The 927841-nt window shown below is 50.9% G+C and overlaps 264 protein-coding genes across 264 annotated transcripts; 126 read left to right on the forward strand and 138 right to left on the reverse strand.

Annotated features, from left to right (window-relative positions):
- Nucleotides 1–7342: 7342 nt before the first annotated feature.
- Nucleotides 7343–7784, forward strand: ACET3X_004717 (uncharacterized protein; the record flags this gene model as incomplete). The annotated part of the gene is made up of 2 exons (XM_069451161.1): nt 7343–7455; nt 7511–7784. The coding sequence occupies 2 exons, from the start codon at nt 7343–7345 to the stop codon at nt 7782–7784; spliced, it is 387 nt and encodes a 128-aa protein (XP_069306761.1).
- A 1808-nt stretch (nt 7785–9592) lies between these two features.
- Nucleotides 9593–10556, forward strand: ACET3X_004718 (uncharacterized protein; the record flags this gene model as incomplete). Its single annotated transcript, XM_069451172.1, has 3 exons — nt 9593–10289; nt 10338–10453; nt 10506–10556. The coding sequence occupies 3 exons, from the start codon at nt 9593–9595 to the stop codon at nt 10554–10556; spliced, it is 864 nt and encodes a 287-aa protein (XP_069306762.1).
- A 5415-nt stretch (nt 10557–15971) lies between these two features.
- ACET3X_004719 (uncharacterized protein) lies at nt 15972–21870 on the reverse strand. The gene is made up of 4 exons (XM_069451183.1): nt 20938–21870; nt 19049–20870; nt 18231–18974; nt 15972–18177 (listed from the first exon to the last, which is right to left on the reverse strand). The coding sequence occupies exons 3-4, from the start codon at nt 18334–18336 to the stop codon at nt 16136–16138; spliced, it is 2148 nt and encodes a 715-aa protein (XP_069306763.1). The 5' UTR covers nt 18337–18974; nt 19049–20870; nt 20938–21870; the 3' UTR covers nt 15972–16135.
- Nucleotides 21871–23661: 1791 nt separating this feature from the next.
- ACET3X_004720 (uncharacterized protein) lies at nt 23662–25216 on the reverse strand (the record flags this gene model as incomplete). The annotated part of the gene is made up of 2 exons (XM_069451194.1): nt 23662–24587; nt 24637–25216. The coding sequence occupies 2 exons, from the start codon at nt 25214–25216 to the stop codon at nt 23662–23664; spliced, it is 1506 nt and encodes a 501-aa protein (XP_069306764.1).
- A 1280-nt stretch (nt 25217–26496) lies between these two features.
- ACET3X_004721 (uncharacterized protein) lies at nt 26497–28030 on the reverse strand (the record flags this gene model as incomplete). The annotated part of the gene is made up of 5 exons (XM_069451205.1): nt 26497–27003; nt 27051–27233; nt 27286–27511; nt 27568–27714; nt 27768–28030. The coding sequence occupies 5 exons, from the start codon at nt 28028–28030 to the stop codon at nt 26497–26499; spliced, it is 1326 nt and encodes a 441-aa protein (XP_069306765.1).
- Nucleotides 28031–30854: 2824 nt separating this feature from the next.
- On the reverse strand, nt 30855–32624 carry ACET3X_004722 (uncharacterized protein; the record flags this gene model as incomplete). The annotated part of the gene is made up of 1 exon (XM_069451216.1): nt 30855–32624. The coding sequence occupies one exon, from the start codon at nt 32622–32624 to the stop codon at nt 30855–30857; it is 1770 nt and encodes a 589-aa protein (XP_069306766.1).
- A 1179-nt stretch (nt 32625–33803) lies between these two features.
- On the reverse strand, nt 33804–35258 carry ACET3X_004723 (uncharacterized protein). Its single transcript, XM_069451227.1, has 5 exons — nt 35051–35258; nt 34981–35000; nt 34902–34928; nt 34630–34821; nt 33804–34570 (listed from the first exon to the last, which is right to left on the reverse strand). Exons 1-5 carry the CDS (start codon nt 35121–35123, stop codon nt 34214–34216), a joined length of 669 nt encoding a protein of 222 aa, XP_069306767.1. The 5' UTR covers nt 35124–35258; the 3' UTR covers nt 33804–34213.
- Nucleotides 35259–35405: 147 nt separating this feature from the next.
- On the forward strand, nt 35406–37826 carry ACET3X_004724 (uncharacterized protein). The gene is made up of 3 exons (XM_069451238.1): nt 35406–35678; nt 35730–37468; nt 37546–37826. The coding sequence occupies exons 1-3, from the start codon at nt 35474–35476 to the stop codon at nt 37723–37725; spliced, it is 2124 nt and encodes a 707-aa protein (XP_069306768.1). The 5' UTR covers nt 35406–35473; the 3' UTR covers nt 37726–37826.
- Nucleotides 37827–38281: 455 nt separating this feature from the next.
- On the reverse strand, nt 38282–40121 carry ACET3X_004725 (uncharacterized protein; the record flags this gene model as incomplete). The annotated part of the gene is made up of 6 exons (XM_069451250.1): nt 38282–38553; nt 38811–39288; nt 39363–39487; nt 39538–39606; nt 39659–39761; nt 39813–40121. 6 exons carry the CDS (start codon nt 40119–40121, stop codon nt 38282–38284), a joined length of 1356 nt encoding a protein of 451 aa, XP_069306769.1.
- A 2443-nt stretch (nt 40122–42564) lies between these two features.
- ACET3X_004726 (uncharacterized protein) lies at nt 42565–45341 on the forward strand. The gene is made up of 3 exons (XM_069451261.1): nt 42565–44907; nt 44980–45055; nt 45116–45341. The coding sequence occupies exon 1, from the start codon at nt 42626–42628 to the stop codon at nt 44564–44566; it is 1941 nt and encodes a 646-aa protein (XP_069306770.1). The 5' UTR covers nt 42565–42625; the 3' UTR covers nt 44567–44907; nt 44980–45055; nt 45116–45341.
- Nucleotides 45342–46241: 900 nt separating this feature from the next.
- ACET3X_004727 (uncharacterized protein) lies at nt 46242–48035 on the forward strand (the record flags this gene model as incomplete). Its single annotated transcript, XM_069451272.1, has 3 exons — nt 46242–46458; nt 46511–47872; nt 48016–48035. 3 exons carry the CDS (start codon nt 46242–46244, stop codon nt 48033–48035), a joined length of 1599 nt encoding a protein of 532 aa, XP_069306771.1.
- Nucleotides 48036–48259: 224 nt separating this feature from the next.
- Nucleotides 48260–50133, reverse strand: ACET3X_004728 (uncharacterized protein). Its single transcript, XM_069451283.1, has 2 exons — nt 49349–50133; nt 48260–49289 (listed from the first exon to the last, which is right to left on the reverse strand). The coding sequence occupies exons 1-2, from the start codon at nt 49918–49920 to the stop codon at nt 48446–48448; spliced, it is 1416 nt and encodes a 471-aa protein (XP_069306772.1). The 5' UTR covers nt 49921–50133; the 3' UTR covers nt 48260–48445.
- Nucleotides 50134–51108: 975 nt separating this feature from the next.
- ACET3X_004729 (uncharacterized protein) lies at nt 51109–52299 on the forward strand (the record flags this gene model as incomplete). Its single annotated transcript, XM_069451294.1, has 1 exon — nt 51109–52299. One exon carries the CDS (start codon nt 51109–51111, stop codon nt 52297–52299), a length of 1191 nt encoding a protein of 396 aa, XP_069306773.1.
- A 4132-nt stretch (nt 52300–56431) lies between these two features.
- Nucleotides 56432–57453, reverse strand: ACET3X_004730 (uncharacterized protein; the record flags this gene model as incomplete). Its single annotated transcript, XM_069451305.1, has 2 exons — nt 56432–57078; nt 57156–57453. 2 exons carry the CDS (start codon nt 57451–57453, stop codon nt 56432–56434), a joined length of 945 nt encoding a protein of 314 aa, XP_069306774.1.
- Nucleotides 57454–58663: 1210 nt separating this feature from the next.
- On the reverse strand, nt 58664–59687 carry ACET3X_004731 (uncharacterized protein; the record flags this gene model as incomplete). The annotated part of the gene is made up of 2 exons (XM_069451316.1): nt 58664–59052; nt 59135–59687. The coding sequence occupies 2 exons, from the start codon at nt 59685–59687 to the stop codon at nt 58664–58666; spliced, it is 942 nt and encodes a 313-aa protein (XP_069306775.1).
- A 1176-nt stretch (nt 59688–60863) lies between these two features.
- ACET3X_004732 (uncharacterized protein) lies at nt 60864–62699 on the forward strand (the record flags this gene model as incomplete). Its single annotated transcript, XM_069451327.1, has 1 exon — nt 60864–62699. One exon carries the CDS (start codon nt 60864–60866, stop codon nt 62697–62699), a length of 1836 nt encoding a protein of 611 aa, XP_069306776.1.
- Nucleotides 62700–63261: 562 nt separating this feature from the next.
- ACET3X_004733 (uncharacterized protein) lies at nt 63262–64614 on the forward strand (the record flags this gene model as incomplete). The annotated part of the gene is made up of 1 exon (XM_069451338.1): nt 63262–64614. One exon carries the CDS (start codon nt 63262–63264, stop codon nt 64612–64614), a length of 1353 nt encoding a protein of 450 aa, XP_069306777.1.
- Nucleotides 64615–65395: 781 nt separating this feature from the next.
- ACET3X_004734 (uncharacterized protein) lies at nt 65396–67155 on the forward strand. Its single transcript, XM_069451349.1, has 2 exons — nt 65396–65663; nt 65740–67155. The coding sequence occupies exons 1-2, from the start codon at nt 65423–65425 to the stop codon at nt 67029–67031; spliced, it is 1533 nt and encodes a 510-aa protein (XP_069306778.1). The 5' UTR covers nt 65396–65422; the 3' UTR covers nt 67032–67155.
- Nucleotides 67156–72001: 4846 nt separating this feature from the next.
- On the reverse strand, nt 72002–73206 carry ACET3X_004735 (uncharacterized protein). The gene is made up of 4 exons (XM_069451361.1): nt 72953–73206; nt 72834–72902; nt 72593–72782; nt 72002–72540 (listed from the first exon to the last, which is right to left on the reverse strand). The coding sequence occupies exons 1-4, from the start codon at nt 73024–73026 to the stop codon at nt 72175–72177; spliced, it is 699 nt and encodes a 232-aa protein (XP_069306779.1). The 5' UTR covers nt 73027–73206; the 3' UTR covers nt 72002–72174.
- Nucleotides 73207–77351: 4145 nt separating this feature from the next.
- On the reverse strand, nt 77352–78601 carry ACET3X_004736 (uncharacterized protein; the record flags this gene model as incomplete). Its single annotated transcript, XM_069451372.1, has 3 exons — nt 78413–78601; nt 77874–78350; nt 77352–77818 (listed from the first exon to the last, which is right to left on the reverse strand). The coding sequence occupies exons 1-3, from the start codon at nt 78549–78551 to the stop codon at nt 77352–77354; spliced, it is 1083 nt and encodes a 360-aa protein (XP_069306780.1). The 5' UTR covers nt 78552–78601.
- Nucleotides 78602–85727: 7126 nt separating this feature from the next.
- On the forward strand, nt 85728–86347 carry ACET3X_004737 (uncharacterized protein; the record flags this gene model as incomplete). Its single annotated transcript, XM_069451383.1, has 2 exons — nt 85728–86256; nt 86307–86347. The coding sequence occupies 2 exons, from the start codon at nt 85728–85730 to the stop codon at nt 86345–86347; spliced, it is 570 nt and encodes a 189-aa protein (XP_069306781.1).
- Nucleotides 86348–87352: 1005 nt separating this feature from the next.
- ACET3X_004738 (uncharacterized protein) lies at nt 87353–87897 on the reverse strand (the record flags this gene model as incomplete). The annotated part of the gene is made up of 2 exons (XM_069451394.1): nt 87353–87788; nt 87839–87897. 2 exons carry the CDS (start codon nt 87895–87897, stop codon nt 87353–87355), a joined length of 495 nt encoding a protein of 164 aa, XP_069306782.1.
- Nucleotides 87898–88510: 613 nt separating this feature from the next.
- On the forward strand, nt 88511–91186 carry ACET3X_004739 (uncharacterized protein). The gene has a single exon (XM_069451405.1). The coding sequence runs from the start codon at nt 89243–89245 to the stop codon at nt 90656–90658; it is 1416 nt and encodes a 471-aa protein (XP_069306783.1). The 5' UTR covers nt 88511–89242; the 3' UTR covers nt 90659–91186.
- A 26-nt stretch (nt 91187–91212) lies between these two features.
- ACET3X_004740 (uncharacterized protein) lies at nt 91213–98178 on the forward strand. Its single transcript, XM_069451416.1, has 3 exons — nt 91213–91348; nt 91404–93081; nt 93143–98178. Exons 2-3 carry the CDS (start codon nt 92948–92950, stop codon nt 97626–97628), a joined length of 4620 nt encoding a protein of 1539 aa, XP_069306784.1. The 5' UTR covers nt 91213–91348; nt 91404–92947; the 3' UTR covers nt 97629–98178.
- A 3187-nt stretch (nt 98179–101365) lies between these two features.
- ACET3X_004741 (uncharacterized protein) lies at nt 101366–103295 on the forward strand. The gene is made up of 2 exons (XM_069451427.1): nt 101366–102479; nt 102526–103295. Exons 1-2 carry the CDS (start codon nt 101864–101866, stop codon nt 102984–102986), a joined length of 1077 nt encoding a protein of 358 aa, XP_069306785.1. The 5' UTR covers nt 101366–101863; the 3' UTR covers nt 102987–103295.
- Nucleotides 103296–110627: 7332 nt separating this feature from the next.
- ACET3X_004742 (uncharacterized protein) lies at nt 110628–114194 on the reverse strand. The gene is made up of 4 exons (XM_069451438.1): nt 113942–114194; nt 113800–113884; nt 113455–113735; nt 110628–113409 (listed from the first exon to the last, which is right to left on the reverse strand). Exons 1-4 carry the CDS (start codon nt 114122–114124, stop codon nt 110881–110883), a joined length of 3078 nt encoding a protein of 1025 aa, XP_069306786.1. The 5' UTR covers nt 114125–114194; the 3' UTR covers nt 110628–110880.
- Nucleotides 114195–114357: 163 nt separating this feature from the next.
- Nucleotides 114358–115952, forward strand: ACET3X_004743 (uncharacterized protein). The gene is made up of 2 exons (XM_069451449.1): nt 114358–114903; nt 114952–115952. Exons 1-2 carry the CDS (start codon nt 114542–114544, stop codon nt 115814–115816), a joined length of 1227 nt encoding a protein of 408 aa, XP_069306787.1. The 5' UTR covers nt 114358–114541; the 3' UTR covers nt 115817–115952.
- A 513-nt stretch (nt 115953–116465) lies between these two features.
- Nucleotides 116466–118683, reverse strand: ACET3X_004744 (uncharacterized protein; the record flags this gene model as incomplete). The annotated part of the gene is made up of 3 exons (XM_069451460.1): nt 116466–116545; nt 116682–118030; nt 118439–118683. The coding sequence occupies 3 exons, from the start codon at nt 118681–118683 to the stop codon at nt 116466–116468; spliced, it is 1674 nt and encodes a 557-aa protein (XP_069306788.1).
- Nucleotides 118684–121407: 2724 nt separating this feature from the next.
- ACET3X_004745 (uncharacterized protein) lies at nt 121408–122556 on the forward strand (the record flags this gene model as incomplete). The annotated part of the gene is made up of 1 exon (XM_069451472.1): nt 121408–122556. One exon carries the CDS (start codon nt 121408–121410, stop codon nt 122554–122556), a length of 1149 nt encoding a protein of 382 aa, XP_069306789.1.
- Nucleotides 122557–124438: 1882 nt separating this feature from the next.
- ACET3X_004746 (uncharacterized protein) lies at nt 124439–125518 on the reverse strand (the record flags this gene model as incomplete). The annotated part of the gene is made up of 3 exons (XM_069451483.1): nt 124439–124612; nt 124703–125194; nt 125255–125518. The coding sequence occupies 3 exons, from the start codon at nt 125516–125518 to the stop codon at nt 124439–124441; spliced, it is 930 nt and encodes a 309-aa protein (XP_069306790.1).
- A 470-nt stretch (nt 125519–125988) lies between these two features.
- On the reverse strand, nt 125989–127400 carry ACET3X_004747 (uncharacterized protein; the record flags this gene model as incomplete). Its single annotated transcript, XM_069451494.1, has 2 exons — nt 125989–127304; nt 127361–127400. The coding sequence occupies 2 exons, from the start codon at nt 127398–127400 to the stop codon at nt 125989–125991; spliced, it is 1356 nt and encodes a 451-aa protein (XP_069306791.1).
- A 6196-nt stretch (nt 127401–133596) lies between these two features.
- Nucleotides 133597–134299, forward strand: ACET3X_004748 (uncharacterized protein). The gene is made up of 2 exons (XM_069451505.1): nt 133597–133864; nt 133926–134299. The coding sequence occupies exons 1-2, from the start codon at nt 133741–133743 to the stop codon at nt 134216–134218; spliced, it is 417 nt and encodes a 138-aa protein (XP_069306792.1). The 5' UTR covers nt 133597–133740; the 3' UTR covers nt 134219–134299.
- A 3101-nt stretch (nt 134300–137400) lies between these two features.
- ACET3X_004749 (uncharacterized protein) lies at nt 137401–138011 on the reverse strand (the record flags this gene model as incomplete). The annotated part of the gene is made up of 3 exons (XM_069451516.1): nt 137401–137405; nt 137492–137831; nt 137889–138011. The coding sequence occupies 3 exons, from the start codon at nt 138009–138011 to the stop codon at nt 137401–137403; spliced, it is 468 nt and encodes a 155-aa protein (XP_069306793.1).
- Nucleotides 138012–138604: 593 nt separating this feature from the next.
- ACET3X_004750 (uncharacterized protein) lies at nt 138605–140858 on the reverse strand (the record flags this gene model as incomplete). Its single annotated transcript, XM_069451527.1, has 2 exons — nt 138605–140724; nt 140786–140858. 2 exons carry the CDS (start codon nt 140856–140858, stop codon nt 138605–138607), a joined length of 2193 nt encoding a protein of 730 aa, XP_069306794.1.
- A 174-nt stretch (nt 140859–141032) lies between these two features.
- Nucleotides 141033–142348, reverse strand: ACET3X_004751 (uncharacterized protein; the record flags this gene model as incomplete). Its single annotated transcript, XM_069451538.1, has 2 exons — nt 141033–141948; nt 141999–142348. The coding sequence occupies 2 exons, from the start codon at nt 142346–142348 to the stop codon at nt 141033–141035; spliced, it is 1266 nt and encodes a 421-aa protein (XP_069306795.1).
- A 757-nt stretch (nt 142349–143105) lies between these two features.
- On the forward strand, nt 143106–144295 carry ACET3X_004752 (uncharacterized protein). The gene is made up of 2 exons (XM_069451549.1): nt 143106–144009; nt 144065–144295. Exons 1-2 carry the CDS (start codon nt 143142–143144, stop codon nt 144244–144246), a joined length of 1050 nt encoding a protein of 349 aa, XP_069306796.1. The 5' UTR covers nt 143106–143141; the 3' UTR covers nt 144247–144295.
- A 1385-nt stretch (nt 144296–145680) lies between these two features.
- ACET3X_004753 (uncharacterized protein) lies at nt 145681–148233 on the reverse strand. Its single transcript, XM_069451560.1, has 4 exons — nt 147534–148233; nt 147276–147484; nt 146877–147223; nt 145681–146828 (listed from the first exon to the last, which is right to left on the reverse strand). The coding sequence occupies exons 1-4, from the start codon at nt 147681–147683 to the stop codon at nt 146326–146328; spliced, it is 1209 nt and encodes a 402-aa protein (XP_069306797.1). The 5' UTR covers nt 147684–148233; the 3' UTR covers nt 145681–146325.
- A 3303-nt stretch (nt 148234–151536) lies between these two features.
- On the reverse strand, nt 151537–152451 carry ACET3X_004754 (uncharacterized protein; the record flags this gene model as incomplete). The annotated part of the gene is made up of 1 exon (XM_069451571.1): nt 151537–152451. One exon carries the CDS (start codon nt 152449–152451, stop codon nt 151537–151539), a length of 915 nt encoding a protein of 304 aa, XP_069306798.1.
- A 567-nt stretch (nt 152452–153018) lies between these two features.
- Nucleotides 153019–154236, forward strand: ACET3X_004755 (uncharacterized protein; the record flags this gene model as incomplete). The annotated part of the gene is made up of 1 exon (XM_069451583.1): nt 153019–154236. The coding sequence occupies one exon, from the start codon at nt 153019–153021 to the stop codon at nt 154234–154236; it is 1218 nt and encodes a 405-aa protein (XP_069306799.1).
- A 219-nt stretch (nt 154237–154455) lies between these two features.
- Nucleotides 154456–154754, reverse strand: ACET3X_004756 (uncharacterized protein; the record flags this gene model as incomplete). Its single annotated transcript, XM_069451594.1, has 3 exons — nt 154456–154485; nt 154532–154639; nt 154692–154754. The coding sequence occupies 3 exons, from the start codon at nt 154752–154754 to the stop codon at nt 154456–154458; spliced, it is 201 nt and encodes a 66-aa protein (XP_069306800.1).
- Nucleotides 154755–156413: 1659 nt separating this feature from the next.
- On the reverse strand, nt 156414–157241 carry ACET3X_004757 (uncharacterized protein; the record flags this gene model as incomplete). The annotated part of the gene is made up of 1 exon (XM_069451605.1): nt 156414–157241. The coding sequence occupies one exon, from the start codon at nt 157239–157241 to the stop codon at nt 156414–156416; it is 828 nt and encodes a 275-aa protein (XP_069306801.1).
- A 3347-nt stretch (nt 157242–160588) lies between these two features.
- On the forward strand, nt 160589–161261 carry ACET3X_004758 (uncharacterized protein; the record flags this gene model as incomplete). Its single annotated transcript, XM_069451616.1, has 3 exons — nt 160589–160625; nt 160717–160905; nt 160987–161261. The coding sequence occupies 3 exons, from the start codon at nt 160589–160591 to the stop codon at nt 161259–161261; spliced, it is 501 nt and encodes a 166-aa protein (XP_069306802.1).
- A 2582-nt stretch (nt 161262–163843) lies between these two features.
- On the forward strand, nt 163844–168747 carry ACET3X_004759 (uncharacterized protein). The gene is made up of 3 exons (XM_069451627.1): nt 163844–164025; nt 164080–164145; nt 164199–168747. The coding sequence occupies exons 1-3, from the start codon at nt 163874–163876 to the stop codon at nt 168700–168702; spliced, it is 4722 nt and encodes a 1573-aa protein (XP_069306803.1). The 5' UTR covers nt 163844–163873; the 3' UTR covers nt 168703–168747.
- A 1197-nt stretch (nt 168748–169944) lies between these two features.
- On the forward strand, nt 169945–170805 carry ACET3X_004760 (uncharacterized protein; the record flags this gene model as incomplete). The annotated part of the gene is made up of 3 exons (XM_069451638.1): nt 169945–169982; nt 170072–170120; nt 170191–170805. The coding sequence occupies 3 exons, from the start codon at nt 169945–169947 to the stop codon at nt 170803–170805; spliced, it is 702 nt and encodes a 233-aa protein (XP_069306804.1).
- Nucleotides 170806–170988: 183 nt separating this feature from the next.
- Nucleotides 170989–171320, reverse strand: ACET3X_004761 (uncharacterized protein; the record flags this gene model as incomplete). The annotated part of the gene is made up of 3 exons (XM_069451649.1): nt 170989–171031; nt 171084–171127; nt 171198–171320. The coding sequence occupies 3 exons, from the start codon at nt 171318–171320 to the stop codon at nt 170989–170991; spliced, it is 210 nt and encodes a 69-aa protein (XP_069306805.1).
- A 5040-nt stretch (nt 171321–176360) lies between these two features.
- On the reverse strand, nt 176361–178940 carry ACET3X_004762 (uncharacterized protein; the record flags this gene model as incomplete). The annotated part of the gene is made up of 3 exons (XM_069451660.1): nt 176361–176618; nt 176670–177675; nt 177823–178940. 3 exons carry the CDS (start codon nt 178938–178940, stop codon nt 176361–176363), a joined length of 2382 nt encoding a protein of 793 aa, XP_069306806.1.
- Nucleotides 178941–179272: 332 nt separating this feature from the next.
- On the reverse strand, nt 179273–180540 carry ACET3X_004763 (uncharacterized protein; the record flags this gene model as incomplete). The annotated part of the gene is made up of 3 exons (XM_069451671.1): nt 179273–179285; nt 179335–179889; nt 179939–180540. 3 exons carry the CDS (start codon nt 180538–180540, stop codon nt 179273–179275), a joined length of 1170 nt encoding a protein of 389 aa, XP_069306807.1.
- Nucleotides 180541–180927: 387 nt separating this feature from the next.
- On the forward strand, nt 180928–182227 carry ACET3X_004764 (uncharacterized protein; the record flags this gene model as incomplete). The annotated part of the gene is made up of 3 exons (XM_069451682.1): nt 180928–181126; nt 181201–181377; nt 181647–182227. 3 exons carry the CDS (start codon nt 180928–180930, stop codon nt 182225–182227), a joined length of 957 nt encoding a protein of 318 aa, XP_069306808.1.
- A 190-nt stretch (nt 182228–182417) lies between these two features.
- ACET3X_004765 (uncharacterized protein) lies at nt 182418–184337 on the reverse strand (the record flags this gene model as incomplete). Its single annotated transcript, XM_069451694.1, has 4 exons — nt 182418–182612; nt 182669–183096; nt 183156–184076; nt 184130–184337. The coding sequence occupies 4 exons, from the start codon at nt 184335–184337 to the stop codon at nt 182418–182420; spliced, it is 1752 nt and encodes a 583-aa protein (XP_069306809.1).
- Nucleotides 184338–186752: 2415 nt separating this feature from the next.
- ACET3X_004766 (uncharacterized protein) lies at nt 186753–190568 on the forward strand (the record flags this gene model as incomplete). Its single annotated transcript, XM_069451705.1, has 10 exons — nt 186753–186834; nt 186885–186938; nt 187494–188974; nt 189032–189171; nt 189230–189456; nt 189515–189870; nt 189922–190196; nt 190257–190264; nt 190335–190386; nt 190439–190568. 10 exons carry the CDS (start codon nt 186753–186755, stop codon nt 190566–190568), a joined length of 2805 nt encoding a protein of 934 aa, XP_069306810.1.
- Nucleotides 190569–191065: 497 nt separating this feature from the next.
- On the reverse strand, nt 191066–191452 carry ACET3X_004767 (uncharacterized protein; the record flags this gene model as incomplete). The annotated part of the gene is made up of 2 exons (XM_069451716.1): nt 191066–191282; nt 191349–191452. The coding sequence occupies 2 exons, from the start codon at nt 191450–191452 to the stop codon at nt 191066–191068; spliced, it is 321 nt and encodes a 106-aa protein (XP_069306811.1).
- Nucleotides 191453–191956: 504 nt separating this feature from the next.
- On the reverse strand, nt 191957–192823 carry ACET3X_004768 (uncharacterized protein; the record flags this gene model as incomplete). The annotated part of the gene is made up of 3 exons (XM_069451727.1): nt 191957–192103; nt 192162–192620; nt 192680–192823. 3 exons carry the CDS (start codon nt 192821–192823, stop codon nt 191957–191959), a joined length of 750 nt encoding a protein of 249 aa, XP_069306812.1.
- Nucleotides 192824–193434: 611 nt separating this feature from the next.
- On the reverse strand, nt 193435–195815 carry ACET3X_004769 (uncharacterized protein). Its single transcript, XM_069451738.1, has 6 exons — nt 195618–195815; nt 195463–195555; nt 195344–195413; nt 194895–195290; nt 194548–194839; nt 193435–194496 (listed from the first exon to the last, which is right to left on the reverse strand). Exons 1-6 carry the CDS (start codon nt 195675–195677, stop codon nt 193896–193898), a joined length of 1512 nt encoding a protein of 503 aa, XP_069306813.1. The 5' UTR covers nt 195678–195815; the 3' UTR covers nt 193435–193895.
- Nucleotides 195816–197124: 1309 nt separating this feature from the next.
- Nucleotides 197125–199181, forward strand: ACET3X_004770 (uncharacterized protein; the record flags this gene model as incomplete). Its single annotated transcript, XM_069451749.1, has 4 exons — nt 197125–197263; nt 197313–197604; nt 197654–198364; nt 198488–199181. 4 exons carry the CDS (start codon nt 197125–197127, stop codon nt 199179–199181), a joined length of 1836 nt encoding a protein of 611 aa, XP_069306814.1.
- Nucleotides 199182–199661: 480 nt separating this feature from the next.
- On the forward strand, nt 199662–201374 carry ACET3X_004771 (uncharacterized protein; the record flags this gene model as incomplete). The annotated part of the gene is made up of 4 exons (XM_069451760.1): nt 199662–199760; nt 199814–200323; nt 200372–201050; nt 201106–201374. The coding sequence occupies 4 exons, from the start codon at nt 199662–199664 to the stop codon at nt 201372–201374; spliced, it is 1557 nt and encodes a 518-aa protein (XP_069306815.1).
- A 1769-nt stretch (nt 201375–203143) lies between these two features.
- Nucleotides 203144–204831, forward strand: ACET3X_004772 (uncharacterized protein; the record flags this gene model as incomplete). The annotated part of the gene is made up of 3 exons (XM_069451771.1): nt 203144–203381; nt 203435–203641; nt 203822–204831. 3 exons carry the CDS (start codon nt 203144–203146, stop codon nt 204829–204831), a joined length of 1455 nt encoding a protein of 484 aa, XP_069306816.1.
- Nucleotides 204832–205614: 783 nt separating this feature from the next.
- On the forward strand, nt 205615–207540 carry ACET3X_004773 (uncharacterized protein; the record flags this gene model as incomplete). Its single annotated transcript, XM_069451782.1, has 4 exons — nt 205615–205835; nt 205892–205981; nt 206051–206359; nt 206427–207540. 4 exons carry the CDS (start codon nt 205615–205617, stop codon nt 207325–207327), a joined length of 1521 nt encoding a protein of 506 aa, XP_069306817.1. The 3' UTR covers nt 207328–207540.
- Nucleotides 207541–207691: 151 nt separating this feature from the next.
- On the forward strand, nt 207692–209402 carry ACET3X_004774 (uncharacterized protein). Its single transcript, XM_069451793.1, has 2 exons — nt 207692–208272; nt 208319–209402. Exons 1-2 carry the CDS (start codon nt 208121–208123, stop codon nt 209343–209345), a joined length of 1179 nt encoding a protein of 392 aa, XP_069306818.1. The 5' UTR covers nt 207692–208120; the 3' UTR covers nt 209346–209402.
- Nucleotides 209403–209490: 88 nt separating this feature from the next.
- Nucleotides 209491–210615, reverse strand: ACET3X_004775 (uncharacterized protein; the record flags this gene model as incomplete). Its single annotated transcript, XM_069451805.1, has 3 exons — nt 209491–209833; nt 209925–210137; nt 210218–210615. The coding sequence occupies 3 exons, from the start codon at nt 210613–210615 to the stop codon at nt 209491–209493; spliced, it is 954 nt and encodes a 317-aa protein (XP_069306819.1).
- A 583-nt stretch (nt 210616–211198) lies between these two features.
- ACET3X_004776 (uncharacterized protein) lies at nt 211199–212128 on the reverse strand (the record flags this gene model as incomplete). Its single annotated transcript, XM_069451816.1, has 1 exon — nt 211199–212128. One exon carries the CDS (start codon nt 212126–212128, stop codon nt 211199–211201), a length of 930 nt encoding a protein of 309 aa, XP_069306820.1.
- A 177-nt stretch (nt 212129–212305) lies between these two features.
- Nucleotides 212306–214708, forward strand: ACET3X_004777 (uncharacterized protein). The gene is made up of 4 exons (XM_069451827.1): nt 212306–212431; nt 212501–213092; nt 213143–213301; nt 213647–214708. The coding sequence occupies exons 1-4, from the start codon at nt 212334–212336 to the stop codon at nt 214625–214627; spliced, it is 1830 nt and encodes a 609-aa protein (XP_069306821.1). The 5' UTR covers nt 212306–212333; the 3' UTR covers nt 214628–214708.
- A 2494-nt stretch (nt 214709–217202) lies between these two features.
- Nucleotides 217203–218537, reverse strand: ACET3X_004778 (uncharacterized protein). Its single transcript, XM_069451838.1, has 2 exons — nt 217431–218537; nt 217203–217383 (listed from the first exon to the last, which is right to left on the reverse strand). Exons 1-2 carry the CDS (start codon nt 218485–218487, stop codon nt 217229–217231), a joined length of 1212 nt encoding a protein of 403 aa, XP_069306822.1. The 5' UTR covers nt 218488–218537; the 3' UTR covers nt 217203–217228.
- A 169-nt stretch (nt 218538–218706) lies between these two features.
- ACET3X_004779 (uncharacterized protein) lies at nt 218707–219977 on the forward strand (the record flags this gene model as incomplete). The annotated part of the gene is made up of 2 exons (XM_069451849.1): nt 218707–218990; nt 219038–219977. The coding sequence occupies exons 1-2, from the start codon at nt 218818–218820 to the stop codon at nt 219975–219977; spliced, it is 1113 nt and encodes a 370-aa protein (XP_069306823.1). The 5' UTR covers nt 218707–218817.
- Nucleotides 219978–220690: 713 nt separating this feature from the next.
- On the reverse strand, nt 220691–222287 carry ACET3X_004780 (uncharacterized protein; the record flags this gene model as incomplete). Its single annotated transcript, XM_069451856.1, has 2 exons — nt 222173–222287; nt 220691–222119 (listed from the first exon to the last, which is right to left on the reverse strand). The coding sequence occupies exons 1-2, from the start codon at nt 222235–222237 to the stop codon at nt 220691–220693; spliced, it is 1494 nt and encodes a 497-aa protein (XP_069306824.1). The 5' UTR covers nt 222238–222287.
- Nucleotides 222288–222663: 376 nt separating this feature from the next.
- On the forward strand, nt 222664–225052 carry ACET3X_004781 (uncharacterized protein). Its single transcript, XM_069451857.1, has 4 exons — nt 222664–222778; nt 222834–223116; nt 223162–223383; nt 223433–225052. The coding sequence occupies exons 1-4, from the start codon at nt 222724–222726 to the stop codon at nt 224670–224672; spliced, it is 1800 nt and encodes a 599-aa protein (XP_069306825.1). The 5' UTR covers nt 222664–222723; the 3' UTR covers nt 224673–225052.
- Nucleotides 225053–225744: 692 nt separating this feature from the next.
- Nucleotides 225745–227394, forward strand: ACET3X_004782 (uncharacterized protein; the record flags this gene model as incomplete). Its single annotated transcript, XM_069451858.1, has 1 exon — nt 225745–227394. One exon carries the CDS (start codon nt 225745–225747, stop codon nt 227392–227394), a length of 1650 nt encoding a protein of 549 aa, XP_069306826.1.
- Nucleotides 227395–231595: 4201 nt separating this feature from the next.
- ACET3X_004783 (uncharacterized protein) lies at nt 231596–232639 on the forward strand (the record flags this gene model as incomplete). Its single annotated transcript, XM_069451859.1, has 1 exon — nt 231596–232639. One exon carries the CDS (start codon nt 231596–231598, stop codon nt 232637–232639), a length of 1044 nt encoding a protein of 347 aa, XP_069306827.1.
- Nucleotides 232640–232985: 346 nt separating this feature from the next.
- ACET3X_004784 (uncharacterized protein) lies at nt 232986–234666 on the forward strand (the record flags this gene model as incomplete). The annotated part of the gene is made up of 3 exons (XM_069451860.1): nt 232986–233218; nt 233271–233803; nt 233869–234666. The coding sequence occupies exons 1-3, from the start codon at nt 233029–233031 to the stop codon at nt 234664–234666; spliced, it is 1521 nt and encodes a 506-aa protein (XP_069306828.1). The 5' UTR covers nt 232986–233028.
- A 297-nt stretch (nt 234667–234963) lies between these two features.
- On the reverse strand, nt 234964–238154 carry ACET3X_004785 (uncharacterized protein). The gene is made up of 4 exons (XM_069450919.1): nt 237231–238154; nt 237054–237178; nt 236448–237007; nt 234964–236400 (listed from the first exon to the last, which is right to left on the reverse strand). Exons 1-4 carry the CDS (start codon nt 237563–237565, stop codon nt 235549–235551), a joined length of 1872 nt encoding a protein of 623 aa, XP_069306829.1. The 5' UTR covers nt 237566–238154; the 3' UTR covers nt 234964–235548.
- A 305-nt stretch (nt 238155–238459) lies between these two features.
- On the forward strand, nt 238460–240074 carry ACET3X_004786 (uncharacterized protein; the record flags this gene model as incomplete). The annotated part of the gene is made up of 3 exons (XM_069450920.1): nt 238460–238526; nt 238574–238635; nt 238689–240074. 3 exons carry the CDS (start codon nt 238460–238462, stop codon nt 240072–240074), a joined length of 1515 nt encoding a protein of 504 aa, XP_069306830.1.
- A 331-nt stretch (nt 240075–240405) lies between these two features.
- Nucleotides 240406–241569, forward strand: ACET3X_004787 (uncharacterized protein; the record flags this gene model as incomplete). Its single annotated transcript, XM_069450921.1, has 5 exons — nt 240406–240468; nt 240522–240543; nt 240645–240713; nt 240763–240854; nt 240904–241569. The coding sequence occupies 5 exons, from the start codon at nt 240406–240408 to the stop codon at nt 241567–241569; spliced, it is 912 nt and encodes a 303-aa protein (XP_069306831.1).
- A 603-nt stretch (nt 241570–242172) lies between these two features.
- Nucleotides 242173–243063, forward strand: ACET3X_004788 (uncharacterized protein; the record flags this gene model as incomplete). Its single annotated transcript, XM_069450922.1, has 1 exon — nt 242173–243063. One exon carries the CDS (start codon nt 242173–242175, stop codon nt 243061–243063), a length of 891 nt encoding a protein of 296 aa, XP_069306832.1.
- A 503-nt stretch (nt 243064–243566) lies between these two features.
- ACET3X_004789 (uncharacterized protein) lies at nt 243567–245222 on the reverse strand (the record flags this gene model as incomplete). The annotated part of the gene is made up of 5 exons (XM_069450923.1): nt 243567–243611; nt 243664–243882; nt 243937–244920; nt 244971–245045; nt 245100–245222. The coding sequence occupies 5 exons, from the start codon at nt 245220–245222 to the stop codon at nt 243567–243569; spliced, it is 1446 nt and encodes a 481-aa protein (XP_069306833.1).
- Nucleotides 245223–247131: 1909 nt separating this feature from the next.
- Nucleotides 247132–249188, reverse strand: ACET3X_004790 (uncharacterized protein; the record flags this gene model as incomplete). The annotated part of the gene is made up of 3 exons (XM_069450924.1): nt 247132–247199; nt 247249–247255; nt 247302–249188. The coding sequence occupies 3 exons, from the start codon at nt 249186–249188 to the stop codon at nt 247132–247134; spliced, it is 1962 nt and encodes a 653-aa protein (XP_069306834.1).
- A 566-nt stretch (nt 249189–249754) lies between these two features.
- ACET3X_004791 (uncharacterized protein) lies at nt 249755–252005 on the forward strand. Its single transcript, XM_069450925.1, has 5 exons — nt 249755–250370; nt 250446–250773; nt 250825–251125; nt 251176–251430; nt 251477–252005. The coding sequence occupies exons 2-5, from the start codon at nt 250471–250473 to the stop codon at nt 251842–251844; spliced, it is 1227 nt and encodes a 408-aa protein (XP_069306835.1). The 5' UTR covers nt 249755–250370; nt 250446–250470; the 3' UTR covers nt 251845–252005.
- A 1083-nt stretch (nt 252006–253088) lies between these two features.
- Nucleotides 253089–255419, forward strand: ACET3X_004792 (uncharacterized protein). Its single transcript, XM_069450926.1, has 4 exons — nt 253089–253348; nt 253396–254138; nt 254187–254369; nt 254421–255419. Exons 1-4 carry the CDS (start codon nt 253129–253131, stop codon nt 255351–255353), a joined length of 2079 nt encoding a protein of 692 aa, XP_069306836.1. The 5' UTR covers nt 253089–253128; the 3' UTR covers nt 255354–255419.
- Nucleotides 255420–255982: 563 nt separating this feature from the next.
- Nucleotides 255983–257236, forward strand: ACET3X_004793 (uncharacterized protein; the record flags this gene model as incomplete). Its single annotated transcript, XM_069450927.1, has 2 exons — nt 255983–256548; nt 256603–257236. 2 exons carry the CDS (start codon nt 255983–255985, stop codon nt 257234–257236), a joined length of 1200 nt encoding a protein of 399 aa, XP_069306837.1.
- Nucleotides 257237–258349: 1113 nt separating this feature from the next.
- Nucleotides 258350–262689, forward strand: ACET3X_004794 (uncharacterized protein). The gene is made up of 3 exons (XM_069450928.1): nt 258350–260474; nt 260523–261641; nt 261692–262689. Exons 1-3 carry the CDS (start codon nt 258999–259001, stop codon nt 262502–262504), a joined length of 3408 nt encoding a protein of 1135 aa, XP_069306838.1. The 5' UTR covers nt 258350–258998; the 3' UTR covers nt 262505–262689.
- A 718-nt stretch (nt 262690–263407) lies between these two features.
- ACET3X_004795 (uncharacterized protein) lies at nt 263408–265555 on the forward strand (the record flags this gene model as incomplete). The annotated part of the gene is made up of 3 exons (XM_069450930.1): nt 263408–263492; nt 263543–263675; nt 263725–265555. The coding sequence occupies 3 exons, from the start codon at nt 263408–263410 to the stop codon at nt 265553–265555; spliced, it is 2049 nt and encodes a 682-aa protein (XP_069306839.1).
- A 349-nt stretch (nt 265556–265904) lies between these two features.
- On the reverse strand, nt 265905–267665 carry ACET3X_004796 (uncharacterized protein; the record flags this gene model as incomplete). Its single annotated transcript, XM_069450931.1, has 3 exons — nt 265905–266702; nt 266755–267600; nt 267651–267665. 3 exons carry the CDS (start codon nt 267663–267665, stop codon nt 265905–265907), a joined length of 1659 nt encoding a protein of 552 aa, XP_069306840.1.
- A 223-nt stretch (nt 267666–267888) lies between these two features.
- On the forward strand, nt 267889–269219 carry ACET3X_004797 (uncharacterized protein; the record flags this gene model as incomplete). Its single annotated transcript, XM_069450932.1, has 2 exons — nt 267889–267985; nt 268039–269219. 2 exons carry the CDS (start codon nt 267889–267891, stop codon nt 269217–269219), a joined length of 1278 nt encoding a protein of 425 aa, XP_069306841.1.
- Nucleotides 269220–270858: 1639 nt separating this feature from the next.
- Nucleotides 270859–271252, forward strand: ACET3X_004798 (uncharacterized protein; the record flags this gene model as incomplete). The annotated part of the gene is made up of 2 exons (XM_069450933.1): nt 270859–270891; nt 271073–271252. The coding sequence occupies 2 exons, from the start codon at nt 270859–270861 to the stop codon at nt 271250–271252; spliced, it is 213 nt and encodes a 70-aa protein (XP_069306842.1).
- Nucleotides 271253–271270: 18 nt separating this feature from the next.
- Nucleotides 271271–273625, reverse strand: ACET3X_004799 (uncharacterized protein; the record flags this gene model as incomplete). Its single annotated transcript, XM_069450934.1, has 2 exons — nt 271271–273176; nt 273225–273625. The coding sequence occupies 2 exons, from the start codon at nt 273623–273625 to the stop codon at nt 271271–271273; spliced, it is 2307 nt and encodes a 768-aa protein (XP_069306843.1).
- An 11913-nt stretch (nt 273626–285538) lies between these two features.
- ACET3X_004800 (uncharacterized protein) lies at nt 285539–287860 on the reverse strand (the record flags this gene model as incomplete). Its single annotated transcript, XM_069450935.1, has 3 exons — nt 285539–287496; nt 287552–287781; nt 287841–287860. 3 exons carry the CDS (start codon nt 287858–287860, stop codon nt 285539–285541), a joined length of 2208 nt encoding a protein of 735 aa, XP_069306844.1.
- An 854-nt stretch (nt 287861–288714) lies between these two features.
- On the reverse strand, nt 288715–290830 carry ACET3X_004801 (uncharacterized protein; the record flags this gene model as incomplete). The annotated part of the gene is made up of 6 exons (XM_069450936.1): nt 288715–289002; nt 289053–289125; nt 289177–289782; nt 289833–290564; nt 290619–290717; nt 290763–290830. 6 exons carry the CDS (start codon nt 290828–290830, stop codon nt 288715–288717), a joined length of 1866 nt encoding a protein of 621 aa, XP_069306845.1.
- Nucleotides 290831–292524: 1694 nt separating this feature from the next.
- On the forward strand, nt 292525–293670 carry ACET3X_004802 (uncharacterized protein; the record flags this gene model as incomplete). The annotated part of the gene is made up of 1 exon (XM_069450937.1): nt 292525–293670. The coding sequence occupies one exon, from the start codon at nt 292525–292527 to the stop codon at nt 293668–293670; it is 1146 nt and encodes a 381-aa protein (XP_069306846.1).
- Nucleotides 293671–293810: 140 nt separating this feature from the next.
- Nucleotides 293811–295542, reverse strand: ACET3X_004803 (uncharacterized protein; the record flags this gene model as incomplete). Its single annotated transcript, XM_069450938.1, has 4 exons — nt 293811–294283; nt 294333–294529; nt 294579–295416; nt 295473–295542. The coding sequence occupies 4 exons, from the start codon at nt 295540–295542 to the stop codon at nt 293811–293813; spliced, it is 1578 nt and encodes a 525-aa protein (XP_069306847.1).
- Nucleotides 295543–302270: 6728 nt separating this feature from the next.
- On the forward strand, nt 302271–306424 carry ACET3X_004804 (uncharacterized protein). Its single transcript, XM_069450939.1, has 3 exons — nt 302271–302364; nt 302534–302896; nt 303217–306424. Exon 3 carries the CDS (start codon nt 303230–303232, stop codon nt 305696–305698), a length of 2469 nt encoding a protein of 822 aa, XP_069306848.1. The 5' UTR covers nt 302271–302364; nt 302534–302896; nt 303217–303229; the 3' UTR covers nt 305699–306424.
- A 1408-nt stretch (nt 306425–307832) lies between these two features.
- ACET3X_004805 (uncharacterized protein) lies at nt 307833–310213 on the reverse strand (the record flags this gene model as incomplete). The annotated part of the gene is made up of 2 exons (XM_069450941.1): nt 307833–308210; nt 308261–310213. The coding sequence occupies 2 exons, from the start codon at nt 310211–310213 to the stop codon at nt 307833–307835; spliced, it is 2331 nt and encodes a 776-aa protein (XP_069306849.1).
- Nucleotides 310214–310455: 242 nt separating this feature from the next.
- Nucleotides 310456–310821, forward strand: ACET3X_004806 (uncharacterized protein; the record flags this gene model as incomplete). Its single annotated transcript, XM_069450942.1, has 3 exons — nt 310456–310458; nt 310509–310589; nt 310642–310821. 3 exons carry the CDS (start codon nt 310456–310458, stop codon nt 310819–310821), a joined length of 264 nt encoding a protein of 87 aa, XP_069306850.1.
- An 89-nt stretch (nt 310822–310910) lies between these two features.
- On the reverse strand, nt 310911–314508 carry ACET3X_004807 (uncharacterized protein; the record flags this gene model as incomplete). The annotated part of the gene is made up of 4 exons (XM_069450943.1): nt 310911–311056; nt 311414–311611; nt 311671–314297; nt 314348–314508. The coding sequence occupies 4 exons, from the start codon at nt 314506–314508 to the stop codon at nt 310911–310913; spliced, it is 3132 nt and encodes a 1043-aa protein (XP_069306851.1).
- Nucleotides 314509–315112: 604 nt separating this feature from the next.
- On the reverse strand, nt 315113–318269 carry ACET3X_004808 (uncharacterized protein; the record flags this gene model as incomplete). The annotated part of the gene is made up of 3 exons (XM_069450944.1): nt 315113–315930; nt 315984–318008; nt 318089–318269. 3 exons carry the CDS (start codon nt 318267–318269, stop codon nt 315113–315115), a joined length of 3024 nt encoding a protein of 1007 aa, XP_069306852.1.
- Nucleotides 318270–320198: 1929 nt separating this feature from the next.
- Nucleotides 320199–321908, reverse strand: ACET3X_004809 (uncharacterized protein; the record flags this gene model as incomplete). Its single annotated transcript, XM_069450945.1, has 3 exons — nt 320199–320765; nt 320821–321281; nt 321344–321908. The coding sequence occupies 3 exons, from the start codon at nt 321906–321908 to the stop codon at nt 320199–320201; spliced, it is 1593 nt and encodes a 530-aa protein (XP_069306853.1).
- Nucleotides 321909–324668: 2760 nt separating this feature from the next.
- ACET3X_004810 (uncharacterized protein) lies at nt 324669–328538 on the forward strand (the record flags this gene model as incomplete). Its single annotated transcript, XM_069450946.1, has 2 exons — nt 324669–327508; nt 327564–328538. The coding sequence occupies exons 1-2, from the start codon at nt 324908–324910 to the stop codon at nt 328536–328538; spliced, it is 3576 nt and encodes a 1191-aa protein (XP_069306854.1). The 5' UTR covers nt 324669–324907.
- A 69-nt stretch (nt 328539–328607) lies between these two features.
- Nucleotides 328608–330147, reverse strand: ACET3X_004811 (uncharacterized protein). The gene is made up of 3 exons (XM_069450947.1): nt 329750–330147; nt 329248–329697; nt 328608–329194 (listed from the first exon to the last, which is right to left on the reverse strand). The coding sequence occupies exons 1-3, from the start codon at nt 329903–329905 to the stop codon at nt 328817–328819; spliced, it is 984 nt and encodes a 327-aa protein (XP_069306855.1). The 5' UTR covers nt 329906–330147; the 3' UTR covers nt 328608–328816.
- Nucleotides 330148–332228: 2081 nt separating this feature from the next.
- Nucleotides 332229–333612, reverse strand: ACET3X_004812 (uncharacterized protein; the record flags this gene model as incomplete). Its single annotated transcript, XM_069450948.1, has 2 exons — nt 332229–332665; nt 332718–333612. The coding sequence occupies 2 exons, from the start codon at nt 333610–333612 to the stop codon at nt 332229–332231; spliced, it is 1332 nt and encodes a 443-aa protein (XP_069306856.1).
- Nucleotides 333613–336284: 2672 nt separating this feature from the next.
- On the reverse strand, nt 336285–339550 carry ACET3X_004813 (uncharacterized protein). Its single transcript, XM_069450949.1, has 5 exons — nt 339288–339550; nt 338658–339074; nt 338512–338611; nt 337898–338460; nt 336285–337848 (listed from the first exon to the last, which is right to left on the reverse strand). Exons 1-5 carry the CDS (start codon nt 339420–339422, stop codon nt 336388–336390), a joined length of 2676 nt encoding a protein of 891 aa, XP_069306857.1. The 5' UTR covers nt 339423–339550; the 3' UTR covers nt 336285–336387.
- Nucleotides 339551–341995: 2445 nt separating this feature from the next.
- Nucleotides 341996–343802, reverse strand: ACET3X_004814 (uncharacterized protein). The gene is made up of 4 exons (XM_069450950.1): nt 343604–343802; nt 343371–343479; nt 342863–343320; nt 341996–342811 (listed from the first exon to the last, which is right to left on the reverse strand). The coding sequence occupies exons 1-4, from the start codon at nt 343607–343609 to the stop codon at nt 342446–342448; spliced, it is 939 nt and encodes a 312-aa protein (XP_069306858.1). The 5' UTR covers nt 343610–343802; the 3' UTR covers nt 341996–342445.
- A 389-nt stretch (nt 343803–344191) lies between these two features.
- Nucleotides 344192–345959, reverse strand: ACET3X_004815 (uncharacterized protein; the record flags this gene model as incomplete). Its single annotated transcript, XM_069450952.1, has 3 exons — nt 345574–345959; nt 344477–345526; nt 344192–344427 (listed from the first exon to the last, which is right to left on the reverse strand). The coding sequence occupies exons 1-3, from the start codon at nt 345764–345766 to the stop codon at nt 344192–344194; spliced, it is 1479 nt and encodes a 492-aa protein (XP_069306859.1). The 5' UTR covers nt 345767–345959.
- Nucleotides 345960–346163: 204 nt separating this feature from the next.
- ACET3X_004816 (uncharacterized protein) lies at nt 346164–347198 on the forward strand (the record flags this gene model as incomplete). Its single annotated transcript, XM_069450953.1, has 1 exon — nt 346164–347198. The coding sequence occupies one exon, from the start codon at nt 346164–346166 to the stop codon at nt 347196–347198; it is 1035 nt and encodes a 344-aa protein (XP_069306860.1).
- Nucleotides 347199–347744: 546 nt separating this feature from the next.
- On the reverse strand, nt 347745–349288 carry ACET3X_004817 (uncharacterized protein; the record flags this gene model as incomplete). The annotated part of the gene is made up of 6 exons (XM_069450954.1): nt 347745–347792; nt 347846–348069; nt 348141–348823; nt 348883–349015; nt 349082–349195; nt 349264–349288. 6 exons carry the CDS (start codon nt 349286–349288, stop codon nt 347745–347747), a joined length of 1227 nt encoding a protein of 408 aa, XP_069306861.1.
- A 2428-nt stretch (nt 349289–351716) lies between these two features.
- Nucleotides 351717–352952, reverse strand: ACET3X_004818 (uncharacterized protein; the record flags this gene model as incomplete). The annotated part of the gene is made up of 1 exon (XM_069450955.1): nt 351717–352952. One exon carries the CDS (start codon nt 352950–352952, stop codon nt 351717–351719), a length of 1236 nt encoding a protein of 411 aa, XP_069306862.1.
- Nucleotides 352953–353045: 93 nt separating this feature from the next.
- Nucleotides 353046–354699, reverse strand: ACET3X_004819 (uncharacterized protein; the record flags this gene model as incomplete). The annotated part of the gene is made up of 6 exons (XM_069450956.1): nt 353046–353166; nt 353222–353386; nt 353448–353460; nt 353513–353565; nt 354246–354323; nt 354695–354699. 6 exons carry the CDS (start codon nt 354697–354699, stop codon nt 353046–353048), a joined length of 435 nt encoding a protein of 144 aa, XP_069306863.1.
- A 4068-nt stretch (nt 354700–358767) lies between these two features.
- Nucleotides 358768–361720, forward strand: ACET3X_004820 (uncharacterized protein). Its single transcript, XM_069450957.1, has 2 exons — nt 358768–359889; nt 359942–361720. Exons 1-2 carry the CDS (start codon nt 358878–358880, stop codon nt 361642–361644), a joined length of 2715 nt encoding a protein of 904 aa, XP_069306864.1. The 5' UTR covers nt 358768–358877; the 3' UTR covers nt 361645–361720.
- A 193-nt stretch (nt 361721–361913) lies between these two features.
- ACET3X_004821 (uncharacterized protein) lies at nt 361914–364084 on the reverse strand. The gene is made up of 3 exons (XM_069450958.1): nt 363803–364084; nt 362442–363755; nt 361914–362365 (listed from the first exon to the last, which is right to left on the reverse strand). Exons 1-3 carry the CDS (start codon nt 363944–363946, stop codon nt 361919–361921), a joined length of 1905 nt encoding a protein of 634 aa, XP_069306865.1. The 5' UTR covers nt 363947–364084; the 3' UTR covers nt 361914–361918.
- A 1177-nt stretch (nt 364085–365261) lies between these two features.
- Nucleotides 365262–368997, reverse strand: ACET3X_004822 (uncharacterized protein; the record flags this gene model as incomplete). Its single annotated transcript, XM_069450959.1, has 4 exons — nt 365262–365733; nt 365785–368525; nt 368607–368776; nt 368858–368997. 4 exons carry the CDS (start codon nt 368995–368997, stop codon nt 365473–365475), a joined length of 3312 nt encoding a protein of 1103 aa, XP_069306866.1. The 3' UTR covers nt 365262–365472.
- A 690-nt stretch (nt 368998–369687) lies between these two features.
- ACET3X_004823 (uncharacterized protein) lies at nt 369688–371007 on the reverse strand (the record flags this gene model as incomplete). The annotated part of the gene is made up of 1 exon (XM_069450960.1): nt 369688–371007. One exon carries the CDS (start codon nt 371005–371007, stop codon nt 369688–369690), a length of 1320 nt encoding a protein of 439 aa, XP_069306867.1.
- A 192-nt stretch (nt 371008–371199) lies between these two features.
- ACET3X_004824 (uncharacterized protein) lies at nt 371200–373212 on the reverse strand. The gene is made up of 4 exons (XM_069450961.1): nt 373173–373212; nt 371788–373026; nt 371652–371733; nt 371200–371600 (listed from the first exon to the last, which is right to left on the reverse strand). Exons 1-4 carry the CDS (start codon nt 373181–373183, stop codon nt 371349–371351), a joined length of 1584 nt encoding a protein of 527 aa, XP_069306868.1. The 5' UTR covers nt 373184–373212; the 3' UTR covers nt 371200–371348.
- A 1078-nt stretch (nt 373213–374290) lies between these two features.
- ACET3X_004825 (uncharacterized protein) lies at nt 374291–375171 on the forward strand. The gene is made up of 4 exons (XM_069450963.1): nt 374291–374453; nt 374539–374578; nt 374630–374672; nt 374772–375171. The coding sequence occupies exons 1-4, from the start codon at nt 374448–374450 to the stop codon at nt 374911–374913; spliced, it is 231 nt and encodes a 76-aa protein (XP_069306869.1). The 5' UTR covers nt 374291–374447; the 3' UTR covers nt 374914–375171.
- Nucleotides 375172–375367: 196 nt separating this feature from the next.
- On the reverse strand, nt 375368–377788 carry ACET3X_004826 (uncharacterized protein; the record flags this gene model as incomplete). The annotated part of the gene is made up of 1 exon (XM_069450964.1): nt 375368–377788. The coding sequence occupies one exon, from the start codon at nt 377786–377788 to the stop codon at nt 375368–375370; it is 2421 nt and encodes an 806-aa protein (XP_069306870.1).
- A 679-nt stretch (nt 377789–378467) lies between these two features.
- ACET3X_004827 (uncharacterized protein) lies at nt 378468–380048 on the reverse strand (the record flags this gene model as incomplete). The annotated part of the gene is made up of 1 exon (XM_069450965.1): nt 378468–380048. One exon carries the CDS (start codon nt 380046–380048, stop codon nt 378468–378470), a length of 1581 nt encoding a protein of 526 aa, XP_069306871.1.
- Nucleotides 380049–381629: 1581 nt separating this feature from the next.
- ACET3X_004828 (uncharacterized protein) lies at nt 381630–383745 on the reverse strand. Its single transcript, XM_069450966.1, has 4 exons — nt 383074–383745; nt 382941–383003; nt 382119–382882; nt 381630–382070 (listed from the first exon to the last, which is right to left on the reverse strand). The coding sequence occupies exons 1-4, from the start codon at nt 383099–383101 to the stop codon at nt 381792–381794; spliced, it is 1134 nt and encodes a 377-aa protein (XP_069306872.1). The 5' UTR covers nt 383102–383745; the 3' UTR covers nt 381630–381791.
- Nucleotides 383746–384464: 719 nt separating this feature from the next.
- On the forward strand, nt 384465–385542 carry ACET3X_004829 (uncharacterized protein; the record flags this gene model as incomplete). The annotated part of the gene is made up of 2 exons (XM_069450967.1): nt 384465–384916; nt 384966–385542. 2 exons carry the CDS (start codon nt 384465–384467, stop codon nt 385540–385542), a joined length of 1029 nt encoding a protein of 342 aa, XP_069306873.1.
- A 1458-nt stretch (nt 385543–387000) lies between these two features.
- On the forward strand, nt 387001–389359 carry ACET3X_004830 (uncharacterized protein; the record flags this gene model as incomplete). Its single annotated transcript, XM_069450968.1, has 3 exons — nt 387001–387009; nt 387067–387914; nt 387964–389359. 3 exons carry the CDS (start codon nt 387001–387003, stop codon nt 389357–389359), a joined length of 2253 nt encoding a protein of 750 aa, XP_069306874.1.
- Nucleotides 389360–390931: 1572 nt separating this feature from the next.
- Nucleotides 390932–393475, reverse strand: ACET3X_004831 (uncharacterized protein; the record flags this gene model as incomplete). The annotated part of the gene is made up of 2 exons (XM_069450969.1): nt 390932–392723; nt 392772–393475. The coding sequence occupies 2 exons, from the start codon at nt 393473–393475 to the stop codon at nt 391013–391015; spliced, it is 2415 nt and encodes an 804-aa protein (XP_069306875.1). The 3' UTR covers nt 390932–391012.
- A 333-nt stretch (nt 393476–393808) lies between these two features.
- Nucleotides 393809–395188, forward strand: ACET3X_004832 (uncharacterized protein). The gene is made up of 2 exons (XM_069450970.1): nt 393809–393860; nt 393910–395188. The coding sequence occupies exons 1-2, from the start codon at nt 393858–393860 to the stop codon at nt 395089–395091; spliced, it is 1185 nt and encodes a 394-aa protein (XP_069306876.1). The 5' UTR covers nt 393809–393857; the 3' UTR covers nt 395092–395188.
- Nucleotides 395189–398231: 3043 nt separating this feature from the next.
- ACET3X_004833 (uncharacterized protein) lies at nt 398232–398896 on the forward strand (the record flags this gene model as incomplete). Its single annotated transcript, XM_069450971.1, has 5 exons — nt 398232–398254; nt 398318–398547; nt 398602–398622; nt 398675–398749; nt 398802–398896. 5 exons carry the CDS (start codon nt 398232–398234, stop codon nt 398894–398896), a joined length of 444 nt encoding a protein of 147 aa, XP_069306877.1.
- Nucleotides 398897–399829: 933 nt separating this feature from the next.
- Nucleotides 399830–401331, forward strand: ACET3X_004834 (uncharacterized protein; the record flags this gene model as incomplete). The annotated part of the gene is made up of 3 exons (XM_069450972.1): nt 399830–400509; nt 400561–401060; nt 401147–401331. The coding sequence occupies 3 exons, from the start codon at nt 399830–399832 to the stop codon at nt 401329–401331; spliced, it is 1365 nt and encodes a 454-aa protein (XP_069306878.1).
- Nucleotides 401332–401663: 332 nt separating this feature from the next.
- On the reverse strand, nt 401664–403892 carry ACET3X_004835 (uncharacterized protein; the record flags this gene model as incomplete). The annotated part of the gene is made up of 1 exon (XM_069450974.1): nt 401664–403892. One exon carries the CDS (start codon nt 403890–403892, stop codon nt 401664–401666), a length of 2229 nt encoding a protein of 742 aa, XP_069306879.1.
- Nucleotides 403893–405282: 1390 nt separating this feature from the next.
- ACET3X_004836 (uncharacterized protein) lies at nt 405283–406831 on the forward strand (the record flags this gene model as incomplete). The annotated part of the gene is made up of 2 exons (XM_069450975.1): nt 405283–405699; nt 405749–406831. The coding sequence occupies 2 exons, from the start codon at nt 405283–405285 to the stop codon at nt 406829–406831; spliced, it is 1500 nt and encodes a 499-aa protein (XP_069306880.1).
- A 386-nt stretch (nt 406832–407217) lies between these two features.
- ACET3X_004837 (uncharacterized protein) lies at nt 407218–411695 on the reverse strand (the record flags this gene model as incomplete). Its single annotated transcript, XM_069450976.1, has 5 exons — nt 407218–407712; nt 407761–408279; nt 408336–408841; nt 409955–411282; nt 411337–411695. 5 exons carry the CDS (start codon nt 411693–411695, stop codon nt 407218–407220), a joined length of 3207 nt encoding a protein of 1068 aa, XP_069306881.1.
- A 1439-nt stretch (nt 411696–413134) lies between these two features.
- Nucleotides 413135–413995, forward strand: ACET3X_004838 (uncharacterized protein; the record flags this gene model as incomplete). Its single annotated transcript, XM_069450977.1, has 1 exon — nt 413135–413995. One exon carries the CDS (start codon nt 413135–413137, stop codon nt 413993–413995), a length of 861 nt encoding a protein of 286 aa, XP_069306882.1.
- A 311-nt stretch (nt 413996–414306) lies between these two features.
- Nucleotides 414307–416204, reverse strand: ACET3X_004839 (uncharacterized protein; the record flags this gene model as incomplete). The annotated part of the gene is made up of 3 exons (XM_069450978.1): nt 414307–415495; nt 415548–415946; nt 415993–416204. The coding sequence occupies 3 exons, from the start codon at nt 416202–416204 to the stop codon at nt 414307–414309; spliced, it is 1800 nt and encodes a 599-aa protein (XP_069306883.1).
- A 377-nt stretch (nt 416205–416581) lies between these two features.
- ACET3X_004840 (uncharacterized protein) lies at nt 416582–419482 on the forward strand. Its single transcript, XM_069450979.1, has one exon. The coding sequence runs from the start codon at nt 417978–417980 to the stop codon at nt 419211–419213; it is 1236 nt and encodes a 411-aa protein (XP_069306884.1). The 5' UTR covers nt 416582–417977; the 3' UTR covers nt 419214–419482.
- A 2789-nt stretch (nt 419483–422271) lies between these two features.
- Nucleotides 422272–424445, forward strand: ACET3X_004841 (uncharacterized protein). Its single transcript, XM_069450980.1, has 3 exons — nt 422272–422494; nt 422566–424210; nt 424263–424445. The coding sequence occupies exons 1-3, from the start codon at nt 422451–422453 to the stop codon at nt 424272–424274; spliced, it is 1701 nt and encodes a 566-aa protein (XP_069306885.1). The 5' UTR covers nt 422272–422450; the 3' UTR covers nt 424275–424445.
- A 220-nt stretch (nt 424446–424665) lies between these two features.
- Nucleotides 424666–425617, forward strand: ACET3X_004842 (uncharacterized protein; the record flags this gene model as incomplete). Its single annotated transcript, XM_069450981.1, has 2 exons — nt 424666–425262; nt 425330–425617. The coding sequence occupies 2 exons, from the start codon at nt 424666–424668 to the stop codon at nt 425615–425617; spliced, it is 885 nt and encodes a 294-aa protein (XP_069306886.1).
- A 212-nt stretch (nt 425618–425829) lies between these two features.
- ACET3X_004843 (uncharacterized protein) lies at nt 425830–427530 on the reverse strand (the record flags this gene model as incomplete). The annotated part of the gene is made up of 4 exons (XM_069450982.1): nt 425830–426755; nt 426803–427314; nt 427374–427400; nt 427451–427530. The coding sequence occupies 4 exons, from the start codon at nt 427528–427530 to the stop codon at nt 425830–425832; spliced, it is 1545 nt and encodes a 514-aa protein (XP_069306887.1).
- Nucleotides 427531–428233: 703 nt separating this feature from the next.
- Nucleotides 428234–430091, forward strand: ACET3X_004844 (uncharacterized protein). Its single transcript, XM_069450983.1, has 2 exons — nt 428234–428702; nt 429036–430091. Exons 1-2 carry the CDS (start codon nt 428243–428245, stop codon nt 430007–430009), a joined length of 1434 nt encoding a protein of 477 aa, XP_069306888.1. The 5' UTR covers nt 428234–428242; the 3' UTR covers nt 430010–430091.
- Nucleotides 430092–430188: 97 nt separating this feature from the next.
- ACET3X_004845 (uncharacterized protein) lies at nt 430189–431036 on the reverse strand (the record flags this gene model as incomplete). The annotated part of the gene is made up of 2 exons (XM_069450985.1): nt 430189–430472; nt 430628–431036. 2 exons carry the CDS (start codon nt 431034–431036, stop codon nt 430189–430191), a joined length of 693 nt encoding a protein of 230 aa, XP_069306889.1.
- A 2494-nt stretch (nt 431037–433530) lies between these two features.
- Nucleotides 433531–434112, reverse strand: ACET3X_004846 (uncharacterized protein; the record flags this gene model as incomplete). Its single annotated transcript, XM_069450986.1, has 3 exons — nt 433531–433793; nt 433872–433903; nt 433952–434112. The coding sequence occupies 3 exons, from the start codon at nt 434110–434112 to the stop codon at nt 433531–433533; spliced, it is 456 nt and encodes a 151-aa protein (XP_069306890.1).
- Nucleotides 434113–437504: 3392 nt separating this feature from the next.
- Nucleotides 437505–438598, forward strand: ACET3X_004847 (uncharacterized protein; the record flags this gene model as incomplete). Its single annotated transcript, XM_069450987.1, has 3 exons — nt 437505–437546; nt 437608–438223; nt 438270–438598. 3 exons carry the CDS (start codon nt 437505–437507, stop codon nt 438596–438598), a joined length of 987 nt encoding a protein of 328 aa, XP_069306891.1.
- A 1313-nt stretch (nt 438599–439911) lies between these two features.
- On the forward strand, nt 439912–441484 carry ACET3X_004848 (uncharacterized protein; the record flags this gene model as incomplete). The annotated part of the gene is made up of 3 exons (XM_069450988.1): nt 439912–440431; nt 440480–440948; nt 440998–441484. 3 exons carry the CDS (start codon nt 439912–439914, stop codon nt 441482–441484), a joined length of 1476 nt encoding a protein of 491 aa, XP_069306892.1.
- Nucleotides 441485–441586: 102 nt separating this feature from the next.
- ACET3X_004849 (uncharacterized protein) lies at nt 441587–443531 on the reverse strand (the record flags this gene model as incomplete). The annotated part of the gene is made up of 4 exons (XM_069450989.1): nt 441587–442767; nt 442817–443135; nt 443190–443392; nt 443441–443531. The coding sequence occupies 4 exons, from the start codon at nt 443529–443531 to the stop codon at nt 441587–441589; spliced, it is 1794 nt and encodes a 597-aa protein (XP_069306893.1).
- Nucleotides 443532–446645: 3114 nt separating this feature from the next.
- Nucleotides 446646–449109, forward strand: ACET3X_004850 (uncharacterized protein). The gene is made up of 2 exons (XM_069450990.1): nt 446646–446988; nt 447058–449109. Exons 1-2 carry the CDS (start codon nt 446950–446952, stop codon nt 448828–448830), a joined length of 1812 nt encoding a protein of 603 aa, XP_069306894.1. The 5' UTR covers nt 446646–446949; the 3' UTR covers nt 448831–449109.
- Nucleotides 449110–449920: 811 nt separating this feature from the next.
- Nucleotides 449921–450931, forward strand: ACET3X_004851 (uncharacterized protein; the record flags this gene model as incomplete). Its single annotated transcript, XM_069450991.1, has 1 exon — nt 449921–450931. One exon carries the CDS (start codon nt 449921–449923, stop codon nt 450929–450931), a length of 1011 nt encoding a protein of 336 aa, XP_069306895.1.
- Nucleotides 450932–451511: 580 nt separating this feature from the next.
- ACET3X_004852 (uncharacterized protein) lies at nt 451512–452756 on the reverse strand (the record flags this gene model as incomplete). The annotated part of the gene is made up of 3 exons (XM_069450992.1): nt 451512–452005; nt 452061–452603; nt 452666–452756. 3 exons carry the CDS (start codon nt 452754–452756, stop codon nt 451512–451514), a joined length of 1128 nt encoding a protein of 375 aa, XP_069306896.1.
- A 773-nt stretch (nt 452757–453529) lies between these two features.
- Nucleotides 453530–454425, reverse strand: ACET3X_004853 (uncharacterized protein; the record flags this gene model as incomplete). Its single annotated transcript, XM_069450993.1, has 3 exons — nt 453530–453820; nt 453870–454281; nt 454337–454425. The coding sequence occupies 3 exons, from the start codon at nt 454423–454425 to the stop codon at nt 453530–453532; spliced, it is 792 nt and encodes a 263-aa protein (XP_069306897.1).
- A 3876-nt stretch (nt 454426–458301) lies between these two features.
- Nucleotides 458302–459740, reverse strand: ACET3X_004854 (uncharacterized protein; the record flags this gene model as incomplete). The annotated part of the gene is made up of 6 exons (XM_069450994.1): nt 458302–458588; nt 458685–458736; nt 459060–459357; nt 459422–459454; nt 459512–459633; nt 459693–459740. 6 exons carry the CDS (start codon nt 459738–459740, stop codon nt 458302–458304), a joined length of 840 nt encoding a protein of 279 aa, XP_069306898.1.
- Nucleotides 459741–460861: 1121 nt separating this feature from the next.
- ACET3X_004855 (uncharacterized protein) lies at nt 460862–461926 on the reverse strand (the record flags this gene model as incomplete). Its single annotated transcript, XM_069450996.1, has 3 exons — nt 460862–461326; nt 461378–461446; nt 461501–461926. The coding sequence occupies 3 exons, from the start codon at nt 461924–461926 to the stop codon at nt 460862–460864; spliced, it is 960 nt and encodes a 319-aa protein (XP_069306899.1).
- Nucleotides 461927–462147: 221 nt separating this feature from the next.
- On the forward strand, nt 462148–464387 carry ACET3X_004856 (uncharacterized protein). The gene is made up of 3 exons (XM_069450997.1): nt 462148–462286; nt 462339–464018; nt 464086–464387. The coding sequence occupies exons 1-2, from the start codon at nt 462270–462272 to the stop codon at nt 462646–462648; spliced, it is 327 nt and encodes a 108-aa protein (XP_069306900.1). The 5' UTR covers nt 462148–462269; the 3' UTR covers nt 462649–464018; nt 464086–464387.
- A 4328-nt stretch (nt 464388–468715) lies between these two features.
- ACET3X_004857 (uncharacterized protein) lies at nt 468716–470176 on the forward strand. Its single transcript, XM_069450998.1, has 3 exons — nt 468716–469335; nt 469394–469882; nt 469933–470176. Exons 1-3 carry the CDS (start codon nt 468812–468814, stop codon nt 469973–469975), a joined length of 1056 nt encoding a protein of 351 aa, XP_069306901.1. The 5' UTR covers nt 468716–468811; the 3' UTR covers nt 469976–470176.
- A 10-nt stretch (nt 470177–470186) lies between these two features.
- Nucleotides 470187–471579, reverse strand: ACET3X_004858 (uncharacterized protein; the record flags this gene model as incomplete). The annotated part of the gene is made up of 2 exons (XM_069450999.1): nt 470596–471579; nt 470187–470537 (listed from the first exon to the last, which is right to left on the reverse strand). Exons 1-2 carry the CDS (start codon nt 470719–470721, stop codon nt 470187–470189), a joined length of 477 nt encoding a protein of 158 aa, XP_069306902.1. The 5' UTR covers nt 470722–471579.
- Nucleotides 471580–471960: 381 nt separating this feature from the next.
- On the forward strand, nt 471961–474096 carry ACET3X_004859 (uncharacterized protein; the record flags this gene model as incomplete). The annotated part of the gene is made up of 1 exon (XM_069451000.1): nt 471961–474096. The coding sequence occupies one exon, from the start codon at nt 471961–471963 to the stop codon at nt 474094–474096; it is 2136 nt and encodes a 711-aa protein (XP_069306903.1).
- Nucleotides 474097–474286: 190 nt separating this feature from the next.
- ACET3X_004860 (uncharacterized protein) lies at nt 474287–475408 on the forward strand (the record flags this gene model as incomplete). Its single annotated transcript, XM_069451001.1, has 1 exon — nt 474287–475408. The coding sequence occupies one exon, from the start codon at nt 474287–474289 to the stop codon at nt 475406–475408; it is 1122 nt and encodes a 373-aa protein (XP_069306904.1).
- Nucleotides 475409–475495: 87 nt separating this feature from the next.
- Nucleotides 475496–476810, reverse strand: ACET3X_004861 (uncharacterized protein). The gene is made up of 3 exons (XM_069451002.1): nt 476415–476810; nt 476246–476361; nt 475496–476190 (listed from the first exon to the last, which is right to left on the reverse strand). Exons 1-3 carry the CDS (start codon nt 476548–476550, stop codon nt 475618–475620), a joined length of 825 nt encoding a protein of 274 aa, XP_069306905.1. The 5' UTR covers nt 476551–476810; the 3' UTR covers nt 475496–475617.
- A 242-nt stretch (nt 476811–477052) lies between these two features.
- On the reverse strand, nt 477053–478371 carry ACET3X_004862 (uncharacterized protein). Its single transcript, XM_069451003.1, has 3 exons — nt 478199–478371; nt 478032–478151; nt 477053–477977 (listed from the first exon to the last, which is right to left on the reverse strand). Exons 1-3 carry the CDS (start codon nt 478360–478362, stop codon nt 477386–477388), a joined length of 876 nt encoding a protein of 291 aa, XP_069306906.1. The 5' UTR covers nt 478363–478371; the 3' UTR covers nt 477053–477385.
- A 145-nt stretch (nt 478372–478516) lies between these two features.
- On the forward strand, nt 478517–481081 carry ACET3X_004863 (uncharacterized protein). Its single transcript, XM_069451004.1, has 5 exons — nt 478517–478985; nt 479036–479330; nt 479384–480395; nt 480519–480719; nt 480830–481081. Exons 1-3 carry the CDS (start codon nt 478594–478596, stop codon nt 479399–479401), a joined length of 705 nt encoding a protein of 234 aa, XP_069306907.1. The 5' UTR covers nt 478517–478593; the 3' UTR covers nt 479402–480395; nt 480519–480719; nt 480830–481081.
- Nucleotides 481082–481339: 258 nt separating this feature from the next.
- On the reverse strand, nt 481340–484798 carry ACET3X_004864 (uncharacterized protein; the record flags this gene model as incomplete). The annotated part of the gene is made up of 5 exons (XM_069451005.1): nt 481340–481379; nt 481453–484109; nt 484170–484266; nt 484337–484426; nt 484560–484798. The coding sequence occupies 5 exons, from the start codon at nt 484796–484798 to the stop codon at nt 481340–481342; spliced, it is 3123 nt and encodes a 1040-aa protein (XP_069306908.1).
- A 236-nt stretch (nt 484799–485034) lies between these two features.
- Nucleotides 485035–486631, reverse strand: ACET3X_004865 (uncharacterized protein; the record flags this gene model as incomplete). The annotated part of the gene is made up of 2 exons (XM_069451007.1): nt 485035–485130; nt 485180–486631. 2 exons carry the CDS (start codon nt 486629–486631, stop codon nt 485035–485037), a joined length of 1548 nt encoding a protein of 515 aa, XP_069306909.1.
- Nucleotides 486632–487113: 482 nt separating this feature from the next.
- On the reverse strand, nt 487114–488784 carry ACET3X_004866 (uncharacterized protein; the record flags this gene model as incomplete). The annotated part of the gene is made up of 1 exon (XM_069451008.1): nt 487114–488784. One exon carries the CDS (start codon nt 488782–488784, stop codon nt 487114–487116), a length of 1671 nt encoding a protein of 556 aa, XP_069306910.1.
- Nucleotides 488785–489383: 599 nt separating this feature from the next.
- On the forward strand, nt 489384–493791 carry ACET3X_004867 (uncharacterized protein; the record flags this gene model as incomplete). Its single annotated transcript, XM_069451009.1, has 3 exons — nt 489384–489771; nt 489836–491170; nt 491219–493791. 3 exons carry the CDS (start codon nt 489384–489386, stop codon nt 493789–493791), a joined length of 4296 nt encoding a protein of 1431 aa, XP_069306911.1.
- Nucleotides 493792–494981: 1190 nt separating this feature from the next.
- On the forward strand, nt 494982–495566 carry ACET3X_004868 (uncharacterized protein; the record flags this gene model as incomplete). The annotated part of the gene is made up of 1 exon (XM_069451010.1): nt 494982–495566. The coding sequence occupies one exon, from the start codon at nt 494982–494984 to the stop codon at nt 495564–495566; it is 585 nt and encodes a 194-aa protein (XP_069306912.1).
- A 124-nt stretch (nt 495567–495690) lies between these two features.
- Nucleotides 495691–496648, reverse strand: ACET3X_004869 (uncharacterized protein; the record flags this gene model as incomplete). Its single annotated transcript, XM_069451011.1, has 2 exons — nt 495691–496019; nt 496087–496648. The coding sequence occupies 2 exons, from the start codon at nt 496646–496648 to the stop codon at nt 495691–495693; spliced, it is 891 nt and encodes a 296-aa protein (XP_069306913.1).
- A 321-nt stretch (nt 496649–496969) lies between these two features.
- On the reverse strand, nt 496970–498250 carry ACET3X_004870 (uncharacterized protein; the record flags this gene model as incomplete). Its single annotated transcript, XM_069451012.1, has 2 exons — nt 496970–497729; nt 497784–498250. 2 exons carry the CDS (start codon nt 498248–498250, stop codon nt 496970–496972), a joined length of 1227 nt encoding a protein of 408 aa, XP_069306914.1.
- A 5283-nt stretch (nt 498251–503533) lies between these two features.
- Nucleotides 503534–504829, forward strand: ACET3X_004871 (uncharacterized protein; the record flags this gene model as incomplete). Its single annotated transcript, XM_069451013.1, has 1 exon — nt 503534–504829. The coding sequence occupies one exon, from the start codon at nt 503534–503536 to the stop codon at nt 504827–504829; it is 1296 nt and encodes a 431-aa protein (XP_069306915.1).
- Nucleotides 504830–504977: 148 nt separating this feature from the next.
- ACET3X_004872 (uncharacterized protein) lies at nt 504978–506777 on the reverse strand. Its single transcript, XM_069451014.1, has 2 exons — nt 506377–506777; nt 504978–506317 (listed from the first exon to the last, which is right to left on the reverse strand). The coding sequence occupies exons 1-2, from the start codon at nt 506411–506413 to the stop codon at nt 505020–505022; spliced, it is 1335 nt and encodes a 444-aa protein (XP_069306916.1). The 5' UTR covers nt 506414–506777; the 3' UTR covers nt 504978–505019.
- A 1526-nt stretch (nt 506778–508303) lies between these two features.
- On the forward strand, nt 508304–509670 carry ACET3X_004873 (uncharacterized protein; the record flags this gene model as incomplete). Its single annotated transcript, XM_069451015.1, has 2 exons — nt 508304–508718; nt 508766–509670. The coding sequence occupies 2 exons, from the start codon at nt 508304–508306 to the stop codon at nt 509668–509670; spliced, it is 1320 nt and encodes a 439-aa protein (XP_069306917.1).
- An 838-nt stretch (nt 509671–510508) lies between these two features.
- On the reverse strand, nt 510509–513451 carry ACET3X_004874 (uncharacterized protein). Its single transcript, XM_069451016.1, has 4 exons — nt 512581–513451; nt 511745–512533; nt 511430–511696; nt 510509–511361 (listed from the first exon to the last, which is right to left on the reverse strand). Exons 1-4 carry the CDS (start codon nt 513261–513263, stop codon nt 511325–511327), a joined length of 1776 nt encoding a protein of 591 aa, XP_069306918.1. The 5' UTR covers nt 513264–513451; the 3' UTR covers nt 510509–511324.
- A 555-nt stretch (nt 513452–514006) lies between these two features.
- ACET3X_004875 (uncharacterized protein) lies at nt 514007–514969 on the forward strand (the record flags this gene model as incomplete). Its single annotated transcript, XM_069451018.1, has 1 exon — nt 514007–514969. The coding sequence occupies one exon, from the start codon at nt 514007–514009 to the stop codon at nt 514967–514969; it is 963 nt and encodes a 320-aa protein (XP_069306919.1).
- A 2638-nt stretch (nt 514970–517607) lies between these two features.
- ACET3X_004876 (uncharacterized protein) lies at nt 517608–518617 on the forward strand (the record flags this gene model as incomplete). Its single annotated transcript, XM_069451019.1, has 2 exons — nt 517608–517871; nt 517922–518617. The coding sequence occupies 2 exons, from the start codon at nt 517608–517610 to the stop codon at nt 518615–518617; spliced, it is 960 nt and encodes a 319-aa protein (XP_069306920.1).
- Nucleotides 518618–524025: 5408 nt separating this feature from the next.
- Nucleotides 524026–525426, forward strand: ACET3X_004877 (uncharacterized protein; the record flags this gene model as incomplete). Its single annotated transcript, XM_069451020.1, has 2 exons — nt 524026–524427; nt 524482–525426. 2 exons carry the CDS (start codon nt 524026–524028, stop codon nt 525424–525426), a joined length of 1347 nt encoding a protein of 448 aa, XP_069306921.1.
- A 383-nt stretch (nt 525427–525809) lies between these two features.
- ACET3X_004878 (uncharacterized protein) lies at nt 525810–527499 on the forward strand (the record flags this gene model as incomplete). Its single annotated transcript, XM_069451021.1, has 5 exons — nt 525810–525896; nt 525947–526003; nt 526054–526290; nt 526341–526829; nt 526882–527499. The coding sequence occupies 5 exons, from the start codon at nt 525810–525812 to the stop codon at nt 527497–527499; spliced, it is 1488 nt and encodes a 495-aa protein (XP_069306922.1).
- A 526-nt stretch (nt 527500–528025) lies between these two features.
- Nucleotides 528026–531774, forward strand: ACET3X_004879 (uncharacterized protein; the record flags this gene model as incomplete). Its single annotated transcript, XM_069451022.1, has 3 exons — nt 528026–528347; nt 528402–528439; nt 528496–531774. The coding sequence occupies 3 exons, from the start codon at nt 528026–528028 to the stop codon at nt 531772–531774; spliced, it is 3639 nt and encodes a 1212-aa protein (XP_069306923.1).
- Nucleotides 531775–532267: 493 nt separating this feature from the next.
- Nucleotides 532268–533003, reverse strand: ACET3X_004880 (uncharacterized protein; the record flags this gene model as incomplete). Its single annotated transcript, XM_069451023.1, has 2 exons — nt 532268–532789; nt 532917–533003. The coding sequence occupies 2 exons, from the start codon at nt 533001–533003 to the stop codon at nt 532268–532270; spliced, it is 609 nt and encodes a 202-aa protein (XP_069306924.1).
- Nucleotides 533004–533387: 384 nt separating this feature from the next.
- ACET3X_004881 (uncharacterized protein) lies at nt 533388–534819 on the reverse strand (the record flags this gene model as incomplete). The annotated part of the gene is made up of 4 exons (XM_069451024.1): nt 533388–533626; nt 533678–534297; nt 534345–534612; nt 534663–534819. The coding sequence occupies 4 exons, from the start codon at nt 534817–534819 to the stop codon at nt 533388–533390; spliced, it is 1284 nt and encodes a 427-aa protein (XP_069306925.1).
- A 204-nt stretch (nt 534820–535023) lies between these two features.
- Nucleotides 535024–537095, forward strand: ACET3X_004882 (uncharacterized protein; the record flags this gene model as incomplete). The annotated part of the gene is made up of 2 exons (XM_069451025.1): nt 535024–535048; nt 535102–537095. The coding sequence occupies 2 exons, from the start codon at nt 535024–535026 to the stop codon at nt 537093–537095; spliced, it is 2019 nt and encodes a 672-aa protein (XP_069306926.1).
- A 289-nt stretch (nt 537096–537384) lies between these two features.
- Nucleotides 537385–541459, reverse strand: ACET3X_004883 (uncharacterized protein). Its single transcript, XM_069451026.1, has 3 exons — nt 541067–541459; nt 540846–541007; nt 537385–540789 (listed from the first exon to the last, which is right to left on the reverse strand). Exons 1-3 carry the CDS (start codon nt 541323–541325, stop codon nt 539567–539569), a joined length of 1644 nt encoding a protein of 547 aa, XP_069306927.1. The 5' UTR covers nt 541326–541459; the 3' UTR covers nt 537385–539566.
- A 686-nt stretch (nt 541460–542145) lies between these two features.
- On the reverse strand, nt 542146–543944 carry ACET3X_004884 (uncharacterized protein). Its single transcript, XM_069451027.1, has 3 exons — nt 543840–543944; nt 543662–543793; nt 542146–543602 (listed from the first exon to the last, which is right to left on the reverse strand). The coding sequence occupies exons 1-3, from the start codon at nt 543933–543935 to the stop codon at nt 542214–542216; spliced, it is 1617 nt and encodes a 538-aa protein (XP_069306928.1). The 5' UTR covers nt 543936–543944; the 3' UTR covers nt 542146–542213.
- Nucleotides 543945–545809: 1865 nt separating this feature from the next.
- Nucleotides 545810–548033, reverse strand: ACET3X_004885 (uncharacterized protein; the record flags this gene model as incomplete). Its single annotated transcript, XM_069451030.1, has 5 exons — nt 545810–546281; nt 546329–547259; nt 547307–547522; nt 547585–547896; nt 547961–548033. 5 exons carry the CDS (start codon nt 548031–548033, stop codon nt 545810–545812), a joined length of 2004 nt encoding a protein of 667 aa, XP_069306929.1.
- A 316-nt stretch (nt 548034–548349) lies between these two features.
- On the forward strand, nt 548350–552744 carry ACET3X_004886 (uncharacterized protein; the record flags this gene model as incomplete). The annotated part of the gene is made up of 2 exons (XM_069451031.1): nt 548350–549177; nt 549232–552744. 2 exons carry the CDS (start codon nt 548350–548352, stop codon nt 552742–552744), a joined length of 4341 nt encoding a protein of 1446 aa, XP_069306930.1.
- Nucleotides 552745–553226: 482 nt separating this feature from the next.
- On the forward strand, nt 553227–554090 carry ACET3X_004887 (uncharacterized protein; the record flags this gene model as incomplete). The annotated part of the gene is made up of 1 exon (XM_069451032.1): nt 553227–554090. One exon carries the CDS (start codon nt 553227–553229, stop codon nt 554088–554090), a length of 864 nt encoding a protein of 287 aa, XP_069306931.1.
- A 1258-nt stretch (nt 554091–555348) lies between these two features.
- On the forward strand, nt 555349–557032 carry ACET3X_004888 (uncharacterized protein; the record flags this gene model as incomplete). The annotated part of the gene is made up of 4 exons (XM_069451033.1): nt 555349–555617; nt 555715–556088; nt 556178–556669; nt 556746–557032. 4 exons carry the CDS (start codon nt 555349–555351, stop codon nt 557030–557032), a joined length of 1422 nt encoding a protein of 473 aa, XP_069306932.1.
- A 2029-nt stretch (nt 557033–559061) lies between these two features.
- Nucleotides 559062–560092, reverse strand: ACET3X_004889 (uncharacterized protein; the record flags this gene model as incomplete). Its single annotated transcript, XM_069451034.1, has 3 exons — nt 559062–559067; nt 559117–559805; nt 559858–560092. 3 exons carry the CDS (start codon nt 560090–560092, stop codon nt 559062–559064), a joined length of 930 nt encoding a protein of 309 aa, XP_069306933.1.
- A 2018-nt stretch (nt 560093–562110) lies between these two features.
- On the reverse strand, nt 562111–562623 carry ACET3X_004890 (uncharacterized protein; the record flags this gene model as incomplete). The annotated part of the gene is made up of 3 exons (XM_069451035.1): nt 562111–562132; nt 562243–562514; nt 562564–562623. The coding sequence occupies 3 exons, from the start codon at nt 562621–562623 to the stop codon at nt 562111–562113; spliced, it is 354 nt and encodes a 117-aa protein (XP_069306934.1).
- Nucleotides 562624–562857: 234 nt separating this feature from the next.
- Nucleotides 562858–564637, forward strand: ACET3X_004891 (uncharacterized protein; the record flags this gene model as incomplete). Its single annotated transcript, XM_069451036.1, has 3 exons — nt 562858–562863; nt 562910–563250; nt 563308–564637. 3 exons carry the CDS (start codon nt 562858–562860, stop codon nt 564635–564637), a joined length of 1677 nt encoding a protein of 558 aa, XP_069306935.1.
- A 2515-nt stretch (nt 564638–567152) lies between these two features.
- ACET3X_004892 (uncharacterized protein) lies at nt 567153–570157 on the reverse strand. Its single transcript, XM_069451037.1, has 4 exons — nt 569158–570157; nt 568631–569092; nt 568012–568581; nt 567153–567963 (listed from the first exon to the last, which is right to left on the reverse strand). Exons 1-4 carry the CDS (start codon nt 569882–569884, stop codon nt 567320–567322), a joined length of 2403 nt encoding a protein of 800 aa, XP_069306936.1. The 5' UTR covers nt 569885–570157; the 3' UTR covers nt 567153–567319.
- Nucleotides 570158–570777: 620 nt separating this feature from the next.
- On the reverse strand, nt 570778–572532 carry ACET3X_004893 (uncharacterized protein; the record flags this gene model as incomplete). Its single annotated transcript, XM_069451038.1, has 4 exons — nt 570778–571047; nt 571096–572118; nt 572169–572243; nt 572308–572532. The coding sequence occupies 4 exons, from the start codon at nt 572530–572532 to the stop codon at nt 570778–570780; spliced, it is 1593 nt and encodes a 530-aa protein (XP_069306937.1).
- Nucleotides 572533–573812: 1280 nt separating this feature from the next.
- Nucleotides 573813–579417, forward strand: ACET3X_004894 (uncharacterized protein; the record flags this gene model as incomplete). The annotated part of the gene is made up of 8 exons (XM_069451039.1): nt 573813–574644; nt 574702–575215; nt 576193–576545; nt 576671–576944; nt 576993–577109; nt 577168–577553; nt 577618–578472; nt 578519–579417. 7 exons carry the CDS (start codon nt 573813–573815, stop codon nt 578241–578243), a joined length of 3102 nt encoding a protein of 1033 aa, XP_069306938.1. The 3' UTR covers nt 578244–578472; nt 578519–579417.
- A 1383-nt stretch (nt 579418–580800) lies between these two features.
- On the forward strand, nt 580801–584494 carry ACET3X_004895 (uncharacterized protein). Its single transcript, XM_069451041.1, has 3 exons — nt 580801–581251; nt 581306–582780; nt 582829–584494. The coding sequence occupies exons 1-3, from the start codon at nt 580991–580993 to the stop codon at nt 584138–584140; spliced, it is 3048 nt and encodes a 1015-aa protein (XP_069306939.1). The 5' UTR covers nt 580801–580990; the 3' UTR covers nt 584141–584494.
- A 670-nt stretch (nt 584495–585164) lies between these two features.
- On the reverse strand, nt 585165–586193 carry ACET3X_004896 (uncharacterized protein; the record flags this gene model as incomplete). Its single annotated transcript, XM_069451042.1, has 2 exons — nt 585165–585543; nt 586132–586193. The coding sequence occupies 2 exons, from the start codon at nt 586191–586193 to the stop codon at nt 585165–585167; spliced, it is 441 nt and encodes a 146-aa protein (XP_069306940.1).
- Nucleotides 586194–588155: 1962 nt separating this feature from the next.
- Nucleotides 588156–591328, reverse strand: ACET3X_004897 (uncharacterized protein; the record flags this gene model as incomplete). Its single annotated transcript, XM_069451043.1, has 4 exons — nt 588156–589787; nt 589850–590584; nt 590631–591185; nt 591248–591328. 4 exons carry the CDS (start codon nt 591326–591328, stop codon nt 588156–588158), a joined length of 3003 nt encoding a protein of 1000 aa, XP_069306941.1.
- Nucleotides 591329–592254: 926 nt separating this feature from the next.
- Nucleotides 592255–594491, reverse strand: ACET3X_004898 (uncharacterized protein). The gene is made up of 6 exons (XM_069451044.1): nt 594335–594491; nt 594239–594282; nt 594064–594157; nt 593955–594009; nt 592793–593888; nt 592255–592742 (listed from the first exon to the last, which is right to left on the reverse strand). The coding sequence occupies exons 1-6, from the start codon at nt 594438–594440 to the stop codon at nt 592596–592598; spliced, it is 1542 nt and encodes a 513-aa protein (XP_069306942.1). The 5' UTR covers nt 594441–594491; the 3' UTR covers nt 592255–592595.
- Nucleotides 594492–594661: 170 nt separating this feature from the next.
- ACET3X_004899 (uncharacterized protein) lies at nt 594662–596161 on the reverse strand. The gene is made up of 3 exons (XM_069451045.1): nt 595657–596161; nt 595532–595603; nt 594662–595481 (listed from the first exon to the last, which is right to left on the reverse strand). Exons 1-3 carry the CDS (start codon nt 595882–595884, stop codon nt 595011–595013), a joined length of 771 nt encoding a protein of 256 aa, XP_069306943.1. The 5' UTR covers nt 595885–596161; the 3' UTR covers nt 594662–595010.
- Nucleotides 596162–596485: 324 nt separating this feature from the next.
- ACET3X_004900 (uncharacterized protein) lies at nt 596486–598396 on the reverse strand. The gene is made up of 4 exons (XM_069451046.1): nt 598138–598396; nt 597002–598058; nt 596777–596953; nt 596486–596728 (listed from the first exon to the last, which is right to left on the reverse strand). The coding sequence occupies exons 1-4, from the start codon at nt 598203–598205 to the stop codon at nt 596576–596578; spliced, it is 1455 nt and encodes a 484-aa protein (XP_069306944.1). The 5' UTR covers nt 598206–598396; the 3' UTR covers nt 596486–596575.
- An 829-nt stretch (nt 598397–599225) lies between these two features.
- ACET3X_004901 (uncharacterized protein) lies at nt 599226–599834 on the forward strand (the record flags this gene model as incomplete). The annotated part of the gene is made up of 4 exons (XM_069451047.1): nt 599226–599315; nt 599368–599457; nt 599505–599592; nt 599647–599834. 4 exons carry the CDS (start codon nt 599226–599228, stop codon nt 599832–599834), a joined length of 456 nt encoding a protein of 151 aa, XP_069306945.1.
- Nucleotides 599835–600015: 181 nt separating this feature from the next.
- On the reverse strand, nt 600016–601387 carry ACET3X_004902 (uncharacterized protein; the record flags this gene model as incomplete). Its single annotated transcript, XM_069451048.1, has 2 exons — nt 600016–601056; nt 601106–601387. 2 exons carry the CDS (start codon nt 601385–601387, stop codon nt 600016–600018), a joined length of 1323 nt encoding a protein of 440 aa, XP_069306946.1.
- A 2340-nt stretch (nt 601388–603727) lies between these two features.
- On the forward strand, nt 603728–607206 carry ACET3X_004903 (uncharacterized protein). Its single transcript, XM_069451049.1, has 3 exons — nt 603728–604213; nt 604261–604851; nt 604903–607206. Exons 1-3 carry the CDS (start codon nt 603815–603817, stop codon nt 607036–607038), a joined length of 3126 nt encoding a protein of 1041 aa, XP_069306947.1. The 5' UTR covers nt 603728–603814; the 3' UTR covers nt 607039–607206.
- A 1678-nt stretch (nt 607207–608884) lies between these two features.
- On the forward strand, nt 608885–609577 carry ACET3X_004904 (uncharacterized protein). Its single transcript, XM_069451050.1, has 2 exons — nt 608885–609289; nt 609344–609577. The coding sequence occupies exons 1-2, from the start codon at nt 608934–608936 to the stop codon at nt 609462–609464; spliced, it is 477 nt and encodes a 158-aa protein (XP_069306948.1). The 5' UTR covers nt 608885–608933; the 3' UTR covers nt 609465–609577.
- Nucleotides 609578–615073: 5496 nt separating this feature from the next.
- ACET3X_004905 (uncharacterized protein) lies at nt 615074–618414 on the reverse strand. The gene is made up of 3 exons (XM_069451052.1): nt 617564–618414; nt 616901–617512; nt 615074–616844 (listed from the first exon to the last, which is right to left on the reverse strand). Exons 1-3 carry the CDS (start codon nt 617916–617918, stop codon nt 616246–616248), a joined length of 1566 nt encoding a protein of 521 aa, XP_069306949.1. The 5' UTR covers nt 617919–618414; the 3' UTR covers nt 615074–616245.
- A 660-nt stretch (nt 618415–619074) lies between these two features.
- Nucleotides 619075–620313, reverse strand: ACET3X_004906 (uncharacterized protein; the record flags this gene model as incomplete). Its single annotated transcript, XM_069451053.1, has 1 exon — nt 619075–620313. One exon carries the CDS (start codon nt 620311–620313, stop codon nt 619075–619077), a length of 1239 nt encoding a protein of 412 aa, XP_069306950.1.
- A 262-nt stretch (nt 620314–620575) lies between these two features.
- On the forward strand, nt 620576–622952 carry ACET3X_004907 (uncharacterized protein; the record flags this gene model as incomplete). Its single annotated transcript, XM_069451054.1, has 4 exons — nt 620576–620654; nt 620726–621696; nt 621746–622358; nt 622408–622952. 4 exons carry the CDS (start codon nt 620576–620578, stop codon nt 622950–622952), a joined length of 2208 nt encoding a protein of 735 aa, XP_069306951.1.
- A 326-nt stretch (nt 622953–623278) lies between these two features.
- ACET3X_004908 (uncharacterized protein) lies at nt 623279–626154 on the reverse strand (the record flags this gene model as incomplete). Its single annotated transcript, XM_069451055.1, has 4 exons — nt 623279–623484; nt 623590–625669; nt 625786–625902; nt 625954–626154. The coding sequence occupies 4 exons, from the start codon at nt 626152–626154 to the stop codon at nt 623279–623281; spliced, it is 2604 nt and encodes an 867-aa protein (XP_069306952.1).
- A 335-nt stretch (nt 626155–626489) lies between these two features.
- Nucleotides 626490–628452, forward strand: ACET3X_004909 (uncharacterized protein; the record flags this gene model as incomplete). Its single annotated transcript, XM_069451056.1, has 5 exons — nt 626490–626725; nt 626778–626931; nt 626981–627267; nt 627315–627663; nt 627712–628452. 5 exons carry the CDS (start codon nt 626490–626492, stop codon nt 628450–628452), a joined length of 1767 nt encoding a protein of 588 aa, XP_069306953.1.
- Nucleotides 628453–632780: 4328 nt separating this feature from the next.
- Nucleotides 632781–635357, forward strand: ACET3X_004910 (uncharacterized protein; the record flags this gene model as incomplete). The annotated part of the gene is made up of 1 exon (XM_069451057.1): nt 632781–635357. One exon carries the CDS (start codon nt 632781–632783, stop codon nt 635355–635357), a length of 2577 nt encoding a protein of 858 aa, XP_069306954.1.
- A 1069-nt stretch (nt 635358–636426) lies between these two features.
- Nucleotides 636427–638163, forward strand: ACET3X_004911 (uncharacterized protein; the record flags this gene model as incomplete). The annotated part of the gene is made up of 1 exon (XM_069451058.1): nt 636427–638163. The coding sequence occupies one exon, from the start codon at nt 636427–636429 to the stop codon at nt 638161–638163; it is 1737 nt and encodes a 578-aa protein (XP_069306955.1).
- Nucleotides 638164–639129: 966 nt separating this feature from the next.
- ACET3X_004912 (uncharacterized protein) lies at nt 639130–640922 on the forward strand (the record flags this gene model as incomplete). The annotated part of the gene is made up of 3 exons (XM_069451059.1): nt 639130–639821; nt 639869–640658; nt 640725–640922. 3 exons carry the CDS (start codon nt 639130–639132, stop codon nt 640920–640922), a joined length of 1680 nt encoding a protein of 559 aa, XP_069306956.1.
- A 301-nt stretch (nt 640923–641223) lies between these two features.
- On the reverse strand, nt 641224–643680 carry ACET3X_004913 (uncharacterized protein; the record flags this gene model as incomplete). The annotated part of the gene is made up of 1 exon (XM_069451060.1): nt 641224–643680. The coding sequence occupies one exon, from the start codon at nt 643678–643680 to the stop codon at nt 641224–641226; it is 2457 nt and encodes an 818-aa protein (XP_069306957.1).
- Nucleotides 643681–645076: 1396 nt separating this feature from the next.
- On the forward strand, nt 645077–647030 carry ACET3X_004914 (uncharacterized protein; the record flags this gene model as incomplete). Its single annotated transcript, XM_069451061.1, has 2 exons — nt 645077–645119; nt 645205–647030. The coding sequence occupies 2 exons, from the start codon at nt 645077–645079 to the stop codon at nt 647028–647030; spliced, it is 1869 nt and encodes a 622-aa protein (XP_069306958.1).
- A 259-nt stretch (nt 647031–647289) lies between these two features.
- On the reverse strand, nt 647290–649840 carry ACET3X_004915 (uncharacterized protein; the record flags this gene model as incomplete). Its single annotated transcript, XM_069451063.1, has 6 exons — nt 647290–647299; nt 647367–647718; nt 648183–648225; nt 648290–648627; nt 648678–648841; nt 648894–649840. The coding sequence occupies 6 exons, from the start codon at nt 649838–649840 to the stop codon at nt 647290–647292; spliced, it is 1854 nt and encodes a 617-aa protein (XP_069306959.1).
- A 608-nt stretch (nt 649841–650448) lies between these two features.
- Nucleotides 650449–656215, forward strand: ACET3X_004916 (uncharacterized protein). Its single transcript, XM_069451064.1, has one exon. The coding sequence runs from the start codon at nt 653915–653917 to the stop codon at nt 655049–655051; it is 1137 nt and encodes a 378-aa protein (XP_069306960.1). The 5' UTR covers nt 650449–653914; the 3' UTR covers nt 655052–656215.
- Nucleotides 656216–657838: 1623 nt separating this feature from the next.
- ACET3X_004917 (uncharacterized protein) lies at nt 657839–658914 on the reverse strand. The gene is made up of 3 exons (XM_069451065.1): nt 658491–658914; nt 658141–658416; nt 657839–658088 (listed from the first exon to the last, which is right to left on the reverse strand). The coding sequence occupies exons 1-2, from the start codon at nt 658758–658760 to the stop codon at nt 658159–658161; spliced, it is 528 nt and encodes a 175-aa protein (XP_069306961.1). The 5' UTR covers nt 658761–658914; the 3' UTR covers nt 657839–658088; nt 658141–658158.
- A 962-nt stretch (nt 658915–659876) lies between these two features.
- On the reverse strand, nt 659877–661580 carry ACET3X_004918 (uncharacterized protein; the record flags this gene model as incomplete). The annotated part of the gene is made up of 1 exon (XM_069451066.1): nt 659877–661580. The coding sequence occupies one exon, from the start codon at nt 661578–661580 to the stop codon at nt 659877–659879; it is 1704 nt and encodes a 567-aa protein (XP_069306962.1).
- An 891-nt stretch (nt 661581–662471) lies between these two features.
- Nucleotides 662472–663203, reverse strand: ACET3X_004919 (uncharacterized protein; the record flags this gene model as incomplete). The annotated part of the gene is made up of 1 exon (XM_069451067.1): nt 662472–663203. One exon carries the CDS (start codon nt 663201–663203, stop codon nt 662472–662474), a length of 732 nt encoding a protein of 243 aa, XP_069306963.1.
- A 226-nt stretch (nt 663204–663429) lies between these two features.
- ACET3X_004920 (uncharacterized protein) lies at nt 663430–664907 on the reverse strand. Its single transcript, XM_069451068.1, has 3 exons — nt 664755–664907; nt 663923–664702; nt 663430–663867 (listed from the first exon to the last, which is right to left on the reverse strand). The coding sequence occupies exons 1-3, from the start codon at nt 664824–664826 to the stop codon at nt 663706–663708; spliced, it is 1014 nt and encodes a 337-aa protein (XP_069306964.1). The 5' UTR covers nt 664827–664907; the 3' UTR covers nt 663430–663705.
- Nucleotides 664908–667717: 2810 nt separating this feature from the next.
- On the forward strand, nt 667718–671837 carry ACET3X_004921 (uncharacterized protein; the record flags this gene model as incomplete). Its single annotated transcript, XM_069451069.1, has 2 exons — nt 667718–671610; nt 671666–671837. 2 exons carry the CDS (start codon nt 667718–667720, stop codon nt 671835–671837), a joined length of 4065 nt encoding a protein of 1354 aa, XP_069306965.1.
- A 957-nt stretch (nt 671838–672794) lies between these two features.
- On the forward strand, nt 672795–674381 carry ACET3X_004922 (uncharacterized protein). The gene is made up of 3 exons (XM_069451070.1): nt 672795–673142; nt 673389–674179; nt 674236–674381. The coding sequence occupies exons 1-3, from the start codon at nt 672803–672805 to the stop codon at nt 674263–674265; spliced, it is 1161 nt and encodes a 386-aa protein (XP_069306966.1). The 5' UTR covers nt 672795–672802; the 3' UTR covers nt 674266–674381.
- Nucleotides 674382–708009: 33628 nt separating this feature from the next.
- On the forward strand, nt 708010–710857 carry ACET3X_004923 (uncharacterized protein; the record flags this gene model as incomplete). The annotated part of the gene is made up of 4 exons (XM_069451071.1): nt 708010–708512; nt 708568–708708; nt 708763–709258; nt 709307–710857. The coding sequence occupies 4 exons, from the start codon at nt 708010–708012 to the stop codon at nt 710855–710857; spliced, it is 2691 nt and encodes an 896-aa protein (XP_069306967.1).
- Nucleotides 710858–713662: 2805 nt separating this feature from the next.
- Nucleotides 713663–714460, forward strand: ACET3X_004924 (uncharacterized protein; the record flags this gene model as incomplete). The annotated part of the gene is made up of 3 exons (XM_069451072.1): nt 713663–713694; nt 713753–713915; nt 714053–714460. The coding sequence occupies 3 exons, from the start codon at nt 713663–713665 to the stop codon at nt 714458–714460; spliced, it is 603 nt and encodes a 200-aa protein (XP_069306968.1).
- A 3049-nt stretch (nt 714461–717509) lies between these two features.
- On the forward strand, nt 717510–720539 carry ACET3X_004925 (uncharacterized protein; the record flags this gene model as incomplete). Its single annotated transcript, XM_069451074.1, has 8 exons — nt 717510–717597; nt 717652–717708; nt 717829–717966; nt 718022–718240; nt 718303–718988; nt 720015–720216; nt 720360–720455; nt 720505–720539. The coding sequence occupies 8 exons, from the start codon at nt 717510–717512 to the stop codon at nt 720537–720539; spliced, it is 1521 nt and encodes a 506-aa protein (XP_069306969.1).
- Nucleotides 720540–721039: 500 nt separating this feature from the next.
- On the reverse strand, nt 721040–722868 carry ACET3X_004926 (uncharacterized protein). Its single transcript, XM_069451075.1, has 4 exons — nt 722642–722868; nt 722449–722576; nt 722078–722299; nt 721040–722022 (listed from the first exon to the last, which is right to left on the reverse strand). The coding sequence occupies exons 1-4, from the start codon at nt 722796–722798 to the stop codon at nt 721189–721191; spliced, it is 1341 nt and encodes a 446-aa protein (XP_069306970.1). The 5' UTR covers nt 722799–722868; the 3' UTR covers nt 721040–721188.
- Nucleotides 722869–724039: 1171 nt separating this feature from the next.
- Nucleotides 724040–725816, forward strand: ACET3X_004927 (uncharacterized protein; the record flags this gene model as incomplete). The annotated part of the gene is made up of 4 exons (XM_069451076.1): nt 724040–724293; nt 724345–724919; nt 724978–725424; nt 725479–725816. The coding sequence occupies 4 exons, from the start codon at nt 724040–724042 to the stop codon at nt 725814–725816; spliced, it is 1614 nt and encodes a 537-aa protein (XP_069306971.1).
- Nucleotides 725817–726506: 690 nt separating this feature from the next.
- ACET3X_004928 (uncharacterized protein) lies at nt 726507–728025 on the forward strand (the record flags this gene model as incomplete). Its single annotated transcript, XM_069451077.1, has 2 exons — nt 726507–726790; nt 726890–728025. The coding sequence occupies exons 1-2, from the start codon at nt 726565–726567 to the stop codon at nt 728023–728025; spliced, it is 1362 nt and encodes a 453-aa protein (XP_069306972.1). The 5' UTR covers nt 726507–726564.
- A 1379-nt stretch (nt 728026–729404) lies between these two features.
- Nucleotides 729405–731506, forward strand: ACET3X_004929 (uncharacterized protein). Its single transcript, XM_069451078.1, has one exon. The coding sequence runs from the start codon at nt 730118–730120 to the stop codon at nt 731108–731110; it is 993 nt and encodes a 330-aa protein (XP_069306973.1). The 5' UTR covers nt 729405–730117; the 3' UTR covers nt 731111–731506.
- A 91-nt stretch (nt 731507–731597) lies between these two features.
- Nucleotides 731598–732782, reverse strand: ACET3X_004930 (uncharacterized protein; the record flags this gene model as incomplete). Its single annotated transcript, XM_069451079.1, has 2 exons — nt 731598–732548; nt 732600–732782. The coding sequence occupies 2 exons, from the start codon at nt 732780–732782 to the stop codon at nt 731598–731600; spliced, it is 1134 nt and encodes a 377-aa protein (XP_069306974.1).
- Nucleotides 732783–734367: 1585 nt separating this feature from the next.
- On the forward strand, nt 734368–735877 carry ACET3X_004931 (uncharacterized protein). The gene has a single exon (XM_069451080.1). It carries the CDS (start codon nt 734447–734449, stop codon nt 735725–735727), a length of 1281 nt encoding a protein of 426 aa, XP_069306975.1. The 5' UTR covers nt 734368–734446; the 3' UTR covers nt 735728–735877.
- Nucleotides 735878–736234: 357 nt separating this feature from the next.
- Nucleotides 736235–740850, reverse strand: ACET3X_004932 (uncharacterized protein). The gene is made up of 3 exons (XM_069451081.1): nt 739981–740850; nt 736844–739931; nt 736235–736790 (listed from the first exon to the last, which is right to left on the reverse strand). Exons 1-3 carry the CDS (start codon nt 740214–740216, stop codon nt 736785–736787), a joined length of 3330 nt encoding a protein of 1109 aa, XP_069306976.1. The 5' UTR covers nt 740217–740850; the 3' UTR covers nt 736235–736784.
- Nucleotides 740851–741525: 675 nt separating this feature from the next.
- ACET3X_004933 (uncharacterized protein) lies at nt 741526–744121 on the forward strand. The gene has a single exon (XM_069451082.1). The coding sequence runs from the start codon at nt 741828–741830 to the stop codon at nt 744033–744035; it is 2208 nt and encodes a 735-aa protein (XP_069306977.1). The 5' UTR covers nt 741526–741827; the 3' UTR covers nt 744036–744121.
- Nucleotides 744122–748083: 3962 nt separating this feature from the next.
- ACET3X_004934 (uncharacterized protein) lies at nt 748084–749746 on the forward strand (the record flags this gene model as incomplete). The annotated part of the gene is made up of 2 exons (XM_069451083.1): nt 748084–748654; nt 748713–749746. 2 exons carry the CDS (start codon nt 748084–748086, stop codon nt 749744–749746), a joined length of 1605 nt encoding a protein of 534 aa, XP_069306978.1.
- Nucleotides 749747–750616: 870 nt separating this feature from the next.
- ACET3X_004935 (uncharacterized protein) lies at nt 750617–752307 on the forward strand (the record flags this gene model as incomplete). Its single annotated transcript, XM_069451085.1, has 5 exons — nt 750617–750671; nt 750734–750748; nt 750831–750946; nt 751000–751057; nt 751520–752307. The coding sequence occupies 5 exons, from the start codon at nt 750617–750619 to the stop codon at nt 752305–752307; spliced, it is 1032 nt and encodes a 343-aa protein (XP_069306979.1).
- Nucleotides 752308–752459: 152 nt separating this feature from the next.
- ACET3X_004936 (uncharacterized protein) lies at nt 752460–755006 on the reverse strand (the record flags this gene model as incomplete). Its single annotated transcript, XM_069451086.1, has 1 exon — nt 752460–755006. One exon carries the CDS (start codon nt 755004–755006, stop codon nt 752460–752462), a length of 2547 nt encoding a protein of 848 aa, XP_069306980.1.
- Nucleotides 755007–755314: 308 nt separating this feature from the next.
- On the forward strand, nt 755315–757486 carry ACET3X_004937 (uncharacterized protein). Its single transcript, XM_069451087.1, has 3 exons — nt 755315–755790; nt 755974–756427; nt 756478–757486. Exons 1-3 carry the CDS (start codon nt 755374–755376, stop codon nt 757344–757346), a joined length of 1740 nt encoding a protein of 579 aa, XP_069306981.1. The 5' UTR covers nt 755315–755373; the 3' UTR covers nt 757347–757486.
- A 1914-nt stretch (nt 757487–759400) lies between these two features.
- On the forward strand, nt 759401–761776 carry ACET3X_004938 (uncharacterized protein; the record flags this gene model as incomplete). The annotated part of the gene is made up of 6 exons (XM_069451088.1): nt 759401–759836; nt 759890–760311; nt 760367–760567; nt 760666–760792; nt 760844–760963; nt 761014–761776. 6 exons carry the CDS (start codon nt 759401–759403, stop codon nt 761613–761615), a joined length of 1908 nt encoding a protein of 635 aa, XP_069306982.1. The 3' UTR covers nt 761616–761776.
- Nucleotides 761777–762761: 985 nt separating this feature from the next.
- ACET3X_004939 (uncharacterized protein) lies at nt 762762–764529 on the reverse strand (the record flags this gene model as incomplete). Its single annotated transcript, XM_069451089.1, has 2 exons — nt 762762–764058; nt 764111–764529. 2 exons carry the CDS (start codon nt 764527–764529, stop codon nt 762762–762764), a joined length of 1716 nt encoding a protein of 571 aa, XP_069306983.1.
- Nucleotides 764530–765571: 1042 nt separating this feature from the next.
- On the reverse strand, nt 765572–767472 carry ACET3X_004940 (uncharacterized protein). The gene is made up of 4 exons (XM_069451090.1): nt 767326–767472; nt 767127–767195; nt 766292–767056; nt 765572–766233 (listed from the first exon to the last, which is right to left on the reverse strand). The coding sequence occupies exons 1-4, from the start codon at nt 767365–767367 to the stop codon at nt 765850–765852; spliced, it is 1260 nt and encodes a 419-aa protein (XP_069306984.1). The 5' UTR covers nt 767368–767472; the 3' UTR covers nt 765572–765849.
- A 2742-nt stretch (nt 767473–770214) lies between these two features.
- On the reverse strand, nt 770215–771617 carry ACET3X_004941 (uncharacterized protein; the record flags this gene model as incomplete). Its single annotated transcript, XM_069451091.1, has 3 exons — nt 770215–770847; nt 771120–771421; nt 771479–771617. The coding sequence occupies 3 exons, from the start codon at nt 771615–771617 to the stop codon at nt 770215–770217; spliced, it is 1074 nt and encodes a 357-aa protein (XP_069306985.1).
- Nucleotides 771618–774552: 2935 nt separating this feature from the next.
- On the reverse strand, nt 774553–775598 carry ACET3X_004942 (uncharacterized protein; the record flags this gene model as incomplete). Its single annotated transcript, XM_069451092.1, has 2 exons — nt 774553–775436; nt 775544–775598. The coding sequence occupies 2 exons, from the start codon at nt 775596–775598 to the stop codon at nt 774553–774555; spliced, it is 939 nt and encodes a 312-aa protein (XP_069306986.1).
- A 549-nt stretch (nt 775599–776147) lies between these two features.
- Nucleotides 776148–777114, forward strand: ACET3X_004943 (uncharacterized protein). The gene is made up of 2 exons (XM_069451093.1): nt 776148–776319; nt 776450–777114. The coding sequence occupies exons 1-2, from the start codon at nt 776257–776259 to the stop codon at nt 776882–776884; spliced, it is 498 nt and encodes a 165-aa protein (XP_069306987.1). The 5' UTR covers nt 776148–776256; the 3' UTR covers nt 776885–777114.
- Nucleotides 777115–778113: 999 nt separating this feature from the next.
- On the reverse strand, nt 778114–780936 carry ACET3X_004944 (uncharacterized protein; the record flags this gene model as incomplete). The annotated part of the gene is made up of 4 exons (XM_069451094.1): nt 778114–778494; nt 778588–779745; nt 779796–779980; nt 780036–780936. The coding sequence occupies 4 exons, from the start codon at nt 780934–780936 to the stop codon at nt 778114–778116; spliced, it is 2625 nt and encodes an 874-aa protein (XP_069306988.1).
- A 1075-nt stretch (nt 780937–782011) lies between these two features.
- ACET3X_004945 (uncharacterized protein) lies at nt 782012–783974 on the reverse strand (the record flags this gene model as incomplete). Its single annotated transcript, XM_069451096.1, has 2 exons — nt 782012–782963; nt 783025–783974. 2 exons carry the CDS (start codon nt 783972–783974, stop codon nt 782012–782014), a joined length of 1902 nt encoding a protein of 633 aa, XP_069306989.1.
- Nucleotides 783975–784789: 815 nt separating this feature from the next.
- ACET3X_004946 (uncharacterized protein) lies at nt 784790–785875 on the forward strand (the record flags this gene model as incomplete). Its single annotated transcript, XM_069451097.1, has 1 exon — nt 784790–785875. One exon carries the CDS (start codon nt 784790–784792, stop codon nt 785873–785875), a length of 1086 nt encoding a protein of 361 aa, XP_069306990.1.
- Nucleotides 785876–786646: 771 nt separating this feature from the next.
- On the reverse strand, nt 786647–788089 carry ACET3X_004947 (uncharacterized protein; the record flags this gene model as incomplete). The annotated part of the gene is made up of 1 exon (XM_069451098.1): nt 786647–788089. The coding sequence occupies one exon, from the start codon at nt 788087–788089 to the stop codon at nt 786647–786649; it is 1443 nt and encodes a 480-aa protein (XP_069306991.1).
- Nucleotides 788090–788577: 488 nt separating this feature from the next.
- Nucleotides 788578–789594, forward strand: ACET3X_004948 (uncharacterized protein; the record flags this gene model as incomplete). The annotated part of the gene is made up of 3 exons (XM_069451099.1): nt 788578–788646; nt 788693–789038; nt 789089–789594. The coding sequence occupies 3 exons, from the start codon at nt 788578–788580 to the stop codon at nt 789592–789594; spliced, it is 921 nt and encodes a 306-aa protein (XP_069306992.1).
- A 179-nt stretch (nt 789595–789773) lies between these two features.
- Nucleotides 789774–793413, reverse strand: ACET3X_004949 (uncharacterized protein; the record flags this gene model as incomplete). The annotated part of the gene is made up of 3 exons (XM_069451100.1): nt 789774–791872; nt 791925–791951; nt 792015–793413. 3 exons carry the CDS (start codon nt 793411–793413, stop codon nt 789774–789776), a joined length of 3525 nt encoding a protein of 1174 aa, XP_069306993.1.
- A 757-nt stretch (nt 793414–794170) lies between these two features.
- ACET3X_004950 (uncharacterized protein) lies at nt 794171–794893 on the reverse strand (the record flags this gene model as incomplete). The annotated part of the gene is made up of 1 exon (XM_069451101.1): nt 794171–794893. The coding sequence occupies one exon, from the start codon at nt 794891–794893 to the stop codon at nt 794171–794173; it is 723 nt and encodes a 240-aa protein (XP_069306994.1).
- Nucleotides 794894–795567: 674 nt separating this feature from the next.
- On the reverse strand, nt 795568–797482 carry ACET3X_004951 (uncharacterized protein; the record flags this gene model as incomplete). Its single annotated transcript, XM_069451102.1, has 5 exons — nt 795568–795733; nt 795786–796424; nt 796483–796664; nt 796716–796958; nt 797015–797482. The coding sequence occupies 5 exons, from the start codon at nt 797480–797482 to the stop codon at nt 795568–795570; spliced, it is 1698 nt and encodes a 565-aa protein (XP_069306995.1).
- Nucleotides 797483–798174: 692 nt separating this feature from the next.
- On the reverse strand, nt 798175–799029 carry ACET3X_004952 (uncharacterized protein; the record flags this gene model as incomplete). The annotated part of the gene is made up of 1 exon (XM_069451103.1): nt 798175–799029. The coding sequence occupies one exon, from the start codon at nt 799027–799029 to the stop codon at nt 798175–798177; it is 855 nt and encodes a 284-aa protein (XP_069306996.1).
- Nucleotides 799030–800419: 1390 nt separating this feature from the next.
- ACET3X_004953 (uncharacterized protein) lies at nt 800420–804215 on the forward strand. Its single transcript, XM_069451104.1, has 5 exons — nt 800420–800567; nt 800618–800921; nt 800982–803371; nt 803421–803638; nt 803690–804215. Exons 1-5 carry the CDS (start codon nt 800441–800443, stop codon nt 804137–804139), a joined length of 3489 nt encoding a protein of 1162 aa, XP_069306997.1. The 5' UTR covers nt 800420–800440; the 3' UTR covers nt 804140–804215.
- Nucleotides 804216–804569: 354 nt separating this feature from the next.
- On the forward strand, nt 804570–805436 carry ACET3X_004954 (uncharacterized protein; the record flags this gene model as incomplete). Its single annotated transcript, XM_069451105.1, has 1 exon — nt 804570–805436. The coding sequence occupies one exon, from the start codon at nt 804570–804572 to the stop codon at nt 805434–805436; it is 867 nt and encodes a 288-aa protein (XP_069306998.1).
- A 247-nt stretch (nt 805437–805683) lies between these two features.
- On the forward strand, nt 805684–809760 carry ACET3X_004955 (uncharacterized protein). The gene is made up of 4 exons (XM_069451107.1): nt 805684–805912; nt 805962–806049; nt 806105–808912; nt 808960–809760. The coding sequence occupies exons 1-4, from the start codon at nt 805721–805723 to the stop codon at nt 809631–809633; spliced, it is 3762 nt and encodes a 1253-aa protein (XP_069306999.1). The 5' UTR covers nt 805684–805720; the 3' UTR covers nt 809634–809760.
- A 158-nt stretch (nt 809761–809918) lies between these two features.
- On the forward strand, nt 809919–811893 carry ACET3X_004956 (uncharacterized protein). The gene is made up of 2 exons (XM_069451108.1): nt 809919–811554; nt 811612–811893. The coding sequence occupies exons 1-2, from the start codon at nt 810184–810186 to the stop codon at nt 811864–811866; spliced, it is 1626 nt and encodes a 541-aa protein (XP_069307000.1). The 5' UTR covers nt 809919–810183; the 3' UTR covers nt 811867–811893.
- A 172-nt stretch (nt 811894–812065) lies between these two features.
- On the reverse strand, nt 812066–813121 carry ACET3X_004957 (uncharacterized protein; the record flags this gene model as incomplete). The annotated part of the gene is made up of 1 exon (XM_069451109.1): nt 812066–813121. The coding sequence occupies one exon, from the start codon at nt 813119–813121 to the stop codon at nt 812066–812068; it is 1056 nt and encodes a 351-aa protein (XP_069307001.1).
- Nucleotides 813122–820680: 7559 nt separating this feature from the next.
- Nucleotides 820681–822314, reverse strand: ACET3X_004958 (uncharacterized protein). Its single transcript, XM_069451110.1, has 3 exons — nt 822094–822314; nt 821146–821930; nt 820681–821096 (listed from the first exon to the last, which is right to left on the reverse strand). Coding segments are annotated over exons 1-3 (1200 nt in total). The 5' UTR covers nt 822096–822314; the 3' UTR covers nt 820681–820683.
- A 4121-nt stretch (nt 822315–826435) lies between these two features.
- Nucleotides 826436–828124, reverse strand: ACET3X_004959 (uncharacterized protein; the record flags this gene model as incomplete). Its single annotated transcript, XM_069451111.1, has 4 exons — nt 826436–826980; nt 827542–827625; nt 827766–828048; nt 828113–828124. 4 exons carry the CDS (start codon nt 828122–828124, stop codon nt 826436–826438), a joined length of 924 nt encoding a protein of 307 aa, XP_069307003.1.
- A 1029-nt stretch (nt 828125–829153) lies between these two features.
- ACET3X_004960 (uncharacterized protein) lies at nt 829154–831456 on the reverse strand. Its single transcript, XM_069451112.1, has 2 exons — nt 831100–831456; nt 829154–831034 (listed from the first exon to the last, which is right to left on the reverse strand). The coding sequence occupies exons 1-2, from the start codon at nt 831346–831348 to the stop codon at nt 829547–829549; spliced, it is 1737 nt and encodes a 578-aa protein (XP_069307004.1). The 5' UTR covers nt 831349–831456; the 3' UTR covers nt 829154–829546.
- Nucleotides 831457–831635: 179 nt separating this feature from the next.
- ACET3X_004961 (uncharacterized protein) lies at nt 831636–835907 on the reverse strand. The gene is made up of 4 exons (XM_069451113.1): nt 835784–835907; nt 832616–835734; nt 831866–832567; nt 831636–831813 (listed from the first exon to the last, which is right to left on the reverse strand). Exons 1-4 carry the CDS (start codon nt 835812–835814, stop codon nt 831790–831792), a joined length of 3876 nt encoding a protein of 1291 aa, XP_069307005.1. The 5' UTR covers nt 835815–835907; the 3' UTR covers nt 831636–831789.
- A 552-nt stretch (nt 835908–836459) lies between these two features.
- On the forward strand, nt 836460–838063 carry ACET3X_004962 (uncharacterized protein; the record flags this gene model as incomplete). The annotated part of the gene is made up of 2 exons (XM_069451114.1): nt 836460–837343; nt 837391–838063. 2 exons carry the CDS (start codon nt 836460–836462, stop codon nt 838061–838063), a joined length of 1557 nt encoding a protein of 518 aa, XP_069307006.1.
- Nucleotides 838064–838343: 280 nt separating this feature from the next.
- Nucleotides 838344–840255, reverse strand: ACET3X_004963 (uncharacterized protein; the record flags this gene model as incomplete). The annotated part of the gene is made up of 4 exons (XM_069451115.1): nt 838344–838942; nt 839172–839675; nt 839742–840048; nt 840094–840255. The coding sequence occupies 4 exons, from the start codon at nt 840253–840255 to the stop codon at nt 838344–838346; spliced, it is 1572 nt and encodes a 523-aa protein (XP_069307007.1).
- Nucleotides 840256–840629: 374 nt separating this feature from the next.
- ACET3X_004964 (uncharacterized protein) lies at nt 840630–842435 on the reverse strand (the record flags this gene model as incomplete). The annotated part of the gene is made up of 2 exons (XM_069451116.1): nt 840630–842323; nt 842372–842435. 2 exons carry the CDS (start codon nt 842433–842435, stop codon nt 840630–840632), a joined length of 1758 nt encoding a protein of 585 aa, XP_069307008.1.
- Nucleotides 842436–842776: 341 nt separating this feature from the next.
- ACET3X_004965 (uncharacterized protein) lies at nt 842777–844061 on the reverse strand (the record flags this gene model as incomplete). Its single annotated transcript, XM_069451118.1, has 2 exons — nt 842777–843943; nt 843996–844061. 2 exons carry the CDS (start codon nt 844059–844061, stop codon nt 842777–842779), a joined length of 1233 nt encoding a protein of 410 aa, XP_069307009.1.
- A 1544-nt stretch (nt 844062–845605) lies between these two features.
- On the reverse strand, nt 845606–852160 carry ACET3X_004966 (uncharacterized protein; the record flags this gene model as incomplete). The annotated part of the gene is made up of 2 exons (XM_069451119.1): nt 845606–848888; nt 848940–852160. The coding sequence occupies 2 exons, from the start codon at nt 852158–852160 to the stop codon at nt 845606–845608; spliced, it is 6504 nt and encodes a 2167-aa protein (XP_069307010.1).
- A 4567-nt stretch (nt 852161–856727) lies between these two features.
- Nucleotides 856728–858038, forward strand: ACET3X_004967 (uncharacterized protein; the record flags this gene model as incomplete). The annotated part of the gene is made up of 3 exons (XM_069451120.1): nt 856728–856966; nt 857028–857217; nt 857265–858038. The coding sequence occupies 3 exons, from the start codon at nt 856728–856730 to the stop codon at nt 858036–858038; spliced, it is 1203 nt and encodes a 400-aa protein (XP_069307011.1).
- A 1272-nt stretch (nt 858039–859310) lies between these two features.
- On the reverse strand, nt 859311–860480 carry ACET3X_004968 (uncharacterized protein; the record flags this gene model as incomplete). Its single annotated transcript, XM_069451121.1, has 2 exons — nt 859311–860376; nt 860428–860480. The coding sequence occupies 2 exons, from the start codon at nt 860478–860480 to the stop codon at nt 859311–859313; spliced, it is 1119 nt and encodes a 372-aa protein (XP_069307012.1).
- Nucleotides 860481–865672: 5192 nt separating this feature from the next.
- On the forward strand, nt 865673–869254 carry ACET3X_004969 (uncharacterized protein; the record flags this gene model as incomplete). The annotated part of the gene is made up of 1 exon (XM_069451122.1): nt 865673–869254. The coding sequence occupies one exon, from the start codon at nt 865673–865675 to the stop codon at nt 869252–869254; it is 3582 nt and encodes a 1193-aa protein (XP_069307013.1).
- A 582-nt stretch (nt 869255–869836) lies between these two features.
- ACET3X_004970 (uncharacterized protein) lies at nt 869837–872595 on the forward strand (the record flags this gene model as incomplete). The annotated part of the gene is made up of 4 exons (XM_069451123.1): nt 869837–869893; nt 869961–871299; nt 871352–871750; nt 871799–872595. The coding sequence occupies 4 exons, from the start codon at nt 869837–869839 to the stop codon at nt 872593–872595; spliced, it is 2592 nt and encodes an 863-aa protein (XP_069307014.1).
- Nucleotides 872596–872736: 141 nt separating this feature from the next.
- ACET3X_004971 (uncharacterized protein) lies at nt 872737–873903 on the reverse strand (the record flags this gene model as incomplete). Its single annotated transcript, XM_069451124.1, has 1 exon — nt 872737–873903. The coding sequence occupies one exon, from the start codon at nt 873901–873903 to the stop codon at nt 872737–872739; it is 1167 nt and encodes a 388-aa protein (XP_069307015.1).
- Nucleotides 873904–874448: 545 nt separating this feature from the next.
- ACET3X_004972 (uncharacterized protein) lies at nt 874449–877635 on the reverse strand. Its single transcript, XM_069451125.1, has 7 exons — nt 876734–877635; nt 876468–876661; nt 876336–876418; nt 876094–876277; nt 875557–876045; nt 875435–875505; nt 874449–875370 (listed from the first exon to the last, which is right to left on the reverse strand). Exons 1-7 carry the CDS (start codon nt 876765–876767, stop codon nt 874524–874526), a joined length of 1902 nt encoding a protein of 633 aa, XP_069307016.1. The 5' UTR covers nt 876768–877635; the 3' UTR covers nt 874449–874523.
- A 176-nt stretch (nt 877636–877811) lies between these two features.
- On the forward strand, nt 877812–879532 carry ACET3X_004973 (uncharacterized protein; the record flags this gene model as incomplete). The annotated part of the gene is made up of 2 exons (XM_069451126.1): nt 877812–878150; nt 878210–879532. The coding sequence occupies 2 exons, from the start codon at nt 877812–877814 to the stop codon at nt 879530–879532; spliced, it is 1662 nt and encodes a 553-aa protein (XP_069307017.1).
- Nucleotides 879533–882288: 2756 nt separating this feature from the next.
- Nucleotides 882289–884004, reverse strand: ACET3X_004974 (uncharacterized protein; the record flags this gene model as incomplete). Its single annotated transcript, XM_069451127.1, has 6 exons — nt 882289–882403; nt 882452–883009; nt 883060–883355; nt 883404–883672; nt 883731–883881; nt 883930–884004. 6 exons carry the CDS (start codon nt 884002–884004, stop codon nt 882289–882291), a joined length of 1464 nt encoding a protein of 487 aa, XP_069307018.1.
- A 1514-nt stretch (nt 884005–885518) lies between these two features.
- On the reverse strand, nt 885519–887729 carry ACET3X_004975 (uncharacterized protein). Its single transcript, XM_069451129.1, has 5 exons — nt 887571–887729; nt 887359–887517; nt 887247–887307; nt 886805–887200; nt 885519–886751 (listed from the first exon to the last, which is right to left on the reverse strand). The coding sequence occupies exons 1-5, from the start codon at nt 887612–887614 to the stop codon at nt 885921–885923; spliced, it is 1491 nt and encodes a 496-aa protein (XP_069307019.1). The 5' UTR covers nt 887615–887729; the 3' UTR covers nt 885519–885920.
- Nucleotides 887730–888848: 1119 nt separating this feature from the next.
- ACET3X_004976 (uncharacterized protein) lies at nt 888849–889840 on the forward strand (the record flags this gene model as incomplete). Its single annotated transcript, XM_069451130.1, has 7 exons — nt 888849–888898; nt 888983–889033; nt 889084–889101; nt 889156–889172; nt 889290–889411; nt 889462–889678; nt 889728–889840. The coding sequence occupies 7 exons, from the start codon at nt 888849–888851 to the stop codon at nt 889838–889840; spliced, it is 588 nt and encodes a 195-aa protein (XP_069307020.1).
- A 591-nt stretch (nt 889841–890431) lies between these two features.
- On the reverse strand, nt 890432–891233 carry ACET3X_004977 (uncharacterized protein; the record flags this gene model as incomplete). Its single annotated transcript, XM_069451131.1, has 2 exons — nt 890432–891017; nt 891133–891233. The coding sequence occupies 2 exons, from the start codon at nt 891231–891233 to the stop codon at nt 890432–890434; spliced, it is 687 nt and encodes a 228-aa protein (XP_069307021.1).
- A 935-nt stretch (nt 891234–892168) lies between these two features.
- On the forward strand, nt 892169–892691 carry ACET3X_004978 (40S ribosomal protein eS27; the record flags this gene model as incomplete). The annotated part of the gene is made up of 4 exons (XM_069451132.1): nt 892169–892171; nt 892337–892374; nt 892430–892576; nt 892631–892691. 4 exons carry the CDS (start codon nt 892169–892171, stop codon nt 892689–892691), a joined length of 249 nt encoding a protein of 82 aa, XP_069307022.1.
- A 982-nt stretch (nt 892692–893673) lies between these two features.
- ACET3X_004979 (uncharacterized protein) lies at nt 893674–895010 on the forward strand (the record flags this gene model as incomplete). Its single annotated transcript, XM_069451133.1, has 2 exons — nt 893674–894063; nt 894195–895010. 2 exons carry the CDS (start codon nt 893674–893676, stop codon nt 895008–895010), a joined length of 1206 nt encoding a protein of 401 aa, XP_069307023.1.
- A 309-nt stretch (nt 895011–895319) lies between these two features.
- Nucleotides 895320–896293, reverse strand: ACET3X_004980 (40S ribosomal protein uS4). Its single transcript, XM_069451134.1, has 4 exons — nt 896205–896293; nt 896031–896129; nt 895721–895954; nt 895320–895668 (listed from the first exon to the last, which is right to left on the reverse strand). Exons 1-4 carry the CDS (start codon nt 896270–896272, stop codon nt 895488–895490), a joined length of 582 nt encoding a protein of 193 aa, XP_069307024.1. The 5' UTR covers nt 896273–896293; the 3' UTR covers nt 895320–895487.
- Between the last annotated feature and the right edge of the window lie 31548 nt (nt 896294–927841).

Raw genomic sequence — 927841 nt, forward strand, 5'->3', positions numbered from 1 at the left:
TTGCTATATCAAGACGTTGTCAGTATTGGTCATCAGGGGCAGACATCAACAGTCCCATTCACACATAGCTGCAACCAGCGCGACGGCGGCCCGTGTCTTCTGGTGCAAATCGATCTACTCGTCACGCTTGGTTTGTCCCACCCGACAGCGACATGTGCCAAACCAGAAGAGTTGGATGTACGGGCAAAGGTCAAAGCGTGCTGGGAGCCATCCCTTCCCAGACCGGTTTTCCTTCTCGCTCTGGAAGTTATCAAAAGCGACCAGCGGGAAATATCGTCCAGGGAGCTTGACAAGCCTGAGGCGAATGCAATTATAGGCATCGAAACGCTTCACATCAGAAACCACACTCGTCGAGACATGTGCTCAAACTGAATCCCTTCTGAAATATTTTATGCAATTGGATCTTCAACGAACGACCGGGCTCAGGAAGAGCCGGCAAACAGTCGGAGTGGACCTTGAAGCGGCACTGACATCCAACGGGTGAGTGGGCCAAGACGTGGCACGTGGGACATGAAAAAGACTATTTCACAACGTCCAATACGAACTCCACGCTGTGAAGGCGGTCCCATACCCTTAGTATGAAGAGAATCCCCTCAACTATGGTTTGACGATGACCCATAACCAACGAACCACCCACGATTTCCAAAACCTATATGTTCCATACGCAAAGAGGCTATCATCAAGAGACGTACCGGACATTGGAGAAGTCGTATGGCGAGAATTACAACGCGAGAGTTCCACGATAGTGACAGAGAGATACACCCTATTCTATAGCTGTACTTCAAGACGCGGGATATCCTCTACTGGTGTCAAGACTGGCCATAGATTGAGAACGCATTGTCCAGCACGAGAAGGGCGTACGCTTCATGACAGCTACAAACGTCGCTATCGCTGCAACTAAATACAGACTTGTCAACAATCAAGCCAGCTTGATCGCTATCAAGCTAGCGCATCAAGCTAGCTATTTAATCAAGCTAAGCTAGCGTAGAGGTGTAAATTAATTAAGCTAAGCTACTATAAGCTAGCTTAATTGTTTAGCTTAGTTAGCTTAATTAGCTAAGGCCTATACGTAAGGTTATTAGGTTTACTATAGTAGTAATCTTATAATACTTTTTTAGTATTAAGGTTAGTAACTAATAAATAAAAAAAATCCCTAATAATACTATATATATATAAGTATATATAAAAAGATCCTATAATAAAGATATTACTACTATAATTTAAGTTTTATAAAAAAAAAACTAACTCCTATTAGACTAGCTTAATAGGGGGAAAGCTTATATAGCTATATAATATATTACTAGATAAGTCTTCTCTCTTATTAGGTAGGTGTACTAAGAGCTAGCTATAGCTATTATATACCTCTACTAAGCTTACTATACTTAATAGAGTTAAGTATATAAGTAATATTACTATATATATATATATAGTATTAATGTTATTATAAGTAAAAGTAAATATATATAATAAAAAATATATTATTTAGCTACGTAATTATATAACTATAATATAATATTTATAGTATCTTATATTACGTTTCTTACTAATAGATTATAGTAAGTTAATTATTACTATTAAATTTATTTAATTATTACATTATAGTAGTTACTTTAAGTAGTTATAATAGAGGTTACTAAGTAATATATTTTATACTACTTAGGTTCCTATCTTATATTATAATTATTAACTCTATATATATAATACTACCTATATACTACTATATTACTATTAGCTTTCTATAGTTATTACTATATCCTTATTATAGTTATACTATAGAAGAGATATACTAAAAACGCTATTATAGTATTAATAATAAAGTATCCTAAACTTATACCTAGTAGTACTTATAGCTAAGCTATACTTATTAAAAGCCCTTTATTATTACTTTATCTATTACCTTATAAAGCCTTAGTTAAAGTATCTTAAGTATTAAGTTTTAAAGTATAGTTATATAAGTTATAATTAAAGGAGTCTATTAATCTACCTACTAAAGGTAGTAAGGAGGTAATAATAATAACTAGTAAGTCTAATAATATAGCCTTTAATAAGGAGTTAGAAGATAACTTTAATAGTATTAATTAAAATTATCTCTATTAGTTTATAAAGCCTATAGCGTTATAGTATTATAAGAAAAGCTAGATCTATAACTATAGCTAGTGTATTATACTATAAAGTAATCCTTAATATATATATTTTATATACTACTATTAATATAAGTATAAGCTTATTAACCTTAGTATTATAAAAGTATATAAGATAATAAACTTAATATCTTCTACCTATTAATACTTTAGAGAGAAGAGATATAGCTATAGCTACCTACTACCTTATATAATAGCTTATTTTATAATAATAAGTATCCTCTAATAAGTACTTACTAGTAATTAGGTTAGCTAAAGTATTATAAATAAGCTCTCTAGCTTTAACTCCTAGCGCTTTTAGCTTAATATAGTTAACTAGCTTATTAAAGCTAACCTCCTACTATCTATATTTAAATTACTAGCTTTTTAATAATTAATATTATTAGCTAATATTTAAGTAGAAGTAGTACTATAAACGTCTTATAATAGTATCTCTTATTATATTATACGCCTATATAACTACTTATAGCTATAGGTTATTATAGAACTATTATAAGTATAAAGTAAGATATATATAAGTTTTAATAGCTAAATAATAAAAAGTAGTAAGTATAAGTTCTTAGGTATTATTACTTACTATATTAATAAGTAAGATAATATTATAGACCTACCTATTATACTACTATAGTTAATAGGCGCCTATAATAGATATAGGATAGTAAAAGTTATTATCTAAATATTAATAGAGTTTAATATAATAGCTTAATATATTAGCTACTTTATACTTAATAATATAAGTAATAATAATACTATAATAAATATAATTACGTAGATAATAGGCTTTAACCTATACTATTACTACCTTTATTATAGTCCTTATATAATTAACCTTATTAGTTAAATACTCTTTTAAGGAGAAAATAGTACTTTATATAATAATAATCCTACTAAGACTACTACTAAAAGTAAGTATATAAGTAAGTAGAAGTATAATAAGCCTTTAGGTATACTCCTAAATATTATTAACTATATTAAAATACTATAGTAATATACTCTTTTTACTAACTTTTAGTACCTTACCTATTATAAGCTACTAGCTAATATACCTCCTAATAAATATAGGATCCTTAAGCCTATTAAACTTATTATTATATACTAGAACTCTTTCTACTTATACTTTAAGCGCGCTATATAGCTTTAACTAGTAATTAATATATATATTAACTACTATATAAAGTATATATAAGATAAGGATACTTATACTAAGTTATAGTATAATAAACTACTTTATATACTATACTAGATAAGATTAGATAGCCTTATAATATATAATTAGGTAGTAGTTATAAAGTATATAAATACTTTAAAGCTATTAAAAGCTACTATAAAATACCTTAAGGGGTGTAGTAATAGTAAGAGGTTTAGCTATATTACTAAAGTTATCTTAGTATTTAAGTATATACTTAACTACTATAAATTACGTATACTAGCTTATAAGGCTATTAAGTATAATATTTATAATAAGGTACCTAAGGACTACCTTATAATTAATATACGTATAGCGTAGGTAAAAGCTAGTAAGTATTATACTAAATTAGACCTATTACCTACCTACTATATAGCTATAATACTCTACTTATATTACTAATTATATTATAATAAATCCTAGGCTACTAAGAAACCTACCTAGCTTAAGTCTAATAACTTTAGTTTCTATAGCTTATAAGCTTAATATAATACTAGTTAACTAGCTATATAATACTAAAAGGTACTATTAAATAATATAGATAATATAATTAATAGTATTATTAATCCTATAACTATTAGTAATAGTAATAAAGTAGCTAATACTAAGTATACCTAGTAGAAGCTATATAAGTAGTAGGTAGAGAAGGGTAGTAAGTTTACTAATAACCTAATAAAATACTAGTTATTAATATAGGATTACTATCCTTAACTTAGTAAGCTTATACTTAATATACTATCTATCCTAGTATTAAACTATAAGTATAAGTATATATTTAGTAAGTTAGGTAATCTCTTAGAGCCTTACTAATAAGGTATATAACTATAGCTTCTAGTAGTAATATAGTATATATAATAGTAGTATATAGCTAGTCTACGTAATAATAAACTTAATAATAGAAACTCTATAATAGATAATAAGATAGAGGCGTTATATAGTATAAGCGCGTAGGACGTTAGAGATAGTAGTACTAATAGCAATTTAGAAACTTAACTCTAAAAAAAGCTATAATATAGCTAATACTACGTATTTATATAGCCTTAAAAACACTTTAACTATTAAGCTAATTAAGCTAATTAATTAAGCTTATTAATTTTAACCTACTAAGCTAATTAAGCTAACCTAGTGTATAGGTACGATACAATCAAGCTAAGCTAGGGCACCTAGCTTGCTTAGCTTGATTGTTGACAACTCTGCTAAATACAGACTGCAAACTGAGACTATCGCACGGCAAACTTCTACCCGCAGCAAAATAGACCACGTGCGGGATCCTAAACACCTGCGTTAGCTGAGTGTTTTCAGACGAGTCCAATGGTCGTATCAACTTCCTACAAACCCGCTTCTCCCAAGTTTCGCATCCTTCTCCCTGTCGGGACGGAACTGGTTACATGCGTCCGATGCTTCAAACGCCTCACCAGTCTCCTATCCTTGACATAAGTCGAGAACGAGGCCGGCGTTCCTGGATAGCGAAAGAGGGATACATGCTAGTTTACAAGCATACTTCGATATGTAGTGGATTATCCAATTCACTTGCAACAGAGTAAGGGAAGGGAAAGAGCTGCCACGCACGAGAGAGGAAGAAGGGGTACGGCCAGACGCCTATGACAGCTGCAGATGTCGCTGTAACGAGAGACCAACTGCGAAAACCAATCCTTGCAGAGCGAGCTTGTACTAACATTAGGGATCTAGGATGGACCACATGTGCATCAAAAGCACACGTGGTAGTTGGATAATTTGATGGAAGACGAACGACGATATCGCTTTCCTACCACTCAACCTCTGCCACGTCCACATCCTGCACAATATCAGCATGCGACAGTGTAAATGCTACCTACACTGCGTGTATAGCTTTCGTCAAGTTTCGCCATAGCCAGTATCTTTCCAGGCGCGCATTCAGACTTAGGGGAAGAGCATGACCAGCCATCAAGCCGCCGCTGCCAACAACGGTAGTCGATAAGCAGCGATGGGCTTACAGCTTAGCGGGAACGGTTACCCATGGCCTGCTGCGTCGGTTCATTGTTGAACGGAAAAGCCGAAAACCAGCGACAGTGATACAATTGAGCCTGAACATGCTCTAATCCCGTCGGCCAGATGTTTATACAATCAGACATGGAGGCGAGAGAACATGATTATAAGAAGGCTCGAGCAGTGTGCGCGTGCGTGCTCGGGTTGTACCGCGCTGCCTGGCTTTTTCATTTGTCGATCATCAGACAAGGGCCGATGCTGAAGCGGGCGGAGGAATGTCAGGCATCATGCTTGAGACGAAACTACACGCCAGTCCATTTTCCTAATACTCCTCGGTCTCTCGTCAGCATTCCCTTACCATCCTCAATCGCTCGTTCATCATGCGATGCCATGCAAACCCCAGACCACTCACCAGGTCGACCTGCCGATCACACCCTCAGCTGCACCCTCGAGTGAACAAGCGCTCTCGTTGCATGCTGCGTAATCCACGCCGACATGCATACGTCACTACCTTGCTGGTACAGCCTGTGTGGAATTCTCAAATTTCGACAACAACAAGGCCAAGGCGGAAACGACAATAGATATCTTTTGCTCCATGGCAGACGAAGGAACTTCACTGCCAAGGATGGTAGTAAGATCTGTAGGTGATTCGGTCCCCAACGGCATTGTGGAGTTCGATCCTGGTACGAAAGCTCCAGTGGGATAGCATTATGTCTTCACTTCTTCTACACCTCGAGTGCTGATCCAATCTTACTAGACAACCGCCCCAATTGGCAGCAGGCGATAGTAGCGATCTCTTCTGCCGCATCGTGTGATTCCCGAAACCATTGAGCATGAGTTTGGCGAGCGAGTTCACGCCTCTGCTCTTGCTCCTTGACAACAACATGCACCCCAGACAGTGTGGAGACTTGCTTTGAACGAATCTTGACATCACCTACAACTAGAGGCTAGAAGAGTTATCTGTGAAGGACTATACCAACACCGTCGCCCGTATCCAGACACTAAACGAGCGAGACGATAAAGCAACAAAGATTGCGACACGAGACACAAAACGCGCTGGAACGAGCTCTGCACACCATGCAGTGATGTATTGGCGAGCAGAACAGTCGGCAAGCAGGGTGCCTTTGGACCCCAGCCTGACCACAGACTTATTGTCCAAGTTGATGCAGCTAGACCAGACGGATACCCTAAGGATACCTCAAGCCTACGGTAGAGGCTCGCCACAGGTCGATGTCAACTGAAGTCAGTCAGAGCCATCATCCGCTGCCGCTGGCTGGTGTCTTCAAAGATGCGGTGCAGACAGGGATTAATCAAGTTAACAGGGCCGCGATTCCATGCCTCCGTGTTAGCTCTGACCGGCTACTCGATGATTTGCGACAGAGCTTGCTCAGCTTAACAATCGATACTCTGAACAGAGGAGGGCGAAGGAGGTGCTGTAATGAAGCAGATGCGATCCGACGGCGCAATGCGCTGTATTGCTATTGGTGGGGCGAGGAATACGGTTCATACGGTGCATACGGTGAATACGGTACATACGGCGGATACGGCGCACACCGCGCATACAGTGGACCCGGTGCACACGGTACATACGCTGAACACGTGGATATAGTAAACTGCAAAAACGGCCGAAATACGGACGTTCGTCAGATGAGCTCAGGTACTCGCCGAACGACTTGGCAAATTTACCGGATAATGCTTGTGTACATGTGCGTCGTGGTAGGACGGCTAGCGTGATTATCTGTGGCGTCAGAGCCCCACGGCTACCAGGAGTGCTGGCAAACTCCCGGACCTACCGTCGACTAGGTCGCGAGAGGCACGTTTCCGTTACAGGTGCAGACACGGAACACCTCAGGTTCCGGCGGCTCGCTGGCCTTCTCAGGGCGTTGCTTGGACCGAGATGTCGTTGTGGTGCACGAATGAGCCAGCACTGCGGCGACACTATGGCACATGAAGGGGCTGTTCGATTCGCTAATAAACCACGCTGTTGCAGCACTGGATTCGCCACCTAGCAAACCTTCCCTGCTGTTTGAGTCTTGCTTTGTTATCAGGCATGCCTTCTGGACCGCTTGTCTCGAGACGATGCGCGGATGACAACGACCCCAAGTGCCACAAACTTGTTGACGATCACCTCAAGACAGCTGTACCAGCCGCTATTCTTGGAAGGTAATGTTGCACTAGCATACGTTTTTCTCCACCTTCACCTTCTGACGGTTATCAGTGTCCTTCCTGTTGGTGCTATCGTTATCCTATGCTTCCTTAGAAGACACCAGAGACAGGCCAAAGCTGAGGGGAATAAGGCGCGAGAGTCACTAGAGATTGAGATTGACGATCTTGAGCACATTCCTAAGGTGCTACGCGTCACCCATGAGGATGGTTTTGGCAGGGAGTCGATACACAAACCCGGCCGCCCAGGAGCTGCAGGCCCACGAAAGAAGCACGATAACCCAGCTTCTGAAGACTTGGGACGGCGTACATCGCTTGTGAACAGATGAGATGAGGTAGCCATTTTCGTGATAAACGCTCTCCTGTAGCCGAATACAGCACTTTTACCAACTCTATCGGACTCTAAAAAATTGAAATGTAATGTAGTGAAGCGGTGCATTCCCGTGACTAGTAGTGTTCCTCCGCATCTCTGGAGCTGATTGCGGTAGGACCGGAAAAATATTCAAGAGGTGTAGACGTTTGGGTATTCGATTGGAAACGTGATATGATTAAAGTGGGTCCCCGGGCAAATTTATAATACTAAGTCGCGGCACTTATTCGTCCGTTGTAGGCCCAGCCTTGCAGCCGCACAAAACGAGCGGCTTCGCAAAGTCGGACTAATCGAGCCCGGATCGTCCTTCTAACTAAGCAGTACTGTGCTTTGTTCAGACTGGTTTTGATCATAGAAGTCCACTGCTCTTCTAATAGCGCAGTTTACTAGCGCTATCCTGTTTTAACAACCCACGATAGATAATAAGTCTTATTCGCAGGCCATCAATGCAACTCAGTACGATCGTCATCCCTACACAAGGAGAAAGCACACAAGGGTGCATTAATCCGAAACAACTGCTAAAGGATTTTCGCAGCGCAAGCTGCACCTACAAAGAAAAATACGAAGGTGCTTATGTAAAGGCCCGCAATGCTTTCTAGTGCGGCTGAAGTTTGGCCGATTCACGCAAATTGAATAGCCCTTGCACGGCGTCTCGGATCTTTGCCAACATGCAGGTGTTGACCGGACTCTTCTGTAACCGCCTCGAAGTCTTAGCACTGCAGAACATTGCAACGGGCCGAAGCAATCCCGCCTTGGTAGTGTGCTTGGAGCATGCCTCCACGAGAGCGTAGAGTCACTTTCCGGTCTCAGTGAAGGTCTGATGTATCGCGATAATAATTGGATCATGCTTCTACTGACCGAACCTCTGGCCAGGGAAGATGAGCTCCACCTCCCATGTCTCACTATATTGTGGAGCCAACCCCTGTCGCGGACTGAACTGTTTCTCTATAAAGCACTCTTATGTGTGCTCCATCTGTAAGTACACACAAGTGCTACAACGGCCTGGCAAACCAAGGCTTTACTCATTCCTACATTTTCAACTCTTGTGTCTGGCACACGATTGGCTTCAAACCATAGTTCCAATCTCCCAATATCATGTCTGGACTACCTGCCTTCGTCAGCGATGCTCGAATTTCTCTGAATCCATGGGCGTTCGTGGCAATCGGGGTTATCTCCGTTTTGTTAGCAGTCTCATGTATCCGCTACTTGCCCCCGCGCCCTCGCATCGATGCACCAACAGTATTTCCTGAACTCGACACCAAATCCCAAGCAAAAAGCTACTCGAAAGACAGCAAAGCAGCCGTCCAAGCGGCCTATCGACTCTTGCAGCAAGGGCAGGCCATGGTCCGACTCATCGTGGCAGATGGTAGTGAAGTCGTCATGATGAACCATTGCTACTTGAAAGAGCTTCGATCCCTGCCTGATACTGCAATCAGCGCAGAGACAGCAGTGAACAATAGCTTGGTATCGGGGTACTCTCACATCAAGGTGGTCGACGCTGTTGGACAGAACGCGATCCGCTCCGATCTCACACCCGGTCTTCCCCGCCTGATGCCTGTTATTGCATCTGAGGCCCACTCTGCGCTGAGAAGTTTCTTCCCCTGCGAATCTGAGGATTGGGTCCGGATTACGGCCTTTCAAAGCGTCCTGAGGTCCATTACTCAGGTTTCTGCTCGCCTCTTTGTTGGAGGAGACCTGTGTCGAGATGAGGCTTGGTTAAGCGTTGCATCCAAAGCAACTATATCAGCATTCGACACAGCTTACGCAATGAAACAATGGCCAGCTTGGTTGCGACCCATTACTTGCCATTACACGCCAGAGTACAGGGCCCTTATGCAGGCTCGCAAGGAAGGAATTGAGATCTTGAAGAAGCACACAGCCACCGCCTCACAGAAGAATGGGGAGAGAAAGGAGAAAGAGGATTATATCGTGACTTGGATATCCAACAAGAGGCCGCAATGGACCGAAAACTTTGCTGCGCAAGCTGACTTACAACTTGAACTCTCTGTCGCAGCCATTCATACGACAACAATGGCCATGACGCACCTGCTCTACGACTTGGCTGCGAATCCGAAGTATATATCCATCCTTCGAGCGGAGATCAAAGAAGCTCTAGCAGCATCCAACAATCAGTACAACAAGGACTGCATCGTCAGGATGAGCAAGGTTGACAGCTTCATGATGGAATCACAAAGACTCCATCCCCCTGGTCTGACTACCTTCCAACGGTATGTCCTAGAAGATGTTATTCTGGCAGATGGCACGAGACTCCCAAAAGGCGCGACTATGGCTATCGACTCTTCAGCTCGGAATTTCGATCCCGCAATATGGGAGAACCCTGATCAGTTTGATGGCCTGCGCTTCTTCAAATTACGCAAGCAGTCCCAGAATAAAGCGAATCATCAGTTTGTGGCATCCAACCCTGACAATCTCGTTTGGGGTCAAGGAAGACATGCGTGTCCAGGTCAGTGCATCTTTTCTCATCCGTCTATGAGATGCTAACAGGCCATAGGGAGATTCTTTGCTGCGAACGAAATCAAGACCATCTTCGCCATGTTCATACTGGACTTCGATGTATCTTTTCCGGAGGGTGCGACGCGCCCAGACGATGTGGTAAACGGGAACTTTGTACGTCACTCAGCCTCCGCACGAACCGATCAATCACGCTTACCATGTACAGATCACTCCAAGCAACACAGCTGAGATATTGATCAGGAGGGCTCAGGTGTAGCGCCTACGTGTCATTGAAGCCTCTCCTGCATTCCGGGCAGATTAGCATGCACCGAGAGGCGGGCAGAGCGGTGTTAGACTAGAACAGAGTAGTATCTAACAATAGATTCCATAGTCTTCTTCTCTTACGTACTTGTTCTCGCTCGCTTCGTAGGACGCGGAAAGTTCCTTACTCTCTTTGCGCGATCTGGTCGATGTCTACTCTTCTTGCAACCAGGTGCATCCCCTTGCTTGTTGCAGCAATCCCACAAAAAGCCTTCCGGACACTCGTCTCGCACCTCTTCCGTATCGATTGTACCATGAATTTCCTCTTCGTGATCGGCCCAGAAGTCACTGTCCCAATCTACGTCCAGAGAGCCTGAACAAGCTCAGTCAATTGCTACCTCTTCACAAAGGTCCTCTCTCAAGAAGAATATACAACTCACCGCTATACCATACGCAGCTGCTCTTGTGGTTGAGAAGAACGTCGTATTCCTTTTCGCATTGCACACGGATCTCGAAACGCTGCCTGCTTGCTAGTACATCGGATTGGGGTTGGAGTAGTCAGAGTCGTCCTCGGGTCCTGGATCCTCTGGGCTCTCATCGTCGGGATTCTCGCCGTTTCCGCTCGGTAGAAAGCGGATTTTGGTCAAGTGATTGGACACTGCGTCACATATCTTGCTGAATGTAGTATTCTTCCACGATCACGATTTGCTTCTTCTGAGCACGGTTGTAAATACAGCCATCATTTTCGTCTCGAAGCCTGGCTAAACACATGAACCTGATCCAATATGCACGAAACTGTTGATTTTGTTCCAGCCTGGTAGACCCCGACCTGCGCTGAGGATTGTCTGTATGCAATGCTTTGTGTGATCCCAACTCTTGGCATTCTCCTCCACCATGACTCCGAAATCTAGCGTAGCAGCTGACTGAGCCAGGAGATAAACGCAATGAGCAAAATGATGGCGCTCCGTTGTCCACACGACTGTTCCCATCTTGATATCCTTCCAATCTTCGTCTGTGATCTCGCTTTTGCCAGCAGGGTCGTGCCAGAATTGGAACGCCTCGTGGTTGAAAACCTCCATGACAGCTTCCCTGGCCAAGCTTACGTCGCAACGTCCGGGAAGCCAGCGATTACTCAACTCGTTGTATTGGCATTCGCGACTCGTGGCCTCTTCGGTAGAATTTCCACAGGACATGGGCAGGTTCTGAGTTGCAGTCCACGTTGAGCGCTGTATTACTCCGAACGTAGGAAGAATAGTTGCTGCTCCGATAATAGCAATTGTAACCACGAGCAAGCCCGCAGTGAATCGCCAACGCCATATGGATAATTTCTGTTTCGCGAGCTGATGCAGAAGAGACTGTTCGAATGGCTCTTCTGTTTCGTTACTTTCGTCGTTGCTTAACCCAGCATAACGATGCGACGTTCGGAAACGGCCTAATAATAACGAGAAGAAGCCGCCAGAGCTTGTCCTTGTGCTATGGGTGGGCACTTCTCCATCCTTGAACTTGGTTGATGTCATGGAGCTTCCAGAGAGTGAATTTCGCTGCATACTGTTTTGCATTCTCGCACCTGCCAAATGGAGTAAACAAAAGCGTGATCTCGTAGAAGGAAGATATGTTGCAGGAAATCAGGCTGGTCAAAAGCGCTTGTTTCCCTTCATGGCTTTTCCTGACAAACATAACAATTTTAACACAGAGCCGAGGAATTACTTTACGGATAGCTGTGGCTCGATAAGTCCGCTCAGATGAATTCCGGGAGGAGCTGCACTCGATCGGAAATTGTAATGTCGGAATTGGCCATCGGAATGCGAGCCTTTCCCACTTGGTCCGCTCGGAAACAGAAACCCGAATGGCGTAGTCACGCATGTCTTGGAAGACAAACAAAAATCCTGGATAAATTATGATCGAGCAAAATAGTGATGATCAAGATTTCGAATAAATCTGCACATTGCGTGATCTTGGCACACATATTCGACAACTGACGATCTTGGCAACAAGATGCGCTTGTGAGTGACGATTCGGCATACACGGACCTTAACAGGCAAATCTAACGCTTCTAACAGACCATCATTTCTAAAAGATTTGTTTGGGGAGGACCGAACGTATCAGGTTGTTCCCGAAGAAGAATCAAGGATCGCCGAAGATGAAACTCTAATGGAGGTGCCCAAAATGGACGTTCAAAACAGTCGAAAAGAATACCTGGACGGTATTCGAGGTCTCGCGTGCTTCATCGTATACGTTTGGCACTTTTCCTGGCCATATCAGCCCCAGACTTTCTACTCTTACGGATTGGATGACAACAATCGTGGTTTACTCCAGCTACCACTCTTCTCTCTTCTGTACGCCGGGGATGAAATAGTTCGCGTCTTTTTTGTGCTCTCTGGCTTTATCTTGTCGGAACGGCTGATGAACTGTCATCAGAATGGCGATAGTGCCAAGCTTGCTGACCTGGTTTCTTCGATGGCCATTCGTCGTGGCTTCCGGCTCTTCTTACCGCCACTCTTCAGCAGTATCATGACTCTGCTCTGCACCCTGTCCGGGCTCCTGCCAAGTCCAGGCGATGATTCGGTTGCAGACGGACATATCAGGACACCTGTTCGTAGGGCTACATGGTCTGAACAGATCACTGACTGGTTGGAATGGGTTTTCCATCGGCTGCTGAATCCATGGCCTCCGACTCTCTCGCCTGTATCATCGCAATACGGGCCTCAATTTTGGACAATTCCACACGAGTATCGCTGCTCAATGACCGTTTTCCTGATGGTTGTGGCCCTCGCACCGGTCAGACGTCGCCTACGAATTCCGATCCTGTCGTCTCTTTCCATCTATTGTATGTTTCTCAGGCGCCGACAAGAAGAGCTTTCGTTGTTCCTGTTTGGCATGGTGCTCGTCGATCTTGAACATCGTCGTCAAACCCAACCACACCTTTCGGAACTTAGGCGCCTCCGGGGGATTGTAACGGTCTCAGCAATAGTTTCAAGGTGGCTGATTTTTCTATTCGGGCTATATCTTCTGTCCTGGCCTCCCAACCTTGGCTATAAGTCCTCTGCATACAGACTGTTAGGTCGTATTGACAAACAGCATAATCACTGGCATAACGTCGGTGCTTGTCTGACACTTTACGCTGTGCTTCGCATAGAAAGTCTCAAGCGTTTTCTTTCAAAGAGTGTGGTTTTGTACCTTGGGCGCATCTCGTTTGCCCTTTATTGTGTCCACTATATCGTCAACATGGTCTTCGGGCGGATGATGCTCGATCTTGCGTGGAATTTGATCGGAAAGGAGACGGAGCGAAGATATCAGTTGGGATTCTTCATCGCATTTGCATTGACAACGCCGCTAGTCATCTTTGCATCTCATGTCTTCTGCGCTGCTATTGACACGACATCCATTCGCTTCTCGAAGTTTGTCCATCGAAGATTAACTTGTAGGTAGAATGGGTGAGTACAATGGTAAAAGAGGATGTTTCTGCTCTTCACTTCCTAATACGTGATTTTGGTCGTTTAGTGTATCTGGCACGATAGCAGTCTATTGCCCTACCATCGCGATCGATCTTGCTCGAACATGAAACTCTACATCTACTTTGTGTGTTCTGCATCCAAACTTCGTAACGCATGTCACAAACACGGTTCGTTCGAGACTAGGCGATGTGGCAAAGTTTCCGGTCTTTGCTTTAACCTTTGGAGTTTAGGGTGGGCAGGATTGTTCCCACAGCGATTTGCATCTACCAGTAATACCGGCATCTTCGGATAAAACCCTTCATACACGGAAATGGATCCGGTCGGTTTCGCATAGCCGTAGGTAAACTCCAACCTATTATCTCGAGTTCCAATAATGCGAGAGAGCATTTTAGGGAAAGAACCTACATTGATATATACGATTTAGCCTTGTGTTGCCAGAAGCACTCATTCTTCGTAAACATGCCTATCCACGAAGAGAAATTCCGCGACGACAGATCATCACAGACATCGCTTCACGACTTGCAGCATGAATATCTCAAAGAAGCACACTTGTTGCGGTCAGAACCACTCAACTTCAGGAAACACTTTACCTCACAAAAGTCTCCAACCCGAAGGTCACGATGGCAGTCCTTGTTCCATATCCTGCAGGCTGCATTCTTTCTCAGTGCTATAGTTTGCATGTGGATCATAGCTTTACAATCCCTCCGAGCTACATCAGTCTCAAGACCAATCCATGGTTCTTCAAAAGGCGAAGCTAAAGACTCGATCAGTTCAGGCTTCGGAGAAGGAGGCTATACGTTAGCCGAAGACATTTCTGGCCAGGTGCCTAGATGTACGTACATAAGGCTTGACTCTATAGAAACGCAATAAATCGGAACTGACGTCTTCCAGTCGACACCCAGCTTTGGATGTTTTGGAATGACTCCAAGCTCCAGATCGAAGATCCGCGAAAGGCAACCCATGAAGATGAGGTGTCTCTCCGCAAAGCATGGGAAAGCATTGTACCTGGTATGCACACATCCGAGCAATGTCGCCGAAGGATAGAGACTGACAATGTTGTTCAAGAGGGCAACGGATTCATCACCGTAAAAGATCCTGCGTCTCCAGTTTTGCCCCCGCCTATCAATCGACCGGCTGGCTCTGACATGGACCGCTTTTGCCTTACTGTTTTTCATCAACTACATTGTTTGGTAGGTTTCCTATCATCAAAACACGTATATCCCTGTGGAAAAGGTACTGATTTGTCATGCTAGCGTGGGATCCAAGAAGCATTTTACAAATTCGTCAAGGATCCCAACACAGAACCGGAGTTGGGCCACTTCAATCATTGCGTCGACTACCTACGTGAAGGCATCATGTGCTATGGCGACACGGCACTCGAAGGCCAAAGTACCTACACCTCTAAGGAGAGAGCGAATGGCAACGGCTCGAATCATGTTTGTAAGAACTTCAGGACAGTTCTGGATTGGGCAAACATGCGAAGCTCGAAGAGATTGTCCAGACTGCACAATGAGCACACATCCAACGCATAAGCTGCGGATGATACGGATGAGTCGACCAAGAGGACGCTGTGGGTTGCATGTCCCAGCGCTAACGAACAGCCGATTTGAAAGCTCAGGCTGGGGATAGGTTCAGAATACTATCTTGCATATCTTTTGTACGACTCTTGCTTTGATTGAGACGTGTGAAGTCTTCTATCTCCAAATCGGGTCCTTCGCGTTCGCGTCATACACGTTAAAATCATGTAAAGACGGATCGACAGCGTAACCTGGAATGCGCTAAGTAACAAAGTTGAAAATTTCCTTGTGAAGTATATGCTGCGAGTTTTGCGGGCTTCCACGCGCGGATGGAGTTTCTACTTGGACTAAAAGACGCTTTACACTCCAAAATCTAATGTCACGTGTTGAACAAAGACGGAATGCGACAGCCATCAAAACACGGTTACACAAGAGTAGATGATTGTCTATCATATAAGTGTTGGAACAAACAGACTTGATCAAAAGGTTGATTTGACTGTATTGTTGATATAGTGCTGCTCGGCTAAGAGGCCAGAATCAGGAGTATATATATCCGCCTGCTTGATCACGTGATTGATCCATCTCCTCTACCACAACCTACCTGCTCCAACAATGATTTAACCCTAAACCAGCTCGATAATACCTTCTAGGCATGGAGAATTTGGGTCGTAGCCTAGATCAAGAGAAACAGAGTCAGGCTCAGAGCTTGCATAATCTACGAAGAAGGTATCAGTGATTACTATATCTCGATAGTCGCTGATACTGTCGGCATCACCATATAGGCGTAATGGTGAAATCCGAATGCGATACTCCCCAGGAGATGCCCAAGTTCCGTTTGGTAAGATGCCTGTCCAGTGGAAGAAATGTGTCTCGACTCGGCCATACCCGCCTTTCCGATGCGTTACATCAGTGGTGAAGAGTGGCGTTGATTGGTACTCATCTGTTGCAGAGATGAGATCCAATCTGATGACGCGAGAATACATGGACATATCGACCTGGATTGTTGGCAGCACAAGTGAGGGATCTACTTTCCAGTCACTCTGATGCTGAAGTCGAGGCAGTGTGAATATGGTTCCTGTGGGCGCTTTCGCCAGCTGACGACCTTCAAATTTGGCCATGTAGGCATCTTCCCGAGTGACAGCGGCTAGGAAAGTTGTACCTTGATCAGGCAGGGTATGTAGGGATCTGACTTGGCAAGCAATACCTGCGTATGAAACGCTTTGCAACAGGCCGGACGTACTCTGTATGTCGATAAAGCCGCTGTACAGGGGACAGCGGTCTCGAGATGCTTCTAAGGGGGAGGTATCTGGGGTGATGGTAACAGTCACAGACTGGCCCACTGCCAAGGACAGGCCATTCGTATACTCAGAGGCTTCTGAAGTACTTGTTTCCGTGCCACTTCCCGCAACCGAGATAGTAATTCCAGCATGGTCCAATGGCTTCAATGTTTCCAAGAAGTCGGTGGTAGCTTCTGCAATCTTGAGTGCCGGGGTCATTGGTACTGGCCGGCGATGGGTGCTTGGAAATGACAGGACTGTCACAGCGGGCCGGGAGGATATGCTGCACCTAAAAGCTTCCTGCCCATCATTCGTGATCATAAACGACAGTTTCTTGTTCGAAAACTCCGTATCGTTGAAGTGAAGACTGGTCTCGGAAACGTGGACCTTGGTTTGTAAAGCCTTGAACGCATTGTATGCTTGTACGCGACCCGCACCTTGCTGCCATACCGAAGCTAGAAAGTTGTAGGTAGCATTCGTGCCGTCGTTGAAGTTAACTGGCTCTGCTGTACGAACAAGAGTTTCCGCTATTGTCCGAGAGTCGACGTCAGGGAAAGCTTCTTTAAGGAGGGCGATACAACCAATAAAGTATGGAACAGCCATTGAGGTGCCAGATTGGAGACCCCAACTACCTAATTTTCGTGGAATGGTCGATAACACTCGACCACCTGGGCCTAGAAGCGAAGCGACGGTGTAACCCTCACCTGAAGGGCCCCATTCACTGAACGTGCTGACTTCACCAGCGGTTTGTAGGTTAGTCTGCCATGTAATGACCGGTGGCAGGGTCAGATTGGCATCCAGTCGTAGTCGAACCTCGCTGTTTTCCTTGAGCAAGGAAAGCAGCATATTGCCAGTCTCAGAGCTGACACTTCCGCCACCAGTGATGCCGTCGAGCCGGATTTCTAGATCAAAGACGGGGCCAGGTTGATTGTCATAGACCAGGACAAATTGCCCGCCAGCCTGTGCAAGGTTATGCATCTTATTCTTCAAAGAACAGCCTCCACGTCGGATAAGAACCATCTTGTCCCGGTAAAGAGTAGGGTTGGGAGTGATTTCTCCACATCCATCTTGGGAAACGTCCCGGTTCTCGCTCAGCGCCACAATCTCAATGGACTCTGGAATGGAGTTGTTGAACCAGGCCGTCCAGGTCGGTGCGTTCCATGTTAGGTCGACTATTTCAGAGTTCTTGTTGCCGACCACGGCCTGCCCAGGCCGAAGGATCGAGAATGAATATTCGGGTTCAAAGGATCCCACAGCGTAGGTATCAGGCCCACCGCCATCCGGAGCCGCGGCTGACCAAGTGCCGTTTCTTCCGTTGTTTCCAGCCGCGACAGCAATAAAGGTGTGGCGTTGCCTGTTGATTCTCGAAGTCAAGGCTGATAGTGGGTCTTGATTCATGGTCATTATGACAAGGTTCACCAGGTAGTGGGTGAATACTAACCATCAGAGAACGGCCGGGAACCACTGCCGAGGGACAAGTTGATTAGATCGACGTTCCTCTCAACAGCTCTCAACACAGCGTGGAGAACCACGTCCGAGGTGCTCATGCCGTTGCAGTCAAAGACACGATAATGCTCGACAGAGATTCCAGGAGCTACTCCTCGAAAGCCTATCGAGATGTCGTCGCCAAACAAGATGCCCGCAGTGTGGGTTGCGTGGTTGGAACAATCCCCGTATGGGTCGTCATCTGGGGCCTCCACGTTGGGCGGCTTTACGTTGTCTCCTACGAAGTCGTAGCCGTACTGGACTTTGTAGCCTTGCCCGTAGCCTGCCCCTAGGGCTGGATGGAGATAATCCAGGCCGCCATCGATGACTGCAACTGTCACCCCTTTCCACTCAGCGACATGAGCTGTAGGTCTGCGACTTGCGTCAGGTTGTGTACACTGTTGATCATTGTCTTTGCATCCTCCGAAAAAGCAGGATGGGTAGACGAGTCAGGCGCGAGCTCGGGGCTGCCGATGCTTCTCTCGCGGTATGTCAGGGAATCCCAAACGTGAGCGACACCAAGTATGTGATTGAGAGCTTTCTTGACGTTTTCCTGATGGGGAACTGCCCTGACGAACTCGCATTGGATGGAGAAGCCATAGAAGCCGTCGCTCGTATACTCATGAGGCGTAAATATTGCATGAATATCCGGAACACGAGACGCAATGCTAGTGGCGGCGGCCTTGATAGTTGCAAGATCCTGTTCGTTCTTGATTAGCATCCAACCGATGACATCAAAGCGAAAGAAGTGTATCAGATGCTCTTGTTACTCACGTAATTATCATCGACTTCAACAATCAATCTGGACGTAAACAAGTGGGGCTTTGCTGCTACGCTGAGCTGTGCCGACCCCCTGCCTATCGCACCAACAGCCAACAGTTGGAGCATTAGCGCATGCATGCTTGTACTTCTTCGAGACTCCAGGAGTGTTGATGGTCAACCTTTCTTCTGCAACTGTTTTCAAGCAAAGTTCTGGAGCACTCTCGTGTCCTCCATAGCTCTGCAACCCAACACGCTCGAATCGAATGACACTCACTGCAATGATTATTCCCGGACACTCGCCTCTACCACTCGGATGCATGATACCACATGTAGACCCGCGGAGGATGCATCTCGGATAGGTCCGATCACCCATGCTGTTTTCGGCTAGCCCGCCTATAGCGACCGGAAAACAGTACAATGCCATAGGCCCGGAAAAGCCGGATCTGATGGATAGTTGACTGCGTAGGTGCAGGCAGATCACAGACAATTCCACATCTCCCGAAATGGGGTCTCTGCTAGCCTCGCGAACGGCAAGCTGACCGAGAGCCTTACCCCAAAGAAGCGAGTCGATAAGTGTGTAGTAGCCGCCCCCTCCGTGGAACGGCATCATAGCATAAGACTACCGATCAAACTATGATGCAATCGACTGAGAGTATCGCATACTCTCAAGATGATGGCGCTTCGGTCTTCAGAAATATTTCTGCTGGCAATGTAAAGTCCTAGGTAGTGAAGCTCGGTGGACTCCATTACAGCCTTGCCAACATCGAGCGCAACCTCTTCGTCATCTCTGACATCGTGCCGAAAACATCAAATATCAGACAGCCTCAGAGCTCGTTTGGCGATGTGGACGTCATGTTGCGTACGGGTGCTTATTGGTCGTCCTAGGATGATCACCCCGCTTTCCGCTTCGGCGATGTTCACTCGGCCAGAGTGCTGATGAAGCTCGGTGCGCCGAACCACATTCCCATCCACTTTGTGTCTACTCCATGAAGTTTGCACTCGGATGTCTTCGTATCGGCTACAAGTCGAGATTCCCGCCTCGCTGCGGCGTATAAGAATCATTCGATGACTCCGACAACGTTGCATCCAAGTGGGCGGGTGGAGAGCAGGAAAGATGACTTGGGAAGGACACGCAATCAAGACTTCTATGTTGACCACCAGCTGGCAGATTGTGGCTGCGCCATCAAGCCAGTCGACGTAGTGTGTGTGGCTGTTGAAGCTGTAAACCCGTGGCTTTGACTGCCCATAGTAAGCGGACCCGGTTTCGCAACATCTGGTATTTTTCCACATCAGCGACTGGCTTCTTGTGGAATGTGATGACCAGTGTCCTCCTAAATACATCCAAGATCAGTGTCTGAGCCAAGCATGAGACATCCGTTTCATGCTTGGCCCATGACCCTCGCCGCAGAGACATGTATAGGCGACGCGGAGGGTATAAGACGGCATTGGTAACAATGCGCCATCCGCTGCTGCTGCGTCTTGTCCACCATGTATCGTCTGCCAACGGAGTCAACCTCGTCTACGGACCTGGCCGCTGCTCCTCACGCAGATGCAGCGTTCAGTCCGCTAGCCGTCATCCAGGGTATACACAGCGCGCTTATTGAGAAAAGCTACCCGGCGAGGCCAAATGTGTCTCCATCGGTTCTAGAGGGACTTGGAGAGAGGATACTAGAACATGTCCAGCGCCAGGTCACCGCAGTCCCCGTAGAAACCGGTCGCAACCATGGGACAGATTGGGATAGATGTGTTCTTAGACCAATGATCGCCACGTTCGATATCGTCGAGGAGCTCGGGGTTTGTAGAGGGGATTCAGAGTATATACTCTTGCTTGTCACTGTGCTCTCGTTAGCATTTGAACTCTTGCTCTTGGCAGGCAATGATCGAGCAGAAAGGACGCGTACCTTTCTTAGAAGAACGTTTCGTTTCGTCTTTGTAGAGCCGGAGATATGCTGCAAGGTTGTCGATATCCTTGGTGCTGAGCGTGCTCGACTGATACGGCGACATGCCGGGATGGACGTGCTAAAGGCGATACAAGGAATCCGAATGCTGATCCCGGACGCCATAACATGTAACGCAACATGGGATGGATGGATGTTCAACAACCTGCAAGGCAGTGAAGCCACCTATTATTTCCAACAAACAATACTCAGACGCACTCCACCAGAGCAGGAAGGACGTCTCCCCATGTACGGCGAGGACGCGGCCGATAAGTTCCTGCAGGAAGCTGAGACATTTGCGCCTCTACGGCGTCTTGCATCAAGCCTACATGACGTAAAAGTAAAGGTCTTCTTGAAGTATGGACGTCACTGGGAGCTGAACTTTGTGACTTCCATAGACCAGGATGGAAACCGTTCAACGATAAAAACAGCTCAGGGCCTCAAGATAGAGCTAGAGCCTGGTTGTTCAGCCACTCCAACTGCAGTCCCGCAGAGAATGTCGGTAGAGATGCCCGCAGGCTCAGCCGATGGTTTCACTGCTACAATATATATTGCCCCAGGTTATGCGCTGCGCGTGGATGACGTGGAGACAGTCATGGAGAGGACAAGCGAGGTGAATCGGTCGGTCATCGAGAGTGCAATTGGGGTATTCGAGGTTGGTAGAGGCGATTATTGTATCAGACGGGTGAATTGTGGTAGTCGTGTCATCGTCCATAATGGTAGGCGATAGAGCACGCGGCCGTTCTCAGATGTTGCGCGTCCGGCTCATGATCACATTCACGTCGACAGACTGGATACGGAGAGGCATAATAGAACAAATATACTAATGGAATTTATCGCATGATCGATACAGAGATGTGGAGGTAGATGACACCGCTGTCCTTTCGCGGAGTGGTGATGGTTTGGTGGTGTTCGCGACTGACGCGATGACGCGGATGACTGCGCACGGCCCAAGATGACTAACACACATTAGCCTGTTTAGAGACGGTGCACTTATCAAACTCCGCGTCCATCAGCTGCGAGCCCATTTCAACCAAATCGTCGATATCAGAAGCTATGCATATCATGCGCATTTATAGAGGCTGTATGTTTGACCGTCCGAATCTACTGGTGATGAACAATGTGGACCCTCTTTTCACAGTGAGCTTGGGTAGGCACTTCCGGAAGACCCTCAAGCTTCTAGATGGAACAGCAGCGCCGCTGTCCGCTCACCGCGTAGCCATGACCTCAGCTCTGTAGAGTCACGCAGCCAGAAGTCCATTTGTATCGTGACTACTAAAGCCTTTCCCCTAGATGCCAACATTCTACTACAGCCTGGAGTTCTAACCACAACACTACACCGTACCGAACATGTCCACCACTCCAGCCGCAACAACCTCACAAACTGCATGCTGCGACTTGTGCTCTACTTCTCGAACCACCAAAGAGTTCCTAAGGAACCATGTCAAAACCCACGTCACCACTGAACCAGGCCAGCTCTGCTACATCTGCTTGGACGAGTTCGGCAGCATAAAACCCGAGTCAGGCACACATGATGTCGCCTGCCAAATCAATCTACCTAGGTGCTCTCACATCTTTGGCCACGCCTGCTTGCGCAGAATACTCTCGACAGGGGGAAACTGTTGCCCGCTTTGTCGCACACAGTGGTGCCATGCATTCAGGCCAGCAGAACGTAATGTCTATGGTAGATGGATGATCCATCCGGACATGGTGACTGAGTGGGCAGGCATTTTATGTACGCCAATGTCCGCCGCTCGTCTTATCTTGTGCATGAAATGGCATGTTCACATGTGTATGGTTGAAGGAGCGCCAGAAGAACTCTATGCCAGCGACCGGTTGTTTTACATGAACGCACGGGGCCACCACCGTTTCGAGGAGATACTCCATGTCATTTCGCATTCAGAAGATATTCAGACTCATATCAAACATCTGCAAGACACCCAGCCTGATCCTATCGACGCCCGATTGTACGACCCGTATACGAATACCCAGGGACAATTCGATGGTGGTGATATATGGCGATTCCGGAACTGGTTTACACCAGAAAGACCACTCGCGATTATTGTTTTTCGCGCATTGTTATCATACAATGGTCAACGCCTGTTAGAGCGGCTCTTCTTAGTAACCAAACATAATAACCTCAAAAAGGGGATGCAGGAAGGAGTCACGCAACCGAACACCCTGGGACAAGAGCCGACGACTAGTGATATAATTGCGACTCAAGACCCCGAGGCGTCTGCTGAGGGAACAGAGATGAACTTTGCAGAGCAGATTCTCCAGAAACTGGAAGACGACTGGGTGCAGTGGTACGGAGAGGAGGGAGTCAGGGTCTTTTCGAGATTCTTGATCAATGTTGTGATTGCAAGGTTCAAAGAGAGCACGAAGCACCCTACGGGTGCTCCTATGATCGATTAAGCAAGGAGGGAAAGGAAAAGACGTTGAGTTACATATTGCGTATTACATGATACGGAAATAGCATGTAAGCCGTACTTCCCATGAGTGCATAGGTTTTACATCCATGCACGTTCATGCCAAATTCAAGAAAGTATACGTGATAACAGAGAATATCTCATACGAATCCAGCCGTGAAATAGGAGATCGCATGAAGCCTCTCTGGCATTATTCATAACTACGTCAACTACGCCAACACCCATCCTCAAGCGCCCATCCATCCCCGTCATCACACCCCTACGCCAACCCCTTCTCAAGTGTCCAAGTAGCATCAGCAGTAAACGACGCCTGCGCATCAAAATCATGCACACCGCCATTACTCGCAATATCCCCGATATTGTTATAATGCCTGATATACCGCGTCGGATAACCCCAAGCGCGAATCGAACTCCCAGACCCAGTAAACCCCGTCTGAGGACAAAACGTCGCATCCTCTTTGAACGCCTTACTTCCATCATTCGCCTGCAGTTGCAACACAAAATTGTAGTGACGAATATAACTCCCAGCCGTGTCTTTTGATTCGAATGAGAAACAAGCACTATTCGCAAGACCAGCGCGCACCGTCCAGCTAGCCTGTCGCTTCAGCAATGCAGTGCTACTCGAAGACACCACCTGCGTGTTCACTGTCGCGCCAGTATGCGCAAGATACCGGTCCGTGTACCCAGCCGTTGTCGCACGCAGCGAGATGGAAGAACCGACTGTGTATGCCGGACCACTGGTCAAGGACGTTGTCGCATACTTTGCTGCGACAATGTTGGCTTGAACCGCATTCTCCGTTGCATCGGTCGGGTACCCGGATGTCATGACGCCTTCGTAAAAGGTTCCTTGAGCACCGTTGCTGTTGTCGCCGCCGATACCGAGGATGATGGCGCCTTCTTTGCTCATGGGGTTGTAGCCTGAAGCACTGGGGCGCGCGCCGTCGTAGTATGTTGATAGTGCACCAGAGGCAGCATTGCCGCCCTTGATAGCCCACTTATTTGCCCCGCCCTTGAGGATGGTGGTCAAGAAGCGGTAAGATACTGAAGGGTCGGCAGGATTGTTCTTCGGGTTTGCGCCGGAGAAGAGACCGTTTTCGAGATCGGCCATGACCCAAGGTCCGCTGCCAGCACCGGAACCCCAGACGGTGTTGTCGCCAAAGTAGATGGCTTCCATATGTCCGTTTCCTGCGATATTTGTTAGTTGGTGTTGGAGATCTCCTTCTGGGCCATTTACCTGTGTCGAGGTTGTTGGTTTCTGCGTTCCCATAGTCGAAACAACATGCGCCGTTGTAATGCGTGCCATCGAGCACCGCGTACATGCCCTCTGCTGCATCACCAGTCGCTGATCCGCTTACTTTGTTGTTGCGATACCCAGTACCCGGGCTGACAAAGACGCCATACGCCTTTTGACCGTTTAGCGTGACAGGTGCACCAATAGCTCCAGCCAAGTTGTCATAGCCATTAGCTTCGGGGCCATTGAAGCCCCCTGGTGGAGCTTGTGTGAGGTGGTTGCCACGACCAGACTGATCATAAATGATGGTGATAAGGCAAGTAGTGTTAGCGCAAAACTTGTCTTGCGTTGCTGCATTGGCAACACCACCGGCAGACAGAGGTGAGACGTTGGTGGTGGCGCCGTCAGAGTTGCGCTTGACTTGGTAGAGGGAGCCGCTGAAGGAGTTGTACAAGGCGCGAGTGGTGCTGTGAGCAGCAATGCAAGGGGTATTGCCGGTAGCGTAAAGATCGCAGGGTCCAGCGGTAACAACCGAAGCCGAAGCCACAAGGCCTAGAACCAGGGTATTTCTTTGGGAGGGCATGCCGGATTTCTGTTGCGATTGGCAGAAGAGAAGCGATCGTCTGAATCAACCAAAAAGTTTGATCGTAGGAGATATTTAAACAGTTTGCACTGCATCTTTTTGGACATGGTCGTTTAAACCGTCGTAATTCTCCGTCAGTACATTAGGTAAAAATAGAAGCTCAATATCCATGATGTGAAGTTTTCCCTCCAACAGCGACGAAGAATGTGCCTTTACGAGCGCTAACAGGCCACGGGGCTGCGACTCCAGGTTTTCCGCCGTGTGCCTCTCCAAGTTTTCGGTGTATATACTGCGGGGATGACAGGGGTTACGGTCGCAGTACGGGTGTAGTGCCGGAAGAAATAAGCTTTTGCCGAGGAACATTGGTCGAAAGACAAGACCGGAGCTAGCGCTCGTGAACAAGCGGTCCAAGTCCAGGGTAGACTCCGATGCGCTCGACCGCTTGCACGTAACTTCCCAAAAGTAATCGCTCGGTACTTGTTATAGTTCATGGCGCTCACAGTCTAGACTTTGTGCAACTGGCCATTACGCCGATGTGTCGATCGCAACCGTGTCGCCCTATTCCGAGCTTCCTAGCCTGCTCCTATATGTGCAAGTATACGCGAGTGGTGTGATAGGTGGTTTCGAAACGCGACTCCAGTGGGCACTGGACGACATCCCTGTCGCTCCCACGATAGAAGAAGCCCGAGGAGCCAAGAATCGATCGCTTACGTTCTGCTTATTCCTGGCGCCTTCCTGTTTCGAATGATCGATTTTCCCTCGTTGGCGTGGCCGATGTTCGCCGGGGAAAGGCAAAGACAGCATGTCAGTGATTTTGGTACCAGATAAAGACTGCAGAGACCAGAGCTACACTGGTATGGAGATCAGGCGCTTTTAGCATAGATGATGGTATTTGCGAGCGCTTGGGAGACGCCCGCTCCCCTGAAGACGAGTTAGAAATCCAGCATCGGCACCCAACGGAACCCGAACTGACTGCAGGCACGCGCGATCATGGCAACGCATTTCAAGACGCGTACTGGAAGCTTATCGGCGGTGCGCGACCAACCAGACTCGATTTTATTCCTCCAAAGTCTAACGCCGATTCCTCTCAAGGTAGCCGAACATGGTATCATACGCTAAAACGATGCAAAGATCTACCGGAACATGGCGCGCCAGGTATTCCACTCGTGATTTTGCGTATGAGCAAGGTATATGTGCTCTCCATGCGTATCATAACCGATCTATTCCGATCCGAAGCGCCGGCCGCGATCATAAATTCGTCCTGTGTATCCGGTCGCGTATCACCGATCGTGTCCGAAAGATCTTGGCGCTAGCGGAGGTAACGGCATGTGGTTCTCGTGGAGGTCTCCATAAATGGCGTATCGTGAGGAACGCCTTTGCCCAGTCTCAACCTGTAGTTCCACCTCGTTTGTCTTAGTGATTGTCATATCCGAATCCAACTCTTCTGCGGACTCCTTTCTGATCTTGCCCCAAAGACGTGACATGCCCATTTTTGGCGCTTCCTCCTCTTCCCATATCACTCCTTGACTACCTTGCTCCAGATCCCCTTCCATATCAGCCCAATGCCTCATCTCATAGCTCTGGCCTTTGTCGTTTGCGAGCTCTGGAACACCACGGGGTGCTGCGGACCGTCGCTTGGAGCTACGCGTCGCTGACGGATTGGCGGTCAGCGTAGTCGAAGAGTGGCCGGTCGATCGTTTCAAGGATATGCCACCTGCGAGTGATTTGGAAAGACTGAATGGTATTTTTGCGAAGAGTGTTTTGAGCACAGGGACCGAGGCGCATATCTATTCTTTGTGAGTTTCGTTGCAGACTTTTGACGTCACGAACATACCACTCCCAGATCAATCTCCACGGTAGCTGCCAGCCAAAGTAGATATGCGTACCAGGTCTGGTCGTACTCATTGAAGAGGCTTCGGTAGATGTACCATGTACGTACGATTCCGGCACCGGTAACGATCAATCCCATACCAAATAGCGATGCTACAGCTACACGGTCACGGAGCCGCATATTAAGCTGGATACGATTAGCTGAGATTTTTTTGTTTTGGGTGGTCCTGTCAACTAACACCAAGAACCAAGGGTATCGGTGTTATCGTGGTAAGAAGATCTGCGACACAGCTGAGGATGCCGCAAATGAGGGTCATGACTCCTTCGTCCATGCACGTATTCGGGGGTGCGCCGATGGTCCAGTAGTCCTTGACAGGGTTGCACAAGAAAATGCCGATGAACGTGAAAGAAATAAAGAGGCCTATGGTATAGGCCACGTTGACATGGATCGCCCATTTGAACCATCTAAGCGCACGATTGTCAGTATGTCAAGTTTGAAGTTCATTTCAACGGCTACTTACGACTTCCCAGTGTCTGTGATCAGCCGGTAATAGAAACAATGTAAAGAAAGTCTCGTAAAGGTCGCTGCCGTCAAGAAAATGAGCTTGGCCGCCATCGCGATCTTTGCGGTTGGCACGAATACGGAAAAGGGTATGTCCCATACATGTCTGTTGTGTCAAGTCAGCGGTGTCGTACGCAAAGGTAGGATCGTGATGCCTACCTATTCCACGCAAATTTTTGATTCGCAAGGATGACGGTAACAGTGAGACCGATCGTGAAGAGCAGCGCAATCAAGATGAAAACGTCATCAATACCAAACCACCTCTTGATTACTATACGCGTATATATACGAGCAGCCACGGTGAGAATGGCCAGAGACACGAAGACGGAGTTGACGATCACAAGCGCAGGGCCACGCGTAACCGGGTTGTCGTAATTTGGAGTAGGCCAGGCCAAGACGACATCTACAGGCGGCAGCTGCATACTGGATTATCTTGGGCCTGCCCGGGGAGTATGCCAGACATACGGGCGTGAACGATTGACGAGCTGCAGGGCGGCGGGCAAGATCGAAGAGACAAGATCAATGACGAAGATCGAGACTTGCACAGGGCGTCGATGTTATGACCGGCAAGAGCGGGGCTTTGCAGCACATGGCCGTTAGCTCCATCGATGCTGCGAGGCACGCGAAAGAGCTTTGTCTACCGTTACGACGCTGGTGTCGCACTGGCTTAAAAGCTTGGCCAGTACACGGACCGTACGTTAGACTCGATAACCTGGCGTATCAGCGGGGCCCTGCATATAGCGCACAAACTCTTCATGAGGTGCGGAACTGAAAGTCGCAACGAAAGGTTCCGCGCAACCGGATAATTCAGGTATCATCAACGATGATTGGACGCGCTCTTTCCATCAAACTCTGCCCAGGCATTCAGGTCGAATGTGCAAAACCTCGTGGAGCAGTGCTTTGCGATTGTTAGCAAAAGACTCCCGTCGCCATCGCTGGATGACCGGAGGCCAATTTCCGCTTCGCCGCACTATGAGAAATGCGCTACAGCAGCGAAGATGGACATTCCTTGCCTGAGGACGCGGTCACGCCTCAGCGTTTTCGTCCAAGTCGTGCAACATGTCGTGACGGGAACTAGGTCTTGGCCGCGTTGGGAGCGTTCGGCAGGCAGCTACCATGCCAGCCCGGCAGTATCAGGCTCGAGGTGTGTCATCGAGAGTTTCGGGACCCTGGAACCCTGTGATGAATATGGCAATCGGTGCGAAACATGGTGGTTTTCAGAGGTTTGTGAGCGTGAAGGGAAGGTGAGCCACAGACTGCGACTAGATTCCATTAGGCCTCCAGCGCTAGAGGATGCCGTATCGGGCTTAGCGCAGGGTCGTTGCTCACCCTGCAGCGATCCATCGATATCCACCACCCACACTAATCCGCCATCGTGAAACCCAAAACTGCGGAGACACGCCGATGTAATTGCGGTCCGCTAGGTTCGCAGTGACTGTGCGACCGGCACTGCGCTGTTCCAGCAGCTCTTTGTGCGATCGATTCCGGAGACACCGCTACAACGGGTGCCAGGGATCCGTGACAGCGGACGGGCTTTCGTATTGACTTCTGTCATTATCCAACGCTATCGATCGGACGTCCTGGTTTGGTGTCACCAGGTGTTGTGCGTAATACGCCGATACCAGGGCACTGCAGCTGACGCGTGCTGGTGCAGCCCACAGAACTCATGAGCAACTCACCTTTGGGCGGCTGAGCGTGGTATATAACCAGGATATTGACTGGAACTTCTACCTATGACGCCTACATGCGAGTAGGAGGAATCCCTCGCTATATGTCGGTCCCGAAAGCCGTACCGCTGGATCCACAAGCAAAATCCTCCGCATCGGTGAGACATTCGCAATCAGGTCCCTGACTCGACATGAGGTTGACGCTCTCTCTGTGCGCTCCCGAAACCAGGGTGGGCCTGGGAGGCAGCCAGCTGGTCGTGAACCCTGAGCAGCGCGGCGTGGTCTCGAGGCGGGGTACAGCATGGCGCAGTCATCAATTCTCATCAGGTATGCTCGTTTCAACATCGGCTTCCAACTCCCTCGGGTTCAATGCGCTACCATAGCAGATGCGCGCAACGGATCCGCGGAAATGTATTGCAGCGAAAGCACGGTACGCAACGTATCATCGTTGATTGGGATATCTCGTTTATCTCATCTGCAGCAATGATTCAAGCCAGAAACATGATTCGGCCCCGGCTCCCTCGATTCTCGTTGGCCATGTAGATCCTATCGACAAGGCACGCTCGGCAAGATGAAGCAAGAAGACGCCCAACGTACAGGTGACCAAGAAACATCTACATTGAGTTGAAACAATAATGATATTCCCTGATTGGTGCTGACTGTTACACATTTGCGTCTTCGACCACGTGTGGGCTTTCGCCATGGCGCAGCCCTTCTATCTGACGCGCTGCATCGGTCCTTCCGATATATCCATCTTGCAAGGTTACTCCTGGCATGTACACAGACTAAAGAGCCTGAGCGTCAGGCACAATACTCGCCCATGTATTTTGCCGTCCCCATTGCCGGTTGCAGACTACGGGTAATGGAATGCGACCCGCATGTGGTTAGCATATGCAGCCAGCGTATGCAGCCAGCATGTCTTCTTCCGCGTCGCCAATCTTTTCAGCGACAGTGGACGAAACCAGGCTTCTGATAAGTACTAGCAGCACGCTGGTCTTGAAACGAGTCGGGGATGGCCCGTCGCAAGGCGCTTTGGATGCGCAAAGTCAATCGAGGGTGTTCGCGCAACAAGGCATAGCTTCATGGGTAGGTGTCGCGAGGCGCTATTGTAATTCTACACTTTACATCTCCTGCGCTGACATCACCCAGATAGTAATCGCTGAGTATGCTAGATCATATATCAACCTGTCATGAGGGCATTCAGCAATCGGACCGCGTCCCAAATACCAAGAGAAATGTAGACGAACACGATATCTTGCACGAAGAAACACGAGTAACGCAAAGTCTTGCTCGTCTGCAGAAATGCTAGACATTAACCGCGGCGTCTTCATAAAACCACTTCAGATGGCGGCCGCCGCCTCAAGGCTCCACCTGGTGCCCGCGCTGATCTCCCGACAAATCTCCCTTCTCGTGACACCACTGCTAGGAAAAGAAGGCTCTTGCGCAAAAGACTAGGGGTATAATATTATCGCTTACATCAAACCATCATCATGTATCCAGGGCCATACAATGGCTCCACTTCCTCTCCACCATGTCCCATTCGCCCATCACCAACCACCACAAATCGTCCCATCGCCCCTCAAATCGGCGGCCTGCTATCATAATCATGCTCCGGCTTCCCCGGCCCATGTTTTGTGTCCTGCTCACACTTCCAAAACAGATGCTTCAAGCGCTTCGGAATCTCCGGATCCCCGACCTTCCTCCTCGCCTCCAACTTGGCATGCAAATCAACATAATCCGCACCTTTACACTCGCCGTTGCGATGGCAGAAGCGCTCCCAGTCCTCAGAGAACATGAGACCAGTGTGGTATAAAAAATCTTCGGTTTCGTCGGCTGCGAGCGTCCAGGACCCGTCGTTCCAGCCGAACTCGCCGCTCATGCAGGCATAGTTGCGGCCGTGCTTGGTCCACACGCTGGATATGGCTTCACCGCCGGGGTTGCGTGAGATTGGGAGGTAGAAGGTGCCAGGAACTTTGCCGTAGTCTTTGCCCATCGCTTTACCGCGTTCGAGAGCCGCGGAGATGGTGTGATGGTCCAGGTTGCGAAGGGCGCCTTGCAGTTTGTTCTCGTGGACGAAGATGGAGGAGCGGATGACGTCTTCCTTGGTGATGCCGTACGGCGTGGGGTTCCGTCCTTGAATGAAATTCCGATACCCCGTGGGGCTGTGGATGAGCGCCATGTCGTTTTTTCCGTGATCGTACTCGCGCGAGACGTCCAGGGCGTACATGTAGTACACGGAGCTTGGACGGTCGTACAAGCACACTCTGCTCTCCTGGGGACCGCGCGCATCGTACTCACAGGACCCGGTTGGTACATCCGCCCAGACAATGTACGACCGCTCCTGTGCCCAGGCGCCGTTGATAACGGTGGAGAACACCATCTTCTCAAAGGACTCGTGGACGACTTGTTGTATGTTCTCGTCTCGCCTGAAGAAGTAGTCTCCCCGCAAGATGTCCATCAGGTCCTGGCCAGGCTTGCTCGGGCCATGTCCCATAATTGCATCCATGCCATACGTGACATTGCCAATCATCGCATGACGAAACTCATTGAGCGAGGACCGCAGATTCTCTTCGACATCCGAACTAATCTTCCCTGGATCGCGACGAACAGCGTTGAACGCCCCGATGACAGATATGTAGGTGCTTGCCATTAGATTTGTCACAGGAAGCACAACCGACGTCGTGAGCCCGAATGCAGGAAGCGCCATTGCGCCGCCGGCCATCAATCCGACTGCTGTGATGAGGGACATGGCCAGCTTCTCATATCGTCTTCGGTCGTTCAGTCGCTCTTGGAGTTGGCTCGCGATGCGCGGCCCAGCGCTATATGTCCGGACAATCTCTGGTATCTTGCCGTCGATATACGATGCAGCTTCGCGCATGGCTTCGCGCTGGCTCTTGAAGAGATGGTCGACTCCGGATATCTGCTCGAAGACAAAGTATGCCATTTGCTTGTCGTGTTGCGCCAGTTCGGGGTTCAGCATTTGACACGATGTGAGCCCGCAATCTCCAACGCTGTCGCAGGATAGTGAGCTTGGCAAGAGATCGCGGGCAAATTGGTCGCGGAGGTACAGGGGGAACGTCGTGTAAGAAGGGTCGCGGCGGAAGCGTTCGACGTGCGTTTGTGAAAATTCGATGATGTCGTCTTTGTAGTCCATCCAGCTTTGGGCTGTGGGGACTACGAGGTTGCAGCTCGGCTCTAACATTGTGGCGGCGAGCGAGGCCGAGGGGATCTCGCTCCGTGGTGGTCGCCGGGGAGGCGGGGGAGAGAAGTCGGGGAGGGCGAGCGGAGTGCTCGCGACGAGGTTGGTGAGTACCAGCCATAGGTACAGGGTGAACTTGATGAATTCCATTGTGCTGTCTTCGTTGTTGTAACGTGCCTTGACGTTGTAGCTGTCTGGAGTATAAGTAAGCTTTGGATGTTTGATAGACTTATTGTGCAGAGCAAGGAAGGCTTTTATACTCTGGAGAGATATTTTTGCGGAAGACGAGGCTTTCGTAACGTATTTCTTGTTCAATCTGTCCTCGAACTCCAGCAATAATTTTGGTTATTCTTGACAAACTGTAGCTTTTTTTCGGATGACCCAGACGTTCAAGGTTGGAACGCGGCCCCGCAGCCCATGATTGTGTGGCATTGCTTTCAACTCTTCCTCGGAAGGCCTAATGTGTGTGGCAGCGGTTCATGTGGTTGGTCTTCAGGAAGGTTTCGATGCCGTAAAGACTTGGTCTTGTTTCGCTGGAGTATGTTGTCCGTGTCACTGATGTGCTGTGCCCAGGTTGTTCTCGGTGTGGTACCATGGTGCTGTTAGAGTGTGAGAGCAATCGATTGGTGAAGGAGGACGCGCTATATAGTCGAGACACTAGAGGTAGGAAAGCACCAATGACAATACGTGGGATAGCTCCTTCATACTGGTTCTATAGTAAAGAACAACTTGGTCGTGTATTCTGGCTTCGCTGGAAAGACACATCGTCTCAAGAAGGGCAAGCAAAGTCGGTAGACGTTTTCGCTTCCAAATTATGGCTTCCACCTACTTCATACCTACTTAGAGTCACTGCGTCTCGTGTTCTCTTCGCCCCGTATCGCGATAATTTACGGTGGTCTCTAACGGTAAAAAAACTACCATGTCGTAGAAACCTGCCAAATTTTTAACCACCAACAACACCGTATTCGTAAGATCTCTACGCCAGCACAAGAAAACCAACTAGTCCACACATTGGCACGCGTATCCGACGACATCCCCGTTATCGGCCCTAGCCCACTTCCCCCCTTCCATCACATCCAGCATCCACCACTTCCTCTCCACACCACTCTTTTTCGCAACAACGCACCAGCACACAGCATCGCTGGAATACGTCACTTCCAACATGACACGTTATGCGCACGACCTAGGTGCTAGCAATATTCAGGAAAGCGCTCGAGGCCTCGCTGATCGATGTGCCAGACGGACTTGTCGACTTGAGGGACGTCGTGCCTGCGAGTATACCGAACTTTGATCATCAGCACAACTAAGCATCAATATTATCGTAGCCATGAATAAGTCAAGAGATATCAAGCCCTTCTATACCTCAAACCTTGTTCCTTCCAGCCGTCAAGTCTAAACATCTAGTTTGTTTCCAAACGAAACACCACACATCTTCTCTGTACATCATCGCCATTCTCATACCATGAACAAAAAGAACACCACAAGATCTTGTCAAAATCATTAATTAAAAAAAAAGCTCAGGTGGCCCCAGTATCTTCTCTTCTCTTCTCATCTTGTAGCAACCAAAAAAGAAAAAAAACATATCCTTACTCCGAATCCCCCCACAAACCAAAAAGGAGCCAATATGTTCCAGAATGAACATGTTGGAAGACACAAGACACTCTCTCTCCAGTAACAGCATACACATGTCGCCACCCCTGTGACACAATCTACACCATCCCACGCATATCGTGATCCCTCTAACAGTTACATCCCCCCGGCCCCTGCGTGCTCCCCGCCTCAGGCCTCAAATTAACCCCCTGCCTCTGCTGTTGGCCGGCCCTCAACCCCCTAGGTCCACTCGCCTGTTCAATCGGCAACTTCTTCGCAATGGCCGTAAACAATTCTTTGACATTCTCCGCCGTCTTGGCCGACGTTTCAAAAAAGAGTAAGCCCGCTTCTTTGGCATATTGCTCTGCGTCGGCCGTGGGGATGGCGCGTTTATCCGGGGATTCGGTGACGAGATCGAGTTTGTTGCCGGCGAGGGCGATGATGATGTTTTCGTTGGCTTGGCGTTGGAGTTCTTTGACCCAGGCTTTTGCCTTGTCGAGGGAGGCCTAACACGTCCTGTTAGCTTTTCATTATTGTTGGCGTGGTGCAAGAGCAGAGGACGCACAGCCTGTGTAATGTCGTAGACGACTACCGCGCAGTTTGCGTTGCGGTAGTACATGGGGGCGAGCGACTTGTAGCGTTCCTGGCCGGCCGTGTCCCAGATTTCAAACTTGACGGTCGTGTTCTCGTCGAGGGCGATGGTCTGGGTGAGGAAGGCGGCGCCGATGGTGGATTCCCGGTAGTCGTCGAATTGGTCCTGGGCGGGTCAGTCTTGGCGTTCTGATGGCAGATATCTCCTCTATGGGATATCTCGTCTTTGCACGAGGAATGCCGTACCTTGACGAAGCGCAACACGAGCGACGACTGCGATGCGGTTAGCGTATGTCATGGCTGCCTTGGTCTGCGGCCTGCGCACCTTTCCGACGGCGGATTCTCCTGCGGTGTGTTAGTCGCATGTTTTTATATATAAAACAGCCGCATCGTACCCAGCAACACGAGCTTGAACTGCGCGAATCGAGAGCCGCCAGGCCGTTGGCCCTGCTGCATCCTGGCCGACATGACGGGGTGACGCGGCGCTACCGGGTCTGCAGTCGGTGTGGTGACGGTGAAGGTGTGAAGGATATTGGTGGAGGCGGTCGTGATATCAAGTCGTGGTGGGATATCAGCTGGCGGTAGGAGGGATATGCGGTCGTGTTGGGGTGAAGGTGAGGTGGTGCTGTGACGAGGTGCAGCGTCCCGGTCGGTGCTTGCTTGCCTGGCCCGAGCGCCTCGTCGGCGGACCCTTTGCCGCCCATGACGAAACGCTCCAACTCGGCCGTTTGAGAAAACACGACGTATCAACTCACCACCACTACCGAATTAATCACCCACCTTAGACGTACATACGCGGATAGAGCCCGCTCCCAGCCATGAGCGTCGCTCTCCCGTACCGCGACATCAACGTCCACTCGTCGCCCTCGCACTACGCCTTCTCGTCGCCCTCGTCGCCCACGGCCCCTACCCTCGTCGTCGACCGCCCGTCAGGTGACATTCGCCTTCACGATGGCAAGCTGCTGGGCTCCAAGCGCGTGTCGAGCATCGCCGGCATCCTCGGCATCATCAAGCTGCGCCTGGGTATGCTCTGCCCTGCCTCTCGTTCGAATACGCCCAGCTGACATGTGAAAGACAAGTACATTATAGTCATTACCAAGGCGCAGCCCATGGGCCGCATCAAGGGCCACATGATGTACAAAGTCGTCACCACCGAGTTCCTGTCTCTGCGCGAAAAGCCGCTGCACGACGCCGACGAAGACAACTACCTCGCCCTCCTCAAGACGCTCATCAAGACCAGCCCCCTCTTCTTCTCCTACTCGTTCGACATTACCAATACGTTCCAGCGGCAGGCGCACCTCGATCCGGCCACGCCCCTGTGGAAGCGCGCAGACGACCGCTTCTTCTGGAACCGCTTCGTCTCAAGCGACCTCATCGATTTCCGCGGCGGCCTCGGCGCTGGCTATGGACGGCACTCGAGCGCACACCAGCCCGGCGCTGATCCGTACATTCTCCCCGTCATGTACGGCATGTTGGAGATCAAGAATACGGCCATCAAGGGCACGCCGCTGACGTTTGTCCTCATCACGCGCCGCTCGCGTCTCAAGGCGGGTACACGCTACTTCTCGCGCGGCATCGACGAGAACGGGAATGTATCCAACTTCAACGAGACGGAGCAGGCCATCATCCTCAACGACAATGCATCAGGCGGCCCCGGCGGCTTCGGGTCAAAGACCGGTCTGAACCAGGCAAACGTGACGGGCAAGGAGACACAGGTGCTCTCGTACGTGCAGACCAGAGGCAGCGTGCCCGTCTACTGGGCCGAAATCAACACACTCAAGTACACGCCCAAACTCCAGATCCGCGGCATCGACAACGCGCTGCCGGCCGCCAAGAAGCATTTCTCGGAGCAAATCCGTTTATATGGCGATAACTGGATGGTCAACCTCGTCAACCAAAAGGGCCGCGAGCAGCGCGTCAAAGAGGCGTACGAACAAATGGTGCAATTACTGCAATCTGCGCCTACCGAAAACGTATCCTCTGACCGTCTCACGAGCGAAAAATTTCATATCATCGACACGCAGAGTGCACAGACGGTGTTCGATCGCCTGCATTACGTATACTTTGACTTTCACAACGAAACAAAGGGCCTCCGGTGGGACCGCGCGAAACTCTTACTGAACCAGCTGGAACCGCATATCCTGCGCCACGGATACTTTTGCGCCATCGACATGCCGGGTGACGCGTCGTCGGGCGTAGAGGTCCGACGCCACCAGACGGCGGTTGTGCGCACGAATTGTATGGATTGTCTGGACCGGACGAACGTTGTGCAGAGTATGTTGGGTCGCTTCGTGCTCTCGCGTATGCTCATTGATCTTGGTCTCTTGCGCGACGGCGAGTTGGTTGAAGAGGACGCCGAGTTTGAGTTCTTGTTCCGAAACGTATGGGCAGATAACGCGGATGTAGTGTCGAAATCGTATTCTGGTACGGGTGCGCTCAAGACTGATTTCACGAGGTTGGGGGTCCGCACGAAAGCTGGTGCGGCGCAGGATTTGAGGAATAGTGTGACGAGGTATTGGCGCAACAATTTTGCGGATGGTCCCAGGCAGGATGCGTTTGATTTGTTTTTGGGCACGTATTTGCCGAGTGATGGTGGTACTGGGGGTGGACAGTTGTTGTTTGTGGATCGACGGCCGTTGTTTGTCCAGTCTGTGCCGTATCTTTTTGCGGCGGCGATATTTTTTATTCTCGTGGGTAGTCTGACGAGGAGGGCGGATGATGCGGCCGTTTGGCCGTTGAGACTGTTACTTCTCTTGTCGTTGTTGATGGCGGCGGCGTGTGGGAACTTTATGTGGGGGTATGGGACGTTATATGTAAGTTTCTTTCTTTTCATCTACACCACCGCATGGGAAGGTTTTACAAAGATGGTCTGGCTAACGTTTCTTGATAGGTCAACTGGCCCAAACTCAATCGCCAACCACCGCAGATCGAAGCATTTCAGGACACGCTGCAGAAAGTACGGAGTCATCCTGTTGTTGGCCCGTTGGTTGGGGGTGCGGCGAAGCATGAGAGGGGCAAGAGTGACGCGAGGTTGTTGGGGCTCGAGGAGGGGAAGAAGAGGATTGAGTAGGTGGTTGTATTGTGTGAGTGTGGAGATTAGGAGAGGGGAAGAGAAGGAGTGAGGGGATAATGGTTCTTTCGGATGTACAAATAGTTTTTTTGTTCTTTTCTTTCTTGTTATTGGTAGAGAGGGTGGGCAGAGGGAGGGCGGATGGGACAATGGTGGATGGATAGAGGTAGTAGACTTTTTAATAGATGTCGTGGGGACAAGCAATCTTTGTTCCTTTCTAAGGTTCGTCTTTTGGTATTTTCAAGAGTCGTAGAACGCGTCCAAGCCTTCTCCGGATACTTGAGGAGGCGAGCCACGGAGTCGTCCAACAGACATAGATTCGCAGAAACGCGGCTACCCCAACCCTCCACAGAAAGCGCACCAAGCACCTACCCATCCCAACCTCACACATACGCCACCCCCTCCAAATCAACTTCCTCCTTCCTCCGCCTAAACCTCACCCGATTCCCTTTACTCAACGCCTCCGTCTCCCCAAACAGTATCTTCGCATCTAATTCCGTCTGCCCCTGCACAGCCTCCCAATCGTATTTCATCAGCAAATGACACAACGCAATCTTCATCTCGTTGGACGCAAAGAAGCGTCCGGGACAGCTCTGGATGCCGTGCCCGAAAGATAGGTTCTCGGGCCCGTGGACACGAGGTGTGCTTGGCTGGCGCGTGTGGGGTCCGAGCGGAGACGTTGGTACCGGTAGATGTCGAATTTTTTGGGGGAAGAGTAGAGGGTGGGGGAGGACATGAGGTGTCCGTCGACGGCGATGTGGGTGTGTTTTGGGATGAGGGTGCCGTTGGGGATGAGGACGGTGTGTTTGGCTTTGCGGCGCATGGTTACTGTGTTTGTTATGTTAGTTCACTTCTCATTTCCTCTTTGACCCTTTTTTCTTTCTTTCTTTCTTTCTCTCTTTCTTTCTTTCTTTCTTTCTTTCTTTCTTTCTTTCTTTCTTTCTTTCTTTCTTTCTTTCTTTCTTTCTTTCTTTCTTTCTTTCTTTCTTTCTTTCTTTCTTTCTTTCTTTCTTTCTTTCTCTCTCTCTCACGACCCGCTGCCATCGCCGTTATAGAAAGGTGTAAACGGAAGGAAGGAGACTTACAAAACGCAGCAGGTCGAAACCTCTGCACCTCCTTCAAACAACTATCCATCAACGTCAAATTCATCAATCCCGTCTTGGTCAGCCCATCTCTCCCCACCACCCTCACAATCTCTTCCCGCAACGCATCCACATACCCCTTCTCACTCGCCAACAACGTAATCGCATGCGTCAACAGCTCGCTCGTCGTGTGAATCGCGACGAAACTCAACGCCGTCTGGAACAGCGCTGGATCGTAATTTGTGCCCCCGCTCTCTTGCTCGTACCAGTCTATCATGTCGTTGAATACAGGTTCTGGTTTGCCGGCCTTGCGGGCCTCGGCTTTGAGCGCTTGTCGGGAAGTGAACAAGGGGGTTAAGATGTCGCGACATTTTTGGCCATGCTCTCGGACGGTTTTGGCGTCGGACAGGAGGTATGGGACGAGGGGTTTGAGGAGCGGGGGTAGTGCGGCCATCTTGAGGGACATGACGAAACAGGTGGCCTATGAGGGGTTGATGTCAGTGTACTTTGGTTGGGTCTGCGGTCTGCGGTCTGCTGGAAGAGAGAGGGACTGACGGTGTAGGCTTTGGAAGCGGACAGCCAGGCTTCGTTGCGGCACATGGTGTCGCCGAGGAAGATTTTGGTGGAGAGACGGGCGGTGAGTTGGAGGATTGAGTCTGCGATGACGGTTTCTTTCCATTCTGATGGTGTGGTTAGTGGGTGGGTGGGAGTATGGGGGGATAAATCGTACCAGGATCACTGCCAAAGATCACGTCGCAGGCATAAGTGGCTTCCTCTGAGAGGGGCTTTGTCAGTGTGTCTTGAGCGCCCCGTTAGCATCTGTCCTACAATTGGCTACTTGGTCTGCTTACACAAGTACTTTGTGAGTCGTTTCGTAACAACCGTCTGCACAAGTCTCTTCTCATGCAGCAGCACAGCAAACATTTCGAAGCCGTGTACATTTCCAGAAAACATCTAACACCACAATAAGCTCAGGATCATGATCCCCTGCACCAATCAACATACATCCACGACTGCTTCCGCAAAGCTAAGATCCATCGAGTTGCGAATCATGCCCGCATACTCGGGCGGCAGAATAAGACACTCGCCTGTATCAGTAATCAGCCTGTAAAGCTGCTTGCCATAGCGCTTCCTAGCTTCGTTCAGGATAGCCCTTCCGTTTCGTTGGAACTCCAGGCGCTTGAATAGCGCGGGCTGGTACCAGCGTGGGGGGTTGGCTAGCGGTGGTTTCGATCTACTGCTGGTCGTGACCACAAACGAGAGGACGATCATGACGCCCAGCGAGATTGTCAACACCGCTGGGAGAGACTGCATGATTGCATCGAGAGACGGCTCCGATGGAACGAGGGGGATTCGCGATGGTCCGGGAAGCGACATGCTGAGGAAGTTGTTGGACAGATGAGTGATGCCGCGATATCCAATGCGTACAACAAGACCAATTCTTATACCACCATGTTGATTATATGAACACCAACATCGCATTCCTATCTAGGCTCCTCTTCCGTGCTAAGCGCATCGATATTCCTTCTGCAGTCTGTATCCAGTCGTGCGACTGCAGTCGACGTTGTACCGACCCACTCCTTGCATCCTCCACGGATAGCAAAAGTTCCTCCCACCCGACGCAACCCCCTGTCTTGAGACTCTCGTGAAACCCTAGCACCGTATACAAGGCGGACGCAATACCCATCTTTTCTCACGCAGAAGCCGGATATCCAAGCTCGAGCCACCACAGTCCTCACAGTCCCCGACATCCTAACCAACAGGCCCTTCTCGAATAATAGAAGAATCCCAAGCACAAGAATAAGCATTCCCAGATACCCGTAGCCTCTAGGACCTCCCTTGCAACAAAGTTCTTCCTACTACCCACATCCCACTATTCCTCGTGCGAGCGGGCCATTCTTTTTCTCCTGATCCCTCATCAAAAAAACCGCCGAGTACCACTTTGCCATCTCTCAAAAACTCCCCGGGGTGACGACAGAAGACCCATAATCTTGTCATCTACAACATTCCTGATTCGCAAGGAAGACACAAGGCCCGGAGAGCCGACAGCTTGGGGAGATGCTTGATCAAGGCCAAGTCTAGCTATACCTTTGAGTACATTAGTAGAAGGGTTTCCATCAACCTCGTCGTTTCTCATCTAGAATCTCATCACTCTACCACTATTGCATGACCGTTGTTCGTACCAGAGACTCGTGATACATTCATCCATTCATTAGCCCCTTTTCCTGCCATCGCAACCATCTAATACCATGTAGCAAAGGAGAAACCGCCCAGGGGGTATCGTGTGTGCAAAACAACCTCGCTTTTGTGTAAAAACCCGGAAAGAAATTCTCGTCGTTGTAGCCGTGTCGAAAAAAGAATGGTCATCAAAATCGGACTTGGTCCATCCGCGCCTCGGGGTGCTTTTTTTCACCATCGGTACTCGGATTCCCCATCCCATGTACTCCTCTTTCACCACCAACATCCCATTACATCCCACATCCCACATCCCATCTACGCCCCACTCACATCCCCCACAACAACCACATCAAACTCCTCATCATCCACACTCTCCTCGCCCTCACCCCCCCTCTTCCCCTCGCCCCCCAAAAACTCCCACCCCTCGCCCTCCATCCTCATCCTCAACCTCTCTAGATTACTCTTGGCCGCGCGGCGAAACAGGACGCCAGCCCACTTATTCTGGTTCCGGGCTTGGCCCGTGACTGCCACTTCCATGATGCTCTCGTTGGTCGAAACAGATGACTGCGACGACGACGGTGATAGCGTGGCTTGAGAACTACTGCTCTCTTCAGTCTCGTCGCCTTCTTCCCAGTCGTCGAGTTCGGGGAGGATCCAGAGATCTGATTCCGAGGGCTGGCCACCGGCGGATGTCGAGGCCGACATGTTGAGGTTGAGGCAGGTGCTTTGGTGGATGGACATGGTGTGTTTTCTCTGTGGGAAGTGCTGGTGCTGGTGTGGAAGCCAGGACGCAGGTGTATTTTGGTGCGCGGCAGTGGTGGTATTAGATTTCCGATTCTTGTTAGAGCTCGGAGAAGTGGCGCGTGAGCGGCGGGGTGAGACGGGGAAGTGACCGTATATAGCGTTGCTAAGATCATAAGTATATTCTTCCTCTTCATCGTGGTCATGCGCCGCGGGGATTCGTCGCGCGTTCATGTCCATTTTCTCGTTTTTGTTGAGAGGGTGGGGACAGGTGTTCAGATTTGTGCTCAGCTGACAGCCGCGCAGACTTGGTGTTGGCGTTGGGAGATGGCCACTTTGTAGCCGAGGACGAAAGCCACAGTGGAAATTTTTTCTCGCTGCAGACGGATGTGGTCGGATGACGTTGCAAGCTGGTGACGCCGAGGGCTGTGCTGGCTCGTCTGTTTCAGTGGTGTCTGTTCTGGGCTTGTGAGGAGCAGCAGAGAGAGACGGAAATGGGTCGAGACAGACGGAAATGTGGGGAAGCGAGAAAGGGCAGAGTGTGAAATATTATATAGTACGAAATCACGAGAGAGAGGAAAAACGTGGGAGATGAGTAAGGCGAGCGAGTGCTCCACAGCTGGATGAAAGGGACGCTGCAGTTAGTACCTATGGAACCGCCGTAAGCGACCAAGCAGCGAGATCAAATATAGCCTCGACACGCATTCTCAGTGTCGTGTCAACTATGGGTGGTGATGGCGGAGCCGTGGTTGAGTGTGGGCGGTGCCGAGAAAGCGAGGTAGGCCCCTGGTCCGTGCACCCTGACGTGTGTGTGTCGGTTGAGCTCCAAATCTTCAAGGCCCATCTCACCACCAAACAATCCGCCCGTCGTCCATCACCATCGCCCGGCCCAGCCCACCATGCTGCGTGCCTCGATCCTCAGGGCCCGTCCCGCTGCCCGGCCATTGGCCCGCGCCGCCGCCCGCCCGCAGTGGCACGCCGCCCAGCGCTTCTACGCCGACGACAAGAAGAGCCTGGGCGAGACGGCCGTCCCCAACCCGGCGCCCACGACTTCGCCCTCGTCCAGCCCTGCACCCGTCGGCGAGGGCACCATCCCCGCTTCAGACGTGCCCAGAGCACCGCCTGCCCCTGATAGTTCGGTGCTGGCGGCAGTGTCCCGCGATGCGCCCGCCATCTCGCCCACGACGACACCACCGACCGGCCCCGGGTCAGCGAGCATCGCCCCGGACCCCGTGCAGCCCAAGCCCAAGAAGAAGAGGCGCATCCTCCGCAAGCTGCTGCTGTGGCTGACGGTGCTGTCGGGCCTGGGCTATGCCGGCGGCGTGTGGTACTCGCTCGTGTCGGACAACTTCCACGACTTCTTCACCGAGTACATTCCGTACGGCGAGGATGCGGTTGCGTACTTTGAGGAGCGCGAGTTTAGGCGACGCTTCCCCGGCCGCGCGGGCGACGCGAGACTGCACCCCCAGATCTCGGGCGAGAACAAGGTCACGATTCCCGGCCGCAGCGGCTTGACGGCGCGCCCCGTGCAGGAGAACAAGAGCGACCTCGGCTCCAAGGGGCCCCATCTGAGCGCCGTCGACGCAAACACGAAGCCGGATAGCACCGAGTCGAGCGGCCAGCAGCCCAAGGTGTCGTCCGGCACACCAGCCCAGGCCGAGGAGAAGAAGACGGCCGCCGTCAACGAGGTCGTCAAGGAGAAGCCAGCCACGCCCATTGCCCAGCTCGACCACCTCAGCGTCCCCTCCGCCACGGAGCCCGTCGTCCAGGACGTCGTCAAGATTGTCAACGACATCATCACTGTCATCAACGCCGACAACGCCCACGACGGCCGCTACAACTCGGCCCTCGACAAGGCCAAGAGCGAGCTCGCAAAGGTCGTGTCCGACATCAACCTGATGAAGGAGACGCTGCACAAGCAGACGGAAGACAAGGTCGCCGCCGCCCACGCCGAGTTCGACCAAGCGGCCAAGGAACTTATCACGCGTCTCGACCACCAGATGCAGGCCCAGGAAGCGCAGTTCAAGGAAGAATTCGAGAATGAGCGCGAACGCCTCTCGCAGTCATACAAGCAGCGTCTGCAGTCTGAACTCGACGCCGCACAAAAGGTCTACGAACAGAAACTCAAGAACCAGCTCCTAGAACAGAGCATCGCCATGCAAAAATCCTTCACCGCAAACGTCCGCGAGCGCGTCGAAGCAGAACGCGACGGCCGCCTCGGCAAACTCAACAAACTATCCTCGTCCGTCCACGAACTCGAAAAGCTGACCGCGGAATGGAACGCTGTCGTCGACGCAAACCTGCAAACACAACACCTCGTCGTCGCCGTCGAAGCAGTCAAATCCGCACTCGAAACACAAGCCATCCCCAAGCCCTTTGTCACCGAACTCGCGGCCCTGAAAGAGATTGCGAATGATGATCCCGTTGTTGCGGCCGCGATTGCGTCCATCAACCCCGTCGCGTACCAGCGCGGTATCCCCAGTTCCGCACTGCTAATCGATCGCTTCCGCCGCGTTGCGGCCGAAGTACGCAAAGCTGCTTTACTCCCGGAAGACGCGGGCGTGGCGTCGCATCTCGCGTCGCTGGCCATGTCCAAGGTGCTGTTTAAGAAGTCGGGGCTAGCGGTCGGTGGCGATGTAGAAGCTGTGCTGGCGAGAACAGAGGTTTTGCTGGAAGAAGGGGATTTGGATGCTGCGGCCAGGGAAATGAATGGCTTGCAGGGGTGGGCTAAGGTGTTGAGTCGGGATTGGTTGGCGGAAGCGAGGAGGGTGTTGGAGGTCAGGCAGGCGTTGGATGTCGTGGCGACGGAGGCGAGGTTGAATAGTCTGCTTGTTGAGTAGACGAGGTTTGAGAGGAAGGAGGGTGGTGGACATGGCTTTTTTTATCAAGTGTGTATTTTCTGTAGGTGGTACTGCGGTAGGGTTTGTAACAATACGAGTATTGGTCTATAGAAGGCTTGTTTTCTTCTTTTCTGATTGTTCGCTGTCTTGCTGCGCCTCGTTGGGAATGATGGGGATCCAGTAGGATAGAGCGAGTCTAATGAATAGGACAGTTCTGCAGTCTAGTAGATCCTGCAACCCTGCGCTTTTTCATGTACACTTGTTCTTTCATCCGGAGCCATCAGTCTCATAGTATTCACGGCATTTGCTCGGGGGAGAAGTTGTTTCACTCTGACTGCTAGGTATGTACAACTCAGCTCGACACAAGAACCCAACACTAAACAGCCTCTTAACACCAATCGTTGATGAAACAGAATCAAGACTCGGCTTTTGCAAGAGCGTAATACACGACTACGAGTCTAGGTAGCAAATGATCAGAGAGCGTTGCGTGTAAGTACAAAATGTAACAGAAATGCGAATCTATATGTAGATTAATATACTGGCGAGAAGACTGCGCGGAACGGGGTGCGCGATATGAGCGGGATGGGTGGTAGAGTGAGCAACGACGTTGGTGATGGCAGGTCCTGCTATTGGCATCTGTGGACACGGTTTTGGGATGCTACAGTAGTCGGGCTTCTACCGACTATTAACGGGTATCGCATCGCTAGCACGTGGATAATTTTATATTTCGCAACGGGCGTGTAATAGTGAGGTTGAGATGAGGGTATTGGTAGACAGCGGTCGGAGGAATTACTCTGAACACGATGCTTGTTAGGTGTCTCTTCACTAGTATCTCGGTTGCGTCAGACAGCCTAATGAGCATCATGTCTAGCAGTTGTCTTGGCACTCGTTGTGGAATATCAGATGTGAGAAAAGCGAAAGAGGAATTTAGGTAAGAACTACCGCACTGCAACACCTCTCCCTCCCAAGTCCCGCTAACCTACCACGCTGCACCAAAGTCTACTGCTAATCTACACATGGCAAAACACGGCTTGATATGAGCACCTTAATGTCCGACCTACTAACGCAACGCTCAAAACACGCTCTTGCATCGTTAAGCCGCCAACCAGGTCAGCGGCGGCGTCATGACCAGTCGTCCATCGAGCCCGCAACACGCTCCACTTAATCACCTTCCAAGACCGACACAAGCTCTACCAAGACCAGCTTAACTGTCGTTAGACCCACCGCCTAGCGGCTTGACTTTGCTTGTTTATCGGGCAAAAACGTTATGTAGCTTCCTAATCTGTGTTAGCGTGGTTGCGTCCGAAGACATCCCGTTGCGCAACATAGCATCTTACAAGCCTTGCACTAGGCCGGCCACTGCGGACATCGTCATCGTGTCGCTACACCACGAATGCAGCACGCGATTCGTACGCCGAATGTCGTGTGTGCTGTCTTGGTAATATGACGCCTGCCGCGATACAGGGTGCGCACGCTCAGACGACAGGAACGCAATCGCGTTTGCGCCGATGATACAACGATCGACATGCAAGCACTATGCACGTTACTATCAACCTTCCACATGCGGCAGCACGCCCTGGCATGCGCCAAGCACACCAGAGAGCTTAAGTAGCGATCAAGACTGCTTGGTGCGACTGGGCGCGTCTGCCATCTGCTCTCGAGACCAGTATCCATTATGCACATCCTCGCGACGGTGGTGTTGGCTGCTGTTGCCGCGCAAGAAGCGCTGGCATCTCCTATCCAGGCCCGCAGCCCATATGTTATCAAGGAAACGCATCATGTGCCGCGGGAGTGGACGAAGCTCGAGCGGGCACACGGTAGCAAGACGATTCAGTTACAGATTGGGCTCAAGCAAGGACGTTTCGAGGAGCTTGATCGCCATCTGCGTGAAGGTATGTTGTTGCATATCAGACTTGCGATATCGCAGATAGCTAACGGGCGTAGTCTCTGACCCAGACCACATGCGCTACGGCCAGCATCTGAGCGCCGACGAGGTCGACGAGCTCGTTGCGCCTAGCTCCGAGACGCACGACCTAGTCCACGAATGGCTCCGCGAGAGCGGCATCGATAGTGATGCCGTAGGCTACAGCTCGGCCAAGGACTGGGTCATTGTGCATCTCCCGATTGAAACGGTCGAGAGCCTGCTCGACACAGAGTACCACACGTACAAGCACAGAGATGGCTCCATCGTTGCGCGTACAACCGCCTGGTCGCTGCCCCGCCACCTGCATGCGCACATCGACACCATCCAGCCCACGACCTCCTTCTTCCACATTGCGACCAACGAGGCCACGTTTGTCGACGACGCTGTCGAGGTCCCCGCGAGCTACCGCGCACCACAGAATTCCTCCATCGCCGCTGTCTGCAACGTGACGTCCGTGACACCAGAATGCTTCCAGACGCTGTACAAGACGAAATGGTACCACACCAAAGCCAGCCGCAAGAACAGTGTCGCCTTTACAAACTACCTCGGCGAGATCCCCATCCGCCCAGACACTAAGCTCTTCCTAGAGAAATACCGCCCGGAAGCTGTATCGCAAGCATACGCATTCAAACAAATCTCCATCGCCAACGGACCAACCCAGGACGGTCCGCTGACATACAATCAATCCACCGTTGAAGGCATCAGCCGCGAAGCGAATCTCGACGTGCAAGCCATCTCCGGCATAAGCTGGAAAACACCCATTACCTCTTTTTCCACCGCGGGTTCTCCCCCGTTCACCCCGGACGTATCGACGCCGACAAACACCAATGAACCGTACCTTGTGTGGGTAAACTGGCTGCTGTCACAACGCGCGATTCCACGCATCATTTCCACCTCGTACGGCGACTCTGAGCAAACGGTTCCAAAGAGCTACGCGGAGCGCGTGTGTCGCCAGTTCGCGCAGGTCGGTGCGCGAGGCACCTCTCTCTTCTTTTCGTCGGGTGACCGCGGGCTCGGCGGGACGAATACGTGCTATACCAACGACGGGGCCAATAAATACCAATTCAATCCTAATTTCCCGGCATCGTGTCCGTACGTCACGACCGTGGGCGCGACCATGAACTTTGAACCCGAAGAAGCAGCGTACAGACCGAGTTCCAACACGTCAACCGGATTCCGGGATCTGTATGCCAGCGGGAGTGGTTTCAGTAACTACTTCTCACGGCCCTGGTACCAAGACGCTGTCGTGCCCGCCTACATCGACGCCCTGAACAACACCTACGCAGGCCTATACAACGCGTCTGGCCGCGGGTACCCCGATCTTGCAGCCCAAGGTCTATATTTCGCGTATTTCTGGAACGGCACAGAGGGTGTCATCTCCGGTACATCGGCGTCGTGTCCGCTCACAGCGGGTATCTTTGCGCTGGTGAATGATGCATTGTTGGCGGCTGGGAAACCCGCGTTGGGATTCGTGAATCCGTGGTTGTATAAGAAGGGATTTAGGGGCTTGACGGATGTTACAAAGGGGTACAGTCGGGGGTGTAATGTGCAAGGGTTTCCGGTGACGGAGGGGTGGGATCCGGTGACTGGGTTTGGGACGCCGGATTTCTTGAAGCTGGTGGAGTTGGCGGGGGCGAGGGGGCATTGAGTGATGGGTGGGAGGTGAGAGGGCGGCGGGTGATGGTAGATGGCAGGGGTTATTGTTGAGAATAGGTTCATGTAATGTTGTAATGATCATGACTCGTTGCAACATGCATTGAAAGAATACCCGAGTCGTCATCGTATAGTTCCCCTTCTCGTTTGCCAACATGCAGGTCACCAGCGGCATCCAGCATATCCAAGCCATACCACGTTAGCGCTAGATGACTCGGCCGCCAACTTGACAAAGTCAACGTCCCTCGTCACAACTCCGCGAGACCACCTCCACCTCCACACATCCCACCCTGTCTCCTCCGCTACTCCGCGCCGTTCGACGTAGCAACATCCGGGTTAGGATAATACCACGCCGCCACCGCCACGATAACATAAACAATAATGAGCATCGCACCCTCGAGGTAATTCGACTCGCCATCCCTCAAAAAGTTACCCACCACCACAATCGCCAGCACCAACAACACAATCATAAAGATCTCAAAGTTAAGATCCATATCCTTGCCCATGACCCACCCCACAACCACCACCAACGGCGCATTAAACAACGCCGTCTGAATCGAGGGCCCAATGCAGTGGAAAAGCGCAAAATTGATCTGGCCATCCCACGCCTCGTCAATCGCGGTAAGATGCTCTGCCGCTTTCTCAACAAGCGGCAGCATAATGAGACCAAGGAACTGATCTGGGATCCCAGACTCGACTACGTCCTCGATGCGCTCAACCAGGAACACAGCGAGCATCGTCACAATAGCAAGCGACAGCACCAGCGCAACCATGCACTCTGTAAACGTAAACTTTGGCTTCGCCAGATCCTCGTGGTGGTCCAGATCAGCGTGTTCATCCGCCTCCAGCACCTCGTCGAACAGCGAGTGCTGCGAGCGCGCATTGTACCAGATGAATATAACAAACGCGATGATGAGGAGGATAGACGTGACCTGGCTGATGCGCAGGACATTGTGCTGCAGGATCTTTTCCGTAAACTCGTGGTGCTTGGAGGCGTGGGCGACGGCGGAGCCTTTGAGCGCCGAGTAGTACGCGGAGGGGATGAGGAGGCCGAAACCGGCGACGAGGAGCAGGCCGGAGCCGACTTCGCTGACGGAGGCGTGGAACTTTTGGCTCATTTGGCGGAGGCCGCCGACGAAGAAACAGCTAAAGCATCGAGTCAGTGTCATGTGCATATATAGAGATGTTTAGCGGGGCTAACTCACAGTCCCAGACAGAGCAGCAAGTTTGTCAGAATGGAGCCCAGAATCGCGGCCTGGATAACCGGAATCAGGTTCCCATGCTCACTCGACCCATCCCTTGAATGATGCTTCGCAATCAGAATCATAAACAGAATAATCTCCACAATGCTCCCAAACGCAGTCTCAATCAGTATCCCGCTAACCTTGGGCATCTTGCGCGCAAACTCCTGGCCCGCGAACCCAAGCAAATTGGCCACCGGCACCATGGCAATATAGCTCGTCGCGAAGATAGCAATCGGCAGCGACGGCGCAGCAAAGTGTAGCACAATGGCTACAATGACAAAGGGCCAGAGGAGGTTCGTGTACTTTGCCGCATTGCTGCCGGAGCGCCAGGCGACGTTGAGGAAGTGCGCGGCGTGGAAGCCTTTGCGGCCGGACTCGCCATCGGGGTGGATGTGCGAGGGGATGATGTTGTGGAGGAGGGGTGTAGATTCATTGTTGTTGTTGTTGTTGTTGTTTTGCCCGTTCACGTGCTCGTACAGGACGCGCGAGACGTTGTGGGAATTGTCGTGGCCGTGGCGGTTGTTGGACGACATGGTGTATGGATGGACTCCTCCGGGTAATCGGGAGTGAAGAGCGCTGTGGTTGGTGGGGGACGATGGGGAGCTACCCTGGAAAGACGCGGATACCTCTCACGCGGCCCGCTGCAGCACTAAAAGGGAAGCAAGGCTTGTTCTTGCTGGGTTAAATTGACGCTCAGAGACGCTGCGAGATGCGATTCGGCTCTGGTTCTGCGCGGAGCAGTTGGGATGGGAGAGCTGAGGTGGGAGCTCGAGGTTTTTGCGGAGGGCGGTGACGCGCTGCGCGACTGCCCAGACGCGGCTGGGGCTGGGCATGGCTGGAAAACAGGGCAGGATCGTCGGGGTGCCAACGAAGCAGTTTTATCGCCGAACACTGTCAGACATCGAAAGAGATGGTCTTGTACGTTGCGATATTGCTGTGCGCTGGGACTTGGATTCTCGCTGATGCTCGCGGTGCATGGTAGAGGGTGTTGGTGATGAATCGCGATGGTCTGGATAGCTCCAGCCGCTGACTTGCCAGCCTTTCATCCCCCCTCCCCAGGCAATGGAATCATCAATGCTAATCTTCGCAAGATTCAGTCTCATTGAGTTACCATTATTCCGGGTGCTTTTGGCCCATCAGAGTTGGTACCGTCGATGAAATGGCGATGGTTCTGGACACGTACGGCTGGCGAAAGAGCTGTGCGCGAGTCCAACCACCATCAGCGACTTTACCTTGGTTACCTGAGCTCGCTCCCCGATTCTCCATGAGTGGCATGTTGTGAGATGTACCAAATATTCGAGAACGGTGGTTTGAACGAGGTCCACCACGGAGCCGAACAGAAGGCGTCTCCACACGAACCAAGCCCACAAAAGACCATATCTCTCAAGGTCGACGCATTCATCTGACCATCAAGAGACGATGGTTTTCGTCTCAAAACTCGCTGGCTCTGCCTTTGCCAGAACTGAGTGACTCTGGTTGGATGCGAGGTGCAAACGAGAACCTCAACCGTAGGACTCTGGTGGGTCGTGCCGCATTTCGATTCAACGTCCAATGGGGGAGATACCTAGACGAAGGACAAAACTTGGTAAAATTGAGGAGTCTATGTTTTTTCACAAGTCTCAAATTTCCTTTAGATTTTCCTCATCGCATCGAAAGATTCAATAAGAACCCGAGTGCTCTTCACAACGTCTCAACGACCTTGCACGAACAATCTAACCATCATGGCCATGTCAGCAGCTCCAACGCTGAGCGCAAGTTACACAGAATTCCTCGAATGCACACTGCTGCCAGTGGAGACACCCCCAGCCGATGCAAATTGCGGCATATGCCGAGAGCACTTCATCAAGAATGAAGAGAAAGACTCCCTGGACTACCTAAACTACTGCACCACGACGCAGTCCAGACTCCTTGCCGCTGCGCTCGCCGCAGCCATGGAGGAAGAAGAAGTCATTCATGGCGAACCTGTGCAGATACGAAACTGTGGCCATCTCTTCCACAAAGACTGCATCTCCCAGTGGGTCACCGGCGACGTTCTTGCCGCCCACAACCTCCGCTCCTGTCCGCTATGTAAGACCGAACTAGTCCGGTACGGCCTGCCCGCTCGCGTCGAATATTTTCTTCTCGAGACCACCAAAGCTCAGGACGAAGTCAACGCTCTAGAAACACAATACATACTCGCATACACCCCGGTGCAACGACTCGAAGAGCTCGCAGAAGACGTAGCCAACATCATGGAAGAATTCAAATACGACACGAACAACTTGTCTCAACCAACCAGGAACTTGTTATTCACGCACGTCCACGAAGTACTCAATAAGCAAAAGATTTGGGGCAGAGACATGGACTACCTCGCACAGCTCCTCCTCGACGGGCACAGCATCCCCGACGCCATAGATATATGGTACACATTTAAACTCGATTTCGCCCGAGAAGACTTTAACACCCAGAGCAAGATGCTCGGCGAGCAAATGAACCCGCTCATCACCCGGCTGCACGACCTCGAATACGCGCTCCGCGACCTATCCGCTGACGTCGTCGGAGCTGGTGGCTTTACCATGACCGCGTTTGAAGTACAATACAACTCTGAGATCAGTGGATGGTACGAGGAGGTTCTAATAGGGATGCAGCAATGGAGATGTTTTTACGATGATACGGCGATGAAGATTGAGTATGCTGTGATGTTTGCAGAATGGATGCTGGCGATTATTGGGCAGGTTCGGAATCAGCTGAGTTGGCTGGATGCGATTGCGCGTGTGGAGCGGGAAGATGGTGCGGAGGAGGCGTGGGGTGCGGTTACGGTTGAGACGCTGGAGGTGGATCTTGATGGAATGGAGGTGGAGGATGCGACATATAGCCAGGAGATGCTGCTTAGCGATGATCGGGAGCCGGATGCGAGGGTGTGGATGTACTAGATACGGCTTGGGGCTGCGGATGTTCTCGGGTATGAGCAAGGTACGGTCGTTGAACGCACCGACATTCTCAAGCTGTGATTGTTATAGGGTTATGTATAGATGGAGTTTATCGAAAGTGACGATGGTAATGCAGTAGAGGTTCCTAGCATTCGCGATTCGGAGGAGAATCTCAAACCAATAACCCTTGTCATAGAATAGACTATCTCCAAGAGAACCAAAAGCTATTTCACACACCCGTGCAAGGAAAACCTTAGTATCACCGACGCTTAGGGATAACCGAACTTGCGATGGCGATACTAGCAGTTAGCCTGCGACAAGGCTGAAAGAAGGCAGATTCATTTCTTTTCCCAAGAATGCCTTACAGTTCAGCGCACGTAACTAGTTGTCGACTAGCGACTTTTTTTGGTGTAGCTGAGCATGTCGTCTAGCAGCTAGCAGAGGGGTAGCTATATGGGGGCTAACAGTGGCCTACCAAGAAGTGGTGCGATTGGGCTAGCGGTGACCGGTGGTGCTCAGCCGCGAACCAGACTTCCTAGGTCGCGCATCGAAAGAAGATAAGTATCATCTTCTATTCGTATTACCAGCCCCTCGATATCGTGGTCCACTGGCAAAATTACACCCTCATCAGCGAAATATTCTATACCATTGCATCATGTGCTTTTTCGATCAGCAGCGGTTCACATGCGGAGACTGTGTATGGGGAGAATTCCAACAGCATTGCGAGAAAGAGTGGAGGGTGGGAGAGACGTGTGGGATAAGATTAACAAAGGATATCATCCAAGTGGATACGCGTTGCGAACCGTGTGAAGAGGTCGATACGAAGACGCAACGTCGTGCTGCTGAAGCTGATAAATTACAACGACGGGTGGAAGAATGGGCTGAGCCTCAGGCACGGGCTGCGCTTGAGGCATCGTCTGAGCTTGTGACAATGGATGTGATTTGGAAATGCGATGGATTCGTTGAATCGGTTCACCCCAAGGCATCGAAAATACCCGACACATGCGAAATTGGAAAATTGGCCGACTCCATCCAAACCCTTGATGATGAGATTTCACATCTCAACCGCGAACGCAAGTTGATATCTGATGGTCATACTCCTGAATCTCCCGTGCAATGGCCTGGAAAGATCACAGAACCTCTGGATTCTTTAGGAACGACTTCACATTTGGCAGTAGCTACTGACAGCTTTGTCAGACCTATCGAACGATTCGCGGTTATCCTGTATGAGCAATCTGGCATGCAACACTGGAGCGATTATACAGAGGGAAACAAGTCTCTAGAATGGGTCAGGAACTACTTTGAGAGCTCTCTTGTGGTCTTCGCAACTCAAATGCTGTCCGTATCAGCAGCCGTGGTCAGCTCTCCAAAACATGCTGGCGAGAAAGATGTCGGCCTCACTTTGTTGGGAGCGGCTCTGATACAACACTACAAGGCTCCGATCGCGGAACACCTTTCTGCGCGTATATTCCGGCAGATCTTCGCGACTGTGCCCTCTGTACGCGTCTTACTGCAACAGATGGGTCCAAAGTACTTTTCTACCGAGCGATTTGATCTGGACACAGAGACCATGATTGCTCTTGAAGAAGCATTGAAATGGAGAACGACAAATGCAGAACTCGAAAACATTCCACATTTGCTAGCCTCAACCAACGAGATGCAGCACTTGGCACTCGGTGTACGACGTGACCTATACCGCGATGACAGTTCGGCAATGCGCACTATCGAGACAACAATGTCAGAGAAAAACGTCGATCGCCTCGCAGACGGGCACTATATGGCCACATTCCAGGCTTACTGGCCAGTCGCAGGATTCATGACTACGGAGTATGGAGAGTACAAACCTCGATTCGGGTCAGTCCTGACTCTTACTGGCTCCAGTCTATATGCGCAAGCCTTGACATGTGCCGACTATATCAAAACGACATGGCCTCATACTGGATCATTCTTCCTAGAGCTTCTCGATCGCCTTTACAATTATCTGGTACTATCGAGTGCATTTAAAACAAGGCAGGTTTCTCTGACGAGTGGTCAGGGCCTCTCAGTCCAGGCAAATGTCTCCAGCAGCTACGCTCTCGCTACCTTCGTCAATTTTGCGGCCTCTGCCGCCGACAAAGATTTGCTCGTACAACTCGCTCAGCAGTTGTGTTGGTTTAGTGCTGCATTCACAACATCACCTCTTATGGGGCTAATGGCTTATTCTAGCCCGTTGTTCGTTCAAAAGAAGCCAGGTGTTTTTGTCATCATTGTCAGACACAAGCCGATTAATGAACGGGAAAAAGCATGCTGGCTGCCTCTATTCGACGGTGCCTGCATTGTAGCTGGGTTCCCTATATCCCAGAGAGGGCAGGAGATCGGTCTTGAAGTGTCTTTGAACCTTCTAGCTGGACTATCGGGCGCTCGACACGTTGTGGAGTATAAAGGCGGCTTGGTGATGAAAGGATTCTCACACTTTTTCGTCCCCGTTCGGCGTGAACACGATCGTGTCCAGTGGCACGGCTTCTCTAGCCGTGATGAAGAGACACCGTTGTCATATAACGAAGGTATTTCGTGTTGCATTTCGCGTGCCATGCTCCACGAAGTCGGTCTACAGGACCTCGCTTCACTACGAGCTATTGTTGGATGGTGCTCAGCAGCAACTATCTGCCTCGGCTCTAGCCAAGCCGATTACGAGAACATTGAATACACGAAATCTAAGGGAGCCAACTCGGGACCTAGATGTACGGGCACATCTTTTGGCTTCCAGCATATTGGAGTGGCTGCGTTGGATGTCAAGTTCGGGTCGAAAGATGGGAAGTGCCACTTCCAACGAGATGGTCCATATAAAAAGATCCTCCAATTCGCGGAAAATACTCCTATAGTACTGCACGACGTAGAAGGAAAGCTTACATGGCTCGTTCCCGCAACTAACGTCATGTTGCACATAGTCCAGCATCGCCATCACTCGATACCCTTCGAGGTGGACGGGAGGCCAATCACACTCATTACAGACATTCGAAAAGGCTCTTCAGCTAAAGATGTCTTGTTGGGCAACCGAATTCGAGTCCTAGACGAACAAGATAATCATACCTTCGAGGACGAAATCCTGAACATTTGGTCGATCCTAGAGTTTCTCCACGACGAGAACATCAGTCGTCAACGTAATACGTCAGGTTTTTCTGTTTCAATGCGATTCGGTGAGAGTTTACACGGCTTCGAGTTCAAGGATGTGGTTCACCAAAATACGCCATTCAAGCTTAAGGAAGCATCTATCAGCGACGACCACGGTGGATGGTTGAGGCTCATCGAGGATATCGACGCCTTGGTTCTGTTCGCTAATGGCTTTGGAGATGTCATCCTACCAGCGGACGAATCTCACAACGTGTTGTGTCATAATTGGAGAAGAGTACCACGTGGAAAGGACTATCTGACAACAACCACAAAGATGCTGCAGATATTATTTGACAAGGCTGGCTGTCGGCGGGATCAGAAATACCTCACCACCAAAACCAAACTCCGGTGGCATCAGGGAAGCATCGAATTGTTCAATACATGCCAGGACGAAGCTCATTGCGATCATACACACCTGCAACAACTCGTTCCAAAATCGAAAATCAAGGACGTTCGACCCCCGAGCTTTATAGGTAGCGAGGGAGCTGTGATCTTCGGACGTCGTTGACACAGCCCACAAGATTCTAGATTTGCAGTGGCCTGTATAGCTAGCTACACTTGCCTATCGCACGAAGCAACATTTGTGTGCACGGCAGCAAGATTGAGGAAGCAGTATAAGAGAATTGAGCTGCGAGTGCTACCTTCGGCTACAAGTCATCCCATCATTCAGCCTTCAAAAGTCTAAGATGTAGTCTTGATAAGTGGTGTATAGGACGGGTCTTAGTGAACTTTGTGTAAGATCGAGAGTGAGATAGAATGCATTCAGATAGAGCATGATACACGATTAGGCGGTCTGTAAGGCTGTTAAATTTGATTTTTAGCCGCATATCAAGACTCTGGTCAGGTACACACAATTGACTCACAGGGAATGTTCATTCCCCACCTTCATTAACGTCCGAATGAACTGGACGTTCAAGCTCACTCGCCCAGCTACCTCACAGAACTTCATCCCAACCATTCGCTCAATAACACCCTCGCCCCACTCCTAGAAGCCTCTCACTGCGTCGTAACTCGCAAACCTCTCCCTCAACTGAGCCTCCCGCTCGTCCTGCGATACCCACTTTGTGTCCTGTGGAAAAACATTCTCAACGCCGTTCAAAGGAACTACCCGGCTCCAAATCTGGATCTCCGAATCCTGAGTACTCCCCGCAGTAAACCCCTGGAAACGAGACATGACCGTGCCAACGCCACCCTCAGACGCCATGACCCAATTCCATACTCCGGGGTCCGAATGACTTAGAACAATCGTATACGTTCCGTTGGCGTTAGGGATGGCTTGGGCGTTGTTGAGAGATTCTACTCGTTCCCCAGGCCTGTCGGTGATCATCCACAAAGATGTAGTGGGAACGACCCAGTACACTGAGTTTCCGGGGTTGAACGTAATGACAATGGCATCTGTTTCGCTGAGATTGTAGTGCGAAAACGAGTTTGCTTGCGTGGCAAGTGTGCCGAAGGATTGCTGCACTGGAGCGTTGATAATGTTCTGAGGTTGCGACAACGTTTGCTGGCCCAACAAGAACTGTCCATAGACTGGAAAAGATTCCTCGAAATTGGTTCTAACCTTCCGGACAATCTCCTCTTCTGATATCGGCTCCGGTAACTCATCGCTCGAGCGGATCTCAACCTCGAGAGCTGAACAGCGGCATCCACACTCTGGATGTGGTTCGGAGAAGAAGAGTTGGTCGAGTTGACGATTATAATAAACGAACCATCCTCCTCCACGACAAGATCTTGTCCTGCCAGTACCGCCAAATTCGTAGGAACATTGACATTCGAGCGCAGAGAAAAGCTGACATCTGCCGGGCCAGCGCCAACCCGGTTCCCGCGAATCTCATAGTCGTACATGCTGCTGATCGGAATGGTGCGATACAGTGCATCGGGGTTGTCGTACGCGTAGCGACCTCCAGGCACCGATCCTCGTGGTGGGTTGAGTAGAGAGTATATCTTTGGATGTGCTGGATCGTCGTTGACGGCCTTTTGCATGCTGCTGAATGCTAGTTCTTCCATGGCTTGGGCAAGGGTGCGCTGTAGAATGGGGGAAGATACGTCGTATCCGTTTTCGGCTGCAATGGACGCGAACAATTGGGAGCCTTCAGAGATGAGATCGTCATACGGATTTTGCTGATGGAGTTTGATCGCAAGCTCGTCCAGAAAGATTTGATCTGCCGTACCCAGTGGGTTGGACGAATGTTGACTGGATGCAACTTCAAACAACAGTATCGTTCCCACAGCAAAGGTTCCTGAGAGATAACGAATTGTGGTGGCTGATAGAGTTGGTATACGCAGAGAATATGTGGTGCAGAACTGATAGACAAAGTAGTTTGCTCTCAACGTAGGACCTACTGCCTTTACATAGTAAATCCAATGATCTGAGCAGTCGGAGGGTCGAACATACAGCCGTGCTATTGGACACACTTTTATGACAAAGTAACGAAAGGGTTCTGCTCCGTTTTGGACCGAATTTTGACGAGACCGCGCACGCTGAATACACTCTCTTAGTTCGTCTGAGCATTCTTGGCACAGGTTACCATGTCCATGACCGTATCGAGCGTATCGGGGATTAGCGCGATACGTCAGCTACAACGAAATGCCTAATTCGGAGACTGAAACACCCCTTCGACTTGACGCTTCAAAGCCTTACACAGTAGCTGTTATCAATATCTTCGAGGTAGAGGATAAGGGGTTAAAGGCTCTTCCCAGGTATAACCGCGAATACAGCCTTGGTCAAGCTCAGTATGGTACAGACATGTAGTGTTGGAGTCGAGGTGCTGCATACACGGATCGGGCGTTCCACGGTATGTGGCGGGCGTTTTGCGGTGATTTCCAGTGTCCAACGCGCGAATCAAGGAAAGTCCTAGTCACTTTCATCGACAAGAGATTGGCAAGCTGGTCGCAACTCTACACCGCTGACGCGAAGTATCTCAACCGGATTTCCAGGCTTGCCTGTTCCGAAGAGGCCTTCACCTGATTGATAAGTCAATTCACCAACGTCTGCTCATTTGCAATTTGTTCCGCCTTTTTTTGTCCGCCGGACCAATACCGATGCAATCACTCAGTGCAACAGACTCTTGCGACTAAGAAATGTCTGGGTTGTTGGACCTGTGTTCGTTGCCTACCAGATTTTGGAAGAGTAAACATTACCGACTCCCTTGGTATATGTATCCATCATACCTATGCATTCCGCAGCCTCCACTCAAGACTAAGCCCATATGTCCATCTACACAAGGACAAAAGACATGACCACTATCCCCGCCAGCAATGTAGCCACTCCCGCCTTCTTGCCCCACTGCATAGCCGCTGCCGCATTCTCATTGTTCACAGACTCGGGCGGCACACGACTTCCCTCCCTCACATCATCCGGCGCAATACAAACGAGCTTCGTGACCCCGCCCATAGGTCCGTCGTCAGATGCGGCAGCAACAAGAACTGGGACAGGCCTTGTCATGTATTCATCGTACCAAGTAAAGTTGTCGACATTGGTATCGTAATCCCAGGGCTGTTGTGTAGGACCAACACCGAAGAGTCCGCGCGTGCTGAAGCCAGCTGGTACGTCGATGCCTGGGGGAGCGGCGTTGCAGGTAGTGTTTGTTAGATTTGCCGTACCGGCTAGAGTTTGCGTTAGTGAATCCACGGTGCATGTGATGTCGTCGTGGATGAGTTAGTAGGGAGAACGAAATGTTGCACTTACTCGTGCTAATTCCGCCCCAGAATCCTTCACCACAAGCCTCGTTCACCTCATCTTTGTCAAGCGACGAGGTAGGGCATCCATAACCGTCCGACGAGCGGTCGACGAGTTCAAGAATATTGAGAGGAAATGCATATGTCTTCTCCAACAGATCCTGGCATTTCTGTGATATTATGCCGTCACAGCCATTCTCACCGCCGCCTTGCCTGTGGTTCTCAACTGCATCGAACATATATACACATGCTTGGGTCGTAGTGTTTTCGAGAGCACTCAGGTACGCGTATGTCCATGGAGAGAAGATGCGACTGTCGGTGCTATTGTGGGGATTGCTGCGGGACTCGCCGAATGTAATGGAGACATAGAGGTCGATTGCACTGTCGCCCGTCGAGACGTTCCACGTTCCCGTGCCATTTACAGGCTGCTCGTAAAATGGAGTACTGCCGCGTGGGTTGCAACTCTCTGGTTGAGTGGCGTTTGTAGAGTTTTGCGCGGTAGACAGGCTTAGGAGGGATACAGCGAAAAGGAAATGCGCGAGAAGGTATGATTGCGGTGCCATGCCAAGGGAATGTGTCTCGATTGTTTGCTGCTAAGGTTTACGGTGTTAAGGGCCGTAAGGACGACGATGGAGGTGATGATTGTACATGCAACGTGCATACCAAGTGATTATGTACGCCGTTAGGCCTACCATAATCACGCCTAGATTACAGTCGACGTACATCGCGCTGCCGGATTGACGTCAGTTGTGACTTGCCCCGTTTCTTTCATGATACAGAATGCACGCGATGGGGCGCCTAGCTAAGTATCGTCGTTTTGCCGGTTTATCCATGCGACTGTAACAGTACACGTCGAGTTTCGACGTGTCTGGGTACCGTTGGGATGCCTGCAAGAATGGCTGGACACAAGGCGTACTTAACAAGGCGAAGTAAGGGTTATGGGCCTATTGGAAAAGAGGTGATCTCGCCAAAGTAGGATATGGGGCGTTGATATGCGCCAAGTCGGCTGTGGTGGGTGGCTCGGCGACACTCACCAGGTACGCCTTGAATACTAAAATAGAAGATTTTGGTTGTTCCTGCTACGTCATGGCACATGCAAATTTGTATTGGACGGTTGCGAGGGCAGGCGGCCTTTTGACGTTGCTGTGGTTCTCAGCGTGCGGCAATCTGATCACCAGGTAGGTACCTTTGATCAACATCTCAATTGCAGCAGAGCGGCCGGTCAGCCAGAACGTAGCCAGATAGTGCAACAATGGACACGATTGGGAATATAATCCTCATCGCATGGAGAGTAAGCATCTGAACATTGTGCGACTACTGTCCTGGTGGAATGGCCCGGTGAGGAGATGACGTCATTCGAGGTAGCAGAAGATGCCTTCTCATGCTTGTAAACGAGCGACGAAGATTGCGAATGAGAGGATTTATGCGCATGCGTACTGACCGCGAGCAGAGTATGTGTGGTGTTGAGGAGCCTGGGTTTGAGGCAGGCAACAGAAGACGGGTAAAGGCTGGGGGGCCAAGGGGGCTAAAAATGCGAGGAACGCTGCAGCCGCTGCCTCACAGAAATTGCCCCTATCGCCTGGAACATAACACTATCCACTCATATCACCTTCGATAAGCTCCACGATGGCCGTATCACGTTTTACTCTTATCATTCTGACGCATGAGATGGAGAGCTTTATCAACCCACGGAATGCCTCTTGCGTTACTTTCGGGTCTCCAAAGCCCGGCTGCACAACATGCCCCGCACCATTCGCGTAGCCGCCGCCCAAGTCGGTGCAGTGCATCGCGATGCCAATCGCGAAGCTACATTGGATCGACTCGTTGATCTTCTTTGCGAAGCTGTCACTCAAGGCGCACAGGTTGTGCTGTTTCCTGAGTGCACGTTCACCACCTTCTTCCCTCGTCACTTCTTCGCCGATGAAGCGGAGCTCGAGTCGTTCTTTGAGCATGGCGAAGTCACCATAGCGAAGGAAACAAGAGCGATATTCGACAAAGCCAGGGATTTGGAGGTAGATATCTGTATCGGATTCGCAGAGGCCACGGATGCCGGCAATCACTACAATACGTGCATCTATTACCACGCCAAGTCCGGATCTATCCTGTCGAAGTATCGGAAAGTCCATCTGCCTGGAGATTTCGACCCTTTCCCAGAACCTGATGCAGTCAATCAGCTCGAGAAGCGATACTTCAAGCCTGGTAATCTGGGCTTTAGGGCTTTTCGCGTACCGGACTTGACAGAGAGCACATCTGAGGACGGCGAACCCATCTTCGGCATGATGATCTGCAACGACCGGCGCTGGGCTGAAGCATGGAGATGCTTGGGTCTTCAAGGCGTCGAAGTCGTCCTCGTCGGTTTCAATACACCAGGCTTTGCTCCACAGATGTGGGGTGCTTCACCCCATGTGAGTCCAAAGGAGGCGCATGCTGAAGCTATATTCCATCACAAGCTTGTCATGCAAGCACACTCGTATACGAACGCTTGTTTTTCTATCAGCGCAGCGAGATGCGGGCTAGATGATGGAAAGTACGATTTGGTTGGTGGCTCGACTATCATCGGTCCTGATGGAAAAATCATGGCCGAGAGCAAAACGGAGGACGACGAGGTTATCGTGGCGGATTGCGATCTCGGTCGATGCATACCAGGAAAATCACGAACGTTCGATTTCGCGAGACACCGACGGACGGAACATTACGGTGTCTTGACTTCGCAAACAGGCGTCATCGAACCTCCGAGACTATCAACGCCGACGCCCACTCGTGATGGCGATGAGAGTCTTCCGGGTGACCCTCAACATCAATCCTTACAGTCAGTGAGTGGTACAACCAGCACCAAGCAGATCCGCATCCTCCTCTGCAACCCCAATGCCACACCCTCAATGACGCATGCTTGCCTCGAGATGGTCAAATCCACACTCGCACCTGATGTTACAGTCACTGGTTTCACAGCGCCCAAGCCTGCACCTTCGGTCGTCGAAGGGAGTTTCGATGACGTCATGTCTGCCGCTGCCGCCGCTCGAGCCATCATCCCGATTGCACATCACTACGACGCTTTTCTCGTCGCCTGCTACAGCAACCATGCGCTTATAAGAGTCCTCAGAGAAGAGCTATCGCAGCCGGTCGTTGGCATCATGGAGGCTTCGTTGTTTGCTGCGCGAACGTTGGGTGGGCGGTTTGGTGTTCTTGCGACGTCACGGCGATCTAAGTATACCCTAGAAGACTCCGTTAAGCATTATGGGTTGGATTCATTCTGTGCGGGTGTGCGAAGCTGTGATCTGGGTGTTTTGGAGCTGAAGTCCAAGCCTGAGGAAGAAGTGCTGAGTGTTATGTGCGCGGTGGGTAAGAAGCTCGTTGATGAGGGTGCGGATGTCCTGACACTTGGGTGTGCTGGCATGACGAATATGAAAGCTGCTGTCGAGGACGCGGTTGGCACCGATGTACAGGTGGTTGATGGCGTACTGGCAGGTGTGCAGCACTTGGTTGGTCTTTGTAAACTTGGTATGCGAACAGCTAAGAGGGGGATGTACGCTAGTTCTGCGGCCGATAGGGAGATGAGAGGTCAGGATTGGTACTGAGGATGTCTGCAGTATCGGTATTCATCTGCTGCTGACGTCGCTGTCCCTACCAAGCCAATTCCGTCACCATTCGGGGACACAATTCGTCCTTTGCCCACAAGTACGACTCTGTACGAGGCGATCTGTGTTGCCAAGCTTCGTCGTACATCTAAGGCCTCAAAGTCTCGGCCCTCCGGACCGCCGATGTCCGACATCGCGCAGCGAATCTACGGCCACCAGCCCTGATCCCAGCTCTCTGTAGCGTCGCGGTGCGCAATGGTCTCGTAAAATGCGAAGATATCAGTGGTCTGGAATCAAATTCGCTCGGCGCGGGCTACAGGTCAATGCCAACCGGACGAGTTTCTTCTAAATGGCGAATATTCTCTACGCTCAGCCTCATCTTCTTACTGGGTACTACAAGATGATATATGGGGCCTGCCTTCACGTTTTCTGTACAACAGCTTTACTTCAGGCACCCGACCCCTATCTGCACACGTTGATATCTTGAGGCTTCCTCTACACGTCTCCACGCTATAATTTTCTCTGTCAAAATCGTCCTTTCGCGACACAACATACACAAACGATGGCAACTGCGATGCAGGGCCCTTACGTAGGCACTGGCCCTTCGAACGACGACCAAGAACCCGCTATAGAAATGATGAGGACATTTACTGGCAACAAGCGGCACTCAGGGCCCAATGTCTCTCCCGTGGAGATGTTGAAATCTTTACTGCCAGCAGCGCTTATGATACTGGCCGTCCTCTGGATTAACGCGTCCCACATTTACGGTATATTCCACAATCAAGGTGCTTATGCTCACAGAGCGAAAGTCGCTCTGGCAGATTTTGATGGAAGCGACTTTGGCGAGGCTCTGCGTTTAGCTGCAGCGTCGGACAACGGCACTTACGGGTACCCTACCTTTGTCAATGTCAACACCACAGGATCGTCCCCGGAGCAGATCAGACATGAGATCTTCAAGGGGAAATATTGGGCAGCGATCGTTGTGCAACCCGGGGCAACCACTCGATTTGAGGATGTCGTAAACGGCACTGCTGCACAATACGACCCCAGTAATGTCTATACCTACTACACGCTATCGGCGCGATACTACACTCTCTATGTCTCGACAATACTCTCACCGACTGTCACCACCGCATCACTCGCCTCCAGCATCTTCAACGCTCAGTTCACAACAACCCGCCTCGCTAGCGGCTCATTTGCCAACAGCTCCACTGCACTATCTGCTCTTGCCAATCCGGCACGCGCTGTTGAAGTCCAAGCAGGGTCCCAAGACTTCGCCAACCTAGACGACAAAGCCTTCATGAATACCCTTGGCACCGTCCTACCCATCCTCATGCAATTCTTCTTCATCATGGCATGGAATGGTGTATGTAACGGCATGCACTTGTACGCTGCTTACGATTTGCGTACACACATCCTTGCCCGCCTATTTTGGAGCACCGTTTGGCCCATATTCACCAGTCTATCTACTGCAGGATGGACTTTTGTCTTTCGCGGCTCTTACCATATCGATGCGAAAATGTTCTTTGCGTTCTGGGCTGTGACGTGGGTATCCAGTATGATCCATTTTGATGTGCTGGATATCATTACCGGATTTATACCTATGGCGTTTGTACCATTCCTTTTTCTCACTTGGGTCATCTTCAATGTTGCGGCATCGCTTGGGCCGGAAGAAATCCTCCATCACTGGTACAGGATCAGCTACTTCTTTCCATCGCTACACTGGTACCAAACATTCATTACCATCATCACACAGGGCGGCGTCAACAGGCTGTACTACACGCTACCTGTGCTCGCTGCTTGGCTGGTCCTGATGAAGCTTTTGAGTCCGCTGGCTACGCGGAATCGTGTGAGGAGGGCGCAGGAAGTGTACAAGTGGTATAATGAAAGACACGCCATTGGTGGTCCTCACTAAAGGGTAGATAGAAACTTTTTACTGTATCGCGTATATTATTCGTCTGTCTCGATTGGTTCAGCGTAGCATGATTAGAGGTTCTATTCCTCTGAGCGTTTCCTTTTGTAATTTCTCTATACTTCACTTTACAGCATGCTCTTTTGAGCCTTCTCTCTTCTTACAAAACATTAAACTATTTTGTATTTGCCAATGTAGTGAATTTTATAGCAGTATACAAAGAGGTATGATGTAGAGATAAAAGAGTCTGTAATGGGCTCTGAGAAGCAAGTGTTAGCATCGTACAACAATTACGCTACGCCAATCGGACCGACTTGTGGAGCCGCATTTCTCGTCCGTAGCAATTACTCCTGCGTTTCTTGTCCTGCTTCTACAGTGTAACGGACATGAAAAAATACTTAATGAAAGCTCTTTGGATATACAGGCTGTAAGGGTCCTGAAACGGAAGCAGGCGGTAAGGGTTCTGAAGTGGACGTAGGAAACGCGTCTACCGCTCTGCGCACCCCCAACTGCCGAGTACGCTCCATTTCGAAGAGCCGTTCTTACTTTGCCTACAAACTCAGCCGAAACTTAGAATGAAACTACTCGCATTTACGGGGAACCAAGGCTAATCGCTGCAGGCTGGTACCCGGGCGCATTTTTCTGATTATCATATATGACGTTTATTAGCCCTACCCCTCACGTTGTACGACCCGTGTTCGTGCCCACCATTTGCCGATCAAACCGCGTATGTCAGTGGTATATAAGATGCTGTTAAACCGAGTTGATACCATCACGAGAGTGCTTAAGTGGCTCCAAGTCAAAAACCATTATGGCGTATCTTCCGTACACGCAGAATTCAGCCGAAGAGAACTCGCATGGGCGATACTACGTCTACGGTCTCATTTCATTGCTGATTCTTATCATCTTCAAGTATGCCTATCACATCCTGGCCTCGCCCCTTCGAAGTGTGCCCGGACCCATCCTCGCTCGCTTCACACGACTTTGGGAAATGTATTCTGTGTGCAAGCACGATAACCCAACCCACAACATCGCACTACATGAGAAGTATGGTAAGATCACACCACGATCAATGCCGATATGGTTTTGAGCCAAAGGACCGCAGAAAAACACGATTAACATATACAGGTCCCATCGTACGTCTTGCACCGAATCGGTACAGCATAAATGATAGCGAAGCCGCAAAGGTGATTCTCGGACATCACAATGCCATGGACAAATCAAAATACTACCATCCCTTCGGCGCACCGAACGAATACAATCTCTTCTCTGAGCCAAGCATATCTAGCCATGCCAAAGCCAGACGTCCACTTGCGCAGCTATATTCGCAAACCAGCCTCCTCTCGTATGAGCCTTTCGTTGATACCTGCAACAAGATCCTGCTGCAGAGATTAGAGGAGTATGCTCGAGATGGCAAAGCCCTCAATGTGAGAGAGCTCATGCAATACTATGCTTTCGATGTCATTGGCGAAATCACAGTTGGAGTACGATTTGGTTTGATGGAAGATGGCGGCGACAAGTCTGGAGTAGTCGAGGCTATCGATGATGGTATGACGTGGGGAGCAATCATTGGCTTGATCCCCGAATGGCACTGGCGGATTGGTATGACAATGGATAAACTTGGACTAAAGCCAAGCTTCAGGAAGATCTTCGACTTTGTGGACTTTCATCTCAATAATCGCGTTTCAGGACACACCAAATCGCCAGAAGACCGCAGCGACTTCCTCGACAAGATGCTGCCCATGGAACAGGAGGGCAAAGCGACACGCTATCATACAAGGCAAGCGACCTCTCAAAACATCGCAGCGGGATCAGACACAACCGCCATCTCACTATCTGCTGTCATCGCATACCTAGCCATGCACCCGAATGTGCTCGTCACTCTCCGCCACGAACTTGACGAAGCCACAGCAGCCGGCACCCTGTCTGACCCAGCAACCTTCCAACAAGCCCATAAACTTCCCTACCTCCAAGCCGTCATCATGGAAGCTTTGCGTGTGCATCCCGCCGTCGGTGCACCCATGACTCGAGTCGTCGGTCCCCAGGGTCTCGTAATCGCAGATCAATTCTTCCCACCTGGCACCGAAGTCGGCGTCAACGCATGGGTCATTCATAACAACAAGTCAATCTTTGGGCCTGACGCACACGTCTTCCGTCCTGAGCGATGGATGACAAAGGACAAAGAGGAGCGCGCGGTGCTAGACCGCAACTTCTTGAGTTTTGGCGCGGGGCCACGGACGTGTCTCGGCAAGAACATCAGTCTGTTGGAGATGAACAAGGTGATTCCTCAGATCGTCAGAAAGTACGATTTCGAGATCCTGCCGCATGCGAACGGCGAGAAGTATACGTGGACGACGAGGTGGTTTTCGAAGCCCAGTTTCATTGCTATAGTCAGGAGTCGGGTGCAGAAAACTGCGTGAGTAAGCCAGCGTAGAACCATAGCAATATAGGGGGAGATAAAAGTAGCACTCACATGTACATCCTGTTAAAAGACCTATAAAAATCAACCAGACAGACTGGAAACGCGTATCAGGCGAACCTAGCGAGTCAAAACCAAAGCCATACATACAATCAACCGTTCCCCAAAGCACAACCTGATAATTGTCGCGATACAGTAGACCTCCTCGGACACTAAAAAGCGGCTCCACATTCTCGCGGCTCCACTTCTCACCGGAATCGCGCTCCGGGTTTGTTCCGGCATTGGCGTTTGGACGGAAGTCTCGGAACGAAATGAGAGCGATATGCTGCGTGTGCAGAGCGATTAACTCCTGACTTCACGTACGTGTGCGCTCTACATTGACCTGCTTAGCTTTCCTGTTTGTGGTTTGAGGCAATATCTGCGATTGCAGCAGCTGCAGGTGCTTGTTGCGGGTGGTGGAGGTGGCGTTCCGATGGTGGGGCTCGTCTGTGACTCGTGCAGCTTAGCTTCCGCATGCAGCCTGCTGGTCCAGCGTCACAGATATGCCTTTCCTCACGTGGATTTTGCATCACAATTAAGGGTTCATGTAGAGGAGAGAAGTAACAAACTCATCTTTGATTCCATGCACTGTTTTTGTCTCCTTGGTTCGATAGGCATGTTTCACGAACTCCTGCGCTAGATACACACATTCGGGGTCTGCGGTTGGGATGACTTGGGCAGCAAAGAACCCTGCAGTACCATGTTCGCGGGAAACAAACCAGAAGAGGTTGGGCAGGCCTCCCCATACCAAGGTGTGTTTTTTGTAGTTTCCTACGTCCTCTTGCATGTACATACCGCCGAGCCCGAAATTGATCCCGTAACTGGGCTCCGCAACGGCGGTCATCGCCTGGGGCATCCTATGGTTGTGAAGATCTCGAAGCGCAAGTGAACCTGGTTCGAGCTGCGGCGTAAACATGAGATTGACTGTCTCCGGTTTCAGTATGCTTGGTTTGTCCCGAAGCAGGTCGCCTAGGACTTTGGTATAATCGTTGTTGGTGGAGTGCAATCCCGCTCCACCACACTCTTCCGGGACGATATCTGGCCATATTCTGGCTGATTCTGTGAGTTGTCCACTCTCTGATCTCTTTGTTGTCTTCACCAGCCGTTGTTTGAGCTCTGGGTAGTGCTCCAGGCGGAAAGTAGTAGAGCTCATACCCAAAGGTTCGAAGATGTTTTGACGCATGTATTGTTCAAGTGAGACATTGTTCAGGCGTGTTACGATTTCGCCAGCGAGCTACTCAAATAAAGTCGTTAGCATGCCACTATTCCGCAGACATCTTCCCATATCCAGTGCGTACTAAGCTCGGCCTCAAGACTAGAAAAGCCTCTTGGGGTCCTCCTAGATATGTTCTGACGTACTAAGGTGATGGGCTTCAGTACTTACATCTATGCCACCAGAGTATTCCCAACCCTCTCCAGGCTCAAATAACAACGGTACCACATAAGCTTCTTTCACCTTTGCTGACATTGCTAGCAATGGCATGTGGCGTGACGCACGCCACGCAGCTATTAATGGGTTTTGTGTATCGATGGAGAGTCCGCTAGTGTGGGACAGTAAGTGGCGTAGCGTGATCTTCTTCGTTGATGGTTCCAAAGTAAACTGAGGATTTCCTGAAGCATCGGAAGATCCAGACGGCCTGATAATTTCTAGATTCGCTAGTTCAGGGAAAATCCGCTCGACAGGCTCGTCTAGAGAGATCTGTCCTCGCTCTACGCATTGTAATGCGGCGATAGTACAAACCAACTTCGTGCAGGATGCTATCCAAAAAACGGTACTTGAATCGATCTCAGAAGCATCTGGTGCTACGGAGTCGTGACCAGCAGATTTACTGTAGAGTATGTTCCCTATGAATGTGCATTAGCGTGTCCATCCCAATCGAACACTTCATTTGGTCTAAGCAGGATTCAAGTAGAGAGACTTCACTCACCATCCTTATCTACTGCAGAAACTGCACATCCTGGGACTTTATTCGAGTTCCACGCCGTACCTGTTGCCAACACGTCGTTGAAGCTGTCAGTCATCACGCTTTGATGAACGCTTGATCTCAGGTTCTAATTCCAATCTAAAAGTTGACGCTCTGGGTACACAACTTATGCACATGGATGAACAGGGATAACCGAGATTGAACAACTGCCAAGAGAAGATGACGCGGGGAAATCGGAGTCAAGATTCGGCCAATGCAACGGAACCAGGTTCCGGACTTCGGAGGGCACTTATCGGTGTGAGACCTACCATCGGAAGGCACATGAGACTGGAACCAGCTCATGATGATCATGAACCAAAGCGTCGTTTAGTCCAGCCGATGTTTCTCTGGGCGCGGAAGAGATGGGTGCTCCTTCCGCCTTTCCCACGCCTGCTCAAGATTTCGGGACGGCTAGAAAGTGCCGGGGTAACAGCCATTACCAGATATCATACAATACGATGCACTTTGCATAATAAAGATAAGAATTTGACTTGATCACATTCACTCAACAACCAACTCTGCAAACTACATCCATCATGACTTCATCTTCAGACAGCAAGCAAACTGCCACCAATGCATCCAAACCTGGAAATGCACCTATGCATACCCCGCCTATTCTAGAGGCAAGTCCTATCAGAGAGTCACCAGTGGAAAACTTCCGTCCTCTGAGGGTAGTCGTGATAGGAGCGGGGTTTTCAGGAATATATTTGAATATTCGAATACCGGAGTTGCTCCGCAACATTGACCTCGTTACTTACGAGAGAGAGGCTGGTCTTGGAGGAACTTGGTGGATCAACCGTTACCCTGGTTGTGGTTGCGACATTCCTGGTACGCCTGTTTGACTTAGCAAGCCGACTGTAAATGATGGTTGATCGCGTTACTAAGTCTTCTACAGCGCACTCTTATGTGTATAGTCTCGAACCAAACCCGAACTGGTCGAAGTTTTACGCTTCCTCTACTGAGATCCGAGGATATCTACAAGGCGTAGTGGACAAATACTCTGCTGCTCGACGTATCAAACTCAAGCATGAAGTCCGTGGTTTGCACTGGGACGCCAAAAGGTTCAAATGGTACGACATCTCACCTTATTTACACTGATCCTGTCTAACTTGACTTCTCCAGGGATATCAAAGTAGAAAACCTCGAGACAGGGGAGATGTTTGCAGACGAAGCAGATATCGTTGTTGGAGCCCGAGGTGGACTCTCCAAAATTAGCTGGCCTGACCTTGATGGCCTGTGGGATTTCAAGGGGAAAGTTGTGCATTCAGCGAGATGGGATGAGAAGTGAGTTTTGTTACCCCTTCGCCGTCTTTTTTTCATCGAAGTATTAACAACGCTTAGCTTCGATTACTCCAACAAGAAAATCGGAGTGATTGGAGTTGGGAGTAGTGCTATCCAAATAATCCCAAACCTCCGGAAATTACCAGGTACTCAACTAAATTGTTTCATCCGAAGTAAGACTTGGATCGCTACGCCGTTTGGGGACAGTGCTGCTGCGAAGTTGAAAACGAAAGAAATTAATCGTGAGTACCTCCCTCAGCGACACATGTGCTGCTACGGTATGATGTGACTCGGCTGAGCAATGAATAGCAACAGTGGAGCAACGAAACCGTTTTATGGAGAACAAAGACGAATATCACGCCTTTCGCAAAGTCATTGAGACCGAAGGAAATGCAATGTTCCCTGTTATGATTGAGGGATCGGAAATGTCCTTGGGCGCAAAAGAGCACTTCAAGGAACTCATGCGGACTCGTCTTGCGAAGAGACCAGATTTGGCAGAGTTTCTTATTCCAGATTTCCCCCCAGGTTGTCGTCGACTGACACCAGAACCCGGTTTTCTCGAATCCTTAGTAGAGGATAACGTTGACGTAATCACGACAAATATCCGTAAAGTCTTACCATCCGGAGTGGAACTTGAGGATGGACGCACCGTGGATCTAGACGTGCTCGTCTGTGCCACCGGATTCGCCTTCGCAGCTGCACCAGATTATCCTTTCGTGGGGTCAAATGGTATGGATCTGAAAGAGCGATACAAGGATTAACCTGAAGCATATATGGGTATGTTAGTCGACGGTTTTCCAAACTTCTTCACGATGTTAGGACCCAACACTGCTGTTGGTGTTGGTAGCGCAACCAGGATCCTAGAAAGCCAGGGTGACTATATCATCAAGTGCATTCGCAAATTTCAGAAAGAAGACATCGGGTCAATGGAATTGTCACCGCGTGCGATGCGCGATTGGATACGGCACCTCAATGGCTATTTCAGGCGGACAGTTTTCCTCGCTGATTGCAAGTCTTGGTATCGAAAGAACGATCGCATCATTGGAATCTGGCCTGGTAGTACTTGCCATGCTATCGAGACCATGCGATCACCAAGATGGGAAGACTTTGAGTACAAATTTGCCGGTGAGTCTCCAGACCACAATCGTCTTGGATGGCTTGGCAATGGACTCACGGATCTCGAGCAAAGTGGTGGTGACAACTCTTGGTACATTGAGCCGGAAAACATAGATTTTCCAGCGGCTCCGTTCTCTGAGGAGACAGAGAAGTGGAAGAAGGTGCCTTTCACATATTAAGTAGTCTGATCTGGAGTTCTGAGCAACGATTGCACAAGCTTCTGCTACACGGCTCTACTTGTCCAAATACATAATTTCATTTTAAAATCAAAGCATCGCATGCATCATACTCACGCCACTTCTACTTGCAAGTAAATCAAACTCTAGTCGATCCTGATCAGTCAAGACCAGGCTTACTTTGTCAGCAACACGTTTTACTAGTATCTGCTTTGTGTACCTGTATACTATGTACTGCGCAGAGTACAAGTAGCTCGCCATTTGCTGTTGCTTTATCACAGCAGTATGAGACAAAGTAGATGGCGTCGATAGCATTACTATATAACTTCCTAACTACGCATACACAATAATGGGTGTATAAGTGAGAGAAGTCGTAAAGCACAACGCTATATTTCCGTTGCTTGCGCGACTCAAGCTAGTCTAAATTAGTCCTGAACATACACTTATCGCCGATGACGATATTCAAGACATGTAGCGTCGCAGTATAATACAAGGAACTCGATATAGGCATTCATTCTCCGTAATAATGGAACAGGAAACTCGGTATGCGCTGCACTTTCTGTAGAGTTCACTCCTTACTTAGGTGAAGGTCAAGCCACTGAAGCGCTTGAAGCATCGCCGACTCTTTTGCAAACTTCTGAAACCTTTGCTTCAGGTCACATCTGACTGCAAAGCCATGCTCAAATCCCCCATAAAGGTTGATCTGGTAATCAACTCCCGTCTTTTTGATCGAATCTTCAGATTCGTGTCGCAGATTGGTCGGAAATACGTAGTCTATTCCTGCAGCCGCAAGGGACAGAGGTTTCTTGATACTCTCCAATTCCTCTTTCTGGATATCGGCTGGGTGTGCAATGAAGGCGACAGTGACTCGGTTGTCCGCCAAAAACCTCACAGCATACTTTGCTCCGAAACAATAACCAACTAGGGCGATTTTCTGTGTAGTCCGTAAGCATGAAATTCGTGAAGTATTCTTGTGGGCTACTCACCTTGCACTGATATCTCGTTCGGAGGCTCTCGATACACGCATCAACGATTGAATCTATCACCTCGGGAATATGAGGGGTCTTGTTTGCCCCGAATTCTCCTTGACGCCATTTGTCAAAGTCGAAAGTTCCTGAATCGTGGTTGATAGGTACACCATCACCGTCGAAAAGGTCTGGCATAAGAACGACGTATCTGGGGCATTTTAGCACTGTTGAAACAATGTGGAGAAGTCAAGTTGCATACCCGTTGTCGGCATATTCATCTGCAAGCAAATGAGCATTTACCAATTTGTGGCCAATGACGTCGGTCAGGCTGAATCTCTTGTCAATCGTGGATAGAAATCACGGGATCGCAATGCCTACTTTACAACGCCATAGCCATTGAACGCTTTTTGGGGTTCAACAATATACGCTTCAACGTCTCCCACGTGACCCATTTGTCCTCGAGCCTAACCTTCGTGCTTGAATCCTCTTGTACAACAGGCCGCTGGTGGATTGGAAGTCATGTTTGCAGTTCGATTAGAGTAACTCAGAAGTTGCAGCGGGGAAATTTGGACTCGATTCGTTGTTCCAAAACAGGAGCGACCAAGATGAGATGTTTCGTCTCGCAGTAAGAGAGTGACGGCTATCGAAGGGCACGCGCATGGTTTAGTCCATTTTATATCTAGCAGCATATACTACGAACTTACAGATTCACAAGCGCCTAGTCAGTGAGACGTTTCTACTATGCTACTACTCATACCGTGCCTTGTCAGCCCCGGCAGTTCCGAGCCGGCCGGCCTCGCCTTGTTGATCGGCATGATTCGGCAAGCAACCGGAAAGGGCTCCGACGTTGTGCCCATGGCCGCCGCATCATGATCAGCCTCATCAAAACATCCGAGCGTCCTTTTACTTGCGAATTCTTTTATTTGAAAGACCTTACTTCAAGAACTTCGGGTCTATCGTCCAAGACTGTTTTGATGGCGGATATGTCGGTGTTGTCACAGCAGACATGGCAGGAAACCCCGCAGTCGAATGCTCGGAAGGAGCTTCCGGGCCGCTCCGGCAACTTATCTCGCTCCGGCGTTGCGGCTAGTTAGATTCTCCACAACGCTGTTTGACTGCGGAGATCATGTCTCAGTATAGCGGGAACAAAAGGCTCAACTGTGGAAACCCTGGTCGTCGTAAGCCCTGTTGAGCATATATACCCCGCCTCCGAGGCGTTTGGTATAAGATCCCTTCACCGCATGGCAAGACACTCTCTTGTGTGCAGCCATTAAGCATTTTAGACGTTGATTGTTTCTCTCACTTCAGGAACTTCCTTATATCGCTCAGTCAACGAAACAAGAGCCAAGTCGTAAACACCTTCATAGCAATCTCCGGCCATTGCCATCGCGCCACCACTACCAGTTTGAGCAAGGCATGTTGATGCCGCATCACTGTACTCAGCTGTGAACAAGTCTGTCCGTGTTATATGATAGCCGACATTCCAGCTGTCACAAAGTCATGTCATATGTCTGTTGATCTTAGTTACCTATGATCAACACTGCAGCACCAAGCTCTACTGCTTTGGTCCAATTACTCGTCAACAAGCTACGAGAACCAACACCCATATACGGCTACCAGATATAGACCAGTGCAACAGCGACAGCTTGACAACTCAACGACTCGATGGATCGAAAAACCTAACAATTATCGCGATACAGTAAGCCTCCACCAGGAGACTGGAAAGCGGCTCTACACTCTCATGTATGGATCGAAAAGCACGGTCTCTGCAAATAAGTGTTCAGCAAGGGTCGTCGGCTACTCGCGCGGGGAATCGGGTACTAAAGAATAATGCGGAGAAGCTCACTTGATCGCATAAAAAAGGGTCTGAGGATGCAGCATCCCTGTAAGGCCGGAGAAGGTCCGAAGATCTGTACAAATATCTAGCTGCCCCTTCCGTGTTCCATTCCACTACTCGGAACAATCGGCAATCCTCCTGCTTCGCATTTTGCCCCCCTGTTATGACCAATATGACCGGAGATAGCGACACAGTGGATGTGCAGCCGGCAAAGCGGCAGAAGGTCGATGTCGCATGTGACTTGTGCCGCGCCAAGAAGGTACGGTGTGTAGTTCCCTAGAAACGACATTGCCTTACCCTTTTCACAGATCAAATGCGACAGCATCAGACCAGGTATGTTGACGACCGTCTTTCAACCCATCCCATGACCTGTATTGCTGAGGCGCTCTGTGATACATCATGCATTACGCTGTTCCCCTGTACGGAGTCAAAGATATCCATTGCTCGTCCATCATTGGCTGACACTCATCTGTGAAGTGTGCGGTCCCTGTGCGAAGAAAAAAGCAATTCCACGCTTTGCTCATGGGAGAGTAGCGTAGTCCGCGGCGGCCAGCCCTCACGAGCTGAAGTATTGAAGCTCAGAAGGCGTATCAAAGAGTTAGAGGAACAAGCCGTCAATCGAAGTGACTCGACCGACAACAGAAACAATAACACCCAGGATGATACGAGCGAGACAAACAATACCAACGAACCAAGCAAAGGCAACGATAATAACAACAACGTCAATGTCAACAGCGAGAATAACAACACTAACACTAACACTAACACCAACGGAGACGTCACAGAGGCTTCAAGGATAACCCCGGCTGCACAAAGTGTTCAACAAGATGATGTCTGCTCCATCATTTCGGACTGGGCCAAATCAGGGAGCCGTATCCAGCTTACCCCGCAAGACCAACATTCTGCGTCGCCAAACATATGTGGACAAACGCAGAATCCAACGAGAAACCCTAGAATCCCGAACAGTGTATCTTCCGAACCAACCATCGGGTCAGTAGGATCGACTTCTGTCGACAGCGATTTCTATGGGCGCGCAAGCGCACTAGACTTCCTCACCCAGATGCGCAACGCTGTGCACCAAAAGCTAGGCATCACCAATCCAACAACATCTCCCGCTCCAGACGATATTCAAACGCGCATACTGGGAGCGTCAGTGACGCAAAGATACAAATCGATTCACTATGTGCTGCCAGGAAGGAGGCAAGCCGACAAACTGCTGTCAGTGTATTGGAACACACTATATACACTCTATCCCTTCCTCGACAAACAAGACTTCATCGCCCGGTACGAGACGCTATGGGTGCAGCGAGACAGCGACGAGGAAGATCCTGTCTTCCTCTGCGCACTCAACCTTGTCTTTGCGCTTTCGGCACACCTCGACGAGGATATCACGCCTGATGAGAGACACGCGTCAGCGACCACTTTCTTTGAGCGAGCAGAGGAGTCGATGGATCTCTGGCACCTAAACACTCTACAGTCTGTACAGATGTTGCTTTTGCTAAGCCTCTATTTCCAGAGCATATGCGCACTAAGTCAGAGCTGGTTGACGATAGGAGTGGCGATACGTACAGCGCAGAGCCTCGGACTGCACCTCTCCGGAACCGGTAGGAAACAAGTCCCGCAAGAACAACAGGAGGTTGTACAACGCGTATGGCAGACATGCGTCCTTTTAGATCGGATGACGGCTATGACGCACGGGCGACCGTCAATGACTTCTGCCAGCATGAATACAAAAGGTTGTATGTCACGATTCGATGGGTATGACTTCTTTTCACAATCATGGCGACTCTTTGAGATCTCCCATGAGACTCTGGGGGGTTTGTATTCAGACAATCTCGAACTGAGGTGTCCGAACAGAGAGCTGCTAGAAACACTGATTGGGCGGACTACAATGGATAACAAATGGTTCATTTTGGATACCGAGAGGCGGCTACTAGATTGGTACAACAACCTTCCACCTTACTTGAAGTTCAAGCGGGGATCCCTTGGCTCGGGCTCGTTAGGCACTTTTGCTCGCCAGGCAACAATTCTACGTCAACAGTTAGTCTTCTCCTTTATGCAGCTGCGGATTACCATTTACTAACAGCGCCTAGATATCTCCACATAAAGCTGCTCTCACTCAGGCCCATACTATCAGCCTATCTCAGCTCAGAGGGCGACAATTGCTTTAGCAGAGCGTTCACCGGGTCCTCGCTATCAGAAAAGATAGCGCTACAATGCTCAACCACATGCGTCAATCTTGCACGCGAGCTGATCGAAGTCAGCTACAACACGTGTCCAAGTAACCCACATCTAGTCGGCATGACAGAGGCGTGGTGGCACAACGTGCTGTTCATTTACAGTGCGGCTACTGTGCTTATCGCTGCAAGACTGAGCCCTTCAATCTTGGCCGACGTACCAGAAGACCGCATCTTGACATCATATCACCGCGCAAATAAAGTGCTCAAATCCTTTCAGGTTTTCACGCCGACTATCCAGCGGATGGTAGTGGCCCTCGACCAGGTGTACCAAATCATACCGGGCAACTATTCTCGATCGAGACAACAGACGCAGCAGAGCGAGATGCATGCGGGCGGATATCAGGATCTGTCGATGCAGGCAGAGGCGCGGGAACAGGACTTGCTGGCTCAGGATTTACTGTTTGCTGCCCAGCCTGCGGATAAGCACAGGACGGACAGTCTCATCGATGGTATAAGTGATGAGGCGATTGGACATGACATTAATTTTGATGTCACTGATTTCTCGTGGCTCACGGCTATGCCATTCGAGTTTTGAACCAGCGCACTGCATTTGGCGTTGCATGTATATATTATCTCAAGGCCACAGAGGCAAAGCATCTGTAGACAAAAGCATTTGTCAAATCAGAGAAGTTCACATGGGGTACGCTATTATGGACACATTGATCAGATTCAGTTATCATACCATGCTAAATCCCATCACCTAACGAAAGTACGTCGGTGCCGTAGCCTTAGCCGCCATCCACGCCTCATCCAGCTTCTCCACCACCTCCTCAGGCAACGGCCCCTTCTCCAAATCCTTCAAATTCCCCTCCAACTGCTCCAAGCTACTCACTCCAATAATCACACCATCATTCCCCCCCTTGGCCCTCGTTTTCAAACCAGAATGGTGCACACACCACCGCAACGCAATCTCCAGCAACGTCAGCCCATGCTTCTGCGCCGCCTCCTCCGCAATTCTGAGCGCCTGGAACGTCCCGTCTTTGAAGTAGCGGTCGCGGTACATGCTTCCCACACGATCTGCTTTGGTCCCGAAGCGGCCGTCGTCGGGCTTGATGTCTTTGGATTTGATTTTGCCGGAAAAAAGACCGCCGGCTAGGGGGTTGTAGATGACGATGTCGATGCCGTATTTGCGGCAGGCGGGGATGAGCTCGGGTTCAATGGCACGGGCTGGGAGCTGTTAGTTAGACTGGGGTGGCAATGAGAGACAGGGTGTCATGCTTACTGATGGCATTGTACATGGCCTGGTAGATGGTGGGCTTCACCCATCCCCGCTCTTTGCAAATGTTGTATACTTCGGCGACTTCCCAGGCCGCAAAGTTGGATAGGCCGAGATTGACAAACTTGCCCTGCTTGTGCAGCTCGTTTACAGCACCAAGGGTCTCCTCGAATGGCACGGAATGGTCTGGTGCATGCAGGTAAAAGATATCCACACAATCTGCACCCAGCTCCTTGAGGCTAGTTTCAAAGTGCTCCTTCAGCCTATCGGGCTTGTGCACACCAGCCTCGTACGGGTAGACCTTTGTTGCGAGGGTGAAGCCGCGGTCTTTCCACCCCGCCTGGCGCGTCCATGCCTCTTGCTTTCCGCCAACGTACATGCGCGCTGTGTCGACTTCATCATAGCCCTGGGATTGGAAGTAATCTAGGTGCTTGGTGAACTCGTCAAACTCTGTGATACGTGCGCCGCTAGTCTCGTCGGGGCCTGGCGTGACATTAGTAATGGCGTAGGAGACGGACTGGGGCCAGTCTATTGGTCAAGCGTACCAAAGGTCATCAGGCCGAGGATGACACGGTCCTTGGGGTTCTGCGCGAGGAGAGGCATCTTGGCTGTCTGTCTGTATGGGTTGTGTAACAGTGAGGGGCAGAGGCTATGGAGCGGGAGATTCGTGTCTGCTATCGCCATCACGACATGACGACAGCGGGGTGCCCCACCCGGACATAAACGCCTATTTCCGACACGTCTGCTCTGAGCGCGTTCATCCCGCGATAGCTGCCAGTCCCCTTTTCATTTTCACTGATGCACGGCGAAGCGCATCATCTGTGCGCGTTCCTGCCAAGTCGCAGTATTTCAAATAACCCGAAAACCGAGCCAGCCTGACAAGTGCGATCGGACACAGGTTGCAGCACTGATCTCGGGCTATACCGCATTCTCCGCCTCAGACCTCCTGATGCGCGATCACCTCCAGCCGTCCATTGGATGACTCATCGTATAGCATGCACTATGCTCTAATTCAGACTCGTCCTCAATACTCCGGCGCTGCCGATGTCGTTCCTTGCGGTGTGTTGCGGCAGTTGCGGTATAGGATGACCATTGCTAGCTTCCGAATGGTTCCTCGATTCATTGGAAACGCCACGATTTGGCTGCAAAGCCGCATCTCGGCGCAGCTATTGGCCAGCAACCTCGGGCCTACCCAGGTCGCACGAACTGCTTGCAGCGCGGCGTCGAGGCGGAGCACATGTCTCACGAACGCCGTCTGTGCTAAGGAATCGCAAAAGCAGGAACAGCGCGCTCCCGCGGCCGTGCAATCCATGGGCATGGGGGCGCAATGATGAGAAGAAGGCTGAAACCTTGCTGGGCATCGCGGCCAACATTCACAGCTCGCTTGGGGCAGTGGGGCCGTCGACGGCCAATGACGTCGCGCATGGGCCGATAAGGATAAGGAACCCAACATGTCGCAGCGCCGGGCTGGTCAGGCGGTCATCATCATGCAGCTAAGCAGCACCATCCTGCAGCTAGCCATGCCCATCACTCTCGCAACATGGCCGAACTCTGCACCCAGGATCGTCCCGCAACCGTCCCGCCGCTCTTCTGTACAGCACAGGTGCCACGTAGCAGCGACGCAGGTACGCACAGAAGCCGCACACAAAGAAGCATAAACCGTTGCGGGCAGATCGCTGCGCCATATAAGACTGGCAGCCGGCCCTGCGCTGCCAGGTACCACTGTTCTACACTCCATTTCACTGCAGACCGACATCTGCAGTGCGCCAGAGGATGAGTCGATCAGCTGGAGCCCGAGGTGTCATGTGGCCCAGTAAGCCACTGGGTGCAAACTTACGAATCAGTCGCTTTCTCGCACACCATCAAGTGGGCTCCCCGCTGATTGGAGCGCAAACCTGCGATACAAGGTACTTTGACTGCATCCTGTCTTGATTTAGCTTCTGGCCATGCGTCTATTGGAATTTGGCCTCCACGCCGCGACTGCGGTGCACTTGCTCCCTTGCCAGGCCCGAACACTCTTTGTCTTTCCATGATATCATAATAGTACCGCCGCTTCTCCTCACGTCTCTTCTGCCCTGAAACGCTAGATCGTTCCTGTCTTTTGGTTTGTGTCGCGCGTCTTAAGTAGCACCTTGCGTCCCTCATCGTGCATCTTAGCATCCGAACATCGGCATTCACATGCATGCAGTCATCACCACGCCTGAACCTGGATACTGGACTCGAACCTTGGGCGCATAGCGATCCGAGCCTTGGATCTTGGACGCTATGTGCTGGTCTTTCAACTTTGGCCTTCCCAACAAGAAGCGCAAGAGCTCGTCGTCGTCGTCGGACGAGAAGAAGAGACGGGACCGGCCGGCGGATAACGCGCTTCACGGCCAAGGAAGGCACGTCACTGCCGAATACTCTGAGAAGCGCAGCTCAAAGGACTCGAGCAGAAAGAGAAGGTCTGGAGACTCTACCCCGCGCTCGCCGCGCCGCGAAAGAGAGAGGGAGGAGCATCGTCCGCGCTCGCAACACCACTACGAAGATGCGTACCGCGACCGCGAGAGGTACCGTCCCGCACTGGACGTCGAGGTCCCACACACACATCGCCGTGCACCCGAGCCCAGCAGCGTGAACTCATCGCAAGAAGCTCTGCTAAACCCGCGTCCCCATCGCAGCCAACACCACCAACGCCGGCGTCACCCAAAACAGTCGTCCCAAGGCACTCTCCGCGGGCGCGGCGCAAAGCGCGACCCCGTACGCCACTCGAAATCGAAAAAGAATATCCGCCCCGAGCCGTCACGCGGATGGTCGCTGTTCGCGCCGTCGCCGCCAAAGACGCCCAAACGCGAATCTCGCAGCTACCAGACGCTCGAGTCTTCGCCCCGCAGCCAGCGCTCCTCGCGTCCGCATCGCTCGCCGCAGACTTCTACCTCGTATACAACGAGCCCAGAGTCTCTCCGATCATCGACGCACCGCCAATCCCAACACCGTTCCCGTCCACACTCACACTCGCACTCCACAGCTCCCTCGTCATCCTCCACGTCCCGCCACGCCGCCCGCTCACGCACCCCCAACACGACTGCGCGTCGCGTCCCCGACAGACGTTTCGCGGTGCTAGCTGCGACGAACCAGGCGCTCGAGGAGGTCCGGCAAGAAGCTTTTGCGCAGTCACCGACGCCGCCGTTGCCGCCGCTTAGAAGGGAGAGGCTGAGGCGGTATGAGGGGGTTAGTATTCCGACGTCGAGGATTCCGTTTAATTGGGATTGTGTGAGTAGTTCGCAGACTTCGGGGGGCAGGGATGGGGGTGAGGCGAGGGCAGGGGAGGCGAGTGGGAGTGCGAGGAGGAGACGAGAGAGGAGGTAGGTGGGAGGAGAGGGTCGAGCGGGTTATGTGAGGTGGGTTGTTGGTGGTCTTGTGGCGCATCGTAGCACGTCTTGTGGCGCTGTTGCTGTTGTTTCTTTCCTTTGTTTTCCTGTCTTCTCCTGCATACTCTCTGGTTGGACATATAGTTGGATACCCCCCTTCCCCCTTGACATGTAATTGGTTGTTTGGGCGTTCGCACCATCGCGTTTTATTCGGCTCTGGAGCCAAGCACATCTCACTTTGTTTGGCGTTTTCGATCAGCACAATACCCCTGTATCACTGTTTTTGCTTTCCATCGCATGTAGCTCGTTTCTCTTGGTGCTGGTGGGACATATAATGTTACGTTTGAACAGTTTCATGGACTATTGTCGCGCGTTGTGTTTAATTTTCTCTTCTTTTGTTGACGCACAATGGAGGATGGGGACCCATGTATGAACACATATAGTCATTGGCTATGGTGGCGATCTTTCCTTGACTCCAGTATAGGACATGTGCTAAAGACTGATTAGGTCGTCATTCCTGTATGGATTGCGCTGGCTGCAATGTATACAATAGTATTACTACTCTAAGAGCTCTGCGACTGGTTCCTCCTGCTCGCTTGTTTCTTCTATCACGACTATTTCCTCCTTTACAACTATCTCTTCCTTTACAACTATCTCTTCCTTTACAACTATCTCTTCCTTTACAACTATCTCTTCCTTTACAACTATCTCTTCCTTTGCAGCTGTCTTCTCTATCGCTGTCTCCTCTACAACTAACTCCTCCTCCACAACTGTCTCTTTCTTGACAATCGTCTCCTCTTCCACAAATACAGCCTTTCTAACTTGTGGTGAACGTTTTGCGACGTCGGCCTTATAGTACCTTAACAGGCTCGTCGAAGTAACAGCCTCGCCCTTTACTTTCATTTTCTTCACAACCTTCCTCCAACCAGGCGTCAGCGAGCCGTTCAGGTCATACAGATTAGCTTTCCTGAAAAGCTCCACCCACGTGCTCAAAACCTGTATCGCCCTGTCCGGACTGACCTCGAACCATTCCTGATGACGTATTCCCTCCCCTTTCTTCTCCAAACAGGCTTTGCAAGTCCGTTCTCGACGCCACTCTTTGATCAACTCGTAGTGCGTAAGCGTCTCGACACGTTGCGCATACGGAACACCGCTTGCTCTGAACAATTCGATCGGGGTGTATCCACATTCCGACCATCTTGCCAGCCGGTCGTCGACTGATCTGGCCGTCCAGCCGATTTTGACATAGCCGGGCGAGGAGTCGCGGCTGTATATGTAGACCGATCCTTTTTTGACGTCCCGCCTATACAAGTCTTCAGGGAATTTGAATGCGACGGTATCTTCGAGTGTGGGGTCGTGTATATGAGGCGTGAATTCGGCCAATATGGAACGCTCGACTTGCTTCTCCAATTGTATAAGGGAATCGTCGATGGCGCGGGAACGGAGATCGTATTGAGGGGATACTGGGCTTGTATCTAGGTGCAACGCAATTGGACTAACAGTACAATCTTTCGATCGATTAGGATGACTGTACGATGGAGTGGATAAGGGCGTTTCAATCGTGGAGGCGCGACTGGTAGCCGATGAAGCAGGTGTATTGCATGAACTCGAGACTGAGCTACTAGCCTGCGATGTTCGTTCGGGCGTTGTAGGGGCAGAGTACTGTGCAGAATGCCTTTGATGCACATCTCGTATCTCACCTCTCCAGCGTCTGATCAATGGTACCAAGAGTGGACTGGATAAGATACGATCGCGATGCCCTGCTTTGGCACAGCAATTGGCTCTGATATACTCTTGGATATTCTTTACATGATCGCCTTCCGGTTCCCTCTTCGTGATAATCTTGTAGAGTTCAGTCGCCCTCTTATTATCGGAACAGTCGTACATGCATCGTCGGTCTGGCCGGAGTTTCTTCACAAAGTATATGCATTGTTTCTGCGCATACGGATTAAGGTCGTGAAAACTGACAAAGAAATCTACACCTGGATCTGGTACAGCCATCTCGAAGTATAAGCAGTATAATTCATGATGCGAGCGTGGAGAACCGCGAGCTATATGAACACCAGTAGCTCAGCCTGCGTTGGCGGTAACACAAAACCGCTGCACCGCCTACTACCTTCAAGCTGAGTGGGCGAAAAAAGAACCGGTGACCGATTCTCGGGAGAAGGCTATGCTGTAGGCGCCAGCAACTTTTGGCCAGCCATTGACATCCTGCCTCAGGACAGGGCTTAGCGATTGCCTCGCTAGCCCTTGCGCTGTCGACTTGCATTTTTCAGCTGATTGGTCAATCCATGAATATGATCAGTCTGATTAGTCTGGGTGATACATGCGAATGCAGGAGGTTAAGGATTATTAAAGCTTGCAGATTGTGCGAGGTTTGATCTTTACCAAGCACCAACTGAACGTCGTGCGAAACGAGTCTGGTCACAGCCTTGTTAATACTACGCATCAAATTTGGCCGAGCTCCTTCGAATCGCTTCTGTAGTCGAAATGTTCGAGCCTCTCTTCGTTTAGATGTAGTACATGGAGGATATCGTCATCTCCACGAACAGCCCTATAATCGTGCAATGCGAATTAGGAGTCATAAAAGCTCAACAGCAGGTGAAACGACCGCCGTAGGATCAGCTACTAGCGGCTTTAAGCAATAATATGCCACTCATCATCTAGATGAGAGAATGTACCACCCTCCGCTTCGACAATCCGCTTCAAAGCTTTCTGAAGTACCTCCCAAGGATCTTTGCTATACTCCAACTCGACCGGTCGCTTCAGAACTTGCGACACAGCCTTATCATATACCTCACATCCATCCTGTTCTCGAATCTCCACATCATGTTCAGCCTTGTGTCTGCCGTCGGCATAGGTGTCATCCCGTTCATTTTCGACTAGTGGCGGCCGCACTATGTGATAAACCGCAGTTTGGATATATTCTCTTGCGGAGTCGCCTTGAAGATCGCCGCTGAGAGCTGGTTTTGAGATCGACTCGCATCGAAGAAATCGTATCGTGAGGCCTAAGCCGCTGCGTTTGACTTGGATGCTTGCTTCTAGAGGTTAGCTATGACAGAATAGAATGGTACAAATGATTACAATTCTCAGTGAAGCGCAAGTAGCTCCTCGGAAAAGCGTTGGATGATATTTCAGCACCGGAAATGCGGTGAAGCATGACATCGTCTCCGTCAATTGTCAGCTCCGAGGTCATGACTTCGACTTGACGTGCTGTAGCACATATTCTTCCTGCAACTGTGAGCCATCATCCTCGTCAGAATCACGTTGGAATTGAACATACTACCTGCATGTCTAGTTTCTAGTACTGACAGATCCGGTTGGGCACTGGCTCTACTATCGTCCAGCCTGAGTTGTTCCGGTTGTTCGTAAAGATGCGAAGCATGCGTCTCTCGAGCTTGGCGTTCCATTACCATGGGCGGAATCATATGTTGCTCGAGATCTAATGCCGTTACTGTTTCCTCCCCATCCGGTTGCCTCCAGAAGACGGTGAGTCTCGCTTTTGTCTGACTTGGAACGATGAAGATACCCGGAAGGCACATTCCATGTTTACCGGCCATGTCTACTGGACGTAGGTTCTCATGCAGCCTACCTGACGCCCACTCTAACACCGTCGTCTCGCCCTCTTTACGGAAGATGACAATCTCGCCTTGGATTTCGCTTGGTCTGACATAGATACTTGATCTTCCAGTAGCAAAGTACTCAAAGGAAATTTGTTCACCTGCTGTCGTCAAGGATTCATCGCTTATTGTAGACATTCCAGTCAAGTCAGCTAGGTCTTGCTTTTGTATCGTCATTGCCGATCATGTATTCAAATATACATTCCTACCGAATGTCGTGGTTTGCTTCTCAACTGCACTTATCATGAGGATAAGGCACGAAACAAATGCGCGTGATACCGCACCTGGACAAACTTGCTGTGACCTCCACAGTCGTCGAGACGAGCACGATATAAGTGTGAGTTCGGAGACAACCTTCTCCGCACGGCATGGTCCTTGTCCCAAAACGGGTAGAATCTTTATCGCTGACATCACTTTGTGTAGGTTGAGGGCATCAGTCTCAGTCTTGCGAATTACACGTAGAGTGCGCTCTTGTCGAAAGACATTCCGAGAGAAATGGTGGGAGAGGTGGCACGAAAGACACGACGTGAGCAGAGTTCAGGTGTAACTTTCCATTCCGATTCCGAACGGAGTGTTGACCCGCGATGAGCTAGGACGCTTCAGGAAAGGCGTAGTACGCCTTATTGCCACTCTGCTCCTTGTGGCCAACATCAACTCCGTAGGATGACTCTTTGTGACGAAGGAGTCCAGGCTTCAAGCCGAGTGGAACAGCGTGTATTGCGGGCGTAAGCGCTAGTCCAGAGCGACTTAATGCGACGCCCGTCATCGCGCAAGGCTGCATGCTACATAAGTTCACGCAAAGAAGACAGCATGGGCCCGCAAACATTATAACACTTAATTACTCAACGCACCAATCAATACCCAGAGCTTCAGAAACAGTAATCGCAACCATGACAGAACAAAAAGCCGCCTTCATCAAAGTCCCCACGGACCTCACCAATGGCTTCCAAACCATGCCCGTCGAGCCCTCAAGACGGGTGCCTGATTCCGACATACGCATCGAACTCTGCACCGAACACGACGCAAGAAAGATCGCAGAAGGCCTCTATCTCTGCTTCCCCGACGACTGGTGGGCAAAGAAAGAACCCTTGGACCAACGTCCCGCCGAGAACAGCAACGAGATCCGCATCCAGCGCATGGCCGCGCGCCTCACCCCAGCCCTCACGGACCCACACCACAACTTCATCAAAGCCATCTACGTCCCCACGGGTGAAACGGTCGGGATAGCGGGCTGGACACTTCCTTCTAACCCAGGCGTGCACAACATGTTCCGTCGCTCCGCCATCGAGCACTATGGCTGGAAAGAGAAGATGGGCTGGAGCGACGCCGACATCGAAGAGATTTGGTCGCATGTCAGCGACGAGAACTGGAATTTGCAGTTTGGTAAGGACGATGAGACGAGGATGCAGGTCACGGCGGGTGAGCGGCATTGGTATCTTGCGCCGTTGCTGACGTGGCCGGAATGGCAGGGGCGTGGGGTGGGGAAGAGGTTGATGGATTGGGCGATTAGGCAGGCGGATGGTGAGAGTCCGCCGACGCCGATGTATTTGGAGAGTAGGCCGAGTGCTAGGGCTGTCTACATGCATTTGGGGTTTGTGCCGTGTGGGGAGTATAATATGTTGAGGAGGGGGCCGGCGGTGGTAAAAGGGTTGGAAGCGGAAGAGGACTGCAAGACTGCGGAGGTCAAGGTGGATGTTGTGGCCAAGGAGACGGAGGCTGATGCTGTAGGGTAGGCCCTTTGTCGCGTCGTGTGAGCAAAGCAATGTTTCCACCACGGTATCTTGAGGAAGCGAGGGCTCGAGATGCATACCTACATTGGACTTGCCAAGTACTGATACCAAAGTGTTATCCAAAACAATCAAAACTTTAAAACTACATGCCAACCAACTAGTACAAGATCCTACCAGTGTTAAGGTTTCCTCTGCAAGAAGCTCAACGTTCATGACGCTCATTCAACTCCAACGCCATATCCTCTCCGTCTGAAAGCCCGAACGAACTACTCTCCAAGGTAGTTCTCGCGCGCATTGTCCATCTGATCATAACCAGCTCGAGAATGCCCGGCGACGAGGAACAACAGATCAACCGACAGCTGTGGCTGCTCAAGCAACAGTTGATGGAAAACCGGCTCCCTCTTGAAGTTGTCAATGTGAACGTAAGCGTAGCCCAGCACCTCCTGCCTCAATGCATCATGCGTCCCATTGTCATTTCCAGCATTAGTATCCTCGCGAGAATACGTATAGACTGCTAAATCGACAAAGTCTTGAACGTGGTCAGTAGTCTGGACAAACTCTTTACCAATGCACCGCTTGAGTGCCTCGTGAAGCTTGTATAAGGCCAGATTCTCCAATGCTGGAATCATGAAGTACTCGGCGAGATGATACATCTGCACGTGAAGCAAGAAGAGCTTTTTGAGTAGCCGGCTGCTATGTCCCACTTGGTGTACTTCGTAGTCTCCAATGAGATCTTGCCCGGCCACCTTTTGGGAAGGAGTCACAAATGTCGTCTCGACAAAGCGTTAGTAACCAGTGCCTGGCCTGTAATCTTTGCGGGCTCTGAGGAGTTGATCCATTGGTATTTCAGCGTCGGCTGCAAGCTCCGAAGCAGTGTCTCCTTCTTCCATGGCAGCGTCGCCCTCATCGACTTCGTAATCACTGTCATCTGATTCGTCTTCGCGCTCTGGATCCTGCACCGGCTCGACGTCACCCCAGACCTGCGGGTCATCCAGGAACCGGCTCACTGTATAGTCGCCATGGTATGCAAACTCGACAAGGCGGAGGAAGAACTCCTTCTCGATGGCGGGTAAAGCGAGGCGATTTTCTCGTGCTTCGGCCATGGAGCCTTCAATACGGAAGGCGAATCGCGGAGACAGGTCTAACATGAAGGCCACGGGGGCGACAACCGGTTCGAGGGCTTGTCCAACCAGAAAGGTGACGGGCGGGGAGGAGAGCGCCCTGATAGTGTTAGTGACGGCCTGGAATGGAAACGATCGCTCTACGCTTACTCTAGGAACGCACACCCTATCCAGTCTGTCAAGGGCACACGGGCCGACTGCGACTGCATGCTGCAAGGTAGCTGTATGTATACGCAAAGATTGCGATGGTAGTTTTGTGAATATAGACACGATAGATCTCAACAATAGTGACGCGATGGACGCTATGGACGCGAGTAAAAGGAAGGAGGAATTGAATTGAAGAGATGAAGTGAAGACTTTTGAGTTGTTGTTGTTTTGTTCCATCTCAGCCAAGAAACGACGAGTCGTTTTGAGCACAGACTGTCGAGGGACGATGCTGATTGGTTCAAACGTCGCACTAGGCGGGCGCAAGTGAAGGGGCATACACTAGGCACATCAAATCACACATGCAGTTATCGTACATTACGAAAAGGGAATGAAACATGGCTGCAGATGAGCGAGCCAAAGACCATAACAAGAAACAACCTTTCGAAACCATACTTTGCTGAAGCTAGCACGCCCATTGCCAAAGACAACGAACACCTCCCGCAAATTGATCCAAGACCAACTCAGAAACCTAGCCAAACGACTTTTCTCCTCGCAACAGCCAAAACAAGGACAGCGCATGCCCTAAGCCACAACAACCCCAACTTTCCACCACCTGCCACCCCCACCCCCACCCCCACCCCCACCAACTTCAACCGGCACGTTGCCAACCCTCCTGTCATCCTCAACCCTTACCTCCATTCCCTACACTAACCCCAGCACCCTCGCCTTCCTCCCCACCCCCACAAACTCCAACACCCAATCCGTCCGATGAAAAGCCCAAAACATCTCATCCCCCACCAATCTCCCAGACCCCTTTTTCAACGCCCCTATCCGCGGCCTCAACGTAATCGCAGTAAACTCCTGCAGACTGGTTCGCCAACACTCAGTAGACGTGATACAAGTCAGCAGCGCACTCAGATCCACCGCGTTTCTATAAAACTCTTCGTTATCGAGTGGAAACGCGATGGAGAGGTCTGGGCGTTGATAGAGGATCGTTGCGAGGCTTTTGATATAGAGGCTAGGAATGTATTAGTTCTTGATGTCTACTGTCTTCATTAGGTTCCAAGAGGGGAAGGGGTAACATCTATATGGAGAGGGGCGGGCGTGGTCTGCGAGGATGGTGCATGCGGGGAGGGGAGGGAAGGGCGATGTGGGGGTGTAAATGGCGGATAGGAAGCGGGATGTTGGTTCATAGACGGGCTCAGGTCTATGTCGCAGGATACCAGCATCGGAGCTGTAACGTCAACGAACCTCTCCGCACTATCCAGAAATCTCGCAAATCTCGAGTGACATGAAGACGAGTGTGTTGGTTGGGTTGTCCATGTCTCCGGTGATGACGTAATCAGGCGCATTCAACGGCCGGCTAGCCGGATTGATGCTCCACCGAGCAGCCTAGCGCCTTCGCACATGGCGCGCGGGCGGCCCATGCAAACATGGCTCGCAGCGGCCGCACCTCTCACCACCACCATGAGGGTGCGACTGACGCCGTTGCGCCTCGCATGCGCCCTCGCCGCCTTTGTCGTCGTGTCGCTGACCACGCTCGTCGTGCGCGTCTGGCGCGGCGAGCGCGGCTACGATGTGCTTCCGCCCTCGCCCGCGGCACCGCCCGGCCACGGCAGCCCAGCCTCGCACGTCGTCCCCTATGGCACCGAATGCTCGCCCTTCACCGCCGGCGTCATGGACCGCGTGACCGTCGTGCTCAAGATTGGCGCGGGCGAAGTCGCGACCCAGCTGCCGCTTTACCTCAACCGGCTCGGCCGCTGCAAACAGGATCTGCTCATCTTCTCCGACCGCAAGGACTCGTACGGCGGCTTCGAGATATCGGATGCGCTGGCCCACCTGCGCCCGGAATACAAGTTTAATAACCCCGACTTCGACGTGTACGACCGCATACAGAGCGCAAATGGCACGGCGGCGTCGGGCGGGGACAAGAGCGAGGAGGGCTGGCGGCTGGATAAATACAAGTTCCTGCCCATGGTCGAGTGGACGAGCTACCACCGCCCAGAGTCGGAGTGGTATGTCTTTCTGGAGCTGGATACCTATGTCAACTGGGACAACATGTACCGCTTCCTGTCCACGTTCAATCCTAGGTCGGCCTACTACTTCGGCTCCCCGGTCTGGCCCAAGAAGAAGACCGTCTTCGCACACGGCGGCACAGGCTTCGTCCTGTCGCGCGGCGCGCTCGATAAGATGATGGCGCTGGGCCGCATGTTTGGTGAGAATAAGCACTTTCCCGGCACCCATTTCTTCGGCGTCGACGTCAAGAAGCAGTGCTGCGGCGACGAAATGCTGGCGCAGGTGCTGAAGAAGAGCGGAGTCTCACTCCGAGGATACTGGCCCATGTTCAACGGCGAGAAGCCGACGACTATGCGCTTCGACAACGAGCAGTGGTGCGAGGCCGTCTTGACGATGCATCATCTCGGCGAAGAGGACTTTACACGACTGGCACAGTGGGAAGAGGCGCGGAGCCATCCCGAGAGGCCGCTCATGTTCGAAGAGCTGTTTACAATGATCGAACCGAATTTGCAGGAGAAGGCGGAAGACTGGTCGAACATGTCCGGGGATGTCATATACAGAAAGGGCAAGGCAGTGGCCAAGTCGTTTGACAAGTGCCAGAAGGCTTGTGCGGGTGATGGCAGATGTCTGCAGTTTGAACACGACGGGATCGAGTGCCGCCTTGGCTATTCCATTCGGCTGGGTCACCACCAGAGCAGCGAGGGCGAGCGGAGGTGGACGAGTGGGTGGATGTTGCCAAGGATCAAGGCGTTTAAGCAAGCCCGCTCGCCGTGCCAGGGCGCGCGCTTTGTTCATTCTAATCCCTGAGTGCAGCTCTCCGGACGCACCGACGACGATATGATATGTTTACGGCATTGTATGGCGTTTGATACCCCACGGCGTTTTTGGATAGCACCTTGTTGTGTGTATTGTGTGGGTTGTGGACGTGGGATGATGAGGGTTTTTAGGGGGGTCTGGCTTGCGACAGGACAGCGCGGATCAGAAGAAGGAAATCTGTGTAACGATTCGGGAGCGCCACCACCGGGTCGGAACGAGGGGCACCGAGAAGTCGAGATCGCAATGCAATATTAGCCGCGTCTTGCGAGGGCTTGCACGCGTCAGCCATACCTCGCACAGGTGCCGGGCCACTCGGACACATGCATGGATTTTCGGGGTCTTCGGACCCGAGAGAGACTCAAGTGCCGCAGGGTCTGGCTAAGGTATTCACACTTCTGTGTCAGCTGAAGCACTATAATGGGAAATGGGTTGGCGAAGATGCTCACAGATAATACACATTACACCTCATTGCAGCGCGTAGCACCGGGTGCGCTATAATAGAACTCACCAACTCGTACGAGCTTCGTCGCCACCATTGTTTTTCTTATTGCTGGTGATGGTTGTGGAAGCGTTCAGCTGGCACTAATGCTGTTGGCGTCGCTGCCTTCCGAGGTGGAAAGGAAGGAGCCCCTTCCTTTGTTGGGCGTGTCTTGCTATGATCTTCATCAATGACGATACTAGGTGGCTATCAGAATTGATCTACCGCCTCGAAGACCTGGATTCTGATTGCGTGCAGCATCCTGTCATTGGACACTGGAAGTTTGATCAACTGTGAAATCATGTGACCGTAGCGATCGCCGGCCCTTGGGCCTGCTGCGCACCGGGCCGGATCTAGTCTCCTCGTCACCCAGATGTCACTCTCCGCCTAATCTTTCCCGCGCCCATCTCATCAATGCACCACCATTTCATCCGACCGTTCAGCTGCAATAGCATACGCCGTACGAAGGCGCGCGGAACGATAGAATTGTCGAGTGCAGCGGATGTATCCCGCCACGCTTATGGCTTCTCCCCTCTTGTGCATCTGGTTCAGCCACCGCTTGGTATGATGGCGGGCGTGCCGATCGGGTCGGGATGCCTGACAGCTGAGTATGGGAACGCCATGTGGACACTAATGTAGGTACCGCACGAGCCGAGCTAGGCCAAAGTGCCCTTCGGGGTTATCCTTAGACACGGCGGCGTTGGGAATGGTGGCATACAACATCCCTGGTGTGCGCGACTCTCGCCCATGGGGGCCTATACGTTTCCGAATCGGCCACACCATCAGCGCTTTGGTGTGCTTCATACAGAACATCCCCTCCAATGTAACAAACAGCCCCTCGAAGCGCCTTACCTCGTAGCAGACGCGCGAACAAGGGATAGCAGAACACAATCTAGATTGCATAAGCCGGACCATCATCTCGCGCAGAAGTAATTCCCACGCAGCGGAACCGGGTACACCAGGACCCAATAGCTCGGACGTTGCGTCCAGGAACCCACGCCACGTGCGCCGCAGAGCAGACCACGGTGTCCTAGCGAGCCAGAACTCCAGCCAGCCGCATCACGCCAAACGGGTGTCAAGTTCTTAGCTCGGGGCGGGAAATTGCTTGTTTTCACGTCTTGGCTCGCCTAACTGTCCGTTCTTGTATTGCTTACCCTCGGTGCTAGTAGCGTCAAGCCTCAAACAGCAAGGGGGGACTAACAGCCTAACAACCCGCTGCCCCATTCCAAACACATGGTCCCCACATCTCGGCAGCCCCGTCCAGCCTTTTCTGCAGGTACCAGAGCCTAGATTGTTATTATCGATTGGAATAGCTATGCGCGAGGGATATTGTCGGACCATGTGGCGTACTTACTCCCGTTCACTGCTCAGCTAAGGGAAAATCGTATCTCGCTTATCGCGTGTGGATCTTCCTAAACGCTGTGCAGGTCTGCGCATCACTTACCGGGGCTTATTTGGGCGTCATTCCTGTACGATACCTGCATGGCGATGCCAAGGCTGTGGCTCAGGTGTGTCGCGAAAATAACTTCCACCACGAACTTTTGTTTTCGGCATCAGTGACGCCTGGGATGGGCGGGAGATGGAATGGCCTCGATGCCACAACGCCGCTTTCGCCGTGGACATGTAGAGGACTATATATGATTGTGTCTCTGGCACTGAATAGAAGGCCACAGCAGACATCGCTCGCTCATCGTCTCTTGTGCTTTCTCTCTCCGCCTCTCTCTACTTGGTTCACTTTCTAGTGTCATCACTCGTTTCTGACACGAACTTTTACCTTCGTTTCAATCTCTTCATTGCCAACCATGCGTTCCGCAATCCTCTGGGCTCTGACGGCCCTCACGGCCCTCTCATCCGCTGCCATCACCACCACCGGCGAGTGCGGCGGCACCTCTGGACTTACGTGCGAGGGCTCGCGCTTCGGCAACTGCTGCTCCCAGTACGTACACAACATCCCCTCTCTCTCTCTCTCTTCGAACCACTCACTAACCATACCACAGGTACGGCTGGTGCGGGTCTTCGCGCGCTCATTGCGAAACGTCCCAGGGCTGTAAACCTCAATTCGGTACATGTGAAAATAAACCGGATAACAAGGTTTCTCCTGATGGTACTTGCGGCGGGCCTAATGGCTACGTCTGTGCTGGATCTGGCTTTGGAGACTGTTGCTCGGAGTATGGGTGGTGTGGTTCTGGGACTGCGCATTGTGGCGCGGGTTGCAAGGCGCAGTTTGGGACTTGTGGGAATGCAAGGTCGTCGTCTACGCTAAGGACTTCCGCTCGCACCTCTTCTGCTCGGACTTCCTCTGCTCGAACGTCTTCTGCTAGGACTTCTTCCACCCGCACCTCCTCTGCTAGGACCTCCTCCGCCAGGACCTCCTCCGCCAGGACCTCCTCCGCCAGGACGTCTTCGACACCCACACGCTCAGCTACCATCCGGACATCTTCTTCCACTCGCTTGACGTCTTCCATCCGACCGGCGTCCAGCTCCGTGAGGCCATCCGCATCCTCTTCTGTTGCACCTCCGAGGTCGAGCAGCGCTTCTTTGTCTTCGTCATCCAGCGCTGCTCCGTCGCCTGCTGTTTCTTCTTCTTCTCTGGTTATCGTGTTTCCTACGCCCGTTACATCGTCCGAGGAAGTGGTTTCGTCGGCTGTTGTGTCATCCGAGGCTGTGTCTTCATCGGTCGTTGCTTCGTCGGAGGTTGTTTCGTCTTCGGTCGAGGTTTCGTCTGAGGTTGTTGCGTCTTCTTCAGCTGCGGTCGTTACTCCGGATGTGACTTCTTCTGCTGTCGCTACTCCGGATGTCGCTTCATCCTCGGTCGAGATTTCATCTGAGAATGTCAGCTCTTTATCGGCCGAGGTTTCTTCTGAGATCGTCACCTCTTCTTCGGCTGCAATTGTTACCCCGGATGTTACTTCTTCTGCCGTTGCTACCCCAGATGTTTCTTCATCTTCGGTCGAAGTCTCGTCCGAGATCGTCAGCTCGTCTTCGGTCGAGACGGTCACCCCAGAAGTCACTCCCTCGTCTGCTGTTGCTACTCCAGATGTCTCTTCGTCGCCTTTCCCCGAGCTCTCCACCGTGTCGGAGGTTACTGTGACAGAGACGCCATCATCCACCATTACCGCAACCCCGGATTCAGTTTCTTCGACCGAGACTATCACCATCACGTTGCCTGAAGCTTCTACTCCTGTTGCCGAAAGCTCTTCTATCGCCAGCGAGGTTTCTGACTTTCTCTCTTCCTCCGTCGAAGTTTCTCCCACTCCTACACCAAGTGTGGAAGTTACTCCCTCATCAAGCGACGTGGTCGTTACCCCTACTCCTATCAGTTCTGATGTCATTACATCCTCAGTCGACACTACGACCTCCTCCGAGACAACACCGTCTGCCAGCGAAGAGACACTTGCCAGCACGGAGTCTTTGCCAGTTGTGACGCCTATTTCCAGCGACATTGAGTCACTGAGCACCATCAGCTTGGAGGTAACTCCGACTAGCACCGAACAGCCAGCAATCTCTTCAGACATCTCGAGCTCGGTTGTCACTGAGGACATCACATCCACTGTCGGTGTTTCTGCATCATCCACTCTTAGCTTGGAGTCTTCGTCGACAATTGAGACCAGCGAGTCTGTGGCTGCCTCTTCCACCCCCATTGATGCCGTCTCTTCGACTGTCAGCGAAGTCGCTACTTCTTCTTCCAGCGAATTTGTCCTCCCGACTGTCAGCCTGATCCTGCCTTCCATCGCTAGCGAGACCCCAGCTAGCTCCAGTGTTGTGTCATCTTCTGTCATCGTAGAGTCCTCCAGCTCTTTGTCATCGTCTGCGACGCTTTCCTCGACATCTTCTGCCGTGTCATCTATTCTGGTCTCCCCTACGCCCGTCGCGACTCCGGTGCCTTCGTCTGCCGGACCATCCCCAGCTCAGTCTTGCATTGCACGGTCCGCAAACTACGTTTCCAACGGCGACTTCGAGAATGGAGCTCTCAGCGGCTACACTGTCGAAACAAGTCGCTCAACCGTTGGCATCGTCAAGGACGCGTCATCCGCTCACTCTGGCAGCTACTTCATCCGCGGAACAAGTACCGAGAACAACAGCAAGGACAACAACAAGGCCATCTTCACCCGCTACAACATCAACATTCCCACCGGCACCAAGGTCGTGGTATCCGCATGGTTCAAGTCACTGAGGTCTGAGACTGAGCGGATCCAGCGTTTCAGGATCTACCTCGACGGCACTGAGCTTGGCAACGTCGTCCCTGTCAACGGTGATAAGCAGTGGGTTAGGGTTGGCAACGCTGAGTCGAAGCCTCACACTGTCTCAGCGGCCAAGACGCATACTCTCCAGTTCCGTGTTGACAACAACCCGTCTGATGGACCCTACTTTGACATCGATGATGTTTCCATTGTGGCCATTGACTGCAGCACTGCGTCGGTTTCGTCGTCGAGCTCGGTTATCGTATCTTCCAGTTCTAGCGTGGTTGTGGTGTCGTCGAGCTCTTCTGCACTCGAGTCTATCACCCCCTCCGCTGTCTCTACGCCTGCCCCTTCGTCGAGCGCTGTTGTCTCGATTGCTTCAAGCACACCTGCAGCAGAGTCGTCTTCTGTCTTCTCAAGCGAGGTCGTCTCCAGCTCGGCTGTGATTGAGACGCCAGTAAGCTCATCGGTAGTTGATATCGCTTCGTCTACTCCCGAGCCTACTCCCGAGTCAACTCCTGCCACTTCTTCCATGGAGTCGTCGGCAGTTGTCACTTCAAGCACCCCGGAAGCTACCCCTGAGACTACCCCCACCCCTACTGACAGCACTGTCAGCTCTTCAGACGTCGTTTCCAGCACCCCTGAGTCAACTCCCGAGCTCACCCCAAGCGCTACTCCTGAGGTCAGCACTCCCGTCGACGTCGCTTCCAGCACCCCCGAGCCCACCCCCAGTGCGTCCTCTGAAATTGTATCTGCGACTCCTGAATCTACCCCAATCTCCTCCGATGTAGTTTTGCCCACGCCTGAAGCCAGCTCGGAATCTTCTCTTGAAGTCACTCCCACACCATCGTCTTCCGAAATCATCTCGAGCACCCCCGAGCCTAGCCCGACCTCTTCGGAAGTCGTCTCCCAGACACCTGAGACAACGCCCAGTGTTTCTCTACCCGAGATCGAGAGCTCCACTGTTGTCGATATCAGCTCGTCTTCTTCCGAGGTGATCTCCAGTACTGTTGAGATTTCGATTAGCTCTTCTGATGTTGCGAGCTCGACGCCGGAGCATGTTCTTACTCCTACCCCTACGCCAGAAGTTTCGACTAGCTCTGATTTGGAGAGCGCAACGCCTGAAGTTACACATACGCCTTCTCCTGAAGTTTCGTCTAGCTTCAGCAGCGTTGAGGTTACACCTAGCTCTTCTGAAGTCGCGAGCGAAACACCTGAGACTACTCCCACTCCTTCGCCAGAAGTCTCGGTGAGCTCTAGCAGCATCGAGGTCTCATCCAGCTCATCCGATATTGAAAGTGCGACGCCTGAGATCACTCCTACCCCTTCGCCAGAAGTTTCGCCTAGCTTCAGCAGCATTGAGATTACACCCAGCTCATCTGACATTGTTTCTGTGACGCCTCCGGCCACCCCCACACCTACACCGGAGGTAACACCTTCTGAGATCGTTTCTGAGATCGTGTCCAGCACCCCTGAAGTCTCGCCTAGCTCATCTGATGTCGTTTCTGCTACACCAGAGGTGACGCCGAGCCCATCATCGGTGGTGGAATCCAGTTCGGAAGTGATTGAGTCTACGCCCACTCCTACTGATGCTGCTTCTAGCACTCCTGAGGTCACGCCCAGCTCTTCCGAGATCGTTTCTAGCACTCCCGAGCCGATACTGAGCTCCACACCTGCTCCCGTCACTCCTACCCCCACCCCAACAACTCTCGTGACTCGCACATCAAGCTCAGCTACCGCATCATCGTCAACATGCTTCCCCAAGCCAACCGCGACCAACTACGTCAAGAACCCTGGATTCGACCACGATTCCAACTTTGGCACCGCCATGGCCTTTTGGAAAGTCAGCCAGACTGGCGGCGCTTACTCCGACAAGTCCTGGGTCTGGGCCAACGTAGGCCAGACACGGACTTCCAACGGCTTCAAGGGTGTCACTCAGACTGGTTCCTCTGGCAGGCTCGACAGCACACTCAACCTCTCGCAGAGTGACATTTCCATTCCTGCCGGTGCGGTGGTCGAGGTCAGCGCATGGGTTGATCCGATCCGCGAGAAGAATGCCAGCAACAAGGCTTTCTCTTTCGCATTGATGCTCGATGGGGAGGTCGTCCAGGAATTTGTCCCCACCAATGCGAACGCCAAGATGATGACTGGTCGCGTTGCTGTCAAGAGCGATATCGAGGCGCACACTTTGGCGCTGTTGGTGCGCACACAAGGTGTAGCGGGCCAGGATATCTTTGCTGCTGATAACTTTGCTATCAAGGTTGTTTCTGGACCTAATAATCTCAAGCTGTGCACGAGATAGTAGGGGTTTTTCTCTTTTGTAACGATGTAACTGCGTACACGCTAGTATTTCCTTTGTTCTGAAGAATGGTATGATGAGAGCGTAATTTTACCGGAAAAACGTTGGAGAAAATACGCAAGTAGACACATTCCTTTCAAGTACATCTTACATTCCTTCGCTGTATATTTAGTCAATAAGACCAATTCTTTCTCCCAAGTCATTCGACCTCGCCCTCTCCGCGCATCTTTACACATCTACAGCCCTTTCGTCATATCGGCATCGGGCCGTAGATCCGCGTCGCCCGATTACCGACGAGCTCGTCATAACGGCCCCGGTCCATCCCGCCCCAGACATACGGAAGCTTTGTCGGCTGACTACGCGAGTGCCGGCGGCATTAGAGAACCGGGCGAGCTTGGCGTCGCAGGATATTAGCATAATGAAGACTGCATCTGTAAGGGGGTATGATCGCCTGGCGTTACGCTCATTACTATAGGTGTGAATGCAACAGGAAAAACTACTACAAATAAAGGTTCTGCGTGTTTGGTTGCGATGGCGTCTTTATCGAGATGGGAGACGGTAGGAGAAATGAAAAGGCGGAGAGGTGGGGGCGGCAGGAGGATAGCAGCGGGCGGCTGTCAGCGGACATTGGGGCGGAGAACTCAGCGGAAAGAACAGGCCGGGGCGGATGCTTGAGATCGACGACAGGGGACACCTGCTGACACTAGGTCGAATCGGGAACAGCGACGGCGCGCGCGCTTGTGTCGAAACGACCCGAAAGACCCGTCGTTCCTGCGTCAGCGCCTGATTGCGACGTTAGCTCGCCGACGTGCTGAGACATTCGCCGAGTATCATGACGACTGAGACTTGGGTAGAGGCGGTCACGTAGACTGGACAGCTCGGCGTGCGGAGAAGAGCGGAAATGAGGTGTTTGCGAGTGGTCAACGAGCGTCTTCGCTTGGGGCGAGACAGTGGGTCAAGAAGCCTAAGATGAGACGACGGTGCACACAACGCGGACGGCCTCAACGCAAGGGCGGACAGGAAGTGGAAATGACGATGGACTACTGTAGGTACTAAGACTGATTGGTTGGATTTCTCTTACGCAACAAAGGTGAGCAGCAAAGCGACATTGGTAAGATCTAGCCGGAGCTTGAGCCGGTACACAAGGCGACTTGGGTCAGGCCGCTGTACAGTAGCGGTTGTCTTGGCTGACTCGCTTACCGACAGCTCACCGAACCAGCCCCTGCCATGAACAAAGCGTGTGGTGGGCGTTCCACCGAAACTCCGATTGCTTCTTTCCACCCTGTGCGGCTTACAGAAACCTGCGGAACAGAGCTATCCGACTTTTCTGATGAAAAATTTTCGCACTGAAATGAGGAGTTGAGTAAATGCAGAGCTTTAGCGGCCTAGAAGCCGAGCGGGTGAGAAGCATGCAATCAAGGTAGACCTACTATTCTACTTGCCGAATGTTCTCTCTAACGATGAACTATGAGCATGCGAAGGACGGTGGAAGCATGGCTAGGTATGCTTTCTACACTGGACTTCACCATGTCGGACAAATCAACAAACCTTGTTGGGCCGACACGGAACTGGAACGACATCTGCGCACGCTGCAAAGACGCCACATTATATTGTACACAAAAGTGCCTTAGTGCGTTTCCTAATGCGGATTACAGCGTGTTGATCGCTGGGGCTAAGCCACTATCAAGCGGGGCTACAGCTGTAACAACCAAGCCCTCCAAACTCGACGAAAACGATTCTCGCAAGGGTGCTATGGCACTGCGGGAAGTGGTTATTATTGCAAGGGGTTTCATGGAGAAACTTTTCCCACTTGCGCGCAACAAGCATGCTTGAGTCTACGCCCAGATGGCTCCCAAGAATGACCTGCGACTGGAAACGTGACCGGATTGCACTAAGCTCTACCGGCGACGGCCCAATGCAACGAGGATCCAGTTCAAGAGCTCCACCAGCCACCGTCCGAAAGCAGGGCTGACACGCCGTTTTTATGGTCTCGGCAAAGTATCCCCAGGGATCAAAATAGCGACTGATCGTAGCAATGACGTACCTAGCGTCCGCGCCGAAGACTTGCCAACTTGGTCTAGGCTCTGGGAGCAGACCCCGGGAGAGCCGGCTGTTGCTTGTCGCCAGTCGTGTTGAGATGGAAATGATTGGTGCGAGACCAAACAACCGCGAGGCTGTGAGGCAGCCAGCGGAGAGTCTTCTGTGCAATGCAAGGGATCTTGGCGATCTGCCACCCAACAGCCTCGTTGCTCTGGCCCTTGTTCATGCGCAGGACGTGCCGGTCTATGAACTTGGCTGTTGGAACGGAGGAAGACGCAATGGAGGTGACACAACCCGTCTTCGACACACCACCTGGGCATGATCGAAGGCGATATCAATTCAGTCCTGGAATCGAGTGCCCTGATCAGCAAAGAATGCAATATCTTTATTAGGACCCAGATACCGTAAGGGAAAGGGAAAAAAGATGTTCTTCACTTTCCGGGCAACGACTCAGCACGCGGGCAGCAGGGCGGTGTGATATTCTGCCACGAACAGCAAGGCGGTGTAGTATTCTGCCAGAAGCAAGTGGGGCAAACGTGGCCAGCTCAGGATTTAGAGATGACGCGTGGATCTCTCGACTCCGCGCCGGCTGGTGTTTTTCTCCCTTGGCAGCTTGTCAATGGGTGTCGGGGCGTTTGCAATGCTAACAGATAGACAGGAATATCACATGTCCAAAGGCCGGTGTGCACATCGTCAAAGAGAGCTTGCATTCTATCTGGGAGTTATTTCTGGTCATGCACTTTGTCCCCGTTCCATGCCGGTAGCGCGACGCGAAGGGAAGCTTGTCCCCGGCCCCCAGGCTCGCTAAAACATCGTGCGCTTGCGTCAAATGCCATGCTAAGCTCCTACACTCCATCGGCTTCGACTAGTTGCATTTCCTCGGCGGCGTGTCTGGCATGAAGACCTAGGGGAAGATGAGCTCAAGTGTGTGCAGCAATATACGCTCACATACGAGTAATAATGTTGGCAATTCTGTTCCCAAGCACGAGTTGTAAGATAGCTACTATCACCGCCGCAGCTCCTATCGCAATGTTGGTCCATGCTTCTGCGGTAGGCCATTCGGCTGCAGTGGAGCTGCAATTGGCGGTTACTGAGAAGTGAATCATCTCCTGAGAGATGAGACAGGCGATATTCCGTTGGAGTGTCGTGCAGTTCATGATGCGCGATTGGGGTCCGCGTCAAGTATGCGCGGTGCTGAGAAGGAGGTGATGCTGAATGACAGCTTGGGAAAGCGGTGACAACAACAAAATCTGGTGGAGAAGTAGTAGACTAAATATACATGGTTGCTGTGGTCCCGGGTGCAGTTGCGGCCACCATGGAGGATACTGATCGTTGCGGCCACCATGGAGGATACTGATCATTGCGGCCGCCATGGAGGCTACTGATGATTTCGCCCACTTGACTTGATTGCGCCGTTGTGGAAGTACTGGTTCGCCGACAATAATGTGTTCAGTTTGCGCGGTAATGATGCGAGAGTGGCCTTTCTGGTCAAATCATTCAAACCGCGTGGTTAGAGTTCGCACGCGACAGCCAAATGTGTCACACACGTCAAATCAGCGTGAGTGGACTTTTGATTTTGCTGCTGACTACCCAAACCTCCGGTTTGGTCCGCCAAGAAAATGGCATGGGCCGATAGCCAAGGTTTGGCCACCGGGATCCAGCAACGCCGTCTCTCTACCATCTCGTCCTCTTCGTCCCAAACAGGCATACTATGCCCACCTGCGCAGTCTTCGCATCTTCCGTTATTCACTACCGTATACGCGCGGTGCGCCGCAGTGAAGGCTGCGTTGAAGATGGCCTCTCCACATGGTTTTTGCCGTCCGAAAACAACAGGCGGGTGTCCTCATGACGCAGCACCCGTCCTTTGCTCAAGTACAGAATCAACCATTTCGACGCGAGCTAGCCCGGCTTAGCGCAAGCTAATACCCACCTGGACACAGTCCGATGGTGTTTTGGTACCTGCATGCGAGGAATGCAGTCGCTACGGGTTCCTCCAACGTGCCATATAACAAGGCAGCTGTTCCTTGGTGTTTTGCCGTCCTCTCCATTCAATCGTTGATACCCAAAGCTGCTAACAACCACTCTCACGCTCGTTCTTCGTACGTTTTATTTCCAGCACTATTATAATCATCTTTACGCTCCTTCGCGCCTTCCGCACCTCAACAACCCACTAATCCCTTGTCAACACTGCCGCTACCATGTGGCCATCCCCCTCCTTCTACTCGCCTCTCTCAGGCTCGATCAACCGGCCACTCTCGCAAAATGATGGCGGTCGTATCCTTCATTACGACGACCCAATGCCTCAGGCTGGCCCGACCCAACAACCGGGCGCATGGGACTCCCCGGCGGAGTTTCCCTTCCACGAGCCGCAGGCTCCTTCTGGTCCGTCGGCTCTACAGCCTGCTTGGATCTACGGCCCTATGCATGGAGGCATGGGCATGGGCAACCCATGCTCTCCTGGGGAACCTACTATGGGCGTTACCCAAGCTTCAGCGCTCTCCATGCCCAATTCTTCTTACGGCATCTCACCTTCCTTCGAGGCCTTGCCCTTTCAGATGGGTGCGCCTTACTCCCAAGCTGCAGCACCTTTCCTGGCTTCACCATTCTCTCCGGTTTCACAGTCTGCAGAGCACCCCGACACCGTGGAGCTCGACGCCGCTATACAACACGTATTGCAATGGGGTACGAGTGAGGCGGACCTTCGTTGCTGTGTGGAGAGGCATAGAAGCTTGAAGGATGCCGGCATCTTTCAAAACTATGAGACCATGTCCAAGGCCTCACCAGAGCTCCTTGAAGAGAGGCTTCGTGCCATCGGTCAGTACATACCACTACACTGTCTTGCTCTGCTAACATGGACTAGAAGCCGCTCTACCTCCGAACGCAGAAGCACCCGTGCGCGCGCCGTCCGATCCATCCGAGACCCCCAACCACGAGCCTGGTTCCCTTCCGCGAAACAAAAAGCTTGGACGCAGGACTTCACAAACCAACGCACGCAAGGAGGGGAGGCCCAAGACCCCACGAGGCGTCACGCCAAAGAGCATCGCAAAGCCCAAGACATCTCAAGGCAAAACGTCGAAGCCTAAGCTCTGCCCGCACAACAACTGGACTTGCGAGCAGAGGACGGGGCAGGCACAATGGAGGTCAAGGGGGCAATTATTTACGCACTACAAGGAGCATCACTTAGCCGAGCTTCGGTGCAAGGGCGGTGATGGCAAGATCAGATGCACATTTCCTTTCTGCCAACACGGTCCGTTTCCAGGAGGAGGCGACCAGTTTATCGACCACTTGTGGTACGATCACATGGAGGTACCGCGCACCTAAGCCATCGTTATCTTCATCCCGCTGTCTTTACCGTCACGACATATTTTCTTTCTATGGGCCCTGCGGTCGCTACCGTACCGCTGGCCGCGCCTCTTCCGAGATTGCGCATTGCTCTTCATCGTTGTGATGGATGTGCCAGGGCAACTATGCGGGCACGACGCTGTTGACTCAGTGTTGAGCTTCTCTACATCGACATATCTATCTCTTCGTGGGTCACAGAGCTTAGAATTTTCTCTTCACTTCATCTCCTGCTGCTTTCCACTTATTGGGAAGCTTCAGAGACTTTATATAAAGTATACTATCCTTACAACCACAACGCTCGCCTTATTTCATCGTGCATGTGTAGCGCCTGTCAAGCGAGAAACATTGCTGCTGCCTGCATCACTTCATGTGGTACATTTCACGTGCTGCGGCGGTGTACGGCCTAGGTTGGTCATCCTGACATGCGACAGCCTACGCACGCCATAGAAGGGAAACATCGAACGCCACCCCTGTAGTCGCCTAGGTAGAGTATTGCTCTACAAAGGAAGATGGATTACTCTCCTGTAGTTGCCTAGTAAGCTATTCGATTTTTCCCTTCTATGGCGTGTACGTAGCTGTTCTCCACGTTCGTGGGGGAAGAGGGTCCACTGATCGCTAGTTCGGCGCTGATCATTTCGCCTAGCATGCGTACTAACGCTGGGAGCGTTTGTCTCCGATTCCAGCGTCGCCGCGATGAGGTTTACCGTGAAATGCATAGGTATAGTTTCTGCACGGGTGATGATCTCATGGTAACGACCTGGTAGCCTTGTGCGTGTGCGCTTTGACTTGTGCCGTCCGAGATGACAGAAATTCCCTGCACACGACTAGCTCGGGGCCTTTCGGAGCGATGGAGCTTCTTCTCCAGAGCAAAAAATTAGCAAGATACGAACAGTGACGATTCGGGTGATGTGCAGCGCTGGATGGAAAATGATGTTGATGCGATAGGTCGGCAGTGCGGAAATTGCAGGGCGTTCCTGTCCCGGGGTTTTAGAATGGCGGCGGCGGCGGGGTGTGACGCAACGAACGGCGCGAAAAGCAGCGGCCTTGCATGTTTTATGGTAGGCGACAGAATGTTTCGAAAACTGCGGGGGTTGGGTTCCACATTCACGAGTCATTTGTTGATATCTGCAACCTGGCCGCCGCTGTCCGCAGGAGCCGGGGCAGCAAAGATCGTGAGTCAGCTACTACGATTCGGTAGGTGTGCGCTTGCAGATTTCCATGGGCACGCGAACAACAAATAGCAAAACCGCGTACACAATGTGGCTCAACTTCAACGGAAATGCATGGTGGGTCCGCAATTCTTCGTGCCGCCCTAGGTCCACGAGTGTGTAGAGCTCGCTTTTCAGTCTTCGGAGAGGCCTACTATATCGCGATAATCATTGGGTTGCCGCCCTAGGTCGGCTGTATGCAACCTGATTTTATGACTTTTTTTGGCGCAACGGATAATCCAGAACAGGGCGACTTCTAATGCATGCGCTAAGCACATACCTTTAGTCTTCTAGAATCGCGGCGGGAGATTCGACCTCGCTACCAACTTCCCGCGGTAGCGGGACGCGCTAACGCTCCCGAGATGACAGGGCAAGTCGCAACGTCTGCCGGTTTCAACCTGCCATCGTGCTGCGGACGCACCGACCGCGTACGCCATCTCGAGTCAGCACACCGGCGATCGTCATGATTTCATGCAAGGAATCATGAGCGAAGAGACTAAGTGGCCGCCACGGCATAAACCACGATCAGTAGGGCCGGGTTCAGGCAGGCCACGAGGTCTCCACAAGAGTACTAGCAACAGCACGAGGAAACTTTCCAGATCATCAGCATGGTTGATCAGAAGGGAGCCAGATCGACCTTGCCAGTACATCTTGTGCCGGGGATGACAATGATCAACATCATGATAAAAGCGTGCGGTAGAGCGTGCCATTCCGCGGCTTCCACAAGTTGTCCCTCATCATGTCAAGCCTATGTTCCTCGCTCGAAATGTACATCTCATTTCGGCACAGGAGCCTACAATCTGGCGCACTGACGTCAGAATCGGCCAAGGGCAATCAATCCTTGTAGCGGATCGCCGAATTCAATTAATCGCATCAGCATTTCCATCCTCATGAAGGAGTTGCAGGATCGCAACACCCATACGACCCCTATAACGATACCTGTAAGTAATCTAACTTTGGACCGCGTATTGTCCAGGGTCGCCATCCAGAAAAGTGGTAAGTTTCGGCGCACGGCAAACAACAATTGTTCTGCGACGTAATGTGACTCATCCCGTGTAGGAAGCGTGGCAAGAAATGCGCCTGTGTACGTGTTGGCTGATTGACGGTGGGATTAGAATGCCAGACGGTTGCCTTTGCACCTATATCCTGTAGTAGTGAATGTAACCGAAGCCGCTTGCAGCAAGACCAGCTTCTAATCGACCTGCCAACATTGCGAGGCGATTGCAACGTCCGCATGCCGAGAACAAAGTCGTCGCGCTGGGACAGTATTGCTGCTAAGACATCGGCATTGTCAACTTTGTGTGTTTGCCTGGGTTGTTAAATTACCTGAATATGCCGTGCGTAGTGGGCACAGACACACTGGACGAGTCTGCTGAACCTTCTCACCGCTTCAGGTTCCGTGGTTTCGTGAATCGTGCTCTTGTTTGGTGGCCCTGGCGCACGTTATGCCAGAGCCGGGACGTTGTTAAAGTCTAAGCCACCATCAGACTGAAAGCGATCATCTGAAACTCCCGTGGTTCCCGTGCCTGTTCCGGGAAGACAACCATTGGCGCACAAGACACAAGACATCCCAGCAGCCGTGCGCCAAGCCCGCCACCTGCTAGCGTCGGCGTTGTCGTAGTCGGCCGCAGAATTCGATGGTGTTGCACCGATCAGACTAGGCTCGAAGGGTGCTTCCGGTAGGGCACACAGTCTAACGGGCTTGTCGGATGATTTGTACCGAGCTCGCAAAACCAACATCTAACCATTACCACACGCACCCCCGACAGACGATGTGCGCAGCGCGTATGGCTCCTTCATGAAGTTAATCTCATCTGCATTCCTTGCAGCTTTGGGGATATAATGCCGTCCTTCCGTGCCTTTTACAACTTATCCAACACTCACTCATTACAATCATTTTGGGACTTTCGCTCGCTATTGTCAATACTTCTACTTGCATACTCTCCCCCGACGGCTCTTCATGTACTGGACTTATTATTATAACCTACGACGGCCCTTCTTCACAAAAACTAATCAGTATCCTTTCGGCACGATCATTATACCATGTTGGCTGACGAAAATATTCTCTCGCGCTCGCCATCCCCCACCTTGTACGACTTTCTTAGCATACCAAACGAGGAGATATTCAGCATCCCGGACGACATAGACTCCACTCATGAGCGGGGTATCACAACGCCTGATTCGAATACCCACCAAGAGGCTCCGAAACCGACCCAGAGTCTCTGCACCGCGGATGAAGATGAAGCTATACGATTCATGCTCCAGGCTGGAATAAGTCCTGAGCAAATTGTTCGATTTGCCGATATTCACAAGAAATCGAAGGAGGCTGGCAACCACGCCGCTCTCGATATCATTTCAGGTGTTCAAATAGATGAACTACTGGGAAGGATCCATACCGTCGGTCAGTAGGACTGGCTAAGCGACCTTGCCAGGCTGACCTGAATTAGAAGCCCGTCTGATTTTGACTGGACCTTCACTTCAAACTGTACCCCCACCCACAACGATACCAGTATCTACCAAGCTCAAGCGCGAGCCGTCTGAAGACTTCGATGAAAAGCTGGATTTTTCCTCCAAACGCGCGCGCACCACAATCCTGGACGAAGAGCCAGACCTCTCTGCCAGACCGAAACCGAAACACTTATCCGAGCCGAAAAAGATCACTCGACGAGGCTGTCCAGGTGAGCACTGGAAGTGCAAGCCAGACGAACTGACCAAGAGAACATACTGGACATCCTTTTCGAAGTTCCGCAAGCACTTTGAGACTCATCACTTGGGACACAATCGTACGAACGACTACCGTTGGGAATGTCATTTATGCGTCCAAGGTCCATTTGGGGGAAACGGTCATGGCCTCATACAACACTTATGGGATCATCACTTCTAGCGAGGCTGTCATCCTAGCATCATTGGGTTTATATCGACGACACGACATTATGACCTCGATGGTGTGCACATTACTTTTAATCTACGATGAAGATTTTCTTTCTTTAATAGACTTTGGGGAGGCATGGCTTAGTTGCGGCCGCAACGACATACTCGTTAGACGATGGCGATGATTTGCTTTACACTTATCGATGGAACAAACAGCAATTCACTCCAGTGAGAAGCATGGTAGCCTTTCATTCTATCCTAGTTGAAGCTAGTTTTTACCAGTACGGCTTAAGTCCTGGGACAGCGTATAGAAGGTGGTGGTCAATAATCCTCAAAAGAAAAGTTCCGCACATGAGTTGTCAAAGGATATTGAGGGCCTCTTTGTTGCTTGTAGCATCATCAAGCATTGCCATTGTAAGTACAAGCTCAATGTCATCGTCGCGAACAATTTTAATCTCCTAAGATCGCGCAGATCGTCCGTGCATTGGCGACTTCCATGGCCATGCAAGGGAACAAAGGCAACATCCTGGAGCGTTACCAGATCTATGATTCTGTAGCGGCCAACGCGACGGTCAAAAAGATGCGCAAGAGCGTTACGGCCATGCCCAGGGCCAAGTCGATTATCGCATGCGATGAGATCCTTCGCGCGAGGTAGGCCGCTGTCGACGATGACCACACTGAGGTATGTCTCCTGATGGCGCCTAGTGAGTAGGCTGACTTGACTTGGAGGAGCTTTCGCTGTCAGGAAGTGACTTGTCTATGGGCAAACTCGCACCAGGGGAGACGAAGAAGCCGCCTGATGGCAAGGAGACTGGCGGAAGCGGGTGCCGTAACATCTGGGCATAGTCTAGCTATCGAGGCAACGAGCGAATTTGTATATGTTAGTTGCGATATCATGGGCTCTTAGTCTATTTCTAATCAGTTCAGAGACTGGAAGTTTATTCCTGGCTGCTCCCATGTCGCTCCTCTGACTACACGCAGACGTCTTTGGAACTGCGGCATCGCGAAGAGAGCAGAGATGTAGTAGTGCTATACAACTACGTTACCGCCACTTAGTTTTGTTGCTTCAATTCTACTTTCTACCATGTCTTGATCCTGAAATCTTACACGTACTTCCTCCCCTTTCGCAATGGCGTGATAACCTTTCCCACTTGTTGAATCGCCAACTTCCCAGTCTCGCTATCCTTCTCCACGTCTCGAAATGCTACGCGCACATCTTTCAAACAGCGCGATCGATCCGATGCACTGAGGTAAGTCCCCGTTGTCGGCAGCTCTAGGTACGTACTCTCTCTTGTTGCCAGACTAGAAATGTTCATGAGTATATCCGGGCCGCGTAAGAAAAATGTCCGGAGATAGAAAGGGATCAAGCTCGCCGTGATCAGTACAGTGGATGAGATCATGAGGGCAACAACCCAGCCCCAATGGGCTTGAAACACTTCCGTACTGCTGCGTTTTGTGCCACTACTTTCCCATGCTCTTGCTAGATAAGCTGAATCGGCATTGTAAGACACTTTGTAGATTGGCTTTGTGCCATTGGTGCCAGGAATCTCTGTCATGTCCTGGCTCGTATCCTGGTATTCCCAGGATACCTTGTCGTCTGGCCATATGGTGACTTCATTCATACCGCTTGTGAATACGTTTTTGCCATTCATTGCAGCCCAATATGTGTTCAGCATCTGGCCTAGTCGTGTCGCAGTTTTGTTGTTAGGGCGTTGAAATGACCGTGCAAAGCCACCCCTTGGGTCCTTTGGGTCATTGACGTAACCTCTCGAGAAAAGCTCTGATGACGAGTTGATGGTTTGCTCCCACATCGTCCCGTTCAGACGGTAATCAAGACCCAATAGTGTGTACGCCAGTGGGGGATGCTCGAGAGGAGAACGTCGGATACGCGGGACAAAACAAGTACGATATGTCTCGCATGAGACTGCAACTTCGAAGTACGACGTCTCGATGGTGCAATTTAAAGCTTCAGGATAATCCCATGTCCATGTAAATGCAAAAGGTTCCAGATCTTTGGCAGACATCCTAGCCCGCTCCGTAGTGTTTTCATTCCAGGATAGATTTCCAAACCAACTTTCATTGTTATTGAACGGGAAGCGAAAGCCAGGCGGTATGGCGTAAGGATCGCAGTTCAGATGGAAATACATGGCTTCTATCGTGGCTGCGTAGTCAATGTAGTCCGTCGAGTCTATGCCACTCATTGGTATTCCAATGAGCGAACTATACGTGTCTTCAGTAGCATTACTCGTTTGGTACCAGCCTGGATCGTCCGCAGGCGACATTTTCTCATAGTATTGAACCCGAGGAACTTTGACATGCCCCCAGGCGTCGCGTGGTGAGCTTTCGTGCGTTGCTGAGCTAAGAAGCGCAGCAGTGAAAATGCTATTCAGGTTCGACTCGGTGGTTCCGCCATCAGGCACCCACATTTGCGGCCCCGGGGCAACATAGAGATACGTTGTGTTTTCGAGTGCGTTTCTTGGGCCAAATGTGATCTGGCGAAAGGAGGATTGACCGCCCACAGGAGATGGTATCCAGATGGCGATTAGGCCGAGGCCAACGTAGCTGACGCTCCGTAATTGGAATTGTGAGACGACGGTACTGGTAAGTGATGTACTACCAGCCAGTGTGTTCAAAAGAGCGATACGCTGGCCTGTCTCCAGTCCCCAGAGCATGATCGCATGTGTGGCTCGTCCAACGATAGAGGCAAAGACTACGGGATATACGGTCGGGCCCTAGATCTGATTAAATCGTTGAGGTTGGAGTTCAACCGTATGTAGACTTACCCATGTTGAAGCTCGTTTGAACCTTTTAGCTGCTTCCAGGTGAGCATTTGTGGGCTTCTGATCGTACAACACGACAGACCAAGCGAAAGCGAGGAAGGCAACTGCGACAGCTAACAGAACCACGTCGATGATGATGGAGCCGGACGGGGTCGAGTTTTAGCCGCATCTGCAAGTCCATCTAGCAGCGATGCAACACCCTCTTGTTGCGATCAAACACAGTCGTGCTATACTCATGCGAATATCTTTTATACCGAGTCTAGAGCAATAATGCCCGCGGATATGCGGTCAACCATCGTTTGAACCAGAAAAACGAGTACCAGCATACCGGTTTGCCCATCGTGCCTATCCAGCACGAAGCTTCATCCAGCGAGCTAAGCACGCGCAGCGATTGTGGCGTTCAAAACTACCACCTATCGCAGCCTGCCGCCCCCATACACTCGCGGCTCAGCCCCGTTCATATATCCAGACGAGCCTCGCTGCCTAGCACATGTCAGGTAAGCAACGAGGCTGCGTACTCGTAAGCACTCTCCATTCCAGTGTCGCCGCAGCAGTACACTTTACCGGCGTAAAAACGGGCGAATAGATTTTCAAGTACTGTAGATTTTGTGTTTCTGTGTTGGCCGAAGTATGAGGGTGGTGTGTGAGAGGGGATGTAGCGATATCTGCAAGGCTGCAAAGCGTGTGAACGTGGTTATGCATGACGTCAGCCACGTGCAAGACATATCCGTCACGAACAGACAACTCCAACACTTTTGAATCGAGAATCAAGCATCGCCATTACTATGTCCTATTTTTCATCCCCTTCCACCCGGAAACGGAAGTAAAAGGGAAAGGGGGGGGGGGGGGGGGGGGGAAGAAGAGAAGAAAGAACCCTTCCACTAATCTCCCGGTATCAAAATCGCCGCAATCCAAACCCTCACTGCGGCTCTCTCGCGCAGTGCCCGTAAACCCTCACCCAAAGCCCATAAACCCCTAATCTTACATACCCAAACCCCTTCGGTAAGCATCAATCTACCTCTTCCTCTTCCTCGCCTTCCCCTCATCCTCACTCCCACCACCCCCATTCGCCCTATCCTCCTTGTCCTTCTTCGCCGCCTTCTTATCCAATTCATCCCAGCTCTCGCCCTCACTAAACTCGTCCTCACTCCCCTCGTCGCTCATCTCCTCACTCGCATTCTCATCAAAGTCGCTCTCCTCACTACTCTCATCGCTAATCGCCAACTCGCTCTCACTAACCTCAAACGCGCTCTCTTCCTCTTCCTCGCCATCACCCTCGTCATCCGTTTCGTTGGACAAGAAACTCCATCCACCATCCGCAAAGAACTGGTGCGGATCGGATGTGACAGTTTTCATAATGGTGGCCCAGTTGAGGTTGAGCGGACCCTCTGTGAATGGGATATCGACTGAGTCCAACCAATCCTTGACCGGGTCCAGAGACTCCACAGGAATAGTGTTGATATGCACTGGGGGCCGATTGTAGTCCTTGAAGACGACCACCATGTCAAAGTTCCTCAGTCCAAACTGCACACGCTCAAGATGCACAATCTCAATCTCGCTCAGCGTCAGACAAGTAAACGGCGGCTCCGTGAGCTGCACCAGACAATCTGTCGTAGGCTGAACCAGCACACTGGACCGACTCGGCACACCGTTGAAGCCCAACTCGCGATACGGAATATCCACACTAACATTTTCGTTGCGCGCCGCATCCGCAATCTTTTCCGCAAAATTCTTGAATTCCTTGTCGAGAGCCGCGCGGCGCCTTCGCTCTTCTTGTTCCTGCTCAAACTCTTCCTCGTCGCCGAATTTGTGGCGGCGCTTGCGGTTGCCTGTCTCGTCGAATTGCATCTCGGTTGCTTCGCGGACAAACTGGACGTCCTTGGTCTTCTTCTTGCCCAGCATAATCGGGTTCTTGAGGTGGACGTGGATAATGACAATCAGCTCGTGTTGCGAGGGCTGGAAAAAGAGATGCTTCATGTTGCTGAACAAGACGTCAATCTTGGCGGTGCCATTGCCGTGCACGTAGCGCAGACCGTTCTGGTGGATCTCGACGCTACCGGGGATGCGCTTGCCGTCGAGTGCCGGGCGAATGAAGATGAGGTCGAGCATGTGCGGCTTGCGCGTCTTGAGCGGGATGAGCTTGTCTTGTTCGACAACATCCTCCATCTGCTTCTTCTCCGTCTCCCGTCGTACGACGTCCTTTTTCAGCTCTGTAATGTCCTTGGTGATCTGGTCGATGCGGTCAACGTCGTGCGACTTGAAGGTCAGACTGCGAATAAAGTGTGCGTTGGGGTCTTCAAAAGGCTGGTCGTCTTTTCGGCCCACACCTTGACCTGGCGACAGGAAGTTGATGCGGAGCGATGTGAAGTCGGCTTCGGGGGTGTGCGAAGCGTTCTTGATGGTATGGATGTGGAAAGGAACCGGTCGGCCCATGATCGGCAGAAGAACGGTGAGGTTCTTCTTGTCGACGACAATCTCGAGGTTGGCGACGGAACTGGGGAACTGGTTGTCGCGCTTGTACGACTCGAACTTTTTGAACTTCTTCTCCTCGGTGCCGTTGAGCGACTTTGCGCCTTCGCTGTACTCTGCAAGGCCCTGCTCCTGCTTCTTGGCGTGCAGCTCTCTCTGATGCTGTCGCCGTTGCTCCTCCTTCTCGGCATCTTGGTTGGTTGTTCGCTCGTGACGGGTGCGCGTCTTGGTGATGTTGGTCTGGGCGATGGCGGGGCGCTCCTTCTTCACCTTGGGCTTCGCCTCCTCTTCCTCGTCGTCGAAGAAGAAGGAGACGGCGTCCAGGTCGGAGGTGGTGTCCTTTGTGAATACCGCGCAGTCAGCCGAGCTAACACGGACGGTGTCTACCAAGACGAGCGAGTAGGTCTTGCTCTTCTTGTCCTGCGGCTTGCTGTTCTCCAGGTCCGACAGGCCAGTCTGAACGACCAGAGTCATGCCATCTTTCAGAACACGAGTGTTCTTGCCGCTCAGGAGGAGCGAAGAGTCCTTGTTCTCGGTGCCGATGCCGTAACCGACGTTCTTGGGAAAGTGCTTCTCCCACTCTGGCTTTTTGGATTTGAGATGTGCGAGGGCCTTGTTGTACACGTCCTTGGCCACGACGCCGTCCTTGATCGACTTGATGACCAGGTCGTGAATCGCCAGAAGCAGCTTGTAGGCCGTCTCCTGCTCCTTGTTGGGGCCGACCATGAATGTGCGACCGATCATGGCACCGTATGTTTGGTAGCGCAGACCGAGGACCGAGATGATGACGCCAGCGTGCAGGTTGTTCTCGTCGGGCTCAGCCGCGAACTTGAGATCGTACGAGCCACCGCTCTGGATTGTGGGCTGCAGACACCAGTCGAGCTGCATCGAGTCGAATGTCTTGGAGAGCTTCTGCTTCTCGAAGAACTTGGCGTCGTCGATCTTGTTGGAGACCTTGTCGGCGAGGGCGCGGTGCGAGATTTTCTTCTCGGAGTCGAGGATGTCGGACATTTCCTCAACAAAGTAGTTGGACATGAGGGCGCTCGAGGCTCGGGCAGCATCGCGGATGGTTCGCTGGAGGGTTAGCTAGGCACTATTATAGTTTACGACTCAACTCACCAGCTCCTTCTCGTCCTTGACGGACAGGGCGGCGTTGGACAGGATGGCGGCCAGATCGACCTGGTCCTCCTCCTTGAAGCCAGCCTCGTCAAAGGCCGCCTTCCACTCGCTGGCAAAGGCGTTGTTGGCGTTGTCCTTTTTCAGCACTGCCACCTTCTTGCCGGCCTTTTTCATTGTCTCGAGACATGTCTGGAACTGCTTCTTGTTCTCCTCGGCGTCCTTGCCGCGCACGAGAATCTCGACGGGCACCTTGCCACCCTTGAGCGGCTCCAGGTACGAGGCTGCGTGGTGTTAGCAAACATGTCCATGTCCATGTCCAATGCCAAGCAATCGTGTCGCACTCACCCTTTTTCTTGGTGGTGACAATCTGGAGCAGGTCGGGCGTCAGGACGAAGAGCGTGGCCGGGAACTCGTAGCCTAGCAGCCACAGCTATGGGATGTCGTCAGCTCGCTGTCGCCCATCACAGTCGCACATGCGCAATCTCACCTGGAATGCCGCGGGCTTGAGATAGATGCCGGGCTCGCTCGCCTTGCCGACGAGCGTGGCGATTGAGCCTGCGCCCTGGAAGACCTGGTCGCCCGAGCGCTTGTCGGCCTTCCATTTGGTGACGAGGTTGTTGAGGCGCTCGTGGAAGAGCGCCTTGTCGATGACAATGTCGTTGTCCGCCATGTCTGAAGGTGCGCGCAAGGGAACCTCCAAACGAGTTGGCTGGGCTGCGAGGGGAGAGGTGGAGGAGAGAAGGCGACGATGGGAAAGTCGCGAAAGGTTGATGCGACGCGAGGTACGCGCTCGGGGGCCGTGCGCTCTTAACTCCACAACGGGCTAGTGTCCCAATTACGTTGCGTAGGTAGCAGTCGGGGAGCATCTAAATCTACTTTTGGAAATCATTTCGACGACTGTTTACGCCTTCTCTCTCTCTGTTTCTCGTCATCTTATTTGTTCTTGTATACCCAGAGTTAGTCCAAATCACTCCCACCCACCCTGTGACCATCCCACGCGGCTGCCTCACCCCCGTCGGCCCTCAACCTTCACCCTCAACACCCCGCCCATGCGCCCGCAATCCTCACTCCCCTCCCATGCTCTGCAATGACGGCCGGCTCCAGTCTCCGCGCTGGAGTCTCTCTCCGCAGCGATGCCCCCAATGACGCCTCTCCCCCCGACGCCCCGCAGGCACCCAACAAGGCACCAGCGACGGGCGTGCAGGCGGCCGGCATGCGCGCCGTGGCAGCGCGAATGGTCGCCTTTTACTTCCGCGCACCCGTCAAGGCCTTCTTTCGCGGCAGGATCGACTACATGGGGTACGCGAGGGCCATCAATCCGCACGTCATGGCAGATGCAAAGTGGTCGTGGAGAATGACGACGCCGGCCGTGTTGGCGCATGCCATTCGCACAGAGGGATGGGGCTTCATTCCGAAACAGGTGCTGCCGCCTCTGATGGCGAATACATGGTATGTGTGGGGAGATGCCTGGCCTTAGCATATGCTGACACGGCATAGTATCGGCGCAGTCCTGTATACAGCATACCTCCACAGTCTCTCCGCACTCCATGAACCCTCGTCATACCAGACTAAACGCGTGTACCCCCCACCGCCCCCCTCTGTGACCTTCACAGCAGGATTCATCGGCGGCGGCATCCAATCCGTCATCGCCGCCCCCTTTGACGCCCTGCAAACCCGTTTCCGCACCGCCGACATCCTCGACGGCAAGCACAAGACCATGTGGCACTACGCCGGCCACAAGCTGCGCTCCATCGGCGTCCAGGGCATCTTCGCCGGCTGGTCTCTGTCCTTTGTCAAAGACGCATTCGGCGCCGCCGTCTTCTTCGGCACCTTTGAAACCGTCAAGAGCCAGGCGTACCTCGAGTTTGTCTCGCGGTACTACGGGAGCCGCACACGCGACACGCTGCTCGAGAAGTCGATTCCGTACCTGCAAGAAGACCACGACGACCGCCCCGTCATCCGACCGCATTACATGCTCGAACCCATGTTTCTCCTCTTGGCGGGCGTCTCGGCATCGGTCACTTCACAGCTCATACAGCACCCGCTCACAGAGATCCAGGACGTCCACTACCGCCGCCTCGAAGCACTGGATTTCCAGGCCCACCAGGATAACAAGCCCAGTCACATTGTGCGCCGCTACTACCACGCCTACGAGGAGACGTTTGCGCAGTGCAAGATACTCGCCAAGCGCGCCGGGGGATGGAGAAGCTATCTGTATCGGGATTTCTTTATGAGCACGATTAAGCAGGTACCGAGTACGGCGGCGGGGCTGATTGTGTTTGAGATTGTGAGGCGCAAGTATTCGTTTGAGAATGAGGAAGTGATGATTATGCATGAGGATGCGAGGATATTGTTGACATGAGGGGATTGAAGGCGAGTTGTGCCGATACTTTGCATATGATACCCGGATATAGACTGTCAAGACTCATAGATTTTGAATGTCGTTGTACCATATACTAGAAACTTGTATATACAAAACATAGCAAATCGCATTGCACTACCTTAGCACTTCCTTTGCTGTCGCCCTCGTACAGCCTCAGTCAAAGCATACTTGGCTCAACGGGTATGCACACTCGACTCTCCGCCCATCTCCATCATACTCCTCCTTACCCGTTCCCGTTGCCCTCTCTCCCACTGCTTCTCCGCTTCCTCCATCTTCTCCTTGATTTTCGCACCCAGTCCCCACATCTCAAGTCCCAACATCGACCACACAAAGTTCCGTCCCAGATGCCACGACCCGCGAACAAACTGATACTGTGACGTCCTAAATACCTATTAACCATCTCCCTAGACATCCAGTACGCGTCCAACCCTGTAAGCGAACAAAGAAAAAGGAGGGAAGGAGGAGGGAAGAACATCTTACAACTCACACAAACCCCAATATCATCCCACCAACAACCATCCAACACAGTACTCCCAACCCTCGCGCTTGAGAATCAGAAAGGATGGTAAATGCACTGCTCTTATATCCCTCAGTCCCGTTCCTGTCTCCATCCCCAGAAGGCATAACACTACGCCAACAACCCAGCCCAACCGTCACCGGGACTAGACTCGTAATCCCATTGTCTGCCGTCGAGGTCGAAGTATGTATCTGTGGACACGACGGGTCCCAGGTTATGAGTGTGTTTTGCTGTGCGCCTAAGAGTTGGGTATACGGGGTTAGTATACATCTCATAGACAGAAAGATGGTGGAGAGGGGAGGGGAAGGGGGGAGGGGAGATACGTACCTGGGCCTGTAGGGGCGGGAGGAGGAGTGGGGAGAAGTGAGGGCGTGGCTTGGGGGAAGATGAAGGATATGCTCGGTGCTAGGGATGGGATATGTGGTTTTGGTTTTGGCTTCGCGGAAGGGGACGGGGACGAGGTCTCGTGTGTGTTGGAGGGGGTGGGCTTGTGGTGCTTGGAGGAGCGGGTGGGTGTTTCTTTCTCGGGCTTCTCGGTATCGTCATCGTCGGCTGGAGTGTTGTCGTCGGCATCATGAGTCTGTGTGGGTTCCTTGTCTTTGGCGGGTTTCTTCTTTGTGGACGGAGGGTTGTCGTTGGCATCTGTAGATGTTTCTCCAGTTGGTGTGGCATCGTCTTCCTCATCTTTAAATGCAGATTCCTTGTTCCCATCGCCGTCTTCTTTTGCCGCCTTGTCGGGAACAGTGTCTTCGTCTCCAGTCGCCTCCTTGTCAGCCAATGTCTCTTCTTTGAGCCCAAATTGTTTTCCCTCTTCTATACTTCCATTCTCGTCATCATCGTCACCGTTGTGATGTTTAATCGCCAACTTTGTCGCAATAACCACCTCTTCCGTTCCACTTGCTTCCGCACCAACCCCCGTAGTCTCCGCAACAACCTCATCCACCTCCTCATCCACAAAAATATTAAAAAACTCATCCTTCTCTTGCCCAGCCTCTTCCACAACCCCACCTCTTCCCATCCTCGCACCAACAACGTCCGTGGCTCTCCCCTCATCGCCCCGCCGCCACCACGCAAAAGGCGATCTAACCCGCTTCCCCGCCGCGTTCCTCGTCGCCGTCACGACAACACCACTAGACCCTGAAACCCGTGGCGCAGAAACAGTACCAGTTCCCAACCAGCTATAATCAGACGTATACTGCATCGTCTCGCTCTCAGATGTAGTCGTACGTTTAGTGCTAGCAGACTTCTCAGTCACCGTCGATGTGCCCCGTCGTCCTAGTCGCGCAGCGCCGTTTACAGACGCGATAGTCGTGATGGAATCTTGGTTCGTATTATCTGCTGTTGGAACGGAGCCTTCAGCGGTTTTGAGGTATTGGCTGATGTAGGGGTACCATGTGTTCATGCTGGAAATGGTGAAGATGTCTTCTTCGGTGCTGTCTTGTGTTGTGCTGGCGGTAAGGGCGAGTGGTGTAGCTTTGGGCGTTGGAGAGAGTTCCGGGTCGGCTATGGCATCTTGTGGGTTCTCGACTGAGAAGGTTTTAGATTTGGGTTTCGGGGTGTGGGAGGTGCTCACGTCTAAGTTGGAAGACTCGGTATCTGTGGGAGAAATCACTGATGAAGTAATCTCTTGTGTGTCTTCTTCGGGTTCCCTTGTGGAGGACTTGTTCTTGGACTTGCTGGACACGTCAGTTGCTGAGACTGGGGTGATTGAATCAGTGTCTGAAGCCGTTGACCATGAAGATGTTCTCTTTTTGGATTTGGACGCCTCTGAGCTATCGCTAGTCTCATCAGTATACGAGCTCCGAGTCTTCGTCTTGGATATCTCAGAACCGGTCTCTAAAACTGATGCCTGGGATGTCGTGTGTCTGGACAAAGATGATGTGCTTTCCAATGTATCCTCAGTAGTCGATACCTTTTTCGTCTTTTCTTTCGACGACACTGTCGCCGTTGAATCTCCAGCCACCTTACTGCTTTTCGCGTCATTTATATCCTCTGCCTTTCTAAACTCAAGGCAAAAGCTCGCAGCTGCTTCTCCATGAACCGGTATAACGACCGTTTTCGTAGCATCCAGAACATTCAGATACAGTTCACGTGCCTTTGGTGAACCGTCCAAGTCTTGCTTCATCTCGCTTTCGCAGAACGTAGCCGCTGTACTGTTGGACATGTACACTGAGATGTAGCCTTCAGGCGCGAGGCCAGCTCTGAGATTGTAAAGCTGGGTTTTTCGTTTCTTGAGTTCGTAGTCCGGGGTATCATTGCGCTTGGTGGTATTGTTCGAAGATGCGGATCCGACCGTCCTCGTATTGGATACGACAGAATTGTCGTTCATAGGCGATCGGGAACTCGTTGAATCTCCTCCGCTTGGCTTCCTCGGACTGAAGTATACCGCTGTTATAGACGAGGCTACACGATAGTGCTCCGCTTCAGAAGCTTCCTTGGGAAACGACCTTGTGGATTCGTTGGAGATTGCGCCTCCGCTGCTACCCTCACTTCCGGGGTAGTTATCTTGCAGCCTTCTTACTTCCGTATGATAGATGGTCTTTGTTATGGTCGGCGTCATGCGACCTTTGCGCTCGATGGCGGCTGCCAGAGCTAGGTCAAAAGCAAGAGCACGTGTGCTTAGCGACAAGGTTAGTATACCCGTAAGTAGTTTCATATCGATGCCGCGCTGCGGTGGTACAAAGAAAGAGCCGCAGATTATGGAAGAAAATGATTTGAGTACTCCTAGTGTTGTGACGATGTGTGCTCATCGATCAAAGGAATCCGAGTGACATGTAACTACCTGGAAGGGTACAATCATGGAAAGGAACGACAGATATTGATCAACTCTAGAAGTTTAGCTGTGAATATGGGATGCGCTTTGCAGATTGTTGGCGATGATGCCATCGCTTCCCGTTCTCGCATGCGTTTGTCGCATCTTGCAGTCGGTAATTGTCGCGCTTCTTCACAGTACCCGTCACGCGGTCTGCGGTGGCTGCCGAGGTTATTCACATTTTGTTCTCAGGCTTCGACTTAAATACACGGGTTTGCATCGGTTTTCATGATGTAAGTCGAGTGCTTTGCAACAGGGAGAGATGACGGTAGAGTCGAGGTTGAATTGAAGCGCGGTCCGAAACTAGGAACGCTTATTCAGCTAGCTCACCGAGTCGGCCATACGTCATGCACTACATCCCCAGCTTCCTCTCCACACACCCATCAATCCAGCACCTCCATAGCCCCAACCACCAGCCGCCAAACCAGTTCTCCCGCACGCTAAGTCGGAACGCAATGAGCGCCACTGCTTCTCCCACCAGGAACCACCCTCCTCCTACAGCAAGCACCGAGTATGCGTTCAACTTCATTCCTTGACTCTGCTTTCGAATGAAACACGCAGTTTCCGCCATTCAACTGGCCGACAGCGAATGAGCCATCGGAGAGAGCTACGGCGCCGCAGCACTCGTTCATGGCTGCGATACCAGTTGAGCCTGTGCTCACGCATTCGCAGCTGAAGTTGGCCTACGTGTCGCGTTAGCTTTCTATGGTGGAAAAGGCGCAAGGGAGAAGAGAGAGGGAAGTTGGTTAGAGAAGAGATGTGAATGTAGACGTACCTGCGCGAGGATCGCCAGGAGGCTGTAGGTAAGAACTGAGAGGAGCTTCATTGTCACGATGGATAGGCGTACTGAGGTTGGGTTTGGCTGAAGAGTTGGAAGGCGAGGTCGAGTGCTCACCGGTTACATAGTATACGGACTGCACTTCTTTGCCAGTCTCTATGAAAACCGCGATCGCTCGTCCTTCCTTTTCGCTTTCTGGCTCGGCCTTGGTTTTCCTGGTACACTGATAGTAAGGACAGTATGTACACGGCAGGTCCTGTGATTACCTTGGCCTGCTTATGTTTAGTAAACACTGTCAGCTTGGGAATCCTATCTTCTCCTTTCTCGTTGGTAGTCGCTCCTTTTCCCTATTACTGCTTACTTTGCCTTTGCAGATCTGGTGAGTACAGAGGTGTTAGTTGTGTCTAGACAGGAGCTTGTTCAGAAGTGCTGATGAATATAAAAGGCCTTGGACATTTTGTTAATCCTGCTTTCATGAGTGTAGACTTCCGCATGAACGCTGTAGTCTTCATAAAAACTGGTCGCACATGTATAGCAGTTGCGACCCACTCGTCCTCTGTGCCTACTCATAACCGTAGTCGCTGGCCATCGATCTGTACATGGTTTGACAACCAGTCTGTGCTGGCGAGATACAGCCGATTGACTTGAAGAGACCCGCATGATGTTCTTCGGTCGTACTGGGCTTGATAAAATGGTCATTGATCGCTTCGACGACCGTGTACCTGGCGCTCTTCCAATCAAGCTGGCGACGATCTGCGGTGTGCTGTACTATTATATCGGCTCTAGAGGCCACACCAACCTATCGCCCATAGCTTAAGTTAGGACTGCTTATCCGCCCAGTCTCTTTACGGTCAATTCAGCCTTCTCGTGCTCTCCACGTTCTCGGCGGTACACCTTCTCCGAGCCTTCTAGACGGCATCAAGTGGACCTTCGAGCCGCATCGGGTCTGAGATATGACTGGGGTACAGACGGCGCGGGGCTGCGCATATCAATGTCGCGTCGTGCTCCTATATGGCCGTCGAGGCATGGGACAAAAAGACGCCAGGCCGTGTTGTCGGCAAATTGCAAAAGCCACTGCTTAGTCAGCTAGCTCGGTGTGTTTCGCAGCGGAACCCAACCGTGCCGAGGTGGGCAGCCATCTGCTCTCGAGCGCTTACAAGACAGCAGCGCCCGCAACCACACCCGCTATGCGCAGCGATACGGGATGGGATATCTTGCGCATCTGCGCGACAGGTCGCCTGTTCGAATAGCTTGTTGCATTCTACTAGTGCCGCGCGTGTGACGACTTCACAAACGCCATGGTTCACCCCTCATCTCTTTCCGATGCAAGTGCCGAGACTGCTACCTGCTGCGATACACGGTAATATACGATAATCGACATGGTTATGTTTCCACATGTCTTATCTTCACACCGTCGTCTCCTTTCCTTCATATCACAATCATCCTTCATCTCTACACGCACAATGGCCTCCCAACCCATCAAGCTCGGCGTCCTCGACGACTACCACAACCTAGCATCCTCCCACTTCTCCCACCTCGACCCCTCCAAAGTCTCCATAACCATCTTCAACGACACCCTCCCCTCCTATTCCCACCCGCGAACCACCGACACCGACCGCAACGCCCTCGTCATCCGCCTCAAGCCCTTCTCCGCCCTTTCAACCATCCGCGAACGCACTCCCTTCCCCACCGACCTACTCCGCCAACTACCGAACCTCAGAGTCATATTCGCTACGGGCGGCAAGTTCGAAAGCTGGGATCTAGGTACCATGAAGGATATGGGTATCGTGGTGTGCGCCGCGCCCGGCAAGGGCAGAACGGATGGAAGAGGCAGCGGCACATCTCCACGCTCGTTGCCGATCAAGCAGGGCGGCGGACAACCGACAACACAGCATGTGTGGGCGCTGGTACTGGGTCTTGCGCGGAATATTGCTGCGGATGACGCCGTGGTCAAGGGGAAGGGTGGGCCAGCGGGGTGGCAAACTGAACTCGCAATTGGCTTGCAGGGGAAGACGTTGGGGTTGGTGGGCCTGGGGAGGATCGGTGCGCATGTTGCGAGAGTGGGGGTGCTTGCTTTTGGCATGAAGGTTGTGTGTTGGAGCGCGAACTTGACGCAGGAGAAGGCTGATGGGCTGGCGCAGGAATGCGGGTTACCGGTTACGGGTGGGGGTATGGCGGGTGAGAATGAGAAGACGTTTAGGGTTGTGGGGAAAGAGGAGGTGTTTAGGCAGGCGGACGTGGTTAGTGTACACTACGTTCTCAGCGAGCGCTCAAGGGGTATTGTTGGCGCACAGGAGCTAGAATGGATGAAACCAACGGGACTCTTGATCAATACGTCTCGCGGTCCGCTTGTGGATGAGGCTGCATTGCTGGACACGCTGCGACACGGACGTATACGTGGCGCCGCTCTCGATGTGTTCGATATCGAGCCTCTTCCTGCAGATAGCCCATGGCGTAACGAGGACTGGGATGCTAAGGGCAAGAGCAGGGTGTTACTGACGCCGCACATGGGGTACGTTGAAGAAGGTACACTAGCGATGTGGTATGAAGAGACGGCAGAGAACCTGGAGAGGTTGATTGAGGGCAAAGATCTGTTGCATCGAATCCTGTAATGCTTGTGCTACAAGGCTAATATTTAGCCCGTATCCACTCCCCATTCTCACTCCTCCTCGTAATCGTCGTCATCCTCTCCATCATCATCGCCATCGCCCTCGCCTTCATTCTCCTCCATTCCCTCCGTCGGGACTTCCAGCTGCAGCCCTAGCAGCCTTGCTTCGATAAAATAACAGTCTATAGATAGGAAAATGCTTGTATGTTTTGAATAAGAGTCGGCAGGTTGCCCAATATGTATCCCTAGAGGGATTAAAGCCGAATTTTCCGTCGTGTACACGAGGGCTCCCGAATCGCTAGATACCGCGAACGGGAATGTGTCGTCGAACCAATCGACTATTCCAACCCATCGATTCATCTCAGGCTGCGTAAGCTTATGGTATTCTTCGTAGAGGTACTGAGCGTCTTCATCGTCAGGATCTGCCATGCGAAGCGGCGCCCTTTCGGCGCGTAGCTTTTTCTTACACCCTGGAAAATTCCATTCCAGATGTGCCAATTTTCCCATGGTTAGGCCACTACTGGCCCCGTCTTTGTGTACGTAGACGATGCCCTCGCGGCCAAGCGATTCTGTTATAGTTTTATATTTTGTTGCTTCGGGCCGAAAAAGTAACTGCATTGCAGCATCGTCTTCCTGAAACTCTCCGCAGTAATCCAACGATAGTCAAGTTATGACATCAGTGAACTTCTCTTTCTCGCTTTCTGGGAACTTTATAATTCCTACTTCCCTTGACATTGCATCTTTTCCATTGACAGTTCTTAGGGGAACTATGTCACCTTCAATGCTTTGGCCAGTCACGCGATGCGTGACAACAGACGTCCTGCCGGGGACTAGGACATGACCGGCAGTTATTGCGTACCAATCGTCGCCATCGCAGGTCTGGTCGACGAGAAAGGCACCCAGAGTGCCATAGCTCGACTGTGACCCTTCTTTTTCTGTGATTGAATCACCGAGACGAATCTTGTCCGTGATTGGTATAGTATGTGGAATATACGTAAAGTCTTTCGCTGTTTCGATATTGAGGTATGGTATATTTAACCATTCCGGTAAGAGAGGAATAGTATCTCCTATCTGAGGAGATATGTGAAGCAGTGTACGTCCCGGTCTGGTGGGCATAGAGATCCGTGAGAAACTACACCGAGCATGTTAACAACCAGGTATAACACCAAAGCGATATCTTCCAGAGCATACCCAAAGTAAAGTAAAGGAATGTTTGTAGCAGGCGATAGAAAAGTACGTGTGACGCCTGATTCATTGACTTCCTAGCTGGATACGTGTCAGCGCGAGTTTCCCGACGGACAGCAGATATGGATGCGAGATATATTACCTTGCCAGTCCAGCATCGCGCGACAGGCTGTGTGTGACCGTTGTATCTGCCAGGAGGGTACCTGGCAGGCCCGAGGGAAGGGGAGCTCCAGGTGTCGCTGCCTGAGAGAGCTTTTGGATCTCCCCATGTGAAGACCCAGAAGAATCTGTATCTTCGCTCAGTGGGGAAAGAAGCGTGTTCTTTCCTGTAATACAGACGGCAACGAATTTCCTGGAACTTTCTGTTAGTGATCTCATGTCAACCATGGTATGGGGATGGCCCACGTCCAAGAGCTACTCACAACGTCCGGATATCTGTATGCTCCATACGCAAGAGAGGCTCTCAAATGAGGAGCACTGGGAACAAGAGAAGTAATGGTTGTGACATTGATTGATGATGTTGTGTTGCGGGATTGTTTATGAAGGTTGCGGGAAAGCCAGGATTCCAAGTGAGGGACCCGCGTTACTGGATGGGAGAAAGCACGCCTAATGTCATGGTAAGGACGCACTTACGCCTTCTATTTCAGACCCTTACTAGGTAATAACTACGTAGACCATCTTCACAAAGGCTCCTTGCTTTTTCAAGACTCGGATGTGTCTGAAAGACCAGCGCATTCGCTGCCGTCGAGAATACTGCCATTGCTCTCCTTGCTCCTACTATTCGGTGGAGTCTTTGCAACTGGCAGGTTCGCATAGTCGACCATAACATCGGCGAGTTTATGGCAGAAGCTCCGCCACGCGGCATAACAACGTTCCTGATCACGTTAGTCTGGTAAACACAGTATGCAGTACTGACATCCCTCGAATGTCATAGTACTGGATATACGACTACGCGGGAGACTCACCTCTCTAGTCTTGTGAGAACCCCCTTCCTCGACGTCTACCATTGTAGCAGGATCGGAGTAACGCCACTTGAATGTCTGCTCGCACGCGAAGACGTACTTGGCGCGCATCATCCCCCTCGTAGCCTTTAGCCTCGCCCTCGTTTCCGCATCACCCAGTTCAAGATCAAAGATCTGGTCCCAGGCGACCATCTTACCAATAGATCCCCACATCTTAGTCGCCATAACCTCCGGTGCCTCGTCAAAGTCCCTTTCCCAGAGCACCTTCAGCTCGGCAGGTGTAAAATCTCCAAACTTCTTGTCCTTGTTTTCAGCCTTGGCCTCCCACTCGCCAATTATTATAGCCACCCTGGGATAGAAGAAATCCTTCATGATCTCGCCTTGCCACTTGGTCTGGTTCGCCCGCAACTTCTTGACTTCCAGAAGGTAATCAGCGGACTTCGGATTGCTATAGCCGGAGCCTTTGAGCAGAGCGTGGATATAATCGTTGGTGAGCTAGTTTTTCATGATGTAGACAATTCTGGCTGTTGCCAGTAGACCTGAAGTCACCATCACCTTCGAATCATCAGCCGGGGCGAGACCGAGCATTGGCTTCATCCAACCAGCTTCATTGGCCCAGAGGATGGGGCTTGGGTATAGCGTGCTCTTTGGCGCACGATTCATTTTCGATTTGTCGCTGCTAATGCGGTCGCGGTTTCGCGCAATGGTCTTGATGACGCGGCCGCTCTTGACTTTGTCTGGAGTTTCAGTTCCAGGCCCGGCGTGTAAGTGACGAGCTCGTACGGTTTTGGCGATTTTGAGGACATCGTGTGCGTCCATGTTAATGTGATGGGTGAGGCAGTGAGATTGATTCGGGGTAACGCGCGTAGTTAGGGAGTAGAAGAAGGTTTGGGTCAAGTAGTGTTATGTTGTGGCACCACTAGCGGCATCTTGTGTGGGCGCCCAAGGTGAGGGAGACTTGCAGTGACGCGCTTTTCCACCTTCACTTTGGAGTACGGGCATGGCCCAACACCACAAATGCTTTCTTGAGACATTTAAAGTCCTCTGAAACTCTTTGTCAGCCACACTTCAAACCTTTGCAAGTGACTCTTCTACTTTAGAGATTAGGCAACAATCATGCGTGCAGATCATACATGGCAACAGCAACCTAGTAAAAAATGCGTATGTATCTGCCTGCAGATTATTCATAAAATACTATAGTGTACATCCAATGCGCTCCAATCAACATGTGACCGTGATATTCGTGTCCTTTGACGACCAGTTCCCAACAACTGACTCCATTCCACACCCTACATCGTTCGTCGAGAGCCCTTCTTCTTCTGTGGTGTGCGATGTAGACCCACGCTCTTCCTCCTAGGGTTCTGGACACTCCGTTCATGGGGTATCGGCTCACACATCCCTTCGAGCGTGTCGAGCATCTCAGACTTGATCACCCACTGACACAACGTCTCATCGTACACATACGGCTTCTGCAGCATCCAATCCCGCCACTTCTTCATTACCTTGACGGCGTGCACCTGATTCACCTCGAACCATTCCTTGTGCAACTTATCGCATCCATCACACTTCCTTCGCAGTCTGTACTCCTTGAGCTCGGTATGTATAAGTTGCTCGACGCGAAATACATGTGGCATTTCCACCTGACTTTCGGCACCTGAGTGGTAAGCGTTCTCAGGATTGCATTTCCGCTTCCACGTTTTGAGCCTCTCTGCGAGATTATTTGTATAACCAATCTTGATCTTTCCGAAAAATGCCCTGTCCCAATACATGTATATGAAACCCGGATCACGAGCCCTGGGTGTCAATGGAGAAGCGGCTTGCTCGTAGAGGGCGTCAAAAACGGAACAACCTCTCGTCTTTTTGGGTTCATAATGCGAGAAGCCTGATGAGAGGGCGAATCGCACGACGGCCTTGTTGGCAGGCGCCTTAATTTGGAGCTTCACAATCGGCTTGATCTTTACGACTTGCTTGGCATGCTTCGAAATGAGCAGAGGCTCGGAAACGCGGTCTCCAGGTGCTTCGAGATCACAGATTGCACTGGCCCATCGATTGAAGGCTGCTCGATCCACTGCCGTCATACTTGTCATGTCCTCAACTCGGCTACGCAGTTGCGCCATTCTGGATCCAGCTTCGAGTTGTTTGAACACCGTGCCCCAATGTATGTTGCACATGAGTGAGTCAACAAGGTCCTCGATATTGTTGAGTATGCCAAAGTAGTTGTTCATACTCTTGCATCTTGCCAGCTTCTTCAGAATGCCACCAATGTCACAAAATGACCTCTTAGACTTGGCGCACCGTCTGGAAGAATCCGTTACAAGTGACGCAACACAACATGTCGGTTCGCTGGCGATTCTTGCATGAAAATCATGTGGCATGATCTGTTCCAGCAGCCTTCCGAATGCGCTTCGCACGAGTGGTGTGGTTTGATAGTGGGGAGTTTCGACGTCACTACTCCCTCCATTGAGCGCACCATGTACGGCCGATGCTACGAGCGCTTTACTGCTAGTCTTGGAGCGTGTGCGCGTACTAATAGGATCGTCGGAGAACTCGAATGAAGGATTAATGTCGTATTTCACCGAAAGAGATGCGACGTTCTTCTGAGAAACTGAGGTATTTTCGTCAGATGTGATCTTGTCAAACTCATAGTTGATGTATACGTACTCTCTTGAAGTTCGGATGTGAGGTTTCGGAAAATCTTCATTGGTCGGAACTGGTCGTCCTGCAGTGTGACGTCCTTCGTTTCCGAGATTTGCTGCTTGGCTACCGGACTGACTCCAATACCGAACGAAAACTTGGAAATCGGAGTAAATACCAACTTTCTCGAAGACTCGAGCGGTGTAGGTGGTGTCAAAGGCGTTGAAATGCAACGTGAGCCTGTACCTGACTTGCCACAAGGTGTTTCGGGAGCATCCCAAATGTCATTTAAACGGGCTGCAGGGGACACAGTAGACACTGTCGATGTTGGAGATAGCGATGAGAAGTTACTCGAATTCAGTAGACAATGGGTAGTGTCGGCATCTTTGTTCGAGATGGATGCCGAAAGACTTGTTCTGCCAAAGCTAAGATGACTACGCTTAGGTGTCTGAACAGCGTGCTCTTGCGCACGGCGGTCTTGAAAAACGAAAACCATGATAGAGATTTCAAAGAGAAGGTCAGAGATGTGATGGATGGATTGATCTGAAGGACACAAGTCGAGGTGAAGAAGATGGGTGTACTGTCGATGCCAACATAAGCGGTTTGTGTGCCATCTTATATCATCAGCCTTGCCGGAAAAGATGGCTCACCTGAAGCTACACCATGTGTTGATCGCGCCGAAACCCCAGGACCACTGCAATGTCGGCCTCAGACATTGCGATCGCATGATACTGTAAGCACAAAGGCTCTACAGTTGTCTAATCACGCAGCCACACTCCCACTATAGGCAGGTGAGCCCGTCTCCCAAACATGTAGGAATAGACTAAAGCTAAGATGGATGCCTACCCTTGAGATTGAAGGGTTTTGGATCGGTGGTAGGTGCATAACCCGTGCCGCAGAGCCGCAGGTGGTTGCCTTGCTCAGCCTGATTCAAGCCCTGAACGCAGCGGCTTAGCATCGATGTCCATAAATCAGATTGGATCACCAGTACGCTCTGTTGGCGGTCTGACACTTGATAGGAAAGAGTCTGAAACCCACAACTGCAATGACGGAATATGAATCCAACACGCTCCTGAACTGCAGCCATTCATGATGGCTAAGGATTTGGCCCCATGAGGAAACAAAACTTCGAAACGTTTGGCGTAGTACTTTGTCGTGTAAACTGTAATTCCAGAAGCACGCACGCGCCATCTCAGCCTCGTCGTGTGTTGGATGCCTTCCTACCATTTGCCATTTCCCACCCAGAACGTGGGGTATGAAACATATGTCGTGATCTTGTAGCGGGCCGTGCTGTAATCCGCGCCGTCGGCAATGTACGCGTGGGAGTGGGTCAATCCGCCCCGTGCGGATGAGCGGCCCAGCGAGCGCCGCTGCGCATCGGCTCCATACCCCCGAAACGCTAGCCACCACGCGGTCGGTCAGCGCAACTCCTTCCACATGTATCTTCTTCTGTTTGCACCCGGTTCCTGGGAAATGGGACTGCCTGCATCTCAAGTTGAGTGGATCTTGACTACCTGCAATTATTCTAGTATTGGAAGCCCCTAGCCCACATGAAGGTACTTCGCTTAAACAGCGTAAAGTCAAAAGTCGGGTTTACCAAGGCAGCGATCTAAATAACCGGACGTGAAGACGTTGACAAGATCATTCAGGGTATTTGTTATCAGATACACACTCTCTACCTCCTTGATCATGCAGCGACGGCCAGTACCCTGTCCATGGTTGCAAGACTCAGGCTGATGCACCAAACTCATCGCTCCTGAGCTCTTTCGGTCGCATGGCCGTTCGTGCAGGAGATCCGTGTACTGCGTTGCGGCGCAGCAGCATTACTGTGACAGGGCAACTCTACCCCCTCACGAATCCTGTCGCAATACCATAAAACTTCTAGAGTCTATCTTGTTCTTGATCTGAACACATCAACTTATTTTCTTCCCAAAGTCCACTATCACAAGCACTCCGTTACCAATGGCTCGTCAAGGCTTGTTTGCCGCAAGTTTGACCGATAGAACGGACACTCCTGCACGCATGCGACGTGCAAGTGAAAGGCTCGATGAACCCTTTCGAACACCAGAGACGTCATCAACTACGAGCTTGGAATCATCTTCAACGCCGGGTTCCTCGATCGGAACCCCAATCTGGATAGATTCAGATGATGAGAAGGACGGTACACCTACCAAGCAAAAGAGGTCTGATATTCGCCGTTCACAAGACAGCTCAGCAACGAGCTTGAGATCGAGGCTCCTGGACATTCCACTTCGCGCTAAGCATACGACAAAGGTCAGCGAGAAGGAAGAGATCCTGGATGTCAAAAGCAACGATAATACAACGGGCGACGCACAAGCAAACAAAGAAGACGCCGGTAACTCCACACACCTGATACATGCTAGACTGGGCGCAATCGTTTGTGCAAAACTTCCAAATTCCGAAGAGGAGGGATTCATATACGTCTTCCGGGATTCAAAGCATACGGGTGCAGTGAAGATCGGATACACAAAGGATGTCAATAGACGGACAAAAGAACATGAAAGATGCGGGTTGAAGCTGAGCTTTGTTCATATCTCAGGGCGGGTTAAAGAGATGAAACGTGCCGAGCAGCTTATCAAAGCCGACTTGAGGCACTTGCGTACGCCGTGGAAGTGCTCTGCTTGCAAGCGTACCCATGACGAATGGTTCGAGATCGACGAAGAGACGGCGAAAGCAAGAGTGACGCTATGGGTCGAGTGGATCAATGATCGAGATCCCTACGATTCGAATGGAAACATCAAACCACTCTGGAGATACCTAGTAGAGTATGGGAGAAACCCTCGAGAAGAGTTCGACAGCAAGAACCACGAAGCTCGATGGAGGCATTGGGACTGGGTCCTGTCAAAGCCTCTACCCAGCGAGATACCAATGTTCGAGAAACACGAGAGGAAGTCCAGCAGTATGAGGCGGCGAACGATGCCGTCACGATTTAATGATAGCGAGCAAACTGCCCCTACGCATCAGCAAATCATCACACACGTTGACGCAACCTCAATCGAAGCACTGCAGACATTAGGGATTGGCCAATTCCTTCATGCGGCAACACAAACAGCGACGAACAACAGCATCAACTGGACGCTGAACATCAATCTCCAATGTGATGGTCGTGATCGCCAGGAGATACCCTCGGTGAGCAAGTCCTCAAGGAACTGATCCGGTAGTCCAAAGACTATATGCATTTTCTTCGCTTTCACTGTCGCACTGTGGTTTGTCAGGTCTCCAGTCGTGTAGATTATGAATCTCTTTACGTTAATTAGATTGGGTTTTATTGTACTGTTCATCTCGTATCGATAATATGCATGAAAATCAATATCTTCAGCATACTTGCCCAGTTGACTGCACAGAGGCCGCGCCATTCACGAACGAAATGCGGACGGATGACTGTAACTTGGACCGTAGCTGGAATTGTTCAAGAGTGGACATCAGAGACGTTCTTGAAGATCTTCCAAAAGCCACGTGGTTGCGATACGGTTGAAGAGTTGATAACAGATGTCATCATCCGGCTCTGGGCGTGTTGCGGTACGCGCTGTCGGCCGTCGTGGCGTAGTACATCTTGAACCGCGATGAAATGGCGGACAGAGGATCGTAAAGTCCGTGAAAGCGCATTGTTGGTGTCGTACGACCGGAGTTTCATACAATCATTGTCGGGACGTAGTGTTGTTGAGTGAAAGCGATGGAGCTTCAGAGACACGTGCTGTGTGGGTGCGGCGAAAGTGGGGCCGCCGCCACACGGACAGGGGAAGCCGCCGTGGACCCCACTCTCTACCACCTACCACCAAAACGCCAGCCGACGCAATTTACCACTGCACCGACTACAGCACTAGCAGTTCATGCGAAGAAAAAAACCCCCGTTCTCCCTCCAAAATCGATTGTTCAAACCAGCCTAATGAGCGACTTTTCCGGTGCAGATATCAAAGACCGGGCAGTCCAAGCGAGTCCAATTCTTTTCCAGCATTCTTCTCCATGTACACTGGGAGCGGGTACGACGAGAAGCAGATACGTCATGTAGGGCAGTGGCTGATACCTGCATCTACGGCCTGTCTGCAGCTTTCGGCTGATAACGATCGCCGCGCATGATCTCGGTGTGATGGATAGCCCACCTGCCACATCCAGAACTCCTCTGCCGAGCTTCTCACAACCCGTGCCATCGAGTAGGACGCAGCTCCTAGAATTACGTGGGATCTGGAGAGATATCCGGTAGAAGTAAGCTCGAATCATGAGTATACAGGGGACATCGTCGTCTGCGGCTCCATCGGTCCCAGTCAGTTGAATGAGTTCAAAGTCTGTCGACCATGTTCCGGTGATATTGCCTAGCGCTTTGAATCGAACAGCGAGATCTGTAGAGATCCAAGACCAGGAAGGTTCCGAGCATGGACTATTCCTAGCTTCAATGCTCTGGGGCTGGTAGTCTTGTTCGAGAGGGCAAAACCACAGAAGCTCATCTGCCAAGTTTTCCATCCACATACCGGCCACGTAGGTATAGCCCGTGTTCCTTCGGTACATGGATGCCAATCCGGACAAAGCAGGTAACTTGTCCGAACGATAAGTCAGACGACAGCGCGAATATTCCGAGACTATGATCTGCCAGTCGGACGGTATGGAGACTGGGAACGAGGGGTCGTCTTCCAATGGCCTGACGAGTTGAATCCTTACTTGAGGGCATTCATAGCTTTCGTAGCGATATGGAGTCGGTTTGTGCGGGACAATGCGATAGTTCCCTTCCCTAGCTGTGTGCGCAAGACATTCCCAGAACGTTTCTCTGTCGCTGTAAGACAAGAGTCTGGGCGATAAAAGCCGTTCTTGAAGCGCCCAAGCTCTCTGGCAAAGCGGTGCATTCCTGAAGACATGTGCTCTTGTCTTCTCGAGATTACTGGTGTTGTTCAGCGATGACGTTTCTGCTGATGCTAGGCCAAGTCGTTGACCCAACATTCCATGACCACAGTCAGGAGAACTGAGAGCATATAGTGTCAGGTACGACAACCGATATATGTCGCCCATCCTTGCTGCTTCTCTTGACCAATCGTCTTTGCAATCTTGAAGTATGCAAAGGCTATCTATCCAGAGATACTGTATGCCCAACTTCCGAGTTATGGTTACTGCGTCACGGTAGAGTTGAGGGAAAGAATCTATAGATATACCCCTACACCTCTCTTCGAGTGTGGCAGTAGTTGTAGTGAGTGGCTGCTTGCCTCCCCAGCAGTGACTGAGTGTCATGTACGGGGCATGATGACCAGTTGAGATGTACAAATATGGCGTTTCTGCGCCGACGTCGATGACTCGTGACGGAAGCGGCGACTGGTTGCCTTGGTAACAACTATGTTGTTCATCACACCTCCCAACCCACTCCTTCACCAAGTCGAAACTAGTTTCGGAAGATGGATCTAGAGCTATGTCACGAGTATGTTGCCCATAGATGTACGCGATGTAGCCTACCGAAGAAAGTCAATATCCATGGATATACAGGTTTGCATGGCCGACATACTCTTGCCTCTGAGGTGATTGAGGAACCCACTACTTGTCTCGGTTCGCTCAGCAAACCATAGCAAAAGGTGGTGTGTGCGAAGATCGTCGGGCCGGTGATGTTTGGGCGGGTTTTCGAAGTCAGCTTGGGATTGCAGAAGCTGCTGGTTTACTGCATGACAGAGCCAACAGCCTTTCGAGCCAGACGCTTTGAGTTGAGCTGCATTGTCAAAGTGTCGCGTTCTGCGACCTTGGGGACTGTATTTCAAGGACCTGCATCGCCAGCACAAGCGCAATCCAATAATGGGCCGAATATAACCGTTTATCAAAGCTATTCCAAAGTCGGGTGTGAAGTATTGGTATAAAATTTGGACGAGATTCCAGACAGATACGAAAACCAACGAACAGCATGCGTGCGGAAATAGTATAGCCCCTAATTGAACAGTCAAGACAACCGTCAAAGCGGTTCGGACGTGTTTGAAGAGGCCATCACGCGTTGCAAGAAGGCCAGCGTCCATGGTGGTCGGAATTGACGGAAAAGGTGGAAAAGGTATCGAAAGACATGGCTTGCTGTCCTCAGTTCGACTGGGTTTGCGGATGTGCGATGGTATTCGCTCGTCATTCAGCTCGCAAGGCAGCCTCCGCTAGGTTGGAAAAGGCTAAAACGCCCTGTCTCAAACTAACGATTGTGGCTGCGCCTTACCGGAAAAGTTACTGAGCCTTGCCAGCGCGCATCAGCTGAGCCACCTCCCCCATCTGTCAATTGAATTCGTGCGCAGGAGGCCAGTTGGAACTCTTTGTTCACGTTTCGAGTAGCTTTTTCCGCACAACGCGAATTCTGTGCTGAGGTACGATCATACTGCGTCGAAACACGTCGATTAGCACATGCTCTGCGAAGACAACGTTCTCCTAACGTCGCACCATCCATGAACGTTATTTTGAAAGAGGTCGTGCGGTATGTGCGCAGCCTCGGAGTACAATGGCGCCACTATCTGCACGCTCAAGGCCTCATGGTTGTGGTTCTTGCTTCTATGTTCTTATTCATTCCCGGTAGGAAGCATCTCTCAAGACTCCATGGCCAGCCATCCTTCAGTATACTGACATCAAGCAGCCCCAGAGCGGTCTACGTCTCTTGGCAAGAGAAGCTGGGGTGGATGGGACGAGCGCGCAGACTCGGAGATATGCTACAAGCAGGAACGCACAGCAACTCTACTATCTTTCTGGCTCGGTGTCTTAGGTGCAGACCACTGGTATGCGCGACACTGGATTTTGGCTGTTTTCAAGACGGCTACTCTTGGTGGCTTGGGTGTTTGGGCTGTAGTTGATGTGAATTTGTGGATTGTTGGCGGATACTATGGTACTCCTGGGTGCCCTGGTGGTAGCAAGAACGGGTGGATTTATTGAAAGGAGATATTAGATTGATCAACAGCAAAAACAACGTTACAGGATCTTTGGTGATCATTTGCGCGAGGGTAGTGGGTTGAGGAACTTAGCTTGAAATTTACTCTGTCCCCGCCATCCGCTAAGCATTCACAGCTATTGGGTATTCTCCTTGCTTTGACCCGTCGCACTGTTCGCAGGACATCATTGGATAGCGCCACGCCACCTAATGGCCAGTCCCACATGTCGCATAGCGTCAGGCGTATCTGGGAGTAGCGCGATGGCTGAGGATGAATAGGGGATGGGATGTTTCAGCGGGTGCAATCGCGCCAAGTGGGGGCTACGGACGAGCCGTGACAGGCACCCTCATTTTCGACCCAATAGGTCTGAGTCGGTTGCTGAATGGCATGTTCTCTATAACACAACCTTCAAGACATCAGCACCGCACTTCCAGAGTGATATTGCTATGCGATCCTTCTTAAAGGTGGCCGCTCCCGATCCCAGCCCGCAGACGTTAGGTGGCCTAGCCGCAGGGTACTGACATGACGTACCTAACTTACCGTGCCACAATTCTACCTGGTGACCCTATCGCACCTCTTCTGAAGGACTCGAGTTCGTTCCGATATACCCTCGCATTAGAAAGTCTCGCTTTTGTTGCGGGCAAACTTTTGTGTTGTTTCCGATGCTTTTGGTCGCCCTTGATACCTACTTCCAAACTGTCAGCCTTGTGAAGTCATAGGGTATTTGGTAGCCGCTGATGAGGTATCACAGCACACTAGGAGTTGTCCTTCTCTCCTTCGCCCTTCCTGATACCGGCGGAACTTACTCGGTGAACGAACATGGATCTATGCAGCATCTGCTCGCAACTCGACGTATCCTCCCTCCATCATTATAAATTACGAGTTCTTGGTCCTTACGGGGAGCTACTTCTCAAGTCTCAGAGTCTCGGGCCTGGCCGGGTTGGCTGCGGTGGTTGCGCGTTCTTTTGTGCGCTCGTCCAAAGGTCAGATTATTGGTGTTGTCGCATGCCGGAATTATCAGACCACACTCTTGTCATAAAATACTCTCGTTTGATCGTGAGTTCATCCGGACATATTGATGTCCATCAGGTCCCAGGTAACGACCTACGCCTCGATCTCTGTACCGATGAAGAAGGGCTAGGAGGTGTGTTGCAAGGCGACTGTGAATGATTCAGTTGTTGATGTGTAATCATCTAGATTTTGAGTCGAATACCTGTCTCAAACGAGCGGTGTGTCCTGATCCACGCGAAAGCCGCTGCTTCGATTTGATTAGTTGGTGGATTGCGCAGTGTACGATGCATGATTGCTGCTCTCCGTCGGTCCAAGTTGCACTCCCGAAGAGGGTTATCGAAATTCCAGTCAATCCTTCTGTACCGCCTAAACTGCAGATAACTAATGATGCGTTGGGCCAGTACGTAATCTTATCCCACTGCTGGGGTACCAAAGCAATGACGACACTTCCGAACGCACGATCACCTCAATTTCAGAAAGCCATCAGGTTTGAGCTGCTCCCAAAAAGCTTCAGGGACGCAATCGAACTCACGCGGAAGATAGGCTTTCGCTACCTTTGGATAGACGCACTATGTATAATCCAGAACGATACTGAGGACTGGGCCCAAGAAGCTGCAAAAATGGCTTCTTACTATGGGCTGTCAGCTCTCATAGTTTCCGCAAATGCTGCCAAGGATAGCAGTGAAGGAATTTTGACACCTCGGAACACACTCCGCTCACCTAAACTGTGTTCAGAGAACAAGCACTTGCTATGCCAACGGCCGCCCAACCCAGAAGTCGATATCAGGTCGTCCGTCTTGGCTACACGTGGGTGGGCTGCGCAAGAAAGAATGCTGGTACCCCGTATATTAAACTACACAGAATGTCAGATGATCTGGGAATGCGCATAGGTGCTTGAGTCTGAGTCACGAGTGCGTGGGGGCGGTCGACTGCCTGTTGGTGGAAATTATGAGAAGTTTGCATGCCAACGTTTCGTCACGGAGGCTTTGAGTCAAAGGGTCACCATACCTCGCTACTATGATCATAGTACCGACATGGTGCTGGGAAACAAATCCGAGGACGTAGCGTCACATGTAATCACCACATGGAGTCAATGTGTCAATGATTACGCATACCGTTGTTTGACAGTTTCGACCGATAAACTCCACGCTATTGCTGGTGTTGCAAGAATACTCAATCACAGTGGTGAGCTTGGAACGTACTTGGCCGGAATTTGGAGTGTGCACCTAGCGGTCGGTTTTGGCTGGCGGAAAGGTTCGACGAAGGTTTCTTCGCAGCCTGAATATACAGCTCCGACCCGGAGCTGGGCCAGGGTGGTAGGTGGAGTGGTTTGCGACAGCTGGACATCACCACTATATATTGACGATATAGAGAAGACCTGGCTTGAGATATTTGACCTCAAGTTGATCGAGCAGCATATGATATTGCCGGATGAGCGCAATATCTACGGCGCTGTCTTAGAAGGTTTTTACATCACGTTGGAGGGTATATGTTTTATGTATGCCGATCTTGGTACGTTCTTGGAAGAGGTCTGTGGGATTGATTGTAGAATAATCGGTCGTTTTGAGATCAGTATCGACAAGGAGGACAGACTGAACATGTCGACGCCCTACGATTGCTTTCTACTCTTGCAATCGGAGATTATTTCTTGGCAAGAGGGATACAACCGCGAAGGGCGTGCATCTATGGATATACTACTGCTCAGCTAGGTCGACTGGGAGGCAAGCGTTGCGCAGCGGGCTAGGACGGCGCGTATATGGCTTTTTAACGGCGAATTTATAGAGCAATTCAGGCGTATAGTCGAGCCCGCCAATTGGGAAAGACGAACACTGAAGTTGATATGAGATATCGAATTCCAGATATCAAGAGCTATCTACATCGTCAACGTTTCCTTCCCAGACTTCCCAACAATCTTGACAATCAATATGCGCAAGCTAGATTGACCTGGCGTGAACTTCTATAGGAATCTATCCTGCTGGCTGAGCTCGATTTGTATTAATCAACAAGTCTGCGTCGTCCCGCCCCCTCATCTAACACTTAAACACTGCCGGCCCAGGACTCGTATACGTCTTACTCCCCGTATATAAATTATACAAAATCCCCGCATCATTCTGCTTATACGCCCCGGGAAACGCCACCGTCGCCGGCGTCCTACTCGCCTCCCCACCCACAACATTAATCTGCGCACACTCCATATAAAACTGCGCGCCCATACTCGAACTTGCCGAATGTAACGCAATCAGCTCTCCACGCAGCAAATACTGACCCGGCGCGATACATTTGGGGATCGTAACAGTCTGTTTGCCCTGATTCGCAATCAGCCGGTCAACACCCCATTTCGACCCGTCGAACGCGTCCTCGCTGATCTTGAACCAGCCGCCGCCGATACCGGAGTCGGTCTTTGCATCGCTGACTTTCTTCATGTAGGCCATTACGGGGCCCTTGTGGCTTGCGTCGATGACATCGCTAGGGCCGGAGGTCAGGGTGTGGCGCCAGGTTAGTGTCGCGGTGCTGCCGGCTTGCAGGGTGATGACGGTGGAGGTTTTGGCCGTAGGGTTGGGACCGCCGTTGCAGACGATGTCGTTTGAAGAGACGTCGTTTATGGGCTGTGACAAGGGGGTTAGGTGGAGAGTAATCGGATTTGAAAAGGGCAAGAGACTTACACCGTCGTACGAGGGGACGCGGACACCGTCGCCGACTGCGCCGCCGTTGACACTGACGAAGATTGTGTGTGCGGATGCTGAGGTAGCTGCCGCAGCGAGGACGAGCGATGTAGAGAGTTTCATTTCGAGGGTTGATACGGTTTCAATCGGAGTGCTAGGGTTGAGCTCGATGCTGTTATGTTGATGTTATTCGCGTTGCTTATAACCACCTTCTCCACGCCACAGCCCAAGCCTCGAACTCAAACCTAGGGTTTGCAGATATATTACATGCCCGATGATGTCGCATCTGCATTCCCAAATGTGTACGGGTGCAAACTCACTATCCTAGGCGAGCGGAGCATTTCCTTCGTATCCACCAACGGCATAGCGTGCCACCTCTTCACAACCCCAACTACGTGCTACCGCCCCTCGCTATGCTTGCCAAAACCCGGATCAACGAGGCCGCAATGCTCTAGTTGTAACGCGGTTAGATTAAATCATGTATGAAAATGTGTCCAATGTTGTTTGCCAGGCTTAAGCGAGCTTGACTTTAGCGAATGGCTTAGCCGTGTGTAAATTGCAGGGTGGAAAGATGCCAAGATACCCGGGGATAAAGTGCCGCCTCGTATAAAGAGGCTTGCTTGTGACTTGATTGCCGTGTTGCCACTAGTGAGTAAATGCCGACCGGATCGCGATGTGCGGGCGTCTATCAAGAAGGCAGAACGTACGTGATGGGCTCAGAGAAGCGTGATATCCTCGAGTTTGACATCCTCCATAGCCATGACTTCTCCTTTCATGATACCATGAACATATCCTTCACCCAGGAGCTCAAACTTCTCTCCGTTTCCTTCAACTTTCACCTGTCTCACCACGAAAGGCACACATGCCCGGTCGAATACAGCAACCTTATCACCGACTCGCGCACCTCTCGGCGCTAACGCAAAGTAGCCCTTTTCGGTTACAACAAATCGGCGCATCTTCAGTGCGGCCCGGAGCGCCGTATTCAAGTCTTCCAAGGTCTTGGCTGGCTTTCTCGTCTTGAGACTGTCAAGGTTAAAGTGACCTTTCTGCCGCCGGATACTCATCGTCTGGCCGGGAAGGGAAAGAGATTTTCCTGTCGTGGCATCGAGGATTAAGCCAAAGACTTCGCTGTGATCCGTGGAAGGGGCTGCGACGCCTGAGCCGTCGCGTCCTGCTAGTAGTGTGTGTAGAAAGGCTTCGTAGGTTGACGTGCCTAGCAAGAGGTAGGTTTGCGTTCGACCCTCAGCCATGACCAGCTCCGCGTAGGATTTTAGATCATTGTTATTCCGCGGTGGATCCGTAATATCGAGAAAGGGGTCATTGCTGACATTGGCTACGATAGCAATCGTATCGAAGACCTTACCACATAGCCTGATCTCGCTTTTGTCATCGCTCAGCACCACGCTAGGTAGCTGCGCGCCTGTGACAGGTCTACCGCCTGCGCAATACAGAGCCCAGGCTTTTGTCAAGTAGCCCAAGGCATTCGTTACGCGAGGTGTGCTCCAGTCTGGTACCCATGATGGTCGAAGCGGCTCCTCGTGGTCGACGCAGCTCAGCAGCTCGTATACACGTAACGGAATCTCCGTCAGGCAGGCATTGTGATAGACCTCTCTGGTAGATCCTTTGTAATCCGGCACGACAGTCGATTCTGCTATACCCAGTACGCCGTAAATCTTGTCTTTCGGCTCGGTCGCCTGAGCATACCGCGTAGACACCAGGATGGTCAGCAAGTTTTCTTGTTGGACAAGTGTCAAGCCTTGCAGACGATCGGCTTGTATTGAGTTAGTCACAGTTGCGCCCTGTGGTGGCAGCGTCCATGCGTTGGTGATCTCGCCGTACTTTTCCTTGAGCACGACGTCTGCCGTTAGCCAGCTGAGAATATGGGTTTCTCTCAAATCGTGACACCAGGCCGCAAAGTCGTCCCAGCAGACCTCTGCCTTACCGCATTTGAGGAACAGATTCCTTGAAAGAACGGCCTCTTGGATGGTCCAGAGTCTGCCAAACCAGGGTCGCCGGAGGAACTGTCGGACGGCCCACCATGCTCGATCGTCGCTGGGTGGAAAGTCCAGCCTTGGAAAGTCAGCGGGTGTTACTTGCGCATCCGTTCCTTGCAGGCGGACGTAGACAGTTTCCATCAATTCCAACGCAAGAGCCGCGTCCTCTCCGTTATCGTCGCCGAGCCATATGAGGGTACTGGTTGCATGCGTGTAAATCATTCCCATGAGCGGAATCTGTTGAACCTTCTCTGCCATGTCTTCCTGGTTGATGCAGATCTGATCTGCCCACATGACAACACTATGTTGAGTGGAGCGCATGTGTTCCAAGGCCCCTGCGAGGGTTGCTGTGATATTCAGCTGAGCATGTTCAAACGCTACTGTGCGGTCAAAAACGGGTGCACCCCAGACATAGCTCAGCGCGGTAAACCACACTGGCCCCTCCGTGGCAAGCGAAACAGCGTGGTTGGTGTGTCTGGTAAAGGTCAAAGTTCTTCTACTCGTGTTCGCTGGGTTGTCGAAAGGCAGCGTATACTGCTCCTCTCTCGCAGGATGTGAGAAGTTGATGCTGACAGTGTGTAGAGTTCCTCGCAGTGGACTTCCGGGTTCTCCTGCATGCAGCTCCAAGACCCGGATTTCGCCGTCCATGAGCGGTTGGTAGAGCTTCGATGGAGGCACATTGGGTCGTTCGGCCGCCTGAGACCTCTTCTGCGCCACAAAATCTCGGACATGAGTCTGTGCAATCTCATCTAGCCCGCCGTCAACACCACCGGGGCCCTTAAATGTAGCAGGCTGGAACACAGCTGTCTTGGACAGAGCAGAGTAGAAGCAGTTGCAGTCATCTGACGCGTCACCAGTTAGTAAGCGATATCGGCGGACTCAGCTGGGGCGGAAGCACTGCACCTTGCGCATCCGTTGCGCACGGACATGTCGAGGCATGCTCGATATGTGAATACGACTTTTTGTAACTAGCCATGTTGTTGCAATGGTGATGCTGGACGCGGGGTGAGAAGTGAGGTCGCGGTTTCAGCAGGTACGACGGTCAGGCCTAGGCCGGATTCGGAGTGGGGGCCAGTATGAGTAGGCCTGATGTTTGGGAATGATTTATACATTACTCAGCTGTCTTTTAGCGATACCCAACATGGCTGCCTCAGTCTGCAAGTCCGAGGAACTGCGTGATGCCATGACCCGGGGCCTGCCCGCCCTTGTTCTTCTTTCTCTTCTTGCGCTTCTGCTTTGGCTCGTCTTCGTCGCTACTATCGTCCATGTCCTCGTCGCTATCGTCATCATCCTCGCTCTCGTGATCCCGCTTGCCATTAGCAGACTCCTCGTCGTCTTCATCCACATCCTGCCAGGTTTGCTCGCCCCATACCTTGACCGTCTTTCCACCGCTGCTGATCATGCGACCAGTGACATCGAAACCGAGACCGATGACGCTCTCCTTGGCCAGCTCGTCGTGCTTGAGCTCCGCGATAATCTTGTTCGGGCCGAGCTTGGCGAATCGAATATCTCCGTTGCCCAGGCCGACTGCAATGTGCTTGCCGCCGGGTCCAACGCCATCTGGTACGACAGTGATGGAGTCCAGACTCTCGCCGCCTCCCTTGGAGCGGTCAACGATGATGCGCTCGTCTTGGTCGTCCCAAACTCCACGCTCCCATAGTGTAAGCACACCGTCGCCGGCACCGACTATGACCTTTTCACCCACACTCGAGCCCTTCTTTGGCAGCCCGGTGACAATGGTAGAGCAGAGCAGCTCCTCCTCTTGGTCCTCGCTGCGGACCATGACGCCTCTCCGCAGATCGGTGACTGCCAATGTGCTGCCGCCTGTCGTGACCCATTGCTTGCTGAAGCCGCTGGTACTCGCTTGCGTGGGCGGTATGGGTGTGAGGGAGGAGACGTAGTCGTCGTGCGGGCGGTGTGTGTTTTCGGGCTTCAGCGAGACCTTTTCGCCGCCCTTGAGGTTCCTAATGTCGTAGATGTGCAGTGCGCCGGAGTCGGTGGTGAGGATGAGCGATTGCGGCGAGAGGGCGTAGACGAGCGTCGGCGCATCGATGCCGCCATTTGCGCTGTGAAGTGTCAATGCTACTCACGTGATTCCCGTGATACCGTTACTCACGGGTCTAGTGGTACAGCAATCTTTGCAGTGACGTGGCCCGTCATGCAGTCTGCGACCTTGACGATGCCGTCGGTTCCTGCCGAGTACAGTGATGCACCATCGACGCTGTATCCGAGTGTACGACAGCTTCCCTTGTGTCGCCGTGTGCGCCACACATTGTCTATGGTGCCGAAGCCTTTCTCCGCGGCTGGCGTCGTGCCATCATCGTCGTCGTCGCTCGCGCCAGACGGCAGCCTGAAAGTCTGCACATGGCCGCTAGCCAAGCCTACAGATATAATCGGCTCTTCAGGATGGATGGCTTGCACAAAGATGTCGTGCTCCACGGGGAGCGCGCACAAGTTCTCAAACATGTTTGGGCTGAGGATGCTGTGCAGTTGAGAATGCATTTCGCGACAGCTTCAGCATTTTTTGTGGAGACGCGGCTGGGACCAGGGCAGCTGTAGCCGACCACGGGCCTTGGCAGGCACGTCTCGCACGTGGGAGCTCAGCTGTCACGTCCAACACCAACACCGCGGCCGTCCACTGCGCATGCTCACTCCGTCTTCCAGGGGTGACCATGTTCGACGGCGAGATGCCATTTCTTGCGGCAATTTGACATAAGCGCCGAGGGGGTCAAATACCAAGTATTCAATTTCCCACCGTGCTTCTTCGCAGTCACGCTCCTCCACATGGCTTCCGTGCATGTCGGAGCGGACGTCACTTCTTCCAGTCAGTATGTTCCTCAAGAAGTTCGACAATACCGAAAACCGGGTCCAAGGACCAGAAGCTCTCCATGTGCAGGATCGCGAGCACCTCGAATGCGTTTTTCCCTCCCAATCACGGCCATACCATGCACCACGCTCCGTCTCCACCACGGTTTTTGATCTTCATTGATCCATCGCAAAATGTCCTTGCCACCGACGCGACAGGAAGGTCGACTTCTTCCGTGATGCGCCAAACCGCGTCGAGCAATGCAGCCGAATCACGTTTGCTAATGATTGGTTACCAGCGCCGTCAACGGCTCTTCCCCATGTCCGCCGTTGTGCAGCCGGTGCAGAGACGTCCGACAACACGCATGTATTAAATAAACGCCTTGAACCATTGTCCTTGCATTTGGCAGGCCGTGGATTCCTCTGCAGTAATCTAATATCTAATCTGCACATCATGCTTGCTTCGTCGCTTCTTTACGGTCTTTTGGCCGCAGCCTCTTCGGTCAGCGCCTACCACCACGCAAAGGCCATCAACCACACCGTCGTGACTGGTATCTTCCAACAGGACGAAAACACCACCGATCCATCCACCTTCAATTTCCTGACCACCAACTTTGGTCTCATCAACCGTACCTATCCCAGCGACTCTTCCTACCCAGGTCGCAAGACCGCAACCCAATGGCAGCGTCTCGCCCACTACATCTCCACGCTGAACAAGAAGGCACCGCGCAATGAACGCTACACCCTCTTCTTCATGGGCCGCCACGGCGAAGGCTTCCACAACGCTGCCGAGTCCTACTTTGGCACCCCGGCGTGGAACTGCTACTGGTCCGAGTTGGACGGCAACGGCACCGTCACGTGGGCTGATGCGAAGCTCACCGAAGCCGGCATCGAGCAAGCCAAGGTCGTAAACACCTTCTGGAAACACCTCATCAAGGACGAAAAGATCTCTCCGCCCGAGACTTTCTACACTAGTCCTTTGTACCGCTGCCTCGACACTGCTAGGCTCAACTTCGAGGGTGTGCCTCTTCCACGCAAGAACCCCTTTGTGCCTATCGTCAAGGAGTTTCTGAGAGAAGGAATTAGTGCGCATACTTGCGATCGCCGTAATAGCAAGTCGTACATCAGGAAGAATTTCCCCGGCTACAAATTTGAAAAAGGGTTTGCCGAGGAAGATCCATACTGGACTGAGCTTTTCGTTGAGCCGCGCGCAAACCAGGATGCGAGGTCCAAGGCTGTGCTCGACGACATCATCAGCAATGATGACAGCACGTACATCTCCATTAGCTCGCACTCTGGTGAGATTAGCAGTCTGCTACGAGGTAAGTTCCTTCTCTTTCGCTTTGTTGATAGTTGCGTTAACTAATAACGACGCAGTTCTCGGTCACCGTGAGTTCCGTCTTCCGACTGGATCTGCCATTCCGGTCCTGGTCAAGTCGACGACGATTAATGCACCAGCGCCACCTACGACTACGCTGCCGTACACACCTCAGAAGACGTGTGCTGTGCCCCCTACCATCCGTGACTCAAGCTGCAATGACTGCTCGTGCTGTACTTGAACGGGTGTTGTTCGCGCGGGACGGATCATTCATGTCTATAATTGAGATCAGATATAGAATGCGATGTACGCAATAAGGTTTACCTACTTGCCTCAGACTCTTGGACGCCGAGGTCCAGATCCGTCATTCATAGTTTTGATTACTCCAACCTCGCTTGCCACCTCGGCTACCCCATCATACTGCGTCACTTGCAGACTTGTACCGGCCAAGCCATCCATGCCATTCATTACATTTTCCATCATCGACAAGGGCAACATGTCCATATCAACCATGATTCCAGAGCCATGCTAACCCTTAAGGTCGTTTCTCCGATTTTCTAGCCTCGAAACATGTCACCAGGCTAAATCCACGCCAACCACCAACCAATATTCTCCAAATCTCCACAAAAAAGGACCCCGTTCGATGCTTCCCAACCCCCAATATCCCATTTATAGAAGAATCGCGGTACCCAGACATATGTAATCTGAAACCCATGGTCATGTCCATTGTAAATCTTCCCCACCACCACCGCCACCGCGCGCGCGCCAGAGAGGCTGAAAAGCAGATCGTCGACACCTTAGCTCGTTGCTGCTCACTCGAACAATCGGGTGTAGACATACCACACCCCCTCTCCCCTTAGCATAATCGACCGAACCCCGTACCCGGGAATGAAATGCAGCGGGAAGGGAGGGATAAACCTGGCTTGGGCGTTGAAGTGGGCGATGCTAGCGTACCAAGATCGATCATGTTTGAATCGGGCCTTTTGCGCCTCGCCCCGGGTCCATACAATGTCGTATGGATCACGATTGGCGGAAGATAGTTTTGTGCAATCGGAGGGTGAGATTAATATGGATGAGCAGTGGTGGTGGCGCATTGTAAGCCGAAACCAGGGTACATATAGAGACTGAGTAGATGGACGGAGTGGGATGGACGATGCTTGGAGGTGAAGAATGGAGGCGTACCAAGTCAAACGGCATAGCGCGCTAATTCGTCTTTCGTCGATATGACGGAGCGAGGCAGTGATACCACCAATCGGTGGAATGGGTTGTGTGGTTGCGGTGCGCAAAGAAGGTTTGCGTAGTTTGGTACGGTAGTCATAACGGTTGATCGCTTGATTGGTGCAAGGATGTAGTCGGCGATCTAGCGGATGGACGGAGGATAGATGCGACGTTGACCGGTCGGGATTATTCGGCGGGTGCTCTTGGCTGGAAGTACTGGATGTTGGGGCTTTCGCAGAGCGCGATGGTATCTAGTTGTGAAAGGGGCAGTTGAGATGATTGGGAAAGCAGATGCGGTGAATGGTAGCTTCGGCACCTGCATGTCGGTACAAGGCGCCGAGAATCTGCGGCTGCTTGTGTTTAAATTCGAGTATTTTTGTCAATAAGTTTGTGGCATCATAGACTTTGGTGTCACTGAGATGTCACTCGGAGTAGCACAAAGCAATGTATTCGCCCTGACGGTAGTCGCCCTCTAGCAAGTCCTGACGTGCCAGGGATCACCTGTCACGTCATGTCTATAAGCGTGCTAAGATCTTTGTGTTTTTCATTAGGTACAGTATGCTCATATATGCGGGGGTATAGAAAACTGTCATCTCGCTTTTGTAATGTACAAGGATGGGTATAACATAAAATGATAGTGCTCATATGGCCGTGCTTCGTGCCTCAATGCTGATGAATTCCAAAATCAATCAAGCGAGTCAAGTATGACTTGCGATTCGAGCCGCTGTGGGGCGGAGTAGTTCCAGATCGTTTGCGATAGCCGAGACGAGTCTTCGGTATCCATTTTCGGCCCGGAGAGATTGGTATGTCGCCTTGCCGTCCAGATCTTGCTTCTTTTCGCACATCCAGAGCCATGGCGCTGGTGGTAGGCATATTCCTTCGCAGCCAAAAGTGCAAGTGATCATGCGGGGTATTGCACCGTGCTGTGTAGGCGAAGACGGTGCCAAAGCTGCTTCCTTGAAGGGCCTTCCATCTTTGTGGCAATCCAGATCAAAGCTCAGACGCGTCGACGTAATATCCGTCTTCCAGGATTATGCGCAGCCACAGGCGGCTTAGTTGAGATGATTCGAGGAAAGATACATGGATAGATTGCTGGGACCCGTCATCTGTATGGTGCAGACAGCACCGATCCTCGCTCTTCATCCGTAATGTAAAACGATTTCGACACCAGGATGCCGTTCTGAAAGTTGTCTTCCTCGCTGCTCCTTGCGCTCTTGATCCTCAAACTCCTCTGGCTATCGTTGTCCGAATTATCCACACGCGTGCTCTTCTTCGAGTTCGGAGGAGCGCTGGTGCCAAACCAGTTGGGTGATTTCGGGAAAGATCCGGCTTGCGTTGGTTCGTCGTCCGAAGTGCGCGTTTGCACAGTGGCTGAGAGTTTGTACATGTCTGGCCGGAGTTTGTCGGCCTTGGAACCGGGAGCGGCATTAGCGGGTAAGGGGGCGGACATGCCGTATGCGGAAGGTCGATACGCAGATGGGCGGGTGGAGAGTCCAAGTTTGTGCATGGCGATGAAGAAGAGAGGGCGGAGCGTGGCAAGGCTACCAGCAGTGATGGCGAGGCCTTGTTCGACCGATGACCAGATGGCGATGTCAGTCGTCGACCCTAGCAGAGTTAGTCCTTGGTCACGAAAGCACTCATGAGCAAACGTACAAAGGAAGTCAGGAGAGTTGAAGTAGTGGATGAATGGCAGCCGTGCGATGACCGCGGCACTCGCAATGCAGCCCATGGTGATCAAAGGGATCAAAGCGACCTTGGTCCTCCTCTTCAACTGCAAGTGCCACACCAAGAAGCCAGGGATGATAGCAAAGGTGAAGTCGGTTATGATGCTGAAAACGCTGTAGATGTAGCCCAGCGCGGAAATGACAGTGTTGTCGACGCACTTTCCCTGCTGCGAAGTGCGGTCCCACATGTAAGAGATGGGGTAGCACTGGAAAAGACAAACGAAGAAGAAAGCGCCTCCAGCGATGACCGAAACACACATTGCACTGTAGATGATCCTGCTGTCCTTAGTTCATGTCGCAAACATGGCTCGCATTCGTGTTTGCTTACCATGTGTGCACTCTTCGAATGCTGATCCGTAGGAGAAGGAACCCAATCGAAAGCTTTGCGCATATCATGGATACCGAGTAGAATAGGTAGCAGAAATACCAGGCATGCCTTCCATTCTGTACGCCCTCAACAGACAGATCGTGGTGGTGGCGTCCAGTTCCATAATGTACTCCGATGCAAGACGATGTTATGTAAGAAATGAAGAAGAGCTAGGCATTCAGTTAGGCGGTGACCTGCTTTTGATAAAACACCACTTACTGTTGCAAGAACCATTAACCAGTCGTCCAGACCAAAGGCCTTGACCATTCGGACACGAACGAAAATCCTCAATGCACAAGCGAAGGTGGCAGCGGTGACGAAGGCGATATTGACTGCAAGCAGCTCGGGGCCTCTGTTTGGGATGGCCATGACGAAATCGGTATGTTGTCGAAGCAGTTGACGCTCACACGGCGAGGAGGAGCCCTAGTAGACCACGCCCAACCAGTACGGGGGGCTCTGGATCTTTTACGTAGTTGCGTCTTTACCGAACAAGCACGGTGGAGCTATAGAGGGCACCGCATAATGGGTGCCGCCACGAGAGATGTGGGTCTACGGGCGGGCTCCCAGCACTTGTTCCAGGGTCTGGTCCGTTTCAAGGAGACACCATCACCAACAGAGTCGCTGTCCCGCGGAGCTAGGACCTCGTACTGTGGATTTGGCGAAGTCGTTCATGCGTTGACAGGGCTAACTGTATACGTGTAGAGGCTGGCGGCAGTAGTAACGATTGCCGTAAACGAGATTGACCATTGGCAGCGAGCGGACATGACGGAAGCAGGAGTAAGAAGACAATTCGCACCGGCGTCTCGCAGGCTGCTGAGTAGGGATGGCATTGCTATGTTGCATAGAGGTGCGACAGCGCCACTGGCCGAAGGGAGCTTGCAGTAGCAAAACTCAAAAGAGCGGCTTGAGGAACGGCAGTGTGCTCCATGTCGTGCTTTTGTGGTGCCTAGACGCGTGCCGCTCGATGGAGTTTCGCGATGTTTGCCGGCCACGTGAGCGCTAACCATGTCGGGAACTAGCCACCGAAAATCCTGTAGGGGGGATGCATCTTCCGTGCCTTCCGCTTCGTAGCTAGTTTCTATGTACATGCTGCACCCACAACAAACGCTACCAACCTCCAATCCAGACTCCTCGGAGCTGCCAGCTGTCGCCGCTGATCGGCTGCATCATCGCGCAGTACGTATTTAGCCGTTGGTTTCGACTATTCTACGACTCACTGCCGGTCTGCTCGATGAGGAAGTGCTCTGCAGTGCTAGGAGCGGGAACTTGATCCACATGCCGGGCGGTTCCTGAACCTGCATTGATCCTCGCTGCTAGATGTACAGAGGACGGCTTTTCCTTGGTCTTGCCAACAATTTTACTATGGCATACCATCGCTAATGGCGTTCAATGCCATGGCGAAAGAATGTCGCTAGACTACTTACTCATCGGCCTCGGCTTGAGCACATGTAGTCCACAGGGTTTCACGAGTACCTAGCGCACTGACTGACTCGTTATCGTGGCCGTCGGCACTTGACGGGGCACTGTACAACCTGGATTTGGCTCTAAACTTGCGTCGTCCGCAGCGCTATTATCGCGCCTTGGAGGCAAAGTCCGTCGCACGAACAACCATGGTCTGCAAAACTGAAACCGATGTTAGAATACAGTTGCACGGCAACCGTCAATCGTCCGAAGACATGTCCATGGCTCACCTGACAACTGTGCCTCGGTATCCTAACAACAAGAAAAGGGCAAGATGCTCGACAAGGGTATCGCAGGTTAACGTATCGTTGCATTCTGCCTTCAAGACCTAGACGGGTCATATTCCAAAAGGCGGAGCCTTAAGTCCCAAAGGACGATGGCGACATGACTGTCACGGCAATAGGGTTGCACAGCATTTCCGAGTTCCTGGAAACAACTCCGCACCCATTATCTCCCGGTTGGACGCCTGTCCGGCCCTCTCAAAGTCAGTTGGCCTCAGCTCAACGTTCTTCCCGTTTGGTAGCTCTGTGCCAAAATGCTGGGGAACGCTTACCAGGCCTCTGAACAAAGGTTCGACTGCGGGCCGGAGAGAACTCCTGGAGTAAGGTTCCGCTCTCATGATGGCGAAACCGCATTTAAAGTCGGAGAGCAGGCCGATCTCCGTTTAAAGATGTGCAGCACACAGTTTTCCGGACTGGCACTCGTCGCACCCCTTTCAAGCCGGGGCTGACGCATCTGTCGCACAATTCATGCCGTCGGTTGCATTACTCCTACGATATACTGGGTTGGTGCTGATCTTGAGTCTTTCCGGATGACGCCCGCAACACTACACCTCATCTCTGGCAAAATGGAAGCAGATGTCTACGAATAGCAACCGCCTACGGTTATATTCTTTTGCTTGCGCTGACTTCCGAAGTACTCGCACGGCAATTGAGACGACAAACGCTCCTCATCTAGAAGATGCTCACTCTGGCAAGAATGTCGATCAGGTCTCAAGCGGTCAACGCTTGCAGTAGGTATGCGACATACAGTAACAAAGTTTTCACGTTGTGTGATGTACTTCCGTACCCTACAACAAAGCGACGTGTCGGAGGACCATCCGCAACCTCCAGTCCAAATGAGATTCTTGATGCAGCTGAAACAAGTACCAAAATAGCTACGAACACCAAAACCAGAACAGGACGAGACTGCTTGCCTCGATTGAGCTGACAATCGCTTGGGTCACCGACTAGGTGCATGTATTTGATAAAGTGTGGCGCACACAAGAAGGATAGCAGCGACATCGCCTTGTACAAGATCCAGCAGGCTAGCCTTGCGCTTTGTTGTTGCTAAGGTAACTTTCGCTACACTGATCTTTTCTTAGCAGTTCACCATCATGTGTTTGTTGGCACACATCAGTGTTTTTCACCAACACTAGCATTTCTTATTTCCTTATCTTGACAACACAACATTATCGCTGTCGTCGGAGGCGGAAGGATCCCTACGACTTCGTTTCTTCTCCCGAGCGATCTATTTTCTTTTCGCGCATGCATATTGCTTATTCTAGTCATGCATGCACACATCTGCGCCTATGCGGCGCAGTCAAATCCGGCGCATCCACTGCACGCACAATCCACGAACATGAGCGCCGCCCCCAGGAATCCTAGCGGTTAACCAACCCCCGCAGCCGCCCAACCAACACATTGGAAAAGTCTCCGCATTCCTGTGAAAATATGGCCGAGTGACTGCCGCCTGGGCAAAGCGGGTGTGGCGTAGATTGTTTTCGATTGGAGAGATTCTGATAATCTAAGCGCCGCAGTTCGCTGTGCCACTCGTAGTACGTTTCGCGAGTGGGGAGGCAGGAATGCGGCGTGGTTGGGGAACGCGTGGTGTATATACCTGACGAGGAAGCGAGGTCAATGTACCAGAGACGTGATACAGCGCCATCGTGCCACAGTACCAAGACAGTTGAAAGGCATCATCATCGGACCGATATTTACTCCCAAGGTTCTAGACGATCTCGTATCGCGACTTCGTCTTACAGCGACATCCAACGTCGATATGCAGAATCCGCGTGCATCGACTCACGGCAAAATGAAATCCATCATCGCACTTGCCACGCTCATCGCTCTCGCGTCCTCTGCACCACTCCCCGCATCCCAAGCACCCGAGCCCCTCCCCCTCATAACCCTCGCTCTCATCGGCTCACCATCACATTACACGATCGGCTCGTCGCAAAGCCCGCAACTCTCCACATTTACGTCTGCATCCAGCAACGCGTGGTCAATACATATACCCATCGATATATCGCTCGATCTAAGCACACGGCCGGAACATGTCCAGGCCATCGAGGTCACTGGGGTGGAAGCAGGGACGGATCTAGCTGGGGAGGAGGTAGAGAAGGGGGATGGGGGTGTGTTGTGTAGGGCGAGTTTGGACTCGGGGAGTGAGGATGTGGTTGTGGCGATGGGCAAGGGGAGGATTGTTGTGGATGGGGGGAAGGTGGGTAGGGTGACTGGGGTGCAGTGCTGGAAAGAAGGCGTGTAGGGTGTGTGAGCATGGCTGAAGGAATATTACTAGAACAAGCTGTTTCGCAAGGATTCTTGGAAAATGCTTTATTGCATGCGGGTTTGAGGTGTACACAAACTGGTTTCTAATCTTTAATTCTCCACGACGACATATGCTCGTCGTGGATGCACCTTGCAAGTTAATATCTTGTCGTGTTTCACAAACAAAACTTACCTATATTGCATCTACGTCGGTGGCTACGGGAGCAACGTCCTCAGGCACGGTAACCTTGCATCAGCTTCTCTACAATGCTGATGCCCATCTGCTCCTCTGCAGACGGCGGCTTCTCCGGCTTCTCCTCCTTTTCAGAAGTAAAGCCCTCTCGCTGCATAATCTGCTCCATCATGCGAATGCCTCTGAGCTCTTGCAGCGGAGGAATGTTCTGTACGCCCTCGGGATCTACGGTGTCGAAGTCCAGGGCCCCGGTCGGTTTCACCGCGCCGGCCACCTCGTAAAGTGCATCTGGCGTAACAACAAAGTCGCTCTGTACCTCTCCCGATTTCGTCGGTGTTACCTTATCCACGCCCAGTTGTGCCTCGTCGACCACCTGGCACGCATGTGCGACTGCAACAATAAGAGTATCGGGCTGCAGTACCTTCAAGTCCTGCAGCATGGCCCACTGCACCTCGAACAGATTATGGCCCTCCCATATCGTCACCCCCTGCGCGTTGAAGACGAGACCCCCGATAGCGCACATGTCTACCTTGAGGCAGTCGTCTCGCATCTGCGAAAGCGATACCGCTTGCCCTATCCCCGGCTTCTCCATGCCGTCTAGACACGCAGCCATTTCGTACTTGGTCTCGCTAATGCGCCCGGGATGCAACAACACGAAACCTCTGCGTAGCCTATATGTAGCTACCAAGACCTTCTTCCCGTCTCTCAGGGCTCTGTAGCGCAGTTGTTCGAGGCTATTGTCGGGCGTAACGAGGATGACGTTGGCGGACTGGTAGCACGGTAGGGAAACTACGCGATCGATGGCGGAGGCCGAGCCTTGGAAGTCGGGGGTGAAGGACATGAAGTCATAGTTGAAGCGCGCGTCGGGGATGGCATGGTGGATGAGGTCTTGGTATACGCGTGCCCAGATGAGCTTTCTGCGGGCGTCGGCATCGGAAGAGGTAGGGGCCGTCATTGGGAGAGACGGGAAGCGAGTGATGTGCGGCTACAAGCCTGGATATGCGTGCTGGGTGATGCTGGGGAAGCGAACGACGATGTGTGGAGGCGGCGCCGTGTTGCGTGACAGAGGGCGGGGGCATATCGGCGCTGACTAACCGGACCGCCTCGTTGCGTATTGTTCACCTCTTTCCATGTCAACTTCACAAGAAACTTTGTGGGCTGCTTCTCCAAGACTGTCTTTTCGCGATGCACGACAGTTGCTTGCTTCATCAGAGCATTGGTACGTAGCCGGGTTCACCCGTCCCCGCGCCATTGGGGTGAAGTTTCCGCGGCGGGCTACGTCAAATCGGCTATACGATTCCGTCCGTCGTATTGCCGAAGAGTCACATATCTCAAAGCCAAGACGCATTGCAGAGCATGCTGTGAGTATCGGGAGTAATCTTTCAAGCAAGCACGACCAGCATCCATGATGGGGAAGCATAGCGACATCGAACTACAAACAGCGGCAACACCTTCAAACCGGTCGTCGGTGCAAGGCAGCGGAGGAATAACACCAGAACAACGCATCGCAGAAGCATCGAATATGGATTCCATCAATACCAGCCCACCAATGGTCGAACCTCGACATCCCGTTGAGCCTCTCGAGAATGCACAAGCAAACGCCGAAGAAAGAAACGAGCCGGTCATTCAGAAAAAGACACCCAAGCGCGCAAAAGCCCTCGAGATCCTAAAATGGTTCGTCAAAGACCAATGGTTTCTCCTCGCCATGGGCGCCGTAGTCCTCATCTCGTCCCAGGTCCAAGTCCCAGCTTCACAGCAGCGCACAAAACGCACAGTAATCACATACCTTGCCGTCTCCGTCATCTTCTTCATCAACGGCTGCACACTCGACACCCGCCTCATGCTCGCAAACTACATGCGCTGGAAACTGCACATCTTTGTCCAACTACAATGCTACCTCGTCTGTTCGGCAGCCACGTTTGCCATTGTTAGTCTGTGTGCGACGAATCCCAAGTTCATGGACCCGTGGCTGTTGATCGGCTTCCTGTTCGTCGGCAGCGCGCCTACGACAATGTCCAGTAATGTTGTCATGACGAGACAAGCTCATGGAAATGCGGCGCTCACGGTGGTCCAGTCAGTCATCGGCCAGTTCCTCTGTCCCTTTTTGACACCCATCATCCTGCAAATGTATCTTTCCACGGGGTCGTGGTATAGCAAGGTTCTCCAGCGGGGCTCTGGCTACGCCGGCATCTACCAGCGTGTCTTTATGCAGCTCGGCCTGTCGCTCTTCGTTCCAATGTTAGCTGGACAGATCGTACAACGCCTGTTCCCGAAGATGACGAAGAAAGTCTTCTTTGACTGGAAACTGCTCAAGCTCTCGTCAATCGCGCTTCTCACAATGGTGTGGCAGACGTTCGATCAAGCGTTCTCTTCAGGTGCATTTGAAGCTGTCAAGCCGTCCAACATCATCTTCATCGTCTTCATCACCATTGCGCTGTACTTTATATGGCTCGCCATATGCTTCGCGGCTGCTACTTTGTGGTTGCCGAAGAAGGACGTCATTGCATGTTGCTATTGCTGTCCAGCAAAAGCTCTTGCGATGGTAGTCCCGCTCACGTCAGTCATGTACATCAACATCGACCCGGTTGATCAGTCCAAGATGCAGATACCTGCCATCATCTTCCAGGCTTTTCAGGTCGCTATTGGTGGCATCATGACCATTGGTTTCCGCAAGTGGATCCGGCCAGAAGAAGAAAAAGAAGAAGCGGAGAAGAACGTCGAAGCAGGTGCAGCCAAGTAAGGTCGGAAAAAGACGCAATAATGCCAGTAACTATTACGTTTCAAGAGGTCTATACTATGCGCGAGCATCCGACTCTTTCGCGGTAGCTACTGAGGGTGTTTCTCCGCTCAACCACTTTTTCGTTTCTTCGGGTTGCAAAGATCTTCCGACATGTAGTGTATAGTAGTAAAAAACGCCAAGTATGCCAGAGAAAAACTGTCTCATCACGCCGTGTCATGCTCAAGTAATGCAGCAGCATCCGTTGGGAATCTGGATCCATTAGTTGGATGGTCAGTCAATGGAAAGGAGTACATACGCATTTGCATGTCCCAGAAAAGCCATCACAAGGGCACTCGACGCATGTTGCCGCGGTGGCAGTACCATCCGCATTCCTGACCTCTTTGACGGATCGTTCAAGCCTGACCTGCGTCATCGATTAGTTGCAGGGACCGTGAAACAAAAGCCAGACTCCTCACTGCTGCGGGCGACGCAAGCGCAACCGATGCGATGACGAGCGCGATAATACCCGAAAGCTTCATAATGTCGAAAGAGGAAACCGAATCGCTGCAAAATGCCGAACAACTGGATGCAAGATTGAATCCCAGATGTGACGAAAGGATTCAATGGAGGGGTTTTCTGGTTTCGATCGACACAACAGCACAAAAGAAGAAAGGAAGGTGCACTTGAAGTCAACAGACGATCCCGCCAGTACTTAACCAGCAATACTTTTTGCCCATCAATCTGCTAAATCTGGCGTCTGTCCTAGCTCGCGTCCAAACTTTCTTGCCCTTTTCACCACCCTGCTCCCTCATCAATTCGCATATTGTGTACGATGCGCGCACCGGTTCCCCGCCCCTCGTGGCAGCAATATGTTTTCGTTGGGTGGGACTAATCTATATCACGCCTGGCCTCGCTTTCGTCTAAACCAACTACTGGTAGGGATGTTTTCACACGTTGCCGGAACATCGGAGTTTAACCTCGCACCTCGTGAGCCGCGCGATCAAGACCTTTCCTGCATCCCGGGTAAATGGTTCCATGGAGCCTGGGGTGCGCATAATATGACAAAAAGAGCAGCAGCAGGGACCGGAGAGTTTGGGCCAGATTTTGTCACAGCGTTTGCAATTTATTTATTTTCTTCTACTGCCGAAGCAGAATGGGTCGTTGGTCATTGGATGCAAGGGGAAAAATACCCGGTCGATAAGAATCATACATAGTGAATGCCAGGGCAAGGCATGGCATGCAGCGGACGGACAGGCCTGGATCGAGAGTACATCCGTCCACGTCCACGTGTATCGCATCGCCTAGGGGCAGCTACCGACAGCAAAAAAGGAGTGCGCCCCTTTATGTTCTTTTGCGGCGTAAATACGCCCGCTCGGACTGTCGTGGCACGATCGACACGACCCGAAGACCAGATTTTGGCACGTCGCGAGACGATGCCTTTAACGCACGTCATCCTGCGACACCTTGGTGCGTCGCCATTCCCACGCGCACCTCGTGTCTTGGGAGCAGTTGATCCGGCACATACCGAATCGCATCTCGCTGTTCTAGACTTTTGGATATCTTTCCCCCCCCCCCGAATCCGGCACTAGTGTTGAGTACATATACGAGCATGCAGTTGCTTTAGCTATGGACTACTGCACGCTTGGCAGCACGTTCACCGACAAAGTTTCAGGCTAGCAGCGTCGCGTACAAGGCTTCGCGACTCTGGACAGTGCTGCGACGCACCGGCCGTGTGTTGTGATCGCTAGAAATCTCGACGCAGATTAGAGCGAAAGCAACGGTACCTGGGGCTCCGTTGCTTTACGCAGACGACTGCTTTGGTTGAAGCGACTTTCGGCTAAAGCGGCGCATACACGAGGCCCTCGTGATGCTATGGATCTGGATATGCGCAGTCTGGATGCCGTTTAAATAATCACGTGCAAAACGTGTCTTTGGTATTATGCGTATCTCCTACAAGATAGCCGCCGCACATGTCTCCAGGCACCTCCCTCGTTGAGCGCAGATACCCCATTTCAAAACATCTGCTGCGTACATGTCCAAAGTCCCACCATCATCGCTAGTAAACCGCTCAGACATATTCCAAACCCCCCTCAGCCAACCCATCTCACCACTCAACCATATCTTCGTCATCAAAAATGCTTTGCAATGCCAACTCAAAGTACCCAAGTACACCCCTGCACCATAAATCTCCACCCCGCTTACCACCACCGTCTCCTCCCAGCATTGTAAATAATCTTCTTCGCCTCCTCATTCCACCTCTTGCTTGCCGTAGCCCGCAACTTAGGCCGTTGCTTATACCCTCCATTCGTATACGTCCCATCATTACCATACTCAAACTCAATCTCTTTGCCCCTCTTGCCCGGGTGATCGAAACGATCCAACCAGCGATTCAGATGCGCACGACTATCTTGTGCTTTTGCAGTGTAGCTTAGGATAATTCTGATCTTGCGCTTCGGACTCCCGTCATCATCATCATCATCGTCGTCGTCTGTCCCTGCAGCCTCAGATTTGGGGTAAGCGCTCAGCCGATTTAGCTGGGCTTGGGATAAACGATTTAGGAAAGTGACGACAGGCGCGAAGTTGTGGTTGCGGACGACTGTCGTGATGACGGGCGCGTGGAAGAGCACTGCATCGAGGAATTCGGCGGAGATTTGGTTGTTTACTCCGACGAGGCCGCAGCGAGTGGCAATGTTGCCGCGAGAGCTGGATTTTATTTTCGAGCTCTTGTCGGAGTTTAGAATGTGTTTGTAGATTTCGTCGCGCAACTCTCGTGGGAGAGCGAGGAATGGGGGCAAGGTGTAGTTGTCCTGCTGTGACTGTATGGGTTCGCTGTCCGTGTTGGGTTCATTGAATCCTTCATCGGCATTTTTGATGGTATGTGGTTCTGTTGCAGATGCGACGGCCTTACGTGCACGTTTCCTAGGCGCTGGCGCATCGTCGTTGGTGGTGTCAGGCACCGGTGTGGTGGCTTGCTCGGCCTGTTTGCGCTTCGAACGTCGAAGTTGTGGTGCTGCTGTGCTAGTCATGGTTGAGTATCCCTTTCTGGTGTTCTCAAAGTATCAAATGAGTGCGAATCGTGAACATATACCCGTTGCGCGCCCAGCCGATATGATGAACCATTCAGGCAGCAGCCAGGCAACGCTGGGAGGCCTAAGATGAACTAGCTGTTTCTGGTTAGCGCCAGGTGAAGCAGAGGCTCCATCAGAAAGGCCATGCAGCTTCATGTCCTTCATTGACAGCCAGTTGTGTTGTCACATATCGAGAGAGAAGCCATGCGCTGGATCTTGGGAATCACGCGTCTACACGATGAATCAAGATACTCCCAATCATGACGCTGATTCGGGAGATCGACTTCAAAAGCGGATTACCAGCGACAAGCCGCTTGAGCATGTATAGCTCTGCATGCGACAGTAAGAGCTCACTGTCAGCCAGTCCAACCTTCCTTTCACGTCATGCATTTGGAACTGGAAAAGCCGTTGCTCAGCTTATCAACGTATAACATGCATTGGGTATCTCAGGTTTCTTCCTTCTCCACGATGAGCTCTGGATGAAATCGTCGCCTGTGTCGGATCATACCATCCTTTCTCGAAAAGCCCTGTTTTCCCGGGCCGTAATCACACGAAGCAACTTCACAATGGAACGACGGTTTCGCATCATCCTCGTTGTCCAGATGGGTCGCTCGGTGACGCTTGAGGTCCTTGGGATACAAGAACGACTGCGCGCATTGCGCACATTTGTGCGGTCGCTCGGCCTTGTCTGTATGGGTTCGTTTATGACGTAGCAGGTCTGCGTTTTGATCGAACTCCCGTTCGCAACCCGGATAGTCACATGGATACGTGGCCGGTAAAGCGTCGTCGCTTTGTTCGAGTGCTCCTGGCGCGGATGGCTTGTCGTGTACTCTTGCCGTGTGATCCGCCAGCTTATCTTTGCGGGGAAAAGGCCTCGAGGCCCTATCGCACCCCGGCACTTCGCAGAAATATTGTGGCGGGTTCAGGTTATGAACCGAATCCTTGTGCCTACGCAGTTCGGCGGCTCTGTTGAACTCTTTCTGACAGATATCACATCGAATGCCTGCCCCATCTTTACGAAGTACCTCTGTGCTTAGTCTTCTCGTCACCATTGTAGGTGTAGATGATGCTGTATCCGTGAAGACGGTTTCTGAGTCTCCACTTGTCTGCTTGAGCGAATTCGTCAACAAGAGAGGAGCATACTTTGAACTTCGAGTTTCATCACTGGTATTGATACGATAGCGGACCGGATCCGAGCCTTTTCTGGGCTCTGTTATATTTACGAGTTGAGGATGATGTCGACGGTAGTGCACGAGACGAGCGTCCTGACGTACGAAAACTCTTGAGCAGGAGGGTATCTCACACACCAACTCAAATCGATGAGTAGTGTGCTTTTGTTGTCGATGCCGTTTGTAGTTTCGTTTTCCATACGCTCCTCGAAACTCCGCCAGATAAACTGGACATTTCATAATGTCGGATATCGTGCTGCTAGCAGCCCCATGTGCTCCCGGGCTACATGTATCGGAAACAGCTTCAGTATAAGGGTCCAGACCATCGTCAAGCCCATCAATCCACTCATAGTATTCGTTGTTGAGAGGCTGCTGAGCGAGTTCCGGCGTCATCAAGACACTGGGCGTGTTCATCGACTCCGGGTAGAATTGGCTAAACTGCACTCCGAGGTGTGACAACTCCAGGTGCTGTTGAGGCTGAGTCGGAGCTGGACGTTGATCCAAGCCCGGCCAAAGTGCCCATCCCGCACGACTCGTCCATTCTGCAGACTCGTAGAGGTTCGACGTCGAAAAGTCTGGTGACATCGCCTGCAATGCAGGCCCCGACCAACTTTCCGCATCCAGATCGTTGAGAGAGTATAGATCTGACGGATCGAGGCAATCAACATGGCTCGTGAAATGTTGGGCAAAACTGGAAGTCTGTCCCTTGGCCATTGCTGCAAAGTGATTGATACGACCCGTGAGACTCCGGGTGTTATTGTCCAAAACGTGAGTCGATGCATCATTCACCGCAGACCAAGGTGTATCCGCATGACCAGGGGGTATTTCAGGGAATGCGACGCCGCCGCTGGGGCGCGAATACCCCGTGGGGCCCTCTTTTGCGCGTGTGGTACATGTCGAATGGGTGGTATCATCTGCCGAACGCGAGTGTTGATGAGTAGCAGGACCCGGGGGTCTATCGTGGCTCATCGCAGGTGCGTGTCGCACTTTCAGTCTGTCAGCGAGGCGCACGCGATATCGGGGCGCGTGAAATACCCATGAAGACGGATTGAGATATCTTACATCGCACATACGTATGCGCTGGATCGCCATAGGGCTACTATAGGGGCGGTGGTGGTGTCACATCTCTGTCGGAGTCGTTGTGGTGTCAGCGTGAGGGTGTTGTTACAGTAGGTAAAGTGGGGGCTTGGCATTTGCCGAGGAATGCCCTTGTGTCAAGTAATACATCAAACACATCAGACGTACATCGGCTCTTTTAGCAAAGTACAAGCATCTTCGTGGAATTTAAAGTAATTTATTCAAACTGCAATAGGGTGGTTTGCTGTTCTGTTGAGAGCGAGCCTCGCGATGGTGAAAACCGATGTATGCCGGAACCTGCCCGCTCTGGCTGCCCAAGTGGCGCCTCCCGATTTCACATGTTTGGTGCAATCGAAGAGCATACGGGCATGTAGCGCGACAGTATGACAACGAAAACTCAATGGACATGGTGCGCATTTGTACATAAGCACAGATATGCCGAATAAGAAACTATTCATGCGCTCTGAAGCTCTACAGTGGTTAACAGCAGTCAATCATACGCACCAGCGCATGGGGTCTCGAAAGAGCCGGCTGAGGCATGTGCGCCTCACTTTTGGAGTCGCGCCTGGACTTTTACCCGGATTGTTGTGTGTCCGCAGCTCACAGCCTGGTCATGTTTGAGTACGAACAGAGCCATGCAGTCAATAGTGGAATATGCCCACAGTCGTCCCTTTCTTCGCAATACGATACAGGCGTGTAAATGGACATGATGGCAATTCATGAAAACCGACCATGTGTGTTTTCGTAGATGTGCGATGTGTTGTCGAAGCAGGTTGGCATGGTGAGGAGTTCTGGCGAATGAAATGTGTCCCGCCTGACGGAGGCTAAGCTCTCTACACCGCCGCATCTCCTGGTGGTGGGCAACTCGTCCATCCCAGTGTTGCGGCAGAACGGATCCAGCGTAAGGTGCACTGATCTACATCGCACTCTTCATTTAATCCAAAGTTAAGAAAGACCTCGCAGGAAAGTTGGATCTCCTTCGAGTCCAGGTGGGTGGTGGGCTTCTCTTGTTGAGACTCGACGAAGACGGCAACTGCTGACATCAGGTTAGACAGCAACATGCCTATCGTCACTCGATATCCGGTTGCTCTAAACGGTAAGTGTAACGAAGCAAACTCAGCGAAGTTAGCGGACGCGCATCAAGCATAACATACAAGCCCTCTAGCATGGCTGACCACCATTGCTAGGCAACTACCCCTATCCGGGCAACGCAACCGTCCAACCGCCGGGCTCGTACATCCAACCGACTGAAGGCGAAGCTCTGTGGTGGAAATATACTGCTGGGGGCGTAGGACTAGTGGTTGGAACTGGAGCCTTCGTTACCGGCATATACCTGTGTTGGGTAAAATGGCAGGAACGGGCTTCAGGGCGAGCCGGTAGGTGGCTGACGATTGGTTTTGTTGCTTTCCTGTCGTAGAGTCTTTGCTATCCAAGCGCTAGAGCTGACTTTGCGCCAGCTCGCACCACGCCGGTTGAGGACTCTCTCGTCGATGCGCTCGAGGCCCCCGACGCGGTGGGGAACGTGTTCGAGATGGAAGCGATCAACGATGACCCACCACCTCCGTACGACACTCCAGCTGCTGTCATCGGGTTACAGCAGGGGCGTTACATCCCGGATGAGGATGGGATCAGGACTCTAGAGAGACCTGATCCTCGCGTCGCTGGACGGGATGACGCTTCTGCAGCTGTTCTGGCCGATCCAGGCGTGAATGTCGCCAGTGGACATGCCTGATAAGAATAAGGGCAGTCTTTGGTCGGTAATGGATCATTACCTCTGCATGGAGGTGGTTGTGCAGAGCGTTCGAGCTAGAGGTTGGCGTTTTGGCGAATGGACACTATCGTGTAATTTGAGGGAAAACCTGCCAGCATGTGACGGTGTCGGCGTGGCACAACGAAACTTGGAAAACGTTCGTCGAGGTTGTTGCTGCAAAAACCGGTCCAAGACATGTTTAAGCGATCAAGACTTTGCATCGCGACGGAGCGATGTGCCAGATCCGGTTGGTCCCGTAGCTATTCATTATTGCTGGAATCATCTTGCTCTACGAAGCAGTCCGTGAAGTCGACAGAATCCGTCGCCGTGTTGTGTACGAACTGGGGTTCGTTGTCTGGAGACAGTTCGGGTTGTACGCGTAAGAAGGGTCGCCGAGCGAAAGCAAGCAACCCAAAGGGGCAGGTTGAAGAGCTTGGGAAGCCAAATTTGAGGAGAAGGCCTCGCAACGGCTACCAGAAAGGACATATAAGTAGGAGGACTCCAAAGGGCACAAAGGGCACGGAGGGCACGGAGGGCACGGAGGGCACGAAGGATGAAGGGCACAGAGGAGGACTGTGGTGGAGTACCCTTGCCAAGAACACCTCAGGACACCTCCAATGAAGCACAGTTGCCCTATTGCTGTTGCGGCCACCGCAAGCTGGTGGCCTTTTGCTGTTGCCCTACTGCCGGTGCGGCCACCGACCGTGCGTGACCCAATCAAATCGTGTGCTGCGTAGGGGAGGGTCCTGCCTCAACTAGGTAGTGCCTCCACCAACGTGACCAACACCACAGCCACAACAGAAATGTGTTTTACAATCAAGTCCCTTCCAAGATACTGAAATTCTCTCGATCAAACGACTTGATCAGCGCTATCACAGGAATTAAGAGTCGCTCATCATTTACCGATACTTTGATGGACCAGCGGCCTCCACCACTCGGCCATTACTGGTAATCAACCAAACACCAAATATCCTAACATCACTTTATTGCAATTCGGCACCGAACACATTAGTATTCAGTGTTCCTATTGTCATATTGGCCAGCGTTACAATCCTGCACCTTGTGTTCTGCAGAGGATACTACCTTCCTAGGTATCACTCGTCAGCTGCTAATTGCCCTTCACGGCCTTGAGGTCTACATGATATCACCAAAGGACAGATGCGAACCGTTTTGCGGTAGTTGACAATAAAAACAGCTGCAGGGTAATTACTCCCACGCTCCACGTAGACGCAATAGCTAACCGTGCATGTCCTTGCGACTCCCGAGGTCTCCTGGCTCCTGAGGTCTGCTACTAACTCGCCTAATCGTTTCAAGAGACCTATCCAGGGCTTTCAAATCCTACAGTAGCCTAAGGCCCATACCGGAGATTCCATCAAGTTATGACGTAGTCAGCCTAACGTCGTAGCGCTGATTGCGCATCAGCATAGCATGCCTAGCATTGCGCGCCCAGCAAGTACCTAGGTACCCATGCGATATCAAAGACGTGGAAAACTCCAACCTGCTCTTCCGAAACGTTCATCCGTCATCATGCTCGCATATCTACAGAATTTGAGAACCCGAGCAGAAGAAAGCAAAAGGTCCGCTTCAAACACCTATTCCCTGCTCATGTTCCTTCGCTGTGAGAAGTGTGCGAAAGAGCCGCCGTCACGCTCAGGGACAAAAAGGAAATACCTACAGAGTTTCCCGATAAAATTTCAGCGTCCAACATCTAAGAGGGCTAGAACGCCCGGGAAAGCAGAAGAATGCGACGCGAAATCATTCATCAGGCTCGAGCGCGAAGACTCGAACAGGAGGGTTTGTTTTGCTTCTTTTCGTCAAGCTGCTACTTCTTCAGTGTGGCTGGTGTCCCGGCTGTTCCGCCGTCGCGTGGCAATAATGGGAACCACGGGGCTGACGTCGGCCCGATCTCATCGGACTTTGACAGCCCAACCCCTCCTGCGCTCAACTGCTTGAAGAATCTCATGATATCTTCACCATTCGATATCAACAACACACCCGTCAGCAGCACTCCGTCAACACGTCCGCTGCATGAATACCATACGAAATGAAGTGCTGCACTGGGTTCGAGCTTTGGACGCGCAGCTAAACGAGAATGACGTACTGATGCCCAGGGGTCTAGAAGCACTACTCGCGCACTCGATACTTCTCTACCAAAGTCCCTACGTCCCTCCAGTTGACGGGTCTAATCGAGGCCGATCAAGTCGACTCTTGCACCCTGAATATGACGTTTGAACGCATCATAGTAGCTCCCGCTGCCACAGCTGAGACACCCGAAGAAGCTTCGAAGCCTAAGTATATGCAGGTAGCTCAGGTACCAGCGAGCATAGCACCGTATTCGCGGTCTAGGGCTTACTAGATTTCCCCAAATGGACAAGTTACGAACTGTTTCCAGACTCTGCCCCATCAAGTTTGCGCGTTAGTGTAGTCTAGCCTGCGATCTTGCAGTCGCTCCCGGGCCGTCTGGCGAGTTCACCCGTATCCCTGGTTGAGTTTTCCCAGTCGTAGACTGACCATAAGATCGGGTCCTGCACTCTTTATCCTTCGATATATTTCCCTGCGAAAAACACGTCTCTCTTTCAAGGGCAGCACCAAGTATGCGCTCATTAATTCTTCTTCTTCTATTTGGTTTGCTGCAAGTATGCCAGGCCTTCACCTCGCCTGACATATACTCCCTTACGCAGCCAGCGGATGCAAGTCCAGATCTGGGGCAGAGCAGTCGGTCGCCTACGGTACCATCTCAGTCGAGGTAAGAAGAGTGATTCTATGTCTTGATGCTCTTTAATTGACAGCGCTGTACCAGGCATGCAGCCGGACCGAACTCTGGATTGAACATCTTCCTACCAGACTACAAGGCAGATCCTAATTGGTGAGTTATCTCATGGAAGCTAAGGACCAGCTCGACTAACAACCTCATCTCAGGCTCCCACTTACGCTATCTCTCAAGACAGTCGGTTTACAAGTGAAGGTCATCCAATCACTGAACATTTCTTCGCAATGCCGAGATTTACTCATCTACACGCCTCCAAATGTGGAATACAGCCCAAGCGCTGCCGACGTTACAATCTTGACCTCATTTGTGACTAAAGGTGGTAAATTGATCTTCATGAACCAGGTCCCTAAGGTTCTTCAAGCTCTTGCCGGTATATCTGCCTCTACAATAGACTCGAGCGGTTCGCGAGCCGTCATCCAGCTATCAAACACCGAGACACCCGTACAGGCTCTCCAGGGCTTCGACTTCTTGGAGTATTACGACGTGAACATGCCGTTTTATGACAACTACACCAAAAGCGGCCTGGTCAACGTCGGTTACACGCCTGCCAACGGTTCACAGACACTCGGTAAATATATGGTTCGAAGCGATGGCGTCGACAAAGCGGATTCATCGGTTACAAGCGCAGCAATAGTGAAGCACCAACCTCCGGGCTCGAGTGGATACGTCTACAGTTTCGGAATGGACCTTGGGTACCTCTTCATCCAGGCTCAGAACGAGGCCGGCGGCTACTCACTATGGTACAATGGACACTATTACCCTGGGTATGATATCGGCACACGCATCATCAAGAATATTGTCACTACTGGTCCCCATTTCGTCAGCCTGTGGTCAGTTCCGTACAACAAAGGCCTCGCTTTCACTACAACCTGGGACATCGACACCTACGTCTCGTATCCGCACGGCCAGGGCATCGCAGCCGCCGCACAGGATAGAGGCGCCGCCGGCAATCTGAACTTTCACACCAAGTACGTCTCCGATGCCTACGAGAATGCATACTTTCAGTATGGCGTTCCGTACATCTACCAAATCAGCGGATTCCGCACGGCTCCCGATGGCAATCCATATATCGACTTTGGCAGTCACAGCGTTAGTCACTCGCCAAATGCGGCTAGTTTTGGTTATGGTACTCTCAACGAGCAATTCCTCCAAGGGACCGACTCAGGCTACTACCCGGTCATACACCAGTGCGGCCCCAATGCTGATGGTACGCCACCTAACGGAGAGACATGCATCAAGGGAGGTACCAGCGGGCTCGCCTTCTACACGTCGGGTGGTACCGCGTCAGGAGAGGTCCGCATAAGTGCCTACTTGATTCGACACATACTCCGCGATGAGTTCAAGACCAACTACAGCATGACTACCTACCGTCCGGGTCATCTCTCATGGAACAAGTACCAAGCCACGCATTGTGTAGCAAACGGAATCATCGGTGGCTCTTCGTGCGCAGGCAATTCGCATCTCACGCATCTTCCTTTCCAAGTCACGCATAACCGCGAGTCGTTCCAGGAGCTTCCATACTTCGAGTTCCCACTTCAATGGTCGGATGGTGATGGAAACATGAGCAGTGCCGACTTTCCAGGATCTGACTTCTCCAATCAGATTAAGTACATCAAGAAAATGGCACGTTATGGAGGTCATTACAACATCTTGATTCATCCTTCAGATGCTTTGTTCGACAAGATCCAGATTCAGCGCGCTCTTCACGACAGGGTGCGTCCTTTCGCCGTCTTCTTCAACCAGACAGGAATCGCCAACTGGTGGACGAATCGAGACCGTGCCGTCGTGGATATCATAGCAGCAGACAACTCATCTGCTGTCATGACGGTGCGTCTGGATGGCGTTACAGAAGGCCTCACACTACAAGTGCCTCGGAACTATGCAATCCAATCAGCGACGGGGTCTCTCTCAGTCTGCCAACAGCCCTCCTACGACGGGACGACGAGTGCAGTGGTATTGCGAAACACGGCAAAGGGTCTTTATACGCTTTACTTCGGCGTCGGTGCAAGCAACGCAACCACCTCTACGTGCCCTGACTTCACCCCCAAAGCGCCCGGAGACACGGAATGCATAGCATGGGACGTTATGATTGACGATTTTCTAGAGCTCTACTTTGGCAGCAACAACGTCAACTTGCTCTTGTTGCAGACGACTGCAACAGGGCTGTCGACAAACAACGTAGACGGCACATTGCAGCTCACCGCAACTACCAATAGTGGCGTCAACGCGTACTACACGGAGGTGTCTCGCTTTTGCTTCGACGCCTCCATTTACACACATCTGTACTTCGACATGATTGCTCCTACTGGTTCCACCTTTTACGTGCAACTGGTCTCATACGATTCTGGGTGCAATTTCGAACAACCAAGCGCATCGTACCTGGACGTGACCAAGTACGCACCCGCCGATGGCTCGAATCGTACTGTCACCATACCATTGGCGGATTTCGTAGGCCAAGACATGCTCCATGTTCGCGGAATACGTATCGGCAACATCTCACCAGCACAGACGCCTGTCTACATTGACAACATCAAGATTCAGAAGCGATGTGTGACGGCACCAGGAGAAGACCATACCCCAGGTCTTGCGGTGGAGTCATTCCAGAATGTTGATCGGTGGATCACTGGTATTAACAACATCTTCGGTCAGACCGACTACAACAATTCGATGGCGTTTGCAAAGCTTTCAGAGCTGGGCAGAATGCAGCTGCTGCCGTCGAGCGCAAATTCATTCTTCTACACCGACACTAATGTTGATGGAATCAATTTGAACGCAACGGCATACACCGGACTTTCTCTTAACGCTCGTGGACCATCTGGTGGCTCGTTCGACGTTGTTCTGACCTCGGGTACGGGTAGCACTTCCACTGTAAACACCAGGTCCTATGCTGCACTAAGCCAGGGCGACTTCGCCAACATCACAATCCCTCTTTCCGCTTTCTCAGGATTCAACACCGACTCCCTCAGCCGTATCACGCTACGTAACTTCACACCCAATGGTGGTTCCGCTGCGAGCAACTTTACGATGCGATGGATCTCTCTTCTGGGCGGACCTTCCACAATTGGCGCCGGTCCACGTTGCCCGAATCCATCTGGGTTGGTGGTGCTGAACTTCTGCGATCCGAATGAGTTCAAGTCGCAAACCAACGCCCTCGGTGCTCCATTCTCAGACGACAGGACGATGACATCGTACAAGCAGCCTTCCCGTGGGTCTGTCGAACTCGTACCCCGCGACGCTTCCTCTTACTTTTACACGTTGCTTGCCCAGCCATCCAACTGTAAAGCGGTTAATAGTTCCTACGACTCCATCATACTCACGGTCTCAGGCCCACAAGACGCCACTGCAGATATTGGGTTCAAGTATGGCACTGATAACTGTAACACCAACGTGGTCACGTCTTACATTCCAATCACCTTCAACGCCGCGTTCACACAGCTCACGATACCGCTCTCTCGCTTCCCCAGCACCTTCAACAAAAACTACCTCCAGTCGTTTGTTATGACCAACTTCAATTCTCCCGGCCAAACCTATCGTATCCGCTCCTTGGCCTTCACAGGACCGGCTAATAGCCCTGGTTGCGCTCTCTGCTCGGGTACCATACTGAACACCTGCACATTCGTGTCCGAGCTTCCGCGAAACAACCGACTGCTCGGCGTGATGACCGACGAAGGCTCACTTTCCTCATACTCTGTTGACAGTGACGGCTCACTCAGCATGGGCGCTACCGGCGACTCATACTGGTACTCTCAGTTCGAGACTGGATGCTACAACGCGAAATCGGTAAATGCGACCGGCATACAGCTCTCCGTTGCAGCACCAGCAGGCACCACTTTCCAGGTTACGATGCGCTGGAAGACTGACGAGGAATGCACGACCACATCGCCCCCATCCTCGGTACCCATCACTTCGTTTGTGACTTTTACTGGCGCCGATCAGTATCAACTCGCACAGATCCCCTTCTCCGACTTTGGCGGAATGAATGCAAGCAGGCTAGACAGCGTCGCAATTTCAGCTTTCAACCCCTCTGGCGTGAACATTAAGGTTGGCTGCGTCAGTCTGACATCGGTCAAAGAACCCCTTCCAGGCTCGACAGGGTTCAAGACATGCACATGCCCTGACTCCGCGTGGTTGAACTACTGTACGCCGGGAGTCGCAAACCGCAATGCGAAAGGTCTTGTGCAGAGCGACGACGGAACGATGGAGGTTGCGCCGACCGTTACCGACGGCGCTTTGGTGCTGCAACCCAGTATCTCTGGATCTTACTGGTACTCGCTACAGAACTGTGCGGATATTTCTGCGTCCAAGTATCTCATTCTGAACGTCACGGCGAACGCGGGTGCCGGTTTCAACGTGCAGCTGCAGAGTGGTGGGTATGGGTGTGATGGTCAGACACCGATCCAGCGACTCAGTATAGCGAGCAGCGCGTATGGCAGCATGAACGGCAGTCCTGTTGTTCTGAGGATTCCGCTGTCGGCTTACGCTGCGATGGGGAATAGTCAATTCACTTTGACGAAGATTGATGCGGTTGCGCTGGAAGGTTTTAGTGGAGAGACTTCGGAGTATTTCATTCATTGCGCGTATTTTGATAATGGGGCGACGAATGGCACAGCGGCGGTAAATGGCACCGTCACGGTAAATGGTACCGCGTCGTAGATGTATAGAGGCAGTTATAGCGATACTTAATTTGATGGTTTCCTAGTTGCACCATTGTACTACAATTGATCAGTGAGGACACATCCAATCCATCCTAGCGTGTCTCGGCTCGACTGGCGCGATCTTGCTAGCCTCTCATATCGTGACGATGACGAACGCCAACGAAACTCCAAACCACCTCACCTACACCGACACGAGCATCGCGTCGCATACACCAAGACCCGAAAACGAGTCCGATCTCTGAGAAGCCTTCCGCGAGCAACTTCACAACAGCTAGTCTGACTCGCACATTCGCGATGCTAGAGCAACCCACGCGTCCCATGCCGACAAGGGTCAAACCGCGATAGGCGTGTTCACCGACGTCGTCTTCGAAGAAATCTCTACGCCTTCACGGGTCGATCGGTCTAGCAGATATACTACGAATCCAAGACATAACGATGTGGTACGACACAACGATCCGCAAGACGTGCAACCCGACGCGACGTCGCATATACATCACATGAAGCGAGGTATTGATCCTGCCACACAAGTAGATCCGGCATGGGGTAGGAAAGACGGCTTCCGTCCTGGTAGAGACTGTCCGACGCGACGCGAGTTCTGTAGTCCTCGATTGACATGGCTCAATGGTACCATCGTCTTCGCTTGCAGCCTTTCGACTGCTCTGTCGGCTGTCTTTGTTCTTTTGGCAATGAAGGGTCAGCGCTATGGAAGCTATATGGCAACGGCTCGGAAGCAAGATTGAGCATCTCTGCAGCTATCCCCTGGACTGCCGTTGTGGCAAAGATCATCGAGCTATCATTTGTGACTGGTTTCGTGGCTTTTCTGGGCCAGGTCCTAAGTCGGAGAGCTTTCTTCAACAAAGAGGGCCGTGGAGTGACCCTCTCAGAACTAACTATGTGGCGTTTGGTTGTGCAGCCCGGCACCCTTGTCTCACAGTTTGAGATTGCGAGATATGCCGGACTTTCATTTCTTGGTATGCTTGCGTTGCTCAGCACTGTTTTGTCTACATTATATGTGACAGCTGCGACTGCACTTGTACAGCCGATACCAAGACAAGGCAACTGGCATGACAAAGTCATGTCTGGTCAAGTGAAGACCGACTTTGCTAATCTCAATCACATACAAAGTCGTTGCCAGCTTCCGGTAAACGACACGGTCGATGGGCCTGACTCTTGTTTGCAAATCGAGTACGCTGGGAAAAGTTTTTACAGTCTTGCGAAATTTCTCGCCAACTGGGACGACATGGTCAAAGGCAGTGACATTGTTCCGATGGACCAAAGGTACTGGCCCGCATTGATTGGGCTACCGTACGGCAACACGACAATCCTTCCTCAGTGGATTGATATTAGCGACACTAAGTTACCGCCAGTGATCTTTTGCTCACGTCCTTGCAGGACGCACCGTTCGTAGATGACTGGGTATGTTCCACGGGTTAGCCATGCGCTTGTTATTGATCTTGCAGGAGCGACTAGTGCTGACTGACGGCAGAACTACACTTCCCCTTCGCCCGATACTTGGAAAACGCAACTGTTCAAAGCCAAGATTCAGTCACGAGAATATGCATCTGGTGGAGTCGACGATGCATCAAAGGGATGGCTAGTGACTCTTATCTCTACTTTGCTTGTCAATATCCTGATGCTTGTCTATTTTGTTCTACAACCAGGGCTTGTCACAGACTTTTCTCAGTCCCCACAGCTGTTTGCGCTAGCTGTGAACTCGCCACCCACACCAGCCTTTGCAGGGAGCTGCGGGGGCGGACCTGAGGGCAAGGAATACAAACTGGCCTGGTCCATTAGCCACGAAGGTGGTCACGTTTTCATTGAGCCGGAGTCACAAAGAAAACCAGCGTCATTCGCTGATGACTTTGATGCCAGTTGCAATCCAGCTCATCATCAGACCGCAGCTACGAGGGGTAGTGGCTTGCCGTCCACTATGTCAGCAGCGTGGGACTACATCAAGTTCAACCCGAACCCACGCTCCAAAGAATTGAGAAGAGGAGGTTTAGCATCCGGTACCGAGCCGTTGCGGCCTTCACACACGACGCAACGCGTATCGTCTTTGCATTCGCAGTACGAACTTGGAGACGTTGAGCCGCGAAAATAGTCGTTCATAGCGCACCGAATGCATCAGGCGAAACTGAAGATCTGTGTGGTATTTGTCGGATGATCCGACTAAAACTGTATGTATTTTCGAGGTAAGGACAGTAGCTTTCCCAAACACAATCATCATGACAAGGCACCCTGGCAGCATGGAACCCGTCCATCCATCATTCTACAAGAATCTCGCCTATTCGTGTTTCCCTTGACACACTGACATGTGTACTTGCGGTCTATCGAATCATTAGCTTCGATCTCTCGGTATGAACCATTTGAACTTCTTACCGACACCAGGAGTGCTTCTTAGGAAGAGTTACCCCCACGGCCACCTGGGTCTTTGCCGCGAACGATCGGTTCGGGATCAGCGTCACGAGCCATAGGGCAGTTTGGACGAGTAACCTGAGGGTCGGCGTCACGAGCAAGGCGGCAGTTTGGGCGAGTGATCTGAGGATCTGGGTTTGCAACTGGAGCGGCAACAGCCATGGTGACGAGCAAAGAGACGAAGAGGGCTGTAAGCTGCATAGTGATTGATGACAAGGTCAGGTCAAGATTGTTGAGGCGATGGTTGCTGTTTGTCTACTAAATGAGCTGGTTTTGCGATGCTCTTTATATCTTTCTTCGTCTAGTCGTCTCCGGGCATCCTTTTACTAGCGAATTCTCTCATTTGAGGGAACTAGTCGTCTCCGGTGACTCGCGTTGTCAAGTCTGACGTGAGATGTTCGTTGTAGCTTGTTGGTGGATTTGAAGGATTTTGAAATGACCATATGCGTGATGTTTACGATACTAATGTGGCTGCTTGTTGCGAAGTTCCCCACCCGGGCGTACAAGAGCGTGAGCATGCACTGACATTCCGCGGACTTCGACCTGATGCGGATGCAAAGCCCCACCGCTTTACATCAATAGTTGTTATTCAAGCACAAGAGCATAAATGTTCGTAGGATATAGCTTAGATTAATGTAGATCGAATTATCAAGACGGGTCAATGATGTACGATAGCATAATACTTTGCCAAAGTATTTGTCACAGCCCTGGAGAATCCTAATGCCATCGAGACGAAATTGACAGTCTGAGTTGCCAGGCTTCAATGAGTATACTCCGTCGAAGTGGCCCTACTCAAAGATCGAGATTCCACAGCAACGGGCGTTCAATGTCACACAAGGAATCGGACCTCATCCAGAAGATCCAAAGGCATTCTTGCACACTCGTAGACACATAATAAAGTAGGTATTCGGTCTGAATGTACATCTTTGCGCCTTTCATGACTCGGGATGCTGGACGTGCAATTGAAATGAGTAAAACGTTGCTCATGAAATGGAGTGATGTATGGCGCAATCTAGACAAGTCGCGTAGCTACTCTAAGAAAGAAAATGAATCAACTGCCCTGGTAGGAAGATTATTGGGTCGTAAAGGACGTGCATAGTATCATAAGCTCTAAACTGGTACTTCTTGCCTGACCGGCTGCTATGGTTGTGACATACCCTATGGTATGGGAAGTTTTGATTCTTGGCAACATGACTGTGCGTCGGTCCCCCAACATAATCACTTAGGTCACTCGATCATATGATGCCAAATCACGTGGCTGTGGATGCCTGGGGCTGTACCTACCCGAATACTCCACCATGACGTCTACTTCTCCCAGATAAAGACATGACTCTGGAATCAAGCCACGTAAAAGACGGTCGAACTCCCGAAGCACGTCTTATTGCAGATTAACACTGGTTGCTTGAGATCGCAATCCCCCTTCCAACGATATGACCACCATTCTCAACACCCCAGGTGTCTATCCGCCAAATAACGTCTTGCCGCATATAAGTGCTACTCTCACGTCAAGCAACTACGCTTGTCTAGTAGTCGAAACAGCGAAAAACCTCATCGAAACCGTCACCACCTCTTCCGACCGCAACTCGGCACTCTGGGAACTGTGGACGGCCTTCTTCGAAGCCGTTGTATCTTCATCTTCACCTGATCCCCACATCGCTCTCCTCGACGCCATCCGCGCGCATCCACCTACCCTGCCCAGTAACCCATCAAGAACAAGATACGATGTAGGGAAGTCAGATCGCAGCCATACTGAAGCCGACGGCAAACTACATTGGTCGAAACTCCCGCAATTTGGTTGGGAGTGGTACGACACTTACGCTACCCTTCACCAATGGCGTGATTGGACCAGCATACACGATCCAGATGCTCAAGGCCGTTCGCCTGATTTCAAGTCGAGTAGTACTGGCGATCAACTATGGCTTCGCTTTGTCAACTTCTCAGCCATGCTGCTGAAATGCAGCAAGGAACAGCTTGCAGATGACACTATATGGGTCTTTTACACCTGTAAGGAGGTGCTCGAGCATGAGAAGCCTCTATCCCGTGAGCCTCAAACGCACAGGATGTCGACTGAGCAGTTGTGGGCGCTGGATGTTCGCGTCGCAGCGATCTGGGTGCGAGATGGAGCATTGGCACTATGGAACACAGACTATGAAGACCTGAGAAAAGGTTGGGAGGCGGCCTTAGACGAACCGACAGACTTGTGGCCAAGAGAGGACGGACTGAACAGGGAACGGTGGCAGCTATGGGAGGAACGGCTTTTGGATTTGAGTACAGATGAGGTTCATCTCGACGAGGAGACCAGGAGCGTGGCCAAAAAGGCGTATGAAGTGGTCGAGGACCTTTTGTCGAATTTCTGATCCTAATTCCGGCCACCAGCCGCAAACCACGTGCCCGCATGTAACATACCTGATAGCATAGCTACTTCCGAACTTACATGACAAAAAATGAACACCCATCTCCATCAATCGTATTCATAATCGTCTTTCTTTTGAGGAACACAGTTCTCGATCCTGTGGACCTTATCCGCATCTTGGGTTTCGGATGGAACGCAGTCGATACACAGGCCATGTTTGCCACGGGATTTGCGTAGTCTCTCAGCACGCCCTGCTCTAAATCCAGGCTCCACATGCCTTGCATCTGAACAGGTTGCAAATTCCTTGGGAAAGACTGGATCTGTCATTTCTTCCATGTTTTGAATCACCTCCGATATAGTACCAGTGAGTATTTCCAGGGGCGAGAGGGTATTCATTCGAAGAAGTTCGATGTACCTGAGAGCATGACGAGTTCCCCATGCGCATTTACAGCAAGGGTTTTCTACTGTGTAGGCATCCATCGATCCAAAGAACACAATTTGCTGTAATTCTGTGTGCAGCCGGTTTCTTCGCTCTTCTAGTTGATCTGCCACCAGAGTGTTAACAAAAATCTCGAGGTGCTCGGCAAACTTGAGACTTACAAAGAACTTGCCGTGGAAGCCACTCAGTCAGATCGTCCATTTGATCAGCGAGCTGGAAAAAGGAATCTGCATGATGATATATCATCTTTAGTGTGATCTCACTGAAAGCTTGTGCATCGTTGAAAATATACGCGGCAGCCATAAGATAAGCCAACTCTGAGATATCCGTGATATCCTTGGGGCTCAGCCATAGTTTGCTGGCGTGTTGTAGAGCAACGTCCAAATCCAATTTGTTGGCAGCGACAGCAACTTCCAAGATATCCGGAGGACACAGAGACTGTGGTATTGCATCGTTCCGGAAATGTATAACGTTACAGATAATCTCTAAAGGTTCTGCATCATCCTCTGGCATAGAAATCTCCTTGGGATTGTTGCTGTCCAAATCCTGCCCTTCAGCAAAGTGTGGTCCAAACAACGCCCTGAAATATGGCGATGCATTTTTGAGAATAAAGGAAAAGAGATCAAGATCTCCTTTTTATTCGAACCAACCACGAGGACAACGTCTCCGTTTGTAGCAATCCCTGTCCGCGTGATCATTGTGTCATCGTTGTTGTTGTCGGCGGCTTCCATCTTCCGTCCAGGATGCGCGAAAAGGATGAAAAATGTTTGTACTTCGAACGACGACGAGCTTGCGAAAGCGTAGGTGTGAGTAGACTAAACCCTACGACGTATCACGTTGAGCTGCCCATGGGATGTATGAACTCGCCATAGAACTTCTACGAGTTCGAGGGCTGTATCCCAGTACCTCGCCCTTGCGAAGGGTGATTACGTCATGCAAAGTAAAACTACCCGCGCCACATCATCAATTCTCCGCCTACCAAACATTCGATGAGATATGGAAGGCATGAGCACGCGGAGTAAGGGTTTTCGCTCCGTTGCATCCCTCCTAATCGATTTCAGTATTGGTCCAGGCGCGTCTGGCTGGTCGTCGTGCATTAACTAGGTGCACACGCATTTGACACTGCTGGTGCTAAATACATGATGTCAAAAGCTTTCGTTCCAGATGAAGAACTGTTAAGGTTTTGTTCGACATCTACGATTGTTTGAATGCGCTACTCGCGCGATTTCGCGGAGCGTTGCGGAGTTTCAGGGCGTCCAACTGATGAGGAGCTCACAATGACGACCACCACATCTCGAAAGGTGTTAAGAAGCCTGGCTGTATGCTTCAAAAGCCACTTGTTCTTGTCTCCTGGTGATAGCGCACGAGTTATCAGGTAAGAAGCGGAACAATTGTAGTGTATGGGACGAGTATCTTGCGGCGCTTTCCTAGTCTCGTGCTCAAAAACTTTAGACATCCAGTAAACTTCACATCGCTCTCAGCACCACACATACAGCAGACTGGGGTGCTCCCAGTAGATGAAGAAAGCTTCCAGCAAGGATGTTTTATAACCCACTTCGCTCTAGATCCTGAGCTGCGGCGTCCTCTCGCAGATTGGTTCCTCCTGAATGATATATCCCGAACCATGATCCGACCTTCCTAACACAATATATATCTTTGTTCTACCCCTGTAAAATACGCGGTCTCCTCGCACGAACTGCTATCGAGGTTAGTAAGTGGTAAGATCTATAATTGTTGCAGTACAAGTCAGGACTTCTCTAGGAGACCCAAAGACAAGAACACATGCAGGCATGCTACATGTTCTGCCCACACAAAAAAAACGTTGTCGAGACCTACAATCGGTAGTTTGACTTCTCCACACATCGAGCGTAGCGATTCACTATTGGGCAAAAGGACGCCTTGAAGGTTCTCCAAAGCTTGTAGGTGTGCGAGGATGGGTATAGTTATGAGCGGCCAAAACCTCCTCCTCTTGCATGCGACAAGCTCCCGGATTTATACCCTTGCTTCCTGTTCACAGATCTGGTTGCCAAGAGATACGTGGCATGACGAAACGACCGCAATATGCAGTCATCAGCGGATGCGGGCTTTTGGCTTACGGTGTACTCGCTAGTTTGTCATTGGAATACTATACACACATGGTATAGCGAGAAACGCTAACAGTCGTTGATGTTTCTCCTATAAGGCAGAATCTAGCTACAAGTCTTCCGGTGAGCTGCAAACGGCTGCATGCATCAGGTATCGAGTATCACGTCATCTGAGTTTGAAGTGATAGGCTCTTGGAATAGCAAGGCTGAAGCGTTTGCTGCCATGCATATCTAGTGAAGCAATACGACAGAGTGACCCATTTCCTGCTTCCGAAAAAATGGCGACTGCTTTCCAGGGTCGATCCATAAACCGCTCTCAGAGAAGGTGCGGCTTTGGATCTCGCCGAACCGCCGCTGGAAAAAAACTACTTGATGTGAGCGAATGTCTGAGGTTTAACAATTTTGATGTACGGGATGACAGCCTTGCGTTGCTTTGCTAGTTTCGTACTGCAGGTGCTCGGAAATTCCAGACCACTGTCATCCCCAATACTCCGTTTCCGCGGGTTGGGTCGCTGCTCGGAATGCACATTGGGATGCCTGCTCAATGTCCCGACGCGCGGAGATTTATGTCGGCGCTCCACAGGCCTCGCAGTATCATGCGATAGCATATGCCTCGCTCGTTCCTATCACCCAGTTAGTGTTCTGGTTCTCCTCTTCCTAGGCGTATCACATACCTCAGCCATCAGATGGCCCCACAGCTTACAGCAGAATGGACACGCCTCGCTTTCCTCAGCCTCACAGTCCTGTAGATACTTCTCTTCCCACTCATCTAATCCCATCTCGACGTCTAGCACCCTCGACGCCTTCGGCACATTCATTGGCGTGATCGACGGAGCAAGTCTCGGACTGATCATGTCTAACCATGCTACCACTGGATCAGCAGCCGTCTTACCCTCTGGAATGACGATACTGCTACGTCGATACAACGCTTCATCATCCGACTCATAGCCAATCTCTTCAAGCGCACCATACTTCCGGCCTTCATCCGCTTCACCCGACCCCTCATCTTCACCGTTTTCGTGTACCTCATCCTCGCCCCCATCTTTCCCATCCTCATCACCCCCCACAGACCCCTCACTACCCTCGCTACCCCCCTCCTCAACTTCCACAACCCCCCACACCCCATCATCATCTTCCGTCCACCTCTCTCCACCCATCAACGGGCTACGTATGGTCTTCTCATCCACATCCAACATATCAATCGCAGCAATCTTCAGCGCCAAAGATACTCCAGGTCTACTTTCCGCAGGCGGCGCAACAGGTATGTTACCGCTCGGCCACAGTTTGGGTAAGTTTACGGCGAACGTTCTCCACTGGGTTGACTTACCGTTGGCGAGCCACTTGGAGCGGTAGATGGAAAGTGTGGAGGAGAGGCCGCGTGTGGAAAGATGGTGTTCTGCTTGTGCTACTGCGCGGGCGAAGGTGACAGGGGAGGATGGGGAGAGAGGCGGTGATGAGGTTAAAACGGAGGGTCGGCGGATACGTGTTAATCGTGTTTTGGTCGGATTGGGACTTTTGATGCGACTTTTCGATCCGGGCTGATCCGTGCTCTCTCCAACCTTGACCTCTTCCTGAATTTTCGTAGCCTCTTCCTCATACTCTTCCTCTTCCTCTTCCCCATCCACCTCTTCTTCGTCCCACGCCGGATTCGGGGACCGCGGATCCCCCCACTCCCCCTCTCTCGTCCAAAAATAATAATGCGGAACCTCACAGCTAGGAAACCTAACAAAAAACAACCTCTCCAACACCCTTTCCTCCTCCATCCCACACCTCCTTAAAGTTCCTCCCTTCCCAACATCCTCCCAATCTAAATACGCACCCACATACCCCATCGCACCCGGCCTCCACGCCGAAGTCTCATACACATCCTGCGCCAACCTCCTCTTATTCCTCTTCCTCTGCGCATGTCTCGCCGCTCTCTCTTCCCTCATGGCTTGCGCTCTGCCCTTGACCCGTAACAACTTCCTATTCTCTAGATGCCACTTCTGATACGTGTCCGCTAACACTTTGCTCTCGTTGCGAGATCCGAGTTGGAAATACATGTGTGCATTCCATCCTTGGACGAGGGTACGTTCCGCCCAGTCTGTACCGGCTTCGATGATGGCCTTGCGGAGAGGGCCGGTTAGGTGGCCGTTGCGTGCTGCGGAGCGGGCGGTTGGGGAGAGGATGGGACAGAAGTCTGGGTCGATGCCGGCGGGATATTTGGAGCCTGGTAAGACGATTTTTTCTCTGGTGTAGGTCGTGATGAGCTTGAGTGGTGCGTAAGGTACAGTTCGTGGTTTTGGCTCGAAGAAGGAAAAGAATTGTGGTGGGTTAGCATCAGGTAGTTTTTCGTATGGCCACTCGAGAAGGCGGAGGCGGCAATCTGGTTTGATGTCGCGATCAACTGATTCCGGACTTGATTCTGTGGACGTCGAGTTCCAAGATTCGTCGCTGAGAACTTGGCCAAATTCCTCGTGCGTATACTCGTTTCGACTGTTTTCTTGGGCTTCAAAGTCGGCGTCGCTGACAGTGTCATCGCTAACGCTTTCGTCGCGCTCTCTCCTCTTTTCCTTTTCGATTCTCCGCTTGTGCTTTTCTTCAATCTGTCTTTGTCTTTCGGCGGCAATTCTCTCTTCCTCTTCCTTTGCTTCTTGTCGCTTTCGCTCAAGTGCCTGTACGGCATCTCGCTCCGCACGTTTCCGCTCTTCATCGTTATGTTTTAGAGCCAATGCCATCTCAGCCTTCTTCATATCCTTGCGATAGATCCCGCGCTCTTTTGCTTGATCGACAAGCTCCTTGTAGTTATAATTGTCGTATTCAGAGTTTGTCTTGTTCTCATCACGCACTTTGTGTGTGCCGCCACGTCTGTGCGCGGCAGCTTGACGGGCCATGCTGGGTTCCGGAGGCTCCGGTGAGCCTTCATAAAGCGCGGGATTATCCTTTTTTGGTTTGCCTTTGGGCATGATGAGTATGAAGATGGTGTTGAAAGTCTTGCTATTAGCAATTGAACATCAGACAAAGGTCAGCTTGTTAGTGGAGAGCAAAACTTCGAGAAAATATTCGGGTAGCATTCGAGCTGTGCTGCAATTCTGTATGTGTAAGCCATTTGTACCTGCTGGGTACACGTCTTTCACGAGGCATCTGTCAAAGACATGCGCACAACCTGCTTTGTGCCTATGTCTACTCTTTGTCTGTGTCAGCATCCAGTCAGCATTGCCTCGAGGTCAAAGTAAACACAATGCACACGGCATTATATCACGTTGAAGGTGCACTGGAAGAGTTGATTCGTAAGGGTCTAGGGTATCTCACTATAGCGCGTTAACTTACATGCAATCGTATTGATAGGAAGTAGCTTACAGTTCCGATTTCTCGGCACCCACCTCCCGCTTCTTTGCACCCAAGTCGAAAAAGCCCTCTAGCTCCATCCACTCTGCCGTGAATGCCATGACCAGTTTCGTCCAGTCTTCAACCGTGTCCATGTCTAGATGCTCTCCGTCGTCTTCCATTGTGTGCCACACTCTTGGAAAGGGCGTTGGTATCATGTGCAGAATCTCCACGCCGCGCGCCATGAAGGGAACGTGGTCGTCCTCCACAAAGCCGCCCATGAATGCACCATTTTGTTTGTTGGCGTCGGGCAGGAAGGGGCGTTCGGCGCGGGGCTTCTTGTCCTTGCGCTTGGACATTTTGGACTCGTGGTTGGGAGAAGACTTCATCAAGCCCAGCTTCTGCAGGCGTGCCTCTGCAGTTGCCATGTGCTTATACGCCCAGTGTGTGGTCTTGAAGTAGGACGGGACTTTTGGGCCCTTTGAGCCGAGGAGGTCGAGCAAGAGGAACAAGTCGATGGAATCGAGCGGTGTGCGGTATATTGAGGATGCGGCGTGGAAAGTCGACTCCCAGTCTTCGGCGAGAGCTCTGTGCACGTGTCAGCTATAAACTGTAGGAGAGTGGATTTGATTCATACCGCGCGCCGTACAGACTGTCCGTGTCGGTCCACGTCTTGAACGCCTCCTCGCCGTCCAGTAACAGTATCTGCACGCCCTTGTGCTCCACGTCAAAGTCGTCCGGGTCTGCCGCAGCCCATTTCTTTGTCAGCGCCGCGTCGATGCTGCGGGCGACGTGCAAGATCATGGCGCATGGGGCCGCGCTGTCGATGGCTCCAATGAAGCCTGTGGGTGTGTACTTGCTGTCGTAGTGTGCCACCAAAGCCAGGCGCGAAACATCGCCCTCTGAGCTGCCCGGCGGATCGCGCGTCGCAATAATATTGACAAACGGCACTTCCTTGCCTTTGCTTACCGGCGTCGTCGACGTCGAGTTGTGCATTTCTACCCGCCATTCCGGCAACTGCGACTTGAAGAAGTTCAGAAAATGCTGGCGTACAAGGGCATTGCCGTCCGTTCCAGAGACTCTGGGGATCAAAATGGGCGCCAGTATCGAGCCTTTCTTTATATCAAAGTCTTCGCCCGGCCCGGGCAGGTGTTTGAGCGTCTCATCGCTGAGGCCCTGGTAGGCGTATCCGAGGGATAGGAATGAAATGAGCGACAGCAGCGCAAGTCCAAACAACATCGTTCCGACGTGTCACATGAAGAGCGCGTGACGGATCCAAAACGCGGCGAAGAAACAGCTCAGGGTCGCGAAAGGAGCATACCAATGCTTGACCGCCGAGTGGGTGGAGGTAATCGTGGCATCTCACTCAACAAGACCAGCCTTACCCGCATCGGCTAAAGTTCCCGCGCCGTGCCGATCACCACACACGTGACAGCGCGACAATCTCAAAGTCTGTTTGCGGCCTACCTCGACCCTTAACACGTCCACGCAACGCCATTGCTGAGTAAGCGCGCTGCTAAGGCATTCACCAGGCGAGGTCTGTAGTCACGCAACAGAGACGTCGTCCACACACAGGCTGGAGTCAACGCGGAGAGGTGCAATTTTTTCACACGTCCCTCAGCTGGTATGCAGCCACGACTTCTCGCCTTTGCGGCCGCGTTCCGAAGCTCAGCACCGGCGAATAGAGGCATGCGACCAATCATCAATGCTCGCATCAATGCCTTTGTATGCCGAAGCTGTCAGCGGAAGTTCTCCACCTCGCCAAGGTTACAGTGGTTCGGAAAGTCATCCAAGTCAGCAGCCAAGACTGTGGAGAAAGAGCGAAGTACGTTGCGCAACAACCTGAACCACAGAAGGGGACGAACAAACACGAAGAACGCGGTTGACGAGAAACTTCAGAATACCAGTCGAGATTGTTGATCTACGATGCGGGCGATGCACGCACCACGTGGGTATCCTTTTGGAAAGCAATGGCTCTGCTGCAGTTTGGAACCACACTCGTCTTCGGTGTACCTCCGCTTTGGAACAATACAAATCAACCCGATGAACGAGTGAGGAAGATGCAGGCTATCATGGGTAAGTGCCTTTGTGTTCATGTCAGAAACTCTAAGTCCTCTATATTTCTACTCGTAGCCACGCATTCCCCTTCAAACTGTTGCCATGCACGGCAGTTCCAGCCCTACAGCAACAGAGCAAATACTCGTTTTCTGTCCATCTATTCCTGTTACATGTCATACAAGTTTCACTTCGCCGCTATCCATTCCTGCCAAGTCCAATCTACCCACGACCCCAATCACGCATCCGTAGTATTAACACCCAAATCCCCAAGACTAACACCTCCCCAGTCGGCGTCCTCGGCACAATCCCCACCCTAACTCTCGCGTACCTCACCGCGCCCTTCGTTCACCAAGTGTTCCTCCAAATCCCCGAACACGCCCGCCGCTCCCGCCACGATCTAATGCGCTTCGCCACCTCTCTCCGCACCAACCCCACCCAAACCGCAAACACAAAACTCGAATTCGTAACCCTCCGCATTTTCCCCTTCCGCAAACACACTACCGCTTTCCTCCACGAACTACGTGCTCTACCGGCAAAACGTTTCCGGCTGGCAAACATCGAGTTACCAAAGAGCGACGCGTGGGTGCAGCGGCAGAGGGAGAAGGGGATTGTGAGGCGTGCGTTGGAGGTGTTGAGGGAGCCGAGATTCAAGTTTTATGTTAAAGAGGGGAGGCTGTATACGATGAAGACAAGGGCGCCGGGAGTGTGGGAAGAGGTGGCGAAGAGGATTCAGGAACAGACTGTTGAAGAAGAGCAGACTGCCAAGGGACTTGCGGGGAAGAGACCGGTTGTGCAGTTGGGGGCGAGGAAGCTGATTAGGCCTGTTGTTAGGGTTGGGGATAAGGTCAAGAGGCAGACTACCCGGTAAGTAGAGAAGTGAGGAGTGTGGGTGAGGGACGACAAGATGTTGGTGCAAGAAAATTGTATAGTAGTATGTTGCATTGTACTGTCCTGAGGCGGATGGTCATAGCCCGATCGCTCAGATGAACATGACATGCTAAGCGAGAGGATACGTCTACATGCCGTCCACCCGTCTTGTCAAACCCAATCGCTCACAGCTAAGCGTGTTCCATGACCTGAGGCTTCTCCTTCTCCAGACTGCTCTTCTCGTGGTAGTCCGCCGCACGACTATCATGGTACACACCAGAACGCTCAAGGATATCAGTAAGACCAACCTCCCTGTGAACCTCGGCCCAACGCTCCTTCTCGCGCTCAGCAGTACCGACAGAACCGAAGAGGGTGTCCATTTCCTCCTATCACAGTTGTTAGCTCGGCCCACACACAGGTATTGCAAAGAAGCATAACTCACAAGAGAAAGACCCTTTGTCTCCGGAAAGAAGAAATAGATAAACGCCGCGCCCATGGCCGTAAAAAGACCAAAGAAGATGTACGTCCCATAGCGCAGATGCTGCAACATATCCGGCGTGACTTGCCCAACAATAAAGTTGTTCATCCAGTTCGATGACGCACCAAGAGCGATACCGTATGGTCGATTGGACATGGGCCAGATCTCTGCGATGACGATCCACGCACACGGGCCCCAGGAGTAGCCGAAGAAGATGACAAAGAGCCAGACCATGACACAGGCGGCCCAGCCGGCACCTTGGTGGCTCGGCCAGTCGTCTTCGTAGGACGCGACGATACCGGAGATGATGAAGTGGCACGCGGCCATGCCAATGGCGCCGGAGACGAGGACTGGCTTGCGGCCGAGTTTGTCGACGTACATTACTGCAGGAACTGGGGTTGGTGTTAGTCTGGTTGTATAGCTCGAAGGGATGTGTGGGTATGAGACTTACTAGTTGCGAGGAACATGACGATGCCGACGACGCCAGTGGCCAACAAACTAATCGAGTTTCCTGACAAACCTAATCCTTGAAAAATCGTCGGAGCGTAGTACAAAATCGCATTGATTCCAGTCCATTGTTGGAAGAACATGGTGAGTGTTGAGATAGCTACACGTCTGAACATGCCCCTCGTGGTGAACAAACTGCCAATAGCGACGAATTGCAGCTTGAAGATTGAAAGCGCGCTCATGTCCTGAAGATGAGGGAACCGCTCAGCCAGTGACTTCTTCTCGAACAGACTCTGAGCGCGAATCTCGGCGTACTCGAGTTCAATGAGTTCATGGTCCTGGTTCAAACCACGAAGGCGCGCGAGAACACGACGAGCCTCGTCCTCTTTGCCGTGATGAACGAGCCAACGAGGCGAGAAAGGCATGAATATCATACCGACACCAAGGAGAACGGCAGGCGCAAGTTGTAGAGCAAGAGGAAGAAGCCACGCTGCCTCTTTCTGTCCGTTTCCAGTGCCACCGATGTAATTGGTACCGTAGTCGATCCAGAAACTGATCATGATACCAAGGGTAATGCTCAGTTGCTGCAGACCAACAAGGGCGCCGCGGACTTCAGGAGGCGCAATCTCGGCATTGTACATGGGTACGATCATGGAGAGCGAACCTACACCCATACCCGTTACGAAGCGGCCACCGAGGATGGCATTGTGGCCCTGGCCTGCAGAAGCGGTGCATTGAACGACAACACCGACGATGAAAATGGCGACATTGACGAGAATGGCGTATTTGCGGGAGAGGATCTCGGCGAGGAACCCAGAATACATTGTTCCAAACCAGGCGCCGAGTTCGAGAATGGAGACGAGCCACCCTTGCTTGGACGAGTTCCACTCGAGGGTCTCTTGGTTCTGGATGTAGTCACCCATGTCTGTTTGTTTGTCAGTAATGTTCCCTTGGTCGTAGTGGTAAGGTACTACTTACGCTGTTTGAAGGACGGCATAGTCAGTACACCAGAGAAGACACCTTGGTTGTATCCATAGAGGAGACCACCCAAGCATGCAAAACATGCGATACCAAAGACTCTGGCATTCTTGACCAAGGCCATGGGTCCCGAGGCACCAGCAAGTGCCTTGCGGCGAGCCAGAGCGGCCACCTCAAAGTCACCAGCACCACCACCGACAGGAGCCATGACGGTTCGAATACGTTCTTGTATGATAAGCCAAAGTAAAGATCGTCGACAAAAGGCACGAATGCGCAGGGTCAAGTCAAACAGCTCTTTCGTACAAGTCCTCGACCGTTGAATCCCAATACCAAGGAAACATGGGGCAAGCAGGCCCTACATATGCATTTCCAGATCGCTTGTACGGCACCCCAGGTCAGCATACCACTACGCCGGGTAACAGGACCGCATGCTAGGTGGTTGCGCGTGCGAAGCTTTCTCGTGGCGGGTAAATTAGCGGTTAAGCTCAGTGGCACCGACGCTTGTTTTGGCGTTGCGGCAGCGAGTCAAGCATCGGTGGCTGTCGTGGCATTGGCGCGCCATTGCTTGTAACGTGCGGGAAGGAAGTAAGCTAGAAGCCACTGACGGCTGGGCGTATCATTGACCAGACGTGTGGATGGCTAAGGCAACGCGAGGAGTGTTGGGTGGGTACATTGTTGCTGAGCAATCACGGCTGATGCAACGAGTCTGTGAAGTCGTTACGTGTTAGAGCTCGCATGAGACCGACCGGCTTCTGAAGCAGACACGACTGGTTTGTGAAGACTTCTTGGAGATGATGAGGGTGTATATCCCACTATCTGCTAGAATAACAAGCTTTATCGTCAAGCTTGTACATCAGGAGGCATACGAAGCAGCCGTTGCGCGTCTCACGAATTGGCAACGTGCATTTGCCGGTCCGCGGGCATTCATGCCGCCACCCCGCCTCTTCGAGTCGGTACATCCATGAGTGTGGAGACTCCACAGTGGGATGTTAGCGTGTTTTTTCCATTCTGCCTAAATGTCTCTCGCCGTCGGCGTTCACATGGTGCGAAGGTCTGCGGCGCTGCGGTGATGTCGGAGCGTTCGTTGGTATTGTGCTCACAGGCACTGGTGGGCAGCTCCCTTGCGACCTTGTTTCCGTTGCTGGCTGTCGTTTGCGCGTCGAGTGGATGATGAATGGGTGAGCGTGGAGTTTGCCGCACGGAGATGAACGTTGAATCTTGGGGGTGGAGATGTCAGTCTCCCTCTGCTAGCCATTGTAGCCAATCAGAATACAGTGAGCGGCGACGTCATGCGCTCGCCCATCTTCGCCATGTCTGACCAGCTTTGTCCAGATGGCCGGCGTCTCTTTTTACAACAATGTCTCATCAACGAAAAGCTCAAACGAGCCTAGAGGCACGTCTTGACCTGAACATCACTATCCTCGTAGAATGTGTCGTACAATGTGATGGACTGATTGCGACACGGCGCGATTCTAACCTCATGCACCTCCAGGGCTCAGTTCCGACATTCCGACCCCAGGTACATGCGACGGCCTGTTTCGCCTTTCTCAACTTTCCTGTCACTTCGTCAGAACCCCTTCCGTCTTCTTGGCTCATGCCATGAGATCCGTCTGATCACGTCTACGAGCAGAGTGCTGTATGGCGAGGTTGTTACGCATGGCCTGGCCACGTTTAGTCGGCTTTAGCAAGTGGGGTCCGGCAGCCCGAACCTATGCTTCAGGACCACGACATGCGGTAAATCGAAAGGAATACATTGCTTTCACCACAATCGAGCCCGCGCAAGGTCACGCGACCTGGTGAGGCGGGATTCACTGCGGCGCAGTATCGGTGAGATGCGCCAATGCGGCTCAGTAGCTCTCAAGGTCTGTCCAGTGTCATTCAGCATTGCTCGCCGCATCTTTATCACGCCACAACAACAGGACCTATTTTGCCTTCTCCAGGCCGTTCACTGTCATATCGCAAAACCAGAAATGCCGCATGCGGCTTTTGCAGATTCGCGGCGGTAACTTACCTTGTTCATGACGCGACTTCGTTTCTAGGCGCCCCCAAATATTATCAAACGACTAGCCTCGCCGTACATACACATCGACTCAATTACCAGCTCGTACATGAGGAGGCGGCGAAGCTCTTGTCAGTTACTTGAGCGATAGAATCGAACAGCTTTTTCGACCCATTCTGACACCGCCGGCCGTTTCGCATCAGCGCATACCCATCGTTGTTGAAGAAAGCTAAGAGGTGGCGAGGGTCTTCGCGTCTGATTTTCCGCCGTACTAGAGACTTTCAAGTCGTTCCGGGGACGAATCGGGTAGTCTGTCTTCATCAGACGTTGATGTCCTGACGCAGTGCCTCCGTTCGACATATGCATCTGGCTCACAACAGTTACCCGACGGCGTCAGCCATGGTTTCTGAATGAGACTCGTATGATGTATGACGTGGAAGCTATCACAATCACCAAATCAAGCTTGCGTAACGTGTTGGTTAGATACAACTGCCTGGTAAGCAAACTCCCGACTGGAACATAAGTATGGCGTCGAGCAGTTCATTCATGGCCATCTCAATTCACATCAGCATTTCACAATTGAGTTCGCGATAAGACCACAAAGATTAGAGAATTGTTCACGAAATGGAGCTTTTTCGTTTGCTTCTTCTCCTACTGATTTTTGGCAGTGTTCACGCTTCCCTGCCCTACCGCCTTCCCGATACTGGTTGGTTGAGCATGAGTTTAGAACCGGATCAGTGACTGACTTTTAGCCAGACGACGATCCGTTCATACCCAAGGACGTTTCACCGACAGACTCCTTTCCTTTAGGTACAGGTCTCACTCCTTTTGGGATACTCTCCTCCTCGCCGGCGCCTGTTCCTCCGACTACATCTATTTCCATCGTAAACCCGTCCCGTGGTACAGCATCGATTTCCGTGACCTCTCTCGTTACTTCCTTGCCGCCAGGCTCTTCCGGGTCGCTTCTCACGTCTAGCACATCGGTATCGAACGGATCAAGCGTGGCTTTTGCCAGCACTATCAGCCTGACTTCAACGAGAAAGTCCTCTATTGCGATATCTTCAGGTGGAACGACTTCATTATCTGCCTCCACACAGTCAATATCTTCCTCTGGAAGTTTGAACAGTTCGCAGGTGCCACTCTCCTCAACATCAACTCTCTCTTCATCGGTATCAGCAGGATTATCATCCAGCTCCGCTTATAGTACACCTGATACCTCTGTTTTGGCCACCGCAAGTCTTGTGACAACTACCGTCACTGCGCCGAATGGTGCGCCAACTACTGTTATTCTCACCACCACCCAGTCACTAGATACTAGCAACGTGGGGACCATGTCTTCAAGCCAGCCTTCACAAGCTTCCACAGCCCCTGCAGCAATTCCGACTGCACCCAGTCTCGAAGCTGTGATCGGTGGTGTGGGTTACCAGCTGCCCTCTTCAGAACAAGACGCGATTGATGTCATGTTACATGACGGCTCCGTCGCTCAGCTTTTCCCGGATAAGATCATCGTTGGCGGCCAGACTGTAACCGTACCATCGGATTTGACCAGCGAAACAGTCCTTGCAGACGGTATCACGGCAAAGCCTGGCGAAGCTGCAGCACCGGAAGAAGACGACGACAATAATGGCGGCGATGGAGGAGGACTTTTCGGAGCCCTTGGCGGCATCGCAAAGGGTGCCACCTCAGCCATTGGAGATGCCATCGACGGGGTTGGGTCCGTCACTACGGGTGCCCTTGGCTTCGCTGGGGGGACAGTAGGTGCAGCAGCCGGTCTTTCTGAGCCACTTTCCGGTGCCGTTAGCCACATGGGAAAGTTTGTATCCTCGCTTAACGGTATTCAGAAGTCTTTCCCCGGCAACGAACTCACCAAGGGTGCTCTGGATACGTTCACTGGTGCCCAATCACTCGCCCGACAGTCTCTAAACTGGATGAAGTCAACAGCGAGTCTCGCTCAAGACTTCCCCAACCTACCGGTCGACGTTCAGTCCAAAGTCAAGTCAACGGCAGCTGACTTCGCCAAAGATGACGGTCCTTTGGCTCAGTGCAAAGCGGCTATGGAAGCTTTCCGGGACTTTCCCTGGGAAGAAGCCGAAGTACCGAGCCAGACAGCGGATCCAAGTGCGACAGGCAAAACTTCAAACACGGCCTCGATGCAAAGTACTCAACGTACTTCGACTGCGCAGACTACGTCGATGGGGTCATCAACGGCTGTGTCGTCCATGGCGATGAGCTCAAGTTCTACAGTCACGTCAAGCCAAACGTCTTCGTCTAGTAGTGAAACACCTACACCTACCTCAGACACTAAGAAGGAGTACACGATCATCAGCGAGTACGGAACACCATGGGACACGTTCAAGCAATTCATCACTGAGCTTGATGGCGGCAACGGATATCTTGCCAAGTGGGACAGTGAAGCAGTTCGGCAACAGATGTATATCACCCAGTTGAACAGCTCGCAGGTCTCCGAGATAAAACAGCGATACAGCTTCATCGGCAGTATTCTTACAAATGAATTCGACGAAACCATAGACCACAGCGTCGATGAGTTTCGCGCGATTGGCGGGTTTCGCCCTACATACGATGGTCCAAGAAGAGACCCGTCGCCAAAGAGCCCTATCCACTGGTCTGCGGCTTTTTCAGCCCCAATATTTCATTTGGAACCACGAACGTTGCTAGCGCCAGACTCTGATGCACCTTGGTGGAAAAAAATGCTCTCTGCCCCGCCGCGCGATATCAATGCAGCAAACTCCGGGCCTGAATTTGATCCACCATATCTGGCAGATGACTCGCTAGGTAAAGGAGTTACAATCTATATCCTGGACGATGGCTTTGATACAGATAACATTGTATGTTTGCTTTCGCATGGATCATGTGTGATGATGCATGGAAGTTGACTTGACTAGGATCTTCAAGCTGGAACACGTTCCATCAATACGATAGTCACTCCCAATGAGTTTACGTCTCTACCGGTTATACCTTACGATCCAGCACACCCTGACAGAACCATGCCTGAACTGATCCAAGGTGGCGATCATGGCACGATGTAAGTCTCGTCTCACAGTACATGAACGGGAATACGACAAGACTGACAAAGAGGAAAGGATGGCTACAATTGCTGCTGGTATTGAACGGGGAATCGCGCCCAAAGCAGATTTATGCTTAGTGAAAACCAAGAACACGATGAGACACAAGTACAATCCCAGTCTCTCGCACATTTTACCCATCACGACACAGGCTTTGGTATGGTTTGTTCATGCAGTGCTAGAAGATATAGTGGAAAGGACGAGCCAAGACCCAGGTGCGAGGTCGGTCATCAATATGTCATGGGGTAAGTGCTCAACTATCAAACTTTGAAAGCACCGGTCTATAACTCATCATTCTGGCAGGGATGCAAGAACCTGGCAAATCAGCGGAAGATTTGGAAAGAATAACCAAAACATTCAAACATCTTCTGGATTTCTGCAAGGCGCGGAGTATACCTGTCGTGGTTGCTGCGGGAAATACACCATCTGTTGGCTTCGTTTCCGACAGCTACCCACAGAAGCTTTCGACAGCCGATGATACAATGATTATAGTCGGAGGTGTCATCGAAACTGGTGCCGTGTACGAAACTACGGTCAAAGACCCCAACAACCAGATCACCGTTTACGCGCCCGCTAAACCCGTGACCGTTCCTAAGTCCGGTGGTAAAACTCCACCTGAAGTAGAAAGGGAGGGAACAAGTCACGCTGCTGCAATCACGGTAAGAAGGCATGCAGCAGTTCATGTATGCGGATGCTAAATTGCACTATAGTCGGGACTCATTGCCTACCTGTACAGTCTGCCGAACTGGCAACAGAATCTATACGTGCAAAAAACCCCAATGAAGAGGATATTAAAGGACCATGCATGGCTGAGGAATAATATGATCGAGAACAAAGGACGACCACCAGCAAATGTCGTGTATAATCTTGCTAGAGGCGATCCTTTTCATGACTCGCATTCTTGTGTGGAACGTCGCGACAACTTCGGAAAGCGACAGGAGGAAGGGCTATGCTCCCTTTCATCCGCATCAACTACATCTATGAGGTTAGTTCTCGCATGACATGGACCTCAGTTCCTCTTGGTGTCTTGGCTAATGCTCCATAGCTCCTCTGGTACGACCTCTGCTGTTTCCACAAGTGCCAGCATGTTTTCCATGACCTCTCCCATTTCCGCACGTGTCAGCGCCTCTTCCACGACTACCAATTCCACCTCCACGCCAGAGAGCAGTCCTCCGGTCAGCTCTACTCAGTCGCCCCTCTCATCGGCTAAATCGGTTGCTTCATCAGCCACTTCGTCATCTCGAACCTCAAAGGCGTCATCAGAGTCCCCTCAGCCGTCTCTGTCTCCTACACCTACGCCCACCCCAACACCTACCGAGACAACGGAACAATCGGAGCCACCAGCAACTACCTCTGATGGATGGGCAGCAGCCTGTGAAAGATGCAGAGACGCCGTACAAGCGTGTTTGTCAGGATGCGGAACTCATGTCAATCGTTTCTGCGCAACCGCTTGCACATGTGAAAAAGCCCAGGTCAACCCAGACTGCATGGGATGCAGTATTCCCTGCAATGACTAGATTGCTTGGAAATCACATGACAAGGAATGTAGTTTCCATACTGCACTTGGTGTGAGGAAGCTTTGAGCTACGTCCGTGGAAGGTTGCACGGAGGCGAATGTCATCGTCCCGTTAATGGCCTCGGGTTCAGCTCGGGTACACCTCTCTTATTGTATTGCTCCAGTTCTGGGAGATTCTTTTGTTTTTCTTGTTTCCTACGGTGTTGTTCTCACAGTCTTTACTATCAGCAAATCTTCTTGGACCCCACATTTGGGTTTTTTCCTCCTGGTCTTTCGTTTACACGTCATCATTATTGAGAAATACTGATACAAACAACATGTTATGAACAGAATATTCATTAGTTCCATCCTACGACACCTTCCGCTAGAGTCAGTGGTCGCTGCGTTGACCCTGTCATGACCGAGACTCTTCTCCCAATGATGCCCTTATCACCAACACCCAAGTGCAACTTCTCTGGCAATTGCATCATTCCGCTAGGCGAGTCTCCAATCTCAAAAGAATACAGAGAGTCTGATATACATTGTGGTGGTGGCGCGGAAAGATCTCCGTCACGACTATTACGCGTGGTTAGTCACATGAGTCTACTTCGTAACGCGACAACAGAAGAGAATAACACATACTGTATGACCAGCCAATGGCTGTTTTGTTGGAAGACGTCGTCAAGACCTTGGCACTCGACACTGGTACCAGATTTCGAGAGTGGGTTGGTGAAAAGTAGGAACATTTCTTGTTCTGAGTGTGTTCGTGTGAGGTGGGACGTTGGGCGCATGACTGCTATCGAACCACCCTGGCTGACGCGGTTTGAGCTGCCGTTGCACATTGTAGAGGTGATATTGATTTTACAGGATATTCTCGTCGACGGACTAAGTGCGCTCGGACAGTATGTCAAGATAGATGCGAGGATAACGTTAGATAAGACCGGAAAGTTATACGAGAGAGGAGAACGTGAGACCAAGAGAGTTGGTAATAGTAACAGGGATCGGACAGAATATGTAGTACCCACAGCATTCACACCGTTTCGCAAGTTGATTGTCGGGTGTTTGAAGTTTGAGAGTGAATGCGTGTCTTTGAGCAAGTTTCAGGAGAGTACCCGATTGGTCAATGCATACGCGCTAAGGCCCACCACGGTGCTCTCAAGATGTTTGTATGTACATCAAGTGAAAACAGCATACATGAAGTCTATACCATCCGTGCCATTCTTTGTCATTTCCAGATTCTTTTCCATGGCTTAGATGGATGCCTTGAGCACGCTAAACGCGTCTGCGCGCGATCCTAGGTAACGCTCTTCCGCGGTCTTCCAGTTGATGACACTCCAGATATTCTTCACGTACGCAGCCTTGCCGTTCTGGTATTGGAGGTAGTACGCATGCTCCCACTGAAACTTGAGTTAGCTACATGCGACTACAACTGGCACAAAAATGAGAGCGACTTACCATGTCCACACCAAAGATGGGAACCTCGCCTTTGCCAACAACGGGATCTTGGTCCTTGGTCGTCACAATGGACAACCTCTGCTCCTTACCCATATCGGTCTTGATCAACCAGCCCCAGCCACTTCCTTGGATGCCTAGCAAAGCGGCGTTGAAGGCTTCCTTGAACTTGTCCTCATCACCCCAAGTAGCCTTGATCTGCTTGACTAGCTCAGGAGCAGCGGAGCTCTTGGCCTCATCCGAGCTAGCAGGAGCGAGGTTTTGCCAGAAGAGTGAGTGGTTGATGTGACCACCAGCGTTGAACTTGATACCTTGCTGTATGGAGACCTGTGAGGTGATGTCGGAGGTAGAAACAGCCTCGGCCTGGGTCTTGAGAAGCCCGTTCAAGTTGGTGATGTATGTCTGGTGGTGCTTGCTGTGGTGCAGCTCCATGATTTGGGCGGAGATGTGCGGCTCCAACGCCTGTAATTCGTGAGCATGATGTATCCCGAAGCACTTTGATCACCAAAATTTCTACTTACATCGTACGCATATGGAAGCGGAGGAAGAGTGTACTGTGGTGCAGACATGGCGCCGTATTCGAAGGATTGTTGTTCTGAAGCAAAGACGGTAGGTGCGGAGAGGAGAGGAAAGAGGACGGTTGACAACATCGATATGCCCCGCATCTTGCCTGCCCCTCAAAGCAATCGATACGTGTGGAATTCCGGGTACGTTCGTCAGAATGCTAGGTCGTCACCAACAGGGTGCTCTAGATGTATGTTGCCCAATCGGGTTTAGGCTTTGTGAAACTGCCTCAATTGCGCGCGATGCCGCTCAATGTTTCGAAACACTCTCCTGACAAGACGTAATCAAAAGCAAGTAGATGAGAGAGAAAGTACCCCCCGATTAAATATCTGTTATGATACTTGCTGCTGTGATGAAAGAGGAGAGATTCGACTGCTAGCTACAGTCCGCTTGGAGATCTCCAGCCGTAATGGAACAACGCGGGATCCGGAACAATATCCGGAGCAACACAAGACGGCGATAACCGTACCCTTCACGTGATTTGGACTCGATGACGATCTTTGCGCAGCGTAGTAGAGATGCAGTGCTTTGCAGATGCGATGTTGAATGGAGATGAGACTCTCACGCCTCTACGTGTTGTTCTGATCGGACTTCGGCGTCTCGAATTTGCCGACACATGATAAGACATGACCTAACCCAACTGGGTCTAGTCTCGAATGTCGCGATCCTCACACATCTTCGCCCCTGAACACATCTCCTACGCATCATCGATTTTGGGAAACACGATTCTCAACATATCTCAACGCACAGATTTGTGAAATTTCACTGCGACTCCAACTCATCGACACATGCCCCCTTTTTCTTTGTTTTGCAGCTTCAAATGCTCTTTCGCTCTCGGGCCGTATTTGCCATTCTCCCTATACGCTTTGACGTTTTTTGGCTTTTAGGAGACCTCGGCCTACGAGAACCGAACAGCATCCTCATTATCATCATCATCATCATTTTCTATACTCACACCTTTATGCTCTTGAAAGCAAACATCTGCGCATATTTGTCCATACTGATCGCAATTGAGACCCTGCGCATCGCCGCTCTCGTTGACCAATCAATGGTACCTGGGCACAATCATTTGCTTTGCATCAGCAAATCCCAACGTCTACGTCGAAGACTCTAACCTCTACATAAACAGCTTTGATACCTCGGTCAGACATCTCTGAATGGTGGTCTGTCGCCTCAAATCCTCTTTACCTGCACTAACAGTTTGTAGTCCGTGTAGATGAGGCTGCTTCCGGCATCCCGCTCCCAGATGAACCCATCTCGATCCAGCAGCGCAAAGTCGTACCTCCACAGCAGTTTGGCCATAATCAGCCTTATACTTTGCTGCGCCATGTGTCGTCCGATACATGCCCTACTACCAATCAAGAAGGGGCGACTGGCAGACCTATTGTCTCTATCGAATCCGTTCTCCTCCGCACCCTCCAGCCATCTCTCCGGTCGAAAGTTAGCAGGGTCAACAAAGTACTGGGGCGACCTCTGAATCGTGTACAAGTCAGCCGAGACAATGGTACCTGCCGGTATATATGTTCCTGCTATAGTGCAGGAGGGTGCGGTGCGTTGCGCTGTTTTCCCGTTCGCTGGTGGTAGCAAGCGCAAAGTCTCGCGAATGCAAGCGTTCAAAAAGGGTAATCGTGCCAGTCGTTCGCCTGTGATATCGGCTTCGCTGGTGAACGCAGAGCGTATCTCCGCACATAAACTGTCATAAGTGTCTGCATATCGCAGGACATGGTAGAACGTGGACGCTAACGTCGTAGCTGTGGTCTGATACCCAGCGAGTCTTGCAGCTGTCAGTAATGATACAACCAGGTAGAAGAGGGATTGCACTCACGTTAGGCCCATTGCGTTGCTGAAGAAAGCATCCGCGTCTAGCGTCAAGCCTTGTTTTTCGCTGCTCATGATGGCTGTGATGAAATCTTCTCTGCCATCCTGCCTGTCGATGCAATCGCGTAGTTTCTTTGATGGCACAAGCTTCGAAAGCTGGGAGGGTATCGGCATTGCTGAGATAATGCGTCTGGCTGTCTCAAGCGCAGGAGCTACACCAGGCATGACAAGCATGAAGCTCAAGGCTTCCACCATAGGCATCGATCCTTTACCCAAGTTCTTCAGGGATTCATATGTTGCTTTGCACAACTTCAGCTCACTATCAACTTTCCGTGATATCGGTCTGCAACTTACGTCGTTTTCCAGCCATCAGTGGCTCCCCAAAGGCAAGGTCACCAATGATTTCCCAGAACATTGTCTCTAGTTTGTCGGCAAGATCGATCTCGAAACCCTTCATGGCTATCTCATCAAATTCGGGAATCGCTCGCTCAATGTGCAGATTCTGGATGGGCTCCTGGCTCGCGAGTGCTTGAGGTGTGAAAGCTTGTTGAATTACTTTGTGCAGTCTCTTATGAAGTGCTGGATCCGGGATAGTGATAAGAGTAGGAGCATTCAAGACCAGATCCGAGAAAAGAGTCAAGAAGGTTCCAGCCTTGGAGAAGCGACCGTCTTCCTGCTTCGCGTATATTGTAGTTTCTGCCTCCAATGTCGCAAAGGAGACTTCATTGGGTGCAACTCGTACGACAGGCCCTATCGGTGATCAGCGGAACAGCTCCAAGATTACAAGCCTTGGTGATTCTCACCATATTTTTGATGGAGAGCTTGAAGTTCTGAATTGAACTTCATGCGGTAGAGAGCTCTCATACCCCATATCTTTTACTCGTCAGGACAATAGTATCACGTCTGGACTGGAAGAACGCACTGGAGAGAACTTTGCCAAGAATGGGCCTGGGACATGAGCAAGTGGATGGAGATAGCATCCATAGATTACAATTGATGCCAACAAGAAGAGGGGCTGTAGAGGTAGGGTTGTCAGCACGCAGTGATCAGCGAAAACATGAGGGTGTTAGAACATACAATTGCTACTATTGCAACAACCTGCGGGACGTTGTCCAATTGCTGCACAAAAGACGTCATTGCTATAGTGGCTATCGCGGTGTGCAGTTTGAGTTTCAACTTCGATATTGAAGGGGAGGTAGTTCACTGTGTCATAGGAGACACGAAAAGCCGCAACGCATGCTACACGGTTGGTCAAGATTATTGCGTGCAAGCCAGATAGATTCCCGCCCGTGAGTGATTCAGTCACTTCCTTCCTGACCCTAGGCATAGGAACCACCTGTGAGTGGCGCAGACTAGGAGGATTTCCAGGATGAGATTACTCACCAATCTTGGCGTGCCGTTATCTGGTCAACGACACCAGAACGGTCTGCTCCTTCCACAAAACAGTAGCTTGGCATTAGCGTAGGATTCATTGGAAGCCGGATTTCTCGACACGCGTCGCAACATGCTCCCACATCCAGAAAGTCGCTCTGACATGCAGGATGCCTTGATATGCACCAGGGGTCACTAGCGGGTGGGGCATATGCATGTAATCTGGACCCTGAACGGCTCGCTCCGCAGGCTAGCCTCTTCCGTCTGTCCAGAGTGGCTGACCACCTAACAGCACAAATTCGTAAAGAAAATATCACATGTACGGCATTTCGCATCAGCTGACGCGGAAGCTGGTCGGTACATGAAATTAGAATATCTGTCTAGCGCTCAGGGAACTTGAGGTTGTAGGCACAACTGGTATCTCTCGATAGGAGAATTCATCGGCTGGCAAACATCATGAACTTGTACATAGCGCACGGCTGACACCTATCCGCAGTAAGCCTAGAAGATCCTAGTCTTACAGCTGTTCAAATGGGCTTACGAAGCAGCGGAAGGCATCTCGGGTTAGTGGCCGCGAACGCACGCACTGCAGAAGAAAGCGCCCGTTGGGCGGCTGGTCCCGGCGGCAGAGGCGTTATCAGCGATAAGTACCGCTCGGGACCTCAATCCCCGCGGCATTTGCGGTCGAGTTCTACCCTAATCCAGTCAGATACGTATGCGTCGCATCAGAGCAAGGATGACACTGTCGAGCTAGAATGAGTGGGGCGAATAGCCGTTGGCTAGGTTGTCAATAGAGTTCCCACAGTTATCATGACAAAAGAGGGATTTTTCCCGGTTCACGTAGCTCTTTGCAGAACTGGTAGTCAGCGCTAGATCGTGGAAACGGTAGCCGATCAGATGGCAGTGAAGCGAGAATCACGTGCCCTGTCCGTCAGAAGACAACATGTACAAATGCTGTTATCAGTTTCTTTGTACAGGATGAAGTGCAGGAACCTACCTGGGAATCGAATTTGTATACTTTGTTGCGATACTCTTGCGGTACAGACGACCTGCATATCGTACAATGGAGCCGCTCTCATATCAGTCTGAATTAATTCCTTTTGATGAATCCCGACGGACCGGATGCTTCACAACACTTCCCATCCGGATTCATTCTCGAAATGATCTAGCCGATGCAGCAAGCCGTCAGTTCGTGAAAGATTGGGCCAGAGAAATGGGAGACGGCCGTGAACTACACACCCATTTCTCGTTCTCGCCCGTGGGGAATTGGTCATCTTTGATCTATCCCGAAGCTATTCCGGAGAGATTGGGTGTCTTGGCATATCTCTCCGACTTGGGACTGATTCACGATGGTACGTCTGTCCGCTCTCTGCCTGGCTGACAATCTTAACCATGATTTAGACGGTGGCGAAGGCCTGAGCATTGAGGATGCGCAAGTCAAGAACGATGATCTCTATGCTGCTTTAAATCCCGACGACACCAGCAGCATTGCTCCAGGTTCAAAGGCGACGAAGACCAAGAAGCTTGTTTCGAAGTGCATTCTCGAATGCATCAGTCTTGACCGTGAACTGGGTCTCAAGATGCTTGCTGCGTTCCGCGACGTCTGGCTGGCGATTAGCGAAAGGAACAGCGACAAAGAAGCTCAAAGTATGGAAGAATACTTGAAATATCGCAGTGAAAATGGCGGAATGCTGTAAGTGACCCAATCATCTGTCTCACATACCCTTGCTTATTCTTACCAGTGTGTTCTGGCCAATGCTCCAATTCAGTCTTGGAATGTCCATCTCAGAAGAGGAGGAGGCACTTGTGCAGCCCATTATCGATGCAGCCACCGAGGGACTTCTTCTAGCCAATGACTTTTTCAGTTGGGAACGAGAGTATAGAGAACTCCAGTCCGGCAAGTCAAAGAGGATAGTAAGTGCTGTCGACCTGTTCGTCAGAACGAAAGGACTATCCATCGACGACGCGAAAGATGAGGTCAAACGCCAGATCATCAAAGCTGAGCGCGACTTTTGTGAGCGCCGAGATCAGCTCTACAAGGCTTGTCCTGGTATATCCTTGAAATTGAAACGTTGGATTGACTGCGCTGGCTTAGCCGTCTCAGGGAATCATTACTGGTGCTCGGCTTGTCCAAGACAGAACGCCTGGAAGGATGTTGATTCAACCAATTGCAACAGCATCAAGAGAAAGCTTTCGCATATCACCGTGGTCAGCAAGCAGGAAGCCCCAGTGAAGAAGAGGAAAGACTCACCCGTCTTTGACTCGGAGCCCAGCGACAATGAGTCTGGCCTCTCCGAGGTGTCCAATTATCCTTTTTATAAGCCGTCAGCACTGGCCCTCGAGGCACCAGCAAAGTACATCTCGAGCATGCCTTCAAAAGGCGTCCGCAGCACACTTATCGAAGCTCTCAACACATGGCTTCACGTGCCATATGAGCGGATCAAGGCGATTATGTCAGTGATAAACTCACTGCATAACGCATCTCTCATTCTTGACGACCTCGAGGATAATTCACCGCTTCGACGAGGACTTCCATCCGCACACATCCTGTTTGGGCAGGCTCAGTCAATTAATAGCGCGAACTACATGTTCGTTCGCGCTGTGCAAGACGTCGCCCAGAACCTAAGCCCAGCCGCGCTTCCTGCGGTCCTTGAAGAACTCGAGGGCCTATATCTAGGCCAGAGTTGGGACCTGTACTGGAAACACAACCTTGCGTGCCCAACTGAGGCCGAATACGTCAACATGGTCGATCACAAAACCGGTGGCATGTTTCGCATGCTGATGCGACTCATGCAAGCGGAAAGCGAAGTGACACCACATCTGAACTTCGACAGATTGACACTGCTGTTCGGTCGCTTTTTCCAGATCCGTGACGACTACATGAACTTCCAGGATTACACGGCACAAAAAGGTCTCTGCGAAGATCTAGACGAAGGAAAATTCTCGTATCCAGTGGTATACTGCTTGGAAAATTATCCGGAATACCGTGGGCACTTCCTAGGCGTATTCCGGCAACGCCCTACGGTTGCCACCGTTGACGCACACCCCTTGTCAAGAGAGAGTAAGCAGCATCTGACGGCATGCCTGAAGAAAAGCGGAGCATTTGAGAAGACGATAGCTTGCCTGACGGACATGGAACGCGATCTGGAAACGGAAATGGACCGGCTCGAGCAGCAGACGGGCGAGGCGAACCCAATGCTCCGCTTGTGTCTCGCAAAGCTCAGCGTCAAAGGCATTGCGAGGATTGGTGAAGTGGGCGCTAGTAAATGATCGCCCGGGGGCCTTGCTTTCCCGCTAGCCACAGCCGTCTTATGCCGCTGTGGGCCGCTTAGCCGCAAGGACATTACCGTAGCCGCTAGCACAAATTGGAGACTGATCCTACATCTTTTATCGCGTCTTGATGCATTCGCACCTCAACCTAACGGGCTTATGCCATCGTGCAAAGTGTTACGTGTCCCGCTCATGTATCCTTGCTCCCACACGGAGGATTGCCGTGCGTGCGTTTTGTGGCGTTAGGAGTGGGGCCTAGATATGTCATATGCGGAACTGAGTAATCGCGCAGCGATGGTCATGCTTTCGTATCAACAGTCGAACGGTATGGCTGAGGCATGTCGCATCTAGCCTTACAGCTCGGGTTTTACCAGCCGATGGGTGGCCTGACATGTTCCGACGTCGACAGTGTCCTACACCTAGCAATAATCCATACTTGTTGACCCAGGAAGTCCTTTTTTCATCATACGATTTATGAATATGCGGCAGTCAGCAACTCTCCCTTGGCTGTATGCCATCTTCGCCTCCATTGGCAACGGCAAAGTCATAACAGCAGACCACGAATCTTGCTGTGATGCCGTACGTCCAAGAAAAATGTGAACCAATAAGAGGCCATGATCTAACGTATGCAGTGCGTTCTGCTTTCCGAATCACTCTCAGTTGAGATAACCGGCACCAATGTGTCTGATATCGGACACGATCCCATTGTTGCGAATCAGACTTCCGTACAGTCCCTCTTTTGGGCACAGCAACAGCAGTCTGCTCGGCCAGCGTGTCTCGTTCATATCCGCTCTACCGAAGATGTCGCAGCCGTCGTATCAGTCTCGCGTGCAACTAGCTGCCCTTTTGCCGTTCGCGGTGGAGGTCACTCGGATATTCCGGGCGCGAGCAACATTGAGGGCGGCATCACGGTCAACATGGCGGGCCTAAGCAATGTAACATTGGATGAGACCGAAGGCTTAGTCCGGGTCGGTGCAGGCGCAAAGTGGGGAGATGTGTACAAAGAACTAGACAAAGTCAACAAGACCGTCGTGGGCGGTCGGCTTACTGGGGTTGGTGTTGGCGGACTGCTGCTGGGTGGTGGGCTGAGCCACTTCTCCGGCATGCACGGCTGGGCATGTGACAATGTTCGCAATTTCGAGGTAAAGAATTCGAAGCTGATTGGCACGCGCAAACTAATGACTGTTCAGTTGGTTCTTGCAAATGGCAGCCTAGCAATTGCTTCCGAATCGTCTAACCCGGACCTATACCGCGCTCTGCGCGGTGGTGGAAATAGCTTTGGCGTCGTCACTCGTTTCGATCTTGATGTATTCCAGCAAGGTCCAATGTGGGGAGGATTGCACGTGTGGCCATTGCTGCCATCAGTAACTTCGGCTGTCACCCGCGGCTTTGTTCAATTTGCACACGACGCTCCGACCGATCCACATGTATCCCTATTCGCTGGCCTGGGTTACAAGCAAGGCAGCTTTGCTTGGGCAGTGGGGCAGTACGACGCATTAGGAAGGGTTGAGCCTCCTATCTTCACTCAGTTCAAAGACAACATAGACGTATATGGTTCAGCAAAGATTGTGAGCACGGCGAGAGTGACTTCATTGTCAGACCTCGCGGACGAGCTCAACCAATCGGAACCTGCCGGTATCCGGAGTCGGTTTACAACAGCGACCTTTACTGCCGATGTAGAACTGTTAGCGCATATGGTCGACGTATTTGTAGAGCAAGTACAGAAGGCACTGGACAGCGGGTTGCAAGAGGACCAGCGGTTTGCACCGATGCTGGGGATACAACCGCTAACACAGAACCTGTTGAAGGCCCAAGCGACACGTGGAGGCAACGTGATGGGTCTCCATGATGACCAGGCTCCGTTGATTGGTGAGTGTCCCCATGGAATCTTCTAGAAATGACGCTAACCTCCCGTGCTTGATAGTTTGTTCCTTTGGATGGGAATGGTCTCACGAATCTGATGATACAACGGTCATCGCTGGTATCGAGTCTGTACTTGAGCAGTCCGTCTCCGCTGCTAAGAAGAGAGACTTGTATCACCCTTTCAAGTACATGAACTACGCCGCCAAAGATCAGGATCCTATCAGAAGCTATGGGGATGACAACATTGAGTTCTTGAGGAGAGTTCGAGATGTCTATGATGCGGACGGAGTTTTCACCACACTGGTACCCGGAGGGCACAAGATGAATTAAGAATCGTTCGATACATAATGCCAATCATCTCGTCAAAGCAGGCAGAATGAGAAGATCTTCACCAATTCCCTCTCTTAACATAATATTCCATGCTCTTTGGAAGAATTCAGTTCTTTTCACGGCCCCATAGATCCAATATGGCATGTGTCGGGGAAAATGGAAGAGCTGGAAACGAGGTCACAAGACCATGCCTGACGCAATCGTCCACGAAACCCGCACTTAGCGAAGTCAAAACGAAAAAGGTCCATATATACCCGACGACACGCCATCGTGGATTCCGCCAGCCAAACTGTTCTTGAGCAACGGAGATAGCCAGGTCTTCTAACAGCATAACAGTCGGCATAATCGCAAAGAAAATGAGTGTCTTGGAGAAACTCTCGGATGGGATGGTGATCTTTGCGGCTGCCCAGTGGTAGAGCCCAGAGATAGCAAAAGCGACGTGGTACTGGACCTGACGACTAGCCCATGATCCTTTTGGAGCACGTGCTACGTGTCTCGCGATATAGCGGCTCGGGGTTTGTAATGCTCTGCGGAAGTTTTGGTGCCATGTACGGTTCCAAAAGTTGTTCAGAGTGTAGTACATGGCCCATGCCCCTTTGAGCGGATGTACCTCTTCGACAACATTCCAGAAAAGGCCGGATATGACGCCAAACAGACAGATGAAATGATACACGATATCCATGGGCGGAATAGTTGATGCCCACCAGCATCCGGTTGCCAAAGTTCGCATCACCAAGTTCAAGTCGAGTATACTCGTTCGTCCACCGTCTGTCAGCCACAAAAGAAACGCACCTGCCATGTCATGAACGATATATTGCTGTAGAATTCTCCGGAGTGATAGGGCCAAGAAAGACAACTGGGATAACCCTGCCGGAGGGGCCGGTGGAAGATGCGCAGTACCCTAGGTCCAGCCAATCCCTCGGGTCGAATAGGCATTACTAAAACACCATTCAACCTGACGTAGTGGAGGAAGCGAGTGAAACTGTGAGAGGATCTTCTCTCCCTTGCTATTCTTAACGATCAGTATATGCTCTACATACGGATCTTCCAGAACAAGCAGGTTGAAGTTCGTCAAGCCAACGTAGAGGACTGGACAATGGTATCGTTAGTGACTAGAACGAAGAGGAATTGATCATGCATTCTGACCTGTACCGAATGGGTAGTCTTTCGCTGCATCGGTCCCAGAAGGAACAGATAGGGTAATTGCAACGCAAATAACCAGGAAAGGAAGCAAGAGGATCCATCGGAACTGCCGACGTATGCGAGAGCCCAACAACAGGAGAAAGGGAGTTGAAAGCCAGATAAGACCCACAAAATCTGCGCGTTCCAGAGGCATTAGGCCTAGATGTATATCCGGGCGTAATATCTTTCGAGAGGCAGGGCTGAGTCGATGCTTGATGCAAGAAAACACTTGTGGGGACCATAGCATACCCACTTATGTACTGGGTATGAAGTCTATGGACCTTCTCATCAGCGTTAGATAAGATGGAATAGGCCGTCTTACCCCATTCGTCTCAGTAGACCGTAGCACGCAATCGTTTTCTGCATGAGCGGGTCAGCGGTTCCCTAACCCCTGCAACCACGTAAGCAGTCTTACATGCAGCATGCATTGCTGCATCAATGAATCCGTCTCGGACGCAGGCACTATGGCAGATACTGTATCGATCCCCGACTGAGCTGGAATCTTATCGCAGCACTATATTTTGATTGCAGCCTTCTTTTATCATGATCTTGCCCATCCCTGCCCAACATCCCAAAGCCTTTCAAAAATGACGGTTTTGAGTTCCACGCTTGCGAGTATAGATATACCCGTTACCGTGGTATCTCTATTCGTGGTTTCTGTCCTCTACTTCGGCTACGTTACTGTGTATCGTCTTTTCCTGAGCCCAATCTCACACTTCCCCGGGCCAAGACTTGCGGCATGGACCTATTGGTACGAGTTCTGGTACGATGTCGTTGCTGAACCCGAGTATACGTTCAAGATAGGCCGGCTCCACAAGGAATATGGTAGGCGTTTGCTCTGGTGCGAGTTTTGATGAACTGAACTGACTGGCGTCAAGGCCCGATCGTCCGCATCAATCCGGACGAGATACACATCGCAGATCCCGACTTCTACGACACAATTTATGCTGGTAGTGGGCGCAAGCGTGACAAGTGGGATTGGATTACCCGGTCTTTTGGCGTTGATGAGAGCCTGATTGGCACACTCAAACACGATGAGCACCGCATACGCAGAGCTTCTCTTTCCCCTTATTTCTCCAAGCAGAGTGTACGAGCGCTGCAGCCACTGGTTGACCGAAATATGAGTATTCTGCTGGAGCGACTACGTCAGTTTGCCGATTCTGGTTTACCTCTAAAACTGGATGATGCTTACGCAGCACTAACCAATGGTGAGATATCTTCTTGGCCTTTGAAGATCGTTTACTGATTGCCATCTTCTCATACAGATATTGTCGAAGACTATGCCTTTGGGAGAAGCGAACACCGTCTAGAGGCCCCAGACTTTGACCCATCATTCCGGGACGCAATGCTGCAGGGCGGGAAAGCTGGGCATGTACTGAAGCACTTCACATGGCTGATGGATCTGCTGAGGAAGCTCCCTGACTCACTGCTGCTCAAGCTGAGCCCGGCAATGGGCGCGTATTCTCAGCTTCAGACCAGCGTAAAGCGTCAGGTGGCCGAGATCCAGCACGCACACCAAACGCACACCTACGACAAGACACGCCGCACCATCTTCCACGAGATCCTCAACAGCAAGCTGTCAGACTACGACAAGTCGACGGATCGTCTCTGGCAAGAGGGCGAGGTCGTCGTCGCTGCGGGAACCATCACTACTGCCTGGGCCCTGGGCGTGTCAACGTACTTTGTGCTCGCCACTCCGGACATTCTGCGCAAGCTCAAGGCTGAGCTAGAGGCGGCCATTCCCGATCCTTCGCAGCCACTCAACCTCGTTGCACTTGAGTCTCTGCCCTTCCTCACTGGTGTGGTCCAGGAAGGCGTGCGCCTAAGCCACGCCATCTCGCACCGCTTGCATCGCATCTGCCCTGATGAAACCCTTGTTTACCGCGACGCCGGCAACCAACGCGAATGGCATATTCCGCCTGGAACTCCTCTCAGTATGACCAGTAACCTGGTACACCACGACGAACGTGTCTTTCCAAACTCGCACGACTTCCAGCCCGAACGCTGGCTTGATAACCCGCGCCTCGACCACTATCTAGTATCATTCGGAAAGGGCGGCAGAGCGTGTCTCGGTATCAATCTCGCTTATGCAGAGCTTTATCTCACTTTGGCTGCGCTGTTTAGGGTGTATGGTACTGAGGAGATCCAGGGGAAGGATGATGTTGGCAAACTACAGTTGTTTGAGACCAGTGCCGCTGACCTTGTCATTACAAGCGATACTGTTGTTCCTGTAATGCCTGAAGACTCGAAGGGATTGAGAGTAAAAGTATACTAGAATAAGTCCGCGATACTAGTGGAAAGCCGACGCATCAACTCTTGAAGATACTTTCATTCTTCCTCCATGCACGTGCGTGGTTCGTGGTGACCAGTGATGGGATATTCGTGTTGCTATTGGTGTGAATGATGGTTTTGGTTGCTTCTGCTCTTCTAACTTCACCCAGACGTCTAGGTATTGGGGATGATGACCTGAATTTGGTAGACGTGAAGCTCCGTCGCTTCCGACAAGTCGACCTTAACCTCGTCAGATGCTTCGTACATCTACTGTATATGTTATTGTACGACGACGTTGCTCTTGACCTCTGCTGAACTAGCTTCGTCAGCGACAAGCCCCCACTCTCGCCTTGCGACTGGGTCAAGAGTGGGGAAAAGCCTGTCTCTATCGATATCCACACCCATTGGCCAGCGCATGTTCAAAGCTACTTCCCCGCAACGTAGCGCTGCGCCGGCATCTTAATCCCCGTTACGTGGTCTGCAATCGTCCGTGGCTTGACTCGTTCGTAGTAGGACACACCTTGTTGACCCCAGATTATGGACCCACAATTGCAGATAGTGAAGATAGCATTCGTCTCACCCAGATAGGGTGTCGATCCGGAAGTCCTAGATCAACTCTGCTGCCCCACTCTCGGGGTAACCACAACAGATTGAGTAGTATGGAGCTGGAACGGGATAATCATTATAAGATGGCGGACTCAAAGCGCAGACTGATACCGACTTCACCGACAGCTACAGCTGTCAAGGCTCTTTCACTGTGTCGCATTCCCCTTCACCGAAAGAGACAATGTCCGACGAAAAGAAGTCCCTTGAGAAGGGCGACGCATCATCCACAATCCACGACGTCGAGCCCGAACTCGGCATCAGCGAGCCCGTCAATGCTCTCCAGAGATTTGCGAACAAGCTCGATGCCGTCTGCGGTGTCGAAGCCCGCGGTATCGAGCGGATACCAGAGGAACTGCGCGAACGAGCCATGACGTACCGCGACTACATTCACATGTTTACCATGTAAGAGTCTCATACTGGATGCTTCATACCATCACGGCGACTGACCTTGTCCTTAGCTGGTTCTCCATGAACTGCACTGCAAATCAGCTCACATTGGGCGTCCTCGGGCCCGTGAGTTACAACCTCGGTCTCACAGATTCCCTCCTGTACGTCCAGCGACTCGCTCAAGTTCGCTCTTGCAAACATGACGCGACAAGCAGCTAACGATGCCAAAGTCTTTGTCTCTTCGGCACTGTTTTCGGATCCGTGTGCACAGGCTACATTTCGACATTCGGGCCCCGCTCCGGCCTCCGGACCTTGAACGTAGCCAAGTACACAATGGGCTGGTGGCCATCAAAACTCTGCGTCATACTCAATCTGTGTATCGAGATTGGATATGGTCTTATTGACTGCTTGGTCGGTGGTCTGCTCTTATCCGCCGTAAATGGCGGAGGCATGTCAGTCATTGTCGGTATCGTTATCGTTGCGCTCATAACCTGGGTCGTGGTGACTTTTGGTATCAAGTGGTTCTACAAGTTTGAGCAGTACGTTCGTTTCTATCGCATTCTTCTTGCAGTCGACGAGGAAAGTTCTTGCTGACATCGCGGAAAGGTTCGTTTGGGCGCCGACCGTCCTCGTCCTCTTCATCCTCATCGGCGTCGCGGGCCCACACTTCGACACCTCCCTCGCCTCATCCGGATCAGGCGCTGTTCTCCACGGAAATCGGCTGTCTTACTTCTTTCTCGTCGCGTCTGGTCCTTTGAGCTGGTCCTCCGCATCAGCTGACTACGTCGTATACTATCCCAAGACGACGAACCGGTGGTGCACATTCGCTGCCACAGCCTGCGGTATCACGTGCGGGAAGCTGCTCATCGAGTTTCTGGGTATAGGTCTCGGCTCTGGGTTGTTGAAGAATCCCACATGGCAAGAAGCCTTCGACTCGGATGGCATCGGCGCGCTGGTAGTAGAGGCGTATCGTCCGCTGAATGCTTTCGGCAGTTTTTGCTGTGTGATTCTGGCTGTGTGTATCGCTGCGAATAATATCCCGGGTACGTACGCTGCAGCACTCAACTGGCAGCAACTTGGGGCGCCGTTCGCAAAGATTCCCAGACCTATCTGGAGTACGTTCTCTTGCATAGTTTTCACCATCATCGCTATTGCAGGCCGCGACTCACTCTTTGATATCTTTATCAACTGGCTGAGTTTGATTGGGTATTGGACCATCATCTGGATCACCATGACGGTCCAAGATGAGTACATCTTCCGCAAAGGCGTATTCGACTGGGAGATTTGGAATCGCAAAGATTTGTTACCGCACGGATTTGCGGCCCTATTCGCCATGATAGTGGGATGGGTAGGCGCTGTGTTGTGTATGTATCAGACATACTTTACGGGCCCTATTGCGGCGCTCGTCGGGAACGGAGCAGACTTGGGGCTTCCTGTAGCCATGGGACTGACCCTTGTGTGCTACCCGCCGGCTAGGTGGCTGGAGCTGAAGTACGTCGGGCGATAGATGAGTTTTAAACGCGCAAAACTTTGCGCTGAAAATAGAGAAATCGACCTTTGTATGATCGCGAGAAGCGTGTTTGGAGCTCTGCGTCGCGTCATCAGATTGCTCCATCATGCGCATCCCTCAACATCGTCGGCCGTGATGACGGAGCCATAGCTCATCGAGACGTAATATGCATTAGATTTCCATAAGCTGTTGAACAAGGGCGACGTTCAAGCATCGATGGCTGAACAACGGAACAAGGCAAGAAGTGGATGGACACCTCACGGTCTCCCTGTTTCGGAAGTGGCGGCTTATCGATAAGCGTCACATCGATGTCGTCATCATCTCCCCTCCCCTAACCATCAACTTAACTATCTTCCAAAGCGCAAATCTTCTTACGAGACCGCAATGACACCGCACCGCATTATCGACGTGCTATATCACGGCGGAAGTTAGTTTCCGACAATCTGGTTAGAGTTATTATCCCCGCTCTTGGCAAGCGTGGGGCATCGCAGCTTAGCTTCGTACATGCTTCGACGACAACGCAGGAACGATAACAACTTCATCGTTACTCGCAGCTTTGGCTCAACACCTTCCTCATGCAAGCTGACGCCAAGAAAGTGGTATGTACGATGTCGTGATGGCAGATGCGACATGACGGTTCCGAACCGGTGAGACGATAGAATCATGGCCGCGGATGTAGGCGGAGGAGTTGAGCGCCGGTAAGTGGGATGATGGGACAGTGTATAAGACTTGATGCCCGGCCGGAGATTTCAGCGCATCGGACCTGTTGACTCTTGATCACTCAAGCATCATGCGCTTCTCCAACGTCGTGGTCGCTACTCTGGGTGCTGTCACGAGTGCTGCACCGACCGCTTCGCAGTCCCAAGCACGTCAAGCGACGACTGCTAGTGAGCGGCTTGGTCTAACATGGCTGGGCGGTAACAGTAGTTTGCCCAAAGTCCTGTACGTATCACGAATGAATGTAGCATACACACCTAACGCATTCCAGCGTCCTCTTCACCGGGGGCACCATCGCAGGAGGCTCCATATACGGCGCTCTGGACGACACGCAATACGGCCAGCTCAGCCAAACCGGCGAAGACATCATCGCGCGCAACCCCTACCTCCTCAACAACACCCAACTCGCCGTCTCAAACTGGACCACAAAAGACGACGGCTCGACAGGGACAAATGACGCGCTAGTCATGAACATGACGCGTTTCGCACATGACGCGCTCTGTTCAGAGGACAGTGACATCGTCGGCGCAGTATACACCCACGGCACCAATTCTCTCGAGGAAACAGCCTTCCTCATGGACTCGCTCGTCAACTGCGGAAAGCCCATTGTCGGCACCGGAAGCATGCGTCCCTTTACCCATCTCTCCTGGGACGGAGAAGCAAACTTCTTTGACGCCGTGATGCTAGCCGCGAGCCCGGAGTCGCGGAACCGAGGTCTCATGGTGGCGTTCAACGCGCGTATTATACCGGGTTATTGGGTGTCGAAGCTGCATTCGACGAACCCGGATGCGTTTGGTCCTACGTCCGGTGGGGATCTCGGCATATTTATCAATAGCCTGCCGGTCTTTTTCAATACGCCAAGCCAACCGTTGTACAAGTATTACTTCGATATCGGCACAGTGTCTGCTTATCCTACGTACCCGGCGCTTCCCAAGGTCGATATTCTCTACGCGGCCCGCGAGTTCGATGGCAAGTTGGTGTTGGACGCGCAAGCCAATGGCGCTGAGGGTGTCGTTATTGCTGGAACTGGTAACGGCGGTGTACCAACTGGCCAGGAAGAAATTGCTGAAGCGTTGGAAAGCGGACTTCAGGTCGTTGTTGGAACTCGTAGTCCGTTTGGACCGTCTAGTCCGGCTCGAACACCTACGTATGCGAAGTCGGGATTCGTGCATCCTATCCAAGCGAGGATTATGCTTCAGCTGGCGATTGCAAGTGGGATGAATATGAATCAAACGATCGATGTGTTTGAAGGTGGATTCAGAGAGGCGATTGGACAGCCCTGGAGTCCAAGCAGCTGAGAGATGAGATATGTGTTTATTGACCTACGCTAATGAGAATACGAGTTTTGACCACCACACAATATCCATATTCATTTTCTAACTCTGGGTACATTGACAAACCCCTTTTGTCTAGACCCATGCTACTCCAGCACCCTCCATACCCTCAACCCGTCTGACCATCTTCCCACCACCTCTCCCCATTCGCGCCCTTGTCATCCGAACCAGGATGCAGATGGTAAAGATTATATTCCTTTCCGATATTACTTAGCCCATCCCCCGCCTCATTAATCAACATACCCGGACCAGGCCGAGCCATGAAATAACAATACCGATGGATATCCTGCGAACTGTCCATCCAAGGCATTACCTCGTCGAGGAATTTCCTTACCTCGTCGTCCGTACCGTCGGCGCGGAACTCGGTGATCCAGATAGGCAAGCCGTTGGCGAATTTGCGTGCGTTGTTGATGTGGTCTTTGAAGTTTTGGGAATTGCTGGCTAGGCCGTACCTGAGAATTGTTTTTATCAGTATTATGATACGATACCGGGCAGATTTTTGAGAAAGGAGTTGAATGTAGCGCGCAATGTAGAGGGGCTTACCAGTGTAAGTTGATAAAGTCAACGGTACATCCATCGCACTTCTCCAAGAACTTCTTGAGCCAGCCCAGACCTTGGGTGTCGGATGCCGCCGCGTTCGTGACACCTGGTGAACCGAGGTAGATGTTTTTGTTGAAGGTGGAGAGAGGCTGCATGTATTTCTTCCAACCGGCAACAGCGGTGGCCACGTCGATACAGGAGCCGCCTGCATGAGGACTGATTGGATATTAGTATCGCAGCCGCCAACTGCCACCATACCAAGAATCTGGGCAACACAATGGACGTGGTACACTCACATGCAATTATCCGGCTCATTGAACCCCAAAAACCACGTCGCCGTCTCAAAGTTCTCCCAGTTCAATTTCGCCTGCGCCTCCGCATTATCCTTCCACTTGCTCGTATGGTCGTCCCTCATGCTATGCAGCATAGGCACATATCGGAACCACGCATCAGAGGGCGGACTCGAGGAATCCCAGTTGTATCGCCATGTCACGTGGTCATAGTGGTCCCACTCGAACAACTTGGCGTACTTGACGTCGTTGTAGGCGATGCCGCGGCGTTCGTGCGTGGGCTTCTGGTTCAGTGGGTCGTGGTTTGGTTTGGAGCCTGCGGAGGTGGCGTTGGAGTTGTCTAGAAGAGGGTTGGCGATGGCGAGAATGGATAGGAGGAGTGGGAAGAAGAAGGAGAGTTTCATGGTGATTGAGAGTCTTGCTAGTGGAGTAAGAAGGTAGAGAGTAGTTGAGGATGGAGGGTAAACGGTCGTGGAGCATGTGAAGTGGCAATTGAGGTAGTGAGTAAATCTTGTCAAAGCAGCAACTGAGAGAAGGAAATTGGAAGAAGAGTAGAAGCGTGATCAATTACCGCAGTGAAGCTAGTGCTGATTAGGTCGTGGCAAAGGTAAGAGTCCTGCAAACTCTTGAATCAGGAGCCAGATTGTGCACCAGGTAAGGACTCGAACGGACCCCTTTCAGTTGAGCAAGTTGAGCTCCATGGCGGCTAGCGAGCAAGAGAAGCTCTCAGAAGACCGTCAAATACTAAGACCCAGTGTTAAAGGCAGAATTGAGGCGTTTGACGTAAAGTGGGAATGACCTTTCCACCTGGGTCCACAAACGAAGGCCTCCATAGATTTCTTGACCAACCTCGAGGCAATTTCGCACTACAAGCGGTCAGTGAAGAAGCCATTCACTTCAAGCGCAAGCAAATCGCACACGCAATCTCGTTGATCGTTCAAGTCTTCCAAACATTGGTATACACATGAGTATTTGATACATGCGGCCCTACATCTTGCCGCCAGTGAGCTCTTCGGCCACCTTCTTGACCCGCTCCTTGGCAAGGCCAACACCCTCGCCGCCCCTGAGCTTGTTGAGCATGTCGCCCACGCCCTCGGGCAGGGGTCCGGTCCACGGGCTGAGTCCCTCGTGGCCCTCTGCCCGCGGGCCCATGGTGCCCTTGTGGTTCCAGCCCACAGGCTCGTCTTCGGTACCAAAGGCCGCCTCTATGGCCTCGTCCAGCTGTTGCTCGTCCACGATGAACTCGCGCGCGTTGGTATATAGGTCGTGGAGGCGGGATGCGCGAACTTGATGTACCCTGGCGATCCGGCGTTTATACGCTGCTCTGCGGGCTTCGGTAATGTCTGGCCGGGGCGGGAGGCTGTCGGTGAGGTAGTCGCGGATGCCCTTGGCGACGGATGTCTCTGTCAAGATGTCGACCTGGCGACGCGGTGCCGTGGCCAGCTCCCGCCTCTTTGCACCAATGGCCTGGATCTTGGCCAGGTACTGTGCCTCTGATGTGACCTTGCGCTCGTGCAGCTCCTTGACACCCTCTTTGAGGTTCTCTCTCCTCTTCTCCGCCAGTCTCTGCTTGTATAGCCGGTAGTCGGCATCCCGGCTGTATGGCCCGGGGACCTTGACTTGCTTGGGCGCCTTTGTGCTCCTGCCGAGGAAGACGTCCGACTCCTTTGGGTGCTTGTTGCGCGTCTTGAAGATGTCTCGTGGGATAGGGAGATGGCCCTTTACCGCTGGCTTGGCCGGGTACGTGGGCTGCAGCGGCTTCGGGACCTCGATGTAGTTTGGGGACTGCGGGCCGAGGGCGAGAGATGTGGGTGTCGAGGAGAAGGCGCGCACACACAGGCTGCCACTCCAGCCATTGGCGGGCGTCGAGGGCGAGGGCGACGCCCACGGGAAGCGGACGGGTATCCTTGGCGGCATTGCAGCGGTGGTGCGTCGTGCACTGGGATGCGGAGGTGCTGCGGTGCTGTCGTCGCGCGTGCTTCGAAATTGTCGGTGCCAAGGCCCTTGTGCCCCACTCAGCCTAGCGCCCTAGCGCCCGCCTCTCAGAAAAAGTTGCCAGAGGCTCGCCAACTCGTACCCTTTACTCTTCCCCCAGCTCGACAAACGCCAGGAAGCAGTCGCAATGGGTGTCCAGAAGAAAGAAAAGGTCCGCAAGGAGCGCGAGGGCAAGACGGGCGATGGCATGGGCAACGTCAAGGTCAAGGGCACAAACTTCTACCGGTATGTTCCTGCGCGTCCCTATGCGCCAGCAAACTTCTTCTCGAAAAATGCCCACTAACAGTTTCTTAGTGATGCAAAGAAGGTCAAGGTCCTCAAGCGCCTCACAGACGGCAAAGCTCAGCGCAACGCCAAGGGAGACATCACCAAGGCTGCCGTCTACCAGAACCGCGATGCGCCTGTCGCCCGTGTCGAGCCCAACAGGAAGTGGTTCAACAACACGCGAGTAATATCGCAGGATGCTCTGGACAGCTTCCGCTCGGCCGTACAGGCGCAGGCCTCGGATCCCACCACCTTCCTGATGAAGCGCAACAAGCTCCCCATGAGCTTGATCGAGACACCAGGCCAAATCCCCGGCCTGAAGCAGCATGCGGCCAAGATTGCCGTCGGCAGCCAGCCTTTCGCCGAGACCTTTGGCCCCAAGGCTCAGCGGAAACGGCCCAAGCTCGACTTCAGCTCTATTGAAGATCTTGCTGGTCGCACCGGAAGCATGCACGAGACATACGTGGAGCGCCTCGAGCAGGCCAAGCTACTGTCGGGCACATCTGGCGAGGCAGAGACCAATGAGTCTTTCGCCGATAACCCCAACGGCGAACTCACGTCCGCGCGCGAGTTCATCTTCATGAAAGGTACTTCCAAGCGTATCTGGAACGAACTGTACAAGGTAGGAACCACCCCATCTGTCTCTCAAGCCACGTCTAATCAGTCTTCCAGGTCATCGATTCCTCCGATGTCATTCTCCACGTTCTAGATGCTCGTGATCCCGACGGAACTCGCTGCCGCTCCGTCGAAAAGTACATTCGTACCGAGGCGCCTCACAAACACTTGGTTTTCGTCCTGAACAAGGTCGATCTTGTTCCTTCCAAGGTTGCTGTAAGTCTACTTCCCCTACGCACTCATGCCTCTCTCCCTACACACTCCCCCCTCCACCATCACACCCTCCTTAAGTCAAGGACCTACTCCTATTCCATGAATACGGTTCTGTTACAAGTTGGGAAGATCAAAAGTGGCTCGCTGTCCCAAAATCGTCTTGATTGCGGGTCGATTGCAACCGTCTTGGTTGTCGATCAATAGAGTCACGCGTGATTTGTTTGAGTTGAGGACCGTCTCTGCACCTGCAGGCACTTTCGTGGCGGTACTCTTAGTAATATTTCGCACATTCCACCACCGATGCACATTATCATGTCAAGTCGATGGCCAAGCACTGACACTTGACAGGCCGCCTGGGTACGCCACCTCAGCAAGGAGTTCCCGACACTCGCTTTCCACGCTTCCATCAACAACAGCTTCGGTAAAGGTTCCTTGATCGCCCTTCTTCGACAGTTCAGTTCTCTGCACAGCGATCGCAAACAAGTCTCCGTGGGCATGGTCGGTTACCCCAACACTGGTAAATCGTCCATCATCAACACTCTGCGGAAAAAGAAGGTGTGCGTTGTCGCACCCATCGCCGGTGAGACCAAGGTCTGGCAATACATCACTCTGATGAAGCGCATTTACATGATTGACTGTCCTGGTATCGTGCCACCAAACCAGAACGATACCGACCAGGACCTCCTGCTCCGCGGTAGTGTTCGTGTCGAGAACGTCGAGTACCCAGCACAGTACATCGAAGAGGTTTTGAAACGGGTACAACCGCGTCATCTCCAGCGGACGTATGACATCAAGGCATCGGACTACAACAACAACGCCGTCGCGTTCTTGGAACTCATATGCAGGAAGAGCGGTCGTCTGCTCAAGGGTGGTGAAGCTGATATCGACGGTGCTGCCAAGATGGTCCTGAACGACTGGATAAGAGGAAAGCTTCCTTGGTTCACTCCACCACCGTACAAGGAGGGTGACGATGTGAGCGGTCCCATCAACCCTAAGCGCGAAGGCTTGATGGGCGAGATGAGCAAGAAGAGGAAGCGCGGTGGCGAGAGCGAGGCTACTGGAAGCGTAGCTGCCAAGACAGATGCTACCGGTGCGACGCAAGACGAGAGCGACGAGGATGACGATGACTTTAGTGGCTTCAGTGATGAGGATGGCCCGGAACTGGATGATGACGATGACGAGGAGGAGTCTGACGACGAAGAGGGCGGCACGCTTCTTGAAGCTGGGGATGATGACGAAGAGAGCGAAGATGATGCACAGGTCGAGGAGGAACTTGCGGCGATAACGCAGGCGCTGGCTAAAGCGAAGAAACGGCAAAAGACCACGTAAGGTCGGAAAAGGATTAGTTGGTTTATGATTTCAATGATACCCCGATATTACGATGTCTTACAATGGTTGCTCAGGTTTTTGTTCTTGGTGGGTGGTGGTTGAGTGTCTGTGATTATTAACATCCTATTTGGTCTTCGCCGACTTGTCCTCTTGCGAGTGGTCTGGTCCTCTCTTATTGTTTTGTGTGTACAGTGACATTAGTCGTTGCTGCGGACGCCTTGGAGTTGCCACAGAAGCTTGCTCCTTCCACATCTTTGAGCTGCGCGTCCGAATGCAGAATGGGCCCCGCTTTTGTCGGGTCAGCCTGATTCCTTGTACCTTGCACTGCGGTCAACACCATCATTGTTACCCTCTTACATCCCCCAACCTCTACCTTCTCAGATTTGATTATCTCCAATACACACGATGCCGATTGGCATCGAAGAGCCCGCTAGACCTTTCTGGCTGTGCCAATATTGCGATAACATCACCAGGCAATTACGAGCGGTTCTTCAGACAGGCGAGGATCACGACTTCCGGGCCGAACATTACCCAAACTTGCAGGCTTTCATCGATGGTATACTCGGACGACGATGTCATCTCTGTTCAGTCTTTGTTGGAAACATTGCTACTGGACATAGACTGGGCACAGTCGAAACTGTTCTGCAGAAGTTAGATGAGTACCGCAACAAGGCCGACCGCCCGCTTCTTATCGATGTGCCGATAAAGCACTCGAGGTTTTCCAGATTCGGTGAACCGGAAAATGAGAACGAAGGCCACCTGGATCTTTGCTCCATTTTCCTCGGATACGATATAGGTCGTCGTCCATTGCAAAACGTTGCCTCTGCGGCCCTGACGTACCATAGTAGAGGTATGGGCAAGAAGAATGTAACACTAGAGTTGCTATCAACCTTCACAGGATCGGATCAAACCTGTGCATTGATCAGAAGATGGCTACACATATGTTCAACGGAACACAAGGATTGCCACAATGATTCTATGCAACGTACGCCAACAAGACTGCTAGATCTTGGAATGTCGAATACAGAAGACGTTAAATTGGTTGATGGGAGCAGTATCGGTCATGCACCATACGCAGCACTAAGCTACTGTTGGGGATCTGTACCTCAGCTAGTACTTTTACCAGAAAACCAATCGGAATTCAAGAGACGGATTGAATATCAGTCTCTTTCCAAGGTCGCGCAAGATGCTGCTACATTCTGTCGCTCCATGTCTGTGCGTTACCTGTGGATAGATGCAATGTGCATCATACAAGGGCCTAAAGGTGATTTTCAGCAGGAAGCGGCACGTATGGAAGACGTGTATGCTGGTGCATTATTCATAATATGTGCTGCAGAGTCTACAGATACCACGCAGCCATTTTTAGTCCATCGCGATCCGCTATGGTGGACTCAATGCCACCTCTTCGATGAGGAAAGCGGACGATCTCGAGGTTATATCAGTGCGGACTATTGCGAGAGCGGTTATCACGCGCCTGGCAGTTTCAGTCTTGACCGTCGAGGTTGGTGCTTCCAAGAACAGTTTCTGTCACCACGATCAATCTACTTTGGTAGCAAGAATCTCCACTGGGTATGTCGCAAGGCAACCGTATGTGAGCGCTATCCGAATTTTGAAGGCTTTCGAGGGATCCAATGTCACGACGGATCTGACTGGGAATCTCCCAAGCAACTGTACAAGGAACTCGTATCTTTAGGCGATGATATATCAGAGCCTGGAACAAACGTGCCACTGCGTAGGGTTTGGGACGAGATAAGACAGATATATTCTTCGACAAAGGTGACGTATCCGTCGGATAAATTGATAGCACTAGCTGGTGTAGCCTCGGTTATCGAAAGAAAGTTCAACGCGAGAGCCTCGTTCGGATTATGGCTGGATTTCCTGCTTCATGACCTTTTGTGGGTCCACTTCACTTCCTATTCGACGGAAAGTGAGAAAAGGGTCCGACTTGACATTGCGCCATCATGGTCATGGGCGAATTTGGGAGGTTGTATCATCTCGGGGACTTTTCATTTGGAGACACCGAATGCAGGCGGCATGTGGCCTACAAGACGGGTGCTCAACTCTGTTTCAGCATCTGTTGTCTCTTTACCAGACGTCACTGGATTCGCGATTCCTCTGCCGAGCGTCAGTACCAGAACACAATCACCTATTCGACTCCGAGGTCGCTTGACAGCGTGTGTGCAATCTCGTGAGTCGAATCGCCGACTTAATCCGGTGGACTTCCCATCAGAACCTACCCAGCGGGGTATGTACTATCCAGACATAGACTCGCAAGAGACAGAGTTTCACTGCTTTCTTGTGATGAGAGAGTATCGCGTGTTCCTTGATTCCTCTACTAGGGAAGATAGCGACGTGGGTGATATCAGAGATTCTTGTCTGGTTTTGACGCCAGTTTCAGGAGCGAAGAATCGTTTTCGAAGGATCGGCACTTATTTCGATTATAGTCAACGGTACGAGGCTCGCGAATTGGCACAGCTTCCAGTGGCCAACATGCATATATTTCGCGGTGTAGGAGAAGAGCAAGAGATCGAGATCATCTGAGAAGTGCGCGATGGCGACAAAGGCAAAAAGGCGGGATAGTGCTGGTATTCCAGAAGTAGGCTATATCAACTCGAGCTCAATGAGAGAGTCAAGACTATGTGGGTGCCGCCAGATACCCGTCATCTTCAAACCCGCACCTTCGTACATTTTCCGATGCTCCTCTTCCGTTCGGTGTCGCGCTCCAAGACTGGCCATGAGCTCCCAGTCGAGACAAGCTATGAAACGTCAGCCGCAGATCGCATCGTAGAAACAGAAAACTTACTCTGCGCCCAATGCGCGCCTTGATTTGGGACTACAAAGTCGTTTACAAGTACCTTGGAGTATCCCTTCCTCATAGCTGGCACGATTGCCTTGAGAATCTCGGTATTCACTTCATCATTCCAATCTTGGATGATGGAATGCAGATAATACGCCCGCGCACCTTTTACGGGTTGCTCAGTCATGAAGTCGTGTGCCATCGCCTCCGCGCCAGGACCGAGTTTCGCGAGCTTAACAATCTCCGGCCGATCCTGTAGCACCAGCGTACCTGGTATCTGACCTTCAAAGGCCTCCCTCAGACCTTCAACATCGTGTCCAGAGCCGCCACCGACATCAACGAGAAACGGTGCATCCTTCTCAGCACCACTGATCAGCCGATCCTCGACAGGGTAGTAATCCTCTGAGAACCACCGCGGCCGCCCCTTGCTCCAGGAGTCCATCATACTAGCGAAGCGCCGTCCGACTTCAGGGTTTTGCTGGAAGTATTCAAAGTAATGAATTCCCTTGCAGTTGTAGGCATGTTGGAACGGCGCATCGAGACCAGAGTCGGGGCATTTCCAGTCACGCTGCTCAAAGTACGACTTCATGGCTTGGTGCGCCGGCGCAAAGTCTTCAGCGATGTACATGATCGAATCTTGATACGCTTGCTCGGCGAATGCGGAAGAAGTGGGTGTATTTGCAAAGGTACCGGGTCCAGTCTCGCGCACCGTGCCCATGGCAGCGAGATGTCGAAGCATGCGCCCAACGATAATTGGGTCAACGTTCTTTTCGCACTTCTTTGCAATCTCTTCAACAGTGACTCCAGATTCCGGAACATCTTTCATAGCCTGGAAGAGTTTCACTTCCGCACCCATCCAAAGTGTGCTCAGATGCGCGGGCTGTGCCCATAACAACTGCAACATGTTCTCGGATGGATGGCTGACTTCTGCGATGAGACTCCTACACGCGTCCAACAACCCTTCCCTCGCGCCAGGACTCCCACTCTTGAAGCCATCGCTCAGTTGCGCAATGTTGTCGAGGAGAGAAAGAGCAGCCTTGCTCGGAGTAGGATCGGCCGCCATGTAAGGGGGTTGAAAACGATTGTGATGATTGGGAGGGGGGGAACGCCAGTCCTGGATCGTGAATCCTGAATTCTAAATCCTGAATCTTGATCATGGCACCGGTCCCATGCCCCTCGTTGGCCCAATCTCTGCGGAGCGGCAGCGGCAGCCGAAAGCGGTGGCAATTAATTAGCTTACTGGGACGGCCGAGGCCCAGAACCCTCAATCCTTGACATTTCACGTTGCGCCCACATCGTACAACCCCCTACGATCAGCCACTCCACCTGCTTATCATCAGTGGACCCATTGTGTGACAAAGGGATTGCCTTTTCCCAATTAGATCAGTTGGAAATGTCTCATCAAGAAGACATCGAAGCACAAAACCGCCTGCCACACGCGGCGCACAATTCCGCGATCGACTCTGGGATTGACGCCGGCTCTTCGTCAGAATTTGACCAGGACAACAGCGCGCATCATGCACTTGAAGCTCAGGATGATACCAGCGAGGCTTCAACCGATGAAGGGTGAGCTGGGCGGACTAGTGACCAAACATCCTGTTGACGCTGTGCAGCTACGCCGACTCCGACGCGTCTTCTTTTCTCTCATCCATCTTATCAGAAGTCAGACGCGGCGTAGAGATAGAAGGCCGTTTGTACCCGTCGTACGGCAAACACGACTATGGCATGCCAATAGATGAGAAGGAGTTGGATCGCAACGACCTCCAGCACCACAAATACACTCTCCTACTCAAGGACCGATTATATGTTGCACCCGTCCCGGAAGAAACCCTTGCCGACGCGAACAGCCGAGTCCTGGATCTGGGGACCGGCACCGGGATATGGGCCATAGACATGGCGGACAAGTACCCCAACGCGGAAATCATCGGCGTAGACATCGCAGCCACACAACCACCTTTCGTCCCGCCAAACTGCGTTTTCGAAATCGATGATGTGGAAGAAGACTGGCCGTATCGGCCAAACCACTTTGATTTCATCCATGGCCGCGATCTCATGACTGCCGTGCGCGACTGGCCCCGCTTGATAAGTCAGGCACATACGCACCTCAAACCAGGTGGCTGGATCCAACTAGCCAGCACAATCCCTGGTGCCTTAACCGACGACGACACCATACCGCCCAACAGCGGCTACGTCGAATCCGGACGTCTGTATTTTGAGATTGCGGAGAAAATGGGTGCGCCGCTCGATGCACCGCGGTCCTGGGCTACGCAGATGAAAGACGCGGGCTTCGTCAATGTGCAAGATGAGGTGTACAAGTTGCCCATGGGCCCGTGGCCGCGGTCAAAGAGGTTGCGCACGGTTGGCAAGTTGGAACAGATTATGATATTGGAAGGAGGCTTTGAAGCGTATATGCTGAGGGGTTATACGCAGGTGCTAGGTGGTAATGCGGATGATTTGCAGATTATTCTTGCGCTTGCGAAGAGGGAGGTTAGGGATCCGAATATTCATACTTATGTGCAGTTTCATATTACGTATGGGCAGAAACCGATGTAATAGGAATGGAATCAAGAAGAAGATTGCATCCGGTTTGCATCTCATACAACACTGAACTTCTATTCATGCTAGGTACTGAGGTTTCCTTGATGTCCTGGCTCTGTGAAATTCGATATGCAGTAGGACATGCCGTGTTGAAAGTGAATCTGTTCAGCTTTCGTTACTATATAGCGTTCGTCGCGTTGATTCGTGTTACTGCAGAGCGTCCAAGCAGAAGTATTGATAGTTGTTGTTGTGCTTGACAGTCGAGTATTTGAGGTTGGGTGAACAATGAGCGAAACGCAGCGTGATCGCCACCACTGCTTTACTCGTGTTTTCAATTCGATTGAATCCATCCTTCGCCCGAATTATGATGATTGAAAAGTAGTTTACCCGTGAGAATATATGTACTATGCTTCTTGGATTTACGGCGGAAGTGGGCAGCGCGCACCACTGCCTCGGAACGTCAACCGGGGCATGTAGTATGAGGGTGGCTGGAAATGACGGCCACGACGAGGAAGAGTCAGAAGCGTGCGCGACAAGGCGGGAAAATACCGCGCATGGCTGCTGTGTCAGATATGAGGGCCAAAAAGGTAGGATATGTTCTTCTGGACTGCTGGTCAAAGGAAGTGTGATGCGGAGTCGAAACACAAAGACGGGAGCGCAACAAGCTCGTCGCTTGCGTCATTAGTCATCATCGCGCTCTCATCTGGCGCATCATCCGTCCTCCAGCTTCATCGGACACAATCTGAAGGCATCTCGTGAACAATCTCTTCACTTCCCAGCTCAGGCACCATTTTCACCTCGTCAAGTTCGTGATGGCCGTGCTTTGCTGGCATCTCGTGGACGGCGGCACCCGTCAGTTCCGAAGCTGAATGCAGCGCGTCGCGATCAAACTTCTCGTCTGCCTCACCCAGCGGTGTGTTTTGCCTTCGCGCTCGCCTGGGTTTCAGCACGAAGAACCACGTGCATAAAATGCACAGCAGAATCGCTGTTACGCAGCCGATGGCAATACCGGCGATTGCGCCACCCGACAAGCCTTTCCGGACCGCGCCCGCACCACGATCCGCGTTTGCAATCGTTATGATATCTGGCTCCAGGTTGTCCCACCTAGCAGCGCTAACGTTAAAGATACCAGATTCGTAATCGACGCCAATGTAGGCTTCTTGCAAGAATGCTCTGCCGATCGCGTACTGGCTCTCGTTATCCGCTCTTCTAATCGGAAAATAGTTCGTTGCGTTTGCGAAGACGGGATATCCTATCTGCAAATCGAAAGCCTCATATGGGATTTGGATCACTGTCGTATTACCCCCCGTCACTGCATTGGTGCCAATGGTAAAAGTCAAGGTGGGACTGAGCTCACGAAGGCGATCCCTGGCCGGATCCGTGAGGACGTATCTCCCAGTGCCATCGTGGTACTCCAAACCAAAAGCGGACTCGAAACGATCACATACCGACTTGGGAAGCCAGATCTCTGGAATTGACGAGTCGATCGGAGCGAGTATCCGTTCATTTTCGACCATTGAGAGCGTGCCATTGAGTGTATTGGTCACGACAATATCCTGGAGCCCAACCGTAAGAGCTTTGGCCATATCGGCGAGGTTGATATCTATTGTGAGAGGCTCTGAAGACCGCGAAAGGTCATATCCTCCAAGGATGAGGCTTGCTGGTACTTTCGTCCCGCGGTATGGCGCACCGGCCTGATACCCGTACGCAAGACTTGGTATTTGGCCCTCATCTTTAAGAGCTGAGATCAATGCTGGGGAACTGATAGTCTCTGAGAAGTTCAGCGGCAACGGTAGCAGCCCCATTTGACCTATCCAGAGGCCTGGCGAAGCATATGCGGTTACTGCCAGCTTTTCCATCGTTAGATTGTCTATCCCGACATGGTCAAATCCGTGAAGGCCACTTCCAGTAATTCCATAATCCCTTCCTAGGCCGAGTTCGTAAAGACCGATAGCATTCCAGGTTGATGACATATTTGTCTGGAACCCAGGACTGAGGCGTTGTTGGAATGGAGCCGCACCGCGAGAGCCGCCACAGGAGCTCGCGGCGCCTTGCCACTGGATACACTCATCGGCGATCGGAAGCCAAACATTCTGAGCTTGTATTGCAGGTAATACCGCGAAAGTCTGCGCTGGTGTACCTACTTCAATCAAGAATCTATCTTAGTCAGCATAAGCCTGGAGTTTCATCGCAGTATACGGGGCGTGTACGTTGACCAACTTCCATCGTTACCGAGCCAACCTCCGGATGCAGCGAGCGACAGCGCTTTTGCCATAATCTCAAGACCTTTAGGCTGGTGTCACTGTGTTTGCCTACAAGTAGTAGGATCGTAGGGTAAGGAAGGAAAGAAGGTTCCTCGCATGCGTTGATGCGCCCGCGCACAATCTCTACCATGCTTTTGTGGCTGCTCCTAACAACCCCTACAACCAAACATACAAGAGTATGGTTGGTGGCCTGAGTAGGCCTCCACACCGTTCATGCTGCCAAGCGGCCAACGTTTATTGCGTGTTTCCGGATCGAGCGAAGGGGGCTGACACTGACCAACCACGACCCGAGTGCCGAGACTGTAGTTGGGGGCCAACAGTGAGGCTGGAGAATGTTGGATAGTGGGAATGTTGTCGAGATAGAAGTTGGGCATTATCATAGTCGGCATTCTCCCTCCCAGTACTCCTCTTTCGACTGCAGCATTGACTTCCTCCGTACTAAGAACCACGATCGCGGCGCTTTCATACTCTCTGACACCTTGTTTATCCGAGAAAATATGTACTTACAGTGCGGGGTCAGAGTGGTCATGTTCTTCGCTTTGCTCTTCGCAGGTACCTGTCTAAAATACGAAATAGGCCGTTGAACCAACAGACTGATGAGATTTAGGTCCCAGCGTTGCGGCAAATGTCGCTCTTTCTTCGACCACAACATCCGAGTGTACTGATATCGAAACAAGTTACACCTACTCGAGAATTACCTCCACAGTAGCGGGCCCGGAAATAACAACCACCATGACAGGAGCTATGGTGATTGAGTATTCTACTATAGTCACTGTCCACATCACTCCTTTGAGCAACGGGACAGTATTGACGAGTACTGAGGGTCTGGATGCCACAATGAGTGTTCCTCTCAAGAAGAGAGCGATAACTACTACCACAGTGCCCATCATGTATGTTCATGTAGGCTAGACCCATCACTCGCTAATCACGTGAAGAACTTTCCGGTATATGAACAGTTCTCTGGCTGCAATACCAGCGCCTACGCAGTCACAGACGGGCTGCTCAACTACGATAAAAACCCTGACTGAGACTTTGTCCATTACATTGCCAGGATCGACAGCTGTCATCACGATTACTGAAACGATGCTAACGGCTTCGACGTTGAGTATCTTTCATCCCGATCCAGCTACTTTTCAGCCTACGATCGCAGAGTCTAGGTATGAAACAAGTTCTGATAAGTGGAGTTCAGAGCTGACCAGAGCGAAGTACATCTAGTGCGGTTATGCTAAGCCCCCAGCCTGTACTCACTGAAACAAGCACTGCGAGTACCGTCTCCAACAGGCCCACTGATGAGCCAGATAATCCAAGCGGCCCCACTAGGAAACCGACGACGTTCACCTTACCTCAATTTACTTTTCCTAGTCAACCAAGACCTACACTCAGCAATCCAATGCAACGATCATCGATTATTCCTGGTTCATCTGCGAACGCACTGCCTACGTCACCAGTCGACTCTCCAACTACCACAACGACCTCAATACCAGGGGTAATCCGAACGACGACTCTGCCAGGCATCGGCCCTATTGTGATCGATCCTTCACGCTCAGCCATCTTCGTTAGTGGCGTAGAAAGCGCGATTACCCCGGGACAACAGACAACTATCAACAACGTTCCAATTTCATTCGATGTTTCCGCCACATTCGTTGTTGTAGATGGTACCCGGACAGTCGGTATTCCCCCATCGACTCTAGCACCTCAACCGGCGCCAGTGGTAATTGGCGGCACGACCATCGACATTGCAGAGATTGCTACCCAACTTGATCCAGGCGAGGTAACTACCGTGAATGGTATTCCTATCGCACTGGACGTTGCGTCTTCTAATGTGGTCATTGGAGAGACCCAAACTATTCCGCTGTTTGAAATCACGCAGGCGCCTAGTGCATCTATGGTAATCGTAGACGGAGCGACGGTAGATGCAGGAGAGCTTGCGACAGAACTAGAGCCAGGCGAGGTAACTGTCATTGGCACTATGACGATCTCACGTGATAGTTCGGCCCTTATCGCCGGCACTACGACTATATCGCTCGCTTCATCACCAAGCGATGTCGTGCTTGGAGGTATGACAATTACAGCGGGCGCCCTTCCTTCTGGATTCTCTCTTGTTCCTAGCAGTGCTGGAGGAGGCTTGCTGCTTCCAAATGGTCAGACACTGATGCCTGGTGCAGTAACGACGATTAGTGGTGTTGAAGTCTCGCTCACTCCGGGGGCGACGCCTGTCGTTGTAGTTGAGGGCTCCATATCCATCACCTCAACCAGTAGCCCGGGGAGCACCTCTAGAACATCCAATGGCGGTACATTGGAAACTGGACAACCTACGAGCACGTTCACCGGCGACTTGACGCAATTCACTGGTGGTGCAGTTGTGACTACGAAGGAGAGTCGCAATTTGCCATGGGTATCAGCTATCGCAAGCATATTATTTGGCTTTGCTTGCTTGTTAATCTAATTTGAAGCGCTTCGCGTGTACTTCAGCGCGATGCTTTCATTGCCACGATATATAACGTTACTTTCAATCGTGTTCGCTGCTTCATTCAAGTCACTTATATTGGCTTTGATGATGCTAGATAGAGAGCCATGGGTTTTCTGGTGTTAACCAAAAGAGAGGGAATGAACACGAAGACGAAAGATTTCCGCAACTATAAGTATGCAGGCGGCTGTACGAACGCCATCGCTACCAACAATCCCCATGGTACCTTTTTGATGAAGCGGACGATCCTAATTTCATGGCGGAGCAATCATGGGAAGTGAAAGTGAAAGCGAGTTCGTGGGCGAGCGCGAATCCACTATAATGTCACCGCGGCATGAGTGGAACAATAACGACTGAATGGGATCATAGAAGCTTAAGTTCATGAGTATCTCAACTCTTCCTTGTAGTGCCAACTCTCGGTCTCTCAACCACAACCTGCCACTGAAACGCTTCCGCCCTCAAACTCGACAGCTTCTAGGAGACATTTAAAGGGCACAGCCCCTCGAAATACATCCGCTGCTAATCACACGTCTCTACAATATCATCGCTACCTTCAATGTTCCCAGCCACGTCCCGCATCCCGAAACGCTGCCAGGAGGAAGAAACAGTGGACTTCCCGAAGCGACAACACCAAGGCGAACTCCAGACGCTATCACAAGCTTCCAGAGACTTCTCCGGTAGCTACAATGGAGTAAACTTGGAATACACTCCAGAATCATTGTCTTCTTCGCCTTCAGTCCATCTCACGTATCAGGCTACACCCAACACACAGCTGCAGAATACCGGGGCCGCCGCTGGGGGGTATCAAGCTTCACACAATGAGATGTATGCTTCAGTCCCCATCTATGGCGATTTTAATACACAGTCTCTTCCCGCAGTAGCACACCAGCCTCGGCCAGTTCCCCCAGTGAGCTACGGCTATCCAGGCTATCCATATCAACACTATCTGAACGGGCTGCCTAGTTCTCCGATACGGGCTCTGAACGTGCCAGGAGTACCTGCATTTCAGGTGTCACACAAAAACGGACCGCATTACGCATTTCAACCTTCCATGACTGCAAGCTCTCTGCCACAGCAACAGTCAGTAGAAGAAAGGCTTTTCTCGGCCCTCACTGCAGCCGGCTATGGTCAAAAAATTTCTTCTTCCACAACAGTTGAACTATCAGCACAGGAGAAACTTTACGCTGAGCAAAATCAATGGCTTGCCAAAGCAGAAGCAGACCTCCAAGGCCATGCCATCAACGTCGTCCCTGGCATCCACATCCAGCAAGGCGCTTTGGGGACTGCTACAGGTATCATTAATGATCTGATTCCGAGCGAAGTATGGTCCTTACGATCTCTTTCACCCTCGCTCCGTTATTGCGCGTACCGCATGATGACTGAAGAGGCGCGCGAGATGATCAGGTACGATCAAGCTAGCGAGGAGTTTCAAAGACGTTGGGCATGTATCGTAAACCTCCGAGCATTTTTTATGCAGAAGGAGAAGGAGTGGGTGGAATCTTTCCAGCAGATCATCAATACGCACAGGCGGGCGTTTTGGGATCAGAAAGTGGAAGTGCAAGCCGTCGAGACCCCTGTCACCCAGGCGATGATTGACGCTTTCGAGACCTCGAAGATGAAGGCTCGCGGGTTATCCCCTGTTGGTGTAACTGTAGAAAATGAAACACTACAGACAGCACCTTCCGAGCCAGCGCCATCGACGAAGAAGGCCGTCCAAAAGCATCGGAGCTCCACATGCAAGCCTGATGCAGCTTCCGTAGCGTCGGTGAAGCCTCCGAAACCAGATACGATCAAGCATCCTTTGGACAAGGTCGCGGTTCCAAAATACCCTTTCGACGATATCAGCGACTTCACTCCAAACGAGGATGGCATGTACCAGTGCATGCATGAATTTGGGAGGAATTGGTCCTGCTGCATAAGCGGGCTGGACGAAGATCGAATGAAACAAGCGATCTACAGAAGTATCAGCACGTGGAAGTCACAAGTCGAACGCTTGATCGGAAGGGGGTATCTGCATCCAAGCCACATGACCTGGCGAACGCATCAGAACCAGGCGCTGAGACGCAATCGTATCGGTGCGGAAAGAAAGCGTGCAGAACTGCAATTGCGGTCCGAAGGGAGAGAAGTAGCGCAAAGCGGCAAGGAAGAGAAGAAAGGGCAGGAGCAGAGATCGACGGCGGAGGATATGACCAAGGCAAGTCAGGGAAAGAAGAAACGACAAGGCTTGCAACGGAGACCACGCGAGGATGATGCATCTAGGAGGTCTTCGTCTGTTCCGGCGCCAGACTCACCTCAGCAGCATGCAATAGCGCCCAAAGCATTGCCGAATGGAGTCGCTACGCGGCTCACATCTGACTGGGATATTGCAAGAGTCAACATGCGGGACAAGCAAGAATTTGAAGATTGTCGGCGTGCGGAGCAGCAAAAGAAGTCGCCCAACTGGCCACGTTTCGAGGAGTGGTGGGCGGCACGTCTCCTTCAAGTTCAATGTTTGCAGCTCTCAAAAGACCAGAAGATGGTCCTGAAGCGTCCAGAGCCGTCTAGCATCGAGGACAATGATCCAGTGTTCGTGGAGAAGACTAAGGACCTATTGCCAGCTCATGTGCAAAAATCGGTTGATGCGAAAGAAAACGTCGTGTCAGATGATTCAGATCTCGATGACCTGTTTAATGATGATGCTTCAAGTCGTGAAGAAACCTAGAGAGCAGGAAATCCGGGGTGATGCTACGATCCGGCAATACTATAACAGTAGTCTTGACGTTGTCGTCTTTGCAACCATTACATCTTATAATCTAAATCATCATTTGCAGATGACATCGAGCGGAAAGCGAAAGTCGTGGATGTGAAGCGCCAACATCGTGAAGTCGTGAACGGCGCATCATTCGAGCTCGTTATTCATTTCTTGCACAACGCGATTGAACAGTCGTTGCGATGAAATGCATTGTTCAGGCCTAGCTCGATATCGAATTTGAGATCGTCATCCAGTGAGTACGTCTTCCGTTGTTTTCTCCGTGAACAAGGTCGCGAAACGAGTGCCTAAATTTTCTCTTTCAGCCTGGAGAGGTTACACAGACGTTAGGGTCTCGGAGCAGCACGATGGGTGATCAGACTCTCTTCTCCCTATATCTCTGGTCGTTACCAACCCAGAAGACTGTTCGAGCAACCTGCCCGCACACACACACCCAGGTCCTTCAACTTGAGATGCCATCCCTTTTGAGCAATGCGCTTGGCCACGTCTTCGTGCGTGGTAACCGCGCTGGGGATGCCAACATCCGGAAAGCGGAAGGGTCCCCTCATCGATCACCCACCTCTTTGGAACCACACGAACTTATCTTGCACTACCTTGGCAAGGAACGTACACACGTCTGCCAATGTACCAATTCAACACGGCATTCCGAGGGAACGTCCTGCGTGGCTCTCGAATCCAGACATCTCGGCGCAGATCTCACGCTGTATCTCGAACGTCATAATCTCCAATCATGCGCCATTAAAGATTTGTGGGACTATGAAGATTGGCAAAATGAGAAGTGGGCGGCTGAAGACGTATACGCTGGCGACTTCCATTATACCAACCGAGATAAGGATGTTGTCTGTCGCTGTCTACGACCATGGAACCATTACCATGGCATGACTCGAAGTTTCGAGATCATCGAGCAATGCGCGGAGTTCTTCTGTGTATACAAAGGTGAGCTGATTGTTACCAAGGAGCAGTGGACATCCTTCGAGCACAATCCACCTCCCCGGTACTCATCCACTGTACAAGATCGGTCCGATCACTCGAGGACGTCTCAAGACAACAAGAAGAAGCATAGATCAACCGTATCGCCGGAGATGGAAGTGCGGAGCACAGCCGAGCGTACTACTCCAGTCCTGCCGAACCATAGTCGACATGCGTCAGCACGAGAAGCAGAACCAGATCGTCAGCCAGAGATGCCTCCCAAAGTGTGGCAGCGCGGTCGTCCATCGCTTTCGAAGGCTCAAACTGGTGCTGAATCGGCTTTCAGTACGCCCATGGGTACTGTTCCACCTTCCCGGTCGGCGAGTCCATCAGTGACACCAAACACGACACAGCGTACTTCTACGTTCACCTCCCGGCCCCAATTTCGATGCGAGGTGTGTCAATCAGATGACAAGGACTCGTCTGAGAAGTCAGATGCACGAGAATGGCTTACCGGTTTAGCTTACACTAGGGCTTCGATTCGTTCAGCCTGGGAAGATAAAGCGATTCGTGCGTTAATCAAACGGTTTCCAGATTTAGAGGTCTCGGAAGCTGCAAACGTCCCGAAATCCTCAAAAGCTCAAGCAACGGGTAGTCACGGTGCCAAGGCAGACCTTCTGATTTCCAAAGCTGTACCTGCTAGACGTGTTTTTGTCCCTATAGACCCTCCCAGAGTTAACGGAGAGTATGATCATAGGCTTATAAGCAGGTGTAGGCCTGCTCTAGCCGACAATGGTCTATGGTACCGAGATCGTTTCCACTATCAGAAGTATGGAGACCTGGCGAGTCAACTTACGGTCGAAGAACTTCCCCCCTGTGGACGGCCCGTCAGACTTCCAGATGCCAACCCTGATATGGCAGTACCATATGGTTCTGACGACCGCCATGTGGCAAAGCAAACTCCGATTGCAGAGCTCTCTGATCGTAGATCACCGGTGGAGCTTCCGGCCACACCTATACCCCAACAGCATACTGCGACGTTGGAAATGCTCGAGGGACAAGGTCGTGATGCGGCGTCAAAGGAGAAAGCTAGAAACCCCATGATTCAGTGTGAACAGGCTGTCAGTGGTATGTTCAACCAAGCACGTAAGACTGCAGGATTGAGCTCACACTTCGAACAGATTCTCCATACAGCAACACACACACTGCCTTGCCAGGGAGATATTCTTCTTCACCACGCTATGATGTGCCTCACAAGTGCTGAGGTGTACCAGATCTGCTGCCGGCGTCATCGACATACGCGAAAAACGAACCGTCATGTTGACGGATTGTGTTTACGATATCCATAAGGAGTATTTCCTGCCCGTTTCACGCAATCTTGACCAGCAGTCCGGCAAATGTTGATTTTGTAGCATAATTGCGTGCGAGCGCACTTTGACCGATCACATCGGCACCAATAATGAAGCCATCTTTGGGTCGCAACTTACTTTGTCAAAACTGGATGTGAGCATGAAAGTTCCTCGGTGAAACCAACTCACCACTTGTCATTCGTAAAAGAGTATTGTGGTTGCGCAGATTCGTCTGGCCAAGGACGATGTTGACATCATGCTGAATAGGTCTTTCGTCCATGAGAATAGAATCCCGCAGAGCCCGATTGGTATATGGAAGTAGTATGTCCGATCCGTGAGCTCTCTCAGGTGTGGTACTTTTACACCACATATGCACAACGGAAAGAACCGAGGGTGTTATTAGAAGAGCTGCATGGTCAATCTTCGTGGGCGAGAGATCGATGAGACCAAAAGAATAGAGCCTGTCGGGCAAATTGTGGTGGTGGTGTGAAACGTGACAAAATTATGATGCGCACTCATGCAAAATGATTGATTAGCTGCTGAGTGTACGATTAGCATAGGTCCAGGTAGTGATGCACACTCCCTTTTGAAAATACTTACGCAATGTCCTTGGGCTGGACCCGTTGCGACTACCTAGCCTCACAACGTAAGACTCGCACCATAACAGGTACGCAAGAGACATGAACCGAAGATGTTGTAGAGGTTAAGCCGAGGTCATCCTCGCGCCTAGGTACAATCCAGAGGTTTGGTAGATGAAGAGTGTAAGGCGGCGAGATGACGACGACAATTCCAGGCACGGTGGAACGTGCGCGTCTAAACCTCAAACGGTCAGCTACGATGAATCCTCAACGTTTTCGACTCATCTTCGTCTAGTTGTCTTCCCATATTCTACGTTGCTCACGAAAGGTTGTCTTCAACTCAAGGGTATTGTACTAGATCACCAACCAGCTTCCAAGGACACATGTATATATGACGTCATCACCTCCATCATCCCGAGCGGACATTGTGTGTCACCTACAACACCACAATGGACATGGACGCGTCGCTATCACGCCAGCCCTCTGATATCAGTGCTTTACTACGGCTCAGAAGCTGAAACATTCATCGAAGGCGGCACATAAAAGCGCGCAATGTAGGACCAACGCGTTCGGTACCAAGCTTCGCCCGCCTCCATTATCTACCCTCCAGAAAGGCGCTATATTATGCGCTTTGGAAACATAGAAATCATCATGAACACTTTGGTTGCTCAAAAGCATCTCCAGAAACCTGCATTTACTCATTCGTGGAGCACCGCTTGATGCGACCGCAAGTCGGCCTAAGCCTCCGGCTATTCTCCAAGGACAAAAGGCAGTGGCTATAGGATAATCACACTATACGCTGTGGAATTAATTACTTTCAAACACCTGGTCGCTCGAAAGGTACCTCCCCACATCATTTGCGCTCGATGCATTGACGAAGCAGCCGCATCTACTGAGATTGGAAATAAATTGCAGTACGCAATGTGACCAAGCAAAAGCTTATTTCGAAATGCCATATGGAATAGTCAAATACGGGTCGAATGCCGCGATATTTATTTATTCTGCAGGTTGCTAGCGAGTTCTTCTCTTATCACGATGTTCTTTACGTCGCTGCTTTCCGTCGCGTGTGCGACGCTTTCTTTGGTGACGCCAATTGTTCATGGGCGTGCGATTGAAGCTGTCGAGAAGCGACAGGATGCATCGCATTGGATCAACACGTGGACCAGCATGCCGCAACAAGTAGAAGCGAGCAACATGCCGCCCGCGCAATTTGTATGAATCCTCTCGCATGATTCAAACCTCAATTTCGAGACTCTAACTTGATCATAGAGTTCTGGAGGTGTTCTCCGAGACGCAACGCTCCGCCAAACCCTTCACATGTCTGTCGGTGCCCCGAAGATCAAGATCACAATCTCCAACACCTTTGGTGGCTCTGATCTTCCCATCACCGCAGGTTCCGTTGGACTTCCAGCAGGTGGCGCGGCAGGTGTTAGTGGCATCCAGGCCTCACCACTGGCAGCCATCACCGTTGGTGGAAAAAGCAGCTTCACCGTACCCAAGGGCCAAGTCATCATCAGCGATGAAATTGCTTTCGAAATCAAGCCGCAGAGCATGCTCACGGTGAGCTTGTACAGTCAGCAAGGGCAGAGTGGAAGCAGTATCACCGGCCATCCAGGCAGTAGGACAACGAGCTGGTTTGTGAGCGGAAACAAGGTCAATGCTACGACCTTCTCCGGAACGTCAAGTGTGCATTGGTACTTTGTCAGTGCTGTTCAAGCCTACGTACCACTCGACACGCACTCTTTGATGATCCTCGGTGACAGCATCACCGACGGACGTGGTTCAGATGACAACAAGAACAACCGCTGGCCCGACCTCGTACTCGCCCGCTTGCAATCCTCAAACCACACCAACGTCGCCGTCTGCAACCAAGCCGCTGGCGGCAACACAGTTCTAAGCGGCGGTCTCGGCCCAACGCTCCTAACCCGCTACAAGCGCGACGCCATCGACCAACCCGGCGTAAAATGGGTCATGGTATTTGAAGGCGTCAACGACATCGGCAGCGGCGCCAATAACGCCGGCACGCAAACTTTGATCGGTGACCGCCTCATCGCAGCGTTCAAGCAGATCGCGGCTGATGCGAAGAAAGCTGGTTACACGACGATCGGAGGGACGATTACGCCGTTTGCAGGGAACAGCTACCAGGGTGCTGAAAGGGAGAAGACGAGGAAGAGGGTGAACAAGTGGATTCTGGAGAGTGGGAATTATGATTTCGCGGTTGATATTGCGGGCATGGTGGCGAACAAGGCGAATGCTGAGCAGTTGGATCCAAGGTACAATGGGGGTGATGGGTTGCATCCGAATGTGGCGGGTTACCAGGCGATTGCTGATGCGTTTCCTGTTGATATATTCAAGACGTGAGGGAGAAATGTGGTTTAAAGCGATCTGATCCATTAGTATGGCTCATTGTCCATACTAGACCTTGGCCGTCAAAGGTTGATATGAGATCAGGATGTAGCACTGCCTTGTAGCCGAGATTCACTGTCGCTGAACCACCGTCTGTACGGTGTAGGACATCTCCCATACAGTTATCAAGATTGCTTATTCCAATTCCTCCATATGAGCATCTGCTAGAGGCGCCCTGATATGCAGACATGACGTTGATGATGGACCAATAAACACGCGAGTCGCGCGTGCGCTCAATGTGGCTAGCGTGTTTGTCGCGTGCACGCGAACGCGCCTGCCACTTTAACATCATCAACCGAAACGTCAACGCCGGCCGCAGAACAAGACAGCACATCGACAACACCATGATCCGCCACGACTACTCCCGTGTTGACCCAAAGCGCCGTGCGCAACTCGACTACAAGAAACGCCAATTCGCCAAAGCCGAGTTTGAACAGCAGAAATATGAACACAGACTCAACTTCTACGTGTTGCCGCCCACGGCAGAAATCACGCTCGAGGAGTTTGAGACGTGGGCTATCAACAGGTTAAAGGGTAAGCCTTTGGCTATGTGGATGCGAGACATTGCTAATACTTCTCGATACAGTCCTCTCAGAACTCGAAGCCTGCAGTTTCCGGAACAAGAGCCCAGAAGAGACAGCCGAATACATGAAGAGCATACTAGAAAAGTACCTCCCACTACGATCAGACTCATCGCGGAGTCAGAAACTACAGGAGGAGAGGCGGCGAGACCACTATTCACACTTTATCCTGCGCCTAGCCTTTTCCTCAACCGAGGACCTGCGACGGCGCTTCTCGAGACTGGAGACGATGCTGTTTACGCTGCGGTTCAAGGACGATGACTTGCGAGAGAGACAGGAGTTTGTACGGAGTCTGAATCTCGAGTGGGAAGAGGTCAGGGAGGATGAGAAGCGGGAGCTGAGAGACGAGTTGCATGCTGCGAGCGGCATCAAAAAGGGCGAGGACCAGGAATGGTTCAAGGTGGACTGGGAGCGCGTCCCGGAACTCGTGTCGCAGCGAAAAGTGCTGTTGAAGCGGGGCATGGCATATGTCCCGCAGCGTGAACAGATGAGTCTTGTCGTTGCAGAGTTTACCAAGAAACTCGACGAAGCACTCGAGGTACGTACTCCACCATCCCCCATCCCCTTCACACAAAAAAAAAACGCTACTAACAACCCTTCTAGCTAACAGCACGCGCCCTCCCCCGCCTCGACGAAGATGACCGCCTCGCCCCCATCCTCACCCACCTCTCGCAATCCTTCACCGCCCCCGACGCCGCATACACAACCGCCGACGCAAACATCTCCGGCCTCAGCACCATAACCGCATCCTCCATCGACTCGCTCTCGCAAAGCTTCCCGCTGTGCATGCGCAACCTGCACATGGCGCTGCGCGACAACTCGCACCTGAAGCACTACGGCCGTCTGCAATACACACTCTTCCTCAAAGGCATTGGGCTGAGCCTCGACGAGTCGCTAGTCTTCTGGCGCCGCATGTTCAAACTCATTACCGATGAGAAGTTTCAAAAAGAGTACAAGTACAACATCAGACACGCGTATGGAGATGTGGGCGGCGACGCGAATCGGCGTGGCCGCGGCTACACGCCGTATTCCTGCCAGAAAATACTCACGGAGCCGTTGCCTGGTCCGGGACAGACACACGGGTGTCCGTACCGCACATTTACACCCGATAATCTGTTATCGATGCTGCAGCGCGTCGGCGTGAATGATCGCGATGTGCTCAAGGTGGTCAAGGAGGATGTGGGCAAGCAGAGGTATCATGTGGCGTGTAACCGCGTGTTTGAATGGAGCCATAAAAGGGAGATTGCGAAAGTTAAGCAGGATGGGAGTTGGAGTGGGAGTGATTTGGATACGATTGTGCATCCGAATACGTATTTTAAGAGGAGTTGGTTGTTGAAGCATTTGGGTGAGGGGAATGCGGGGGTCGTGGGTGGGGGTGGGGGAGAGAAGATGGAGGAGTAGGGGGGGTGTGGGCGTCAGTGATGGACAGGGGTTTGGGTGCATTGGATAACGCATGGTCGCCAAGGTCGGGTCTGGTGTCACTGGCGTGTGGAGTGTGGCTTCTGTTAGCGGTGGATGGTTTGATGGCTTTTGCCTTGTTCTAGGAACAGTTTTTTTGATGTCCATATATTATTTTGATACTCCAGTAAAGGTTGTATTGGCTGGCTGCCTGTGTCGCCACTGAAATTTCCGAGAGCACTCCTCATTGCGAACACATTCTTTCACTGAGAAGAACAAGAAAGATGTCTGAAAGAGTCACGCTTGATTGACGTGATATGTAAGCTGATAATGTACAGATGTAGTCGTAAATGACCCCAACCTATCCCAGAATAACCCAAGACAGATGATATCCAACTGACCGGCCTTCACATAAACCTTTTCAAACTCCAGCTTGCAGCCCGTAAAATATGGTTGGCAGAAGCATATGCATAGAAGAACCGCGTCCCTAGAGCAGTTCTTCGAAAGTAGAAGAAAAACAGATGAGACTAGTAGTCAGCCGTAGGCCTCTTTAGATCATTTCGTTTCCAGGCTCATACCCAGAGGCGTGTGTACCACATGCTCAAGACGAAGCATGTTTGGCCGAATATTCAGCGCACCCACAACGCCATCCATAAGAGTATCCCGTGGTATCTGACCCGCTCAAAAACGCCCATAACACCACCCATGCCCATGCCCATGATGTGATAAAATAAAGATCCCCGATATCCATCATAAACCATGCCATAAAGAATGCCGCTGAAAAACCGTTGCAAGAAACGAGGCAAGTAGGATGGACCGAAATGTGCGAATACACCGCAAATCAGTCCTATAGTACACTACTTTCGTAGAAAGTCGTTGTTGTCATCAGCGAATCACGCCCCAGCTGTCCATACTACTCAGACCCCCAGTACGCTCCTTCTTCTTGAACGCATTCCAGAACCGCAGCGTCTCGTCGCCCGCACCTGTGACAATGACCTGGCCATCTGGGCTCATGGCCAAGTACAGGACACGGTAGGTATGCCCCGTCAGCGAGACGACTTGCTGCATGCTTGGGTACTTCCAGACGATGATCTGGTTCTGGCTGTAGCCGTGCGTCGAGACGATTTCGTTGCTGTTTTTGGACCATGCGAGGTTGCAGACTTGGCTTCCAGTGTCGAGGCTGTTGATGAGGTTGGCGGGTGCGGTGGGCGACAAGGGGACGTTTGCTGTTGCTGCGGCTGAGGCGGCGGCCGAGGCGGATGCGAGGGCTGATGCTGAGGGGCCGTTGGAGTTGACAAGGGTGTTCCAGAACTTGATGGTGCGGTCTGCAGTACCACCGCCGCTGGCAAGGAGACCACGCTGGTGTGGGCTCCAGGCAATGGCTTTGACGGCGGCTTGGTGCTCACTCCACTTAAAAGTGGGCTCGGCGTTGAGCTTCTCCCACACCATCAGCTTGTTGTCGTTGCCTCCAGAGGCGAGCTGTCCGTCTTCTTGGTTCCACTTGAGACCACAGACTTCTTGCTTGTGGCCGACAAGCTTGCGAAGCCATTGCTCTGGTTGTCGGACGTCGCGGTGGTAGATGGTACGGTCTCTTGATCCAGAAGTAAGAATGTGTTCGTTCCAGGCAAGTGCGCCGACCCTAGCAGTATGGCCTGTCATGGTACGAAGACGTCGCTGCGTCTGTGCGTCCCAGATTTGTACTTGACCTCGGTTTGTGCCGACCGCAATGTGTGAGCCCTAAAGGACATTAGCATGGACGAGGTACGGAAAACGGCGAAACTTACACGCTGTATCCAGTTGACACTTGTAACCGAATCATCTTGTAGCTCGCAGAGCTTGGTGACGCGGCCACTACTCGAGTTCCACATGTAGACACACGAGCCGAGTCCTACTCCAAGGGTATTTTGACTACCCCAGTCGACGAGGTTGAGGTAGAAGTCATCGGCGAGATCCGGTGCATCCAAAACCTTGTATGGCACCTTGGAGACGGCACGGGCTTGGCGTTGCGGACTGAGAAGCATGCGCTGACTGCTGTATTTGATTGGAGATAAGCTGTACAGGTCTGAGCGGGCATTGAGATTCAGAATGCCGTGCCGACTTGAAGGCGTCCGTGAGGGAGTTGGCTGGCCAGAGTATGAGAAGAGGTTCTTGTGCGGGGTCGACGGCGTCCCTGAAGGCGGGGGTAATGTAGCTGCAGTCCTGGCTGGGGGAGTGTGTGAGCGTCCTGCACCGCGCATGTTGGCACTGTCGGTCGGAGACAAACTTTGAGGAAAGGCTTGAGGCACAGAGCCCTCGAACATCTCTTGGCGGAGCACGGCGGAGTATGTGCGGTTGGCTTCTTCAGCTGCAGCAGGTCAGTGGCTGTACAGTGGACGGCTGTGGGTGCTTACTCTTCTGGAAATGCAGCTCATGGTGGGGAGTGCGCCTGGCCTTGGACGGCGTTGCTGGCGAGGCCTCGTCATGAAGGAGGTTGAAGCTTGCCTGGAGATCTTGACCTGCGCGATTTGGGATGAATCTGGGGACGAGTCAGCACGGTCATGTCGATGCGACTGAGTTGGCCATCTCACCTGTCGCCATATATGCGCGGTCGCTTTCGGCTTGGGCTTGCTGTGGGCGTCCGCTCCCTAACTCGGCCGGCCTGCTCAATGTGACCAAGCGCTTTTGACAGTGCGGCCGCGTCTATAGGTTCTGAGCCGCGATCGAGCGGGTTCGGGGGAAAGAGCTGGTTGCGCTTGTGGGAGGCGGTTGGAGGCGTCTTTGACTCGGGTGGTGATATCAGCGTTGGGGTTGCCACGTCGTCTTCGACTTGCGCATGCGCAGCAGCAGTCTTGCCTGGATCGTCGGGCAGCGCAGAGAAGAATGCGCCGGGCTGTGCCCTGCTGTTGCTGCGTGTATGAACCATGGTACCAAGGAAAGTGATGTCGCCGTGGCGGGGTGTAGGCGATGAAAGATGGCAGGGCGCAGTAATATTCTAGGCGGCGGGACAATGGTCACCTGAAACGAAGGTAAAGTTGGGAACAATGAGCTGAATGGCGCGGTGACGTCGAGTCGTGGTATTGTGATGATTGATAGCCCCTAAGTCGTTTGCCCTCCTCTTAACCAATGACGGGTCGTCGCGGCGCACAACAGTGCAAACAATAAACGTGCTTTTATTCAATTTCAGTGCGCATCGGGTCGCGATAGCGGTGGGTGTGGTGCTGTGGGTGTTGGTGGTGGGCGCGCAACGGGCGGGGTGGGCGGCGGTGACCTTGTTGTGGTTGCGGGTCGGAGCTTGTATGCTAGACAGCCGCAGGGTGCTGGGGGAGCAACGAGAGACGGGCGGGCGCGCACACGTAGCGAGAGACGGTAGCAATGGGCCGGACTGGGGCCAGGTTAACGCTGTATGAGCTGTATGTAATGGATGAAGGTGAAAGTGAAAGCGACTGTTGCATCTCTCGTCTAGACCAGGGCGCGAGGGAAGTGAGAGCAGTCGCCGCGACGCGCGAGGCAGGTGCCCGTCACGGTCGTGGCTGCCATGTCGCCGTGTTTTGATGTTCCCTCTCCTCTCGACGCGTTGGAGACGCCTCGTCCAATCAGCGCCGCGCATGGCCGCCCGTTGGAGGCTAGCGCCCTGTCCCGCCAGGCGCTCAACCGCCTCTCAATCGCTACCCCACACCGCCCGCGCCCAGCTGGTCGACGGCGCATCCAATCCTTAATGCTGCCCTCATCCAAGCTGCGGGTTACACTACTGCACTGCGCACCGACCCGGCCCCTTGTTGTATCACGTTCGAGCTTCCTCTCATCCCACTTCAGCGCCATGTCGACCAAACCCTCTCTCAAAGCTGCCGAGGACTTCCTCTCCTTTGTCAATGCCTCACCCACACGTACGTCGCGTGCTGTCGTCATTCACGTGCATACTGACATCCAAAAGCATTCCACGCGGTCAAGTCAGCAAAGGAAAGGCTAGAGAAGGCTGGCTTCAAGCAGATCAAGGTGCGCCTCCCCTTCCACTGCCATCACTTTCGCCAGCAACCAACCCCAACTAGGAGCGCGACTCGTGGGCACCCACCCTCCAGCCCGGAGGCAAGTACTACCTCACCCGCAACACATCCTCCATCGTCGCCTTCGCCATCGGCCACAAATGGAAGGCCGGCAACCCCATCGCCATGATTGGCGCCCACACCGACTCTCCCTGCCTGCGCATCAAGCCCGTATCTAAGCGTACCGGCGACGGCTTCATTCAAGTAGCCTGCGAGACGTATGGCGGTGGACTCTGGCATACCTGGTTCGACCGCGACCTCAGCATCGCAGGCCGTGCCATGGTACGGACAAAGGACGGCAACATCGAGCAGCGCCTAGTCAAGGTGGAGAGGCCCATCTTGCGGATACCCACTCTGGCCATCCATCTGGATCGCCAGGAGAACTTCCAGTTCAACAAGGAGACGCAGCTGTTCCCTGTTGCCGGCCTCGTCGCTGCAGAGCTAAACCGCCAGGGCAAGACCGAAGAGACCAAGGAGGATACCAAGGACACCGAGACCGAGGGCCCTCTCGCTGCCCCAACCGCAAGGCACCATCCCTACATCATCGACATCATCGCCGAGGAGGCCGGTGCTGAGCCCACCGACATTGTAGACTTCGAGATGGTGCTGTATGATACACAGAAGTCGGTCATTGGTGGCCTGAACAATGAGCTCATCTTCTCTCCGCGGCTGGACAACCTCATGATGACCTACTGCAGCGTCGAGGGTATCATCAAGAGTCTTTCTGCGTCGTCTGCACTGGAGAACGACTCGACCATCCGATTGATCGCATGCTTCGACCATGAAGAGATTGGCTCCCAGACCGCACAGGGAGCAGACTCAAACCTGCTGCCTGCTGTGATCCGCCGCCTGTCGGTCCTGCCCGCCTCGGACAGCAACTCGGACAAGTCTTTTGAAAAGGTCGAAGCGGATACGGCTACCGCTTATGAGCAGACGCTCGCCACATCCTTCTTGATCTCCGCCGACATGGCTCACTCGGTGCACCCCAACTACCCGGCCAAGTACGAATCTCAGCACAGGCCTGAGATGAACAAGGGCACTGTTATCAAGATCAATGCCAACGCCCGGTACGCCACCAACTCACCAGGTATAGTCCTGCTTCAGGAGGCAGCCCGTCGCGCCAAGCCTGCCTCTTACAGCCCCAAGTCGGGCAAGGAAGGTGTCCCGCTTCAGCTCTTTGTCGTCCGCAACGACTCTTCGTGTGGCAGCACCATCGGTCCCATGCTGTCAGCGGCCATGGGCGCCCGCACTCTTGATCTAGGCAACCCGCAGCTCAGCATGCACAGCATTCGCGAGACTGGCGGTGCACACGACGTTGAACATGCCGTCAATCTGTTCGATAGCTTCTTTGAGAACTTTGAGGAGCTGGAGAAGAAGATTATTGTGGATTGACTAGATCGCTCGCGATTGTGATGATTGAGGAAGTTGGATGTAGATGAATGAATGCGGCACGAACGAATGAAATACTCAGTGTAAATGCAAGAATGTATGAAACATCAGTGTAGAATGCGAGAATGGGTGGAACATCAGCGCAGAATGCAGGCATGCATGAGAGTGTCTGTGAGTACCTTGTGGCCTCCGGATCCCAGGAACAATTGTAGGATGAACCCGGACTCTCTCGATATGGTTCCGCTGCTGATCTCAGGGTCCACGCCAAGCACCCCACCATGTCATCTTGTGCATCTGTCCTCTGACGCGAACCACTGTGTCCACAATTGACATCATGGCACCTCAATTTCTTTCTGGCGACAAAAGCGCCATAGACGAGTTCTTGGACAGATTCGATGTATGCGCCGAGAAAGAACTGATGCTAAACATTGTGCTCACCACGTGTTCTAGGTCTTCCTGTTCGACTGCGATGGTATGCGCTCGCCTTCCTCCCATGCGGCATGTCGGTTGCACTCGCAATACAGATAGCATACGCTTCAAATGTAGCCGTCTACTGATCCTGACGAAGGATAGGCGTCCTCTGGTCTGGCGATCACCTGTTGGAAAAGGTCTCCGAGACGCTGGAGATGCTGAGGAGCAAAGGTAAGACGCTTGCCTTTGCAAAAAGCATACTTGAGCTAATCCGTTGCAGGCAAGCAACTCGTCTTCGTCACCAACAACAGCACAAAGTCCCGAGCCGACTACAAGAAGAAGTTTGAAAAGCTCGGTATTCCTGCCGAGGTGGTATGTAACGCGAAACCCTCCAACGCGACACTATCTGACAAAATATTAGGAAGAAGTCTTTGGATCCTCCTACAGCGCCGCCGTCTACATCGCCCGCATCCTCAAGCTCCCCGCGCCAAAGAACAAAGTCTTCGTCCTCGGCGAAAGCGGCGTAGAACAAGAACTCGACGCCGAAGGCGTCCCATACATCGGCGGCACCGACCCCAAGTACAACCGCGAGTTCCGGGAGCCAGAAGACTTTGAGGCCATCGCAAACGGCAGCCTGCTCGACCCGGATGTTGGCGTTGTGCTGAGCGGTCTGGACTTTCACTCCAATTACCTCAAGACGTCAATCGCGTTTCAGTACCTGCAGCGCGGTGCCATCTATCTTGCTACGAATATCGATTCTACGCTTCCAAATGCGCATACGCTGTTTCCTGGCGCCGGTGCATCGGGTGCTTCACTTGAGAGGGCTATTGGCAGGTCGCCATTGTCTCTGGGCAAGCCGAGTCAGGCTATGATGGATGCGGTAGAGGGCAAGTTCAAGTTTGATCGTAGTAGGACATGCATGGTCGGAGATAGATTGAACACGGATGTCCAGTTTGGCATTGATGGAAAACTGGGCGGCACGCTGGCTGTGCTCACGGGTGTTAGTAAGAAGGAGGACTTTTTGGCGGAGGATGCGAAGACTGTTCCTACGGCTTATGTTAATGCGCTGGGTGATTTACTGGGCTAGAGATGGTGCTGGTAGCGCAAGACTTGGGCGGAGTTGAGATCACGAGGATATAGACAGGACTGTCATAGAACTGATAGAATTGACATTATGATTAGATAGCAAACCGAAGCACTGGGGATATGCTGGCAGTGTCGTTCAGTGGAAGCAGAGTGGAGTACCGTGTGACAGCGAGACGCTGATCCTACTAGCACGATGAATGCGCGTGGGTCTCTTTTCATCAATGGGCTTTTCCATCCATGTTACCCCAGGCTTTTTCCACTCGGTCATGGGCGGCCGCATCTGGGGTAGGGCAAAGACCGCGGTAATCCACGCTCGACTAGGTATCCCGCGGGGAGTTGCCCACAATCTCTGTCCCTGCAATTAGCCGGCAAATGACCCGAACGTCGGTGGTTCCGCCGCTCAAACTCGTAGAGCAGTTGCCGACAGCCCCACCATAAGAGAGGAAGGACATCGGAATCTCGGAAATGCAACCGGAACGACGAGGGGAAGTTGTTGCATCACCGCTCATATCACGTTGCTGTCTTCCATCTCATTTCTTACTTTGCAAAACTGCTCCCCTAAAACAGATCTCATCTCGAGGAATCTTGAGACCAAACACAAAACATGGCACCACCCGACCTATCCCAAAACCGAGCCGTCAAGCTCGTCGCCCACGCCGCCGCAAACAACTACGCCATCTGCGCCACATGCTGCTACAACGTCGAAGGCATCCTCGCCTCTGTGCGCGCCGCAGAAGCCAAACGCGCACCGTTAATCATCCAGATCTTTCCGTGGGCCCTCACATACGCCGACGGCATCTTGCTGCACGCCGCCCGCGAAGCTGCGGACCATGCTAGCGTGCCGATAGCATTGCACATGGACCACGCGCAGACGCCGGAGATTGTGAAGAAAGCTGCGGATTTTGAGCGGGGGTTCGATGGGATTATGGTGGATATGAGTCATTTTGATGATAATTTGGAGAAGACGGCGGAGCTGGTGCGGTATTGTAATGAGCGGGGGATCATCACGGAGGCGGAGCCGGGGAGGATTGATGGTGGAGAGGATGGGGTAGGCGATTTGAGTGAGATGGGGCTTGAAGCTATTCTTACCACGCCGGAGCAGGCAGAGGAGTTTGTTGCGACGGGGATTAATTGGCTTGCTCCGGCGTTTGGAAACGTGCATGGCAAGTATGGACCGAGGGGTCCGCAATTGGATTATCCGCGGTTGCGCAATGTGCATGCCAAGGTGGGGGATCGCGTTGCGTTGGTGTTGCATGGCGCGGGCAAGGAATGGTTTGAGGAGAAGTTGCTCAAGGAGTGCATTGAGTGTGGTGTTGCGAAGGTGAATATCAACGATGGGTTTAATGATGATTTCATCAGGATTATGAAGGAGCAGGCGGGTCTGACGCCGCTGACGGGGTTGATTGAGAGGGCGACGGATGCGATGCAGAAGAGTATCGAGACTTATATCGAGTGGATGGGTGGCGCGGGGATGGCGGAGAAGATTCAGTTGTAGATGCAATAGATGGGGTTGGAGATGCAGATTCATACATATGGCTAGGATGTGTAACGGTAGTTAAGACATCTCTCAAGTTACTCAGAAGGGACTCACAGCGTACCCAAGTTGCGGTGCAAAAGGACAATTATGCGGCATCTCGTTATCGCGGCCGAGTGGTTACATTCTTGCGACAGATAAAGAGGGTAGAAGCTAACTAAGATGCTACAGTGGCTATGAGCACCTTGACAGGAGCTTGAATTGGTCTTATTGAAGGAAAGGTTCCAAGAAGAGTTACCAAAAGCGGCGTACAGAACTAAAGCTATGATACCAGGATCAGAAACATAATACCAGTCTTTGCCAAGAAACATATACTCGCCCGTCATAAAATGAATGTCCCAAAGAATGATAATACCAAACACATCTACATCCCCCACTCGCCGTCTCTTGTCAAGTCAAGTGTTCCTCAAATCCATCAACTCACTGCGGCCAAGCACACAAACCCGCACAATCGCTCCATCCATTCAGCGGATCACAGTCATCTCTCGGATCATCAACGCAAACCTGACCTGGGATATCACACTCGAATCCCGCAAACCCACCACACATTTTCTCACCAACGCAAACACCCAGCTGGTCACAAGCAGGACCGCAGGCACCCGGTGTGAACGGATCGGTAATACAGACTTGGCCAGCGGGACAATCGAGTACTTGACCTGCACGGCCGCCACCGCAGATTGGGTTGGTGGGAGCGGGCGGGTGGGGCTCGATGGGCGAGGGAAGCGGGACGGGCGTGGCCGTGATGGTCCAGAGGGTGGAGCTAGGGTAAGGTGGACAGACCTGGTCTATCTGTTAATATATTCTAACCATCGTAAAGGTCAAATAATTTCATACCTGGAGAACAGGCTTCTCGCCACCACACATCTCGTAGCATCTCTCCTTGGCAGCATTCTGACAGTAACAACTTTCAGGCCAGGTCGAGATGCAGCTTACCAGAGGACATTCGCAAGCTGGGGGAGGTGGGACCGGGGCAGGTACAGGCTCTGGGTCTGCCACACGAGCCTCGACTGAAGGAGGACCGAGAGGAGGGCAGTGCGTTGGAAACGGTGGTGCGGGACCGCCGCACTTGTCCGAACATGCCTTTGCTGCATTGTAGTCGCAGTAGCAAGAGTCAGGCCAAACCTGAAGGCAGGAATGGGGGCCAGGTGCGCATACGCAAGCCTGAGCTTCTGGCTCTGGTACGGGTGCTGGCGCTGGCGCACGAGCGACCACATTGTCGAGTGGAGCGCAGTCTTGGTAAATTGGCTCTACACCACCGCACTTCTCGTAGCATGCCTTGTCGGCGTCGTTGCGGCAGTAACAGCTGTCCGGCCAGGATTGGATGCACATAATGTCTTCGCATACACAAGTATCGGCATGTGGGTCCGGTGACGGGAGCGGCTCCGGTAGAGGCACTGGAGTACCAGCTTCGACGTCAGGGAGACTGCAATCCTGGTACATTGGCTCTTCGCCACCACACTTTTCAAAACAAGCTCTGGTTGCGTTATTGCGGCAGTAGCAGCCTTCTGGGAAAGACAAGATGCAAATAACATCTTCGCACACACAGGTCTCTTCGTAGGGTGCCGGGATAGGGGCTGCAGCTGGAACTGGGACTGGCTCAGGTTCTGGAGCACGAGCTTCCACTTCGTCAATGGGAAGAGTGCAGTCCTGGTACGTGGGCTCTTCTCCACCACACTTTTCGAAGCACGCTTGCGTAGCGTTATTGCGACAGTAGCAGCCCTCAGGATAGGAAAGAACGCAGAAGACTTCTTCACAGACGCACGTTGCGGGTGCAGGCTCTGGTGTGCTGACTGGTGCTACCGGTAGGCGAGGGCAATGCTGCCATCGTCATGAGCTATTTATTTCGCATATATGCTGCATTGACTTACCAGAATGTGTGGAGCGTAGTCAGGGCATTTGGCCTTGCACGCGTATTCTCGCTCGTTGAGGCACTGACATGATTCCTGTGACGATCTTAGCTATAGCGCGAGGGTCAGCAAGAAACATGATATACATACCAGTGCACCACTAGCAGCTGAGCAATCCGGTGGTGGACATGTTGCTACACAACTATCGGGCTGCAAGTCGTGCGCCAACCCAAGTGCACAGCCAAGAAGCGGAAGAAAAGCAAGGAGCTTCATCGTTGACAGAAAGATGACCGACAAGCAATAGGGATATGTTAATGTTGTAGTAAGCCCGGATTTTAGTCTAATGAGGTTCAAGTCGGCCCTGATATATACTTGGAAACCACGTGGGAAGCCCCGAACCGGAAACTTAATCTGACAAGAGTTCCAACATCATACTCATCTTAGAGCCTTCGGCCAAGAAAAGCCTCTGAGACATGCCAGAGTGTTGGAAGAGACCTAGACTGCGCTTTCGCAGCCACCAAAGTTTGCAGTCTGGCGAACACGAGTAGCCGGCTGCACAATAGATTGCTTGGCGGGTGTCTTGCAACGGGCGCCTTCCAGTGAGTGATGACGATGCATTGCTCGGATGGGGAAGTACGGCTCAAGACTACATGAGAAAGCCAACAGTGTAGTCAGACGGGCCTGTGTAGACGTTGGTCATTGATCCGGCCGTTGTCTTGTAGTGTAAGAGTTTCCAAGACCAGTAATGAAGCGGAAGACGACATCACACAAGGATCCGTACTAGACAAGCTTTCAACAGAGCACAAATCCTGCTCTCGGTTGCGGGGTAAAGGTAATCTCGACTAGACCTTTGGATTCCGGCGCCATCGCATGTTGTACTGCAAGCCAGCTGTCATTTTCTTCGTGTTGGAGGCAACGGCCTGTAGATTGGACAAAGGCTCTTGCGGCTGAGATACACAACAGATTCGTTTGTATATATTACGCGCTGCAAACTCAAACCGGGTAATAGATCGAGGGCTCCCGGTTCTTCAATCTCTCAACCGGGACGTTGCGCGCCTTCCCGCTCATTTTACCTTGTCTCACGATGATCTGACGTGGCCTGGCGGCGAATTAGGTTTGTACGTTCTGCTGATGGTGAGAACTTCGCAGCAGGCGACGAGTTGGGATGAATAGACTCCAAGGCTCATTCGTGGGGGAGTCGGCCGTACGAACTGATGTAGTGAATGCGACGAACCGGTGCGCGAGGACAGAGGGTATGGGGCTGCGGGTTGACTTACGCGGAACGCTGACGCCAAGACACTAGGCCATTGTTCGTGCCAACCAGACTATTGATCCCAAGGCCGGACCTCCCGTGAGACGTGAGACTACTATTGCGATCGTCCTCATGGACAGGTGTGTATCGAGTACTGGCACCTGGAATCTGTCTGAACACGGTTGAATGTTCTCATCAGAAGTAGAGAGTAAATCAGGTGATTATTGAGAACAGCATTTACCTATAGTAGTTTCCGCATACCGCTCATCGGAGCACAACTCCAATCAGGATTGCGATCACGCTTGGGCAACAGTAAGTCGTCAAGCGGACATTGTTCAGCTTGCCATAGCGGGTTTCAGGACCGGTAGAAAGGGGTGACTGATTGATTGAGTAGAGTGCGCAAAGACTGTCTACCATTATGCCACGCCATTCCCGAATAGGCCATTCGCTGACGTATAATCACATCCAAATGCAACGCCATTGTGCCTCCCAAGGGTATATCCCATCTATGTAACCAAAACCGATCATGTTGAAACGTAACTCATGAATGGTGAAATCACCGATTCCGATCCACATCTTCAGGCGGAGAGCGTCGCTGAAGACCGGTGTTCAATCGAACAGCATCAAGTCCTCGCCACACTACCGTAGAAACAGAAGAAGCTAGCTCTCGCAATGAGGTTCCGCCTTCTGCTGCTCGTGGAATCTCTCCGGAGGCACGCCTGGAAGTGGCTGCGGACCAACCAGGCTCGACGTCGTCATCAAGCAGGGATGGATCGGTAGGTGCAGATCTGGACATGGGCACGGGTCGCGATGCAGAAGGCGACTCGTTGCGAGTCTCAGCGGCTTCGGTCTGCACGTCGTCTTCGCCAACGGAGGGTCGAGGTGAGCGTGTCGGCGATGCTGACTGTAGCCGATCATGCCAGCTGCGACTCAACGAGCGTACAACATCGCCTTTACAGATGGGGCATGTTCGCCGGCGTGTGACGAGCCAGGGGGTGCTACTCACGTCAGATCGGATGGCTCAGTAGTCGGGGGGTGAATACTTACATGCAGTCTGCATGGAACTCGTGACCACACGGTAGGCTCATGACTTGACTTACTCCGTCGACGTACTCTTCTAAGCAGACGACGCATTCCCTTTGGCGGCCGCCGTAGCGTCGTCTCCATGCCGCCAGCCCTGATTCTCTCTTTTCTTCTTCACGGTCACGAGACGCATGCTGTACAGATGTTGAAGTGGCCGGTGTCTCTGATACCGTAGTTGAGCGCGACCGAGGCCCCGGTGACCTTGACCGGGTAGAAGAATGCTGCAGTAAGGGCGTGGTCGGAGAAGCTGCACTAGGCGTGGCCGAGGACGATGAATCACTGATGGTCTGATAGGTTCTGACCGGCAGGCGTTCCACAACAGACTTGGGTGCTCTCCAACGACGACGTCGTATGCGAGATCGGAGAAGGAGAAGGGCGTATACGACAGTCAGGGTGACCAATGGACTGACAACGAGTACGAGTAAAGTATCGAAGAAAGGACTGCTTGAAACGGTTGTGGGTGTAAGTGTGACCCAGAGGCCTTTGTGGGCAGTAGCAGCTGGGGACGTCTTGATGATACCAGAGTTGGCGTCGATGATTGAAGTGATGCTTCTAGTGCGCACGCGGCTGGACGATGCTGGGGACACAGCGTCGTGCCTAGAGCCTGACCACCAGGTCCAGAGCTTCTTCCTGCCACTCTCTACATTGGCTGGAGTATATTCGCCACTGCCGGGCACGACGTTACTGTCGGTTTTGATACTTGATGGAGTTGCGCTGGCTGCCGATGGAGCCTCACTTGTCGATGAGGAAAGAGGCAAAAGGTCAGGATCCCGCCAGTCGTGTTCTCCGATGACAAAGCCATCTGCTGCACTGGTAGGTGTGGGTGTGGATGCTGGTGTTTTGGTCTTGATGGGCGTTTGGTCGTCTTCCCAATCGCTGACGTCGACCCAGCCAAGATCTCCGCTATTTGGTAGTCTTCGACTGCCAGCCTTTGGAGGACTATCGCTCGTATCGAGGCCAAACATAGACAGGAGCGAATGTAGCCAGCCAGCATGCTCACCAGCTGTAGTCTTCTTGCCAGATATTGGTGGGTACTGTTTGCCCTGAGCCGCTGTTGGTGTAGTTCGTAGCGTCCCGGAAGGCGTTGGACGGCCCTCGGCAGTCTTGTCAGATGCGTGCACAGAGTTGGAGAGTATGCCGTCGGCCGAGAGGAGCGAAGACAAAAGATGGGCGGTTGTGTGCGAAGTGAATAGTGATGGAATCGTGATATTAGAGGTATCTCCTTTGGCGTACATCCGAACGAGGGCACCGCCGCGCACGTCGTCGCCCACTATGACAGCTGCTCCACCGCGTGACTGTGCCCATTGCACTTTGGCCAAGAAACCACAGCCGCCTCGCTTGAGTAGGACAACCTTGCCAGCGATTTCAGCGCTCTCCTGGAGCGACTGGATATCGGCGTGTTTGGATCCTGATGACGCGCGCATGCTAGAGAAGCCTGATTGCAGGTGATCGTCTGTACCATCGTCCACAGCAGCGGTCTCGGTGTTGTCGTCTGTGGCTTCGCGGTTCGCGTCTTTTGAAGGCAAGTTCCTGTTGGGCAAGGTACCCTTTGCTTTACCTTGGACACGACTAGATGACCGTGAGGCACTGCCAAGGTCATCATTGCCGTCTTGCCAGCCTGGAACGTCGCTGCATCCCAACTCGCCCCCGGCACCCAATGTATCGTCTCCAAAGCCGCTACCAATCCATAGCGGGCCACTCAAGCCCTCTTTAGGTAGTGCTGGGCCAAACGCGGCAGGTCTGGCCAGAAAGAAAGTCGAGTTATCGTCGGTGAGACTAATGATGGCGGATGGCGGAAACAAAGAGCTGGGCGACGTGAAAGAAAACAAGGCTTTGAAACCGCCCTGGCTCGATGCAACGGATGTTTGCTCCTGCGCTTCATTCTGTGATTTGCCTACTATCATGTATAGAAGTAGCGTGACAGCCAGTAGGCTCGTCGATAGCGACAACAGCAGACGGAGTGGACGCATGCTTGCGGAAGCAGCCGGCGGCGGCGGGAGAGGTTGAAAAGCGAGAAAAGCAGCAGAATGTGCTGGTTATTTAGTCGGGTCGCTGCATCGACCGAGGTCAGGAGACGGACGCGACGTGGTCCCGTTTGAGGTGGGTCACGCGGGGTGGATCGAGAGTGAAGGGTAGGAAGCGATGGATGATGATGCGGTAATAACAAATCCAGCCGGTCGTCACTACCTGTGTGGCGCAAGGCAATAAATGGCGCACATGGGCAGAAAGACTTATCGCGCGAGTGAAAGTATGCAGGAAGCGGGCCTAGGGAAAGCAACTGGACAAGGACGTGACGGAGAGGGAACGACTGCAGGTGGTCGGAGCCCGATGATGTCGTGATGGTTCCAGGACCCTGGTGGAAAGGGCACGGGCAGCTGCTGCACACGCGCGCGATGGACGCCAAGTGTGCGACTCCCCGCAATCGACTATGCTGGAACCGTCCAAAACATCGCGTCAGCCTTATCAAATCTTCCTTATCAAGTCTCTCTTATCCGCAGACGAAGATGGCCTTTCGCGCGACTTCATGACAAGGTGAAACGCGACGTGCACAGTCCGGACGCGTCTGTGACACCCATGTGGCTGATGTGGCGCGCATCTCTTCAATCACGAACAGAAACACGCAATATCCTAAAATGACCGACTGTAGAAAACAACAAAGTAAAAAGCGACGGCCCAGACAAAGGCCGTCGAGGTGAGATTGCTGAACATGTCGCCGTCACCAAGACTCAGTCATGGTCACACCTTCCTCGTCAGTTTCCTCGGTCGTTTGTGGCTTCTGCTTTCTTCATAGCTCTGTAGCAACTGGCAAGCACGTCCGCCACACCCCGACGTACCTTCGTCTTTTGCTCCTTCCTTCTCCCATCATGTCATCATGTTGCTCCCATCATCTCCCTCGTTCAACCTTCGACTCTGCATCACATCTCTCATACCTTCAGCTCCTCATACACCTAGTCCTACCATCAGCTTTCATACCTCTCTACAGTCCTTCTCCTAGTTGCTTCATTCCTAAGCTTTACCTATTCTTCGGCTGCCGATCCCAGCCCGCATCTCTCTGACCTACCCGACCTAGACAAACATCTCCCGTCGTACGTAATCCACTTCAGTCTCTCACAGATGCCAGCATACAATGCTATCTTCCACTCGTACTGATGAACCACCAGCGCCCCCCCGGAGAGCTTCATAGTCATGCCAGGCATGAGAACCAGATACACCGAAGACCCCAACCGCCCCGGAGAGCCACGCCTAACCGGTTTCTCATGGCTACCCAACAGAGCTCGCCACCTCTTCATCTCCTTCCTCGGTGAATTTGTTGGCACTTTTCTCTTTCTTTTCTTCGCCTTCGCCGCTACACAGGTCGCAAACAATCTTCGCGGCACCAGGCCCATGGACATCGGTTCACTGTTGTACATCTCGGTAGCCTTCGGTTTCTCCCTGGCAGTCACCGTCTGGGTCTTCTTCCGCATCAGTGGAGGCTTGTTCAATCCTGCTGTATATGCAACCAAGCAAGCTAGTCTGGAAGCAATCGCTGACATAACCCAGGTCACCATCGCCTTGGGTCTTATGGGAGCACTTGGCTGGATGAAGGCCTTGCTACTAATCATTGCGCAACTACTCGGTGCCATCGCTGCCGCCGCAGTTGTATCCGGCCTGTTTCCAGGACCACTGTCCGTCAACACCACTCTCAGCAGTGAAACATCTGTTACGCGAGGCCTGTTCATTGAGATGTTTTTGACCTTCATGCTCCTCCTTACCATTTTCATGTTGGCGGCAGAGAAGCACAAGGCGACCTTTGTTGCCCCGATTGGCATCGGATTGGCTCTGTTCATTGCTGAACTCGCGGGTATGCGCCTGCCTGCCCTGCCACAAACACCCTCATGCTAATACATACAGGTGTATATTTCACCGGAGGCTCTCTGAACCCAGCTCGCTCTTTCGGACCTGCTGTCGTCACCGGCGTGTGGCCTGGACACCACTGGATCTACTGGCTTGGCCCTCTTCTCGGCGCCATTCTCGCATTCGTCTTCTACCGCCTGTTGAAGACGCTCGAGTACGAAACTGCCAACCCCGGTGCAGACCACGATGGCCGTGAAAGATATTCTGAGCACGAAATTGGTAGGAGCTCCACTCATTTTGAGGAAGCTCATAGTGAGTTATCAGCGCTTCCGTCGAAACAAAACTGACCCCTCTACAGCCCACCGCGCGACTGACGGAGCCGACGAGCGTGAACAAGCAAGGCAGTTGCGGTCCAGCATTGTACTGCCAACCACGGTTCAGCGTCAACAAATGCCGTTCTGGAACACAATGTCGACGTCTACGAGCCAGAAGCCTGCGGCACCTATGCCAGCACACATACAGACGTTCGACGGCCACCGATCCGACAGTGTCAACCATCCCGATGACCGCCCACGTGCCCACCACAAGCGCGGTTCGTTGCAATACGAGATGTCGTCTGAATCCAGCTACCGCAACGGGCCGAGTGCAGAGTCGGGCAGCTCAGAGTCTTGGACCGGCTCTTCGACAAGCTCGAGCTCACGGTCTCGCCGCTCGCCAAGCGCATAGGATGACAAGCCGCCGAAGAAGGGCATCTTCAACGGCATATTCTATTGGCCTTGCTGCTTCTTGCCATACTTTGTACTGCAGGTCTGTTTCTGTCCTCACACGTAGATAGCCTTTGGTGTGTGTCGCCGTCTTGGGTGTTTGATGGATGGGGCTGGGTATTGCGGTGTTTCGCTACATAGAGTATCTCTTCTGTTTGCCTATGGATCAATACATCTCGTTTCAGCGCACGTTGAAGGTCTACACTTCTTGATCTGAATCATTTGACCGGGATAAGATGTCAAAAGAATTCGAAGTTTTGATCTGCGCAGCTTTTTCGGTGGCTGAGACCACTATATGGGCGCATTCGCGTGACTTTGCAAGCCAAGAACGGGATTGACGACGTGGATTCGATGCGCAAGCGCCCTGAAGGACTGCTCTCACTCACAGTAGTCCTGATCAGAGTTGTATGTTGCAAGTGTTGTTACGCCCCTCTTTCCAATGAATTTAGTGGAGGGGTAATTGACAAAGCGTTCTTCTTTCGCCAACTGAGGAGAGATGGTAGAAGATGGCCAACTTCTCCACTCGCAGTAAATGTGGCGATGAGGGGTGCAGGACCTTGCGATTTGCCAAAGTCCTAGCAACCCGTTCCAGGATTCAACCTCACCCGTCACGTCTTCACATAACATGCGAAACATGCGAAACTCTTTCATTGTATTACTATCCACTTTAGTATACACAGTCCGGTCCACGCAGTATACCATTCCAGCACCGCTCGCCTCCATCGAGAGGAAAATCGTCGTTCCGTCGTCGTCGCAGGTGGGTCTGGGTGCGCGGTTTTCTCGAGACACCGACCAGTTTATTGAATCAGAGATGCCGTCAAAGCGTCCGTTATGTAACAAGGTGTGTGTGCCGGACGCGGAAGTCATGCGACCACATCCACATCTACCAGCGAACCACTTGAGCCTCCCGAAAGAGGAGAGTTCAAAGGCGGATGGGGAGAGCCGCTCAGCTGATACACGCTAGGCTTTCATCATCTGGTGATTTTGTTAGTATGCGCGCGACCGTCGGGATCGGGTAAGGAGGGTGGCTTACATGTTATAAACTGGAGGGATGGCGAGAGGAACTGGGTGTGGGTGCCGGAAAGCTTTTGAAGCTTCTGCAGTGTGGTCTGGGCGGACACTAGTCCTGTTTGGGCACAGTGTCTGTCATGGCTTGGCGCGTCCTACAGACATGGCTGTGAGCTTCTCATGGACGTCAGAGACATTGTCACGATTTTGAAGGCTTGATCTATCGTCGTGACTCACTATGAGTCTCTTGCGCGCTTCCCGGTATGCAGTGACTCGAGAGAGTAGCCTTCGCAGCTCCTATGCAGAGATTTCGAAATTTTGTCGAACATCCCATCACGGGACCACGCCAAACCGTGTAGGGCCATGTTCACGACATACATATCGGAATTTCGCAAGCTCGCATGCTCCTACGCCCAATGACCATATACAAAAGACTCTCGATGAATTCAAGGCTACCAGTAGGTTTGCAACACCAGTTCAGAGCCAAGCGCTTATCAGATTTCAGTTCGTCCATCCGCCTGGGAGTCACTGAGCTCAGCATGGTCTGATACCACCCAGTCTGACAAACCTCCTGGCGAGACAATTGAACTCGTTGGCTACATCGGTACAAGACGAGATGTTAGCAACAAGCTCTCTTTCACTATGCTTCGCAGTAAGAACCAAACGCGGGTCATCCAACTCGTCTCGGGTCCCCAAGACGACGGAGCAGGCGGAACAGATGCACACACCTGCTTACGGTCGTTGAAAGAATGGACTCCTGTTCTCGTAAGAGGAACGCTCAAGGAGCGTCAACCACCCAAGCAACAGTGGGTAGACGGCATCAAGTTGGTCCAGACTCGCGAGATTGCTGTGCAGCACGTCCAGCCTCTCAACGAAATAGCAGACGACATCATCATCAAGAACGACACGGTTTTCGGTCCAGATCAAAGACATTTGCAGCTGCGTACAGACGCAAAATTGCGTTCGGATATCGTCACACGGGCGAGAGCCATGGCGCGGGCAAGGTTGCACCTGAATTCGGTGTCATGGAAAGAGATAGAGACGCCCATACTTTTCAAGTCGACACCTGAGGGTGCGAGAGAGTTCCTCGTGCCGACGCGGCAGAAGGGGCTAGCATACGCATTACCGCAAAGTCCGCAGCAGTACAAGCAAATACTAATGGCGTCTGGTATCACCAAGTACTATCAATTTGCGCGATGTTTTCGAGATGAGGACCTAAGGGCCGACCGGCAGCCAGAGTTCACTCAGGTAAGTCCTACGTGACACACAATGAAGCCGTCGCTAATTGTGGAACAGCTTGATATGGAAATGTCCTTTGCTGGCGAAGAAGATGTCATGAACGAAACCGAGAGTCTTCTCAGAGAGCTCTGGTACAAGGTTTTGAAGCAGAAGACACCGGAAGAGTTCCAGCGAATGAAATACCAGACTGCAATGGCTCGCTACGGATCTGATAAACCGGATCTGCGCTTCGAAGCACAGGTGTGTTGAGATGCTGTAACGTAGTTACTATTCTAAACTGACGATACGCAGATTCACACCATTACCGAGCATCTGACACCAGATCTGATAGGCAAGATCACCTCTCTACAGGACCCGGCAGTTGATGCCATCAAGATTTCGATATCTGAGGACCCCAAGGTTACGCGCAAATTTGTCTCCAGCTTCCTTGACAGCCCGGACGGGAAAGTCTTCCTGGATAATCCGGACGGCCAGCCCGGTATCTTCATTGGGGATCTCTCACAGCCCATGCAGGGCCTTGGACCATTAGGCCGCCAGTACGAGATGGAAGGTCCCGAAGCTCTGAAGCCAGAGAACGGAGACCTTCTTGTTCTCCAAGCACGTCCAAACGTACCATTCTCTGGTGGCTCAACCATGCTAGGAAACCTGCGCCTTGCTCTCCACAAGGCAGCTGTAGCGCAAGGCCTAATGGAAGCGCCCGCGAAGGACGACTTCAAATTTGTTTGGATCACAGACTTCCCACTGTTCACGCCATCGAGCGATAGCGAACCAGGACAAGGCGGCTCAGCAGGCTTCTCAGCCACTCACCACCCTTTCACTGCGCCAAAGACACCAGCAGACGTGGACAAGCTCCTCACAGATCCTTCTTCCGCAGTAGCAGCACACTACGACATTGTCGTCAACGGTATCGAGCTTGGTGGTGGTAGTCGTCGTATCCATTCCGCCGCCATGCAAGAGTTTATATTCAAGGACATTTTAAAGATGAAGCCTGAGCGCGTGGAAGACTTTAGGCATCTTCTCGACGTACTGAGGAGCGGATGTCCGCCCCACGCGGGTATCGCGTTGGGATGGGACAGGCTGATGGCCGTCATGTGTGGACGGGAAAGCGTAAGGGATGTTATTGCTTTCCCGAAAAGTGGACGGGGCGAGGATTTGTTGGTGAAGAGCCCGAATCGGATGACGGAGGAGCAGTTGGCTACGTATCATATGAACTTGAGAGACTAGGTCGGGAGGCGGACTATTTGAATGTACGATAAAGTCGTTGAACGTGTATTAGTACTGGCAGATGAGCAAGATAGATATCGACTTCAAGTATCATGTCCATCATGCGATTCGTGACGCTTCATGTGCTATCTGTGGTACCTCAACAGGCTCTGTGGTAGGGCACGCAGATAATGCGTAAGGCAAAAGTGATGCTGAATGACAGGCGGGAAGTCGGGCGAAGTCGGGCGAAGCTTACTGCAACGCAGTAATGCTTCAAACGAGTTTGATAGGCTGACAATCCTAGGTAGCAACAACGTCGGCTCGTAACACGACAGGCTGACTAGCGCTTACCTCGGGGTAAATGTCCTTGTATGGAAAACTGTTCAACCGCATCGATAGTGCGATGCTCCTCCAACGCAAACAACAGACATGGTCATATTGCACCAAGGTTAATGTCGCGCAACGCATGTAAGAGACCATGAGGTATCACAGTACAGCGGAGTCTAATTTCCGACGCAAGGCTCTCAGATCCTTATCATGAAACGATATAAAGCTACATGCAGCCTCTGTCAGTCGTCAGCAGATTATTTTCAGTCTTCAGTGAGCCATTTGTCGTCCCGAAATAACCAACCACCTTTCTTCATTCCAACATGGCAGACTCGAAGTTTCAGATCCCAGAAGAATATGCATCGCAAGTGACTTATGTCGAAGCGAAGGACAAGCGCACCGATGCTGAAATCCTGAACTCATTGATGACGCATACGCCTATCACGTCTGAGAAAAACATCTGGACCTACTGGCATGCCGGCATCCAGAACATGCCAAAGTGGACACAACGCAACATCATCAACTGGGTGCGCCTGCATGGCCCCGAATGGACTGTCCGCGTGCTCGATACGGTACCAAACTCGCCAAACCACGCGTTGACTTGGATTGCGAAGGAAGATCTCCCGGAAGCATTTGTAGAGGGCAAGATGACGGGTCCATACGTAGGGCCTCATAGCGCCGACTTTCTGCGTGGCGCAGCACTGTATACGTACGGCGGAGTATGGATGGACGTTGGAACTGTCCTTTTCCGCCACCTCGATCGAGTATGCTGGGCTCAGCTTGCGGACGACACGAGTCCTTTTAGCGTTGCTGCGCCACTGATATACGGACAATTCATTGCGAATCACATCGTGGCGTCTCGCAAAGGCGATGAATTCATCAAGAACTGGTGTGTTGTTTGAGCGCGCGGCCAAGTGTGATCCACTATACTGACTTTGGACAGGCATCTGATCTTCTTGGAATTATGGAAAGGACGCCAGGACTACTCTGGCGTATGCCAATCGCCCCTCATCAACTTCATTCAGAAGTTGAATTTCGAAGAGCTTGCCCAGGCGGGCTATAAGTGGGATTGGAAAGTGGACGAGCAGACTATCATTGGATACATCGGACAGTGCTTCGCTTGGATGCGCTTAACGTGGCTGCAAGAGCCCAACGGCGGCTTCGATGGCGTCAACTACTGGGCTAAGAAAGTCCTGTTGTGGGATTCGCTTGAAGACTTTCCTGCTGAGACAACCATTGGATTCGACAGCGCAGATATTCTCAAGTTCCTTGCAACGAGGCTAGACGCTGATGGAGATGACACAGGATATGAGGCGGCGAAGAACGCGGCGTGGAAGCTGATAACGAAGAGTGTGATGCAGAAAATCACTCATGGTAAAGAGCTGTGCCATAAGCCCCATTGTGGTACGTTGCTTGACCTTCCGGAGAATGAAGGCAAAGATACGGCGCCGGGCACTGTTGGAGAGCTGCTGCGATACGCCAGCGTGCACCTGGAGCAGACGAGAGAGATGCAGTACATCGAGGCAGCTGTTGTTGAACCCGAACTCATTCTCCACAAAGGACTCCTGGAACCGTGATCAGGAAACCACGCATCTTGGTAATCTAGGCAGCGATAGGATACCTAGGTAGCTCATTTCAATGTTCTCCTGTAATCGGTAGTCGACGTATAGGACCTGAGTATTGATAAGTGCCGAGATTGAGGCAGTGCAAACAATAATTTTATAGGCTTCATAACAAGACCTGCGTTCAGATGAGCAAATGATCCAGGCCATCAGCTCGGCGGCGACACGAGGTCTGTGCGCGGGATGACATCACACCTTCCTTGTATGGCTTCACCGAAATCAGGCCAAGAGACATGTGCTGGTCAATGGCGCTTCCACCGCGCCGCCAGCAAGCTTGGGAGTCCGCTGTCATCTGGGACAGTCATCTCTGAGTCTCGACAGAGGTCGGCGGCCCCGACTTCGAGAATGATGCGCCACAGCTGCTGCGCCACGACTCCAGCCACATTGATGGCGAAGGCAGTACAGGGCCGCCCTAGTGCCTGTCGATGACGCTTCACCGGGTCGTATACGCCCGTATCGTCCTTTATCGCAGAGTTGCTGAGGTTTCAGTCTCGGTATGGGTCTGGCGACGGTAGAAATCCGGGGTAGAGAGCGGAGGATGCGACAGGTGGCAGTCGGAATAAGACCGGTTAGGCTGCCACCAAGACAAGGCAGATTCGGTCCAGCGCGTAAACAGATGTCACTGATAGATTCCTATTGGAGCGATCCAAGATGGGCCTCAGGCTCACTTCCGCATCTGGTTGTTGTTTTCATCCAAGACGACAAAGAGACATGAGCAGTTTGGTGTCTTGTCTTCTGGATGCAAATGGCATAACATGATGCAGAGTTATGGAGGCTGTGTATGTAAGAAGTTTTCCACGTTTCAACGACTCAAACCTGGGCAGGGGACATCGCCACTGCTTCCCCCTTCACATTTTCAGAGAATGGCAAAATCGGTAGGCATAGATCAATCAACATCTGAGCAGAAAGACGTCCTCAGGCAAACATATTATGTAGATACCGACACAGCTGGACTGCGGATAGAGCTAGGCCCGACGCGGCTTAGAGCACGGCAAAGCCTCAGTGGCGCCCGAGTGGCGCAGTTTAAGCCCTGCTAGCCTCATTTTCATCTGCACCGTAGGCAGCGAAGCGGCACTCAATCGTGACTTCAATCTACAGCTCGTCTTCTCTTGCCATCCTGTTTCTCTTGCAGTGTTTGCAGCGATTGTCCTTAGCGACGCGATGACAGCGGAGGATGAGGGTCTCCGCGCATCATTGCGCTCGGATGGGGTCTGCACTGCCCCCTTTCCAAGACCGCCGGACTCTTGACTCCGCTCATCTCGCTATCAACAACGTTAGTCCCCCAAAAGCATCAAATCTCGCCTCGCTTGGCGACGAGTCGACAGCTGGACTATCGACGCGACGCACACAGAAGGCTATGCTCTCATAGATTTCACCAAGGTTCCAACGTTCAGATGACATCTACGCTGAGAAGGCGAAAAAGCGCCGCGGCGTCATCTTTCCATACCGAACCTTTAGTTGCCAAGGGAGGCTCTGGCACAAGACGAATCACACCGAGTGGACTAATATCGCGCACCAAGCGCCTGGCAGTCTTGGGTGAGGTCCACACTTTACACAGCCCGCCTCTTGAGTATAGGTACGGTGACTAGGAATGTGTCCTTCAGCTTATTAGAATCCAACCTTTACCCTACCATCACGTAAACACACCCTCTCGTGCAGCACAACTCGTGGCTACACATCTCGAGTTTTTCCATAGTCACATAGTCTTTTCATCAACATGGAGTCCGGCAAACTTGCCCCTCCGACACTCCAAATCAACACGAGACAGCGTGCGCTGAGTCAGGCTGACACTGTCACCTCACAAACATCAGATCCATTCCGCACACCGATATCGCCGAGTAATGCGTCCACAAGCGGTGTATCCACTGTAGTGGGAGACTACGATGCAGCGTTGCAACAGGAGTTGCGCGCTGAAGCGGCTGCGGACACCAACAACCCGTTCGCGTTCACCCCATCACAACTCAGCAAGCTTCTGAATCCCAAGTCACTTCCTGTTTACCAAGCCCTCGGCGGCATCCACGGCATCGCCGCTGGTCTACAAACAAACATCCACACTGGTCTTAGTACCGACGAGTCGACTGTTCCCCGCCACATCTCCTTCGACGAAGCAACGAATCCCCAGACACCTACCAAAGAGAAAGACTCAAGTCGACCGCCCAGCAGTGGAACGCCATTCGAGGACCGAATTCGCATCCACGGACGAAATGTGCTACCACCGAAGAAAGTCACTCCCCTTTGGAGACTTATTTGGAATGCTTACAACGATACCGTCCTGATCGTTCTTACTGTCGCAGCGGCGATTTCTTTGGCCCTTGGACTATACGAGACTTTCGGTGCAGAGCACGAGCCGGGCTCCCCAACACCCGTTGACTGGGTTGAAGGCTGCGCGATTGTCGTGGCGATTGTTATTGTCGTGCTCGTCACAGCCGTCAATGACTGGCAGAAGGAAGCAGCCTTTGCGAGGCTTAATGCAAAGAAGGAACAACGCGACATCAAAGTCACACGCTCTGGACGGACGGAAATGATCAGCATCTATGATGTTTTGGCTGGAGATGTCATTCACATGGAGCCTGGAGATGTTATCCCCGTTGATGGAATCTTCATAGACGGCTCTGACGTCAAGTGCGACGAGTCTTCTGCTACGGGAGAATCCGATGCCATGCGCAAGACTCCAGGGGCTGCCGTCATGAAGGCGCTGGAATCTGGACAGCCCATGAAGAACCTCGATCCTTTTGTGATCTCTGGCGCCAAGGTGCTCGAAGGCGTCGGTACCTTTCTGGCAACTTCAGTCGGAGAGCACAGCAGTTTTGGCCAGATTATGATGTCCGTTCGCGTTGAGATTGAGGCTACACCACTCCAAGAGAAGCTTGGTAAGCTCGCTATGGCTATTGCCTATCTCGGAACCACAGCTGCAACTCTCCTGTTCTTCATCCTCCTGTTTCGCTTTGTTGGCGGACTTGATGGCGACACTCGTAGTGCGTCAGATAAGGGTTCCGCCTTCATGGACATCCTTATTGTTGCTGTTACCATCATTGTGGTAGCGGTACCAGAAGGCCTTCCATTAGCTGTAACATTGGCGCTAGCTTTTGCTACAACCAAGATGTTGAAGGAGAACAATCTTGTCAGGATTCTCAGGGCGTGTGAGACTATGGGAAATGCCACAGCCATCTGCTCTGACAAGACTGGTACTTTGGTAAGTGGTAAATTACAGTTCGGTATGAACGCAGACTAACTTCTCCAGACCACCAACCGCATGACTGTCGTCGCAGGCACATTTGGCACGACCAGCTTCGTACATGCCGACTCCGCCACCTCAGACAAGGACCAGACCATTTCAGCATGGGCATCGCAAGTCTCATCGGCTGCGAAGCAGCTTCTCATCCAATCCATCGCGATCAACTCAACTGCATTCGAAGGCCAGGAGGATGGCAAGCCAGTCTTTGTCGGTTCCAAGACTGAAACTGCGCTGCTTGAGCTCGCCAAAGACCACCTTGGACTCGTCTCTCTGTCGGAAACTCGGGATAACGAGAAGGTCACACACATGTTCCCTTTCGACTCTGCTAAAAAGTGCATGGGCGCTGTTGTCAAGCTTCCGAACGGCCAGTACCGTCTTGTTGTCAAGGGCGCATCTGAAATTCTTCTCAGCTTTTCATCTGAGTTTGCGCATTTCGAAACCCTCGAGTCGGAGCCGCTCTCCGAGGAACACCGCCAGGTTCTGACCGATGCGATCAACACGTACGCAAACAGATCTCTGAGGACCATCGGCTTAGTCTACCGCGACTTCCCACAATGGCCACCGGCCAACGCCACGCTTACTGAGGGTGGCAGTGTTGACTTCGCCTCCCTGCTGCGCGATCTTACGTTTTTCGGCCTTGTCGGAATTCAGGACCCTGTACGCCCCGGTGTGCCTGATGCAGTGCGCAAGGCACAGAAGGCTGGTGTTACGGTGCGCATGGTTACCGGTGACAACGTGCAGACCGCACGTGCGATTGCAACTGAATGTCAGATCTATACCGAAGGTGGCTTGGTGATGGAGGGACCCGACTTCCGCCGCCTTACCAATGAACAGCTAGACGAGATGCTACCACGCCTACAGGTATTGGCCCGTTCTTCGCCCGAAGACAAGCGCATCCTGGTCACCCGACTGAAGGCTCTCGGCGAGATTGTTGCTGTTACCGGCGATGGTACCAATGATGCCCCGGCACTCAAGGCCGCCAACGTTGGATTCGCCATGGTTTCTGGCACTGAGGTCGCCAAGGAAGCGTCTTCGATCATTCTCATGGACGACAACTTTACCTCGATCATCACTGCTCTGATGTGGGGACGAGCTGTCAACGACGCCGTGCAAAAGTTTCTTCAAGTAAGTTGCATCAAACACGCCTCCTCAAGTTCCCTTGCTAACAAGAGCAGTTCCAAATCACAGTCAACATCACCGCAGTTGTTCTTGCGTTTGTGACAGCGGTATACGATGACGAGATGAAGCCCGCACTCCGAGCTGTCCAGCTCCTCTGGGTCAACCTGATCATGGATACCTTCGCTGCGCTCGCGCTCGCTACTGACCCGCCGACTGAGAAGATTCTTGATCGTCCACCACAGGGAAACGGCCCTCTCATCACGACAACCATGTGGAAGCAGATCACCGGTCAGAACATCTACAAGATCACAGTCATCTTTGTGCTATACTTTGCCGGTGGCGACCTCCTCAATTACGATCTTTCCAACCCTGACAAGCAACTCGAGCTCGACACTGTCATCTTCAACAGCTTCGTTTGGATGCAGATCTTCAACATCTTCAACAACAGGCGTCTCGACAACAAGCTCAACGTGCTTGAGGGCATTCTCAAGAACTGGTTCTTCATTGGCATTGTTGTCATGATCATTGGCCTCCAGGTTCTCATTGTGTTCGTTGGTGGCCGCGCGTTCCAGATCAAGCCCGGAGGCATTGACGGCACGCAATGGGCTATCAGCATCATCACCGGTTTCGTTTGTATCCCGTGGGCAGTTGTGATCAGGTACTTCCCTGATGAGTGGTTCGCTGCTATCGCCCGCGTCGTTGGCAAGCCCGTCGTCGTGGTCTACAGGTGGTGCTGCAAGGGCTGCCGCAAGATCAAGGGCGTGTTCACCAGGAACAAGAAGACCAAGGACGTTGATGCTGAGGCTGGTCCTGCACCCGCAATCGTCGTGGTTGGTGACGACTCTAGCGTAGCGGAGAACAGGAAGTGAATGTCGCATTCACAAGGTAGCGCAGATTGAGTAATTGTATTATATTAGATTAGATGAGTCACGATACCCCCATGTCCTATAATAGCATCGTACACAACCGTAATAGCACGCCATTGAGGTCATGAAGACGTTGCATGTACTCTGAGATAAATCCAAAGGTATGTAAGCAAGAAGGCGATAGTAGTGAAATACATACATGTGCATCTTCGAACATTCTATGGAACTATCCAGATGAACTAGATGAATGCTCGCACAGTCAAGGACTACTTCTTTGGTGTGTTGCAACATAAGTTACAACTCTTCGCCCTGAGATTGAAGTCCTGTAAATATGTTGAGATACTCCCTTTGAGCATACCGTCTGAATCAAATTACTGCCAGAATCTAGCGGACTTTGTAGAGAAGATGCCCTATATTTCTTATCAAGATTAGTAGTAGTAGCTATAGCTCAACTACTATTTGTCTAACTGATAGAAAATAAGTAGACAACCTTGGAAACTTCGGTCTACAGCTGAATAGATGCAGCAGGTGGTTGTTTCCAGATCCTGCGATTCATGGGTCTGCGCGCGCACCCCAGTGATCAAACCGTGCCACTCATCGCAGCATGGAGATTTTCCGCAATTTTGCCTTTCGTCCTCGAGCTAGGAGAGCAGGACCCTGAATTGGGAACGAGGATGTTGGTGTGGCACGTTAGCTCATCAACGGCTCAACGTGCATGAACCACCCCACCTCTCCGCTTATTCTGGTCAAGCGCCGGTATCCCGCAATAGCTGGCCTAGCCTCCTCACAATCTCATCAAGTCACGAGCGCTCTGTGCGAGCACGGTGTCTCGAGCCCGAATGTCGTGTCGCGACGATCACTGACGGTTCCATCCTCTGGAAGATCCGATGGCATGGAATCTTGGAAATGTCTCCACTGAAGCGTCCAAGTGAGGATGCGGAGCACGAAGATGGACGCCGACCTGCACCGCGTACGCCGAGGATCAGAGCCTGTAAGTCGACGCGCCCCACTCCATCACGACTCCGTGCCCATGCCGTACAGGTGCAGAGTGCAAACGGCACAAGATCAAGTGTGAACCCGTCGACAATGAAGCAAAGTGCGCAAAGTGCCTGCGGAGTGGAACGGAATGCGTCCCCTATAACCTGAACCAACGCCTGCTCGACGAAGATGCCGCGTAAGTGCCCTGGATACGTGTCTTTGAAAGGCATCACTAACGAGGCCAGTTGGAAATCCAATGCGACGGCGGAATTGGGCCAGCTGCGCTCGGCGGTGCAGCGTCTTCTCCAGCACAACAAACTTCCGAGCTTGGACAGTCCGGTCAGTCAAGGCTCACCCCAACTGCCGTCAGGACGCACGCATAGTATGACCATCAGCCCGACCAACGTGATGTCTGAAAATGGACACTCTACGTTTGTCGTCCCACCACCCATGGACATGACGAGAGACACCTCTGTAGAGCGTGAGTCGGGCGAAGAATCCGGCTTGGTAACAGCGCCCATGAGGAGTCTCTACGACCTTACGCGGATTCGCAATCTCGGGAGCAGCGTACGGTGGAAGCCAAATTCCAGCTCTGTCGAGGAGGACTTTATAGCTCAAGGTATCGTGTCTTTGGCTGAAGCCGAAGACCTTTTCCGAAGGTACATGCAAGACATTCGTCTTTACCTTTGGGCGGGTGTGCTTTTCCCTTATGACTCTCTGGAAGCAGCACGCCGCGAGTCGACGCTTCTCACTGCGGCTGTGCTCACCATTTCAGCATTGCACACGCCTGGTCGAGACGAAGCATTACAAAAATGCTACAACATCTTTGTCTCGTTGGTGTACAGTGCCGTTCTCGCTCGACCCCAGAACCTCGATGATATCCGTGCATTAGCTCTTGCAGCCTTTTATCTGTCCAATCTGAGCTGGAAGTTGGCAGGACTTGCTGTGAGGAATGCCGTCGAGATGAACTTGCACATGTCTTACCAGCGACTTATGCGAGGGCACGAAGAGCAGCGCGACAACGTCCGACTATGGTACGCGCTGTATGTGTGCGACAAGCAGTTCAGCATCGCGTACGGCCGTCCATCCGTCGTCCACGAGGACATTGCTATCAAGAACGTCGAACACTTCCTCGACAGTCCAAAGACGACGCCAGGCGACATCAGACTGGGCGCCCAGGTCACTCTCTTCAAGATCCTGACCGAAGCATACGTCGCGTACGGCAGCGACCCAGAACAGCCCCTCACGGAGCCCGACTTCCAGCAACTCCGCCTCTTCAACTTTGCAATCGAGCAATGGCGACTCGCATGGCAAGCCAGATCCGCCGATAGCCCATCCATCGGATCATACCCGTCGAAAGGTGTCGTGCTGTACTACCACTTCGCCCGGTTCCAACTCAACTCCCTCGCGCTCCGCGCCTTACCCCCACCGAGCGCCGCAACCTCCGAATCGCTCTCGTACGACCGCCGCGAAGCAGCGAATATCGCCATCACCGCTGCCACGAGTACGCTTACCCTCATCTTCGAAGAGCCAGATCTGCGCAAAGCCATGACCGCAGTTCCCATCTTCACTCACACCATGGTCGCCTTCTGCGCTACGTTTCTGTTGAAAATGGCAAAAACGTGGGGAGGCATGGCACAAGTACAGTCGCCAGAGTGGGCAACAGAGCCAGTGGGACTCGGCCTCAATTTCAACATCAACCAAGTCCTCTCGCTCTCGCGGCGCTCATCCTCGTTTTTGGCAAAAGTGGCAGAGAACCTGAATGAAAAACACATCACTACGCACATTGTGCAGGGCATCAACGATCTGCTCAAACGCCTCGATGTTGCTGGCACGCCGTCTGGCTCTACGGTAACGCAAGGCGGGTTTCCGACGACCGCGTCGCCGGCGACTGCTGCTGCGCACGTCTTTGACCCGGTCAAGGCTGCGACGGCGAGTAACGATGAGAGCGTGGACGCGGCAAACGAGTACAACATGTATGATTTGATTGGATCCTATGGCTTTGGCTTTGACGAGACGTTTGTGGGCCAAGTGGCTCCTACCAATCTGGATTTCTGGCAAACGGAGCCTTTCTGATAAAGGTAAAAGAAAATATATAATTCATAATTTTTTTTTGCACGTGTCGCTTGCTGCTTTTGTCTCTTCTTCTAGAGATGAGTACTGCATAACCTTTCTAGGAACATTTCCAAACATATCAATTGGTTCGCGCAGAGGCTGCAGCCAAAAAGACGTCCAAGTCGAGTTTTGCGTTTTGCTAATTTCAGAGCTGATATTCCCACGTCGCATAGCACAAAGTCGAACACATATTCCAACAACAACAACAACATCTCCCAAAGCGGTGACTTTCCTTCAACGCCCATGATGATAACTCCCAGACGCCTTGACGTGCGATTGTTTCTCCAAACCAGACATGTATGTTATGTCTTCACGCCTCATTCGCGCTCTGTTTCGCTATGACTCTTCCCGAATCAACAATAATCTGGGTATCAAGTCTCTTGCCCGTGTCACCATATTCCAAGCGCTTCCACGTAACGATGCGCGCCTGATTCGTATCGATTTCAAAAACGCGTAAGCGGCGGTGATAATTGTTGTAACCGCCATAGCCACCAAAGCCACTGCCACCGGCATAGCACATCCACAGTTCCGGATCGCCCGTGTCTCGATTCTTGGCCAGCGCACAGTAGTCGTTGACGTGGTCGTGGCCACACGAGACGGCGCTGATGTCGTATTCGACCAGGGCGTCTTTGAAGTGGGTATTGAAAGCCGGGGCGGTGATGGGCTCGGTCCAGTTTCCTACGCGCTCGTTTTCAGGGTCGCCGTATTCGGGAAGGGGGATGTGGATAAAGGCCATGTTGAGATGCTTGTGGGTGTAGTGGCTATGCGCTTCCTTTAAGCCCTCGGCGGTGGTCTTGAACCAGTCGATTTGGTTTGGCTTGAGCCAGTCGTAGCCGCGGTAGTGGGTCTCGTCTGGCGAGTACGAGTGTGTGTCGAGAAAGTACAGGGTCAGGGCTGAGTGTTTGGTGCTGTGGGCTTGGATCTCGACAAAGTAGTTTCCGACGCCATCTATGGTGTTGGGGCCGGGCTCGCTGACGGAGTAGGGGAGCGAGTCGTAGAGGTCCATTTGGGCGTGGCGGGATAGTGTGCCTTCGTCGTCGTGGTTGCCGAAGATGGCCGCGTATGGGATCTTGCGCTCTGCGAGGGGGTCGACTATCTTGAACAGGGCCTGGAGGTGGTTGTTAGCTACCGTGTCGCTCTGGAAACAGGAGGCGTCGTACACTTTGGACATCAGGTGCGGTGTCGCCGTTGACCTGGTCGCCAGACAAGACGACAAAGTCTGGCTTTTCGTCGTCGAGCACTCTCTCGACAAACTCCATGGTCCTGGGGTCGGCATCGCAGTGTCCGCCGTTGTGGTCCTTGGGCTCCGGGTCTCTGCAGTGGCCCAGGCCGGTGCTGAGGTGCAGGTCGGATATCTGCATAATCTTGAACTTGCCATCCTTTCTGATTTTGGGCACAGGCTTCTCGACCTTGGCTGCGGGGCCTCTCCGTATGCTGAGGCGAGGTTCGGTGCTCGCTTTGCCCGTCTCGAGATGCAAGGCGCCGTTCTTGACGAGTTCCCAGCCAGGACGCGGCTCCACCGCATCGGCGCCAAACAAAATGTCGACGGCCGTTACGGCCTTTTTGGAGTCGCTCGCGTGACGCTTCAGGGAGCGCTTGATCCAGATGCCGGCGGGGCGCGACTCCCATTTCTCCGAGGCCTGCGTCTTCTCACCCACAGAGGGGTCGAGCTTGCCTGTGCGGACGTCGACGATGACCTTGTCTTCGGTCTTGAGCTCCTCCTCGCGCTTGCGCTTGACGTGGACGTAGGCCTTGGACACCCATCCCGAGCCGAGGTAGAGGTCCTTCTCGATGCGGTGCCACTTCTTCTGGTCGAGCATGCACTTGGAGAGGGGGTTGATGGTCGAGCATGTCTGCACGGTCATGTCGGTGATGATGAGGCCGTCGTGGTGCAGTGGCATGTGACTGTGGACAGAGTGCGGGAGGACCCGGTAGCGGTTATCGAGGAAGAATATGGTGACGGAGACGACGATGCTCAGGGCGATGAGCTGTATGCCCGTCCGGACCTGTCGACGACTGTCAGTGCCGAGGGGGAGAATGGCGACGGTGTGCTCACGATGCGGCGCGTCATGGTCGAGGCTCTCGGGGGCGTGAGTGGTGGCGCATAGAGCCAAGGGGCGGGTTCAGGATGTGTGAGTGTCACGGCAGCGCGAGCTCAAGTCCATGGCATGGGGGCGTTTTGCTGGTGAAATGGCGTCAGGCGTGTTGCGAGGTCCATACAGTAGTGTGTTGCTTGGCTGGGGTGCGGAGAAGGCGTCACCTCCGCATCCCACGTCTTTTGCCTCTACAACGCCATGCGCTTTTCCTCGCTCGGCCAGCTACGCCGTGCTGCACTGGACCCGCGTGCGCGACCCTTTACGAGTAGCTCCTGCCTGTGTCGCGCGTTCCAAGGCAAGACCTCTGCTTCCTCCACCACCGCCCCGACTCCGCTCACAGGCGCATAGAAGGCGATGTTGTGCTCCTGCGCGAGAGCAAAGAGACACACGATGGCCGCCTCGTGAAGCTGCAGGCGTCCAAGTCGACGGGCACACACCGGGGCGTCATCAAGCACCAGGATGTCATAGGCAAAGAGCCGCGGCAAATGGTCAACTCCCACAAGGGCGCCCCGTTCCGCGTCCACGAGCCTACGCTGGCCGAGTACGTCAGACTGACTCCACGCCTGGTTACGCCAATCTACCCTTCAGACACGAATCTCATCGTGTCCCTGCTCGACATCCACGTCGACACTCCCTCGCCAAGCCCAAGCACCGAGCCACCGTTTGAGATACTCGAAGCTGGCACAGGTCACGGGGCCCTGACGCTGCATCTCTCGCGCGCCATACACGCCGCCAACCCGCCCGTCCCGAGGACACCGACGTACGCTACCGGCGAAGAAGAACCCGAAGATGCGGTATATCTCGGCGAGTCGCTAGCAGACCTGCAAGAGGCAGGCCTCGAGTCATGGAAACAGGGCCGTCGCGCCCTCGTACACACGCTGGACATCTCCAGCAAGCATTCCAAGCACGCACAGAAGATTGTCCAAGGCTTCCGCCATGGCATGTACGCTGCCAACGTCGACTTCCACGTCGGAGACGTATCCGAGTGGATAGCCAAACAACGAGCGTCGAGGAAGACGGAAGAGCCATTCCTGAGCCATGTCTTCTTGGACCTGCCCAACGCCACTAGTCACCTGGCCAATGTCGCTCCCGCCTTGCACGTCAATGGTTTGCTCGCCGTCTTCAACCCGAGCATCACCCAGATTGCCGAATGTGTCGAGACGATTCGCAGACATAAACTGCCCTATCTGCTCGACCAGGTCGTTGAGCTCGGCGCAGGCACAATTCGCGAGTGGGACGTCCGCGCCGTCAAACCGAGAGCACCCAAACAGGATGCTCATACGAAGCAACCTTCCGAACCTCCGGCCGACGAGAGCACGGATTCCGAGTCTGGCCAAATAGCACGCGATACTGAGCTGGGAGAAGAGCTCAACAAGGAAGACGACAAATGGGTCATGGTGTGCAGACCAAAGGTCGGTCACCAAGTTGTCGGAGGTGGCTTCCTGGCTCTATGGAGGCGTATGGAAAGGGTTGGAAACAAAGAACCAGCCGAGAAGCCTGAAGATACAGAGTCGGTAGAAGAAAGCTGAATACGAGGCTGACATTGAATCCTGTCTCATCCCATCACTGACGTTTGATCTTCTCTACTTCTGTACCTATCGTGTACACCTATGCGGAATCCATGAGTCTACAACTACTCTCAGGCCTCAAGGCGTTACTTGCCGAAGTAAACACCACCAACACAGCAGCATAGCTAGAACCCGTCCCAACAAATGGTCAGCAGTCCATACTCCTTGATAAAAAAAAGACACTCCACGGCGCAACACGTACCTCGCCCCAGCAGTAAACGTCTCGATCGTCCTCGCCTTTGTTCACGTCGACAGCGCCGAAAGAAAGAACAATACAGCCACCGTAATCGTAACAAGCCGCCACAACGCATCCTGAATGCAAAACAACACAATGACAGGCGCCAGCAGTATCCCGCCCGCAACCCACGCCGTCACTGCCCGACTAAACGACCGCAGACGCGGGCCCGCGAAGAAGATGCTGGGCTCTTGCGTTAGATCGGCACGCCCTGGTTTGAGCGCCTCAGGAAGAAACGTTAGTTTGCGAATGGGACGTGCCAGTCTGAATGCTGCTCGTTCGATCAAGGACTCCATTGACGTTGCTGCGCTGTCTAGGGCGCCGGTTAGATTGGCTAGGTCGTGTGTGTGAGAGAGAAATTCTCGCTCTGCTCGAGCAATGTTGCCGGGACCGTTGAGCCAGTTCTCTACGCTGGATAGGTCGCGGGCTGAGGCGGTGGGGAGGCGCATTGCGTGGTGGTAGTCGCGCATCATTGTGTCTGTTTTCTCTTGTCAGTTTTGACGTTTGTCGATTGAAAGAGCTGGCTGATACAAGAATAAACATGACGTTCCTGTGCAGATTACACAGGTCCGTTACATCTTCTCACCATATTCGGACAACGAAACCTGCAGTCTCTTCAACACATCAAGTCGTTCGGCATTCTCGTCTTGCCTCGCGCACCCTAGAAAAAGCTTTCGAGGCTCTTGCTCATCGATAGAGCAGAGTCTCGTCTCTAGCTCTGCAATGCCATCTTGCTTGAGTAGCAGCAAGCGTAGCCTTGTCCTAGTAAAGCGTCGGAAGTTTTGTAATGCAGGGTGCATGTCCAGAAGCGCAGCGAACTTGGGATACCCGTTCGGAACGTCATCGACTGTTTCGAAACTAATGTCTTAGACTAATTTCGGCTGCATAGCTGGCTTGTTAACTCACAAGAAAACTGGCCCTTGTGGGTGGGAAGTGTTGACATGGCGCTTGGAGAATGAGCAGCAACTTGTTTGGATATTGCGACGAACCAATCCTAATGGTAGATCATACAACAAGCGAAATGCAGCTCTGCCCGCCTTTGTGGCCTTTTAGTCCGGGTCGATGGATGCCTGCAGACGTTGGATATCCAATGATTACACTGCCGGGATGCACAGCATGCCTCTGTCGTTCTTATCGTGTACAGGCTGACATTCACCACCTACCTGCATGCAAGGCGTCCAATTGAATTTCTACACGACACGAATATATATACCAAAGGCTGATTCTAGAGAGGCACAGGGTTCACCTGCCGTGGCGACAAGGATGACTCTGCCGGGCTATATCAGAGTTGCCTAGGCCCTAGAATGCACAGCCTACGCTACACTACTTCTACTGTAATTACAAACAACTCAGCTTCCCTTTGCCATGGATGACCCAAACGACAAAGATGTACCCGTGGTGAGTTGCACGGCGTATTACCGCTGAGACTCGCTAACGCTGTAGTCATCGCGACACAATGGGCCTCTGAAAGACGGAGAGGGGAGACCAGTTAAGAAGACATATGTTCTGCCAACCCCTTTCTTGCATTCTCTACATCCACTAATTGGTAAATAATTCCCTTTTACTGACTGTCCCCCAGCAAGCCAAATTTGCACCAGGCGACCAGGTCCGAATCAAGGCTACCAGTGCCCAAGGACTCCGCGGACCGTACAAGGTTACCGAAAAGTTGTCAGGCCCGAGGTACACGCTTGAAGGATCTGACGGCAGCTCCGTCGACAACGGAAAGCAGTTTGAGGAAGCGGAATTGGATCATGCGTAAATAAAAACAAGCGTATTTCTAGGCATTGGGTCTCCTCCGTTCAAGCTTCCGCAATACCGTTCTGTCCATTGCATCAAGAAGCTTGCTTTTCCGTTCGTCGTCTTGCGTGACGCCAAAATCCGATTCGAGACAGGTCAGCACTGCATCTCTGTAATCTGAGCCAACATAGTGTGCCAGACTCTCTCGTGCCGTATCTTTCAGCCACTTGACCATATCTTCCTGTGCCACTTGCTCATGCCTGTCTTTCACCGTGGCATGCTTGTGGTACCCTTTCTGCTGATGCTTGGCCCGTTTCTCAATCGTATCGCGACAAGATTTCCAGAGTCCGATTTCCAGCAGCACAACACCCAACGAGTACAGATCGTGTTCCTTCTTGTGACCGTCTCGCACCTCGCCCTGTCGGTCTGGATGCCGATATATATCAAGCTCGATATTCTCCACGTACCGGCCGACCGACGCTTTCGCATTGGGACGCGCAAAGTCGAAGCCGTGCAGATACGGCGAGTCGAAAGCCCATCTGTCGCTCGTGTCTCCCGAGACAGGCTTCAGGAACACAATGTTGTGAGACGAGATGGACTGGTGTACCCAGTCGACGCGATGCCATTGTTCGACTGCTTTTGCGATGTCGTAGGCCATAGTCAGGCGCTCTTCGAGGGTAGGTCGCAAGTGGCGGTTGAGATTCATCACTGCGTCGTACAAGGTGATGGACTTCTTCTTGTAGTCGTTGGGTATGAGAAAGTGATACACGAACCGACGATCATGTTCCTCATGCTTCCAGTCATGGAGTTGAAGACATCGAAACGACTCTGGCTTCTCCACTTCCAAGAGGTTTGCGAGAAGGGCTATGCGTGCCTTCATATCTTTGATATCTCCAGGGCTCCGGTGTTCATCATACTTTTTGTACTCTTCCATTACTCGATCTGGAGCTACCCGTGTAACGGACCTGGTTGCAGCAACCTTCCCCTTGAGCTCGGGTTCTTGTTGCCGACAGATGATTTTACGTAGAACCAAGTGGCTCTTCAATTCGAATAGCTCCGATGCAGGATCATCGAGTACTCGATCGATCATAGCGGGGTTTGAAGATGCATCAGAGAACATCACTACCTTTTGCAGGAGTTGTGTGATTTCCATGTTGCAAGCATTCATTGTCTTGATCAGGTCATCGTCAAATTGCCGTTTTCGATCTTCGAGTTCTGCGAATGCTGATGTATCAAGCCGTGACTTGTAACGGGTTACGTGCTGTTCCAGTGAGTTCCAAACCTCGCTGATCTGCTTCAATACCGGAATGTCCACATATTGCGCAACGGCGCCAGATTTCATTGGAAGCGAGTTTCCAATAAAGTCGTTGATGTTTGCAGTTTGAGTCAGTACTCTCTCAACCTTCAATCCTGCGACAAGTTCATTTGGTGCTTCGTCGAAGAGCCACCGGCCGATGTTCTTTAGGATAGCGTGAGTCAAAGGTTCCCGCATGCCAATAGTAACGCTCACAGCTGCCCTCCAAGCCACCATGCTCTCTGTTTGTTCTCCTGGTTCCGGAAGTTTCTCAAGGACAACACTTCGCTCTGAAGGACCGGCGCGAAGATGCACGTGGAAGGGGGTGGTATATAAATCGGCCTTTCGGTGGACCAGAGCAGCATGTAGCTCCGATATTTTCACTTGCTTCTTCTCCTTGATCCACTCTTTCATAAGCTTGATCATTCCGTTTGTGAAAGAGAGGTCTCCTGGATGAGGTGTTTCAGCCTTGTCGCCTGCAGCCGCAAGTAGCTCCACTCCACTGGGTGGCTTGTCAAGTGCTTCGTCCCCAGTGTCTCTCCCCGCTTGCGCAGCATGACAACAGTCTAAGAGGAGGAGTACATCGAATGGAACGTCAATGAAGAGTTGTTGTACCTCGTACCATCTTACGGATGGTCCACCTTCGCGTTGGCTGTCTGTTGTCAGATAACAAAACCTTAAAGGGTGAGGTTGTAATTACGCTCGCCATACTGCCCTTCGTTGTTGAGGGCCCCCAGGCCCAGTGTAGTGGATGTCGTCATCCTTATCCCCATGGCCACCGTAATGGATGATCAGCAGGCAAGGTGCGTCAAGCAAAGCCATTCGGCGTACGAGTAATGCTTGCTGATCCATGACGAATTTACGCATCTCGATCTGACTATGATTACTAGGAATAGCCCAGACCTGCGTGTCGAATTTGAGTCCCTCCTTGAAGAACGACTCTACCATCTCGGCTTCTCTCACGTAGTCCTCCAATCTATCCGAGTCCTCCCAATGTAAGATCACGGCTCGAACAGCGGCATATCGTACTAGAGGCACTGGTTTCTCGACTAGATGTTTGAGACGCCTTTCGTAGTCATTGTCGGTGGCACCAGAATCCATGGTGGTGATAGGTAGCAACGATACTGTCAGCAGAGGAGATAGACCCAACAGGTCAATCGATAAGCAAGATTTCAGAAGATTACTTTTTGAGGATGCTGAACAGTGGATGGGGCTTCGACCGGTTGTCGTGTTTGGTGGGCTGATGAAATTGATGGTGAGAGACCGATGTCTAGATATTTGGGGCGTTACATGGTATACCTTGGCGAAAAGTGGCCCGAAAGCACACTTCCTAGTAATTGATTATCCTTGTATCGTCATGATCTCCCCGCTTGTCCTACGGCAGGGGCAATGGGTCGGCAAGAAGGCATGTCAAGACAGCCATAACGACGGGGCGTTTGGCGCAAGGCTGAGGCAGTATGTGATGCAATTTCCACTATGTGAAGACGAACGCAGCTTCTCAGAACCCACTTGGTCGTGTAAGTCGCTCATTGGGGCATGATAAGCTCGCATCGATGCCTTGAGCCTATAAACACAGAGCTGGATAAATGACGCATATAATGGAGGGCGCTCTACAGAAGGCTGAAGATGGGCGTTTTACCCCTCCTTCGCCACATGCAAAGCCATGCGTGTGCAGTGCACGAGTTCTCGCATGGAATAAACGCGTAGTTGGAAGCGTCTTAGCCGAGACGAAACGGAGTTGATCTTGGTGGTCTCTTGTACAGCTGGACTGCGGCCTTCTATACCATTCCCCAATTCACGGGCTTAGAATTCAACGCCGAATATGGTACACGAACGGTCAGATAGACGGGTTAAGGGAAGTGGGCCCGCGCGACAAGAGTCAGTTGACAATTCGACCAGGCTGGCAGAACCCGAGCAAGAAAGCCGAAGCAGATCCTATCCGGTAAACCCGAGCGACAGTAGACCTTACATCTCTGAACGCAACTCCGTTGGGTATTCCGGAGACAATCGAGATAAATCGGGTTCAAGCGTTGTCAACCCCCAATCACCCGGTTCCCTTGCCGCACGCACGACATTGGAGTACCTGTTTGAAGAGCTGCGACCCAAAACCTTGGCTGGTCCTGTCTCGCTGATAGGCCTACCCATCAACATCGGTGAGGGTGGTCAATTTGTTGTCTACAAGCAGGAAGTAGGATTCTTAGATCGGCAAACTTCTGATGGATCAGTTGTGGCGGTCAAGCGGCCAAAGACAAATTCCAACTCTGGCGGCCCTATGGATCTAGCGGACCCGAAGATGAAGGGAGATTTGAGCTATATCCGTAACGAGATACAGGCCCTGACACACCCAGTATTGCGACATCATCCGAATATCGTCAGATTGCTGTCATGGGCTTTCGGAAACGAATGGGACCGCCCCTTTTTCCTGGTGCTCGAACTTGCACATGAGGATCTGGCAAGCGCCTTGAAACAGCATGTTGCTCCCCCAGATCCGATGAAAGTGCAATTCTGTAGCGACATCGCTAATGGACTGGTGGCCATCCACGAAGCGCGGTTTGTGCACGGCGATTTGAAGCCGGCGAACGTCCTTTTATTCCGCGCAGGGGCAGGATTTGTTGCGAAATTAGCGGATTTCGGCTACTCCGCTAACGAAACTGACCAAGCTGTTGGTCGCACACCTGGTTGGCAACCACCAGAACTCAAGCCATCTCGTTTAGGGGACTGTTTTTCCTTCGGGTTGCTCGTCTGGAGCGTACTCTTCCTCATGGGTGAAGCGCCTCCGCATCCCCCAGGTCAGTCGAGGAAGGAGCTCGCATTAGCGCACGTTATGGCTCATCGCAATCAATATGCTGAGCCCGTGACTAAGAGGATAGAGACTGCCCTGAGTGGCTTACTCGAAGAGGACATGGCCCAAAGATCTTGTCAAGTAGATGGCTTCTTCATCCATGAGACGTCACCAGACCATGTAGGCCTGTAAGTAGCACGCGGCTTGTACAGGACTGCACTAACATCCGCTAGTCGAGATTCCGTGAAAAGATACGATCCACATATCCTGTACAACTTCATCTCCAACAGCTACAGATGGGAAATTCAGCCTCGAGCAGCGACCCTGCTCAACGGTCTCTACCGAACGACTCAAGAGAACCCCAAGGCTCTCGAATCGCTCACACCAGGAGATGCACTAACCATAGGATTGTGTCTTGCGGTGCAGATACCTGCGGAAGATACGAGCCGCAACCACCTTGTCCGGAAGTTCCTTGAGATCTCAGCGAGACAACGTGACAGTATTGGTTGTGAAGACGACCCTGTTGCTTATCAAGTCGAACGTACCACTGAGCGAGAGGTCTACCATAGCATTATTGCTGGTGATCTTCTATCCAGATTCTGCAAAACACTCGGTGAGCCAATCAGTCGCGAGGATGCTACCGAATGGTTGGAGGTGGCGGTGGACACTGGTTCCGTACATGCAAGAGCTGATCTGTATGAACTCGATCCCGAACGAATGAGCAGAATGTTGGAGTCCTTTTGCACTCGCGGCGGCTACAACGTGCTTTACCGTAATATGGCCTACTCACCGAACGAACTTACTCCGCCAGCTGTAACTGAGGTTACGGATCAGAATATACTCCACAGGCTGGCCGCTTTCGGAAGTTGCGAGGAGCTAAAGGAATGCCTCGAGGAGCATCGCGATCTCCCGCTGAACGCGTTCTCAGAGGAGGAAGAGACCGCCCTATATATTGCGTGTGCCCGGGGCTCTTGGAAGCATGCCGAACTATTGCTTGATAAAGGCGCCGATCCTACAATCAAGTGTACTGCGTCCAGAATCACGAGTCTGCACTGGGTTTTTGCCTTCGACGGAAAGATGTGTGAGACAGCTGTCAGAAGAATGCTTCAAGCTGGAGCTGATATCAACGCTTCGATCCCCCCGAATGTCGAGCTACCTTTTCCCCACTATCCGTTCGTGTTACCGGCTGGGACTCCCCTTCATTGGGCAGTTGCTACCTCGAGCCATGACGCAACTAAAGCCTTGCTCGAAGCAGGCGCCGACGCCCTTTTGCGAAACGGCAGTGATCCGTACATGTACGATGACAGGATTCGCCATCTATACGCCATTGGAGGCCCGGATGCCGAAGGATGCACTTTTGCGGAGCCTGGATGTCTCGGTCTTTCTGCTGTGGATCTGGCTGCAGTTCATAGAGATCCATTCCTCTTGCAAATAATGGCTGAGCGAGGAGACCGTATAGACATCAATTCCGCTGATGAAGAAGGGTTGACTGTCTTTCACAGGCTGGCCACAAGCCAGGTGTTCCGTACGAGCTGTAGAGTAAGATATTCCGCACGGATGTTTCGTGGATTAAACGAAGCCGAGGCCTTGCCATCCTTGATCGCGGCAATCAAAAGTCTGGGTGGCGATATCGAGCGGTTGACGAGTACTGCTGAAACTGCAGTTCAAAAGAAACTGAGGCCTACTGACCTCTCTAAGTCCAGCTATACCCCTCTGATGCTGGCAATATTAGAGGGAGACCATAGTCTTGTCCATGCCCTGTTGAACTGTGGTGCGAGCGCCAACACAGAAAACGCGTCGCGAGCGACTGCGTTGTTCCACGTATCGCACAAAGCGAACGCGGAGCAACCTCAACTTTTGCAGTGCTTCCAGACACTGTTCACCCATAGCGCGAATATTAATCATCACTCCTTGACTGGAAACACTCCTCTACTCGCGGCGGCGCAGGGACGTGTCCTCGGTGTATTCGATTTTCTCCTCTCTCAAGGCGCCCATATCGACGAGAGGGACAGGACAGAACGTTCGGTTTTTCCAGGGAAGAGCGTGTTTGCCTTCTTCGCTTCTTACGACAACAATAGCGATGATGTTCTTTTGCAACTCCTCACCAAATACGTCTTCCATTCGTCCAAGCCTGAGAGAAAGCGGCGAGTCGTACAGGACGGGTCCGATAGTGGCAGTACTCTTCTTCACGAATGCGCAGGATTCGCCATGCCGAATTGCACGAAAGCCCTCCTCCAGAATGGTGCTCACGTCAATGCACTCGAATGTAAGACCCGGTTTGGCAAACCAGATGGGCGGAGCATATTGTATGAAACTCCTTTAGATCGACTGAAGAGCAGCAGAGACTTTACTCTGAAGATGATGTTACAGCGTAGGAATTTATCTACCGATCAAGCGAACATACTTCGGGCCCGGTGGAACGAGGTAGAGGAGCATATCAAGAGCGAACGCGGAAAAAATTGGACATCGGACATGACCCGCGAGTAGTGGCCATGGCGAATTCGGGTTGATTGAGATTCAGCACTATGACGAGACGTGCAGTTGAGGCTGTTAGGGTTCTCTGATTATCGTAATATTGCTGAGATGTCGTTCGGCGTTTCGCAAATGGTGCGTTGCGTGCTATGATCTTGTCGTGTAAGCTCTCAGTCATATTGAGATGACGTCATGATCTTGACGCGTCCCAACTGAGCGCAGGATACACCCATCAGCGCGACATGGCATATTTCTCGCGCTTGGGCTCCCATATGGGTCTTGTTGTTGATGAAACTGTGGTGCGTGTTGAGATTGCGAGTGTCTCCGATGACGTAATTGCCGCTGTTGTACGGTGGAGCTTGTTGGGGGTCATTGCCATTATCGCATCACGGCGTTTTGAAGCCTACGTCGTCTGATCGCTGCTCAGAGACGACTAATTTTTTTTCAGTCGATGCATTGGCGCAATAGCATCCCGAAGAGGATGGCTGGCGGGGAGCGGTGTGGAAGAGAGTGAGAGGTGCTGTTTGTGGAAGCGAGAAAGGGGACTGCCGAGCAGGGATCATCGATAGCGAGGGTGTGTGGCAACAACAATATGGTTGTTGCCAGGAAACAACTCAATCATACGCCTTCAGTCCTGTCATCTATGCATTTTCTTTCACATCTCGTGGTTCGACTTTTCCACTCATAGGATACGACACATGTTTACAAGAGCGTCATAAGCTGGTGCACTGTCGTTGGAGTCGCGGCAGCTTCACAGTCGCGTCTTTGTCCCTCCATCATTCGCAATCACCCTGTATTGACCATCCCCACTACCCGAATACACACCCATCTGTGCCCCTCTGCATACATGATTCGCATATAATTGTGCAGGGGCGCATTACTCATCGCTTTCGGAAAAGCCACGTCCACCAATTTTCGATCCAACACCCTCACCTCGTCAACACAATTACGTTCGCAGTCAAACACCAACTGAATGGCCGCCAAATACGAGTCTGTAAAGTGCAAATCATGTGCTAGAGTTCTCGCCGTGGTGTCCGCAACGGGACTGACACCGACAACATTGCCTGATACGCCACACGCAGGATGCAGCACATGTCAGCAATTTGGCTCCCTCTACGACGCGATACGAGCTGCAGATACTGATTGGGCTGCGCTGGAAAACAAGCGCGATTCGATCACCAAGTCTTTCGCGCGAGAGAATCACATGAGAGCCCACATGGAGTTTGACAACTGGTTGATGACTGTTGAGGCGCCCGGATCACCAAGAGACGGGCAGGATAAACAAGCTGAAGACAAGGGCCCGAACGACGGAGACAGTACCAACGACAACAAAGAGCAGATGCCCGGAACTAAGCGACGACGATCTCATTCCCCTACTACCCAGCGATCTGGCGACACATCCAATTCAGCACCGCATGAACAACAAGGCATATCGCTCTCTCTCCGGCCATCGCCCAAACGATCACACAGTGTAGCAGCATCAACAGGACGCAAAAGACTAAAGTTTTCTGATACGGTTCAATTTCACGATGATTACAGGAGCAGTGAGCAGTTTCATCGGCCGAGCGAAACGTACGTGCGGGGGAGGAATGCGCCACCTGAAGGATCCGAGTACATGGATACTAGCGGATCTGGCCTGACCTTTCTTAGGTTCACCGGTATGAGGAAAGTGGGCGCCAAGTGGGTTGAGCTGAGCGAAGACGAGCTTGCAAAACAGAGCGAAAAAGCAAAATCATGTGCGGAATTGAAAAGTCTCGCGACTGCAGGAAACTCAACCACCGAGACGGAAGATGCTGTAGCAGTAGATGAGTTGAGCCAGAATGAGCTCGCTCCCACAGACGCTCGTGCTGCCAGACTCGCGCGCAGAGCCAAGGGAGCTTCGAGCGCAGAGCCAGCGCAAACTACAAGTCTGAAAAGCAGATGGAGCCGGGATAAGTCACGAAAGGGGAAACAACTACAGCTTGATGGTGCGCGGGATGATGTTGAAGAGACGGCAAATAGCTCAACCTTCGTCTCGTCAACAACAACCACACATGGCGATCATCATCAATTTGACGGATTTCTAGACCGAGTGGAGAGCATTAGAGACGATGGTCTGGAGCGAAGAATTGACGCTGTTCCAGAAACAGCAATCACAGCGGCGATGTGCGCCGATCAGGTGCAAGACGCGACCAAACCCCATGATGAGCCCCACATGGATACGCAAGTGACCAGTGAGGCAGAAGATCAAGGCAATGCAGCTCAATTAAACACGAGTAGTGTGGAGCCGCAGCCGGTCGTCTTGTTTGAATACGAATTACCACAAACCGGATCAACGGAAAATATTTCTCGCAAAGCTCAGGATGCACCTGAGGGCGGCACACAGGGACTGCTGCCTGATTCGCTAGGCTTGCAGCTGACCTCGAACAGCCATGAGGGTTCCAAGACGGCAAGCACAGAAAGCCCAAGTCAGCCTCCAGGCGCTTGTCGCGATGATGCTTGTGAGGCCCCAATGCAAAAAGGGGATATTCCACGAAACGATACAGGACTGGCTGATCAAACGAAGCTGACACCCTTGAAGGAAGCGCTGGCGATGGAAGCTGCTATGCGAGAGCCATCCGCGGAACAGGAGCATTCAGTCAAGCATTTGAACACGCTCCCATCACCCGATAACGAGCCCCAGGTGCAGCGCCATTCCAATGCGGCTACCGCTAGCGTGGCCAAACCGCAAGACCCTGATCGCCCTTCTGCAGCCAGAAGTTCTACAGAAGAGACGCAGATCCTAGCAGTGGCGTGATCGACGGAGCTGAAGATGCTGTGAGTCAGTGTCACGCCTGAGCATGTGGCTGCGGTTGGAAACGACAGATTTTAGAATCCATGTGGATTAATGATTAGGGATACATGAGGTGGCCTTGATGCAGCCGGGTTACTATGTGGGTACCCTTCTGTACAGCTGTTCTAGCGGCAAGCCTACGCCGGACACTTGCCGTTGCTCCACGTTGCGGCATCGACACCGTGCCGCACCCGCCGTAGCCTCTTACATGATAGTAGTAACAATGATCGATTTGTAACATTGTTCTGTCTATGCGACTGTGCTAACGGTATACAGTAGTTGATATGAATGTCTGTGCGTTCTGGTTGCGAAAGTAATGTTGGTACTGCCACACAATCTTTACCATGGAACGAATGAGGGGAAGTGGTACCATAACTCCCCGTTAGAAGGCAGCATCTTCAATGCAGACTCTGCTGCGCGTCGAATGGAGATTGATTGCGGGGTCAAGCCACGATAGAGAGGTGGGCCAGCCCTCTGCCATTTCCTTGGGACGACTGCGTCACATTCGTCTCGAACTACGCGTTCAGGAATAAGAAGTATCCAGGGTCGAAATACTAAACATGCTTTCAGCTACAATCATCAAAACCAGGCTTTCCTCAAACAGTACACATGCTCCTCAACGGACGGGATACGCTATACCTGAATCGCGGATCGTGGCGACTACAAATTTCTTCACCGATCAATGCGTAAGCGGAGCGATGCATGCCCAAAGAAGCAGTGTTGATTACGGCGGAAGGGCTCTTCCAGCTTAGTGGGCAAGTGTGCCTGGATATACAACGTACGATTTTCTAATCTCTTCTTGCTGCCAGATTGCCGATACCCGTGCGGGATGGCCTGAGTCTGAGGTACGGTGTTGATCAATGCGTGATGCTTGCGGCGGCCTCTAGCCCCATTTGGTATTACACAGGCAGGGACTACAGTATGTTGAGGCTCGTTGGTATGTATCGGGCTTTGCAAGATGTACAGCACGGAAAGAAAGACGGGAAGATTCCATACAAACGGTGTGCGCATTCTATCGCTACCTGGGCATACCTAGGTAGTCACTCTCGACTCATGTGCACCCTACTGGACTACTGCGCACATAGCACTGAACACGGGATTGAAGCTTGTTTCTTTTCCTGTTCAGTCTGAACGACTCCTACGTCGAGGTGACGTCCAGCATCTGGCTTGGCGGGATGGCTCAGGGACAGATATAGTCTGAAGCTAGAAGCGTTTGGGCAACGCTTAGGTCTCTCCTTGCGTCAAGAACTAGATCTTCGCTCCAGAATCGCTATCGCTTCTCATGAGTGTAGGGCTGAGAATCCATTTCCCTTCACCATCTCACCATTACTATCCTTCGTAAAGCCACGAAACAACTACCGGCTACCTGTCCGTCGGCGCTAAAGCTTCAGTTGCTCAAACATACCTAGGTAAGAGTCGTTCATGTCCGTCTCAAGACACAGCGCGCGCCCATAGAGTCAGGTTCACCAACATGGCTGAACGAGTTGACCGAGGTCTGGCAGCGTCCCGAAGTTTTAAAAACGCTGCCCAGGTGCACTCTCGCAGCGCCTCGTGCGCTCTAAAGACTGACGTAATAGCCACGCAGTCATGGTTACCAATCAAAGATCAAGTGCTATGTTACTACAATGTCGCAGCGGGACGATGAGACATGTGACTGAGGAAGTACAACGATCTTCCCGGTGACGTCATAGACGCGTCGCTATCTCATGATCAACCCAGAGATAGTGTCGTCGCGTCACACAGGGCCATCCCACGATTGCGTAAGGACAAAGCACCGCTAGGTAGTTACCAGTGAGCTTACCTCGCGTACACTGAAAGCCGCCGAAGAAGGGACTGCTTTTCCCACAACGGTGGTGATTGTCCTTCCCAACGTTCGGTCTTGTGTCATGCATACTCACGCCACGGTTGATTCCGCAGCGACGGCGAAACGTCTCAAGCCCGCGACATTCCGCTCTTCCACCCCGGCCCCAAGCACATGTCAGGAAGACGGAAAATTGGGTGACGTATGCACGGGCCTCCGGTTCAATCGTTCCGCCGGATAGATCTATCCAGCTGACTGGGTTCCAGGGACCCGCCAAGTATTATCCCGCGACCCCAAGATCAGCTTCCCCTCTATCAAATCACCGGTTGGCGATGACATCGCTTACCCATGTCTGACTGACACCAACTTTCGCCGTCTTGACTGTGTATTTCTGACGAGTTCGGCGATAACACGTTGCGCATGATAGGATTGACGCCTGAAAACGAACATGTAAGAGATATTGGCAGGCGGCTAGATCGGCACCTCCTGCATTTAGCGCGACAACGTGTTTCTCTCAACACCAAGCGAGATGTGGAGGGTTGGCTGGTAACGGCGAGTTCGGCTATGGTGTCCATCGTATCGGCCTTTGTCACCGCCCACTGTTGCGGCAGTAAGCAAGGGCGACACACAGAGAGCGTCGCCGTAGATGAGCGGCTCAGCACGCACACTCGCATTGCGCGACTTCAGCCTCTTTTGCCTCTGGCCTCACGTATGCATCTCCCCTTCCTCCAGACTGTGCTCGTGGACACCGAGACAACACATGGCTTTCGGCAATGCCTGTATAGGCAGTCGAGATGCCGTCCTTGCTGGTCTCGGGGGTGGATCGGCAGCAAGCATAGTCTGTATTCTGGAGTACGTGTGAGCCTAAACGTCCTCGATAACATGTTAGCCCGAGCCCAACCACGAGGGCATGCACATTACCAGCCTACCATGCAGCAAACTAACTCGTGCGTTGTGCCGCACGGCGCATTAGGATGGAGAGTAGCGCTGTAACATAGCGCGTGAGCGTTCTGACCTACTGTTCCGTTGGCTGGGACTAGAGCTCCGCTAGCGAATTGAAACTTCTGTCACACACTCGAGCGAAGTTTACGCAAGACTCATTCCGGCTGAGACATATCTTGGGACAAGGGTAACAAGGACTATTTCGGCTATCCAGATGTCCATAAACAAACATCTCAGGTTACTTAGAGCAGATCCATACGTCATTCTCAGACCACAATTTCCCACACCTACTTTACGCGGCCTGCGTCTCATCTCTCAGCACACGGCTAAACCACGGAGCCGCAACGAACGGCGCCCAAAGAGGGAATCCGATGGCCCCTACACCATCAGCTCATCCGCGCACTAGTGAAATGCATGAAAACCTGCAGTAGTGTACGCTAGGCGCCGTTAAGCCTCACTAACCTGCAGCAGGAAATCTTCGAGAAGCCCTTGTATCCTATCGCTCGCTTATCCCAGCATCTAAGGGCTACGCCATCGTGCATACGTGGAAGCGGTGTCTTGCTTGCATGTGCATAAGCACCGCGCTGCAGCTCCCAGATTGCAAGCCTTTGAGGCAGCCACCATCCGGTCAGGTCAAACATCTATATCCTCTAGCGTAATTCGCGGCGCGTTGCGGTGTAGGAGCAATGCATAATGTCCATACGCTGTAAACGCCCAATTGGACATGGACAGCACTCGTCGGCCATACTCTACATACGAAGGATTCAGGGTGCATGATTATGATGTCATCAAAGGCAGCTTCCGACTCTTTCGCCAGCAAACACGTGCATATTTCAAGGTAGGAGAGCAATTGTGCATCATCGAACTACCAAGCATCCTCCACAAAGCGACCGCCAAGACACCGAGCCAGGATACCCCAATGGAAATATCCCGACTCGTTACGAGGCACGCACCTCGTTTCTTCCCGTCCCAGGCGTTGCCTCTAGGACTAAACTCTAAACCACGTTTCTCTTTTCTTTTTGCCAAGCTTCCTTTTTACCAAAAACGTGGCCGAAATGATCAGCGAATTTCCTACACACACCTCGATGATTTACACTGGTCTTGTGACTACAACTTTTGCATAGCGTGCGCAATCCCGCTTGCATGTATGGTGATTGTGATATAATGATCTTCGTAACGCCGAAGCACCGCCACATTGCACCCGGGGGAAAAGTCCCCGAGTAACGAACCGCCTGCTGCGTCCCAGGGTGTCTCAGACACTCCTGTTTCCAAGGTATACCACGCAATATCGGGCCTGCATCATGTATCGCTAATCCCAGCTCACGGATTGGGCCGTGATTGCAAGGCAATATACGCAGGGCACTCAAATGTTGTCTCGCGCGGCACTATGGATACTTCCATCCGGTCGCGAACCGGATCCGCACTGGCGGCGAAGATGGAAAAGTGGGGGTTCCAGCTGGTTTGCCCGTTGGTCAAACGCCGACCGGTGCATGTTGCACTTGCTAGCGACGCAAAAGTCGCCCTTCCAGAAGGAACAGTCAGACCTAGTTTGCAAGTAGAGTATCTAGAACGCCTTGGTTTTTCAAGTGGATATGGGGTAGGTCAGAAGCCGATCGGATAAGACGGCATCAAGCCGTAGCGGTCAAGGAGTCCATGTTTGAAGTCATGTTGTCATGTTGTCATGTTGTGACGATGCAGCGTGCGTGGGCTGAGAAAATTAGCAGGTCACGTATGCACATTCGTAAGTTGGCAGAAAAAAAATTGTTCTGTAAAGCGCGATAAGCTTCTATTTGATTTCTATGTTTATTTGTTATCTATGCCGCATGCAGGCTAATACTGCAGCCCTAATCTTTCCAGCTAATCTGATCCTTCTACAATACTCTCTCTTCCACAATCTGAAGCTGCAGCCCGTGCGGTCGCATTGCAGCAGACCGTCCGACCATCGGCGTTTGCGCTCGATGAGACCTTGCATCTTGTGTCGGATTCGGGATTGACAGTTCGTGTTGCTCTAGTTTTCCGATAGTTCCCGCACTATGGACAAGGGCCGGGCGCACGCTAGTAGTGGCTTGTACGGGACCTCTGAATCCTAGACTAAGCTGTCGGTAGTACCTAGACTCATCATGGCTGAGGCTGACAGCAGCCTAGCGGCGGGCTTGCTAAGGGGCAAAAGTTTGTGTGGCTGTTGAACCCTCCAAGTGGAGTGCCTCATGGTACCAGACCCTCTGATTCTTCTCCTTGCCACTGCTCAAACAGCTGGCGCACGCGGTAGTCCGTGGCCCAACCAACATCGGACTCGATATCTCTTAGAAGATGTAAAACGACTTGGCGTTCTCGTGCATCACTGAGGCACTGGCCAGCAGTAAACAGGGGTTGTACCGAGTGAATCCGGACCGCTTCGTCTGACCGAGCAAGCGAAATGCCAACAATTTCGCGACTGTGCTTCTGGCAGGTGACCAGAACCGATTGGTAAGAGTTCATCCGGGCGACGACAGTGCTGCGCCCCTGCGTGGACTCGTGTGGCTTATTCATGAACAAGAGAATTTGTGACATGTGGTATGTCTGCATGGTCGAGGCACACATGGGTATCGAGTACCAGACCTCGGTGAACATGGACGCGTTATCGTTGTTGGACATCGGCCCGGATGCTTGCGATGGTACCCTGGCCGAAGGTTTGAATGTGACCGGGAGGCCATCGTGCCAAACCTGGAACTGCTTTCGTAGACTAAACCAGTAGTCCAGCAGAGTTCGCTGAGGGACGCCTGCCCATGTCATGCCCGCCTCATTGGAAACTTCATCTCCTGCAGCCATGAAGTTGACTAGCTTGGCCATGAGCCAGACAAGGGCATTGCAAATGAGGTCTTCCCTCATCACAATGTCGCTGTCTTCCTGGAAACCACATACTGTCGTGTTGCTGGGCAAGATGAAGCCTTGATCGTCGATCTTGAGGCCAGCCTCTCTCCACAATGAGAGGTCCTCGGTATCCAGTCGTGTGTTGGTCTTGTTGATGAAGGCTGCGAGCATATCTTGTCTAGCGATGTTCCAGAAGGTTGCTCGCCGAGCCTTGGAGGTAAAGTTGAAGCTTGCGGATGGTACCGAAGATGTGGGTGTTGGTAGTTGTAGCGGCATCACATGCTCTTGTGAAAGCACGAGCAAAGACTTGGCACCATTCAGATGCTTTGCCCAGTCTGTGACGGAAGTGTCCAGGAACTCGTAAACACAAAGAATGGCGGATGCTGCTAGCAGTTCGTCGGTGTTGGATGAGAACGAGGTGTTGCTTGACGTCCGTCGTCGCTTGGGTGCTGGTCCATCGTAGGCCGAGTGGGGGTTTCTTAGCTCGCATTCTGACTCGTCGGGAGAGGAGGCAACATCCATCTTGAGAGCATGAAGCAGCAGTGATACAGCTGTGTCGTAATATACTGCTGCTTTGTGCTTCCAATCAACCATTGATGCTTCGGGGTACTGTTCCATGCGCGCTTGACGCGTTACGCTGCCTCCCATGACGGGCTTGCGGCCTTGAACACGTGCAAGAGACTTTGCTGCGCAAGCAACAGCTGCGTACTTGAGTAGTGGGTTCTCGCGCGCCTGCACAGGAACATAAGACGCAAAGTAAGTGCCGAGGTCGTACAGATCCATCCAGTAACCAGGACCTTCTGAAAACCATCGGAGCAGGAAGGCGATCTCGTGATCGTCTTGAACAATGGAGATGCCGCTGTCCGAGCGAGGTGGTGAGCGTCTTGAACTTGCTATTGACACAGAGCGGTGCATGTGCACGTGGTCGCCGGAGTCGTATGGTGAGTTGAGACGGGGATCTATTGGCGGTGAGGCTGACGAGGAAGTAAAGTCCATCACGGGATGTATGCGTCGGTTGCATAATGAAAGAGGTGGCGAAAGAGGCGTCCCTACGACCGAGGCTGGTGGCGACTGCATCAGTGGTGGTAGCGCCTCGAGATCAGGTGTGTAGCAGAAAGAAACGCTTGTCGGAGCCAGATCTGGCACCATGCTCGCTGGAGTGCTGGTGACTGACGGGAAGTTGCTGTGAGTACGCCATGAAGGCAAAGAGCGAGTTTCGAATGGTCCTGGCGACTCCATCGAGGCTGTCGACATGTTGTCAAAGTCGGGTGTACCAGGATCCAGATATGGGTTGGTGGTGTTAATGAAGGTTACTGCAAAGCATTAGCCGAGCTGCATGGGTGACGTGCGAACCTCTGACGGTCTTACCATGCTTGGGAATGTCCATCCAGATGGCATCATCGTCGAAGGTGTTCTTGTACGCATAGAAGCCTTTGAGGGAGTTCTCGTCTCCCGAGTCCTCTCCGTTCATGGAGGCATTGTGCTGGTGGCGAAAGACGATACCTGAGCTGGGAATGCATTCTCTTGAGGCTTTGGTGCACTGCCCACACACAGGTTTCTTTTCATCACACTTCAGCTTCCGCTGACGGCAAGTGAGACTATGGGGCAAGGTCAGTAGGAGGCGACGACGAAGAGGCAAAGGCACAACACCACGTACCATCCGGTTCGTGATCGCATTGCAAGTGGTTCTATCGTGTGGGTCTTGTTGCGAAAAATAAAAAGCTTAAGATCTCATAGCCTCGTGCCGAGGGATGTGGGTAAGAAAAAGCATCCACATGAGTCGGAGAGAGCTGGCCTATATCTATACCAGTATGTCGAGGGCGATAAAGCGTTTGATACTCGATGGTTAGATGCGGGGTCTAGCATGGGTTCGCGCCAGTTGCGGATCCACCGTCACCATGAGCAAGGTTACGAAAATTGACGAAAGGATTGCTCCTGGGCTAGTGCACAAATCTGAATCGCGTCCGTGTTGCTCAAATTAGCTGGTGTGTGAGAAGCCAGACTTCAGTGTAAGGAACTAAACATTGGGCCCGCCGCGCCCACGCCAGGTCGCGTCAAGCGCCGCAGTCAGCCGAGCCAGCGCCGAGTTGCACTGCAGACACTACTTGTAGAACGCTGCAAGCATGGCTGGGGGAAGACTAGCCGGATTATGGACGCTAACTTGCCACTGAATTTAAACTTTTCTCCTGGTCGCTGCGCGTTCGGCTAGGGATGCACGTCGGCCCTACTACCTGGCCTACCTACGCATTAGGAGCGCTTTTCCCTGTCTCCACGACCGGAACTTCACTTCCTGCCTTGCTGCCAAGTTTCACAATAACCTATGAGAGACATCGGACCGTCCTCCACGCCCTCAGCGAGCATGGACGATAACGCGCTCGAAGCGTTAACAGCGGCAGCGCAACGAACGTCCATCATCATCGCATTTCCCAATCTTCGATGAGCATGCAAGCATCGGAACATGATGCGGCGCCCCCTTCACCGCCGTCCTCCCGCGCCCCCGTGCCCGCTTACGGCCATGGCAAGGCCTGTCACTATTGCGACACCTTCTGCTTCTTCTTGGGACGTTCTGGTACCGCCTCCGCGGCGTCACCGTCGCCATCGCCGTCACTCTCCGCATCTTCCATTTCAGCGTCGCTGTCGGAACCGCTGCTCTGATGGTCGGAGTCGAATTCCTCCCCAACCTCCGACTCCGAGTCTGCTTGGAAGTCTTCATCTACACTTTCGTCATCCTCGTCGGCACTACCGCGGTTTGCTGGTGCTCCATCGTCGCTCGAGGCAAGATCTTCGTCTTGGAGAGCAGCTGCCAGAATGGCTCCGGACTGTATCACTATGTCAGCCAAGCTTGCGCAAGAGATATGATATCACTAACATCGTCTGCCATTTCGTTCTTTGTCTTGATGCCTTTGGCGCGGAAGAAATTCTCGAGCGGTTGTTGCTCCTCACTGCGTATTGTCAGTTTCAGCGTCTCTGGCCTGAAATTGGTGTCAACCTACCGGTTAATATTGGAGAACTGATGCTCGGCCTGGCCGTTCTTCATGCTGAAGGTGATGTCAAACGTACGGCTTGCAGCCATAGCTCCACCAACACGCGACATGGTTACAGAGGCGATGTTGTCCATGCTGATGTAGGTTGCCGGCTTGGGAATGAACATGAAAGCCTTGTCAAGGCAGAACAAGTGACCTTCGTTGGCCTTGATCGAACACTTGACGCCCGACTGCTCGTGATGGCTGATGAAGTCACGAGACGGTCTAGTGATGCGCTTTCCACTGAGACCACGGAAGATGTCTGCAACGACTGTAGCGATGGGGGCTTCGTAGTGCGACTGCAGCTTGTCCTTGTACTTGTCCTCCAACAGATCTCCCTTCATGTTGAGATCGAGATTGACCTCTTCATCGCGCTTGAACTGCATAACGAGGAAGGGGTACCGCGTCTGACCCTGACGGAGGGGAGGGTCGAGGCCAACGGTGATGAGCGTGTGCATGTCGTCGGGTTTTGGCAAGACCATGAACTTCTTGACCGAGTCGAACTGGATCTTGTAGTCGTATGTTTTACCGCGTAACCGGAACGAGCTTTCGTACATGTCAATGTCGAATCGACCTCTGTCGTTGTGTTAGCGTGTCGTAGGATATGGCAGATACGGGCAGCGTACCTGGGCGTGAGATGGAGGATATCCAAGAAGGTAGCAAATGTGTCACCAGCGACTTCGCCAATCTCGGCCTTCTCCATCAGGGTCTCGTAGAACAGGTTGGCGGCATTTGTCTCTTCGACATCCTCGGCACCAGAGACATCTTCGCCGTCCTCCGTCTTCTCCTTCTTCGAGGCTGTGCCGGGGATGTAGAAGCGCATCTCGACCAGCTGGTCGCGAGCGCCTGCGGACTTCTTGCCTCTGAAGCGGGCGCCTCCCAGGTTTCCATTTGCGCCCGCGTCGCCTTCGGCCGGCAGTGAGAAATCGACAGCCACTTCGTTCTTGCCTGCCAGATTTGTGTTTGAGACTTCGGTGTATGGCACTTCAAAGGCAGGGCGGTTGGCGACGTTGAAGGTGAGTTCGGCCTTGCCAAAGTCGGCCTTTCCCCAGTTCCAGCCGCGCAGGGCATGCTCGCGGTTGTCGAGGCCGATGCCATACCACGACTTGAAGACTTTGGAGACGCGGTCGAAATCCTCGTGCTTGAATCCATCGAGTTGTATGACGCCGTCGTTGCGCGACAGAATCTTGATTTCGTAGCCGCGCGCGGCTCGGCTCCACTGCGCTTGCTGGATCTGTGACTGGTCGCAAGTGTACGTTTCGCCGCCGTTTGCGGGCTTCCAGCCAAAGCCCGAGTCTGAGAATCGAGCCGCGCCAGGCTTGCGCGAAAGATTGAGATAGATGTCGTTGAACGCCTCCCTGCGCCACGTTAGCTGTGCTCTTCACGCCCTGCCAAGAAGCTCGTCTCGTTACATTTTTGCGATCGCGGCGGAGTAGACGATGTGGACAAAGGCCGAGAGGTGCGACAACGGAGAGATGCGGCGGTGACGGTCGAGAGTCGTTGTCGGATAGCTGTTGCTCTCTGTCTCTCACTTGGCAAACGCGCTGTTTGCTTACGTAAAGACGCTAGCTGCAGATCTCACGTGACAGCGCGTCAACACTTTCGCGTCGTCTGCACGCAGCATGGTCCACCCCGTCGACGTCCCACCTCCACTTGCTCCCTACAAACGCCAGACCCTGAGAACGGTCTCGGTCAGGTATGCCGTCTTGTGTACATGTCACCCTGAGAAGGCGAGACCCCCATCTTTCGACTAGTGCTCACAGTTCCCAGACCTAAACTTAACACTCCAGCTACGTTTCTGATAGACGAAACCTTGGTCTCATGACTAGCACCCAACGTCCATCCATGATCCAGCCACAAATGCTAAGCTGCCGGCAGACTGTGCTCGGCCTAATGACATGACGCCTTCGATTCTCCAACGGTTTTAGCACCCACAGCCTCGCTTTGCTCCAAACACTAGGCTCGTTAAGTTCGCATACGGTGCCAAGGTGGACGCAAAGTTCGTCCGTTCGTCCGTTCGTCTGCCCTGCATCTTCTTGTCAGAACACCTCAGTTAGCTTTGGCTGTCACTCGTCTCGGGAGCCCGTGATGCTGCCATGATCGACACGGCGTGAACCTACTCCAGAGAGGTCGTCTAGCTCATGAACTCAACAACCAACAATAGACCCTGATGCACTCGCTGCCTGTGGCGAAAACTCAATGTAGGTATGGCCCTTTCATGCGACCCTGTAGTAGTTTCCAGACTACTGTGCTCCACTGTCGTACGGCACCCTGATCATCATTTATAGTTCGGACGGCATATCTTCCTGTCTTCCCCGCCCCGCCCTCCGCAATCTGGCTTGTTCTACAAGAACAACGTCAGCTTGGCCTGCATACTGAACCAAAGCACTACAGTCTCGGACAGCAGTGTCTGAATAAGAAGAAGCATTTGGAATACGCTATACGCCCAAATTATCCACAGAGAACCAGAGTTTGATACACCACTTTCAACGTGCTTCAAAAGTGTCATCATCTAGACCCAGCGCCATTACACGCGTGGTGGACCAGATGGTTTGAGCTAAAATCAAACGTTATATGTTGCGATTACGAGCATGGCACACATTTAGCTTGAATCGCTTGTGTATCACGCACTACGTCCTACTACTGGTAATCAATAGGACTGCTTGTGGAACCCCTCATCCAGCTATGACGTTAGAATCAATACTTGTCAATCAGGCGAGTTAGAATTTGTGTATTCCAAGGTTGTACACTCCTCATGGTACAAGCCGTGAAACTATCTGCACCACTATATTGTGTAGACGAATCGATCTTTGCTTAGCTTGTGAGGCAGTTGAAATCGAAGTCAAATATACTTTCCAGGTGCCAAGTTAATTTGGCGACGCTACGATGGTAGCATGGAATACGATCTTGGATATCTCGGATACTCCGACACGGACGAGATCCAGCTATCCTAGGGGTACGGATAAGAGATTATCCCGTTGTCCAGCGGAACTCGAAGCCGTCAGGCACTCCATCTCCGTTTTGAAACGAACTCGGCGTCGTGGTTCCTCAATTCGGGGGCTCTCGTACGAGGGCGCTCCGCGGAAGACTTCTCAAAGATGGTCTCTCCTAATAGCTATGCACCTTGATCGTAGACTTGAAGCCGTTGTGATGCGAAGTGAAGGCTGATAAGCTGTATATGTCGCCTGAAGTTGGTATGTACCATGCATGCCTTACTCAGCAAGAGAGGTAGGGGGGAGGTGGAGGTCCGCCCGGAGCTACCCCGCCAGACAATGGCTCAGCTCCTTTGCAGCCGGCGGACAACTCCATCATGCCATCATGACGGATTCGAGCGCACAACAGGCAGAGAGCGACTACTTCGCCAACGAGCCGCCGCCCAAAGACCTCAAGGCGAACACGACTCTTGCGCGCGAATTCATCGCGCGCCATGCCGATGAGGGTCGCCGCGTCGTCCTCGTCACTTCGGGTGGCACCACAGTACCGCTAGAACAGCAGACAGTCCGCTACATCGACAACTTCTCTGCCGGTACGCGGGGAGCCACGAGCGCCGAATACTTCCTCCAGAATGGCTATGCCGTCATCTTCCTGCACCGCCAGTTCTCGCTCCTGCCCTTCTCGCGGCACTACTCGCACAACACACGCTCCTTCCTCGACTACATGAAGGAGGAGAATGGACAAGTAGTGGTGAATCAAGAACACCAGGATCAGATGCTGCGCGTGCTGCGGCAGTACACCGATGTCAAGCGAGAGAACAAGCTATTGATCTTGTCCTACGTGACCATCACCGAGTACCTATGGAATCTGCGCGAGGTTGCGCAGCTTATGCGTCCGCTTGGGCCGAGAGCCATGTTCTACTTGGCTGCCGCCGTGTCCGACTTTTTCGTGCCACAGGACCGCATGGTCGAGCACAAGATACAGTCAAATGAAGAGTTTCACCAGACCGCAGATGGTACTCGTGGAGGCCATGCAAAGCCACCAGCCGCGCGTACCGAGGGCAAGAGCTTGATTATCGATCTGGAACCTGTCCCCAAGTTCCTCAAACAGCTCGTAGATGGCTGGGCGCCCGACGCCATGATCGTAAGTTTCAAGCTCGAGACTGATCCTTCCCTGTTGGTCACCAAGGCCAAATACGCGCTGAACAAATACTCGCATCACCTTGTCATCGGAAATTTACTGCTTACTCGAAAATGGGAAGTTGTATTTGTCTCAGTTCTCGATGGCGAGAAATGGATACGCGTACCTACTAGCCGCAGGACGAAGAGTTTGTCGGGCATGCCTTCACTCGTCGGGTCAGCCGATCCCATGACAAAAAAGGACGCTCAGGCGAGCGAGTCCATCGCAACAGAGAAAGGGGTACCGCAGGGTGAGCCGTCGTTGGAAATCGAATCTCTCATCATCCCCGAGATCGAGAAGATGCACACCAAACTCATAGAGCGATCCCAAGCAAAATCTCAAGCTACGTAGCAATCTCACATGCACAGCGAGTAAGCTTTGTGCTGCATCTACTACAGCATGTATTCCAAAACGGTTCGATGCATTGCACGGCTTCTTACACGTGCTTACTAGGCTTTCTACTACACATTACATTGGTGTCTACGCGTAGCTCATTCCAGGATGACCTTCCATTGTGCCGAAGTGTGGCGTACAGCAGCGCCATAGATGACCAGCACTACAGCACCAATGCCAACTATGCTAGCAAAGACACCGGCCATGGTACCAAAACTGTTCACATAGCCCGCCTCCTCAACCCATGGTACCACACCATAGAGAAAGCCAAAAGCCACAATGTTCTTCAGTCCGTTTACTAGTAGTAGAACGTCCGAGTTGACCGGCAATGCGCAGTCGCTGACATACGCCATTGTGATTGTTGGTACGGCAGTCAAGGCGATCGAAATCATGCCGTAACCGAAGAAGAGCGATAGCCATGATAGGTGGTTCTGCACACCGTAGCCGAATACGAGACAGCCTGCTGTCGTGACCACGAGCGGAATAGCAATCAGATAGAGCCTGCTTTCTGGCTCGTAGATGCCGAGCAGTTTTCGTGTCCGTCGCTTGCACCAAATGTCCACGAGATTTCCTAGCTTCAGTCAGCACACGTTTCATCGTAGTTCAGCTGAGCTGCTCACCTCCTGCCCAGGCACCAATCAAGTTGCCCAGAATACCCGGTATGTTGATGAGACCATTGATCTGCGGGCTCCAACTGTATGGCTGTGCTTGCAGCACAAATGGGTTGAGGATATTGACCGCGACAGTGAGTACTAAAGAGATGGAGTAGCAGAGAAACGCGTATATGACCGCAGGATATACGATCATCGGGAACGGCCTACTCGACGTCAGTACTATATTTTCAAACAGAATCAACCTATCAGTACCTTAGAAACATTTTCGGTAGACTCGTATCCGAAACTCCGCTCCATAGACTCAATTCCCGTGCCCAAGTGTTCTTCGCATGTTGGTGCAGGATCCGGTTGCTGGACTTTGGCCGGAGGTATTGCTCGTCTGCCATGACGATCTTGTCGCTCGATGGGCAGATTGCTACACCGACGCCTTTAATCTCTTCGCGCGTGTAACGCGTTTCAGGGACAAAGAATAGGATTGCGAGAAAATTCAGCGCAGTCAGAACGACGGCAATCCACTTGTGCCAGCGCCAGCTGAGGTTCGTTACGATGAAGCCGCAGATCAACGGTCCCAACGTGTTGCCTCCTGCAATCGCGTTCATGTAAATGCCCATCTTACTGCCTCGTTCATGCAAGAAGTAAAGGTCGTTGACAATTGCTGCGCCCAAAGCTTCTGTGGAAGACCCTGCAAATGCCGCGATGATGTTGCTCCACAAGAGGCTCTTGAAGGAATTTGCCATGGCACCCCACACGTAGCATGCGCATAGCAGGGCACTGGCAAATACGAAGACTGGCCTCTTCCCGACGTAGTTGGCGACCGGCACCCAGAAAAAGTTGAACGCGCCCAATACCAGAATGGGGTACAGGAGCAGATGCGAGGTCTCGTCCATTGACTTGTCAAACTCGATCGAGAGGATGTAGAACGCTGGTGCTAAGCCTCCGAGAGCGAAGTTGGTCAAAAACGTGAAGGCGCAAACTGAAGCGAACGCGACGTGCTTCTTCCATCGGGGCCAGCGAAGAGGGTCATTGGGATCGACCGGCGAGGGTTGAGGATAGAGAATAATGTCTGCTGGCGCGCTCTCATCATATCCAGCTAGATGCGCACAATCAGCCTCGCAAACAACTTAACGAGCATCGCCAAAACCGTACCTTGCTGTAGCACCACCGTACCATCCGTCCGATCCAGATCTCGCAGGCAAACGAAGTTAAATCCCATCATGATTACTCAAAGTCCCTGCGAAACCAGCAGCGAACGCGATCCTTTAGTTCGGGTAGGAGACAGACACCCAGGACCAAAACCAAGCAGTTGCGTCGCGATCGCTTTTGGGCTTGTTGCTCATCGGCGACATGGAGTATGCACTGGAGCAGATGATGAACATTGTTGACATTGTGGTCGGACTCAAAGCTATGTATGTGGAGTTCCGTGCGTGCAAGACAAGATTATGGTCCGAGTCGACTGCTAACTTCTCACGCGCTGCAGGAGCCTAACTGTGTTGATATACAATTGCTGCAGTGTTGGTGTGTTTGCTTCTTTGGTTGGCCGGATGGACATGGTTAGTATGGGGTCGAGGACACTATCCGATGCTGACATGATGAACGTTCATGCAGTGTCGGGACGTGCGGGGCCGGTTGCAATCCTGCGCCCTTATGTGATCGACGGCTAGAGTCGATGCTGAATGCGCTCGAGTGGACAAAAGGAACGAACAAGTGCAATAGCAGGTGCCGGAGTGCGTCGCAGTAGCGCAGATTTGTGCTGAGATTGCCTGGTGTCTTGGTCCGGATGAACTGATCAGTCGATGGTAGTGCAGATATCGATGTCGGGGTCAATAACCACACTGGAAGCCCATGCGGGTCCCTGTCGCACACATACACGATCCGTAGTCATCGCAATGCTGCAAGATTGCGTCGCCATGCGTTGACCCTTTGCTTTCTCAAGCCCGTGAACGCCCGCAACCCCTTGGGCCTGCCTAGCGATGAAAGACGAGTAGACCGTGCCCAGGTGCAATATGCTATCGCGATCCCCCAAGTGCTCGAGAGCTGAGCTGAGGTTCTCCGACAGCGCGACGAGAAACAGCTTGCGTCGTGTCGGAGAGTTATCGATTGCTAAGGCGACGAGCCCGGACGAGCCGTGCAGCTTGTTGTTGGTTGCGGCGCCATCCCGTCCCGCTTCGCTAATCTGCGCCAAGACCAGCAGCGTGAGAGCCGCGGGGAATGCAAAACTTGGAACCACAACCTCATCCTTCTCCCACGCGCCGTAACTAGTCCAAGACGTTATACAGTAGACTGATCCGGACTTCTCCGCCCACGTTCTCAACCCCTGCTGCTGAGGCGGTCGTCGTGTGGCTGGTGCTGAGACGCTCGATGACACGAATGTGAACGGGACTCGAAGCTGTGCTTCCGCAACGTAACGTTGAACGCCGACCTCAGCATGACACTGACAGTGCAGTATAGACAGATCGAATGGTCAATATTCAATAGGCACATCGATGCAGATGTTGTCCTTTTCCCAAGCCTCGATATTCCAGCCATCGCTCTACTGCTCACGACAGCTCCTTTTTTCCTTCGAGGGTTGCGTCTCGTCTCGAATTATGCGACTGTTCGTCATGAGGCCGTAAACGCCTCTTCGTCATATCCTCCTTCCCATTAACATGCGAAACAACTCATGCGCAATCCTTTTTTCCCTTCCCTAGGACAACGAAGGAACCTCGGAACGCACCTAGGTATATCGAGTTACATCCCAGTCATGCTGTACGACAACAATGAAATCCAATACAATGCCCACAACATCCTCTACAGCCCCAAAAATAATCTCGAGTGCTGCGGCCTCTCTGCTGAATGATAAGAGCGAATCTAATGCCCATGGTCCGATTTGCCGTGGCGTCCGGCAGGGAGATCACCCGTATCATTAACGCGCGCACGGCAAATCATCCTGCATACGCAGGCATATCGTCAGTGATTTGGAGCGTTTCTCGACAGACGCCAATGGCGCCAGTAGCATGCTGACAAGACAATGCTCCCTTGTTTCTTTTCTTTTCGCCCAAGACCCCTACCACATCGGGATCACAGTGACGCCTTGCGTTGCACTGCGTGGCGCCTATTGGGCCAGGCACACATCGCACGTCCGCTACGTAACCAAAGAGACGTGGAGATCTGCTTGCTACTGCACGCTCATCGAGTGACGATCAATAGTGTACAGCGCTGTCTAATCCGAGGATGCGGCGCAACGTAACGTTTAATCCTAGCCTACACCAAAGTATCTTTATCCCCGCCACCGCCAGATCTTGGTGTCTTGTTTGGGACGGACCTATAACCTGATAAACACAGTGTCTCACCGCCTAGGCCCCGATACACTGGACTTGTACAAGTATATATCGTATGCGAAACCCAAGCTTTTGTCAGGGTTTCCTCGTATACATAGGCTTCACAAATCCCTTTCCTCACGCTTGTAGTCATCTCCAATACATTACACAGTCACGATATGGCCACCTCCACCATGACCACACTCGCGCCAAACGAAGCTGCACCACCCGCAAGAAGCGAGTCCCCTTTCAAACATCCTCGACCACCACCAGGTACACCAGCGAAGACAGCGAAGCTCTGGGACAAGTACGAGCGACAAGCCGTAGAGACAGCGAAGATGAGAGAAAGGAATACAAAGCCTTCACAACCTCCACCTTTAACAATACCAAGTAACAGCAGAGCATATCGACCAGAGGAAGGGTCACCGTCGCGGCCCAGTTTCGACTTCAAATTCAAACGTGGCCGTGCCGCAATGACTTCAACGACAGTGGATATCTGCAAGACGTGTACGCTCCCCATTACCTACACCTCGGGGGTATGCGAAGTCTGTACAAGAACCATCTTCCTACCGTCCGCGAATGGCGAAACAACGCCGCCTCTCAGCCCTGCCGCGCGTAACTTTGCCTCTACTGACCTCCAAAAACTCCGCAAGAACTCACTGAACGATGATGTCATCACTCCGACATCAGCATCATCACGACGAACTTCATATTGCCCACTGCCAGCGCACATCTCAGATCCATCATTCCGGCTCTCCGCACTCCAGCCACCACCCGACCTCGAGTCGCTCTCAGACCTCGGGCGCAGGAGGAAGACGTCCCTTGTTGACCCCAATGAGCCTCTGCTTCGTCTACAGATTGTACAACAACCACATGTACCGCGCTCGGCCATGAACTCACCCCCCATAACCCCCACATCACCACCCCCATGGACCGCGCAGTCTCGCTGCTCCACGCGCCGCTCTAGTCTCGCAAACCCTCTCTTATCAACACCATCAGGTCCAAACGCGCGCACAGATAGCGTCGCGTTATCAGAATACAGCACCCTCTGCCCCTTCCCATCCACCATGACCACATCCCGCCCCAGCCTGAGCCAGACCGACACCGCACGCGAGAACCCGACGAGCGCGTGGGACGACTGGGATAGCGACGGCGAAGACAGACTCGGACTCGCGGGATGGATGGGGCGGCGCAGAGTCAAGAGTCGGGCTGGTGGTGGCGGTGCCAGGGAAGGGGGGAAAGGTAGCATGGATAGTACGGAGAGTGATTGTGAACCGACGAGACCGGGTACTAGTCCTGTGAAGACGCCGAGACAGGGGAGGAAGAGTACGAGTAAGGAGGATCAGCGGCTGGAGAGGGCGAGGGTCGAGGTGGTGGCGGAGAGTGCGAGGACGGTGAAGAGGGATGTGGAGCGGCAGGCTGCGAAGAAGAAACCGAGTGGCTTCATTAGGGTGATTAGTTGTGGGCGGAGCGACAATGATGGTTGAGTTTGTACAGGCTGCGATTTTTTTTCCTTTGTTGTATGTTCGAGCATGGCGTTTGGGGTTGCGTGGGAGATGAGGGATGATACCAGGTGTGTTGGCATAACGGTTGGATTTGTGGTGATTGTGGTACACGACACTACTACAGTGGTTTCTTTCTCTACATATCTTTGAGTTAACAAAGGCCGTAAATTGCGAAGCCGATATAAATAATCAAGCATAATTCATAATGAGCTATAACGTAAAGATCCAGATAGATGCGCAGATAGTGAGTTTGAGTCTCGCAAACTACCACCCAACAACACATCGCTCTCCCCCACAACCGCGCAACAAAAACGTCGAGTAAACTCACCCACGGTCGCGCATCACTCAATCCTCACTCTCCGAGCCATTTTCATCCGTCACTACCAGCTTCCCAATTCTTTCCTGGTATCACATCCCTCTCCCACCGCCAAACGCCCTCGCTGCACGTTCCCACACCGACATCGCCATCTGACGAATGACCCTGTGATGACGAAGCGCTTGGTCACCGCCGGGCTACCCGCATATTTTACCAGCTACCGGGTGATCAGGCGGGAGCGCGCGGCTGGATGTGCTTGGCTTGGATGTGTAGGCGCTTAGCTAGGTAGGGGTAGGTGAGGATGTTGTGGAAGGCGCTGATGTGGGTATGTGACTGGCGTTACCAGGCGGGGGTATTGCGCTGGGGGTGTTATGCAATAAGGCAGTGAGTGCGCAGTGGAATGGGAAAGAATGTGATGAGGTAGGTTTGCGGTTGAATGGAAGCAGTGAGATGTCGATATCGCAGTACCTCAATGATGCAAACCAACATCATCATCGGAGCAATCCTTGATCAAAACACGTACCTAGCATACAACCAACGACCGTTTCGTGTAGATTCAGACGCAGGACCCGTGTACCCGTCACGGTTCCACCATCTACGCGTCTCACCAGCAGACCCTCCCAAGTAGGAGCCGAAGCCGTGGGCATCTGATCAATCTTGTGTTCTCCGAGATGCGGATGCTGTGGCTCCAATTGTGCGGCGGTCTGCTCGCAATCATGTCTGCAATCAATCTTTGCTTAGACGCGACGCTCAGTGTGTAACGTCTCGCAGCACTGAGCAGTTGTAGGCGAGTGTTACACAGGCTTCGGTTGGGCGGTCTTGCCCATTCCAGCCTGATCACTTCGAGGGTGTTTGGGGAGTACGATGGCGGTAAGATAATGGACCTGATGGATACTCGAGTAGTTGGCTGTACACTGTCGTTGGGTTTAGTAATCTGTTAAACGCAGGATGGGTACTGGGATGGGCTAGAGGAACGCGACGATACGACTTCGAAATGGCTGGTATGCGCTCTTACATCTTAAGCGGCGGTGTGGAGGGCGGCGAGCGAAGTCGACGTCGAAGGTGTGTGGTACAGGTGGCGGACGCGTCTACAATCGTTTTGAGTGTGGCAGTGTGCCTGTCAGCTACCAGTTATCAGGGGCAGGATGTCAGGGTTGATATGTTGTGTTCGGCCGAGTGCACCTTGGTGAGTAAAGGTTAAATGTTATCCCTGTTTCTTGATGGCCCAACAGGTGAACATACTCTGGTACGAATGCTTACGGTACTGATGCACTGCGCGCCAGGTATACACAGGAGCTGTAAGCTAGGAAATGAATTGGTCAAAGTCATGTCAGCTTCGCATAAGATGGTGCAAACTTTGGACTGCTTCGATGCCGCTTCATCCGGAGTTACAATATTGGTATCGGCAGCAGACACGTACAGACCTTGTTGGTGGAGGACTCGTCTTGGGTGAATGGCACTGCAGACCCTACTTGTTTGCCAACTACTGCACCATCTGTTCATCGTTTTTGCAGAACTGACAGAAAAATTACGTCACAATCCACAATCGATACGAGGCGGCTATCACGATCTTGTAGACCAGAAGCCCAATTGATGGTTGTTGGTTGCATGGTTATGCAAGCTCAAGGCTAGTCGCAAGCCATTCAATAGCTCGAGGTCCAGCGTCGACGGACTGAAACTATCGCAACGGATGCTTCGACGGGCAGATGGGCAGTCAAACTACCGAAAACCATACGGCATGCGGGAATAAAAAGGCGCGGGGACGCGACAGCCCGAGGTGTAAAAACGAGATAAGATGATCGTGTTTGGGCCGTTGTACGAAACGGGTTAAGCTGGGTGGTTTGGCGAGTTGGATATGCAGCGTCGTGAATGTGATACATACCAAGGGGAAACAAGACAAAAAACAAGCGGTACATGGCAAACGTGGCAGCCAAGCTCGGATGTCGGCAAATGTCTTGAGAGTTTTTGCATCCGCCTTGGGGGTGTTGGCGATGAGTGCAAAGGTGGTGGCGGTGTTGGAAGGAGGGCGGCACGGCGTGGCTGCTAGGCCTTGGTGGGGGAGGGTCAGCACAGCAGGAGCGGCCAACTGTCCCAACTCTCGGTGTTGCTCCGGGCGTTGACAGCAGGCATAGGGGTGCGAGAGGTGAAGCACGGTGGGTGAGATGAAATTGGCAGGTGGCGTGAGCGTCTGCCGTGATGTGCTCGCAGGCAATTTCCTTACGAAGAGCTCATATGGCGATACGCGGACGGGGAGAGATGAACTTGATCTGCTTGCATCATAGTTGCCTGTAACCGACGGTACGGATGCTACCAAAGCTTGTCACGTTGTGCCGTCTCTGGGTCTCGCGGCAGGGTCGTGATGGAGATGGTCCACTTGTTGAGCTAGAAGGATGGCCGGTGTGTGTGGGAATACGGGAGTGTCGAGGGTTTCCAGAAGGCCCGCCGGAAGGCGTGGACGCCGGCGTCTTTGAGGGGCGTCAGCAGACTCAGACTCTGAGCGTGTGTATATCCAACGTTTGAGGGTTTGCTCGGCGAAGAGTTTCTTTGACGTAACCCGCAGCACAAGTCTTGGACCAGTCTTGGTACTGGAGGACGCGTTGGTCGTGCCTTCCCCTGACGCAGGATGAGGCGCTGCCACGCTAGCCCAATGTGACCGATCTGTGGGGTTGGAAGCGTGGCTTGTTCCCGTTTCGGGCAAGAGCATTTCTAGGCGTGCCGTGAATGCAATCTCCTCGACGCCGTGCGGCCGACTCGCAAAGGCTTATCTAGCGTTAGCAAAGGCTTGAGTATCGCCGTCGGCTTGGTGACAGCGCTTCAACGGTGGCAGGACGATCCTTTGCTGGCGTCCGGCGTGGTCCCCGAGCCTCGTGTGCCTTTCAGTAGCCTCGCTGCTGCGGCCCACCTTTACGAGGGCATGTACTGTAAGCAAGTGTCGAGCGCTGTTCCTTCCCTCTCCACTACACGGTCGTATCAGGCCCAGCGCAGAGCCGATTACCGTCTTCCCCTTCTGAGAGTGCATTGAGAGCCAGTCGCTGCGCCCAGAAATAGCAGCTGGCCGGGGCCTATCCCCGCGCTGATCTTACCGCACAGGGCTGGCATTGGCTGCTAGGGTGGAGATTTGGCGCTCGTGCCTCGTTAGGGCTGCCCTGGAGCAATACCGTTACTGGTCGATTCGCCCATTGTGTGCCTGAATTTTCCTTTTCCAGTCGCAAAATGGCCGAGCCGATGACTAGCATAGCTGAACGGCCCTCGTATACGCCTTCTCAACTCAAGTACTTGAGTCTGCGCGCGCCCACTTCTCCTCTACCCACCCACATCGCTGTAGGCGCATCTCAAGCACCTTGCCCTCAGCACTTTCGCTCTTTACCAACCTCGAGACAGCTGTCACTCGTTTCCAGCTGCCTTGACTCCAACCAACCATCTCTCTAGTAATACTTAATTTGTTTTCGCTAGGTACGTACTTTCCTTCTGAGTGGTCGGTACCACGCGGAGCTTGCAGCCGCTTCCCAAAATACGTCGTTGTGCATGCTGTTGTTAGCCTCTTTTTTGCAACACCAACCTCGCGCGACACAACGACCGTCTGCCCGCCCTCAAAAACAACTACATAACCGTCCTTGCGTCGCCCCCCTTATCATCAATGCCTTTCACCACCTCCACCTACATATACCCTTGCCCTCATCATTCCAGAACGGCATCTCGAATGATCGCCAGCTCCCGTCGTTGGCTTACATACTCTCTTTCATTACCACGCTCGTTTCTAATCCCTTTGACAGGTGAAACCTCACAATGAAGGCATCACTCTTCGGCCTCGGCGCCCTCGCCGGTTTGGCCAGCGCAAACATCAACTTCGAATGGGTTAACCCCAACTGCACCCTCGAAGACACCTTCAACCGCTGCCTGACTGGCCAGCACTGCGGTGAGCAGCTAATGTGCGTACCGGACCTCAAGAGCCAGTACTCCAAGCTCGTCTCTCGCTCCCAGCTACGCGTCATTCCCACCAAGAGGCAGGATGCCAAGTACTCTACAGACGGAAAGTGCGGTCCCGCCAACGGCAACCTACTTTGCGACCCCAACAGCACAGTCTACTCCGGCACATGCTGCTCCGAGTACGGATGGTGTGGAAGCACACCTGCCCACTGCGGAACTGGCTGCTTGTCTGGCTGCAACAACGGTGCTCCCAAGCCTTCACCCGAACCCACCAAGGCCGCTGCTCCTGGCGCTGCCAAGCCCAGGGACGACGGCCGCTGCGGAAAGGACTTTGGTGGTGCTACATGCGACCCCAACGGTGCCTTTGGTGGATGCTGCTCATCTTACGGCTACTGCGGTACCACTGATGGCCACTGCCTTGTTGCCAACGGTTGCCAGAACGGTTGCAAGGACACTGCTCCTACAAAGGGCGACCCCGCCAAGGGCGACCCTGCCCCTGTCTCTAGCCGTCCTCCTTCTACCACTACTTCTGGCGAGCCAGTTCTTGGTAAGCCGACGACTACTGCCGCCACCAAGCCTACCGGCGTCGTCACTACCGATGGCAGCTGTGGTGCCAAGTTCGGAAACACTGTCTGCGGTAACTGGGCCCAGGGTAGCTGCTGCTCCATGTACGGCTACTGTGGTAACACCACCTCGCACTGCGGCGAGGGTTGCCAGAACGGTCCCTGCCTCAACGCTCCCAGCGTTCCTGCTCCTGCTGCCAGCCCTGCTCCTCGCGCCGCCAAGCCAGGCAGCATTGCGCTCAAGGGTCGCTCCGGTGTCCCTGCTATGCACGCTGGTCTGATGCCCAACGGCAAGGTCGTCTTCCTTGACAAGGTCGAGAACTACACTGAACTCAAGCTCCCCAACGGCCAGTACGCCTACTCTTCCGAGTGGGACCCCAACACTGGCAAGCTCGCCCCCTTGGCCTACAAGACCAACGCTTTCTGCTCCGGTGGCATCTTCCTTGCTGATGGTCGTTTCGCTTCTCTCGGTGGTAACGCTCCTCTTGATTTCATTGACCCCACTGTTGGCGATGGTTTCCGCGGTATCCGTTTCCTCGAGCGCTCCTCTTCCGACGCTTCCCTCGACGGAAAGGCCTGGGTTGAGCCCGGTACCCAGCTTGACACTCCCCGCTGGTACGCGTCCGTCCAGATCATGCCCAACGACCAGATCTTTGTCGCATCTGGATCCAAGAACGGCCTTGACCCCTCAAAGCCCGAGAACAACAACCCTACCTACGAGATCCTCAACGCCAACGGTACTCCCCAGGGAACCAGCTTCAACATGGAGATCCTCAGCAAGAACCAGCCCTACTACATGTACCCCTTCATGCACTTGATGAAGGATGGCAACCTCTTCGTTCAGGTTTCCAAGTCTGCTGAGATCTTCAAGGTCGAGACTGGCACTGTTGTCCGCATGCTTCCTGACCTTCCCGGTACTTACCGTACCTACCCCAACACCGGTGGATCCGTCATGCTTGCTCTGTCCTCTGCCAACGACTACAACCCCGATATTGTCATCTGCGGTGGTGGCCCTTACCAAGACATCACTGCCCCTGCTGACCCATCTTGCGGTCGCATCAGGCCTCTTGATGCCGACCCTGAGTGGGAGATGGACTCTATGCCCGAAGGCCGTGGTATGGTCGAGGGAACTCTCCTCCCCGACGGTACCGTCGTCTGGGTCAACGGTGCTCAAGAAGGTGCCCAAGGTTTTGGTGTTGCCCAGGACCCCGCCCTCGAGGTCCTTCTCTACGACCCTGAGCAGCCCAAGGGCAAGCGCTTCACCACCGGCCCTGCCTCCACCATCGCCCGTCTTTACCACAGTGTAGCTCTCCTCCTCCTCGACGGTACCCTCCTGATCTCCGGATCCAACCCCGTCGAGCAGCCCATCCTCAACCCTGACGCCAAGAACCCCTACGTCACTGAGTTCCGCAACGAGATCTACACACCCCCTTACCTCCAGGGCAACCCCACCCGTCCCACTGGTGTCCAGATCTCGTCCAAGAACCTCAAGGTCGCCCAGACCTTCAACATCAAGTTCACTGCTCCCGCCAACGCCAAGAACGTCAAGATCTCGCTCTACTACGGTGGATTCGTCACTCACTCGGTCCACATGGGTCACCGCGCCGTCTTCCTTGACAGCACCGGCTTCAAGGCTGGTGCCACTGCCCAGAGCTTGACCGTCACCATGCCCCCTAACAAGGCTATTGCGCCTGCCGGTCCCTACGTCATCTACGTCCTCGTCGATGGTGTTCCGGCCATTGGTCAGTTCGTTCGCGTTTCATAGACGATGAGCTGGGAAATGAAATGGGTTCGAGGGAAGTGTTCCTGATGCGATTAGATTTCTGGTATCATCATTCATGTGTGTAGTCTCGCATCTGTGCCGTGGGGTGTGCATGGAAAGACTATTGATAATTAGCGATTGCATTCTTCTCTTCTAGAATTAAGGATTTTCATGTTTATAATTGTGTCTGCTTTTGGTGATGTGCGGCTTTTCTTGTGATGTTTATTAATATAGCCTGCACTACTTGGTGTTACAAGGACTATCTACAATTCATGTTTACTAGTTGTATGCCACATGGTCTTGATTCAAAGCTAAACACTCTAACCACATCCTTACTTGACAAATTCAACACCTCAGACATTCCCCTCGTCAATCTCGACCTTCTTAGTGTCGTTGGCAGGAGACGCAACGACCTTGTCAGCAGCAAGTGGCCTCTCCCTTCCCAACCTCTCCTCCCTCTTCACTCTTGGTATTCTTCAAATCATCCTTACCCCCCTACTGTTCACCTGCCAATCCACCAAGTCTGCCATCGTCGTCTTATGAGACATATTTTTCAACTGCTTCGGGATGTGATGCATGCACTCCTTGCTAATAATCTCCTACATACATGCCATGGACGTGCGCATTTTGAGCGTTTCGTTGCGCATTTCGGCGAGAGTATTTTCTGTTACGGCGGTCTCATTCTTCAGCGCCTTGATCGTCCGAGTTTGGCTTTGGGGAAGGATGACGAGGATAGTGTGGGTGGGAACAACAGTTTTATTCTTGATGATGCGGAATCAGCACTATCACATGTAGATACAGCCGTCTTAGTCGCAGTTGCAGTCGCACCAGCCTTCTTGACCTCGTCCAACGATGGCGTTGGAGGCAAGATGTCAGTGCGGGCCTCACGCATCCCGTACAGTCACGACATACCTATCTCAACATGCTGATCAACATTGGTGTGACAAACGCGAAAACCTTCTTTAGCAATCTCTTAAGGGGTACCGTAGTTAGCAAGGCGGGCGCGGATGCGCTGGGTGTTGGTATCGTTATCCATAGGTGCTGAGAAGCGTAGTTTGTGGGTGTATGGAGGCGAGACATTGCCCAGATGATGACGCGCTTGAATACTCTGAATGTGAGGCTGGTGCAACTCTTCCTAGGCATTTGCGAGCAAAAAATCTGTCGAGAAATTTGTTAGAACTGTAAACTTGCACACACAAAAGCAGGTTCGTTCGAGGTTCGGTGTCGACAGAGGACGTGGTAGAAGAAGCGCGAAGGATACGACCGGTGTACGCTCTCAGCGACGGTAGTGGACATTGAATTCGGAGAAAAGGGGCTTTTACTTTCGCTCATATGATGAGTCGATGGGAGTTTCACTGTTAACCTCAGATTGCAAAGATGCGCAGTGTGGATGCGAAGCAAGTCGGACATGAGGTGAAAGGTACGAACATTAATCTCTACCCTGAGCGTCTTCTTGAAACCAAAACGATACTCACGGCGACCAAAGGTAGAGCACAGATAGTATCGCCCATACAACTACCACCGCAATCCCACTTAGTCTAGTACTGTTCGCACAGACACAGCGAAGCGTCACAACGATACCCAAAATCGGTAAGGAAACAAGATGAACATGTATCCGCACATGTGAAAAGACTGTGAAGACGAGGCTGCCGATGCAATAACATCTCCCTTCTGGTAGCTAAATCATTCGATAAACCTAACCTGATGCCACAATTTTACAGCACCTTGCTTCCTTTGCTCAATCTCGCCACTATGCTTCCAGTAAAATATACAATACAAACGCTACCATTCCATACACTCTTTCTCCCCAACAAAAAAACCACAACAACGCTCATTTCCATAAAACCCCATGATCTCCCCTTCCACCTCATCACCACATCAAAGTCACAAACCTACCCAGCCCCAGAACTCAAACTACGAGTCCCTCCTTCTCCTGGGCGGCGGACTACTATCATCCCTCTTTATCGCTTTCCCCTTTCCATCCCCACCTCTATCAGGCGGCGGGCTACTAGAATCCCTCCTGCGACGCGGCGGCGGCGGCGGACTATCGCTAACATCCCTCGCTCTCCCCTTCCCCTTGGATGGCGGCGGGGGGCTGCTCGACGCGCGTCTGCGCCTGGGAGGCGGACTACTAGAATCACGTCTGCGACGCGGTGGAGGAGATGGCGAGCGAGACGGAGACGTCGAGTACTTTCGGCTGCGGCGCGGAGGTGGAGAGCGGGATATGGAGGCAGACGGGCTGCGTCCGCGGCGTGTTGATTTGCCCTTTGGCGGCGGGGAGCGGGATCGGGAGCGGGATACTGAGGATGAAGGGCTGCGACCGCGTCTTTTGGGTGCCGGAGAGCGTGATCGGGATAGGGAGGACGAGTAGGAGCGTCTGCTCTTGAGTTTGCGGGGTGCTGGGGAACGGGATCGTGATCGAGAGCGGGATGGGGAGCTGTAAGAATCGCTTCTGCCACGACCTCCGCGTTTGCGGGCTGGCGAAGGGCTGCGTGTGTACGAACGGCCCCTTGAACTAGATCTAGATCTGGATCTAGACCTCGAGTCGTCGCGCCTTCTGCGTACCGGACTGCGGGATCGTGAGTAGCTGCTCGAAGTGTAGCTTGATCTCGATGAAACACTACGATCGTCTGATTCGCTCTCTGGCTCGGGAAGTGGCTTCGGCTTCGGCGCACTGTTCTTGAGCCAGTCGCGCATACCTTCGGTAAGCACACCCATACCGATGGCGGTGAAGAAGTTGATTGAGAAGCGCGTCTTGCTCTGGTCGTCTGCATCGGTAGGGAAGATACCAGTAAGACTGTCCTGTAGCATGGGGTCCTTGAAGCGCTCTACAACCACCTTCTGACCAAGTGAGGCTAGGAGCTCCTCAAACAGGATCTTGACGAAGATACGGGAGCTGGATGTGGTGTCCTCTTCCGTCATCTTGACCACCTGGAAGACATGCCAACCGATACCATCAGACGCCAGCAAATGGGCGAAGAACTGTGCGATGATGCGAAGGCGATTCGTTTCAAAGCGGTGGATAGTCTCGTAGTAGTGCGCGAATCCTTCCTCAAAAAGATCGGTCCACATCCTGTTCAGCTTGCAGAAGCGCTCTCCGATCATGCCGTAGAACTTTTCGTATGTGCGCTCCTGGCTTGCACACTCGACGATCATCGTTGTGAGCTCGTTTTCCAGGCCATGCGGTAGATTGATGCGCATGAGCTTGTGCACACACTCTTCGAAACCACCACTACTCTTGATGGTCAGGTAGATAGTTCGGCGCAGGTTGACGAGATCGGCGTTGGTCTGATCCTTGACGTCCATGGCCTTCACTTCCTCGTCTTCCTCATCCTCGGACGATGCGTCGGTGTATTCGTCCTCATCGCTACCCTCCTCTTCGCCCAAAATCTCAGCCTTGATCTTCGCGTACTCTTCCTCGTGCGCTTCATAGTCTGGATCGACCTTGAAGATGTTCAGACCGTCCTCGACCTTCAAATCGCCCTCGAGCGTGTGGTTGTGGGTAATCTGATCCTCCTCCTCGACCAGATCTAGGTCTTCCCTTACGACAGGGTTGTCCTTGTACTTGGTGCGCCGAACCTCGAAAAGCACCTCAATCATGTATTGTGTTCGCTTGTCGATGTCGGCTTCGTGGAGAATGTTGCGCATCTGGTCGAAGATGGCATTGGCGATCGCAGGCTTCATCTCGTCGAGGAAAGCACCGACCTCCTTCATAATACCGACTGCGATCTCAACGGAGTCATCGGAGGGCTTGTTGAGCAGGAGAAGCAGGATCTCTGCGATCAGGATCTCGTGGACGACTTGTGTGTTGACGAGGTGCGAAAGGAACATGGTACTGGACAGCGCGACAGCCTTGTCATTCCTCCTGAAGCCCTTTCTGAACTGCACAATCAGACGTCGAACCAGCAGGTCGCCAACTTGAGGCAGTTTTGTGTTGACAATAGCGACCATAGCCGCGTAGATGGGCGTAAAGGGCAGACTGGCTGCTTGCGCCTTCATGATAGCTCTGCAGAACAGCCCGCGCCCGCGCACCAGATTCTCCGAGAACAGCTCCGGCACTATCATCTTGATGTTTGCCGTATTCGTCTTGTTGATGAGACCCTGGATCGACTTCTTGAGCGCCTCCCAAGCCATGCGCTGGAACTCTGGACTCTTCTTATCGGTAATCGACTTTTGCATCTCGCGCAGTCGCGCAGGAGGGATGTACGCGCCTCCCGCACGTGTCTTTGAATCGTCAACGGGCAGCTTTCGGTTCGCGCTAAAGGCATTCTTGAAGAGGTTCAATCGCGAGTCATCCTCGGGCAGGTCGTCGGCCGTGGGCTTGGGCGCCGGGCGACGGCCTATGCCCCCATTGCGACGGTCGTCCTCTTCGTCGTCTCTCCTGCTTCTCTTCGATGGCCCGGCACTCGGTCCGTCGTAGGGTGAGCGCTCGCGTTTGCGCGGGACTTCCTTGGCGTCGTCGTCGAGCTCCGGCTCCGGCTCCGGCGAAGGCAGTCGAACGGCAGATGCGACTTCCATGCTCGGCGAGTGGGTCGTGTCGAGGGTGAAGGATGTCGGTGGTGAGGCGTGAGTGACGCGCTTCGCAAAAGTTTAGCTCGCAGGCGGTTTGGGCGATCCAAGGTTGCGGCGAACGGGCCGCGGTTTCACCGACAGGGGTCCTGGGCTTGGCGCGACTTTGGGGGGGAAGGGACAGCGAGGTGATTGCAACCACCAAATACTCCAAGCCAATCCACTCGTTCACTCTTTCGTCAAACTTCACAATGGTATGTTGTAATCTTTCAGGTGAAAGGCCATGGTCACTGACAGTAGCAAGGCCGATCGCCTTGTAGGTCTCAGCATGCTCGTCGCAGCGACTGCCATCTTCGTCTACTACACCGTGTGGACTCTGTTCATGGTATGTGTTTATACCCTCGTTTGGCTCTGCAACATGTTCTAACTATATACAGCCCTTTGTGGACGACGACCACATCCTTCACTCTCTCTTCCTGCCACGCGTCTGGGCCATCCGCATCCCCGTCATCCTCCTCATCCTCGGCACCACAGTCGTCGGTAGCTTCCTCTCGGTAGTCATGATAAGGAGCAACCGGAAGAAGGCGCTCAAGGCCAAGCAGAAGAAGGCCTCGTAGAAAGGGGAATGGGATGCGGACGCTTGCATCGCGGGTGTTGAGCTTAGTCTTCCAGGATAGGAGTAAAAGTTTAGGATGGCGCAACAGCATTAAATTGCGCCTATGTAATCGGCTTGGTGGCTGCGAGAATGAAGATTGAAGTTTCGTTCAGACTTGTGTTCTTGCCCATTTGACGTTGCAATCCCTCCCATGTTGGCCTCAGGAATCGACGCGACATTGGCATGCGAGAGATGACCTATGTGAATAGGAGTAAAGCATGGAGCAGACACGACGTCAATTGCGCCAACAGCATAATGACTTCGTTCAAACGTTCATTCCCATCTACATTACATGGTGTTACAATTCTCCTCTGTAATAATAACCGGTCCACCTTCTCCCTCCCCCCCTCCACCTCCACCCTGCCCCCTCGCAATATGCCTCGCCAACTGCGCAAAAACTGCCTGACTAATAAAATAATCGTCCCTCCCACCCTTCCTATCCATATCATTCTGGCTCGTAATCTGATAACTCTGGTGCATCCTCTTCCGACTGCTCAGTCCACCAGGCGCAACCTCGTCATCGCTGTCACTCGGAGCATCGACTGCAGGCTCACTTTCAGTGGCCTCGGTCGAAGGTTCGGGGTCGCGATTGCGTCGTCTGCGGCCAATGTTGAGGCTGGAGAAGGAACCTGGATCGGATGATTGCACGCCGACGCCTTTCCGTGCGTTACGCTGGAGGTAAGCGTCTGGAGAGAAGATTTTGATCGTGTGGTCGATGCCAGAAACCGCCATTGTGGGTTCGTAGGGGTGACCTGTTCAGACAATGTTAGATTCTTTCCTTTCTCTCCATACTCGAGTATACGAAACTTACCCTGTACAACATTGACCACCTCACCGTCTCCCTCCAAGATGTTGACGAGCTCTGCTGTTTTGCGATCCCAAATGAATACATGCCCAGAGTCACTCCCGCTCACGACATACTCGTCCTGCAGGCCAAAGTAGTTTACGTCCTTGACTGTCTTGACGTTGCAATGGCCGGTGTAGACACGTGTGTGAGGAACACAAGGAACGTCGCGCTCGACTTTCCATCGTCTGTAACGACTGCGGCTGAAGTCTGATCGCCAGAGCATGTGTCCGGACCGTGTGCGCTGGAGTCCTTCTTCGTCGACCGAGTCAGAATCATCATCGTCGTCATCCCTCTGGTCTTCATCATCAGAATCTACGTCACCGTCGGTGTCGTCGTCGTCGTCGTCGTCATCATCATCCTCTTCTTCGTCTTCATCATCTTCGTCGGCACTCTCCACAGCCACCGAATCTGACCCGTTCGCGTTGTCAGCACTCAGACCAGCCTCTTCCCGATCGCTGTTCTCTCGTGCTGCTGCGCTGACAAGTTCCGCATCCCGGACCGGCCCTTCGTCTACTGAAGGATCGATATCCTCCTGCCGTTGCCTCAACGCTTTCTCTTCCGCCCTGATCGCCTTGTCCGATATACCCTGCCCCCCGAACGCGCGGTCAACGAAAGCAAACTTGATATCCTTGGCTGCATTGCGGAGCACACCCCTCCCAACTTGATACACCCATCTCCGTTTCGCCGCAGCTCGAGTCTGCGTGGGCTCACCAGAAGATTCCGACTCTGATGTTGAATCTCCCTCGCCAGTAAGATCGGCAAAAGGTACCGTAAGTGCATGGCCAAAGGTATCTACAGCTTCAAACTCAGAGTCGAACAATATCCGAGTTGTGTCTGTCTCGAATCTGGAAGCATCCACATTGACGATGCTATTATCGCTTGCCAATCCAAGTAGATACGGAATTAGCCGCTCCTGGATAGAGTCCAAATCAGAGTCAAATGGAATCGGGAAGCGAGCGCTGCCACTGCGACGCGAGAATCCCTCCACAACTGCAGCAGGGCCACTATCGATCCACAATAGTATGGCTTTCAGGAAATCATATCCAAACTGCTCGTGTTGTGGAAGCTCGCGTTCTCGTGGCGCCGGTTGTATGGACGCGAAATACTGAGCAATCAGTGCATCAGAGCTGGACCCGGTCAAGAGCTGTCCGCCCAGTACGCGGGCCAACGTCCCAGCTGCTTGCACGAAGCGACGAGAGGCCGCTCTGCTGTCGCGAAGCTTGTTTTGAACTGCAACTTCTACAGGATCTGGGTCCATCGGATAGCCCCATGTCCTGTCTATATCATCCATGTCGGGCAAGATTGAGTGCGCCAGACCCACGATAGATGTGCATGCAAGTTGGAGTCCTGACTCGCCAAGCTCTCCAAGCTCAAAGATGCGCTTTGCTATCTTCACAGTTGTACTTGCAATGCGGTAATGGTCTGATGCTCGCAGATCGTTCAACTCTTCTTGGGTCATGCGGTTCTCGGCAGGAGGATGGATGCGGATATCTTCACTTTGACCGTTTCCGTAAGTCACTCGAAGTGCCAGATCCTCATCAGCACTTTCGGTCCGTGGTCTTGACTCTGCTCTCTCCACGCCTTCTTGTGACAAGGTGCTAGACTTTGGTCGCTTGCGCTTCCTGCTTGTGTCTTTTACACGATGGCTAGATCCACTATTTGACGTCTTGACGGGTTTCACATTCTCTCTCGCGTCTGGAGCCCTCAGAATATCGAAACTGTAGATGTGGTCTTGGGACCAGCTCACGATGAGCTCATTCGGCTCGGCGTCACTGATTTTGCATGCCGTGATGTGGCCGCCGTCTCTTCTATTCATGCGCTGCTTCCCATTAGGCGCAAATTTCTTGACGCATTGAGTTGCCTTTCCTAGCAGCTCTTCGTCGTTTGCACTCCAACTCCCTGGACTGGAGAGTCTAGACCCCCGCTCGGCGTTGATGTCACGACCAAGCATACGTCGGTCATGCAAGAAGCAATGGAGATGTGCTCCGCCTAGTGCGATGTAGTGCGGCTGACTAGGCGAGCAAGACACAGTGTTGAGATCCAGTCCGTACCGGCCATACGAGATGAGCGGCGGCGGAATGCTGTCTGACGCGTCTTCGTCTCTCGCCCAAGCGGGTAGCATGGTGTCTCGTGCAGGCGGGTATGCCTTTGAAGGTTGTCGTACATCCCACTGCCGTACATCTCCATCATTTGAGCACGTTAGGAAGTAGAAGGGATTGTCTTCGGTGACGATGCGCTTCACGGTGTCGGTGTGGCAACGGAATGCTTTTGCGTTGGTATCAGCTTCAGTGAGCGTCACTCTGCTGCGTGCTCTGCCTGCGTTCCCTCCGCTGTTGGATCTGCCAGTAGACCGGAGGGCCGAGTGGCCTGAGTGCTCGATATCGAATATCCTGACATCATCTGTTGCGCTGACAATAGTGCGGTCGTTCGAGTAGGGCATGAACTTGACAGAGAAGATGTTGGACCGGTGTCCCGTCTCGATGGAGGTAGTGAGGTTGAACTGCGAGGTGGACGATTCGGGGTGGTACGAGTGGATGTTGATGCGATGGTCGTCGGAGCCGGAGGCGAGCAGGCGGCCTGAGGTTGACCAGCTGGCAGAGTCAGGTCGTGCTACTGGCGTTCACGTAGGGCAATGGCATACCTGAGAGCATTGACGCATCCGTTGTGGCCCTCTAGCTCGTTCACAATGTCAAGGTCGTCGATCCATTTGCGGTCACCGTATATCGACCGAATGTCGGAATATCTTCTGGGCTGCTGTCCGACTTCGCGCTTGAGCAAGCGGTCGTAGACGGTGTACTTCATCCTTGGCACGTTATAGGGCTCGCTAGAAGCGTGTACGAGTCTGGCGAGGATAGCTCGAGGAAGAGGCGGAGAGGCAAATGCTATGTGAAAGGCGACGCTTCCACAAACAGCTAGGCAAAGGCAAGGTGAGGCTGCGGGTTTCAGTCAGGTGGGACGATACGCAAGTGGAATGGCTGCTGTATGGGCATTGCGGCGCTCTGACAGTAAAGTTTGCTGCGTCGGCGCGCGTTTGCGTGTAGTCGGTGTTCGCGAGGGAATGACGAAAGGTGACTGGGCTGTCTCCACCACGCTTCGAAGCTCCTAGCTTCTTCCCCGCGGCCTCCCGCTGCCGATCCGCATCCCTCGCCTTCCACCCTGCATCGTCAATGAACCATTACCAGCTTGCGACATTTCCAGCAGTCTTCACAGCGGAGCACTACTCAGATGTCTACATGGACACTTGGACACGAAGAGCACTGTCAAGGAACAGATCAAGCAACACATGGCAGAAATCGCGCATACTAGCATGACATACAACTATGCATAGTGGTATCTAAAACAAACGTACGGAGTGACATGAGAAACGTAAACGTCCAAACAACTCTCCAATCCTCACATCTCAACTCTACAGAACAAGGATGGCACCAACAACACCAACAACCATCATGAATCCAGCACCAGCACGGCTAGCAGCACCCGTAAACTCCGCTGGCATAGAAGGGTAAGCGGAACCAACACCGGTGCCGGTAGGCATAGGTGCGTAGCTGCTGGCAGACCCGGCAGGCACGTAAGGTGCACCTCCAGCGCTGACCGTTGGGTAAGGAGCGGGGGTGTACGTGGGAACGGCGACCTTGGAGAGCGTGGACGTGACGCGGACGGTGCTGGTAACCTCCTGCTCGACAGGCTTCTTGGGGTACTCGGAAGCGATGGGAGCGGATGGGTAGCCAGCAGCGGCAGAGGAAGAAGCTGGCTTGGGTGCCTCAGGCACGGCTGGATATTCGGCAGCCTTGGAGGCTTCAGGAACGGCAGGGTAAGCCGGCATGGACCCCTGAGGAGCAGATGGGTACTCCGCAGCCTTGGAAGCTTCAGGGACGGATGGGTATTCAGCGGCCTTGGAGGAGTGGGGAGCGGCAGGGTACTCAGGCATCGATGCCTCAGGGACGGCAGGGTATGCGGGCTTGTCAGAGGACACTGGCTTGGCAGGGTAGTCCGCTGGGTATGCGACTGAAGGAGCGGACGATGGATATGCGGGCATGTCGGTAGGCGTGACGATGGGCTTGGTAAGAGTCACGGTAAGAGTGCTGGCAGTGTAAACACTGGTAGTCCAACCCTCAGGTACCTCAGCCGAGCCGGTGGGCTTCGCGGTGCACTTGGTGCAGACAGTCGTCCAGTATGTAGTGGTGACGGTAGTCAGACCAGTGGGGCAGACGTCGACGTAGGTAGCTACAAGATGTTAGCGAATGACCAGTGAATATTTGGGCTCTCTGTAAACTTACTGGTGATGACGGTGGCAGTAGTGGAGCCAGTAGGAACACTTGGGTACTCAGAGTACTCCGGCTTCTTCGTAACCGATGGAACGCTCTCGTAGCCGGTGCTGGAAACAGCATCGCTCTTGGAGCTCTCAGCGGGGTACTCGGGGTAGTCCACTCCGTTGCTCGCAGAGTAGGTCGACGTGGGATACACCGGGGTCGCAGTAGAGTAGACACCAGATGAGAAGACGACAGATGACATTGAGTAGACATCGCTGGAGCTAGCGCCAGTGGAGTATGCAACGCTCGAGGTGCTGCAAGAGGTCGAAGAGACACCTTCAGGGGTAGTCGCGGAGACAGTATCGGTGGGGTAGATGTCGCCTGGGGTAGTCGCAGAGATAGTGTCAGTCGGATAGATGTCGCTGGAGCTTGAGGCTGACGAGTAAATTCCACTGAAGGTAGAGGTCTCGCTTGGGAACGGAATGTAGACAGAGCTGCTAAGAGTCTCAGACGCGGAGATTGTGGCAACCGATGACGACTCGATATAGGTGCTGCTAACAGTCTCGATAGAGCTCGGGGTCTCAGTCGGGTAAGGCACGTAGACCGAGCTACCCTCCTTTGTGATAGAGATGGTGTCAATGGAAGACGACTCAATGATAGAGCTGCTGATGGTCTCAACAGAGCTGGCGGTCTCCGTTGGGTAAGGCACGTAGGCTGACTCGCTGCTAGAGACAGACGCGGAGATTGTTGCAATGGAAGATGGCTCGATCATGGTGCTGCTGACTGTCTCGGCGGAGCTGGCGCTCTTGGTAGAGACAGTCACGTAGGCTGAGCTGCTGCTGCTAGAAATCGAGCTGGAGGTGTCGTATACAGATGAAGAAGCCGCGCTCGATGTAGCGTAAGCGGAAGATGAGATCTTGCTGCTGGTGATCATGGTGCTGGGGGTAGGAGTGCTGGAAGAGATCTTGCTGCTCGAGACGAGAGTGGAGGACGAGACCTTGGTAGACGAGACCTTAGTGGACGAGGTCTTGGTAGAAGTAATAGGGGTGCTGGAGGACATCTTGGTGGATGAGGTCTTGGTAGAAGTAATAGGGGTGCTGGAGGACATCTTGGTGGATGAGGTCTTGGTTGAGATTGTTGAAGACCTGGTGCTGGAAGAAACGACAGGGTGGTATTTCTCAGAGAAGGTACCCTCGACTGCGTACTTCATCCAGGTACCGTAGGACTGACCGTACGTCGGGTTCCTCACTGAAACGGAAGCCTCCCAGAGCATTACACCGCCAAAGTTGGTGTTACCCTTGTACTTTGCAATCAAGATGTTCGCATCTTCAGGCTTGAGGTAGTCCTCCTTGTGGGTAGGGAGACCATCCTCACCTGCGGCCAGTCCAATGTAAAACTTGAGGTTGGGGTTCGCAGAGGCCCTGATCTCGGCGATCCATTTGTCAAAGGTGAAGGTGCTAGTTTTCTTGTCCTTGATATCCTGGACGGCTTGGGCGGCGGAGCAGATCCGAGTGTTGTAGAACTGAGTGAAGATAAAGTCGAAGGGAACGACCTTGAGGATTGGTGAGATCCTGACATCTGGGACGATGCACTGGGGAGCGGCAGAGAGAAGCATCTTCGAGTTGCTCTTGACGTACTTGCCAAAGACGTCGTAGTTCTTGTAGATGTACTCATCTGAGGGCATGTCGTAGGTTTGTGCTTCGAGATCGAGGTCAAAACCGTCAACGACCGCATCGCCGAAAGGACGAGGTCTGCCGGCTGCCTTCCAGGCAGCGGTGGGAGGGCCATAGGCTTTGATCAGGAACTCTGCGGTCCACTGAGCGACTTCAGGGGATGGCAGATAGTAGTTCGTGGGCCAACCACCACCGAGAGAGAGCATGACCTTCTTGCCGCTCTTCTGGCAAGCAGTGATAGCTTCTCCGATGCCAGGGCATGAGCTGTAAAGCTTGCTATCCTGCTTCAAGACTGGGTCGTAGTATACTTCGCTACCGCACGCGTTGGCATGGTTGCTTCCTGGGTAAGAGCCTACTACCGAAGGGAATGCGTTGATGACTGTAGTTTAATACTATTAGTATTGTTTACCAGTCGATAGAAGAACTCTGATCCACTAAGCAAGAGTTATCATCACTTACAGCCAATGTTGACAATATCGATGTTAGGATCAGCGCAGACTTCGGACAGTGGAATCTGAGCGTTTCCTTGTCCCCAGTACATGGCAATGTTTGTTTTAGCGCCATTGTTGAAAGCCGCAGAGACACCAGAGGCAAGAAGCCCAGCTGCAAAAGCAGCGCGAGTGAAGGTTGAGGGAGACATGATTATAGGATTAACAGTACAAGCAACGATATGCAATTTTCAATGATAGGACGGCCGGTGGCCAGTAAAGATCGTGATGAGCGGACTCAACGAAAGGACGCAAGCAAAAATGCTGCAATTAGGATGTAGTCTCGAAAGAGTGACTTGACGACGGACTGGAAAGCAGTGCGACTGACGACGAGAAAAGAAGACATGGGAGATTGCGCTATATCTAGTCTTGGCCCGCAAGGCTGTACCTGCATGAGTGAGATGGGACGGACGCCGGCTGTGCCGTTTAGCAGCATGAAGCCATCGTACAGAATGAGACGGTATCGTGTAGCTGCAGGAACAGGACGACGGGTCCCGAAGTTCCATGCCATTGGCAGAGGTACCTGAATCCTAACCGCTTCCGGTCTGAGTATGGTAGGGCGTCCAACTGTACCTGCGCCTGGGCGAGCGCTAAGCATAAACATGGCTTTTAAAACGCTTCCATGTGACGCCTTACCCTAGCTTCAAGACCGGTGAATGGGCCGTGTCTAAGTGTCGATAGCATCAATCTCGGTTAAATCGTAGAGAGGGTTCCTTTGAGCGTCAGCAAGAGGAAGGAGGGTAAGTGATGCCTGGAGGCACGGCTCAAGACGGTCAGTCGGTCCAGCGTCCCGGTGGCGTGGTTGTTTATCGTTCCATCATACAGGCTGGCACATGAAGCCAACAACCTTTGCCTCGTGGTGATATCACATCTTGCGGTAGATCGGCAGTGCCGGTTGAGTTGACTAGAGAACGGTATGGTACCACAACGACCTCCTGAATATGCAGTTGGCACAATGTAAGCACCGGGTACTTGGGTGGCTGCCTGCAGGAATCTTCTCGTGGCGGCATGAGTGCAGTGGTTTCATCCCGATGGGGAAACGGGTCCGAGGAAAATGGTGTTGGTTGTGATTGAAAAGGTGTCGGCTACGGGCCAAACGATGGTTAAGTCAGGGGCACCGAGCGTTAACCATGCCCTATCGAGACAGGCCCTTTCAGCCCTGTCAGAATCGCATCCTTCACCGAGCGTCTCTTCCTTCGTCCGCCTCTCGTCTGGCAAGGGCACCAGATGACACAAATACACGATATGCTCGAGCGCTCTAGCCCTGCTGCTCCAGGCGATCCCTTCGAATATCGTATTGAATGCCTGACGTTCCTTTGCCGTCTACTGTGCCAGCCAAGACTGACGACAGGTTATTCTTGGTGGAGACGGGTGGTGGGTCTAGCCTCGGACTAGATTTTCCCGCGGGAGATTCGCGACAAACGCTACCCATCGAATTCGCGAGAACGACACGTCCGAGAGGCTAGCACACGCGCTGCTATGGGACCCATGGTTTGAGGACAACGGGAGCTATCGAAAGCGCAGAGCAACGACAACTGTAACGTGAAGACTTGTCGTGCTCTGACTCATCTGCAGTGCCGACGTTCCGTCATCATGAGTCTGCACCCTCGGAGGATGTAACCTCAAGGCGAGCACATCTCCGCAGACTGCCGGTCGAGGAGGCTGGAGTTAGAGTGCGTGCATATTGCATTGAGTGTGTCTTTGTGCGCTCTTGCGTAAATATGATACATGCTGCGAGCAGTCCAGGGACTGCGGTGGGTTGCGCAATCGGTGCGAGCCCTGGAGATGATGTGCAGACCCGTAGTGGGTGCTGGTGCAAATCATAAGCCGGCGTTCGCCGATCCTTACCTAGATGTCAAGATACGACCACACGGGCAAACTCTTTACGAGCTTAAGTGGACTTCACATCGCCTTTGAACACGCTAATCTAATGAGTTTGGTGGTATTAACTTTGCATATCTATTAGTTCTAGTCATGAACAAGAAAAGTCGTGGGTCTCCTACGCGCTCTCCCAATCTGTGCCTCAACAGCACCCATTCTCCACCAGCCAGCAGTTGACAGCTCTACACTTGTTATATCCCTCATACGACGACAGCAAAGCGACTCCGCTGTCGCAACGTCTTGCCAAACCTGTACAGCGCAAATATGCCCAGCGAGCACAGCACCATACACCCTGCCAGCAAACTCACACCACCATCGATCCCAATACCCTGGAACATGGGCCTTGCGAATAGGATCGCCGCAAACGCAAACGCGCTTCTGCTCAGACTGTTGGCGCTGAAGATGCTGGCTGCGTATGTCGGGTAAATGTTGGGAATGTAGAGCAGGACACTCTGGGCGATGAAGTAAATGCCAAAACATGTAAGACTGAGGCCAATGGTAGGCACCATCCAATGGACTGAGGGTCTGGAAGCCCATGCAAAGATGAACAGGCCCACTGCGATGAGGGGACTGGCCACCATACCGGGCCAAAGATGGTTCTCGAGTTCGCCGAACGTCCCATTCATAAGGCGTGGGAAAACGCGGTATTTGAGGTATAGCACGTGAGCGGCAAAGGCGGAAAGACAGGCTGGAAGGATGCAGAGGAAGATGAGGCCTGTGGACTCGGCGTTGAATCCGTAGTAGACGGGATACACGAGAGGTAAAGACTAAGATGGACGTGTCAGCAGTGTTGTCTGTGGTCTGACCAAGGCGGGTACTCACCTCGAAGAACGAGTAGTAGATGCCGTAGCATAAGCCCATGTACACCGTGGTGAACAAGATAGCAGGATCAAGGGCGTTAATCTCCCAGGGCTTGACAAGCGCGTCGAACAGTAAGCTGCTAACTTTCATGTCCCTCTGCTTTCGCTCCGAGGCTGACATCAGTTCTTGGTTTCCGGTATCCTCTCGCATGCGCTTTGCTTTGTAGTACAGGATGGTGGGCCCGGAGCTCTCTGGCAAGATCAATAGTATGGCGAGGTATACGGGACCGGCAATGATGAGCAGCTCCCAGCTAGAGAAGCGCCAGCCCAAGTCCTTGACAGCATATGAAGATAGAGTCGGGCCTAGCGCTGGTCCCAAGGTTGCGACGGCAGCCCATAGGGCGACAGCGAATGGGAACTCGGCCATGGTCCAGATGTCGCCGAGAGACGCACCAGCAGTGGCGAGACAGGGTGAGGCCATGACTAAACGTGAAGTGCAAAGTCAGTATGTTTTTCACAAGCAACTCGAAAGGAGTCTTGCTTACATCCCAAGAGGAAACGCAGTATCATCAGACCAGCGAAGTTGTCCACCAGCGCGGTTGGTATGCACAAGATGATGAAGAAGAAACCAGATATCGCATACGGAGGGTTCCTGCCTATAGCCGGTACTTCGGATAGCGGCGAGAAGAGCAGACATCCGATACCATAGCCCAGCACGTAGAGCGCAATGCCCAGCGAGGCAGAAACATGGCTGACATCGAACTTGTCCATGACAGCTTGTTGTGAGGACGTGTATATCGAGGAGCCGACGTACACGGCGAAGGTGTAGACGCAGAGTAGGACAGTCACAAGTATCTTGTGGGATTGAGGCCAGTTCTGAGGATTGCTTGGGTCGTTCGGTCCACTCCAATCGACAAGCGTGGTCTGATGCTGCTTAAGCTCTGCTCCAACAGCCGCATCTGTGACGACCTCTTCTTTTGGGAAGGGAAGATCGTCGGTAGATGATGAAGCAGATATTGGCTTTGCCGTTGTGCGGGCATAATCGAATTTGCGATGCTTGATGTAATGAGCTAGGGTCCCAACGCTAGAATGTTTGAAGAGGTATGACATTTTGGCGATGTTATTGTAGAGTTTGTAGGATCGGAAGGAGACACTAGAGGGGACAGAGAAGAGGTGTACAGCTAGTAGTCGCGACCCCGGAGTGTCAGACCAGGAAAAGACAAGAGGTCCCTAAGGGAATCGAGCTTGTAGGACAAATGGCTGAAACGTGGTGATGCTGTACTGGCACCGAGAGCCTCCTTGGGCTTATATCGTCCATCCGGGCTATCACATTAACTCCATGTCTTACATGCCTTGTCCGAAGGTTTGTCAGACTCCGTTGCCCATCAAGAAGGTGTGGCTCTTGGCACAAGAAAACAACAAAGTCCCACAATATGTCAGCGGAGTCAGAGACGGATATGCCATGCTGTTCGCGAATGTCTCCGGTAGCTCCTGAAGCAGTCCCACTCCACATGGGTAAGTCTTACCCTCCATAACGTACCGGTAGGTTATAGGACAGAATGCAGGGAGTCCTTGTCCGACCCAATATTCTCAGTGTTGCGACTCGTCCACTTCTCTTCTGACAGTAGTTCAACGAGTGTGCGTGTGGTATTAGCGGAGTAAGCGGACATAAAACGTGATCGGATGTAAGATCTGATGATTCACCAGCCAATGACTGCAACATGTGTATGGCAAGTAGATAGCAGCCTCTCGTCCTAGCGGACGGACGTGCGGAGAGGTCCGAGATGTGTTTGTTTGGTACGTAGGATCGGTGTGATACAAGCCAGATAAGCCAATGCATTACACGAAGAGGGTACCCCACCGACGAGTCCCTAGGCTATCCGGTCGCGATGCTTGTGCAAAAGCAACGCGAAGGCGCAATCAGCACTCGAGAGATCGCCAAAGCATGTTTGGTAAAGTGTTAGTGTGAACGTTTTGGCGATGATCTTTCGGACGAAAAATGTCGAAGGTATTCGTCGAAGTCACAGAAAGTCTCCGACATTTGTAAGTTGGTCCCGTGTGCTGTGTGTGCAAATAATCGGCGCCAGTGCGGCTGACAAAAAAAAAGGCTGAACCATCGAATGTCGCCATGTGAGGTGGCTGTCTGCAGTTTCTCCTATTCGTCGAAAAGCCAGATTCCGTCTAAATGATGTAAGCAACGAGGCGTCTTATCGTAGACTCACACATGCATAAACTTTATACGCTAGAACAACCCTACTATGCTTGCTCTTGAAGTGATAACCCAGTTACATTTACCTTGAGCAGAGCTATTGATTGGGGTGCTTATGTGATGACGATCGACGGTTTTACTAAGCAGTATCGCCTATACAGTGCCCGTGCGCGTGACGAGCCACTTCGCGTGACGAGCCACTTCACGTAACGAGCTACTTTTTACATATAAATCTCTAATATTAAAGTAGGTATAACTTCTCTAGTATTTAGTATTTTAAAAAAACTTCTAATACTAAAGTTATAGAGAAATATAAGCTCTATAAATCTAGAGTTTTGCTTTTTTAAATTTCTATAATATAAGCTTTTTTTCCTAAAAAGTCTAAAATTAAGTACTTTAATATTACTACTTCTAAAGTCTATAAAGTAAAGCTTTAATTTCTCTTTAACTTTGGTGTTAGAGATTTTTAAAAAAATTAAGTATTAGAGAAGTTATTAAAGATTTTAAATCTTTTACTTTTAAAGAAACGTGTTTTCTTAATAACTTCTTTAATACTTAATTTTTTAAAAAATCTCTAATGCTAAAGCTAAAGAGAAATTAAGGCTTTACGTTATAGACTTTAGAAGTAGCTATATTAAAGTACTTATTTTTAGACTTCTTCAAAAAAAAAGCTTATATTATAGAAATTTAAAAAAGTAAAATTCTAGATTTATAGAACTTATATATCTCTATAACTTTAGTATTAGAAGTTTTTTAAAATACTAAGTATTAGAGAAGTTATACCTACTTTAATATTAGAGATTTATATATAAAAAGTAGCTCGTTACGCGAACTAGCTCGTTACGCGCACAGGCACTGTAGACTAGCGCCTCGGCTACTCGAGGTTCTGACATGTCTGGGACGATGAGGCGTGGAGCAAAGAAGCCATCCAATTTGTGGATCTTCTTTTTCGGAGGCAGGAGGCTTGCTCCTGTTAGAGGGCGTAGGCCTTGAGCACGGAACTAACGGTACGGCCAACAGCCGCGTTTTGCCTGTCTCTCTTCGTTCTGTATGCAAAGTCGATGCAATCGTGATTGGGCGCGAGCCTGAGCCTCCCGCACAGCCGCCAGTTGCAGCGCCGTCCACCACTGTACTTTCTCCGCCCATCTTCTCTTTACCAGCACTTTTGATCTTACAGACTGTACTAACAACCAACATCGCGAGCCAAATCTTCAGACATGACTGGGCGGACCCGCTCACGGTGCAGCCGGAACAGAATCGTCGCGCCGTCCTCTACACACGCACAACATTGCGCAGCGTGCGCTTTACTTGACCATCGGCATATAGTCGAACATTTTCTCAATCCAAGTCTACGAGCGCCAAAATACTCACAACTATGGTCTTTGTATTACAGCTTACGCATTAGGCTTGCATTGTTCTGGCTCGTGTGATTGTAGCAGTTGCACAGCCTCATTGTTGATCCTTTCCATCTAGACTAACCAATCCTATTCTGAACAGCCATTGGTTTCCACCAGAAGCCAAGTATATGCGTGTGTGGCGCGCGTAAGGCTGATTTGTGCTGGAGCTGAAGACGCGGGGTTCCAAGGCAGACGCGCAGATTAACGCATCGAGCGCGCAGTCTGGTTAGTAGCAGCCCAAACCACGTTAACTTCTTCATCAACACGATCTCCATTAAAATCTACTTCTCGCAATTGTAAATTCCTGACTCCGCTCGATCGCAAGCATACTCGACAACGATCATGGGTCTATAGAATACTACCAGTACGACAAATTTCTTCCAAAACCGACCCCATCAGAAGCCCGAACTGTAGAGGCACGACTATCTCCAACGCCACTGCCCCCATAGCATCATCCAGCTACTCATCTAGCTTACACAGGGCCAATTCTTTTCAGTCACAAGATGAAGAGAATCTTGATAGATGAGAAGAGAAGGATGAAAGATAGGCGACGCAGGACGAGGCTAACGCAAGGTGACATGGTACTTATCCGGGAGATGGATCCAAACAGACCAGAGATCGCTCACAAAGCAAGTGAACAGGTGTCGGTGGGGGATTTTAGTGACTCTATGTCAACGTCGTCGAAAGAAGATTTTCTAGGGAGGAAGGTCAATGAAAACGTCAAACATTTGTCAGGCACTGGGAAAAAAGTGAATAATTCGGTAGTGGACACGGGGACCATACAGACTGAGACTGAAGAAGTTCACCATGAGTCTCCTAAGGAACCCGTTGCGCCACTCAAGGGTATCCTTCGCAGGCCCACCAAAAAGTTCCCGGAGGATCCTGTGCCTATCCGCGAGGGAGTTGCACCTGCCTCGATGGGAAAGGACATTCCCGTCGGATCTCGCTGGACAAGAATTGATCGTCGCCTGGTTAACCCTGAAGCTTTGGAGGAAGCTAAGGAGCGTTTCGAAGAGCGCATGGATTGCGTGATAGTTCTGCGTGTCTTAACTAAGCATGAGATACAGAAGCTTGCCGATCGTACAAAGGAAATCCGGGAAGCACGGGAGGATGCATCTATTGCTACGGATTCGAAAAATAGTAGTGGAGTGGGTGTGGATACAAATTTCACGACATCTGAATCATCAAAGCCATTTACTCAACCAAGGTTGGCAATGACCCGTGGCCGACAAGCCACTCACGACTTCCGAAGCCCATATGATCCATACGTAAGAGAGGCTCCCACAAATAGTTATTACTCAAGAGCGGCGATGAGAGGACTGACGGGCTCTGAGATGGGTGGTCTGGTTCGCTTTCTATCACAATCGAGGTCACCTCCCCCCGTCGACCTGCAATTCGGAGATTTGGATCAGAATGACCAGGATATCCATGAATCTCCAGAAGTTCCTGGTGAGCTTCCGCGGGACTCAGGTCTATCACAAATTGGCCATACTCACGATAAGCTCTACGAGGAAAGAGTAAACAACAATAATTCGGAAGGCAATGCGCCTACACCAGGTACCCATGAAGCCAGTGTTCAGCAGTCGTCAGAGCGGTTTCAAACCGTTAGTGAAGAATGCTTTGACCATGATGAAGAGCATCGTATGGCGGCAGACGAAGCTGAGCGTGCTGCTGAAGAACTTGAGACAGCGACCCGACAGGCTTCTTCCTCTTCCGTGGCCTTACGTGCTAAAGAGGAAGCTGAGGCAAGTCCTAGACGGGGCATAGGTAGTCTAGGTAAGAAGATGGCGAAGCTGAGGCGTATGGAAGAGGCTCAGGAAAAGAAGGAGAGTGACGAGAAGCGACGTGACGAGAAGGAGCGGCTCGAGCGTGAAGCTATAGAAGCCGCGGAAGCCGCTGAGCCTCAAAATCTCAATAAGATATTCGGGCAAGCAATGGGTATGGTCCTTGAGGATCAGAACTTCATGCAGATACTCAAAGCACCTTTTGACCCTGAAGACTTCACACCGGAAGACGATCTGCCATGGTCTTCAGAGAATACAAGGATGGATTTTGACGAGACACAGTTCGAAAATTCGGGAGAAGATAACGAGGGCGTTGAAGAAGATAGTAGTTCCTCTGATGACAACACTATGGATGACACAGCTCCAAACACCTGTGGCTCTATCGCCAACTGGTTGAAAAATACACTTGCCGACGAAATTTCAGATGAGAGATTTGAGTGGGATTACAGCGCCAGCGCGTCAGGGCCATCTTCTTACGCAGCATCGGTTGCCTCGGTCTTTTCGGTGGCATCTCTAGCATCATCGGCATCAGACATATCAAAGGGCAGTGGTTATTCTGCAGTTCAGATTGCAACAGCTACGAAGGTGTTACTCTCTATTTTCTACGAAGACGAAGCACTACTGTCGCTGTACACGCGCGCTATAGAAGCACAGAACATCGGACCCGAAAGACTCCAGAGAAATCTACGCCGACTGTTTCGAGCGTACGCAACCCTTTTAGAAAGCGAAGCGACGGAGAGACTAGAGCATCTCGCATCGCGGCTTGTGCGTGCAAAATCGGCTGCTCTAGCAAAATCTATCGTTGAGAAACTGCAAAACGACCGTATAAGCGCAGAGTTGTCTCCCAGCGAAGGCAACAATGAGAGTTCTGAAGAGGAAGATGATGGTGCTAGTTCGCGCCCGGTCAATGAAGACGCCTTCGAGGATCTGGTGACCTTTCGACAGTTCCTAGTCGAGAGTGAAGCATTCAAAACATTTCATAATCAACTACAAGCTTTTGTGGTACCGAATCAACCACAGGCAGGTCGGACTGAGACAGTGGCAGAGGAAGCGTTGGATAGCGACGGAGATATTGGCAAGAGTGACGTCTCCAGGCCACCGGCTCAGTCCAAGACGATACCGACCTGGCACGAACGCTTCAAAGATGTTGGTGAAGTCTTGAGCATGCTTCACGTCGAAGCATTTACACGTCTTGTTGTTACTATCGCTCTCCATCTGAATATGGATACTTTACTCCTTGCCAGAGACCGTCTGCTAGTACCAATGGGGCTTCTCGAGCCAGCGTTGGAGCAAAACAAGACTCGCTTGCGCTGGCGATGTGTAAGTTTTTCCTGACCGAAATATAACAGAGGAAAAAATGCTGAACGCTTCGCAGAGATGTGGTGACCCCATGTACAGCGACATGATAGAGCTTCGCGAAGGCGGCATAGCTAAACTGATGAACAACATGCAACGTTCCTCCGGTATCAAGGTGCAAGCAACAGCATACAGCCAGCAACCCCGCAACCAGCAGTACATCGTACCTCGTCCCGACCGATGGCTCCGGAACGCAGTCACCAAAATAGCAACAGCTTTTGGATCGTCATCCAAGTCATCATCAACTTGCCTACCACAACACAACGTGCCATGCGCGACTACTTCCTCCTCAACACCCAGTCCCACCGCAGCACAAAAAGCAGTCCTATACCTATCCATGTGTATGCACCGCACCCGCCGCCGCAAGATCATCCACCAACCCCGCGTCGACCACCTCACCACCGACCGAACCCTCTTGACCTTTTTACAAGACCAATACACCTCCCACCGCGGCCGCTTCCTCACCTTCGCGCGCCTAAAATCCGTCGAGAAAATAACCTTCATCAAGTTCCGACTCCCCACGGGCGGAAGCGTCGACGTGCTGCGCTGCATCTCCGATTCTCCAGATCGTTGTGTCTGTATTCCTCCTCCGCGGACTGCTGGCGGAGAGTATGATTATGCGCCCAGTCCGCCGGAGACACATCCACCGATTGCGCCGGAGTACTTGGCCAGTCTGCTGACGTGTATGGGGGATGTTGGGGAGAATGATTATTGGATTCGTGATCAGTTGCCGAAACGCACGTGTGGGAAACTTCAGGGTCGGGATGGGAAGCCGGCAGTAGGATGGGGCATCTACTTTGTTGAAGGCTGGGATCGTGAGATCATCTCTCTACTTGTTCTCTTCGTCTTTGTCCTTGCAAGTTTGCTTTTTGGCGTTCTCTGGTGGAAGTTCCAGTTTGACCTGCAAGGCGGATTTGGTGTCTCTGCATATATGATGGCCGTGTGTACGATCCTCATTTCCGTGGTTGTTACGCGGTTGGAGAACAAGGGATAAAGGGTAGTTGTAAGATATTGAGTATGTTGTACGAAAAATGTCAGAATTGGATGATTCATATTGATTCATATCGATATATGCAAAGCTATCCAAACCCCTCGAGCCACATAGGGCCAAATCCATAACAATGCTACAAAAACAAACGCCATTGGGGTATATGTAGTACCCAGATGATTCCCGCAAAGATGGTCGTACATGTCATTAGAGAACTCATGCGTTCTTGCTTCCACGATACGTTTCAAAACGTCTCAAAACACGCCGTGCCTTTGTCCTCAGACTTAGACGCGCGACCTGAATGGCTCATAAGCCGTGGGCTGACCCATCTTGGGCGGGTCCTGCTGGCTCTTGGGCCAACTTGACATCTGGTGGCCACTCTGGCCAAAAGCCGGGCTAGCAACCCTCTCGTATGTGTAAGGAGTCTTCTCGACAACCATCTTCTTGTGGCCGCTCTTTCCGCTGCAGCAGCACACGCTAATGAGCCAGAAGAAGCCAGAGCCGATGGAGAAGGCGACGGCGAGCCAGAGAACGGAGAGCATCTGGCTGCCCATGGAGGAACCGATGTTGTAGGGTTCGAGGACGGTTTTGAAAACACCGGTGATGGTGCCGTAAATTGCTGTTGCAGTTGCGGCGGCGAGGATGGCGAAAATGGTTTGTGCCTGTGTGGTGTTAGAATGCGATTGAGTAGAGGGAAAAAAAGGGAAAGACTCACAGTAGAGATAACAGTGGTAACAAGGCTACCCCATCTCGAAAAGATGGCAAAGAAGCCCACAATAAACTCCACAGCCGTAAGAACGAGTGTGATGACAAAAGCCCAGTTCATCCAGCCAGCAGCCTTCTTGTACGCGTTCATGCCGCTGTCGTACTTGTCACCAAGAACTTCCTGGATGTTGGTGTTGTTCATCTGCCAGATCTCAAGGGGATCAAAGTGGAACTGAAACTTGCGCGCAGAGCAGTATGTGATGGTCTCCTTGCCCGATTCCGCATCGCGATCGCCCTCGCAGTACGAGAAGAGGCCGACTTGGTAGAAGTCCTTGAGTTCTTTCGAGGAGAGCTTGCCGTTTAGGGCGGAGAGGAAGTCTTTTGCGGCGTCGGGTGTGATGCCCTCGGGGATCTTGTCGGCGATGGTATCAGGGTCGGTTGTGATATTTCCAGTATTTGCCTGTATCGTGTGTGTTAGATAAGTAGGCTTGTAGGTTTGGGGTGAGGCATACCTTGAAGAAGTATAGATCGCGCCCCAGGGCTGTTGCTGGTGCTTTGTTGCCCGACCATGGCGTTTGGCCAAGCATGACGATGACGAAGCATACCAAAGATGCAAGGGTAAGGCACATGGGCGTGAGGATACACGCGAAGCGCCCAACTTTGCCCATATTTGCGGTGGTTGTGTTTGTTGTTGTTGTTGTTGTGGCGGTGGTGGTGGTATACCAAGCAAGGCTGACTGATGTCACAGGAAGCAGGTGTCAATTGACAAGCGGGAAGTAGCGATCGTGGTTAGGTTGCCCGTGGAGATGAGTCGGCGAACGAGGCTATACGTCAAACGACAAAAGGATAAATGTGTGACAATGTGCGGGTCGCCACGAGCTTTTGTATAAACTGCGAACTGCCTCAAAACACGCAGCTGAAATGCGCAAGGCGATGTGCCCAGGCGAAGGGGGCTGAGTGGCCACACAGCTGGGGGACTAGCGGTCTGTGCGGGGCGGGATCTAAGTGGCGGATCCTGGGTTAGCCTTCACCAGCCTCAGTGGGCTTGCGACGAATATGGAGCTTGGTGGGTTAAGACACTAAGAGTGCTGACTGACACCGCTATGCTGTGTAGGATAAGGACATGTGTGCTGTTGGCAAACGCAGAAGCACTGCCGAGATGTGAGCGCGTTGCTGGGCCTGAGTACGGTGGTATATCGGGCTTGAGGACATGCAGTGCCATCGGAGTACTGCTTTCACAGTCACCGTAATAACATGTTCCCCTCGCAATCTCTCGCCATCCCGTTCTTATCTCGTCTGTCCTCCAAGACTACCCTAAGCATACACACGATTATCACAGCACAAATCCTCATATAGGCGTTTCAGCTCTCCAGGAAACCGTCAGCTCGGCGCAACCCCACCCGACACGTCTCCAGCCTAGACTGCTCCCAAGGCAGTGGTGTCTGGTAATTGTGCGAAGTACTGCCGTCGTTCTTCGGCGCTTTGCACCAAGACTCTTGAGCCCGACGCGTGCACATTAGAGCAGTCCAAACTTTTCAGAGCGCTGAGGCACAGTCGTCGCAGAGCCCCATGGTTCCTCGTCAGCAAACCCAAGTTTTGCTTGGCGGCAAGCGGCCTAACTGTCATCTCAGATCAAAAGGCGGGTTATTTTTAGACTGTTGTGCGCAGCAGCGCCTGCTAGCTTCTTTAGGCAAGAGCTGGAGAAACGAACGGTCCGCCTGATCTTACCTGCGTGGTTGATTCATAATACCCTTCATGCTCGTGTGCGAACAGAAGTGATGCAGACGAGACTGGTTGCCATTGTATATGACGTTTGCTTTGCTTGCATCATGATTTCTTCATCTTGTTTGACGGGCGTTTGAAAAGGCCATGTTTCAACGTTGATGGGTGGACCCTGGAGATCTCTCTCCCGTGTTCCTGACCAGGTGCAGGAAAGTGACGTGATCGAGGGTAGCTCACTATACTATACTATAATACTACTACAGCTACGTGGTTTTCATAGAGTCCACAAGTTGCAAATACCATTCTTGGCCTCAAAGACTCTGAATGCACTGTTTTATAGTCGCTGAGCATTGCCGTCGTGTGTTGGCAGTGTATCGACTGCGGCTGCCGCGTCTGCACTAAACTCAGCCTGCGTACTCTTAACGCGCGTCCCCGCAAATCTTTCACCTCCCGTCTCTGATCAGCTTCCACCCTAGTCGGGCAATCACGCAACTTGTTGAGGAGGGAAAATTGGTCGGAACAGTGCATGTGGTTTGCAGAAACATCGCCAATCTTGGCTCTGGATTTCTATCTTGCATCCTATTGCACCAAACCATGCAGCAAGCCCTGTATCTCGGGCGCCATGGACGCGCGTCAGACCCCTCTTACACACCACCACAACACCCTCTCTGCCACGGATCCCCACACCGTCCGTGTACAACACATCCCTCTCTACAAAGTGCCAGCAGTAATTGCAACGGATGACTGAAACGTGAAACCTCATACGTCGTGCGTACAAGTGCCAAAATGCTCGTAAACATACAGAAAAGACATAGGAGATGTCGCAAATCGTAAACCAAAATGGCAAAATGGTATAAACGGTGCCGCAAACCCCCGCGTGCACACGGAAAAGTCGAAGTGAAAAAATGCAGTGAAGCAATGAAAATCGGTCGCCAAAGTGATGCCAAAGTAATAGGAAAAGCCTCTGTTGAGGTAGGTGCAGACATTACAGGTTATCGCATGTCTCTTGGATGTCGCGCCAGAAACGCCAGCGCAAATGAATCGAAATGACGATGAATCCCAGGCTCTATGTTTGTACAGGCGGGAATGTCGTCCGCGTAACGAATGTCGCGGGGCCAAATGGGACGGGTATCTCGGCTTCTATCGAACTCTACATGCTCGAGAGCTAGGTGCCGTGCACTGTCGCTAGACTCGGCTTACGTTGTAGGTATGGCGCGATAGAAAGATACTGGGTGTGGTGAATGGAAGGTGGGGGGTTCGCCGATGACTTCAGCGTGGATGCTGGTTTCGAGGGTCTTGCTGGTTTTGTTGCTGTCCACCCTCGCCGCGTGCTCGTATCCATTGAGCGTTGCCACTCATACGACCCTCCAATGCCTTTTGGGCATCTGGGTCTAGGCGGCGAATGACCTGGGCATTGATAATATCCTCGGGCCGGAGTTTGCTGACGGCGTGTGCAATGGAGGAAATGACGCTGGCACGGAGCTCCTTGGCTTCGCGGATGTCCTCACCCTGCAGGCGGAACTTGTCCTGCTTGGACATGTTGGCGCGTCGTGTTGCTCGGATCTCGTCCATGATGTGAAGCAGGACTGCCTCTGGTGCACGGTTGCGCTCAGCGGCGTGCTTAGCATCGCGGACGTATCGGCGAGTGACGTCCATGGCACCATCAGCTGAGAAGGCGATGCAGTAGGAGAGCTTCTTGCCCCAGCCTGAAGAGTCTGTTAGTACAGGAAGGTTGTGGATATGCAGCGAGCAACATACCATCAGTGTATAACCGGGGCTTGTCCCACGCCTCTTCACAGGCGTCGACGTGTACCCATCGCTTGCGGTGAACAGAGTAGACTTCGGTCCAGACGTGGTCCTCTGCGTTCCACACCCAGCGTACTCTTGACCCGACAGCGCGGCAGAGCATGCTGAAGCAGTTGGCCCACTCGCCACATCGGCCTTTGCGGGTTTGCAAAAGAACGAATGCGTCGTTGTATCGTGGGAAGCGCTCGTAGTTCTTGCAGCCCTCGTGCGAGCATTGGTAAGCCTCGACCTGGTTGGCGCCGCGGGCTTGTTCGTCGGGCAGTGGTGGTGTGATGCCAACGGCCACGGTTGGCGAGTAGCATCGCGAGCACGGCGGGTTGTTGACCCAGGAGAAGAAGGATCGCTTGAACCAACGGAGTAGTGCGCGGACGACGCAGTCTTGGTAGCCCCAGGCAGCCTTCTTTCCCATGCTCTCGCCCTCGGCCTGCAATATTTGGCTCTCCTCTTCGGCCTCGTTGTAGATTTGCTCGAGCGGGATGACGCGAAGGGCCTCGTCGAGCAGTCCGGGGTTTTCCCATCGCACGGGCATGTTGGAGAGCGAATGCAGCATGTTCTTGAAGCGGAGCGAGCGCGCATCACGGGGCGCCTCTGGGACGAGCGGAATGTTCTTGATGGAAGCGTACGTGGGCGGGGCGGACTGCGACGGCGGCGGCTGGGGTGTGCCGAAATCCCTGGGTGCTGGCGATGAGGAGCGGGACTGCGATGATCGTGATGTGAGCTCGTTCATGCGCTTTCTGCTAAGGACGTGCCGAAACTGCTCCGTCATCTCGGCAGCCAGCCGGTCCGTGTCGACATGTTGTTGTGGTTGTGGTTGTTGAGCGCGGTGGGCGCTGTTGTTGTATTCCATCGTGGGCAGGTGCGAGCTGCAGTCGCAATGTTGTTGTGCGCGGTGGTGGGTGTGCAGGTGTGGGTGACGGGGTGACGGGGCGTCGTGGGAGTAATAGCGTGGTCGACAGGCTGCGGATTGGCAAGTGCACAGCCCGATGATGGCAGCGGCGCAGCAACGAGACGGCAGCCACAGGCAGATATTCTGGGAATTCTGCTCGTCGTTGAGGGCGCGAAGAGAGAGGTCCAAGGGCTCGTTCTCTCGTTGCGGGCGGCTATGGCAGCGCTGGAGGAGGACGGGTTTGGTCGTCGAATGGGTGGTGGAGTCGTAGGTTGGACAGGTGCGGACGAGGGTAATTGATTGAGGGATGGGGCAAGACGACGACGACTCGCGCTTACCCAATCCAGCCGGGTTGACGCGGCCCTGTCGCGGCTTCCACATGTCTAGAACTCCACCGCGCCCACCACCCGCCCAAAAGCCCTGCGACCACGCAACAGCAGTCAGATCAGCGTGACATTCTCTCTCTGATAGTCATCCGCTTGCGCACCCACCCGCTACGTTGCCTCCGCTGTCGCTCTCCGCGTCTCCCCCTCTACACCATGTAATCACACACTTGCACACTGCATTGCCTTTGCTTGCGTGCTTGCTTCTGCCATCCACTGCCAGTAGGCCAGCGCAGGGGCAGGCGACGCTTCGCTAAGCGTGGCAGCTTCGCACTGCAGCTTGCGCAATCTTTCAGTGAACCACTTTACCCTCTAGAATCGCCTGCCTTGGCGTCGGCGTCGCAATCACCACTCGTTACCACGGTCAATTGTTTCGCGCGCCGTGCCAAGGGCACTCTGCCAGTCTCGAAGCTACTCAAGCTTTGCTAGGTCAAGTTTGCGCACAGCTTCAACTATACGCACACGCGCTTACGCTCTCGACTACGACCATGTACTCCTTTGATCTTGGTTGCTGATGATTCTGCCCTCACGTCGCCATGACGCGCCTGCCCACATTACGTTATGGCTGCCAATGGGCTTCCTTCACGCTCCACTCCATGGCGCTACTCCCTACCGCCTACATTTCCAATAGTTCAATCGGTACATTCATCTCGCCAGTGTCTCGCAAAGTCCTCCTCTGCACGCGAACGCGAGTCTTCTGCCTCCAATCTCCCTTGTCCTGAGTTGCTGCCTCTTCCGGTTACCTTTGCGGCGCGCCCTGGTGGACTAGTGGAGACGTTGATCTTCGCTAGCCACGCGTCCGTCTTCAACCCAGACTCCACCATCATACTGACCACGACCGTTTGACCGTCAAATTTGCTGCAATTCATGGGCAATTGGCAACAACGCCACTGTCCTGTTCCTTGGCGTTGTGAATTTCTGATGCCTTTTTCCTGGTATTTGTATTCCAGGCCACGTGGTTAGCCACCTCTTCGACTCCGTGTGAGGCGCAGGCGCGGCACGGCGCTTCTCGGTGGCGTATCTCTCGGAGGATCGTCTGCAAGTCATAACCCGATTACGACGTGTGCAACAGAGCATTGCCTGCCTCATCATTGGATTCCGTACATGCATACGATCTTCCAGAACCACCTGCTCCTTCTTCCTGCAACCCTACTCATGCACAAGGCTGAGCGGCTGCCGCCCCAACTCATGCAACTTTGCTCGCACGTTGGTGGGTAAAGAGAAGACACATCTAGCATCTGCATCTGCTGGCGGAGCACGTTACAACTAGCATGCAACTGTAGTACAGATACCCACGTCTACGCGTCCACACCCATGCGCACTCCAAACAACATCCTTCCATTGGTTATTTTCTAGCATCCACCATGTTCGCACTACACAACCCAGATAACGATCTCGACCCACACTTGCTTTTTTTCTTCGATAACCTTCTAGCTACCCGTCACCGCTTCTTCATTTCTTAAATCCGGTATGTTCCGTGATGGAGTTTCCGGAGGTATCTTGATCCTCATCTCCATATGCTGTCTTCATCATGACCCAGCACGTAACGACCTAAACACACGTGGATGAATCTTCGACAAGGAAAAAATCGTCACAGTGGACACACACAGAGGACGTGTACTCTGCGATTTCCTACAAGGATTCTGCAGTGACGCTGGTCAGTCGCTCATCAAACTTCCCGTGTCAATCAATGATGAATCACTGGGTTGCGACTCGGGTCTCAGAAAAGACCGCAGCACGACCGGGGAAGATGACGTGGACCGTGGTCTGGATACACACACCCCACGTACGCAGGCAGCATCGAGTATGCGTGTACGGCGGCAAATGCATACGGTACGTGTGTGCCTCGAGGGACGACGCCTTACGCCCCGAGGCCGCACGCACGCACGCAAGTCCGCATACGTACGCAGGTATGTAAGCCCTCGTGACGGGCTTCAGGGTCAGTCGAATGTTGGGACTCTGGGTATATAAAGTCTACTTGATGGACCACCACCTGTTGTGACGTTGTATGCGGAGCCGCAGGACGGCGATGATCTTGGATTGGCAACATGGTGTCCAGTGGAAACCCCATCAGAGAAGGAAGCAGCCAAACGAACGAGCTCAAGCCACCGCCACAGTGAACAGGGGGAACCGTCATTGAACGACGACCACCTTGTCGCTGATCACAGAGAATGTGCCACTTTGTGTGGAGATTGGGGTTTCAGCTTTGGATTACGCAAGCATGGAGTAGCCTTCCATTTCAAGCTGTGAGGTATCTCAATACTGTGCACCCATAACAAAACTCCATCCTAAATGGTCATGATATCGTATCCGTACCCAAGCACCATAAAACACCCAGCGACAATGCATGCCATTACAATCCCGCCTTGACAACCAAAACACTAGCACCCAGCTTCCCTTCCCACACCTTCTCAGCAAGCACACCCAGCGTACCCGCCGCACTCGAACTACTCCGTATCTCATCCGCAGTGTTCTCCCTCTCCAACACACTGTTCCTTGCTACGTTCCTGCCCAGCACGATGAGATCACCTGCGTTCTTCGGCGACTGACCAACCTCGATACTCGCGCGGGCAATAACATCCGCAACAGGTGCCGTGGACGACACAGTCTCGAAGACAACGCGGTTCGCTAGATCAACAGGAATGGAGGCGCGCAGCGAAGCGAAGAAGGCCGCATCTTGTTCGCGGGATGAGGTCGTAGCTGTCGTCGTTACAATCTCTCCTTCCTTTCCTAGCACCGTTGACGAGACTGGCGAAGGGGCAGAGCTACCGATGATAGACTCTGGGACATCGAAATACACAATCGTGGCAGTGACTTGCGGGTTCTCTGCCAACTGCAGAACCAGTCTCAACGCAGTCTTATCGTCGCTGCCGCCAAAGAAGGGGAAGAAGATGTGGTGGCTTCGGTCCGCAATGGGCGCTGTGACTGCCTTGTCCCTGGCGCTCGACAGACTGATACTGCTGTAAGTTCTGGCAAGCTTCAATCGCTGCTTCTGCTCCTTGTTCTTGCTGCCTCCAAAGTTCTTGTTGATGAGTACCGCGACGGGCACGCTAGCTTGTTCGAGCGTCTCATGCACAAACGAGTTGTAACCTGAAGCGGCGAGCTTGTTCTTCGTTCCCTTGTCTTCGATGATGGCTTGTTCGGACATGCCGCCTGTTTCGCTCCAGGGAAGAACAAGGAAGTTGGAATCTGAAGCACGTGTGGCTAGGGTCTCAGCGAAAGAGGATTCCGGTACGACGAGTACTTCGCCGCTGACGGCTAGGTTGTGGAGACGACCAAAAGTGCGGAAGGTGTTTACGACAGGGTCGTAGGCCGTGTATGATTCGATTTCCGAGACCTGCATGACGGAGGAGCCACGATCGGTAAGGTTGAGTAGGCGGAGACCGTAGGCTTCTACCGGGCGGGATGGTGCAGTTTCGACTAGTGTAGTTTCGCCTGTCTCTTTGCCCGTGCTGCTGATGTCCTTGGAAGGATGCGTCTTGGGCGCTGGCTTGTCTGCGTTTCCACCAAAGAGGGAGGTGAATGCTAGGAGGTTGGGCATGCTGTCCAGACGGAGGTAGATGGTCATACGCTGGATCTTCTCGGCTGCCATCTTCTCGTAGTTCACACCGTCGACACCATCTTCGGAGGCATCTAGAGGTTTGCCGGTGTCCCAGTCGATCTCGCCGCGACGCCACGCCTCGACCTTCTTCTGGTACCATGGGGGGTAGAAGTACATGGTCAAGGGAGAGGATGCAAAGGTGGTGACAAGGGCCATGACGACGAAGATGGTAAAGGTTCGAGTGCTGAGAATCTTGGCATTCAATCCGATGTTCTGTGACTGTTAATGCTGGCTCCGTGCTTCGAAGAGAGTGCTTGCTTACCAAAACGATCAGTTCTACCAATCCCTTACAACTCATCAATGATCCCACAGCGAAACATTCTCGCCATAGCATCTTGCTCCCGCGAGCCGCAAGTGTAGCACTAAGGAACTTGGAGAAGAACGCTACAGCGCAGACGCCGATGACGTAGGCCCAAACAATGCCAGAATCCAAAAGGCCAATGTTGGTGTTCAATCCCGAGAGAGTGAAGTAGAGCGGCAGGAACAGTGCGCCAATCAGATCCTCAATCTTCTCAGCAACTTTGATGGCAAAACCACCTTCGTGGGGACAAATCAATCCAGCCATGAAAGCTCCGAAAATAGGATGGACGCCAATAATACCGGTGAAGAAAGCAGATCCCAGAGCGATGAGCAGGGTGAGACTGATGATGCCTTGACTGGGACCGTCTTGGAGCGCGCGCTGGCGACGCAGGATGTAGACGAATGCGGGTCGGACGGCGTACACAAGGAACAACATGTACCCAAAACACGTGAGGAGCACCCACAGTGCTGACAGGCCGGATCCAGCGTTCACGAGTGCTACGCAAAGGGCGAGCAGAATCCATCCTGTACATATTAGTCTGAGAATCATATGGAATTATGTCCTGTGCAACTCACCAACAACGTCATTCCCGACACCAGCGGAAAGAACAATAACACCAACGGGAGTCATGAGCAGCTTGAGTTCCGTCAAGATACGGCAAAGCACAGGGAAAGCCTATCATGTCAGCGAATGCAGCCTCGGCTCGTCTTGGAGAACTCACAGTAATCGCCATCGCCACACCGATGAACAACATGAAGATGGAAAAGTCAATCTGAACCGTATCCGGCTCATCCTTGAACTCGTTGTAAAGTCCCACGGCAATGGCGCATCCGAGTCCGAACGGAATCGCCATACTCGCCAAGCCAACATTGAGCGCCGGTCTCCAATTGCTCAGCAAAAACCGCAGATCGACTTCCAATCCAATAATGAACAGAAACAAGGTGAGACCGAGATTAGCAACCAGGTTCAAGTTGGTCATGGACTCTGTTGGAAAGATGGAACTTTGAAAGTTTGGGATGCGGCCCATGACCGAGGGACCCAGGATGATTCCGCCGATGATTTCGGATATGACGCGAGGTTGGCGGATCTTGGAGAGGGGCCAGTTGAGTGCGCGGCAGAAGATGATGATGATGCCTGCCTGTGGTGCACATTGCAGTTAATTCTCTGCTCTCCTATAACTTTGAAAGAAAACCAAATCTGAATTCGACGCATATTGTACTGTTTCGCACGCAGAACTAGGGTCATGGCACTGGAGTTGCGCAAAGAGAAGATGATGGTAGCGCTGGATCGGTGAAGCGTCCCACAAGCCAGCTTTCCGAAGCGATGCACGAAAAACTAAAGCACAACATACCTGAACAATGAACAGAATAATCGGATGGCTCTTGTCGAAATGCACTGGATTGACGCCCTCGAGGATACCAGCCTGTGGCGGTGCCTTGACAGGCGCCGTGGGCGCCGCACTCGCCGACGCAGCTATGGACGACATGGTCGAACGCGTGGGCCGGGTGGTAACAAGTCAGGTGTAAGAGAAGAGGAGAGACAGGTTCCCCCACAAAAAAGCTTCCCCAGAGTTAACTCGACGTGCAAACGAGCAAAAGAATAGCGAACCCCAGGTTCTTTAACAAGTTGGTAGAAACAAACATGCACGCGGGTCCCAGCGCCCCATTCTTAATGCCCCGAATCCTAGGTCGCAAAAGGGTAGCGAGCATCAGCCTAGGGTCTAGGCGTGCCTTCGCACCGTCTCTTGGTTTCGACGTTGTTCGCGCGCAAATGGGCGGCGGGCAGCGGAAGCTAGCAAGAATGCACTTGGGGCAAATGCGCGGTTGTGATTGCGTGCCGCGCTGTGGACGCTTGCCCATGTGATTGCCTCAAGTCGCCCTCGTGCTGTCGTCGTACGGGTCCTGCTGCATGGCACGCATGGCCTCACCGCTCACCTGGTCGTCTGGCTATTGGTGAAAGCACGTGTGGCGCGGTGCTCGTGGGCTTGGTTCCGCTTGTTCGCCAAGTTGGGGAGTCGTAAGCCAACCCAATGGAGATCAGGCGATAGCTGATGGGCCGGGGTTATCGCGCTCCACACCAAGCTGCGATGCTCAGAGCTCGGAGAGCAAGAAAACTGCCACACCAAGATCCTGCGCCAAGGGGAACAACCGGTCCTTTTGGTGGGTTTTTTGGTGGAGTTGGAGTGCTCAGATGACATGTGCTGAGGGAATTTGGTGATGAGGATCGGCTTGCCCACACCGGATTGCGGAGGCGGGAGTCACCAGGCCCTTGTGTCACCATGACCATGACCTTGTTCGTGGCACGACGGCGCATGGGCAGGAAGGTTCCACGAAGCTGCAGAGCGTATGCGACGTGAATGGACAAGCATTTGCGGGACTAATCTCGTCACATTGACGCTATCTCGAGGTTGATAACAATTTCCAGAGCTTCCACTTTTGCAACAAATACCGCGTCTGCCTGCAAGAGGACACGGGCGGTATGTTTTATGCTACGAGTCTTGGCTTCTCTGCTATACCCGGCCTTCGATGCCAAGAAGTCTGTACTTTCTTAGCTGCACCACCACTGTACACTACATGTATTCGCCAGATTCTGGCTTATCTGGCAAACCTATCTTCAGCACTAACAGATACCAGTAGACATAACATTACTACCGAGTGTCACCTATTTACAATTCAGAAGCTACCTACCCATTCCCTCGCAACCACCTAGCATCCAACCCTACTCCCACTAACAACAACATCATCATACCACATAGTATTCGTATCCCCCCCATAGCTCTCCCACCCAAAATACACCCCCGTAATCTTCGGCTTAACACTACTCCTCGTCCACTGCCCCGCATTTGGATTCGCCGCCCCATTCCCCACCGTCAATCCCGCTACCGTCACATTATTCAACCACGTCTGCACACTCCCGTCCGTCCCTAGACGGTACTCGAAGCACGACCACGCATTCGTCGGCAGCGCCTTTGACGTCGCGATACCTTGCGGCGACAGGTCGGGTAGCGTCGCGTCGTCGGTTTCGCGGTTGTACATGAGAATTTTGGATTGCCCGCCGATGCGGAGGTGTTTCTTTGCGCCTTGGGCTGAGTCCGGCATGGTGATGAAGGTGACGTGCGAGTCGGTTAGGGCTTTTGAGGCTTTGCTGTGTGTGGGGTGTTGTTAGTAACGAGGTCTGGATGACTTTTCTTTTGGTGAGTGGGAAATGGCGAGTACGTACACATATGTTCGCACGTATACGTCGCCAGCAGGAATCTTTGTTGTGCCTACGAAGATGTGGCCACAGAATCCTCCTGCTCCATCGACGCGAATGCTGTTCTTGCCTGTGTGAGCTGTCGAGCTATCTAGAGTGACTTTGCCTCCTTGGGAACAGTCTGGTGCGTATGTAGGCCATGCGGTCTGGTCCCAGCCACTCTCGAAGCCTTCAGTAACTTGGGCAATGGTAGGTGCCGCGAGGGACAAGGCGATGAGAGCTGTTTGACGAAGCATTGTTGTTGTTCTGGTGCAGATTGAGATGATGGTATTCAGACAGGGACAAATTGCTATGCCTTTATACCCTCATCTCCATCATGCTCGCAACCCAAGCTTTTCCTTCCGTAACATAACAGGCATAGTGGCATGCTTGTTCCGTGCTTGTTTCTAGAATATATGAAAATGGCGTTCTAGTGGTTAAAATGTCGGTAAATCGTGCATCTTACCCCAGGTTATTCTTCGGCTTCTATATGCGTGTGCCATTTAGATTAACCTTGAGATTTAGCGTGGTACATGTTTATATTGCCAACGTCACCTGAGAGCATGTTTCCTGCCGCCATTTCCCCCAAGTTTTGATTGTGCGTATAGAAGGGTAGATTGGGCCTGGGCTTGGGGTGGAGATGAGCAATGCCATATCAGCAATCTCGTCACAGTAACTTCAGTTGTCCTACAACTTCATGAGCATGTCATATCCTCGACTCTCACCATCGTCCCCCACCTCCCCAATGACCTGCTAGACGATTGACACCACGAGTATTAGCGCATCATAACCTCATCACACCTCGCACCTGCATACTTCAAGTTTCAATCCTCTTCCATTCCACTAGCTCGTGAGCTTGACTCTATAAAAAAGACAATTGTGTATAAACAAAGCGCGCAAAGCAGTTCGGCCAGCGCTGGGAATCGAACACGCCGTGAAAGCGCCTCCACAAGACAAAACAAAAAGACCAATTTTCCTAGACCAAGGGAAGAAATGACAAACAGGCGAGATGCGAGCAGAGGGGGTATGCATATCCACCGAGAGAGGCAGGCGTATTACATATGAGTACGGGACCAGCCTTTCGAAAAAAAGACTAAAAGTGAGAATGAGACGGTGGATGTGGTGGTTTTTGATGTGAGACGGCGGCTGTAGTGCCATGTCCCACCGCAATCGATACTCTCACCTGCCCTGAGACGTGAGATGTAGAGAGTACCGAGCCGAGGACGCGACGTCTTAATGCAGCCATACTCCGCGTCGCCGCTACTTATTGTTAGCCTCTTATCGAGCAGCAGTATTCGCAGCCGCCTTGTTAACCTGTGTGACAACCACAGCAATGACGACCACAATAATGATGATAAGCAGGATAACGAGAAGGCACCACCACTTCTTGCGGTTACGGCTGCGCGCCTTGACGATAGCACCATCGATTTCGACGTTGGCGGCCTGGACGTTGTCGTGGATTTCCTCGCCCTTTTGCTCAATGTTGGCGACGAGCGGCTCCTGCTCCTGGACAATCTGGTCGAGGTCTTGGAAGAGTTGCGCAAGCTCGACCATTTGACGTTCTATATTCTGGATGGCCTCGTGGCGCTCTTTTACGTTGCGGAGGGTCGATGAGGCTTGGCCGCGGCGGTCTGAGTTAAGGAGCTGGGAAAAAAATTAGCATGTGACGCACTCGACAGGTTGAGGTCTTCTTACAGCCTGCTGGAAGATGGGCGCATCGGGGTCCGATACTGCGTCTCGGACCTCTTGTTCAGTAGCGTCTGGGCGCACAATGCGGTATTGGCGCTCGGCGGCAGCTTGCGAATCCCTTCGGAAATCCGACTCGAGCGACTGGTACTTGTTGATGGTCGCTTTCAATCTGCGGTCGACCTTGCCGACTTGCGGAGCATTCCTTGGGTGGCCGGAGTCGGGCTTCGACTTGATCGCTTTTACACGGGTCACGAGGCCACGGTACCCAGTCATAATCTGCGAGCTGAGGTTGTTGATTTCGCCCGAGGGCATGTCTGGCCGCGCCAGCGACTGCTTGAAGACACGGTCGAGGTTGCTGAGCTGGGCATCGAGGTCGTCGAGGGCGCGGTCGACTTCGCGGCATTCGTCGAGGATGGCGTTGGGGTTGGCGGGTGCGCCACCGTAGGGCTGCATCTCTACGTCGCCTGTGTGGTGTTAGAGAGCTGTCAAGGTTGTCGCGCGTCGAACAACATACCATAGCTGTCACCCTGGTTGTAGTTGTTGTAGCCAGCCGGGCTCTGGTCGCGGGCATCGTAGGGGTTGCCGCCATATGATCCTATCTGGCCGTAGCCCTTGTTTCCAAACTGTTCGTCGGCAGCAGCCATGGTCAGCAAGTGTGAATGGCGAGTGTGGCGGATGTTGTGTTGTGTTGTGGTGTTACAGAGAGGCGTGCAGTCAATTGAGTAGTCTGGCGGAGAAGGGACTTACGCTCATGCTGAAACAGACCCCGTGTGGTATGAGTGGACGTGAGGTCTCCTGAGACAACCGAGTACAAACGCGTAAAGCACACTAGAGTGGCGGTTGGCTCGTGGGTAGGGCAGAGGTGAATTGATGTCAAACGCGCTTGAGCTCGAATCAATGCTGGAGAAGGGCTATCGAGAGAAGATAAATGTGTTTCAGCTTGGAGAGCGTTTCCTGGGGCTGAGTGTGAGAGTGGAGGCGCACACATGCAGGAGGCGCTGGCACTAGGCCCAGAGGGGATGGTAAGCAGCGGCGCGTCGTTGGCCCGCAGCGGCGACGATGCCCTAACTTCACTCTAATTTTGGCATCGTGCAGAGACTCTGGCATCTGGAAGGAACATGTTGGTAAATCATCTCACTTGGCTCCTACTCTCGCCCCCATCTCGCAAAGAGGCTCCGAGGCGGCGAATCGGAGCCCTAAACGGCGGCTTACGCAGCCTCGCGGTCTTTGCAAGAAACGTCTGCGCTAGACTCAGCCTTGCAGACCGCATCACAGCTTATGAACGCCTCCGCTTGGTGGTCCCATCTCCGTCTTCACCTCTAGGCTGAAAGCGCACTACTTGGTGGCTGGCTGTCCTGCACTCCCCCAGCGTGTCTTCTCGTCACCGCCAGCCCATGACTTTTCCTGGTAGCCTAATCGCTGCTTGACTTCATCTACGGTTGCCTTGTCTCCGGTATTCTTGCCGATGTTGTCGCTGATCTTGACAGCATGACGCCCCGCAGCGGAAGCGATCTTGATTACAATGTTGAGGGGTACAGACTTGTTACCCGTCGACTTCTCCACAAAATCATCTGTCATCGTCAGCTTTTGTTCTTGGAACACATGCGCCACCGCACTTACTTGTCAGGAACGTCCCGACGCCGAAAGTAGGCTGGAAACCTGCCGCTTCCGCCGCAGCCTTGTACTTGAAGCAGAGCTCCAGGTTCAAAGAGTCGGAGAATACAATCGTCTTCTTGTCCTTGATGCCTTGTTCGTCGTAGAAGTCGCGCATCATCTTGATGAAGTCTAATGGGTCTCCAGAATCCTGTCGTACGCCTGCAAATACCTCGGCATACGTCTGTCGCGGTCCCGCGTCTCCATTATATGGTGCCTGGATAGGTGGCTTGGTCGAGGACATTGTCTCTACAGCATCGTTATTGGTGGTGTTTCCAGCTGAAGCCAGCGTTGTGACACCTCCCTGAACAGCTGTGGTAACACTTGGAATCTGCTTCTTGAAAGCCCGGAGGAAGGTAGGTGTGCCGAAAGTGTCTGTAAGTGCAATGCTGAGGACGCCTGCGCCGAATGTCGCTGTCCAGTACTCGAGAGCAATTTCGTTTGCGCTCTCGTAGTTGTTGGTAATGGCAGCCACGCCCATGAACCACTCGTGCGCAACAGTGCCCACGGGGACAAGGCCGTGCTTCATGGCGAAGTGGACGTTACTTGTCCCCGAGAGCTTCCCCTTCCATCCTGCCTTGTCGCCCTCATCAGCCGCTCTGCGCAAGCCCTGCAGCACGAGATCCTGGGTGTGGTAGTCGCGACGTCTCCGCGAGCCAAATTCGGAAAAGATGCAGCCTCCTTCCAGCAGACCGCGCCCCTTTTGGTATGCCTTTTCGACCTGGCCCTCGTGGCTCCAGTCTGTCTCGACAAACTTGAAGTATGCCTCGCTGACAAGCGCCAGCAAGGGAATCTCGTAAAGGATCGTGTCTAGCCAGAGGCCCTCGGTGTGAATGTGGAAATCGCCGACATCGCTGTCTGCGCCGGTATCGTTCGCGCACTGGAAAGACAGCTTGAGCTGCTGGGAAGGCTTTAGGCGGAAGGTGGAGAGGAAATGGAGGTATTGCGCGTTTAGGTAGGGGCAGGTCTTGTTGAGGAAGTTGAGCTCTTCCTCAGACACGGCAATGTTTTCGAGCTCTGATAGGGTAAGCGATTATTGTGCCGTGGGTAGGAGGCGAGCATACTATCTACTTGGGCCTGCAGCCATTTGAAGGCTGTGCGATTAAGCTTCTTATCGGGTGTGCGGTTTGTGAAGCCGTAGGTGACTGAGACGTCGGGGAAGAACTTTAGTATGCAACATTGCATAGTCAGCTTATAGAGATCTGTATCTAGAAGAGAAAAGACGCCCTCGGGCAGGGTCTGCGCATCGTTTGCCATGATGTCGTCTTGGTTGTTGCGCGTTTGGTGATTCAGCGTCAGGGCTGCGCTTGCGATCGCGGTGGATAGAGGGGTGGTGGGGCAGTCGCGAAGGTTATCAGGGCGCGTAGTGTGGGTCGCGCGTAGCCGTGGATGAGATGGAGACGCTGTGTATACTGGCAAGATAGCAGGACGATTGCCAATGCCTCGTGACAAACTATCTTCACCCAAACATGATTTGTTCCGAACGCGGGATTGGTGACGGCATGCGGCGCGTGAAGTCATGGATGGTTAGCGCCAAATCCCTTCAGCCCTACAGCTTGACCCTGAAGGCGCATGCAGCCTGGACTCGTTCCGCTCTGTACCAGCCTCTAGGGTCCAGCCAACCCTCGTTCCTTACACTCGACAGCCACAAGAGATGCTCGTAGCCGTCTCTATACTTGCCCTGTCACTGTCATTCCTGGTCTACCAGCGCCCGCCCTCGACATGGCTTGCTTTCCTTACTCGCCTCACACACTCTGCCGCGTCGTCGATAGCTGACAAGTCGCAGCATGGCGAGACAGACGACAGTACCCCGGCGGGAGAGCAATGCATAGAGCTGCAGACCCCGACGATACAGGAGGATGACGTCGAGACTACACCAAAAGCTGCTCCCCAGCCCGAACAAGATGCACCCGCAGTGCCCACCTTCACGCTCAACGAGCACGAGAGCTCCGACGAAGACGACGAAGAAGACAATCTGCCACCGCCTTCCTTCCCGGCCCTGAACTCGGCACAGAGAGCCTCGAAACCCCCTTCGCTATCCACCATGCCGCCACCATCCGCTATGCCTCCGCCCAGCAAGCCAAACCTCATGGCCCCGCCACCAACACCCACAACCTCCCTCATGCCACCCCCACGAGTCGCAGCTTCAAACCTCCGCGCCCTGCCCAACACCTCCTCGCAGTCAATGCGCGTACCCACAACTGGTCCTCTTCCCAACCGCGGCCCACTACCGAACCGCGGTCCACCAACTTCAAACGGCAGCCTGGGCCTTGCACCCACGGCAGGCCCCGCGCCCAAGACACCAAACGCCCGAGGCAAGGTACTCTTGTCGCCAGGTCACTCTCCGCTCGACTGGGCCTACCTGCAAAAGTCTGGCAAGAACTTGTCGGGCGTGGACTCGATGATACGCGTTACGCCGGCTATGCTCAAAGAGAAGAATGGACGGAAGGGCAAGCCGGCTTGGTCGAGCTATCAGGGCAAGGTCTACAATATGTCGCCCTATCTGCCCTTTCACCCTGGTGGAGAGGGCGAACTCAGGAGAGCAGCCGGCAAAGATGGGACCAAGTTATTTATGGAAGTTCATCCGTGGGTGAACTGGGAGAATATGCTGGGCGAATGTATGGTCGGCATCATGGTTAGTGAGGAGCACGCACCGAGCGATGCTGGCGGTCTCGAGGATATGGATTGAGCTATTACGGCTGGGTGGAGAAGTGGTGGACGAATCGAATTGGGGATTTGGTTTGAGACATGATACCCTATAGATCGAGGCATCGGACTGCGTTTGATACAAACCCGTCAGTTCAGTTTAATCTCGACAGATACCTGTGTTTGCTATATGTATATATACTCGTTAATCTGAACAGAGTAGATGAGCTAAGAAGGCAAATAGAGACAGGCTTGCGTCTCCCGACAATTATACGATTTCCGCGTAGCAGTGTGGACGCTTGTGAGTCCGAGTCTCAACTCAACAAGTGTGAATGACCTGTTCACTGATATAGGACACGATGGAGCGCAAACAGTTGTATCTCTAGGGACTGCTTTGGAACTCTTTCTTGGAGATGTCATATATGGATTCATTTTATATGGTACATCGAATGGCAATAGCTATCCTTGCCCAGAAAGCTGCTCACTCAGATAAGACGAAGAGCAGGAACTGATATAGTGTCCACCTTAAAGCACCACCGGTGAGACCAACATGTATCCCATTTATCGTAGAAAATTTTCGTCTGAACATCTAGGTTCGCAAACGTGAGAATATGATGAATGCAGACATGTATAAACCCTGCAACGTACATTAGCATCAGTCTCGTGTCTAGGTATAGCACGCCAACGTACCGAGGATATGAGATATGGCAACCCCAGACCAACGCCACCCCATTCAATCGCCTTGACCCACAGGACCGTCATCAAAGGCGCACCAACCAAAGATCCAAGTGTCTTGGTCAACATGACAATACTAAAGTCCTGAGCATCAGCGCCCTCAATGGCGATCAACGGCGACTTGATTAACGACATGGTAAACACCGGTAGCGCCGATCCGAGTGCGTAGATGATGAGCGCTGTTCACACATCAGCTCATTTAATCTCTGCAAGCAACTATTGAAATAAAAAAAAAGCATGCCGAACCTACCAGTGAACAACATCCAAAACTTTCCCGCTAATGCTATACATAGCACACCTAGTATCGATACCGCAATGCTAACATCTGCGCCCAGAATATTCAATCGCACATCAGAACCCTGAACGGCGCTCGATGCCATGGATGTGCGAATGATGCGTGGAACAACGACTGCAAGTAACGTGAGGTTCACCAACGCCTTGGCCGAGAGCAAGTAGCCTGCCTGTGCAAAAGTCCAATTGTAGCGTTTGGAAATGTACTGAACCAAAAGTTTCGTGTCTGAGCTAGCCAGTGCCGTGAAGAACAGGGTCAGTAGTAGAATTTGGAAGTTTCGTCGTCCAAGCACCAGGTGGACTAATTGCTGGATGGTGGTTTTGATGCTTTGGTAGTAGGTGCTGGAGGGTGGTGCTTTGAATGCAGATGCATACCTATCTGGGCTGAGATCTCTGCTGCCGATCAAGGGACCTGATTCCTCTGCGTTTTCGTCGGGTATGGTTTCATGGGCCGTTGTAGTGTATTTCGAGAATCTTGACGTGTTGGGAAGTAAACTGATCGTCGGTATAGCGCAGAGTAGGAGAAAGATGTTAAGCCAGAAGGGCAGCCAGAGGTTGGCACCCATGGTGAAAGCGGCAAAGGTCGGGCCCATGAAGGAGACGATGTAAGAAGTTGAGCTGATGTAGGAGAAGTATGATGCTCTGTTCGTAGTCAGTATTGCTTCCTTACTATGTGCTACTGGATGTAAGGTATCACTCGCCTTTGAACATACTCACTCGTCAAAGCAGAGGTAAGTGTGAATATCGTTGACTGGAATACACACTCGCCTCCTAAGACATTGAAGATTGGGCTCGCAAGAATGGCCTTCGTGGGCAAGAGGAGAGGAAAATGTCCTGACGAAGTTTAGATAAAGGCAGACTTTATGGTCTGGGTGAGTAGATTTTTGTATCAACACATACCGACGATGATAGCCCAAGCACTCATAACCACCCTTGGAATAATATTGAACCACAGCACTACCATAACACCCCATCTCCTGGCCATGAAGCTAAACGGTATCGTGACGATGAAATCTGAATGTAGACAGCATCAGCCTACACCTCTACCTCTTACGCGATACCAAACTTGCCGAATCACATACCACATACAACGCTCATCGTCTCCATGCTCCCTTGCAACCATGCAAGCCCCCGTTGAACATCCTTGACTTTACATAGCATCTCCGGTATCGTCCCATCTGGCTGTATCACCGATGGATCATTCGCTTCATAGTGCTCTTGACACAACCGGAGCTCTATCACTCGGTTGAGAGGCAATGTGTACAGAACGGACGAAAGCTGCACCAGGATGAGAAGGAGTACCAGTGGCCATATTGCGCGTTTACTGGGGGTAGACAGTATAGGAGATGGGTTGCGAGTTGGAGGCATAGATGTTGTTGCGAGGCGTGCGAGTAGTGGTGCGCTGCTGTCGATATCAGACATCGCGCTCAGGGTTCAATGGAAGTCACCATGTGGGGAGTCATGATCGGCTGTATACTGGTTCAAGAGCAAGCATGTGTGTATTTCGTGGTACCATCTGTGTTGTTCTACCTTGTGTCTTATCGGGATGGTACGATAAGCCAATGGTCACGTGATCCTGATGCTGACCTTGGGATTCTTGAAAAGACCTCAGGGCGTCCTACGTTGAAGTATCAACTTAGAAGCTCCTTATCGCATCTTGCACTATGGATTCCGTTTCCCTGATATTCCACACCTGTCCCGCATCGAAGTGTTGTTTTGCCATTTGAATATATTGCCGGGCATTATTCCGCCAAAGTAGGGCTATCCCAGCCACTCCTGCCGCCAACGCATCGCAATCTTCCGGCGGTACCAAATCGCGTCGCGTTTTATCGATCTGCCTCAACACCCACTATTTGTTTCTACCGCGTTGACCCCTTGTCGTAAAACAGACCCGTCTTACAGCGCATATTTCCTTTGTCGCCCAAGCTGTATTTGCGTCTTCCCACGGAAACGTGGCTGGCTGTCTCGAGGGACCTTCCTTGCAGGGAATTCCGGTCTCGGCGCGCTGCGGAAAACGCCACATCAACAGGCCTCGCGACATTGGTCTGATAAATACGAGGCTGGGAACAAATTCGCCGCAGCATCGTGATCTTGCATCTCGATGATTACTTGCGCATGTCCCCATGTCCCGTGTCTGTTCCAATGCGAGGATCATGCCATGTCTGTGCTTCTGTTGCTTTTCCCGTGCTTGATCATCATGTATCCGCCTAGAGTGCAGCCTGATACAAGCAAGGTGAAGAGGAAAAGCAGCACCATAGTGTGAACTCTGTTTCTCGCCCATCGACTTGGTGGTGTAGTGCTGCTTTGCTTTCCGTAGTAGTCTAGGGATATGTAGCCTTTGCGCCAAGGTATGCTGTCCAATATCTCAAAAGACTCGACAGACGCAGGGGACGGCGGAGCGGATGTAAGATCGGACTCGGCATATCGCGGACAAAGCGTGTTATGAGCGAATGTAGTGTCGTCGTCGGTATAGGGCGAGAGCAGCCTGTAACCTGCTGCACCAGAGTTCGCGGTAGTAATAGAGATCTTGAGCGGTTAGTAGGCGGAGGCGCTCATAGGCCCATACAGGCGCCCATTGTGTAATACTCACTAGAGGCATTGTCGCCAGCGTTTGCATTCAAGTAACATGGAAGGAGTGTATACGTGCCTGTAGGAGCAGGATAGGGCAATCTTAAGCAACTCAGATCGCATTGCTTGCTTTGAAACATGCGACGAGTGGGTGTACCCTGCGGCGTGGACTGTATAGCATCCACTCGCCCAACATATATCACCAGGAATATCGCATGATGAAACGCAGAAACAATAGTATGCCAGGCGAAAGCGAGCAAGGAGGACCAATTCCTCAGTTTCTAGGCGACAGGTTCTTCACTAGTGATGCGCTTCGCCACCCTTTCAGCGCCGCTCTCAAAGTAACAATCTGGAGAGCCCTGCAAATCCAGACAACCACATACCAATGTCACTTCACACATTTTCTCACCGTTCCGCCGCTTATGCAAAAGGAAATTAGAGTCCCGTGAATCAAAGAAGGTGTCCGATAAAAGTTTTGAATTGAGAAAGGAAGGGTATCTCTGCTCGCGTAAGCAAACAACAGTTGCGAGTGAGCCTGATTGTGCTGGCTTGTATATTCCAATTTCAGCCTGTAGCCACTTTTTTCCTCCCCACATGCTGCAGACCAGATCAAACAACCCGTATTAGATGGATGCTATATCCAAGAAGAAAGGGTGCCGGACCTGACCTGGGCTCCACCCACCAAAACCACCCGACTGGCTGTCGTGCGGAAGAGGCAGTGGACGACCGTTTAATTTTTGGTCGGACCTAACAAAAGAAATGCTCGAAACAGAAAAGTGACGTCTTTGATATCGCAGAATAACAGTAACAGACGCTTGTAAATGCTGGAAGAAATGACCATGCTATGAAGCTCGTACAGGAGTTGTTTTTGGTACAACGGAGCACACATGGATGTGATCATGACAGTCCATGGCAGTTGAATTTTTTCGGACAGTGATGTTGTGCAACCACTGCGCGACGCGGTGGCTTACTGGACGTGCTGGGGATGGAGGTATTGCTGGTGGAAGTATTGACCTTGATGTTGCGCGTTCGCCGGGTGATCCGGAGTGGGAGTCGTGGGGTACATCGAAGTTGGCTGTGACTTGACGACGTGGCCATAGGTAAAGTGCTCGCCCTCCGGTGTGATAGGCGGTGTGGGACATCCATTGTGCATCACAGAGCTGTATGGGTTCTTGTTGGGCGTCTGGGGTCCGTAGGCGTTCACAGTGACGACAGGCTTTGGCTCCTCAATGGTGACAGTGGGTGGCGGTGTGGGCGGGGCGGCTTGTCGTCGCGCAATCTGCGCTTGCCTTTGGAGGAACTCCTCGACGGTGGCGGATACGCTCGACAGATGCATGGAGGCATACTTGCGGGAAAGTACCGGAGATGGCTGGTAGAGATGGTTGGACAGACCAATGACCGTCTGGGGATCGTAAGCACCAGACCAGTCGGTGTTGCGTGCTTGAGGTCGGGACAGGACACATCTCGCAAGGGCGAGGGCGGATCGGGCAAGGACAGATGGCCGTGTAGAGACAAACTCCTTGTGGAAGAGAGCGATCTCGGCAATGTAGAGAGTCATGTGCTCAACCTCAGCATCGTACGGGGCCTCGGCAAGGGCGATCTGGAGGAAAGCATCTACCGTGGTGTGACCAATGACCCAGTTAAGAGTTTGCAGAACGTGCCACTCCATTTGAGTGAACATTTCGTCGTCGTACAGCGAGCAGCACATGGATTTCAGCTCCCGAACGGTCGGGACACGGTCTTTCTTATCACCGTACTTGGCGGCGATGAGCAGGGCTGCGCAGCCAACGAGCTGGTAGTGGCGCTTGTAGACAACACGGCGGGAGCAGTAGCGGTCAAGAAGGTTGACAGCGAGGAACAGAGTCTCGGGCAACAACTGGAAAGCAGCGTGAGCTTCGACTAGAAAGTCAAGGAGGTAAGGGCGCATGAACCACTGGATCTCGGTCTGGATGTCGATCGAGTTGACGTCAGGCAAAGTTTGGGACTCCATGTGGATCATGTGTTGCATAATGTCTTCTTGATATTCATCAGCGGTTTGCCTTGAGAGTTCCTCGGCGATTGCTCGTTGTTGCATCTTGGAAACAGCGCGATGGCGTTCTCTGGCCTCTGCTCGCATGGCGTAGATGCCATCGTCATGAGACTCCACAAAGTACGAATCGCACTGACCGTAGCGGGACTGTTGCGGTTGCTGGTGGTACGCCATGTTGATGATGTGGTCGTCAGGTCTCCGGGATAGACGTGGTCGGTTGGGGTGGTGGGTATTTAGTGAGTGGACAGCTTCGAATGGTGAGCCGGATTAGAGAGTGGCAGCCTGAAAGGCAACAGGTACAAAGAGTGTGATTAGCTGGTATGTAAAGTAGGTCTGTTGTCGGTGATCCTCGGGTACTGAGGGTCGAACGTTTTGCAGTAGACAGAGCCTAGACCAGCTTGGTTAGCGATCATCACATATGTCGATGCTTGAAGAGTCCATACCTTTGCAGAATTAATACAATTATGTTAGTGAGCGAATGGAGTGTACAAAAACACAGATAAGACAGCGGAACAAGTCGAAGAAGGCACTGATAGCATCCAGAAGACTGATTGACGCGGTCTCGTAGGTCCCTTGGTGCAAGGGGAGGTCGTAGGGCAGAGCACGAGCTAACGAGTCCGCCGGGCTAGGGGTATGGAGCCGAAAGATGGAATCAAGGGATTCCCGTACTGGCAACTGAGATCTAGGCTAGTGTGAGCCCGGAGTCGAAGATGGCGTTGGTGATGAGTACGAACAGTGCAAGTCCTTTTCGGCGCTGGGGAAGCAGGTACAGCTAGGAGTAGACAATCTATGAGAGAAGCATGTCAGCATTGGATCAGAAAAAGAAGTCGTTCTCGGATCCTTGATAGTGGATCCGGCCCATCTGGGAAAGGGTCCACCCGCTAGTCGATATGAAGCCATGGCCACGATGGAAGAAGGCGGTGAACGTCGGTGAAGCATTGTAGGGACGTGCAATGACACGTATGGCGAGATCCGTAGCTGCAGATATAAAGATGACGGCCCCATGAACAGCTTCTCGGTATCCTCTCAGCTGGCGTTCCGTTCCCGTGTTCAGGCCATTGTTCGTCCGGCTCTGGTGGAAGTGACGATATCACAAAACGATATGATGACGGTGCGATTCTGACATGCAATCCTGGGGAGTGCAGCGCGGCTGGCACATGAGTTTCTTATCGATGTCGTAGATGGAGAATGCAGTCCGAGGCCTCCCGTGGAACCGAACATCCTTCACCTGAAGCTTCTTCTCCGCCCGATTTCCACGACCGCTGGCTTCAGTATCATGTTGCCCTTGCGAATCACCCTCACCTCCACTCCCAATGGATGATTGCCATGTTCTTCGTTGTCGGACCGAGGATGTTCGTTAGGCAGCCCTTCCAAGTTGGAATCCTTGGCATTGGGCAATCGCTAGGTGAGACGAACCGGCACTGGTGGAAGCCCCCGGAGCTAAGAAACAAAGAACGAGTGACCTACCGAGATGGATGCTCAATCGTCACACACGAGGCTGATGGTACAGACGTCTGGCGGGACGACTGTGTAGGGAGCGAAGGACTAGAGTAGAGCGAGTACGTGTTCTCAGCTATCTCTACGTCCAGCGAGAGACGAGGTAGGAGGCGGGCGGATGAAGTAGGGCGAAGGTGCAGGGAGTCTGAACTCTTCACGATCCTATTCGAGGAGAGACGGCGGTCGGGTCTAGGGGACCGAGAGCAGGAGATTGGAGGAGTTTTATGGAAAGATAGGAGCCGAAACACTCAGCACCACATCAGATCCAAAGTTTCTCCGTGCTCGACCGTAGTGAAAGAGGGATATGAGAAGAGGGGAGAGGAGGTGAGAAGAGAGCACGATACAGACGGACGTAGCTCTGAGAAAACGACTGGGCGAGCAAAGCCCTAGGAGGTTGGCGCTAACCGCATCGGACGCACGGCATCTCGTACAGCATGGGAACAGGGAACTTGATACGCCCACAGCGCCCAGCCAACCGATGCGTATTCCGCCGCCGTCGTGCCCCATTGTGGATCACCCATGGCGTTTTTGCGTCTGGGAAGCTTCGGCCAGGAACACGCTCATTGAACGCGTCCTAGTCCCGTGTCTTCCGCAACCATCACCACCATGACCCAGCGCTGAGCTGCCACTGCTGCTCCCGTTGCCGTCGCGCGTATCCGCTGCTGTGCCACGGCCCCCAGCCCTCACACGCTGCAGCGACCTTCGCACTCGGCCTCGCTGCAGCGCAGGATTGCACTCTGCGGCCTCGCATCAATACCGCCTGCTGCAGTTGCTTTTCTCAACTCGGCATGAAGGTCTGAGCAGCGCGCGCAGTGGCTGTAATATTCGCCTGGCCCCGCTCGAATTAGAGCCCTGCCAGGGCGCCGGTGAGGCCACTCATGCAGCTATACAAGGTTGCAGCATGGCCTACGATCGCTGTCCAATGTGTCCCTCGCCTGCGCACAGGAAACAACTTGCTTTGCACTCGGCCAAGACCTGCAAATGGCATTGTGCCCGTCGCTCTCGCTGCTTGCATCTCAAACCCATGCCTGCACCAGAGTCGTGGTTCCCCTGACATGCTATAGGAAGCTGAGGTCATGTCATCATTACACTATTTAGGAGAGGCTGAACTACTCCTCCTTTGTTGGAGCTGAACAAAGCAGCAGCAGCAGACGCCTGTCGGCACGCTGCATCCTGGTAACGCGTCGCACCGCCGTGTCTGCGAGTCTGCCCAAGTACGCTCTGGTCGTGACCTAGAGAACGGCGTCATGCTCCCCGGAGGTCCACATGGCAAATCTCAGAAACTCAGGAGTAAATTTTGGAGACTCATGGATGGATGCGCTCTGCTCACGTTGGTCTTGCATGGAAGATTACTCGAAAAGGGGACCCTGGCACGACAACTTTGCTCTGCAACACAGACCCTATACTGAAGCCTCGAGGCCGGCCGTTGGACTCATCGTTTCGCAATGCCCATGGTGTTTCGACGATAGTAGCTTCTAGTGCCTTTGAGCCGATGATCCACGTGTTAGTAGCGTTGACTAGCAACGCGTGTCGGAGCCTAAGATAGCTGGTAAGATTGCCAATTCTCCTAATTACTCTGTTGCCGAGTCCGTGAGTCTCGCACGCCTCGACTGCATAGTTTCTAGAAAGCAGCCATACTCCGGACTTAACCTTGCCTTGCTGACCGGCAGGATTCATGGCGGGGTTTGCTTATATGAGCTATCCCTCTATTACGAGGCCCGGTCGTGCCGCATGCAAATGAGCCATGGCATCACCTCTGACAGCGGCTCGATGTTGCAAGTTGACGCAAACATTGTGCGTAGACGCGTTCATGCATGTGTTACCTTGAGTAAGGAAGGTGCGCCTCCGACCTAGCGAGCCTCAGCTCTGCGCGGCCGCATCAGATAGCAACCACCGTCTCCACGCCGTGCAAGCATATACCGCCGAACTCCACAACTAAGTTGAAGATTGTGGTCGTGGTGGGTGACCAAGACTATTGAGAAGATGATGATGATACTGCCGATAGTTCGTCTGCCAAACCTACCTAAGTACCTAGCTTCCCCGGCCAACCGCGTCGCCAGGCACGCGTTTCGAAACTCGTTCAATAGCCTCAGTGTGATTCGGCTTCGGATATTGACAGGCGGCTGGGCCCATGGTCTCGCGACGACGAGTCGTAGCGCGATCTTTCGCGTTCATCATCTGCGTAAAAAAGGAAGATGCTAACCCGGCAACTCCGCATTGCATGTTGCTCTAACAATCTTGCTTCACGTCGCTGCTGCAGCTAGTGGCCGCCCGACATCCGCAACTGTGCCATCGCCAGCCACCAATGCACCTCAGCACGTCCGGGTTCCAGGCATTGTGTCACAGTCGCGAAGAAACGCGTCTTAAAGTACTTGAGCTGTGCGCACGCGACAAAACTTAAAGGATCCAGGCTATTTTCTGATCTGACCCCCCCCCCCCCCCGTGCACAGCTGCCTCGGTCGGACGCTCTCACGGCGCTGGACTTTCTTTCAAAGTGGGCCGATCTTCACAGCCAGCTCATTGTCAGCAAATTTGCTCCGGAATTTTTTGAACGAAGCGGACCTGATGAAGACAAAGATTGTCGGTATGACCAAGAGGTCTCCTGCTTGCCGCAGCAGCGATGCACCGAGGCCCGCAGAACAGCGAGCCGGTAATACGTGCGACTCGTCATCGAAGCATGCTAATCTTCGGCTTCATCGCTTAAAGGCGTTACCTGGGCACCGCATGCACTTGTCAGAAGATCTGTGCATGCTTGCACGACGGCGACGAGCAAACTTTTCAACGTCTCTGGCTTGTGGCTGCGGGACCACACTGCATGTTTCAATATTCAACATCCGCTTCTGCATCAAGCACCGTGAGCAGCAGCCGGTCCAGTCTGTTGCAACCAGGCTTTTCGCACGGCATCGCTGGCTTGCGTTCCACGGACAATGAGGCCCGCTGCAATAACGACATACCCCGCTTGACGGTCCAAGCTCTCGCTTTGAAATTTCCAAGGTTCGACCTCTGCTTCAATAGCGAGATCATCCCGATATTTGCTTCTGAGCGTGTCTTGGGGCTTGCAAGGCCCCTGGGGCGTTCGTGTCAGACGCGCATACTTATGGTTCGCAGTCCACCCTCAAGTGTCATGAAACCTTTTTAGAAGACTAGTCCTGGGGCTTCGTCTCGGTTGATTCCAATAATTGTGCGTAGGCGGGATTCAGAATCCTTCGCCAGCCCCTGGAGATCCTCATGTTGCTATTATTGCGCAACGGACATTTCGAACATCAATTAAAACCATGTTATCAAAGCTTTGCCAATCCCTCCACCGAAAAAGAACCCAACACCGTTGCGGCGCAACAATGGCATCTAGCAGCCCCCCCTCCCTTCCGCCGGAGTGCGAAGGGATGCATTTTCCCGATCAGTGTTAACTTGCCAACGCTTCTGCAAACGGTTTCTTCATGACGTGAGTATTGAAACATTGAGTTCGGTCCGCACATGGACCAGTGAAGCTAGTTTTGACTCGCGCAATATTGCCGGAGCATTCTCCAACATGTGGCTTGTCAGAAGGCGAGGCGGATTTAGACCACCGGAACAACGGTCGGGCAGCGAATTAGACGCAACACCTCGCCTCGAGAACACGGCGACAATCACTTTGCCTTTTCGCAAGGTTGCGCCATTATCATATCTTGGGGAATTCCAACTGCAGTGTTATGGACCTGAAAAGAGTTGCAAATGCCTAGTTCACACAAACTGTAATGTGTCCATAGGCATGAAGCATTTGTCATTTCAGTCACAGCAGCCAGAACCAAAGTTCATCCTAACGGTATTTTCTAGGTTCCGTTGAAGACAAATGTCATGCGAATCACAACGTATGTGTATGCATGATGCGTTTGAGCAGGATGGTGCAACTCTCAGAGGAACGGACAGTCTTCTTCGTACCAGCATGTGCATGGAACCTGTTTCTCAGACGACCATCTGGTACTCCAGATTATTGTTCGCTCCAAAGCTGTAGAGATGAACTCGAGCTGCCGTACGTATGCCCACGTCGTCACAAGGAGTAGTACCCTTCACACCCTGCAGTCCCCTGAGAAGCATAGGCGGTGTCCATTGTCCCACGCAACGCTCTACTAGGTACAGAAGCCTGACCTTTTCCCTTGTATGTGTGTCTACTGCTTCGATGACCGTCGGCGTGCTTCATAGATGGAAGTAGTGGTTCTGGTGTTCGCGAAAGGGTGGATCGAAGCGTGGAGCAGCAGAGAGTGAGACGTGTGAAACGGGTGGTATCGGGCAGCCTAGAATACATTGTGTATGCATTAATGGGTATCTGAACAGTCAGCTGTCATTTGTAAGAGAGATTGCGCAGTCGCAGATGTCATTCCCGTCTAAAACATCGAGAGGCTGATGCGGAGGTGATGCGGAGGTCGTCTTGAGGTCGGAGAAACATTTCCCGAGCTCCGGCGGACCCACCGAAAAGTCGAAGTCGGCTCGCCAAGAGTTCGAGAGAAGTTCGCGACTGAGCTCTTCCGTCGCAATGAGTGTGGTATTGTAATGCTAGCGCTCGCCCCGTAGACGTTCGCATAGCTCCCCACATCCTGCCGCACGATAAACATCCCAATATCGACCATGGACATCCACCGATCCCGCTTCGTGCCTTACCCGCCATCTGCGATCAACGCGCTTGCCTTCTCTCATCCAGAACCCGAACATGGGCAGCAGGACCCCGACTCTCTGAGGCTGGCGGTAGGACGCGCAAATGGAAACATTGAGATATGGAACCCTGCAAGAGGCTCGTGGCTCCAAGAGAAGGTCTTCTATGGTGGCAAGGATAGGAGCGTCGAAGGACTGGCTTGGACCCAAGAGCCAGTTTCACGCGATGCGCAAGGCAAGGTAGTGCCCGGGCGCCTGCGACTGTTCAGCATTGGATACTCAAGCAGTGTCACAGAATGGGATCTCACAACGGGCCTTCCGGCGCGACACTCGGATGGTAACCACAGCGAAGTCTGGTGCTTTGTTGCACAGCCCAGGAAGAACGCGGGCGGTGCGTGCCAGAAGCTTGTTGCAGGCTGCGCCGACGGTACCATCGTCCTTCTCTCTACCGACGACAACGACCTCACTTTCGAGCGCTTCGTATCCCGCGCCACAAACAAGAAGGCGCGTGCCCTCAGCATCGCATACAAGGACCAGCACACGGTGCTGGCAGGTTTCGCCGACAGCATGATTCGCGTCTTCGATACGAGGAACGGAAATGTGATTCGAAACATCTCTCTGGGAAGCGGTCCTCATGGCGGACCCAAGGAAATCCTGGTATGGAAGGTCAAGTGCCTTTCCAACGGCGACTTCGTTTCAGGAGACTCTACTGGTGATATTCGGATCTACAGCGGCAAGAACTACAGTCAGACGCAGAGGATATCTGGGCATGAAGCGGACGTGCTTGATCTCGCTGTGACCCGCGACGGAACCAGCATCTTCAGCGCGGGAATGGATCGCCGCACCTGTTTCTACACGAGCAAGAAGGGGCAATCGCAAGGACAGAGCGGAAAATGGCGGAAGGTTTCGCACCAGAGGTACCACGAGCACGACGTTAAAGCCATGACAACGTACGAGGGCCACAACCTCAGCGTGGTGGTCACTGGAGGTACGTACATTTGCGCATCTTTTCAGCTCATATCTAACACATATACGTTTAGGTATCGACACCCAGCCCATCGTTGTTCCCATCCGCACATTCGGCAAGGAGCTTAGCCGTGGTCTCCCTGCTTTGCCTCCCACTCCTCCCCTAACGAGCGCCCCAGAGGCAAGATTGCTGGTGAGCTGGTGGGGCACAGAAGTACGGATATGGCGTGTCAAGCCTCAGGATGACGGTACGGAGAAGCCCAAGGTCGTTGCACGCCTCGCTCTTCAGGGAGAGGAGAACATCATATCGGTGTCCATCTCCAGAGATGGTGGGCTTCTTGCCGTTGCGACAGCCAGCACAGTAAAGCTGTTCCACCTGTTGCATCTAGCAGGAGCTGGGCAAGCTTTGCGCGTGCGTAGACTGGAGATGCCTTCTATTGCTGGCGCAAAGACTCTCAAGTTGGCCTCGAATGGCAAATGGCTAGCAGCTATCACAGCGACCGACGATATTCAGCTGGTCAGAGTCGTACGGACAGATGACCCGGCAGACCCGCCTCGCGCACTGGAGAAAGTACAGCCCCTCTACCGAGTCGATCGCGATATCACTACACAGAGCCCTCTTAGCGGGCCCTCGGGGGCTTACGAGCGGTCAATCGCACATGCCGACTTCTCCACGGATGGTAACGTCTTCGCTGTGGTCGACCTGGCCGGCTACATTGATACGTGGGTCATTCAAGGACATGAGGACACAGCTGCGCCTGAAATTGATATTGACGATGCTACTCCTGCTGCTAACGATGACGATGGATCTGATGACGACGAAGAAGAAGAAGAAGAAATGAGCGAACAAATAACATACCTTGGTCAGCACTGGATAAGGAACCCATCTGGTCACTTACTTCCCCGATTGGATTCGACGCCTGTTCTGCTTTCCTTCCAGCCCAGCTCAGACACCTCGAACCAGCCGGAGCCCAATGGCAATCCTGCTGTACACCCCACAAGAAACAACCCCCATCCCCACTCACACGAGCTGCCTACGATGGACTACCGATTACTATTGGTCTCTGCGGAACACCAGCTCTACCTCTTCGACGTCATGTCTAGCCGCCTGTCAGAATGGTCAAGACGGAACCCACTATCCAGCTATCCCCACGAATACAAACAGCTCGATCTTCCCGCAAAGGGCTGCATCTGGGACGTTACAGAATCTCAACAACGGATATGGCTCTATGGTGAGAAGTGGCTGTTCATGTTCGATCTCACGAAAGACTTCTCGATTTCAGACGCCGAGCACGCTGGAAAGAAGCGGAAGCGCGATGGCCCCAAGAGCAACAGCGGTGCTGGTGACGCTGTACCTCAAAAAGAGGCACCGGTCACCAAGATGCGCAAATTTCAGAACGATGCCGCCGACAACGCTGCGAAGCAAAAGTGGGTCGACGTCCACGCCGTTGGTCGCAAGGCTGATGCTGAAGACGATGATGACATGGAAGACACCACTCAGCCTCTCGCCACTCTTCGTAGGGCTAACACGCAAGATGGTGAGCAGACAAACGGTGAGACGGAGGAAGACCAGGTCAATGGAGGTGGAGAAGTTGGGCAAGTGGAGCAAAGCAAAAAGAACGAGCCATGGTGGCACACCTTCAAGTACCGTCCCATACTGGGTATCGTGCCCATCAGCGCCGATGACAGTTTCTCTGCGCCCGAGGTGGTGCTTGTGGAAAGACCCAGCTGGGATTTGGATCTGCCGCCGAGGTTTGTGGGCACACATGAGCAGTGAGAGAAGTAGATATTTGGATAGCGATGTACGAAAGGCTGCTAGCAGTAGAGAGATACCTAATCTTATGCGTTGTATTGTCATCGTGTCTTGCTTGTGGATGAGTACGACTGTACTATGTCAGAAATGGACTCTGTACAACAGTCATTCAACACTCTGCTCCCTTGATCGACGAAACAGTCTGATTCGTCCTTGTACTATCGTATTTCCCCACGAATGAAGCTACATGTCGAGACCATGTATTGTGGGAACAAAATATATTCACAAATATCGTCGTCTACGGGCTCGTGTATCTCTTCGCACTGTCCTCCTCCCAACCACTCATCCCATACCTTCCATATCCTCTCCCCTCAGTCTCCGCACTCCCTCTCCTCGGATCCATAACCCTATCTCTTAAACTCTCCCTCACAGACTCCTGACTCACAAGCCTACCCTCACTGCCCGCCGAGTCCCTCAGTCTCCTCTCTCCATGTCGTCCCCTAGGAAGATCCGTATCGACACCAAAATCTCTCTCCATGACCATCTCCTCTTTATCCAGCATCTCTGTAACCCCCCTCCCGTTTCCATGCACGATGATGCGCGTTTTCTTCAGAGAGTGTTTGACAGGTTTCTTCGCGTTGAAGATTTCGCTGATTTCCTCAAGTGTGCGGCGCCGAGTTTCGACAAAGAAGAAGTAAATAATGATGAATTCGAAAATGTCCCAGAATATGAACAGGAAGTAGTACTATCAAAGCATTTCAAGTTAGCGATGTTGACCCCAGGGGCAAACGGGGGAATTGACAAGAGTAAAGAACACATACCTTCCACCCAGCCCTCGAAAACGCGATCCCGGTAACAAACGTATTATAAAAATTGGCAATGTTGACCCAGAAGTTGTAAAACGCCATCCCCTTTGCTCTACTCTCGTACCGCAGACACTCAACAGGATACAACTGCTGCAACGGCGTGTAACCCGTCGAGTAGATGAACCCACAGATGAAGACAAACGCAATCACAGCCCTCGCCTGTCCCGGCCGCTTAATCTCAGGCGTTCCGCTTTCTATGTCGATTATCGGTTTCCCATCCGGTCCCGTCTTGAGATTCGTCGCAACGAGTGCGCAGACAATGGCAAAGACGCCAACGAGTAGCCCGGTCGAGACGAGGAGCTGAGGACGTCGGCCCCAGGAATCTGTATAGACGGCGCCGAAGATTGCGCCGGCAAAGGAAACGACGTTTTGCATGCCGTTGTATAGAAGCCGAGTATGGTTGTTGTTGATGCCGGCGCCCTGGAGCATGGTTGGGTAGTAGTACGACATTGGCCCGTTTCCGGACCATTGACCGAAAAAGGCCATGCCCAAGACTAAACTGGTTCTGTAGCGGGCTTCGCGTGAGTTGAAGAGCTCGCGGTAGTCCCACCAGCGCTTGTCGGAGCCGGTGACGCTAATATCTTCGACCATCTCTTTGTATTCCAGTTTGACAATGGGCGAGTCGCGGTTCCCTTCACCGTGGAAGCGCGCCATGGTGTCTAGTGCTTCTTCGTGTCGGTCGTTGGCGATGAGCCATCGAGGGGTTTCTGGTAAGAAGGGCGAGCAGATCAAGACTATGCCTGCAAATACCATCTGGAGCCATATAGGGATACGCCAGGATGGGGTGCCAGGAATCTCGCTGGTTCCGTAGGGAACGAAAGAGCCTGGAATACCGCCCACGTACCAGAAGGTGTTAAAGATGCCTGTGCAGACGCCGCGATACGAAGGATGCGCCATCTCTGATACGTAGGCAGGACCGGCGGTCGATGTGATGGCGACGCCGAAGCCGAGGACGAAGCGGCCGCCCATGAAACCACCGAGGTTGAAACATGTTGCTTGGATACAGGCGCCGACGATAATGATGGAAGTGCCAATGCACATTCCCCATTTTCTTCCTCTGAAGTCTGTAGCCGGCCCAGCGACGAACGATCCGACGAGGTTTCCGATAGTATATATAGCGTAGACGATTCCAGTATCAGGAGTTCCGTTGTGCTTGTCGAAGCCGAAATACTCTCGATACTGGGGGTAACTATTGATGGCCCCCATGAGCGATCCATCGTAACCATTGATACAAGAGTTTAGTGTGGCGATGAAGAGGCAGAGATACAGCTGTTGAATCGTCAATAACATCCTTACAGAACGCGTATCGTCCATACCTTGAACATAGCCTTTGTCCATGGCCTGACATTAGCCTTGGCTGTTGCATCGGCAAAAGCAACATTTTGCACCTGGCGAATCTGCGTCGTGCTACTACGTTCCGTATGCGAAGTATACACATCCCTCTTGTGGCGGTGATCCATATTGCCGACCAACTTGCGCGACCCTTACAAACAACACAATTGATGAAGTTCGCAGAGTCAGTCAGATAAAACGAACAATGAATCTGTCGTCGTTGTGCTCAATCCCAAGGTAACGGACAGCATGTCCTACACATTAGCACCGTACAAGCAAGACCGCGGATCTGCGAGCGGATGGGGCAAGGCACAGTAATATATTCCATCGCCCATCCACGCGACCAAGGGATCCAGATCGCCTCGCCAGTAAGAAAACGTGGGCTATACATACCCCATCCTTAGAATGCAGACTCGCATGGATGTGGCACAGTACAAGGGCATCCCGCAGGCGCATGATGACCGGGTATTTGCAGACCTGCAGGCAGCTTCGCTTAAGTCTGGGGGCAAGAAAACGATTGGAAGTCCAGGGTGATGTGTAAGATGAGAGGCTTGGAGAATTGTGGTGGCCATTTGGCCCGCTGCTAGAAAATATGTAGCTTATCATATGCTCTATACCGCTTTGTCATCTGACTGTGTACATGGAGGTGTGGTGTTGGTGGAGGACGCGTGCATTTGGCGTGTTGGTGGAAATTGCTTTGTACCGAATGCATGTTATTTCCTTACTCAGTAGAGACCGAAACTGAGACAGTCGGACATGTAGAAACCGCTAAGCTGCCGGGCCACTCCTTCGCATTTGTGGCATGCCGCAATCCTTCGCTTCGCAATGCTTGCATGGCCCTTTGACACAGGACGGCGATCAGCGTGTCATCGTCGACCCTTGCATGCTGCAGTATGGAAACAAGAAGCGAGCAAGACATTTGGGATTCTGCAGTCCAGGTTTCCCCGCTGTTGCTGTTGCTGTCGCTGTCGCCAGTCTTGAGGTTCGCGAAAGATGAAGTCTAGAAGATGGCCCTTGTCGCACTTCTCCACCCGTAAACCAAGCTAGCGGACCGAAGAATCCGGGGAACGCAGGGGAGGTGCGACGCGCTCCCCATTCAGAACAACCTTGTACCGACACCTATTCTTCCACCAGAAAACGCTCTTAGCGATGAATTACATTCACAGCCACCAATACCTTGGTTAGTGCATTGTTCCGGGAAGTCTGTCTCTCGTTTGCTGTCGTGGTTCTGCGTTTCAGCTCTACCCGCCATTGCCACTGCCGGCCCATCAATCTATTCATATTGCCGTCCCACCTTTCACTGCCGGCACAACTTATCCCAGCAGCTTCCCAGAGGACCGTAGATCGTCATGGTCGTCTGATCAGTCGTATATCATTCCATGCAAGACCCTAGAAGATCAACACCGACATGATTACATCATCATCAACTCAAGCAAGCCAGAAGACCATTCAATGTCAAAGTGATAAAACCTCTGCTCTGGCTATTATACATGCATCCTATTCTAAGATAGCTTACGGGGAAAGGTGACTCTACAAGCCTCCCTATAACCTATGGTGAATGCAAAAAACCCTCCTGCACTGTGTTCCGCCTCCAACCGCCCAATAGACAGGGCTGATAGTACAGACCATTCACTACCGTGACCTCCGACGTCGCTTATTCGTCGTCATCCGGGTTCGTGTCCGATTCGTAGATAAACTCACCCGGCGTCGACGCTTCACCCTCGCCCTCATCCACCATGTTGTCACTAACGGGCGCTGCAGCAGTTGTTACCGATACGCCTTCTGGTCCATGGTCTCCCGAGGAACCCGACGCGCCAGGGGCAGGGGCAGGCACGGCCTTCTTTACCTTGAGCTCCAGGAGCGTCTTTGGTTCTGAAGGCTTCGTGTCTGTAAGAAGGATGACACCGAGAGTTGGCTGAGGACGTGTTAGCTTGGGCATCTTTCGTGTGGGGTATCAACTACTAACCTTCTTCACTGGTACATATCGTTCGCTTGGGAAGCTGATGTACTTCACTTGTGGTGGCAGTACACGCGACATGTTCTCCAGTTCGTAGCCAACCTTCTCCTTCTCCTTCTTCTTCGATGGCTCCACGGATTGGGTACCATCGGCCTTCTCACCATCTTCCTTCTTAGAGTCCTCGTCAACGTCCATCTTATCGTCATCCGCAGGCTTGGGTGTGGTAGGGGTGTGATCCACGTCCATGCTTTCCCTCCGCTTTTGACGCTCCTTTACCATTCGTCGCCGCTTATCTTGAGCGGTGGTCGATAGGACGGCAGTCTTGATCTTCTCAGGTGCCTCTTCAGCCTTGACCTCAGCATCCGGTGGGTAATCGAACGTGCTTGGCCTAGTGTTGCTGTAGAACTTGAATGACGGGATCTCCAGCTCCTGATCTAGACCAATGACTGCAGTAGATGTGAAGCTCAATGACAAGAAGTGGGTCAAGGGGAACCAGTACCAGTACTGCGTGAAAACAGCCATGCCGACAATGGCGGCCATGTTCAGGTTGCCGGTCGGCGTCTGCAGGCCGATTGTGCAATTTCGGCCTCCAGCGTCAATGATACCGATAGCCAGAGCAGCACCCAACTTGGCCAACGCATCCTCATGGCGGTCGCTGACAACCTTGGCAAGCTGCTTTCGGATTGACGCTACCTTGGGGTTCATTGCCTCGTTTTGCTGCACCATGATCATGGCCAACGCAATCAAGGCGCCTTGTCGGACGAAGTCGGTTGAGTCCTTCATCATTGGCTCCAGCAAGTCTACGGCCTCGGGAAGACCGGTTCCGGCACACGCGATACCAAGAGCCATGGTGGCTCCGTAGCGCACATGTGGGTTGTACGACTCTGCGAGAAGCTCGACCATGCGGGGCACACTACCTGGCTTCCTGAAGAGGATGAAGCCCAAGCTCATGACTGCAACCCTTCGTACGTCGTCGCTCACATCACTGACCGCAACGTGGAGTAATCTTCGGACGGCCTTGTTGCTGCCTGTGCCACAGTACGCCAGGGCGATGGTCATGATACCTCCGTAGCGCAGAGTTGGGTCTGGGTCGTCAAGGAGTCCGTTGATGAGCTCATCAGCAGCCTCTTGTCGACCGTACATGATAAGTGCCATACCCATGGCAAGCCCACGAACAATCTTCTCGTGTTGGGTGTCGTGCGCGTACTGGATCATGTCTTCAAGTGCCTTAATGTTACCAGTGCCGAGCATGACGAGACCCATTGAGAGACCGACAGCCTCACCGTTGATGGCAGAGTCTGTGTACAGGACGTTCTTGAATGCCTCAAAGATCTCCTCGGAGCCAGTGGCCATACCAGCAACACCAAGACCGAGCGCACCGCCATGCTGGATGACCTCCTCAGATGCGTTCTGGAACTGCTTGAGTAGCAGCTCAAGGACGTTGCTTCCGTGGTTGGCGTAGATCAAACCAAGAGCGTACAGTGATCCACCCTGCTCATAGTGAGAGCCTGAGGAGACGCTGTCCTTGGGAAGATAAGGCTCAAGGAGCTTTTGGCCTTGTGTGATGTTGCCGCGGTGGATGACACCCAGAGCAGCGGTCGCGGAGAACTTTGACCAGTTGACTGCCTTTCCTAACCATTCCAGGTTCTCGCGGAAGAATGTGTCATTAGTAGTACCAGCATTCATAAAGGCGTTCGCAAATGTGACACTGGAATGGAAGATGGAGTTCCTGGCCTCTAAGCTGTCGCGGACCTTGTTAAGCACGGCCTTGTCTGTGCGGTTGTTTCGGTAGAGGAATTCGAGGTTCAGCTCAATGCTCTTGGTTCCGCGAAGGATGTAGCGGACATTGTTGAAGACCTTGATCTGATCTTCACTCAGCTGGTCGCCTTTTGAGTTGCTAGTGTCCACGTCTGCAAGCAGGGAGTCCGATTCGCCTGCTTCCGTAGATTTCTTCTCGGCTTCTGGCAGCTCTTCCATGACCTTTGCGAGAAACTCCTGTGTGCCATTCTCGTACAGGTCGAACGAGATCTGGTATGCAACTGCAAGGGACTTGTCGTCGCCGCGCTCGATCAGCTGTCGGATGAGCTTTGAAGCGAGCGGGTGCTGGTTGAGGTACACTACACACTTGGCAATGGAGAAGTAATCGGGGTTCGGGATTTTGTCATCGTTGAGGAGCTTCAAGATCTTACTGAGAATCTCATTCCTCAGGCCCCGCTCTTGCACCACATTCATGCAGATGTCCAGGACGTATTCCATCAAATCTTCGCTCTGCGCAGAAGGCTGCGCAGGCTTCTTGCCGTGCTTTTTTCCATCTTGGCTCGCGCGGATGATTGCCTCCTCAAGGACCGCAAGATTCCGTGCCTCGATGGCGATTCCTACGACCTGCTTGTAGTTGCCGCTCTCGTAGCAGCTCTCGAATATCCGCAGCACAGTGGTCTGGAGGTTCTTCAGGACATCTCGCTGCAACACCATCGGGGTGGGGTGTGCTCCAGGTACGCCAGCATTACCTCCTCCGGGGAGGGTAGGATCGAATGTCGACGAATCTTCCCTAGAGAGAAGTGACTTGGAGGGTAACGCGGACTGTGAGAAGGGCGTGATCGGGGAGGCCAGACTAGCTGAAGTGCTAGCACCTCCTGCTGCACTTCCGGAGAACGATGTGCTAAGTTGCGGCGGGGCTTGGCTCGCCTTGCTGACCGGTGCAGGCGGGTTGTGCATGACGGACAACGCGATGTAGGTATCCAAGCACTTGGCTAGAAAAAAGCAAGTTAGCCGATTGTGCTCCAAGTATGATGAGCCCGCTGCTTCAGCTCAGGTATGCGTGTTTGTCTTACCCAGTATTGTCTCCTCGAACTCAGCGGCCTTGTGTATATCGAAGAGCTTGCCTGCACCCAGGGCAAAGACCATGCTCTCATTGTACTCTTGCAGCTGGTAGTACACCTTTGCGGCTACTAGAGCGGCAAGCTCTCGCTCGGGAAACGACTCGTCTTCATACAGAGCCTCACTATGACGCACCCATGTTAGCAAGCTGCCCTGATGGCGATGGGTTGACGGGAGCGCGTAGAAGCTCCGCTTGGTTGCTTACATCTGACTGACGGAACCCGCGACCTCTGGCCACAGCAGGTCAATCTCCTCGTTCAGCCGCTGGAGGGCGAATGAGCGCAGGGCCGGGTCTGGCTCCGAGAGGAAGCCGACGACACCGGCGGCGGACGTGAGGCCAACCATTGTGTTGTGTGTGGCAGGAGCGACGTGTGGCCTGGTGCTGTTGAGTGGCCGTCGGCGGTTGTGGTGAGGGTAGGAGCTGTTGTTGCCGAAGTGGGTAGAAGCGTATGGAGCTGCGCTGTGGCGCCTGCAGGCTTGCCTGGGGTCAAAGGATAATCTGGGGCGGTGCTGCGTCGGACTCTATCGTGACGGTCGCAGTGAAAGAGGGACGAGAAGATGAGGGAGGGCGGCTGATGGGGGGATGGCGTGGCGCCGTTGTGGTGTTCGGGGAGTCGTGTACGTGATGGTCTAAACAGTAGCTCGTGAGTTTCGGAAGCGGCGACCCTGGTCCACTCCAGCATGACATAATACGCTACTTGCGCATCACCCACGATAAGCTCTACCTAGGCAGACATTCCACGTCATCTGCATTGCACACTTCGGGTGACAGTCTGCGTGTTTATTAAACACGCAAATCTGTACAGCGAACAGGTCCCGAGAGCTTGTTGGTTTGTGAATGGTTAGACTCATAACAGGCCTCATGTCAATCATCAGATGTAATACAACCTAGCGAGAATTGGGTATCTTGATTTGAATGTGTAAACTCCACCCCATGCTGCTGACCCTTTGTAGGTTTCCGGGTGTTCAACGCCATTTAAAGATAATAATAATAATAATGTAGTAATACAAGCTCGTTCTCCAGCGCCTTCATGTCTACGCACTGGGAACAGGAGTCGTGATTTCACGCGACAGAACCCGCAGATTATTCATCATGCCATTGATCAAGCTTTCAAACTTGTCTGTCTCCTTCCGCCTCCTTTTATCCGCCTCAGCGACGAGGACACCAGAGTCCAGTTCGAGCTCTAGCTCGTGGTTCTTGTTGGTTCCTTGCGTGACCTGCGTCAGATCGACTTGGTACGCGCCTAGCCACGAGTACGACATGCGATCCTTTTGCCGCTGCATACTCTCCAGTGTCTTGCCTCCTTCCAGAGCGGGCTTGAGGCTCTCGATCGGGCCCGGGAAGTCGATTTCCAGGTTGATGCCGATGCGGTAGTCCCACTCTGTCTTGGGAGAGCTGACTTCGAGGTTGCCTATGCGATGTTTTATAATGGCTCGCAGGAACTCGCCGGTTTTCATGTCGCGCGTCACACGAACTTTTTGTCGGCTACCAGACGCGCTTATGAGGCGCTGAACTATAGGATTCAACTTGGAGAAGCCGTCCTGGTCGAGCTCGTAGAAGATGTCCGTCTCGTAGGTATGTTTGTACTTGATCGGGGGTCGTGAAGCTCCCGGTGCATTGGAGTGTTGGACCTGCGCGTTGAGGTACATGTTCATACGCTTGTGTTGCTGAGCAGTCATAGTGCTCTCGAACTTGACTTCCAGCATCTCGGTGTTTATTACAGTTTCAGTGCGCCAGAAGCCGCGTATTCGCTGGTCCGTCGTCTTCTCTAGGATCTGGCCCCAGCGCGCCTCGACCTCGAGCTGCACCTTGGGATCTACGATGGCAGTGCGCACTGTTTCGTTGCTGACAGCTGTATTCCATATGAATTCGCACACGTTACGCGAAACGTCATCGTGGATCTGCGCATCGTCTGAGATGGGTCGCTCGAAGCCCGCGAGTCCGGGTACGCCCGCTGCTGGGGGAGGCGCGCCGGTTTCGCTCGGCGCGTGTCCGTTGCGCTCGGTGTTGGGCAATGGTTGGGGTCGAGGGGGCGGGTGATGCGATGGTATAGCTTGCGCGTGCGGCTGCGGCTGGGCTACGACAGGTGGAGGCGGACGCGATTGTTGGCGCTGTTGTTCTTGCAGCTGCTTGAGTTCAGGCGGCAGTTCTTCGCCCTCGCGATAGGCCCATATTGGCTTGGGGTCATGGCGCTTCCGCTTGAGCGACATCTGCTTCTGGCTGGGTTTAGGCGTCGGTATCTTTGCGGAGGGAATGACGGGGGAGGATGAGAAGAGTGACTGGGGATGGGAGAGTGAGCGGCGCGGTAGCACCGATGCTTCCCCATCGTGATTTACTAGCGCAGATATGTCCATCGTGGGTTGTGGTAGGGTTGTGCGTCCGACTCACCATCGTGTACAGAAGGCTAGTGTTGCTGGCGCACGGACGATTCCACCACCCGTGGATGCCTTGTTGTGCCGCCTTGCAGTGGGATATCACTCGTGTCTGTGTCTCGGCTTAGCATGCAATGGTCACTTGGAATCGTAAGAAGACGTGGTCATTAAAGAGTTCGCTTGATCCGCTAGTGTTTACACCTAATCTTGTGTCCCTATGCGCCAGACCGTCATTTGCGAAAACGAGTCATGTATATGCGCCTCGTGCAGCGCACTCCACACCTTCTATCTAAGCATCCAGCGTCTCCGCTCCAACCCTACCTTCACGCATCTTGGTCAAGACCAAGGTCCTCCTGTGCGGGGACAATGCGGAGTGTGTTGGTGTGGCCCATTCCTCCTCTCCAGCCCTGTACACAGATGACTGGATCGCCCTTGTTAAGAACACCGAGCTTAATAGCGTTCATGATTCCCCACTTCAAACGGCGGTCAACATCCTCCTGCCATGGCTCGGTCTTGAAGTCTGGCTTCGCCTCGGGGAAGTAAAAGGGATATACGCCGCGGTACAGGTGAGAATACTGCACAAGTTAGCCAAGGATTTCCTGTGTACAAGAGAAAAAGAAACTCACCCTAGCGGCCATCTCGTTACGGGTAACCATGATGATGGGGCAGACGGGGCGGTACTTGGAGACGAGGCGGGCGGTAGTACCACTAATGCACGTTAGAACCTAGAATCACAGGTGTACAAGATGTCAATAAACTTACCTCGTTGTGAGGACCAGAATGGCACCGGCGTTCTGCTCGAGACTGGCGCTGACAGCTGCCATAGCGCACGTCTCAGTGGTAGGGCATGGGACGGGAGCCAGCTTCCTTAGCTCGTCAAAAGCGTTGACGTATGGGATAGCGACCTCTGCGAGCAGGCAGGTCTCGTGCATCATGGTGACAGCCTCGACGGGGTAGTCACCCTTTGCGGTCTCTCCGGACAACATGACACAGTCGGCACCGTCGAGAACAGCGTTACCGACGTCGCTGACTTCAGCACGGGTTGGGCGCGGGTTGTAGGTCATGGACTCGAGCATCTGAGTTGCGCAAATGACGGGCTTGCCGGCAATGTTGCACTTGGTGATCATCATCTTCTGAGCGATGAAGACCTGGCTGGGCGGGATCTCGATACCAAGGTCACCACGAGCGACCATGACACCATCAGTCTCCCTCAGAATCTCGTCAAAGTTGTTTACACCTTGCTGGTTCTCGACCTTGGCGATGATCTGGATGTCCTTGCCCTCCTCGCCGAGCACCTCGCGGATAGCAGTGATGTCGCTTCCACGGCGGATGAACGAGGCGAAGACCATGTCGACCTTGTTCTTGACACCGAACTTGAGATCGGCCTTGTCCTTCTCGGATAGCGGGGGAAGATCGATATCGGTCTTGGGCAGGTTGACACCCTTCCTGGACGAGATCTTGCCGTTGTTGACGCACTTGCACTTGAGCGTCTTGTCGTCTGTGACCTCGATGACCTCAAATGAGAGGACACCGTCGTCGACGTAGATTGTGCGGCCAGGTGCGATGACCTTGGTAATGTTCTTGTAGTCGACGTACATGTTCTTGTCGTCGCAGGCAGTGGCGTATTGCTCATCAGTGGTGATGTTGATGATGGAGCCAGCCTTGATGGGAATGTCGGCATCTCCGACTGTGTTACCAGTTCGGATCTCGGGGCCCTTGGTGTCGAGGGCAATGGCCACAGGCCTGCCGGGTTGTGTCCGCTCGGCCTCGCGCGCATTGTCAATGACGGACTGGTGGTACTCGTAGGAGCCGTGGGAGAAGTTCATGCGAACGACATTGAGACCGACCTTGCGGAGGGCGTTGATCTTCTCGGCGGAGTTGGTCTTGGGACCGATGGTGCAGATGATCGAGGTTCTTCGGTACTCCCTTGCAGGTGTGTACTCGGTGTTGAGCTGGCTGAGCCACTCGATCCTGGTCCTGCCGGAGTTGAGGTGGTCTAGACTGTTGGTGGTGTCAGTGAATGTTTTGTGAGCTGTATGCCTCTGTAGAAGGGACCTTTTCCAGCGCGTTCGGCTCTGAATATAGATCACATAACCCAGTGTGCGAAGTCACTCCGAGCCTCTACTAAGGAATCATGGTTTACATACGCGTTCGCCATTGTGTGGACGGTGTTTGGAGAGAGAAGAGGCAGTAGAGGGGAGAGTGTGAGAGTCGCTGTCGCGGAGTGCGGGGCCGGTCGAAGGAGGCTTTATAGAGAACTCCAATGGGTTTCTCGACGGCAGGTAGCGAGGAAGAGAGGTGGGCAAATTGGCTTGCTAGAAAATGGCGGTCGACGGGGTTTATCTTCTCCTGCGACGGGCTAGAAGTTTTGTTGGCTGTTGAGCGCGTTTTGGAGGGGCAGTTTAGCCTGGGCGCTAGTTATGCTGCTTAGTACGTGGGGCTGCAGCACCCTGAGCGGCGGCCGTTTGGATATGAGAATTGGAAATAGATTGGAGTCAGGAAATGGTCTGGAGATGGTTTGGTTGAATAAAAGGCTTTCATTATGCGCCGAGCGATCTGCTGACGGCACTGCTGAACACGTCCCATGGGTAAGATTCGTGACACCCATTTGCTTCTTCGACTCCACCCACGTTGCTGCATCATTGCCCTCAGACATGCCGCCCCGATAAGCCGTCAAACGCGTACTGTTTTTGCACAGCAATTGAAAATCTCGGCGCCGCGTTCCCGCTGGGCGTATCTGACTAGTGGGTGGTGGTGGGAATGCGCGGCCGGCTGCTGGCGTGTCTCGATTTTTCACAGTGGGTTACCCGCGCGGAGATGGGTGGTGTCTTGGAGGTTCATGGGGTTCCAGAGAGTTTCACCCGTGGCCTACGTCGCGGCAGGCCCTGTTATATACCAGGTGCAGCACGTCGTAGGCGCCGCTCCTAAATCACCCGCAACTGCTCCGCATGGCTTGCCCGAGGTCGAAGGGAAGGGTCCCATTGATGCGACAACATGCTCCAGTTCCCTATTAGTGGAGACGATCGCAGGTCCAGCCGTATCTGAGCCTCTGAGGCAGCCTGCAGACAGCCTGGCCGCAGTAGCACCCAGATAATTATGGAGAACACATGAACACGATCAACGGGTGCACTCGTCATGTAGAATAGTAATACTGTATTCGAGACCAGGAACAAGGGAGCCCTGGAGTCGCGTGCCAGCTCAATCACATGCAGACGAGTGACTAAGTCGCGGCACCAGCCACACAAGCTCTCTCCTCCACTCTACACCGCATCCCGCATCCTTCGCTCAACAACGCACGACTACACCACTCACACCACACACGCCCGCAGCAAGCCCCTAAACACTCGTCGCCGCGCTCTTCCCAGCAGCCCCATACCACCCCATACCGCTCCGCCACCTCTTCCGCCCAACAGTCGCCCATCATGGTTGTATGTACCATACTCCTCTACGGTGCCTACTACTTTGTCGGTCGGACCACCGAGTCGCATGCTCCCTAGCTCACACAAGTAACAGCTCGGCAAAGTCGCACATTACGCCTTCGATGCGGTATTAAGTACGTCCACTCGAAACACGCCTGCCTCACCCATTGCTAACGTCGCCCCAGTATCCGCCTTCCTCGCCGGCGTCCGACGCTCAACTGGCCTCACGTATGTCCCACCCTACCCATCCCCTCCCCTTCACGTTCCGTATTGGCCCATCTCACAACTACCGTACAACTACACGATCGGAGCTAAAGCTAAACCCAGTCCCAGTGTAAAGCCAGATACATTCGGCGAGAACCCCAGCGCCCAGAAGTGGTTTGAAAGCTACCTCTGGGTCGGCGAGACAGTCATGGACTCGAGTGTGGCCTTTTTCGGCTCCAGCTCCTACTTTGAGCGCAAGCGATAGACGCCTCCATATCGATTAGCAACGAGCTACAGTGACGCGGTGTGCGGACAATGAAACGCCACGAAAAGTAGGCGGGCTGATTGGAGCTCTGGGAGCTTGGACTGCATCGGATGGACCGTGTGCACAGCCTGGGAATATGTATAGGGCACGAAGTTGAATAAAGACCACGGCTTCGAAGTTCCTCTTCGATGCGCGGGTAGATGGCGTTGGGGCGCTATACCACTGTCTATGAAATTACGAATCAAAACCACTTCAAACATACGCATCCTTTGCTTCCGGTAACCGAGGCCTACTGCGGGGGAGTGATTTCTTATGCTGGGGCAAGGCAACACAATGCTCTCAGACAACACAGTTGACGATGCAATTGAAATCTAACTCGCTATCGCTGCACTCCTCCCAGGGTATCATGCGCCCATATGCCTAAATCGAGAAAATACCAGTCCAGTAACATGTCTTAGGTTCTCCGCTTGAACCTGAACCCCGTCTCCTCATCGTCACTATCGTCATCCCTCCTGCCAAACCTCCCCTTCTTGCTAGCAGGCTGCCCACTACTTGCAGTCGCCCCAGAACTCCTTTTCTTCCCCCTTTGCGTCGTTTGCGTCCCTTCAAGCTGCGTCTCCACAACCCTTTGCGTCCGCCCACTACTCCTCTGCGTCCGCTGTTCAGGAACTTCTTCATCGTCTGGGCCGCTGTCCTCAACGTTGATGACTTCTTGTTGTGGCTGGGACTGCGTTGTTCGTTTTCTGCGAGTGAAACCACCCACTTCTGGTTCGGAGTCGGAGTCGGGTGCTGTTGCAGTACGACCGCGTCGGCTATTGTGTGAGCGAGCAGAGGGTTCGGGGTCGTCGAGAAAGAAGGCTTCGGTGATGCCATGGGTCTTCTTGGAGGGTGCTTCTTCAAGCGTGACGAGCACTTTTTGGCTTTGAACGCCTTGTTCTGCACCGCGGCGACGAAACTTCTTGAAGTTCTTGCGACCGTTCCATTCCTCGTTCCAGCGCTCGCTGTTGACCTGACTTTGGTTGCGTGCCGTGGCCCTGTTTTGTCGAGGTAAAACGTCCATCTCCTCTATCTTGGCCAGGTTCTTCAGCTCGGTAATATCGATGCCCTCGAGTGCTTCTCGTAGGCTCTCTTCGTCTGCTTTACGACGTTCCTCTTCTTCTTTGATGCGCTGGCGCGTATGCTCGCGGATGTTGATGTCCTTTTCGGCTTTTCTCTCTGCTTTGTTGAGCCGCGCCAGAGTCTCTGCACCTCTTTTCGCCGGTTTCTTCACGGAGCCCCCTTCTTCTGGTTCGACAGATGCTGATGGTGCGCGAGTAGCCGCCCGCTGTTTCCTCATCTTGGCGGCGGTGGGGAACAGGGTATCCATCTGCTCTTCTTTTTCGACTGTTGTTTGTATATGTAATTGCGGAGAAGCCTCCCGTTGTGCGCTTGGTGTAATGCGTGCTTGCGAAGCTGCCTTTGATGGACCTGGGGGCGATTCAGACTGCTGAACATCTTCCACACGAGTATTCTCGACCTTGAGCTTCTTCTTCGGGAGCGGCTCGTCATCATCGAAACCGGTAAAGCGACTCGTTTTAGGCCAATGTATGCGCTTCCGTGGAATGGTCTTCGCAGGTTCTTCCGCTGGAGGTGCACTCTCCCCAGGAGCCTGCGATGGTGTTCCGGATCCAGACGTTGGTGTGGGTTGACGCATAGAACCTCGAATCGTCATAATTTCTGGTGCAGGTGTTGGAGTATTCACTTCTGCGGGCGCCCTTTGTATTGTAGTGCGATCTTTCGTGATGATTACGTCGAGAAACTCGTTTTGTAAGACTGAGCGTTGACCCAGGGCCTGATCGACCCCAATGACGAAGTTTGTGGCCCACTCTTCCATCTCGTCAGGGTACGTTGGTAAGCGGACCGTTATGACGGGAAGCTTATCACCAGGTTTGCCGCGCCGCTTCTTGCCCGCTACGCTGTGAACGTAATCGACATACTCTTCTATCGTTGTCTCGCCCGGTCGCACATTATATAGCAGTGCTTTACCGCCTCCGCCAGTGACAGGATCAAGCAAACTACTATATTGACTTTCGTTCAAAAACACAAAGGTCAAGCCAGAAAAGACCTCTGAGCGTGAGGTATCAGGCAACAGCATCTCCTGTGGTCGCGCAACTGGTTCTGCGCCCGCTGCTGGTATGTAGTCCTTCTCCGCTGGCCACCATGCGTCGAAGTCCTGTTCCAGCTTCGAAGGCAGATAATTGTTGTCTTCGTCGACGGATGGCGCTGCGACTCCGAGGATTGCATCAAGATATTCCGTAGTGACAATATGCTTGGCGGAGGTGAGCCCCGAGAGGACCTTGGGAAGGTTTCGTTTCGCGGATACGACGTGAGTGGTCTTGTCGAACACGAAGTCGGCTGTGGTCTTGATGTCCAGGGCGTGTAATTGCGCACTTCTGTTTTTGCTCTCTTTTGACTCTTTCGAAGCATAGGTGAAGACGATTGGGCGCCAGACAATTCTGAACGGCGCATAGCTGGCAGCCAGCCTGATGCTATGCTCGGTGCCCTTCAAAGTCTCACGACTGTATTCTATCGAGCCATCCGCTGCCTTCTGGCTCTTGACAGTCGTCTTTTCGTCAATTGTAATCCCTTGTCTGCAACTCAAGTCGGTCACCTCAATCTGCGACCTCTTGTGAAGCTTCGTGCCGTCCTCTGGTGCTGCGTTGTACACCTTCAGCATAACATGCTTGCGCGAGACAGCCTTGTTGTCGATCTTCCAGTTCGTTCCCTGCGGGCCGTCTTTGTCGTCTGACTTTGTTCGACCGAATAGCTGCTGTGACCCAGGGCGGAGCCAGACGCGCTTGCCTCCGAAGAGACTCTCATGCTCTAGGAACCACATGTTTGTGGAGTTGAGGAGGGAGGGATCACGAGGCGAGGGAGGTAGCTGCGAACAAGATGCGCATTGTCACACTCACCGTAGGAGTGCGGTCGAATCTGTCCCAGGTGGTGTTGGCTGCCTTCACGGTTCTAGGCTGAAAGTGAGTCTATGCGCGGGGTGACGCGCTGTCATGTGAGACGCTAACGCCCTCCTTGACGATCTTCCAGCAACTGCGACCAGACCTCAACATCGTCATCGTCGCGCCATTTGGAGCAGCGGTTTTCGAAATTCGTTCAGCTCACTGTCTGTCAAGCTTCGAAGTAGAGATGGAAAAAATTCTGATCATCACCTGTATTTCTAGAGCGGTAGTGATGAAATTCTAGACTAACAGTCTATGATCTGATCTACCGGTACCGCGCAACAATTTCCTTCGACAAGTGCTGTCCTATGCGGTTGGCAATAGGTACATGTACGGCAATACGCCACAAGGGAACGAATACAGAAAGTCAAATACGAACCTAATACAAAATCCACAGACAGCCGCCAACAAATCTGGAGAGCAACCACATTGTACCTTCTCCTTCCATCTCATCGCCACAACAGTCAAAAAGTAGAGCAGATATATCTGTCTACATCCCCCATACCACGTCTCCTTCCATATTTCCTTCAAGCCTGTGCTCCAGGAGCGTCCTACAAAGTTTTACGACTGTCCCTGCCTTGTTTGCTCGACGACAGCGTTCTTTTCCCTCTCCTGCCGAATCCGCTGGGCGTACGAGCTTCGAGCCCTGATGCTGGGACCCCATCTGTAGATGAAGAAGACCGGGGCGCACACAAGGGCAGAGATCGCAAACAAGACCCACGTTGAGTTTTTGACACCGAGCTTCTTGTACATCGGGCCGGTATAGAAGGAGCATACACCCGCAAGGACATCTCGAGCAAAGCCATTACCGCCGGTGGCTGATGCTGAATACGTTCCTCCGTAAGCGGCGACCATATAGTCAATGGTGGCAAAATAGATGGCAAGGTTTGCGCATCCGATCAAGACGGCGAATATTAGGGGTGCGATCCATGGCAGAGGTGGGCCAGTTACTACGAACGCGGAGCCGAGCAAGCCGATGGGAAGGAGCAGTACGATCCATCGGAGGGCAGATAGTCGGCTCTCAGGGCTGAGCACTTGACCGTTGCTACGCTGCTGGTTGTGTCGTCGAATGACTGGGTAATACAGCACCGCTGCTAGCCAGTAGCCGATGAAGAGGGCAAACAAGGCGAGTCCTAGCTGGCTGGGAGTGAAGCCCCAGCCATCCTCTCCGAAAACGTACCCGTACGATTCCAAGAAGCTGAAGATGAGTGCGTCGCTGAAACCACTGAGCAGTGACAGGAAACCGACGATTGGTTCGCAGACAAGCATTTTGTATGGACGACCCATGATCTGGAGGCAAGCCATGAAGTCAAGCTTCTCGTGTTCAGTTGGCCCAACGAGGTTAGACTCTGGGTTTTCCTCTCGGCTCTTCTTGGCCTCCCTGTTGAGCATGACTGTCGACCTAGTCTCGGGAACATAGACAAGGTGAATGAGTTGGACTGTTGCTCCAAGGATAAGTTGGATCCAGAAGTTCCATCGCCAGTTGAGGAACTGCTCGATAGGACCGCCGCAAATGCCGCCGATGACTGAGCCTAGACAGCTCCACAAGCTGACCCAGAGGATTGGGAGTTGCTGCTCTTCGGGATCGAACATGTCTGCAACCATGCCGAGGGTTACAGAGCCGCCTGCGGAGCAGAGACCGCCGAGCAGGCGTGCAGCCAGCACATGGCCCCATGACGTGCTGGCACCGGCCATGATCTGCCAGATGTTGACGGTGAAGAGGGACAGCTGCATGATGGGTTTGCGTCCGAACTCTTCGGACCAGGGTGCCCAAAGTTCGCAGCCGATACCGTACAGGATCAAAAACCAGGCCATGCCGGCCCTGGCGTTGGTGAAATGGTTGTTGCCCAGGTGGTAGTGTTCGTTGAGTGGTCCTATTGCGTTGGAGTAGACTGCTGCATTGTAATTCATGCTGGTTTGGCAGAGTCCGACAACAGTTAGGATTGCCCATTTGCGTCTGTTCGTGAACGCATATCCGGTCTTCTTCTTTGAATTTGCCTCGGTGAGCATTATCGGGCCGGTGGACTGGGTTTGATTTTGATGGCTTTGTGTTTGGACCATTTCGATCTCATTGGCAGCTTCCTTCTTACGGCTAGGAGAGCCGGAGCTTGCATCACTGCTATGTCTAGCAGGTGTCGTCATGGTGTTGATGCTATTGGGAAGGCCAGACAGCAGAACTGAAGGCCGTTGGCGTAGGATGGTCAAGTTAGGCTGAGTTGAGTTGCGTACAGTCTATCTGGTATCCTGGGGTAAAGGTAGATTGAAAGTTACGGAGCGGGCAGAGGACGGGTTTTATGGCCACCATGCACCTTGCACCATGAGAAATGCGGGACGAAAATCCCCACATTATGCGAACTATAGAACCCGTCTAGTCTTAATGGCATCGACCAGAGTTGATCTATGCAATGGACGATGCTGCAGTGGAGCCTTTTCACGGAAGCGCCAGACGGCCCGCTCTCGCTACCATGGTTGCTCGACAACACCCGTTTATGTTAGCCTATGATATTACCCCTCCCAGGTCACTTGCTACTGGGCGGGAAAATATCTTCAACAGTCATTGACATTTTTCTTACGAGATTTTTGCAAAGGTGCTTCGTCATGGCTCCAAATTTGCAGCATCTCGAGGTCTCATCGCATCTGCAGCTCGACACGCCTAACTTCGCGAGCACGGCCATCTCTCAGAAACAAGGAAGGCTGGTTTGGGACAACGCGGGGAACCATGGAGGTACCAGTATTGGAAGTACATGATATGCCTATACATCTTCGATTAATACTAGGGTACCGCCGTTCCAGTATTAGGTCCCGCGGGGAACGGCACATGGGCGGGGAATGCCTTGCATACGATATTCACACCTATTTTGTCCATTCGAAATACCGTCCATTGGCTTAAAAGGATAACTCTGAAGGTCGCATGAGCACATTCTTGTGACTGCTACGTTATATCTAACCCCCATTACACAGCCTGCTCCACTTGCACAACCAGCCTTTCAGCACGAATCAGAAACTCCTTCTGCCTCAGCACCACTATCGTCGTCCCACTCCCACTCCTCACTCGTCCACGCCCGCAACGGTGTCCAGATCTTGCCCGCCTTGGCCTCAAATTCTTTCTTTAGACTTTGGAAGTGCGTTTCCAGTTGTTCATTCAGCTGTACGAGTGACGTATCCTGTTCCTCTGTTGCGAGAGCTGGATGGGTGAGGGGAGAACAGACGGGTTCGTAGTTATAGCATCTATTTGTGGTGAACAAACTGCGGTCTTGGAGCGCCTTCGTATCTGGCTTGGAAAGGCTTGTCGCACCAAGATTCAGATGCTTCGAAGTATTGTCGTTCATTCCCGTGTCGCAAAGGCCCGTTACGTTCATTAGTGAGTTATTACTGTTCCGCATCTTGCTGACGATGATGTTTCGTTCGGGATACAGTACTTGCTGTGAATCACGACGTTGTGTCGACATATCTGTGTGCTCTCTTGGGTGGCGTATTGGTAAGACTCAAGGATTTACAGCACAGAGAGTAGAGCTGTCGTACTTGTATAGACACTACAAACGAGTGCAAGAACTCAGCAAGCAGTTGAAGGAGTCCCTTTGACACCACTCATTGTTGGGGTTTGCTGATGACAAGACAGTGTGTGTTTGTCTCCAAACGAATCTCATACAAGATTCTACGCACCGTATGAACACTACAGATCCGTGATGGAATTCACGTCATTGATGTAAAGTCATTCGCTGATAGCTGTATTCTGCATGTGCACCAGTTGAAGGAGCTGCTTCTGCGGTGCCAGCGTGTCCTCCCAATATAATCTGCCGGTCAGAATAACAAAACTCGTGGAAAGGGCACACTAATAATCGAGACTTCTCTTCAACCAGACTCCGCCCAGTGCATCTGGTGAGCCTAGCAACTGGCTTGTTGCCCTTCCCACCATTTCCGGTGAGCCGAGCAGACCTTGTCATAGTACATGTCAAGCTCGGCGCGCTGCATAGCCATGAGTTCTCGTTCAGGCGCCACCTTTTCCAGATCCAGTTCATGCTCCATCGCACGGATGAGCATAATTTTAACTTTGATATCATGGTCGGGAAGAGCGCAAGCTTTAGGTGTAGCGGCAGAACTGGTAGTTGTGGTAGTAGACTTGGTTATGGACCGTACCAGGATCTCTTGTTGAATGCGTAAACTCTGGAATTTCTTAGTGAGGATAGGTAGTATAGCGTTGCTGGTACTTACCTGCTTAGTGTGTTCATTGCCAGGGTCTGCTGACACCGTTTCCCGGGCCATAGCCTCGTCCTTGACTGTATCACCACCCTTCAACAAAGCCTCGTACGCCTTTGCCTCCGGATTCTGGCTCGGCTTGGAGTTCTGCGCGGAGCTGATCAGCGGCATGGTCGTGCCTTCATCACCAGTCTTGTTCCTCAGGTGTGGAGGGATAGACTTCTTACGGACACTTTCGGGACGGGCCGTGATATTTGAGCTAGTGGTAATGGGAGCCAATACATCCAACTTCCGGTCGTCTTCCGCTATCGCCTTGTCCATAAAGGCCATCCAATCTGGCGATGAGCTCTTTGAGGAGGATGTCGGATCTCCAGAAGCTTTAGTCTCTGGACGGTGGTAGTTTGGTGCGGGCATTAGCTCCATCGTGCCTTTAGGGGTACCGGCAACGCTTGTGGTTGGCTTGGTGCTGGTCGATATATGCTTATGTGTGGAACTGAGCACTTTGATTGGCTTCGAGGGTGGTGAAGTGGGTTTGGGGTCTTGCACGAAGTCTTTTGGGTAGCCCGTGCTACGTGCAGCCGACGCTGGCCACTGCCCGAGTCCATGACCGAGAGAGCTTTGATTTGTAGATGGTAATGATGCAGTCTCGCTCAGAGCTTGGCCATATGTCTTCGCTTCTCTCCTAGAAAATCTACTTCTGCGATCTTGCTCAGGATCGCGGTTGAACCGGCGGTCTGGAAGACCTCCTGGCCTTGCGATGCTGTTTGGATCCGGTTGCCCTAGATTTGTGCATGTCAGTGCGTGTCACACAAGCTTTGCGTTTCTATTTGGACGTGCAGGTCTCAGCTTCTGGTGGCGGCGGAGGAAAGGCATCCCAAACGAAAGCTGCAGCTTTGGCCGCTACGTAGTAGTCAGTATGATCATGTCTTTCAGCAGCAGAATGGACAGCAGTGTCGTGGCTGAGACGTACGTGTCTTCTTTGGCGTAATGAACGGCATCTTCACGGCACTACCAAGTGGTAAGATATGATGAGCCTTTGCGTGTGGAGATTTGTGATTTTTGTGCGTGTGTGAGAAGAGAGACGAAGTCAGAAGATCGAGGTTGTTGATGAGGCAACTGTTAGCTGTTGTTGCTGATTGGAGTCGAGGTGAGCGCGACTTCCCAATCAGAACAAACGAGCAAAGGATGGGTGACCGCAGCTACATTGATATCGTTGCCAGATAACATCGAAGGACTTGAAATAGCTCGGGCTGACTGAAGAGTCGGACCTAGAAGAGACAAAGCCACGACATACTGGCTAACACCGTTGCTCTCACCTCGAGCTTAATGACATCCGCGCGCCACCTGTCGTCGCAATGATTAAGAGAGGGGTTGTGAGGCTTGAGAGAAATATAATAAACAACGTATGTCGACAAATATGAGAAAGGGTCGGAGTATTCATGAAAGAGTAGAGGCAAACACAAGCCTATGACCAAGAAATCGAGTTGCCGACAGTAATGAGCAATCTGACTGGTACAGGGCCTATGTCTAGCTGATTAACACACTCAGAAGCCAAGAAAGACGGCTATACTCATTCATTACTATACGATTATGCCATGCTCTACTTGGGGTCTAAGGGTATTCAGATTCAAGGACGTCGAAGTTGTCGTGTTCTGGACATCTCCATTCGCCACCGTGGCTTCGGGGATGGTGCGACATGAGCCGACCGCTAACCGGATTTGCTCATGATGACTAGTGGCTTACACGTGAGACCGCGACAACTGCGGAGATCTATTCTGCATCCGAACGTCGCGCACACGGCTTCATTGAGCTTCCAATCTCGCGTAGGTATTGTGAGGAACTAGGGAATGCAATCGCTACCACACACCGTATTGACTGCCTGACCCTGCGTGCTCGACTATCTGCGGCGACTGTCGGGTTTGCTCGGCAAGGTGAACAGAAACCTAGGTCTTCACGGCCATCCTGATTGTCCTTGCGCATTCATCTTTCATTCACTTTACCAATCGAGAGCCTCGGTTGGTGGGCACCCTCACCCGCACCTTCCACCATATCGCAATCCCGCAATCTCCTCGATTGTTATGAGCGAGTCTCGCTCTCTCAGTCTCCACACTCGCCATTCCCTCACTCATCTCAAAAGTCATCAACTTTTGCCGCAGGATGGCAGGAAAAATCACGTACTCAAAGCGCCCAAACAAGCGTCGGGTGCCTCATGACCACAACCCAGCGCACGAGACAGACGACAGTCGTAAGCGGAGCAAGGCAGATGCGGAGTCGAATGAATCGCGACTGCCAACACCACCCCCGAGCCGAAAAGAAAGAAAGGCATTTTCCAAAGGCCCAGTGTCCATTCCGGATGAGGATATGTATCCCCCGCGCTCCGTGTTCGACAAAGTGCTTGGAAACAAACAGCACCGAGCCCCCAAACCGGATGAGAATAGTATTCGGGACAACCGGGAGAACTTTGCAGAGATGATGAAGACGGGAAAAACATCACAACATCAAAATGGCTGGGCAAGGAATGGCTCTCTACCAACACCACCAGCCGAGGCGCAGAGGAAAGCTTACCAACAAGCGCGAAGAGACGAGAATGTTGCGCGGTATAAGAGGGTTGCGGACACGGGCGAGTCGAGAGTACTTGAGACATCATCTTCCAAGCCCCCAACTCAGACATTGCAGCTCTTTGAGCGAATCATCAAGAATGAGCAGCCACAAGAGCCGTATCAGCCGAAGACGTACAAGGCTGAGGAAATCGCAGCACCACGGCGGACCATAGCTGGAGAGCGTCTATCAAGGAGATCGGAGCAAGCTCAGATGTGAGCTACCAAGTACATGCACATTAAGACCACAGACTGACCAAACTAGATTCATGGCGAACCAGGCTAACTCGCCCCTTCTGCAACTGCCCGAGAACGTCAGGAATCTCATTTATACGCATGTGCTTGGTGGTAGGACCATCAACATCGGTTACGAGAACTACCGCACTACGTATGACCCTACTAAACCCAAGAGGGCCCAGGACGTTGTACCCATCTTCAAGTACCGATGCACAGTGTTCGACGGTAGACGAAATCCATATACGGCGGTAGCATCACAGCCCTGGCTCAAACCTCCCACGAGGTTCACCTTACTAAACGGCGTCTGCCGCCAGATGCACGAGGAGACGGCGACTCTGCCCTATCAGCTCAACCTGATCGCCTTCGACTCGTACAACATCATGTTCAACTTTCTGTTCCTGGAGGAACGGCTACGTGTTGCGCAGCTCGACGCCTTGACAGAGCTTATGCTGCCGGACACATTGCCAGGGTCGAATGCACTGACGCGTCTGAGAAACGTCGAGAGGGTGTTTCTCGGAGTCGCACAGGAGGGGAGGGTCAAAGGGGCGTATCGCGTCGTGCGCACCGAGGGCGAGGAGCCACGGCTAACAAAAATCTCCAAGTAGCATGGGGGGTTTATAGATTGGTGAGTGGGTAGAAGATGGTGTTACGGGAGTCTCGGTACGGATTTATGGTAGCATTTCCACGCTTGATCTATCGGTTGCATGATACCCGGTATGGTAACGACGTTACGACTCAACTACACGCACACGACTTCGCGGTTGAGACATGAATTTATCCGGTAGCTTACATGGAGTGTTGTGTGATTACTTGGGTGAGCAATCGCGGTGCTTCCTTCCTTTTTGGTCCCAACCGTCGAGTCAGTTGGCCCAACAAGACTGACATGTGAAAGAGGCGCCACGTCTTAGGCTGCACCCTGTGCGAATGAGTGCGACTGACTGTGTTGTCACGCCCATATTCTTTTTGGGGGTGCACTGCTGGCTTATGCATGTGTATCTCGTGGACAGAATAGGATCGAAGGTGGCGGTCAAAAGAGGTTGCGATGGCCGCCCCACGTCTGCATGTTTCTCCAGATCTACTCTGCCTGCAGCGTAGGATCGCGATGTCGGACTGGGCCACTATTCGCGGCGCTATACGGCCTTTCCGGACTAATATTGCGTATAGCCCACACTTCATAGGCCGGGGCCGTCGGGAGTTGAACACAGCGACTGGCGGGTAGAGGGCACTCGTCCTCGCAAGCTCACCCAGCCAGCAGCATCAAACACATGATCCATGAGTGTGCATTGCAGTAGCCTGCCAACTCTGCAGGTACGGGTGCGAGTTGCGTGTCAGGGTCGGTGGGTGATTTAGCACTGCCGACGCGGAGCCATGGCAGCCATGTCGGTTTACCGTAGTTGCATTCTTGCCGATGACGATGTACCGCGCTCATGTCCCCACGCTCCTAGCATGCGCTGCACGTATCGAGTGCTTGAAAAGCATCCATGTCTTCCACTCCTGCGCACGTCTCGTCACCCGGCGACCACATTCTTGAATTGTTGAGGCAGCAGAAACCCGTGGCGTACCTTCCGCGACTTGCGCGACCAAGGGCGCATGACCACCCGCAGTTTGACCCATTTCCGGCCATCCTACACCGCGTCTTGGAGAAAGGCACTATTACTAGGCTCTGTATCCCCTCGAGTGCGAGACCCTCGTAGCAACCGACCGCCCCTATACACTTCCCCCACCACAGCCTGCCTTTGCCCGCCGCACTCGATCTTCCGATCCCCCTTCCACCGGCTAAGCCAGGCTTCGTAACATCGGCGCATGGCGTGTACCGGCGCTCGATGTCGCTGCTGTCTGACGCGATATTCACAGGCGGCAGTACAAGACTGCACGTAAGAGGAGGACACAATGGGCAGAAGGCGATAAGGAAAAGTAAGAGTCATGGCGGCTTCCTCGGCCCCCTGGTGCAGTTGGCCAGGAATCCGTTGAAGACTCTGGGTGAGCCAGCGGACGACTGCCATGTTCCTGAACCAGCTACGGGTGCTGCGGAAGCAAGCCGTAGGCAGGTCCTGTACCTGCACATGAAAGACGTGGGTCCTCCAGATTGGTCGTGACCCTTTTCACATGCTGACGAAATCGCCATGCAGGCCGAGACATACGACCAATGGAAGGCCGCCGCGACCGAGCTCGATATCTTGGAGGGAAACGAGGCCTGGAAAGAAGAGGATGACACGCCGGAATACAACGTAGACCTGGTTGCCGCCCGGCTGAAGGAGCTCGACGACGCTCGATTAAGCTGTGACGTCAAAAGGATGCTCTTCCTGGTCAGGACCACCCTCACTCGCGGATTGGGCGACATGGGCCATCTGCGCCTATACAAACACTCGCACATTGGAACCAAGCGCCTGATCGAGAGGTACATTGAGTCTGCGCAGCAGACCCTGGCGGCTCTGCTCGACGTCTCGGAGAAGCAGGGAGACCAGTGCCCTGTCGAACCGCGACATTTGGTCGACCAGCTCCTTCAGACGCGACAGTCCTTTGGGCGGAGTGCGCTGTTGCTCTCAGGCGGCGGTACCTTTGGCATGAACCACATTGGTGTCGTCAAAGGCCTCTGGGATGCTCGTCTCCTCCCACGCATTATATCGGGAGCATCTGCTGGAAGCATTGTCAGTGCTGTCTTATGCACAAAGACAGATGCAGAGGTTCCAGAGGTTATGCACCAATTCTGCTATGGAGACTTGAACGTATTTGAAAGCCCAGATCACCCGGAAGGCGTGGTCGGCAAAGCGATGCGCTTGATGAAGTCTGGCGCTCTCTTTGACATTTCGCATCTCATGAGAGTGATGCGCGATCTGCTCGGCGACATGACCTTCCAGGAAGCATACAATCGAACTCGTCGTATCTTGAACATACCCGTCTCGACTTCATCGCTCTACGAACTGCCCAGACTCTTGAACTACATCACAGCGCCAAATGTCATGATCTGGTCAGCAGTGTAAGTCAGCATATAAAGAACGCCGTGTTTCTGTGCTAATCCTGCCTAGATGTACTTCTTGCTCCGTGCCGCTAGTATACAAGAAGGCTTCGCTTTTAGCCAAAGACCCGAGAACCGGCCAGGAAGTGCCTTGGGACCCAAACCCTGACGCGACCTGGATTGACGGCTCGGTTGACAATGACCTGCCGATGACCCGGTTGGCCGAAATGTTTAACGTGAATCACTTTATTGTCTCGCAAGTCAACCCACATGTTGTTCCTTTCTTAGCAAAAGAAGAAGAAATCGTTGCTACCGAAGCCCAGCAGGATACTGCCACCGCTCCCGGCTGGATGAGTCTTTCGGCTAGTCTTTGCAAGGGGGAAGTCATGCACCGCCTCCAACAGTTAGCAGATACCGGGGTTCTCCCGAATCTAGTGACAAAAGGAAGGTCGATACTCAGCCAGCGTTACTCAGGCGACATCAACATCTTTCCGAAGATCAACTATGCCGACTTTCCCAGAGTCTTGAGTAATCCCACACCAGAGTACATGATTGGTTGCATGCTCACTGGACAGCGAGCTACTTGGCCGAAGCTGTCGCGTATACAGAACCATGTGGCCATTGAGCTTGCGTTGGATGATACCATCCAGAAGCTCAAGGGGCGACTTGTGTTCACACCACAACCAGACCTCAAAATCAGACGGACAAGCTCGCAAGACAACGACCTTGCTCGTAGAAAGCGAGCGAAATCGACACATAAGATGACGCGCTTCGAGCTCAGAATGGAACCTCCTAGTCCTGTTCTGAGAAAATCTGCCCCCACCAGTCCTCTGTTGTCGCGCACAGCCTTGAAAGCATCCCCCCAACCGCTTTCCGTCCCAAAGCAAGCCCATGGCACAGACAACACCAGGCGCCAATGGACAGAGACAATCCAACTCGACCCCATGTCCTCCACCAACGACACCTCGGACCATGACTACTTTGCCGATCCCGAGTCAGACACCACCTCCAGACTCTCCTCACCTTCGCCCCCTACATCACCCACATACAACGCTCCCACCCTCTGGCCTTCAACCCCCCAAGCCATTATGCAAGCGCAGCCCCAACCCACCGCTCCACGGTCCACGCCACCAGCGGCTACCCAAAGTCCCTTGAGTCGTCGCACGGGTACACTGCTCAATCTCACCATGACGTCTGCCGCAAGACATTCGTCTAATCCGAATGTACCCAGCAGCCCCGAGTTGCGGTACAAACGCCTTTTCCATCCTCCTGGACCAGCAACACCAGATGTTAGTGTTGGTCCTCCGGTGTTGGATGTCGAGCCAGTCGCTATGGATACAACACAATCTCCACCAACCAGTAGACCGGGTAGTCGGCGGAGTAGTGGAGCGGGTTTGGGATTGGGTTTGCTGGATGATGCATCGGGGACTCGGGGGATGCTATTGAGGAAGAAGAGCTATTTATAGTTGTTTCTTTTCTCTCTGCTAGACACCTCTACGGACTTGCCTACATTTGTTTCTCTTATGATACTCTTCTTATACATATTTTTTGCGCTTTGTTCGCGCTTCAATAATCTTTGCATAAGGTTTCTTTTGTTTTTGTTGAGATTGTGTGGAAGAAGGTGATAGATAGTGAGTATACAGGCTCTGAGTAGACCACAGGAGATCAGATTGAGATGAGATACGGAGAAGAATCAAGGGATATAGAGAGGGGCCACAGGACTCGTACACGTGTACTCTTTCCTTCACCCCATACAACCAGACAAGACGAAGAGTTGATACACATAGTAAAATATACAAATCACCACATTAACATCATTCCATCATCCCATCATTCACTGCATTACATACCCATCACCTACCCCCACCCTGTTCCCTCTCCCTCTCCCTATCCCTCTGCCTCAACACCTCCCTATCCTCAACAAACTTCCTCCTAACATCCTTGCCCCTCCACCGCTCGAACAACTCATACCCCACTACAAAAACGATCGGCAAACCCACTATGATGGCCGTCACCCTCCGCGCCGCAGGCTTGTACTTGGGCGGGAGCCGGATGTCGGGCGTGGGTTCTATGATGCGAGTCGGGTATTGTTTCTGGTATGGCGAGGAGGGGCGGATAGAGGGGTAGGGGTTGTGTGTATGTGGACGGGGGGTTGTGGGTTTTGTGGGCGGGGATGGGTGGACGGGGGAGGGTGCGAGTGTGGGGTTTGAAGGGAGGGGGACGGTTGTTGTTCTTGGAGTTGTATTTGACGTTGTTTTGTTGTTCGACGAGGGGGTGTTTGTGGAGAGAGTTGGGTTTGCTGGTGATGGTTCTGGGGGCTGTGACCACGGTAAGGTTCTTCTCCTGGCTTGTTCATTTGTTGCGGCTTCTTTGTCTGCAACAACTTTCCCGGGCTGTTGTGCCTTCTTGAGCGTCCCTTTTGCTTCCACCTCCTCTAATATCTTGCTCGTGGACGGTGTGACAGGCGTAACTTGTGCTGGCGCCATTGCTGCCTTGAACGCATTCTTCATCCCCGCAGCAGTAGTCGCGGTGGTAATGATAGTACGAGGAGTAGCCTTCCCACTTTTCGCAACCACCTTGTTCTCTTTACTGGCCTCCACAACCTTCTCCACTGTACTCGTCTTCGCAGCCGCCTTCTTCACGGCCGCCTTGCTCGCTACGACTTCTGGTGCTGTCCCCGCATCCTCGGCTACGACTTTCTTCGGGCGACCGCGTTTCTTGATAGCTGGGGGTTCGATTGTTGGTTTTGACGACATTTTTGCCGTCCAATTGGTGGTCGGGCTACAAGACTGAATGATCGAGAGTGTGGGGAGAGCGAGACGGGCGTTGCGACACGATGACTAGCCTGGGCGCATTCGAGGGGTCGCGGGCGGGAAATTTTGGGCGAGTATGTCTTTAGGCGGAGATTAAGATGCGAGGCAGGGATGCGCGTGCGTGCAACGGTTCGTAGCGTGTCGGCATTATCGATAGCTGTAAACATCACTTTACTGCATGGCGACTAGTCTGCTGATGGGAGATTGTGTGCATACTTCATTCAATCAGATGTCTACGTTACAGCATATACAAACAGCATACATAAACTATACCCGTAGTTCTATCCCACATTGTCATGTTCGTGATTACTTCTGTGCTTCCTCTCTCTTCACCCTGAAGAAGGCCAGTTTGGCGAAGCGCCCTAGTTGACCCCAGTAGTGTCGGCCAGCAGAGTGATCCATGATTCTCTCTAGTAGCCTAACGACGGCCATTCGGACATCCTGTCTAGGGTGAAATAGGCCCAAACTAAGGTAGAAGAGACCAGCATCTGGGATGACACAAAGAAGCTGCAGAATAGTATCATACTGGAGCTGAGCGCTCGCTCTACGCTCAGCGTTGTTTGCAAGCGTGAGTGACTGAGCCATGGATGATAGGTCACTCGACGAGGCATTCTTACTCTCACTGGGCTCGCCCGCTTCTTCAACACAACGCGCGAGTGCAAGGTAGATGGCCGCCGATTGGTCATGTGTAAGCTTCAAGCAGCGCAACTTGTCGTGCTGATGGGCCATGTCGATACCGCGCACTGGTCTCTTGCCCCAGTGCCTCGCCAGATCCTGAACGCAACTGTAATAGCTCCTTGTATTGCGCCAGCCCTCGATACGGTGCACGTTTGCAGCGAGTTCCCGAAGCTTATGACCTTCATCTGGCCAGACGTAGCCATGTCCAGAGACACCATATGCGCCGACGTCAGTCTCATGAGAGCCAATGTACAGTGCAGAGGCACCGTAGACGGTCTCCTCGAAAGCCGCCGCAACGCGAGTAAACTTCAACACCCACGAGCGCCATTTGGCTCGAATAGCGTTCTCGCCGTGGCGGTTGGCGATGCTCTCTAGGAGCTTCTCCATGAACTGGGTGTCGCCGGTTGCGTCGACGCCGTTGGCTGGTGGCGCGCCTGGCCCATTCAGAGGGAGGCCCTGCTGTTGGAAGAACATGGAGCCCTCTGTTGGTGAAGCCGCCTCGATGCGATTGCTGATCTTCATGCGACCGGTCGGCAGGTCACATATCAGATCCCACCATTCGGGCTTGTAAGAGAATGCAGGGTTGGTGACGCCAGCGATGAAGCCAGGGACCTTGAGCAAATCGTCTACTTTGGTGAGATCGGTGTACGGGAAGGCGTGTCGAACGAAGCCGCGGAGAATGCCGCCAGAGGCCAAAGCACATGCTGCCAATACGGCCTCTGCAACTTCTCCCGAAGGCTGGTTATGTCCGATAAAGATGATGCGCTTCTGGGTGAGGAGTGCATTGACGAGGACGATGATGGGATGGGTGAAAGCACCGCTCGTGGTCAAGTGTGGATGCAAAGCAAAGGGCTGCGGTTGTGTCGCGTGGGGTATGGAAAAGGTCTGGATAAGCTTGATCAAGGAAAAATCGCCCACTGTCTCGGGACTCAAAGCGGTGGGTATCTTGACGGGAACAGGAATGCCGTTGTAATTGATCTTGGATTCAAACTCGTGCGTGTCGCGCGGAACCGCGTATGCCTTCTTCCGCGACTGAGGATCCGACGAGGTCTCGACAGAGTCTCTTGCTGCATCAAGCTTCTTCCGCTGCCTGACCATGAGCTCAAACTTCTCGACGAACATGTCTTTGGCATCGCTAGCGCCAAGGACAAAGTTCTCCAGGGAGGACAATCGCGGCAGGAGCGACAAGTCCATGGCGTTGAGGGAGTTGTATAGGGATTCGAGAGTGTCGAGGACGGGTGCCCTAAAGTACTCTTCGAGGGCCAGCAGCAACAGGGGCTTGTATATGTGCAAGAAAGGGTGTCGTGTGCAAATTGCCATGGCCTTGACGATGGCGCCTCTGCGGAGTGTCAGTCATGTCAGGTAGATGGTGTGGTGTTGGTCCTACCTCTTCACCGTGTTGTCTTGCTTGGTGTTGACCAAGTTCAAGACATAGACCAGCGGTGGTCCATCCGGGTCCGGCTCTCCTTCGCTTTCAGTTTCGTCGTCGTCATCGTCGTAGTCGTCGTCTTGGTGTTCCGCCTCGGCAGTCGCATCGTCGCCGTCGTCGTCCAGGCCCTCTTTCCGCCGCCGCCTTCTCCTTCGGCGCTCTCTCCTGGCCTCGCGCTCCTCCTCTTCGGCTGTGGTGTCCTTGTGTAGGAAGAAGATGGTCCAGTCTTGGCTCCGGACATGGGCCTGGTCGGGCAACATGAGCTCAGCCAGCATCGTCTCGTCCCCGCTGATGGCGGCCGGGTACTGGTGTTCCATGACGGAGCCGCGGTCGATGTCGAAGGCGGCGACGAGTATGTACTCGACATGGTTCTCAATGGCATCGGCGGGATACTGCGACCGCAGCCTCATGCCGGCTCTGGGCAGGGCGTGCATCGACGACTGATGCGACGAGTCGTGCGAGGACTGTATCGAGTCCTCGTCGCCCTCGCGCAGCATGGGGGGCTGCGGGGAGCGAGCTTTGTGCGTGTGGCCATTGCGGGTAGAGGGCGAGCGCGAGGGAGGGAACGAGGAGAAGGAAGGCTGGCGCTGCAGAGATACAGGCTGGGCGGCATTAGGACCGTTTGGCCGCTGTGCCATGACTTCAGCCATGAGTGTCTCCATCTCCAGCACGAGGCCCTGGGGTCTATGGATACCACCTTACCGATCGACGGCGCTAGGGGAGCCTAATGTAACGCTTCCGAAACAGCATGGCGCCGTGTCGGGGGAGTGAATGGGAGCGATGGGCAGCGTGTGCAGAGACGGCGTGAATGGCTACCGCACCATCTTCGAAGCGGTGACCATGCATGTGACTCGCATATGATGCTGCCCACAGGCGAGGCGAGTGAAGGCGGACCCTGCATCTCCGTCCATCCATGTCTTATCGATTAGGTGATTGCAGGGGTCGCTTCGTTGCTAGGCCATCTTCAGCATCAACACCAAACAACGCGGCGGGCGACCAACAGCGACATCGCGAACCCGCATTCCGGAAAAGGAATATACCACAATGGTACGTCTGCTCTGATGCAGCGTCACTGGGAAACGACTAACACACGCAGTCGGAGACACCAGTGCCGTACAAGCCCTCCCCGCTTGCCTTCAACAGCACTCGCCAGTCGCCCTTCAGAAGGCCGGGCTCCATCAGAGGAAGCTCACCGGGCAACCTACGGCCATCGACGCCAAACAGCTCCCCTCTGAAGCCAAAAGAGACGCCGACCTCTCCTGCACATACGCCCAACCGCCTCTCCATTGGAGGCAACCCATCACAGAACCCGCCATCATGGCTGAACACACGAGGGACGTCGGGCACTCCAGAGCCCGCCTCGCCTTCCCGAAATCTATCTCCTGCGCGCCAGGTCTCGCCCACGCGGAATGTATCCTCGTCGTCGCAAATGACGGTGCGCCCGTTGAGCACAGCGTCTATTGCAGCCAAGTTTGAGGGCGCCGCAAGGGACGACACACCACCTCCTCTTTTCAGCAGGAGAAAGTCACCACCCGTAGAGAACGCCGAGCCGATCGACAATGTCAAGCCTGTAGAGGACTACACACCAGTCGACGACTACAAGCCCGTCGAGACACACAAGCCAGCTGAGACCTGGATTCCAGTCGAGAGCTACAAGGCAGCACCAAGTCCCAAGCCCGTCGAGACCTACAAGCCAGTCGAAACCTACAAACCAGCAGCTCGCCCCGCTCCCATACAACGCATGGCCTCGAGCGACGCCCTCTCCAAACTCCCCCCACCCCTCCTCCACAGCATGCGCGAATCCTTCAGCGTAATGGACCGCGACGACGACGGCCACGTCAACGCCGCCGACGTCGCAGACATGCTCTCACAGCTCGGTCTCTCTGCCACCCCCTCCCAGCTCTCTACCTACTTTGGCGTCGCCCAATCCATCAACCTAGCCACGTACCTAACCACGCTCTCCGACCTCCTAGGCAACCTGTCCCACCAAAACGAGCTCATGGCTGCCTTCGAAGCGTTTGATGATAACGATGATGGCCAGATTGATCTCGCCGAGTTGAAGGATGCGCTACTGCACACGGCGCCTGAGCATGGCGAGAAGAAGTTGACGGAAAGGGAAATTGACATGGTTGTTGAGGGATTCAGTGGACGGAGGGCTTTTGCTAAAGGTGGGAAGAGCTTGGGTGATCGGACAGAGGTGTTTAGGTATCAGGAGTTCATGTCGAATTTGACGGGTGGAAAGAATGGGGGTGATAATGGGGAGGCAGCGCCGGCGTAGATATGTCTATTTGGATAATGGGACTGGGTGGGTTTTGTTATGCGCAACTGCATCTGATTTGACGTATACCAATGATTGTTCTATATACTATACAAGCAGTGCTTGCTATTCGATAATGGTAGACTTGAGTTGAGTGCGCAGATGTGTCATTCTTTCTCACACACGACTTGTTGTTCCTGACCAATAGTAGGATGGGATTAATATAAAGGTTGGATGCTATGCAGTCGAGATTTTATTCAAGTACAGTAAGTGGTTAGTATGCTGATAGGACAGAATTGTGTTGTAGTTCAAAGAAGTTTATGCAACTAGAATACGAATGCCGTCTTCTAGCTTTCTTCCAGTCAATCGTATGAGATCAAAGTAATAAAAATGCACTTTTTTTCCGGCTTCGACGAAGCTAAAATACACCCAACGAGGATGCAGATCAAATGCCTGACTCTCGAATGTCGAAATGATCTACCATGCAAATCCACTGCGCTATCCGTCGACCTCGTAACCATATTCGATGAACCAAACGCTTTTTCAGGTGGCCAGCATCTTGCCGTAATCCAGCAACGACGACTAGGACTTATTTCCCTGGTTCATACTGTCCTCCTCGACCTTATTCAACAGACATTCTGATCAGGCTTATTTCCTCACTCCACTGTCCTAAACCTCTTCTTCCGAGCCGCTCTCGTATTTACTTCCTCAATTGTGAACGCCCACTTGTTCATGTCGCCCGCAGCCAAACTTTTCTCTGCTTCAAGACGTGCATATCGATCCAAATCTTCCTGTAGCTTGTGATCTACATCTGGGTCATGAATAGCTTGACGCCGTGATGCTCGGTCGACGCAGTGAACGAGAGCATCGACAATGACGAAAGGTGATATGTTTGTTGATGTCCACGTGGGGCGGGGACAGGGAATGTTTCTTATTGTGCCGGTTTCTTTGGCTTTGATATGCTCTTTGGCTGTGAGGTTAGGGACAGGGCCTGGACTTGTGTCTGTATCTGAACCCCATGTTTGCCATCCGGGGGCAGAACAGTCTGCGCTAAATACGAAGATCCAATCGTGCTTTGTATTGAGTCTGACGATGTTGAAATAGTGGGTCGATACGTCTACCCCTGTGTTACCATTGTGAGAAAAGTAATGGACGCTTGCTGATTGTGTGTGTTAGTCTTCATTGTATCCATACTTATATAGTTGACAAATAATGTCGTCTTTCTCCATAAATGTGAGTGCTTTCAGGGTCTTTGATGGTAGAACTTACTTGATGGACATTGAAGATCGATCTGTTTCTTCTCAAATACCCGGGTGTTCTCTTTTCCATGCCAGCCCTCGAACCACGCCGTCCCTTCTACAAGGTCAATGTGTAACGTTCCAATGTTGCTCTTAGAAATAGGTCGGGTGCGGAAACACGTCATGTATAAGTGATTGGGCCATGGCGCGGAGCTTTGTGAGCTTTTTGCGCGTTTGTGTGGCAAAGCTCGCTCCACGTCTTGGGCTGCTTTGCGCTTGAGTTCGTTTGCCTCCTCGACAGCTGATGGTTCGACCTTGAGCTCTGGTACAGAGTCTCCATGTCTAGACAGAGGTTCGATGGGGCGTGTCTCAGTCGTTGAAATGGTGCTGAGTCCTGATAGTAGAGGCCGGACGATGCGCTCTGAGCTGGGATAGACAGAGGATGTCTGGACAGTGCTGATGGATAGTTTTGGCGGTACGAGTCCAACGCTTCCATAGCATAGTGAGGCTTCAGGATCTGTCTGTGTAGAGGCACACGCCATCCTGCTGCCCTCGTTGAGATCTTCCAAGCCGTGAAAAATCCAGTCCACAAATCCGCCGTGCCCACCCTCAAGAGTGACTGTGAGTATACCGTCGTTCTGGATCAAGTATAGGCTCAGCCCTACGGCACTTGTTTCATGAATAGACTCTTTCCATGAAACGGCACTATCGTCTACTTCGTCTGCGCAATCCTCGAAATCCTCCGCCTCTAGTTCATATGACGTCGCTTTTCTGTTGGGCCGTTCGTGCAGCAATGTTAGTGTGCCTGATTGTAGCTTATGGACATAGAGAGTAAGTCCAGCAAGTTTGACCAGGACGGCCCGCATTTTCAGATGGCTTTCTGTGGTTTTGTGAAGGGTAGCCCAAATCTGTGTTCCGGACGTTGAGGGACAGCTCGATCAAAAAGGTTTCGGAGGTGTTGGAATAATTGGAGCGAAATTTGAGTCGTGTAGAAAAGTAGAAGGTGATGAGCGAACGGAGGTGCGTGAAGTGGATGAGATAGAAGCTCCGCTGTCACTTGCATTTCTCTCACTTGTACTCGTTATCTTACCGTATTACCGTATACCTCTCTCTCTCTCTTTAAAAAAAAGGCATCCTTCTCTCACTAAGTGCATATACGTGGTTGATCAACCGAAATAGAAGACGGTAACTGCAAGACCTCTGAGCTAACGGGAGACGAGGTGACAAGTGAGTTTGTTGCTATCCGATATCTGGACAAAGTCTGAGGGTCAACCACCATCTTTCCGAGTTCCTAGAAATCGCAGAAGTGACGAAGCAGGCTTCAGTCGTTACGCCAAGTCAAGGTCTATTCCTTAATTGCGTTCGAGATCTCGGAACGATGCATCGGGCAACAATGTCGGCGACTGTGTTCGAGATCATGACACAATCACCCAGCCTCTTCCTTTCTCAAGCCGCCCGACTCGATGCCGGGGCGGGCGAGGAAGAATGACGGTGAGAAAAGAATAAAGACAAAGAAGGTGTTTGTCCATTAGGAGGCGTTACCGTGGGGTTGTCCCAGGATAGTGGTGTTGAGAACCCTGCTGCTAGCGTAGGGTCAAGGTATCCGGTCACTGCTTCGATTGGCGGACGGGACACGTGATGTACAACACATCGGCGCGGATTAGAGGGGAGCAAAAATCCCCATCCAGTCGTTGGGGAATGGCTGTGAATAGTGTTGAAATAGGGCTGAAAGCGGCTAGCCTTGGTGAGCTGGCCGAAAGAAGGTCACAGCTATAATATGACATAGGAGGGCCCATTGGTTTGGGCGTTGTTGCAGCACAGACACAGTTCGCGCGCGCAGCAAGAGCGATTGGGGAGCTTCCACCATTTTATATCTTCTCGACTCGACCCCGCCTCGCCTCCCACCGTTGCTTCGAACCAAAAATGAGTGGCCCGGGTGAAAATCGGTACGTTTGAGACAAGGCGCACACGGAGTTTGGGGAGCTTACGAGTACTGACAATTGACGCAGCTGGCGGCGGCAGGGTCAAGCCAACCGCAACTCCAACTCGGGCGCAAACACCCCCACAAAGGACAATGCAGGACGGCAGCAGGCTATGCCAGCGCCCACATCGAATGTATGGGGGGCCAAGCAGGCGAAGGGAACAGGCCCCGCGGCTGCACCAGTTCAAGCTCAGCCAGACCAGCACGTACCCGTGAAGGCGTTTAACGCAGATGAGGTCAAGCAATTCCTCAAGAAGAGTAAGTCTGATGTACCGCTAGAGTGCAGCACATGACAGTGCTAACCAAACGTAGAATACATTGAGAGCACAGCCAGTACGAGCCCCCAAGATTCGCGCACATGTCCAGAGGGCTAACATGCTCCCAGATCAGCCATCGGTATACCACAAGGTCCCTGGCGACTCCGTCTCGAACCGTAGCAGCGGCGCGTGGGGCAAAGGAGGTGAGGCGTCAAGGAAATGCTGCATGGAAGACTACAATACTGACGTGAACAGGCACCATGTCGCACCTCATGCCCACGGGCCAAGACTTCTTCACGCAGCTCAAGAAGCAGATAGCGACTCTCGAGCAGAACAAACCCGCGCAATGATTGCACACACACCCGATCTCTATTTCAGCGGCATTATGAGGGCATTACAGGAGTTCTGTGGGCTTTGGATCGCATGGGTGGGCACATGTCAACACTTTGCAGCAGTAGCATGGGCAAAGTCATGTTTAGGCGTCTTGGGAGTTTGTGAGCATGTGTGTCCGCCTCGGCTTAGGATGATCGTACGCGATACCCATCTTACGACAGCGTTTGGGGTTTGACGTTATACACGGCATTGGAGAGCGTTGTGGCGGAAAAGGTCATGTTGCATCTGTACCTAAAACGTAAATGTCCTATGAGATGCTCGATCCGTGTTTGTCGATACACAGCGCACCTTCGTTGTGTCGGAATGTTAATGATATACGAGCATCATCGTATGGATGGCTGGGACAAGGATACCCATACCCCTTTCACCTACTTGCCAAAAAAAGGGTCCACAGGTCATTCGCGCAAGCCACTAATTACAGAAACCAAACATCGAGCAAGCGTCAACAAACACCAGGCTTTACGGCTGGACAAGCAACCGACGCTCCGTGATCGTTTTTTTTTATGCAGCCTTCGTTGCTCTCTCCATCACTACGCGCCACAAGCGACTAACCAGCATCATCACGCATCACAGCCCTACACTGAGGCGTCTCCACAGCCAAGGCCGCACCATCGCTGGTACCTCTCAGGGCCGTCAAGACGCCGCTACCCCTCCACCGAGACCTCCTTTTCCAGCGCAAATAAATAGACTTTGTGTGGCTTGTCAGGACAGAGAGGCGTCTTTTTGGGTGCTGAGAAGCAGAAGCGCATTGCGCTCTACCTGGTTCACTCCCGCGTAGATCCCCGACTGGGGCCCTCCCAATGCGGTCCGCCTTTGTTCATTTCCGCGACTCGACGAGCCCTTGACGTGTTCTGAACAACCGCGACACCTTGCAAAACACCCACACCACCATGTCGTCTCCTCCCGGCACCCCCACGTACCGCCCGGCGTCGTCGCACCGTCGACACCCTTCGAGCCTGGACATGACACACAACACACAGTCGAGACGGCAGTCGTTCAACCGCCGCTCCTCGGGCTATTCGCCCATAACGCCGCGCTCCTCGCATGAATTCGAGCACAGCCCCGCACACCAATTCGACGGCGGAGGAGACGGCAATGGCCTGGGCAATCTGGCCGACGAACTCGGCGAGGTGTGGGACGACGACGAAGAGGGCATCGACGGCGACTATGGCGAGGACCTGGACGAGGCACCGGACGAAAACATTGGCACTGCCGTAGAACACGACGGCTCGTACGGCGTAGACAGCGCAGCCAGCCTCAACGGCGTACGGGATAGTGGGGTGGCCATGCAGGACTCGTCGCCCGCGCGCCTCAGTCCAGGCTCGGCCGTTAAGACGAAAAAGCACACACGGCAACGGTCGCTGTACGACGGCTCCGACTATGGCGACGACTCGGATCTGGAGAATGAGGGCATCTCGCCCGCGCTCGACGCGCGCATGGCTGCGATTGAGAGTCTGGCACGGAGAGGCATCGAGGAGAACGGCAGCGCATCGGACGAGGTGGTCAAGAGGGTCACGCAACAACTTCGCGATCTCGGCAGCCAGATTGCCATGGAGAACAGCGCGACAAGGTGGGTTCCCATTTGTAGGCATTTTCCATCTTGTCACTAACAACCCCCCAGGTTGAAGACTGCTCACGAAGCCCTCACAACGCATCTGACACACCAGTCGCGTACCCTTACCTCCATCGCCGTATCCTTTTCAGGCCCATTCGCCATCCTTCCCCACCCAGACGACATTGAAGAACTTCTCCCTGCCATACAATCCACACTGGAGCTACTGCCCCACCCTTCCGCCGATCCGCTCGTTGCGCTCTCCCATCTCACCCACTCCAGCCGCGAGCTCATCCAACACCTCTCAAACGTTAGCGATACGCTACACATGTCGCGACAAACGACGGCGAATGCTGCTAGGCGGCTCAAAGTCAGCAAAGAACAGCTACAGGACTGGAAACGTGATAACGAGAAGACGCAAGAAGGACAGGAATACATCGAGCGTGGGGACTGGGACCGAAGGCTCAAGGAGAGGGAGGCAAAGCGGGCTTGCGCAAACGTGCTCGATGGCTTTGAGGACGTCTGTGGACAATGGAGAAAGAGGCTCTGTGAAGGTCTAGGCGTGGCGAGTGCGTAGATTCTTCCTGTGTACCTCTCTGGCCTGCTTCCACACCCATGGCCTTCGTGCAAGGTCTGCGACTGACCTGGGCCTTAGGCGAGCAAATCCCGAACGACGAAGCATACCCTCGCCCTTCTTGGCTCAATTCCAGTAAATCGCCGGAACCTCCGGCGGGGTCGGAAGGCGTCTCAGCGAAGGCGTCAAGGAAGGCGGTCAACAAACCCAGTACAGATTCCATGTTTCCAGATTCCGGCGACGACATGCTCATGGATGGCCACTGAAACCTTCCGTGCTCACCTCGCATCGGGCATTTTTTTTCCCTATGTATTTGCATTGATATGGCAGTATGGTGTTTTGGCGGCATTGATAGATGGACTTGGTAATACCCCATTTATACATAGCTTCAGGACAAAGCATGTCTCATTTGTAGGAGTTGGGCGGGCCTTTGATAGATGAGAATGAAAGGCATTACAGCATTGCAGGTGGGGATTCTTGGGATGTTGTTGTTGACGTTATGATAATGATGAATGTGCTGACAGCTATGTACAGAACCCCTTGCAATCTGCCCCGGATGTACGAATGGCGTGCTACCAGTCGTACATGGCGGAACCGCTCATGCTAACTTACATGCTGAGCTTACGTCGCTCACTCCAGTACCCTCAACTACCTTGGCCTCGACGACTTCATACACTGGAACTTCCTGCAGTCGCTCGACAATGTGATGCAGCGTCGGGAGGGCTTTCCAGTCAAGAGCATCAAAAGCGATCTCAGCCGAGCTTGCCTTCAACGTCCGCTCGACCTTCTTCTCCACAGTCTTCGCGTCCTCCTCACCGGGCAGGAAAGCAGTGTACTCCACATCCGCTTGTCCACGCTCCTTGCTGCCTGTACTGCTAGTAGTGGGAACATACTTGTGGAACAGCAAACCCTCGTCTTTCGGAAGAGGAGGAGATAGCGCCGGCGCTGCACCGTTTGTCGCTGAAGCCTCTTGTAGACCCGACAGCGACATGCTACAGAACTTCGATGACATCCAGCCCGCGTCGAGCGTCCAATTGCTGTGATCCTTCTTCAGGTTCAGCTCTGCGAATAGCTTGGAGAAGCCGAGCTCCTCCCTACCACTCAGTATAGGATCGGCCAGGTTCTCGAACAGGACGGGCAGGTAGGTGCCTGTTACTGTCCCTCCACTCGCGGTCGTGTGCTGGATGCCGTGGATGTACAGTCCGAAATGACTGTATCCCCTGCCACCAAGCCAGTCCAGATTATCTAACTGCGTCACAGCAAACGTCGCGTATACAGTAGTATCCGCAGCAGCAAACTTCAGCTTGTCCGTAGGCAAGAGGTTCTCCAAGACTGTCCTACTCGTCTTGAACTTGATACTAGCAGTCCTGAACGTCGCTTTCGATCCGTCTCTCGGTCTACCATGGAAATCCTGTCTCGGCCCTGGCATGGGACCAAAAGCCGTCGGCATCCGCCAGAGCAGACCTTTCTTGTTCTCCCATTCCCATTTACGCAGCATCTGGCTCGAGTAATCCCATTCGTCGTGGCCAAAGTTGAAGTTTGTGAATTTCTGCGGGTCGACGGGTGGACCGCTGCCGAGGTCTTTTCCTGCTAGACGGGAGAATTCTTGTATGGCAGATGCGCGCTCGTATCTGCATTTCTCGTAGAGTTTTAGTCGCGCGGGGATGGAGTCTAACGGTGTGCCGAGGGGGAGCATGACGGCGAGGGATGCGGCGTCTTCGATGGCCTGGCCTGCTCCTTGTCCTTGGTCTGCGGTTTCGTCAGCTGGATCCCCATCGAGGTCGAGAAAGAGGAAGGGGGAACGCCACTTACGAGGAGTAAAAGGATGTGCTGCATCGCCGATCAAGACCAATTTCTCCTCCGTCCAGGTTGGCAACTGATCCATATCCAACAGCTCCCATACCTTCAACGTCTCCTCATCCGCCATACCCAGCAACTTGAGCACCGCCGGCTCAAAGTCCCTGTAAACCTCCAGCATCTTGTTCAGATTACCCTGGTTCTGCCAATCGCTACTCCCAGGCTGTTGAGAGTCGATCTGGCTTTCGCTTGTCGGATGGATACAAACAAAATTCAACAACGTGTTATCGTTGGTCGGATACACAACAACTCTCCTATCTCGCGCAAAAATCATAATGAGATGGCCCTCCTTCTCCGCAAACTTGCGCGTCATTTCGTCATCCAGCGCTCTCTGTCTCGGAATCAGGAACCTAAATGCTGACTTGCCACTTCCAAACGTCTTGATGTTCTTCGCGCCTGGAATTCGCGGTCTTGTCTTTGAATGTACGCCATCCGCTCCAACAACGACATCACTCTGGATCTTACTTCCATCTTCCAACGTAACAACACCAGCCTTGGCATCGACATCCACAACCTTACTCTTCAGTCTCAACACCGCTGGCGTACCGTCTCCTTCCTCACACGTAGCCAGCCTCTTCAACTCACTATGCAGACTCACGCGATGCGCAAGTTGCCACGGGTGCTGCCACCGACCCGCATCCTTCATCAGGGGCACGGTAAACATTTCTTTCCCGTTTGGAAAGAGCTGTGTCAAGAGCTGGCATTGCACCGCGCCATGGGCTTCGGGTATAAGTCCCATGCGTCTGAGAAGCCCGTTGGCGTTGGGCGCAAGGTGCACAGCTGCACCGAGTTCGTTGGCGAAGCCCGAGGCTTCGAGGAGGGTCACTGTGTGTCCGCGTTGACGTAGGAATATCGCTGCGCTGAGGCCGCCGATGCCGGCGCCGCATATTGTTATCTTGAGGGGCTCGGTGGCTTCTTGGTGGCTGTTGACACCATTTGTGTGGCCATTGGTGCTGTTTGTGAAGTCCATGATGGGTGGTAGGAATGAGGCGTGCCGAAGAAAGTCTGCGGATTCCAACTACAAAGGATAAGAAAATGGGAGTGAGGGATATGTTTCAAAGCTCAGCAAGGGATTTTGAGACCCCTCTCCTCAACTAGAAGTCATCTGTCTCTACTGCTTAGCAAGCCAGTCATGCCTTGCCTCGAACGCCAGCCGATATTCGTCCAGGGTTATGGATGGCCCTCCACTTCCCGGTTTGAATATATGTGGGGTGGAGCAAGAACATGCGTGGCAACTGCGAAGCTTTTCTCGGGATCCGTCAATGTTACTGGATACTGGATGCCTCTTCTTAAACTGATTAGAATATATGCATTAGTAGTGGTGGTGGTGGTGGTGGTGGTGACGGTGGATGTCGAGCGGACAAGGCTTGCATGTGGCGATGCTGGCACATCAGCTTCAGCGAATAGCGTGCATATGCTAGCGAAAAAGGTCGGATTGAGGTGTTCGTAGTCATGGGAATTTATAGTAGGGCAGACACGCGGTTTTCGGTACGATGAGAGGATCGTGGAAGAATAATAAATTGCAGTGTCTAAAAGGAAAAAGCAAAATGCATCGAATTTGCATGCGCAACCAAACTACCACTCTCCACCAATCTTATATCCTACGTTCCATACTCTTCCCAGAGTATTTCGCCATACTTTGGAGATTGTCTGCACCCAATCGTCAGTATACAACCTTCCCCCAGCCTCGACATGGCAAGAAATACTCACTGATTCCAAGAATACACCTGTGAACATCACACCAACAAATGCTTGTTCAATGCCATTCAAATAGACCCTTCGCTCGCTCTGGTCGAGCTCAGTATTGATCGGCCGGTACGCAGGCACGCGGCGATGCTCCGTTGGCCAGTCGCTGGGGTTCTGCTGCGATTGTGATGTGGTAGATGAAGTCGGCGGGGCGGGATGTGCGTTGAGGCTTGTATCGAGTTCTTCGGTGTGGTGGAGGTCGTAGTCTGCAAGTACCGCCTCGAGATTGTAATGGATCGGGTTGGCGGTTGTCGTTACTGACATGGTGGCAATGGTAAGAGTGGCAGGGCGACGACAGTAAGGTGATGATAGCAATAGCGACGACGACTGTGGTGTCAACGAGTTTGCTATGTCGATAAATGTGGAACGAAAGTACGCGTCCCTCGCGGGCCATCGCTTGGAGACGCGGAGAAGCTGGGGTGAGGGATGGTCGGAATGTGGGGGGCTTAACCACGCCCGCTCACACCCGCGTACATCAGACAACGCTACCGACGCGTTGGGCTTGCTATGGTCCAAGCAATATCCTCTGACATTCTTGAGGATTGCATTTGGAACTTTGGACTCTACTTTCCCAGATTGAGTTGTTGTGGTTCAATCCGTTCTTACAATTCGTAATGTCGTCACCGATCACCCCAGAAGTCGCACTTGCGGAACTTCAAGCAACCGCGTTGTCGCAGCGGGCACACAACGCTCTATTCCGCCTCAAACAACTCAAATCTCTCCACGATGTGCTGCGTAACAACAGCAATGCGATCAGAGATGCGTTGAAGCAGGACACGCATGTATCAGATGAAGAGGCAACTTCTGAGGTTGCGCTTGCGCTGGATGCAGTCAAAGAACACTATGGTTCGATCGACGCAGCCAAGGAATTGGAAGCCGAGTACAGAATCACACATGGAAAGGACGCCAGCGACAAGAGACAGCCTTGGGGTGTTGTGTACATTGAGCCTCAAAGAAACCATACGCCATTTTTCTCGGTCATCGCACCATTGAGCGCGGCTCTTTCAGCAGGCAACTGTATTGCACTCAAGGTATGGTCCATCATTCCGATCTAATTCCCGTCGTCTGACTGTGCCATAGCTCGAAAACAACCTTCGCGCACTCCCTTCTCTCCTTCGAAAACTGCTCACCGAAGCCCTCGAACCTGACACCTTCGCCGTCATCTCTTCTGATCCCTCTTCAGACTCACTATCAACCTGCCTACAAGTCTTCCAAGACAAGCAAATTCGCGCACCGACATACTCACAACTGGTCTCGCCGCGGAACAAAGTCATCGCAATCGTGGACCGTACAGCAGATCTCGCATCAGCAGCCGAACAGCTAGTAACAGCACGCTTCGCGTTCGGCGGGACATCACCTTACGCACCCGATCTAGTTCTTGTCAACGAGTTCATCAAGAAAGACTTCTTGGAGCATGTTCTGAAACGCTCGCTTCGTTTCCTGGCTGGATCAGGTGGTATCTCAAACGGCTCGACAAAGGCACGAGAACAGAAGAAGTCCTCGCGCGTAGCAGAGACATTCCAACGGCTTACAGAAAGCAAGTCATGGAAGCTGAACGTCATAACGCAAGGAGACAATGGCGCTATTGTTGAACTTGCGAATCTCTCTTCCCTACCAGACAAATCACAACAACCCGTCTTCAGCGTATCAGCTATCACATCTCTTGAGCACGCCATTAGCCTTGTCGAAGAAGACCTGGACCCTCAAGAAAGCCTGCTGGCTGCATACCACTTCGGCACCCCGTCAACTGGGAAATATCTCTCACAGTTTGTCAATGCCGATGCTTCTTTCACAAACAGCATTCCCTTCCGTCTGCTTCTTGGTCCAGCAGCTCCATCTTGCCAGCCCATCGACGTCGAGAAGCGATACATTGCGCAGCATTTCACTCGTATCTCACCCGCATATATCGCAACACCTGCCTCACAGGCGACATTATCCAAGCTTCTTTCAGGCAAGGAATCGAAAAAGGCAGCGACAGAGCTTCTTAGTACAGCATCACAGGAGATCAAGGAGAAGAAGCGCGCTGAATCGATTGCAATCGGGTACTTTGAACAAGGTATCTTCATTGGGTTGGGTGTGTATGGTATTCCTATTTTGACATGTATTGGTGCAACGCTATTCTATGGCGTTAGAGCGGGGTTGAGAAGATGGGCGTTCATCTGAAGTTGCCATTGTTCTTATTCTGTGTATCGAAGTCTAGACCAACCTCATTTCAAGCATGTTGATCATCCTTTTCGTTTCTATATATGCTCATTCGAATTAAATCTTTCCCAAAACGACTGTGCTGTTGTATCATGAATACTTGAAACACTATCATTCCAAACAGCAAGTTGTGATTCGCTGGTGTTCGAGGAGGCAAGCAGCCGCATGGTAGTTGTTAAAGTTGAAACAACGGATTGTTGACGACGACGACAACAACAACAACAACAAGCGGAAGTGAATATGGTTCAGCAAAACAGTATGCATTTGTGGCAAGCCACATACAGCAACTACCTAGGGTAATGAGAAAACCACCCAGCATTTGTAACAAGATATGCATGGTCTTCACACTACAAAGCTGAGCCCTCCGGAACCCACTTCGCAGTCCAAATCCTCAACTGTTTGCCCCAGATCAACATAGGAACAGTCATTAAGCCAAAAAGGCCCATCAACATCCCGAATATACCGAAAGGCTCAGCAGCTCCTTGGTGTGTGACCCACTCTCCCACAAAGAATGTCCACGCGAAGCTCACAATAGCCCTCACAAACGTGATGGCAACGAAGCAATCTCCTGCAAGCACCCCATAAGCCTCGATAATGTAGTTGAAGCCGACAGAAGGTGCTTGCATAAGCCCCAGGGCAACAAGACCGAAACCGAACTGGAGGCCTACCCAGCCCGCAGGCGAAGGATTCTGCGCGACGAAACCGAAGATGAGGGCGCCGATCGTGGCGAGCGCAAGTGCGGGAAGGGCGGTGATAAGACGAGATTCGGGTTCGGAGAAACCGTGGGAATCTTTCTTTGCGAGACGTTTGGTTGCGAAGTCGGCGATGAGGTAGGTGTAGATCTGGAGGTGTGTTAGTGAACATCGCTGCCAGATACGTGGAAGACTTACACATCCGACCAAAGCGCCAAAGATACCACCGATGTTGACCAAGCCAACGTTCTTTCCCCAGAGATAAGGTGGCTTGGCGACGAGTTGCGGACCAACAGTCGACATGGTAACGATGAGTCCAACCAGTCCTGCGTACCAAGCCGACACGAGCCATACGCCAGGTAGCCTGAGCGTCTTATAGGGAGCGATGAGGTTGCGCATCAGACCAGGGTGGTATGTGAAAAGCCTCAAAGACTTCATGTACGAGTACGATGGGTATGAAGATGGCGCGCCAGCATCAGCGATGATGACTCTCTCCTTGGTCTCCACAGTATCCTTGTCTGGATCCTCGAATGTGACGGTGCTCTCTTTGCGGTGGTACAAGGTCTCAGCCTGGAACACTAAGCAGAGGACAAAAGTGATAGCTGAGAGTACGACGTTCATCCAATGAAGCCAGGATAGGCCCATGTCTGCGACAATGTAGCCACCAGCAATAGCGCCTACGAGGGAACCGAAGGTCAGAAAGACCGTGTATATGGCCTGTCGATCGCTCAGTTAACTGCAGTTCAGTGGGAAATTTTAGGAAATGAGCGTACCAAAGCGCGTCCTCGTTGATGGACAAAGAAAATCTCGCCAACGACATCCGGGCTCACAGCATCAGCCGGCGCACCTCCAATACCCATAAAAATTCGAGCAGCTAGTACACTGTCGAAGCTCGTAGCAAGACCAGCCCACATGCTAGAGAAGACGAGAAGCAACAAGCTGCCCAAGACGATCGGGCGTCGACCAAAAGTATTCGCCAATGGCACCCACCACAAGTTCGATGCACCCAACATCAGGATATTGCCTGCAATCAAGTACGTCAACTGCGAAAATGACTTTGGTGGGAAACCAAACACGCCCGTCGACGCGTAGATTGGCAAAGCACTCGACATGGATGAACTGGTAAAGTTCACCACAAATGGATGTATCGACATGACGGCTAGGATGGCTATCTTGCGCCACATCGGAAGGTTGAGAGGATCGGCTGGATCGGCTGATGGTTGGGGTACAAGACGGATCTCATCGTGGCTTGTTTGCGATGCAGTCCATTCGAGATGCTCTGAGGTGATGCGTTAGACACGATGCTTCAAGAGGAATCGGTCCATCAATACCGACGAGCGTCGCAGTCCCTGGTGGTCTGGCGTTCCTGATTTCATCTTTGGAAAGGCTCAATACTTTTCTCAAAGACGCCATAATAGTCGCCAGTGGCAACCTTTTCGTGGAGATGACGAGGAATAGAGTTGCAGCGATGATTTGCAATGTTCACAATGCTTCAAACGACGTGGTTGTGGCCATGTACTCCAATCTAAATAGACCGCACGGTTGAACAACTCGATTCGCAAGCATGTCGGTGACTAGGGCCAGAACACGCCTCAAACTTATCTCATTGGACGCATGGACGCAGATCGACCCCAGAATGACTTGTTGCCCATGGGGTAATTCGGAATGTGGAGGTGACGGAGACCATGCTTGATACGGCCAAGACCGTCAAGACTGACCAATCTTCTCCACGAACAGCCAATTGTATGCAGTCCGAACCAATATGACTGGCGTACGGCTCTTCCTAGATCCGTCTTCTTCCGCCCCAAAGGCCTGGATTTGAATGCGGAGAACGGGTGGAGCACGTGCGTGGCCCTGCTACTGTGACAGCGCTGCGTGTACGGCAGATAGACATGCATCGGGCAGCGACGCGATTGGAAGAGGAACCACCGAGGGTACTTGATCTGGTTTCTCACTGGCGTTCGATGCTTATGAGTTGAGAGTTGCAGATGTAGCGCGAATGCCATGTTTGCATATTTACTTGCTCTCGGATGTTGATCTGACGCCGCAGGCATCGAGGAAAACATATGATCTCTAAATGCTACCAAGCAGACCAAAACAACCCACCAATGCGGCATCAAAGTCAAAGTTGTGGTCTCAAATCATCGCGCAAACTTGGATCCGAACTGCCGTTGCATAAGCCGTGTCACTCATCTGATGGCAGATCGGAGGCCTTCCAACAACTGTACCAAGTTCCCAACCAGCGGTGGAGACGGTTCTGACGCGTCATGATGCGCTCGAAGAAGCTGTGTCAAACTGTCCATGACGCCACAGACGTCGCTCAGTCGGGTGGGGTTTTGTGACCCGGAACTCTTGATCGCTGGTATGCCGCGATCCAGGGTGATGAACTTACGGGCGCTCAGCAAGTCGTCTCCGTTGAGAACGACAGCCGTATCAATCGGACCCTGTTCCGTTGCCATGGATCGTTTGAGAAAGCCGTACGCCCATAATATGAGCCCCGCATGGTAGACAGCAATGGCGTTGAAGTTACTGAGCAGAGCTTTCGGGAGCACCTCAGCTGCACGCAGAATTTGGCCAGCATGCCACAGGGCTTGACGCGCTGACGGAGTCTTCGCCCAATCTCGTAGACCAACGTATGCGTCCCGTGCCTCCTCCTGCCCTTCGAGACCCGCAAAGAGCTGGATGTCGTCCAAAGGCGCGTTAAGATGGACCAGCATGATCTCTAGTGTTATCTCAACACTCTTGCTCATAGGCGGAGTGCTTAGCCTGAAATCTTCAAGCTGCTTCGTGAGCTCTTGATAGCGTGACGATAGTATGAGACTATTGGTAGGCTGCGACTGCGATCTAGACGTCAAGGCGCACATCTGACGATATTCCCAAACCGGACCCCACATCATATGAAGATACGTTGAATCGGCATAATCATGAACCTGATGTTCCAGATTCAAGAGGCACTCGGTAGCTGATGGTCGCTTCGCAGTCATTGGATCCCTCTCCAGATACGCCATTTTCCAAGTGGCCGCGTTCTTGGCCTGCCACAACGCGTTTGCACTTGGTAAAGGTAGTTGCATCTCAGCATAAGAGATTAGCGGTGGCTTGAGGAGTGCCATCGAGGACTGCCGATCAAACTCAAAGGCTCGGTGAACCAAGCGGAGAAAGGACTCTTCACTGACCCAATTCAGCCATTTGCTTTCTAAAACCGCACCTTGATCGTCGGGCGACGGACTGACTTCTTTCCATGTCGACCGACGAAAGCGACCGCCGCGGCGGAGCATAGTCATAAGGGGCTGGAGGAAGCTTTCCGCAATCTCCATCTTGCGGCTGATGCCACTCCACATGCCAACCTTGAGCTGCAGAAGGAACGTCTGAAGATGTTGGAGGTCTCTGATGGCCGTGTTATCCTCTTCGAAGGACTTTGATTGGCCCATCCTTGAAGCTTCATGCAGAGCATAACCTAGCTTTCGCAAGGATATGTCAGGGAGTGTAGCAGCTCCAGCGGAAACTACAGAAGCGAGCAATTCTGGGTTCATTTTCGAAGGAGAGAAGGTAGGTAAATGGAACCACATGGGCGCATCTATCAATGGTGAAGATAGGAAGTACTGGATCAGGCCATCCAGTAGCTCAATACTGGGAAAGGCGGATGCTATGCGTTTGACGTTGTCTGGGCTACATGTACCGAGAACCAAAGCCAGTAACCGGTCACGGCTGGAGCGTGGTAGTCTATAAGTAGGATGAGTACAGTTCATGCCTGATCTAACGCGAAAATCCACTTACTTTTCTGCTATGACGCGCCGGTGTGTGAAGTTCGAGCGCCGATAGCTGTCTTTCTCAGTTTCGGGTACAGCCAAATTGACCTGATCGGCAGTATGGTTTCTCGAGCGTTGGGGAAGATACCGCCATATGCTCTGCTTAAAGGCTTCTGCCCTCAATGGAGCAGTGTCGGTCTCCGACAATTGTTGCTCCGGCCCTTGAGCATCCGTGGAAGGCGTATCAGCAGCGAACGGGACCTGAAAACTGTATTGGTCAAGAAGGCCAAGATCAAGGTCAGTCAATCCAACATCTAGATCGAAGCTGAAATCCATAATGCCACGCGGAGTTGCCTGGCCAGACATAAATGCCTCGAAAGGGGGCATGCTGCGAAAATATTCCGGTAAAAAGGGGGTGTGCCCTGGCGTATTATCAAAGTGCGACAAGGAATTATCAAGGAAAGTCATGGATGCGTTAGGATCTTCGTAATTTTGATTCATCGCTACAAGTCCACCGCTGTTGTTGGTTGGTGGCTGCATGTTTGTCAAGTTCGTTGTTCTCGTGTCAGGGTCACCAGAATCCACGGGTTGCCGGTGAATGTTAATATTGTCTGTTACGAGCATGGGCGGTGGGTTCTGAAATGGCTCTGGAGTTTCTGAAGTCGTTGATGCCGAAGGATTGCCGTTCCCGCTGTGAGCCGGCAGCGATGAGGGGTAATCAAATCCATTCGACAGATCCAGCAGATCCTGCGCTGCATGAACTGCATCAATTTCATGAACGTCATTCTCCCCCTGGACAGGAGTTTCAGGTACCCGGCAGGGTATCTTCTTCTTCTTGCAGCGACTACATGGCTTTTCGTCCTCGCACCGAAGATGACTTTGCGAGCAAGCTTCACAAGCTTGTACAACTCTGGTATCACGAGCAATCTCGCGTTTTTGCCGCTTACTGGCAGACTCTGTACCGTGGTTTGTTACATGTCTTTTGAGTAAATCTCTTGGTATGGTCAGTGGCGCGACATCGAAAAGCAAAACATGGCACGTACATTCTGGCAAAGCCTTTAGAGCAGACAGGGCAAATGTAAGGCTTGGATTTCGTATCTACTCATGTCGTTAGTATAGTTATGAAACCATCCATGTAGTTAACGTTGACACGTGCTATTTGTGCGAAAGAAACCCTCCTTGCGCAGGTGTCAACTAGCTTCCGGTCAACAAAGCCGCGGAGCAAATGCACTCGACTCAGACTTGATGGAGTCACATCGGTCTTCGGGGTGCTAGCTACTGACTTACGCGCTCTCACGTGTCTTGTGAGATGATCTGCACGCGTGAAAGACCTTTTGCAAGTGTTACACTGGAATAGGCGCGGTTGTTCGACAGGTTCCAAGTTGGCTAGCTGGGTGTTCGCTGATGTCGGGGCAGTCTGCATGCTGAGATGTGCTATCGGGTGGTATCGAAGAACGATGGCATCGGGAGAGAGGAAAGTGGAGGGAAGCTGGAGATGAGGTTGCGAGTGGGGAGAAAATGCGGAGATCGACAGGACAAGACGCGTTCTTCCTCTCGGTTAGACGCTCGGACAGGCCCTCTGACAACCCCCACATTACGACTTTTGCCGTCCAACACCGACGGCTGTTCCATACGGCATTGATCGTGATGGGTAAAGCTTCCATCAACGCCGCGTTTCGGACGATACGTTTTCCAGTCCCGTTCAGTGATACCAGCGCCGCTGCGATCCGTACATGACGACGAGTACATCAAACCTGAGCTTCCGTCGTAGCTACCGTCAGATCAAACCCTCTCGTTGTTAGAGATAACACACTATCACCATCAAAATGGCTCCACCAGTCCACTTCTTCTCACATGGCTCCACCATGATGCTGGGCGAAGAGTCGAAGTCGGCCGACTACTGGAAAGCCTGCGGTGATGAAGCCCTCTTCCACGGCATCAAAGGCGTGATAATGATGGGCGCGCACTGGGATGCGCGTGGCGTAAACCGCATCGATGTGTCCATGAATCCAGCACCCACTAAATCACCCGTCGCATACGTCCACCCGCGCAAATACAAAGACTACGAACTCGTCCCAGATCTCGAGAGCGGAAAGAAGTGCATAGCAGCGCTGCGGGAAAAAGGCATTGATGCACGACCGAACGAGACGTTTGATTGGATCCACGACACATACTTGATCTTGATCAGGATGTTTCCCGAAAAATGCCCACCAACAACCATCATCAGTATGAACTCGCGATTCGATCCGCATCTGCACGCCCGTGTAGGCAACATCTTGGCCAAATTCCGTGACGAAGGCTATCTCATCATCGGTACTGGTGGCGCAGTACACAACCTATACCGGAACCACTGGGCGCAGATGCTCAGATACTCGGACAACTTGGCTCAGCCATACCCACCCGAGGCACCCATGTTGGAGTTTCGCCAGAGCGTCGAGGATGTATTTGTTCGCTGCTGCAGGAAGGGCGCGAAAAAAGGAAGTTTGACGCGTGGCATAACGAGATTGATGAAGCATCCTATGTTCCGGGATGCGCATGCGACAGATGATCACTACATGGCGGCGTGCTTTGTGGCTGGAGTTGTTGATGGAAGTAAGAGGGATAGCGACGAGTGTGTGCTCGGGGCTGAGGACTGGGAATTGGTGAACATGTGCAACAGTCAGTTTACTGTTGGCCGATGGGATTAAAGGCTGTAGCTAGTATATGTTGAGTTTTCTTCTGATAGCGTTACTATAGATGATTAGTACACCAAACTTTCAAGCTTTATTGTTCCAGCTTCGCATACACTTACGTTACGAACTCAGACACGCGATTTCCTGGGGTTCCCGTTCGCCTTCTATTACGAGAAATACAAAACGAATGAGCAGGCCTAAGGGGGTCACTAAAGGTATATTATCCAAGCTGTGTACATGGCGAGTAGAAAATATCAATCTTGTCAACCTGGACATGTGTCACACAGTCTAACTTTCTACTCCGACCTTTCCAAGTATTTCCTGTTCTATCTAGGCGGGACAATCGGCAGCGTAACATAGTTGACAGCCTTTTCACTAAAATGCAAATGATTCCACCCCGCAAACTTCTCCTCACTCCTGTCTTCATGATGGTCATGCTGGAAAATACCACTCCCTTGCGTATCACCGCTGCTGACCTCAAAGATAATCTTGCCACCCTTTTCCACAACAACGTTGGTTGGCCAGACCTCTACGTCCACAGCATAGACATCTCCGGGTATGACGGGCTGAACATCAGTGCTAAAGTAGTCTCGCCATGGCAGGTATTCTCGATGTTTCGGGTGGTCGGGATTGGTTTTGCGGAAGCTAACGCGAAGCCATCCTTTTGCGAGGGGTATGGGGTCACCCGCTGTGCCGGTATAGTAGACCTCTTTGCCTTCGGGGGAAATGTAGCGTAGAGTGAGGAAAAGATCGATATCGGAAGGAGTGATGCCCTTGGGGTGGGCTGAGAGTGAGACATTCAGATGTGCAACAATGTGGCCGGTAATTTCGGTCTCTTCCTCGAATGGTGCAGTGGTAAACTGAAGAAGCTTGGGGTTATCAAGAGTGCCGAGTGCCTCGTACGACAATTTCTGGGGTCTGTTGTGAATGGGCTGAATCTGCGTCAATGTCTGAGAAGGCGTGAGGTAGAACTTGGAATAACGAGTTCGTGCGATTGGCCACTCCTGTTCTGTGCGCCTCTCATACACCTTCTCTTTCTCGGCATCATTGAAGCCTACATCGCCTTTTCGCAGCACAATGTCTACGGGCGGAAGCTTGCCCTTGATCGACCACCCTAGTCTGTCGTCGCCTTTGAGGAAAGCATCGAGAAAGCTCCGTTGTATCTCGACTTCCTCCTTGTAGTAAAATGGCAGATCATGCCTTCCAGTGATCATTCGTAGGTACTTGAACTCAGACCCAGCATGAGCGTAACCTTCGATGTTACCCCGAAGATGGAGTAAGATACCGCCCCAGTTCCCGACGGAAAGCAGCGGTACCTCGATATCGCTCATGTCATACTCTTTGCTTGCATAGTAGAGTTCGTCGCGGAACTTGAAATTGGCAGTATCGATCGTCTGGTCCTGTCGGCGCTTTGCACGTGCCTCTTCTGAAAGGTCACCATCGACGGTATCTGGCCCCCAGTTACGCGCTGCACGGCCTGGTTTACCGTATTGGTTGGTAATGACCTGGCGATTCCTGTGGAAAATCGTTACTATATGACTAGATTCGCACTATTCGCATAACTCACCACCAGAAGTCGATGAACTTGTTGCTCAGAATGCCTCCGTGGCGGCATCGGTCGCGATAGTAGTCGCTCATGCCCTCCCAAGGAATGATTGCAGCCAATCCCTTAGGCTTACGTGCTGCCACACGCCACTGAGATCCGGCATAGTAGCTGATGCCGAGCAAGCCGACCTTTCCAGACGACCATGGTTGCTCAGCTGCCCATTCAACGACGTCGAAAAACGCCTCGCTCGTTCCTCGAGACATTGTGTCCAAGAAGCCTGGGGACTGGCCCAAGCCGCGTTCGTCTGCGCGTACGATAACGTAGTCATGCCTCGTCCAAAAGCCAGGATCTGGAGTTTCCCATGCCGAGTGATCAGAGTGGTGCTCGGGATTTACTTCTGAGTATGATTTGCCGTGAAAGCTGGAGGCATTAGTCGCTTTCAGTGCGCTTCGATAATTGAACTCACTCCTTGTAGTGGATGTCCTTTCCGTACGGTCCATACGTCACCAGCACCGGAAGTTTCGACCCGTCCTTTGTAGATTTCGGTCGGTAGACATTACATCGAATGATGCCTTCGGAAGATGTCTTTAGTGGCACCGCGACATTCTGCTCAAACAAGTAGGGGAACGACGAGTCGTCGATGGAGTAAGCGTCCTTTACCTCTAGCTGGTCAGACATTTCGTGGGTGGTATTGGGAGTGCAAGAAACATGATCTCTCTATCATCTGGATATATAACACGTATTGTGACGCGTGGTAGATTCCTGTGCCGACAGCGCGCCGTTGACAGGGTGCGGCGGTGTTCGAGGGGCACGTTCGGGATGTGGAGGTACCAGAATCCAATGGCGCGTTACCTAAGTAAGACATGATGGTACGCAAGAAGACGAAATAAGTGCCTGTACCTTACTTGATCTGGTAAATTGACCCTATATTTTGAGCCCGGCATTGATAGTGGGGTCGTATGAGGGTTGAGCGATTTATGACTTAAGAACTATGATCATCAGATCTTCGGTCGATTGAACGATGTGTGAGAAGACGACATGGTTTAGAATGAATGGGCATTTATTTGCAACGGCCTCTCCAGCTCATATGGTACTAAAAAGGACGATGGAACTACGAAGATGCTGGAACACCTTTCATGGTTCCGTAGTCCTCTTTCAAGACTTCACCCTCGATCTCTACCGGTTTGCATTCCTGAAGAACGTACATCATGCGACCCCAAGATGTAGAGCTGGTATTCCTCCAAGCGTGCATTGTACCTCTCTGAATTGCGACATCTCCTCTCTTCATTAACCTTGTCTCTCCCGAATCTAGTACCAACTCCATTTCACCTTCCAACACTACACCATAATCTAGAGAGACTGTGCGATGCATTGGCGACAGGTGGCCAGGTGCTACATCGACGAATCGTAGAACTGTTCCCCCTGAAGAGACCAGACCCGGGGGCGATTCAAGGTAAGGCTGGTAAACTGCGAGGTCGGCGTCTTTGTTCAGGTCGACCGGAAATCCTTTGGTGACATATGCGAGCCGGAAGTCTGCGCCAGGAATATGGTTTACTTTGGCTTCTTCTGGGATGGCATCGGAGAATATGGCTTTCTTAGTGGTAGGATCGTGGGTTGTGATGAAGCGATTGACTGTAGGTAGATCATTCGTGATTTCGGATTTGGACGCCATGATGAAGTATAGACTGTAGACTGGTGGAGGTGACAAGGTAGTAGAAAGTGAAGATGATGGTATCGTAGTAAACTGGTCAGAATACAGAACGAAACTTTACAACAGATTCAACGGATGATAGTCAAATGATCTAAAGAGTGAAACGTTTGTCGAAGGGCTCGTCCGTAGCTTCCCGATGTGGAGGACATGTTCACAGACCCTAGATTTAGCATCTGCTGACGCATACTCGGTACATCCCGTGTGGGGTCTTGTACGAGGAATTAGTCAGATCGCTTTGTTTCGGACAAGCGGTATATCTGTTGATGGATGAGGGTCTGTGGGAAAGCTTGAGCAGGAGACAGAAATGCCATAGAGCGCAGGTGGTACGTGTTGTCCTTATCGATTACGAAACACGCTTGTCCACTTTCGTGCTAGAGAGAACACGTTCCCGCGGCCGTCTTTCCGCGAAGTCTGAATCTAGGACCTACACCTGCGTCAACTTCGACCGGATAATCAGGGCACGCTCAGTCCCCACTATCAGTACCTCGTCCAATACAATGGTCACTGCGTCGTCTGGTTATAGTAGCACACATGCGGAGATGGGATGTGGAGGGACAGTGTCCGAGATGTGCATCCCACCTACACGCGCTGTCAGCTTCACCAGTCGCGACTCTAGATTCGGGTAAAACTTCGAGACTACAATCTGGGATTTGGATATTGCGAATTTGATACCACAAGCTGCTTTGTTCTGACGCGTTAACTGACACTCTGATACCAGCAAAGCTCTGCTTCTCCACACAATGGCAGACAAAATGGCAGACAATTACGCTTCGCATTTTAGCGCGAACAACATCCCGTATGGGATCGCAAGCTCCTCGAAACGCCACGTACCACAGTGTGCGACACGAATCGGTGATGAAGTCATCTTCCTGGCAGAGCTCGCGGAGCACGATTCCTTCAAGGCCATTGCAGCGCCGCTATCTTCCATCTTCCGCGAACCCACATTGAACACGTTCGCCGCTCTACCGAAGGCCATTCAAAGTGAAGTCCGGTCCGCGGTACAAGAAGCATACAGCAGCAAGTCATATTCCAAGTACTCAGAAAATATCAACGATATTACCCTCCATATGCCAGTACATGTCGGAGACTTCACAGACTACAGCGCTTCTGCCAACCACGTTCTCAATGCAGGAGAAGCAGTACAAGGAGTTCGTGCCTATCCTCCGGCTTTCAAGAAATACCCTGTGGGTTATGCAGGTCGGTCAAGTTCGATCACTGTGTCAGGAGCGTCCGTCACGAGACCCTTGGGTCAGTTCATCGAAGACTATACCGTTGCAGAAAAGAAGATCATCTTTGGGCCATCGCGGGGCTTGGATTACGAGATGGAGATTGCTGCAGTCATTGGAAAGCCTGTGGAAGCTGGGGCTTGTCTGAACGCAAAGGACGCGGACGACCACATATTTGGCCTAGTTTTACTGAACGACTGGAGCGCAAGAGACATTCAAGGCTTGGAAATGAACCCCCTAGGCCCGTTTAATGGAAAGAACTTCATGACTTCAATCACGCCTTGGGTTGTTACGCTAGAAGCTTTAAAGGCTCACGAAGTTCCAGCCCCGCCTCGGATGGAGCCTGTAGCCTCTTTCATGGACGACCCCAAAAGTGTCAACTACGACATCCAGCTCGAAGGTCAGATCATCCGGAACGGTAATCAGACCACAACATGCAAAGTTGGCTTCGAAACAATGTACTGGACCTTTAGACATATGTTAGCGCACCACGCTATTGGCGGCTGTTCACTCCGGACAGGAGATCTGATCGCCAGTGGAACAGTATCTGGCGAACAGGATCATGAACACGGATGTCTGCTCGAGTTGACGAAGAACGGCAAGGTTCCAAGCAAGCTGAGCGATGGATCCGAGCTACGCTACCTCAATGATGGGGATGAAGTTCGTTATATAGGTGTGGTTGGTGATGGAAGCGCCGGAGTCGGATTCGGAGCGTGTGTTGGTACCGTAAAGCCTGCCCGGAAAGTATAAGAGAGTCCAAGCATCTCCTCAATGGCAACCGCTGCAGCTTTCGGCTGGGGAAGGGGTGAGACACAATGGCTGTACAGTTTGGGTGGGGTTGACCAATGTTTAGCTGCGCCCTAGTTTAACAATTGGTTGGCAAGCGTGGTACGAATGCGAGAGGCTGCATACTACCACCAAAAAGATCATTGAACTGGAGCCTTCCAATGACTTATCGGTCCTTTAGGCTCTATACATTGGACCCTAAGTCTCTCTGGCGACGTGAAGCCCAGCCCCGTGATGTAGCCTCTCGCGCGCAGTCCATAAGTCTCAGCTTCCATCTCATTCTATTATCCTTTCTTACGTTGCAAACTTGTCTTCACGTGAGCTTCTTCCGACTTTCAGTATCTTCTCGACTAACGGCAAACGGAAAGAGGCTGTTCCACACGTGTGTTGCAGACACAGCTTCATTCCTTGCAAGACTCGGCCAGTTTTCGAGTCTGCAGAAGACTATGACCATACAATCATGGTTGAGTAAGTACCATCCCGATGGTTGACCTACTTTTCCATGATCCAGTATGTCGCGTTCCTAAACATCAGTGTTGACATGTTGTCCAGATGCCACTCCACAGCCGAGCAACCGGGTCGACCGTCGAAACTCGCCTTTGGGGAACGCGTATCCCAAAAGTTTAAGCCCCAGATCGGAAAACGCAAGCGGTCGACGAGCGCCCCTTGTGCAGTTACGTCTGAGGTCGATCAATCTGAAAATGTAACGCCAGGTCCAAGCGCTCAAGATTCCTTTCTCCCTAACCACGTGCGCACGTGTCGGATGGCGTCACAGCCTGTCAAACGGATGTTTCTGAAGGCTCGTTCAGGTACACGCCAAAATGACCCTGTGCAGCCCGGACCAAGTTTCAGTATATTATCTCTCGCATTTCCCGAGCCATACATTGATCACCCTACCACTACGCACGCATCTCCGCAAGACTCGGGGATCGCGGAACAACGACACGAAACGCCCAGGCTACACAGAAAAGAACCACCCCAGCTCACCGTAAGAGACGCGCTTGCAGAGCGGTTCGTGAAGTTGCGGCTACCGGCTACCACGCATACACCACCAGCACCTTCCGAAGTCCCAGCGTCCCAGGGTACAACAAACTTCTCGTTTCCCTTCCAACATTCCAATTCGACCAAATCTGCAAAATCAGCTTGGAATAGAATGGCTTCCTCGAATCCCTTCTCGCCCAATTCTCGAGGACAACTGCACTCAGACACAAATCGAATGAATGCAAGACATCGCCGACGAGGAGAAAACAGCATGGATCCCATATTTGTCGATGGTGATAGTGCAGATCACCTGAGCTTTGATCCCAATAGCAGTGTGCGTGATCCCAGGTACACACAGGCCTTTCACTCCACCGGACTATCACGTCAATTGATGAACCGACGACGAACTCGACCTGATCGTCTAGACCAGAGTCCCCGCGAACCATATATTGGCTGTAGAGGCTTCCTAACACCTAATGGTATTATAGTTCCCAATGACTCTGACGATTCGGAATCTGGACTTCCAGCTTTTGCCTCGGATCGTACAAGTCCTGCTCTACATGTACGCAATGTCATTCCAGTTCTTGGGGCCCAAGAGGATAGAGACAGCCAGCTTGCTCGGCGCCTACAAGAGGAGAGGTATTTACCAAATTCATCGCGGCTCGCAGTGAGCGACTCAATATTACCACATCACTATCGCTACCATAGCCAAAGAATCATACATGATTCATATATGGCTCAACAACCGGGAATGTCGCGGCTGGCAGAGAGATATGTATTGGAAGGAGCTCAAGCAAAGTCTTCTGAGACTGGACGATTGAATAGTCTACGGCAGGCTATTACTCATATTGGAACACCAGAAAGTTCTGTCAACATGAACTCGGCCGCAGACGAAGGGACGCATCTACAGCATCGTAGCTGCCTTGTCTGCGACAATAACATTGCCGTTGGCGATCTACCTTCACTCGCCAAGTGTGAACATCGACCCGAGACATGCGCAGACTGTTATTCGAACTGGATAACTGCGCAGCTTCAAGGCAGTAGCTGGCGTGAAGCTAAATGTCCGGTGAACAATTGCAATGTCGTCTTGTCGTACCGTGAGATACGGCTATACGCGGACTCTGAGACGTTCCAGAAGTATGACACATTCAAGACCCGGGCTCTCATTAGTGAAGATCGTAAGTCATAATTCCATGTGTCTCGACAGGCTAGGGAGGTAAAGGCTAACAAGAGCAGCCAATTTTCGATGGTGTCGGGCCCCGGGATGTAGTTCTGGCCAGATCCATACGAGCGGCACCGCAGGTAACATCTTCACCTGTTCGGCATGTGGAACCAAAGCTTGTGTTGTCCACGGGAACACATGGCACGAAGGCGAGACGTGCGCTGAGTTTGACTACCGATCCTCGGGTCGTAAGCAACGAGATCAACGGGCGCAAGAAGAAGCGAGCCTCAAAGCAATCAGGAAGTTTACCAAGAAGTGCCCTGGTCCTGGATGCAATTGGAACATTCAAAAAAGCAATGGGTGCGATCACATGACATGTAAGGTCCACCTCCCCCAACGCAGATCTTTTATTGAGAATTATAGGTGTAAAGTGCGGTCACGAGTTCTGTTGGATTTGCCTTTGTGACTATAGAAAGATCTTGCGAATCGGCAATCAAGTCCATGCGAGGACATGCGCTTACCACCCATCGAATCTTCCCTAGTCTTGAACAGCAGGAGACGTTGGCGTCGGGTATTTTGCGCTTTCGCTGTAAGAACATGGGATTTGTGAGAAGGAGGAGTCAGCACACATGCAGCAGTCATATACATTCTTACATCTCTGGAACTTCAGTTGTAGCTTGAATGTACGCAAAGTTTTACCGTGCTATACGGTGTATACGCTGTAAAATTACACCGCGATTACCTAGGTACAGTAGCGCCATGTGTTGATGTCAAGGACTCGGAGTCTGCTGACTCCGATTGGCGCGTAGTCCCGTTAGCCTGTAGCAACATCCAAATCTGTACCTCTTGTCAACAAACACAAGGACCTCACCGCTGCATTCTGTGCCATTGGTCGTTTGCGCTTTGTGCTTAGCCTTCATGGTTGCGTTGTAACGGCATTTGTAACTTTTTCTAGCGCCGGCTTTCTTACTTGTCACTTTTACCGTCCCACGCATAATCTTTTTTACAAGTCTGAACCCCTTTCACCGCACATCGCCACAACCGCGACTACAGCCACCATGTCAATGCGAGTGACGCGTTCGCAGGCCGGAAAGACGCCCCAGTGAGTGCATTTCAGGTGGTACACGCGTGTTGTGCACATCCGTGCATTAGTTGCTGACATGCATAATGCAGAAAGCCCGACCGTCCTGGCTTCGTCGAGACCCCCGGACGCAGAAAGTCGCAACGCAAGTCGCTTGCCTCCGATGGATACGAGTCGACGCCCGAGCCCGAGAACTTCCTCAAGCCTTTCAAGTCCAACGAGGGCGGTGTGAACCAAGAGGCCGAGGAGAAGAGCAATGGACACTCCAATGGAAATGGACACGCGAACGGAAACGGAAACGCGTACACGAACGGCCACGCAAATGGACACAGCAATGGCAACGCAAATGGACACGCAAAAAGCGAAAAGGAGATTGTCGAGCTGGACTACAAGATGGAGGCGGAAAAGTTCTTCTCTCCAAAGGACAAATCTGGCCTGCATGAGTTCGGTGGTGCCATTGGCATGGGCAGCATGATGATCTGCTTCCCAGCGCTCATGTACTACATGTGGATTGGAGCCACCTTCTACGACGGCAAATTCCCTACGCCGACCAAGGGCCAGAGCTACGGAGACTTCTTCGGACACATGTGGTATCTTGTAAAGACGGAAGCCTCCCCCAACAACAAGGCGTGGCAGATTTACTGGTTCTTTGGACTCATGCAGATGGCCTTTTACATGTTCATGCCCGGCGTCTACCGCAAGGGCAAGGCGCTTCCCCATCTTGGTGGAAAGCAGCTCGACTACTACTGCTCGGCTATGTGGTCTTTCTACTCCAGCATCGTCATCATGCTGGCTCTCCATTTCACTGGCGTCTTCAAGCTGTACACTCTGATCGACGAATTCGGTCATATCATGAGCGTGGCCATCCTCTCCGGCTTCCTCTGCTCCACTATCGCATACGTCTCAGCCCGCGTCCGCGGTGCTACTGTCCGAATGACCGACAACCTCATCGTCGACTTCTTTCTCGGCTCAGAGCTCAACCCTAGACTATTTGGTATTCTGGACTTCAAGATGTTCCTCGAGGTCCGCATTCCATGGTTTATCCTCTTCTTCCTTTCTCTCGGCACCTGTTTGAAGCAGTACGAGCAATATGGCTACGTGTCTCTTGAGGCCATCTTTCTGCTTTTCGCACACTACCTGTACGCGGGTGCGTGCGCAAAGGGCGAGCACCTCATCATCACAACCTGGGACATGTACTACGAGAAGCTCGGTTTCATGCTCATCTTCTGGAACATGGCTGGTGTGCCTCTTTCGTACTGCCACTGCACCCTGTTCATCGCTAACCACCATCCTTCGGAATACGGCCTGCCAACCTGGTTCACTGCCCTCCTTACCCTCGCCTACCTCTACGTCTACTACATCTGGGATACTACCAACTCGCAAAAGAACCAGTTCCGTCAGGAGGAACGCGGCGTCGTCGACGAGCGCACTACCTTCCCCTATTTCAAATATGGACGCATCGCCAACCCAAAGACCATCCAGACGTCTCATGGAAACAAGATTCTGGCTGACGGTTGGTACGGCAAAGCGCGCAAGATTCACTACACGTGTGATCTCTTTTTCGCCCTCAGCTGGGGCCTCATTACTGGGTTCAAGAGTCCGTTCCCTTGGTTCTACTCCGTGTTCTTCGCGGGCATGATTATTCACAGGGCGTTGAGGGATATTGAAAAGTGCAGGGAGAAGTATGGCGAAGCATGGAAAGAGTATGAGAGGCAGGTGCCTTATTTGTTCATTCCGGTAAGTCCAATCATCTTCCGTCTTGAACGAAATGGTGCTAACATGATTCTAGTACGTTTTCTAAGTTTATAATGTCCATGTCAACTTTGTCCCTCGCCCATCGCTTTGATCTTTTATGATCTACCCCGTCTCCGGACTTTTTTTGCGCGACGGACTGTTTTGTAGTATACCATACCATTCTTCTCGCAGTTCCAAGTTCGGCTAGGGTGGATTGGTATCGTAATGTTTGTAATGGCAGTAGTAATGTATGATGTGATGTACCAGACTGGCCCAAAAGGAAAAGTGAAACTCTATGCACGCCCATCCAGGCGGCGAAACGCGAACCCCTGTACGTGTGCCAAGCCTTGCGTCAGCGGGCCCTAGGCGCCAAAAGTTTAGACCTTCATCATTCGTGTTCGCAAACTGTCCTCTTACACCACACCACAGATCGATCGCAGCCCCGCGCACCGCCCACCATGGACGCTCTCAAATCCGCCCTCCAGCCCATAACCCACAACCTTCCGCAGCCCATCGCCGACGTGGGCATCTCCCTCCTCGGCCCCTCATGCTACAAAACGCTCGTCTACAACGTCGACCTCACGGCCACCGAATGCGTCAAGCTGGCCATCTCCAAAGGCCTCGGCATTGGCATCATCGGCGCCTCGTCCATCGTTAAGATCCCACAGCTGCTCAAGCTGCTCAACAGCCAGTCTGCCGAGGGTCTTTCGTTCCTCTCGTACCTGCTCGAGTCCAGTTCGTACCTCATTTCGCTGGCGTACAATGTGCGCCATGGATTCCCGTTTAGCACGTACGGCGAGACGGCTTTGATTCTCGTGCAGAACATTGCTATTGCGAGTTTGGTGCTCAAGTACAGTGGGCAAGGTCTTGGTATCGCGGGGTGGGTTGGTGGTCTGGCTGTTGCGGGTGCGGCGTTGTTCAACGAGGAATGGGTTGGTGCGGAGAGGTTGAGTCTGTTGCAGGCTACGGCTGGTGTGCTTGGTGTGGCCAGTAAAGTGCCGCAGATTCTGACGGTGTGGAGTGAGGGCTCGACGGGCCAGTTGAGCGCTTTTACTGTAAGTTCTTGTCATTCCTATGCTACGCGATGAGAAAGGGGTAGTTTCCTGACGTGGTTTTTTCTAGGTCGTCAACTACCTCCTCGGTTCCCTCTCTCGCATCTTCACCACCCTCCAGGAAGTCGACGACCCGCTCATTCTCTACGGCTTTATGGCTGGTTTCGCCCTCAACGCTATTCTCTTCCTCCAGGTCTTGTACTACTGGAACGCTCCGGCGTCCAAGACGCAATCCAAGAAACTGGAGGAGCCCATCGCAGCGGACAAGAAGGAAACTGCGCGCGCCGTCGCGAGCGGAGCTGCGCCGTCGTATGCGGAAAAGGCAGGCAAGAGTCCTAGCACAAGACGCAGGGGATAGATCAAACTCTCTGCTTTCCGGGCTGTTGGCCATTTTGGATTTTCAATAGTTTTAATACACATCTGACTTGCGACTCCATGGCTGTGCCTTGACTGATGATTACACGTATATTCAATACACGAAGCATGCTAATCTATGCTCAATCGCATGCTTTTGGGGAAAGGAAACATTTTCAACATTGACATTGCAAAACAGCAGTTTCCTTCTCATTTTCATATCTGCTGAGGCGTAGTACCTACAGCGTGTGGCGGAGGCATTGGTGGAACCTCTCTCCTGTCAGACAAATCTCCAGTTGGTGACATCATAGTTTGCTGATTCTGTAGGACGGTATTGACTGGAGGTGGAGGTGTAGGTACAGGCGAGATACCTGGTGGTGGGTGGTATCCCGTGTCCGTCAACCTTCCATTTACTGGATTGTAAACACCAGTGCCCCTCGATTGCAACTCGTAGTTGTCATCGTCTTCCGAAGACGAATAGTCGTAAGTGTCCATCTGACGTTGACGCGCGACATCCGCGGCAAACGGGTTTGTGGCCGGCAACTGGTTCTGGTACGTGTGTACTTTCGAGGTCATGGTAGATCCCATGGTGCCAGTTCGGTAGTTGCTCGATGCTGCTGTGTCGCTTCGATCTACGCCATACTGCGATCCTGATTCCTGGCGTCTGCGTTGAGAGTTGTGGATTTGTTGGCGAAAGACGTTGCCTGTGCGTTCGGCGCTACCCTCGGGTACTGCAGTCGTAGAAGAATAGCCAGACGCTTCTCCGCGCTCCACGTCCACGGGCTTGTCCATGCGCTGTAGCGGCTGCACGTCCTCGTCGATCATTATTGTGGGTTGTGGCGGTGCGCGTGATGCCTTGCCCCAGGCTCGAATCGGGTATGCGCGTCCTTTGCGCCATGTCTCGGAGACGGGCGGGAAGTATTGGCGGTAAGAGCCCCAAGCTACGAGTATGCCCAGTAGGGCGCCGGACAGGACGTCGAATGGGTGATGGCGCGCATCCATGATACGTGTGCCTGTGATGAGAGCAGCGCCGAGGGCAGGAACCATGACGCAGAAAGACCTCCAGACCTCACCCTTTGCATCCAGGACGTGTAGCTTTCCGGCAAGGTAGATGGAAAGGTAGAAGAGACCAGCGAAGGAGACTAGAGTGGGTTAGTATTTTTCTTGGGCAGGAGAAGGTGTCGCATACCACTGCTGTGTCCAGACGGAAAGCTCTTGAAGCCATCCTGGAGAATATAGTTGTCCGTCTGCTTGCAAATGTCGATGGTTTGGAGGACGTATGGGCCCGGAACGATCTTGGTTTCGTCTACAATGCAGCGGCTGATGAGATCCGGTCGCGGCTTGCCAATGGCGTTCTTCAGCGCTCCTGTGATGGTGAAGGCAGCGCCAATGCTCAAGCCAAGGCCCAGTATGCCACAGTTGAGCTCCCACAGGCGGTCCTTGAACCTATATCGTCCAGCGAGGCGCTTCATACCAGGCCCACGTGCGGGCATCGTCGTCTGGTGCGAGAAAAGTCCGTCGATGACCATTGTGTATAGTGTGATGATGATAGCGGGAGCCAGGATTACGTAGACACATAGCCAGATTACGGGTACGCGCTCGTGTTCGGCGAAAGGGTAGTGGAGGGTATAGTTTTCGAGAGAGAAATGCTGGTGGAAGGGCGGGATCTTGTCGACAATGGCGAAGACTATCATGAGAACACTGTGAGCTTGTTAGTTGGGCTGGGAAGGAGGTCGTGTGACCGGAAGGGGCGGCCTTGCAGTATGATGAGGTAGTCGCCGATATACCTGCGCTCGTTAGTCTTTACGGCTTTTCTACGCAAGAATAGTGTACGCACGAGAAGATGACCTTCTTGGGAAGGCGCTTCTTGGAGAAGGGAAGGCGCTCAGGGAGCTGTTTCGACGTCCAGTCGTCCATGATGTGCTACAGGACCCAGCCAGTCGCGAGCCTCGTTATCCGCGGGCGCTCCTGGAGACAGTCGTCGTCGTTTGCTTTCGTGCTGTACTGTACTGTACTGCTGTAATAGGCCAAGGGGGCAGACGTGAATGTTTTCGGGGGGTCCGCAGAGACGGCACCAAAACATGCGACCCTCCTGGGGAAATGCCAAGGGCGGAAAGGAGAAGTGAAAGGCAATGCAGAGTAAGCAGGAATATAAAGGACAGTGGGTTTGTCAGAAGACAATCGTGTATGACCGGGGTAAGCAACGCAGTGGGTAGAGGATGTCTAGGAGTAGTCCTGGGCCGACCATGCAGCGCCGCCGTGCTCAGCTTGTGGCTGTGAGGACTGAGCTGACGCGCTCACAGACTTGGCTCTCTCCACAGCAGGTCCGCTAGCCGCCTCGAGATCAGCGCCAATTACACGTCGGCCTTGGTACGCGGAGCATTCTTCACGTTGCGATAAGGTTCGTGTCGTCTGCACGCCGCAACGTCTAGCACTGCGGGCACATGCACGGCAGGACAAGGCCTCCGAACCGAGCTGGTCAAAGAAATACGGCATGCCAACAATGGGCCTGTTCCATGTGGCGCATCCAGCGGAAGCGACGATCGGACCCAGGGCTTAGCGCCATGGCGATCAGCTTATTTTGTCACCGCCTCAGGGTCCTACACTCTACATCTATTCCTGTGTCGCCATGTTTTCCTTATTCGCCAGCGAGAAGCCTCAACCAAAGGCTGCCGAGGTCGCCATCCAGAGAATCTCAAACATCTCCGCCACCCAATTGTCTCGCTTTGAGCGTCTCCCAAAGGTCCAACGCTATGCCATCATAGGCGCCGCATCGGTTGGTGGAGTATCCCTCCTCTGGGCTTTGACGCGCTCTTCAAAGCCTGCCAGGCGTCCTCCCATCCCTTCTCCCAGAGATTCGCTGCTTCCGGACTTGTCTCCCGAGGATACTGCAGAACTTCCCTACCATCCAGCTGCGTTGCCAGGAGCCCGGGATGTCGACTCACCATGGGGAACTATCCGCGTGTATGAATTTGGCCCTAGGGACGGCGAAAAAGTTTTACTCATCCACGGGATCTCGACACCTTCAATTGCCCTGACTGACCTGGCACACAAGTTGGTTGGCAGGGGACGACGTGTCATGCTTTTTGGTGGGTCCTCCTTGCTGTCACTTCCAGTTTTTGCCACAACACCTCTCCTTTGGTTGTTTCAAAGCCTTGAAACGCACAACATCTTCGGATTGGACGTTTGGTAGATGCTTTTTCTACACGGTCTCCATGATCGTCACGTCTGCATACCCCACGTTGAACCGGGCGTAAAACGTGTCATAGCCCTTGTTACTTTACCTGTTTGGGAAAGGGGCGCAGCAGCCCTACCCAACGGTGAACCACGTGCATCTTACATACTGTTCCAGAAACCCATCTTTGCGGGGTCGTGCTGTTCCGTCGAAGAAAGAAAAAACAGACTACTAACAACACCCACAGACCTCTTCGGTCGCGGCTACTCTGACGGCCCGTCACCAGACACAACCGACTATGACTCTAGCCTCTTCACCACCCAGATTTTGCTCGCCCTCCAATCATCGCCCATCCATTGGTCAACACTTACCATAGTCGGATACTCCCTCGGTGGTGCCATCGCCGCAGACTTTACGTCGTACTTCCCTTCGCTAGTCCGCGGCCTTGTACTTGTAGCTCCCTGTGGTCTTATCCGCAAGTCGCGCATCTCCATTTCCAGTAGCATGCTATACCATAGCTCATGGATGCCAGAGTGGATGGTCCGCAAGTTCGTTGCAAGTAAGCTATGGACAGGAGCAAAGGTCGTGGAAAGCGATCCCGAAGCTGTAGAGAATGCCGAGACGACCACGATAGCGAGCGAGGGAGACAAGACATATGTGAGCAGCAACCAAATGCTTTTGCCCGGTAACCCAAATTCCACTGTTTCTTCAGTCGTCGATTGGCAGATTCAAAATCACAAGGGTTTCGTGTCAGCCTTTATATCGACAATCCGCCACGCGCCCATCTACAATCAGCACGACCGCTGGAGCATTATTCGTGAGAACATTGAGAACCGCGCTGGTCCTCTAAAGGAAGTCTGGCTCATACTCGGCGAGACAGACCCCATCATCAACGCTGATGAAGTCACAGAGGACGCAAGAGCGGTACTCGGCGAGGACAATGTCAGGGTCAAGGTGTTGGACGGCGTAGGTCACGAAGTCGCCATCGAACGCGCGGATGACGTTGTGCGGGCTGTGAGACGAGTTGGTACCAGGAGCGAGGAGGTCCGAGAAGTCAGGGAGGAAGTCGCTGCTCCTGAGCCGGTCGAGAAGCCTGAGAAGCCCGAGAAGGCCGAAAAGCCTGCGAAGGCCGAGAAGAGTGAAAAGAGTGACAAGAAGGAGAAGAAGAGTTCGAGCCGGAGGAAGCACGGAGGCTCGCACGCTAGCTCAAGCACGAAGTAAGATTCATGAAGATATGACGAAAATGCGTCACGACGAACCGAAGAATGTATAAGAATATATAAGAAGAATAACACAAACTCAACGCTTTGACGTAAGTTATGCGGATCATGACTGCTCATTCTGCATGCACAGCACAAACTCTCCATTTCAAGTATTTACAACAAAATTAAACCATCAATCTATCCACTCCACACAGCTGGCCCGGGAGGCGTGTAGCTCGTAGGAACAGGGTAGTAGATGTTGAGTTGGATACCCTTATCATTCGCCTTGTAAGCTCCTGGGAAAGCAACCTTGGGTCCTGGTGATCCGTTGCCGCCATTTTCAACCTTCAACTGTGCACACGAAATGTAGAACTGTGCGCCGCCAGCTGCAGAAGCGGAGTGTAGCGCAATGTGCTCGACGCGCATGAGGTATTCGCCTGAGGGGAGGGACTTGGGTAGGGGCACTGAGACTTCTTGTTTGCCTAAAAACACAAAGTATCAACGGGATGTTCTGGGGGCGGTGGAGACGAGGGGAGGAGAGGAGAGGAGAGAGAGAGAGAGGAGAGGAGAGGAGAGGAGAGGAGAGGAGAGGAGAGGAGAGGAGAGGAGAGGAGAGAGAGAGAGAGGAACAACATACCACTTGAAGGCCAACTCATCTGACCACCAGAGAATGTAGCACCCTGACTGTAAATCTTGAACCACACATCACCGCTTCCATCCCAGTCCGCAGCCGTCTTTCCCTCTGGCACCTTTGCGAGGTAGAATTGCAGGGGCCCTGGGTGCGAGATGCTCGATACGGCTGTGAAGCCAACAGAGTCTCCGGCGTTGACAGTGTAAGTTTTGGAGCCAGTGCCGGGAGAGAGTTCGTAGCAACGGATGGCGTTGGCTGTTACGTCTGTCGTGGGGCCGTTGGACTGGTAGTTGGCTGTCTTGCGGACGTAGCTCCACAGACCGGTCTTTTGCCCCTTGACGGTGAGTTCGGGAAACGTGTAGTGGGCGCTGGCCGTGCTGACGGCAGCGAGGAGGGCGACGAGGACGGACTTCATGTTGATGGCCGTCTAGTTTTGCTATTGTGAAGAGAATGAGATGGATGTTCTGATGAGTACTATCCAAAGCACTCTAACCTCCTCTATATATATACAACCATCAACGGGTTGATGTACCCGTCACGCACCCAGGTTTCTCTATATTACAGTACTATGCAACACCCACCGTCTACCGTGCGGTACTTCATTTTGGCTGCCGCCTTGTACACGCGATGGCCGAGTGCATTGTTCCCGCCGGGTAAAGAGTGGTTGGCGCTGAGCCCACTGCCGAACCTGGATGTTGAAACGCTGGCCTAGTCACATTTAATTCATGAGAAACATATTGGTGTTTAGATGAGATGAGTGGCGTGAAGACATGGTGATTGGGTGGTAGCCTCCATGCCCTGTCCGGTAGTCAAACACATGACCTGGGGTATATTACGGTACCATGCGTATAACCGATCTATAGCCTGCTTCCAGAAGCATGTGGCGCTCATGTACTGATAGTGAAGCCTTGCGAGGATATTGTGATTGTTCCCAGTCCGACTGAAGATGGCGATAAGTCTTTGACGTCATGTTCCTGCGCTGGTCACTCGTCGAGCTATTACCGCTAGCCGGATTGGGCTAGGCCGACAAGACTGCTTCACACATGGGCAGCTGCGCATCACGCTCTCTGCACTCTATAATGATACTACGAACACGTCAATAATGGTTTTTTCGTTGCCATCCAGCGCTTCAGAATCGATCTCGAATGCTCAGCGACACGCGTGTTATCCTCAGGCCTGTTCTTGCTTGCCCACTATGGTACTGTTGGCAACCGCGACCTGCCTGCCTAGGTATGTCGAAATTACTTGGAGTGCGTTGATAGGTACGGATCATGATATTCATGGCTGGTAGTTCTTGTCACAGAACGCAGCTTAACCGCTACAGATAAACTAAACCTCGCCATCAACCTCGCCTTCGGGGTCATGATCATTCGCATCCGACCTTTCTGCCATTCCCAATCCGTTGATCAAAACAGATGGATAACAAAATTTCGGTTTTGATGATCTCACAGATGTGTCTACGTGTATCTCCTTGATCTCCCAGAAGTATCGCTGTGTCCACCTAGTAATGCTTGCAGTTCCGGTCGCATCGAGTGATCGCGATTTTCTTACCATGACAAACCTGCTGTTGGTAGTCTCATCAAGGTCTCTATCACCGAGCAATTCGAGAAGAAATCTACCTCGATTAGGGTCGTTATTTATCGGACTATCATTTGACGCATCGAAATCCCTTTCAAATGAACTGATCGTTTTATTTACCATTTGTCGTAGACGATCCTTTGCTTTCACGCGGCCAATGTTAGTACTATCGATCCAACCAAGGATACGTGCGGATAGTCTCTGCACGTCGTATGATGCAAGGTCGAATACGAGGCCATCTTCAGCCTTCAACTCAAATGTGTTTGGTTGGGTCTTGCAGGAGGCGGAGTCGCACCACCTCCATCTCTGCCTGCCTTCGAGTATTTCTTCATGTTCCGCTCTATAAAAGCGATTGAGGGCACATGCGTTGAGAATTTCGACGATAGGCCTGTCTGTAGTGGAGTAGCCTTTGACAACATTAGCGTCAGAAGTTGGACCGACCATATCCGGGTAGTGAGGTTTATCAACAATCAGAATGAGGACTAGAATAATGGGCATTCTTGCTGTAGATTGAGTATCCTGGTAAAATTGTAGCGTGACGATGGCTGAGATGAACAAGAAAACATGTTGATAGTTACAGAGGTATGTACACATTAACACTGAACAACAATCGTTTGTCAGGATGATACAGCAGCTCATGTGCAAGCAGCAAAGTTTGCTGGTACCTGGTCCCATCTGGGTTCGTCTGTAACCCGAGGTTACGCAGATGAAGCGGCCGCATAAGGGGAAAAGGTGGAGGCTGTGCTTATCAGGCGAAGAGAACACATCTTCAGAGTTGCCTGCGCAGCGACCCGCGGGTGTAACCAGCCATAATCACGATAAGCCTCACAAAATTTCGGCTCTATTCTACCACGGCCGTTGTCTCTCGACGTCGGATTGCGGAGGGCTCAAGCACGGACATTGTGTTGCAGTGAAGCGCGGCCGTCGGAAGAAGTCGGACAATCGGGCAATCTCGAGCGAGCAGATGTACCGAACAGCGAACACCACTAGCATTGGGCGGACGAGAAAGAAGATTTCTTGTTGACATAGTAGATTGATATTGGTTCTGATGATGATGGTGTTGGTATAGTACGCAAATCGTAGCCCAATGTTGGGTCTGTTGCTAAATGCTAGAAATGCTAAATGCGAAATGTGTTTCCTCAAGGTCACTTCTCGAGGTACACGTAGCAGTGACAGCTTGGCTTGGTGTCGGTGTCTGCTCGTGGCCTGACGGTGTGACGCCGCAGCGTTGCGCGTGCGGGATGATCCTTCTCTTCTTCCCAATCTGCATGCGCTCTAAGGCGCGAAGCTGGTAACCTGCTCTTCTTGTGGAGCACTCCCTCTTGCTTCACTCACTGCACCTCGTAGAGCTCCATGGCCCTCTGGAGGTCCTCAAGGCTGGCCTTATCGCCGTAAGCCTCTTCGAGGATCCTTCTCCTGTCCTTCTTGGCAGTCATCTTGGCTTCCATTCCAGCAATGGCCCTCTCCATGTCTTCCAAGCTTGAGCGCTCGCCGTAAGAGTCCATGAGCATCTGGTTCTTTTGTTCCTGGGTGAGCTCAAGCCCAGAGTGAACTTTGCGGTTGGCCTCATTAAGTGCATTGGTCACGCCAAAGCCTATGTTGGCATTAGCATCACCGAGGGTAAGGGGTCGTCGAGGCTGTGATGATGCGGTCTTTGACAGGTAGATCGTACCAGCAGCTACAGCGGCCATGGTAGGCAGGTACCTAATTCTTGTCAGAGCTGAAAAAATATTGATGCAGGGTGAAACTCACCATCTTGCTACCCTTCCGAGCCTTGGGACGACACTGGCACCAGGGGTGGATGTCATCTGTGCTGCTGCTGCATCTTCCATAGAGATGGCGCCACGAGCACGTGTTGTGGTAGTGAAGAGCCGTTGGCGAACAAGAGTAGAAGTGCGGAGGAGGAAAGACATGTTGATGGCTGTGTGGTAGTGGCGAAGATGAATGTGAATGCCAGGTGTGATGATGATGGTCCTCCTCTAGGCGGTTGACTTGTTCGATTTATATCTTGTTGTTGGATGTATGGTGGTGTAGTGGTGTTTGGAGTTTGTGGGACTTGGTAGCCAAGGTGTGTGAGAGTATCGGCCGCGGTTTGACTTGGGCAGTGTGACGTTTGATTGATGGCTTGCAACGTGTATGGTGTTCCGGTGTCCGGTGAGACATCCCAAGCGCGGCGTATGCAGACTGTATATACGACAGCCTCGTGCGGGGAAGCGCAGGTCACGAGTGGGCTGTGCACTGCTGAGCACTCCTGTCTCCCCACCCAGCCCATACATCATGCCACGAATCACAGCACTTGACATCACCGGGTTCCGTGACACAAGTGGACTGGGCCGTTTCGTCCGACGCATTCTTGCGTCGCAACCCCAGACCAAGAGACCACTGACGTACCAGGGCTTTGGGTGCTCATCTCCAGAGGGTTTCCCGGCCGCGCATGTATCGCGGCTTCGCCTGCCCTGCCGGTCAGAAAGGGCTCGGCTGGTGAAACGGCAGCGGCCGGCTGCCAATCGCACGCAGGGACGACGGCAGTAGGCCATGTGGGGTTAGTTGTGTGCTGATCGTGGTTAGATGAATGTCTTTCGATTGTGGGGTGAGCATGTGCATCGCGTGGCCGGCCGAGGTCCCGCGACCCTGATGTCAGCGTGCATGTTGGTAACCTGCTCGTGGAGTGACTGCAGCGTCAACAACACCAGCTTCATCAACACTCTCCATCGTCATCTCCACCCGCTTCGATCTATCGGAAGGAAATTTTTCAAAATTCTAGACTATGACAGCATCGCAGACATCCAGGAATCTGTGCGCTCTGCCTACTCAACGATGAGCGCACATTCCACCGCTTGGACCTCTAAAACAGCGGCCTACAACACGACTTATGCCGTGCGAAAGTCTTTTAGTTAATTTGCGCTGCACTAGGTAATGTGAATTACATCACTCTCTTGAGATTTGACTACGACATGTTGTCTGTCTCGTCTAAAAAGCAGCATTAGCTTCGAGAAATTGCTTCCGGGATGCGAGCTGGACAGCTTTTGCTTGGCCGAGCAAGAGTTGGGACAATCTTCAGAGCAACGCAGAAGCTACGACTCCAGCTATTCGACGTTATCCATATAGCACAAGCAAAAATATACTGTAATCGAGGTTCGAACTCGAGACCCTTCGTGGTTCTCACAGCTGTGTGAGGCGAATGTCATAACCGCTAGACCATTACAGCTGCTGCTTCTGATTGGCCAATAGCGAAACTACCAGGCTTAGAGCATGCAGCAGGTATACAGTCTTTTCAGATCGTTAGAGACTGTAATGGGGGCTAGTGATTTGCACTCGCGAAACTCATGGACGGGTGAAAGTGATGGGTGAACAATGGCAGAAGCAAAGGCCGACAGCTTGTTCTAGCCGAACACCCCTTCCTCACTTTGATACATGCAGCTCACGCATGCAGAACGGTTGGGACAATGAAAAAGAGGCCGTAGATGTTATATCTTGCTTACCTACAATACCATGGGGGTTCTTTAAGATTATGTGATCTCCAACGTGATCTACACAGCAATATAGACCTACTAGACCTATTATATGTTCAATTTTCTCCTTCGTAATTGGCATTTGTGTGGCAGAGTGTCTTGGAAACACTCACTTCGACCGGCCGCCCCATACCATTCTGATGTTCGAAGTTGTGATGGATGAGATAATAAATCTCAACATCAGTTTGCTAGCATGGGCTCAAGCAAACATACTGAATAAAATGCAAGGGTTTAACTTCGTCATCAGGGTTCATCCAAAAGGAGAGGAACAACTAAATCGTGATTTTTACGCCAAATCTCTTACCTGTATCGCGTTCTAAGAGTCAATAACTTCAGCGACTACTAAGCTCATTAAAGCTGTACCCATTAGGGGCCATACAGCGAATAACCCATTTCCGGATATTTCCGCACTTCGTAACTGCTAGTCGAGAGGCATGTAGAAACAAACACATGTGCTTGATAGATGCACGCTCATGGTGTGTTACCAAAAGAGTGTGTAACGCCACTACGTGTGCCCAATGAAGACCCTTCGTTCGCCATATGCATAGAGTATACTAAAAGAATCCCGTCCCATGCAGCAGGCAATTTGAGATCTACCAATCTTCCGGAATGTAGTTTTGTTTGCCAAACTCATCTGGAAGAGTGTACGCAGCCTAATAGCTAACACAATATTGCGAGCATCCCTGAAGCCATATATTCTACGGAAAAGGTTTGCACCCAACGAATCTCGAACAACACTCACTCATAGTAAAGACTGCTTGGTTAACGCGCTTCCTGTAGTTGACATTGAGTCAATTGGGGAAGAGAACATGCGATGCCGTCATTGTTAGGGCAAGTTTGACAAGGATGATGAAGGTGGGCAAAAGGATGGCCCAGTGCATACTCCCTATCTATTCTGCACGTTTATAGTAGATTCTCTTTACCGGGACTCATGCTTCGTATGGAAGCTCAAATCCTTGGCCGATATGGTTAGAAAGAATGTCTCATATAATTGAGTAGTCTGAGATGGAGGTGATAAGGTTTTCACATGGAATAACAACAATCGTATGCTGTCACACCCGAGGGCCATAAGTTTGGTGAATGTGGTGATGGTGATGCGTGACGATGATGCCGACACCGAGAATCTGTCCTTTGACTTTAGGGATCATTACCCCCAATAGTGAATTACCATATCACTCACGCATGGCTGTTTATAAGCGCGATACGAATACACACGTCTTCTGGACGAGAGCAATGTCATAGATCTAGCGGGAGAATCTTGTACTCGATGAAAAGATGCTTGATGCAGGCCGAGACTTTCCTAACCAGGTTTAGCGTCAGCCATTTATCCGAGCTGCCGCATTAGGACCACTTACTAAGGCACTCCTGTTTGGGTCAGCTATCTTCACCAGCGTATGCATGGCGGGTTGTGTCGAGATGCAGAGAAGGATTAAGGAACATGCGTGGCTTGTACGCCCGGGCGCCAATGCAGTCAGACGCTGACACATGTTACTTTGGGAGTGGACTAGAACCAATAACCGACCTCGGCTGTGGTCGCCCAAGATTCCAGTGGTGGCTATGCTTCGTCTATATCGTAGGTAGGCTTTCAGAACCGTCGTACTGGTGGGGTATTCTCGCATTTGTGTGTCAAATGAATGCCTGAGGACGGATTGATCTTGCGAGCGAGTGTGATCAAGGTCCGCTAATGTCCCGCTTTGCGTGTCGATGTGAAAGGATATAAAGTTCGGTTGCCAAAGGTTCCTGTAGCTATCGTTGTCTACCATCTTGCAACCAGAACTCAGTTGTATGCAGTCATGACTAAATTAATCGCCGTCATTGGAGTCACTGGAAACCAGGTATGCGCATGTTACTTGCAACAGCCACTCTACAAACCTATGGGATAATAACACAGGGTAGGGTGGTTCGGTCGCTCGTACGTTCCAGAATGAGCCCGGATGGAAAGTTCGTGGTATCACTCGCGACCCGTCCAAACCATCCGCTACGAAGTGGTCATCTCCCAACGTCGAGATCGTAGCAGGCGATCTCGATGATCTGGAGTCACTGAAGAAAGCGTTCGAAGGTGCGAACGTCATCTTCGGGACGACAGACTTCTGGGCCCATCTGAACGCTCCGGCAACCCACCAACTTGCGGCCGAGCAGAACCGCACAGCCAATGAGGTAGCGTTTGACCGAGAGATTGAGCAAGCGAAAGCTATTATCGACGCAGCAGCGGCCCATGTTGACACTTTGGATCGCTTCGTGTTGTCTACGCTCTCTTCGGCCAGAAAATGGAGTAACGGTAGTATCAAATGGAACTACCACTTCGATGCGAAGGCCGAAGCAGAGAACTACCTGAAAGAGACGTATCCGGAGCTGTCGGCCAAGACGAGCCTGCTGCACCTGGGCTACTATGCCAACAACTGGAAGACCTTTAGTGGGAAGCCAGAAAAGCAGGAAGACGGCACCTTCGTCGTCAGTCTACCCATTAGTGGAGACAGGAAGATCCCCATGGTCGATCCGGTTGCAGATACTGGTTAGTTTCATTCACTTTCTATACAGCGATCTGCTAATTTCACTAGGTAATTTCACCAAGGCACTCGTTGAGCTGTCGCCAGGGAAGCTCATCAGCGGCTGTGGATCGTACATGTCGTTCGATGAGTGGTGCGACACCTTTGGGAAGGTGAACAACGTGAAATGCGTGTTCAAGAAGATGCCTCGGGACGCAATGGAAGCTGCGATGGGACCTGTATACGGGCCGGAGATAGCTGACATGTACGAGTACTTCGACAAGTTCGGATTCGAAGGAGGTAATCCTGATGTGGTGTTTCCTTGGGATTTGGGCATCGACGTGAAGTACACTTCCATGGAGGAGTACTTGAAGGGCGAGGATTGTAGTTCGGTTTTGTAAGTGATCGTAAAAGAACATGATCAGACTACTGTCAAGCACCGAATGCCATGTTTGCCCCTCAAAGTAACGACAGCTTTGTGTTATGAGGTGTTGAAGGCTCGAAAGGCGGGCTGCTATCTTGTAGTGGGGCTCACCAGGAGGGGGCTCGTGCTTTTAGCGCAGAATGCCACATCCCGCGTTCAGTGTTCCTGCTCGCAGCCTTCCCACACCTTTTTACACCTGCGACCGCTTTGAACCCCAACTCCCAGCACTTTGAATTCAAACGGCAGTTTCCGATATATCACGTGCCGAATTGCGTTTCGATCCGTGCATGCCATTTTCTTCTTGCGAAGCTCCAGATATTCGCCCAGTTGCTCTCTAGACCAGAGGTTAACGAATTCTGTAGATGCATCGTGTATTCATCCTAGACACCAAGAATCGTGCAGAAAGAGATTAGTGTGTTCACAGTTGCATACGCGTTGGACGGCATTCCCGGAGACCAGTCCGCGTATGGAACAAATGTCGCACGCATTGCAGGACCAGCCATCGACCGATTCAGCGTTAAATAGCAAGACAGTTGTTCACCTAATCGAATCGCTTCCCAGGATCACGCCATGGCCGCACCTTAGCAAGCTGTACCCGAGTGAGAGGCAGGCCATGGGACTTATTCGCCGTAAGCGGTATCAATCCGTCCGGGGTATTGATAGCGATTGCATTACTGGCAGCGGGGGAGTTCTAGAGCCTCCACGGGATGCGCCGTATACGATACTTGATCTGGCAGCAACTCAGTCGATAAACCACTTGACAAGAGTCATGACTACCTTCACGCCTTACGCCAAGATGTTTGGGGTTCAGATACTGTACAAGGCTAGGGTCGATGCACTCGCACGGGCGATCTACGGCAACAGACCCCGCCGAAACCATGATAGTGCTATCCATACAGCGACATCAACCTAGTAATTGCTGCCCATTCCTCACTCCCTCTAGAAAACATCGTCATTGTCTTCGATTGGGTGCAGTCGTGGCGTGGTAATTACTTTTTCTGGGTAGTCTCGCAGGTCGCTCCGTACATGTATGTAGAAGTCGCCCCACCCCGCATCTCAATGATAAGGCCGTCGTTCTTGATTCTCGACTGCAAAACGTACCAAAACATGCTCCTCTTTTCCCTTTTATTATAGACACCCTGTAATCAGATCGTCGCTATCGTCGTTCATTCGGCATTGATGTTTGATCATCCTTCCCAACACTAATTGCACATAAGAGAAGGAGTTGGGCGATTTCGACCATTGGTCACGGCAGAATTTGTGATTTGAAAGCGCCAAAGATAACTCAACATGGCTGTCAACCTTCTATTGTTGCTAGGATTAGCCTCTGTCCTTAGTTCGGCTTTTCTTTTGTTACAGCGAGGCAAGCGCAACATTCTCCTACAGCGGCTACGCAACAGCGGTCGACGAGTATCGGGTGCAAAAACACCTCCGAGATCTCTATCGCCAGGGAAGAGGGCTGTATCTACCACCGAGATCGACTACTCCGACACCTTCCCACCTTCGCGACGCTTCGTCTTGACCGAGACCGAGACCGCGAACGAAAGCGAAAATAAAGATGAGTCCCAGAGATCAGCACTGGACTTGCCGAAGAGGGTCTTACCCATGGAAACATCATATCTGGATGCTGACGACTCTGCCACCCTCCCATGTGGCTTCTCGGTGAAGGAAATCAAAGCACTCGGCGACTTTCCGGACTACGCTACACTCAGTGGCGTGCCTCTTCCAAATCCTTACCCAGAGTTTGATATCAACAAGGCATTACCCCGGCCATATAGGCCATTTAGATGGGCTTACCATCAAACAATGTGTGCGTCAGCTCGGCGTCCGCGCCTGGCACTGTGCTGACCATCGATAGCCATCACCAAGTTGCAAACTGATTGGTGGATTGAGCTTCATAACACATACGAGGAGAGCATCAAGCAACGGCAGGCCTTGTTTGTAGAGCATGGCGAAGCAGTCCTTCAAGCGCTACCAGGCTCAGAGCTCGCCTGCAAAGAATTGATGGAGATGGTGCTGCAGTTCGTATGCGCAAGGTATCCGCACTACTTCAGCCTATCAGCCGACAAAAAGATATTCCATAACGGCATCTTGAAGACAGGCACTGATCTCACTACCACCCTACCTCTACATGTTCTTCTTAACAACATCCCTGAAGACTTTGCCCTCATGCTGCGGAACGAGAAAACAGGACTATATGTGTTTCGAGCTGGCGTTATCTGCAGTGCGCTAGGCTGGACCGTGGGATCGAAAATTGGGCTTGGACTCGCCGCCATACATAAGCCTATCCCGGATTACAAGGAGAAGATGCAGTTCTCCATGGACAGGTAAGTCGCATCGGTAATACCCCTTCACCTACTAACTCTGGTGTCCTAGATACTTCGCCAAAAAGCCCACAGACAAGCCCATTCAACGCGGTTCCTGGGGTCTAGAAATCGACACTCCGCTCTACATGCCCCCGGGTGACCCCCATGAAGCTCTGCGCAGCCAACAATTACCTCTTTCGCAATTACCCTTGTCTCGCATCCACCTCCGCGTAGACTGGCAAACACTCCGTCGGCTTTCTTTATCTGGCGCCGTAGTATTCAACTTTAAAGCGCTATTTACCCCGATCGAGGAGTTCAGGGAGGAGAAATACGTCCCGGGTTTGTTGCTCAAGGTGTTGAAGGAGGGGAAGAAGGAACTGATGGAATACAAGGGGACATGGCACGTGGAGCATGTTGTTATACCCAACTTGGAGAAGTGGCACAAGGAGCAGGTTGATAAAGGTCTGGTTGAGAAGGACTGGGAGCCACAGACATTGGACGAGAGTCCTTGGTTTGAGGGGTGGGAAAAAAGGTGGAGAGAACGACAGGGGTTTTAAGGTGGAACTGGGACTCTGACCGGAAAGCGGAATAGACTTTGTCAATACATCATGCATAAAAAGTTGATAGAATGATGACATATTCATAGTAATGAATCACAATCAAGCTCGCAGTCCCAGTCTCTTAGACAACTTACCCCGGTACACCCACGCTGCACCTGCAGCAACCGCACTCAGTGTACCAAGCACCAACGTAGTATCACTGACCAGTGTCTCCTCACGAACCCTTCCAATCTTCGTTTCGCGTTTCCCTGTGCCAAACACAACTCTGCTCGCGCTCACCCCTGCAGTACCCTTCTCCACCATCACCCCATCATCAGAATGCGCAGCACTCGCACCACCAGCCGTCGTTTCAAAGTCATCCCAGTCAACCTTTGCAAGCAATTTCTGATACTCAACCACAGTTCCGGACCAATTATTAGTAATCTTACCCTCCTTGTTTTTGTACCAACTGCTGCATTTTGGATCCGCAAAAGAACTGTTCTGCAGCACCTTTTGAATTCCCTCATTCCACTCATGCGTTCTGCCTTCTTTAGGCATGATACCCATCCTCTGGCCCCTGTTCCGCGCATCAAGCACAGCAGAAACGAGCGTGTTGAGGTACCGAGACTGCGCCTCGATCATCAGGACGATAGAGTTGTGACCCAGATTTGTGTTGGGGCCGTAGAAGAGACCGAAGTTGGGCAAGGAAGGGACTGTCGTCCCGTATAGGGCTGTGGCGCCGGAGGACCAGATTTCTGATAGAGGTCGGGATTGCGTTCCGGTTATTTTGATGGGATGCAGGAACTCTACTGCGCGGAAACCCGTTGCCAGGACGATGGTATCGTGCTCGCGATGCGTGCCGTCTTCGAGCTCAATGCCAGTCTCTGTGAAACGACGGATTTTGTTGTTCTCGAGGGTTGTTTTGGGGTTGGCGACGGCGGGGTAGTAATCGTCCGTCATGATGATGCGCTTGCAACCTGGACTGTAGTCTGGGGTGAGTTTTGACCACAGGTCGGGCTGGTTAGGGATTTGCGTTTTCATCATCTCCTTGCAGCTAATTCGCATGAGTTCTGCGAAATCGCTGCTGTTGTCTGTCACGGCATCATAGAAGGACTCGCGGAAGTCCATCATGTTAGCGCGGATGCGCCAGCGAACTGGGGGAAGGTAGCGCAGTAGTGCACGTTGGAAGGCGCTGACAGGACCATCGAGACGTGGGATGACCCAATTTGGAGTTCGTTGGTAGATTGTTAAGGAGGATGTTTGTGGTAAGATTTCGGGAATGATTTGAGCAGCAGTAGCACCTGAACTGTGATCAGTTTTGTTTCCCTGCGTAATTGATGTCGCACGTACCATTACCGACCACGCCCACACTCTTGCCCTCGAGGCTGTGGCTCCAATCCCAACGTGCCGAATGCATGATCTTGCCCTTGAAGTCTCCCAGCCCTTCAATGTCCGGATATTGTGGCTGGTTTAGCTGGCCAACAGCTGAGACTAGGAAGTCGCACTCAATACTATAGGAGGGATTGAACTCTGCGTCTTTACCACCAATCACGTTGACATCAACTTTCCAGCGGTTCCTTGAATCGTCCCATGTCGCGGATTCGACGGATGTATTGAAACGGATGTATTTGTAGAGGTTGTACTTGCGAGCTACGTTGCGAAGATAATCCTACGGCAAAGTAAGAGAAAGTTAAAGGAGAAAAGAAATCGGTGGGAAACGTACAAGGATTTCCTCTTGCCCAGGGTATTTTCTAGTCCAATCCGAATTTTGCTCGAACGAATAACTATACAACGCGCTCCAAACATCGCAACAACAACCTGGATATTTGTTGTCATACCACGTGCCACCAACGCTGGAGCTCTTCTCTACAATGATGAAGTTGTGGCATTGGTTGCGTTTAATGAGGTCGATTGCCATGCACATCCCTCGCCAATGTTAGCATGGGATCTCAATACAAATGTGAGTCTACCTACCAGAGATACCGGCTCCGATGATGACGACTGCAGCGTCAGTGTGGTCTTTGTTCCCGACCGGGACTTGCGGCCATGGATGCGAGCCTCCCATTGTGATCAACGTAGTATTCTTTGACGGTACACGCAAAAAAGGAAGTCGAAAGTCACGGACACGCGTTTGAAAATATGGTTTTCGGGAGGAGGAAACAAGATGATCGAAGATGCGAAGTGAAGCGTACCCAAATGATCGGGCGCAAAGCGGGTTCCGCAGCAGTACGACGCAACATTAGGGATCGTCGAGCGAATGATCGTGTCGACATATACTCGGTCCGAAGTAGGTCACTTGTGGTCCATTCCCCTCACCCCATACCCAAGCGTTGGAACCCGAGGTTGCCACAGCATTAGCATCATCTACATGCAGCTGCTGCACTGCAGCTAGCGGGCAAAGCATACCGGATGTGATGTATTTACGGCAATGAGTGTGGTGGTCGACCGGGGCGGCACCCCCTCATAATGTGGAGAAGGCGCTGGTCGGCAGCTTTAACCCGATTAGGTGTGTACCGATGCCACTATTGAGTCGACAAGATCGACTCATTTGATTGACCTAGAAGATGAGTAATGGTAGTGCAGCCTGGGCGAGTGAATTTAGCTACAACTTTCGATTACTTTGTATGACTAACCTGCTTCGAGGACATGGCTTACAATAGCGCCTGCCTAAAGAAGTAATGTTATTTATGCGCTGAGCAGCATCCTGAAGTGTACTTTAATGACAGGCTGTGGTTGAAGTCACTCAAACTATCCATCGCCTGCTTTTGTAGGACCCCAAGGTTCATGCTGACCTTCCGTCTCAACAGGTGCCCAAACTTCCTTTCTTGCTTGTTCTCCTCTTCTCTCCTGGTCGCCTACATGACTGCGATGAGTGCGATTCTTCTCTTCCGAAGAACGGTGTTGATTTCCATGTCTTCGTCATCTGATCCAGTCTCGGACTCGAACTGGCGGGTCTGTGTCACTCCCCATCGTACTTTCTTTGCTCGCTTCTCTCCTTCATTTTGCCATTTTTGCATATCAGCAGCGGCAGGATAGCCTGGCAACTTGGACACGGCTCTTATCCGGTTCCATGCGTCGCACTTTTGTACTTTCGATATACTCGGACTCAGGCCTCTTAGATCAGTCTCGAAGGGGTAGGCATGGTCGTTATGATGACTATCATGTCGCTCTTTACAGGGCTGGGAATGTGACTGCTTGGGTATCGTCTGCGATTTCTTGTGAAGTTGATAGCCTGCGGTAGACTCTCCGCCACTTTTGGGACCGTTCTGATGCGGTGCTTCGCTTTGATATTTTGGCGTCGACCGGTCATTTTGCCTGACTTTCTCGCGATACTGAACATGTCGCGGGCTGTCTTGGAGTATATGGTTGAGTGCAAGACATAAAAAAACAGCACATTCCCAGATAGTAGTTGCCGAGCTAGTTGAGGTTCGTGGCGTCTGCACTCTTGGGTTCTTCATCTCTAAAGGCGTGTATAGCCCATGAGGAGAAGCATACTAGCACGATACATTGTCAATTCATTGCAAGTGTCAGTCTGCGTTGTTGACTCTAGCCTGGGCATGGCTCTGATTCTGTCAGTTGATGTAGAAGCTATGGCCATTGCCGGCAAACCAACAATCCAAGCTCTTCAGCTTCCTACAGTCATTGTACTGACAGACTAGGCGTTGCAAGTTGGGGCATCATGTGAAGCTACTCGTAAAGTCATGAGGTATGAACCGCATGGTACTTGATGGAAGCGGTAATATCCCTTCGATGTTGTTTGATAGTGGCGTGGGATAACCATGGTCAGTGTCTCTGTTCCGCTGGTTAGCAGGAGTGCTAGGTTGGCGTCGCATTGTTGGACTTCCAAAGTTTTACGGCATCTCTCCGTTCCGGGGAATATCGATAGCTCAGGAAGCGGAAGTCGCGTCTGCTTTCAATACATATGTTTTAGCATTACTGGGATCGTCGCGCAATTTCGCCCAGTAGAGGATTCTGCAAAGACATCGAGGTAATTTTGACGTGAGCCACATCCCGTACCCCTGACGGAGAGCGCGCGAGAGTGTTCGTATGCTTGGACACGTTGCACAAGGCACTACAGGAGCCTTGCTGCTGAACCTCGTGTTCGCGCGGTGCTTACTGTGTATACAGGTGCTGCACTGGTATTAAGGCCGTTGAATGGTGCCGTTGTGGCACATTAGAGTTCCGAGTGCTTGGTGCAGGGGCTTGCAAGGTGGTGGATCAGCGATCTGCGCGCCTAGCGAGTGACATGCCGGGAAATGCTGTGAGAGTTGGAGTTCAGATGCGGGTAGCTTGGGCGGTGAATATTAGCAGTTTTAGCCGGCGCACTTCACCAGGAGGGGATCCGCACCTTGACCAGATAGCTGGTGACATATGGATGAAAGCTTGGGCGGCTGTCTTGATAACGAAACACTGGGACGCAAAACGAATGCGTGGATGACGCATGCGATGACGGTAAGAGGAGCTCTATCAGCAGAGACGGAGCGATGAAGCGACCGTTTAGAGGCCTGTCCACGAGAGCCAGTGCGCTACGGCAGCACAAGAATAATCCGTCGGGCTATTCCCAGGATATCGTCGCGGAAGACTCCCTACCAGGGTCGACGAAGTTTCTTCTCGCCGATGCAAAGCTTCGCCCCTGCTTCAAGGACTGAATAAGAGAGCTAGTATTGCAGCGGATCAAGACGGCGGTCGGAGGATAGCAGTGGATGATGGGGGATGTGTTAGTGTGAAACAAGCCAACTGTCGTTCGCTGGGTCGCAAAAAGGAGCAGCATCGTGTCTGATGGAGCGCGCTCGTATGAATGGGCATCTGGAATGCGGTCTCTGGATCGAGGTCATGTCCGCGGCCCTTGCAGGCTCCCATTCGTGGGGCCGCAGTTCCGCTTATTTTCGATAGTGTGGTGCTGCTGGGAAGAGGCACACACACGATCGCTCGCTCGCTCCGCCGATGACCAGGGCGGGCTGCAAGGGAGAAAGATGGCGGGCTGTGGCTGTTGGGCGTCTCGACGAGGCGCGTGCGGGTGGGCGAGGACGGTTTGATTGACGATGCGCAGATTTGACCGTGGAAGAGGCATCAGGCGCGCGGTGGGCTGATTGGCTGCCCGCGTCTCCCACCCGGCATCGAGACTCTCTAGGGCTGGTCGTCGGCTGCATCCTGTCTGTTGCTAGCTGCTGCTCTGAAACTCAACACCTCCTGGTCGGGCCGGTGCACACCACACAGGCGCAGTATACCTATCGTCCTGTCCCAGACTTGTTGCGCGCTCCTGCTCTTTGGTCCCCCACCGCATTTCGATGGATGCATGCTGCAGTAGTCGCTAGTAGCTCCGCCTAGCCATTCCTAGCCGACCATACTCTCTCGACCGGCTTCTCGCACGCGCGCATCTCTTACGTCGTCGTTGCAACTACAACACACTTGTACCACGCCTTTGCTCCCGTATTCCGTTTCCAACATAGTACTTTTCGCCTACATAGCTATCCTAATCAACCATGAAGCAGCGCAAGTTTTCCTTCAACCTGGCGCCAGTCGTATGTCCCATCCCTACCTACTTCTCCATGTCCAGCTACATTCCCCAACACGAGCTCACCGCTGCGCAGAAGGTTGCCTCCAAGTCAGATATCCCAGATAAATCCACGCCAGAACCGACTCCCTCACAGCCCTCATCGTCACACAAGAGACATGCTTCCAAAGACAGCATCTGCGATTCGTCGCCCTGGATCAACCGCCGTGTCCTCGATGAACATACCGAACTCGAATTGCGCCTAGCATGTCAGCACATTCTGCAAAACTTCAAGCCGTCCGACCATGGCATGGAGAACACAGACCCGAAGCTCGACTTTGGAGGCCTTGGTCCCCGGCGGAAGGAGAGCAGACCACAGGCTGCTGAGGTCAGTGTCCGCGTGCCCACCGGCGCGCCCCCGGAGCTGTCGGCGACATCGACGTCGTTCATGATGCGGAAACCCAGCACAAAGACCCGGACACGAGCCAAGGCGGACCAGGAGATCAGAAACAGGACATATGGAGACATGCCCGCACGCGCAAATAGCAGTCGCAAGCGAGCTGACTTTGCATGGCTTGACGAAAGGGACGCCGAGAGGGAGGACAAGTTGAGATCATATGGCAAGACCTCCATGGATGTACCGCGCTCGACTGCCTTCTGCAACGACTCCGACGAAGATGTTACTCTCCCCGTAGCCGTGACCTCAACCCTCGCCAACGCCAAGACGTCGTCTTCAGTGCCCAACTCGGCATCTCTGCCCAACTACAGGGGTACGAACAGGTCATCCCACCATTCTGACAACCCTGCCGCAGTGGCAGACGCACAAGCCGCTGAATGGATGCGTTCAGAACTCGAGAAGGCGCGACGGGAAGAAGCCTCAGAAGCCCGGGGCCGATCCAACAATTCAGTCCGACCACCGAGTCGTGCTGCGAGCATCAAGGAAAGTGTCAAAGAATATGTCTTCCCCGGCTCTCGCAGTCGGGCCCTGAGTCGCGCACAATCCAAGGATTCCCTTCGTCCCACAGTCGACGATGACCAAGGCCTCACACGCAGTGACTCAAAGTCAGGATGGCGTAGCTGGGGTGTTGCTCGCAAGTTGAGCTCAAGGAGCAACAGCAGACCGGGTACTTCCAAGGGACAATCAGAAGAGGCACAACCAAGGAAGTCCGAGTCTGGTGGCGTCAACTTGAACAGAGAGCTACCCCCACTACCTAGCCTGGACACCTGGAAGGATTTTCAAGAGCCTGCAGAGGAGAAGGTAGCGATACCAAAGTCGCCCATGTCTCCTACTGCTGAAACACACATTGCAAGTCTGATGCGTCCACAAGAACAGCACCAAGAGCGCTCTCCTGCTGCGAAGAAACACAGGAGGAGCGGATCTGATACGCAGGCCATGCAAATCAACGCCGCCTTCCCTGTACGGAAGTCTTCCCGGAAGCAGGAGACCAAGGCCATCACTCAGCCCATACGAACGCAGCCAGGCAGTCCGACAAACGCCGGGCACACAATGACTGGCTGGTCTTCCACTAGCAACCTCGACCAGCGTCTCGATCCCGGTTCCAGCAATCACACTCGTCAACGAAGTGGAGATAGCGGTTCTGCCTCGAACGGCAACAAGAGCGCCGATGCGTCGACTTTCTCGCGCAAGATGAGCGTGGACAGATCGTCCGCGCGGAAAACCCTCTCCAACGAGCCCAAGACCCCAGGTCGGGAAGAGCAAAAATCGAAATTGAAGAAAATCTTCAGCGGCTGGATGCATAAAAAAGACAAGAAAGAGGACTGGATGCACAAGATGGAGAAGGAGGGTGCCAAAGAGGGTGTTTTGGCGCAAGATGGCAGCACAAGCGCGTCGCCTGTGGTGCGATACTAATTTCTTTTCTTCGTCGCTTCCCTTTATAGCGCTTTCCATCTTGGGATACTTGCTTACGCCGAATTGGGAAATTTTGTTTTACATGTAATGACTCGCATACCTAATGTGTAACGACGCAACGTTACTTTTCTTTTTCTTCTTTCTAGGGCTTCTGGGCAGCTGTATATCCGGCTTCATGGGCATCAACAGGAGATATTTTCTTCTTTTAGTATCCGGTAGGTTAGGACCGGGGCAATGGAACGGGTTTGGTTTTTCTTCCTGCATAAATAATATGTTAATCGTACGTCAAAGCTTCATAACTCTTACTTCCAATCTCTCCGCATGCCTACATGTTTCAGTATTTGTCGTGTTTCCAATAGTACGCCGGCACACGTGACTGCGCGTCATGAAGTCGCGTCAGGCCAGTCGTTCTTTCCTCAACTACCATGGGGCTTGTCACGCATGTACCAAGCACCCACTTCTACTCGTCTTCATAGAGCGCTCGTTCACCGTCGCTATGGGTCTGTGGCGATATACGAATGCACGGTGGCAGCCGCTAGTTGCGTATCAGCTACTATCTTACCTCGACCTCGATGTCTCCACCTTTTCCACGTCACCTCGAGCAGCAATATGTGAGAAACTTGAACGATGGCCATGACAACACTTCACGGTTAGTGCTCGCTTTGCCCATCAGTTCATAGCGACTTCGCGCCAAAACACATACGAAAACAGTCGCGTCCGCGGGAGATGTCCATGGACGTTCTGGCAGTACTCTCAATCACCAACTTTACGCGGTACAAGACCTTGGTCAGCTCGCAGCTGCAGTTCAGTCGTAGGTGATGCTCAGCGACAACGCCGAGTAGCCATGTGCAACGTCATCCATTTCTACTATCAATGCCAGCATACGCTACGCTTACGGAGATCGCGTTGCAAAGGCACGAAACACAAGATAACTCGGGCAAGTACAAAAGCCGCGTGCACTGCGGAATCGTTTCTCACTATGTATGTTCGGACCGACTGCAGTGCTTGTGAGCACGCAAGATGGGAGAGCGACTGGACATACAAATTAGAGCGAGCAAGAACATTTCTATCTAAGCTTATTGACAGGCAAATGCCGGGAGCAAATGAGGTATGTGCTCTGATCAAGGAGCTGGACGACCAGTACTACATGGCTTCATGGAATGCACGCAACTTCTCGCACACTTTTAAGAAGAGTGTGGCGCGGGTAAGTGTTAGCGACTATAAGACAGCACGCTCGCCATTGAGACAAGAAGTACAACCAGAAGATGTTGTTGACTCGAAAGAGAAGGACTGGGCTGAAATGGAGGACCATGACTATGACGGCGATTACATTGCGAGCACCGATCCTATGCATCCGGTCAATACTGACTACTCACACCCGCTCGACGATGATGATGGAAGCTGGATCTTTAACCATTTCTCCAGTGAAGAACTAGAGGCTTCAAATGGTGGAGAATCTGTGCTCGATCTTGACCACGCCGGATGGAACTGGGACAATGGCAACAGCGAGAATTCGACCCTGACTGCTACATCTCAAGAAGAGAACACCGCGTCAATGATTGACGATCATGATCTTATCGCATGGGGACCTGAAGCAGAGGCACCTCCCATGTTTGTAGACATCAGCATGCATGGCTTGAGCATGCGAGAAAAACTTGAAAAAGAGCAGATTGAACTCGTTATCGAAACGTTCTGGGCAGTCGTCAACGAATCTGCAATAAACACGGATCATCAGACCCAACGAACTGCAGAAGACTTGAGTATACTGCTCTGCAATCTCGATATTTCCACAGGAGCGTCAAAGTCACCCTCCTCGCCATCCCCACCGACTGGTTCACCATCACAGTGGGTTGATGGTCCGTCAGAGATACCTCCACCCACACAGCCATCAAGTCCCAACTCAACACGAACCGCCTACAACAAACAGCGCAAGTTCCTCAAAGAGCGACTACAAGAAGACGCTAACAAAGCAAAGTACTACAGTGACCTACTTCTCGTCTCGCGATGGGAAGCACGAGCATTCGAAGGACCGGAAGGCAGATTCATTCCTGATCCGCCGATGATAAGGGTACATGAGGATAGAACTGGGTGGTTTCAGTAAGAGAAGGACAATCAAAAAGTGCAGATGATTGGTGCTGGAATGAGTACGTCTATGGGTTGAATTCATAAGGCTTCTGAGGTAATAGAAACATGGCATCGATGTGCCCTTTTTTCGTTGCCCATATACCAGCCATGGTATCATACCACGAACATCCATCCCCATGTGTCTATCGAATCATCCATGCGCCGAATGCTATGCAAAAATTTCATCGCTGGAGTCGACGGATCAGACCGCGTAGTACTTGGAGAGCGATCCTCAGTGCTTGCAGGATCGCCCTCACCAACCAGCGCGCAGCTCTATAAGTCCCCCAGCCTGTCCAGTAGCCAAGCGATACTGCGAAAAGACCCAGTATAAGTGGGCCCATAAGGAACAAGAGGAGATACGCTGGCCCCATGCTAAGAATCGCTAGAACGAAATGCCACCATCTCACTACATAAATCATGTCTAGATCATCTGGATCGAACAGCACATTAGGATGATGACCTTCTGCAACGAATACGCTCCATCGATTCACTGGTCTAGAGCACCGTCAGCAACGCAATCTCGTCCTGTATGAAGGGTTTAGCTGGGTCAACAGGGATCACCACCTGTCGCCACTAGAACCCTCGCCCATAACAGTATTGAAGAAGTTGCCCTCGCCACCACCATAGCCACGTCCTCCGTTATAGCCGCCGTAGTCGACCATGCCACTGGGCATCATTTTCTTTCCCTGATTCTTGCCATATTCAACGATAGAGCTCTTGCGACCAAGTTCCTTGGCCAGGGAAACAGAGTTTGTGATGGATGATAGTAGGTTAACTAGCTGCACGTCGGAAGCTTCTTGTTGGGACTCGAGAGTGAAGGCGGCCGAGTCTGGTGGGCCCAGGATGTTAAGTCGAGCGAGCATGGCAGATACACTACGAAGAATTGAGTGATCCAGAGGCAGGGGATGTTGCGCGTCCGGTGTAGAGTCGACCGGTAGTGATGGGTCGGAGAGGTACGACGTTGGTAGGGAGTCGAGATACGCACGCAGAAGTGTTATCCGTCGACTGAGCATGCGGATAGCATTCATCTTGGCTGTGAGTGAAGAGAGTACTATGCACATGTCAGTATTCCGACGCTAATTCAAGATCGAACTGCTTAGTCCTACCCTCGTCATCGTCTGGGGTCAAGATGACAGACTCGTCGATAGGAGCGTCCGTCTCTTTCTCTTTCTCCTTCTCCTTTTGCTTTCCCCGTGTGTTCCGCTTGCCGGTTCCCTCGTCGGTCTTGGAAGACTCAGGATTCGCGCCTGCTACATCTGCCGTGCCTTCTACTGCAGTAGCGTTGCCACCGCCACGGGCAACGAAGTCGACAGATATCATCTCCGCCTCACCGGTCTCAATCGAGTATACCAGCTCCCTGAACTTGGTCGACTTCGCCTGCACAGCGCCGTCAATGTCCATAGCTTTGTCATTTGGCTCGCTCGACGCATTGACGGAGATGGACTCGTAAACGGTGAGAGGCAGCTTTCCAGCAGCAGTTTCTTTGGAGTACGCGTTCTCGGGGTGGAACAACACCAACAGCGGAGATTCGGTGTAGACTTCTGATATGCGCGAGTGGATAGGAAGGATGTGGGGTTCGGGACCAGAGGCGGGACCGAGAGTGAACCAGCCGACGATGTCTAATTGGGGTTCTTTGTGTACGTCCTTGACTGTGCATTTGTAAGTCTCATTCAGCCATATTTACATGCAGAAGATGTAGACTAAAGCTTACAGTCTTCGATACGTTTGCTGAACCACTCGTCATCGAGCACCGTCTCGCCATCCTGGTTTGACTGGAGTATTGCTTGGAAAGCAACCTCCATGGTGATGTTCTGGCCATCTTGTGCACCTAATATAGCCCCGACCACTGGTCCTGTCTGCTGTCGTAGTGTGTGCCGTGTAACACAGTCTGTTATTGTGAGGAGTACTAGCGGGTGGAGTTGTACTGTCGGGCTTGCGTCAGAGGCGCGGGTCGTTGAAACGAGCGGGTTCCCTGATGATTCTGCCATGTTTGCCGAAGGGTAGTTTTTTATCTCCCTATTCGAGGTTCGAGACAGTTGAGGTGGTGAGCGGGAGTCTTTGGGGGGAGGTGGAACTGCAACTGCGATGATATGGTCTTGGTGGGGAGCTTGCCTAGGCTGCCACAGTTCGTGGGGTTGTGCCAAGGCGCTTACCAGTTTCGTGCTAGTCTCAACGCGACTGCAGCGCGACGCGATTCCTAGAAGAGGGACGACTTTTCCACTCACACAACTTCCTTCATTTTGAGACTTCACTGGCACACGAGCTAACAACGGGAATGGAATCTGGCGTCTGAGGGTGACCATAGCATTGCAATCTACAGTCTTGGCTGGCCCCCAGATTTTTGCATTAACCGCCAACACTAGCTAATTACTCCAGTACAACCAACTCCGAAGCACGCCTAACCCAAAAGCGAATGGTATCTCTGTCTTGATCCAGAACCCGAGAGCTGCTCTCAAAACGCCTGACCGGGACCGATGTCTTCTGGCCCATCTTCTAAGTCGTCTCTATCATGTCGTTATACATGGCCCAAAAAGCGAATGTACGTGTTATCAGTCATGCGCAGACTCAGAGCTTCCTACATCTCTACAAGGACTTTGAGAACGAGTTTGCCGTCTTTGTCGACCGTCTTGCCTGCGAGCTCAAAAGCTTCCTTTGTCGATGCCAATCCGTGATACCTGTGAGTGATCATATTGTCGAGACTTGGGAGTACACCAGCAGATAAGATCTTGATACCGGTTGGGTAGGTGTTGGCGTAACGGAAGATTCCCAAGATGTCGACTTCCTTAAGATGAGACGCTGACATGGGCAGTGTCTGAATTGGCGTACCCATTCCAACCATGATGAGTTTGCCACCCGGCCTCGTCGCCTACAGGAGATTAGATCCACGCTCATGCGCCCCTTTGAAAGACACTTACATATAGCCCGGCCTGCATGCAAATCTCCTTTCCAGTGCAGTCAAATGTAACGTCAGCACCTTCGAAGTCGATCTCATTCTGGGAAGCAATCTGCATGATGTCCGCAGCCAACTCCTTAGCTACCGCGAACTTTTCGGCAGTCTCTGTCGCTTTCCGTGGGGTCACAATGTAACCTTTGTGCGCGAAACCGTTCGCCAAGGCGTAGTTTATACGTCCATAATCAATGTCTGCGATGACGACGGTTGTGGCGCCAGACACTTTGGCCATCGCAGCTGTAAGCAGACCGACCGTGCCTGCGCCAAAAACAATGGCTGTGTCACCCTGTTCGATTTGGGCTCTTCTTGTTGCATGTATAGCAACAGAAAGAGGCTCCAGAAGCGCAGCCGATTCCATGGAGACATGTGCAGGTAGTCTGAATAGAGTTGTCAGCTCGGGTTCGGTTTTCGGGTCGATCATGCACGACATACTTGTGGCACCATTTTGCGGGATGGTTGATGCGTTCCTGAAGCGTTCCTTGGAAGTGAGGCACGGATTTGGCGCTACTCCGGAACCTCATCTTCGGGCACAGGTTATAGCGTCCGCGTTGACATGACCTGCAGTTGTCGCACGGCACACCTACCTCGAGAGCAACGCGGTCGCCAATCTGGTAACCGGTGACACTCTGGCCTATGGCGACCACAACCCCGGCAGACTCATGGCCTAGGGACAACGGCTCACAAGCCTGCAGATCCCCGTTGCAGAACTTGCTATAGTAGGAACAATCGCTCCCGCACAACCCAGTTGCCTTGATAGCGATCTGGAGTTCATTGGCGGCAGGGTCTGTAATGGTGCGAGTTTCCTGTTTGGACTCGTTAGCTTCAGGTCTAAGGTGTTTGATATACACCAAGACCCCCACGAACAGTGGGTAGACGTGGGATGTGTAACGGAAGAGGAAGGCATACCAGCCGCAAATCCCTTGGCCCGTGTAGGACCGAAGCTACTACAGTCGAAGACTTGGAGTAGTGCCTCGCTGGGATTGGGTAGATATCTGCGAGAGCTGAGGGAGCCATTACGAGAAATATTTGAAAGTATGGGGGATGGTGGCAATGGAGCGGGAAAAAGTGAGGGAGAGATAGCTAGCAGAAGAGCACCCCACGGGAACGTGGAGGCTGATATACTTGTTGAGAAGGCCCATTTCGATCAACCGTGGCCTGGCACAAGCTGGGCTTGCCAGAGGTTGGTGCAATCGGCGAGATAATGGTATCGCATGAAAGATACTCCAAGGTTCCACGTCATTTGCTAGGCGTATCATACTGGCGGGACGAGCATGGATAGGGATGCGCGACCAGAGCTACTTGGTATGGTAGGCATCGCGTAGCCTTTTCTTTATCCCGTTACTCTGAGTGTGTGTATGAGGCTAGATCTTCTTGTGGATACACAGCCGGCAACGCTTGCAATTTGCCCAGCGAACTAGCTGGCAGACACTCGAGCATCCTTAGTCTCGTTTTGCCGGATCAATACCATGTAGCTCCGGCATGTGCATTCCAAAGATGCGATATAGGAGCAACTGTCATAACGCACTGTCTGTAGTGGCCGTCTATCAGAAACCTGGCAGCGCCGTGAAACAACGATAAGGCACTCTGCGCTGCTGTGGAGCCCGCTTACAAAGGATGTATTGGCATCTACTGCACCAAATCTGTCGGTTGTAGTGGCCCTGCAGAGCCATGGATCCCTGGAATCGATGCGCCAAACATCAGCCTGATATGCAGGCTGTCCTGCCTCGGCGTTAGCACGTTCTTGCCGCTAAGCCAAAGCTCAAACCATAAGTCGCCCATAACCCCCGGTGCACCCTCAATCTTGGATCCCCAAGGCCTGCATGCCGACGGGAAAATTCGACCGCTGACTGGCTAGCGCATGTGGATGATTTTCCAGAAGACTTCCGCAAGTCACTTTTGCAATACAATTTCCCGGATATATTACCCATGTGCGAACGGCTCGCGCTCAACGGCACGCCTCCAGACTGGACTACTCTGGGGATCGTGGTGTGAGTCCCGTAGTGCGGCCCCTTAGCGGGATCCTTCTGGGGCAACGGTGGTGGATGTGGCAAGAGGCCCGTTGGCTGAATGTCGGTTGGAGGCCGGACATGGGTCGTGGTTTGGCTACCGAGCAGCAGCCCATTGACGAAATTCGTCCTACGCTGAACCAAACGGTCGGGACAGCAAAGTACATGGGCCTCTTATCGGAGCGACCTCAACGCCAACTGCACGAACGACTGGCCCAAGGGACAGCTAACAGTCAACAGCTGCACCTCCGACCGAGGTGTGGCCACCAAGAGGCCACCGAGATTGACATGTGCCATTGTATGCATGGCCATGGCGAAGAAACACCGGTAGCGCGCTGCAATGCCGTCTCAGATCTACGACTTCAACCGAAGAATGAGGTCGAACACTTGTCATGGAGGACTGGCAGGAGCAACGGTGATCGCGGGTACATGGCAGACCCAGCAATTGACAAGGGTGCGGCCACGCGCCAGATGAGATGTCGTTGGTAGGCCGTCCCACAAATTGACCTCGGGAGTGTACGTACCTATCTCTCCGACTGCCCGACCTGGTCTGTTGCTCGACAATAACCGTCTGGCACGCAGCCGAGCAGAATGCAGCAGCGGGACGGCGTAGGAGACATTGTGGACCAGTTGTTTTTTGTCAACCAAATGTTGCATGCCAGAGCACCATGGTGGCTTAGACCATGGTCCAGCAATGTTGGGATTAACTTCTTTGCGGGCCAGCATTCGTTACGATTGGACTAACCAACATACCTAATGCGCCTGTCTAGCCAGTCCGCTTCCTGCTCCGGTGCAACAAGCTACGAGATGTAATCGAATAACAGACCTACCGATAAGCAGCTCGTCATTTGCATTACACATGCCGCCTCCCTCGACGGACTACCTAGCTATATCCAGCGCTACTATAGGCCCCGTCCATGAACGTAGAAGAACGCTGGGATCATGCATCACCAAGCGACCGACTCCACGACCCTCATGCATGGGCCTCTAGAAGCGGTAGGCGGTGAGCAAGGTCCATCATACCCAGTCTGAATGCACTCCGCACCGTTTGCCAACTTGCGCACGTTTTCGCGATTTACGTTGAATATATCTCAAGCGCCTGCATCTTGGTGATGCAGCGGTGAGGGACGACACCTTAGTCGCTTCCCGAAAGCTGGTCGGCGCCACACGGCATCCAACCACCATCATCCTCGACATTTTGAGTACGTATTCCTTAGGCGAGGCGGTCTGCCGGATGCAAAGGCGCCGCATCCCCTATCGCAATATCCCGGCCAAAAGAAGCTACAGAGTCTTCGGAAGCACCTCTCCGCATCAGCTTTCCTTCAAAGAAAAAAAAAAGCGTGGCATCTCGCGACCTACTCACAACCACGAGGCCGCCACAGGGCACAATACCGCTACCTTACTGGCTCTCTCTGACAGCGGGGTACCAGTGCCTTGGAATTGCGCACGGACGGAGGGGACCTGCATCCAACATATCTCAAGATTCTTTTTACCAGAAAAGCTGGAAGGATCGTAACAATCTTCTCGACCTGGTCTTCGCATGGAAGAATATCAAGGAGCGCTAAACTACCTGCTACAATCAAGGAGGCGGAAAGATCCAGAACACACAATCCAGTGCCAAATTCCAAGACGGCGTATCTTCTACTTTTGCCGGTACTTTTGCGGTTAGAACCTCCGCAGATACCGAGATACGACCTGCATCATACGCTTCACTTTCAAGCCAGAGGTACCTGACATCTGCTCTCGACCGTAAGCGAAGGGAAAAGCCGCGTGAAAGGAAACATCCAAATGAACACATCAGTAGGTGGTGTGCTGATGGGCCCACAGGCATGAGGCCAAAAATGCAGATCTAGTATCCACATATCATCCCTCGGATCCTCACATCGATGATGATTGTCGGCACAAGGGCCGTGTTTCAACAAAACAGCGTTATCGGTGCGCTGACGCATACATGCGTTTGCTGTCGTCGAAGTGCCGTTTCTGACAGCCGTCGAGTGAACCGCTATTTTGGCTACAGTAGTAAGCACTTGACATTCATCGGAGCAAAGGATCTCGCTAGCGCAAGACATTACCGATATCGCTGTACAGACAAGGGATTGCGAAGCACATGTCAGGTCATTGCGGACAGAGCCGCAATCTCCTTGCTCTCTTGGTCTGAGCCCGGTAGGTACAAAGCGATCTGCCGTCCTCGATCAGCGGGCATGAAAGAGTAATCAGGTAAATGTGTACGAAGCAATCAAGCGTAGACATACCGCACACCAGACATCATACTGTAATTTTCGTAGCATAAAACATAGGGATACGCGTCCACACTACATGCATTACGTTTAGCTCCACAGTTGAGGGACTGCCTTTGCCATCGCGCATCTCCACTCCATCCTGAACCCAATCCTACAAAGTACTCTCCCGCTTCTTCTTCCCCACTAACCCCTGCCCCTCAAACCATTGGCGGATAATCGCATTGACCTCGTCAGGCTTTTGTGTCAACGCCCAATGACCAGACTTTACCTCTTCTCTTGTTAGCTTGGGAATAAAGTGTCCCATGCTCTTTGCCATCCCCGGTATGAGGACCATGTCGTACGTGGCTTGAATAAAGAGGGCAGGTTGGTTGATTTGCTTGCGGGAGAGAAGTTCTTGATCCTCTTCCCAGTTTGCGCGGCGCACGCGGTACCAGTTCACTGTATTAGGAGTTAGTCGATAGAACAACGATTGTTTGTGTATCTACGCAAATGCGCAGGTGAGTGGTGGGTAAGAAATGAAGAAGGATTGCTTACAAGTGGGGTGTATGCCGTGGATAGAGTACTGTTTGACGTAGTAGTCTAGGTACTGATTCGCTGTTAGCACACCATCGCTTGCTGAGAGTAGGTCCCCAGCTGTCTCTCTGAAACAACGCAATGCCATCATGCGACCTCAACGTGGCCTGTACACGAGATGGTGTGTTCGTGTCGAGGCAAGTCAATCATCTGGGACGCCTTCCCGTCATTCCTGCACGACACGCCGGAAGTGGTAATGCACCTGTCAAGCATTCTAACCACTTCATAGTGGTCTTTTGACGTGCAGTATCGCATACACGTACCATATAACCCCGCTCTTTCCTTTCTTCGATCCCGCACTCGACACGCGTTCCAACATGATAGATCGTCACGTACCTTTCCATTCAAAATCCTGCTTTCCCCAACCAAGGGCATATTCTCTTCCACCAGGCCCTTCTCGGGATCAAAGGCGATCTCGCGATTCGGTCCCTTCGCTTCGTACGCGCCCTTTAGAAATTGCCTGATCGTCTGCTCATCTTTGACAAACTTTTCAACTTCACCCGAAGCGAGGTGGAGTTGGTAACGGAAATTGGGCAAGGGCCCATTGGCAAGATCTTCAGTGGACACGTACGTCTTAGAAGGGGCGGTATATGGTGTGCAGACCGCGAAGACGTGCGAGATAAGGTCGGGGTACCTATACAAGGGGTGAGTCGCTGCTGTGTATGGCAATCGCAGTCATTCAGAGTCTAGAGACATACCACTGAGCAACTCGCCAAACGACAGCACCTCCCCTAAGCAAAGTGTCAGTCGACAAGCTTTTCGGCTGATTCACGCCAGCGATGATTTACCAGTCGTGGCCACCGAGAATGATCTTCGGCGCGTTGAGCTCTTTCGCCAACGCAGCAATGTCATCTGATGCTCTCTTGAATCCATAGAGGTTAATGGGGTTTGGCGGAACTTGCGGAGCGTCCTGAACATTCAAATGTTGAGCATTCTTCAGGGGTAACATGGTTTCTGGGCCTCTCTTACTGTCTCGCCATATCCCATCATGTCAGGCGCAACGACCCGCATTCCCATATCGACTAAGAATGGAATTTGATACCTCCATCCAATTGACAAGTCGGGCCAACCATGGATCTACCAAAGCAGTCAGTATCTGCGAATATCCAATGCTCGCCAACGCAACAAGATCCGGCACATGCATGATAGGGCACCAAACAAGACTTACCAAAAACACGGTGTGTTGATATTCACCACCAGGAGGTACCGCATAGAGGTAATGATACTTATGCCCGTTGAGTGTCGCATATCTGTGCTCAATGCGAGGGTCTGACACGGGGTCAATTGGTTGGACGGGCATGACGTGACGCGTGTTAGAGTCAGGTTCAAAGAAAAATATATTGCGGCGAGGACGTGCGAAAAGCTTGGGTTATAGCAGCAGTAGTAGGGCCAATTTTGGGTGATGATGGCATATTTACAATGGTCTGCTAGATGCATTAATGCCGAGGTACGTTGAAACTGTGGGGTAGATAATCACTCCGCTCTAAAATCACTTTCATATTTGTCGCGGTTGTTTACTCAGCACATAACATTCGCATTTGAGGCGCAATGTTAAGCATTCTAGAGAGCGTGAAAGATGATGTTGGCTGTAGTTTTGCTATTATGATCTAAGGTGGGCGATACTGGCGTCCCGATCAGTGTGGGGTCCAAGTTCGAATCTATCGTCCCGAACTCTAGGTACGAGAGTGCATCAGAGTGAGGCGAGCACAGCCGTAACCGAGGGTTGTATGATTTTGTTTGCCGGCGCCCGTGCCGGAATGGTAGATGCAGACGATCGTGCTTGGCCCAGGAATTTCGAAAGATTACTGTGCTATTCTCAGCGCACGCGACGACCTACATCCTGCAAATGGTACCGACGAATGATATAGCATTTGGATTATGACAGAGCTCGCAAAGCACTAATGGCCGGGTATGATATAATTTGCGAAGCACGTTTGCAATCACTATATAGGCCTTCATGACACTACGGTCGAATATTCAAAACTGGAGGACCAGACTCTGCAAGTTGAGGAGATCGGTTGGCAAAAGAGGCGACCGGACCAGGGGCAGCGTTGCAGAAGGTACCAATGAATACCTGCTAACAGCGATCTATCGGTCCGGCCGCGGGTATAGGCAGAGGCAAAGGCCTCCCGGCGATCTCAATAGATAACAGTATCCTCGGCGGCTTCTTCGACGACGTCTTCTCCGTTTTCATCGTCCTCTTCCTTGATGGTTGGGTCAGCGACAGTTCCATGAGTTGCAACATTGCTGCTCTGCATATGCTCAGTGGCGTGTTCGGCTTTCCCATCGGCATCAGGGGCATCGAAGTGGTGGTCTTTCATGTCCAGGTCCTTGTCCAGGTCCTTGGGGGAAGTGGCGCTACCATTAGTCCCGCCATTGGTTGTGGTTGTTTCTCGAGATGCATCTGCATGATGGCTCTTACCAGTTTCTGAAGCCTCTGCATCACCCATCTTTGCCTCGGAAGTGTCCCGTCTCCGCAGATTATCCGGCTGCTGGCGAGCCTTGTACTCTTCTACCTCGCGCTTGATGGTCTCTTGGGCTTCGGCTAATTGGTCGCGTATACGGTCTTCTTCGTCGGGACTAGTTTCCCAGGGTTTGTACAACTTTGGACAAGGTCAGCTATGTCTGAAGCGAGTTGATAGCACACGACGTACGAGGTGTGGCTCGGCCTTGGTCTGGAGGAAGTGTGCCATGGCGAGCAGATTTGCATGACGGATCTGCATCTATGAATCGTTAGCACTCGGCCAAAGCCCCGGATGTGAAATGGCAGGCCATACCGACTGCTTCTCAAAGTGCTTCTGCTCCTTCCATCGTTGCTCTTTGCGCCTGGCTGCACGTTCTGCCTTCCTCTGTTCGCTCTCTTCGTCGTCCTGTTTGCGCTGAGCTAGTTGACGCTTTTCAATCTCGGCACGACGTTTCTGTGCTGTAGTAGTAGTGTTCTGTGAGAGTGCACCCAAAGCGGCGCCAAATAACCTGCGCTCTCGTCCCCTCTCGCGTCGCACTGGAGCGGGCTTGGAGTCCTTGGAGTCCTTGGTAATAGAGTCACGTCTGTCTCTGGTAGTAGTGCCATCGTCGAGTCGTGGTCGCTTTGCGGCGTCTTCTGATAGTGATTCCTGGCGTCTTTTGTGGCCGTTCACAGGGGGCGAGGCTGGCTGCAGTAGGTCATCCGGAAGGACTACAGCTGATGCAATGGGTCCGTCCATGGAAGTATCGCGTGCAGCCTACAACTCTTTCTGGATGTTTCTACGGTGCTTTTCGCAGAAGCAAGAAATTACGCGTGATTGTTTGCTGACGTTGTAAGGCAAGGAGAGACTTGGTGACGCGATGGAAGCTTCGCGCACGGATCACGGGTTCAGCGGACCCCCGAGGCTCCCAAGTCATGTCGCGACAGTCTTTCTTCCACATTCTAATCTCAAGCCCCAACCAAGCCCACGCGCCACCACAAACACTACCGCTCCCAAACCTACAACAAGACACACTCACTTTCGCCCGAATTGTTCTTATACGGCCCGCCCCTCTTATCCGTTATATCTGTAATCCCGCGCCATGTCTCGCCATCATCCGTAGGTACTCCCACCCAACACAAGTAGGCGCCTATACTGACCTCCAACGCAGCGATCTCGTAATGTGCCGCAAGCAATCCGGCATCTCCATCGGTCGCCTCTGCGACAAGTGCGACGGCAAATGCCCCGTATGCGACTCCTACGTGCGCCCAACCACCCTCGCCCGCATCTGCGATGAATGCTCCTTTGGCAACTACCAGAACAAGTGCGTCGTCTGCGGTGGCGAAGGCATCTCCGACGCCTTCTACTGCTTCGAGTGCACACGCCTGGAGAAGGACCGCGATGGGTGCCCCAAGATTATAAACCTGGGTAGTAGTAGGACGGATCTGTTCTACCAGAAAAAGAATTTCAGAAATCACTGATGACATGGCTTGGGGGGCTGCCCTTTGCGCAGTCGCACGGGTCATGAGTTCTTAGAGGATAAACGAAAAGAGGTCAAGATCAAATATACGGGAAGAAGAAATTGCATGGAATAGCATGAAAAGGAAGCATGGAGTTTGGGCATCGCGGCATCAACCTATAGAGCCGTGATGGGGAGTAAAGGCTTGGAATACGGCGTTCTCAGATACCTCGACGATTTACCAATGGTAGTCCTGCCACTTTCTCTACGTAGAAGCATTGCTGACAAGTATACAAGATCGACATAGTTTCTTTATTCCAGATCATACTACCCTGGTGTGCCTGTTCACACAAGTAGCTTTGGCTACACAATACACTCTCCCACGCGCCTAGTTTGACTGTGCATTTGATGTTACCTTATCGTCAATCCACTCTCATCACACTTTACCGATCCATTGTCCAACTGTCTTCTTCCATATGTTCGGCCTCGGTCCAAAAAAGCGTCACTTTGGCGATCATCTAGAGCAAAAAGACAAAAACATACAACAGCGGGGATTCGCTAGTGGTCACCCACCTAACTACTAATCCGCCGGTACACTGCTTGTATATGGCTGAGCGGACGGGAAGCCTAATTTTCAGTGTCCTATGGTCGTATGTGAAAAAACATTCATTTTTATCGTTTATAACCTCAATAATGCGGGTAGATACCTGCTGTGACCGCACAACAACCAACTCCTGGTGACATGAATCTGATAAAAGGGACGCAAGAGGGTCTTCTGATGATGGAAACACGGTAACAATACTCTGTGATTGGTGATGGAGAAGACCTCAGCCTTTCGACCCCGCTCTCAACAGGGGGCAACTATGTCATCTTAGAGCCTTTTCGTCCAATGTTCACGGAGTGCTGAAGCCACAATCTGTTTATGCAGAGCTGGTCTCACTTGATGCAGGATGTCCTTGTCCACCTTCCACTCAAAGCCCGCAGCCTAATCAAGAGCTATTTCTTTGGGCAACTTGCATCCAAGCGACGTGAGAAGAGTGTTGGAAAGGCGTGCGGGATGTAGGGTCGAAGACAGATATCGAGGTTGCCGTCTCCCACGTGCCTGTCTCGCCCGGTGGCTCCCAGCTGCCTATATATATATATATATATCAATGCCCTCCCCATAATCTTTCCTGAATTCAATACCTCTCATCTTTCTCCAAACTCTTTCTTTGATCCTTCCCGCTCCGACATGGCCGGCACTACTCATGCCGAGCTTGTTAACTATGCAGACTGCAAAGCTCCAAATTGCGGCTGCACAAACTTTGAAGCTGAATATCCCCCCAACGGCCAAGCTTGCAAGCATTGTGGGCATTCCCACAAGTAAATAGCTACTACGTTTCCTAGCACGAAGTGAGTGGTTGCGTCTTTTGAGAAGATAAATTGCAAGTAGTATGCTCGCTAACACGACTACTCCTAGGCGAAGTTCAGATTGCATGTCACAGTAACTACCGTGGTTCCTATGACGCCTGAACAACCTCGCAAATGCTAGGTACCTAACGAGCGCCTAGTCCTTGATGATTGGCTTCAATAGCAGCTGAGGATTCGCGTTATATGTACGGGTCTTACCTACAGTTCTTCACTGCTTCTGACTTCTGTTTCCGTTTTCCTACGCAGCGTCTGGTATCATACCTGATACTGTACGCAGCCACAATCAACGCTCTTATTAAGCTGTAAAGCACGTGCTCGTAGCATCTCGTGGTACTAATTTTAGTCTGCCCAAATAGCTGTAATGTATCCGTGTGACTTATAACTTGAAGGGGTTAACATAGCTTCGACGTCTTTCTTCGTCAGCGGAATTAGCTCCTTTTTGAGCGGAACAGGACAGCACAAGTATGCAAGATCGACTTTACTCTTTCTCTTAAGTGCTATAGTAAGTAGGTTATTGTAAGAGGACCACACAATAACTATGTCAAGGGACAGAGGGAATAAGAGAGACAATATAAAAGAGGAGTGCAAAAAGGAGGGTTGAAAGCTCTGTCCTAGTAGCAGCCGATCTTGTTACAGCGTGCCTCTATTTCAGCAAGCACTGTTGTCCAAACAGAATGTTAACAACCGGTAAAAGTCGTTCAAGGCTGTGGTAGGGGCTGCGGTAGCAGAATCGCGATCCTTAAAAAAAAAGGAACTCAAATTCAAGCGTAGGACATCGAAATCTCGGAGTTCAAGCTCCTGACCTTTCGATCCTCCCAATTCAGCCTATTCCCATGATGATGGCTAAGAGAAACAAGCAAAGTGCAGGACCAGTTGGGAATAACATGCCGCCCATCCACTTGGGTCTGGAACTGGGAGTACTAGCCTTTCTGGCTATGTCGGATGGCGTGAACAACCCAAAAACAACACTTCGACAGCATGCTTGACGCGAGGTATTGGATTATTGTAATATTGTAGGAGCATTGTGCGTGTGCAGTTACGCTGGCACTGCTTGAGTGGCTGGAAGAAACGAGGTAATTTGATGCGATCGAGATCTTGATTCTCGTAACTTGTAGTTTTCTTGCCGCTCACGTGTACTTGTTGCTTGAGCTTTCTCGTTACGAAGAAGCGGTGCGAGGGTGACTAGTAGTTGTGGTGTCGCTGGGCATGTGGGACAAGGTTCTAGTGGGTAGTAGGATAGTAAGCATGACGTCTACAACGTGGAGTGAGGGCCATGAAGCATGCTGTACTGGCATAATCGCACCAGCGAGCTGCGAATCTATTGGATGTATGATTGCGACTCGAGATCCGAGCAGCCTTATTTTCTTCTGTGGGAATGAAAGTGTGTACCAGGGGTGTAATCCATGAGTTGAAATTCAGGATATTCTCGTTCCTCGCCGGTATCGGTGTTGATATGAGCTTTTGGTACGTAGTAACCTTGCCAGCGAACAAACGGCTGCTGTGCTCATGAGCATGAGAACATGATTGGAGCAGCGCCCGACTAAACGACTCTCATTTCCCGAAAGACGAAAAAAATGAAGCAATCGTTCACCTCGGTCAAAAGGCCCGAGAGAAAGCCTGTTATCATGTGCTCGATGGTGATGTGAAAACTTATTCATCTACCTGTATTCGTGTGACTGCCTCTGTTGCGCTGCGCGGGATGGTGCGAGCGTGGCGGCACAACATGTCTCTGACTGGGCCTGGAGAAGACATCCTTGCCGCAAGTTCTTCAAAATGGAGAAGATACAGGATTGAGACTGAGATGTAATTTGTCATCTGCTTTGAAAACATGATGCATGTGCAAAGTACAGAAAGCTGTAGATATTGAAGCGATTGTGTGTGTCGAGTTTACTGCTATGCGAAAGGAGACAAGGGAGGCAGAAAACACAACTCATGCTACCGTGCAACACGAATGCGGAGAAAAAAAAGACGTCATACGACTTAGCCAATGCTTGGTACCGCGACTACCATAATCTGTGGTTATTTTTCGTTCAGCTAACACGCGAGTGTCGATTAAAAGAGCGCATTATAACCAGTCGAAATAGTTGTAGTTCAGATATTCATCGTGTGCAATGATTGAGTTGTCGGAATGTCTTACTGAGAACTATACCTGGCAACAATATGTCAGCGGTATCAAGCTAAAAAGAAGCATCTCGCATACGCAACGACTGAACGTTATGTTCCCAAGACTTCAACCTCCACATCTCGGCTGAGAGGTATCGGATGTCGAACTAGGGTCGGCCATTGGGTACGGCAATCGATCGTGGGGAGCGGTATACAGATACACTATCTTGTACTGGCGTTTACAGCGCCGAAAAGTAGTATAATACTCGTGTTATGACTGAGACTTCTTCTGGCGATAGTACTGGTGTTTCCTTGTATCAGCTCAGGTCATTGTTGAGCATCGAAGTTTTATAGTCTAGCGGAACAAGGCGGTCAGAAAGGCATAAAGTAGAAATCATTGGTAGTCTAATCGGACAAACCAAACCACTTGCTCTTGGTGTGCGCAGTTCTCTTCATGTTACTAGTGTCAACCATGCTGTGGCTGATATCGACGCTGTAGACCTTAGTGTACATGAACATTGTGCTAACATGCCTCTTGGCAGCACAGAGTGATCTCTTCGCAAATGATATCGCTGTCTGGAATGCAGATCCGTGAACTGAATACGGCGATGATTAGTGAGCTCGTATTCAAGATACATTCTATTGGAGAAATGATGCATGTATTGAGCACACTTACTTTGAGTGACACGACGGTACCAACACATGGACATTACCACGCATTGGCACTTCACACGCAATGGCCCGAAAACGATGCACCGTGCATGGGCACAGCTTGAGATGTAGTACACTGTTCCTTGTGAATTCGAGCGGTTAATGTCGGTAAGGAGGAATGTGGCGTATTTACCTGATCGCAGATGTGTGAAAGCACGACGTTGCTAAAAATGCGTACAATCTGGCGATCCCAAGTCCTCGACGGGATAATACAGGTATGATTGTTACACCTGCTGGAAACCTTGGATGGCCACGTCGGTTTTTGGACGCGCGGACCTGATGATCATGTTGAAGATGGAGCACTTTCCGTAACCTGAGCTTGTGCGAACATGTGGGGCTAAACAAAGTTAGCTGTAGGTTGCCGTACCATTGACTGAACCCCTGACAGGCTTGATAGCAACGAACTTGTCGGTATATGCCCATTTCAAAGTCTCCAAAACCCACGTTCATGTGCATAGCTCACTACATGCATGAGTCTGATAGCAGTAATTTGCTTCAAGCGAGCCGCTCTGTCTAGGAGGTTCGAACACATTAGAGTTGCACCAAGGTCAACAGCTGACGACGAAGTTGACCGCAACGTTTGGTAGGAAACAAGGGTCAGTTTTGCGTTTGAACGCTCGGTGAAGGTGCAAACAGAGCGATTGAATGTAGCGGATGCCGAACGTGGTTAGTATGGATTCGAAGAGCATGGGTTTCACTACTCGTCCTGCATCCCATTATTGCTCATTTGTACCCATATTCGCTCAAAGATGAGCCGAGAAAAGAGAACAACTGGACGTGCGAGGGTGACTGACTGTTTCATTAGGTCGCTCCTACCCGTGGAGCATTGCGAAAACGCCTCAAACCAGTTCAATGAACTGGCAGCCCTGAAATGAACAATGGTACACGTCTACGAGGAGGGACTGCCTAAAGGAGACATGAAGTTTAGGATAGCCACAAGGTCGAGACTGGAAGCAGTTCTGCGAGAGTTTGCGGTTGCACCAAGGCAAGACAACGGTGTACAACCAGGTGTAAAGATCGTGTATGCCCATGGCATCGATATCAAGGGGACCTGACAGGAACCGGCGGCAGGTTAGGCGATTTGTTAATTGCAGGTGATACGAGCGCACATGCCCATGCGAGGTGTCGCTCAGAGGTAACATGAAAAGTGTCGAAAGGGACCCATGCTGTGTTGTGACAGTGGCTGCCTTGTTGCCTTGTTTAGTGTTCCTATCGCTAAAAGTCTCCGTGTCGAGGTTTGGGCCCTATTACAGCAGCGTGGGCGACAGTGGTTTGTGTAGTCATGTAGCCGAGTCTCGAAGAAGCACTGGGCACTTCTCATACCAGCCTGGCGGGGAATGTCATGCCAGTCTTAGAAGCACCTGCAGATGGTACTACAGCTCTTGGCCGCTCAGGCGCAGGTATCCTTGAAATGACTGTGTCGACCTTGTCAACCGTGAATCGTCCTTGAGCTACTGGGGTAGACCTGTAGCAAATCGCGGAGGCATTTCCGGGATCCTATGGAGAGACGTGGAAAGCAGCATGGTGATGTCCACTTCTGCGACAATCGATGTCATGCATGGTGAGGCTTCAGGCCTCTCCGCCGTTACTCAAGCATCATGTAGCTTCGGCGCTGCGTCGTTGTGCCACGTGGAAAGCGAGCCTGTGACAGCCTCGGTCTTTGAATGCGCGACGGTCATGTGAGGGGGAAGCGTGACGGAGCGTCATGGCAAGGCAAGACAGAGGATGACGATGTTGGGTGTTGTCGGGTGACAAGTGAGGCAGCTGGATGATGGCGGTGGAGAAGGTGTGGCTGGCCCCATGGCGCTACCGGTAGGCAGTGACATCGGTCCCGCAGCCTTGAACCCCCACCACCGTGCGCCCCTCCAGCCTCCAGCAGCTTAAGCAGACACATTACAGAGCATCGCTACACGTCTACACACGAATCTGAACTCGCTCAACGAACCAAATCCAAGCCCAACATGGCCTACAACTTTGTCAGGTCCTACATCGACACGTTCCGGGAGCGGACCGCCGCCATCAGCCACACATCGACCTTCCGCGAGACGGGCCAGATAACACCAGAGGAGTTTGTCCTCGCCGGGGATTTTCTCGTCTTCAAGTTCCCCTCATGGCAGTGGGCAGATGCGACATCGCCGGCGAAGCGCGTGTCGTACCTGCCAGAAGGAAAGCAGTTCTTAGTTACGCGCGGCGTGCCCTGCCACCGGCGGCTCGACGACAACTTCGCGGGTGAGGCCGGCCAGGACGAGACAATAGTAAGAGACGGATTCACTGCCGGGGAAGGCGCGACCGACGACGACGGCTGGCTACGGACGGGGGGCATGGCGGCCAGTCAGGAGGCCAAGGTGCGCGACGTTCGGACGGTTGACGAGAGCGGCAACCTGGGCGCGGCAGAGGAGGACGAGGAGATACCCGACATGGAGGATATTGAAGATGACGAAGAGGCCATCATAAGAGATCCACAGGGCGACTCAAACACAAAGGCGTAAGTTGATGCGGTCCTCGCTCGGCCAGCCCGCACAAGACAGGCTGACATGCCCTAGGCCCCTCCGAACCTACACCCTCTACATCACATACTCGGCTCACTACCGAACACCGCGACTATATCTCTCGGGCTACGGCTCTACCTCTGTCCCACTCAAACCCCTCGAGATGATGGAGGACATTGTAGGAGACTACAAGGACAAGACTGTCACAATCGAGGACTTTCCCTTCTTCGACAACACTCTCAAGACTGCCTCGGTACATCCCTGCAAACATGCGTCAGTCATGAAGGTGCTGCTCGACCGCGCCGATGCTGCCTTGAAGCTGCGACTCGCCAAGCTCAAGGCCGGCAAAGACGTCAGCAAGCTTGACAGCGGCATGGAAGCACTCGTCGATGACACACGGCTGTTGAAGCTTACTGAGCAAGTCAAGAACAAGGATGGCGAAGAGGCCAAGGATGACTGGGAGGTGCTCAGTGAGGGCGATGACGACGAGGTAGCTATCCGTGTCGATCAGTATCTTGTTGTCTTCTTGAAGTTCATGGCCAGGTAAGCACAACTCACCTTGGCATAACGCACACCAGCTAACAATATTCTAGTGTAACGCCAGGTATAGAGCACGATTTCACCATGGGTGTCTGATTGTCGACTCATGTTTTGGGTACGAGGCGTTGGCGGCATCGTCATTGGACAATTGCTTTACTCAGCGGGCGTAGACATAACTCGGGCGGGCGGGCAGGCAGCAGTCTTCACCATCACTATGATTATTCAGGAATATACCATCCCCTTGTTGATCTCGTTTGGCTATCGTCATGGCATCAGGTAGAACACGAAATAACACTTGTATTGCACTCTATCGTCGTCGGAACCTTCCATATGATCGCTTCCAGTCCCTGATGCCCTCAGGCCGGCGCAGCTCAAGCTCCTTGCCCTCGTATCCGAAACTGCTTTCCGCACGGTGGAACATTGCACATAGCTTGTCAAAAAAGCCGTCTTCCTCTGAAGCCTTGGGAAGCACCTGTGGTGATTCCAAGGATCCCGGTGCGACGTCGCCAGAGAAGTCTTCAGATTCGTCGATAAAGGCGTCTTCTTCGTCATCTGTTGATGTGGGGTCGAAGAGAGCGTGGAATTTGTTGTTCAATCGAACGCGCCATGGGTCGACTTCAGATGATGCAGAGGATGATAGCTTCTCGGCAATCTCAAACTGTGACGGTTAGTTGCCGTACTCTTCGCAACATTTGGCATATGACTGTTTGACATACCTCTCGTAGTCCTTGCAGTCGGAATTGTTCAGCTCGTTTTTGGAGACGTGGTGCTGATGGTGAAATCGGCATTGCGGAAGCAAGAGTGAGCAGGGCCACGACGGCCATGATAATAAAGGAGCGCATCTTTGAAGTGGAAAGGGACGGAGTTTGGAGTGACGTGTAGGTGCTCGGTCAGATCGAAATGTGTAGCTGTCAAAGCTGATTCGGTGTAGTCTAGCTACTAGGTACCAGCGCTCTTCTCAAAAGTAGCGAAAACGAATGAAGAAAGGAAGCACAAGGACACGCGTGAGTATGTAGCAAGAAGATAAGGCACGTTAACGAGTGGCGATGCAAGGGAGCATGCACATCTATATCCGCTGCAGGAACGGCCGGGGTAGTAGCGAACGAAGACCGGTTCGTCTGAAGAGCATCATCATTCGCATCTTAGCCATACAAGCTTACTATATATCCGCCAACCGGCAAGTCAGACGTCTTGAGAGGTTACGTCTCCCTGCCAATTATTCCGAAACGGCGGTCCGCGCACCAAAGGGAAACGATCAGCGGCAACGACGAGGCGTTCGCGCAATCTTTAGCCCGTGGTGTTGGGGCAGAAAGTCATGGCTTAGACTGCGTGCTGAAGGCGCCGGTGCACACTCAACCAACTTTTGCTTGATCTCGACGCTGTCAAAGGCAGGGGTGGTGACAAACGCGTGGACGACCTGCCCAATGTGGTTGGAAGGAAGGTCATGGCATCCACGCTTCCCGTTGAGGGGAGCCAAGCATGCATCAATGCCTTCAAACCAGAGCCAGGGAAAGCCAGCACCATTGGGCTGATGTTTCCTCCCTCTAGATCTGGACGAGTACGTTTGGATCACCGGCTCTCCGGTTGGGCACGATGTTTCGACTTGCGGGAGTCTGGGCACGCCATCGTCATGCCAAAATTTATGCGGATGCTAGGTCTGTTACAGAATACGCCGGGCGGTTGAGCTGAAGGATTCCGGAGATTTAGCCTGGAAGACGTTGGACTGGACTTGGTTGAAACAGATGTCACAGAGGGATTGCGCGTCAGCGCGGGCGCTAACGTTAGCGCGGCACTACTCCGTGCACGGGCTTGGAAGAACGATCGGGGTCAAACAAAGCAAACACTCCCAGCCTCTCTCCATCACGCCCACGTCATCAGCGTTACGCGACACTGCGAACAGCTTAATACTCACTTGGACAATATACACTTGAGCATCACATAATACCGCATACGCATCCGCGCTTCTCAACAATGCTCAGCTGGACATCCGAACAAGACAGTCGAAGACACAGGACTAGCTTCTTAGACACTTCTTGACCACCCTTGCTTGGAGCTATCGGTACAGCATCAGATTACCCGATATGGACAGTCAGGATCAATCGTCCCAGATAATGCGCCCAGGGTCACTGTCACCAGCATCCACAACATCCGCACAGGCCCTAGACCTCAGCAGACTCCCACCAATCGCTATATTTACTGCGCATCTGAAGGACGATGAAGTGAAAACACTCCAGGCAACGTTGCGCCAGTACGACGCACCGCTTACTACCGATATCTCCAGGGCGAAGGTCTTCATCGGGAAGGTGGGTACCAAGAAAAGAGCCGAGTTTGAGTTGAGGTCTCGAAAATTGGTAGTCCAGGAAATCGTTACACCTAAACGGCCAGCGAGTCCCGTGAAGGCACAGAATCACGACATCAAAAGACAAAGATTTGGTGAAACATCAGGTCAGCTACCAACGGATGAGCAATATTCTACTACCGATGACGAAACTGGTAACGATTGCGAGACTGGGGATGAGGCACCGGAGATGAACAAGCTGCGCATTCCGTTACCATCACCTTCCAGGTCCGATCATGGTTCACATGCTGCACTGCTGTTCGAGACTGCATCAAGTGATGACATGGTTTGGGTTGTCAAGTTTGACTGGGTTGAAGCTTGTGTAACTACAGGTCATCTACTCCCGCTGCAGGACAATCTGGTGTACAAAGGCAAAGTCCTTGAAAGGCCAAAATCGTCGAATACGAAGTCCATCAAAGACATATTTGTGGCGTACACCAAAGCAACGCCCGCGTCCCGGACGCTGTTGGCAACACGACCACATCCTGTGCAGGATATCTTGGGCCGCGCAAAATTGGATGCATCCACGGCCCCGAAGAAAAGTACTTATCAACCTAAGCAATCTAGAAACTACGGCTCTAATCACTTCGATGGTAAAACCTTCGCCCATTCTTCTCAGCATGTTGGTCATACCTATGCTTCACAAGCTGTACATTTGTTGCAGCAAACGACGAGCGAGTATGAAGGCGAGGACAGTGATGTGCCCCCACCACCGGAATGGGTGAAGAAGGGCATCAAGTATGCCTGTCAGCGCTTTACACCTGGCAACGGACCCAATGAAGACTTCCTTGACCAACTCAAGAAGATTAGAACTGCTCGAACCCTAATCGATGACGACATAGGCGTTCGTGCATACTCGACCATTATTGCATCCATCGCCGCGTATCCGTATAGACTTAGTCACCCGCGAGAGATTGCACAGCTACCTGGTTGTGATGAGAAGACTGCCGTCCTTTTTGTAGAGTGGAAGAACACCGGTAAGATCCAGGCAATAGAAGATTTTGAGTCCGACGAATCAATGAAGGTTCTCCGCTCCTTCTATAACATTTGGGGCGTTGGAGCGAAGACCGCACGGCACTTCTATTTTAACAACCACTGGACTGAGCTGGATGACATTATCGAGTACGGCTGGAATGATCTGGATAGAGTGCAGCAGATTGGCGTCAAATATTACGACGAGTTCCTGGTGCCGATCCCACGCTCCGAGGTTGAGCAGATCGCCGCTGTTGTTCGTGAGCATGCAGTAAAGCTTCGCGACGAAAAGATTACTGTGACGATTGTAGGCGGATACAGACGTGGCAAGGCAGAGTCTGGCGATGTGGACATGATCGTGTCGCATCCGGATTTGGAGAGTACAGCGGGATTGGTTCAAGAGATTGTCGAATCGTTGGAGAAAGCTGAGTGGATTACTCATACCCTCACAATGGGCTTGACAAACACCAAGCGAGGTCAACACCCGCTGCCTTTTCGATCCGCGAGGGGAGCGGGTGTTGGCTTTGACACGCTTGATAAAGCACTTGTTGTATGGCAAGACCCATCGTGGCCTACCCGTGATCAGGATATTCTAGAGAACCCCAAGGCAAAGAACCCTGCTATTCACCGCCGAGTCGACATCATTGTCTCGCCTTGGCGAACACTGGGTTGCGCAGTCATGGGTTGGAGTGGCGGTACGACATTCCAGCGCGATTTGAGGCGATACTCGAAAGCAGCCAAGGGCTGGAAGTTTGATAGTAGCGGCATTCGGACTCGAAGTACTGGTGAAGCTATCATGCTCGAAGGGCCTAATGGAGTCGATGGAACACCAGAAGATGCAGAGAAAAAGGTCTTTGAAGGGCTGGGTCTGGAATACATACCACCCGAGTATAGAGTAACATATTGATATCACACGGTACAGCACCGTGAAGACCGTCCTTCTGCTTCACTAGTTCGCGTCTGTGGAAGATCTGGTGGATTCGTCACGACAAGTCTTCACGCATGTATACCACGTTCTGAGATATCTCTACCAAATACCGGATCGCCAATATATCTAGAGTTTCAAGTTCAGCATTTGAGAACGATCGACTATTATCATGGAGGCGACAGATGCTACGGACGCTTCAAAAACTTCTGACGTTGTCGAGCGCGGCCGGCTCACCAAGGGATTTATCATGACCGTACAGATAATTATCAGCCTTGTCATGTTCATTGTTGTACTTCCGTTCTTTGCGCTATGGCGCATTCCGATAAGCTTTCTGTATCTTATCAAGAAGGAGAAGGAGGAGTCAGGAAAACCAGATCGAGAGAGAGAAAGGGAGAGTGGGAAAGCGGAGGAAGAACCAGAATCAGAGGCCCCGAAAGACGCTTACGAGCGAACCGTAGAGCGCTTCACCAAAAAGTGGAATGGATTCAGAGACCTGTCCATAAACAAACCGCTCGTAACTTACTGGTCCCGCATAGCTCCCGCCATCCTACTCGTAATCCAAACCAGCCTCTCCCTCGCGCTCCTCGAAAAATCACTCGTCTACCACATCCCCTGGTTCGTCGCACACATAAACAACGAGGAATACAAGACGACCAAGAAGGAGGAATGGTGGAATGATTTAATAATGCACGTAGCCGGCCTGGCTATCACGTGCGCACCTTTCTTTGGATTGATGGGAGTAGGAGTGGGGATCATCTACTACATGGTCAAGATAACCAAGTATGGGAAGTTTAAGAAAGGAGCCCGGAAGAAGAAGGGAGGAAGAGGGTATGACAATCCAAAGGAAAAGAGTAAGGATGCGAATGAGGAGGGACATGGGGTCAAGGAGGCGATTATGGGTGTTGTGGACCATGTTATGCATCCGCATCTACCGCACACACATCTACCACATACGCACCTGCATCTGCATCCGCATGCCGGACATGAGCCCAGACAATCACAGCAAGAAGACTCGCCATACGGCTATTCGGGATACAGTGAGGATATCATATTCGAACAACCAGGAGATACATCGTACGAGAACCATGAATTCGTTCAACCGCCGTCGGATGCCGTTCAACCTCCAAAAAAGACGGCCTGGTATGACAAGAATCCGTATACACTGGCTGGTATTGCATCAATCTGGACTGGCAAGGAGGAGAAGATGAAGACAGGGTATAATGGAAGGGATGTGAGGAGGCGGAATTTCGAAGAAGACATTGAAATGGCCAATATAGCTGTGAAGAAGTAACAACCATGATGGTTTGTGGTATCGCTGGAAACATGACCTTTTGCTGCAATATTCATACAGCCTTGCTGGCAAGGACGAAGGATATAGCTAGATTAATAGTAAATATAGAAACAAAACAGAAAACACCGCTCCTACATCATCTGGTATCATCACGGAACCCTGGACTCCACGCTTCCTCTTACTCCCACACAACTTGTTCACCAACCCGCTCAAGTAGTCTTCTTTCCCTTGGCCGCGGCATCCAGATGCCACCTCATAACCTTCTCAAAGATTTCCTTACCATCTCCCTCCATGACATCTCCGTGGCAAGGAATAATCCTGTTGAACCCCCACTTGTTAATCCTCTCCATACTAGCAGCAAAGCCCGCCCTGTCCTTGGCACTAGTTCCGTACCAAATAGTGCGCTGCTGCCACTTCGCATCGCCCTTTGTGCCCTGCAACGCCGTGAAGATCTTGGTCAGAATTCCACTATTCGGGTCGACACCCGATTTGCTAAACTGCTCTGTAGCAGGCAGGTTGAACAGAAGGTCGGCCTGGATGAGGGTACGGGTCGGACGGTGGTGGAAAACGAGCTCCTTGTTGATATGCGACGGAACGTATTCCCAGTCAAATTCGGCGTCAAACTCGGGCGAAATGGACTCGACGCGCTTGTTGGCGCTGAAGAGGATGGAGAAGGGGACTTTTTCGTCCTTTTGCTTTTCGCGCTTTTCGGGCAGGACGTCGGGGCCCATGACTTGCGCGTTGGGGTATTCTTTGTGCCAGGGGCCGAGGAAGATGTGGTGCTGTTGAGTTTGTTAGGAAACGTTTCAGGTGCTCTGGAGGGCTTCAAGGACCTACCTCTGCGTCCAAGGCTGCAATGTACTTTACTTCGCCCATCTCGGATACCTTTTGCTTGACATCGTCGGTCAACGCGACAGGAGAGAAGACCGCAAGAGCACCGGATTCGAGGCGCACTATTCATAAACATTAGTAGGTGCTTGCGGAATGTCGGTTGGGTACAGCATACCGATTGTTCCTCTTCCGCCAATCTTCACGCGACCGAATCTCCAGAAGGGAACTGATAGGGTGGTAATAACGCGTGGAACGACATCGCGTATCACCATAACGGCGGCTGGGTCCGACGGTACTAGTTTCGACGACATGTTGAGCTATGTGAGTGGTGGAATGCGCAAGTGAAGAAAAGCAGTGTGAAAAAAGGAAGCGTTGTTGTGAGGATGCGCCGAATGCTTGGTATCTAAGATGGAAGACGTAATGCGGTCCGATCTGAATGACGCAATGTTGAAGATTTGGAATGAAACGATCAAATGTGCAATTCAGAAGTGATCGCGTTGGATGGTGACCTATATATCCTTATGAACGACTCGTTCGGATCAGGGATATGATTTTGTCCGCTCGAAAGGAGGGGGTTGTGGCATGTGGAGAGATGTCATTCGAGTAAGGTGCTAGCTGTCGCGTGAAGATGCAGGGAAGCGTGGGCCGAGGCGCCGCGATTCGACAGTAATTAGACGCGGTCGCGCTTTCAAAGGTTTGTCAGCTACGTCACCGCGTTCCTAATGCAAATGATCTAGAACTTGATGTTCAAACATATCGCAGTATGCTGATGCACGCGAATATCGCAAGAAAATCACAGTATTATAACCAGGTTGAAATTGACAAGTGAATCTAGTTTCGAGTTCGCACACGTGCATGTGGTATCGCCCTAATCTGTACCGTCGTTGACATTTGCATGCTACTTCTAGAATTTGCATGTCGCGATTTGGTCTTCGGCTTTCCCGGGTGTTGTTCCAGGGGCCAACTATTCGCCGACCCACATCATCAGCGGGCCCACGGTGCATCCTTTTCTGGAAACTTTCCTGGTGTGTGTAAAGGCTCGGCGGACGAAGTTGGGCGGGGCGCACAGTATTTGGAATCGTCGCAGGTTGGCCATTTGGCCAGACCTGTATTCTCTCGTAAGGTTGTTCTGCTTCGTGCGATGTCTCACCTGGCATTTTCAGCACTGAGCTCTGCCATCAGTCCTCCCGCATCCCTTTCTTTGGCGTCCTCTTCCAATCTCCTCTGAATGAAGGCCCCTATTTCTTTGACCTTTTGCATTGCAACATTCGAGCAATTGAGCAAGGCGAGTGGGTTGATCGTGGCTCCTCCGTATTTCGCAATCTGGCATATCTCCCCATGTTTGTTCATCGTAATGATGACCTCTCCCTGTCTGACCTGCTCTTCGGCCAAGTTTGCATCCACCAGGAATATTTCACCTTCAAAGTATGAGAAGGTCACACAGAGTGGCTGATGTAGGATGGACAACGGTATCGGTTCGCGCTCGCGTACGCTCAGGATTGTAGCTTGGTCGCCTTCTACTTGGACGTCGGGTCGTCGGAAGTGTTGTAGCGCGGCCATGACGGCTATGCAAGATGCATCGATCAGTCCGCCATCATGGTCGATGATGTGTACATCGGCGCGGAGAGCGAAGCACTTCAAGCCAGCAATGATACACAGCGATTCGGTGTCGAGAGCGTTGGAGCGACGGATGGCTTTCTCGAGTATGCGCGAGAGGATGACTTCAGCATCGGTGGGACTAGCAACTCAGTCAGATACAGCGAAAAGCTGGTGGGTTTTGGAACATGTGTACCGGCCAACTTCGAAGGCTGGAGAAGCCATTGGAGAGAATTCTGTGACTATTTGGAAGATGCCGTCAAACTTGCGCTCTGGTAGTGGTGTCGTCACATCTACCGAAATGCGCGCGATGACCCTGAAGAAGATTAACTTGCGCACTCGAATTCACAGGGCATTGTGTACCTCGTCTTGCCCAGCTGAACATCCGCGACACCGTACTCGTCGCCAAAGGTGAGCTCAAGCGGACGGAAGGCGTCGAATGCGCGTCGGTCGATGCGTATCTGCTCCTGCAGCGCTTGCTTGATGAACTCGCGCTCATTAAGCGATATCTCAGCTTCTCGGGGCATCTTGACCTTCTGCAACAAATACGTGAGGTTGTCGTTTGTGAAATCATAGCTGTCCAGTAACCATAGAAAATGATGCGCGGGGACCGGCGCCGATCCTTAGCGCGACTTACGAGTTGGAGCTTCTCTGCGCCATTTCTTTCACACATCAACAACCCACCACCTCAACTACGCGCAAGACTTCCGAAACCCGTGCCAACGCAAACTCTGATCAACCCATAACAAGCCGACACAATGACGACGGCCCACAGACCCACGTTCGATCCCGCACGCGGCAAAGAAGCCCAGCGAGGACCCGCCTATCACCAGCGGCTGCTACCAGCGCATACCACACTCAAATACAGACAACCAGGGCAGGGCGGCGATGCCGACGCTCAGCGCGACCTTCGCGCCGAACTCCTCGAGGCTGAGGCGCGTCACATTGCCAAGAAGAACGGCACCTACATCGAACCAGAGGCAGCAGCCGAGCCAAATGCGCACAAACGTCAGATTGATGCTGTACCGGCAGCCGAGGAAGCCGAGGACGATGAAGCAGCTCAAAAACGGCGGCGCATAGAGGTGTTGGAAAAGTTCAGGGACGTAGATGCAGACGACAGCAGTAGCGAGGACGAAGATAGCGATGAAGAGTAAGCGTCGAGTCTCTCCTGATTTCAACCCTTGGCTAACGACATTCCAGCGACGAAGAAGGAGATGAAGAATCTACCCTTATGCGCGAACTTGAGAAGATCAAGAAAGAGCGAGCGGCAGCCAAAGCCAAGGAGGAAGCACAACGCGCCGCAGAAGAGCAAGAACAACGTGAAATCGACGTCGCCCGAGGCAACCCTCTGCTCAATGCCAAAGACTTCACCATAAAGCGTCGATGGGACGACGACGTGGTCTTCAAGAACCAAGCACGGGGTACCGAAGACAGTAACAAGAAGAAGGAATTCATCAACGACATGCTGCGGTCCGACTTCCACAAGAAGTTCATGGTATGTTTTCCTTGATTGCGCCACATACAACCCTCACTAACACCACGCGACAGTCCAAATACGTCCGATGAGGTCATTCCCTTTTGCACTGTCACTTTTCCGACTTTCGAATATTATGCATTGCATTGCGGGTGTTAGGGTCCTTGGCGCACAGGCTTGAGAGCTTCTTAAGCTATTTACAAAGCAGTGTGGGATACCCCAGATCTTGGCGGATACAAAGTAACCAGTGACGAGACGGAACCTAGCGGGATTCTTATCGCTATCTTGGATCAGCGGCGACGGCCACCAATTCTGGATGTCAGCTTTATCTCCCGCCTCAGCCCATCGTTATTGGGGATCGATCGGATGAATGGCATCTTTCGAGGTCCAAATCTTAATCTAAAATATGTCAGAGAGAGGTCTTGCCGTGCAGCAGAGGCAGACTGCTGTGTTTTGCACGAAGAACAGTAGCGGGTGCTCCTCCAGCGGCTGTGGAAGCGTAATTCCGTACAAAACCGATAGCTGAACCTTGGGCCTAGTGTTAGCCACTATCTCCTCCGGTCCACATGAGCGGAGCTTAGCGTACCTACAGGCAATACCAAGCACACCTTGGCCGGGTCTTCCACCCTCTTATAGAGCTTCTGCGGCAGATGATCTACGCCTCCCTAAGCAAAGTGACCTCATAAGGCTTTTCTGCCTTTGCCAAATGCTTGTTCCTGCTGGGGGCCAGCACACGGCAGCTGGTAGAGAAGAAGGCGCTGATGTTATATAGTCAATAAGAGATTTCCATGTAATCGTCCAAGCAGACTTACCATTGCAATCACTTCTCTGCATTTATCATACTCCCCTAGTGTCTTTCCCATCCTCCCTCTAGAGGTACACACAGTTTCTCATAGTTCACTACACGGATAACAAGAACGACGACGATAATGGCAGGCTACGGGAACCGCACAGCACCAGACTACGTCGCAGAAGATCTCCAAGACCAACACACCAGCACCCGTCTCGGCCTCATAGACTCAAACACCGCATACCATGAACCCCATGAAAAACACGGTTCAGGCATAACAGCTGGTGCTGGTTTCGGTATGTACCTAACCACTTCTGCATTTGCGTCGAACACAAAAAAAGAACACATCCACCCATCCCTACATATTTTCATCAAGCACTGAACGACCAACACTGCTCACCACCTCTACCATCAACCAGGAAACAAACGCTCCTCGTCCACCCCATCGACCGATAACTCTGAATTCCGCTTCGGCTCCCATTCAGACACGGCGCCGTATTCAAACGCTACGCCCATGGGCAGCGGCTCCACGGGTGGCGCGGGGTATGGGAATAAGACGGGGGAGATGAGCGGACCGGGTCATGATTCTGTGATGGGTAAGGTGGTGGAGAAAGTCGGTGGTATGTTTTTTTTCGTTCTCGTTGTTCTTGTTTAAACGTCACGATGCTGTCACGGGGAGGATGGTTCTAGGGTCCAGATGAGTTGCGTCGAACTAACTTGATGATGACAGGCATTATGAAGAACGAGAAACTAGCGGAGAAGGGGAGGGGGATGAGAGAGAAGGAGGGGTTTGGCAGTGTACCGGAGTAGGGAGACATGTGGTCTTCTGGACCAGAGTGTTTGCGGCTCTACTCACGAATGATGATTTTCCTTTCGGCGGATGGAAAGCGGATGCATATTAGTTCTAATTCCAACAGAGACGACAGGTGCTGTCTTTTGAGTAACCGCAGAGGATATCGTCCACTTCACATAAATTGAAAACATGAAGCGAACTCTGAACAATAGGGAACGTAGAATAGAAGTATTGCGCTGCAGCTCTGACTTTCCACATGTCCTAGCCATAACCTGTTTCTATCTGCCCAAGAGAGCGCGTACACGCTATGTACTCCTTACTACCTTCCCTCACTCTCTTCCTACACACACAAGGTACTCCAAGAAATGCAAAACAAAACAGCAAAAAAGTCTCGTATGCTTCGCAACCAAGTCCACCAATGCAAGGCAATAGCAGCCGCAAACAAACTCAATAAATGCCTTGTGTGCGGTACTGGAAAGTATCATAACTATCATCATGTCAGCAAAATGCCATAAATGTCATCCAGTAAACAACGGGGAAAAAAAGGGGGCAAAACTCACAGTCGGGTATAATAACTCCCCACACTCTTCGCAATCAGCTCCTCGACAAAGACCTCGGCCTCCTCCCTACTCAAATGCAGCATCAACCTCGCCCTAAGACTATTCGTCACAGTCTGCGCCCCCGCCTTGAAACAATCCATACTACTATTCTTACTCATGAGATCGACCAGCATAATCAGCCTCTCAGCATCCTTTCTCAGCGCCTGAAACGCCTTCTTGCACAACGTCTTGAACTCTTCAAACGCAGGGCCCGTCACACCACCTAGGACATCGACGTAGTCTTGCGTCAGCTTGAAAGGCGCAGCTTCGAAACCCATGCTGCCAGGGCTGTTGGACAGCATGAAGCCAAAGTCAATGTGGATGATGTGACCCATGTTGTCGATGAGGAGGTTACCGTTGTGGCGGTCTTTGAGTTGCAGTACGTAGCATATCATGCTGTAGGCGGCGAGGGAGCGGGCAAAGCAACCTACACCCGCAATATAAGCTTCCGAGTCTGGTTCGCCAAAGGTCTTGAGCCAGTGGTCTTTTAGGGTAGCGATGCGTTTGCGGGGATTGGTGCCTGCTGCTATACTGGCTAGCGTTAAGCTTCGTTTCAACGAGTGGAGAGATACGCCATTTGTAATGGTTTCGATGAGCCCGCAGGACTCGCCCGTGACGAGGATGCGCATGCGTTTTGTCCAAACGGGTACGTTTGCTTCCTCCCAGATCTTGGTGCAGACGTCGATAAGTTGGCAAGCAAAGGCTTCTTGACGCAAGTCGGCACCTGTCTTCACAATAACACTGATGAGGTCCCAATTCTTCATGTGGCCGTATGGTGAGGATCGCCGTATCCGTTCTCGTTTTGCACTCCATTCTTCACCGAACGTCGCGGCACTGGGATCGTCACGATCACCTTTCCGCCGCATTCCACCCGTCTTGAGATCGTTCTCCATGCGAGCTGCACCGGCGCCCGTGTTGGTCGCGACCGCTAGACCATCCTCAAGCTCTTCTGGTTCGGCGGCGATTGCTGTTGGATCTGATTCAGCCATGATTGTGTCGAATGTAGGTCCCTGATCCTCATTTAAGAAGTTTTGCTCTTCCAAGGTCTGCATGCTAGCAATGATCTTGGCTTTGATGGCTGCTACCTCGCCTTTTGGCCGTTTCGCGCCGCTTGCTTCAAGTTGTGCGAGCATTTGAGCAGCAGTGCGCATGTGAGTCGCAAGGGCCGAAAAGTCTGGCTGATCGACGGCCTGGTTCCGTGAGTTGAGGTTTGCTGGAATTGTCATACGTCTGGAAGGGCCAGGGCTGTTCGATCTGCTGATTTGCGAGTCGGACGTTCGTGGCGTAGAGAGGGTGGCCACTGATGACAGAGTGTTGGCTCCGCTTGAAGACCTTGGGGCCGTGGCTTTCCCATTAGCGGTTGCACTGGGTAATGTCACGCGTGCCATTCCAGACGCAATGTCAATCTCATCCATATCCTTGATAAGCGAAGTACTACCCAGGTCTCCAGTAGCAGGCTCGAACACGCTGTCGGATCCATTAGGTGGCGTGCGATCGAATGCAAGATACTCGGCATTGGTGATGTCGAAAAGACGTCTTCTCGAGGTGCCCTTCTCCAGCATCAACTTTTCGAGCAACTGCTGATTCTGTTCGGTGTCGGGGTCGAAATCAAAGTCCTCCTCCAAGACCTCAACCATGAGCAGGTAAGGCACCCGCTCTGCACTGTTGAGACTAGTTGATTCCGCGGGGTTAATGCGCACTATACGGTGATGCTGGCTTTGCGATGGGATCCCGTCTTTGAGAGTTGGAGGCGATAATAAAGGTATGTCTACTTCGGCCGGCAAATCCTGATCTATCAACGCAAGCTCAGCTCTCAGCGCGCTCAGCCGTGCGGGTTTCGGAACAACGACCAAGCGATTTGAGATGTCCTCGAGAGCGCTCAGGAACTGGGTTTCATTGCGGAAGTAGTTGGATCGTAGCAGTCGAATCTTCTGGGCACGGGTCAAGGCAGTGGGTGTTAGAGGCCTCGGTGGTAGTCCTGACTTGCGTGAGCCATGCTGAAGTGGGCCTACTCCTAAACCGGCAGTCGCTGGGGGAGTAGGGAGGGGCGATGATCTGCCGTCTCGGAAGTCGGGCAACGATGACGAGCTGAGTCGGGCTTCTGATGCAATTGACAACAATGAAGGGCGGTGTTGCATTGAAGGGGTCCGTTGAGCAGCCGGTGGTCGCACTGCCGCCTTCCTCAGCTCTTTCGGGTCGCGGGGTCGCGAAGACGAAGCCTTGACTGCGCGCCCATCCTCGGGGTCTGAGTGCTGGGCTACTACCCTCTTCTCCTTGCTTCTCGACGAGCCTCCGGTAACAGTCTTGCTTCTTCCGACCTTGGCTGTCTGCACGTTGTCCGAGATGATGTCCTCGACGGGCCTGGGTTTCCGCGCCTGCGCAATGGCCAGAGGTCCGGCGTGAGCTGGAAGAAAGGGCGCCGCTATGCTCGCAAGGACCAGACTGGAGAGCACGGTGACGGGGAGGACGTTTTCCTTGATCTTTTCTCGGCGCTGCGGCTCAGCGGATCCGAAGACGATGCGCTGCACCCTGTTGTATATCCGGCGACAGGTCTTGAAGGCGATTGAGTTGGGGGCGCTTGCGAGGTCGTGGAGATAGGTCTGGAACAGCCAAAAGGTCTAGACGGCAGAGGTTAGCAGCCGCACCCGCGAACAAGACACGGTATCCGCAAAGCCCACCAGAAGCGCGCCGTTGACCGACTCCTCGCACAAGTCTATGATGAACTCCTCCAGAGCCATGGACTCGTTGTCGATGCTGATGAGCAGGTGACATAGCCTGTGGCGCGCGTATGTAAGCTAGCTGTTCATGGCGTGCGTGATGGTGGAGTGGGCTCGCGGCGACGTACTGCGGGAGGAAGAACTCGAGCTCCTCATAGGCAAACTGGCGCAGCTTCGAACAGAGCACATAGTGGATTCCGACGTGATCGGCATACCGGCTGTTAGGATGGGAAGATGTCAGCCTGGGGTCCCAATGCGGTGGTTTCGGTGAAGGGGACAGGGAGAGGGAGGGCGCGGCGGCGGTGCTGCTGCTGCGGGCAACGGTGGCTTCGGGGAGCGGCAACGACTCACGCAAGGTATGCTACTGCGAGGCTCGGATCTTGGTTGAAGTGCTCAGATTCTATAAAGCGCTCTAGCAGATTCCAACTCATCTGGGACGGCTCATTGGGGCTCAGGACGGGTGGAGGGCGACAGCATGCGGTGAAATGCTCAAAAGGGTCGCATAGGGAAAGATGGGGCGCGACAGGGTTCAGCGGGCGGAGATGACCAGCTCCGCCTTGCTTGCGAAGATAGCTTAACAATGCAACCATCCGCGTTTAGTCTTATATTACTTTCTCGCCACTATTCCGTCCTCGGGACGCTTTCACTCGCAATTTCTCCTCCCTAACATGCACCCTTCGTCGGGAGGAACAATACCAGCACCGGAAAAACAGATACCCGCAGACCAACGCCGTGTCATTGGCCTTTGCAAGAGACCCCAGACGCGTTCACGCGCATGTGAACAAAATATCGTACACTACGAGATATATACACCGGGCACGTGGGATTAGTCCGCTGCGTGCAAGTCGACGAAAATGTTAATGGCAGCCACCAGCACCTCTGCAAAAATAAGAATGATGACGATCCACTCGAGCAGTTCGCCCTGTATCCAGTTAGCAAGATATTTGTACATGAAACATCGTGTTGCTTACATGAGTCACGGTCAACTGATCCTTGAGAACAGCAAGCAAGTCTCCGATGACGTTCAGCCGTTCCGTCAAAAGACTGACTCTCTGGTCCATCTCCAGATAACTTCTCACAGCTTGGTACACGGGATCCAGCTGTGGTTCAGCCCACATGAGCTCTGGCGCATCGAGAACCGACCCTTGCAAATGTATACTGATCCGGAGGATGAACAGCTCACCTATCTGCATGTTGATTTGCTTTTTGTTCAAGTTGATCTTGCCAGAGCTGGCAATCTCCGCCGGAATGTCTTTTGTCTCGTCAATAGTGTTGTCTACCAGATCCTCAAAAAGTGATGTCTTGACACTCTGAGAAAGGCCGTGGCTGATTGCGAGTTTGATCATGTAGTTCTTCTTGTCGCGTAGACTGATGAAATCGTTGTATATCCGGGCCTGGTACTCGCGCGTGTAGTAGAAGTTGAATTCTTCCGTCTCAATCTCGTCTTTGCCGAGCTTGTCGACTTCGAACTTGGCTATTTCCTTCAGGAACTTCTTTTCTTCTTGCAACGTCATGCCCCAGATGACAACAGTACCATACTCGAACAAGAATACTTCTGGGGTATGTACGCGTGTATCGAAATCTGGCGCGTCCATTTGCGGATCCGAGTCGGCGTGGGTAATCGACGGCCGTCTAGGGCCGATGGCTTGCTCATTCGCAATGTCCGGTGCATCACCGTCCTCGTGCAAGTCAATGAGATCCTGCCTCCTTCTCTCGTTCTCGTGCTCTACCTCAATGGCGCTGTCCGAGAACCTTCTCGGCCTCTCTTCCGTAAAGCCGTCGAGTACAGCAGTGCTACTGATGTCTTCTGGGCCTTTGGTCGATCCATAGTTGTACGGGGAGTATATGCATTCGTCAAAGCGCTTCGGCGCGGCTCCTCTGATCTTTTGCTTGCCTTTTAAGAATCGCATCATTTCATCGAGCTTGTACGACGCGGCCGTGCAGTATGCCGTCACTCTTGGTAGCCGCTCCCTGTCTGCCTTTCCCAGTCTGGCTGCGTCCCTTCGCGCTGTCGGATCCTTTATTCTAGTGTATTGCACGTAGACGTCGCGACCACTCTCCTCGTCTTCGGCTTCATCCGCGGCCGGGTCGGGAAGGAGCTTGAGCTTCTGCGCTGTCCTCGTCGTTCTCTGGGGACCGATCTTGGGCACCGGCGCGGGAGGTATTCTCGCAGGCGCACCAGAGCTGTTCCTTCTCCGCAGCTTACTGTTCAATGTCGAAAGCATGGGCTGTCCACCCTGGGTCGTGGCACCATGGCTGGAAGAGGAGGTGCTGTTCGGGATCGGTCGCGACGGTGCCTTCGGACTAGTTGATGTGACGGTTGGGTTGAACGTGACGGTACGCTGAGGCTTGGGAGGTATCGCTCGACTTGAGCTCGACATTGACGAGACCAGGGGAGTTGTCTCGGTAGAGCTTGACGCCATGGTGATCAATTGCAGCCCGAAAAAGGTGCAAATCAATAGCGAAGGTGAAAGTGTCACTAGAGAGGGAATATGTCACAAGCGCAGATGCCCCAGAAGTCTGACGGCGCCCTACGTCGACGTTAGTAGATGCGGTGGGTGACAAGCGCGTAAGCTGTTTGCGTCGACGAGACTTCGAGCAATGACGTTGTAAGGATCTATGCTTGGGTCGCAGCACGGACCTCCCACGTGCAAGTGAACGCTACCTGCATAGCGGCCGTTGAAAAACCAACTCCCAGGAACCTGGACGTTGTGTGACTTGCAAGGTTTTTTCCCAACGCCTTTTGCGCTTGTGTGAGTTTGTGCGAAGTTCGACCGCACTTGCGTTTTCAAGATCTGCATCGGATGCACTATGTACAAAACCGGTTATGATTCGTCAGACGCCTGTTGAACCTGTACGCCACGCGCGTAGACACGCTTGGGGATATATTAAGTAAAAGTATCAACTACAACTCCATGACTTCAGTCTCGTTTGAGTCTCCACTGTTGTCCATCTCGGGTTTTACAATTTGAGCTGGCTCGTCCTGGGTGATGATACCACCCTCTCCCAGCATAAAACGGCCAAAGTACAACAACGCGTCTAGCATCTCCTCTCCAGTGGGTATAATGTTTTCTTTGGGAAGCAAAAACCCGTAGCTGCCGGTGTCTCTCAGCTTAATCTGGTAAGAGTATCTGACCTTGAGCTCGTGGTAGAAAAAGTCCAATGCACTGCCGCCACTGGACTCGATACGTGGAAGAATCGTCTTCTTCTGGTTGGCAAAGGCAACATTGCCCTCGCATGCCGAGTTGACCTTGTATGTTTGCCCTTTGCGGGACACGCGGATAGCTTTCGCTAGGCCCAGAGCGAGCTCTTCGAGGTCCTCGATTGCTGGGGGCTCCTCGTTGCAAGAGAAACTGTATGGGTACAGGATCTGTTGAGAGTATGAATGCAGGTCCAGGAAACCGACAATTTCAACATTGTTGTTCTCAGTCTCGTTCCTTGCCCATTCCGCGAAGCGTGCTGATTCTGCCCCTTGAAGCGGAGCACTACCAGGATATGATTCGCTGCAGGGGTTTGATTGGAGAGAAGCGCCGTCCCATTTGAAAGGGTAGCTGCGGTCCAGGTCAATCCCATGGCAGAAACGAAGACTGGTAGGTTGGCGGTTCTTGCGCCACAGACGATCGGTCTCCCAGCTGTAGACGTATCCGTCTGGGTTTAGGGTTGGGATGAAGACGAAATCAAAGTCTTCCATGAGACGCGTCATCTCACGGTCCTTGCCGTAAGCGTTGATGAAGCTCCAGGCTAGGTAGTTTACGGTACTGGTGGATATCCACTCACGCGCGTGGATGCCGCCGGTAACGAGGATCGTCTTCCGGGGCTTGGACGGCTCCTCGTTGTTTGTGGGGTGCACGCCAACGCGAAGGGCGGGTATATCACGGCCTTCGTAGCTGATTCCAATGTTGATTCGGCGGACGTGTGTGGTGAACATGGAAGCCATAAGACTCATCCATGGGTTGATGACGGAGAGCGGTTGGTAGTCTTGGAAGAAGATGTTGCCTTTGCCTGATCGCGAGGACGGTCGGAGGTTTGAAGAGAAGCGGTCGTTGTCAGATGCAGGCGCCGAGTCGGGCGACGGGTACGAGTTGAAGATTGCCTGTGCGAGGCCAATGTCTTGGAGGAGCGGCGCGTGGGAGTCCTTGAGCGATGGAGGCAGCAGCCCTAACAAGGAAGGCACGACGTCCTTGGATACGCGCAAGTCTGCCCAGTCCTCATTGAACTCCCATACATCGAGGAAGAGGATGTCTGCTGCATCGGCCAGTGCCGAGGCTTCTTCGGCGGTGCGTATCTTGAACCGCAACACGACGTCTTCCCTGTACTGTGCGACCAGTTTGTCTCCGAGCGCATCCCGTCCAGTTGGTGCATCGTGTCCACCCAGGCTCTTTTGGTGCTCTGGCAGCCTCCAGATGTGGCGTATTATCGCATCCGAAAGCCGCCGCCATGGTCGTGGGGATGCATTGTGGGTCGAAGCATATGTTCCTGCATTGTAAGGAGACGGCGCTGCGTCGTGCGGGGCGGCCGCTGCCAGCTGCGGTCCGAGGAGCAGCAGACTCAGCAGAGCGCAAACGGGCTGGCGCATTGCGGGCGTGTGTGGCCGGGCACGCGGTGAGCCAAGTATGGATGCGATGCTATGGTGGTGGCCAGCAGGCGCCGGGAAGAGGGTGGAGAAGGTGTCGTGTGCCTGGGCATAGATAGCAATGGCATAAGGAACGCGGGAACTGTGGCTGGTGGAGCTCGACAGAGGCGCGAGCCATTTGCGCCAACGCTGCGCTAGGCACTCTGCACAGCGCTGCAAAGAGTACCAGTGCGCTCGTCAGTGCCTTGGTGACGGCTGATCTGCTTCCTCTAGGCCTGGTAACCTCCCCCTATACAACTCAGCGAGCGAGACACTGTGACGTCGACTGCCTTATTCTTCCCACTACGTGTCCAACGCCGTGCCCAGGTTGCCGACCGGATCTCACACTTCACCTCCCCGACTAATCCTAGCACCACTCCGTCAGCCTGGTGGGCGTAGTGCCGCATCCGAGCCATCCTACAGTCCAAAGTGCCCATAAAGAGACGCCTTTAACTACTGCCTCTCCCCCCGTCCCCCCCTCAACTGCCCCCCACCCGCTGTGCCATGTGCTGCACCGTGACGCCGTACTTGCATTCATGAGCTGCTAGTTGGCGCATGCAGCCATGCCTCTGCGCTCCCTCCGCCCCGGCCGCAGCGAACGAGACCTCAAGCGACGGAGTACCCTCGACCCGGCCAGCTTCTTCAAGCGCGCCGACAAGGACGCGCACTTGGACCGGTCGGCCGACAATCTGGACCCAGGCCGAATTGCTGCCTCTGAAGATGGCTACCGGCCAGCCTCGACCGACATTGCGCGGCCCTCGACGGGCCACGACCATGATGACCACTCCCCGCCTTCTCCGCCCGTACAGGAACACACGCCCAACACCAAGCGCTTCAGTCTGATGCGCTTCCGCCATGCCTCTGATCCGCAGCTCTCGGCAAAGGCAAAGGAGCACGCCGCCCGGGACGAAGATGCACCGCCTGTCCCCCGCGTGCCCGGCAACCCTGCGCGTACGTATATGGATGCACCGTCCCACCTGGCAGAAGGCTGTCGTACTGACGTAGAGCCATGCAGCGCCCGCAATCATCACCACGGCACCCACCGTCGCCGACCACGAAGACGAGGACAAGACTCCCCCCCGGCGGAGCAGGATGCAGCAGTTCGCCCTGCGCCGGCGCTCGTTCGACCCCACGACGTTTGACAAGCCGACGACGCTGCGCAAGTCGATGGAGAAGAAGCGGAAGCCAATGGGCTTCAAGAAGAGCCACGGAGACCTCCTCGACGAGAAGGAGCGGGCCTCGACCAGCAGCCAGCGCCGCCCCGACGTGCTTGCCTCGTCGCGAGAGTCTGCGGAAAGCACCACCTCGCTCGCGCCCCCCACGCGGGCGTCCGAGTCGTCGAGATCAGACGGAAGCTCCGGTGGACACATTTCCTTCGACTCGACCCCACGGCCTGCGCACCCGGCCCGCGTTGGCTCTGGACGATTTGGCTTTGGCCGCCGAAAACAACGTGCATCATTATTTCCACTCCCTATGAAGATCGAGCCTCTGCAGTTCCCCGACACTGCGCCGGCTACACCACGCCAGTCCACCGGCGCGAGGAGTTCCGCCTCGCTCCATCACTCGCCAACCGAAAGTCCCCCGTTGACCGCCCGTCGCTTCACCCATGGAGAATCTGGGGCACAGACGCCACCGGTCCCTTCTGCATCGCAAGTTGCTCTCGCTGCTGGTGCCTTGAACTTAGCCTCATCTGGTCCAGGCACTCTCTTTCGCAACGACTCGTACAGGTCAACCCGATCGGCTCGTACCTCGCCCAACAACAATGGTTCGGCTCGCATGGGCCTTAGGGGGCGCTCATCGACCATGGGATCCATGGGTGACCGGTCTGACGGCGCAGGCTCGCCAACACCACCTGGAGGACCCAGCGGAAGAACCTCCACCTCTACGGCAGGAAGGAGCAGCTTCAGCAATCTGTTTGGCTTGAGTTCAAGATTTCGTCAGAACTCCGAGCCCCATTCGCCTAGGCATGCTTCACCTGCTCACGGCTTTTTAGGCAGCTCAGGCTTGTCGTCCCACCAGAACTCGATGAACATCAGCCGGGAAACACTCGTATTACCGGATCGCGAAGAGGGCGAAACACCTGGACGGTATCTGGAGAAAATCGAGGCAAACAACTTCGACAAGAGCGTTGTTGCAAGCCATCTCAGCAAGACTGACGACCCATTCCTTCTCGCGGTATTGCGAAGCTATATGCGAAAGTTTGCCTTCTTCGGTGATCCCATTGACATGGCCATACGCAAGTTGCTTATGCAGGTTGAACTACCCAAGGAGACACAGCAGATCGACCGTGTTCTGCAGGGTTTCGCTGACCGGTATCACGAGTGCAACCCGGGCATCTACATCAACACAGGTACGAGAACAGTTGCTTGCACACCTCATCGCTACTGACACACTACAGACAAGGCCTACTTTATATCCTTCTCAATCATCATCCTGCACACAGACGTCTTCAACAAAAACAACAAACGCAAAATGCAAAGACCGGACTACATCAAGAATTCATCCTGCGACGGCGTCTCGGCTGACGTCTTAGGTTGCTTTTACGACAACATTGTCTATACTCCATTCATCCACATCGAGGACGAGGTCGACCTCAAGAACATTACATCGAAGAAAAGCAAGAGAACGGCTGTGCTTAAGGGGCCCATGAACGACCCAGCACGAAAAGCGGCCAGGGAACCCATCGATCCGTACACTCTAATCTTCGAAGGAAAACTAGACGCCCTCCGCCCTACGATTCGAGACGTGATGCAACTGGACGATCCCTACAACTACACTGGCACTACTGCGACGCTGGACACCAAGAACGTTTACAAGCTGTTCTCCAAATATGGCGTCATACAAATCGTTTCCTCTCGATCGAGACCAGAAGCTTTCATGTCCGACGCTGCCCAAGAGAACCCCTTCGGCACTTCAGTCGGCATCGTGGAAATGCCCGTCACAAAAGTTGGAGTCCTCTGGAGAAAGGACACAAAGAAGAAAAAGGCACGATCACCTTGGCAAGAGTGGGGCGCCGTTCTTACGCGGTCAGGACTGTCTCTATTCCGAAACTCTACTTGGACCAAGAACCTGATGAGCCAGCACGATCAACATCTCAAGCGCGGGGAGACTGGCCCGGTCATATTCCAACCTGCACTTCCCGACTTCAAGCAAGATCACATCATACCCATGGATGGTGCGGTCGCGCTTGTGGACAACACATACAAGAAACATAAGAATGCGTTTGTCATGTTTTCAAAGGCAGGCGAAGAGACGTTCTTGGCCGATAGCGAGAAGGACTTGAACGAATGGCTAGGCGTGCTAAACTATACTGCTGCGTTTGAGACGCTTGGTGTTCGGTCAAGGGGCATGATAGGTGGGCTGTACGAAGGCCAAAAGAACCGTGGCATGCGGCGCCTTGAGTCATCGCACTCTACCAAGACAATACCAACAGCTACTGGCGATGTAACGATACAAAGTGGTAAGATCGACAGCCAATTTGCAACGCAGATGATGAACGCCCGCAAAGACCTTATGCAAGTGCGCATCACCGAATCTGAGGACAGGCTTACCAGTGCTATTAAAGAGCTGGAAGCACGCCTACGGGATGCAAGACATCTCCAGATTCTTGCTCCTATCCAACCGAAAACCCGTGAGCTCGTCATTCATGCTGCCGGCCGGCTGTCAGCAAAGCTGAAGTGGATACGCATTGACATTTGGCGGATGAAATGCCACCGTGACATCCTGGCCCAGGAGTTGGAGGATGAGAGGCAAGGCATTATTGAGCAGCAAGCACAGAGTGACCGAGCATCAGAGCCTACCCAAGCACAGCAGCCACAACTTTCTCCACAGCAGTCGAATAGAACGTCAAAAATCAGTGGACTAGCGCGGTTGGCTTCCAAGACCAGCTCAATGACTAGCGGACCCAAGCAACTTCCGTTGTCTCCTACTTCATCAGTTCGCCCAGGTACCAAATCCTCTAGGGACACTGAGTTCGGTGGAGACGAAGCTTTCAAGACACCACCAGAGACGACCCAGTCGAGCCCCAAAGACCCGTCAGCGCAGTTTCAGGCTTCGCCCATGATGTTTTGTCCCAGCACATCTGATCGTCGAAGCTCGATTACCAGCTCCTCGGCACAGTCTCCTCGGATGTATCCTTCTGACCATAGGCCCTCGATATCGACAACTGGCGACGGCACATTAGGCTCAGATTCTGACTCTGACTCTGACTCTGAGGATGGGTCTCGCTACGCTACTCCGCCTCCAGGTGAGGTGGGTGACCTAGAACCGAGAACGCCAGAACCGACACCTTTTGAGAGCACCCAGCCGGAATCCGCCATTGATACTGACTACGAGCAATCCCTTGCTGCTTTGACAGGATCGCCCAGATCTCGTACAAAGCAAAGAAGAAGTCTGCATCGTACTCTCCGAGAGTCCCGTGGCAGCTCTTCTCACCGTCGCAGCCACAAGGGTAGGGACTCTGCCTCCACGATTACCAGCGAAACCACAGAGGGCGACGGAGGACTGGCGCGTGGCAAGGGTAGTTTTACAGTCCATGGCAAGAAGGCGTCCGTCATCCAGTTTGGTGGCGATTGGCACAATACCACAGCAGAGGAACGCTTGAAGACAGTAAAACAACTTCAAGAGGCGGCTGAAGCAATGTCTCCTGAAGAGAGGGACAGTAGCGTTTTCAACAACGGCACAGCAAGTGCGCTGTCTCCTGGAGGCGACGGCAACGAACCGCTTTACGTTCGCAAAATGTCTGCAGACACTACAAAGTCGCGACACGTATCATCCCAGACAATCACGCCCGCGAATTTCCGCGAATCCTTCAAAATAGAACAACCCGACTCTGACACTGAGTCCGAAATGAGCGATATTGCTGAGGAAACTCAACGAACCTCGGACGACCAGCCAACGATGAAGGGCCAGAGTCCCATTACCGAACATGTGGAACGACACATCCATGGTTCAATGACGACCACAGCATAACCTTTGCTTCTCTCCCCTCTTTTTCCTTGCATTTTGGATTTCAAAAGTGAATTTACGGACATACCAGCATCGCTAGAGCGCACTTGTGTTTCTCCTTTGTCGACTTTACATACTCTTCTACGGAACTTATACGCACCTTCATACATAGCGTGGCGTATGTGGGCATTGAATCGAATTGCGACGGGGGCGCTTCATATGCATAGACGGACTCTCAGGTTGGCGTTTCCTTGAGGATAGGGTTGGTTGAAGACACGGTGAGGATTTGGGTTAGCGGATATGGTCGATACCAAAGCTGATGCTGTTTGTATGTGGATGACAATGTTTCGATAGTGGATAAGAATCGAATAAGTGACTGAGATTCGTGTACTTTGCAGTTCAGGTGAATGCCTTCCCCATGGTGACAGCGCTAGTGGCGATTGGTCAGTAGCCTTGCACAACAGTTTCTCCGACCAGCAACTTTCCTCCAGGGTTACTGCTACACAAGCGCATCATCCACGATACAAGGCAAGGCGACATGCCCGCGAGGTTTCTCCTCGCTCACACTCACCAGCCTTCGCACCTCGGCTGAGCGGCATTGAGCAATTCCTGCAAAACTCCCTCAACCCCCTTCTCAAGCCATCCTGCATCCTCTCGAACAGCCAAGCTATAGTGGCGCACCATATTGCATGAAGAGAAAACTCGCCTGGCTCCGCAAGGCTCTATACAGACCCACCCTTTATTGGACAAAAGAGTCTAGTTTCCGGACCTCGGCAGCCGTCTTTGGCTTAAGCGACATGGTGTTGCTCGCATCGCGAAGATCTCAAACCTAAAGCGTCGCGAAACTCCAAACCTGACGAACGTGACAGCCCTGTCAGAAATGTCGCGACGCTCTTGGTGATACAGGGACGCCTGCGAACCTGTGCCTGATAGCCGTTTGCGCGCCTGATACGATGATGGCTCACGATAGCATGATGGGCGCGTTTATAAGAGAGGCGTGATGGCACGCTGTTTTTGTTGCCCTTTCTTGGTTATCGATCATCGGTTTCGTTCCAAGTCAGTCTTTACGTTCTACATTCTTTTTCCTTGCCCTCCGGTAGGGTAGTTTACTGCTTATTAAACGTTCGTTTCTTGCTCTACAACCAACCACGTATTTTCTATTCTTTTGCTGCATATATATATATAAGACGACACATTCATACACTGAACCGAAGATGTACACCCGCGCCATTACCGTCCTCACTCTGCTCAGCGGCCTTGCTATCGCCGCTCCGACTGCCAAGATCACACCTCGTCAAGGCAACGCATGCTTCATCATCGGCAACGAAGTCCTCCCCGAAGAAACCGCCGATGTAGTCAACCAAATCCAAGCTGCTGTAACCTGCGACCCCAATGCAACGACACTCGAAAACGTCCCCGATGTGACCTCTGGCAGTCAGACCTTCTCCAAAATCGACTTTAGCACCTCTGGCCAGACGCCTCTAGAGTTTGCTACTACCACTTTCACAACAGCGGTGCCGCTTGCCGACTCCAACCTCGAGGCTTTTCAGGACGCTCTTAATGTCTATCTGGCTACGGAAGCTGGTTTGCGTTCTTCGGGGGGCAACTTCGGTTTGATCAAGGCGCCCAAGTTTTTCCTGGAGATGCAGATTAGTAGGATAAACACGGCGAGGGGCCAACCGCCTACGGAGGCGGGACTGCAGATTGATCACTTGAAGGACAAGGTTACGGAGAATGCTGTTCGAGAGGATCAGGCCATTCTGGATCAGGTCGCACAGTTAGCTACTCAGGTGTCGTAAAGTGGACGAAGGAGTTGTGGTTAGAGTGATGGAAGGGTTGAGGGCTCTTCGCAGGTCTTTGTCAATCTTTGTTCGTTGTGTATCACATTCGTCAATTAATCAACATGATACCCATGCAACCATCTCACAACTTGCTATCTGCACCAGCAGGCTTATCACCGGCTCGCCATCCCGTCAGTAACGCACCCCCATCCATCTGTACCGCATTACCTGTGATATGTGCACTAGCCTTGCTGCTCAAGAACAGCACCAGCCCGCCAAAGTCACTGGGTTTCCCGATCCTGCCAGTCGGCTGTGCCGACTGCAACACATCAGCGTACTTCTCCAGGCCAAAGTTGGTCATGCGGCTGGGAAAGAGACCCGGACAGATGACGTTGACCATGATATTCTTGGGAGCGAGCTTCGAGGCTTGCATTTTGGTGAGATGGATGCAAGCAGCTTTCGACGGGCCGTCTATTTATTACTGTCAGCAAGGCAAAAACAGGAAACGGTTGGGAAAGGGGGTCGGAGGAGAACGTACAACTAAACGGGCCATGTCCTGGTTTACTCAAGCCGCCGCCCTCTCCTGTAGTAACATCCCCAGTCGCGATACCAGCTACACTAGCGATATTGATGACTCTGGAGGGATTGTACATATCGGTTCCCTTTCGCAACAAAGGCTCACACTCGACCGTCATATAAAATATGCTCTTCACGTTCAGGGCGTAGAGCTTGTCCCACGCATGCTCTGGATAGTTGTAATAGTCGTCTCCCCAACTCACACCCGTATTGTTCACCAACACGGTCAGCCTATCCGTCTGCTTCTTCAGTTCGTTGCAGAGGGCCAGGCATCCGGCTTTGTCCTTCAGATCCGCGACGATGTAGGAACAGTGGCCCGGGCCGAGGGCGTTGAGGCGGTCGGTAGTAGAGCGCAGTTCGGATTCTTTGCGCGAGGCGATGAAGACGCGGGCGCCGTTTTGGACAAAGGCTTGTGCGGCCATTTCGCCGAGGCCGGTTGCGCCGCCTGTAACAAGGACGACATGGTTGGTGAAGTCGAAGAGCGAGGAGACGCGCAGGTCGTCTTTGGATGCCGCGTGCGTCATTTTGGGGGTGGTATGTAAGGTTGCACGGTGGGTGAGAGAGTGGATCAGGTGTTGTTGGGGCAAATGGATTACGGGTGGATCTTAAGGGGGCATGTGTATATACATAGACACGCGCGGACGCGTAATGGCCAATTCAACATGTCGGCAGAGCTGTGGTGGAAAGATAGTGTGAACCTCGGCATCTTCGAGTTGCTATGCGGGGTGCTAGCGCGTCCCGCCCACTCCACCTTGAACAGTGACATAGCTTGTCGCTGGATTACATAGTCGATGCTTTATGTAACGCGTTTTTGACTGGCCCATCCGTGATATCCTGAGGATGGATCACTCATCGCCTGTTCCGCGCTCCGCTTTTAGCTCACGCAACCTCTCTACCGGGTTCTCTGGGTTGTCACAATCGTACTTGATCGCATCTTCCAGATGACTGATAGCAGCGTCCACATCCCCGAGTGCTTTGCAAACTTTATGCGCCTTGAAGCTCAACAAAAACTTTGTCTTACGAACCTGTTTCTGCACTGCCTCCGAGGCCACAGATTCTTCCCGCGCAAACAACGGCTTACTCGACAGAAGATTAATCATCTCTTCGGCAACCTTGCGCGCCTCTCGAAAGAATGTCACTCCATCAGATGCATCCGCTAGCCCCAGTCTCAAAAGACTTTGGATGAGTTCCGTAGCGGTTTCGCAAGTCAACATCCATAGCATAAGTACCCTGTCTTCTATCCACGGGCGATGAAGATCTCCAAAATTGTTGCGCATCTTGTCCAAATGGCAATCGTAGACTAGGCGGGCGTATTTGCAGGCCATCTTGTATTTCCTGACTGCGTTCTCTGGGTCATCGTTACTCGCGTGCTGCCTGAACATGTCGATCGTGGTTAGATAGTATGCCGCAGAGTATTGTTCCTGTAAGCGCTTCCTCAAATCTGCTGTCATGAGTGGGGGTATCACGTCGTTGGTGATGATACCAAGGAATTTATGACGGAAAGGGGGGTCCTTCAGCCAAGGGCTCACGAGGATCTCTAGGGCACGGTCTTTGGAAAAAGAGAATGTATCGAGAATCGTGAACGCTAGGGACTTGTCCATTTGCCTGATAGATGTGAATACATGTATAGATTGAACAGTGCGTATTACATGCACTCACCAATACGTCCGATGTCTGGCGATTTGGATCAACTGTATCATGCTCGTAGCTGGCATCAAGTAGCATGGCGCGCTCTCTGGTTCTAGCTCGCTCCGAAGTGCGCAGATGTCCCATTCCATCGCGACGGGAAATCTAGAGATATCTTTCTTGATGGCCCCCGTGCAAGATTGTAACTGCGAGATGAGCGGCAGGCGTTCGACGCGCTCATCGAATATGGAGCCGATGAAACGCGGTTGATTGGTCTTGACAACCACGCACAATTGCCTAGTCAGAAATTCGAATACTTCTGTATTGACTTGTCGGTTCAGCGTGAGCAGCTTGCATATTGGCGATGAAGGTGCGACTCCTTCGAAGGCTGCTTTCCATGGAGTAATCACCTGAACATTCGTAGCCGGTGGAAGGTAAGTGAGGAGCTCGTGGTAAACTTGTTCGCGGATAGTGACTGGCACGGTAAGAAAGGTGTTCATGGTCGGAGCAGAAGACGGATGTCAATCGAGAAAACCAAGTCGCGTCTCTGACGGGCAGAGAGGATAGAATGATGTAGTTTCGCAAATTAGGTCACCGCACGCTGTTGTAGGCTCTAGCGTGGACCCCACTGTAAGCTTAGGCAGCCACAATCCCCAAAGTTGCCCTCCTTGGCGATGTATCACGCATAATAGCTAGCTCAGCGGATGCAGTGTCATGTCTATCTAAATACATAAGCAATGTGATAAAGCAGTTGATGCTTTGGTAATCCGACTTGAAAGGCTTTTTCTTTTGACTTGTGGTGGCTCATCCATGGTACGGCTATGACCCATAGACAAAAGTGAGCGACTCAATATTACCGCATCACCAACGCCACCATAGCCAATGACCATATATGAGTCAAGAAACAGGAATCTCTTGTGGTGGCTCGATATCGTCTTATGTGTTTACAACTGGAGGCTACCATATTCAGCCGTAACATAGTCTTTCCCTGAGTGGGAGACTGATAACTTGTTGCTAGTTCGACTAGAATGTTGAATACTGACATCGAACACGCCAGGCACAACCATCGGCTTCTTGAAATGCACTTCCATCCACAATGATGTGTCTAGCATGAATGTCGAGCCTCCCAAGTTCGGCACGCGCTGCAGAGCTTTGGCGACTACATGATTCCCATGCGCGATCTTTCCTGGTAAACCGAACACCTTCGCAGCCAGTCCTGATAGGTGTATGAAGTTATAGTCCTTGCAAATTGCAGCCCATCTCAGTGGATCGTCCGTGGACAGCGGTACCTGCGCAGTACTTCCAAACAACGGTGACAACACCGTAGTATGCGCTGTCTCACCAGAATGTCGTGAAATCTTCTTGGTTTGTACTTTGCTAAACTCTAGCATGGTGAAGGTCTGGCGAAATATGGTTTCCACAGTCCCATCGCTCCTTCCGGTTGGAAGATTGATCATGACTTCCAAATCCCACTCGGTGCCTCTTTTCACTCGTCTTGGCTTCTTGTGTACTATAGCCTTCAAATTAGCTGACCTCGTGTCAATAAGCGTCGCTAAGTTGCATAGATCGTGGCGTAGTAATTCATATCTATTGCGGACGTTGACAGCGCCTAGGGGACTGATTGGGCACCAGGGACTCGCGAGGAGGAGAAGCATCGCCGGCTCCGTCATAGCGGACAGGAAAAGCATGAGCTGAGCTGGTGGAATCCTTGGACTCGAGCTGGTTCCCCGGCCAATTGCTACTTGATACCGAGCAACATCCTCCGCATCCATGATGAAAGGCGAATTGAGCTCTAGTCCAGACAGCCTTATGCGCGGAATTCCGGGTATTGTGTACAGAACAGATTTAACAATCATCGCCATAATAGCCAGGACGATCTCCCCCGTTCGAAGTGAGGCAGGAGAAAAGGCCAGACTGACTCTCCTGGGGCTGGACAGCAGAGGGATTAGGCGATACCCAAACGAGACGAGCACGCCAAACAGCATGCCAGCCACAAGCACCAACATCATGGTGCAATATATTTGCAATGAAGTTGATGTGGAACGGTTCGTGCGAAGATGATTCAGGTGTGGTAGGAGTTACCTGGATCTTCTTTTGCTAACCGCAACCATGACATCATCACAAGGTAGCGTGAAAGTCACACGCGTCAGCTCCTAGCCTTTTTCAGACCAATCAGAATGAACACATTCCACCATCGTTCCATCAAAGTAACGTATTTCAGCAATAATCCACGACGAGCGATTTCGATCGTTTGCTCAACCTCTTCGACTCGGTTCTTTCTAGCCATAGCTCATCTGTTCTCGCAAGCCCCATGACGGCACATTTCCTCCAGCATTTCCGATGTCTACAGTCTGGGCATTTGTTCCCAACATGGGTAAATGACCACACTCGTTCACCTCGTGAAGTCAGTAGATGGTTTCGCATAACGCGGAGATGACATGCAGTTATGACAGCGCCAGCTGTAAGCGGTATCTGAAGTTGCACTGCTTGCAAGGTTTCCCATCACATGCATGTAACTTTTGTCAATTCTTAAGAGGGGGCTGGATACCTGGGTCGCGTTGGTTCCGAAGAGATGATGGCGCGATTGAGGAAGGATATCTGATCTGCCTAGTTGTCGTACAGAAACTTCAAAGTGCTGCCAGGTCCGGGGATTACGAAGACTGAGTGTGATATTTTTTGTTTAATCATACTATACCGTTTATATACGGACAGACTTTAGAGTTTTGGACGCGTGGCCTAGCTCGAGTCGACTGCTTACGTTGCTTAGCGTAATTGCTGTGACATTCACAGACTATAGCCAACGGCATTTGGAAACGTTGAATGTCCTGTTCCTCGTTACGTTTCGCTCACCTGAGTGTGGCAGGCTATCAACATGCGCCTCAACATACATAATATGATGAACAGGAGTAAAGAGGAAGCTATAGTTTGGATGTATGGTTTCCTGAACAAAGCTCTAGCGGATCGTGTTCAGAAATATTGCCTGGCATCTCCGCAGGGCTTTGACCGTAGCTTTCCGATTGGTGCTGCCAATCACCGGCCATTTCGATGGCCTGTAGAGGTTGCGCAATCATCCTGAGTATGCTCGGGTCTTCCATCTTGGCATATGAGACCTCCAGGCTGGAAAGAATGTTCATGTATTCCTGCGTTGGCTTCGGTGTGTCGCATCTCACCATTCTTCTGTCTCCTTTCTGAAAGGAACCACAAAAGCACTGCCAGTAGTGCCAGGCCAACAACCAGTCCTACAACTGCGCGTGGCACAATGGAGTGGTCTGAACTTTTTCAAAACAGAAAATGGTGCTGTGATTCACGATATCGTGAGGTCAATCCGTTTGAGTCATTTTCATGAGATAACAGTTTGCTCATCTAAAGCGCTGACAGTCTTCGACGTGGTTGAGATGGACAGGTGGGAAAAGAAGCACCCAGAACGATCTGTGGCACAGCTGCGAGGGCCTTCCTTGACTTGACGTGAAATGATCCAAGCGTGTTCATAGGATGGCGAGGTGTGAGTTGCAGCGGTAGTGCGCGCGCGAAGTCCCTTACAAACTCGTCTGCCCATCTGCTTGAGCATTAACGTCTCGTTTCCATGCCCAAGGTTCCACGGACTTAACCATGTTTTTGAGAACATGGAGATTGAGTTTGATGGCCATCGCCACCATTCTTCTCCTTGTAACGATAACCTCTTTTTCGACTCGGCTCACCCCATCGAAAACGCCCATTCTTCCCCTAAGACACAACGGTCAGGCACCAACATCGTAGCCCAAGCCACAACCATTACCGGCTGGAGGTGCTCAAAGCCCGGATGCGAGCCCGGATGCGTGCCCGGCAACGCCGTCTAAACCAGTAGTGACTCCAAATACTGAGGCTCGCCCAGAGGCGCTGCCCAAAGATCTCCCAACGCAGCGGTGTTGGATGCAAACACAATTCTCTCTCGCCAAGAAGCTGTCAAAAAGACTTTTCGGAGAAGCTGGACTCCTTGGACACGTTATGGATTTTCGACATGGAAGAAGAGTTTGCAAAGGCTTTCAGAGCAGCGCTCCATGTCGACTGCAACCCAAATAATGATCGCGAAAGCGCGATCATTATGTTTGAGATCATCATATGGTATCTCCAAGGTTTCATAGGCGCCTACGACGTCTCTGGCTGCCGTGATGCCCGCCTTCTGAACAAAGCACTCGAAGTGGCGGATATGGCATATGCGGCATTCGATACACCGAATTGTATGCCTGTCTCGAGATGGAAACCAGCGAAAGGAGCGAATGGAGGAGAGCACTGCCAGTACTGTCAGTGTTCATAGCCGAAGCAGCGTCTCCTAGTGTAGAGTTCATTCGTCTTTCCCAGATTGTAGGAGAAATGCGGCATTTCGACGCCATCTCAAGGTTCACGGATGTACTGGACGGGTAGCAAATGTTTCGGTTCACTGAAGTGACCAAATATCAGGAAATGGCGTGAGAAATGTTCCAGGTCATCGATGCGAACACAAAGATCGAGTTTGGCAGTGCCGCACTGCAGGACATCATGACGACTTCATCGGTGGAGAGCGGCAGCATGGAGGTAAAGCCTAGATACCCAACGCGCGTTGAACAAACACTGAATCTATGTTAGAGCTTCTGGCTGGCTGTGACTCTCAAGTACTTCTATCTCATCTTCAGTGATCACGACGAAATTAGCTTGGTCGAGCTTGTCTTACCGATAATGATATGATGACGTAAGGAACCTACGGATGTTCGTTGGGAGCGAAACGACTGAGATATGCACGACGGTGCGTGGCTGCACAACGTTTATTACAACAAAGCATGATGAAACCAGTTCTGGGACGTTCTCTGTTGGTTCAGCGTTCTCGAGCGTATCGTGAAGAATTGTGGTGCCTGTGAGGACGCGTTGGCCGGGCTTGGCCGAATCCCGGAGCTAAAGGTGCACCCGACGACCAAGCTTTTCCCTGAAGCTTGAGCGCGGACGGCGTTGCTTCGAGCGTTGGCCTTCGACGCGCACAAAAGACGCGTACGCTCGCTACATGGCGTCAAGCTTGCTGAAATTTCGCACACCCGAGAATTACGACCTATAATCCCGTGCCAGATGCCGATATGCCTTTCCGTTGACTTCTACTACTCATTTATAGCGCAACCATGCCCGGTCGTTGGTGCTTGACGAACATGATAAGCCTCGGTTTACCACTGCCGAGATTGGAACCTGCCTCTTGATTCGTAGTATGACGACGGATAGCGACGAAAGTGTGACGACGACGGCTAACACCCCTTGTCTGAAACCAAAGGATTCGCGATCAGCCAATAGTCCCATATCTGGGGTCTCCACTGGGGGTCCCCGCGAAAGTCTTCTTCCGAAGGTCCATCAATATGGGGGGAACGGGTACATAGTACGGGGTTGCCACACGAATACGTGTGTTCGAGACTGCTGGCCTTTCTCCCTTGTACCCCATACCCCGCGGTCCACTCATAGGGTCTCAACATTGAGAACTACCCATCAGTCATGGAGAGTGACAAAGAAGTCATCGCAAGCGAGCCGGTTCGTAGTGAGGACATAGAGCGTCTCCCTACTCACGGTACCTATCTCGACAAGGAAGAAGCATCGCATCTTTCAGAGGAGCATCGGCGGTACCTCTTGGAAAGACATGGCACACTTGAGCTCGACCCTATACCCACAATGGGCACGGCCGATCCATACAACTGGCCACAGTGGAAGGCAAGTCGTTACGAACATACTAGCTGAACGTCTACTGACGAAGGAAATAGAAAGTGATGAACCTCTTCTTTGTCGCCTTTCACGCCATGATGTGCGCATTTCCTGCTGCTGCAATTATTCCAGCCTACGAGAGCATATCCGATGAACTAGGTGTTAGTCTCCAAAGAGCATCATATCTTACCTCTTTGCAAATCGCCATCCTTGGAGGCGCTCCACTGTTCTGGCGGCCACTTGCTACACGATACGGACGCCGGCCGATCTTCATCATATCTCTGATCGGCAGCTTGGTCTTCAATGTTGGATGCGCGAAGAGCCAAACGTATACTGCCATGGCAACTTGCCGAGCTTTCCAAAGCTTCTTCATCTCACCTCCGAATGCAATTGGCAGTGCCGTGGTGGTTGAAACATTCTTCAAGCGGGAGAGAGCGAAGTTCATGGGTATCTGGACGGTGATGCTTACCCTTGGTATACCTCTGGCACCGCTTATCTTCGGCTTTGTTACATACAATGTCGGCTACCGCTGGATCTACTGGATTCTTGCGATTGTGAATGGTGTCCAACTCATTCTCTACACCCTCTTCGGACCAGAGACGCGCTTCATCCGACACGGCAATGTGCAACATGCGCGATCCGGGTTCGCGGCCTACAAAGAGATGTACTTGAAGTTCCGTCGTATCGACCCTACACCCATCACCGCCTCAGAATTCATCTCACCCCTTCGACTGTTCAAGTACCCGTGTGTAGTCATTCCGGCTTGCGCATATGCAATGGTCTTCCTCTTCGCATCTGTTCTCGCAACAGTTGAGATTCCGCAGCTCTTTGGGGAAAAGTTTCACTTCAATGCCCAACAAATTGGTCTACAATTTCTCGGTGTCATCGTCGGCACTATTATCGGCGAGCAAATCGGCGGACACTCCAGTGACCTCTGGATGCGATGGCGCGCAAAGAAGATGGCTCCCCTCCGTCCTGCTCCAGAATTCCGCCTTTGGCTGAGCTACTTTGGCATTCTCCTCACCATTTGCGGTGTGGTCGTGTTCCTTGTGCGCACCGAGCAAGCCCCCGATCTGCACTGGAACGTAACACCCATTGTCGGTGCCGGTATAGGTGCAGCAGGCAACCAGATAGTTACCACAGTTCTGATCACATACGCTGTAGATTGCTATCCCGATGAAGCTGGTAGTATTGGCGTGTTCGTTACTTTTGTAAGGCAGATTTGGGGCTTTCTTGGCCCGTTCTGGTTTCCTCCCATGTTTGAGAATGTAGGAATCGCGAACAGTGCTGGGGTTGTTGCTGCATTGCTTATAGGCGTTAGTCTCATCCCAGTCATGTTAACGCACTGGAAAGGACATAATATGAGGGGCCACATGTCGGAGAGAATGTAAAATCAGCACAAGGATTTTCCCTTGTGTTGAGTTTACAGAATTCTCGTGCGTCTGACAAGTACATCATCATATCAATGATACCGAAGGCATCTTGCCAATCAATTGCATCTTGGAACAGCTAGTCTTGTTGTGATTGCGATTTCTGCATGCAAGATCCATTGTGTCATGATATTTACCCATGATGACCTACTCACAGCTTCGCTTCCAACCCTTCCTTCTGGCACAACTCTTCTGCCTCCGCCACAACGTCGACGCCATACACTCGCGCCTGAATGTCCGCATCAGCCCACCTATCCGGCACTTTTCCTGACCCTGCCTTCATTGCCGCGAAGATCTTGTCACGTTCCTCCTTTGCCTTGCCCGCTCCGAGATGCATTTCTCTCCCATTTTCAGCTGCGAGCTCGACGAGTGCCTCCGCCCTTGGTTTCCTCAGCCTCTCATATAGTCGCAGTGCGTGCTCGATGGTCTGGGGCTTCCCGTCGGCGATCCGCTGAGGAGACAGCACGACACCCAACACAGCACCGTCTTCGATCGCCTGGGCAGCACCTTGTGCCATGTGAGGAAGCGTAGGATGGCAAGCATCACCAACCAACGCGGCTGAACCATGTACCCAAGTGATCAATGGGTCATGAACCCTTAGCTTCCACTCGACGACTTCGCCTTCTGGTACTAGATTCAACATGCGATGTATCATGGGGCAGAAGTCACCGTAAACCTCCAACATGGCCTTCTTGCTACCCTTGGTTGTATATTGGGCGTCCGGTGCGCCGGCAAAGTTGATGTCGGGCTGTGCGGTGGAGATATTGTATATTTGCTTGTTGTGGATCGGATAAGCGATAATATGCTTCTTCTCGCCAATCCAGCGTGTCACTGTATCGGAATCGATCAACTTGAGTAACTCGGGGTCATTCTCCATCTGGTCGCGGTTCAGCATGATTCGGTAGGCAGCCTGACCCGAATCGCGAGCAGAGCCGGTGTGACCGAGTTCCTTGAGCATAGCGACGCGTGTAGAACTTTTTACACCATCAGCGCCAAGGAGGACATCGCATTCGGCTTCTTCTGATTCTCCTTCGCCTGTGGATGGCGAAATGGTGAACTTTGGTTTTGCGCCGAAACGCACGTTGGTTATGGTGCAACCCAGTCTGAACGTGATACCACTTTCTTTCTTGCAACCCTCGTACAAGCCGTTCGCCAAACTAGCTCGGTGGCCAACCATGTGTGGATAACCGTACTTTTCCTGGACGTAGCCCAGGTCCACGAACCCCAGCTCATTGTTTGTTGAGCCTTCCCGGATGGATGTGTTTGCGCATTGGACTGCCTCGTCGCGGATTGGTCCCCAGCAGCCTAATTTGTCGAGGATACGAGCCATGTTGGGTGCGAGTTGAATGCCGGCGCCTACAAATCCCATGAGGGGTGCGTTCTCATATATTATGATGTTCTTGTGGCCGGCTTTCGCAAGTGAGAGTGCTGCTGCAAGACCACCCATGCCTACAGTGTTGTTAGATATCATGAACTTGTATAGGAGTTAGATGTCAAAGGCATCATACCTGCTCCAACAATAGCTATCCTTGTGTTTTCCGCCATTCTGGATGTTGTGCTTATGCGTCCTATCACTTCTTGGACAGTACCCGACGATGTGGTAAAGAATAAGAAGTTGGTGATAGAATGTTGTCGTTGTTGTTCGCTGGACAGATCTTTGGACAAATAGAGAATCTGGCAAGAGCTCTCAAGATATTCTCCAGCCGCTTCTATATTCTCGCGCTCTCGTCCTTACTTCAGCTTGTCCACTAGTTCCGAGCTCTTTCCCGCGCACAATGTTCAGCCACCGGAAGAGGTATTAACCGGGTGTATGCGAATCCCAGCGGAGTTCAAGGAAGCAAATACGTCAGTCAACGTCGCAACGGTCGAAGCTCAATAATACCCGCTAAGCATAGACGTGGTCGTGAACATATATCGGAAAAGCTTGAAGGCCCGATTCCGCCTGACGGCGTTGTTGTGGCCAGCCAACACCCCACAGTGGCGGGGCGACGTTTCGAAGGTTAGCGTATCTTCTTCGCCCAGCTCCCTGGCCCCACCGCCGTCGTGAACAAGCGGTGTTCGGCACATGCGGAGTCACGGGGTGCCACGAGAGTGTAGAGTCGCTTTTCAGTCTCGGTGGAGGCCGATTGTGGAGTCACGGGGTGCGGGTGCGGGTGCGCCCACCCTGCATGTTACCATCGCATCGGTCATAATTGCACGATCTGCGAGTGAGGCTCAAAGCATTACTGTACTGGTCATCCGTAGCATGTCAAAATGATGACGGACGCTAAAGTGTTGTTGCACAGGTCGTCACATTCCAATGCTACCTAAGAGTTGGTATCAAGCAGAACTGAGACTACGACCAACGAATGCTTCACCACTACGTCTGGACCACCCTCCACTTGGAGACCCACGGGGAAGCGCGTGCGTCCTGGCACTAGGTTGCTCTTCCTCCGCCATGCTATGCTGTGTGTCTTCGCTGCTTCTTCGGACGTCCACATCGATGATGAGGACCGCTCATCTTAAATTCGGATACTCCGGATATGCAGCCACAGGCGCAGTCTTGCAGCTGAATTGAGTTGATGCTAACTTCAGTTGTTATGAGGCGTAATCAAGTGCTGAATTTATTGGTAGGCATGCAAAGCACGCAGCAGTCGGCTACAAGATCGATGTCGTCTGGACATTTCGGTTCGTCGGTCATACGTCCAAGAAGTATTGGCGCCCGCTCTAGAGTGGTGGTATCACTGATCAAAAACAACGGCTTCCGTGGAATTCGTTCCCAGCGTCCGATGTACGAGAAGCGAGACGATGGCGCGTACGATACTCTAGCAAAAGATTGTTGGAATGCTGTACGTTTCGTAGTCTGTTCACAAGCTACATCAACCCAGCTAGCTTACACACGCCCAAAACCACGTACATACATACAGATCGGGAGTGCGACAATATAGAGCTCTACGTATGTCGAGCCGCAAGCCGACTTCAGCCCCATGGATACACGATGAGGGGCTGCCGTACCCCGCGCTAGCGGCTATCCTCGAATGTGGGGTGACTTCCCGAATCATTGCAAGGGGAGACAGAGAATTTCCCACTCTCTACTGATCCAACGAGGCTGGTTGTTGACTCATCGGCTGCTGCATCGAGGATAGTAGCATACTCATTGAATCCGCATCAGGCCGTCAGGACCACCACTCATCATCGCGTGTTACTAAGTTCGCGTGAAGGAAGAGCGTTCACCCGGAGCTTGCCTCAACTTCAGAAAGCGAGGAAAAGACCGGTGCGGGCATAACGTGACCTTCGGAGCCAGATCAAACACCCGAATACAGTAAGCATTGTAGCTTTCATCAGGATAATAGCTTCACGGAAGAAGCTTCTGCCTTTTGCATCAGCATTTCCTCGCAAAGAAAAGCGTCAGAAGAATAGGGTGGCACGAGAACTGACACATAACAACACTCAACGATGACACGACGCAATTCATTCGATCAAGCATCGGCTGGCTTCCGCGCCCATCTGCCGGACCTCAGCAGTCCGCGTTTCACGACGGCGGCAAAGCAGAACATCTACGAGTATGTCAAGGATATGCAAGACAACCGTGCTCCACCATGGCTATACGACCTGACAAAGGTCTGGGAGAAGCTATTAGAGGAGCCATACAAAGGTATCACGAATGATGATAAAATAAGGGAGGGTCTTTTTGAAGCACGAGACGAAGGCGCAGATGTCGAGAGTGCGGTAAAGAAAGCCGAAGAACTACTCGCCGGTCTGGACAGCGAGCAGAAGAAGAAGATATCATATCCGATCAACGCGAGGGAGTGGAGAGCATGGAGTAACCCGGAGTTCCTTCTAAGGCCATTCGGACTGAGACTGGAAGAAGGTAAGGACATGACGTCTCGGCGCTTAATTGTATATTGACTTTTCTAGTTCCTGAAAGTATTGCACAATCCATTCTGGCAGTGGTAGAGGCATCTCTTTCACCAGAAGGTTACCAGAAGGCTCTTTCAGCCATGCGCGTCAATCATTTCCTGGGCGAAGTCTGCAAGCTACCAAACATCTTGAACAAGTACTCTTACAACTTCCTGTTGTTCGGTACACCCTCTGCCTCCGCTACATCGCCTTGGGGTTGGCTTCTCTACGGTCATCATCTCGACATTGCATGTTTCTATAAAGGGAATCAGGTCATCATGAGCCCGTCGTTCACTGGGGCAGAACCGAACATCATCGACGAGGGAGAGTGGAAGGGAACCAAGATCTTGCACAAAGAAGGAAGCCTGGGCTGGAAGCTGATGCAGAGTCTAAGCCCCGAACAGCAGCAAAAAGCACAAATCTTCAAGAAAATGAGAGATGAAGGCATGAAGCAAGTTTACGGCAATTCCAACAATGACGAAACCAAACGCGATGAGCTCATTACCGATACCTGGGGCCCAGACGACCAGCGCCACCGATGTGGCGCCTTCCGCGACAACCGCATTGTACCTTATGAAGGCGTTTTGGTCTCGTCTCTTGGCTCCTCCCAACAAGAACTCGTTCTGTCCATATGCGAGGAGTTTCTGTTGTACCATCCAACCAAGGCGCGCCAGCTCAAGCTCGAACAGATCAAGCAACACATGAATGAAACGTACTTTTGCTGGATCGGAGGCTTCGGCGAAGACGACGCGTTTTACTTCCGCATACAGAGCCCGGTCATTTTGGTTGAGTTTGACCATCACTCTGGTGTTTTCCTGACGAACAAGGAGCCAGCGAAATACCACACGCATACTATAGTAAGGACACCGAATGCAGGAGATTATGGACAGGCTATCAGGGAAGGGCATGAGAAATTGGAGTAGGTTCCAGACACTGGAAAGAGTCGAATCGGCGTGTTAAGAATTAGGCAGAGAGTGCCTGTATCGTACACCTCGATTGTGAAAACTTCTGTACTGGAAGAGGACGGACATGGGTAGCTAGATATCTCAAAGCGCACCTTTTTCATCTCCAGGCTCTGGGACTCCATTACCTCCACCTGCTGTCTCATTCTCTTTGTTCCTAGTCCCTGGCCTGTAGTCCGAATACTTGACATCCATTTCCAGAACCCCAAACCACACATTCAGCCCGTCCCCTCGCTTCAAGATAACTCCATTCTCTGTATCTCGCATTGTTTCCACACCACCAACACCCTCCTCTTGGATCGACGCAAACTCTTGGATGATCCGAGGCATCTCTGTCTCTAGAAGCTCCTTTTTACGTTCAAAATGATCACAAGAACTTCCTTCTGTAGGTGTGTAGTATGCGATCCAAATCCCATCTCCCGGTACATCTGGGATACCAGCTATCGGCGTGAACTTGTTTCCAGCTTCGTCGTGATATGTCGTCCGGGCGCGTGTGTACTTGAAACCTAGTATCTGCGCTGTTGATAGGTTAAAGTAATATTGCTCGGAGTTGTTGTGGCTTGTTGGGTAAAGGTAGAAACCGACATGAATCGATGGGTCGTCAGGGATCTCTCGCGCTGTCGAGTAACCGACGATCATGTAGTACTTGTCGTTTACATCGTAAGTTTCTGTCAACGCCATCCTTTCTGTGTTGATAATTTGGAGTTGGTGTACAGCGTCGTAACTTTATAGACAGAGAGTTTGCTCGTAGGCGAGTCACCTGTGTGATGTTATAACGCGTGCCAGTCAGTCAGTGAATGCATGTGTGATTGTTTCTTGGCTATGGGTCATTCACTTCCTCCTTGCTATCCACTTCCAACATCTCAGTCAGTGTGCGCATGCACAGTTCTGACGGCATACCAGATCCACTCACGCTGCGACCCCAATGGGCGATCAAATACCGCCACATCACCATTCCCGTCTGCGTTTCCCGTGCCAGGTATAAACTGCAAGCGCATATTGCCAGCCGCAATCAGTCTCCCCATTTCTAATACCATCAGCCTTCGCAAATCCCGCCTAGCCTCTGCCATATTTAACTTTGGTTTTTCTGCGATCCTGAGATCAGTCCGTGAATCGCGGTCCGTCTCCGCGGTGAGTATAGCCACCTCCACATTTTCTGTTGCGGCATAGACAGGATTCACCACCATATGCCACACAATGCTTGGATCTTGGAAGAAGGGATCGTCGTCTGGATTCTGAAATTTTCGAGACCGGACGCGGATAAGGGGAGTTCCGGAAGTCATTCTAACGCTGCGTACGACAATGTAAACAGGAGTTGTAGCCATGTTTGTGTTTCAGAGATGAAAGTGTACCTAGGCATATCGTCCAAGGAAGATCTGCCAGTACATATAGGATGTTAGGTTGCTACTTCACCTGATGACTAGCTGCGCATGACTGTAACAGGCTGCGTGATAGGGATCTAAATTGCACACAAAGCAGCCAGTCTGTGGAGAGAAACGGCGGCAGAGGAATATGCGGCCTCGAACACATGATCGCACCACGCAGCACACTGACAACGCGGAATCTTTACTTGTTATATGTCGATACATATATTGATGATGTGTGATCTTCTTGTCTAATGCGGCCGGCGCAGTGGATGTGCTTCAGTGTTACTATGCAATCATTAGCATCTCTCCTGATACGGATACGTGATCTTTAACATAGAATGGGGCATACTCACAATACGTATTTGTCCAAACTAACAAGATCTGGTTCACTGAAGATCAGGTAGAAGTACTTCAGTGTTTCCGCCATCCAAAAGCTCTCACATTCATTCAGCTTGAGTGTCTCTTGCTCTTTCGGTATTGTCACGTCTGCGATGGCGGAATGCGCAAACTCGGCCATGGTAGCGTTATTGATGGATTCGAACATGCGCCAGGCAGTGTCTTGGAGGGTGGTGTCGCCGGTAATGCGATAGAGGACGAAGACGGATTCGATGGCTTCAGGACTGTGACTGCTGTTAGCGGTGCATGTCAGAGGTGGTTTGTGTACTTACCGGAGCAGGAATCGGGGGTCTCCGATCTTGGAGAAACCAGGCTGCAGCCCTATCTCTTTGATGACGTCTTGAACGTCGTAGTGTTCAGCGTGGATGTTGCTAGAGTATGAGTACTTGACAGAAGCGTGCCACTTCTCCACGTCCCATGCGCAATCCTCTTCGCCAAAGCAGGGCATCATCCTGAAGGTCTCTGGCATGATACCAGTGGGCATCGCTTCATAAGCCCAAGTGCAACCATCTACCAGCTTACGAGCAACATCTAGCTCGTCGGTCCGGTTGAAGATTTTGGCACCCAAAGCAACCATGCCACCTGTAAAGCAAGCAAGATGTTGACCATTTGGCTCCAGCTTGACAGAACCGAAAGAACTGATACGGGCATCGCCGGAAACGAGGATATCTTGACCCTGCGGTATTCTGGGCCGGAAGAATAAGTGTTTCTTTGCCGGCTCGATGGCGGTTTCGTATAGCTTCCGGTACTGATCCGTCAGCCCCCCAAGCAGAAGATGCTGTTTCGGCAAGTATTCATATAGCGAATCTGTCATGCCGCCCATGGTGAATGTTCCGTCAACATTGTATACTTCCGGACCAGGACTGACGAGTACTGGAAACAAGCCGGGTAGCTTGGTTCGGTTCTGATGCTTTTCGAGCATATTGGTGACCCTCGCTATCGCATCGTAGTATTTCAGGTCACCGGTGAGTTGCGAGAGGCGGGTGAATTCAAGCGTCAGAGATCCTATCTCTGCGCTGAGTGCTTGTGCATCGGCTTCTTGGTGGCCGTTCAGAGCAGCGCTGATTCATGTCAGTATGTACGGGTCGCTGGAATGGCACAATCTTACTTCTCCCAGTCCCACCGTGTGATTGGCATCCTGTTGGGTGTATCAAAGGCAGCATATAGCATGTCTCCCAACTCAGTCGCCTTGTGTAGTAGTATATGGTGTTTCGCCTTGCTCAGATCGTATGCGCTCAGAAGACCGCCAAGATAGCGAATAGTGGTTTCAAAGACATTGAGACGCGCAACGCCAGCAGTGGTGAAATCAATCTTCTTGATGGCGTGTACGGCCTTGTCGAACTCGTCTTCCAGGCCCATGATAGCCAACGTGTCGAGCGCGTCTACCAGTGTTGCTCCACGCTGACCAAAGCCATTCTTGAAGCCTCCTGTTACCGGAGCCACTTCGTCTTGTAGCCATGCGTGGGTCTTGTATCCCTCCCAACTGTGCAGGAACGCCTTCTTCACGGCTGCTTGTCTGTGCAACCTCTCGGCCTTGTTGTGCTCGGTCTCGATTCCGAACTCATGCTGTATCCTCGGGATGGAGACTGGCGTTCCAGTGGGTAGGGGAGCGAGCGAAGAAACTGGATTTCGTATCGGTACGCGCTTCCATGCTACAGCATGATCGATTCGGTTCGACGAGGTGAGGGTGGGCGACGGGAGCTCGTTTCGGGTGCCGAGTTGGCGGAAGGCGAGTATAACGAAGGTGGCGAATACGAATAGCACAGCAATGCGTCGAATAATGGGGCTCATAATGCCAAAATGTCTATTGAGGGTATCTCATGCGTCTAGCAACTAAAACGGAAGAATCGCGACTGCTGCGCCGCAGTACGCAGGCCTGGCATTCGAAGATGCAAAAGAGTGGTTGGATCAAAAGAAAATGTATCGGAAATCAAAGCACCGGAAAGAGAGACAAAAGATACAATAGACGAGACGTAATGGCTGGTGGTGGGATGGAAGAAGAAGCCCCATGGTGATGCGTGTGCTAAACATAGGCTGAGCTGCCGACTTCCGACCCTGAGCTAACAGGGGGCTAATGTGCGGGCATCGTGGTCGTCGATCCCTTGACCACCTTCACCACCACGATTAATGTCGCATGTTCCAAGCTATGGACACGATGAGCGAGACACGACATATCCTATCAACAGGCTGTCGTTCAACAGACTAATTGCAGAGACATCACCTGATCTGTGGCAGGCAGCAGCTTTCCAAGGGTTCGATGGCTTCCCAGGTAGGTTAAGGAGCTCACGAGCAGCGTCAGACTGTGAGGCCACCAGCTGCCAATATCATCGGTGCATCGCACAACGGCATTCCGCTCACCGTCTGTGGGATCTAGTTGCAGTCCGACATGTCAGCAAGAAGCCGGGAATTTAACGTCGCCTGAAGTTATATGAATTGCAAACCTGAAGCTCTTAAATTTCATATCCTCATCGCTGTATACTAACTCTGCACACCGAACTCGTGTTGACGAAGGCACTACATCCTATCCTGGCACAATGCTCAATTTATTCGGAGATCGCGCTCCTTCATCGCCACCGGACCCTGCGAAACTCCAACTCCAACCCAACGAATGCCAAGTATTCAGCCTACCCGACGGGCGCACGCTTGGCTTTGCAACCTATGGCTCAACGGACCTCTCCCATCCAGTCATATTCCTCTTCCATGGCCTTCCGGGCTGCCGACTAGTTGGGAGAAGTTGGGACAAGCTTTGTAGAGATATCGGCGCACGCCTTATCACCATCGATCGGCCAGGCTGTGGAGACTCGACTCTCGCTGACCGTCGCCTCATCGACTGGCCGGACGATGTCGTGAGTCTCGCCGACTACCTCAACATTGACCGATTCAGTGTATTAGGTGCCAGCGGAGGCGGACCATACGCTTTAGCCTGCGCACGCTTTATTCCCAAAGAAAGACTCCGGGCCACAACTGTCGTATGTGGTATTGGACCTATCGATGCGCTCCTAGACACTGTGCCGTATCTCTCATGGCGTCTCATGGGCATAACGCCATGGTTGTTACGACAAGGAGCCCTCCACCTCTTTCTGCCCCACGTCCTTATTCGTCCCTATCTTACGAGAGACCCTTCTCATCTCAAGCGCGTCCTCGAGAACCAGGCTAAGACCCCAGAGGAGAAAGAGCAATTCCGCGACGACACCGGAGATACCAACCTCGATGACGTTGTCGCGTCACTACTTGAAGCTTTCAAGCAAGGCTCCGGTGGATGCATGCACGACGGCGCTGTACTCACGAGAGATTGGGGCTTCGACTTGAAGGACGTGAATAGCGAACGAGTGTGGCTAGTACATGGCGATCAAGATGCGCAGGCGCCATTGAAAGTTGCGCAGTGGATTGATGAGCGGTTGGGGGGCGGAAAACTTAGGATCCTGGAAGGCAAGACGCATTTCACAATCTGGAAGGAACACTCGGAAGAGATATTTCGGCAAAGCGCTGAGGCGTAATCGAGTCGCGACAAGAGATGAGGGTGTTGGTTGCGCCGTGGATCTTTGTTTTCCAAGGCTAGTTGATGCAGGGCGTAACGCGCAGGCAGTTTGTGTTGACGTTCCACCGCATGTCCGATTCTGTCATTCAGATTTGCGTGCCTGAGGTCGGCTCTACGAGTTCAGCATCGAGAACCTCTCTGGTTGTCAATATCGTCATGTAAGTCTTCCACTAGGTGTAAAGGCGACGCAGTAATATACACACATATATACACTGCGTATTTATAACGCATCTTTCCATCTTCAACCCTATTCTGTTGATTGCGGGTCTGCTAATCATTGCCGCATCATCTGCACCATCGTCTCGTCTGTTGCCTTTGTGGATACAACTTGCTCCCTGTTTCCTCTCTCCTCACCAGGGAAGAAAGTGGCAATACAGCTATTGGTACTTACCAGTTAAAGATCTATCTCCCGATGGCATGCCGGAGCTTGAGCTATTCGAGAATGGCACTCAGAACAGCGTCTCGGTTGTTTCCATCTTCGATACTAACACTAGGACGTGGCTCTCTGTCCCGGAGGCTGCAAAGTGTATACCAGAAGTCCAGGATCTCGCAGGTGCGGCAATGGTAGGCACAAGGGTGTGTGTTGTCGATGTATGAGGCAGCGGACAGAGAGCATTCGCGACATGGGCTTTGTCTTCGATCTCTGTAATCTCGAAGCCGGTTGGAAGATTAGCGCAGAGCGCATGCCTACTCATAGGGGCGGTGTTGGAGCTGGTGTGATCGGAAAGAAGATATGCGTCTTCGGCAGAGAGGACAATGCACAGTCGGAAACTGGGATATTGATCATGTTGAGGCCCACGACACTGTCCACGACCGATGGGTGAAAGCTGGAAGGATGAGGCTGCCTAGACACGGAACCTATGCTGCAAGCGTGAACCGGGAAATTTACAATCTTGGGGGTGGCGTAAGTCAGAGCGGTGCGCCAGTGTCTGACTTTGACGCCTTCGTACTGTAAACCTGGACGCTGGCATGATAAGGAACTGGCAGAAGTTTGTAATCGGTGTGAAATGACTCGAACTAGGATTGTTGTTGGGACAGCATATGCGATGGTTTGGTAGGGAGTGGAAGACAATTCTGGGCGAAGACAGCCTTGCTTCAATCACTTGCAAAGGCTAGATTGTCGGCATGTGGTAAGCCACTCGCTTTACTACGCCATATCGTTCAAAATGTATCTATCCAACGCGCTACTTTATCTGCTCGAGCGCATCATGAATCGATACACACCGGGAGCCGCAAGCAGTGGTCAAGTCTGAAACAGCATACCGGCTATAAAGCCTAGGAAAGTCCAGGGGCTGGCATCTAGAATCCTGACTCCTGAGGCCTACAAGAAGTGGGGTTTCGCGTAAGATTTGCTGCCAGGGTAAATCTGCGGGACAAACTGCTACGTTCAGTGCCCATGGTGTTCCCTTACTCGTGGGTGGGGCGTGTTCGCCTTCTGCTAAACTGCCGGCGACGCTGCAAATATAGTATTGCGATATGTGTAAAGAATGCTGTGGCTTTGGCTTTGGCTTTGGCTTGGAAATCAAAATAACGGGTAATCGGATACCAGAGAAGCAAAGGCTTTGATATCAAGGTGACAGATATGACCCTATTTTCACCGTCTGACAGTTCTGGGCTGCTTGCTTGTGACGTGCCGGTGGTAAGCAGGTCTTTGTTCGGCAGATCTTGGTCCGTCCGGATGGCGATGCGAAATCAATAAACACAAAACACCATCTACTATCATCGCAATGGAGTTCGACGATGGATTATAGCTTTGCGGTGATACATGCGTGACGATGATGTTTGCGGAGGATGGTAGCCACAAGAAGCAGGAGACGGATCGACCAGAGGTGGCGGTGGCTGATTCTCCGCTAAAAGATGAGCCTCGGAACGATTTCATCACGATCAATATCACCACCAGGATCGTTAGTCCATCAATCTCGCAACTCCAGCGATCGCCATAGAATACTCTACTCGCCCCATGGGCCTTCACAGGTTCTCTTTGTAGTTGTGAAAGCGAGGATGGAAGTGCGGAGATTGTTCGATATTATGCCGCGCCACAGAATCAGGCCTTTGGCTAGGCATGTTTCAGTCTCCGTGCCGCAACCTTGGAACAGCCTCAAGTGTTTAAGCATCACTGGGCAGGTACGGATGTGGCGCTTATCTCCACCTACACAATTTCCAAGCCGGCTTTCCGCCGCACTTGCGAGCCCCTCAAACACCCTGCACCTACACATGGTGCTCTCACTCGTACGATCCACCAGTCACGCATCGCAGCCATCCTTCGAGATGTGAAACACCATCTAGACCCCTCACGCTAGATTGCCAGCTAGACATGCTCTGAGCGAATTGTCCGTACCGGCTTCTCAATGCACATGCCGAGATTCACATTTCCACCACTGAGAAAGTGGACTATGCCGGCACTGTCAATCTCGTCTGTTCACGTCTGGTCCATATCAAAGATTTCGGCATGGTCCGCATCGAGATGCTGCTCAGGGTTCATATATACCACCGGTAATATATAGGCTGCTTACCAGCTGCATTTGTTTCGTTTCATCATCACTCGCATTCAAGCTTTCCAAGCCTTCTTTCTCTTCCGTTCGCTACCAACCGCCAGGATGCGTTATTCTATTGTTGCTTCGTTGCTTTCGGCTGTTACCGCAGTCTACGGCTATGCCAACCCCATGGCTTGCTCTGGTGTTTGTAACAATGCCCACGACCCAGCCCTGATCCGTCGCTCTGATGGCACCTACTACCGTTTCTCTACTGGTGGCAAGATCGCTATTCACAGTGCACCTTCGCTCACTGGCCCCTGGACCTACAAGGGTGCTGCGATCCCGGCTGGTTCCAAGATCAACTTGGCTGGCAAGAACGATCTCTGGGTGAGCACTAGCATAGATCTATATCGTTGAAATCAAGCTGACCATCTCAGGCCCCTGACGTTACCCTGGTCGGCGACACATACTACCTCTACTACACCGTCTCCTCCTTCGGTGTCCAAAACTCTGCCATTGGTGTTGCGACCAGCAAGGATCTCAACACTTGGACCGATCTCGGCGCGACTGGCATCCAATCGAGCGCTGGAAAGAACTACAACGCTATTGACGGTGCACTTTACTGGGATGGATCGAAGTTCATCATGTCCTTTGGTTCGTTCTGGAACGACCTGTTCACCCAGAACATGGCCAACCCACCTGTGAAGACCAGCTCTTCCTCAGTCAAAAACATTGCCTTCAAGCCGGAAGGTGAGCATGCTCAGGAAGCTCCGTTTATTGCTAAGAACGGCAACTACCACTACCTCTTCTTCTCTGTTGGCAAATGCTGCGGTTTCGATACCAACAGGCCTGCCAAGGGTCAGGAGTACAAGATCCAGGTCTGCAGGTCTACCAGCGCCACTGGTGGCTTCAAGGACAAGAATGGTGTGGACTGCCTTCAGGGAGGTGGTACCACTGTCTTGGAGTCTCACGGCTGGGTTTATGGACCTGGTGGCCAGGGTGTCTTGTACGACCCCAAGGAGGGACCCGTCCTGTACTACCACTACGTCGACACCCGTATTGGTTACGGTGATGGTCAGAAGAAGTTCGGTATCAACAAGATCAACTTCTCCAGTGGATGGCCTGTTGTATAAGCGCTCGTCGCATGTCCGGTAAAGACCAATGGCCCGGCGTAAGCTGCGTCTTCGTCCACTTTGGGCACCTTCTTGTCTATATTTTCTCACAGATATCCCCACTGTACATACTTCCTAAAATCATATGCATACACCAGCGTCCTCGCAATCTTTGAAAATACACGCTTGTAGTTTGCTTGTGATGTAGAGGACCATTGAGCAACCTTGCCCCGTGTTGGTTTAGATACCTATCACATGTTCCTTTCCTTTCACTTCACTAGCGCCTCCCTTCCTACTATATAAGTAAGGGTTTCTTCCTTCCTACATATGATAGTAGTGATATAACTCTCTTCTTATTCTACGTCCCGTACAGTCAGCGAAAAGTTGCTCAATAGCGGTAAGCACTACTACTGTGTTGACGATGCTGCTCATTGAATTTCCAAAGAATCGGGCTAGCAACTGTTGACGTGCTTGGTACTTTGAGGGGATGTGGCCGGTGTAGAGTTACTGGATTGGTGTTCAAGATAAGGGGTTGCGCTTCGGTCCTCGTGGAGCGCATAAGGTTTGCGTCACCAGCCCAGCCACAGCCGAGCAGCCACAGCCACGCGTCCAAAACAGCGGCAGGAGCCTCTCAGAGCACCGCAGACCGTCGGGTCATGCCCCCCCCAGATATCTACTGTCCGTTCTCTACGCAATCGAGGTATTTTTAGATTTCACGATATATATCTTATGCACCAAAGTTTCCCTGCGCGGCCTCGGCAAAACCTATCGCGATGCGCTCAATCACCACAACTCGGCCTATTGTGAACCGGATCTGCAGGATCTACCTGCGCATGCGCATTGACTGAATTTCTCTTCAGTCATACCAAGAAATCCGCACGCGCTTTACGAGGAGCGCGTCGCGATGCCAGACACCAGACTCACGCGCTTCCCACCGTCCCGGGATTCCAACAGTTTCCGATATCGGCCGCTGGACCCCTCCGAGGGTGAAGATATTCGCCTCTTGTGTCTCTACCCTGGCGAATTCCACGAACCTATCCGATGCGATCTTCTCCACGCGAACCTGGACGATGGCATCGAATACGAGGCTCTCTCGTATACCTGGGCGTCCGAAGATGGAGACGCTAGCTTATCGCAGCGCATCAGCTGCGCTTACATTGGAGAGGAGCAAACCTCAGATCTGCCAGTAACAGCAAGCTGTGCGTCTGCATTGCGCAGGCTGAGGTCGGTTTCACAAGAAAGAATGTTGTGGGTCGATGCACTCGCCATCGATCAAAGTAATCTGCAAGAGAGGAACCACCAGGTTGGAATCATGGCAAGGATCTACTCAGGCGCGTCCCAGGTTCTGGTCTACCTAGGAGAAGAGGATTTAGGATTCGGCTCACGCACTCTGTGGCTGGACACCGAGAGACGTCAGATCGCGCTGAAGAAACTTTTCGCAAAAAGATGGGCCTCGCGAGTGTGGGTGATTCAAGAGGTAGCCCTGGCGCAAAAGTTGACGATGGTCACGGGGAATGCATCATGCCCTATGGATGCCAATCTGATGAGCCGTATCCGAGGAAGAGCCAAAATATCCAGGTTGCAAGTCCCTGGCCCATTAGCTTGGGATCCGCTAGTCAGCGCTCCAACGAGAGATTTACTTACAATGTTGCAAATGACTCACAACTGCTCGTCTACGGATCCTAGGGACAAGATATATGGTCTTTTGGGCTTGGTAGGCGAGCGCCTGCAGAGTCTGATACCGATCGATTACTCGCAAACCGTGGAGGAGGTAATGACACGTGCGGCCGCCGCAATCATCATCACCAGAGAAGACTTCGAGATCTTAGCACACGCATCACTCAGAGCCAGACCTGCGAAAAAGCGCTTGCCGACTTGGGCACCGGACTGGGTGGAATATGAGGGCGAAATTACGCTACGTCCTCAGTTCCAAGCATCAAAGATAGGTCCCTGGAGATCTCTAGAGAAGTTGATGGGGAGAAGGCCATCGGCTACTCAGCTCAGCACGATAGATTGGCATGCAGTAGCCGATATACCTGCAAGCTGGCCAGCTAGTCTCTCCCCCATGCCGTCCGTGGAAGTTCGTGCACACTGCCTTGCGACTATCGACAGCACGACCAAGCAAGCGTATGGAAGTTCGCAATGGCAAGACGCTCAGGATTTCGGTACCAGCTTGAAGGCTGTAATCGAAGACAACTCAACGCCCAAGGATTTCAATATGCGGTCATGGCCTACGCGATTCCAATGGCTTTTCAATCCCTTTTACATGCGCCTCGACAACTCGCAACTCCAGCCAGACAGCGCCTCAGCTATGAGAAGTTTTGCAAATCTCCATTGGGCCGGTCTGCAACAGTTTTGCACGGAGCTGCAAACACTGGGAAGAAACAAATACATCTTTCAGGCGGGATATCTTCCCGCGATAACGAGTCATGACTTCGATGTAGGCGATACTGTATGGGCGATTGATGGCTGTACAGTCCCTCTCATTCTAAGACCTGATGATGATGTCAGACATGGAGACGGTGCTCCTCGAAGTTATACAATCGTTGGCGACTGTTATCTGTTTGCTTTGTCGCACATGGACTGTTGGACGGCATCAGGAACGGGGCTTGATCAGCGATGGGACTTTAACCCGTTTCGTCATATGGATGAGTTAGGGACGCAAAATATCAGCTTGCATTGATGCGCACGATGCTATCTTCACCGGAAAACTCATTCTCAGCCTGATGTGGCTGTGGCAACCATTGATTGGTTGAGCATAGCCTACGCCATGCATGCACCATGCCACCGCCAAGAGATCAGACTCCGCCTGCTGTCTTCACCCATAGCTTACGGTTGCTGCACTGACATTGCTCAACACTCCGAACGGACGCGCAACTCTTATACGACAGCTACGCGGCACAATGACCGAGTCGTTATGCAAACATTCAGATGTACGCAAGTTCGACGGAATAAGGTGCTGCCTCAGCTGTGGTGAGGCTGTGTTTGAGACCTTGTCTCCGTCAGCCGGCATTCGCACGAGTGATGCGACAGCTCCTTATCAATACACAAAGCTGAATTACAAACTCGGCCGCGAAATTCGCCTCATCGTCCTTCTTCCGGGCAACTCTGAAGATGCACTTCGATGCAAGATAATCCATGTTAATCTGGACGATGACCCCGTTTACGACGCTGTATCCTATACCTGGGCCACGGAGGATGGAGACGCGTCTCTTTGCATGAATATTCGGTGTCAAGCAGGTGGTATCATACCTGTTACTTCAAATTGCTATGCTGTCCTCCTCCAACTCAGGCGGTCTAGCGGTGTACGAAGGCTCTGGGTTGATGCAATATGTACGTAGAGCGTCTAGTGCGAGACTACATGTAGCGCCTGCTGATGTGAAACCTTGGACAGGTATTGACCAGACCAATGTCAACGAACGTAATCATCAGGTCGGGTTTATGGATCAGATTTACTCCAGTGCTCGGAGTGTTCGCATCTGTATCCAGGACTCTTCATCAACGACCCCTGTAGTGGATTACGGTCGATTATTCCGCTGGCTACGTGATGGAGGATCTGGGAGCCACGCAGACGTTGAAACTTCACTACGTTTGGATCTATATCATCTCTTATCACTGAGGTACTTCAGCCGGGTCTGGGTCATTCAAGAGGTAGCCTTAGCGCAAGAGGTATATTTACATATGAACAACCACATACTCCTGTTTGACTCTACTGTCATGGATCGTATGGAGCGCCTTTGTATGAACCATATCTCTGGAATTCCATCCATTCTCAAATGGTCGGCGTGTCGGACAACCGAAGCTGGAATCGCTGCTTGTTTGCAGGCAGCCATGAGCTGCCACGCCACTGATCCACGAGACGAGGTCTATGCGGTCTTGAGTTTGATGGAACCTCAAGCTAGGTCACTCATACCTGTCGACTACTCCCTGAACCCTGGGGCCATCTGGGGTCACGCAATTGCAGCTATCATCGTCACCCAAGAAAACCTGGATATCTTATCACACGTAGGCGTTCACCACCACGAGTCTTCACCATTCCTGACAAGACAATCTTCCATGAACCGGGAAGACCTTTCCGCGTATCTGGCGAGATTAGCAGCCGGTACTCCCTATCATTCCACCTTTCCTTACTCTGAGGAGCGTCATGCAACTCCTTGGCGCGCACAAATTGTAGTGTCGTCGTCAAATCATCCAACTACTTCCCAGCAATCTGCCACCTTCTGTATCATAGGTTCGCCTCGAAATTCCAGCTTGCTGCCGCGTTTTCGTGTACGGGCACACTACATCGATCGCATAGCTATAGCGAACGTCTTCATGAACCCATGGTCCTCTCAATACAGTCAGTGGGGTTATACTTGGGACCAAGTACCATTCCACCAGGTCAGGGGCAGAGATGTGAAGCCACTTCTAGCTTACTTCGAAGCGGATCTAGACAATGTATTCCCGGGTGGTTCTCATGACTATTTACACACAAGATATGACTACGATCATCAAGCTTTGGCCATAAATGATCGCAGTCTTGCACTTGCAGACTTCTCACAATTCCACCGTATTTGTCAAAGGTTAAAAGCAGGGAGACGATTGTTCACCACTCACTTCAGTGTCGGTTTCCCTCGGTTTTATTCCGAAACTATTGGGTTAGACACGAAGACATCGCTTACGCAAGGCGACGAGATATTCGCGATCGACGGTGCAAGAACGCTCTTCATTTTGCGCAGAAGCGACCATATCGGTGATCATTACGAGATTGTGGGTGAATGCTATCTGTGGGCAGCACACGAGCTTGATTGTTGGCACCCAGGAACTAAGAAGGGAAGGTGGGGACCAGGGGTCGAGAGACCTACTAGCGAGCAGACACGCATGATCAACATATGCTGATATGCATCTGTGTTGGGTCGACAGGGGTTGTTGAGGGAATGTCGTACATTGGTTCGTTCCAAGGTCATTCAAGAACGAAGACGCAAAACAAAAAAGTGGGGTTGCAGAACCACCAAGCCAACAGAGAATTGAGATTTTTTCTGACCGTATGGGCATTATGCCATCTCGCGAGGTGCCTTTTTGTGGCAGGTCGATCATTAACACACGGGCGACGTAATTGCATCGTACAGCGCGTTCGTGGCGTAGGATTTCGAGGGCGTTGTGAGGTGTAACCCGATTAGGTCCATGCGCCCATGCACCCCACTCGTTTTTGATAGATTGTGTTGTAGCGACATCCTCGCGTTGATACTATCAATACCTGAACCCATACGCACGCGATGTATGACTCCTGTCTAGGCAGATGCGACAGATCGCAGATTGCCAGGCTAGCACGTATAAATGACGTATAGATGATGCTCAACTACCGTGTGTGCCTTGTACCCCCAGACTACTTACTGAAGATCATACTCCTACTCGGCCTACCAAATCGCAGCATCATAACGTCCCCAATCATGTCGCACCAAGAAAACACCAAGAACGTCCCTGAGGAACACCGGGTTCACAGGACCGGCTCCTGGCTCCCGTCAGACCACCGCGTTCACAAGAAATGGCTATCAGGCATTATCGAGCGGGTGGAAAACAAGCCTCAAGAGCTGCATCCGGTCTTGCAAGAGTTCAAAGACCTGATCGAGAACAACACACGTATCTACATCCTGGTAAACTCCATGTTTGAAGAGATACCTACAAAGAAGCCGTACAAGAACGATCCCGTGGGCCATAAGCAGGTTCGAGATTACCACCACATGTTGGAGCTTTTCAACCATATTCTCAAAACAGCACCGGAATGGAATGACCATGAGTACTCTGTTGGGATGGTGGGAACCCCTTTCAATGCCATCTTGGACTGGCCGATGGTGAGTGTGTCTGCTTGAGCTGCATTTGGAATACATGTTAATCACATCGTGTAGGGTACACCATCCGGCTTTGCCTTCTTCCTGGACCCCGAAGTCAACAAGATGATCAAAAAAGTACTCAACGCGTGGGCAGAGTTTCTCGCCTCACCAGCATCAGCATATGTGCTTGGCACCGACAAGATCGGCTGGCTCAGCGATCACGGCACTCACGATCTCGCATTGACAGCCAATGTTGGCCAGACATCTCACTCTTTTGAAGAAATGTTTCACTGCGACCCATCCAAGAAGTATCATGGTTACAAGTCATGGGACGACTTCTTCACCCGCCATTTCCACGAAGACAAGCGACCCGTTGCCAGTCCTGATGACGACAGCGTAATCGCCAATGCGTGCGAGTCGAAGCCGTATAAGGTAGGTCGTAATATCTCCAAACGCGACCGCTTCTGGCTGAAGGGCCAACCTTACTCGCTCATGGACATGCTCGCCATGGACCCACTGCACGAGCAGTTCATTGGCGGTACCATCTATCAAGCCTTCTTATCCGCATTGAGCTACCACCGCTGGCACGCGCCTGTCAGCGGCAAAGTCGTAAAGTCATACCTTGTTGAAGGCACATACTTCTCCGAACCACTTTTCGAAGGTCTCGGTGATCCCTCGGCTCAAGGCGGTATTGATGAAGAAGGCGAGAAGACTGGCCAAGGTTACCTCACTGCAACTGCCACACGCGCCATCATCTTCATCGAGGCGGATAACAAGGATCTCGGGCTGGTCTGCTTTATGGGCATCGGTATGACTGAAGTCTCAACATGCGACACCACTGTCAAAGAGGGACAACACGTCAAGAAGGGTGATGAGATTGGGATGTTCCACTATGGTGGGAGCACGCATTGTGCCCTGTTTAGGAAGGGCGTGGAGTTGGAGGGCTTTCCGGATACACAGAATGTGAAGCACAACGTGCCGGTGAGGGCGAAGCTGGCGACTGTGAAGAAGACTACTTGAAAGAGGAGCCGATTCGATTGGGAAAGACGTCATATGGTAACCGCTAGCTAGGGTATTTATAACGTAGCGTAATGATGAGTGAAAGTGTATATATAAGACGAACAAGTCGAGATTCGAGTATATGCGATGCCAGAGACGTGCTTGCGGGAGGCTGAGGCTCTTCGGAGGATGCTTGGACCTAGCGCAAGGCGGTGGCCAAAGCGCCCCAGCTCGGAGCGTGGGTCTCTACATCACTGACGAGCCGCAACACCACCAAACAACGCCGCCGCCCCATCCCACGCTTTCCTCTCTCCCATCCGACACTTGCATCCGCCGCCTCCGCTCTACTTGGCAGCAAGTGAACACCCCGATATCCGATAAACACACATCACGACCCCGCCACCATGTCTAGCGGAGAAGTGCTCAAGGCCGACAAGGACTTTACCAAGGAAGTCGATGCGGCCATTCCGGAGGCGGAGAAGCTCGCATCTGTATGTCGACTGGTTGCCGAAAGCGGAGCAAAGCTAACATAGTTGATTAGAGCAACCCGCAAGCTGGCATTGACAAGCTGCTCACGCTCGAGAAGCAGACCCGCCAGGTACACAAGCCCCAAGCCTGCGCGCATGGGCATGTATTGACCATCTCCAGGCCTCAGATCTCGCCTCTACTTCGCGAATCATAATCGCCATCGTCACGATAGCAAAGGATGCGAAGGACTGGAACTTGATGAATGAGCAGGTCCTGCTCCTCTCCAAGAAGCATGGACAGCTCAAGCAGGCCACCACCAAGATGGTACAGACCGTCATGGGATTCCTTGACGAGACACCAAACCTCGAGACAAAACTATCCGTCATCGAGACACTGCGGACAGTCACCGAGGGCAAGGTAGGCACCACCAACGGACAGGACACGTGCTGTTGCTGACATGGTGACAGATCTTTGTCGAAGTCGAACGTGCCCGAGTGACCCGCATCCTGTCCAACATCAAGAAGGAGCAAGGCGACATCGACTCAGCGACAGACATTCTATGCGAGCTGCAAGTCGAGACGTTCGGCTCCATGACCCGCCGCGAGAAGACCGAGTTCATCCTACAACAGGTGGCGCTATGCATACAGAAGGGCGACTGGACACAGGCTGGTATTCTGAGCAGGAAGATCAGCACAAGGTATTTTGCCCGGAGACCAAAGAAGACTCCCGAGCAGCTTGAGAAGGACCAGAAGGAGCGGGAGGAGAAGGAGAAGAACCGAAGCCCCGAGGACCCGCCCATTGAGCCAGAGGACGATGTAACAGACCTGAAGCTCCAGTACTACGAGCAGCAGATTACCTTGGCGAAGCACGACGACAAATACCTCGACGTCTGCAAGCACTACCGACAAGTACTGGATACCGAGGCTGTGGAGGAGGACCCCAACAAGCTCCGAGCGGTATGTTTCAAGTCCAGATACTTGTACAAACTCGTTCCTAACACATGCGTAGATTCTCCAGCGCGTCATCTACTTCATCATCCTCTCGCCGTACGACAACGAGCAGTCCGACCTCATCCACCGTATCCAGCGCGACTCTCGCAACTCGCAGATCCCACAAGACGCACAATTAGTCAAGCTCTTCACTGTGCCTGAGCTTATGAGGTGGCCGATGGTAGCTAAGCAGTTTGGACCTCACCTTACAGAGACGGATGTATTCGACGCGGAGAAGGGCGACTCGGATGACCCCAAGGCATTCCAGAGATGGCAGGATCTTCGAAAGCGTGTCATTGAGCACAACGTTCGCGTCGTCGCCAAGTACTACACACGCATTCAGATCCCGCGTCTGACAGAGCTGCTGGACCTCACAGAAGACGAGACAGAGAAGAACATCAGCGAGCTAGTATCCGCAAAGACCATTTACGCCAAGATCGACCGACCTGCACGAATCGTCACGTTCTCGAAGCCCAGGGATGCCGACGATGTGCTGAATGAGTGGAGCGGAAACATGAAGAGCTTGTTGGGTCTTCTCGAGCGCGTTGATCATCTCATCACCAAGGAGGAAATGATGGCGCGCATCCAGCCTACCAAGGTTGACAAGAGCAAGGCGATCAAGGGCAAGGCGAAATAGGAGTCGCGAAGATCCTCGGGTCTCCTCAAAACATGCGTATGAGATGGACTGCATTCGGTCGTGTAACGGCCTTGTGAACTATAACGCTGATGATGACGCATGGAAGTGGGTATGATGGTCTACGAATGGGCGCATTTGCAGGCAGACTAAGAAGGTTGAGCTTGTATCGATGCGATACCTGCATTGGACATGTCGCATGGCTGACCTGGGCGCGAGACGAAAGATAGAGTACTTGTGCATTTGCCATAGGATAACAAAACAAATCCAAGCAATAGCTACAACGAAGACATTCCGACTGAATTGTTGTGGTACTAACACTGACACGACCGCTTTTCCCCAGGGCACATGTCGCAGCTAAATGAAGCACCTACACGTTGCATCATCTGCCAAGCCACTTTAGCACAGACACGGACTAGCGCAACGCGTCCGACGCGTCCCTTCCTTCCCCGGAGTATGGCAGTCACACCCGTTGATAGTCTCAAACTCTCGCCACTTTCACACGCCCAACTGTAACACCACGATAATCATGGTTCGCGGCGTCGAAGGAAACGAAATGTCGACGCCTCGCGCTTCACAAAAGAAGCAGCCCGCCTCCGCGTCGCAATCGGCAAAGGGCCAAAAGTCCATCTTGGGCTTCTTCCAAAAGAAGTCTACCAACTCACCAAGCCCCGCGCCATCCGATGCTACACCAGTCGACAAGACTCCAACATCCAAATTGGCCAGGAAGGCGTTCAACGACCCGCCTGCAGCCATCACACCTGTGCCGAGCAGCGACGCCCCCGACTACTCGAGTCCCATCAAACAGGAACAAGAGTTGACAATAGGGAGGGGAAGGAACAAGGAGAATGGTTTGTTGTCAACCGTCTCAAAAATCGATTTCATAGCTGACAGCGCACTGCCAGAGCCTGCAGATGTCACTCCCAGTAGCCCAACACGCAAGGTACGTGCCATGTGCCATTGTACGTGTTGACCGCACCCACTAACATTTCCACTTAGGCACGAAAGCCTGTCAACTATGCCGAATCCGATGACGAGGACGAGGACGTATTGGGTCCGATTGCGAACAATGCTAGGGGCAGAGCGACGAAGCGCCAGCGGGTCGTCGTCGACGACGATTCAGACGACGAGTTCGGATTAGACGCGGCCACACAGAAGGCTATGCTCGAGGAAGAAGACGACGATGATATTGAAGACTTTGTTGTTCCAGACGATTCCGACAAGGAGGTTGCATCGAAGAAACGCAAACGTTCAGCAGCGCCCAAGAGTCGTGTCAAGACTGCTCCCGCATCATCACCACCTATCATCGAGGCCAAGGAAAACGAAGACGATGGAGATGTCGTCATGGCTAGCACGTCGACTGCCCAACAATGGATCTACGATCCCGAGAATCCAATGGTCTTCAAGCCCCGCGCGTCTATACAAGCGACCAAGAAAGACCCCAGCAAGAAGGCCAAAGAACGACCAAGCGCATCGGAGCCCGAGGCGAGATATCCATGGCTTGCGCACCAGATGGACGCAGATCGGCATCCGGTTGATCACCCAGACTACGACCCCCGCACACTCTATATCCCTCCGGGTGCTTGGAACAAGTTCTCCGCTTTCGAGACACAGTATTGGGAGATCAAGAGCAAGTGGTGGGATACTGTTGTCTTCTTCAAGAAAGGCAAATTCTACGAGCTGTACGAGAAAGACGCTTCTATAGGCCACCAGCTCTTCGACCTCAAATTGACCGACCGTGTTAACATGAGGATGGTGGGTGTACCAGAAGCTTCGCTGGACATGTGGGCAACACAGTTCGTAGCAGCAGGATACAAAGTTGCTAGAGTCGATCAGATGGAGTCGGCCTTGGGCAAAGAGATGCGCGAACGCGACGACAAGGGCAAGACTCCTAAGAAGGCTGGCAAGGAAAACAAAGTGATTCGTAGAGAGCTCGCTACGGTGCTCACATCCGGTACACTTGTGGACACGGGCATGCTTCAGAGCGAGATGTCGACATACTGTATGGCTATCAAGGAGATCGACCGCGATAACCTGCCAGCGTTCGGAATAGCCTTCGTGGACACTGCTACGGCCCAGTTTCAGCTATGCGAGTTCACCGACGATGTCGACATGACGAAGTTCGAAACCCTAATCGCCCAGATGAGACCCGGCGAGCTCCTCCTGGAAAAGTCTTGTGTATCTGCGAAAGCTCTACGAATACTCAAGAACAATACCCCGCCCACAACAATCTGGAACTACCTGAAGCCTAACAAGGAGTTCTGGCCAGCCGACATCACCATCCGGGAATTGGAAGCGAACAACTATTTTGAGTCACCTACAGAAGACAACATCGAGGCTTGGCCGCCAGTTCTCCGCGAAGCTCGAGAGCAAGAACTAGTCATGTCATCCTTCGGAGCTCTTCTACAGTACCTGCGGTCGTTGATGATCGAGCGCGATCTTGTCACACTCGGAAACTTCCAGTGGTACGATCCGATACGGAAGGCTACCAGTCTGGTTCTTGATGGGCAGAGCTTGATTAATCTAGAAATATTTGCCAACACATTTGACGGATCAATTGAGGGTACGTTGTTCGCCATGCTGAACCGCTGCATTACTCCATTCGGCAAGCGGTTGCTCAGGCAATGGGTATGCCATCCTCTTGCGGATGCAACCAAGATCAACGCGCGTTTGGACGCTGTGGATGCGCTGAACGCCGACTCTACCATCATGGAAAACTTCAGCGCGTCTCTCAGTAAATTGCCAGATCTTGAACGCCTCATCTCTCGCGTACATGCGGGCCGATGCAGGGCGCAAGATTTTCTGAAAGTGTTGGAAGGCTTTGAGCAGATCGAGTACACCATCAGCTTATTGAAACAATTCGGCGAAGGCGAGGGTCTTATTGGACAGCTCATCTCCTCCATGCCTGATTTGGCAGCATCACTGGCGAAATGGAACTCGGCCTTCGATCGAGACATTGCCCGGAAAGAGGGACTTCTCATTCCCGAGCCTGGCATCGAAGAGGACTTTGATAACAGCCAAGAGGAAATTGACACTTGCAAAGCTAACCTGGACGCGTTATTGAAGAAGGTCCGGAAAGAGCTCAACTCGAACGCTGTCCAATACAACGACATCGGCAAGGAGATCTACCAACTGGAGGTACCCAAGAAGGTCAAAGTCCCCAACAGCTGGGACCAGATGTCAGCTACTGCCAAGGTCACTCGATACTACACACCTGAGCTTCGAAAGCTAGTGCGAGCACTACAAGAAGCTCAGGAGACGCATGGCCAGATTACCCGGGAAGTTGCTACTCGCTTCTGCCAACGCTTTGACGAGGACTACAAGATCTGGCTCGCGGCCGTCAAAATTATTGCTCAGCTTGATTGCTTGATCAGTCTTGCCAAAGCATCTGCCTCACTTGGAGAGCCTAGTTGCCGTCCTGTTTTCGAAGAGGGCAATCGTACTGTGGTTGAGTTTGAAGAACTCCGCCACCCGTGCATGCTTAACACGGTCGACGACTTCATCCCCAATGACATCAGGCTAGGCGGTGACTCTGCTAACATCAGTCTGCTCACTGGTGCAAACGCAGCCGGTAAATCCACTATCCTTCGCATGACTTGTATCGCGGTCATCCTCGCACAGGTGGGATGTTACCTACCCTGCACATCAGCCAGGCTCACACCTGTCGACCGCATCATGTCCCGTCTCGGTGCCAATGACAACATCTTCGCCGCCCAATCCACCTTCTTTGTTGAGCTCTCAGAAACACAGAAGATTCTTTCGGAAGCTACACCTCGCTCCCTCGTCATCCTCGACGAGCTCGGCCGTGGCACATCATCTTATGATGGTGTGGCAGTTGCACAAGCTGTTTTACACGATATCAGTACACGCGTAGGCTGCGTGGGATTCTTCGCCACTCACTACCGTTCTCTCGCCAAGGAATTCGAGTTCCACCCTGAAGTCGAGAACAAGCGTATGCGTATCCACGTCGACGATGCATCCAAGTCCATCACCTTCCTCTACAAACTGGAACAGGGTGTGGCCGAAGGTAGTTTTGGTATGCACTGTGCGGCCATGTGTGGTATCCCGAGCAAAGTCATTGAGAACGCGGAGAAGGCAGCTAGGGAGTGGGAGCACACTAGTAGGCTGGGAGAAAGGATGGAAGTCAACAAGGATGAGGGTGGTGTTTACGTACCGCTTGGTCTGCAGAGTGACGTTGCTTGGACGCTGAGGGAGGGCTTGGAGGGTGTCGGTGATCGGGCGCTGGATGTTCTGCTAGAGGCTATCTCCGCGCTTTGAGTGTGCGTGGTGTTGTCAAGGGGAGGGTGTAAGATATAGGACAAGGCGTAAAATGGTCGGGCGGGTAACACTTGTGGGATGTATTCATACGGGACGGTGCACCAGGTTCGGTCGATTTAGCATTCGCGCTGTAATTATGTAGTGTCAGTCAACGTATCGCATGTCAATCAACTTTTCAAGAGTGATACAAGAGCCCAACATCTTTATGCTGGTATATGCTGCCAACTGTCAAGTAAGACTGTGTGAATCATTCGAGGATCATGCATACCAGAATGAAATTAAAGCAAATCATCCATGGTGTAATATCCATGCCTCACTATGCACAGATGCGTGTACGAGTCCGATGCCACCTGTAGTCTCCCGTATCCCCCGAACGCTCACCAAATGCCGAACCCATACCGCTGGACGCCTAACTAGAACTCAATGCTGAAGCACTACATGAACTTTTCGCCTTCCTCCTTCGCTCGATCCGTAGTCTCCAAAGCCCATCGTCCTACTCCGCATCTGGGGCAACCAGCTTCCTGTATCCAGTAGCCGCGCTCCTACCTCCACCGATACTACCACCAGCACCAAACGTCTCAATGCCATCGAGGAATCCGTAGCTGGTACCAGCACTGCCGTCCTCAGCCGACTCATCGTAGAAACCAGAACCGTGCTCGAAACCCGGTTCCTCCTTCTTGACCTTGACCTTCTTCTCAAACTCTTCGTCTTCGTCGCCATCGTCATCGGCGGCCGAGACGTCGTCGGAGGGCGATGAGGTGGGCTGGCGGGTACCCTTTCGGGCACGCTTGGCAGGTGTGTCGGAAGTAGTAGGTGGGCCACGCTTCTTCGGGGTAGACATGGGCGTAGATGTAGCCTTGGCCCGACCTGGACCACCAGTCTTCCTGGGAGTGGAGGGGCCGTTTGTGGAGAGGGACTCGCCGAGGAGTCTGATCTTGGTCTTGATTTTGCCAAAGGTTACGCTCGCGGAGCCGATGGTGTAGCCGGTTAGGGCGGCAAGCTTGGTCATGTCGATCTGGGGATGGGCGTGTTAGAGAGAGGGATAGAAGGGAGGATGATGAAGTGATCTGGAGTTTGTTGGAGTGTGTCGGGAGTCGACATGATGAAGATTGGTGAGGTAGTAGTGGTGTTGGAGTACATACCTTTGGCTGGGTCTCCATACACTGCCAGGCGAGGGCGAGGACCTCCATCTCACGAGGAGAGAAGCTGACATCTTTGTTGCCTGCCATTTTGATCTTGTAGTGTGGGTGTAGATAGAATGTATGCTGAGTGTTTGGAAGTGTGTTGAAGGCAAAAGCTATCGCAGAAGGTAGTGGGAGAGCGACGGAGGAAAAGACTAGAAGAGGCGGGGATACGTTGTTTATATGCTATCCCACAGAAACAGAGAGACCCTTAAAATCGGCGGTGAAGGCGGCAGTTTGGTGAGATTTGAGCGTGTGGTGAGAGTGACTAGGCAACTAAAAAGAGGACAGAAAAGACAGCTTCACCCTGTCTTTAGAGGTCCACTCAGAAACTGTAGGCCAGCACAGCGCGCAAGTGAGTCTGGCTGGAAGATATTTGCAATTCATAGAGTATATTCTGGAGGCAATTTGAGACAGCAGCACACTGCCGTGCTATATCCTGCGCACCTCCTTGCCCAGCAATTCGGGTCTTTCCACATCCAGCTCGTCCCTCAGTGCCGCATATAGCGAGTCTCCCAAGATGATGGAGAGTCCCAGACTCCAGACCAGTGTAATAGCATAGAAGAAATTGGCATTTCCCGATCCGGCATAAATCCACAGATGGTAGAAGGCGGGGCCGAGGAATGATGTATATAGGATGCTCGCTGATGCCAAAAAGGTATAACGCATGACTATGATGGAATCAGTTGTGTTGTAATCTTGTAAAAAAGGCAGATACTTACGAGGAAACAGATGGCGGAACATGGGCACCAAGGAAAGGTAGAGGGCAGCATCCGCTATGCTCGGGTATGGAGTGAAGATGGCAAAAACGCCAGTCAGACAGCATGCGACGAACAATGGCTGCTTGTGAAGTCGAATTGTCAGGCCGGGCATATACGACGCGGCGTGGAGCCAGAAGACGCCAAGGAAGAACTCGCGGAAGGAATCGAACATCTCAATGAAGAAGTACCACCAGAGTCCCACGTTGGGCGTGAGGTCCGGCAGAAGAAGACGCACACCGTATGTCGCCGACAGAAAGTCCCACGAATCCATCAAAAACGCAGAGCCTGTGAGCAGGGCGCCTATTGCGGCTGCGAAGCCGACCGTGTGGGCTGTGATGAAGGAGGTGACATTGGGTGCCGTCTTTGACTTTAGTGTTTTTGCATCATACAGGAGGACCATGAGCGGGGGGAAGAGAAGTATCGGGTGCATGGAGAAGTACGAAGCGAATGCTGTGGATAGAATAAAGGTGAAGCTGGCGCCCTGGGAGGCCTTGGCCATGGCCGTGAGGATGAAGAGGTTCGTCAGGGCCGAGGTGGAGCGCGCGATGCATGTGAGGACGGTGAAGGGGTTGAAGAGGAAGCTTCGAGGTGTTAGCATGTGTTGTGTAGAGGAGTATAGTAGTCGTACCCTGCTGCGACAGCGGTACTGCTCCATTTCAGGTCCTTCCGCGGCGAAGCGAACAGCCGCGTCACGGATGCAAAGCCGCTGTCGGCCACCTGAGCCAGTGCATTCGCGCTCAGCAGGTCGACAATGGTATAGAAGATGTTGGTGGCCAGAGGGGCATGCGCCGGGTTCGGGAAGAGGGAGAAGAGCGGCAGCAGGAGGGGCGCCTGGTGGTATACGCCGCCGTCGTAGGGGGAGACATTGTGCGTGTAGAGGAAGACGCCCTCTTGCACTGTCACGTGTCAGTGATAGTACTGCATACCGGCCATGTCGGATACATACGTCTCTTGAAGCTCGTCACTGGTGTTGACACCTCGACACGTCCGGCGAGGAGGTCTGGCAGTGCGGGAAAGACGGCAAAGAGGAGCAGACGCACGGCGGCGGCAGCTCCGAAGAGCAGCAGCTTCTGGCGCGTCTTGTTGTGCTGCTTGGGGGCCATGGTCACGGGCTCCTAGGCATTCATTGGCTCCATGGCGGATCTTGACGTCGGCCCTGGTGTTCTGGCAAGATGCATCTTGGTGGACCCTGGCCGCGCTAATGCCGCATCCATGTCCGCTAGCTGGCCGCATCTCGAACTTTTTTGCGCCCGCCAAAAGTTCGACCGTCTGCACCGACAGAATCGCGAATTCATACACACGACACAATGGCCGGTCGCTCAAAGAAGAAGGGTATGCACGCCGGCAATTCATCGAGACGTGTCTGTTTGCTGACCAGTCCGTAGGCACCTCTGGTGCGGCCAAGAACTACATCACTCGCACGCGCGCCGTGAAGAAGCTTCAGATCTCGCTCCCCGACTTCAGACGACTATGCATCTTCAAGGGCATCTACCCCCGTGAGCCGCGCAACAAGAAAAAGGTCTCGCGCGGCTCCACCGCCGCCACCACCTTCTACTACACAAAGGACATCCAGTATCTCCTCCACGAGCCGCTGCTGGCAAAGTTCCGCGAGCACAAGGCCGTCGCAAAGAAGATTGGTCGCGCCCTCGGCCGCGGCGAGGCGGGAGATGCCTCGCGCCTCGAGAAGAACCTCATGCCCAAGGTCAAGCTCGACCACATCATCAAGGAGCGCTACCCGACCTTTGTCGACGCCCTGCGTGACCTCGACGATGCCCTCTCCATGCTCTTCCTCTTCGCCAACCTCCCCTCGAGCGACCACGTCCCTGCAAAGACCATTGCCCTCTGCCAGAGACTGACGCGCGAGTTCGAGCACTACGTAATCACCTCCCACGCCCTCCGCAAGTCCTTCCTCTCCATCAAGGGCATCTACTACCAAGCCACGATCCAAGGCCAGGACATCCTTTGGCTCGTACCATACAGGTTCGTCCAGCGCACAGGCGGCGACATTGACTTCAGGATCATGGGCACCTTTGTCGAGTTCTACACAACCCTCCTCGGCTTTGTCAACTACCGCCTCTACACATCCATCGGCCTGGTATACCCACCCAAGTTCAACGCAAAGAGCGACGAGCAGGGTGGTGAGCTCGCTGCATTCCAGCTCGAGGGCAAGGCCACTGCGACCAACGGCGCAGCCAATGGACACGACGAGGATGCGGAGATCAACCCCGAGGCACAGGCGATAGCGGACAGGATTGCAGCAATGCCTGACGCTGACGACGAGGAGAGCACCACAGCTGTAGCCAAGGTCGCTACCGAGGACGATGAAGAGGAGGCCAACGACGAGATTGACAAGTTCGAGCCGACTGCCCCCGACGCTGACATCCTGCCCCAGCCACAAGCAAGCAGCGCCGAGGTTGCCTCCCTGTTCGCACCCTTCACCTTCTACCTGTCGCGAGAGACACCCAGAGCGTCGCTCGAGTTCATACTCAAGGCATTCGGCTGCAAGAGAGTTGGTTGGGATGGAACTCTTGGTGATGGTGCTTTCACCACAAACGAGTCGGACCCGAACATTACACACCAGATTGTCGACCGACCCGCTCTGTCCAACGGCGCGTCCAACGGGGATGCCGGGGACGCTGCTGCTCCCAAAGTCCAATGGCCCTACTCCATGATGCCTGGACGCACATACGTCCAACCGCAATGGGTCTGGGACAGCATCAACCAAGGCAAGCTATTGCGACCAGACCATTACTCCCCTGGCGCAGATCTGCCGCCGCATCTTAGCCCTTGGGTCAAGCCCAAGAAGGGCGAATACGACCCCAACCTTCCTCTTGCCGCACAACAACCAGAGGGCGAGGCCGAGGCGTTTGAAGACGAGGGTGATGAGGACGAGGCAGCCGTTGACGAGGATGGAGATGAGGACATGGATGCCATTGTTGACCGCGAAGGCTCAGTCGAAGTTGGCGAGGGCATGGATGTCGCTGACGACTCGGAAGATGACAGCGAGGAATCTGATGAAGCTGATGAAGCCGAGGAGTTTGACGGCCTCGACTCTGACGCTGAATCAGACATCTCAGAAGGAGAAGCTGCTCGTCTCCAGCATCAGCGTGAACTGGAGGCTGAAGCCCTTGGCAAGAAGCTCGAGGTCAAGAAGCCGACGAGGAAAGAGGAGAATGCCGCCATCCGCAAGAAGGCCGAGAAGAAGAAGCGGGCGGAAGAGGAGGAGCGTGAGAGGCAAAAGATGATGTTGTCCAACAAGAAGCGCAAGCTCCTCAAGCGCATCGAATATGGCGAGGACAAGCGCGCTAATGAATCCGAGAGCCTGCGAAGGAAGCGTGCGAAGGTTGAAAAGGCCAAGGCTGCTGCTGAGGCCATATAGGCCTGAGTTACATGTATATGATGCATCAAAAGCTTGGGCCGGCGTTCATTTGGGCAGGAGTTTGGGGCGCTTAACGATGACTCTATATGTTGCATGTAGTAAAATGCGATACCTATACTGGCTCCAAGTCATGGCCGTAGCTGTCTGTACATACATCTTGACCAAGTGTGCTATGATTGGTGACGAGTGCACGCACAGACTGGGGCCGTCAGACGGGTGGCGCAGCCGTCTTAACCCAAGCAACAAGAGACTCATCATTACTCGATGACTCAAGTAGAGGTATAACAACGACGCGTCTGCACCTACTGTGTCTAATGTTCATATTCCAACTGCAAGAACGTTTACATACCACCCACATCCCAGCCAACAGCATGTAGTCTTAATCTGCATGCAGTCTTTGCACAAGGATGGTTGACCAGCGCCACCACCAAAACTCAACCACAGTTGACCGTGGGACTTACAAGATAATCGACACGCACGCGATGGCATAGACCCATACTTAAACCTGCGCGTCAGGCTAAACCGCAAAATGTAAGCCATGTCCACATCACTCCCGAGGTCCTCTCTGTCCACTCTCCTCAAAAAAGGCCATCAAAGAGCCCAACTACATCCGCGGATTATTCTAGAACACAAAGAACTAAAACGAGAAGATGAATCCATAACAGGAGACCCGCATACATATATTAGCACCCGATCCACCATCATCGCCGCTACCTAGAAGCGCAAAGTGCCGAGCCGCTGCCGACCGAATAGCACCACTTCGGACGGAAAAATTGTGCTTGTCCAATTTTTTACCTTTTCGCGAATACCGGTAACAATAGCATTTGTCAAAGGTATAGAGTTTCTTGAAGCATGGCAGAAGCAAAGCTGACATGGTATGAGCGTTCCTGGTCATTGCTTTCACCTGGGGCAACAGGCTACGCTGTCACGTGATCTCGCGTTCACTCGGTCAATTGCTGTTGTATCTCCAAGACAATAGGCTCGGCTGTGGTCACCCAACTGCTGCTTGAAGATTGGTCCGGCGGTGGTATCACGACCAAGTCCGCATCTCGCACCCATATCTCACTCTACCGGACGCGATACCAGCAATCTGAAATCGGCAACGCGACTATTGGCCCACCCTATCAAGCATTCAGAGATTTATGTATTCGTCTACAGCTCTCAAACCTCACACGAAACAACGAGATATGGCCTCCAACATGCCCTCAGCAACCCCTCTCTTCCCCAACCTACCACCTGAACTGCGCAACGAAATCTACTCCTACCTCTCCCTGCCACCTTCCAGCCCAACATCTCTAAACACATACCTCCCTCTGGGCCTAAAAACTTTCACCTGCAAACACACCACCATCAACCTCATCCCCACGCACCACGGCTCAACCTCCCTGCTCTCCCTCCCCCAAGCCACGTTCCCAGAAAGCCTAGAATACGCCTCGCACCTCCTCAGCAACGCAATCACCCTCCAAATCGGAGTCCATTTCCATGGACGCGTCAACAGCTTTGTGCAAATGGATTGGAATAAAAAGATGTCGACGCATCTGAACAAGCTAGCCAAGTCTTTCCCATGGCTGAAAAAGGTGGCGAGGTACGATATCCAAATCCTCTGGGACCCGCTTGACGGTGCGCTCAAGAGTAAAAAAGGAAAGAGGGTGGCGGGCCAGATACCGCTTGATATGGTGGTGTGTCTGACACAACTCATGGATGCGGAGGTGAAGAGGAAACGGGGAGATGTGAGCGTGGGTCTCTGTTTGGAACAAGCCTTTGCAATCCAAAACGCGCTTTCGGAGCGCAAGTTTGGCCTGAACACGTTTCTCTTCGATGATGGCAGCGGGGATCATGCGTTCAAGAGATTGGTGAGGGAAGTAAAGATGACGGCACATGAGTACCATCTGCCAAGGCATCCTCACCCGAGGTTTCTGGCTGTTCCGCTCCCTGGCGTGCCAAAGGAGAAGGTGTTGATTGAGATGCAAGACGGCGTGGTTATTTGGAGTGAGTGGGCCAAGGGACTGCTGGTTATGAGTAGGACGCTGGATGCGGAGGCGCCAAGAGGGAGTGTGATTACACAGGGAAAGGGCGAGGCAGAATTTCCAATGTGCCATCTCATGGCGGAATGTGTGATGAGGTAGTGGAGACTACGCTGCATCGTTGGTGTCTGTATGAACGGTTATTGCTCACTGTGGTGGCTACTAGTAGCTTGCGCTGTAATAGCCAGTAGCGATCAACTGTGTTTTGTATATATAGTCAGACGTCCTGAACATACATGATTGCTGCCATCCCGCAGCCGATCGCTGCAAAAAAGACCCTATAATGAGTGAAATGATAGTTGGAAGGGTTTCTCCGCCTCAGGTCCATTTACAATCTGTCCGCTTCATCTTCCAGGTTCCATACGCTTCCTCTCCTCCACTTCTTCTCCCCGAGTCCTTTTTTGAACTAATTCCTGCTCCCACATCACATCCACTACATCCACCACTCTACGCCCAAGCCCCCACCAAACTCATGAGAAAGGCTCCCAAGAATAGAAGCAAACACGCATACACCCTGCGCTTCCCCCTAAGCACCTTCCAGCTCTCATCGCTCAAGAAATCCTCCGACATGAGTTCCACAAGACTTGCAAAGACAAGGAAGCCCGCAGAAATAGCATTCATGATGCCGACGACAAGAAGGCCAATCTCAGAGTCGGGAGAGTACAAGGTGTGGGTTGCGATACCGATTGCCATGCCGCCAGGTGTAGTGCAACCGTATGCGAGAGCCATGAGCCAGGGCTGTACAGCGCGGGGCTTCCAGCTGATGTCCGCGATACGTACACCGAGGGCGAGGCCTTCGAACGTCTGATGGAAGACAATGGCAATGAGCAGCACGGTGAAGTCATTGCCAACGGAGACGGCAAGCGACATGCCGATGAAGATGCTGTGGAACAAGATACCCATTTCCAAGAGGAAAACCTGCATAATGGCCTTTTTGTGGATCTGTTCCGGTGTGAGCACATGATTGTGCTCCCCAGTTTCCTCGTCCTGCTCGATGGCATACTCGTTACTTTCTTCCTTGCTATGAGTGGCTGGTATTTCCACTTCAGACGCACCCGCAGATTCAATCGCATCAAGTCTCTGGCCATCTTCGCGGTAGCGAGAGAGTGTTCTACTGATGCTCCCCACTCTTCCACGCAAGACACCCAGATCGCGGACTCGCATGCTAGATTCAGAGTACGTCCTCTGCATTGCCGGTTGTGGTGGAGCCGGCGGTTCAATAGTCTCGTTCTTTGGCTCCTGCTTGCGGCGAGACACAGCCTCCGCACCTGCGTTACCGCCGCAGACATGTTGGGCTGGAGAGAAGACCATTTCGATCAGCGTGACGAAGAAGACGCTGGCTAGCATGATAGCGCCTGGCATAGCCTGGTAGTCAGTCGTCCAGAAACTCGACAGACATGGGTCGTTCAGTGAACCAAACGCGGTGGGGAGTAAGTGAACGAATGCAGTAGCGACTAGAACACCGGTGCCAAAATGCTTTGCACCGAAGAGGAATGCAGGTGGAATGCGCAGCCGCGGGAATTTAATTACGAGCATTGGAAAGGCACATCCGGTGCCGGACACGAAAAGAATGATGAAGAGACCAGCGACATGCAGGCCCAGATCGTAGTCGGGATGCGCTTTGCCATTTTCGCAGGTACTGCGCCTGGGGAGGCGTTGGAATGATGGATCTTGAATTCAACGTCAGTAGCGACCCTTTGACGCAGAACAAGCTCTTCCGTCTTACCTTTGGGCAAGAAAAATCTGGGAGCAGACAAATTGCCGCTAGCCCAGGAAATCAAAAACGAAGTACAGAATACCGATGCCAGCCACTTTGACCAGCTGATGATAGTGGCGGTGAGGCCACCTTGGTACTCGCTCACATGTCTAGTTGTTCGGGTGCAAGGTCCTTCAGACGAGTCAGCATCGCAACGCTCATTTCCGCGTTATCAGAAAACTGCAACATACCTGTCAGGGACCCTTTGACACCCTCGCCCGTGGTGTTTGGCGGTCTCTTCTCCATCTCTTGAGCATTCGAGTCATCGATTCCGCAGCGTCGCAGACTCTGCGTGCCGCTGCGCAAGCGGTCTGCTTCTCCTAGTTCTCTTGCATTTGCGATACCGTTCAGGTCCTCGCAAGTCGTCAGATCGGCAGCGAAGCGTGGCGGACTCTGGTTCCATCCTGGATGCCAAAGGACGTCGTCATCGGTTCTAGAAGGGCAGTTCATCTTGGGACCTCGGCAGCCAAGCCCCTCCTTTCTAGACGGGAAGGCGATGGACGGCGCGTTTTGTAGTAGCGAAAGCAATTTAGTCGTTCGAAGCGCGAACGATGGGTTGATACGTTTAGAGGATGACGTGGAAATCAATAACGGTGGGAATAGTCGGAAGATATGACATCTGAAGGAAACTAGCAGTGGTCACTATGGTCGGCTAGCGGCTCTTCCGTGAGTGTTATTGCCCAATTGCATACTAGAGCCCAGTGCCAAGACATCCGATCCCCAGGCCCGCCACGCGAAGACGGCCGAACGGGTGATGGATCTTTCGATGGGTCTGATGAACAGCTACGATTGTCCCAGTCAAACTTCATGATTTGAGGTTGCAGAAAAAGCTATAGTCGCTCTCACCACCACCACAGCTGCTGCCATCGGGTGCCCGGCTTGCTCGACACGTAATGATGCGCGGCCGGTGGAGAATCTCAAGAAGATCGGACCCGATGTCTCCCGTAGAGCCATGGGCACCAAGACGTACAAACTTTACCGTTGCGGGAATTTTCTGGGGTAATAGCACCAATGGTTAGTCTGGACCATGTGGTACTCCAACTGCTGACTACAATTTGCGATTCTGGGCATTGATGGTCTCAGACGTGCTGTTGATGAGCGCCACGAGTCAGCAGCACCTTAGAATAGACGCTATTATGTGGCATAGTTCTGGAAAAGAACATTTTCTTCAGTTGGCATGTGAGCACGCGACCTGCAGGACAGCCACGCTTGCTTTGACGTGCATTAGTTGCTCCAATGGACATGTGACGGGTAGCCTACGCGGTTGCTTCCGAACATTTCTTAGCGCATGTTGAAGCGCCTTCTTGTATCATCATTGGTGTCTATGGGTATCACTCTTCACTGCGCCTTGACGGTTTCCAATACTTCAAGCGCACCGCCAACCAGGTGCAAGCTTCCCGTCACCAACACCATGACTTCAGCATCGGCCCCAGCCAGCTTCGCATAGTCTTGCGCCACCTTTCGTGCGGTTCCGACTGCCTCTTCAATCGTACGTAGCACATGCACTTCTGCCGTGCTGTCAATATCAGACCACGTGTTCGCGAGCGCCTTCTGGACTGCCAACGTATCTACGTCCTGCTGGTTGGTGTTTATCGATACCAGATCGGGCTTGTATCCTTCGCTGAAGGTTTGATTGGTCGTAAAGATGACGTGTGTAAACGGAGACTGCGATCCAGAAGTGATGCCAGTCTGCAGAGCTGTGTACAGGGCTTTGGCAAGTGCGTTTGCGTCTCGGGTCTGTTGGTTGAAGATCAAGATGCGAGGAACCTTGGATTGGGAGGTGGCGGTGGATGTGGCCATTGTGATCTGCTCCGCGAACCACTTTCCAGTGACCTCGATGCTTTCCATGGTGTGCCCTCCGTCGATATGCCATGCGACATTGGCCTCGCGTCTTATCTCGCATCTGCCTGCCCAACGCACTTGCTTCAGACCGCGAATGAATTCGGGAGGGAGCTCAATATGGGGAACGATGGTCGGATCGGGCACCGAAGTGTGGCCCAGTGCTCGCAGGTGTGCGGCTGCAGCCGCTATTGCTACAGACGCATTAATTTTCTGGAACGCCGCACCGAGCCCAAGCTTAATCTCGTTGTTGGCTAGAGCCGGGTGTATGTCGATGGTGTGTAGCTTTGTGCCCTTCTCTGCCGCCCGCTCCTCCAGAACGGTCATGGCTTCGTCCTTTTGACGCGCTGTAAATGCGACGCTGCCTTGCTTGAAGATTCCTGCCTTGTGCCAGGCTATCTCTGGGAGCGTAGAACCGAGCATCGCGGTATGATCTATCCCGAGACTCGTGACGGCTGTGACGGTGGGTTTCGTCAGGATGTTGGTGCTGTCGAATTCGCCGCCGATGCCGCACTCAATGACGGCCGAGTCCACACCCTCCTTCAGGTACGCATGTAGCGCCATAAGGGTCAGGTAGCGGAAGTATACAGGCTTTGTAGGGACGTCTGCGGGCGTGTCCTCTGTCTTCGCTGCTGCCTCGAGCTTGTCCCATACCTCGAAGAAGTATTTGGCAAACTTCTCCTCTGATATTGGTTCATTGTCGATCTGTATGCGTTCACGTACGAATCGGAGGTGTGGGGAGGTGTAGAGGCCGATCTTCGAGGGAGGAGTCTGCGCATCGCGGGAGGTTGCGTATTGCGACAGGATCGACGAGATGAAGGCACTGGTCGAGCCTTTTCCCTTTGTTCCGGCAATGTGTATAGGCTTCAGCCTGTCGAATTCAGAGGGCTGGACAGGGCGTCAGTCACCACCTGCATTCTTAGGTGGGGTCATCGGGAGCCGCACACCTCATATCCAGCTTTGCGACACCACTCAATCATCTCCGGTATCGCCTGCTTGTTCATGCCGCGACCAGACTTACGGATCGCATCGACTATGGAGAAGTTGGACTGAAGCATGTTCAGCGCCGCAACCGCAGCCTGCGACAATCAGCCCAATCCATGCGCACGTTGCTAAGAAACATACCGCATAGTCGCGCTTCTCCATTCTGGCGGCCGTGTGATGAAGACGGGCAATTGGCCTGGTGCGCGAGCAGCACGTGCGTGTCTGCGCTATGAACATGAGGGCATCGTGATTGATGCCGCAGAGACCGTCTGTGACTTTTGTTGGTAAGAGTAAGCCCGCCGCTAATACCGTGTCTGTGCGTCATCTCTGCCAGTTCTTAATCGTGTCTGTCATTTGCTCTTCTACTAAGACTGGACCAAAATCTTCTCTGAGTATTCCTACCATGTCTACAGCGAAAGTATATACCCTGTATCTAGTAAGTTGTCTAGGTGTATATGTTCCCTCAGCTGCAGACCAGCGAACCAAAGCCATACACAATCAACCGTTCCCCAAAGCTCAACCCCAATGATTATCGCGATACAGTAGCCCTCCACCGAGACCGAACAAGCGACTTTTCACTCCCTCAGCTGCAGTTGGCATACCAACCGCCCTCGTAAAATTCCTGGTCTAGCAAGCACCCATTCTGCTCGACCTTGCAAGGATTACTCTATTACCTCTTATTAGTACAGGCTAACACGTTGTTATAGATTTTGGAGTCCTACCTTGCGGCACGCCTGGCCACGACCTAGCACCTGGCCACCACTACTGTACGTCTGGCAGTATCCTTGAGGCGCGTCTTCTCTGAACTTCACAATACACCTCGTCTAGCGAAAATTATGTTAGATGTTGCATTATATCATTTTGAAATACCTTTGCCGGGTGTAGTGTTGAAGTGACTTACTGCCGTGATTTAGCGCTTGTCGTTTTCTGTAGCGGGCGCCGGGCTTGCGTAGGCGGCGAGGGCGAGGCCCATGACTATAGAAACTTTGGAGAACAACATGTTTTTTTGATTGGTGTGAGTGGTTTGTAGAGGGCTGTAAGGTGCGTGTGCGTTTGAATGTGAGTGTGGTAAAGAAGTAATCGCTTTGGACACAGATTCAATTCGGCATGTCACGGGCCAGGTATTTATACCCTTCCTTAATGGCAGCTTCACGGCCTGTGTATAGCTATATCTATTTCTGTGTGGAGACATTTGGGTTATGCCACAGCTACCTGAATACTCTTCGGCGTTACTGAAGGCCAAGCTGCCCAGGTGAGCTGCCACTACAGTAATCAATCCACAGTACCCATAGTAAGAATCATCGGTAGTACCTCGGTAGTGACTATAGCTTAAATCGCAGGTCGCGGCGGTAACACTAAGTATCAACTATGCTAGAAAACACGCAGCTCTGTGGTCTTGCGCCAGCCTTTTGGCTACGCGGACGGGGTGTGTAGTTACGTGCAAGACCTAGTAAGCCAACTCCTTACATACCCTAGCAGTCTCTAGTTTTCTTCTCTATTGAACATAACTATAATATACCTGTGTTCCCTAAGCATAGCTCTTACATTTGGCCGCGCGTGGAGCCGTCTAGCACGTTACGCTTTAGGTAGTAAGCCTTGGTCTCGTGTTAATTTCCTGTAACTACTCTTCTTGATTACTATCATTCATTTCTGAGTCCTGTATCGGACCGTTGAATGTGAATTGCGGTGGCTACTGCTCCTGCTGCAAACGTCCCCAGTGGTTTATTCATCACACCGTCTTTCTCCTTATCGCAGAACGCCGGCAGCATCTCTCGATGGTTCGCATGGCTGGTCACTAATCATCCACGCACTCCTAGGGTAGTATCGAGGATAGCCTTCTCTCGCCCGGAAGGAGATGTGTGGTCGACGAAGTTGTGCCCGAACTCCTTTTTCCCCTCGCAAGACTGGGGAATAAATGGAATAGTTCGTTGCTGGTTCATAGCAATAGCCATGGAATATGCGAACGGTTCCTCGCCTCCGCTAAGCAGACGAGACACTGTGCAACGGCTAGTTCCACAGGCAGAACCAGGCATAAACAACTGCGCGAGCGCTACTACTAATTACGATCTGTTAGAGTACATAAATACAAGTACAACCGATTTTACATACCATCACAGATTCATCGTGTTGTACGCCGCACCCTCGTCCCAGAGCGGATAGTACGAACCAAACAAGTCGAGCGATTCACCATCGAGCATTCTCGCACCGTCATTCCGAAGATTCCATCCTAGCGGAAATGGTTGCAAATCCGCGTATGAAGGAAAAGCCGATGACGCCTCAGCAACTGTTGCTTCCTGCAGCCCCTCCATCGAGGCCACACTTTCGGCATACATGGCAGACGATTTCGGGCGGCTATTCTTCTCAGAGTCGGTTTGCGTCCGCACGTATGTTCGCGCTATTTGTGTGAACTCCGACGCGATGGATCCTGGGAGTATTCCCTGCGAAGCGTACTCCAAGCCGCTGAAGTGGCCACAGCCAACATCAAGCAAGGCCAAGTTGGCTGCGGTGTCTGGATGTGTCGGATTATCGATGACCATGTCGAAAAGAACAAGGTAAGCGGCTAACGGAACGCTTGCAAGGATCCTTCTAATCATTAATGACTGTAACACGAGCAAACAATCTAAACTTACCAAATAGGTGTGTATGGCTGAATGTCGATGAACTTGGTGAGTTCCAGTACCGTCCGCGCTGTATGCATGATGCCGGTCACCAAACCAGACCGGGCGTCGGGCTCATCCTCCATCTGAAGAACAGTACGATCAAGATGCAACATCGTACCATGATACAGATAATGAAGACGTATACCAATATCAACCATCTGCGTGGTTTGGGTATATGGCCGTATGGGTTGCCCTGGCCGAAGCTCCGCGGGTACCGTTTTTGCCCATGCTCCGAGCTCGGCCTTGAGGTTGTGGATGGTCGTACTGTAGTAAGCTTTCGGTCTACCTCGTACACTAACAGAGAAAAGAGATGCGTATATGCGACTAAGGAGTCGGGATATCCGAATCGACGCACGGGTCCAGTCAAACGTTGTGCCGCTGCACGATAGTGGCTGAGTCGGAATGGCACTGCTGATGTCCGAATCCATAATGGTGGAGCATCTGCCGATATTGAACGACATGTTCTTCTCAAGGAAATAGAGAACATAGAATGTGCGGTTCCGTTCGTCGTTTCCAGGAGCCGTCGATCTGTTGTACCCTAGTGTTTGTGCCTTTTTGGCCCCTTCTGACACCATGGCGTATTCGATTTGCAAACATGAAATATTCGAGGCAAAAATCGCCATTGCCGTCAGTGCCTGAACTGTGTTCAGTGTGGTTCTGCTGATCAACAAATCCGGGAAGATGGCTAGAGCCGTGCCGAAGAATCGCCAACTTCCACTCTTTGTAGGCTCATAGCTGCCTCCATCGTGGTATTGCGAGCCCAGAGCAAGAACAGCGTAAAACAGTGCGGACCACGACTTGTCACTGGCGAGCTTTTCGCTCAGATGCGTGCCGAGAGCGACACTTTCGAACTGCTGTCTATCGAGAAATGGATGAATTGGGTCGACGTGCTCAAAATAGGCTATACAGTCAGCCACGGATATGAATGCCAGACATTAAGGAACCTACCTTGAACGCAGATCGAGATGTATTCTTCGTCGATATCAAACACCCGGATGCGATCGGAATCTGGCGCAGGGGCAGGCACTCGCTCGATAGTCCTCATTCGCTCACCAATGATGTTGGTCACCTTCGCCCGAGCATGTGATACGCGGTCATGGCCAAGACGGATGGCCAGTTCCTTGAGTCGAGCCTCGGGAAAGAACGTCAGACTGTACTCGCTTCCTGTTTGGAACTTGGTAAGCTGATAGCGAAGAAGCAAGAATTGGGTTATGGTCCGAACTTACCGAAAACACCGAGATCCTGCAGGCTCGGACTCTGCGCACTAAGCGCATTATCTTGGTCGGGGGCAGATAGAAGCCTGTCCACATACAACTCTTGGAGTCCGTCATACTGCGACATACCTCCGAACGAGCGAAGATCATCGTGGTGGGTTTCCGACTCGTCCCTGAGTTCGGAGCTCACTTTTGTTGCGGAGCCTATGACGGATTCTTGCCGCAAGCTTGACGCATATCGTCTTTTCCGTATGCGGACCGGGCTAAAGTTGCAGATCTCGTTTCGTCGTGCGCAGTTGAGACACTTTGTAGCACCTGGATGTCCTACCCAACTATCAGTACCACGTTTCTGAGGGCGAAAGGGGTGCCTGAGTAATCGACGACATACCGATACCACCACAACGAACTTTGCGATTCTTGCATGGATCGCATGTCTTCATCAATTTACCACTGGGATCCATAATCCTCGAAAAAAATACTCTGAACGTGCAGGAAACTTCGGGTGCGTAAAAGGACGACGGATGGCGTCTTCATAAGGCTCGGAGCCGAGGAGGTGCATTGATAGCGCTCGGATAGACCCGCTTTAGCCATACGCGGCTGCCGAGATGCGAACTTGTTTCCGAAAACATGGAAACAAGTCAGAGCTGAGTTTCTCTCGTCATTACCGATGGGAAAGGACAGCATTGCATGCCATGAGTGAGAGTTTGGTATATAGATCTGGTCGTTTGACCAGATCGAGCATCCTGCTATCGCTGTACCATCACCCCGGATCTGACCATGTCGCCCAATACCTCCGATGATACAGATGACGAAACGGTCACCTCTTCTACCCTTCAGAATGATCAAAACGAGGTGGCTCTTTCACCTGCTGCAGTCGCGCGCCTTGTCCGACGTGTCTCAACTGTACACGATCCAGACCGGAAAATCGACCCTTTTGACGTTGACGACCCAAACTGGACTCTGGAAAGGACACTTGCCATTGCTATCGATCGAGGAGTACAGGACGGCACAGGACCTTTGTCGCCACACGTAACGCTTGCGTGGAAGGATGTGTCCACATATGGCGACGATGTCGGCAAGGCTACACAGCAAGATGCGCTATCCATTTTCACCAACCTCATCACCATGATCCGCAACTCATTAAAGAAGCCGCCAGAGAAGAGAATCCTCCATGATATCGATGGGATCCTCGCCCCTGGCGAGATGATGTTGGTCCTTGGGCCTCCATCCAGTGGTTGCACAACATTACTGAAAATGCTTTCTGGACGAATCGAAGGGTACCGTAAATGGTCTGGATCTATCAGCTACAGCGGTATCGATCTTGAGACCATGCGAAAGCGATTCGCAGGTATGCTGACCTTCAACGACGCTATCGACCACCACTTCCCCTATCTTACGGTTTCTCAAACCTTGGAGTTTGCAGCCAGTACCAAGACACCTCGGATGCGTATGGACGGCATCTCCCGAAAGCAGTACATCGAAGGGGTCAAGAACATTCTCATGGCAATCTTTGGGTTAAGACATACAGCCCAGACCCGCGTGGGCAACGACTTTGTACGAGGTGTGTCTGGAGGCGAAAGGCGTCGAGTTTCGATTGCTGAAATGGTAAGTTTTGCCGGAACGAACCCTACAATGCTCACGATACTAACTCTGAACTAGCTTCTTACTCGAGCTTGCGTGACCTGCTGGGACAATCCAACAAAGGGTCTCGATAGCTCGACATCTCTCGATTTTGCCCGAGCGTTGCGTGTTGCTACCGATCTCACCAACAACGTCTCAATCTCTGCTTTGTACCAGCCAGGCGACTCCCTGGCTGGCACTTACGACAAGGTGCTAATTCTCCATGAAGGTCGCCAGATCTACTTTGGAGACGTGCATGCAGCGAAAGGCTTCTTCGAAGCCATGGGCTTCGTTTGCCCCTCTCGTCAGACGGTCGCAGAATTCTTGGTCTCTATAACAGATCAAAGTGCGCGAGTAGTGCGCGAAGGCTGTGAGAACCAAGTTCCACGTACTGCACAAGAGTTTCAGGATCGATGGAGAGCCAGTGCTGATTACCACAACTTGAGGTTGGCGATCGATGAACATCTTGATATGGTCGACTCTATGCGGAGTCAGGAATTGAACCGATTCAAGGGCGCGAGATCTGCTGAGAGAGCCCCCGCTACTCGCGTATACTCGCCATACACTCTGAACCTTGGCATGCAGTTCACCACGACCTTCAAACGAGCCGTGCAACGGATCCGAGGAGAGTATGCCTACTTCACGGCTATCACCCTGACGATGCTCATCATCCCGTTGATCATGGGATCGATGTTCTATCAGATCGATCCCGGAACAAGCGGATTCTTTTCCAAGGGCGGCATCATCTTCTTCATCGTTCTCTTCAACATCATCATCAATTTTGCTGAAATCGTTGCTCAATTCTCGCAGAGACCGATTGTTGAGAAACATCATGCCTACAGCATGTATCATCCATACATCGATGCTCTGGCTACAATGATTTCGCAATATCCTATCAAGATTGTCAACATCATGCTCTTCACGGTCATCGTCTACTTCATGGCTGATTTGAAGAAGGAAGCCGGCCCGTTCTTCCTTTTCGTTGTCTTCACTTACCTTACTACGGTAACCATGACTGCCTGGTTTCGTATCATCGCATCGCTTACTCAGACTGTGGACACAGCGTTAGCTGTGGCTGGACTATCCATTCTCCCGCTGGCCATGTACGGGGGATACGTCATCCCACGTCCCTCGATGCATCCTTGGTTCAAATGGATCTCCTACATCAACCCCATCTACTACACTATTGAGGCGCTCATGGCGATCGAGTTTCACGGACGGCAGGCACCTTGCCAGCAGCTGATTCCATCCGGCCCTGGATATGAGAATGTCGACACCCAGAACCAAGTCTGTGCCGTTATCGGAGCTAGACCAGGTGTTCCATATGTAATCGGAGACGAGTATATCGCTTTGTCGCATGGCTACTCATATGACCATGTGTGGCGCAACCTCGGCATATCGGTCGCCTTCTTCCTAGCCTTTACGATCCTCTACGCTACTACGACTGAGTTCATGAAGTCGTCTAGCGGTACATCCCAGATGGTCTTTCGGAAGGACTCGCGTTGGGCTACAGCAAAGCCTCACGACACGGAGAGGGGTGCGGCTGGTACATCTGGCACCGATGAGAAGGTTGCCACTGGTGGGGGCACGCCCGACATCGAAGGCGGCAAAGACGTCTTCTGTTGGAAACACCTCAACTACGACATTGACATCAAGGGAACTACACGTCGATTGTTGTCCGATGTTGAAGGCTTTGTTGAGCCTGGTACTTTGACGGCACTTATGGGTGCTTCTGGGGCGGGCAAGACCACTTTGCTCAATGTGCTCGCACAACGTGTTGGCGACGTGGGTATCGTGACTGGTGATACAACGATCAACGGCGTTGCCTTGGATGCCTCGTTCCAGCAGCGCACCGGCTACGTACAGCAACAAGACATCCATATGGCTGAGATGACAGTCCGCGAGGCTTTTCGTTTCTCTGCGTCCCTTCGTCAACCACAAGAAGTGTCCACAGATGACAAGTTTGCCTATGTCGAGAAGATCATCTCAATTCTTGGCCTGGAGGACTTCGCTGAAGCCGTTATTGGCATTCCAGGGAAAGGACTCAGCGCAGAGAAGCGGAAGCGTACCACGATTGGGCTTGAGCTTGTCGCACGGCCATCGTTGCTCATCTTTGTTGATGAGCCAACATCCGGCCTCGACTCTCAGTCAGCGTGGGCCATTGTTCAGCTGCTCCGGGATCTTGCCAATGCAGGCCAGGCAATTCTGTGTACCATTCACCAGCCTTCTGCCACTTTGATCGAGCAGTTCGACCGACTACTGTTGTTAGCACGTGGGGGAAAGACTGTCTACTTTGGGGATTTGGGTAGAGACTCGCAAACAGTTCTCGACTACTTTGCCAGCTATGGTGCACCTAGGTGCCCAGAAGGCGCAAACCCAGCTGAGTACATTCTCGAACAGATTGGAGCAGGCGCTACGGGACAGGCAACGCTCGACTGGCCTTCAGTGTGGCAATCGTCTGTGGAGCGCAGAGCTATCACCGAGCGCATCGAGCACTTTGAATCAGTAGGCCGCTCCAATTCGGGCCAAAAGTCGAGCGCTCCGATGCGCAAATTTGCGACGAGTTGGTGGCAACAATACCTCCTCGTCCAGAAGCGATTGTTCGTGCAGCAATGGCGCTCGCCGGGATACATCAACAGCAAGCTTGCTATCAACGTCGTTGGTGGACTGTTCATGGGTTTTACTTTCTACAAGGAAGAAAACTCCGTGCAAGGCCTGCAGAACAAAGTCTTCTCAGTCTTCACGATCCTGCTGCTCTGTCTTATCCTGATGGTTCTCGTCCAGCCGCGGCTTATCGAACTCCGCAAGATATACGATGTCCGCGAAAAGCACTCCAAAATGTACCATTGGAGCGTCTTCGTAGTGGCAAACGTCCTCGTGGAGATACCCTTCAACTTTGTCATCTCGAGCATGTGCTTTCTCTGTTGGTACTTCCCTGTGGGCTGGTGGCGCGACATATCCGATGGGCGAGGCGCATTCATGTACCTTGTGTTTAGCGTCTACCAGATCTACCACGCAACCTTCTCGCAGGCGCTTGCCGTCGTCACGCCCAATGCCGAAACAGCCGCCATGTTGACCATTCTCTTCTACACTTTCGTCCTCGCTTTCAGCGGAGTACTCCAACCGCTCCGGCAGCTTGTCGGGTTCTGGCACTTCGCCTACTACGTCAGCCCTTTTACATGGCTCGTTTCAACGATGATGTCTACCGGTGTGCACGACGTTCCGGTTCAGTGCACAGCAGCTGAGACCAACATGTTCCAGCCTCCCCAGGGGCAGACGTGCGGCGAGTACGCAGGCGCATTTGCGAATGCGAGCATGGCGACGTTGATCAATCCTGGCGCAGACCAAGACTGCCAATTCTGCCAATTCGCCGTCGCTGACGTGTATCTCGGTGCTTTGAACATGTCATACGATGACCGCTGGAGGAATTTTGGTTTCCTGGTTGTTTACACTGCGTTCAACGTTGGGATGTTCACGGTTGGCTTTTATTTGTACTCTGGTCCCGGATTGGGCAATACGCTGAAACGTGTCTTCAAGGCTAAAAAGGCCTGAATGTGGTGTTGATGTTGATTGTGCTTGGTGGATGGAGGTAGTTTGCAGATTTTAAGCGATGGAATTTTATAAAAAGGTCTTGATTGTTTTCAGAGTTTATTCTGAGTGCGTGAGGTGATGGTGATTGATTGTACGATGGAGAGACAATAACAGACAGGGTTTGGTGGGTCCATTTGCGGGGCGCCGGAAGTAGTCTAGCGCTGGTGGGTGGTCGTAGCTCTCTCACTCGATTGATCCTCGATGGACAATCCGACCGCAGCCATTGTTTCGACCGCAGCCAGCGCCTTTATCAACCACACCGCGCGCCCCTTTTCTTCTTCTCTTTCCCCCATTGTCGCTCGACGCACCAAACCTCATTGATTGACATTACCACACTCATCGCGCGTCCGGACACATTGCAGCTTCCTTGAGTACGCGCCCCCTGTCGCGTCAAGCTTACCACCGCTACTACTCACCTTCCCATCACGACCACACGCGCAACCATGTCGGACTACTCAAAGATGAAGAACGACGAGCTGTCGGCGCTTCTCAAAGAGCGCAAGCTGCCCCACACCGGCAAGAAGGCAGAGATGGTTGAGCGCCTGCAGAAGAGCGACGCAGAGAAGTCTAGCGCGAAGCCTGCTGCCGGCGCCGAAGACGAGATTGACTGGGACGACGAGGCCGACGATACCGCTGCCGCGCCAGCTGCTACGACTGCGGCGGCAGAAGAGGCCGTCATCCCCAACGCAGAGACTGTCGCAAACGCCGGAGGTAAAGGCCAGCCGCCGAACCCGCAAGCCGTACCTAACCAAGTCGCCGATATCGACCCTGCGCAAACCAACGATCTGACCACCGAGCCACCAACCGACAGCGCCGCCGATGCCACCAACGAGGCCAAGCCGGAAGAGAAGAAGGAGCCCACTCCTGACTACTCAAGAGGCCTTGCTGCCACCAACCTCGACGAAGAAATTGAGAAGCGCAAGAAGCGCGCGCTGAAGTTTGGCACAAAGCTTGAGGATGATGAGGGTCTCAAGAAGTTGGAGCGTGCTAAGAAGTTTGGAGAGGTTGCGGCTCCCTTGGGGCTCGACCAGGCTCTTCCAGAACGCCGCGAGAAGCGCCGACGAGAGGGTGCTGGTGAAGATGCTGCTAGCAACAAGCGCCGCGAGGGAGGCCGCGAGGGTGGACGCGAAGGAGGTCGCTCTGTAGGCCGCGGAGGCCGTCGGGACAACAGGCCCCGCAGCAGGGACAACCGTCCTCGCGAGAACAAGACAGGTGGTGGTAGTGGCGGCGCCGGCAGCTGGATGAGCGAAAAGGACAGGGCAGCCGCTGAGGCCAGGAAAGCCAAGTTTGCGAAGCCAACCGCTTGAGCGTAATAATACGGTTTCGGTGGTTTTCTCAATCTGACCTATGAGCGGCCGACGAGCGAGCGACTTCGAAGACGAAATTTCGATCCCGCGACAGCACTCGGACATCGGTTGAAGAGCTTGGACAGCAACGGCGCACTCCTTGTATAACATATTTTTGCGGACTACATTTTACCCAATTTGCCGGACCATCTGCGATTGTCGCTTCTTCAGACACTTGACGGATATATCAATTCAAAGCTCATTTCTCTACACGGACTCCTCATCGTCTCTTCGCGGTTCACTATTTGCATATCAGCGCTCTCTGGGCTCACATAGCGAAGTTTTCGCATGAACATCCGTTGCGAAAGCTCTGAAGCCGCGACCAGGATACATTCATCCGCCCAGGCACCCGCGTCCTCTAATAATCCAGCCGCGTGAACGGTTAACGGGTTTAAAAGCCACGCATAATTTATTATACCCACCGAAGATGCAACAAACTACTTGGACAGATTCCGAGTGTTGAAATCGGAATCTGCAACATCGGCATTTTGCGAGCTATGGTTGCCTCGCATCGACAATCAGTAATGCACCCTACACGGTGCTAGTACAGCAAGTATCACCCATGCAGTCAATATATACCGCTGCATTATCCATGCAGTACCTATAAATCAACCAATCTTACAGCAACTTCATGTTGCGTTCAATACTTGTCTCTAAGCACGCCTTCTTGTGTGCCACTTTCGTGATGCTAGTGTCGTCAAACGCCACGAAAGGTCACTGCATATTCCCGACCTCGGTAGCCAGGCGCTATCCCCGCACGTCAAGTAACACAACGAAAGGGGGAAAAGAACGCTTAGCAATCGTCACCGTTAAATGGTGCAGCCCACTAAGGGAGCTTGTGGGGATATTTAGACGGTGGCAGCCCCCGCGCGTAAATTCCGCGTTCCTGATCTGCATATCCTGAATTGCCTTTCCGTGTCTTGTTGACTGTGCCTCTTCATCTTTGATGTTCAATTTGAGACGACAAACTTGACAATCGGGCCGCCATACCATTTCACCTACTTGTTTTGGACTTTGGGAAAAGGTGCATGACTCGGTACTCAAAAATCGGAATCGGATAAGAATCGGAATAGTCGTACAATCGGCGTTAGTTGAAAGCACATGGGAAGAGAGAAACAGTCACACCCGGTACGACACATCGTGATAGCCAGAAGCAACAACAAAAGGGCGCGCAAGGGGACTTGGAAGAGAAACCATAGGGCGTCGAGGACTTCACATAATGTCTCAGTCAGACACGGAAGAGAAACATGTCATCAAAGACACAGCGGTCTCGCAAGAAGACATCAGTCGACCTTCATCTTCTATCCACGATGAGCATCACCATGAAAACGAACCAGTACAGGACTACGAGCCAGTAGCAGACAAAGAAGTGCAAATAGATGCTCGATCGACAATGACCACAGAGTCCGCAATTCCTCCACCTCCAGATGGCGGGCTCCACGCTTGGCTAAAAGTCTTTGGAGGATTCATGATATATATCAATATCTGGTACGTGAAAGTTTCACGCCTCTCTACTCCCATTCACCCCCTTCAGTTGCACACGGCCATCATCAATAATCATAGCTAACATTACCAACCACACTAGGGGCTTCACCCTAACCTACGGCGCCTTCCAAACCTACTACCGCACCACCCTCCTCACCTCTTCCTCACCATCCGCAATATCATGGATTGGTACCGTACAAGCTTGGCTCCTCATCGTCATCGGCGTCTTGTCAGGCCCGCTCTTCGATCTTGGATATTTCCGCAGTATGCTCTTGGTCGGCAACTTTCTAGTCGTGCTGGGTATCATGATGCTCAGTTTGAGTACAAAGTACTGGCAGGTCTTTTTGAGCCAGGGTCTTTGTATGGGATTAGGGGCGGGGTTGTTGTATATACCTAGTTTGGCTATGGTGGGGGTTTGGTTCAGTAAGAAGAGGGCGTTTGCGTTGGGGATTGTCATGAGCGGTATTGCTGTCGGTACGTTTTCCTTTCCTTGTTCCGTTCTGGCCTTCCGTTTGGGTAGAGAGAAATACCTGGAGCGACGGCGAGCTAACACATCAATCCAGGTGGTGTGATCTACATAACCATGTTTGATCGCCTTGTAAGAACTGCCGGTTTCCCTTGGGCTATTCGCGCCATAGGTTTCGTTGCCTTGGCCGCAGCTCTCCTTTCCATCCCCGCTCTCCTGTCCGGCTCCGCGTGGCTCAAACACAAACGCAAGCGTCGCGCTCTCTTCGACAAAACCGCACTCCACGACCGTCTGTTCCTGATCTTCACGGCGTGTTCTTTCAGCACCTTTCTCGGTTACATCGTACCGTACTTTTACATTCCGACGTATGCGCGCGAGCGGCTGGGTAGCAGTGAAAGTACGGCGCTGTACATGCTAGTGCTGGCGATAGCGGGCAGTTTCTTCGGGAGACTGGTCAGTGGTGTATTTGCGCATTTTCTGGGCGCGATTGTTACGTGGGCGCTATGTGCATTCTCGAGTGGGGTATTAGCGTTGTGTTGGATCAGAATCGAGACTGAGAAGACTTTCATTGCTTTTAGTATACTATGGGGTATGTTCTTTTCGCTGCTTGTCAACGATTCTACTGGCACGCAGCATCGTGGGTTTTGGCTGACAGCAACTCCTAGGCTTTTTTTCTGCGGCCCTAGTTACAGTGCCGTCTGCTGCTTTTGCCAACATCACACCGGATCTTTCGCGGCTGGGAACTAGGCTTGGTATGAGTTGGAGTGTGTCTAGTATTGCTTCGCTCATTGGTGCGCCCATCGCTGGGGCCTTGCTCAAGAAGACGAATGGGCGGACCAACTTCATTGGTGTGCAAGTGTGGAGTGGTGTGTGCCTTATGATTGGGACGTGCTGGTTGGTAGTGCTCTGGACAGTCACTATGAGAAAGCAGAAGAAAGGTTGGAAAGTCTAGTAATGATAAAAATGAAGCTTTGGGATTGCGCTTTCAGCTTTCGAATAGAAGGCTGGAGACTGGCCTAGCTATTCTAGGATCTCGGTATTTGGTGTTGTACTGCGTCGATCTGCTGAACGGGCTGTAGTGAAAGGATGTTGTGGCTTGCTTCCTACTGTGCTTCACACGTGTGTGGTGGTATTACACCGATGGCGGCCCGCAATCGGTCCTATATCCTGGCCCGAATCAACGACAAAGTGAACGTCAAAGATGTGAGTGCTTGTTAGTTGCCGACAGTAGTAGACTCCTTGAACAAGCTAGACGTCGTAATTTTTCTAATCCTGAAGATCCGCGACGGAGATTTTAGATCTGCGGCTGAAGAGGTACCGAGCTTGTGGGCTTGACCCTACACGCGAGAACGAGAATACCTTAGTATGCGACGAATCCGCGACGCGACACCATGGCATATCTTTGGACAAAATGGCAAGTGCTACTCCTGAATTCACTCATCATGTGATCCGCCGGGAGATACAAGTCTGCTTGGTGTTCTGCTGGAGAGATTTGATCGCCTTCCAAGATTGACATATCCAGGGGGTCTTGCTGCACTGGAGGCCTAACAAAAGCAAAGAGTATACGAGAATGGGGAGTTGAGATTCCAAAGTTGGGAGTGTTCAGCTGGCGACTGCACATTCGCACAGATATCACTTCATCACGGCTCCACCCACCGCCTAGCCGCTTCGGCATATAGCAGTCCGTGGCCCGCCTCACTTTCAAGGTTATTTGATTCGGTGAGATCTTTGAAGCAAATCCTCCGTCTTTTGCCATCGCTAACACCAGATAGCGTCGATTAGCAATACTGGTGCTCGTGCTCCGTTGCACACAAAACGCGTGGATCCTAGGGCGCTGTGAAACATGCGAATCTGAGATCCTGCATCTAACCCTTGTTACTTAGCAACCATAATGTCACACCGCTATAGCATTGGTGTGGGGTCGCCGACCACGATCTGACGTTGCGCCTTGCGCTAATGTTCGTTCTAGATCTCTTGTCCTCAGTTCGTAGATGTCGGCTTGAGCTAGTAAGTATCCTTGTCTCGCGTGGGGTTGTTGACGTCGCAGCAAATCACCATGCATATCGAGGGAAACATGACGTGACCTCGGGAATGTGTGCAACACTTCGGCTATGGTAGACCGTTTTGTTCACGCGATGCCATCAGCCTTGTGCCCATTCGTGGTCGTGAGTGTGAAAAAGATGCAGGTCAATTTATTGGAGTTGTTGCCGAAGATACGTAGAGCACGTGTGTTATGCTTGCTGATTCGTTATCTAATGTTCTAGTAATTGTATAGCGCGATTTATCCTTGGGGCCGGGGAAGTCTGCCCCATCACTGTTGATGACGATGACGATCTAACGTTCAGCCTACGTGTTGACAGATCTGATTAGGCCACCCGAAGACCCGGAGACCTGGTCACCAGGCCCACCTGCATGGCAGCGTGGTATCGCATGGAAACCGCCATGGGCGCCTACGCTAAGAAACAACTACATGTGTTTCTTGGCCTATGTAGGGTTCTGTAGCTGGATAGAGCCCCATGCAAAACGTGTTGATATGATCACTGGAGAGCTTGGCATATTATGTTTGCTTATTTGCAGACTCATCATGTATAACGCCAGTCCAGATTTAGAGTTAGTCGACTTGCCAAATGGGGCAATATGCACGAGAACCTGAAACCCCCGGGGCCAGTAGTTCAGCGCCTCTGTAGCCCAACACTGTGGAAACGAAAGCCATCTTGGTGTACAAAACGCGAAGAAACATTGCCGAGGTCAGATAATGCCGCTGCCATTCTCACTTCCATTACTGAAGACATGGAACAAAATTAAGTGGGGGGGATGCATGCTCCACAATGACGCCCTCACGTGCAGCAGTTGTGCAAACTCGTCATGTTCCTGCGCCTCACAATCTTGCTCCGCTGCCGAAAACACCCCCAAATGTCGAGGATTCGCTAAAGATATTATGATTCGCCAAAGCGATCCGGGATTCAATTTGGCAATGATGATTAGTGCTGTCATGTGTTAGAAATTGCTCTGTGACATGGACTCCATCACGCTTACCCTGTACGACCCATTGACCACTACGGGTTCGGCTCGCCCCACCACGGTAGCATCCGTATCCATGCGTACATGCAAAATCATACCCATGTACTCTCGTCCATTGAGTGTGTTTGCCGCGTGTTGCGCCAGATCCTTCGACGCAAACTGGGCTGTTGCCACACCCTTGAAGACACCAGTCCTGGTGTCCTTCAGGAGTTGGATATCGATGGCGTAACCAACAGTCTGCAACAACAGCGCATTGACATCATCTGATGTGCACTTGTAGTTCAGGTTACGAATGAAAATGCCGCGGGCTTCTGTCAAGACTGCTCCACCCTGGACATTCACCGGCATCCCATTCGTGCTAGTCGAGTAGACTGGTGATGTCGGCAAAGCATAAGCTGGGTAAACTGGGGCAGGGGCGTATACTAGTTGCTGTGGGGAATAGCCATGTATCTGCGGCTGCATCGCGTACGGGTATCTGGACTGTCCTGCCCCATACGGCGTTGACGCCGTCGTGGTACTTGCTCGGCCACCACCCAGCTGATGCACTCTTCCGATGTCAATGCCGCAACGCCCAGTCGAATGGCCTCCTTCGGGCACTTCCGGAAATAATGTGGAGCAGTTGCAGCGCATCAATCGGTAACCGTCACCCTTACGACTGGTTTCCCAAACATGCACCAGCATGCCCTTAGATCGGTAGTACACTCCTGCAGACAAGGTTAGATTATAGCACCAAGTTTCATGCCTTCAAGTACCTACTATATACTGCATCTGCGTCTTCCCTGTTCTTGAGTCGGCACCAGCCCTGTATTTCGCCTCGTCGTTGACCCTGGCTAGAGTACACATCAGCCCACCCAGGTTGCTCCTTGACCACCTTACGAAGATGATCCTTGAATTCTTGCCACCCGGCCAAGTAAGGAGCATAGCGTGTAGTACCAGATACAACAAGCAAGAAGTCTTCGTCGCCTTCTTTCTGGGATACCGTGTATGACATGATCCTGTGTGGACAGGAGGGGTTGTAGATGGAATATCTTTGCTAACAACAGGTGATCGCTGTATGATGTTATGAGGATGTGATTGATCAAAACAGACTGTGAAACGAAGTGAACCCGAAAGCTAGAACAATATCCGGAGGCAGTCGTTTATGCTGGAAGATGGAACGAGAATGATTTAAAAGCTTGCGATAGAGATCGTGTGGGACGAGATCGTTACTTCTACTTTTAAACCATGAGTACTCCGTATTCTATAGTGCCTCGTATCGTAAGTGTAAGGATCCATGTATCCTAGTCGACGAATAACCAGATTGCGCATTGTGGCATGGAGCCATAGAGGAAGATTCCCGCTTCCCCGCGCCACGATCTGGAGCTGATAATGGATCCTTGATTTGGGCGCCCGAACTACTGCGTGGCGGCTGTAATGCGGGATCTGACGCCGCTAACGGGACTGCCCTGCGCCATCAATCCTTGGTCACAGCGTCATCAACTTGTCTAATGAAATATGCAACCGTGCCTATCATACGCTCTGACTGTCTCTTTACGTTCGTTGTTCGTCGAGGCTGTTACAAAGAAATATTGTCTGGCGTGGGGTAGCGCTTCTTCACTGACTGGGGAGACCAAAAACGAATTAATCTCATTCTATATCGGGCACTCGAGACATATTCTTGACATGTTACTCTTACTAGAGTGATTGCTCTTGGAGACGATAGGCCTGGACATGCATGTTGATAGAAGCGCTCCAGTGTGCCTTGGGTGCTGCCGTGATTGCAGGTGCTGTTGCTATACCTGGTCCTTGCTGCATTGTCTTTGATTCATCACGTACAAGTGAGATGCAAGCGATATTATCCGGAACGGCCGATCCTAGTACATAGTTATCGTGTCCTAGGAGATAGAACACAGTATCAATCGTAGAATCGTATCTGGTCAAGTCAGAAACATCCTCTCAATCAAGCACTAGCATTGGCGATAGCATTGGCGAAGAACTGGATACTGTTGTCTTTTCTGCGAGACACCAGTAAGTAGATATTTCGATGTTCTTGGATAGACTATACACCCTTAGCCGAGAGAATATTGTGTACAGCAAGGTCAACATGGGGCCCAGATGATGAGCTTCTGATCGAAGCCGCCGGATATTAAATACTCGGCCTTGCCATTGGCAGAAACGGGTCCTACCATTTGGCCTGACCAGAGGCATCGTAGCTTTGATCCAGGCTCATGTCCCTTCAATGATGAAATCAACTTCCCACTCCTGGTCTCGATTCCACGAACTACTCCATCGTCAGAGCTGACATATACTCCAGAGCCGTCGGGACGCCATACTAGGCGTGGCGTGGAGTAAGACGTCTGTGGCGCTAGAGTGGAAACGTTGACTAGTATAGCTGATTCCTCTTTGTCTGCAACAAGCAGTTCAGCCCTAGCTTGTGATGCTTGTGTCAAGGAGCCGTCCGATTCCGAACTAATTCCTGTATCCGATACCGAAGATCGGGTAGGAGGGAGCAAAAGCTTCACTATCAATAGCTTCATATGCGGTGTGCTAGAAGTTGCGATCGCGACAAGGTATGGATTGGTGGGGCAGACTTGTACATCAGATGGCGTAAATGCAACCCACGCGTTGGAATGCGGGGCGAGATTTTGCTTGCCGATTAGGGTGAACGCTGGTGACTCTGGACTCGGCACAGCGTAATAGTGTAGGAATGTGGAATCTCTTCGAGCGACAACCAAGACGGGCGTACTGTCTCCCGGCAAGCTGACAAATACAGTCGATTCAGGGATGCTCGGTAACGTCAGCGTGGCTATCGGATCTCCAAGTCGTGACTGCTCAGTGTTGCTATCGATTTCGTACAGGACTACCTTAGCGTCCCATCCTGCACTAGCAACAAGCATATGCCTGCCTTCCGAAGCCCAAGTGGAGAGCTTGACTAAATACTTGGAGTGGTCTCTACGTTGCTCCAATACTTCGTTGGTCGCTGTATCAAATAGTGTCAACTTTCCAGACATTGAGGCAACTAGCAGACGTCTAGAGTCCACTGGAACGACGTCTAGAGTTGGTGAGTCCTGGAAGCTGGAAATAGTATGAACACAGTCAAGCGCATGCGAGCTCGGGTCCAACAGGTGTAATTGACGATTGGCCGTAGTGACAGCAACATACTGTTTAGTCTCTGGCGTTGATGGTAGGATAAGATCGAGAATCGAAACACTGAGTATGTTGGAACGATTCGGTAACGATCCCACCACTCTCGGCTCAACAGGCGCTTGAATGGTCCATCCTCGCTCGTTGTCGTCGACCCCAAGCTTCTCAAAGTTTAAGCTGAGATCAAAGGTCTTCTTTTCTTGCAATATAGACTCTATGGTCACCGTACTATCGGAAGCTGAGCCTGCGTCAGGAGGCAGGTCAGCTTCTTGTACGAAACTGTTCAAAGTCTGGCTCGATATTAGTACCTTCCTATAGCCGAGGAAGGGATAACGTAACCTGCGTGTACCCATTCGCTCTGAGGTACCGCGCAACGAGTTCGGCTGCAGACGGAAGCATATCTCCGAATACGTCTCCTCTCTGTCACTATGTTCCAATTGATGGCGGCTGATGGCAAAGCTGACTTGTCGCACATGGATGATGAGGGGTGTTTGTGAGGGAAGTGGCGATGACCGAGCTAGCCCTGTCTTATCGATAGCGCGACCGCTAACAATCCAGCCCCCACACGATGTTGCAGAAGTTTCAGTAAATCACGAAACATAGTAATCATACATCAATAAATCTAACTTTTCGATGGAGGCAAGTACTATTTTATGTGTTCTGAATATTGATTTAACATTCTTAGGGAAGGAACTCTGTTCGCGAAAAGCTGTGTGAAGACTTGGTGGCACTCCAGGAAACTACAGTCGAAGAACCGTACAGCATAGTATGCCGTCTTCGACTTGCAAAAGCATACCGGGCACTCGGATACCCAGATCTAGCCGCAGGAGACGCCTATAAGGCCTTAATTTTGGTGGATGAAGTAGTCGAAGAAGGCGAATACCACGAACAAGCCTTGCAGGCGGCTTGGACGGATGTCGTCTCTGAGCGCATGGCAGACCTGGACCTAGACGATGAGACTAAGACATCTCCTTTTAAAAAGGAAGATGTTTTAGCATGGGCGCAAGCACGATGGTCTAAGAGCGCGTATGTAAGCAGCTGTAGGGTTGGTGCACCTTTTGATTGAGAGGCTAACTGATTCAGTCATGATATACTGATTGGATGCTTGTTGGATTGTGGGTGTCTCCGCAGTGCATCTGACTACATTTCTCGCGCGAGAAAGGCTTTCCCGAGAGAACTGATATTCGAAGATCACGAGAAGACTTTGTGGAAACGCTTACGGTCCCACTTTGAACGTGAAGGAGAGTCCGCCGAGGATATAGATGTAGAAGAATACCCCGACAAAGGTTTCGTTCGTCGCGAACGGTACCCTTGGAACCACCATGAGCCAGACCGGTTCTCGAAGGAGTGCCTCGACTTTCTCAACAAGGAGCTTGCGGATATTGCACCAAGACTAGAGGTCAGGGCTTCTGAACTACCTATCCTCAACACCACCTTGATGCCTAACGGATCAACACCGGAAACGCAATATACTAAGCAGCTGGGCTTGTTTGCAAAGGACGACATAACCCCTGGCTCGACCATCCTAGAGGAGAAGTCGTTGCTCACTGCTATATCGAGACTTCATGAGTCGTATTGCGATGCTTGTGTTATACCGCTTTCGAACGGAGATGATACAGTAATATCCTGTGAAGAGTGTGACGAGGTCTTCTTCTGTAGCGAGGAGTGTCACGATCTAGCCCAGGACCACTATCATCCTGCACTATGTGGTGTCAGTGTAGAACAAGAGAAGGTACCTGCACGTGAAGCAGCAGACTACCTCTATTACCTTCTACTTGTCCGCGCACTAGCATTAGCAGAAACCCAGGACCTCCATCCTCTGGAGCTGAAGGAAGTGCGGTATATCTGGGGCGACTACCATGGTCAAGACCTGGACGTTGCATGGCAAGCGCATTCTTCGGGTGGCCTAAGCGACGCATTCGCTGGACTACCACAAACACTACCTTTCTCGTTCAAGAGTAACATACTTATGCCGCTGCATATTCTAGAGAAGATGGACATCAATATCTTCACGCAGAGTCAACACTATGATACCTGGATCTTCAACACGCTGTATGCGAAATTCCGCGGAACAGCGTCAGCACGACAGGGTCTCGACGGAAGGCCCGAGATTAGCGCGGTCCATCCGATGTGGTGCCTTGCGAATCACAGTTGCGATCCAAACGTGGCTTGGGAATGGCGTGGTTCGATTCGATTCTGGACCCGTGAGGAATTGGTTGATTGGAAAGGTAGAGACCCAAGCATAGGGCCTGGCCTCAGGAAGGACGAAGAGGTGTTTGGCCACTACTGCGACGTACGTCTGTCAGTCAAGGACAGGCGAGAGTGGGCCTCGGGAGCACTTGGTGGAGATTGCATGTGTGCTAGATGCGTCTGGGAAGAGGCGGAGGAACAAGAGCAGGGTGCTTCGCAGTAAAGCTCTTACCGCCACCTGCAGTACCGGGCATACTTTGAGGGCAATGCGATCTTTGTGCAGAATCAGTTGCGTTGTGTTACCGAGTACCAGCAGACGAACACAGGGTCGATGCACGAGCGAGTTGCAGGATGTGGAGATCTGGTGCGACACTAGCATACAAAAGCAGCTTCGACTGAGGATACCGGTAATCGCGCCATACAAAAATCATCCGCCGACCAAGCCTGGTATCCGTGGGGGCGCATGTCACAGCGGCAAAGATCAGACCATAATCCAACGGAACGGGAACATCCGATTTTCGTCATGACGCAGATCGAGGGTCCTGCATACACCGTTTAGAAGTAACCCCAATTGCCATGTATATGTCTCACCTCTCATCCCAGTCATCTCCACTAACGGCAAGACAGCCTACGCCGACAGGCGCCATGAGCAAGCGTCGTATTCGTGTAACATCCTTCCATTGTCCTTTTTGGTCGCCACTCGGCTGCGTGTATACCTATGGATTCTGCAGCATTCGATCGGTGTGCTGCCTGCACTTGCCTCACTCTTCCGGTGTCCCTCCAACCTCTAGCTTGTAGTTTTGCGCCAAAAAGCACCAGGATGTTCCGCGGCTATCAAGCCAAATCCTCCAAACTCCGAGTGTTGCAGTTCTACTGGGAGCTTTTGCTCAACAAATACCACGATGTGCGTGTCCGTCGAACAATCCGTGGCATCGAATCTTGAAGAAAAGCGCCACCGTGCCGTTCGTACTGAGCTAAGCACTTCTATTCGAAATTTGCGCTTTTGAAAACATTCCCCGGAGTCCACTGGCGTCATCATTTGCCGCTGACCCCTGATAAGCGAGTCCCATCGATTCAGTGGACAGGCAGAGCCGCATCACGTGTCGCAGGCTGGAGCCAAGGCACTACATCCACAGCACTGGAATTCCAAATGACTTGGGTCACCGGGTGAACATAGCATTCGATTTTGATCAGACGAGTAGAATGACGGATGCCTGTCGTCGGCACGCAATGGCTAGATTGCGGTTATGTGCGGCCGAACCAACATCCTCAGCTACCAATATCAGTGGTTTCATAACACCCTCTGTGATGGTGAGCGTTAGTATCTGACGTCTCACTGGCCCGAAATTGACCTGGGTATCGCTTTCTAGGTGAATTGCAACAGGACTGGTCGGGAAGACATCTAAACTCGGACTCTTAACAATAGTCATTCGCAGGACCTGTACCTGCGCTTCGTTGCGCGGAGTGAACTATTTACTGGCCCATAGCGCAACGAAATAGAGAGGGAAGAGAATCAACAGAAGTCTTTGTTATCATCAGCATCTGCATATTTTCTACGTTGGAAAACATGTTCATGTCGGTAACTGAAACCTTTGAATATGGGCCATGCTAGCTCAGTCATGACACTGCCAAGTTTACATACAAAGGTTCAGCTCAAGTCAATGCCGCTAAAATAACTGCATTTACAGAGACTGGAGAAATACGTTCATGGCGCTTGGGCTAGATTGAGGTGGGGTTTTTCTGGGGGAAATCATCAAGACATACATGTGGACGACAACAAGGAAAAACCTGCATGAAGGTCAGTACATGCTGCCATAACTGAGACCACCTATAGTCACGAGTCTAAGTGGTCACAACATAACGCTCGAGCACAATGGCTACGAAGAAGGTCTACGTATACACTGGCTAGCTCGTCGCGAATTCTTGTTGGGACTCCGGATCGACGTTCATGATTTGACCTCGACAGCGATGACTATCCACTCAAGTCATGACCGCATCACCAGGCGATAAGGCATTAGCATATTACAGGGTTATATGCACATTACCCAGAAACAGGATGCAATGAGAGAGGGCCAACGGTGCCTATCTCCGCTCTCACTCACACCACAATCCCCACACTACTCTCAACAAAAGCATGCAACTGTCAGGCTTCTTCTTCCTTCTTTCATGGAAGTGCCCTGGTAATGTCGTTGGTTCCCTTGCTTTATCCCGTACTTGTTTCACGCTACAGCAGTCCGCGGATGACTTGCATCACAAAGTCTAGCTGCGAGGGAATACGGGCATAACCTACCAACCGAAGTTCCATCATTAGCAGGACAGCAACAGCGACCTTGACTAGATTATGAGCAAGTATCTAGTGATCATATCCAACAGTATAAGCGGTCTAGCTATATCCTAGCTGCATGCTCTTAGTAGGCAGTCACTGCCGTCGCGACCGCCCTTCGTATCTTCTTCCAGAACCAACATCACATTCCACTTCCCTTACACCTTGACTGACTGATACTCAACTAATGTCCCGCTAAACGACAAGTCCATTCCCAACCTCCTTCCCAAACAAGAAAAACTTCTGGATCCCAAACTCCAAATTTCCATCTCCAACTTATGCGTATCACCAACCATGATGGCTACCCTTATCTCCATCAAAACACCCATGCCGCACAAGGAACATATCACATTACCCACCACCATGCATGCGACACCACTGGAGATTGACATCACTCGCCATTTGAATAAGTATATGTTCATCCGGTTAGAGACGCCCCATCCAGATACAATGCCAAAAGCTATCTATAAGGTATCACCACATACATAGACTAAACCCCCCAAGGGATACTATTGCACACCCCAACATCGCCCAACATATATCCTGCGAGATCCAGGTATTCACCCCAACTCAACCAACGAGCTACTCAGACCCAGTAATCCACTCCCACCACCCACCATGCGGCAACCCCGTCTCAATCCCACATGCCCTACAAACCGCCACAGCAACAGCACCCAGCACGCTGAGGCCGCCCAGAACCTTGACGAGCACAAAACTCTGTCGCTTAAGCTCATCACCAAAGTTGCACAAGCCGAGCGGATCTCGCGAGTCTAGACCAACAGCTTTTGCATACCGATAGTTGACTTTACCAGTCTTCTTCTCATCGCCGTGGCGGACGACTGCCCACTCGGCTCTGGGTGGACCGCCCGGTGATGCGACGATTGTGCCCTTGGACACCTCTTCGCCGACACGTTCAAGGAGCCATTTCGCCCTATCGTTGTTTTGCAATTCCTCGAACCGTTCTCTTTCGTTGCGACGACTGCGCTGCAGATCTGTTGCCCATCGTGCTATCCTTATCTCGCTAAGACCGTGTTCCCCTTGTCTAGCATTGTTGTATCTCGCAAGGGAGAAGTTGCCTGGGGCCTCGAACGTGTCGGAGTTTGCGAGCGAGGGTGAGGAGGCGAAGAGTGGGGATTGGAGGTTTGAAGTGTAGAAGGGAGACCCTGAGCCTGGTACCAAGACACCCGATGGTGACGCAGCAGAGAAGACTGAAGACGCTACGGATGCTGACAGATATGTTAGCCTGCGTGACGCCAACAACGATGATGCCTTACAATTCATGTTGGCTCCATTCAATCCCACTGAAGCTGTTGTTGGACTGCGCGGTTGAGCCAGACCTTGCATCATCACAGAATCTCCCGGTAGCTTCGTCCTGCGCCGCCATGCTAGAAACTTTTTTGCTGCCGAGTGCCGAAGCCAGGCAATAGATTCCGGGTCGAAGACTTGGTTTACCAACGCAGCAAGTTCGGAAGGAAGAAGGGGCTGCACATAGTCAGGCGACATGAGCAACGATGCGTCCATGTTATCATTGTCTGGCCCAGACGTCGAAGAGACTGCGTAAGGATATGTTGGTGTAGTGAATGGATATTCGGCTGCTTCGCTTGGTTCTCCTGATGATGAGGTCCTGGCAACTGGAAGACCTTGCACAGCAAGTAATGCGTCGTCCATGGCCTTCCCGAAGAAGAATGGTCTGACAGCAGTGGTCTGCAGGCGTGCTAGGATAGAAGTCTTCAAAGCCACTACTTCCTGCGCCGAAAGGGTGTCTGATTTGGCGATGACGGGCACGACGTTGGTGAAGTGTGACAATCGTTGCATGTATTCAATGTCTTTCGTTATGTCTGTGTCTACATGGACGTCAGTTATAAGCACGGTACGAGCGAAAGGTGAGCTTACGCGGTGGTAGTAAGTATATCACAAGGTCAACTAAGACGCCCCCACTGCCACTGACGACTCCAAGCACATCGTTGTCTTCTAGTGTTGTTACGGATGATGTTTGGTATAGCATTGACTCAACATAGTCTACCACCATGCTAATGTCCTTCTCCGCTGAACCCGACGAATAGCCGGGTGTGTCTACGAAGCAGATGTTTCTTTCAAGTACGGTATCAATACTGCTCTTTCTTCTTCGCAATACGCCACTCTCTTCAGCATCAGTCCACCAGTGGGGATAAGGCTTCGTGCTTGCATGGATTTCAGTCACTCGTGTTGTGACTGCGTGCTCCGCTTTCTTTGTACGAGACTTGGATTTGGGTGGGCGTGGCTGCGCATACGACTGGGAGGGTGACAGCGGGTCTACGTGCACGATGTCTTCGCAGACCTGGACAATGGATCGAACGAGAGAGGACTTGCCGACACCTGTGTCACGTTGTCAGTATAGCCTCTACGAAGAGTATTTGGCGCATATCGCGGCGACTACGCACCTGTTTCACCTGCCACCATAACCCTGAGCTTTCCCATGGCTTTTCCTTTTGTTGTAAAAGGTCTTCTTCTAGGCATCTGCATCTCGGGCATGACAAGCTGTGGGAAGCTCATGGCATCCTGCTGCGTTTCCACCTGCTCGTCCTCCTCGCCACTCGAGACAACGGCCTGGCTCACGGCATCGTCCATGGTAGACTCCTCGTCGGATAACTTGAGCGAGACTATAGAAGCCGACCTGGGCGTGCTCCCCATGGCGGAGGTGGGGAGCGGAGAAGGGATGTCGGCGCTCGTGACGGGCAGTTTGAAGTGCGTAATCGAGTCATGGTTGGTAAAGTTCCTCCTCAGCTTCCGTACCGAAGTGGTCCTGGATTTGTCTTGTGGCGGGGCTGAGTCTGTCGAAGAGCTGTGCGATTCGGATCTTGAACTCTTCGCACCCTGATGCCGTGTCTTACTAGCCGTTTCTGTCTCTGCGCCAGCTACTGTACCTTCTGGGCCAAAGGCAGCGTCGAGAGTATCTGCGAGGCTTTGCACTCCAAAGTTGTTGTCGTGCTGTTTCGCCGTAGCAGTCACACCGTGAGGAGCCATGGTATGCTCCAAGTCCTCGACGCGTTTCATGACAAAGGTAGTGGGGACATTGCTCGAAGGGGCGGTAGGATGATCGACGCTTGACTTGCGGGACCGCGGCTTGACAGCAGGAGGCAGGGCGTCACCGCCCAGTTGCGGTCGCATGTTTGCAGTCTTGTTGGGGGCATATGTTGTCGAGTGTGCGAGAACAAAAGTCGGAGGGCGAGAGACGTGATCAGCCTCAATAGGGATGCCGAGTGGTGATGTGATGCACGCGACGGCCCCGCTTAGCCCCGCGCGATCTACTGCACCCTTAGTACTGCGATAGCGCGCTGGTGTCTTTATAATAAGTGGAGTGGGAGGAAGAGCAAATGGGTGTAGGTATCAGGGTACAAGTCACCCCCCGATACATAAAACGCAGGTTGGCGCGCCCTGAAGCTTATGGGCTGCTGCTGAGGCAGGTGGGCTTGCGTGTCCTCGAATCAGCCTTCGTTGTAGCGCTACGCTAAGCCAATGTCGCACTATCAGGTGACGTTATCAGCAATCACAAGACGACCGCACATCAGTGCCCTACGCAGTGTTCGAGCATATATCATTGATTGTATTCGTACTAGATCATCTCACAGTTTGGCTGTCATTGTCCGTCTGATCCTCTTATCGTCGAAGCCATGCCGTACATCCATTACACCAGATGCCATGGCATCCCTAGCCCGTACCTAGGACCCACCAGATAGCCTTCCCTATACATTAGGTGACCAAGAATGCGACTGCGAAGAAGAGAACATGATCGAAAACGGCGAAACAGATACACACGGATACAGAAAGGAAATATGCAGAAACGAAACCACTCGCTATGCAAGGGCTCAGAACCCTATGGCGAACGCATACGCCCAGACTTTTCCTCGAAATGAAATGACTTTTATACAAGCGCTGAAAGGGGTCGAGTACAGTACATGGCTAAAGCCGTCAGTCGTTAGGCTGTCGAGTCAAACGGACTCAACAATGGATGGATGGATGAAGAAGAGGAAGAAAATGGCGTGTCAAGTAGCGTAATGCCTCTACGCCTCCTGGGGGGCAGCACCACCACGGCCGCCACGCACGGAACCACCGCGGCCGCGAGGTTGGAAGTTACCACGGGGACCTTGACCACCCATGCCGCCACGGCCACGAGGAGCACCACCACGAGGGAAGCCTCCTCCCCTGTTGAATTGACCAGGGTTCTGACGGCGTTCCTCGACCTTGATCTCGATACCGTTGATCGTGTGGGGGTTGGCAGCGACGGCAGCCTGGAATCCGGCAGGGGTCTTGAAGTCGACGAAAGCGCAGTTCTGGGTTATGTTAGCTAAGACGTGGTATGGCTGGGTACTTTTGCTTACCTTGCCGCGGCTGATGTCCAGGTACTCAATTTCGCCGTACTTGGTCAGGGCAGTCTTCAGAGCAGCGTCGTCAACCTGGCTGTAGACGTTCTTGATGTAGGCGCGCTTCTGGTCAGGGTCGGCGGCGGGTGCTGCATTCTGTGCGCGAGACTGTTCTTTCTTGTGTCCGGTAGCTGTCTGCCAGCCAGCGGCCTCGCCTTGGCTAGCCGCTGGGGACTGGTCACGGGCAGGTGCAGTGGTCTGGCTAGCGGCAGCAGCAGCGGGTTGAGTGGGAGCGGGGGTGGCGGCCTTGGAATCCTTAGGGGCTTGCTGGGCGGCGGGGGCGTTGACAACAGGAGTAGCGACCTTGTGCGCGGAGGCTGCGAGGCTGGCCCAGGTTCGGGGAGCGGCAGGCTTAGGGGGACCAGAGGGCATGGCGACGGAAGCGGCCTTTTGGGCGGACTGTGCGGGCGCTGGGGCAGCTTCGGCGGGCATCTCAGATTCGGTGGTCTTCTCGGCAACGGCTGGCTCTTCAGCGGCCTTCTCCTCGACGGCAGCAGGTGCCTCTTCCGCTGCAGGCTGCTCAATCTCCTCCGGAACCTGCTGAGCAGGAGCGGCGGGCGCAACCTCCTCTACAGACGGCTCCTCTTGCGCGGCCTGGTGCAGCTTGTCGTCAACCTTGTTCAGATCCTCCTCGCTGGTCGCGATCTCGTCGCTCTTGTTCAGGTCGGCGTTCTCTGGGACGGCAGCGGTAGGAGCTGGCTCAGTGACACCGTTGGCAGGTGCGGCCTGCTCCTGCTGGTCCTCCTCCTCCTCCACGGGCTCGTCGGCAAGGTAGCGGAAGATGTCGTTCAGGACGAAGTAGCCGTTGGTCTGCTCGGCGAGGACAAAAGTCTGGACGAAGCGCTTGTGGGGCTGGCCTTGGTTGGAGATCTCGCCAATGACCTGGATGACGATGTTGGCATCGGAGCCCTGGGAGTCGACGTTGGTGACGCGGACCTTGGTGTCCTTGAAGTCGAGCTCCTTGATGCGCTCGTTGATGGCCTTTGCATGTGTCAATTCGTGTTGTCTGCAATTGGGCATGCCTCACATACCTTCTGGCCTAGGCAGACGTTCACCTTGTCCTCCTCAACACCGGAAACATACTGGGAGCGCTTGTTGTAGAAGAGCTGTCATTTGAGTCAGTCGCGTGTCCCGCAGGAAAACAAGGTTACTAATCAGCATGCGACTTACGTAGAGTCGGTCGGGGCTCTTGCTGAGGGTGGTGTAGTACTGCTCGACAAAGTACCAGCCGACCTCATCCTTGGGGATCTCTGAGGCGGCAGCTTGTTGTGCGGGCTGCGAGGCAGTGGGCTGCTGCGAGGGTGTGAAGTTGGAGGCGCCGGTGGAGTAGCTGTTCTCGTACTGCTGGGGCGCGTAGTTGCCGTTGACAGGGCCGGATGATTCGGTGGATGCCATGTTTGAATGTGAAGGTGGTGGTGGTGGTGGTGGTGGGAGCGAGATGCGGCGGGACAAAGGGCGAATTGCGTTTTGTTTTGCGCGAAGTCTAGTAGTGGGATGTGAGGTACGCGAGGCAGAAGATAGGCGCCTAGATGCTAAGAGAGCACGGCAATGTCAGTAGTGCAAAAAGCTGCCGTTGGGCTATTTGCGCATACCGGGCCGGTGTCACAGAGATGGAAGCGAATCCGTCGAGACTGCAAACGACGAGGGCGGGGTGGTGGCGGTCGGCGGATGGAGATGGCAGAAAAATACACAGCTCCCAAAGGATACGAGAGAGATGGAATCAGAGCGTCAGGGTAGTAGGAGAGACGGGGAGCAGGTTGGCCGGTTGTGCGCGTGCAAGCAGTGCTAGTGAGGACCACAGCGACGAGCAGGGCAAAATCCATTGGAAGGCTGGCGAAGAACCAAGTCGCGCGTTTCCCGATCAGGCGAACCTGCCCTGCACCTCCACACGTCGTCTCTGTACCACGACCACTGTATCGTTACCTTGACGCCCAGACGCCTCTTTGATGCATTCAGCTCTTGCAAATGTTTGCTTTGATAGCTTGCTGCGTGCTTGCAGCCATGAAACAGCAATTGCAGCCTCTGGGTAAGCCATGCACGTTCGGTGTCAGTACCAGTTCTGCCCAAGGAGACGGGTATGTGGTTGTCTCACTGTAAAACGTGCTGCTCTGAACGCAGAGCCATGCTTTGTAGTCCAACCCTGGTAGCACACAGTTTTGCATCGCTGCAGGCATATATGGGGTCCATGTTCAGTACAACGGTATCAGTACTCTGTCAGACGCGACTTCGGACATGCCTCCATCTCCGACATCTCCATACGCATGTCCGCTAGGCACGGTACGACTCAAATCCTGCAGGCTTAACGCCGAGCTTGCAGCAAGACATGGCGAAAATCCGAGCTCGTCGTTCGAAATGTGAGTCACTAGATCCGCACTGGTTGCTTCTTTAGTTGTTGCGAAGAGGCGCACGCTGTATGTGTACCAGGTTACGGGCTCGGTGTGTCGGTCTCACAGGCAGGCGAGGCCGAGACCGAGCACCCCTACGTGCAAGCTTACCCAGATTGGGACCATTCCTGAGTTCCACAGATTCCAAGGCAAGGAGCAAACATTGTTACGCCTCTTGCAGCCAATCTCTGACATCCACTACTTAATCATGTCCCTGCCCAGCTTTCCAAGACTTGTGTCACCAATCCCGCTTGCTCCCTAGCCTTCGACTCGTCACTATATTGTCTCGCCATGTCACAAACGACAAGTTCAGTGGCCTCGATTCACGAGGACAAAGCACGACTGCCTCATACCGACGCCGAACAGCCCCCAGTATCGCTTGACGAGAAGCAACCAGATACGACCGAGCCTCCAGCAGCCACAAGTCCGTTTCATCCCAGTCAGTTTCCTGATGGCGGAAGGGATGCATACCTGTGTCTTCTCGGCGGCTTCTGCTGTCTATTTTGCTCATTCGGATGGCTAAACGCCGTTGGAGTGTTCCAGAGCTACTACCAGCGGAATCAACTCAGTGACTACTCGCCCTCCACCATCGCCTGGATAGCTTCTCTCGAGATCTTCGTCATGTTTGCGCCTGGACCTATCGTCGGGTTCATCTATGACAACTACGGCCCCAGATACATACTGCTATTTGGGACCTTCTTCCATGTCTTTGGTCTCATGATGACGAGCCTTTGTACCGAGTACTGGCAGTTTGTCCTTGCACAAGGAATCTGCAGCCCCCTAGGCTTGAACTGCATCTTCCAGGCGGGAACTAGCACCATTCCTACTTGGTTCCTCAAGAAGAGAGGGCTGGCGTACGGTGTCATGGCTGCTGGCAGTGGGCTAGGCGGTATCATCTTCCCCATCATGGCAACGCATCTCATCCCCCAAATTGGTTACGGCTGGACGATGAGAGCATTGGCGTTCCTCATCCTCGGCATGATGGGTATCGCGTTCGTTACCGTCAAATCTCGTCTGCCGCCGAGGCCGAGAACATTCGAGCTCTGGGTCTTTCTGGAGCCCTTCAACGACACTCGCTTCATCCTATTAACCATTGCGTCATTCATGTTCTTCATGGGAATGTGTAAGTTTCTGTCCCTGTGTAACCTCCTCACAAGCCTTATACTGACCCCATGTCTAGTCATCCCCATCAACTTTATTGAGGTTGAGGCCCTGTCGGATGGAATGTCAACTCGCCTAGCTGGATATCTTCTGGCTATTCTCAACGCCGCAAGCATCTTCGGTCGTATAATTCCCGGTGCTCTCGCAGACAAGGTCGGTAAATTTAACATGCAATCTTTGTGGTGTCTGATAGCCGGCATCCTCGTCCTCGCATTGGCTCTCCCCGCATCCGGCAACGCGGCATACATCACCTTCGCCGCTCTCTACGGATTCGCTTCGGGTGCCTTCGTCTCACTGTTGCCGGCCCAGATAGCTCACATCTCCAAGGTTGATCAGATTGGAATACGCGTCGGTGTTGTATTTGCCTGCATATCGTTTGCGGGCTTGGCCGGTAATCCGATTGCGGGAGCTATTGTCGATCGAGAAAACGGGAAGTACTGGGGGTTGAATGTTTTCTCAGGTGTCATGCTCATGGCTGGATCGAGTATATATGTAGTGACGAGGATGTACATTGCGGACTGGAAAGTGTTTGCGTTAGTTTAGTAGTATGCCGAGCTCGAAACATACCACGTAAATCTACGTACACCGTACGCGTCACATCATCGTACCACCTTGGTTGTTGACTGAATGCTTGCCAAGGTACGTCCATGGATGACTTGCAACTGAGTGTGGGGACTTTCAGGCTTGACTTTGGTGAGCGTGAGTCCGGCTTTCTTAACTCCGCAGATCGCACGCACAGACACCCACTCAATAGCATCATCCCGTTCCGCACCTCACCACTTCACCACTTCACACTGCATACAACCAGATATGTCCGTCCGTTGCGCTGGAGATGTCTCGTCCGAATGAGATCTATCAGCTTACATATGCTAATTCAAGCACTGTTCGCCCGGACTAATGAAGCAGAGATCCCAGTGCTGTCGGTTGTACGAGAGTTGTACGATCTGCACATCACTTCGTACATGAACTTTATGACCTCCCACGGTTGTACGCCTTGCCCGCCACTCACTCTTGTTTGACTTCGCTTAAGCGTCATTTGCCGCTCTTTCACCGTCTCATCTCGATCCATCGTGCCCGCAGCGTCGTACAAACAGGAAAAAACAAGCACGACGGAGGGAGTTAGCGAAGGGTGTTGTGCGACCACGGATTGTACGCAAGACACTGAGGACAAAGTCATGCCCAAACAACGTCAGACATGTACGCGATGCTCTCAACGACGGCAGAAGTGCGATCGAAAATCGCCCTGCACAAGGTGTGTCCAGAATAACGAAGGCCATCTGTGTACTACCAAATGGGTCAATGGATACAACCCAAATATTCATCGCAAATATCCCAGGAAACTCTCGGGAGCTAGTGGGAGCGACACATCTTCGTCTGTTCCTTCTCCCGATGTGGATTCTCAGGCGCTGCTACCCTTGATTCCTCATGCTCCACCCACGACCAAGGCTCGATCAAATCCAGCCCGTCCCCTTGCAGATTCAGCATGGAGAGACAGCTTACCCGACATTAGCATTGGTGCGATACTAAAGGAGAAGGATGCAGACGCCAACCAAACCCTATTCGACAAGAGCTTCTCTTACGGCAGATCGAAAGGACCAGGACGAGATGGAGCGAATGGATCCACCCCCCTTGTCGGCTGCTACTCCAACGCAGCGAGAATAGTGGAGACGCAGTATCTACAGTCTATTTTGCCTGCGAAAGATACGCTATTACTAATCGTAGATTACTATGCAGAGTACATGTTATACTGGATTGGTGGCATCTACCATGCGCCAAGCTTCAGAAGGAAACTGCTCGCGGCCTACAGTCAGTCATCTGAGCTCGATCTGCAGAATCTTGACTGGAAATGGACTGCACTCTTATGTAAGTACTATCAGCTGCTAGTGATGCAGAATTCCTTCCTGTGGCACACTCATACTGGAAAGAGTTCCAAGAATGCATTCCGCATCGTCTCTCACTGTAGAAGCTGCTAACGTCAAGTATCGTAGTTGCCATCCTCTCATCCGGTATGATCGGCTCAGCAGAAGGTGTTTCAGCCTCCTGGGGCTTTTCACTCGACGACAAAGTCCAGCAAGCACGCTTATGGGGCGCCGCATCAATATCATGTCTGAACCTCGGCAACTACACATTGCAATACAGCATCCACTCGGTGCAGACGATATATATCATGCACTCGTACGAGCATCTCGTCGGCTCAACAAACCAATGGATCGCTTTGCGTAGCGTCGGGGTTATCATTGCCAAGGGGCTAGGTCTGCACAAGTAGGTAGCACATACTCCCAAGTGAAATACTAATAACTAACGATTTAGACTTGGTCCGCATCCAGACGACGAGAGGATAACTGAACTAACTCCTGATCAGAAGGAGGCGTTCATTGAGCGTGAAATTGGTCGCAGAGTGTGGTACGGAGTTGTAAGCCAAGAATGGTATGTCTACAGCCCAATCAGGATGATTTGAAAAGAACCAACTAATGATTTTTTTTAGGCTGTGTTGTATCTCACAGGCCGCTTACACGCTGACCCTCCAATGGCGACATTTTACAAGCGCAAGGCCACGCGAATTAGACGAAGAAACTATGACGCCGCTCTCCAATGCAGCAACACCAGCAATCACGACTGTTGGGCGTTACTTTTTCGACCACGCTGCGGTACTTCTTGACGTTCACAACACTATGGTCGAGCTTCTAGACAAAGATGACGCTACCAAGTACGCTGCGATACTCAAATACGATGGTGAGATGCGCGCCGCATGTACGGAAAAGGTGCCAGAATGCCTCTCGCCCCGGACGCCGCACGATCCCAACTGGCCTCAATGGGTGACTTGGGCGAGGAGAACGCATCAAGCGTCTACCAATCATAAAATCATCATGAGTGAGTAATAGCTTCCTATTATACCCATGCGTAACCTACGCTAACATTACTTCTCGCGATTCAGTTCACCAACATTTCTTGAGCAAGAGCTTCAAAGATCCACGCTATACATACAGCAGATGGGCTTGTATAAGTGCCGCAAAGAACATCGTCAACTTGTACTACGCCCGCGATGCCAACGAGCCGCAATGGTGGGTTGAGCAAGCTATTATTGTCACGGCTGGTATTTGCCTGATATTGGAGCTCTTCCACCGCGCTGAGGGGGACGGGGAAGCACAAGAGTACCAACTGTACGTGAAAAAGGCCATCAGGTTCTTGCAGATATTCTACACGTCGAGTGTTGCGGTACACGGCGTTCGTCTTCTCATGTCGCTCCTACAAGAGTATGAGAAGCTGAGGGAAGCATCAAGCGCAAAGACCACGCCACCGGTGGCGACCTCAGCCTCACAACCATGCTCTTCTGTTTCTGAGAGCATTGAGGAAATCTCGATTCAGGACGCGACCCGCGCAACCTATGCGTTCCCTTCGGTACCCGATATACAGATATCATTAGACGATGCATTCAATTTCGACATCGATACGCTAGGCTTCGACGATATAATGGACTATATCCCAAGTGTAGACGCCTCGCAGGATAATAATGTATTTCATTCCGGAATGTTGTCGGCTAACGGATGGCCGACGTGGTAGTTCTTTCTTTAGGGAGAACCGCACTTGCACATCCTCGCGCTCGTTCTTTCCCAACGGCACGCGAGTGGTCTGACGTTGGAGTTACTCTTTCCCTCTCCGTTGCGTCTTCTGACGCGAGGTGTACGCCGAGGTCATCCCACTGGTCTACGATTCCAACTTCTAACTCACTAGTCCTGGACGCAGAACCTTGGTTTCTTCCCATTTGAACTGTGCAAAATCACTCAAAAATGTAAGGCAGAACATATTCCGCTACAAAGAAGCGCTAACATGGATAGTCTGTCGGCAGCGCCGTCATGTCTCGAGATTCCGATATCGACGTGATGCTCGTGCTCGACGCACTGAGCAGCGGCCTCAACATATCCATGCCAGAGCTCCTCAGCATCCTAGGCCGACAAGCCCCGATCTCGAATCTTCTCCTCGAGTCCATCATTAGAACACAGCAGCTTGCCATCACCACGACGCTGCATGCTGTACCGAGCATGCATTCACAAAAGAAGGCAACCCTAGAGTCAATAACAGGAATCACGGATGAGGAACAAAGATCTTGGCTGATGTTCTATGTCACGTTCTGGGTCGCTCTGAGTCTTGCTAGCCTGATCGCTATATCCGCCGTCTGGACGAAAGTGCACATGGCGGCACAGAAAGGTCGTAAAAAGTTTGAGACGAAGAAGAAGCCCCAGTCGGATGTTGAGAAATGGCATTTGCGACGTCAGAGAGAGCGTGAGGCATCGTCGCAGTTGGGACAGGTTGATGATCAGGCCCCGGGCGCATAATTTCATGGTTGAGGAAATGGCGCTGGTTATGGTGTTACGGTGCATGGGGGTTTCTGGAAGCACTTCTGTTCATCTCGTGCTTGAGCTTGGTGCATGCATTCTGTATAAATAGCTTACACTACGGTAGTACATTTTGCCCTACACGAAACACTAATGTAGTCTATTTCGAGAAAAGATAGTATATGTGAAGAACCGAGTGTCTTTGTTCACGGGTAGGGAAACCGAATAGTCATTCAAACCTCGGCAACTCTTCGTACCCCACACACGTCGATCTCCCGTCATGCATGTTGTCTACTACGGCCGCTGCATATTATATCATAGTACCTTTTTTCTTCCCGATGATGATGAAGTTTTGAATAGAATGAAAAATGAAGGGAATCCACATTGACAATTTCATCTCGGTAAGCCCATTCAAGTACCCAATCGCACTACCACTCTCTGATTAACACCGTCTACTCAGAACGTCGCAGACCTACAGCCATCTAACATCCAATCCCCAACCCCGAAATCACCCCAGGATATCCACATCAAAATCACTCACGCCGCAGTAACACACGTCGACCTCCTCTACGCACAAGGCCTGCACCAGAACAACCGCAGACATGTGCAACCACCCTTCACGCTCGGCACAGAGTTCTCAGGCATCGTAACCCGCAGCCCAGAAAGCAGTTTATTCAAGCCCGGCGATCGAGTCTTTGGCGGCGGCCTGGGCGCCTACGCAGAACAGATATGTGTTTCTGACGATGCCGTTCGTCGTGTCCCGTCGCAATGGACGAATGCCGAGGCGTGTGCGGTGGGCGGAAGCGGTGCGGTTAGCTATGGTGCTTTGCTCTCGGTTGCGCGGCTTCAGGCTGGAGAGACGGTGCTTGTACTTGGTGCGAGCGGTGGACTGGGTGTCATGGCTGTGCAGATTGCAAAGGCTATAGGTTGCAGGGTCATTGCTGTTGTTGGCGGATCTGAGAAAGCTGAGGTGGTCAAGGGGGTTGGTGCAGATGTCGTAGTGGACTATGGGGATGAGGGGTGGGAAGACAGGGTTAGGAAGGCGACTGAAGGTGGAGAGGGAGTGGATGTTGTGTATGATGGGATTGGGGCCGTGGAGAGTGGGATCAAGTGTCTGAAGTATCGGGGACGATTGGTCGTGGTAGGATTCGCAGCCAGGAACGGGAGCATTGAAAACGTAAGGACGAATCGGATTCTGCTTAAGGGAGTTGCAGTATTTGGTTATGTAAGTTGCGCATTTCTTTGCCCTTGCTCCGGCCATGATTTTTTTCTTCAAAAGTGGCTCGCTGACACATGGTAGCGGTTTGGGGAAGATGGCAGGAGAGATCCGCAGAGGACCAAGGATGTTTGGGACGGGTTTATGAAGCTAGTAGAGGATGAGAGAATACGCCCTGTCACATACAAGGAGAGGTATTCTGGGCTGGAGACGGTTGCTAAGGCGCTGGAGGATGTAAAGGCGCGGAAGGCATGGGGAAGGTCGGTGGTAACGATATGCGAGGAAGAAGACACGCGAGACCATGGTGGACAGAAGGCGAGGCTATGACCTTTAGGGATCATTATATTGCTGTACACGACATGCCCTCTACGCGTCGCTTCGTGTCTGCATTCACCACTTTGTAGAACATGTGAAGCCAACGCGTCAGTGATGCTTCACCTCGGAGGCCTGGTGGCGTCGGGGTAATCGACGGGCGCACGGCCCCCTTAACTTACGGCGCGCAGGCTTAGCGCGGTTTCTTTGGATGGACCTTGTTCGACGTTCCCAAGGTTAAAACAAACCCGTCTCCATCGACGCTTGCCGTCTGCTCTCACTTCTCCTTCTCATTCCTCCCCAGCCGCGCGCTGACCTTGGGAAATTGTTCAACGGTCAGCATCACCCTCAGCCTCACCCTGGTCTGATCGCCGCGGTCGCACCCTCGAGCGTCGCGACAGCTTTCACAGGGAGACACCCATTTACCGCGACACCAACTCGGAATTATGGCGTCTTACGGCAGCGATCCCGAGGAGGAGGAAGAGGACTTCAACCCGGCACCTGAAATCGACGAAGATGACGTCGCGCCAACCAACAAGGCCTCACGCAGGCCGGCCGACGAAGACGAAGAGGACGAAGTCGATGCGCCAAACAGGATGGGCAATGACGACGAAGACGAAGAGGGTGGCGGCATAGACGTCGACGATGACGACGACGACGACGATGACGACGATGACGAAGAAGATGAAGACGACGAGGATGTTGTCGTACGTCTCCCAACAGGAGCATTCCATTCTCTGCCTAGTTACTGACCATCCTAGGCCCGACCCGCCAAGCGGAGAAAGAAGGCGAAGCGAAACATGTTCATTGATGTCGAAGCCGAAGTCGACGAGGACGAAGAAGAAGAGGAAGAAGGCGACGACGAGGGTGTTGATGAAGTCCACCCCGACGATCTCCTCGAGCCCACGGGCGCCGATCTCGACGACCGACACCATCGCGAACTTGACATGCGCCGCGAAGTCAACGCACAAAAGGATGTCGAGGAACTTGCCAAGGAGTTCGACGAGAAATACAGGCGGCGTGAAATGCAGAGCGCTCGTCGCGGTGGTGCTGGTGCCGTCCCCTTGGCCCTGCCCACAGTCGACGACCCGTCCATCTGGGGTTGCAAGTGCCGTCCTGGAAAGGAGCGCGAGATTGTCATGGCCATCCAAAAGCGCCTTGACGAGAAGATGCGCGCGGGCCAGCCAGTGCAGGTTTACTCTGCTTTTGAGCGAGGCCCTACAGGACCTCAGTCTGGTTTCCTCTACGTCGAAGCCGACTCGAAGCAAGCTGTTGTTGAGCTGATTGAGGGCATCCAAAACGTCTTCATGGGCTCTGGCCAGTTCTCCATTCCCCCGAAAGAGCGTCCAGATCTGCTCCGCAAGAAGAAGCGCGCGCCATTGGAAGTCGGCAAGTTTGTGCGCATGCTGCGACCCCCCACATACAAGGGCGATCTCGCAAAGGTCGTCGAGGTCTCCACCAACGGGCTTGACTGTGTCGTACAACTCGTACCACGTCTAGACTACGGCCTCAACGACGATGCCAACGCCGCTGTCGACAACAAGCGCAAGCGCGGTTTCTTTGGCCGACAGACTGAGCGTCCACCTGCGAAACTCTTCAACGAAGCCGAAGCGAAGAAGCGACACATGAAGCATCTCAGCATGACTGGATCTGGCAACCAAAGGGCATACACATACAAGGGCGAGGACTACCAGAACGGCTTCCTGATCAAGGAAGTCAAGGTCAACTGGGTCAGCACTGAAAAGGTCAACCCCAGGATGGAGGAGTTGCAGTTCTTCGCAATTCAGAATGCCGATGGTACAGAGACCATGGATCTTTTGGCCGTCCAGGCTGCGCAAAAGGCTGCAGACTCTGGCTCCGCCTTTGCTGCAGGAGACAACGTTGAGATCTACACCGGTGAACAGAAGGGTATCCGCGGTACCACTGTTACCGTAATTGGTGACATTCTCACACTCCGCGTCAGCGAAGGCGATCTCAGAGGCAGGCGGATTGATGCTCCTGTCAAGACTCTACGGAAGCTGTTCCGAGACGGTGACCACGTAAAGGTCATTGGTGGCAGCAAGTACGTCGACGAAGTCGGTCTAGTCACAAGGATCAAGGACGATAAGATTACCTTGCTTTGTGACTCTACCCAGCAGGAAATTACTGTCTTTAGCAAAGACCTCAAGCGCGCTGCTGATTCGGCAAACGTCGGCGCTGACTCCAACTTTGATCTCTACGACTTCGTACAGATTGAGTAAGTTTCCTCCGTACCAACTCAAGATGACCTACTAACAGTCTATAGTGCCTCCACCATCGGTTGCGTTGTCCGTGTCGACCGGGAAGTCCTACGAATCGTCGATCAACAGGGTGATGTTCGCACACTCCTCCATACACAGGTTTCGCAAATCGTCGGGAGAAACAAGCATGCTGTAGCAACCGACCGCGACGGTTCCGAGATCCGACACGAGGATGATGTTAAGGAATACGGAGGCGAGGGCCGTCAAGGCAAGGTTCTATACATCCACCGAGGCACACTCTTCGTCCGAAACCGCGAACTAGTCGAGAACCAGGGTATATTCGTGGTTCGAAGCAACAACGTCGTTACGATGGCAGCAAAGAGTGGTCGCGCTCAAGCGCAAGGCCCAGATCTCAGTGGCATCAACCCTGCTCTGAATGCTGGAGCAAACGGCAATGCGAGCGCTATGCCTCCACCCCGCGCATCTTTCGGCCGTGATAAGCTCATTGGCAAGACGGTCGTCATCCGGAAGGGTGCCTACAAGGGTCTTTTGGGCATTGTCAAGGATACCATGAACGACGAAGCCCGCATTGAATTACACACCAAGAACAAGCAGATCTCAGTAAAGAAGGAGCTTCTCACCATCAAGGATCCCATTACTGGCCAAAGCGTGGAGATCGGAGGCAAGTTCCCCAACCGCTCGCGTGGAGGTTACTCGGGCGGCCAGACAAGCTACGGCGGTGCTGGCTCTGGTGGACGAACACCCGGCTGGGGCAACGCTGGTAGCGGCGGCCGTACGCCTGGCTGGGGAGGCGGCGGTGGCGGTCGCACACCTGGATGGGGAGGCGGCGCTGCAGCTGGAGGCCGCACACCTGGTTGGGGAGGTGACGGCGGACGCACAGCCTATGGTGGAGGTGATGGATCACGGACTGCTTATGGTGGCGGTGATGGCTCTCGAACGGCTTACGGCGGCGCAACTGCCTACGGAGGCGCTACATCTTACGGTGGAGCGACAGCTTATGGCGGCAATGACGGGAACCGTACCGCCCATGGTGGTTTCAACTCTGGTGGTCGCACACCCGGTTGGGGTGGATCGGGAGGAAATACCACTTCGAAATCTGGTGGTCTCTCTGCGCCTACGCCTGGCGCCTATAACGCCCCGACACCTGGTGCTTACGCAGCACCTACCCCTGGTGGCTATGGCGCGTACTCTGCCCCTACGCCGGGAGGACCTCCCATGGATGCTCCTACGCCTGGCAATTACGCTGCGCCTACACCTGGCGACACGTCGGGTGGGCGATACGGTCTCGCGGCGCCTACACCAGGCGCGTGGGATGCTGCGACGCCAGCACCTAGTGGCGACCCTGGATACGACTAGTTACCTAGTCTGGGAAGATCATCTATCGACATGCTCGTACCTGAAAACCATGTTGCACCTATTTCTGGTGATGGATCGGATTGTCGACAGGCTGTTGCGACACGAGCATCTAGTTCCACTTCCGAGTGCAATTGGTTACCTGGTCTCTTGTAAGATAGATGGGCAGTCGCAGCGAGCGTCAGTTTGCGCCAGGTTTGCAAAGTGATCTGGGTCTGCGCGAGGCGGATGAGATGAGGGAATTTTTTGTGTGTTTGTTCACTGCATTGCTGGAGTTTGCAAAACAGGGTATTCTAAAGTCAGACTTCAATTTCAACTATTTCTTCCATGAGCATATGTTGATCCTATTCGGTTGGCACTTATGATAATATACTGCTCATGTGTTACGTTTGTGACCGCTGCTTACTTTTGTATGTGCTGAGGAAAATTACAGATCGCCATCGTGACCGTCATTCAAGAACAACGTTTACTGTTTGGAAAACCTTAAGCTGATGAGTAAATGCTCGCAGGGTAAGCTACAAGGCCACTATACTTAGGCGTTGCATTGCTTGGTCACATGTTAACTGATCCATAATCCATAGCGTCAGAACCATTGACATGCAAGGATACACTGGCAATGTGTATTAGTAAATTGGCATAATCGGACACTTGTCAAGTCTAATAACAGTGTTTTACTAAACAGCGATACGTATGAGATCACGATGCATCTTCGCATTATAAAGCAAATCAGCATGAGGCAGCGGAAAGTTTGAAGGATTAAACCTAGATTGGTATTCAAGATATCTCTCTAGACAATTTTCTAGATGATGACTAAGCATAAAAAAAAACCCCCCCGAGCCAAAACGCCTCTATTACTCGGCTCATCCGTAATCCGCATCTACCACTCTACGATGCGATGAAAACTCCCCAAAAGAAGGAAAAGGGAAAAAACGAGCCAAAACGCCTCTAGAACTCGGAGCATCCGTGACTGCATCTAGCGCTTCATGATGCGATCAATGCTCTCGAACAGAAGGAAAGGAACGTGAATCTAGTACTTGCGGGTACGCCTCTGAACAGCAGCGCCGAGGCCAACCGACAAGTCAGCAGCGACTTCAGGGTTGGACCTTGCCGCGGGGGCGGCGGCGGCAGCAGCCGAGCTGTTGCCAGAAGCACCACCGATGGCGAGGATGTTCTCTCCGCCAAGAGTGTTCTGGATGAAACGGGAGTTGAACTTGATGATCTTCTTGATGGCGTTGAAGTCCGAGACGTTGACGGGGAGAGGCTCCTTGACAATGATGAAAGTGACACCCTCGGCGCAAGGAGGGGTGGTGAGAGAACCAGTGTATGTCTGGATGGCGGATCTCCCGAGCACGTTGGTAACGTCGGTGAAGTCAATGCCACCGGCGATGGGGACCGCGGAACCGGGTCTGGCGACACGGAAGACAAGATAGTATATGCCTCAGTACACAAGACTAACAAGAGCGACTACGCGTGCGAAGCCTTGGTGTTGCTGCTAACGATCAACGTGCGACACGTCCAAATGTGGAGTATAAATGTATGACAGAATCAACCCGGCCCGTTACAGGATAGGGAATAGGTGGACAAGAGAAAAATAAGCCCGCAGACCCTGAGGCTGAGCTAGAGGACGGTAAATACCAAGAGAAGATGAACGGGTAAGAACGGACCGTTTAGAATCGAAGATAATGGAAGATGGAAAGAGCCGGCTTGCACGAGGCCAGAATGCTTGAGAGGGATCACCAAGCTCCAGTTTATAGCCAACATTGGCACAAGCGGTGCATCTCAATGTATTCCTTCCCGATACCGCCCCGGTCCCTTGCTTGCCGAGCAGCCATGCCCCTCCGTGAAATGGGCACAGGCCAAGAGACCAAGTCATACATGAAGGTGCCTCAGGAACAGCAGTGCTTGGCTGTTGTATACAAAATACAAGTGGAAGGGGCGGGGATCTTCCTATACAGGTAGGTGCCAAGTTGACTTCACGATCAAGAACTTGTGACATTTGCTTGGTATGCTGAGACGTGGAGAAATCCTTCGTGTCGGAAGCGACGTTGAGAGTCATGGTGTTCCGTAAAGCTGACAACGGACGGATGTGACGTGCTCTGTCAACATTGGCGCCGTCAGCAAGCGCGTTCCCAAGAGACTTTCGATCGTTATCGTGTGCTGATTGTGCTGTACGTATTCACAGGACTCGCAAGACAAGCTAAATCGTTAGCAGACGGTTGGTAGGACGGGCATCCCTCCCGAGACTTTCCATGACCTCGCAGCGCCAAGTCTGGGGAATCGTTCGATTTTTACGACATAACCAGGCGACGTTGTGCTCTAGCTTCGCCACAGCGGAGTGACACCCTGGTCCTGAAACTCCACATAGGACTCCGATCCTGTGAAAACCGTCTTGGCAGATCCGGACCGTGCGAACGAGGCTACTTTGCGACGCGCGACATGGATGCGCGTCCTGTTGCATTTACCCCTAGCCTATAGGTTCGAACCGAAAGCGGATTTATCGTCGCTGCTATAGGCCTGAGCCTCGGACAGGACTCTGCCGCTGCTGGCGTGTCCTCAAACCGATAGAGCGTTCGCCCACATGCTCTTCCGCTTCGTAGCATCCATCGGTCCACTTGTGAAACTGGGGGATCGGCGCGAGAGTGAAGGGCGAGCGGCTACCTAGTCTTCAAGCGAGGATCAAAGTGTGCGAGTCTCCAATGCGTTTCTGCGGTACGGCCGTAGCTCGAGATGGACATGCTAATGCCATTGAAAGCAATATTCGAGGGGCTTGGCAAGTGCAGTACAGCACACGGGGACGCCAAGCTGAGACGGTGGTGCGTGTGGTGGTGAAAAGGATTGATCGAGGCTTTGCGAACGCAGGGCGCAACGGGGTACGTGGGATACGGGGGATACGGCAGGCAACCGCGGTAAGCAAGCACCTGTGGCGCAAATCTGTACCAAGCCACAAGCTCCAACATCATGCGCCACCACGCTGCCTCCGATCGCAATACAACCACCCGTCAGACTTTCCCGACTACCAGCATCGCCGACATGTAGCGTGCATCAACAAGCAGAGATCGCCGCAGTTCACCCTGCTTCACCGTTGGCACGTGTAACGACACTGCGGCCCGACTTGCAAGCTCCGCACCCCAAGGTCCTTCCCTGCAGTCAGTTCCAACCACAGAGCCACCTGACACAGTTGACACCCAGCCCTCAACACCATACCTAGCATCACGAAGCAAACCTTGGCACTATACTTGCCTCATTGGGGTACAGCATGACCTGGCCACCCGTCTTGTCGTTCTAATCTGGCGGTTCGACTTGTTTCTTCCACACTCGCTGCCAAGTGCATCCGCGTGTTTCTCTCCACCTCGAACCTTTGGCATTCGGTCTTATACCTGCGAGGCGATGTTCTCTTAGGCGCCGTCTTGTTCGGTCTTGTATACATAGGCAGTGCAGTGTAGTGTCTTGTATACTTGGGTGCCCAGAGGTGTTTGCAAAGGCGGAGCGTACTGTGACTTGTTCGCCAATGTTCCTGAGCTCATTACCTCATGTCCTGGAATAACACTCCGCTCTTGGCGATCGGTCTTACGTGTAACACGACGGCCTGATTGCACCCACATCTGGCTGCCGAGCTGACGAGGCCTTTGGCTCAAGAGCATTTCCTTTAATGATTGTAATCTATCCATGAAACAGAAAGCTTAACTGCTACAGGTGCTGGCAATATTTCCGGTTGCGGGAGCAGGGAGGTCAATTCTCTAGGTCCTATGTCGGACTCACCGTCCACGTGGATGGGACCGTGACGAGTGAGTGGTAATCTGGTGACAAACCATCGGATCCAGAATCAGCGCTTAGCATACAGCGAACGGATGGGATTCATGCTGTGTGTGGTTGTTGCCCACGGGAAAGCTGCTCGTAGAACTTACTTCATTCAGCAGAACTCGACATCACGCTACAATGTGGGGCCTGTAAGGTTTGGACTATTATGCAGGCATTATGATTGGTGTTCCCTTTGTCTATGTACATACTGTGCATGGTATCATCTGGCACGTCTAAATCGCTCATAACTCGTGTCCTCATCCTGATGTTGAATGGTAGGGCCGAAGTATACTTCGCCACCATCCCTTTCGTCCGCACTGACAAGCGGCTGGCGGCTGCTCGTTCCGTGCAGTAATCCGTTAGCATCGAACGGCGTGGCTGGGGTGTCAATGTCGATGCCAATGTCGATGCTAACGTCAATGCCAACGTCGTTAAACCCTTCCTCGGGGCGCGGCGCCTTCTGGTAACCCTTAGCGTATAATGTCCCCTGTTCTAGTTCTTCCTTATTGCCTAGTCGTGTTCGACTCGATGCCCTAGTTGACGCCATTGATCCAGAAGGTGAACCCCGACGTGCATACGGATCCATTTCGGTGAGCGTAGTAAAAGTAGAGGGTGTGCCAGGTCTTGACAAATCACCAGGTCGGCCGTACAGCTCCCCATCGCCACCAAATTGCTCTCGGAACTCTGCACGCCTCTTGAAGTTCTCAAAGTCGAGCTCGGACTCGGTGACGACTTCCATACGAGGGATTTCTGTTCCACCATTCATATGCTTCCCCGGCTGATGAGTATCCATTTCGGTCATGAAATAATCACCGAAGCGGTCGTAGCCTGGTGCCGATGGCATGGCGCGATCGGTCGAACGGCGGTGAGGTGCATCGAAGATGTCTCGATCAGCATTCGATCGGTGCCCGTATACCTCTTTCAGCAGGTGTTGAGACTTTGCGTGTACCATTGGCGTCAATAGTTTCTTGTATAGCGCAGGGTGACCATAGCGAGACGAGACCTTGGTGCTTTTCTTCGATTTTGGGTCATCCACGGAATGGGAGCCCTCCGCATCGGAATGGGGTAGCGTGGAGTAGTACAGCAGTTTGTCGTCGAAAGCTCGCCTGCAGTACCACTTGAAGCCGAACAGCAGGAAGGGTAGCGGAACCATCGCGTACAACATGTTGCCAGTTCCTATTTGTATATTATCAAAATCGATCGATCCAACGCCGTTGGCGCCAACGACCAGCGCAATGACCGCATCTGCAAAGGCGACCGCGAAGAGCATGCGATTCACCAGGAGCTTCCAGAATCTACCGCCCGATTCCGTCTTCGTGATGAAGACATACTGAAGAAGGTATTTCTTGAAGACGCTGTCCAAAGCGACGTAGAAGGCCGTCACTGGGAAGATGATCGGTTGTAGTGTTCCCATGCAAAGACCCACGGTCGACACGAAGAGGTAGTTGTTGTAGTAATCGGCATACGGGAATGGCTGTGGCGCGCTGAGCTCGATCAGCTCTCGTGGAGTTGGCGAGAAGAATGTGCGTCGGAACCAGGACCACAACAGAATCCAGGCTTGCGAGAGATCGATAGCAGCACCGAGGTTTCGCTGCATCTGCCAGGTAAGCCAGAAGGTCGATACATTACACAACCCAGTCATGACCTTGGTGAACAGATGGCCATCCTGAATCGCTTCCCATACGCCTTGATCCTGCGCTGCGATGACAGCGGCAACGAACCGCCACGCCGAACCGAATACAGAGAAGACGAGGAGGTTGTTGAAAACGAAGAAGGAATATAGACGTGCAGTGACATGGCGTTCCCTGGAAGTTTTTGAGACGTCCCCAGAGTGCGTGAATAGTCGGCGAAACTGAAATGAGGGGAATTATGTCAGCTTATATCTCAGAGATTGGTTGCGAGAAATATACTGACCACTATAGGAACTCCCATGTACATTAGAGTTTGAACCAAGGGGGCCAAGATGCCCTGCGCAATCGCCCAACCTGTTGGGTGGGCTTGAAGATTCGTCATAAAGGCTGGCCACACAAGCCCCAAGTGGGAGAAGTCTGACAGGAAGACAGAGGTCAAGATGTTAGGAACAACAAAGGCAATGGTGAACAACACTACCCATAATCCATCCCAGAAAGCACGTATTCTGCGAGTCCTTCGTGTCATCGCAAGGTTCTGCCAGAGGAGGTCGTGGGGCTTGGGGGCAAGGTAGACGTCACAACCAGCGGGGCCCTTCTTCCTCGCCGCATACGCCACGGCGTGAGCATCCTCGATGTGCGCGTAGGACGCAAATCCGTAAGGCATGGGGTTTCGCATGTCGACGCCCTCTCGTACTTCCTTGATCGTTGTCTCCAACCTAGCGATTCGGTCCGTTAGGTAATCGATCGCATCGAGTGTTCCTTTGCCATGCGCCGCTTGATCGTCTTTCGTGGCTTTGCACGTAGGTCGCTTGGCGGGCAGCTTGTTTGGGTTGCTCAGGTACTCCGCCAAGTGCTTTTCGAGTTGGCGGACAGCGTCGTCATGCGCCTCGATAAGCTTTGGCAAATCCTTAACATTGCGACCGATCACTGTCCGGGGGATGCTATCGATGGACTTAGCTTGTTCGACAAGCTCTACAAGCCCAGCATCCGTCCTTGATGGCTCGGGAACGTGTGTAAGCTTTTCAATGTTAGCTAAGTTTCTTGACTACAGTGACAAGACTTACCAGCAACGTCCGCGAGTGTAGGCTAGACTTGTATTCCTCAGTGTTGAAGTACGCACGCCTAAGTTTGAGAACAGCTCTGTAGTTCAACCAGATGAAGAAGCACACAACACCCTGGATCAGATACGCCACCACGACGTATGCCCAGAATTTCTCTCCAAATATGTATTGCGGCGTAAACTTCATCAGCGTCGGTATGTCTTTCCACTGCTTGTAAAGCGGCGAGCCTCCTACAACATTGACCGGTATCAGAATGAGTAGACCCAACACTGTCAACACCATGAAGATGTCCCTAATCATCCGAAGAAACCGTAGGAAGACCACCGCGTCCAGGCCGATAGTGTCCACCAATTCCTGTCCCTTCACATTTTTGACCGCATCCAACCAGCTGAATGGCTTCTTGTCCAGGGGTTTCGGCCGGCGTTTCTCATCGGCATATTTCGCTCGGGGCGCGTAGACTCTCGAATTGCGTGGTCGGAGGAAGCAGAATGTAACGACCAGTAGACCGGAAATAACGAAGGAATATACAATGGCGGCGTAAATCGAGTTTTCTTGAATCTGGAAATATGGGTGAGTATGATGTTCGCAAGGGTCCGACACAACATGTGTTTGTTACTTACTTCACCCTGGAACGGATCTGCAATCAGATCGAGAAACTTGTCAGTACTACTTTCGCCATTTTGTCGCCTCCACACATCCATACTGGAACTCCTCCTCTTTCAAGCGAATGTGCTCAGTAGTCGATGTTCGAAATCGTCCCGGAAATTGCAGCGAATAGTAAAAACGGCGTTGTGTGGTTGGATGACAGGGTTAAATGGAAATAACCACGAAAACAAAAGTGATTGTGAGAGACGCATAGATTTACGCCGATTAACGAGGTACGCGTAACGATGCCCCGGACTTCTTTGTTGGGACGATGTCACAGTACTAGAATGCTCTATCCGCACATCGCCGCCCAGCGACGTCATTTAGTGTGGGTCAAACGCTCGTTCAAAGAACCTTTCGCGTCGAAGCTCTGAACAAATCGGCATCGTCGTGTGAAGCGGAATACGATCTGGACCATCATTCCGCGCCTATAAATAGTCCATCGTGGGGTCAGGTCGCACGCGTCCAGACCTTGGGACCGAAAATCTTGGTGCACCGTCTCGTGGACTGTCTGAGGGTCTTGGCAGGGTCTCTGAGGTACTCCAGAGTAGCAGTAATTCCATGTGGCTGCATCGCCAATCATCAGATGCATGAATAAAAACCGTTCGGCGATCAGCTCGTGAAGACCGCGGGGGCTGCGTCTTAAAAGGGGACAGCATAGCTTAACAGAATGAGGCTTGTTGTGACGTCATGGTCATCGGTCAACCTGCGAGAGGCCAAAGTACGAAGTAGCACGTGTATGAATCTGAATTTGAATTTGAGAAGAACGTCCACTAAAGTATTTTTGCAGCGCAAGCTGCACCCCACGAATAAAAACAACGAATGGGGACAAACCCTCCGCCTACTGTAGCACGTGTATCTAGAACACACCCCGTGTGTCCAACCAGATTTAAAGTAGCACCGACATTTGGAGAAACTTGGCTCCCTCGCACCACAGACAGTCAGTTACGACAAATACATTGACCAAAATAGATACAGCGCGTGCTCATTAATGAATCATGTCTCGAATCACAAACATCTTTACCGTCACTTTTCCAAATCAGCATTTTCACGGCACATGAGCCGAATAACACGTAAATCTTCAAATGTGACCCATAAAGCTCGCTACATGGTCATTCCAAATCCACTCTTTAATTCCATTCCATCCACGCCCATACTAACTACCTCCAACATGCTGTATCTTCAAACGGGCCATTGCGAACTTTACTAGTGCGCAGGCCAACCTGTAAAGAAAAGAATCTATGGATATCACGAAACGAGAAAAGGAGGAGAGGGTGTTATGCAAAGAGTGGGAAAAGACTACAGACAGATGATTACTCAGTCTCATGCCTTTTCCTTCTTCTTTTCCTTTTCCTTCTTGTCGTGATGGTGGTGATGCTTTTCTGCCTTTGCGTCCTTTTTAGCTGCGGCTTCAGCCATGAGCTGTTCGAATGCCATGAAGTCGCCTTCTTCTTCGGGATCGCGCTCAGCCTATATCTGGTTAGCATCCATGTTATCCATGTGTGAGACAATGAGCATACCTTCTGGAACATCTCGCCGATGATCATCAGCGCGTGTGCGCGTTCCACTCGCTTCTCCAGCTTGACCTTCTTGTCGTTGAGAACGGAGTCGCATACATCCCTAAGTACGCTCTGAATTTCGAATTTGCTGCCTCTCCAGGCCGCGGCGAGAATCTTGCCAGTAACACGCTTCTCGTATTCGGCCTTCTTCTCGTCTGTCCAGGCCTCTCCGCCCTGTTCCTCTAGCTTGGCCATCTCCTCCATGGTAAGCTGCGCGTCTATCGCAGCAGACATGGTGGACCAGGTGTCCTTGACGAGCGTGCCCTTGTCCTTGATACGGGAGAAGAAGCCTGAGATACCGAGGAACTTCTGCGACTTGAGGAATGAAGAGGCTTTCATGATGTATGTGGCACCGATGGCGTGGAGGATCTCGAGGCCGAAGGACTCCATCTTGAGGTTTTCAATCTCCAGATGAATCTTCTCCTTGAAGGCTGCGGTAACGTCGTTCGCCTTGTCGGTTTCGGTCCACACTGAGATACGGTCGATGAGCTTCTTGGCAAGATTGGCAACACGTTCGTCACGGATCTTCTTGCGTTCCATCTCGTATGCCGCAAGCTCTTCCCGCTGCTCCTTGGTGAGTCCGGCCTTCTTCTTCTGCTTCTCCCGTAGCTCTTTCTCCGCATCCGTCATACCCTCTGCCTCCATGCGTGCCTGTTCCTCCGATTTGTCCATGATGGCTGCGCGAATTGGGATACCCCGTGATTGGGGCGTGCTCGTTCGGGATGGGGGCGATGCTGCTCTCGGTGCGGTAGACGATTCGGCAGTGTTCTCAGCATAGGCTGGAGGCGCCTCGGCGTACACTGGTGGTGGTGCATCTGCTGAGTGTGCTCCCACGCGCTCCGCTGCTGCTTCGGCTTCCTTGGCCTGAGCAGCAGCACTTGGGGCTGTGGTCCCTGTGGTGCCGGCAGCCGGAGTCGCACCGGCTGTGGCAGTCGCATGAGTCTTTTCGGCCTCCACCTTTTCGGCCTCTGCTTGAGCGGCTGCTTCTTCCTCCATCTCACGCTGGGAGATCTCCATGGTCTTGGTCAAGTCCTTCATCAACGAGATCTCGCCGATCCTATGCGTGTCAGCTTCTCTGTTCCAAGTACAGACATTGCTGCAGTGAGCCGTGGAGTCGTCCTACCAGTCCACGAAGGCCTCTCCACCAAAGATCATGGTGAAGAACTCGGATGGGTCCTCTGTGCCTCTGTCAGCGTTCTGCAACCACGATTACACCGCGTATATATCCATACCGAATCCGCTGCTAGGCATCGCACCCTCTTTGCCATATTTGTCGTATGCTGCGCGCAGCTGTTCGTCGCTGAGTATTTGGTACGCTTCGCCAATCTGTTTCCGCGTCAGCCCCGCAGTCCTTGTGAAGAATCGAGCAGGATCGCCATGTGCTCTACTCGTGGGCAATAAACATACTTGTTGGAACTTTGCGTGTGCTGTTTCATCGCCAGGGTTCTTGTCTACGTCCAAATTAGGCCTTGATTATTTCGTGTAGGTTGTTGCGCAATGTACCGGGATGCAGTTTGATGGCGAGCTTGCGATACGCCTTCTTGATTTCGAGCTCTGTCGCCGTGGGCGGTACGCCAAGGGCGTCGTAGTATGCGGTTTCTACGACCATAGTTGCAAATGTGTAGGACTTGGGGTGTGTGGTGGAAACGATCAAGAGCGGATGCGTTGGGCGCGCGTCGGCAGCAGGCTACACGTGCCTGTGAAAATGCTGCACCGCCACAGCCGACGTCACCACACTAAAAACATCTAAACACCCTTGACAGTTGATCACACACGTGGGGTGAACCATACTGGGCAAGTGAATATTACAAGTGGCTTACAAGATGCGAAGGAAGATTTATTGAGTTGTCAAGTCCATATACTCTCCTTCATAGATATGCTAGATAAGAGAGCTGGTCTACATAAGCTCAGAACCCCACCCGTTCGAGGTATACCCGCCATGGCCATATGATTCATTTGAAGAACCCAATACCACCCTTCGCCGCCCCATGCAGACGCCATGCTAGAATTTCAGTCCGTGTATCGTGAACCGTTAAAGTGGGATACTTTTAGACCAAGCCGGAGATAAATCGAGAAAACGCAGTCGAGGGTGGAGTGCGCCGTGTGTCCGAGGACGATGGGGGATGTTGCAAAAAGCAAACATGGTGTTGCAGACTCGGAAGTGTGCCGGGGCTTTTTTTTAGACGCTGAACTTGGCCTTCGCACGGGTGCTACCGGCGTTGGCAGCATCAGTGTGACCAGAGAACTCGACAACCTCGTTCTCCTTGAGCTGAAGCGCCTGTTTGAAGCGCCTGCCAATCTTCATCAAAACCTCCTTGCCCTTCTCCTGGGACCTGCCCTTTCCAGCGTCGCCAGGGATGGCGCGGCCGACTGTACGGGTCCACAGACCGATACGGTAGAAGCCTCGCCTAACGTTGACGACGACACCCATGACTTCATTGTCGTCCTCGTCCTCGAGGTTCTCTCCGATGGCAGCGAGCATAACGTGGAGCCAGAGCGCATCGATGTTGATGACCTTCTTGTCCTTGAACTGGAAGGCCCACTTGCCTCCGTGCTTGTTCTGCGCGTCTTCCCATTCGGGTCGTACGCCCTTCTTGAAGAGATGGTAGTCGGACTTGAGTGCGAGGTCGGATGTAGGAGTAATGTTGTTCTGTGTGCCATGTCAGCTTTGCCTGTTGCTGCGACCGGAGTACGACTTACGTAGATGCCCCAAAACTCCTCAACCGAGTCAAATGAGATGACCTCCTTGAGCAGCTCGGCCCAGTTGTCGCCCTGCGGTTTGTTAGCATGGAGCAAGCAGCGGCCAAGACGAGGCAATATCGTACCTTGCCGCTCGGGGGCTTGGTGAACCACAGCGTCCATGTGTTCATGAGTGGGTGCTTGACGTTGAAGTTCTCGGGGTCGTGGAAGACGGTGCGGATCTCGCCCTCGCCTGCGGAGTTGTTGGTGGAAGACTGTTCCTCGCCCTCGCCGGAGTTCTCAGTTGGCGAGATGGGGATTGTGTCGAGCGGAACCTGCTGGTTGGGCTGCGGTGCTGATGCAACTTCGGCCATGGCTGATGTGCTTGTGGGGTGTTGTGGATTGGGCAAGGGGTGGAACGTGGTAAAAAGAGGGACTGCAAGCGATGGTTGCAGTCGAGTGGTAATTTGGCGGTTGGTGGTGGGCGGGATAAGGTGAGGGCGGGGCTTGTCGCAATCGCACCAGGCGATTTTACGGGAGGAGTCGCGGGGTTGCGCTGCCTTTGTTGCTTCGGGCAAGGGAAAGGTCGAGTAAGAGGTGACTGTTTGCGGCGGGCGTGTCTGTCGGGGAAAGAATATGCGTGCAGTCGCAAGGCAATTCGTGGGACCCTTAGGCTTGCTTGGCACGTACCTCGCGCTAGATCCCGTTTCACACTGTAACACGGAGAGCATAAAGAAGCAACCGGTTGATGTCATGGTCAAACGGACTTTACAGCTAGCTACTTTTTGTGTGTGTCCACGTTACTGCTTCAGAGTAAGCCCATAACAAACTTCCCCCATAGCAGCCTCGTCGCCGAGCAAAACGCGTTTCAATATAAGCACATCTACGGCCCAACTTCCGCTATGAGAGAGCAGAGTCGGAATTTGACATCCGTGCTACAAACATCACGCTCGCATCGCAATCGTGCCTCAACATGGCGCGAAAAGTATACATTAGTAATTGTTATATGCCCAGTTTCCCAAATGGCTCAAGATTGCCTGCATAATACATATAGACATGAGACGCTCATAGCTCGCTCTTGTTCAGAGTCTCGTGGACTTCGGTGACCACCTCGGGTGTCTTGTCGAGTCCCATTACGCCCATCAACTTGCCAAATTCCAACTTGAATTGACTGTAGGCAATGTCGAAGCGAGCACCCGCGAGCCAGGCGACGAAGAGCTGAACGTTGTTAGCGGTTGCTGTGGGGAGCGTAGTTGCGATACATACCATAATAAACGTAATGACGAGAACTGTACCGACCACAGCAGCGACAATGTAAACCAAGTCCCAGTTGGCCTCGGAGTCTTCTTTCCGTTTCCGCTCCGCCTCCTCGATGGTGGCAGGTGCCTTCTTGTCTACCGGCGGTTGTTGCGACGGGAATATTGACTCGATGAATTGCTCAATCTAAGACGGTTAGCAATAATAGTTTGAACAGGACCTATTGTGACTCACTCTTCCGAGGGTGATGCTGATCTTGAGGAAGTTGGGATCGTGGGGGTCGTTCTTCTTCGCAATCTTGCGAGCGTATCGCCGGAAGACTTCGCAGACAAGCTGCAGATTTTGTGTCGACTCAACCATCAGCTGGCACGCCTCACCCTTGGTGATCTTGACGTTCTTCTGGAAAAGAGCATAGTTCTGGAAGCAAGTCTCGAGCGTCGCAATGGCCATGGTTTGCGGGATAGCGCAGAAGTTGAACACGCTCTGCTCGCGGAGGCCGGCGAGGTAGTACAAGCAGTCGTCTGCCCGGGTCAGCGCAGTGAGGATCATCTCTGAACTGCAGTTCAAGGCCTTCTGCTTGTTTTCGGGCTTGAAGAGATCTTCAAACTCGTTGACGTGTTTTGACCAGATCTCTCTAGGCCAGAATCGCCGTCCATCGTCGATATCCTCCTTGATGTCACGGGTAATGTTGACTTGCTGGAGGAACTGGCCCATGGACTCCATCAGCTCCGACCTCTTCAGCAGCGCAGCGTTTGCCAAGCCAGCCTCAACAAACAGACGTGTGCAACCCTCGCCTACCAGACCAGCAACGTAATGGCAGTACAGCTCGTAGTCCTTGATGGTGTTGACGCCAGCGTTGAACTCAGCATTGTTCGCGTAGTCTGCCATGCCGTTGCCCATGCGCTTGGTAATGTCCTTGATGATGTCCTGGTAGACGGGCTTGATCTTCTTGAACTCCTCAATGACTACGTTGAACTCGACCAACAGTTGCCTGTCCTTCTCGTTCGGGCCGTTCTCTGTGAAGTTCCATCCATCCTTGTCCAAGATGTCCTGAAAGTTGCGCAGTATAGGCTCCTTCTTCTCCATAGGTATCGTCATGTCATCCTCAATGGTATCCAACCCGCGCAGGACTAGGTAGAAGAGTGTGACGGGCACGAGAAGCTCGGGGTGGAGCTCAAGAATGACGGCAGCGAAACTGCGGCTGGTCTTGTTGAGGAAGTGGAAGCATCGTTTCAGGGACTCGCATTCTTTCGATTCGTCGCGCTCGTGTACTGCGTTATGCCACACTTTCCTAGCCAAGCATTAGCCGTGTTCCGGTCTGCGCAAACTTTGGGTGCACACACAGAGTTTGCGATGGCGCCGTCACTTACCATTGGATGATAGAGCGCAGTTCGTTGGGGTGAACCACGTAGTAGAGCATGCTCAGAGGGCTAGGCATGATGGGCCAGATTTAAGGAGTCTTGGATAGAGGGGATGTTGACAGATCGTTTGATGCCGGTGCTATAATCGCAGGACGCGGGCCAATTCGGCGACAGAGGACAGGATTGAGAGAATAGGGAGTACCACGACTTCTCTGACAGGTTGCACTGTCTTTTGGGCGCGAGAAGTGTGAAGACTGGGAGCGTCTCCGCAAATTGCAACAATTGGACCCTGTAGCGCACGGCCTAAGCAGCCCGCGTTTCTGCACCTCCCCCTCGGATCAGGGATGAGAAACACCGAGAACACCGAAACCTGCATCTTCGTTCCTGCGTACCGGATGACTCTGTTGCGATTGGTGCAAAACACGACGGTAAAAAACAGTCACCCTCACATCGCCAGCCAGTCTTTGTGCCTGGAAACCAAGCTGTTCACTTCACGAGCCAAGCACATGCACATCCGCATTCGTGGCTACAACGTGATTCCCAGGGAAACACTGCTGTTCGGCAGACCGCTAGTCCTTCACGCTTAGCCCTAGGGACACGATTGGTCAAACAGTGTGTACGGGAGACGACAGACTGATGAACTCCGTTGCCACTGACATCTCGATTTCATGTATGCTTCAAGTACATTTCCCTGGATGAATTGCTCTTCTCTCTGTACATCAGCCAGGCCCTCCAGGTACATTAGCATTTCCTTCTCATGCCTCAGACATGTTTCCGTAAGTTGAGGCATTAGATAACTTGTTGACGTGAACATCTTCGCCCTGCCCTAGACCTGGCTAGTCTGCGCCACAACACAACAAACATTACAGCGACACTTCCCCATTCGACAAGCATGGAGGCTTAACGTCTCCGCACGATCAGGATTGACCTCTAAAATCAACCCCTCCAGGCAGTAAAGCAGTGGCGGATACCGTCAACAAGTACGCCACGCGATGACGCCACAGGCAGATTATCGATAAGCGACGCTTCACGCCTTCCTCTTACCCATTGGGAAACGGCACGAGCAACCCAGCATACACACACCTCAGACTCAAATCATGGCATCAACACAAACCGCTCCGGTCGCTCTGCCGCGCATCGCAATAACGTATTGCACGCAATGCAAATGGATGCTGCGAGCAGCCTATGTATCTTTCTCCACACCTTTCGCTAGCACGACATCGACTAACGAGTGACCAGTTCGGCCAAGAACTTTTATCAACGTTTGGACTGCAGATTGGAGAGATTGCGCTGGTACCTGCGACGGGTGGCCTCTTCACTGTTGACCTGGTCTGTTTGAACAAAAGTCTGGCTTGATCTCTGCTCATTTTTGACAGACGTACGTGCCACCATCTGAGGAAGGCCAGACGGTTGAGGCAAAGAAAGTGCTGCTTTGGGACAGAAAGGCAAAAGGAGGCTTTCCAGGTTTGTATCTCATGAATAAAAAGGTGGGCAAAACGAGTGGCTTACATGTCGCAGAGACGAAAGTACTAAAGCAGCTGGTACGAGATCACATAGATCCTAACCGGGATCTGGGGCATTCGGATAAGCATGGCAAGAAGAAGGAAGAGAAGACTGAAGATACGAAGCAAGAACAGGGCCAGACAAACGAGGGTGCAGTAGTCAAGAGAAATCCAGATGGAACTGTCTGCGAGGATTGCAAATGAGCTTAGGGAAGACATAGCATTTGCTGTACGGTACACTAAACGCCCCATGGCCTTCCATCCGCCCATTCCCTTTGATTTAAATATCAGAAGAACTCCGCATTATCGAGAAACGTGAGCGCTCATCCCCATCATACCGAGAGGTTCATTACCATCGGCTAAAAGCAGAATCGCCCGTGTCTCCCTACAGACCCTGTCGGTCGAGCTTATCGAGACGTTTCATAAGGCGAATGTCCATGCGATGGATGTTCTTGCGCATAGTCGCCAGCTCGCTACGCAGTCGTTGAATCTGGCGATCAGCGTCTGCAGAGACCGTCGGGATATCTCTAGGAGCTTCGCAGTCGGAATTTGGCATTGATGAATAGTAAGTACCGTTTGCGTTGGGAACCCCGAGTGCTTCAACGAGGTTGTCAAGTCGGAGACCGTGAGATTCAGAGGCGGCTTCGAGTTCCTTGAAACGCTGATCCAGGTCCTCAAGCTTGATGGAATAAATCTCGCCTGTGAGGTTGGTCACGGTGTGAGCACGCTGGACGAGAGAGACGATCTGAGAGTGCATGTCGGAACGGTTGGGCCGCAGTGCCAGGTCGAAGCCGCTTGTACTGTACAGTTGCACCGCTGCGATAACAATAGCGGCACTCGCCATTGTTTGCAGTACGGCTTTGGTCGTGCTCCATAACCAGCTATCGCGCGGGGCGCTTTCTGCGATCAAGTCCTTGATGATGGAGATATCAAGTTTCTGGGACGACTCCTCCACGTGCAACGAGCTCCGAAGTAGGTCCAGTGTCACATAGACTCGATCTGTTGCTTTGGCGCAAGTCTTGAGAAGCTTCTTGAGCTCTTTCGTAATGAGCGCCTTGGCTTTCTCTTTACCCTCGGCGCTGAGATCCGACTCCTCAACCTCGTCGATACAGCTGGTAACTTTCTCCCCCATCACGCCCATACTGAACACAGCCATCTGACTGACAGCCAGGGAGATCTGAGTGGCTCTGCTGAGCAATGGCTTAACATTAGCGGCGGGTAAATGATGAGCTTCCTCAAACTCGGTGGCCTTTTCATTAAGGTCAAAGAGCGCAGCGTCTACCGAGCTATAGCCACCAAATGTAGCCCATTTGTAGAGCGGCTTCTTGCTATCATTCTGAACCTTGGTATAATCGTAAAGCTGAAGCATGGCCTTTTCGACGTTGCTCATGGAGCCGACGACCTTTTCCGCGCAGTTCCGCTGAGCCTGCTATTACGTTAATCAGACACCAAAGCACAGGACAACCCATCCTTACCTCGACTGCTGGAGCGGACTCATCCACTTCGCCATCGTCAGGGCCAATCCTTTTCTTGTACGTCGCAATCGCGCTATTGATCATGTCCTTGTTTTCTGGCTCTATTTCAGATGTTTTGTTTTCAACATGAGCGCTGTCGCACCCCGGTGTGTTTGTCTTTGTTTGCTCGCCAGCATTCTCGCCATCATTTGTAGCTTGCGTGCCGGAATACTGCTGCGGGCTGTCGCTTGTGTCGTCACTGTCGGTGTTTGAAGTCATGCTCGCCTCGCTGCTGGTACTCATGTTTGTGCTGATGACGAATCCGATGTTAATGGTGGGAGTTGACTTGTTGCGATCAAGGCAGAGTGGTGATTGTCACAACCTGGGATATTATAACGTCGATAAGCTCGAAGTGCGCGCAGACTGACTGAAGTGGAGTGAAATCGGGGTGAGCGTGAACGTGAGCGTGATTTGTTCGGTATTGATTGGTCAAATTTGCGCAACACACTAGCGCAGTTTCCTGTTTAGGTGGTTTGAAGGGAAAGCACAACCTTTGGAAGGCTACCGAAAATGTGCGGATGATTCCAAGGTTGAAATTCGTGGAGAAACATGACGCGGGATGCAGAAGCGATGTTCGAAAGGAAAATTTGAAGAATACGAACAGAAAGTCGGGCTTGCCTCAAGCAGACAAAGAGAGTGGTGGGGATGGCATTGAGATGAAAATAACCCGTGAGGAAGCCCACAGTCTCAGACACAGACGCGAAGTGCAGCAAAGTGTTGCGACCGCTGAGCTTACACTCCTTGAAGCACGTCTCATTGTCATGTGAGGGGAAACGAATGCCTTGGAGGCTCCGCGAATGTACGAGAAGCTGCCTAATGCTGTTGCACTCAGTGTTGGTGAAAATATAATTCCATAGTCGCAAGACACGAAAAACGAAACGACCTACAGCCTGAAATGATATCCTCAGAGCGTTGTCATAGAAGGTTTGAGGTCCCTGCTCACAACGCGCCAGTGTGGTGCGGCGCGTTCCATCAAGAACGCGTCGCATCCTTGGACGCGGTATGCTGACATGTGGAGACCGAAAGGACGCGCGGATGCAGTCGTGTATGCAGTCGGGGGTTACCTGCATTCCCTGTCTGGTGTTACTGTCATCGATTATTCGGATGTCAGTCCATAGCTCGACTTCGGAGAATTGTCTGGGTGCAGATTCTGTGCGTGCTGCTTTTTGTATTGCCTGAGTCCTGCACACTGAAATCAATCCATTGTCTAGCTACAGAAATACCGCAAGACATTAAATGTAGGCACAGTGCTTGTGAATCTTGAGATACTCAAGGACATTCAAGCAGCAATATGCCTTGTACGGCATTGCATGGCGTCAAAACTACCGCAGAGGCCCGGGTGTCGTTGCCGCACGCGGTGCGGTCGGGACGGCGTGAAGGCGTCAACCAACGCGTGCTTGCAGTAGTCTGGAGCTTGAGGTTTAGATATTGTACCCGGAGGTGGCACCGTAGTCAGCGTGATGAGCCAAGATGACCAGGACGCCAGCATATGTCGATGCCGTGCTCTAGGTGCTCTGTTTCGCAATCAGCGGCAGATGATCCAAAGTTTGCTTGTCTCTCGCAAAAGTGCAGGACGCTCGTTGCATAGCAAGAAGAGCATGTCAGCCCTTAATGGGCGATCGAAAGTGGTGTATGGGGTTTAGCGGGTTTGGGTTCGCAAGCATATGTCGACATTGGGCTACCTGAGCACCTGTAAAACCATCAGAATTGAACTATCGCAGCAGATCGATAGGCGAGCAGCTGTTGGAACAGAAGGCTTGTGGGCCGAGTTTTGGTGATGTATGGATGTGCAGTATGATGATGCGAGCGCAATGAGGAGAGCCGAGCACCCTTGGACGGCGATCATGGCGGACGCCACGGCGTTCCCACCCCAACCTCTTGGAAAGAGTCGTGCGATTCGTCGGTCTCTGCAGGATAGCATGAACCGCACCCTCGTCGATGTCGGACGCGATATCTGATCCCCACACCCTCCGACATTACGCATCATGTTTGCGCATCGCTGTGACGAGTCGGTCGGCGATGGGTGAGCTGTCTTCGCGATACTCCAGAGCGACGACACCCTCAGCTGGCGGGATCGCTTAAGAAAAAAAAAGCCCGGAGACGCCCAGATGCCGCCTTACATACCCTGCAATCTTCTCGAATCCCCAGAGTGGTTATTTCCCCGCATGTGCTTTGCCGTACTGAGGCTTGCGGGCTCTAGGTTGGGATGCAGCTTCAGCTCTGAGTGTTGGCACCCTGCGGCTGAGGACTGAATGCAAATTCCTTGGTCTCGAACACAGCTCATCACCATGACTGCACGATCTGGATCGTAGAACGAATCCCCGAGAGCTAGACAACTGGCGCTACAGACCTAGCCCGCGCAAGCCACTGACTGCCGACTACCAATATAGGCAAGATCGTCTCACTATTTCGTCCTACCGGGTGCGCCAGACGCAGCCTCACCAACCAAAAGAGGCCATCATGGGCCGAACTGCGTCGTCCTAGCTGTCGAGATGGGTGAAGGCGCAGCAAGGGTCTGTCGAGCTACATACAATAGTTGCTTTGTCCCACGTCCCACCGCGACAGATGTCTGCTTAGTTTCGATTCCAACCCGGCAGACCAGGCATCCCTGCCTGTGCTCCATGAGCTTCTTATTCTGCGGTACTCATGCACACTCTTATTTAGATCAGCATGGCTTCGGAAAACAACCCGTCTTGTCACATTAGCCTTGGGCAGGAGCTTCATCAACAACTGATCCCCACGCGCACGTCGTTCACTTCTCGTAGCCTTTGCACTGGTGGCCCTAGGACCTCGAATCACGTAGTCTCCGCGGCACCGACAAGCGGATCTACACTATCTCACCACACCAGCCTACCTACAACAAGACGTCATAGCTTAGCGATAGACGATCGCGTTGCCTCTACATTACCTAGGACCAGTGCCGACAAGAGACTCCTCAAGACCATCGAGACGCGACCAAGGTCTGTCACTTGCCTTGCGACGACACCAAAGCCGATGCATCCAACCAAAGTACAACGATGGGTAGGCTTGACCCGTACTGTGAGCGACTGGGACCATGGACTGCGCAGGGTATGTTCGAGCACTTCATCGTCAAGGCCAAGCTAACAGTGCGAAAGGATCCCGAGCTGTGGTATGAGGGGGGAGACTGTTTCGTCCACCTACACGCGAAAGGGGCCTCGCGTCGTGGTCCGTCCTTATGCGTCCCCTTCAGACTGTTACGACAAAAGAAGTGTGACGCCATGTTGAATTTATGCGACGCTCAAATCGCACCTGCACTAGGATCCGCCTCCCAACGTTTGAGGCGGATGCCCAGCTCTCTCAACAACACCGATCAGGAATCCAGCGTCGTCGAGCTCTTCATCCCCGCTTCAGAAGATTCATTCCAGGACTCGTTCAGACAGCACATCACCACTCGCAACTTCTTCGCGTTCTTGCTAGGTAAGCCACTAGTCGGCGATCATATGGGCCAGGCATTCGTAGACCTCCAAGAACGGTTGCAGTACTTCCGACCAAGCTATGCGAACAACCATCAAGACTTCCTTGACTACGCAGAGAACCAGGGATACCGAGATTTGGTAGAGTGCACAGACTATGCCCTTGCAAGCCTATTCTACGCAGAACACTATAAGCTTCGAGACATCTGGGTTGATGCTTTCGCCCACTGTGTTGGCATGAGTGAAAGTCTTGCGCTTAGCCCGGAATATGCGGTATGAATCTCATCGCTTGATTGAGGAAGACTTACTAACACATACTTATAGCTGACTTCGAAGCTCACTAAAGCATTAATCACCCGAGCTCATCTCGAAGTCGACGGCCACCTCGGCCGCGTGTCTATCGCACTGAGCAGATTCCTGCAAGACGATCTCTCACCAACTTATCTTGGACTGACAGATGGCGCAAGGAGCCATCTTGATCGCTTTCGTCGTTTCTTGCATACTTTCTACGTTGGCAAGTTCGGTTATTGGCCACCACCACAGGGCGCCATCTTTCCTAAAGCGCTTTACAAGTCAATGTATTACGACTTCCAAAATCTTTACGACTATCTAGTAGACACCGAGTCATCCGTCGATATTTCATCCCAAAGACCAGCCAGCGGCGGCATCTGCGTCTTACAGAATGTTATGACCTTCGACCAACGACATGGTTTCAAGTCCCAGCCGCATCCTCTACCCCTCCTACCAATACACGCATCGTCACCGAAGAGAACAAATTCTCAGAAAACGAATTCGCAGAAAGCTTTAAGGCAGCTAATCCTGGCATCGCAACACAACAAGTCACACCTGCAAGATACTATGCATGGGGCCTTGGCAGCGGCAACGAATACACTGGATTCGAGCGCGATGGAATCTAGCATTGTCCAGGCCTACATTCACTTCGAGAAGGCACATGCTATTAATGCTAGTCAACGCGAGGGAAAGATATCATCGACAGACGCGCGTAAAGTAAGATGGCTTGTGATCTACGGGACGCTGCAATACCTTGTGTCCGCTCTTTGTGCACCAAAAGAAGTTCGCGACTCGGAAAGCCCAGACTACGCTTTGTGCTACGTTGCGAAGCCCATTACCTCGATTATCAACAGCGGCACTTCGACGCCTTTGGCCACACCATTGGCCACACCATTGGCTATCGATGACCATCTTGAGGGATCTCAAAGCAGCCCATACTCGATAGAGCCCGACTGTCAGAGGGAAGATTACTTCACGCCGCGAAATCTGAGTCGGCGTGAGTCCATGGAAGTTGCGCCGCTTAAGATATCTCAGCCCCTTCGCTCATCCTCTGTTCGCTCTTTCGCACGGCGATCATTGTCAGCTCGGAGCTCACGAAGAAACAGCCTCTCCACGCCTATACGGAAGTCTGCTGGCATCACTCAAGAATGTGTGGATCGATCAAAAGACACGGCGCCAGTCTCACAAGCTAGTTCTCGTCAGGTGTCATCTACTTACTCAGAATCTGTTTATTCGGAGCACTCGGTCACACCCACCGCCGAGAGCGGAGCCAGTCTCGATACCTCATGGCTCAGATCACGGACACCTTCTGTTTCCCGCAGTAGGCAAACTTCTACAGGTAGCACGGCCACTCGCCCCCGTACGCCTCTACTTGATTCCCTTCAGCTTGAACGTGCTACATTTCCGACTTTCTCAGCAGGTATTGGGGAGCTACCTAGCCGATCAGATAGTACAAGCTCTACAGCAAGCTCACTGTGGAGTGAAGGTGCTGCAAGTGCCGCCTCATCCAAGTCAAGTGCATCTGGAGAAGTTCCCGTTCATAAGGCTAGCCCCGCAGAGGAAAGTGGGCTTCTAGGCGGGCTTGTGTCTTTCGAGACACCCAGAGCCACAGCACCAGCCCTGCCAGAAAGCCAAATACACCCCCTATTGCGACAACATTCTCCACAGCGCGATTTCGAGTTTGGCTTCGAAAAAAGCCAGCCCCAAGGCACTTATGATGTCCATGAGAACTTGAACAGCGATGCAATGATTGGCATGGCTGTTTCCACACCACCTGTGCCGGCTAGAAGATCCAGCCTAAAGCTCTTCCCAGATACACAGACTACTTTCACGCCTGAACAGGCACGTTCTCTTATTTCTGAGAAGAGGCCTTCGCTGCCTCCTCGATGCATTTCTACTCCATCAACCATAGACACTTCCTCTAAGCAAGGTGCAGCAACTCCCACATCTACGACCGCGACCCCAAGTGGCTACTGGGAACAGTACAAAGCTACTCTGACACAACAAAGAGCACGATCAAAGACAGTGTCATCCAACGGGTCAACTGCGTCATCAATTGTCAAGATGCCCACAGCGCTCAGGGCATCTTTTTCGCGGAGTGGTCCCCGTAATGAGGAAGATCGCGGTGTCAAGAGAGAGCGGAGGCTATCCACTCTATGGCGACACTGATCGTTTGACGATAGCCACGCTTTCACTGTTTTCCAGCTTTCTTTCTTATCTTTCTGCTTCAGCGATTTTCATGCATGGTGTTCGGCGTACAAAACAAGCATGTTATATACCCTCTCAAGCATTCAGGCATTCCCCTCTTGTTTAGGGAAACAGTAATTACATCACGACTGAACGAAGCAATCATCTTGTTTCTACATCCTCCACGTGATCTTCGACATGATCTTTCGCATATACACGTTTTCGCCATTGCGACTTCCTCACCAGGTTCTTATCCCCACTCTCCAGTCGTGCAACGGTCTTTCCACAACAGCTAGCGCTATCGCAGAAGCATATCCGAACCAACCACTCTACGCCACTAGCCTGGACAATGATATCCCCTATATTGATACTGTCAAGCTCGACGTCGCTCAAAGTGATACTTGAGTCCACAGGACTAGCACAGAGAGATGCCTCAATGTCTTAGAGAAATTCTTCCGTGAGGCTGTTGAAAGACGTCGATGACTCTTGCGAGGAAGGAGCGTTATCATCGTATTCGAGATTGCGATCACCGGTGAATGTTCCGGCGCTACTTTTCGAAGCTTGCGCTATAGCAGCGTTATCAAGCAAGGCACTGGTACTGGCGACCATACTCCCGAGTGAGCTTTCTTTTAGTTGCGCAATAACGGTGCAATTTGCTTGGTAGCGATTGCAAACGGCAGTACCAGACTGCGTCTCCGCAAGGCGCGAATTTGTACTAGGGGTACGCTTGTTCAGCCATCTTCACAGCCGCCCAAAATCCCATCTCCGACAACGATCACATCGCCAGAAGTGTTGTGCAAGACACTCCACTCTATATTTGTGGTAACGGCTGCCAACAAAGCAATGGAACATTCCACGCGTATGTTTCCACATGCTCGGTGGCTTTCCCGTGGGCATTGACACCGAAGATTCGAGTTTGCACAGAGGGCCCAATGACATCATGCCGATTTTCCATTATGGACCCGCAGGCTTGTCGCACTATCGAAAGCCTCAACAAACATGCGCTCCACAAGCACCACCTAATGCGAAACGCATGAGGTGTTTCTTTCGCGGACATGCATATCGTTGCTAGGTGCAACGCGTTTGCTGCTATTTTTGGTCGGGCATAACCGTTGCTGGCTCGCATCGAAAGATCCGATCCCGTTGCGAGCGCAAATACACACGGCTGACATGCCAATTGATTGGAAGGCACATCCACGTTACATCAGCTGTCAGCCACGCTACATCACTGTCTGTGGCGTAGGCGGATGTGGCGTGCGGCTCCGGCTCCCTGCATATCGAGATTTGAGGCTGCGCAGCCTTGCAGTCACCAAAAATGGCATCGCTGGCCGATGTTCCTGGAACTACTCATGCCAAGTCGTGTCGACGTCAACATGATGGCTATTCACAGGAGCGGTTGAATGCTCTTGTCGTACTCGAACTATACCACCATGGCCGTTGCGACCAAAACGGATGAATTGCCAAAATGCAGAACAAAGCATCAATTTGCGATAACATCACAACATGCGCAACCACAACATATGAGGGGCGCACCTTGTCGTTTGGCGATCACTGCCACTTACATTGCACGATAGTGCCAGTGGTCAAGGGTCTTGCTGCTAGACCCGGAGATTTGTACCCACGTCGGCCCACGTCTGTCCGGGGAGGCGACATTATTGCATGCGTGCAACCCAAGCCGACTGTGGAATACGAGGTATGACCGAATACATGAGCTTGGATGGACGTTGATCAAGCGTTGGGGCCAAGTGACGTTGAAATGGTTATGAAGATCTTCGCAGAGATATAAGTACGGCTTCATCCTTACTCACTCCTACCGCACACATTCCAACCAAACTCAAACACCCTCATTACCACCCACAGACTCAAAATCCGCCATCATGCAATTCTTCACTCTTGCCGCCCTTTTCGGTGCCGCCGCCATGGCAGCACCCGCTCCTCAGACCCCAGAGTGCCCCAACCCAGCTCACTGCGGTGGCCCTCCTGACCCAAACACCTACGAGAACATCGACATCAGCGACTACACCCTCCGCAAGAACAACGGTACCATCCAGTCCGTGTCATTCAAGCTCTCCGGCGAGAACGCTACCGACCTCGAGTGCTCTGGTGGCCCTTACCCTGTCCTTGGCGGTGCGGTTGACACTTGCGGTGACTCAAAGTACCGCTTCGCCATGACACCAGCTGAGAACGGCACCGATGCGTTCGGTGTCCGCATCTACCATGAGCTTGGTCTTGCGTACGTATCCCAAGTATCTGATTTCTTTGACAGTAAGCTAACACACCCGAACAGTTTCGGCTTCTGGGGCGAGGGCGTAGTCCCAACGTACTGCCACGCTGGTGGCAACGGAATCAACGACTTTGTCTGCCAGCAGGTTAGCGAATACACTCTGGTCATCACCGCCTCTGGTTAAATATCCCCAACTTAAGGATAGCCGAGCATGATTTGTATATACTGTTTTATACCACTTCACAAATAATATAATCGTCGACTTGGACGCGTCGACTGTCGATGGGCTGCTCATCTTGAACACTGTGCGGATTCATCTTCAAGGGATTAGTGAAAATGAACAATGAAGAAGCTACATATCCGCGATTCAATTGCAACCGAACTTTGAGTTATGAGGGTAACTTCGCATTACCTTGTGAATGGGAGACATACTTCATTTAATCCGCTTGATCCCGTAAGTCAAAATATGTGAGATTAGCGCATGAAGAACGATATGTAACAATTGTAGCTTACATTCAAGATTAGAAACGCTTGAAGGGTCCAGCATGCCGAACATGTCACGATACATATGCTTCGCTAGACTGACTTATTCCCCAAAGCCCTGGTCAGTGTACCTACTCTCCTCAATACCACTTTCTACATCAACAATAACGGTAATCTCAGATATACCATATGAACAGTGGCACTTTTATCATTCTACTAGCTGCTACCTTCCCTACCCTCGCCATACTCTCCTCCATCTTTTCTCTAGCAGCATACTTCCTGCCCCCAAGGGCGCATCCAGAAACTAGAGCTCGTGTGGAGAAACTCGAGGAATTTTGCGATGTCATGCCGGCGATCGTTGGACATATCAGGCATCTAGAAAAAATTGTAGTTCACGAGAGGAAAAGGACGAGGAGACTGGAGAGCAACCTCAGAGATATGGCAAGTCAAATGCAAAGGAATAGTGAGACGGCAGACGAAGCCGGCGACGAGGCCGAGATGCACCTGGACAGCCATGAGGAGGGAGGTCGTATAGGGAGTGAGAGATCAACGCGGAGAGACAGCTGGACCGTTATGTCGGAAGAAGAACAGCACACCCGCGACCTAGATCATCGGATAGTTTTTGGTTTAAGACACTGTCGATTCAATCAGCCCGCCACAAAGGGTGTGCCCTTGGTAAATTTACGCGGTGGAGCTGGCTCCGTCCTAGATGACGGCGACGCACTGGAGATGGCATCCACCACGGAAATGCCACCCAGCCCTGAATATGAATCTCCATCTTCCAACGATACGAGAGGTATTCTTACGCAGGCAGTAAATCATGATGGAAATGAAGAGACTCGCGCTAGGATGCTGGTTGACGAGACCAGCATCGCCCTCTTCACTACCCGGGGTGTTCTGACTCACACAACGAACGGCTTTTCTCAACCTCTGCGACAAGATCGTATATATGACCACACCGAAACGCCCTTCTCTATTCTACATCAGCCAACAATCACGATAAACCATCAGCCATCTATCTGGCACAACCCTCCACCTGCAATTTCTCCATCCTCTTTCCCACCTCTTCTTCCACGCCAGAATCCCACAAGAAGAGTTTTTCAAAATGATACCGAAGAGTTGCGACGCACGTACATACTCACGCAGATTTTAGAGAATACGCGGCCACGAATCAGGCCTGGAATTATCACAACCATCGTAGCGCAATACGCCAGATCATTAGCTGATACCGATAGGGAAGGTGCTGCGTCAACAGATGCGAATGTAGAAGAGACTCCAAACACGGGTGTGAATGTTATGCATACTCCCTCTACTGCGACTTCCAACGATTACCATAACGACTATACTCTCCGCTCTACCCCGGCCGCTACAAATCACGTACCTGGACAGCTCGAAAACAGCACCGTGGACGAAGAGATATCAGAGATCGTCAGACCTCTGATTCCTTTGCTGTATGCCATTCGGCCTGGGCTCAGTATAGCCGTCATTGCCGATGTATTGGCAAGATATACTGCAGCTTTGCGTTTGGACTTTTCCGATCGAACGCATTATGTCACGATCAGATCCAACGGGGTTACAAATGGCCATGTATATCGTAACGAAGCGGAGGATCTGAGTGCAGATACTGATCAAGACATGACCCGTAGCCCCCACGAAAACTATGAAGCCAGACTCAGCGAACCAAGAAGAAATGGCGAGGATACAGAAAACTTCATCATCAACGACAACATCAACTCCACCCACGACGGACCTGCAGAGCGTGTCACTGCATATGCAGAAGATGTCCGCCCTCGTCCTCGCCTCTCTATGCCCGAGCTTAATGATGCGATCGAACATTGGGGTAGCGTAGTGAACACACCCGAAGGCCTTGTCTTGCGCCTCCGTGGCGAGGGAGAAGGCTATGAATTCTATCTTCGACGAAGTACAGACAGTCCTCAAAACGGCAAGAACAGGGCGAATGGACACGGGGCCGCTACTCAGGTGATTGATGCGAGCGAGTGTCTTGCGCTGGAGTTGACAACGCCAGACTCTTCTACCTGGTCATCGCGCAGCGCGTCGCTGAATGGGACTACCCTAGTTAACTCAGTCGCGAGTCTCAGCCTCGATGACGATACGGGCATTGCGGCAGTACCTGAGTCGAACGTGGACGGAGCGCCATCAGAGAATATTGAAATCTATCGAAACAACGCACATGAGACATCTGCCGCTAGTCTGCGACGACGTCGCGCTGTTAGCGATATACGGAGGACTATGAGACAGAATGCACTATCGGAGAGAGGTAACGCTTCGAATGACGAGGAGACTAGGAGTGTTGATGTAGCGGAGGCGGAAGATGCGCGGTGGAGTCTACGACATCGGAGAAGGGATAACATAGAGGAGGAGATGATGCAGCATGCCCTTGGTCGGGAGCGCGCGGTGCAAGTAGAGCAGACAAATCGCGTCGGAATGAATGGTGATGAGAGCGAGGAGTCATCTAATGGCTCTGTAGGGGAGGCAAGAGGAAGAAGGCCTGTGAGCAGGTAGGCGTCTGGGAGACGTCCAAAGGGGAATCTGCACGGCGGTATCCTGACCCTCTTGTGGTAGCATGTCTGGAATTTACATTCGTCTAAGCTCGCGACATTGTAGACATATTCTTTTGTTCCGAGGCGCTTTGAATGTAGACAGGGTGAGTAGCGCACATCTAGGAGTGACGATTATCAAATGCTTCTGGGTCCTTTCCCAATAATTCTAGATTTTGTTGTATGTTGTCGAACATTTTACACGTAATACTCTTCTCAGCTCTTCCACCTTATCGTGACGTCTTCAACAATATACCTACTGTATCGTTCATACACTTCTGAAAATCTTCTTCGTATAATCTTTTGCCAGATACTCCTTCTGAAACACGATGAAAACTTTGACTCCTTCTTCCCCGTTGCTGTGAATGGATGCGAAAAGTTTATGACGTATGGACATCTCTATCTTTGGAGGTGTTCAGTTCAGTGATGACACAGCTCGTTGAAGACCTCTCTCAGTTAGAACGGGTGCGTTTGCGAGAGTAATAAGCGATGGTCTGCGTGCCCTGCTGCACTCCGTTCCTAAAGGCCTGCATAATGTCCGAGGCGTGATGACCTCTTGAAGCAAGCGTCGTCGCAAAAGCTTCAGCAATCCTGTTCTTCGCGTCGACGCCGTTGGTAGGGTCTTGATTGATCTTCCAGCCATCGACAAAGCGAGCAACGAAGTCCTGTATGTGTACTAGCTCGACGTTTGCATCGTCCATTCCAAATGTCCTGGCAACGGCAGCCATCCTGCGGGCAGTATTCTTTCTCAACACACATTCGTTACTCCGTAATCTGTCTGAGACATGTTTCGTTGTACGGCCGGGTTGGAATTCTTGGAGGGAGAGGAGATTCGCGCATCTCTGATCACTGTTTGCAAGATCCTGGAGGTCTGATAATGAAAAATGCGAGATTATGGCAGCTGATGGTATCGATCCCCATACTAGGCGTTCTGGAAATTTTCTTTTAGCATATGACAAGGGCACGTAGACGTGGCTTGTTACCGGCGTGTCCTTTGTACCGTGCCCACTGGACTAGATCCTCAGACTTTAGCATTCGTAGCGTCTCGGCAGCATGTAAGACTTTGTTCGGCTCTTGCAGAAGTGGATGATTGAGAGCAACTGTAGCATGATTAGTAATTCATCGCGCATCTTGAAGCTCTAGAGAGTTCTGCATACTAACAGAGATCCTTGGGTTATGCATGTTCGATGCCTTGACCAAGGTTTGCAATAGGCTCGTGCATACTGTTATGTATGGGGAGGTTCCACCCGATATGGAAAAGTGATTGTGAGTGTCCATCATGAAGTGTTGTCTTGTCTCTCCATCCGGGTTCAAAGGAGGAGGCAGAGGCTTATTCCGGGGCCAGCAATGAGCTTTAGAGCTTATGAAACCGTTCTGTTCTGAGTATTTCGTAAAAGAACTTTTGTCGTAGGCTCTGAAACCAATACTGTATATCTGTCGTAGCGACTCGGCTGAGTTGAACTTGGGGATGCTTTGGTCCTCTCTATCCGACCACCTCTCGTCTTCGCAATTGACGCCCGTACCCAGCGTAATTCCTCCAAGAGGAGGAGTCTGTATTGGCAATTCTCGACTAGCTGGCTCTAAGGGTGCACGAGATCTCGCTCTTTCCCTCTCGACCGCACGCCGGACAAGACACTTCCAGTATCTTCTCGTAGTTGGTGATTTGGCATATTGGGCTGAACCAGATTGTCGTTTAACATCGAGCTTTCTCCGCACCAAGTTGATACCGTTTTCAGCAGCCGTCTCTTCGATAATTATACGGATATTTTTGTACTTTCCTTGAGGATCGTGAAAAGGGATGGCCATCACACGACCGAATTCGGGATATGCACGGCAACCGTACAAAACGAGGTGATTTAGGAACTGATTGCGTATAACCGGGTGCCGAAGATCTTGACTGGTTACTGCATTGAAGACTCGAGGAAGCGTTTTGACGTCCTCGTCGTCGTAGAATCGGTACAAGATGGTGAGCAGCTCTCGCTCATCCTCGTCCCAATGGTGAGGTTCGTCACGTTCGAGTTTCCTGAGTGCTACTAATGAGTGAAAGCCGCTGGACTCGCTACATTGTGCCTCAGCATCCAGTGTCTTGCGGACGGCTACCATTTCAAAGTCGAGTGTTCGTCGTACCGGTGGCGTTTGCTTGGTACTAGATACCCCGAAATGACGGCTTGTCGTCGAAGAAGTGAGCAGTCTAGCAGACAAGACTTCGCCTGGAACCAGTGGACAGGGACTCGAGAATGGTTCCGTGCTTCCGGTTGCGTATCGTGACGTGTTTAGAGGAGTTTCCGTCTCAAAATCTTCGCCAAGTTGGCTCTTTATATCCAACCCGAAAAAGCCTTCAATTGAAGGAAGCACCAGGTCTTGCTCGTCGCTGTCGTAGTAATCATCGTGGCTGCTAGTCGCGGTTGCTGTAGGCTATCAGCACTTGCTCTGTAATGCTATAGGCAAGGATAGTTGACCACCTACCTTCAAAATCAACTTCCTCCACATTATATGATAGCTCCAATGCATGCGGTTCTTGCAATGTTGTAGCTGTTGCAGCTTCTGTTGTCGGCTCCCATAGCATCACGCCGGCATCCGCAACCCTCCAGACGTGTCTCGTCATTGCGGTGTTGTGTGACTATAATGTTTCAAGAAAGAACGGGGGAATCGAGAAGACGATGTAATGAACCAGAATGCGACGTATAAAGCTTGAGGTCTGCTAGGATCAGCAGTGAGAAAGTAACAGGCTGCTTGAAAAGTTTTCGCGCACCAGGTCGCCAGCTCAAGGCGCGTCGGATTATTACCATCACGCTGACGCGCCAAGGAGGTCTGTGGAAGCGCGTCTGACGTGTCATGAGCGCGTTACGTGTGGTGAGAGAACAGAGGCGACTTCTTTAGGACAGTGATTCAGAGTGTTCACCTGCGTTGAGGCAGTGGCTGCGCAGTAAAGGTAGCTGACCTCATTTCCAGTGATTGTAGCAACCAGGTAATGTAATGGAAGGCATGTGCAACATGGAGCGAGAGTTTATGCTAGCTGTAAAGTTTCATCGCTCTGCCGAAGTTGTTAGTGATGAAGTTTGTCAGCATGCTGTTCCTGAAGCTATCACTTTCCAGTGGCATATACAAAGCTTCCGATCAAAAATGAAGTAGCTCCACTAGTGTAGTCATTTGAAGTCTGCAAGGAGAAGAGTAAAGGGGAACAGATGAAAGAGCGAGGCTTGGTAGCTGTATAAACATGTAAAAGTCAGAGTGATGATGAAAAACAGCCTCCGAGTGTATCCCACCTTGCACTTTGTGATGACATTGTCGAAGAAGAGAAGGGTGAGGGATTGAAAAAGAAAGCTGGTGTCTGAACGGATTGATGATATAAAAAGCAGATACCTTCCCACGCTACGTTACATTCGTTATTCAAGGTTGAGATGTTGGAAAAGTGTAATAGAATGCAAACGCATAACTTTTGGCGTCAGAGACGAAGCGTAGATGTCAACAGTCCGCCTTTGGAGAATACACGGTATGCAAAGAGCCAGGAGCGCCTGCGCAATGCTTCGATGAATATCCATCAAGTAAGAACCGCCGAGAGAATGGATGATTGAAGACGTCGTCGTTGTTGATCCGTCCGAGCGTTCAGAGGATGCGGATGCGTGGGGTCGTCTCGTCTGATCAGGTCCACATGGGAACTGCGACTCTGCGGCACAGTTCGCGTTTGTACCGAACTGTTGAAGTGACCTGGTGACGGGTTGTTGGGTTTGCATAAGCGCCCGAGTAGTGCTGTGGCTGCTGCGAACACGCATATGCGGTTCATGGACCGCATGCGGGGCCTGAAACGTGATCGCACCTGCAGATAAGCTACAACCGGATTGATAGTAAATTGCTTCTTACGCCCAGGTCACCACCAACAACACTATGCGCATAGCTTTCCATATGTGGCGGACTCATGTTCGCTCATTTGTGATCGTGCTGCTCGGTGCAGATCTTCCTCACGACCCACTTCTCCCAGAATTTGCGTTGCTGATTGGTGACCATGACTCCATCGTCCCCTAGGGCTTCCACGCTATCCATGTGGCCGTTGCAGTTGCACCATGTTATCGAAGCCGGGGTGTCTGGCATTGGTGGGAAGTGCAGAGTACCGCCTTGTTCAGGCTCATCCGTTTCTGCATCGGATTCGGTACCAGCTATCGAGCTGCCGTCAGCATCGTTGCCACTGCCACTGTGGTCATCGGATGGATCGTCGTGTTCGCCATCATATTCGTAGTGGCTTTCATCGTCGCTTTCGTCGCTGCTATCGCTTCCTAGAGGATCATCGGGTACTTCGGCTCCCATGACAAACTGCTCATCGAAGTGTTTCTCGTATCCAATTCGCCGGAGACTGACCCAGTCGAGTCGTGTAAGGTCGTCACGTAGACAGGGGAGCACATCCCTCCACATACTGCCCTCTTTCAAGAGTACATCTCGAAGGCGCAAACCGCGCAGTGTGTCTTTGTGTCGTCGTGCGATACCTAGGATTTCATCTGCGTTTAGACGCCAGGCTTGGATTCCAAAAGCTGCAGGAACAAGAGTTAGTCTGTGTTGCAGTGCGGCTCATAACTTCAAAACATACCCTGCAACTTTTCCCATTTGACGTTGTGGAAAAGCTCTTCTAGTCGCAGCGTGAGTGGTCGATATGAAGGGAAACCAATATGCACTGCTTCGATGTTCTTAGCCGCAGTGAACAGTGCCTTGGACAATGAGGACAGATGCCGCATGCGTTCGTCCAGGTCTGTGCTATCATCGAAATGTAACTCCAGGCAAGTAAGGCGTTCGGCAAGAATTCCCAGCGTTGAGGGCGGGTTGTTGGCGGCACCCAGCACACTCTGAGGACTGAGCATGGGTGATGAGAACCTGGAGCATGGTGATTCGGACTCAAGGAGAGCTTGACCGATCGTTTTCGCGCTATGCAGGCATGCTGGTGGCCATGTCGGCACTAGACTGTTCAGTTCGTGGTGACCCCGCATATACGAAATCAGCACCGCATCTTGCTGGTCCTGCAGTCGCAGGATCTGAACATGCTGGAGTGAAGTGAATCGCTGGATTGCAAAGTGCAGGATACGAGCGTCTTTTCTTGTCCGTAGAATATCCCTTTGCTCGTTTACTTTTTCTTGAAAGTGTTGAACATCAAGGAAGCCGAAACTCTCAGGCCGTGTGCGTAGGAGCTCCTGAATGCGCCCTCGTCCTGTACCCTGGTCAGTTCTGGAGATGGCAGAAGCAGGGTTTGTGATGATACCTTGATCATAGAAGAAGGGGACCATGTAACTGAACTTCTTCACGCGGCCCGCAATGTGTGGCTGGTTTGCAATCTTCTCCAGGCGTTCGAGTCCTTTTCGCGAGAGGCGTGTAGTAACCCGGGAGAAGAGATGAATGATACCCAGGTCAGCAAACTTTCTGCAGGTCAGGCGGAAGTTGGCAATGGTATCGGCGTCGTCCGGCTCCAAGGGCAGAGGTAGCTTGAAGCTTTCCTGCGAGAGATAGGCACGGCGCTCCAGACTGATTGGTTTTTCTGGTTCAGAGGCAACATATTCGAGGATGATGCGAAGAAGCTCATCGGCAAGATCGAGGATACCCATTTTAAGTGGGACCATTCATGACGACCGCGGAGGAAGAGGTCAACCACGAAACTTAAGCCCCCCCAAGCGTTTTAGGAGCGCACCGCACAGCGGATATACTCTGGATGCAGGGCAGCAGAGTTCGGGCCGGGTCGGGATACTTGGTCGGACGGGTAATGGTAGCAGTAGTGTTTGGACAGCGACAGTGGGCGAGGGTCATCAACTGACGACGTGGTGTTATCCGACGGCACCGTTCTGTGGGATAGCAAGCGAAGGACAGCCAGAGGGGCGCGGTAGGGGGAGGAAATGCATGACCTCTTTGCCAGCAGTCAGCTAAGCGTCGCTGGAGTTGCGAAGACGACTGGACACGAAGCCTGGCCTTGCAGCGACAATCCCGGTACGCCCGCTTCAAAATCTCCAATGGCACGCGGTGGATTAGACTGCAACAGGCATAGTGTGCTGCAGTAGTCGAAAGCGACAAATCGACTCTTTTAGCTCGGGAGGAGCCATGTTCCCGTCTTGCTGATGGCGGACACCCGCATCTGAGCAAGATCATGTGATAAGACTCACTGGGGTGGGGCTGCAAATTTCCATGGTCTCGATGCCACGGAGCTGCCAACACAGCATGCATCAGAAGCGCTTGTGACGCCCAATCAGCCGACCCGCCGAGCGTCATCCGACCGCTACCACTGCCGTGTACTTGGGATGGCGTTTGCGCTATGCGAAACGATGGAGCGACTTATGACGACACAGAGCTTGGGAGCCTCATGGTGGGCCAGAACGGTTTGTCAAAAGGAGTGCAATATATTTATGCTGTAGAGGCGCGTCATTCTCTCCTGTTGCGCATGCGTCAAAGACGATTGTTACGGAGACGAGTCTACGTCCCTAGGTCAGCTCGCACACGATGACGCTCTAATGCATTCAGACGGTCGATTCAGGGCGACGTGTTGCTTCACAAGCCCTATGCCTGCCCTGGCAACGTCATGCGGACCTGCGCGGTCGTGTGGCTTTGGCGCACGCAACTGTCGTGAAATGTCGCACAAGAAATGACGCTAGGTAACCTCCTGCTTTGTCGACTTGTCGACTTGCCATGTCGACAACTACTCTACTCACATACTGCCTGCCTGCCTGCCAGCGAACACTCCGAGGCGTGTCTCCTCCACCTCCCTGCTCAGCCCCTGACGAACATGGTTCACGCTTTCGCCCTGGATTGAACACGTTCGCTACGTTTACGACGAATCTCAGTACTACTCAGCTTGCTCTGGAACGTCTCGTCTACATTGCCTTCCTCGCTGGCATCGAGGACGGCGACTTCAAAAATCTCGAGGGGATTCCACCCCTGCTCACTGCGCTTGTTGTTCACAGCCGCACCTCCGCCCCTTGTTTCAAGAGAGAGCACCAGGGCAGAGATTTCTTTGTCCGTGATGGTTGGGCCGAAAGGATCCCAGATCTCAACGTATTTTATAGTGAGCCCAAAGGGATAGCTGACGTGGACGGCATGCCCGTTCGGTCCGGGTTCATTAATTTCTTCAACGTGGATACGCTCGTCACCCGGGGGGCCAAAGTAGACGACAGATGAGAGGAAGTTGTGCGTCGACTCTTGACGCTCTTTCCAGCTCTCGAGGTGCTCTGCAAACTTCTTGTTCACTAGTAGAGCATCTCCGGTGATGCCGACGGTAAGCACGCTGGGAGTTGTGTCAGAAGGAGTTGCTTGTCGTCTTCCCAGCATGAAGGCAAACATGGTAAGCAATAGTTTGTGACCAATATGGAGGTGATCAAAAGTCCCTCCGACGGCAACGGACATGTGGTTGACTGAGTTGTCTGATTTATCGGTAGACGACGATGGTTCTGGGCTTTCTACACTGACAATGCCACCGCGAACTTTAGATATGACGGGTATCTGAGTTTGGGACAAGGAAAGAAAGCTTTTCAGTATGCGCTCTCCTTGCTCGCTTTCGACCGAGTAGAGCGTATCCCATGAGCGGGAACCCCGGGCCAGTGTATGGATATCGATGGCAGGCCCCTGGAGTTCCTGCTCAGGAGTTGAATCGGGCAGCGGCGTTGTCAGTTGGCCGTGCCGAGGATATGCGACTAGTATGACGCGAGCATCGACTCCCTCTGAGTCCTCTGTATCGATGGCTTCCCTACTAGCCGTGATGCAAATGAGCTTGTAGAGGTCGGCGACCAGTTGCTGGGTAGTGGCATAGTGTACGCCCCGAGGCGCGTCTAGACATCCGTAGAGATGGGGACATGGCAATGCAATTTCTAGGATGGTGGGTTCTTTAGATGTGCGGGGAGATGTGGCCAGCTCTTTCAAGACAGTGAACAAAGGTGGGTTGTAGGCGGCCTTGAGCGCAGCATAGGACGGGGGCGAGGGCGGGGGCGGCAGCAACAGCAGTGCACGATGGACAGGCTTGCGGGATGGAGGCATGGTGGTAGGGAGCCGTCAAGGGAGCGATGGTATGATAGACACCGTTGTTCGAATCACGTGGTACCTCGATGCCCAGGCAGGCGTGAAGGGAGGGTTCGGAGGGGTGGTGGGGAACTTTTGCCGAGATAGAGCCGGCGGTGCCCAGCAAGTCGACGCCAACCGCACTTGCAGCTCCTGGACAATTGATTCCGCGCCGCCTGCGACAATTCACAGTCTCTCTCTTTGCGTTGCCTGAGCCCGGGCAGCAGTCATTGCAGGCGCCATGCCGTTTGGAAACCACCACCACAATGCGCAGAACGACGCGGCGCAGGGCATCTTCGCCGCGGCTTCGGCGCTAGGGAGTATGTAGGCTCTCACTTCTGGGGCACCCTCGGTGTGAACGTTTGGACTGATGCGTGTTGCGCGACACTAGGCATAGGAGCGCCGGGAGGCAATCTGCGGGGAGCAACGCAGGGCACGACGCGAGCCGGCACCGACGCCTTTATGCCGCAGAGCAGCGGCCATGCCCAAGCACAGAGCGACGGCTATCTGCCCTCGACGGCGCCGCCAGCAGCCAACTCGAGCTTCGACGCCCCGCGACACAGAGGCCCCGCGACGACGGGCGGACGCACCAACGAGGAGCTGCACATATCGACGGCCGTCGGCCAGCATAGCTCGGGGCCCTCGTCTGTGCCGGCGCAGCAGCAGGCCATGTACAACTCGCCCGACAATTATCGATCGGCGCCCAACATCAACATCGACCACGGAACCCCTCAGAACAGCCAGTATGGCTCTCCCGCCGTCCCCGGCAGTCTCCAGCCCGCAGGCGGTCCAGGGCAGCAGCCGCAACCGCAACCGCAACAACAGCCGCCGCAACAGCAGCAGCAGCGACCCGCAGCCAACGCCGCTTACACGGCGCCTGGCGTGCCTACCCAGACGCAGATAGCGAGCAACGCCCAGCAATACACGCTCCCCACGCGCTCAAACACAATCACCCAAGCACAGCACTCCCCCCACTCCGGGTCGCATTCCTACTCGCGCTCGAGCCCAGCTGGCCTGGGGCCCGACCAGAAATACATTCCCTTCTCCAACACGCCCGAGCAGCCAAAGTACGCCGCCGGCACGCCTGCGCAAAAGTACTATCCTACCACGCCCTCTGGCCCCGCATCGCAGTCGCCCCTGGGCCTCGCTGACATCCGGCCCCGCGCAAACTCGACCATGGACCAGGAGGGCATGGGGCACGGCAACACCATGGTCACCGACGGGAACAAGGTGCCCTCCAACAGCAACTACCTTGCCCCCTGGAGCATATACGCCTACGACTGGTGCAAGTGGAATGTCCCGGGCGGCAACAGCGCCGGCAAGATGGCCGTGGGCAGCTATCTCGAGGACAACCACAACTTTGTGAGTACATGACCGACTTTCTCACGCGCCATGCTGACGCGACGCGCAGATTCGCATCCTCGACACCCAAATAGCGCCCCAGGACACGTCTGTTCCCGGCGCCACACCCTATGGCCTCGAATACAACGCCATCGCCGAAGCCACATGTTCGTTCCCCGTCACGCGCATACTGTGGGAGCCGCCGTCTTCGCAGAAGCAGTCGACCGACCTCCTCGCAACGTCTGGCGATCATCTGCGGTTATGGTCGCTGCCTCAGTCCTCGGGCAACAACATGAGCAACACAATCACGCGCTCGTCCTCTGTAAACACTCGAGAGCCGCAGCTCCCCAAGCTCACACCACTCGCGCTTCTCTCAAACTCAAAGACCCCTGAACACACGGCGCCCCTCACCTCGCTCGACTGGAACACCATGTCGCCGAAGCTCATCATCACCTCGAGCATAGACACGACCTGTACCATCTGGGACATTCCCTCCCTCACCGCCAAGACGCAATTGATCGCCCACGACAAGGAGGTCTTCGATGTACGCTTCTGCGCAGGAAGTGTCGATGTCTTTGTCAGCTGTGGAGCCGACGGTAGTGTCCGCATGTTCGATCTCCGCAGTCTCGAGCACAGCACCATCATCTACGAGCCTTCAGACAAGGGCAACGACAAAGACAAGGGCAAGTCTTGGTGTGCTTACCCTCCATGCCACTCGCTAACAGGTTACAGGCTCGCCCACAGGGCGCATGTCCCCGACCAAAGCTCAACAGACCATGTCGTATGCGCCTCCACTCCTCCGCCTCGCCGCCTCGCCCCACGACTCGCACCTTCTCGCTACCTTCGCCGCCGACTCCAACCTCATCCGCATCCTCGATGTCCGACAACCGGGCCAAGCCCTCCTCGAACTCCGCGGCCATTCGGCGTCTGTCAACAGCATAGAGTGGAACCCGTCACGAAGAGGCATGCTCGCATCTGGCGGCGATGACTCACTCGTCCTCATATGGGATCTGCTTCATGCAAACAATGGCGCCACCATCAGCGGAGAACATGCGTCAACACAGCCTCCAGTTGTACAGCCAGCGACTACACATGCCGCCAACGGAGCTGCAGGCGCGCAGAATGTGCCTGTGGGTCAGAAAGGACCATATGCCAGCTGGAGGTGCGACTACGAAGTCGGTAACATTAGCTGGGCACCCCAGAGCGCCTTGACAGGCCAAGGCGGCGAGTGGGTCGGTGTCGCTGGTGGACGTGGAATTTGGGGCGTCAAGTTATGATGAACGTTCCGTTGTCTCATTGTGGAGCACCGGGGTATACTCTAGGAGACGATGTGAAATGCCCATGTACGATCTGACGCCTTTCTTTCCCAAGACGGGCATAACAACGAGGAAAAGTGCATGGCTTTTTGGTACTACTTTCTGAGCACAATACTTCAAGGGCGTTGCGGCGGATTTGATGCATATCCAAGATACCTGAAAGTGCAAGATTCTGTCTTTTGACATTGCAGTCTTTTGCGCTTTGCTATTCGTGTATGCTCGAGATGACATTTCTTTCCTACTACTTGGCCCTTTTTTGACAATTTCTTTTCATAAGCAGCGTGTGTTTATCGAATGACAACTTCGACGACTACCTCGTTGCTCCACCCAGCTTTTGAATCAGTCTCTTTCCACGCACGCACCGTGTCGATTTCAAGCACGTTCTCACATTCCTTGCTGACCCTGACGCAGTGAGCGGGCACGGGGCGGCCGAAGAGCACAGCAAAGAAGTCGTCCTCAACAGAGCGCTTGGGCAAATCGGACACGTAAAGTGCTGTAAGTTGATTGTTAGCAAAGAACCCCAACAGCGAAGAAAGAGAGAGAGAGAGAGAGAGAGAGAGAGAGAATGAAAAAGGAAAATAAAGAACAGAAAACTCACCAAACGTCCCTAGAACCTTACAACTCGTCCAGATCCTCAGTCTCCCCGAATTCCTGTCCACATACGCATCTGCGCTAATAATCGCGGCCGCTCCCGTCATCTTCCCCACAATCCCCAGGTTCGCCACACTAATCTTACTCGGTCCCTTTGCCTCGCTATTCTCTCCCCTCTTGAGTTCAAAACCCATCAATGGATACGCAGAGAGAATCTCCCAGCCCCGAATCGGCAAGTCAAGGTGCACAAACGCCTTGTTCGTCGCCACGCTGGTCGGTTCCGTGACCTGGCCGTCGGTATGCGAACGAATGACATACGTGCCCTTTTCCGCACCGGGGAACGCGTCGAGAGCAATGAGTTCAGACACTGGTTTGGGCGTGCAGTTGAAGACACCGAGGATGGAGACGCCGCTGTGTGCCATGCCTACGTAAGTCGCTACTTTGAGGAGGACCGTATCGTCGTAGGCGTTGTAGGCTTGAGTGGTCTTGCCTACAATTTGGGGACGTAGAATCACGGTATCGCCTCGGGGTGTCTTTCCTGTCATCTGGTTGATGAGGTCAATGTCGTGTTGGCCGGGCACGTCGGTAATGTAGATTGGTCCGCCGGATACGCAACGCGCGGCGGCGTGGAAGGCGGCATAATCGTGGCTTGTTTGGAACATGTCCCAATCTGGGAGGATGTTGAGGTATTGCGTTATGATGGAATTGTGGGCGTTGCAGAATATGTGCCAGGGGTGGCTGGCGGGTACTTCGGGGAAGAAGTCGTCCGAGTTGCGAAGCAGCATGCGTGGTTTGTTGGAGGGGAGTTGAGAGTGGAATATAAGAGGGGGTGCTTGTGACATGCAGGATATTGCGCGGGCAGAAAAGGAACGCAGTTGGGCGATGGACCAGGCGTCTTGATAAGACTTGATGAGTTTGCGGCGGTCGTCTGCGTCGTGGAGTTCGTCGAGGAAGAATTGCGCGTCTGTTTTCACAGAGTCGATGCCGCACGAGGACAGGAACTCGTAAAAGTCCTTGTAGAAACGGTCCACGTCTTCCTCGGCTACGACGGTGATCTTGCCGCCAGAAACACCGTCTTTCAATTGTACCTTGGTGGTTTTGTAGTCTTTGGCTATTTTCCCTTCGGGCGCTATACCGCCCCAATATCCAAAGATTGCGTGCCAAACAGCAATATGTCGAATGTGACTGTACTTCTCTCGGATGTCGCTGACTGTTGCTTTGAGACCACGGGGAAACCCGTTTTTGGTTGCTTCAAACTCCATCCACGCGTTGTGAAACTGGTCCCCACCTTCAGTGTTGAGTGACTGCCAGTTATCGTCGATAATCAAATTGCTGATGTTGATCTCATTCTTGCGCAGTGACTCCAAGGCATCGAAAACCTTTTCTTCGGTGAGTTTCTGACCCAGACCGTTCCAGGTGCAGTATGTCAAGCCGTCGTACCAGTTCTCTAGCCACTGCGGTTTGAAGTCGTCGACCAAAGCCTTCTCCTCTTCGTTGATTTGCCCCGTGGATGCTTCATATGCCATCAAGAGCTTGCGAGCATAGTACATGGAGGCTGCTACTGCATCGTCGAGCTTCCTGCCTACTGCAGCAACGATGCGCACAGTGCCATCTTTTTCGCTGTCATTCTTGGCGTTCATGACAACTCTGCCGTCACCATCGTGGTTGAGAAGCGTTAGTACCTCGTCCAAGCCGCTCACTGCAAGCAGCACCAGATGAGAGCCGTCATGGCGCTCGAATGCTGCCAACATGGCATCCTTGTCAGGCTGGAATCGGTCCTTGCCCTGTCTCGGAGCGAGCCATGGAGCCCACAATCGGACTTCAGCAAACCAGCGTGAAAGGTTCGTCGGCTTACCAAGTTTTTCGCTTGAGTGACCGGGTGTCTTGCCTGAGGCTGCATTGACGGGATAGGTCAGGTCCCATAGAACCGTATTAGGCGTATCGCTTTGTTCCTTGGAAATGTTAAGAAACGGTGGAAGACCCTCAAGGTAGTATGTCAGGTCTTCTTTCAGCGCATCTGGTGACTGGTAGATGAGGCGACCGTCTGAAGTCGAGAACTGTTCGTTGGCCCATTTCCAGGGTTCGTTCTGCGCATGTCAGTTGAGAGGTTCGTGCGCTCATCTGCCACCATCAATCCAATCGCGAGGAACCAAAAGACTGGAACAAAGCGACGCTCGTTGTAAGTATCATGTCTGGCACTTACCTCTGAAGCTCTGAATGTGATGGTATACGACAAGGAAGACCCGTGCTTTGGTCGTCCAGGCAAGTCGATTGTATAGTACTGACGTTGTACGTCTGTTTGTTTGGGCTTGACGACTGTCTTTGGGCAGTCAGTTTCTCGACGAATCCACACCGCATGATTAATGCTGACCACTGACGCCTCATTACACGACTGCAAAGTAGTGCTTGTCCATTGGTCCAGCGTATCAAAGTTGTGCCACAGAGCAACTTCCCATGTCTTTTCTGCGTCGGCAGAACTCTCAATGACTACCGTGAATCTGACCGATTCTCGATCGGAGGGAACAGTCGTCGTCTGCCCCAACGGAGGATGGCAGCTTAGTGCAGCGTACATATCAGCGGTCAAGGTTTGGATGTCAGGGCGAACTGGATGGTCAGGGCAATGAATCGAAAGCAACACGAGCAGAAACACAATGGACAGGAGAGATGAGAAGAGTGTATTGATGTTGCATTGACCGAACAGCTAGAGGATGAAGAAGCACAGTGATGGATATGCAGGCACTAGGCGACGCGAGGGAGGTGCAGGTGACGTGTGCGGAAGCGACGCGGAGGTCGGGGTAGCTGCGAGGGTGAGCTCCAACGCAGCCAATCGGCGTCGTCGGGGTCCCATCTTGGCATCTGGGACATTTTGACACGGGCCCAAGTTTGCATGCCGCTCAATTGGCAGCCATGTCCGCCTTGAGACGCCTGTCACGGCCCCGGCAGTTGGTTTGTCGGCAATGCATACGACAGCAACACACCCTCGCGCGCGGTGAGCGCCCGGAAGTGAGATGGGCCGCCGAAGAAGCAGACCCAGCAGCGAGACAGGCGCAATGGGAAGACCAGGCGGGCAAGGTGCGGTCGGGCATGCAGCAGAGTATGCTGAGTCTGCTTGAAGAGCGGGGGTTCGTAAAGGATGTCGCTGGGTGGGTGAGCGTGACACCAGGCATCAATCTCAGCTATACTGAATATTAGCAGTGGACGCCAAACGCTTGACTGGCTACTCACCGAGAAGCGCATAGGCGTGTACGTCGGCGTAGACCCGACGGCCCCCTCGTTGCACGTCGGCCACCTTCTTCCCCTCATGGCGCTCTACTGGATGTACCTTCATGGCTATTACACCGTCAGCTTGGTGAGCCATCCATTCCTCGATGCGCGCGGCGGCAGTTAATCTTGGATAGCTAGGGGGAGGCACAGTGCAGATTGGCGACCCGTCTGGCAGGACGACAGCTCGTTCGCGGCAGGGCGAGGACGTGCAGTCTATGAACATCAAGAGCATAGAACACCAACTGGAGAGGCTGTGGACCAACGTTAAGTGCTTGGGAATCAAGCACCAGTACGCGCAAAGCATCAGCCGAAAACAGGACATCCTCGACAACAGGACATGGCTGCGGAAGCTGAGGGCGATCGACCTGATGAGGGACCTTGGGTCTGGCATGCGCCTGGGTGCCATGCTTAGCCGCGACTCGTAAGTTCCCCAAGCCCTTTCCAGGCCTCCTTCTCACGCGCATGCAGAGTCAAGCTACGAATGGAGAGCGGCGAAGGCATGGCCATATCCGAATTCAGCTACCCCCTCTTCCAAGCCTACGACTGGTGGAGCATGTACCGGAACCAGGGCGTCCAACTTCAAATCGGCGGATCTGACCAGTACGGAAACATCATTGCGGGCATGGGCGCCGTCAGCCATATGCGCAAGTTATATCCCATCGAGGACGGTACAGAAGGCGAAGAAGACCCACGGGTAGCAACCTACGGTCTCACTACACCACTGCTTACAACTGCGTCCGGCGAAAAGTTTGGCAAGAGCGCAGGCAACGCAGTCTGGCTCGACGGTCAAATGCTGAACTCGTTCGACTTGTACCAAGTACGCCTTTCGCGCCTTACGATAGCTCGCCTGCTAACAAATTAACAGTACTTCCTCCGCACCGCCGATGCAGACGTTGAGCGCTACCTCAAACTCTTCACCTTCCTCCCTCTTGACTCCATCGCCCTCCTAATGGCGCGACAAGCCCAAGATCCTTCAAAGCGCCTCGCCCAACACATTCTCGCCCGCGAACTCGTCGAGCTGGCACACGGAGCCGCAGCAGCGAAGCAAGCCGAACTCGCACACAAGGACGCCTTTGGTCAGGGAGCCCACACTTTTTCGTTACTCTCGCTGAGAAATGCGATTGCCGGGCACAAAGGCACGGTTGGCGCAGCAGAGCAAGGCATGCCCAAGGTGGACAAGAAGTTGTTGGAGTACAAGAAAGCCTTTGCTGCCTCTTCAACCGCGCAACCGGCATCCGACACTCCATCAGAACAACCAAAAAGCGACAACGAGAACATCGTTACGCTGCCTCTTTCGATGCTTCAACCAGGCTCCTTCCCGCATGTTCTCCACGCCGCCGGTCTCGCAAGCTCAAGATCCGAAGCCAGCCGGTTGATCGCAAAGAATGGCGCGTACGTCGTAGTGCCAAACTCTGGTCCGCCTGAGAATCCTACCGCGCTGAAGTGGACACGAATTCTGCCGGATAAAGATATGGATCCTAACCACTATCTTGTGGACTGGGAGGCACTGGTCCTGAGATCTGGAAAAACAAAGATTCAGATTTGCAGGGTAATCAAAGACGATTTGCTTGAGAAGAAGACAGAGACTGAGCAACAAGAACTATAAGGCTCGTCAGAGGTTCTAATGCTAGTAAAACAAAAGGATGAATTCAATGTCAAATGCTCCACTCTATGTTATCGTGTTATCCAACTCTTCTGCTGCGTTGATGATGTTTCATGTCCAAATGCAACAGCAATACCTCCACCCACATTAACTTCCCATCGTCTCCAACGCCCTTGTATCGCTATTTAGAGCTTCTTGGATCATCACCACCTGACATACTTTACCGTTCTAGACATCGACCAAACCTGCCAAACCCCCGTACCCCATGTCTCGGATGTTGGAACCTAGTCCCTGCACCGATTTTGCATGGTGCAAGCGGACTATCCTGGACCTCTATCTCTGTCTTTACCAGCCCGACGCCGCCATCGTCATTCTTGTTTTCGTCGTACGGCATGGCCCGGCGCTGTTTGATCGGTGATGGACGTGTAGAGTGGTAGCGTGCGGGGCCGCGCTCGATGCACACGTTGGGACTAAGAGGGCTGAGTTGGACGCCGCCGCCGCCGCCGCCATCTTCGAAGATTGGTTGTTTTGTTGGGGAGATGCGGGAGCGGATAGTGTCAGTTTCTGTAGACTGAGTTTGAGTTCGAGCTGTCAAGGGGTTGGATGACGAGAGGGTGGGTAGTCGCCGTGTAGGGAGAGACGTGAAGAGCGAGGGGGTATGTGGGTTAGAGTCGAAATCGAGGAACGGATCTTGGATAGCTGCATGGCAGGCTTGGGTGGGTGACTGTTCGGGACTTTTGTCCAGGCGATCAACGTCTGTCAGCTTTGGGGGTGAAGATAGTGGTGATGAGAAACTGCCGGACTGATCTTCCGTCTCATCTTGCGCAGTAGGTGTCTTCCATTCACTTGTAGCTATGTTGGTCAGCCAGTCGTTGATTCGGTCCCTAGGCGGGCCAGTGAGATTGGAAGTGCGGGTTCGAGAGCCTGCAATGAAGTAACCCGAGTCGTCGGACCACGAGGGTGAGCTCTGCTCGGATATGTGAGGGCTCTCCAGCTGTGGCTTATGTTGTACCATCCGAAACGAGCTTCTCGGTAAACACAAGGACTCCGGAGGACGTGGTGGAGAGGATGCAGGAGTACAATGTTGTTCATACATGTCGTGCTCCCTTATTGGCGAGGCCTTCCTCGAGATATTTGGCAGTCGGGGGTACACCACAGTCTGCTCAGGCTGAGGCGATGTGTGGCTACGAGCGGCATCTTCGAAGATCTGTCTCATTCGCGCAGCATATCCCGTACGAGCTGGGGATTGCAGCAATGCTGAGCCATTGTTCGCTCGCCGAAGTCGGATGTTTGCCTGTCTGGGAGGCGAGCTCAGAGGGACAGTTGTCTCCAACGGCTTTGAAGCAGCCTGTGTTGGCTGTGCATAACCATGGTCGGTGAAGATGTCATTTGTAGCTAAACTGGTATGTGTGCCATCTGATGGCTCAAGTGGTATACCACCATCAGGAGAGTCATTTACGCTGTCGACATGCAAGAGTGGACGTATGGGGCTCTGGCTGGGTGTGACAGGTCCGCGAGGTGTGGAACCGCGTCCTTGAGCAATTCCCTACAATATAGTTAAGTCATATGTAAACGCAGTCCGACTCAACAACCCTCCACGAACTTGCTGAGAGGCCATATTGATCGGCTGCGCGATTTCCTTATTGTCTCCTCCCACGGTTATCCGAGACGTCTCGGCATGCTCGAGTCCAAATTCCGCGTGGGTCCGAGAGGTCGCACAGAGATGACTCGAGGATGGCTTCAGCGGTCGTACATGACATTGTGGCTGGCGGTTTTATAGGAGACGTGCAGGAGCTACACCAACGCTCCCACATGCTGCAGTCACCCGTCAGGCCTGTCAACTGTGCACTAGTAGCTACTTCCCCACCATGTTGTTGGAGCACAAGCGCATAGAAAGATTGCAGAAATAGCTACCGTATCAACGAGTCGCACATGTGTGGAGTGCAACCATTTTTCCGGAGGATTCATTCAATAGTCAGGACATGGTGGTTGCTAGTGGGGTCTTGAGTCGCGAGAGCATGATGCATGCAGAACAGGCACCTCGGAAGGACGCAGGTACAGGCGGAGGAAACAGAGAGTCTTCGCAGTATCTGGTAGCCATGACCGCGAATCCGTACGCACAGAGCACCCCGCTCGATGCCATTCGATAAAAGGCTTTCGCGGGATGCTTCTTTTTTTGCTCATCATCTCCGGCAGGCTGACCTCACGTGTTTAGATGGGCCGAGTGCCCTGCCCAGCGGACTGGTACCACACTTTGTAAGAAGTTTGACGGCAATTGCTGGACAACGTCAGCCTTGTGGTACTCGTCAAATCTCTTCGTGGTTCAGGTTCAGGCTCAGTACTACGATACGCGGGCCGGCGTAATCGGGGCACCAAGGCTACTGGGATCTCGCTTGCCGATCAATATCTAGGGGCACCGGCACCTCACTTTGATTGCAGCCAGCGGGCACTGCTCTGTCCGCTCTGATCCCGCTCCCACGGACGCTGCGGTTCAGTGTGTCATTTAATCTCCATCCCGCGATCATTCGCTGGGCCTCACAAGAGAGACATCGATCCCGGCCCTCGATCCAATCTACAGGCTCGGCCCTTTATCTGATCACATGGGTTCTCGCGGAATCCTCTGGACAGTCTGCGGGCGCGCTGTTGGAAAACCTCACCAGGCACGACGGTTCGCGGTCCTGCAGCTACCCCTCTGTGAGAATGCCCGTAGGAGTATTGCCTGAACCCAAAGAGGCGTCATGCATGCAGGAACAGCACGCGAATTCTAAAATGGGCTGTCTTGGCCGGCACGACACTCGAGACCGACTCGTGGGCCCGCCTCGTCTACGCAAGGTGATGCTATGTAAAACACACCAGGGCCGCATGCATCTGAAGCATCCTCGAGCGTTGCAGGTCCACCTCTGGTTGCTGACAGCCACGAATAGCTCACCTGCACCAGGCGCGACCTTGAGGACATGATTACAGTCATCCTCACCATTGCAGCCGACGTTTTCGAACAGGCGCAAGCTCGCGCACCGTCGCACGTTGGGCACATCCTCGGGACCCTCTCCTCACCTCGTGCTGGGGCGGGAGTTCGTGCGCGCTGCCCGCGACTGTCGCACCATGCTGCTTTCAATAGATAGCGACCAGTACGAAGGCCCCTGAGTCGACCGCGCCCGTCGTGGCGTCCTCGCTTCCTGCACTACACCTTCTAGTCTGTGCTTCCAAACTCTGAACCATGCCAACCTTGCGTGTTCCACAATCTGCCCTGCCTGCCACTCCAAAGTCTCTGTATTTGCGAGACATGTGGTTGCTGCCTCGACTGCCTTTCGCTTCTCCTCGCCGTCCTCATTCCATCCCGGCCCAAGTCCATACCGCGAGCTGGAAGCTTCTCTGGCGACGTCGATTTGCCGCATTCTAACTATTATACTTTCTTTTTTGGCTACTTTCGATACCTCTGCGTAGCCTAGTCCCCGCATTACCTCGCTGTAAATATTCCGTATACTTGGCCAACGGCTATCAACCAATTCAACCGCCTCCCTTCATCCACCATCGCTTCCTATCGATAACCAGTCTTTCCGACGACCCTCGTCTGACTTGGCCGAGAACTTCTTACTGTACGTTGATGGATTTCCTTTGAAACCCCATTGGGATCACTGTCACGGGGCTGCAACAGGCAACGTCACACCTTCCCCTCTGCCTCCCTTCTGCGTCTGCTCTTGTCGTGTTTGGCTTCTTGTTGCTAGGCTGCATGGCCTCTTGGGCTATAGCAGTGTTCGGTTATACTCTGCATTGCTGTCAACTCTTCGTTGGTAGAGCCCTTGTTGTCCCACTTGAGCACCACCGGTCATGCAAGAGACTCATTCTGATCTGCGAGATTGTAGGCTATTCATCATCTGATACATTGTATCACTTACCTCCTGGTTCCTCACTCCCTGAAACCTGAGGCAATTGCGATTTTCTCACCCAAGAAATCGCTGCTTTCCGCCGTCTACCGACGCGCACCAAATCATTCTGCCCTGTTCCTGGCGTCTGTCTTCCACACACTTCTCTGCCTGTAATCTGCTTCGGGTACCTGGACCAGCTTTCCGGGATCTGAGCGCTTCTAGGCCTGTGTGTCATACATGTTCGTATTGGCCATCACCCGTGCTGCAACAAGTGCATATGCGTCAGTAGTTGCACAGTCGTACCCACAGTCAACACTCTTACACTCCGCAGGCTGCCTGGAGCATACTCGTCAACATCAACAGCTTCGCGCACCGAGGGCGTGAACCTCGCGTCGCACGATACCTTGCCATTATCAGACCTGTGTCGAGTGGCACATCTACCGTCAACATTCCGAAATCTAATTCATGAGTTACGAACAGACACTGGGCGCCGGAGTATACGGTGCAACAGGTTCGAGCGACGATGGGGACGCGAAGAAGGGCTCAGTACGGGCGGCTCGTGAAAGGATGCAGGCTGCGCAAAAGAGGACTCAGCTCCCAGACACATCGAAAATAATAGGCCTTCCTCGACGACCAAACCAACTCGTTCAGCAGTACTCTCAAGAGCCAGTCGAGCGATCACAGAGACTAGCGCCCTCTGGAAGCCGGGATGATATTGAAGCAGACTCGCCGTCACCACAATGGCCACTGCCGAACATCACCAGGGAACTGGTAGACTCCACTCCGGATATCCCGCCACGCTCTCCACAACGACTTCAACCACCGCCACAATTTGCGCGACCCATGTCCGACGAGTTTCCTATCCAACAGCTGTCCCCTGGTCTTCCCTCCCCAGGCTCCCCAGGATATTTGCATCCCAATGGCGACACCTTCTCTCCTGGCTCTTTCCTTTCCTCGCGCCCAATAACTATCTCATCCGTAGCCTCGGATTCTTCGATAGGATCCATCCCCGACTTCCCTGTGCCCCAGCCGCCCATGCCGAATATACAACAAGCTCGACGCTTTCCGAGTCTAGGCCCGCCGCCTTCCTCCCGAAGAGGTCCGTCGTCGTACTATACACAGATGTCGTATGTGTCGCCCATCGTTGAGGAATCGGAGAACAACTCTTCAAGAATTCAATCACAACGCGGATCTTTTGCCTCTAGCAACGTATTTCCCACAGACGACAAGGCCTTTTACCCTGATGACGACCTGTACTCGGACGACGGCGAGACTATCACCAGCGACCGTGACACCATCTCACCAACTCCGACCGATCACGACGACCGAAGCGGTCTCGTTCAGCAATCACCGGCACTCGTACGGCAAGCGAGCTTGGGTAGGCGGACCAAGCCATCGCTGATGACCATCAAGTCAATTGACAGCTTTGGAAACAAAAAGAACGGAGCGGATACAAAGAAAGAAAATGTTGGTATTGGTCTAGGGGCCATGGGACTAGGAGCTGCAACTCTCGCAAGGGATGGTAGTCCATCAAGCATGGCGAGGTCACCTCTCAGCAGGGGAGTCTCCGCAGACTCTGTGGACACTATGGAGATGTTCAAAGGCAAAAGCTACGCAGGAACAGCATCGCCACTTCAACAGGAATTGCGTCCGACTGGACTGGCCGAGCGTGCTGGTATGCGAAGGCCTGCGAGGCTCGATATGGATGCGGTCCGAGATGCCGAGGCGCGTGGTAGCTTGACAAGCCTACCAGATCTCATTCGAAGAGCCACGCGACTAGCAGCAAATCTCGATCGTGGACGCACAGCCAGTCGACTCGGTCTGGACTTCTGGGAAACCGGCGCTCCCGACAGGAACCAAGTCCGACAATCCGGACTGTCTGAGATGCTTGCTGCTTTTCCGCCGCCTGGCCAAGAAACACCTAACCGCTCGGGCCGTGGTACTCCAAACTTTGGGAACGGCAGTCTATCCAAATGGCCATCGGGTGCCAATTCGCGTAATGGTGCCACAGGCTCTGCATCAGGTAATGAAAAACAAAAGCCGCGCCGAAGATGCTGTGGTATGCCGTTGTGGACATTCATCACGCTCCTGATAGTCTTGCTGGTCATCATCGCTGCTGCAGTCGTCATTCCCGTGGTCCTCGTCGTCATACCAAACATGAACAAAGAAGCAAACACTCCTGCCGCTCAAGACACCCAAGGCACCAACAACATGAGCAACACCAATGCGCCTGCCCAACCACTTCCCACATCTGGTCCAGGCGAAGGCGACGATCAATGCGACGGTCTCGTCACTTGCCAAAATGGTGGTATCGCGATTCTGAACTCTGATCAATCATGCAATTGCGTATGCATCAACGGCTTCACTGGCAGTATATGTACTAACGATGATGCCACCGGTTGCACCACAACTAACCTTGCTGGCACTGCTAACAACGCAACCATGGGCTCGGGCATTCCTCGCCTTCTCGAAACCACTGCTCCCAAGTTCAATATTCCATTGGATGGCACGCGTGTGCTGGCGCTATTCTCTCAGCTATCCCTGAGTTGCGCTGCCGAAAACGCCTTAATCACGTTCAACGGGCTTGCCTCTCGTTCCGTTCCTCATCGTCTCCACTCAATGGATATAAGGTCCACGCTCCACCCGTCACGTACGCTACCAGTACTTCACCATCCCCATCCCGCACAAGTTCCTGGTCAACAGGCCAAGCGCCAGACTGTAGGCCAGGTGAATCAAGACGAGGCTTCGAGCGATGAGAGCACGTCCGAAGCTGAAACCATCATAATACAACCCATATCAAGCAACATCAGTGCTCTTGACTTTGCTCGCGTAGCTGTGCTCCTTGCGCTCCAGGAAAGCAAGGATCTGGACGTGGCCGCGAGCGCACAAGAGTCAATCCAAACATTACTCACAAATGATCGCAACGGCAATGCGGATGGCGGTAGTGTTGATGTTGGTCCTTTCGACTTGGACCTTGTCAACTTCACGATCAAGTTCCAGAACGGCACCACGATACGTGCACCGCCTTCATCCTCCTCTTGAGCACGGTCCATCATTTCGCGACATCAGTTAGATTTGAGATTTTGCTTTTCCCAGCATAGCGATACCCTTTTTGCATTTTTCATCAAACCAGACGGCATCTTCAATTTCCTTACTTTCACATCTTGTTCAAAATCTCTGTACGATATAAAAGGGCTGGTGTGTGCCCGTGGATCAGCACAGCGCTGGCGTGTCACTTTTTCCTTTCGTTCACTATCCTTAACACCATGTTTCCTTCTTGTACCTGTCCCGTGGACGCATTCTCATGACCGATGGACTGGATCTAATGTCTGTTTTCTTATGGTTGGTGGGAAATACCCGATGGTGGAGTTGACATTAACGGCAGTCTTGATCTAGTAGCGAAAGATGATGGCGAGTAGCATAGCACAAAGACCACAGCAATAAGATTGATATAGAAAGACTACACAGCTAGCCAAAGTCCACCAGGCGTCTTGATGTAGGTGAGCGATGAAGGTATAGGACGACTGATGGCTACAGGTAAGGACCGCAAACCCATGCAATCTACTGACAGCATATTAGGCTTGGATGTCCATCTCTCATGTACAGTTGGATCATGGTCAGTGTATCAATGTTCTCCCGGCTATCTCGTGGTCGTTACTAGATGCTCCCGTGTTCCCCTGATACCTCTCGGTCGTCCACAACTCTCCCCTTTCACCTTGTTCCCCTTTCACTTCGACTCCAGCCCCCACAAACGGAAAGTTCACCGTCACCTGCCCACCAGAACCTTCTACTTTCCGCTTACGGTCTCCCACTCCCACAAAAGAAAAAGGGTCCAAAATTGGTGTCCTAATCGCGCTAGGCTGACGCGTCTGTGTAATAAATCCTCGCCCCTCCACCGCTGCGATCTTTCTTCCACCCACCCACACACACACACAGCGACTGACAGTATACCACACTTTGACAACATATTGATCACACTCAATTGCTCATCGCTGGCTCCTTCTATCCCACACCTCTTTTATTCGCGACTGCGATAACTCCATCCACTCCGCCAACTCGGCCCGCACTACCACAGTCATTCTGATAGTGCGTCGCAGCAACCGCCAACACAATGTGGGCGTTCAAGGTCTTGACCGCCTTGTTCGGTCTGGTTCCGTGGTTCGAATCTACGTCCAACATCGAGGCCGTTGTCGTCACCCAACTGGTTCTCCAAGCACCTCTCATCTTGCCAACCGTCACTGTCACCAAAACAGTCGGTGTCCCCGCTACCGCCATCACCCACACCATCCCCACTACCTCTACCACTGCCACCCCCAAGTCTAGCCGTCCCAGGCTCAACCCCTACAAGTTCTCGTCGCCTGACCACATTGAGTCTCGCTACAGGGCCCAAGATCGCGTGTCCACTGCACACGCGATGGCGGTGCCCCAGTACTCCAAGCTCGACTTCGCTGTATTCCTCGTCACCATCTTTGCCGTCACCATCATGGCTTGGTGGGTCACTGTCTTCGCCATGGGCAAAGGTAGGGCCATGCGGAGTCTCGGCCACGTCGTCCCAGCCATCAACGCTTCCTTTCGGCACACTGGATGCCGCATCGGATATGCAGGTTTGCTTCTGGGTTGGATATGCTTGCTCACCGACTACTGGTTCGAGTGGTCAGAAGGCTACATCGTATGGCCAAGGGTCTTCAGCACTTTCGTGTCGTACCCACTCGTCCTCACCTTTCACTCCCAACTGCCACTCGTCAAGCGCATTCCTCTACTTTGTTGGAGGTTTGTCAAGATGGTTGTGAACGGTGTAGGACAGTGGTTTGCTAGACAAGCACACGACTGGTACGAGGGCCGAACAAGCAAGCGTCGCATCGACAAGATATTCGAACGACATATATCCGTCATCAGCAGTGGAGAGTGTCTCTTCCCGGACCTCTACGGCGCTTACCCGAATCCGGCGACCTGGTCCCAGATTGTCAAGGCCATGGCGACAGACATTCTGTTTTTCGGCTGGAACCTCACCATTGTTGTGATCAAGCTCCGTATCCGATCTTGGAAGCAGATTATTCCACACATGCTGGACATCTTCCGAGTCACACTGCAAGTCTGCTTCGGCCTTGGGGAAGAGGAAGTCTCTTGGAAACTCTGGAAAGCAGGCTACGTGACCTTTCTAAAGGGCGTTTGCGCTGTCTTGTCCGTGGTCTTTGAGCTCCTCAAAACATTTCTCTGTATGATCTGGGTGACGCTCGAAGTGGTCAAAGCTGTCCTTGCTCATTCCCGCCTCCGGTATTGGACCACAGGAGAAGCACCTGTCAGTCTGAAGAAAACCGAGGCCAAGGTCTACGCAGACAAAGTCCACAACGCCTACTGCGAAACAGCGATGTACGACTGGGAGCGGGTCGCTGTCCTGTATCTTTCCTACCAAGCAGCCTTGGAAGACAGAGCCGCGGCGCACGCACGTATCGACGACGTTGTCGCATTCTACAGCGCCATCAGCCAAACCATTCGGAACCCGGAGTTTCTTGATCTCCTCAATCGAGCCAACAGGCTCTATTACAGGAGGGGTCAACGCAACCCGTTCAGCATCCTCGCCAAGTGCGCCCAGGTCAACGTCCGCGCTGTGGGTATATGGGGACCCCAGATTGAGGATGTTTCCGAGGCCATTGATGCCAAGTTCATTCCTTTCGAGCGCGACGAGATCGTCAAGTTCATCGCTGGGATGCAGTTTGGTGCTTCGCCGATTCGCCCGCCCACAATCGCTCCGTACCCAGAGATGAGTGAGTGGACGGCTGATCCTTTCCCGACGGATCCGCCTGCGCCTCTGTCGATCGACCTCCCCCTCACGAGAAACTTTGCCTAGCCCCCTGGCAGAGTTGTGAAGGCTTCGATCGAGGATACAAACGAGGATGAGAGAAACGACACGGACAAGACAACTTCCTTACCGCACGCCAACGCCACGCAAACACTCCTGACAACATCTACTGATACCAGCCTCCGTTACCGATTTTCGCTGACCGTCTCACCCTCACTACCCCTCCCCCTTCCACTTGGACCATGATTGAGCATGAACAAGTCTAGCCCAACCCTCCTTGAAGCCGAGACAGTGCAGTTGTAGTGCACAACAATGTCTTCCGAACAGCTTCTCACAATCCTATGCAGCAGGTATAGTCCGTTTGCGGTGCCTGAGCGACTGAAAAGTCCCGTTCTGAAGGATTGATGGGTTTGAGGGTGGGCTTGTTTGCGTGAGATCTGTGTTCAGTGGTTGGATGGGGGCGTGGTGTTTGTGAGATGGAATGTGAAAGGTAAGTAACGGAGGCTGAGAGAGTAGTGTAAGAAGGGGTGGTTGAGTAGTACAGCCTAAGGTAGGGAAGAAGTGGAGTTGGTGTTGAGGATCTTGGGTGCGGTGGTGTTTATGAGAGGTTTTTGCGCGATGGAGTCTGGATTTCTTGATTCATTATGTTCTGCACGATACCTTTGGTTCTTCTCGAGTTTGGTCTTTCTTGCTTTTCGGATGGAGTGGATGCTCGATGGGTGTTTTGGAGTTTGGCTGGAAAGATACCCGACTGCTTGTTTTGTTAGTCTAGAAGCAAGTGTACATTTACATTTGCTAAATTGAAATTTTACTCGTATGTCTCGCAGCAGAAGAGAAGTGAGGTTGTCGTGATGATCCCCCAAGGGTGCAGGGCAAGTGTGATGCGCCAGCCCCTCGATTGCCCCACTCGAGCAGCCCGCAGTGCTCTCAATTACCTGTTCCTGAGCTGGCCGTCAACACACAACAGCCACACCTCCCCCGCATAACCCCGATACCACAAGACACCTTTCCGCTATGCCTCAGGAAAACTCAAAAGTGTCGGACCCCGACGCGACGTCACAAGCGGCCGCCGAAGTTGTCGCCGAATCGAGTAAGCAGCCAGAAGCCGAATCCGCAGACGAGAGCGGCGATGAGGCGACCGAGACAGTAGAGGATGCAGAGGGTGCGTCGGAAAAGAAGAAGAAGAGCAGGAAGCGCAAGATCAAGGACGCCATCAGCGCAAAGGGCAAGGCCGGCGACGTTACAGACTTGAATGCGCCCGCAGGAAACGTCCTGCCAAAGGAAGCGCTGAACATGCTGCTTGCGAACAACCCCGGGCTGGCGAATGAACTGCAGGGCAAGGCAAACAACAAGGATGAGCTGGCGCAATTGATCAAGAAGCTCAACATCAACGAGATGCTGACGGGCCTGGCGCCCCAAGGCAGCCAAAAGGACATGGCCAGCCACGCCTTCTGGAAGACGCAGCCCGTACCCAGCTTCGAGGAGATGGCCAACAAGGAGAAGATCAAGGATGGACCTATCAAGGAGATCAACATCGAGGAGGTGGACAAGAACCCAAGTCCCATGTACCCGGGTTTCGAGTGGGTGACGATGGACCTGGAGGACGAGAAGCAGCTCGAAGAGGTCTACGAGCTGCTCACAAACCATTACGTTGAAGACAAGGACGCCACCTTCCGCTTCAAATACTCACCGTCATTCTTGAACTGGTAGGCAATCACATACTGCCATGAACCACTGCCGCTAACACAGTCAGGGCCTTGAAAGCACCAGGCTGGAAGAAGGAATGGCACGTCGGTGTCCGCGCAACCGCCTCAGGCAAGCTCGTCGCTTTCATCTCCGGCATCCCAATCCAAATGCGAGTACGCGACAAAGTCCTCAACTGCTCCGAAGTCAACTTCCTCTGCGTCCACAAGAAGCTCCGCTCCAAGCGATTAGCACCCGTCCTCATCAAGGAGATCACCCGCCGCTGTTACGTCGAGGGCACATTCCAAGCCGTATATACCGTCGGCTCTCTACTACCCACCCCCGTCTCGACAGCCCGCTACTTCCACCGCGCCATCAACTGGGAGAAGCTATACGATGTCGGCTTCTCTCCTCTTCCCCATGGTAGCACCAAGACACGTCAAATCGTGCGATACAAGCTCCCAGACACCACAGCCACCCCTGGACTCCGCGAGATGGAGGCCAAGGACGTGGACGCGGCTCTCGACCTCCTGAAGCGATACCTGGCCCGCATGGACATGGCGCAAGTCTTCAACAAGACCGAGTTTGAGCACTGGATGGCGCCAAAGGAGAAGCCCAAGGAACAGGTTGTATGGAGCTACGTGGTTGAAGACCCCGACACTCACAAGATCACCGACTACTTCTCTTTCTACAACCTGGAGAGTACGGTGATTGGTAACAAGAAGCACAATACCATCAAGGCGGCGTACCTGTTCTACTACGGCACCGAAGTCGCATTCGAAAAGGAGGACAAGGACAAGGCGAAGCTCAAGCAGCGACTGAACCTGTTGATGAAGGACGCGTTGATCTTGGCCAAGAAAGTAAGCATTTCGTTCCATTCTATTCCTACCCTACAACCCAAACCTTTACTAACATGCTGTGACCAGGCCAACTTCGACGTCTTCAACGCCCTCACACTCCTCGACAACCCGCTCTTCCTCGAGGAACAACGTTTCGGTGCTGGAGACGGCTCGCTGCACTACTACCTGTACAACTACCGCGCTGCGCCGATACCAGGAGGCATTGATGGCCGGAACCAGTCGAGCAAGGACCACATGGGCGGTATTGGCTTGGTCATGTTGTAATCGTGATTTCTTTCAGCGTGCATCTGCTACGGTGTTTGGATAGCGGTCTTGCTATGGTATGCATGTGTGTAACCGTAACCGGGTATATTGGTACAAAGTACTCACCCTCGTCCAAAGGTAGTGGGTATCTTTCTGAAGGAATCAGTTGCTACCTAAACTCCACCATGATTATTCTTTGTTACTAGTCGTCCCATCTATGTGATATGAAGAAAACTATCGCTCGTGTCTTGCGACCCCGTCGATAGACAGGCACTCCCTCTTATCTCAAGCAGCAACCATGCCATCCCAGATCAGATCCGTTCTAAGGACAGCCATCGCCGCGACCGCCACGACCTCTACCCCGTCCCCGTCCACCGCGGCCGCCTCGTGCACCACGTCCACCAGCAAAGCCTCTACCACGAGTCCCGGACGACAAATCTCCAAGGGTAAAGCTGTCACCCGGAGGAGCTGCACCTCGTCCACGACCAAAGTTGGTGGGAGCAGGGGGGAAGAAGGGAGCAAATGTATTCGCCTGACCACCCTGTATATCTCCCTCACCAGTGCCATGGCCACGACCAAGTCCTGTAAGTCCTCCATAACCTATTGTTATATTGCCTCGACCACGGCCCATATTGACGTTAGCGCCAGATGGAAGCAGTGGAGTGCCGAGAGAGGAACCTCCCCGTCCTCCGCGCATGCCTGGATTGATACCGTGTTCGCCGCGCCCGCGGGTAGTCGACCTAGTGTCATACCTGGGAGCAACGGAAGGAAGTCCCATGGAAGACCCGCCCTGTGTGTTGGGCATCGCCACGCTTCCATCCGACTTGTATGGATTGTTGCTGAGAAAAGAATGTCCACCCGAGAACGCCCCGCGACCTATGGCTTGCGCGTAGCCACCGCGTCCAGGAGTTGCAGCCGCAGCCGCAAGCTGTTGCTGATAGAATCCTATCGAATCAGTCGCGCTACTTGACGGACTGAGTGATGACGGTGGCGCCAGTGCCGGCGATGCGAACCCTAGCGGCGGCGCTCCCGAGGCACTTGCCTCAGTGTCGAGTGGCGGAGGTCCGAACATGGTCCATGGCGAAGACGAGAGGTTTAGTCTCCGTGGAGTTGCTGGCGGTGGAGTTGGCTTCTTTACAGGCGGCACATATGTGACTTCGAACGTGGTCCTGTACCGCTCCTTCAGCATCCTCTGTATCCTGAACAGCATAGTACCCATATCTTGCACATCATCTGGCTGGCCTCGAACAGTATTAAAGATATCGTCATAGTCGTAAAGTCCATCGTCGTCAGGAACGACTTCAGGGCGTGGCCGTTTCACAGGACTCCTCTTGTCCTTGGTCCACTCCTCTACTGTCTTGAGGATGGTATTGCCGTGTTCATTAAAGTGGTGATCAACTACATCCTTCCATATTGGTTTCGGGTATTCGAGCCAAGCCATAATCGCGGTACGTACAGTATGCTCGCGAATCTTGCTGTTGTACATTGCCGAAGGACTGTTGAGACTGCGAGTGTAACCGGCCTCTCTTCCTGGCTCGTTGTACCACGGTTCGTCACACAGTATCATTGCTTGTATCGATATCAAGACTTGCAGCAATGTCGACTCGCCAGGCTTCCAGGGCTCGCCAGACCATGTACCGAGAAGGGATAGGCAGACCTTGCCCTCGGCGTAGAGATTTGGATTGATAGATATACGGCCGCCCGCTGTTCCTTTGAAGTTGGCCAGTGGAGGGACGTTGGGGTACTCTGCGGGGCAGAAGAAGTCGAACTCAAAAAGGCCATTCTCGTACGGGGTTCCCATAGGCCCAACGATGACACACTTGAGAATGTCTGGCCTGTTTTCACAATAGCGTACAAAGATACCCGGTGGAAGGCTTGTTTGCAGTGTCGTGATCTCTGTAACCAATCGCTTGAACCTGCCTGGACGGGATGATTCAAGTGCCTTCGCTTGCTTGTAGTAGTAGTAAGTTCGTTCCATCAAGCTTTCCTCCACTTCTCTTACAGCAAGGTCCTCGGGAACTATTGCAGTCTCCTTGCCCTTCTTGCTACCAGCCTCTACGGGTGTTTGATCCTGGATAAATTGTGAAAGGGCCGAAATGTTTCTACAGACCCGTAGCATTTGCTGGCCTTCTTGATTCTTGAAGTACTTCCCATTATTCTTGGCGCTCAGGAGGACCATGGCACTCTGAGTGGTGAGATTGCGTAAGCACTCTGCAAGAATGGAAACGCTTTCACTCGGATCGGGTGCAGCAGCGCAAAATGATAGTGTGAGAAGGTCCACCGTCTCGGGACGCACGAAGCGAGGGCCAAAAAGCGCTGCACTTGTTTCGCCATGTAATCCCACAGTCATCAAGAAGTTGAACAGAGTCTGATAGAGGTCTTTGCGCTTGATGACGTCGGCCAATGAGTCGTTACGGAGCAATTCTGCACAGTACTGGAGAATCTTGCTGTTGCGGAGCATTTTCAGAACGGCTTTAGGAGGGTCGAAATCGAAGCAGGTTTCTCGCTCGAGGCTTGGAAGCAGATTTGTTAAGAATCCCAGGACCATGTTGCTGAAGACATCTTCGCATATCTGTACTTTCTGGGCCTCTGAAACCTTGGTTTCCCTCTTGGGTTCCTTCAAGTTCAAGATGTGTCCTAAGGTGTGCGCGGAGCCCTTGGATACGCTTGGCATGTAATCTGGATCATCAAGGTTGCCGCTGTAGTCACCCTCTTCAAAGTCATCGGTATCATAGTCGGATTCTTCGTGCAAATCGTAACCATGCCCGCCGTACCCCATGCCAGGAGGCATGCGGCCCGTCGAAGCTCTATAGCCACCCCCCAGACCTGTCGCACTACCGTGTGTGGACTTGTTAGCCGTCTTACGCGCCTTTGGCTCCAGCTTGGATGCCTCCGAAATCTTTCCAATATCCCTAGACTCCCAAATGTGCCGATCGAATCCACAAAGGAGTGCCCATATGAGGAATAACCGACCACCGACGCAGCACCAGGAGACGCCCCGTTTGCTAGATCGAGAGACGATTCCAGAAGGTCTCGCGTTGGGTTCTGGCTCGCATGCGATGCATGAGCGCGTGTTGCAGCTGCTACATGGAACATTGCAGGACAATTCATCTACCGCGCCGTCGGCCCAATCTTGAAATAGACGACGAATATTGAGCTCTGAGGCAAAGAAGGGTTCCTGGCACTTGCGACATGTCGCTGTTTTGAGATGAGCCGTGAGCTCCTCGAAGGTATTCAGGGTGACGTAGTTTGATGGCGTTTCTTCGTGGTAGTGTGCGGCTCTTTCGTCGTCCTTGTCAAGTCTCCAGTCTGACTGGCTGGCGGTTGCAGCCGAGTTACCATGGGTCGGCTCAGAGGCGGAGGGCTGCCCTTTGGCATGTCCTTCCTCAGGGTCGTCCATCAACTTCCGCCGTGTTTGCATACCTGACTCAGGTTTTACACTGGCAATAAGATGCTTCCTCAAGGCCCGCAGCGAAAGATGGATATCGTAGGCCTCTGAGATGTGTTGTCGCGTTAGTGGTAGTAATTAACCGTGAGAATGACCCGGTGTGGTTGAATGCTGGCAATGGGTGCGACCAGAAAACGTGGTGCAAGCGTGTAGACCTAGTTTCAGTGTTATGTACGAGCGAAGAAGTCGGGCAAGGCTGGGGCGCAGTCACTTCAAGCACGTGCTGCGGCCGGTGAATGCTGATAGCGCTTGTGCGTAGTGAATGAATGGTGCAGTGACGAAAGAATGGACTGGCGATTCCCAAGTTGTGCTCAGAGAAAGCTCTCAAGAGATGAGAGCGAGAGGGAATGCCTAACTACGGATAGGCGCAGCGTCACACGTACCCAATAGAACCTCAGGGTCACACCAGGCGACAGCGCGGCTGAGACCGATTGAGCTGACCATGTGACGAGTCGCTACCAAACGTCATGTTTTGGAAAAGAAATCACTGTGCATACAGAGCTGATTGGAAAAGGCTGACTAGAGAGCACTGTATGCAATGAGGGATCGGTCCATGTGCATGCAAAGTAGAGAGGTGCCAGTCGAAGCATGGCGCCCAGCGATAGGTGTTTCGGTGTTATCGGAGATAGCCCGCATTCCGTCATCGTTCATGGAACCACTTGCATCGCGACGCGACTGCTCCCCCATCCATGTCTCACCGGGTTGGAGCCGCCGAGTTACCGCGATAATGGGCCAAGGAGCATCCCACGATACCCCGAAACTGACACTGGGTGCGTATACGCAATCTGCCACTTCTCCATCCTCGATCGCCGCTGCAGAGTTGCCGCCTAAGCATCCTGACTAACAAATCTCCAGAGCAGCTCTCGCAAACCATAGCCCAACGATTCGCGCAGAAAAGCTTCTCGCCTCTCGAGCTCTACTGCTTCAACTCCGTGTTCCGATCCCTCGCTGATACCGAATCCGGTGTGAAATACTGGAGCGAGAGCACGCTATGCCGCTTCCTCGAGCTGCCAGATGCGCTGGGCGTGGGCTCTGTCGTCTTCCAGATGGCTAGCTATCTCGGCGCATTCCCACTTCCTAGTCAAGCGCCAGCTATACTTACACACGAGGCGCTCCTTAAGGTTGTCACGATCCTTACGGAGAGATACGGGGCTGTGCTCAAGAAGAGAGGAAAGGAGATCTGGCTAAGAGAGCTCTACAGGAGTCTGGCCATATACGACAAGGGCATACGCTCGAGTTTGGAAGACAAGGAAAAAGAAGAGGTGGACCACAAGTCGAAGCAACGGAAAGAGGGAAGCAGTAATCTGGGCTTTGCGATCGATGCGCCAGAAGAGGAAGAAGAAGGGGAGGGCGAGGACGACGATGAGTTGGTGCTGGCTGCATTGGACTCTATGGACGCCATTGATGCGTTCAAGCATGGAGAGCAAACGAACGTACATCATTCGATCATACCGACCGACAACTTCCTCAAACTGGTCGAACTACTGCTGCTTATTGCGCCGATCGATGCGCAGCAAAGCATCTCGTCGCTGGCACCAGACCTCTCAGACAAAAGGGTAGCGGAGCTGCGGCGGGCCGCGAATGTTATCCTGTCGTCTTTTGGTGTGGACAACCATCCCGGTGTCACGTATCGCACATTCAATACTGTCGTCTCGACGTCCTTGCCGTACCTGTTCGATGGTCTCAACCCACTCTTTGAGCACTTCCTCTTCGCAAGAGACTTTGACCTCTCCAAACGGAAGTCAGGCCCTGGATCTCCCACCCAAGAGAGCAAACCTGTGATACCTCCACCAAAAGCAGAACTCGAGCCAGTCCTTCACGAGCCGGGAGAGATCTTGAATTTAACGACACTGGGCCAACTGTCATTCTTCATCAAAGGCAGCAATCTCTTCCGGCGGCTGCGGCCTCTATATAGCGGCAATACACATGGCTTCAGCATGGGATCTTTCGAAAAGCACGTCTTCAATTGGCGTGCGCCCACCATCCTCCTCGTAAAAGGCCGCCTTCTTCCCGCAACGCCCTCCAGCACCCGCGAACGCGCACTACAGGACATGCTACCACCTAAACGCTTACCAGACAGCATAACGTCCACTTCCCCTAACCAAACCCTCATCTACGGCGCCTACATCTCTTCGCAATGGAAACACACTGGCAAGACCTGTTTTGGCGACTCCTCGACAGAACTTTTCCAGCTCTCGCCTACGCACGATGTCTTCACGGCCTCAACCTTTAGCAAAGACTATACCTACTTCTCCAAATCCCCAACTTACCCCGCCGGTGTCGGTCTCGGCACACCTATTCCCACACAGTCAGCTTCCTCATCGCAGTTCTCCCACTCTCCCTTCCGTCCTGGCCCGGTATCCTTGCATCTTGACGATGCGCTTGAGTTTGGTATCTTCACACATCTTTCTGAAGGTGGTGGCTCTTTCCATCCAAGTAAGCTACCGGGGAGGAAGAAGAAGGATTGGCAAGATCGCTTTGAGATTGAGAGTCTCGAGGTTTGGGGCTGTGGTGGGGACGAGGTTGCAGAACAACAGAGGAAAGAGTGGGCGTGGCAGGAACGCGAGGCAGAAGCTAGACGGAGGGTCAATCTTGGGACTGGAGACGTGGAGATGGACCGGGAGTTGTTGAAGATGGCGGGCATCATCTCGGGTGATAGGAGTGGAGGTAGCATGGGATGAGTGACTGTAGTGGTATCGATCACGATGTAACGACATGCATGACCGACACGGCGTCGATATCGTGAGTAGATTCCATTTGCTGCAGTAGCTGAGTGTTTGTTCCAAATTGCTGTGATACCCGTCTAAACGCCTGTAATGCCTTTGTATGCATACATATGATACAGCTCCTCCTCTTTCCCAGGTCATCTCTCTCAACTAACCTATCCCTCAAGGTATCGTCAAACTCCTTTCCCAGTATCTCTAGTATTCACAATCACATCTATCCTTGCCTACACACACTATTAGTATACTCCAATCCTCAAACCCCCCACCGCGTCCACCCCCAGCCAAACTCACCTCTGTTTATGCTTGGGATTCTTCGAACAGATGATATACACATATCGTCCCTTCTTCCTCCTCACGCTCTTACACCCATCACACAACTTCTTGACCGAACTCCGCACCTTCATGCCGCGCGTTTGTATCCGTCCACCCATGCTCAGGCCATTGAAGCCGGAGACGAGGTCCCGAATGCCGTTGCTCGATTGCTGTGAGGCTTGCGCGCGGAACGCGGAGAGGGTGGGCCGTACGCAGGAGCATGTTGGTGTGTGGATGTGTTGGGTGCGAGTACGGAGGGTGGTGCGGAGGGTTTGGGTTGAGCATGGGCGTCGGAACGCGGTGGTGAGGGCGCGGGATAGCATGTTGGCGACTGGGGTAATTAACGGGCGCCGCGTTCGGCTACAGAGGACGTGCGATGGGGGCGGTTGTGCGTTCTTGCCGTGGGTATGATACTGGTGATGCGTTGATGGTGTAGCCGCGGAAAATATATGCCAAGACGCTAATCTGCTGGAGGATATCGCCCTTCCAGAACGCATACCTCTACAACACCACGATCTTGCATTCTTGCTATCAACATATGCATGTACTACTCATTGTGACTACCTGCAACTGTTAAGAATTTGCTTTGATGAGGCCTGCTACATTGTTCGCCTACCCACTACCTATCGGAAACCGCGCCCAAATTGAAATCCAGGACCTCCACGACCGCCCATACTACCAGGACCATGGAAACGATCTCCTTGGCCGTGAGGCGGCATCTGTGATCCATATCCAGTCCTACTCCCGGACGTAACCCGCTGGCTCGGCGAAGGCGCTATCTTCCGTGGAACGTACGTTGCACCATGTTTTTGGAGAGCTGCCTGTAGTTGTGGTAGCACTGTTGAAAAATCCGCTTCATGATTGAAATTGCCCATCCATTGCGGGGGGAGGTGTCGATTGACATGGTAGTTGATGGGACGACTCGTAGCGTCGACTGCCCAATGCTCGACTGTGCGCAGAATCGTGTCTGCATGCTTGCGAAAGTGGAGGTTTACAACATCTTTCCAGAAGCTGGGTGGATCGCGCGCCCAATTCAGGATTGCGTATTTTGTCGTCAAGCCACTGATCAGTTTGATGTTGAAAATACCTTCAAATCTTGCATCTGTAAAATCCACTGGGACGTTGTCGAGAGGATTAGCACCAAAGATCATGGCTTGGACACTGATGAGGATTTGCAGGATAGTCGACTCTCCCGGGCGCCACTTCTCGCCTGGAAAGGTTCCAAGAAGAGAGAGACACACTATAATGAAATCAACACATGACCTGGATCAAGACTTGCAGCAAGCTTACCTTTTCCATCCGCGTGGAGATTGGGATTGAGCATGAGGTGGCCGCCTTGGGTGCCGCGAAAGAACATCTTCGGCGGTTCATACGGAAACTCGGCTGTACACCAGAGATCAAACTCAAACAGACCGTTTTCATACGGCGTGCCTTCGGGACCGGTAATGAGGATTCTACATGGATTAGTTCCCAGCTCAGACGGCAACAAGTCATCAGGCCACTTACTTCATCACGTCAAGTCGAGACATGGCGTGTTTGACATATATACCAGAAGACAGCCCGGTCTTCAGTGTCGTTACTTCAGTAATGAGTCGTTTGATACGACCCCTCGGCGATTGAGTAATCGCCTGCGCTTCTCTCGCAAAACAGAAAATGGGCCAGATCTGGTCATCCGGCACTTCAATGATGCCATGATCTTTCGGTCCTGCGCCGCCGTCTCCAATCTGGAGGTACTGGGAAAGGTCCGAGATCTCGCGACAAAGCCACAACAGGTCCGTACTCTGTTCATCCTGAAACTCGTGCCGTGATCTTTGGGCACCGTTCAGCATGACTTGGCTCTGGATGTTTAGATTGCGAAGATTTTCGGCGAGCGCAGAGCCTTTTTGGCCCGATACTTTTCCTGGGAGACCTTGGAAAGATAGCGTGAGGAGGTTGATGGTGTCTGGCAACACAACACGCTCGTCGAACATGACGGCCTGTTTCGATAGTTCGTGAACTCCGACGTTGCGGAGGAAGCCGAAGAACGCCATGTAGAGGTTCTTCCTTTTGGTCGCGTTGTCCAAGCTGTCGTTTCTGAGCAGTTCCGCGGCCTTGTCGAGGACCTTGCTGTTGATCAACATGGACAAGACGGCCTTTGGTGGGTCAACGTCGAAGCGTGTGATGTTTGACTTGTTGTGGTCCGGACTAGGAAATAATACTGCGAGAAAGGCGAACAAGTTCTCGTAAAACTTGTCCTTTTGTTTTTCTGCGTCCAGAGCTCGGTGTTTATCCGCATCTCGGTCCGCTCCTGCACGGTCGGTGCCACCATAGTCCTTGATCTTATACATTGCTGCTATGCTAAGATTACTCTGGTCGTAGCCTGTGCCCTTGCCAACAGTTTTGCTGGTCTTGCTTTTCGTTGTAGCATCAGTCTTCTTGGCCTGGCAGTATTCGCGATCGAATCCACAGAGCATCACCCAGATGGTGAATAGTCGTCCACGGCTGCAGCAACACACTATCTTGGTACAATTCGCTGGTATTTCTACTGCTTTGGACTTGTTGGAACAGGCGATGCAACTGGCTGTTGAGCACTTGCTGCACTTGACCTGCGAACTGATCTTCGCTGCGACCTGTCAATTTCTGGCATCTCAGTATTGAGGCTTTCGAGATTACCTTGTCCACTGAGCCAACTCTGGAACAGTGTGTTGACGCCACCACTATTCTTTATGAAGCTGATGTTGCAGGTTGGGCATTTTCTGTCAAAGAGATAGCCAGCAAAATCACTGTAGGTTTTAAACTCGGCTGAGTTCGCGTTCGTAGGTGCGTTGTACGCTCGTGCTGCTCGTCATTAGCTCTTATCGTTTTCTCAATACATTATCATTACTTGCCTGCGTTTTGGCAGCTCATTGTGTTAATCTGTAAGAGGCGCGTGTATGTAAGTATACTGGTTGATAGGATAGACGCGGCAGAGGGATAGGAGTTCCAAAAGACGAAGCTGGCAAAGAAGATCTATGTTCTTTTCATGGAAAAGCATCACACTTCACTTTCCAGATGCCACGATACAGGACGGTGAAGAGCATTTCTGCCCACTTTACCCATGAATTCATACGTAAAAATAGCTTTCCTATTCAAGCCTTCGATATACAACGTCAAGGCAGTCAACGCAATCTCAGCTACTGACAGCGCCTCTTCACATGTTCCTCTTCATTTGTCTTTTCAAATTCATTAAACTCGTCGTGACATCGGCAACGAGGGGTTGCTTGGGCATCTGGTCTGGTCAGCGATACCATTTCCACCTCTTCTGCTCCGCCATTAGCAATCATTGGCATATTAATATTTGCTGCTGACTCGCCAGAAGGGTCCATCGCTGCGGGGTCCATCTCCGGCACTGATTGTTCCAAATCTTCGTCTTCAAACTCATTCAACACGCCGTCGTTTATCTCATTCGTTTCCTCCGGTTTTGCTTGCTTCTGCCAGCTAAACAAGAAGGCTAGTCGCCGAATTTTCGATCCCGTGACTTGACCTGGTAGTCTCTTTTGGTCGACGTTCTGTCTGCCTGTATGTACAATAAGGTCGTCCTCGTCGAAGTTGCTTTCGTCATGCCAGTCACTGTCTACTCTCTCTTTTTCCTCTATCGCTTTCTCCAAACCCATGTTCAGACTATCATCTATGGAATCATTTCCTCGCACTTGAAGCATCTCATTACCACAATCGTCGATCCACTCCATTCCATGTCCTTCCGGTTCCTCGTGTTCGTATTGTATGCGGCCGAGACGATCGTAGCTGTAGTCGCTCTTGAAGCTCGTGTCGACCCATATGCTACCTGCTGGGCTGGCGTGTTCATCCGGCGTGTAATAAAGAGAGGATCGCCGGTAGTATATCCTTTGTCGAGATATAGGCGAGGGAAGATCGTCGGCGAAGTACACTCCAATCATAGCATGTGGATGTAGATGGAGCTGAGACGGAGTTTGGGGTGGAGAGCATGGTGGTATCAACGGCGATGGTGAAGCGTAGATGGTTCAATCTGAGGCGGATGGGGAGCGTGGCGCGAAGGGCGACCTGATTATATTCGCTCCGTCGATACCGTTATCATTCTGTTTGTCTGACTCTGATAACTGATCAGAGGTCCCATCAAAGCATCGCAATATCTCTTGTTCAGGGTTAAGGCTAAGTGGGAAATGCGGGATCTCGTTTTCCTTGTGTCCAGCAACAGAAGTTCTTTGAGGCTCGCCTCCCACACAGCGTATTTTCAAGCGCCTTTTCGGGAAAAAGGTTTCGCTCCATCCTTCCGCAAGAAACGGGGTTAGCATCGCGAGCTCCAACGCTTCCATACACCTACTGGAATCCATTACTGACGCTGGAATCGTCAAGCCATTTTGATGAGAGTCATCTTCCCATGATCTCTCCTCTTCTGCACACTCCTCGTATAGGTCCACCAGATTAGCCCATCGAACTTTCTCAACATGCCAAATCCGCTTAATTGCATGGTAGATCTGAGATACTTCTATGTCTTCAGAAGAGCAAGGCTTCAAGGGCCCGCTGACAAGGCGCCAGACATGTGCGATTCGATTCAGGGAGGCAATACATTGTCTCATGAGACATTCTGGGAAGATGTCGTCCATCTGAGGGTTGCCAGGATGGACGGGGTGCTTGCAGAGGCGCGCGATCAGTAGACCTGGCGTTCCCTCTTTCTTGTTCCCCTTGTCCTCGCCGTCTTCATCAGCCGAAGAACCCTCTGTATCTCGCATGTACAGCTGTTCCTGGACCCTCTGTGTATTCATGAAAGTCCTAAATGTATGCGGACTGGGCATCCTCCCCTCTTTCTCCTTTCGCACCGCTTGTATTGTTCTTCTCCATACTCGTCTGGACGGGTAAAGCGCTGCTTGCTCGGGATCCTCGATATCGGTTTGCCAATCAACGTAAAGTGGGTAAAGTTCTGGCCCAAATATTTGGGCGGCAGCACTGCTGGAGGTGATGGGCTGGCTTGTTGTAGCGGTGGAGAGAAGAGAGTAAGTAGCGGTCGGGCTCGCGGACATAATGATATTACATGTATGCTCTAGATGCGTGATATGTAAGCGGAAGAAGCAACCGCGTAAGAAGAGTCGTTTGGTGAGGCGCGATCGACTGCAGCCTTGGTAATAGCTCGGTCGATGGGTCTTTCACTCAACCGTGAATCGCGCCTGTGGATTTTCACCTCGCACCTTCTCCTATGTTCATCTTCTTTGATAACTTGGTCCGCCTTGGAAGAATTGAGTCCAAGAATCGCTCTTCTTATGCAACACTATCATGTCTTCGTTTCGCGACGAACCGTTGTGGTGAAGCGCTCATATCTACCACAATCCCAGTGACATCTGAGAAGGCCCTCCCAAATGAGGCATCGCAACCGTACCAAAATCCCAAGTGACATACCAGAAATCATTCTGGCACATAACAGAAACATAGCACTCCATGAATGTACAAGCGCTCCATTGTGTCGTCTGGAAAGCAAGGAGCAATACTCCGAACCTCTCAGTTTGAGGAAACTGTATAGCTAGCAGACCAGTGATGCTGGAGGGAAACACCTTTCATGTGAAGTCGACGCTGCAACGAAAGAGAAAGCATGGTCAAGGCTTGTGATGGCGGAGATTGTGGGTCAAAACTCGCAAAAGAACAACGCCCAGCCGCTCATGGTCCTAGACGGTAGTAGCTTGATTTGGAGTTGAAACTTGGAGATTGCTTCAGAAGTGCCAGCGCAGATACGAGTGGGGGCATGTCAGTGACGGCAGTCGCGAACATAACATTGTTTGCTACCGATTTGCGCGTAGATAGAGGGGGTGAGTTTGCGTCTAGACCAGTGATCACGTATCTGTGACCGTGCAGCACGGAATTTGAAGCAAGGCCTGCATAATGTAATGTAGCTCGCATGCAAGCTATCTATGCCGACCAAATCGAAAACGGACAATGCCCACGGCCAGCAATCAATGGTTTTTGGGGGGACTTGCTCGATGCAGTAATCCACGATGAAGCGGAGGAGGATCCGGAACCCGAGGGTGAGGTTTTTGTGGATATATGTCGTGCGCCGCTTCCATGTAATGCGAGGGCGCGTTCCAAGATCATTGTATCCATGCATCTTACCATTGTCAGTTTTAGGACTAGTGGGGGTCTCCCGTGGCTGGGGTGGCGGCCGGGGATGGCATACTGTTGACCGTTAGCGCAAAATGGTGCTGTGAGGCAAGTGTCCTGTCGTCGTGGTATGCAAGCGAAACATGAAGATGAAGTTGTTGGCGGAGGGAAGGATGAGCTGATGATGGTTACGGATTGGGTCGGGCCGGTCAGTCAGAAGGTTCGGGAGACGCCGCTGGGCTTGTGGCTTGTAGGTGGCGAATGTCTAGTCCACTTGCATGCCGTACAAAAGTTTGAACAACACCACTGCGAGGCTGCAACGCATTACACAGACATGATGCTAATAGTCTCATATCTCATCTACCACTGTCATCCGTGTGTCGAAGACTTGAAAAGGATACGATTGGTGCAAGGCGGATGACTAAGCAGTGGTACCGAGATGGCCGATGCTCGGACATGAAGATAGACGCTGCCCTATCCCTTCCGTCCAGAGCCCCCTCCTCTCGACTGTCGCATGTCGCCGAACAGCAGAGATCCCCAAATCGCCCAACAGCGATTTCGGCGCGTCTAAGAGTGTACTACATGCTATTATCGAAGCTATAAAGCGACTGTTATGTCCAGCTAACCCCGCGACTAACCTAGGCTGCAGCTACGACTGGACATATACCAAGGCGCTCGCCCTTGGTTGCTGGACCTGTCCATTACATACTGATCAGATTAGCAACCAATCCTCCCCACGACTAATTCGATTCCCCACAATGTCTGGACCATATCTCCACGGCCATCACGCCTCCGTCCTCCGCTCCCACAGCTGGCGCACCGTCGAGAACTCCTGTCCCCACCTCCTCCCTTACCTCAACAACCCTTCGCTCAAGATCCTCGATGTAGGCTGCGGGCCAGGTACCATCAGCGTTGATCTCGCTACCCGCGTCCCGCAAGGTTTTGTCTATGCCATCGATCCCTCCGCCGAAGTTATCGAAAAGGCACGAAAACACGCAGAAGAAAAGGGCGTCACAAACATACGGTTCGAGACTGGAGATATCTTCGAATGGAACAAACTTGATGGCGTAGAGGAGGGTGGCTTCAATATCGTACATGCACATCAAGTGCTGCAACATCTACAAGATCCGCTAGGTGCGATGAAGGAGATGAAGCGGTTGACCAAGTCAGGTGGCGTCGTTGCAGTCCGAGATTGCAACTACAGCGCCATGGACTGGTACCCGGAGCATCCAGGCATGCATAAGTGGAAGGATCTGTATATCAAGATCGCGTTCGGGCTGAAGGCACATCCCAATATGGGCAAGTACCTGCACGCGATAGCCATGCAAGCGGGGTTTCCAAGAGGCGATATCGAGGCTAGTGTAGCTGCCTGGACATTTAGCACACCAGAAGAGAGGGAGTTCTGGTGCGGACTCTGGGCTGACAGGACTGTCAAGAGTGACTACAAACAGAGGGCTCTGGACAGCGGATACGCGACAGAGCAGGATCTAGAAGAAATTGCAGCGACGTGGATAGAGATGGAGAAGAAGGAAGACGGCTGGTTCGCCGTTATCAACGGACAGGTCATATGCCACGTTAGGTAGGGTTTATAGGTAATCAGACACCTATGTTGACCCTGCCCTCGGTCCTTATTTTCGCGCCACGCCTTACTCCTTCCTATCGGACAAGATGCTTAGTACTTGGCCCCGCACCTCCACGTTACACTTATCCCACGCTTTCCGCTTGCCTCCAATCGCAAGACCCACCGCACTTACCGCGTGCCAGTCATCTGACGGCTTATGCACTAGCTGCCTAGGCCTGTCGTAGCTGCCTGTAGCTACCTGAGCTCTCTATATCAACCCCACCTTGCCCCTCCAACTCTGAGCAGCTACCAGCCCATTCCACAACATTACAAACACTTCAATTTGCCTACGACTCTCAGCAAAACCCGAAACCAAAAGCCAAAATGCAGTCCACAACCGTCCTCGTCAACTTCCACGGCGACTGCCCAAAGTGCGGCGCTGGCATCAGCGGCGACGCCAAGACCTGTGGATCTTGCGGCAGCGTAAGACGCGTGCGGGAATCCTCTTAGTCAAAACATAGCTAATCTCCATCACAGTCTTGCCCAGTCTAGATGTTTAGAGATTTTCTTTTGGAGCGGGACGACATAGTTCGAGGAGATTGAAGGAGGGGATACCCAGAGGCTTGACGGGCACGGCGTTGATATGGGATGCGATGCTGCGACATATTGCGAGAAGAAGAGTTTGAACAGCAGTTGACGCGTCTAGTGAGTGATTCAAAGAAGCGCTCTATCAAATCATCTCTGCTTCTTGTCTTTCAAACTAAATTTCCATTACATGTGCTATACCCGTTTTCATCCACCCCTTCAGTCTCGGTTCTTTTTATTCGGAATCGGAATCTTCACTGCCGTACACGTGCCAGCTCAGCTCATATTCACTACGCTCTTCTCATACGCGTATATGTCAAGGGCTGTATTGCAAACAGCACCGCTGCCGTCAGAAACATGAAGGCCGAATCTGCTTGGCTCTTTTTGCACCGAGCATTGAGCTGGTCTCCATAGTCATTGGTTACGTTCCAGCACCAGGCCTCTTTGTCACTGCAGCCGCCGTTCAAGATGTCGATACCCCCGAGCGTGCCTTTAAAAGGATATTCTCCCAAACCCAATCTATTCCAGTTGGTGGAATCTGCACAGTTCATGCCTTGGAGCCGGATGGCTATAAGCTATTGTACATTAATTGACTTCTACTGCATCATACAAATACACGAGAACTTACAATACCCCCGACAACATTACCGAGTAGGAGGACAATGTCGATGACTACTTCGAAATATCCTCGTAAGCACTCAGTCCATGCCAACACGAATCCTGTGAGAGCGCTACCGATAGTGAGACCGCTGATGCCTGCTACACAGGGAAGAAGTTTTGGTACGTGTGATAGCTCAGGGTAATGTTCGGGATCGTGGCCTCTGATGAGCTCTAGTGATAGGCCCAAGGCTATGAAAGCGAGCAAGGCTTGCAGGCTTCGAAAAATGAACAGAGGGAACAGGTTCCCGGTGAAAGTCATTTTGGAAAGAGGTTGAAGGTAAACCAGGAGGAGATTGGTGCTATGCTTCTTGATTGGCTTCGAATGGTAAGGAATGGGAGGAACATATGCATGGGATAGAACAAATGGCGTAGGATTTCCAATAGGAGATTGTATTTCCATGTGTTAATGGAGCGAGCAGTGCGGGATTGCAATGATGTCTATGTTAGTTCAAGAAGCTGAGCAAATATTTCCAGCGGCAAAGACGTCGCACAATCACACCATGGATGGGTGCATCCCCGGTCCGCATACATCAAACAAACCGTTCCATACGATCATTTTGTCTGTGACACCGATGGTTTGCCACGCATAGTACGCTTTGACATATCAAGACAGATACGCCCTATGTGTAGTCGCTCTTATGGGTATCTCGCTGTCTACAGCGATAGGCTCATACGGATTACATACTCTCTCAATCTTCCACCCACCAACCCTCCATCTCTTCTCCGTTCTCACATATATTAATGTCCAAATGACCAATATTACCGGCACATTCGAAAGCATGACAGCAGTGCTACATGAGTAGAGGACACACCGGCTCCAGGTGCCCGTAGACTCCTCTACAAACAGCCGGTAGTAGTAGCATCCGTATTCTTCCGACGCATCCGGATAGTGGCCCCCACAGATAACATCATTGTGGTATGGATGGAATGAACTACATGAGTTCCCCCGTAGTTCAGAAGCCATCATCTGTAGCCAAAGCGTTAACAAAGTGGCGTCACCTGCGGTACAAGATCGTCGCAATAAGAAGCTCTAAACTTACAGTACCAACTGCCATGTTGAGTGACAGGATACCGCCATCAATCGTGTTTCTGATCCATGGGTGCAAAGAATTACGAAAAATGGACATTGAGAGCGCAGCAATCAAGGTTGACAGGCTCACTCTGGCCGAGGAACATAGAATAGGTGGAAGAGGGCCGAATTGGTATCCAGTGATCAACAAAATGGTGATGATGAAGACAGTGGCACTGAATATGGCTTGAATTCCGCGTGCGATAAGCACCGGGACCGAGGACGAGATGTGCATCTCGTTGGAAAAGTGATTTCCAGCTCAATGTTCTCAGATGCAAAGATAGATCGACAAGTAAGGTATCGAAAAGGAAGAAATTATGTCTCGCTTGGAGCCGTCTGTCAAAAGGCTGTGTCTTTGCACAGCCGGAAGTTAATATGCTCGGTGATCTCAGTGACAGTGTCATGTTGCATCCGCCTCAACTCAAACGGCAAATAATCGCAGAGTCGCACGAAACGGAAAGTATGTAGCCGCAACGTTTTATGTCATCATATCGTGTTCATTGTCCACGTATGCCACCGTTGGCACTTAGATCCGAACCAGAGTACATCCACCATCGTAAAGAGTGTGCTTCGCTTGGCGAATAAATACACAGAATACAGAAATGCTAAATCTTCCCGTGAACTGCGGACAAGAAGACGCGCTGGAAGGAAAATAGGTACCGTGGCCATCCAATCCTCCAGAAATATGCGTAGAACACTCTTGGCTAGTGGCAAGTCGCTTTTCCAAAGGGAAATCTTGTCATGACTGTGTGCGGTTAGTCTAGTAATTGATTCTAGGTCCGTTTAAACGCACTAACTCTTATACGGCTGTGAATCTAATAGCCCTTCTTCATACGCAAGAAAGCCAGCATGGCAGATACCGCGAGGACAAGAACGGTAAGGAACATGAAGACGCAGTCGGCTTGGGTCGATCTACACCTCGATACCATAGCTTCAGGGTCGGCGTACCAGTACCAGCACTCATTTTTCTCGCGGCAGCCACCATTGAAGATGTCATTGTAGAGAATCTTAGCCGCATTGTGGAAATCTGTGTCACCATTGCAGTCGACACCAGAAATCTTGATAGCGAGTACCTGCATCCTTGTTAGCCAAAACCCGTTCCGTCAAGAAGCCGAGGAAGACCGTTTCGGCCCAAGCTAGTACTCACAATTCCACCTGCCGCATTGATAAGAGCAACCACCGCGTCAATCATCAAGCCGACCATGCCATCTAGGAAGGACAGAAATAGAGCAGCGACCCCTAAAGCAGCTCCCAAGATTGTGACGCCACCCACGACAGCGGAGAAGCCCAGAGTGGCTGGGAGGCTACCCCAGTGGTGACCATGTATCAAAGAGACGGAGATCCCGAGTACAACAACGCCGAAAAGAGCTTGGAAGCCGCGAACGACAAAGTTGAGAATTGGGTTTGCGATAGCCATGTTGTTACTTTGTGCGTACAACGAGGTGTGTGTGTGTGTGTGTGTGTGTGTGTGTGTGTTCGTGTTGATGAACGTCCAGTCAGTGCGACAATGGTGATATCAATGTGATTGTGACGAAGAAGTTTCTGGCGCGTGCGAGTTGAGCGGAGCGTAAGATGTGAACAGAAAATGTAGGCACAACGGGTATCACCTCACTATTTACGCTTGTGCGCCTATGTCTTCATGCACGGCATCTGCTATTGGCTTTCCTCGGCTGTGCCGTCTTCATGTCTGGCAACAGCAGTTTCATGTTGCCATGCGGCGTCCAAGGCAGACGCCTTGTTGGCGCAGCTTTGCGGTCATTCCGATATACTGACTTTTTGAGGCTAATCCTGCTGTGGTGGAGAGATCTGCGGATACGGTATGGTTGCCTGGAATAATTCTCATGGCTCTGCCAGCTTCGGAGGAGCAGGCAGTCTTGAGGTTAGACTGCCATCGTATCTCTTTTTCCCGGTAAAATATAGGGGTACATCTGTGACTCATAGTAGAGGTCGCAATTGAAGCGATGTGTCGCTGGTGCACATACCATTGCTACAACGACATTCATCCCAAACAGTGTCGAGCATCAGATCCCACCATCTCTACGTCTTTCACATATCGCATAACCATAAAACTCGTCACCTTGTCAGAGCGACGAAGGGTACTGACAGTCACCAATAGAGACTGTAATTGTCAGTGCGCAAGGCGCCCAGGCATTGGGGGCCAGAACTTCTCACCGGTCAACACCATGCCTGTCTCGAAAAAAAAAATCGTGCAAAGTGACAGCCCAAGCGAGGCGAGGTGCATATGAGGCCTTCTCCAATATCCGGACCTGTGAGTTCGTCGACAAAGTGTTACAGGTATGCGCAAAGATGTGCTCGTCACAGTACCCCTGTCTGGCGCAGTGCTAATCTCATCCAATAAGAACGCACCAGCCTTCGGCTTAGCCTCCAAGGTAACAGTGGGCGTCTTCCCTCGACGTTCACAATCTATTGCACGCTATTCCATTGCACTTGGAACCGAAGAGTCCTAAAAGATGTTGCGAAGGTAGTGGCGGTATTTCATAACATTATGCGCTATACTGAAAAGAGATTGAGCTCACTTGTTAAGTCTCGCAGCTCTCTCAGGATCTCTCCACCAAGCACATTGCTCCATCCTGACACCCGTGTTCTCGTCCTCCATCATCGCGCCACCCATAGTCGGGGGACTGACTACTAGTTCTCTACCTCCAGTTCCCTCATACTTCTCCCAAGCTACGCTACCTGGCAAGGCATACGTGTTTGGATCTCCACTGACAATAAAACTCGCCCAGTAAGCGCTGTACAGGTCCGCAATTTCAGGATATTGTGTGTTCGCCTGACCGTTAAAGTATGAGGAGTCACTAGCGTGTGGCACGCCCAGGTATGTGGCCGCCCAATTTGGTGTATTCCAGTGCACTTTGTAGACTGGAGCAGAGGCGGAGGCAAGAACGGAAGCCGTGTCTTGCACCGGGCAGATATAAGAGTAGTCTCCATAGGACTCCGATAGTCGCTCGAACTGGTCAGAGACGTAGCCGGCTGAGCCAGCCTCTGGCTTTACATCTGGGTAAAGAGTCTCAAGATCGGACAGATCTTCCGCTGTCAGGCCTGGAACCAGAGTCCTCCAGAATCTGAGATAATCGGCGTTGGTACGCATGTCTTTCGGCGCAAAGCCTTTGCCTTCGTCGGTTGTGGCAGAGATCAGCATGGGGATGTTGAAGAAAGTGCCGTCTTGGCCGGAGGTTGAACCACGCTTCTCTAGGAGGGGACCAGAAGAGACAGGTTGCCACGGCCAAGTGATGTTGTAGTCATGGGCGTTGTATAGCGAAGACGACATGAACTGAATATCATCGGCTTCCGCAGCGCGGAGGCACTCCAGAGCAGCAGAACTGGGCGACAGAGGGCAATTCAGATAATCCATAATGTCTGCGACTTGGCGTTGGTAGATAGGATAGTCAACACTCGGGAAGGCACGCGCTGTTGGTGAGGCGGAAGACATGATGACCTGTCTGAACAGAGGCTTCCCGGCATCTTCGTTGTAGTTGTGAAATAAGTGGATGCCGACCGCATGACCACCAGCACTTTGTCCACCAAGGGTGATTTGGTCTTTGTCGCCTCCGAAATCGCCAATGTACTTTTGCAGGAACTCCAGAGCCATTTTCTGGTCGCGGAGACCCAGGTTCAGGAGGCCCTCCTCTTCCATAAACTTGCCTGGCAAGCTGCCGAGCGCACCGAGTCGATACTGAACAGTAACAATCATGAGGGATTCCGTGCTCTTTTCCACAAACAGTGCTCCGTCAAAACTGTTGTGAGAGCCTGATACGAATGATCCTCCGTGCAGGTAGACCATGGACGGCAGTTTCTGGTCCATAGGAATACCCGAGGGTCGGTATACGTTGATGGTAAGACAGGCTTCAGACTGTCCGAGCGAGCCATACATATTCTGGAAACATGCCGGTCCATTGGATGTCGCATCCTTGACACCATCGAACGGCTCAGGCCATGTTACTGGCGTGAATCTCCGCTGACCAACTGGTTGCGTGGAATACTCCACATTCATCCACGCATCCACCGGCCGACTGAAGGTCTCCGTGTTCTTCAAGTTCATGAGCAACTGGGTGCCCTGGAACGATCCGTAGCCCGGCAAGCTGACAAGAAGAGATCCATCTGGCGTCTCATGGTTCGGAGGACTTGGTCGTTGTGGCGTGCCAGGCTGATATGGTCTGGCATAGGTGAAAGCGCCAAAGTACCAAAATAGCAGGACAGTGCTCCCGGAAAAAATCATGATGATGGCTAACCTTCGCTTCAACCATCGTGAGGAGAAATGGTTTGCTTTCATAGTATTCTGTTGCTCCCGGACTTCTGCCGATGGCGGTGCAGGCAATCGGTCCGCCATAGGTGCCGGTAGGCGCTACCGACAGCGAAAGCGGAGGAACTGCGGGGATCAAGCACGATGTAACTACTCGTACGGATAAGCACGTCAGGCGCTTACTCTTGTTGCGCTAGTTCGACGTTGTGATGGGGACGATGTTGGTGTTGAAGGTGAGATTTGGCATGTGGCTGGCGAATAATGACGTTGCCGAGACACTACCGAGTCAAGGTTTTGGTCGTGCAAGGGTGTTTGGAGCCTTTCTGCGAACTTGCACGATCAATTACCTCCGAGGCTTGCCCCCCATCAAGGATATTTTCCTTCCCCAAGACGCCAGACGATACCTCCGAGGAAGCAGTTCTTCTCTTCCGTCTCCCGCCCAACGGACATGTCCATGAATCGATGGATCATTCCTACTGTGTTAGCTCGTTGCTTGGCTCAAGCCAAGTATTGTATCGGTGAAGAAGCCTGTCGCCTCACTCTAGTCTTGGGTGCGATTGCCGATATTCAATGTCACGCAAAAGCGATTCCAGCCGACGACGGATTTTACAAGTTAGTGAGGGGTGGTAGTCGGTGGCGTCCGGAGTAGTAGAAACCATCTGCTGCACACCGCGAGCTAACGCAGCACAATCAAAGCAAAGGTCTCGACCGGAGGATGTTCTGGCACCGAATACTAATCATCGCTAGCCAGCGCTGTGCAATCCAGACCCTCCCTGTCAAACGCAGAACAAGAATTGATGTATCGCTAGCGTTGCTTTGTACCCAGGATTGAATTCGATATCCACACAATATCCTCCCTCCTTGCGCCTACCTTCCCTGCTCTGCCGCCTCCTTCTCCACGGCATCTGCCATCTCCGCCAATGTATCGAATTTCCAGTTGTAAACTGGATCATTGCGGTTCCCCATAACCGCTCCTGGCCTGTAGATCCAAGAACTCTTGATTCCCATATCCTTTGCTGGATGGTGGTCATGGTATTGAGATTGCGCCGTTTGCAGCACCTCATGTTTCTCAATGCCGAATTGTTCCTTCACTTTTGACAACATGTACTCAAAGTTTCTCAAATCAGGCTTGTAAGATCCAATGTCTTGGGCAGTGTAGACCGCGTCGAACTTAAATCCCTTGAGCCCGTTCGCATTGCCAAGCTTGAACGAATCACGGTCGACGTTCGAGAGCACGACAAGCTTGAAGTACTTGGACAGCCTCTCCAGAGCTGAAGGTATGTCGGGGAATCCGGGCCAGTGCCCAACACTCGCTCCAAATTCCTTGCTCTCTTCTTCACTTGGCTTCTCCAAACCAAGTTGCTCACACATCTCAGGAAGCACCATAGCGAGTACCTCGGAGTACTTGAGATGGCCGTATTCCTTCTCGACCCTGGCTTCGACCTTGTGCATGACCTGCATGATGTGCTTGCGATCCATGTTCTCTTGACCAGACTTCTTGAGATGTGGTTGGAGAGCGGTGAGAGCGCCAGCCTCCCAGTCGATCAGCGTACCGTATACGTCGAAGGAGAGTAGTTTGAAGTCTGTGAGTTTGAACATGGTGGCAGATGGTTGCGTATGGTTAGGAAAAAATGTACTGATTTGAGAATTCGCTTGTGTTTGAGCTCTGTATTGGTGAACAGACAGCGGGCGATATTGGCGATTATTATATCTTGACTCATGACTGTACAGTTGTCGTTGTCTGGAGGCCTCTAGCAGCCCCACCTGGTACTATGACGTTGGCGGGGTATGAAAACGCGCCCTACGAGATACATGCTAACATTTGCAACGGCCGAGTGGTCACAGTTGATTGTGAGTCCCAACCTAGACGCTACATACGCGTCATTATGCGAACTGATATGGTTGTGTAGGTGGGCCACAGCTGACAAAGGCAAGCGTGCATGCAGCTGACGCATGAGTCGCGCTCATATCCGCTAGATAAAATATGTCAAGCCATCTACGGAAGAAGAGTCCGGGGCGAAAATTGTGAAGCGTATCTACAGGAACCCGAATTGTGCTCGGGCAGTATTCATCCGTAATCGGACCGCCATTTACCCGCGGTCTAGGCTGTGTTGACAACCTCAGTCCTCATCTCGTACGGCAGACTATCAAGTTTCGATTCCAGGACTTCCTTGGTCAGCCTCCATAGATTCCTTTGCAGCTTCTCATCTCTCGCCTGCTTGGACGCTTCTTGGACCTTCTTATCAGGAACGATGTATGAGTTCTGCGAGAGGTCAGCTTGGGATTTCTAACGAGAAGCACGAGGTATTTCTACTCACCTGAATCTGATCCTTTACAATATCAGGTGATGTTGCAGCAAACAGGGCAGGGCGGCATCCCTCAGCTACGGGGTCTTTCATGAACGGCCGCGTTGCTTCGACTCCAATCTTTCCCACTGTACCGTAAGCCTCAACTGCCTGGGCTTGCTGGTCCGTTGACACGGCACCAGGGTGTGTCGCATTGATCCACGGTAAGCCGTTGCTCTCTGTGACTTGACCGAACTCGCCAGCCTTGATGCGAGAGTACAGCTCGCGCAAGAACAGTGTCTGTGCTAGCTTGGTGCGGTTGTAGAGCTTTGTCGCGCCAATATCTTGGTTGATCTCCTCGATCGTTTCAAACTTCATGCTCGAGTCGGCGCCCCTATGTAGATCAGAGGACTGGTGTACGATGCGCGAATCAGGGGTCTTCTGCAGTATAGGCAGGAGCGTGAGCGTAAGATGAGCCTGCGAGAAGACGTTGACCTGCATGTGGCTGTCCAGGCCATCACGGGTCTCGTTGTATACACCGACGCCCAGGCCGGCATTGCAGACCAAAGCGTCAAGCCTGTCCAGCTCCTTTGCCAGCGACTTGGCTACTTCATCCACCTGCTTTAGGTCTTCGAGGTTGCACTTGCGCCACTCGACTTTGCTTATATCACCCCACTCCTTGAGCGCTTCTTGGGCTTCATCGGCGTGCTCTTCCTTGTTCGACAGGAGGTAGATCTTCGACGGGTTGTGCTGAAGGAGGTGTGCAACGATGCCGTATCCGATGCCGGCGGAACCGCCAGTAACAACGTAGACCTGGGGTTGGAGTTAGTCATTTGATCATGTAGATGAGTGCATATCAATTTACCTTCCCGCTGAGGTCAGGGATGTCTGTGTTGGGGTCGAAAGCGCTGCCGATGGCTTTCTTGATTGTGTCCATGATGATGAAGCGTTAGCTGAATACGTAGTCTTCTTCAGTGTCTTTCGTATCCGAAGGGCAAGCTGTCAATTCCATCCAGGCGAAACGTTGGTTGATATCACGTCGCCCAAGGACGCGTCGCGCATCGTGTCGTCATAATGAAATGGGTGGAAGCTACGCCTCCAGTTGTGCATACTACGCGGTGCCTAAAGCCCGAAGCATGACATCAGCAGTCCACCGAGCTAATCATGATCATCAGCAAAAGGTCACCACATATTACGTGAATATGGCGTGGAGAGTTGTGTTGGTAAGGGTGATCACACGCATGCTTAGTTCCGCGGTATGGACTTTAGTGACACAAACACAAGTGTCACAATGTCTTTCTCACAAATCCCACGAACACCAGTCTTAAGAATACCGTGAATAGGAACGATGCGCTATGCGGATGTTTTCCGGGGTGGTTGACGACGTGGTGGTGGTATGTTGAGAGAAGACTTTGTGTGAGGGATCGGAAACGGAGGTGGGCTGCAAGTCTAACAGCGTCCGCGACCCCGCACAGGTACCCCGAACCATCGCGTTCACGCATGCTCTTCCCGCTTGCTGTGTCGCAAAACCAAGCTCCGCCTGTGTCATTCCACATACACGCACATCTCCATGAAGATTACATTTGATTTGTAGATATCTGGCGGCGAGGGAACTCTCAACACCCCAAAGTCTAAGTCTCTTACGACCTGTTCACTCACAACCTATTGTCACGGCTGATACCACCGTCGCTTAAGACACTCGGGACGATATGGCAGAGCAAGCTTCCTGCATTTGTAAATACGCAATACAGTGTTATGATATCCGACGGGGCTTCATAGTATCGTCTCTGCTCCTGTAGAAGACCCAAGCCCGCTACACTGACGCGTTTGTCTTACCAAGTATTTGTTTGAAACTGAAGACGTCTCACAGAGCCTCCCTCCCCAGTTGAAAAAAAAAAACGCGTCCCGGGGGTATGGTGGCCCACGATTATAGGATCACCGCTCGACGTGACCGAAACAATGCCTCTATCAGAACTACCCAGCCATCCAAAAGGAAGCAAGGTTGTAATTGAATGCCAGCTTGTCAAGAGTTTGCCAGACTCGTGGATGAACACAACGGTGTAACTATGCCTGCCTGCGGTGTTTCAGTAGCAGGATTGGGTGTAGGAGGTAATGACGCCAAAAAAGGATATGCGCGAAGACGTCGTCGACCTTCACCCTCAACATCAAAGCTGCACCTGTACAACAACGAGCAGAAAAAAAAGACGCATGTACAAGCCCGACGTGGGGGTCGAACCCACAACCTTGAGATGTACTGAGTAATCGTGTCTGTTAGACCGTGAAAGACTAAGAGTCTCACGCTCTACCGATTGAGCTAGCCGGGCTATTGCTGTTGTTCGATGAAGAGAGCTTAGTTTATGTCAATGATAGGCGTATTTCTTTTAAAAGGCCAGAACATCAAATAGAATCTTTTGGAGGAACTTATGTGGCTGGTATAGATGTTGGCTGGGGTGGGGGTGAAAGTCGGCGGGACAGTGGAAAAATTGCATTAGTGCAACACCACAAACCACCCACATGCTCGGTAAAGCACAAGCGCAGGACAGCGTATTAGGCATCACTATATTAGTCGCATGGCCGCAAGATGGCCCCGGCATGAATGAAAGACTTAGTGCAACCAGGGTTTGTTGCGACAGTAGTGTACATCAAGATTGTGTATTCGTCTTCCAGCCCACATATAACAGAAATATTAGCAGAGTAGCATGATCAACTAGTTGTATGACTGTTGATTGGTGTGCAACATGCTTAGACTGTGCACACGTAGTGCTATTTTGAGCGCGACGACTCCGCCTTCAGTGCGACGTTACGAGGCCACAGCCCCAGCATGGGCAACGCAAGCAGGTACCCAAGGTAGTCAAAAGAATCTATTCGGACACCATTGTCGACAAGTTGGAGGCCTAGGAATATCTGCATGATGCCACGATCTCGGTGCTCTAGCCACTTGCAGACCGCATGGCACAGCATTGTGCGAAATGGTACCAATTCTAGAGTCCAATCGCATAGTGTTGTTGGGTCAAGTTTCTTCCATGCTGTCGAGCAAGACGCCGCAACACGAACCGGGCTGAGGGAGATTGTCATATGCCCGCCTCACAAGCCGTGCTGGTACTTGGCGTGTTCCGACCATGATCAATGAGTATTTGGTTCCAACGCTACGGCAGTAATGTTGCATACCGGATGATGGACGAGACGTGGGGACTTGTGTTGATGTCAAAAAGGGTCCAGTCGAAAGCAACGGCATCGCAAAGGTCAGTATGAGGGTGCGGACTTGGCGCAACGTCAGGGTCTCCACCAAATCTCTCCCCACAGCGTGGCGCCGCGTAATGGCACTGCATGTTGAGTAGTTTGCAGCATCAGGCGGCAATGTTAGGCTGGTGCAATTCGAGACACACGGCCACGGTAAAAGGATTCTATTCGTCGGTATAACGAGGCCCCAGGGGCGCGGTTGCAGCAAAAGGCCCCAGGGCGGTGGTAGGCACTGCCTCAGCAATTGGGTCCGTGCCTACGTCTTTGGACGACGGGCAGTCAGCGAAACCTTGCAGCGAGATCCGCAAACATTGCCGGCGCGGGTCAGAGTTGACGTTCGCTTTTCTTCACGAGACAAACGCCATCACGACACATTGCGCGCACGCTGCTTAAACTCAACTCCGAGACGCCTGCCAAGCTGCGTTGCTACGACCAGGGTGGCTTACGACGAAGCTCCGCAAGACGTCCGTGTCCGCCCGCGACGCGACACGACTCTGCAGAAACGACGGCTCGCAGGCGGTCATCACATGAAGCGGTAGACAAACGGCCCTCTGCCGAGACAGACGCCCATCACGACACTCGGCCGCTATGGCCAGCAGGCCGCCCGGAGGACCGTCTCACAGCGACAACCTGATCGACTTGGGCGACGACGACCAACCCCCATACTACTCGGGGGCACCGCCGCCCGCAAACGACCATGAGCTCCTGCACCGCTACGACATAGACAGCTCCGATGCGGCGCCCCAAGGCCGGCCCTCGGTGTCGTACGACGACTTTGTGGGGGGTGCGAGGGCGACGGCTGGCCTGCCGGGCGGGCCTGGCGCTCCCACGGGTGAGTCGCCCTATCTGGGAGGCGCAACCAACAGCAGAGCCTACTCGCAAACCTCAGACCTGCACAACTACCAGCGCTACTCGGACGCAGACATACCAGCAGACGACGATGCGTCGGCCCAGGGCTACTACGCCGCGGGAGGCGCCTACGACCAGCCCTCGCCAGGCATCCAGCGCGGGGCATCCAAGAAGGCGCACAACAGGAATAGTATCCTGAGTCTCGGAGGTGGGCTGACGGGCAAAGTAAAGAACATGTTTGGGAAGAGCAACGAGTACTCCGAGATGGACCTGCCGTTGACCGAGAACGCCGCCCACCAACGCCAGCCCAGCGCGCACACGACGGCAAGCGCACACGACGACGGCCAGTCCGCCAAAGCGAAAAAGGGCATGGGCTCGTTCAAGTTTGGCTTCGGCGGGGGCGCCCCAGACCCCTCGACCCTGGGGCCGAGAATCATCCACCTCAACAACCCGCCGGCCAACGCCGCCAACAAACACGTCGACAACCACATCTCCACGTCCAAGTACAACGCCGTCACCTTTCTCCCCAAGTTCCTCTACGAGCAGTTCTCAAAGTACGCCAATCTCTTCTTCTTGTTCACGGCAATCCTGCAACAGATTCCCGGCATCTCCCCCACATCGCGATTCACGACCATTGTGCCGCTTGGTATAGTCTTGCTCGTCTCGGCTATCAAGGAGTACATTGAGGACTACCGGCGGAAACAGTCCGACTCCGACCTCAACAACTCAAAAGCCCAGGTCCTCAAAGGCTCGACCTTTACAGATACAAAATGGGTCAATGTGGCAGTGGGCGACATCGTACGCGTCGAGTCCGAACAGCCCTTCCCCACCGATCTGGTCCTGCTTGCCTCTTCCGAACCCGAGGGTCTGTGCTACATCGAGACGGCCAATTTGGACGGAGAGACCAACCTGAAGATCAAGCAAGCAATACCCGAGACGGCTGACTTTGTCAGTCCCGCTGAGCTGGCGCGACTAGGAGGCCGTATACGGTCCGAACAGCCCAACAGCAGTCTATACACTTATGAGGCAACCTTGACCATGACAGCGGGTGGCGGGGAAAGGGAACTGCCACTAGCGCCCGATCAGCTGCTGTTGCGTGGAGCCACACTGCGAAACACACCTTGGATACACGGCGTCGTCGTATTTACCGGACACGAAACGAAGCTGATGAGAAATGCCACGGCTACGCCCATCAAGACTACTGCAGTGGAGAGACTGGTCAACAAGCAGATTCTCATGCTGGTAGTCATTCTCATAGTGCTAAGCATTATCAGTTCTATAGGCGATGTCATCATACAGTCCAAGGAGAGAGACAGTCTCGAATATCTCAGACTCGATGCTTTCAACGGCGCCAAACAATTCTTCCGCGACCTCCTAACATATTGGGTGCTCTACTCCAACTTGGTCCCCATCTCGCTCTTTGTAACGATTGAAATCGTCAAATACTACACTGGCAGTCTCATCGACTCTGATCTCGATATTTACTATGAACCGACAGACACACCGGCGAAGTGCCGAACCTCGTCTTTGGTCGAGGAACTAGGTCAGATTGAATACATCTTCTCGGACAAAACAGGTACTCTGACATGCAACATGATGGAGTTCAAGCAGTCTTCGATTGCTGGTATCCAATATGCCGATGAGGTCCCCGAGGACCGACGTGCGACCTTTGAAGACGGTGTTGAGGTCGGAATCCATGACTTCAAGCAACTTGAGCATAACCGCAAAACCCACCACAACAAATACATCATTGACCAGTTCCTCACTTTACTCGCGACATGCCATACCGTTATTCCCGAAAGAAAGGGCGAAAAGGCCGACATCAAATACCAAGCTGCATCGCCTGACGAGGGCGCGTTGGTCGAAGGTGCGGTGACTCTTGGCTACAAGTTCGTTGCGAGAAAGCCGCGCGCGGTTATTATCGAAGTAGACGGTCGTGAGCTGGAATATGAACTCTTGGCCGTTTGCGAATTCAACTCAACCAGAAAGAGGATGTCTACAATTTTCCGTACTCCAGAGGGCAAGATCGTCTGTTACACCAAGGGCGCCGACACCGTCATATTGGAGCGACTAGGCAAAGACAACCCTCATGTAGAGACAACGCTGACGCATCTCGAGGAGTACGCTTCCGAGGGACTGCGCACGTTGTGTCTTGCGATGCGAGAAATCTCAGAAAGCGAGTTCCAGCAATGGTGGACAATCTTCAACACTGCTCAAACAACCGTCAGCGGTAACCGTGCCGAAGAGTTGGACAAGGCTGCTGAGCTCATTGAGCATGATATGACTTTGCTTGGAGCGACTGCCATCGAAGACAAACTGCAAGATGGTGTGCCAGATACTATCGCTACTCTGCAATCCGCTGGTATCAAGGTCTGGGTCCTCACTGGAGATCGTCAAGAAACCGCCATCAACATTGGCATGAGTTGCAAGTTGATCAGCGAGGACATGAGTCTGCTCATTATTAACGAAGAAAACAAGGAAGATACGCGAGACAACATTCGGAAAAAGTACCAAGCAGTCACCAGTCAGAGCCAAGGTGGAACTGAGATGGATGTTCTTGCTCTAGTTATTGACGGCAAATCGCTCACCTATGCCCTCGAGCGTGACCTTGAGAAGGAGTTCTTGGATCTGGCTATCAGGTGCAAGGCTGTCATATGTTGCCGTGTCTCCCCTCTACAGAAAGCCCTTGTCGTCAAGCTTGTCAAACGCCACCTTAAGGCCATCCTTCTAGCTATTGGTGACGGCGCAAACGACGTCTCCATGATCCAGGCCGCTCACGTCGGTGTTGGTATCAGTGGTGTTGAGGGATTACAGGCAGCCCGTAGTGCAGATATTGCGATTGGTCAATTCCGCTACCTGCGCAAACTTCTTCTTGTCCATGGCGCCTGGAGCTATCAGCGTGTCAGCAAGGTCATCTTGTACTCTTTCTACAAGAACATTGCCATGTTCATGACACAGTTTTGGTACTCTTTCCAGAATGGGTTCTCGGGTCAGATTATCTACGAGTCGTGGACGCTGACATTCTACAACGTCTTCTTCACAGCGGCGCCGCCTTTTGTCCTGGGTATCTTCGATCAGTTTGTAAGCGCGAGGCTTTTGGACCGCTATCCGCAGCTCTACCGCCTTAGTCAGTCTGGTGTCTTCTTCCGTATGCACTCTTTCTGGTCTTGGGTTGGAAACGGGTTTTACCACTCGCTGATTCTGTACTTTGGTGCTCAAGCATTCATTCTCTGGGACTGGCCACAATGGGATGGCCGAAATGCGGGCCATTGGGTTTGGGGAACAGCCGCTTACACTGCCAATCTGGCGACTGTCCTTCTCAAAGCCTCCCTCATCACCAACATCTGGACAAAGTATACGGTGCTGGCTATTCCGGGCTCTATGCTGCTGTGGTTCATCTTGATGCCCATCTACGCCGTTGTAGCCCCCATGACTAACATATCTAACGAATATGTTGGCGTAATCGAGCGCCTCTTCCCTGATCCACGCTTCTGGGCAGTGGTATTGGTACTGCCGCCACTCTGTCTCATCAGAGATTTTGCGTGGAAGTACGCGAAGAGAATGTACTTTCCGCAGAGCTACCATCACGTTCAAGAGATCCAGAAGTATAACATACAAGATTATCGGCCACGGTATGTCTCCCTCAACTTTGCATTAGCTAGCCACGATTCACTAACGTTGCAACAGTATGGAGCAATTCCAGAAAGCGATTCGAAAGGTTCGACAAGTGCAGCGTATGCGCAAGCAGCGTGGGTATGCGTTCTCACAAACAGACGAATCACAAGCTCGGGTGCTACAAGCCTATGATACCACACAGCAAAGAGGGCGGTTCGGAGAGATGGCGAGTTCGCGGAAGTAACCCTAGGCATTTGGACCTGACAAGGGAAACGCACTTTACTCGTCGGAGTTTGTTCGGCGCATGGAAAGTGGGCGGCATGATGTTCTTGTACAACTGTGCTCCTGGTAGGTATGATGTCTTTGATATGAATAGTGCAGTATGTTATTGATGTTAGCGTCAATCAACGAGGCTTCTGGCTGTACATTCTAATGATCTCTTCTTCATTCATTGCTTCCCCTGCGCTCGCAAGTTGCGTTCAATATTGTGATGTGTCTCCAGCGAGGAGCTAATTGCGCCCCAGAAGTTTTTTGCCCTAACCGCAGTCTCTTGTCGGAAACTCGAAAAGCAATTTTACGTGTCGGTAACATTTCACGCGACGTCAGGAATCCCACGCCGGCTCATGGCTTATCCAGTGCAATGGACGAACGGTAAATCACGACTATGGCGCGTACTAATTACCCGGTGCCTCGAGACCAACAGCTCTTTACCCGTCCGCCGCGTGGTGGCAGGGCCAAATTGTGGGTAAGGAGGGGCACTTGCTACCCCACTATCGTCACTAAGGCGGTTGCGAGCGCTTTTTTGCCAGCAACACAGCACAGGTAAGCAGTCTCACCACGAAGAAGATTCTGATTGATACTGTTAAGACGAATCACCATCCATCCATCTATCGACAGTCGCCGGGCAAGAGGAAGAGGAAGTGGCGGTGCAATTCCAGCTTTCGGGCGACACCATATACCAAGGCCGACCAACATGGTGAGCATCCGCCACAAGCATGCGGCGTTAACAAGGGATAAATGCTAGGCGGAACCATCGCCCATCAGGGTAAAGAGGCAAACTGGTCATACTAACCCAGTCGTCCGGGTGAAGACGCAGGGTCATATGTTCATGCTAGCCTCTAACACGGCGTATATAGACGGTAGGCTGTTGTACCTGGCGCCAAAATCTCTTATTCCGTCTGCAAAATACACGTATATAATTCTGGGAACATGCTTGCTGGGAGTTCCCGATGCCGTGCTAGCAGTATTAATACGCTGCGTGCCGCCTGTTCTTCTGCTATTGCTACTTCCAGACCTCTTGATTCATCTTTTCTACGTCCTTCAAGGCCTTGCATTGAACGACGAACACCAACGTTATTGCAACGGAATAGCTTTGCCAATCGCAACTTCTTCGCTACCATGGCTGTCAACACACCGTACGTTACGCTGAATGATGGCAACAAGATGCCTCAGGTTGGCTTTGGACTGTGGAAAGTCGACAACGCTACATGCGCGGACACTGTCTACAATGCCATCAAGACTGGATACAGATTGTTCGACGGTGCTTGTGGTAAGTTAACAACGAGTCCCCGTCCCCAAATTCGTCATTAGCGCATGTGAGCCAGTCGGTCTCTATTACCACGAGACGCTCCATCGGCCCGTAAACCGTGTAGAACAATGATCTACCAGTAATCTTTCACGGACTCATGACCCCAATTTATCCGTGGCTTCTGCCTCCTTGCCTTTCCTCGGAATGCTGGCGTCATCTTTCCGAACGCATGCGCGCGTGATTGTGGCTGACACCAAATTTCCACAGATTACGGCAACGAAGTCGAGTGCGGCCAAGGTGTAGCTCGCGCCATCAAGGACGGCCTCGTAAAGCGCGAAGATCTTTTCATCGTCAGCAAGCTCTGGCAAACCTTCCACGAGCGCGAGCAAGTCGAGCCCATCTGCCGCAAGCAACTGGCCGACTGGGGTATCGACTACTTCGACCTCTACGTTATCCACTTCCCCGTCGCCCTCAAGTATGTCGACCCCAAGGAGCGCTACCCACCTGGCTGGTACGTCGACGGCAAGAGCAAGATCGAGCACAGCAATGCCAGCCTACAAAGCACATGGGAAGCATTTGAGGAGCTCAAGAACAAGGGCCTGGCCAAGAGCATCGGGGTGAGCAACTACTCCGGAGCGCTGCTCTTGGACATGTTCACCTACGCAAAGATCAAGCCCGCGACTCTCCAGATCGAACACCACCCCTACTACGTCCAGCCGTACCTGCTCGAGCTGGCCAAGCAGCACGACATCAAGGTCACCGCATACTCATCCTTTGGGCCCCAGAGCTTCATCGAGTGTGACATGAAGATTGCAGCCGACACACCCCTGCTCTTCGACCACCCGGTCATTAAGAAGATCGCCGAGGCACACGGCAAGACGCCCGCACAGGTTCTGCTCCGCTGGTCGACACAGCGTGGTCTTAGCGTTATTCCCAAGTCCAACTCGGCGAACCGTCTGCAGCAGAACTTGGATGTGACGAGCTTTGATCTCAAGGATAGTGAGATTGAGGAGATTTCGGGCTTGGATAAGAACCTGAAGTTCAATGCTCCTACCAACGTAAGTATAACCATGTGTTCGTGTGGAAAAGGACGAGTGCTAACGTCGAGGTGCAGTACGGTATCCCTTGCTACGTCTTTGCATAGATGGTGTCTTGTGAGAGACGAGGAACGATCAAAAACGACGACATGAATATACAACGGCACCGCGCTTTGCGCTAACAGCTAGATTGTAAAGAATAAAAAATTTCGGCTCTATCGCGTACAATTGTGTGGTGTATGTATGTATGTATGTATGTATGTATGTATGTATATATGTATGTATGTATATATGTATGTATGTATGTACGACGGCGCTCCCAAATCATCAAGCAGGTCCAGAAGATGCCTGACACAGTCAATAGTGCAATCACCTATGCGAACTTCCATGGAAACAATAATCCCGCCTCCTTAATCACAGCCGTCAAGGCTAACGTAGCGAGTAGTAACAGTGTTGCTCCTACAGAACCAACTCTCTTGAGTACCTGTGGTTTGAGAACATCCGCACACCTTCGACTACGTATACCGATTTTGCCGTGATGCGGGAAGTTTGGGGTAATCGTAAAGATAAGGACTAACAGGGTCGGCCCAGCTATCGGAACACTACTTTGTTTGATTTCTGGATCGCGCTGATGTGTCCCATGTGTGAACTTGCTTGAGAAAAACACCCATCTCCGTGTACTAGGTTGTGTAGAAGGTGCTTATCAAGAGCAGGAGGAACCATCACACCACTATGTAGTACGTAGGACGTTCTTACCCTATATACCGTTACGGATGTTGCGGTATGTTGTAAAAGTAAGATAACCGTCACTTTCGGCGGGCTCAAGACTGGTTGCTTCGCCTCCTTCTTGTGTCTGGATTCTGCGAAGTTCAATGTCCGACTCTGGGGCATAGCTGGACGGGGAGTAATCCGTATTGAATTCCTGGCCCCTACCTGTATAGTTCGGATAGAATCTCGCTGGAACAATACCATATTGGACTCGGAAAAACTGAGCATCGCAATCAAATGGCAGTGGCTGATGGCAGGCGCTGCTTATAGCCATAGAGTCGGTAGGTCTCCCTTGCAGGAACGGTACTCCAAAAGGTCTGTAACCGTAGTAACATAAAGCAGAGCAAAGGATTATCCCGAGTACTACTGCTAGTAGGGAAGCGTTAGTAATCATTCGCAATTACCCAGGGTAAGGTAACCAGATAAGTGCTTACCGGTGATCATAGGCCAGACACTAAAACCACTCACGGTATTTAAAGAGTCAGAGAGTAGCTCCTCAGGAATGACCTTGTCTATCTGTTCTAGAGGCACGATGAAGATACTCTGAGACAACAACCAGTGGAGGGTTGCCGAGGTAGCTAGCAAGGGTGCTCCAAATCTCCAAGGCATCGATATAAAATACGATGATCGCTGGGTAGTGGCCTCCGGGTAGGTCAAACGAAGCGATTTGCAATCCTTGTAGTGTGTCCACTCTCTGCTTACCAACATAGCAGTCAATACACCGTTGTATTGGAAGTATATCATGGACAACACAAGCTGCCATACGTTGGCAAACATGACAAAAATGTGGAACTTTTGGGCCAGAGGCAGGGAAAAATATGAACCAGGAAAAATGGAGAGAGGATATTGGGACTGTTTCCCAAATCCAAGAGAGAAAAAGGTGGTTCTGGATCCCGTGGTGTTCCGGATACTTTGTAAAGCTGCACAGAGGGCTGCAATGCCTATGCTTATGAACATAGCCACGCTAGGAACCAACCTATTAGTATACGCTAAGAAAGATAAGGACTATACTTACGGTCCAAACAACCAAATCCACCGGTAGCGCGATAGTGTCTGATACAGTTTCGCAGCAGAATTTCCAGAAGTCTTCGCATGATCAAATCTATGTCTGCTTTGTGGACTAGTAAAGCCGTCGTGCCGGCTAAGAAAAGAAGCCAGAGCATCGCCTAGTGTAGATAAGGGCTGTACGTCGCTTTTTGAGTAGATAACGGCTGTCCAAACAATGGCAAGGACTTTGAGGAAGTTCGCAATGCATACAGCTTGATACAGTTAGTCGATTAGACTGAATTATCAGCTTACTTAACTTACCCGTTAGCATAGGCCATGAAAAGCCCAATGCATAAGCTTGCGAATTATCCCACTGTCTTGACAAGCAATAATCGACGCGACAGCCAAAGACATTCCAATCTTCGATTGTCGTCTCGTTCGAAAGATATTTGTAGATATCGTACCGTGAAAAATTATTCGAAGAACCCCAAACCCACTGGCAGCCACTAGTTCGAGTTGGTCCAACGCTGTATCCAATATGCAATAAAGGACCATCATCGACCAGTTCGGAGGTAAGTTCGTCGTAAGTGACTACTATTATGACATCGGAGTGGTTTCCGAAGGAAGCACCGTATCTGGCCAAACAATCCATTGCAGTGATATTATCGAATGATAGAGGTTCGACCAGCGTGCTCCCGTTTCGGAACAAATCGCAGTTATCACCACATAGGTTGGAATAGACCTCCTGACTGGTGTCCCAGCGTGGATTCAAAGACCAATTCCCAAACTGCGGGTAATTCGGACTGTACCCGAACATATGTTCCTTTTGCCGTTGCTGTGCGTTTTCGGAAGCGACCGTCATATTAACTACATCGGCAGTGAAGAAAGAGGGCCCGAAAACAAGGTAGGTGTAGGAGTTTAGTGGTTGCGTTGTGAAGAAGACTGAATTGTACCTAGGGGAATGCATGAGTGCAACGAGCAGGATAGCTGTGTTTAATTCACTTACAACAGATGTAGTGGTAGTGATGCGAGACCCAATAAAACCCAAAGCAATGCTCGTTTGTAACTAATAAACCTCAAGTTGCTAAAGCTCGGAATACCAATGTCTAGCGAGACAGGAGACGCTCTCGCGTGCGCCCTGTCGACATCTTCACGAGTTGGCGCAACAAGAAGCTGCATACATAGGTTAGAGCAGGCCAAGAGTGCGGTAGATATGATGTTGACAGCCACGTGTATGGCAGTATTCAAGGCCGATGTTATTCCGCGTGCGCCGCGAAAAAGTGCGCCACCTGGAAATTTTTGTTGAAGGACCAGTAGTGTAATGAAGTTGACGAGGAAGATGAGAACGGCGAGGATGGTAACAACGATTAGGACTGTAGTTCGTTTGGAACGCCTTAGTAATCGTTTCGCTGTTGAGCTTTCAGGATCCGCCTCTTCTAGAAACCATGGAACTTTCTCACGGGAAGCAAAGTCAGGATGCTCGTTGCAGCGCGTTAAGGGTTCTAATAATGGCTCTTCTTCGTTGTCCTCGCCTGCGGAAGAGGAGACGTCCCCAGCTGAGAGGTCTAAAGTAGCAGTCTCTGGATATGTCTCCGGGTTCGGAATGTGGGACACATGCGCGTTGACCTCTTGCTCTGGAGGCGCTTGTTCGTCGATGAACTCTATCCGTGTAGCTGGTTGAGAAGGCTCGCTAGCGTTTCCATCGTGGTGCGTTGCAATTGAATACATTTTGGGGCTTCTGTACACGACGCTAAAGAAGTACAGACAGAATAGACAAGCTTTGTATGCTCGACTGTATTATTGATTTTTAAAAGGATACTAACTGGTCTTTAAGTTAGCAGGCATCCCATATCTTAATAATAAGTATCGCCAGCAGCACAGCCTTATTGCTTAGGTAGGCAGCAGCGAGGATATAGCTACTAGCTAGAATAGGATACTGCTAGGTAGCTTAGTGTAATCTATAAGCACTTCACTCGCTTCGCGGCTGTCTTATTAGCACGGCTGAAACTAGTCGCAGTATCTATCGCCGCTGTATCAACGGGCTCCGCCTACTACTCCTACTAGGATTAGGCACCGCTATAGTGCCTATACGCGTAATAAGCTAATTCGCGTAATAAGCCACTATAATAAGATTAGATAATAGTAAATATAAGGTTATTAAGCTACACTAAATAACTATTATTATAAGATTTTTTAGAGTATTAATATATAGACACTACTATAGTATTTATAATACTTATATCTTACTAGCGTTATTAGCTTTATTTATACCTTTACTAGCTAGTATAATAGTAGTACCTATAAAGAGGATCTTAGTAATAAATATTAAGTCCTTAAGTATATAGTTAAATTCTTTTTTAGTAAACTTATATAATAGGCTAAAGGATAAAATATAAGTCTAAAACTTATACTTAAGGTTACTTTTAAGAGGGTTAATCTTAATAATAACTTTATACTTACTATACTACTTAATAGTAGCTACTATAGTTACTAAGAAGGTTACTAAGCTCTTTAAAATAAAGTACTTTATACTTATAATAATATTATATTTAATAACTTTTATGTTAGAAATACTAGAGTTACTAGATATACTAGATATACTAGATATACTAGATATACTAGATGTATTAAAGTAAAAGAGTTAAGAGAAGAAAATTTAAGTTACTTAAATATCTTTTTATTCTTAAGTACTATCGTTATAAGGCTAAATATAAGCTATAGACTATAGTTTAAAAACTCCTCTTCCCCCCTAAACTCCTCTTCTCCTTAATATTACTATAACTCTCTAGAACTACTTAAAATTTAGGGCTTTAGCTTTAACTTATCTATTATTAAATATATATTACTATATATAGTAAAACTAGGTATTAAGGAAATATACTTTTACTATAATTTATTATAGATCTTTTAATAGTATTATACTTATATTATTTACTAGTGTATTTATTATTTAAATAAAAAGATATTTAAGAAACTACTTAACTTATCTTCTCTTAACTTTTATACTTTAGTATATCTTATATATCTAGTAACTCTAGTAACTCTAGTATCTTTAATATAAAAGTTATTAAATATAATATTATTATAAGTATAAAGTACTTTATTTTAAAGAGCTTAGTAACCTTCTTAGTAACTATAGTAGCTACTATTAAGTAGTATAGTAAGTATAAAGTTATTATTAAGATTAACCCTCTTAAAAGTAACCTTAAGTATAAGTTTTAGACTTATATTTAATCCCTTAGCCTATTATATAAGTTTACTAAAAAAGAATTTAACTATATACTTAGGGACCTAGTATTTATTACTAAGGTCCTCCTTATAAGTACTACTATTATACTAGCTAGTAAAGGTATAAATAAAGCTAATAAGTTATTTACTCTTCTTTAGGATATATAAGTCTAGTATATATATAATATATAAGTTACTAGTACTATAATAACTAATAAGTAGTATAAGTACTTAGAGGAGGTTTATAATTTTTTTATTTTCTATAAGTAGGGGCTTTGTTACAATAAAACTTTAAAAAATTAAAAAGTAGCTATCCCTCTACTTATTAGTTACAAAAGTTAATAAAAAAGATAAAGTAATAATATAATTTAAATACTAAACTAATTAGTATTTTAGGGTAGTAAAGCTCTTATATCTATATATAAAAACTAAAGTTAAAAAGAATTTACTAAAGGTAACTAAAAAAAGATACCTATTAAACCTTAGGAGGGTATAAGGATTACTAGGTATTAACTAGTAATATAATAATAATATATTATAAAAGGGAGAGAGGATATAGTACATTTACTATAACTAAGAAAGGTTATATAAAATCTTAGCTACTTCTAACCTTTTATAAGGGGCTACGCTTAGGGAGCTATTATATATTATAGTAGAGTATTTTATTACTAATTCTCTATTAGGAATAGGTGCTTAATATAGTAGGTAGATATAGAAATAATAGAAATATTAAAAGGAGTATATATTATAATTATTATATTATAGCTAAACGCTATTTAGCTAGTTTCTATAGGGACTCTTTTTCTTATACTGTCCCTAAGCCTAAAAGTTCTTTAACTACTTATACTTCCCTAGTTTCTCTACTTTATCCTTCCCTTACTTATAAAGAAAGCTTCTTCTTCTTTTACTAGAATAACTCTTAGACTTATAATTATATAATACAACCTATATATAACCCTAGTAAGTAGACCTATAAATCTTAAACTAGATACTAAAGTCCTCCCTCCTAATTTAATTTACCAACTATCTATCTTATACCTCTTTATACTATATCCTCTATTTCTTATTATAATTTAATTCTTCCCTACTATACTATCCTTATTCTTTTCCTCTTCTCTTATAGTTCTTAGGATAGACTACTTCTTCTTCTTATAGTTTTTTAGGATTTATTAGATATTACTTTATACTTAACTAAGTTCCTATATATATCTTCTATTCTTTTTATTTAATTATCTTCTTGCGCTACTTAGCTAACCTCTATACTAACTAGAATACCTCTACCTCCTTTAATAGTTCTATATAGATTACCTTTTATATCCTAGGTATATTCTAAATATCCTTTAGTACTAGCTATAAGACCTACTTTTTCTATAGACTTTAATATTACTCTAGGTCTATTTATTACTAAAGGCCTTTTAGTGCCTAGTAACTAAATACTAAATGATAATAATACTACTTCTACTTACTTCTACCTCTTCCTTCCCTTAGCTACTTTATTACTTTATTTATACTACTTTACTAGCTTTATTACCCTCTTACTATTCCTCTTAACCCTACTACACTTTTATTATAATATTCTTTCTTACTATTAACTCCCCTAAGAAACTAAAGCGCCTTTATATTTAGTATAGTACTAGGCTACCTAAGGAGTAATCTATTACTATATTTATACTACCTAATTCCTCTACCTTACTTACTTATATACCTCTACTAGCTATTACTAAAGATACTATTATAACTAAGAGGGCTTTAGTATTAGGCTCTAATAGTAAGTCTAATTCTATTTCTAATTCTCTACTATATTACTTAGCTTTACTTATTTAAGATCTTAATAACTAATCTTAGGGAGAGTAGGATTCTAATAGCCTAGTCTTTAACTAGAATATTTAGGATCTTATCTTTATAATACCTAAGGGTCTACCTATACTACCTAAGAATACTTTAGTAATAGACTATAATATCCTAGATTCTCTCTCCCTTTACCTATTTTACTACTACTATATAAAGCCTTCCTTAATTATTACTAAGGCTATCTTAGGGTAAGAATAAGTAAGCGCTACTAATTAGGCTACTATTACTTAGCTCTTTAAGTAAGATAATAATAAAGATACCTATAATTCTACCCTTATACCTATAAACTTAGTAAATATCCTTTAGGCTACACCTTCTCTTATCTAGCCTAATACTAGTAAAGCTAAACCTATCTCTCCTTTAAAGAGAGTAGTTCCTAGTAGTAGAGGTCCTATTAATCTTAAGCTCTTTACTTATCTTTCTTCTAATTCTAGTTATAATAAGGTTATAGAGTACTATAAGTTTTAAATTCTATTTATTATCTTTTTAAATATCCTTCTAATATCCTACCTTATATAGTTATTAATAATACTAATAAAGTCCTCTCTTATAATTAGATTAGATCCCTTTAGCTCTACTTCTAGAGACTTAGGTATACTAGTTTTACTCTTAAACCTTTACTCCTAGTATTTATAATTTACCTTAATAATAAGTTTTTAGACTTTTAGGTTAACTCTAAGAGGCTACTTAATTTTCTTTCTAAGTTTAGGACTATTAGTATATACTTCTACTTATTTAGCTCTATAAAGCGTACTATTATTAATTCTAATATTAAGGCTTTAATACTAAGTATCTATTAAGGTACTATTATAATTAGTAGTGTTAATAACCCTAACTATATTAGTTATATATATAGCTACTATAACTCTAACTATTACACTAAAGTCTATAGCACCTATATTATTATATATATTAATAGTAAGCTATATAAGAATAGTATCTATATTAATTATATTTATAGTAGCGCCTTAAATACCTATTTATTCTACTATAAGTACCTAATTATCTTTTAGATAGCCTCTTCTTTTTTTTTTTATATATCTTACTAATTTAAACTTTTTCTAAGTAATATTCCTATTTATTACAGTACTACTTATATTAGCTAACTTTCTTTTATCCCCTCCTCTAATATCCTTAATACTCTTACTTTACCTCTCCTTACTTATACTAGTACTAGTAAGGTTATAATACTTACTAAGAAACCTCTATTTACTTACTCTTCCTTTAGCTAGGTTAGTAAGAAGTCTACTACTAGCTATAGTCTTTATTTAAGCTAGTTAAATAAAGGTAAGGCTAGTAACTTTAAGCTTAAGCTTAGCTTAGATACTAATAGTATTACCTCTAAGGATTTAGCTCTTATAAAGCTATCTTTAGTTAGGGAGTTAGGTAATAACTAAGTTATTACTCTATCTAAGCTACCTAAGAAGGCTACTTATAAGATACTTACTCCTCTGAAGCGCACTACTACTTAAAAGCTAGTAATACTATTACTAATAAAGAAGAAGGCTCCTTATAAGAAGTCTTTTACTCTAGCTCCTTTAGCTTCTTCTAAGGCTTATTTAGTTTAGCACTCTCTTTATAAACTAACTATTAACGCTCTAAAGGAGTAGGTTAAAAAGCGTTAGAAGGCCTTTCTTTATAAGTATCTTCCTAATCGCTAATATCCTATTAATATTAAGAGTCTTTATTATTATATAGAGTTAATTAATTCTACTTTTTAGCCTAAAGTTCTTATTATTAAGCCTATTACTATAGTTAAGGACACCTCTATTACTAAGTCTAGTAGTAATAGTACTAGTTTCTAGTCTTTATTATATACTTCTCTAGGTTTTAGGAGTAAGTAGTTAGCTAGTTATATTACTACTATCCTAATAGGCTTTTAGCTATAGTTCTTATAGAAATCTATATCTAACTATCTTATTTTACTTCTTATTTATTTTAAAGATATTAGTATTACTTCTAATCTTCTTTTTTTATAAAGTATTTATACTACTCCCTCCCTTATTTAAGAAATTAAAGGTCCCTTCTTCTTTAAAATCTAGTTTCTAAAGAGTGTTTAGAATATAGAGTAGACTAAAGGATAAAGTAATTCTATATTTATTATAGGTTTTTAACTTTAGAGATTAGTAATAGCTACTTAATAGATATTTATTCCTAAGCTATAGTTCTATCTTTCTTAATTTTAGTTCCTAGACTTCTTAGGGTAGTTCTTAAGACTTTAGATTTATTTCTTTCTATTCTAAGTATATTCTAGTAGAGTTCTCTAGATATCTTATCTTTTCTAAGTTATATTTAAGGTAATTAGATATAGTTCTCCCCTAGGTAGTTAGGTTCTACTAACTATTTAGTTAGGTTTATCTCTTATTTAGGTTAAGTGCTCTTTAGCCTTAAATTATATTTTAGTATATATTCTTAGTTCCTTACACTATATAGTCTAGATTATTTCTTATATCCTAAGTATATTTTTAGACTTACTTATTTCTTATAATATACCCTATTATTACTTTAGTGTTATACTATCTCTTACCTTAAAAGTAGGTCTATTACCTTAGTTATAAGAAGCCTTTAGATAGTAAATAGTTAAAGTCTTTTCTATAATAATAATACTAACCTATCTATTCCTTACTACCCTTATCTCTTCTTTCTACTCTTCTTTGCTACTTTAAACTTACTCTACTCTCTATTCTTTACCTCTTTCTTTATATCCTTACTATCTATATATACTTTATAATAATATCTACTCCTCTTTATAATAATACCTTACTTACTTAACCTACTACTACTATAGGTTATAGCGCGCTTAGTTTTTAGTTACGCGTTAATTCCTACCTTATATTACTTTTCCTTTCCTTATCCTTAGTTCTAGCTACTAATATTATTATAACTAAGAGGGCTTTAGTATTAGGCTCTAATAGTAAGTTTAATTCTTATCTATATTCCTCTACGTATCACTCTACTTTACCTATTTAAGATCTTAATAATACTCTATAAAGATATAAGGATAATAGCTATAAGTTTACTAACTAAGATATTATAGATTTAGACTTTAATATAAGTAGCTAGTCTCTTTCCCTACTACTTAAGAATACTTTAGTAATAGACTATAATATCTTAGATTCCCTTTTACTTTACTTATCTTACTACTACTATATAAAGCCTTCTTTAATTATTACTAGTACTATCTTAGGGTAAGAATAAGTAAGTACTACTAATTAAGCTACTATTACTTAGCTCTTTAAATAAGATAATAATAAGAATACTTATAATTTTACTCTTACACTTACTAACCTAGTAAATATCCTTTAGACTACGCCTTCTACTATTATTAATACTTACTACTTAAGATTTATCCTTAGTCCTATTAGGGATTAGGTTACTAAGCTCTAAGTACCTCCTCTATTATATTCCTTTATATCTATTACTATAGAGTTTAGTAAGTTAAACCTTCCTCTTTAAGTCTACCTAAATATTATTTTAATATTCTAATACTATAGTTAAGAATAACTCTAATAAAGAGATTACTCTAGTATAGCTAATAGGCCTCCTTAAGTACTTCTAGTTACTTTACTTTACTAGTTATTTTCCTAGTCCTACCCTTTATACTACTTTTCTTCCTTCTCTTAATAATACTACTCCGTCTACTTACCTAATAGGCCTTGAGCTCTTTATTATAGATAGTATTACTATTAATAAGTTCTTTTAGTTATCTAGTAGTTAGAAGCACTATATCTTTAAGCCTTACCTAGTAGCTTTAATCTACTAGTATCTAGAGACTATCTATACTTATACTAATACTTATAGCGCTAACTCTAAGTTTAGTAATATTATAAAGATATATAGTAATTATAAGAAAGGGTTAGAGTCTAAACCCTTTAGTACCTATATATTATATAGGGTTTAGCTATACTTCTCTAGGCTTAGTCTATACTAAGGTAAGGTAGACTAAAGTAGTAATCTATAAAGTAATATATAGAATAATTAAGTAGAAAGGAGTTATTATTATAACTAAAAGAATAATAATACTAATTTTATAAATGATAGAATAACTAGTTAATAATCTACATAAGAGATAAACTATTTAAGTAAACTATAATAAGTATAATAATAAGATCTAATATATTCTTATACCTATTATATTTAATACCTATCCTCCCTAGCCTCCTTCTTTAAAGGGAGGTTTAGGAGGTCTATAGCCTCCTAGCCCTTACTAGCCTCCCTAAGGCCCTACTTTAGCGGGATACTAATTATGTAACTTAGCGTACCCTACACCTAAGCCTTTATTTCCTTTATTATAACCCTTCCTTATATAAAGAGGATTTAACCTTTATTATTTATAATATTATCCCCCCTCTTAGGTATATTATCCTAATACCTTAGATTATTATTTCTCTATACCTAGTCTAGTAGTAGAGGTGTAGGATTAGGTATTCCTATAGTATTATATCCTTTTTTCTTCCCTTTCTTTACCTCTCCTAACTATACCTAAGGTTCTATCTTCTTAATAGGTTTATACCTAGACTTTAACTTAACAGCGCTAGGCGTGTGCTAACTATATCTATTACTAAGGGAATAAAATAACCTTTTATTATAAACGCTATAAAGAGAAGAATCTTTATTATTTTATAGATACTACCTTAGAGTAGTGCGTAGGCTATATTTTAGTAAAAGCTAAGTATAGCTTATTTATTTTAGAGGAGGAGTAGGAGAAGGTTAAGGCTAAGAAATAGGAGAAATATTTAGCGCTTCTTTATACTAAGGCTAAAGTTACTTAGCTTTACCTAGAAGTAGTAGAGACTAAGGCGCGAGAGTAAGTATTTACTAATTAAGATTATACTATTTTAAGTCTTTAGGATTATATAAAAGAGTAAGCTAAGGGGAATTCTACCCCTAGTATAGACTTTCTAATAACTAAACTATTACTACCTAGACTATTAACTAACTTAGGCTAGTTATAGGCTAATACTTCTTTTAATCCTTTTTTTAACTTCTTTTCTTCCCTTAAGGATCTAGTCCTCTCTTCTCTAGGTATCTCTAGTAGTACTTACGTACCTATAACTTATAGTTTATTAAATTTTCCTTTAGTTCCTAAGTATTCTAACTCTTTAGCTATCCTAGCTACTTAACTAAGTATTTTTACTAATAACTAATTTTCTATAAGTCCCTAATCTCCTTAACTTTATACTTATTATCTTTAAGCTCTATATTAGTAGCTAGCTTAGTATCTAGAGGTACTCTTTCTAAGAGTTTCTTATAAAAGATAGGGTAGATACGTATACCTAGTAGGAGTTAGAGTTTATAATTTATATTACTTATTTCCTCTAGAACCTTAAATAGTCCTACTTAGAGGTTATCTAGTTTCTTACTTAGTTACTTAGTTTTTAAGTTCTATTATAATAAGAAAACTTTATCTTCTTTCTTAAAGGTTAGTCCCTTAATCCTTTACTTATTAGCTACCTTAGTTATTATAAGGTTCCTATAAGCTATATTCTTACTTAATTCTATATATAGTTCTTATATTAAGTAGGCTTTATTATCTATACTTACTATAATACTTTCTATATCCTTTAGATCTTAATAAGTAACTAGCTTATATCTATAGTTTATATAGTATAGTAAGTACTTAGTTATTACTAACCTAGTACTATTATAAGCTAGTTATACTATTAGTAAGAGTTTAACCTAGTTATCTTATAGCTTATTAGTGTATATCCTTAGATACTATTCTAGTATCTAGTTTATTCTTTCTATCTAGCTATCTATTTTAGGGTAGAAGCTAGTTAATAGCTTCTTCTTTACACCTAACTTTACTAGGAATATATTCTAATACTTAGAAGTAAATAGTTTATTATAGTTAGTAATAAACTCTTTAGGTATCCTATATTCTAATATTAGTACCTTACTAACCTTATACGCGTATTCTTCTACTATAATAGTCTCTTCTATAGGTATAAACTTTACTCCTTTTATATATTAGTATATAATAACTAGGATTATATTATATAGCCTTCTAGATCCTAGTTCTAATAACTTTAGGAGCTTTACTATAAAGTCTATTATTACACTACTCTATAGTCTTATTAGTAGTAGTAAGGGTTATAATAGGCTATAAAGCTTATATCTCTTAGGCTTATTCTAGTAATAAGCTAAATAGTTACTTAGGACGTCCTATACCTTTACTTATAAGTATAGTATAGCGAACACCTTAGCTAAACATCTAACTATTTCTTCTAGTAATATATCTCTATATTCTAAGGATTTATATAGTTCCTAAATAAGACTTAGTCTTATATATAGAGGTATATATATTTAATTTCTTTAAATTATATCTTAGTACTCTTATTTATCCTATAATAGTTTATTAGAGCTATTCTCCTTAGGCTTAAACTACTAGCTAGTAGCCTTCTACTACTATTACTACTATAATAATTCTACCTACTTAGCTACCCTAGCTACTCTAGTTAGTTCTAGCTAGTTATATTATAGTATACTATTAAGTATTTTCTTAAATATAGTATTATATAGCTCTTTATAATTTTCTTTATATAAGTTAGATCTCTAGCTTAGAGTATCTACTACTCTATTAAGTATTCTAGCTTAATAGGTTATCTTAAAGTTAAACTAAGCTAATATCTTAGCTTATTAAGTTTATCTTTAGTTAAGTTTCTTTATTATTATAAAACCTACTAAGTTCTAGTAATTAGTAAAAACCTTAATCTAGTATAGTAGTCCTAGTAAATAGACTTCCTATTATTTAAAGGTATTAACTACTCCTAGTAGCTCCTTATCGTAAACATTATAATTAAGTTCTACTCTAGAGAACTTCCTTAAGTAGTAGAACACTAGTCTCTACTTCTTATCTAGGTACTACTATAATAATATAGCTCTAAGTGTATAATCTAACGCGTTAGTCTTAACTTATATCTCTTATTTTAAGTTATATATCTCTAGTATAGGTACCTTAAGGAATAACTACTTAATTTAATTAAAAGCCTCCTAATATTCCTTATTCTATTTAAAACTAATTTCCTTCTTTATAATCTTAGAGAGGGGTATTATAATCTTCTTATATTAAAGATATACTTTATTATTATAACGCTTCTAGCGTTCTTCCTTAGAGAGACTATTATATCTTTTACCTCCTTAAGTTTTCTTATCTTTAGCCTTCTCTTCTACCTTACTAGTTATAATAGTATTACTATCCTTATTATATTTTCTATATTACTACTTTATATTAGGTAGGTTAGGATAGAGATACTTCTTCTAATTATTCTATTCCTAAAGTCTATTATCTATACGCGTAGTAAGCTTAATTAGAGCGTATAGCGTTCTAGGCTTATTATAGTATATAAGGCTATCCTTAATATTTTCTTTAAGGCCTACTTTAAACACTATTTAAAGTACTGCGTTGTCCTAATTAATTTATACTTATAGTTATTTAAACTCTACCGTGTATACTAACACTAACGTAGTTTACCTTAGGTAAGTAATCTTCTTCTTAGCCTAGTTCTTTACGTCTACTTCTCTAAAGATTTATCCTATTTCTTCTTTAAATTCTGTCTAGCTTATAAATAAAGTACGTGTTTTAGCTTTAGTTCCCTAATATTCTATATCTAATAGGTAATTATCTATATAGGGTTATATCTAGTTAGAGGCCTTATCCTTTATAAATATACTAGCTATAAGGATCTTTTCTTAGTTGTTAGGTACCTTATTATATTTATAGTATAGGTTAATATTAGTAAGGAAAACTTATAGTTTATCTCTATCTCTTCTATATTTCTTAGGTAACGCTATCTTAGGTTTCCTAGTAGCTATAGGTTATTTATTAGGGGTTATTATTAGTTACCCTATAAGCTAATTAATTATTACCTATATCTTAGTAATCTACTAAGCCTATACATTTATATATTACCTAAGATTCCTAAGCTTAGCGACGTTAAGGTTCTCTCCCTTATTATTAGATACCTCTAGCATCTTATTATTTTCTAGGGTAGGGCGTACTAGCGTTAAGGGTCCTAGACCCTAGGCTATATTATTACGTGCGTTTCCCTAATAAGCTATTACTAAATCTTAATTAGGTAATCCTATTAGTTAAATAGTCTACTAATATCTAAGGTAGTTAAAGTATTATATAGGGTTAGGCTATACTTCTCTAGGCTTAGTCTATACTAAGGTAAGGTAGACTAAAGTAGTAGTCTATAAGGTAGCGTATAGAATAATTAGGTAGAAAAGAGTTATTATTATAACTAAAGGATAATAATACTAATTCTATAAATAATAGAATAACTAATTAATAATCTATATAAGAGATAAACTATTTAAGTTAACTATAATAAGTATAATAATAAGATCTAATATATTCTTATACCTATTACGTTTAATACCTATCTTCCTTAACCTCCTTCCTTAAAGGGAGGTTTAGGAGGTCTATAGCCTCCTAGCCCTTACTAGCCTCCCTAAGGCCCTACCTTAGTAGGATACTAATTATATAACTTAGCGTACCCTACACCTAAGCCTTTATTTCCTTTATTATAACCCTTCCTTATATAAGGAGGATTTACCATTTATTACCTATAACACTATACTACCTCTATTATTAATAACCTCTTATTTCTAAATAGGACTTATATAAACTACTATACCTTAAGCGCTAAGGCGTCCTATTTTATAACTTATAAGTACCTAATTCCTTTTTAAATACCCTCTTCTTTTCTTCTTTATAATAAAAACTAACTCTATATATACTAGGTTATTCTTATATATATAGTAATATATCCTTTATATCTACTATCTCTACGCCTACCCTATCTTATATATTACCTTTATTCCTCCCTTATACTACCTACCCTACTAATTTTACTACTAAGCCTCTAAACACTCTTAAGTTATACTATAAGGGGAGTATAGCCTAAGTAACTTTAATAGCTAAAGATACTAATCTTAATAATACTAAGTTTAATCCTAAGAAGTATATTAGTTATCTTAACCTTAATATTAAGCTTATAAGTAATTAGTAGAAGGACCTCTAAGTAAAGGATCTTTAGTACTAAATTAATAAGTTAAATACTAGTAAAACCTCTTTATTATCTTAGTTACTAGTTAAAGATAACTATAAGATACTTTCTCCTTATAAGTATATTACCTCTTAAGCTCTAGTAATACTATTACTAATAAAGAAGAAGGCCCTATATAAGAAGTCTTCTATTCTAGTACCTAAGACTTCTTCTAAGAGTTATTTAGTTTAGCGCTTAACTTATAAGCTAACTATTAAGGCTTCTAAGAAGTTAGAGGTTCTTACTAATAGTAATATTTTTAATAATAATAATTCTAAGGATATTTATTATTATATTCTTAGTAAGAGTAAGGAGTCTAATAAGCTTTTACTATCTAAGAAGGCTAGGTATAGTTAATCTACTATTACTAGTATTAGTCTTATTCTAGATAGTACTATAACTAATTATTATAAATATAAAATCTCTTCTTAATTCTCTTTTCTATACTTTAAAAACGTATACTTAAACTTAGTCTAAGGGTTTTTTAGTAAGCTTCCTTTACTATCCTCTACTTCTCCTTACTATTCTTCCGCATAATAGTAATAGTTTAATTATAGTATTATTACTACTTTCTTACTTTAGTAGTAGTTAGTCTTCTTAAACCTAGAGGACTAGTATCTAATAACTATTTTATAACTAGATAAGAACACCTAATAGTTATTTAGGTTAAACCCTAGCTTCTATTATAGTATAACTACTATTATATAGCTTAGTTTAGATTCTATCCTTATAAGATCTTTATATTCTTATTAATTAATATCTTAGATTTCCTAGAGTTAGTATAACTAAGAACTACGTCTCTTACTAGTAACTAATTTATTACTTAATTCTAGAATATCCTATCTATACTATAGTTTCTTAGTTTTAATATTATCCTTATTACTAGATAAATTATTACCTATATTAGCTTAATTATCTATAGTCTATTCTTATTAAGTATAGAGTTTAGAGTTAATTTCTTCTAAATTAATAATTATACGTTAGTAAAAGATCTTTAGCTAATTACTAGGTATATAACTATAAAATTTAGTACTATCTAATTCCTTTAGTTAGTACTATCCTTTTTTACTAGTATTCTTAATATAAAATAGACTTTTCTACTTAGGGAGAAATTTTATAAGTATTAATCTATTACTATTATAGAATAAATCTTATAGTAGTACTAAGTTACTAACTAAAAGGTACTTAGACCTAAGTACCTTAGAGTTATTAAAATAGTCTTTATTTTTATAGTATAATTAGATAGTCTAATTAATAGCTTCTTAGAATTACTTATATCTTTTATTAAATTACTTAGCTCTTATAGTAAGGAGTATTACTATATTATAAACTTCTTCCTATAGTAGTATTTACTATATAGGTATTAATAGCTTAATTAGGAGTATATATTATTAGCTATATACTAGGAACGCTAAAGTTTTATTTATAGTATACTTAATAGTTATTTAATCTACCTAAAGGATATTAGGTAAGTTATCTACTTAGTTCCCTAGAAGCTTCTTTAGGGTAGCTACTATAGGAGTATAACCTTATTTAATTAGACCCTAACCTTAGGGGTAGTATATACTAGAGGTAACTTAATTAATCTTCTATTAGCTTTAGAGGTCCTTAATAAGTCCTTTATTCTCTAGACTACTATCTATTAATATTTTAAGTAGTAATCCCTATTAGTAGAAGACGTTATACTAAAGGAACTTTAGTATACTTTTTAAGTTATTATTAGCTAGCGCTTTAGCCTCTACTTATTATAAAACATAATTATACGCTACTACTAGGAACTTCTTACTATTACGCTTAGGTAGTATATATATAATAATAATAGTAATCTATCTAAATAGGATATTAGGTAGCTCTATTAGCTATAACTCCTCTTATACTATTACTAATATATATAATTAATACTTATTATAGGATTAGATATACTTCTTAACTTACTTATATTATCTTTTCTAGTAGTATCTTACCTATACTTTCCTCTATATCCCTTCCTTACCTTTATAGCTAGACTTATTATAGAGTAACTAAATAATCCTTAGCTAATCTTTTAAGTTATCTATAACTCTACGTAAAGGTCTTCTACCTATAAGTATTATAAATAGATAGTACTCTTTAACTATTATTTAAAGAGCCTTTTTCTTAAACTTATAGAACTTAGCTAAGGAGAGGTATTCTAGGCGCTTATAGAATAAGAGCTAAGCTATAATAGCTTATAACTTCTTATTATAACCTTCTACTAATAGTTATTTATTAAATAAAAGGTCCGCGTTATAGATACTATACTAGAGTACTAGTACTTCCTTAAAGGTAAGCTAAACTATATTTAGGTATATATTAATAAAGTCTTCTATATCCTCTTCTAGCTCTTCTAGTAGTTCTTAGCCTTCTAGCTCTAGTCTTCTTAATAGTATATTAGCTATAATATTTTTCTTACCTATAATATAAATAATATTAAAGTCTTATATATTAAGGAGGGCTAGCTATTACATAATTAGGGCTCCTAGTAGGTTAGTAGTACTACGTTATAGCTATATAATAAGTATCTTTATATTAGTTTCTACTATAAATTATACTCTATAGAGGTATAATTAAAACTTCTTCAGAGTAAGTAGTAGCGCCTTACACTTATATTTACTAGAGTCTTAGTTTTACTCTATTATTAACTAAATTCTACTTTTAAATTAGATTAGGTACTAATAGCTGTTTAGACTAACCTATGTAATAACTATACCTTAACCTTTCTTACTTCTATTAACTAAAAGGATAATTTATTATAAGGGTTTCCTATAGTTAATAGATACTAATATAGGGGTAGAAGTAAGTACCTTTTTAAGGTACTTTATAGTATACTTCTCTTTATTAGTTTACTTAAAGGGTACGTTTTTTTTAGCTTTAGCCTTTACAGACTTTTTTTATTATTATTATATATTTAGAGACTTTTTTTAAGATAAAGCGCTAACTAGGTGACCGCAGGCTTATATAAGCCTATGTTTAGTACTATTAGTACGCACGTAGTATATTATAAACACTAGACACTAAAGATATATAATAGTATTATACGTAGACTAAAGACTATAAGATATAACCTTTTAACTTATATACTATCCTCTACGATCTTTTATTATTTCTACCCTTTATAACCTTTATAGCCGCCCTTTATAACCTTTATAGCCGCCCTTTATAACTACTACTACCTCTACTACTACCGCCTCCGCTACCCCTTCCTAAGAACGACTAACTAGCTACCCGTAGTGTAGCTACTACTACTACTTAATAATTAGCTTTAGTTAGAGGAATATTAATAGTAGCGTAGCCTATACCTTATTCTCTTATCCTTATAGTATCTCTTTAAATTCCCTCTCTTTAAGCTTAGGATAACAGTCTTTAAGCGCTCTTTTAATATTAATAGCTTAGTAGTATAGCTATCTCTTAGTCTCCTTACTCTGCTTACTAAAGGTTAGGTAGGTAAGGCAGCTAAATATAAGGAGATTAATAAGGTAGTAGGCGTTAGTATAGATAATCTCTTTACGCTTTATAACCCTCTTTAGATACTATATTTTAGTCTACTTATAGGTTACCTTTATAATAATATTACTAACCCTAGACCTCTTAATAAGGTACTAGCTAATAAATTTACTATTACTAAGGATTTAGAGTATTAGAGGTATTTACTCTTCTAACTCCTTACTAACTACTAGATTTAGCTCCTAGGTATATATAGGGCTTATATTATTTATATTTAATAGGTTAAGGGGCTCCTTACTAGAGAGGGTATACTAGCCTAGCTAGATAGCTATAATAAGTTACCTTAAGGGATATATAGTATTTATATATAGTATAATTTAATTATATATAGTAGGATACTTAAAGTTAATATTAGTATAAAGGTTAGAAGTAGCTAGGTTTTTATATAACCTCCTCTTAGTTATAGTAAATATACTATATCCTCTCTTCTCTTTATAATATATTATAATTATATTATTAGCTAATAGCTAGTAATCTCTATTATACCCTCTTAAGGTTTAATATATATTTTTTTTAAGTTACCTTTAGTAAATTTTTTTTAACTTTAGTTTTTATATATAGATATTAGAGCTTTACTACTATAAAACGCTAATTAGTCTAGCGTTTAAATTGCGTTATTACTTTATCTTTTTTATTAACTTTTGTAACTAATAAGTAGAGGAATAGCTACTTTTCACTTTTTTGAAGTTTTATTTTAATGATACCCCCCCACTTGCAGAAAACAAAAAATTAAAGGGTATGTTTTAATATAGTAGCTTAAAGAGAGGAGCTACTATAATAGTAAAGCTAAGTACCTATACTCTATAATAGATATATATACTAATAAATATATAGACTTCTTTAGTATTATAGTATTTAGGCTAGTTAGTAATCTTTTCTACTTTCTTCTTATCTAGGTAATGTCCCTTCTTATTAATATAGTATCTAACTACTATTATAAAGGGGTAGTAGAAATCTAACTTATACTTAGATATAGTAGCTCTAGTACGTTTAATATCTACTAATACTTTATTAATATTTAAAAGGTATTTAGCTATAAATTTTTAAATACTTTACTTTACTTCCTTATTATTATACCTTATCTTTAGCCCCTTAATATAGACGTTATCTAGGTATAGTATATAGTAATTAGGGATATACTCTCTATAGATCTTAGTTATAACCTTTATAAACTTAGCTACTAAGTTTATAGTACCTATTAGTAAAGTATACTATTATATAAGGCCTAGTAGGGTAAAGAAAGCTATTATATCTCTTAAGTCCTTATAGAGTTTAATTTAATTATACCTAAAGAAGAAGTCTAAGAGACTTATAACTATATACTTAGTAAACTCTTCTAAAAACTTATTAAGATTAGGAGGTAAGTTAGTATCTCTTATTATAACTCTATTAAGTTTTTAAGTATTATTAATAAGCTAATAGCCTTTATCCTTCTTTACTACTAGGAATTAAGGATTATAATATTAGCTCTTATAAAGCTTTAGTACACCCCTTTTAATATAATCTTAGATTATTTTAATAACTACCTAATAGAGCTTTTATAAGACTTAGAACTAATCTACCCTCTAGGCTTAGTATAGTATTATATTAATAATAACTAAGGGGATAATATCTCTACTAACTTATCTAGATTTATAGAAGTCCTAAGCAAGTACTAGCTCTCTTTAGTAGAGGACTTCTAAAAGTATTTCTCTTTCCTTTAGCTAGAGTTCTAGGGATATTTTTATTTCTAAAATATATTTAGGCGTAATATAGGTACCTCTTAGGAATAGTATATAATAAGGCTTAAGGTACTAGTAAAAGGGAGCTATATTACTATTACTATTTAGTACTTATTTTATAGCTACCCTTTCTTTTTAATTAAGTCTTCCTTTAATATTATATACTAGTTAGCCTAAGTTATTAATAGGTTTAATATTAACTCCCTTTTATTTATATATACTATTAATCTAAATATTATTTAGCCTAAATATAGTATTAGCCTAACTAAGAGGAATAGGACCTACTATTATAACCTTAACAGGTATTAACTTACCCTTATCTACTTTTATAAGGCTTTATTACTAAAATATATCCTTTATATCCTTAGTAGTATTTTCCTTATATACTTATTATAATACTTCTTCTAGTACTTAGTCTAATAGCTATTTATAACTATCTATTATAATAATATAAAGTCCTTCTCTATCACTTATAATAATACTACTATTAATACCTTTACTTATAGAGTTACTATTCTCTTAAAAAAGGTAATATTACTACTACTTCCTCTCTTATCTACCTTTCTAGTTCTTCTACTTACCTATAAATTTTATCCTTAGCTAACTACCTTTTAGCTCTTCTTCTAAGTTTATTCTAACTTCTATTACCTCTACTATACTAAATAATACTTTACTTTCTAGCCTTTTAGTAAGTTAATAGAGTAGAGTACTAGTCTCTATACTCTTATTCCTTTTCCTAAGATAGGTTTAGTATAAAGGTTAGGTTTAGATAGTTAATTACTCTTAGTATATATAAACCTAGTATTATATTAGCTATTAATACTAAAGATATAATAGTATATTAGCTTATTAGTTATATACTTAATCCTTACCTAAGTATATATTAGAAATAGATTACCTAATATAATTAGATTAGTATAGGTTTCTACTATAAAGAAGTTTATTTAGACTTTAACTTATCTTATAATAATAAGGACTCCCTAGATAATCCTTATAAAGTTTACTATACTACTATTAGTAGTAACTATCTAGGTAGCCCTTATACTTCTTAGAAGTAAGGTTATTAGTAGTATAGCTTTCTTAGCTAATTCTCTCTTAATTATATTAAGCTCTACTCCTAAATTAAGTAGTATAAGAAATAAATTACCTTAGATATTAATTAGTACTTTTAGGTAGTCTTATTAGAGGTGTTTAATACTTATTACTTTATTATATAGCTTTTATTTATCTCTTAGATAGTTATAGTTATCCTCTTTTATATTATTAGGCTTAGTACTAGTAATAATATTTTCTTAAATATAGTTAATCTCTAAGTCTATTTAGTATTCTACTTTAATACCCTAGTAGTTTATAACCTAGCCTTCCTAGGATTCTACTAAGATATAGTTAGGGAGAGTATTTACTAAATAGAGTACGTTAATATTACTTCCTAAATAGCGCTTAGGTAGGTCTTATATTAAATAGTCCTTATTAACTATTAAGTTAATTTTAAAAAGGTCTAGCTCCTCTAATATATAGCTTATATTAAATAGGCTTTTATATACCTTTAGTATATTACTTAGAAGGGTACTAATTTAGAGAGGTATTATAATATTTAGGATACTCTTAATAACTAATTATATATTAGACTCTAACCTATCTATAATCTTCTTCTTTTAAAGTTACTAGTTATTATTATCTCTTTTACTATCTACTACCTCTTTCTAGTAGTTATTAATATTAGTGTCCTAGTCTATTATATTATTAGTTTCTTTAAACTATACTATCCTATCCTTATTAATATTCTTATTACTTAAAAGGTGTTTAGATTAGCTCTTATAACCTTTTAGGTATAGAATATACTTATTACTTAGTCTTTATAGGATTACTTTCTATATTAGCTTCTATACTTTAGACTTATTATAGCTAGAGTAGGATTTCTATTCTACTATTATATATATTATTATAGTAGAAGTAACTATATTATTATTATATTTATGAAAGGTAGTTAGCTACAGCCTAAAGTCTAACTTATCTTTAGTAAAGATACTAAATAATTTCTAGTATTAGTCTACTTTATCTTCTTAAAGGCTTCTAGTAGAGTTAAGGATTAGCTATACTAAGATAGTATTATTTTCTACTATTACTATAGGAGGTTTTTCCTTAAATAGCGCTATAATAGTTAGTAGATTAATATCTTATTTAAGCTACCTCCTCTTAATCTAAGCTAAAAGATTCTTAGCCTAGAGCTATTAGCTAAGATAAAGTACTCTACTTTATAGGTTTTCTTCTATACCCTACTAGAGTATAGATTACTTATTAAGGTATACCTAACCTTTATCTATAAATACTTATAGTATAGGGTAATTATTCTTATAGTAACTAGGTTTATTATATACTTAGTAGTTTATAGCTATATTAAAGGACTATACTTAGTTCTTACCCTACCTATACTAGGAGTTATAGTTCTAGTAGCCTTAGGTATTAGTAGTATATAATTAGTTATTATAAGTCTAATAACCCTTCTATTAATACCTACTATACTATTAGGATTAGTACTAACCTTTTAGCTATAGCCTTTTAGGTTCTTAACTATTTATTAAGTAGTTCTAGCTTACTATATAATTAACTTTATATTCTACTTCTATATAAATACTTAAGTTACTTATAAGCTCTATTTCCTAGGATATCTATTATAGCTTCTAAGGTTTAAGTTCTAGGCTAGCCTAATTAATTCTTAGGTTTAGTATTTTATTAACTAACTTATCTACTTCTATATTAGCAGGGGCCTTTCTAGGGGGTAACTAAGTTAGTTAATAGTATTAATTATCTTCCCTAACTAGGATAGATAACTTTAGGGCTTAAAAAATTTATATAGGGATATTAGGTAGGTTATAGCTTACTATAGGTATATACTAAATAGCTATTAGCTTACGTAGGGTAAACTCTACCTTAGGGGTAATTTCTTTAATTACCTCTAATAGGTTAAGTATATACGCTTCCTTTTCTACTTTAAGGTAAGTAGTTAGGTAGTTACTAATCTTCTTATAGCTAAACTCCTAGGGGCTATTAGTTTTAAGGCTAAATCTCTTAAGTACTTTAGTTACCTATCTAAGTAGTAATCCCTTATTTAGATAGAAACCTTAGTGTTCTTTATTAATAGTTATAGCTTTAATATAATACTTACTATAGATCTAAAACTCCTATAGGTATTCCTTAATATTTAGATTAGACCTTACTTAATACTAAAGAAGCTAATATTTAAAGTATTTAGCTTATACTTCTTACTAGCTCTAGTTATTACTCCTAAATAACCTCCTAAGCGCTTCTCTAAAGTCTTTCTAAGACTTATTTACCTAAGCTATATTATAAGTATTAGAAGCTTAGATAATAGTTTATTACTTCTACTTATAGTAAGCTAAGAGCCTATTAACTATAGCTTTATTACTAAACCTATAGTACTTAAATATATCTTTAAAGTATTCTAAGAATATAGTAATATTAATACTATTAAAGACTAAAACTATTTTAGCTAAGTATAATAGGAGTTACGTAGCTACTATTAGGTTTTAGCTTCTTAACTATTAGAGTAAGGCTACTATTATCTAAAGGACCTTTATTATTTTATTATTAGGGGACTATACTAGTAGAATATCTAAAGAAATAGAGCTTCCTAGTATTACTACTAGTACGCTTAGTAAATCTACTAGCGTTATTATACTATTAGCTAAGGCTTTTAGTTTCTTTATTTTAGTAGTAGAAGTAAATTAATCTATATTCTAGCTTCTAGCTAGTAGCTTAGTAATAGATTAGGTTCTTTTACTTATCTTATTCCTTACTTATTAGTTCTTACTTATCCGCGCGACGTATATAATAAGTATAGTAAGGGCTATAATAAAGAGCGTAAATACTATATAAAGTAGTACTTAGGTTTAACTAGTTAGTTACTTATATATCTAAGAGTCTTTTAGTGAGAGGGTAATTACCCTATTCTTTATATATCTTAAGATACTATCTTAGTTAACTATCTTTAGTCTATTAATCTAATTATTTATTATTAGTTTTTTCCTTATTAGTAGTACTCTATAAAGGTTATTACTATTATTCTTAGCCTTATATATTATTTAACTTATCTATATATACTTTATTATATTCCTTATCTATATAGCTATCTAAAGGATTATTATCCTAGCCTATACTTTTTATATAATATACTACTTTATATAGTATAGCTATACTCTAGTTATAATCTTAGTATTATTAGTAACTTAGTACTTCTATTATATCTTTCTTACTTCTTAATAGTCTTTCTATATCCCTACCTATTTATATTCTCTAGTCTTTATACTTTTTTATTACTAAATATTCTTTAGGTTACTATATACTATTACTATTTACTTATTATTTCTTACTTATTCTATACTTTATCTATTTTAATTTCTCTTACTATCTAAGACTATAAGATAGAGTATCTTATAAAGCCTTTAGATAGATTTTATACTTAGTAAACGCTTATAGCCTTCCTAAGGTTAAAAGGTTATAAGGTTTAAGTTTTAATTAGTTACTATATATAGTAGAGTATTTTATTACTAATTCTCTATTAGGAATAAGTACTTAATATAGTAAATAGATATAGAAATATTAAAAGGAGTATATATCTTATAGTTATTATTTCGTAGCTAAACACTATTTAGCTAGTTTCTATAAGGCCTCTTTTTCTTACACTATCCCTAAGCCTAATAGTTTTTTAACTGCTCATACTTCCCCTAGTTTCTCTACTATATAAGTATACTATTATTATATTTAATAAAGAAAAGAACTATAGGCTACCTTATCTTAAAAGTTAATTAGTAGTAGCTTAGATTATCCTTTAATCTAAGGTTTAGGAGTTTAGTCTAAGTATTATTTTAATATATTAACTATAAACTATATACCCTATATATATTACTAAGATACTATTAAGAAATAAGCTAATTAGGCTTTAGCTTATTATAATACCCCCCTCCTCCTCTCTACTTAAAGGTAGAAACTACTAGAAACCTTTTAGTAAGTATCCTTTACTATCCTAAAGGTCTTTTATATAGGTTAACTACTAGTTTAGTACTTTTATTTCTTCTAATAGTTTTACTAGTTTAAAGGATATTTAATAGTATTCTTTTTATTTAATATTATAGTAAAGCTTTTATTTATAGCCTTAGCGCCTAAGCTACTCTATAATAATCTCTTCTATAACTTACTCTTTATTACTATCTACTTATAGTAGTAGTAGCTAGTAGTTATCTTATACTTAACTTAGTAGTAGGTCTATATTAGTAAGGTAGAGTTAGTTAATATAGAAGATAGGATAATAGCCTAGTAAGGTATCTAACTTAACTAAATAGCTATTAACTACTTTAATTACTATATACTTAGTATTTTTCTAGTTAAGCTTATATAACTTATAGTTAGTACTATATTATTTATTAAGCTTAAGCTAAACTTTATTACTAACTTTATAGTTCTTAGCCTCTTTATAGTACTTATTTACCTATTTCTCTTATTTAACTTAAGCTTTAGCTATACTAGCTTAAACTAAGTTAAATATATCTCTAAACTTAGCTATAATAATCTTAGCCTTCTTATATTCTAAACAATTAGCTTTAGCCTTTATAGACTTTTTTTTTATTATTATAGTACGTTTAGAGACTTTTTTAAGATAAAGCGCTAACTAAGTAACTATAGGCTTATATAAGCTTATATTTAGTATAGCTAGTATATATATAGTATATTATAAACGCTAGATACTAAAGATATATAATAGTATTATTCGTAAACTAGAGACTATAAGACGTAACCTTCTAACTTATATACTATCCCCTACTATCTTCTACTATCCTCTACTATCCTTTACTATATCTACCCTTTATAACTACTACTACTACCTTTACTACTACTACTTCTACTACTACTACCTCTACTACTACTACCTCTACTACTACTACCTCTACTACTACTACCTCTACTACTACTACCTCTACTACTACTACCTCTACTACTACTACCTCTACTACTACCGCCTCCGCCACCCCTTCTTAAGAATAACTAACTAGCTACCTATAGCATAGCTACTACTATTAAATAATTAGCTTTAGTTAGAGGAATATTAGTATTAGTACTATCTACGCCTTATTCTCTTATCCTTATAGTATTTATTTAAATTCCCTCTTCTTAAGCCTAAGATATTTAATTATTAATTATCTTATTAATATTACCTATTTACTATTATAGCTAAGTCTTAGTCTCCTAACTTAATCCCTTTCCTAATACTAAGATAGTAAGATAGCTAACTATAAGGACTTAACTACTACTAGTATTATTAATCTAAGCCTTATAGATAACCTCCTCTACGTCCTTTAGTATCTATATTCTACTCTTCTTTACTATCTCCTCTACTTTAATATTACTAATATTAGAGGTATTAATAATATTAATATTATCTACTATCTTAGTCTATAAGAGGTAGTAGAACTTAGGTAATTACTTATCTAACTTATTAAAGACTACTCTAGGTAGCTCCTAAGTATATATAAGGTAAGTATATTACGTACTTATAGATATATTAATTAGCACCTATCTAGCTAGGGTTTTTAGGCTAGGCTAGAAGACCTCCTAGATAAGGATAAAGAGGAAATATATATATTTATATATATTATATAATTTAATTATATATAGTATAATTTAATTATATATAGTAGGATACTTAAAGTAAGTTAGTATTAGTATAAAGGTTAGAAGTAGCTAGGCTTTTATAGAAATGTATAAAATTCTAGGTAAGCTTAATTATAGTAAAGATACTATATCCTCCTCCCTTTATAATATATTATAATTGTATTACTAGCTAATACTAGCAATCCCTATTAGGCCTACTAAGGTTTAATAGGTATCTTTTTAGTTACCTTTAGTAAATTTTTTTAACTTTAGTTTTCGCGTATAGACGTTAGAGCTTTACTACCCTAAAACACTAATTAGTCTAGGATTTAAATTATATTATTACTTATTATTTTTTATTAACTTTTATAACTAATAAATAGTAAAGTAAAGTATTTTATTACTAATTCTCTATTAGGAATAGGTACTTTATATAGTATACTAGTATATAGAGTAAGTAAGGAGGCTTCTTTATAAGTACTCCTTCTACTCTACATTAAGGGAAGGGGGATTATTAGCTATTTATCTATTATAGAACCTTTATAGAACTTTTAATAAGTTTTTCTATTTATAGTATAGAATATATTTACTACTTTTATAAAGATTAATTACTTTTATCTACTATCTACTTATAAATATATTACTAGCTATATAGAGGATAAAGCTATAATACTAAGATATTAATATCTTTATATACTCTAATACCTATAGGGATACTATTTAACTTATTAAAGAAGCAATTCTAATATATAGCTAATACTACTAGTTATTATATTAGGGGGTAGCTAAGACCCTATTATAATTAGATTCTCTAGAAGAGACTATTAGAAGCTACGTTATACTATACTGTTAAGTAACTCCTTAGACTAATATTACTTACTCTTAAAAATAAGTACTATACCTAGGAAAAGAATTACTTATACTAATACTATAGATAGAAAATACTAATTTAATAAACTAGATAGTAACCCCTCTTAAAAATAATATTAGATAGAAAATACTAATCTAATATACCTAAAGGGTAATACTACTAGTATATATAGATAAGCTAGAGATGTAATTAAAGGAGAGAGTTAGTAGTTACTATAAGAGGTATATACTAGATATACTACTTAAATTATTAAAGTATATATCTATTATTTAGATATATTAATTATTTAGTTATATTAATTTAACTTAGTTTAAGAAGAACTAATCTATAAGTTCTTCTATATTATATAATATAAAGAAGAACTAGAAGGCTATTTAATACTAAGGTAGCTTAGTATAGTAACTACTCTCTTTATTAATATTCTAAGAACCTTTTAGAAGCTACTCTAGAAGCTTTATTAATAATAACTAGTATTAGTAGAGATATTATATCTACTCTAAGTAACTTAGTTTTATCTATAGTTAAACCTAGGTATACTAGTTTAGTTTTTATAAGAAAGGATATTACGAAGTTCTTTAAAGACTTTAACTAAGAAGCTAACAATAGAAATATCCCTAATAAGATAAGTATTTCTATACTTCTAGACTACCTATCTAATATAGATTAAACTATCTTTTATATATTAAAAAAGCTACCTAGCTACTCTTCTAAAGACTAGTTATAGCTTTAAATAAGTATAAAGGAGTAGTAGTAAAATAAAGATACTATAGTAATAATAAGTAAGTATTCCTATATATAAGTATACTTATACTCTTACCTCTAGGATTAGCTAAGCCTAGTAGAGTACTATACTTACTTTTCCTTAGTAGTAGATACCTAAATTAATAATATATAGCTACTAGAGGTAAAAGTTAGTATTCTTTTCTCTAAAGGATTACTATAATTAGATAAAGAAGTAATTATATACTATATAACTAATACTTTAATAAGTAATAAGTAGTTTATATATAATAAGGACTAAATATATATATTCTTAAAATCTTATTATAAGAAGATTAATAGTCTTAATAAGATATATAATTAAGAAAGAGGTAATATTAATATAAAAATATAACGTATTATACTATCTAATAAGAAAGTAACCCTTACCTTAGAAAGTATAAGAGAAGCTATATCTAAAGTAAAGAAGGTAGTTACTATTCCTTCTACCCTAAATAATATAGATATAAAGGTAGAGGATTTAATAAAGTCCCTAAGAGATATAAAGATTAAACTAGCTATAGTAGATATACTAATAGCCTATCTAGATAAATATAGGTTACTAAAGAAGCTAAGTAATTATATATACTTTATTACTAAAGCTATAATAGCTAGACTTCTAAATAAAAGGAATAATAGTACCTTTATTACTATAGCACTTAGAAATATAGCTCTAAACTAAGATATAGCTAACTATAGTAGTAGAGAATATTATAATATATATAATATATATAATATATATAATAAGATTAGATATTAGGTTAAGAACTATAACCTATATAATTACTAAAAGAAGATAAGGTAGATTAGCTTTAACTAAGACTTAGATACTAAGTATAAAACTTACTACTTTAACCCTTTATATATAAGACTTAGAGAGATCCTAAGATTAGTTCTTCTTAAGTTTATTCTCTAATAGCTAAAAGCTAAGATTAGAGAATACTATAATATTACTAATAATATCTTTAACTAGCTAGCTTTAAGTATTATTCTTAAGAAGTTTTTAGGAAGAGACTTATATTTAGCTATAAGGTATACTAGACTATAAAACCCTATAGCTTTAGCTAATATTACTTCCTCTTTAGACTAATATAAAGAGAAATATAATATATTACTTTAATTCTAGTAGTTCTAAGACTAACTATTTAACCTTTACCTACTTAATATAAATTATTAACTAGATAAGGTTAATATAATAAATATTATCTTAAGAGGAAGAAAATCTACTCTTAGAACTCTTACTAAAGCTAAAACTATAATATACTCTAAACCTAGGAATAGTCTAAGATTATAAGATATAAATAGTATAAAGAATAGAGATATCTAGAAATAAAGAAGACTAATTAAGAATAATAAAGAGTATAAGATTACTAGAGAACTATATAAAAGTACCTCTATAATTTTTATATTTTATAAGTGGGGGGGTATCATCAATATAAAACTTCAAAAAAGTGAAAAGCAGCTATCCCTCTACTTATTAGTCACAAAAGTTAATAAAAAAGATAAAGTAATAACGCGATTTAAACGCTAGACTAATTAGCGTTTTATAGTAGTAAAGCTCTAACGTCTATACGTAAAAACTAAAGTTAAAAAAATTTACTAAAGGTAACTAAAAAAGACACCTGTTAGAAACCTTAGTAGAGGTCTAATAGGGATTACTAGTATTAGCTAGTAATATAATTATAATATATTACAAAGGGAGGAGGATATAGTATCTTTACTATAATTAAGCTTACTTAGAATTTTATACGTTTCTATGAAGCCTAGCTACTTCTAACCTTTATACTAATACTAACTTATAAGCTTTAAGACTTCCTTTAAGATTTCCTTTAAGACTTCCTTTAAGACTTCCTTTAAGACTTCCTTTAAGACTTCCTTTAAGACTTCCTTTAAGACTTCCTTTAAGACTTCCTTTAAGACTTATACTATATATAAACCTATAAATATAATATATTTCCTCTATATTATTTTCTAAGAGGTCTTCTATTATAGCCTAAAAACCCTTACTAGATAAGTACTAATTATTCTATCTAATATATAATATACTAGCCTTATATATACCTAAGAGCTACCTAAGTTAGTCTATAATAAGTTAAATAAGTAATTACTAAAGTTCTACTATATATTCTAAGATAATAGAGTATCTTAAAGGGATTAGATTAATACCTATATTAGTAATATTATTATAGAAAAGACTATTAAGGAGAAGAGGATATAGATATAGTAGAAGGTTAGGGAGCTTAGGTATAAAGCTTAACTTAATAGGCGCTATAGCTATAAGCTCTTTATATTTAGCTATATCTTTCTCCTTAACTAAGGGGGCTTTAGGTAAGAAAACTAAGCCTAGCTACGTAGGTAAGTAGTTAATATTAAATAAGTAATAGAGGATTAATATCCTAAGCTTAAGGAGAGGGAATTTAAATAAATATTATAAGGATATAAGAATATAGTATAAATAGTATTACTATTAATATTCCTTTAGTTAAAGTTAAAAGTATAGTAGTAGCTATAAGTAGTTATTCTTAGAAAGGTATAGTAGTTATAAAAGGTAGAAATAGTAGATAATAGTAGAGGATAGTAGAAGATAGTAGAGGATAGTATATATATTAGAAGTTTATACCTTATCTCTAGTAGGTATATAATACTATTTTATCTCCTTAGTATCTAGCGTTTATAACATACTATATATATACTATTAGTACTAAATATAGGCTTATATAAGCCTATAGTTACTTAGTTAATACTTTAGCTTAAAATAAGTCTCTAAATATACTATAATAATAAAAAAAAAAGTTTATAAAGGCTAAAGCTAAGCTAGTAAATATATAAATAAAGCTAATAAGTTATTTACTCTTCTTTAGGATATATAAGTCTAGTATATATATAATATATAGGTTACTAGTACTATAATAACTAATAAGTAGTATAGGTACTTAGAGGAGGTCTATAATAAGGACTTTAAGGACTAGCTACTATATATTATAGATATTATTAAGGAGCTAAGATAGGTATAGGTAGTAGATAATTAATTTTATAATATAAAAGGCTTAAGATATAATATAATAGGATTTAGGTATATAATAGTAATAGGTATAGTATAATAGCTTTAATAGCTTTAATAGCTATAGTAGCTATAGTAGTAATATATAAAGGTATTAATATATAGGCTTTATAGCTACTTAAAGAAGATTATAATTATAATTATAACTATAATTCCTATAATTCCTATAATTACTATAATTACTATAATTACTATAATTAATATAATTACTATAATTACTATAATTACTATAATTACTATAACTACTATAACTATAATTACTATAATTACTATAAAATAATAGAGCTTAATCTCTAGGTAGCATTAGTAGTAGTTATAATAATAATAAGGATATTAAAGTAGTATAAGGTATAATATAGGTAGAGTAGATAGAAAGGTATTATAAGTAAAAAGAGACTTCTAGATACGTTAGGATAGTTTAGGCTTAGTTTTAAAATTTCTTAATAACGTAATATAAGATAATACTATAGGCCCTATCCCTAAGGCCTAGGGGGGATAAATATAAGCTTATATAAGCTTATAGTTACTTAGTTAACCTTTTATCTTAAAAGGAAGTCTCTAAATATACTAAAATAATTATAAAAAAGTTTATAGAGGCTAAGGCTAAATTACTTACCTATAAACTACGTTAACTAAAATAAGTATTTTTATACAATTAGTGTATCTTATATACCTGTTATAGTCTATATCTATTCCTTAGCTAACCTCCCCTAAGGAAGGTTTAGGAGGACTGTAGCCTCCTGATCTTCGTTAGCCTCCCGGAGGCCTTGTCTTAGCGGGATGCCACCCTAGTCACGTGATCGTAAGCCCCGCTCCTAATTACTTACTTTCCTAACGTGGCCGGCTGATGGTCTCTTACTATGCGACCTGCATTAAGGAGAAGCAATTCCTGGTTATCTTGTAACACATGGCTAGTGGTCAGCAGAGACGAAGGATGCGTTTTAGAAGTGCCTAGGTAGGGTGATTGACGGGTCAATGCACGAACCCCCTTAATGCACGCCCAGGCCACCAACATCTGCAGCATCCGCGCTAGAGTGTGAGAAGCGCAATTCGGGTAGGATTTAGTAGATCTTGAGGCGGTATACAGTTAGTAGGAAGTTTCAAGATCTTGTATCGAGATATGCTCCTGCTTGAAGGATTTCTCTTTATTAGGGTTTTTGGCCCCCATAAGCAGGGTACCTAAGTATCAATGCATCCCCAGCCGGATGTTGCGGCCACACCTTCCATGGCGCCAGCCGCGCCATATATTGTCACGACTCGTTATCGAGAGTAGTAAAGCTGCCGAATTTTACCTATAAGATTTACGTCCCGAAGAACTCAGACCGAAGCCACCAGATTCCACTACTCTTTCCACTCCAACACTAATGGCTCCGCAATTAAGAGCGAGAGGCAATGCACAAGGCTCGAAAGATGTTGCTAGCAGTAGAAACAAGAGGAGAAGAGATGGAACGTCAGATTTCCAGTCCAATTCGGTACTAAAGAAAAGAAAAGGAAAGCCGTCAATAGTTGCTGTTCCAGACGAACAAACAGAGTGCCAAAAAGCTGTTGTTGACGAGGGGGTTATCAAAGAGTTTCGCATCAAGTTCCACCCACATAAGTTTAGCCCACAGAGCCCGGCAAATGTTCCCGAAGAACATCAGACGAAGTTCAAGCACATCCAGCAACTGGGCCGGATGGAATACGAGCCGTATGCAGTACAGCCTCGACCTGACATCGCCAACAAGCCATGGGAGCTTGATAACAAGCTGCGGGCTAGTCGGCTTACTCAGAAGGCTGTTGAAGCGAGAAGTGATTACTTAAATGAGGATAGCTGGCGGATGAAACTTGAGAATGACGTCTTTGAACGATTCGAAATCGAAGTTGCATGGTAAGATAAATTTCAAGCTCGATCTGCTCTTACTCCAAATACTGATGGAAGTTAGCCAGCGGTGCCGCAAACGTCTGTGGAAATCTCTCATCCAGGTCAACCCGGCAGAAAGCAACAGTCGAACAACAATTCTCGCAGAGCGTCAAAAACGTCGTTCGGTATGCACATGTGAGCCATTGTCAAGACAGTTTAGCATGTGAGTTTATAAGTTCCACGCAGCAAATGAATTTCAACTAATCATAGTGCTTAGCTTGAACACAGGACTGAGCAATATATTTACTACCCGTATTGGCGAGCCAAGCGTAATACAGGATGATCCCGAGAATCACCATGGAATTGAGATGCAGCCGGATCGGATCTATGGGCTACGGACCACGCATGCCATGGACAAGATTCTGGAGCAACCGCACGTTTCCCACTTAGAAAAAGACCGTGAGCTAGAAGATGTCTTACTAAACAGATTGACTATCAGCTGCAATCCAAACAGTGGTGGCTCGATATACCCTTTCCTAGTGATGGAGGCTAAAAGCCTCAAAGGCAAAAGTAATTTTCAAAAGATCGAGAACCAAACGGCAGTACCGATACGAAATCTTCTCTACCTACAGCTCAAACTCCAAGACGACGAGTTCAACAGAATGGAGGTACCTGGAGGTCCATTAGCGTGGTTTCTTGCGTACGTTGGTGAGCAGTGGAGGGTATATGGATGCTACGTCACAAAGGCTAATGCAGACGCTCTGCCCTATTATGTAAGTTGAGACATGAAACTTTCGACGCATTTATTGACATAGCGGCAGAACATCGTTTGCCTGTGGGAAGGAAGCATCACTGACTACGACAAAGCACTTCAACTGGTTCTCATTGTGGACTATATTGTTGACTGGGCGCGTGATATCTTTATGCCCAGTATCATGAGACAGTTGATGTCTGTAGTAGACAAAGGTGAGCAGTCAGCTTACACAATCATCGAACAACCCGACATCTTCTCGACGCGAGACTATGCAAATTCCTGGTCTGGCGATAGACCTGTTCTTACCATTGGCGGAGCTGAAGCGGCTGAGGTGCCAGCGGGACCAGCCTTTGATGCAATTAACTTCACCATCGTTGAGTCTCCTCTCGAGCCCCTCTTTAAGAGCATGGGAAAACATGTTGATATCAGGGTCTGGGAAGGCGCCAAGTATGAGGCACGAGTACGAGGGCTGTATATCACCGAAAACGACACCCATGCTAAGGAACATTTTGCTCGGACGGGCTTCGGAACACTGAACACGGAGTATATGGATCGCTGCTGGTTTCTCTTATCCCACCCTCAAGACATCAAGACCATCGAACAGGTTTGGACAGGGAGCCAAGTCATCAAGGACGTGCAAGATCTTTCCTTGCAGAAGATCTTGATTTCGCTTTATGTCCAGTACCGCAAAGATGGTGACGGCGCGCTCATACGAGAATTGACGTACATTGCTGTCACGGAATCAGTCGCCAGCAAATCAATCTACGGGAGGCATATAGTAGAGCAAAATGAGCTGGTTGATTCAACTGGAGAACTTGAGCTCAAGTTGGGCGAAGCCTGGACTTCGAGCAACAAGAATTACTTCCAGCGCTACGTCAGGGGTCAAACTGACGTGCTTTGTGTCACTGCATCTGACTCGGACAGACTGGCAAATCGTGTCGTCCTCAGCTTTCACAACGACCGCGAGACCACGCCCTATGCCAGAAGACTGGATTCGTTCATCAAGGCTACTTGCGAAAATCCCCGAGCGGGGCGTTACAAGATTTACGCAACATGTTTTCGATACACCAAGGCCGTCCACTCACTTGCCGTGGAGCCACATTGTGTCTCAGACCCTGCCCAAGCTTGTGTTTTCGTAAACGCAGAAGCGATGCCCTCTGGAATATGCGCCTATATTACGAATGCAGCATCTGGAGAGGTCAACACTACATGGTTGATCCAGCATCTTGTGCAAATGATAGTGGTCAGTCGGGGGCTGAGCTGGGAAAACACAAATTTCTCCTTCAATGGAAATACTTCAGATAAGACCCTACTTTGGATCGTATCAGATCCTCAGTGGGATTCGTACACTGCGATCAAGTCTACCTTGACGATGCCTGGTATGGACGAAGTCCATAAACATTTGGCGTGGTTCCGCAGAGTATTGCTCAGACACAAGTGTGAAAACCCTGGTTTTCGCGGATTTACGGATTGGTACAAATGGAGGAATTACAGGAACATCCAAGAGGACATACAGGACGCTTGCAAGCAGTGCCACTATAAGGGTTCGTGGGAAGCTGATTCGACTTCGTCAGTTTCCAAATATGAGTTCTGCGACGAAGACTACATGCCAGAATAATTTCCTTAGAATAGTTCCATACAACCATAGGCACAAACGTTCTCTTCATTCCCACAAGTCGAACTCATAAAGTCTGAGCGATCCTATTCATGTAACAAATACCTACCCATTGTCACGAGATGCTACGAGCACGTGTTTAAGAGCTTGCTAGACGCGTTAATTGTGGCTACGTACGGTATCTGGTGTAATACAAGACGTTGCGTAAGCAAACAGAAGCAGAATACAGAGGTGGTGAGGAATTATAGGTAAGACCCGTGCGCGCGGTGCTCGGTCTTAGTCAATCAGCAGAATCCGGGTACTCAGCGGAGCACCCGGCGTCTGTAGAGCGTTCAGATGTCAAGGGAACTACGGTAGATACCGTGACATAGATACTAAATTGCATCGTAAGATGCAGCTGTCCAGAGACTGCCCTCTTATCCGGAGCCTAGCTTCCATTTTTGCAAATCATGCGGGTCAATGATCCTCTCATGGACTCACTACATCTGTGCTGGATTTGTAACGCGCCCTTTTAATGCGTCCTTTTTCTCGCAGATTGTAATTGCAGGAGCTAACGTCCCCTGGCCCCAAGCGAGAAATGCCTTTCAGCGAGATGAGCTAACTCCACAGGCACCTCGCCCCTACCCATACACTTCCAGAGATCTGAAATTACTATTTATCTACATCTTAGACGCTTTTATCTCTTCTACTATATTACAGCAGAGTAAATATTATAGTTATAGTTAAGTTGTAACGCTAAGCGGAGGTCTATTTAATATAGATATAAGGTTAGAGTATATATTCTCTAAACTTAAGTATCCTAAAAATTAGAGACGATATACTCCTTAGATGTATCTAACGCTATAGTAGTTATAAATTGCGGATAATAGGGTTAGTAGTAATTAAGTAGGGGTAAGAACTAAAGTAGCTCCTAAAGCAGCGTATGATATAACTATTAATATGATTACAACTACTATATTTTAATTATTATAAAATGCAGGGCGATAGAGAAAGACTTAAAGAGTAATATCGCATACGCTATAAGTCCACTAGTGGGTGTGTTAAGGATTGGTTTAGATTAAAATTGGATTCATCTTGTTGAGGGGCATCTATCGCTTACGGGCGATGGACGTTAGGTCTTGTTCAAGAGCTCTATGTTTCAACCCCGTGTTCGTGGCGTCCATTCAGAAGAACCTTAAGCGCTAGATCGCTGTTTTGTCAGAAGCGCTTACGCGCTAGTGCATAGCACCTAGGCAGAGCAAGCCACCAACACTATAGTGTGTGCTAATAGTCCGCATACAGACAAGGGGACTACATACAGGAAAAAGGCTTAGTAAATACAACAAGATTGAGGAATTTTATAACAGTCGCATGAGTAAAAGCTAGGCTTCCCGTCCGCTTAGCTATATACAAGCAGGATACCAGCGGATTAGTAGTTAGGTAGGTGACTAGTAGCGAATCCCCGCTGTTGTATGTTTTTGTTTTTGCGTCTGACAAGGTGGTTGATCTGAATCAATCAGTGCCATCTTCTCAGTTTTTGTCCTTGGCGCAACACGTATACGCACCATGATGTGCTTTTTTTCTTACTCAATTCAAGAAGCTTTTAGCCACGAGCGGGCAGTGACATTCGAATTGAACACGTCGAGTTGTTGTTGTCATAGCTGTCAACTAAGCTTAGGGCAGACCGGTGTGCGACTAACGCATCCACTCGACGATAACAGGGAAAGTCTAGATTCTCTAGTCGCCTTGTGCATTTATCCTGATTTCTTGCACAGTTGATATGCGTGAAACAATCCATTGTCCGCAAGCTGGAATCTTCTGCCATAGCGACCAGGGTGCTCGTTCGCGGCGCGGTGTGATTCGCCACGGAATAAGGAAGTGCGCACATCCGGCTATTTACCGTCAGCTGCTGATGCGCATTGCAGCGATGCCATGGGCAGATAAATGCTCTTCGAATGCACCGCTGATGCACTGCTGACAGCCGTACAGTACAGTACAAGCGCGGTCCAACACATCCAAGAGAGTAAGATAATGTTTGTACAAAGGCCATGGAATGACGCGCTTGCGATCCAAGTCTTGCCATTTCTGCCTGTCTCTTGTTTCCGCTAAGCTCCGGAAGATGCTCCACTGGAACAGCCGCATGCCGCATGATCCGCATTGGCACGGCAAGGGCTAGACTACTTGTGCGCTGCATGTACAATTAGTGCCAGATCGCGAAGATAACACGCACACACACATGCACTCGCACAATTGCAACACGTCTTCAGGACGACTTGAAGAAACCGCATCAGATTCACATCAAGGCCCGACGCCCGATTCTCCGTTTCAAGTCTGAACAATGCGCACTCCGTGGTCTGTGTCTTCCGATCACAGACCCGTGACATCACAACTCGATCTCTTGGTGCATCCGCGGATCCCGGAGCTAGTACTAAAAACACTGCTAAACTCTGAACAAACCAACGCGATTAACAATCCCTCTTCGGCGAATCCAGGCAACTGACCTCACTCATCATCTCACTGCTCACGCGTTGCAGCTTTTTGCTCACACAACCTTCCTCTCTGCTTTGCTTGCTTGCTAGCTAGCTGCTCCTGCTCTATACATACAAGAATAAGCGTACCGGCTTGCTGCTGTTCTTCTCTCCTTGTTTGGTCCGGACTGCATATTGATACCCCCCCGGAACCTGACCTGACGTACTTGATCTGATCTGCTTTTTACACGGCCGTTTCCGCCTCGCACTGTACCGCATCGCTCTGCACTGTTACTTTGAGTCTTCAGCAAGCGCATTCCCACATACCTTGAACCTTGATCACTGAACCCGGTGGGAGAAGATGGCGTTGTCGACAGAGCAGAAGCAAATGAGGTATGTCGCGCTTGGGCCGAGGTTTGCGACACGCGACGGGTACTGACATGAGTTCCAGATTCTTAGCCATCGTGCTCCCTTCCCTCACTCTCTGCACCCACACACTACTCGCGCTGTCCTTTTTACTACCCGGCTCCGACCTCGAGCGCGCTTCCTTCTCCATCTCATACAATGTCCTTGCCGGCAGCGCAAGCATATTGGGCCTCGTGGGCGCCGTAAGGGTAAGTCAAGCTCTTCCCCGCTACTCGCGCGACTGTCTGCAAGCTGCATGCTTGGTTGTGTCCAACCGGCATCGCTCGGAGTCGCAGTCTTGAGACTATTAGTCATACCCGAATTCCGCTGACACCCGATGCTGCAGTTATTACCAAGCCTCGTGTCAGCCTACACACTCGTCCACGCGACCACGCTATCCTTCGTAACCATGGCTCTCGTAAACCTGCTCCTTCCTTTCGACTTCCGGTTGCTAAATCCGGTAATCCCGAGCTACGCCGTTGACGGATCGTCGATATGCCGCGACATCGATGCCGGTTTTGGATGGGACGACCAGTGGTTGGAGAAATGCTCAAAGACGTTGGTTACCGTCAAGTTTGGGGCTGCTTGCGTGGGCTTGATCTTGATGATCGCCCAGTGGTGGGCGTTGGTCAGCGTGCGCAGTTGGGGACAGGAGTTGGGATGCCAACGGGAGACTGCGGAGATGGACGTGGAAAAAGCTGGCCTTGTACAAGAGGGGGATGACATGATCTATGATGAAAAGGCTGGATTCTAAATGACATAACGAATTAAAGAGTATAAACCAAAGAGGCATGAGCAGAGGGACCAGCCCTTGGCAGACGTGAAGCATGCAGAAACGGAAAGAAGCTGACTGGAGCTCGGTGCCAACCGTGTTCATCCATCGGTTAGGCTGACTCGAATCGGACAGGAAAGTGAACAAATTGCTTTCCCCTCGCACCCCAACGTGCTTCCCGAACCCAAAGTTGGCTCTCCCCTCTAACGCCGGAATTGGGAGCGTCTCTCCAAAACATCGGGTTTTCGCATTTGTGACCGTCTTTGATATGTCGAATGTAAGTCGTTACTTCCCAGAACGAACAGCTATCACATTTGCATTCGCACTTGTGCCACCCCTGGATATCTCCACAGTGCATGCACATCCTGTCTGCGCGACTAACCCATTCATTCTTGCCCCCGGCCTCGTGATTAACAACCCTCATGAACCTTCCAACATGCCAGGAGCAGACTCGTGGTGGTAAGTCGATGATGTCATGGGGAACGCTGGTATGCGCCATAGGCACGCAAGCCGAGCTGTTTGATGACTTGAACTGGCTGACGGGATACTCGGCGTTACACACGATGCAATGTCGACGACTGGGTTTTGATGACGATGGGGCCAAATAGATCTGGATAGCGCGCTGGGCACACCTTGAGCGTGGAGCTTGCCAAAGTCTTTGATCAAGAGGTAAGATATCGTTGAATCGTCGTCGAGTCAACTTGAGGGCCAGTATGGCGTCGAGTGCAAGGCGGTCGGTGATGTCGAGGATAAGTTCAGTCGGCAGATTCGCAAGACATGCGGGATTTGCAACCATGACAGCTTGAGGTTTTGTTACAGGTGTCTGTCGATACACTGTAGGTTTTTGTATTTGTATTCTGCTGGTGCAAAAGAATCGTAGAAAAAGGTCGATGTAGCGTGCTCGCGCACAGGGCGAGGTCCATTTGCGTAACCATACTGATGACATTGAATCTGTACAGTCAGTGCAGTGTCAATTCATGTACTACCGTGAAAGAGAATAGCGTTCGTCCATCAGGCCTGCGGAGTCGGTACTAATAGGCATCCATGATGCAGCTTCCTTTCAAAGGATCGTGTTTCATATTCTATGCGTGAGCAGCCTGTTGTGCTCCGTCATGCGCGATGGGCTTATCGGGCGTATTTGTTGGAATGTAGAGTGGGCGGTCATGTCGACGGTGTGGCTGATGTCTTGAGTGATACCAAGACTCATGGTTGTGGCGCGTGATGGTATGGAAGCAAAAGAAGAAAGAGGGTTCGACGTGAACGGTGATGTGACAATGTCAGGGAGATGGAAATGAACACAAAAGGGATGATCGGACAGATGCAGAAGTAAGAACGCCCTGACCCCAGCAAATATGACATATGCCAGGCTTACTTTTGAAGGCGATGGCGCAACGGCGGGACGTAGGCCAAGTGAGCGAACTACAAAAGCTGGGGTAGGCGGGAGCGAATGTTTAGCCGAATGGGTCGCGCCCCTGTCTTCGGGTTCGTCTGCTCTCCGCACGAGCCATAGCGGTATTGCTTATACAACGAGGCGTCTCTGAGAGCAATGCCGTCGTTGTATAAGGACTGTCGTGTCTAGCGGCCGGCAATGCATTCCGAACCCCCACATCTTGGAGAATGACGTCGCATATCAGCATGCAAAGCTCGGCGTGCAGGGCGTTACTATCTCGACGTCGTTAAACCTCATCTGGAAACAAAGCCGGCTCGGAAGCTGGCCGTGTCGGTATCCTCTGGCGCAAGATAGACAGTAGACGCAGGTGACAACCACACGAATGGTATCATCTCTCTCGGTCCATGTGCATGTGCTACGATGGAGACGCAAGCCACAAGTCGATATTTTCACAAATGCCTGACTCTGGCGGGAGCTTATTGGAAGCCAGCCCACAATGGCCGTTGGATGCCCCGCATTAGAGCCCAAGCGCTCCCACATACTTTGTCATGGTGTAGGGTAAGTGATCATGCTGGCAATGCGGTGTGGCATGTGTCGGTTTGGCATCGCTGCAGTGCCGGGCGCGTTGGCGGGGCACTGCGAACGTTGCGTTCGCAGATGATGGCGACGACGCATCGTCTAACAGTATGACAGACATGATGAGACCCTGAGTCGGAGAACGTCAGGGTCAGAGCAGCGACAAACAGCGAGAGTCTTTGGAAATCACGTGTACAAGAGACGCGCGGGGCTCGCTCTCGCACATGAACAGCCGACGACAGACCATGGTGGTGAGAGCCTGAACCGCTGTTCGCTAAACGCGCCCGCTGCGCTCCCACTGCATATCCCGCAGCACTCGACTTGAATATGCAGCTGCCCCTCTCGGACGTCATCCGCCGCCTGCTCTTCCACCTGGCCGACTGCTGGTAGACTCGCAGAGCAGGGCCTCGAGAGACAGCAGGAAGCCCCTCCAACGCAAGGCCGCAGCGCGTCTGTCGCGATACGAGAGAGTAAGCGGTTGGTTGCGGACGGGATCGAATGAGATATCCGACTAATTGCATGCAGCTGCTGAGGTCCGTGTCTGAGAAGCGGAGATGAATCAAGTGGATAGGTCGTTGCTCGGCCTGCTTAGCGCAACGAATCCAGCATCCCCTTTCGACATAATCCTCAGCATGCCCGCGATATCTCCCGAAGTGCCTCCCTGAGCCCTACCCACCCAGTTGTGTGCTTTTCTCGGTGACTTCACCTGCTGCCTGCTAAGTGAAGAGCTGTCGCTCCTTTTTCGCGGTCCAGGTGAGTACACGCTTCGCTTTTCTCGGTACGCGGCACGACCCTGTGCTCCCAAACATCTCCGCTCTCCACCAAAATTTTCCGCTGCCCGCCTCGACCTCATTTCCCGCCCCCATATCGCCAACACTTGCCTCCGTCCGGCCGCCGACAATCGCTCGAACCTCTTGTGCCCATTGATGCTTGCACCTGTTTGACCAGGAGTAATCGTACTAATCAATTGCTCCCAGACTCAGTTTCTAGCATCACCAACCAACCCTTTGGCGTTGCGCACCTATCCCGACTCCGGACAGCCCATCCGACTTCTTGCTACCCAACATGTCCTACTACAACGACGCGTCGTGGAACACGCCTGCTCCCGGCCGGCAATCGTCATGGGAGCAGCCCCAACCACCCTCGCGATCAGGTACCGGCCAAACGGGTTTCAACGGTGCAGGTGCAGCGATTCACATGGATATAGGCACGAGCTCCACGGTCAACAGCGAGGTCGCCAATGCCTTTGCCTCGCAGTTTGAGGGTACGTTGCTTCTTGTAGTGGGGACTGTCAGTGCCAATGCGACCATACGTGGCAGTGACAGGCCCCATGGTAACCGTAAACGAGCCCTGTAGCCGAGTGGTGCTAACAACAACACCACAGAGGTCGACCGCGCCATCGAGAACCTCGCCAAGAGCGGCAAGCCCTTTGGCCCCGGCTTCCCTCCTACGCCCATGGGTGCCAACCGCCGCGAGTCCATGCCCATGATGGGAGGCGGCCCCCGCCCATACCCCGACTTCGGTATGCCGTCGTGCTCATGATAGTGTCCCACCCACATGACTGACATGTGATGCAGAGCAACAGCGCATGGGCGGCCCCCAGCGCCACCACTCGGTCAGCGAGTACGACGGCTCCCGCTCCCACTCGGCGTCCAACGTCCAGGGCTTCTACCAGAACCAGCGCTATGCGCCGCGACCCAACGACGCAGACCAGATGGCACAGGCGAAGCGACGGATGGCGGCTCAGCGTGAGCGTGAGCTGCGCAACTACCATCAGGAGCAGCAATACCACAGAAGTAAGGACTCGGAATCTGGGCAACAATAGAAGCAGGACAGTTGGTTGACTAGGGTAATACAGACGTTTCAGGCTCAGCCTCCAAGTCCGACCGCTCCATGAGCCCCAATGCCATGAATGAAGAGGAGCGCCGCGAACTCATCGCCCGCCAGCACCGTGCGTTGTATGGCGAGACTTCCACCCTGTACAACAGCAACCCGACCTCGAGCCAGGATGTTCGCGTTCAGACTTCTCAAGCTGGTCGGGGTCCGTCTCCCCTCGCCTTTGATCCTTTTGGCATGCAGGCCCAGAACGCTTCTGGTGAGGGTTCCGTCCAGATGCCTGCCCGGGACAAGGACGTTAGTGGCAATGCTCAAGATGCACGTGCCAACAGCACCTCGTCACCTTCTGGTAGCCAGAACCCAGCCTTCAACCTCTTCGATGCTCAGCAGGCGAACCGCACCTCCAACTCATCGCCCGGAGGCTCTCCTCCTGTGCCTGGCCAGAAGTCCAACGGCTCTGGCGTTGCCCCCATTGGCACTCGCCCCCAGAACCAGAACCTGCAGCAACCAGGCGGCGCCATGGGCAAGCGCGCAAACTCACCTCTGCCGTCGCCTCTTGGTTACAACTCTTACAATGCGAGCGAGCAGAACAACATGTCTACGACATCGGCGTCTATGAACCCTTCGTCTACTGTGACTGATAAGGGCGTTGGCATTTGGAACAACGGACCCTGGAGCAACACGCCTACGCAGGGAGTGCAGGCGTCTGTTTGGGGTTAGAAAACGGAGTTTTGATTTGGGAGATATGATGCACATCTGGAGTTACTGCATTTCAGGTGTCTCGGGCATACACACACAACCATGGGTGGTCCTGGTCAATGGGTGGTTGGCGAATATTTTCTGTGGGTTTGGCGGTGCTCTTGGGCATATCCGCCTACAGTCCACATGTCTGGGTCTGCTGAAGATAATATACCTTTTCACGGGCGGTTACACGGGGTTTTGCTAGGCAGGTTTCAGGGTCAATACGGGTTTACGGGGCTTGCGGGAGTTTGCTTAGGGATGACTTGCTATTACCGGTTGCCAGCTTTTCGGGTCTGGCTGAGGGCATCTGCATCATCAGACAGTAGGTTTGGTCCTACACGGATGATTTTGGGACGCTACTTGGCCTGGTACGTCTAAAGGTCTAATGGGAAAAGTGGTTTGGGATAAAAGGCCTTGTGGTGAGCATGTGCACGTGATCGTCTCGAGTGTCCTGTCACATAGCATCGCGGTGGTTATGTTCCTGCCTATTCGGGGAAATTGCAACCGTGGTGAGAGCTAGCACGTGACCCTTGCTAGCAGTTCCCTAAGCGAAACTCTCGAGGGTCAGGGTTAGCGCGGCGCGGCAACCCCAGCTCCAGAATCGTGGCCTTTGAGATTCGCCGAGCGACTATCACCAGCTGCTTCCACGACATCTCCCATCACAACCCACCCCGTCTATATCCCACCGGTCCCCGTCTACAGCTCTCACCATGGTCAGTACCGCCCTTTTCGATAATGGAGGAAGCCATTGGACGCATGAGGACACCTAGCTTGCGACACGAAGCATGCGACAGGAGAGCAGCAATGCGAGCACCACTTGCCGGCAGAACTGTTGGCATAGTCTCACGCCCTGTTACTCTGCGAGCTTTGTGTCTTTTGCTCGTCCCGTGGGATCTTGTCGATGCGTCCAACCAGTTCCGTGCCATAGGCCCCATAGGCCCCATAGGGTGGCTGAACGTGAACACCGAACATCGTCACTAACATGGTCAACAGTCTGCCCCACGCGCTACCTCTCCCTCGAACACGGCCTCGTCAGGCTCAACAACTGCGCGTCCTGCGTCGCCAAAGCCCCCGGGTGGCCCTGCGACTGTTATGCGAAGGAAGGCTGCTGCTGACCGCGCCGAAAAGACCGCAAACCTGCGTCCAAGCAGCACAAGGGCAGCCGGTGCCGGTGGTAGCTCAAGCACTATGCTGAGTAAGTGCGCTCCGAGGTGGACACATCATGCGAAGACATGAAAGCTGCATAGAGCGAGCTGTCTGAGGACGACAGTAGAGCATATGACTCGATGCGACTAGAAGAGATGACACTATATGACTTTGGCTAACGTTCGTTTACAGGGCTATACACTGATGAATCCCCCGGTCTGAAGGTCGACCCTGTTGTGGTCATGACCCTGTCCGTTGTCTTCATCTTCAGCGTTGTCGCTCTGCACGGTATGTAAATTCACCTCGCTTTCACCAACACCATACTCACGTTCATCAGTCATCGCCAAGGTCATGCGCCGATTCTCTGCATAAACGCATCGTTAGATGAACCTTTTCCAACATTCGACCGATTCCCCCAAGTTGAGGTTGGCCCTCTATTGCGGCGACCACAACATTTCTCTAAACCTCGATTTGCGATTACCCGTGTTCTTTTCCTTACCAACTGTTCCCGGCCATGGGCACAAGTATAGAGAGCATGGAACGAACCGGAAAAGCTATTTATCAGGATATTCGCCTTGACCGTTGACCCGGGTGGGACAATGAGAAGCTCGTATGGTCAGGGACTGCTAGTTTTGCTTGCTGTATTATAGGTTCGCATCGGAATGAGGAGTTTTGATAACCCATGTTTGTACTGATCTTTGCCGTACTACCGTGCGATGACGAAATCCCAAGATCGCTGAAGCTCCAGCACACAACAGCAGGACAACAGAGAGATGCGACATCCTCATCTTTAACCCTTGCCCTGCCACAACAGAAGTTGATTTCGCGGACATGGCAATTATCGTTGATTCCAAAAGTATTATTGACAGAGTCTTGATTTATAGATATCTATCGTCATGAGTTCGTCCATGTACACTCTCCTCGGTGTGCTACTTGTCACTGACTAAAAATAACGCAAAGTACAGAGGGGTATTCTAACTCAGTTTAACGCAACAAAAGCCCGCCCATAAGATAGCGAGGCTCAGATAACACGACTGGCGCGATCAACCTCGATCTTGAACTCCTCCTTTTTCCCAATCACCAGCTTGGTTCCGGACTTGGGTGCACTTCCTCTAGAAGCGACGGCCTTTTCCATCTCCTCCCTCGTAATGCTTAGGCTCCTGTCCCCGACCCAGATCTCCGTTTCATGTCCACGATACATGTGCGCAGGACGAAAGTGCTCATCTGCCGTCATCAAGATCTCAGTTGGCACAGGTGGAGATGCTCGAGACGATGGACTACTCGACTGCATCGGTTCGAGGGAGCTGGCGTGATCTTCGTTTCCCAAGGATTGTTTACTCGTCCGTCGACTGGGCAGGGTGTCCATTAGATAGGATTCCGAGATGTTATCCGTAGACCCCCTGTGATGGTGGTGCGCAAGTCCTTGTCTCCTCGGCGGTAACCCGGAACTCGCAGTCGTACTAAGTCCACTTTCCATGCGCATCTTCGACGTCCCACCACTCGAGCTGTGTCCCTGTCCATAGCGCTTGAATGTACTGGACACGTACTCGTTATCGAAAGGCTTGAGGAAGGGCCCCATGCCTGTGATTGTGGACGACATGATTGCGTAGCCCATTTGCCATTGCGTAGCTACGACGTAGTCAAAGGTGAAAGTGCCTTCGCGCAGGCGTTGGTCGAGGTAGTAGAGGCGCACGCCTGCGATGGCGATGACGGGGAGGCGTGCGCTGAAGGCGAAGATGACGAGCAGCTTGGTACGGAGACGCATTTGGAGGGAATAGATTAGGTGGACAGCGCCGAGGAAGATGAAGAGTTCGGTTATGATGTCGAAGGCGCCTATACTCAGCCATTTTGGCCACTATTTGGTTGTAAGTAAAGATAAGCAATAGTCTTCCGGGCTTGGTATTACTTACCCTGTTCGTGCAGTTGTCAGCATCCGTGAAAGTTTGCGCAGGGTTACATGGTATGGCGATTAATATGACCGACACCAGTCCCCATACACAGGACAAGGCTACGAGTGACCATGATGCGATGCGATGTGCTCCACTGAGCGATAGTCGTAGGTACAGCGCAAGCACTGATAACTTCGAGGCGAGTATCACAAATATGTAGATGATTTGCGAAGCGAAACCTTCCTGTTGTGAGTGTCAGCCATGGTGTTCCCAGCTGTTCGGCTTTTTGCTCGGGCGGCAGCTTTGCGTAAACGCCATAAGGGTGCAAGGAGCCGACACCCAGGCGCAGATCCAGGAGGATCACTGAGTCGCTTAAACTGAACATCACTTACATCTCCAAGCTGCTGCAGTTGCGATATTGGTATGCCGGCCAGTGAGGCGCCTAATCCTAGATTTACCAGGTGGAAGATGATTCCCGATTGCACAGTATCCAGTAAGGTTGCCGCTGTGAGCCACCAGTCTGCGCACACAAAATCAGCATATTGCCTCGACCTGTGCAAGTAGTGCAACGGAAGGAAGCCTTACCATCAGATCGCCATTCTCTCGACTGCCAACGCAACCATACTCGGATCAGGAAACAAGACCAGACAAAGGCCAAGACAGCTGCACCGGTCACAACGATCAGGCCGCGCTTGTCATCCGCTGTTATAACGTACGGCGGAGGGATCACCTCTCCCGCCATGGAGTATGAGGGAGAAATACAGTGGGTAAAAGTACGACAGACAGGAGGCCATAAGCTATGAGCGATCTCTGACGCACAGCCCGAGGGTACTTTGGGCTCTATACAGCTAAAGCCGCGTCTGACATGACCTATTTCTCCTATAGTTGAATATCTCACGCCAATAAGAGCCGGCGCGGATCTTGCTGCCCGTTACCCTCGTTGCACCCTCCCTCATGCTCGTCGCTTATAGGAGGACCGACTGCAACCCATGTATACGGTACACGAGAGATCGGTTGAGCAAGGCTCAAGATGCTAAGTCCAAGGCTCTAACGCATAACCGTCGATTCGCCTTTGCTGGCGTTAGCGCCACCGTGTCGCACACGAAAGGCGCGGCGTTTGACGGCATGCCAGCCGCAGGCTGCAATACGCTGACACGAGGTCGGATACGTCGCGGATACCGCCAGGCCTAGCTCTGCGTTCACGATCTACTGAACGGTTGAACAAGTGAAAATTCTCAAACCTTACCACTCCCCCGGGTTTTTCGCTCGGCTGCCACAGACGGATTCGATGGTAATATCCGTCCTAGCAGGCGAACGGTTACAGAAGCAACAAATCATTCGATAATGCGCAACTCGCCAATCTGGGGATGATCCTGTTTCATCAGCATGCGAGGCGGCAGAAGGTCCAGAACGAATTCTTCCGAAGCTGTTACGTGACTCCCGCCTCTTACGGCATGTCATCTCGGCGTGTTTTGCTTTTTCTACGAGCCGCGGTAGATGTGGCGGCATGCAATCAATCCACGACTCCTGCGTCTCTAGACTAGGGTCCAACCGCACCAGCCCACCATAACAGGAAGCGGGCCGCGCTCTGTCGCGCTAGCGGCAGACTGGTCGGACGTGAGAGGACAGCACGCCACACCGTACGACGAAGCCGGACTCGACGCCATCAGCACAGCGACGATCTTGTTGGTTGACAGGGGCCCCGGTCCCGCTTGGAAAAGAAGATACCTACCGGGTGTGCGATGGGGGCTTGATGCTAGTGGTCCCACCTGTGGAAGCGGCAGACAAGACCTTTGGCACCAGCTGGGCCAGTCCATCTCCCAGCTTGTGCATGCAGTCGTGTCCGTGTGGGAAATCCCTTTCCTTACTTTTATCGCAGAGCTTCTCTGGTTCCATCGCTACCTGTTTCTTGGGCCCTTATTTTGAGTTTATTCGTGGCGCTGCGTTCCTGCATATTCGCTTCCTTTTCGTTGTGCTTTGGGTATGGCTGCGTTCGAGAGCCAGCCGCTTGGCAGTATGGACAAGCAGGCCACTTTGGAGTCGCGAGCGCATGCGACGAGATCCATCGATGGAGATGAGGGCGAAGAGTATCACAACTCCCTCAGGGGGTACACCAGAGCCGACCACGCTGATATGGAGCGTATGGGCAAGGTGCAGGAGCTGAAAAGAAATTATCGACCGTTGTCAGCGCTGGCGTTCACGGTTATTCTACAAGGAACGTGGGAAGTTCTTTTGACGCAAGTGACCTTGATGCGACTGACAGGGAACAAGAACTGACAACATCGTAGCGCAACCTACCAAGGTCTCCAAGATGGAGGTCCAGCAGGTCTCATCTGGAGTTTCGTCTGGACCTGGTTCGGCTTCAGCACCGTCATGCTGTCACTTGCCGAGATGGCATCGATGGCACCAACTGCTGGTGGCCAATACCACTGGGTCTCCGAGTTTTCACCTCCCAGTGTCCAGAAGCCATTCAGTTACTTCATCGGCTGGATGTCAACGTTGTCATGGCAGGCCGGTACTGCCTCAGGACCCTTCCTTGTCGGTACCTTGATCCAATCTTCTGCTACTGTCATGTACCCGGAATATGAGCCTACCAAATGGCAGGGTACACTCATGGTTATCGCTGTGACCTTCTTGGTCTGGGTTCTCAACATCTGGGGCGCAAGAGGCATGCCCATCTTCCAGAACATCATGTTGATTGTCCACGTATTTGGTTTCCTGGCAATCATCATCGTCTTCTGGGTTCTGTCGCCACGGGCTAGTGCTGAAGTAACATTCACCCAGTTCTACAACGGAGGAGGCTGGAACTCGAATGGCTTGGCGCTCATGGTAGGCCAAGTGTCTGCTATCTATGCTTGCATCTGTAAGTATACCTCTCTCCCAAGGATCCTCCTAGAAATTGTGTTAATGAGCGATCACAGGCTCCGACTCCGCAGCCCACATGGCCGAGGAGATCAAAGATGCTGGCAAGACTGTCCCGCGCGCCATGATCGGTGCTTACCTCATGAACGGCTCTCTTGGCATAATTTTCCTCATCAGCTACATGTTCATGGTTACCGACGTCGAAGCTGCTCTCGAGGGCGACTACCCCCACATGTGGGTCTTTGCTCAAGCCGTGTCCTCCGGTGGTGTGGTAGCCCTCAACGCTATCCCCACAGTCCTCATCTTTGCCGGTACTGTGACCTTCAACTTGTCGACCTCGCGTCAGACTTGGGCATTTGCCAGAGATAGGGGACTGCCATTTAGCGATTGGATCAGCCAGGTGAACCCCAAGTTGGAGGTTCCCGCGAACGCTGTGAGCGTCACCTGTGCCATCACGGTTCTACTCTCGCTCATCAACATCGGCTCAGACACTGCTTTCAATGCCAGTACGTTTTCCTGCTCATACGCATAATTCTTCGACGATAACTAACGCGCTTCAGTCATCTCTCTCAATGTCGTCGCTCTTATGATAACCTACATGTTCTCGATCGGCGCTGTCCTCTACCGACGTATCCGCCAGCCCGAACTCCTCCCCAACTGCCGCTGGTCCCTCGGAAGGTGGGGCGTCCCCGTCAACATTGGCGGTGTCCTGTACTCCACGCACGCTTTCTTCTGGTGCTTCTGGCCTGATTCCACACCTACAACCCTGGACTTCTTTAACTGGGCTTCTGTCATGTTTGTTGGCGTGGCCTTTGTCAGCTTGATCGATTACGTCGTTAGAGGACGTAAGCAATACAAGGGCCCTGTGGTCCTTGTGGAAGGATTCAAGGGGGAGTGACAGATGCGCGGTTTCGGCGAGCGCATCGGGGAAGAAGAGGGAGAAGAGATTGACGAATTACTTGGGTTCGACACTAATAGATCTGACGATGAAGACGAAGATTGAATATAGACTTTCTCACCTTTTACCACCTTACACTGATGTTTTTACGTGCAAAGTTAACGATGAGGAGTTTGAGTGTCTGACAGCTACACCGTCGCTGCATGGATATTTCCTTCTGTGACCATCAAAGACCAATGTGCTTGTATTACGTGAAGCCTCTGGCGTGCTCACCAGCTGGATGCCTTATGTCGGAGTAAATTACAACAAATCAACAAGGCGTTTCGGGGTATATGTGACCAATATTAGGCTGTTTCGGAATGCTGTTGAGCGATCGTGTCCTGAATTGTCACCTTGGCGGGGACGCGAAGGATGGCAAGATGCAGGCGGGGTGGGGCATCAGATAAAATTTGCACCCGGGACTTGCTCGGATCTGATAAGATGAGCGGCTTTCCGCCAATCGCATCTCGAGACACCGCGTCCGCAACAACGGATCGCGCGTGAAGTCATATGTAGCCTAACAACCGGTGTGTTAGTTGTTAGCCGATTTCCGATGTCGGTCTGATGTCTGTGTGGTACGATGGCGCCGTATAGAAGTGGGCGTTCTGCCACATGAGTTCACAATCTAATCAGATCATCTTTCTCCCATCCCACCCTGCCATCTCTCCAACACCCCCACGACCCCTACTTATCAGATCAAATCTTCACAATGAGGCTTCAAGGCGTTACAGACACACTGGGCAACCTCAGCCTATCAAACCCTCATCGCGTACTCATTGTCGGCTGCGCATACGGCGGTGTCTCTGCTGCCATCAACCTCCTCGACTACTCACAAGGAAAGGCCCGACAGAGTGTCTACCCAGGCCCAGATTTCCAAGGTGTGCGTAGTAGAAGAGGGGTTGAAATTACTGTCATCGATGAGCGTGATGGTTATTGTGCGTCACTCTACCCCATTAGCCGAGGCTTGACAACTCCCTGTCCCCACCACGTCACTTCGCGCTACGAGAGCTTCTACTAATGCTTGTGTCTTGCAGTCCACTCAGTTGGCGCACCGCTCGCCCATGTTACACCAAAGTACACAACCCATATGTGGAAGAGGTTTAGCCACTTCAACGAGCTAAAGCACCCCAATTTGCACTTCAAGCACGGAAGTGTCAAGAACATCAACCCCGAGGCCAAGGTCGCAGAATGGCAAGACCGAGATGGCAAGACCCAGCAGCAAGCGTACGATTACCTTGTCATGGCCACCGGCCTGAGGAGACATTTCCCTGCTGTGCCAAAGTCTGGCAGCTTTGAAGAGTACCAAACAGATAGCAAGGCCTTCATCGCGAAGATCACCGGCGGTGATCCATCGAACTGTGAGGGCAGGAGAGTTGTCGTGATTGGCGCTGGTGCTGTCGGTGTCGAATTCGCTGCTGAGATCAAGCAAAACTACCCGCAGATTGATGTCACACTAGTGCACTCACGAAGCGAGGTTCTTTCTTCAGAACCACTCCCGTCAGATGTCAAAGAACGCGCAAAGATCTTGCTCGAAGAAGAGGGCGTCAAGCTGGCTTTGGGTAACCGGGCAACCGTCACAGAGCTACCAAATGCCCAATTCACTGTCACACTGGCGAACAATGAGACAATAACAGCAGACTTCGTCATCGACTCAACGAAGAAGGGCACACCAACTACCGATGTTTTACCTACGGAGTGTCTGAATGAGGACAAGGAGATTATGGTAGACCAGTCTCTGATGTTCAAAGACACCATTGCAAACTCCTCCTCTCACTTCGGTGTCGGCGATGTGATCGCATGGTCAGGCATCAAGCGCGCGGGCAGTGCAACAGTCATGGGCCAAGCTGCTGCACAAAATATTTACTCCGATATACTCAACTCCGAACTTGCTCCCTCATCCGAGAAATACATCAAGACAGAGCTGCCGGCATGGGACGCCGTCATCGGTCTAGCGGTTGGCAAACAATGTCTGACCTACGACCCCAAGAACGGCATCAAGTATGGTGTTGAGGTTATGAAGGGATACTTTGGTGAGGATCTAGGCTGGTCGGCGAACTTGAAATACCTTGGTCTCACAGATGTTGTGGAGAGGGCAGATAGCCCGGTGGAAGATGTGGAGGCCACGAAGATGGCCGACGTGGGCATCAAGCCAGTCACTGCACAAGCATAGGCATTTATAGACAAGAGTCTACGTAGGCGTTTGGGCATAGGTACATGACAGCGAATATCATTTTTATACAATCGAATCATAGTCTTACATATCACGCATCCGTTGAACATCCCGTTGCCTGCGATGTATACAGTAGAAACGACCCGACTGGTTTTGGGTGTGCTCCAGGTTAGGTCGACATGGCGTATCCAGGCATCCGCATCCATATATCTGGACATTCTCGGCGCTTACATGGTGCATATAGGCCGTATAGTCGTAGGGTACAAATTCCAAGTTGGGTATTCCAGACATTAGCATGGTTCACATTTCCCAGGTCAAAGAGAACAACGGCCAGGTCGATGGAAAGTCGGCACCCCTTGTCGTAGTGTTCATTAGTGGAACATCAGGCATACATCTCCAGACATACCCGAAGGCTTTGGAGATAAGCAACGCACTGCAGTTTTACTCGCGGATCTGCTTCGCGCAGGATCTTCTTTCTCTATTACGCTCTTCAGGTCGCGCACGCATGATGAGTGCACGTGCGGGTAGGATGGAGGGTGACTTCTTCAATGCAGACGATCTCCTGCTCGAAGCCCCGGGTACGCTCGGAGCCATGGCTTCGGTAAGACATATGGGCAGCATGGATTTGCGCGCCCTGGATTGTATCGCTCAGATGCTAGAGATAAAAACATCGTTTCTATGCAGTGTCATATAGGTAGTGTGCGGACGGGACACCACTTCTGCAGGGTTGAGGAAAGGCCTCGGGGTCCGTGGTTGACTGCGACTTTTGGAGAAAAGGGTATATCGTTGGGTGCAGGCGTTGTTGCGGGGAAGAACACAAAGGGCAGGAAGGGATGGAGCCTGTTTCTGGTGCATCATGCTTATGAGATGACGCTGAGTGAGGAAAAATCGATGAAGTTAAGGGTCAGCGCGCAGGACAAAGTTTGGGCCAAAAGACGGGAGATTGCTGGACCGTATGTTTAGTTTCTCGAGTCTTACGTACATCTTGCTCACTAGTCTATTGAACTCACTGAGAGGACATTGCAATAACGGCTGAAAAGCAGATGCGTTGGGATTCATGGAGCTTGCGGAGATCCGCAAATAGCCTTTGTTGTTGATTGAGATGGTGAAGTGAGGCTGTTCAGCTATCATCACCAGAATGTAAGATTTCTGGATTTTAGAAATTATGGGGTTGATTCGTAACTGTTGGAATATATTTAGCAATCGCGAACGACTAGGAAAGCGACGGACAAGTACGGGGGATGAGAGGCGTGGCTGCAAGTAGGGGACGCTAGGGAGGTGGATCCCGCTATACCACATTCCGATCCCGTTTCGCTGCACGTCAGTTCAACGTGCAGCATGCAGCATGCATCCCAAGATAACCCCCCTTATCGTCACTCATCTCACGTCCATCATGGAATGTCTGACAACGATGCAGCAGTTTCTACAGACACCACTTGTTCTGTGTTGTGGCCATTTGTGCTCATCCGGCGGATATTTGCCGCGGCATCCTGCCTCCCGTTTCCAATCTCCCGCACAGCCCGGCGCTCCGGAAAAGGGGCCACGGTGGCTCGTAACGCGATGACCCCAACGGTTATCGTAATGCGTGCCCTTTCACGATGACGCGATCCTGTTATCATGTATCAGGAAGTGCTTGCGAAGGCTTTCAAAGCAATACATCCGCACATATCATGCGCATTGCAGAGATTGCGTCCGGGAGAGTTAATTGACGAGTACACGAAAACAACAACTTGCGCCTGCGCCCGCTTGCCACCCGCATTCCGATATGCTCTCAGGCGTTCTAGAAGCGGCCACTAGCTCATTTCCGCACATCTTAGATGTGAACGCCTGTTCGCATGCTGGCCGATGCGAGAAGGGGCGTGTCATGGTTGCACAGCTAGGCACCAGAATAATGGGTATCCATCCGAGGCCCCGAGTAAAGTGTTCATCTCTTCCACATCGTGTTTACCTCTTCCATTTCGCATAGTGTCGACGCGCGCGCTGTGTTTTTTGTATCTGTAGTATATCCTGACCATACTCGCGCATTTAGTACGTTGCATTCCAGCAGGCGTGCATTCGGTCCGAGTCATACAACCCCAGATTTTGCTATACCATGTTTCCCAGCGTGAAGGACCGAGCGCGGCAGTTGTTTGGAGAAGCTGCCATACCCGATACTGCTCCACCACCTCCGATCGCCACTGGAAGGAGAGGTGCGCCACTAAAGGTGGCTGCAGCGACGAAGGCGACCCCAGAACCCAAGACCCCTGTGAAAACCTCCAGAGCCGACACAAGGTCAAAGAAAGATGCCGCACCCGTGGTCGAAGAAACACCGAAAGCCATAGGCGCGTGGCCGAGTCCTTTTGCTTCACTCACCACGAGAACATCGCCACCAGCGACCACCACGCCGCCAACGCCATCGAAGTCGAAGTTGCCGTCGTCTAAGACAGCTGCCGCATCGAAGCCGTCCGCACCTTCAAGGTCAGAGAAGCCTTCTAAGACCGAGAAGTCGGAAAAGTCGTCAAAAGCCGAGAAATCGTCAAAGTCTGACAAAGCTGAGAAGGCTGCGAAGGCCGAAAAGTCATCCAAATCTGATAAGAAGTCAAGTTCGCGACCCAAGACTCCTCCGACTCCCAAGCCTTCTGGATCTTTTTTTGGGGGCGCAACTAAGACTGCTACGCCTGTGAAGAAGAAGGCCGAGTCGAAACCTGCGCCCGAACCCAAGAAGACCTCGCGCCCTAAGCTCGATACACGCACATCCTCCCGTCCAAAAATGGAGCGAAGTTCTTCAACCTCGTCCCTTGAAGACGACGACGAATATGGCGATCTCCGCGCTGCCTGCCTTCGAGAAGTATCCAACGTTACCGGTCTCAAGGGAAAGAACCTGGCGATATCGTTGCGACAGCGATCCTCCGGTGGATGGTATGCGGCGCTGAAAGACGTCGGCGCGGATAAATATCTGAAGATGTGGATGAACCGCGACAAGACATTCGATACCCAGGACGAGGCGTTGGAGGCCTATTTGGTGTTTGTCAAGAAGATGAACACAGACATGAAGCTCTTTGGACCAATGAGCCCAAAGACCGGGAAAACCAAGGGTTTTTTCTAAACTTTTGACGAACAATCCCACGTGTCGACGTACCGACGCAACCGAGACGTGTTTATGAGAACACGCCACTGTAATATATGTAACACTACTACGGGATCCGGGATTTTTATTCAGCGAGGCGTTTGGATCCTTCTGCGAGCCCTTGCTCGACCTTGTTGTAAGATATGTAAGACTACGCGTTATTTGGATTTTGTTACCGGCGTTAAGGACGACGAAACGATCTTGCGCGGCGACTTACTGGGTCGGTTTGATTCGGTTCGCTCTATACCCCACTCAAGATCTTTCACTCATCCGGATGTGGTCTTGTTCGTCGATCGAACAGAAGAACACGCCACTTGCATACATTTGTAATCTCTAATACGTCTTTCCGGTCATGCGACTTTATCTCATTGATATCTACGGACATGTAGTTGGTCAATCAAGATCACAGTCCTCAGATCTCTGATCTGTCATAGCTTTGGTTGTCCCTCGAGTCAGTTTTCCCCATCTAATCTGGGCCATCTATATCCTTTCCCAAGAAAGGATACAGATGTTTTACTCCCTCAAAGTCCCCATCGCTAACCGTCCATCGTACGTCGATGATCTCCAAATCGTCTTTCGTGACCTCACTCGGTGGATCAAACCCAATACCGCGATCCCTCCAGAACGCCAGCGGCACTTGCATCACGTCCTCTACATCCGCTCCATCATTGGCAAACTCTGCAGAGGTGTACAGCATGATAGACTCATCGTCAAAGTCCAGATCGTGGTTGACGAACAAGGGCCAGTCTTTACCATCCTTGTGGTCAGGATCATAATGGTCGTTTGTATCAAAGTCCTGGATAGCCGTAAAGTCGTATAGTAGAGCTAAACGATAGTCGTTGCAAACTTGCTCCATGCTGTGCTTCTTCGCTGCCTCGACTTTGGCTTTGGCTTCGGCGTAACCCCGGACTTTGGAACAGTCAAAGCGAACGTAATCGTCACGATCATCACGCTGATGCTCATGCCAGAAACCGAAGATATGACCCAGTTCATGAGCAACAGTCGTGTGCCAATACTCTGCCGGGTACTTGTTCTTGAAGTTGATACTGAGATGCATACCATGGCGACCCGGTTTGTCATTCCATTCCGCGGGGATGTAGCCTGTGACCGAAGAAGCCTGCACGTCGGGGCTCGTGGATTCCTGGATAACGGCAACGTCGTGTGGATAAGCATCATTCCAGACCCAAGGATCGGAATCCTTCTTGCGTTGGTTGTAGCAGTGGGGCCACTGGCCATGTTGGACCTTGTACTCATGAAACTCCAGTGTGTGACCGTTCTCGCTACCAGCGTCCCCGATCCTGTCTGTCCAGAGTTTCCAAGCGGCGTTGATATCGTCGACGAAGTGAACGCGGGCGTTTACGTCTTCGAAACAGTAAGTTACTATGCCACCGGGCCATGTTGTGCGAGGCCGTCCAGTCTGACTCGACGGTTAGCTAGACAACGTATATCTGTGTGGATCTAACTATACCATTGTCACGACCTCAGCCCATCTGCGGTCCAGTGACGAGGATTCGTCACGAGACAAGAGCAGACCGGAGATCATCTGTGATGTTGTGTGGGTATCATTGGCTAGATACTCGAAGCTGTTGAGGGGTGGTGGACAAGCTGCCGCCGTTGCCACAAAGACAGAGAGTAAGGACCAAAACATCATTGTCGCAGTTGAGTGGTGCAAAGCTTGTGTACTGGAACTTCCATAGGTAGCAGACAATATATACACAATTGCAAACGCAGGCACCCAGCTCAGGCAGTAGAATTTTTAGTTGGGCGAGCGCTCGCCTGTCAAAGCGCTCTCCCAAGAAGGCGATTTCGGGCATTTCAGTGAATTGTTGGTTCTGTTTGCAACAAAGGAATGTGATAGCTTACCGGACCGTGTTGGGCTGCCTAGACGATCGCATTGTGCGTGATTCACTCCCGATTGCTACTTAATATATGTGGCAAAGACTTGTAACGTCATCTCGTAATTTAGTTACATTCTTGTCAATGCATTCTTGGTGGGCCACCAAGTCACTCCGTCCAACGAGATGCTGGCCTAGCCCAGCAAACACAATTTTCAGAAGAACCAAAACATCTCAGCCAATAACGTGTTTGTCTTGGGTCAGTTGGATACTAAGATAGCAAAATATAAGCCTTGGTCATGCTGTTCGAAAGAATGTGTCTGAGAAAATGGCTGATAAGTGTTTGTTCTCGAGTGAGAAATATCTCAATCAAACAGAACTGATTGGTATACGAAAAGAATGATCGTGAAGATCAGGACAGCACGGGTATTAAAAAGGATTTGGATATGGCAAGACTCGAACCCGCATCTCCTCACAGGCCGTACGTACCTGCGCGTCTTCTCGGCGTAGGCACAAGAAGGGATGGCGTCTTGACCGTTTAGACCACATACCCTTTGATTGGCCTCCATTCCAAAGAAGACATTTTAATACGCGTACAGAAACTCCAAGGTTTAGAATAAAGAAGCGCGGGATAGCTCGCGTAGACTTCATTTATGCAGGTGATGTTTGACCCTTTTTGCCTACTGGGTGTATCCGGAGCTCTTCGCAAACGACAAGATGGCAATAGAAAGCTTCGAAGCCGTCTACCAGTTGATTCAGCGCTCTTCGCGAGATTCCTCCTCCCCGAATCTTTCCAATCGAAAGAGATAACCATACTCTCCAAGTCGAGCTCAAACGAGGGTCCCTCTTACTGTCATCCGTAAGACTTTTATCGAAAAAATCTGCAAGCCTCAAATAGAATAATAGTTGGAATGAACCCCGATTCTCACATGGATAGTTTATACATGGGTTGATCTGTGTATATGGGTCATCGCGCAGCCATTGCTCCCTGAATTGCTGTAATAATTGCCGAACATAGTGCCTGATGATATGAAGAAGTCTTCGGTTTGTACGTGAGAGCTTCATACATGAGCAATGAATGCGAGTTATGTCAAAATGGATACCTTGACGATCTGGCGAGTATCTTGTGAAAGTGGCACGAAGTCGCAGCAGCATGGTTGTAGTAAAGCCAATAAAGTGATACGTACACCGGAAACACCACAGCTGGCACACATGGCCCAAATAATGACGGTAAAAGAGGACAGAATTTTCGATTGTAAAACAATCATGTTTCCGATGGAGGGTGGGCAAGACCAGAGTGAATTACCCTATAGCTATTACATAAGCAGACCCTGGAGACTAGCGCGTGGAGCTCATAGTCGTGTCGCGACCGTTGTACAACTACCACCACTCTTCCAGCCTTGCCATATACCGACCTTCTCGCACCTGACCTCGTGCTTCCCTGTGAGCTGCAAACAACTCGAGGCTCCGCTTTCCCACGATGCCGGCCACGGTCCAACCATCGCACGCGCCGCCACCGCAGATCCCAGGCTTCCAGATCCCGAACGACGAGGCGCATCCGCTCAAACAAACGGTCGCCGAACTCCTCGAGCGCGACAACCTGCGCTTTCCCGGAGCGCAGCCCGTATCATTCGCACGCGAACATGTTGCTGAGCTTCAGCGCAATGAATACTTCATGTGCGAGAAGACGGACGGCTTGCGCTGCCTCCTCTTCTTACACTGGCGCGAAGGACCAACTGGCGCTTTCGAGCCTGTGACGTTCCTGATCGACAGGAAGAACAACTACTACAACGTCGAACCTCCCTTTCGGATACGTCATTATCTGCACCCAAACGATCCTGAGCCCTTCTTGTTCGGCACCATCCTCGATGGCGAGCTGGTCCACGATCAATACCCGGGCGAGCCTGCCCCGCGTCTCAACTTCTACGTTTTCGACTGTCTGGCCGTCGACAGTACGAACGTGACGGGCAGGACACTGGACAAGCGGTTGGGTCGGCTACACGACTGGGTCATCAAGCCATACGAGACCAACTTGACGAGGACGTTTGGAAAGAATATCACACCGGCGGACCTCAAGCCGTTTGCGCTCAAGGGGAAGAAGACCTACTCTGCGTATAAGCTCGAGGACATGTTCAGCAACATCCTCCCAAACCTCAGACACGGCAATGACGGCCTGATCTTCACCTGCGTCTCCACGCCCTACCAGTTCGGTACCGACAGACACATTCTCAAGTGGAAGCCACCACACGAAAACACTATCGATTTTAAGCTCCGGCTCGGCGAGTTCCCACTTATAGATCCACAAGACGGCGAAGACGGTCTCATTGCCGACTACGACGCAATGCCGAGTCCCATTCAACTGCTCGTCCAGCACAACTCGAACCACTACGAGGTCTTCGCCACCCTGTCTCTTACCCCAGCCGAGTGGGAGACACTCAAGTCGCTCAATCAACGTCTCGACGGCCGTATAATAGAGTGCTACCGTACAGAAGGCGGGCAATGGAAATACAAAGCGGAGGCAGATGGTACACCACGCTGGCGAGACGATAAAAAGGACGCGAACCACATCAGCACTGTTAATAGCGTGCTGGCTAGTATCGAGGCTCCTGTAACAGAGATGGATTTATTGGCCAATGCAGAGAATATTAAGCGGGAAACTTACCGCCTGCAGGGCAAGCTAGATCAATATCGACCTCCCCAGGACGGTGAGCGTGACGCTAAGAAGCGGAAGTATAGCGACTCAGGCTTGAATGGGCATTAATAGAGTGGTCGTTTTTTTCCTCTCTTCACCACCAGGTGTCTGGTGTGTACTACCAGCGTATCATTACTACTTGGATACAGGCGTTTGTTATAGGGTTCCGGCGCGTTCAGGCAGAATATGATACCCACGCTTAGTTTACGTTGATAAGGGTGCTCAAATTGATTTTGTTGCTCCTATCGCTACCTTGCATTAGATGCGCAGTGGGCCTGCCTTTTGGTCTTCATTTCGTGCCTTGTTGCGTGAATCCAATCTCTCTACGAGACATTTTTTCTTCTCTGTGTCTTTGTCCTTTCTATCAAACCTCCAAGCTTACTAAGTGGCCGCCTTCTTCGTCATTGCTATTGTACCTTTCTGTACACTAACTGCAACAATGACAGCATATTGTATGAGCGTGCACTGCATCAGCCACATACCAATATCATCAAGCAGGAGTGCGAAACATGTTGAATGGACTCATTCCTGAGCCGTACATGGTCATGCACGCAGACTGTTGCAGTATCAAGACAGGGATGATTGATAAAATGAAAAAGGCCTCGATTCTATCTAGCCCGCAAGCTCGAGCTCGGTCCGCCTTCCATACAGGACACGGAAGAAAAGAGGTGTCCAATGACCCAGTCCCAGAACATGCCATGTAGTGGTACTTTTCCATCGCATATGTCATTCCACCTGAACACTCATATACGCATTCATATCGATACAATGATCGTCCGATCGATCGACAGAGCCCAAAAGGTGGGCCATCCACTCGAAACCGACATACAAAAACGCTGCTCAAGATACGCCCCTAAACACCAAGTAATGGCAAAGCGAGTGACGAGACAAACACCACCAGGCCAACAGTGACGTGTCTGATTGAGTACAATGAGATGAAATTCGTAAAGTCTTAAGACGCGTAGAGAAGCATTGGGAAGTATGATGTATGTCTCTTTGCATGATGCTCGCTAGCAGATGCATGTAGGTGAAGATTCGAATCATATACAAGAAGATAGTGCTGCTTTTCCTGGCAACACCACAAAATCCAAGAGAAGATGGGAATCTAAACCCTCAGGCGAGGCGATTATCTCTGAAGAGATGTTAACGGCGAACGCTGTTCGCAGGGGACGCATTTCTGCTTACTCTGCCACGTCGCTGGTTGCCTCCAGCGGCCTGTTGGTGCTGGGGTGGCATGTACATGCCGTATGGTGGGTACATGCCTGGCATGCCCTGACCGGCGAGGTTGGCGGGCTGCATCATCGGTGATCCGTTGAAGCTACCGGGACCTGCAACGGGCGAGGCGTTGCGATAAGCATCCATACCCGAAACTGGACCTTGGAAGCCGTTCATCTGAGGGTAAAACTGACCCTGTCGGGCCAAGAGCTGCTGGTATTGCATCTGCTGCTGGTTGTTCATAGCCTGCATGTTTGGCATGTACATGGGTCCACCGCCCATTGGGTACTGCTCAAAACCGTTGGACTCCATGCTTGTTGAGCGCTGCAGTCCAACAGGGTCAAAGCCAGGAGCCGCTCCTTGGTAGAAGTTTCCTGGGTTTGGAGGTCCAGACGCAATGCTATCCTTCGATGCTGGTCGGGTTGCGGAATGCTCACGATGACCAGGGCCTCCACGAGTGGAGAGACCAACCTCATCCATAAGTCGCTTGTAGCCTTGTTGTGGCTGTGCCTTGATGCGCAACAGAACATTGCGCACATTTTGTACCACATCCGCACGAATCTGCTCATCGAAGAACGGAGTCGTCAGCACCTTGAAGATCAAGGTGGCACCGCAGTTTTGGTCGGCCAGGATGCTTTCCAGCACTTGATCATTGGGAGAGAAGAACAATGCTTGCAGGATGGTGTCGCGAGCTTCTGGCTCATTGCGCTGGTTGATGATCTTCAACACGGTGAGATACGCAACCTTGTGTGTGCAGAGATGAACAATGTGTGGGACGAGACGAGGAGCCAACACAGTGCGTCTCCTCGGGAAGGTGCAGGTGTCGAGGAACCAGGTTAGAAGCAAAGCACCGTTCGCATTAGTCGCGAGCTGGACGCTGTGGAGAGCGATTGCAGCAGCTACCATGCGCTGCTGATCCTTGGTGGCATAATGGCTCTCCAAGCAAGCTCGCATGGCACGGGCACCGAATCGGCCCTGAGCGAGATCCCAAAGTCTGCCCAGCATAACCTCGAAGATGAAGTCGTTGAACTTTTGGTACTTGAGGCAGCCTTGCATGACGTAGTTGCCAAACTGATCGAGGAAGAGCGCCATAGCATATGGTCGAACAGCATCTACGACCATCTTCTGCATAGTCTCGGACTTGGAGACATCAATGATCTTCTGGGCAGCCCAGGTTCCGTTCTTGTGCACACCAATCTTAGCGAGATGGGGAGCAATCTCGCGAAGCATGGCTTCCTTGGTAGGCTCCTCGCAGAACTCGAACAGCTTCTGCACTACAGTGTTACCGAGGTAGTCGGAGGACAGCTCAGCGATTTCGGGGAGCATGGCCATGGCGATGTTCTCAATGTCTTCCTTGGAGCAGGACCCGTTATCGATGCGCTTGCGGATCTCTCGCAGTCTAGGAGCATCGTGGATACGAGTGTGGCTTGGCTCCTCAACAGATGGGATCTCGTCGACATAGTTGTTGAATTGGACAGCCTTCTCAACCTTGTTAGTGATCCGTGTCTGCTCATCGTCCGTGGCGCCCAACTCCTTCACAATCTGGATAATGTCGGTGCGGATGTCGCTGAGCTCAGGGGTTTTCAAAGGAACGTTTGCAGGGATGCTGTTCATCTTGGTAGCAGTGGCAGAGCCGGCGGCGCCCTCAGCCTGAGCCTTTGACATTGGGTCAGGGCTCGGGGAAGGGAACAAACCGTTGTGACCGGGAGTAGCCGCTGCACTTGGAATCTTAGCGTAGCCAATGCGGACGGGACCAGCACCTGGGAAAATCTCCTTTCCATTCAAAGTCGATTTCGCTTGAATGGCGCTCTCGAGGTTCTCGTAGTTGACAAAACCGCAGTTCTTGTGGGTAAGCACTCGGGTAGACTCGATACCACCATACTGGGCAAAGATGACTTGGAGCGACGAGACCGTAGTTGACGAAGGAATGTTGCCGAGCCACAGAGATCGAGTAGGTCCTTCCAAAGTTCCATCATCGCCCAGGTTACTGCCTGGCAAGTGGAGCTTCTTGACAGCTTCAGTAAGGTTGTACTCGGCGTCCTCGGTCAAGTCACCAGATCCCATGCCGTTTTCGAACCGTCCCATAGCGGGGAGGTAGTTGCGCATCATGCCCCGCGAAGGAGCATCTAGCACACCGGCAGTACGAGCTCGTGGACGCGCATTGGAAGCAAGGTTGGCGAATGCTTGCACTTCAAGGTTGTGCTGGCGGACAGCTTCGTGGATGAGGAGTGCGTTGGCCTCTGCTGGGGTTATGGCACCGCTGTATCCACCGTACTGGTCCTCCTCGTCTTCGGCATACTTCTCCTTGGCATTGACAGAGTAGGATCGGAAGCGATTTGCGCTATTTGAGTTCTGGCTGTTGGCGTTCCTCTGGCTTTCGAGGAGGAGCTCGATGTCGGACGGAGCCAAGGTTGCCCGCGCAGGCTGGGGAGTATCAACTAGACCAAGGTAGTCCAGAGTCTTGACATCAGTGTCGGCGAGCGAATCACGCGAGAAGGAAGACCTAGGTGAACCAGGCCCGTTGGAGGGCACAGAGGCAATGCTGTGAAGTGTGCTGCTGCGGTCACGGCCGCTTGACCAGCCGTTGGAGAAGATGGGATTACCAAAGGCGGAGTTGGAGGGAGGCAAGTAAGCACCCGGTCGCTGAGGCATTGAGCCAGCGCGAAGACGCGAGAGCAGTGCGGACTTGGCAGCTGCGTTTGTAGATCCAAGAGCATTGAAGCTCGAGCTGTCGGTTGGTGTACCTGGGCCGGGCTTGAAGGGGCTCGTCGAGGGCGTTGGTCGGGAGCTCTTGGGGAGCAGAGAGGCGCCGGACATGAGGCCGGGAGGGGCAGCGGAGGGGGAGAAGCGTGAGGGCAGGGTGCCAGCGCGGGCACGGCGACCCGAGGCGGGTGCAGCTTGTGTAGTGTCTGGCATGGCGTTGTTGAAGTCTGGGAAGCTCAAGTTCTCGCTGTTGGGGGATTCTGGAATAGTCTCGCGCAGCGGCGTCGAGTTACCGCTGGTAGGAGGTCCCCACATTTGCGGAGTTAAGCCCTCCTGTGCCTGAATCTCGCGTGCACTGTCAGGGTGTTAGCTCGAGTCGAGACTTGTTTCAGGGTGCGACATACCGTTTGGAAAATAGTCGGCCGCCATAGTCATGCGAGGGGGATCCATTGCCGAGCCTCGCACCCGCAGCGGCGGCACCCAGTGGGTTCGCGGCATTGCCGTAGGAGCGGAGAGAGCCACTGTTGGGGGGCTCGACAGGCGACGTGTTGCCGGTGGAGGAGCCCGAGTGCGGCGGCTGGGGCAGCTGGGGGATGTAGTTGAGGTTGATGTGATGTTCGGGGCGGTTGGTGGGAGCCATTATGGATTACAGACGCTGTGCTGACGGGGGCAGTCTATAGGGGAAGAATAGTTGTAGTGACTCGGTTACCAAAGCCAGGGTAATGGTGCGAAGGAGGGTTGGTGCCGGCCAAAGGAATGTGAGGCGGAGAGGATTACAGCCAGCAAGAGCGGGCTCAGCGCAGCCTGTGTGTACGGTGGAGACGACGACACCCGTTGGATCCAGTCCAGATGCGATGGTGGAGCTGCAGACAGCGGGCTGTTTGCCGACAAGGAGTGACGGGGGATTGGCGGTGGTCGATTATGGACCTGTACAGCGGCAGGCGGGCGCAATAGACAGATCACCGGAGTGCCTGGAGAACAGAAGTAATAGGATTAAGCGGACAATGGCCGATTAAGCATCCGAGCTCGGTACGAGGCCGATACAGCTAGTCGTCGCAGGAGGCGAGGGGGGAGGGAAGCGGGCGATGGAGCGATGGAGCGATGCGCAACAGAGCAGAGGGAGGTGGTGAGGTTCGCTTGATAGAAATGGGGAGCCACCAGGAACACGAGGGAAACTAGCTCAATTGGGCGGGCTGGCAGAACAAGCACGTTACAGGCTACGGGCACGATCTACGCGGTCGGCTACGCGTGCACGAGGGACTGTCCAACGTCGAGTGAGGGCTCCCTATGGCACGGCAGCATGCGCATTGCTTTTGTAGAGCATTCAGGGGCATCCAAATCGTCGACGTTTTCTGCAATCGTGTCCTGGGGTCGGTGGCCGCGGGACGAGGGCAGCGCATGCCCGCTACCGTCTGAAACACAGAGGCGCGTCGAGAGAGTCCGTTACTCCAGAATCTGACGTGGACACGGTGTGCCTTTGGCCGTTTGCCAGCCGTGATTGGCCCGTTGCTGCTAAACATGGATGAACGTGCACTTGGGGGTCCTGCATGTCGACAGAGGGCCTATCAAACTTTGTTCTTGACCAAGCTGCTGCAGTGCCCTCTCTCTACAGCTAGAGTCTGGAATACATCAAACCACTATGGCCTGCAATGCATGTCCACGCAATCCACGCAGGCTGGCTTCTCGACAAGATCCATGTCAGACGACTGCGGATATGCCTTTGTCCTGCATGCCCTGCAAGCAGACCGTCTGACAGGCCATGTAGGCCCAAAGGAGCTGTGGTGAGGCGTTGACAGGCCATGGTGCGGTACCTTGGAACGACGTTTATCAATCATAAGCACGCTATGTTTCAGGACCCCATGGACCATGCCAAGTCTTTCCCGCTGACTTGGCGCCGTCTCAATTGTCCGTCGCGTCATTCGCAGGCGCGTGCTCTCTCCCGATCCAATGCCGACGACTGCTGCACGCAATTCACTTCAAGACACAGTACGCCATCACGTCGCTTGAAACAACCCACCAAACCCGCATAACACCTCAACGCCAGACGAACTCGCCGCCCTGTAGTCCATGCTGTGTACTCGTTCACCCCACAGCTGGAGCGCATAATCCGTGTCTCATGGAAGCCTTCTGGAAATACTCATCACGCCCTTGATCGCTGCCCGTCCGACTCGCTTTGCCTCAGGCTCCATCCGCCTCGTCTGCACCTTCCCCGCTTGCCTCCGCGCCTGCCCTCCAATCTCTCTCGCCCACCATGTCCGAGGAGCCACCTCAGATAGTCATGCAAGATGCCCCGCCCTCGCACCACCATGACGAGTCCGAGGCATCCGAAGATGAGAGCGACGAGGACGCGCCCGCAGAGCTCATGGTCAAGACCAGGGCCAGGCGATCCAATGCCGGCAATCGCATGGCAAATCTGCTGGCCAACGCGGCCAACGAGGACGAGGAATGGGGTGAGGAGTGGGAGGAAGCTCCAAACGAGGAGGAGTTTCAGGGCGATGCCGTCAACGAGCACGAGGACTACAACATGGATTCGTCATCGTCAGACGAGGATGACGATGGCGCCGACGACGACGACGCAGGCGAAAAAGAATTGCGCAAGGCAGAGCGACAAGAGCGGAACAAGAAGCGCAAAGCCGCCACCAACCCCTTCACTGCACGAGTCGCCGCCGCGACACGCAAAAAAGTCAAACTCGATCTCCCACGTGCACAGTCGCCCACGCTCGCCCCTCCGCGCCCCAAGAAGAAGTCTGAGAGGGCATCATGGCTACCGACCGAAGAGGATGGCCCGGTGCGCATGTCAATGCGAAAACAGACGGTAGCGAACAAGGACGCCACCCTGGCCAAGCTCAAGGAAAAGGACCGGAGGCGCGATGACACTCTGGCTATGATGAAGGCCGCAGAGGCGCGCAAGGAAAAGTCCAAGGAGAAGCCATTGACGCAGGCCGAGAGGCTTGCTGAGGCTGCCCGGAATGAGCGCATCAACAAAAAGACTTTGCACAGATGGGAAGAGGCAGAGGAGGCCAGAGCAGCGGAGAGGCAGGCCAAGATTGACGCCCTCAAGAACCGGCAAATACATGGGCCCTTTTACCGATTCTACAGTGGACCAGGCGTCTGGGTCGATGACAAGCTCAAGTACACAGGCAAGGATGTGCCAAGTCTGGAGCAGCTCGAAGAAAAGCTCAACAAGGAGATTGCAGCTGCGGAGGCGCCAACAACACAGCCAGAGTCTACAGACTCTCCGGTACCGGCGCCCGAAACTCATACAGATGATCAACCGTCATTTCCTTCTCTGCATCAGTTCAGTAGCTCATCGCAGATACCCTCAATACCAGCGACTATACCACCAGAACAGGATACTTCACATCAACCTTGGTCAGCAGCAGCAGCGTCACAAGGCGGCGACGTCTTCATGGGCTCGTTCGGCATGCAACACCCTAGCACTGTCATGTTTGCGCCTCCAAATCAGGATTCGTTTCTCTTTGGCATCGACCAATACGCCCAACATCCACAGTCCCAGTCCATGCATAGCGACGAGCTTCCTCCATTTCCCTTTACGGAAACTTCTCCCTTCCAGAACCAACATGCGATCTCACAAGCAACCCTCTCCCAACAATTACATCCCTCCCTGAGTAACCATTCCCTACCTCAGCAGAACGGTGACCCAGCCATAGGGTCCCAAGCCCTCCTCGCACAATTTCAAAAACCAGCCTTACCTCCTCAACCACCACGGCGCAAAGTCATACGTCGAGCCCTCCGCAACTTTTTAATCCTGTCCAACTTTCCCAACCTTGACGCCCCACAGACAACATCATCGCGAGCCAGAACAGCAGCCTCGCTCCTCAAAGAAAAGGACAGGTCAGCCTTAGTACAACTCTATGCTGCGCTGTTCAACTGGACTCCTGCCGAAGCTACAGACTATATACAAAAGACACTCATCGCGCCACCGAAGCCGCCACGGAAGAATGCTGCCCCGAAAGCTGAGCCGGAGATTGTGCTCAAACCAGGCCAGAAGCTCTGTCCCATCACCAACACAATCGCCAGATACCGCGACCCCGAGACAGGTATTGCGTATCGTGATGCACGCGCTTTCGGTGTGTTGAGAGGTGTGGTAGGAGGCGGTTTTGTATGGAGTGGCGATTTGGGATGCTACGTGGGAGGTCGAGCAAGACCACTAGAGAGTATGGGAGGCAAGGGTTTTCTGGGTATGCCGCCAGCAAAGAACGTGCCGAGACGGTTCTGGGAAATGTCAAGTCCATCAAGGAAGGTCATGGCGCCACCTCCGCCTACACCTACACCAGCGACAAAGCTGCAGACGCCAGCCCAGGAACAAGTGCGGAGTGTAGAACAGTCAAAGCCGGTAGGGCAAACAGATGGAGATACTATTGTTGTTGCTACACCGTCTATGGGCGGGAAGCAAAGTTCTGCGCCTGTCAAGGCGGAGAGTGCTGCTAGGTCGTGAATGCTGGGCCTGTAGATACGATTCTTCTCTGTAACAACATGCATGATATCCATAAAAAATCGATAATATTATTCTATTAAAACTCCTGGTATCGAATCGCGTTATATGATCACTTGTCAGTGTCTGTTCAAGAGATTGTTGTAGTCACCACTCCTCTCTGCGACTCAAAAGCGCCAAAGATCCAAGCGGTATTATCTACAATGCTACTTATACCGCTTCCCTTACCGACTCCTAGCACTGGTCAATTATCGTCGAATCAGTTCCCACTACGCTCATCTGTTTACAGCATACTGCCAACAAACTAGAAGTGAAAAGTGAAAAGTGAAGGCGGTTTCCGATCAGACCGGAGAGCGACACAGATACTATCCCTTCACTGACTACTACGCTACAGACTGCTCACCCTGGAAACGCGATATCCACCGTCGCGACAGAGATATACACGGCGCTGGCCTCACGATCTAAAGCTCGCCCATCTCCAGAAAAGGCGTTCCTCTCAAATCAAAACACTTGCAATCGACTCATTTGGCGTCCCGATACGTGTTCACGACATCCGCCCACAACCATACAACATCAAAAAATCCATCCATCGCCCTCCCACAAGCCGCGTGTCATATCCAGCCAACCACGATGAAGTACGTCCACACCGTCGTACTCACGCTCATCCTCATCACCTTCTTCTGCTGCTTCTTCGGCTACTGCATGATGAAGAGCTGTCGGAGGGCTGTTGATCTCGAGTTCCAGGAGATACATTACATGAGAGATGTTGAGGCGCAGACCGGAGGAGGAAGTGCCAGCGGAGGCGGAAGCGCTAGTGGAGGCGCGAAGAGCAAGGACGGTAGTAAGACGAAGAGCAAGAGCGGAAACAGAAAAGGCAGTAAAGCGATGAAGAGTGCTGGGGGTGGGAGTGCAGCAGCGAAGAGCAACGGCGGTGGAGATGGAGGGAATGGATGGAACACGGAGCCGGCGGCAGACGGCGGTTTTCAGTCCTAACAGCGGCTGAGACAAAAAGAGGTAGCCTCGTGAGTAGTTTAGAGAGGTTGAAAAGGAAGCCAACTACGGAGACGGAAAACAATTCGGCAATACCACCATGACACGGTACAGGCGTCTGGGAAAAGCTTGCATAGTGTAACATTTGACGCGAGCACGAGTGTCTACAAGTCGTTGCACAAGTTTGTCTCTTCCTCGAGCACGTACCACAGTCGATATCAAGTTGTCGGAAGTCTTTCTCATTCGTAGCTAGACGGAAAAGCAAGCGTTGAGTGATGAACCATTGAGAACTGGACTTGCGGAATCTATCCGTTTTGGCGTGTACGCTTACTACACTGGTCTGTTGGATGGTTGGATGCCATATTGTACGACGTACCAGATGTTTGCTGCATCGTTCGTTCTCGACCAACTTATTACAGTCTAACTATACGACAGCTGATATGTATGTGCCTGATGATTGCCCCGATGCAACTCTCTCTCTACTCCCCGCCTGTGTCGGTATTTACTCTTATCCCTTTTCAATTCCGTTCCTTGATTGCCCACCATGGCAGCAACTAACCTTATCATCGCGCTTGTTTTCGCATGTGTCTTTGGCGCAGCCTTGATCTACGTCGCTCTTTGGTTCATTCACCGCTACATTCATCAATGCTGTTACGAACTTGAGCAATGGTTCAACACCCTCTTTTCAAACCAAGCGAGGCCACCGCTATGTGTATACGTCGGAAAGGCCGAGCAGCGAGAGTCGCCTAAGCACCGGTCGAGATCTGCAAAGAGGGAGAGAGGAAGACGCGAGGGATCGCAGACCAGGAAGTATTACGAGAACCGAGATGGAGAGAGCTACGCTGCTCGTAATGCGAATGTAGACTGGTCGAGACCGAGAGACGTGGAGAGGGCGAGACCGATGCTACAGTTCAATAATCTTGCGCAGCCACAACAGCAACAGTCGTACGGACTACCATACCATCCTTCGTTCGGACAGGAACAGTGGCCTAGCGCGAACCAAGTCGAGTGCTCGCCGCAAATGCAGCAGCAGATACCAATGCCCTGGCAGACTCGAGCTGCGGCTCATATGCCACCGTTCCCCATGCCTATAGTGGTACCGCAACAGCCAATTCTGCAAGCGGCAGCAAGAATGCCTGAAGCTCTGTACCCACCTCAATATCAACCTCGAGAGCAACCCAATTATCGACAGACTTACACGGAGACGATGAGTTCGGATGTACCCAAAGCCACCCAGCGCCGGACACCGCCAGTGATGTCAAAGTCTGCTACTAGACGTGCCCGTCAAGTCGAGAGGGTCGATTTCATCCACATTTGCGACGAGTATCCGCCTATCGTGCTGGAAGCGCTGAAAAAGGCAGCCCCTCAGTCACCGTCATCGTCCTCATCAAGCTCCAGTGACACGTCGGGCACCACGCAAGAAGTCCCACGGACCTCGATTCCGCGAGCGACGCCTGGTTTTGCAGACACGTTGCCGTTCGAATTCCCGCAGTATCCGCCTACGGCAACGAGAGCTTGGAACGCTCCTAGATCGTACCCTCGACAATGGACTCGCGATACGATGAGGGTCGATGGACAAGATGCTTCACTCAGGTACGCACCTTTTTCGCCGATGGATGGGAATACAGCGAGGCCATGGGGTTTGCACACGAATAGGAGGCGTTCGGCACCGAGTGATGCTCACGCTTATCCCGCTGCCCGTTCGTAGACTAAAGGTTACTGCCCGCGAACTGCGTGCTGACGTTTACTGTAGAGTCTAGCGTTGCGAGGTCTCGCTCATACGAGAGGTGGAGTCAGCGGACGACCAGCCCGAGAGACAGTGGACCAAAGAAGGACCAGCCTGTGGGAGAAGGACGTGCTGCGAGAGAAACGAAGACGAAGCTAAACGATGACTTACACCAGGGGAACAAGAGGGAACGGGTCGTTGTTAGTGTCCGAGGTGAGGAACCGAAGCTCGGCGGGCGGTGCGATCTACAGCCCGAGCAGAAGCCAGGCAAGGAAAGTTCATCAGCAACACAAGAGATTCCACGCTACTCTCCCATGCCTATCGCAGTAGTCGAGGAACCATCTACGCCAACTTCGGGAAGTCACACAAGCATACCGAAGGTACCGTCGGCTTCCGGCAGCGTTGTTGGACCGATGATTAGTCCAGCGCCACCCTCTCCTATTTCGCAAATCCGAAAACCACTCAGGTCGCCTGGATCATCCGTATCAAGTGTGGACAAGCGCGGGTAGTGGTAGACGCAACGGGGAATTTGGGATAATCTTGCGGGGGTAACGTGCGTAAAGGATCGTAGCAAGGGTTGTGGTGTGGCTTTGTCGTCCTGCAACATGGCACGGAAGGACCAATAGTTGGAAGCGATGTAATCAAGTACGTACGAAGCTTTACGAGGCCGCGGCTGTGATGAGACGTGACAAGTATACTACTGCGTGTAAGCCTCCAAGATTACGGCAATGCCTATTGTTAGCACAACAAGTCTGCGAAGCCAGTCGTTTGAGGCATGTGGAGTGAGTTCAGGCAGTGCAGATGTAAGTACGCATTCGTATATGGATACGCCAAGTACGCGTCTTGGAGCGAAGGAAAGTTCCGCGCGATCTCGGTAGATGGGCATGCGCCGACTGAATCGATTGCCAACGAAATGACCAAAGACCAACGGGACCTGAGGGTGAATTGCCGGGCTGTGTGCAAGGTCAAGAAGGCCATGCACGTCTAGGTTGGTTCGGCGACGAGTAGCGCACGTTCGCGCAGCTCCACTCGGCTGGGTGCCGGACCCTGGCGTGAGGGAGACCCCAACGAGGCCGTGTGAATTGCGCGTCGTGCATGCGTCGGTCCGCCCAAGATCGGGGAGCATGGCAGGTGTTGGACAAGATTGCGCCCTTGCACCCACCACCTTCCTGCCCTCCCACCTTGTGACTCTGCGAGCTACAACACCACACTCCTTTCTGCCCTTTGTACTTGATAGCCGTCGTCCCACGCCTCCACCAAACGCCTGTACTCGCTCTCGCTTGATGGCGGACCCGAGTAACTAGGCCCCCTACAACTCCCCAAGGAATCCTCCCGATGCTTAAACAAACCCGCCGGCCCATACACGAGTATGAGCTGGTTCCGCGCAAATCTCTCGACGGCGACGACGAACAGCTTGCCGGCCAGCAGCCATGCGCCGCGGGTCCGTCGCGACGCTCGTGGCTGAACCGCCTGGGCAGCCGCTTCAATGCCGTCAACAAGCTCTCTGATCGCGCTGTGTACGCTCACTACGTCACGCCGCGCCGCCGGAAACGGTCCATTCTGCGCCTCGTCTACTGGGGCCTCTTTTCTGTGCCCTATATCCTCATAGCCCTAGTGCTGGTCGCGGGCATCTTCTTCCCTAGTTACACCGTCAGGCCGTCGCACTACGAGGAGCTGCGGAAGCGTGCAACCACGACCGGGCGCGCAAATCCTTACAACGAAAAGGTCTTCATAGCCGCCTCGCTCGCCGAGACCGAGGGCCACTTGACGTCTGGCGCATGGGGGAGGGAGGTCCTGGAGCTGGTAGAGCTGCTGGGACAGGAGAATGTGCACCTAAGCATCTACGAAGATAACCCCGATTCAGTGACGAAGCAGTCACTCATTGCGTTCCGCCAACAGGTCAAATGTGAGGCCCTTTGTCCCGTGTCCGTGACAGACTGAACACGGCTAATGACCCAAACCAGGCAACTCCACCATAGTGTCCGAAGATCTTGATCTCGCTACCCTTCCCCACGTCACGCTACCCAACGGGGACAAACGCCTCAAGCGCATCGCCTTCCTTGCCGAGGTGCGCAATCGAGCCCTTGCCCCAATCGACAAGCACGGCGTCAAGTTTGACAAGGTCCTGTACCTGAACGACATCAACTTCGACCCCGTGGAAGCTGCCCAGCTCCTCTTCGCAACCAACATCGACTCGACCGGACGCGCCGACTATGCTGCAGCATGCGCCGTCGACCACATCATGCCGTTCAAGTTCTACGACCGCTTCGCCACGCGCGATTTCGACGGCATGATAACTGGCTTGCCCTTCTTCCCGTGGTTCACGAGTGCAGGTACAGGGACCAGCAGGGCTGATGTGCTCGCAGGGAAAGATGCGGTGCGGGTACGGAGCTGCTGGGGCGGAATGGTGGCTTTTGAGGCAAAGTGGTTCCAGGAGGGGACCGGAGTGCAGCCAGAACCCACAAACCCACAGAACGGCACGCCTAACCACACCGTCTTCCCACTCCGGTTTAGACACGACAACGAGACCTTCTGGGAGGCCTCCGAGTGCTGTCTGATCAACGCAGATCTACAGTACCGAATGCCTGGGAAAGGCCGGCCTGCGGAATCCAGGATATACATGAACCCCTTCGTTCGGGTAGCACATGACGAAAAGACACTGAGCTGGCTCTCCTTTATTCGTCGCCCGGAGAAGCTCTACGCTCCCATCCACGACATCCTCAACTACTTTGTTGGCTTCCCCGAGAGGAAGGCGCGCTTCGCTGAAGAGCCTGGTGAGCTCGTAACAGAAAAGGTCTGGATCTACGACCACCCTGCTGCAGCTTTCGCACAAAACGCCACAGAAGCCGATCTTGAAGGCCATTACGAGGAGCAAACACGGACAACGGAACCTGGTGGTTACTGTTCGTCGCCCAATCTCCTTGTCATCAACGAGAAGCCTGAACATGGCCCTGGTGCGTGGAGCAAGATCTTTGTTCCGAGGCCTCCCAAGTACTGATTGCTCGAGACACGACTACTGACGACACAACTTTTCTTTCATACCTACTTTGGTACCTCAAAAAATTTGTTTGTAATGCATAGCGGCATGTTTGGGAAACACGGCGTCTCCAGCTCTTTGAGCTTTTCTAGATTTTCTACAGTACGGTCACCAACAAGCCTCGTTGAAGGAGTGTTGCCCTCAGCTTCACAGCGCACATACATCAGGGACACTTGAGGAGTTATTTTGGGACTACCATTTTAATGCGTGTCCATCCGACAAGGTGCTAGTGTTCTCTTCTTTCATCTAGTCCCACTTTCTATATCAAAGCCAGAGTAGCCTCGAGATTCATCAGTCATACAATGTCAGATGTCACACTTCACGTGTCTTGTCTTCCTTTCACCGCCTCCGTGTCTTGGCACTAGCGCCACCACTCATATGCCTAGAAAAACAACAGCAAGTACGGCATGTTGGACAGCTTGAGGCTCCGTTCAAAATCCTCGGACGACGTCTTGAAGTACTCTGATTTCCTCCCGATGTCTGATATTGTGACTGTTATCCAACGCAAGGGAAGCCGCGAGGCCCGAGGCCCTGCCACCTGGATTTCGGCCAATGACGACACGCGTGTATCAGCTAGCCCTATCGCCAAGCCACTAACCCTAAAGATTTCCTTGAATGCATGATACGCGCTAGGGGACAACACGGTGCGAAGGAAGACGCCTCATCTGACCAGGTCTCTATTGTATATACAAACTCCATCATCTCTTATCGCTTCCCGCCCGCTCTCTTAAACGAGCTGATCGCCTTTGGATTTCCGCTACTATCCCCTGCTCGTGAAGACAGGAAGCTTGGCACAGCAACGTCATCGAAGAAACGTACCTGCAGGCAGATATGGTTCTCGATAATGACACGCGTGGGTGGATAATGACCGCGGTCAGCGGCATAGGTATGCTTGCGCGGGCAGCTGCATGAGACTCAGACGAAGCGGATAGGCTAACGCGCAAACAGCATGCACATTTGGGGGTAAGATTATCCCCGCGGCAGCAGACTGAATCTGTCCGCGTCCGGAGAACTTCATCAAGTCCAGAAACTAAAGATGATCTAGCTTCGATAATATGCGTCGATCTCATCGTGCGTTATTTCCCGGGCAAGAAGAACTTCAAGATTGAAGAAAGTAATGCGTTCTTGTCGACAGGGTTGAGTCTGTCCTTTGGTGTCATGGTACGTATCAGTATCAACATACAGTTTCCCGCACTGGCTGACTCAATTTCAAGATATTTTCATCATTATACAGCATGCTTCCCTCGGCAAAGGATTATTTGAAGAAGGGAGGTATGTCACCACGGAATGCGATATTAACATTGATCGGTTGCTTCCTGGTCGGTGCTCTTGGCATCTCAGTTCTTTCCGGGATTCTGCACCAGTATATTCCACACTCCGTCGTGGACTGCGATGACAAGCATGGCGACGAAGAGCAAGGGAAAGTTCATGACCACCACCACTCTCATCATCATCAACCGATGCAAGAGCAACAGCCCGGCCTTCCGCAAACCCATAGACATGACGACCAGCCCTCATATGGAACTGCCAGCGACAACTCCAAAGCTGCTATATTTCGGAGACCATCGCTCCACAAGTCATTGTCAACCAAAGTATCTCAACTAGTCATTGGCGCCGAGAAACCATGTGATGACACGGATAGTGGGCAATGTTATGGTGACCTGTGTGAAGTTCGGCCTGCACGCTTGCAGTCGAGAAAGTCTCTGGGAAGCTTAACAACTGCACGACCATCAGGGATGAGCAGGAGCCAAACGTCACAAGGACCGCATGAGCGTCGAGCAATTTTGGAAGATGTCGATGAGACAACGCCCTTGGTACCTGCACGGTCTGGGCCAGCTACAATGGAGAGCTCCTTTGCAAGTCTGCCGCCGGTTAATGGCCACGCAACGTCCAGTCTAACACACGAAATCCAACCACTCCAGAAACATAGCCGTTCATCTTCGACTACCTCATCACATACTGATCACCATCATCATGATCACGACCACGACGAGCACGACAACGAAGCACAACAGCATCACCACCACGTCCCGACAAATGCTTTCCTTTCACTCGGTCTGCAAACAAGCACGGCGATTGCCCTGCACAAGATTCCAGAAGGCTTCATCACGTACGCTACAAACCACGCCAACCCGACATTAGGCTTTTCCATCTTCCTCGCACTCTTTATCCACAACATCACCGAAGGATTCGCGCTCGCACTACCACTCTACCTCGCGATCGGCTCACGCTGGAAAGCCATGCTGATCTCAGCTGTCCTGGGAGGCATCAGTCAGCCACTAGGCGCAGGTGTGGCAGCAGTATGGTTTAAGATTCAAGGCAGAGGCCGACAGGATGGTACGGATGAGGGTATGGACACTATTTACGGATGCATGTTTGCTGCCACGGCAGGTATCATGGCTATGGTATCGCTGCAACTCTTGGGAGAAAGTCTAGACATGACAAATTCTCGACGTTTATGTTTTGTTTCTGCATTTGCGGGTATGGGTATCTTGGGTCTGAGCAGTGCACTTACGGCGTAGGTATACAAGGTTTTGCGTTCCGACACGAAAGTGTTGGTAGTCACGCTCTAGATGGTAAAACATGTCTTGCGTACATAGCATTGGGATGGAGTGACTTGGAGCGAAAATACACAACTTATTTTACATCATCATATCATACACTACATGCCTCTTTAAATCTCGCGCATAGCATCCAGCACCTCCTTCTGTCTCTGCGTCCCCATTTTCTCGAACCCATCCACACTCATTACGAATGTGCCTCGTCCGCCCGTCAGAGCCCTAAGTTGGTTCAGATAACCAACCATCTCCTTCAAAGGCACCCTTGCCACAATTTGCCTTTGACTATCACTCAGCCCGCTCCCCACCTCCCCAGTTCCGGACGCAAAAGGATCCGGAGGGGTGTAGATGAGCGCAGGATCGATACACGGCAACGCCTCTTCGTCGCCATTTGTCGTTGTCGTTGTCGTTGTCAATGTAGAACTCATCAACTCGTCCGACCCATCCAGCGACAAGATCTGACCACCGCGTGACGAAGACAGATCTTGTACCACAGCGCCCATATTATTCTCATTCACAAATATAGTAACGTTCATGACAGGTTCCATGAGCGTTGCTGGGGCGGCGTCGCACGCACGTCTCAGACTAGTTGATACCGCAGCGCGGGCAGCCATGGAAATAGCTGTTGGTGATGTTTCGGGGAAGAGATGGGATTTTGCGTCGAGGGTTAGAGTTACGCGGGTATTGGCTACGGGGAAGCCGTTGAAGGGGCCGCGGGCGAGAGCTGCGTTTGCACCGGCTTGGAGAGAGTGGAGGATGCCTGGTAGGGAGAGGTGGGGTGGGATGTGTGTTTTGTGGCTAGCGGAGTCGGAGGTGGAGAGCTCGGGGTGGAGGATGTGCAGGGTGTTGTTGTCAGGCAGTTTGTAGATGGTCTCAAAAGGATTGTCCTGCATCTTCTTTTCTCGTTCTTGTTGTTGGTGTGGACTGAGGGGAATGAGATCACCTTCTTCTGCGGACTCGACGGAGGCGGTAATGCTCGCTTTTGTTTGTTTTCCTGCGATGGGTTTGTCGAGCGTGTATGTAAACGGTTCTGTAGCTGTCATCGTCGTGATCGTTTCTCTGTATCCAATCTCAATTTTTCCAATACGCGCTTTGGCTTTGAAGTCATTGAGGAGCCTGTCGCGAGCAATTTCGAGATGGAGGTCGCCCATGCCTGCTAGATGCGTCTGGCCAGATTCCTCGTCGACGGAAAGATGGAGACTCGGGTCTTCTCGCAGCAGGATATCGAGGCTCTCTTGGACGTGCTTTTGTTCACTGAGACTGTTCGGTTCGATGCTGGTGAAGAAGACTGGTGGTGGGACGGCGATAGGTCGGAGTTGTAGAGTATCCAGACCGCCCGATGGCGTTCCCTTCATCTGAAGTCCACGGTATACAATTAATGTATCTCCAGTTCGAGCATGTTTCAGTCCGGTGATGACACCAATTTGGCCGGCGCCGATGCTGTCTACCTCGACGGCATCATTTGCGTACATCTTGAGGAGGCGGGGCGCGCGTTCTGCGAGGGAAAGGTTCGTGTTGTAGAGGGTGGCACCGCGGTCGATGGAGCCTGAGTAAACACGCACGTAAACCAAGACGCCGCGTTTCGCGTCGTTGACTACCTTGAAGGCGAGAGCACATGCGTTGAGATTCTTGACTTCTGCGATGGCTAGTTCGCCATTGCTTTTCTGCTGTTTCTTTGATGACTTGGTAGTTTTTGTTGGTGTTGCTGCTGCAGCATTGAGAAGGGTGGCGAGGGTGTTGCTTTGATTAGAGATGCTAATCTCTGGATCCGGACGTTCCAGTGGAGATGGGAGGAGATCGACGACCGAGTCAAGGAGCGGTTGGACACCAATGTTGCGGAATGAAGCACCAGCGAAAACCGGTATGACTTTTTGCGGTGCTTGTAGTACGACTCGGCGTAATGACTGCATGATTTGTAGTCCAGATATGGCCAAATGATCCTCGTCGTGTTCCAGAAAATGCTCAACCATGACATCGTCGTGCTCGCTCAGAATCTCAACCAGGGCTATCCTCGCCTTCTTGATCTCCTCTGCAAACTTTTCGTCGGTCTTGCTCAGCTCCTCCAGCCCAAAAGCTTGAATATCCCTTCCATCGCCACCGGCTTGCCAAAGCATACCACGTAAGTTGACGACATCACCAACTCCAACGAAATCGCCGTTGCCGTTCTTCCACCACGGTATCTGACACACAGCTGGCCAGCCATGTAATCTAACACCTATTTCTTTGACAGTGCGCGAGAAGGCGGCACCTACACGGTCCAACTTGTTGACGAAGATGATTCTGGGAATATGGTACGCCCCAGCTTGCGTCCATACCTTCTCTGTCTGCGCTTCGACGCCGGCAACTCCATCGAGGATACACACAGCACCGTCCAAGACACGGAGCGAACGCAACACTTCAAAAGTAAAATCTGCGTGGCCGGGCGTGTCGATCAAATTGATGTTGTGGGAGCTTGAGGACCGCGAAACATTCTCGAACGAAGCTGGCAGTTGTGGTGGAGGTGGTGGATTCTGAGTACTTGGTGGTAGCGGAGGCCAGTGAAAGGTTATTGCGGCGGATTGAATGGTGATGCCGCGTGCTCGTTCAGCTGGGAGGAAGTCGGTTACGGTTGAGCCTTCGTCAACATTCCCTATTCGCCTCGTCACGCCACTATAGTAGAGCATGCGCTCAGTGGTCGTCGTCTTTCCTGCATCAATATGGGCAATGATGCCAATGTTGCGGGTCGCCTTTGAAAGCAAATCATGTGGAGATTGCGTCGACAGCAACCGCCGTGGAGCCTTCACATGGTGTCGCAAGACGCGACGGGTAGACGTAACCCATCCGACCCTCATGCCCGAGACTGCTTGCAGCGATGCCGATGCGCGGAGTGGTGATGTCTGTCAGGCGCACGTGATGTAAAGAAGGTCAACGTTCGCGCCTTGCCTAGCTCGGCTAATTCCAGGATTGGCCAGGGCACTCGCCCAGCGACATCATCGCATCACTCGACAGCTAGTCGCAGCTGTCCAGAGCTTCAATTCACCACCACACGCCATGGATTACAGCGCCCACGACCCGGACCACCCCGGCGGCCGCGACCCATGGGCGTCGTCGCCCCGGGCCAACCGAGCGTCCTTTGGCCAGCCGTCAGCCAACGATGTCCCCTCGTCCCCGCTGCCTCCGCAGGCGTCCCCGTACCACGAGGGTGGTGAACGCTATGGCTACATGGGCGGCCAAGATGCGCAAAGCCGGCCAGGCACAGCGCCAGAGAATGGCGACCATCCACAGCAGCCTCAGCAGCCGGGTCAAGATGCGCCGAGATCACCACATGCGCAGCAAGGTCAGCAACAGCCGCAGAGGTACCATGGGAACAGGCCGCAGCGACAACAGCAACACTACAAGCTCCAAGCCAAGGTCACGGGTCTCGAGAGGAATAGCAAGAAGGACCCCATACTGCGGTTTGATGTTTACGTATGTCTACACTATATCGATATACCCGGGCTAGGGTTGCGCGACATAGTGGACATTGAGGAACGGATCGAGGTAGACACGTGCTCTCCAGACACCTTGGTCGGACTGCGTAGCTACCTCCCGTCCTGCTCATACCACTCGCGCCTGGCCCCAACACCACATGCCTTACTGACGTGTCCCTAGACGAACCTACCCAAGTTTCGCACTACCCAATTCCGCGATGTCCGACGTCTGCATTCCGAATTCATAAAACTGGGCGAGCACCTCATCTCCGCATGTCCCGAAGCCATCGTGCCTGCAGTGCCACCAGCGACCACCTCGGCTGGCGCAGGCACCGACGAAGACGAGGCGCGCTTGAAGACATCGATGCAACGGTGGTTGAACATTGTGTGCAGCAATGACATCCTGATACGCGACGAGGAAATGGTCTTCTTCGTCGAGAGCGATTTCGGATACAGTCCTGTCGTACGGAGGAAACAACCCGCGACTGGTGTGCGCCGTAAGATGATCAAGCAATTTGCGCCTCCGCCAGATGACACCCCAGAACTTGCTGCAGCACGACCGGTTGTGAAAGCTTTCTATCTGGGTACAATGGAGGCTGAGCAGAAGCTGGAGAAGGTTGTAAAGCACAGGAGAAGTAGGCTTCCCGACAAGCGGACTTGTGGAATCGGGGCTAACATGCTATAGATCTCGGAGTTGCAGAATCCGACCTCGGTGCCAAGTTCGCGGCGCTACATGTCCAGGAGACGCACGTCGGTCTCTCACACGCATACAAGAAGCTTGGAAAGGTCATCCAGGCCACCGGCGATTACCACGCAGCTCAGGGTACGGCTGAAGCTACAACTCTTGGTGACCCTCTACAGTATCATAGCAGCGACGCCTTCATCGCCAAGGAAACCCTCACCAATCGGCACATCCTGTTGCGCGAGCTGCTCCAGGCACAGTCCGCGACAAGGTCCAAACTGTCTGCGGCTGACAGGTTGAAAGCCAGCTCTAGTGTAAAACGGGACAAGGTCGATGAGGCTATTGCAGCCCTAGACGAAGCAAGAAGTCACGAACAATACCTCACGACGAAAGCCCAGCGCGTTACCGCCAATCTCCTCCAAGAGCAGCGCAAATGGTTCAACAGAACCACACAAGACATGAGGCAGGCAATTCGCGAATACGTCGTACGACAGATTGAGGCAGAGCGCCGCACACTTGCCACACTCGAATCCGTGCGGCCAGACATTCGAGCCATCGATGGTAGTGGTGGCCTTTCTCGACTGGGACGCGAAGCTCACCCAGCTCAGCGCCGTGTTTCCATGGCCAGTTCGCAAGGTCCAAAGGGTGATGCATGGTCGGGCGTACCGCGACGACCAGGTGATGGTCTCAACCGCAGCATGAGTGGAAGCATCGTTGCTCCGTTACCCGAGGTCGATGAGAACGGGGAAGAGTCAGTGGGTGGTAGGAAGCGTGCGACAAGCAAGGCAGGCAGCCAGAAGGGGCTTGAAGAAGATGACGACCGCATTGACGCAAAGAATGCTGCAAGTAGACTGGCCACTACGACGTTCTAGGAGCAACTTCGTCTGTGGTAAGTCGGAACACACCGGGCAAGGCATGGCGGATCGTATTCTTCGTATGAAGAGCGACTGCATGATACCACTCGACATGTGTATTACACACCATGCGAGCCCACCTCTAATTGTTTCCCAATGTTGCGTGGCATCTGCTATCCTTGTCTGCGGACGTGAAAGCAGAGGCCGCATCCTCCGTAAAAAGATGCGTTGAGCCGGCGTCGAGTTAGCGCTAGTAAACGATTGTTATTCTGTCTACATCACAACGTCCTTGTCATCTTGGTCTTTTCATTTTAAGTCTTTTTCGGTCTCTGGGCGAATGTGGTCGTCTGCTGTCTACTCATCTGCCACGCGCATCCACAACCGGTTCAACAAGGGTTGCTCTGCCTTTTTGAGGATCATGCGACCCCGATCTGCAAATGTATGCATCGGGATATATCTTACTTACCGGTACGTGGTCGCACTATCACACTTGATTGATTCCCAGTATCGGGACCTGCCTCGGCTTTTGACATCTGCCACGGCAGTCAAGGCTCGGTCCAGATTGGCGGAAGTGGCAGCTGCACGATATCCTGGTGACAATCACGGTTCCAGAGGGCATCAGTTGATCAAAGAGCTTCTTGTGCCAACCCGGACCGCAATCAATACAGCGTGGCAATCGATATTGCGAATTGTGGGGTTACATATTGCATTTCGACCATCTGAACGGACAGCGGCAGTCCTTTGCGCTAACACTATTTCGAGCCCGCCCCGCCTTACTGGCAAGCGCACCTGGGTTTACGCCATCCATACATGGGACTTCCGATGCCCTTCCAGAACTGTGCCACGGCGCCAGCCGTTGTGTACGAGTCTTGCGCGGTGTCCGCTACCCCGACGCGGCGTTTCTTGGGCCTTGTCTAGCTGGGAGGCCTTACCAATAGGCGTGAGACGCATCAAAGTGATTTACTACGATCCACGTATTACGACTGTAGCGACCATGTTTGCAGTCTATCAAGTCATAGACGTCAGGAGAGTTGCTTCCCCGCAGGATGCGACACAACGATCTTGAACTACTTGCTGCTGCGGAGCACGGACAAGGGTCTGGGATTCCACCTCAGAACACGCACGCCAAATCCGTGACGACGACAACCATAGTTATTCAGATCGAGGTGAAACCTCTCTTTATCCTGCGAACAAAGTGCTCGCTGTGCCACCAGTGCGCAGCAGTGTCGAGCAATATCTTGAGCAGCATGCCAGACGTCGTAGCATGGTGATCGACACAAAGGGAAGCCCTTCACAGTGGTCAATAGGTTGAATTCCAGACAGTCTGAGACACCAACACATTGGTAAAATCTTATGCAGTAGACGCAAAGCTCGGCCATCTCAGACTGACAGAACGTCTCCCGTGAGATGACTACGTTGAATGTTTACAACTCCGCAAAGCCCAAGAGTGTCCATGTCCAGCGGCACGGCGTGTTAGACAGGAGCAGGGTGAGCAGCCACACCATCTGACCGTAAGCGAGACGTCGACCGCTAGCAGCTCCGTGCGGCCCTGCGTTCCGGGTAAAGTGTTGTGCGACTTCAACCTGATCACACATCAGGTGGCTCTTTCAAGGTACCTCAGCCTGCGAATAGGATCATTGAAAGACGCGAATCATCGGCAATACCCTTCCTCCATTGGCTCCACGGAAACCACCAACCCTATTACTTCACGTAGCCTATGGACGCCTCCAGCCGGGATATCCGAAGGCGGACGTTCAGTTCGGTCGAGCCTGGACAGAGGGACCATTCCCGCAGCCACTGGCGATGTCTAGGGCCTCGGGAACAGCCATGGCGAGCACTCATAATCTAACAGAGTCCGCGTCCCCTACAGACACCTTTTACTGCCTTTCTCCCCTACATTGATGATCCCCTCGCTCGAACGCTGAGTCAAGACGTACATTCTTTTCAAAAGACGCCCAAAGTTCAGACGCTGCAACCAACGTCCCGGATCGGCAGACATCCTGGTCAGCCTCCATCCCCACGGGGTGCATCCAGCATCAGAGATAGTCAACGATCGCAGATCTTACACAACCATGCCGAGAATGTTCAGATATCTAAAAACAGCGCTTGCGCCTAGTACTGGGACTGTGTCGCCACGAGAGTCCATCGAAAACAACAATGCGTCACGCAAGGCATCATTTACTTCTTCAGCCGACGACACTTGGCTTCCAGACTTTGATCCGCTTACGATCTCGGCGTTCGAGCTTTCGGAACTTCTGAATGCGCAAGCTCTCACAAGTGTACAGATCGTGCAACTGTATCTAAAAGAGATTGAAATGCATAACAGGAGAGGGAGACAGTTACGCGCATTGATCTCGGTGGCGCCAAAACATGAAGTATTGAGAATAGCCAGAAAGCTCGACGAAGAACGGGCAAGAGGCAAGATAAGGGGCCCATTACACGGTATTCCGATAGTACTGAAAGACAACATCATGACCGATGAGAAACTGGGCATGGATACCACAGTGGGTATGTGGTAGGCAAACAGCCTCGATTATTACCAGTAACTTACGCGCCATTAGGATCGTATGCTTTTGTAGGCTGCATACCGAAGAAAAGCGCAATCATTGTTCAACGTTTGGTCAAACGAGGTATGATCATTATTGGCAAATCTAATTTGACCGAGTTTTGTGGCCTCAAAAACCCTTCTATGCCCCCAGGGTGGTCCGCTGTGGGCGGACAATGTCAGTCACCGTACGTGTCAAGACACATTGAGAAACGAAAGCTACATTGGGAGCTTTCAGCGCCGGGAGGGTCTTCGACTGGATCCGCTGTCGCAGTGGCCTCAGGCTTCAGTACTCTTGCCATCGGAACAGACACCATCGGATCTCTGATTACGCCGGCAAACCGTGCAGCCCTTTATGCTTTGAAGCCTACAGCTGGTGTAGTGCCAATGGACGGCATCTTCAATCTGAGTAAAACTTTCGACGCCGTCGGAGGCATGGTAAGCATATGCATATCTGTCAGCTCGTACCAGAATCACTGACCGTGTGTTATAGGCCAAATCTGCGAAAGATCTTGTGGCACTGATGGACGCACTGATGGTTCCAACCAACCGCGAAGAATGCGCAAGGAGCCCACATAGATCGTTCAAAATCAAGCCAGACTTTGGATCGCTCCGTATCGGCATATGCGAGCCGACCATCTGGAAAGCGTGGCGTAAAAGCGGGCGGATCAATGCTGACGCCGAGCGATTCATGGTATGTTGGTAGGCCTCTGCTTACGTGGGTGCAAAGAATCCACGCTATCTTGCAGGGGTTGGTGTGGTGTTGGGATATGCAGTGCTGACACGATGCAGACACAAAAATACGATACGATTGTTCAGAGTATGATCGAGATGGGGGTCGATGTCGTGTATCCAGTCGAACTACCGAACCAATCAAGTTTGACTATCGACGGAAAGAACTGCTTTGAGCCTGTCGTTTGTTAGTAATCGACTCTTTGAATCGTACTATATGCATACTGATATGATGCAGATTCTGAGTTCAAGGAATGCTTAGCAGATTTTATTCGCGACTTCAAAGTTACGAAAATACACTCTTTGGCCGAGATTATCAACTTCAACCTAGACCATCCTGAGCTGTGCCTGCCACCAAGTAGGTCCATACACACTGCAAAACCTCTATTTCTTACTAATGCCAGTCAGCGTGTCCAGACCAGAACGATCTGATGGCTGCGCTGCAGTCAAGCACCAAGCGCGAAGAGGTCAACGCCGCGCGGCAACATCTTCAGACCGCCGGCGGACCCGAAGGCCTCGACTTTCTCTTTGCTACAAAACAACTCGATGTAATCGTTGCTCCTGGCGACGCGCCTCTATCCACCCTTGCTGCTGCAGCCGGCTATCCAACCGCCGCATGCCCGCTCTCTGCCCTAAAGCTCAACGGCCAACCTTTCGGCATAACACTGGCTTCGCGCCCACACACCGAACATACGCTCCTTCACTTCCTGACTGCATACGAGAACATCTTCCCTCCACGCGCGCTACCTATGCCTCTCTCATCCGTACCTTTGCAAGATCCAAATTCAGAACTTTTACCAGATCAGCCAATCATCGATCTCATATTGCATGAATGGGATACACGAAGATTTAGCTGCAGTGCGGATGCGCTTGCAGATTGGCTGAATGCACGTTGGCGGAAGAGCGGCTATGAATTGAGTGCGGAGACTGTCTGTGAGGTGCTGCGAAGTAACGGTCGGATTGCATTCAGGGGCCTGGGTGACGATGCCGAAGGTGCATTCTCGAGATGATGTATGAGTATGTTCTTATTGTGCCTTTAGTAGTGCATGGGTTAGCGCGGCGTTTGATTAATTGAGGTTCGAATTATGGTAGGGTAAAGGTGGTGTTGGGATAGGACCAGCAAGCTATATCCACAGCCACTCGTTCTTTGTGACTCATAGCAGAATCTGCGCACCATACTCCACACTTTGCGTGAGTTCAAGCATATGGATTTTCCGCGTGATCCGTCACTTCGACAGCATACCAGCGTGAGGAGGGTACAATTCTGAATATATTTTGTTCTTTTCAAAAATCTTTCACCATCTGATCAACAACAAAGCTGCTTGGCGCAGCGGAAGCGCGCCGGGCTCATAACCCGGAGGACGCTCGATCGAAACGAGCAGCAGCTAGTTGATTATCTTTTTGATTTGTTTTTGCTGCTCCCCGGGTTAGTTCTCTTTGGTCCGCACAGAGCACTGAACAGATACTTTGTGGGGCGGTTGCGGGGCTGTTGTGGAACCTGCAGTGTGCTTTTTGCGACGCATCCATTCCTTTCAGTTCACAGAACATGGTAGAAATAACACACATGCGGGAAGCAATGCTTTATTACGCTAATACAGCTTACCAAATATAAGACACTATCTTCTTGTTTATTGTGCGCAGAACTAAACCCCGGAGGTAGTCGCCGTCTTCTAGGCTTATAAAGGTTTCTACTGACGACTCTGTCTACTTCCATGGTGAGGTTATAGTCTTTCGTACGACATATGTAAAACCCGTAGTATGCATTGATATGCGCACATGCTTACGAGGTATTTTCTGTTAGGTCATCAAGACCTCATGCGAAAGAGTAAGACTTGGAAGAGATGTTTGGAGTCTTGGGTTCGTCTTATGTACCTTTCTCTACCTATTACAAGTGTGCCTCATAGCATTCCTTGGACAGATACCGCTTAGCGACACGCTCGCGATACTGATGTCCGGTTTTGGCTACTCTTGAGTACAGCTCATCGGCTCTAGAGAACGTACCGGTGACTTTAAGCTGGATGTTCATGCAAGGATGTGAAGTCTAGTGGCCTTGGGCCCAACAATCATATCAAATTGACTATGTAACGCTAAACAATACAAACTGAATTACGCTTCATCATCTCTCTCGTCCTCCAGGTCTCCATCTTCCATCGGACTCAAAGATCATAGTGGCGACGGCTGATGATGTAGCTTGTAGGATCAGCTTCGTGAAGAACAGTGACCGTGGTACAAGGTGGCTCAGCATCGAAAATCGTTGTGATGGTGGAGTAATCTGGCGCAGTATTGAAGATGGTGGTGATAGTAGAGTAATCGGACGCAGGGTTGACAGTGACAGTAACCACAGGAGGCGCTGGCGCAGACCCAATTATAGTGGTGACAGTGGAGTAACTTGATTCAGGGCTGACAGTGACGGTAATCAGAGGAGGCGCTGGCGCAGAGCCAACTACAGTGGTGACGGTGACCACAGGCGGAGAGGGATTGACCGTGACCACCGACGGAGGATACACAGTGGAGGTGCTGACGGCGATAGTGCGCGTAGGAAGTTCGACGGTGGTTGTCCGTGGAGAAGCATCGATGAGCTGTACCTCATGATCCTTTTCACACTTCTTCATATCTTTGCTGGGCTTCTGGATCCGAATTTCGCCCCTGTCCTTTCCTCTGCCATCCCATTCGCCGTCTGCACACATCTCAGTGCCAGGCTGGAATGGATGAGTGAATCTGACAGCCCTGTGGAACGATCTGGGTTCAAGGTGGCCTTCCTGCTGACCTAGTTCGGCTGTGTGGACCGTCTGGTTGACGATTGTGTAGACGGGTTTGCCGCCAACCATCGTGTAGACAGTCTGACCGGTAACGGCTGGCGAGACGACTGTGGTCACCGGTGGCGGTTGTGTGGCTGTCACTATAATAACTGAAGTGGTTGGATCACCAGCTGTCACTGTGACGACTGGTGCATGCGTGACGGTAACTACATTTTGCGGATCAGGTACCGGGCCCTTGCAATCAACGGGATTCTTCGGTCCAGAGCGACACTCGAATTTGAACGTGTTGCTGGGGCTCTTTGCATAACACTCGTAGCAAATGACTGCCGCGGTCCAGGGGTGTAGCATCCATACACCGATTCGAGGTCCCTTCCACTTTTTCTTGTTGCGCGGCTCAAGATCCTGAGGAACTTTGGCAACTGATTCCTGATGTAGATCAGAGTGATGCATGTGAGACCGGCCGTAGTTTCCACCGTAGACAGTAACGGTTGTTGTGGAAGGAGGGAGAATAGTAACCGTTTCAACTGATTCGGGGGGAGGCATGACCACGGTGACTGTGCTCTCAGGGAAGACCGTTACTACGGGCAGGGGAGTGGTGACATATACCGCGTCGGTAGTTGATTCCAGGGGCGTAAGAGAATTGCTAGTATGGACCCACTGCGAAGACACGAAGGGCGTATGCACGGTAACGACGCTGAGCAAGGTCAGAGTCAGCCAAGAAACAAGTGAACGATCGGAAGACTTACTGGGGATTTGGGACCGTGATTGTTTCGGCTTTGTAACAATCAAACAGTACTGAGAGGAAGGGTTCGTCATGGTCTGGTGAGATGCATTCGGAGATAGCCTCAGGGAGTGGTGAAATGGATGTTGCCAGACCTTTGCAACCATGATGCTGGAATGTAACAAGGTAGCAAGGTGGCCCTCCCTGATTGATGCGGCCAATCCAGGCCTCATGCTTGTTGTGGAAGGGCTTGATGCTGTTGGCGCCGATGACGATGTCCTTGCACTTGCCCAGCTTGAGATCCATATTGCCGCGGTGTGTTGCTCCGTTGCAGTCGTCGCTCGCGAAGGCATATGTACGTAGTTCGTTCTTTTCCTTGGCCTGAGCCAGCAGAGAGAGGACTGCGAGTAACGCGCTCGTGGCGAGAAGGAGGGAGCGAGCCATGATTGAAGAGCTTTGTTTTATTTCAGTAAACGCTCTTGCTGTAGGTGAAGGCAGAAGAGGAGGAGCATACCAGCAGGGGAGTTCAGCTGGAGCTCAGTTTGACAATGACAGGTGAGGATGCTGAGGAGTATGACCTGTCGTGCATTAGCACGATAGGCGAGAATGTGTATGCAGATATCGAGCAAGATGGGACAACATACTCGACTGGCAGGCTCAGGAAAAGTTCGCTGGAAGCTTGATCGATGTGTAGAAGGCCCTATGGAATCTCAGCATCGATGCCTTAGGCAGTACCGAATAGAAAAGGCACTTCAGGGATGTCGGAGTGTGTTCATGTGCAGGTTGAGTGCGATGAATGAACAAGAGTGGAGGAACATACTGACTGACTGGAAAGGCGGTGCAAGTAGAACAACTGTCCAACGGTACTGTTGCTCGGCCGATTGTTGGAGTGGGCTGAAGAAGAAGCAGAGAGACGGGAGAGGAAGTGGGTTTATATGAGAGCCTGGAAGACGCTAACGTCAGTTTTCGGGTTCCGTCACCGAGTTGTGGATGTAGAAGGCATTCTGCATGGTCAAGGAAGGCAGCTTGTCGATGTTGTGAGGTCGTTGCGCTCTTCGTCGCGCAATAACGAAGTCGGGACGCTTCTGCGCGATTGAATGGGGCAGGGAGGTGCCCAGGAAGGTAGTTGCACCCGATGTCGCTGCAAGAACATATCAAGATGCAAGACAGACGAAGAAGGACCGCTGCACCGCTGTAGCAGCGACCCATGTTGTCATAACCGTTCGCATTTTCTGGTGGTTTCGGCTGTGTTACTGCGTCCAGTCTCCGAATGTCCCTAAGACACTAAAGTGACCTATGGTGTTGGCAGCTGTTCAAGGAGGGCGATTTCAAATATCTTCCAAGGTGTCTCGTGCTGCAGTGTTATGACAACAACATAAAAGCAGGGAAGCAGGAACGAGGCCGCAGCGAGCAAAGTGGGAAGGTGGTGAGAGAACCCACTCAGACAGGACGACCTTGGTTTCAAACGCGGGAAAGGGCTGAGCAGGTGCGCTTCGCCAGATCTCTACATGCGCGTAAGCTTGTTGATGTCGAATAGATACATATCAGGACTTTGGAATATGCCCTAGTGTATCGATACAGGTGAATTCACAACGAGAAGAAATAAAGCGCAGCTCATGGAATGACGACGATACTTGCCGGTATACGCTCCTAACCCACAGTCGGACGATCTACGCAGTCCCACCCCTCATGTACGTCAACGCCTAAACGCCTCATCTGCCTCCGAATCCCGTCTTATTCTGACGAAAAGCTGGATGAAAGCCTCTACCACTCCCCCCACTCATCGTCCTTCTTCGCACCTCCACCCGTGGCACCTCCAGCGCCGCCCTTCTTCATTGCACTTGTACCAATGCCACTGGGCTTCTTTGGCGCCATTCCTCCGCTCGTCCTCGTTTCGCCTGCACTAGCAAATTCATCCCAGAAGTCCTGCTTGTCCTTCGCCGGCCCCTTGGGCGCCGCGCCGAAGCTCTCCCAAAAGTCTTTGCGCTCGGGTTCGCGCTGGCCAGACCTAGCAGAGGAATGTGTTGAGGAATCTCCGTCGACGAATCGGGTGAATTGCGTGTTGGCGCTTGCGACGCCAGATTGGAGCGTCTGGCCTAGGGTGCCAGCGGTCGTGCGGGCTTGAGTTGCGAGGTCTGCCTCGGCGAGCTAGAGAGTCGTTAGTCACTCTAATTGTATCCGCTTCCGACGGTGTTGTTAGACGTACCTTTGCCATACCGGGCTTCACGTAGCCTTCATAACCCGTTTTGCCCACCTTGCTAACGCTTGCGCCCAGCCAACCAAAGCCCTTGGTGAGCGCGGCGATGGGGTCTTTCTGGAAGTCATCAAGTGCAGGTGGCGCGCCCGGCTCGTCGTCCTTCTTCCAGGAATCTGGCTCGCTGCCAAAGCCACCATATTTGCCTCCCTGGTTTGGCGCAACGCCATCTGGCCTGTTGGCGTTCTCCTGTCCCATTTTGGCGAAGTAGGCTTCGTTCTTGACCTTCTGGGAGGACATGGCGTTGGTGCCGAGTGCAGGCGAGCCGGATCGTTGGAAACCCGAGTCGTTGCTTCGTGTCTTTCCCAGAGGTGTTTGACTTCTGCTTCCCGCTGCACTGGCTCGCCCGCTCAATGGCCCACCCATGCCGGCCGCAGACGCATTGTCTTTCTTGGGTAACCGCTTGGGCAGATTACTCTTGTCAAACTCCCTGTCCTCGACTTTACAGCTGAGCCTCTCTTTCCACTCGTCGCCCGCCTCTGAATCGTATCGCTCTGCTATGGAAGAGGCTTCGAATGTCCGTCCGTCTTTCGTGTTGGATGGGTGCGAGTTGAAGAAGTCCTGGAATGGCTTGTTGCCGCCGGCGGCCATGCGCACGAGTTCTGAGCCCTTGAAAGCGTCCATGGTGATGCTGCGGATGAAGGAGATGTGGACACCAAGACCACGGTGCACACCGGAGCAGGAGAGACACATGAAGATACCAAGCTTGGGCGAAGCCTAATGCATCTCATCTTAGTAGGTGTAGTCGGTGATCGCGTGCGTCGGTGGAGGAAGGGCGGTTGCATACCCATTGCGGACTCGGCGCATTGCAGTCGACGCACTTGTTGTTATCGTTGGTCTTTTGTATCTCCAGCAGCTGTGTGTGAAACTGGTTAGCATTTGTCGACATGGCATATCCAGCCATCATCTGCGTTGCCTTTGCGCCGCAATTGACCCCCTAGCACCCCACTCCGTACGGTACCTAACTAGTAGAACGCGCAACGTACCTTGCTCCGCGTCTCCGGATCCACCTCCCACATTTTACTCATGATGGGCAACCGAGACACTGCGCGATTGTAGAACAATAAAGGGCGGTGTTTGGTCCCAGGTCGTGGAGGAAGTAGTTGGGGTCGATGTTGCGGTCGAGATTCAGGGTACGTGGGCCCAAGTGGGAACGCGTGGCGCGTGTGTGCAGTTGAGCCTCAACTCGCATCGACAGGGATGCTGCGTGCTCTGCGTATTGTCCACGTATACTTGATCACGATTCTTGTTGCTGCATATGCAATCGCAAAATCTTGCTCCCTACCAACCCTTTCTCATCAGACAGAATCACCACAAATTCTGGAGAGATTTGAATTAATTAGTTCGAGTACCTGGGTAATCTCAAGCTACCTACCCGGCTAGGTAGACTACTACGAAGAAGCTGCAACTGAATCTTTGAATACCGATTCATGGGTGCCGTATAGTGCTCCAATGACATCCGTCCAATGGTGGACCGTTCCGCTCAAGTTCGTTACCATTTCCCCAACGTCCAAAATGCTGAAACCAGGTATCAGAACTTTCATCTCTGTCTTCGTCGGCCCAACCACCCAACAGTTCCACCCACACCCAATCTGGCTCTATCACAGTCGAGACAGCAACACGACTCTCTTCATACCACCTTTCAGCCGACCCATCAGTGTTATGCACCGACTGCGCCTCGACACCAGCTTTTGCCAGTCCATTCTGCAGAGCGGCAAAGAGTTGCTGGCACGGGAACATGCCAAGCTGCGGATGCCAATCGGAGAATATGATTTTTTCCAGATTGGGGAACATGGTATTGATTGTGGGAGCCATGGTGGTCAAGGCTTCCACAAAAGGTTCAGGCACGTCATCAGCGTCGAGCGATGGGATGTGGAGATGTTTGATATGCCTGGGTAGATTCTTGAAGAGCCCTGGCAACTCCTCAACGAGCTCTTCCCATTCGTCGCCTCCCCCATAAAAGGCTAGCGTGCTCATCTGAAGCCATTCTAAACGATCCAGGACTCTCAACTCTTCCAGAGCGTTTGAATCGTTTGCGAGGCGGAAGTCGTCGATGTCGAGTGATGCGAGCGATCCACGGTGATTTGCGATTGCGTGTAGAAGCGCTCGTACATTCACGTCATCTTTCCCTAGGCCGTGTCCGCAGAAAGTGATTTTAAATTTCTTGAGGCCCTTGAACGATTCTAGCACTCGAACGAGGTCTAGCGTATCGCCGCCAACAAAAGGCAGTATCAGGTTCTCGAGGTTTGACCCGTCTTTCTCTAATCGTTTCCAAAAAGCAGTATTGGCTTCCCATTCGTGACGTGGACCCATTCCATCTGTGTCGCGATGTATCCCCACATGAGACACGGTAAGAGTTCTCATCGATGGCAACAGGAACAATGAAAGGATGCACCCGATACGTACATCCTCAGAGCCAATATGTGCTTCCCGCAGTTTGGAGAAGACCTGGGATTCCAGTGCTGGCTTGAACCACACGACCTTGCGGGACCATTGAAAAGGTATAACGTGGATCTTTCTGACGTTGGGTGTGAACAAGACAAATGTGTTGAACCTATGTTCTCTGTCACCATCCATAAGCCACGCATTCAACTTGCTTATCCTTCTCTTCCCTGTAGCCTCTGTTCGTCCTACTTTGCCAAGGCCTACTCTTTCGGTAATATGCTGGAGTTCAGCAGTTGTAAGTTGTTCGGGGAACTTGAATGCTTCTCCATCAGCCCCCCATTCAACGCGCTGGACGCATCGCTGAAGATTCGGTAAGGATGCAAGGGTACGGACGTAGAGCCCTGGAACACCATCGCCCGTCGAGTACCAGCTGTATAGGTGCTCTTTGGCAATCCGATGCAGACGCATGCTGGTGAAACTGACCATCCAAACGTCGTCGACATCATCGAGAAAGACTTGATAAATTATAGCGAACAGGATTTCATCCGGAAGGGTGTATATATGGCAATCGGATACTGCAGCGACGGGGAGGTGGTGGCCATCAGTTAACTGCTGGTGTTGACTTTCGGAGGAATGCGGATAAACGGGAGATAGCTCAGACATGATGAACTTGATTGTTTGAGTTGGTGAGTTGAGCGAGCGAAACGCGATCGACCGTGACATTGCTTCCAACTTTAGCGTCTTGGCCGGATCCAAGGATCACCAGGGCAGAGGGTGAGGATCTGGTAAGGTATCGTCCTTGAGCCATCTAACAAAGTGATCTTTAGTAGACGAAACACGACAGAGATTGTTGCTACAGCCGTTTACATAGAGGACATTGAACAGGCGCCGAGAAATCTTCCACTCACTGACGTCCTACAACTATATTGCCAGACTTGGAGGTAACGTTTTAATTCAAGTATCGAGTGGTGATGCAGCTACGTCGTGTTCACGCACGCGTAGCTGTCCCATCTCTTTCAACTATCTACCAGCAAACCCTATTGCGACTCCACCTCTCCTAACGCCATTAGGTGTGGCATGATGTGTTCCGTCTGCCGTTGCCGTGAGGCCCTCTCCTATCCTCTTGCCACCCCCTAAATAAGTATATACATTGCCGCATAAAAGAGATCCAGCGAGAAAGGAAAGTAGTGTATACAGGTGCTGGTGCCATTAATGATGTGGTCGAACCGGACAGAGAGTCTCGGCAGAGATATAACTCAGAACCCTCAAAACAATGATGGAACAAACTAGACGGCCGTGCGTCGAAGCTATACATTACGCCTGGTTGTTTTGGATATGGTATGAGTGTAGGTTCGTCAGTCGTAACGCGCTTGTGACATCCAACTTTTGTGATTGTAGGTGTAGTCTTGGCGAGATGTGCAGAGTCTCCGACCTGTGACGTGTGTGCACCTTTTATCAAACTGGAATGTGGTGTTTTAACCTATGTCGTCCTAATTCGGATCCGGATTCCGCACATTCAGCTGTCGTCCATAATCCCGGCTGTCATCGATGCTTCCTAGACTTTCCCGGCTTGCATTCGCGCCGTGGAAAGTCAAGACAGCCGTAGGGTTGAGTCGCGAGTCGACCAAGATCGGTTGGCTTAGGCGGCGGGTTGATGGCGTAATGGGGGTGACGGATTCGTCGTCGTGACGGCTACGTTGCGACCCAAAGTTGGTGACAAGTTGGGTTGGGGACTTCTCGCTGCGCCCTCCTAGCAAGCCAGCTCTGCTCATGGTGCTTACGTTCCGCGAGATGCCCGCTGAGCCGCTCTCGCGTCCATCTTGGGGCTGGTCTTGTTGCCTCCTCTTGCGCCATAGGACAAATAATATGCCGCCAGCAATGGCCAACAACGCAATGACACCTCCAGCGACACCACCAGCAATAGCGCCCACGTTGGTAGAACTCTTCCCGGAGCCGGAGGCCTCTGTGTCGGCGGGAGCTGCTGTGGGTGTAGGGCTTACGACAAGCGTACGGGTGACGATGCGGCCGCTCTCCGTGACGACAGTTGGCATTGTGACGGGTTCCTGTGCCGACGTTGAAGTTTCATCGGATTCGGATGATTGGGTGGTCGACGGTTTTGCAGTCTGTGTGACCTGTTAGCTTTGTGCAACAGGCAGGACTCGAAGCAAGTACAGTGAAAAAAGGACTGGGAGAAGACGGCGTCGCAGTGACCACAGAGGTAATAGTCTCTGGATCAGGTCTCACAGTGACGACCGGTGGCGGAGGCGGGGCCGACTACCACGAAGTCAAACACCGGTCACAGAAGAGAGTGCAAAGACGAATCAAAGGATGCTAAGAGAATTGCGAAGGGAGGAAAGAAGGAGTGCGCGCAAGATGAAGAAAGGGAAGTACTAACAGTCTTGGGAGCTTCTTGCGTCGATGAAGGCGCTTCTGCGGAGGATGTGGGCTGTGAACCTCCGATGGTACCGGATACCTGACCGTCCATTTCGATGTACATGAACAGGTCCTTGTCCTTGTTGCCGCACTTCTCATCGGGGAAGCCAGGGCAGTCGACCTCGCAGTCGTCCATGTCGGCCGTCTCTCCAGGCGCATAGTTGGAGCACCAGCAGTCGGTGTACTGCAAGACGGCGAATGCATATGTGCCTTCCTCCTTGCAGTGGTTGGTGCAGTTGCCGTTGGACTGCCATGGCCAGGTATCTGGTGGGTGGGGTTAGATGTGGATCGCGGAGAGACATGGATCGACATGTCACTTACAGACTTGATCGTCGCTACCAGTGTTGAGGCTGGAACAGTATGAGTGCGTCCAGTCTGCTGCGCCTGCTGGCTTGATCGAGGCCAGCAATATGAAGAAGGCGAGGAAGCCCAGCAGCGTTGAGGCGAATCTATGCTCCATGTTGTGGGATGTGTGAGGCTGTGGGTGGGGGTAGTCGAGTGTGGTTGCTGTATGGGCGCGATGGTGGCCAGAAAAGTGACCAGGTCGTTTGTTGTCGAGAGTGAATGGGCGCCTGTGGCGATTGTCGACCGCGACAGAGACTTGGATGAGCGATTGAACGCCTCCGACGTCGTCAACGAGCGATGCAGTGGGTGAATGAAGTTTGCGAAGGCCTCGAGAGAGCGCAGGCGGGGTTGGATGGGTGGATGGATGGATGTGGTGTGAGGTGGTACCAGGTGCTGGGAATGGCCGGGCTCCGGTGCTAGAGATTATTGGTCGTGGGCGGCAATGTGTTCCTGGAATCCCCTCAAAATATCGTCAGCATCGCTGCCCGTGGTGGACTGTCTGGCGGGTGCCGCCGGTAGCACAGTTTGTTGTGGAGAGGGAAAAGCTGGACAGAGACAGTGCCGCTGTTGAGGATGGGAGCTGGTGGAGCGGCAGGACTTACCACACGCTAGCTGGCTGCGACGTCTGTGCTGGTGAATGGAACACTACCTGGCTACTGATCTCTCCCGCTTTGGCCGTTAGTTCAAGAGTAGCCTCTCCGCCTCTTCCGCACTGGCGCTAGACTTGACTCGAACCGTGCTACACCCTGCTCGCTACCAACTCGGGCGGTGCTGCTGAGGGCGCCCTGGATGCTCGGCCGTGGCTGTCGGCCGTCGTGCTTGAAACTCAACGCTGGAGGTCTTGTGACAAAATGTGAAGCTCCTCGGCCTATCTCGTCGTCATGACTTCCCCGACCTTGAACACCCTCGCAGATCGTCCCTCCTTCGACCACGATAGCAGCCTCACTGATGCTTCAGCTGGATGCACAAGCCGCTGCTGATTCGCAAACCCTTCCTGGTCTTGTCGCTGTGCTCCCGCAGCCAGTGTCACTAACGCGGACCTTTTTCCGGAAATGATGCTTCTCGCGATAATCGATAAAGCGACCGTCCTGGGCAACCCACACTGCTTCTTCCAACGAATGGTTTCTGGCTCAAGCACCAGATAAACGAATGTGTAGGCGCAGTCTCGACAACGAGTGTAGGAGAAGAAAAGGGAGAGAACAGAATGGTTGGGTGCACAGCGTGGGACTTGCTGCATGTTTTGTCTTTCTGATGCAGTGCTGATCACCTGGCACGGGGCAGACTAGACAGCTCAGTGGCGTCGTATCGCGACCCTCTGCTCCCTGTCGCTTACACAACCCAACTGCAGTGTCATCATCGATACACTTGCTGCAAACTGCAGAAGCAGGTGTCCGCGGCTTGTACCTGTACTGTACCTGCAGCCCTGTCAATTGGACCCTCTGCTATGGTCTGGGGTGCAACCAGGGTCATTCCCTTCTTCGTATCTTCGCATCCGTACCCTTTGTACAACACCCCCAGGATGAGGGCCTTATCTGCACGACCTTTGCAAACCATGTTGAGGCTGCCTCCATGTATTGCGCAAAGTGCTTGGGTGCTTGGGCGCATGACAAAAAGCGCCGGCATGCCCAAGCCTCACGCCACCGTCTAGCAACGGCGTCAAGCCTGGTCGTCTCTTACCACTCAAGCGACGCGCGAAGAGCACGGCGACGCGCCCATGGATCAATCGAAACGTGTCAGTTAACGGCACATTGACGACCCGGCAACCAGTCCCAAGCCACATAACACACACACACATATTCTCATCAACATGAGAAGTCGCTTACGAACTATCCTGCCTTTACTCATTTCTCGACATGTCCGCACACTTCGGCCTGAATCCCTCCGAAAATTGCCCAACACCACAGTAACCACACAAACACGCGCAGCTATCAACTAGCCAAACACCCACGGCACTACCCACAGAGCGAACCTGCCGGCCAAGCACCCGCAAGCCACCGCGCGACCACGCGTCTGAGCCCACCCTGTTCCCAAAACATGGCAACCTTACGGCGCCAGTCCCATTTCAATTTCGCTAATGGCACCGCGCAGGCCTCTGTCTCCTGAAAAAGGGCTATGACGCACGCAAGGTAAGCCACCACGACGTCGTGCCCGAAAGGAGCACCCCTGGGTATCGATAGTGCGATCGACAGGGGAGCAGGGAAGCCGTTGCTGCGTTATATTATTAAAACTGGAGCTCCTTCGGGCATGTGCGTCAACCATCGGGGCGAAATGAGGATGTTCAGCATTTCAAACCTGGTGAAGCAACACTTTCGTCATATCACGGCAACAAAGTTGGTAATAAGTGGGTTGCCGACGATGGAGTGATGCGCGGGTGGATAAGGTTGATGTGCTGGCATCTCGTGGGGAATGAAAGATTTGCGTTAGATGTGTCGAAGGCAAGATGAGATCCCGCTCAGGGTCGATGATCTGTTACTTGGATGTTGCCATCATCTTGGGATACGGTGCCTGCCAAAGCAGCTGGTGCGACAGAAGCACATCTACAATGTCCGTCCGGTCTTGTTCGCGCCCAAGGCCTCAGATGGAGGCACATCAGCACGTCTTCCAATGCGCCGTGAGATTGCAGCACTGGGACCCGGCCGTCCCGCTCAGCTCTACATTCCTTTTCCTCAAGCTTCCACCTCGGTCCGCTTTAGATAGGGTTTGAGCACAAAAACCGGCATAATCGGGGTATTTTCATTGTTTCAGGACGTTGAGGCTCGAGCACCGATGCTGCAGCGCTCCGAGGTATGGAATCAGTCGCACCGTGAGCCGCAGCTAGGATGTCTTTACACCGTCCCATCATGGACAAACATCGCAGGGGCATCATCAAGTAGGCTCAGAGTACATGCCCATTCTTCTTGCTTTTATGAGAGAAGAGTATACAACATCGCTTTGCTCACGTATGTTCAATTAAAATCATGTTACATATTCCACTCATCCCAACTGTATCTAACACGTAGAAGAATCTTCTTGCTTTCATTTTTGGCAGGGCACATTCTTGCGCTTTTAACTTACAACTTGGACTTCTTTCCTCCTGCTACACCCGTAACAGCCTCTCCACTGAGTAAGAAGTCTGGATACTCGAAGCCACCGACGACACCTGCCGTGTGCCAGGAACCGCCATCAACAACGATCGTCTCTCCGTTGATAAAGTTACCAGCATCAGAGAACAGAAAAACCGTGGCATCAGCAATCTCCTTGACAGAGCCCCAGCGACCGATTGGGATGTTCTTGGCGCGCGAATTCGTGGGGTCAGACTTTGATAGTCGCGCCATGCCTTCTGTGCCAGAAATGGGTCCTGGGGCGATGATGTTGGATGTAATGCCTCTGGGACCTTGCTCGATAGCGACAGACACGGCCATGGCATCTACACCTGCCTTTGCGACGGAGACGTGGCTTTGGAGGGACGAGCCTTGGTAATGCAGAGTTGCGCTCACAAAGATGATGCGTCCACCTGTTCCGTTGGCGGGTTGTGTAAAACCGTCCGTCTTGTACTTCGCCGCTGACTCCTGGAGATATGGCAGTGTAGCCTTGACTGTGTTGTAGCTGCCCAGTACGTCAATATCGATGACGCTCTTCATGGCGTTGGGCGAGAGCTGTTCAATAGACGCAAGGAAGTTTCCCGCTGCGCCTGCAATGACAAAGTCGATGCTGCCGAGTTCTTTGGCGCAGCGCTCTGCGGCTTGTGCAAGGAGCTCGGGCTTCCTGACGTCGACTGCGCCGATACCGATGACTTTTGCGCCTGGGCGTGCGGTTGCGATGTCTTTGGCCATGTTCTCTGTCTTCTCTACGTTACGGCCGATGATGCAGGCGTTTGCTCCTAGGGCGACCATGGCTCGGACCTGGGCGGAGCAGATGGAACCTGCGCCTCCTGTGCAGAAGACGACTTTGTTGTCTGAGGTGTTTCTGTTAGCTTCTCACCACCGTGTAGGGCTGCATGATGCGAGGTATTGTAGCCATCCCAACTACCAAAGCCCTTCCTCTTTTGTGCGCGAGACGTACCGAAGATGCCGTCTTTCCAGACATTGCTCATAAACTGGTATCTCTCCAAAGGCATAGTGCGCGGTGTTTTCCAGGCGGGTTCTGTGCTATCGTGCTTGTCGGACTGGAAAAGGGTAGGACTGTCGATAATGAGTGAGCGAGTGAGGACAGCAGTGAGTGTTCGCAAAGTGGATGGAGATGAAGCGCGTAGAGTATAGATAAGCGAGTATGCTCACGTCGAGTGAAAGCTATGGCCGTAAGGTTGTGCGGAGGAGTGTAGGATACGCGGCGGTGCTTTGGAATGCCGAGGTACCACGGATAAGATTACTTTCTTACTGCTTGCGATTCGTCCTGAGCGACATAGTACGCGCATCGGACACATTTTATGGGTTGAAAAGCTGTGCAAGAAGCGAAGATGGAGCAAGGAGCGTCCTGGCAATAAGTAGACCTTGGATCGGATCCCTTTCCGGGGTTGCAGTGGTGTGCAGCACCTTTTGACATGTGTCGCTCTTCTCCGCATTGTCGAAGTAGCAGGGGGGAGCATGGCACGTGCATGGGCCCATTGTGATTTCTCCGAAAGATTAGTGCCTGCTCCGGATGAATTCCGCATCATCTCCGCAATCGTCAAAGTCGCTGCAGGCACGTCGACGTGCATTGCCAGCAGATAGCCACAACCACAAAGAACCTCCCATAGATAGCCCGACATAGCTCTCGCAATCTCCATTGCCATCACCATGGCGGCGCAGACAGTCTCCATATGTAAATTCGTCGGAACAATCACCCTGGGAATCGCGACGGTAAGTAGATATCCGCCACTTCAGGCTTCGAGCTCCCCGCATCAAGCGCTGGAGCTCCCATTGGAACATCAACTCCTTGAACCGCAAAAAGAAGCGCACCAAAATGTGAAAGCACTAACACTCCACCCAGGGCGTCTCGGCAACCGTCTCCACAGTCGCTCTCCCCGCTCTCCTCGCCCTCCCCACGGCCATCAATGCCCGAACATCTCTAAACTATCTCTCCACCAAGTCCACAAACCTCTCCTCGTACCTCCGCCACATCACGACCTTCACCCTCTTCTCCGCCTATTGCCTGTCACCAAGACGGTTCCGCCACCCTTACCTACTCTACACATCCATCTTCTCATTCGTCTCGGGACCCGGTGTCGACTATGCGGTTAGCTTCACGGCGGGTGGTGACGAGAAGCGTCAAGTAATGGAGTTGGAGGCCCAAGGTGATGAGGTCAACGGTGAGCAGGTCCGGCTGGCGGTCGAGAGGAAGCAGAAGGTTGAGTGGATCAAGACTGGGTTGGCTGGTGTGGCTTTTGCCATGCAGGTCGTTGGCCTGTGGGGTGACGGCGCGTAGAACGCCCCATTGTTGTGTTGGTGCAGCATGGTGTCGATGCCTTTAAGTGGACGACTTCAGTGGCTACCGCGAGCCAGGCTTTGAGTATATGATACCGGTGTTCTTTTCTAGGTCAGGAGTAGGACATGGGGATTGTTACTGTATGTTTTGGTACTCTCCTTTTATGGTTTCTCTGCAGGATGTACACATGTTGTTATTAGTGAGCACTATTATATCCCTCTCAATTCTCCACTGCAGCCGAACTCCTCTGACGTCGTTGCCGCATACGCGTGTGACTCTGAACACGTATGAAGTCGATCATCTTATACGCTACAGTCTACATTAGCACCCAAGGGAAAGACTTAAGAGATTGCATACTGTTGCAGCCTTTTATATCATCTGCCAATGCACCCGATCACCACGGCTAAGTTTACCCATGAAGGGAGTCAACTGTCGAGATGGAACTACCTCCCTGTCATGTGTTTTTAATGTCTAGCAAGAGAGACGTTTGCTTTAGGGGTAGATAACTCACCTACTGCTCTGCAAGGCCACGGAAATTCTTTTGACGTCCTGATATTCGTGTATATTCTCGTGATCTCACATTCTCATAACAAACTGCATTGAGACCGAGGGCTTCAACGAAGTAGACGAGCTTTGAGATGGCTGGGGAGTAGTCAAGTGAGCGTCATCAAATCAGCAAATATCAGCACCTGGTAAGGACTCAACGACAATTTGTATGAACGGGATTGATATTTCTGGAGAGGGCTATATGAAAAAAAAAGTATGATGATAGAAAACTTTTGTGTTACGAGGACTTTGACCATCTGGACGCTCATTGGGACTGGGACAACTCAATCCCTTGCCAGTCCAAGAAGCCTGTAGCTTAGTCGCCGCTCCTACTAAAAGTAAAAGAAATGGAGTGCAATAGAAATCAGAAAAGAGAACAAAACAAATAAAAGCATTCCTCACTCCCGATTATGCATCCGCTTGCAGAATGGTAGTTCGCTTTGATCAGGGAAAGAAAGTCGGTGATACGGCAAAAGATTCGCTTTTTGTTCGATTGAAATCCCTCGTGGTAGATAAGGGAAAGTTCATGTGGTGTGTATAGACGGGTTTCGGCTTTTGTGCAAAGTAGAGTCTTGTTTTAGGTTGCTCGTATGAGTAAGTCCTAGGAAATCTGGTCGAACCGACAGCCTAGGCTGAAGTTACGCGTGAACCATGCGGCAGATCGGTGTACTTCATCCAGAAAATCAATCGTATTCGTGCTTGATTCTCTTGGTTGCAGACTTTGCAGTCTCAGAAGCCTTGCGTTTTGGCTTAGATACCCTCTCGAGAAAGTAGCTAAGGTCCAGGACCTCTTCGCCAGGATCGTTGATATGCTCTGCATTGGCGGTAGAGTCACCCTCCTCTTCAGCAGCGGTCTTGGGTAGAAGTTCGTGTAGAGTTTGAGCTTTACTCTCGATGAAGACAATGTGCTTCTCCAGCTGTTCCCGGACTTGCTCGCCCAAAGGGCTGATCAAGTAGTCGACTGGAGCATGATCCCTAAGGTATTTGCTAAATTCGTCAAACATTGCGTTCATTCGCTCGAAGTGCTTGTCGATCAAACCAGTCATCTTTTCGTCAAGTTGCTTCTTGAAGAGTGCGATGGCTCAGTCGACGAAATGGTTTTCTGCTTCAAGGAAGTGTGCTTCCAGGCGTTCCTTCTTGAACTTCAAGACCCCCACCACGTATCGCTTCTTCCCTTTGGCGGTGTATTTGAGCTCAGGAGTGGCCGCAAAAACATCGTCATATATCTCGTCTGTAATAGCTGAGATCATGTTGTTCTCACGCTCATCTTCCAATGTAGCCCGATGTAGTAGGCGTTTCTCTTCGATGATCATTTCGTCCATCATGGCGAGCACTTTCGACTTCATGCGTTGTCGTATTGGCAAAAACTTGCGCTTGGCTTTCTCCACTGTGATCAGGTTCGCGGCCGAGTTGTTCATCAAGCTTATCGTCTTCTTGAAAAAGACATCCATGTTTAGTGGCAGTGCAGCTCTCAGTTTCCTCAACTGTTCTGAGTGCGCGGCATACCATTTCTGAAATCCCGGCTTTAGTATCTCAGCGAGCTCCGCGTTCCAGTTCACCGTGTTTTCCAGACCTTTGGCCTTTGAGGTTCCCTTAGAAACGTTGCCCCTGCTCTTTACGAGTCTGTTGAAAGCTGTTGGTTTCAAATCCATCCAGTTTCTGTGGATATATTTACTCAAAGCTTCTTTGTAGGCATTGTTGTCCTTTTCAAGCTTTGCCACACTGCTTTTTGAGTAGGTCGCATAGGTCCCGTGTAGCATCTTGACTAGATCGCCTACCCATCTGCCGCGAAGGTCATCAAAGTCGTCGGCGATGGTCTTGAATCCGGCATCTCGATCCGACTGAGTGACAACTCGTTTCAGTTTTTCGATGAATGCGGGAACGGTGGTGCTGATATGGTGTGTGTAGTCGCGCAAGTTTTGGGAAGCCGGTAGATTGAAGAAAAACCTTCGTACCGCAGGCACTCCGGTATCTTCAGGAGACAGTGCGGGCTGGCGGTCGAATGCGATCTTTTCAGTCTTGATCCATATCATGTAATCTGCTGTAGAGGTGTGCAGAATTTCCACGGATTCATTGTATGTTAGCTCTTCGAGTGTTGATCCGAGTATCTTGGATATGGACTCTGCACGCTCTTTGATCATGTACGCCTTCTTGTAGCGCTGAAGATACAACTTGTAGCGGTTGATATGCAGTATCTTGGTATCGTCACCCTCTTCTTCCGCGCTTGTACCATCTTCATCAGCCTTCTGCATGCGAATGTTGATTTCGTCATACACTGGCCCAGAACAATGTGCCAACTGATCGTCCGAGATTGACTTTGAGAAGGGTTAGTAGTATGTTTCAACAGAGATCTTTTGGTACGTACATCGATCTTGGTCGCCACAACTTTGACCTTTGATGCGCCATGATTGAGTACACCAGCTCTGGCAGTACTGATTACCATCTCGTCGGTACCGATGCGTACTGTATCGCCTAGGATGATCTCAACGTCCACACTGTCCTTGATCTCATCAGCATGTCGCGCTCGTGACATATTGATGTCACCAGATCCTGCAAATATGTTAGCTATCGGAATTCATCGTATTTCCACAAATCTCTAACTTACCTGGCAGGTCGATGATCTCCAGACCATTCTGTAGAAGGGGATGATTCAATCGAATAGTAACGTGGTCGACGATAGGCCAAAGACAAATTTGGCCTTCAACATCAGAGAGAAATGGTTTAATGACATCTAGGAGTTCTTTTGGGGTGTTTTTGCTGAACATTGCAATACTGTTGGAGTTGATGTCTTGATCTTGCATTGCTTCTTTGCACTTGAGCTGGCATAAGCTCTTGAACTCGGGAGTATTGACGGGACTTGAACTCCAAGCAGTGAGAAAGTCGTCCCTGGATCCAAAGATGGTACTAAAGAAGTCTTCAGCTGTCTTTTTGCGTTTTCTGTCGACTTCATCCTGCTTGGAAGATCTAGTACGAGGATGACCTTCATCTTCCGAATCCTCCAGGTCGTTGTGATAGTCCATGTAGGAGCGGATGTGTTCATCAACCATCTCTTCGCGTTTCTTCGCGTTCAGAAACTGTACCTCTGCGGAGAACTTATCGCCTGGTCCGTATGCATACTTGACGATAGAGCTTGTACATGCAAACCCTTTCGCTCCCGTCAACGATAGACCGGTACAGTCGAAAAGAGCGTTGATAAGAAGGCTTTTGCCAGCTCCTTGGTTTCCGATAAGGGCGACTTTGATGGCGGGTGCACGCTCGACCTGCTCTAGCATTGCAGCAGTCTTTGCGACGTGTTCAAGCTCTCTGTCAAGTCCTGACTTTTTCTCAGTGCATGAGGCAATTCTTTCCGAAATTTCTTTGAGGGTCGCATGGATCGTGTTTCGATCTAAGTCCCACCAGGCATGCGGGGTCTTTGTTTCGGTAGCCGCATCGTACTTAGGGACAGGTTTGAATCGGTGGGATTGAGCTTGGAACTCTTCGTAACTGAGTAGAGGCTCAGATGCCATTCTCGTAATCCGTTATCTGCTCTTCTAGACGGAAGTAGGATGCAGTCGAGGAAGGATCTTTGGGCAATGCAAGTGTAATGGTGGAAGACTGGGAAGAAAGAATGGAGAGGATAGTGTAGAAGTGATGGATACTAGTAGGGTGACGGCTTAAGTAATGGGAAGGTAGCGTTGGATCGCTGCCAGGTGAAGGTACTAGAAGCAAGATGCCGTTGCGTTGCTGACGAGACCAGACGATCACTGACTTTTCTCAGATGTGAGAGCGAAGTAATAGAGTGGCAAAACATTTCATAGCTTTTAGAATAATAGAAGCAGCGTGACAAGAACACGCGTGCTGAGGTAATTGATAGTAGACCATGCACGGACAAAGTTAATGGTTGCATTGCTGTGACGCATGTGTTCCGTGTTCGTCCTGTCAACTTCCAGCCATGACAACATGTGCATCGGATGTAGCAGTCAGAGTGGGAGGTAAGGTAGGACGTGGCAGAGAAAAGGAGTTCAAGGGTCTGAACGAGCTGCTTTGACGCGAATATGCACTACCTAGGCTGATTCGATCTCGCACCATAGCCGAGGGACCGAACTTAAGTACTGGTTGTCGCTTAGTGTCTGCGACTTGAAGATATATCACGCATGATGTACCCGAAAGGTGTCGCAGGATGTGACTGGAAACCAAATTGAAGAGCTTGGGGCCATCGCGTGCTGTTTGACTCTTCAGACTGAGGAGTGCTAAGCTAACGTTGACAATACACCTTGGGACGTTCCACGACCAATTTCTTGATATCTCCTGGCGCTAAGAAGTGGATGATAACATTGAGTGCTTTGTGGTAATTTTTTTCTTGTCGTCGTCGTGGCGGACTGCTATTGTGTTGCTCTTCGTTGTCGGTTGCTCGATTCGGATATGTTTGGTAGTTGGCATGATGTGGCGTCCAAGGGAACAGTGACGATACTGAAGGTCGAGTACGGTGGTAGATGACATCTGGCTAGTTCAAGCCAACACCAGAACAAAACTGTGGAACATGAAATGCTGAAGATGTTCAGTCCTTGTAGCTCCTTCTGACGTGATGACCTCCGCAGCAACTCAAAAGAACGGCGATGAAGAAACGCTGGAGAACAAATCATCCCATCCAACCAGGTCGAGATGTATTACGTCATCGATTTGCGAAGAAGAAGATTGTTGTTCTCGAAAAACATCCGAGGGTAAACCTGGGACAGTATTTGCAGTAGTATGGTTGCTTGCCGCACTCGAGTTTTGCTCTGCTGGGTGTTGCGTATCTGTATATCTCCCGAGGATCTGCATAAGCGATTCGTATAGTTCCGCCGCTGCCAGTGAACCTTCTCTCGCATTTGCTATCATCCGTAGACCTTGCACTAGGTCACCTTCTTGGAGCGCGACTGATAGTTCACTTGGTTTGTTGAGGCAAGCATCCATGAGCAAGGTGATAGTGGCGATGAAGATACCGTACAGACCGGCTGGAGGTTGTTGGGGGCAGCTCGCGAAGGGAGGTTGAGAACGTAGGAATGTTGTTTCGATATGAAGTAGCTGGCGCGCTGACTGGAGACATGCAGCGTGAGAGGACGCGTATGTTGAGTCCATGGTGGAGGTGCGCGTGAGAGTTGCTAGATGAAGTTTGCAGCGCTGGGTGTGGAGAAGAGTGTTGAGGAGATAGGCTTGGACGAATGAGTGGTTCGAAGTTGTATAGACGGTCATGTTCTGGTAGCTGTCTAACAGCAAGAATGCAGGAACTTCGTTCATAATTTCGACCAGCTGGTGATCCATTGCCATAATGTTGGCGCAGCGGTTGGATGGGTCGGAGTTGATTTGATCAACAATGTTACGTGAGATCTCTGATAGACGGATGCGCTGGAGAAAGTACGACATATCTGTCTGTTGTGATAGTGGCCGGGGTTGCTGGGGCTCATCGGTGGTCAAGTCGATGTCGTTAATATTTATTGGTTTGTCCGCGCTCATATGCAGTGGGTTAGACTGGTATACGTCTTCGCCAGACCCACCATATCTTGCCGCGAGTAGCCTGAAGAAGGTCTTAGCATTCTGTAGACGCTTACTGTTTGACTGTCTTTGGACGAGCATACCAATCTGTAGCAGTCAAATACCACCAAACACGACGACCAATCTCAACTTTGAGTGTTCCTGCCATAGTAGCATTGGATTCATGATCGCTTCGATGCAGACCCAATTCACGGCCAAACAACAACCCGGTCGATATCAAGCACCGGTATCGTAATGAAACACCCTCTATGCTGCAGATAACATATGACAGAACGATGAGGCCTTGTATGGTCTCTATGACTAACGCACTGCCTTCTTGACTAGCATTGAGTGCTGTATATGCGGCTTTAATCCAAATAGGTGTTTGAGAGCGGGCTTGCGACGAAGACAGAAACAAGGGGCGCTCGCTTTCAAAGTTCTTCGGCGCGGTCCATGCATACGTCGTATGAGCAATGATACCAAGCAGAAGAACAACTTTACCAGACTGAACAGGCTCAAAACTTTCGATCTGGCGGTACACTTCGTCAAACGTAGCTGCTAACGAGGGATAGTGCGTGACATGCTGGATGTAATTGAGCTCTGTGACGTAGTAATCGAGCAGCTTCATGGCCTCCTCCTGTGTTGGCAGCCATATACAGGGCGCCAGTCTTCCATTTCGTATCGTGTAAGCGGGTGCTTGTGGTATTGATCGAATCTTTCCAATATTGAAGTCCAACTCATCTGTAAAGGCTTCGAGAGAGCTTTGCCCCATCGAGACACACTTGAGATGCCCGACGATGTCGTCTACCTTGAGTATCTCAGGTTGTCCGATCATCTCAGGGTAGTCTTCCGCGAGGTTGAGGCCGGACTGTGACAAGCTGGTCTCACCATTACTGTGGCCTAGATGCTGAGCGGAGACAGTAGTCCTAACAATATGCCGCTCTAACTCTTTCGCACGAGTCTGAAGCATACTGATCTCATGCAGAAGCTCGGATTCCTCTGTTACAGGCGAACTCCCCGTCACAATTCGCTCTAATGGTTGGTACTTGGGCATGACCTCGATTGAAGTAGGTGTATGAGGGCCTTGGGCTTTGAGCTCCGCAGGAGTAGGATCGAATTGACATGTCTTGCCTCGAGATCTGCAACTTGTGCATGGTAGCGGTCGATCACAGCGAAGCTTGCGCGAACGGCAAAGGTTACATGAATATTGTCCTTTGCGACTGAAACGTTCTCGTTTGCCAGAAGCCGGCATGGTGGGTAATTCGGAAGATGAATGCGACAGATGGAAAGCCACAACGAGATCGAAGAAGTGGAAATAACAACACATTATCCAAGTGGGAAGTTATGATCGACTTGGGTGTTTGGGAAACCTACCTAGGTACCTTGAGGGAAATGCCAAGACCCGCGGGTATTCCGCGGAGAGCGAAGCGATGCTGACTGCATACATGTACCACACTACTATGGCTGAGGATTCAATGGGGTCATCCATGGTTCGTTTGGGGACGCTGTTTGGTCTAGTTGACTTTGTTCGTGGCCCATGTGTTGTGTGAGTGCTCTAGGGTGCGATGCTGACGCCATTGAGACATAGGACGCACGGCAGTCTGCAGTAAGCTCGGCTTCATCAAGGGTAGTAAAGTAAGGAGATGGTTTCAATTGCCAGAGAGCATCCAAGTAAGATGAAATTGCACGTGAAATGCTAACACAAAAGAGCGATGGTAACGAAAGCGTTGCAGGCAGGCGTGGAAGCTAGAGACTTGCAACTGCGCTAGTCATGCTTGCCAAGATGCGGCCGCCGCTTGACTCGCGTTGGAAATAATTCCACTCTCCATCCTGGCCATATCGACCTCTTCACCAATACCAATGTAACCGATGTCATTCATCCCCCGCCATGCCTTCCCGCAAATCCCGTCGCTGCCCAGGTCCTACTTCCTGGGCCACCACAAATCCGGCCTGCAGAAGATGAAATCGCTTCTGTCGTCGATCGACCTGGTCATCGAATGCCGCGACTACCGTGTACCGCTCACCTCGCGCAACCCATTATTCGAAGATGCACTCGAAGGGAAAGAACGAGTGGTAGTCTATACGAAGAGGGACCTGGGTGGTGGGTCTCGGGACAACCGGAATGAGGATGTCATTGCGAAATGGCATCATCCTACAACGACCATGTTTGTGAGGAACGGCAAAGAGGCAGAGGGCGAGACTAGTGGCCGGAAGAGTGTTATCAAGCTTCTGGATATCCTGAGAGAGCATGCGCAGAAGAGGTGGAAGTTGGTCGGCCACCGCGTCATGGTAGTGGGGATGCCCAACGTGGGCAAGTCCACATTGCTTAATGCATTGCGCGCGCAGGGAATCGGCAAAGGCAAGGTCGCAGCTACTGGCGCTCAACCCGGTGTGACGCGTAAAGTCAGTAGCAGCGGTGTGAAGATCATACCGAGCGAAGACGATATGGAAGCAGCGGATGCTGGGGCGAAGAAAAAGCTTCAGGGTGTTGGAGGAGGTGTATATCTTCTCGACACACCCGGTGTCTTCATCCCATACGTTCCCAACGCGGAAGCCATGATGAAGTTGGCACTCTGCGGCTCTGTAAAAGATACAATCATTGCACCCGTCATGCTTGCAGATTACCTGCTCTACCACCTCAACCTCCAGTCGCCTACGCTCTATTCAGAATACGCACCGCCCACCAACGACATCATCGAGCTTCTGTCCGAGATTGCGAAGAAGACTGGTCGGCTGGGCAAGGGCGGGGTCATAGACACAGAAGCGACATCGCTGTGGATGATACAGAAATGGAGGAATGGCATGATGGGACGCTTCTTGTTGGACGAGGTTGATGAGAAGAGTCTGGAAAAGGCGAAGATTGACGAGGAGGGTCTTACACCTAGCCTGAACCAGGCTAGGAAGGCAGAAAGGGAGAGGCGCAGGGAGCGAAACAAGGCGAGAGGGGAGAAGTGAGGTTACAAAGGTTGAATATTGATTAAACATGGGTTGCGCACTGCTCATAGCATGTGACGCATTTACTAGAATTGCGAGAAAACAATACCTGCAAATTACACGCTCGAACTGAAATGCACCCTGCTCATACTACACGATCGCCCTTCGCCGCATTTGCAACACAAAACGGTCAACCCCTGCAGTCACTTCACCACGCATGTTGAGATCAATCCCCCTCCCAACATGGCACCTTGGCATGTCCGTGAAAAATTGCTTTTGTTCATTCTTACTGGTCGTTGAAGAATGCATAGACGTAGCCTTTGTCTACTGTTGTTTCCTAACACAGTCAAGACCTCGACATGTGTCCAAGCCGTTGATCATTCTGGGAGCTTCGATGTGTATCAAATAAAACAAGAACATGTGCTGTTTTCCAATTGACTGGGCCAGGTGGTAAGCAAATCGACCTGATAACGCACGGGAATATGTTCAGAAATTTGACCTCGCACGGTAGGTGTCATGAGACATATTGTGGTTACGGTCCCAGTTGTGATGGTGGATATATGCTGACGAGGCGAACAACTCGCGACAGCTTCTCACATAGCATAGGGAGCTCCAGGACGCCGGTATCGTGGTTTGCAGTTTCTCTGGTCATCCACATGACTACAACTCGACTGAAACTCAGGCATGGTCGATGTATACAGGACGAATGGACCTTTGCTCTTTGATATCGATACGCCAAAGGACTAGGAATGACTGCACAATTTCTGATATGAGGACTAACGCGGATAAAGCTCAGCGCGATACGTCGTACTCTGGCGGTGGTACGGTGTCTGCTATATGTGGCGCCATATGTCTTGAGCTAAGCTCATATGCTGGAGCATCTACCCCTAGCTCTATTGGTTGCCGGCTTGATTCCACGTTGTAGCCTTGCGCCATGGGATCAACTTCCTGGTACTCTGGCTCGGGACCTGCTTGGAAGGGGTTGATGGCTTCGTTGGGAGTCTTTTTCCAGTTCGTGACGAGTTGCACAGGCTGGGTGCAAGCAATGCCTGTCCATTCACGATCCGCACATCTGCCTGTAATTTCAATCTGCAGCTCGTATTCCAAATTTATGCCATAGCTCGTGAAGCTTGGGGTTATGTCTTTTGGGACCTCGATATTTGCCACATCCAGAAGATTGAGTCCATCGTGTAGCGCAAGCTCGTGTTCTTTCTCGAATTTCTCGTCGCAGAGGACAATGTTCTTCTTGTCTGTGGTATTGACCGCCCTGGTGGGGTGTCTCCCAAACTGTTCACCAGGCACGAATATGTTTGTCATAGCATTCAGCTGAACCTTCAAGCGTTTGAGGAAGAGATCAGGAGGATAGGGAAGCGATTCTGAGCGTTTTAGATGCTGCACTGTTACGATGGCTGGAACCATGGAACCAGGGATCAGAACGCTAGCAGGAGTGGCGAATAGATTGAACTGGACGTAGGGTATCTCTGCAAAGCTCTGAAGACCGAAGAGCATTTCATGATCGACAAGTTTGTCCTTGAATCTTCCCAGCTTGCTGTGCTTTTCGTTATGATCTGGGAACAGTTTGCGTGAACGGATCAACTTTTGGCGGCTATAGTGCTTCGGCAACTTGTTTCCGAAGTTCAGATCTGGTTGGAGGAGCGCCGGGTGAAAGTCTGGGGCCAATGGCATATATTTGATTTCTTGTCGAATCTTCAGAGGCTCCCTTCTCGGTACATCGGACTCCATGTACGCTTCCAAGTGGTACAAGACCTGTGGACTTGTGGGGGTAGGGCCGCTAAGACTTGGTGGCAGTGGAAATCCTGGGGAGTGCTGAAATCGTGGGTGGTTATAAGAATCCGTTGGATGCACCCAGAGTCTCTCGGCTGGTGGAGGTAGATTTGCATGCTGCGGAACGTCGAAGGAGAAAGGCAGTTCAACTTTGGTGGGGTCCTTCTTGTTTCTGGGGAGACGCTGGAAGTCATCGCCTGTGGACGTGTAGAGGTCTTGGGAAGTTCCGTAGAAGTCGACTCGGATACTCCTGGCCATGTCATCCAGGAGTACAGAGAAGCCCTTCAAGCTTATGGTTATGCGATTAGGTCGCGACATGGACTCCACGAGTAGTCTGCCTTGGATGCAGTCTCCAGACGTGTAGAAGACTGGCGGATTGAGCACATCGATGTATACGGTGTTGTCTCGGCGATTGGCTCGAGAGCCAGTTGCAGCAGCCGACAATGCCATGATCAAGTGGCGTTGAACTTGGTGATGAGAGCCTGGAGACGATCAATTGGGAGCAAAAGCTCGCATTGCACGAGTGCATATAAGGCTGCAGAAGGGGTCATGCATCGGCGGCGATATCGCTTCGCTGGCGCACCTGCTCCTCGGAACTAGCCATACTAAGCTTCTCGGTCACATGCAGTAGCTAATGTTCCAGCTTGGTATACGGGGTTCGACGATACTGGACGCCTGGAGGCCTAAAGACAATTGGAATTAACACTGGCAGCTCCGCCACAACCGGTTAAGGAGAATGCGGAAAGATGTGTTGCGCAAATTTCCGTGTATGAGCCCGTCCTGGCGGTGCTGGTGGATTTGCCCGCTGCGGAGGTGCTTTGTGGTGATGCTCATTGGTGGTGTTGGTGGCCGGGGTCGTGCCGTCATCGATGGAGGGCGCGACTCGCGACTTTTTGACTGCCGACCAAAGACGCCCGTTCCAACACACATCCCCAGCAATGTCGTCCACCTACACGTGCACAGCCTGCTCCAAGGCCCTCCTGAGATCCTCTTCCTCGCTCCTACAGGTACATAGCCACCACGCATGACTAGAGCGGATATTGACTGCCGTAGCGGACCCATGGAGCATCTCTCCGCCAAGCGCGGCGAACAATTTCTACCACGACACCGACCTCACATCATGCGTCGCAAAATCTCTCGGCCGACGTTAGGCCTGAGGCAATCAAGAAGCCGCATCCCGCTGTTGCGTCTGGTGTGACTGGGCTCGCCCAGAAGCTGCGCGAAAAGGCACCGCTGATGACCGAAACCTACGTCGCATACGGCGCAACACGAGACCTCATCAAGGAATGCACAAAGCCGGGTGAATATAAGATACCCCAGGCGCTACTGAAGCGCGGTGAGATACCAGTCGACGAGAATGGTGTGCATCTGGGCGAGGGCGAGGGCTGGTGGTATGACAGTAGGTGCTGGAAATGACGACAGACAGGCATTCGCTGACAACTTGCACAGCCCTGGGACTCAAGCCGACCTTCTCAAACTGGGCTCAAATCACCTTCATCCACATGTACATGCTGCAAGTCCGCTTCCGCATGTTCCCCCAGTCGCATGCGCCTGTGTGGATCCAGCACCTCACCAACCAGGCCTTCTACGCCGCCGAGGACCGTCTCGTGATATGGCACAAGTTCAACGCCAATTCGCTGCGTCAGAAGCACCTAAAGGACATGTTCTCACAATGGCGTGCCGTGCTCCTGTCCTACGACGAGGGCTTGATGAAGGGAGACGCTATGCTTGCGGCGGCCGTCTGGAGGAATCTGCTCGGCGCAAAGGAAGACGTCGACTTTGAGAAGCTGGCGCAAATTGTGGGATACATGAGGAGAGAGCTCAAGAGGTTGGATAACGCTACAGATGATGAGGTGGCGAATGGGACATGGACTTTCAAAGGCAGCCCAGGAGACGAAGCCAGCCTTGTCAAAGCGCCAAGCCGTATGATGGCGACTGAGACTGCAAAGGCGTAGATGACGAACGAATTGTACGAAAAACGGCATGTATCAATATTGTATATATAGTATACGAAGGATATGACGACCAAGACCAATGTATTCGCATCACACTCCATACCAGACTCTATACCATCATACCGAGTGAACAGGGCCGACAGCATGGCCGAAGCGTGCTCCTAACCACGCTCCGCATATCATTCATGTTTTTGCATACTCATGTTCAACGCTTTCTGCAACTCTTCCTCCTCCTCATCATCCTCTGTTACTACAGCGCGACCTTTGCCTTTGTTTTGGTGATGAGCTTCCAAAAGACTCTGCTTCTTCACATACTCCAACACAATCTCTTCCTCCGTCTTCTCTTGTGCTGTCTTCTCCCCTTGGTGCTGTGCCTGAAACTCTTCTTGCGTAGTACCCGCGAGGTGGCCATGATCATACGAAGGGGGTGGTTGGACACTTGACGACCCGGGAGCCATGGGTACCGCCTTCCTTGCTATTCGTTGTGTCATCCCATTTCTTCCCTCAACATCGAGATCTTCTCGTGTACTGTCGCCACCCACCTGCCCAGGTTTCATCAGACTCTGTGCCATAACTTGCTTCAGCTGTTCCTCATATTCTAAAGCTTCTCTTGCATATCGTTGGGCTTCAGCTTCGCTGGACGCCATTGCCGTGAGTAAATCCTGGTCTACCTGCTGATTTGAATCATTTGGTTGTTGTTGGTGAAGCGGAGATGCACTTTCTTGCATCGCACCCATACTGGAATCCTCTTCCATGTTTATGCGTGACGTTTTTTGGGCTGATTGGCGGATGGTGTCACCCGTCTCAGCCGCTCCCAGCGATTCTTCTGTGCCAGCGGTATGCAATGGGTACTGCGAGTTTCTCGTGGTAAGCGTATCATTTCCGGGGTCTTGGGCAAGATCATCTGCGGACTGGGCTGGACTTGCAGCTGCTCCAATGTCTCGGTAGATCTCGCTGTTATCCGTATTCCTTTTTTGCTGTGTGTCCAACATATCTTGGATCATCTCGTCCGCACTGTGCTTTTTCTTCAGATATTTCTGGATCATCTTCCACCGATTGATAACGTCTTCTTTTTCTGCATCCGAGCTCTGCAACCACTCTTGATATCCTTGAGCTGTTCTGGACGTGACAATGTAAGTTTGCACGTTGTTACCAAATAGCTTTTGCACCTCCTTATGCACTCCCTTCATCATATGACTGGGAATGCCAAAGAGGGCAGCGCCCGGTTTGGCAATAAATCCTCCAATGCCTTTGCCAATTCCCTTGAAGAACCCACTTGTACCCTCCTTCTGAGCACCTTTCCAGGGTTGAGTAACTAGGCCAGTAACGCCGTCGTACCAGCCAAATCCAAACTCTCTTCCCACTGCTTTGATGCCTGACTTGAGATCCTTGACCTTCTCTTGGGGGCGTACAGTGTCGTCGCCCCAGAGCTTAGGGGCATTGTGAAAGCCTCTGGTGATACCCACCGACATGTTCATAGGTGATTGTATACCTTCCTTAACGATACGCCCGAAACCTCTACTTGTACGTAGACCGGTAGGGCTCATCATGTCGCGGTCTCTGTGAATCGACGAAGAGCTTGATCCTATACTTGGGGTACGAGATGGTGGACTAGGAAGGTCGGGAACAGTCTGAGCGCGAGTAAGAGGTTGCTGCATAGCTGCGGCTGCCGAACCCTCTCTTAAAAGCGATGGCTCGCTGCTCTTTGCAACAGTCTGTACTGATGCTTGAGATTGCGATCGATTATATCTGAAAGGGGCTTGAACAGCCTTAAACGTCTCCGAGGGGAGATCAGCTACTCCCATGGACATGCTACCTAATGCTCTACAGGTCGCTGTGAAGAACCCAGATACAGGATCCCAGGGACCTTCATCTGTGCAGTACTCCTGTGGTCTAAAGAATTTCAGATCGTGAAAGTCCAAAAGATTCGCGTTCGCCAAAGTGCAGGCAGCAAAAGCGCTCAGCCTGACCTGGGTGCGCTTGATGCGCCACGAGGCTGCCCGAGATGGTGCAAGTGTGCAGCGCAGTCGGTCAACTTCGTGATACTGATGGAATGACTGGGCACCTACATCGCTGCCTCGCTCCGCTGCGATCTTATTTGCCAGATCTTCGGCGCGGTTCAGGCTCTCGGGCTTCAAGCAGGAGTTGATAGCATCTGCTAGTTTGTCTGACGTGAGTTGCTTGTACGGAATTGGATCAGGACCGGCACCAGATCGCGCAATCATGGCACCCCAGAAAGGCTGGTCCCCGAAGAAAGGGATGACCAACGTTGGCCGACCTACACTGGGTCAACATTTGGCTGACATATTGACCGTAGATGATGTACTTACCGGCTGCAATACCTGCCGCCGTGGTTCCTGCGCCGCCATGGTGAACCACACAAGACACATGTTTAAATAGCCAATCATGCGGCACATTACCTAGCATGAAGACGTTCTCAGGTACATGAAGCTCGTCTGCACCCATGCCTCCCCACCCTTTCGAAAGTAGGACGCGCTGACCGCCAGCAATCTTTTGCGCAGCTTCAAAGATGAGTTCCGTCATGGCGTTTGGATCGTCCAGAACGATACTTCCAAATCCGATGTAGATGGGAGGCGGCCCAGCGTCGAGAAATGCCTGGAGATCAGAAGCAGGGGTGTAACTAGAGGCCAGATTGAGGAAGTAAAACCCTGAGATAGATATATGAGGACCCCAGTCTTTTGGTTTCGAGATCAATGCTGGAGACCAGCAGTATGTGTGAGGGATTTTAAGACGCTGAAGCATTCCAGGGGCCCAAATCATACTCACAGGATCTAAACCAAGACATTTGGCACGGAATCGGTTAATAATGTCGCCCAAGCCCTGCCACGTAAGAGCTTCAATCATGACATAACTTATGTAGTTTGTAAGTTGAGGATCGGCATTAGAAGATTGGATGTTGGCCAAAGGATGAGGGAATGCCTGGGTGGGCGAGTATGGCATAGTGAACATGATATGAAGCGGGATTCCCAGTTTCTCTGCGCAATGAATATGTGCAAAGCTCGGCGGGTTCGCGATGATACAATCTGCAACGAATGGACCACATCTTGCTGCAGCTTCGGAACCGGCGTCGTTCACGGATTGATCTGAGGCATTATCGTCGGTGATGCCGTCCCCTGTTTCGTAACACGATCGCCAGCAGCCTTGGATGTATTCAGCAACATCTCTTCTTCGCCGACCAACATCTCCGCTTGTCAGACTTCGAAAGCCCGGCATCAATCCAGGATTCTTAACCATAAATGCCATCAGCTGGGAAGGATCGCCACCGATGCTAAAGAACTCCAGGCCATTCTCTTGCACAAATTCCTTGAAATTAGGGTGAGTCGCTAAACGTACGCGATGACCGTAGGTCTCTTTCAAAACCTTTCCCAGGGCAACGAAGGGTTGCACGTCTCCACGCGAGCCGACAACTTGAATAACGATGTTCAAGCGCGGAGGCGCAGGAGTCCCCTCGCCTCCAAGTGAGGGCGGAACATACGCGGGAGGAGCCGAACTGCTTTCTTGGACACTTTTGAGGTGGTCACGTAAAGCAGGATTAAAGACCTGAGATAAACGACGATTGAGCTGATTGATGCGGATATTAACACGACCGTCATCGGTCACAGATGCGCTGGTGCCGAAGCCGTCTTTTTCGTTATGGATTTCGCCATAGACTTCGCCGTATGGAGGGGGTGGGACTTCATCGTCTTTCACATCGGGAGTGAGGAGGTCGGTCGGTTGCAAAAGAGCGTCTTGTCTCGTTGGTTCTGCGCTCTCAGTTTGGCTTGCAGCCGCGGCCGCGGCCTGTGCTTGCTGAAGCATGGAATGCTGTGCGACAGTTTCTGGGATAAATTGGCCATCTTCCAAAGGAGTTTGCGCGGTCATGGCTCGAAGAAAAGAAGAATGCACAACGATGTTCCGTCCTGAGCAAGCACGGCGCCAGTGCTACCTATATTGTCGAAGAGAGCCTGACGCCCTTGGACGTGAATAGTCCCAAACATCGCATGAAGCCTCTCGCCTATACTGATCCTCAACGATTCTAAGGTCATCTTAGTGGTGGGTTATCCGCATGAGAAGGATTTACACGCGGTCGTGAAGGCTTAGGTGGCACCAACTGGGTAAACCTTGCGAGCCAACGCGGGTAATCGTCACCCCGACATGACGTCACTCGCAGTAATTGCTTTCTCGATATGGATAAGTTGCAACAACATCAAATACGCACAAGCTCGTCTGTGTCAAACTGTCCTACACAGTCGAAATCTCTTAGAAAACAGAATGGAACCAGGCATTTTCTTAACATGCATCCATGCTTCCTCGTCAAGTATTCGTCATTCTACTATGCCCAAGTGTGTTTATTCATCCCCAAGATCTAAGATTGCTCAGAACCCTAGGAGAGTGTAACATGTAATCCACAATGTGCGCTATAGTGAGAGACAAGTGGAAACGCACGATCACGTATGAGTTTGAAACAGACACCGTAAGAACAGAGAGGTTGAATCAAAGCACTAATAACATGGATATTGATTTACCGAATAGCTGTTGTTACCTCGTCGCTATGCTTACAAATGCGGTGTCTCACTCAGCACCCATACACGATCCTGAAACCCTGCACCGGGAACGCAGGAGGTCCAACATTGGAGAACTCCCAGTAGTTTGGTGCAGACGGACTGTCGTACATCATAGCCATCTGAAATGACAACGTCTCGTTGCATGCTGTCTCATCGATAGCCGCGACGCCGCCGACACTCCTTGTTCTCTCTAGCGCTTGGCTTTGACCATTGACCGTACCGAAGAACAAGGCATCCTTCTCTCCCTCATATGTATTCCATGTGGCGATCGCACCAGCTTCTCGTTCGACTTGGTATACGTTGAAGCTTGGGTTTGGGCCGGAGATTTTTTGGAGTTCGGGGTGTGGGAGGACGAATTCTAGACGACAGGTGTAGTTCGATGTGCTTTCGGGAAGGCCCTGAAACTGTACTCGCGTAGCGATTTCCCCAGAATCCTTGAATTGGCGGCGTAGCATGAAGAACTGCTTGGCTTGATGTAGGTGGTCGGCATCGTAATCGGGGTAGCGCGCGTTGAGGACGCTAAGATCGGCTGGGTAAACTTCGTGGCGGATGTATTCGGTCGAGTGGAAAGTAGGAGGCATGGTAGTAGTGAGATTGCCCCCACAAAGATGAGCGGCCGAGTTACAGATTGTGTGGCTCTCCAGGAATGTTGAGTTTGGGCGTGGGTACGGCGCACCGGAGGCGTGCTGAGAGAACAGAGTGGCGAACGATAGAGTGGCAATGCTAAATATCATCTTGCTTTGAAGAGTGTTCTCTGAGTTGTGTTGATAGGAAGGCTCAACAGAAGAATGGTACCTAGGTAAGTAATCCTGAGGCGTCTCGTAGGTAAGTGTAGGGACAATGAGGTGGTATTGAGAAGCTTTTGAGTGTTAAGAGTGAGCCATAATCCCTTCTAAGAGCCCTGGATGTTACTCAGATATCGAAGCTTCCTTTACTGTGTAGCCTGGCATGAGCAGCCTGCCATGTAGAAAGCAAGATCTGCTGCGTGTGCTTGACATTGAGGCATGGCAGGTTCTACTGAAGCCTCGCCGCTGCTCTACTAGAATTCGTGCGGAACCATGCTTACCATCCACATAACATGCTTTTGGATAACCACTCTCTTCAAATGGAATCTAGAATGTAAGTGAGAGAAATTCGGGTGTGCAAGTCGAGTGCAGACACCACCTCGGCCATCACAATCAAGTGATTTGACAGACATATTGAACCATTTGCCAATGCAATACCGATTGGCTAAAGTGTATATTTCCACGAACGTTGCGTGTATTCAAGGCCAGATGAGGCAGTTATAACGCGGTCTTGGTCGGCACTCACCAGTCAGCGACACGACCACGCGTGAACCAGACGCGACCTTGTGAGTGAACATCAATGTCTTCTCACGTCTACTAACCGACTTAATGATAACCGAGGCCTAGGAAATTGATTTTAGTAGTACGATATCCGTCTCTTCCGCTCCCACTTCAACAGCTACCTCCACAGTGTGCGAGTCATGGTTCACATCCTGCGCTTCTGTAATATGTCCGTTGCGGTAGATACCATACCGCCCAGCAGGCAAGTTCCTGACGAGGAGCCGGACGCTTGATATCGTCAGTCATGTACTCATGGAATACAATGGGCATCGCAACTTACCTCTTCGTGGAATTATCCCAAGTCCGCATGGTAACAACAAAAGCTCCTTTTTCTGAATCCCAGGTACCCCTAAGGAAGTCGACGCCGGAAGCCAGACTGATCTCATCGACGAACGGAAAGCTTGAGAAATGCTTCTTCGACCATGGCTCCTCCCACATCTTCTTCTGGCCGTCTGGAACGTTGAGACGCGCGTAGGCAATAGCACTATTGCCCGTGTAGGGGTCTACAAACTTCCAATTCCCATGTTCGTCCGCCAGACTGTCATTGCGTGGGTAGAAGAGACCGCCATTCTCCCACGATGGGTTAAGGAACGTGTCTGTATGACGCATGAGACCATCGTTCAGGGCTGGGTCTCCCACTTCAGACACCCACTGAGCAACATAGCCATATACTGGTTGCGTAAGCGGCGCACTAGGCGCGTCTTCAAGTTCTTTTGCCAAGTCCTGTGCCCTTTCCTTAGTGCTCCAAGCTCGCGGATCTGCCCCCTCACTTTTGACGAGCTTGCGGATAATTTTGGCGACCTTCTCGTTGTTCACATTTACTCTTCCATCAGAATCATTTGTAAAGAAGCCAAGAGCTTGTTCAGGGAAGAGGGAGTGGACGGACTTAGAGTTCCAGCTGTTCATGAATGCAGATGTCCTTTCGTACTGTCAGCAGTCTGATGTTAAATCATGTTATATGCGTCGTCTCGGCTTACCAAGCGGTCGTTGCGATATCTCCAGGGACTATACGATCTTGCCTGATCATATACCAATTGATGACAAACTTGTCATCCTGCAGAAAGCCACCATGCTTATCCCAAGCTGCAGTATAGTTCTTCAGGACCTTGTCGACCACGGCCGTTCCGTCGCGAATATCGTTGTACCGCATTGCAATGATCTAAAAAGTGTAAGCAAACCTACGCAGGCTCTTCGATGGCTGGAGTCGTACCGGAAATTGATTACAGACAACGAAAATGCTGTTCGGCTCACAGCAGACGCCCTTCCAGCCGTGCTGCTCCATTTGGGTAAGGATAGCCTCCTGAAGGGAACTACGCGTGTAGGTGAACTTTTCTGGACCGAAACCCCAGAATACCGGGTCCCAATTAAACGTCAGCGCCTCTGGTTGATTGTACTTGTCGTCGTCGAAGAGCATTGCGTGTAAGGAGACCATAAGGAGAAGATGTCCAGAGTACTAGGAGAGAAGAAGGTTAGACCAGGTAAAACCAACTCTATGTTTCATGCACCCACCATGATGTTCTCTTGCTTGTTCGGATCCGCCCAGGGTTTACGCATTTCAACCAAGTCCGGATCCACAAACTTTCCGCTCTGGCTGGTCAGATACCAATAACCCCAGACTTCCCTCCGTAGCATCTTGTGAATGAGTCGCTCTAACAAGTTTTTGAAAACTGATCGTAGAGCAGGTAGACGATGATAGTGAGCACTTCCGGCGGCATATGTCATGGTCGCCAACTGATAGCGGTAAGCATCGACCCACTCTTGACCAGGGTCCTGTGCGCCCATATGGTGCCACTCGCCATCGGGTTGAGAAGCCAGATTATGGAAATGGCGGAGGTGACCGGCCTGCTCTTTGGAAAGTTTAGGGAAATTGGACAAAAAGTCGTCCGAAAGTTGTGTAGGAAGGTCATTTCGTTCAGCGTCGATATCTTTGTTTCCAACCATGTGGAGCATCCTTTGGGTAGTAGTTGTAGTAGCCATGGTCTTTAGATAATGTTATGTTGATGTTGTTGTTATGTATAGGAGAGGAAAGAGGTTATGAAGTCTTCGAAAGAAAAGGGCAATGGATGTTGAGCAGATATACGCTGTGGGTAAGCAGTGTAGATCGGATGAGGAGCGGTCCCGCGTAGAGCCGTGGGTTCATTGCCGAAGCTACCAAGAGCTTGTTAAGTAATCCGACTGCCGACGTCAGTCTAGATGCGAGCCGTATAATGCGACGTCTCCCAATGTAGAAACGGCCTTGCAGCAATGCCCTCAAAGAGACATTACAAGTATCTCTTACCAAAGTTACAACAGAGTCGCGCCACGAGTAACGATCTTGCTGTACGTAGAACTTGACATTCCAGACACACGACACAGGTGTATCAGACGGGGGCGACATTACATGAGTTACTCCAAGAATGTGTTGGTGTGATGAACATAGGCATCGGGGCGGAACAGATGGGCCGACTTCAAAGGAATCCAGATTGGCGAGAGGAAAACAACAAGCACTAGCTTGACTTCGTGAAACTCAACACTGTCATTCCGATGCATGTTGAGGATGTATAATACAATGGGGTATAGAAACACGTACCCGTCGATCGAATCATCCACAGGCAAAACGGAATGGCGGAATGGCGGAACCAAATGCCACGCTGAGCCAGTATGCAACGTGGATCTATACCACGCCTGGTTCATGCGACTCGCCTGCCCTCAACAGCAGCTAACTGTTTCTGCTCCTCCTCTTCAAGCTCACCAGCTTCATAGTACAGGTCGTCTTCGCCGATGTCTGCGTACCCGAATATACTCCGATAGATACGCTCTCCTAACCCCTTCTTCTGAGCCATGGCCAAGACCATGACTATGGGAAGGTGCCAGATGCTCGCCCAGAACAGACCCCTTGCCGTTCCCTTCTGTCCCTCAGCCTTCCAGAATTGCCAAGCTTTGAGCGTCATCCAGCCATTGATGACGCTGCTCGTTACGACGTAGCTCCAGTCAGTTACGCCGCAGTACGACAAGCCGATACAAACGGGGAACATCATGATAGAGTACCGTAGTGCGACTCGTCCGTTCATTGCGGGGTTCACCCAAGCTAACATACGATAGCCCGCGTTCTTGTACTCCTCACGGATAGCCCAGCTCAATGCATTGAAGTGGGGAAATTGCCATGCATATAGAAGTGCAGCGCATAGCCATCCGCCAGCGGAGCCCTCTCCGAACAACAGCTCCTCCCACGTGCCGTCATGGGCGTATTGACTTGCCGCAGCCGTCCAGCCCATGAGCGGCGGGATGCCTCCGACGATTGCACCAACCCAGGTGTTGAGTACATGCATGCGCTTCATCGGAGTGTACACGCCCGCATACAGAAATATGTTGGCAGCGCCGAGAAATGCGGTCGTGGGGTTGACGCCGTAGTAGAGGGCGCCAGTGCCAAGCACCCCACATGCGACGGCGAAGATGATGGCGCCTCGTGGGCTGATGAGCTTCCGGACGAGTGGTCGGTTGCGTGTACGGGTCATCTTGGCATCGTGTGCGGGTTCTATGATCATGTTGAAGGCATTGGCAGATGCTGAACACAGCGCAGTGCCGGATGTGAGGAAGAAGAGTGTGAGGGTCGAGAGGGACGGGGTGGCTGTTGCTGCGGGTGCAAGCAGGCCGGGCACGGGGTATAGCGAGTATGCGGCCGTCGCGGTGAGGACTACGAGGAAGGAGAGTCGGGGCTTCGACAGCGAGAGGTAGGTAGTCAAGATGCGTTTGAGTGACTGTTGCGGGAGGCTCGAGGAGATGTGTGCCAGCTTCGAGGATGCATCGTGTGGAATTGGATATGCCGTCTCCGGGGCCTCCGCTGCCTGCTCTTTTGCTCTCTTCCGCCGCCTGTGTGGTAACACCTCTTCTGTGCCAGTTACGCCCTCTGCCTTGGCCGCTTGCTGCCCTTTCGCACTCGCTGACCTTATGGACAGTATGGAGCTGTGTAACTCCACTCGTGACTTCCAGAATGTGTCTTTCAATATCGGATTCGCCCGGAAGTACCCGTTGACAAAAGAACTCCCGCCTTTCGTCGCAGCTATGGCGTTCTCTTTATGCGACGGATAGGAAGAAATCGAGCTCCGCGACTGCAGCGGCGCCTTTGCGAGTCTCCGCCAACACCGCAGACATAGTTTGTTCGCGTCCCGTACCGCAATTGGCCGGGGCAATATTGGTCGAAAGCTCATGGCGGCATGGGGTTGGGCTTCAGCAGGCAGTCGGCGTGAGGTGATAACTTTTGGGACACATGAACGCACTGCCAAGACCCGAGGCGCGCTAGCCACTCAGACACCTCGCATTGTCATGATGACCAGCCAGTATTTGATTGCGCTGCTCGCCAGATGGCGCAACTCTACGGAGATATTAGGAACCCTTGGGCAAAACATGCGAACCGTCATCAGCCAGTTGACCCGAATCCAGGGGTAAATCAGACGACTGCTAAGCTACCTCGAGTAAACACCAAGTCTCGACAGCCGTACGATGCCTTTACAGTACTCTCATACCGCGACTGTATCGTTGACCGATGACCTGGAAGCATCCATATTGCTTCCATTTTCACCCCTTCTTGTTCTGAAGATGGATTGAGAATCCACACGCGCATCTATCGCGCACACACAATCCCCATGGGCCTGTATGCTATCGCTGAATATCCACTGTGCCACTCTACCCGCATAATTGTACGCGGCTTGAAGTACTTTCTGGCCCCCGCACGTTCAGCCGCCACATCTGAACGCAATCAACACTGGACGGTGTAATCTGCATGGTACAATAGCCAATTGGTGGCCGTCAGCCTGCAGCGGAGCGGCGCGAGGCTATGTAATTCTGCAGAGGAGCATTGCAGAGGCTGTGTAAGCCACAAGGCTACGTTCCTTTTTCCATAGCTAGCACGTCGCTCCCCGCATCCACCGAACCATCGTTCGCATCGTTCATTCTCAAATGGCAGACCCCCTTAGCATCATCGCGTCCGCTATTACCGTCGGCGCGAGTGCAGCGCAACTTTCGCTCGCTCTCTTCAGCGTAGTTCAAACACTCAAAAATGCGCCCCAAGAGATAGCAGAAATCGGTGCGCAACCTCTTCGTGTATTCAGCTGACACTTGACTTAACAAGGGCAGCGGAGGAGATATCCCTACTGGCGGAGAGTCTGCAAACGCTCGCAGATATCATTCGTGCTCACCAGGCCTTGTGCAAGCCTACACTCTTCAGAAACACACAGGCAATCATTTTGCGGTGCAAGCAAGTAGACGCGGAAATCAAAAAGCTCATAGATACGCCTCAAAAACTAGCAGGTCTGAAGTGGTTGATAAACAAGCCCAAGGCCAAGGGTCTACTGAAGAAAGTCGAGGGCATCAAAACCGCTCTAATCCTGGAACTGAATGTTGTTCGTCTTGCAAGGGAAGAGGTTGTTCGACCACCAGAGTAAGCACCATCTACAACCTTGGATTGCTGTGAGAGGGGTTGAGTTGCTTACACCGTCAGATACTCCGAACTGGACCCTGACGCCCAAGCCAGAACCATCCCAAAGTCCAACCGGTTCCGTAAGATCGTGGAAAGTGCTGTCCAGGCAAACCGGCAAGTAGTTGAGAGTGCGCAGCAAGAGGAAGAGAATTCCCAGGCTGCCAAACGACACTACACTACCGCAGAAATAGATGTATGGAAAGAAGGGTCTTTTGACACTGCTACGTGGCTCTACCATTTTGTGTTTAGCTCAGATGACGCAGACCCTCCACCAGGACCGAACCCGCGGCCACGTCGGCTCCATCAAGCATCTGTCACTGATGAAAGCGCGGAGACAACTGCGAGAAGCGCTTATTCGTCGTCTTCTGAAGCCAACCTCCAGCCTAGCAAGCAATCTTCGGGTTCAGATGAGAAAGCTTTGATTGTTTGGAGCAGACAGACAGAGCCTGCGCTAGTAGTAGACAGACTACTTTCTTCATGGACGACGCTCACGCCCGACCAAATAAGCCTTAGCTCAACCCGCCACGATGGCGATGACTGGAGGGAAGGGGTCCTGAGGATGGTGGAAGAGGCAAGAAAAGAGGACGAGCTATCTTTCGATCAGTGGGAACAGCAGAATGCGCCTATCAGATCCGATGACGAAGAGTTCCAGAGCGCCGAAGAAGACAGTACCGTCGGTGTCAATCTGCCGACGTACAATTTCCGTGGCAATGTTCAACGCGCTCGTAGACGGAACACAAAATCTTCCGATCATTTTGACCTATGGGCGGACACGGGTGGATATTCACCAACTTACACCGACCGTAGATCCAAGCGAAATGCCGGAGAGTCACATGTGAAATGGCAGGAGGCAGCACCATCGACGAGCCGGCCCACTCCCCGCCCACCTAGACAGAGGAGGCACACAGATAGACCGCTGCCTGTAGACGCCGAAGTTCGGCCTACATCCAGAGTTCATACGATTCATAGTGACCAAACGGACTCGGTTTCAAGCCCACCGAATCATGACTTCAACTACAACAAAGCCACCCCAGGTTATTTCAGTCCTTTTGCGCCTGGTTACCACCCACCACCTGTCAGTTATGGATTTATGTCACCTTGGCAAGGCTCGGCACAAAGGCCACCAGTCCCGCCGGTCCATCAGGAGCCGTCAAAACAGGCGTATGCATCAGCTGGTCGATACTGGTCGTACTCATCCCCTCCTCCGAGTCCTCCGCCAGCCACTGCCCCACCCCCACCTCCACCAAACCTTGCTCAATCAGTAGATACACGATCCGCGGCGCCCGAGATAGAAGCCAAAGAGAATGCTGTTCTCGCTGCAGTAGAGAAACTACTCGAAAAGCGCAATCAAGACACGCGAATCGAGTATGAACACGTACCGTTTTCGAAACTGGCACAGATATTGCAAGAGCGCGAGGTACAAAGCGAACGAGAACGAGCTAATACAGCGACTGAGGTGTATATCAAGCAACTGCAAGAGGCCCATGAAAAAGACGGTGAAAGAATGCAGCGACTTGAGAGCCTTGTAGCGGATCAAGGAGTAGAGCAAAGGCGTATGGAAATCGCGTGGGAGCAGGAAAGAAAGGCTATAGAAGAAAAGACCGCAAAGCAAGCTCAAGAAGTGAGAGCATTGGCAGAAGAAAAAATCGCAGTGGCACAGTCAGCAAAAGAAGCAGCTCAGATCGCTCTGAGTATTGAAAAGCTGGAAGCAGAGAAGGAAGCACGGAAACGAGCTGATGCAATGGTAGCGCAAGAGAGGAAAAAGAGTGAAGACGGACACAAGTTGCAATTACAACAGCTCGAAGATCTAGTCCGTGAGCTGCAAGAGCAGCACAAGTTGGAGCAAGACAACGATCGACCAGTACGTCGTACTCGCATTGCAGAAGGCAATCGTAGTGTAGACGTGACAGAATACGTGACCAGCCAACGAGCTTCTCCTTTGGCCTCGTCTTATTCGTCGCTCCAAGATAGCTTTGCACGCTTGGATATGAGGTCGAACAGGACAACAGACCATTACTGGCCTCAGAGGCGCTCTCGCCACGATAGTTTCCGCAGTTCAACAGCGTCTCTGCACTCTTCGCGTATTTCATTAGGCAACGCAAACACTCTAGATTCGGATCCAAGATCTCAGCAGATGATCATCTTCCCCATCAAATCCGACAGACATTCCCACAAGATGGCCGAGTTACAGACGTCGCTGGCTGCGCTTGGGATTAACTCTGCTTTTGAAGATCCTGAAGAACCACAACCCTTGGACTTTGGTCAGCTTGTACCGTACAAGTACGACGATGCAGGTGATCAGATTGTGAGAAGCACCATCTTCTGGGAGGCGTCCGCGCTTAGCTTAGGAAGTGAACTTCTGTTGACTATGAAGCAAGCCGGGTGGAGACCAACATACACTCGCATATCCAGTAATGCCCAGTCGCTAGTTGCTAATACCAATGTACTAACATCGTCTAGGAAAAGGACAGACTCACTATCTAGGTAGTCAGCCCGTTCATACCTATTTTTTCAGCCCTGACTATAAACCGCAATTTCGGCCCTCAACAACAACTTCAGACAACGAGTCCATTACCATCCAAAAAGCCTTGATCGAAGAGTACGCACTGATAGAGCTGGGATTCGGATTTCAAACCAATGAGGCGGGAATATATATCCTCGATGGCAGACTGACATATGTAAGGAGTCATGATGCTTGTAGATGCAAGACTGGCGCTGATAGCCTCTAGAGCGACATCGAATCACTTATTGAACGTTCGTTCTTGATGAGAGAAAACAACCACCGGAGATTACACCGGCCGCTGCAATGGCACTACGATAAAGATCCCGAGGTTCCCGTGAGTCCTTATCCAGGCACGCATTCACCTTCGTTGTACTCGGCCTCGTCTGTATACTCCAGTGAACATTCCACAGTCTGTGATGATACCGACACAGAGACTCAGGGCAAGAAGAGCTCTACTGTCTCTCATGCCGATAATGTTGAAGTCGACGATGTCAACAACTTTCTCGTCCCCCGCTCCGTACGGTCAAGGAGGTCAGTGACACCGTCTTCTGCGGCCTCGCGGACATCAAGGGCCTCGAAATCGACAAACCCCTGGGGGAAGTATATGAAGGTTACGGAAGACACTGGTTTCGACAATACACCTAGGTTATCTGGCTCACCAAATCTCATAGACTGAGGACATGCGCGCGGAATGCGTCCTTTGCCGCCTCTACGGTATCTGACAAGGTAGCTTGAGCGTCCGCTGAGTACTTCCTGTGCACAATTCATGCGTGAAGATCAAATATACTACTTTAATTTCATGAAACTGTGTTTGGCTTTAGGCATCCAAAATATGCCGTGTTGTTTTCTGTACGCCTACGGGGTGAAGAGGGAAGGCTCCACCGGGCTAGTATGACGCAATCGGGTATCCCGAGATTCGGCATCATTCCGAAGGAGATCCCAAAACTCCAGACCCTACAGAATCACTCTCCACAAAGCTAGCTTTCCGATACGGCACCTCCACTCATCAGCGCATATTGTATATGCGCTTCCGCCACTTCGTCGCCCTCGCAGACCCTCGTCTATACACGCTCGCCAATTTCCGTGTCCGTTCCCACTGGCGCACTATGGCCGCCGCTCCGCCCCCGAACCGCCCCATAAAGATACTGATGCTTCACGGCTATACACAGTCAGGGCCCCTGTTCCAAGCCAAGACGGGTGCCTTGCGCAAGACGCTATCAAAGGCTTTCCCCCGCGGCATAGAACTTGTGTATCCTACAGCGCCCATTCGGCTGACACCCGCCGACGAATCGTTCCTAGCGGGTAGCACGGGCAAAGATGGCGAAGGTAAGGACGGGAAAGACGGAGAGGAGCAGGAGATTGATGCGTGGGCGTGGTGGAGGAGGAAAGGTTCAGGGGAACCGTACACATACGAAGGCATAGAGCAAGGTCTGGCTCATATCGCAAAGGTGTTGAAGGAACAAGGTCCCTTTGACGGTGTCGTGGGGTTCTCACAGGGCGGTGCCGCAGCAGCCATGGTCGCGAGTTTACTCGAACCCAACCGTCGCGCTGCCTTTGAGAAACTTTATCCAGAGGGCGGCATGAGGTTTCCAGAGTCCTTCGAAGAGGACACCGGCTATGTTGAGGGAACGATACATCCGCCGCTGAAGTTTGCGATCAGTTATAGTGGTTTCGCGGCGCGTGGAAAGAACCCGTATCACGCGTTCTATGAGCCTAAGATCAGCACACCGATGCTGCATTTTCTAGGCACACAGGACGTTGTGGTTGAGGAGGCAAGGAGTTTGGCCTTGGTCCAGGCTTGTGAACACAGCGATGAGAAGTACATTGTATATCATCCTGGCGGACATTTCTTGCCGAGCACGCAGAAGGCTAGCGTCAATGCTTTGATTGGGTTTATCAAAGAAGTCCTGCAGGAACAGGAGGGCGGAGCAGAGAAGGAGGAGAGTGTCGAGGATATGGATGTGCCGTTCTAGGGGGTGGGGCGGTTAGATCCAGTCTGCTTCAGTGCATTCGTGTATACAGAAGCAAGGCGTTTGGGTAGACTTTGATAAGACAGATAGACTAGACACGGTTGTTGGTTCCCGCAGCCGTCAATGCCGTGCAATGCCACACGAGACGCGACGCGGGGAACACTGGTCACAGGACCAGGCGATGTGTGCACAGACCTCGTGCCCAATGTTTGGGTTGGCGCCTTCCATGTTTACATCAGTGCTGCCGTCCCGAACACCACCACCACAAACGGAATCACGACATCACCATGGCGCAAGCGGGGAAAGAGAACATCGCCGACGGTCTGATTGCGAATGGCTCTTTCAGGGCTTCTACACAACCGCTGAAGAAATCAGCGCTGTCGCCCAAGAAAAAGACGCGTAGTAAGAGTATCGGTCCCGGAGGCCTAGGGGAGTTGGAAGCACCCCCACTGAAAGAGACGGCTGGCAATCGCAGAAAGGTATGTCCCATGTATGCGATCATGAGATAGCATGTTGCTGACCAAATAGTCTGCCTTCATCCCTGCCGTCAAGTCCATCCTAGCCTCAAATGACGAGGACGAGAAGAAGCGGCGCGAAGCCCGTCGCAAGTCTTTGGGTACGTGTTTGGAGCGTGAAAAAACAGCTTGGAGGCATCACTGACAGGTATTCAGCAAGGCGGCGCGTGTCATTCGCCCCCGAAGCCACTTTACACACATGGGACGTAGTCGAGTACATGCGCGATGCAACCACCTCTTCTGCCTCCTCGGAGGCGACACGCAGAGCCTCGAACGTCTCACAAGCATCGACACCGGCATCGCCTGCCCCTCCATCAGACCCTGCCGAACCCCCGTCTACACCACCAGAACAAGCCGAAGAGCCCCAGCCAGAACCTGGTTCGTCACCGGCAAGCGCGCGCGCCCAACACCAGAAGAAGAACCGCCGAAGCTCAGGAATACCACCAATGAACTTCAATAACCCAGACGACGCCTACTCCTCTAGCCCGCTAAGCGGGGATGATGCTTCGCCTGGTGAAAATGACAACGAGAGCAGCGACTCCGAAGATATGGATATTGATGATGCTACAGAGAATCTCGGTGTTTCTCCAGAAGTTGAGGACTCGTCCCTGAGCAGCGCTCGGTTGGACGCTGCACTGCGCGAGGCTGCGAACCTAGCAGGCACTCAGAAGCTGGATTTCGATGATGATGATGATGATGATGGAGACATGACCATGGAAATTGCGCAAGACGAGGTTACTGCATCTTTCAAGCCTTGGGCAAAGAAGAGCTTTGTTGCACAGTACGACAAGGAGAACGCAAGCCCTCTTTTCTCTCCAGCACGCACAGTAGCCGACGAGGACGACGACATGAGCATGGACATCACGCGTGCGGTGGGTCGCATCGTACCGCCGCCACCACCACAACCACGACAACCGCAAGAGCAGCAGCAGCAGCAAGAACAGCAGCATTCTGATGTAGCAAACTCGGACATCGACGACGACATGACAATGGATCTTACCATGCCACTCGGGAGTATACAGGCAATGGCAGCATCGTATAAACCAGCGAACAAGAGGAAAAGCCTTAAGAGGAGGGTTTCTTTGCTGGATGACTCCCAAGGTAGCCCTGCGAAGCGCCCTGGGAGTCGGCGTACCAGTTTGCGAAAGCGTCGACAGTCCGAAGAGCACGATCAAGAAGACGCAACCATGGACCTTACGATGGCGATCGGAGCGATTAAGAAAGCGCCTCAGCCCGAGCCTGCCAGGCGTGCCAGCGTTGGGAGCGTTGTTGATGATGCGACTATGGATTTCACCCTGGCTGTGGGTAGTATCAAGAACGGCAAGCCACAAGCGCAGGAAGTACAAGAAGAACAAGAAGAGCAGGGTCTGGAGGATGAGGTCGAGGACGAGGATCTTTCCATGGAGTTTACCAAGATTGTTGGACCAGGCATCAGGCGTGCCAACAGTTCAGCAACAACGCCAGGAACGCCCGCTGAGGCCACACCCGTTTCAGCAAAGAAGACGCCGGCTCCGCGCAAATCTCCAAAGAAATCACCCGGTCGAAGGAGTTCCATGCTTGGAGCCGAAGCCGAAAGCGCGCCTCAAGCACTACATGAAATTACACCCAGTGCATCGGGAGAGGTGTCCTATCCGAACCTTGACCCCGGAACACCAGAAATCGTAAGGCAAAAGGATATTGAGGAGGTTGAGCCATCGCCGTTCGTGCGTCACACTCCGCTGAGTGCCTTGAAACAGAAGGACGCTATTACGACGCCCACAAACCCAACGCCACAGAGGACTCCTATGGCAATACCAGAGGACCCAATCGCAGCTACAATCCTGAATCGACGCCGTTCCTCCTTGTCTGCAGTGCAGTTCAGTCCTTTGAACGCACCACGCCAGGAACCTACTCTCAAGAGCACCGCACTCTTGAGCAACAACATCAAACTGTTATCCACCCCCCGAAAGCAGAGTTTGATATCACCAGTGAAGCGAGGGATGACGCCAAAGAAGTCCCAGTCTCCTCAAAAACAGCCAACACCGACTCCCAAGAAGGCGACTCCCAGAAAGAGCATGAGCCCGTTGAAGCGCGTTGCATTTGGTGCGGATCCGGAACCAGAGGAAGAGAACAATGACGACAATGGTGTGGGAGAGGACTTGTCAGACGTCGAGCGTATCTCGTTACAAGATTTTCTTGACATGACAAAGATCCGCTTCATGGATCTTAGTACGACCAAGCGACGCCATACTGCAGCTCCTGCCGCCTTCCATGACGTGGAAATAGAGGAGAAAGAAGAGTCTCTCGATCGCTACGTCGTGGCTGGTGCATGCACGCTACCTGAGTACGAACTATATCAGCATGCGTGCCACGAGATGAAGAAGTACATCTCGGATGGTCGCCACTTCGTTCGCACTCTGGAAAACAATGTGCTAGAAGAGAACCCATTACTGTTCAGTGAGTACCTCACTGCTCCCCCGGATCAGCGTAAGGTCATGGACAACCAGTTCAAGAACCTCAAGACGAACGCGCGCCTCGAGGCTCGTGGAGAGTGGTATACATGGCGAAGCACGCTGTTGCACGATCTCAAAGCTGGTCTCCTGCATACCATGGATGGCTTCAACCACGACGAGTCCACCCTTCACAAACAAGAAAAGCTCCTTGACGATACCCTCCCGCCTTTGGTTGAGAAGAAGGAACATCTTTCCGTTGAGTGTAAGCAACTACAACAGCGTCATGATGAACTCAATAGCTGCGACCGGGAAGAGCTTGAGCAGACAAGAGAGAAGCTCACGGCTACGGATGCCGAGTTGGAAGAGAAGAAGCTGCTTCTTGCCCAACTTCAACAAGAGCTCGTCGACAAAGAGACACGCATAGAGGCAGCCAAGGATCGTAAAGTCGAATGTATTGAAGAAATTAGAGCAGCGGAACGCGTGCGAGAAGAATGCCGGGGCTGGTCAACCAGCGAAGTAAGCAGTCTAAGAGGTATGTTAGAATTGATTTCCACACAAGAGTTCTACTAACAACACTAGCCAAACTTACCGCGCTTGAGCAGGCTCACGGCTGGAGCATCACCTCTGCTTCTTCGACTAGCATCACAATGACACATTTGAACGACCTCGAGCTCTACTTCGTACCATCTGTTTTTGCCACCGGCGAGAACACACCCAACGAATCTATATCGCTCGCCTACATTGGCGATTCAGCGACACCGCATCCCCGCTCCTTGACGACAAGCAAGCGCTTTTTCCTCCAGCTCATCCGCGCACATCTTCATGGCATTCCTCAATCGCAAACGCGGATCTCCTCCCTCCTTTCTTTTATCAAGAGCACATGGGCTACTGCAACTGCTGTCGCTGAGGGTGTTCGATGGCTCGAGCACAGCTACATCACCGAGGAATCAATCCTTTCGGATGAGCGCATGGCAATCTCCACAAACATGCTGCTACCCACGCTTCAGACAAAAATTAGGGCTACCTTTGAAGTCGGCGTTCGTCTTAGTAAGGACGGTGTTGAGACTGATGTTGATATCAAGGCGGAGGTTGTCTACGGTGAGAAATATGGAGAGGAGAAGATGGGCGCGTTCTTACGCGACTTTTGTGGCAACGAGATCAAAGACGAAAAGAGCATGTCGATTTGGGCTGATGGCATGCTGGATCTCGCAGCGAGGTTGAAGAAGACTGGGCGGAAGGGAGAAAGGAAATAGCGTCCCATGATCGACTTCATGATGTTCACGACTTAGTTTCATGACTTACGAAGGCGTCTAAGGCAAAGGGGTTATTCATCATTTGGGATACCAGTCGCACAAACAATACATTCTTCCATCACTTCAAACTATCGTAACCTTCCAGGCCACCGTTATCAGGCCTCGGTGGTGATGCTGTTCAATTGCTTAATGTTGCAAATTTCCACCACACCGAATTTGTTCTAGTCATCCCCAGCCTCTCCGGAAAAACTCATGATCGGCGTCATGCGGAACATGTCTAGAACCCACTTCCCTAGCAAAGTCTCGGCGCAAGTTATACCGAAACCCATGATTCATTGAACCTTCGCTGTTGATGCTTGGCCCATGCTATCCTGGTTTTGGGGTGTCCCCGCAATCCGGGGTCGGGAATGAGCATGCTGCAATCTGCGGAGACATGGAGAAGAGGCTAAATCTGGCCGTTGGATTAAGGAGGTTAGTGTATCCGATTCAGTATATGTACATGTAACCGGCCGTCCAAGATCGTGAGTTTCGTTGATACACGCTCGCTACGATGCTACTCTCCACTGCGTCTACTGCCCTGGTCTTTTTGGCAGGAGCCCCGTCCGTTTCCGCGTCACCAACCCAATATTTACAACAGAATGCATCCAACCCGGTTGTCAAGCTCGATTATGGCACCTTTCGCGGCGCGTCTTCGTCCCAGTACAACATAACATACTACCGCAAAATCCCCTTTGCAGCATCCACAGCGGGAGAGAACCGGTTCCGCGCCCCTCAACCCCCGCTCCCCATCACCAATGGCACGTATGACACCAATCAGGCTTTCGACATGTGTCCGCAGCGCACGGTAAATGGCTCCGAAGACTGTTTGTACCTCGGTGTCTACTCGCGACCTTGGGAGAAGAAGAAGCAAGATCTCAGGCCCGTGCTGTTAACGTTTTACGGCGGCGGGTTCATCCGAGGAAGTGCCAGCTTCACAATCCCGCCTTCCGGCTACCCGGTCTTGGACGTCGACGACAGAAACGACTATGTAGTTGTGTACTCGAACTACCGCACCAACGTTTTTGGTTTCCTACCCGGTTCAAAAATCGCAGAACACCCGGATGTTGACCTCAACCCTGGATTACTAGATCAGCAGGCTGCGCTGCAGTGGATCCAGAAGTATATTCACTACTTTGGTGGCGATAAGCGGAATGTTACTATCTGGGGACAATCGGCGGGAGGTGGTAGTGTTGTTGCGCAGACGATCGCTACTGGTAATCGTGGGAAGAAATTGTTCACCAAGGCCATGGCCAGTAGTCCCTTCTGGCCCAAGACGTACCGGTACGATAGCGAGTGGGCGGAAGATCTGTATCAGCGAACGTTGCAGGATGTTGGCTGTACGGGTGCGGCAGATGAGATCAAGTGTTTGAAAGAGGCGGATGTACAGAAGCTGAGGGACAGCGCGTTGGCGTTGAGTACTAGTCAGCAGTACACCACTGCGTCTTTTACCTATGGGCCAGTAGTCGACGATAAGTTTCTCACAGAGTCGCTCAGCAGCGTCGTTAGCAAAGGGAAACTGAACGTTGAGACGATTATGACGAGCTACAATCTGCACGAAGGCGAAAACTTCATTCCTCCTAGTTTTCAAAACGCCAAGACGGGGAGCGATGGGTTCAACTCATCGGCTGCTTCTTTCGATGCCTGGCTGAGGGGCTTCCTACCGGACTTTACGGAGCAGGATCTGGATAATGTAAAGACGATGTATCCTGCAACGGGGACCGCGGAGGAAATCAGCTGGAACACAACATACATCCGCGCTGGTTTGCTATACCGGGACCTCGTACTGGCTTGTCCTTCATATTGGTTATCGAAGACGGCGAAGAAGGGATGGTTGATTGAGTATACCATCTCGCCCGCAAAACATGCGAGTGACGTCCAATACGTACGTTCATTGCTACCTCGCTACACCATATTGACTCAGCGTACTGACTTCAATTAGTGGAACACAATCGGCTCAATCCAGCAGACAGATGCTCTAACCTACCAAGGTTATGCTGGCGCCATGGCTTCCTTCATCCAAACCGGCGACCCAAACGCCCACAAGGTCACCAATACCACTGTATCTGGCGTGCCAGATGTTGAGGACGGCAAACAGTTCCTGGTCACATCGAGTGGGCTTCGACAAGGTGGGATTAGCATGTTGGAGGAGAGGTGCAAGTACTGGTTTCAGGTCGCTGATAGGGTACCTGTATGAAGTTTGTACATGAATGCAGTAGTGTGGTATACGCCTGGCAGTCAGTACGCCATGAATTTCTATCTACTATACATGCGCCGGGAGGTCCTCCCAAATTCCCACACCGACGCCGCCGCACCTTCCCCAGTCATGTAGCTATCTGGCACGACTATGAGACACTTCTTTGCTTTCAACAACACCAGTGGAGAGTGTTGTCCAACTAGTCATCATGTATGACGAATTTGTTCTTCCTGTAGAAGATTGCCTTCATCATGAGCCAGTTTTCTCTACTGGTGATGCCAAAAGCAAAGAAGTGCCTCATAGACGGCAACTTCCAGAAGTTCCCATACGGGAGGTCCTGTCCGGGAACCCCAAATGGGTGCTTCCGCAATCTCTGCTCCCTCTCCACCACAGCGATATACTCATTCTCAGATCTGTCAAATATGACATGGATTTCTCCATTGATCTTGAAAACTTTTTCGAGAATCATTGACATGATCTCGGCAGGCAAATCTGTCACCAATGGTGAAGGTGTGTTCGAGCGTGCGGGCCAGTCGGGGATGTCGTGGTACCCAATCTGCCCAAGGCTGTACCATGGCATGAAAATCTTGTTTTCTTGGCCGGATGGCAGAGTGAACCAGGCTTGGTCACGATACTGCTTGGTGATCTGGAAATCCTGGTCAAAGACCCTGTCATGGAGGTAGAGGACCTCCTCCACCGAGTCCAGATCATGCCAGGAGAGTTGGTGGTCCTGGACGGCTCGGAAAATGTCTTCCACCGAGTTGGTTGCTGTTACAGCAGACACCAGTTGATCTTTTGATTGTAGCAGTGCTACTGCTACCTTCTGATCAGGCGTGAGCCTTAGTCCTCGCCCAGTGGTCCACTCCCAATGCAGTCGAGTGCCTCTGGTGAGCAGCTCGCGAAGAAAACGTGGAGCTTCGAAGGCGTCGTAGACCTTCTTCTGAAAAGCCCTCCATGGCTTGATCTCTTCTCTGCCCCATGCGGTATGTGCCCAGAGCGTGAAATAAGCTTCACTCAAGGTTTCAATGTCCTCGGTGTTGGGAGCTTGGATGTAGTGACTGGCGTTGTCCTGCCGCAGCCCGTAGATGAATGCTGACGCCATCTCAACGAGTGGGTCTTTGTTGTCGAACAGCTCCATGTTGCTGCTCTTCATCATTTCGACAATGAGCTCTGTATGCGTCTCCACGAATCTACGGCGTGCCTTGACTGACGGGAAACTGTATGTAGGGACAGCGGTTGCGGGTGGTTGTGACATGTTGTGGGAGTCGCCGCTTGCTGTTCGCGGAGGAGTTGCGGGAGATTGTGGTGTATAGTCTGACTCGGGGCTTGATGATGCTGGCCGATTCCAGGGTGCTTGTGACATGATGTTTGAGTTGCGGCTTACTGGAAAAAGTGCTGTGTGCTGGATAAGAAGGCGTGGTAGGTGGATTTCGACAGTCTGGCCTCTTGATAGTGTGCGGAGTAGAAATTGACGAAGTCGGTGTCGAGGCAAACGAGAGGGATTGCGTGTTTACAACAGCCCTGTCTACGCTGTGACCATACCGTCATACCGATTTCGGGAACCAACAACAATAGAACCACGTCTCTGGCCATTTGTAATAGGCCTGCCACATACAATAGCCGCAACAATGTATGCTCCATGATTTCTTGAGCTCTCCATCCATCTACATTGAGAATTATGCTTGTAGAGCATTGTTCCAGGAGACTCAATCGGCTTCTTACTCCCATGGGTACTGTCGAACCTTGATTCAAGCAGTACTGTCGGCCTCTTTCCTTGGTGAGAGATCCCCGATATGCTACTGTAGGCGTCCAGTACCTGATAAGTGCAGAGAACGATCTGCTTTGCGACTTGGGCGGATGCGTCATTACCTACCCACGAGAGTCTCCCTCACGAATATATGTCGTGTACCCTAGATCCGCCTGCGCGCCCGCAACACCTCCGACATCCCTACATGCTGTTCCCGACGAAATACGAACTGCTGCAGAGTGGCGATCCCATAGGATGTCGTTCATATCGAACACACCAACCGCACGCTGTGCGGAGTTGTACCCAGTCACTATACCGAAGTCCATAGGCCCCGAGCGCAAAGGTGAGCTTACGCGCGCTAGCAGAGAGATCTACTTCATTCCCACCTCTATGTGCTCGAATGGTGAGTTATTCTTTTACTTGGGGTATGATGCGCAGCTAACCAGCTTTCGGATGACCCTACACGCATTCCGAATCCAGGCGCGAACGTCCCACGGCGAGCCAGCGAGGCATACTTGGCTGTATCAGCGGAAGGCCAGTACGACAAAGCAGCTACCGACGATCTCTTCTCACACTTACCCGGCCTCCGATACAAGTCGACGCTCCCTGATGACGAGATCGAGAGCTTCATGGGCGAGCGATTACCCAAAAATAGGGATCTCAACAGCAGTTGTGGGCCAGCAACGATTCCTGGCAGCACAAGAGGCATGCTGACGATCGCATATTTGGCGTCGGTAAACCGTTTTCCGGGCATTGAATACGCCATGGACGAGGTGGGCTGTATCTTTTGGCCGAAAGTAATCTTTCTACAAACACTGCAAAAGAGATATATGGGTAGTTGAGGGGCAGGATTGGACTGAGTAAGGAACCATAGCAAGCCTTGAGGGTGGATAGACGGTCTCGCCGGAATCTTCGTACACCGAGATGATGCATATGGATGCTGAAGCCACGAATGAGAAGCTTGTTCTGCATGACACTCATAACGCATAGTGGCTGTCCGCATTCTCGTGAGGATTGCTTGACGCACGACTCTTTAGCTTCTCAGCATCCAAACCGTGCGGTCCATAGATGGAGAACAATGAAACATGTTTGATGTATCTCTTTGCTACGAGCGTGGCATCTTTTAGTGCAGGGGGCCATACTGAGCCTCTCTGTAGTATTTCAAAATTGACCAAATACTCTTGGGCGAGAGTATCGGAAGGTAATAGACTTGTACACCCAGAAGATTGTTGTAATGAAGAATTCGTAGCCATCGGGGTCGAGGTGCCGTGTGCGCAGGCCGTGCTCGGCAATCTTCCCGCGAGCAAAACCATAGATATGGGAAGAGACAGCGAAGATGACATGGAATATTTACGGAGTACACTGTCGAACTGCCGTTGATGATGAGACCCCCCTGAGGATGTAGGGAGAAAGATGGGATGAAGTTCTAGGTGGCCCCTGATGAACTCGGAAGCCATGCCTCAAAGGGAAAAGCCGAAGCTTCCAAGGTTATGTCAGAGCTCTTCCAACGTCGTTGGACGGCTTAGAAATCGCCTTTCCATCATCATCACGCTGATGTTCATCTGTTTTGAGGTTGGAGTTCCTTATGCAGTGCTGCAGCCCGCTTCACGCATGCATTTGCCCCCGCTGAGGACTTCCGAAGCCGCTGTGCCTTACGATGACGCGAAGAGTAAACGCACGCAGTTCTCTTGCTCGCAGCAGCATGCAAGCAAGCAAGCGAACAAACTACTGATATCCAGCCGCAGACTACTACAGATTTTCCAAGCGTGTGTTCATGCTGTGGACTGTTTCCGACAAACAGGGGAAGATCTACTCCTTGTTTGCTCATCTTCCCATGTTGTGCCTGTCGCAGTCTCATGAGACCGGTGCGGTCTTTTGCAACGCACGCGGTCAGCGTGTTTTGCTGTCGCCGTGCGTATTCGCACTGATATTGCGATGTCGCTAATGGGCAGCTTCGTGCCTTCTCTCCTGGCAGCCGCGCCTTCTCCCCCACCATCGACACCCACACCACCGCATTTCACGGCGACGACGGCATCATCTACAAGCACTCGGCAGTCTGCTCGTATGTCTTTGCGAGACTTTAGAGATCAGTGCTTGAAGTGTCGTATTCTCGCTCCTCAGGTCGCCGCAGCTTCGCTCGGATGCCCGCCGTTCATACTGCACTTCCACCTCTACACCAACGACACCACCAACACGAGAACAAGAAGCGATTGAGGCATAGGGCAAGACATACAGAAGATCGGAAAGACCCCTCCGTTTTTGTCCAGAGCCAGGAGGAGTCGCCACAATTGCGATAGCCGTGGGCAAGGCGCCCAAAGGCATCTCCGAGGCCATGACACGAGCAACGACACCGGCTGAGCGACTATAGGCAAGAGACCCGATTCCCTTACACTAACAACGATAGTAAGCTCGTCTACTTGCAGCGAAGATGCTCTTGTCGGCCCAGCCAGCAGGCGCGACGCTGCCGTCCCCAATCACCTCGACGAGTAAAGCCGCATACACGCCGCGCCTATCGGGACAGCAGCGCACGACCCAGCTCTGATCGTGTCACCAACAGGTGATGGCACCGATATCAATGTCCGCGGGCGGACAAGCCACGAGGCCAAGGACGAAGGACCTGTCCCCAATGCGAACGATCAATCTCGTGGCGAAAAGCTCACTTCCGGTTTACACACCTCACAAGCGATCCTGCTCGACCACTTCTGCAGCAGGATAGGAAATTGGACAGACTAAGCACCGGCTGTCACTCGCTTCCGACTTCAGAGCGACGGCTGTGCCACCGCCTCAGATTGGTGGCAAGCGTGCGCCGCGACAACTTCTGAGCTGTGCAACTACGGCATTCGCTACTACCACGAATGCGATCCAGCTGCACCGTAGCTCTCAGCGTATCGAGAGCCGGAATCTGGCTGTACCATGTACGACCAAACTAGCTCGTCAAGACTGCTCTGCCTTCAGCTCCGTCTATTGGTACGGCAATGTGCCGTAGGCGACAAGTTGCCCACATTCTCCGCAACCTCAAGGATGCCATCAATCCCGTACAAATGAGGGAAGCCTAAAAGACCATAATGGAACAATCAGGACTGGTTGGATCGAGCATCAACACCAATGCGGCAGAACAGTCTTTCAGTGCCTCTCGCATCGCTTCAGCGAGCAGCTGACGTGCGTCGATCCCGGAGGACATATGCCCAAATAACCCTTCCGCCAAGACAAGAGACGATGATAACACATATATGTTTTCATATATGGTTCGTTGGCTATGGTGGCGATGGTGTTCCGGGAGTTGTGAGTCGCTCACTTTCGTCTATGGGTCATACCCTTCCGCCAAGAATAAGACACGTTGGGCTGTACCAGTGGAACGACAGGATTTTCGACCAAGGTGCAATGCCTTCGGGGTGGGAAACCTGCAGCGCTTCGTATCTCAAGAGTCGGCATCATCTGAGTTGGTCAAGCTAGGGACAGATGGTCGGAGTGTTTTGGGTACGTGACCATGTCAACCGCATGCTCCTGTCCGGTAGCATCCCAGTTCCGTCGAGATTGAGGAGCTTCAGTTGGTGGTGGTACCCTGCTACCCTTGGCCACTCCATATCGTGGTCGACGAGATGGCCAACGAAATATCCCTACCGTTCTGATTTAGATTGGACCAAGCGACACATGATAAAGGTCGTATGATCCTCAAGCCCCAACCGATATCTTTTGAGAAGACCATTACATCGATGCAAGGGGTTAACTTTGGAGAGTCAAGTCCACCTTGTCAGACCTACACTTGAGCGATTCTAGGCATGGAGACAATTCCTGCTCATCTCCTGTCAGTATAATCAAGAAGACATCGTACAGAAAGGTGTCGTACATGGCGAGAAGTATTTGGATCGACAACAGGCTTCGTTACGAGCTTGATCATAGCCCAAGAATGGCTCAACGACAGCGACCTTGTTTCCCTTGCCTGAGCTATGGCAGCATTGAGGCTTCCTAAATCTCATTTGCGGAAGATGGAGGAAGTACTTATAATAAGCTCGGCGAAGTTTGTACCGGTTTCCTTGTTTCCGACGACTCGTCGGTCAAGTCCGCTCAGATGTACCTGGTATTACACAACTGGGTCATGCTTATAGGCACGTAACGCAATGCCCTTTGAAGTCCAGGTCCGCCATGCCTGACAGCAGGCTGCTAGGCTTGTCGTACCTCGACTTGTCCAACCAGCTGCCGACTAGGTCAAGACTTCGCAGCAGCTGTTGTTTGTGTCCTTCGTGGAGCGCAAAGAAGGCTGGTGACGGTTCCCCCGGAAGTATGACTTCGACATCCTCGATCGGCTCGGTCGTCCACGAGTGAAATCCATGAGGACATTTTGTCGCTCCTGTCCTCGAGCTGTCCCACATCTTTGCCTTGCTTTCGACATTGTTGTGGCTGTAGCCATGATCCTTCGTTATCGTTCGATCTAGTGGAGAGGTGGTTCGTCGTTCGGTCTGCTTGTCGTCGGCCCCATGTGCAGGTGTGAAGCCCGTACGTCCCAAGCTTTCTGATAAGCCGTTACTCGAGGATACACTGTTGTTCCGATTCAGGCCTGTTCGTGAGGCGCGACTACCGACTCGGACTCCATGTTTTCTCGGTTCGAATCGACAGCTCCGCATGAGGAGAGGGGCGACGATCTGTATTGTTTAGCACTAACGTGGAAGGAGAAAATGGCTCTTCCAAGTTACTCATTCCTGAGTTACTCGATCCTCCCCCGTTACCCTCTGGGTGTCTTCAGGTGTAGACCGCGAGAAGAGTTTTCTACTGAGGCTCCGCATCGTACCTGCACGTACCTCGCTGTGGCCCCCCTGAAGCTCGACATCAAGCCATTGTATTGGCTTCCCTTCCCGTCGCCGTTGTTGGTGTCGTATGTCAGGCGGTGTCGTGTGTCAGGCGCTGCCGTAAGACTTTCGGGAATGCGACCAGCTCGTCGTGTAGGTACCTCCGCCTCGATGGCTAGGCCTCAATTGACCCGGTGGCTTGCGAAGTGGCTTTGTTGCTGTTGTACCTTTCGATAGTGGTACTGTCTAGCAGCGATTGTCATGCGGAGACGTACCGCTGCGACGAGAAGTCCGTTGTCGAGGGAGCGCTTCGAAAAGCTTGACCAGCTCTAGAGTCGACGAGAGCGAGGCTGTTCCGACCTGCTGCTGCATCAGTAGAGCTTCCTGTTGTTGATTATTAGCTCTACCTCAGTCGGTCCGACGGTGCTGGCCGGAGCAGTCGTGGTGTTGCGAAGATGGTGTTGAGGCCGCGGAGGAGCCCAACTCCAGCGCATGGCTCAACACCACGGCCACAGACCTGCCCGAGGCAAACATATGATCTCGTTGCATGTGGCAATGTGACGCCTGGTGCTTTCCTAGACGACCCGCTGAAGAATCACAGTGCCTCTTCACTCGCCTTGAAGGGTTGCAGTCTGCGCCTTGTTGGTGGTTGAGGCGGAGATTGTTATGGTCGCGAGATTGATCATGAGACTTCGGGTCGGTTCACGATAAGCATTGCAAGACTGCAAACTTGTCGCGCCACTGCACGGCCCTTGTGAATATCAGGCAATCGAGTGAGCAGCCCCTTGGTGCGGTTAAAGGTCGACAGCCATTGCATCGAGTCTTGGTGCAAGTCGAGTCCGTTTCAAAAGCTATAGAAGACACAGAATACTAGGCCTTGTACAGTGTCGGACATGCGGCTCTGATAAGCTCTTGGATGCTCGTTGGGGTATTGGACTACAAAGGGGATAGGAGAAGAGGGAGCCACATGCCTGCCGTCATGTCCCGTTGCCGTTGCCGTTGCCAAAAGCTAAACGAGCTGGACTCTGTGTACACACAATCCCCGCTCTCCTGCCGCCGCCTATGGCCAGTTGCTTTCATCTCTCTCGCTAAGACTCAACAAACTCCCACATGGAACCTACCTATCCTGATGTCCTTTGAATATATAAAGGCTTCAACTATTCTTACTTTCAGCTAATACGGGCAACGCGGTGAGGAATGGTCTACTTGTAAGTACATCTCTCTCTTTCTTTATCACGTCGCCATGGGGGTTCGAGGTTCGAATCGCCACCGGGTGGGTCTACCTTCCTCGGTATATAAAATGGAAGCCAATGGGTATCTCCAGGCATTGCCGGTCCCCCAGGTACGTCATCTATTTCTTTCTCTACAATTCCAAAGAGGTTCAAGGTAAATGAGAAGTGTGCCCACGTCTGCTTCGAAAGGACGTAGAGTACCACAGTATAGTACCTGTGGGCTCGAACCTTTTTGCATATTGTTTTGCGATTTCCCCTTCTTCTCTTTTTGCTGCTATGTACTTTGACCGGCTCTGCGCAGAGTTATGGCATACAATTCTGCACATAGATCCCCTTTTTACAAACATTATATGGCTTGCTCTTAGTACTTTTTTATACGCTGCATACTGAGACCGTGTATAGGGCATGTGCACATGCACTCGAACGGTGTAAGAGCAGGAAGCTGTTGTAGCACAATTGCCGTTTTGTGTAGTTATCTACATATTGCTGCATACACGTGTCCTACATGCAAGAGCAGTTTTAGTCGCATGTGTAAGTACGGCTCAGTCGTAGCACGCGTCTGCCTTGGACGTCGTATGCGGTTCAGCGTGTTTTGATATCTACAAGCTCCAAAGACGTATTGTCTGCGAGTTAGAGCAACATTATGCAAGTCTCGACTCAGTAGCGGATACAACAACTCATGACCAATAGGCTATCCAGAATATTGGAGCGCTTCGTATAACAGATTAAGCCGCATCGCGTTTGGGTCGCGAAGTGCATTTGTATGAGCATTCGCGCAGGAGTATCGGGAAGAAATATGCTATGTCGTTATTGACGCATTTTGGTCTATGTCGACGGTGTCTCCTCTTCTTTTTTCTATGAACAAATACCTTACATCGAAAGAAGAGAAACGCTTTATCTTGAATCATACGAAAACTCAAGTCACACTATCAGAGCAATACCATGCTATCCCTTTACACAATGAAGACACAATGTACGAAACTTCACGGCAATTAGTAGGTAAGAATATCGGCAGAAGCTTTGAAGAAATGGAACTTTTATTTGCATGTCACAATCACAGGTGTTTCCACCCAGTCTCAACGAGGACCTGCATTTCGTTGACAAGGCAAAAGTCGCCGCGCTCCCAACTTTTCGTCTCTGCAATCCACTTTCCCAACCTCATGCGTACAATCTGTTCCTTGAACAGAGGAGTTGTGACTAGTCTCATGAGACGACCCCACCCTACTGACCGGAAGATCTGGAAGGGAGATAATATGGCCTCTGGCGAGTGTAGGGCGTCGTACGAGGAACGGTTGTAACCGACTTTGACGTTAGGGTTGAGGAAGACGCCTTGAGTCACGGAAAGAGGGTTATCCGCGTGTATCAGGCAGCATTCGGATGCTTCGACGTGTGATGATGCGAGGGAATCCGGGATGCCGCGAAAGCGTAACGGTGGGCTCGCGACGAATGGCTCAACGGGCATGGCAACTGCGCACTCATTAGTAAAGGATCGGCGATGCGAGAAAAGAACACTCACCAATACCGTTCCAGCAAGAGGCGACGGGCACCGGCAAGAATTTTTCAGCTGCATGCCTTGAGGCGTATGACCTGAAATAAGGCCAGGTTTGCATGACCGCCTCGTGGCCGCTCGAGTCTCGAAGCGCAAATGTATTGTAGAACTGCGGCGGCTGCTTGGAGTCGATTGAGCAGGCTGCAGCGTATCTTCCGCCATTTGTATCCAACAACCTAAGAACATCTTGTGGTGTAAAAACCACGTCGTTGAGAAACAGTATGGTGTCAAAGTGCTCGCCTCCAGCTGTCAGACTTTCCAGAGGCTCGAAGACATGATTCCGTATTCTGGCTAGAAATGTTATGCGCCTCATGTAATCCCTCCCGTCCGATGCTTTCACCCATCCATGGCCCATCGGCTGCTGTGCAATCTCATCTGCGTGCGATGTCTCCGACAGCTGTATCGACCTCCTGACTTGTAGACCTTCGAGCGCCGCGTCCAGTTCTCCCAGTACAGCCTTGCTATCATCATAGCTACCACTCTCGTATATCGATACGAACACGTTCTCAATGCCCAGTTCTTGTACCAGCGCTACCAGCGCGTTGTTCCAATGTTCGCGGAGCAGTCGCGCATCGTTCCAGTGCTGGGAGGCTATGTATATGCGCTTCGTGTTACGAGGTGGGGGCGGGGCCGTGACTGTCGCTGTTTGGTAACTGTATAAGGAGAGGCAGTGTAATGAGTCCAGAAGGATGTAGAGAAGGACGAGTATGCGAAATGCTGAAGATTGTGGAAGTCGGCGAAAGGAGTGTGACCTAGGAGGACGCATTAGAAGACTGGGTTCCTGCAGACTATAGTGCCATTGAGAAGAGGAGGTTATGAATGTTGTCAAAGAGCGCTGAGAAGAAAGGAGGTAGTGAAAGTACCAGTGCAAAGGAATGAGGCAGGTGCAACCTACCACGAGTCGTTCAAGTTTACATTTTAGAGCTCTTGATCCAGGCGTTGGCGCAGCAAACTAACTACTTCTTGATACGAGATTAGTTTGCTAAGATGGCGTCTTGGTTGTAGTGTAGTAAAGCCGAGGGGACCTTTTCGAAGAGGGCACAAGGTGAACCCTGGAGTCCACTTGGCATCCTGTCGGGCCAATTACATCGCTTCTCATTCCGCAGACCTCCGTATGTGAGTGATTGCGCAAGATGGTCGCGACGAAGGAGTGGAGTGTGATGGGTTCGGTAATAGCGCAGGGGTCGGACGAGCGTTTACGTCAGTGCCTCGTCACGTGACTGTCGTACAATCACTATAGGTAACACTCTGGCATGAACTCGAGCCGCACTACCCAACCTATGAGTGTCGCATAAACAATATGCAGCTGCGCGATATTTAAGGCGAATCAGGCGACGACATCTGGAAATAGAGAGAGATGGATCGGAGAAGATACAGATGATTGGTAGGCTTACAGTGTACGTGGGAGGCTTTGAACAGAGTGCAATGGATTAGCCCCCGTTAGTTGACGGTATGACACAGAATATTGAGCCCAGATCTCTGCGCGAATCGAGCTATGGAGTGATACCTTTCTTATGCTCTACGAGGGAAAATTTACCTTGACACAATTGGTCGCCATGGCTCCTTGAGGTAGGTTTCCATGGTACCTAGGTACCGAATGATAGTCAACTTCTCTGGTTACACACCAGAATGCCACCGAGGAGGACGCATATATATGAGAGACACTTGAAAACTTACTACCCATTCAACCACTACAAACCATTACCACTATTACCAGTTTTATGATCGCGAGATCGGGGCACAGTCTAGCATGAGCCTAGAGTTGATACATCGGGCTGATAAACGGAAACTGTCCCAGGAGCAGGGTATAGACATTCCCCGCATATCAAAAGTTGGAGAGGAAGATGCGGACAAGCAAAAGATTATGGCTAAGAGAAGGAACATGGGAGGGAGACACGTCGGAAGTAAGGTTCTCAGGGAAGACGACGGCGTGGTATGCTCATCGGCCAAAGGTGAGGCGTCGAACTGGCCTGGCTTCTCCCATCACCAACCGCGACGCGATAGCTTATCCGAAAGCTCACCACCACCCATGGTCATTCCAAGAGGCCCGAGAGCCGCCCAGTATGCGCCCCCCTCCTCCTCGTCTCTTATCAACGTCTTCGAACTCCTAACGCCCCGTAACCGCGGTCTCTCCGTCCGCGAGATCCAAGAGCTCGCTGTCCTACAAACCCGAGTCGACAATGCTATAGCTGGTACTGGGCCATCGCTCCGAATCCTACTCAACATACCCAAGTCGATACAACTGCACGTACAACAAAAGCAAAGGGTGTATGATGCCCAGAAGCTTCTCGATATGGCTGTTCTTGAAAGCAAAGTGCAGGGACAGGGCGGATGTGGAAGCATTATGAAAGCGACTCCTTCAATATCTACATCTCATCATGATGGTCGATCGCAGCGCGATAGTGATGGCTGGACAATCCTTACGCTACCACCGCTATCTCTTGCCGACACAATAGAGGGTTCTCTCGTAGCGAGGTCTATGTGGGTGGAAACGAACAGTCTCCTGGCACAGTTGAAGAGAGAAAGAGTGAAGATCTCTTTTAGTGCGGCGGATCGCGAGACCTTGAGGATTGATACATGGTAAAGGGGAATGGAAGGACGCGATGGACAGGTGGGCGGCCCCTACTCTCATAGCGGTAACACCTAAGCCTGCCATATGCAAGGAGGACCGAACGGGTGTAAAGATGAATGGTCTTCTACTAACCCAGAGGGGCAGGTGCTTTGCAGTCTTTGGCAACAGAACTCTGCCATCTACTTGGTCTGCATTTAGCGTGGTTTCTTTCTACTTTATGACTCGCATCGCGCTTTGTTTGCAGAATACTACGGCATATCGGGGTGTAGCGGAAATCAAAGAACCTTAGAAGTCGTGCATACTTGCGAGTGGTTCATGTCCGAATACAGTATTTTCATCCCACCCCATTATATCAGGCTTTAAAAAGGTGGGGCATCTTGAGGGGCATGCGAGCCTTGCTTAGAAAAGGTATGGACTTGAAAATTAGTGCCGCGGAGCCGGCCTGGGGTCATGAACAATGCCAGAAAAGATCCAGAACGTGAAAGCAATATCACTAAGACTGACACGATAGCAAAACGATTGAGTCGCCTGACACAGAATCTGTAAGGTTACGCCAAAGTAAGAAAAGGCGGAATGCAGATGTGCCGCAGTGGCGTACCTTACAGCGAGAACTCGCGATGCTCAAGGCGTGGTTTCGTCACGACTTTGCATCGTAGAACATCAAAAACTGTGGTGTCCGACTGCGCGCCCCGAGAAGGTTTCATTTCACGATTCTGTTTCAGCAGAATCACCATCCCAGAAGCTGCAGCTATGGGTTTTGGCGTGTGGGTTTCATAACCAACCTCCTCTTTCCCCCTCACATCTCCCCGCTGTTCCTGGTTCGCTAGCGTGTCCATCGCGTGAAATTGGTTACGCGCAAGGAACGCCGCGTCGCTTCACGTCTTGGAGGAGCAAAAGGCTCACCACCAACAAGAAAGCACCGTTCTCAGTAACCGCGTTCCTTTTCGCAAGCAACGTGCCGCAAGTCCAGACGAACCCAATGCATTCTTCTGTACAATCTCCTCCATATACAGCTGCTGTGCAGCAGATGGTAGGCCAGCCAACAGCACGGGGTGTACGGGGTGTACGGGGAAAGGACAAGAAGCAGAGATACCGGAAGTCGAAAGTGGAACTGCAACGCGAGAAACTCGCACTCCTCAGAGACCAAGCGACCAACGGTGCGTGTTCAGACGCAAAACTGCCGGCTGTGACCAAGGGTCCAAATGCGCGCCTTCCTGCAAACCCAAGGTACAGCAACAGCAACAGCAACAGCAACAACAACAACAACAACAACAACAACAACAACAACGCCATACCTACTTGCATGCCAACGAAATCGTTCGCCGAATGGTTCAACTCTCGAGTGATGCGCCCACGTATTCTACCTGATGAGCAACGGACGGCAGAGATGCAGGCACTCCAGGAAACTATGCCAGATCGACATTGGGTCCGCACAGACGACGTCCATTTTCTACAGCAGCTGATAGACGCCAAAAGAGAGCGGAAGGCCATGGAGGGAGGAGTGCCGAAGGTGCCGAAGAACAAGACCGCTGCGAGAAACAAGAGAAGGAGGTTGGCGAAGCGCTATCAAGCCCGGCAAGGCGTTGCACAAGCCGTCGTCATCAAGACCGAGTCCATTGACGGCAGCCCAGACTTGGGGTGCGACTCCGCCTACTGCGGCGCATCAAAGCCCCCAAATCGCCGAGCATGGACTGGGCCCAAGACAAACAGTATCATCGACATTGTCAGATTGTGCACCTATCCTGGACAGACTATCAAGCCAAGTTCATTCACCAGACTCTTCACCCTCCAGCAGAGAATCGATGCAGCCGTCAATGACAACGGTCCTCTCAGAAACATCCTACGCAACCTGCCACGAGACATCACCTTGACCGTCGAGCGAAGAGAAGCCATCTGGGTGGCACAGGGCAAGCTCAATCGGATAGTTGACGAACGACGACGCGTGCGCAGACTACAGAATATCGACCGCTACCTTTCATCCCATCGCCGGATTCCGACTGACCGCTACGTTCCGGGCGTCCCCTACAATCCCGTTCCGCACATGCTGGCCATGAGGGTGTTGTCAGGACAAGTGGCATAGTGGTGTGGACATTGGCCTGTTGAATTCTCGCTGGATGAACTACAAATGAGAATATGCCAGACCCTGCGAAGCAGTGAGTACCACCCGAATCCTAGAGGCAGATTTGTGTTTGCGATTGCATCTCGCATGGTGAATGAGCACAGTATGGGTCTCACCTCTCTTCCAACATGTCTGACGCCGGATCGCGGGACAAGTTTATAGCAAGCTCGCTATTTAGAGCAAGATCATGATTCACTTCTTCTAGAGTAAAGCCATTGAGATTACACAAAGACACTGTTCCATCCCAGAATACGTGATTATCAGCATAAGCGCCAAAAGGCTGAATACTCTACGAAGGAGCTGCTTCATCCTATGCTATAACGTATGTATTATAACCTACCCAATGGCATACTCTATCACATTCTCAAAGTCTGTCCATGTTGATGAGTATGTATGGCACAGTGATATTGGTTTCACGACTGTCATGACAAAAAGAGCTACCTGTGCAGCATGATGATGCCTATACTACGACCCGTTTTGAGATCAGAGGAGCGATGATAGTACAAGTCCAGAAACGCTGGGCGAAGAAAGAACACACGGTTCAAAGTCCCGCACACGTCCCCAAACTACCTCCTTGAAGACCTCACCTCAAAGACGTCAACCTCGCGGTCATATGCGGGCAAGCTCTTCCCCTTCCTCCCCGACGCCAAACTAGCACTCCTCCTGCTGCCCTTTGAAGCAGCAAAGCCAAGTCCACTATCCCTGCGACTTCCTGGCTGCTCGATGACCTCGACGATATCCTCTTCATGCTTGAGTTCACGAACCTCATGGTCATCCGAGAGATGCTTGATGAGGGCCTTGACATCGCCGCAGACCGTGTCCGATTCAGCGTATTTGGAGCATATGACGCAGCAGTATTGGCCGTCGGGACCATCGCGGTGGCACTTGACGACAAAACGGTTCTGGACCTGGAAGGTTCGCTCCGTATCGCCAGCCCATTTGGATATCTCCCATGCTTTTCCCGGTGAGAGGTGGAGCGCGCCCTTGCAGTGTGGACAGTACGGGTCCCTTTCTGATGTTATGCTAGGAGCTAGTTGCTGGGTGGGATATCGTTGGAGGTCGTAGGCGTACACGCAGTATAGATTGTTAGACCCTGACGCTACGGTGGGGCCTGTCATCGAAGTCGCATCAGCGATAGAGGGCTCTGGTTCGACGTTGTCACGCCATGTGAGTACCGTCGTATTAACAGGGCTGCTACTTCGTACGTGCGAAGTCCGAGACCGTGGTTCATGCTTTACCAGAGCTGTGGAAGTCGAGCTGGGAGCAGTGGTACTGTGGGGAAGAGTCAAAGCACGAGATGGTGCATGGGACTGCACATGTGAAGGTGCATAAGACGGCGCATGGGATGGTGTATGAGATGGCGCGTGGGATCCTGTAAGGGATTTGGCCCGAGATCGCGTGCGAGATGTTGCGTTGGATGGCGCTCGAGAGGGTACGCGAGAGGTATGGTGGGAGGCAGCGTGTGATGGTGCATGAGAAGTATGGTGAGAAGATACGTGGGATGGCGCATGGGTTGGGCTTGAGCGGGCCGTGAACGAATGCATCGACCGTGGTGTGAGTGGCCGTTCATCTTGTTGACGTTCTTGCAACGCAGCCAGTATCTCGACACAGGTTGCAGCAGCTACCTTTGACGCTGTGTTGATGCTGGCCAGTTGATTTGCGATAGGCTCACCGGAGGTGGGTCCATAGAGGAATGTCGTCACCAACACGCTCTGAAGAGTGATGATTTGTGACTGGAGGGCTGTATGCGCAATCACTGTTACGTGTCCTGTTAGCCGACTGATCTAGATGGAGTTCCCAGAAGTATGGTGTGTGTTGTTCGAGATGCAGCAACGTTGTTGGGCGTAAGCAGCAAAGCTGTCTACCTGATCACACCATAAGAAAGAGCAAGCTTACCATCGCCCTCGGCAAATTCAACTCCAATGCTCTGATACCCAATATCGAATTGCCGTGTGACTACCGCCTTGTCCGTAACAATAGCTTCATCGCTTCCCAGGCGTTCATCTTTCACGTACTCGATTCTCCTGGAGGCAGGGTAGCCTTTACTGCGTAGATTCTGTTCATAGTCCCTCTGCTCCTTGACTGTGAGGGTCTCGTACAGATCCCTTGTGGCATCGAAGACATCCAAGAGTGTGTACACCAGGGCTTGCACAACGTGCGCAGGATCGACGGTAGGGTTCTGTGTGGCATCAGTACATGTGAACATACGATATGTCGTTGCATACGGGCCGAATACAGCTTACAGCGATACTCATCGTGAATCCTGCAGTTTACTTTGTTCTCTCGTGATCCTGTTTTCCCAGATATAAGACCAGGCCAGCCTGACTCGTAGCGAAAAGGAGAAAAGTGGTCCGGACTGGATAGCTTAAAAGGAACGTAGCCCTAGAGCCCGACTCTAGGCACCACAAGGGTCTTGCTACGAACGCCCCACGCCTCACACTCAGACCCCTTCAATAAGCTCCGCAACAAATGCTTTCCCCACCCAAGCCCTACTCTTGTGAATTGCCTCATGCTTGATGATGGCTTGTACAGCTGGCACCGCGCCATTGGTGCCCTTCTGATGATCTGATTGGAATCCATACGGCTACGGGCCGCGCCAGGAACATACCCGCATGGAGCTTGACGTCATTGTCAGGTGTAGCACCATTGGGACAAAGTGTGGGTGTGACATGCATACAGCCCGCGGGGTGGATGCATCGTATTACTTCTCTGGGTCGGAGTGGGTATGATAAGAGCCAAATGCGGGTATAACGGGTTGTGTCATACTCAAACGGTCCATCGTAGAGTGAGTTTTGCCCACAGCCTCGAAATCCTATTTTTCATCAGAGCCAAGCATCGTGGAAGCGGTCAGAGCAGTCGGACTATTGAAGTGACTGTGTTGTGCATGTGCTTCATCGCAGCATTGGAACACGCGCTTGGGGAATGCGGTGTCGGAACACGTCATCGGGGATTCAAGAAGCTCAGTGCGCGATCAGCTACGCGCTTCCCGCGACGAGTGCTCGGGTGGTACGAAGACGGCCCTTCTCGATCGGGGCTTTGTTTTGGGCGCCATCGTGCAATCTGGAGCGAAAGTAACTGTGTGACTATGGGCTGGGATCGTGGCGGCTCTTCATCATCGCCGGTCGCTAGCGTGACGCTAGTGCCTCATGTCACTGGTTGTCCCATTGTGGAGCTCAACCACTGGAAGTCCTAATATCCACGTGCTTCTCCATGTTAAATCAACATATGTGTGGAGTACTGACCAGGGTGCGTGGCATAGATGTAAGGACAATATATGCACATCAGATTTGCTTACGATTTTGCGTGGTACAGATACAGTCAGTTGATACCCCCAAAAAGACATCTAGACAGCGAGATTCATGCCATCTTATTGCACAGTCAATCTACAACTAACTTCTGAAGGTCAAATCTCCGAGACACTGTCGTGGAATCCCCCGCTTCACCGTAATGCAGAGTCATGTTCGCCCAGCATCGAGCGGTGAGTCCAAAGTCGACAGCAACTCACCAGCTCGAAGACACCGAGACCAAGCCCGAGACCAAGTCCGCCATACTGAACACTCTGGAATGGCTTACGAAGAAGCTCACTTTAGTATTCGATCGTCATAGTGGAGCATGCCACCAATGCTAATCGTATACCAAAAGCGAGCTTCTCCGTACGTTCTCAGGACCCCCCTGCTTCACTCTTCGGCTACCTCAGGCTCAACACTCCTGCTCTTGCCATCCTCTAGACTCTTCTCTTTGATGAACCACGCAAATATAGCGCTCCCAGCAACAAGGACGATACCCACGCATAACGCCGCCCGAGTAGCCCGTCCATAACAATCCTTGACGATGCTCTTCAATGCCGGCTCTAGGCCCCTGTAGTAAGCCAATCCAGCTCTGACACGCTCTGCAATCTCGGCCGCATCGTCACCCTGCAGCTTCTCTTGGAGGGATTTGCGAAGGGTCTGGTTAAACGCGGTTGCGCACATGGAGACACCAAAGACGGACCCGAGAGAACGGAACAGGTACGAACAAGCGGTGGCGACGGCTTGGTCAGTATGCGAGGCATTTGCGATGAGCCCGATGAGGGTAGTCGTGACGCCTATGCCGTTACTGAAAGCGCATATACATGTTGCCACCACCATAGCCGGTAAGCTCTCCGTGACGAGTCCAGCGAATAGGAGGATCAATGACAAACCGATTGTCAAATTCGTGTAGGCCATCACAGTGATCCAGTAGTACTTCGCTGTACGCCTCATGTAGATGCCGCTGAAAAGCGAGCCGCTGACGCCGAAGATGATAGATGGAACAAGGAATAGCCCAGCTTTCGAAGCACTGTAATCGCCCATGACCTGCAAGTAGAGTGGTATGAAGAACAGTGCCGCCAGCCATCCTCCAAAGGAAAAGAAGTTGCAAAGATAGCATGCGAAGAGTGTCTTGTTAAGGATGATGCGGCCGGGAGCGAACGGATGACTCGCCACGTACTTTTCGACAAGCACGAAGATGACGAATAACGGCGTAGAAGCAAGACCGGCGATAGTAATGGGGTCGTTCCAGGACACATTTGAGCCGCGGTCGAGACCGATGAGTAACCCAAAAACGGCAAAGATCAGGATCACCGCGCCTAGGAAGTCAATCTTCTTCATCTTCTCTTTCCAATGCGAGTGGTCTTGCTTTGGAAGCTCCACTACCAGCGCTACAGCGATGAAGGCCATGGCACACATGGGGCCCTGTGCCAGGAACGCCCACCTCCATCCAATGCTGTCTGCCAGTAATCCGCCGAGGGGCGCACCAGCAGAAGCACCGAAAGCGTACACGAGGTTGACGTAACCCTGCCATTGCCCTCGCTCTCGTAAACTCACAATGTCGCTCAGAAGTATGCTGGTACACACACTCATGCCGCCGCCACCTATGCCAGCGAAAGCTCGTGCAACAACGAGCTCACCAATGTTCCTTGCAAGACCACAGCACACGCTCCCAATCCCAAAGATGAGGTACGCGGACAGCAGACATTGCTTTCTACCAAATATATCCGAAAGCTTTCCGTAGAGGGGCTGAAAAGCGGATAGTGTAAGGAAGTAGCCCGTTGCGATCCAGGACGTAGAGGATAGAGCGTGCAGGTCGGTTCCGATGGTGCCATATGTCGTTATGACGAGGGTCTGGTCGGCCGATGAGAGGAAGACCTACTTGCTGGTCAGCTTCGGGTATTTGCAGATTCCAGATACGAGACAGGCATGGAAAAGCTTACTCCGATAGCGATTGCTGGAAAGATATACTTCATTCGCTTTCGCAGTTCCGGCAGGCCCTGGTGCTTGAACGCATCACCGTGGCTGACCTGTCGCTCGATATCTCCTCCATCGTCAGCATGCACGCCTTCCGGTGCGATACCAGTCTGTACATCGATGGCCTGCGTGTCGCCCGCGAGTTTTGGTAGAAGTGGTGAGGTTTCGCTAATAGATTCGATAGGTTGATCCTGGCGCGAAATATCTGGGATCATGGCGGCGGGTCAGGGTCGTGCATGCAACTTCGGACCGTTGAGAGCTTGAATTTCCGAAATGCAAAGTCGGATAGAGCTACATTACGGCTCACATTTAGATTCTTTACGGCAATATCTTTTCACGGCAATAATTTGTAAGCTTCACGCATGGTTGCTATGACAGCTCTTCCGCCGCGTCATGTCCGTGAGTGGGGCCACATGAGATAGGCAGGTGGTTTCAATATGTCACGGGACACCGCGTTGAGCGAACGCGTTGAGTGAACATGGAAGGATCGATTGCAGCATAAGTGAGAACTTTATTGTACACGATCGACTACACTAGCTATGCGACATCCGCAAATCAGACGATGCCTGAAAAAGGCAAAAGGCATTGTATGCCGAGTTCGTGAAAGATGACCATCATTAGACGCAGCGGAGTCGTTGCGCTTGCATTCGGAAAGATTACGCAGGTTGGTATCTCCTCAACTGCGATAGCGTTAGCAAATGTTTTTTTTTCTGCGCAAAAGAAGCAACTTACGTCTAGACTGAGGTACTTGCTCGTCATCTTGCTTTGATCCCGCATAACACCAACCAGCGTCTCACTCTCCTGGAAGAAGCCTGCCTTCAAGGAGATGACAATAAACTGCATACCAGGACTAGCATGTTCGCGCACGTACTTGGCCACCCGGCTGACATTGACATTGTCCAGTGCAGCGTCGACCTCGTCGAGGACGAAGAACGGCGAAGGCTGATAGCTGTGAATCGCAAACAGTAGAGCCAGTGCGGCAATGGTCTTCTCGCCGCCTGACAGATGCTCCATATCGCGGAAACGCTTCAGTGGCGGCATGGCGTGGTATTTGAGACCTGCTAGATACGGCTCTGTGCTGTCCTCCATGTCGAGGTAGGCTTGCCCGCCGAGCGGGAACTGAGGCGATTTGGTCAGATCCTTGTAGGTGCCGCCAATATTCTCGGAAATGTGGTTGAAAGCCTTCATGAACAGATCGTAGCGCTTCGTCTTGACTTCCTCAAACGCCTTCTTTGCAGCTGCTGCACGCTTGCGTGTCTCAGCAAACGCCTCATCGACAGCCTTGAGACGCGTTTCTGTTGCAGCGAGACGCTCGGCGGCGCGCATGTTGGGTGTGGCCTTGTTGATATCGGTCTCGAGGTTCGTAATCACGTCAGTCAATTTGGATTCAGCAGCCTTGAGCTTCTGAGATTGTACACGGTCATCTTGGTCGTCCTACACGATGTTAGCAAGGTTGCGGCAGAGGTCAGCCTCAGTACTTACAGTTTCGAGTATCTCGATAATTTCTGTCTTCAACTCTTCGTCTAGCTCGTCAAAGTCGACTTCGATGCCGTAGTCATCAACTTCCGAAGGCTGTATTTGGGTCGAATCAGGATCCTCGTCAACATCCATAGCATCCGCGTCCGGTCGCGGCATATCGGTCATCGGTAGCGACGTCAGTGGTTTTGAGTCTTCTGTAAGCGGAATCTTAATCTCATTTACTCGACACTCTTTGAGAATATTGTAGCGGTTCGTCGCGCTCGATTTGATCTTTGCATCTTCTTCGTCGACCTCTTTCAGCACATTCTTGACCTTTTCGTTGCGTTGGTCCAGGATGCGTCGTGCCTCCTTGACAGCCGCCACTCGTTCAGCCAACTTCTGCTCCAAACGGCTTCGCTGGTCCTGTAGCGTTTCCAGTTCGGCCTGGAGGACGTCTCGGGCGCTTTGCAGTTCCTCTCGCTTGGCTTCAAGTTCAGTAATGTCGGCAGTCTTGCGCTTGATCTCCTCCTCTGCTTGCTTGAGGCGTTCTTCAACACCTCGGTACGATGAGTCAACCTGCTTCATCAAATACTGAAGCCTGCTACGCTGCTTGCTGAACTCGAGGCGCTTCTCGGCTGCTTCTTGCTGGACCGTACCCTGTTGGGCTTCGTAGTCGCGTATAGACTCGTAGCCGAGCCGTTGGCAGAATGCGGCGAATACCTGATCATTGACCTGGTTCACTGAATCTTGGTAGCTCTCGAGCTCTGCTTCTCGGCTCTGTAACCGTTGTGCCTGCTTCTCGTAGTTAGGACGAACTCCCTTGAGCTCGCTCTTGTGGTGCGCCAGCTCCTTTTTCAAGCTCTCGATATTGCGTGCAAGTGCTCGGGCTTCCTCTTTGGCTCGAGCAATTTGCTCCTCCAAATCTAGTAGCTCGACTTGGAGAGCCTGTTCTTGGGTGTACTGTCGGTCTTGCTTGGGAAGGGCACGGAGCTCCTCCTCGAATCTGTTTTTCTTGTCTAGCAAAGCCTGGTAGGATCGCTCGTCCCATTGTTGTTCACTCGAATCGTCATCGCGGTCAAGCTCACCACCCGTTTGTGTTCCACCCTTGCCGATGACACGCCCATCTAAAGTGACTGCTTTAACCTCGATGCGCCTTTGGTATCTGAGCTCTTTCGCGAGCTTCTCTGTGTTGCAGATCATTGTGTTACCGCAGGCCGCAGTCATTGCTCGCTCATGCTTGGGCTCGTAGTTGATACAGTCTATGGCAAGTCGCATGCCTTCGTGCATACCCTTCAGTTGAGGGTCTACCGCCTGGATCTGGATGGAGTCCAGTGGATTGAAAGACATGACTCCAATGCGTTCTGCCTTGAGGTATTCAATGCAGGATTTGGCAGTGGCTTCCGTGTCGACAATGACAGTATCCATCTGGTGTCCGAGCACACGACCGATGGCCTTGCGATACTTTTGCATCTTTGGTGTAATGAGATCCTTGTAACGACCGTGTACTTTCTCGGATCCGAAGCGGGTCTTCAAGCGATCAATGGTTCTGCGGGCCTCTTGCTGCTTCCTCGACTCTCGACGGCTGCCTTCGACAATGCTAAGTTGCTTCAGAACCTCCTGTAGCAGCTGGTTCTTCTCGTAGTATTGCATCTCGATCTGCTTTCGGTCGGCCTGAAGCCTGTCGAGTTCCTGCTGTTTGGCAGCTCTTGCACTTTCAAGATCCCTGATCTGTGTCTTTGAAGCCTGCTGGCGTTCCTCGAGCTTACTGGTGTCTGCATTCAGCTTCTCAATAGCTCTTTCGTGGCTTTCAACGCTCTGCTGGAGATTCCTGACTTGATCCCTGTCTGTCTCGACCTCGCGCTTGAGCTTGTCTATCTGCATCTGGTCTCCGTGTGTCCGCTTCGTAACTTCGCTGCGCAGTCGACCGTACTCTTGGAGATCCTGCTCGGAAAGCTCGCGTCCTTGATTCTGAGCAGCAGCCTTGTAGTCATCCTCCCACTTCTTTTCGGCCTTTTGCACCAGATCAAGATCCTTCTGGCACTTTTCGACAGCCTTCTTTTCCGCGTCGCGCTTCTTTCCGAGTTCGTCAAGTCTGCTTTCGTACTTTCGGCGCGTCTCGTTGGAGAGTCGGATCTTCTCCTCGATGGGTGCGAGCTCGTTGGAGGCGTCTTCAATCTCCTTCTCTTTGGCTTTGGTGTTGCGGTCAGTCTTGGTGAGATCTCGCCTGATCTTGGCCTCGGCCTGCCTTTCCGCCTCGTGTCTCTGGTGGTACTTTTCGACACTGCGCTTGTGCTCTTTGAGCTCTTCTTGATGGCTGGCGATCTTGTTGCGCGCCTTCTCCATGACCTGCTGGTCCAGGTAGAGCTTCCAAAGATTCTTGGTGATGACGGCTTCATCGCGCTCGGCGAGCTTCTTCTCGTATTCGTCGGCTTCGGCCTTTTGTTCCTGGTAGGTCTTGAGTTCTCCGTTGATGCCGCGACGCTCGTGCAGATGTTTCGCGTTGTCCTCGGTGGCGGCCTCGGACTCTTCCTTCAGACGATCGTACTCGGCCTTTTGCTCCAGACTGCCGGAAATGCGCTCGACTTGCAGTGTGAGCTGTTCCGGGGCTGTCGTGGCCAGTTTCTCGACGTCGCCCTGGAAGACGAGAAAGTTCCTCGCCTTGACCAAGATGCTGTGCTCCTCCAGCGCCTCGCCGTACTGCTTCTGCGTGACGACGCGGTTGTTGATGCGGTATTCGCTTGAGCCCGAGCTCGTGATGGTGCGCTGCCACTCGTGTGTCTGCTCGGCATCGTCCTCGAAGACGGCCTTGACCCAAGCGTTCTGTGGGTCGTTGCGCTGGGTGCTGGCTTGCGAATCGCCGTTCTCCTGTGAGTCGCCATTGGAGTTGCCATTCGCGTCGCCCGCCGCATCCCCATCGGCTTCCGTCACGGTGCCATCGGCGTTGATTCTGGCTTCTTGGATGATCCTGCCACGGTAGACCATGTCTTTGAGCTTCTCGGACCGCAGATGGGACGACCTGACTCCCAGGACGAAGGAGATGGCGTCCATACTATTTGACTTTCCGGATCCATTGGGGCCGATGATGGAGGTAAAGTACGAGTCGCCGAAGAGGAGGGTGTGGCGTCCGCGGTAGGACTTGAAGTCTGCGCATGTTGAGCGAATGCAGCCAATTGTGCGCGTCGGGGTACCTACTGTAGATCTCGAGCCGCACGAGCTTTCCCATGATGGCGGTCGAGTTGGGCGACACCTATGCGGCGAATGCGCTTGGCTGTGGTGGTGTTGGGCGGGTTGATAGTCGCGGGGTGGGCCTGCCCGAGGGTGCCTTCTCGTCGTGTGTTGGAGCGCGTCCGCCGACGCGTCAAGCCCTGGGCCCAAAGCGTGCTAGCGGCGATATGCACTGGCATGTGGGCCGCGGTGACGAAACCATGGCTGATAGGGCAGGCAGGGCAGGCAGGGGAGGTGACCACACCGACTTGCTTCTATACACAACATTTCCCTAGGTCCGCTCGAGTTTCCCAGTCCCCTGCGCCTCCCTTTGTCGGGCATTTCTTCCAGCACCGCCTTTCCCCGTGACCCGACCCAGTTCGCATGCCCCTCGGGTGCCTGCGATGACGTTGTGAAGCTTGCCAATCACCAGCTTGCATTCACCCACGACTTTCCCCCCACGACGCTCCGAGACTGGCAGAAGAGCACACTTCAGGAACCCCGCACACCACTCGCCTTGTCATGAGAGCATAGGGTCTGACTCGATCTGATCCAAGCAAATCACTACCACTGTGCGCCTTTTCGCTGTGATATACCTTTCCCTCCCCTCCCCCAAACATGGACCCTAGGCGGTTTTGTCGCGATACAGCAGCTAACCGGCATCATGGCTACAGCTTCACCCCCGCGTCACTTCAAAAGACCCCTCCATCGACGGACCCCCTCTAGCCTCGAAATCGTCCAAGAGGAAATACCCAGCATGGCGACTCCAGAGGATGCGCAGGGGAGCGGCGTGCCCAAATCCAGATCAGAGCCCCAACTGGGCGTTTCTGAGCTGTCAGCGCGTCCGACACCAGGCGACTCTACACCTGGCCTCTCCCGTTCCGCCTCCTTCTCCAACAGCTCCTACCACGACGAGTCCGACTTCGAAGATGCCGCCTTTTTCCCGCCCGTCGAGAAGCTCACCATGTTCGACTTTGTCGAGAACCTCGCCCTGTCGCAGCGCATCGAGAAGATACAAAGCTCCATAGCCTCCCAGACGGAGAGAATCAAGAACCAGGCAAAGAACCGGGGCATCACAAAAGATCGCGTCGTGGAAGAATGGCGACGGAGAGTCCCAACTGAGGCAGAGCAGCTTGAAAAGTACAAGAGGCGCATGCGCCATTCGGTCGATCGTCTGAATCGCCGCTGGAACGAGTCACTCACAGTCACTGCGCGCGAGAAGGCCTCCTTCATTGCCGCCGTCATGAACATCTTCGTCTCAGGATACCTCATTGGCTGCCATCCCGACCTACTTCCACACTGGTACACGGCTCAGCTGCTCTACTTCATGCCACTTCGCTTCTTCACCTACCACAAGAAGGGCTACCACTACTTTCTCGCCGATCTGTGCTACTTCGTCAACATACTCCTTGTCTTGAGTATATGGGCGTTCCCGCAATCTAAGCGCTTGTTCATTGCAACATACTGCCTTTGCATGGGAAACAACGCGGTTGCCATCGTGATGTGGCGTAACTCGCTCGTCTTCCACAGCATGGACAAGGTTGTTAGGTTAGTTCCTTGGTCCTGTAACACGCAACTCATGCTAACATCTCTAGTCTCTTCATCCACATCATGCCTTGCGTCACGCTACACTGCCTTGTTCACCTGCTGTCGCCGGAATATCAGCAAGAACACTATCCAGCCATCCATGAAATCCGCCATTCTGACCCAACATCGCCCCACCATTACAGTCTGCCCCAGATGATGCTGTGGGCCACTGTCCCATACGCTTTCTGGCAGCTGAGCTACCACTTCCTCATCACGGTACGCCGTCGCGACAAGATTGCGGCAGGTCGGCCAACTAGCTTTACATGGCTACGGAAATCGTATGCCAAAACATGGATCGGCAAGATTGTCCTCTCGCTTCCCGACTTCATGCAGGAGCCTGCCTTCATGTTCATCCAATACAGCTATGCTGTCTTGACGATGCTACCATGCCCGGTCTGGTTCTGGTACCGCTGGCCCTCAGGTCTATTCCTCAGCGTTGTCTTCATCTGGAGTGTCTACAATGGTGCCACCTACTACATCGACGTCTTCGGCAACCGTTTCCAGAAAGAACTTGAACAGCTAAAAGCGGACATGGCCAAGTGGCAGGCGTCGCCTGAAGGTGGTTTCACGCCCTTTACACCAATGGAGGGTGGAAATGAGAAGCAACTAGGTTATATTCCTCCACTCGAAGGCTCTACAAGTGTCAAGCCTGTGGATGGAGAGACAAGAGAAAGGAAGTAGCAGGCTGACAATCTCTTGACATTGACAGATGCATTACGGAAATGGAGCAACAGGCGTTCACGGTCACGTACTGTTCACACGATTCCAGAATGAGACAATCTAGGCGTTGATTTGTATCAGGTATTTCCCCATGGGTCCTCCGATTTTGATTTCGAGGTGCATCGGCATGCGTTTGACTTTCGTCCTTGTTTGGATTGCTCGGTTGGTTAATATACCCCCTTTCCTTCGCTAAGTCTTGTCGTCTTTAATTATAGCTTACACCTAATACCCAAATACCCTATCATTCTCCTATGCTGGCCCTCTCGAAAGTTTCATGCATTTTGTTTTTCGCCGCGGGACATAGCTTGTTGTCTCTAGAGTAGAAGGCGTCGAATGTGGCTTTCGAGTCCATTTGAGTGTTGCGTTGTAGACCCCATTTCTTGAGTTCTATGTGGCAGATGGCAAGCGTCGCCTCGTAGTCAGCTTGCGCAGCTGCCTGTGAAGAGGTTTCGATGCGACTTTCCTTGCGCTCATCCTCTGCCTGGTGGTTGGTAGCAGCTTCGGACTGTGTATGCTGCCTCCTGTCTAGGTATGCGATTTCTTCATCTCGGTGTTGTGTGATGGCGATGTCGAGCTCCGATTGGCCCTCTTCTTCAGTTGCCTTGGCTGCGTCTTCTTCGGCTTTTTGCAGCCCACGCTTCTCCTTGAGTAGGGCTTCAAGTTTGGCAACTCGAGCTACGTTGCCCGCGATGATTTGTTCCAAAGTGTTGTTTATCGCCATGTAGATGTTAGGCTGAGGAGCGACAGGCGCATAATGTGCCGTGCCGTGGGGGTTGAACCAGTTGCGCCTGGTAGAGACGTACCCGGTGAGTTGCTTGTTGGAGTTTGTCATTTCGCTTACTATTCTTTCGTGTCGGGTTAAGGGTTACTGTTCAGGTTGTGTAGAGACAAAGATATACTGTAAGAAAAGATTCTAATCATTTTATCTATTCGAGGATTTGGCCTATCGTTCGCCAACTGTGGTTCACAGCACTCGTTCTATACGCAATACCTTGGGTTGACTAGCATGCCACCCATGTTTTGCACCCACAACCTTAATGAAAGTACTTCCAAGTCACCCCACGAGTACCAGCCCAACCTTGGTCCACTGCTTTCACAACGCTCTCATCCAATGGTCCCTTCTCAAAATCAACGAGATTCATTTCCAACTGCTTCTTACTGCTCGCTCCAATAATGACCTTATCCCCGTATTCCTTCTTCAGTTGGCTATGATGCATCATCCACCTTAGCGCGGTTTCGCTCTCTGTTTGGCCATCAGGTAATTCGGAGCGCAACCCTTCGATTGCTGTGAAGAACTCGTCGTTCCAATAACGAGCACGGTACATCTTTCCTTGCAGACGATTTGGATCGAAGCGACTTCCAGACTCGACAGCGCTATCCTGCGTATCACGCTTGTAGCGTGAGGTTAGCCATCCGCCTGCTAGCGGATTGAATGCGTAGAAGGACATGTTGTACTTTCGCAAGCAAGGGAGAAGTTCGTGTTCGATACTGCGGTGAAGCGCGTTGTACACGCCTTGGTATACACTGGGCAACTGGTACCCATTTGCTTTGCAAATTTCACAGAGTGCGGCAACTGTTGATGGAAAAGATCAGCAATGTGTCTGCATAGGAAACCACGGGACGAGAGGACGTAACATACCTTCCCAAGACATAAAGTTACTCACGCCCCATCTCTTAAACTTTCCCTCTTTGAATAGATCATTGACAGCTTTCGCCGTCTCCTCAAGCGGTACTGTACGATCCGGTGCATGAAGGTACCACAGATCCACCTGCTTCCCTCCAAGAGCAGTCAAACTCTCATCTAGGCTCTTGCGCATGTCCTCTATCCTAGAGTGTGTTTGAGGGCGGCCAAAGAGGCCTGGAACATTAGGGAAGAACTTTGTGTCCATTGTCAGGCCTCTTTTCTGCCAATCCAATTTCTGGAGGTACTCTTCTGATGATCCATCCTAGTGCTGTTAGCGGGTAGGGATAAAGGGAATGCGTGTGCTTACTCCGTAGAATCGACTCGTGTCGACCTCGCTATGGCCGTAGGACTGGAAAGTATCGAGAATAGCTGCGCAGTCATCTAGACTTGATGTACGGACTTGTTCTTCACCTTCGCGGCCAAAGGTCATGCAGCCGAAGACGACGTCAAGAGGGGTTTTGGAAGACATGTCGAGTGAGAAGGGTGAGTGGCTTGTCTCTGGTACCGATTCTGGTATATGAAATTTTGCCAAGGTGGAGTACTTATACTTCTAGCAACGACATCGTGCTGATCTTTTTTGTGGAGATGCGGAGTTAAGTGAACATTGATCCACAGGGACTTGGCGGAGTTTGGCAACACAGTCGGAGATAACAGTTCGTGGTCAGCCGGGCGTTACCTGCAAGGTATGTACTCTTTAAACTTCCAAGGTGGTTTAGTGTCTTTAAAGGGGAACCAATGACACATCTGTAGTGCGTATTAAAGATTATATTTGGTATAGTTGCATCGACCTTGTGTACATCCTCGACACTTCATTCGTCCTTCTCCAATTACTCCACTCCCAACCTATCGCTTTCCGCTATCAGAAGGGAACCCATACTTGATCGGCTCATCCTGTATATTGTTCTCCGTCCTCCATTGCAATCTGTCGATATCGCTTACACCTGGGCCTCGGTAGACGCTGCCGTAAAGACCACTCGCCCAATCCTTGCCTGGTCCCTCCTTTGTCTTCTTCGTCGCCTTTCGACTATACCACTTTCCGTATGCCAGTAGGTAGTACAGCCTGAAGCTCAAGAAAGCAAACTTGTCGCGCTCAAGATCAGCAGGATACTGTGCGCCGAGATCAACAGCGGCAGCAATTCCGCTCATAACAGCAACCTCATGAGCATTGATAAGTGTCCATGCCGCCGCAAACCGAGTGTGCTTTCGACCTTGTAGAAGCCACATCCATGGGACGACGAAAACGTAATGCGTCCAGGAATGGCACAGCTGGTGCCACCAGTCCTTGCGAATAATCTTGTCCTTGTTGATCTCATCGATACTCCAGAGGTGGCCATCTCTATCCTTGTTCAAGTAGATAGTCTGGAAGATGTGCTTGTCAAAGGGAACCTCCGGCGGGAATTGGCTCTGGTAATTTGTGCAGTCAAAGCACATTTCGAGTTTCGATCGATCCTGGGGATACATCTTGATGTAGTACATCGGCTTGAAGGACTTCTCGGCCATGGCGTTGCGCGCAGTTTGATCGATATTGGAGAGCTTTGTGACGGCTTTCTCTGGGTCGTAAAAGTTCTCATAGTGCTTGTGCATGTAGTCGCTATCCCAGTGGGTGACGGTGATGTCGTCAGAGAACTTGGCGGAGCCGAGGACTTTCTTCTCGCGGAAGGAGGCAGTGGGTTCTAGAATACGTTTTGCTGTATCGGCGAGCACGCAGAGAATCAACTCGTCAAAGTGCTCTTCCTTCTCCTGTGCGTCTGGATCGGCATTATGGTCGTTGTCGTAAGGCACATTGGCACTGTTGGGGTTGTGCGCATCAGGCATCGGGGTGCGCTTGATCAGCCTTACGGCAACACCGGTCTTATCTCGCTTCACCACTCGAGTTATTTCCGTTGATAGTCTGACGTTGACGCCACGCTTAAGCAGATCCTGTCTCCAGCGCTCGTAGAATTCGCTGAATTTGGGAAAAACGACCATCGGCGGCAAATTGCTAGCAACGCTATGCTTGTCTCCTGGATACCACATTCCGTATGTTGGACTAGTGACGAGCCTTTCGAGAATGATGCTGGGCACGTTTGGTGTCTCGTTTCCGGTTCCTAGGAATAGCGCAATCATGGGCATGGCGACAGTGTTGGTGAACTCTTCGGAAAACCAGAACATTTTGAAAAGAATCTTGATGGGAATCAATGCGAAGAACAGCTCGAACCACCGGACAATCTTGAGCATGGTGTGAAACTTCCTAATCTCCTTCTGGTGGCGCGCAAGAAGCTCGGTCGGGAAGACGTTAGTCCAAAAGATATCGTCTTTACCAAAGGAGACTTGAAGGTTTACGGGATCAGCATGATGGCCTTGTCTTGCAAACATTGTCATGGTGTGGTGGAAAATGTAGCTTCCGCCCTGAACACCTTGGTTCAGCCATTCAGCCCCATGGCGCTCCTTGTCAATTCCGATAGAAAAGGCCTGGCCTCCACAGTAATCCACTGCATCGATGAGGGTAACGTCAAATTTGTCGGGATGTTCGGAAAGGTGGTGGGCGGCTGACATGCCTGCTTCGAATTAGAAACCATGACCCTCCAAAAACGCGTTCAACGTACCAGCAGCGCCTGCTCCCACAACAAGCACCTTCTTCTTTCCATTCTTGTTGTTGCCGCCTGCCATATTCGTGGTGGGCAGAATAGGCTCTGTGTCGTGTGAGTGTGGCATCGAAGTAAAAGCTCAGCACTTATGCGACGCGCTGCAACCACGCGAGCTGCCGCGGACCTGTATTTGTCTGCAGCTGTCACGACATCAACTATGAACAAATGCGTCATGAAATCCCAAAGAGGTTTGGGCCGATCTTGACTGGCTGCGGCTATCGGACGATCGTGCATCGCCAAGCACTTATTCGACACAGACACCACGCTAGGTGGTGATGTCATCCATGCTCCAAACATCGTTCATGACGGCAAGATAAAATGTTTTGATACAATTTGCTTGGACTCAAACACCTGATTTTGTGTCTAAAGGGTGTGCATCCCTTTTAGCGCCCTGTCCGTCCACTCATCTACCACGTCACCCGTGGAATCGCCCGCGTTTTCAGAACGTGTTGGAGGATCCATGATGGAGAATGCCCCTGGATGCGTCGCTTGGCCCAGGTCGAAGAAATCTAATCCTAGGTCTGCTGTTGCATCCGTATACCAATCGCCTCCTATGTCAAGCATGCCGGCTTGGTCTTGGTTTTCCTCATGTGCCATGTGCACAACAGACTCCAAAGACGCGTCGGCCGGTGCGTCTTGCACTGTTGGTGAATCACTCTCTTGGACAACACCAGTTATCCTGGCGAACTGCAGCGCAATCCGACCCAAAGTTTTGTATGTGGGTGAGAGCTTTTGCTGCATTACGCGAACGTGTTCGAGCACCGTGCACACTGTCGCTTTGCGCTCAATGTCCTTGGGTGAATCCGTTTGGCCTTTGGGTCGAGCAAGGAAGTCGGCGCATACAACTAAGATCGCGTGGAACACAAAGAAAAAGTCTAGCCACGAGTAACCAATGATGTCGAAGATACCAAGATCGATCCCAATTGTGATGCATTGAAGACTCTTGTGTACCGACTCAACACAGTCTTCCGCAAGTATGAGAGTCGACTGCCAATCCTCAGAAGTTGGTAACTCTTTGTTCTCCAAGAAGCAGACGTTACTCTCGACCTTTTGTATGAGAAAGTCTCGTGAGATGACACAACGTGTATAGTAGTAGTAAATATGCAACAGTAGGATCATTACCCTCGAGTCGGTAGCTCCTGGAACTGCCTCCAAGGACATGTGTAGAGGGATCTTCGCGTAGAAGTTGTCGCATTCGCGAAGTAGAGTCATGGCAACAGCCAGCGTCGGTGAGCGTTCTTCGGATGAGGTCTTGTCGAAGTACGCACGTTGTCGGATACGGTACGATAAAGATGCGAGGTCGGAGCAGAGGTGTAAGAAAAGTGCGGTGATGGGCGTTTGCTCGAGCGTTGGTGCGTCAGGGACCTTCATCGCTACCTCTCGGTCGTCGATTCCTGTCGGTCGGCCCAATATTCCACACAGTATCTTTTCAAATATGTAGATGGACCACCAGACTTGCCGGCGCACGTTGCGCTCGATGGGTGCAAACTGTAAATTCGAGCTATCGCGATGCATTCCCATAGTGATTGCCTGGCATCATGTATTAGCAGACGACCGGAACGGTTTGGAGTGTGTAACGTACCATGCGTGCAGCAAGACCTATCAGTAACCATGAGCTGCTCTTTTGTCCAACGTTGTGATGGTGCATATTGAGAAGGACGAGTGCCTGGACGTTTTCCAGTTGCGTCGCTGTCAACAGCATACGGAAGTAGGTTTTGGCGAAAACAACAAGCTTGTGGCGTAGCGCTTGCATCTGGTCGACATCATTTGCCCTTGATCGCTGGCAACCGAAAGAGAGAACTAAGGCCAGTGAAATTAGCCATCCCATGTCCTTACATTCATCAATGAGCTCGCCACTTCGTAAGTATGTAGCTTCCAGCCGCATCTGAAACACATTTCTGTCGAACACTGGAAAGTACATGTGAATCTGATCAAAATAGACTGCAACCAAAGCGTCAGCGATGTGTTTTGGGGGAATCAAATCGCCAATTGTATCTAGAGATGAAGTGCTATCTTGGAGTCGCGACGGATCATTCGATGCCTCCATCTCGGCCCTAGATCTCTTCCGACGTCCATGGCTCGAATTGGGACGCTGGCTCGACGTGGGTATAGCAAATTCGTCTTCCGAAGGATTTGTGCTGCTGCGTTTCAAAGCTGACCCGGATCGACTCGAGGGATTTGATGTAAATGACCGGAGTCCAGGAAATTCTGCACCAGAGACGGCTTTCCAGCGGGACGCAAGTGCTCGTATGGTAGTTGCAAGCCGAAAGCTACTGGAAGGACCGAAATAATGCGAGGCGTCTCGATTTGTGCGAATGACCTCGTCTGCCTGGGAAGATACTTGCTGGGTTACGGAAGCAGATTGGCGTAGGCGCTCTTTGCTTGTAGACAAGGAAGATGTGCGGTGAGCAGTGTGCAGGGGATATGTAGTAGTGTGTGGGCCCAGGTATGGGGACTGGGAAACAGGTGATGTTCGCAACGACTGATGCTGCTGCTGCTTTTGTTGCTGTTCCGAAGAAGAAGCCTGTCTGTCGCTACTGCTATTGCTGAAGATATCTGCAGGAGTATAGTCGTCGCTCGCCGGCATCGCTATATTGCTTGCCGTGGCGATCTTGAACAGGGTCTCTGTGTCCTGAACATTCTCATCCGGAAAAAGCCCTTTGACTAGCGACTCAAGAGCTCTGTAGCGTAGGCTGAGCGTCTCCACACTCCCATACACTCTCTGTTTACGTGGTAGCTTGGATTCACAAACCACGCCATTTGCCTTGCAGTCCGCACAAGGCACGTCAGCATTCTCGCGAATGCACCGTGCCCGTCGAGTTTTGCAGCGGTCGCAGCTCACGAGCGCACGCTTTCGAGATGGCCCTGACTTGGCCGGACGTTCCGCCATTGCTTTCGAAGTCGTTGCAAACAAGATCGGAAACTGTAGCGGACGTATTGACGCACTGGAGATTGTGGAGTTCCGAGGATGCGAAGACCCATCTTGTCGCCTCCGCTGACTGTGACCGTGGCATTGTCCCGTCATGACACCATCGGAGTTACTTCCGTAGAGCAGCAGCCGCGCGTCATAATAAGGTTTACTGATCAGGACCGAAACGGAAGGACTTTCTTATGTGCTTATCGCAACAATCAAAGTCTCGCGTGCTTTATTCGTCGGTTTATTCCGCAGTGGCCTCATTCTTCCTCACTACACTAGTCCAAATATACCGGTATCCCGTACACAACAGCAGCCGCCCCATTCAAGTACCGCAGGTAACAAGCCTTTCTCGCACCCCGCACCGCTTCGTCTAGTCCAACTCCCCTCTGCGGGTTTCCTCCCAAATCTGGCTGATCGTCTACAAGCTTCACAGACTTGTTTCCCTTCTTTGCGCTATCAGCGGCCCTCGCACCCTCTACCTCGTCCACCAATTGCGCAATTCTACTCTTGCCCTTGCCCTTTTTCGCAGGAGTCTTGGCAGGAGTCTTGGATGGCAGCACATCTTCTTGCGCCTCAGGCCACAATCCCCATAGTTCGCCTGCTTTGACGGCGAAGCGATCGCAGTCTTTGTCCGTGACGTCCCATAACATGCCCAGTACTGCTGGTGCGCCGGCCGTGAGATACGAAGCAAGCATACCCGAGGGCTCAAAAATGCCATTTTCGGTAAGATGCACAGACGAGCAACCGAAGAGGAGTGTGGTCGCACAGCCTGGCTTTCGCTCTCCTTCATTCTGCTCGCCAGGATAGAGTCGTCGGACTGATTTCGACTTGACATATTGCGCACCGCTGCCGTGACCAAAGTATAACACTATGTCTTTGTCTCGTAACGAATCCTCAAATTCCTTTTCCGACGGCGGGCGGTTGGCGATGTGATTCCAAGGACCTGTAAGTTCGTCTAGACGTGGCTTGATGGTCTTCGAGGTATGTGCCAAGTCTCCCGAAGGGTTTAGCATGCTTGTACCTCCCGTAGCTGTAGAAATGTAATGACCGGGAGCAGCATTCTGGTGAGTTGCCGAAGATCGTGCAGAAAGTATTCGTTCACGAAGGGCGGCTAGCGAGGGTAGTCGCGAGATCGAGAGCTGTTCTAGACAAGGTAGCGACTCCCATGGGAAGGCATGCAAGTTGTTGTCCAAAATGAGTATCGTATGGCGAGAAGTAGCCTCAAGCTTTTGGGACGCGCTGTGATAGGCACGTAACGCTTCATGCGTCTCTACGACCATGGCATCAAAATCGAGCTCATCGTATGCATTGCGCTCGCCGTTGAATTGGAGGATGTCCACCACGAAGTATATGAGGTCCATGAGTGCTTCGTCCAGGTCGAGATCGTCATTGGTGGCATCGCCCAGCCCAATGAACAATTCCAGCACTCGTGCATCCAGCACTGGTCGCTTTTGCGTACTCTTCTTCTTCTTCTTGCGAGATGGCAAGTGCTCGTTGAGTATATCATCCAATGATTTTCGGAATTGAGCAAGAAGAGCTGGTTGCCTTTCGTGTTGTGAGAAGATACCCTTGAAACCACCGAGCCAGATATTTTCCATGTTGATTAGAAGCTCGCGAAGCCGGGTGTCGAGGGCTTCGCGTTCAGCCCACCATTGGTGTCTTGCTTCCCTGGAAGTCATATCCTTGGCAGAACGAGTACTGAAGTCACTGAGCTCGACGATTTCATCGAAATCTCGCTTGCCATCATCAAAAGAAAACTCTTCTTCGTCCATCTCCCGGGAAGCGTGACGAGCAAGTGGCAGACGTAATACGAACGGAGACAAGCCACTCTCGAATCGGGTGATGAACAGCTCATCACGTGCCTCACTAAGCGCCAGCGATACAGCAGACCAGGTTTCTGGAATGATGTCAACATACTCTTTCTGAAAGCTCGATACTGAGCTGAAGGCAAAGTGTGATGAATCAGAAGTTGGCCATCTCAGACAATCATCGCGTGAAAGCTGCTCCTTCTCCGCCTCTGTCGACTCCTGCACGAGTCGCAGGGCATTGACTTTGGGAAGTTCGCTCATGTATGCTGCGTATAATGGGTGGAGTGAGCCTGGGAGCTCTGTCCCCGAAACAGCCGACATCAACACAGTGACGTGACCGAGCGCCATGGAGGTTTGACGGAACAGATGGTTTGATCCATTAGTAGCACACAGGGAGTGTGCTTCAACAAGTCGTGCACGTGCGTCACGAAGCGTGTCCATGAAATCCACCTTGGTTTGCTTCTTGGCCCGGCCACCTTTAGTGGTAGTCGAAGTTGCCAGAACACCCTTCTTGGCGGTGGCCGTGTCGAGGCCAAAAGCAGGAAAGGCAATGGTCGACTCAGGGAGTGTGTTTACAGTAAAGTCTTCAGCAATCTGCTTCGCGCTCTGTGCCAGTTTGGCTTTGAAGATAGCCCACATGTGCGACACCTCCTGGCTTAGTCCGGCTTGAAGCTGCTCCGCTTCACCAAGTATGCTTAGAGCTTTTGCGAGATCATCGTGGAGTAGGTTTGCGAGGACAGCCCGGTCCCTCATACTCGCCTGGAACACAAATAGCGCAGAGCACTCTTCGGCGATCTTGGGCGCTTCCAAGACGGCGGTTTTGCCTGCTTGACGTTTGGTCCTTGGAGCAGCCTTTGCAACTACTTCTGTGGCCTTGGCGCGAGCGTTGGCGGTAGGCCTTGAAGCCGCTCGCGGTTCAGCTTTTACTGCAGGTTTGCGACCTCTTGTTGCTGGTCTCTTGGCATTCTCCGTGGCCTCCAAGGTCATAGAAGAGATCTGATCAGCAAGCACGTCGACGGAGGTAGAAAAAGTCTCCAGAGTCTTGATGTATGATGGCGAACTCAGGCTCTCAAGGAGCTTCTCCATGCAGTCGTACGACTGTATCTCCTGTTCGTATTGACCGCTCCAGTGGTGTATCCTGGCCACGGCTGAATGATAACCTGCAGTTGACAGGCACTTGCGGGAAAGATCGGGACTCAAGGACTTGAGAATGGTTTCGGCCTTGTCAGGTCTGCCGCTCTGCGCCCAACAGTCAGCGCGCCAGCTGGCATTGTCTGTGGCCAAAGTCACAGATTGTGTGGCTACAGCTACTTTTTCAGCCTGTTCAGCAACATGGATTGCTTCATGTAATAGGCCTTGGTGGGCAAAGATCTGAGATTGCTGCATCAGTGCCCGATACAACGCGGGAACCAGGCACCAAAATTCAGGTCCATTGAGAGCATCATGTGTCACGGACATGACAAGAGGCGCGATAGGTTCCACATTCTCCGATGTTGTCATCTTTTTCGCACTGGCCCGTGATTCGAGGGCGGCCCATATGCGACGATTGATTGTGATGCACTGCCTCGCATGCCGAGCTGCTGCCTTGTACGACCCAGTAGCTGTGGCGAGAAGCGACTGCACATAAGCGGCAGCCGCCACAATCTTGTTGAATCGCAATCGGCCAGAGAGCGTGGTTGTAGGCTTTGCGAGATCCATGAACTGATGATCGTTCAGCGCAAGAGATTGAGCATCCGCCATAATAGTCAAGCTGGGACATCGTCAGTATGATTTCATCAAGAGGATTGAGTACGCTACATACCATTTTGTGGTGTTCCCGATACCCACAAGATACTCAGCGTATGCCATATGCCAATGCAGCTTGACCTCAACAGATGATGTCTGGCGTTCGAGCAACGCTTCAGCCTTCGCTAAAGATAGCCCTGCTTTGCCGGTATATCCAAGACGAAGGAATTGCAGGCCGAGGGAACATGAAACGGCGATACGCTCGGATGCATCAGAATTGTTTTCAAGCTCCAAGATCTTGACTAGGAGATGCAAGAGAGGTAACGCAAGATACTCCTCTCCCTTCGCGTTAAGAAATTCAAGGCATGCTTGGAGATCTTGCAGCCAGGATTCAGTGTTTTCAACGCAATCTGTGAGTGCCTCCCATGAAGACACTGAGCTAACAAGCGACTCCCACGTTGTGAAACATTGGCGAAAGGTGGTTGTGGTAGAAGATGACTGCTGCATGGACGCTTTGAGATCGCGAAGCGCTTTGAGATGCACCTCGTAGCGTTTTAATGCCTCGTCTTTGCTACCCGCACTTTGCATCTTGTCGTCATCCGTGGCGTCGAACGATATCAGTTCCTCGGACAATATCTGTGGATTCTGTTGAGAAAGCTGAAGAAGTGCGACAGAGAGTCGGAGCTGTCGGACAGGATAGACGCTCGGTGAATAAAGACGCCGCAATCGTTCCACCAGGATACGGATCGAGTGGTCAAGACTCGAGTCCCATTGTCGGTTCTTGGTCAGAGTTCGTAGATAAAAGCCAAGCTGCAACTCTAGAATGGCTCCCCTAGTTCCTGACTCTAACTCAACGTCGTCGTAAAAGGCAAATTCGTCTACATTCTGAAGACCAGATATGACGAAAGAGTGATGCAGTGTCTTCAATACCCGAACGAGAGCATCAAATGGTCCTTCACTATCAAACACATTGTGCAAGGAGGATGTTGACGTTTTCTCGGAGAGCTGCTGCAACACGTCAACAGTGAGGTGGCTTTGGATGCATTGTCGAAAAGCGTTACGAGAGCTGTCGGTACGTTTCAAGTCCTCCAAGGTCTCGCCCCAGTTTTCCAGCTTCATTGAGAGGAGTCCAATTTCTCTCTCAGATGGCGAACGGAATTGCACGAGGTCGATTGAGCGCTCCATAGCCACAACGAGGGCTTCGGGATTGCAACGTGCTCTTCGCAACTGCAGATACAAAGACCAGTACGCATTCGATAGCTTGATCATGTACGCGCCCACGAGAGAGATGTTCTCTTCCTTAGAGAGTGTGCCGTGTCCGATCTCTTCCTCGAATCGACGTATGATATGTGAGCCTTCTTGAAGGATGATATCCAGCTCTTTCCACTGATCTTGAGTCTTTGTCGTTCTCTTGCAACATGCCATCAGAGAGTCGACCGTACTCTTGGCATACTTCCATGCTAGAGATACTCGCTCCTGTTTTCGATTTTGCGATTTTGTATCTATTTCACTGGAAGATGTAGCCCCCAGGAATCTGGCAAAGAAATGCACACTGGCTGCAATAATGGGCACGGCATGCTGATCAGTCGGAGTGCTCTCAGTACTAGCTGTAGTTTTCGATATGCTTGTGACAAGTAATCGTGTCGCAGCGCGCCGCAGTGCATTCACTTCAGTAAACAAAGATTCCAAATCAGATACTGATCCACCTAAAGCGCCATCCAAGATCTGAAGTGCAGTTGTAATGGTCTCATCCAAGTCTGGTTTTTTCTCGCCTTTCGAATGTGCCTCGAGATTGATTGTGGCAACGCGTATCGCATGTGTTGTTTGCTTTGCTGCAGACGCGTTGGACTCCATGGTGTCTTTTGGCGGCCCCAGCCATCGAAGGGCCTGATCAGACAAGCCCGCAGCTTGAGCAAGAGAGGACAGAGTCTTGTTCGTTGCGGCTTGTGGAGTAGGCTCACCCGGGAACCCAACCAAATCAACGTACAAGGTCTCAGCGAGTTTGTACCTCTTGCTTGGGTTGAGCTGCGATCTGCGGGCGAAGGCAACTATGCATTTGGTGAAGGGTTCTGAAAGCTCTCGGTCCACACTGCCTTGATGCTTGGCCAAACTCCACCATTTCTTTCGAACGCTAAATGCCAGATGTTGCAATAGAAGTACGGTCTCGGCAGACGGCTGTAGAGTGTTCGCATCTTCGGTGGTCGATATGCTCGGACATAGAGAGAGGATGGTCTGCGCCAAGGACTCCAGTTGTCTTGCCGCCTTGGCCTGGCCGTTGGGGGTCTTCGCAGTGTGGAAGAGTAGGTTTGCGGGGGATGAGGGGTTGGTCAACTTAAGATATTCCCAAGTGGCTTCAACAGTCCGGGGCCTCTTCAGCTTTGCAATAATGCGCAAAGTGTACATTTGAAAGTTTGCTACTAGTGGGACAGCTGGGCTCTTTGGGTCCATCGCCGCGAAGTCGAGAAGGAGGGCGAGGCTCTCTTTCTCTGCAAGTCCCTGCTGTTGCGGACCAGGCTTGGCCTCGTCTTTGCCCGCATCCTGCCCAAGGTATTTGTCCAGCTTCCTCTTCAACCCTCTCAGTTCCTTGACTGCCATATTGTCTAGGCCGAGTGCGACCAGCTTTCCGATAAGCACAAGCACGCCGTTCTCATACTGAAGCTCCTGCGCGTCCTTGCCCAAGACCTTCTGTGCCTCGGGTGTACCCAGATACGCAAACGCGGTTCTTGCGCATTCGGCTGTTGCGAGCACGCCCGGTTCTGGACCTGGTGCGAGGAAGGAAGAATAGGACGACGACCGCCGAGGGACGCGTTTCTGGGGCGAATTGTTGAGTTGCGAGACGGAGCGCTCCCTGAGCGGCTGTTGTGACGCGGAGGAGTTCGTTGTCTGGCCGAGTCGCGGCCTCGCAGGCTTGCGCGCATCTTCGGTGGGCGTTGGCTTCGACTTGGTAGGGGGGCGGGCGGCGGTCATGTGCGGTGCCTTCTTCAGCGCATCTGCAAGCGTCTGGAGAGTGGTGTTGGCCACTTCAGTCGCTAGCACGTACTTCTCCTTGGGTCCAAGGTTCGAGTTCTTCTGCTTCCCGATATCCGCTGGCGCTGCAGCCGTTGCGGTCGCGCCTCTTCTCCGTGCGACAGGCTGGACTTTTGCTCTGACATTCTCCTTTTGTGGCGCGTCCTCTATTTTTCTTGACAGCAGGTCCTGGAGCGCAGTCGCGGTGGCATTTGTGCATGTTGAGATTGACCGCAAGTCGGCCTTGATTCGATCGATGCGTGTGCGCGTCGTCTCGTCTTTTGTCGCCATTTTCGTAGGGCCTGGGTGGGTAGGTATTCGCATGTGTAACGTCTCATACAGTCCGTAGATTATACATTACTAAGAAGACGGGCGCGCTGGTGGGTATCGTGTCGTTCAGTGCGGTCGCTGTTGGGCTCAAAGGCCGCGGCCAAACAGCGCCAAAACACGCTACCGCATCCGGTTAGCGCCAGTCTGCATTCAGGCCTATCCTTGGGAAAGCGCGACCGACCCCTTGGACCATTCAACGGCTGTTTGCTACCCATCACGAGACCTGTTCGGTTCTCGCTGCTTGCACCACATCTGCCATCACGCCCAAGTGTTGTTCTGGTCTACAGGTACCTCTAACAAACACGCGATTTGCAACACTAAGCTCAAAAATTTTCCGCTTTCATGCAACTCGCGAACGGGCTCTGTGTAACATAGCACAGGCACAGCATTCTAGCAGCGCAACAAAACGCACTTGGCAGATATGACGTGTTGTGCATGGATTGTTTTGCTATCAAGAGCCACAGGTCCTGACATGTCGGGGAACAAGACGTCCAACAGCGAACCCCGGGCGGTGATATGCGCACGCGTCAGTAACACATAAGGATGATGCTCCGATGAGCAACTCAGACTTCCCTTGGAGCTCTCGATACTCACTTCACGCACAGATCCTACTGCATCTGAAACATAATCCTCATACTTACGTTAGACATCATGCGTTGGCTAAAGACTGCTGTGGCAACGCCAAACATTCACACCGATGTTTTGTGCGTTTCCAGCATATCGGCAGTAGTAAACATCTGGCCAGCGGTTTGTAGGCGGGAAAAGGATATATGCATTGATTTGCATGATCTACTTCGTGTGCGCGGATATTCGTTTCGACGACGCCGCAACAGTGCAGATTTTGTGCCGCAAGACTACAGCGACCCTGGCTGAAGCTCACTTCAACTACAGCACGCGACCCAAATATCCGATATAATTGTTGCGAGAGGTGCGACAGTGTAGCAGTGGATTGCTTGTCGTGTGTTGGTGGGGCGTCTATAACAATCTCCATTGGTGGGCAACAGATTTCTGTAGGATTGTCAGTCTGACCAGAGCGCTGAAGGCTTAGTTATGGGTGTATCAGAATATACCGGTAGCAGTAAGTAGTTGTACATGTGGCATTCTGAATCCAAGCTGGCCCTCTGCGCGTGCTCTATGCCCATCTCGGGAGTTACATGGGAACTGTGAGCAATGGGAGTCGTTATACAAACAATTTATCCGCGATCAGAGGGAAGTCAGATCCTAAAAAGTGAGTTGCTGGCAATCGACGCATTGTGACTGTGCTACTACTTGCATCCAGATGCGCTTTCAGCACCAGTCATATCCAAACCCGTCTTGGTTTGATCTTGTGGCACATAGCCAAGGCAGCTTGGCCAGCTACCAGCTATCATCTTGTTTCATGGTGTCGAAAAAATGGTGTTAGGTGTGGTCACCAGCCAGCAATGAGGAGCGCCACCGATGGAAGTCTCTCGATCAGATCTGGGGTACCTAGGTATCGACGCAGGAGAGAACGATCCCGAGGTTGCGTCTGAAATTAGTCTCGCGGGCTGCGTGTATACTTCCCTGTTATTTCGAACAAGAAGCCACCGTTCAAATCTTCTCGATCTCATGCTCCGGATCTCACTTCTGGCCGAGACGGAATGCGAGGGACCGGAAAGACGTCAACAGTCGTCCCTCATACTGTAATCCTCTGACGTTTGAAGGTGCATGACGGCTATAAGCAAGTCACTTGGCACTATGCCGAATCTTGGTTCACGGCCGTCGTATCTGGCGCTATCGCGAAGGTCGTTGGGGCGGCTTGCAGATACGAATGAATCTTCGACGATAGATTGGCTGACCGGCTAATAGCATGCCGCCTGTTGGATACAGGAGGTACTTCGGCCTCGCCAACCGTTCCATAGTCAAAGTTTCGACGAGGCGGACAAGTCACTTTGTTGTGTTGAGCCCCTTCGCTCTCGATTTGTTGATGGCCTGATCCGGTCCGCTGTTCCATTCGCGTATCAAAGCCGCGGGTTGATTTGGCCACGGGAACAGACGTAATTTGATTGCCTTAGCCGGCGTCAGTATAGCCGCGATCTGGTAGCGGTTCCTGCTTGGGAAGTGACAGGCGGGACGCATTGCAAGGTATTCGAGTTTCGCGCTTCACTCCATGTCATACCAGGTTCAAGGAAGAACACGGCCACGCCGTTGCACCACCTGCGGGGTAAACTCGGGGTACCTCGTGCAAGTACCAGATGGCTTCCCTTGGTCTCGACCTCAGTTTTATTGAAATACTACCGGCCCTACGGATCGTCCGGTTCTAGCGCCGGATGCAGAACGGAACTCGGTCGGGCCTCCAAGTACAGTCCTTACCTTCATGCGACCCTTGGTACGGGGGCAGTCAAGTCTGGGGTACTATCAATTGACCATGCTACCAAGGTACTGCAGACCCGGTTTGCCATCTGGAGACCTTGAACCGGACCTCAAGTGCACTGTACAGTATGATAACCCGGGGACCTGTCCAACCATTCAATCCCTGTCGTCATTGTCATTGGTACGCCTTGGTAGTGGAAGCGGAATACGGAACCTGTGTACGGGACGATGACGGTGCTACTTCTACACATGGACATCGGTGTCATGCGCGCCGAGGACCTGCCATGCAGGAATGCTGTTTCACAAATGCGAAACAATTGCACATGGCAATGGATGAGTAGGAGAAGGAGCCGGTTCATCGTTTTCCAACAATGAATGGTTCGGCGGCGCAGCGTAGCATCGTAATTAGAAACTTCTGGAGCGTACCTAGGTATCAAGACGGTTCAGGTACCATTTCTCATCGTATCCTAACCAACAGTAACGGAACATTGGCGCGTCATAGCTTCGACTTGAAGGTGGGTAATTACACATGCGAACGCATGCTGAACACTTCGACCATCTGAGCCATGAAGCCCGGTTTTCGGGATGGCGCAACTTTCTGACCACACCCGGGCGACGGGAGAAGTGTCAATCACGGCAGTTCTTAATACTTTGGAGGCGGCAGCCAGTAACCGCGCGACTCGTGGATCTGGGCAACTGGGTGGAATAATCGCGTGTCAAATGTAGCCACCGGGCAACGCGAGGAGCGACATGTCAATTCGGGCCGCGCAACGTCAAGGGGGGGAACTTTTCTCCAACAATCACCCCTTAGCTAGCAGCCGCTAAATGCGCAAGTGGTTAGTCGTCATCTATCTAGCGTCGCATCCTCCACAGTCGCCTAATTGTACAAGACCCTCCCCCGCAACTGATCACGGCAAAACAAGACGCCAATGTTGCGTTGACGCAGCTGAGGTTGGGCTACTCGTCGAAAAGGAATCCGATCCGAACAAGCTGCGGCGTGGTCTGCAAAGGCGAACGCCTCATCAAAGACCAACATGGCGTCCAAGCAACAAATTGCGCAAGATTTGCGAACGCACATCAGCACGGCGAGACCACGGCTGGCAACGCAGTCAGACACTGCGACCGCTGCCACTCTTGGCCTCTGGGCGGGCATTACCGACCCTGATAGCCATTTGGAGGCACGACAGGGGCGTGCTCCACGTGGTGGCGGGCTGTTGTTCTTTTCCGTCCTGTGCCGCTTGAAACTCACACGCGACAACATTACCGTGTCCGCAAAGTTTACTCTTCCTGCAGACAGGGAGCGGCCAGCCTGTCTCTGTCGAAGCTGTGGAGCACACCCGGGAGGCCCTTGAGTAGAGCCCACTTTTCGAGTCTTTTCTCCGTATCAAACCAGTACCTCGATCCAATATTGGGCATCCGCTCGGCTGGTAATACACTGGCTGATGGGCAGGGGACGGGTGCATTGGCACGTGCCGAGCTTAACACTCATCAACCCTGCAGCTGTGTTGTGCTCAAAGGCTTAGATGATCGTCTAGGTCCCGACCACGCCATCCAACATGCCGCGTCTGGTGCACCTGCATATCCGCCTGGCTTGACGCAGAAGCCAGTTAGACGATCTCCTTCCTTCCTTCCAAGTGTTCCATCCATATCAGACGTGTTATTGCACCCCAACTTGTTCTGGCATCTATTGAAATTATTTCCTATATCCTTCGCGCATACCCCAAGCTGTGGATCACTCTTGCGGAGAATACCTTTGTTGTTGATCACTCCTTTGTATATACGACAAGCTAAATCCCAAACAATCAGTTATCTCCGACCTGAACGATCAACTCGACATACGATAGTTGCACCGTGGCTCCCCGATTAGAAATCGACCGACTGTGCAACCGCGACCGGACCTTCGGAGGGCACGAGACCAAGACGGTATCGTCGCGAGCAAATTCGACCCCCTTTCGCTTTACCAACCATGCTATCTTGATGTATTGAGAGCACAACTACTTCCGCACTTTCTATCGGGCCGCCCGATACTCGGTTACGACCCTCTGTTACAACTATGGCCCCCTATGGAATAATCGATATGACTTCTGATTTCCATGAACGGTCTCTCGAAAAAAGATACTTTGACGCTCCGCACAGCATGGATCCACTCACGCCCCTCTACAGGGCGGGGCTGATACCACTTGCCATCTGCGCCACAATGAGCCTGATATCTGTTACGGCCTTACTGGGCTTCATCACACAGCGGATGATATCGTGGCGGAGACATTACAGGCAATATGTTGGATACAACCAATACGTTATTCTCATTTACAACCTTTTAATCGCCGATCTACAACAGTCGATCGCATTCTCAATATCTTTCTACTGGCTCCGAATCAACAAAATCGTAGCACCCACCGGCGCATGCTTCCTACAGGCGTGGTTTTTACAGATTGGGTCAGTATTGCTATGTACAGGATATACGAGACATGTACTGATTCTGGATGCTATTGTTTAGAGATGTCGCAAGTGGCTTCTTCGTTCTCGCGATTGCCATACATACTTGGCTAGGCGTGGTCAAAGGATACAAAATGCCATACATGTGGTTTGTAGCATCGATCCTGTCGATTTGGCTTTTCTCATTGATCCTCACGGTGCTTGGACCAGCCATGTACCAGGAGCGATACTTTGCTCGCGCTGCAGCATGGGTATGCTCTCTTCCGCCAACGAACAACACAAAGCTAACTTCAGTCAGTGTTGGGTCTCAAGGGAGTACCAGAACGAACGACTTTGGCTGCATTACCTCTGGATCTTCATCGTCGAGTTTGGCACGATCATCATCTACGCACATGTCTTTTTCCACCTACGCGGCCGCATACGAAACATCATCGCAAACGACACTAGCAAGCTCACACGCGCGACGAAATTCATGGTCATGTACCCCTTTGTGTACGTCGTACTCACGTTGCCCATAGCAGTGGGTCGCATGGTAGCGATGACCGGTACAGAGACGCCAGATCTCTTCTTTATTGTCGCTGGCTGCCTCCTCACGTCATGCGGATGGATCGACGCACTTCTATACACCTTGACAAGGCGGGTCTTGGTATCCGGAGACCTAAGCACAGGACACTACAACAGAACTGTTACCGCAACACTTACCAACGCGGCTCGCCCAGGGGACGACGACCGTTACGACTTACAATCCATGACTGGCAAAGAAGCACTCACATCAACCACTGCACGTACCGTCACCATAGTAGGTGGCAGCAACCGACTATCGCGAATAGTGGATCATCGCCACGGGCGCAGTCATACAATCTGGCCACGGCATGAAGACACGCTACACGAAGATGAGAGTCCAACCCGAACGGGATCAGCTGACTCGATCCTCAAAAACACAACTGCCAGCCACGGCATAAACATCATCACGGAGACCAGTGTACAGGTGGAGACTGCCGAGGACAAGGAGTTCAACGCCGGACGACCACGGTCGAAAGACTGGAGCCATGACTATAGCCAAGGGCCATGATGATCCAGGCATCGGGTATACCTATACACGATTTCCGATGAAAACATCACTTCGAACTATTAGTGTACTACTATTTTTTCTTCCACAGTAAAGCGTAGGCGTTGGAATGGTTCTCATTTCATTCTTCTTTTGTTTTCAAGCACTTCTTGTTGTACCAACCTGTCTACCAAGAGGTAGCATCGAGATACCCGAATCAAGCAGCCAACAGCCAATATCAAAACGTACATGCATATACTTTTATCCCATGATGAACCACACCGTGTGCCGAAGGTCAGGCCCCATGGAGATACCCGGACCAAATAACAAAGGGAAAACTTTTTCGGAAGACCCCAAATACGATTCGGAAGACCACGAAAGATCAGATGGAAGCAATTGACCGCCCAGAATCTCGAATCCCCCAAAAAGATCAACACCCAAAAAAGATGAGATGGAAGTAATTCACTCCTCAATATTGTCTAATTAGGTAATAATCTATAGAAGTATTGATCAAGAAGCATATCCAGGTAGCTCAGAAACCTTCCATCTCATCTGATCTTTTTGGCGTCTTCCGAAAAAGCTTTCCCATAACAAAAGTCAAATATACATGTATCCATATCGACACCATAGTGGTTGGCAAATGTTCTAGCCCTTTCTTTTCTTCTTCTGTCCGCAGCTCCTTTCTCCTCTCATGTCAGGCGTCGTCCACCGGGGGCTTTCCGGGGAAGTGGTAATGGTGTCGCCCAGTCTTTCTACTGTAAATTTTCTTTTGTCCGGCTACCCAGCCGGATCGGCTGGGCTAGACAACGACGATTATGTAAGACCTATGGAATGAATCTGGATCGTTCTTTGGCATCGGGTACTGTACCATGCACCCAAATATCAACCCACCATATTATTTCGCGCAAGTTCAACCGTTGGGATCATCTTGCACCATATTGTCTTTGCAGACCAACATGATGGCAAGTCCCGGGCGAGAAGATCTATAAACATGATAATAAAGAAAGGCAAAGAGCAAGGCAGGTTCCAAAGAGCATGATATGCAAAAAATAAAATAGCAACGAGCGTGAAGGTATCATGAAAAAAGGTTGAGTCTAGTGTCATTGGATCTATTCACTGTTTGTACAGGGTATCATACGCTAGTTGAGTATAGCACAGTCATGCACAAATCGTCGTGTCTATCGTACAACGTCGTCTCTCAGACGACTAAAGTGGCGCGATGTTTGCATAGGTCTTGTTGAGCCATGCCAACATGATGACCACGAACGTTAAGTAGGTTCAGACAAGGTATCTTGTTCACCGTAGGTTTCGGCGTGAACGCATCATCCCTCTGGTGGGAAGCTGGATGCGAGATCTCAGGGTTTCCAAGGCTTCAGTTGGCGATGCATTCTCCAAATCGAGGGTGTCTGGGACGCGGTCGTCGTCAGACTGCGCATCTGGCACATACTCTTTTTCCGGTGGATAATCAGGGGAGTGTTGTGCGTCGTGCTCTTGCACTTCTGTGTCGTATCGACGAGCTGTGCGCCTGGATTGGGGACGTCCAGTACTCTGAGCCTGAGCCTGAGCCAGCTTCTGTTCGAGAAGCCATGCCTTGCGCTTGTATCTCAAGAGCCTTTCCTCTTGCTCGAGTGTCTTCCTCCTTGCCTCTATATCTGCGGCTATTGTATCGTACTCGCTATGCATGCGCGCTTCGGGCGGCTCACGTGTTCGATGCTTGTTTGCGTAGCTGTCGTCGCGAGGGGGAGACGGAGGATGCCAGTCTTGACGCGGCGGCATGCTTTGAATGCGCATAGTCTGCCGCAAGAGCTCCTGTTGTATTTGTATAAGCTCGCGCTCTCTTTGTGCCAGTTGGACTTCTCGAAGCTCCAAGTCACGCTCTTGGGATCGTGCTGGCTGGAGAGGCTCCGGTTTGTGCACCTTAGAAGGCAGATGCCGATCTTTTGAAGGCCGTACACCTAGCGAATCAAGCAGCCTCGCAGGTGCCCTTGGATGCAGTCCGACACTTTCACGAAGCGTCTTGGCCTTGTGATCCCGCGCCCGCCTCTTTCCCGCTAACTGGGGCGTCAGTATCTGTGGGTTGGGCGACAGGTGCAAGCGATTCCCCAAGCGGACGTTGGGCTGCAAGACGCCATCAACGAGTGTGCCCCGAAACGTCTCTAGAGCCTCGCTGTTCCGCAGCCTGTGTTCATATTTCAACTGGGGAGCGTCGTTGAAGCGTGCGGAAATGGGTCGGCTTTGGGTGGGGTCGAGGGTCAACTCGACGTTCTCGAAGGGCGGGTCGACGACGGATACTCTTTGCCCGTCCTGGGCGTTGCGAGCCAGGATGCGGAGTGTGTTTGGGCGCAGTTGTCTCGTGTCCTTGCTGAGACTGTGGTTAGCATACAACACGAAAACGGTGGGCAGTCTGGCATACCTGATTATGATGAAGCGCGTCCTGCGCGGGTCTTGCTTGCGAGTCGCCTGCATCTTCGGTGTAGGCCCACTTACGAAATGCGCGGTTATCTTCATACGCGCTTCAAAGGCATCGTGGGGAAGCCATGAGAAAGGAAGTATGAAGATAGACCCATCCTCAAAGTATCCATATCCTGTGGGGTTCTTTGATCTACTGTGGGCGTAGAGGTTGCCTAGATTTACAGAGTTATACTGCGGCCGGGTGAGGCCAAAGGGCGGGACAGACCCCCAAGGTGGGACGCTGTACAGTCGTCCCAGGTTGACGAAATTGCCGCATGCCCGTCGAAGAGGCATGGCTGCTGGCAAGGGCCCTACCTTGTGCTCTACACTATGTTTGGCGAGTGACACGCACTCTATTTGCGACGGTAGCGAATCGTGGTGCGTTGAGGGTATGCAGGCGACACAGCCATTGCAAAATGTTAGACTCCGCGGGTAGGGCTAAAGGCTATCGAAAAGCGACGAAGCGCATAGCAGACGACCGCGTACGCACGTAGAATTATGCAGCTAGACAAGACCATCAGCTTCGCTATGCAGAGCGCGTGGCCTCGGCGCAGAAGCAGACGCTGGTATACGACGGACATGGCAGAGACATACCTCGTGGTTGCTGCAACAATGGTGTGGTGGCTTCGAAGGATTCACGATGCAGCACTCAGATGATTGCGCACGAGCCCGTTTGAGTCGGGTGTACCGATCCGCCACTACCCCTTCGTTGATCGACATGTATCTTAATTGCACCTCACGTTAACTTTTTTTTCCGTCATACCCCTCCTCCTCTGGACAACCGACACGATTCAAATTTCGTTGTACTCGTCAGGTTTCTTCTTGCTTGCAGCTGTATCTTCTTATATTCCCGTGTATCACACTCACCACCACGAATGCACATCTGGACACCTCACAACACAAATCGACAAAGAACAACCCAGTCTTTTCCTAATCGTCTGCTCAAGCATGTGTAATGGCATGTTTCAGCCTGGCTGCCATCTAATACTCTACCCAAAGACCGTGCCTTGCGGCAAAATAGTGACAGCCTGGGGATACATCGCATTGTCAACCCCATCAACGCCAAACAATTCTTCCGCCTTGAGTCTCACCTCAGAAAATCAAAGTAACGCACACCATCATCATTGCCGTTTTTGCCGATGAGCGAACATGGTCTTGGAATCCCCCGACCCACTCTATCGAGCGAACCAGTCGCTGCATCTGCAGAGTAAGTGGTGCCAGATGATACGGTCCGATCGGGTATGTTTGCCGGGCGTATATATGACGATCCATAATCCATCTCGCCGTGCGAGAAGACAGATGACCAGTTCCTCTCGCCCACCACCTAGTATAAGGCCCGGTGTTCACGCCGCATCCTGCTTGTCAACTATGCTATCTATCGCCATCGACCGGGTGGAAGGTGTCGTTGGTGTCGGCGGAGCCTTTGCTTCAGCCTTGATGGGAGTAATTTGAGGCTGCGGCTGTGGCTGTGGCTGTGGCTGTAGCGGTAGCTGCCCTGCGGGCATACTCTGAGTCGGCGACAAGGACATGGAAGCGTCGTCCTCGGTAGGTTCATTCTCTTCTCCGACTATCTCGTCTACTTCTCGCAGCCAGTTGGCTTTGAGCACCTCCATGGGAGGATCCAAGTCGCCAGGTTTCCCACCCCGTCGAGCCTCTGCCGCAGTCATCTTCCTCTCCCCGCGCTTATGGGGGTGGAAGTGCATGCGTCGGAGGTGGCTTGCGGCATTGTAGCATTCGTTGTACCTCTTTCCAGTCTGGCATGCCTTGCAGTTGGCCAGAAACGACTTGTCGGGCGAAGTGTCGATGGTCACCCAGACTTTCCGTGCTTTTTTGTGGACGCGGTTCGTATGACGTCGCAGCTCATGCTCACTGCGGAAGCCATCGGGATAGTCGGAGCAGACGGGACACTTTAGTCGCAGGACTCTGCGTGACGGAGGTTTGGAGCCCGCGTCGAATGTCGGTGAAGTGTTGGGCGTCGTCTCGACGCTTGGGGCTGTCACAATGGTTTCCCTTTGTGCTGGAGCGGACTCTATTGGCTCGCTACCTTTGGTATCCGTGACGGTAGGGGTACTGGCCGGCGCATCTTGCTTCATCCTGGCTCTGGTTCTTGTTGGAGGCATAAACCTGACGGCACTTGATGATGTCCAGATAGGATCCGGCCAGGCTGGAATCTTGTTGTTCTGTGCGATTCTGGCCCGTGGTCCGATACAGTCGAACGTTGGGGAGGCTCGCTTGGTGTGGCGAGTATTATCGCTCTAACGGCAGCTAAATCCGACAGGTTTAGAGAATGGCAAGCGGAATTCTGGGGTGTACTAGGGACGTGTAATGTGTTTCCAAGTCGATCAGGGAAGCGCGGGGGGGCCAGGCAGCAAGATATCCCGATTTTTGCTGGGCCCAGTGGAGTGCGCACGAGGCTGGAATGGCGCAGTCAGCCTCGTTTCCCATCGTGAGTGGGCGAGCCTTGAGCTGCAAGCCACGCTACAACCGGCAAGCTGGCGAGCTGAGTGCTTATTGGATCTGCTGCCTCAGGCTGAAGGACATCTGCTCGAGACCACGGCGAATCAAGTGGCGGAACCCTGTAAAGTTGGGCCAGATAATCAAAAGGAACGAAGGATGCCGCCAAAACCCTGCTCGGATCATTCCGCCTCGCGACGAACTGCAAGTCCAAGAGCGCGGAGGGTGTCGGGCTTGCTGGGGGGAGCGAGCTGTTGTGGTTCATGGCTTGGTCATGCTTTTCCTATTTAGAAGTTCCGCGCGCGACCGAAACTCGCAACACCCAAACCCAGACACTGACAATTCGCATCGCATCATCATCCGACACCAGTACCACCCCTCCCGATGCTTCTGGCAAGGCAGCATCAGCCGCTACCGCCCTTTGCTCTCGTCTTTTTCTCCCTCTTCAGCCTCGCTCCGCAAGTACCGGAAGACGCCTTTTTTCCTGGCCCAAGCGGAGCCGAGGGTCTGGGCGAATCAGCGACCGAAGGAATTTGCTTGCTTTACGAGGAGTCGCCGATTCCGCGACCCAATTGGTGCTTCGTCAAGCCTCGATTCCAGCTGTAGAGGGCATCGTCTGCACCTAGGAAGCACGACGTCCCCGTCATTCTCGGTCGGCTGCACCCTCGCTCGACTGGCTCATGTTGATCTTGCGCTCTCAGTCTTGCACGCCTGAGCAGGTGGGGCGCAATTCGAGTGTACGAAGGCATGGATCCTTCGCCTTGCTCAAGTCAGACTAGGTCGCCAACTTGGATATCCGGTATATGGGCACTACACGTAAGATCGGTCCACACCTGGTCTGAGGCTGACGTCCAACAGCCACGAAACCTTATCTACCGTCGAGCATGAGAGGACCCTACCACGGGCACGGTACCCAGCCCATCTTGGCCGCCATCAGAGCATTGGCCGCGAAACATCAGACATGCTTTGTTGAACCAATGCAACTGCCATATGCCTTGCGTTGAGGCACACCATTGAGATGATTGCTGTCTGATTCGCTTCCAACGTTGTTCCGATGCTACTCTGACAGGCTTCAGCGCGCTATATGTCAGCCTTCCCGCCCGCCGCTCAACGCACGCGCCCTACGCAGGTAAAAGGTGCGAGAAACGCTTATCGATTCGTAAGCCTTCTAGCCTGCATAGGGCCGGATGCACGTTTCAGGTCTCAAGAAGGCTCGTCGCTTTTGGGAAGTACAGGAGAAAAAAAACTAACGGTCGCAAAGCGATCGAAGCCTGCGTGCCATTCCGACTTGATCCTTTGCATGAAGACTGCTTCTAGCTGCATAAATTAACAAGTTTTAGCAGATGGACAGACTTTGGACGCTCAATTCGTTCTTGTCTAGTCGCACCGGTCAATCAGTCGATTTTCGGCTTGCCCCTCTCTCCGAACCAAATGTTGCTTTTCCACCCAGCCTCACGCTACGGAAGCGGGCATAGTACTGTACACCTGATACGACCGACGTGGGCCATGGCCGTCCTGTTGCGTGGCCAGGAAGCAGTGCAACCAACGGTCAGTCTTCCGGGAGAAGAGCTGAGCATGTAGCTCGCATTATGGCATGGAATCAGCCCACTGGAGCGACACTCGAACGTGCTCAATACGGTGCTTAACAATGCGTCCAGGCCATTTGGCGACACGTCTATGGAGGCGTCATGGAGAATGCTCGACATGACAAGCATTCTCACTTTGAGCACTACCTCTACTCAGGTGCGCTCATCTACCGAAGCTACCCGCAACACTGCTCTATATAAATATATGTACGACATTGACGAACACCACAAAGTAGTTGGGCAATGCGATGAATGTGCGATGATCAGTCGGTTTTCTGAATGCAATCCAGGCAGCTTAGCACGACGTTTGGTGTGGACAAACAAGGGATTCCCAATGCCAGTCATATATGTCTTGAAGCGATGGCATGTCCCGTAGCATCTATCGCATGTACACTCGATAAGATATATTATCGTGTGTTGAGAGTAGGCGCTCTTGTGCGTTCAAACTGGTTGTGAGAAAAGAGAGAAAGAAAGTCAATTTTATCTGCGTATGCCCTTCACATGTGAGAACGACTCCTGGTGACGAGTATTTAGCTTACTCTAAAGCACTGCCGTTGATACTAAGACGGGGCAAGGCAAGCCGTTACCAGAGTACCGGTATTGTTGGACGCCTGAAGTTTTGATGGCGTGCTGGAGGAGACTAACGTGTCTGAAAAAGCCATGCATGACTACATGTCTTTGACAGCGGAGAATGCGATGTTTGGATCTGGTGTTCGTGTGTTGGCTTGCTTAGGTCATTCCCTGCAGCCAGTGGATGGCCTGTGATGAGTGAGCGAAACTCGAATGGACATGCAACGCGTTGTACTACATGTCTCGCAAAAAAGCCAGAAGTGCCCTGGTGAATTGGACAGTGGAGAGAAGATGCTAAGAAGGCGTTGGACACGGGCCGACTGTTTGACGTACGGGTGACAAACAGGGGGTGCAGGCGATCATCATGCTCTCCACCCGAGGCCAAATCTCTGGACCGCAACGAGCGGCTCCTACCCACCCCACAAACGATTCTATGCCCTCGCTGGAGTGCGACCTAGGATATCCACGTGAACATCTCGTCGCGACGTCGCCTGGGTGCGCCACGACGGTCACGGCCGCCCCTCTGCTCCGCGCAGCCGTCGTCATCGCCATGCGACCCCCTGGCCGCTCGAGGTGACATAGCCGCTATCTCACCCAATGTCAGCACCGTCCAGCCACGGCCGGCCGTCGGGAGACTCTGACCGGTGGGCAAGTTCCTCACACACGTACATTGCCAGCAACGCAGGCGCATACACGGACAATGGCGAGGGCAGCAGCTCGTCCCCGCGGCGAAGCCAAGATTCCCGGCCCGGCACAGGTGCTATCAGCGGCGTAGGGGCAAGCTCAGCAGCAGCATCGGGCGGCCTGCTGGCCAGGGACTCGGTGCACGAGGAAGATTTTGCGCGCCCCAAGCAGCGCGTCCGCAGATCTGGCGGCTTTCTCCTCGACTCAAACTTGGCCAGCGCGCCACGCCACCGCCACGGCAACCACGAGGCTCGGGAGGGGGACGAGAGACGAGGCAAGCGCAGCTCGCGACACCATGGCACGCACGAGAAAGAGGCGGCAGGAAGCTCGCCTCGGTCGCGAGAGGCGCCCGACTCTGCCCGTCTCCAGGACCGACACGACGAGCGTGTGCGCGTGAGCAGGACCAGGCCGAGTGCACTCGATATGCCATCGACGGCCCACACCCGCGACCCCTCGCCCAACACGGCGCCGCCGCGGCCGGCCATTGACCCCAATCAGCTGGTGCACATGGCCCTGAACCTGAGCGAGAGCCGGCGGAGACACACCAACACCGGGCAGCTGCTGTCGTCGCAGCCACGGCGGGCCTCTGCCTCGCAGCCGGAAGGCAGCTTCTCCAACTATGGCGCTGGCGGCAGTCTGAAGCACCATCTCAACGAGCAGCGCCGCACGTCACGCAACATATCGCCCATGGGCAAGAGCTCGCCCACCCGCCACATGTCCACGTCGATGCAGAGAAGCGGATCCATTGCCTTTCCCGTGTCTCAGAGCCTCAAGCCCACGCCTGCGACGCTCGCACGGGTAGAAAAGGCCCGCGCATACATCGAGCTCCGTATCGAGTACCTCCGGCTCCTCGAATTCCTCCCGCCCCTGAAGCCCGATGCTAGTGCCCCAGGCAACTTTGTCTTCACTTCGACCAGCAGCCCAGGCAGCCCCCAAGCGCAGCTCACTCGTGTACCATCCCATGCTGGCAGGCAGCATGAGCTTGGCCGGCCGTACAACCCCCTGCAATACCTTCGAAACCGCCGGAGCAGGGCTCGGGAGCGCGTGACGCTCCAGCACTCGTCCGAAGAATTTGAGCATGTTGAGCTGGTCCGCGAATGGGTGGATCGCGTGGAACAACAGGCCAAACGAGCCGGCTATCGTCGAGACGATGCGGTACAGCTTCCCAAAATCCATCACGACCATAAAGTGGCACCCGCACCCCAGAAGCCTGCGAGACCTCACAAAGGCTGGATCTTCAGCCCACAAGAGCTGCTAGCGGATGCGTACTGGTTGGAGCAAGGTGACAACAAGATGCTCGTGGAAAACCGCTTTGGCCGAAGGGTCTACGCGCCCAAGGAGGTGCAGCAGAAAGACTTCCTCTCGCCGCGTGCCAGCAAAGAGTACTCTGGAGACCGAAGAAAGAGCTGGATCGATGGCCTACCCAGCATCGCAGTCGACCACACGACAGGCGACGAAAGCGACAAGGGCAGCGAACGTGGGCGCAAGCGAAGGCTACTTCCAGCGCTGCGTACCGACAGTCCGAGAGCAGGCAAACATTCGAGACGCGGTTCACGACTGCGCAGCCATGACGACAGCGATAGTTCAGAATCGGAATCTGATACCAGGAGACGAAAAGCTCGTATTGTTACTGATCCAGATCATAACATTGGCCCGCTGGCCTTGCTTCTCGAGCAACAAGCTAGACAGTCGCTGAGTGATACCAGACCACCCCCTGACTTTACACCAGACACACCGAACAAATGGGGTCGCAACGGACATGTTACCTCTGAAAGCAAGCCTTCCCGAGACTCGCTGGACATTCCCCGGCCCACAAATGGTGGCAACTTCAAGGTGCCGCCAAAGCCTCGCAAGAACCCTAATCTGTCCATCGGTGATACGGAGCCTCGATCATCTCTTGATGAGCAGGACAGCACAGCACCAAGCACTCCGTATGCCAAACGATTCCCGCACATCGGTAGTGACCTGTCACCGCCTCCGAGTCGATCAGAATCACAGACAAGGAAAGCGAAACGAGGAAAGTTCAACACCATCTTTCATTCGCATGAGCATAGTGAAGATCACAAGCATGAGTTACGCCCAGACTCTGCTGGAACAGACAGAAAGGGAAGATCGCGGCAGACTAGCGAGGAAACGCCAGACGACAAACACATCGGCACAGCCATCTTAGCAGCCCCTGGCGCCGTGATGAATCTGCTCGGTCACCGCAAGAACGATAGTGTCAGTAGCTTGCCTAGTCCGGATAAGCTCCGCCGCCGAGATGCCCAAGAGCCACATTCTGCCGTCACTCGATTCTTCAAGGGCGTCAAGAACGAGAGTACAAAAGTCGGCGATATCATCTTCAGAAGAGACCGAGCCGACGACTCGGACGCAGACACCATGTCCGACCGCAACTCTGTCGACTTTGATGACGACGGTCCGGCCAAAACCAAGCAGACCAAACGACCACCGATCAGTCGAACCGTTACGGCAGGTACAGACGGTAGCATCACAACCAAAGAACGTGGCCATCTTGAACTGCCCTCGTTCCGGCCAATCCACACGATTGCCGATGATGACTCAGATTATGAGCATCACATCTCCCGCCAGGCGCGAGAGCAAAAGAACAGTCGCTCGCCTCGGGTCGATCGGCTATTGCCACCACGCATGGATCTGGGCACGATATCCGGAAACTCTTTCACCGAGTCTCTCACTCTTACGCGCAGCCACAGTCAGGAGCGAATTAACCAAATGCTCGCCCAGCCTGGTGGATACGTAGCGGGTCTGCCTCCTACTGGACTAAGGGACGTGAACCGGCAGCGCAGTGGCTCTCGACCTGGCCTTGGCGGAAGACATTGGAGCATCGCCGACGGTGATGATAATGCCGTTGACCGGAACAAGAACGATGCGAACACAGTTACCCAAGCAGACATCGCTCGCGTCCGCGCACTCTTTCTCTGCTCAGGCGTCAAAGCCACAGAGATTACACGACGAGCAAGTGCTGTTAGAGAACCGCCTCCCGATTTTCTTTTGCGCGCTGCTGCTACATCAAACATGAAAATCTTTCCTGTGTCGCGCAAGGAAGAACATGTTCTCGCCGCGCGCATACTAGTCAAGGACCTAGAGTCATCAACCAAGGCTTTACAGGCCTCGCTTGAGAGCTTCCGTGACAAAGCCTTCCAGCAACTCACAAACCAGATCTCGGCTTTGCAGTCTATGGTCGACTCAGATCTCATGCCGCGTATTCTAGACAGCGGAGACAAGGCTGTGCGCATCACGAGTGAGGTGTCTGGACAAGGTCCACTGCAAGTCAAGCAGATTACAGACGAAATAGATCGCATGATCCGCACGCGCAAACGCCGAATGCGCTGGATCCGGGGTTTCGGATGGATGCTGGTGGAGTGGGCTCTTGTTGCACTCATGTGGTGTCTGTGGCTCATTGTCGTGCTCGTCGGGTCTGTCAAGAGAGTATTCGGTGTGGCTATGGGAGTAATGCGGTGGCTGCTGTGGCTTTAGGTGTGCTCAGCAGTATTTCATTTGTTTCGTTGCATACAATGGTGTTGGGCGTTCCTGAACAACTTCGGTCTATGGAGTTCTGGGTAGCGGGCAGCTCAACAGGTTTGGATGCCGTGATACCACGTGTTTTAGAATCTTGTATGGATATTGGAAGGAATCGTCTTGGTTTTCACGGCGCGCATAGATTCGTAATAATTTCAACTGAGCTCAACGTACGCACATTGCTCGCACTGAACGCCCTGAAATCCACCAAACTTTCTCGGCGCCCGATTGTATTTGCATGTTCTTGGCTGGTGTTTTTGCTTTTCGGGGTTGCTATTTCAAGGTGAGTCGCACTTGTCCAGACGGATCCGCGCCACATGGCTGGGGGCCGGGGGCTGGGCGCCTGAACGCGTCGACGTCATAGGCGTCTTTCCTTGACAGGCTTCACCCGTCCCTCTCCACAACACTAATTCAAACACAGACAGAAGCGTGCAAAGCTTCCGCGTCACATCCCCCTCCGCTTTGCCAATCTCCGACCCTCTACCCTGCATCGACATGAGATATTACTAATTATCTCTTGCTCGACCACGGATATCAGATATGGATCTCCAGACGGTGTTTGTTGCCAAAGACAATGGCGACAGCCATGTCCAGTCGGTACGTACCTGCATCCACAACCAAGCTTTACTCAGGAGCACGCGTAATAACATACCCTATCATGAAGTCTAGCGGCCCATCTTCACTCGCAGCACTCGCCGCAGCTCTCGTCCCTACAGCTATCATTGCAACGCTGTACATGGTCGCGTTCGTCCTTATTAGACATCGCTTTCCCAAAGTCTATTCGCCACGGACGTACATTGGCACAGTACCAGAAAAGGATCGTACGCCATGTCCAAAGACGCCGGGTTACTTCGACTGGATCCACACCATGAGGACCGTCCCGGATAAGTTTGTGCTTTACCATCAGTCGCTTGATTCTTACCTGTTTCTTCGATTCATGAGGACCCTGATATTCATCTGTATTGTCGGCGCTCTCACCACCTGGCCTATCCTTCTGCCTGCCAATTGGGCTGGTGGCGGCAGATCAAAAGAGCTCAATCGCTTTGGCATTGGCAATGTAAAGAACAAGGACTATCTTTATGCGCATGCTGTTGTGGCCTGGATATTCTTCAGTTTTGTCATGTTCACGGTCGCGCGGGAACGACTCTGGCTCATCGGACTACGACAAGCATGGAACCTCTCGAAAACGAACGCAAAGAGGCTGTCTTCACGTACCGTACTGTACCTCTCGGCACCTACTGCAGCTCTCGACGAGGGCAACATGCAGCGTTTTTTCGGAGACGATGCAGTCAGAATCTGGCCTGTCACTAAGGGCGAGAAGCTGGTGTCCCTCGTCTCGCAGAGGAACTCCAAAGTCGAGGAGTTGGAGAGCGCTGAGATGTCTCTGATCCTGAATGTCAACAAAGAAGTCGGAAAGAGCCATAATCGAAACATCAAATATGAGCAACTACCGAAGCAGATGAAGAAATCTCTGCGGCTCACACACAAATCCAAGACACCAGTCGTTGGCAAGGAAGTTGACAGCATCAGCTATTACCGGGACCAGATTAGAGAGAAAGAGGACGACATCGAGAGGGCTCGCGAGTCGAATGAGACAGCTGAGAATCTTGGTGGAGCTGCAGCAGTCTTTGTAGAGTTCCGTACGCAACCTGCGGCTCAGCGAGCGTACCAGCAGATCGCGTCGGCTGACATCCTTTCTCTTACGCCTCGTTTCGTAGGAACCACGCCCAACGAAGTCATCTGGGCCAACTTGAACCTAGCGCCTGCACGTCGCATATCGCAGAGTGGTGTCGCCCTAACTCTGGTAATCGCTACGATTGCGTTTTGGTCTATTCCAGTCGGCATAGTCGGTGCTCTTTCTAATATTCAATATCTCGCTGAGAACTTCAAATGGCTGGCATTTCTCAACAACATCCCATCGGGGATTATGAACCTTCTGAGTGGTCTACTACCTCCACTGGTGCTGAGCGCGTTAGCCAGATATGTACCGAACATCTTCAGATGTAAGTGTTTTCTGCTGGCCGATATTGCTGTTCTCTAGCTAACACGGCACAGACATCTTTACTACATTTGGAGAGCCGACCAAGATTGTCATTGAGATCAAGGTGCTGAGGTGGTACTTCGTGTTCCAGGTGCTCCAGGTCTTTCTCGTGACAACACTTGCTTCAGGTGCTGCGGCAGTTGCATCACAAATTTTCCAAGACCCAAGCTCTGTACCCCAGCTTCTCGCAGAGCGTCTCCCAAGAGCATCAAACACATACCTCGCATACTTTGTCGTCCAGGCTTTGACTAATGCCCCGAGCAACATACTAAACTACACAGACGTGCTCTCGTTCTGGTTCTTCGACAAGTTCTTCGACAAGACGCCTCGCCAGAAGTACAACAGCTACATCACGATGAGGGGCATGGCCTGGGGCAAGCTTTTCCCGAAATATGGCAACTTTGTCATAATTGGTAAGTTTTGCTGGACGTAGCAAGTGGCATGTTACTGATCTCTCGTAGCCATCGTTTACGCCTGTATTGCACCTCTTGTTCTTGGCTTCGCCGCCATCGGCCTCGTGATCTTCTACTGGAGTTATCGATACCAGCTATTATACACCGCACAGCCCAAGATTGACACCAAAGGACATGCCTATACGCTCTCTCTACAGCATATCCTTGTTGGAATCTACCTCGCTGAGATTTGTCTCATCGGTCTTTTTAGCTTACGCGACGCGGCTGGTCCCCTGATCATGCTTGTCGTTCTGCTCATGACCACGATCATGTTCAACTATACCACGAACCGCTACTTTGCTCCTCTCGAGCAGTACCTACCCGCAGATCTTGCACTAGAATCCGAAGACGATGAGCAAGCACCACTGCTCTCTTCCGCAGAAGAAGGCGAGTCGGATGCTTTGGAGCACGCAGAGTCGAGGATCAATCGCATAAGCGAACAGACCCGTGTACCATCCAAAGTGGTCTCACCGTTGGCCCGCTTTCTGCAGCCACACGTCTTCGGTAGCCATACTGCCTTGAAGGCTTGGCTGCGCGATGGCGATTTTGACGAAGACGAAGAACCACAATACGACGAAGAGGATCTGAAGAAGGCGTACCTCAACCCAGCCTTTACCAGCAAGACACCCATCATCTGGTTAGCGAAGGACAGCGTCGGTGCTAGTAAGCACGAGATCAGCGAGAACGAGAAGACTGGGTTGAAGGCTACCGATCAAGGTGCATGGGTTACAGGGGACGGAAAGTTGAAATGGAGCGTGGATAATTTCGAGGACGTCCCAGTGTTCAAGAAGGCCATCAAATGGTGATGAGTCTTTGTAATAGGAGTTACACAAGTTGGAGCATGAAAAGCGAGGATATAACACAAAAAGCGAGAGCACATAATAGTGGAATAGCGAGAAATTCCACCAGTCCTGATTTTAAGACATATTGACACTCGTGACATCTAGTCACTCGTCTTCATCTGAACCATGCTGCTCGTCGAAAAGTTTCTGACCTTTCTCCAGAAACGCCTCGTCATCCTTCTCATCGTCCTCTAGCCCCGCCAGCACCGCAGTCTTCCTATACGCCAACGACTTGACCACGCTCTCCTTGAACAACTTTGTGGTATTTCTGTAGGCTGGATTCTTCTTGGGAAAGTAAGGGAGGCACGCCAGATCCTTTGGCGTCAAAGCGTACTTGTTCTTACATTCGGTTTGGTTGATAGCATCGGACGGCTCTTCGGCGAGTTTTCCGTCCTCGTTGATGGAGTTTGCGGATAGATAGGCTGCCCATTTCTGCTTTGGCGTCTTCTCGTTTTTTGGTTTCTCGGTTTTGGCTGGTTTATCTTGCTTGTTTGGTTTCTTGGTCTTGGCTGGCTTGTCTGCTTTCTCATCTATTGCCGTGTCCTTTACTTTAGTTTCAGTGCTCACAGGCTTCTTCTCTTCTACATCGACATCGTCTTTGTGCTCCTCAGTCCACAGCTCCTCGCCCTTCTTAATAATGTCCTCGTCGTCTCCCTGCACACCCTCCAACACACCCATCTTCCTAAACGCCAACTCCCTCACGTCATCCTCGAGGAACAACTTCATCATACCCGGGTACAACGGGTTCTTCTTCTCGAACCGCAGCAGCGAATTCAATTCCTCCTTCTTGACTCCATATTTCTTGAGCGCATCCGTCTGAGTGATACTCTCGTCCTTGCCCGGCTCTTCCTCTAGCAACTCGCCCTCGACGTTGTGGGACGAGAGCCAATCTTGCCAAGCTTTCTTGTGCGCAGCTTTGTCGGCTTTTGCTTGCTTCTCCTGTGCTTCTGCGGCGAGTGTTGCGGGGTCTTTCTTTTGGCGTTTGGGCTTGTGCGCTGTCGAGGTTGTCGTGGCATCATTATCGTTGGCGGAGACGTCGTCGTTGTCGTCGTCAGACTGTGCAGCGCGCTTCTTGGTGACTTGCTTGGGCGCAGCCGTCTTCGTTGTCCCGGCTGCCTTTGATGTCTTCTTGGTGGTGGTCGTGCCTTCCTTGGAGTGCACTGTTTTCGTTTGCCTCTTGGCTCTTTTCTTCTTGTCCTCGAAATCTGAGCCTTCTGATGCAGAGGTGTACTTGACCTCCTTGGTTGCGCGACCGGATCTACGCGTTGACATGATTGGAGCTGGGATGCTGTGTTCTTTCTTGTCGATACGAGGACTGCACGCAAGTGAGTAGTCGCCAGATCAGACACCGCTGCTATCGAGGGATTTCGTCAAGGTGAACAACACGAACGTCGTCCCTATTCTACAAAACAAGAAATCCAAGGAACTGCTTCGATTATATAGCGACTCCTTATCTAATTTCTCATGCTCTACAACAGGAAAGTACAAAGCAGGTTTCATGTTGCAGTGCTCCTGCCGGATTAGATTGGGCAAGTTCGTTCAAAGGAACGCTTGGGCGTACGCACGTGCAAGGGGGTTGTAAGATTGGGCTGCGTCATTGCGGCAATCGCGGTGCGAAAACCATGTTTTGGTTGCCGTAATTTCCATAATCTATCTAACTGGCGGAGACGAGTCTTGGCTTCGTGGATAGGGACCTGTTGGCATTGGTTTCTCTTCAGAGCTGTGTTCCTCACGTTTGGTGTATATCGGCATTCACAACATGTTGGCGTCAGGCGGCCTGGAATTGATATCGGCACGCATCTGGCAAAAGAATTGCTGTTCTTTCTAGTACATTCACAGAAGAGGTAGAAGCAGTATGAGATGTACATGAACAATGCGGCACATTTTCCCAACTACTCCACAGAGGGACTGTCCACTCTCTCCACAACGTCCATGCCATCTCCGCCCCCGATCCTCACACCCTTGATCAGATCTGCCGCTTTCTCCGCAACGGCGTACACCAGACTAACGATATTGCCCTGTACGTGCGTCGGAAAGATACTTGCGTCCACCACCCTCAGCCCATCTACACCATGAACTCTGAGCTCCTCGTCCACAACGCCACCCTTCTCCTTGGGCAACATGGCACAAGTACCAACAGGGTGATACTCTGTCACAGTGTTGTTCTGCACAAGATCCTTGGCTTCTTCCAACGTTTTAGGGAGCGATTTAAAGTTTTTGGACAATATGATGTTGCCGTCAGGGTCTCGGCGGAAGACCGAGGCAAGGGGCTCAACAGATGTGAGATAGACGCAATGAAGGATGCCGCGAGCCATCATGTCGAGATCGAGGGGGTGCGAGAAGTAAGCTGGGTCAATTGCTGGGTGCGTGGTTGGGTCGGAGTTTTTGACGTGAACGGTACCACGGGATAGGGAACGCGTGCTGCATGCGCCAAGTGAACACCACATGCCTTCTTCGTCTAAAGGAAATAGCTTGCTTGCGTCATCTGGACGATGTGGTTGAAAACCAGTGGGTAGCATGACAAGTTGGCAGACTGCCTCCTTGGGATCGAGGAGTTGGCGCGCAAGTATGGGATCGCGACCTGCAGGGTCGGCGTCCGGATGCTTGCTTGAGAAGTCTTGAAGGAGCGATTGGATGTGAGACTCGGCATTGGGAAAGTCGGGCTCGATCTTTGACAGAGAAGCGAACCCTGTCGTGGTAGGCGGTCCTGCAAAAGGGCCGGTTTTGTGGTTGATGTACCTGAAGATTAGGGTACGAAGTCAGTATCTGTCTCACATGTAGCTTGTACAGAGATAGTACGTACGCTTCCAGGGCTTGTTGCATGACGGCTGGGTCCTTGAAAGCTTCGGCGGTTGGGTATTCGTCTTTGACACCCTGATGGAGCTTAGTATTTCGGAACATGGCGATGGTCATGTAGTCACTTACTAATACAAAACCACTCGCTGTATGATCACACAAGTTCTCTCCAACGCCTGGAAGATCCACTATAGTCTCGATACCAGCCTTGCCAAGTACATCAGGCGATCCGATGCCGGAAAGCTCAAGAAGCTGCGGTGAGTTGATGGTCCCTCCACAGACAATGACTTCTTTGTGCGCCTTCATCATGTGTGTAGTGCCATCGACGGTGAAGTGGACGCCTGTAGCCTTGATTTGTTCAGCCGTTTTCTCAAGCTCGACCTTGGAGACCAACGCATGAGTTATAAGAGTCATGTTTGGCCTATCGGCGTTGGGCTCGTAGTATTCGCGCGCAGCGTAGCTTCGCCTGTTGTGCTCGGGGTCAACAGTGCTGAGTTGATTGAAGCCGCCGATGGCTGAGCCAGTACGAGGATCTTTTGCGGGGGAATATCCAGCGTTGACTATGGTCTTGGGCCACACATTCTGAGCCCAGCTGACGTCAGTTCTCGGGAAGGAGATCTGGTTTCATCAATAAAATATCCGGGTTAGGCAACGTAGGTTACTAACATGGATTGGACCAGAGGTGCCACGAAGTGACTTGTCAAGGTACTTGTCGTCGACACCCCTGCCTAAGGTCTCTGATGCGGAGTGATATGTCTCGAATTTTCGATAGTAAGGCTTCATATCGTCAAATGACCAGCCTTTGTTTCCAAGCTCTCCCCAGTTGTCCAGATCCTGTTTGGAAGCCATACTGCGCAGAATTCAACATGTGCGGTACGGGCGGTTGAAGATGGGGGGGTAGGGCTTACCTGAACATATTGTAATTGACAGCGCTGCTGCCACCGAGAACTTTCCCACGAACCCAGCCATGTACACGGCCAGCCGTACCCTCCTAGCAAGAACGTTAGGTCAGATCAGTCGCAACTACGTCAGAAACGTACTTGTGGAACAGTTTTGTAGTCCCAGTCGTATTGGGGCTTGCCCCAGAGCTGGGTGAACATGTTTGGTGCATCGATCAACAGGTCGTTCAGTCCGTTACCGCCAGCCTCCAGGACAGCAACCGTAACGTTAGGATCCTCTGTGAGGCGGGCGGCGATGACCAGACCTGCCGTGCCCCCTCCACAGACGATGTAGTCTGAACATGTCAAACAGTTAGTGATGCAGTATCAGGATCAGACTTGCTGCAGCGATATGAGTTTCTACGTACCATACGACTTGCTTGTGAGTTCCTCGAGAGACATTTTGGATCAATATTCTGGGTTTTCGGTATGGGAACAATCGATGTAGGAAAGCACGTAAGATATATATATGTTTGCCAAGGACATTGCTGAAGCCGCATTCTACAAAGAGCGCGCTCCCCGAAGCTCCAGAGTGCAAGTCTAGGACCATCAGGTGCGCGGGGTTACATGCTCCCATCAAGTCTACTCGTTCGTTTGTGCCAGCAGAGCCAATCCCTTGATTCTCCATCCGCCCCATAATCTAGTTTGAGTACCATATCCGTGAGATGTTCCAGTCGCTAGTCGGATCCGGCTTGGTACAAGCGGTTTGGTACAGGCCAGAACATCGGTCAGCGGGCTGGCAGTGCTGACTCTGGGCATTCAGGCAGTACTACTCGGGGACTCGATAGGACTCCAACTTGCTAAGCTGCATGATCCTTCGTGGTAGTCTTGGATGATACTCTAGACTACAAGGGGCTTACTGATAGCATTCGTCCTGTCAATCTCAGCCTTCAGAGTTGGAAAGCCGTGCTGGCGTGAGAAGTAGTTTAGAGCTGGAGACTAGCTTGGGGAGCAGCTGAAGCAGCCCTGGAGTCCTAGGCTCTTAGTCAAAATGCTTTAGTCATGGAGTGCCATTGAACTGTGGGGTAAATGCTCGTAGTGTCTTGTGCGGGTCCGTCGACGAAGAGTGGTCATCAGAGGCTTTGTAAGATGGCCGTTGCCCTGCAGCAGCCAGCAGGCCTCGTAAATGCAAGGCGTCAGCACATACGCCCGGATTCTGTCAGAAGGCGGGCAGCGTGCGCCAAGCCTGGAGCCGGAAGAAGAAGTGTTCTAAACATGGATCTCTTGGCGCTGGTATGATAGAGATGATGGCGAGCAAAGCTGTCGTCATATCGAGGGGGAGGGAAGGGGTGAGGGGGGCAGCGGTGTCCGGAACGACGAGTTGGTTCGGCGGGGGCTAGTTAGCTGCACAGACGCTCAGGCTGCAGACGATCCACCAAAAAGTTTCTGGGTAGAGCTTGCAACTTTGCACTCTGCGACAACGACATTGTGCGAAACCGCCCGGCCATGCTCACCGAACAATTCGTCGCCGCCATTTCGGCATCGACAAAGCCCAACACGGGCGTCACAAAAGACGCGGGCATCTTCATCCACGAGTTCCAGCCACTCGTCGCCCAGCGGCATGCCTTGAAGAAGAGCGCGAGTGCGCCAAACGGCATAGCTGTGAGCGCCTCACACGTCTTCGCCGCGCAGTCGGACAAGGCCATTGTGCACGTGTACAGCAGGGACAAGGGCAACCAGGAGGCCCTCGTCCCCTTCCCGGAGAGGATCCACAGCATCGCACTCGCAGCCCACGACAGCGTGCTGCTGCTGGGGACCGAGAGCGGGCGCATATTGGCGTGGGAGGTCAGTCTCGAGTCTGCAACAGCCCTGGCAGTCGGCGCCCTTTCTAACACATGCACCAGGTCTGCTCGGGCCGTCTCGTCTCTACGTCCACGGCGCATCTCCAGCCAGTCACGAGCATTGTTGTCGACCCATCCTCCAACTTCTTCCTCTCGGGCTCCTCCGATGCTATGATTCACGTATGGCCACTGGCCTCGATACTGTCCTTCTCTCCCGACGCCCCGCGCTCGCCCATGCACACCCTCTCTACCCACCGCGGGCCCATATCCTCCATCGCCTGCGGGCACAGCGCGAGCACGGCCAACATTGCCGTGTCAATATCAGCGGACAAGTCTGCCATAGTCTGGGACTACCACAACGGACAAGCACTGAGGACATATCTACTGCCCGAGATACCTACCGCCGTCACCCTCGACCCTGCAGATCGGGCATTCTACGTGGCTTACGCCGATGGCAGCTTACAGACCATTGACTTCTACGATGATGTGCAGAAGACTACTTCAATAGACCTTGTTCGGGATAGCGCCTCGTCTCATCGTCCGATACAACCGTCACCGAAGAGCCGCTTCAGTGCAGACTCGCAGAAGCTTGGTGGAGCCCTCAGTCTGACCCTTAGCTGGGATGGCACTTCACTCCTTTCGGGCCATGCCAGCGGCAAGATAGCACTTTGGGACATCGCAAAGGCAAACTATCTTTCGACTCCTGCTAATCTTCCAGGTCCCGTGTCAAATCTCCGATTCCTCCCACCCACTGGCTTCCCCAACGCAGCGGAACCCGCCTTCAAGATCCCAACCATTGTCAAGCCAAAGCAAGATGCAGGACTCACGAGCAGCGCAAATGGCCTGGTTCCGCCAAATTACACCCTGAACCTCCAGCTGAATGGGCGGTTGCCTAGTCACCACGTTTCTGCTACTGAGACGCAATCTGTGGGGACAAGTGCATTCGAAGAGGCCCTCACACACCCCAGTTTCCCCGCCAGCATGCTAGAGGAGAGCTTAGCTGAGCTAGACTCCTGGGTTGCTCAGCCAAAGGGTGGTGCTGCCCCGACGGCCGACTTTATGGCACTGGATGATAGTAGCATGAACGTGTCTGATGCATCAGGCAATGCCCAGCAGGCCGAAGTCAAAGAACTGAAGAGACAGCTTGCGAGCTTACAACGCATCCAAAAGGTTACTTTCGCACAGCTTTCAGAGCTACGGGAAGAGAAGGACTATTTCATGGGCCAAGAAAAGAAGAGGGCAGAACGTGCCAAAGCGCGAGCAAAAAAGAGGCTTACCAACGGCGGAAACCGCAACCATACCAACGGGGACGTGGAGATGAACGACGGCACAGACGCCACTTCCGGGCCCGATTCAGATGGCACCGATGCTGCCGACGAAGCCTGAAACCGACAACGACAGAACTGCATACAAAGGCGATGATGCGAAATTGGTTTCTCCGCGATAAGGCGGCCCCTGCAGCATAGTCGGAACAGATGCTGTACGTACCTGTAACGAGTATCTTGGCGTCACCATTGCACCGAATCTGGACGTATAGTGTGTACACGCGTCTAGTCTCTTCTTCGTCTAGTAGCTATCCCACAATATGGCCAAGGACTCAAAGCCTGGTCAATACCAGATAAGAGACGCTCCGTCTCGATACCGCCACCCACGTTTCCCAGCCGGAAAATTCCAAAGATGCCCGTTTCAGACCATCAAGACCAACCTCTGTATTCAACGCACTAGTTCCATTATCGCAAAGACCACAACACGCCTGCTCAGACTCATCGAACACATAGCCAAGCCCAGTTCAAGCCGACATGGCACAGAGCGGGGTAGCTTATGCAGCTTTTTCCTCGCAACTGTACGACTACTGACGAACTTTACTGCGCTGCCCAAGCACGATGCCGTGTCTTGCATGTCACGCTTGGATCAACGTCAGCTGCACTGCGGGATAAAAGGCCAAATATAGAGACTGCTGCCGGTTTTTGATCACGCAGCTCTTCAACCCGTCCTGTTGTGCTACTATTTGGCTTACGCCGCAGGTTTAGGCTCCATGCTATGATACTTTGCTGATGAAAACTGTGCGGAGGAAGTTGGAGACGGCGTAACTTGCTGCAGTGGGACATGACACCAACATCGATCAGCAACTGTAAGAGCCCGCACCCACTCGGCATGAGCAGCAAGCTTCACTTATGGTGGGCGAAACAGACTGAAGCTTAAGGCATGTCTCGAGCGGTGTGAGTAGACTCGCATATGTGCGACCTCGCTCGGCCCTATAACGGCCGTTCTGCTATAGGTAGTGTGGAGCGTTGTTCCTTGCTGCACACCTGACTCGCAAGGGGAGAACCGAGACTATCGGACTACCACCCCCGATCCTGCGAACAGCCGTTCGAAGATGCTGCCAATGCAATCCTGATTTGTTCAACAAACCACACCTGCCCTCCCGAATAATGGGGGAGAGTGTACGGGAAAGACGGTGGACGAATAATTTATTGTGCTGCCATGTCCCTATCCCCTGTAAATGCTGTACATCACACAACAAAGGAAAAAAAAAAATCTGATCAGCACTACGTAGCTTGAGTGCCGTGAGGTGAAGCGAACTGCGTATGTCGTATATGCCCCACCTCTTCCGCCCCCCCGAAATCGTAAACATGATCATCTCCGTTAGCCTCGCTAACCATCTTGATCTTGCAAGCCTCCAGCCTTGCTCTCTTCCCGTCTCACTGACCCCTCCATGCTGCACTCCCATACGTATCCGTCCCATGAGAAGAAAAAAGCAAAAGTCGTGTAGAGTGACCGTAAGTAAGCGTATGCGCGAGATTGTCGATTCGCTAGCCCAGCATCGGGCAAGGCGCGTTACGCCATCCCTGCTCGCACATGCATAATGGTTCGAGGCCACGCAACTACCATCACACCTTTTTGCGATGCTTAGGATCAGAGTGCTTGCTGTAGGCGATCGTCCGATGGATGGAGAATTTATCCGCCGATCTTATAACCCGGGTTTTTGACAAAGTGTAACGTGGGGGCCAGTTGGGAAGGGAATACTTGGAGGCCTCAGAGTGTCGTTAATGACGGCTGTTTCTGTGGTTTCAATGCCTGAGATCTGGAAAGGTAAAACAAAGCGCTCTCTTATATGAGCTTCTCGTTTTGCCTGTCCTGTTCCTGTCGGATGCAACGGGGTCTAAACGGCGACATTCATGACATGAACGCGTCACTGGTACATCACTTGATGTGCTTCAGCAAGCCAGATACCTGGGTTTAAATTGCTTTATTTTTTGACGGTCTATCCCGTTCATCCTGTCCATCATGCTACTATCCGCGACAAGACTGCCTGTTTGCGGTAACAAAGGCGCCTTAGCCTCGGCTATAGCTCCTCCGTGTAATAACTGGAACATGGACCCCTGCATGCCACCAGTCTGTGATATATCCTGTTCCACACAAGCCGAGGTACATGTTGAGAACGTAGGATTATGAACGAGGGTACCTGTAAAAGGCTGGCAGCCTGTCGTGGGGACCAAGAGTTTGAGTGATGAGTGCGCATGGCGTCCATGTCGCAGTCTCGTGTTTCTTCCAGTGTAACGGGGGCGTGGACTTTAGACTGACAGAGAGGCCCGCGCATACCGAATAGTGTTTTGTATTAAAGTGAGAGAGAAAGTGTATGATTAAACATGTCCAGGGGATGAGTGATCGCTAATAATGCCATTGGAGAAAAGAACGGAGAAAAACCCAATATAGATGTTCAACTCTAAGGTCGATCACCCTGAGGCAGATAGTCTTTGGTATTCGTCACGGTCGTGGGTCCTTGCGGGGCTGGCTTGTAAGGAAGAAAAACAGTACAGCACCCCGCCCCCCTTTTGACGAAAATGGATTGTGGATGAATGCTAGGTTGGAATCATTTGCGTGTGGCTAGATAGCCCGAATGGGGACACTAAAAGCACCATCGCTTTTGCGTGTGTGAGGGTGGTGGAGCGATATTCCGAAAATGGTTAACACTGGGATCGGTCTTCATTCGTCGTTAAGGTGCTAAGGCCGTGGAGAGTATGATGCAGGATGCCAGAAAGCAGGGCAAGCTCGATGAACGCCACGCTAGTAGTCGCTAAGATATTGGGAAAAGGCCACCAGGAGAGCGCGTGTGTCGAATTCAAGTAAAAGAAAGGCGTTCAGGATGAGTGTGACTTGTGCCGACCTTTGTTGCCCGTGGAGTATTCGCCGTCCGGACACCACTGCTCGGGTTCAAAGTCAGGGTTCATGAAGTGCGCGGTGTTGAAGTGCGAACTTGAGCAAGTTAGTAAACGTCAAACACGTTATCGGGCCGATACCTACTTGCGGAAGATGGACGTCTGGAACGGCTGCACTTGCATTGAGGAGCCATAACCCGGTTCTAGCTCGTACATTGAAGGTCGGAAAAGACCACCCCTCTCAACGCCCATAGGGGCCGCTCGCTCGATGCTCACGGGTGGCGGTGGAGGATGTATTGGTAGTGTTACAGGAGGTTGGTCGAGGTGTATGTTGTGATGATTCGGCGGGTTGTACTGGCTTGGGTTGCTAGAATGGATTGGTGTAACGAAGTCCAAGTGGGAACTGGTAACCGGTGTTACAGGCGTTGGCGTCGGAGCATATGGTTGAACAGGCGTGACTTGAGGAAGGGAGGCAGGACTGGGGCTGAAGTCGTACGGAAGCGAGGGCCACCGCTGGCCTAGTCCAACACCAGAGGGATACATTCCTGGGATCATGTTCATGACGTCGCCGACATTTGTTGCAGTCGGTATGAATTCGTCAGTGTAGTTGGCTAGGGCGACATGGAGTGGTTGTTGTTGGGGAACAGGCTGATGCTGGATCTGGGGTACGTCTCCAGCCTTGTACAGGATGTCGTAGTGGCCACTGGAGAGGATTAGTAGGCAGAAGCAGTGTCTAATGCAAGGCAAACTTACGGCCTGTAAAGTAGTCTCAGCATAGGGGCGCCGGCAATAGGACGATGGTGCGCGTCTGTTGGTTCTGCATAGAAGCTACGGTTGATCTCTTCGCCTGGTGAGCGGTCCAAGTACCACACTTCGAGACCGAATCCAGCAGGCTTGATCAGCGCTTCAGCAAGGGCAGCAATGCCAACATTGTCAGCTTCACACTGAGTGGGCTCAATGTAGTTGGAACAATATGCTTTGACGTCGCCGTTGTCCACAAAATGCATAAAGTCTTCTGCGTGCGTCTGCACCCAAGCACTGGCTAGGAGCTGGTACGGGGTTAGCGTCAGGAAAAGCTAAAGATACAGAGTACTAGCCTTGACGTAGGTGATGATTGCCATGGACTCATTCATGTCGTTGAAAGTACGGAGAAGAACATGTTCGGCTTGGCCGTCCATGTTGCGCCGCGAGTTGGCAAGCTTGTCAAGAAGCTCGAATGCCTCTTCGGCAAAGTCAATCCAGATGTCGCGCGAATAACCAATGTTCGCGAGCATGTTGCCCAGCGAGTCGAGGCGGCCTTTTTCGTGGTCCAGCTTGGTTACGTTGCCCACACGTAGCAAGGCTTCAAAATAAGTGAAGGCGATTGCTGTTTCTATTAGCACCAGCGAATGGAACAGCACCAAAAGAAGGTGATGGTCACTCACCCCGCCATCCGCAGTGGCCATCGCCACGGCAGGTGCGAAAGAAGGCATACTTGGCTGGCAGCGCAGCCGTTTTGACTTGGAAGACGGGATCTGCGGCAGCATACTCAGTCGTGATGGCAGCGCTGCTTTGGCGTTCTCCAACGAGTGGGCCCTTGGGCGGTCAGCGCGCTTCGGCGGATATGGTCGCAAGCAGACTCACAGTAGCCTCAGGCTCGTACTCGCTCGACAGCTTTTGCAGATGGGCGTACTCGTCGTCGGAGGGATACGCGGCCATGTTGAGGTGGGGGTTGCGATGCTGTTGGCCTGGGTGGTGGTGGCCAGTGTGGTGATTATAGCTCCCGGCAGCAAGGACCGGCGCGCGGATAGCAAACGCTAATCCGCCTTGGTAGTGGTTCTGAGCCGGAACTCCATAGTAGCCCTGGTATAGGTGCGCATGTGGATGATGCTGGCCCTGAGGGCGATAGCCCGTCAACACCGGCTGTCTGCTCATCTCGCCTTGGAGCTATGAGTGTGTCCGTGTCCGTGTGTGTATGTGCGTGTTGTGTGTGCGTGGTTGCTTTGCTTTCAGTTCCCCGCCGTGCGCGCTCAGATGGCTACTTGGGGGGGCCGTGGGCGTGCGTGACTGGCCTCAGTGGCTAGTAATTGGACGGAATGATTCCACGACAGATTCGGCAACGCGCAAACAATCTCAGCAACAATTCGTCGACGGGCTGCTGGCGAGGGCAGCAGCGTCTTTAGTAGGCGCAGAGAGCGGCGGCAGTAGGCTGGAAGCTGTGTCGTTGCTGTGATACTCACGGGCGTCCAGGGGGCACACGCCAATATATGGCAGAGAGACAGGAGGGGATCTTCGCGGCGTGCGAGTGGAATTCAATCAGCCAGGCACCAGAACAGTCTGCAACACTATGGCTCAGCCGCTTTGAAACGGCCAAATTTCAGTCGCACCGGATATCTGCTGGGTGAAGAGGGCAGGGCGCGATGGCGTACAAGAGGGAGGCTACTCCACTCCACACAGCCAGCAGCCAGGGAGCATCGAGCAAAAGAAACTACACTATGAGATGCTCTATGCCACTTCTTCCAAGGCGACCCAGCTAACGGCTGCCCACCAACCCAGGGTGTGATATCGATTTACGTTCCCACTAGTCTCCATAGGTTAGCATCTGGAGATTGAAGTGCTCTCTTTGCTCCATCACATTTAACATGGAATCGCGGAGCAAAGAGCCGCGGAAGAATCAGAGTCACGAGACGGCTAGTATGACGACGGCATGGGAAGCCTCTTGCGCTCTTGTCAGGTGTAGCAGGCGCTGGAGCAGCGCCGCCAACCGGAACAATTGCAGAATCCGAGACTGGTGGTGCATGCATCGACGAGAGAACGCCGTGTCACGCCGTGGATTGCGCTCGGCACAGCATCATCGAGACACCCATGGCGTAGAGGAACCTGCCAAGACCGCCTTCTGGCGTCCGAGTCCTCACGTTGCAGTGGCCGCCCTGTAGTGCATGATTCGCGCTGCCGCTCCGTGGCGCTTCTGCGACAGAAAAAACAAGTGCCTGCGCACCCGAGATAAACTCTAGTCGAGTTACCGATCCCACGCTGCATGCGAGTCAGGGCGGGCACGGCGTGGGAGCATTGCCATTAGCTGAGAGGTTCGCTTGCAACACTCCCCTCGTCTGTGCCCGCTTCCCCGGCGCGCAGTGCAATCGTCGGGAAACCCACTGTGATTCGTACGAGAGCAGCCAAGTGAAGCTTGAGATCACCATGCGTCACAGTGGGATTCGATTCACGGGCTCACTGGCATCGAGACACGGAAGCACTTGGTGGCAGTAGGCTTCCGCGATGACCGCGCAGTCGGGACCCTTGGCTTTTGTTACCAGAAAACGAGGCCATGTTACATACAGACAAAAGTGCACCGCTGCTGACCTGTGGGTAATTGCACGTCACTGCGTGACCGAACATGTCCGCTGCCCACATGCTATGTTGAGACGCCTGCCGCTCATGTGCACGCAAACTCTTGCCCGGTGCTACCCGATTGCCCAACCCCATCTCTTGTCTTGAGCAACCTGACGGCATGTCTCAATTACTTCAGGTGAGAAACGCCCCCGGTGACGGTACTGTACAACCACCCTTGCTCCGTGGCCTGCCCGGAAACCCAGTTACAGGTTGCCTTGTGAACCGCGCGCGACCGATGCTGCAAGTCATCCTTTGCCCATCACTCCCGGAAGCCTCCCCAGCCCTTTGCCCTTACCCCGACTGGACTTGCCCCCCATCGAACCTTGATTCCAGCTCATGCTTTGGGTCCCGCCACCACCAGGCGTGAATTGAGAGCCGCTCTCGTCTGACTTGAAGCCGTCGCCCTCGTTTAGCACCGTCTGCCACAAGGCTCCGATGGCGCTGCTCCATTCCTTCATCGCCTGCACCCGATCCATGTCTGTACTACTCTCAATCTCTACCGTTCCGTTCTGCTGATTGATCTTGCCGCGCAATCGCTTGTCAACTATCAGGAATCCTACAATTTCTTGCACTTCGGAGAGGGATATCTTGAGCTGTTTCGAGATGAATGCCAGCGTGAAGCGTGTGTAGGGTGCGACGAGCTTGACAACAGCCTTGGTTCGCACATTGCGCGTGACTTCATCAATGTTCTCGGCAATGAAAGGATCTTGGAGCAGATCCTGGTTGTTCTGCAGGATCTTCTCGTAGCCGTGAATGTCTTCGAGCTGGTAGGCGTTGACCAGGTCCGTCATTGTAGAGATGCGTGGATCGTTCTGGTAGGGCTTGGTTTCCTGCGAGTCAAATGGGTTGATGTCCGAACCCGACAGCATGGTTGCTAGGACCAGATACTTCAGAACCTGGATTCGTTGGAGCGATCCAGCCTCATCGTAGTTTTTGAAACTCTCAAAGAAGTCGCTCTGCGCCCCCTTCCAGTTCTCTTCGCTCATGTGCATCTTGCCACCACACTCTCGGATGATGCCCATGATCTTGGGATGCGGGACTGCGGATTTGACCTTTAGCGCTCGCTGGTAGAGTGCCTGCCATGATGTTAAAGATGATGCAGGTCAGATTGAATGGGGATGAGCCGTACCTTTAACCGCTTGTTGTTCCTGGTCTCGGCGTACATGAGGATCTCCAGTGAGTAGACTTCGAGTGAGTATGTGCCTTTGCTCGGGTCATCGGTCCCATCCTCCTTCTGACAGGCCCTGTGCAACTCGCGGAGCTTCTCCGTAAGTTGACGGTAGTCCTTCCTATCCAACCACAGCCTGGCGAGCTTGATGTTGGTCTTTAGCCAAAGCCGCTCGTTGTTGGTGCTCTGGAATATGTCGAGGGTCAGGGCGTAGAACTTCTCCATGCAGCGATATGCATCGGCGTCTTCTGCAGCCTTTTCTATAAAATCGAGCATGTTGTTGATGGATTTCTCCGAGTAGTTACGCGTGACGGCCGACTTGACGTAGGTCAGCAGCTCTTTGTAATGCTCAACAGCCTATGGACGTTAGCTAGGGTTTATTGTTGACTGTCGCCATGCTTACCTGGTCGTAGCGGGCGAGCTTGAACTCGAGCTTGATTGCCTGCTTCAGTCCCTTGAAGCCCCTATGAAATTGTCAGCATAAATCCGTCACCCCAGATTTTCGTGGTTCCTACCAGTCCGACTTCTCTTCTTCTAGGGCAGGAATCCCCAAGAACTCATCTATGGCCGCCTCGGGGTCGTCGGCCTTGAGCTGCTTCGCGTTGTAGTACTTGTTCTCGATGTCGACATCGCCGCTCTGCTCGTCATCATCGTCCTCGTACTCGAAGTCGTACCTGTAGTGTGTCAGAGGGTAATGCCGCGTGAAAAAGTGTTGGTTGCGACTTACTCCTCCTCGCCGGAGTCTTGCATGAAATCATCGTCGTCGGACATTGCTGTTGCCGTGGGCGATCAAGTGGAGATTGGGGTTTGGGTTGTGTTTGCGAGCTCAACTGGAGGGCCGGCGCAGTGATAGTGATGATTCAGTTGGTAGAAGTGTGCGTCGAGTGTCTTGTTTGGAGCTCTCGCGCCTGCTTGCCTACGTGAGGCGGCGGTAGGTGCCTGCGGAAGAGCCCCACTTTCGCGGGGCTAAGCTCCCCAGATGCTGTACCCATGAAGACCATCGGAACCTTGTTTGTGCATTCACTCGAAGACTGTTGCAAAGCACTCGAATGCGTGTCGGGAGTTATGCCTATGGAATTGAACTGCAGTAATGATCTCATCTTCATGTCGACTTGTGCACACTCTGTGCCCGACAGCAGTCGGCTCCAATTTCCATGACATTGGCCGGCTCCGCTTCATCTCCCGGTCGGTCGGATTGACGCATTATTTATTGATTTTGAAAGTCTCAGAGTCTGTGGCAGGCGTTCACGGGGCTGCCAAAGTATACCACTACTCGACTGCAATATAGCGTGCAGCAGGCGGCAAGCGATGGCATTAGACAGCATATACCAAGGTCGCGACCTTCTTTTTTCGGTCCGGCTTCCAGCATGTGGAGAAAGAAGGCTCAGACCCCGGGAACTCTCGTCCCAGATCGCGTCTCAACCACTCGCCGTCGCTAGCAGATCCCTCAACTCGGTTCACGGTCACAGGCCGCCGCCGTGGTAGCCCTCGCTATCCATTCTTCAAGACTCCAAGGCCTTGTCCGTGGCACTTGCTCTTGGCCTTTCCCCACGCGCACGAGGAGTGACATTGACAGTCTTGTTGAGTATCTCGGGCGAACTATACGGCGCCCCAGCCGACAATTGCATAGTGCTGCGCCCGTGTCGATGCCCAAATGCCTAGTGTCGAAGCCGTGGAATGGTTGCGGAAGTGAGCAGTACTAACTGTCGTTTTAGGCCTAGCTCTAGCGACGTGGGTGGATCTTCAACTCCATCCATCCATCGCTTGCATCTCCAGCCCCAGCATCTGGAACCCTCCCGCCTCAACTCTTAACTCTCACATCCTTATTATCCATCCTCCGTTACGACTTCTCGGTGCAACTCTCACTCCTGTCCTCGCCGCGTCCGCCGCCACGACCACGACCGTCGTCCTTTGTTGCACCAACGCGCGCGCGCTCTCTCTCTCGCTCTCATCCCTAAGCCGACGCAACGGACCCATCGCCGAGTCTTTCTACGCGACCTTCACGATGCCCATGTGCGGTGGAACAAAGTCTGTGCAGCGCAAGCTGGTGCTGCTGTACGTCTCTTTTATGCGCGGCCCCTCTTTGTTTGGGCCATTGAGACATGATGCGACAGAACAAGGCTAACGTACCTCCGACAGCGGTGACGGTGCATGCGGCAAGACGTCGTTACTTAACGTCTTCACAAGAGGGTTGGTCCCAACGTTTTTGCGATACCTAGGCCCTGCTGACATATTCATAGTTATTTTCCGACAGTATAGTAAGTAATTTGCATAAAATAGATGCGCGCCCGAGGCTAATGAAGCCCTTTCAGCGAGCCCACAGTATTTGGTAAGACTCTGCTCGCACTCTAGCTTCATAGCACTAACAAATCTTGTAGAGAACTACGTACACGGTTTGTGCGCCTATTCACAGATCCCTATACACACAATTGACGCGGCGCTGCAGACATCTACATCGACAACACACACGTCGAGCTTAGTTTATGGGACACCGCCGGACAGGAAGAATTTGACAGACTACGATCGCTGAGCTACGATGACACGCACGCCATCATGCTTTGCTTCTCGGTATGATTTTCCGGCGCGATTGTGACTAAATACCAACTCACATGGCACAGGTCGACTCACCAGACTCGCTTGAGAACGTAGAAACGAAATGGGTCGGCGAGATAGCAGAGAACTGCCCCGGCGTTAAGCTCGTTCTTGTTGCGCTCAAGTGTGATCTGCGGAAAAAAGAAGACGACGATGCCGATGACCAACAGCCCGAGAAGCCGTGTATCGACTACAACGAGGGTCTTCGTGTAGCAGAGAAGATCAAGGCTTTGCGGTACCTGGGTAAGCCATGTCAGTTTTCAGACTAATAGTAGCCAACTGACATGTCCAGAATGCTCTGCCATGAAGAACCGAGGAGTAAATGAGGCTTTTACCGAAGCCGCCCGTGTGGCTCTGCAAGTCAAGACTAGCAAAGACAAGAGCGGCGGTTGCACCATCCTATAGGCCAACGACGCCCTCCCGCTATCCTTCTTGAACATAACCCTACCACTACGAAGTACTGTTTCTGGCCGCACGCTATCAGCACCTCGGTAGGAGTACACAACACCCACTTTCCGTCGTCGCACGACCTCTACAGCGCCCGCGTCGCTCAATTTCTTCTTCGTACTTTCCCCCTATCGCTAGTTCTGTGCTTCTTGGGAAAAGGTGGCAAACTGTTTGACGTTGGTCCAAGTCCAGCTGCAAGGAATGCATACTCAGGATGGGAGCATGGATTGGCTAGTAGTGCTCCCGGCATAGACCTTCCCCTTACCCCTTTATATCGCTTCAACGCTCTTATACTTTTATTGTACATGTTTGCCCCAGTACAGCTTCGGCGCTGGCTCCCTTCACTTCTTTCCTTGGTTTGGCGAGGTCTATATGCGTTCACGCTCTCGGTAGTGAGAGTCTTTTGGATAGATGAGCCGAGTTCAAAAGGCTTTCGAGGCCGATGTCATGTTGTCTAGAACATAGCCAGATAGCTCACGCTCTTCATACAAACAAGTCCAATACTTTGATTGGTTTTCTGAACACCGGCAGTGGAGAAATTTGAAGCCATCATGATGCACTATCCTCTCCTGGAACCTCCGCAACCTTCTTGACAACTCTGGCTGGTTGTCCCATGACAACACAGAAGTCTGGCACATCCTTCGTCACAACACTCATCGCTCCCACCGTAACTCCCCTCCCTATCTTCACTCCGGGTAAGATGACTACATTCCCACCAATCCAGCAGTCGTCGCCAACCACAACAGGCTTTCCATATTCAATGTTATCCCGTCGCGATTGCACTTCCGCCTCATGTGTAGCCGCGAATATGGACACATTAGGACCAAACATGCACCGATCCCCTATCGTTACAAGCGAGCAGTCTAGGATAGTCAAATTGAAGTTGGAGTAAAAACGTTTGCCCAAGGAGATGTTGCAGCCGTAGTCGATGTTGAATGGCGGTTCGATGAAGATCTCGTCGTCGGCTACATGGCCGATGATCGTTCTGAGCATTCGAAGGCGCTCCGCAGCGAGGATGTCAAAGCCTTTTTCTGAGTCGGTTGTCTCGGGGTCTGGGAACCAGGTGTTGTATCTATTGGCGAAGGCTCTGGCTTTGAAGCGCGCGGCGTTCAAGGTGGGACTGAAGGCATTGTAGCTGTGGTTGTGTTAGTTCCACGGAACAGTGAGGGATGAGGTCTGGATGATGTGCGTCGAATGTCTGATGAGTAGTACTTGTGGATTGTGGATTGAATAAGAGGCCGTTTACTTACAGCATCCCCGAGATCATCTTCTCGTATTCCTCGCACCAGGGTACATGGTTCAGTTTCCTCGCCTTCTCAATTTCTTGCGTGTTCTTTTCTTGTGCTGCCATTCCGAAAGGTGAATGTGTTGTAGTTTGCGTGATTGGATTATTCTCTTGTTTGTATTGCTTCTGGTCTTTACACTTATAATCAGGAGCACAGTATACGACAGGCTTGGGATTGACGCTAAGTGGGGCAAAGGGACAGGTATGGAAGCAGCCCCAGATGCAATGGGGTAATACCTCGCACTTTAGCGCTGACCATAACCCAACTGGAGTAGATGGGCCACACAGGAAACGTACTGTCTGTGTTTCCACATTCCTGGTCAACAGCAAGTGTTCCACAGTTTACGGTACGACTTCCGACCAGTAAGAGACCGCTTGTATCCTTGAGCTGGGAAGATCTCTGGTGTCGTGTGCTTGAATACATCGTATCGCCTATTCGGCCCGATCTGGACGCTTTCTTTTACCTTTGGTTTGAAGATGCACGTCGCCATGCAGTTGGGGCCGAATCACTGAGTTTACTGTAGCTGTATCCAGAGGAATTGCATCTCTCTACTCGCTTTCGGGCACCGTTTTCTGCATCGTGGGTCTCCAGAGAGCTCTGTAGGTTTTTGGCGATGTCTACCTAATGCGAGCGATCTTTTCATGTTTGAATCACGTGTACGTCTTGCCCGCTCTAGAGTGAACTCCGTCATCGATTAACAGCGCGCAGTCACAACAACACCTCCAGCCGGCAGTGCAGGCATGAGTGGCTCTCAGGACATGGTCAAGCTTTAACAAAGTATTTAATAGTCTTGCAATGTACACAAAACAGTGAACGCAAGCCGATGTGCACGGACCGCCAAGAGTCCTAGCGTGCTCGCTAACGAATGTGTGGCCGCTGGTTGCTCATGTCGAAAATTCACCCCCCTCTCCAGCCGTCTCGACTCTTGCGCCCGATTCAATCGACTTCAAGCCATCAACGACAATCAACCAAACCAAGAGACTCTCCATAAACCGTCAAAATGGTGAGTCTGAGCCACCGAGGGCATTTGGGAGCGCGCGAGAGGGGTCTGTGAGCGGGCACACGAGACTCTCGGAGTTCGCCACAGCATGTCGAATTCGCAACCTCTCGCCGCCCTGCCTTGCGCCCAACATGTCTCGATGACTGTTTTGAACTAACAGGGCTTCAGGTTCTCGCAGTTGACCTTCTCAACCCTTCCCCGGCCGCGTACGCACACATTGCCCGCCACTTCGCCCTCGACCTGCGACTAACAAGCGTCTAGTGAGGCCCGCAAGCACAAGCTCAAGACCCTCGTGCCCGCTCCCCGCTCCTTCTTTATGGACGTCAAGTGCCCCGGGTGCTTCACCATCACCACTGTCTTCTCGCACGCCAACACAGTCGTCGTCTGCCAGGGCTGCTCGCAGGTCCTGTAAGTTCAGGACAATCGGACACGGAGTTAGGACATGGGCTAACGCATTCACAGGTGCCAGCCCACTGGTGGCAAGGCGCGATTGACCGAGGGCTGCTCTTTCCGAAGGAAGTAAACGTTTCGTCGGAGTGATGACAGCTGGGACTGATGGGTTACGATGACGACTATCATGGCTTAAGGGTGTAGATCTCATTGGCGCCGATCGACTCGACCGCAGGATAGAAGAGGGATCTTTCGACCCGAGTCAATGCAAAAGTCACAAAAACGGGAGTTCCGGATATCTCAGCGCTGATGGACAACCCTTTTCCTCGAATCTATTTCCTTTTGTTTGGCATGGTCTTTCGGCTTTCATGTACATGCATGTGGGAGGAGAGATAGCATTTCAGAGCCTTTGGATCAGTCGTCCGAGGTGAGGACCGGCTTGCAATCGAGGATACCTACGCGTGCTAGCGGTCCTTTGTAAAATCAAAGCGTCAAATCCTCACATTCATTTCACATATACTCGAGGTGACTTTTGGCTTCTCTGTTGGATGGCATTTACACACGCGCGTACCACGTTGTTTCGCAATACGCTGACATGTGCGACGTGCTCCGCGCTTCACTCTGGGTCCTTTGCAGACCCCATACCAAGCCTTACAGATTTGACACATCCGTGACTTACTAGTATCGCAACGAGCCCTACCCTTTGCCTATAATAGAAGGACATCTTTCTTGGCCGGGTTTTCTGCTGTCCAAGTGGGGAGGCGTGGCCGAGACCCCCCTGGGCGGCTCATGGCACCTTCCCTACACTTGCCCACATGACTGGCAAAACGCCGACCTCCGCCAAAACACCAACTCTTGTCGACAGTAGTCGATACGGCCATCACTTTTAAAGACAGGAGGCAACGCCGCTGCCTGATTGTTCGTCTAATTTCCTTGTTCCAGCCATCGATTGGACACGAGTCGAGAAACAAGCCACCTCACGTCATCGTCAATACTGTCATTCGCACGTCCGATCGCTCGCGCATCCCCGCGGCTTCCATTCCGAGTGGCACTAAAATAGAACCGTCAATAATCAAGATCAAAATCAACAAACACGCGCCAGCGCGTCGTGTAAAATGTCTACCTCGTCATCGGCAGGCGCGGGAGGACCAGTTGCGTCAAACCCCCACCCCATCCCCTTGACGGAGTCTGAAGTCCTGATCCGCGGTTTCCTCGCCGCTAACCCGGAGCTCGGCGACGATAAATCGAATCCCATCAAGATGATGACCGACCGGTATACTAATGAGGAGTGGAAGGCGCAGATTGATGAGACGATTGAGAATGTTATGAAAGAGGTGAACAGCGGAGAAAGGGCGAAGAAGGTGTACGAAGGCCCGAGGATGAGGAACGGAGAAGAAGCGCTGAAAGAGTTGGCTAAGACGGTGGATCATACCGTACTCAAATTGGATGCGACGACTACGATGATCGATGGACTGTGTAGTGAGGCGAGGACGGAGAACTTCAAGGTGTGTTTCTTCCCGGGAGATTGAGGCTGTTTGTTCGAGATCAGCAAGAGTTATGTTGTCAGACTATGAAGTTGCGAGACTCGCGCTATGCGGCACGGTATTCAAGAGCCTCCAACTAACCAGCTTTACAGTCAGTCTGCGTCCGCCTCAACTACGTTCAACGCTGCGTTTCCAATCTCAAGGGCACTGATGTCCTCGTCGCCTGCGTTGTTGGTTTCCACGAAGGGACCCAAGACACGTACTACAAGCTAAAAGAAGCACGTGCTGCCGTAGCAGCGGGTGCCGCAGAACTCGATGTCGTTCTCAACTACTCTCTACTCACCAAGCACAACCGACCTGCTTCACCACCAGCCGACCAAACCCTCACTGCCAGAGACTCAGCAATTGACAGCGTCACCGCCGCCAACACAGCCATCAACGCGGGAAGCAGCATAACCATCGACGCTGGAGAGGAAGAAACAGGACAGATTCCAGACTACAGCGCCATATACAGGGAATTGGCTAGCATAAGAAGCCTCTGCCCTGCCCCCACAACACTCAAACTTATCCTCGAAACATCGCAATTGAACTCTGCACAGATTCTCGCCGCGTCTCATCTTGCCGCCGCCGCTAGCTTCGACTTCATCAAGACGTCTACGGGCTTCAACGGACCAGGCGCCAACCTCCCCAACGTGCAACTCATGGTAGCCGCGGCAGAGTACCTTGCATCGCGTAAAGTGGGCAAGAAGAAGATGGAAGTCAAGGCCAGTGGTGGAGTCAGGGACCTGGACACTGCGGTGAAAATGCTAGAGGCGGGCGCGACGAGGCTGGGAACCAGTTCAGGCTTGTGGATCATGCAGCAGGCGAGAGCCAAGGTGGGCGAGGAGAGGGTTGCGGCTGGGTTGACTTCCGAGGGCAGGAGACCTAGTCCAGTTACGCGGTTATATACCGATGATTCTGAGTATTAGACGCCAGGTACTTAAAGATGAGTCTAGATGATTAATCAACGGCTGGTGCAACGAGAAAATACTGAGTTGTTGTTGAACTGCTTGAGCTCCGACATATGTAATAAGCTAGAGATGTTCACTGCGTCCTATCACAGACAGCAAATACGCCGATGGTACAATGTTGGGCAGGAAAGCATACAATGAACACTTCCTGGAACTGTTTGGCCGAGAGTATAACCGTGCACACTCTTGTTCAGATTGCGAGCAATAACTCAAAGCTAACAGGTGTGCACAGCATCACGAACATTATGAGCAGAGTGAAACCGACGATGGCAGTTGAAAATTTTGGGTAGTGTCTACATAATGTATACGTAGATCATCCACCGGCCCAGACCCGCAAGGGATATAGTGCTTTCAAGGACAGGATACCTGTCGAAGAGATTCATCCCGTCATGCCGAACGCCGATCATCCGTGAATCATTCCTTTTGGCGTACAATCTACTCCTCGTCCTCCTCGCCGGCGTCCTCGTCACCGCCCTTCTCAGCGGCCTTGGCCTTCTTCCTCCTGACACGGCCGGGGCGGCCGCCACCGAATGGAGAAGTCAGAGCGAAGTCGATGTGCTTCTGAGAGTCGAGGCGGACCATGAAGGAGGGAACGTTGACGATCTGCTTTCCGACGCTGTAATATTGTTAGTCGTACGCTTTTTGACCAATTGGGGGCGGATGCATACCGGATGTGGCGCTGGCGGATGAGGACACGGGCGTGGTGGATGGACTTGGCGAGACCGAGCTTGTAGACACAGGTCTGGAGACGGCGCTCCAAGAAGTCCTCAATCTTAAGGGCCAAGACGTAATCGAGCTTCATGCGGGACTCGTCAAGGACACCGACACGTACGAGACGGCGAATGAGGGCGTTACCCTCGAAGAGGCGCTTGGGGTCCTTCTCGTCGAGAGTGAGAAGCGAACTGCCAGACTGTTAGCAAGTTCACGTCTCTCAGACTGCGCATCAATTGCGCGCAGTCAGCAACAAGGAGAACTCACCGAGCGGCACGACGGATCTTGGACAGAGTCAACTGGACGCGCCAGACCTCGCGCTTGTTGCGGAGACCATACTCGCCGACGAGCTTCAGCTCAGTATCCCTAATCCAACATTAACTTGTGTCCCAGACATAAGCGGAGCACGCTCTCGCTCAGTGGCCATGGGTTATCACATACAGACGAGCGGACTCGAAAGGACGACGGGGGACGCTGTACGTCTTCGAGTAGGAGCGGGGAGGGGCCATGTTGGTGGTCGTGGATGTGCGAGAGAGAAGTCAAGGGCGGAGTTCACGAGCAGTTCGAAAACATGTGGTGGACGCTAACGCAACTAAGCGAGGTTGGGCTTGGCACTTAGCCCCGAAGTTTAACCGCTGCGTATAGTAACGCTACATGATTATGTTGTCGCTGAGTGTTCCGGCTTGCTGGTCACTTGAAGAAGACAAGAGAATGCACCTCGCAAAAGACCCCAGGCCCGACTCGTTGTCGTCGTCTGAGGTTAGTATGGTCTTCGGCCAGCCTTACCCTCAACACGACCCTCAGAGTGTATAGGAATGTTATCAGCGGAGCCCAGGGCTATTCAGTAATGCGACGGCAGTAGTGCAAGACAAAGGGAGTAACGTATATAATGTATATAATCTATTTAAATAATAAACGGACTAGTAAAAGATATAAGTATAATACTATTAAAAGATACTATAATAAATTATAGTAAAGGTGTATTTCCTAAATACTTAGTTTTACTATATATAGCTATATATATTTAATAATAGATAGGTTAAGCTAAAGCCCTAAACTTTAGGTAGTTCTAGAAAGTTATAGTAATATTAGGGAGAAGAGGAGTTTAGAGAGAAGAGAAGTTTTTAAACTATAGTTTATAGCTTATATCTAGGCTTATAACTATAGTACTTAAGAATAAAGAAATATTTAAGTAACTTAAATTTTCTTCTCTTAACTCCTATATATTAATATATCTAGTATATCTAGTAACCTTAGTAACTCTAGTATCTCTAATATAAAGGTTATTATATATAATATTATTATAAGTATAAAGTGCCTAGTTTTAAAAGGCCTAATAACCCTCTTAGTAACTATAATAACTACTATTAAGTAGTATAGTAGGTATAAAGTTATTATTAAGATTAACCCCTTTAAATATAACTTTAAGTATAAGTTTTAAACTTATATTTAATCTCTTAGCTTATTATATAAGTTTATTAAAAAGAATTTAACTATATACTTAAGGACTTAGTTTTTATTACTAAGGTCCTCTTTATAAGTACTATTATTATAGTAGCTAATAAAGGTATAAATAAAGCTAATAAGTTATTTACTCTTCTTTAAGATATATAGGTCTAGTATATATATAATATATAAGTTACTAGTATTATAATAATTAATAAGTAGTATAAGTACTTAGAGGAGGTCTATAATAGGGACTTTAAAGACTAGTTACTATATATTATAGATATTATTAAAGAGCTAAGATAGGTATAGATAGTAGATAATTAATTTAATAATATAGAAAGCTTAGGATATAATATAATAAGATTTAGGTATATAATAGTAATTTATCTCTAGTCTACTTAAGAATAATACTACTATTTATACTAATTATTATATATCTAGTATCCTATATTACTATTATTTACTATTTAAATTACTCTTCTCTATAATACTCTTATACATATCTTTCTATTATAATAAGCTCCTATACTAGACCTTCTAGTAGCACTTAATATACTATAAGGTCTACTACGTTTAGATTATAAGTAGTAGATAATATAATAGATAACCTTAGCCCTTTATCCCTTAATATAGTAATACTACTACCTAAAGACTACTTAGGTCTACTATAAACTATAATAGGGCTAATAGTACTATTAGGGCCCTTAGGGGACCTATCTATAGTACTATCGTAAACCTTAGCGCTTACCACCCTATCTTAAACTACTATAGCTAAATAGGATAAAGATAATACTATAATAACCTAGGAGCTTAAAAAACTAAGGAACTAGGCTAAATTAGAATAAGACTACTAAGAACTAGCACGCCTCTAAGCCTTAAAAAGTAGAGTCCTCTCTAGTAATTAAATAGCGCTAGAGGAGGATAGGGCCTATCTTACTCTCTTAACTAAGCTAGAGAGCTACCCTAATTTAGGTGTACCCTACCTAAAAGACCTAGAAAGGTTTATAACACGTAATTGCTTATAGTATAACTACTAGGTATATAATTAAAAAGCTATTTTTTAGGGAGTACCTAATACCTTTTATATTAACCTTTATAAAGTTAACTTTATAGTTAGATTCTTAGATAAAACTACCTACTTAACCTAGGATACCTATACCTAGGACTATATAAGGTAGGACGCTTTATAGATACTAACTTAGGACTAACTTAAGGCTATTATACTTAATATACTTAGCCCTAAGTTATTATAGCGCCTTTAGGCTTATAATAAGCTAAAATATATTACTTAGTACTATAACTAAGACCTTAATATCCTACTAGCTAAACTAAACACCCTCTAGAGTAAGTTATGTAACTATCTAGAGGAGTAATACTAGATAGACTTTCTAAGCTCTCTCTTCCTAGAGATCTAGAAAGAACTTATACTTAGGGATCTTTTAGAGTATTTAATAGTCTTAAAGCTAAATACTCTAGTAAGATACTACTAGAGTAAATTAAGGTAAACGCCTACTTTTCCTTAGTATTTAAAGGGAATAGTAATATTCCCTAAGTAGTTAATAGAGATAAAGTATATATATAATAAGCTATCCTATAACTCTTATATAGGGCCTCCCTAGACTAAGAAAAAAGCTAAGAAGTCTAATTTAGGCTATTTTAATCTAAAACTACTAAAAAAGGACTTAAGTAGACTAAAAGATACTAATAAAGTCTATTAGGGTTATAATAAGCCTAGATACTTCTAGAGAGAATATCCTAAGACTAAGGAGAAACTAAAAGATCTAAAACCTTCTAAGTTAGGGAAAGGTACTAGGTAGAGGAACTAGAGTCCTTCTTATCTACTTATATAGCGCTTAACCCTTTATTAAGAGATCTTAGACTCTTATATAAAGTAATATACCTAAAGCTAATTAAGATACTAATAGTATAAGTTATAATTAGGTAATTAGAACTAATAGAGGCTTTAATTAACCTAGGCTTATAGCTAAACCTCCTATTAGTAGTAACTACTAAGGAGTAAAACCTTAAGGTTTAACCCTTACTTAAGTTATTAGTTAAGTAGGTAGGTAGTAAGGAGTTAAAGGTTTATAGAACTATAATAGTTACTATAAGTATTAAAGACTCCTATAAAAAAACTAAGGTATAAGATATACTATTTATTATAGTAGAGATCCTAAAGTACTATATATACTTAGGACTACTATAGATAGACGTATATAACCTAAAGTTTAACTTCCCTAAGTAAAGGTTAATCTTTAGGGGATAAAAGGATAAGGATAAGGCTCCTTTCTATAAGATTATACTAGAAGAGGCTAAAGAGTTTAAAAAGATAATAAGGAGGATCTCTCCTTAACGTAGGTTATATAGTAAGAGACTATTAGGCGACTACATTAGAAGGTAATAATTAGTATAGGGCCCTAGTTACGTAAACTAATATCCTACTAAGATAAGCTATCTAGGATAGTTAGGGTAGATAGGATAGTAAGCTATTACAACTATCTATAACCTATAGGATAGTAGTAATAGTAATAAATAAGGTAATAAGGATATAAGGATAGAAAGGTTTTATTATTACACTTATTATAGTTAACTTAAATAGTTTATCTCTTATATAGATTATTAACTAGTTATTCTATTATTTATAGAATTAGTATTATTTATCTCTTAGTTATAATAATAACTCTTTTCTACCTAATTATTCTATATACTACCTTATAGACTATTACCTAAACCTATCTTACCTTAGTAAGGACTAAGCTTAGAGAAGTATAGTAAACCCCTATATAATACTTTAACTACCCTAGATATTAGTAGACGTTTAACTAATAGAACTACTAATTAAGATTTAATATAGTATCCCTAAGAGTAGTATAGAATAATAGGGCTTAGGGTTAGGGACCCTTAACGCTAGTAGCTATACTAGTTAATAATAAGATACTTAATACATCTAACTTAGACTTAGAAGAGAACCCTAGTAATAAAGAGCTATAAAATCTTAAGTAATAGGCCCTTATTTAGGCTTAGTAGATAGCTAAGATATAGAATATAATTAATTAGCTTATAAGCTAGCTAATAGCTACTCCTAATAAATAACTTATTTCTACTAAGAAACCTAAGATAGTATTACTAGAGAAATATAGTAGAGAATAAGAAAAGCTATAAGTATTCCTTACTAATATTAACCTATATTATAAGTATAATAAAGTACTTAATAACTAGGAAAAGATCTTTATAGCTAGTATATATATAAAGGATAAGGCTTCTAACTAGATATAACCTTATATAGATAACTACTTACTAGATATAGAGTATATAGGTACTAAAGAAGGAACTTATACTTTATTTATAAGTTAGATAGAGTTTAAATAAGAGATAGAATATATCTTTAGAGAAGTAGACGCTTAGAACTAAGTAAAGAAGAAGATTACTTACCTAAGGTAGACTATATTAGTATTAGTATATATAGTAGAATTTAAGTAACTATAAGTATAGATTAATTAGGATAATATAGTACTTTAAATAGTATTTAAAGTAGGCCTTAAAGAAAATATTAAGGATAGCCTTATATACTATAATAAGCTTAGAATACTATATACTCTAATTAAGCTAACTATACGTATAGATAATAGGCTTTAAGAATAGAATAACTAAAAGAAATACTTCTAACCTAACCTACTAAATATAAAGAAGTAATATAGAAAGTATAATAAAGATAGTAATACTATTATAACTAGTAAGGTATAAGAAAAGGCTAAAGAAAAAAAGACCTAAAGATAAAGATAAGATACTCTCTCTAAGGAAGAACGCTAGAAGTATTATAATAATAAAGTATATCTTAGGTATAGTAAAATAAGATATTTTACCTAAGACTATAAAGAAGAATAGGTTAAATAAGTAGCTATTAAGATCTAAATAATTAAATAAAGTATACTTTACCTAATATTAATAGAATTAGATAATAACTTAAGTAACTTAGACCTCTATAATAAAGTATACTAAGTAACTAAAAAAAGATTTATAATAATTTAGTAGCCTAAGGCTTTAGCTAAAGAAGAATTAAAGAATAATAACTAGAAAATTAAGGGCTAAGACGTCTTAAACTAACTAGCTAATAACTAATACTAGATTTATAGTAGTAATATATACTACGCTAATAACTATAATATTTAGGGATAAGTTATTATTACTAGTAAGAATACTAAGGATATTAGTTACTAAGTAGTATACTAATAACCCTACTTTAAAGACCTATTAGCTAAGGTTAAGGACTAAGAAGCTTCTAAAGTAGAGGATACTAAGGATTATAAGGATTTATATTAGTATAACTATAAGATTAATTATAAGTTCTATAAATAGGATAAGAAGGAATATAAGATAGACTAGGAATAGTACTATTACCTAAACCTCTAGGTAGATAAATATCTAGTAGATAACTACTACTTATATAAACTAAAGAAAGTAAAGATCTACTATAAACTCCTTTAGATATAATATAAGAATAGATATATATTCTATTAGGAATAACTTAATAAGGTATAATAAGTAGATAACTACTACTATACTATATTATTATTAAATATCTATAAGGTTATAGACTATAAGATTTATAAAGCTAAGAAGGCTTAACTAAAGAAGAGAATTACTAAGAAGGAGATTCCTTATTAGAATATTTATTAGAGCTTCTATTATAATAATAGGTACTTAACGTACTATAGCTTAAAGAATAATATAGGCTATTTCCTTAGGTATAAGGGAAAGAAGTAGTTAAAAAACTAAGATACTATTAGGGATAAGGTTATACTAATAAAGGTATACCTAAAAGGACCTTTAAGAAGGTATAAGATATTAATAGTTAGGTAAAGTAGCTACTTATAACTATATCTATACTAGGTTAAAATATCTAGGCGCTTATAGATAGTAAGGCTATAAGGATAATAATCTTACCTAGAGTAGTAGAGAAGTATAGGATACCTTACTAGGTTAAGGATAAACTAGTACTAGTAGTACTAGTTAATAAAAAACCTATAGAATATAGAGGTAGTATAATAAGGTTAGAGATAAAACTAATAAAGCTATAAATAGTAGGTATAGAGTACTTTATAAATATTAATATTATAAATCTAAGAGGACTAGATATATTAATAAGTTATAACTAGCTAGATACCTATAACCCTACTATTAATTAGTAAATATAGATAATACTTAAAAAAGAACTTATATATAAGGTTACTAGAGTATATAGAAGAGTAAGCCTAAAGGACTAGAGCTTAACCTAGGATAAGAAGTTTAGTAAGATCTTACCTTATAAGATTAGGAGAATTTATAAGAAAGACTGTTAGAGAGTAAAAGTTATCTAGATAAGATAAGTTATAACTATAAAGGAAGGACTATTACTACTAAAGATACTAAAAGAGTATTAAACTAATAAGTTTAGAGAACTCTTTAAGGAAAATAAAGTTATAGATTTAGTAGACTATTAAGATTAGGATTATAAGATTATCTTAGATAAAGGGGTAGAGTTAAGCCTAGGACTAATATATCCTATATTACCTAAGTATAATACTAAGCTAAGGGATTATATCTAGAAGAGTTTAAAGGAAGGATTTATCTAACTAGGATTAGACCTAATAGCCTTACCTATCTTATTTATAAAGAAGCTTAATAAGAAGTAGTAACTATATATTAACTTCTATTAGTTAAATAGTATTACTTAGAAGAATTAATATCCTTTACTACTAATAACTAAGCTTATAGATTAACTCTAAGGAGCTAAGTAGTTTATAAAGTTTAATATTTAGGAAGGATTTTACTAAATTAGGATTAAGGAAGGATATAAATAGATAATAGCTTTTAAGATAAAATATAGACTATTTAAGTATATAGTAATACCTTTTAGGTTAATAAATACCTTAGTAATATTTTAGTTAATTATTAATAACGTACTCTATAAATACCTTAGAATCTTTATTATAGTATATATTAATAATATACTAGTATATACTAGTAAGATACTAGAAGAATATATAGAGTATATTAAGAAAGTACTAAGGAAGCTTAAGGAATATAAGCTATACTTATAGCTAAGGAAGTAAGAATTCTATATAAAGGAAATAGAATACCTAAGCTTTATAATATCTATAGAGGGAGTAAAGATAAACCTAAAGAAGATAGTAGCTATATAGGAGTAGCTAACGCCTAAAATAGTTAAGGATATATAATCCTTCCTAGGATTTACTAATTACTACTAGAAATTTATTAAGGATTACTTAAAGATTATAATACCCCTCTCTAAGATTATAAAGAAGGAAATTAGTTTTAAATAGAATAAGGAATATTAAGAGGCTTTTAATTAAATTAAGTAGATATTCCTTAAGGCACCTATACTAGAGATATATAACCTAAAATAGGAGACGTAAGTTAAGACTAATATATTAGACTATATACTTAGAGCTATATTATTATAGTAGTACCTAGATAAGAAGTAGAGACTAGTATTCTACTACTTAAGGAAGTTCTCTAAAGTAGAACTTAACTATAATATTTATAATAAGGAGCTACTAAGAGTAGTTAATTCCTTTAAATAGTAGGAAGTCTATTTACTAGGACTACTATACTAGATTAAGGTTTTTACTAATTACTAGAACTTAGTAGGTTTTATAATAACTAAGAAACTTAACTAATAATAAGTCTAATAGGCTAAGATACTAGCTTAGTTTAACTTTAGGATAATATACTATACTAGAATACTTAATAGAGTAGTAAATACTCTAAGTAGGAGATCTAACTTATATAAGGAAAGTTATAGAGAACTATATAATACTATATTTAAGAAGATACCTATAAGTATACTACGTTATAACTAGCTAGAACTAGCTAAGGTAGCTAAGGTAGCTAAGTAGGTAGAAATACTTTAGTAGTAATAGTAGTAGAAAGCTACTAGCTAGTAGATTAAGCTAGATAAGAAAGGCTCTAATAAACTATTATAAGATAAGGAAGAGTACTAAGATATAATTTAAGGTAATTAAATATATATACCCTTATACCTAAGATTAAATCTTATTAAGGAACTATATAAGTCCTTAGAGTTTAGATATATTTTACTAAAAGAGATAGTTAGATATTTAGTAAAGGTATTTATAATACTACGCTTATAAGTAAAGGCGTAGGACATCTAAAGTAATTATTTAGCTTATTACTAGAATAAGCTTAAGAGATATAAGCCCTATAGCCTATTATAACCCTTACTACTACTAATAAGACTATAGAGTAGCGTTATAATAGACTTTATAGTAAAGCTCCTAAAATAATTAGAACTAAGATCTAGAAGATTATATAATATAGTCTTAGTTATAATATACTAATATATAAAAGGAGTAAAGTTTATACCTATAAAAGAAATAATTATAGTAGAAGAATACGCGTATAAGGTTAGTAAGGCACTAATATTAGAGTATAGGATACCTAAAGAGTTTATTACTAATTATAATAAACTATTTACTTCTAAGTATTAGAATATATTCCTAGTAAAGTTAGGTGTAAAGAAGAAGCTATTAACTAGCTTCTACCCTAAAATAGATAGCTAGATAGAAAGAATAAACTAGATACTAGAATAGTATCTAAGGATATACACTAATAAGCTATAAGATAACTAGGTTAAACTCTTACTAATAGTATAATTAGCCTATAATAGTACTAAGTCTATAATAATAAAGTACTTACTATATTATATAAACTATAGATATAAGCTAGTTACTTATTAAGATTTAAAGGATATAGAGAGTATTATAGTAGGTGTAGATAATAAAGCCTACTTAATATAAGAACTATATAAGGAACTAAGTAAGAATATAGCTTATAAGAACCTTATAATAGCTAAGGTAGCTAATAAGTAAAGGATTAAGGGACTAACCTTTAAGAAAGGGGATAAAGTTTTCCTATTATAATAGAACTTAAAAACTAAGTAACTAAGTAAGAAACTAGATAACCTTAGAGTAGGACTATTTAAGGTTCTAGAGGAAATAAGTAATATAAATTATAAACTTTAACTTCTACTAAGTATATATATCTACCCTATCTTTTATAAGAAACTCTTAGAAAGAGTACCTCTAGATACTAAGCTAGCTACTAATATAGAGCTTAAAGATAATAAATATAAGGTTAAAGAAATTAAAGACTTATAGAAAATTAGTTATTAGTAAAAAAACTTAGTTAAGTAGCTAAGATAGTTAAAGAGCTAGAATACTTAGAAACTAAAAGAAAATTTAATAAACTATAAGTTATAAGTATATAAGTACTATTAGAAATACTTAAGGAAGTAAGGACTAGATCCTTAAGAGAAAAAAAGTAGTTAAAAGAAAGATTAAAAGAAGTATTAGTTTATAACTAGCCTAAGTTAGTTAATAGTCTAGGTAGTAATAGTTTAGTTACTAGAAAGTTTATACTAGGGGTAGAATTCCCCTTAGCTTACTCTTTTACCTAATCTTATAGATTTAGAATAGTAAGATCTTAATTAGTATATAAATACTCTTATACCTTAGCCTTTAAGAGCTCTAGATAGCTCTATATAAGCTAAGCCTCTAACTATATAATCTTAAGCTTTTTCTTATACTTCTTAACTTAAACCTTCTCCTATTCTTCCTTAGAAATAAATAAGCTATACTTAACCTTTATAAAAATATAGCTAGTATAATAACTAGTTATAGTATTTATAAAGTAGTAAAGGTTCTTTTCTTTATAATACTTATAATAAAATATTATCTTAAGACCTTACTCTTATACTTAAGTTATATAGGTATAATACTTAGTAGTTAAACTCTATAGATAGTTATAATAGGATAATTAAACCTTAGGTATAGTTAGGAAAGGTAAGAAAAGGAAGAAAGAAAGGATATAATACTATAGGAGTTACTTTACCTTTACCTCTACTACTATACTAGGTATAAGAAAATAAAAACCTAAGGTATTAAGATAATAGCCTTAAGAGAGGGGATAATATTATAAAGTAATAAAGAGGATCTCTCCTTAATATAAGTTATATAGTAAGAGACTATTAGATAACTATATTAGAAAGTAATAATTAGTATAAGGCCCTAGTTATATAAACTAATATCCTACTAAGAGAAGCTATCTAAGATAGTTAAAGTAGATAGGATAGTAGGCTATTATAACTATCTATAACCTATAGGATAGTAGTAATAGTAATAGATAAGGTAATAAGGATATAAGGATAGAAAGGTTTTATTATTATACTTATTATAGTTAACTTAAATAGTTTATCTCTTATATAGATTATTAACTAGTTATTCTATTATTTCTAGAATTAGTATTATTTATCTCTTAGTTATAATAATAACTCTTTTTTACTTAATTATTCTATATACTACCTTATAAACTATTACCTAATCTTATCTTACTATAGTAAGGACTAAGCTTAGAGAAGTATAGTAAACCCCTATATAATAAAGAGTTTAAAAAGATAATATATAACCCTATATTAGATATATATAGCTATCTTATTACTTTAGTACTCTAGATTAGCTTAGAAGGGGCTAATAAAGTAGGACTACCCCTATAGTATACTAAATTTATAGAACTTAGCTTAGAAGATAACTTAAGAGTACTTATAGAATATAGACTATAAGACCTAGCTATTAACTTACTACCTAAGGCTATAGCACCTTAAATATTACTATATAACCTCTCGAAGATAGAGCTTAAGCTATTATATAAGTATTTAGATAAATACTTAATGTATAGCTAGATAAGGTATAGTAAGTCCCTAATAGGGGCGCCTATCTTCTTTACTAAAATAAAAGATAGTAGTATAAGGCTATACGTTAACTATTAGGGCTTAAATAAGGCTACTATAAAGAATAAGTACTTTCTACCCCTAATTACTAAGTCTCTAGAGAGACTAGCTAGTATAAAGTACTATACTAAATTAAATATTAAGGAGGTGTACTATAGAGTATATATCTAAGAAGGTAATAAATAGAAGACCACCTTTAATATAAGATATAGTAGTTTTGAGTATACTATTATACTATTTAGCCTTATAAACGCCCCTATATAGTTTTAGGCTTATATCTACTAGGTTATAGTAGGACTAGTTAATATATCCTATATTATCTACTTAGATAATATTCTTATCTACTCTAATATAGAAGAAGAATATAAAGAGTATTTTAAGGAAGTATTACGTAGACTACGTAATTATAAGCTATTCCTAAAACTTCTAAAGTATAAGTAGTACACCTAGTATACTAAGTACTTAGGCTATATAGTAATACCTAATAGGATTAAAATTAATTAGGATAGGATTAAAATAATTTAGGAATAGCTAGAACTATATATAGTGCGTTAGATTCGAGTATTTATTAGCTTTATAAACTATTATAGATAGTTTATTACTAATTTCTCCTATTTAGTACTACCCCTTACTAAACTAACTTAGAAGGGCCTAGATATAGCTAGAGGCGGCTACGTATAATAGAGGGAAGAAAGCTAAATACAAGAACTTAGTAAGGAGGTAAAGGAGGCCTTCTAGAAACTAAAGGATTCTTTTCTAAGTATACCTATTCTAGCCTATTTTAAATAGGATAAGAAAATAAAGGTAGAAGTTAACGCCTTAGGTAGTATAATAGTAGGTATTCTAAGCTAGTATATACTAGATAAGTATAGAAAAAGCTAATAGCGCCTAATTAACTTCTTCTTACGTAAATTAGTAGTAGTAGAGTATAACTATAATATATATAATTAGGAACTACTTACTATAGTAAAGAGCTTAGAGTATTAGAGGTAATACCTTAAAGGGGTGTATTTTAAGCTCCTTATAGACTACTAGAACCTAAAATAGTTTATAGAGATAAAGACGCTTAACTACTAATAAGTATAGTTATACTTAGTACTTTCTAGATTTAACTTTACTATTACTTACTACCCTAGGGTAATAAACCCTATCAATAGCCCCTTATAAAGACTAGACTATATAGTAGAAGCCTAGAAACTAGCCTAAAAGTATAATAAGGCCTTTATTAAGCCTAGAAGGAGAATCCTTAAGAATAGTAATAAGACTCTATTTCTAGTAGCTACTATTTTAACCTACTTAAGAACCTACTCTAAGGAATAAGATAAACTTTCTAAGGCCCTTAGTAAGTTTAAGATTACTAATAAGTAGTAAATAGTAGAACTAAGTAATATAGAGGAGTAAGGTAAAATAGAATTTAACTCCTTAGATTCCTTAGATAAGTTAGATACTAATAAAGACCTTACTAGTCTAAAGAGGCCTAGAATAGGCTACCTAGGGGTAGGATAACCTATAATAGTAAAGGAGAAAGTGGAAGCTATTTAAGAGTACTATAATAGTCCCTTAGTAGGCTACTTTAGAGCATAGTAAACGCTAAAAAAGTTAGCTAGATACTATACCTAGAAGGGTATATATAAGGATATAGAATAATATTATAAAAATTACCTAATTTATAGAAAATCTATACTAGTAAGATACTACCCTTATAAACTACTCTAACCCTTACTAATACTAGAGAAGCCCTAAGAGGATATAATAATAGATTTTATAATAGAACTCCCCTTTAGTAAGGTCTCTAGAGTAGTCTATAATACTATACTAGTAATTATTAACTAATTAACTAAAATAGCCTATTATGTACTAGCCTAAGCTAATTAGGATAGTACTAATCTAGTAAAGTGCTAGCTACGTAAAGTTATATAACTCTATAGTATTCTAAAGTATATTATCTTAGATAGGGGGCCTCTAATAAATATAAAGTATTAAGATACTTTCCTCTATTCTAAGCCTACTATAGAATTTACTTATGTAGCGCTAACTAGCCTAATATACCCCTTAGGGAGGAGGAAAGCCTTATAGTACTTAGGTTAGCTATAAGAGTAATTAAATTATAATAAGAATACTATAATAAGATTAAAGTAGCTAATACCTATTAGAAAAACTATATAGATAAATATTACGCGCTAATTCCCTTTAAGGTAGGAGACTAAGTATTTATATAATTCTTTATTTTCTATAAGTGTAGGGGTATTATTAAAATATAACTTAAAAAAAATAAAAAGTAGCTATCCCTCTACTTTTTAGTTACAAAAGTTAATAAAAAAGATAAAGTAATAACGTAGTTTGAATATAGGACTAATAAATATTCTATAGTAAAGCTCTAATATCTATAAATAAAAACTAAAGTTATAAATATTTACTAAATGTAACTAAAAAAGGATATATATTAAACTTTAGTACGCCTAATAGGGTTTACTAGATATTAGTTAGTAATATAAGTATAATATATTAGAAAGGGAGGGAAGAGAGGATATAGTATATTTACTTTAACTAAGAGGAGGTTATATAAAAACCTAGCTACTTCTAACCTTTATACTAATACTAACTTATAAGCTTTAATACTATATATAATTATTTTATACTATATATAAATACTATAGTAATCCTTAATATATTATACTATAAGAATAATTATACCCTAGTAGGGGAGGTCCTACTTATACTATTTAATAATATAAAAGATCTAAGTATTATATATATTAGTAAACTACCCTTAAAAGTCTTCTAAGAGTTAGAGGAGTATAAACTTAAAGTTCTTTAGTACTTTTACTATACTAAACCTAATAAGGACTTTATAAGAGAGACTAGGGTTAGCTATATTATAATAGAGGAGAGGGTAGAGGAGACTATAATAATAATCTTAAAGAGGAAGGGGTTTAAGTTAATATTTATTATATATATTAATATATATTACCTTATTAAGCTTATTAGGTATAGCTACTTAGCTGTAGTAACCTTAGGCGTTAGTAAAGAGATTAAGGAGTAGCTATACTAATAAATCCTAGATATTAATAAGGTAGTTAAGGAGAGAGATCTAGGTATTTTAAAGAGGGAGTTTAGATATATACTATAAGAAGAGTAAAATAAGATATAAATAACTATACTACTAGTATTCCTCTAGGTAAAGTTAATTATCTAGTAGTAATAGTATTATAAATAGTTATATTTAAATAAGGTTATAACTATAACTATAAGAGTAGTAAAAGGCTTTAATAGTTATAGTTAATAGTAATATAAGTATTATAAAGAAGAGATATAGTAAGGGTAAGAGTAAGAGTAGGAGTAAGAGTAAGAGTAGTTATAGAGGGTAACTATAGAGGGTAAAAATAGTAAAGGATAGTATATAAGTTAGAAGGTTACGTCTTATAGTCTCTAGTCTATATATAATACTATTATATATCTTTAGTATCTAGTATTTATAATATACTATATATATACTAGCTATACTAAATATAAGCTTATATAAGCTTATAGTTACTAAGTTAGTATTTTATCTTAAAAAAAGTCTCTAAATATACTATAATAATAAAAAAAAAGTCTATAAAGGCTAAAGCTAAAAGTATTAGTATTAAATTACTATATCTAGTCTATAAGGCTAAAAAAGAAACTTAATTAAAAGTTCCTTAGTCTAAGAATAATTGTAGACTAAATTAGGTTAATAATATTCTACGTTAACCTACCTAAGCTTAGAAGTATCTACCTAGTGTTCTATATATCCCTACTTAAGCTATACTACCTAGAAGGGGCTATACCTTACCCTACTATACCTAAATAGGATACGCTACTTAAGTATAGTAATAATATATATAAAGTAGAATAGATCCTTAACTAATAATATAATAAAGATAATTAATAGGAATACCTAATTAAATAGGTAAGATACTTAGAAGAAGAGAACTCTTAGGAGTAAGGAGTAAATATATTAGTAAATATACTATAAAAGTTTTAGAAAAATAAGGGGATTTAATAGAGGTAGAAACTAAAAAAGCTAGTACTACCTAAGTAAGGCTATAGATAGCCTTATAAAGAAAGGGGATAGTATTAAGCTATATTAGACTATTCTAGTATAAACTAGAGTATACCTTTACCCTTTTTCCTAATAGAGGGGGTTTTAGGGGTATTTAATAGTACTTTAGGCTAGAATATATTACTATCCTTACCTAGGCACTAGTTGTTACAAGGTAACCAGGAATTGCCTTCCTTTCATGCAGGTCGCATGAAGGAAGACCATCGGGCGGACACGTTGGACGAAAGTGGATCTAGGGCGGGGCCCAGATCACGTGAAAGGCATGGCCTCCCGCCAAGACCTGGCCTCTGGGAGGCCAGTGAGGATTGGGAGGTCACGGCCCTCCTAGGCCTCCCTCTTGGAAGGGAGGGTAAGGAGGACAGGACCTATGGCAATGGGTATAAGAATGTGTTGGATCTCATTATTACACTCGTTGTGGTTAACTCAAATAGTTCATCTCTTACACAGATTGTCAACTAGTTATTCTATCGTTTATAGAATTGGTATTGTTTATCCTTTGGTTACAACGATAACTCTTTTCCACCTGATCATTCCATACGATACCTCACGGACTACCGCTTTAGTCTACCTCGCCTTAGTACGGACCGAGCCTAGAGAAGTATAGCCTAACCCCGTGTAACACTAGTAGGCTATATTAAGGCTTATAATAGCCTATTTCTACGTACTACCTAGTCTACTAAGTAATAACTCCTTAGAAAGAGAACTAAGTAATAATAAGGAAAAATCTACTAAGTTAAAATTATAAAGGATAATTATATTTATGTAGTACTCTATACTAAGTAGGTATCTTAAATAGAAAGAAAAGACTTTTACCTTATAATAGCCTAGAATAGCCCTAAATAGGCCTTTCTAGAATAGGCTAGATTATTCTATATCCTAATACTTAAAAAAGTAGGTTAAGAGCCTAATAGGGCTTATTCTACGCCTAGTTATACTAAACTCCTTTATACTAGATTATAATTACTATTTCTAACTACCTTTAGGCTTATAATAGACCTAAAAGCTCCTACTTAAATTAATCTTAGCTTTCTTAGCCTTAAGCTTATAGATCTTATAGGTAATCTTAGCCTTCTAACTAAAGGTACCCTTACTAGTAATAGCTTTACGCTAAGTCTTAAGCTTAGTAATCATAACTATAATTATACTATACTATATCTTAAGACTAGTATTAGTAGGATTCTACTTATACTAGTATAGGTTAGTATAGCCTATAATAGGCTATATAGGACTAGAAAGAAGTAAAGTAAGTACTTATAGCCCTTTTAAGAGTACTAAAGCCTTTACTAGCTAATTCTACCTCTTCTTAGACCTTCTTAGCCTTAATTAGGGCTTTTACCTCCTTCTTAGTCTTAATTACGTCCTTAGAGTATAACTTATTATTTCTATAGTACCTAGAATAAGGAGTATTAGGATTATTACTACTAGTAATAATACTACCTAGGTAGGCCTTACTAGTATAAAGCTATAAATACTTATAGTTAGGGGTAAAAGTCCTAAGGTATAAGTTAGCTTAGATAGGCCTATAATAGGCTAGGATAGGCTAGGATAACCTTATAAAGGCTAACTAAGGCTTAATAGCTTAGAAGGGGGTTATAGGGGCTAACTTATATCTTAATAGCCTTCTTTATACTATAATACTCTTTACTAAGCTAGCCCTCCTACTTTGTTACAAGGTAATAAGGAATTGCTTCCCTTTTATGCAGGTCGTATAAAGGAAGACTATTAGGCGGACACGATGGACGAAAGTGGATCTAGGGCGGGGCCCAGATTACGTGAAAGGAATGGCATCCCGCTAAGACCTGGCCTCTGGGAGGCTAGTGAGGATTGGGAGGTTACGGCCCTCCTAGGCCTCCCTCTTGGAAGGGAGGGTAAGGAGGACAGGACCTATGGTAATGGGTATAAGAATGTGTTGGATCTTATTATTACACTTGTTGTGGTTAACTTAAATAGTTCATCTCTTACACAGATTGTCAACTAGTTATTCTATCGTTTATAGAATTGGTATTGTTTATCCTTTGGTTACAACGATAACTCTTTTCCACCTGATCATTCCATACGATACCTCACGGACTACCGCTTTAGTCTACCTCGCCTTAGTACGGACCGAGCCTAGAGAAGTATAGCCTAACCCCGTGTAACACTAGTAGGCTATATTAAGGCTTATAATAGCCTATTTCTACGTACTACCTAGTCTACTAAGTAATAACTCCTTAGAAAGAGAACTAAGTAATAATAAGGAAAAATCTACTAAGTTAAAATTATAAAGGATAATTATATTTATGTAGTACTCTATACTAAGTAGGTATCTTAAATAGAAAGAAAAGACTTTTACCTTATAATAGCCTAGAATAGCCCTAAATAGGCCTTTCTAGAATAGGCTAGATTATTCTATATCCTAATACTTAAAAAAGTAGGTTAAGAGCCTAATAGGGCTTATTCTACGCCTAGTTATACTAAACTCCTTTATACTAGATTATAATTACTATTTCTAACTACCTTTAGGCTTATAATAGACCTAAAAGCTCCTACTTAAATTAATCTTAGCTTTCTTAGCCTTAAGCTTATAGATCTTATAGGTAATCTTAGCCTTCTAACTAAAGGTACCCTTACTAGTAATAGCTTTACGCTAAGTCTTAAGCTTAGTAATCATAACTATAATTATACTATACTATATCTTAAGACTAGTATTAGTAGGATTCTACTTATACTAGTATAGGTTAGTATAGCCTATAATAGGCTATATAGGACTAGAAAGAAGTAAAGTAAGTACTTATAGCCCTTTTAAGAGTACTAAAGCCTTTACTAGCTAATTCTACCTCTTCTTAGACCTTCTTAGCCTTAATTAGGGCTTTTACCTCCTTCTTAGTCTTAATTACGTCCTTAGAGTATAACTTATTATTTCTATAGTACCTAGAATAAGGAGTATTAGGATTATTACTACTAGTAATAATACTACCTAGGTAGGCCTTACTAGTATAAAGCTATAAATACTTATAGTTAGGGGTAAAAGTCCTAAGGTATAAGTTAGCTTAGATAGGCCTATAATAGGCTAGGATAGGCTAGGATAACCTTATAAAGGCTAACTAAGGCTTAATAGCTTAGAAGGGGGTTATAGGGGCTAACTTATATCTTAATAGCCTTCTTTATACTATAATACTCTTTACTAAGCTAGCCCTCCTACTTTGTTACAAGGTAATAAGGAATTGCTTCCCTTTTATGCAGGTCGTATAAAGGAAGACTATTAGGCGGACACGATGGACGAAAGTGGATCTAGGGCGGGGCCCAGATTACGTGAAAGGAATGGCATCCCGCTAAGACCTGGCCTCTGGGAGGCTAGTGAGGATTGGGAGGTTACGGCCCTCCTAGGCCTCCCTCTTGGAAGGGAGGGTAAGGAGGACAGGACCTATGGTAATGGGTATAAGAATGTGTTGGATCTTATTATTACACTTGTTGTGGTTAACTTAAATAGTTCATCTCTTACACAGATTGTCAACTAGTTATTCTATCGTTTATAGAATTGGTATTGTTTATCCTTTAGTTATAACGATAACTCTTTTCCACCTGATCATTCCATACGATACCTCACGGACTACCGCTTTAGTCTACCTCGCCTTAGTACGGACCGAGCCTAGAGAAGTATAGCCTAACCCCGTGTAACACTTTAACCACCTTGGATATCAGTGGACGTTTAACCAACAGGACAGCCCGATTAAGATTCAACAATGGCTCATCAGGGAAACGCGCAGAACAACAGGGCTCAGGGTCAGGGACCCTCGACGCCAGCACGCCCTACCCCAGAAAATGATGAGATGCTGGAAGCATCCGATGACGAGGGAGAGAACCCTAACGTCACTGAGCTCAGGAATCTTAGGCAACACACAACCACGCAGGCTCAGCAGATTGCTGAGATGCAGGCAATGATCAATCAGCTTGCAGGGCAACTGATGATGACCCCTAACGAACGACCCGTTGCTACAAAGAAACCCAAGATAGCGTCACCAGAGAAATACGGTGGAGAACGAGAAAAGCTACGAGTATTTCTCACCAACATCGACCTGTACTGCGAGTACAACGAGGTACCCAACGACCAGGAAAAGATCCTCATGGCCAGTACATACATGAAGGATAAGGCTTCCAATTGGATGCAACCCTATGTGGACGATTATCTGCTGGATGCAGAACACATGGGCACCAAAGAAGGAACCCGTACCTTATTCGCAAGTTGGACAGAGTTTAAGCAAGAGATGGGACGCATCTTCGGAGAAGTAGACGCTCAGAACCAGGCAGAGAAGAAGATCACTCGCCTGAGGCAGACCTCGTCAGTATCGGCATACACGGCGGAATTTAAGCAACTACAAGCACGGATCGATTGGGATGATGCGGCACTTCGAACGGTATTCGAAGCAGGCCTCAAAGAGAATGTCAAGGACGGCCTTGTACACCACGATAAGCCCGGGACGCTACACGCTCTGATCGAGCTAGCCACGCGTATCGACAACAGGTTGTGGGAACGAAACGATCAGAAGAAATACTTCCGACCCAACCTGCCCAACATGAAGAAACAGCGTGGTAGATTCGACAGGGATGGCGACGCCATCATGACCGGCAAGGTACAAGAGAAGGCCAAAGACAAGAAAACCCGAGGAGGTAAAAGACACGACGGTCTCTCCAAGGAAGAACGCCAGCGGCGTTACGACAACAAAGCATGTCTCCGATGCGGGAAGACAGGACACTTCGCTAGGGATTGCGAAGAAGAACAAGTCAAACAGGCAGCTGTCAAGATCCGGATGATCAGACAAGGCACGCCTTACCCGGCCGGGATAGAGCCGGATGACAACCTAAGCGACTTAGACCTATACGAAGAGGCACGCTTGGAGGATAAGGAAGGCTACGAAATCGTCCCAAGAGTTAAACCGGACAACGAAGTTCTCACCATGGGCCAGCCAAAGAAGACTGACTGGAAGGTCAAAGGCACCATCGTGATGGAACGATTAGCCAACAACCAGTGTTGGGTATGTGGTAACAAGACACACTACGCCGACGAATGCACGGTTCGCGAACGAATCATGATTACCGGCCCGAATGCCGAAGAAATTGGGTATCAGGCGATACACCAACAACCCTACTTCGATGATCCAATGGTTGAGGTCGAGGACCAAGAAGCCCACGAAGTAGAAGATACCAAGGATCACAAGGATTTGTGTTGGTATGACTGTAAGATAAATTGCGAGTTCCATAAGCAAGATAAGGAGGATTGCAGGACAGACCAGGACCGGTGCTGCCACCTGAACCTCTGGGCAGACGAATGTCTAGCAGACATCTGCCATCTACACGAACCAGAGAAAGTGGAGATCCACTACAGACTTCTATGGACGCAATGCAGGAACGGGTGTGACTTCCATCGCAAGCAGCTCAAGGAAGCACACAAGGTGGATGACTATTACCATCGCACCCTATCATCAAACATCTGCGAGGTAGCAGATTGTGAGATTCACGAGGCCAAGAAGGCTCAACCAAGGAAGAGGATCACCAGGGAGGAGATACCTCACCAGAACATTCATTGGAGCTTCTGTTACGACGACAGGTGCTTGACGCACTACAGCTCAAAGAATGACACAGGCTACTTTCCTAAGTACAGGAAAGGTAAGCAGTCAAAAAACTAGGATGCCGCCAGGGACAGGGTCACGCTGGTGAAGGCAGTCCTAAAACGACCCTTAGGAAGGTGCAGGATACCGATGGTCGGGTGAAGCAGCTGCTCACGACCGTATCTGTACAGGGACGAAACATCGAGGCGCTCGTAGATAGCGGGGCCGCACGAACGATGATCTCACCCAGAGTGGTGGAGAAACACGAACTACCCTACCGGGTTAAGAAGAACCCAGTATCGGTACTGTTAGCCGACGAGAAACCCATGGAATATGGAAACGGCATGATACGGATGGAAACCGAATCAACAAAGCTACGGATAGCTGGCATAGAGTGCCAAATGAATATCGACATAATGGAACTAGGAGGACTAGACATGTTGATTGGTTATGACTGGCTAGATGCCCATAACCCCGCCATCGACTGGCGAATGAAGACGATACTCAGAAGAGAACCTGTGCACAAGGTTGCTAGAGTACGCCAAAGAGTGAGCCCGAAGGACCAGAGCTCAACCCAGGACGGGAGGTTCGGCAAGATCTCGCCTCATAAGATCATGAGAATCTATGAGAAGGACCCTCAAAGAGTAGGAGTCATATGGATAAGACGAGTCGCGACCACGAAGGAAGGACCCTTACCACTAGAGATACCAAGAGAGTATCAGACCGACGAGTTTAGAGAACTCTTCGAGGAAAACGAAGCCACGGACTTGGCAGACCATCAGGATTGGGATCACGAGATCATCCTAGATGAAGGGGCAAAGTTAAGCCCAGGACCTATGTATCCCATATCGCCCGAGCACGATGCTGAGCTAAGGGAGTACATCCAGAAGAATCTGAAGAAGGGATTTATCCGACCGGGATCAGGCCCAATGGCCTCACCCATCTTGTTCGTAAAGAAGCCTAACGGGAAGTGGCGACTATGTGTCGACTTCCGAAGGTTGAACAGCGTTACTCGGAAGAACCGATATCCCTTACCACTAATAACCGAGCTCATGGATCGACTCCAGGGAGCCAAGTGGTTTACGAAGTTCGACGTTCGGGAAGGATTTCACCGAATCAGGATCAAGGAAGGACACGAATGGATGACAGCGTTCAAAACGAAATATGGACTGTTCGAGTACACAGTAATGCCTTTTGGGTTAACGAATGCCCCGGCAACGTTTCAGTCAGTCATCAACAACGCTCTTCACGAGTACCTTGGAATCTTCGTCACAGCGTACATCGACGATGTGCTGGTATACTCTAGCGGGACGCTAGAAGAACATGTGGAACATGTCAAGAAAGTGCTTAGGAAGCTTAAGGAATACAAGCTGTACCTGCAGCCGGGGAAGTGCGAATTTCACACGAAGGAAACGGAATACCTAGGCTTCATAATATCTACAGAGGGGGTGAAGATGAACCCAAAGAAGACAGCGGCTGTACAGGAATGGCCAACGCCCAAAACAGTCAAGGACGTGCAATCCTTCCTAGGATTTGCCAACTACTACCGGAAGTTCATTAAGGATTACTCAAAGATCACAACACCTCTCTCCGAGATTACGAAGAAGGAAGTTGGTTTCAAATGGAACGAGGAACATCAGGAGGCTTTTGATCGAATCAAGCAGATATTCCTCGAGGCACCAGTACTAGAGATGTACGACCCAAAGCGAGAGACGCGAGTCGAGACCGACGCGTCAGATTATGCACTCGGAGCTGTATTGTCGCAGCAGTGCCCAGACAAAAAGTGGAGACCAGTGTTCTACCACTTAAGAAAGTTCTCTGGAGCAGAACTAAACTACGACGTTCACGATAAGGAGCTACTAGGAGTAGTCGATGCCTTTGAACAGTGGGAAGTCTATTTGCTAGGACTACCACACCAGATCGAGGTTTTTACCGATCACCAGAACTTGGCAGGTTTCATGACAACGAAGAAACTCAACCGACGACAAGTCCGATGGGCTGAGATGCTAGCTCAGTTCGACTTCAAGATAACTCACCGCGCTGGAACGCTTAACGGAGCTGCGGATGCTTTAAGCAGGAGATCCGACTTACGCGAGGAAAATCATAAGGAACCACATGACGCCATGTTCAAGAAGATGCCTGATGGCACACTACGTTACAACCAGCCGGAACTAGCTAAGATAGCTAAGGTGGCCGAGCGGGTAGAAACACTTCAGCAGCAGTGGCAGCAGAGAGCGGCCAGCTGGCAGTTCGAGCCTGACGAGAACGGCTCCGACGAACTGTTACAAGACGAGCGAGAGTACCGAGATATGATTCGAAGCGATCGAACATATGTACCCCCACACATGAGATCGAGTCTCATCAAGGAACTGCATGAGTCCCCAGAGTATGGACATGCATCGCTAGAAGAAATGGTCAGGCGACTATCAAAGGTGTTTGCGATACCACGCTTGCGAGCGAAGGTGCAGGACGTCCTAGGCAACTGTTTGGCTTGTCATCAGAACAAACCCAAGAGACATAAGCCCTATGGCCTGTTACAACCCTTACCGCCACCAACGAGACCATGGAGCAGCGTAACAATGGACTTCATAGTAAAGCTCCCGAAGTCGTTAGAACCAGGATCCGGAAGATTATGCGACACAGTCCTAGTCATCGTGTGTCGTCACACGAAAGGAGCAAAGTTTGTGCCCACGGAAGAAACCATTACGGCAGAAGAATGCGCGTATAAGGTCAGCAAGGCACTTATGTCAGAACATGGGATACCTGAAGAATTCATCACCGATCGTGATAAACTGTTCACTTCCAAGTATTGGAACACATTCCTGGCAAAGCTGGGTGTGAAGAAGAAACTATCGACTAGCTTCCACCCCGAAACAGATGGCCAGACGGAACGAACGAACCAGACACTGGAACAGTATCTGAGGATGTACGCCAACAAGCTGCAAGACAATTGGGTTGAACTCTTGCCGACAGCACAATTGGCCTACAATAGTACTAGGTCTGCGACGACTAAGTACTCACCACACTACGCGAATTACGGATATGAGCCGGTTGCTCATCGAGATCCAAAAGATATAGAGAGTATCGCAGTAGGTGCAGACGACAAAGCCCGCTTGATGCGAGGACTGCACGAAGAATTGAGCAAGAACATAGCTCATAGGAACCTCACGACAGCTAAGGCGGCTAATAAGCAAAGGATTGAGGGACCAACCTTTAAGAAGGGGGACAAAGTTTTCCTGTCACGTCAGAACTTGAAAACTAAGCGACCAAGCAAGAAACTGGACAACCTCCGAATAGGACCATTCGAGGTTCTAGAGGAAATGGGTAACGTAAACTACAAACTCCAACTCCCACCAGGCATGCGCATCCACCCTGTCTTTCACAAGAAACTCCTGGAAAGAGCACCTCCAGATGCCGAGCTAGCTACCGACATAGAGCTCGAAGACGATGAGTACGAGGTCGAAGAAATCAGGGACCTGCGGAAAATCGGTCGTCAGTGGAAATACTTGGTCAAGTGGCTAGGATGGCCAGAGAGCCAGAACACTTGGGAACCAAAAGAAAATTTGACGAACTGCAAGTCACAGGTACGTGAGTACCATCGGAAACACCCAGAGAAGGGAGGACCGGGTCCTCAAGGGAAGAAAAGAATTCAGAAAAAGGATCGAAAGAAGCGTCATCCTGCAACCAGCCCAAGTCAGTCGACAGTCCGGGTAGCGATGGTTCAGTTGGTTGAAAGTCCGTACCAGGGGCAGAGTTCCCCTCGGCTTGCTCTTTCGCGCGATCCTGAAGACTCAAAATGGCGTGATCTCGATCAGCGAATGCTCGCTCTCGCGCCTCAGTCTCTGCCACTTCCAGCCGAAGTTGAGCGACCTCGGCCTCAGCTCGAAGAAGCGCCAAGCGCTTCTCGCGCTTTTCAGCCTCAACCTTCTCCCACTCTTCCTCAGTCACAAATAAGCTACACTCAGCTTTCACCGAAATACAGCCCGCACACTGCCCAGAGGCAGTGTCCACGAAACAACGAAGATTCTTCTCCTCACACCGCTTGCAACGAAAGGTCATCTCGTTCCCTTGTTGGCGGATACGGTCAGCACGAGCCTGGCGCTGTTGAGTCGAGTTCTGGGTACGGACGCGTCGAGAAGTCTGAACCTTGGGCATGGTCAGGGAAAGTGAGGAAAAGAGGAAAGAGAGGATACGACACCACCGGAGTAGCTATACCTCCACCACCGCCGCCGGACTAGGCGCGGGAAAACGATAATCCAGGGTATCGAGACGATACGCCTAAGAGGGGGGGTAATGTTACAAGGGAACAAGGAATTGCCTTCCTTTCATGCAGGTCGCATGAAGGAAGACCATCGGGCGGACACGTTGGACGAAAGTGGATCTAGGGCGGGGCCCAGATCACGTGAAAGGAATGGCATCCCGCCAAGACCTGGCCTCTGGGAGGCCAGTGAGGATTGGGAGGTCACGGCCCTCCTAGGCCTCCCTCTTGGAAGGGAGGGTAAGGAGGACAGGACCTATGGCAATGGGTATAAGAATGTGTTGGATCTCATTATTACACTCGTTGTGGTTAACTCAAATAGTTCATCTCTTACACAGATTGTCAACTAGTTATTCTATTGTTATAGAATTGGTAGCGTTATTCTTTGGTTACAACGATAACTCTTTTCCACCTGATCATTCCATATCCTACCTCACGGACTACCGCTTTAGTCTACCTCGCCTTAGTACGGACCGAGCCTAGAGAAGTATAGCCTAACCCCGTGTAACACTAGTAGGCTATATTAAGGCTTATAATAGCCTATTTCTACGTACTACCTAGTCTACTAAGTAATAACTCCTTAGAAAGAGAACTAAGTAATAATAAGGAAAAATCTACTAAGTTAAAATTATAAAGGATAATTATATTTATGTAGTACTCTATACTAAGTAGGTATCTTAAATAGAAAGAAAAGACTTTTACCTTATAATAGCCTAGAATAGCCCTAAATAGGCCTTTCTAGAATAGGCTAGATTATTCTATATCCTAATACTTAAAAAAGTAGGTTAAGAGCCTAATAGGGCTTATTCTACGCCTAGTTATACTAAACTCCTTTATACTAGATTATAATTACTATTTCTAACTACCTTTAGGCTTATAATAGACCTAAAAGCTCCTACTTAAATTAATCTTAGCTTTCTTAGCCTTAAGCTTATAGATCTTATAGGTAATCTTAGCCTTCTAACTAAAGGTACCCTTACTAGTAATAGCTTTACGCTAAGTCTTAAGCTTAGTAATCATAACTATAATTATACTATACTATATCTTAAGACTAGTATTAGTAGGATTCTACTTATACTAGTATAGGTTAGTATAGCCTATAATAGGCTATATAGGACTAGAAAGAAGTAAAGTAAGTACTTATAGCCCTTTTAAGAGTACTAAAGCCTTTACTAGCTAATTCTACCTCTTCTTAGACCTTCTTAGCCTTAATTAGGGCTTTTACCTCCTTCTTAGTCTTAATTACGTCCTTAGAGTATAACTTATTATTTCTATAGTACCTAGAATAAGGAGTATTAGGATTATTACTACTAGTAATAATACTACCTAGGTAGGCCTTACTAGTATAAAGCTATAAATACTTATAGTTAGGGGTAAAAGTCCTAAGGTATAAGTTAGCTTAGATAGGCCTATAATAGGCTAGGATAGGCTAGGATAACCTTATAAAGGCTAACTAAGGCTTAATAGCTTAGAAGGGGGTTATAGGGGCTAACTTATATCTTAATAGCCTTCTTTATACTATAATACTCTTTACTAAGCTAGCCCTCCTACTTTGTTACAAGGTAATAAGGAATTGCTTCCCTTTTATGCAGGTCGTATAAAGGAAGACTATTAGGCGGACACGATGGACGAAAGTGGATCTAGGGCGGGGCCCAGATTACGTGAAAGGAATGGCATCCCGCTAAGACCTGGCCTCTGGGAGGCTAGTGAGGATTGGGAGGTTACGGCCCTCCTAGGCCTCCCTCTTGGAAGGGAGGGTAAGGAGGACAGGACCTATGGTAATGGGTATAAGAATGTGTTGGATCTTATTATTACACTTGTTGTGGTTAACTTAAATAGTTCATCTCTTACACAGATTGTCAACTAGTTATTCTATCGTTTATAGAATTGGTATTGTTTATCCTTTGGTTACAACGATAACTCTTTTCCACCTGATCATTCCATACGATACCTCACGGACTACCGCTTTAGTCTACCTCGCCTTAGTACGGACCGAGCCTAGAGAAGTATAGCCTAACCCCGTGTAACACTAGTAGGCTATATTAAGGCTTATAATAGCCTATTTCTACGTACTACCTAGTCTACTAAGTAATAACTCCTTAGAAAGAGAACTAAGTAATAATAAGGAAAAATCTACTAAGTTAAAATTATAAAGGATAATTATATTTATGTAGTACTCTATACTAAGTAGGTATCTTAAATAGAAAGAAAAGACTTTTACCTTATAATAGCCTAGAATAGCCCTAAATAGGCCTTTCTAGAATAGGCTAGATTATTCTATATCCTAATACTTAAAAAAGTAGGTTAAGAGCCTAATAGGGCTTATTCTACGCCTAGTTATACTAAACTCCTTTATACTAGATTATAATTACTATTTCTAACTACCTTTAGGCTTATAATAGACCTAAAAGCTCCTACTTAAATTAATCTTAGCTTTCTTAGCCTTAAGCTTATAGATCTTATAGGTAATCTTAGCCTTCTAACTAAAGGTACCCTTACTAGTAATAGCTTTACGCTAAGTCTTAAGCTTAGTAATCATAACTATAATTATACTATACTATATCTTAAGACTAGTATTAGTAGGATTCTACTTATACTAGTATAGGTTAGTATAGCCTATAATAGGCTATATAGGACTAGAAAGAAGTAAAGTAAGTACTTATAGCCCTTTTAAGAGTACTAAAGCCTTTACTAGCTAATTCTACCTCTTCTTAGACCTTCTTAGCCTTAATTAGGGCTTTTACCTCCTTCTTAGTCTTAATTACGTCCTTAGAGTATAACTTATTATTTCTATAGTACCTAGAATAAGGAGTATTAGGATTATTACTACTAGTAATAATACTACCTAGGTAGGCCTTACTAGTATAAAGCTATAAATACTTATAGTTAGGGGTAAAAGTCCTAAGGTATAAGTTAGCTTAGATAGGCCTATAATAGGCTAGGATAGGCTAGGATAACCTTATAAAGGCTAACTAAGGCTTAATAGCTTAGAAGGGGGTTATAGGGGCTAACTTATATCTTAATAGCCTTCTTTATACTATAATACTCTTTACTAAGCTAGCCCTCCTACTTTGTTACAAGGTAATAAGGAATTGCTTCCCTTTTATGCAGGTCGTATAAAGGAAGACTATTAGGCGGACACGATGGACGAAAGTGGATCTAGGGCGGGGCCCAGATTACGTGAAAGGAATGGCATCCCGCTAAGACCTGGCCTCTGGGAGGCTAGTGAGGATTGGGAGGTTACGGCCCTCCTAGGCCTCCCTCTTGGAAGGGAGGGTAAGGAGGACAGGACCTATGGTAATGGGTATAAGAATGTGTTGGATCTTATTATTACACTTGTTGTGGTTAACTTAAATAGTTCATCTCTTACACAGATTGTCAACTAGTTATTCTATCGTTTATAGAATTGGTATTGTTTATCCTTTAGTTATAACGATAACTCTTTTCCACCTGATCATTCCATACGATACCTCACGGACTACCGCTTTAGTCTACCTCGCCTTAGTACGGACCGAGCCTAGAGAAGTATAGCCTAACCCCGTGTAACACTTTAACCACCTTGGATATCAGTGGACGTTTAACCAACAGGACAGCCCGATTAAGATTCAACAATGGCTCATCAGGGAAACGCGCAGAACAACAGGGCTCAGGGTCAGGGACCCTCGACGCCAGCACGCCCTACCCCAGAAAATGATGAGATGCTGGAAGCATCCGATGACGAGGGAGAGAACCCTAACGTCACTGAGCTCAGGAATCTTAGGCAACACACAACCACGCAGGCTCAGCAGATTGCTGAGATGCAGGCAATGATCAATCAGCTTGCAGGGCAACTGATGATGACCCCTAACGAACGACCCGTTGCTACAAAGAAACCCAAGATAGCGTCACCAGAGAAATACGGTGGAGAACGAGAAAAGCTACGAGTATTTCTCACCAACATCGACCTGTACTGCGAGTACAACGAGGTACCCAACGACCAGGAAAAGATCCTCATGGCCAGTACATACATGAAGGATAAGGCTTCCAATTGGATGCAACCCTATGTGGACGATTATCTGCTGGATGCAGAACACATGGGCACCAAAGAAGGAACCCGTACCTTATTCGCAAGTTGGACAGAGTTTAAGCAAGAGATGGGACGCATCTTCGGAGAAGTAGACGCTCAGAACCAGGCAGAGAAGAAGATCACTCGCCTGAGGCAGACCTCGTCAGTATCGGCATACACGGCGGAATTTAAGCAACTACAAGCACGGATCGATTGGGATGATGCGGCACTTCGAACGGTATTCGAAGCAGGCCTCAAAGAGAATGTCAAGGACGGCCTTGTACACCACGATAAGCCCGGGACGCTACACGCTCTGATCGAGCTAGCCACGCGTATCGACAACAGGTTGTGGGAACGAAACGATCAGAAGAAATACTTCCGACCCAACCTGCCCAACATGAAGAAACAGCGTGGTAGATTCGACAGGGATGGCGACGCCATCATGACCGGCAAGGTACAAGAGAAGGCCAAAGACAAGAAAACCCGAGGAGGTAAAAGACACGACGGTCTCTCCAAGGAAGAACGCCAGCGGCGTTACGACAACAAAGCATGTCTCCGATGCGGGAAGACAGGACACTTCGCTAGGGATTGCGAAGAAGAACAAGTCAAACAGGCAGCTGTCAAGATCCGGATGATCAGACAAGGCACGCCTTACCCGGCCGGGATAGAGCCGGATGACAACCTAAGCGACTTAGACCTATACGAAGAGGCACGCTTGGAGGATAAGGAAGGCTACGAAATCGTCCCAAGAGTTAAACCGGACAACGAAGTTCTCACCATGGGCCAGCCAAAGAAGACTGACTGGAAGGTCAAAGGCACCATCGTGATGGAACGATTAGCCAACAACCAGTGTTGGGTATGTGGTAACAAGACACACTACGCCGACGAATGCACGGTTCGCGAACGAATCATGATTACCGGCCCGAATGCCGAAGAAATTGGGTATCAGGCGATACACCAACAACCCTACTTCGATGATCCAATGGTTGAGGTCGAGGACCAAGAAGCCCACGAAGTAGAAGATACCAAGGATCACAAGGATTTGTGTTGGTATGACTGTAAGATAAATTGCGAGTTCCATAAGCAAGATAAGGAGGATTGCAGGACAGACCAGGACCGGTGCTGCCACCTGAACCTCTGGGCAGACGAATGTCTAGCAGACATCTGCCATCTACACGAACCAGAGAAAGTGGAGATCCACTACAGACTTCTATGGACGCAATGCAGGAACGGGTGTGACTTCCATCGCAAGCAGCTCAAGGAAGCACACAAGGTGGATGACTATTACCATCGCACCCTATCATCAAACATCTGCGAGGTAGCAGATTGTGAGATTCACGAGGCCAAGAAGGCTCAACCAAGGAAGAGGATCACCAGGGAGGAGATACCTCACCAGAACATTCATTGGAGCTTCTGTTACGACGACAGGTGCTTGACGCACTACAGCTCAAAGAATGACACAGGCTACTTTCCTAAGTACAGGAAAGGTAAGCAGTCAAAAAACTAGGATGCCGCCAGGGACAGGGTCACGCTGGTGAAGGCAGTCCTAAAACGACCCTTAGGAAGGTGCAGGATACCGATGGTCGGGTGAAGCAGCTGCTCACGACCGTATCTGTACAGGGACGAAACATCGAGGCGCTCGTAGATAGCGGGGCCGCACGAACGATGATCTCACCCAGAGTGGTGGAGAAACACGAACTACCCTACCGGGTTAAGAAGAACCCAGTATCGGTACTGTTAGCCGACGAGAAACCCATGGAATATGGAAACGGCATGATACGGATGGAAACCGAATCAACAAAGCTACGGATAGCTGGCATAGAGTGCCAAATGAATATCGACATAATGGAACTAGGAGGACTAGACATGTTGATTGGTTATGACTGGCTAGATGCCCATAACCCCGCCATCGACTGGCGAATGAAGACGATACTCAGAAGAGAACCTGTGCACAAGGTTGCTAGAGTACGCCAAAGAGTGAGCCCGAAGGACCAGAGCTCAACCCAGGACGGGAGGTTCGGCAAGATCTCGCCTCATAAGATCATGAGAATCTATGAGAAGGACCCTCAAAGAGTAGGAGTCATATGGATAAGACGAGTCGCGACCACGAAGGAAGGACCCTTACCACTAGAGATACCAAGAGAGTATCAGACCGACGAGTTTAGAGAACTCTTCGAGGAAAACGAAGCCACGGACTTGGCAGACCATCAGGATTGGGATCACGAGATCATCCTAGATGAAGGGGCAAAGTTAAGCCCAGGACCTATGTATCCCATATCGCCCGAGCACGATGCTGAGCTAAGGGAGTACATCCAGAAGAATCTGAAGAAGGGATTTATCCGACCGGGATCAGGCCCAATGGCCTCACCCATCTTGTTCGTAAAGAAGCCTAACGGGAAGTGGCGACTATGTGTCGACTTCCGAAGGTTGAACAGCGTTACTCGGAAGAACCGATATCCCTTACCACTAATAACCGAGCTCATGGATCGACTCCAGGGAGCCAAGTGGTTTACGAAGTTCGACGTTCGGGAAGGATTTCACCGAATCAGGATCAAGGAAGGACACGAATGGATGACAGCGTTCAAAACGAAATATGGACTGTTCGAGTACACAGTAATGCCTTTTGGGTTAACGAATGCCCCGGCAACGTTTCAGTCAGTCATCAACAACGCTCTTCACGAGTACCTTGGAATCTTCGTCACAGCGTACATCGACGATGTGCTGGTATACTCTAGCGGGACGCTAGAAGAACATGTGGAACATGTCAAGAAAGTGCTTAGGAAGCTTAAGGAATACAAGCTGTACCTGCAGCCGGGGAAGTGCGAATTTCACACGAAGGAAACGGAATA

This window comes from Alternaria dauci, chromosome 4 (genome assembly GCF_042100115.1).
Source record: "Alternaria dauci strain A2016 chromosome 4, whole genome shotgun sequence".
NCBI classification, from domain to species: domain Eukaryota; kingdom Fungi; phylum Ascomycota; class Dothideomycetes; order Pleosporales; family Pleosporaceae; genus Alternaria; species Alternaria dauci.

What these genes read in the sequence shown, in the direction of transcription:
- ACET3X_004813 (XM_069450949.1), bottom strand. Translation starts at nt 339,422, where the DNA reads ATGTCGTCCATAGCTGCGTCGGCGAGTGCGGCGCCCACGGCGCCTGTC. An exon ending in TTATTCTGTTCATTGTTCAG is followed by an intron (nt 339,075 to 339,287) that starts GTATGTTGTGCT and finishes TGTGCACCACAG; the next exon opens with GCAGGCATCATCATCATCTT. An exon ending in GTGTGGCGATGGCGATTACT is followed by an intron (nt 338,612 to 338,657) that starts GTGAGTTCTCCA and finishes CTGACATGATAG; the next exon opens with GCTTTCCCTGTGCTTTGCCG.
- ACET3X_004861 (XM_069451002.1), bottom strand. Translation starts at nt 476,550, where the DNA reads ATGTCGTCGAAACTAGTACCGTCGGACCCAGCCGCCGTTATGGTGATA. An exon ending in TGGCGGAAGAGGAACAATCG is followed by an intron (nt 476,362 to 476,414) that starts GTATGCTGTACC and finishes GTTTATGAATAG; the next exon opens with TGCGCCTCGAATCCGGTGCT. An exon ending in TTGCAGCCTTGGACGCAGAG is followed by an intron (nt 476,191 to 476,245) that starts GTAGGTCCTTGA and finishes CAAACTCAACAG; the next exon opens with CACCACATCTTCCTCGGCCC.
- ACET3X_004960 (XM_069451112.1), bottom strand. Translation starts at nt 831,348, where the DNA reads ATGATCCCAGATATTTCGCGCCAGGATCAACCTATCGAATCTATTAGC. An exon ending in TTCCAGCAATCGCTATCGGA is followed by an intron (nt 831,035 to 831,099) that starts GTAAGCTTTTCC and finishes ACCAGCAAGTAG; the next exon opens with GTCTTCCTCTCATCGGCCGA.
- ACET3X_004931 (XM_069451080.1), top strand. Translation starts at nt 734,447, where the DNA reads ATGCCGGCCACGGTCCAACCATCGCACGCGCCGCCACCGCAGATCCCA.
- ACET3X_004943 (XM_069451093.1), top strand. Translation starts at nt 776,257, where the DNA reads ATGGCGGCGCAGACAGTCTCCATATGTAAATTCGTCGGAACAATCACC. An exon ending in TCACCCTGGGAATCGCGACG is followed by an intron (nt 776,320 to 776,449) that starts GTAAGTAGATAT and finishes CACTCCACCCAG; the next exon opens with GGCGTCTCGGCAACCGTCTC.
- ACET3X_004961 (XM_069451113.1), bottom strand. Translation starts at nt 835,814, where the DNA reads ATGGGAAAGCTCGTGCGGCTCGAGATCTACA. An exon ending in CGTGCGGCTCGAGATCTACA is followed by an intron (nt 835,735 to 835,783) that starts GTAGGTACCCCG and finishes CAACATGCGCAG; the next exon opens with ACTTCAAGTCCTACCGCGGA. An exon ending in GCAAGTACCTCAGTCTAGAC is followed by an intron (nt 831,814 to 831,865) that starts GTAAGTTGCTTC and finishes ACGCTATCGCAG; the next exon opens with TTGAGGAGATACCAACCTGC.
- ACET3X_004769 (XM_069451738.1), bottom strand. Translation starts at nt 195,677, where the DNA reads ATGACGTCTTTTGTGCAGCAATTGGACAACGTCCCGCAGGTTGTTGCA. An exon ending in TTGTTGCAATAGTAGCAATT is followed by an intron (nt 195,556 to 195,617) that starts GTATGTTCTAAC and finishes CTACCTCTACAG; the next exon opens with CCCCTCTTCTTGTTGGCATC. An exon ending in AGCAACGCAATGGGCCTAAC is followed by an intron (nt 194,497 to 194,547) that starts GTGAGTGCAATC and finishes GACAGCTGCAAG; the next exon opens with ACTCGCTGGGTATCAGACCA.
- ACET3X_004792 (XM_069450926.1), top strand. Translation starts at nt 253,129, where the DNA reads ATGAGTCTCTTGCGCGCTTCCCGGTATGCAGTGACTCGAGAGAGTAGC. An exon ending in CGATGAATTCAAGGCTACCA is followed by an intron (nt 253,349 to 253,395) that starts GTAGGTTTGCAA and finishes ATCAGATTTCAG; the next exon opens with TTCGTCCATCCGCCTGGGAG. An exon ending in ATCTGCGCTTCGAAGCACAG is followed by an intron (nt 254,370 to 254,420) that starts GTGTGTTGAGAT and finishes GACGATACGCAG; the next exon opens with ATTCACACCATTACCGAGCA.
- ACET3X_004900 (XM_069451046.1), bottom strand. Translation starts at nt 598,205, where the DNA reads ATGCCTAGCCCTCTGAGCATGCTCTACTACGTGGTTCACCCCAACGAA. An exon ending in CTGCGCTCTATCATCCAATG is followed by an intron (nt 598,059 to 598,137) that starts GTAAGTGACGGC and finishes ATGCTTGGCTAG; the next exon opens with GAAAGTGTGGCATAACGCAG. An exon ending in TCGTCATTACGTTTATTATG is followed by an intron (nt 596,729 to 596,776) that starts GTATGTATCGCA and finishes AACAACGTTCAG; the next exon opens with CTCTTCGTCGCCTGGCTCGC.
- ACET3X_004785 (XM_069450919.1), bottom strand. Translation starts at nt 237,565, where the DNA reads ATGGTTCATACACGCAGCAACAGCAGGGCACAGCCCGGCGCATTCTTC. An exon ending in CCGCGCATATATGGCGACAG is followed by an intron (nt 237,179 to 237,230) that starts GTGAGATGGCCA and finishes ACTCGTCCCCAG; the next exon opens with ATTCATCCCAAATCGCGCAG. An exon ending in GTGTCAACTGGATACAGCGT is followed by an intron (nt 236,401 to 236,447) that starts GTAAGTTTCGCC and finishes AATGTCCTTTAG; the next exon opens with GGCTCACACATTGCGGTCGG.
- ACET3X_004804 (XM_069450939.1), top strand. Translation starts at nt 303,230, where the DNA reads ATGAAGGCATCACTCTTCGGCCTCGGCGCCCTCGCCGGTTTGGCCAGC.
- ACET3X_004903 (XM_069451049.1), top strand. Translation starts at nt 603,815, where the DNA reads ATGGCTTCGGAAAACAACCCGTCTTGTCACATTAGCCTTGGGCAGGAG. An exon ending in GGGACCATGGACTGCGCAGG is followed by an intron (nt 604,214 to 604,260) that starts GTATGTTCGAGC and finishes ACAGTGCGAAAG; the next exon opens with GATCCCGAGCTGTGGTATGA. An exon ending in CGCTTAGCCCGGAATATGCG is followed by an intron (nt 604,852 to 604,902) that starts GTATGAATCTCA and finishes ACATACTTATAG; the next exon opens with CTGACTTCGAAGCTCACTAA.
- ACET3X_004841 (XM_069450980.1), top strand. Translation starts at nt 422,451, where the DNA reads ATGTCAATGCGAGTGACGCGTTCGCAGGCCGGAAAGACGCCCCA. An exon ending in CAGGCCGGAAAGACGCCCCA is followed by an intron (nt 422,495 to 422,565) that starts GTGAGTGCATTT and finishes TGCATAATGCAG; the next exon opens with AAAGCCCGACCGTCCTGGCT.
- ACET3X_004724 (XM_069451238.1), top strand. Translation starts at nt 35,474, where the DNA reads ATGAGCGTCGCTCTCCCGTACCGCGACATCAACGTCCACTCGTCGCCC. An exon ending in CATCATCAAGCTGCGCCTGG is followed by an intron (nt 35,679 to 35,729) that starts GTATGCTCTGCC and finishes GACATGTGAAAG; the next exon opens with ACAAGTACATTATAGTCATT. An exon ending in GGGGGTATGGGACGTTATAT is followed by an intron (nt 37,469 to 37,545) that starts GTAAGTTTCTTT and finishes GTTTCTTGATAG; the next exon opens with GTCAACTGGCCCAAACTCAA.
- ACET3X_004741 (XM_069451427.1), top strand. Translation starts at nt 101,864, where the DNA reads ATGTGGCCATCCCCCTCCTTCTACTCGCCTCTCTCAGGCTCGATCAAC. An exon ending in AGAGAGGCTTCGTGCCATCG is followed by an intron (nt 102,480 to 102,525) that starts GTCAGTACATAC and finishes AACATGGACTAG; the next exon opens with AAGCCGCTCTACCTCCGAAC.
- ACET3X_004728 (XM_069451283.1), bottom strand. Translation starts at nt 49,920, where the DNA reads ATGTCGTCCAACAACCGCCACGGCCACGACAATTCCCACAACGTCTCG. An exon ending in TTGCTGCTCTGTCTGGGACT is followed by an intron (nt 49,290 to 49,348) that starts GTGAGTTAGCCC and finishes TCGATGCTTTAG; the next exon opens with CTGTTTCTTCGTCGGCGGCC.
- ACET3X_004740 (XM_069451416.1), top strand. Translation starts at nt 92,948, where the DNA reads ATGCGTTCCGCAATCCTCTGGGCTCTGACGGCCCTCACGGCCCTCTCA. An exon ending in TTCGGCAACTGCTGCTCCCA is followed by an intron (nt 93,082 to 93,142) that starts GTACGTACACAA and finishes ACCATACCACAG; the next exon opens with GTACGGCTGGTGCGGGTCTT.
- ACET3X_004752 (XM_069451549.1), top strand. Translation starts at nt 143,142, where the DNA reads ATGCTTGCTTCGTCGCTTCTTTACGGTCTTTTGGCCGCAGCCTCTTCG. An exon ending in GATTAGCAGTCTGCTACGAG is followed by an intron (nt 144,010 to 144,064) that starts GTAAGTTCCTTC and finishes ATAACGACGCAG; the next exon opens with TTCTCGGTCACCGTGAGTTC.
- ACET3X_004726 (XM_069451261.1), top strand. Translation starts at nt 42,626, where the DNA reads ATGCTGCGTGCCTCGATCCTCAGGGCCCGTCCCGCTGCCCGGCCATTG.
- ACET3X_004932 (XM_069451081.1), bottom strand. Translation starts at nt 740,216, where the DNA reads ATGGCTCCCACCAACCGCCCCGAACATCACATCAACCTCAACTACATC. An exon ending in GGCCGACTATTTTCCAAACG is followed by an intron (nt 739,932 to 739,980) that starts GTATGTCGCACC and finishes ACACCCTGACAG; the next exon opens with TGCACGCGAGATTCAGGCAC.
- ACET3X_004748 (XM_069451505.1), top strand. Translation starts at nt 133,741, where the DNA reads ATGAACGTTATTTTGAAAGAGGTCGTGCGGTATGTGCGCAGCCTCGGA. An exon ending in TATGTTCTTATTCATTCCCG is followed by an intron (nt 133,865 to 133,925) that starts GTAGGAAGCATC and finishes GACATCAAGCAG; the next exon opens with CCCCAGAGCGGTCTACGTCT.
- ACET3X_004916 (XM_069451064.1), top strand. Translation starts at nt 653,915, where the DNA reads ATGCTCGGACATGAAGATAGACGCTGCCCTATCCCTTCCGTCCAGAGC.
- ACET3X_004794 (XM_069450928.1), top strand. Translation starts at nt 258,999, where the DNA reads ATGGAGTCCGGCAAACTTGCCCCTCCGACACTCCAAATCAACACGAGA. An exon ending in CTGACAAGACTGGTACTTTG is followed by an intron (nt 260,475 to 260,522) that starts GTAAGTGGTAAA and finishes TAACTTCTCCAG; the next exon opens with ACCACCAACCGCATGACTGT. An exon ending in CCGTGCAAAAGTTTCTTCAA is followed by an intron (nt 261,642 to 261,691) that starts GTAAGTTGCATC and finishes TAACAAGAGCAG; the next exon opens with TTCCAAATCACAGTCAACAT.
- ACET3X_004929 (XM_069451078.1), top strand. Translation starts at nt 730,118, where the DNA reads ATGTTTCCCAGCGTGAAGGACCGAGCGCGGCAGTTGTTTGGAGAAGCT.
- ACET3X_004972 (XM_069451125.1), bottom strand. Translation starts at nt 876,767, where the DNA reads ATGTCTCTCGAGGAACTCACAAGCAAGTCGTATG. An exon ending in GCACCTCTGGTCCAATCCAT is followed by an intron (nt 876,046 to 876,093) that starts GTTAGTAACCTA and finishes TGATGAAACCAG; the next exon opens with ATCTCCTTCCCGAGAACTGA. An exon ending in CAGCGAGTGGTTTTGTATTA is followed by an intron (nt 875,506 to 875,556) that starts GTAAGTGACTAC and finishes AAGCTCCATCAG; the next exon opens with GGTGTCAAAGACGAATACCC.
- ACET3X_004895 (XM_069451041.1), top strand. Translation starts at nt 580,991, where the DNA reads ATGGCGTCTTACGGCAGCGATCCCGAGGAGGAGGAAGAGGACTTCAAC. An exon ending in AAGACGACGAGGATGTTGTC is followed by an intron (nt 581,252 to 581,305) that starts GTACGTCTCCCA and finishes TGACCATCCTAG; the next exon opens with GCCCGACCCGCCAAGCGGAG. An exon ending in TACGACTTCGTACAGATTGA is followed by an intron (nt 582,781 to 582,828) that starts GTAAGTTTCCTC and finishes AACAGTCTATAG; the next exon opens with TGCCTCCACCATCGGTTGCG.
- ACET3X_004719 (XM_069451183.1), bottom strand. Translation starts at nt 18,336, where the DNA reads ATGAGCACCTCGGACGTGGTTCTCCACGCTGTGTTGAGAGCTGTTGAG. An exon ending in TTCCCGGCCGTTCTCTGATG is followed by an intron (nt 18,178 to 18,230) that starts GTTAGTATTCAC and finishes CCATGAATCAAG; the next exon opens with ACCCACTATCAGCCTTGACT.
- ACET3X_004863 (XM_069451004.1), top strand. Translation starts at nt 478,594, where the DNA reads ATGACGACGGCCCACAGACCCACGTTCGATCCCGCACGCGGCAAAGAA. An exon ending in GACGAAGATAGCGATGAAGA is followed by an intron (nt 478,986 to 479,035) that starts GTAAGCGTCGAG and finishes ACGACATTCCAG; the next exon opens with CGACGAAGAAGGAGATGAAG.
- ACET3X_004905 (XM_069451052.1), bottom strand. Translation starts at nt 617,918, where the DNA reads ATGGTCCCACTTAAAATGGGTATCCTCGATCTTGCCGATGAGCTTCTT. An exon ending in CCCCTTCTTCTATGATCAAG is followed by an intron (nt 617,513 to 617,563) that starts GTATCATCACAA and finishes ACCAGGGTACAG; the next exon opens with GACGAGGGCGCATTCAGGAG. An exon ending in CAAATGGGAAAAGTTGCAGG is followed by an intron (nt 616,845 to 616,900) that starts GTATGTTTTGAA and finishes TTGTTCCTGCAG; the next exon opens with CTTTTGGAATCCAAGCCTGG.
- ACET3X_004821 (XM_069450958.1), bottom strand. Translation starts at nt 363,946, where the DNA reads ATGGATCACCGCCACAAGAGGGATGTGTATACTTCGCATACGGAACGT. An exon ending in GGACAAAGGCTATGTTCAAG is followed by an intron (nt 363,756 to 363,802) that starts GTATGGACGATA and finishes ACGATTCAACAG; the next exon opens with CTGTATCTCTGCCTCTTCAT. An exon ending in TTTCGAGGGCTGGGTGGAAG is followed by an intron (nt 362,366 to 362,441) that starts GTATGTGTTCTT and finishes ATGCTTTGATAG; the next exon opens with TACTACTTCCTGTTCATATT.
- ACET3X_004956 (XM_069451108.1), top strand. Translation starts at nt 810,184, where the DNA reads ATGCTACTCTCCACTGCGTCTACTGCCCTGGTCTTTTTGGCAGGAGCC. An exon ending in ATGCGAGTGACGTCCAATAC is followed by an intron (nt 811,555 to 811,611) that starts GTACGTTCATTG and finishes GACTTCAATTAG; the next exon opens with TGGAACACAATCGGCTCAAT.
- ACET3X_004739 (XM_069451405.1), top strand. Translation starts at nt 89,243, where the DNA reads ATGGCGCGCGGGCGGCCCATGCAAACATGGCTCGCAGCGGCCGCACCT.
- ACET3X_004937 (XM_069451087.1), top strand. Translation starts at nt 755,374, where the DNA reads ATGGATTACAGCGCCCACGACCCGGACCACCCCGGCGGCCGCGACCCA. An exon ending in TACTGCGGTTTGATGTTTAC is followed by an intron (nt 755,791 to 755,973) that starts GTATGTCTACAC and finishes ACGTGTCCCTAG; the next exon opens with ACGAACCTACCCAAGTTTCG. An exon ending in GGTTGTAAAGCACAGGAGAA is followed by an intron (nt 756,428 to 756,477) that starts GTAGGCTTCCCG and finishes AACATGCTATAG; the next exon opens with ATCTCGGAGTTGCAGAATCC.
- ACET3X_004778 (XM_069451838.1), bottom strand. Translation starts at nt 218,487, where the DNA reads ATGGCGGCCGATCCTACTCCGAGCAAGGCTGCTCTTTCTCTCCTCGAC. An exon ending in AGGCGCGCATTGGGCGCAGA is followed by an intron (nt 217,384 to 217,430) that starts GTAAGTTTTCTG and finishes GACGTTTCATAG; the next exon opens with CTTGTCTCGACTGGGAGCTC.
- ACET3X_004904 (XM_069451050.1), top strand. Translation starts at nt 608,934, where the DNA reads ATGCAATTCTTCACTCTTGCCGCCCTTTTCGGTGCCGCCGCCATGGCA. An exon ending in TACCATGAGCTTGGTCTTGC is followed by an intron (nt 609,290 to 609,343) that starts GTACGTATCCCA and finishes ACACCCGAACAG; the next exon opens with TTTCGGCTTCTGGGGCGAGG.
- ACET3X_004734 (XM_069451349.1), top strand. Translation starts at nt 65,423, where the DNA reads ATGGCGTATCTTCCGTACACGCAGAATTCAGCCGAAGAGAACTCGCAT. An exon ending in CGCACTACATGAGAAGTATG is followed by an intron (nt 65,664 to 65,739) that starts GTAAGATCACAC and finishes TAACATATACAG; the next exon opens with GTCCCATCGTACGTCTTGCA.
- ACET3X_004872 (XM_069451014.1), bottom strand. Translation starts at nt 506,413, where the DNA reads ATGGCGGAAAACACAAGGATAGCTATTGTTGGAGCAG. An exon ending in GATAGCTATTGTTGGAGCAG is followed by an intron (nt 506,318 to 506,376) that starts GTATGATGCCTT and finishes ACAACACTGTAG; the next exon opens with GCATGGGTGGTCTTGCAGCA.
- ACET3X_004862 (XM_069451003.1), bottom strand. Translation starts at nt 478,362, where the DNA reads ATGCCCCGAGAAGCTGAGATATCGCTTAATGAGCGCGAGTTCATCAAG. An exon ending in GTTCAGCTGGGCAAGACGAG is followed by an intron (nt 478,152 to 478,198) that starts GTACACAATGCC and finishes AATCTTCTTCAG; the next exon opens with GGTCATCGCGCGCATTTCGG. An exon ending in CCAGCCTTCGAAGTTGGCCG is followed by an intron (nt 477,978 to 478,031) that starts GTACACATGTTC and finishes CTGAGTTGCTAG; the next exon opens with TCCCACCGATGCTGAAGTCA.
- ACET3X_004824 (XM_069450961.1), bottom strand. An exon ending in ATTCTGGTCCTCACAACGAG is followed by an intron (nt 371,734 to 371,787) that starts GTAAGTTTATTG and finishes AACGTGCATTAG; the next exon opens with TGGTACTACCGCCCGCCTCG. An exon ending in GTAACGAGATGGCCGCTAGG is followed by an intron (nt 371,601 to 371,651) that starts GTGAGTTTCTTT and finishes TAACTTGTGCAG; the next exon opens with TATTCTCACCTGTACCGCGG.
- ACET3X_004940 (XM_069451090.1), bottom strand. Translation starts at nt 767,367, where the DNA reads ATGAGTAAAATGTGGGAGGTGGATCCGGAGACGCGGAGCAAG. An exon ending in ATGCGCCGAGTCCGCAATGG is followed by an intron (nt 767,057 to 767,126) that starts GTATGCAACCGC and finishes GAGATGCATTAG; the next exon opens with GCTTCGCCCAAGCTTGGTAT. An exon ending in TGAAGCCCGGTATGGCAAAG is followed by an intron (nt 766,234 to 766,291) that starts GTACGTCTAACA and finishes ACGACTCTCTAG; the next exon opens with CTCGCCGAGGCAGACCTCGC.
- ACET3X_004884 (XM_069451027.1), bottom strand. Translation starts at nt 543,935, where the DNA reads ATGTTCATAGCGCAGACACGCACGTGCTGCTCGCGCACCAGGCCAATT. An exon ending in TGGAGAAGCGCGACTATGCG is followed by an intron (nt 543,794 to 543,839) that starts GTATGTTTCTTA and finishes TGATTGTCGCAG; the next exon opens with GCTGCGGTTGCGGCGCTGAA. An exon ending in GTCGCAAAGCTGGATATGAG is followed by an intron (nt 543,603 to 543,661) that starts GTGTGCGGCTCC and finishes CGCCCTGTCCAG; the next exon opens with CCCTCTGAATTCGACAGGCT.
- ACET3X_004958 (XM_069451110.1), bottom strand. An exon ending in CTCTTGCTGGAACGGTATTG is followed by an intron (nt 821,097 to 821,145) that starts GTGAGTGTTCTT and finishes ATGAGTGCGCAG; the next exon opens with TTGCCATGCCCGTTGAGCCA.
- ACET3X_004953 (XM_069451104.1), top strand. Translation starts at nt 800,441, where the DNA reads ATGGCAGACCCCCTTAGCATCATCGCGTCCGCTATTACCGTCGGCGCG. An exon ending in CCAAGAGATAGCAGAAATCG is followed by an intron (nt 800,568 to 800,617) that starts GTGCGCAACCTC and finishes TAACAAGGGCAG; the next exon opens with CGGAGGAGATATCCCTACTG. An exon ending in AACATACACTCGCATATCCA is followed by an intron (nt 803,372 to 803,420) that starts GTAATGCCCAGT and finishes AACATCGTCTAG; the next exon opens with GAAAAGGACAGACTCACTAT.
- ACET3X_004844 (XM_069450983.1), top strand. Translation starts at nt 428,243, where the DNA reads ATGTTTTCCTTATTCGCCAGCGAGAAGCCTCAACCAAAGGCTGCCGAG. An exon ending in ACGACGTGTCATGCTTTTTG is followed by an intron (nt 428,703 to 429,035) that starts GTGGGTCCTCCT and finishes CAACACCCACAG; the next exon opens with ACCTCTTCGGTCGCGGCTAC.
- ACET3X_004825 (XM_069450963.1), top strand. An exon ending in CGCCTTCGATGCGGTATTAA is followed by an intron (nt 374,579 to 374,629) that starts GTACGTCCACTC and finishes ACGTCGCCCCAG; the next exon opens with TATCCGCCTTCCTCGCCGGC. An exon ending in CGACGCTCAACTGGCCTCAC is followed by an intron (nt 374,673 to 374,771) that starts GTATGTCCCACC and finishes AGCTAAACCCAG; the next exon opens with TCCCAGTGTAAAGCCAGATA.
- ACET3X_004920 (XM_069451068.1), bottom strand. Translation starts at nt 664,826, where the DNA reads ATGGACACAATCAAGAAAGCCATCGGCAGCGCTTTCGACCCCAACACA. An exon ending in TCCCTGACCTCAGCGGGAAG is followed by an intron (nt 664,703 to 664,754) that starts GTAAATTGATAT and finishes CTCCAACCCCAG; the next exon opens with GTCTACGTTGTTACTGGCGG. An exon ending in TTGTAAAGGATCAGATTCAG is followed by an intron (nt 663,868 to 663,922) that starts GTGAGTAGAAAT and finishes GACCTCTCGCAG; the next exon opens with AACTCATACATCGTTCCTGA.
- ACET3X_004898 (XM_069451044.1), bottom strand. Translation starts at nt 594,440, where the DNA reads ATGGTCGTAGAAACCGCATACTACGACGCCCTTGGCGTACCGCCCACG. An exon ending in CACACGCAAAGTTCCAACAA is followed by an intron (nt 594,158 to 594,238) that starts GTATGTTTATTG and finishes ACGCGGAAACAG; the next exon opens with ATTGGCGAAGCGTACCAAAT. An exon ending in TCGGCGAGATGTTCCAGAAG is followed by an intron (nt 592,743 to 592,792) that starts GTATGCTCATTG and finishes AACCAGATATAG; the next exon opens with GCTGAGCGCGATCCCGAAGA.
- ACET3X_004850 (XM_069450990.1), top strand. Translation starts at nt 446,950, where the DNA reads ATGAAGCAGCGCAAGTTTTCCTTCAACCTGGCGCCAGTC. An exon ending in CCTTCAACCTGGCGCCAGTC is followed by an intron (nt 446,989 to 447,057) that starts GTATGTCCCATC and finishes ACCGCTGCGCAG; the next exon opens with AAGGTTGCCTCCAAGTCAGA.
- ACET3X_004781 (XM_069451857.1), top strand. Translation starts at nt 222,724, where the DNA reads ATGTACTTACAGTGCGGGGTCAGAGTGGTCATGTTCTTCGCTTTGCTC. An exon ending in CTTCGCTTTGCTCTTCGCAG is followed by an intron (nt 222,779 to 222,833) that starts GTACCTGTCTAA and finishes GATGAGATTTAG; the next exon opens with GTCCCAGCGTTGCGGCAAAT. An exon ending in CCTACGATCGCAGAGTCTAG is followed by an intron (nt 223,384 to 223,432) that starts GTATGAAACAAG and finishes ACCAGAGCGAAG; the next exon opens with TACATCTAGTGCGGTTATGC.
- ACET3X_004791 (XM_069450925.1), top strand. Translation starts at nt 250,471, where the DNA reads ATGCCAGGCATGAGAACCAGATACACCGAAGACCCCAACCGCCCCGGA. An exon ending in GAGGCTTGTTCAATCCTGCT is followed by an intron (nt 250,774 to 250,824) that starts GTATATGCAACC and finishes GACATAACCCAG; the next exon opens with GTCACCATCGCCTTGGGTCT. An exon ending in TCATTTTGAGGAAGCTCATA is followed by an intron (nt 251,431 to 251,476) that starts GTGAGTTATCAG and finishes ACCCCTCTACAG; the next exon opens with CCCACCGCGCGACTGACGGA.
- ACET3X_004933 (XM_069451082.1), top strand. Translation starts at nt 741,828, where the DNA reads ATGTCCGAGGAGCCACCTCAGATAGTCATGCAAGATGCCCCGCCCTCG.
- ACET3X_004980 (XM_069451134.1), bottom strand. Translation starts at nt 896,272, where the DNA reads ATGGCCCCTCCCCGCTCCTACTCGAAGACGTACAGCGTCCCCCGTCGT. An exon ending in AAGATCCGTCGTGCCGCTCG is followed by an intron (nt 895,955 to 896,030) that starts GTGAGTTCTCCT and finishes ACAGTCTGGCAG; the next exon opens with TTCGCTTCTCACTCTCGACG. An exon ending in ATCCGCCAGCGCCACATCCG is followed by an intron (nt 895,669 to 895,720) that starts GTATGCATCCGC and finishes ACAATATTACAG; the next exon opens with CGTCGGAAAGCAGATCGTCA.
- ACET3X_004743 (XM_069451449.1), top strand. Translation starts at nt 114,542, where the DNA reads ATGACGGCCGGCTCCAGTCTCCGCGCTGGAGTCTCTCTCCGCAGCGAT. An exon ending in CCTCTGATGGCGAATACATG is followed by an intron (nt 114,904 to 114,951) that starts GTATGTGTGGGG and finishes GACACGGCATAG; the next exon opens with TATCGGCGCAGTCCTGTATA.
- ACET3X_004857 (XM_069450998.1), top strand. Translation starts at nt 468,812, where the DNA reads ATGGCCTACAACTTTGTCAGGTCCTACATCGACACGTTCCGGGAGCGG. An exon ending in GGCGACTCAAACACAAAGGC is followed by an intron (nt 469,336 to 469,393) that starts GTAAGTTGATGC and finishes GACATGCCCTAG; the next exon opens with GCCCCTCCGAACCTACACCC. An exon ending in TTCTTGAAGTTCATGGCCAG is followed by an intron (nt 469,883 to 469,932) that starts GTAAGCACAACT and finishes ACAATATTCTAG; the next exon opens with TGTAACGCCAGGTATAGAGC.
- ACET3X_004759 (XM_069451627.1), top strand. Translation starts at nt 163,874, where the DNA reads ATGCGCTCATTAATTCTTCTTCTTCTATTTGGTTTGCTGCAAGTATGC. An exon ending in ACGGTACCATCTCAGTCGAG is followed by an intron (nt 164,026 to 164,079) that starts GTAAGAAGAGTG and finishes GCGCTGTACCAG; the next exon opens with GCATGCAGCCGGACCGAACT. An exon ending in TACAAGGCAGATCCTAATTG is followed by an intron (nt 164,146 to 164,198) that starts GTGAGTTATCTC and finishes ACCTCATCTCAG; the next exon opens with GCTCCCACTTACGCTATCTC.
- ACET3X_004926 (XM_069451075.1), bottom strand. Translation starts at nt 722,798, where the DNA reads ATGGCGGGAGAGGTGATCCCTCCGCCGTACGTTATAACAGCGGATGAC. An exon ending in GAGAGAATGGCGATCTGATG is followed by an intron (nt 722,577 to 722,641) that starts GTAAGGCTTCCT and finishes TTGTGTGCGCAG; the next exon opens with ACTGGTGGCTCACAGCGGCA. An exon ending in CTGACAACTGCACGAACAGG is followed by an intron (nt 722,023 to 722,077) that starts GTAAGTAATACC and finishes ACAACCAAATAG; the next exon opens with TGGCCAAAATGGCTGAGTAT.
- ACET3X_004955 (XM_069451107.1), top strand. Translation starts at nt 805,721, where the DNA reads ATGGCGCAAGCGGGGAAAGAGAACATCGCCGACGGTCTGATTGCGAAT. An exon ending in CGGCTGGCAATCGCAGAAAG is followed by an intron (nt 805,913 to 805,961) that starts GTATGTCCCATG and finishes CTGACCAAATAG; the next exon opens with TCTGCCTTCATCCCTGCCGT. An exon ending in CGAAGTAAGCAGTCTAAGAG is followed by an intron (nt 808,913 to 808,959) that starts GTATGTTAGAAT and finishes TAACAACACTAG; the next exon opens with CCAAACTTACCGCGCTTGAG.
- ACET3X_004735 (XM_069451361.1), bottom strand. Translation starts at nt 73,026, where the DNA reads ATGGGTCACGTGGGAGACGTTGAAGCGTATATTGTTGAACCCCAAAAA. An exon ending in GATGAATATGCCGACAACGG is followed by an intron (nt 72,783 to 72,833) that starts GTATGCAACTTG and finishes AAAATGCCCCAG; the next exon opens with ATACGTCGTTCTTATGCCAG. An exon ending in GAACGAGATATCAGTGCAAG is followed by an intron (nt 72,541 to 72,592) that starts GTGAGTAGCCCA and finishes CGGACTACACAG; the next exon opens with AAAATCGCCCTAGTTGGTTA.
- ACET3X_004820 (XM_069450957.1), top strand. Translation starts at nt 358,878, where the DNA reads ATGGACATCCACCGATCCCGCTTCGTGCCTTACCCGCCATCTGCGATC. An exon ending in CAGCGTGGTGGTCACTGGAG is followed by an intron (nt 359,890 to 359,941) that starts GTACGTACATTT and finishes ATATACGTTTAG; the next exon opens with GTATCGACACCCAGCCCATC.
- ACET3X_004883 (XM_069451026.1), bottom strand. Translation starts at nt 541,325, where the DNA reads ATGAACTGCCCTTCTAGAACCGATGACGACGTCCTTTGGCATCCAGGA. An exon ending in TGTCAAAGGGTCCCTGACAG is followed by an intron (nt 541,008 to 541,066) that starts GTATGTTGCAGT and finishes ACTCGTCTGAAG; the next exon opens with GACCTTGCACCCGAACAACT. An exon ending in CAGATTTTTCTTGCCCAAAG is followed by an intron (nt 540,790 to 540,845) that starts GTAAGACGGAAG and finishes GTTGAATTCAAG; the next exon opens with ATCCATCATTCCAACGCCTC.
- ACET3X_004899 (XM_069451045.1), bottom strand. Translation starts at nt 595,884, where the DNA reads ATGGCCGAAGTTGCATCAGCACCGCAGCCCAACCAGCAGGTTCCGCTC. An exon ending in CCAAGCCCCCGAGCGGCAAG is followed by an intron (nt 595,604 to 595,656) that starts GTACGATATTGC and finishes AACAAACCGCAG; the next exon opens with GGCGACAACTGGGCCGAGCT. An exon ending in AGGAGTTTTGGGGCATCTAC is followed by an intron (nt 595,482 to 595,531) that starts GTAAGTCGTACT and finishes CATGGCACACAG; the next exon opens with AACAACATTACTCCTACATC.
- ACET3X_004774 (XM_069451793.1), top strand. Translation starts at nt 208,121, where the DNA reads ATGCGCTTCTCCAACGTCGTGGTCGCTACTCTGGGTGCTGTCACGAGT. An exon ending in AGTAGTTTGCCCAAAGTCCT is followed by an intron (nt 208,273 to 208,318) that starts GTACGTATCACG and finishes AACGCATTCCAG; the next exon opens with CGTCCTCTTCACCGGGGGCA.
- ACET3X_004814 (XM_069450950.1), bottom strand. An exon ending in CAACCAGGGTGACAGCTATG is followed by an intron (nt 343,321 to 343,370) that starts GTATGTTGTTCG and finishes AACACCACACAG; the next exon opens with GCGACGTAGAGATGCAGCCC. An exon ending in CGCCCATCTTCCAGCAGGCT is followed by an intron (nt 342,812 to 342,862) that starts GTAAGAAGACCT and finishes TTTTTTTCCCAG; the next exon opens with CTCCTTAACTCAGACCGCCG.
- ACET3X_004753 (XM_069451560.1), bottom strand. Translation starts at nt 147,683, where the DNA reads ATGGCCATCCCAAACAGAGGCCCCGAGCTGCTTGCAGTCAATATCGCC. An exon ending in ATTCGAAGAGTGCACACATG is followed by an intron (nt 147,224 to 147,275) that starts GTAAGCAAACAC and finishes TAAGGACAGCAG; the next exon opens with GATCATCTACAGTGCAATGT. An exon ending in CAACTCTCCTGACTTCCTTT is followed by an intron (nt 146,829 to 146,876) that starts GTACGTTTGCTC and finishes TAACTCTGCTAG; the next exon opens with GGTCGACGACTGACATCGCC.
- ACET3X_004723 (XM_069451227.1), bottom strand. Translation starts at nt 35,123, where the DNA reads ATGTCGGCCAGGATGCAGCAGGGCCAACGGCCTGGCGGCTCTCGATTC. An exon ending in GTTCAAGCTCGTGTTGCTGG is followed by an intron (nt 35,001 to 35,050) that starts GTACGATGCGGC and finishes AACACACCGCAG; the next exon opens with GAGAATCCGCCGTCGGAAAG. An exon ending in TCTACGACATTACACAGGCT is followed by an intron (nt 34,571 to 34,629) that starts GTGCGTCCTCTG and finishes AGGACGTGTTAG; the next exon opens with GCCTCCCTCGACAAGGCAAA.
- ACET3X_004975 (XM_069451129.1), bottom strand. Translation starts at nt 887,614, where the DNA reads ATGTCCGACGACGATGATTTCATGCAAGACTCCGGCGAGGAGGA. An exon ending in CAAGACTCCGGCGAGGAGGA is followed by an intron (nt 887,518 to 887,570) that starts GTAAGTCGCAAC and finishes GACACACTACAG; the next exon opens with GTACGACTTCGAGTACGAGG. An exon ending in AGCTCGCCCGCTACGACCAG is followed by an intron (nt 887,201 to 887,246) that starts GTAAGCATGGCG and finishes TAACGTCCATAG; the next exon opens with GCTGTTGAGCATTACAAAGA.
- ACET3X_004922 (XM_069451070.1), top strand. Translation starts at nt 672,803, where the DNA reads ATGCTTGCTGGGAGTTCCCGATGCCGTGCTAGCAGTATTAATACGCTG. An exon ending in ATTGTTCGACGGTGCTTGTG is followed by an intron (nt 673,143 to 673,388) that starts GTAAGTTAACAA and finishes AAATTTCCACAG; the next exon opens with ATTACGGCAACGAAGTCGAG. An exon ending in AGTTCAATGCTCCTACCAAC is followed by an intron (nt 674,180 to 674,235) that starts GTAAGTATAACC and finishes GTCGAGGTGCAG; the next exon opens with TACGGTATCCCTTGCTACGT.
- ACET3X_004777 (XM_069451827.1), top strand. Translation starts at nt 212,334, where the DNA reads ATGGGTGTCCAGAAGAAAGAAAAGGTCCGCAAGGAGCGCGAGGGCAAG. An exon ending in AAGGGCACAAACTTCTACCG is followed by an intron (nt 212,432 to 212,500) that starts GTATGTTCCTGC and finishes ACAGTTTCTTAG; the next exon opens with TGATGCAAAGAAGGTCAAGG. An exon ending in TTGTTCCTTCCAAGGTTGCT is followed by an intron (nt 213,302 to 213,646) that starts GTAAGTCTACTT and finishes GACACTTGACAG; the next exon opens with GCCGCCTGGGTACGCCACCT.
- ACET3X_004874 (XM_069451016.1), bottom strand. Translation starts at nt 513,263, where the DNA reads ATGAGCCCCATTATTCGACGCATTGCTGTGCTATTCGTATTCGCCACC. An exon ending in GACCCCCGATTCCTGCTCCG is followed by an intron (nt 511,697 to 511,744) that starts GTAAGTACACAA and finishes CAGCAGTCACAG; the next exon opens with TCCTGAAGCCATCGAATCCG. An exon ending in AGTTTGGACAAATACGTATT is followed by an intron (nt 511,362 to 511,429) that starts GTGAGTATGCCC and finishes ATGATTGCATAG; the next exon opens with TAACACTGAAGCACATCCAC.
- ACET3X_004742 (XM_069451438.1), bottom strand. Translation starts at nt 114,124, where the DNA reads ATGGCGGACAACGACATTGTCATCGACAAGGCGCTCTTCCACGAGCGC. An exon ending in TCAAGCCCGCGGCATTCCAG is followed by an intron (nt 113,885 to 113,941) that starts GTGAGATTGCGC and finishes GACATCCCATAG; the next exon opens with CTGTGGCTGCTAGGCTACGA. An exon ending in TCAAGGACGAGAAGGAGCTG is followed by an intron (nt 113,410 to 113,454) that starts GTGAGTTGAGTC and finishes CTAACCCTCCAG; the next exon opens with CGAACCATCCGCGATGCTGC.
- ACET3X_004828 (XM_069450966.1), bottom strand. Translation starts at nt 383,101, where the DNA reads ATGCCGTTCATTACGCCAAAGAAGACAC. An exon ending in GCCACCAGAAGCTGAGACCT is followed by an intron (nt 382,883 to 382,940) that starts GCACGTCCAAAT and finishes GCACAAATCTAG; the next exon opens with GGCAACCGGATCCAAACAGC. An exon ending in GCAATGAACACACTAAGCAG is followed by an intron (nt 382,071 to 382,118) that starts GTAAGTACCAGC and finishes AAGAAATTCCAG; the next exon opens with AGTTTACGCATTCAACAAGA.
- ACET3X_004917 (XM_069451065.1), bottom strand. Translation starts at nt 658,760, where the DNA reads ATGGCTATCGCAAACCCAATTCTCAACTTTGTCGTTCGCGGCTTCCAA. An exon ending in TCAATGCGGCAGGTGGAATT is followed by an intron (nt 658,417 to 658,490) that starts GTGAGTACTAGC and finishes ACAAGGATGCAG; the next exon opens with GTACTCGCTATCAAGATTTC.
- ACET3X_004811 (XM_069450947.1), bottom strand. Translation starts at nt 329,905, where the DNA reads ATGGGCAAAGTTGGGCGCTTCGCGTGTATCCTCACGCCCATGTGCCTT. An exon ending in GCGATCTATACTTCTTCAAG is followed by an intron (nt 329,698 to 329,749) that starts GTATGCCTCACC and finishes CACACGATACAG; the next exon opens with GCAAATACTGGAAATATCAC. An exon ending in TTACCACTGTTATCTCTACT is followed by an intron (nt 329,195 to 329,247) that starts GTGAGTCTTTCC and finishes AACACCACACAG; the next exon opens with GCACAAACCATTTTCGCCAT.
- ACET3X_004840 (XM_069450979.1), top strand. Translation starts at nt 417,978, where the DNA reads ATGGCAGACAAAATGGCAGACAATTACGCTTCGCATTTTAGCGCGAAC.
- ACET3X_004892 (XM_069451037.1), bottom strand. Translation starts at nt 569,884, where the DNA reads ATGCGACCGCAACTGGGCGGTGACGCCCTGCCTCCTGCTGTCAAGCCG. An exon ending in TATGGTGGCAGGTGAAACAG is followed by an intron (nt 569,093 to 569,157) that starts GTGCGTAGTCGC and finishes AACGTGACACAG; the next exon opens with GTGTCGGCAAGTCCTCTCTC. An exon ending in GAATGGAGCCAACATGAATT is followed by an intron (nt 567,964 to 568,011) that starts GTAAGGCATCAT and finishes CATATCTGTCAG; the next exon opens with CATCCGTAGCGTCTTCAGTC.